This window comes from Artibeus jamaicensis, unplaced genomic scaffold, assembly GCF_021234435.1.
Source record: "Artibeus jamaicensis isolate MK-2021 breed Jamaican fruit bat unplaced genomic scaffold, CSHL_Jam_final contig_511, whole genome shotgun sequence".
Lineage (NCBI taxonomy): Eukaryota > Metazoa > Chordata > Mammalia > Chiroptera > Phyllostomidae > Artibeus > Artibeus jamaicensis.
In genome coordinates, this window is record NW_026521866.1 from 1,747,765 (window position 1) to 2,901,197 (window position 1,153,433).

At 37.5% G+C, this 1,153,433-nt stretch overlaps 1 protein-coding gene, 1 non-coding gene and 2 pseudogenes across 5 annotated transcripts; 2 read left to right on the forward strand and 2 right to left on the reverse strand.

Moving 5' to 3' along the window:
• Positions 1-27,955: 27,955 nt before the first annotated feature.
• PIEZO2 (piezo type mechanosensitive ion channel component 2) lies at positions 27,956-562,702 on the reverse strand. 4 transcript variants are annotated; one of them, XM_053668844.1, is made up of 55 exons: positions 561,809-562,702; positions 459,786-459,881; positions 381,189-381,314; positions 300,419-300,461; positions 256,257-256,419; positions 238,629-238,839; positions 237,184-237,397; positions 190,872-191,034; positions 185,725-185,844; positions 182,399-182,437; positions 181,187-181,325; positions 175,671-175,816; positions 169,649-169,879; positions 164,361-164,484; positions 163,459-163,736; positions 156,166-156,314; positions 153,599-153,772; positions 145,609-145,650; positions 139,609-139,641; positions 139,043-139,248; positions 136,882-137,042; positions 130,175-130,351; positions 129,757-129,882; positions 128,109-128,309; positions 126,849-127,053; positions 126,639-126,740; positions 125,337-125,502; positions 112,770-113,013; positions 110,209-110,305; positions 108,961-109,120; positions 107,403-107,492; positions 103,575-103,696; positions 102,454-102,525; positions 98,090-98,196; positions 93,028-93,139; positions 89,420-89,479; positions 85,403-85,569; positions 83,501-83,667; positions 77,782-77,949; positions 74,794-75,270; positions 74,151-74,409; positions 70,647-70,829; positions 61,962-62,217; positions 60,975-61,107; positions 59,604-59,751; positions 59,300-59,514; positions 53,953-54,111; positions 48,991-49,138; positions 40,034-40,222; positions 39,587-39,679; positions 38,089-38,261; positions 36,447-36,575; positions 33,328-33,407; positions 30,515-30,698; positions 27,956-29,461 (listed from the first exon to the last, which is right to left on the reverse strand). In XM_053668844.1, exons 1-55 carry the CDS (start codon positions 561,870-561,872, stop codon positions 29,209-29,211), a joined length of 8,544 nt encoding a protein of 2,847 aa, XP_053524819.1. In that variant the 5' UTR covers positions 561,873-562,702; the 3' UTR covers positions 27,956-29,208. The 4 variants fall into 4 exon arrangements, with proteins under 4 accessions (XP_053524819.1, XP_053524818.1, XP_053524820.1 ...); XM_053668843.1 differs by having other exon boundaries at positions 89,420-89,482; XM_053668845.1 differs by lacking the exons at positions 139,609-139,641; positions 145,609-145,650 and having other exon boundaries at positions 89,420-89,482.
• On the reverse strand, positions 199,166-201,862 carry LOC119051307 (serine/threonine-protein phosphatase 4 regulatory subunit 1-like; annotated as a pseudogene).
• LOC119051308 (uncharacterized) lies at positions 370,412-370,562 on the forward strand (annotated as a pseudogene).
• Positions 504,711-504,817, forward strand: LOC119051309 (U6 spliceosomal RNA). The gene has a single exon (XR_005082899.2). It is a non-coding gene; the product is annotated as a U6 spliceosomal RNA (small nuclear RNA).
• Positions 562,703-1,153,433: the final 590,731 nt, after the last annotated feature.

Consider the following 1,153,433-nt stretch of genomic DNA (forward strand, 5'->3'; position numbering starts at 1 on the left):
CATAGGCAGAAAAATCTCAGATATTTCATGTAGCAGTATTTTCACTGATATGTCCCCTAAAGCAAGGGACATAAAGGAAAGAATAAACAAATGGGATCTCATCAAAATAAAAACCTTCTGCATGGCTAAAGAAAACAGTATTAAAATAAAAAGAGATCATATGGTATTTGTCTTTCAGCACCTGGCCTATTTCACTCAGCATAATGCTTTCCAGTTCCATCCATGTTGTTGCAAAAGGCAGTAGCTCCTTCTTTCTCTCTGCTGCATAGAATTCCATTGTGTATATGTACCACAATTTTTGGATCCATTCATTTACTGATGGGCACCTAGGTTGCTTCCAACTCTTGGCTATTGTAAATTGTGCTGCTGTGATCTCACCTTTAACAGGAAGCTAAACAACAAAACAAACAAGCAAGCAGAAAAAAAAAAAAGAAAAACCAAAGACACTGAAATAGAGAACAAGGGGACAGTGACCAGAGGGGAAAGGGAAGGGAAGTTAAGGGGAAAAAGGGGGAGGGATTTGGAGGAACAAATAGGAAGGACACAGGGACGAGAACTAAGGGGGGTGGAAATGGGAGGGAGGTGGGGAGCAAGGGACGGGGGAGGCTGGGATGGGAGAAATAGACAAAAAAACTGTACTTGAAAAATAACTAAATAAAATTAATAAAAAAATAAAAAATAATAAAAAGAGAAACAACTGTATGGGAAAACATATTTGCCAATGATACCACAAACAAGGGTTTAATTTCCAAAATATATAGAGAACTTATACGACTCCAATCTAAGAAGACAACCAACCCAATTTAAAAAATGGGCAAAAGATTTGGATAGATACTTCTCCAAGGAGGACATATAGAGGGTCCAGAGACACATGAAAAGATGCTCAATATTGCTAGGTGTCAGAGACATACAAATTAAAACCACAATGAGATACCACCTCTTTCTGCTTTCAAGATTATCTCTTTGCTTTTAACCTTTTGCATTTTAATTATGATGTGTCTTGGTATGGTCCCCTTTGTGTCTATCTTTTTGGGGACTCTGTGCTTCCTGGACTTGTATGTCTATTTCTTCACCAAATTAGGGAAGTTTTCCATCATTATTTTTTTCAAATAGGTTTTCAATTCCTTGCTCTCTCTCTTTTTGTCAAGGAAACCCCATGATAGTAGTATGCTTGAGGTTCTACCAGAGGATCCTTAAATTATCCTCATTATCTTTTGGATTCTCTTTTCTTTTTGCTGTTCTGACTGGGTGTTTTTTGCTCCCTTATCTTTCAAACTGCTGATTTGATCCTCTGCTTCATCTACTCTACTGTTGAATCTCCATAATGTATTCTTCATTTCAGTTTTGTTTCTTACCTCTTTGTTGATAGTTTCACTAAGTTTATCTACTCTTCTTCTAAGTTCATTGAACATCCTTATAATCAGTGTTTTGAACTTTGCACCTGATAGGTTGATTATCTCCTATTTCACTTAGTTCTTTTTCTGAACTTATGCTCTATGCCTTAATTGGGGGGATGTTTCTTTGTCTCCTCATTTAGGCTGCCTTCCTGTGTTTGTTTCTATGTATTTGGTAGAGCTGATACAGCTCCCAGATTTGGTAGTGTAGCCTAATGTAGTAGGTATCCTGTAGGACTCAGTGGAGCAGTCTCCCCTGGAACCTGAGCCAGGTGCTTCAAGTGTGCTCATCATGTGGGCTCTGTGCACCCTTCTGTTATAGTGGAGGCTTTATTGCTGTTGGCTTCTTAGTGGGAGTGTTTAACACCCAGGCAGAATAGCTGTGAGGACTGGCCAACACTACAGGGTAGGAGCTGCTGTGCAGTGGCTGACTCCACTGAGAAGGACTTGCTTCATTAGAGCTCTGGTTCCTGATGTGTCTGCCCCTTGAGTGTGTTGCTCATGGAGATGGTTGGGTATTTCTCTGGCATGGTCTGAAGCTTTACAGTGGGTGCACTGGCTTTGGGGCCTTCTAGGAGTTATGGAACAAGGTAAGATGCCATCCAAACCTTGCATATGGCCACTTAGCATGAGCTATGGAGTAATACGCACATCACTACTACATGTGCTGGGCTTTAAGGTACCTAGGACTGGCCAAGCTACAACCCATGGTTTGCTGCTGCTATTGCTGGGCATGGGGCCACTTAGCAAGAGATACGGGGCATACTGAGGCCAGATACTGCTTGTTTTAGGCTTGTGAACCTTTGAGGGATGCTGGGAGAATACACAGCATGAGCCAAGACAGGCCATGCCTATGGAAAAGACACAAGAAATGGCTTGAGTGGGCCTGCATGTTGGGTTGGATAGGGGTCTCAAGGAATCATCAGCTCAGGGTGAACAGTGTTAGCCTGGTTGATGGAGACCCAACCTGTGGGGAGGGATCAACAAAGAAACAATAGCCTCTTCCAGCACTTCTGTGTAGAATAAAGCTGCCCCTCCAAACCCAGACAATTCAGTTTCTTACCATATGTCCCTCATGCTCTTCAAACTACTGCCCTAGTGCTAGAACTGTGAGTAAGTAAGACCAAGTAAGGCCATGAATGGGACTCCAGGTGCTATCTGTTTCACATAGTCATAATTTCTATTGATTTTACAGTCAAAAGCTATGGGGACTTCTTCTCCCATCACTGGAACCTGGCGCTAGAAGGTCTGGTGTGGGGATGGAACCCCTAGCTCCTCAGGGTGACCTGAGATATCCGTTCCAATTTTTAATGTGGGTGTGTACTAGACCATTTCTCACCTCTGCCCTTACAACCAGTCTTGATGTGGCTTCTCCTGTGTATTCTTCATTATAGGACTTATGTTCAGCTAGATTTCAAGAGGTTCAGACTGATGGTTATTCTGTAGTTGTAATTTTGATCTGGTTGTGGGAGGATGTGAATAGTGAATTTACCTACTCTATCATTTTAATCAGAAGCTAAATCTTTTCTTTTAAAATTGTTTTCTTAGGTGATTTTTAAAAATTCACCTCATGAAGTTTGATTACAATGTATGTAGATGTGGTTTTCCTTATGTTTATTTTGATTTTTAGATCTTAAATCTATAAGTTAATGTTTTTCATCAAATTTAGTATACTTTCATCCACTATGTATTTTTTCTGTTAGTTTTATTCTCTTTATTACATCTATTTTAGCTGATTGATTTTGTTCACAGATTTTTCTGTTTTCTCTATTTTTCACCTTCCCTTTTCTTTGGATTGAATAATTTCTATTTGTCTTAAAATTCACTTATTACAACATTCTACTTTCTCATGTCTGTCATTGACCTATTGTATTTCCAAACTATTTTTTTATTAAGTAAGAATTAACATCTTTATAATTTTGAGTCCATAAATTTGTAAATAGAATATGCCTCTCTGTTAGTTTCCTCTTATATCCTTTAAGTATATTTTACATTGTATTCATAGAAACTGTACACACCATTTAGATAAATTGCTAGGTACCTTAAAAGTTTTCTCCCCTGTTCTGCATAATTTGAGGGTTATTCTTTTTTTATGTATTACATTTCATTACTTGTTATTTCTGCATAATAAAAACACTACTGATTTTTGTAGGTAAACTTACTAGTTAATAACCTCCCCAGGGTTCTCTTATTAATTTTATTGGTTTAATGTAGATTTCTTGGATTTTTCTAAGTAGACAATCATACCAATAAAAACAGTTTTTAAAACCTCTTCACATTTTTATTTCTCATTTCTTTTGTTATGTTATTGCTTCTAGCATATTCAGTATAATTGTTTCATATTTATTACTTAGGAGGGGGAGGGGAGACATCATAGCCTTCGTGCACCCTCGCAGATGCCAGATCCTCGGTCAATCCACTGAGCTACACCAGCCAGGGCTTCATGGGTGTTCTTGTTCATGACTTTAGTGACAATTCTGTCAAGTTTTACTATTGCATTTGTTAGATAACCTTTATCCTCCTAAGGAAATTTTTCCCCTAGTTTACTAAGAGATTTTTATAATTGATGAATTAGTATTAAATTTTATTAAATGCTTGTTTCCTGTATATATTGTGACCATTTTGCTGAGATACACTATAATTTAGCCACAAAATATTTAATCATGATGTACTCTCTATATTTTTAAAACATTTTTCAAAAACATGTTATTCTCTATTATTATATTTATTATAAATGATATTTCATAATTTTCTTAAACTGTCTTTGTAGTTTTTATGAAAGCAAGATTATATTAGCCTTATGAAATAGTTTAGAGAGTTTACATTTTTGTCATTGAAATAGTTGATGTAAAATAGGAATTTTTTATTCTTTGAAAGTTTGGCAAAACTCACTTGAAAAGTCTCATTACATTGGTGTGTTTTTTAAATTTTTCCAGTGTGGGGTGATTTTGACTATCAAATACATGGTTATTGCTCTATTCTACTTGTATTTCTCCTTGAGTTAAACATTATAATTTATACATATACATTTTAAGAAAATTTTATATTTGATCTAAGATTTCAAGTATATAAGTATATAATTGCTTATATTTCCTGTAGTATCCTATTTTTATTTATGCTTTGCATTTCTTTCTTTTTTAAAAGTCAACCTTGGTGCAGCTTTGTGTATGTTTGACTTTCTTTAGGAAAAAAACTTGATTTTAGTGTTACTCTCTTGCATTTTTGCTTTTCTTTTTATGTATTTTCACTGTCTGATATTTACAGTACAGTCTGATATTAGGTAGCATGATTCCTCCAACTTTCTTCTTTCTCGGGATTGCTGTTACTATGAGGGGCCTTTTGTGGTTCCATATAAATTTTAGAAATATTTATCCTAGTTCTGTGAAATATGTCATTTGATTATGATAGGCATTGTGTTGAATCTATAGATTGCTTTGGGTAGTATTGACATTTTAATAACATTAATTCTTGTTATCAATGAACACACTATGTGCTTTCACTTATTGGTATGGTCTTCAATTTCTTTCTTTAGTGTCTTATAACTGTCCAAGTAAAGGTCTTTTACATGCTCAGTTAGGTTTATTCCTAGGTATTTAATTCTCTTAAAACCAGTTGTGAATAGGATTGCTTTCTTAATTTCCCTTTCTATTAGTTCACTGTTGGCATATAAAAATAACACTGATTTCTGGATATTAATTTTGTATTCTATTTAGCTGAATTCATTGATCAGTTATAGTAGTTTCTTGGTGGAATCTTTGGGGTTCTCTACATACAGTATCTCGTCATCTGCGTATTAAGACAGTTTTGCTTTTTCCTTTCCAATTTGGATGCCTTTTATTTCTTTTTCTTGTCTGATTGCTGTGGTTAGGACTTCCAGTACTATGTTGAATAGGAGAGGTGAAAGCAGACATCCCTGCCTTGTTTCCTATCTTAAGGGAAACACTGGTAGTGTTTGCCCATTGAATATGATGCTGGCAGAAGGTTTGTTATATTTACTCTTTATTATGTTGAGATATATTCCCTCTAATCCCATTTTACTGAGAGTTTTTATCATAAATGGTCCTGGATTTTACCAAATGCATCTACTGATATGTTCATGTGGTTTTTATCCTTCATTTTGTTTAGGTGCTAAGTCACACTTATTGATTTGTGAATGTTGTACCAACCTTTCATTCCCAGAATAAATCCCGCTTGATCATGATGCATGATCTTTTTGATGTATTGCTGTATTCAGTTTGCTAATATTTTGTTGAGAGTTTTAGCATATATGTTCATCAGAAATATTTAACTGTAATTACTTTCTTTGTAGTGTTTTTACCTGGTTTTGGAATTAGGATAATGTTGGCCTCATAAAATGAGTTTGGGAGCCTTCCCTACTCTTGAATTTTTTGAAATAGTTTGAGAAGAGGTGTTAATTCTTTTTGGAATGTTTGGTAAAATTCACCTGTGAAGCTCTCTGGTCCAAAAAGCCCTGATCAGGGCTTTTGTTTGTTGGGAGTTTTTTGATTACTGCTTCAATTTCACTAGGTATAATCTGTCTATTCAGATTCTCTGATTCTTTCTGATTTGTTTTTGGAAGATTATATGTTTCTAGGAATTTATCCATTTTGTTCAGGTTGTCCAGTTTGTTGGCATATAATTGTACATAATATTTTCTTTCAATTCTTTGTATTTCTTTGGTGTCAGTTGTTATTCCTCCTCTTTAATTTTTTATTTTATTTATTTGGGTATTCTCTTTTCTTCTTGATGAGACTGGTTATAGTTTTGTCAATCTTTTCAAAGAACAAGGTCTTGAATTCATTTATTTTTGTATCTTTTTTAGACTTATTTAATTTATTTTTGCTATTACCTTTATTATTTCCTTCCTTCTACTCACTTTTGGCTTTGTTTGTTGTTCTTTTTTAGTTCCTTTAAGTGTAAAGTTATGTTGTTTATTTGAGCCTTTTCTCTTCTCTTTTCCTTTTCTTCTTCTTCTCTTTCTCCTCTTCTTCTTCTTCTTCTTCTTCTTCTTCTTCCCTCCCCCTCCTCCTCCTTATTCTTATTCATATTCTTTTCTCCTTCTCCTTATTCTTATTCTTATTCTTATTCTTATTCTTATTCTTATTCTTATTCTTATTCTTATTCTTATTCTTATTCTTATTCTTATTCTTATTCTTTTGAGGTAGGCCTGTAATGCTATGAATTTTCCTCTAAGAATTGCTTTTTTTGGTGTCCCACAGATTTTGGATCATTGTGTTCTCATTTTCATTTGTTTCAAGCTATCTTTTGATTTCTTCCTTGTTTTAATTGTTGACCCACTCATTGTTTAATAACATGTTGTTTAGCTTCCATGTCTTTGTGTGTTTTTCAGGGTTGTTTTTGTGATTGATTTTTAGTTTCATAGACTTATGGTCAGAGAAGATGCTTGATATGATTTTAATCTTCTTAAATGTATTGAGTTTTGTTTTTTGCCCTAACATGGCATTTATCCTAGGAAACATTCCATGTGCACTTAAAAAGTATCTATGTATATTCTGCTGCTTTGGAGTGAAATGCTCTGTAGATATCAATTAAATCCATTTGCTCAAGTGTATCATTTTAGGTTGCTGTCTTCTTGTTGATTTTCTGGCTGGAAGATCTATCAGTTGAAGTCAATGGGGTGTTAAAGTCCCCTACTATGGCTGTATTTCTGTCTCTCTGTCCCTTTATGTCCATCAATATTTGCTTCACATATTTAGTGCTCCTATATTGGGTGCATAAATATTTAGTAGGGTTATATCCTCTTGTTGGATTGTTTCCTTTATCATTATGAAGTGTTCTTCTTCATCTCTTGCTGTAGCCTTGGTTTTCAGGTCTATTTTGTCAGATAAAAGTGCTGGTACCTCAGCTTTTTTTCCTTTGTATTAGTATAAATACCTTTTTTCATCCCTTTACTTTTAGTTTATGTGTAATTTTTGATCTGAATAGGTCTCTTGGAGGCAGCATATTTATGGGTCTTGAATTCTTATCCATTCAGCTACCTTATGTTTTTCAGTTGGAGCATTTAAGCCATTTACATTTAAGGTCTTTATAGATAGATATGTATTTAGTGCCATTTTATCATTAGATTGTTTTCCTCTGATTTTTTCTTTCTCTTTTTCTTCTCACAGGAAGCTCTTTAACATTTAATACAATACCAATTTGGTGTTAACAAACTCCTTTGTCTTTTTCTTGTCTGGGAAGCTCCTAATTTCTCCTTCAACTTTAAGTGACAGCCTTTCTGCATAAATTAACTTGGTTGTAGGTGCTTGCTTTTCCTCACCTTAAATATTTTATGCCACTCCATTCTGGCCTGAAATGTTTCTATTGAGAAATCTGATGACAATCTAATTGGTGCTCCCTTTTATGTTACTACATGCTTTTCTCTTGTAGCTGTTAGGATTCTCTCCTTCTCTTTAAGCTTTGTCATTTTAATTATGATGTAGGCCTCTTTGGGTCCAACTTGTTTGGGACTCACTGAGCTTCCTGGACTTGTGTGTCTTCTTTCACCAGATTAGGGAAATTTTTGGTCATTACTGCTTCAGATATGTTCTTGGTCTCTTGCTTGCCCTCTTCTGATATTCACATGATACAAATATTGTTAAGCTTCATGTTGTCCAAAATGTTTCTTAATCTCTCCTAATTTTTAATTTTTTCTTTTTTCTACTCTGCCTGGGTATTTTTTTTTTTTGCCTTGTCTTCCAAATCACTGAATCATGCCTCTGCTTCCTCTAACCTATTCTTTTCAGTGTATTTTTTAGATATTGTATTTTTTATTTTTGACTGGTCCTTTTTTAGTGGTTTCTGTGTCTTTTTTCATGTTGTTGACTATCCTTATAAACATTACTCTAAACTTCCTGTCTGATAAATTTCTAGCCTCCATTTTATCTAGTTCCCTCTTCTGGAGAATTCTCTTGTCCTTTCATTTGGGGTCTGTTTCTCTGTCTTCCTATTTTGGCTTCTTTGCATTTTCCACACTTGTTGTTACACTGATCAGTGATATCGCCTCAAGCTGTAATCAATAGCTCAGCTTAAGCACTACAGTGTGGGGCAAAGTAACTCCTTTGGGTGGGGCTATTGCTTCCCCTAAGGATGATGCCACTTGGAGGGGAGTGTCCTGCCTGAGAAAGATGGCTCCTGCAGTATGGAGACTAACTCAGCACAGGGATCCTGGTGGCTGTTCCTTCAGTCCTCATTTCAGAGCTACCAACCCCAGACTCTTCTCGAGCATCTCTAGTCCACTCTGTCCTCCCTCTGCTGTAGCCCAGGGTAAGTGCCTGCAAATAAAATTTTGTGAGTTGGCCCTATAAGAGGCTCTATTCATCTGCAGTTGCCTCTCCCTGCCAGACAGAAGCCCTGCTGCCTTTTATAGCTGGATATTATCTGGGTTTCTTTCCTGTCTCTGGTTAGTCTCTGGGTTCCTCTCCTGTGTTTATTCATTTCGTCAATTTCTCCCTGCAACATTTTGAAGGAAATATGGTCAGGTCTGATTTATTACTATGTTCTTTTGCTCTGTATAACTATCTCTACCAAAAATGATAAAAGATATTGATCAAGAGGGTACATAATTTTCCTATGCCAGGTCATCTTCATTGACAGGGCTTGGCACTAGTAGTTATTTGTGGCAGACATACATGTTTTCATTTGGTGCTACAGGCTGGGGAAAGCAGCTAGGGGCTTAGACCCCACACTTCTCAGGGGGAAACCACCCACCCCAGCCATGAAATATCTTTCCAGCACTTTACCTGCTGCCTGTGGGAGCACAGTCAGCTCTCTTGCACCTCTTCCACACTCCCTACCAGTCATGTTGTAATGAAGTGGTTTCTTATGTCTGTCTGTTGGTTATGCAGAATGATTTCTGTACAATTTAGTTGTAATTCCAGATTAGTCCTGGGAGGAGGTTAGTTTAGCTTCTACTTACCTTTCTGCCATCTTGTGAGCTGATTTGAATTTTTTTAAAATTAAAATTTTAGAGACAAGCAAGATGGCGATGGAGTAGGACGGAGTGGATTCCATTTCCTTGTACACATGGGAGAGGATTCTGGCTGATATGCGGAGGAGAAGCGCATGTAGTTGGCAGTTCCCCAGAATATATGAAAATAAGGGACCAGAAATCGTGACAGTCATGGAGGATCCAGACATTAGGGAGACAGCGGCGGTACAGTGTAGTCTCAGGGACTAGAGCAAAGATAGGAACAGCAGGGACTTCTGCTGGTGCACAGCCTGGGGCCCAGTGCCCGGCGCACCTGGGTCAGTGCCTAGCACTCAGAACGGGCTCCTGGTGCATCTCCCTTGGACTCTTTGGGAGCCCTGGGCCTCCTGAAGGATCCTAGGGAGAAAGCTGGGTTATCAGCTCCCTCCCTCCCCAGCCAAGCAAGGTTGGGTGCGGAGGAGAGACTTGGCTAGAGTTTGCAGAGAGGGTACTAAGGACAAAGGGCCAAGATCAACCCCTGATTCTGTGGTTGCCAGCTTGGGAAAATTGAGAGGTGCAGTGTTGGGCTCTGACTCCAATAGTCACTGGTCTTGCTGGGGGATTAAGCTGTGCTGAGAGGCAGGCTTTCTAAAGGAGAAAGTTTTTGGAAAGTAAATTGAAGGATTCCTCTGTGACAGCCACTTGGCCTGCTCCCCCCACCCAGCATGGCAGTGAACCCAGCCTGGAAGGTTGGGCAAAGGGCCTGGAGTTCCCCCACAGAACTGGGACGGGTCTGCGCCCGAACCTGCGGGACCCAGGCAGCCTGGATGGCGTGCACATGTGTGCCCCACGACCCAGCCCACAGTGATAACCCCCAGGAAAAGAGTGCTATGAGGAAGACCCAGATCCCCTTCATGGGGCACTTGGGAGAGGCACTGGGTTGGCTCTTGGGAGAGCCCTCGCAGAAAGCCCACACCAATCACCCCTCAGCCTGCTGCAGCCAGAAAAACTGGTTTGGCCAGTTTGAAACCAAGGAGAGATGTTTTTGTTTGTTTGTTTTTTGTTTTTTTTTAAGTAATCTTTTATCCTTTTAATTTTATCATTGTTTTATCTTTCAATACTTTTTTGTCTCTTTTCTTCTTTTCTGTTTTATTCATTCTTCCTTTCTTTCCAAACATATTGCTTTTTCCTCCCTTCTCCTGCCTTTTTTTTCTTTTACTGACAACTGACACAAACGACTTGGAACTGCGAAAAGACCAGAGTTGGACCCAAATAGGGAGCATCCCAACAGTAGAGACAGAGAGACAAATTTCACTTTGCTATAGCAGCAGAGAAGCCATAAGTTGCTGCATATTTGTTGTATTATTATTATTTTTCATTATTCCCACTTCTTTTATTTTTTAATAGTATCTTTGAATTCCTCCTCTTTCCGTATAGGCTTCTTTGCCTTGGCCGTTTATATTGTATCATTTGACCGGTTTCCTCTGTTCTCTCCTCCACAGTATATTGCCAATATTCTACACATCATGCCACTTGTTTTTGTTTAGTACACTACCCAAAGTTCTATACCACCTATTCATGTTATCCATATCACATAGAGTCTGTCATATGATTGTTTGCTCTAATATTATTGTAAATAATAGCTGATTTATACAACTGTAAATACTTCACAACACATCTCCTGGATCTTAGTCCACTTCACAGTTTCCTGAATTATATTACTGGAGTGATTAACTCTATTTGCTCACACACTACACCTATTTACTATCCTTTACTCTCACTTTACTCCAGAATCTGACCAACCACAACCTCACTGCTTTCCAGATTCAACTCACAAGACTTCCCTCTCCAAGAAGAGACTTATCTTTTGTCCATCTTCTCTTAAAAGTGGCAAGTTGGCTTGAAGATTACAGCTAACACTATGTATAGCCTAAAGATCTTCTATCTCTTCTCTATTGGCTGTGACTTCAAATATCATAAAATACTCTTCTGCTGTCATAAACCATTTTGCCTCCCCCTCCACTGATCACAAAAAAAAAAGTAGGTGGAAGCCGAGAATACCAGGATAACTGAAGGAGATTGCAGCACTGAATTTCACAGGCATTCCACCACAGAAGTTCACACCATAAACCCAGGGAGTCAGAACAGATCAATTTAAGAAGCTGAGGCTAACAGAAAGAATCTCAGAAACAGTGGGAAGACAAAGAAACAATCCCCAAATGAAAGAAAAGGAGGAAGCCTCAGAAAGAATGTTAGATGAAAAAGAGACAAGTCAAGTATCAGATACTGAATTCAAAGCACTGGTTATCAAGAAGTTCAAAGAGCTCACAATGAGCTACCAGAAACTACAGGGGAGCTACAATAAACTCACTGCAAACTATATCAACATGAAAAAGGAAATAGAAACTATCAGCAAGGGACAAGAAGAAATGAAGAATACAATTTCTGAACTGAAGAACACAGTAGAAAGAATCAAAAGTGGAATTGATGAAGCAGAAGATCAGATCAGTGAGTTGGAGGACAAAGTAAAACAAAACTCCCAGAAAGAGCAAATAAAGGAAAAGAGGTTCAGCAAGAATGAAGAGGGATTAAGAGAAATGCGAGACAATAAGAAATGTAATAATATCAGAATAATAGGGATACCAGAAAGAGAAGAAGAAGAGCAAGGGATAGAAAATCTATTTGAAAAAATAATGATGGAAAATTTCCCTAATTTGATGAGAGGAAAAAGTCACACAAATCTGGGAAACACACAGAGTCCCAATCAAGAGGAACCAAAGAGGCCCACTTCAAGACACTCATCATTAAAAAGGCAAAATTCCAAGACAAAGAGAGGATCTTAAAGGCAGCAAGGGAGAAGAAGGAAGTAACATACAAGGGAGCAAAGGGTTTCCCTCAGGGCAATTGCATGCTGTAGGCCAGAACTGACACAATAACTTCTGCTCACAACTCATTGGCCAGAACTGATCACTTCAACACTCCCATTCACAAGGGAAGGGGTTATCTAGGAAATGCAATCCTATATGCCTGAAAGAGGGGAAAGCTATGGTGGTTAAACAACAGAATACGATAACAGTTGCTAGGAATTTGTTGATTTTTTTTCACCTGGTCAACTTTTGTAAATGCTCCATATATCCTTGGAGAGTTTATATATTTTCTCTGTATAGGATAGGTTCTATGAATACTGGACACATCAAACATCTGAGCTGACTTGTTTCAATCTTATTTTTATTCAGCTTGGTCTATGAGATTCTATAAGAGCTATATTATAATCTCCCTAGTGGGGCATTGCCTGTGATTAGCTTTTTAAATTTTTTCCCTACAATAATGTTTGTATATTTTGAAGGGAATATGGTCAGGTCTGATTTACTACTATGATCTTTTGCTCTATATCCCTATCTCTACCAAAAATGATAAAAGATATTAATCAAGAGGGTACATAATTTTCCTATGCCTGATCATCTTCATTGACAGGGTTTGGCAGTAGTAGTTATTTGTAGCAGACATACATGTTTTCATTTGTAATTTTATTGTAAGGCAATTGTGGTATTGTTATTTCTGATTCTGATTTATTCCTGAGTACGTGGATCCCAGACCAAAACCTTAGTCAGGGCTCTTTCTCTGGCCCATGCTGCTTTCAAAAAAGGCAACGCTTGAAAACTGGCCAATATTTGAGGCCAAAACAACCACTAAACACCCATTGTTCCCAGAAGCTATTTTGATGGATCTCTGTGGTACAAATACTTGCACTACAAATTAGCTGTTCAAGTTCTGTTGTGTCCCACTCTACTAAGGTGAAGGGCAACTACCTGGTCTTTCACTTACCTATACCCCGTTAGTACCTTAGCATGTAGTGGAGCTGAGCAACATCAAGACAATGAGAGAGAAAGGAATATGACCTGCTTAGTGGAGAGGTTTTTCTACCATGTAAACTTCTTTCTAGTTCCTTCCCTGAAATATGGGAAAAATCTTTTTTGTAGCTCATTTCCTTGGTTATTGTCATAAGGATATCATATAGCTGTTCATCCTGAGCCTGGTGATTCACATTCATACCTCATAGCTATTTCTCTGGAATCTTGTGGACCACTTCCCCTTTCGTGTTTCTATGGAGCCTGCCTGATTCAAATGTGTTCTTTCTGTCTAAACCCCAGCAGGAGGCAGCCTGATGGCATGGGGAGGCTCCCCAAGTGACTGCTGTCTGCAAGGTCCTCAGAAAAATTTTGTTTTCAGTATATCAACTAACGCCAGATTTTTTTCTCCATTTTCTGGCTTTTAAAATATTTTCTAGTCTTTTTTCATATTTTTCTTTTTTAAAAAATGTTTTCTGGGTTTCTCATTCCAAGTATAATACAGGACAAAGCTGCTTCTTATTAACTGCTGTGGGCTCAAGGCACTGCTGAACAATGTGAGATGCAGCCATCTGCATAGTTCATTAATATTTCACTGACTTGCATAAGCCTGGGTACCATGGATACAGTCTAATTCATAATTTAATGCTGCTGGTGTGCAGTTCCCTAATGCATCATTAGTGTTTTAGGATTGTCTGGCCTATGCAGTACTGTGCATATGTGTTGGCAGCTTCAGCGGTCAAGCTCTGGGCAGCTCCCTGGGCTGGAAGGGAAGGGTGTGCTACATGGAGCAGCCCAGCCAAGCCATCAGTGAGCCAAAGGCACAGAGAGTCAAGGGAGGTGACCCCAGAACTTTCCACAGCTCAATCTGCTTCTGTTTTGCATAAAACTTTCCTACATGGAGATAGAACAATATTCATGAATATAAAAATTTCCAGGAAAGAAATTGCTGTGATTGAGATTGTACCCACAATGTATCATGAAAGATAGCTAGGATCAATAGATGAAAATTAATTTTATTTAGTAAGATTTTTAAGTGTGTCTATATTTGCATATTTGTAAGTATACTTATGATTTGGCTTTGTTTTAGGCTTGGCAAAAGCTGTTATGGCCTCCATTTTTTGTACATTTAGTTGAATGCCATGTCTTGTAGACAAGGTAGGGCCCATAGAATAGAGGCATTCTTCACTGGCCCAGGCTCTCCAAGCTCTAGGCTCAGGTGAACTACTTCCCTGAGTGACTTCAGTCTCTTCAGCTCATACCCTTTCATATTTCTCGCTCATCTGCCATCCATATATTGGAATAGTCTTGAAGGTGATCTATGCCTAGCAAAATTTCAATGCATGGGGTGGGGTGGAAGAGTATATAGCAGGGATAAATGGTAATGGAAAACTACACAATTAAAAAAAGGAAAAAAATAAAGGCAGTGTGTTACCTTTCCCTGTGATGTTTGTTTGCACTTGGGCATTCTCTCTAGCTAAGTATACCAATTTAATTTTTTTCCTCACATTCATATCTGGTGTTATCCAGTGGGATGGGAATGATTTCACATGAAGTGTGAGAGTCTTCATAGTGTTACTGAACCCATACCAAGTGGGTGACTCATTGCTGTCTTTAGTCAGCTAAGAGGCCAGGTTTGGGACTACTGGGTATACCTCATTTATCATCATTTATTAATAAGGTTTACCAGACTTTTCCAATTATTGGACACATGGTTTTGAGCCTAGAGACTTCCCTTGTCAGCCATCATTTCTAAGGCTACAGGAATTTTTCACTTTTCTCAATAAACTTATCCTAGTTTTCCCACCAAGAATCTGACCAAGAATGTGACCAAGAAAGTATAAATAATTAGAAAGTGAATGGAGGGAAAGTGGATAGATACTTTCCATCTCTGGAGCTTTAGTTTCTCAGTTGCTTTAGACATCCTTTCATGAGGGTGGTAGAAACAAAACTTTGGAACCAGATAGGACAGACAGCTGGCTTATCTAGAAGGAAGGCAGAACTAACATTTATTGACAAAGTTCCATCTGGTATCATGATACTTTTGAGATAGAGTTATCTTGCAAGGACCCCCTACAGACAATAGGGGACAGGAGTGTCTTCAAACCTGGCTGACGTTAGAATCACCAGGAGAGACTTAAATACAGACAGATCTTTAACCCTGGCCCTTTAAGTCAGAGTCTTGGGGTAAATTCCAGGGGTCTTCATTTTTTTTATCAAGAGCTGGAGGTGCCTATGGGTTAAACATATAGTCCATAAACATAGGTCCATGACCAGTACTTCAGAATCAGTTGAAACACTAATGAGAAAAAATATTTCTTGACCCTTGATCTATATGGTCCAATAGGTAGGTCTTGTAGGATTCTAAGATTGATATTTTTTAAAGCTCTCTTGTTGATTTTGATAATTAAACTGGTATGGAAACTCTTGGAATAGAGGCAGTGGAGAACAAACAGCTTAAGGCCCACACAGGAGCAGCTGAAAATGCAGTAAGAATGACCACAGGATGGGAGGGGCTGAGGTTTAGGGGATGAGACAGGTAGCTGAGCAAGTTTCAGAGTTTTTGAGATCCTTACTCTGGGGAATACTATTAACAAACAGAAGGCAGGAAAGATAAAGTGGGCTTGGAAAGTGAAAATCATAATTTTGGTTTGGGGCATACTGGATTTGAAGTACCAATGAAATATTCTCTCCAAACTGACATGTGCACTGGCTTGCAGTGCCTGAGGTGTCATGGATGATACATGAGACAAATTCACACAGACTACCAAGTCCTGTGGGGGAAGAGACAGCATGGCCACTCCCTCAAGGGGGGAGCACCTCAGAACTGCTTGGCCACTCTCTCAAGGGAAGAGTGCACTGACCCTGCCTAGACAGGCTTTCATTGGGTTTAATTTGCACAGGAATACAGGTACAGCTCATTAATCATTGTCAGGCAGTAAGGATCAAACGATAGATAGCATACAAAGAACTATTAGGGCTTATTCTGCATCAGGGTCTGTCAGCTAAAGGGCTACAAAACTTTGGGAAACAAACCCATTTCCTGCTTGGACCCTTATCATTTAATTGAGAGTATTCGTAGCACAGTGGGTTTCACAGGAGTTCATGTATTCTTTCTTAGACCTGACCTCCTGGGGAACCTGATCTTTCCAGCACAGGACTGCACCACCCTCTGTCATTGTTTCAGGCTTAAGTCAGGCAGAGGAGGCAAGATAGTCAAGAGATTAGGATACTTCTCACAGACAAGAATGAAGACTCAGGCTTTGTTAAAGTGGAGGGGCGAGGGTCTATCACCCCCTTTCTCCATAGCCCCCCAAGTCCTTCCCTGGGGCTTCCATGTGATCATCCCTGTCTTAGGTGGTTTCCCCCCTTGGGGAATCTTACCCATCATTGGCTAACTGATCAAGCATTGGAGGCTAGTTACGAAAAAAGGAGCAGAAGTGGTGCTCCTGCCAGGGAGATAATCTTTGTCTCCTTAGTGGCTTATGGTTGCTCACTCATCCTTAGCCGTGGGGGGGTTTACAGCTCCTGAAACCAGGCAGGGCAGTTTCCAACACCAAACAGCTGGAAAAAACAAAACAAAACAAAACAAAACAAAACAAAACAAAACAAAACAAAACAAAACAGAACTGCCAGGAAAGAAGTCAGACAGATCTTGAGCCACCTCCCTGGTTGGGCATTGAGTCTGTAGTCATGGATGGTACTGGTCACTGTGATATTTATCATTCACAGAGTGAGCTTGGTAAGAGAGATAGAACCACTGGATAAAAGAGAAGCGTTTGGTACTGATTTTAAGTCAATACATTTTAAAAGGGTGAATTATTATCTTGGGTGCTTGAGAATCATGGGAGCAGTTCTGGTGATGTTGGGTGATAGTTTGTCTTATCTACAAACTGGGATTTGGATTACTTAGGAGAATGAGCTCAGATAGTTATTCCTTAGCAGAGAGCCAGGCCCCTATATTCCTTCTCAGATCCTGAAGCTCCTGGACTGCCTGAACTTCCAGGCTTGTCCCTCAATTAATTTTGGTGATTGCCCTTTTTACCTAAAGTGACAATGACATTTATGAGCCTAGAGCCTGATACCTCCTGAGTAATTTTTAAAAAGCATAATTTTAAAGTATAAAACGTCAGGGCCCTGGCTGGTGTGGCTCAGTGGATTGAGTGTTGGCCTGTGAACCAAAGGGTCACTGGATTCATTCCTGGTCAGTGTACAGGCCTTGGTTTCATTCAGGCCATGTCCCCAGTAGGGGCTGTGTGAGAGGCAACAACACATTGATGTTTCTCTTTCTCTCTTTCTCCCTCCCTTCCCCTCTCTCAAAAAAAAAAATGAATAAAATCTTTAAAAAAAGAAGAAAACCAGTATAACAACTCAGAAGAAGAGTGAAATTCTTCTAGTATAAAAATGACATGAGATATGAATCCCTGCAGTGAACAAAGATCCATTACCTTTTAGGGGTTCTGCCTGGAGGGCAAATCCTACTGAGGGCCTCTTTCCCACTCCTCCTCCATTCTGAAAAACTGAAGCCTTTTCCAAATCCTACCTCTCTCCTTCCCAAATGGTAACTAAATTCGGACCTAGCTGAGGATAATGGTTGTGCACACCAAAGGCTGGGAAAACATGAAATAGTACCCTGAGAAGTAAAGAAATCGAAAGGGCTCAGAGGCTGTGCATAGGGGATGGAGTGTGTGTGGAAAAGATGATCCTGGGGTGCTGACCGTGCGTGGGTCAAGCCACCTGATGGGTTCAGCTGTGTGAGACTGAACCCAGGCACTGAGCCCTTGGATACATGGAATGGAATCAAGTACACAGCCTCTTCCAAATCTTAGACCCTCCAAGTTTAGACCCTCCATGCAACACACTGCTTGATATTGTAAATGGACTAAATGCTCTCCCAGAATCCAAGAGGCTGGATTCCAGCCACCAAACATGCTGAGCTTGCTGAAATGCAACTGCCAAGCTGTGCAGGAACACTTTCCCATAAGTATCTTTTTGGCTCTTTACAGAATTCCAGTACCAGCTCTGCTCTTCTCTGCTCTGCTCTGCTCACCTTGCCTGGAATTCAAATTGTTACAGAACAGACCCGAGGCTGGGGTGGGGGGTGGGGGGTGAATGATATACTATTACTGAATATAAGTAATAGTATATCATTCTGCTCTAGGGTCTCCCTCCACTCCCATACTAAATTTGCCTTGCCCACTGCCAGGGAAAAACTTCTCTCAATGCCAGAGACTGGTGAAAAGGAAAGGGATTATTTATTTAAAAAGTTATACAGACTTAGAGTAATGACTTAATGCTTTTATTAAAATTACTGAAGTCCTTTAGAATATCCACAAATGCACAGTCCTTCCTTCTCCCCTTTGTCCAGTCTTGGGTATGGTATCTCAGGAAAAGAAGTAGAAGTCTGTGGTTCAGGCAGCCCCTAAGTTCCTGCACCATCAGCTGTATTGCCACCTTCAGTTAATCCAAATCTATATGGCACCTTTTTATGGCCCACCAGCAAGAATCCTTTCTCCCCTTTTCTTCCAGGCAAAGTCTCTCCTGCTTCCTAAGCCACACGGAAAAAAGGGAACACCCTAAAGCTGCACTGACCCAACTTTCACCAAATGCACATGGTTCCCAAAGGCCCCACATGGCTGCCTGGGCTTAAATCCCAGCACCAATTTTCCTCTGCTGCACCATTTCCAACTCCTCCCACAATCAGTTACACCTGCCAGCACTCCTGTATTCTTTCAGCTTTACTGGGCTGCCATAGTAAGTCCAAGCAGGCATGGCCCCATGGTGTGGAGCCAGTCATCTCCAAGCTCTCATGCAGGTGCTGTAACGAGGGGGAGTTGCCTCCCCGTTGCATCATGGGTTGAAGTCACTCCCATCTCCTCGGCTCAAAGCATGGCCACAGCTATTTAACATATCTATGAAACCAGTTATAGGTTATAGATATGTTAGATGATCCTTTTAGAGGTTATCTGCAAAACTGTTGCTATTCAAAACAACTCTCAATGGCCCTGCTCTATGTATACCATCCTCCAGTTCAGACTTGTGGGGGTGAGGACATTCTACATATGTATATTTTTTCTAATATTTCCTGTACACCCTGAGTTCTGGACCCCATTACAAATTTCCATTTGGGCCCCACCTCTTGGCTGTACCCCATTACAAAACCACTTTCTCAGATGCTCCTACTGTACCACCCACTTTCCTCCTGCTTTCTACTAGCCCCAGCCACACTGCTCTCTTGTGGGAAGTTGGTAACAGAAGCATCTGGAGATATTTCAATTTTCTGAGTGAAGGTAGCTCTTCCCCATACTCAGTGTGGGCCAGAAAGGAAAGGAAAAATGTCCCAGAGCCATTTAAATATCATCTTCAATTTCCATTCCTCCATCTGGGGCATTTAGATTCTATTCCTTCTCTTTGCAAAGAACTTTAAACTAACATTTAGGTTTAGCCCTAAATCTTTGCCTAAAACCCACAAGAAGTGGAAACTTGTTATGAGTTCTAAAACCTTAGATAGGTGAGAATCACAATTAGAGCAGGAGAAAGCCTCTGCCAGCACTCACAGCAAACACCCAGGCAGGTGCTTGGGATGAGCAATGGCTGGGGAGCTTTCTCCATGCAGTCCCTTTCTCCTCAGCCTCCTTGCTGGTGTTACTTACCAATGTTGCCTGAAAGAGTGAGAATTAGAAATGTGGACATGTGGAAATAAACATTAAAAAGACTGGGAAAGTCTCACCAGACCTATTTAAAAAATTCTCCTAAACCTGTCCATTTCCTTTACCCTAAAGATGGTTCTCTATGAATTGCTTCAGAATAGGAAGACAGGTGCCTTCTGTGGGCACCAGTGAGTGCTGCAGACATAAATATACACAGTAGAGGCACCAATTCAGTTGCCCTGGAAGTCCAATCTGTGTTTGTGTCAGGAAAGAGGTATGGGGGAGCTAACCTTCTATTCATGGAGTTGGTCCTCTCCATAATCTGTATAATTAATCGCACATGAAAATAACTCTTCTGTAAAAGGCCAAAGTCAGAGATATGAATACTTCTATCATGAGACTGGGAGCATTTTTACATGTTTATTTACCATCTGTATATCTTCTTTGGTGAGTTGTCTGTTAATGTCTTTAGCTCATTTTAAAAATCTCCTGGGATTCTAGTTGTTTTCTCATTTTTGAGTTTTAAGAGTTCTTTGTATATTTTGGGAATAGTTCTTTACTAGATATGTCTTATGTAAATATTTTCTCCCAGTCTATATCTTGTTTTCTCACCTCTTGGCATTATCTTCAACAAGCAGTTTTTAATTTTAATGAAGTCCAGCTTATTATTTTTTTCACAGAGTACACCTTTGGTGTTGTATCTAAAAATTAATTGCCACATCCAAAGTTGTCTAGCTTTTCTCCAATTTGTGTTTTACATTTACATATGTGATCCATTTTGAGTTAATTTTTCTGAAGGGTAACATTTTAGCCTCTCAACTGCCCCTCCCTTTTCTCTTGCTTTAGAGTATGTGTCATAGCCCAAGAAAGCAAAATTGGGCTCTTTATTGGGTCCTTCCTCATTAGAATACCACCTCCATGAGGCCGGGATTCTGCAAAGCCAGTCATTTCAAACTTATTTAAAAATTAGAATCACCCTTTGAGCTTTTATAATTCAAACTGCTCATGCCCTGCCTCCTTAGATTTGGGTTGTCAAGCCCTGAGGTGAATGCAAACCTGGGCATTTACTTTTTTTTTTTTTGTAAACTCCACAATTATTTGATGTACTGCTAAGGTTGAGAATCAGCCTGTTGCATTTTGGAATAAGTCTAGAAATTGCTGAGGCATGATGTTATAGATGAAAAATCTTATCACAGTCAGCGATATCTCTGCTTTATTAGGAAAACAATGCCTGTCTATTTAATTACCACATCCTATAAATTATCTTGAACTTTCTAATTTTGGAAAACTTACATAGAAACAAAAAGCCTTATTATTTGAAAGATACTAAAAATCTTGACAAATGATACTAAAAATCCTACAAATTTTAGTGGTTTTACTATTTGATAGGACCAATTCCAGACAGAGCACACAACCTGTAAAATCTCCTGGGATTCTAGTTACTAGACTGGAAACTGGTAGCCTGTTAATAGACTGTAACTGTAAAATACTTAAGGCTGTTTTGCAAGGGTGATGAAGAGAAAAGCCTAGATATAAAAACATGATAGAAGTGGTAGAGGTTTTATGGGTTGAAAATTAGCATTCCCAGGAAGTCTGCTGCCTAAAGCAATGACTATTGATATCATGTCTAAGTATATCATGACAGACTAATTCACTCCAGTCAATGGTTCACTACCTCCTGGATGAGGCCATGTCATAGTAGCAGATTCAGACATGCCACACTGTCACTTTCTCCCACACCTGGGTGGTAGGGGTCTGATTCAGATGAGCAATGTTTGTTTCTTTCATCCAGTGGCTCTTATTCAGTAGAATAAACCTGTAGAAATCATGACAACTTGTTCAGATGCCCACATTTCTCAAGTAAATTAATGTTCCTGTCCTGAGCAACTAACTCCTTTGTTCAAGACATTAAGTCCGCATGCAAAATGCAAATGGAAAAGTAGGTATGGCATACAAACACAGATTAAGGAGAAGAACATTTCATAATTGGAAATTACCATCTCCTAGATTTTCAGATTGTCTGTCTTCATAGAGATTTTCTTCATAACTGGACAGTTGATTTGAGGGATTTCATGGCATAATATGTCAGTTCTGCGTAGAGTGGGAAGCATGGATAGTTAAGAGCACTGGCTATGTCACACTGGGCAAATGTGACATAGAATTTTGAATTCTTTGTACCTCACTTTCTTCATCTATAAAATGAGAAAAACCACAGCTACCCCTTAGTTTTGTTGTGAGCCCTAAAAGAGATGATCTCTGTGAAGCCCTCAGCAAGGGGCCTGAGTCCACTAAAACACCAACAGGTGGTGTTTTTCTAGGAGACACAGTAAAGGAGGGAGGACCAGTGAATCACATGTTAGATTGCTCCTCAGCCCTCACTTCCAAATAAAAAGTTCTGGAAAGTCCATCATAGGAACAGGGAGACAACCTCTAATCTGGAAAATAATTGATCCTTTTTGCTCCTTGCATTTTGACTCATCCAAGGAGATTTTACAAGGAGTGGCCGATGATCACAGTAACTTAGGAAGGCACTTCTTCTACCTGTGTTACAGAGCAAGTGATAAAACCAGGAGGACCCTGGGCTTGGCTTATCCAGATGAAGGCAGGATGTGCCATTCCCTGGGGACAGGAGCAGAAAGGAGGTTTCTTTCCCTTTGACAGTATTGACTTTGAAGCATGTTACCGACTGGGTCGTTGGTGAAGCTCAAAGTAAGATTTACAATGAGCAACTGTCATAACATCACAACGTAGTTTGTTAAATCATTGATCTTAATAGGAATATTTTTCTGTATTTCCTATATCTGTAGTATTATTTTATGCACCTCAGTTAATTTATAAGATTATCATGAATATGGAAAGACCAAGCCATCAAGCACAAAAATCAGATTCTTAGGGTAAAAAAGAAACATGAGAAATGCTAAAACTCTGAAGTTTGTTCAATTATCCATGTTTGACTGGGGTGGCATTTTATACCTGGAGCGTTGTCTTACTCTCTGTGTTTACTAGAATACTCCGAGTTCTCTTGCTACCTGGCCCTCTGACCTGAAAACTAAATGCTTGAGAGAAAGCCAGGTGAAGTGCAAGGAAGAGTCCCCTCCATCCCCCACCTTCTCCCATTACTGGAGAAATTCAGTGACCCTCTGTGTCTCGGCATACATTTCCTTGCCACAAGCTTGGTAACCTGGGAAAGAAATATTGTGGGAGGCACAGAGATGAGACCAATGAAAAATTTTCCAGTATTATCTAACCTGACAACAAACATACCAAAAAGTGTTTGGGAATCTAGGGCCCAGCATCTCTGACATGTGGGGCTACACACACCAGTAGCACAGCAGGGGACTGATTGAGCAAAGGTTGGTTAGGTAGGATAGAAACTTAAGTCAAGGAACTTTCCGTGGAGAGGCTGGGGCTCCAGTAGGGCAGGTGGGGTTCCCAAGGAAAATGAATCAAACCTGGGCTCCACCTGTGCCATAGTAGGTACCTAAGTTTCTATAAAACCCTTTGCTTTAGCACAGGACTTGGCATATAATAATAAGAACCTGTAGTAACTGAGTATTTCTTCTTTTCTTTCTATTTATTATCTCCAATGATCTTTTTCAGACTCACTTGGATGGAGTGAGGGTTTGGGTGGGAGAGGCCAGGAACCACTGAACACTTCAAACAAACAAAGTCAGGCACTGGTTCTAGAGTCTTAGGACGATTTTAGAAGTTCCTCTGTCTCTTTCTACAACTTCCTATGAGGACCCTCCTTCTCCTTTCCTCACTGTCCCTGCTCCCACTTGTGCTGTCATTACGGGCTTTTCTTCTGGAATGCTGTCAAGCCCTACCTGTGACAATTTCTAGTATAGCGCTTAGTCTTCCTTAGAAGAAAGTAGAGGGCATCCCAAAGTCTTACTGTGGATCTAAACTTTCACGGTTTTAGAAGTGTAAATACTAGAAACTTAGAAAAGCCAACATTGTATGGGCTACTAATTTGACATTTTAATATACCAGTATCTTTCATATTGTATTCTAAAAAGCCACTGTCTAGCGCTAATGGTTGCAGTCAATTTGCAGATTGCAAAAACTAAATAGCAGCAACTGAAAGAATGCATTTGGAGATCATTCAAAGAATAAGAATCTGTGGGACCTTCTGCCCTGACCCCATGGCTACAGGCCTGATAGAGGTGGGAGTGAACTAGAGGCTTCCTCCATTGAATCAACAAGCTGCTAAAGGCCATTCCAAGACTGTCAAGCGTGCAGAATTAAGAACTAAAATGTAATATTCAAAATTCACAAAGTTGAAAACCAGGCAATACTTAAATAATTTAAACTTTCACATCACTTCTGTAAATTTAGAGTATATTTCTGATTTGGGACAGCTTGTATATAGCCTCAAATATGCACTTTAAAAATAATGAGGTCTGTACCCAACCCAGGAATTCAGAAAAAGAATAAAGAAAAAAACAAATAAATAACATAATAAATATAAGAGGAATCCATCGAACAGAATAAACTAATGAGAAAAACAGAACAAGAGACATGGAAGCAGGGAACAGACTGAAAGCTGCCAGAAGAAAGGGATGGGGGGAACAGTGGAAAGAAGGGAAGGGACAAGTCAAAGAACATGGATGAGTGACCATGGATAATGGTGTGAGGATGGACTGTGGAAGTGGGGGGTGGAGTGGGATGGAGGAGAGCAAAGTGGGGAAAATTGGGACAACTTTAACAGAATAAACAAGAGTAAAATATATATAGTTAAAAAAGAAAGACAAGAACAAAAATTTATAAACTACAAAGTAAATAAACAATAGAGAAGATTACCAACCACTACCTAAAAATACTGACTAGTAAGATAGATGAATAATAGGCAATTTTGACCAAGAAAATACATGGGAACATAACCAGATAGTTAATGGCTTTAATTAAAAATATTATATTATAAAAATAGCTCTTACTGCAAACAATGCAATCTCTGATTACCAACCATTTCTGCACACTGACTGCACCAAAGCCATTTCATGCCAAATAATGAATTTAGCAGGCCAAATGTCATTTAAGTCTCATATCTACAATTGTGAAAATAACTGTATCCTTTCTTGTTGACTATTGTGTTGAAAGACTGTGCTTAGAGGAATTAAGGTAGGTAAAAGCTGTAGTGGCCATGTGTTGGATACTTCCTCAATCTCTTCGTAGTCCCTTCCCACCAACCAAAAAACCCAAGGGAGAACTAGGCCAGCAAGGACAACCCCAAAGAGAGTATGGTAGCAATAAAAACTGTGGGGACACCCTCCGATGCAGAAGGAAGAAGAGGGAAGTAGTGGGTAGTCTGGCAGAGCTGGGATCAGCAGCGAAAACGATGACACTCTGAGAAGTGAAGTGCACATCCATACTAGTGGGTGTGGGCAGGGTGACAGGCATGGGCTGAAGGCACTGGGTGGGTGGGTCTGCAAACTCTCAAAATTAACTGACTGATGCTCCCTTATGGGGCCAGGCTACTTGGAGGAGAAGCTTCTAGGAATAGAAAAAGGGGACCATATACAGGGGGCAGGGATAACAGAGCTGAGGCTCAAAAAAGAAGGGTGCATTTGTGATACTTCAGAACCAGAGGAGGGGTTCCAGAGGCATGGAGCTAGAGGAGCCATCCACTGCCCAACAAAAGTTAGGGAAACTAATGTCACACAAAAGAAGCCATAAAAAAGAACTGCATTTTAATACAATAACAAATTCTTATCAGTAAAAAAGAATAAGGAGCAGAATCAGGTCCTTAGAGATGATAAAATCTTGCCAGAAATATAGGCCCACAAATGGGTGAAAACTATAATCAATATTCAAAATAAACTGAAATAAACTAAGAAAATAATAGGAGACAGTAAAGAACAATAGAAATTAGATTTTGAAAATTAGTGAAAAAAGAAAATAATTACTTCAGAAATAATGACTAAACTAGAAGGACAATAAGACAGTTCTCACAGGGGACAGGGTTACCTTAAGGACAGGGGTAGCTGCCCCAGGCCATAGGAAAAAGAGAGGCTGCTGTCACTCAGTGGGGATGGGAGGAATTGCTGGTGCTCAGGGATCACTGGGGACTTGGTGATGCTCCAGGCCAGACGGGTCTGGCTCTGGCCAGGAAATTGAGGGTCTGGCTCTGGTTCTGCCTGATGAGCAGAGGTGCTTGGTAAGGGAGAACTAGAGCTGAAGTAGAGGGAATGAATAATGAGTGTCACACCAGCTACAGGCTGTGTCTCCTTCATCTTATACCTTCCTTGTAAGGGAAATAAGGCCTTACACTCATTATAAGAAGCCCCGTCGGTCTGAGTGGCCCAGCCACAGATGTTGATGGATACTGTGATCTCTCAGATTCTCTCTGCACAACAACAATGCCCGTGTTCATGGGTAACAACTGTGCACTCAGAGACAGTAAGCTGCAGCCACTGGTTATGACTCCAGAAAGGGGAAGGCCCACTTAGGGGTGGTTGTGGCAGTGACTTGCTGATGCCTTTGCTCGAGACAAGGAAGGGCTATCCCAGATCCTGAGTGCCCTGCATTGATGGCCAAATCTCAACTGCAGTTGTGTGGCTGGGCAGTCTTGATCCTCTGCCTCATCCTGCATTCTTCACTGGCCTATGTAACTTCCAGGGCCACTCTTCCAAATGTCCTGTGGTGATAGTCCATCTCAAAGGTATTTCGAGAGAACCCAGCCTAAGTTGGCAATTTGCTTTCATGAGGGGCATCTACTGGGCCAGGGTAGGTGCTCATTCGAGGCTCAGAATATGGCTGGTGACAGCTTGATGATCCCTTTATGTTGTCAAATAAAAGAAGTTTGGAGAGGGGTAGTGAACTGCTGGCCTGGGTTCCCAGCCCAACAGTGGCAGAGCCAGGACTAGAGCCGGAACTAGAAGCTGTTCCAGCTGCATTCCAGCTCATGCCTCCCTGGAAGGTTTGTTCTTTTACATTTTCTATACGTTAATCTTGTACATGTCCTTTGTGAACTGAAAAAGTAGTTCTATGGAAATTAAACTCACCAGGTGATCTGATTATAAATTCCTAACTGGGCATATAATACCACAGGCATATAACTTCTTTTTTTTGTCTTTTTAAAATTGTTGTTCAAGTACAGTTGTCTCCATTTTCATCCCCCCACGCCCCTCCCACTCATAAGTGGAACCTAGTCAACAGAACAAATAAGGAAGCAAAATATAACCAGAGATGTTGAAATAAAGAATAACTTCTTTACTAAAAGGCTTACCTTTGCTTTAAGCAAGCCCTGTTCATCGTTTCTGTGCACCTAGGTTAACACAAATTTGAAATAATTGAGTCATGTAATCTTGTTAACTGTGCTGTAATCCAGTCCCCAGCTTGCTTTCTCCCACCTCCATGTAGTCTTCCTTATATTCCCTCCTTAAGTTCAAATGCATAAAAGAAGCTGCAAAACTCTTCTCTGGAGCATTTGAGATCTTGCTCTGCTTCATATGTTTAGCTCAAATAAACTCTAAAAATTCTATATGTAGACATTTCTTATGTTGACAACTTTTGTATTTCCCTTTTTAAACCCCTGGAGGCTTTTTTCTTGAAATCTGGAGATTGTTTTCTTGAGAAATGTTGCAATTCTGATATACTTTGACCTTTACCATATGTTTTTCAGGAGCATTTTTTCTACTCCTCTTTTTAAAATGTATTATAACGTGCTCTCTGTATATTCCTTGTTCACAGTATAAATGGAAAGAATTCAAATCAGAAACATGCATAATAATTCTTCCTGTTGTTGGGAACTCATCACACAGGCCAGAGTTCCCTAAGTGGTTCGAGTTTATTGTTTCAATTATCGAAGCCGTTTATTTCTGCAGACTGGAAGTATGCTGGCCTTCACAGTTGGATAAATATTTACTAGTTCTCTACAATACACTCAATGCCATTTGAATTCTGCTATTTTTTTAAAGCTCCATATTTGCTATAATAGATTTGCCTGGAAATTAATTTGTTATAGTTGCTTCCTGCTTACATTACTCATATAGAGTATCTACATTAGAAAGAAAAAAAAACCAACCAAACCAATAAGAAGTGAATTCTTATCTCAGTTCATTTTTAAAAATCCTTGTAACAACATTGAACACAATTATTTTTTCCATTTCATGCATAAAGGCAGAATGAAGAGTATTCTTAAAATGACTTTGCAAGATGTGCTTTATTTTAAGTCACTCCTGAACTCAAACTACATAGGATCATTTTTGACATATTCTAGTCCATTCAACAATTCTTCTCAGAAACTGTGTTTTAATATGGAATGAAAACTACATTTCAGTCATAAATTTCCATGCTACATTGCTATTTAATGAAGAGGTTGTATTACCAATAACAATAATTTAAGAAAAGGCCATTTTTTATTTCCCCAAGCTTGATATACATATTTCTTTCATAATTATGAACTTAAAAAACCCGTCTCATATGTAAAAATGTGAATCGGAATATGTAAACTCTTTGATATACCTGAAAAACAGGAAGGAAAATGTCACATACTGGAAAAACCATTGCCTTATATCATCGAAATCAGGAAAGTGTATTGAGGGATGGGGAAGAGAAAAGGGAGCTCATGACCTCCGTTAGTAAAGATTTACAAAGTCAAAATACTCCACATTTGCTGGGAGGCATTTTTTATCTTTCTACTGATGTCTGTGTTTCACCAGGAGCAGTAACTCTGAAGTAGAACAGCTACTGCCATTGAAATGAATCACTATTCGGGCCTCAACAAAGCCAGTGTCCGCATATTTGTTTTGCTGCTTTTTTTTTTCCTGAGAAGTCACTGGTGTTTAATGGAAAAATTTTTATTAGTCTTCAGTTAAGATAAGGCAGTAAGAGTATCACTAAGTTATCTTTTTGCTTAGAATGAGGCTTATCCATCCACTGACATCTTCATGGGTCATCCGTTCCCTCTCTCCATTCCTCCTAGAACTATATTTAGGAGTTTCAGCCTCCTATTGCTGTTGTATATTTGGGTTGTGCTGAGGCCCATCTATTCTCCCCATAAGAGCTTCCTCCTTGGCAACAGAATGCTGTGGATCACATTATGGCAGTTTTTCAGGAAGGACGCAGTCCTCACACAGGAAAACACGGTGTCTTTCCTTCTTCTCTTCTGTTTCTCAAAGGGAGGAGACTCATTAATGATTCCTTCATATAATGTATCAGAACTGTTCATTACAGCATAAACCAAGTAGCCCTGATTTTAGAGAAATGGAATTATGAATAACTTTTCAACAGTGCCTTAACTTGCAAGGTAGCTTTGACTACAAAAAGAAGACAACTCCTTTTGGCCACCTGTCAGAAGAGAAATCACTTCCATTGAACTAGAAATGCTTAGCTCTTATGAGAATATTGTGCTTTTCTTTAAAAATTCAGATATTAATTTGATTTATAGTCTTTGTCCTAAAGTATCAATTTGTTTTTTCTCTAGTCCATTTGATCATGGTTTCTGGTGAACGGTACAGGAATATTAATTTGGCATAGAGATCTTCCTCTAGTTCCAGTTCGCCTGTCTCACGAACTAAAAAAATATCGGTGCATAACTTCAAAATTCGATCCACATTTGGAAGCTCTTCAAACATGATGGAGTGAGAAATCCCACTGAAGAACTCACGGACAAACTTCCCAATCACAAGGACAACTGAAGCATATAATCCCATGATACTGAAAAAAAATTAAGTAGACATTGTATCTAGAAGTTAAATATGCTTAATAGAACATACTTAAAAGAAAAGCATAAGTTTCCTTCAAAATCCATAGAAAATATGATAAAGTTATCAAAGAATAAAACTTTTCACTTTGGTGAAAACATTTACTCTTTTCTGATAAGAAAGCTAATTCGTGTTCTTTCTAAAAAAATTATACATCACAGAACTGTAAGAGTTGAATAATAAAAGTCCTTTGAAATCTCACACTTTGGGACTTACCTATGTTACCAGTTTTGTGTATGAACTTCAGGTGATTTTACTGCATATAATACATTAACTACATAGTATATTTGGTAGAAATCCAAATGTATTATATACACCTTTCTGTTCCTAACACTTTTTACCTTAATAATTCTATATTTCACAGAGATCCTTTTTATAATAAAACTTTTGACAGACAACAACTTTTAAGAGGCTCATTCTGGGAAATAGAAAGCTTTTCGTTTGCACTTGTAGGGGCTGTGCATGTCCTAGGATTTTAAACATCAAAACGTGGTTAAAGGGTAATACGACTTGATGAAACTGTGGTTTCTCATTGATCCTATATCTGCTAAGGTCATAAGGAAATCTAAGCAGAAAGATGTATTTTTATGCCAATTTCTAAGTTTAAACACTGAATTGCATCAAACTAGGCCATAACAGGGAGATTTAGTTAAAAAGCCAGGGTATAGCTCCTAGTCCCATCATTAACAGTTTGATTCACACAAGGCATTGTGACTTCTTCAGGACTCTGGTTTCTCATTTTCTAAGATGAAGGGCCAAGGATTTGTGAATTTTAGTATTTCAGCTATAAAACTGGAGGACATTAAGATAAATGGCTTCCTATCTTTAACTTTATATAATATATAAGTAGACACTATGTAAAGAATAAAAATGTGTTCTTCTTTTCATTTTATGAATTTTATTTTCTATTACATTTTATATTCAGTTTGTGTTAGTTTACGGTATACAGCATAGTGGTTAGAAGAAGTAGACTCTTATAAATGTTAATTGTTAAATAAGTCCTTACCCATAGCCAGCCAGGAAGCCCAGACTGGGGGGGCTGACTTTGTCATTGAAGACTACCAGCTCTAAGGCCTGGACTTCCTTATGGTATAGTCTATTTCCAGTCAGATTGAGAACCCACCACTCACTGTTAGACTTAATTGTATTATCTCTGTGCAAAATGATGGTGATATTCTTGAAATCATTTTCTGGAAGAAAAGAAAAATGAAATCAAGTTAGCACGAGAATTTTAGGATTTAACGAACATCAACAGTCTTCAGATGTCATAACCTGATTCCTGGCCATAGCATATGATTCTAGGATGTATGTATGGACATATTAACAATTGTAAGTAGAAAAGAAAGAGTGGGTGCTAGGTATGTATGGGGTTTCTGTTTTTCACAAAAGAGGTCAGTCACTATTGCAACATGCTACAAATTATCTTGGCTGATAATTCCAAACAACTAATTAGACATTTAAAACCCAAGTCACCGACTCTTGATTTAATTGACTGGTTCATTCATATTACCAACCTTTATCAAGTGTCTTTTAAAAAGAAGGTACTCTGTTAGGTGATAAGGAGTTGAAAAGTTGTACACAGCACAGCTTCTTATCTCAATAGGAAAAGGCCACATACACAAGCACAATTCATGGGCATATGGCAACAAGCATAAGACCTGCATTGACAAAGTTCTGCTAGCTTGGAGAGATGTCTTTTGGTTAGTACAATCCATGAGGGCTTCCCAGGGGAGGTAACTTCTGAGCTGACTTTGGCTGAATAAGAACTTTAGTAGGTGGAAATGGAATGGGGAAAGGAGACCCTTTCAGGCAGAATTGATGACATGAATCTCTGCAAAGTTATGAAAACCCATAGTGAATGGTCAATGACTACATAGGGTGAATGTAAAAGAATAAGTAAAAGGTAGGGTAAACAAAAAGCTTATAGTTATATTGACACAGATACTATGGTGGTCTTAAGAGGAAGCAGACCTTGCTAGTGATAATAGGGCCTCCACTGAGAATCATAGTTGTGGATTAAAAACACTGTGAGGGCAGGGACCATATCTGCATTATTTCAGGCTAAATTCCTAGATCATAGGAATCTAGGACAATGATTGACAATAAATGTTTGTTGGATGGATAGATGGATGGGTGGATGGATGGATGGATGGATGGATGGATGGATGGATGGATGGATGGGTGGATGGATGGAAGAAGAGTAAAGAGTGTATAAGACTGGTAAAAATTACAGTCCTTAACCTGGAATAATGTGAATTACTCAGAACATTCAGGAATAGGAAGAGTCTTGGTTCTGAACTCTAGAGACAGTTCTGAGGGAGAAAATCTGGCCCTGGGCCCAGATGGGCCCTGGTTTAGATTTAGTTTCTACGCATACTACTTGTATAACCTCAGCTGAGTATTTCACACCTGAGTTTCAGTTTCCTCCCTGGTAACCTGCTGATAACCATCAACTTCTGGTAAATATACCTTGTGGTGATGATTAGAGATAATTCAGTAAAGCTCATCAGATAAACAGTTGGGTTGTGGGCAGGATCTGAGAATACCAAGGCCACGCAGTCAGGTCAGGGGAGCAAGACTTTGTAGGCTGGAACTCAAATCGCTGCCAGACAAGTCAGTGTAGGGAGAGGGAAAGAACCCAGAAAAGAGGATGGGGATAAGTGAAGGAAGAAAAGGGAAGGGATGTGAAGTATAGGGAGGTCACATCCAAGATGTGACCTTGGATGGGAGCAAGGACACATCTTTCTTTGAGGCTGAAGATAAGGATGAAGTATGAAAATACAAGATGTTTTGCCAAGAAGCAGAAAGAGATTAAAGGAACTTTCCTGGCCAGTTTGGACCCACTCTGGAAGGCAGCAGCAGTGAAGAGCTACTGAAGAACAGAATTATTTTGAGAAACCACTGATTGTTGAACAATCTGTACTCTCAGACTAAACATTCTTAGAACTGGTCTGAATTGTAAAGGAAATAGCAAAGTTCTCAATGTATCTTGCAATTAGCTTGCAAGATACACTAATTTACTGTTGAAGAAGAAAAGCTGGTAAATGTGGGATCTTGCCAGCACTTGCCCTCCAGGCCCTCTATCCTGCCTCTATTTCTGGGAATTTCCACGGAGGAGTCTAACTGATTACTAACTTACATCTCTATCTTTCTAGTTAAACACGAGCCCCACAGAACCTGGTGTTATCTTTCTAGTTAAACACGAGCCCCACAGAATCTGGTGACAGTGAGTACAGCAAATGAATGAACATGAACTGAATACTGCATGTCCTCTACCTTGACAATATGTGTATAGCTACTTTGGCTCAGGTAATTGATCGAGCCAAACAATGTTTGACTGTTAAAGGAATTCAAAAACATCAATTCACTCTCATTATGGTTGTATGGGGAAAATATTGTCCCTTGAGCATTGCTGTTGATATTTAATTAACCGTGGGCTGAGTCAAATACATTTCCTGCTATCTTTTCATTGCTCCTATTGTGACACCTCCATATTTAACACTGTATGGGGCAGTTTTTTTGTGCAGATATGGTTGCTAAGAGAAGTAAATAGACTGACTAAGCAGAAACATAAGTCACTAAATGTGAATTTGAGTTAATCAGTTTCTATATCAATAAAAAGTAAAAAAAAATGAAGACCATGTCTCCCTAGCAGAGAATGATTTCTCTGGCTTGTGAAACCTTCTGCTTCTTGCAAGCTGTGTCACACAGGGAAAGAAAACTGGAAAGTAGCTTGATAAAGGCTGAAGAATGAAAACTGTAGAAGTTGAATAAAAGAAAGTTTAAAAGATTTCTGAAATGATTCCTTCTTATTCTTACCAGATAAAAGTTGCTTTATAGGCTTGGAGTTAGAATCACTAGGTGCTTTTACATAATATGGGTAGATCCTTTCTATAGTCCTGTGCATTAAAAAAAAGAGAGGAATTAAGTTTTAGTTGTTTTACCCGCATAAAATAATTTGTTTTGTTGCTATTTTGACCTTATATCAAACAAATAAGGGTGATAGTCTTCATATGTTTATTCAATGTGTAGTCATTATAGTTTATGGGTTTCCATTAAAATCAGAATTTTTTTTAATTAAAAAAATTTTTATTGATTATGCCATTACATTTGTTCTATTCCCCCTTCATTCCCCTCCGCCCTGCACACCCGTCCCCCACCATCCCCCCTTTAGTTCATGAACACATGTCTCAAGTTCTTTAGATTCTATATTTCCCATACTATTCTTGCCCTCCCCTTATCTATTTTCTATCTACCGTCTATGCTACTTATTTTCTGTGCCTTCTCTCCCCTTCTCCTTCTCCCACTCCTCTGTTGCTAACCCTCCATGTGATCTTCATTTCTATGGTTCACTCCTGATCTAGCTGTCCTCTTAATTTGCTTTTGTTTTAGGTGTGGTTGTTAATAACTGTGAGTTTGCTGTCCTTTCACTGTTCATGTTTTTTATCTTCTTTTTCTTAGATAAGTTGCTTTAACATTTCATATAATAAGGGCTTGGTGATGATGAACTCCTTGAATTTGATCTTATCTGAGAAGCACTTTAACTGTCCTTCCATTTTAAATGAAACCTTTGCTGGATAGATCAATCTTGGTTGTAGGTCTTTGGATTTCATGACTTGGAATACTTCTTTCCAGCCCCTTCTTGCCTGTAAGGTCTCTTTTGAGAAATCTGTTGACAGTCTGATGGGAACTCCTTTGTAGGTGACTGTCCTCTTATCTCTTGCTGCTTCTAGGATTCTCTCCATTTTAGTATTGGCTAATATAATTATGATGTGGCTTGGTGTGTTCCTTCTTGGGTCCAACTTCTTTGGGACTCTCTGAGCTTCCTGGATTTCCTGGAAGTCTATTTCCTTTGCCAGAATGGGGAAGTTCTCCTTTATTATTTGTTCCAATAAGGCTTCCACTCGTGACTGTTCCTCCTCCCCTTGTGGTATCCCTATAATTTGGATGTTGGAGCGTTTAAAGATGTCCTGGATGTTCCTAAGCCTCTGCTCATTTTTTTGAATTCTTGTTCCTTCATTCTTTTCTGTTTGGTCATTTTTTCCTTCCTTCTGGTCTGCTCCCTTGATTTGAGTCCCAGTTTCCTTTCCATTGCTATTGGTTTCCTGTGCATTTCCATTCATTTCAATTAGTTTAGCCTTCATATGTTCCTCTAATTTGTGACTAAAATCAACCAGTTGTGTGAGCATCCTGATCACCAGTGTTTCGAACTGTGCATCTGAAAGTTTTGCTATTTCTTCATCGCTTAGATTTATTGGCTCTGGGGCTCTGAGTTGTTCTTGAGCCATGTTTTGATCTGTTCGTGCCTGTTATGTATGAGGAGAGGCACCTTAGATGTTCACCAGGGCGGGGCTACCCAGGTTGCTGGTTTGTGATGTTGTATGAGGAAGTGGGATCAGAGAGAGAGGAATGGCAGCCCTCTCCGCTTGCCTGGTCCGCCTCACCGCTTGCCCCCACCTGTTTATCTGAGTGCAAATGTGCGAGCCTGCCGCTTTTCACTGGGGCCTGCATGGTCTGTCTCAATGCAAGTCTCTTCACTGGTTTATCTGTGCGCAAATGCGCAACCTCAGACAGCCAGCTGCACTGCGCCCTCCGGCACTTGGGATCCATGCCCTCAGCAGCTTGCGGGCCGCCTGGATCCGGGGATCATTTTCACCTGACCTGCTCCACTGCTGGCTTCACCCCTCTCACTGGTGTAGCTCAGCGGTTCATTGTTTTCAGACTCCGTATTGTTCGATTTTCTGTGGTTTGGTTATGTTTATTGTTGTTAAAACTTTATTATTTTTAGATTTGGTTGTGCAAGGAAGCAAAGTGTTTCCACTTACACCTCCATCTTGGTGGAATTCCTTAAAGCAGAATTTTCTGAAGCCAAAAAAGTTCACCAGGTTCTATCCAAATACTCATGTAAATGCTGTTCGTGAGCTAGTTAATGCTTCAAAAGTGCTACTGAGATTTTCCCATATCTGTTACTGTTTCTGAAGCAAAGGGTTATCTTTCTTGCTAGGAGCCTATCATTTGTATCAATAACACTGGGTGCTCTTCTAATTTTAACGATTTCAAAAGTATCTATAATCACATGGACTGCATTTGACCTAGTCATAAGAATGAGGTATAAGGAGAGAAATGGTGACCTGGACCTCACCCTACCTCTGCAGGATGAGGTGGGTGACCTTAGAAGGTTATTCCATCCTTCTAGGCCTATTTGCAGCTAGGAAGTGATGGGGCAAGGGTGGGATTTGATGACCTTCAGGGCCCTTCAACTTTAGTGATTAACAAAGGATATTTCAGTTAGAAATATGTGTGAAGGCTGCATCATGGTGGTTTTTACATTCAACCTGTAACAATGGGACCAGGAGTTACTGGAGGACAGAACTGGGAAATAAATAGCTGGTGGAAATCTGAAATACTTCATTCAGAGTTTTTGACCAACTGCACTTTTTTCTCTTACTAGTTCTTATATTAGAATCTAAACATCACAGCTTGAATGTGTTTGAAATGGAGTACTTATATGGCAGGATAGTATGCTAAAATGTAATATTTCTCTCAAATTTCTTTTTACCTTCTGTCTTCTCCTCACATCTCTCTTAACCTCCAACCCCAATCCCATTCATTAGCTAAGCATTCAGTGAACCTGAGGCAGTAGTGATAGTAGGAAAGGGGGCTTGAAGGGTCATTCCCCGGCTTTTGGTGATTATGGTGATATAACAGCAAGACTTGCTGCTTGGAGACAAGAGCAATATTCCCTAGCTGGGTGGACAAAGAGTGAGAAGGGAGAGAATAGAGTTACTTTTCCAGCACAATGAGGCCTCCAAATAGATATTCATTTGAGTTACCAAAGAATGATGAAAGTTGCATTTGTTGCATATGATGAATTCATAGAGATTCTATACCAGATACACACACCTATTAAAAATATATTAATCAGAAAATCAACTTACACTGGTGTATTTGAACTTTCTATGTCATTGCCTTCTATCATTTTAGCTATATTCTCTCGTGTAGTATTTTTAAGAGGAAAAGAAAGCTTATCTGTTGCTATTTCTGCTTTTGCACCCAGACTCATGTTTCTGTAAAGAAAAAAATCAATTTCAATAATTATTCAGAAGCCTGGAATAGAAATTAAAAACTCACTTGACTCTTCATTTTATTAATTTCACCAAGGTTTTATTGTGTCCACAACTGTCAACCCCCACCCTTCCTGTCCATCTCACCATTATGTCCAGTTTCTTAAACAACCAAGTTGGTAAAACTTAGTGAGGTCACAAACACTTTTAAAACAGATGGCAGGTGAGGAGTCTCCTGACCAAAGGAGAAAACATTCTACTATTCTGATATGAATTTTCTGAACTCTCTATATCAATCCAATGAAGTTGGCCTTTGTGGTGATCAATAGAATTCACATTTTAAAAGAGTGTTCCATCAGAAATTGATTTTTAATGTTGTTGTTGTTTAGTAGCTCTTCAAGGACAAGGTAATAAGTTAATTCTTTGGAATTACAGAATTCCATGTGAGGAACTTGGCATACTTAAAAGAAGGAAATAAGATTAGAGGAATTTTAATTCTGAAATGCCCCCTTTGAAATATTTCTTTACTATTTCTCCATGAATGCACTTTAGATTCTAGAAGGCTGTCTTCCGGACCTATCACAATTCTTTTTTTTTAAATTTAATATTTCTTGTATTTTTCCAGTACCATTTGGTCCTCTTATACCCCCTCCACCCAGCAATCACCACATTGTTGTACATGTTCATGAGTCTTTTTTCCTTTTTGCTCAATCTCTCCATCCCCTCACCTGCCCTGACCCTCACTAGCTGTCACAACTTTTTCTTAATTCCATCTAGGAAGCTGGAATTGTGGAGCCCAATGAACATAAAACTTGACCAACAAACTTGTATAGAGTCCTGAGTGACAACAATGATGGAGGAAACTAAACTAGTCAGCTCGTATATTGTGTTGTGTAAGCTGCTTTACCTACATGTTGGGCTGTAGGAAGTGAGAACTTTTAACTAAGGCATGCTCTGCCTACATAAATGAAGTAGGAGCTCCATGCTGACCATTGGCTCAGATTAGGTGAAGAGCAGTTTTCCTCAGCTCTCCCCTGCTGGGCCTGCCAAACTGCTCTCACACCTCACACTTGGAGAAAAGATCTGCTAGGGCCCCCCTATGCCAAAGACATGTAAGTGGGAAGTCAGGGTTCCAGAGGCAGCACGTTCTTTATTATTAAGACCAAACTGCAACCTTTCAGGGGAATCTTACGATATACTCAGACTCTGTCTCATTTTATGAATCATCACCCTCTTCTCCCTCTACTTCTCTCTTGTTCATAGAACTCATTGATATCCTCCCTTTAAAATAGAACTTAGTAAAAAAGGAAAAGTAAGAAGTTCTTAGTTTTGTTAGTGATTCCCAGGCAAATCATATTTAATAAACAAAAGTGTTAGCTGTAGCACTGAATGAATGTTCCCAAGATACAATGTGAACTAAGATCCACATTAATTTAATTCTTCTATCCTCTTACCTCCCCCAACCCTGAGTTTAATTAAATAAAAGGGAAATTATGCATGGAAACACAGTAACTACCTCTGAATACTCCATGAAAAAACAACAGAGAAGCTACTATTGGGGTTCCTGAGTTCCTCTATTATTTTCTTCTTACTGGGAGGGCTGATGGTCCATAAAGAATTTGAGTTTCCTTCGAGTTCTGCTACTGTTATGTCTTCTTTTTCATAATTTTCCAGAAATTGCATAGCACCCTATGATGCACAAAAATACACATTCATAAATAGATTACATACATGATGATGTATAAAGGAAGTCATTACTCATCCTTTTAACTGACTGTATGAAGAGGATTTCTGCATATTAAGGGAAATTTTCTATAATGGGTTATCTTCTTCTTCCATTGCACTTAATTAATTCCCCTACCCACAGATGCAGGCAGCTCCCAGAGACATCCTCAAACTGCCTTGGTGATGCTGCCATATCAATACAACTATGAAACCATTCCAATCAAATAGTGAAGAAAAGTCAGATGATTTAGTGTCTTTTTTCCTTTGTACTAATATGAACATTTATCAACCATTAGAAAATGTGCCTCTTAGGAGAAAGTCAAACTTCATCCACCCAGGACATCCTGGCCCTGTCTTCTTAGCTCTTCATCCCTCAAGGTTGGTTTTGACAGTGTGCATTATAAACCAATAATTCTGTTACAGAAGAGAAAAGCTTCTGTTTGCCTGACCATTTTTAAAAATTAAATGAAAATATTATTCATAAAACAAGCTTTAATTATGAAAAATTATGTCATAATAATATTAGCAGTTGGAATGTAAAGAAAAGAATAACTAATTAGCCACAACTTTGTCACCAGAACATTATCCTTGTTTTATGCAGTAAGGGATGTATACCTTATTTTTTATCATTGAAACAATTCTAAATCCTTTTTCATTTATGTTTTATCTTGAGAAATTTTTATGCCATGTGTAGTCCTTGTAATGATTATTTTTTATTACAAAAGAAGTTGCTTAGAAAATATTTGTACAACATAGCATGTAAAGAAATATAAAGAAGCCTGTCTACTGTGACCACTCTAGGGAAGTCAGCTAATCAAATTCACTCCATACATATACCATGACTTATTCAACCAGTCCCTACTTGATGACTCCTCAAGTTGCTTCCAGTTTTTATTAATGTAGGGAATGCTATCAGAAGTACTTACTGACAATACTTTTGCCATATTTTGAACTTCTTCAGGACAGATCCTGAGAGTAGACCCACCAGTGAAAAGGATCAATATTACCACAATTTAAAAAAATTTAAAAATTTTAAAGGATCAATATCTGTTGAGCTTATACTAAAATGTTCTGAAATAAAATTAGCATTATTAACACTTACATCCAATAATATAGCCATAATGTCTTAGATTATCAAAACAGTCAGTGGCTAGGAATCTGTTGTATACAGCTGATAATCTCTGAAAAGTTCCCCCACCCTATAGATCATGACAAAGTGGTAATATGACAACCACTTGCTCACCTAAATGAAAGGTCTTCATAGAGATCTATTATAAACATTTACTTACAGTGTCCCTAGAGAAAGATTTTATAAATTTATCAAACGTTGGCTGGTCCATAATTTTCAGCTGGCTTTGCTGGGCACTCATTGTGAAAATAGGCTGTAAAACAAGATACACAGTATTGTCAACATTCTGAAGCTCTTCTCTGTATCCTGGGTTAAAGGAATAATATTTGCCTAGTATGTCACCCACTAAATATCTAGTAGCAGCTAGCCTCAGAGATCTCTTTTTGAGGTGATTATTCTTGTACTCAAAACTAGAACAGAACTCTTCTTTCACTGCCTTCTCTATCTTATTTCAATGTCACATATTCACTGAGAAGTCAAAATTTAGATAGGAAATAGGGATTGGCAAAACCTAACTAAATATCCTGTAGGTGGTTATCAGGGGAGGAGTGCATTAGATAAGGTACTTGTAGGTGAGTAAGATCTGGATGACATGCACAACGATTACCTGGTAACCTCCTAGGGTAATCGTGACTGAGACATCCAAGGGCTGGTTGATCACCCCAGCGACAGATTTGATCAAAGACATGAAGAGAAGAGGAAACCAGACAATACAGATGAGCAGAACGATGATCATGCCTCCCATGCCATACTTCACCACTTTCTTCTTCTTCTGCCCCCGGGGCTGTGGGTATCTCTGCAATGGAAGAGTTTTCACAAGGTTTAGGCCACTGTCCCCTGAAAAGCAGATGGGGAGGATAAGGGCTCTTCCCATGGGGAAGAGCTCGCTTGATTTAGCCCTGATTCTGCTCTGTTTGCTCTGAAGTGGGGAGGGCAACCTTGTCCAAAGCTGGGAACATAGTTAGGTAGTGACATGAAGCTGTAATGAGCTCCTTTCACTTGCCCACCATGGTGCCACGGGGGACCAGTGGGACCTGAGCAACTTATTCCTTAAAATTGCAGTGTGGGTTTTGCTAGTGATGAACCTAAGGATCAGTGGATTAAATACCCTGCTGAATAAAGCCTCTGGTTTTATGTGGGAGAAAGACATTTTACTTAAAATTTCTGAGTATGCAAAAGCTGTGCCTTTCAACTGACCCCTCCTTCTCCTTGGTGGGTAGAAAAACATTTTTCACATCATTCATCACACACATTATGAAAACAATGTTGTTCACATCATGCAATAAGATCTGTAGGATCAATCAGCCCCCTCTTGGTGTTGAAACTCTGTAGGTGCCCATGCTTGGATGCTGTGCTGAGCTGGGCAAGGTAGGTGGTGGTTGTAGGTATGTGTGTGTCACACAATTGGCTTGCTCTTATACAAAAACAGTGTGTTTGGTAGGGCTGAAATCACTTCCATTTGCTTTACTAAGAACCCACTAAGTTCTGTCTTATAGTCTATGGGCAAGGGGGGAGGAACCAGCTTTTCTGTCTGGTATTAAAACTGCTCCAGCTTTATATGTATATTCCTTGCTTAAATGTTGCTTCCCAGTGACCTATTTTCCTTCCAGGATGACCCCTGAAGTTAAGCTAGGCTACATATATAAGGGGGCAGGAGTGCCTCTTCCCCAACCTGGAGCTAACACTTCCTTGGGATATGCTCATTTTGGTAGGTTAAGGTAAGGAAAAATAATCCACATTCTACCTGTTAGGCACTGAGCTCTGGGTTACAAACTAAGAGAGATGTCTGAAAGCCAGCAGAAGCCTCTCTGAGGACTTTAAAGAACACTGCCGAAGGGCTTTACAAGCTGACATTCAGTGATTCCTGAATTTGGACTTGGGAACACGAGGATGGGAGCTGGAGTGGAGGGTGGGTCAGAACCAGTATGGAAAGCATTGCTTATTCAGTGCAAAAGATCATGCTTCTAAGTGATTATGTACTGTGAAGTTGCATGAGGTTCAGATTAAGGACAGTATTTTAATATCTGCACTGGAATCCAAAATTGGTGCTTAGACCTTTCTATCTTGAAAGAAAATCTAGAATATTTGAAAAATTGAAACACGTACTTCATACACAGACACACAGATTTGCTTTTTTACTATTTTGTCAATGAGGCAAGTTTAGATGATGGCCCACTTAACCCACTCCAACGGCACCCTAGTGTTACGTAATGAAGAACTTTGTGAGTTAAAATAGGTTTATCTATTCTTTGTCAAGAATAGTTTGAGTCTTTTCTGCCTGAAATGGGACCATGTTGGTTCCTCCCCTGAAGGCCAGTGTCTTTCAGACTCACCTTAAAAGCTCCCAGAACCTCCCTTCCATTCTCCCCTACTCCCTCACCCCTCCATGCACTTCCCAGGGCAGAAAAGGGCCAAAACCTTTGGCCTCTCACTAATTATGAGGCTATCTTTCCCTTCACTTTCAAAGCAACTTTCACCTTCTTGTTCTATGCTGCTCCATCACCTGTTTCCAGGTGAGCCAAGTCTCATTTACATTTCTTAGTTCCCAGTTCATGTCACACTACATTGCTGAACAGCTTCTTAAAAGTGTTTGGGAGGTGGCTTTATGGAAATCACTGTGAAAAGTGACTTAGAGTGGGAGGCCTGCATTGCTTGTGTGCTCATGCCAACATTTGGCCTATCAGGAAATTGCTATTTTTTCATAAAATGCATTCATAAAACCCCAGGAACATATTACATTCAATATGGAATAATCCCCAAGGAAAGTTGCTTTTCAAAGAATCTTACTAAGGACTTCGGCCAAGATGGAGGCGTAGGTGGAAGCACTGCACCTTCTCCCACAACTAAGTTTAAGAACAACAAAGTTTTAGCAACAAAAACGCAGTCAAACCACAGAAAAATTGAACTACGTGGAAGTCCGACAACAATGAACCCTTCAGCCAAACTGGTTAGAGGGCCACCTCCAGCAGCAGAGCGGGGTCGGGCAGGAAAGATCCACTGGACCTACCCAGGCACAAGACCCTGGTGTGCCAGCAGCTGGGTGCGGATCCCAGGTGTGGAGAAGTGGGTGGACCCACTGAGGGCGCAAGGTGGTAGACCCACTGAGGGCTGATCGGGGTCACACATTTGAGCGCAGATAAACCAGTAAAGGAGCGAGCAGTGAGATGGACCTCAGACTGGACCGCGCAGGCCCCAGTGGCAAGAAGCAGCAGAGGGAGCTGCCATTGTCCCTCTCTGACCCCGCCCTCACATACAGTGTCACAAATCAGCAACCTGGGTGACTCCGCCCTGGTGAACAACTAAGGCTCCGTCCTTATACCTAACAGGCGAGAACAGAGCAAAACATGGCTCAAGAACAACTCAGAGCCCCAGAGCCAATAAATCTAAGCGATGAAGAAATAGCCAGACTTTCAGATGCACAATTCAAAACACTGGTGATCAGGATGCTCACAGAACTGGTTGATTTTAGTCACAAATTAGAGAAACATATGAAGGCTAAACTAATTGAAATCAATGGAAATACACAGGAAACCAACAGTAATGGAAAGGAAACTGGGACTCAAATCAATGGAGTGGACCAGAAGAAAGCAAATAATGGCCAAACAGAAAAGAATGAAGAAACAAGAATTCAAAAAAATGAGCAGAGGCTTAGGAACCTCCAGGACATCTTTAAACGCTCCAACATCGGAATTATAGGGGTACCACAAGGGGAAGAGGAACAGCCATGAGTGGAAGCCTTATTGGAACAAATAATAAAGGAGAACTTCCCCAATCTGGCAAAGGAAATAGACTTCCAGGAAATCCAGGAAGCTCAGAGAGTCCCAAAGAAGTTGACCCAAGGAGGAACACACCAAGGCACATCATCATTACATTAGCCAAGATTAAAATAAAAGAGAGAATTCTAGAAGCAGCAAGAGATAAGGGGACAGTCACCTACAAAGGAGTCCCCATCAGACTGTCAGCAGAGTTCTCCAAAGAGACCTTACAGGCAAGAAGGGGCTGGAAAGAAATTCCAAGTCATGAAATCCAAAGACCTACATCCAAGACTGCTTTATCCAGCAAAGCTTTCATTTAGAATAGAAGGGTAGATAAAGTACTTCTCAGACAAGATCAAATTCAAGGAGTTCATCATCACCAAGCCCTTATTATATGAAATGTTAAAGGGACTTACCTAAGAAAAATAAGATAAAAAAATGAGAAGTGAAAGGACAGCAAACTCACAATTATTAACAACCACACCTAAAACAAAAGCAAACTAAAAGGACAGCTAGATCAGGAGCAGAACCATAGAAATGAAGATCACATGGAGGGTTAGCAACAGGGGAGTGGGAGAAGGAGAAGGGGCGAGAAGGTACAGAAAATAAGTAGCATAGATGGTAGGTAGAAAATAGATAGGGGGAGGGCAAGAATAGTATGGGAAATATAGAATCTAAAGAACTTGAGACTCGTGGTCATAAACTAAAGGGGGAGGAGGTGTGCAGGGTGGAGGGGAATGAAGGGGGAACTAGAACAACTGTAATGGAATAATTAATAAACTATATTTAAAAAAAGAAGCTTACTCTTCTGCTTCATTATAGACAAATGATCATCACTGGTAAGGTTTCAGTCTCTTATGGAATGAAGTAGAAACTAGTGTCAGATTTGTTTAGACTCCATAGTACTCACCTCCTACATATCTACATTTCTCAGGATGTTTTACCATGTGTGATTTAAATAGCCATAGACTTAGCATTAAATAAAAGCATATATTCAAGTAGAGGCAATACATTAAAATGAGGCTTTTCTTTCTTTTTTTTTAAAATTGAACTTATTGGGGTGACATTGGTTAATAAAATTATATTAGTTTTAGCTATACAATTCTATAATACATCATCTATATATTATATTTTGTGTTTATCACCCTAAGTCAAGTCTCCTTCTATCACCATTTATTTTCCCATATTCTCTTCTATCTCTCCCCACCTCCCTTTCGCCTCTGGTAATCACCATATTGTTGTCTGTGTCTATTAGGTTTTATTCTGCTTAATTCCTTCACTCTTTTTACTGAGCTCACCTCCAAGCTCCCTCCACTCTGATAGCTGTTAGTCTGTTCTTTGTATCTATGAGTCTGTTTCTATTTTGTTTGTTAGTTTGTTCATTAGCTTCCACATATAAGTGAAATCATACAGTATTTAAATGTCTTTCTCTGACTGGCTTATTTCACTTAGCATGATAATCTCCATCAACATTGTCACAAAGGGTAAGATTTCCTTCTTTTATATTACTGAATAGTATTCCATTATGTAAATGTATCTCAGCTCCCCCCCCCCCCCCACACCTTATTTATTGATGGACACTTTGGCTGCTTCCGTATCTTGGCTATTGTAAACAATGCTGCAATGAACATAAGGGTACATATATTGTTTTGAATTCTTGTTTGGGGTATTTTTCAGATATATTCCCAGGAGTAAAATTGCTGGGTGAGGCTTTTATTTCTTAAAGATAAAATAAAAAGGATAAAGGGGTGATTTCAACTCTTTTGAGGTGCAGAAATATCTAGTGTTCTAGGTCAGCATGACCCTGTCCTTTATAAGAAGGGTGGCAATAGGTATGACTGTCTAACTACACTCTCAGAAGGGTTGTCACCTGTTGGCTCAAAAACAGTAAACATAATATATAAGTTGATAAACAGGGAAAACACAGCTGATCACATGAAAAATGACCCTGTACCTATGTGGGGAAATTATGTGAGTTCTGATTCAGAAAAAATATCCCTCTCAAGAGCCCCTCTCCTAGGGGATATATTGGTGAAAATATCTGAGATTTTCCTGCCTATGTTCTCCTCTAGGATTTTTATGGCATTGCAACTTCTATTTATCTTTCATCTATCTTGAGTTTATTTTTTGTGTGTGCTGTAAATTGATGGATGAGTTTCATTTTTTGCATGTCCAGCTCTCCCAAGACCATTTGTTGAAGAGGCTATTTTTACTCAATTTTATGCTTCTGCTCCCTTTGTCAAATGTTTTGACTATAGATACATGGGTTTATTTCTGGGCTCTCTATTCTGTTCCATTGCTCTATATGTCTGTTCTTATGCCAGTACCAGACCATTTTGATTACAGTGGCCTTGAATATAGTTTGATGTCAGGTATTGTGATCCTCCTACTTTGTTATTCTTTCTCAAAATTGCTGCAGCTATTTGAGGTCATTTATGGTTCCATAGAAATTTTTGAAATGTATGTTCTACATCTGTAAAATATGTCATTGGTATTTTAATAAATATTGCATTAAATCTATAAATTGCTTTGGGTAGTATGGATATTTTGATGATGTAAGTTATTTTAATCCATGAACATGGTATATGCTTTCATTTGTTTGTGTCTTCCTTGATTTCTCTCTCCAGTGTTGTATAGTTTTCTGAGTATAGGTATTTTACCTCCTTGGTTAGGTTTATTTCTGGGTATTTTATTTTTCTTGTTGCTATATTAAATGGGATTTTTCACCCTGATTTCTGTTTCTAATATTTCATTGCTGGTATATAAAAATGTCTTTGATTTCTGAATATTGATTTTGTTTCCCACTGTTTTGCCAAATTCACTTATTGGGTTGAGTAGTTTTTTGGTGGAGTCTATAGAATTTTCTTTGTATGCCATCATGTCATCTGCAAACAATGAGTTTTGCTGGAAGTAGGGACATAAAGGAAAAAATAAACAAATGGGACTTCATCAAAATAAAAAGCTTCTGCCTAGCTAGAGAAAACATCTGCAAAACGAAAGGGAACCAAACCTATGGGAAAACATATTTGCCAATGATGCCTCAGACAAGGGTTTGATCTCCAAAACACATAAAGAACTCACATGACTCCACTCCAGGAAGACGAGCAACTCAGTTAAAAAATGGGCAAAGGACCTGAACAGACACTTCTCTAAGGAGGACATACAGAGGGCCCAGACACATATGAAAGCATGCTCAGCATTGCTAGTCATCAGAGAGATGCAAATTAAAAACACAATGAGATTCACACCAGTCAGAATGGCCATCATCAACAAATCAACAAACAACAAGTGCTGTCAAAGTTGTGGAGAAAAGGGAACCCTAGTGTACTACTGGTGGGAATGCAGACTTGTGCAGCCACTGTGGAAAACAGTATGGAATTTCCTCAGAAAACTAAAAATGGAACTGCCTTTTGACCTGGCAATTCCACTGCTGGGATTATACCCTAAGGATTCTGAAACAGCAATCTAAAAGATCTTATGTACCTCAATGTTCATACCGGCACAATTTTCAATAGCCAAATGTTGGAAACAACCTAAGTGCCCATCAGTGAATGAGTGGATCAAAAACTGGTACATTTACATGATGGAATATTGCACAGCAGAAAGAAAGAAGGAGCTCCTACCCTTTCTGACAACATGGATGGATCTGGAGAGCATTATGCTAAGTGAAATAAGCCAGACAGTGAAAGACAAATACCATATGATCTCACCTATAAGTGGAACCTAATCAACAAAACAAAAAAGCAAGCAAAATATAACCAGTGACATTGAAAGTAAGAACAAACTGACACTAACCAGAGGGGAGTGAAGAGGGGGATAACAGTGGGGGAAAGTGGAAGGGTCATCAAGGAACATGTATAAAGGACATATGGATAAAGCCAAAGAGGGGTAGGATCAAGGGTGAGAGGTATGGATAGGTGGGGCAGGGAAAGTGGTGGGGGGAACTGTACTTAAACAACAATAAAAAGATAAAGTCAAGGAGACCATTACTATTTTTTTTAAAAGAGCCCCTCTCCTATTCACCCATTGGAAACCATCTCTCAGTTTCTGAGGCCCTCTATGTAGGCTCCAGGACTTGGAATGCTATCTCTGTTGCTCACAATAAATGAATTTGTCTACTTTCTGGAAAACACAGGCTATTCAGCATGAGCTTGCAGTTGTTCACTGACTATCTCTCTTTCTCCAACTTTCTGTGGAACGGTCATTTCTCTTTTTTCTCTCCCAGGTTGTCCATCCATGCTTCTCAGGTTATTCTTTCTAGAACCTCATCTGGAACTTCCCCTTTTGGCTCTGATGCTAAGAATTTGTACTTTATTTTCCTCTTACTGATGTTTTCCTTACCATCCGAGAGAGGTTCAGATCCTCTCCACTCTGAAATGACCCCCTTGACTTGCCTCTCTCTTGAACTGACTCTCTCCCTTGCCTTTCCCTTGCCTATGACAGTGGCAGGAGTGATCCTAGGATAACTGCCCTGTGGTCCCTCGCTCAAACTGCAGATCCATAGAATTGTGAGCAAATAAAATGGTTGTTATTTTTAAACCACTAAGTTTTGAGATAGTTTGTTATAAGAAATAGACAACTGATATAATACCTATTGAAAAAATGGTTCCAGGAGCTAGACCACGCTCTTCCTAGCACAGAAGTTTTGCAATGTAAATTTTCCTGTGTGTGACTGTGTGTTTGTGGACACCTCTCGGTGACTGCCTTGTGAGACGGCCCCCTATGATTGTTAGAGGCATCTTTATGTTCTATTGAAACTTACTGGAACTTTTGCCTACTTTTCTTAATACTGTTTTCTTGGATCTTACAAATTAATTCAAATTAAAAAATCCATTTTTCAATACTTGAAAGTTTGTCTCCATTTTTTTGACTTCAGACTGAACAATTCTTGATTCCTTCTACTTTTCTTCATATGTCATGATTTCCAGACCCTTTGTCACCCTGGTTCTACTCTCAATGTCCCTTTAGTAGATTGGCTCTTATATTATGTCATTATATAACTCCTTTGCTCTTAAAAATCAGAAGCTAATATCATTTTAAGTATACTGCCAGCCCCATATCCTTCACTGCCATAACCCCTATAAACACAGAGGCCACAGTAAAATGTGTCTCATGACTATAAGGCTGAAATTCTCAGAAGAAATTGACTGAAGAACACAGAAATTACATGTACTAGAGAGGACTTTTCCAAAGAGGGTATCATGGAGATAAGCAAAAAAGACATTTCACATCACCTCAGCAAATGATATAATACCTTAATATTTTTATTGCTTTGATGCAACAGGCTCCTGTTTCATACATTAAATTTGAAAAACCAACAAATAATTTTAATTATATCCATATTTAACCATAATATTTAACCCAGAAGAATGATCAAGTGCTTGCACTTTAATTTCCTTTGCACAAAGCAGTTACATTGTATTTCATCAAAGAGGGCATCAGGTGGTGACCCTGAGTCCAAGCCACCTGACCTCACTTTTCTCCACCATAGCACATTTCCTCCTGCTTCCAAATGAGCCATCTAAGAATTATTGGGTTATACAGCAATGTATCATTTCTTCTTTTAAAAACAACTACAATATACAGTTGCCAATGGAAGAACACATACGAATGCTATTGCTAAGGCAGCAGTGTGTCCAAGATTCACAACTCTAGTGGGATGAAAGTCAACAGGACATTTATAGGACCTAGTAATTTTTGCCCCTGTCTCTATTTATTTGGCCACAGGACTTTCAGAAGTTCACATTAATCTTATAAGCAGCCACTATCTAAGAAAAACAAATAGGGATAAGGCATTTTATTGGCTTACTTTTTCCGATTCCCGCCAACACTTCAGGATGAATATGTGAGCATAGATGTCCTCTACACAGATCCAGCTGGAGAGGCTCAAGGTTGTGTCTGTCCATACCCAGTCCATTACAGCTCTTAGCTCAGTCAAAAATGGAACAAGGCGGAACCTGGCAGAAACCACATCTTTTTAGAGAGACAGTTATAGGATTGCCCCCCCTCCCCAACTCAGCCAACCCTGAGAGGTCATGTAGTTCTTTATTATTTTAACTCTTCAATCTTAGAAAAAAATTCTCAAGGTGACCCTTATGGAAAAAATTCAACTTGGAATACAACTACTTTTCGTTACGAGTCTAATAAATGGATCGGTATTTTCCATTCCTTTCCTTTTTTGGCAGATGGTCTTAACAAACTGGGATTCCCTTCTTAAATGTTTAATGGTGTCTTCTTCAATTTCATTTTTTCCCCTCATTTTTTAATTTTTGTTCAAGTACAGTTGTCTCAATTACCCCCTATCATTCCCCCCACCCCAGCCATCCCCACTTCCCACCCTTAATCTTACCCTTCTTTGGTTTTGTCCACGTGTCCTTTATACTTGTTCCTGCAAATCCCTCCCCTCTTCCCCTGAAATTCCCTCCTCTCTCCCCTCTGGTCATTGTCCCCCTGTTCTCTATTTCAGTGTCTTTGGTTATATTCTGCTTGTTTGTTTTGTTGATTAGGTTCCTGTTAAAGGTGAGATCATATGGTATTTGTCTTTCACTGCCTAGCCTATTTCACTTAGGGTAATGCTTTCCAGTTCCATCCACGCTGTTGTAAAGGGTGGGAGCTCCTTCTTTCTTTCTGCTGCATAGAATTCCATTGTGTAAATGTACCATAGTTTTTGATCCATTCATTTACAAGAAATTGTACAAATCTTTCATTTTGGTTACATTTATTTCTAAGTATTTTGTTGTTTTTGATATTGTAAATGAAAGAATTTTTATTTCTTTTTCAGATGTTTCTTTGTTAGTGTATAGAGATGCAACTGATTTCTGTATGAGGTCTATCCAGAAGGTGTCCAGCCATGTAATATGAAAAATAGAGACAATTACTAAAGAAAATATAAGATACAAGAAACATCATACTTAAGACAATAATGCTTCAGTCCCCTTCAAAGTAGGCACCTTGGGACTGCACATGGTTCTCCCAATGGCCATCAGCTGTCCTATCATATTTTCCTGAATCTCATTGATGATCTGAAATCTCCTTCCTCTCAAAGGTGATTTTAAGTTTGGGAAAAGCCAGAAGTCACAGGGCACCAAATATGGGCTGTAAGAAGGCTGAGTCACCTGCATGATCTGATGTTTCACCATAAAACTCTTCATGAGACATGATTCATAAGTGGGTACATTGTCGTGATGAAGCTGCCAATCACCAGTTGCTCATAGCTGTGGCCTTCTGAATCATCCAAATAGTTTCCAAAGAGGAATGTTCAAGCTTAACACAAATTTGATGTAGACACATTGCTCTACTCTCTCAGTCATTTTGAATAAGAGAGCCATACAGTACACATGTTCACTGAATTACAATGAACATGTACACATGGCATCTACCACCCCTACTGACGAGTAGAATGAAGTTGTCATTGTTCATGCATGCACATTCCAGTCCTTGGTTGCCAGTTTACATCAATGTTGTAAAAACTGCAAACCATTCTCATTATATTAACAATGGGTGGAATTTTTCCACACAGACATTATATGTTGATTTCATATTCTGCAACTATATTGAATTTGTTGATAAATTCTAAAGTTTTTTTGGAAAGAGTCATTGGTATTTTTTAATATATAATTCCCTATCTGCAAATAACCACAATTTAACTTTTTAAACTATATTTTATTGATTATGCTATTACAATTGTTCCATTTTTTCTCCTTTTATTCTTCTCCACCTTGCACTCCTCAACCAGCATTCATTCCCCCTCCCTCCTTAGTTCATGTCCATGGATCATACATATAAATTCTTTGGCTTCTCCATTTACCATACTATTCTTAACCTCCCCCTGTCTATTTTGTACCTATCATTTATGCTTCTTATTCTCTGTATCTTTTCTCCAATTCTCTCCCCTCTCCCTTCCCACTGATAACCCTTCGTGTGATCTCCATTTCTGTGATTATGTTACTGTTTTAATTGTTTGCTTAGTTTGTTTTTGCTTCTTATTTTTAAAAAAATTTTATTTAGTTATTTTTCAAGTACAGTTTTCTGTCTATTTCTCCCATTCCAGCCCACCAATGTTTTTGCTTCTTTAGGTTAGGTTATTGATAGTTGTGAGTTTGTTGTCATTTTACTGTTCAAATTTTTTATCTTTTTCTTAGATAAGTTCCTTTAACATTTTATATAATAAGGGCTTGGTAATGATTAACTCCTTTAATGAGACCTTATCCAGGAAGCACTTTTTCTGCCCTTGCATTCTAAATGACACCTTTGCTGGATAGAGTCATCCTGGATGTAGGTCCTTGTCTTTCATGACTTCAAATACTTTTTCTAGCCCCTTCTTGCTTGCAAGATTTCTTTTGAGAAATCAGCTTAGTCTTCTGGGAAGCCCTTTGTAGGTAACTGTCTTGTTTTCTCTTTTTGCTTTTAAGATTCTCTCCTTGTCTTTCACCTTGGGTGATGTAATTATGATGTGCCTTGTTGTGTGTTTCCTTGGGTCCAACATCTTTGGGACTCTCTCAGCTTCCTGGACTTTCTGGAAATCTATTTCCTTCACCAGATTTGGGAAGTTCTCCTTCATTATGTTTTCAAATAAATTTTTAATTTCTTGCTCTTCCTCTTCTCTTTCTGGTACCCCTATAATTCAGATTTTGGAACACTGAAGTTGTCCTAGAGGTTCCTAAGACTTTCCTCATTTTTTAAATTCTTGTTTCTTTATTCTGTTCTGGTTGAATATTTATTTTTTCTTTCTGCTCCAAATCATTGATTTGAGTCCCAATTTCCTTCCCTTCACTGTTGGTTTCCTGTGTATTTTGCTTTATATAACTTTGCTTAGCCTTTACTTCTTCCTCTATTTTGTGACCAAACTCAACCATTTATGTGAGCATCCTGATTACCAGTGTTTTGAACTGTGCATCTGATAAGTTGGCTGTCTCTTCATCACTTAGTTCTATTTTTGGAGCTTTGATCTGTTCTTTCATTTGGGCTATATATATATATTTTTTTTTGTCTCAGCATGCCTGTTACTTTGTCAGGGGCAGAGCCTTAGGTATTTGCCAGGGTGGGACAACCCAAGTATCTGCACTGTGGATCTGTATGTGGGAGAGGGATCCTAGGGAGAACAATGCCACTTGCTAAGTTCTTGGTGGCTTCCTACAAGCAAATTGAGCCCTTCTGGTGCTGATTCCCAGGTGTGTGGGCTTATGAACATTCTAGGACCCTGTGGTCTCTCCAACAAACTCTCCTGTGAGGCTGAGAGTTCCTCTTACCACCACAACCCCCACACGTTTTTATAGCTAGAGGTTTTGAGGCTTTCTTTCCCTGTGGTGGAATCCTCATTGGGGTGTCCGTCTCACTCCCCAGTGGTTTTTCCCAGTTTATCTGCATGCAAATGTGGGACAGCCCAGTCCTCTAGTGGCTGCCTTGCTGTGTGTCTTCTCCACCCTGACTGCCCATCTCATCCCCTCCTACCAGTCTAGATGAATATTTCTTCTTTAACTCCTTGGTTGTTGGACTTTCATACAGTTTGGTTTTCTGGCAGTTGTGGTTCTTTGTTTTTAAATTTGTTGTTGAACTTCTTTTGATTGTGTGAGGAGGCAAAGTGTATCTACTTACACCTCCATCTTGGCCATAATTTCCCCCAAATATAACTCTTTAGAACATTTATTTGTTCATGTTACAAAAATTAATTGGCCATAGGATTATTTAATTTTTGAGGATTTGCTATTGAATAAAGGTAGGAAAGGTAATACACCTGTTAAGTGAAATATGAGAGCCATCAGAGGAAAGAAATATTTCACTTGGGGGCACACAGTAGGGCCCATTGCTGGTAGAATTAATAGATGACTAAAGCTAATAGGACTTTGGCTTAGTCTGTTATATTTCAATTGGGAATGGGCTGGCATGAGCTCTTCTTGAGTCTGGGGACTGTTCCTGTTTTTTTTTTTTTACTGACACAGAGCTTCTCCCAGGCTGGAAGACCTGGGTTCATCCCAGGGCCCACACAACAGTTGGATTACCACTTGGAATTCTCCCTTGAGATACCCAACTTTGTGGAGAAAGCACTAATTGAACCCCTTGAAAAACTGTCAGGACTCCACACAAGATAGCACTAACTGAAATGCTGTTTCACACAGGGAGGTTCATAACATCTGAGCAAGCTCAACACCTCTTCTGCGACTAAGTCCCCAATCCCCAATCCCCAATATGGTGCTAACTAGGAGCAGACTGACTTTTTATGCCATGTTCCAATTTCTGAGAGAAGGAAGAGGAGATGCTACCAATTAAATTCTCACATGGAAGAGCTATATACTTCCTCTGACAGCTAATTTACTATGAGGGGTAAGCAAGTCACAGGGCATTTCTATTGTTAAGGGGAATAAGTGGCTTTTTTCAATGGATGGACTTGTTGTACATGCAAAATTCCAAAGGCACTTAGGAATAGTCTAGGTTCCAAATAATATGTTTTACTGTAACCTGAAGCATGTTAATACTTAACAATTACATATTCCAAAATATTATCACAATAATTATGCAGGATATGGAAATAGAAAACCCATATGGATGACCTTAGAACAACATTCTGGCCTGGTGTGTGGTAGCCACACATAAAATGTATTTCAAGAAGCATGCCTGTTTTTTGCTAAACACTGCAAGAATTCCATGATGATCTACATTCCTGTACATCAGCATTCTTCCTCTTTCTGTCCCTTCCCAGGTAGGAAACAAAATGCCTTTCAATTGTGAGCCTCCTCTTTGTGAGTGACTGTGACAACATAGAGTGTGTCCTTACCCTTGAAACAAGAAGAGGTTGACGTAATTATAGCTCTTTGTGAGGAAGTTTCCAAGAACTCGTGTTGGGTAGCCACAACGGATTTGGTAGGCAGATAACCCAAAGTAAACACATTTCACAAAGTACCAAAGCTGAGCAACCAAGTTCTGGCTGAATTTCCTAAAATACAAAAATTCAGAAAAGTGAAGGAATGGAATACCTTTTTCATAAAAGGATACCAGTCTACAATTTTTTAAGAAATCCTAATTCCTCCTCTAGCATTTGAGTTAATTAAGTTAATTTTAAGGAACTTACTAAACTAGTTGATCACTTCAAAGGCCACAGGTATGCTAATAAAATAAAATAATTAAAAATCCTATGAGTGATGCCTCTAATGTATTAATGCATTAGTCAGTTGTTTAGATTATAATTAAAATAAATTACTAAGTAAATTTGCTAATAACTTTTTCTGGATGTGGATGCTGCAATGTGGATGCTGCTGCTACCCTGTTCCTAATGAAAGCTCAACAAAGAAGAAAAGCAAAATGTACAATCATAGTGTTGTAAAGTTTATGAATGTTAGCCTAAGTTTAAGCAGAAACAATGGAACTAAATTTTATACTAAAAAAAATTGGAACATATTTTCAAAGAATGATGACCTACAGGACTTTTTTTTATTTTGCATAAATGTAGTATTCTTCAAGAGTCTAAAATATGGTCAGTACAGATTTTTAAGAGAAATTAAAAAATATACTTTGACTTTGTGAAAGCCAGGTATAATCTTCCCTCTGTTTAAATTAAGAGAAATACTTGAATTTTTAAATGCAAACAGTGTATTACTCTTAATATTGTATTTTGGATCATCTTATTAACTTTTAATTTTGTTATTAGAAGAAAATATATTATTTTTAAATTAGAAATAGCTAATCTTTAGTTGACAAGATCTAAGAAGAGGCCAGGAATGCATTAGCTTATATATCTAGGGGACCTAAGGTTCGCTACATAGATCTCAACAACTGAAGAACTAAAAAATATTGCTTATAAATGTTTCCTCTATTGAAAAATACAGCTTTGTTTATTTCAGAACCTAATGAATTAATTTAACTATGTATATTCGACCATGATCTAGCACTTGACAAGTTATTAATAAAAATATCAGATACTCTATGGAGACCTCACATCAACTATTCATTCCCTCACTCTTTCTAGAAACTGTTTTATTGGAGAATATTCAGAGAGAATATTCTTTTAGCTCTCCAGGGACATGCTCTTAGATTTTACACATCATTGATATGGACTTGGCATGGGGAAGAATTCTTCTATACCTACCAAAGTTATAGTTCAAGACATAAAACTGTGTTGCCTTCTATTTCTTATGAAAGGGCCAACACCTGTTTTACTCATTAGATAATTTTTCCCTCCTACAACCTTAAAGTGTGTCAATTGGGAATAAGTAGTAGTTAATCTGTAGTTCCTGAAGCAATCACGTTAAATCTAATTAGGGACATTAATGTTGTGTTGCACTGGAAGATTTTTTTGGTGGTCTCTACATGTTTTATTGCTAGAGGCTAGAGTCATCTCTATGACTCCCGCAGCACTGACTACACAGTACTTTCTAAACTTCAGAAAACCCCTGAATGTTTGTGGACTAAATAATGGTGTAGACACAGAAGAAGCCATTTATCAGATTAATTATTCAAGATATTGGAGTATCCTTATATTCAATATTATAATTTTCACCTATATATCTTAAAAGACTCCTAATCTATTTCCTTTTATTTTTAAAAAATGACATAGGCAATATAGCTATTAATAAATGTTTTATTTGCATAATAATGAATTAAAATTTCAATAACAATATTTGAAGGAGGAAAAATAATGTTCAGTAATGGCAGCATAATTTGAAATGTCAAAAAATTATGTTGTCACTGATATGCCATCAACAAAGAGCAAAAATTTACCAATCTTAATGTATCTTGAATTAAATATACAAAAATAAACACAGGATAATCTGTTGCATTAGCAATGACCATCAGGTGAGGCTCAAAGATGAGATCCAGAGACAAATGATCTCTGTGATCATAGGTTTATTGATTATCATACTGCCATGTGCCCTGGGAGCCCATCATGTGGGTTTTCCCACATAGGGATGAGTCCATGCTGTATTCATGCTGCTGCCATGCCCTCTTCACCTGGTTTACTGCCCTTAGACATAGTATGTTCTCAGTGAATGTGAAATTGAATTGAATATACATGATTGTAAGTCACCACAGGAGAATCTTTCATTCATTGAATCATTACAACAAACATTTCAGCTATATTTTATTTGGAAGGTATTATTTCCATGCTGTTAATCTCTACAAAAGCCTGGTAGAATATGTGGTAGATAGAATAATGGTACCTCTGCAAAGATGTGCATGTCCTAATCTCCAGAACCTATGAATATGTTACCTTACATGGCAAGAGGACTTTGCAGATGGGTTTAAGGTTAAGAACTTAAGAGACATGAAGAGAACATCCTCGATTCCAGGTGGGCCCAATCTAATCAATGAGTCTTTAGAGGGAAATAATTTTTTTTCAGCTGTGGTCAGAAGGCGATTTGACAATAGATGAGTCAGAGAAGTGTGATGAGAAAAGAATTTGACCCTTTGTTACTGGTTTTGAAAATGGAGGAAGGGGCCATGAGCCAAGAAATGTGGACGCATATGGAAGCTTCTCCCCTAGAACCTTTAGAAAGAAGTACAGTCTTGCTTTTAGTCAAGTGAGACCTGAACCAAGCTCCTGACCTACAAAACTGTAAGGTGATAGTTTGTGTTGTTTTAAGCCCTAAGGGTGTACTAATTTGTTCCAGCAGCAATAGCAAACTAATACAGGCAGGAGTAATGAAACTATTTAGTGATTTGATCCTGTAAAGTGAATCTCTGTGCCTTCACCATTGCTGTTTCTCTGGAAGCAGTAGTCGTTCTGGAGGCTTCTGTGTAAAGATGTAGCAGACATTTGTGCTCTGAGGCTCTTTCCTGGGATTAAAATAGTGAAATCCTTTGATACTGCACAAGGAAATAGTAGGCTTTGTTAATTTAAAAGATATACTTGAAAGCAAGTACAGAATGCCTCTCATGACGGGTGGGGTGTAGTATGCAGTAGGTGCAGTGTACAGTAGGGCCAAGAGGCCTGGGATTGGGATCTGGTCTCACCAATAATTAACTGAATGACTTTATGGAGATCAACTTTCTGTTTGGGTTTCACCTATATTAAACTGTGAAATTACACAGTAGGTCTAGAAATCTTTTTAAGATCTCTTTCTCCTCTGAAAATAGGAGTTTCTATGAGGCTTAGTAGAGAATAATTATTTGATGCTTTTAAATATTGACATTGATCATCCATCTACCATGGGAGCTGAATTTGGTTTATTTCTTTGAGTTGAGAGATAGCTATAACTAAATATTTATAGAGAATTTATTCTACTTTAAGGACTAAAAAATAAGATTTACAACATTTTCATGAGAAAATTCTAATATTTTTATGAACTGCTTGCTTTAATATGAATTATTTTTATCATATGAGATATGTTTACTTTTCCAAAATGATGTGTGGAACAGGAGACATACTGGGCTACTGGGAGTTTTGTAGGTAACAATCCTTATTTAGTTAGTTCTACTTTAGACTCAAGAAAAAGGATTTTGATTTCATTTTTATTTTTAAAGTATTTTGAATTGCTACCAGTTATTACAAAGCAATAATTGCTATGCTAAAATAAAAAAGAGCCTAAACATTCAGGTAAGAATGGACATTTAGCTCCAGCATTATTAGAACATATTTGGATTTCCTCATTAGGAATTGCATTTGAGCCAGTTTATGAGCCACACAAGTAAAATCTATTTTTATTACTTTCTATTCACACTTCCAAACAGATGGTGTTAGCCAGCCTCACTGACATGTTATTCATAAGGCCTCACTATTAAATGACTCTGATGTATAAGATCAAATTAATGTTACACATGAAAACTTTTAATGATATATTTATTAAAAATATTCCTATTACGTTATGTGGACACTTCTATGTTCCCCTTTTATGGACAGTATATTTTTATAACTTAAGAGAACTGATAGTTCCTGTTTATAGTTGGGTCCTTTGCTTTTCTGTTATCAATTGACACATTCATCTGTTCATGCATTAAGCACCAAATTTGCCCCAAGTAATATTTTTGGGTGGTGGCTTGGGGAGAGAAGACCTGGGAAAAGTGACATTATGGCTAAGATCTAAAGAATACAGAAGTGGCACTGTGGGTTAGAGATAGGAGAGGAGGGGAGTGAGCAGAAGGGCTTTGAGATTTGGGAGGATGTGGTGCCCTTGGGGAATTGAAGAAGGTCAACACAGAAGATGCTTAGGGTTCAAGGTGATAGAGGGAAAGATGGTATTAGCAGCTTCCTAGGATCTTACCAGGACTTTCCTTATCAAACTTTAGGCTACTTTTTTTAAACCTCCCATCTCTAACCCATATTGGCCAGCAGCAAGAGTTGTGGTAAGAGCAGCAGCATTATGGCCTCATGGGTCTGCACTTTTCCTTTTCTGGGTGCTGAGTTTGCCAAGTGCTTTTCAAATGTTATGTTTATCACTCTCTTGTACCCTTTGTGGCAGAAACTATATCATCTGTCCCCACCATCTGCTAGATTTTCTTCTATCAGTTAAACAGTCTATATTTTTTCTCATTCACTTCTCATATGTCAGTCTCAGGTCCTCTTATCCTAAGATCATGTTCCAAATCATTTCTGTATCTACTAAGATAGCAATTTTCAACATTTTCATCTGATAGCACATATAAACCAATTACTAAAATTCTGCTGCACAGCAAAAATATATATATGTTTTGCCTATATGACAAAATATTAGCTATAATTCTGACTAATTTACATTGGACAGCCATTGTTATTTTGAAAGTTATAATTTTTAAATTTATAATCAAAGGGAAAAGAGATAAATGCCCCTGACTAAACAGTCAAGTATTGTATGTTTTAAAATTTTTGTGGCACACTGGTATGTTGCAGCACATTAGCTGAAAATTGCTGTACTAAGGTGCAGAAATAATCACAACATAATGATCCTAGATTTGCTCTGATGCTTAATGTCACCTCTCTTATTCTGAAAATCCTATTTTTATGGATACATACGAACATACAATAAAATATTTTTGAGGAATCCATTCATACTTTGGATTTGCATTGAATTTAATAGTGATTAAAACCTCTAACATTTCCTATGTGTGAAGAGGCTTTGCCTCTGTACCTGGTGATTTTGCTGTGGTGATATATAACTTTATATACATTTACATGAAAATGTGCCCATGGCTCCATTTCCTAAAGATCTTACCTCTCAGTAACACCAGGCAAGATGAAGAACATCCAGAAGTGAATTCCAAAAACAAGAATGACTTGAAAAACGACCTTTCCCAATACAGTCTTCCTGAGGTACAGTGCTCGGTCCACCACCATGGTTCCAAACTGAATAAGGACCATCACCAGAAATGGCCCAGGGACTTGGTCCTCCGACAGCGAAGAGGTGATGTCTGCTGCTGCTGAGTGTTTCTGGGAAGAGACAACAGGTTCAGGTCTGAGTGGCATTTCACAGGACGGTATCATTATTAGTCATTGGATGTTTGGTGGCCTTTACTTACCCCAAAGGCCCAAAAGCCGAAGACAATGATGATAAAGTCAACAGTGTCAGCCAGAAACATAAGCACATACACATCAGTCACAGCACTATAGTCTGGGTGGATGAGGTTGTAGAAGAACTCCCTGATGGGCACATATATTTGCAGAGTCCTAAAAAACAGAGATCCCACCCGCTGGCTTCAGGAAAGGCACAAGTGGAGAAATGGCCAGACACCACAATCATTCTGTTCCTCTGCATTCCTCTTTTGAGCCAAACTTGACCTCCCTCTCAGCTTCAGGACAGTCCTTTTGGGAGATGCCCCTGAACAGAGTAAATACAAGTTCATTGCCAAAGCAGGCACTATAGTCCTTTTTGCTGGTAGGACCACAAACCTTGTCTCTTGACTGAAACATAATCAGGTGATATAATGCTCTGAAATTTAGGTGCCTGGTTTATCACCTGATTCAATTGTTCTCCTCCTGTAAGAACTTAAACATGTTACTTAACTCTCCTTGTTTTCATTTTCTCTTCTGTAAAATGAAGGTGATAATAAGACTGAGGCACATGGCTGGGGTGAGAAACAAATGGGAATATATGAGGTGCTTAGATCTGAAGGGTTGACTAGATACCAGGTAATTGTTAGGTAACCCTACCTCTCCCCTTTTTGGGTTCTGGGCCTCTCATGGTTCCTAGATACAGCCCTGAGCTTTTCAGCTCACCTTGTTCTGTCCTTTGTTACTGTGTCCTCCTGGCTCTGGCTTGTCTGTCCAGCCTCTGCCCTGTCTTTACTGTGCTCTGGGGTTTACCTTCAGTTCAAGGCCCTCTTCAGATGTGGATGACCCTCTTGGCTGGGTCCCATATTCAGGACCAGCCTTACTGCATGTTCATCTAGTTTGCCTCCTCATCTGCTGCTTGTCTGCATCCTGACACTTGGGAAGAACCTGAGTATTTTGCTGGAGGCCTACTACATGATAATGGTCACACCATTTCTCTACCACGTGCCTCAGTTCTCCCCTCTCTAAAATGAGAGTGCATGTCTAAGGCCCTTCCAGCTTTGGCATTTTGTAATTTTCCTCTCTTTTCAGTAAATGTTTCCATGGTAAAGCCTGGAATTACATACTGTGAGCTTCTGAAAATATTTATCCTGTTCAAATAGAAAATGTGTGTTTATAAATTCAATGAATATAAAAATAAATCTCATTATTAAAAAGTGATCTTTAAAAACAATATAATAATGTGTTATTTTTCTCCATTAAAAAGATGATATTTGTAACCTAAGAGCCACTTCTCTGTTTTTCACTCCTGGTACATATGGAATAATTGTTATTAATTATTTCCCAAAGTTCCTCAGGCCTAAAAAAACCCCATAACCCAAGTGTTTGCATGGACTCACTTCTTTATGGTAAATGCTTTTGCTTTGATCAAATGTTCTTGAAGCTTTTCCATATAAAATTCCTTTTTGCTTTTTTGCTTGATGCTCAAAACACTGCTGCCTTTTTGACTGCTGTTTCTAGTGCTTGTGCTGCCTAGAAATAAAAAGAACCACAATGCACTGTGAGGTGTGAGCATATTGACACGTATATGACAGGAGCCCCTGGGCCCCACATGGCAGAGGGAAACTGTTTCAGAGGAAAGAACACACATACTTGTAAGAATAGTGACTGAAAATTTGGAATCTGCTTTCTTAACTCTGTTTCTGCAGTAAAACACATCTGTGGGTTTTCAGGCCCAATGCTGACTCCTTCCTGCATTGTTATATGATCTTTGTCCCAGGAAGAAATGCACGGGAAGAGCAGGTTTTCTGGTGCTAAATGAGTTCCTAGGTTGCAGGTTTTTCAGATTGGGTCCACAACCCACCCCTTTTATCATGTCTCAATTTCTCTAACTGTAAAATTAACATAACATGACCTTCTAGTATCTGCCTAAAAAGTAGATTCTGAAGATGAATATAGTTGTACACCAATTAATGATAAGTTAATTGGAGGTACATTCTGAGAAATGTGTTAGTAGGCAATTTTATGGTTGTGCAAACAACATAGAGGGTACACTAGATGGTACTGCTTAGTACACACCTAGGCTGCATGATACGCCACTGTTGTATATGCAATCCATCACTGACCAAAAAGTCACTATGCAAGGCATGACTGTACACAGTGTTTGGTAAGTTTCAGAAAGAATGCACATTTGGAGCAATGATGTAATTGACCCAGGTGACACACACAGTTGGGTCAGGGTTTGAATTTGGGTCTGATTTCAAAGCACTTTCTTTTCACATCATAATGTCTGCCTCCTTGATAGCACCTAACAGACTCCCCTGACCCAAGCACACAAGCACCAGAAAAATGAAACACCTCAGGGTGTGTTTCCAGCCAAAGGATACCTCTTTGGGACCTATTTGAAGAAAAGCTAGTGGATCTGTTGGATATCTGGGAGCTGCTGCCAGAACGTTTCCTCCGGACGGCCGTTGGCTGCTCAGGGAAGGACACATGCACTGACTCTGTGGACGCGGCCAGGTTGATGGATTTCAGGGAATCAGAGGAGGCCCTTCTGCCATAACTGGCAGACAGCTCATCATCTGATTCTTCCTTATCGGTGCCACTCTCAGTCATGTCATCTTCATCCCATAAGCCATGGCACTGAGAAAGCATAAAAAAGGAGAATTCAGATTGCCATTTCAAGTGAAAGAGCTGGTATTCTGTCCTACAATATCTCATCCAACAAACTTTCCCCCAAGATTAGAAAACCAAAGGTAAAACAATGACTATAGTTGATAACAATGTACTATTATTTGTTACTATGTAACTGAAATTTATAAGGAAAGTAGAACGTAAATGTTCTGGTTAAAAAAATTAGTACGTGAGGTGATAAATGTATTAATTAACTAGTACGGGGATCCTTTCATAATGTATACATTTATCTAATCATCACAATGTACAGTTTAAACATTTTATAATTTTATTTGTCAATACCTCAATAAAGCTGAAATTAAAAAAAGATTAGAAAACCAAGACAGGAGAGGGATTCTATGAAAGCTTATTATCTATAATTTTATGATGGTCCTAGTAGAGTGGAGATGGGTGGATGTAGGTGTTAAGAGTTTGGCTAATTAATTTGATGGAGACAGGTGATGTTTGACAGAAGGAGAAAAGGTGAAATTATAATCACTTGACTTGTTCCTTGAGCAAAAGCGCTTTCCAGATCCCATCTCTTTATGCTTTACAAGTAGTAGTCCAAGTATCAACTTGAGGTATCAGTTGGTGAATTTAGCCCCACTGCCCCATGTTTACCAAATATCTGTACTTGAATAAAAATACTGTCCCTCCCCAAGTCTGTATAACAAGATCTGAATCCTTGAATCATCCATGGCTGACTCAGAAACTGAGTTGCAATACTCTACTCAAACAATCTTGGCCCACATGTGATACAGAGATTATGATGCATTCCGCAGAGCCTGGGTTTTGCTTCAGGGAAATGAGGTAAAAGGGGCTGATAAAGAGAGAGAGGAATGACAGCAGAAAAGGAGGCTGAGAAAGCTGGGGCCTTGCTGGAGCAAGATGCTACTGGACAGTAAGTCACCCTTACGATGATTTTGCTGCTCGTGGACAAAGTTCCTCCGTGAGTTCACTACCTCCCTAGTACTGAGACTGTCAGGCTCTGGTTTATTCTCCAAACCCTTGGCCAGCCCTCCCTCTGACATGTACTTTAGGGGATAAGAGCTCCAGACCAACTGGCCAAAAATCAGTTGGTCAAAAATCAACTCAGAGAATGATTAATTCATTAAAAGACAAAGTCACCTAATTTACATATTATTTAAATATTGTTTATGGACATACTATTTTAAATATATTAAATGAATGTACTCTTATAAACAAACATTTTAGGTGATCATAATGGGATTTGCCAGTTTATACTGACTTCTTTCAAATCATTTTAAAAGTTGCTTTGTCTTTTGCCAACATTTTAATATATTTAGTTCCTTTTACTATTTTCTTAGTAGTATATTTAAGTTTATTAATTCTCCTAATTATTTACAAAATTGTAGCAATTAATACTAAATAATCACTTTTCAAACTTCTACATAGTTTTCATTGTTCGGTTTCCATTGCCACATTCTATGAGTTTTCCCCCCTAAAAGCTGTAGGGTAGTTTGGTCTTCTTACAAAAAGATTTATCATTTCAAACAGGCACATAGACCAATGGAACAGAACAGAGAGCCCGGAAATCAACCCAACTCACTACAGTCAATTAATATTTGATAAAGGGGGCAGTAACATAAAATGGAGTAAAGATAGCCTCTTCAGCAAATGGTGTTGGGAGAACTGGACAGCTACATGCAAAAAAATGAAACTTGAGCACCAACTTACACCATACACCAAAATAAATTCAAGGTGGATAAAAGACTCAAATATAAGCCGTGACATCATTAAAGTCCTAGAGGAGAACACTGGCAAGAAAATCTCAGATATTTGACGCAGCAACATTTTTACCGATATGTCCCCTAGAGCAAGGAATATAAAGGAAAGAATAAACAAATGGGATCTCATCAAAATAAAAAGCTTCTGCATGGCTAAAGAAAACTATTAAATTAAGAAGACAGCCAACTGTATGGGAAATATATATTTGCCAGTGACACCTCAGACAAAGGTTTAATCTCCAAAATATACAAAGAACTTACACGACTCCACTCCAAGAAGACAACTAACCCAATTAAAAAATGGGAAAAGGACTTGAACAGACACTTCTCCAAGGAGGACATACAGAAGATCCAGAGACACATGAAAAGATGCTCAATATCGCTAGCTATTAGAGAGGTACAAATTAAAACCACAACGAGATACCACTTTACACCAGTCAGGATGGCTATCATAACAAGAGCAACAAACAACAAATGTTGGAGAGGTTGTGGGGAAAAGGGGGCCTTAGTTCACTGTTGGTGGGATTGCAGACTGGTACAACCATTATGAAGAACAGTATAGAATTTTCTCAGAAAAATAAAAATCGATCTGCCTTTTGATCCAGCAATTCCACTGCTAGGATTATATCCTAAGAACCCTAAAACATCATTTTCAAAGAACCTATGCACCACAATGTTCATAGCAGCACAATTTACAATAGCCAAGAGCTGGAAGCAACCTAGGTGCCCATCAGTAAATGAATGGATCAAAAAATTGTGGTACATATACACAATGGAATTCTATGCAGCAGAGAAAAAGAAGGAGCTCCTACCCTTTGTGACAGCATGGATGGAACTGGAAAGCATTATGCTGAGTGAAATAGGCCAGGTGTTGAAAGACAAATTCCATATGATCTCACCTTTAACAGGAAGCTAAACAACAAAATAAACAAGCAAGCAAAATAAAAACAAAGACAGTGAAATAGAGAACAAGGGGACAGCAACCAGAGGCAAGAGAGGAGGGAATTTAAGGGAAAAATAATGGGAGGGAGTTAGAGGAACAAGTATAAAGGACACAGGGACAATAACTAAAGTGGGTGGAAATGGGAGGGAGATGGGGAGCATGGGGTGGGGTGGGCTGGGATGGGAGAAATAAACAGAAAACTGTACTTGAAAAATAACTATGTAAAATTTTTTTAAAGTATTTTTCATATTATTACTGAAATTACAGTATAATACCAATACCTTAAATCTCATATACCTTTACCATGCATATGGGATTTTCAAAGAAGAAATCAGACTAAGTATATCAATATAAAACATCAAATTTGTTTATTATATACTTTAAATGTAAAATTGTAGCTTTAAACAATTTACTATTGATAAAGAATAGTAAGAGTGTCTCAAGGTTTATAAAAAATTTTAAATGACATGCAAAAAGATACAGAAGTTGAAAGATAATTATAATGTGGCCAAAGTTATAGCACTGTAATGGCTTTACTTACTTAGTTTTTAAATATATTTTATTGATTATGCTACTACAGTTGTCTCATTTCTCTCTCCCATTTATTTCCCCTCTGCTTTGTACCCTCACTCTCACTAGCATTCCCCGACTTAGTTCACGTCTGTGGGTCATACATATAAGTTCTTTGGCTTCTTCACTTCCTATACTAATCTTAACCTCATCCTGTCTATTTTTTACCTACCATTTATGCTTCTTATTCCCTGTACCTTTTCCCCCATACTCTCCTTTCTCCCTTCCCACAGCATAAATGGTAGGTAGACAAACCCTGCATGTGATCTTCATTTCTGTGAATCTGTTCCTGTTCTAATTGTTTACTTGATTAGTTTTTGCTTTTGTTTTTATTTTTTAAGTTTGGTTGTTGATAGTTTTGAGTTTATTGTCTTTTACTGTTCATATTCTTGATCTTCTTTTTCTTAGATAAGTCTCTAACATTTTGCATAAGGGCTTAGAGATGATGAACTCTTTTAACTTGACCTTATCTGAAAAGCACTTTATCTGCCCTTCCATTCTAAATGAAAGCTTTGCTGGATAAAGTCATCCTGGATGTAGGTCCTTGCCTTTCATGACTTGAAATATTTTTTTCCAGCCCCTTCTTGACTGCAAGGTATCTTTTGAGAAGTCAGCTGACAGTCTTATGGGAATTCCTTTGTAGGTAACTATCTCCTTTTCTCTTTCTGCTTTTAAGATTCTTCTTTTTCACCTTCGGTAATATAATTATGATGGGCTTTGGTGTGTGCTTCCTTAGGTCAAACTTCTGTGGGACTCTCTGGGCTTCCTGGACTTCCTGGAACTCTACTTCCTTTACTAGATTGGGGAAGTTCTCCATTATTTTTTCAAAGAAATTTTTGATTTCTTGTTATTCTTCTCCTTGTGACACCCCTATGATTTAGATGTTGGAACATTTAAAGTTGTGTCTGAGGTTCCTATCACTCTACTCATTTTTTTGAATTTTTGTTTCTTTATTCTGTTCTGGGTGAATGTTTATCTCTTCCTTCTGTTCCAAACCATTGATCTGAGTCACAGTTTTCTTCCCTTCACTTTTGGCTCCATGTAGACTTTCCTTTATTTCACTTTTCATAGCCTTCATATTTTCTTTATTTTGTGACCATACTCAACCATTTCTGTGAGCATCCTCATTACCAGTGTTTTGAACTGTGCATCTGATAGGTTGGCTATCTCTTCATTACTTAGTTGTATTTGTTCTGGAGCTTTGATCTGTTCTTTCATTTGGGACATATTTTTTCTCTTAGCTTGCCTGTTACTTTGTAAGGGGCAGAGCCTTAGGTATTTGAAAGGATGGGGCAAGCCCTGTAACTGGGTTGTGGAGCTGTATATTTTAGAGGGGCCAAAGAGAGAACAGTGCTGCTTGTTTGGCTCTCAGCTGGCTTTCAGTCACTTCCTCTGCTACCCACAAGCAAATGGGGTTCTTCTGGTGCTGATTATCAGGTGGGCTTAGGTATGTTCTAGGACCCTGTGGGGTCTCTCCAATGAACTCTACTGTGAGGCTGGAGTTTCTCTCGCTGCCACAACCCCCACAGTTTTTTTTTCAGTCAGAGGTTTTGAGGCTTTCTTTTCTTGTGCTGGAATCCTGGGTTATGTGGTCTGTCTTGCTCACTAGTTGTTCCTCCTTGTCTATCTGCGGGCAAATGTGGGACTGACTACTCTGCCAGTCATTGCCTCACCCACCATGATCCTATAGCCACTGCCTTGCTGCATGTCCTCTCCAGCTTGGCTGCTCATCTCTGCCCCTCCTACTGGTCTGGATGAATGTTTTTACTTTAACTCCTTGGTTGTTGGGCTTCCATACAGTTTGATTTTCTGGTAGTTCTGGTTATTTTTTGCTCTTAAATTTGACTTTGACCTTCTTTTGGTTGTGTGAAGAGACAAAGTATATCTACCTACCCCTCTACTTTGGCCAGAAGTCCCACTATAAGAGCTTTAAATGCTGAAATTTTTACTAATTTCTAGAACTAAAAATATAAGGTTAATACATTAATATATTCATAGGAAGAATTAGTAAACTAGATTAATTCATCAAATTAACATAAATTGAATTAATTCAGAAAAACTGGAGCTTTTGGGCAAATTCAATTTTGGCTAACTAATTTCCTTGAATAAAATACCTTTGCAAACCACTCACAACTCAATGACCCAAGTAAAACTACAAAAAATGAAAGGTTAGGGACTTGGGCACTTTGCAAGGTGACAGAAGCTAGAATAAAGGTATATTCAGATGAACCCAATTTGAAGTAGGCCCCTACATAGGACAGAAGTTGAACACTGTTACATATGTATCTGTGCATGTATGTATATGTGTGTGTTAACTTAGGTCAAGCTTGTTCCAAAAATAAACTAAGAGATACTTGGTAAAATAAACTTAAATGTTTTATAAAAGGAGACAAACATAAAGAGAAGAAAAGTAGGTTGTGACAACAGGTACATCAACATATAAAATGTTGAGGACTTCCAGCCAAGATGGAGGCATAGGTAGACACACTATGCCTTGTCACACAACCAAAATAAGGACAATAACAATTTAGGAACAAAAAACAACCAGTACCAACAGAAAATTGAACTGTATGGAAGTCTGACAACCAAGGAGTTAAAGAAGAAATATTCATCTAGACTAGTAGGAGGGGCAAAGTCAGGTGGCCCAGTAGAAAGGGGTTGTAGCAAAGCAGTGGCTGGCAGACCCAGCAAGGTGGTGGATTGTGGAGGGGCATGGTGCACAATGCAGCTAGCAGACCAGGTGGTCCCATATTTACATGCAGATAAACCAGGTAAAACGGGAGAGATTCAGACCATGCAACCCTGGGTCCCAGCACTGGAAATGAATCCTCAAAACACTGATTGAAAACACCTATGGGGGTTGAGGTGCCAGAAGAAACTCCCAGCCTCACAGGAGAGTTCACAAGAGAGACCCACAGGGTCCTAGAATGTACACAAACCCACCCACACAGGAATCAGCACCAGAGGGTCCAATTTGCCTGTGGGAAGTGGGGGAAGGGACTGAAATTTGGCAGAGCATGGAGCAAGCGCCATTGTTCCCTCTCAGACCCCTCCTCCACATACAGCATCACAGCACAGTGACCCAGGTTGCCCTTTCCTGGTGAACACCTAAGGCTCTGCCCCTTACTATGTAACAGGTAAGCTGAGCAAAAAAAAAAACAAAAAAAAAAAAACAGTGGATTATATGAAAGAACAGATCAAAGCTCCAGAATAAATGCAACTAAGTGAAGAAGAGATAGCCAACCTATCAGATGCACAGTTCAAAACACTGGTAATCAGGATGCTCACAGAATTCATTGAATTTGGTCACAAATTAGATGAAAAAATGAAGGATACACTAAGTGAAATAAAGGCAAATGTACAGGTAACCAATAGTGATGGGAAGGAAACTGGGACTCAAATCAATGGAGTGGACCAGAATGAAGAAAGAAACATCCAATCACAAAAGAATGAAGAAACAAGAATTTTTAAAAAATGAGGAGAGACTTAGGAACCTCCAGTACATCTTTAAACATTCTAACATGTGAATTATAGAGATATCAGAGGAGAAGAGGAAGAGCAACAAGTGGAAAAGTTATTTCAACAAATAATAAAGGAGAACTTCCCCATTCTGGCAGAAGAAACAGACTTCCAGGAAGTCCAGGAAGCTTAGAATGTTCAAAGAAGTTGGACCCAAGGAGGAACACACCAAGGCACATCATAATTATATTACCCAAGATTGAAGATAAAGAGAGAATATTAAAAGCAGCAAGAGAAAAGGAGATAGTTACCTGCAAAGGAATTCCCATAAGACTGTCAGCTGACTTCTCAAAAGAGACCTTACAGGTAAGAAGAGGCTGGAAAGAAGTATTCCAAATCATGAAAGGCAAGGCTCTACATCCAAGACTGCTCTATTCAGCAAAGCTTTCATTTAGAATGGAAGGGCAGATAAAGTGCTTCTCAGATAAGGTCAAGTTAAAGGAAGTCATCATCACCAAGCCCTTATTATATGAAATGTTAAAGGGACTTATTTCAGAAAAAGAAGATCAAAAACATGTACAGTAAAATGACAGCAAACTCACAATTATTAACAATCACACCTAAAACAAAAACAAAAACAAACTAAGCAAACAACTAGAACAGGAACAGAACTACAGAAATGGAGGATTATCAACAGGGGAGTGGGAGGAGGAGAGGGGGAAAGGTACAGAGAGTAAGTAGCATAGACGGTAGGTAGAAAATAGACAGGGGGAGGTTAAGAATAGTATGGGAAATGTAGAAGTTAAAGAACTTATAAGTATGACACATGGACATGAACTAACGGGGGGAGTGTGGGTAGGAGGGGGGCAGAGTAGAGGGGAGTGAAGGGGGAAATGGGACAGCTGTAATAACATAATCAATAAAATATATTAAAAACATATAAAATGTATACTATGTAATAATTTCTAATATTTATTATTGAGTCACATATTTTACATATTTACAAGCTTAACTTACAATTCATAGTGGATAAGAAGGAAAAAACCCACATAGTTTCTCAGGAGGATGACAAGAGTTACTGACCTGAGACATTTTATTCTGTGGGCAGGTCTTCCCAGAGTGGTGTGATTAATGGCTTTCTCAACAATAGGCTTAACAGGAAGCAAAGCACAGAGTTGGCTTCACTAGACCTTTAATGTAGAGTCTCTCAGTAAAGCCAACAGTTTCATGGCAAGAAATTACTCAATGAAAGTAATGCTACTAGAAGAAGGTAGGTAGAGATTGTGATGGAGATGAAAAGCAATGCGATCCACTCCAAATTCTATCTCTCTGATGTTCTGGCTCAAACTAGTAGAATTTAGCATATGAGGCATTAAGCTATTGTACATCATTCAAGCAATTCCCACATGTTGGATTAATTATTATATATGTTCAACCCAGGGTAGCAATATGGGGAAACTTACTCCCAGATTTATTATAAGTTCCATTACTGAGCATGGAGTATTGGAGAAAATATCCACTAAATGAATATAACTGTTTGTCTTTAAAAAAGTATAGAAATAGACATCACCCACTGGCCTCTCAGGACTGTCACCAATCCTAATGTTCACATTCTCTAGGAATATTGTCTAGGAACAGAAGTCATTTACATTTGCTGATTAACTGTCAACTTCTCATACCTTCAAAATTGATCGGTGGAAGAAAAGAGCCAGGAGCTGAATGAGATCATAAAGAACATAACCTTCTTTCTTTTCCACACCTATAATATTAGGTGGGTGGTAAGGTTTGTCCTTGTTCAATTCCACATGCTTATTCCAAGGAAAAAACCCAAATTGGAAAAAATACTTGACCACAATTGTTACCTACACACAGATGATAAGAAAATAAAACAAAACAAACAAGCTTGTAAGAATAATTACACATATAGGAGAAATGCAATATAAAAAACTAAGAAAGATCCATTTCACAGTTTGATGTAAGAATTCACACAAATATGTGGAATAATCACATAATCATTCTTATAAACCATGAACTTCAGAGCAGGAGCTAAATCAGGCCCTCAGGAGTGCCTTTGATTGTAGATACATCAGGGCCTGTCAGGTTACTCTTGATACTGCTTAAATACTTTTTATCTATTTTTGAGGAGTAGGCTAATTTATACTGATTTAAATGGTACATATATAATTATCTAGCTATTAAAATATGGTAATTAGAACACAAGAACTGCATAACATTTATGCCTTTTTATTTTATGTATTGCTTTAATTTTCAATTTTTATGAGCATGAAGTTTTGATATACAAAATATTTACTCCATTCTCTTTCTTGTCACTACTGCTCACTGTAATTTTTTTCTCAAAAAGAAATAAAAGTAAATTAAACAAACCAGCCAGCAGTGCTGGTATAAATGTATAAATGTTGTAGAGAATTGTATGTTGAGAGAAAAGGACAAATTAGAAAATTGATGGGTTTCATCTAAGCATACCTCTAATGTCTATATCATTAGGCCTTTATAGCAGTATACAAAATTCATCAATACAAATAGTTTTTAAAGTCCTCTCTTGACCTAGAGTCTTCCTCTAGCTCATCTCTACTCTCTCTTGTCTTTTTAGTCAAACTTCTGCAAAGAACAATTCTGTGTTTCTTATCTTAGTGACATCTCCATACACCAAATTCCAAAGAAACCTGGAGGTCATCTTTGCCTCTTCCATTCTCCCTCACACTCTAACTAGTTTTAGTCAATTATTAAAACCTCACTTATCCACTCATCTTTAACCTTTTTGCCACTGCATTCAGACTGTATTACTTCTCACTGGACAGTTAAACTAGTTTCCTAGCTGGTCTCCATGCCTCCACTTCCATTCTGTGTAAAAACTTACAAAAACACAGATCCAGTCTAGTCAAGGCCCTCTGTAAATCCTTCAGGACAAAGGGGATAAGTCCTGAGTATAAACCCCATTGGCATTCCCAAGCTCCTCCTGCTGCACTCTCCACTCAAGTCTGCCTTCCAGCCATCAAAAACCACCTGTCATTCTTGGCACTTTCCAGGCTGTCTTATGACTTCGCTTTTTTAGCATGGGTTATTTCCAAAGACTGACATTCCCCTTGCTTTTCATCCTTTGGTGACTTTACACTCATCCCTTAAGACTCAGCTCTAAGTTCTCTTCAACTGAGGGAGGGGTCACTGTGGCATCTAACCTCTCTCCACCCCACTAGGCTGCATGAGGCACAACGCCCACCTAACTCTATTGTTTCTAATGCAGTTTTGTATCACTTATGGGACACTCTTGTTTCCATCATTCCCATTTGCCACAACAGTCTGTGAGGCATTGAGAAACAGAAATAGCTTTGTTCTTTTAAAAAGCTTGTCATTGCATTCTCATAGTGTTCTGCATTCTGAGCATAGTGTTTTGAGTTTTGGTATATAGTCCACATTGTGTACTGAAGTAACATTAACTTAATTTCCCACTTCTTCACTCCTCAACAATGGAGTACCCAAATTTAACTTAACCAAGAAGATTTTATTTTTTAACTAAAAGTGGTATATAAATAGCTCTTGTTCTCTTTTCCACATTCTCAGTATCTGTTTGTACTTCACTTCTAGGTGAGAAATTCCCTCCCACATCGGTACTAGAGGGTGTACCCATTTTGAAAATAAGGAGTCATTTATGTCCTGTATCATGAAGTGAAGCAATAAAAGTAATATTTAAGAATAATTATTTTGGAAAGATTACAATAGACCAGATAATTAAAGTAATAGATATATTAGCTTTACCTCTTTTATTTTTATTATGAAGAAAAGATATATGATATTGATACTTTAAAGTGAATACTTTGAGATTTTCATTACTTATAAACCTGAAAAATTTCTAGACTCTAATGGGACATCCATCCTGAGTACTATTTTTTTAAAGAAGTAATTATCTTTAAGAATTAAGTACCATTGTTAGGAAAAACCTTCCCTTAAGAGCCAGTTAAGAAAAGTAGCTTTCTACATAGAGCTTCCTTTTGTTTTTTTTTTTCAATCTTCACTCAAGAACATGTTTCTTTTCTTTAAAAAATTTTTTTAATTTATTCACTTTTAGAGAGAGGGGAAGGGAAGGAGAAAGATCAGGAGAGAAACAATGTGTGGTTGCCTCTCACGTGTCCCCCACTGGGAACCTGGCCTGCAACCCAGGCATGTGCCCTGACTGGGAATCAAACCAGTGACCCTTTGCTTCACAGGCCCGTGCTCAATTCACAGAGCTACACCAGCCAGGGCAGGACATTTTTCATTTTCTCAGTGGGAATGAAAGAAGAGGAGGGAGGGAGAGAGAGAGAGAGAGAGAGTGTGAGAGAGAATGAACATGGATGTGAGAGAGAAACACTGAGTGGTTGCCTTCTTGTACATATCACAACTAGGGGTCAAATCCACAACCTGGGTAATTGCCCTGACTTGGAATCAAACCCACAACCTTTTAGTCTATAAGATGACACTCCAACTAACTGAGACACACCACTCAGGGCCCTTTTATTTTCAATTTTATGGTGGTCATGGGACTTTCTGATCTTCTATATATTTATTAAGGTAGAGTATAAAAACAGGTAGAATTGGGCAGTGTCTCTTGTCCCCTCACCTGTGATTTGGGCTGGCAATTCTCCCTTTCAGTCATTTAAATTTTTAAGTTGGTTATTATATAACTTTGTGTTTTGATATGTAGAAACTGGCCTAAGTTTAAAAATGGGATATATTCTTGTTGCATCAAACTATATTCAACATGCACACTTCATTGTTTAATTCAGTATCCATTACAGAACATCCATAGGTCCCAGGCATTATGCTTGGTTCTGCATAGCACTATCATCTCAGTGGTTAATATCACAGGATAGACAGGAGTTCCAGGTTCCAGGAGTCTGCCTGACCTCTCACCATCTGGGTAACTTTGGTCCAATTATTGCACCTTATTAAACTGGTTCCTTATCTATTAAATAGAAATGATATTAGCACCTATCTTGTGTGAGGTGTGAAATGTAAGAAAATATATACAATTATTAGCAGTAGATAACTGTTAGTTATAGTCACTTATCTATCCAAGAATATCCATCTAACTGGTAGTCCTGTGTGAAACTGTCTGACAGTCAGGGCAGGCCAACCTAGATTGAATGACTGAAGCAACCTACAGGAAGTTTGCATGCAAGGCCTACCTCTGTGTAGACAATGGCCATCATCCAAAACCGTCTGCTGGGCCTAGGGACAGACAGCATGGCCCAGAGGAAGATCAGAATGGGAAGCACGAGGGTGATCACAGAGGCAGAGACCATGTGGTTGAGGATGATCACAAAATAGCACACCATTTCTGAGCGGGCCACCAGAGTGTTGTACATGGCATAGAACAACAGCAGGAACCGGGGCTGGCCAACGTAGAATTTCTCTGATTCTTCAAGTTCATCGTCATGGAACATCCTGTTAGAAAAAAACATGACAATAAATTTATCTCAATTTCTCCAAATTACTGTTTCCATTTCGAATGATCCTTCCTATCCTCCCCCCTTCCTTTGTCACCAAATTACTTGTGGAAAAATGCCAATAATATGTTACAGAAAGAAACCTGAGCAGTGGCTATTGACAGCTCTTGCTAGCTCTACCATTCAGTGAGGAGTACTGAAATTTGGTTTGTACTTGCAGTATGATGAGCAATGACAACTGCACTTGGTTGCTGTAAACATGTAGGTGGGTATTTTTAACATGTGAGTTTTCTCTACATACGACCATAGCACGTGTATAGAAGTGCTAATCCCTAGATGCATGATCCCAACATGTGCCTTCAATCTGCCCGCAGGCTCTTACTTGTTCACTAGCAGCTCACTAGCCGTCAGCTCATGAGTCAGGGGTGGTAAGATGCTGGACTCCAGCCTGTCGGAACGGCTGTCATCTGGGCTGACCGCCATGCGACTCGGACCTGCAGAGTCGTCCTGTGAGCCGAAGGATAGGCGCTCAAAGCTGACTGCCTTACTGTAGGACGGTGGGACCTCCACGTCTCCCTCCTCAGTGGAGTATTGAGGCAACTCAGTGTCTGGGGTGAGGCCGGCCTCCTCGGACTCCTCAGTCTCCTCAGCTTCCTGTGCCTCTTCCTCCCCCTCTTCTTTGGGTTCCTCTGGTCCATCTGGCCCCATGTCCACCTCGGCCTCACTGCCTTCATCGCTGGTGTCCTGGACCCCCACCTCCTCGTCCTGTTCGGCCTCCACATCCTGCTCAGTCTCCACCTCTTCTATGGTTTCTGTGGTCCCCTGGCGTGAATACAGCATGGTACATTGCGTGGGCTCGCTGTCAGGAGAAAGGAATGGGCACAGACCCTTGTCTTAGTCTTCAGGTCCTGAGAATCCTCTCAAATTCTCAAGACACACTCTTAGTACTCACAAATAAAAACATCAAGACTTGTGAGAAAATTAAAACACCACATTCCCCCTCCCTCTGCTTCGTTCCTTTGGGTTATTCATATCTGGTCAGCAGACTGCAAACAGCACCTTCTTAAATGCAAAAGGTGATGGTGCACATACCTGGTTGAAAACGAGAGTGAGTCACATGGCTCACAAGCTGCTAAATCCACCTATGCATGGAGGTTTTAAAATCATATCAAGATTCACAGCCGTGAGTTCCAGTGTTATCTTTAAATCAAGACATGGCATAGCATACCTACCATTATATATATTTAAAGCAAGTTGCATATGGACATGAGAAGCCTTGTCAGTTTTGGCCTGTTGGCGTTGACCAAGACAAGCTCTACACTCAATGCTATGCAAAGGACCCACTCAGATCCAGAAGAGGATGATAGGAATGAAAATATTGGCTAAATAACTGCATGCTCTATAGAAAAAAAAATGGCACATTTCTATCACATTTGTTCCTTATCCCCATTTTTCCACCCTTTGTTTTTTTCTTGTTGGTGCTTCTTACATTGAATTTTCACTATCTTCAGCTCCTCCTCATCTTCCCTGAGCTCTTTGTCTACACGTAGAAATGCCCATCCTTTTCCCCTCCACACTGTGATCTCTCCTTGGGACTGCTTGCTCCACCCTCTCTCTCCTCCCAGTTGCTTCCACTGATTTTCTTCTGCCAGCTCCCCTTCTGGTATTCACTTTCTATCAGCTCTCCACTCTTATCTTCACTCTCTCTTTTTGACACTCTGTTCTTTTCTCTTGCATCCTCCACTTCTTCTTTCTTGTTTTATCTTCTAACTTTCTCTGCCAGTTCCATACAGACAAAGTTGGAAATAAAAATAGAACTTCCACACCAGTGACATTCATGGCATGCTTTTTAATATTGTCTACCTCAGACACAGCCAGACCCCAAAGGGCAGAGGTACAAAAATTATCTGGAGATATGGAATCTGTGAATATAGAATTAAAATTTGTTAGATTCTGAACTATGCATTGTTATCTGAAGGGCATATATAGGCAGCTAGGGTCCATATCCATAAACACTGAGTTTCTCAAATGCAAGGATTGTACCCTTGTACCCATTTCTCTTGTTATTGACACCAGTGTAGACATATTGAATAGAGGAATGAATGGATGAGACTTGGCTGAGCCCTAAGGCTGAAGAATCAGATTAGCATGAGTTTTTGGTGCCAGCTGAGGTGTTTAATATTCCCAGGGCTTTGGCTCTTACCATGCACATCATATAGAAAGCCCTTGGAATGCCAAGCCAAACTGGCTATTTTCTAAGACTTACCACAATTACACACAGCCTTTTAAAAGGCCCTGAAATCGACTGATCACCTCAGGAATTTTCAGACCACTGGAACTAATCTCACACAAGTCCTAGCTTTTAGTTACACTATATCCAATGACAGGAATGCTGTCTATGGTTTTGGATACTTTGGTCTGTCCCCAAAGAGATTCAGCAAATCCTGGTGCTTTCAGGAATCAACAAATTGGAATAAGATAACATGTGTCTGCCAGAGGACATCTCAAATGGCCAAGGCATTCCCATCGTCGCTGGGTCCTAGCACACTGCAACACTGTATTAAGGTATATAGTTGCCAGAAAACAGAAGTTAAGAACCCTCTGATTTGCCAAAATTGAAATTCATTTTGGATTGGATTATTTTGGTGTCAGGATACACACAATGTAGATGATGCTTCTGTGCCCCGATAACCATTCAGAAGCAACTCAAAAAAGAGCTTTTGGATTTTATACAAATAATTTTATTTATAAATGATTATTATTTTATGGTAGGATTTAATGAGAAAACTTAAGCCCAAAGTAATCTTTCTCAAACAAAACAAGTTAGAGTCTACCGCATAATAATATTTTTTAAAAAATCAATCATAAAATATATTCTGGCTTTATGTCAGTTATGCTTATAAAATGTGGGCAGATCTATTCTGTATCAAAATATGACCATTTTTGGCAAATGTTCAGTTTTTTTCCTAATGCATATATCTTTTGATAAGGTCATGAGAAAAATTCTGAGTTTCCTGACACATTTTTCCCTATGAGGACTGCCAAGATGAGCTCTCAGTCAAGGATGAAACATGCTTATTTCTTTGAAAATGAAAGTGTTAAATACTTACAAAATGGAGGACAATGTTTATAATAAGGGTTTTAAAGAAACTCCTAACAGACAAAAACTAAAGAGCAGTTAGTTTACTAGACTATTGTCCTGGAACAACTTATTATGTCCCAGGAATGGTGGTGGTTATGCTTTGGTTATTCATGCAAATTCTTAAAATAAAAATAAAAGGACAACATACATCATACAAACTTATATTTGCAATGACATAAGAGGGAAATATGATAAAATTACAGAACAAAGCATGCACAAGTTAAGCACCTTGATGCTAAACTGCCACTGTCAGCTGATGAGGAGGACATATCCAAGCTGAGCATTTTACGGAGCCTAGGTCGAGCCCGCTCACTTGTTTTAGGAATAGTTTCTGGTCCATCTAAATCATCAAGGGTAGACTGCCTTGAGAACAGCATGGTTGCTTCAGTGTAGCAGCTAGCAGCGCAAACAGTTACAGAGACACAGTGTTAAAACACCAGTGGTAAATCAGTTTACACATAGATCAATTGACTAACACACTGCCATGCAGCAAACCACATGTGACACCACCACTGACAATGACAACCACCACAGCAGGGCTCAAGGACAGGGAGGGACCTGTTTGGCAGGACAATTAAACACAGTAGTACTGGATTTAACAAAATGTATTGGCTAGTGGTAAATTATGAGATGTCCCTCTCTGGCTGGGACATGAAGATAGAATAATTACAAGTCCTCACACTTCTCTTACTGAGAATTTATATCATTATAACTTTGCAACTGAATTTTTCTTAATTGATGAAAATATGCTTTATTTGGAGCTCTCTGGGTTTGTTGAGAGCATTTTGTACCCAAATTGCTTAAGCAGAAATATCTGCTCATGTATAATTTATATAAAAGATTTCAATTCTTTTAACACAGTCTCAGAAATGAGAGAGGGAAACTCAGGGATAACAACAACAAACTAAAGTTTCCACTGCATTTTTTCAAGTGATATTCAGAGAAGCCAAACCAGATGCCTTACATGTGGAAGAGATGCTGGTTTGATATGCAACTAGATATAAACCAACATCAAAAAAAAAAAGAAATAAAATAGTACAAAGAAAAAAACAAAGGAAGTCTAGCAATGGCAGGGTCATTTTGTCTGTTAACTTTTCATTTTGCCTAATAAATTTTATCTTCTGGATCATGTTTTAGGCCTTGATGGATATCATTAGGATGAGAACCCATTGGCTAAAATCCTCAGCTCCTGTTCCCCATTGAAGCAACAACTGGGGAGGGAGTGATGGTAGACCCAGGACTGAGATGCCACTGAAGAAGAAGCAAATACAATTATGATATAGATACTAATTTCAGTTCAGACATACAGCTTAACTCCAAAGAGCCTTATGAAGGTGGCTACTGGAATATGGATCTTCCAACCTGAAAACTAATGACTTGGCTGACCCAAGAGAGCAGGCCTTTGTGATACAGGATGGCTGATTCCCCAGCTGACACTGTTAAGCTGAACATTTTCATTAAGTGACCATACTAGGGAGCCTATACTATATGCCCAGCCTCACAGCTGGATGCCCTCAGTCAATAATTGTGATGCAGAAATGGACACCATTCAGGATATAACAACATTTGGGGGTTAGGAAGCAGGGACTTTGAGTAACTCACTCATGGACCAGTTCAAAAGCTTTTCAGTTTCCAGGTGCTTTAGCACAACCTACGAGAACTCCAGTGGGGCCATCCTGCTGCACAAGTCACAGCTACATGGCCATGAGAGGGGCAAGGCAATAAGAGAGGTGAGCATGTAAGCAATCAAATGGTCTCTAATGAGGACACATGGGGCTGATTTTTAAAAGAAGGCCATACTGCTTTTAGATGTCACCATGTCTTGAACAAAATGAGGAGATGACAGCAAGGTAAAGTGGAAACACGTGGAGTACTTGGCTTGAGTCTCCTCCACAAGGACATTCACTGGTGGCTGGGTGTTAGATAAATCAGATCCCCCCCATTTGGGGTCCAATTTTATCATTCATGAGATGAAGAAACAGGATCTTTGAATTCCTGTATTTCATTTCATAGTTTTAGAGTTATAACTCCATGATCTTTTTGGAGTTTGCAGGCAAAAAAACAAGGTGCACCCTGTCTTGTAGCACTGCTTAAATTTTCTGCATAAGAACCATTGTTGAGATCCCTATTTAACTTGTTAATTCTTGAGTTGGGTTCTGTGGTCCTATTAACTTACCTTAAGACCCCACACAATTGGATTATTTGGAGTGTGACTATTTGTTGTCCAATCCAGGACAGTTTAAATGTATAAGGGAGAGGGTGGGCTTTATAAAATAGACCCAAAGGACAAGACTAAATGGATGGTTGTTACATTGCAGGGTAACACAGAAACCTTTAGGTGACACCTTCCAAATGATAATCAGTCCCTTCTTATCTAGGAATGCTCCTTAAGCTGTCACTACTGCTACTTGCAGGAATTTAAATCGATGTATTTTTTTGGAAGATAGATAATTTCTGATTTTATAGTTGCTATGTTATATCTGGATTTGAAGGAAATCATGACTATTTTACTAAGTCAAAAGAACACAAATTCACTTGGTAGGTTCCCACTGCAACCTTATCTACTATAAGCCCAGAGGTAAAGAAAGATAGGTGACCTGGGTGCCAGGTCAGGAGCTGGGACAGGTAGGACAGTGCTACCTAGGCTGGGTCTTCTGCAAAGTGGGTAGGGCCACGCTGAGCATGTGAGTCCCTACTTGAGGATGATGCTAGACCCTATCCAATGACACAGGTATTGAGAGCACTTCTGTACTCAGAATACCTTCTAGAGAAGATGACTGACCTTCCAGCAGTGAGCATGGCTTTCTGTAGACTCTAGTGTAGATGAATGATTGAGGATTTGAAAGTTTCCTAAAGCAAAGAAACTAGGAAGGCAACAGCCATGAATAAGGAGGCAGATATATAAATTCATTTCCTAATGACATAGACATAACTGACCCCATTATGTCTCCCATTTCTTTAGGTTGAAAATAAAAAGTAAAAATTAATTTTAAAGATACTGTTTTTTTACTAGTATTGGTTGACCATTTTAAATTCTGGGGATATTTTGACAGTCTTTGTTAAAAAGCAATTAATTCATGGATTTAAATATCTTCTACCTCACAATTTTTGATTATGGATATAGTTTTATACTTGTAATTTTAGGTCAAATTTAAGGGCGGGTGTTTGAGGGCAGTAAATAAGTAAATAAAAGCAATATATTTTGGAAAATGTGCATCTAGAGTATCTCAGCATTTTTCTTCTCCATTCTCCCATTTAAAAAATGGTTATTTGGTCACGAAGAGGTCATAAAGTGGGTCATAAATTTTCCAAATGTAAAAATTTGGAAATTTTTACATTCCCCAGTTCATTTTTATTTACCACTTAACTGGGAAGTAACATTAGTCAGTATCTTAAATATTCACTACATTCAGACAAATCTTGCTTCCCTTAACTCCCTGCCAACATGACACACTTGACCATTTCTGCAAAGATGTCCTTGTAGTTTTATTTTAATATGAAAGGTATAGTTACCATAAAATAACTTGGAATGTGTAAGAGTATGGGTAGAATGGGGGCAAAAATGGACTTTAAGTTTTATCACGAAAATGAACTAAAGAGGAAATAATTCCGTTTAAATTATTGATATATAGATGGCATAGATGATATAGATATAGAGGGAATTGTTGCAAGAATACATGTAAGAAGCTTCGTAGTTTCCAAACAGGACAGTTTTTATGGTTTGAAATTAAGAAAAAATGAGAACAAAATCTATGCAACAATGACTTTTGTCTTCTCCATGGAGTCTGTCAAAGGAGACTGAAGGTCCCCTTTGAAAACTGACTGTAGGACACTTTCAGGAAGACACACAAGGAGGTACTGTCAGCACTCAAAGATGTAAGAACATCATACTATTTTCACTTTGTAACAGGTATTATCAATGACTTCAGAAATTAATTATTGATAAATGTGTGTGATTGGGTAGGAAGAGAATGAAAAATTAAGTTTTATTATCATGCACAATGCTCTAATAATCAGTTGTTTTATTTTAGGAGTTAAAAGCATCTTAAACAGAATTTCAATTAGCAAATAAATGTTTTGACCTTGAAACTCTCAAGAGTTTCTGTCCTAAGTGTTTCTTCTGTTAACAAAAATCTGTAATAGCTGAAATATATCTATTCCATTGGAACTTATAAATAAGAAAGATTATGCCCAATTAAAGTGAAAAATAATTTTTTTTGTTATTTCTCAAAGGACTTTAAAAGAATCAATACCTAGTTTCAAAGGATGGGAGGAGGAGTCATATCCATGAAGAATTTTATGTGTACAAAAATCAAACTGAAATCAACATATGTTGAAGACACATACTTTTGAAAAATAAAAATGAGGTTTTAGCATATATTTCATTTTAAAACTTGAGGGTTTTAAAAAATATATATGTTTCCATACTGATTAATTTAGATATGCATCAAATAGACTATTAGAATAAAGAATAGGCACAACTGGAGAAGCTAAAATACAACAATTGGCAACAGCTAAAAATAGCACTTCAAGGTAAAATTTTTTACTTACCTCTTCCAATCGGGTTGCAATTTAAATTTCTAGTTACCTATTTTGGTTTTGGCATTTCAGTATTGCTAAAATAACCTTGGTTCCTTCTACTCTTTCATCTTGTAGCATATTCAGTATTTGTGAAGGACTAACAGTTCACTAGCCCTGGGGCCTTGCTCAGCATATGAATAAAGTGCAACTGGGAGTAACCCAGGAGATTCTAAACCAGCAGTGAGATTGCAGCCCAGCTCTGATGTCCTTATAAAGAGGAAATTAGTCCAGAATTCCACAAATAATCCTGTGGCTGAGTTTTTCTTTCCAGGCTCAAGCCACTTAGAGATGACTTATTTTTATGTGTCTATCCCAGAATCAAGCCCAGGGCCTGGCATGAAATAGGTGCTTTTTAACATGTTAAATAAAAATAGTAAATACATGAAAATCCTCACTGAAACAGCTCTTTACCTATGAAGACAGACACAAGGTGTAATCCACTCAGTGTAGCCAATTAGCTGCAATGTGTCATTTTCCTCCTAACACAGGATTTCTGCTTTAACTTGAAAGTCAAATCTGTTCAGTTGACAGCAGCTGGCAAACACTGGGATGCAAAGAATATATAAATTTTTCTGGGATAGGCCGTAAGAAAGACAGGTCAATTCTCAAAGCTGGCCTGGAGTGCCAAAGAGGCAATGTGTGGCAGCACACTGTATGGTGGTTGAGAGATTGGGCTCTGTGTCAAGCTATTATAGATGGTTTTGGACCCTGGGTCTGCTTGCATATACTTTTGAGTGGTGTGACTTTGGAAAGGCTACTTAACCTCTCTGCAACAGAAATGGGGATGATAACATTACGAATCTCGTAGGATAAACTGAGGTAACTGAGAAACAGTTCTTGGTGCTGGCCCACCATGAATGATCACTACAGGGTCATTGTTGTGAGACAGTGCATGTGGTCAACACAACTCAGGGAAGATGGGCTTCTACTGTCAATCATAAAGCAACAATTCTGAAGGAAAAATATCAAAGATAACAACAGATGGCAGAAGATTATAGTTTAGAAGATACTTTGTAGAGTGGCATTTTAAAAATGAATTAAAGATGTAGCCCTTGACACAAATAGTAATTTTGTCATTAGGATGTTTCATTCTTGTTTGTCTCCAGCTTGGAAACCACTATCCTGTGCCTACCAATCACACAGGCATTTCTAATGGCTTTTGGTCGATACATGATTTTACCTGGCTCAGTCTGGGGAAGGAAAACATTCCTTTAGCTTTGTTGTGCATATGGAAACATCCTGAATAGGGTGGCAATCCATGTAAGTTCTGATTAACTTTCACCCCTTACATTCATTTCTCATATTGATGAAGTCCACCTCTTTTACCTTTGTCCAGATCAAATCTATTGTTCAGAACACAAAATACCTGGAGATACTGTCATGTGAGTCTAAGCTATCCATCCTGTGGGCTGTCTGTGCACCTGAAGCAGCACCAGGACGATCGTCAATTGTGTCCAGTCCAGACTCTCTGGAAAGGTTCATGATGTGGTTCTGATAGTACATGTGGATGCTTTCCCGAGTAGGAACGTTGCCCTGCAGGAAATGAGACATTACCACAGTTCTTACTTGCCTCTGTAGCCATCTGGCATCACTCAATACTGACAGCTCTCAGCTACCATGTACACCTCCAGTAGGTTAACACAAAGCTAGTGAAGCTGGGGGTTGAAGTCAGTTCATGGAGTTAATGGTGTCCAGTATTACTGGGTAATGCTAAACTAGAAATCCCTCTTGTCTAAGGATAAAGGTGGTCAAAAATACAAACTTCCAGTTATAAAATAAGTAAGGCTTGGGAATGTAATATATAGCAGGGTCACTATAGTTAATAATACTGTATTGTACATGGGGGTCCCCCCTTATCTGCAGGGGATACATTTCAAGATGCCCAGTGGATGCCTGAAACCATGAATAGTACTGAATAATATATGCACTACGCTTTTTTTCCTGTAGAGACGTACTTGTGGTAAAGTTTAATTTATAAATTAGGCATACTAAAGGGATTAATAACAATAACTAATACTAAATTAGAATAATTATAACAATATACTATAATAAAAGTTATGTGAATGTGGTTTTACTCTATATCTCAGAAAACTAGCATGGGTTGTTTTTTCTTTCTTCACAATTTTACCAATAGAAGATTCATTCTTACCATAGATTTTAGCACCTCAGTACATGATTTTTTTCTTTCCTTATTGTCAGTAACTTTAACCTTTTTGCACAAAAAAAATGCTTTACAGCTTTGCTTTGGTATATACAAATTGCCAACATCACTACTCTTGCACTTTGGGCCATTATTAAGTAAAATATGGGTGCCTTGGACACACATACAATGATACCACCACAGTGGATCTGATAACCTTAGATGGATATTAATTACCACCAGGCAGGGAGCTTATGCAGCGTGGAGACACTGGACAAAGGGATGGTTCACATCCTAGGTGGGGCGAAGAAAGGCGGCCTGAGGTTTCATCACACTCTTCAGCAGGGCATGCAATTTAAAACTTCTGAAGTGTTAATTTCTGGAATTTTCCATTTAATATTTTTGAGTTGTGGTTGACCAAGGGTAAGCCACAAAGTGAACCATGGATAAGGGGGAACTAGTGTATTTGAAAGTTGCTTAAAAATTTACAAGAAAAAATTGTAACTATGTGTGCTAATGAATGTTAAGTAGACTTACAGTGGTGATCATTTCATTTTATATATGTATAAGTATATATAAAAATATATGTATAGAATCATTATTCTACACATCTGAAACTAATGTAACATTATATGTCAATTATTTTTCAAAAAAATTTTTAAAGAAATCCCTTCTTATATATAATTTTATAGCTATGTATAAGTATATATAATAGTAACTTTATTAGCAATAAACTTTTATTTTTAAATATATTGTATAAACCTTCTATGACTATATTTTGCTGCTCTGTATGCATCCTAATTTTTCCTATGAGACATTTCAGAGCAATCTTCCCAGACTAAACAACATAATCCTTTATGAGACACAGCAGAGTCTGTGCACCTGCAAACTCCGATGAGGCAAGGGGATAGAATGAACAAACCAGCCACTATTCCAGGACTCTATGTGAGGGTCTGATTTTAGTTCTGAGCATGGAACAGACTTAAATATACAGAAAAATTAAGGAGTATGTAAAGATGGTCTGGAAAGAAAGGATTTTATCTTTTCCTACTTGGAGTTCTGGGTATTGAGTTTCACAATCTTTATAATGTGGGTAGAAATAAACAAAAAATATTCCAAGACTGTTACCTTTTTAATTTCTCTGGTCAGCATGCATCTTTCAATTCTCAAAACTGTAGATATATCAATATGCTCCCTTGAAATGGAGTTAAGCCAAGCTGTGAAACTATCCACTGTTGCCAGAAAGAGGACCCAGGTAAATTTCAAAATATTAAATATCCTCTTGATGATGTTATCTAGGAGGAAGAAAAAGAAGCAAGATTTCAAAGGAACAAAATGCCATGACCATGTAGCTGTGCATAGCACGGTGGTGCTCTGCCAAAGTCAGGCCTGCTTTTGGCCCTCTGTACTCGGCATGACAGGGGGAGGGGAGGACCACTGCAGTACAGGAAACTCCCACCAAGTCTTTCTACATGTGCAGAGCCAGCCTCCAAACCAAGCCAGGACAGAATGTTAACATTTGATCACAATGTTGGTCAGAATAGATTTATATACAGATAGCTTTGATTAAAAGTAGAGATGATATTCAAAGATATTTCTGTTATTGGCATAGGAATAGAAACAATCTGTATTTATCCAGGCAATTGAATCCTGTAATGCTTTTTCTGTACATTTCTTCTTTTTTTTTAAGTAATAATAGTTGTTGGAAACAATTTTGTTGATTCAGTAAGAAACTGATATTTCCTACTGCAGTCGCATTTCAATTAAATCACCTTAAAGCTATCCTGTCAAGAGAGCTCAGTGCGTGTTCTGAGTATGTATCTACACCGCTGAACTATCCTTATTCTTAATTACACTGAGCCATGCTAACTACAAAATACTGCACATGGGATCGATGCTTCCCAAACCAACAGAAGCTGTGAAATTCCTGATTTACTTGGGTCCTCTTCCTTATCTGCAGCTGTGACTCAGGAAGCCCAGCAACACTGCCTAGTGTAGCAGGCTCAGGTCTGATTGCCTGACCCTGTCTCAGTGTGGCTTGCCTCTCCCATGCCCTCAGAGAACTCAGCATAAGCTCCCTGATCACTGATTGGGTTTAATGAGATTCCATAGCTGTGACCTAACTTTCTTAAGGTCTGAATCAAAATAAAAGAGGGGATATCCCCTATTAACTGTTTTGCTGGTTTGCTCATGTAAGCCAATAGTTTCTCAACTGGTATACAAGGAATATATAGACATGCCACCAAATTTTGGTCAATGTTTACTTTTTTAAAAAATTGGTACTTAAAAATTTAGTTTTATTAAGTATTTCAAACCTTGATTACAACAATAAAGTGAATACTTAGTGAACATGACAATGAATTGTTTTACTGTTTATTAAAAACGAATACCATCAATAAGAAAACAGTTTGTATCTCTCACTGTTCCCCAGTCTCCCCCCAAAAGAAGAAAACCAGATTCAAGTGTTATAGCAAAACTTTAATGAATTTAGAATTAATTATTATAGTTTGGAATTAGTTTAAAATCATTAAGATAGCATGTAGAAAAGGGCATAAGCCTTTATGATTTTGTACAGGGGTCAACAAAACTTTTTTCTGGACAGGGCCTGATGGTAAATATTTTCTGTTCTCCAGGCCACACTGTCTCTGTTGCAGCTAACCACTGCTGTTGTAGTGTGCCAGCAGCTGTAGACAATGAATGGTCTACGAATGGGCATGATTGGGTTGCCAATAAAACTTTATTTACAGAATTTAATAATTTTCATATGTCATAAAATACTCTTTTAATATTTTTCAACCATTAAAAATGAAAAAATCATCCTTAGCTAAGAAGCCATATAAAAATAGGTGGTAGGTGGGATTTGCCCCAGGGGTTGTATAGTTTCCTGACCTCAAATCTAGTGTAATTACATATGACTATTGGGTGACTCACCCCTGCCCTCTTTCATTTCTTTCTCTCTCCTTTCATTTTTATACCACAGTGGGAATCAAAGTTTAACTTTGTGATTATAGAAAGGAAAAAAAAGTTCTTTGTGAATTGAGGGGCCTAGGAGGAAGGCAAACTTTCTCCCAGGTAAGTGTGCTTTTTTTTCAAAAAGAGAACCATTAGAGGAAGCTTAGCTTTATGTGGGATGGCCTCCAGACAGAGTCCAGATGGTCAAGAGAGACAACTAAGAGTTTAATAGTTCTACCTACTGTAGTAACAAGAACCTCAGAGTGACCAGCTGGTACCTGGGGAAGAAAACCAGGAATCTGGAAAAGGAGATGGGGGAAAATTAAATGAGAAGCGTCTGGAGGGATGGGGCTCTGAGCCACAGATGGCTGTGAAGCCAGATCGCAGACACACAGGCTGGCGAGAGCCTGCTGAGGTGGGTGATGGCTGGCTTTCCCTTTGAAGATTTTCTGCTCTGCAGTCACTGCCTCCCATTATCTGCCCAAACCTCAGTAAAACTGGGTCACATCTAACAGCCTTACATGTGGTGTCCGTTACGAAGTAGTGAAATGAGAAAGGAACCTTCACTGAGCAAAGCAGCCCAGGAAGGGAGCAGCTGTTTTGTGAAGCTGAATGGAGTGAGTTGCCACAGATTCCACAGAAGAGCAATTCTGAGCCAGAGAGTGCTGGAAACACCTATATCGCTCTGTTCATCCAATACTCCTGTTTCTCTTTTGATCTTGAGCATCAAAGAAAAGGCGTGCACTTCCCACAGTACTTTGGATAGAACCTCTAGGCCTTTTATGTAGACATTAAAGGCAAGTTTGACCCCTGAGGGCTGAAGGACTTGAAGTTAGTTACTACTGTTAATAAACATCAGCAACATCTTATATTTCTGACAACTTTTAAAAATCATATTCACAGTTATTTCCTTAGAGGTCATAAAATAAATACAATTATTCCACAGTTTTGCTTATGGTGGTCTTTGGTGTTAAAATCATTGTGTTGGAGACACGTATAACAAGCACTTTACTAACTTGAGTTATCAGAGACTAACATGTGAAATCAAGCTTTTTATTTTTACTTATTTTTAAATCATAGAGGCAGTAGGTCATAATTATTAAGAGCACACACTCTGGGTTCAGGCTCCTTGGGTTGGTATCCTAACTGTGCCTCTCAGTGGCTCTGTAAACTTTGAAAAGTTAGCTAATCTTTTCTCTGCCTCAGTTTCTTTACTGTTAAATGGGGAAGGGGGTTTTTGAGGAGGTTAAACCAGTTAATAAATATGTCTCTATCTCTTGGAAAAGTGCCTGGCAAAGATGATGTGCAATCTCAAGGGTTAGTTACAATCATTGTATAAGGCTTTTCAGTAATAATAGAACATGTGGCCCTACATAGATGTGAGTAAATTATCTGGAAATGGAGGCCAGGTTTAAGAATTGGGCCACAGAGGTTATTAGCCAGCCTTCTGAAGTCTCACTTTGACCAAAGTAAAGAGCCTGAAAATATTGCCTGCTGATAAATGATGGACACAGGAATTCCAACTCTGTGCAATAGAGGTAACAGCATTTTTATAAAACTAGAGAGACATGTGAGTTCATTTCATTTGGAGAATTTTGTTTTGCCTTGTTTTTTCCCTGTACAGAGAAATCTTCCCTATCACATACTATGAAAAGCCCAAATGGTACCATGACAGAGCTGGGAGTTAGAAGACAGGGATTCTGTTCCTTATTTCAGCTGTGGAATTCTGAGCAAAGTCTGGGATTTGGTTTTCCCTCATAAAATGAGGAAGTTGGCCCAAGCTTCCAGAGTACCTCTCATTCCTCATTTCCACTTACCTCTCACTTAACTCCTTCTTTCTATGCCCTTTAAAATTCATTGCCAATAGTTTTTATGGCTCTATTCTGATGGCTTCTATGGGGTATTTATAATTTTCTCCCCATCACTTTCTTGCATAGGAACTTAAATAAAAGAATTTACAAACCGACTCTAATACGACATGCAATCCAACAATGCAAGGGGCAGGTATACTTGTAGGAGTCACTTTGCAATTTTACTGGAGATTAAATTTTAAAGGACACTGATTATTTAGTATTAGTCCAGAAACAGTATTTGATTAGTCATTTTTAGGCAGCCTTTCATTACATAACCCCCTGGGGAAGTAATGTTTTCATTTTTCTCCCAGGTCATTCACATTTGTCTTTATTTTATTACCTGGTCCATCTGATTTCTTTTTGACGGGCTCATCCTCTTGGTCTTCCCACAACACAGGATCTGCTGAGCGTGTTCAAGAAACAGGAGTTAGATTCATTTAGGATATATTAAATGCCAACGCCACTCTTCTGGATTAAAAAAAATTAAATTGAATTTAGGGTATTTTGCTTCTTTTAAGAGTTTCTGGCAAATAGTTTTAAGAATTCATAGCATTCAGATTCTCTTCTGAACAAGAATCATGGAAACCATGAGTGATAAACTGCAATCCTCTGGCTAAACCTTTCCTGCTTCCTATTGTTAAGTGGCCTGAGATTTCAGAATGGTTTCTATATTTTTCATAGTTGAAAATAATCTTAAAAAGAGTATTTTGTACTCATGAAAATTACGTAAAATCCAAATTTCAGTGGAACACAGTCAGGCTCAATTATTTATGTATTGTTGGGGGCTGCTTTCACCTTGCATTGACAGACTTTAATTACAACAGAACTTATGTCCTGCAAGTATTTGATTGTCAAACCACTATGCTGTACACCTGAAACTAATAGAAGATAATATTGAATTTTTATAATGAAAAATTATAAAATTTAAAAAAACTAAAAAAATCCCAAACATGCAAACAAACAAATAAATAAAAATATAAGACATTGGCTTGGAGCTAGATGTTTTCAGTAGAGAGTCTAGAAACATACCTGAGAGTAAATGAAATTATGATATTGACAAAAGTAGCATTTAAATTTAATAGAGAAAAGGAAGAATCATTTCATTAATAGGGTTAGCATAATTGTCTATTGACCTGAAGTAAAAAATTAGATCTTTACTTTGTAGAAAATAAAAAATTCAAAATGTAAATAAAATTAGGAGGAAATGTAGGAAAATATTAGCAAAATATTTGGGTGGTTTCCTTAAGCAGAATGGAAACCTGGTAATGGCAAAAAAATTTAGACCCATAGACATCAGAAAAAATTAAAAATTATTTAGATAATATATTATAAAGTAAATCAAAAGGGGAGCGAATTTTAGGGAACAAAGGGGAAGGATTTACAGGAACTAGTATAAAGGACACATGCACAACAACTAAGGGGGGTGGAAATGGGAGGGAGGTGGGGAGCACTGGGGGGTAGGCTGGGATGGGAGTAAAAAACAGAAAACTGTACTTGAACAATAATTAAATAATTATTTTAAAAAGATAAGCATTGGACTGGAAAAATGTTAACATATAAAAGGGGATAATATTCATAACATATAAATATTGCCTAAATTAAAAAGGACCAACAACCCAATAGAATGATATTATGAAAGATATAAAAATGTTTAAATCTCAGATTTGGAAGTAAAAATTACCAAGAAAATAAAAAACATTCACTCTTATTAGTTAGGAGAATTCAAATGAAAATAAAACCCTGAGAAAGACAAACAATGAAAAGAGTAACACTGCCCTGGGAGATGACATGACAGGGAAATGGACACTCTCATAACCTCATACACTGGAGTGCACATTACTAAAGAGGTTTGGGAAAATATTTACTGAAATACATAAAGGGACACCATGTAATCCAGCAGTCCCACTTCTGATAATGTATTCTGTGGAAAGTGTGTGTTCTTTCTGACCTTTTGCTATGCATTTGAAAACACAAATGTATAACTATGTACACAGCTTTGTTCAGGGTTATCTAAGGCAACATTGTTAATTGCAGCAAAAATCTGGAAGTAAACTTTTGTCCATTAGTGATGGAACAGTTGAATAATTTATGCATATCCATACTATAGAATATTTTGCAGCTATCTAAAAGGATGACATGGATTAATGAATACCTTAGCTGGAGGAATGTTCACGATACAGTGTTAATGGACATGCAAGAGCAGTCTGGGCAGCAGGAGCTCATGTTTGAAATACAAACAAAGGAAACTGCTCGAACACATGTACATGTGTCCATGAGAAAGGCATAGACGTGAACACAGCGTATTGTGAGAATTTGGCAGCTTAGTACACAGGTTTCCAGGGCAGATTGTGCTTTTGGCTCTTTATTGATAATTTATTACACCAGCTCTGTCTTAATTTTGTCTTATTAAACCAATAAAGTAAAATAAAATTAAAGTTACCAAGAGACAGTGGAGGGCAAAATGATCAAAAAGGAGAGAAGTTTTATAATTAGAGCTCCATTAGAAATTACTTTTTCCTTTATTTTACTTTAAACATATTTTTAATTTCAGAAGGAATTTATATACACATTTTCTTTGTAAAGCACAAAAATGTAGCAGATAAGCCTAAAGTTCCCTTTAATCATAGCACTTAGTCTTTCTACCCCCTCCTGCAGAAGTAACTACTGTTATTAATTTTCTAAGTATCCTTCCTTACATTTATACACTATAATATGCACCCATTTAAAGTCAAAACATTGCCTTGAGGTTTCCTTTGTTTTGTAAATGGTTTCATAATGTGTATGCCATTTTGCAACATAATGCTTTTCATTTAACAATATGTCAGGAATTGTTCTCTAAGTCAGTTCAAAGTAATCCATTTTATTTTTTAAAGTACTAAAGAGTATTCCATTATGTATCCAGTAACATAATTTCCTTGAGTCTTCTTCATGTGGGCATTTAAGGTGTTTCTAAATGTTTGTTATTAACAAGAAACATTACATAAACGCTCTTCGACATGTGTTGTTATGCCTGTATGCACGTGTGCAAATTCTGCTTCAGGTTAAGCAACATGCCTGGACATGAGTGAGACTGATTTCTAGTGGGATGTTGTACATTTAAAATTTTCACAGATATGGACACACTGTTCTTCAAAGCAGATGTACAACTATATAACACCATTCATAGTATATGCAAGCACGTACATTTCCACTAATTCCGAACAATGATGTTATGAAATGTTTAGGTTCTTCTCAATCCCGTAGGTGAAAAGCCAAAATGTCAAAAAACTTAGTTTATGTTTCTCTTATTACTAGTGAAGCTGAGCTCCTTTTTACAGGCAATTTTCATTTTCTGTTTGTAAATTGTTTTCATATTCACTTATCTGTTGGGTTGAATTTTTATTTTTTGAATACTTTAAAATTCTTAATATAACTAATCTTTAGTCAGATTTATATAATGAAAATGTGGTTCTTGAGTGTCCACACTGCACTTTAATTTTGTTATCCCCCTCCTTAGAAATGTGTTTCTATCATATACTGTCAAATGTACCAGCATCATGTTAAATATGGCACTGGCAGTTATGTTCTATTTTTGGTAACGAGCACTGTTTAGGCAGGTTTCCCTTTTTCCTTGATCAACTATCAAAAGTTCATCTGTCTAACTAGTTTTTCCAAGAACAGCTTTTCACTTAATGATAAAGTCTTATTTTATATTTATTTTCTATAACAATTTTTCTTTCTACTTTCTTTGGGTTTATCGTGCCTCTCTTTTCATTTTATACAATCCATTTTAAATTCACATTTTAATCTCTCACAAGCAATTAAGGACAAGTAAAAATCTTTGCACTCTTTAGAATTTAAGAACTTGAGTTCTCCAAAGACTCTGCACTTTGCGGTTCCTCTGTTTTATTCAAGGCCACGGAAAGAGAGGGTGCTGGCTAGAACCTGCTGCACCCCTGTGACACTCACCCTCCCCAGACCCTTTTCTCCTTTTCTGTTCTTCTCTTGCAGACCGTTTTTTCTCTTTATGCCTCTGTCGCAGTGCTGTTTTCGGGTCAGTAATCCAGGCTTGATAAACAAACTGAAGGGAGAAAGTTCAATTATTTTCTGGCTTTTTAATAATTTGACTTGAAAAGGGACCAACAGCAAGCTTCCTGGCTTTTGCAAACCTTGTTTTTTTCTCCAAACACAAACTAAATATCTCTCTCCCGTATCCATCAAATGCTGAGCTGACCTGTGCTATTTTTATTATCATGAAATAATAGATGAAAACAGATATGCAGGAATATATTTCATTTGGTATCAAAGACAATTTTGAGGAACTTTGGGTACATACAAACCAACATTTCTCCCAACTTCCCATATACCACCACTATTTGTAATACTTAATGACTGATCTTTTCCATTGCACCCAATATGGAATGAACTGGAAGCCTCAATAATGTGACATTAGAGTCATCAAAAATAAACTGTGAGTCAGAAACAAACTTCTCTTCACTTACTTTGGGAAATAGTTTTGTGCATTTCATACTTTCCCTTGTGAATAACAGCTATTACCAGCACCTTAAGAAAGGGCTTTGTAGATTGATTAGTATTTAGAGAGGAAAAATAAGGTGATATTAAGATTAAGAAGTTATTTCAGATGGTATGGAAGGAGAACTTGGTGCTTTTGAAAAGTTGCCTTTTGTCATTTTTATTCAAGACCTGAAAATAGTTGCATTAATATATTGTAACCAGTAACCATGATAGACCCATTTTGAACAGCCCACCCACCGATAGTTTCCCAATTCATGCAGAAGGGACAAAAAGAAAATCTCGATATACAAAGTCAGCCACCTAGAACCACGAAGCCAAGCATGCATGCTACTCATGCACCCACAGGCACACCTGGATCTCAGGGAAGCTGGGTTTTCTATTATCATCATAAAGTCAAAGGAATGTGTTCACAGGGGTGCTTGTAGGCCCAGACACTTTCATTTTATGTATATAATGTCCAAATTTCTGGAATCTTTGAAAAGTACAGTTTAAAAAAAACATGGGCACTATGAAGTTATAAAAATAAGGAGGAATTCAACGCTTCCATATATGAAAGTGTAAATAAAGGTCATAGGTTATTAAGAAAGAATATTTCTTCTCATTGGTAGAAATCTGAATCTTAAAAACAATTAATGTAAACTAACAATTATACTATTTTGAATTATTCAAACCCAGGAGACAAAAAATATCTTATTTTATGCCCAAAAACATTTTGAAAAATGAAACAAACTGGAATTTGAAGAAGAACCAAATAAAGGAATTTATGGTAGATATTTATTGAGCATGTAAATTAGGATTTCTATGAAGAATATCTCTGAGGTTTAGCATATTCATAAACAAACTTGCTTCCCCAATATATTGACTCTTTTTAAAAAATCCATTCTGCTAAATGTAAATAAATTTTCAGGCTTACAAGCAAAATGTAGTGATATTTTATTTTAAAAAGTTAGAATATTGCTTTTAGAGAATGCAAGATTCCCCAAAATAGAAAAAAAATCAGGATTTATGAATGTAATAAGTGCACAGCTGGAGATTTTTTTTTTCTCTGAAGAAAATGAAACAATTGGGTGGGAGAGTGAGCAGGAGAGAAGGAGGTGCTCAGAACAGAATTTAAGAGGCCTTGTGGAAAGGGTGAGAGTACTGGAACTTTGACTGTTTTAAAAGGGAACTCCTGGTTCTACATTTGACACCTAAATGATTCAGCCTATCAGTTTTTTCTCATTGAGATGAGAATTTAGATAATGCATTAAAGAGGAAAGGAGGGAGGAGAAAGAATCATGTGACACACCCTTTGTTGTAAGTAAATTATCTTAATGTTGGTGTTTGGAAATACAAACATTTTACAGTTACAGGAACATTTGTTAGAGGGTCGGTTTGGCCTAAATCCAATTGTTTCAGGAAACATTTGATAATGAAGATGGAGGAGGAAACATTGAATTTCTTACTTAGTCAAGAAATAGAAGTTTCTTCCTGAAACTTCTTTCTTGGTAGCTGTAGCTAAAATCCATTTGATGAGTCTCTCTAGGGACTCAGACACAAGTATCACTAACCATAAGTACAAAAGAAAATGCATGGCAATGTGTTTATGTAACCTTTGGCTCCTCTAAACTGCACTGCCACTGTATTCCCAACTTTATCTTAAAATTTATCTTACATTTTATCTTAAATTTTATCATATAGATTAAAGAAAATGGAATTCACTTTACTGAAAGCTTACACAAAAAAGAATTTAATCTTTAAAACAGCTGAGAACTGACATGGAGATCCTTAACTAATATTAGTTAAGTTTCATAAACTGGCCTTTAATTGAGGTGTGGTCCAGGAACTTTCTATGTTGTCTGTAAGATTTTTTTTTTAAGTAAGATGGAGGATAATTACATTGTAATCTTTCACATAAATTCTTTCCTATGAATGGAGAAAGTCATATGGCAGTCATTAAAGGGAAAAGGAAAAGAACCCGAGGGAAGTGACAACAATGAATATTAAATCAACCATCAGGATCCTGGCATTTAGAAAATGGTGGGGACCTTGAGTGCTAGATCCTACTCCTCCAGTGGACCAGCTATTTGTGCTTCATGGGGAGCTTAAGAGAAATACAGAATTCCAGGTCCCACTGAGGACCTGCTGAACTTAAATGACCTCCATTTAAGTTAGATCACAGGAGAAATGAGGGAAAAAATTGGTTTTGATCACTATCCAAACCATTTGCTGAACACTGAGAGTTTTTGCGCTTGCTTTAGATTAAGTCAGGGAAAATAACTTTCTTTAAAGTACAAGAAGGATAATTCATTACCTATGATTTTCAGTAATGAAGTGACAACAGCATAGGTAGCTGGATAACTTCTGTTGTGCATTAGATTAATTAACAAGTAATTTTTTAAAAAGATTTTATTTATTTATCTTTAGAGGGGAAGGGAAGGAGAGAGGGAGAGAAACATCAATGTATGGTTGCCTTTCTCGCGTCCCCTGCTGGGAACTGGCCTGCAGGGAACGAGCCTGCAACCCCGGCATGTACCCTGACTGGGAGTCAAACCGCGATTGGATTGTCTGGTTCGCAGGTCCGCGCTCAATCCACTGAGCTACACCAGCCAGAGCAGATTAATTAACAAGTAATTTTTAATTGGTTCCTTTGGCGGTCACTAGCGACCTGGGAAGGAGCAGCTGCACACACATTGCATGGCAGTGCGGTCTAGTGAGGAGATGAACTGATGTCCAAATGAGAAATGGAAAATGATGTCCAGTTTAGGAAGATGGAGACTTAACAGGAAGCCAGAAAGGTCATGGAGCAAACTGAGTCTTTTATTAGCTTATTTGTAATTTAACCAGCTTTCTGAGAAAAATTATCATATTTTTTGCACATCATAACTGATGCATGCAATCAGATGTGACCCTTTTAAAGTGAAATGTGACTTAGACAAAACTACAAAAAGGACAGAAAATAGATGTGTATCTGCATTTTCTCATTCTATTTTTGGGTAAATTCTGGTATTAGCTGAAAAAAACAAGAATCAAGTAATATGAAATTTGGCTTATCAGAACTCTGTGGAAAAGTTTGCCAAATATTTTAAATTCTTATACTTCTTTCAATGCACAATCTATAGAACAGGGAAAAGGCAGATGTAGCAACAGAGATCTGCTTGTCTAAAAATCTATGGAGCAGAGGGTCACACACCACACATCAGTAAAACATCAAATACCTTTGCAGCTCTGATTAAATACTGAAGAATAGTTTTGGGAAGTTTAATGATAGACTTTGGCAAGGCTAAAATGGCTGATGCAAACTTTCCAATAGCTCTCTACAAAGAAGGACAAAGCAAGAGTAATTAGTAGGAAAAAAAAACAGAAACTAGTAATTTAATATATGACGTCAGTAGGAGTTTGTCTCTACGATTACATCAACTAGGTTGGAATGTGCCAATCACTGAAGCTAGAATAAAATGTCTCTGCTTATAAGTTAGGAATAAAGAAAATTGTCAATCTTTGCAAGTAATCCATAAAAATAGTGAAGACGATCATGGTTTCTTGTTTTCTGCATGATAAGTGATGATTAGAATAAAAATAAAAAGTCAAGTAGTTAGTATTTGGTAAGTCAGCTACACACATGCACACAGTCATCTAGAAACACAGAGTTAGCAATGAGGTCAGTGAGAAAGCAACAGAGCAAGGTGTCTCTGTGAATAATTAAGTTCTTCAGTGCATTGGGAAAACAGGGGTGGATGTAATCTGCCAGCTTGAAGAAGCCTAGCCAGGAAAATGACAATGACCTCTTCATGGACACATCATGCAATTCAAGGTATAACAAGTGGAAAATGACTCCTACTATGAGGCTCTTTCATGAAATGTGTGTACATATAAATACATATCAAGTTTTCATTTCATGTGTAAGTCTTCTGCCAAATTATCATGTTTAGGTATCATTGATTATACATCACTGGGTATACTACACTTACAATAATGAGCTATACAACTGAGAATGGTACAGTAGGCTCTGAAAAAAAAGGCAGATAAATTGAAAAAAATTAGAGCTGTGCTAGATAGTCTCATTATTTCAATAAATTTTCAAATTTTAAGCAATACAAATAAAAATGATTTTCAAAGTGAAGTAACAATTAAATGACCATTTGAAAACAAAGCAAGTATTTTATTTTCATGATCAACTATTCTACATATCAAAGTCCATTTAAGCAATCCAAAGCAATGCCAGAGAAGTCCACTTCATTTCCTAATTGTGAGAGAAAGGAAGTTTAATTTTTTGTTTATAGCATCAGAAAAATTTTGATGCAGATGAATGAACCCATGACTGGAACAGTGGTCTTGCATGGTAGGAGCAAGCATCATTAGTTTACTGAGGAATAAATAATTTCAGATGAAAATCAGAAGCTTCTGTGAACTATCATATATGAACATGACAAAAGAAGTCTAGGCTTGCAATCATGGTCTACCAAGAAGAAAATTTAACTAGCAAAAGACATGATTTCCCAAATCCCATAATTACCTGGAAAGCTGACTTTCTTGGAGGTTCTTCATCTTCCTTTTTTAATTCTTCCTCCTCTTCTTCTTCACTGTCCGTTTCAAACAAATAATAGTCTCCACTCCTCACCACTAAGCAAAACAAAATATTCACTTACTTCTTGAAAGAGATATGTGATAATCAGGGACTTATAAATGAAATGCCCCCTGAAGATACACATAAATTGTCCATAAAGAAACTACAGCAAAAGACATTGGTAGGGAGAAAAAAATATGAGATGAATAGTATTTACTCTGGGCTATGTGTTATTGGCATGATTGGGTCTACAGAGCATGAAGCTTTGTCTGTGCCATGTAAAATAATTGGCTACTACTGGGTTATCTGGTATTTTCTTCCTTCTTCATTGTACATTTTATACAGGTGCATCAGATCAACTCTGTGGCAACCAGTTTTGTTACCAAGATGACCAAAAATAACTGAAAACTATTTTTTTACAATTCAGCAATTCTGGTCTTTCAGATAAGGCCAAAATAAAGTAGAGGGCTTGGTGTTGTCCAAATGGGTCCAAACTGTTGTAGAAAAACCAATCAAGAAGATTCAGGACTGAGAATCAGTGTCACCAACCTTCTACTTCACAGTATACTGTACAGACCTGGCTTCTCCACACGTGGCACAAGGGACATAATATATATGGCAAGATGTTTGAAAAAAGGTTGCTATTATTATTATTATTATTATTATTATTATTATTATTATTATTTTAAACAACACATTGCCATGAGGAGGAAATAGGTAGATAATAGTAAAAAAAGAACACAACCACAACAACACCAGCACTGCCCTTTGGCTATTTCTGCAGGTAGCATGGGACAGACTGAGGCTCGGCAGACACGGTCTGTACATTTAGTGCTGTTAGGCTTCTGGTCATCCAGGAGCTCCCCAGGCACTTACTGAGGAGATCTGGTCTGAGCATAAGACACAAAGCACAAGCAGTCTAGATCATTCTTGCCTTGTTTAATACTTTTTCTGCAAGAGCATATTGCTGTGCTAACAGTTTGGGGCAGAGAAAGCTGGATTGTCAAGATATTTAAAATAATCTGAGGATCAAATTTTTATCAGTTTGATCATTATTTTAAGTTTATCAGAGAAAAGAGACCCAACATATATATTTCTGATGCTTGAAGTACCATCATTGCAGGAAAACATATTAATACTTTCAGTTTATTTTCAAGTCTTCAAATGCTGAGTTGTCTTTTGGTTGACATAGCATCATTTGTTCACTTATCTTTTGGACTTAAACATTATAAGGTAATGGAAAACCTTGGCTTGTTTAAAATTAGTTGCTTGAATATTATTAAACATGGTCAAAAAGTAAATAATTTTGCCCATGATTTCAGATGTATCTGAGGCCTCCATCCATGAAGATGCAGAGTGAATGAATTGGGCCTTATATCCTTGAACAGAAGCACTGTGATTTGTTACTTTTATTTTGAAGAAAGAACCAGGCCCAGAGTACTGGGTCCAGGCCTGAGGAAATAAATGCAATATAACATAAGGTAAGAGTAAGCAAGAACAAACCAAAGTTACAGCATTACATTTGACAGTGAGAAGACCATTAAAGTAATGCCTTCATGTAAGCTCAGAGATTTGCAGGAAAGTTAAATGGACTGTATGTCACATGGTCATTTGGTAAAAACAGTATTATAAGATTGAGCATTTTACCCTCATTATAGACTTTAAAATCAACAGTAGCTTAAATTGTATTCAATCATACCTTTTATAACTTTTATCCATGTGGACACTGTGAGCCCAAGCAGTATTTATCTCAAGTAGTTGTAATCCTGATTTTATCATTTAGAAAACTATAAATTTATATGTAAGAAGTAGAATTAACACATTAAAAAAGAAATATGTTGTTTTCTATTCTTTTATAAAATGTTATTGAAATATAAGTAGAAAAATAACAGAATATTTTCTTTAGTGCTACTTGCTAATAATGAATAGAAAAGCTTTTACATATACCTTTGTTAGCTCAGATAGAGATCCTGCCTCCCATCTGTGACCATATATGTATGATGGATGTGGACATTATTGCTAAACAACTAATCACAGAAAATGACTTTTAAAGTCCCACCCCCAAAACTGTTTTTTTTTATTTCAGATATTTAATCATAAAGTAAGGCTTGATGTTGACTTAGTACTGAATTGACATGAAGACATACTACACTGAAAAGGAAGGTATCATTGAACAGCAATAATGCAATCATGTGTGTGCACATAGTTATGGAAGTGGGAGATTTGTCACCTGCAGTCTATATTAAGTTCTTGAATGCTTAATAATAATATGAACAACATAGCAACATTATTATATTGTCAATGGATTTATACCATGGTATTCCAACTACACTTTATTTATACTTGACACCTTTAAGAAATATCTATTTAAAAGTCCAGTGACTTTTAAAAAAATGAGAGCTTTTAATAAAGTGCTTCCAGATATGAAGTTAAATTTTGGAACTTGTCATAATCTAAAAAATAAACCACATATTCACTCCTTTCCTTCCTTTGCAAGCTTGTAAAGGAAATATAGTTTGTAGAAAAATTTTAACATCATGCTCAGAATCTGATTCCAATCTATGAATTACACACATTCATGCATTATTGTACCATAAGGTGTTGTAACAAGGCACATTTAATTTAATACTAGTCTTCAAGAACTTGATATAATGAGGGTGAAATGAATCAGAAAATCCAAAAACAATAACCTTCATAGAAAGTTCTTTAAATTATTCCCAACTTTTAAGATTATTATCAAAGACCATATCCAAATCCTTCCAAAATGCAATGTTTAGATTAGAAAGAAAATATAACCACAATAATTGCAATGGGAATTTACCCCAGCTAAAAGAATGAAACATTTAGTATGAGACAATTTGAAATGGATAGGTCTCTTTAAACTAGCAAAGGACCCTTTAAAAACAGAAAGATAAGCATAGTTTACTTGTGACTTGATAGAAATAGGCACATAGTGCAACCCAGTATTAGACTGTTAGCATGACTAACATGCTATGCTGATGGACAATAAATTAATGTCACACAGAGCTTCGACTGGGATCTTTGTCTTTTGACTTAGGCAGAAAATAAAATAAAACTCTTTATAACTCATGGACTTTTTTTTCCTTGCCACAGTGCTAAAATTCAGTATTTGGGATAAATTTAATTATATTTATGTATACAGAGAAAATTTTGAATTGCTTCATTAAATTGGATTACTGATTTCAAAAGATTATTTCTTGAGTAACAGAAGCCACTGCTAGATATAGGTGACAATAAGAATTAGTTATGGGAAAAGATTCTGATCAACTTAATTTTCTAGTGATTCTAAATATCTCATTAGTAGACCCCCCTCCCATCATTATGTAATGATATGGGCCTTGGTGCTATTTCTTGTCTGATTATATCAGCTACAGACACTGAAATACATAAGACATACAAGACTGAAGAGATCACAAGTAATTTTCAAAACAATTAATAATTATCCAATATTCTGATATATTAAAGGAAGGCTAGATTCAAGTGGATCATTCCATTAAAATACCACTGGCCATGTAGAGAGTGATATTTTTTGCTAGAGAGAACAAATATTGCCACAGAGTTCCCAAATTCCTTATGTTTTTATGAGCAAACACTAATTCTATGTAGCTATGAAGTTCTGCTTTTCAAAAGCTGTTTTCTGACTTTGCTCTTAATTGGTTATGGCTGAGTTGCCAGTGGCCTTGAGGACTTATGCTGGAAACTGAATTTGAAGTGTAGTTTCAGAGCCTTCTTGAAACTAGGGAGGAGGCAGAGTGAGGAGGTTCAATGCATATTACATTTTCCCCATTTTTATATTTAATAAACTGGACAAATCCTTACATGCAAATAAAAATCAAAGCTCTGGAAATGAAAGTAGAGGAAGATGCCTTAGTGCCTTACAAAGAGGGTCACAAACACTTTGAACTTAAAGATTATCTTTATGTCAGAGTGCCAGGAGAAGCAGAAACTTATTTTTATTAAGGGTTTTATTTTAAGCATAAAACAAATACACATCAGCAGAGCTCTAGACCTCAGAAGAGGATAACATATTAGTCAATTATCCTTCCCTTTCTGAGCCCAAAAATGGTGTTTGGCTTTCTTCAATCAGCATGGTAACTAGCTGATTTCTTTGGAAGTATCTCTATACAGGCTCACAGATGCATTTATATCACGATTTTTCTATATTCTAACCCCTATCAAGTCACAAGGATCAAACCATGCATGGAATACATAGGCCATGGGGATGCCTGAATTCTGGTCAAGGATATAAGGGTTAGAACTGGTGAAATTGTAAGAGGATCGAGAAAACCTACTGGAAGCATGATCAACCCAAGGCCGCCACCACTGCTTTTTTTTGCCCTTGGCTTTCTGTTTGTCTGCTTCTCCTAAAATAAAATATGTCCAAATATTAATTCTTATAAAGCGAGAAAACAAATTTTGAAAACCATGCTTTAACAACTCAATTGTCAAAATCTAGGTAAGTCGCAAAAATACATCAGAAGTCAGGAAAAGAAACTATACTGAATCTGAAAATTTACATGTATTAGCAGTTGATTTCATGAGGTAAATACTGTGTTCTATTAACCTTATGCCACATTTTCACTTTCTAGTAACTGAGGGCATAGAAAGAAATATAAAAAGAAAGGGATTATCAGTCACAAATGCATTTCACACTGAATTTTCTATTGAATTAACAGAAAAGAAGCATCACCCAAAATATATAGAATAATTTTGTGGCAAATAATTTGTTAAAATACCTATATTCCAATAACCAGGCATTTTCATTCTAATTATTTTAATGTATTAGTTAAAAAATACACATTTACTGGTGATTAATAGATACTCTCATGCATTATTTCTTCTTTATTCCCCTTAAATAGAAAAGCATGGAAACACCTATAAGAAGACCTTTTAAACTTAACTAGATATATCTATAGCTAGATATAGTAAATACATAGTTCATCTTAAGTTTCATTGGAAAGACAATAATTAAATGATATTTTAATTATCATTATTTAGACATCACATAAAATATGTATACATATTTAGTTTTCATATAAAACTTATAGAAATCAAAGATTACAGTTGATTGCTTATCTGAAAATTCTTCCCTAAAGTAACAAATTAAGCAAATATATGCCATTTTCTTCAGAAACACATCTGTGGGACAGAAACTAGGTTATGTGTTGATTAAAATTACCTTGGTGAAGAGAAGATATTTGTAAATATCTTCACTCATGGATTCATTAAATATGTACTATATGAAATAAAGAAAGGTATCCCATTCACAATGGGAAGGTGAAACTTATTAAGTTAAAAAATACAGTGATAATATTGGCAGAATGAACAGTAATGTTATTTTACAGCCCTTCCTAATATCAAGATATTATTCAACATCAAGGTACTCAAATAAGGGGGAAATTTCTCGACATACTTTCGTCATCCTCTTCAGAGAGTTTTTGGATGTCTTGGCCTTCCCCTGACTCCTGGGTCAAGCTCAGCATCCTCTCCTTACCCTTTTTGTATTTCTGTTGCCTGGCTTTGATACGATCCATCCTGTAAGAGGCAAGAACAGCAGCAATGCCAAGAATATGTCTGCAGTTATCATGTGGTCATACTTTGGGTTTATACTTTTATGTATACAGCTAAAAGCAGGAAGAAAGTAGTATTTGGGACTTGTGAACAGCTTCTTATTAGGAACAAGTATCCCCATGTTTTTTATATACCTATGTTAATTTCCACTACACAGATGTTAATCTTAATAATATGACCAATAATAATTATGCTAAAGTTTAATATGTGATATTTTATGAGCACTTATACCTTATACCATTGCCATTCTGAGCACAGCATATTAGGAAATATAAGTCCTTCATTCTCCTAGGGTTTGCATTTTTATAATATCTGTCTACCTTACATAATTGTGAACATCAAATGAGGAAATAGATGAAAGTGAGAACTGTTTTGTAAATAGCAAGTCACTCTCAAATGTTCATAAGTTTTTTGTTAGACAATATGCCTCTTCCCTATTTCAGACATAATCTCCTATTGGTTCTGGCAAAATGTATTATTGCATCTTTAATTATTGATTAAGTACCTTTATTTTGTCTGCTTACTCAGGAAGACTATTCCTGAAATTTTGAACTCTATTCCCTAGATCTGCCCTCCTGAAATGTTTCATGACTTAATTTAGTTACCTAAAATTCTGGTAATTTGCACAAGTTTTTAAACTGATTTAGGCACAATTTCTGCTTTGTGCAGCTAAAACAACATTTTCAGTTCATTTTTTGCAATGACCATTGACTTCATTCATTTTCATTTTGAACTTTTGTCACTTAAGCAAATGAAAAATTTAGTAAAGTGAATTATAGTAACAGGCTTCGCTTATGGGAACACATTCTAAATGTGGGTCCAAATTTGTTATTTCCATAGATTTGATTTAGGTAGTTAGAAACAACAAAAGCAACAGTTATACTCTATTACACTATATGTCTCATATCTTTGATAGTAAAAATAACCATGCCATGGGATAGTGTAATTTATTCTGGCAAATATTTTGCATGGATAAAAGCGAGGCCAGAAGGGAGTGAAGCAATCTTAGCAAACTCAGGGAATTTTTCTTCAGAAAAGTGGCTAGATTCTGAATTCTAGGCCATCAGCTCTTAAACTTGGCCCCCCAACACATTAAGGGCTACCAATCCCAGTTCCAGACAAGATGAAGGCATAGGTAGAAATGCTTTACTTCCTTGCACAACCAAAAGAAGCATAATAAACAATGAAAAAACAATAAACAACCAGAAGTGCCAGAAAATCAAATTGGAAGGAACTCCAACAACCAAGGAGCTAAAGAAACATTCACCCAGACTCGTAGGAAGAGTGGAGACAATAGACAGGTAGCCAAGCAGAGAGGAAGTGCAGCAAGGCCACAGACTGTGCAGGCTAGGCAGGGCTGGCTGAATGGGAAACTAAAGACTCAAAGCTAGCTGTAAACTACTGCATGGGATTATGACAGTGGGAGAAACTCCCAGTCTCACAGAAGTGTTCATTGGAAAGTGGGGCTAGAGCAGAGCAAGCAAGTGGCATTTTTTCCTATCTGGCCCCTCCCCCACAGACAGAGCCACAATGGCAGCAAAGATGGTTGCACTGCTCTGGTGAATACCTAAGGCTCTGCCCCCTTACACTATAACAGGTACACTGAGAAAAGAAATATGGCTCAAAATGAAAGAATAGATAAAAACTCCAGAAAAGAGCTAAGAGACAAGGAAATAGACAACCTATCTGATGCAGGGTTCAGAACACTGGTAATCATGATGGTCACAGAACTGATTGAGCTTGGTTACAAAATAAAGGAAGAAATGAAGGCTACCCAAAGTGGAATAAAGCAAAAATATACATGAAACGAATAGTGAAGGGAAGGAAACCGGGACTCAAATCAGCAATTCGGAGCAGCAGGAAGAAATAAACATCCAAACCAGAAAAGATTGAAGAAACAAGAATTCAAAAAAATGAGGAGAGGCTTAGCAATCTCTGGGACAACTTTAAGCTCTCTAACATGCTAATCACAGGGCTGCCAGAAGGAGAAGAAAAAGAGCAGGAAATTGGAAACTTATCTGAACAAATAATGAAGGAAAACTCCCCCAATCTGGCAAAGAAAATAAACTTCCAGGAAATCCAGGAAGCTCAGAGTCCCCAAGAAACCAGACCTAAGAAAGCACACACCAAGGCACATCATCATTAAATTACTCAAGATTAAAAATAAAGAGAAAGTCTTTAAATTAAAGATAAAGATTGCTATTAAAGATAAAAAGAAATGCTACTTTTAAGGTTAGCAAGTAGCAAGAGGAAAGAAGAAAGTTACCTATAAAGGAGTTCCCATAAGACTATCAGCTGATTTCTCAAGAGAGACCTGGCAGGCAAGAAGGGGCTGAAAAGAAGTATTTGAAATCATGAAAGGCAAGGATCTACATCCAAGATTACACTATCCAGCCAAACTATCATTTATAACAGAAAACCAGATAAAGTGCTTCCTAGATAAGGTCAAGTTAAAGGAGTTCATCATCACCAATCCCTTACTATATGAAATGTTAAAGGGAGTTATCTGAGAAATAGAAGAAGATCAAAAACTATAAAAAGTAAAATGACAACAAACTCATAACTATCAACAACTGAACCTAAAAAATGAAAACAAAAACTAAGCAAACAACTAGAACAGAAACAGAATCACAGAAATGGAGATCACATGGAGGATTTTCAGTGGGGAGGGTGAAGGGAAGAATGGAGTCGGGAAAGGTACAGGAAATAAGAAGCATAATTAGTTGGCATAAAATAAATGGGGAAAGGTTAAGAATGTTATAGGAAACAGAGAAGCCAAAGAACTTATATGTACAACCCATGGACATAAACTAAGGGAAGGGAATGTTAGAGAGTGGGGGAATGCAGGGCAGAGGGGAGATAAAGGGGGGAAATTGGGAAAAGTGTAATAACATAATCAATAAAATATACTTAAAAATTAAAAAAGGATCCCAACCCTCAGAAGTTGCATTCATTGCTGGAAATTATGCTCTAAGAAAATTCTTTTTAATGTGCTTAAAAAAGCAATTTAGAATTCTCAAATCACTTGGGTGAAATCTTTCTTGACTTCTCCAGATTGTTGTGGTAGACAAGGTCTTGAACTGAATTTAAGGAAATATGGGTTGTGATATTTCTAATGATGCCACTAGTTAGTTGTGAATTTTAAATTATCTAATATGGTGGGTCATCAGTTTCTCTTCAAAGGGACTGGATTATGTTATCTCTAAAGATCCTTCCAGAGCCAGGATTCTGCATTTATTTTCTTAGCCCATAGATGTAATCATTTTCTCCAAGTGCCTGGCACTGGGTTAGATGCTGTCTCATTCATCAACTTGTTTAATCTTCATAAAACTTTCTATAGAATTGTGAGTCCTAATTTAGAACAGAAAATTAAAATTCATGTGAATGATTTGCTCAAGTTTCTGAAATAAACAGCCAAACTAAGACTTGACATTGGCTGGCTCTCTTTCTACCATGTTGCAGCCATCTGTCTTTTTAATGACTTCCATATTCAGTCTATCAGGCATCAGAGTTTCTACCTGATGCAAGAGTACACACCTGGGAAGTTGGGAAAGTTAACATAAACAGGTTTTTCAGGGCATTGAGTCTTCTCAAGAGCTGAGAGAGTCTGAATGGGATCATACAAACCAAAATTAAAGAAACAGAAGAGAGTAAAATAAAGCATCCTTACTGCCTCTTCAGCTGATCCATTGACTTTTTCTCTTCCTCAATTCTTGCTTTTACAGCCTTTACAATTGTGGCCTGGAAAAGTTCAGCCCCTCTAAAGGAAAATTGGAAACATAGAGCAAATTAGTACTTCTATTGTTGTTACTCTCCTTGCCCTAAAGTGATTACTAAGGGTTAGAAAACATTTGCTTTTGGGCTTTTGACTTTAGTTTCCTGGCTGGGAGTAGGAATCACAATGCCCTTTTTAGAAACCTCTTTCCAGTGAAGGAAAATGGCACAAGCTCCCCCCAAGAAGGCAAGGCTGCACAACACAGAGATCAGTAAAAATAAAATGGTTTGTGTTTTCTAAGACATTAAAAGCCATGTACCTCTTCAAACCTGTCCCATAGAATGTTATACCTCAGCATGATGTTATTCACCTGACCTTATCCTAGTTGTCCCACTAGGAAACATTTGCAAGAACTCAGCTCAGATTAATTTTCTACTCAATAAGCAGAAAGGAGTATGCAGTGAGCTGAGGATTCCTTCAGGGAATATGCAAAGTTGGAGTGCAAGTCCCATCAATCAGATTTTCAGTCTCTTGCCTCCTTGATTCTCTTTCTTCTGTCCTTACCCTCCCTTCCGTTTTGTTTTTTTCTCACATTTCAGCCCAACTTAAGGGATCCCATAGATCTCTCATCAATCTCTTAATATTCTCAACTTTGTTACATTGTCATATGTCATAATTGCTTGGCAAATTACAAGTTTGTAAAACCCCAATGGTATTTCAGCCCTGTGCTTGGATGGACTGTCATCAGAGGTACAGAAAATGCACTTCTGGCCAAACCATCCACTGCACCCCTTTCTGGAAACTATTCTGATCCTTTCTCATGGCTATTCAAACTTCTTACCCTTATTTCAAATCTTGAATTCTGTAAAGGGTTTTTGACTCCTAGTAAATTATATAGCTTCCTACTACTCAGAAAGAACAGAAGTCCTGAAGCAATTATTTGCTCAGCTTTCTGCCATTTATCCAGTGGATGCCCTTTCCTGCAGTGACAGAGAAAGAGGTGACATTCTCCTATCTGAGGTCTGCCTGTGCTCAGTTCCCTTTCCCACCTGCAGCTTGAGAGACTCAATCCCTCCCTTTATTCCTCTCTTCCTACATTTTTAACCTTTCCTCTGCTATTGAAATCTGCTCATAAGCAAGCAAACATCCTCAAATCTTAAAGAACCCATGTATACACAATAGTTTCCTATAGCCTTAGGAAGTATAAGAATCCTCAATTCATTATAGCTTTAGGAAGTGATGGAAGTGTAGTCTTCCATCACTGCCCCTGAAGTCAAATATCTTGCAGTCACTGTCTCCAACCCTTTACTTTCAACCTCAGCTCACTGGTGTTTGGCTCTGATTCTTACCTGTCAAATTCACTGATTTCACTGTTCAGTTGGCTGGTGTCTCTGAGATGGGTACAGCAGGGAAGGTAATCCACACCTAGCTATTGACATCCCCAACATAAACTTACAAGACCAGAGGCAACAACTGGAAAAGTGAGTGGAGTCTAAGAAGAAGCATGCCCTACCTTGATGCCAGGATCTGTGAAGCTTTTATATCCGCCACAACATGTAGGAAATAGTAACTCATAAAAACTCTTCTCTGCAGCAGAAGAAAGGCAAAACATATGCTGTCCCAAATAATTCCTGCTTCACCACTGGGTAGTTTACATGAGGAATCATCTTCAGCTGAAGCAAAAAATAAAAAAATAATTAAAATTAACATCCATTTTCATTGTTGTTTTATACCTGTGGTGTGATCAGTCTTGGGAAATCACACAGGCCTAAAAGCAACATTCTGATCCATCAACTTACTTACTAGTTGATTTATTAACAGGCAAGGCTACACTCTTCAAATCCAATTATGAACCTTAATCTGTAAGGCTGACCACAGAGTGAACTATTGGCAATTTAAGAAAGAAGAGAGGCTCTTTGCCAAGGAGGGCTCCTGCGTATACCTATTTTTTTAGAGAAAAAGGGACCCCCACCCCCAACTTCCAACAAAGGCCATAAAAATAATGTCTGCATGTCTCTATGCCAGAGGCAATGCTCTGGAATAGGCTCTACCCAGAGGTAAGCAGCACAGTGGTGTCTGTTAGAAGAAGGGGTCTCAATAACACAACTGACCCCAAATCATAACAAATCCCCAGTGACTCTTCATCTTTAGGAAAATATAGCCTAGATGTCAGCCACAATGGGGGAGGGTAATGTTCTAATTGCCCCTAGTCTGGGCACCATGGAGGACCATGTGTGGTGTTGCCCTGGGTTCTGATACAAGAGGCAGAAAAATGGAAATGGGACTTCTGCCTCTGTCCTGGTGGGAGTGTAACTCCAGAAATTTTTCAGCTTTTCCCATTCGTTCCCTGAGTTTGAAGTTCTCTGAGCTTACTGAAGAGAGAGAAGAGCCTGGACATCAGAATAATGTTGATGACTCAAGATTCTAACGGCAATGACCACAGGTTTGAATGGACTTCTCTAAACCTTCCTAACCACAATGCAAAAAGGTTCGGGAAGTTACTACAGGCCACACCCTACTCCAAACCTGTCAGGATTTGGGATGTTTATAGATGACAATCCAAGGTGGCTAGAGTAGGAGCACTTCCCATTATGGATAATACATTCAAAATGCAAAGCAATTCTAGAGCATCCATGTAGATCAATCTGAACTCTACTTTTATCTCTTTTATTTACATGTTTTGGCCCAACTTTTAAAGTAGAATAATACAGTTGTCCTTCCTTGTTGTTCTTCCATTCCCAAATATGCTTTTCATACTTACGCATTTTATAGCCTTTGACTGTGCAGGCCAGGCTGAAAGCTTGGATCAACCAACAACTATTTTTAACCAGTTTTTCAATGTATCCACATGCTCCTATCTGAAAAATAAATGGGAAAGGCAAATTTTGAAACTTTGCACCCAGAAAACAGCTCTATGTCTTGCAATTCCAACATATGCAATATTTCATAAAGTCTCAGTGCCAGTGATTATGGAAAGTACCTACAGTACCTAAAAATACAGTCACCATGGAGTAGTGCTTCAGGAACATTATCATTTCCTGAGAAAATGAAGCCCAATGAGTAAAGAAAGAGTCTTTAGTGTGATGTTTTCTGCACTTGGGAGCACTTCTCTTTTCAAAGATGAAATATTATCATAGAAATCTTTGATTTCTAGAAATCAAAGATTTCTATGATATCAAAGATTATCATAGAAATAAGCTGATCTCTGTGGTAACAAATGGGTAAGTACTGAAACCCAGGAGTTGAATTTTGGATTTTCTGGCAAAGCACACATATTAAACCTATGCTATTTACCAGGACATCATCACAAACATAAGCTATATGATATATAGTTCTTAGAATAGGAGCAGAGTATGTGTTTCGAGGCTTTTTTTGGTCAATTCTCTGGATAAAGAAATCTTTTGGGTTGATTTGCATGTGACTGCCTCATAACAATGCTTTCTTGTCATATTTTAAATTCACATCATGATGGGGGAAAAGTTTAAATAAACATTAATTATTGCAAGCCAACACATAAGGGTAATGGCTGAATTATGTATATTTCCTGGGAAATGAGATTATAGAATATAATTAGGGATTGCTCTCAAATGAGCAGTTACCCAGCATTAGTATCCAACAGAACATGCTTTCTGAATTCATATTTTAGTGCTACAAGCCATGTTTTTGTTCAGTTTTCCTAAATTGGAGTTATTCTCCCCACTTTGTCTCCCTGGACACATTTCAATTTGTCTTTCAAGTCAGTGATGGGTTTAAATGGCATCACCACAAAGAAGCCTGTTCTCAACTTATTTAGGCAATGTATTAGGTACCTTTTTTTGGTTTTATTATTCTGAATAGTTGTGATAATTAACATCAAAAGGTCATATAATTATAAAAAGGTTGATTTTTAAAAAAAAAGTGAGTTCCTTGAGGGTAAAATTTGAGTACTATTTATTTTTAGCTTTTTAAGATATAAAAGAGTGCTTAGATAAACCTTCCCCCCCCAAAAAAAACACAGTACAATATAAGTTTACAGAATAAATGAATGCATTGATTTTGTAAACACACATATTCCAGGAATGGTTGTAGGGACCAGCTTTTAGTAATGAATCCTTAACCATCAGACTGGCTTTAGAATGAAATGGTGTTTGTTTTCGTATCTCATATTCTCTCCTAATACTAGCCAATACTACCAATACTACCCAAAATATAAATAAATATTGGTAAGGTAAAATTGATAATTAAAGGTTACTTTTATTATCAATGAAAAATTAACATTTTAATGGACTGTAGGCAAAATAAATTATTCAAATATTCATGATAACATAGACTTGACTTTCCAAGTCCTCTAAACATAACAATAGATGTGCCACCCTGCCACAAAAAAATCAGATGATTTTACAGTTAAATTGCATGCCTAGTGAACTCATCTTTAAGTTGTTAGGAAGGGGAGAAGCAGGAAGTCATTACATCATTGTTCCTCTAATGCATTATCAGGTATAATCTGGGAGTAGTAGACACTAGGATTAACTTTAAGTTAGGGCCAACTTGAGATGTAATTAACTTCTTCAGTTTATTAAATATTATTTTTTAATATCACAAAACAACAAATAACTGGTATCCTGTGGCCCAAAATATTTTATGTGACTGAGATTACAAAGGGGCAGTATGAATTACCCACCAGGTCAGCAGAAAAGCTATGCTCTGGAACATGAAATTTTAAGAAACAGAACGGATAAACTTTGTAGAAGAAAGAGGTGGTTTGTGCCTCAACTTTCTGCTGTCTTAATTGGGCTCTGCTCACAATGCCTGTGCCCTGAGGCAACCATCAACCTGTGATTGACTCTGTGTCTACCTACATCTTATGTGTACATAAAACATTCATGCTTTCGATAGCTTATTCTATCTCATTCCCCACCCCAAAAAGTGTTATGGAGTACTGTGCTCATTTTATTTAATATTTCTATTACTCTTTCTAGATAAGAGTTCTTTTAGCAAACATGACATGACTTTAAAGGGCCATTTTGTACTATAGTAAGAGTGATGATAAATTATTTTTCAGAAGAGATGGGATTTTAATAAAATATGTTTTAGAGTTTATTTCTATGAATACATATCCTTTCATCATGTGACCTCAAGATGGTAAAAATAAGCAAAAAGGATTCTGCTTAATATGGCAAAACAAGGAGTAATAAATGGTCATTTTAATTCTGAATTTTCAGATTCTCATTTGGAGATTTTAAAAGAGCAGTATGATGGATGATGGGTTTTTAATAACCACTGGATAGACTGTTTGCTCTTACACTGAAAACACAAATGTGTTACATGGTGGGAACCACTTACTGACAGTATGTTTTTCATTGTAATGACAAAAATGTTGTATGCAATCAGCCAGTCCCAATAACGCAGGATGCTCTTGATTGGTTTCAATAGCAAATCACCCCCAAAGAGCAGGAAATAAAAGCAGGCCACCAAGTAACCCATGCAAAAGATGCTGATTCTTGTTGTCCCAGTGATGAAGATGATTGTGAGGACGAACCAGAAGAGGTAGCTGAAGATAATCACTTTGGACATGTCTAAATATGATCTGAAAAACAAAACCATCCAAAGACAATAATAAAAATGAAGAATAAATTAAGTTGGGAGATTCTACTTTAATTATGGAAAAAGTCATAGTATTCATTTGACTTCACTTTGCAAGTAATACTATAAGCTTGGTATCCATCTTTTATTTGATACTGTCTGGTTTACTGAAAATCCTCACTGAAATAGTAAGGGATGAATAGGTAGGTTGTAAAAACATTGTGTGTATGTTTCTCATCAACTGATTTGGGCCAAATTTCCCTGAAACAGCAATATGTTCTGCCCACTACTTGAGAACTCAAAATTTCCATCTTTCTGTAGGAGGCTTGAGTGATTGTATGGTAAAAAATTTCTAAGATACAGATGCCTCCAGGAACAAGAGAACAGTGGGAATGTAAACTGGTACAGCCAGTATTAAAAGCTGTATAGAGGTTGCTCAAAAAATTAAGAATAGAGTTACCATATGACCCAGCAACTGCTCTTCAGGTTATCTACCCAAAAATTTGAAAACATTTATTCACAAAGATATTTGCACCCCTATGTTCATTGCACCATTATTCCCGGTGGCCAAGACATGGAGACAAACAAAGTGTCCTTTGATAGATGATTGGATAAAGAAGATGTGGTACATAGGTATACAATGAAATATTAGTCACAAGCAAAGGAACAGGAATAGAGGACTCATGGGAATGGACATTGGGAGCCATGGACTGTGGGAGGGGGGATGGGGTAAGGGTGAGCAATGGGAAAAGGGGTGGGACAACTGTAAATGAACAACAATAAATTAGAAAAGATGAAATACTTTTATTTGTGACAACATGGCTGGACTTTGATAATATGCTAAGCAAATAAGTCAGTAAAAGCTAAAAACTGTATGAAATCACTCATATGTGGGACATAAAATTGAAAGCAACAAATGAATAAACAAGAAAAACAAACAAAAACTTGCAGACACAAACAACAGTATGGTGGTTACTAGAGGAAAGAGGGTGCTGGAAAAGTAAAGGGTGAAAGGGAGATAAATATATAATGACAGAAGATGATTTGACTTTGGGTGGTGGGCCCACAATACAATATACAGGTAATGTATCATAGAAATGTACACTTGAAATCTCTATAATCTTATTAACCAATGTCATCCAATAAATTTAATTAAAAACAAACAAACCAAAAAAAAAAAGAATGTGTTTTTTTAAGCTACAGAGTTTATTACTACCAAACCAGTTTACAAGAAATGTCAAAGAACTTATTTCAGAAAAAGAAGGGAGAAAAGTATAAATATAAATAAAATGGCAATGCCTATATACATGTCAATAACCACTTTAAATTTAAATTAACTAATACACCCATCAGAAGATATACAGTAGCTTACTAAATAAGAAAACAAGACCTATCCATATATATGCTGTCTTTGAGACCCACTTCGGATTGAAAGACACACACAGACTGAAAAGATATGGATAAAAAATGATATAAATGGAAATTAAAAAATTATACAACAACGACTATAATAAGAGACAAAAAACATTATATAATGATAAATGGGTCAATCTAACAAGAGGGTATAATTCTTATAAACATTTATGCACCCAACATTATAGCATCAAGATAAATAAAGCAAATATTGATGGACATCAAGGTAGATATTGACAGTAAGACAGCCATAGTAGGGGACTCTAATACTCCATTGATTAACAGATCTTCCAGATAAAAAAAAATCAACAAGAAAACTGGCCTTAAATGACACATTAGACCAGATAAATTTAATTTATATTTTTAGAGCATTTTACCCCAAAGCAGCAGAATACACATTCTTTTCAAGGGCACATGTAACACTTTCCAGAATAGACCACATGTTAGGCCACAAAACAAATCCTAGTAAATTTAAAAAGACTAAATCATATCAAACATCTTCTCTGTCCACATGGCATGAAACTAGAAATCAATAATAATAAGAAAATAGAAAAATACACAAGCACATGGGGGCTAAATAACATGTTGCTAAAGAGTGGGTGGGTTACAATGCAAACACAGAAGAAGTCAAGAGATACCTGAGAGAAATAAAAGAGAAAACACAACAAACCAAAATCTATGGGACACAGAAAAAGCAATTTTTAGAGAGAAATTCATAGCAGTATAGGCTTACTTCAAGAAATAAAAAACAACAACAACCCTCAACTAAACAATCTAATCTTACATGTAAAAGAACTAGAAAATGAACAACAAACAAATCCCTAAGAGAGCAGAGAAAGGAAATAATAAATATCAGAGTGGAAGTAAACAAAACAGTCTCAAAAGAACAATACAGAAAATCAATAAAATTAAGAACTAGTTCTTTGAAAAAAATAAACAAAATTGGTAAACCCTTAGAGTCATCAAGAAAGAAAGAGATAGGGCCCAAATGAATAAATAAGAAAGAAAGAGAAGTGACAGCTGTAATCATAGAAATACAAATAATTATGAGAAAATACTTCAAGAAAACTATATGCCAACTAATTGAAACCTTGAAAAAATTGATAAATTCCTAGAAATATACAATTTCTAAGACTGAATCAAGAAGAAACATAAAATCTGAACAGACTGATTACTATAAGCAAAATTGAATCAGTAATCAAAAAACTCCCAACAAATAAAAGTCCTGGGCTGGAGAGCTTCATAGGTGAATTCTAACAAGTGTTCAAGAATTAACACCTATCCTTGTCAAACTATTAACAAAAAATTCAAGAGAAGGGAAGGCTCCCAAGCACATTTTTCAAGGCCAGCATTACTCTAACTTTAAAATAAGAAAAAGGCATGACAAAGAAAGAAAATTATAAGCCAATATCCTTGATGAACATAGACACAAAAAATCTTTAACAAAGTATTAGAAAATGGAATTCATCAATACATTAAAAATATACACCACAATCAAGTAAGATTTAATCCTGGGATGCAAGGTTGGTTCAATGCCTTCAAATCAATTAAGATGATATATCATATAAACAAAAAGTAAAACAGAAAATAACAATCATGATCATGTCAATAGATATAGAAAAAAACATTGGACAAAACCCAGCATCTATTTATGATAAAGTGGGAATGAAGTAAACATTCCTCAACATAATAAAGACCATATACAACAAACTCACAGATAACAACATACTCAATGTGGAAAATCTAAAAGCATTTTCCTTAAGATCAGTACAGATAAGGGTGTCCACTGACAACACTTTTATCCAACATAGTATTAGATGTTCTAGCCACAAAAATCAGACAAGAAAAGAAATACAATGAATTCAAATTGGAAAGGAAGAAGTAAAACTGTCATTATTTGGAAGTGACATGATATAATATATAGAAACCATAAAGATTCCACCAAAAGAATAATAGAACTGATACATAAATTCAGTAGTAGGAGGATACAAAATTAATATTCAGAAATTTGTTGCATTTTACTTCAACAATAATAAACTATCAGAAGGATAAATTAAAAAATGTATTTATATTTATATAAAAAATGAAATACCTAGGAATAAATTTAACCCAGGAGGTAAAATACCTGTACTAGGAAAATTATAAGGCATTGATGAAAGAAATTGAAGAAGACACAAATGTGAAGACAGGGAGTCAAAGTAGGATAATAAGATATGGAGAAACAAACAAAAAGAGAAAGGAGAAGAAACAACTTCCAATCAAAAAGAAAGAAAAATGCCCAGAAAAAGTGCTAAATGAAATTGAGGTAAGCAATTTATTAGACATAGAGTACAAAGTAATAGTTATGAGGATGCTAAAGACACTCAGTGAGAACTACAGAGAACTTTATGGGAGCTACAAGGAGCTTAGTGGGAACTACATCAGCATGAAAAAAGACATAGAAACTATGAATAAGAACAAGGAGGAAATGAAATTAACATTGTATTAATATCTGAAATGAAGAATACAGTAGAAGGGATTCAAAAACAGACTAGATGAAACAGAAGATTAAATAAGCAAGTTGAAAGACAAGGTAGAAGAGAACACCCAGTCAGAGCAACAAAATGAAAAATGACTCAAAAAGAATGGGGTAATTTAAGGGAACTGCAGGACAATGTGAAACAAAACAATGTTCTCATCATAGTGATTCCAGAAAGAGAAGAAAAGGAGCAAGGGATAAAAAAATATGTTTGAAAAAATAACGAAAGAAAATTTTCCTAACCTAGTGAGGGAAAAAGTCTTAAAAGTTCAGAAAGCATAGAAGGCCCCAATCAAAAGGAACACAAAGAGGCCCATTCCAAGATACATCATGATTAAAATGACAAAATTTAAAGACAAAGGGAGGATCTTACAGGCAGCAAGGGAGAAACAGCTAGTGACATACAAGGGAGCTCCAATAAGGCTATTGGTGGATTTCTCAATAGAAACAATACAAGCTGGAAGGAATCACATGAAATATTTCAAGTAATGAAAAGCAAAGACCTGTAACCAAGAGGACTCTATCTAGCAAGGGTCTCATTTAACCTGGAAGGTGAAAGAAGGAATTTCTCAGAAAAAAAATAGGGTAAAATAGTACATTTTCACCAAACCAGCATTGCAAGAGATGGTAAAGGGATGGCTTAAACACAAACCTCATGTATGCTGTTTACAAGAGATCCACCTCAGAATAAAAGATCTACATAGGCTGAAAGTGAAGGAAGGGACAGAAAAAATATACCATGCATATGGACATGAAATAAAAGCTGGAGTAGCAATAGTTATATCAGACAAAATAGACATCAAAACAAAGACCATCATGAGACAAAGAAGATCACCACATAATACTTAATGGAGTTGCCCAACAAGAGAATATAACCCTTGTAAGCACATTTATACACAACATAGGAGCACCTAAATATATAAGAAAAGTCTTGGAGGACATTAAGAAGGAGCTCCATAGCAATACAGTTATAGGGGATTTTAACACCCCACTGTCAACAATGGATAGATTGTCCAAACAAAAAATCAACCAGGACATTGTGGTACCGAATGACACTGTAGATCAAATGGACTTAGTTGATATTTACAGAGCATTTCACCCCAAAAGAAACAAAATATACATTCTTTACAAATGCACATGAATCATTTTCAAAGATATGTAACATAGTAGGACACACAAAAAAGCCTGAAAAAGTCAAGAAAACTGAAATCATATCAAGCATTTTCTTGGATTACAATGGCTTGAAAGGAGAAACCAACCTCAAGCAAAAAACTCAAAAACATTCAAATACATGGAGACTGAATAACATGTTAAATAATGAATGGCTTAACAATGACATAAAAGAAGAAATCAAAAAGTACCGGGAGACAAATGAAAATTAATACATAATAACCCAAAACCTATGGGGCAAAGCAAAGGCAGTCCTGACAGGAAAGTTTATAGCAATACAGGCCTACCTAAAGAACATAGAAAATCCTAAATAAACAACCTAATCCTACATCTACAAGAACTAGAAGAACAAAATCAAAGAAAGCCAGAATGAATAGAAGGAAGGAAATAATCAAAATCAGAGCAGAATTACAAGACATAGAGACTAAAAGAACAATTTAAAGGATCAATAAATTCAGAAGCTGGTTCTTTGAAAAGATAAACAAGACTGACAAGCCTTTATTCAGACTCATGAAGTAAAAAATAGAAAGGACCCAAATAAATAAAATCATAAATGAAAGAAGATAAATAAAAACTGATATCACAAAAATGCAAAGGATTATAAGATATTACTATGAACAACTGTATGCGAAGATGGGACAACATGGGAGAAATGGACAAATTTCTACATGCGGTCTTCCAAAACTAAATCAAGAAGAAGCAGATAGCCAGAATACACTGAAACAGCTAGAGATATCAAAGCAGTAGTAAAAAAATTCCAGGCCCACAGTAGCCTGGGACCTGATGGCTTCATAGGCAAATTATATCAAACATTCACAGAAGACCTAACTCCATCCTTTCTGAAACTATTCCAAGAAATTCAAGAAGAGAGAAGACTCCCCAACTCTTTTTATGAGGCCAGCATTATCCAAATTCCAAAACCAGGTAAAGACATAACCAGAAAGAAAATTATAGGTCCATATCTCTGATTAATGTAGATTCCAAAATCCTCAACAAAATAGGCAATCCAGATCCAGCAATACATTAAAAATATCATACACCATGATCAAGTAGGATTGATCTATGGGATGCTGGGATGGTACAATATTTGCAAGTCAGCAAATGTAATAAAGCACATAAACAAAATGAAGGACAAAAATTACATGATCATGTCAGTAAATGCTGAAAAAGCATTTTATAAAATCTAGCACCAATTTATTATAAAATCAGTCAGCAAAGTGGGAACAGAAGGAGCATACATCAACACAATAAAGACCATATATAAGAAACCTACCGCCAACATCATACTCAAATGGCAAAAACTGAAAGCTCTTCCCTTAAGATCAGGAACCAGACAAGGGTCTGCTTTAACCACTCTTATTCAATATAGTACTGGAAATTCTAGCCATAGCAATCAGACAAGAAAAATAAATAAAAAGCATCTAAATTTAAAAGGAAGAAGTAAAGCTGTCATTCACAAATGACATGATAGTGTACATAGAAAACCTATAGTCTTCACCAAAAAAACTACTGAAGCTCATAAGTGAATGTGGCAAAATAGCAGGATACAAAATCAATATTCAAAAATCAATGGCAATTTTGTGCACTAACAATGAAATATCATTAGGAGAAAGTCCTATTTACTATAGCAACAAGAAAAATAATGTACCTAGAAATAAATTTAATCAGGAGGTAGAATACCTGTATTAAGAAAACTATAGAACACTGAAGAAGTTGAGAAAGACACAAATAAATGAAAGTGTATACCATGTTCATGGATTGGAATAATCAGTCATTAAAATGTGCACAATAGTCAAAGCGATCTGTAGAGTCAATGCAATTGCTATTAAAACACCAATGGCATATTTCACTGACCTAGAACAAATACTCCAAAAACTTACATGGAACTAAAAAATACCCCAAATAGCCTCAGCAATCTTGAGAAAGAAAATCAAAGTGAGAAGGATTATGATACCTGATATCAAGCTATACCACAAGGCCACTGTAATCAAAACAGCCTGGTACATGGCATAAGAATAGACACATAGATAAGTGGAACAGAATAGAGATCCCAGAAATAAACCCATGTCTTTTTGGTCAATTAATATTTGACAAAGTAGGCATGAGCATATAATGGAGTAAAAATAGTCTCTTCAGTAAATGATGTTGGGAGAACTGGAATGGTACATACAAGAAAGAAAAAAAGGAAACTAGACCACCAACTTACACCATACACCATAATAAACTCAAAATGGATAAAAAGATTTAAATATGAGTCATACCATAAAAGTCCTAGTGAAAAACATAAGCAGTAAAATTTAAAATACCCACATAGCAATATTTTTCCTGACATATCTCTTAGGGCAAGGGAAATAAAGAAAAAAATAGGACTACATCAAAATAAAAAGCTTCTTCATGGCTAAAAATCTATCATCAAAATGAAAAGGGAACCAACTATCTGGGAGAACATTTACCAATGGTACATTGGACAATGGTTTAATCTCCAAAATATATGAAAAAAAACCCTCATATGACTCAACACAAGGAAGACAAACAATCCAATTAAAAAATGGGCAAAGGAGTTGAACAAACACTTCTTTAAGGAGGACATACAGATGGCTTATAGATATATGAAAAAATGCTCAATGTCACTAGCCATCAGTGACATGCATATTAAAACCACAATGAGATGTCACCTCACACCTATTAAATGGCTATTATTAGTAAATCAACAATAAACAATTACTGGTGAGGATGTAGACAAAAGGTGGGAATACAGACTGGCGCAGCCACTGTGTAAAATAGTATGGAATGCCCTAAAAAAATTAAAAATGGATCCGCCTTTTGACCCAGCAATTCCACTGCTGAGAATATGCCCTAAGAATTCCAAAATATCAATTCTAAAGAACTTATGTTTATAGCAGTGCTATTTACAACAGCCAAGTGCTGGGAACAACCTAGGTGCCCATCAGTAGATGAGTGTATTAAAAAACTATAGTACACTTACACAATGGAATACTGCACTGCAGAAATAAAGAAGGGACTCCTACCCTTCACAACAGCATGGATGGAGCTGGAGAGCATTATGCTAAGTGAAATAAGGTGGGTGGTAAAAGACAAATACCATATGATCTCACCTGTAAGTGGAAACCAATAAAAAAAACAAACAAGCAAGCAAAATACAGTCAGAAACACTGAAATAAAGAACAAACTGAGCGTAACCAGGGTGGGGTGGGGGAAGGATAATGGGGAAATATAGGTGAAGGTCCATTACAGAACATGTATAAAGGACATGTGGACAAGGTTCAAGGCAGGTTCAAGGGTGGGTTCAAGAGATGGGTGGGGTGGGGGCAGTGGTGGGGTGAAAATGAAAACAACTGTACTTGAACAACAATAAAAAAATGAAAAAGAAAAAAAAAGAATGCATTACCAAAACAAAATTCTAAAAATGATTGTACATTTATATAATGAAATACTACACAGCAGAAAGAAAGAAAGAATTCCTATTATTCACAACTACTTGACTGGCACTAGAGACTATTATGGTATGTGAAATAAGCCAGTCAGAAGACAAGTACCATATGATCTCACATATAAGAGGAATGTAATGAACAAAATAAACTAATGAGCAAAATACAACCAAAAGCATGGAATCATGGAATAGACTGATAGCTTCCAGAGATGAAGGGGGAGGGGGATAATGATAGAAAGAAGGTCAAGAGACTATTCAAAGAACATGTATGAATGAGCCATGGACATGGACAATAGTGTGGGGGTTGGCTATATGAGTGGAGGGATGGGTGGAGGAAGGCAACGGGGGAACATTGGGACAACTGTAATAGAATAACAATAACAAAAAAAGATACAAATAAATGAAATCATACACTGTGCTCATTGATAAAAATAATTAGCACCATTAACATGTCCATATCACCCAAAGCTATCTATATATTCAATGCAATCCCTATCATAATACCACTGGCATTTTTTCACAGCACTAGGACAAATATTTCAATAATTTATATGGAACCACAGAATACCCCAAAGAGCTGCATCTATCATAAGAAAGAAGAACAAATTTGAAGGTATTATGATATCTTATATCAAACTATACTACCAAACTATAGTAATCAAAACAACATGGTACTAGCATAAGAATGGACTCATAGATCAATGGAACAAAATAGAGAGCCCAGAAATAAACCCACATTTATATGGTAAATTAATCTATAACAAAGGAGGCAAAAACAAATAATTGGGTAATAATAGTCCGTTCATAAATAGTGTTGGGAATATTGGACAGGTACATGCAAAAAATAAAACTAGACCACCCTCTTATGCCATATACAAGAATGAACTCAAAATAGATTAAAGACTTACATGTGAACCAGAAACTATAAAGCTTCCATAAGAATGTGTAAGCAGTAAACTCTGACATTGCTCTTAGCAACATTTTTTTAATATATCTCCTCAGGCAAGAAAAACAAAAGAAAAAAAATAAGCAAATAGGACAACATAGAAATAAAAAGTCTTTTGTACAACAAAAGAAACCATTAACAGAACTAAAACACAAATGGGTATCTACTAAATGGGTATAGATATTTCCCAATGATACATCTGATAATGGGTTAATATCCAAAGTTTGTAAAGAACTCATAGAACTGAACACCAAAAATGCAAACATTCTGATTAAAAAATGGGCAGAAGACCTGAATAGACATTTCTCCAAAGAGGACATACAGATGTCCATCAGACATATGAAAAAAATGCTCAATATCACTAATCATCAGAGAAATGCAAATTAAAACCAGAATAAGATATCTTTTCACACCTGTCAGAATAGCTGTCAGTAAATCAACAAATAAGTGTTGGTGAGGGTATGAAAAATAGAGAATCCTCATGCACTGTTGGTGGGATTGCAAATCAGTGTAGCCACTATGGAAAACAGTGTGGACATTCCTCAAAATATCAAAAATAGATCTATCTTATGATGAACAATTCTACTTCTGGGAATATAGCCAAAGAAATCCAAAACACTTATATGAAAAGATATATGTACCTCTAGGTTCACTGCAGCATTATTTACAATAGACAAGATATGAAAACAACTCATGTGCCCATCAATAGATGATTAGATAAAGAAGATTTGGCACACAGAACAATTGAATACTATTTGGCTATACAAAAGAATGAAATCTTACCATTTGAACTCAAAGGGTATTATACTAAGTGAAAAGTCAGACAGAGAAAGACAAATATTATATAATTTCATTTATATGTGAAATATAAAGAACAAGATAAATAGACAAACAAAACAGAAACAGACCCATAGAAAGAACAAACTGAGGGTTGCTAGATGGGAGGGGGTTATGAGGACAGGTGAGAAAGGTGAAGGGAGTAAGAAATACAAGTTGGTAGTTACAAAATAGAGGAATGTAAAGTATAGCATAGGGAATATAGTCAATGTGGGGAGAAAGTGGAGGCAACTATACTTGAATAACAATAAAAAATAAAAATAAAATATTATTTTAATAATATTAAAAATGTTTTAATATTATTGTTTGGTGCCACTGTTTGGTGCCATGTGGGTACTAGAAATATCAGGTCTATCAATTCCTAAATTAAATAATTATCTAACCACTATGTTATATACCTGAAACTAATATAAAATAAAAAAAATAAAAATAATGTTTTTTATGATGAACTAGAAATAAATAGATTTAAACAATTCCATGTTACACACAAAGGTTTTACCAGAGATAAAAGGCTCTTCTTGCAGATGAGACAGTGTCATGGCTGACAAAGTAGACACAGCCAGCCACTGGCACTTGTATTCTCTGTCCAACACTCTGTCCCTGCCTGTCCCTGAGTGGAGTCAGATTTCCTTTTTGGGAGCCATGCTTCTCCTCTGACCTTCTTGAGAGAAGGTGAAGCAGCATTTAGGTCTCAGTTATCTTGCAATGAAGTGTTGCTGGGAGTTTCCCTAGTGTACTCATGACACCTGACAGAAGTAATTCCTACAAGCCTCACTCCATCTGTTTGTATAATTAGAGCTTCTCTGTTTTAGAGCTTTTGCTGTGGTTGTTTCTCTTCCCAGGTTTGGGGAGAAGCACAGAAAAGCCAATTACAGGTTACTACTTTGATTAATAATTTGCTATTTTGTAGGGGTTAACAAGTAATCTCTTGATAAAATATGCACCATACTTCATCTACATTATTAAGAGTGAATTGTGACTTAGAGGTACATTGTCGGATAAGGGAAATTTGGAACTTTACTCTTTTTAGAGTACAATACTTAACACTTATATGTTTTCAAAAATTATTGTCCTAAAATATATTACACTCTTTCTTGACTTCATACGCAAAGAAGAGTAGGTAAAATAGTATGTCTCAGCTTCCCAGTATCATCACAGGTAGAGTTAATGATTCAGTCCAGACTTAGTATTGGGATACATACAGGATTTTCTGACATGTGTGTGTGGGGGGCCTGTGCAAAGGGGGCATAAATAATCACACCAATTTGTCAGACTCCTATAGTGGTGGTTGAGTGGAGTCCAAAAGGCTTTACAGGATGAAAGATGGGTGTGGGAGGCAGATGGGTGTGCTCTCCACGGAGTGGGTGTCAAGTGACAATAACTATGAGGACCTGGGGACCCAGAAAATGCAGAAAGAATACACTGTGAGAAATTTACTTCAGTTTAAACACAAACTTTGTGGAAGAGATGATCAGACTGCCAAGATCCGCTGTCACTGACTGAGGAGAGCAGATAAGGTGCTACAAAGGGAGCCATGCACAGTCCTGGAGGAGAGAGAGCTCTAGGAGAACACCGGCATGGGGCATCTGGGGTGATCATTATCCTGGTGCCTAACAAACACAGGGGATAAGGGGAGAAAGGAGACCAGGACGAGGGACAGAAAATGAGGAATGACCAGGGGTGAGGAGAAAGGATCTCTGCTAGAGAGCCAGGAAGCAGTGTGATGGGTACATACCAGTTTATGCATGAATAAGAGGCTAAAAACAGAGGCAAAGAAAAAGCATGGTTAATGCTGACAAAAGCCGAAGTAGATTTACAATTCAGAGGCTTGGCTTCTAGACTACTAAACCACCCTGTCCCACATTTATTAGTTTCATGTGTACAATCACCCGGTCAGTGTCCCAAGAATGAAAGAGGGAGAATTGGAAGTAGAGGTGTTCTAAGTGAAAGGCATGTGCTGAAGTGTCCTTGAAACTCTGCAGCTGTCATTACCTGCAGTGAATGAAATCTGGTACAGGGTTATGTTGGCTGAAGGAGGCCGCATCAAGGTTCATGCAAATCTCGACATTGTCCCCTGCCATGATTCGCACTGCAGCCTTATTTTCATCCTCAAAAATCTGCCGTTGTAAGGAGGCACACAGAAGAAGCATGAAGTCATCTAGCAAGACAGAGGTAAGATAATTAAACCTGGGTTTATGTGTGTAGGAAACAGTCTTGCTCTCTAACTCCCAAGGGAGTTGTGCTCCCAAAATTCTTCCTGGATTCCAATGTTGGAACCAAATCCCACCTTCCCTCCCATGGGATATGAAGAGGGATCACACACATTCCACAAGCTCAAAGTGGGAGAGTCCCTGGATTCTGTCTACATATTGGTGCATGAAAGTATCAGGTATCAATTACTGGCCTTCAAGACTCTTTACTTGCATTTATCTCTCACCAAAGTTTTGAAGAGACCATTTGAGCACTTTTCCCCATTTTTATTTTTTACATGGGGTAGAAGCAGATATTTCTGATTTTCTTTATTCTCTCCAGTCCATTTGCATTTGTACACACTGTACAGATGCATACACTGTAGTGAACTCTTGGTGACAGCAAATAAAAATTGTGGGCAGATTTGTGACAGTGAAGTCTCACATAGCTGTCCCTGTGTCCAGTGGCCCAGAACAGGCCCTCACTCCAGCTGAGCTAGCAGCCTCCAGCCCAAGTTGTTTTATTGTTTTTTTTAATTAAATATGAATGTGTTTCGCAGAGAAGTCACTCTTTGATTTCCACAGCACCCAGAACTCCCTGTTGCTGTAAGTGAGAGATGATAACCGTGACCTTTGTATTATCAGCCTGTCCTGGGAACAGCTTGGGGCTGTGGCCCAGCTCAGGAGCATGGGGAATTTGAGTAGCACCTTCCAGGCTAACACAGTCTTATCTTCAGGTTTGGCCTGTTAGTAGTGGCAGTAGAAACAATTGCTTCACAAAATATATGCCTCCCTCTCCAGTTTACCTTCCAGAAGGTAGGTGTGCAGGAGTGTGTGTTGAAGGGTGGAGTGGGCATGTGTATTGGGAGGTGAAATTATGAAGGTGAATATGGTATTTCAACATTTATTTATTAATTTTGCAAATGTAACAGGGCAAGTAGAAGCCATTAATGACCTGTGATATTAATGCATTGAGACAAAGCCTTTTACATGTTTATAAAGTGCAGTGGAAGAAGCAAAAGCACTAATGCATAACACATGAAGATGGATTAGCAAGTGTAAAACCAAACACCAGAGCTCTGTGGTGCCAAGTCTGCAAACTTACAGATAAGAAACACAGGGTTGGGTCGCACAATGAAGTCTGGGAAGTACAGCCACTTTATGATGTTGTCATTGAAGTTGGCACCCTTGAATCTCCATGGGTAATCTGCAGGGAGGGAGGTGGTGAGGATTAAAATCAATACGCTTCTTTGCTGCCCTGCGCCCGCAGTGCACAATGTATAAGAGCAGGTGGCTCCTGGGGAGACACCCTCACCTCTGCAAGGAGCAGGGGGAATGCCGATGCAGATGAAGTACTGGAACGTGATGATACATGCCAGAAAGCAGCAGTACTTTGGCCAGATCTCCGCAATGGCTTTTCTTCTGCGTCGATATAAGACAGCAATCAGCCAGAAGGCGTGAATCATGGCATAGAAGTCCATTCTCTGACCAATTACGTTAACTGACATTAGGAAACAGGTCTGTGTAAATATGAAAAGAGGCAAGAACTTGGGTTTATAGGGAAAGGAAGTGTTGTCAGCTGTCAGCTTTTGGCAGGGGCAGAGACCTGCATTCCTGAGGCAGGTTTCTATGCACATGTTCACTAGGTCTAGGTCTTTTTTTTTTTTTTAATGTGAAAACAAGAATACTGTACAAATTACTTGCCAAGGAAAAGACTGACTACATCACTATTAATGACAACCACTTCAAACTGTGAGGAGAGCAAGTTATGATCTCTTCATGAAAATCACAGGTACTACCACAACCACTCCACGTCAAAACAGCTCATTTCAGCCTGGCTGGTATAGCTCAGTGGATTGAGCACAGGCCTGTGAACCGGAGGGCTGCAGGTTTGACTCCCAGTCAAGGCACATGCCTGGGTTGCAGGCCAGGTCCCCAGGGGGGGCCATGTGAGAGGCAACCACACATTGATATTTCTCTCCCTCTATTTCTCCCTCCCTTCCCCTCTCTAAAAATAAATAAAATTAAAAGACAAACAAACAAACAAACAAACAAAAAACAGCTCATTTTGTCTAAGGTTATAGAAGGTGCAAAATAGAAAAAAAATATAACATTTTCTTTTAAAAATCAGTTACAATGAGCCCTTGCTGGTGTAGCTCAGTGGATTGAGTGCAGGCCTGTGAACCAGAGGATCGCCATTCAATTCCCAGTCAGGGCACATGCCTGGGTTGCAGGACGGTTCCCTGCAGGCCAGTTCCCAGCAGGGGGCACACAGGGGGCAACCATACATTGATGTTTCTCTCCCTCTCTCCTTCCCCTCTAAAGATAAATAAATAAAATCTTAAAAAAAAATGAGAAGTGATTCAGAGAGGTTAAATTGACTGTTGCAAGAAGGGGGTCTTGGAAATCTTTCAACCAGGCCAGGTAAACCCTTCAGCAGAATCTCCTCTTAGTGATCCCAAAAATCATTATTTGTGACCTGGAGATACACTATGGAACTCCAGGGCCCCACTGCCCAAAAGCAGCTATTGGGATTGCCACAGAAAATACAAAGGAAAGCATCAAGGAAACTCACCTCCAGACCAAACTTGTAGAAGAAGTAATTTATGAAATATTTGGCACAATTAATAAGTCCATCATCTAGATGGAGTCTTGTAATGTCATGAAAGATGGTTTTAGATACAGGGGCTGTGAGGTTGTTTCGTCCTCGGTAGTATTCCTGATGGCGGTAAACTGTAACCTCAAAGGCCAGAATGGCCAGCATCAGGAGATTATTCTATGAAGCAAAAAACACAGCTGTGTGAAGCCAAATGCTTTATGACTTGATAATTTTAAGCAGTCCTCATAATAAATCATTTGATTCTATTCTTGATGTCTAGTAGGTCAGTGCTTCATAAAATCCCACATGTATAAAATATAGTATTGAATTCAATATTCATTTTCCTTTTTTTTTTTCTGGTAACAAGGTGGAGTTATCTCCATTATGTAAACCAAGCTAATTTACGTGATAAGATCTAGAATCTCTAGACAAAATCCTGTTCTTGGAAAAGCACACACTTGTACCAGGAAGCAGTGTTCAGTTACCTTGGAAGGTGGTCCAAACTTACTGGCAACTAGAAGTGCAAAACACTTCTAGGTGTTTTGCAAGAACATCTTGGGAAACAGACAAAGCTGAAGGACTAGAATAAGCATAGAGGGGGAATTTTTGAACATTCTGAAATCTGTTTAGAGTGAGCAGTATTGAGAAGCATGATGATAAAATAGTAAATAATAACAGTGATGATAATAATACCAATAATAATATTTGTTAATATTTATGGAATTGTTAATATTTATGGAATGATATGTGCCAGATACTATTCTAATCACCCTTTAAAAATATCAGTTTGTTTTTCCATATAACAACTGTTTATGGTAGAGATCATTTGTATATTCCATGCAAATATGATTGATATTATTTATAAACATTACAAGTGATATCTGCAATATGTTTTGCCATATGATATCTGCCACAGCCAAAAAAAATGGGATGCTTAGTACATTTAAAAATTCCAGGTTTTGAATATAAATGTTTCATTTTTAAGTGCCTTGTAACATAATAATATTACTCATTACCCATCAAAGGAAAATGTGAAAAATCTGAAGTAAATTACTTTCATTGTGTTTCTTACAATTGCTTGTGAGGTTCTTTTTCAAAGATAAGTTCTTTACTTGATTACCTCTAACTATAACACATGACATTTATTAAAAAACTATAGAAAAATAGAATTTGAAGAGCAAAAAAATTTTGTAATGCTACATCTATTTCTCAGAAATAACCATTGCTGACCATTTGGTATATTTTATTTATTTTTCTTTGTATCTAAAAGAAATAATACAATCTATGGTGTTCTAAAATTTGCTTTTCTTTTTAAACTTCATTAATACATTTTGGACATCTTTTAATGTCTGACATTATCAGTAACCCTCAATCTTTTAGTGGTTCTATAATGTTCCAGTAACTATATCTGTCATGCTTTATTTAATCAATCACAAACTACTTTATAAGTTTCTTTTCAGTATAATAAAATACTGACTTTACTATTTAGTCATTTGTCTGAAAGGTGATTCTAAATGCCACATAAGATGAGGTTACTATCAAATGTGATATTAGGGGTTGCAAAGGAAAGGATTGTAGAAAATAACTGTGCAGAGGCACCAACTCAGCACAGTGAGGTCTTTACCCTCAGATAGACGAGCAAAGGTAAAGACTTCCTCAGGCCGACCCATTCTGTTGGATCAATAGGAGCATTGTAGAGCAGAGACTTGTTCAGCTGATGGAGGGGTATATCAGTTTGATTTTCATTTGGCTGAAAAGAAGAGAAAATGGAGTAAAAAAATGGCTCTGCAGATTAGGAGAGTTCAGATTATTCTCCTTCGGTTCTGAGACTAAGAACATGGGAATGGGAGGGAAATACCCATTTCATAGGGGAAATCTCATCAAGACTAGAGACTTGAGCCCAGCACACTAGGCCAGATTTTATCCAACCTGCTGAGGTGACTTAAAGGCCAGACACATGTGCTTGGGGATGTAGCTTCTCCAATATATACCTCACTTCCCTAAAGTTCAGTCAAGAGGATTCCCCAGTCTTTGAGGCTCACCAAGGAACAGTTAACAGAAAAATCTGTAGGCTTAATGGTTTGTAGCTGGTACAACATTTTGCAGACGATGATCACACATGTCCAGACAGTGCAGACACTTGAAGCCAGATGGCGCAGCTTGGCATATGGCAGAGCAAAAGCCCAAGAAATCAAAAATACATAGTTGAACACAGACACCTGAAAACATAAATTTAGAAATGAGGACAAAAATGTATAACATGGCATAACATCCACAAAATGAGGCAATGTGATTTATTTAGTTCTTCTCAGTTCAGTGGGGGTTGATCGAATTCTGAGAATGTGCAAAGTATTGCCCTAGATGCTAAGATATATGTATTGTATGGCAGACATATATAACCAGATGATGTCTATGTGTTGTAGCAATAATAAACTAGAGTTGCAAACAGAATCCTGTGAGAATACATAGAAGAAGTGCTTGGCCCAATATGGAGCTTCAGGAAACATTTCCTGGAAAAGATGATGTTGAGCTAAGACTTGAGGGATGCATAAAGTTAGGCCAAGAAAGGTGAGAAGTGAATTCAACGTAAAGGATGTCTGAGCAAAGGCAGGAAAGCATAAAGGAACATGGTAGGTATAGGTAACCACAAACAACTGGGAGTTCTGGAGTTGAAAATGATGAACTGAAGCAGCAGTGAGGCTGGAGATACAGCTGGGAGTAACATTGTGATAGACCCTTTTAAAACCATGTTATGGCTTCTGAACCCCTTTGTGTAGAAAGTAGTTTTCTACAGTGAGCCACTGAAGGGCTCTACGCGGGAAAACTTTAAGGCAAGATTAGTATTTTTTAAAAATAAATGTAACTAAAGAAAGGGCGTGCATCAATGGGGGTTAGATCGGAGGGAAGGAGACCAGCTTATATGCACTATAATAGCCCAGGAGAACAATGACCAGGGCCTAAACTTGGACAGTGGAGCAGAGTTAGGGAGGACTCATGCATTTGAGATGGGAAGTAAAAAGCTGGATTTGATGACTGACTGGCTCGAAGATGGTGGTGGTGGGTAAGAGAGAAAGTATAAGGAATGCTTCCCAGGTCTCTGGCTTAGGAGCCAGAGAGAATGACAGTGCCACTATGGAGACAGAGTCTGAAGTGAGGGGAAGGTGTAAACAAGGATGACAAAGACTTCAATTTGGCTTTAGATTGTGAGTATTTATTGATCAGGTGTGATGTACAATCACTTCTAACAGTCCCCCACAGCAAATAGTTCATTGAATAGTGTGGAAACACTACCATCTTACTCAGCCATGGAAAACATTAATTTATTCTTCTAGGTATTGTTAAAATAATATCTGGATTTTAAGTGGGGGTGGCTGGGGTGGGGGGGGAGTGATAGGAGGAATGGAGATAACTATACTTCAACAACAACAAAAAAAGAGAAAAAATTATTAACTGAAAAGATATTTTAAGAATATTTAATATTTCTAGGTAAAAATAACTGCATGTGGTTAATTGACAAAATTGAATATGTACCAACAGCTAAGCTCTATGGGTTGTGAGGTGTGGTTCCTGTTAGGCTTAGAAATCTGGGCAACAAGAAATGTGGACACTCCAAGACAGTATTGAAGTCTGCAGTTTATAACCTACTACTCTTCTTACTCTTCTACTTAACTGCTTGACACTGTCCAAAGCAAGGAACTTCTTAGAATTAAGTGTTGCAATATTAGGGTAGTAAGAACTGCCTTACAGAGTTAATTGAGGATGAAAGAAACACTGTGTGTAGAAGTGCCCTGTAAAAAATAAAACACTGACCAGCATAATAAATGTTACATTTTACCAAATTATTTTGACTAGCTAGGTGACTCCTCCTCCTTAGCTATCTATAAGTGCCATGCTAATTGGGATATTAAAAAGCAAATCCTATTAAGGATATTATGAAATTAAGTTCCTTTGTTATTTTTTATTATGTATTTAGGGCGATAGGTATAAAACCAGTATAACAAATTTACTGTTGAGAACCACCCTGCCTGGTTTCAGAAGTTGTAACCACCCCCATGGCTAAGGCTGAGTGAGCGACCTTCAGACTATAATCCACTAAGGAGACGAAACTTGTCTCCCTGGCAGAGGCACTGTCTCTGCCCCTTTTACTTCACCCTGCCTGTCCCCCAATGCTTGATCAGTTAGCCAATGACAGGTACGATTCCTCAAGCAAGGGATGTTCTAAGATAGGCACAATCATGGGGGTCCCCAGGGAAAGACTTGGGGGCTATAGAAAAAGGGGGTGATGGACCCTCGCCCCTCAGCTTTGACACAGCCTGAGTCCTCATTCTGTCTGCGAGAAGTCTCCTAATCTCTTGGCTGCCTTACTTCCCCTGCCTTACTTAAGCTTAAAACAATGACAGAGGGCAGTTCTGCCTTGTTCTAGAAAGGTCGGGTTCCCTAGGGTGATCAGGCCCAAGAAAGAATGCATACAATCCTATGAAACATACTTTGATAATGCCCTAAATTTAAATGATAAACATCCAAGCAGGAATTGAGTTTGTTCCGCCAAATTTTATGACCCTTTAGCTATCTGACCCTGACTCAGAATGGGCCCTTAAAGTTCTTTGAATGTTATCTATTTGATTATTACTGCCTGACAATGACTGATGGGCTTAACCTGATAATGTGGGTCTATGGAACCTCTAGTTGTTTACTGATTATAATAATGCTCTTTGTACTTTGACACATGTGCAAATTATTTTCCCAGGGTCATGTAAGAGACCAGCAAGTAGCAAGCCTTGTGGGATCTGTAGTGGTCCTAATGAAAGTGGGGGGAGATGTAGGAGACTGTTCTGTGTGGCATGGGCCCAGCTCCCATTTGGAGATGCACAGGACCCACTCCCACAGATAAGGAATCAGGTCTGCATTGTACCTAGACTGCTATGAGACTTGCTTTTGCTAAAACCCCCTCACCCCAAATTGAGGCAGAAACATTTAGTGCATATTTTTTAAGTAACTTCCTAAAAGTCTATGCTAAACCTTCCAAGGATGAGTGTAACCAGTTCAGCCACTTTTCCCTTTGCATTTGCAAATATCCTTCTTCTGTGATGTGATTAGCAGCCTCGTCTCCTTTGTTTTCTGTAAAAGGTAACCACCTAAAGCAAACCCGTGCATAGTAAATGAGGACCATCATGTAATGTGCCCAGAAAAAGTAATAAAAGCTTGTGAAGGCAAGGGTCAGGGTGTTCTCCTCTTGAGAGAGTGACTGAGGTGCTCCAAGACTTTTTCTCCTCATATGTTCTGCATATGATCCCCCTCCCTGTATGCCCAGAACTTCTAGGGATACCTATAACCCAATAGTTAATGTGACTTTGTATTTATCAGACATTACCATCAACTGTAAGCTGAGACAAGAAATGTTTTTAATGCATTTCCACCAGCATCTAGCACAGTATAAGCATTCAATTTATTGTAATTTATTATAAGCATATAATGAAGGCTAAATTCATGCTTAGTAAGAGTGAAAATAATGATAATAATGAAACACTAACTCACATCTAGGAAGAATCTCAACCTTGTAGTTATTACATCCTTCCTTTGGTCAGTAAAGAGTCATTGAGTTTCTATAATTGGCCAGGGCCTCTGGGAGTTACTAAGGATACTGAAAGAAATAGATGGTCCCTTTCCTCAAAGAATAATGTGATCTCACAGAGCACTCTAGAAACCTTTAGAAATTAAAAACATGGTTACATATAAAGAGGGGAAGAGAATATATTTTTAAATTAGGTCATTCCAAAGTGGAATCTCTCCTCAGTAAGAGATGTTGATATAGAAAAAGGTTTTTTTGTAACAAACTTTTTCTCAGACACCTCTTCTCTTTTGGATGTCCATAATGACGACCTTGGAAAGGTTTAATATTTGTGGCAGAATGACCCGAGAATTTGTGAAGACAAGCACCCTGGCTGATGGCCTTGGATGAGAATACTCTGAATCCAAAGCAAATGGCCATACCTTTTGAAGATTTAACTGGAGATGCTGACTTTGTTTTCAATTTGCCATTTACTTATCAGAAATTTTTTGAGAAAGGATACATTTTGTATAATCAAAAATAATATGCTATGAAGCAAATATATATAGCAAGTGTCATTGCTGATGGGTCTCTCCTATTGAAATGAGTCAAGTTTTAAAAGAAGAAGAGGCTCCTGCAGGTGTAAAATGGCATCTCAGAGGTGCAGGACCTTAGGGCTACTTTTCCCATGTGAATGTGGCCCTGGAATTGTGCACTATAGCCATTCTGAGATATGAACACTCTCCCTTGTTATAATCAGGTAAAATGCAGACACATCACATGCTGGATTAGCATATAGGTCCTTTCAATAACACATATAATAGTCAATGTTTGTTTTTCTTCCCCAAGTATACTCGGTATAGGAAGCTGTTAAGTCAAAGTGTCTAGAGAGACTAAGTTAAAATAGATGGCAATATAACATTCCAAACCAGGTGCTAATCAACATGTAGAAATTACAAAACAGTTGATGGGAACCTATTTAGGGGTCTTTAAAGCCCTCCAGGAGAAAAATAAATGGGTTAAGATAGGGGAGATGACAGCATAGTAGAGGAGGGGGAATTGTGAGGAAGTTTCTTTCCAGGGGGTTGACTCTGCCTGTCCCCTAACACCAAGATGAAGAGGGGCTGCATTTTCTCCTCAAAGTCCTGAGGGAGGAAGCTTCAAGCTGGACCACTCTTAGTGTTTATATGAGTACACTGGAGTTTGAGCACAGAGGTTTGGCACTGATATCTAACTTCTACTCAGAAAATTCAGCTGGCAAGGAGGGAGAGACTGCTGTGGTAGTAGAGCACAGGGCACTGCTCCGCTGGGGTCCAAGCGGAGCAGAGACTCTCTGAAGTGTTGCCCTTGGACCTGATGCAGGAGGGAGGTAGTGACTGGAGCTTTTCTGAGTATTGCTCAAAGGGATGGTCAGGAGGAGGACAGGTTTCCAAAAGCTAGAGTCCTGGGAAGCCATGGGCAGAGAAACCTCCACGAGAGAAAGGGCAGGTTTAACTGATCCAGCCCAGAGTGTGAAGCTATCCTATGATAGTACAAGTCAAATCCCCCCACCCCTACCACCACCACCAGTCTATAGTCCAGCCCAGAAGGTTTCTAACAGAAGTTAGTTCATTGAGGTGGAGGCAGTGAGGGGAAGGATGTGTGAGAATGAACAAAGCAGCTAGGAAGAAGAGACACTTGTTCCTTAGTAAGAGATTAGAGTTTATTTTCTGTTGGTAGGTGATTTTAATGTATAAAGTGAGATTTTGCTTCTTTTTAAGATAACTGTAGGACTTTCCATTACCTAAGGATGATAAAGTGTTTCGCCTTCAGAGGCATGAAGAAAAGTTTCCTGGTTAAACACATTTTAAAGGCACAATGCTTCAGTGACATTAGTAAGAATTAGCTATGAACATGCTGACTGCGGCCCATAGACCAAAGTTAGTAGAGAGAGGGGAGAGACCTCAGTGGCAATGTCACCCAAAGAGCACACAGTAACTCATACTTTAGGTCCAGAAACCCCTCATGGTGACAACATGTAAAACTCAGAGAGCTACATGTGGGGGTTAAACCATTTTACATCAATAGAATACTTTCAGGTGCTAGACACAATAGGAGCAGAACTTCTCCAATCCATGAAATGATCTTTGGTAAGTTTTAGCCCAATGACTTCTGTTTTCCTTTTTTCATTGCTGTATTATGAATATTCTGACTCTGAAATTCTGCCTAAATTAGTCAATTCACCAATACAGTTGAAAGGTTGAAATAATTTTGCTCCCAATTAATATATATATGAGGCTAGATTACAGTTCTAATTGATGTATAGACTTGGTTACTTAACAATGAAGCTAATGTAATTTCCAGCCATAAATCTCACAGGGAGAGTAGCTTTCATTTTTGTCCCTAGCTGGCAATGATCACTCACCCATTCCAGATGGTTTATATGAAATGGGAAAAAGTTCTAGCTTAGACTGAGGAGTTCAAATTAAGGTTTGTCCCTTAGTTACCTATTTGTGAAACATTTTAGGTTTATCATATTATAGTTATAATATTATATTATTATGTAACTTTTAAAAATTATAATTTTTAGGGAGCAAAGACTCTTTGAATTTTCACTCAAAAATAGCTCAGGGAAGTTAGAAGTATGTGAAAATTGTTGGCTGAATAAATTGAAAGCAAGCTAATTTCTCCACAGTAAACATCAAATAATTGTTGGCTGAATCATGACTCTCTTTTTTACAGATGGGAAAAGAGAAGTGCAATTATAATGTTGAAAGACTTTGTGCCTTGTCTCAAAAAGTCCAATAATAAACAAGGTGAGCTCTACTAAAGATTTTACTAAATTTTGGAACCCAAGTTTACTCTTGGTAATATAAACTATTGTTTTCTCTCAAAGTGAATTTAGGGAGATGGATTCTTACTTGTAGTGCAGAAGCAGCTTGCTCTCACACACTTCAGTGAAAGACCAGATGAAAATAAATAACTTTTGTGATATAAACAAGCCAATTAGAACTATTCCAGGAGCCTCTTTGTCCCCTGTTATTTTCCCCTCTTCTCAGGACATCTGTCCTTTGTTTTTCCATAAAGTGTATGTGCCTATCTTAGATCTTGATGTTCTAATGTAATAGGAGTTGTATTTCAAAAAAAGTCATGGACAGTTGGAAAGGAGACATAATGACTGTGGTTCTGTCTGTCCTAGAGATACAGCAAATGTTCACTTGCCTCTTTTACAGAAACCCAGATGATGTATGATGAGACAATTTTGATGATGTGTAGCTCCAAAATCCACCATGCGAACACCTGCAGCTTGTGAAAATACTCCAGAAACTTTAAGAAGAGCACAGTGAGGCGGTCAATCACCAGATGCCATTTGTTTTTTAAATCTGCAAAACAGTAATTCACCCAAAAGCATGATAAGGTTTTGGGTTTTTTTCTTTGCATTATTATTTAAAGCATATCTTGTGACTTTTCCATTTAAAATGGTAGTAGTGGGTGCATTATAAAACCATCAAAATCTGGCACAAGGTCGTCTAAGAATCCCATGTTGTGATGGTGGCTTAGACATCACACACTGAGACTCTGAGAGGCACGGTTACTTTTATTTACCTTTTAATTAAATTAGTGTAAAGAACAGTTTTGACCTTATTTGCTCTTAAAGCTGAGCTATAATTCCCAAATTTCCTGTGAATATTAAATAACACAAGCTCCAACTAAATGACATTTTTCTTGCCAAAGTCATACTTCTAAAGCACCATTCTCCTTTTAGGGGCTTGACTAGAGCACCAGTGGCCTGGAGGAGCAAGCCAGGTAGTGTGATACCACAGGTAGGAAGAACCTGCACCTCCCACCAATGAAAGTGAACACTGAGTGCCAGAATGACCCAGTCTCAGTTCACAAAATGTGGTCAGACTGATTTTAATAACTCTTAATCAGATTAGTAATTTTCTTCTTTCTACTTTGTGCTAAGGAGTAATATATACTGACTGGAGAGATGTTTCTGTTTAGAAGGACTGCCCTATTAATCAGAATGACAGTCACAACAGGGTTATTTTGTGGAATCAACATGACATCACATTCATAGACAAAAGCTCACAAGCCTAGGCAGATGATGACAGCTAACTGTTTCTTTAAGTAACTTCTTTGCATGCCTTAGGTGGATGAAACAGTGTACTTGGTTCTGAAAGTTTAAGTAAGGTTTTAGTTATTGTGAAAAAATGCTCTTTGCTGCTCAGATGATACTCAGACAAAACTTTACATCATAATTGGGCATAACTCAAAAGTGGAGATGACAGGTACTAAGGAAGTGGGAAAACAGGTGCGGTCCAATTTTTGGTGAGACCCTATTAGTAAAACTTAAACCTGTGTTAGAGCAGTATAACAAAATCCTCATCCTGATTCGCTGGCCCCACAGCACTTGGTTCTCCCCTCCACGCTGAGGAACACACACTGCTCGGATACAGAGAGAACATTTCTGGGCTTCTCCTAGGATCTTCTGAGATGAGTGGATGAAAGGGACTAGGTTTTAGGGGGGTTTACTTTTGGGAAGGACCTTCCACTTCATGCTTTTTTATTTTCTACTTTTGTAAAGCACAGAGCACAAGAAAGGTCAGTGCAACATCTTATTACAGTTTCAGCCCCAGAACATCACCCTCAAGGGCTGTTTTCTGGTTTCTCCCATGCTTTTTGGGAACTACTGGACACACTAAGCTTGCCACATTGTAGACTCTGTCAGACAATGTGTCATGAGCACTGAGGCCATCTGTTTCCAGCATGTCCTGTTAAAACATTATCTTAGGTCCATGAAGAAAAATAGGAAAGAAGAGCCTAAAGAATAAAAGGAAAAAAATCTAAATAACAATGACAACAAAAACATCTCTAGGAGTTGACTTGAAATGATAATTATCTAATTATTCATTTTCTCTTGTAGTTCCCATGCCCTGAAACATTAGGGCAGGACTAGAAATATACTCTTAATGATCAGTTTCATGGAAAAACCTAAAATAATTTCTTTGAGGATGTGTTTGAAAAAAACATGTCTAGAACTTTCAGAAATTCCACACAGCTGCCTGAACGTGTTCTGAGGAAGCACTGTGTCTGAGGTTTCTGTCTGAGTGCAGGTGAGAGCCAGGCCCCTCTGGTCTATGCCAGGATCACCCCTGTGGAGCAGTCAGTAGCTGATAACTGACTGTCTTCTAAGTCAGATTTATAAGAAAATTACTGGAGCAATTAGAACAGCAATATTGTAACTATAGCAACCAAAATACCACACTCCCAGTTTTGTTTCACTAAATTGGTCAAATACACGTATATATCTGTTTGGTGCAAGCCAGTGTTTCATTCACTGGTCTGTCAGCCACCATGCCACTGGTAGTGGGTGTATTACCTGATATCTCTTCCTCCCCTTCTTCATCTTCATCTTCCTCATCCTCCTCACTGTCTTTCCCAAGCTTGCCCTTCTCTACTTCTTCAGAGCATATCTCTGGTTTTTCCTCACCAAACTCAGGCAACTGCTTCACCTCTGGCTTATCCAGGCTGGTGGTCAGATTCATCATGGCAAGGTCTGGAAGACTTCCTTCAGGGTGGGCCAGTCTGTTGGCAGAGAGAAGCTGAGTCAGAAAGGGAAAGGGAGCTAGGGGACATTTGAGTGAAGGGCAAGTTAAAGGAGGATGAACAAAAATGAACATTGGTGCGTGTGTGCAGGCCTTGCAATGTGGGGTTGTTAGCATCTTGTCACTTTTTTAAAAAGCTCTTTCTAAAAACAGTCTGTAAGCTCACTTAGGTTTTGTTATCTCTTCTAATTCAGGTTGTAGTGATTAGTCAGTAATGAGAGCTATCAACACCTAAACTTGACATTTCTCCCAGAGGAGAAAATGGTCAGAGTTTAGGATGTAGAAGCATGAAATGGCATCATGTAGAGCAAGCATTTCATGGCTTCACAGGGGGACTTACTCATTTTGGTGGATTGGTAATTTTTTCTTGATGCTGCTCAAAGTAATTGAAATAGAAAGGAAAAAAAAGGAGATGAGAACAGAAGAATTATAAGGAGTATCAGAGATCACACATCATGCTACACATCATCCACTATTGCATTCCTGTGTGCTGGTTGCAGTAGGTCCTAATGCAAATGCATTCCAGGGCGGCATCAATAGCGTGCTTCTGCTAGGAGCCCTAGGCTTGGCAACTGACTTGAGAGTGGACAGGACTGCAGGTTGTAAGGGAGAGAACATATAAACTACAGAGGCAAACCATCTCATGCTGTTTTAGTAACGCAGCAAACCATCCCACAATAATCAAGTCATTCACATTTTATAAAAGTTTAAAAAAATTCTTAACTGATGTGTGCTTTCGGTCACTCTCTGCATAGACTCCTTCTATTCTGACATCATTTGAAGTGTACGAGATGGATGCTAAGTGTTGTTAGGAGAAGGATGTCTGTGTTGTGTCCCTGTTCATGGGCACAGGTGTAACCTGCTGTATTAGCCTGAAGAAGATGGCATGTGAGTGCCGAGTGAGAACGAGGGGTGGTGCCACCTCCCCAGCCTGGGACAACAGCAGGGGCAGTACAGCTCTTCTCACAGTGGATGGTAACAAGTGTGGTCGTTCTCCTGATGTTTTTAAAAAGTTTTTTATTCATATTCAAATGAACATTTGAAGGAACATTCGTGGGCAATAAAGTCGGTATTAGAAAAAGGCCTACTGGAAATCCTGGGAGTCTTCTTTATTTGTCATAATTATTCTATATATATATCAGCTTTATTGTAGCAGGGTGGACAATTAATAATGTTATTCTGTCTGTTTAACTGTGGGCCCTGAATAAATTATTTAAGCTTTATAGAATTTAATTTATTTTTTATAAAATGAGGAAACTTGGCTAGGTAAAAATGTAAGCTTATTTGCAACTTGTCATTATATTTGAAACATGCTTATGATGTTGGATAATTGTTGTAATGAATCTACATTGCCCTTTGACTTCCAGAGAGGTTATCATTCAAAGGTAATTTCTTTTAACAGAGTGTCAAGCAGGTAAATTAAATAATGCCAGAAACAAATTGTTAATTGAATGAAGATATATCCTTCTGTGGATATTTCAGCTTTGGTGGAAGGATTTATTATGCTGACATATTTTCTTTAGCTAGTCAATTGACCCTCCCATCTTTGGGAAAACTCCCATTCTTGAAACTGCAACAGTGATTCTTACACACCAGCAATGGCACATCGCATCTCAGTACATTTCTGCTTTTTCAGAACTCTACATATTAAATGGTATTAAATGTAAACACAGTCAGGTGTTTTACAATTGTCAATATTTGTATGTTCTCTTCAGCATTGTCAGGGATTGCATATTGCAAGTAGGAAGGTAACTTTTTCACTATGACAGGAATGTGGAAGCTTTTACTGGAGAAGTATGACCATCTCAGAGTACATTTCTAATGTCTACATTGACACTGGCATGACTTGACACTGACAAAACAACTTTCCAATAATTAGTTCTATTTATGGAGTAAAACACAGAGATGAGGTTGTTTTTGCACATGCCACTGTGACTACCTAATAAAAGTCCTCAAGCAACAAGGCCCCAAAGGACCCTTCCATGTACTATATATTGAGGGGAGATTACTGAATGAAGGACTCTAAGGAAAACACTAGAGTAAACCTTTTGAAAGTACATCCAGAAGATCTACTTCTGGAAACTTGTACTAGTAGTCTACTGGAGAGCTGAGACTGGGTAACGCTGGGGAGAAAAGAGAATTTAATTTCTGTGTCAAATGCTGTTGATTTTGCTTTGACATAATCCTTATGAGGAAACAAGTCCTGGGTGCCCTCTAGTGTAGTATAGCTTTGTGAGCTTGTAATAAATGATGAAAACAGAAAGAAGGAGAAACATGGATCAGGATATTATTTGTTAGTTTAGGAGTTTAACTAGCTGAGACATTTCACCAAGAAAATCTTCATGTATAAAACATGAAAAGATGAAAATATTTTCAATGCATGATTGGAGTTTACTATTTTAAAAAGACACCTATGTGAATCCATTTTTTTTCATTTTTATCACAGAATATTTGGAGGTAATACTGAATATTGTTAAAAACATGTTCACTGAAATCAGAAAGACTTAGATTTGAGACTCACCTACACAACTTACTAGCTATGTGACATGGCAAAACTCCTTACTCTCTTTTTTAAGGCTCAATGTGCTGACCTGTAAAGTGGAATAACAGTGTCTACCTCATAGGATGTTGCAAAAATTATGGTGATTTCTGTTAAGGGCTTAAGCAGTGTTTAGCACACAAGAATACTTTTAATGTAAGAAACTATCTGCTAATAATAGATTTGCATATACTGTTTTGATACTCTGTATGATAAATTCATGCTAATGAAGAGGCAAAATTAGAAACATGCCTTTGCAAGGGACCACATGACCCCCGACACTGGGAGAAGTGCTGTATTTGGACTGCAATTCTGTCACCAGGACATTCTTTAACAGAACTTGTATATTAACATGTCCACCCCAAAGAAAAAGGGCAAATGTTTCTTTCTCCCGAATCTGTCTCCAGTGTTCTAAACATTCTGAGCGCTCTGTGGTCTGCCTGTCGTCTGCTGCCACTGCATTCCCTGACAGGGGTGGGCTGCTGCAGAGGTGTGCTGTCTGCACAATGCCGGCAGACAGAACTATGACCAACAGCTGTCCTGATTCTCCAGGAAAGGATGCATACCTGAATTTAGGCTTTCCTCCCCTAGCAAATAAAAAAAAAGTATCTTGATTTTTCAAAAGCTACATTAAAAATCACACTCTACTAAAAACATCCCCTGAAACATCCAATTAGGAATTTACAATCCTGGTAATTTACACTGGTTGTCACATGTAAACTACCTAATCACTATAAGAAGGGCCTCCACACAGACATGGATAACCTGGGTTATCAGAGAAGACCCCTTCCTCCTACTTCCATCCACCACACCATTTCTCACACCTTTCCCCAAAGAAAATGCACTTTCCTTTGCATGTTCTTTAACCAGGCCTGTAACTTTGTTGCCTTATATTTATTATAATCCAAGCTCTGAGCTTTAATCCTTTTACTACTTGCTAAATAAAATCCTCTCACTGACTATATCTCCTTTTACATGTTAAGAAAACAGATGATATTTTATCTGTTTATTCACCCACTCCTTCATTCATGCTTCCACAGCTTTGTAGAGTCCTCCATGTGTGTGTTTCTCTATATATACCTACATCATTTTATCTAATTATGATTCTGAGGACTCTCCCCTCGAGGGCAGAAATCCAGTTTTACTCAACTCATCTCCCTTACAAAATGTAGCATTGTGCTTGGTATGTACTACGATTCATTGAATGTTTGGTGATTAAATTCTATGCATTGGAGAGTCATTCTTATTTAAAAAAAAGAAATAAATTACATTGCACGGAGAATTGAAGAGGTTTAATCTGTACTAGAAATTTACTTTGAAAAGCCACATATTAAGTTAGTTCCTATTAAAAAATGGAAATTCTATTTTTGCAAAATATGCATCTAGATTCCATTTATAACTGTTCTGATTTGGAATATGTGGTAATGTAAACTACTCAGTCCATTCATTAGATTACTAGAAAATAAGATGTCTTACAGATTTATAGTATTTATAATATAATTAATATTCAAAATAGAACATTTATACTGTTTCAGATTATTTTATAGAACTTATGAGCAGTTTTAGAGGCTGTATACAGAGGAGTAAGTGATTTGTAAATTAAATATCACATCTTAAACACATGTGGTACTCTTTCCTCCAAAAGAACCTACAAGTCAGAATGGGAATGCTTCCATTTCTGTATATGTGGGGAAAATAACTACTGCCCTTACTAAAAGTATTCTAATATATACTGATTACTAATTCAGTTAGATCTTCCCCACAATTACTTGTATCATCACAATTTTATCAGTCATCCACTGTCCTCAACACTTTACTCTCCCTCATACTTTATAAGGTAATGTCTAAATTTTAATCAACCCAGTAGTTGAATGTAGCTAACTCTCTTTCATCCAGAACTTGCATTTATAAGCACATTATTTCTCTTGTAAAACAAAACAAAACAAAAAACCCCAACAGCATGCATAAAGAAATAAATTATGGGAAAAATAAAGCTTTACTTAATAAAAAACATTCACCTAATCATTCTAATCAACAGTAGGCCCTGTTCAAAACTGAACACACATACTGAGAGATGGGTTTGTTTGGTAATGTTTTCTCTGGGGCATAGCTTTGGCCTTTATTAACATGTTAACATTCAGACAAAAATGAGAGATTCCACTAGAAAGAGTATAGCACCAATGTTGGAATGCTTTGAGGTTTTAATCATTTTAGATGGCTTTAAATCTTGGCCATTCTAGAACTCCTAGGTGAATTCACAGGCTTTGTGACTTGGGGTAACAGGCATAGGTTTCTCTCAGGTGGTAAGTCTGGGACAATCAGGACCAAAACTTGCATCAGGCTCTGCCTACTGAGCCCATCAAAACAACTCTTGTCCTTTTTGGTGTCCCAGCCATCTCTTCATTAAGCAAATGGTAAATGCTTTATGAGGAACACAGAGAGAGAAAGAGAGAATAGTCCCTTATGTTTGGAAGGATGTGATTTAAATAGTTGCTCAAGATTTCTAGTTAGAGTCCACAGTTTACTTCTGTATCTGTCAGTTAAAATCCTGAAGTTGACTTGCACACTTAGGTTGTCAACAAACTGGTTTCCAAAAGCAACCAACCAGTCTTAACACCTCCTTTTTCTGCAATCTGCACAATGGTTCATTCATTTTTCACAATTTTTAAAGAAGGTCTACCTCCTGAAGACTGCTATTTGGCTGTCAGCGTTAGAATTTTACCTAACAATGAATTTGAAACTAACAAATGTTTCAAAGAGTTATGTTGTTAATTGAATTTACTTTAAAATAAGTCTTTCTATCACCAAGATTACTGGCTTTATTGCTAATGATAAAGGTATGGGAATGGATATTTTAACTCACCTAGTTAATAAAGTGTAAACAGTTTTAGTAAATGAGAGCCCAAAGAATCTTTACTCTGTACTTTTGGGCACTTGAGTACAAATATATACATAATACTATCAATACTGACTCTTTATTACATGTAATCATCTGCATTTTTATCTCGCTAGCTAGGTGACATGCATATAAGATAGGGCCATGTCTCTGCCCATCTTTGTGTCTTTTGTGGTATGCAAATATGTTCTGAAATCTAGTGATATAAAATATCATTCTGCAATATGTTGATCTTTTAGGTAGAGATATATTTGAAGGAATTGGTGTTTTAATTTTCTTTTCCCCATATATTATTGTGACTATTTTCACTTTATTAATAAATATCTAATGAAGGTCAACTAATGGGTAAGGCCCCAAGGTAGGTGATATGCGGATACCTTGGTGATTTATACAGGGACTCCAGGCCTGAGGAACTGACACCTCTGGCCAGGAAGATAGGACAAGCAGGCAGACAGAGGGCTGGGAGGCAAGTGTCAGGAGGCAGCAATAAGAAAGGGCTATGGGAATTCAGAGGAAGGGAAGTTCCATTTAGCTGGGAAGTTGGCACTTATGGGCAAGTTTGTGGAGGAGGTGGTTGTTGAGCTGAGCTCTCGATTTTGTGTTCAAGAAAAAGATGAGCTCTCAGGTAATCCTTGAAGTAATTCTACCAAAGAATGATATTAATGGTGCATACATTGGAACCAAGACAAAAGGCTGAGCACCAGCTGAAGACCCACATCAACCTCCAAATTCACTTGGCAGCACCATTTGGTATAAACATCAAATGGTTTGATTTGCAAAATACATCCATTAGCATACCTGAAGACCACTGTCTATTATTTGATGACATAATTTTTCACTTACAAAACAGTAAAGTGTTTAATCATTTTTAACAAAAATAAGAGATAAAACATTGAAGTACCCACCTATTTATTATTAGATATACACGCCCATTGACTTTGGCATGGCTACAAGGTGAGAGGTAGAAGCACAAGGTTGCATGCGGTGGCAATGGGGAGACAGGTGGAGAGAGAAAGAGGAGACTGTTAGAGACAAATGAAGTAGACTGTGTCTCACAAGCTTTAGAGCATCAGGTGCGTCATCATTACATGTTTCATGCACTGAAGAACAGTCTGGACAGTGAGATTCAGTAGCAACATGAAATTGAACATATTCAGGAAAAATGCTTGAATATAACAAGTCTCTCCATTCTTCTTGTTCCTTCCCGTCTTATATACTTTATTAAAAATTTGTAATGTTTAAATTTTCATAATACAGTTCTCAAATAAAATACAATCTTAAAGATTAATTCTTGTTCCTTTCCCAGAATTAAAAAAAATTTCAGGAACATGTATAAAGGACACAGAGAAAAAACCAAAGAGAGGGATCAAGGGTGGGAAGTGGGGATGACTGGGGTCAGGGGAAGTGGTAAGGGGAAAATGGAGACAACTGTACTTGAACAGCAATAAAAAATGAGAAAAAAAAATCCTGGTAAGTCACCATATGAACATATTGTTCTAAGGTTTTCTAAAACAAATGTAAAAGAAGTTATTTTATTTCTATATGCACCACAATATCTTCTAAAGCAAATTATAGACAAATTACATTGATGGATATTTAAATAATGAACATTTAGTACATTATCATTAAGTATATATAATGTCAAAACTATAATTGTGGTATAATACTGTATATTTTATAAATATATAAGTGAAATGATAGCCCTGAGAATACCAACAAGAAATAGTAATATTTTCTTCTTATGCATATCATAAAACGTATACATAATGCTAACTGCAAATTCAGTAAGTAGGAACACAGTAATTTCGCTCCAGGCATGAGACAGTTCCCTAGACTGCCTAGGTGCAAAGTGCACATAGCACACACATAGCACATGCATGCAATAGACAAAACAGGACAAGACCAGTTGAATCTTTGTAGAAACAAAAGTGCTTGCTCAGTTAAAGAACAAATTGAATTCATTATTCCCGATTGTGGGCCCTCTTTATTAAAGCATCTGCTAAAGAGGTAGGAGAGAAAAAGCAAAGTATGACAATATCAACGCTGAAAATATTTCTTTTTCTTTATCATTTCAGCTTTAATGTCATCAATGATTAGGACTCCATATATATATATAGAACATTATTAGTAAGAAAAATACCACAATGGGAAATAGTTGCTAAAAAGATGGGTTATATATCACATGATTAAAGTTAAAATTTGGGGACCTTTATATTAAACTCCTCTTGTATGAAATTCCAAAATAGTATATTGGAGTGAGTGCTTCAAATTTCTAGAAGACTTTTTTCCCCTACATAACTAAAAATGAAATCCCATGTACTTAAACTCTTCAATAACTGACATTATATAGTCTCTCCTCACCCATTAAATTTTATTGGAAAATTAACTGTTAAAGGTGTGCTTAGTGATAAACCAAAGCTGTGAGGAAGACAAGCAGTGTACTCAAAAACTGCCACAAGTCACTTAGATCTTTCTTTTCTTTCTATAGTGGGGAGAATAAGGGGTGTAAATGTAACAGCTAAAGAAACAGGGGAAATGCATCTTGACATGAGGCTGTCCGTTGTCCTTCCCCAAAACTTATATGATTAAAAACATTTTATCAATTATTTTTTATTTTTAGGAAATGTTGAAATGATATCTCTTGTATGACTTGGTAGCTGCTAGCTAAATGATACTGTTGTCTGAACCATGGTCTGACACAGGAAGTGCTCCAAACTTGCCCAATGGGTGGGTGTCTTGTATGGAGAACTGCTGTTAACACCAATGATACTGCTCTTCATCTTCATTAGTTCCACAAAACTAACTTTAACTCCATTTGAAAGACTTCTAGACTTTCTAATACTGACTAAGATTTTATTCAATAGCTCTGTTATTAACCAAGCCATGAAAACACCTTAATGAAATGCTATATTTAATTATTGGCTTCATGTCATTAGTTTTTATTCATTTTCAAGCCATGGATTCTCATACATATTATCTGGCAAAGTTTTGTGATTCATCAACTTGAAATATGATAAAACATTATATTTTTCATTTTTTTCATCAAACCACAAATGCATTTTAATATATTGGGTTAACCAAAATTTTCATTTTTTTGTAAGATAGTTCTAGTAGCTCTTAGCTGTCTTTAATTTCATTTGAAACTTTTTTTTAGATTGAGTTGTGACAGCTGTCATATCAATGTGCATTTTTTAAAAACACTTACCAACATTGGTAAATTTTTGTGTAGCCATTTTAATATCAAAGATGGAAGAAAACAGCCATTTCTGGCATATTATTTCAAGAAAGGTAAAAACACAATGAAATGAAAATAAAAGGTTTTTGCAGTGTGTGGAGAAGATGCTGTGACTGATCGAACATGTCAAAAATGGTTTGTGAAGTTTTGTGCTGGGAATTCCTCATTGAATGATGCTCCATGGTTAGGTAGACCAGTTGAAGCTGATAGAGCTAGAATTGAGACATTCATTAAGAACATTCAATGTTTTATCACATGGGAGATACATTTAAATTCTCCAAATTAATAAAGTTATTAATGAAAATGAAAAATGTATATATTTTGCATGGAAAAAAACCCTACAGACTTTTTGGACAACCCAATATATACTTAAAGGGAATTCAGTTTTCACATACCCTCCATCTCAAAAACTGTGAGTCCTTAGGCTGGTAAAACCTTTGCTGAGTTGTATTGTTTGCTATAACATTATGGTCGTGAAAATCTGTATTTTTCTGGAAAAACTGTGACATATTTCTATTTGATTGTGTGAAAGAGGATTCAGATATATGATAATACAGGATAATTGCAAGCAAATTCCTACACACTCGAGAAACTTTTAGCAAGAAGAAAATAAAAACGTAAAGTAAAAAGGGCATTTATATATATTTTTAAATGTTTATTTATTTTTCTTGCTTATTCATTTTTATTTTTATTTTTAAAATGAATCTCTTATTTTTTAATTTAATTTATTTATCTTTTTAGAAGGGAAGGAAAGGAGAGAAGAAGAGAAATATCAATGTATGGTTGCTTCTGGTGTATCCCCTGTTGGGAACTGGCCCCTGCTGGGAACTGGCCTGCAACCCAGGCATGTGCCCTGACAGGGAACCGAGCCACGATCTTTTGGTTTGCAGGCCTGTGCTCAATCCACTGAGCTACACCAACCGGGGTGGAAAAAGGGCATTTAAAAGAAAAAGTTTAAATGGTATCACTAGCAATTGGTAATTATTATATTTCTTTTATAAATACTTCAAATCTACTCTGTTGATTAAAAGATTGTTCTTGATTATTGAATATGACTTTTTAAAAATTGATGAGGGTTTGTAATTAAATAAAGCATGTTGTATTATCAAAGTTAAATATCAAATTCTAGTTTTGTTCACAGGTATTGCAAAAATTCAAAAAAATCATTAACAACAAAGACAGGCCAGAGCAAGTAGGAGGAAGGAAATAACCAAGATCAGAGCAGAATCAAAGGACATAGAGACTAAAAGCACAATTCTAAGGATCAATGAATCCAGGAGCTGGTTTTTTGAAAAGACAAACAAAACCAACAAGCCTTTAAGCAGGCTCATCAAGAACAAAAGAGAGAAGACCCAAATAAACACAATCAGAAATGAAAGAGGAGAGATTACAACTGACACCACAGAACTACAAAGGATTTTAAGAAACTACTATGAAGAACTGTATGCCCGAAATTTGAAAACCTAGGTGAAATGGACAAATTTCTAGAAAAATATGATCTTCCAAAACTCAATGAAGAAAAAGCAGAAAACCTGAACATACCAATAACAACAGATGAAATTGAAGCAGTAATAAAAAAATCTCCCATCACACAAATGCCCTGGATCAGATGGTTTCACAGGAGAAGTCTACAAAGCATTTAAGGAAGAGCTAACCCCTATCCTTTACAAACTGTTCCAAAAATCCAAAATGATGGAATACTCCCAAACCCTTTTTATGAAGCCAGCACCATTCTAATCCCAAAACAAGATGAAGACCCACCAAATAAAGGAAACTTCAGGCCAATATTGCTAATGAACATAGACGCTAAAATCCTCAAAAAAATATTGGTAAATCACATCCAGCAATACATTAAAAAGATCATACACCACGACAAAGTGGGATTCATTCCAGGGATGCAAGGATGGTCCAATATTTGCAAATCAATAAACATAATACATCATATAAACAAAAGCAAAGACAGAAATCACATGATTGTATCAATAGATGCTAAAAAAAGCATTTGAAAAAGTACAGCACCCATTCATGATAAAAACACTCAGCAAAGTGGGAATACAGGGAGCATTCCTCAATGTAATAAAGGCCATATATGAGAGACCTACAGCCAACATCATATTCAATGGGCAAAAATAAAAGCTTTTCCACTAAGAGCAGGAATAAGACCAGGTTGTCCACTTTCACCACTTCTACTCAATATAGTATTGGAAGTTTTAGCCATAGCAATCAGACAAGAAAAGGAAATAAAAGGCATCCAAATTAGAAAGGAGGAAACAAAACTGTCAATATTTGCAGATGACATGATAGTGCATACAGAAAATCCTATAGACTCCACCCCAAAATTGCTTGACATAATAAATAAATTTGGCAAAACTATGGAATACAAAGTCCATACCCAGAAATCAAAGGTGGTTTTGTATACCAACAACGAAACAGCAGAAGCAGAAATCAAGAAAAAAATCCCATTCAATATAGTAAAAAAAAAAAAAACAACACCTAGGAATAAACCTAACCAAGAAGGTAAAAGACCTGTATGCAGAAAATTACATGACACTGAAGAAAAAAATCAAGGAAGACACAAACAAATGGAAATATATGCCATGTTCATGGATTGGAAGAATTAATATCATCAAAATGTCCATTCTACCCAAAGCAATTTACAGATTCAATGCAATACCTAGTAAAGTACCAATGGCATATTTCACAGACATAGAACAAACACTTCAAAAATTTATATGGAACCATAAACAACCCCGAATAGCAGCAGCAATTTTGAGAAAGAAGAGTAAAGTAGGAGGAATCACAACACCTGATACCAAATGTATTACAAGGCCACTGTAATCAAAACAGTATTTTACTGGCATAAAAACAGGCACATAGACCAGTGGAACAGAACAGAGAGCTCAGAAATAAACCCAAGTTTCTTCGGGCAATTAATATTCGACAAAGAGGGCAGTAACATAAAATGGAGTAAAAATAGCCTCTTAATAAATGGTGTTGGGAGAACTGGACAGCTACATGCAAAAAAAAATGAAATTTGAGCATCAACTTACACAATACTAAAATAAATTAAAGGTGGTTAAAATACTTAAATATAAGCCACAACACCATTAAAGTTCTAGAGGAGAACACAGGCAGGAAAATCTCAGATATTTCACGCAGCAGTATTTTTACTGATATGTCTCCTAGAGCAAGGGACTTAAAGAAAATAATAAACAAATGGGATCTCATCAAAATAAAAAACCTTCCACATGGTTAAAGAAAACAGCATTAAAACAAAAAGAGAACCAACCGTATGGGAAAACATATTTGCCAATGATACCTCAGTCAAGGGTTAAATCTCAAAAACATACAAAGAACTTACATGACTCACTCTAAGAAGACAAGCAACCTAACTAAAAAGTGGGCAAAAGACTTGAACAGACACTTCTCCAAGGAAGACATACAGAGGATCCAGAGACACATGAAGAGATGCTCAATATCTCTAGCTATCAGAGAGATGCAAATTAAAACCACAATGAGATACCACTTCACACCAGTCAGAATGGCCATCATAAACAAAGCAACAAACAAGTGTTGGAGAGGTTGTGGAGAAAAGGGGACCCTAGTGCACTGTTGGTAGGATTGCAGACTTGAACAACAACAATGGAAAACAGTATGGAATTTTCTCAGAAAACTAAAAATGGAACTGCCTTTTGACCCAGCAATTCCACTGCTAGGATTATATCCTAAGAACCCTGAAACACCAATCCAAAAGAACCTATGCACCCCAATGTTCATAGCAGCACAATTTACAGTAGCTAAGTGCTGGAAGCAACCTAGGTGCCTATCAGTAAATGAATGGATCCAAAAACTATGGTACATTTACACAATGGAATTCTATGCAGCAGAAATAAAGAAGGAACTACTACCCTTTGTAACAGCATGGATGGAACTGGAAAGCATTATGCTGAGTGAAATAGGCCAGGTGTTGAAAGACAAATACCATATGATCTCACCTTTAACAGGAAGCTAAACAACAAAACAAACAAGCAAGCAAAATATAACCAAACACACTGAAATAGAGAACAGGCTGACAGGGACCAGAGGGGAGAGGGGAGGGAATTTCAGGGGAAAAAGGGAAGGGTTTGCAGGAACAAGTATAAAGGACACATGGACAAAAACTAAGTGGGGTGGAAATGGGAGGGAGGTGGGGAGCACTGGGGCGTGAGCTGGGACAGGAGTAAAAGACAGAAAACTATACTCGAACAATAATTAAAATAAATAAATTTAAAAAAGAATCATTAAACATTTTTTTTAATTATTGAGAAATCACTTTTCTATGCAGCATTGTTTTTATAAACTTTTAGAGTTATTTCTCCTGCCAACAGATTTGCCTCTCCTAGGGGTCCCCAAGCTTCTTATTCTCTTACAGTTTTGTTTTATTTTTTAATTTATTTTTCAACTACAGTTGACATACAATTTTATATTAGTTTCAGGCATACAACATAGTGATAAGATATTTATATACCCTACAAAATGATCACTCGGGTAAACCTAAAAACTACTCTATTTTTCTGAATGTTTGATTATCATCAAAGGCAGCCACTTACCCCATCCATACCCTTTTTCTTCTGGGGCACGGGGAGGCAATAGGTTTTAGCTGAGCTTGATTATTTATGGTGGCAAGATAGGATAAGAAATATAGACTGGCTGATGCTTGTTGGGGGCCATTGACACACTGATAGCCATTTGGAATATGCTCAGAATGAACACTAAATGTAACCTTAGGTTCAACAAAACACAGCAAGGAAAAAAAACTGCTTGTCATAAGTAAATAGATAAAAATTATAAAATGTTTTTCATCATCCACTAAAAGTGTTTTGGAGTTATCCGTAATCTCAGCTCTTACTACAGCATAAAATTGAAAGTTTGTGCCTGATAAAATACTAAATACTTTATCTTCTTTTGATGTACTCATTTTTCCCTTGAAAGGAGTTAAGAGGAATTTTCAACTGTGGCATCTATATCCTTTAGTATAGCCCTTGGCTTTCTTAGTTACTGAACAAGTGTTTTTCCAAAAACTGAATCATAGGCTAACTACGTAACAGAGAAGAAAATCAGTATTAACATTCATTAGAAAAACTATGGTAATTTTCTTGTAATACAATTGAGGTATTTGTGATAATCCATTGTGGTTTCAATACACATGGGCAGGAAGAGTAATACCCTTCTATTACTTGTAAACATTTTATATTTACTGATGTGAAAACAACAAATTCTGTCTATAATGTTTTAATGGACTCTCACATACAATCCCTTCCTTACTGGTTGTCATCACAATAGAAAGGTCATCCTTTGAGTTAGCTAGAATATGTAAATTTCCTAAAACACATCACCAACTCTAAAGTATTTTACTCTGCATAGCTACTCTGATTCTACTCTATCATGGACATTTTACATTAATCAGTCATACACAAATTATTACCAATGGTTTAAAAATGTCATCAAATATCCCACATCTTTTTTATTTTCACTCACAGGTTGATACTTATGGGAAGTTTAAGGCTGAAACTCTAAGTTAGATTATTGGCTTTCTTGCAAGGTGGCTGAGGGAAGATGGGGAATTAAGGCTTCCTCCCCATTAACAGGAGGCGCGCTTCTTGCTTCTTGCTTTCACTCACCTGTAGATGGCGCTGTCTTCTTTGCTGGGAATGGAATTTAGGTCTGTGAGTTCCAAGAACCGATCATGGAAATAGTGAAGGTGTAAAATACACACCAGCAGAAAGGAGGTTGGGATAAATATGCGAGTGAAGAGTTCAGCCACAGTGAACTGTTTTAAGCCAAGATCCTCAAGCCTATAACACAAAACAAAACAAAAAGCAAGAACCTTTCTTAGGCAATGAAGACACATTCTCTTCATTGTGAATTACATCAGTCTTTCACCTTGGCCAGGTACACCCTTCATTGCATCCCTCACTCCCATATGTTCCAGTTTAGTATTTGTTTCCAGCAATCTAATTTACCGGTTTCACAGTGGTCACTAATAATCTCTGTATTGGCAAATTCAGCGGCTGCTTTTCTCTCTTTGTTTAGTCTTAACCTCTAGTCCTTAATGAAACAATCCTGGTCTTTATGCTGCCACACTGTCCTGGTTCTCCTCTTCTGTCACTATCTCCTTTTCTGTTGCACCTCCAAATGCTGAAATACTCCCAGGGCTCAGAGTGAGTCCTTCTCTAGCTTACTTTCCCCCTAGGAAATCTTACCTCCTCCTGGGGATTTAAACACCATCTTTACATCTATGACTTAAATGTGCATTTAAAGCTCAGGCTTCTCTTGTGGACTCCTACACTGAAATGTCTACTGGAAATTGGTTGTTTTATAGTTATTTCACATTTAGTGTTTTCAAAACAGTATTCTTGATTTCTCTATTTTCCTCAGCCAAGTTGTTCACATCCTCTCTCTGATTGAGTCTCCTCTGGTACAAGTGTCTACTCCAAATTCCAAATTCCAAACCTAGGATGTCTTCTTAAATTTTTTTTTTTGCCTTCACATCTCATTCATCCATTTTTCCTTTACTGCCTACACATCTCTTGAATCTGTGCACTTCTGTTACCCATCTCTATTGCCGCCTATTTTTTGTTAAGTCTCCTTCATGTCTCACAGGTTCACTGCCATTGCTCAATGAGCAGTCTTCTTGCTTTTACTCTTGCCTCCTGATATCACTTTTTCTCAGCCAGTCAAGGGTACTTTAAAGGCTTTAAAAAATTTCACCAAGGATGAAACACCAACCACTACTACCAATAAGCCATGCATGTCCTGGGTGCCTGGCTGAACTCTCCCACCTCTTCTCCTTCCACTTTCCACCTCCTTGCTCCTTTAGTTCCTCATATGTGTCAGACTGTCCTACCTCAGGGCTTTTGTATTGTTCTCTTTGCCTGGGATGCTCTTGTGCATCCCAGATATCAACTCACTCATTTTTCTAAAGACAAACTCCTTATCTTTAGGTCGGATTTAAATGACACCTCTCCAGTGAAGCCTTCCCTGACCACTCCATTTGTGTTAGTACCCCTCATTGTTCACTATGCAGCTGTTTGTTTTCTTCACAGCCTCATCATAATTTATAATTAATTTATTTGTACATTGTCATCTTCTTCTTCTTCTTCTCCTTCTTTTGTTTGTCTTGTCTACCAGAATATAAACTTCAAAGGGCTTAGATTCTGTCTTATTTCCTGTTGTGTTCTCAGGCACAGAACAATGTTTGGCACATGGATGGTACTCAATAAATATTTGTTGAATAAATGTTAAATATGTGTCAGTGTAGCTACTCTGTTATCCCTTCCTTTTAATCTTTTATCTTAGCCACCAAAGTACATTTATCTCATCCCCAATTCTGGTTGGATTTCTAAACTAACTTCAGAAATTTAAAGACACAAATTATAAAACGATAGAGTAGGATATCTATTACATGCACTGAAAAAATTATGTCATCATTATTAGCCTATAAGGACTTGATAAAATTTCATTTCTGTGGCATCAACCACTATTTAAAATCTTAGCACAAGATACATAAATTAGGAGAAGCTGCTGCTTTATATTATGAGTCCATGAACCTACTGAAAAACTGAAGAACTGAGCTCCAACTTAGAAAGCAGAAAACATGACTAGTTAAGTACTAAGCAGGTGTATTTCACATGAAACTGATATTAGTGAATGTCATTTCATTAAAATGAAGCTGCCCCTGGCTGGTATAGGGCAGTGGATTGAGTGCAGGCTGCAAACCAAGGGGTCACCAGTTGGATTCCCAGTCAGGGCACATGCCTGGGTTGTGGGCCAGGTCCCTGGTACAAGTCCCTGGTACAGGGTGCATGAGAGGCAACCACACACTGGCAATCCTCTCCCTCTCATTCTCCTTCTCTTCACCTCTCTCTAAAAATGAATAAATAAAATATTTTAATTTTTTTTAAAAAAGAAATGAATAAAATAAATAAATAAATAAAATGGAGCTGAAAATTTACTTGCAGTCAATTAGCTTTTCAGTCAATATTCACAGAGTCCTTACTATGTACCAAGATCATGGCTAGATAGAACACAAAATGACTAACACATAAATCCTGTTCTCAAAAAACTTACAGACATTTATGACACCATGTTTTACTAAAATTGTCATTAAAATATTTTGAACAATATGCATTCAATTCTTCATCCTTTTTGTTGCTTTTATGTCCCCTTGTAAACCAAAATTGCTTACTTTTCTTTTTTCAATCCAGTCATATTTTGCCACAGGCCTGGGAAGTTTTCAAACTGATAGGTATATATAAAGATAAGCACCAGCATAGTGTAAATAACCACAGACATCCAAAAATATTTGAGAATTTTCCTCCACCATTCATAGTGTACCTGTGAATCAGATATTAAAAAACAAACATGAAAATAATTGGTTATAGGAAAAGTCACAAAAAATATATGGTTTATTAACTAAGACAGACAATGATATTTACAAATACTTGAACATAAAATCTATTTAATTTTAGTTTTTGAGGTTCTGTTCTTCATTAAGTTGAAGGGATCTGACTCAGAATCTCAGTACTACTAGAATTTCCTGTGTCTTTGGGCAAGCTGCTGGACCATACTGAACTTCAGTTTCCTCCTCTGTAAGTACTTCTTTGAGAGTTGTTAAAATGGTAAAATGTTTATAAAGCTCTTATCATGAGCTCTGGTCTCTAGGAGTTATCCAAGGAATGGTATGGTAGATGCTGGCATCCCTGTGTTTTTTGCTAGGAGAAAACTGCCTCAGTTTTGAAATTCAAAGTGGTAGTTTATGATTAAAAATGTGAAACCACCACAGAGAGAAGATGTCTCTTTTTGCCATAAGCCTGTGGATATTCATTAGAGGACACCTCTTTGAATTTTTTAAAGTATTTCAAAACTTTATTGATTTTAGTCGAGATATTTTATTTCTACATGTAAAATACTCTTGTTTATTATAGTTGCTTTGTGTATTTTGTTGGTTGCCTGCAAGAATATTTTATTGTTGCCCTTGTTTCTATCATTGGGTTAAAATTTCTATCATCATTTAAAACTGAATTTGTGGGCACCAGGAGAGACCTGAATGTTTAAAGTTGCTGGGGGGGGGGATAAAGATGCAGTGGGAGACACACAGAGGTGGTGTTCCCCCACTGGGACTGTGGTCATCAGCTGGGACAGTACCAGAGAAACTGGGGAGCTGGGTGACACCTGGAGATGGGAGAAGAGTTTGGCCATGATGAACCCTGACCTGCATAGTCTCTGGACTGGTTAGAGAGTTGAGCTGTGTGAAAAGCTGGGTGCTTGTTAAGAATGACAGGTGCAAACCACAGGAATTTACTCAAAAAACAAAAGAGGCTCTTGCTGCTGTTAAAGGAACCCTCAGGCAGCAGCTTAGACAGTGAAGAGAGGGGAGGAGGGACATGATTAGCTCCTAATCAGGGCTCTACACAAAGTGGGGCAGCAGGGACTCAGAGGAGTAGCAGTTCCCACAGAGACTTAATTTAATGGGGGAACTGAACTGCCCTGAAGCAACTTTGTGTGTGCACAGCACCCAGGACAGAAAAGAGGGAGGAGGTGGGGAGAGAGTTGCTTTAATCAGTGCACTTCTGTGCAGCACAACATGGTAGATTAGAGGCACCGGTGGGGCACAGATGGGGCCTAGCCGCACTCTAAGGGCCTGGGCTGGAGGTTGGGCACCTGTGAATATTGCAGCCCAGACCTAGTCCCCATTCTCGAAAAACCATAGTAAAGGAAATAAAATGAAGCCCACAACATACAAGAAGACCAGCAAAATTTGCTTAGCTGGTTTAAAGTCAGCAAGAGGCTTTTTTTTTTCCCTCCAAGAGTGAGACAACAAGACCTGCAACTGTGAAAGAACCAAAGCCAGATCCAGAGAAGGATCATAAGGCTAATGCCAACAACTGAGAAATTGAGACAAATTTTACTTTGCTATCCTATACAACTTGCATTTTATTGTCTTTTTATATTTTTGTTTCTTTTATTTGATTATATATTTTTATTTCTCCTCTGTATGTTTAGTTTTCTTTGTTTTGTTGTTTGTTTAATTGCATTGTTTGACTGTTTTTTCTTATTCTCTCTTTCATATTACATTTTAATTTTTCTTTTTTCATTTCACTTGTATTCCAATAATACAGTACTCTTGGTCATTTATTTTCTATTCTTTTTATTCAGATCACATATTGTCATATTGTTGTTCCTGTACTATTATAAATAATTGTTTTTCCCTGTAATTGTAAATACTACATAGCACCCCTCCCTGATATTGGCCCATTTCATTATCTTCCTGAGCTTTATTACTGTTGTGGTTAACTCTATTCTCTCACACACTGCCTCACTTTCTATCCTTTAACCTCACTGTATCTGACCATCTAACCTTGCATAAGCTCTCTGTTTTCTGGATTCAGCTCACAATCCTTTTCCCCTCTAGTAAGAGTCTTATCTCTTTTTCACCTTTACAAAAAGTAACTAGTTAGGTGAAATATCATGGTCATTGCTGTACTTCCCCAAAGGATCTCCTATTTGTTCTCTACTTGTTGGTACTTTAAGTCCCATAGAATACACTCCCACTGTCTTAATTCATTTTGCCTTCACCCTGCCACTGATCACATACAAGATAAGGTGGGAGTTGTGAACACCAGTAAACCCACTGGAGGAGAGAACCCACCAACAAAGGCACCACCAACAGGTAAAAACACAAGCACAACAAGAAAGTCCACACAAACTGAAGAAGGAGCAACCCTAGAACATACAGACAAGGATATCAAAGAGACCACACCACTGAATCCCATAGAATTTCTATCATAGATGTTCACCCTACAAAGATAGCTAGCAAAGCAGAGCATTAGGAAGCACAAAAAGAGCTAAATAAAATGGAGGCAAGCAAATGATCAGATATAGAATTTAAAATAATGGTTATAAGAATGCTCAAGAAACTCACGCATAAGTACAAGGGACTGAGTGAAAACTACAACAGTATGAAAAAGGAAATAGGAACTATAAACAAGAACTAGGAAGAAATGATGCCTAGGAAGAAACTAGGATACAATTTCTGAAATAGAAAGTACACTGAAAGGAATTACAAGCAGGCTGGATGAAGCAGAGGACTGAATTATTGAGCTAGAAGACAAGGTAGAAAGAAACACCCAGGTATATCAGCTGCAAGAAAAAACTCTAAAAGTATGAATATAGCTTAAGGGAACTCCAAGACAATATGAAATACAACAACATTCAAATCATAGGAATATCAGAAGGAGAAGTAAAGGAGCAAGGGATAGAAACCCTGTTTGAAAAAACAATGACAGAAAACTTTCTGAACCCAGAAGGGGGAAAAAAACCACACAAGTTCAGGTAGCATAGAGGGTCCTAATCAAGGTAAATCCACAGAGACCTACTACAAGAAACATCACAATTAAAATGCCAAGTTTTAAAGACAAAGAGAGAATCTTAAAGGCATCAAGGGAGAAACAGGAAGTAACATACAAAGGAGCTCTGATAAGGCTAGCAGCTGACTTCTCAACAGACACACTTCAGGCCAGGAGAGAATGGCAAAAAATATTACAACTAATGAAAGCCAAAGGTCTGCAACCAAGACTACTCTACCTAGCAAGGTCATTGATTAAAACAGAAGGTGAAATAAGGAGTTTCCAGACAAAAGAAGGATGAAAGAATACACCTTCAACAAACCAGCACTGCAAGATATGCTAAAGGGACTGCTATAAGAAGAGGAAGAAAAGAGAGAGGAACATGGGGAATGGGGAAAATGAATAAGTACCTTTCAATAATAACCTTAAATGTTTATGTATTAAATGCTCCAATCAAAAGAAATAGAATAGCTGAATGGATAAGAAAACATGACATGTGCATATGCTACCTAGAAAAGACCCACCTGAGAACAAAAGACCTACACAGACAGAAAGTGAAGGGTGGAAAAAATATTCCAAGCAAATGAACAGGAAAAAAACTCTGGAGTAGCAATACTTATATCAGACAAAATAAACTTCAAAATAAAAGCCATAAAAAGAGACACGAAAAGACACTTCATAATACTCAAGGGAGGAATCAATCAAGAATACAAACATTGTAAATGTATATGCACCTAACATAGGAGCACACAAATATATAAAGAAAATCTTGGAGGACTTCAACAAAGATTTAGAGAGGAACACACTTATACTAGGAAATTTTAACTCCCTAATGTCAAAAATGGATAGATCTTCCTAACAAAATATCAGCAAGAATGTTGTGGCATTGAAGAATGCCCCAGATCAAATGGAGTATATATATATATATATATATATATATATATATATATATAAAACCTTTCATTCCAAAGAAGGAAAGTACGCATTCTTTTCAAATGCAAATGGAACATTTTCAAAGATAGGCCACATAATAGGACACAAAACCCAACCTCAACAAATTCAAGAAAATTGAAATCATATCCAGCATTTTCTCAGACCACAAGGGACTCAAACCAGAAACAAATGTCAAGGAAAAAACTGAAAACATTCAAGTTCATGGAGATTGAATAGCATGTTATTAAACAATGAATTGATTAAGAATGAGATCAAGGAAGAAATCAAAAAGTTTCTGGAAACAAATTAAAATGAACACAGAACAGTGCAGAATTTATGGGACACAGCAAGGCAGTCTTGAGAGTGAAGTTCATAGAGATACAGGCCTACCTAAAGAAAGACAGAAACATTTCAAATAAACAACCTAACCCTACACCTACAAGAACTACAGGAACAATATACAAAGCTCAGAGCAAGTAGAAGGAAAGAAATATCCAGGACCAAAGTAGAGGAAATGACATAGAAACTAAAACAACAATCCAAAGGATCAATAAATCCAGGAGCTGATTCTTTGAAAAGATAAAGCAAATTGACAAGCCTTTAAGCAGACTCATCAAGGAAAAAAGAGAGAGGACCCAATAAACAAAATCAGAAATAAAAGAGAAGAGGTTATACTTGATATCACAGATATACAAAGGATTGTAAGAAATTACTATGAACAACTATATGCCAAGAAATTTGAAAACCAGAAAGAAATGGATAAATTTCTAGAAAAATATAATCTCCTAAAACTGAATGCAGAGGAAACAGAAAGCCTGAACAGACCAATAACAGCTGATGAAATCAAAGCAGTAATAAAAAAACTCCTGGCACAAAAGCCCTGGACCAGATGGTTTCACAGAATTTATAAAATTTTTAAGATAGAGCTAACCCCTATACTTCTCAGACTATTCCAAAAAATCCAAGAAAAGGGAAGACACCCAAACTGTTTTTAGAAAGCCTGCATCATCCTAATCCCAAAACCAGATAAAGACATAACAAAGAAAGAAAACAACAGGCCAATATCGCTGATGAACATAGATGCCAAAATCCTCAACAACAGATTTGTAAACCACATCCAGAATTACATTGAAAGGATCATACACCATGATCAAGCAGGATTCATCCCAGGGATGCAAGAATGGTACAATATTCACAAATCAATTAATGCAATATATCACATAAACAAAGGAAAGACAAAAATCAGATGATTAAATCAATAGATGTAGAAAAACATCTGATAAGGTACAGTGCCCATTTATAATAAAAACACTCAGCAAAGTTGTAGTAGAGGGAGCATTCCTCAATATAATAAAGGCCAAATATGAGAGACCTGCAGCCAACATCATACTCAATGGGCAAAAACTAAAATCTTTTCCACTAAGATCAGGAACAAGGCAAGGATGTCAGCTTTTGCTACTCCTATTCAACATAGTATTGGAAGTCATAGCCACAGTGATCAGCCAAGAAAAAGAAATAAAAGACATCTAAATTGGAAAGAAAGTAGTAAAACTGCCATGTTTGCATATGATATGACACTAAAATGAAAAGAGAACCAACACTATGGGAGAATATTTCCCAATGATATCTCAGACAAGGGTTTAATCTCCAAAATGTATAAATAACTCACAGGTCTCCACTCCAGGAAGACAAGCAACCCAATTAAAAAATGGACAAAGGACTTAAACAGACACTTCTCCAAGGAGGACATACAGAGGGCCCAGAGACATATGACAAGATGCTCAGCATCACTAGCCAACAGAAAGATGTGAATTAAAACCACAGTGACCAGTCAGGGCACACGCCTGGGTTGCAGGCCAGTTTCCTGCAGGCCAGTTACCAGCAGGGGATGCACAAGGCAACCATACATTGATGTTTCTCTCCCTCTCTCCTTCCCTTCCTCTCTAAAGATAAATAAATAAAATCTTTAAAAAAAAAACCACAGTGAAATACTACTTCATACCAGTCAGAATAGCCATAATAAACAAATCAACAAATAACAAGTGTTGGAGAGTTTATGGAGAAAAGGGAACCCTAGTGCATGCACTGTTGGTGAAAGTGCAGACTGGTGCAACCACTGTGGAAAACAGTATGGAATTTCCTCAGAAAACTAAACTGCCTTTTGACCCAGTAATACTACTACTGGGATTATACCCTAAGGATACTGAAACACCAATTCAAAAGCACCTATGCATCCTAATGTTCATAGCAGCACAATATACAGTAGCCAAGTGCTGGAAGCAACCTAAGTGCCCATCAGTAAGTGAGTAGATCAAAAAATCCTGGTACATTTACACAATGGAATACCATGCAGCAGAAAGAATGAAGGAGCTCCTTTGTGACAGCAGGGATGGAACTGGAGAGCATTATGCTAAGTGAAATAAGCCAGGTGGTGAAAGACTAATACCATATGATCTCACCTATAAGTGAAACCTAATCAATGAAACAAACTAGCAAGCAAAACAGAACCGGGACATTGAAATAAAGAAGAAACTGAGAGTTACCAAAGAGGAGAGGGGAGAGGGATAATAGGGAGAGGGCCATAAAGGAACAGGTGTAAAGGACACATGGACAAAGCCAGAGGGGTTAGATAAGAGGGCAGGACGTGGAGATTGCTGGAGCAGGGGTGAAGGTTGGGGGAGCATGGTGAGGTGAAAATGGAGACACCAGCACTTGAACAACAACAAAAAAATAAAACTGAATTTGTGGAAAGGCTAATTAGTTATGATATAATATTTTACAGATACTAATTAATGAAACAGTAAGGCAGTTGAAGCATTATACATATACAGTTATACACACCACCACAGTTTTCTGATTCCAAAGTCTAAAACACAAGTGAACTGGGTATCATCCAGTATTTTAGATTACTCAGCCACTGTTCTTAAATTACTATTAAAATCAGGCTAATTATATAAGCTGCATTTTGTTAATACAGAATTTTTAAAAAATTCATGAACTTTTTAAGAACCTACAATTAAAAAAAATGAACAACCTTCACTTTCCACTTTAGAATTCTTAATATGTCATGTTTAAATTGCATATCACTTAAATGGTATGTGAATGGGATTATAGTAATTTAGAATGTCATCAAAGGAAGCTCAAAGATATTCCTGAGATGGGTATGAAGATTAAAAAATAGAGGACAATTGTTTACCCACCTGATACAAGGCCACACAAAACAGAAACAGCACCATGTAGATGATTTTGTACATCACAATTTTACCCTCGAAGCTGACAAAGAAGAACATTCCTCCACAGACGTAGATCCAGTACTTAATAAACATGGCCACCACCAAATTGCCCAGTACTTTCATGATGTCCTGGTCATCACCTTCTTCTACTTCCTCCTCCTCTTCTTTCTTACTGTCTTGCTTCTCTTCCTCTTCTTCCTTTTCCTCTTCAGCCTCTCCTTCCACTTGTATATCTTGTTCATCATCTTCAAAATAAAAGACTGTTATACCTAACTAGTTCCCTGACCAAAACCACACTTTGACCAGGTGTTATATGTGCGATATAGAAGCATGCGTTTTATGTCTTACTATATGATTTGAAAGATTATAGACTTTTTTAGTAAACTAAGCAGCATTTAAAGCTAATCATGGTCAATTTTTATAAACTTCCTGAGTTACATTAAAAAAATAAATTTGGTAATATTTTATACTAATCTTTTCATAACACCTATTTCATTTTCAATATCCATGATAGCTTTAAGTGTGGCAGAATCTAGAAAAGTAAATAGGCAACAGTAACATAAACTAAAACAATTTCAATTCTGTATTCTGATTGTTTGGTGGCTCTTATATTGTTACCTTAGAGAAATCATCTAACTTCTTTGAGTCCCTTCTTCCTTTTTCACTTAAGTGGGAATCACTTTTGTGAGAATAAAATAATGCACTATTTTCAATAACTTCTTGTGAATGGCTCACATGTACTCTAAATGTTCAGCTTCCATCTACTCTGAACCACAGAGTGGCTTTTCTGATGTACTTTAGGGGCTCTTTCTCTGTAGTTTTGCTGAGTTCGAAAAATCTCCAGTCACACACTCTACACACTAATTTACCTTTCTCTTCAATTTCCTGAGTTTCAATTTTGACTTCAGATAAAAGAGCTTCCTTTTCTCGAAGAGCTTTTTGCTCTGTAAGGTGCTGCCTCAACAGCAGCCAAAAAGTAATGGTGAAAAGTATCTGAAAGTAGAGAATTAGCAAAACAAGAATTAAGTCACTATTTTAAGTGTAAATACATTTCAATAAATGTTCACCATATTTCAGTGGGAGCTCAGTCAATAAGCCTTTATTTGAGACAGCATCCAGCACCAGCTTAATTTCAACTGAAAGTCATTGGGTTTTAAATCCCCTTTCCTGAGGATACCAGCATGTGTGTTGAGTTCCCAGCAGGGGTGGGGATAGGGGTACATTCAGCACTGTGCAAGGCCCTGGGGAAAATGCACTGAAAATCAAAATTATCCTATTTTTTGGACTATAAGATATACCTTAGTTCACTGTTGGTGAGATTGCAGACTGGTACAACCATTATGGAAAACAGTGTGGAACTTTCTCAGAAAAATAAAAATCGACCTGTCTTTTGACCCAGCAATTCCACTGCTAGGATTATATCCTAAGAATCCTAAAACATCAATTTCAAAGAACCTATGCACCACAATGTTCATAGCAGCACAATTTACAATAGCCAAGAGTTGGAAGCAACCTAGGTGCCCGACAGTAAATGAATGGATCAAAAAATTGTGGTACATATACACAATGGAATTCTATGCAGCAGAGAGAAAGAAGGAGCTACTACCCTTTGCAACAACATGGATGGAACTAGAAAGCATTATGCTGAGTGAAATAGGCCAGGTGTTGAAAGACAAATACCATATGATCTCACCTTTAACAGGAAGCTAAACAACAAACAAACAAGCAAGCAGAAAAAAAAACCCCCAAAACAAAGACACTGAAATAGAAAACAGGGGGACAGTGACCAGAGGGGAGAGGGAAAGGAATTTAAAGGGGAAGGGGGAGGGGTTTGGAGGAACAAATGTGAAGGACACAGGGACCAGAGCTAGGGGGGGTGGAGATGGGAGGGAGGTGGGGAGCATGGGACGGGGGGGGGGGGCGCGCGGGGCTGGGATGGGAGAAATAGACAAAAAACTGTACTTGAAAAATAACTAAATAAAAATAAATAAATTAAAAAAAAAGATGCACTGTTTCCCCACCTCCCAAATTTGGGAGGAATAATGGTTGTTAATGCTGCTGTTGAGTTCTGTTTACATTTACATTGGTGAAATATTATGTTATTTATGTTATTAAATGTTTTACCACCTTTTTTGCTTCAAAAAATTTTTTTCCTATTTTCCTCCTCTAAAACTTAGGTATGTCTTATGGTCCAAAAAATATGGGTACTTTTATATGGGCCAAAAATGAGCTGTGGCAATTGGTTCCTTAAGGTGCTAGTTCTTCATTCCTGTCCTGACTGTGACACCAGCACTGTTGTATTAGGAAGACATACTAAAACTCACTGACTCTGCAATCTCCTTATTGTGAAGAATTTGGCAGATAGAACAAATAACATTTCACCCCAGAAAATAAACTTAATATTCCCAGACATCTCCCAAAGCTGAAGGAAAACTTGTTGTAAGTGATGTATATATTAATATTTGTAAATTAATATTTAAGAAAAATTATGATTTTAGGGCTTTGTTCTTCAGGAAATAGACAGCCTGGCACATAATAGCTTTTTGTGCTAGCTTTAAGGAGCTATAATTCACATGCCATACAATTCACACGTTTAAAGTGTACTATTTAGTGTTTTTTAGTATATTCACAGAGTTGTGCAATCTTTACTGCAATGAATTTTAGAATTTTTTCATAACCCTGAAAACAAGCTCCATACCACCTTAGCATACCACCGAGCCCTTTTCTTACCACCTTAGCCCAAGACCACCACTACTTTACTTTCTGACTTCTATAGATTGCCTGATCTAAACATTTTACATGAATGAGATTACATGTGTGTTCCTTTGTAAGTAGTTTTTCTTACTTCATAATGTTTTTAAGGTTTATCCATGTTGTGGCATGTACTGGTACTTCATTCCATTTTATTACCAAATAATATTTGAATGTATAAATAGACAAAATTTTATTTATCCATTCATCAGTCTATGGACATTTCAGTTGTTACTATTTTTTGTGGTTATTATGAATAATACTGCTATTATGCGGATTTAAGTACAAGTTTGGTGGTTTTTTAGACTATATACTCTCAATTGTATTGAGAAGATAGTTTGATATGACCCTTGGCCAACTTATCTGTGAAGATAAAATATCTTTAGATCTGATCCATTAGTAATAACCTATCTTCCCATAACATATTACCAACACACTTTAGTTAGGATTAACTAATTAAAATCATCAACTGTGTATATTAAATAGCACCCATTGTGATGCCAGAGCTATTGATTTAGAGAAATAGACTTATAATAAATTTTTAAAAATTTATTTGGGGTGACATTGGTCAAGTACAAGTTTTGTGTGGACATAGGTTTTCTGTTCTCTTTGGTATATATTCCTAAGAGTGGAATCCCTTGATTGTATGGTAACTCTATGTTTAACATTTTGAGGAACTGCCAGACTATTCTCCAAAGTGCTTGCAGAATTTTACATTTCCTCCAGCAGTGTATGATGGCCCCAATTTCTCTACTTTCTGTTAACAATAGTTATTGTGGTGTCTCATTTTGGTTCTCATAGTAGGTTTTTAGAAATATTTGCCAAAGAAGTAAAAAAATAAATAGGCAAATGAGTGGGTCATTTTCACTTTGAATAACTACCCATTTAATTCTCCACAATATGCACTTATCATTTACCTTCAACATAAATCAGTGCCAGTAAGTCCTGGTAAACATGCTTAAAACAGTGAAATCACAACAAATTGAACTACATAGCTGCAAGTTGAGAAAGAAACCTATTTCTCTAATACACATGCAAAGAGCCTAGGAATAATTAGGAGTAGATGGGACATCTTTCCTAGGGAAAGTGAGTTGAAAGCCGGGTTTTGAAAGTGTTAGTTGACATAGTTTGGTGGAGTGAGGAATGAGACTCTAGAAAGCTGAAGGTGATACAAAGTAGCTGAGTCTGTTCTTTCTTTCTCTCATTTGCTATCACAGTGATGCATCCAGCACTCTGCTAACAGTGTGTGTTTGATAATGTGCTTAGACTGATGTTGCTGTGATAGAAATTTATCATCTTAGAGGTGTTACAATCTATGACAAAGCCTTGCATATTTTTTGAGCTCATGGATACATTAAAATATAAGTGCAGACCTTAGTTTTCTTAGAATGACATTTTTAACAAGTAATAAATTTATTTCTCCAATGTCTTCCTCCCCCAAATAAATGCTAATTTTTAGATTAGACAAAGGTATTTCAACTAGTTAGATGACATGCATTTTTAGGAGTTTCACCAATATCTTGAGCCAGGTTGTAATGGATTTACACAAAGTGCTAGAGTAGGCAGTTAGTTAATTAACAAAAGAGGAGGGAACAAAAGGAACAGCCACATGGGGGAGAGGTAACCAACATCATTCCACCAGATTAAAGGGGGAAGGGAGAAAATATGAGGGGAATCCCTTTTACTAAGTGCCTGTGAAGTAGGAGCCAAAATGGCAACCATGAAAGGGGGAGGGCAAAGCCTGGCAAAATCTGGGAAAGAGATTGGATAGGTGGAGGGCACAGGCATATGCCTGGGAAAAGGCAGGAAAGAGATTGGGTAGTTTGAAAGAAGGCCTTCTCCTTTCGGAACCCAAGGACATATTTGGAAACTAGACAAATTATTCTGCTGTGCCCTCCCTGAAGCATGTCCGTGCCCTTCCATCTCTCAGGCATGTGATTTTTGCCTTCTTTTCTCTGAAATTCTAAGGATCCCCAGAAGATTTGCAACCTGGGCAGCACTGAGCAGTGGCAGAGGACTTGTTTTTTGCCTCTTAACTTCCTTTCTGAGTCCAGGTAGTCCCTACCCTGTAGCTTGCTTGCTCTGCTTTTCACTCTAATAAATCTCACCACTATTGCTTAAAACTCCTCCTATGTGAGTATCCCTGACATTCCTTACCCATGACACTGCTAAAGGACCTACTTACTCTGGTAACAAAAGGATAAGGTTTTGAATTTCTCCTATAAAAAAGACTAATTTACTAATTTGGGTGTGTGTGTTTGTGTGTGTGTGTTTAAGGGGAAAAACAGAGAGGGAGAGAATAAAAGGAAAGAGTTTCGGATAAAGGTGACTTGCAAAAGTATTATGTGGGACTTTTGGCATGGAGTAAGATTTGGGAGAGAAGGTGCCAGTAGGGTATGTGAATGAATAAGTGAATGAATAAATGAATGAATAAGTGAATGAATAAATCTGTCATGGTCCATAACACAGAGTATTGTGGTCTAATTCTGTTATTAGCATTCACCTGTTAGGATTTTTCCTTTACCCCAATAACCTTAACCAAAATATCTGTTACAAGAAGCAATCCTCAGTGTAGTCTACTAGACACCCTGTTTATACTGATTGCCTTAGTTATGAGGTACCTGGTAACATATAAAGAAATGGTGGTTTTCATGTGATGTAAATGAACGTCTCTTTCACAGAGCAATTCTTTGGCTAGAAAAGGATTTCCAAGGCTCATTTGTAATTAGACATGACTCATTTAATGTCTTAGCACAAAGTCATCCACACAAAGGATATGTGTATTTAGAGTGTGCTACTCTGTTCACACACACACACACACACACACACACACACACACACACACAGTTGGGGCACCTAATCTTCTGAAGTGAAAACTATTCAAATGAGCCATGAAAATAAATGGGTAGTGAAATATTATGAACTTTCTTACTGCAGAGGAAGGCATATTATATAATCGGTAGAAGACAGAAAAGGATGTCACGTTTACTTTTTGCTGCTAAAAATCTTTTTAAGGACATAATGGGAGAAAAAATGTTTTAACCAATAATCAATAATCTGTAACAGCAATGTGTTCAGCCTGATTTGCAAATTAATGTCAAAGTCCTCTGATCCTTTGGTACATTTTAAATTTTATTTTTCTATTTTCTCAAATAATGTATTATATATTTTCTTTGAGTGGAAAACATTATCATGTTTAAATAAAATCTACAAGCATGGTGTAATATTCATTTGTCCATGTTTAAATTACACAGACCTTGAAGCAATATAAATTATTTCTTATAGTTTCATATCTATTCATTTTTGTGAAGCAGTGAATATTCAGAACCTATTTTTAAAAGTTTTTGCTTACATATGATTATTATAATTATTGTAGTTTCAATATTTTGTTTTCCTATTCACTTACCTTTGAGGCAAGTTCTCCTGGCTCTTTCTTTTCTAAAAATCCTGGGACCTTTTTAATTTCTGGAAGTTCAAAACTCCATATATACTGTAATACCAGCAATAGATTTGCATAGACAACCATGAAAGGAGAACTGATCATAGCATATTTTCTTCTGTTGCGAATCATCCAAAGAGCACATGACCAAATCAATAGCACAAAAGTCAACCAACTGTGATAGGTGATGCTCCAAGCCTCGAAGGAAGAAGGAAGAGAAAAAATAATGGTCAATACAATGTATAGTCCCCCACTCTGGTAATTTAAATGTTACATATAAAGAAAAAGTCAATAATACTGAAACTAGGGAGAGGAGAGAGTTGTGCTGAAGCATAGAGAGAGATTTCAACCAGTGGTGTGGAAAGGGAAAAGAAAAGAAAGATTTTGCTAAGAACATTGTTTTTGAATTTCCTGTAGGGAATAGAGTTAAAGGCAAAAGGGTCTTTATTTCATGTCCTTTTTCCTGTAGCCTCAAAAGTCTTCATCTCTACCTTACTTTGCAGTATTAAGAGCAGTTGTAAGTGCTTTCTCCCCTCTTTTTTTCGAACTAGCTTGGAGTCAGCAGTTATTTAAGAGTGCTGAGTGTGGCCCACAGCTGGGCTCAAAAATGGGCACTGTGGGAATCATCAGGGCAAGCATACTTACTGTGCTTCAGAGATCATTCTTAGATCATCTAAGAAGAGACACATGATAGAAATTAGGAAATGTACATAAGGAAGTCATGTGTTAGACTGCTGCCCACCCCAAACAATAAAGACTGTTGATTTAAAAACCAGCCTCAGCTTCTGTCCTGTAAGGGGTAGGACTAAAGAGCCCTCACACTATTTGGACAAATCATACACCTTTCATTCACATTAAGCTTTCTTATTTTTTTAATTAAAAAATTTCAGTTATAGTAAACATTCAGTATAGTTTAATTTCAGGTGATAGCATAGTAGTTAGACATTTATATGACTTATGAAGTGATTCCTCAAAATAAGTCTTGCACCCACTAAGTTCCTTGTGTTGGATTTTACATCCCATGACTGTTGTGTAATTACCAATCTGTACTTCTTAATCTCTTCACCTTAGAATCAGAAATGTAACTCCCAGGAAAGCTATCAAGAACAATGTGAAAATCAGGTTCATGAATATTATTAACTTCAGGAAATCTGGTATATTTTACCATAATCTTTGATAAAAAATTTTTGTGAGGATCTTTAACAACATTTTGTAGCTATTTTGGGGGCTAAATATAATCAATTATATTCCTGAATATCATTAATTATCAAGTTAGTTTTAACATCTGAAATGTTTTACAAGTCTGTTTTGCTTCTGGACAGAAGGGAAAGTATTTTTTTTTCTTAAAATTTTTTTTTTGATTTTGCCAAGATGGAGGCATAGGTGGAGAAGCCTTGCTTTCTCATACAACCAAGTTTAGAGTCAACTAAATATTAGCAACAGAAAATACAGCCAGAACACAGAAAATTGAACTTTTTGGAAGTCTGATAACAACAACTTCTTCAGCCTGACCGGTAAGAGGGGTGAAACCAGCAGCTGGCGGAGTGGGGTTGCACAGGAAAACTCGGTCAGACGAACTCAGGCGCATGGAACCCAGGTGCAGGGGTGCAATGGTGGACCTAGTGAGTGACCCAGCGAGCGACCATGGGGAACCAGCCAGGGAGCAGGGCTGAGATTTGACTGTGGTCGCACATTTGTGCGCAGATAGACCAGTGAGGGAGTGGGCAGTTAGACGGGACCCAGCAGGACCCAGGGGAGAGTGGCAGCAGAGGGCGCCACCATTTTCCCGCTCTGACCCCGCCTCCACATACAGCGTCACAACCCAGCGACCTGGGAGTCCAAGGCTCTGCTCCTCACACTTAACAGGTGGGAACATACCAAAAATGGCTCAAGAAGATCTCAAAGCCCCAGAGCCTATAAATCTAAGCCATGAAGAAATAGCAAAACTCTCAGACACACAGTTTAAAACACTGGTGATCAGGATGCTCACAGATCTGGTTGATTATAGCCACAAATTAGAGAAACATATGAAGGCGAAACTAATTGAAATGAATGGAATTGCACAGGAAACCAATAGCGATGAAAAAAAAACTGGGTCTCAAATCAATGGAGTGGACCAGAAGAAAGCAAATAATGGCCAAACAGAAAGGAGTCAAGAAGCAAGAATTCAAAAAAATGAGGAGAGGCTTAGGAACCTCCAGGACATCTTTAAACGTTCCAACATCTGAATTATAGGGGTACCAGAAGGGGGAAAGGCACAGCCACCAGTGGAAAACTTATTTGAACAAATAATAAAGGAGAATTTCCCCAATCTGGCAAAGGAAATAGACTTCCAGGAAATCCAGGAAGCTCAGAGAGTCCCAAAGAAGTTGGACCCAAGAAGAAACACACCAAAGCACATCATAATTACATTAGCCAAGATCAAAATGAAGGAGAGAATCCTAGAAGCAGCAAGAGATAAGGGGACAGTCACCTACAAAGGAGTTCCCATCTGACTGTCAGCAGATTTCTCAAAAGAGACTTTACAGGCAAGAAGGGGCTGGAAAGAGGTATTCCAAGTCATGAAATTCAAAGGCCTACAACCAAGATTACTCTATCCAGCAAAACTTTCATTTAGAATGAAGGACAGATAAAGTGCTTCTCAGATAAGATCAAATTCAAGGAGTTCATCATCACCAAGCCCTTACTATATGAAATGTTAAAGGGACTTACCTAAGAAAAAGAAGTTAAAAAAACATGAACAGTGAAAGGACAGCAAACTCACAGTTATTAACAACCACACCTAAAACAAAAGCAAACTAAAAGGACAGCTAGATCAGGAGTGGAAATATAGAAATGAAGATCTCAAGGAGGGTTAGCAACAGAGGAGTGGGAGGAGGAGAAGGGGGGAGAAGGTACAGAAAATAAGTAGCATAGATGGTAGGTAGAAAATAGATGGGGGGCAAGAATAGTATGGGAAATATAGAATCTAAAGAACTTGAGACAGGTGGTCATAAACTAAGAGGGGAATGGTGGGGGAGGGGGTGTGCAGGGTGGAGGGGAATGAAGGGGGAATAGAACAACTGTAATGGCATAATCAATAAAAATAAATAAATAAATAAAATTTTTAAAATCTTTGTGAGCACTTTATTCAAATGCCAATGATCTAAGAATATGGTGGGTTATGTACCCTTAAAAACCATCTTAAGGGTATTAAGGTACCCTTAATACCTTTTTATTAGGAGGAGAAAAGGCAGGTAAGTGGTTTGAAAAAAAGGTTAATCAGATAAGAGTTGCAGTCCAGGGTCAATTTTCCTAGTATTTCTTTATCTGCTGATCAACAATTTTGTTTTGTTTTGTTTTTGGAGGGTGATATGATTCTTTTTTATTTAATTATTTTTCAAGTACAGTTTTCTGTCTATTTCTCCTATCCCAGCCCGCCCCACCTCTTTGAAGGTCTTAATACTGCAAAGTAAGGTAGAGATAAAGACTTTTGAGGCTACAGGGAAAAGGACATAAAATAGACCCTTTTGCCTTTAACTCTATTCCCTATAGGAAATTCAAAAACAATGTTCTCAGCAAAATCTTTCTTTTCCCTTTCCCCACCTCCCTCCCGTTTCCACCCCCTTAGTTATTGTCTCTGTGTCCTTTATACTTGTTCCTCTAAATCCCTCTGCTTTTGTCCCTTAAATTCCCTCCCCTCTCCCCTCTGGTCACTGTCCCCCTGTTTTCTATTTCAGTGTCTTTGTTTTTAGTTTGCTTGTTTATTTGTTTTGTTGTTTAGCTTCCTGTTAAAGGTGAGATCATATGGTATTTGTCTTTCAACACCTGGCCTATTTCGCTCAGCATAATGCTTTATTTATTTGTCTTAAGGGAAGGGAAGGGAAGGGAAGGGAAGGGAAGGGAAGGGAAGGGAAGGGAAGGGAAGGGAAGGGAAGGGAAGGGAAGGGAAGGGAAGGGAAGGAGAGAGAAAGGGAAATATCAATGTACCGTTGCTTCTTGTGTGCCCCCTGCTGGGAACTGGCCCCTGCTAGGAACTGACCTGCAACCCAGTCATGTGCCCTGACTGGGAATCAAACCTCGATCTTTTAGTTCACAGGCCCACGCTCAATCCACTGAGCTACACCAGCCAGGGCAGAAGATTAAGTATTTTAGTATTTTTAGATAAAGGAAATCAAACAAACAAATATTTCCTCTCAGCAATTTCCAAATTTGTCCTAAATTATTTAAAATTGTTGGTTAAAACATATAGGTATAAACTGAAAATTTAAATTTCTTTTATTAACATTAGAGATTGACAACTCTGATCAAGTCTGAATTATATTCATGAAAAGGTTGTTTTTGAAAATAGTGTTTATCAAAATTTGGGTAACATTTAATGCATCTGATTTAACTAATGTATTTAATGCATTAATCCTACTATGAAATGCAAATATGACTACCATTTGTGTGTGTGTTTGTGACCTAGGAAACTAAACTTCACAGATATTATAATTCTAGTAGATTTTCCACCCTCCTCTCCCCTGCACTCTATTCTTATTTGGGAAGGTGAGAGTGAATGAGGGAGAAAGACTAGTGATGTGGATTTTTTTAAACTTCTTTCCTCTTTAATGCCTAAGTTACATATGCCTCTCAGTTGTAGACAATGGACTCTGCATTATGTTGCTTCCTATGTTCAGTGTCTGGATTTCCTGAGAGCTTAGTATATTTGTATTTTGTACTTTTGAAGAAATACATATGTTGTTCTGACAGACTTGGTTCCTTGGGACTGCTCTTTTTGTCTGTGATTAAATGTCTGCTCCAGTGGGGAGCTTTGATGGGAGGCAAGCACTTCTAAAACAGTAATAGTGTGGCTCCACTAAAGCAACAGAAATCGCACCAGATAAGGGCGTGTCTTAAATGTTAAAGCCCTATTTATTTTACTAGAAGGAACCAAACTTAACTGGCTAACTTTTATAAAGATAGAAAAAGAAATATACACCTTTTTGATTTAAGAATCAGGTTGGTTAAGTTGCATTTATATGTTTGATATTTTAAAATAAAAATTTTGCCATAAAGATTTAGGTATAGAAAATATTAAAAAGTACCCAAACAGCAAAGAATTAATATTATTTAGAGAATAGAGTTTGCAATTGCCGAAAGAATTATGTTTGGTTTTGTGGAGCTTTCCGTCTCCCAACCCTCTCTCAGATACTGCAGTGGTCCTTACTAAAAGCTGAAGTTGGGAAATATCTTGATGAGTGCCCGAAGAAATTATATTTAGGTATTTCCCCTCCTACAGTCATAAAATATTTTCATTTTTCATTATCAAAGGTGTCCATGAGATCTCACCATTGACCACATAATTTGGAAGAGTTATGTGTTAAGTAAATATTAGGTCTCTTGGAAACAAATTAGGTTTCCCATGAAAGTTTGTTTTTAGGAAGGGTAGAAATTAGACTTTCTGCTACCATCTATGTATAGACCAAAAAACTGTTTTTGAAGCTATGATGCTAGAGATGGAGGATGTACCTACAGGGGAGTAGAAACATGCAAATACTGAGTGTTCACAATGGAAATAGCTCTTGGGAACTCTGGTTGTTTGATGTTCATGTTGGAAAAGTTTATTACAGCTGAGATACAAAAATGTCTCACTCAAATCTAAGATAAGATGTGAATTCTCACTGTCTGAAAGAAATAAAAGCAATTTATGTTGATCTTGAACACCTTCAATGTCACTTGGAAAAACTACTCAATATGCCCTTTTAAATTGCCAAAATAGGGGTAGTCTGACTTGATAGGTTAACTTGGAGAAATGTGTTAATATTTAAAAAGAGGCTGAGTGGAAGAGGACATGACTGAAATCTATTGATATAATATAAAAATCCCATGAAAAAATGATATAAACAAACATTCTCTGCCACAACATTGGGGAGATTAATATATTTCTGCTGTTCACGAGAGGGTGGTGGAGCTTCCATCCAGTGGGGCTAGGTGCGCCAGCACATGCACTGTGGCCTCTCATACATACCATCATAGCAATAAGTGCACAGATGTAGCTTTGTTTCATGATAAACTGGAACACAGAGACCATGGCATGAACTCTCACACTTGTTTTTTCCTTCTGGATCCTTTCCTCTTCAAATTCTTCTTTCGCATCCTCTTCTTCTTTGTTTTCTAGATAGACAAATATTTTATATAATTATTTATGTATGCAAATATATAACTTTTCTATAAATGTCTCAAGCCATGCAGCTTATGTATGTCTTTAGCATGGCCTTTTATTTAAGACTTCAGAGATTATTTCCAATTAACAAAGCCCTTATAATTCAAACATAATCATTAAATTCTACTTGGTAAATGTATAGGACCTGGCACTCAGAAATTACAGGAAGAAAATTTCAATTTAAGAGAGCAGGGAGGCTTCTAAGATTATTGCCAATGATCCCACCTCCTGGTATTCATAATCTGTGTAGCTCTCGCTCTCTCTTGACTGTGGGATGGGAGACCTGTGATGGGCTTCTAAAGAATAGAATAGTTGAGAAGGGATGGAATACTACTTCCAAGATTGACTTAAAAAATGCCTGAGGCTTTCACCTTGAGCCCTTTCTCTCATTTTCTCAATCATTCTGAGAGAAGCCAGCTGTCATGTTGTAAAATGCTTATGGATGGTCCTGGTGGCAAGGAACTGATGTCTCTGGCTAGAAGTCAGCAAAGTCTTGAGACCAGCCAATAGCCATGTGAGTGGTCATGGAAGCAGACTGTCCTCAGGCAAGCCCTCAGATGAGACTACAGACTTGGTCAGTGGCTGGACTTCAGCTTCAGGAGAGACCCTGAGCCAGAGAATATCAGCCTAGTCACAGATGATTCCTTACTTACCCACAAACACTGTGAGGCACTGTTGTTTTAAACCACTAAGTTTTTTTTTTATATCTGTTTATGTTTTTTTTATTGTCCAAATCTCATTTCTAATAGATTTTTCAGAGAAGACTGATGAAAACAGTATTCCTTGAATTTTTAAATGCTGTTAACAGTTTGTGCTCTTTGTATTTGTAAGTCAGTTTTGATGGATATAAAATCCTTGGTTACCATTTTCTTTCCTTGAGCATCTTAAATATGTAGCTCCATTTTCTTCTACCATAAAGTGTTGCTTTAAAAAATATGATGACAATCTAAGTTCTTTCTTCATGAAAGAACTTTTCCGGTCTAGTTACCCAACTTTTGTTTATTTTTCTTTAAATTACAGTGATTTTACTGGAATGTGTCTTGGTCAAGGTCAATACTATCCGCTATGTAGTATTCTCTTTCAATATATGATTTCAATTTTGTATTTTTTAAATATTTTATTGATTATGCTATTACAGTTGTCACATTTCCCCTCATTTCCCTCCGCCCTGCACATCCTGTCCCATCTACATTCCTCCCCTTTAGTTCATGTCCATGTATCATAAGATCTTTAGATTCTACATTTCCCATACTATTGTTGCTGTCCCCTATTTTCTCCCCACTGTCTATGCTACTTATTCACTGTACCTTCTTCCCCCTTATTCTCTTCCCACTCCCCTGTTGCTAACCCTCCATGTGATCTCCATTTCTGTGATGCTATTCCTATTCTAGTTGTTTGCTTAGTTTGTTTTTGTTTTAGGTGTGGTTGTTAATAATTGTGAGTTTGCTGTCCATTCACTGTTCATATTTATCTTCTTTTTCTTAGATAAGTCCCTTTAACATTTCATATAGTAAGGGCTTGGTGATGATGAACTCCTTGAACTTCACCTTATCTGAGAGCACTTTATCTGCCCTTCCATTCTAAATGAAAGCTTTGCTGGATAAAGCAATCTTGGATGTAGGTCTTTGGCTTTCATGACTTGGAATACCTCTTTCCAGCCCCTTCTTGCCTGTAATGTCTCTTTTGAGAAATCAGTTGACATTCTGATGGGAACTCCTTTATAGCTGTCTGTCCCCTTATCTTTTGCTGCTTCTAAGATTCTCTCCTTCATTTAAATTTTGGCTAATGTAATAATTATGTGCCTTGGTGTGTGTGTTTTTCCTTGGGTCCACCTTCTTTGGGACTCTCTAAGCTTCCTGGACTTCCTGGAAGTCTATTTCCTTTGCCAGATTGGGGAAGTTCTCCTTTATTATTTGTTCAAATAAGTTTTCCACTTATTTCTCTTCCTCTCCCCCTTCTGGCATCCCTATAATTCAGATGTTGGAACATTTAAAGATGTCCTGGAGGTTCCTAAGCCTCTCCTCATTTTTTGGAATTCTTGTTTCTTCATTCTTTTCTGTTTGGTTGTTTCTTCCTTCTAGTCCACTTCATTGATTTGAGTCCCAGTTTTCTTTCCTTCATTATTGGTTCCCTGTACATTTTCTTTTATTTCACTTAGTGTAGCCTTCATTTTTTCATCTAATTTTCAACCAAATTCAACCAATTCTGTGAGCAACCTGATTACTAGTGCTTTGAACTGTGCATCTGATAGGTTGGCTATCTCCTTGTCACATAGTTGTATTTGTTCTGGAGTTCTGGAGCTTTGATCTGTACTTTCGTTTGGGCTATTTTTTTGTCCTGACTGGCCTGTTACGTATGGGTGGTGGAGTCTTAGGTGTTCACCAGGGTGGGGCACCCCACTTGGCTGGGTTGTGATGCTGTATGTGGGTCTGGGGTCTTTGAGGGAACTATGGTGCTTGCTCCACTCTCTGTCAGATTTCAGTCCCTTCCTCCACTTACCCAAGCAAACTGGGCCCTTCTGGTGTTGATTTCCATGTGGGTGGGCTTGTGTACATTCTAGGATTCTGTGGGTCTCTCCAACCAACTGTCCTGTGAGGCTGTGAGTCTCTCCCAGCACCTCAACCCCTGCAGATGTTTTCAATCAGTGTTTTGAGGCTTTATTTCCCCTGCACTGGAGCCCTGGGTTGCATGGTATGTTTCCCTCCCCAGTTTTGCCTGGTTTATCTGAGCACAAATGTGGGACCACCAGGTCAGCCAGCCACCTTGCGTGCTGCACCCTTCCACAGTCTGCTGCCTTGCTGGGTCTGTCAGGTGCTGCCTGTGTGTCCTGGGCCTGAGAGCCACCTCTTTTTTTGCCGCAACCACTCTTCACTCGGCTGCCCGACTACACCTCTCTTACCAGTCTGGATGAATGTGTCTATTTTAACTCCCTGGTTATCAGACTTCCATACAGTTCAACTTTCTGTCAGTTCTGGTTGTTTTCTTGTTTCTAAAATTTTGTTGTCCTTATTTTGGTTGTGCAAGGAGGCACAGTGTGTCTACCTATGCCTCCATCTTGTCCAGAAGTTCAATTTTGTTTTTTGATCCAAGAAAGTTTTTTTGAAGTTTTTAGTATTTACTTTGTTTTTTTTTCCTCTGATTTTTCCATGTGAGGTACTTCTACTATTCATGTGATGTGTCTTTTTTGCCTGCTAAGTTTACTACTCAGTAATAGAAAACTAATACAGAGAGTCCATTGAGTATGGACACAGAAAACCAACCAACCAACCACTTTGCCAGAGTGAACGTGGTAGTCCACACTTTCCTTTTAGGTAATGCTAAGCAGAAAGTCATACTGAGGATGAGAATATCAGGTAAAAACAAGAGCAAGAAATTATGGGGGTGTTTGCTGAGTTAAAGAGATAAGTGATCCTCCTATAGTTGTCATAAAAGCTATTTTTATTTCACAAATGAAATAATGAGTGACATGCTGAGTAAAATGTCCTTTCTTTAATTAAAGTAGACTATGTACAAAATCCCATTGAGGGAGTTGCTTAGCACCATGAAGAGGAAGCACAGAAATCCATTAGTCATTAATCACAGAAGTGAACCTCTAAGGGAGGCAGCAGTATTTCTTCCTGCAGAAGTCCACTTCCTGTCATCCCTCCAGTGCTGGGGCGGGCTGAGCCTGGGGTTTATTGGGGAAATCCACGGAGCAGAGTCAGAGTTGAAAAAACTAAATGTGATGGATTTTACAATTACTGGCATGCTATTTCTCTGGTAATGACATTTTTTTGCATATATATAGATTCAAATAAAAAATAACTTTTTAAATTTTGCTTTACTTTTGAAAATTCAGTTTATGATTTCTGTATTATGTGAGTTTGCTTTGTCAAGAGTCAGAACTTTGTTTTTTTTTCACATTAAGTAATGTATATAGAAGGATATTAGCTGTGACCTGAATTTCTCAAACTTCAGAAGTCACAAATGCTGTTTTTTTGGGCCCACCCTTTTTTATTCCAATGCTGAAAGTCTGAAGACCATACTTTGGAAAGTAATGTATTTCCTGAGACATTCAGTAAATGAAAACCTCCATTTAAGCCCAAGTTACAAATGGAAACACATATATGTAGGAAGCAGAAATGGGCAAATGGCCAGTAGAATCTGGTGCTCTGTAGGGAGAGCAGGTACCAACTGGGGCTGGATGTGTGTGGGGAGGATCAGGTTGGGGTGGGAGAATTGAACTTGATCTGACTTTACTGAAGAATGTTGGCTAATGAAACTAACCATATATGTAACACTGTCAGAGGCAACTGCATTAAGTAGTAATAAAGAACTATGAAGAACAGTGAGTTAGAATAAGCCTGATAAAGAATTAAGAAGAAAAGGACATGACAGTCCACTCAATGTACTGATAATATAGATTGTATGGTTGCTAGTTGTTTACTAAAGGTAGTTTAATGTATAACAACTCTAGCTTTAAGTCCATAAGAATATAGAGAAAAAGCCACTATAATTTTGTACCTACTTTGCTGCTACCTGTATGCATTATGCCTTTTCCCCCACTCAATAATAAACTTAGCTAATTCTGTCTTTATGAACTGGGGATTGGCTGGTCTTTGACAGAGAAACAAGAACAGTGATCAGCCTTGAAGAAATGAGGGACTGGGGTGCCAGACATTTATATTCTTCAAGAGATTCCAGAAGTTTCCATTTATAGGTTAAAGCTGCAGCTTTAAAAACATTGGTTACTATTTAATTTTTTAAAAGGGCTATGAGGGCCAAAAATCCAAGTCTGAGAATAAGATCTCCTCCCTCCCAAGCTACTGGTTGTCATTTCTAGTAACAGTCTGCTTTCCCTCAATGTAATAAACTGAGAAAAAGGGAGGGAAAAGCTGTATACAAGTTTAAACCCTCTCCTTTTTTTAATACACAAAAAGAACTCTTTCTGAAAACATTCATCCATAAAATTATAAAACTATTGACCACAATTACATTGTCAAATTATAGAAAGACTAAAACATGTATATACAGGCTGACATCCTTAAAAATAATTTTTTACATTTTATTTTTCAAAGTCTGCCCTGATTATGCATCTTATTTTGTAGACAAGGATAGAACACATATAGCAATATGTTGGCACAGAATATAGGAAAAACTTAAGGAAATGTCATTAATTAAATGGAGCATGGAAGACAACACTTATTAGAAAGAAAAAGAAAAAGGAAAAAGAACCAAATCCAGTGAATAATGAATGAAAGACAGAGCTGCCACGCTGAGTTTGTGCCTGAGAGAAGCTAAAACCCTGGGTATGACCACATCCTGCAGAGCTGCCTCCTTACCTGAGGAGTCACCTGACAGCTCCCACCGGTACTGCGGGGTGGAGTACAGCTCCGCTTTGGCAGGGCCATTCTCAATGGGAAGGCTGGGGTGGATAGTGTGGTAATCTACAGGATTGCCATTCACAGTCACCAGAAGGCCCTGTGGGGAGTGAGGGACAAAGGAACACCTGTGACAGCAGCTGCCTTTTTGATATGGACATACTGCCTCCTTCCCATACACTAACGCGTAACTCAACAGTGAAGAAACTGATAGCTGAACCCCTTAGTCTATGTCCAGTTTAGCAAGATGAAATCATGTCTATCCAAACCTATCCTCCATTCGGATATCACAATACAATGTAAATCTGATCTTCTTCCACCTCTGCTAAACACTATGAGAGAGACCCTCTGTTCTCACTACGGAGTCTGCACTCTGGAAAGGCTGGCCGAGGCTTCATGCCCAGTCTGACTTGTTAGTCTCTGATCAATGGCCTCATGGCTGTCCTCTCAGCTTGCCCTCCAGCTATAAGGAAGTCCAGACCTTTCCTGGGCCTAGCCACCATGAGCCCTCCTTGTCCTACTCCACAGCCCATGGGTTTTGCACAGGACTAATGCAGCAGGTATCAGCTTAGATGGACCCCCTCTGGGCATCTCTACCTGGTGCTGCCAGCTTGTAATTCCCTCATTGCAGCATGTCATATGCTAAGTACAATTCCTTTTTTTCGGCTTTACAATTTTAAAGATATACATATAAACATACATACACATATACATATGCATCTCTGTGTTTATGGACATGTAAGAATTCCTATTCAAATTAGGTAATACACATGTCTTCAGAGCCAAATGCTTTTACAAAACCTTCCAACATGGCTTTTTAAAAAATTTAAATACATTCTGTATGATTATATTTGAGCTCATATGATCAGTGTTTAAACAGCAAAAACCCACATATAATTTCTACAAAATAATTATTTAAAAACTTAGAAAAATTTTAGATCATTAACACATACTCAGAGGAACTACTATAAAGGACACGTGGACAAAACCAAGGGGGAGGGTGGAAGCAAGGGAGGGAGGTGGGTTTGGGGGGGGATGGGTGGGGAGAAAATACATACAGCTGTAATTGAACAACAATGAAGTAATTAAAAAATACTCAAAGGAGACTATTCCATTTATGCTACTTTTATATTACTTATGCACACTTAAATAATAATCTGAGGATATACTAACATCAGATGGTTTGTAGTCATCTTGGGTCATGGATAAAAGCTGCAAAAAGCAATGCAGGACAGCATGTTAATATATAAGCCAAAAGCACTGTAATGTTGATATATATATATATCAACAGATCCATTCTCTTAACTTAGCTTGATGCCAGTATGTTAACATTGCCATGCAAAATATAAAGGGACAAATAATTGAATAGGATGTTGCTGTTTATTATATCACAACCATTTTCTAGTTTCTGATGTTAACTTTTCTTTTTTTTTAATTTTTACTTATTTATTTTTTAGAGAGAGGGGATGGAAAGGAGAAAGAGTGGGAAGGAAACATCAATGTGTGGTTGCCTCTCATGTGTCCCCTACTGGGGATCTGGCCTGCAACCAAGGCATGTGCCCTGACTGGGAATTGAACTGGCTACCCTTTGCTTCACAGGCCTGTGCTCAATCCACTGAGCTACACCAGCCAGGGCTGATGTTAACTTTTCTTATACAAAAATTTTTAAAACAATTTTTATTTATTGATTTTTAGAAAGAGAAAAGGGAGAGGGATAAGGAGAGAGAGAAGCACTGATTTTGTTTTACTTTTTAGTGATTATTTTGTTACTTCTTGTATGTGCCCTTACCAGTGGGTGAGCCCACAACTTTGGTGTATCATGACAATGCTCTAAGCAACTGACCTACTCACCCAGGGCTGATGCTAACTTTCAACTATAATAGCAAATAAGCAGTGATAAACTATATCACTACAAAAGTTGATTATATTTTTCAAGTGTTTTGTTCTAATAGATTAAACTGCTTGATTATATATTCCTAGGATCTTTTGACATATCTTCAGAATTCTGAGTATTCACTTTTCAAAAAATAGAAGTTTCATAGTAAAGAAAAATTATTTTGTGGTTTAAGATTATTTTAAGATTTCATGTTGAGCACAACAAAATAATTACTATATGACCACACATTTTAACTATATTAAAGACAGATGATTGGTACTCCCCCTAAATAATAAGCATTTGCTGTGTCAATGCAACAGGGTTCCCCAGATCTTTAAGTCAGGACTCATTTACACTCTTACAAATCACTGGGGGTCCCAAAGTGTTTTAATTTACATGGGTACTATTTTTAAAACTGAGGCATTTAATAATATTGAGTGCATTAAAAATTAAATAGCCACTATAAATTAACACAAATTTTATTCAAATAGCTATATTTAAAAATACAGTGAAGAGTGGCATTGTTTTAGGCTTTTGTGTATCTTTTTAAAGTCTGACTTAAAAGGAGGTAGCTGGATTCTCATATCCATTTCTGCACTCAGTCTGTTCTGATATGTTTGTTTTGGTTGAAGTACATGAAGAAAATCTGGTTCACTGAGGTATGCAGTTGGGAAAGGAAGTATTTCAGTAGTATATCCAGATAATTATGTATAGTTTTTTTGCTACTACACCCAATTCATCAAGTGGTAGGAACTTGGTTATTTGCAATGCGAAATCTGAAACTAGATCAAAGAACTTTCCACAGTCTGTTTTATCAAATCTGGTTGGTACACAGGCACACCTTGGAGATATTGTGGGTTTGGTTTCAGACCACCGCAATAAAGCAAGACATCATCTTTTTTGCTGATGGAGGGTCTTGCCTTCATTTTGTAAAAGAAAAAAGACCCCACATATATGAAGCACAATACAGATAAGCACAATAAAGCAAGGTATGCCTGTATCTTGCACCTTGCATGAATCCTTCAGCACACATTGTAATATCATGTGTTGGTGATTTGCTTCAGTGAGTCATACTAAGTATTGGGAAGTTTTCAAGCTTTCTCAAATTTTCCTATACTTGAATTTTCATTCAAAAGTTTAAATTTTTTCATTATCGAGAAATGCTGTGAATTGACGCCTTGAAATGACAGGATCCCTTCATTTATTTGGCAGTAATTGCCTGTGAAATACCCACACCTGAGTAACGGCAATCCGTCAGCTGCTCTTTCAAGTAGACCTGGTGTTGGGTAGAAAAGGGCTAGTTCAGCCCACACTTCTCATGATTGACCAAGCGTTTTCCATTGACACAGTTGTCATATTTTAGTATGTGGCATTTTGTGCAGTCTTCCTATTTGTCATAGAGAGTACTAAAAAGACATGTGCTATATGGTTGAGATTTAAGAAAATAGTAACTATTTCTAGTTCATCAAAGATAAGCTTGAGTGGAACTGGCTTTTCCTCTTTGTTTCCTGAGCTGACCATGGTTCTAGGGGTTTGTGCCACTTCCCTTGCACCATCAGAGAAAATGTGAGTGCAACAAAAGGTAAATACTTTACCAATTATTACAAAAATAGTTTTGTGCTTGTGGATTGCTGTAATAGTCTCAGGAATTCCTAGAGGTGAACAGACCTCACTTTGGAAACTGCTCTGCTATCCTTTGTTGATATCATTTAATTCAATGGGCAGCAACATTTGAAACATGGTGTAAAGAGAGAGGAAAGGGCCCTTGGAAGTCCTCAGACATCTTCGGGCACCACGTCTGCTCCACATTGTCATTAGCTTCCTAAAATAGTGCACTCATTCTACCCACTCTCAGCACAGGATGACCATGCTTAGTTAGAATAAGACTATGTATCTTAGAAAACCTCACCTGCCACCAAATAAATCAGAGAATCAACTCCTTAATTCTCTAACATGCTGCAAAGCAAAATGCTAACTCATCTAAGAAATACAAGATTATTTGTCTTTAGAACATTGTAAATGGGCCATTTTAACAAGCCTATAGCACTGAATTGAGTTCAAAATGGTTATTATGTGATCAAAACATTATATGAATTACCCAATTGTGACTCATTTTTCCTTGTCAGTCCATACTGTTAGTTCAAAGTAGTAAGAGATGCTTGATTGTATTCATATAGATTGTTTTGATCTTCTCTAAGTGATTTCTTGAGCTATTATTATAGCCGGCTAATTAACAGAATGAAAGTATTTTCTGCATTGTATTTGAATACTGAGACTTTCACCACTCAGTGCTAACAGGTTATTTTATTTTTTGTTTACTTTAAATCCAATTTCTTTTAAAACTAAGAACCTCTTTCTCTTTAGGGTTAAGAGACTTCACTAAAAAGTACTGAAATACAAAATAGTGTCTCACAGGGTATGATGAAGCCATGGTATATTATTTGGAAGCACTAGGTTCCCCTATTGAATAAAGCTCACTGGTACAAAGACTTCAAAATCAAACCATTTCTATGAAGTGAGCAATTTGAGTTTGCATATGATATTATATGGCTCATATTCAGCAATGTAATATAAAAATAGCAAGATAAAGTAGGAACTAAAAAGTCCTTTCTTAGTTTCTTACTTTTCTCTCGTCGGTTGGGTAATGGGTTGCATACCACAGGCTCCGCCTCCTCTCAGCTGTTATTTGGATGGGGCTACAAGCCAGAGCTCTGTCCTCTTCCTTGGTCCTCTCATCCTGCACCTGAGACACAGAATAACCCACAGGACCAGCCCTGTTTCCCAGAGCAATTCCCTTCAACAACCAGTGAAATTTTTCATCTTTGCTTCAGTGTGATCATTTTTAAATCAATGTATATAATAAACAAGATGTTATCAAGATACTTTAAAAATGACAAAAATTGCTGTCCTTTAAATGTTATGCTCATCAATATTAAATGTTCCTGATTGCTGTTAAACACCATAAATTATAGAAATATGCTCTAATATTAATATTTACAGCCTCTCAATGTGTAGATGTTTAAACAGCCTTCTAAACATTAGGAAGCAACTATGCAAGTGGTTCTTAGAGGAAGAGCTTTCAAACAAAAGTTCACAGTTAACCATGTAACTCAGCCATGTACAATCTTTAATTAAGAAGAAATTTATTAAAGGCAGAACCATCTAGAGCTTTCTCACAATATTAAGCAAGAACATGTCTTATGCACAAAACTGTCATGTTGCCTAATAAGACATTGGCTTAAATTAGACAATTGGTCTGGAAGAGATGATTAAAAAAAGAGGTATAAGGAATGGAATGCTTTTGAGTGAGTTGGTTTGGTTTCTCAACAAAGATGGCTCAATAGAAAGAACATTAACATACCACTGATACTGGAGAAGAGGGAGGGGACATAGTCTTATAGCCCAGTTTCTGGGTTCTAGTGTGCCAGGACTTAGAACCCATAGAGACACTCAGACATGCTGGGTGGGAATTCACACTTGTCAGATAGGAGTCCATATATTCCATTTAAGTCTTGATACCCAGTTTTCTATGTTTTTGAAACATGTGTTATAGACCTTTACTTCAGAGCTAACATTTGTTGGCTGGCATTTTTCATGATGTTCCAGGTCATCTGGAACTATAATATAATATAGTCAGCCACTTATCTTCTCTCACTGCCTCCATGAGACATACCCCTCCAGCCACTGTAATATATTTTTTAGAATTTTGTTTTTTAATTATATTTTATTTATTACAATTTTATGCTATTGCAATTGTTTCAATTTTCCCCCACTGCTCCCCTCAACACAGCACTCCCCCACTCCCATGGGCAATCCCCATACCATTGTTTATGTCCATGAGTCATGAATATAAATTATTTGGCTACTTGATTTCCTATACTGTACTTTATGTTCCCATGGCTATTCTGTAGCTACCTATTTGTATTCCTTAATCCCCTCACCTCTTCACCAATTCTTCCATACCCTCCTCCCATTTGGCAACCAACAAAATGCTCTCTGTATCCATAACTTTGTGTCTCTTCTTGTTGTTGGCTTAATTTGTTTTTTAGATTCAATTGTTGATAGATATGTACTTATTGCTATTTTATTGTTCACAGCTATCATCTTCTTTTTCTTAAATAAGTCCCTTTAACATTTCATATAATAATGGTTTGGTGAAGATGAACTCCTTTAGTTTCACATTGGCATCATACAGGTACCAGAAAGAGAAGAGAAAGAGCAAGAGATTGAAAGTCTATTTGAAAAAAACTATGAAAGAAAATTTCCCTAATTTGGTGAAGGAAATAAACATTCAAGTCCAGGAAGCACAGAGAGTCCCAAACAAGATGGATGCAAAGAGGCCCACTCCAAGATGCATCATAATTAAACTGCCAAGGGTTAAAGATAAAGAGAGAATCTTAAAAGCAGCAAGAGAGAAGCGGTTAGTTACCTACAGGGGAATTCCCGTAAGAGTGTCAGCTAATTTCTCAAAATAAACTGCAGGCTAGAAGGGATTGGCAAGAAATATTCAAAGTCATGAAAAGCAGGGACATACAACCATGATTGCTCTACCCAACAAAGATATAATTTAGAATTAAAGGACAAAGAGCTCCCCAGGCAGCCACTGTGATTTGTAACACTGCTATTAACTGTGTGGGCTGTGACTTAGATTGTCTTCCTAGCTGTCTTCCATTGTCCCCTGATGCCCTGTGGCTATGGAAGCCCAATGACTCATTCAACTGAGAAGCTATAAGAGCCTTCACCTTGTGGCAACATGATAGTCATAGCAGCCTGACATTCTGTGAGTCTGTCTGAGATGTCAAAGACAGCTAAGGACACTTAGAACTCTTATTAACTCAAATACCTTAAAGTAAAGCAGTGTTAAGAAACAGTTCTCATATCTTGATTTCTTTTGTACATGTTTTTACTCTTGCATATAGACACTTCTGCAAGATATGTATGTGGTTTTGTGGTGGAAGCAAACACGATAAACACTTGAAAGAATTTTATGGGCACACTTAAATTTTAGGAGGGAATTTAATAAACATGTAAAAGATAATAATTTGGATTCCCTATAACCCCAGAAAGCATATTGTTACTATGTAACTGCCATCAGTGGGCCCCAAAGACAGGTGATACACAAGAACCATGTGTACATAGTTGACCTCCATGGCCCTCATCCCCTGCAACATTTCACACAGGAGGGAGGATAAGATAGAGCCCCACATCTTAGGTGGCATTCTTAGTAGGGGTGGATGGGCACATACATTTCATCCAGTGTCATGGTGCTATCTGACTCAGGTCCCATTTACTTTGTTAGACTCTTTTTCCCTTGTAGAATGTATAGTTCCTATATGTCTTGGCTATGGGTTAGTGCTCTATGCCTAACCCCTAGGTTAGTGTCTGAGACAGTTGGCTTCCCATACATGTTTGTTGAGAAACTTTGTTCTAATAGTATAGAAGACCATTCTGTGTGGCATGGACCCAGCTCTTACTTGGAGATGCACCGGACCCATGCCCCTGGATAAGTTCTCCTGTGGAGAATGAGGCCTGCAATGTGCCTAGGCCACTTTGAGTCTCGCTTTTGCTAAAACTCCCTCACCCTGAATTGAGATAGCAAGTGCTTACTGTAATTTCCTAAAATCCTTGCTGACACACCCCAGTATGGAGTGTAACTGGTTCAACTACTTTTCCCTTTTCATTTGCAAATATACCTCTTCTGTGATGTGATTAGCAGCATTGGCTCCTTTGTTTTCTGTAAAAGGTAACCACCTAAAGCAACCTGTGCATAGTAACTGAGGACCATCATGTAATATGCCAAGAAACCCAACAAAGGCTGGTCATGGCAGAGGCTGTGGCTTTTGGCTCCTCTTGAGAGTGAAGGCACCTGTCCTTTTTCTCTACAGGACTTGGTAGTCCATGTGAATATCTCTCTCCCATCCACAATGTGGTGGACCCCATGAGCTGGGGTCCACATCGTGATAGTATTTGTACTTAGGACTCTTTGATTGACTAACCAAATGAGTGAATGAATGGATTAATCTGTGGGTATGAAGACAGAAAAGGGGAAATTAGGCAATAAGGGGTCCTCACCTAGAAGTGATACAAGAAGAGGTATGACTGAATTGCAGGGACTTCAGCACAGCTGTCTTTTTAGAAGTTGCTTCTAACCTGTGGACTCCTCCCCTGGCAGGTGGTAGATGAAAGGTGTGACAACACTGTCTATACTATTGGGTTGGCCAAAAAGTTCATTTGTTTTTTTCCCATAAGATGGCTCTAGTAGTGATTAGTTGTCTTTAACTTCACTTGAAACAATTTTGTTAGATTGTACTGTGACAGTGTGCATGAAAAAACTTACCAAAATTGGTTAATTTTTGTGTAGCCAGTTTAATATCGAAGATGTTATAAAATAAACAACATTTTCAGCATATTATGGCTTATTATTTTGAGGTAGGTAAAAACACAACTGAAACACAAAAAAAATTGTACCATGTATGCAGAAGGTGCTGTGCCTGATTGAACGTGTCAAAAGTGGTTTCTGAAGATTCATGCTAGAAATTTCTCACTGAATGATGCTTCACAGTTGGATAGACCAGTTGAAGTCAATAGTGATCAAATTGAGAAATTACTTGAGAACAATCAATGTTCTACAACACAGGAGATAACTGACATACTCACAATATCCAAATCAATAAAGTTATAGGTGAAAATGAAAAATGTGTCTTTATTTTATGGAAAAAATTGGATGGACTTTTTGGCCAACCCAATACTTGTCTCCCTCATGTACCAGTAAGCTGCCTTACCACTGAATTTTTTTAGATAACATTTTAATCTACCATAAAAATGTCTACCTTCTACAAAACCCACAATCAGTCAAAAGACAGCCTAGTAAATTCAAGATTAGTAAAAAGTTGCACAAAACCCATGGTATTTGGGAAAAGAGGAAACATTTATATTAAGAAGCACTTGTAAAAGTAACTTTTTTCTACTATGTATTACACATTCTCTCTCTCTCTCACACACACACACACAACACACACACACAGTAATTGAAGACATGATAAAACCAATGCCTGAAAAAGCAGTTCAACATTTCTAAATGGATTTTTCCCTCACAGATAGTGTATAATGTTACAGTTAATACTGCACAAGTACAATTAAGTAATGTTTAATTAAAAATATTTTCTCCCTCAAAAATGTTTTAAACATCAAAACAACTGAGCTTCTTACAAATATTTAGGTCTTATCATGCCATCAGTGGTTAGAGTTAAAAAAGGTCTGAGAAATTTGGAAAACTCCAGTCATTGTGATAACAGGGTAAATATAATAGCTAAGATCCTACCTTGTCAATCATTAGTTTGAATGATTTCTGCTGTTCGGTAAGCATATGATTTCAGACCACTTTACCACTCTACCCTCTTTTTCCTCTTCTCTAAGATGGGCATAATTCCTGCTCCTCAGAGTTAGGTGGTGGACTGACAGAAGCAATGCGTGTAAAACAGTCTAGAATATGGCCTGGCGCTTAGTATGTGCTCAATAAAAATGACTCATTTTTCCTCATCACCTACCATTCTTTTCACAGCATGCGTTGACATCAAAGGGAAGCTAGTTTTTGTTCTGATAATATTTGTACTTAGTACTCTTTGTAGAATCAAAAACACTATAAGTAGAACACTATAGTTATTTTGGAATATAGTATTGATTAGTGAGCAGTTAATGGAAATGAACCATTTCACCTGGAGTTTCCAGGTTATTTTGCAGGCAAGACCACAAAAACCTTCTTCTCCTTACAAGAGGTTCCTGTAGCCAGATGCGGATCAGAGTTGCCAGCGTGTAGTACATCACTAGCAGCAGAATGGGGTTGGCATGGTGGTGCCATGACAGGTCTTGGTTTGCCACGATCTTCCATGTTCTGGAACAGTCTGTTTGAATTACTGATTTGATACCAAACAACCTGTTTAAAAATAAAAAGAAATATTCAAAAGATATACAAAGGTCTGTGTCCCTAACAGAAAAAAAAATCTTGTTTTTAGTATATTCATGAACTCTTCCTAGCTTAATTGATCTTATTCTAGATATTTTATTACTTTTCCATGCATATAACTACATCATTAAATAACATGTGTATTTATATATAATGTATATTTTTTCAAATCATATATGTGTATTAGTATGTGTGTGTATATATATGATGCCAATATTAGCCAGATGATCTTTACATTGGTTCAGAAGTCAAGCTAATACTAAATTCTTGCACACCTATTAGAATTTTACATTTTAATTGTCAATTGGCTCTATTTAAACTGATTTATCAAAATGTTAGGTAAGTAGTAACATGGTATTAAAACCAGTCAAATGAGTACATATTTTGTTTTTGGTAGTGTGTTGCGACCATCCAAAGCCTGACAGGTTCATGAGATTCAGGCAGATGGAAGAATTCATGGAGCTCTTGTGATGCTTGACATGCCTTTATTCAAGGGTGGGCAATCCATGCACACTGGAAGCTGCATATCACACTGCATGTCACCTGTCTCCCTGCATGGAACCCAGTGGGGAGCCCCGACCCCCTTAAATACTAGATACTAACAAAGCCGACGGGATGCCAAAGATATTATGTAACAGAGCTTCATACTACACATGCAAGCCCACTCAAGGCTATGGGAACAGTTTATCAGACCCAGTCTCAAGGCTATGAGAACAGTGCTTATCAGGCCCATTCTCAAGGCTATGGGAAACTGCTTCACTTAGTTCCTTAGAATCTGGGTGAGGAAACCAGACTGCCTCCATTTACCCTACACATAGGATTCAGCATAGCTATTCATTTAGTGATGATATTATTGGGCAAATGTTAAAACTGGAAACAGTTATACAATTCAGCCATAAAGCCAGATATTGTATATTAGAGTTTCTGTTAGATATAGTACTTTTGTCTAATTTTATTTATGGGCAATTTGATTGTTTTACTTTGAAATATAATTGATGATTTACTTTGAAATATACTTTTATAAAGCTTCTTACATTCTGAAAATTTTAATCTTCCTTCTACTGTATAAACAGAGTATATCTAATTATATAAGGGTAATTTTATATTATATAAAATATGATTCTTTTAGAAATTTATTTAATATAAATTTTTCTAAGAAAGAATTCTACTAAAAGAATAGAACTTTTATATGTTGAGTCTCACATCTTTTTATCATTTGTAACATTTATATATAAACTTCCTTTAATTTTTAGGTTGCATTCTTGATTGAACTATGAGATCTTCCAAGTCCCTCACTTATAAAACCTTTCAAGTTAGTATTGTTTTCTATTACAAGACAAGTATAGTTCTGGGGTGAGTTTCTGAACACAAATTTTAAAGCTACATAAAAATTAAATTTTCTTTGATTTTATTGGAAAAATAAATTATACTAGAATTTTTTTATTATAGGTCTATTCTTCTAGGTCTAAGGAGATTTTTATTGTAGTTAGTATTAGAAAGGAAACAAGTTCCTGATAACAAGAGTTATGTTCCACTTAGCATGGCAGAATATTCTGAATATTGTTTTGCAGTCCTAGATTAAAATGTAAACTTCTTGCATAAAGTACATGGAGCCAAAAACTTTCAGATTTAGAATCAAAGAACTGAATAGTCTTTGGATTAATCTAAGCAGTATGTTTCAGCTACAAAGTCCTCCCTTTTTTCACTCTACACCTGGTGCAGATAAATAACCTAATCAATTGTTAGTTTAAAAACACCTGTTTTGAATCATCAGACAGTTAGTAGTTTTCACAGATGTTTATAAACTCTGTGCCTCATAAAAGACCCTATCATATCTATACTCAATACCTTACAGTTGATATCATTGCTTATTTCAAACTAACTTTGCACATTTCCCTAAGAACACTGAGGAATCAGTGTTACATTTTTTACTATCAGTGCAGGGACTAATAAGCATGGGCAGAAGCTATAAAATGAAAGATTACTGTACCCTATATAAATTTTTTTCTAACAGGACTATGCAGATATTGTAAGGCCCAAGATTTCTTTCTTTCTTCCTCTTTTATTTTTTCAATTTTATTTTTAAATTACAGTGTGCATTTAATATTATTTTCTATTAGTTTCAGTTGTATAGCATAGTGGTTAGATAATCACATATTATACTTCACAAAGTGGTCCTCCTGATATTTCAACTACCCACCTAGTGCTGAACATAGTTATTACAACAGTATTGATTATATTCCCCATGCTGTACATTACATTGCTTGGATTTTTATGTGACTATAAATTTGTAGTTCTTAATTCTCTTTAAGAATTAAGAACTTTTAACCTTTTAACTTTATTTAACCCTTTAACTTTAATTCTTTTTAACCTTTGGGTTAAAAAGAATTAATACCTTTTTAACCCACCCCCTCTCCCCTCTGGCAACCCTCAATCTGTTCTCCATGTTTATGTGTATGTTTTTATTTTGTTTGTTCCTTTATTTTGCTTTTTAGATTCCACGTATAATTGAAATTATATGGTAATTTGTATTTCTCTGCCTCACCTTTTTAACTTAGCATAATACTCTCCATGTCCATCCGTGCTATTTCAATGATTTCTCTCTCTTTTTTCCAAAGAGTATGAATACTACAGAAAGAATTGCTAAGTAAGCTGGGAAGTTTGTACTTGAAATATCACATTTCTTTCTGGCACTCTAATTCTAGGGTGCTATGCAATATCTAACCATTTTTAAAATTTACTTCACTTATTATTGTGGACCTCCCATAATCCAGGATTGTTTCTCAATATTGGCAACACACAAAAAAAGTAACATCATAGTACCTGCCCTCCAAGAAATCACTCTTGATCTAACTATAATAACGTGATATGCTAGTTCGGTGAAAGCAAGCTGTTACGGAAACACTTTCTGTTTGTGGGTGGGATGCATGCCGGGTGGTAGTCAGGAAGAAAAATGCTGGATATCGAGGCAATCCAAAAATAATAGATAAGTAAATAAGAGAAGAGAGAAATCCTTCTCTGAAGGGCTGGTGAGATGTTGCCAGGTTGGGAGTTTGGGCTGGGGAGGGAGAGTCAGAAACTGAAACAGGGAGAGCAAAAACTCTACTTTGTTGTTGATGCATCACTGGGCAGTTATAAACATCATTCTTTCTTGATGATTCCCACACAAGTATAGTGTCTTTACAGATGCCCCGGCCTCAATTTATTGAATAAAAATACCTTATTGTCAAAATTTATGCATCAATAAAAGTACTTATAAATGAGTATTTTAAATGTCTCCAAAGAAATGTCAGTTTACCTGAGAAGTATATGGTGACACAACTATGGACTAGTAAGTTCTCATTTATTGCTTATTTAGAAGCAGAAAGACAAAGCTTTTCTCTTCTGTGCATTTGGAATATCCCTTGCTTACGTTGGACCCCAGGCCCAGATCTCCCAATGACAGAGAGGTGCATTTGGTAAGTGGCTCTGAAGATTACATTCCTTATGAAATCTAGTAGAATTGGGGACGGTGGGCATGTACACTTGTGAATAATGATAAGACACTTTTCAAAAGCTGTTAAGATAAATGTTTCATATATCACAAACTGTTCTGTTCATCAAAAGACAGATGGTCCCTGCATAATCAGGGTTAGTTTCCAGTTTCCAGTAGAGACATATTAGAGCTGTGGCACATGCTCCTGCTTTGGTACCTGGCTTATCTTGCTTTGCTATTTCACAGCCAACATCTCTGTCCATAGAACTGACCCTCACCTTCTGCTGAATTACAATGCAAAGTGTGGTCTCTAGTTTCTCTTGCCTCTACATTGTGATCATTGCCAGAGTTACCTTCAGAAAACTCAGACTCAGCATGTCACTTTCCTCTTCTATCTCCTAGCCTTCACTGCTTGGAGAATAACCCCACATCCCAGCAAAGCATCCCCAAGGCATTCAGCAAGCTGGTCTCCTGTTTGGTCTTCTCCAAAAATTCTGTTATTGTTAGGTTATGTGCTTATTTCTATGTCAAATTTGATTGTAATTCCTTTAGGAAAGAATGTGTCATCATTTTGCCTTGATAGCAGTGACTAGTATATAGCAGCTTTAAATGTAAACTTAGCTACTTGAATTAAAAGCACAGAGACTAAGTTTATACCATTTAGTTATAGTAAGTCATCATGGGTATTGCAGTAGTAGAGACTAAAGGATGTCAAAGTTCCTGCTTTTGAAAAACAAAAGGAGAAAGAAGGAATGGTAAGGAACTGTGGATGCACAAGAGCATTTTAGAATATTTAGAAAAACATTGCCACCTGAACCCCAACATCCATGATTTTTGTGCTCTTGTTCTGAGAAATAAGAACACAGAATAAGAGTATAACAATAGCACCACAAGCACACTTTGACTTAAATCTGAAGTCTACTTGCATCATATACAGCAGATAATTACTTTTGTCCTCTGCAGGCTGCCAATAAGAATATTCAACCTTATCTCCTGGAAGGATCAATAAATAAGTGTATGTAAATAAGAAATAAAACTTTGTCTAAATTTGAGAATGTCAAATTCTAATTAAGAAACAATAAGACATTGAAATATCAAATATTAAAAAATATGAAACAACCTGATGATTCCTCCAAGATCCTACAACTGTACTTTATTCTGATTATTATACATAAAAATTCATTCTACACTTTTTGATAAAAGAGGGCATCATGGCTACAAGAACTATGTTTCATCACATCATGGTGGTTATTTCTCCTTCATAGGCTCAAGCACATAGATGACTCTCAGCTCTAATGGGACTTCCTGAGCTCATTTTCAACATCTGTCTGTCTCCCATGGAGCTCTTGTTTTGTATGTTTTTCTCTCCCTCTAAAGTGCTCATAACATCTTATAACACATGGTGATTATGAGTTGGTAGGGTATTTGTTTCTACTTGTACATGTTGGAAGATGCATAAAACATCCACTTGTTTACAGGTTAACTCTAGATCACATCTGCTTGGTCTCAAGTAATGCAGAAACCCAACCATTTGCAAAAACTACATAATACTGAAAATAACACCACACTATAGGAAAATTTAATGTTGGTCAAATATATATAACATGAAACTTGTCATCTTAATTTTTAAGTGTACAGTTCAGTGGTATTAACTATATCAGCATTGTTGTGAAACCATCACCACCACCTGTCTCCAGAGTTTTTCATTTTTGCAAACTGAAACTGTACCCATTAAATAATAACTCCCCATTCCCCACTCTCCTCAGCTCCTGGGAGCCACCATTGTACTTAGTCTCAAAGAAATTGACTACTCTTAGCATAATGCTCTCCAGTTTGTGAAATAAGCCAAGCGGTGAGGGAAAAATACCATATGATGCCACCTTTAACTGGAACATAATCAACAGAAGAAAAATGCAAACAAAATATAACCAGAGACATTGAAATTAAGAACAATCTAACAATAGCCAAAGGGAAGGGGGAGGGTACAGGGGGAGAAGGGTTTTCAGGAACTACTGTAAAGGACACATGGACAAAACAAAGGGGGAGGGTGGAAGCAAGAAAGAGAGGTGGGTTTGGCTGGGGTGGGATGGGGTGGTGGGGAGAAAATGCAGACAACTGCAATTAAACAGCAATAAAGTAATTTAAAAAAAGAAATTAACTACTCTCAGTACCACACAAAAATGGAATTATACAGTATTTGTCTTCTTGTCTTTAAAACTCTGTGAGGCTGAATAATATTTCACTCTCTATATATATAACATTTTAAATCCATTTCCATAGGTAAACACTTCTACTTTTTAACTGTGTGAATAATGTTGCTATGAATATCAGTGTACAAATACCTCTTCAAGACCCTGCTTTTAATTCTTTTGGACACATACTCAGAAATAGAATCATGTGATCATATGCTTAATTCTATTCTCAATTTTTTGAGGAACAACCACTTTGTTCCCCACAGTGGCTGCACCACTTTATATTCCTACCATCAGTGAACAAGCATTTTAATTTCTCCACATCATTGCTAACACTCATTATTTTTTGATAGTAGCCATCCTGATGGGCATGAAGTTGGACATCACACTTTTAATTTTGCCTCTTTTTCTTAAGAGCTCATAGCTGTTTATGAACCAGGTCTCTCATAATGATTCAGGGAGGCATATTCTTCAATTAAATAAGCATTCACTAACTAGAATGTATGGGTATGGAGTTGGGTTGATAAAAGTCTAGACAGGCTTTATATCCTCTTTTGAAGCCAAGAATTATGTTCTTTCCAACTAGGGTAAAAATATTGCTTGTGGGCAAAGAATACTCTAGATAAAACATCTTTTAATAATCTTCTCATTTAAATCTTAGGTCCTTTAATTGAAATAAATGGGGGAGTGATTGGAGGAGATAAATGGAAAGAGGAGAAGTAGAGGAGATGCAGATCTTTTTCAAAGAGTCTGAGTGCAGGCTCAGAAGGGAGGAGGCTTGCTGATGCTGGCATAGCTCGATCAACAGGGAGAGTCAGTCCCCCAGTGTCAGACCTCCAGGGTGCTTAGTCATTTCTATTCTCAGACTGCTTTCCCTGGAAAGGGGTTTGGTGACACCCCAATGGTCCCAAGGCTCTCTGTAAGGAATCCTGTGCTGAGTATTCAGGAGATTCATGAAACAAAAGAAGCTGAATGAATAAAACAGTGGTCATTAACACTGACCAGTTTCATATACTCTTTTGACGCATTTGAGTACCCAGCAATAAAAGTAGCCCTTAGCAAAGGATCAGGGAAGTCTCATTTGTGTGAGCAAGTCATGTTTAGAGGAAGTGTAGAGCCTTTAGGATAAATTGTGTTTGGAGGTGTTAAGCTAGCAATACTGGAGCTGCCCATAGAAGCTTCTTGGGGATTTAACTCAAAGCAAACATGGATCCTCTGAAGAAGCTTGTGGTAACTGTGGGGGATAATCACCACAGAGCTTATCTTTCTTGCTTGCTTTGTTTAGGCATCATAAACCTACACCAACCAACTGTCCAATGTCTGAAGACAGTTGTTTCAAATATGCTGTCTAGTTTCTTTATGATTATGGGAAGAAGATGAGCCTAGTACACTTTGTATCTCTTTTTAACATTTAAAAACTTTTATTGTTTTTTAAAGTAAGAGAGGAAGAAGAGAGAGAGAGAAAAGAGAGAGAAGAGAGGAGAGGAGAGAGCAGAAAGGGAGAGGGAAACATAGACTTGTTGTTCCACTTATTTATTCATTCCTTGGTTGACTCTTGTATATGCCCTGACTGGGGATCAAACCTGCAACCTTAGTGTCTCAGGACAATGCTCTAACCAATTGTACTACCTGGCCAGGGCACATTTTAACATTTTTAAAAACATGCTTTCATGATGGTTGGTATCTACCTACCTATCTACCTAAAAATAGGGTGGTCTAATTAACAGAACTTTTTTTTTTGGTAACAGAACTTTTTTTAAATAGATCTTATTAATACACTTTATTGGACAAAAGATACCTTGGCAAATGTTCTATAAATGTGTACAGAAATATGCCGCATTTATGAGTTAAAATCATATTCTGCTTTAGTGTTAGCATCAAGCCCTTAGGAGAAATTTTTTAAAATCTCCTTTTCTGTTAATACATATCAAAACTATTCACACTTACAGCTGGACGGGCGGCTAAACACAGAACCACGCAGGTCCTTGCCTGCATGGGAACAGCAAGGGCTAATACTGAATGTCTCTTTCATAATCTGGCTCACCTTCTGGCTATAATTCCATCTATCAGTCATTAAATAAAACCAGAAGAAAGCAACACAGGTCTCTGGGAATCTCATCCCTTGCATAAGGAAAATGCTCTGCCAATTCAAGTTTCACTCAGTCAGGAAGACAGAAGATTTAAGGCCTTGGTGACAATCATAATCTGAGAAATTATTTTCCCTTAAAGTCAAGATAAAATAATAGTGTTTACTGTACTTTCTCTTGACTGTTAAAATCCCTGGTGTCGATGTAGGCAACTTGCATCTGCAGTTAAGCCTGCAAGAGAGGAAGGTCTCTCTTCCTTCCCAAAGAGTCCTAGCTCACACACGTGTGGAGCGTGTGTCAAACCTTGGCTTCTTAGGAAGCAGGAAAGACACTGAGGTTTACGCTTTCTAGTAGGTTGAGGAAGCTGTATTCATAGTATCTTCAGAGATTTTGGTACTGGCAGGGTGGATGCTTGAAAAGTACTTGACATCATTGTCATGATTCATCTGAAGAGCCATGATGGTTTGTCCTACAGCTTCCTGAGGACAACTGGCAGAGGTTAGAAAATAGTCTGCTTCTAGTAGTTTGTCTTAAGGTCTTTGTAAGAAGCACTTGAACATTTGGAACCCTATCATTTGTTAAGGTTAGTCAAATACAGAATCAGGTGCACAGCAAACTGGCCCATGGGAAGGCAATCATCTCCAATGACAGTCTGGCAGATGAAGACAAAGACTTGATGACCAAACCACTTGGGATATCTACCAAAACTTTCCACTAGCTCATAGAAGAGGTCTACTCCAAACATTGGCAGCAGCTTCTTCACCATCTCACTGACCAACTTGTAAGAAATTCAATGAACAGAAGAAACTTTATCTCCACATAGATTCAGAGCAATGGGGCATAAATAGTCAAAAACATCTCTGGGAGTATATAATTCCAGAAGTGAAATTGGCTGTTCAGCCAGTTCAGCTCAAAAGTGCCAATTTCTACTATTATCTGTCACCAAAAACTCCTGAAGTTGATAAAGATATTCTCTTCTTTTATCAATATGAAGAAGCTTCAGAAAATCATGCAAGTGTTTAAGGACAACTATCCTGACCTCATCAAGGTTTTTAAAAAGCCATTAAAAATTGGAACCAGGTCTGCAGCTGTCAGCTGATCTCCAAGAATAACTGCAAGCTCATGGATAGAGAAGGCTAAACTTCTTCAAACTTTCCACTGCATGTTTAATATCAGAGTCTCATAAGTATCGCTTAGGCAGTGCCAGTTCTGCCCGCCAAGGGTCAGGGCCATGCCTTGGGAGGCTATATGCACAGTGCTTAGCAATTTCAGTGTCCACTGTCTGTGCAGTCATAGACAAGTGCTGATCTAATAGAGCCTTAGGCACAATGTCTTGTACTTTAGATCTCCTTTCCTCATCGGGCTAAAACTACTACTGGTGCTCAAGTCTGAATCATTATGAATATAACAAAGGGTGGTCTCCATATTCTCAACATTGCTGATTAAGGCACAGAGGCATCATGGTTTATTTTACAGTTTGGCAGCTCACTGATGCCCAGATCATCTTGCATATCACTTTTCTTCTCCTCATCACTGGCCTCTTCAAGAGTATCCAGACTGGAAGCATGGTGTGGCAGACAGCACATCCACTTGTGCTCTGGATCATCAATATGTGGCTCTAGATTTTCTATCATTTCTTCAAGTTCCTTTCTGGTGGCCATAGTGATGTTTGAAGAACCTGGTATGGTTATTTCAGGTGTTTCTTCTGGTCTCTCTGGGTTGAGTGCATTCCCAGAGCCCTGCTCTAGCTCTCTATCTAGATCAATTTCAGGAAGAGGAGTCCTCCAGAAATGGAAGGAGTTGTATAATTCTTGATCTAGCAGACTGTTGTGAACTGGTGCCAACCTCTGGCCATAATGTAGATTTGTAGTTACCAGGTTTTTTATCATTCTCATTACTAGCTGCTTCCTAATGAGAGTCTGAAGACAAAGTACAAAGTAAAGAACTGTCCATTGGAACTTCATTCCACCCGGAAACTTCCTAGCAGTGTCAACATGTTCTTCCACATTGTCCTTCAATATGGCAGAACATATTGAAGAACAATATGGAAAATACTATGTTCTCCCATAGTATTTTCCAAATTGACACTGGAATTACTAATATTGGGATCTGAAGGAATTTTCTTTGGCCTGATTTATACATCCTCTGGGACTTCTTGATCTATGATCCTATTTTTTGTCTCTTACTGATGTATCTTCTGAACTTTTGTTTTCTTCTTTAAAATATTGGCCTGAGCTAGACAGGTTAGCAAAAGTAGGTATGAAAGGTTTCAGAGACTGAAAAGCTGCTTGACAAACCTAACATGAAGGATCACTGATCAAATTAATAAATAGTGATAATTCAGTCCGCCAGATTTCTTGGCATGTTGCACTGAAACCACCATGAAGCATTCAGCACAAGCTTTCTGGACTCCCCATACATTATCAGAACAAAGTTGGAAAAACCTGGGAAGCAACATTTTCTCAGTAGCTTGCTTACCAACTATGCTGCAAGTATCTCCAAAATTGGCAGCACAGACCTTTCAAATGCAAAACATACAGCAATCACAGCACATCTTACAAAACCTTAGGAGGGTAAGATACTCTGTAATGTCCTTTCCAACTATGGGAGCCATTTTGCACATTATAGCCACAGCTTCTGTTTTCACATTGTCATTGCTATCTGCGGCAGTGAGCTCTATGAGGACCAGGCACACCTTGGTCTCTACATCAAATCACTCAGTTAACTCTTGCTCCAACAGAGCCAGCAAAGCTGCCTGACTTGTTTTTCTTACCTGATTATTCTGATCTGTGAGATATCTAACCACAACAGCATATGGGAAAAAGCACGTGGGATTGAAGGCCATTTTTCTTGACAAAATAATGCAATATGAGGCACCTGTTACATCAGCTCTGCTCTCACAGTTGGTTCTGAATTGGCAGCTAATCTGCTAATTCTTTCCAAAACAGCAATACAATCTCTTTCATCATTGCAGACTTCTCTTAATGTATCCAGCAAACTCTGGGCCGCCATTTGACTGTTATATACATTTTCATTTGCAGCATACTTGTCCAATCTCCCCAGTGGTGTCAACATTTCATCTTGTGAGACAAAGTCCAGGGATCTATCCATGCCCTCCTGCAGGTCTTCTTGGAGCAGCCAGAGGTGTCAATAGCAATTTGAGGCCTGGCAGTGGCCAAGGTTCCACCCTCAGGGTGGTAACAGAACTTTTTACCATATGTAAACACAACCTGGACAATAAGTACCCGGTTTGCAAATAGCCCATACATAAAAGTGAATGAGTATATCTTGCTTCATTTTTTTTCTCTTTTTACTGCACTTCAGAAACAACCGCAAAGTTTTCCCAATTGCTATCACCAGGAAACATTTATCATATATTGCCATCACCACCTTTTTCATCAGAGATTCTACCCAAGCGCATTCCTTTGTTTCTGTCTCTCACCATTTATATTTCCACCATGTATATGTACATTCTCTTCTATCTCCTTCCACATTCTCCTCTTCCTTCAACTTTTACCAAGGAATCTCTGGAAAAACTCTTTTCTTTTTACTCTCTCTTCATATTATTTGTAAATCCAAGAGTGACTTAAATTATCAATTATAAATACAATAGTGCTAGTAATAAGTGAGTGTCAGGGAGAATCAAAAGTTATATGTTTTATAATGAAATAGATTTAATTACAAGTCCAATCACTTTCTAAAATATGTTTCCCAAGCTTTTCCTGAGGCCCACTTAAAAATACCTATGCACTGTGTATTAATACATTTGTAAAATACGATAAAAATAATTAGTAGAAAAATAATCACATGCCTGAATATGTCCAGCAAAAGTCCAACCATTGTTAATATAACTAGAATTGTTTAAGTGTTATCAGTGTAACCTGGTAGCCAAGGAGAGTGGACTGGAATGTGCACAGTGAACAATGATGACTTCACTGCAGTAGTCAGTGGGGGTGATGCCATTGAGTGAACATGTGTACTGTGTGGCTATTGTATTTAAAATGATGGAGTAAATAGAGCAATGAATCTGTATCAAACTTTGCATTATGATTCAACATTTCTCCAAGTAAACTATTCACATGATTTAGAAGGACAAAGCTATGGGCAACTGCTGATTGGGAGCTTCATCATGACAATGCTCGCACTCATGCACGGAGCATTGGGTCACTGTTTCTGTGCCCTCTGACAGAGAAATAAAATACCTGTATGCAGACTTACTCATGCATGTATATGCATATGTATACATATTTTTATACATAATCATCTGTATCTGTATTAAGGTACCCATGAATTCAAACTTATGTCTCCAACTCTAATTTGTTTACAAATGGTTCTACCCTTCTGCCCTTGTTTATTTGTAAACTTCTACTCATGCAGTGAGAAACCTGGCTCTCTCATCTGCCATCCATTTACTTTTTTGTTTAATCCAAGTACACATGTATGTAATGGTCTCAGAATTGTTAACATGTGCCTCCACGTGAAACAAACTTATCAACTAGAATACAGTGCTTATATGTGCAATTCCTTTTGTCTTTAGTCTTACATCTGCATTAATTTCGAAAGTTACTTAACTAACACCTTTCTTCTTCACCCCAGAGAGGTGATAACATACATTTGCAATACAGTTTGATTCTTTAGTCACAATCTGAATTCCATGATAAAATCCTCCAACTTTCTAATTAATTTAAAAAAAATTGCGGTGAACCTTAAGGTTCACTCAGGGATGAGGGGAGACTAGGGGGTGGAGAATTTGAGCAAAAAAGAAAAAAGACTCAAGGACATGGACAACAGTGTGGTGATTTCTGGGGGTGAGGGTATAAGGAGACTAACTGGTAATGAAAAATACAATAAAAATAAGTTTAATTGTTTTTGACTAATGTATAGTGCCATGCATCCAATACTATGGCATCATACTATGGTATGGTATTATATAATACTATGGTCTCATTAATTACATAATCTTAACATGTTTCCCACAATTTGCCTATTCAACCTTCTACTACTCTTCCCCTGAAATTACTGGAAACCACTAATATAGTCACCATCTGTATAGTCTTGCCTTTTCCAAAATATCATACAAATGGAATCATATAGTATGTAGGCTTTTCAGACTGTTTTTTCACTCAGCAATATGCATTTAAGAGTCACCCTCCCAGACTTACTCTAACCCATATATATTCTTATATGTGTGTAAATATATAAGGAAGATATCTGGAAAAACACTTATTATAGACTTCAGTTATTTCTGGTAGAAAAGAATTGAATTATGGATAGAAACAAATAGAGGAGGGGGCTTACAATTTTATTCTTTCTATTTTTCTCTGTCATATATATTCTCAATGGTTTAGACTTTTCCCAATGAGCAACATTACTACTGTAACACTAAATATTATTTTAAAATATTTCATTTTATGTCACATTTGTTTTTGTTCATTGTTCATGTCCTTGTATAGTTCTTAGATTTTTATTTCTATAATCGATACAAATATTTTTCATTAAAAGCTTTACAATATATACAAAACAGATCTATCAGTTCTTTTATCATATAGTTTGCCTATCTTTTGATTTTTTAAAAATTAAAACTGACTCCAGTTTTCCATAATTAAACCTTCTTTCCTTTTTTCTCTCTCTGATATTTTTCTTTCTTTTGTATTGCCCCCTCCCACACAAGGCTTACTAAGGTAGTTTTCAAAAGAACTACCCTGAAGACTGCCAAAATGTGTTGATCAACCATTTCAAAATAAGGACATGAAAATTGGCATCATCTTCCAGCAATTCAACTACAAGTTTAGGAGCAGTTACAGATAAAGACAATTGCAACCTTGGACAATTCCACAGACATGTACCCCTACCCCTCTCTTCTGTTGGCCCCATAAAAACTCTAAACCTAACTTTAGCTTAAGGAGCTAAAATTTGAGGGATTTCTTTGTATGGTGAATTGAATAAAGTATATAACCTCTATATGAGTATTTTAACTATTTTTTCTTTGACAATGTTAAAGGAAGGTTAGTTTCTGGTAAACATCTCTCCTATTCAAAAAAAAAAAAAAGCAAAAGAACAAAGAAAAAACCCAGTTAAATCATGGCCAGGTAATTATGTAAAGAGATTTTATAAACAGGAGGAACAATCAAGTCATAAAATATTGCCAACTCAAGGTAATCTCTGCAATGAGTAAATCTGGGAAAACTCTAAATAGCTGTCAATTAGAGTAAAACCAATGTCATAGTCATATGTCACTGAACTTCTGAATGATAGTGGAAGAACTGTGACTGAAGGTAATATGTACACAGAGAGAATGAGTTCTAGGTGGATCGTGGAATGATTGCAGAATGTAAACTATTGGTGATCAGACAGGATCCAAGATTTCATATGGTAAACTGCAAACTGTTGTTTTCCTCACAATCAAATTTATACTAGTATCATGAGCATGCAGATGACAATATTGGATCATATGTTCAAAGAAATTCCAACATCTGAAGTCTGAGTATCCATAAGAGAATCAGAGTTCTATAATACATTGTCCTTCCTTTATATTTAAATCTAAAAGTTCTATCTTATCCCTATCAGTAACAAGGTGTTGTGTTCTCAGTGTTCTTGTGGGTGATCTTGGTGTTTTCGTGAATTCACTGTACGCAAAATGAATAACAGAGAGGCCGTAGTACACAGGTGAACTCGTTATTCGATGAGCAGTAATGAGTGTTCTTTTTCCTCTGGCCTTCTGTGGTTCAGCCTCATCATTTCCTCCCTGTGTACCAAAATGAACACATGTTCTAGTCAGGGAGCATGGTCACTGTTCCCAACAGGTTGAACTCTGATCCATTTCTCTGCTGTTGCTCACATCTTTCCATCTGACTTGGAATTGCCAACAATCTTACTCCTGGTTCAAGCACTTGCCTCCTCCACAGAGCTTTCCCACAGCACTTAATGTGCGAGTTGGTCTCTCTCTCCTCTCTTTTATCCCTCACTCAGCTCAAATGTTGAGTGTCCCCTTGCATTTTTATGGTCGTTTATAATTTGTACCCCAAGTTGCTTCACATTTCTTATCTTATTCTGTGGGCATTAATTTCATATGTTTATAGAACTCATCTTAATGATCCTGAACTTCTCTTATACCCACCAAAATAAAGAAGAAAAAAAAAATAACTATAATTAAAAATAAAAACGGAATTAAAAAAAAAAAAGAATAGGATTGCAAATTTATGACTCTTTGCATCACACAGAGAGCTTAACTCAGTATTTCTCCAGGTGAAATATTTTGATTGCTTGGGGATGCTGCAAGGTCTCAGATCCCAGCTCTAGGTACTGTATGTCCCTTCCTCTCTTAGAGGAAGATTGCTCCTGAGCTGAGCACTTTTTAAACTTGTCGTTCAGTTCCCAATCTCAGTAATTCTTATGTTACCTGAGTTTGGAAAGTACTGACCAGCTCCATGCTACTTGAAAACAATGCTGAACAGATACACCCTCCTGGTGTGTGTCTTCACTCAGCACACTGCCTACTCTGATGAGCCCACTTCATAGCTCTGGAAATGTTGCCGTGATGAGAGAGGCATTGTATTTAGAATTGGCTTGCTGGCATCTATTGGTAAATTTATCTCTAGGTGAAATTTTATCCCAGAATGGCAAACTCTGTCTTTGCTCATCTGGGATGTGGTGATGATACAGGGTGCAGCCAGGGGGCCCCCAAAAAAAAAGATTTAGAAAGGTGTCCAGAATTCAAAGTGTATAGAAATATTGGAGAGACATATAAGATGTCCTCACCACCCCCCCAGGGGGAAGAGACAAATAGAACCAGGGCCATTGAGAGCTGTTTTGCACAGCAATAGTTTTACAGCTAACCTCTGGAATGATTATTTAACATATCTATAACCTTTAACTGGTTTCATAGATATGTTAAATAGCAGTGGCCAAGTTTGGAGCCAGGGAGAAGGAACTAACGGGGACTGAGGATGGAACTAGGGGGACTCAAGATGGAAACTAGGAGCTGCTCTCCTGAGTGAGAGGGGCTTGGACTCAGAATGTAACTAGGGGCTGCGCTCCGGAGTGAGAGGCGCCTGGGTGAGAGCTTGGAAAAGACTGGCTCCAGGACATGAGGGGAGAACTGCCCAGGTGAAGGGAGAGCCACGTGGTTTCAGCAGAGTGAGGACCCCCTCTTGGTGAGGTGAAAGAGGGAGCCACGTGGTTTTGGCAGGGTGTAGACCCCCTCTTTCCCAGGTGAGGGGGAAAACCACGCAGCTTTGCCAGAATGGAGATCCCTGCAGCCAGGTGAAGAAGAAAGCCACATGCTTTTGGTGGCGTGTGAACTCCTGCAGCTTTGGTAGAAGAGGCCCACGTGGCTTTGGGGTGCCCCCTCTGGCTGCGGGGCCTGAAAAAGCAAGAGAGACTTTGACTGGAACTGGGTACAAAGGACTCTTGCCAGTGGACCATGAGAGGGTACCACAGTACTTTGGATTAACTCGAGATCCTGCACAGTGACACAGCTGATGGTGCCAGCAGCCTGCAATACAGACGTGTGCTCTTTTCCTGATTTACGGTACCCGGAGTTGGGACAGTGGGAGAAGGGAGCGCTGTGTGGGTGTAGGTGTATACCCTAAAGGACTTTGATATTTTAGTGGTGGCATTAGGCCTGAATAGCATTAAATAAACATTTTGTTTCCTTTTCACAAATCTCTGGCATTAAGAGATGTCTTTCCAATTGGCGGCGGACAGAAGGGCCCAGTAGATTTTAGTATTTTGTTTTCGGGAGGGGCCCCTGTTGTATAGCAGTTTTGGGCATCCCTAGGTGGGCCAAATATTGTATTGCCCCTCCCTCGGACCTCTTGTTGTTCGGTAACAGTGATACTCAATGAGCTAAATATCATACAAATGGAATCATACAGTATGTAGGCTTTTCAGACTGGTTTTTCACTCAGCAATATGCATTTAAGAGTCATCCTCCCAGACTTACTCTGACCCATATATATTTGTATATGTGCGTAAATATATAAGGAAGATATCTGGAAAAACACTTATTATAGACTCTGATCCATTTCTTTGCTGTTGCTCACATCTTTTGTACTATAACTCTATAGTACAAATTGTACACAAACAAAGCAAGTTGTAAAGACATCGTCACCTCATAGATTCTCCAAGAACCAGTCTTACTATTTAAGTCTATATCTACCCTCTGCTCATACAAAGCTCATCAAGCTTCTCAGGTCTCTAGGGAGACCCCTCCTCCTTTCCCACAGCTTCAGGTCAAATAGGCTTTCCCAGCTCATGCTTAAGACTCTGCTTACAAAAACATATATGAGTATGCAAATTTTTTCTTTAGGGAACCCATTCATTTGCTCTTTCCCTAAACCCAAAGTTCCCCTTGTAAATATTACATCTTTAGCATTGGCAAACATCCATCTCAAATCCTTGTTTTCACTGCTTTTCTACAGAGCTCATGATCTGTGTGTAGGAAAGTGGTAGAGGGGGTGAGTCAGAGTGTGGGTTTCAGAGTGAAATTTGAGTTCAAACTTTGGCTTTTCCACTCCTATCATGTGACTTGGGGGAAATCGCTTACTTTATCTATACCATGGTTTTCTTATTTTTAAAATTTAGAACCTACCTTATAGAATTGCTGGGAGCATTTAACAAATTAAAACTTGATGCTGGAAAGTATTCAATAAACCTTAAGTATTATAATGATTAACCCAGCCTCACTATATAATGTAGGTGCCTCATTCTCCTTTCACAGGTTCTTACAGGGTCTTGGAGCCTTCTTGGGAGAACACAAAAATAGTGACTGAGTCCTATCAGATGCCAGCCACTTTACATTCACAATCTGTTTTAGCACCTCACTGATTCCATGAGGTAGATACTATTCAACCAACTACTAGGTGAAGAAACCAAAACTCCAGTCTCACAATGAGTGAGCCAGGTCAAATGGGAATCCATGTCTGTTTGAATTTCCCTTTTCTCACAGTTCCCTTTTCTCACACCATTCTCCATCTCTTTCAGTTTTACAAGCACATTATTATAGACTGTCCTAGGATGAAGGCTACACAAATGACCTCAGTTTCATTGGTAAGGAGGTAGAAGACACAGGATGAGGAATGGATGTTTCAAATTTAGAATATTGAGCAAAAGCCACTAAAGAGTGTTTATTGTCAAAAATAAAACAGATCTTTCTGTAAAGACATAAACTTTCCAGATATGTGTTCTATATTTTTCCAACATTCTTTATATCATCAATTCACTTAAAATGTACATAACTATATACTGGCAATATGCCTATGAAAAACTGTACAATAAAACTCCTAACTAAATTTATACATTGACCACTTACATTTCTAGTAATAAATCCCAATTCTGACAAGCAGTATGTTAGCAAATGCTTGATTACAATGATCCAATAGAAATGTTCACATTACTTTCCTTTAGGGAAAAACATTCACTTATTCTGATAGTATAATGAATCACATTGTCAGAAACTGATATAAATGAGTCAAAATTAGCCAATGCCACTTATTCTTCAATTTCCTTTCTATATGAATGTAAAACTGGTTTTCTAAGCACTTTAAAATGTTCTCTCAGTTACTGGATTAAAATAACAAATACCCACAAAAATGGAGCAAAATAACTCTCATCTAGATTTAATTACTGAAATCACTCCCCTTATTTCCAAATTTAAGGGTCCTTAATTATACTAACTTCCCCCTCCCCAGGATTTTATAATGATAAATCTAAATAATGAGTAATCAAGCTGTTACCATATCAGCAACCAATCTGAAGCCTGCTGACTCAATTATTTTAGAGCTTGGAGATCTATAGTAAATCACAATTTTTTTCTGTTTTTGGGCAGAAAAATATCTTGGCAATCACCTCTTTCCCTCCACTTATGTCTCCACCCAATAACCTACCCTCTTTCTGGCCCAGATATGACTTGCCTAAAGGTCACATACTACATTAAAGAAAAGAGCTAAATCTAGAAAAAAGGACTCTTGAAAACAACCATTAGTCCATTGGTCATTCCGTTACTTTGTTGCTAATATCTAGATTGAGGTAATGAGGTATATGATACAATGCATGCATACAAAGCAATACCAGAGAATATGGCATATAATAGCTGCTCAAGAAAGTCTGGCTACTATGATTATTATTATTACTATTAAGTATAACATGAATTTGGTTTATGTCAGGGTCAAAGTTCTTTGTATAATACCATATAGATGTTGCTGAAAAATAAAAATAGATAAATGTCCTTTTTCAGATAGATTAGAACCACAATATTCCTCAAGAAAAAACTGGGCAGTAATATTTGGTACAGGTTGGGGAGCTTGGGTGAGATAGTAGGGAGGGTGCAAATTTTGCAACATTGTGTTATTAATATTAGGTTACTCATCAAGAAGAATCTATTTCTTTCATCTTGGTAATGTGATCAAAGAATGAAGAAGAGGGCCACTGCAGGTACATCATAGGTTGGTTTCTGCAAAACAGACATTCTTCTGTTGTCAATATGTGCACTCTTACACCCTCATAATCTGTATGATAGTTCGTTGTACTAAACAAAGAAAAACCTTTGGCACAGAAGTGGCCCAAAACGACTCTCCAATCCAAGAAGAATGTGAATGAGGTGAGGCTGATGTTTTGGACAGTAATAGGACATAGGAATTTATGCTTCTGGTGGGCTTGATTTCAACAGTCTTCACTAATATTTTCATGATTTTACAACTCTAGAATAGGAGGTCTGTGAATTTAGTGATCCTCAAGGATATAAAGAAGTCCTCTTTAAGGGGGCAACATAGACTCTCCTGGGGTCACCTTTTCAAACTGCACACTATTTGCCTGATCTCATCCTCTACCCTATCTTTCTGATAAATTTGCTTACAGAACACTGCAGCACCCTTAGATTCCTGGGATGGGTTGGTGTAGTAGATAATGAATAAAGGCTATCCTTGAGAATGTTGGGGCTGGCAAAGAAACTTGAGAACCACCAGTAGATGGTGGCTAAATATTTTCCCAATCTAAAATTCTGTGGTGCAGTTAGGATGAGTCAAGTGTTCAAAAGTAATTGTCAGTGGGGGAAACATAATTAGTTTTTATGCACAAGTAAAAGCAAGGACACACTGTCAGAAAGGCAAGGGAAATCAGATATTCGTGGAAAGCGAAGTTCATGTTTCCAACCCTTTTAAGACAGTCCCTCAATGTTAGATGAATGTCTTTGCTGGAAAAAGATTAGATATATCTTTAAAAAGATATTTCCTGCATGATTCTTTCCCTTTCTTATGGCATCCCATCCACATGAGCATAATACTGCTTTTTACACATGAGTTTTTGCTATTTTGGTTTCCAATTCCATTTTCCCTCTGTATTGCATCATATGAAAAACACAGCCAATGTTTAACCATCCTTTTTCATTAGTCTCTTACTTATGCTTTAAACAAGTTTCCATGCCAAACCCTTAGACACTTTTTGTGTGTGTGTGTGTGTGTGGGGAAATTGAAATCTGACAGGTTTTTCACTACATTATTTTTTTAAGCTTAGAAAAACTTTGCATTAGGTCCCCTGGGCTCTGCATCATGGCTTTGAAGACTTTTTTTGGCACTATATGTCTTAACTATTTGCCAATTTTCTGTAATTGGGCTTTATACTACATGTGCTGAACACTGCCTTATAATAAAAGCATTCTGCCCAAAGGACGCTTTTGTATCAGGTAGAAGGTGTGCTGTCTTCAGAACTATAATTCTGAACAATTATAGTTCAGATGGACAAGTTGCAGCCATTTGGAAGTTCCTTTCATTTACCTGTTAAAGGCACTCTACCATTTCTGATGTTACATCCAGGATTCATAAGGGAATATTTATATTCTCTGAGCATTTTAAATATATGGTCTATTTCCTTGCCTGAACACATTTTCACCTCTGAGAGAAATGTGAAAAATGAGTTAGGACCAGTACTCTCAGGACAAGTTTCTCATCCAGGCTCTTTCCTGCATTGCTTCTTATGTCAACAACACCAAGTTCAACACATCAGCCATGCACACTTCCACATTGGGGGTATGGAATAAGAAGTAGTAAATGTAGGCACTTTTATTACATGCAACTATAACTTTCCCCAAGTAGCTATAATGTACACTAGTACTTAAATACCACATTTTAAGGTCCTAAATAGTTAATAACTGATGAAGTTACAAAGTCAGAAAGAAGGAGACTAACACCAAGTAAGTGGTTCCTCTGATGAATTAGGTACTGTGTTGATGAATCAGGTACTATTTACTATTGTTTCCATTATACACGGACATTTCAGGCACAGATGACTGAAAAATTAATGAGTGGTGAGGCTTATGAAACCAGATCTACTGGCTTCAGATTGCACTACCCTATTTCTCAGATGCAATAAGTAGTAATATAAGTAAACCCTAACACTATTAGGAAACTGTAGGGAAAGGGCATTAGTCATAGGGAAATTGCATTATAGGTTTCATTTATTTTTTAATTTTTTAATTCTCACCCAAGAATATGGCTTATTGATTTTAGAAAGAGGGGAAGAGAGGGAGAGAGAGAAGGAGAGAAACACTGATGTGAGAGAGAAACATTATTTGGTGTCCTCTCTTATGTACCCTGACCAGGGACCAAACCTGCAACCTAGGCATGTGACCTGACTGGAAACTGAACCCATGAACTTTTGTTTTACAGTGTGATGCACCAACCAACTGAGTCACACTAGCCATGGCAGGACTCATTTATTAATTCATCCTTGCTTTTCTGAGTGCTGACTCTGTGTTGGGTGCTATAGTTAGTGCTAGGAATACTTAGGCAAATACGACACTATTCCTTTCATTAAAGAGCACCATATTCCAAAGAGAATAGTACAATATGGTGGAAAGATTTTGGAAAAGTGGAACTTATTTATTCACCCCATGGCAAGGTGATTGTCAAGTTTTTCCTCCCATAGAATTGCTTTGCCTAGTTGGTAGGTGGACAAAAATGATGACTCCATCACTTTCTGAGCAGTAAAGCAGCAGGAGTTAACTCTGAAGAGTACAAGAACTCCTCGCTGACAACAGAGGAGAGGATTTCACTTCCTAAGTGACAAACTGCTTATATGCTCTTGTATTTTAATTATAAGAAGGACACTAAAGAAAAAAATCTGAAAATCAGTGACCAAGGAGTTTAATTTAGTGCCAGAAAAGTCAGAGAAATATAAGGGAAAAGGCTGGATAATCAATTTATGGAGGCCTGCTCTCACAGAGCAAAGAAATTTATCTGTAAAAAAGAGTTGTAGCTAAGTTAAAGCTACTTAAGCAAGAAACAAACATATCTAGAAAGCAAACAAATTAGCAGGAGTCTAACTAAAATCAAGATCTTTTAACTTCAAGACTTTTAACTTTAAAGTCAGGTCTTTTAACTTTTAACTTCAAGGCAAAATGTTTCTATGTTTTCTGGAGTAAGGTTCTAAGTTTCTAACAAATTGGACAATCCAAATGAAAAAGATTAATTCCTAGAAACAAGCAGTCTTCAAAAACTGAATTAGAAAGAATCAGAGAATCTGAATAGATAGATTACAACTAGTGAAAATAAAGCAGTAATAAAAAATGTCAACAAACAAAACTCCTGAAGTGGATAGTTTCATAGGTGAATTTTAGCCCACATTGAAATTCAACCTTCAGAGTGATGGTAACTACCCATCCCCCTTGCTCCACCCCTATATCAGGCAGTTACATGGATGGCAACCAGTGTACCTGGTGTGCTTTGCTGGAGTCAGAGTGGGCAAGAAGGACATTCTTCCCCAAATATTGGGGTTAGTTTTTGAATTACATATTGCTGCTTCTGGTCACTGACTTCTGGACTGCATGCATTATTTCAATCTTCACTGACAGATGCCAGGAGATTTAATAAGTCACACGTTTTTGGGGGGTCTTTTTTCTTTTCTTTTTCTTTTTTTGACATTTGAGACCAAACACACAGAGAACAATTTAGAAATGTATAATACATGCCTAGGGAAATGTGCAGACTCAGAAAAGAGCAGGGAAAATCTCAAGTTTTTACCTCAAACCAATTCCCTAGTTTAAAAAAATCAAGCACATCATTGGCCTGATTTTCAGAGTTGGCACATTATAAAATTTTAATGTTCTGTTTTCAACAAAATGTCACAAGGCATATAAATAAACAGGAAAATATGACACTCAAAAGCACAAAATAAATTTATATAAATCAAACCAGGAGATATGCAAACATTGGACTTACTAGACAAAAACTTTTTTACATTAATTTTATTATGTTATTATAGTTGTCCCATTTTTTCTCTACTTTACCCCCTCCACTCTGCACCACCCTCACACAGCATTCTCCCCTGCCTTAGTTCATGTCCATGGGTTGTACATATAAATTCTTTGGCTTCTACATTTCCTATACTATTCTTAATCTCCCCTGTCTATTTCATACCTACCATTTATGCTTCTTGTTTTCTGTACCTTTTTCTACATCTAAAAAGGTATAGACAAAGACTTTTTAAAAAAAAATCTTAAAGATGCTCAAAAAGCTAAGCAAAGCCATTGAAAAAGGCAAGAAAATGATGTATAAATGAAATAAGAATTACAATAAAAAGATAAAAATCATAAAATAAAATTAAAAAAAGGGCCTGGTGGTGAAAAGTACTGCAATGAAAAAATAACTGTAATAAGTAATACACTAGAGGAATTCAAAAGCAGATTTGAGAAGGGAGAAGAAAGAATATGGAAACTTTTAGTTAGGACAATTGAAATGATCAAGTCTGAGGAACAACAAAATTAAGTAAAATGAACAGACCCTAACAGACTTGCGAGACACCATTAAGTACACCAACAAAAGCATTATGGGAATCTCTAAAGGGAATGAGAAAAAGAAAGGAGCAGACAGAATATTTTTAGGAATAATGGCTAATTTCCCAAATCTAAAGAAAATCATGGATTTTCAAGAAACTTATAAACAAAAAAAGATGCACACTTGGAGAAATTCATGTTAAAAGGTAGTAAAAAAATCTTGAAAGCAGCAAGAGAAAAATGACTCTACATACATGCAGTCCGAAATTAAAAATAGCAGCTAATTTTTCCTCATAAACTTAGGGAGAAATTAAGATACTCCCATATAAATAAAAAGTGAAAGGAGTCATTACCACTAGATCTCCTCTGCAGGCAATGCTAAAAGAGGTTTTGCAGGGCAAAATGAAAGAATGCTAAACAGTAACTTAGAACCAACCATATGAAGAAAAAAAGATCTTCAATAAATGTAAATACATGGGCAATTACAAAAGCTAGTAGTATTATAATTTTGGTTTGTAATTTTACTTTTAAATTTCTATAGATGATTTAAAAAACAAATTCACTAAAATTACTTTTTCAACTCCATATGGAAATTTACCAAAATAGTTCATATTTGGACAACAATACAAATTATGTTATTTGACAATAATGGGGTTAAATTAAAAGTAAAGAAGTATTTCTGAAAAATCATCAAGTATTTGGAAACAGACTACATACATAAGTAGCCAGTGACTCAAAGAGGAAACTCAAATGGATATTAAAAAATATTTTGAACTGACTAAAAAATAAAATATACCATATCAAAATTTATGTAATGCTGCTAATGTAGTATTTAGATGAAAATTTGGATTTTTTATCAAAGTATTTCTAAATACCAATATTAGAAAAGAGCAATTCAAAATAAATTACTTTAATTTCCATCTTTAGAATAGCAACAGAGAGGAGAAATTTTTTAAAAAGTAAATTAAACACCAAGATTAATTTAAATAAGCCAATTAAAAACAAAAAAGAAATTAAATTCATTTGCATTGAAATTGATGAATAGAAAATGGGAACCAATACCAAAAACAAGAGATAGTTCTTTGAGTATATTATATAATAAATTGTTAAGCTCTCACTGGACAGTACAGGGGAAAAGAAAGAAAGCACAAATTGCTAATCTCTGAAATAAGTAATATCATTACAGATTCTACAGATATTCAAATGAAAATTAGTAAAAGTTATTAATAAGTTTATGCCAATATATTTGACATCTTGCATGCAAAGGCATTTTTTTTGAAAGACACAAACTACTAAAACATATTTAAAAAGAAATAAACTGAGTAATCTTATGTGTATTAAATATATTGAATTGTGGTTAAAAACCCTCCCATAAAAAAACCTCAAGCCCTTATTGGTTTCACTGGTGAATGCTCACAAACACTAGAGGAAAAATTAATAAGAATTCTACACCACTTCTTCCTGATCATTGCAAAACAGAAAATATTACCCAAGTCATTGTATCAGGATAGCATTACCCTATATAAAAACTAAAACAACTTAATAAAACTACCAGCCATTAACTACTATGAACATGGGTGTAAACATTATAAATAAAATTTTGTCAATACAATTTCAAAAATATATAACAATGATAACAATACTTGATCAAATAAGATATAGGAATACCAGGGTGGTTTAAAATTTAAAAATCAATTTACCATATTAACACACTAGAAAAAATAAAAATGATGATATCAATACATGCAAGATACCATTTAGCAAAATCTAATATCCATTGTTTATATAAACGCTCACCAAACTAAGAATAGATGGAGATTTTTGTTAACCTGATAAAGAGTATCTATGAAAAACCTACAATCAATATCATATTTTACAATGAAAGATTAAATGTTTCCCTCCCCCCAAAAGAGGAACAAAACAAGGATGCCATTACCACCACCTCAATTCACATTAAGCTGGAGTTTTACTTAGCATGTGTGGTACTAAAATACTATATATATATACGGTGCGTGTGTATATATATATACTATATATATAGTAAAATACTATATATATATGGTGCGTGTATATGTATATACACACACCATATATAATAATTAAATTGTATATAATTATATATAAGGCATATGATTATATAATATAATAATATATATCAATAATTATATATGTAAATATTGAAAGGATGAAGGGAGACTGTCTTTTAAAATTTTGATTTTTAAAAAAAGTTGTAAAAATAATTCAGTGGAGAAAGGAGAGTCACTATAATCAATGATTCTGGAACTATTTGACATCACAGGCCAAAAAACAAACTTCCAGAAGAAAATGTAGAAGAAACTTTTGTGGTTTCAAAAAACTATGGTACATTTACACAATGGAATTCTATGCAGCAGAAAGAAAGAAGGAGCTCCTACCCTTTGCAACAGCATGGATGGAACTGGAAAGCATTATGCTAAGTGAAATAAGCTAGGCATTGAAAGACAAATACCATATGATCTCACCTTTAACTGGAACCTAACCAACAAAACAAACAAACAAGCAAAATATAACCAAAGGCACTGAAATAGAGAACAGGCTGACAGTGACCAGAGGGGAGAGGAGAGGGAATTTCAGGGAAAAAATGGAAGGGTTTGCAGGAACAAGTATAAATTTAGGACACATGGACAAAAACTAGGGGGGGTGGAAATGGGAGGGAGGTGGGGAGGATTGGGGGGGTGAGCTGGGATGGGAGTAAAAGACAGAAAACTGTATTTGAACAATTAAAAGTTTAAAAAAAGGAAAAAAAGAAACCTTGAGAATTTGGGTTTGGCAAATATTTCTTAAATACCACACCAAAAAACATGATTCATAAGAGTACTATAAGGTACACTTCATTGAAATTTAAAAGTCTGCTCTTGCAAATAAATTATTAAGAGAATAATAATTCACAGACTGGAGAAATATTTGCAAAATCATATATATGATAAAAGTTTTGTATCTAGATTTTCTAAGGCACTTTTAGAACTCAGTACCAAGAAAACAAACTGTTCTGATTTTTTAAAAATAGGTACAATATCTTAACAGACACATCAAAAAGATATATGAATGTAAAATCAGTTCATAAAAAATATCAGCTTTATTAGTCACTAGGGAAATGCAAATTAAAACAAAACCACAGTGGATTGACAGTATACAACTATTAGAATGTCTAAAATTTAAAAAGATCAACCATACTGAGTGTTAGTGAAGATGAAGAGCAAAACTCTCATATTACAAAACAGCTAAATCTCTAAGAAGTCATAGTGAAAGTTGCCAGATCTGCCTCCTGCCCCTCACACTATAGGAAAATCATAATTATAATAAATATATGGTATGAGTCAATTTATATAAAATCCTAAAAAAGGTAAACAAATCTAGTTACAGGTAGCATATCAATTACCTTGGTGTGGGATGAGAAGAGGATAGAAAGGTAAAAGATAGTAAAATCAGAGTATGAGGAAACTTTTTGGTTTGATGGGTGTGTTCATTTCCTTGATTGTGGTGATGGTTTCATGGGTATGTTTTTGTCAAAACACATCAAATTGTACACTTTAAATATATTCAGTTCGTTGCATATTAATTATACCTCAAGAAAGCTATTAAGAACCACAATTATATTACTTAAACCAGCAATGCATAACTAGAAAGTTATAAAATTTTTCTCAACTAAAAGCTTCTTTAGAGAAACTCTGAAAGAGAAAAGTCAAGAATCTTGGTTCTTATTTTCAGAGCTAATCTCTCGTCTTTGAGTCAGAGCTGCTTAGAACTAAAAAGGAGATAAAATAGCAAAAGTTACGGCATAAGCAACATTCTGAACTATAATAAGCCAAGCAGTTATGAGGCAACATCATTACTTTATTTATTTTAAAAATACTTTACAAGTCAGCCAACTCAGCTTGTTTACAACCAAACTAAAAAATTAATGAGGTGTTGCTGCAATCAATTAAAATCCAGACCATGGATGAGAATCTTAACTCTAATAAACAAGATGGTCACACTTTCCAATAAAATGTTTGATAGCTAAATAATTGTTTTGTTTCAAAATGTCCTTTCACAAAAGATCACTTTAGATTTAATTTTTCATAAGCTGTATTCTTAGATTGAAGGAACAGTCTATCTTTTTACCACAAAAAATTCTATCACCATTAATTTGCTATTAATGTTTAAAGTTGAAAGAAGTTAAATGTACCATCCAGGCATAGTTTGTAATATGTTTATTAATACTAATTATTTGGAGAAAATTCATAGAAAATATAACTTTATGTATAGTCTTTATTCCTCTTATTGTAAAAGATTAAATATAAAAATGAGCTATTTGTTTGATCTAGCAAGTATTCACTAGACCCTGGGTACACTAGGCACAACTCCAGATATAGAGGGAATACCAAGATAAATGAGATATGTTACCTTACTTTGATTGCTAGGCAAATCCTCTAACATTGCTCCTTGCCTGAATCCACATACTATGTACCCAAAAAGGCTAGCTCAGTTCACTTACATTAGGTCCACATCAATAGGTTGGCTCATGTTGCTATCGCTACAGATATCCCTCACATGGACTCAAGTTAAGAGTCCTTGGACTTCTAAGAGTGAAAAGAAATGAAAAGACTGAGTCACCAAAAAATCACTTTGGAACCTGGTAGTATGAAAACATTGTTCACAAATATTCAAGAAAGCAGTGGAAACATTACTATATAGGCTTACTATTTTATGAAGGTGGTTATGGTCAGTAGAGCTAATAGGGCACAAGCTTTGGAGTCTGGCAAAGTGGCAGGATTAGGCTCAAATCCTGGTTCTATCATTCAGTAAACATGTGGCCTTGATGTGTGATTCAACATCTATAAATTTCAGTTTGTCTTTTAAAAGTAAGTATAAAAATAACAGCACCTACTACTAGCTAGGGTTATTATGAATATTAAATAAGAAATAAAAGCACGAAGGCTGGTTCTCATTGGCATGGAAATAAAGAACAAACTGACAGTGACCAGAGGGGAGAGGGAAGGGGGATAATGGGGGAAAGAAGAGGAAGGGTCACATCACAAAACAAGTATAAAGGGCCCATGGACAAATATAATGCAGGGAGGATTGATTATGGGAGGTGGAGGGTGGGTAGGGAAGGGGAGAGTAATGGGGGAAAATGGGGATAACTGTAATTGAACAACAATATTTAAAAATTTTAAAAGAAATATAGTATAATCAAAGAAACTGAAATTGAGAACAGGCTGGCAGTGCCCAGAGGGGAGAGGGGAGAGAATTTCAGGGGAATAGGGTGAAGGGATTGCAGGAACAATTATAAAGGACACATGTACAGTAACAGAGGCAGGGGTGGAAACAGGAGGGAGGTAGGGAGGGCTGGGGTAGGGGGGAAGGCATAAAACTGTACTTGAACAACAATATAAATAAATAAATAAATAGATAGATAGATAGATAAATAAACTAAGCAAAATGTCTTCTACAAAGTAACTGACCAAAAATGATAGCTATATTTCATCATGTAACAAGCACCTACAATTATATTGCCTAAAACCAAATGTCTTATTTAGACTCAAAATTTACAAATAAAGTATAAGAAAGACTATACTTGCATATTGTCATTAAATTTCTAATAAAAGGCTTGGATACCTAATTAACTATTAAAACAACTTATTTAACAAATTTATTTAATAAACATCTATTTACCATTCTTAATATGTTCTAGGATTTGTTTTGTATAAATATTAACTCATTTAATATTCATGAAAAATCTATGGGGAAAGAACTATCATAATTTTATATATGCACATATATATATATACATATAGAGATATAGATAAATAGATATATATAGACATATGAGGTCTGTCAAGAAAAAGTCCGGCCATTTTTAATATAATGAGATGGTTGTGGTCATTGCATTCAAAAGGACTGAGTGAGTAGAGCAACAAATCTGCATCAAATTTTGCTTTAAGCTTGAACATTCCTGTGGAAACTATTGGGATGATTCACAAGGCCAAAGCTATGAGCAAAGTGATTGGAAGCTTCATCACAACAGTGTGCCTGCTCATATATCACATCTCCTGCAGAGTTTTTCTGTGAAACATCAAGTCACCCAGGTGACTCAGCTCCCCTACATCCCAGATTTGGCACCCTGAGACTTCTGACTTTTACCAAAATTAAAACCACCTTTGAAAGGTAAGAGATTTCAGATCATTGGTGAGATTCAGGAAAATACAATGGGGCTGCTGAGGGTGATTGGGAGAACTGTGTGAGGTCCCAAGTTGCCTAATTTGAAGGGGACTGAGGCATCATTGTTTTGTTATGTACAATGTGTCTTATGTCTTGTAGCTTCTTCAATAAATATCTCTATTTTTCTTATGTGGCTAGATACTTTTGGGACAGACTATGTGCATGCACACACACATATCAATGTATATATAATTTCAACTTAGGTTTACTTAAGGAATATGTTTTGTTATACAGAGAGAATACCAAGAAAGAGCATTAAATAGTGTTAAGTTTTCCCAGAGCCAAGGCTGATTTTTTGTATCAGTAATACAATGATAGTGGTGAGACTTTTCATGGAAGATAAAAGAAGAGTTAGCTTGGAATAGATTTTCCTAAACTACTAGATGCCATATAAACTGGAAATCAGCAGATACAGAAAAAATATTAGTTATCACCCTCAGTTTATTTAATTAAAAAATCTCACTGTTGGTGCTTTTTACACACACACACTACAAAAAGCAGAACTAACATTTCTTAATTGTTTTCTGATTGCCAGGCATAAGCAGATTTTGTGTGCCTCATCCCATCAATATTGACCACAATACTCTGGAGAAGGGAAAGTAGCCCCATTTTTAATGCTAGGCTGCCCAAATTAAGAATTACTCAAATTCTCTCAATAATAAGAGATAAACCTGGTTCTTGAGAAAGATACTGAATATGAAAAAAAAATCTCTAATTCCTTCAAAAGTGAAAGCTTAACCATGTTTATTTTAAGTGTCAGGGATAAAACTATTCTTGAGTTTTCTAAGTAAATAAACTTAAAAACCATAATTTGTCTCAAGCAAAACTAAATATTTGCCGACACCATACTTAATGAACCACATATTTCATAGCCTCTTTCATTTCTTGCTGAACTGGATATTTAATAACTGGAGGACATGTACCACAGAGCATGGCAGCGAAACTGCATTAAAATTGGCAATGAATGTCCAGGGAAATAATTTCACATACATCTTACAGCCAGTGGCCACATCCAGGACTGGGAGTTCAGTAAAAACCTAAATAAGTTTTACATTATTTTGATATACAAGCAGATAAAATACAAAGATTTTTAGAAGACAGAGATAAAACCAACTTGGACAGGGATTTCTTGAAAGTTCACTGTGTGTTCTGCAGTGTTAGAGCCCAAGAGTACTGAGGCCCCAAATCAGAAGCTAGTGGGGAGATACACAGAAGTGCAAGGAAGCAAGTCTGTACAGGTTAGTTGCCCAGAAGATAATTCTTGTTCCTCACAGAAGAAAACATGCAAGGTTTCAGAAGGAGGTGTTCATGCTAGGTTTCAGGGATGGAGTCTGAGCAAGCAAGATGAGGAAGCAGAGGAAGAACATTTCCAGTGAAAGAGACACACAAGGTGTAGAGTAGTTTAATGTGCTCAGGAAACTACACATACGATGCCAGAGGCAGCTATCATTTTTAGATATGGGAAAGTAAGTCTAAACAAGAAATATATTTTATGTGTGTTAACATAAAGACTACAACAATAAAAATTAGTTCCTTTAAAATAATCATCCCACATTGCCAAGCTCTGAATATACATTCTCTTATTTAATACAACACTCACTCTGTTCAGAGAAAGGTACTATTTCATTCCTGTTTTGTATTTGAGGAAACACAAGTACAGAGTGTTAGCTAAATTTGTACCCAGGTGCCCCATCTAGACAGTAGCAGGCCCAACATTAAATCTTGAAATGTCAAACTCAGAGAATGCACTTTAAAACATTAGCATAATTTCCTCGGTATCACCTCATAAGAGAGTAGACCTCATTTTATCTTTGACAGCACTTAGGGAAAAGGTTCTTACCTGTTACAGCATGTGTGCAGGTGAGCTGCTCTTGTAAAGATGAACCCTATAGAATGAATTTGAACTGTCAGGTCAACCAGGTGTGTTGTATGTCACTACAGAGAATAGGGCAGATTCTCTATGAAAACTGAAAGGGAGACTCTTCCTGGTAGATGCCTTCAATAGACAAAAGGTGAGAAATCCAGACCCCAACATTTAATTATGGCTGAAATTCTGAAAGGCTAGATTGGGAAGTTTAATTACATAGGTTAGAAAGACAACCTGTGCATAAGCTTGTCTACCTGGTAAGAAGAAGCTGCTTTTGTATATAGCACCAGGTGTCATGTTCGGATAGGACACCCATTTCCCAGGGATTCTGGGTCCACAATACAAGTGACCATATGGTTGTAGAGAATTGCCTGAATGGGCTCAGGGGTTCAAGTATTCATGTTCTATTGATTTTTCATTTGTCTGTGAAAAGTCATTAATTTTCTTTTGGCTCATATTTTTCACCTTTCAGATGAGCATAATGAACTAACTCTGTATGAGACCTGTAGAACAAGTCACTTAATCATTGTGGATATTTTCAAAAGAAAACAAAATGGTTAGTTATCATATACAATCTACCAGCTTTACAAATTGAACAACTCTAAATCGACTGATAGTGCCATCTTCTTAAGAAAAGGTAATCCGAGATGGTAGTGGATCAGGTAAAAGCTACACTCACCTCTTTCCAGGAACAAACTGGAATTACAATTAAATTATAGAAGAATAGTCATTAATAACCAACTGGAGACTAGCTGAAGAGAAGTCTCATAAATAAGGTTTACAGAAGAAGCCACAACAAGACTGGTAGAAAGGGCAGCATTGCAAAAAGGACTGGCCCCACTCCCACAGACAGTGGCTGAGGTTCCAGAGAGATATCTCAGCTGCAAGGGGCTGCCCCTGAGAAATGTGGGGTCTAAACATAAAGCCTGGCTTCTCAGCCCATAGCACCAGAGCTGGGAAGAGGTGTCCACATAAAATCTGGCTGTGAAAAGTAGTGGGGTGTCTGCCCACCAGAAAAAGACCAGAGTCTACTAGAAACATAGCACACTATTAAAAGGTCAAAGACAAAAATTTCAATCACAATCACTTACCTTGGGCTCCAGTGAAGGTGGGGGTAGAGAAAACTAGAGACACATGAGGAGAGACTGGAGTCTGTGGCTCTGGGGAAGGAGCTGAAGGGACCATGACTAGGATCCCTGTGCTAAATCATTTTCCCATACTGCAGATGCTATCCTTCTTAGGAAGAGCACTACTCCTCATGCAGCATCAGCCTAGGAGGAAGTAACAGCCCCACCCTCTGGATTCCTTCTTACCCACCCTGTGAAGTTTATGCTCTCCTAAGGAATGCAGCCAGAGACTCATTCAGTGATTGAGCCTAATGGGCAGCTAGCAGGCAGAGGCAGGCAGAGGTGGATCTCCAGGTCCCTTGGGAATTGCTGACATGTCAGGGATCCCAGTGCTGGTAAGAGCCAGCCTTAATGAGCAGCTTGGTCCTTCTTGCATGCATCCAGGACCACAGAGGCAGTCACAAACTGTGGATCATTTCTAGCTCCAAACAGATTGCTAACACCTTATCACAAGTAGCATTTTACATTGACTTGTACAAGAGTCCCTCCCAAGAGGCCCAGAACCAAAACACCCAGTGGCCAGCTTCAGACATAAGAGCAAGATTCAATAAGCTTTGCAAACAGCATATCTAAAAGGAGATCTTTGCAGGCACCAAATACTGAGCAGGAAAATTCCACTTCATGTGCTCAGCACATGCACAGCAGCTTACACACCATGCTTGACGTTGAGCCCCATAAATAAACCTAAGGAATATTTGCATGAATGAACAAGTCAACAGCACTTAAGACTCAATTACAACAGGAAGACCTACATAAACCACAAAAGAAACCTTCCTGGAGCACCTGTCTCAGGTGATCAAAGAGACTGTACCACTGAAACCTACAGGACACTGACTAAATAAGGCAACCCCACAAAGACTTGGAGTCATAGCAAATTTATCTGATACATAGAAACAAGCACAAAGAGGTGGTTAAAATGCAGAAGAAATAAAACAGGCCCCAAATGAAAGAACAAGAAGACCCTCTAGAAAAAGAGCTAAATGAAATGGAGGCAAGCAATTTATCAGACATACAGTTAAGAAAGGACCACTTATAAATAAAGAATACAATATTTAAAATTTAGAATACACTAAAAGGAATAAACAGTGGGTTGAATGAAGCAGAGGATTAAATCAGAAATTTTAGAAGACAAGGTAGAAAAAACACCCAATAAGAGCAGCTAGAAGAAAATAATTAAAAAGAAAGAAGATAGTTTGAGTCTTTTGGGACAACATGAAGTGTAATATCACTCACATTATAAGGACGCCAGAAGGGGAAGAATGAGAGCAAGGAATAGAGAACCTATTTGAAGAAATAATTACTGTAAACTTCCCTAACCTGGTAAAAGAAAAAGACACACAAGTCCAGGAAGTATAGAGAATCCCAAACAAGATCAATCCAAAGAGACCCACACCAAGACACATCATAATTAAAGTGGCAAAAATTAAAAACAAAAGGAGAATATTAAAAGCTGAAAAAGAAATACAGTTAGTTACCTACAAGAGAGCACCCATAAGACTGTCAGCTGATATCTCAACAGGCATATTTCAGGCTAGAGGAGATTGGCATGAAATATTCAAAATAATAAAAAGCAAGGACCTAAAATCAGGACTACTTTACCCAAAAGGCTATCATTTAAATTTGACAGAAAAATAAAGACCTTTCCAGAAAGAAAAAGCAAACAAGTCTGTTGCCACCAAACCAGTATTATAAGAAATCTTAAAAAGCCTGCTTTAAAAAAGAAGAAGGAGGAGGAGGAAGAAGAGTGGGAGGAGCAGCAGGAGGATGAGAGAGGGGAGGAAAAACATAAGAAAGTAGTTAAAAATTACAATGGCAATAAATACAAACCTAAAAATAATCATTTTAACTGTAAATGGCTTAAAATCTCCAATCAAAAGACCTAACACTAACCCTAACTCTGACCCTGGACCGAATGACCTCACAGGTGAATTTTATCAAACATTCAAGGAAGAACTAACACCTGTTCTTCTCAAACTATTCCAGAAAATTCAAGAGCAGTGAACACTACCATGCTTATTTTATGAGGCCAGCATTATCCTAATTTCAAAAACAGATAAAGACACTACAAAGAAAGAAAATTATAGGCCAATATTCCTGATGGATACAAAAGCTAAAACCCTCAACAAAATATTAACAAACCAGATCCAACAATACATTAAAAGGATCATACGCCATGATCAAGTAAGATTTATTCTGGGGGTGCAAGGTTGGTACAACATTAAAAAATCAACAAAGCCCTGGCTGGTGTAGCTCAGTGGGTTGAGCACGGGCTTGTGAACCAAACAATCGCGGTTCGATTCCCAGTCAGGGCACATGCCTGGGTTGCAGACCAGTTCCCTGCAGGTCAGTTCCCAGCAGGGGACGTACGAAAGGCAACCATACATTGATGTTTCTCTCCCTCTCTCCTTCCGAAGATAAATAAATAAAATATTTAAAAAAAATCAACAAATGTGTTATACCACATAAATAAAATGAAGAATAAAAGCTACACGATCATATCGATAGATGTAGAAAAAGCACTTGATAAAATTTAGCACCCATTTATAATAAAAATTCTCAGCAATGTGGTACTACAGAGAATGTACCACAACGTGCTGAAGGCCATATATGACAAGCCCACAGCCAACATCACAGTCAATGGACAAAAACAAGCATTTCCTTTAATATTGGGAAGAAGACAGAAATATCTGTTTTCACCACTTATACAACATAGTAATGAAAGTCCTAGCCACAGCAATCAGACTAGAAGAAGAAATAAAAGGCATAAATAATCAGAAAGGAAGAAGTAAAACTCTTATTATCTCCAGATTATATAATACTGTATGTAGAGAAACCTAATGATTACACTAAAAACTGCTGAAACTGATTAATTCAGTTAAAAAGCAAGATACAAAAAATATATCCAGAAACCAGTTTCACTTTTATACACTGATATTCATGGGAAGCTAAGAAAAGAATCTCACTCACATTTCATTTAAAAAGAACAAAATACCTAGGAGTAAAGTTAACCAAGAACATAAAAGACCTGTACTTGGAAAATTATAAGACACCAAAGAAAGAAATTGAAGAAGATACAAATAAGTGAAAACATTATACTGTGTTCACAAATAGGAAGAATTAGCATCATTAAATTGCTCGTACTACCCAAAGAAATCTATAGATTTAACACAATTCCTATCAAGATGCAAAATAGCAACAGCAATCTTGAGAAAGAACAATTTGTAGGAAGCATGCTACTGAATATCAAGCTATACTTCAAAGCCATATTAATAAAAATGGGGGGAAAATGGGGAAGGGTTTTAATGAACATGTATAAAGGAGACATGGACAAAACCAAAGGGGGGTAGGATCAAAGATGGGAAGTGGGAATGGTTGGGGTTGGGGGGAAATGGCTGGGGACAAATGGAGACAACTATACTTGAACAATAATAAAAAATGTTAAAAAATGAAATAAAAACAGCTTTGTACTGGTGTGAAAACCGACATATAAATAAATGGAACAAAGAAGTAACTCTGTGCCTTTATAGTCAGTTAATATTTGACAAGGGAGGCCAAAAAGTGCAATGGGCTAAAGATAGTTTATTCGATAAATGGTGTTGGGAATATTGGACAGATATGTGCAAAAAAATGAAAGTAGAGTTCCTACACCATATGCAAGAATACACTCAAACTGGATTAAAATTAAATGTTGCACTTGAAACCATAAAAATTCTAGAAGAAAACACAGGCAGTAACATCTCATTTTCATAAAAAACACACACATGCATAAGAAATACACCAAAAAAACTGTAATAGCATAATCAATAAAATATATTAAAAAAAACAAGTACACTGAAAAATATAGACAAAAAATAAAGTGTTTATTTTGGAGAGGTAGAATTACATTAAAATTTTTTGTTCTTTTAATTTTTTCCTTTTTACTAAGTTTATTGGGGTGACATTGGTTAACAAAATTATACGTTTCATATATATGATTCTACAATACATCATCTGTACACTGTATTCTGTGTTCACTACCTGAAGTCAACTTTCCATACATCACCATTTATCTGCTATAACATCCCCATCTCCCCTTACTACCCCTCTCCCTTGGCAATCACCACACTGTTGTCCTGGTCCATGAGATTTTTCTTTTCTTTTCTTTTTTTTTCACAATCCATCCATTCCCAATCCTGCCCCATGCAGCCGTCAGCTGGATCTCCATCTATGAGTCTATCTCTATTGTGCTTGTTATTTCATTTTTTTTTTTAGATTTTTCACACAAATAATTTATTGACTGATGATTTTGTTAATAGAAATGAAGTATGGGACAGCTGGGTTGTGGGGGGGAGGCAGAAAACTGTATTTGAACTGTACTTTTTTAAAAATTAATTTTATTTAGTTATTTTTCAAGTACAGTTTTTTATTTTATTTTATTTATTTATTTTTTAATTAATTTTATTTAGTTATTTTTCAAGTACAGTCTTTTGTCTATTTCTCCCATCCCAGCTTCCCCCACCCCTTGCTCCTCACCTCCCTCCTATTTCCACCCCCCTTAGTTCTTGTCCCTGTGTCCTTACTATTTGTTCCTCCAAATCCCTCTCCCTTTTTCCCCTTAACTTCCCTTTCCTCTCCCCTCTGGTCACTGTCCCCTTGTTCTCTATTTCAGTATCTTTGGTTTTTTTTTTTTCTGCTTGCTTGTTTATTTTGTTGTTTAGCTTCCTGTTAAAGGTGAGATCATGTGGTATTTGTCTTTCAGCACATGGCCTATTTCACTCAGCATAATGCTTTCCAGTTTCATCCATGTTGTTGCAAAAGGCAGTAGCTCCTTCTTTCTCTCTGCTGCATAGAATTCCATTGTGTATATATACCACAATTTTTTAATCCATTCATTTACTGATGGGCACCTAGGTTGCTTCCAACTCTTGGCTATTGTAAATTGTGCTGCTATGAACATTGTGGTACATAGGTTCTTCGATATTGATGTTTTAGGATTCTTAGGATATAATCCTAGCAGTGGAATTGCTGGGTCAAAAGTCAGGTCGATTTTTATTTTTCTGAGAAAATTCCATACTGTTTTCCATAATAGTTGTACCAGTCTGCAATCCCACCAACAATGAACTAAGGACCCCTTTTCCCCACACCCTCTCCAACATTTGTTGTTTGTTGCTTTGTTTATGATTGCCATCCTGACTGGTGTAAAGTGGTATCTCATTGTGGTTTTAATTTGCATCTCTCTGATAGCTAATGATATTGAGCATCTCTTCATGTGTCTCTGGATCTTCTGTATGTCCTCCTTGGAGAAGTGTCTGTTCAAGTCCTTTTCCCATTTTTTAATTGGGTTGGTTGTCTTCTTAGAGTGGAGTTGTGTAAGTTCTTTGTATATTTTGGAGATTAAACCTTTGTCTGAGGTATCATTGGCAAATATGTTTTCCCATACAGTTGGTTGTCTTGCTAATTTAATACTATTTTCTTTAGCCACACAGAAGCTTTTCATTTTGATGAGATCCCATTTGCTTATTGTTTCCTTTATATTCCTTGCTCTAGGGGAAATATCAGTAAAAAAGTTGCTGCGTGAAATATCTGAGATTTTCTTGCCAATGTTCTCCTCTAGGACTTTAATGGTGTCACGGCTTATATTTAAGTCTTTTATCCATCTTGAATTTATTTTGGTATATGGTGTAAGTTGATGCTCAAGTTTCATTTTTTTTTGCACGTAGCTGTCCAGTTTTCTCAGCACCATTTCTTGAAGAGGCTATCTTTACACCACTTTATGTTACTGCCCCCTTTGTCAAATATTCATTGACTGTAGAGAGTTGGGTTGATTTCTGGGCTCTCTGTTCTGTTCCATTGGTCTATGTGCCTGTTTTTATGCCAGTACCAGGCTGTTTTGATTACAGTGGCCTTGTAATACAGTTTGATATCAGGTATTGTGATCCACCCTACTTTGTTCTTCTTTCTCAAAAGTGCAGCTGCTATTCCAGGTCGTTTATGGTTCCATATAAATTTTTGAAGTGTTTGTTCTATGTCTGTGAAATATGCCATTGGTACTTTAATAGGTATTGCATTGAATGTGTATATTGCTTTGGGTAGTATGGACATTTTGATGATGTTAATTCTTCCAATCCATGAACAAGGTAGATGTTTCCATTTGTTTGTGTCTTCCTTGATTTCTTTCTTCAGGGCTGTGTAGTTTTCTGCATACAGGTTTTTTACCTCCTTAGTTAGGTTTATTCCCAGACATTTTATTTTTCTTTTTGCTATATTGAATGGGATTTTTTCCTTGATTTCTGCTTCTGCTGATTCATTGTTTGTATACAAAAATGCCTTTGATTTCTGGATATTGACTTTGTATCCTGCTGTTTTGCCAAATTCATTAATTAGTTGGAGCAGTTTTTGGGCAGAGTCTATAGGATTTTCCATGTACACTATCATGTCATCTGCAAACAGTGACAGTTTTGCTTCCTCCTTTCCTATTTGGATGCTTTTTATTTCCTTTTCTTGCCTGATCACTGTGGCTAAAACTTCCAATACTATATTGAATAGAAGTGGTGAAAGTGGACATCCTTGTCTTGTTCCTGATCTTAGTGGAAAAGCTTTCAGTTTTTGCCCATTGAGTATGATATTGGCTGTAGGTCTCTCATATATGGCCTTTATTATTTTGAGAAATGCTCCCTGTATTCCCACTTTGCTGAGTGTTTTTATCATAAATGGGTGTTGTACCTTATCAAAATCTTTTTCCGCATCTATTGATATGATCATGTGATTTTTGTCTTTGCTTTTGTTAATGTGATGTATTACATTTACTGATTTGCGAATATTGAACCATCCTTGCATCCCTGGGATGAATCCCACTTGGTCTTGGTGTATGATCTTTTTGATATATTGTTGGATGTGATTTGCCAATATTTTGTTGAGGATTTTAGCATCACATATGAGTGAAATCATATTGTACTTACCTTTCCCTGATTGGCTTATTTTACTTAGCATAATGCTGTCCTTTTTCATCCATGCTGTTGCAAGGGGTAAGATTTCTTTCTTTCTTTTTTATAGCTGAGTAGTGTTCCAGTGTGTAAATGTACCACATCTGTCTTATCCACTCATCTATTAATGAACATTTGGGCTGATTCCAAATGTTGGCTATTGCAAATAATGCTGCAGTGAACATAGGGGTATATACATTTTTTTCATATTACCGTTGGTTTCTTTGGATAAATTCCCAGAAGTGGAATTACTGGGCCATAATGCAGCTTCTTTTTTAATTTTTTGAGGTAACTCCACACTGTTTTCCACAGTGACTGTACCAGTCTGCATTCCCACCAATAGTACAGGAGGATTCTCTTTTCTCTACATCCTCATCAGCACTTGTTGTTTGATGATTTATTGATGATACCCATTCTAACACATGAGTCAATATCTCATTGTGATTATAATTTGCTTTTGTCTCATGATTAGTGGCATTGAGCATTTTTTCATATGTCAATTGGCCATCTTTATGTCCTATTTGGAGAATGGTCTATTCAGGTCCTTTGACCATTTTTTAATTGTATCATTTGGGGTTTTTTTTTTGGTGTTTAGTTTTATAGCTCCTTTCTAAATTTGGGTATGAACCACTTATCAGATATTTCATTGACAAGTATGTTTTCCCTTTCAATGTATTGTCTTTTTATTTTATTAATGGTTACTTTTTCTGTGCAAAAACTTTTTAGTTTGATTTAGTCCCATTTGTTTATCTTTTTCTTTTGTTTCCCTTGCCTGAAGAGATATATAAAAAATATTGTTTTGAAAAATGTCCAAGATTTTACTGCCTATCTTTTCTTCTAGAACTGCTATGGTTTCAAGTTTAAAATTTAAGTCTTTAATTCATTTTGAGTTTATTCTTGTGTATAGTGTAAGAAAGTGGTCTAGTTTCACTTTTTTTGCATATATCTGTCCAATATTCCAACACCATTTATTGAATAGACTATCTTTACTCCAATGTACACTTTTGCTTGCTTTGTCAAATATTGATTGACTATAAAGACATGGGATTTTTTCTTGGCTCTCTATTTTGTTCCATGACCTATATGTCTGTTTTTAAGCCAGAATCATGCTGTTTTTATTCATATGACTTTTTAGTATAGTTTGATATTTGGTAGCCTGATTCCTCCAACCTTATTATTCTTAAGATTACCATTGCTATTCAGGGTCATTTGTGATTCCATACAAATGTTTGCAATATCTTTTTTAGTTCTGTGAAATACGTCATTGGTGTCTTGATAGGAATTGTGTTGAATGTGTAGATTGCATTGGTTAGTATGAACAATTTAATGATGTTACTTCTCCTACCCATGAACACAGTATATGTTTTCACTTATTTATATCTTCAATTTCTTTCTTTGATGTCTTATAATTTTCTGAGTACACATCTTTTACATCCTTCGTTAAATTTATTTCTAGGTATTTTGTTCATTTGAAGCACTTGTAAATGAAATTGTTTTCTTAGTTTCCCACTCTGATAGTTCAATAGTGGTGTATAAAAATGCAACTGGTTTCTGAATATTTATTTTATATCCTGCTACTTTCCTGAATTCAATTCTAGCATTTTTTTTGTGGTATAATCTCTAGGTTTCTCTACATACAGTATTATTTTATCTGGAAATGATGAGGGTTTTGCTTCTTCCTTTCCAATTTGTATACCTTTTGTTTCTTCTTCTAATCTGATTGCTGTGGCAGGGACTTCCAGTACTATGTTGAATAAGAGAAGTGAAAGCAGATATCCCTGTTTTGTTCCCATTCTCAAGAGAAAGGCTTGTAGTTTTTGCCCATTGAATATGATGTGAACTGTGCGTTCTTCATGCTTTATTATATTTTTCCAAACAATCATCCAGAAATGTGTATCAGTCTAATGATAAACAAATCAAATTTTTTAAAGTATAAAGAACACATGGATAATAATAAGGGGTGGTGGAAATGGGAGGGAGGTGGGAAGGGCTGGGAGGTTGGGCTGGGATAGTGGTAAAAGGAAGAAAACTGTATATGAACAACAATTAAAATTTTTTAAAAGAGTACCTGTTTTAAAATATCTAATATACAGTAAAAATGATAATTCACACCAAAGTCTATCTGAAAGCTGATGAGAAAATAAAAATAGCTTGGATTGTTTTAAGAGGTCAGCCACATCCAACACTGGATATAGGCTGCAGTATCTATGGTCATGAAACTTGTGACAAACAACCACGCAAGGCAATTTTTTAAAAGATTTTATTAATTTATCTTTAGAGGGGAAGGGGGGAAGGAGAGAGGGAGAGAAACATCAATGTATGGCTGCCTCCCATGCGTCCCCTGCTGAGAACTGGCCAGCAGGGAACCAGCCTGCAACCCAGGCATATGCCCTGACTGGGAATTGAACCGCAATCGTGTGGTTCGCAGGCCTGCGCTCCATCCACTGAGCTATACTAGCCAGGGTGCAAGGCAATTTTTTTGTAACTTCTTCCAACTCAAAACTTGGAGTTAAAAACAATGCATTGAAATTATACCTTATAAAATTATTATTTTAAAAACGTAAGTTTCCAATATTTCATGGACTAAAATGTAATTTCCTATCGCTGCTGCATTAATGGAGTGAAGAATTTATAAGCCAGTCTATATGAACCTGTATATATTGCATAGTGTAGCTCACAGTCTATATTTTGCTGAGCAAACTAACTTCTAATGACTTACTCTATGATATTACAGTAATGAACCTTTCAAACTATTTAAAGGGATTCTCTACAAAATGTCTGTAAGAAGTTATATTGTAATTTTAAGTTTGTGACAATTCAAATGAAAATTAAATATGATAAGTTATTACACTATTAGAACTGAAATGATTGACACCATAAGTTGGTGAGCCTGGTCTTGTTCACCACATTTTTGGGTACATCTCGTGAGTTCCAAATACTTTTTATATTTTTACAGCGTTAATAAAAAATCAAAAGAAAAATAATATTTCATGAATTGTAAAAATAACATAAAATTAAAAAGTTGGTGTCCACAAAGTTTTCCTGGAACCTAGCCATACTCATTCTTTTAAATTTTGTTGCATGGTTGCTTTTCATTGGGATGGACTCCTGAAAGAATTGGGACAGAGGCCATAGGCTTGAAAGGTCATAAAATATTTACTAACTGATCTTTTATAGAAACCATATTTTCAAAGTAGCTCTAAAATTTTCTTTGTATTTCTTATCATCAGTCTGTAGATGAGAGAAAACATTCTCAAACTGGGTGCAGCTGGGGGTATGGGGACTATTGCCGTACAGAAGATATTTGCATTTCTAATTAAATCATCCCCTAAAAGCTCTTCCAATAGTACAAAACATTTACTTCTATGCATTCTATTAATAAACCAAAAATTAAACATCTAAAGTAATCAAGGATTCATTTAGTTTAGAACTAATGTCTATATTGAAATTTACTATTCATCCATCCTGCCTAAAATAAATATTACATAAATCTGCACTGTTGGGAACCACTCTTCCTGGTTTCAGAAGTTGTAACTACCCCCCATAGTTAAGGCTGAGCGAGCAACCTCTGGAATGCGAGCCACAAGGAGACAAAGCTTGTCTCTGGTAGCAAACGCTGCCTCTGCTTCATCCCCTTGCCCCCAGTGTATGATCCGATAGTCCATGATGGGTAAGACTCCTCAGAGGAGGGGCAACCTAAGCCAGACAGGATCCATCATTTGGGAGGCCATCATGGAAGGACTCAGGGGGCTGCAACAAAGAGGGAGTAATGGACCCTCTCCTCCTGGCTATTCTGACATAGCCCAAATCCCCATGTCCTCTGGGAGAAGTGCTTCCTGGCTCTAATCCATGTAAGTCTGAAAAACCTGTGATGGGGAAGTCAGTGCAGCCTCTTGCTGGGCTAGAGGGGTCTTCACGGTAATCGGGCATAAGAAAGAATTCCTGAAAAGTCCTGTGAAGCCTGCTTTGCTAAGAGTACTTTCATTCATATGTTAAGGGTCTGAGCAGGAAATGAGTGTCTCCCAAAGTTTCTGCAACCCTCTTTCCTGACAGACACTGACTCAGACTAAGCCCTCAGATTTCTTTGAAATGTTATCTACTGTTTGATCTTTACTGCCTGTATTTCTGTGTATTACAACCCAATAAAAGCCCCTGGAGGAAGGGTCTCCTGCCTTTTTCCTCGGAGAAATCGGCCACCTCTCCTCCCCAAGCAGATTGTATCTTGGTAGTGTTACTTTCATCCATGGAGGACAGGGGGACTTCCGAGCAGAGTCACCCCCACACTGCACCATTAAAGGGGCTTCTCTATTAAAGTACAACTGAGGCATAAAATCATAACATATTTAAAGTTTAAAATGATTATTTGATGAAAGTATAAATTATGAAATGCTTACCTCAATCAAGTTAATTAGCATTAAATGTGCAATATAGTGTTATCAACTGTAGTGACCCTGCTGTATATGAGATCTGCAGAACTTAATTATCTTATAACTGATTTTCTACTCTTTTAGCAGCCTCTCCCTAATTCTCTCACCCTACTGTCCTGGAAATCACCAATCTAGTCTTTGCTTCTGTGAATTTGACTTTTTTGTTTAGGTTCTACATATGTGATACCACACAGTATTTGTCTCTTTCTGTGTGACTTACTTCATTTAAGCACCTATATCACTTCCCATAGATATATCAAAGAGAATTCTGGAACTGTTTTCATCTCACCCTGACATTCTCTCCTACCATTTCTGTCCCCTTTTCTATTATCTGTAACTTTTAATTATGAAATTGTCCACACAAAAAGAAAATTTTAAATGGGACAATAGATAATCCAGTGCCAATCACAAAGTTTAAATAATTTTATCTCTCTCTCCACCCATGTTTTTGCTAAAGCAGTAGAAAGTTAGACACATCATGACACTTTATCTCTAAATAATTCACCATGTATCTCCTAAAATAATGACATTTTCCTGTAAACCCACAATGCAATCATGTACTTGAGAATTAACAAAAATCCTATACTGTGCTAACCAATGAATACTGAATACTGAAATTTCCTCATGTAACCTCAAAATGTCTTCTAGAGATTTTTCATAGAAGACTCTGTACTCTAGAGTCACATTTGTGCTGATTTGGGAGAAAACCACATCATTTGCCTTGTAGAATCCACATTTTGGATTTTTTCTATTTTCCTGTGGAGTCATTTAAATTACTTTTCTATTTTTTTAAATATTTTTGTAAGTTGGAGGTTATGTCCAAAGTCTTAACAATATAATACTACACCTCATAGTTCATCACATCTAGAAGTGTGAAATGGTGAGCTACCTCAGTTTTGATCAATTGGTAAAGAAGTTGACCACCATTATAAAGGTTTTCTTTTGCCTTTGCAATTAGCAAATAGTGATGTTATACTTTATCATTATTGCAAATATTCTTCACTGTAAGAATCGTTTTAAGTAGTGGTTTTAATTTGCAATTATAAACAAGTATTTCATTAAGAAATGATAAATGGTAAATTTATAATTCTATTATTCCTTTTCCTTTCATTAGCTAGCACTATTCTGTAAAGAGGAGTTTTCCCTCATTAACTGAGAATGTCCTAGAGTTCCTCTAAAATATCAAAGCAGCCCTGACCAGTATGTCTCAGCCAGTTGGGCAACATTCCACAAAGCTAAAGGTTGCTGGTTGTTTCTTGGTCTGGGCACATGCCTGTGTGGTCAAGTACCCAGTTGGGGGGGTGTGAGAGACAACTAATCAATGTTTCCCTTGCACATTGATGTTTCTCTTCCTCTCTTTCTCCTTCCCTTCCTCTTTCTCTAAAAAATAAATAAATAAAATCTTTAAAAAATGAACTTTAAAAATAGTCAAAGTAAGTTTTGGATTTTTTAATTCCCATTTTCACAGTAAGGAGTTATTGTAATAGTAATCTCTATTAGAAGCAAATTTGATTTCTCTTTCTCTATCTCTTCTCAGCATGAACTCATGTATTTTTATTTTTAAGTTTTTAGAATCATTTCTTGATTGATTGATGGATTTTCAATATGCCCTCTCCTTGACCCATGAGAGCTCCTTCCAGCTGGATGCTTTAGAATGTTGTTATTATTTTTTGATATGAAATGTTCTTCCTGGATCTTCTTCCACAGCTGAAACCATGTATCTGTCCCACTTGCTCCAAACAGCAGCTTCCCCTCTTTCCTGTCCCAGCAGCACCTCAATTTGAGTAGACCTGCTATTACTTTCTAGACCGCAACATTTAATAAGTTTAAAACACTTTACTGATTTTTCCCATCCCCATCAACCCTTTGCTTAATACATCAATGGCATCAGGAAGAATCCCTGCAAATTCAAATAAGATAAAAAGGGGTGGTCACCTCCCCTTGAAATGTCTTAATGATTTCTCTTCTCTTACCTTGCATAGTAGTCATTGGGTGGAACTGCTTCTTGAAAGAATTGGAACTGGTATAAATAAAGACCAATCAAGTGTCCCGCAGTGAAGATGGCCAGGAGAACACAGAGACAGCTGAACAGTAATGGATCAAATGTCCGGCACCAGGACCACCAGGTGCAGAGACCCAAAAACACAAAAAAGTAGACAGATGAAGTCAAAGATGGCAGCATCATACCTAAGGAAGAAGGAATACAATCAAGAAAAATTGCATAGAACTAGAAAACCATTTGCTACTCAGCAATTGCAAGCACTGGATATTATATAAATTTCCTTCATGTGTTTTAGACACTGATAAAAATTTTAAAATAATCACATTTTATTCATAAAATAGAATTAATGCTATTTTTATTATGAAAAAGTCATACATAAAGTGATATTTATAAATATGGGGAAATCTTAGCTAATGAAAAAAGTCTACCTATGGTATTTGAGCTGAGTAAACATGAACTTTTTATACCAGTAGAATTCAGCACCTATAATTTTTCAGAAATGCTATATGTTCATTCCAATTTTCTGATACCATTTTTAAAATAATGATTTACCTTTTTTAGTTAACTAGGATTCATGATAATAATATATTTTGTAGTAGTTCAAGTCTCACTAAATTGTTGTCCTACCTGAAAAAATATGATTTGCACTATCACCAAAGGGGAAACTTACTTTACAGGCATTTAAACATTTTCAAGGGAGGGACATTTTGAAGTGATTGCTCATTAAAATACTGGATCATTTCTTGAGAAAGTCTATTCTCCCACCTTTTAATTTTTCTATTAAAAACAAGTTGTTTCATCCTGTGAAATATTAACTAGACAGTATTGAATAAACTTCACAGTAGCTCTGGAGCAATGGTGAACAGCAAAATGGAAGAAGGGAAAAGGCTGAGATAACATAATTATGGTACAAGCAGTCTGCAGCCAAAATTTAAAGGAAGTGGATGTCTGTGCTAGAAGATTACAATCTAACTTAGAAAGAAAAACAATAAATCCTGGACAGTTAAATTATGATTACTAATGAATCAACATAATCAGATATGGCCTCATAATGTTCCTGTGCAGATCTGGGTGGGTGCATTAAAATTGTTCTTTGTAGCAGGTCACCATTCATAAGCTCTAAGGAAAAAGCATAATTGTTTTTCTGATCTACACATAGAAAATGATGTCACTTAACAGATATGGAAAAGATTGCTTTACAGAGGTTAAAAGAAACCATCTAAAATGTAAAAACTAAAACTACGCCAGAAAAAGTATTTTTGGGGGGTGTGGTTTACATGTGTGGCCACTTTTATAGAAGCTACAGTTACTTTGGTGTCATGAGATAGAATTATTTTCCTTCTTTATTTGCTCTTTGATCATTTCATTCTTTGGCAAAGCATCATTTGTATTCCACCCAGTACCAGAAACTCTCACCTGATGAACCAAGTAAAATCGTCACAACAACTTTTCCAGCTGTGGTTATCATGTTGCCAATAAACTCCTTAAGCTTGGAAGCCATGAAGGCAAGCCTGCGGAAGACTTTTAATTTCGTGCTTTCTTCCATCTCGCCTTCAACACCATGTCCTTCATCTAAATCCTCTTCATAGATCAATGCCTCTTCTGAATCTATTTTTTCTCTTCCAGCCTAAATTAAAAAACAGAAAACACTGTAGTTCGGAATTCTGCCTACCCACACAGCAGATTACATAGTTTGTAATTTATGGGTCATTGAGGTCAATTTCACAAATCTGGGAAAAAATGCGGATAACCACTTAAGTCTCCCCTACCCAGGTCTCTAGATAGTTCCTGTATAAATCCAAGGAACTCTAATTTTTACTGGAGAGGTAAACAGGAAACACTCCTAATCATAGGGCCCCTAAAAGCATGTAATCTTATCAAAGTGAGCTCATTTTTCATGTGTGGGATGAGAAATTGTCTAAAACATTTATTAATAATCTCAGCTTTCATTAATCTGGGTCTGGTTCCTGAAATTTACAGTTTGACAGCAGGGTGATGGGAGATTTAAGTATTCACAGCTTTAACTGAAAAGGTGAACCAAATCACTGCTTAGAAAATCCCTTTTCCTTCAAAGTTTATCTTTATTTCTATTTTAGTGTCTCCTGACCATGGGAGGATGAGTGGTCTAGAGCTAACTATTCCATCACTTCCTGCCCTATTATTTTAGAGTATGATAGCTGGTTCAATCCTGGACAGTTCAGTGACTCAGTGCAATCATGAGAGATTAAGAAATGCATGTACAGAACATACATATATTTCTATGTATTATTTAAACTGGGCATACTAGAGTGGTTTTTGTTTTGTTTTGTTTTTAAAGATTATATAGGAATTTTTTGGCTAATTAGAATCTTTCCCTAGAAGGGTTAGAATTTTCATAGAGGAATTATAATATAAACCATTTCCTTAAGACAAAAGGAGGCTGTTTTAGATGTATGAAACTTTGTTTGCATTTGTCCCTAGGCTGACAGACTTCCTATTTTTAGGCAGACTGGATTTGGACTCTGGTTGTAGAACCAGCAGAGTTTTTATGCTCTGTTCAGATATCTGTTTTAGGCTTAAAGAGTGGAGCCTGGTCTCTCCCTTTTCCCATTTTAACGGTCTTCCTTGATATATTCAATTAAGATATTTACATAATATTCACTGACAGTATCTGAATTTTTCATCATGTCCAAGTCACTGATTCGAGGCAGGCATAGGAAGGCTGGTACAAAATTCAAGTAAGTTCTGAGTGGACTCGAGGACTCTTAGATCTTATGCTTGCCTAGGAGAGTATAGACCACTTGTGATCTGTTGGCTACAGATACACCCTACCATCCAACATACTCACAAAGGCACAGACACACACAAATTTAATTCCAGGCCTATTCAAGTTCACATACCCAAATTGTGTTCCACTGTATTCTATCATGACACATTTGCATTTTTCTTGAAAAAAAAAAAAGATTTCTCATGCTTATTCCTTAAGATTTTTCTGTCTGTACAAAGCCTGGTATATACTGGTATCTCTAGTAAAAGATGCAGTAATAAACATGTAAATAAGTAGAAAATAAGCAAGCTCAGTATCTTAAGTAGTAAGTGCTAATCAGAGAATTAAAATAGGGGGGCATGATTGTGAGTGACAGGGAGGTTATGTTAGATTCTGAGGTCAGGGGGTGCCTCTCTGAGGAAGTGACATTGAGCTAAAGATCTGAATGTCACAAAATCACCAAATATATGAAAAATTTTACATAAGAGCATTCCAGGTTGACAGAAGAGCTGGTCAAGGATGTACTGTGGGTTCAGAAAACAGGCACATGTCCCCAGACCTACTTCTTCCAACTCCTTACCCTTCCCATTGGAAGCTGATGATCCCACTTCATATTTCACTGAGAGAAGAGGGGTAAACTTGGGTGAGTTCATCAGCCTACCTTTCTAGAGTCCACTAGCAATTCTACTTCTGGGTATTTATCCAAATAAAACAAGAAAACTAATTCACAAAAATGTATGCACCCCTATGTTTACTGTAGCATTGTTTATAATAGCTAAGATATAAAAGCAACCTAATGTCCATTGATAGGTGATAATGAAGACACACACACAGTGGAATATTACACAGCAATAAAAATAGTAAAATCTTGCCATTTGTGACAATATGGATTGTTTTAGAGAATATTTTATTAGGTGAAATTAAGTCAGACAGAGAAAGAGAAATATGGTTTCTCTTTCACTTACATGTGGAATCTAAAAAAAAAAGAACAACCAAAGCCAAAAAATATTCACAGAAACAGAGACCAAAGAGATGGCTACCAGAAGGGAGTGGGTGGGGGAGAGGTGAACAGATGAATGGGAATATAGCCAATAATATTGTGATAAGTTTACATCACAGTGACAGATGATAAGTAGAATTACTGGGGTGATCACATTGCAAGGTATAAAAATGTCAAATTACTATACTGTACACCTAAAACTAATATAGCCAGTATAATATTATATACCAACTATACTTTAAAAATAACAATAAATCCCACCTGTTTGGAGCAGACACTCAGATTCCTCCCTTTTGTGGCTGTGGATGAGCGGCACATGCTGGGCCACCAAGAGGACAGCCCCAGCCATCTCCCCCTCCCCACTGCCTCACCTTATGCTTCCTTTCTCCCAGATTACACCATCAACAAACAGATATGCCTCCCCATCTCACCTTAGAAAAACACATTTTTTCAGCCCATATTTGCCTGGCAAAACAAAATTCTTTAAGAGTTAGATACTTCCCCTACACTTAATTTCTCTTGAACCCACTGTAGCAGAATTTTAATTTCAAACCATTTCACCTAATGAGGGGTATGATGATCTGTTTCACAAGGTAATTCCAAGGGAGATCATAGCCAGGAGGTTACCAAAGTGATTGAAGAGAGGGCAGTAGTGGAGCTGAAGAGAGGGTTGTGTCTTCACAGTGTGTCTTGGAGTTTCAATTAGCAGGACTAGTTGGTAAATTGATATGGAGGAAAGAGGGATAGAGGCACATTAAAGATAGTTCCAATAGTTTTGTTTCTATTGATGAGATGGAGACAATAATGAAGTGGAGCAGACTGGAGAAATTCAACTCTGAGTTGCCTTTCAGGTGTTCCTGTTGGAGGTGTCAGTGGGCAATTAGTATAGCAATCTGGGTGCTAGAGAGTTTGTAAAAACAGGAGAAGTCTATGCGAGGTTCACTGGCATATGGATGGTTTTTAAAATCAGGGGTCTGATGAGATTATGAAGGTGCTGCCACACTCTGGAACCAGTGTGTCTCTCCAACCTTATCCCCATCGCTTTGCTGAGAAGCATCAAATGCAGGAAACTATGTGGGGAACCACAATCCACAGGCTCTTTCTTTGCCTTGGGACATGCTGCTCCCTTTTTGGCTCCAAAGGCCCCAGCTCACATGCCAGCTCTTTCTTCCACCTGCTCTGTCTCCCCCAAGCAGAGTTACAGGGTAAAAGGGGGTCAATCCACTGGCATTGTTGCTATGGCACCCACACCACCATCTACACATAAAGGATCTGCTCATGTGACATCTGCTGCTTAATACTCCCTCACATTAAAAACCTTCCTCGAAGAAAGAAGTTTGGCCAAGAGCTTCAGTCACTGTACTTGAAAAAGAAGATAGAGAGAACACTGCTGTTTGGGTCACAGAAACACACTCCCAGCTTTCATAATAAATGACTTATTATTCAATTATAGAATTGCTACGGATGTAGATTAAATCGAGTAAAAATTTATCTGGTCAAGAACTTTTGTGAGGTTAAATAAATGCATTTCCATGACCTCTCTTAGGAGGAACTAGGGCCCCTATGATTTTTTATAAAAATACCACTGTACTTGACATTTTTCAGCATTTTTGTACCAAAATCCCTGAGGCTCTCAGTTGGAAATGCTTTATAAATTTTCCAAGTTGAGAGAGAGCCAAAAGTGAGACATGTTTGACTAGATGATCCCCTACTGTCCAGGCTAGGGCCAAAACTATTAGTTACATAGGGCTGGCTTATTAACAAGCAGGCTTTCTTCCCCTAAGTGATTTGTCTGGTGAAGTATGAGCACTGATGCTCTGAAAGAGCATCAGCTCACTCAAGCATATTTACTAACAAGCCACCTTGCTTTTTGTGGTTGTACTCTGTCCCTGCATTGGAACACAGCTTGATTCTGGCATTGAAGTTAAGAGGGAGCAACATAATACTGCCTTCGTTCTGCTGGTTCCTGAGCTATCTTAGAAATCAAAGCCCATGAGACCCTTTATAGTTTAAAAAGTCACATAAAATAATATTATATATCATTATTGTCTGTGCCAAAATCTAAAACTTACTTAAAGACATATATAAGTCCTTCAAATTCACCTCCTTTAAAAGTTTCTAACTTCAAAATGTGGCCATATCAATTATGGTAATCTCTCATGTCCTGAGAGGAACTTCTGTGCAGTATGGACAGCTGCATGCTGTGAAAAATACTCTCTGAACTGGATCAGGCCTAGATGGAGAGCAGCTCCTGCATCTCATCTCAAATCTGCCTCTTTCCAGCGGCCCTGTCCCCAATGGTCACAGCATTGGCAGTCATTTCCACTCAAATTTGGACAGAGAAGATACAATAAACTACTTTTGGTGGAACCCAAACATCCATATTTCTTTGCCTCTAAGCACTAAAATGTTCAATCTGGGTTGGAATACATACTAAGGATCATCTGGGAATCTTTAAGAGGACAGATTACCAAGCTTCTTCCCAAATTTCCTAAATCAGAAACTGTGGGAGTGAATCCAGGATCTGCATGGACAAAGAGCTGCTGTAGGTGACTCTGAAGCAACCAGTCTAGAATCCTTGCACTGGCTGACACCGCCACCACTGGTTCTACATTCAGCTGATGAGGCAAAATCTAAAATATTTTGTTTGGCTCATATCCAAGGCAGACTACCTTAATTGGAAAATATGTTGAAGTGATTTATCTGTGGAGCCTCCTTTAGGCTTCAGATGTTAGACTAGAGCTTTTCATGCAGTTGAATCCATTTTCCTCTTCTTTGTGGTTAAAACCAAGGTACTAAAAACATTGCAGTGGAAGTATATCAACATTACAAATAATGAGTCAAAAGATCTGGGAGGCAAAGGGAGTATTTTTCTAAAGTGCATTTTCAGGAGTTGTTTATTCATTGTTTATTATTAAAAGTTAACAATTTATCTTTCTTAAATGGGTTAATATCAACAGAAGAGGCCATTCACATTTATCTGACTGCAGAAGATAAATGCCACCCATATATCCTTGTGGGAATAAGCAGTGGGGGAGAGTAAGTCCTTTGTTTCTGTGGTGTCATGTATGTTATATAAATCTAACATGACAGAATTGTATAGAAAAACAAATATTTTATTCTGTTGCTACACTTGTTTTAGGGGTATTATTTTTCCAAACTTTTAAGAGCACTTTAAATAGTTCCCTGTTTCATTTGGAAAAGTGAGTATGTAGATGTATGCTCTCGATCACTTTCTACAGAGTAAAGAAAGTTTAATAAAGAACTGGTAAAGACAAACTAAATTAGCAGACAGTAACCAGTTAAATTAGCCAAGATAGCAGGATCTATGGAGCTTTAAAAAATGTCCTAGTACTACCCAACACTTTCTGCTGCCTCCCAGAGATTCTGATTTATTGAGTCGGGAATAAGCCTTGCATTAGAACATTTGAAGATGTACAAGTCAATTTATTGATGACAAATATTCTGACAGGTATAGATGTAAGGTGACATCTTGTGGTTTTATTTGCATTTTCTGATGATTAGTGGCTTTGACAATCTTTTCATATATCTATTGGCCATCTGTATGTCCTCTTTTCAGAAATGTCTATTCAGGTCCTTTGCCCATTTCTTAATTGGATTATTTGTTTTTTTCTGGTTTTGAGTTTTCTAAAATTTTTAATAAATATTGGATATTAACCCTGATGTGTAATTGGTGAATATGTTCTTTCATTAGGTGGGTTGCCTTTTCCATCTTATTGATGGTTTCTTTTGCTGTGCAAAAACTTTTTAGTTTGATATAGTTCCTTTTTTTCTTTTGTTTCCCTTGCCCAGGGAGATATATCAGAAAAATATTGCTACAAGTAATGTCTGAGATTTTGCTATCTACGTTTTCTTCTAGGATAAATCAACAAACAACAAGCGCAGGCAAGGAGGCAGACAAAAGGTAATTCCCATGCACTGTTTGTAGGAATAAAGACTGTGGCAGCCACTGTGGGAAGTGGTATGGTGTTACCTCAAAGAATTAAAAATGGAAGTGCCTTATGACCCAGTGATTCCACTTCTGGAAGTTGCCCAAAGAAACCTGAAACAGCAATTCAAAAGATTCTAGGCAACACTATGTTCATTGCAGTGTTATTTACAATAGCCAAGATTTGGAAGCAGCCCAAGTGTCCATCAGCAGACAAGTGGATAAAAAATCTGTGGTACATTTATACAATAGGATATTACTCAACAGCAAAAAAGAAAGAAAGAAATCTTTCCCTTTGCGACAGCATGGATGGACCTGGAGAGCATTACGTTAAGTGAAATAAGCCAGTCAGAGAAAGACACATACTATATGATGTCACTAATATGTGGAATCTAATGAACAAAATGAACTAACAAGCAAAATAGGGACAGACTCCTAGATAGAGATCTGGCTGATAGCTATCAGGGAGGGGTTTGAGGACTGAGTGGGAGGGGTGGAGAAACTGCAGAAAAGAGAAGAGAAAAATCTCATGGACATGGGCAACATGTGTGATGACTGCTGGGGCAGGGCACAGTGAAGGCAGGTGGAGGAGGGTATTGGGGGATAAATGGTGATAGAAGGAGACTTGACTTGGGGTATGAACATGCCAGTGTAGAATTATGAACCTAAAGCCTGTATAATTTTGTTAGCTAGTGTCAAGCCAATAAATTAAATAAAAATGAAGACACTTTGAATTAAAAAATAAGTAAATAAAAACTTTCAGGTCACATCACCAAGTTAGAGATTGCAACAGTCTTTAAGACGCATCTAGACATCATTTGAAAGTGAAATGCACAACAATGGAGATTAGAACAATTGGATTCACCATTTATCTTAATTTTTTTCTTTAAACTTTGTTTTTTAAAAATCACTTAGGAGAACATCATAAAAGCAAATCAGTATACATACACACATCTGTATTATCTACTCAAAGTTTGTCTTAGGTTGCAAAGGTTATTACTGACCCTCTTCTCCTGTAAGAACCAGTTAAGTTTAGCTCTTCTAACTGATACACCCCAGTTCTCCCCTTAGAAATAAATAATTCAAAGAATGATGAGAAAAGCAACATTTGAAGGCAAATAAATCCTCCTTCTTGCTCAAAAGTTTCCCAAAAGATTCAAGATCCATATCATTCTTTGTGATGGAACTGAGATGCAAAGAAAATGCAAATCTTTGTTATTAAAATGTAGAAAGGTTGAGCAGTGCTGTAGGTGCTCTGGGAAAGAAAACATTCCTTCCCCCTCCAACCACTCCTGATCTCCCTCCACTCAGGGTTTCTTTAGGAGCACCAGTTCTGCTTTTAGCACTGTGCCAGGTCCTAGATGGGATACAAATGCAGATCCACCATGGGACCTGAGAGGTGCTGTGATTGCTCAGAGGAAATAAATAAGTAAATAAATGTAATATAAATATAAATATATATATATATATAATACAAGATCCTGAGAACACTCAGAGGAAAAGCAGATTGCATCTGACTGCAGGAGTTTGCACTGCAGGGAATGCACTGTTTCAGTTATTCCCAAAGCCCATGTGATGAAAAAAACAGATGAAGGTCCGAAAAGCAAAGCAAGAAAATTTGGTGCAACAGAAAACAAGATAGATGTGATCCTTTCCATCATGTGTTCATGGTCTGGTGAGGGACACAGATGGTAAAGAACAAGACAAAGCACTATGTAGAATAACTACAGATTATGATAAGTGTTATGAATATAACAAAGCAGGTACAGTGACAGGGAGTAATCTGGGAGGGTAGTGGTCAGTGAAGGCCTCTGTGGGAAGGAGGTGACCTGATGAAGGAGAAGAATCCAGCTATGCAGTTATTCAGGGAGTGAATTGCACAGCAGAACCAATAAGTTGTCAGTTCTGGATATAGACAGGATGGCAGTGTGGTCATGCCATGGAGAGAAGGTGGGAAAGAGCATAGGGTAAGAATGCCAAGGTAGAAAGTGTCCAGATCATGCAGAACCATGGCTGTCAGCATTTTATTATTGTTTAATGGGAATCAAGTGAAGGGTTTCATGTGGGGAAATGGCATAATTCTATTTAAAATTTTACAAGAATAATGTAGATGCTGTGTGTAGTATCGTAAGACAGGGTCAGAATAGAAGATGAAAGTGGGGAGGTCCACTTGGTGGTTATTTCTGGGTCTAACTGAGAAATGGTGATTGCTAGGATGAGGGTTGCGGCAGTGGAGATGGAGAAAAGTGGACCAAATTCAGACAAAATTTGAACATAACATTCATAGGACTTGTTGACAGTAAAGGACAAGGGGTTCAAGGAATTAAGAGTTATACCAGGGTTTCTGGCTCCAGCAACTGGGTGGCCAGTGCTTCTGTTAACTTGGAAGAAGAGTCAGAAAGGCTGTAAGGAGAGGTAGGCATGGAAGCTATAGCTCTTGCTCCCAAACAATATTTTGAAAGAAACATGGAGAGCCAATTGACATTAAGTTGGTGACACTTCAATCTCAAGGGTATTTATAGTTTAAAGAACAATGAAACGCACACAGACCCTCTGGAATTGGCGCAGGAGCAGGGGCACAATTGTTCCTTTCACCTCAGAATGTACCTGACCCTTTTGCCTCCACAGAAAGGACGCAGAGCTCTGAGATTTCACAAACACATTTCCCATGTGGGTGTTTTGTTGCTATTTGCAATTCAAAGGATTTGGAGGAACAAGTATGAAGGGCACAGGGACAAGAACAAAGGGGGGTAGAAATGGGAGGAAGGTGGGGAGCATGGGGCAGAGTGGGCTGGGATAGGAGAAATAGACAGAAAACTGTACTTGAAAAATAACTAAATAAAAAAATTTTAAAAAGTACAAAATATCTTGCCAAACGTTCCAAGACAGACCAAACATTCTGAGAATGTTTAAAAATGCCAATCTAGAAATATTGTTAAAGGTAAAAGGCTACTTCAAAGATTTTATTCCTTTAAAAAAAACTGCAGATAATAGGCACACAGTGTTAAATGTCATTAAATAAATTAATAAATGCATGAAAGAAATAGAGATATATTTAATTTTGAATAGTTTTATTTTAATGGCTTAAAATATTTGAGCTTACTTCCTAATTGCTAATTCTTTAAGTTGTGTTTACTGTCAGTCACATATTCAAGTATAATTTAGGCAAAGTTTACTCAATTAACATACTGTCAAAAATAATGTCTCTAAATGGAAGCATATATCATACTCATGGACAGAAAGAATGAACATTGTTAAAATTACCCAAAACAACCTATATAGTCAATCCAATTCCTATCAAAATACCAATGGTGTTTTTCACAGAACTAGAAAAAATAATCCAAAAATTTATATGGAACCACAAAAGACCCTGAATAGAATCAGCAATCTTGAGAAAAAAAAAAGAAAAATGTTGGAAGTATCATGCTACTTGATATAAAACTATGCTAAAAGAATATAGCAATCAAAATAGCATGGTAATGGCATAAAGCAGGCACATAGACCAATGGAACAGAATTTTGAGCCCTGTAATATAACCACACTTTTACAGTCAATTAAATTTGACAGAGGGGACATCCCTGAAGATGGAGGCATAGGTGGTGACGCCGTGCTTTCTCACACAGCCAAGTTTAGAGACAACTAAATATTAGCAACAGAAAACATAGTCGGAACACAGAACATTTCGGAAAGTCTGATAACAACAAATTCTTCAGCCTGACCAGTAAGAGGGGCGAAACCAGCAGCTGGCGGAGCAAGGTTGCACAGGAAACTCGGTCAGACAGACTCAGGCGTGCTAAATCCAGGTGCAGGGTTGGACCTGGTGGGCAACTCAGCAAGCGACCGCGGGGAAACAGCAAGGGAACAGGGCTACGGGTTGACTGTGATCATGCATTCCTGCATGGATAGACAAGCGAGGGAGTGGGCGATTGGACTGGAGCCAGCAGGCCCCAGTAGCGAGCAGCAGCAGAGGGCGCCGCCATTTCCCACTCTGACCCCGCCTCCACATACAGCATCACAACCCAGCGACCTGGGAGTCCAAGGCTCCACAGACCAAAAATGGCTCAAGAAGATCTCAAAGCCCCAGAGCCTATGAATCTAAGTGATGAAGAAGTAGCAAAACTCTCAGACGCACAGTTTAAAACTCTGGTGATCCAGATCCTCACAGAACTGGTTGATTATAGCCACAAATTAGAGAAATGTATGAAGGCTAAACTAATTGAAATGAATGGAATTGCACAGGAAACCAATAGCGATGAAAAGGAAACTGGGACTCAAATCAATGGAGTGGACCAGAAGAAAGCAAATGGCCAAACAGAAAAGAGTCAGGAAGCAAGAATTCAAAAAAAATGAGGAGTCTTAGGAACCTCCAGGACATCTTTAAATGCTCCAACATTCGAATTATAGGGGTACCAGAAGGGGGAAAGGAACAGCCACCAGTGGAAAACTTATTTGAACAAATAGTAAAGGAGAATTTCCCCAATCTGGCAAAAGCAATAGACTTCCAGGAAATACAGGAAGCTCAGAGAGTCCCAAAGAAGTTGGACCCAAGAAGAAACACACCAAGGCACATCATCATTACATTAGCCAAGATTAAAATGAAGGAGAGAATCCTAGAAGCAGCAAGAGATAAGGGGACAGTTACCTACAAAGGAGTCCCCATCAGACTGTCAGCTGATTTCTCAAAAGAGACCTTACAGGCAAGAAGGGGCTAGAAAGAGGTATTCCAAGTCATGAAATCCAAAGACCTACAACCAAGATTGCTCTATCCAGCAAAACTTTCATTTAGAATGAAGGACAGATAAAGTGCTTCTCAGATAAGATCAAATTCAAGGAGTTCATCATCACCAAGCCCTTATTATATGAAATGTTAAAGGGACTTATCTAAGAAAAAGAAGTTAAAAAAAACATGAACAGTGAAAGGACAGCAAACTCACAGTTATTAACAACCACACCTAAAATAAAAGCAAACTAAAAGGACAGCTAGATCAGGAGTGGAAACATAGAAATGAAGATCTCGAGGATGGTTAGCAACAGAGGAGTGGGAGGAGGAGAAGGGGGGAGAAGGTACAGAAAATAAGTAGCATAGACAGTAGATAGAAAATAGATGGGGGGGCAAGAATAGTATGGGAAATATAGAATCTAAAGAACTTGAGACACGTGGTCATAAACTAAAGGGGGGGTAATGGTGGGAATGGGGGGGCAGGGTGGAGGGGAATGAAGGGGGGAATAGAACAACTGTAATGGCATAATCAATAAAAAATAAATAAAAAAATTGGACAGAGGAAGCAAGCTCATACAATGGGCTAATGACAATTTATTCAATAAATGGTATTGAGAAAATTAGACACATGTATGCAGAAAAGTGAAATTAGATTACCTTCTTATATCACACACAAGAAAAATACTCAAAATGAATTAAAGACTTAGCTGTAAGACTCAAAACTATAGAACTCATGAAAGAAAACAGGCAGTAAAATATGATATTTCTCCTGGCAATATTTTTTTCTGATATATTTCCTTGGGCAGGGGAAACACAAGATAGAATAAAAAATGTAACTATATCAAATTAAAAGGCTTTTGCATAGTAAATGAAACCATCAACAGAATGAAAAGATAATTTACAGAATGGGAGTAGATATTTACCAGTAATGCACCTAAAAAAGGGTTTATATAAAACATTTATAAAGAATTCAGACATGTCAATGCCAAAAAAATCCAGTTAAAAAGTGGGCAGAGGACCTCAATAGATAGTTTGCCAAAAAAGACATACAAATAGCACATAGGCTTAAGAGAAGATGGTCAACATCACTAATCACAAGAGAAATACAAATTCAAAACAAAAAGATATCAGCTCACACCTGTCAGAATGGCTATCATTAATAAATCAACAAACAATAAGTATTGGTGAGAATGTGGAGGAAGGGAACTCTTGTGCACTGTTGGTGGGAATGAAGACTGGCGCAGTCACTGTGGAAAACAGTATGGAGCTTCCTCAAAAAATTAAAAATGAAACTGAATTTTGACTCATTGATTCCATTTCTGAGTATATATCCAAACACCAAAACACTAATTTGAAACACGTGTGCACCCACGCGTACATTGCAGTGTTATTTACAATAGCCAAGATATGGAAGCAACCCAAGTACCCACAGATAGATGGGTGCATAAAAAAGTGGTAATACATGTATGCAATGGAACATGACTTGGCCATAAAAAATGAAGTTATACTATTTTTGGCAGCATGGATAGAACTAAAGGATATTATGGTAAGTGAAGTAAGTCAGACAGAGAAAGAAAAGTACCATCTGATTTTACTCTAAAGAATGAAATAAATAAAAAATCAAAATTTAAATAGACATAGATACAGAGAGCAGAGTGATGGTTACCAGAGGGGAGGGAGGTTAGTGGTTAGGTGAAAAAGGTGAAGGGATTAAAAGGTACTAACTGATAGTCACAAAATATTCATGAGGATGTAAAGCACAGCATAGGGAATATAGTCAATAATATTGTAATTACTACGTTTGGTGTCAGGTGGGTATTTGAAATATCAGGCGGATCACTGTGTGGAGTATGTGATTGTCTAACCACTGTGCTCCACCCTTGAAAATAATATGAAATAGTGTTGAATGTAAAATGTAATTTAAAAATATCTATGCTACTATTACTACTAATATTAGTAATAACATCCCTGCCCTTCTATGTAACAATGATGCCTTTGACTGACTATCCTATGAGCATGCTCCCCAGGTGTGCCATTTTTTCTTTATCCCCAGATGAAAAAATGAGTGGGAATCCATGTTGTCACCTTGTGTTCAGTGAAATGTAGCTGGAAGATATCGTGGGGGGTAAAGTTAGTCATGGACCCAAACCTAACTAGTCTCTGTGATAAATATTTATGCTGACACTCACACTATAATATTGAAGATTTCTTGAAGATAGCAGGCCAATGATTTCCTCCAAGTAAAAACTTTCCTTTATTTAAGTTAATGGCTTCTAAAATCACTAGAATTAAAAGTACACCAAAATTGTGAATGGGTTTAACTCAAAGAAGGCAAACCAAGTTTTTTGCATTTTGAAAGACCTATGACAGTTAAGTTTTTGTCAAGTGTCTGAGAGTGATCTGCAGAGGCAGCAAAAGTAATGAAGTGCAAGGTTTGCAGGGCAACTGGGCAGCCGTCCAGTTTCTTATCATTGTGAATGGTTCCATGTTTCAGATGATGATGTCTGTGTGCTTGAAAAATTAAGATCTAGAAAATTTAAAGTGGGTGACTTTGTACTAAATCTCAAGTGAGAACAGAGCAGATGCTGAATGACTAATTAAAAGATGACAATAAAAAGGTTGATTTCTCCCACTCTTAGTTTCTTTAAAAAATAGTGACATGAATCTCAAAGCTGGAACTTAAGGCACACAGCCCACTTGGTCATCATATGTGACAGAATGCAGGTGCACATTTGCCTAAAAGACGTGAGATATTAGAAAGCCCAGTGCAGATTTTGAGGTTCAGAATGAAGTTCCAGGTAGTATTAGTAGGACCTAAATGTTGCATTCCTGAAATTTTAGCAGATGGTTAATGACTTATAATGAAATATCCTTTTCATCCTTCATATTTGATTTGTCAGACTATTTAGAAGACGCTTTTTTAAGCAGACCAAGTCACAACTCAAATTCCTATTGAATAAACATTTAATTTATTATAAATTTAGATTAATATATATTAAAATACCATTTTCTTTAAAAATAAGTCCCAAAATCTCATTAAATAGCTAGATAAAGTTAAACGTATAGAAATATATGACCAATATCCGTTTGCTGAAATTCTGTACTGTGTTATTGCACAGGCAACCTTCTTCTACACAATTTAATTTTCATAAACCCAACTCATTTTTAAAGATGTAGGAATATGAATCTTACTCCCAGTTATGATTTGTAGGTCTGCTTGTGAACTAAAATGAACAAACCAAAAAGACCACACATATATCAGATGAAAATCTTCTATGGCACTTGAGGATTTGTTTCCCTTACTAAGGTCTGCTTTCTGTAAAATGCAGGAGCAAGTCAGTCTCCCACCTGCTGCTAGTTTCCATCTGCTGCTAGTATCTTCAGGGGGGATCCCTGGATTAGTGATGCCCTTAAAAAACAGCAAATTTGGGCTCATCATCAAGTCCATGAAGATTAGGGGGGATTTAAAATTCCTCTCCAGGTATTAATCACTACTTCAAAACGATGCAGGATTTGAAAAAGAATTCTCCAAGGCACCAGTGGATTAATGTTGCCATTTCTCCACTGAGATAAATGAAAGAAGAAACAATGGCAGTAAACACCATTCTTTCAAAGGATCCTTCAAAAACCAAACAATCTAGAGTACAAATGCCAAGATTTTTAAGCAGCAGGAAATATGTTAAGGCCTTCAGAATAAATTGCCTTATTTTGGCTGTGTACTTCTATTCTTTTCAGACTCAAACCAGATTTTTCACATGTAAGACAAATTTTCTTTGTGGATTTATCACAGATTCACACACCAGCCTGTCCTCTTTGGCCACCTGGTAGGCTGAAATATGCTAAAAAATACAAATTATTATCTAAATTAGGCCAAAATAAATTTAACTGAGAGGAAATCAACCTTGTAATAATGATATTTAATATTTTTCAAAGCCCAAAATAAGTAATGTTTAGAGTAGCCTCTTATTTAGTTAAATGGTGTGATTAATAATATATGGTGTATAGATACTTAAACAAATTTCTAGTGGGAGAGAGGTACCATAAGTTTATCTTTGAGAATTGAGTGAATCAGGAAAGAAACATGATTTTAGAATTAGCCTATGTAATAGCTTTGTGTCTCTTCTTCATCAGCTGTATAAACTTAACTATAGCCTAACTTTCTTTTTTTTAACTTTTTAAAAATCAACTTTATTAATGTCTAAATTTTACACAGTAAAAATCATACATCTTAAGTGTACAGTTCAATAAATGTTGACAAATGTGTATATCCATGGAACAACCACCATAAGCAAGACAGAGGACATTCCTATCATCCCAAAATGTTGCCCTGAGCCACTGCCCAGTCAGCCCACACTCCACAGCCTGGTCCTCACTGGCCTGTTTCCTATCACTGATTTAGGACTGCCATTTTAGTTTCATAGAAATGGAATCATACAAAATATACCTGTATACCTGGCTTTTTTTCACTTAGCATAATATTTTTATTAATATATTTTATTGATTATGCCGTCACAGTTGTTCTATTTCCCTCCCTTCATTCCCCTCCACCCTGCACACCCCTCCTCCACCCAACTTTCATCCTTCTTTTGGTCAGTGTAGGTTTTCCTAGCCCTATGGCAAAAGAGCATTTGTCCTTGGAGACGAAATTTCTTTTTATAAGAGGCTTTGCAATTTATTCATGGTTGTTTGTTACAAATGGTACAGATAGCTTTTTCCCTCCTGAGTACATTGCCCTCAAACATACTAACCAACTTAACTTTCTCTTATCCTAAGAGGACCCTGAATGTGAAATTTAAAAATTGCTCTACTGCCTCTCCAATTGAAGATGAACACATTGAGGAGCAAGCAACATTTTATTAAGCATCCCAAAGAAGCACACACTGTAGTGCTTGCTGTTTTTCATTTGAGGTGTCATTCAGCACTCACAACTCTGTGACGTAGGTATTATTATAATTTCCATTTTCCAGAAGGAGAAAGAATAAACAATTTTTCAGCATCACACAGTCACCATTAGGTAGCTTCTAAGGTGTCAGAGTCTACTCAATTTCCAACAAGTATCCTTATACTCCTTACCTATGATATGAGGATCACTGAAAAACAAGCTTGCCTTTATAAGAAACATTAATAAAAAATCCTAAGACTGGAGAGCTTGAGTTAATAGGTTTACTTTCACTGAACTTGGATAATTTTGGGAAATGGTTATTTAAAACAGATGATTTCAAAGTTGTAAATATAATAAAAGAAAAATTAAAATGTAAATATAGATACTAAAATATAAAATTTTCTGTCTTAAAATTGTAAAGTCAACAAGAAGAAAAAGCAGTTCATAGTTTTATCTGTTTTTAGAACACTGACAAATGTATAGGTTGTAAACTGGATGCAAGGCGTGGCCAGTTGCTACCTTGAAACAATTATTTTTTACACCAAGTGCCTTTTTAACGTTTACCTTAAAAATAGTAGAATATGGATATGCATTGTGATTGTATATCTGTTACCCATAAGGATTTTAGGTAATAATGTCATTTCTAGCTTGCGTAGGTTGACTGAATTACATCCTCTTTATTGTTTTGTTTTCGTAACTATGGAAGGCAGTTTGATGCTTAGTTGTAAAAAAGCATGGAAGTCATTTGCCATAAGTAAGAATTTTCTTCCTTTGATGTCTTTGCAGTTACTATTCTTAGTATAAGTGCTAAAACTTCAGTTTTACAAGTTCAATTTCTTGGCACCACTTATGAATAAAAATATTTGGTAGTTGTGCTTGTGTCAAATGTCCAAATAAAGTCTTTTAAGTACATTTTCCATTATAAATTTTATTTTCAATTACTAAATCAATTACTTTTTAAATTGATGCCACCTAAACTCACTTAACAAATTACAGTTATTAGAACATAGCAGTGTTCTGAAGCAGACTGGGGACAGTGTGACAAGTTATCTGATAAACTCCCATTCACCAAGTAGTGAAATTTAACATGTTCCACAATTCAAAGGCTTCTCCTGAAATCCTTTTCCATAAAAAAAAATAGTTAAAAATTAACATACATTTTATTTTGTCTTTTTTCTTAATTTTTAAAATTCTTATACTTTTCTAAATGCATATAGTTTTTCTGTGGAGCACATTAAAGTAACTTGATCAAAGCATGCTGAGTTAACACAACTCCTCTCTGAAGAGCAAGGTACACAGGCTTGAAAGTTTCTCTTACAGGTAAATTTTTTTTTTGTCCTAAGAATACCAGGTATTACCACTTCTCTAACTATTTTGCAAAAACTAAGGGACCATAATACTATCTAGACAAATAGACAATAATACTATGAACTTAAAATGGACCATAATACTATGAACTTAAAATGTTAACCATTTGAGCTAATACTAGATGATAGTTTGGAAGAGTAAAAAGGGTCAAGTCCTGGCCATAGGGGATGAATGCCTCAGGAAAGGTGGCACTCATGTTCTCTAAACTTGTATCTTCATTGCCAAACTGTAGATGAGAATGCCCACCCATCAGGACCACACAAATTTAAGCCACCACAGTAAAGCACCATGCATTCTTAGCAATTACTATTACACTTCCACACCTATTAAGGGTCACAGCGCTCAGAAATCAAAGGGAAATTCATGAAGTCAGATTTACCAAGTCTTCATTTTCAAACTCCAGGTTATACTGTGCTGCTTCTTCTGTCACTGGTTTCTGAACGATGTTTCTACAGATGAGCCAGATGGTCAGACTAGCAATGAACATCCCGATATCAGGTACATATACCCTGATCCCATTGCCAGCGTCAGCTCCCTTTAAGCTGTGAAAGAAACAGAAAGGGGGAGGAAATTTAAGTGTTTTTATATTTCCACAGATAAAGTACCATGAAATATCTTTGAATCTTCTTAATGATTTAAAATAAGGGAGAGGGCCAATATGGAAGTGTAGATGGAAATACTGTGCCTCCTCGCACAACCAAAATTAAGAACAACAAATATTTAGAAACAAAAACACAACCAGAACAGACAGAATATTGAACTATACAGAAGTCTGACAACCATTTAACCAGACTGGTAAGAGGGGCAGAGTCAGCAGCCTGCAGAGAGGGATTGAAGCAGGAAAAGGCCAGACCCAGGAGCACAGGTGGCACTGGGCTGATCTCAGTCACACATTCGTGTGCAGATAAACTAGGCAAAAATGGGCAGCAAGACAGACTGCGCAACCCAGGGCCCCAGCAATGAGAAATAAAGCCTAAAAGCACCAACTGAAAAGGTGCCAGTTTATGGGAAGTGAGCAGAGGGGACTGAAATCTGAGAGTGTGCAGAACAAGTGCCATTGCTTCCTCTCTGAACTCACCCCCTCATACAGTCACAACTTAGCCATGTGGGTTGCCCCGCCCTGGTGAACACCTAAGTTCCACCACCCATATGTAACAGACATTACCTGACCAAAAATGGCTAAATCAGAAGAACAAATCAAAGACCCAGAGCCAGTACTCTTAAGCAACCAAGAGATAGCCAGCCTATCACATACACAGTTCAAAACACTGGTGATCAGGATGCTCACAGAACTAGTTGATTTTGGTTGCAAATTAGATGAAAAAATAAAGGTTACACTAAGTGAAATGAAAGAAAATGCATAGGGATCCAATAGTGATGGAAAGAAAACTGGGTCTCAAATCAATGGAGTGGACCAGAAGGAAGAAAGAAACAACTAACCAGAAAAGAATGAAGAAGTAAGAATTCAAAAAATGAGGAGAGGCTTAGGAACCTCCAGGACATCTTTAAACATTTCAACATCCAAATTATAGGGGCACCAGAAGGGAAAGAAGAGTAACAAGTGAAAAACCTATTTAAACAATTAATAGAGGTTAATTTCCCCAATTTGGCAAAGGAAACAGACTTCCAGGAAGTCCAGGAAGCTCAGAGAGTCCCAAAGAAGATGGACCCAAGGAGGAACACACCAAGGCACACATTAGCCAAGATTAAAATAAGGAGAGAATTCTAGAAGCAGCAAGAGATAAGGGGACAGTCACCTAAAAAGGAGTCCCCATCAGACTGTCAGCTGATTTCTCAAAAGAAACCTTACAGGCAAGAAGGGGCTGGAAAGAAGTATTCAAAGTCATGAATGGCCAGGACCTACATCCAAGATTGCTTTATCCAGCAAAGCTTTCATTTAGAATGGAAGGGCAGATAAAGTGCTTCCCAGATAAGGTAAAGTTCAAGGAGTTCATCATCACCAAGCCCTTACTATATGAAATGTTAAAGGGACTTATCTAAGAAAAAGAAGATAAATATGAACAGTGAATGGACAGCAAACTCACAGTTATTAAGAACCACACCTAAAACAAAAGCAAACTAAGAGGACAGCTAGATCAGGAGCAGAACCATAGAAATGAAGATCTCATGGAGGGTTAGCAACAGGGAGTGGGAGGAGAAGAAGGGAGAAGGTACAGAAAATAAATAGCATAGACGGTAGGTAGAAAATAGATAGGGGGAGGGCAAGAATAGTATGAGAAATATAGAATCCAAAGAACTTGAGACACATGATCATAAACTAAAGGGGGGAATGGAGGGGGAGAGGGTGTGCAGGGTGGAGGGGAATGAAGGGGGGAAATAGAACAACTGTAATGGCATAATCAATAAAATATATTAAAAAATAAAAAAATAAGGGATACTCAGTTTCTGTTCTGAAGGTACCAAAAGCTTTTCATTGACCTCAGAATTTTATGTAATCTAAGATTTAGGAAGGTTCTAGGGTTTCCCTGGAGTTTCAGAAATATTATAAAGAACCCAAAATCAATTCTCACTCTCAAAACATGCTAATAAATTATATTGTTATTAAATAAACTACCACATTTCTGGTCCAGATATGGGTGTTTGCACCTGCTGAAGCATTTAAAAACTAGACATATACTAGTAGCTAGGAAAGATTTTATCTTAGATATAGATCAAAGCTAGAAGGGAAAAAAGAAGAAAAAATGTTAAAGTAATCCTTCTATCAGGAACCTCTTCATTATTTGTAATTCTTAGTTGATTTTGTTTTCCATGCGACTCCAAAAGGTAGAGAATTATGTTTTTTTTCTTTTAGTCTTAGAGAATTAAAAGTGAACTTAGAAGTAGAAGATTTGGGTGCAGTGTCAGTAGGACACCCATGAGCCGCACTCCACTGGGGGACTTCTTAGAGTCATATTCTTCCTCTGTGCCGAAGACATGACACTATTTGCCTTCTTTATCTCATTTGAGTCAAATAAAAGTAAACAAATGTTATCAGAAGTAAAAGTTGTTTAGAAACAAGAAGCAAAAGATAGGAATATATATCATGTAAAGATATGTTTTTTCATATATATTTTATGTAATTAAATACATACTATATTAAATGCCTATTATTTTATATTACATGTATTATATATTTTGATGAAAATATAAAAACAATAAATCACAAGGCCTCCCTCACCTAGAAATAACCATTGGTAACATTTTGGTAAATTAAAAAAGTAGTAATAATGTCTACCACTACAGAGCAATTGCTTCATGCTAAGAGCTTAGCATGTATTATTTAATCCTACTAACTACTATATAGAGTTAGGCATTATTATTTAACCTTCTTTTAGATATGAAAAAATTTAAGGCTTAAAAAGGCAAACAAATTTCCCTAATGCCATAGAGAGGGGAAAAACAGAATTATACTGGAGTTCCTGGAAGCCCAAATTTTATGCTTTCAACTACTGTATTCTCATGTATGTGTCCACATGGCCTCTGCTTCCAATCTCCCTTCTATATGTAGATGAGCACATTTAACATTAACAAAACTAATCTCAAGCTTTACTTATTTTGAAAAACTAATTCGTTCAGATCATGAGTATTTTCACAGTTCATTGAGGATTTTGAAACATTACCACGCTCATGGTCAGTTAGTAGTATTTATTTAACTAGTCAACTACTGTTGTGTGTTTATCATTTTCCACTTATTTGTTACTATAATATAGACAAAACTAAATCTTAATTAAGTAAAGAGTGTTCTACTTAGGATATCCTAGGGAAAAATCCTCAGACTAATTTAATTTGCCTTTTTTAAGGAAAAACATTGGTCTGGAAGAGGGCATGCCCTACATAAGTTTCATTTTTACAAATGGCTCTAACCTTTTCTGAACCAGAAACATGGAAGTAATAAGAGATTCCCTTAGCTCCAAAAATAAGGGGAGATTAATAAGAGATCCCTTTAGATCCAAAAAAAAGTTTGTATGTCAGAGATTTTTTAAAATGGCAAATTCCTTTCCTTTGGGGCAAGTGTAAGAGAATTCAATTAAGAAAACTTCATCCAAACTTAATTTATAATGACTTTTGGTGGTTGATTTTATCATGGTAAAATGTAGGGATCAGTTGTACACTTTTAATCTATGCCTAACAATCAAACAGCACAAATGAGAATTAGTATCATTAGAATGAGAAGGCAGGGAATCAAGGTGGATTTGGTGGAAAAGGTTATTATTGCTCTTTCATGGAAAACAAAGTAACTGGCATTTTATGGAAAGCATGAACTTAGTGAGTTTAAGTGGAAAAGAGTTCTTAAAGGAAAGGTAACAGGAACTCCAGCTGTGGCTTCAGCTGCTTCTTGCGCCACAGCAGAGACTTAGGAAGCCAGAGCAGAGCCATATCCCTTTCCCACCTGTGGACTGCATTAACTCCCAATTTGTAAACAGTTCCTTTGAAACAACAGCCTTAGCTTTGTGCTTCTCAATCCCAGGAGACATTTCACAGCATACATATATTAAGGGAATAAATGAATACAGTTTGCAAAAGCAATCACTCTACCTGCTGTGAGAATATTCAGCTACTGGACCCAGAATTGAGCTGCCGTCCCAATTTAGAGTGGTCATTAGACCGCAGAGATTGAACCCATTAACTACTACTCTTGGCCTGCTGTGTTAACAAAGCAGTGCTTCATAATGTTGCCATTGCAGAAACAATGCCACTTTGAGAATCTATCGAAGACCATGCATAATGAACAGGTCATACTCTAATTGATATGTCACTAGGGGACTGTCTTATCAATAAAAAATCCCTCTTCATTCTTTACACCAACGTCTACTAAAGTACATTAATCACAATACTAGTTCTCAGAAATGCTGTGAATTAAAACAAGACAAAAGAAAAGAAAAAAGTCCTGGGTCCAAAAAGTGTTAGAAAGTCATAATGCATATTACTATAGTAAAGTACCATTGTAGACAACAAATCTCAGTTTATTTAATATTATGTTCCCAAAATTTATTTGACCACAACTGTTTCTTCAAAATTTTATGTAATATCTATTACATTCTGCTGATCTAGTGTTCATGGCACAGGTTTTAAGAAATGTTGGGTCCAGAAGTGGTGTTTTCACATTAAGTGTGAGACATGATTAAGACATTCGGGTGCAGAGGCTATAGTTCATCCTGGGAGCCACATGGGATCTGTGGAGATGCCACATGCCTGGGAGAGGAGTCATGGCTGAAGGGGTAGATTTGAGAGTTTTCTTCTCATACATGTTGGCTAACTCAACAGAGTAAATTAAAGTGTCCGGAGACAGAGCACAGCATAGGGTAATATATGTATAAGGCCTTCTAAACTAATTATAAATATACAGTACTGTACATTTAACAATAAACTAAATTTTGAGTAAATTCCACATTTGGAATCAGGCTAACCAGATTTTTCATAGAAGTCCTATTTTAATAAAGAAATTAATAAGACCTAATTATATTTATACATAAAATATTACCCTAGAATTGCTGCTTTCCAGCCATATGACAATTACATTTTTCATATATAAAAGCATGTACTAAATTGCTTAAAACATCATGTTCTTTTTTATATTTTAAATATATTTTATTGATTATGTTCTTATAGTTGTCCCATTTTTTCCTCCTCTTTATTCCCCTTTGCCTGTACTCCACCCTGCATCAGCATTTTTCCACCTTAGTTCAAGTGCATGGGTTGTACATATAAGTTCTTTGGCTTCTCCATTGCCCATATTATTCTTAACCTCTCCCTGTCTATTTTGTACCTAGAATGTATGCTTCTTATTCCCTGTATATTTTCCCCCATTCTCTCCCCTCCCCCTCCCTCCTCATAACCCTCCATGTGATCTCTATTTCTGTGAAACTCTTCTGGTTCTAGTTGTTTGCTTAGTTGGTTTTTGTTTTTGTTTTAGATTTTATTTATTTATCTTTAGAGGGGAAGGGAAGGAGAGAGGGAGAGAAACATCAATGTATGGTTGCCTTTTGTGCCTTCCCTGCTGGGAACTGACCTGCAGGGAACCCGCCTGCAACCCAGGCATGTGCCCTGACTGGGAATTGAATTGCGATTGTCTGGTTCACAGGCCCGTGGTCAATCCACCGAGCTACACCAGCCAAGCTTTTTTTTTTGGTTTGTTTCTTTGTTTGTTCATTTTTGTTTTTTAGGTTCAGTTGTTGGTAGTTGTGAGTTTGTTGTCATTTTACTGTTTGTATTTTTTATCTTCTTTTTCTAGATAAATCCCTTTAACATTTTAGATAATACAGACTTGGTAATGGTGAACACCTTGAACTTGACCTTATCTGGGAAGCACTTTATCTGCCCTTCCATTCCAAATGATAGCTTTTCTGGACAGAGGAATCTTGGATGTAGATCCTTGCCTTTCATGATTTTGAATACTTTCTAGCCCTTTCCTGCCTGGAAGGATCTTTTGAGAAATCGGCTGATAGTCTTATGGGAACTCCTATGTAGGCAACTGTCTCAGTTTCTCTTGATTCTTTTAAGATTCTCTCCTTATCTTAAATCTTGAATAATATAATTATGATGTGCCTTGTTGTGTGCTTCCTTGGGTTCAACTTTTTGGGGACACTCTGAGCTTCCTGGACTTCCTGGAAGTCTATTTCCTTTGCCAGATTAGGGAAGTTCACCTTCATTATGTTTTCAAATAAGCTTTCCACTTCTTGCTTTTCCTTTTCTCCTTCTGGCAACCCTATGATTTGGATATTGGAACATTTAAAGTTGTCCTGGGGGGTTCCTAAGCCTCTCCTTATTTGTTTTTTTGACTTATTGTTTCTTCATTGTGTTCTGGTCAAATGTTTATTTCTTCCTTCTGTCCTAAACCAATGATTTGAGTCCCAGTTTTTTTCCTGTCCCTGTTGGTTCCCTTCCTGTCACTGTTGGTTCCCTGTACCTTTTCTTTTATTTTGCTTTTCATAGCCTTCACTTTTTCCTCTGTTTTGCAAACATTCTCAATCACTTCTGTGAGCATCCTGGTTACCAGTGATTTGAACTCTGCATTTACAGGTTGGCTATCTTTTCATCGCTTAGTTGTATTTTTCTGGAGCTTTGATTTGTTCTTTCATTTGGGCCACGTTTTTTTGTCTCAGCTTGCTGGTTACATAGTAAGGGGAGGAGCCTTAGGTATTCACCAGGGTGGGGCAACCTACATTGCTGTGTTGTGGCTCTGTATGTGGGGGAAGTGTCAGAGAGGAAACAATGTCACTTGCTCAGCTCTCAGCCAGCTTTTAGTCACTTCCTCCACTATCAACAAAGAAATTAGGCTCTTCTGGTACTGATTTCCAGATGGGTGATTTTTGTTCTAGGACCCTGTGGGCCTCTCCAATGAACTCGCCTGTGTGGCTGGGAGTTTCTTCCACTGCCTCAACCCCAACAGGTATTTTCAGTCAGAGGTTTTGAGGCTTTATTTTCCAGCACTGGAACCCTGGGTTGCTTGGTCTGTCTTGCTCCTCTGTTGTTCCTCATATTTTATCCACATGCAAATATGGGATCACCTGGTCTGCCACTCATTGCCTTACCCACCCTGGTCCTCCAGCTGCTCCCTTGCTGTGCATTCTTTCTACTCTGGCTGCCGGCCTCTGCCCCTCCTGCCAATGTGGGTGAATGTTTTTTCCTTAACTAATTGGTTGTCTGACTTCCATGCAGTTCAATTTTCTGACAGTTCTGGTTATTTTTGTTTTTTAAATTTGTTGTTCTTCTTCTTTTAGTTTTGTGAGGAGGCACAGTGTATCTACTTATACCTGCATCTTGGCCAGAAGTTCTGTGTTCTCTCAAACAGTCAAATATTTCCTTTCCAATTTTGTTATAGTCACGTTGATTTTATTTGTTTAGAATAAACAAACAAATACTTCTTGAAAGGGAGTTAAGGAAGCTAGAAATGGGGGAACAACCTACATATCCTTCAAGAGTGAATAAATAGATTAAATAAGGGTATATCCATAAGATAAATACTATAAATCAATAAATTAGTATAAATGTATGTGTGACCTAGATCTACATCTATTTATCTCACAAGCATAAAGCTGAGAAAAAATAAAAGAAAAAAAAAGAAAGGAAGGAAGGGAGGGAGGGAGGGAAGAAGGAAATATAATTCAGAATATTAACCACTTAGGGATTTGGGCATAAAGAACTACACGAAAATAACAAGTATTTCTGGGTAAAGGAGAGGGATAGGGATACGGTCACCTGTATTGGTAATATTCAAGTTCTTAAGCTGCTTAAAAGTTGGTTGGTAGGTAAAAAAATATATCTTTCATATTTTATATTTTTCATAGTCACAATGGTAATGCTGTTTCCTTATGTAGAACGTTTGAAAAACATTAAGTCAATTACCTTGCCTGGGAAAAACAACGACCAACTGATGCCATAATGGTTATGCTTATAGTTGATCTGATGACTCATTAATCAAACTCAATTACCATTTTCCTGTCAAAGTCTAAAGAAGAAGTGAGACAAGTATGTATTTTAACAGGCAAAGTATTTTTCTCAGTTGTTTCTCACTGACAAAATTACTTCTAAGGGTCTTCCTAACTTTAAAATTTCATTATGACTAAGAAAATCCAAAATAAGAAGGCAGAAGATTGAGATAAAGTTGGGAAAGAAGAAGTACCTCATGGTTTCAGGAAATGCTGACAATATCATCTGGGCATAAACACAACTACATGCATCTTAAAGGGTTCAAGAGGAACATTCACATTTTATGCTACTCTTTAGTGGGGACATGTCCTTTGGTTCATAGCTGATAGAAATGTCAACTTCAATTGAATCCCCCCAAATGAGTAAAGTATCAAATGAGCCTTATTAAATGAATAGAAACTATTAAAACGGTTGGACCTTGTTCTCAGGAGGTCTCTGAAGTCCATGCGCTGAGAGTCGGTCTGCTTTTATTTTTGTTTTTATTAAGTTGAAGCATGACTCTGTCTCATTCAGCTTCATCAGTCATACAGATTTAATAAGTCACTTTAAGAGCAGATGAATAAAGTGAATGTACATCAAATAGTAAAAGCAATGAAAGACAGAACTCTGATTTCAACTGCTTCCCACATAGGTCTTAACAATAAGCATAAAAGCTGTTTTTTCAATTTAATATCTGACTTCATATAGCAAGTCACATATAGCAGGACAAATATATTTTATGTGAATGGAGAAAGATTTAGAGACTCTGGAACTAAATGTACATTTATTGAGAATCACTTTCAATAGTCAAATCAAAGGAATCCGTAGTTGATAAATTTGAGACTCCAAACAATTAGTTCATTTCCACAAATTTTACCAATAAAACAGCAATTAAATGCCAATTTCTAATTACCTAAAGATATGAGTTGGTGTTGGATATTCAAAATACTTTTTACATTACTGGATGGATTTGTGTGAGTTCTTTAAAATTCAAACACAGTTTGTCTATTTTAATCACTTCCTTCATTGTGAGAACTTGCTATAACATACACAATTCATTTTTATACCATTGTACTGCTGGCTTTTCACTTTGTTATGTATGAGGTAGAGGGTCAAGTAAGAGACTACTAAAGTCCTTGCTTTGACAGAGGGCAATTACAGGATAAAGAGAAAAGAAAGGGAAGAAAGGGCTAAGGGGACTGTCATGTAATCCTTCTTGTGCACTTGGCTGTTCAAGAGTGTGCAACAGCTGGCGGTTCCAGCTCTATGTTCAGTGACAATATATAACTACCTTGAAATCAACCACAGTGGGAGTATTTATGTCATGGAAGTTGGTCAATGCTGCAAATTGGGTACTTTTCCCCAAGAGAGCTGGTAGTTCAACATTTACTAGGAAACCAGTAGTGCTGTCAAAATTCTAAAACAAACAAAAAACAAAACAAAACAAAGTGGTTGGACCTCGACCCAAACAGTAACAATAAAACTCATTTATTTGACCATGTGACTCTTTTGGGCAACATTGTAAACAATATCCTAAAACCAATAACATCAAATCCAAAGTCCTTTACCTGGCATTCAAGGTTCGAGTGTTCAGTCTTACTTCTTGTTCTTTCAAATGTGTACCATTATTGTAGACCTCTCACCATCCTAGGGCAGTTACGTATTCATTTTAACTTCTGGATCTTTCCTGATGCAGTTTCTATCACTGTGAATTTTCACCTTCCTTTTCTCAACTTGGCCCAATCAAAACTAAGGTGTGCTTTTTCCAACTTGTCAACAGTAACATTTGTGTAAAAGGTCATACATTCTATTCTCTTGTTTCACTTCTTGTCAAGTTCTTCAGGCATCTGAGAGCTCCTCATGTGCTTCAAGTTTATTGATTTTTTTTTTACCACAGCAAGGCTATCACCAAGGAAAAGCATTTGTGAAAGCCCTTCAGAAATAAGTCCTTATGTTATCAGAAATAATGATAAAACTGCAGTGACCAAAGGACCTTCTCCATTTTCATGCTGGGGAGCTGCACATGCCCTGCCTCTTGCATTTGTATATTTTTTACTTATTTTCTCTGAATTTAAAAGGATATTCCATCCTTCCTCACAGTGCAAATTTCTATAGATCATTATTTGAGGCCTCAAAAAATTTATTCATAACTAAAGAAAAATCTCCACCATAACATTCAGAAAAACAGAGCTGCACCACCAAGAGCACACCCTGAGTGTTCAGCCTTCCATGTTAAAGACAAAACATTAGTCAAACTGCCCAGCTGGTGAGCTACCAGGCTCTGTTGGAGGTGGGGTTAAAAGGGTAACATGAAAAACAACCAGAGATTGCCATTCTTAAACCACACCAGCAATAAATACATGTTCTCTCCTTTGTGAATTAGTGCATTTAAATACTTGGGAAAATGAACTAATGATTTTTTTGTCTTTTTTTACTGTTGCTCTGGCACAATTACCTCCACTTTCCCCACAACATACTTCCCACCTTCAACAGAGCCAATTCTAACCCTTTGGCTCTGTCCATAGATCCTTCATACATGTTTCTTGATGACCTTTCTCCTTTTCCCCCCATGACCCCTCCCCTTCCCCTCTGGTTACTTCCAGTTTGTTTCTTATTTCAATGTCTCAGGTTCTATTTTGCTTGCTAGTTTGTTTTGTTGAGTAGGTTCCACTTATCAGTGAGATCATGTGGTATTTGTCTTTCAGCCCCTGGCTTATGTAACTTAGCATAATACTCTTCGTTTCCACCCATGCTGTTGCAAAGGGTAGGAGCTCCTTCTTTCTTTCTGCTGCATAGTATTCCATTGTGTAAATGTACCTAGTTCCCTGCCCCACTTATTTACTAATGGGCGCTTAGGCTGTTTCCAGCACTTGGTTATTATAAATAATGCTGCTATGAACATTGGAGTGCATAGATTCTTTTGAATTGGTGTTTCAGGGTTATTAGGGTATAATCCCAGCAGTGGAATTGCCAGGTCGAAAGGTAGTTTCATTTTTAGTTTTTTTGAGGAACTTCCATACTGTTTTCCACAGTGGCTGCACCAGTCTGCAGTCCCACCAACAATGCACTAGGGATCCCTTTGCTCCACATCCTCACCAGCACTTGTTGTTTGTTGATTTGTAATAATGGCTGTTCTGACTGATGTGAAGTGGTATCTTATTGTGGTTTTAATTTGCATTTCTGTGATGGCTAGTGATGCTGAGCATCTTTTCATGTCTCAGGGTCCTCTGCATGTCCTCCTTGGAGCAGTGTCTGTTTAGGTCCTTTGCCCATTTTTTAATTGGATTGTTTGTCAACCTGGAGTGGAGTTGTATGAGTTCTTTATACATTTTGTAGATGAAATCCTTGTCCGACGTATCACTGACAAATATATTTACACATATGGTTGGTTCCCTTTTCATTTTGCTTATGTTTTCTTTAGCTCAGCAGGAGCTTTTTATTTTGATGAAGTACCATTTATTTACTCTTTCCTTTATGTCACTTGTTCTAGGGGACATATTGGTGAAAATATTGTTGGGTGGAATATCTGAGATTTTCCTGCTTATGTTCTCCTCTAGGACTTTTATGGTGTCATGACTTACAATTAAATCTTTTATCTATTTTGAGTTTATTTTTGTGTATAGTTTAAGTTGGTGGTCGAGTATCATTTTTTTGCATGTAGCTGTCCAGATCTCCCAATACCATTTGTTGAAGAGGATATTTTTACTCTATTTTATGTTCCTGCCCCCTTTGTTGAATATTAATTGACCATAGAGACATGGGTTTATTTCTTGGCTCTCTATTCTGCTCCATTAATCTATGTGTCTGTTCTTATGCCAGTACCAGGATGTTTTGATTACAGTGGTCTTGTAATATAGTCTGATATCAGCTATTCTCATCCCTCCTACTTTGTTCTTGTTTTCCAAAATTGCTGAGGCTATTCAGGGTCACTTATGATTCCATATAAATTTTTGTAATGTTTGTTCTACATCTGTGAACTATGTCATTGGTATTTTAATGGGTATTGCATTGAATCTATAAAATGCTTTGGGTAGTCTGGACATTTTGATGGTGTTAATTTTCCAATTCACAAACATGGTATATGCTTCCATTTATTCATGTCTTCTCTAATTTCTTTCTTCAGTGCTGTGTAGTTTTTTGAGAACAGATCTTTCACTACCTTGGTTAGGTTTATACTCATGTACCTTATTTTCTTGTTGCTATAGCAAATGAGATTTTTTTCCTAATTTTTGTTTCTGATATTTCATTGTGCACATAAATGCTCTCAATTTTTGAATATTGACTTTGTATCCCACTGTTTTTCCAAACTCTCTTATTATGTTGAGTTGTGTTTTTTTTTGTGGAGTCTACTGGATTTTCTATGTACACTGTCATGTCATCTGCAAACAATGACAGTTTTACTTCCTCCTTTCCAATTTGGATGTCTTTTATTTCTTTTTCTTTTCTGATTTTTGTGTCTAGAACTTCCAATGCTATACTAAATAGAAGTGGTGAAAGTGGACACATTGTTTGTGTTTATGACCTAGGGGAAAGCTTTTAGTTTTTGCCTGTTGGTTATGATATTGGTTGTATGTTTCCCATATATACCCTTTATCATGTTGAGGTATACTCCCACTACTCCCACTTTGCTGAATATTTTTATCATAAATTGGTGTCTGATTTTATCAAATGCTTTTTCTGCATCTATTAATATGATCATATGATTTTTGCCTTTTCTTTTGTTTGTGATGTATTACATTAATTGATTTGCAAGTATTGTACCATCCTTGCATCCTTGGGATGAAGGCCACTTGATCATGGTATATGTTCTTTTCAATGTATTTGCTGGATGTGGTTTGCCAATATTTTATCATCTATGTTCATCAGTGATATTGGCCTGTAGTTTTTTTCTTTGTTGTGTCTTTATCTGGTTTTGAGATTAGGATGATGCTGGCTTCATAAAAATAGTTTAGAAGGCTTCCCTCTTCTTAGACTTTTGGAAGAGTTTGAGAAGGACAGAGGTTAGCTTGTCTTTGAATATTTTGTAAAATTCTCCTGTGAAACTATACAGCCCATGATTTTTGTTTGCTAGGAGTTTCTGATTACTGCTTCAATTTCACTAGCTGTTATCAGTCAGTTCAGGCTTTCTGCTTCTTCTTGATTCAGTGTTGGAAGATTATATGTTTCTAGAAATTCGTCCTTTTGACCCAGACTTTCAAATTTCTTGTCATATTGTTGTTTGTAGTCATTTCTTGCTTTAAAGATTTTACTTATTTGTTTTTAGTGAGAGGGAAAGGGGAAGAGAAAGAGGGGGAGAGGAACATCAACCAATGTAAGTTTGCCTCTTGCACTCTCCCTACTTGCAAGCTGGCCTGCAACCCAGGCCCGAGTCCTAACTGAGAATCAAACTGGCAATGCTTTGGTTCACAGGTACATGGTCAATCTACTGAGGTGCACCAGCCAGAGGTGTTTGTAGTAATTTCTTATAATCCTTTTTATTTCTGTGGTGTCAGTAATCTCTCCTCTTTCATTTCTAATTTTATTTATTTGAGTTCTTTCTTTTTTCCTTGATGAGTCTGGTTAAGGTTTGTCAATTTTGTTTATCTCTTTCAAAGAACCAGCTTCTGGATTTATTGATCCTTTGAACTGTTCTTTCGATCTCTATGTCATTTAATTCTGCTCTGATGTTTATTATTACCTTCCTTTTGTTCACAGTGGGATTTGTTTGTTGTTGCTCATCCAGTTATTGTAGATGTAAGGTTAGGTTTATTTGAAATGTTTCCATCTTGTTTAGGTAGGCCTGAATTACTATGAGCTCCCTTCTCAAGACTACCTTCACTGTGTCCCATAGGTTTTAGACTGTTGTGAGTTCATTTTCATTTGTTCCCAGAAATTTGTTGATTTCTTTCTTGATCTCTTTGTTAACTCAATCATTGTTTAATAGCAGGCTATTCAATCTCTGTGAATTTTAATGTTTTTTAGATTTTTCCCTTGAGGTTTGTTTCTAGTTTCAGTTCCTTGTGGTCTGAAAAAAATGCTTCAAATGATTTCAATTTTCTTGAATTTGTTGAGGCTTATTTTGTGTCCTATCATGTGCTCTTTATTTAAAAATGTTCTATGTGCATTTGAAAAGAACGTGTACTTGGCTTCTTTGGGATATAAGGTTTTATATATATCATTTAAGTCCATTTGATCTAGAGCATTGTTCAATGCCACAATATCCTTGCTTATATTTTGTTTGAAAGATCCATCCATTGTTGACAATGGGGTGTTAAAATCCACTATTTTAAGTGTGTTGCTGTCTATCTCTTTCTTGAAGTCCTCTAAGACTTTTCTTATATGTTTGGGTTATCCTATGTTGGGTGCATATATATTTACAATGTTTATGTATTCATGATGGATTCTTCCCTTGAGTATTATGAAGTGACCTACTGGGCCTCTTTTTATGGCCCCTTTTTTGAAGTCCATTTGGTCTGATATGAGTATTGCTACCCCTGTTCTTTTCCTGTCCATTTGCTTGGAATATTTGTTTTCAGCCCTTCACTTTCAGTTTGTGTAGGTCTTTTCTTCTGTGGTGGGTCTCTTGTAGGCAGCATATGTTTGAATCTTGTTTTCTTATTCATTTGGCTACCCTATGTCTTTTGATAGGAGCATTTAATCCATTTATGTTTAAGGTTATTATTCATAGATACTTATTCATTGCCATTTTCCCCCTTTGTCCCTGGGTTCCTTTCTCTCTCTCACTCTTCCTCTTCTTAAAGCAGTCCCTTTAGTATGTCCTGCAGAGCTGATTTGGTTCAGGTGTATTCTTTTAGCCTTCTTTTTGTCTGGGAAACTACTTATTTCACCTTCCATTTTAATCAGTGACCTTGCTGGATAGAGTAGTCTTGGTTGCAAGCCTTTGATTTTCACTACTTGGAATATTTTTGACCATTCCCTTCTGGGTTTTTTCTGTTGAGAAGTCATCTGCTAGCCTTATTGGAGCTCCATTGTATGTTACTTCCTGTTTCTCTTTTGCTGCCTTTAAGATTCTCTCTTTGTCTTTAAAATTTGGCATTTTAATTATGATGTGTCTCGGAGTGCCCTATTTGGGTTCATCTTGATTGGGACCCTCTGTGCTTCCTGAACTTGCATAGCTTTTCCCCTTTCCAAGTTAGGGGACTTTTTTTGTCATTTTTTCACAGGAGTGAAAAAATGCTGCCCCTTGCTCCTTTTCTTCTCTTTCTGTTATTCCTATGATTCAAATGCTGTTGTGTTTCATGTTGTCTTGCATTTCCCTTAAGATATATTCAGATTTTTTTTTGTAGTCTTTTTTGGTGTAGCTACTGTACTTGGATATTTCTTTCTACCTTGTCTTCTAGTTCACTAATTTGGTCCTGTGCTTCACCCAGCCAACTTGTAATTCTTTCTAGTGTATATTTTATGTCAGATATTGTATTCTTCATTTCTTCCTGTTTCTTGTTTATAGTTTCTATTTCCTTTTTCATACTGTTGTAGTTCCCACTCAGTTCCTTGTAGTTGTCAATAAGTTCCTTGAACATCCTTATAATAATGTTATTTATTTATTTATTATAATTATGTTTTTTAAATTCTATGTTTGATTGTTTGCTTGACTCCATTTAGCTCTTTGGGGGGATCTTTCATCCCTTCTGATTATGGGTTCTTTTTTTGTCTCCCCATTTTAGGTGAGTCTTTTTGTTTGTTTTTGTGATTCCAGATGTTCTGCTTTGCCAGCTGTCTTCATGGGTGTACTTCTGTGGTAGGGGTTCTGTGGAACTCTGTGTGCTCTCTTTGATCTCCTTGCTTGGATGCTCTAGGGTTGACCTTTCTTTTGTTTGTGTGGGATCTCTTGTTGTACTTGGGCTTTACCTGTTGGTGGCTCCTTTGTTGGCAGGTCTCCTCACAAGTGGGTTTACTGGTATTCACAACTCTCACCTTGTCTTGTATGGTGTTGTACAGGTGTTGGTTAACAAAGCAGTATTACCAGACAAACAAACAGCAAAAGGAACCCCACTACAATGTCAGCAATATCAACTGCAATTGAATTAAAAGTTATAAAGGTGAAGAGAGATTATGAATATTATAAGATATGACAAATGGAATATGAGATGCTTAAAAGAGAGTAAAATGTTGTGTGGTAAGAGGGGGGAGAATTAATAAGAATTGGGATATAACTGAGGCAAAGAAAGGAAGAGAGCAACATTTACAATGTAAGTGAAACACAAAAAGGGGATGAGAACAATGGTGTAAGAAGGAGGAAGAGTATACTATGAGTTTTGAAGTAAAATTGAAAAGGTGCTGGACCAATGGGAATAAAATTGCAGAAAAACCACAGCTGGGTTGATAGCAACAACAGCTGAGTGAAGTTAATTAAAGGTGGAATGGGAATAAGAATATTGTAGAAAATTGAAAAGTGAATATGAGATGTTTACAGTAAAGAAAAATAATTTTGAGAGGATGGAGGAAACAAGCTAATAAGAGGAAGGTATAAAGCCCAGGTTGAGAGGTGGGAAAAAAAGAAAGAAAAGAAAGGGAAAGAGAAAATGAAATAAAATTCCTTATCAAATTGATCAGGGGCACGGGAAAGGGGAAATGGAGTAAGAAAGCAGGAGAGTATTCTATGGGGTTTAAAGTACAAAAATAGTGAACAAATAGGAGATCCTTTGGAGAACTACAGCAATACCATGATATTTTATTCAACTAACCACTGTTTATGAAAGGTGAAAAAGAAATAAGATTCTTATTAGAAGGGAAAAAGAATGTGAGCTGACTTACAAAAGAAGAGTGCTTATGTGAGGTTAGATGGAGGAGAAATACTGAGATTAAGGGACAGAAATCTGGTGTAGTGTGAGAGGAAATAAAGTTAACCACAAGAATAATAAAGCTCAGGTAGACTTCTGACCAAAATGAAAACATAGGTAGACACACTGTGCCTCCTTGCACAACCAAAAGAAGGACAACAACAAATTTTTTTAAAAAACAAGCAGAACTGACAGAAAACCAAACTGTATGGAAGTCTGACAACCAAGGAACTAAAGAAGAAACATTCCTCCAGACTGGTAGGAGGGGTAGAGACAAGCAGCTGGGCAGAGAAAACTCATGACAAGGCAGCGGCTGGAGGACCAGGGTGGGAAGGCGGTGGCTGGTGCACCTGGAGAGGTGGTAGATGGCAGACTGGGTGGTCCCACATTTGTGTGCAGATGAACTGGGAAGAACAACTGGGGAGCTAGATAAACAACCCGACCCAGAGTTTCAGTATAGGAAAATAAAGCCTCAAAGCCTCTGCCTGTAAATGTTGAGGTCCAAAACAGATGTTGAAAAGGGACAATCCCGAACGAGCCCCGGATAAAGTTAGGCTGACCAGGAATAGGGAAATTTTTACTTCCTAAAAGGGCTAACCACCAACTACACAAAGAGCCTTTTGAATTTCGCTAATAAGCCAATGGAAATCAGCTGTTTAGAGTTAGCCAATAGCTAACCGCCACATCTGCTTCTGTTCAAAGCTTGCTTGCATACCCCTGTATAAGGACATAGCTGTAAGCGCCGGGGGGCGCGGCTCTCATCTGCAGCTCTCCTGAGCATAGTGTCCTCGGACACTCAGAGAGCTCGCCCCTGAGCAGCTAAAACTTGGCCAATAAAGTAACATCTTGAAAATTCTGAAAGTCTCCGAACCTCTGTTTCTCATGACGGCGGATGCAACATAAACACCTGTGGGGGTTGAGGTGGCAGTGGGAGAAACTCCTGCCTCTCAGAAGAGTTTGTTCAAGAGACCCACAGGGTCCTAGAATGTACACAAGCCCACCCATGTGGGATTCAGAAACGGAAGGGCCCAATTTGATTGTGGGCAGCATGGGAAGTGACTGAAAACTGGCAGAGAGTGGAGCAAGAGGCATTGTTCTCTCTCAGACCCCTCCCCCACATACAGCATCACAACATAGCCACTCAGGTTGTCTTGCCCTGGTGAACACCTAAGGCTCTGCCCCTTATACTTAACAAGCATGCTGAGACAAACAAACAAAAAGATGGCCCCAATAAAGAACAGTTCAAAGCTCCAGAAAAAATACAAGTAAGTGACGAAGAGATAGCCAACCTATCAGATGCATAGTTCAAAACAGTGATAATCAGGATGCTCACAGAATTGATTGAATATGGTCACAAATTAGATGAAAAATAAAGGCTATGCTAAGTGAAATAAAATAAAATGTACAGGGAACCAACAGTGACAGAAAGGAAACTGGACTTAAATCAATGGTGTGGACCAGAAGGAAGAAATAAACATTCAACCAGAGCAAAATGAAGACACAAGAAGTAAAAAAAATGAGGAGAGTGTTAGGAACCTCCAGGACATCCTAAATGTTTCAATGTCCAAATCACAGGGGTACTAGAAAGAGAAGAGGATGAGCAAGAAATTAAAAAAATTTTTTGAACAAATAATGAAGGAGAAATTTTCCAAACTGGCAAAGGAAATAGACTTCCAGGAAGCCCAGGAAGCCCAGAGAGTCCCAAAGAAGTTGGACCCAAGGAGGAACACACCAAGGCACATCATAATTACATTAGCCAAAATTAAAATGAAGGAGAGAATCCTAGAAGCAGCAAGAGATAAGGGGACAGTCACTAAAAAGGAGTTCCCATCAGACTGTCAGCTGATTTCTCAAAAGAGACCTTGCAGGCAAGAAGGGGCTGGAAAGAAGTATTCAAAGTCATGAAAGGCAAGGACCTACATCCAAGATTGTTTTTATCCAGCAAAGCTTTCATTTAGAATGGAAGGGCAGATAAAGTGTTTCTCAGATAACTTCAAGTTCAAGGAGTTCATCATCACCAAGCCCTTATTATATAAAATGTTAAAGGGACTTATCTAAGAAAAGGAAGATAAAAATATGAACAGTAAAATGACAACAAACTCAGTTATTAATAACCATACCTAAAATAAAAATGAAAACAAACTAAGCAAACAACTAGAACAGGAGCAGATTCACAGAAATGGAGATCACATGGAGGGTTATAAGTGGGGGAGTGTGAGGGAGAGAGAGAGAAAAAAGGTACAGAGAATAAGTAGCACAAATTGTAGGTACAAAATAGACAGTGGAAGGTTAGGAGTAGTATAGGAAATATAGAAGCCAAAGAACTTATATGTATGATCCATGGACATGAACTGAATTGGGGGAATGTGGGTGGGAGGGGATGTGCAGGGTGGAGGGGAACAAAGAGGGGAAAATGGGACAACTGTAACAGTATAATCAATAAAATATATTTTAAAAATTAAAAAAGTGAATAATAAAGCTCTGAAAGACAGTGAAATGGATTAAGACCAGGGAAGGGTGCTGTGTGACATTTGGAATAGCAATAGTATGATAAGAAATATATAATCTGAATAAAAAGGATAAACAGTAAAAGACCAACAGTAGTGTATTATTTGGAATATGAGTGAAGTAAAAGGAGAAAAATAAAATTCAATAGGAAATAGGAAATAAAAAGCAAATCAAACAATAAAAAACAAATAAAAATACTAAACACGGAAAGATGAGAACTAGAAAAAAATGCAAGTTCTGAAGGTGAGCAAAGTGAAATTTGTCTCAGCTGTTGGTGTTCACCTTCTGACTTCTTTCTCACTCCATCTGTTTTTTTACCTCTTCCAAAATCATGAAAAACTCGTTGTTTTTCCCTTTTTCTCTTTTCGTCAAACATGTAGTTTTATTTTTTAATTTTTTGTTTTTTATTTTTTTCACCGTTGTCTCCATTTTGCCCTCACAGCTATAGGTCATTACTCTTGAAAAAAAACACACAAAAAAACCCCACAAAAAATTACCTCCTACTGACTTTAAAACTGGCAGTCTGGTTTTGCAGGTCTTCCTGGATCCTGCAGGTAGAGGGGGAGTGGGCTTAATTTTTTTCTTTTTTCTGGTCCCACAAAGATGGGGGCTCAGTGTGGGCTACAATATCCACAAGTGCCCAGTTTCCAGCTCATGCCCTTACAGAACTGTGCAGTTTGCACTATCCACTCTGCGCATCTGCACCAAGCTGGAACTGATAATCCACCTTGTTTTGAAACCCTTTGATCAGTCAGTGAGGTGCCCTGAGTGGGAACAAATTGCCACCTCCCCACCTCCGCACCTCCCTCCTCCCTCTCTGTTGGCCTGGCCCCTGCCTCTCTGAGCCACTGCTATCCTCCTTTGATCAACACATGTGCCACCCTGAGTGGGAGAGAATCGTGCCCCCACTCCTCCCTATTCTCTGGCCCAGCACTGCAGCTGAGATCCTCTTTTGAGAAAAGTCCCTTTGGGTGCTCCCTGGCCAACCACCCAGCTTTCCACACATTACAACACTCTGACCAGTCCAGAGTCTATCCGGGTCATGGCCAGTCACAGCCACTCACAGCCCCTCTCTTCTCGCAGCTGCAGGTGTCACTGGGATCCCCAGTTTCTCTGGTACTGTGCCAGAGTATGCTGCCCGTTTTGGTTACTTACTGCCTTTTTATTGCCCCAGTGACTTTAAGCATTCAGGTCTCTCCTGGCTTAGGTCTGGGACTTACCGACGATCCTAAATTAATTTTATCAGAAAGAAAATAAGATACACAATGGGTGGCTACAACAGAATAGCATAGAAATGCTATTATCTTATTCATGAACACCAGATCAGAAATAAATGTGAGGCTTTGTGTGTCACTACTGGGCAACAGCAGAGAATACAGAAAACAGCATGAACTTTGGATTTGAAGACCTCAAATTGAATTCCATTTCTGCTAACTTATTTCAGCAAATATAATTGAGTATCTATTAGGTCACAGACATGTTGCCAGGTGCTAGGCAGGAAGTGTTGAGTGAGACACTGTGCCTGTTCATAACAAGAGATTTGTATAGTAGCAGAGGCTAGCACCAGATGAATAAATTTCTGTAGACAGGTGAAGGCAATATTACATTGGTATGGGAGCCCCAGCAAAAAAAGGGGGGTAACTATTAACTATATTTGTCCAGGAGGTGACAGGGGGAGTTCCCGCAGTAGGGGAAGTCCGAGATGGGATTTGAAGGACATGACAAACAGCATGGCATGCACAGAGAATTATAAGTAAATTGATTTTGTTGTGATATAAAAAAGAATGAATGATAAAAGATAGGTTTGAAAGGTACTAGAATCCAGGCAGGAAGGACTCTGAATGTCATTTGGACATTCAAATGTCAATGCCAAGGCATTTGGAGAGGTATTGGTCCATATTTATAGGTGACTTGCTTTTCTGTGAACACATGGCAAATTATATGACTTCTCAGTTTCCTAAATTAAAATATTAGAAAATATTATGTCCCTATTACAATAAACTGAGATGTTTACTGTGCTTCACCCACACTAGGCAAATTCTGGGTGAGTGGCAGGAATTAAACTTGGGAGTGCACAGAGCAGTGGGCTGGAATGAACAAGGAACCAGCATTTGTTTCTGTTGAAGTATGTGGGTTTAGGGGCTGAGTAAAAATAAGATGTCAAGTCCAAGGAACTCAGTGAAGAATAAATCCAGGTCTGAGGAAAACCCTAAGTAAGAGAGAAATGTATAAACAGAACGAGCAGTCTGGGAACTCATGAAATGATCATTTGAACAAGATGCACAAGCACCTTCAATGAAGTGTGAAGCCAAGCAAGCAGAAGCTCAGTCTGGGCCCAGGAGGTGCATGCTCATGGTGCAATTATGTGAAATGAGTCAAGAAAACATATTTTCATTTTGTTTCACTTCCTTCTCTGTGTACTATCTGTACTTCCCCCAAATAAAGACACTTCCCTGCATAACCACCATGCATTGCTCCCAATCAGGAAATCCCTGTCAACACAACACTGTTATTGGATGCACGGACCCTATTTCACCAAATGTGCTGATGATCCCCCTTAACTCCAATTAATTAATTGCTTAGCTAACTGATGTCAGTGTGGATCCATGAATCCCTGTTTTACTAGATGGGTTCTATTTTGAAACTACCACTATTTACTTTGATGTTCAGATTGCCACTGAGGTGGGAAAGCCAGCCCCTGAAGTTGGCACCTGTGACATGTCCCAATCATCCATTAAGCACTTTCCTATTTTATGACACAGGAAGGTTTCAGACCTATCCTCTGTTTCCTCTGATTCCTGCCCTTCTCGTCTCTGGGACCATTTTTCCAAAAAGCCTTGTTTCGTTTTAGTGGACCACGGGATTCAGAGGCCTCATTGTTTTGGGGTTAGCATTACTTCTGGGCTCCCTCACTTTATGAAGGTAGAGAACTAATATATGTATTTATTTTAACACACTCAAAAGTATATTTACAACTCCAGTATTTCTATATCTTTCTGTGCATGTACATTAAAAAAATGAGTTCATTCCGTTGTTTTCCATTTCAATTTAACACCTTAGGATTCTTTCTAGTCTCTGCCTTCCATGTGTATAGATCTTTGCTCAGATAGCAAGAAACCTGGCATTCATATCATCATAATATTTATTTATATGTTCAATCAATTTTTTATTTAATGTAACTAACTTCCAAACCACTCCAGTTACCTCGTCTACCTGCTATTTCTGTAATCCTGGATACAGGGTCACTTTCTTATACTGGGACACTCTGACCAATATGTCCCTGTGTTCCCTCCCCAGCATGCTGATGCAACCAGCACCCAAAGGTAGTTTCATCCCCTTACTGGTACACTTTGTGGACATCAATATCTAAATGCTTGATGGAAAATGGAAGAAAAAAAACAGAGAGGGGAGGGGAGATGGGGAGGACCTACTGATTCTAGATAACAGGGAGATTTACAAAGAGGTCACAGGAAGGAGAGATGGGAATACACTCCAGTAAGCCCTTTGCGCCCAGGGACTTCTGTCATCCACAGTGTTCTAGGTTCCAAATTCAACACTGCATTCCTCTCAAGGACTCTCAGTTCTTTCCCAGTTTGTGACTAGTCTATTGAATAAAGTACCACTGAGTGAATGGTTATGAAAAACAGAAGCAAACTAATCTGAATTGAAGACTCTGTAATAGAGATTATAGTGGTTTGATGAGGTTAAAGTAAGAAATCTATTTGTTTTGATGATGAATTATCTTCAGGCTTTGGCTAGCTGTTTCACTCTTCTGAACCATAAAATTTGACTGTAATGTTTTTGAAGACTGAAGAAATTAATCATAAACCTTTACAAGTTTTTAAAGACAAAAATTAAAAGCTATATAGAATAATAATTAGCAGTTTAGAATAATCTCCTCAGTACTGGGTTATGCTGTGTCAACTTTGATAAAGTAGGGCTCTTTCCAGAAATGCAACCTGGCAAGGGGAAGGTTCAAGTGCAGCAGGACCATTGTTTCTGAAGGTCTTTTCACAATTGGATGCTATCATATATTAAGAAAGGTGTGTCTGGAAGGTTCTAATTATCCTAATTCTTCTTTAGTCCAGGCCCAGACTGCTTTCTGAAAGCTGATCTCAGGGCCACAGCCCACCACGACCAGCACCAGATGGTTGACTGCAGACCTGCAGAAGTGGTGCTGCACAGAGAAAGGACAGAGCTTCCCCAGGGACTTCCCACTAACCTGTTAGGGTCTTGCCTCAACTCTTGGATGTGCCTGACTTTTTAGATGGACTGGTTCACCTCCATCTCTGCTCTCAAGCCTTCACTTCTTCAGCACCACCCTCAACTGTATACCATTTAGTTTCAGAAATCAATTCTTTATCTCATAAAAGAGCAACTCTGCTTCCCCATGGAACACATGCCTGACACACTGATTGTAATTGTATAATTGGCCTGCAAAGCTCTTGTGAATTATTGAAAAATGGGAGGCAAGTAAAGTCTCCTCTGTCTGAAGTACATCCAAGACTCTGGAGGTTGGTAATTTTTTCCAGGTCCTTGGAAGGTACAGCCTTGAGGTCTCCATTTGCTTTATCAGAAGTATAAGGATCATGACTTTAATCTGTACACATTTGTGAGGCACAGCAGCTCTCATCTGTCAATGTGACATTCATGAAAGATAGCATTACTCAACATTGAAGGGAATGACTCCCAGTAAGCAGCTAAAACATTACAAATTTTTCTAATGTGCTTCCTAGCTTATTGTACCTCATGCTGAGTGTTGCCCTGAAGCTTGGTGATTTCCCAGATGCAGGTCATGACCATTTAGCCTATTACAAAATAAATTTAGTGGCCATCCTCTACCAGTTTCTTTTTCATGAAACATAGAAGAATAAAATGAAACAAAAAACATAGGAGTGCACTACATGCAGTGAGAGTAGCTATTTTTTGAAAATGTATATATTTATATTGTACTGGATCATGACATAAAGTGAACTAGTGCAGGCATAGTAACATAAGCTTGAAAAACATTCTGTAGCACAACCTCATACTATTAAATAGGATGGGCAGTTGTGTCATGCACATATAAAGATAATGAAAATCCTTTTTCCACACTTCTCAGAGAGAAGTTATTTCAAAATTCATACCTTTCCAGATTTCAGAAAGGCAGCTCTTACGTGATATAACAGCAGCCACAGACAATAGATCAGTGGATCCATCCAAGCACACACACACATGGGATAATTTACACTAACTGCTATAGTCTCCCTTCAACTACCTGGTGAGTTCAGGTCAGATAAACCCAGGAACTGAAAAAAATTGGTTTGTAAAGCAAAAATTACAATGTGATGGCTCACACTGCAAACAGAACGCCCAAAGTATATCGCTAAATATAATTCCCATGCAGTTAAAATGTGATTTAGCTTTGAAGTTTGTTTAGTAAGCATTTCAAGTAATACAGGGTCATTAACTACCAGGAAGACTAAAAAATGGAATACTCAATTGAGAGACTCCTGGAGTAAGAGAAACAAACATATGTGTCCACAGAAACAGAGGGGAAAAGGGAGGGAACTTTAGGGGGAAAGGGTGAAGGGTGTGCAGGAACAATTATAGAGGACACAGGGACAATAATGGGGGGTGGAGGTGGGAGGAAGATGAGGAAGGCTGGGTGGTTGGGCTGGGGTGGGGGGAAAGGCAGAAAACTGTACTTGAACAATTAAAAAATGTGGGAAATTAATTAATTAATAAAAATAAAGTTAAAAAAGAACTGTATGCAAATGTTTATAGCAGCTTTATTCATAACCACTAAAGACTGAAAATAACTAAAACATATATAGCTGGTCAATGGATAATTTGGTGATCTATGCAATAAAATAATATTGGAAATAAGAGGGAATAGTTTCCATACTATGGATAAACCTAAAAAGCATCATGCCTAGAGAAAGAAATCAGATACAAAATACCATAAACCCTATGAATCCATTCACATGACAACCTGGAAAAGATAAAACTATGGAAACAAACATAAGATCAGTACTTTCCTGAGACTGAGGGAATAGGGAGGGGAAGAGACTTTCTGGAACATGGAAGATACACATTTTGAATGTGTTGATAGTTACATGACTATATATGTTTTTCAGTCTCACAAAACTACACACCTAAAGAGATGATATTTTTACTGTATGTAAATTGCAACTCAATAAAGTTGATGAGAGAGAGAGGGAGAGAGAAAAAGAGATTAGGGAAGGACTGGAATAATTCAGTAAGAAATGACAAAGGCAATCTTGACTCATGGACAAGATCTAGAGAGGAAAACCAAAATCTGAGACAATGTAAATGATGAAACATAAGCACTTGGTACAAAGTGCCAAGCTGCATCTGTAAATATGTAACTATCGAAAATAACACCAAAAATGTATTAAATGGTAGACTTTATTCTAGGACATCTCAACATTCAAAAAGAAAGCTGGTCCCAAAGGTCCTTGAGCATTTCACTATGATATTTCTACAGAAGCTGCCTCCTTGGCTTCTTCTCCCAGGGGATTTCCCCAGTAGAAAAATTTATGTCAAGGATAAAATTAACAGTGCTGGATGCTTAGGAAATGGTTTCCTTTGCAAATCCCTTTGCTTGAAATTCTGGGAAATTAGTTTCAATAGTTCAAGACCTATTACAAAATCACTGATTATGGGATTATGGCTGTGTTATTGAGGCACTTTCTTCTAAACAAGAATTTGTTATTTTTATAAGTAAACAAATAAGTGAACAATGCTAGAGTAAGCTATGGCCATTGAGATTATGTGGCTACAAATCTGAACAGTGTGTCTTTCTCTCCAATTTTCAGGATAGGGGCCTGCTGCTATTACTGGGCCAGATTTCTCAGTAATGCTTATGGAGGTCATGCTCACTCCTGTCCTTGTTCCTGTCACTGTTCCTCGCAAACTCTCCACTCCTCTTGTGCAAATATTAAACCTCTTTGGTTCACCAAGAGAAAATGAGCCTTCCACATTAGGTCTCTCCCTTCCTGTCCAAACTTCCGGTCTCTTGGGTTTCTTGATAACCAGCACAAATGCCATCCATGTTGCCATCAAGCTTTTGGGTGTGAATTTGAGAATAGGTGAGCAATTCAGGACGAGATCATTTCTTACACTTCTTTCCCACTCTCTTTGTGCCTACCTCAATAACTGCGTATGAAGTATTTATTTAATAAATGCTTCTTTATTGACTAGTAGAAGAAATTATCATTTTTATAGCTGATAAATTTTGTAGGACTGAATGTTAAATAACATCTGTTTATGTTGTAATGAAGTTGTCAATTTTTTTTCATGCAATTTAACAAGTTTTTCAATTAAATATTTTTGGAGTACCTACTAAGTGCTGGCCCTAGAGCTTCTTCCTGGTACACAGGTATTTTAATGCCTAATGTCTGTAGATTCTACAACCCCACCCACTTCTTAATGAAAGGAAATTCGCTAACAGAGATAAGAGTTTGGCCCACACTTATATCTGGTTTCTCCTCCCCCTGAACCCTCAGTCAGCACTTATTTGTCCAGAGAGAACATGTGTCCTGCAGGTACTTACAAACCACCAGTTCTAGGTTATTCCTGGATTGGTTGGTACAGAGCCCATGACCTAGTGAGACTGTTGGGTTCCTACACCAGAGACACCAACAGGACAGTGTGCCAGGAGCATGAGGCTGTTGGTCAAATACACATGCAGAGTCAGGACCTGAGCGGGCTTGGAGATTGTGGAGTGCCTAAAAAACCAGGTGGTTATAGAGTAAGAAATAAACCTTAGCATTACCACTGGAATGAGTATGGTCTCTTTGACTTATAGGTTTTATTTCTACCTAGTGCCTCTAAGCAACAGATGGTATGGGGTTTGGGGGTATTGTCTATTTATTGGGGTTTGTTCCTTCCATAAAAGTAATTCAGGGCCATGTGTAGAGGACTTGTAAAATATACCAGCATTTTGGTGGGAAGAGGTGGTGGTGGATATAAGCAATAACCTATCCTATCCTAGTATTGAATGAGTCAACATAACATTTCTATCTTACCACCATTTTCCTTCAAGTTAAACACCTGTTTTCTGGAAAGTGCTGGTGACTATTCAACAGTTAGTGGTGAAGCCTGAGCATTTGGTTTCAGATTTTGAAGGCTGAGGTTATCCTTATCCTCCTCAGAAGGCTGTCTATATCCATTATTGTTCTGATACAAAACACTAGCAAATTCACTGAAATTACATTCATTCCAGCATGGAATTCAATTATCTGTGTGGATTTCTAAATAACTATATTTTACCAGTCAGAGCAGAGTGTAGAGAAGACTTCAAACCCAAACATTTCTCATGATGACAAAGTAAAAACAATTTCTTCTCTGTTTATGGCAAGCAGGTCGATAAACAGCATCCAATATCAGCCATATGAAACTCTGAGGTTTCTCTGACTACTCTCATTTACTCTTTTTACTTCCTGGGGCTCCTGACTCATTAATTGATCAGCATTTACCATTTGCTCTGTGAATGACACACTGTCAGATAATTCATTGCTCCAGAGATGAGAGCAGAAATATACAATCTATGATGCTAGTTAACTGCTCTGATCTATTAGTTAACACCTCTACCTCATATTTGAAGAGGAAGTTAATGTTGTTTGTTTATGTTCATCATATACTATGTCATAAGAGTAATGGGGGATGAGTCTAGAATTATATGGCTCTCTGGTAGGTTCTTCTGCAATAAATAAATACTCAGCCTCTCAGGATTCCTAATTCATTGCAGCAATAGAATGATACAGAATTGATTCCCAAGTCCTAAAGCCCTCATGTAAAAAACTAAAAATACTAAACATCACTGCTTTCTCTAACAGCCATGATTACTAATGTGTGCACTACTGAATAATAATTTTTTTCATTTCTAATGACTTTAAACATTTTTCAATGTACATGGATGACATCTGAGGTGGTACTTTTATCATCAAAGAAAAATACAATCTGTGTTACCAACAAATTGTGATTATTTTATATGGTCCTTCTGGAATGAGGGTAACAAATTCTTTTACGTAATCAGTGATTTAGGTATTTTTAAAGTACATTCCTTCTTCCATAGGGAGAGATTAATCTGTCTTCATAAAATAATTCCATCTTTAAAGCTTTCCCTGCTATAGAATGATTTTCAGGTAAGCTGATGCAAACTCCGTAAGTCCTCAGTTAAGCAGATGAAACATTTTTAAGATACAGTTCTAGCTTACAAACTGTTAGTGAAATTCAGTGCAACTAGTATTACTTTGTGTTTACTTTGTATTCAGCATCATGCTAGGCCATCAGTTGTGAATATAGCGCTCTGTTTTGGCATGAGTACTATATGAAAGGTAAAGGTTTCACCTAAGATTATATATATATATATATATATATATATATATATATATATATAATTTATTTTTAAAATACTTATAAATGGCAAGATTTTGACAATATGCAGGACACAATGGGTTTCTAGACAAAGAGGTTAGAAAATGTGGGGTAAATTCAGATTTCAATTATCAGCAAACTTAAAAATGTGTGCAGAAGGAACTAGTGAGTGAGAGACAAATTGATTGTAAATGTGGGTGGGCATTAAATTTGGAAAAGTTTTGAATATTAGGTTGGGGACTTCAGTAGCATGTGAAAGATTTCATTATAACTGTATTTTAGTAAAAATAATTTAGTTTTACTGTGTAGCAGAAAGCAAATACAGAAAAGTTGGAACCAGGCAGTAAAATAAAGCAGAAGCCATTTCAGATTCCCAAGGAAGGTGGACCTAACCCTAGGTTCTGTCTATAGGAAGTGTGCGGCAAGTAGAAATGGACATTAGAGCTTTTCAAAGGGAGGAAAGAATTTTTCTCATGAATAAATCAACATGGTGCAGGAGTGAGCCAAGAGCAGGGCCAGGAGGAAGGTTTACATGGGCATATGAAGCTTGGGAGTCCTGCCTGATCAAAATTTCCCTGGGTCCTTTTAGCCAAGCAATGGTGGGGGGCGGAGAGACACAACAAATGATTTATGCAAAATCACCACTCTAGCAATAGGATTGCACCTGATGTATAAAGAGACCTTCACAATGTCTGCAGAGATTAACAAGGAGGAGTGTAGACTTTACAATCAGAAAGACTTCATTGCCACCTGATCATATATAAAGTTATATTTAACCTCTTTGAATCTTCTTTATATCTTACCTATATGAATCAAACTGCTAGAATATAGAAATGATGCAATACTATAATTACTATTTCAAATATTCTGTGTAAATTTAGACAGATTTGTGTGCCTATGTACATGTTTAGAGATAGAGAAGGAAAAGAGAGCTGGAAGGAATTAATTGTCTTCACTTTGTTCATCTAGGATGATAAATTTTTTCAATAATCTTGATGGAAAAACTCAAACAGTGTCTATAAAATATGCCTGATAGAGACTGTAACTTTATATAAGCAATAATATCTTACTCTTTAGCTAAGATGTATAACTGGTAGAGCTTATGGAAAAGACATTTTGTAGTAGTTAGATCTTTGAAAGAGCTAATTTCAAACTTGTAAGTAAGATGCAGAACAAATAAAAAATCTGAACCCTACAATTGTGAGTATCTGATCATTAGTACAATTTTCCAAAACATACATTTTATAGACTCAACATCCAAATTTTACTTCCATACCAAACAGCATGAATTTCTGTCTACAGAAATTTATGCTATCTACACTAAGACCTGACATTGTTAAGTGATATATAATACAGCTTATTTGGTCATGACACTAATGAAATCTAAAGCATTCCTGCTGTTACCTCTTATTTTGTACAAAGCAAGGTGCCAAGGTAACCACCTGGAGATTCAGGTTTTTAGTTCAAGAATGCACTGCTCATTGCAGGACCAGATTGATGTTTGTCATTCATGAACTCAAACACTGTTTGTAGCTGTCATAATAAAATGACACAGCCAAAAGATGGAGATTGAAAATCAGAACGTCTTTTCTTCCAGTGATATTTTGAAAGAAAGAGAAGTTCAATGAAAGATTATATCCTATTTTCTAGAAGAAAAATATATCTGTTCACTAAATACTTATTAAATAATGTGAACTATGCTTGAATAGAAAAAAAAACTAATTACTTTTTAAGTTGGAAGTCAAAGTCCTAGGTAAAGCTCTCAAACACTTAAGGAATGTAAATTACCTGCTTGTGTGTGTGTGTGATTTTATATATATACACACACACACACATATATATATATATTCTATATATATATAGAATATATATAGAATATATATAGAATATATATATATATATTCTATAGCTTTTAATTTGTGTTTTAAGTATACACAAGATATTTTGGCAAAAGAAAGAAAACAACAGATTTTATCCATTGTATGAGAAAAGTTTAATGAATTTGATTATATGATATCCCATAGATGTAAAAGCCTCAGATCTAAGAATTTATAACTTCTGATTGTGTGGAAGTTATAGGTACTTGTTATGAATTGATGTTTGTCTCACCTCAAATTATGTTGAAATTTAAACCCCTAATATAACAGTATTGTGGGGGAGAGTGAAGCCTTTGGGAAATGATTAGGTCTTGAGGGTGGGGCCCTCATAATGGGATCAGTGTCCTTATAAAGGAGACCCTAGAGAGCTTTTCTGCTTCCTTTTTACCATGTGAGAATGCAGTAAAAGATGGTCATCTATGAACTAAAGAAGCAATTACTCATTAGACAATGAATATGCCAGTACTTTGATCTTGGACTTGCTGGCCTTTAGAACTGTGAGAAATAAGCATGTGTTGTTTAAGTCACCCAGTCTGTGGTATGGTGTTATAGCAGCCTAAACAGATTGCTATAGATGCATTTAATATATGCTTGTAGCAAGAATAGGGGAAGGGTTTACAGGAACAAGTATAAAGACACATGGCCAAAAAGTGGGGGGGGCATGGGAATGGGAGGGAGGTGGGGAGGCTGGGTGGGTGGGCTGGGATGGGAGTAAAAGACAGAAAACTACTTGAACAACAATTTTAGAAAAAGAATAGATGAGACCTCTATCTAGGTTTTATGATGTGGAATGTGGCTATCTAATGACAATAGGTTTAAATAAAATCTAAGTTAAAATTCTGGTCATTTTATAGGTGTACTTTATCAGCCAGTCCTTTATTTGGACTAAGATAAAATCATTCAGTTGGTCTTAGTTATAACATGTTCACTTTCTTTAATGGTGCCTAGGGAGACTGCTAGTCATTATGTCCTTGCAAATCTTTGGCATACACATTTTGATTCCAAGTGTTGACATACTAGATTGGGAATATGAGGATGATCACCCTGGCAAAATTCAGAGTCTAATTGTGAATGGAAAATGGAGACAAATGTGCTTCCATTCCCACCTCCCCCTCCAGGGAAGACTTCTCTCCTATGTGACCACAGCATTCATTTTTGCCTAAAATTCTTTTAACTGAGTGCTCCAGTCAGCCACTAGCAATAATCTGAGTTGTCTGGATAAATGTTTATGGAAAATATTATTATTACTGTGTTTGATTCTACTTTTGGAAAGAAAATAAGAAAGGGAGAGGAAGAAAGAATTTATTTAAAAAAACAAAGTCCACAAGTGCCAAAGAATAGTTGATATATGAACACTACCTTTGTTTGAGAAAGCAGAATTTTACTTTCATATAAGCTGAGCAAATGCCAAAGAATGATGGTGCAATAGAGGAAAAATCAGTTTCATGTGATTCTCTGGTATTTTTCCAAACTTGCTTCATTATATCAAAGCAAAAGTACTCTAGGTGTTTGCCATATTTTATATGAGGAGAATAGTTGCAAATGTTTCCACCACAAGGGCCACTTCTTGGAGTCTCCAGGCTCTCTATTTACTCTTTCTAATGGTGTGATAAGCAAGGGTTCTGGACTGTGTATGAGTTATAGAAGGATATGAAGCAGGGAAAGTGAATCCTCTATTTTAGTTAATACATGCATACATGTGCAAGTGCATATATACACTTAGAGTGTATATATAGGGAATTTAGAGTAAAGAACAATAGAGTTATGTCTGACAACTGTCCCTATAGCTTAAGGCAAGAAAGCAGGGTACATGGTAGTATTGAGTTTAAATCTACTGTTTTCCACAGTACTTACTCCTTTCACTTTCCATGGTTTTAATTACCCTATGTCAACTGTGGCTTGAAAATATTAAATGGAAAATTCCAGGAATAAACAATTCATAAGTTTTAAATTGCACACCATTACAAGTGGTGTACTATCTCACTCCATCCTGCCCAGGACATGACTCATTCCTTTGTTCAGCGTCTCCACATTGTATATGCTCTTCATCTGTTAGTCACTTAGTAGCCATTGCAGTTATCAGATTGACTGCTGCAGTATCACAGAGCTTGTGTTCAAATCACCCTTATTTTACTTAATAATGGTCCCAAAGCACAAGGGTAGTGATGCTGGCAATGAAGATAGATATCCAAAGAGAAGTTGGAAAGTAAATCCTTTAAATGAAAAGGCTGTATGTATGCATGTATGTATGTATGTATGTATGTATAGAGAAAGATAGTACATATAGGGCTCAGTACTATTCATAGTTTCAGGCATCCACTGGGGGTTTAGAATGCATTTGCCTTGGTTAAGGAAAGACTACGGTACTTATAAGATCCATGATCACTGGGTGGAGGTGTTCTGCCTTGGTTTCTATATCCATAAACTGGTATGGTGTTAATAGCCACTTCAGTGTATTGAAATGTTTAATTGAGATGATACATACACAATATTGTCTTTAGTACTTGGCTGAATATTGTTACTGTCATTATTGATATAATTATTCTTATTAAATGATTCCAAAACAAATTTATTAGTAATAAAATTCCATATGATTGAATATATTAAATATAAATTAAGATCTGGACTTTGACCTATACTCATTTTTAAGAAAATCCTACTTCCAGCACTTCTGCTTAATTTTTCTGTGTCTCAGTATAAGCACATGCAAAAGAAGGAAGAGGTTCCCTATTGCTCACTGCTTCCAGGTGATTGAGGCAGTAGAATAAACTTTTGTAGATTTTATAATTTGGGAAAGAAATATGCTATCTTTATCTGAAACAGATATTTTAGACTGAGTTGTGCTTCAGAGGCTCTTTGAGGCCCCAGAAATTCCATGTAAATTTTTTAATGTGTGCATATGCATTTTCCTGGAAATTGAGTCTACTACTTTCTTCAGTTTCCTAGGGATCTGTGACATGACAACTGCCCCTCCAAAAAAAGAGTTTTGAACCAAGTCTTAAAAGTTTATAATTGTTTACCAAGTCTTAAAAGTTTATAATTGACAAAAATGTTATAAATGATAATAGTGCATTTTGTACTTTCACAGAGTAAACACAGGCCAGAGATAAAGTTATCCAAGATTTTTGGTTTAGTATTAGTTAAGATAGTTTAGTACTGGTATCTTAGTTCAGGTCCTTGGGTGTGGGTGATTTATTTGGGAAGCCCTACTGTAAAGTACAAGTGAGAGAAGGTGACAGAGAGCAATGGAAAAGAGAGAGAAGTACACACAAGTGTATTGTTAATGACTCACTGCTGTAAGGAGTTTCTAGGAAGCTTTTGTAAAACCCTATGGGATGTGCTTTGGATTGTCCATGGGATAGAATATGGCTGCTGGAGTATCTGTTCACTTACTTCTGTTGCTCACTGATGCTTCTGAGGCTTTCATCTCAGACTCTTCCAGGCTGCTCTGCGTGTCAGTGGAGCAAATTTCTACGGAACTAGAGAAGTAGACTGCCACAAACACTAGATTGGAAGGTAGTGGCAGCTATAAGGTAGAATCTATAAACTGGGTGTGGCCTATTCCAGAAACATTCTTCTCTTACATGCTCACACCTAATCATTCACCAAGTTGTAATTTAAAATTTTGCTTTCTGTAACACTTTTGGTATACATCCCCTCTGTCATATTCAGTTGTTACTGCCTTGATTCAGACAGTTGTAATCACTCTTCTGAACTTCTGCAATTATTTTTAGCTGATTTTTTGTTCACCTAATCTATCTTCTCATCTCTGTTGCTACCCATTTGACATTTCTAGATGTTGTAGACAGCTCTGCCTGATTTTAGGAATTGTATCTCTACCCCTGGTGGCTAAGAGCGAGAGACAACCTCTAGAATGCCAGCCACAGGAGACAAAGCCTGTCTCTGGTAGCAAATGCTGCCTCAGTTCCTCTCCTTGACCCTAGAGCTTGGTTGGAAGTCAATGATGGGTAAGAACCCTCAAGGCGGGGGGCAACCTAAGCCAGACTCGATCACTTGGGAGGCCTTCATGGAAGGACTCGGGGGGCTGTAAAAAGGAGCAATGGACTCTCGTCCCCCGGCTTTGACATAGCCCGAGTCCCCATGTTCTCTGGGAGAAGCGCTTCCTGGCTCTAATCCCTTTAAGCCTGAATACCTGTTGGGGAGAGGTGCAGCTCCTTGCCTTGCTAGAGTGTGTCCTGGGGAAAAATCTGGCACCACAAAGACTTGCTGATAAACCTGTGAAATCTGCTCTGCTAAGAGTGCTTTCATTCATATGATAAGGGTCTGAGAGGAAATTTTCTGCAACTCTCTTCTTGTCAGACACTGACTCAGACTCTGAAACCCTCAGATCTCTTTGAAATGTTATCTGCTGTTTGATCCTTGCCGCCCTGTATTCCTGTGTATTACAACCTAATAAAAGGCTATGAAAGAGGGCGCTTGGGGCCTTTTTCTCCTCAGAGAAACTGGCAGCTTCTGGCCTTTATCTCCCCTGAGAAACTGGCCACAGCCCACTCCTCCTCCCCAAACAGATCCAGCATCTCTCAGCCATATTTACTCATTCACGGGTGTCTGTGGCACTGGGGGACTCACGGAGAAGTCACCCCCACATCTAGACATATACCTAACAATATCTTCCCCAGGTTTTATACCCTTCAGTATCACTGAATAAGATCCAAACTCCTCAACATTATCTGTAAGGTACTTCCTGATGTGTTTTTCATCTTGTTCCCACTATCATTTATATTCTCATTTGTGCCTTCATCTGATGGATAAACTACAGTGTAATAATTTTTCAGAATCTTGTCCTGGCAGCCCCCAAGGTCAGGCTTTCACAGATAATTCCTTTTCCCTACAAGTAGACAGCCAGGCCTCAACCTCAACACCCCCACCCCATTACCACCATACATGCGCATAGACTCATCCTTTTTCTCCTCCAATTCTGCACTGCATATATCATTATAATGGTATCTTGTACATAGTAGCTGCAAAAAAGTATTTCAAATAATTGCACAGAATGGTAGCATGTGACTCACTGTTATATTTATGTTCAAATATTAGTATCTTCTAAAAGACAAGACCATGTCCCCTTAGCCCAGCCTCCAACATAATTATAATAATGTGTGTTCAACAGATGTTTATTGGCAGAAAGCATTATAAATAAATGCTGGCATGGTAGATTGTGAGTAAATGGAAGGTATAGTCACACAAAACTGAGTTTACATCTTGCCTTTGACATTAACTAGTTATATGATATCGAGTAAAGTACTTAATCACTCTGATTTTGCTTTGGTCATTTGTAAAATGGGGATGGTATACTATGGTAGGTTAAGTCACTATCCAATTAGACGCTCTCTTTTCCTATAAAAATAGTATACATCTCTAGACATTCCCATGTGACTTACAGTGCACCCCATGAGAGAAGCATGCTTTTCTGCCCATTGTCCTCGGAGTTGGCCATGTAACCTGCTTAGACAACTGAAAGTCAGCAAAAGTGGCATATGTCCCATCTGAGTAACTGCTTGCTTTGACCATAGCAAAATTTCCCAGCCACAGAAAGGTTTATACCAAGTAAAGGCTCTATTTCAGCCTGGACTCTAGAATGAAGAAAGCACTTAGAGAAGAGCCTCAGTCTATCCACAGCCTTTGGAGCTGCCATTTAATATGAGCAGGAAATAAACCTTTGGTCTTGTAAGTCAGGGGTTCCCAACCTCCAGGCCATATATCAGTACTGGTCTGAGCCTGTTAGGAACTGGGTCACATAGCAGGAGGTGAGCTTAAATGTAATGTATTCGAATCATCCTGAAACCACCCCACTATTGCCCTCTAGTCTCTGGAAAAGTTGTCTTCCATGAATCCAGTCCCTGGTGCCAAAAAGGTTGGGAACTGCTGTTGTAAGTCATTAAGTTGTGAGATTGTTAGTTAACTCACCAGAAGTAAGCAGATCCAGACCCTAGAATGTTGTCAGAATTAGATTAGTCTACTAAGCAAAGTATTTAGCAGTGAGGCCAGCATGTGCCAGGTTTTTCAAAAGTCTGAATTTCTTTCCCCCAACATGTTCATTAGAAAATCCAAATCTAGACCAGAAATGGGCACAGGGTGGAGGCTTGAAAATGTTTAGATAAATGAATACACAAGTAAATTGGGCTTAATTTTAAACACCAAAATACAGAACATCCTTTTTTGTCTAGTCATTTCCTGAATATAAATAACTGTGACAAAAAATTTCAATTGTAGTTTAAAAATATCTTTTTAGTGTTTCCAGGAATATTCATAAGCAGTCTGAAAGAATGAAAGCATCTAGAAGCTCAGCTTTCAAGAAGCTAAACAACAATGAGGGAAACCGTTAAATAAAAAGCCTATATTGTGCACTTTTATATGCAAAAATACTGTTGACTAATAAGGTACAAGTTTGACAACACATTACTGAATCCCAACTAGGATTCCCTTTATTTAATTAACTCCATGGACTCCAAAAGGATCATAGGAATGTATGATTTGCATATAATGTTTTTTCCCTTGTGTATGCTTCTCAGAGAGGTGATATGCTTGATCTAAATGAATTAGTATTCAAATTATCCATTTTATGCTACAGACTTATAACCTTAACTCAAAACTTCAGAAAATGATAGCAGTAATATACAAATTAATATCTTTGTTTCTATCACAGTTGATTTCTCACATCTCATTTTTAGATATATTTTCATATAGAAAAGCATATCATGAAACCATTTTTCACTCTTTTTCAACACTTCATATAACATTACCCAAAGAAACAGCATACATTTTCATTACATAGCTAGTGAGTTACACATAAAACTGGAGGATACAAAATAATTTAATAATTGGTCTTCAATTTACCAAGGAATCTATTCATTCTCCAAAGAAAAAGGCCAACAGAAACTACAATTCATAAAGAAAAGCATATTCCATGAAAGTAGGTGCTAGGCAAACAGAGAAAGTATACATTATTATTTATTTATAAGGCCATTTATTTATCAAACATTTTTTAAATGCCTAATATCTGCCAATCCCTGGTTTAGCACTACAGGTTTTAAGATGGCAAGACACATGTCCAGCGCTCAGAAGCATAAGTCTAATATATTTGGGGAGCGGTGTGTCAAAAGTAGAAGTTCAGTTATTCACATGGAAAATAATACAATAAATAATCAATGATAATAGAACAATAAACTCTGTATTTTGTGTACTCACAACTGTAAATCTACTTTTACCCCATCTTGTAAGACACTAAAAAGTACATTCAAGATTATGAACAGATCTGGTGGCTTTATTCCAAAAGAAAACAGGAGGTGATGGGAAGACAGAATAGAGGCCCTTGAGGTGTGGTAGTTGGTGAGGTTTAGGAAAGGTTCTGGGTGGAAGTGGAGTTTTGGCATGAACAACTGCAGTGTCCTGAAGGGCACTGTGGGCAGGAATGGGCGAAACACAGTTCAGAAATATTTGCTAAGAATGTTGCCACAGAATCAGATTCTCACTCATGTTTTTCTTCATCCAATCACTTCACTTTGGTTGTCTAAGTGAGTTAGGGGCAAGGTACCTCTGTTAACATGGCCCCTATCCCCATCTGGCTTTCCATTCTGTTACAGGGGGAGCAGCTGGTGTCAAACTCAGAACATTAGATTCAGTAGTTTGAGAAGACAGACTCAGAAATATTCTGTTGCTGATGTAAAAGTCATTACAGTGAGAAACTGTTCCCACTGGCACACAGAATAAAGTCACTTCTTCCTCCCTTTATTGACAGGGATGAGCCAGCTCCAGCTGCAGGCTGCCCTATCCTACCAGCTGCTGCAGTGTGGTGATAAGATGTTGAGATCCTGGTCTTTTGCCTGTCCCAGAAACCCACTCTTTCACGAGCACTCTCCAACCAAATCTGTGTACACTTCCCTGTCAAGGCCTCTCTTAAGTTCCCACCGTAGGCCTGATTAGCCAACACATGCCAAGCAGTGCCCAGGGCACTAGGGTATCAAAACAGCCCAATCCTTCATGGCCCCAAAAGAGGGAAACACAGGAGAAAAGCGGCAATACAGTATGTCCAGCACCATAACAAAAAATGTAAAAGTTATAACAAGAAGTGGGATTCTGAAAGTAAGTCATCAAGAATGTTTTCTCAAAAGTAATAATGTCTAAAACTTGAAGAGTGGGTGGGAGCTCCCCACAAAATAGATGCAGAGACAAGTCTTATAACAGACAGGCAATGGAAGACTTCTCTGTCCCCAGAGGTCATAGCCATGCCTTTAGAATTATGTGTACACAGGAGGGAAAATTCTAGGAGTATTTGTGTTACATCATAGCAGGCTTTTTTTTTTGGATGATTTATATTTTAACCTATTCTTTGGAGGAGCAAGATATTTTATTCCACAATCCAAGTAGAGCATCAAACAGAATCATGTACAATACTGTTAATAATGATATGATCTGAGGTACTATGCTGATTATATAGATTTATTGAGAATAATTTCATTGCTTGTTAACTAAAAATAGGTGAGAGATCAGTAAAAGATTGTTAGTTTTTAAAAGGCAGCAATAAGATTTCCCAGAAAGTAAGAACTTTTATTTCTGTTGGCCGGTTACTATGCATGAGTCTATTACTTGCTGAAATATTTTGTCTCAGATGAGAAATGTAGCTTTGGGAAGAGAAAACCGTGTTCAGACTTTACTCAAAGCTTATTGTGATAGATACTACTACAGCTTTTCGATATTTCTACTTCTTATCCCCTTTCTGCATACCTGGCAGAGTAACAACTCTCCTTCCCTTTAAATTAGCAAGGTGACTTGCTTTGGGCTATAAACTGTGAGCTGCAGTGAAAAATGCCACTTTGAGGTGGAAGCACTTAAGACCCAGTGTGCAATTCTTCAACCTCTCCTTCCACACTTAATCAAACTCAGGAACACCATGTTGAGAAAGAAGTGTTACAGACTGAAGCCAAATAGTGACATAGCAAGGGGAGGCTGCTCTGTAAGAGTTGTGTGGCCTCCTCATCAGATTTTGCACAAGTGAGGAAGAAACACTAAACAATTGGGTCAATCCCTAGCCAATACATTTATTTAAAATATACAAAGTATCAACAACTTTAGAAAGAAATGCTAGCAAGGTTGTGGAGAAGAGGGAACCCTAGTACACTGTTGGTGGAAATGCAGACTGTGGTGGGTACAGCCACTGTGGAAAACACTATGGAAACTCATTTCCTAAGAAAACTGAACATGGAACTGCCTTTTGACCTGCAAATTCCACTCCTGGGATTATACCCTGAGAATTCTGAAACACAAATTCAAAAGAACCTATGCACCCAAATGTTCATATCAGCACAATTCACAATAGCCAAGTGTTGGAAGCAACCTAAGTGCCCATCAGGAAATGAGTGGATCAAAAAACCGCGGTACATTCACACAGTGGAATTCTACACAGCAGAAAGAAATAAGGAGCCCTTACACTTCATGACAACATGGATAGAACTGGAAAGCATTATGTTAATAGAAATAACCCAGGTGTTGAAAGACAAATACCATGTTATCTCACCTACAAGTAGAACCTAATCAACAAAACAAATAATTGAGCAAAATAGAACCCAAGATATAGAAATAAAGAATAAACTGACTGGGACCAGAGGGGCGAGGGGAGGGGAATAACAGGGGAAAATAGGGGCATGGTCAAGTCAAGGTACATGTATAAAGGACCCATGAGCAAAGACAATGGGTCAGCAGGGAGGATTGAATGTGTGAGGCAGGGGTGGATAAGGCAGTGGAGAGTAATGGGGGAAAATGGGGACAACTGTAATTGAACAACAATAAAAATACATAAAAAGAAGATTATTGAAAAAATTTAAAAAAATAAAAGGAAATGCCCGCCTGCATTGCCTTAACCAAAGTTAATGAATATGACTTGGAAATATTTATATTCATAAACTTAGAAAATCTGCACAGAAGTTAAGCTTTCTAATTGAAATTAAAATATGTTAGACACATATTTTTTCTCTATAATAAAAACAAAATAATATAACACAACTGAGTCTTCTTTCGTTATGTAGTTATCAATATTGTAGCACCAAGAGTGGGTGGTGGTGGTGTTAGAAGTGGAAACAAAGATATAGGAACCCATACCCTTTCTCTGTTACAGCACAGTGCTGCAAGTCCTAAAATAAACTCCTGGTTGTACCCACAGAGGGGCTAGGGTGGTTGTTATGGAGGTGACCATAATATACTATCATTAATCCAGCCATATATACTGTGACAATGTGTATTTATTCTTAAATAAGGCATATGATCACAAAATTTCCAGAAAGTGAATAGCTGGATGCCATCTCATGGCAAATGTTACTGCAAAAAGTGACAGCAGCGCCAATCCCTAGGTCTTTCTATCAGTTACAAAATGTACAACAGAGGATATCTTTGCATTCTTATCCTTGGAGAAAGCTTTGAAGCTTTAGCTGACACAGTCACTTTTCCTCTAGATATGATCCCCTTAAATAATCAGCCAGCAAATAGATTGGTGGGCAAACTTCAAAGAACATAACAATGAAAGGATCAGTATGTCTCGCAATTGCTCTAAAGAACCAAATAGCTTCATTTAAGATATAATTGAAATTCCCTTTAAGAGAAAGAAGAGGTTAAACGTGAGAAGAAAACAAGTCATATCTGACAGGACTGCTTAATACAGCTTTTGCAACTATAAATGCACAATAATCCCAAGGGTTAATATCTGTTTTATATTTTAAGATAATTGATGCAATGCAGAGAATACTCTGGGATGACATGGAAAAACAAAGGATGACATTTTAACATAAAATCTTACAGTCAAGATAATCACCAAACTGAGATGACAATTTAAAAGCAAAGCATATCACTGAATAGATTCCTTAATAATATTTTTATTTGCACATATATTTGAAAACATAAACATTTTAGGAAGGTACAATAGTATAGAAGTTATACTATAGAAGTTATAGTATACTATTTAGTATACTACTATACTAAATAGTATTTAAATAAATACTATTTATTTAAAATATTCATAAGATGAGAACTGCCACTGAAACTTGTGATTTGGGACTATGTCCTTAGAGATGTAGGACTAGAAAAAAGTAAAACAACACAAAATGGAAAAGACCTATAATTCCACAATTTGGCATGGTTTATTGTAAAAAACCTTAGTCTTTGAAACCAGGCAAACATTTACTTGAATGCAGGTCAAGATGCATGGTTCTACATGGGTAAACTATTTGCTTTTCTTTGAGTTTCTTTACCTGAGAGATAGTGACCATAGTCTATTGCGGTGGTCACCAAGGACCAACAGGCAACTTCTGCCACCTACCTGTTTTTGTTTTTGTTAATAAAGTTGTTTTGGAATATAGCCATACCTATTATCTATGGCTGCTTTCAGTTACAGTGGCAAAAGTGAAAATAGAACAGAAATTGTATAGCCTATGAAGCCCAAAATGTTTACGATTCATTCTTTATAGTAGGTCTGCCAATCCCTGGTCTATGAGGTTGTTGTACAGGCTAGAAATTATTTAACATAATGTTTTGGGACAGGGTCACTGTTTGCATTAAGTCATTATTCAAGTAAACAGAAGGTCAAGGTCAGGTAAGCCAGGAATAAAATGTTTCAATTGCCACATCCTGTTGATCAATGAATCCTTAACCATTTTAGAAGAAGCTCTTGCCCAAAGTGTTTCACTTAGGAAGCAGCAAGAAGTCTCAACCTGTTTTTTTATTCAAAGAAAAAATGACCCAGGATAAATACAAATGAAAAGAACACTGAAATACATTTCTCACCTGTCAAATTGGCAAAAATCTGAAGTTTGACAGCATACTCTGTTGGCAAGGTTCTTGGCAAAATAGTTATACTCATGCCTTGCTGATGGGCGTGAAAATCATTTAAACTGTAGGGATTAAAACTTGGCAATATTTAACAAAACTTTTTTTAAAGAGCAAAAGACTGGAAACAGTCTAAACGTCTACCCATAAGGTACCGAAGAAGGAGTTAAAGCAAATGATCTGTGATCCATTTTCGTCTTGACTACCAGGAATACACTGGGGATGGGGGGGAGGGTAATTGAGCTGGTTTAAGCTCCTTGTAAATATTAACTAGATCACTGTACAAATAGATTAATGAGTCTTTTGCTCATAAGCCAGTTCTTATCAATGGAATGCTTCAAGCAGGAAATCCCTGTTTTAGCATGTTATGGGAAACAAATCTTCAATCCACAGAGTGATGAAGCTTGACTCTCTGGAGAATATCATATGAGCTATTCAAACTTCTTAGGTATAAAACTGGGGATGCTGCAAAATTAAATGTTCTCTGAAATGTTAGGGACCTGCAAGCCTCATTAGAAACTTCATCTATCACTTTGAGCCAGAGATCATGGACTTGGGCACCCACTTGGGAAATTCCAGATTTCTCCCTACAGTATCAATGTCCCTTGATTACTTGTACCCTTGAAATTTTTAGTAAAGCTTGATACTAATAAGATCCCTTATTTGACCAATTCCACTCCTTTTGTTCATCTACACAAAGTGATGCCATCTGCAGGTTAGCATCTATATACATCAATGTGGAATGATCTGTAGGATATACCCTCGATAAAAGCAAAATCGAAATGCTGAAGACTGTATTTAATATGACACTCTTCATGTGATGCAGTGTAAGAATACAGACATAATAACTATTAGTTTGCATATGCAAAAGTAAATATCAGAAGGTTAAATCAAAAGGTAATATACATGGAAACACATGGTAGAAGAAAGAATGAACAGGACACAAGGGAAAGGAATGAATGTGACATTTTTAATGGCAGCATATTTAAGGGCAGTTTAACAATAATTCCAAGAGCAAGTGGTTTAGTAAGTTTATTAACCCTACTTCTACATTTTCTGATGTTATCATGGGGAACATTTTTTTTCTTCTGGGGAGATGCAGGTGTGGAAATGCTTAAGAGTAATATGATCTTTCCCTGCCCAGGTTGCTCAGTTGGTTGAAGTGTCATCCATACACCAAAAGATTTCGGTTTTGATCCTGGTCAGGGCACATACCTAGGTTGCAGGTTTGATGCACGATTAGAGTGCGTCTTGAGGCAACCAGTCAGTGTTTTTCTCTGACATCAGTGTTTTTCTATCTCTCCCTTCCTCTCTTTCTAAAAATCAATAAAACATATCCTTTGGTGAGGGTAAAAAGAGAGTAATGTTATCTCAACCTTTCACTTAGATCTAATGTCTAAAAATTTTAATAATTGAAAGATATCAGTATAAATAAAAATTTCTCTTCACTAAAACTATATAACTGAATATGACACACAAGGTGAATAAGCTAGAAGAAAGTAAATTCTAATTCCTATAATTCTCTAAGAAGTGTTGCTCCATTTAATTTTCATTTCCTGTCAGATTGCAGGCAAGGATTTTATAATGCAAAACCCTGCTTTACCAAGAAACTGAGTCTCAAGGGGCAAAATGATGACTTACCCAAGGGCACACACTCACTTACTGAAGTAGAGGTAGCAGTGCCACTAATTTACTTAGAATAAAATAGGACATTACTAAGTTAAAAGTGGAAACATCAAAATCCCACTTACCTTTCAAAGCCAATCTGCCGAAATGTCTTTTCCCATGTTGAGCCTGTAACAAAAGAAAGGAGTATAATCAGTGCATATCAAATATCCAGGTAGTTTTGCTCTGTTTCTGCACACCCTCCTAGGTATTTGGTTTTAACTTAAGTGGAAAACTTTTTCTCTAGGATGCATCTCCACTTTCCTCCGGTCCCCAAATGGCTTTTTAGAGAGCATTCCACATCAGGAGTTAATGGTACGAATCTCTACCCCACTTGCCTGTGGTAAGGTAAATCAGTTCATTCTCTAAATCATTCTCTAAATGTCTGTGCTTGGTTCAGAATAATATGAGCAAAACTCTCCTGTCAAAAATAATTAAATAGCATAATGTAGTCTCTAAATAGTGTAAGTTGTACTCTCTAAAATTTAACTTTTACTTTTGTGTAGTATACAGAAAACTAGACAACACTGTTGGTGAGGAAAGTTTGTCTCTTTTTCATGGGATTATTTTAGGCTGATTATTTGTAAGAAACAGAATACACTGAAAATTTTTCTTTTTACCTTCCCCTTAACTGCCTAAAAGACTTGAGATACTGGTGCCTATACCAGGAAAAAAGCATTGCCAAAGATAACTTCTTTTTACAGCAGAAAGACTCCTCTGCATTTGTATACCAGGCATTTGCTCTTCCTGTCTCCCCATAAGTTCTCTTCCTCCCCTGTGAAGTTCCAGACCATACCTGCTTCTCCTTAGACCACAGTAGGTGATATATAAACCTCAATTGCCTGACTATCTGGGATCATCTTATCTTTGAGATTTCCATATTTATAAAATTAAATTGGTTTTCATACTGTTAATGTGAATTATGTTAATTTAATTAGACCAGCCAGAGGAACCTATATGTAAAACTTTCTCCCCCAAACAACACTCTTAATTTCCAATTCATTATACACCATGCCTTTATCTCACTAATGTTGAAGCACAAGATTAACATTTTATGTTTTAAACTAAATATTTTAATCAGAAGTCTTCTGAATGCAAAAATGATTTTTCAAGTGACATGATTTGAAGAACAGTATATCCAATGCAGCAAAATACAGCTGAGTATAAAAATTATTTTTATAGAAAAGTTAAGGGTTGTGCTTAACCCATACTTTTATATTTTCATGATATTCAGTGAGTTGCAAAAATATTTTGATTTCAGTAACTATTTCAAGTAAACATCCATGTATCCCTAAATTTATATATTGCACTTTGTACTGGTTACTTGATAATCACAGCAGATAAATACTGCCTTTCTGCACAATTTAGGTCTGCAAACAGGAAGTGGTGGATTCAGCATTGGTCTCCAGGGGCACCTAAAAAGCTACCCTGCTTCTTTTTCTAAACTCACAATAAATTAAGATGCTTCATATGTTTCTTTCTTGAGAACTCTGCCGCACATGTTTTATCTTCAGTTGGCCACTTAGTGTCTCCACATTAGACAGACTGTCTGGAAATATGGGAGATTATGCAGGAGTAGTGTCTTTTCTGAGGACTGAACCAGGCCCAAGACAGCACAAACATGGTTTTTTACCATGGGGTTTGGGTTCATACTCGGTGATTATAATAGAGAATTAAAATTTTTCTTAAATAATAAAGGACTAAGTTTCAGATACAAATTATATACCCACACACATTCAAATTTAAAGCAGATTCAGGCTTATCTCCTTGGATAAAGTTACTCTTACCAACTGAATTCCAATATGCTTTGCTGAAGCATATTGGAGTAAATGATATGGAATTTTAGTTAATCAGCCCAAGATTTTCTCATGGCCCAGGGCCCAGAGGAATGATTCGCATATGCATGTAATCTGTCCTGTGAGTCATATGCAAAACAATTAAGAGTTTCTATCTCAGGAATTCTTTGAAGACAACTATCCTGCTCCTATGAGCCTAACAATTAAGACACTGGGGAGGAATAGCCTGAGTCAGAAACCACATGGTATTCCAGGACAGATGGCGATGGCCTGGCCCAAACTAAGAAGCAGGAGAGATTGAGAGTCTCCTGCCAAGTGGGAACCAGACAGTCTGAGCACAGACCAAGTAGAAAGGGTCCAGGAGAAGGTAGGGGTTGGGGCTGGAGGGGAATAGGATTTTATGCTCCTTTCTTTGGCTTTTCTTGCTTCCAGGGAGAAACGAAGCACCTTTTAAAATTTTCTACACTTGCATTTTCTCAGATTTTTTCAATATATTCCAAAATTCATTTTAAACAAATTAAAAAAAAAAACCCTTTTAATAGACTCAATTTCCTATCAAAGTAAAATAAAAAAAATGCTATACTGCACTATCAGGCTTTTAGAACATGGAGGTTTAATTAAGAAATATGTTTCACCTTCTTATTTCTGAGAAAAGTAAACTTACTCAAACAGGCAGACAGTTTAAAAGTATTTGGTACAAGACTTCCAGAAATCCTTAGAATAAGTATTATTAAGCCACTTAACCAAGCACAATACAGACAATGAAATGGCTTCCTTCTAGTCACTGGAAATCAATCTAATTAATAATTTGAGCCTCTTACACTTCATAGGCATCCATCATTGTTTGCTGTTGTTACTTTGCTAGTCATAGATATATGTTAGGTATAGTAATGAATATATTAAAATATGGTTTCTTCACGCAAACACCACATATCCTAGAGGGTTAGGTTTTTATGTCTTTTGTGAGCACTTAGTCATGATGAAAGGAGAAACACACAGTAAATGGAACAGACATATCCAGAGCCTTTGGCACCAAGAATATTTTTGGCAGCCCATTACTCAGTTGCTGGGGAATTCTTTTAAAGCCATTAACCATGTTTTACATGGTAAGGTAATATTATTCTCCTTTGCTAGAGCAGTCCAACATGGAGAGAAAAGTAGAGAAAACAGAAAGAGTTGGCAGACTTCCTTGATTCAACACTTTTAAAATGAGATTTGGAATATGGAGAACTCTAAAGCATGTTATATTTTTCAGGAAAAAAGCAAATAACAGCAATAATGACAAAAAAAAGAAAATATGTACCATAGAGGGACAGACACAATCCATAAGAGGGATTTTTCCTTTGCATTCTTAGATGTAGTTAGAAATGACTACGATTTAAAAAAATTCCACTTTAGAGCACAGACATCCCAACAACAGAATTGAAATCTTTGTGGAGGATCACAAAGACCAGAGGCTGGAAACAAGCCCTGGACTAAATGTTATTCAGTCTGTAGAGCAAGTTCCAGTATCTAATGTCCTATATGTACAGGTGACAAACTACCCCTTTGGTGCTGACCGCAAGGGGAACTACAATATATTGTAAGAGGACATTCCTTTCTCCAGGCATCAACATTTGCCCCTTTAAAAACTGAACAAAGCTCCATCTCTCCTTTCTCATTCTCCCTCTCATCTTCTCCCTCCCTTCTGAATGTGCCTACCTATTAGTTTCTGTCAGTTCTGTGTTTCCTTCTTTCCATCACAAAGAAGTTATGGAAATTTCCTTTCTTTGGGAACTACTTTCCCCAGGCCCATGAGCTTCTGCAGAGGCTCCTAGTCATATCACACCTCCCTCCCTGGGCACTGAGGCAGGGTGGTCTGGCCACTCCTCACAGCGCTGTATCTTTCAGGCCACAGGCAATCAGGATGGGCATATGATCAACTAGGTCAGGCCAAAATGGAGCTCTCTCTGCTAGTCTGTCAGAGAACCAGGATTATGTGAGCCCAGGCCTAACAATATTCACATAGTAGTGGTCATGTTCCTGCCTGGATAAGAGGAGAGAGGGGATCCATGAGCAGAGGTTGCCTGGGGAGAAAGAAGTGGGACTCCTGATGTCATCCCCATCTGTTCCCAGCTGCTGCTGATGCCCTCACCTTTCCTCCCATTCCTGTTATAACACAAGAAAAATAACCCGTGTGTTTAGTTTTAAATCTGAGTTCACTCTAGTCTTATATCTAGCATTTAAGCCTGACACGTGTATCTCAAAGAACACTAAATATGAACAATAAAAATAAGAATTTAACATGCCTTGTAATCCCAATTTTAGGTGAGGATAGAAACATTTTAAATGAATCCAATCCTAGCCATTTGTAATCATACTTTAAATCAAGAGAGTGAACATTCTCCCTGAAATTAACATGGCAATAAAAACAGCTTACACTTCATGCTAACTTCATATTTATTAGCTAATTCAATCCTCCCCAGTACTATTATTATAGTACTGATATTTTAGGTGAGAAAACTCAGGCTAGAGAGAGTCAGACTCCACAACTAGTGCTCTTAATTTCTTTATCCATTGTTTTGTCATATGTTGGGAGTATATTATTGTCTTTTGTTTCTTCTTCATTTTTATTTTCTTATTCTCCTTCCTAACATTTGTCTTTCACCCCAACCTGGCTACAATATAAAATTCAAAAAATATTTTGAAGCATCAGAGTGCCTGTAATAGAAGTTATCTGTCACCAAACCCCTTCTTCCATCACCTTCCTCTCATCTAGGACCTATGAGTTTTCTATGTTAATTTTGTTTAACACTCAGTACGCCCAGCAGAAGGTCAATCTGTACAAACACACATGGGCAGAAGAAAGCCATACACCAATATATAACATGCTGATAATGGAACAAGGCAGATTATTTTTTCCTTTGTTCTAATTTTTCTGAAGTAGTGGTTTATTTATTTTTTTTAATAACACTGTTTTATTTTTTTAGTTTACAATATTTTTTATAATAAATTTTATTTAGTTACTTTTCAAGTACATTTTTTAATCTATTTCTCCCATCCCACCCCCCCCCGCCCCATCTCCCCCCTCCCTCCAATTTCCCCTCCCCCAGTCCTCATCCCTGTGTCTTTCATACTTGTTCCTCAAAATCCCTCCCCCTTTTTGGTTTAAAATTGCAGGGCTTTGCCTGTTACTTGAAACAGCTCTGCTTCTGGTCATTTGTATTTCCATGGACAAATCATCTTGGGTCTTTCTCTTTCTTTAATGTAATATTAAGGAGCTTTCAACAGGTCACTTTCCACTTATAATTTATTTTTTCATAAATGTTAATTGAAAACACAAAACTTTCTGTATGTTGTAAATTGGTTGCTCACTTTGTTATCACATTTCCTCATTTATTATTTTGATCAATCATTCTCTTAATCAACTTTTTGTTAAAATTCTAGTACACAAATAAAAGATAACTTGATTTTTCCTTTAGGTTTGTAGGTGGTAAAATGAGGCATAGACTTTCTTCTAATTGAAGAGTTTTATATTAAGTATGTCTCAGACATTGAAAGCCACTTGAAATTCGATCTGTTCCTCTGTTTTTCTTCAAAATAATGAGAAGAAAAGGACTAATAATTCATGGAAGTAGTAGGTTTTTGCCATGATATTCCTATAAAAAATGAGCATTTTTATGTATTGTAGGGGCAGCCAAGCAGTTGAACATGCAATCTGGCACAGAAATTGGTGATGAAAAACTCAAATATCAGGAATTATACCACTTACAAGTTTTCTGGTGGAAGTTTCATTTACATTATTTTTAACTCTTACAAGGAAAATATTTTCATATCCAATCAAAGTCAAGATTTTAACATGCACTGAGTATTGAACATAATTGAAATTCTATGAAAAAATTGACCAGTAGTGACATTTAACTTTGCAAATATTAACAGGCACTTGTATTGAGTTGTAGCTGAAATCTTTTAAACCACAGAAATGACTGATCTAATGAATAATATGTATCCAAGTAATGCAGTTTTTCCAGCTAATGAGCAATTTCAGAATTTTGGGTTGAATTATGAGACATGTAAAATTTTCTGAATTTTAATTCCAAGATGAGGTTTGTCATTAATGGGTTAAAAGTAACTGTAAAAGATAGTGGTAAGGAAAAATAATCATTCTTCACCATTCCTTAATTAATAATTTTCACATTAAATGACCTATATATTTTTAAAATATAATTTCACCTCTACTTACTACCCTTGTTTTGTAATGTCTATTATCTCCTCCTCTGATCATTAATACCTAGATGACACTCCTTTATGTGTATGGTACCTATCATTAAGTTGTGCGCTTTGGTTTTCATTCCACTTATACTCTGTCAGTTCTCATAATATGTCTTAATTTTTTATGGGTGATGACTTCATTTTTCCTAATTTGTAAAATAATATAATTATACAACATAAAAATACTTACATTTTTATTTTTGCATGAACATCCTCACAAACACAGTAAGACTCTCATATTCATACTTGCACATATAAAATAGGGGTCATCCTATTTTGAAACCTACATTAATCACCTAATAATATATGATGTAACTCTTTCCGTGTCAATAAATACAGACAGTAATTATTTTATTTTACTTTTTAAATATATTTTATTTATTATGCTATTGTGGTTGTAACATTTTTTCCTTCCCTTTATTCCCCTCTGCCATGAACTGTCCCTCCCACACCATTATTCCCCCACCTTAGTTCATGCCCATGGATTGTACATATAAGTTCTTTGGCATCTCCATACTATTCTTCCCATACTATTCTTAACCTCCCGCTGTCTACTTTGTACCTACAATTTATGCTTCTTAGTCCCTGTACCATTCCCCCCATCTCTCCCCTCCACCTCCCTGCTCATAACCCTACATGTGATATCTATTTCTCTGAATCTGTCACTGTTCTAGTTGTTTGCTTAGTTAATTCTTGTGCTTTTTAGGTTAGGTTGTTGATAGTTATGTGTTTGTTGTGATTTTACTGTTCATAATTTTGATCTTCTTTTTCTTAGATAAGTCCCTTTAACATTTCATATAACAAGAGGTTGGTGATGATGAACTCTTTGAACTTGACTTTATCTGGGAAGCACTTTATCTGCCCTTCCATTCTAAATGGTAGCTTTGCTGGAGAGAGTAATCTTTGATGTAGGTCATTGCCTTTCATGACTTGAATACTTCTTTCCAACCCCTTCTTGCCTGGAAGGATCTTTTAAGAAATAAGCTAATAGTCTTATGGGAACTCCTTTGTAGACAACTGTCTCCTTATCTCTTGCTGCTTTTAGAATTCTTTCCTTATTTTTAATCTTGGGTAATATAATATGTTGTGCTTTGGTGTGTTCCTCCTTTGGTCCAACTTCTTTGGGACTCTCTGAGATTCCTAGACTTCCTGGAAGTCTATTACCTTTGCCAGATTGGGGAACTTTTCCTTTATTTTTTCAAATAAGTTTTTATTTTTTTGCTCTTTCTCTTCTCTCTCTGGCATCACTATGATTTAGATGTTGGAATGTTTAAAGTTGTCCTGGAAGTTCCTAAGCCTCACCTCATTTTTTTTGAATTCTTGTTTTTTTTTTATTTTGTTTCAGTTGAATGTTTATTTCTTCTTTCTGGTCCACACTGTTGTTTTGAGTCCCAATTTCCTTCCCATCACTGTCGGTTCCCTGTATATTTTTCTTTTCTTTATTTCACTTTTCATAGCCTTCACTTTTTCCTCTATTTTGCAAACATTCTCAACCACTTCTGTGAGCACCCTGATTACCAGGGTCTTGAACTCTGCATCTGATAGGTTGGCTATCTCCTCATCACTTAGTTGCATTTTTCTAGAGTTTTGATCTGTTCTTTTATTTGGGCCATGTTTTTTTGTCTCAGCTTGCCTGTTACATAGTAAGGGACGGAGCCTTTGGTATTCACCAGGGCTTTACCCAGGTCACTGTGTTGTGGCACTGTATGTGGGAAAGGAGTCAGAGGGGTAACAGCGCTACTTGCTCAGCTCTCAGACGGCTTTCAGTCACTTCCTCTGCTACCCACAATCAAATTGAGCTCTTCTGGTGCTGATTCCCAGGTAGGTGGGTTTGCATATGTTCTAGGGCCCTGTGGGTCTCTCCAATGAACTCTCCTGTGAGGCAGGGAGTTTATCCCACCACCTTAACATCCACAGGTTTTTTCAGTCAAAGGTTTTGAGGCTTTATTTCCCTGCACTGGAACCCTGGGTTGCACAGTCTGTTTTACTCCCTAGTTGTTCCTCCCAGTTTATCCACACACATATGTGGGGCCACTCACTCCACCAGCCACCTCCTTACTCACTCCAGTCCTCCAGCTGCCACCTTGTAGTGAATCCTCTGTACCCCAAAGGATTCAAACTGCCCAACTATGTCCCTGACTACCAGTCTGGATGAATGTTTCGTCTTTAACTCCTTGGTTGTCAAACATTCATACAGTTTGATTTTCTGTCAGTTCTGGTTATTTTTTGTTTTTAAATTTGTTGTTGTCTTTCTTTTGGTTGATTGTGCAAGGAGGCAAAGTGTATCTACCTACTCCTCCATCTTGGCTGGAAGTCACATGTCATTATTTTAATGCTCATATAATATTTTATAATTTAACAAAATGCAAGTCCTCATTAATTAATATATAAATTATATGCACATTTTTGCTATTATACGTATAATGTGTGGAGTATTTCTATCATTTTAGCTTTTCAGTTTTTAATTTACATATATTTTGCCCTAATAGCTGTGAACAAATATTACATTTGTTTCTTTAATCCTCATAAATTCTATTTTTCTTTTTCAAATTTAATTCTTGTTTAAGTACAGTTTTCTGATTTTTACTTAATCCTCATAAATTTTTAATACCCAAATATCTCAACTCCAGAAGGTCTCGAATGAGCATACTGCATATTTTATGCTATGACCTCAGTTGAGTAAGGTCTGTCTGAAAAAACAATTACCATAATTTACTCTTTGTAGTGACTAGGACAAGCCTATTCACAAATTTTATACAAGTATATTCACAAATATGCAAAAATGTATGAATGAAAGATGGTTCACCATCTTAAAAGGTTTTCTTTTGAAAAATTACCTTCAAATTACTGTAAAATAAAATGTAAATTCTAAATAATTGACTTCCTCATGAACTAATGTATTTTTAAAGATAATTGACTAAAATTTCTGGTTTAAGGTTGGGTCTGATTAGTATTCTATGATGCTTTTTTCTACCAGCTTACCACTAAATAGCTATGGACACACTGGAAGAGAGAAACATACACACACACACACACATACACACAATCTATTTTCAAGAATCTCAGAAGAACTGAGCAGGTAGAGGATCCTGAGGCCAGAAGGAAGAGATAAGGCGGAATGCTGTGGGACCATATTCACAGCACAGAATAGCTGATAGTCTGGGCACTTTATGCGCTGTTCCTTAGATAGGGCAAAGTTGATGTAAGCAATGGGTCCATGAAAAAGAATCCTGGGTAGTTGTCTATTTGGACAAAGAAAGTTACTGCACATTCCATATATAAGATTACTCTTTTGAAGGAAGTACATTATACAGAGCACCAAAATTGTACAAAGAAAGCTATCTGTTTTAGACAATTTAGAACACAGGTGACAAACACAAGGTCCACAGGCTGAATCCAGCCCTCCAGCTTGTTTGGTCTGGCCCGGTACCGGCTACTTAGAGACAGCACCAAGCTCCTTGCCCCTAGTTAAGGAGTAGCTACATTTATACAGCCCTAAAATTACATTTGCCCCTTTGAAGGCAACTGTGAGGCTTATGTGGCTCCTGGTGAAAATGAGTTTGACACCCTGATTTAGAAGATACTTAAGGATACCAGCCATGTTCTTCATTATGAAGAACAAATCTTTATTGTAGAAGTATGGAATTCTGGGCTGCCTCTGAACTGTGTCCATGATATGATTTGAAATATACTTTAAAAAACAAACTTCTGATATCCATTATTAATTCATTTTCTTTCTCACAAGTGTTGACTATAGAAGACATTTCTGGTAACTATAATTTCAGTTGTTTCAAAGGCAGATGAATGGGAGCTTCCTGAACAGTCTCATAAGTATTTATTACATTTGCCAAAAAAACAGCTTAAACTTGACTTTGAACTTTTTAAATACTATGCTTCTTCAGTGTATCAGTTCTCTAGTTTACTTGAAGTTCTTATGCTTGCACAAGATTTAATCCTGCTCATTTTTATATGAACTTAGTTCTATGGTTTGAGATATAAATTTAATGAAGTAAAGATCTATAGAAAAATTACTAGAGAGTTCTAATTGTTAATCACAGTCTGCAACCCACCTCTGGTGGTATTCAGCTTTTGGGAACAAGGGTGGGACACAATGTTTTGATAATTCAGAAATAGCCCATCAGAAGAAAGACCTGAGACCAAGGAGACCAAGTTAGAGAATCTCCCTAATGAAGACATTAGGGACCTGGCTATATTGATTCATATAGTTACAATAGCCTTATAAATTAATATTTAATCATATATATTTATTTTCTCTAATACAAGTTTTACATTTTATTTTATTAATATAAAATTTTCAAATATACAATATGTTCTCTATAAATTTACATTTCTATGTCAATGTTACATAACTTTTATTGTTTCTTAAACTAGTTTGCTATTTCATATATCTTGAGTAGATGACACCAATGATTATTTCCCTTTAGTTCAGGGTGTTATTTACTATCAAAACCAAAAATGAAGTACCTGAAAATTCAGTAGCACAAACAGTAAGAACTCAGCACCTATAGCAAAATAACTGTGGCCTTGAATCTCCACGCCACCACTTGCCACAGTATGCTACAACACTGGGACACTCAACTTTAGGTCTATGAGTTAGTCAAGGCATCTCAAAGATGAGGATTTACAGCATCTTTGCATGAATACAATAAAGATGTGTATTCAAAGCATCTGAACAGTGTCTGTCACAAAGTAGATGGTAGATAACTAGTAGCTGATACTAATAAAAGGCTCTCAACTACCACTTTAAATGAACAATACTTCAATGTAGGCAATGCTCGGGAGTCTGAGGACCCTATATGTGCAGAACAGCCACAGCCCAACTTCCCTCTCCATGAGTTGTCCCACCACACACACACACTTCAGCAGAAAGGTGCATGTCAATGTAAAGAAATTAGCTTTAGCATCATTTCTCTTTTTAATTTGGCACATTGTTATGTTTAGTGGTTTGTTTCAATGGTTGTGAAAACACCCCCAAAATTATTTTATTGGAAAGGTATAAAATGTGTATTTATGTTAAATCCATAAATAACTTCATCCATTTAAACTTAAGCCCTTTATAAAAAGCTTATTAAGCTTACAAAAGTATTCAGATTGGTGTTTATGAAGTTGTCCCTTAAAAATACACAGTAGAACATGAATTTCATGTAAAGGATTCTGCCATTTTTGCAGAAAAAAAAGAGTATAATCTCCATGCTTTGGTCCCAGCTGCATACCACACACAAAAAAAGGAATGCTAAAATGCAGCACAGACCAGGAAGTTGTCTTAAAACACAACTGTACAGTAGACCCTGAATGACGCAGGTGTTGGGGGTGCTAATCTCAGGGCAGTGGAAAATCCCCATTTGCATATAAATTTTGACTCCCCCCCAAAATGTAACCATTTCGCAATATCCATGGGGGAATTGGTTCTAAGACCCCTCTGTATCCATAGACTTCCAACCATGGATTAAAAAAAATGTCTACAGTATTTATTGAAAAAGAATTCACATATAAGTGGACCCTTGAAGTTAAAACATGTTTTGTTCAACAGTCAACTATTTTCTCCAATAAAAATGCACTTATATTTTTTTGAGAAAAGAAAGAAATAGAGTTACTTCAGTGTTCTTATTTGCCAGTATTTGTAGAACACTGGCAAGTATTCAGTGGAGGATGCTGAGTTTCGCAGGATGAGGATTTTCACTTTTACATTCTTTTGGGAATCTTATACAGCATTGCAGTTCCTCCATATGGTTTGTGGCTTTCTATGCACTAACTGCAAACTCCCCATTGCCAGAAGTATGTGCCAAATGGTTATGTTCACTTGTAAAAATTAAATTAAAACTCTGGCAGACATTTTGTTAGCTGGAAATTTTATGAAAAAGAAAAACTCATGAAGTATATTTAGTTTGAACTTACAATAGCACCTTAGTTCTTCTTTTCCCTAAACATGGGTCAAATATAAAGTGTAGACAAAAGACTGAAATATTTATTACATGGACAGCCAGGTGGTTTATTGTTTTTCATTTTTTATACAATTGATAAAATATATGCTGTGATATATTATAGAATATTAAATGTACATAAAATATTTCATCTCACCATATGTTACACATTTAAATTTTTTGTCATTCTGGTTATATATTTCTTTTTTTAAGTATAGCTGACATACAATGTTATGTGAGTTTCAGGTACACATCATAGTTACTTAATACTTGTATACATTACACAGTAATCAGTGTGATAAATCTAGTAACCATCTGTCATCGTACAAAGTTATTATGATACTATTGATTATATTCCCAGTGCTGTACATTACATGCTTGTGACCTATTTATTTTACAATAAAGTTTACACTTCCTAATACCCTTCACCTTTATTACCCATCCCCATACCCTCTCCTCTGGCGACCATCGATTTGTTCTCCATATCTATAAGTCTATTCCTGTCTTATTTTATTTGTTTTGTTTTTTATATCCCATATATAAGTGAAATCGTGCATAATTTATCCTCTGCCTGAGTTGTTTCACTTAGTATAATACCCCTTAAGTCCATCCATGTTGTCACCAATGGCAACATTTCATTCTTCTCATGACTAAGTAATATTGCATTCCATAAATATACCACATTTTCTTTTCCACTGTCGATGAACACTTAGGTGGCTTCTATACCTTGGCTGTTGTGAATAATGCTGCACTGAACATAGAGGTTCATATATCTTTTCAAATTAGTTTTTGCTTTCTTCAGATTTATACCAAGAAGTACAATTGCTGAATCACATGATAGTTTTATTTTCAGTTTTCTGAGGAACCCCCATACTGTTTTCCATAGTTGATTAACCAATTTGAAATCACAGCAACAGTACACAAGGGTTCCCTTTTCTCCATATCCTCACCAGCAGTGTTATGTCTTGGCTTTTTAATAATAGCCAATATGACAGGTGTGAGGTAATATACCATTGTGGTTTTAAGTTGTATTTCTCTTGTAATTAGTGATGTTGAGCATTTTTTCAGGTGTCTGTTGGCCATCTGCATGTCTTATTTGGAAAATCAGTAGAAAAATATCTACTCAGGTCCTCTGCCCAATTCTTTAAATTGGATTGTTTTTAATGTTGAGTTATATTAATTCTTATATACTTTAGATATTCACTTGTATTGGATATGTTATTCACAAATATCTTTTCCCATTCAGTGAAAGAATATCTTCTGCCATTTTGATTTGTTGAAGGTCTTCTTCACTGTGCAAACTTTTTAATTTGATGTAATCCAATTTGTTTATTTTTCCTTTTGTTCTTTTTGTCTGAGGAGACATACCCCCCAAAATATTTCTGAGGCTAATGTGAAAAAATTTGCTGCCTATGTTTTCTTTTAAGAGTTTTTTGGTTTCTATATAAAAAGTGCTATATATGAAACATTAGCATATTTCAAGAGTTTTCGAAGCAAATGCAGGTACCTTTTTTGTTTGTCAATTTATATTTAGATGTCAGAATATTTTAAAGTATATATAATTGCAACTAGTGCACAATGTTAGTGAATAGTTACCTAATTTGTGAATGCAAGAGATCAATAAATTTTAAAATTTTTCAACTAAAAAGAAGAGTTTTATGGTTTCTTGTTTTACAAGTAAATATTTATTTCAATTTTAATTTATTTTTATATATGGTATAAAAACCTGGTCCAGTTTCATTGTTTGCATGCAGCTGTACAGATTTCCCAATACCGCATATTGAAGAGAATTTTATTTTCCCTATTGTATATTCTTGCCTCCTGTGTTATAGATTAATAGGCCACATAAATGTGGGCTTATTACTGAGCTTTCTATTCTGTCTCATCTGTCTATATCTCTGTTTTTTTGTGCCAGTGCTATATCGCTTTCATTATTATAGATCCACAGTATAATCTGAAATCAGTAAGAGTGATAACTGCAATTTATTTCTCTTTCTCAATATTGCTTGGGTCACTCAAGATCTTTTCTGATTCCATACAAATTTTAAGATTATTTGTTCTAGTTCTTTGAAAATGCCAATAGTATTTTGATACAAATTGTATTTAATCTGTAGATTATTTGGGGTAGTATGGACACTTTAACAATGTTAACTCTTCAATTCCAAATCATGGTATAGGTATACAGTTCCATTTATTTGTGTTGTCTTTAAACTTTTTCATCAGTATCTTATAGATTTCAGAGTACAGGTATTTCACTCCCTAGGTTAAACTTATTCTTGTTTTATCCTTACAATTGTAAAGTAATTGTTTTCTCAACTTCTCATTCTGGTAGATTTTTTACAAGTGTATAAAAAAGCAAATGGTATTTTTATGTTAATTTTGTATCCTGAAACATTGCTGAATTCATTTATTCTAATAGTTTTAGGGTAGAGTCTTTAGGATTTTTTACATTTGTATAGTTTCATATTATCTACAAATAGAGACAGATTTACTTCCTCTTTTCCAACTTCCTCTTCACAATTTTTGGAAAGTTTGAGTATAGGTATTAATTCTTCTTTAAATGTTCAATAGAATTATCCTTTAAAGCTGTCTCATCCTGAACTTCTGTTTGTTGGGAGGTTTTTGATTACTGATTCAGTTTTATTACTAATAATAATTTTGTTCAGATTTTCTGACTCTTGCTGGTTTAGTCCTAGAAACTGTATGTTTTTAGGTATTTATATACTTCGCCTTGGATTGACCAATTTGTTGGTGTGTAATTGTTTTTAGTATTGTCTTATGATCCTTTGGATTTCTGTGGTATTGGTTATCACTTGTCTTTCAGTTCTGATTTTATTTATTTGAGAACTCTCTTCTTTTTTTCTTGATAAATCTGGCTAAAGGCTTATACATTTTATCTTTTCAAAGTATCAGCTCTTACTTTCATTGCTCTTCCCCACTATTTTTTTAGATTACATTTCATTTATTTCTGCTCTGATCTTTATTATTTCTTCTTTCTAGTAAGTTTTGGCTTGGTTTGTTCTTTTATTTTCTCATCACTTTATATATATAAGGTTAGTTTATTAATTTGAATTTTTTCTTGTTTTTTGAGGTCAGCCTGTACCATTATAAACTTCCATCTTATAACTGCTTTCGCTGCATCTCACAGATTTTGGAACATTGTGTTTCCACTTTCATTTATTACAAGGTTTTTTGATTTTCTCCTGATTTGTTTGATGACTAACTGATTGTTTAGTAGCACCATATTTAGCCTCTATGTGTTTGTGTTTTTTTCCAATTTTCATTTTTTTAGTTGATTGCTAGTTTCATAACATTGCGGCTAGAAAAAATGCTTCATATGATTTCAATTTTCTTAAATTTACTGAGACTTCTTTTCTGGCCTAATATGTGATCTATCCTGAAGAATATTCCATGTACACTTGAAAAGAGTGTATGTTCTGATGTTTTGTATATGTGTTTATACAAAGAGTTTATATATAAGTGTTTATAAAGTTTATATATATAAAATGGTCTAATATAAGTTCACCTGATCTAATGTGCCTGGACAAAGCACTCCTTGATGAAAAGTGGTTTGTTAAAAGTGCCATAATATTATTGTGATATAGTCACTCTCTTCATTTATATGAGTTAGTATTTGCTACATGTATTTACTTGCTCCTGTATTAGGTGCATAGATGTTTATAAGTGTTATATCCTCTTGATGGATTGCTTGATCCCTTCATCATTATGCCCTTCTTTATCTAATGTTATGGTCTTTGTTTTAAAGCATTAAAATATTGCAACTCCAGTGTTCTTTTTGTTTCCATATGCATGATATATCTTTTCTCATTCCTTCATTTTCAGTTTATGTGTGTGTTTTTAGATCTGACTGAGTCCCTTGTAGGCAGCATATGAATGGATCTTGGTTTTTTTTAATCCATTCATCTACCCTGTGTCTTTTTATTGGAGTATAATACATTTATATTAAAGTTAATTATGGATAAATATGTACTTATTTCCTCTTTTAAAGTTGTTTTCTAGCCCTGGCTGGTGTAGCTCAGTGGATTGAGCGCGGGCCTGCGAACCAGACAATCGTGGTTCGATTCCCAGTCAGGGCACATACCGGGGTTGCAGGCTGGTTCCCTGCAGGCCAGTTCCCAGCAGGGGATGCACAAAAGGCAACCATACATTGATGTTTCTCTCCCTCTCTCCTTCCCTTCCCCTCTAAAGATAAATAAATAAAATCTTTAAAAAAAAAAGTTGTTTTCTGGTTGTTTTATAGTTCTTCTTTTCCTTTCTTATTTTATTGCTTTCTTCTCCTATGTTTTGATGAGTTTCTTTAGTGTTATAGTTGATTTCCTCTTTCTTAATTTCTCATGTATCTATTATAGGTTTTTGGTTTGTAGTTACCATTAGATTTATGTTTAACACCCTATGTATATAACATTGTTCTTAAAATTGATGATCACTTCCATTCTAATGCATTTTGAAAGCACCATACTTTTACTCCCACTCCACATTTTATACTTTTGACATCATATTTTACATACTGTGTGTATCCCTTAACTAATCTCCTACTCAATCTATATGTACAGATCTCCTATATGTGCTTAATCTCCTACTTATACTATATGTTAGCCTTACTAAGAGATTTTTATTCATATGTATACTTTTTATTTCTAATTTTGACATCTACTTTTCCCCTTAAAGAAGTCCCTTTAACATTTCTTGTAATGCTGGTTTAGCGGTGGTGAACTCTTTTAACTTGCTCTTATGGGAAACTATCTATCTCTCCTTTAATTCAGAATGACAGCCTTGCCTGGTAGAGTATTCTTAGCCATGGATTTTTGTCTTTCATCACTTTGAATATATTGTGCCATTCCCTTCTGGCCTGCAACATTTGTGCTGTAAAATCAGCTCATACTCTTATGGGGGTTCCCTTGTACATAAACAGTTTTTTTTCTCTCTCTTTTTTGTTGTTGTTGTTTTTAATATTCTCTCTTTGTGTCTAATTTATGACATTTAAACTATGGTGTGTCTTGGTGTGAGTCTCTTTCTGTTCATCTTGTTTGTGACTTTCTATGTTTTTCTTGGTCTTGGATGTCCATTCCCTTCACCAGATTAGGGAAATTTTCAGCCATTATTTCTTGGAATAGGCTTTTTGTCTCTTTCTCTTGTTTTTCTTTTTCTGGGACCCCTATAATGTCAATGTTAGTATGATTGATGTTGTCGCAGAGATCCTTTATACTCTCCTATTTTAAAAAAGATATTTTTCCTTTTTGTTTCCAAATTGTTGATTTCTACTACCCTGTCTTCCATATTGCTAAACCATTCTTCTGAATCATCCAATCTGCTGGTGATTCCTTCTAGTATTTTTTTTCATTTCAGTTATTGCATTCTTCGGTTCTGATTGATTCCTTTTTTATGTTTTCTATCTATATTTTAATATTTTCTTTGTGTTCATTCATACTTCTGAATTCAGTGAACATCTTTATGATCATTACTTTGAACTCTATCTGGTAGATTGCTTATCTCCTTTTCATCTAGCTATTTTCCATTTTTTTCTTTTGGTACATATGTCTTTGCCTTCTTCTTTTGCCAAGTCTCTGTGTATATTTCTATGTATTAACTAGATCATTTACCCGTACAAGTATTAAAAGAGTAGACTTATAAACTGTGAGGCCCAGTGGTACAATCTCCCTGATCACTAAAACCAGGGACTCTAGCAGTGTCCCTTTTATGTGCTGCATGTATACTTCTTGTTGTGCCATGACTGCTCTGGGTACACTGTTGCATAGGGTTGGCCCCAAGTCCACCTGTCTAGGAGTCCTGGCCATTACAGCTACTGGTATGCATTTGTGCAGAGCAGGCCTCTGGTGTACTGATTTTGGGGCCCAGCCTCTGCTTCTGTGGGTATGGTGGTGTATGAGGACTGGCCCCTCCAGAGTGGGGCACCAGTTTGGAGGGCCTCAGGGATTACCTAGGGTCAACCACCAGGTACTTTAGGGGTGGGGAACTGCCTTGGGGTGGATTTAGTACATGCTGGTTGAGATAGGTGGGTTAGAGGAATGCCAGGATGGGGCAAACTGTTAGGAGGTTAATGGAGATTGTCAAAACTTTGGCCCACCAGTGTTGACATTCCCAAAGAAAGTTTTAATTTGTGGATACATCACCAAATTGGTCAGTATATCTCTTTCACATTTAACCTAGGCACTTTTCAAGCTGTTGCTTCTGCACTGGGATGCAGAGTGAGTCAATGTGTTCTCGGGCTCTTTAGAAGCAAAATTTTCCCATAGCCCTTCAGTTTTCCTGAACATAAATCAGATGTTACAAATGCTCCTTTTCCTGATGCAGGTTGAAGAGAATCTGTTCTGCTAGTATTAGGTCACACTCAGAAATAGTTGCCCTATTGTGGTTGAAGTTTTTGTGTGTCCATGGGAGAAAGTGAGCCCAGGATCTTACTAGTCTGCCATCTTGACTTGGGGCGGGGGGGTCACACATTTTAAATTTTTGATTTTAAGCTTACTTTATTCTAAGAGTATCACTTATGTGTAGATATTTAATTCTATAATAATTTTAATGATCTTTGCTCTAAAATGTCAAATATTACCTTTGGGTTAGTATTCTGGAAATAAAATGGAATCATAATTTAATAACATCCACCAAAACAAGCCCTCAGGTTGTCTGACCACAACCTGAGGAACTGGGTTTGATGGGGCTACCTGACACCTTCTCAAGACCTTTTGCCAATTCCTCAGTCAGTAACACCATGTCCATAACTTAGAATCACCCATGGTCAAAGTATCTATACCATGGAAATTGGTAATATCACACACTAGGTGGTTTTCCTTAAATACCTGGTTGTTACAAATGTCCCACTGTACTAGTAGGTGAGGTTTACTTCTGGTGACTGTGAGCAACTGGGATGGCTTAGTTCAATCAGGAAGATGAAACAGGCTAAAATAAGAAGCTTTGAATATCCAGGTCCATTATATCCACTAGACTGGAAAAAGCTGGTTACAATGAACCTAACTATGTAGAAGCTTCAATAATTAGACTTCCATTTGATACTGTTACTCTGCCTTTTGTGTAAAAAGAATAATTGCAAATGAAACAAACTGAAAGCAAGATTTCATGAAAAAGATTGAGTCCAGGCTATTTTTTGCAGATTTAGCAAATACCTCAGTCCTCTCTCAAGGACTAGACGGCAAACATTAATAGCCATCAAGATGCTAAGATGTTCTTGTTGGAGAAAGAAGATGTGGGCATCATACAAAGATTTGCAATAGCAGATATATACAAAACTAATTACTCTTTGGCTAGAAAATAGAAACTAAACATTATATTGAGGCAGTACTTATTTTTCCTGAGGTTTTATTAGAAGTACCTAAGTAACTGTGCAGTCTAACAGGTAAACATACATCCATACCACACAGCCTTTATCCAATCTGCTTTAGTGAAAGAAAAAATAAAACTGCTTTGCTCAGGCCTATTTTTCATTTAGTAGCCACAAGGAATAAGGGGCAGCCATGTGTTTGCTGTCTGGGTCATACACAGTAGAAGGAGGCATGCTGCATACTTCTGAATGTCTTTCCTTTGTATCCTCAGCTCTCTCTAGAGACCATCATCCACTTTTCCAAGTATTGTTGTCTGACTGTCTTTCAACTCTCTCACATGTCAAGATTTTCTTTTCTTTTTCCTAGACCTTTTTTGATGGAGACTTCTTTTGAAACTTGAATTTTTGGCACAAAAAGTATCCATGGGGGGAATCTACTTTCTACACTGGAACTTGAAATTGGTTACATGGGAAGATACTTAGAGGGAATTTCCAGGCTACAGATGGGGAAGGGCTCCTTGGGCCCTCTCGAGAGTCTGATGTAATACAGTTCTGAGACAGCCAAGCCTTTCCTCCAGAATCCCACTTTTTACTGATAAATATTGTGAACATTACATTCACATATAAGAATGTCTGACTAACCTCTTGGCACAGAGCAGAATCCCTGAGTTTTAAATTTGAATGAGTTTAAGAGCAATAATACACACTTAAAGAATGTAGCAAATATTAGACTTTTAAATATGTCTGTGTGTGTATAGTATTTTCAATTGGAGGTACTTAGTAGTACCTAAAATGAAGGGTAAAACTTTCTTGAACAGACTACACAATTTTATTCTCTCTCTGGTTTTCCAGAAGCCCAGCTCAAATCAAGCCAGAATACATTCTACTGCACACATTAGTTTTTCTGGGGGTGATAAGGATAGCAAGGTTCCTTTATTTTATAGTATAAATTCTATGCTTTGGGTTTAATTAGAAATACACAAACTGCATTTTTAGGGGAATGAAATGTTGACAACAATGTCAGTAGACAAAAACTCAAAGAATTTAGATGTGGATTAATGAATTTAGCGTAGGGAGGATTCAAAATTTTGTAAGTACACACTTTCTTAATAACAATACCATGGTTCCTTTCAGATGTGATTGCAAGTGGAAGCAAAATGCAGGCACACATACAGACCATTAGAAAAGAGGACAAACTGCTCCCAAGCTCTGGCTTTGAAGCAAATATCCATTTCCATTTTATAGAAAGGGAAAGGAGGACTGTAAAGTAAAACCAGAATTCCTCACAGGACAAGAAGGTTTGTGAGTTCTTTTTCAGGAGTGCAGTGTAACTTCGGAAAGCCTTCCATAAAGCATGTCCAAAGCAGAGAGGGGCCACATACATAGTCACTGTACTCATTTGCCAATGACAGTCTCCATGGGATGATGTAATAAATACATGTGCTTGATATGCTGTATTGTGATTTCTCTGTTTCACCAAGTGCTCCTCACTCGTCTTTTGAGAGGAGGAAAACAGAGTTTTACTTTATTTATTTTAAATCCTCAGTTCTTAAACAGTGCCTGGCATATAAGTTTTATGAATAAAAAATGAAAAAGGGGTATTGTCAGTGAATAACTGTGATAGCCATAGAACAAATGATTTAACAAGTCAAGTCCCTGGCCTAATGCCATCACCTTCTAGTCCCCAGGTGCATATTAAAACCAGGAGATTTTTCTGTCTGTAGCATTATGATAGCTAAAGGTTCTCCTGTTATTAGCAACATAAAGAGATTTGTGGCCTCCTTCCATACAGCACCCATTTGTTCTCCACTTTACTAGCCAAAATGTCTCTTCCCAGGTTGTAATTCAAAGTGAAGGAATGTTTGGAAATAGTACATGAAGCATTTGGGTTGAAAGGTACAGAGTAATACAAGTCTGGTCACAATGTCTCAAAGCTGAACATCATCCTTTCCTATTTGGGCAAAACTTTTACAACGCTTCACATTCATCCATGTTTAATGGTTTAATTCCAATGCGTTAACAGGAAGAGAAAAACTTCTTGGTTTGTCTTAGTACTGACTCAGAAAGACTGACAGTACTTTGCTGGGGCTTTTGCTGACTGTAGTCTCCCAGCTGCTTTTGAAAAGGTATCCGTGCATGGGTCTTTATACAAACACTCACAGCATTAACCACAGCTGCAATGTAAACTAGAGCCACAGAAAATATTCTTGGTTTTGGTATAAGCTGTAGTATCTCAGTTCACTAACCTGATGTAATATAGAGCTCAGTAAAAGAAACTAGGAAAAGGTGTGGTAAGAACTACACATGTTCACAGATGATATTTGGAAATTCTGGTGCTGTATGAATAGGGACATTCCACATTTGGCTGTGTTCACCAAAGTGATTCAGAAAGGTATAGAATCACCACCGGTACAAAGAAATTCTGAATTATTTTGACCAGATTCTTACATCGCTTTTTGCATCTTCAAGTAAATCTGAAATGTTTGAACAAAAGATGAAAAAGCTCATACTGCTTACTTTAAATAATGTTGCATTTTGCAAAGTGTTAAATTATGAGTTTTAGGGTTAAATGTATTTTGTCATATTCTAATTATTTGAAAATGGACCTAATGCACAGAAGAGTTGATAACTTTCTATTAGCTAGGTTTTAACTGGACTGCTTGATTCTTTATGAAAGTTAAAAAGACTTTCCTATAAGTGTCAAAAATTTTAATTAGAAATCTCACTTGGTGTTTTTCTTTTTTAGTGATAATTAAGTAGAATTTCATGCTATATCTCAATTTGAAGAATTCTCACTAAGTCAGCAGAAGAGACAAGACCAAAGGAATCAAAATATCAGTTATTGTATTGTAGGCAGCATCAGGAACTTGGAGTCTTGAGCATGTGCTACAAATTCTCAGATTTCTATTGCAGCGCCTCAAAGAACATACACAAAAAGAAAGGATTTTATTTGTTTTCACCTATATTGCTCATTATTCTTCACTCTATATGTAGAGTTGGCCAGTAGTTTAGTAGGAATGCTTACAGACATGTCTGAAGCAAATGATACACACGGTCAGCATCTTCTAGAAAGTAAATGCTGTTTAAACTAATTTACTATTGAATGGAAAGATGTTCTGCCTGGCAGAAAGTGACCTTGCAAATTTTCTTTATCTTCTCCCATTGTTTTCTTTTATTTTAATAATCAATGGAATGAAATTCCACATTCTATTTTCCAATAGTCTGAGCCTTCGTGAAAATTTCATACTTTGTAATGAAGAATCTCTTCATGTAATTTCTCAAGTATTTTGACATGGGTGGTTATATAAACATCTCATACATAATCCATTTTTAACTGGTAGCATAGTCAAATAAGCAAAATAATGTTTGTGAATGAAACATTCAAAGGAATATATATTACTGCATATTTTAAGTACAATTATGTAATAAGATGCCACTTCAAAGGTAACTTTTTGTTTGGATTATATGTGCAAAAAGTTTAGGGCTATGTGTTCTGTAGGAATTTTTACTTTTGCTTATTTGGAAGCAGTTAAAGGCACAGAAATGCTTACTCATTAGAAAACTTTGTAAAATTAAAAACACATAAAGAAACATTTAGTAATAAATATCTCTGATTTAAATATAGGAGCATTCTTGCTATGATACAGGTATGTATTTCTTCACTGTAAACCACTGCTTTAAAATTATCTTCAATAATAAAAATATATTTCTAAAAAAAACAATAACGTTGCATTTCAGAAGTTTCACATTTTGAAGTCATTTCAAATAAGTATAGATAAGAAACTGGAATCACACACTTGCCTCTCAACTTTGAAGGCCTGGGAAGGAGAACATCATTGGCAAGACTGTGGGAGAATGTCCCTACCACTCTCTTAGCCCCCTTTCACTGCCAGCCCTTACAACAGACATTGTGATTCTTGCCGATAATTTTCAAAAACCTCCTATAGTGTTAATGGAGTTTGACACAATTTGGTAAGTGGATGGAATGTTAGAGTGTATATGCTTGACCCAAAGAGATCCTGACTTTACAAAAGTTCTGATAGTTTCTTAGCTGGGGTAGGGGAGGATACTAATATTTATTGAGTCTCCATTTTGTTGCCATGGAATACACCTACATTGTCTGATCATAGTTGCTTTTTGAGGTTGTCTCTATACTTTGAAGATAATAAAATTATAACTCTAAAATATTTTTCAAAAACAAATATCTAGGGAGCTATTAAAGATAAGATTTTTATAATTCTCTTATAAAGATCAAATATGCCGTAAATTCAGAGAAAGGATTGGATGTTCCTATAAGTAATCTATTGTTCGACTAAAAGCACTGTATTGTGAGATCAGGGATGTTTTACTTGATTATTCTCAGCCCTTTTAGTTTAAAATAAAAAGAATAGCTATTTTAAGTTGTAGAACTTCAGACATACTACCCTAGACTTCAATTATAAATTAGAAACCCTGTTATGTCACTATATTAAATACAGGTGGCTTGTAATTTGGTACGGTCTGAAGTGTAAATCTCAACTAAATTCTAATTCTACTTTCTTTCTTCCCTGTTTACCTGTCATCTGCTTAAATATATATCCATCTATCATTTAAATAGGCTCTAGCACTTAATATTTTCAAATAATTTTCCTGATTTCTCTAGTGATGCATGTATATTCAATTAAATCAGTAATCCCATCATTCAGAAATTAACCACTGATAATAATATGATGGAATATATTTCTCTGGACTTCTTTTTGTTCTGTGTGTGTGTGTGCAACAGCGAGAGAGAGAGAGAGAGATCCTATACACTGCTTTGTAATAGACTTCTCTTAACCTCATGTGGTAAAATGTATCTTATCAAAACATATTCTTAACTAGAATAATTCTGAATGGTCACAAAGCATTTCTAGTGCATGGATGCACATGTTCATTAGTTAGTGCTGGATTGGGCATTTAGGCTGTTTCCATCTTTTAAAATTATTACTAAATTATAAATAAGGTTGTGAGTGTGGTTACCTCTTTGCATACACATTTATATATATAATATATAATACATATATCCTTAGATAAAGAAGTTGAAGAGTATAAACATGTCTGTCTTTTAATACTTATAATTAAAAATGTCCTCTGAAATTATGATTATAAATTTGAACCTTATGAAATTGGTGATAGTTGACCATTTTACCTATAAAAATATTTTCATATTATTCAACATGCCATAAGCATAATATTTTTCAAAGAATCTTAATAACTCTACTTTATTAATTAATTGACCCATTTTAAAAACATAAATGGAACAGGTATAAAATGCTAAGCATTGTATTAAGTTCTATGTAGAAATCCATGAACACACCATCCATGTTTCCTGCCCATGTCCAGAGCAGAAAAGAAGCAACAAGATGATAGTATAATTAAAAATTACAAGTTTTAAGAAGTAAAAGAAAAGGAAGAAATATTTTAAATTTGGAGAAGAGGCATTTAAGCAGAGCAAAGAGTAGGGGAAAGACCTTCCAGGCAAAGGAAACAGCAGGAAGAAGACCTAGGGGCAACATCGTCTACTAGCACATTTGAGAACTTGTTGAACAAAGGTTAGAAGGGTGCAAAGTTCTAATCTGGGGACAAGACTGAAGGCTGCAATGTCGGAGATTGGAGAGGGGGATTCACTGTTCACACCTTTGCCAGTGTTATAGGTAAAAAGTTGATATTTAGTTTTCCTTAAATTACATTTTTTAAATCCTAATGATACTGAACTATTTTAATATTACACTGGCCATTTAAATTCTTTTTAATTGCTTAATTTTGTGTTTTCTCCTTATTTCTATCGGAGTAACCATTTTACAGTCCTTTTCTAAGATTATGCATTAAGAATACTAATAATTTACTCTGCAGTTTTTCTCTCTCCTTGATATTTGGGTTCCAACATGTAGTTAATAATGTACACCTTACACAAGGTACTGCACTAAACGCTGCCAGGTGCCCTACTGTCATGGTAACAAACTATATCAGACATGACATTGGTCATTTACTTGAGATAATGGAAATGTACCTTCTCTATATTTACCAAACACACTTCTTAGAGGAATTTGAAACCCCTGTGTGTGACCACCATTTGTCATGCATGCTGACATGTCCGGTAAAGGATCCTTTCCTGAATTCTAATTAAGGTGAAATGATGGTATGATGTAACTATTTTTCAAAGTCTGAAAAAATATCAGCCTATTAAGGTCATTCATGACTTCATTAGCTGTTATATGCCATCATCAAAGTTCCATTAAAATATTTTTATAAGGAAAATTATTGAGTGCTCATTGAAAACTTGTCATGTTCTAAGTTCCCCAACAGGGGTAACTACTGTAATTTTTCAGTACCTGAGTAGGAGACAGGCAGCATATGACATCTTCATGTCAGGGGAGAGATTCAGCCCCTCAATATGGTATCACCAGAGAGTGGACTACTGGTCAGAGATGAGGTCAAGAGTTGAGGCTCTCATGTGCATTCACACTCTGTATGGCTCTCATGCTGAGTGTATTGTAGTGGGAATGTAGGAAAACAGCCTATTGTGATCCCACTCCCACCTCATATCAGACCAAAAAATGTATTTTAATACCCACTTTTAAATTACAGAAAACATTTGTTGGTAGACTAAAGAACTCTGACTGATTTCAGAGAGTAACTTGAGTTTTATGAAGAGACTTAGAAATGAGGAGTGTCAGGAATTGTCAGTACCACATAAAAGTATATTATATGTTTTTATAGATCATGTATTACTTTTGGCAAACATACAATGCTTTTCCTGGTAAAAAATTTTTAAGTATGTGTTAGGTCCATTGGGTATGGCAAAAGTACCTAAACCTAAACTCTGGAACAATGGCTTAATTTAAGGTTCAACTCTACTCCTGAGACCTGGCCCAATAAGGACAATTTCACTCTGTGTCTGCCCTATGAAGCCACTCTTTAACTGCTCCCCATCAACTTCTAAAGAAATAAAAAGTCTTTTCTCTTAAATGACCACTTTCCTTCTTTCTTTATTTTCAATTAGTAAGTAATTACATAACACGTACCATGTATGAAGTATTATTGTAACAAGGATGTCCTACCTGTGGCTCCTGGGCTGCATGCAGCCCAGGATGGCTATGAATAAGGCCCAATGCAAAGTCATAAATTTACTTAAAACTTTTTTCCTTTCTTATCATTTTTAATTTGTGTTTGTGTATTTACTGTGTGGCCCAAGACAACACTTCTTCTTCCAGTGTGGCCCAGAGACACCAAAAGGTTGAACACGCCTGTAAGCATTTACAAATATTAAATCACTTTATTTAATTCCCCTACTTACCCTGTGAAAGACAATTATTATCCATTTTACAGATGAGGAAACTGAGAGGAGGAGAGGATAAATAACTTACCCTGGGTCACACAGCTACTAAGTGGAAGGACAAGGCTTCCAATGTGGAATGCCTGGCTCTAAGGTCTGTGCTCTAACCACTACAGTACATTCTGCTTCCCTTATCAAACAGTTTGTGTCTCAGTCCTTACCTAATTCTAATAAGCTATGTAGACCTATTACTACAAGAAAGTAAAGTGTGTCATTTCTTATAACTGAGGAAACAGACTATCCTGGTAGAATTCTTGGTTTTCTTCCTGGGTACAGTATGCACTCAGAAAATGTTCCCTGTGATGCCACTTGTGTTTATAAATATTGCACTGACTGGCAGAAACCTGAATTGTTTAGCCTATAATGAACCAAGAGGAAGGAAAGCTTGATAACTGCTTTGAAATATTCTACTGTGATTATTCCAAAGAGAGGTTTGGTTACTTATCACTGTTCACTCTACAGAATTAGAAGTGATGGATGAAAATGACAAGCGACTGATTGTGTTTCCCCTAACAGAACAATTCTCTATTATCCAAGAAAAGACTCTGGTAGTGGTGATGAAAATAAAATTCATTGTAAAGTTAAAAAGGGTTATGCACAGTACTCTTTCAAGTTTTCATAACCTAAAACCTTACAAGAGGAGATTTAGTGCACTTAAAAAATCTGGCGAATTAGAACTATGAGCAAATCTTGGCTTTAATTAAGGCAAATTTTGTTCACAAGGAGCAATCAGGATCACTTATTCAAGAGCCAGAACTCTGAATTCTACTTCAGGTAAAGCACACCTCATTGTTTACTGAGCCTTCTGTAATCTGCAACAAAACTGTTACCACTGTTCATCACCTTGACAGCTACAAGCAGTCACTTGAAATGACATTCATTTGCCAAATACAAATCTTTTTCAACCTCCACTAAATTGGGAAGAGACTTAACTCTTAGAACTCTATTTTGACCCCTTTTGAGGAAAGATTTGGCATTGTATCCTAATGGGAAGTGATTCATTTTAAATGGTATCCTTAAAAACTTTTTCTTGGCTGGTGTAGCTCAGTGGATTGAGCACGGGCTTGTGAACCAGAGTATCATGGTTCAATTCCCAGTCAGGGCACATGCATGGGTTGCAGGCCAGTTCCCAGCAGGGGATGCATAAGAGGCAACCATACATTGATATTTCTCTCCCACTCTTTCTCCTTCCCTTCCCCTCTCTCGAAAAATAAATAAATAAAATATTAAAAAACTTTTTCTTTTCTTTTTTAAATTTAGTTATTTTTAAGTACAGTTTTTTGCGTATTTCTCCCATCCCAGCCCACCCCGCCCCGTGCTCCCCGTGCTCCCCACCTACCTCCCACTCAATAACTAAGGGGGGTGGAAATAAAAACTTTTTCTTCTACACCTTATCCCTAGTTGGTATCTTTGAAGACATCCTGGCAGTCTTTGTATAGGAACCAAAATTCCAATCACTTTTTAGAGCAACAAAAGGAGGCTCTGCTGAGGTGATTTTTGATGCAGTAAGCTGTCATTTCCTTCCCAGTATTGTTTTAGATATAAAACTGATATAAAAACTTGTCCGCCACTATAATTTTATTTCTGGTTGGCTAAACTTCCTGATCAGGGAAGTTCAAGGACTAGCAGCTGAACTGTAAAAGTTTTGCCAAGACTAAAATACCTAGGGCTAGAATTTCAGTCCATGAATGTAGGAAGGAAATAGATATAATCACTACAGGATAGGCAAAAACACTACATTGTTACTATAGTAAATGGGATCCTTTTCCTAATTTCTGTTTCTGATATTTTATTGTTGGTGTACAAAAATGCCCTTGATTTCTAAATGTTGACTTTGTATTCTACCATTATGCCATATTCATTTATTAGGTTAAGTAGTATTTTTGGTGAAGTCTATAGGGTTTTCTATGTACATTATCATGTCATCTGCAAACAGTGACAGCTTTACTTCTTCCTTTCTAAATTTAATGCCTTTTTTTCATTTTTTTGTCTGATTGCTGTGGCTAGAATTTCCAATTCTATGTTAAATATAAGTGGTAAAAGTGGACACTCTTGTCTTGTGCATGATTTTAGTAGGAAAGCTTTAGTTTTTGCCCATTGAATATGATGTAGGTTGTGGGTTTCTTGTATATGGCCTTTATTATGTTAAAGTATGTTCCCTCTATTCCCACTTTGCTAATAAAGTACTTAGGAATAAATTTAACCAATGAGGTAAAAGACCTGTACTCAGAAAAGTATACAACAATAAAGAAATAAATTAAGGAAGAACAAATAAATGGAAATATATACTGTGTTTGTGGTTTAGAAGAATTAACATCATCAAAATGTCCAGACTATCCCATGCAATGCCTATCAAAATACCAATGACATATTCACAGATATAGAACAAACATTTAAAAAATTTATATGGAACCATAAATGGCTCCGAAATTCTCAGCAATTTTGAGAAAGAAGAACAAAGTAGGAGGGAATCATGATATCTGATATAAAACTATAGTACAAGGCCACTGTAATTAAAACAGTCTGGAACTGACATAAGAACAGACACATAGACCAATGAAACAGAATGCAGAGCCCAGAAATAAACCCATGTCAATATGGTCAGTTAATTTTGATAAAGGTGGTGAGAGCATACAATGGAGTAAAAGTAGCCTCTTCAGTAAATAGTGTTGGGAGGTTGGACAGCTGCAGAGAAAAAAATGAAACTTGACCTACCAACTTACACCATTCACAAAAATAAACTCAAGGTGGATAAAAGACTTAAATATAATATGTGGCACCATAAAAGTCCTACAGGAAAACATAGGTGGGAAAAATTCATACATCCCATGCAATAATATTTTCATTGATACATCCCCTAGGGAAAGGGATATAAAGGAAATAATGAACAAATGAGACATCAAAATAAAAAGCTTTGCATGGTTAAATAAAACATCAACAACATGGAAAGGAACCAAATGTATGGAAAAACATACTTTCCAATGATGCCTTGGACAAGGTTTTGATCTTCAAAATATATAAAGAACTCACAAGACTCCATATCAGTAAGCCAAACAATCCAATTAAAAATGGGCAAAGAACCTGAACAGACACTTCTCCAATAAAAACATACAGAGACACATGAAAGAATTCTCAGCATTACTAGCCATTAGAGAGATGCCAATTAAAACCACAATGAGATACTACTGCACACAGGTCAGAATGGTCATCATTAATCAATCAACAAATAACAACTCCTGACGAGGTTGTAGAGAAAAGGAAACCTTATACACTGTTGGTGGGAATGTAGATTAGTGTAGCCACTGTGGAAAACAGTATGGAATTTCCTTACAAAACTAAAAATGGAACTGTCTTTTGACCCAGCAATTCCACTACTGGGTTTACACCCTACGAATCCTGAATTATCAGTTCGAAAGAATTCATGCACTCCAATGTTCATAGCAGGGTTATTTACAATAGCCAAAAGCCTAAGTGTCCATCAGGGAATGAGTAGATAAAAAACTGTAGTACATTTACACTGTAGTAGAATACTACACAGCGAAAAAAAAGAAGGAACTCCTACATTTTGTGATCAGATGAATGGAACTGGAGAATATTATGTAAGTGAAATAACTTAGTAGTTAAAAGAAAAATACCATATGATCTCACCTATAAGTGGAACCTAATCAACAAAACAAACAAATGAGCAAAATAGAACCAGAGACCTGGAAATAAAGAATAAACTGACAGTAACCAGAGGGGAAGAGGGAGAGGATAACAGGGCAAAGAAGGGGAAGGGTCAAGCCAAGAAACACAAATAGAGGACTCATGGGCATGGACAATGGCAGAGGGGATTGATGATGAAGTGGGGGGCAGAGAATGGGGCATGGGACAGGCAGGGGAATGGGGAAAAAGGTGGGTCAACTGTAACTGAACAACAATAAAGAAGTAATAAAATAAGGTATCAATTCTAAAAAAAAAACAATCTGATGGAATATATCTCGGCAACAATAAAAGAAATAGAGACTTCTGCCAAGATGGAGGCATAGGTGAAAGCACTGTACCTTCTCGCACAACCAAGTTTAAAAACAACAAAGTTTTAGCAACAAAAACGCAGCCAAACCACAGAAAATTGAACTGTACGGAAGTCTGACAACAATAAACCCTTCAGCCAAACCGGTAAGAGGGGCAGAACCAGCAGCAGAGTGGGGTCGGGCAGGAAAGGTCCACCGGACCGAACTGGGCTTGCGACACAGGCGACCCAGGCAGATCCCAGGTGTGGAGTAGCAGGTGGACCCACTGAGGGCGCAAGGCGGCGGACTCACTGAGGGCTGACCACGGTCACACATTCGACCACAGATAAACCAGTGAAGGAGCAAGCAGTGAGACAGACCCTGCAGGCCCTGGTGGTGGGAAGCAGCAGAGGGGACGCCATTGTCCCTCTCTGACCCCGCCCCCACATGCAGCATCACAAACCAGCAACCTGGGTGGCCCCACCCTGGTGAACACCTAAGGCTCTGCTCCTCAGAAGTAAAAGGCACAAACAGATAAAAACATGGCTCAAGAACAACTCAGAGCCCCAGAGCTGATAAATCTAAGCAATGAAGAAATAGCCAGACTTTCAGATGCACAGTTCAAAACACTGGTGATCAGGATGCTCAGAGAACTGGTTGATTTTAGTCACAAGTTAGGGGAACATATGAAGGCTAAACTAATTGAAATGAAGGGAAATGCACAGGAAACCAATAGCAATGGAAAGGAAACTGGGACTCAAATCAATGGAGTGGACCAGAAAAAAGAAAAAAAATAACCAAACAGAAAAGGATGAAGAAACAAGAATTCAAAAAAATGAGGAGAGGCTTAGGAACCTCCAGGACATCTTTAAATGTTCCAACATCTGAATTATAGGGGTACCAGAAGGGGGAAAGGCACAGCCACCAGTGGAAAACTTATTTGAACAAATAATAAAGGAGAATTTCCCCAATCTGGCAAAGGGAAATAGACTTCCAGGAAATCCAGGAAGCTCAGAGAGTCCCAAAGAAGTTGGACCCAAGGAGGAACACACCAAGGCACATCATCATTATATTAGCCAAGATTCAAATGAAGGAGAGAATCCTAGAAGCAGCAAGAGATAAGGGGACAGTCACCTACAAAGGAGTTCCCATCAGACTGTCAACAGATTTCTCAAAAGAGACCTTACAGGCAAGAAGGGGCTGGGAAGAAGTATTCCAAGTCATGAAATGCAAGGACCTACATCCAAGATTGATCTATTCAGCAAAGCTTTCATTTAGAATGGAAGGGCAGATGAAATGCTTCTCAGATAAGATCAAATTCAAGGAGTTCATCATCATCAAGCCCCTATTATATGAAATGTTAAAGGGACTTATCTAAGAAAAAGAAGACAAAAAAGATGAAAAGTGAAATGACAGCAAACTCACAGTTATTAAGAACCACACCTAAAGCAAAAGCAAACTAAGAGAACAGCTAGATCAGGAGCAGAACCATAGAAATGGAGATCACATGGAGGGTTAGCAATAGGGGAGTGGGAGAAGAAGGGGGGAGAAGGTACAGAAAATAAGTAGCATGGATGGTAGGTAGAAAATAGATAGGGGGGAAGGCAATAATAGTATGGGAAATATACAATCTAAAGAACTTGAGACACGTGATCATAAACTAAAGGGGGGAAATGGTGGGGGAGGGGTGTGCAGGGTGGAGGGGAATGGAGGGGGGAAATAGAACAATTGTAATGGCATTATCAATAAATATATTTTAAAAAAGAAATTAAAAAACAGAAGGGGAGGGGAGGGGATAATGAGGAAGAAAGAGTGAAGGGTTTACAGGAACAACTATAAAGGACACATGGACAATAGCAAGGGGGTTAGAAATGGGAGGGAGGTGGGAAAGGCTGGAGTGGTGGGGAGGGGTTGGGGAAAGGCGAAAAAACTGTATTTGAACAACAATAAAAATCAAAAGTACTTAAAAATAAAAATAAATAAAAAATAAAAGAAATAAAAACATTGCAAGCCAGCCTCCTGTGGGTTCTGCTCTGATAGTTGTGTAGATAGAAGCCAACAGCACTTCTGTAAGAGGTGAATATGTTCAGGCACAAATTTTGTCATGAACAAGTTCTCCTCTTCCACTTTTATGACAGTGCTCAGAGCCATCAGCTTGCTAGCTCCATCCTTGCATTCACACATTCTCCTTTATATCCCTGGAGACTTGGGCAGGGTTTTTTTTTTTAATTTAATTATTATTTAAGTACAGTTTTCTGTCTTTTACTCCTATCACAGCCCAACCCCCCCAGTGCTCCCCACCTCCCTCCCATTCCCCCCCCCTTAGTTGTTGTTGATGTGTCCTTTATACTAGTTTCTGTGAATCCTTCCCCTTTTCCTCTGAAATTCCCTCCCCTCTCCCCTCTGATCACTGTCCACCTGATCTCTATTTCAGTGTCTTTGGTTCTATTTTGCTTGCTTGTTTGTTTTGTTGTTTAGCTTCCTGTTAAAGGTGAGATCATATGGTATTTACTTGTCTTTCACCACCTGGCTTATATTACTCACTATATTGCTTTCCAGTTCCATCCATGCTGTTGCAAAGGGTAGGAGCTCCCTCTTTCTTTCTGCCACATAGAATTCCATTGTGTATATGTACCTTAGTTTTCGGATGCACTCATTTACTGATGGGCACCTAGGTTGCTTCCAACTCTTGGCTATTGTAAATTGTGCTGCTATGAACATTGAGGTGCATAGGTTCTTTTAGATTGGTGTTTCAAGGTTCTTAGGGTACAATCCTAGCAGTGGAATTGCTGCGTTAAAAGGCAGATCCATTTTTAGTTTTCTGAGAAAATTCCATACTGTGTTCCATAGTGGTTGGACCAGTCTGCTATTCCACCAATAATGGACTAGGGTCCTCTTTTCTCCACAACCTTTCAAACACTTCTTGTTTGTTGCTTTGTTTATGATGGCCATTTTGACCAGTGTAAAATGGTATCTCATTGTGGTTTTAATTTGCATCTCTCTGATAGCTAGTGATATTGAGCATCTTTTCATGTGTCTCTGGATCTTCTGTATGTCCTTCTTGGAGAAATGTCTGTTCAAGTCCTTTGCCCACTTTTTAATTGGGTTGCTTGTTTTATTTGAGTGGAGTTGTATAAGTTCTTTGTATATTTTGGAGATTAAACCCTTGTCTGAGGTATCATTAGCAAATATGTTTTCCATACAGTTGGTTCTCTTTTTATCTTAATGCCATTTTCTTTAGCCATGCAGAAGCTTTTTATTTTGATGAGATCCCATTTGTTTATTCTTTCCTTTATGTTCCTGCTCTAGGGGACATATGTGTAAAAATGTTGGTGCATGAAATATTTGAGATTTTCCTGCCAATGTTCTCCTCTAGAACTTTAATGGTATTGTGGCTTATATTTAAGTCTTTTATCCACCTTGAATTTATTTTGGCGTATGGTGCACATTTATATTGTTCATTTTAGCTTACTCTTTTTTCTTCACAATGACAGCTCCTAAAACAGACAATCTAGCTCTCTGTCATCAAGAGAAATAAAAATGTAGTTCATAAAGAGTAACCTGCTTGTTGGAAAATTACATGTGATGACCAGGAGATGGGACAAAATTAAACACTGATTTAAATAGCTGAATGGAGCTAATAATTCCATGAACTACAATGTAAATGAATTCAAGATAACCTCTTGTTTCTTTAGTACCTTACGAATTTCAGGATTCTTCCTTACAAACACAAGAATGTTTAACTTGTTTCTGATTTTGAGTTTGGCATGTTAGCAAAGGCATCTTATTTGGAGATAAGCTCTTTGGACCAGCTTGAGCACATGAAAACATCTTCATATATTGTGAACCTATTATGCTGTTGCTGAGTTTCATATAGGGAGGAAAGGGTTGGTGCTTATTCACCCTGTGTCTGGGATAGATAATTGGGAACTTCGGCAGATTTGCCTAAACATCCATACATTGTCCTCCCTATATACAAAGCTACCTCATTATAATATTGCCTTTATGTTTTATGTTACATATAAAAATGTAAAAATAGCCCTGTATTACAGTTAAAACTCAATTTCTACAAAATTAGTATTTTTTTATTCCTCTCACTTTTCCAGTGTTCCATCTTCCAAATATTGGGAGCATCCTTCCAAGTACCTAGTTTTTCAAGGCCACTACTAATATATTCTAAGAAATTGACTGTATTATTCCATGTATAATGCATACTTACTTGCCTAAATTTTTGAGTAAAAGATAAGGATGCACATTATACATGGTTAGTACTAAATCCATACCCATATAAATGTTTTTAATTCTTTAAAAAATTTCTTGTACCTTGTATCTTTTCTGATTTATAATTACTTGTTACATAATTTTTGTACCATAATATGTTTACAAATAAATGCTAAAATTCCTTTATAATACAAAAAAACAAGTATCTAAATATAAATAAATAAAAATTGAATTAAAAATGTAAAACAAGATTTTTTTCCCTGAAAGTTTGGGCCCAGAACATGGGTGTACATTACATATGGCAAAATACAGAATAATGTTCCAGATGTCTTATTCCTCATCTTCTTCCCTGATACTTTCCTCAGTTATGCTCCATATTCTCAAAGTTTATCTTGTAAAATTATATATAATATCATACTAGAGTGTCCCTTTAAAAAACTGTTTTAGTGAAAGTGGTTGGGACACAAATATTGGATTTTAGAGAACACAGCAGAGACCAGAGAAATTATTTTTAAAAAGAAGTTGTGTAGGTAGACTTCAGATAAGTCTCAGCATCTAAAAAAAGCTTGTTTTGCAAATAAGTTGTCTATCTGAAATGGCATGTAAAATTTATATTTTATATTCAATTCTACTTTATAAGTCATCAAAATACAGAGTAAGGCATCAATGAAATAACAGAAAGAGCAAACCTGGAATCAGAGGACCTATGGTTAAATCATAATTTAACCAACAGTTTATGTAACTATGGCTATTGGCCTTAGCTTTCTTATCTATAAGATGGTGTTGATAATACCTGCTTTATGTGGTTCTTAGCATTAAACTGAAATAATAGTGCCAAGAGTGCAAAAAGCTCAATGCTACATGAATGTAAAATATTAAATGAAAGTTCTTATATTAGGCATTTAATAGGTATTAACAGCACCAAGGTCTGACCACAGGCAAACACCTATTTTAATCTATGCCTTGTGCCAAAAAATCTGGGGCCAGACAGAGGAAGGAAAACCCCATAAATCAGTTTCCTTAAGAAGCCTCCTTAGGAGGTCAGCAAAGACTTACACATTTTCAGCTTTCAATTTAACCAGCATTGAACAACTCCAGAAAAATACTGAAAATTCATTATTTCACCTTCACATGTCATGAATAAAATATATTGTTCTAATAGACAATAATAAACATGTTGAAAGATTCTGCATGACTAAGAAAAAGAGAATACTCAATGCATTTTGTAAAAAGTTCATTTTTAAATGAGGATGATTTTCCAAAAAGCAAATTTCCAACACAGGAAAAATAAATAGTAAATGATTATTCACACTTCAAAAGGGGCTGTACCTTTTAAATATAATTTCAAGAGGAGACTCTTAAAAAATAAGAACTTATATTATAGGTTTTACCAAACTTTAATTCTGAGCCACTTCTTTAGTTCATAGATGTATGTACATTTATATCAGTAGAAGAGTTAAGACTGAAAATTGAATAAAAATGAACATACATCACTCACCACAAAAGTAAGAACTATGTAACAGAAAATAAGTTATCTGTAAGGGCTCTTTAGTTTAAGCTAAAACTGCCTCTGCATAGGCCATGTGAGACACATGTGTGTTAGCTGATTTTCATCAATATCTCAGGACAGTCCTCCCCAGATTCACTAACTACAGGCGTGGTTAGCCAGCATTTCTTACAAAAAACCCCACAGTCCTGGAGAGGCTACTAGTGCTTTAGCCATCTTTATCTCAGATTAACATAGGAATTTATTATGTAGTAAAATAAATTTTAGAATGAGTGTTAATTGCTGAAATCAGTAGTGTTCGAGCACAGGAAGAGCCCCTGTGCCAACACATAATCCAACCATATGAGCTTTTTCCCCCTGAATCCCCATGGGGTGGTACATTTTCAGTTGGAAGAACTGAGTCTACAGTAGTGCTGTGTCTAGCTATTGATTTCATAGGATTAGTCCAATGCCAGTACTAACATCAAGTGTAACTGAATTTTACCTATAGAGTATTGTGGTGTTTCATGGAATATGTGTTCAAAGTTCCCTTTAGGATTAAGAACTGGGACTTTGTGAAGAACATAGGACCAGATATATTACTGCTTTTGTGCCTGTTGATAGTAAATGTTTATATCTTTGAAAGAATTCAGTCTGAAATATTAAAAAATATGACCCTGTGGCAAGGTTATAGAGAGAAAATATATTCTGAAAATAATAAGGACTGTTGCTATTTATTAAAAAATACGTTAGTTGTACATAACCAAATTGTCTTGGGTCTATTCACAACACTGACATGTTGATTTAAAAATACCAGTTGTCTCAAATTTAAATATCTAAGTATACAAGATGTCCACTGTTGGCAGTATGGTCAACTACATACTCTGAACAATTCTCACAACTGAACAGTAAAAGAATAAAAATGTTGAGTTCAACATTTTATAAAATATTTAAATGTATTACTGGCCTGAAAAGGAAGTAAGGAATAGTCAGAAGCCAAAAAAAGTAAGTGAGAAGTAGGCTTGCATTCCAAAAGCATTGCACTGTTTGTAATACTGGACCATCATACAGAGCACTGTAAATGCTCATGCAACCAAAGAAATCCATCCCAAACACAGCACACTTAAGCTTCTCAAAAGTAAAGACAAATAAAAAACCTCTGTGACTAGTCAGAGTAAAATGATTTACTTATTGGGAAAGATTAATGCATATTAGAATAGATATCTCATCTGAAATCATAAAGGCCAACCAGAGGCAGAAGAACAGAATTTTCAAGTATTGAAAGAAATGAACTGTTATCCATTAATTCTATGTCTCTCAGAAATTTATTTCAGGAACAGAAGAGAGAGAGAGAGAGAGAGAGAGAGAGAGCAATCACTAAGAAAATACACTGAAAGGTTCAAAACACTATAAATAAATCAAAATGCTCAAGTTACTCACAGGAAAAAAGGAAGGATAAAAGGAAGAGGGAAGGAAGGAAAGAAGAAAAGAATGAAGAAAGGGAAAACAAATAATTAGATGGCTGACAAGCCCCAACATATTGATAGTTACCTTTTATATAAATGGTCTAAGTACAACAATAAAAAAACATTGGCACAGTGAATAAATAAAAAAGAAAAGAAAAAGTATGAGCCAGCAATATGCTACCTGTCACATGTCACTTAAAATACAATATAGGGGGCCCTGGCTGGTGTGGGTCAGTGAATTGAGCCCTGGCCTGCAAGCTAAAGTGTTCCTAGTTTGTTTCCCAATCAGGGCACATGCCTGGGTTTCTGGCCAGGCCCCCAGTAGGGGGCACATGAGAGGCAACCACACATTGATGTTTCTCTCCATCTCTTTTTCCCTCTCTTCCCCTCCCTCTAAAAATAAATAAAAATCTAAACAAAAATTCAGTATGGAGTAATGCAAATAAAAGGATGGACGAAGATATACCATGTAAGCACAAATCAAAAATGAAGGTGAAATTGACTTCTTCAAATACACAAATGCTAAAGTTCCCCAGCATACTCCCACAAGAAATATGATAGAAAGTCCTCCAGGTGGAAAGAAGTGATAGCAGGTGAAAATGTGGATGTGTTAGTATAAAAAAAGTAAAGAGTGTAGATATGGCTACTACATGGGTAAATATAGAAGACACTTTATGTATTATATAAATTTCTTTAAACGATGACTGGGTAAAAAAATAAATAATAATGTATTTGGGTTTGTAACATACTAAATAAAATATATGATAAGAATAGCATAAGTGCTAAGAAGGGATAAATTCTAGTACACTATAGCAAGGTTCATAGTGGGTGAAGTGACACAATATGCCATGAAGGTAGATAGTAACAAGTTAGAAGTGAAAATTACAAACCCAAAGAGATCAATATGTGCATACAGAGTACAGCATGGAGAATATAGTAAACAATGTTTTATTGCATATTTCAAAGTTGCTAAAGAGTAGCTCTTAAGAGTTCTCTTCTCAAAGAAATAATTGAAACTGTGAGGTGATAGACATTAACTAAATTTACTGAGTAGCAATATTTTCACAAAATATACATATATCAAATCATTATGTTGCATACCTAAAACAAACACAATGTTATAAGTTAATTATAGCCCAATAAAACTGGAAAAAACATTAAAAGAAAGAATCATGGAGTTTTACTTACTAAATTAAAAAAATAAAATATGATTTCATTAAAAAACCTACTCAATCCAAAAGAAAAAAGGGGGACAGGTGGTACAAATAGAAAAAAATAGTGAATGACAGACAAGCTTAAATATACCAACTATCAGAGTAAATGCATATGGTCTCAAGACTGTGAAGGGGCATGCTTGAGACTAAGATACACATAATGTTTCCATTGTGCTGTTAATCCTCATACTATATTCATAATTCCAATATAAAATAAAAATTAAAATATACATAGAAGCACGTATAGAATCTGAGACTAAGAATTACTGTAACAAATCTTTTGCATATACATTCAAACTATTTTTCTATTTTGAGCAATAGCTCTTTATCACAGATTCTTTATGAGATATAATTTTTTTAAATTGGAAGACTTTTCTAGAAGAGACTTGTTCTTAAGAAATCTTACAATACATGGTTTTTGATTATGTAATCTTAGAATACCAACAAATGTTAAGTAATCTTAATAAAATCTGACCTGGTTCTCAAATTATTTCATGGATGATGTTTTAAGATTGATACATTTTTTGGTTTATTGATTAAAATGGGTGCTGGGAGTGTGTTCACTGGTGAGAGTGAAGAGTGATAGAAATCAGTGTGGTACAGAGCAGAAATACACAGTATACGGGCAGGATTGTGGGAAAATTTATGCTCCTGAAGGGGAAAATATCTGGAAGCAGCCATAAAATAGCAGTCAATTCTTTTTCCAAACCACCATTATCATTTCCTAATAGTGATCCACAAAGATATAATCTTCTCTGCTGATACTAACTTATAGAGAATTTTATTTTAGATTTTATTTTATAATGTGGCTGTGTGTGCATGTGTGGCACATTTGTGTTTTATATAAATACAAACTATGCAAATAAATTTAATAGTGTGATTTGTATAGATGCATCTAGATGCTCACATTCACTCTCATGAGGATATATGTAAAGGTGTTACAGTTTGATTATAAACACCAGCTTGTAACTGTGTTGATTTTATGCAAGAACCTACTATTTAACACAGAAAATACATGGAATATGTCCATTTTAATGCAAGACCAAAAGTCCTTAAAAGAAGGCTGAGTAATAGAACTATGAGCATTAACACAAGATAATCATTTATTGGTTAGTAGAAAGGGTGCTTATATCTATTTTGAGATGAAATTTCCCAGGAAGCAATAACATAAATTTTGAATTTTTTAATTGGTTCATGACTGAGAAATAGGAATCTTTTTCCCTCATTTCCTACCACTTTGTAGCAATCTAAATCAATACTAATGCAGGATATGAGTGAAAAGTCTGTGCACATTTGCCCTTCAGATAAACAATACGACAAGCCCTACAAGAACAAGAAAAATCAAATAACATCAGCAGTATCCTGAATATTCTCAACTAATGTTTAAAGAAAGGAGGTTGGACAAGAACTTTATGGGGCTAAAAAGTTCCCACTTCTCAAACACTCTTTTTAGAGATTATCCAAGGACTGTTTTCTCTAGCTCAGGGGTGAGAGAAGAGCTCCAAGAACCTTGATTCCCACCCTCCTTCTTCACAGAATACAGGGGCTTCAAAGAGAACATGAGCCATTCCAGCACAGGTCCCACACAGCAGCCTGCACACAACTTTTCTATTCTGGGTGGATGAAAGAGTCCAGAAATGTGCTGAATCTGGCCATGACACCAGCCAAAACTGGCAAGAAAATTACTGCACTTATAACAAGGTCAGCTTATAGAGTGTCTCAGAGTAGTGGAGAGAAGGCTTTTCTTCTCAAAGAAGACATTGTCATACACACTTCAAAATGGGAAATGAAAATCATTCAGGTGACCGAGGGACTGATGTGGGCAAGTTCCTCTTCTGTTCCTCAACTTAGATTTTCCAAAAATGAATGACATTGGTAACAGAACCAAGAAGTATAAGGAGGCCACCCCTCTAGATACAAATGCTTTCCCACAGTCTCTTTAAAAGACAATCTGGCATTTTCAAAAACACCAAAAAAAGGTATTGAGTAAATAGGATTGAAGCAGGAGTATGATTTTTATTAAATCTAAGAAAAATGGCCCTGGCTGGTGTAGTTCAGTGGATTGAGCGTGGGCCTGCGAACCAGACAATCACAGTTCGATTCCCAGTCAGGGAACATGCCAGGGTTGCATGCTGGTTCCCTGCAGGCCAGTTCCCAGCAGGGGACACACGAAAGGCAACCATACATTGATGTTTCTCTCCCTCTCTCCTTCCCTTCCCCTCTAAAGATAAATAAATAAATAAATAAATAAATAAATAAATAAATATTAAAAAATAATAATAAATCTAAGAAAAATGTTTTTTTAAAATTGAAGAACCTAGGATTAAACTCAATTTATGTTGTTAAGGGTTCTAAATATGTTGGTTTCACATCATATAGTGTAGTGAGGGTTAATATTGAAAATAAATGGTGGAAACGAGAGGAAGAGACTAGTCAAAAAACATGTAAGAAAGAACCATGGATATGGACAACAAACAGCATGGGGATTGACTGTGGGAGCAGGAGTGGGGCTGGGATGGGCAGAGGAGAGCAAAGGGGGGGAAATTGGGATAACTGTAATAGAATAATAAAAATATGATTAAAAAAGAAAATAAACCAAAGGCAAAGAAAAAAAAGAAATGATGAACTACAGTTTAACTCAAGCCAGGGGGTTAGCACAGATAAACCCACTTTTTTGTTGTTGTTGTAAATTACTGTGACAAGAGATTGTGTTAGTCATTTTTGCACTTTAAAAAAAGCTTGTGTACTGTATGCCAGACACATTGCTTAAAGCTGAAGGTAAGAAAAAAGTGAGCTCTGTGACTGAATTCACTACCTAACGGAAGAGGCAGGCATAACAACACACCTGCTTCAACAAAAACGACAAACAAGGAGTGAGCAAAATATACACTATAAAAACTAACTCATGATATTTTGTCATTAAAGCTTTGATCCCTGATCACCAATTGAATATTGCTTCTGTCTTCAGCTATTATTTTTATTCACCTAGAGAGCAGGAAATGTAAGTTCTTGTAAGTGCAGCTTTATCTACTGCCACTTCCCTGATAATGTCATATCTGTCTTTCCAACCTGTCTTTTCTGAACCAGAGATCCATATACACAATGACCTATTGGACATCCCATTTACAGCCCCACAAACACATTGATCTTAGAATTTCAAACACTAAACTCACACACATCTTTCATTCTCCTCTCTCTCCTTCTCTTCCTTATATCAAATCTGAGCTTCCTTGTGTGGTCCTTTGACTGCTTACATGGTAACTATACCCAATAAATGGGCTTCTTTTTCTCTTTCTTCCACATTTAATTGGGTAATAAATCATAGTTCTTGAAGCAGTTCTTCTAAAATTCCTCTGAAATCTCCTTAGTTCATGTTCTTATCACTTTTAACCCAACAGTCCCTGATTGGTCTTTCCACTGCCGTCACCTCAATCTGTCATCACAGACATACAGAAATTTACACTATGAACAGAATGAGCTTTGTAAAATAGCATTTGTTCATGGTTCCCACCACTAATGGACTAGGAAATTTTAAACACCTATAAATGATGCTCATGACCTTCCAAATACCTGCAGTACTTTCTAGGCCCCTTAGATGAAGGACTTCTCCAACTATTATTTTGGGGACCACTTTACCACATAATTGTATCTACAACAGCTTCATCATGTGTTACTGTAGTGATCTATTTATATGCCTACTTCTTATCTTAGACAGGGAACTCCTTAGGGCAGGAGACTAGAGCTTACTTATCTGTGATTCCCCAAGGCAGGCACACTTCTTGGGACACAGTGTGTCTGTGTATAGTCAATAAATATTTGTTAAATATAAATGGACAAAGAAAATATAAGCTATGAAACTGTTTCAAAACCATTATCTAATTTGGTCTTAATAGTAGCTCTTGATATAAGTAAAAAGAATCTTGAATACCAGTAGTCACAACCAATATCTACTGCTCTGATCCCTCCACTCTTCATTAAAGCCCCAAAACAAGTGATGAGGAAACATTCTAATTTGTTTTAATTATGGTCACCAACTTTTTAAAACATTTTTCTCATTAAGGTATACTTTATATGAATTAAATTTACTAGTTTTTCTGCATAATTTTCCAAGTTCAGACAAATGTATATAGTCATGTAACCACCACTTCCGTCAAGACACAAAGTGGTTCCATCATCTCCCAAATAATTCCAGTCAGCTACTTCCCTGACCCCCAGCTAATGGTAAGCATTGATCTATTTTCTGTCCTAAGAGTTTGACCTTTTCCAGAATCTTATATATACAATCATATAGCATGGAGTATTCTGACACTGGCCTCTTTCACTTAGCATAATCCATGTGAGATTCAGTGATGTTACTGTGTATATCAGCTGTTTGTTACTTTTTATTGCTGATTAATACTCCCTACAGCAACCACAGTTCATTTATCCATTTACCAGCTGAAAGACAATTTGTTATTTTTTTCCAAGTTTGGGGCAATTAGAAATAAAAGTTCTGTAAATATTTTCTTAGAGATATTTGTGAGAACATAAATTTTCTTCTCACTTGAGTAAATATCTAGTAACAGGATTGCTAAGTTGAATAGGAAGTAGTATATGGTTAACTGTAATAATATACTGACAAGGTTCTTTTCAAAGTGGCTGTATGATTTTGCATTCCCACCAGCAATGTATTGGAATTCCACATGCTCCACTTTTCTACATCTTCATTAGAACTTGGAATGATCTGTTTTCTTCTCCTCCTCCTCCTTCTTTTCCTCCTCCTCCTTCTTCTTTGCTATTCTAAGAGGTGTTTGATGGGAATCTCATGTTTTTAATTTTCATTTTCCTAGTGACTAGTGATATTAAGTATATTTTCCTGCATTTATTTGCTACCTGTATATCTTCTTTGGTAATGTGTCTGCTCAATGTTTTTGCTCATTTTTTTATTGAGATGTGTGTTTTCATAGTATTGAGTTTTGAGAATTTATATATTCTGAGTATAAATTACTTATCAGATATGTAATTTGCAAATGCTGTCTTCCAATTTGTGGCTTGCCTTTTTATTGTCAGTGAATTTTGTGGAGAAGTTCTTAATTTTGATGAAGTCCAATTTATCAATTTTTTTCTTATTAATCATACTTTTGGTGTCATAGTTAAGAAATCTTTCCTTTTGTCTAAACCATGATGGAAAAAGATCCTATATTTTTATAAGTTTTTTGATTTTAAAATTTAGGTTTGATGATTTAAATGTAAAAAATAATTTTACATTTAGGTTTATGGTGCATTTTGAATTGACTTTGGTATACAGTATGAGGTAAAGGTTAAAATCCTTTTTTCTCTCCCCTGCCCCTCTCATTCTACCCTCCTCTTCCTTTTCCTTCTTCTTCTTCCTCTCTTTCTCCTCCTTCTTTTTAAAAATAAGATACCCAATTGTTTGATCACCATTCGTTGAAAGATATCTTCTTTGTCCACAAAATTGTTTTTGCATCTTGTTGAAAATCAATTGACCACATATGCTTGAGTCTATTTCTGGACTCTCTTATTCTGGTCCATTAATGTATACATCTTACTTTTTATCAATAGCAACTGGTTTGGTTGCAGTAGTTATATAGTTTTCTGAATACCTCCTATTCATCCTGTTGGCAAGGGGGGGCCTTCTGCCTTAAATACTATGGGTGGTAGGACACACAACACACAATAGTGTACAGGTCAGACTGACAGCACTTTCTTAGTCATGTTTACTTACAGTCCTGGAAAGGATACCACACACCATGCAGGGTGTCATGGGGTTGCACTTGAGAACAGAGTGAATAAGCAGGACTGTGTGAGGTAGTCTTTGGCATATAAAAAGATAGGATAGACTCTGATTACCACAGGAGACTGATTGGTTTGTATGAATGATTCCGTGGGATACCAGGGAATAAACAAATAAAGCCTGTTAGGTTGAAGATGGGTCCAGAACAGCTGGTACTAGCCAGCATAGGGTACCTTCTGGCTTGTGGGCACATATTTGCTCAGAGAAGGGTAGCTCACCATATGGCATATGAGGCCCTGTGAGGTTCAAAGAAATCAAGGCAGCACATAAAATTTTAGGCCTTGCACTATGTAAGTGTCGAAATCATATAGTGTAAACATTTACACTTCCATTTTTCTTTTTCAAAATTATTTGGGCTTTTCTAGGTCATTTTCCTCATAGATACATTCAATTGTTTGTTGATTTCTACAAAAATGACCTATTCAGATACTAGCTGGACATGTGTTGAATTTATAGATCAATTTGGAGAGAAATGGTATCTTAACAATAGTGATTTTTTTCCAGTCTATGAACAGAATGAGTCAATTCTTTTGTTTAGATTTTACTTGACTTATTTCAACAGTATATGAGCCTTGCATCTATTTTGTAAGATTTATATCAAAGTAGTTTCTGGTTTTTGATGCTATTATGAATAGTACCTTTTAAAAAATCTAGTTCCAATTGTTTTTGGTTAGTGAGTATATAGAAATAAGTTTTAATTTTTTGTTTCTTTTTAAAATTTTTTAATTGTTGTTCAAGTACAGTTTTCTGCCCTTTAGCCCCAGCCCAGCCCACCACCCAATCTCCCCACCTGCCTCCCATCTCCACCCTCTCATGTTATTGTCCATGGATCCTTTATACTATTTCCTGAAATCCCTTCCCCCCTTCCCCTGAAATTCCCTTCCCTCTCCCCTCTGGTCACTGTCAGCTGAGGCAATTTCAGTGTCTTTGGTTATATTTTGCTTGTTTGTTTGCTTTGTTAATTAGATTCCTGTTAAAGGTGAGATCATATGGTATTTGTCTTTCACTACCTGGCTTATTTCATTTAGCATAATGCTCTCTAGTTCCATCCATGCTGTTGCAAAGGGTAGGAGCTCCTTTCTTTCTGCTGCATAGAATTCCATTGTGTAAATGTACTATAGTTTGATCCACTCATTTTGATCCACTCATTTATTAATGAGCACTTTGGGTGCTTCAAGCACTTGGCAATTGTAAATTGTGCTGCTATGAACATTGGAGTGCATAGGTTCTTTTGGATTGGTGTTTCAGGGTTCTTAGGGTATAATCCTAGCAGTGGAATTGCTGGAACAAAAGGCAGTCCTATTTTTAGTGGATTGTAGCACTCTGGAATCCCACCAACAGTGAACTAGGGTCCCCTTTTCTCCACAACCTCTCCAATGCTTGTTGTTTGTTGCTTTGTTTATGATGGCCATTCTGACCTGTGTAAAGTGGTATCTCATTGTGGTTTTAATTTGCATCTCTCTGATAGCTAGGGATATTGAGCATCTTTTCATGTGACTCTGGATCTTCTGTATGTCCTCCTTGGCGAAGTGTCTATTCAAGTCCTTTGCCCATTTTTTAATTGGGTTGCTTGTCTTCTTAGAGTGGAGTCATGTGAGTTCTTTGCATATTTTGGAGATTAAACCTTTATCTGAGGTATCATTGGCAAATATGTTTTCTCATATGGTTGGTTCTCTTTTTATTCTCATACTGTTTTTTTTATCCATGCAGAAGGTTTTTATTTTGATGAGATCCCATTTGTTTATTCTTTCCTTTATGTCCCTTGCTCTAGGGGACATATCAGTAAAAATATTGCTGCATGAAATATCTGAGATTTTCCTGCCTATGTTCTCCTTTAGGACTTTAATGGTGTCATGACGTATATTTAATCTTTTATCCACCTTAAATTAATTTTTGTGAATGGTGTAAGTTGGTGATTGAGTTTCTTTTCTTTCTTTTTTTTTTTTTTTTGCATGTAGCTGTCCAGCTTTCCCAACACCATTTGTTGAAGAAGTGATTTTTTGTCCATTTTATGTTGCTGCCTCCTTTGTCAAATATTAATTGACCATAGAGATTTGGGTTTATTTTGGGGGTCTCTATTCTGTTCCATTGGTCTATGTGCCTGCTTTTATGTCAGTACCAAGCTGTTTTGATTACAGTGGCCTTATAATACAGTTTGGTATCAGGTATTGTGATCCCTCCTACTTTGCTTTTCTTTCTCAAAATTGAAGCAGCTTTTCTGGTTCATTTATGGTTCCATATAAATTTTTGAAATGTTTTTTCTATGTCTATGAAATATGTCATTATTAGGTACTTTACTAGGTATTGCATTGAATCTGTAAATTGCTTTGGGTAGTATGGACATTTTGATGATGTAAATTCTTATAATCCATGAACACAGTATGTTTCCATTTGTTTGTGCCTTCCTTGATTTTTTTCTTCAGTGTTGTGGTTTTCTGAGTACCAGTCTCTTACCTCCTTGGTTAGGTTTATTCCTAGGTATTTTATTTTTCTTGTTCCTATATCAAATGGGATTTTTTCTTGATTTCTGCATCTGCTGTTTCATTGTTGGTATACAAAAAGGCTTTGATTTCTGGATATTGACTTCGTATCCCGCTGTTTTGCCAAATTCATTTATTAGGTTGAGCAGTTTCTTGGAGGACTGTATAGGACTTTCTATGTACACTATCATGTCATCTGCAAACAATGACAGTTTTATTTGCTCCTTTCTGATGTGAATGCCTTTTATTTCCTTTTCTTGTCTGATCGCTGTGGCTAAAACTTCCAATACTATGTTGAATAGAAGTGGTGAAAGTGGATAACCTTGTCTTGTCCTGATCTTAGTGAAAAAGATTTAAATTTTTGCCGATTGAGTATGATGTTGGCTGTACGTCTCTCATATATGGCCTTTATTATGTTGAGGAATGCTCCCTCTATTTCCACTTTGCTGAGTGTTTTTAACATAAATGGGAGCCGTACCATTCCAAATGCTTTTTCCACATCTACTGATATGATCATGCATTTTTTGTCTTTGCTTTTGTTTATGCAATATATTACATTTATTGATTTGTGAATATTGTACCATCCTTGCATCCCTGGAATGAATCCCACTTAATCATGGTGTATGATCTTTTTAATGTATTGTTGGACGCAGTTTGCCAATATTTTGTTCAGAATTTTGGCATCTATGTTCATAAGCAATATTGGCCTGAAGTTTTCTTCCTTTGTTGTGTCTTTATGTGGTTTAGAAATTAGGATGATACTGTTTTCATAAAATAAGTTTGGAAGTCTTTCATCACTTTGGATTTTTTTTGGAATAGTCTCTGAAGGATAGGTTTAGCTCTTCCTTAAATGCTTTGTAGAATTCTCCTGTGAACTGATCTGACCCAGGGATTTTGTGTGTCAGGAGTTTTTTTGATTACTGTTTCAATTTCATCTGCTATTATTGGTCTGTTCAGGCTTTCTGCTTCTTTTTCATTCAGTTTTGGAAGATTATCCTTTTCTAGAAATTTGTCCATTTCATCTAGGTTTTTAAATTTCTTGGCATACAGTTCTTCATAATAACTTCTTACAATTCTTTGTATTTCTGTGGTATCATTTGTAATCTTTCCTCTTTTATTTCTGATTGTGTTTATTTGGGTCCTCTCTCTTTTTTCCTTGATGAGCCTGCTTAAAGGCTTGTCAATTTTGTTTACCTTTTCAAAGAACCAGCTCCTGGATTTGTTGATCCTTAGAGTTGTGCTTTTAGTCTCTATGTCACTTAATTCTGCTCTGATCTTGGTTATTTCCTGTCTTCTACTTGCTCTGGTCTCTCTTTGTTGTTGTTCCTTGAGTTATTATAGGCATAGTGTTATTTGTTTTAAATGTTTCTGTCTTTTCTAGGTAGGTCTGTATCACTATGAACTTCCCTCTCAGGACTGCCTTTGCTGTGTCCCACAATTTTTGGGCTGTTGTGAGTTCATTTGTTTCCAGAAATTATTTGATTTTTCCCCTAAGCTTATTCTTGATCCATTCAGTGTTTAATAGCATGCTATTCAATCTCCATGAGTTTGAGTGTTTTGGGTTTTTTCCTTGGAGTTGCTTTCTAGTTTCAGTCCCTTATGGTGGGAGAAAAGGTTTGATATGATTCCAATTTTCTTGAACTTGTTGAGGCTTGTTTTGTGTCCTATCCTGTGGTCTATCTAAAATGCTCCATATGCATTTGAAAATAATGTGTATTTAGCTTTTTTAGGATGAAAGGTCTATATATATCTATTAAGTCCAGTTCATCTAGGGCGTTGTTCAATTCCACAATATCTTCGTTGATATTTTGTTTGGAAGATCTATCCATTTTTGACAGTGGGGTGTTAAAATGTCCTACTATAATTGTGTTGTCATCAATATCATTCTTGAAGTCCTCTAAGATTTTTTAAATATATTTGGGTGCTCCTATGTTGGGTGCATATATATTTACAATGTTTATGTCTTCTTGGTGCATTCTTCCCTTGAGTATTATGAAGTGACCTTCTAGGTCTGTCTTTATGGTCTTTCTCTTTGAAGTCTATTTTGTCTGATATGAGTATTCCTACCCTGGATTTTTTTCCCTGTCCATTTGCTTGAAATATTTGTTTCTAACCCCTCACTTTCAGTCTGTGTAGGTCTTTTGTACTGAAGTGGGTCTCTTGTAGGCAGCATATGTGTGGGTCATACTTTCTTATACATTCAGCTATTCTATGTCTTTTGATTGCAGCATTTAATCCATTTAAGTTTAAGGTTATTACTGATAGGTACTTATTCATTGCCATTTTAGTACTTGTGTTCCTCTTTCTCCCTCTCACTCTCTTTCTTTTCCTTCCTTTCTTAAAACAATTCTTTTATCATCTCTTGCAGAGCTGGTTTCGTGGATGTGTATTCTTTTACACTTCTTTTGTCTCAGAAGCTCCTTATTTGGCCTTCTATCTTGATTGAGAGCCTTGCTGGGTAAAGTAGGCTTGGTTGCAGGCTTCTGGTTCTCATTACTTGGAATATTTCCTACCATTCTCGCCATTGTCATCTGGCTTGGAGCATTTTCATTGAGAAGTCAGCTGCTAACCTTATTGGGGCTCCCTTGTATGTTACTTCCTGTTTCTCCCTTGCTGCCTTAAGATTCTCTTTTTGTCTTGGAATTTTGCCATTTTGATTATGATGTGTCTTGAAGTGGGCCTCTTTGGGTTCCTCTTGATTGGGACTATGTGTTTCCTGGATTTGTGTGACTTTTTCTCTCATCAAATTAGAAAAGTTTTCCATCATTACTTTTTCCAACAGGTTTTCTATCCCTTGCTCTTCTTCTTCTCGTTCTGGTATTCGAATTATACAGATATTATTACATTTCATATTGCCTTGTATTTCTCTTAATCCCTCTTCATTCTTTCTGAGTCTTTTTTTTTTATTTTCTTGCTCGTTTTGGGTTTGTTTTTTTTTACCTTGTCCTCTAGCTCACTGATACAATCTTCTGTTCATCAATCCTGCTTTGATTCCTTCCACTGTGTTCTTCAGTTCAGAAATTGTATTCTTCATTTCCTTTTGGCCCTTATTGATAATTGATAGTTTCTATTTTCTTTTTTTTTTTCATTTCAATTAATTTTGCAGTGAGTTCATTGTCATTTCCCTGTAGTTTCTGGTAATTCTCTGTGAACTCATTGAGATTCCTGATAACCATTGCTTTGAACTCCATTTCTGGTAGTTGAGTTGCCTCTATTTCATTTAGCATTCTTTCTGAGGCTTCCTCCTCTACTTTCTTTGGGGATTGTTTCTTTGTCTTCCCATTGTTTGAGAGACTCTTCTTGTTAGCCTCAGCTTCTTAAATTGATCTGTTCTGACTCCCTGGGTTTATGGTGTGAACTTCTATGGTAGAAGATCTGTGTAATTCAGTGGTGCGGTCTCCTTAATCTGCTGAGCTCACTGGTCTTGGGCTGTTGTTGTTGGCTTTGTGTTGTCTTTGGGTTTTGATTGTTGTTGGGTCTTTCTTTGGTGGGTCCTTCCCACCAGCTGATAACTGAGGGTCACTCTGTATGACATCTCTTTTATTTTGTTGCACTGGTGTGGGCAGCTTGTATTGAAGCTGGTTCTTCAATGTGTACAAGGTTTTGAGAATTTTCTCTTGCTCTTGTTCAGTTGTTTGTTGTGGATAATTTTTCCACTATTTAGTGGCATTTTCAGATAGGTCCTAGACTGAGGTTAGTGTGGCTTGCACTTTTTCCTTCACCTTCTTCTGTTGTTATCTGTTGGTGGCTTCTTTGTTGTGTTGGGTTTCCTCTTTCAGCAGGAATTCTGGTGTTCACAGCTTCTACCTACTCATCTGGTTTTTCAATGTCCTCTACAATTTTTGGTCTTCTATCTTCATATATGCTGGGGGAATGTTGGCTGTTTGCTCTGTTTCTCCTTAGATCAACTAAGTTATTCTCCTGTGTGTAGAGAGAAGTGGAATCTGCTCCCTCCTACCTTGCTGCCACCTTCTCCCCTCCCAGAATTGATTTTTGTATGCTGACCTATACCTTGCAACCTGCATTATAGAATTTTCTACACAGGTGACATCTCTAACTCTGTAGATATTGATAGGGTCTGAGAAACACTCAGACATGTATGCCACTCCAGTAATTTTGCTTAATTAGAAAACAAAGCAAATAGTACATGACAAGTTTTTGGGTTGACTTCCAATAAAGAGAACAGGATACAGCAAGATGGCAATGAGGTAGGTGGGAGCAGAGCTCAGTTCTCCCTGTGCCCAGCTGGAACACGTAGCTAATCTTCTGAGGATCAGAGTGAACAGCTAATGGAATCCCAGCTTACATGAAGTTTGGAGGCAAAAAATTGTATAGGGCATTGAAAAATAGATGGTGAGAAGACTGAGCTGGGACAGTATGGTCCCTGGGATCTGTCTGTGCAGGGACCTAGGCTGCTGTGGTCTCTGGCCCTGTGCCTGTCATAGGATATAAGGAAAGTTAGATCACCAGCTATCTCCCTTACCAGAGTAGGGAGGGTAGTCCCACACCAGGAGGGACCTAGATGCTGGAAGTTGCTGGGAGAAATAGGGATGAAGTGGGAGACACAAAGAGGCTGTACACATCCTCTGGGACTGTGGAGGCCAGCACCACAGAATTTGGGGTGCCAGGTATCACCTGGAGAAGGAAAGATTTGGGCCATGTAGGGCCCTGACTTGGGTAGTCTCTGGACTGGCTAGAAAGTTGGGCTCTGTGGAAGTCATTTGCTTGTTAAGAATGGTAGGCAGCTTCTTTGTAAGGAACTCTTGAGCATGGGCTGGCCCACCCTGAGCTTGACTCGAGCTATGTGCCCAGAGGCTGAGTGGATGAGTAGAACCACATGCTAGAGGTTGACTTGGGCTGTACACCCAGAGACTGAGTGGCCAATTTGAGCCTGGCAGCTCACGGTAGACCTAGGCCAGAAACTGGGCAACTGTGAATATGGTGGCCCAGATATGGTCTCCATCCCATTAAAAGCATAGGAAGAAAGAAAAATGAAGCCCAACCCACATCTTCCTGTGGCATCCAGGAAGACCAGCAGAACTTGCCCAATGGGTTTAAAGTCAGCAGGAGGCTTATTTTTTCTTTCCTATCTTTTCCCCCTTTTTTCTTCCCCCAAGTGAGACAATAGTATGTGGAGTTATGAAGGGTCCAGAGATTGATTCAAAGTGGAAGAACAAGATTAACCCCCAAAACTGAGAAAGTGAGATGAATATCATTTTGCTATCCCATAGAGCTGGCATTTTATTGTTTACCTGTACTATTATTATTTTTCCCATTTTTATTTTATTAGTATTTTTTAATTTCTCTTCCATATGTTTAGTTTTTCTTGTTTTATTTTCTGATAATTGCCTTATTTGACTGGTTTTTCTTATTCTCTTTTTATTGTATTTTAATTTTTTTCTTTCACTCCACTTGTGTTCCAATAACACAGTACTCTTGGTTGTGTACTTTCTATTCTGGTTATCCAAATCACATATTTCTTATCATATTATTGTTATTCCAGTACTATTGTAAATAACTGTTGTTCCATACAATTCTACACACTACACAGCAACCCTCCCTGATCTTAGCTCACTTCACTTTATTCCTGAGCATTATTATTGTTGTGGTTAACTCTATTCTATTTCACACTATGCCTACTTTCTATCCTTTACTCTCACTATATCTCATCATATAATCTTGCACAAGTATTCTGTTTTCTGTATTCAGCTCACAATCCTTCTCCCCAGTAACAAGAGTCTTATCTCTATTTCACCTTTCATAAAAAGTGGCTAGTTGGGTGAAATATCATGGTTAATGCTATACATATCCAAAGAATCTCCTATCTACTCTTCACTTGCTGGTACTTTAAGTCTCATAAAATTATCTCCTGCTGTCTTAATCCACTTTGCCTACCCCTGCCACTGATCACATACAAGAGTAGGTGGGAACTGAGAACATCAGTATACTTGTTGGAGGAGAGAAACCACCAAAAAAGGAAGCACCAAAAGGTAAAAACCCAAGTATAACAAGAGAGCCCACACAAACAGGAGAAAGGGCAAACCTAGAGCATCCAGACAAAGAGATCAAAGAGACCACACCACTGAACCCATAGAATTCCTATCATAAAAGTTCACCCTACAAAGACAGCAAGCAAAGAGAAACATCAGAAAGTGCAGAAACAAAAAGAGTCACATAAAATGGGGAGACAAGAACACCCAATCAAAATGAATGGAAGACTACCCAGTAACAGAGCTAAATGAAATCGAGGTAAGCAAACTGTCAGATATTGAATTCAAAGTAACAGTTAGAAGAATGCTCCAGGAACTCATGGACAACTACAAGGAACTGAGGAAGAACTACAACAGTATGAAAAAAATAGAAACTGTAAACAAAAACCAGAAAGAAATGAACAATAAAATCTTGGAAATAAAAAACACACTAGAAGGAATTACCAGCAGGCTGGATGAAGCAGAGGATGGAATCAGTGAGCTACAGGACAAGGTAAAATAAAACACCCAGAAAAAGTGAGAAAAATAAGAGACTTAGAAAGAATGAAGAGATGGTAAGGGAGCCACAAGAAAACATGAAACAATAATATCTGTATAAAAGTGATACCATAAGGAGAAGAAGAAGAACAAAAGATAGAAAACTTGTTTGAAAAACTAATGATGGAAAACTTCCCTAATTTGATGAGAGAAAAAGTCACACAAATCCAGGAAATACAGAGAGTCCCAATCAGGAGGAACCCCAAAAGCCCACTTCAAGACATATCATAATTAACATGGCAAAATTCCAAGACAAAAAGAGAATATTAAAGGCAGCAAGGGAGAAGCATGAACTAGCATACATGGGAGCTCCAATAAGGTTAGCAGCTGACTTCTCAATGGAAATGCTCCAAGCCAGAAGAGAATGGCAAGAAATATTTCAAGTAATGAAAAGCAGAGGCCTGCAACTAAGGCTGCTTTACCCAGCAAGGCTCTCAATCAAGATGGAAAGCCAAATAAGAAATTTCCAAGACAAAAGCAGCCTCAAAGAATATGCCTCCTCCAAACCAGTTCTGTAAGAAATACTAAAGGGAATGCTATAAGAAGAGAAAGGAAAAGAGAGAGAGGAACACAGGTACAAAAATGGCAATCTATGAATAATAACCTTAAACATAAGTGGATTAAATGCTCCAATCAAAAGACATAGAATACCTGAATGGATAAGAAAGCATGACCCACATATATGCTGCCTACAAGAGACCCACCTCAGAACAAAAGACCTATGGAGATGGAAAGTGAAGGGCTGGAAACAAATTTCCCAAGCAAATGAACAGGGAAAAAAGCTGGGGTAGCAATACTCATATCAGACAAAATAGATTTCATAAAAAGAGACCCAGAAGGTCACTTCATCATACTGAAGGAAATAATCAGTCAAAAAGACATAAACATTGTAAATATATATGCACCCAACATAGGAGCACCCAAACATATAAGAAAAATCTTGGAGGACTTCAAGAAAGATTTTGACAGCAACACAATTATAGTAGGGGATTTCAACTTCCCACTGTCAAAAATGGACAGATCTTCCAAACAAAATATCAACAAAGATAGGACTTCGGCCAAGATGGAGGCATAGGTGGATGTGCTGTGCCTTCTCACACAACCAAGTTTAGAGACAACTAAATATTAGCAACAGAAAACACAACCAGAACACGGAAAATTGAACTTTTCAGAAGTCCGTTAACAACAAATTCTTCAGCCTGACCAGTAAGGGGCGAAACCAGTGGCTGGTGAAGTGGAGTCGCACAGGAGGACTCCGTCAGACGGACTCAGGTGCGCGGAATCCAGACACGCGGAATCCAGGGTGCGAAATCCAGGCGCAGGGTTGGACCTAGTGAGCGACCGAGCGACCAGGCGAGCCACCATGGGGGAGATAGCGGGGCAGCAGGGCTGTGTGTTGACTGTGGTCGCGCATTTGTGCATGGGTGGACAGGCGAGGGACTGGGCAGTTGGACTGGGCCCGGCGGGTCCCCGCAGCAAGCGGCAGTGGAGGGCACGGCCATTTCCCTGCTCTGACCCCACCTCCACATACAGCGTCATAACCCAGCGACTCTGAGTGGCCCGGCCCAGGTGAACCACCTAAGCCTCTGCTCCTCACCCAGCTGTGAGAAACAGCAGAGGGGGTCGCCATTTCCTCACTCTGACCACGCCAAGCGATGAAGAAATAGCAAAACTCTCAGACGCACAGTTTAAAACATTGATTAGGATCCTCACAGAACTGGTTGATTATAGCCACAAATTAAACAAATATATGAAGGCAAAACTAATTGAAATGAATGGAATTGCACAGGACACCAATAGCAATGAAAAGGAAACTGGGACTCAAATCAATGGAGTGGACCAGAAGAAAGCAAATAATGGCCAAACAGAAAAGAGTGAAGAAGCAAGAATTCAAAGAAATGAGGAGAGTCTTAGGAATCTCCAGGACATCTTTAAATGCTCCAACATCCGAATTATAGGGGTACCAGAAGGGGGAAAGGCACAACCATCAGTGGAAAACTTATTTGAACAAATAATAAAGGAGAACTTCCCCAATCTGGCAAAGGAAATAGACTTCCAGGAAATCCAGGAAGCTCAGAGAGTCCCAAAGAAGTTGGACCCAAGGAGGAACACACCAAGGCACATCATAATTACATTAGCCAAAATTAAAATGAAGAAGAGAATCCTAGAAGCAGCAAGAGATAAGGGGACAGTCACCTACAAAGGAGTCCCTACCAGACTGTCAGAGGATTTCTCAAAAGAGACCTTCCAGGCAAGAAGGGGCTGGAAAGAGGTATTCCAAATCATGAAATCCAAAGACCTACAACCAAGATTGCTCTATCCAGCAAAACTTTCATTTAGAATGGAAGGACAGATAAAGTGCTTCTCAGATAAGATCAAATTCAAGGAGTTCATCATCACCAAGCCTTTATTATATGAAATGTTAAAGGGACTTATCTAAGAAAAAGAAGTTAAAGAAACATGAACAGTGAAAGGACAACAAACTCACAGTTATCAACAACCACACCTAAAACGAAAGCAAACTAAAAGGACAGCTAGATCAGGAGTGGAAACATAGAAATGAAGATCTCAAGGAGGGTTAGCAACAGGGGAGTGGGAGGAGGAGAAGGGGGGAGAAGGTACAGAAAATAAGTAGCATAGACAGTAGATAGAAAAATAGATGGGGGGGCAAGAATAGCATGGGAAATATAGAATCTAAAGGACTTGAGACACATGGTCATAAACTAAAGGGGGGTAATGGTGGGGATGCGGGGGTAGGGTGGAGGGGAATGAAGGGGGGAATAGAACAACTGTAACAGCATAATCAATAAAAAAGTTAAAAAAAACAAAAATATCAACAAAGATATTGTGCATTTAAAAATGTCCTATAGCAAATTGACTTAACTGATATATATATATACCTTTTATTCTAAAGAAGCAAATGCACATTGTTTTCAAATGCACACGGAACATTTTCAAAGATAGACCACAGGACAGGACACAAAAGAAGCCTCAACAAATTCAAAAAAATTGAAATCATATCAAGCATTTTCTCTGACCAAAAGAGACTGAAATTAGAAACCAACCTCAAGGAAAAAACCCCAAACACTCAAACTCATGGAGATTGAATAGCATGCTATTAAACAATGAATGGGTCAAGATTGATCAAGAAATAAATAAAAAAAGCTTCTGGAAAGAAATGAAAATGAACTCACAACAACCCAAAACTTATGGGACACAGCGAAGGCAGTACTGAGAGGGAAGTTCATAACAATACAGGCCTACCTAAAAAAGACAGGTACATTTCAAATAAACAACCTGACACTATGCCTATAATAACTCAAGGAACAACAACAAAGACAGACCAGAGCAAGTAGAAGACAGGAAATAACCAAGATCAGAGCAGAATTAAGTGACATAGAGATTAAAAGCACAATTCTAAGGATCAACAAATCCAGGAGCTGGTTCTTTGAAAAGGTAAACAAAATTGACAAGCCTTTAAGCTGGCTCATCAAGGAAAAAAGAGAGAGGACCCAAATAAACACAATCAGAAATAAAAGAGGAAAGATTACAAATGATACCACAAAAATACAAAGGATTGTAAAAAATTACTAGGAAGATATCTCAGATAAGGGTTTGACCTCCAAAATATATAAAGAATTTACACAACTCCACTCTAAGAAAATAAGTAACCCAATTAAAAAATGGGCAAAGACTTGAACAGACACTTCTCCAGGGAGGACATACAGAGGATCAAGCGTCATATGAAAAGATGCTCAGTAACTCTAGTCATCAGAGAGATGCAAATTAAAACCACAATGCAACAACATTGTGGAAACCATCATGCAACAGCATGGATGGAACTGGAGAGCATTATGATAAGTGAAATAATCCAGGCAGTGAAATAAAAATACCACAGGATCTCACCTTTAAATGGAACCTAATCAACAGAACAAATAAGCAGGCAAAATATAACCAAAGACACTGAAATTAAGAACAAACTGACAGTAACCAGAGGGGGAAGGCAGGGGATAGTAGGGGTAAAATAGTGAAGAGTATACAGAAATAACTATAAAGTATACATGAACAAAACCAAGGGGGGATAGAAAGGGGGATGGAGGTGGGGATGGCTGGTGTGGTGGGGAGGGGTTGGAGGAAGAGACAGAAAACTGTACTTGAACAAGAATAAAATTAAGAAGTACTTTTTAAAAAGCACTTTTTTTTAGTGCTGAACAGTCCATGTACATGTGTGATGAATTCAGAGCTTGGGTAACAGTAACCACTGAGGCATGACAATACACAGAGCTTGGAATCAACTGAAAATCTCATGAGAGAATGGGAATACTCTGGAATCAAGTGAGTGTTTCTCACATCTTAGATAGAAGCCCATTTGGAAGTCAAATGCCTAGGACACCAAACCTATTGCTCTCACTTCCTGGTCAACATATCATTCTTCAGGTATCTGATGCTGGAGGAGAGGGGATAAATAATTCAAGACTCTTGCCATTTACACTGGGAATTTTCTCTGAAGACTTGGTCACTAAACAAATAATAGTAACAGTTTGAAGGAGAAAGAGAAGTGCCCCCTTTTTTATTTTTCCCTCCATTTATTTTTAAGAGATAAAAGTAATTTGAGGCTGTTTTACACATTTTTTAAAGCTATCAAGTATTCATGACCCTAGCTTTTCTCTTAAGCTGAGGGTGACTAAAAAATCTAATAGACCCCCTCTTGTCATATTGTTTCCTGAGTAATTGTTAAAGCTGCGATATTTCTAGTTTCAGAGACTCATAGTTATTTTACATACAGATACATTTTAATATTTGTAAAAGTCCAAAAATGATCAAAATGAAATAAAATTAAAGCTTTTTATCAGCTTTGAAATATTTGAGATCATAAGGCTGTTAGCTTGACCTTACAGAACACAATTTCTCTGCATCTAATAGATTGCTTATCTCCATTTTGTTTAGTTCTTTTTCTGGAGTTTTGTTCTGTTCTTTCATTTGGGATGTGTTTCTTTGTTTCCTCATTTTGGCAACCCCTCTGGGTTTGTTTCTATGTATTAAGTAGAGCTGATTTGGCTCTGTGTCTTGGTAGTGAGGCCTAATGCAGTAGGTGTCCTATAGAACCCAGTGTAGGCAATTTAGCATCATAAAAAAGACTCAGGCAGAAATGAAAGATACACTAATTGAAATAAAGAACAATTTACAGGGAATCAAGAGCAGGGTAGATGAAGCCAAAAGTCAAATCAATGATTTGGAACATAAGAAAGAAAAAACATCCAATCAGTATAGCAAGAGGAAAAAAGAATCTAAAAAATTGAGGATAGTGTAAGGAGCCTGTGGGACAACTTCAAACATTCCAACATTTGCATGATAGGAGTGTGTTAGAGTCGAGGAGGAAATAAGTTGTTTGTGCTAAGCTGTTTGCTCAACCCAAGACTGCTTGCTCAAGCCTGAGTAGAAACCGCCACCGCCCCCAGGCAGGTGTTCCAGAGAGTTAGGAATTGGTCAAAATGTATAGAGGGCTTCCATGTGTCAGGAGTTGTTGTTAAGTGCTTCACACCTGAGCTCGTTTATTGCTAACTGCCACCTTTGCCTCTGGAAACCCGCTTGCTTGCCCGCTTCTATAAAAACCCTAGCCTGTAAGCGTTAGGCGCGACTCTCATTTGCAGCCATTTTGGCACCGTGTCTCCGGACACCCCAAGAGTTCATCCCTGCGCAGGTAAAACTTTGAAACTTTGGCCAATAAAACATCTTTGACTGCCCGACCGTCTCCGACCCTTCTTGCTTGTGAGAGTGGAATGTAACAGAGTGCCAGAAGGAGAAGAGAAAGACCAAGAAATTGAAAACCTAATTGTAAAAAAATAATAATAATAAAACTTCCCTAATGTGGTGAAGGAAATAGACATACAAGTCCAGGAAGCACAGAGAGTCCCAAACAAGATGAAGACAAAGAGAACTGAACTAAGACACATCATAATTAAAATGCCAAAGGTTAAAGATAAAAAAAGAATCTCAAAAACAGCCAGAAAAAGCAGATAATTACCTAAAAAGGAGTCCCATAATAATGTCAGCTAATTTCTCAAAAGAAACTCTGTAGGCTAGAAGGGATTGGCAAGAAGTATTCAAAGCAATGAAAAGCAAGGACCTATAACCTAATTTCTCTATCCAGCAAAGCCACCATTTAAAATTGAAGGACAGGTGGAGTAGTTCCCAGACAATGATTCATCATCACCAAACCATTATTATATAAAATGTTAAAGGGATTTATTTAAGAAAAAGATAAAAACTATGAACATTAAAATGGCAATAAATATACATAACTATCAACAATTGAATGCAAAAAAACAAACTAGGCAAACAAGCAGAACAGAGATAGAATCATAGATATGGGGAATATTGGGATGGTGGCCAGTGGGGAGGAGAGTCTTGGGGGACAGGGGAAAAGGTGAAGGGATAAAGAAGTACAAATTTGTAGTTACAGAATAGGTAGGAGGATGTAGAAAGCAAGTATAGGAAATGGAGTTGCCAAAGAACTTATATGCATGACTCATGGACATGAAAAAAGGAGGGGGGATTGCTGGAGATAGTTGGGGTGCTGGATGGAAGGGAACAAAGGGAGAAAACTGGGACAACTATAATAGCATAATTAATAAAAAGAAGAAAAAAGAGAAGTGCAATTTTTGCTTTTCATTTTTAATTAAAATTAGAAAATCTTAAAACATGTCAAACTAATATAGTATATACTTTAAATATTAACCTTGCTTTTATTCAACCAAATGCCCTCACAGGTGTCCAACCAATGACCCATGGGCCACATGCAGCCCAGGATGGCTACAAAATTGGCCCAACACAAAATTGTAAATTTACTTAAAGCATTATGAGATTTTTTTGTGATTATGTGCTGCAATGTATTTAATGTGTGACCCAAGACAAGTCGTCTTCCAGTGTGGCCCAGAGGTGCCAAAAATTGGACAATCCTGCCTAGAACTTATTTAAAGTATTTAAAATATAGCTTTAAAAATTTTAGCTGTGTGATAGCAAGAAGTGGATCTTCTTACATGTCTAACTTCTAAGATATTTTTCAAGAAACACTAATGGCCAGACTCTACAAGAGAAGTTGAAATTCTTTAGTTTAAAAGTTGTTGTTTTTTATGCTATTTTCATTTAGTATAAATGAATGATTAGAATTTATTTTCACTTAAATGCTACAAAGTAATGAAAACATAAGCGGTAGCATTTCCAGCCCTGAAATATTCATTTATAGACACAGTATATTCAACACCTTAGGTAACTCCAAGAAGCAATAGCATAATAACAATTACACTATGATGGCCACGAATAAGTAAATCTTCTAACTTTATAATGAGTATCCTTTTTACTTGATTGGGTTTTATGAATCAATTGTGTGTTTGTTTTTCCTGAGTTGATATTTAGACCAATAAAAGTACCCTAACCCTTAATTTTACATTAATATTCTCATTTTCCCAAAAATATTATTAACTGAGCACTAGACCAGATATCTTAGTGTAATATTTGTATCAGCTCTCTCAGTGACCTTGGTAAAGTCACATAACTATTGTGTCTCTGCTTATTCCTGAACTGCAAAGGTTGGACTGAATAACCTATAACATTCCATTTTGTAGTAGTGCCCATTATTCTGTGGAACAGATATTTAAAAATGAGTCAGCATGTATATGATATAATTCCAAGGAGACACCTATTAGAATTCGGCTTTTAGGTAGCCTTTTAAGTTAACAATGGATATAGGCAGTTTTGCACCCTTACACTGATAAGCATCTAACTCCACATAGGGAATTTGAGTTCTTTGGAGAAGGATTTTTTCATAAGTGATATAAGGCCAATCTTAAATGTAAAGTCAATGTGGCTAGATGATATTTCTGAGAGGAAATAAATTTAAACAAATAAAAAAGGAGATAGGAGTCAGAGATTGCCTTTGTCAATATTAACTTTGAGATGTCTAATAGACTTTCAACACATCTATTAGAGATGTCAAGTAAGAAGATGGCTAAATCATTCTCAAAAAAGGTGTAAATTAGAGACATAAATGTGAATGTCATAGAGTTGCTGTTTAAAGTCCTGGGACTGGATAATGATGGAAGGAAAGAGAACAAAGATTCAAGCCCAGGAATACTCCAACACTTCCAGGTCCATCATGACAGGAGGAGAGAACAAAGACCACTGAGCAGGAATATCACTAAGAGAGACGAAACACTACAGAAGTATGGTGTCATGAAAGTCAAGAGAAAAATAGTTCAAGGAAGAGAAGGTATTGTGTTCACCAAAAAAGTCCATTTAGTTTTTTCCATAAAATAAAAGACACATTTTTCATTTTCACCAATAACTTTATTGACATGATATTTTGAGTATGCAAGCTATTTCCTGCTATTGGCTTCTAGCGCATTGAGGCCAGGAGCACTGGTAATCATTTTCCCATGTATAAGAAAGCCCCAGAGCAAAGAATTATTTGGCCAAATGTCATTAGTACCAAGAACCTTTGCAAACCACTTTTGACATATTTGATCAGTCACAGCACCTTCTCTACACATTGTACAGATCTTTTTTTTTGCATTTGAGTTGCAGTTTCACCTTTCTTGAAATAATAAAGCTTAATATGCCAAAAAAAGAAATAGATACAAATACTTTCTCTAGAGATCCATTTATCCAAAACATCTTACAACCAAACATCACTATTAAGAGTGTTGGCTTCCCTGGAGGATGGATATAAATGTGGGTGAGCTGTTGCACAATTTAGGCTATGTGAAAAGCCTTTCAGAAACACACAATAATTCTCCTAACACACTTTTTTTTGTCCAAGAACCTAGACCAAAGACTATAAAAACTACATTAGCAAAAGAATAAACTTTATTATGGGCTTATCCTGATCTCCTAAGTTGAAACTGAATTAGAATTCTTTCCAGATGTCTTGTTCCATTAAAAAATCTTAAAAGGATTGGAAAAGAATGACATGCCAAGCTGTTTGCAATAGGTAAAATTGTGATCTGCCCATCTACCCAGCATCTCCACTTTGCTCACCTAGGGCTTTTCCTTGAGAATCATTGCCCTCCTGCTCCCCATAGCTTCCTACTGAGAAGTGGCATTTTCTTTCCATGCATACACTTAATTTTCCCTGTGAGTGGAGAATTCTCAAGACTGGGAGTCCAGAAGCTATGCAAAGGATTCACTCTTGCTCCTCTGTCTGGGATTCATGGTTAATTTTCATCCATTTGTGCAGTTGTGATAGTTCTGCAATCTTCCCATCAGTTCAGGTGGCTTTTTTTAAAAATGATATTCTAGAACCAGACTTTGTTGCTTCAAACAACTAGGCTACATTTTCCCTCCTCCTTCTACCTTTCCTTCCTCCACAGACACACTCTCAGTAGTTACCCTGAGATGCAGTATTATCTCAATTTTGGACTTGTAATTCTATCCCCAATATATGTCAATATTGAACCTCTTTAAATGGGTGGACGCTTTTTAGTAATCTCATTCTGTGAGTGCATGTTAGTAATAGAAGTAGTTACTTTGTCCACTAAACTATAAACTGACAGCTATTTGTTGTAAAGACAAGTGAAGCTCCATTGTGTCATAAAATGCATATACCTGTATCATCTTAGGAACTCTAAAATATTAGAATTGGTTCTGGGGCTATAAACATACTCAGAAATATTCCTCCAAATCAAGATTAAATAAAAATATCCTCAAGAATAAGTTTACTGTGAGACAATTGGGCAGCTCTTAAGATAGTGGCATTTACTTTGTGTACTAAAAGCAACATTCCTATATCTCTGCATCAATGGTTTTTCATGTTAAGTGGTTATATTATATTGCAATAAGAAAAAATTAATTTCTTTTCTACATTTATCTTCTTTTCCCCTCAGATTGCAGTACTGATTCATACTAACATAACTCATGGACAAATGACATATAAAAACACCTAGGAATTAAAAGGGAATGGAGTCTGAAAATATATGCTATCATATTGCCTTCGCCAGAAGGTATTTTTTCATTTTATGGTTTTATGCTGATGTGTACACAGTTATGTCTTACTCTGAAATTAAGATGACTGAGCATTTCAATAGATGCCAATTCAGGCTATTATCACTTGCATTTCAAAATAATTTAAGGTCTATATTTCCTACTTGCATTTTGTTTTTTCAGACTTATCCGGCATCTTCTTCAAATGAAACCCATGTTTCACGATAAAAAGAAACAGGAGGGGGAATAGAACACAGGAGGAAAAGAAGAATCTGGAGAAATAGATGTATTACAAAAACAGACTTCACAAGGTATCAAAGAAACCAACTTTTTGCCAGACTTCAGAGAAGAGTACCTTGTGCATGAGCAAGCTCACCTAGTGTTATCAAACAAAGGTCTGTTTAACCAATGGTGATGAAAAAACTTAGTAGCTACTTTGAGTAAAAAGTTCACTCTTAAAAGTATTTATGCAAAATAAATTCTAGATGAATTAAAGAGTTGCCTAAATATTTAATGATGAAAAATAGACTAAAATACATATTCACTTTGTAAATTTACAGCATTTAAGCAATAGGGAAAGATTGTATTGATGAATTATAACAATACAAATAAAAAACTCAATGTAATAAAATTAACAAAACTCAATTTTAGAAATCAACCTTGTAAAATATATTTACAAAGAATAACATGAGCAAGTATATGAGCAAGTCTTCCACAAAAATAAATATAATTAGTGTATATAATGAAAAATATTTGCTTTCATCTGCAATTATTTTAAGAAAAACACTGGGTTATTTAAATTCTACTAAGTTGCAAAAGTACTGTATTCATATGCTGATGAGATTTTAGTTAACATAATAAAATTTTAAATTATTTTCTTTTGTTGAGATAAAATGTATGTACCATATTATTAACAGTTTGAAATGAACAATTCAGTGGCACTTAGTATAATTATAATGTTATACAACCAACAGCTCTATCTACTTCCAAAACATTTTCACCACTCCAGAAGAACACCCCATTCTCATTAAATAGTCACTCACCATTGTTCCCTCTTCATAGCCTCTGGCGACCACAAATATGCTTTCTGCCTTTATGGATTTGCTTAGTCTGGATACTTCATATAAAGGGAATCATACCATATTTGAACATTTGTGTCTGGCTTCCTTGCTTAGATAATGTTTTTGGGTTAACCCATGTTGTAGTTTAAATCAACTTCATTTGTTTTTGTGGCTGAATAATATTCATACATATATATCACATTTATATACATAGATCCCACTTATATGTATACCATGTATAATATATCACATTTTGCTTGTCCCCTCATCTTTTGATGGATATTTGGATTGTTTCCACCTATTATGAATAATTATTCCTGTGAACACTTGTCAGTATCAGTCTGAACACCTGTTTTCAATTCTTTTGAGCATATAGCTAGCAGTCAAACTGCCAGATCATATAATAGATCTGTGTTTAATATTCTGATGAACCACAAAATGGTGTTCCATTCCCTTCAGCAATGTACAAAGATTCCAATTTCTCCATACCCTCACCAACACTTGTTATTATCTTTTTAATTATAGCCATTCTAGTGGGTGTAAGGTGGTATCTCACTGCAGTATTACTTTGTATGGCCTTAATAACTATTGATGGTGAGCATTTTTATGTACTCTTCAGCCATTTTGTACATCAGAATGAGGCTATGAGTGAATAGTTTTCTGAGACTTCATGAGGTCCCTAGGCTTTGAAGCTTATGAAGCATTTTAAAAATCTTTCTCTCCATCTGTCCATCCATCCATGTGTCCATCATCCATTCCATCATTTATTTCTTTTTACACGTGGCATTCCAAGAGGTATAAGCATGTTGATGAGCAGTATGGTCAATATAGGAAGAGGGAAAATGATATTCTATTTTTTTCTTTAGCAAATGTTTTAATTTCCTTGTTCAACAAGGTGTAACTGAGTTAGTGCATGGATCTTGTATGAAAGACAAAAAGCAGGAATGAACTGTACAATAATAACATCTTCTAAAAATTTTACAATACTCCATTCTTCAATGTAGCAAATCTATTCCTAGAATTTTATCCTAGATAGATAAACAACAGATTTCAATGTACAAATGCTCACAATAATGTTAAACAACAAAGATCAAGGACAATTTTAAAATGTTCCTATGTATCAACATGAGAGAAGATTAAGCAAGAAATGAAATATTTATAAATATTTATGTGGAAACATAATACACAGTAAAAAAGAGCTCTGGTTTTCACCCAGGTAATCCAGGTCTGATGCCAGTCATAAGGACAATGATTTAAGGACACATACGGTCCCTGAGGGTAGGGATCCTTGATTTATTCACTAAAGTAGTCCAAATCTAAAACAGTGTCTACTGCATAACAGATTATCAATAAATGTTTGTTGAATAAATGCATACATGGATGAATTAATAATTATAGAATATAAATCAAAGTATATGTGGCATATGAAATATTATACATAAAAATGAAAATATTCAACCAGGTCTCATCTAAAAGACTTAGCTTTAATAGATTTGAGGTGAAGCCCAGGTATGAATATTTTACAAATTAACCTCACAGGTTATTCTATTTTCAACCAAGGTTACAACCCATTGGTTTATACAGCATTTTGTGCTTTGGCTACTACTGAACTCTTTATATTCACTTTGGTTACTTTTAACCTCACATTCTAAACTCCAATTATAATGTCTTTCTTTTCTCAATTCTTCAAATATACTATGATCTCTTTTGCTTCTGAATTTTTGTATTTTCTTTGCCTTTTGAGGGGAATGGTCTTTCCACTCTCTTAGGCAAGATTACATATACTCTTTTTTCAGGTTTCTGTTTCACTATTACTTTCTCTAGGGAGTCTTCTACTCCAGACTGATGTAGGTACCTATTGTGCATATTTCCACTGATCTTTGTACATTCTCAATAATAGTGCTATATCAAACTCTATTACTATTTTTCTTTTATTTGTCTGTTTCCACCTTCCAATAGTAGACTGTAAAGTTTACAAGGGTAGGGACTGTGATGTCTGTTGGCTGCTATGTGCTAAGCACAGAGTGAAAGCCTCCATTACACATTTAATAGGCAATTATCAAATAAACTAATAAGTAACAGAATTCAAACTAATTTTCTTTACGGTGGTTGTAGTATCTACTTTATGGGAAAACAAATTTAAAAATGAACGATACAAGATATAATCATCATTATAATTTAAATATAACATTCTTTCAAATTTCTTAATTAAGAAAATCAATACAGAATAATATTTTTTGAGGAGTACCTATAAAAATAAAGGATTGCAATTACATTAACCCTCTATTCCAGCCAAGATGGAGACATAGGTAGAAATACTTCACTTCTTTCACAACTGAAATAAGGATAACAACCAATTTAAAAACAATAAATAACCAGAAGTGACACAAAATCAAACTGCATGGAATTCTGACAAACAAACATTCATCTAGACAGAGTAATACAGCAGACAGAGTAGGCAAGTCAGAGGCTGGCTGACTGGGAAATTATAGACTCAAAACCTCTAGTTGTAAAATACTGTGGGTGTTGCCATGTCAGGATAAACTCCCAGGCACACAGGAGAGTTCATTGGAAAGTGGGGCTAGAGTGGAGTGATCCAGCAGCATTGTTCCCTCTCTGACCCCACCCCCAAAGACAGTGCCATAACTCAACAAAAAGGGTTACCCCACCCTGGCAAATACTTAAGTCTCCACCCCCTTACAACATAACAGGTACACCAAGACAAAGAAATATGGCCCAAATGACAGAAAAGACAAAAACTTTAGAAGAATAGCTAAGTGATGAGGAGATAGACAACCTATCTGATGCAGAGTTCAAAACACTGGTAATCAGGATGCTCACAGAATTGACTGAGCTCAGTCACAAAATGAAGAAATGTAGGTTACACAAAGTGAAATAAAGGAAAATATACAGGTAACCAACAGTGAAGGGAAGGAAGCCAGGACCCAAATCAATGGTTTGGAACAAAAGGAAGAAATAAACACCAAATATTAAAGGGACTTACCTAAGAAAAAGAAGATAAAAAAGATGAACAGTGAAAGGACAGCAAACTCACAATTACTAAGAACCACACCTAAAACAAAAACAAACTAAGAGGACAGCTAGATCAAGAGCAAAACCATAGAAATGAAGATCACATGGAGAGTTAGCAACAGGGGAGTGGGAGAAGGAGAAGGGGGGAGAAGGCACAGAAAATAAGTAGCATAGATGGTAGGTAGAAAATAGATAGGGGGAGGGCAAGAATAGTATGGGAAATATAGAATCTAAAGAACTTGAGACACGTGGTCATAAACTAAAGGGGGGATGGTGGGGAAGGGGTGTGCAGGGTGGAGGGGAACGAAGGGGGGAAATAGAACTGTAATGGCATGATCAATAAAATATATTTTAAAAAAAAGAAACAACAATTCAAACAAAATGATGAGAGGCTTAGAGACTTCTCAAACAACTTTAAGTGCTCCAATCATCTGAATCAGAAGAAGAGGAACAGCAAGAAATTGAAAACTTATTTGAACAAATAATGAAGGAAAAGTTCCCCAATCTGGCAAGGGAAATAATAGACTTCCAGGAAGTCCAGGAAGCCCAGAGAGTTTCAAAGAATTGGGACCTCTGGAGGAATACACCAACGTACATCATAATTATATTATCCAAGATTAAAGATATGGAGAAAGTCTTAAAAGCCACAAGAGAAAAAGGGAGAATTGCCTACAAAAAAATTTCCTTAAACTATCAGCTGATTTCTCAAAAGAAAGCTTATAGGCAAGAAGGGGCTGAAAAAAGTATTCAAAGTCATGAAAAGCAGGCACCTACATCTAAGATGACTCTATCCAGCAAAGCTATTATTTGGAATGGAAGGGCAGATAAAATGCTTCCCAGAGAAGGTCAAGTTAAAGGAGTTAATCATCACCAAGTCCTTATTATATGAATGTTAAAGGGACTTATCTAAGAAATAGAAGATCAAAAACTATGAACAGCAAAATGATAGCAAACTCATGACTATCAAAAACTGAACCTAAAAAAACAAAAACAAAAAGTAAGTCAACAATAAGAACAGGAACAGAATCACAGAAATGGAGATCACATTGAAGGTTACCAGTGGAGAGGTGAAAGGGGAGAATGGAAGGAAAGCTATAGGGAATAAGAAGTATAAATGGTAGGCATAAAATACACAGGGGGAGGTTAATAACAGTATAGGAAATAGAGAAGCCAAAGAACTTATATTTATAACCCATGGACATGAACTGGGGGCAGGGAATACTTGAAGGTAAGGGAAAGCAAGGCAGAGGGGAGGTAAAGGGGAGAAAAAGTTTGGGACAACTGTAATAGCATATTCAATAAAATATACTTAAAATAAAATTTAAAAAATAAGATTGCAATGAAAGTATCATGCTCCCGATTCTGCAAAACTAATAATAAAGAAACCTGTGTATGATCTGTCTTGATCTGATTAATGTAATTTATGTATCATGAGTACTTGGGTTTTTATTATTATCCATTGGCATTGGGGATGTTGCAACCACCACATGAAAATTTTTGGAAATCAATCATCACATCTCACTCCATTGAGTTCCACTGTTGCTTCTTGGGCTCTGCAAAAATGGTCACCCATTTAAATACTGGAAATTATATGCTAAATAGCAATGCAAGGCAATAAAAGAAAAGCATGTGAAACCATAATTGCCAATGTGACACACATTTGCAAAGCAAATACTTTTATTTTTCAAAAAACAAACAATAAAGCAATATGTAAAACAAGTCCTGAAATGCATTATAACATTTTATAGTAATATCTTTAATATTAATATTCTATATTATGGGTGGAATAAAAGTAAGTTAACAGTTGTTTGTATGGAAAATAATACAATATTTAATAAATAATAATACAGAAATGAACTCTCTGTGTTTCATGTACTCACAACTATAAACCTACTTTTGCCCCATTTATATATCCATATCCTGCAATGGGAATCTCAGGAAATGGTTAAATGTCTCTAAAAATGAATATAAGAGATAAATTATATTAGCACATTTTTGTCAGTCTTCCACATCTCTGAATACCTATTTACTGAATGAAATCAAGAGAAATTTTCTAAATCCAGATTTCTATTTTAAGAAAGAAATGGTTTATATTGATGAATCCACATACTTAACTCCTAAAATATAAATCAGTTTTGTAAGTCTGAAGGATATCTAAAGTGTGTCATAATCGCTTCTCGGCCTTTTGGCTAAGATCAAGTGTAAAGTGTGTCATATTATTAATATTTTCTGGAATGTGATGACTATACATGGCTCAATTTTTCTGCCTCCATTATGCCCTTGAACTACCCTTCCATTATACCAGAAGTATGAAAACACACACTTATAGCTTTATGTTGCTGCTCCATTATTTTGAGGTTAAGTTTACTTCCATACCACACAGATTCACCTTAGTGCTTTTATGGTGAATAATTTACAGTAGGAATGCTGCATCATGCAACTGAGGTTAGGAAAATTGTTATTTAAGCAAACACAATCGATCCCAAATCATTTTAAATTTCCTGCACTATGATTTACCTTACAGCAAGGACTGGTCATGAGCAGATGAGCTCGAGAAGAATGGCATGCCTATTTTTCACTTGCAGGCTTTCTTTCCCTCCCCAGTAATTAATGAGGCTGTCTTGCCAAAGCACACCCACCCCTCACAACTTCCTTCCTCCTGTTCTAGCCTTGCCACTTCCCACTTCATCTTTCTATTTTCATTCCTAATTTCCCCCAATCCAAATAAAATTAAATTTTTTGTTCACAAAGGAAATCAAATACCAACTTTCTTTATTTAATATATAATTTTTAAAGAGAAGTAAAAGCCCTCATATGAGAGTGTCATTCTCCCATTTCCTCAGGAACTGAGAAGGGAGCCGTGGTCAGTGTGGCTTAGTTGTTTGGAGCATCACTCCTTAGGTGAAAGGTTGTGGGTTCAATTCCTGGTCTGGGTGTTTATGGGAGGTAACAAATTGATGTTTCTCACATGGATATTTCTCTTTCCCTTCTTCTCTTCCTTCCAATGAAAAAAAATATCTTCAGGTAAGGATAGAAAAATTTCAAAAAAAATAGGGGAAAATGGCAATAACTATCAGTAAGATTTTCAGTAGGCACCTGGAGGGCATAGGGGGGGGGAGCAGGTTCCTGACAGAGAGAGGCATCAGCACACTATGATTGTTCTTAGTGGCGGCTCAGCCACGGAGCTAGGCGGTGAGCCATCCACTGAAAACAGGTCACAAGAGAGTCATCCAGTTTCATCTTTGTCACATTTTTTGCTGCTATTAACTAATTTATTCATTCCTCAAAAAATATTGGGCAGGATACTATCCATGGGCATCTGTGGTAGGTGCTCAGATTAAAAAATAAATAAAACACAATAGTCCCTACCTTCAATCTGACCATATTCTAATGAAAAAAATACATAAAACTAGTAATTATACCTCAGTAGGAAAAATTCAATTACTAATGCTTAGAGTATTTTGGGAGCCCAAAGGCACATGACCAGTCAGCTCAGGTCCCCTGGAGGAGGCAGTCAGTACTGAAGGGTGGGTCTGCTGAGGGAGGAGAGGACAGGTGGTATGGGTAACAGCATTCTCACAGAGGAATAGCAAGACCAAAAATAAGAAAAAAATAGGAAGATTGGAGGATGTAGAAGTGAAAGACAGAAATCAAGCTGGTGAAGTCATATTCCCACCTTCTTCAGGTCTCTTGTTCCCCTGACTAAATGAGCCCGCTAATCTGACCAGCACACAGCCACAGAGCAGCCACAGGGAGCCAGCACCCTCCCTACTGATGTTGCATGCTATTGCCACTATTTTATCTAAGCAGAACTTAACTCTTTTGTGGTTGTTTGTTTTATCTGCAATGAGTAAAATATCTAGTACCTTTCAGAACTATGAGGCAGAATTAAGATATTATAAATACCCTGGTCCATCATGGGCAATTTACACTGAAGCTATTATCATTACTCATTTAGAACAAAAGTTAGAACCAAAAAGATTTTGTGTATAAAAGAAAAACAACAAAAAAAACAAGAAGAAGCCATCCGTGAGCTATTGTGAGACAGAGAAAGAGTTAAAAAGATTTATTGGAGTGCTTGATCTGTGTCAGGAACTACAAACATTTTACTTCATTTAGGTCTGAGATTAAAATGATATATGGTAAGGAAAGAGGCTGTACACATCAGTAGAATCAAAATCCTGAAGCAAAGATGGAATCACATCTGTCTTAAGAAGTAGGATGTCACAAGCAATAGATTTGATATTTCAGGTAAGAAAAGATCTATATGGCAAACATACAATTTCAACTGATGGGAAGGATAATGACCAGAGCAAGGAAAGTCACAGCCTGATGTAGTTTGGCATTAATGGGCCATACCTATCTCACCAGATAAGATACTGATACTCTCTTAGCTGATTATCCACAAAAAACACTGAGGAGCTGAGCAGACAGCAGAGCGGAGGAACTCAAGATGTATCCGGGAAAAAAGACTTAGGTGTGATATCACAGATGCTTCAAATATTTGAAACACTGTTGGGTAAAGAAAGGATTATACTATACGTATGTAAGATTCAGATTTTAGGGATTCACATTTCAGAGATTTCCACATACCAAAAAGCACCCCACACATTCTTTTTGATTTGTTAACTGACTTACATCTTCAGGATAAAATATCTCCAGTTTTCTCAGGCCTTAAAAATGCAGAGTAAAACTGCTTACAGGCCAGAATACCTTGGTGGTTGGCAAGTTGACACAGGGCTTATGGCAGAACAATTGTCTACCCCCATTCCAAAGCAATGTCAGCAGGGAAGTGAATCAGGCAGGACTAGGACACAGCCCCAGCAGTAAATGTTAATACATACATGCAGCCAGGTAGCTCCTATAGTGTCCCATTGCTGTCTCTTGGGATGAATATATTATTTTTTAGTGGTTTATAACAAATATTTACTAAGTAAACCACCCTAAGTTACTATCAACTGTGAACAGTTTACCTATATTTAGTATATCAGATTAATTATCCTTTTACTCAGCACATACTATTCTTTAAAATCTAGTTAACCAAAGACCAATTTCTCCATAAAGTTCTACCCAACATCTTATGAGGCTGGATAATATACTGAAAACAATACAGGTTGTGGAGGCTGAGACCTCAGTTTGAATTCTGGCTATACAACCAATCAAGTAACCTAAGGGATGATACTTTCTGCCTCTAGTCCTCACCTCCCTGTCAATAATAAGGAAGGGGGAGCTACTACTTTTTAAGACACATAGTAAGGATTAAAGTGAGATGTATACAAAGGGTTAGTTAACTTCACACACACACACACACACACACACACACATCTAGCTCCTTCTCTTCCTAATATTTCCATCCTTTATTATTTTCTTTCAAAATTCTATATTATAAAAAAGGGTAAAAAATAGGGAATAATATTATATTTTCCTCTGTGAAGGCAATGCAGAGCATGGGTGAAAAGCTGTGGGGTCCATAAGGGAATAAGGATAGAAATAAAATGTATTCACAAATCCAGATCAGACCTGAAACTGCAGCCATGGAGCAAGTGGGGTGAAAATTCCCAGTGGAGAAGGTACTGAAGAGGAGAAAAAAAGTACTGAAGGAGAGTGTAGGATCACTACAGATACACTTCATTGGCATCAACCAAGCAGCACCATTTCACCTTGTTATCTGGGATTTCATTGGCACAACATAGAGTTGCTATAAACCCAAATATAAGAATTAGTAAGAAACCAAGTTAAAGGTTGAAATAAAGAATTGTTTAGTACCATATAAGTTTTATATTTTTCATAATTTCAAGTATCAGTGATGTGACTGCATATGATTTGGAGATAGAATTTGGTTCTGAGTTGTTTCTGTCATCTTGTAGTGTGTGACCTTGTGTAAGAAATATGACTTCTCTATTAATAATAGCAATAACAACAAGAAAAAAAATAATAATAGCTTACACTTACTGAGCACTTGCTATGGGTCAGGCACTGTTAAATGCATGGCCTGTATTAACTCAATGCCCATAACACTTTGAGATGAGTGACTCTCCTTATCTTCATTTTACAGTAAAGAAAATGAGACACAGATGAGTAACTTGCCATAGTCACATAAGGTCCTAAATTTACTTTATATAGTGGGCAGTATAAAGAATTCTCATGAAAAATATTTCTCACAATAAAATGAGATATTCTATTAGAAAAATGCTATATAAACTAAGCTTCCCTATATAATTATTTAAAATCAAAATATCAGCAAGGCACTGGCATAAGAGATTCTCATCTTAATGGGGTTTCTCTTCCTCATGGTCCCACCCCCTCAATTTTTCCTTTTGCATGAGTCTAGCTTTTGCCTGTAAAAACTGAATATATCCTTTATTCCAAGAAAATATATTCTATCCAATATCATGTTAGCAGAGCTCTCATGCAGCAATGCTTTCCATCTGAAGTCTTCTGATCATAAACCAGTCTTAGGCTGGAAGATCCTTGCCCACAGGGCTGACTGTGGTTGGCATGTGCCTAACTGTGTTGGTACATGGAAAAAGCATTTGCTTCAATCACCAGGGGCTGAAGGAAATAACACTTAAGGCTAATTTTGCTTATTATAAATGTAATTGGAAGGTATACATATGATTCCAGTGTTTTTAGACTATTGTAGTTTAAAAAATCAGACTACTGTCTTTATTCTGGAACAGATGGCCAAGAGAATTACAACTTGCAACAGGTTTTTCTTGTTTCTTTTGTTTTTAAATTGTTGTATTGAGGGGGTAGTACTTGCTTTCAGGAAGTCAGCAAGGGAGAGGAGAAGAAAAGAGAGATGGGAAGCATCACAGCTTTCCTAGAAGCCGCCTCACAGAGCCCTCAAGCCAAATTTCATAAGAAAGCAGGTAGCAGAAAGTGATTTCAAAAAACAACTCTTAAAGCAAGTGTGGTCTAGTTTCCTTTTACACATTTTATCTCGCAGTCCATAAATACTAACCCTTTCCTCCACAGTACTGATTTGTATATGAAAAATAAAAATAAAGAATGTCCTTAAGCTATGTAATACTTTTATGAGGATGTATCCATCAGGTTACTGAAAATCTAGAGGTCCATCTCTAATTACCGCAATTAATGATAAGCAAAGCATGGGATGAATTTCTGTCTATGTGTGCCAAGAGACAAGCCATTGACACTGAAAAATAGAGTGGCTACTAGATTGGCTTCCACCTTGGTTCCATTGGAATGGAATGCTGAACCACCAGGCCACATGCTGTTGTGTCATACCTTGGGGCTCAGCATTAGGAACTTTGTATGTTTTGACAATAGCAGAGCATTAGGATTAAGTACTATTAAGGCCTACAATAGCCTCTTCGTCAATGGGCTTCTGGGTCAAGTTCTCTATGCTGTTAGAATGAAAAGAGTTGATACTCTAGATGTCCTTCCCCCAAACTGGAAGAAAGCAGATGATCCTCAGGAGAAAACTAATCTAGCAATAAATGCTGCAGTTGAATGAACCCAAAGAAATATTCAATTCATTATTAGGACAATATTCAAACAAGAGAAAATACCAGAATACCAAACACCAGAAACTCTTACTTAAGTCTTTTGAAACTATATTAATTCAAAATCCTAAGAAATGCAATGTGGGACAAATCCTAAATAGGTGATAAATAGAGTACTACAAAGAATAGGGAAGAAAGTAGAAACTCAAGACACATCAGTGCTCACATTCTAGCTCAGACACTGGGTAGCTTCAGGCAACTCACAGAGCCTTGTTTCTTCACTGTTAATCACTCTAAACACTACCCTCATCCCTACCTCATCCATCATTACCCTCATCCCTACCTCAACATGGCATGCAGACTAGGCACTGTGTTTATACAAAATAAAGGTAGATCATTGGAGAGAGAGATCATAAAAAGCACAGGCCTGCAGGTAACAAGTCTTAGCCAGCTGACCATCCTCTTTGTAGGAATAAAATGATTCCTCTTTCTCCAGCTGGATTCAGCCTGGAAGAGGGAGCCAAGCCAGATATCAGTGCCTAGGACAACCTGCAGCTCCCACTCACTGCCTCAGGCCTGCAGGCAGTGCACAGCTATTCATCTGCACAGCTGTACCCACCTCCATTTTAAAAATGTCATGGGATCATATGTAGGGAGTATCCTACTTAAAGCAAATTTGTAACTAGAAAAACATAGTAATTAATTGGAAAAGGACTATAATGATCCCTGGGGCCCTATAGTTGGTAGATGCTCTACAAATAATAGCTATTATCACCAAAAAATTTTCCTTTATAGTTCTGAACTCAAAAGTTTCTTTCAATCAATGACATGCTTTAGTGCAGCAGAAGAATCCAGACTGGCCTTGAAATTTTACTAACATTGCCACACATCCACCACTCAGTCAAACAAACTACTTCTATGGAATCTGTAATGACATAATTGGAACCAGGTTTATATTTGTTTAAATAGTATAGTTTTGATGGAATAAAAATATTTTAGTAAGCAGTACAACATATGTTTGAGGAAAATTTACAGAGTTCTCCCCTGCCCCATCGATTTCCTCACTTACCTATAAGAGTACCGTTTTGGAAATGAAAAAGAGAGAGAGGGGGAGAAGTGTGTTAAGTTTCAGTTCTGCACAATGGCACCTTTAACAAACCTGCCAGCTAGTCAAAAACTAAATAGCCTGGTTTGAGAAAATCTTTACTACTGCCAGTTAATATTCACAGGGCTCTGGGGGAACAAGAACTTCCAATGACTCAATATTTATAAATGCTACTGTTGTCCCCCAAACATGTGTCTTAGATTCCTGAAAAATACTGAGAGCTTTTGCCAAAATAAGGGTGAGGGTATATGGGTTTTAAATAGGGAGAGGAGCAGTTAGAAAAACAAAATTAAACACATATAAAATGAACACTTGGTGGTCTTGAATTTGAATACCACTTGAATATGATTGGGAAACCTGACCTGTCTGGGTTATTTCACTTTAATTTGCCAATGTCTTAAACATAGAGAAAGTATCCAAAATGTACAACAGTAGTCGCCAAGACACTTTTGTCTTTTTATTTGAAATTTTGCTACTTTACATCTACCAATGCCAAGAAAGGCTACACTTCCAATGTGGGGTATCAAAATAGAGTTTGTGTTTACAACTCTGGTGGTATAATTGAAACTCTGAACGCTCAAGAAACAATAACATTAGTGAGGTGAAGTCAACTCTAAATTAAAAGTCAATGTTTCCATTACCCACTCTAACAGTATTTTCAGGATTTTATATAACTTGATCATTAAAAAAAATGCTCCAGGCTGAAAACCTGGTCTGTGTCAATCTTGGACTAAAGTAGTTTGCAAAGCTCTGAAGTTTGTTTGCTCTTCTCTTTTATCCGTTTTTCAAGAATGTATTGCTTTTAAATGCTGCATATGAAACTAACCCTCAAAAATCTCTAATGCCCAATGAGCCAATGCTATTGCATACATCACTCATTTTTCAGAAGAAATTTATGATTTCTGTAAACTCACTTTCAAGGTGCTTATGGCTAGAAGTAAAGAGCTCAAATTCTTTTTCTAATTCAATCTTCAGCACATCCCTTCTCTGTAAGTTACTAGCAATATTTCAAACTGGAACATTAACTTTTATAGAGATAAAATTCAAATTAGAATCTAACTTGGTAGAAATAACGTTTCTCTTATGACTTCATTAGATTGTTTTTTTTGTGGAACAGAAGAGTTTTTATATGGGAGTGTCAAAAAAGAAAGGCAGGATGATATATTAGATTTGGACATGTTCAAGTGATATTGTGGTGAAGAATAGTAGTAGAGTGTGCATGAATCAAAACATCTTTGAGAGAGACATTAAAATATTTTGGTATCTAGAAGTCCAAATATTTAGGCTATGAGTTTCAAAGAGGCAGATCTAACTCCTCAGGACTAGGTTGCAGGGAATGCCTAGGAAGAGGCATGTCAAAAGGTCAGCTCTGACTGCACCTGAGACAGCCTCTACCTTTCATCACTGAGAAACGAACTTCGTGATGTGAACGTGGGGCCTACCCAAAGTATCTAGGTAATTTGGATCCTTGCCTGAGAAGAAGGAGACAAGGCAAGAACAAACTTAGGTGTGTTTGTATGTTAAAGTTTATATGCCTTTCTGTATGTTTGTCCCTGTCTGGACCTTATAGAGAAGAACTTACAGAAAATAAATACATTTAAAAAGGTAAAAAAGAGGTATTGTTTTAACATTGCATTACTATATTATTTTTTTTTATTTTGACTCTTCCAAAATTGTGGACAATCACCATTATGAATAAAAATAGAAATACCTAGACTTCGTGAGTCAGAAGAAATGTTGAATTTCACTTCCTTATCTAGATGCTTCCAGTAAATCTTCACTATATTTCACTCAGCACCTAAAATTACTTGTAAAAGCAGTCAAGATATATACTTATAAACTCAAAATATAAAAATCTGATGACTTGGGCCTTGACCAGTGTGGTTTAGATGGTTGGGTATCTTCCCACAAAGTAAAATGTCACTGGTCTGATCCCCAGTCAGGGCACATGCCTGCCTTGCAGGTTCTTTTCTCTCACACATTGGTATTTCTTTCCATCTCCTTCTCCCTCCTTTTTCCTCTCTAAAAACAGATAAATAAAATCTTTTTAAAGTCCAGTGATTTGTAATGTACCTGTGATTAAAAACTCTCAGTGATGAAGAACTCTTTATTCATAAAATAGACTTTCATTCAGACAACACTTGTGATTCAAAATTCTTCTTTATGGTTCTGGGAATGGCTTATTAAAAATTTGCAAATGATATTTGAGTGAGAAGCACAATAAAATATCACTGATACTATTTCCACTAAGTCCAAAATGATTTGAACCTGGCCAAGTATAATAAATACTCTTTATCACTATACTTTCCATTTATATTTATGCACTGCATTTTATCAAGTTTTTAACAATCAAGTAAGTTCTTGTAAACATTAAAAAAATTCACATCTTTATAGTGGAATATTATTTAGCCATTAAAAGGAATGAAGTACTGACACATGCTACAACATGGTTAGACATTGAAAACTTTATGCTAAATTAAATAAGCAAAACAAAAATAATTCTCTTTAGGTGGAATGTCCAGAATAGGTAAATCTAACAGAGGCAGAAGAGGAAATGGGGAAGTATAGGAGACTGTTCTGCGTGGCGTGGGACCAGACAGGACCCATGCCCACAGATAGGTTCTCCCATGGGGAATCAGGCCTTCATTGTACCTAGACTGCTATGAAACTTGCTTTTGCCAAAACTTCCTCACCATGAATTGAGGCAGAAACATTTACTGCATATCTCTAAATTAACTTCCTAAAATCTATGTTAAACCTTCCAAGGACCAGTGTAACCAGTTCAAACACTTTTCCCATTGCATTGCAAATATCCTTCTTCTGTGATGTGATTAGCAGCATCCTCTCCTTTGTCTCCTGTAAAAGGTAACCACCTAAATCAAACCTCTGCATAATAAATGAGGACCATCATGTAATGTGCCCAGTAAAGCAATAAAAGCTTGTCAAGGCAAAGGTCAGGGTGCTCTCCCCTTGAGAGAGTGGCAAGGTGCTCCGAGGCTTTTTCTCCTCTTGAAAGAGAAGCTGTGCTGACTCTTTTCCTTCACAGGACTCTGTAGTCCATGTGAATTTCTCATGCATCATCCACAATGTGGCGGACCCCATGAGCTGCAGTCCACATCAGGGAATAACTATTCATAGGCACTGGGTCTCTTTTTATAGTGATAAAATCCTTCTGGAATTAGATAGTGGTAATGATTGCACAACCTAACAACCACTGAATAATATAATTTAAATGGGTGAATTTTATGGTATGTAAATTATATCTCAAATTTTTAAATAATAGACATATCTTAAATCAAAAGTCATTTTGATAGGTATCATTACCCAAGGCATTCTGAACTCAAGAAAATGCCCAAAATGGATACTAACTTTAACTCTGTAAAATTTAGCTCTATAAAGTTACCCAGTGAGAGATACTGAATAGTTTATAAATTTGTTTTTACTAGAGAATCTCTTACATGTATATGTTAACATTCATTGATTTGTAAAGAATTTTGACTCCCTTTTTATTTTACAGGGAAGTCTAGGTTTACTTCAAATTACTTACTTACATTTGCACTTAAGGAAAATCAGGACATTTTCAACTGACAAATGAGTTCTTCAAAGAAAAATGGACAATTTAAAACTGTTATTATAGTCTATTTCAACTTTCTCAGGGTTTCTTGAGGTTTAACTTAAAACATATGAATTGTATTCCTTCTGAATGCTTGAAATGCTTTTTTTTCCAAATCACAATCACATGTCCTACAAAAACTGAGGTAGAATTTATCTGAAAGCAAGTTAGTTTTAGAAAGATAGTACTACCTAGCATATAGCATATATGTGTTGAAATTTTATTATCATAACTTCAAAATATCATGTCTATAATGTTATTTTCTTATGAATACAAATAAAAAAAACTACCAATTTGAAAAAGAAACTATGTGTCATTACATTTTCCCCATAGAGACATATAATTTTTTATACTATGCTTCAGAATAGCATTTAAGTCACTAAGTACTATAATGGTATTCTACTTTTATATTTTTATTTATGATGTTAAAATTGTACATGTCTTGTCTTATTATCTGTGCTGTAAGTTCTAAGGACTGTATGTAAATCTTGATTTTTTTTGGCTTATGCTCAATGATAATGTCTTACATACAGATCAAAGTCTAATATCTAATATATGTTGAAGATCCATTAATTAATTTGCTAGTATTACTTAATTCTCCATAGCAAAGTTCCTTTATATGTATGTATGGTATGTTGGATTTAAAAATGACCTAAATTGCTATGAATTTGATAATATAATTAGTACATAGATTTCTATGAGAGTTATGAAATAGCTTTATTATGCACATACATAATATGAAAAATAATTAGTACTCACAGTTGTAACCAGGTGCAATATGGTGTTGAGCTTCAAGGCTAGCCAATGTGATGTGAAAAATGATATGCAGTAACAGGAAGGAAAGACTGGTGAAGCACAGAGACTTTAATAACCGTCCTGTATGTCCTAGGAGATAAAAGCACAGAGATTGTGAGAGGATGAAACACACTCATTCTCACCTTTGTAGAGTTCCATTTAAAGTGTATTTCTATATAATATATTATGTAAACTGACTCAATAGTAATGAAGAGTAACAATTACTCTCAACTATTAGTCAAAAGATGAAAGCTATCTTATTTCCTTTGTAAAATTATACAATTAAAATAGATTAAAAATTCAATGTAAAAGAAACATTCTTTTCTATTTATTTAAAAGTTAAATAAAACTTCTATTTAAAAGTTATTTATCATAACTTTTGTGGTTTCATTTTTGAGGTAACGAAAATTCCCTAGCCCAGAAAATTTTTAAGGGAGTTCTGCCACCTTTGAAAGAACACAAAATCCCTATCTAATAAAAGAAGTTCCAGAGAATTGAGAAAAGGGTAAATTTCCTAAAACATTTTAGGAAGATAAAGTAACATTAATTTTGAAATTAAATACATCTAGAAAAGAAAAGAAAATTATGAGCCCATTGTACTTATAGCAATAGACACAAATTATTAAAAAGATTTTGCTAACCAACTGAAGTAACATGGAAAATATAATTCATCATAATAAGTAAGGGTTTATTGTAGATAAACATTAACAAGTGTGGCTTAAGATTAATGAATATTTAAGTCAAAAACTAGTAGTCTGAATTGTGCTTCAACCAATGGATACATAATGAATATTTCATAAATTTCAAAATTTCTTCATAATAAAAGAAAATAACAATCATAAAACTAGGAACAGAGGAAATATTCTTAATATGATAAAGAATTTATACCGTAACTAAAGCAAACATCCTACTTATGGTGGAATTTTAGACATAACCCATTAATGTTAAATAATGATCTAAGATACTTGATATCCTTTCATTTAACATATTACTAGGTATACTGGCCAATGTTATAAGATAAGAAAAAATGAAGAGTTGAAATAATTAGAATTATTTGCAGATAATATGATCAAATAGAATTTATCTACATAGAATGTCAACTAACCATCTATTAAAACAAATATAAGAAAATGATTCAGGTACAATATCATCTTACAGAAATCAATATAGTTCCTCTACATTAATAATAATCAAGTAAAAAAAAAAACAAGATGCAACTTAAATTAGAAACCAAAGCTGTATTATAATGATTTTGTTAATGTGGCAATTGGCTAGGCTATCGTCCCCAGTTATTTAATGAAATACTAGTCTAGATATTTCTCTAAGTTTACAGATGTGACTAAAGAATCCTAATTAATTTACCATATTTTGTCATGTATAAGGCACCTTTTTTTTGCCCAAACTTTTGAGGGAAAAATAAGGGTGCACATTTTACACAGGTAGTACTAATTATGTATTTATATAAATGTTTTAATTATTTTATTTGTGCTTATGCATTAAAAGTATAACTCTAGGTAGCAATAACAATATCCATATACAAAATAATACCCTGAAATGTGATAATTGGTTTTGCTTCTAAATATAAATAAATAAATAATTGAATTAAAAAATTAAAACAAAAGATTTTTGTTCCTGAAAGTTTGTGCCAAAAATATGGGTACACATTATACATGGCAAAGTACAGTTTTAAGTAAGGAGATTATCATTAGTAAGCTGGGCAGGCCTGATTCAATCAGTTGGAAGGACTGAAAACTAAGCAGGAGATCCAGGCATGGGAGTGGGGGATGAAAGTCTGTCACCTGTGAACAATAGCTTTAACCTGTGCCCATGAATTTCAGCTTGATCATGATGGTGATTATCACTTCCTGAAAGCAGCCTGCCCTATGGACTTTGGACTTTCTTAGCTATCTTACCTAATAAATAGAGTAAGCCAATTCCTGTAGGTTGAACCTTGGCTGGTAAAAAGTAAGTCAGAATTAACCTTAAAAAATAATACACAAGATCTTTGTTAACAAAACTGTAAAATTCAACAGTAAAACAAATAAGAATACCTGAATGAAAAAAGAAATTTGTCACATTCATGAATCAGATGACTTAACAATAAAAATGCCATTTTCCCCAAATTTAATCTATATATTCAACATAATTTCAAATACAGTAGCAGTAGAAACTTATATTTCAAAACACATATAAAAATATATTGAGAAAGTCAGTAAACTTATTTACAATATAAATTTGGATGAATAAAAGCCTATGAAGATCTAAATCAATTTTTTTTATTGCTGTTCAATTATAGTTGTCTTCATTCTTCCCCTATTACTCTTCCCAGCCTTACCTGCCCCCCGACCTCTCATATTTAATCCTCCTTCCCTGGTTGTCTTTGTCCATGAGTCCTTTATATTTTCCTTGATGAACCTTTCCCTTCTTTCCCCCATTACCCTTCTACTTCCTCCTCTCTGATTACTGTCAGTGTGTGCTTTATTTACATATCTCTGATATATTTTCTCACTTGCTTGTTTTGTTGCTTAGGTTCCACTTATAGGTAAGATCATATGGATTTGTGTTACACTGCCTGGCTTATTTCAGTTAGTGTAATGTGTTCCAGTTCCATCCATACTGTTGAGAAGGGTAGGAGTTCCTTCTTTCTCCTGCATAGTATTCCATTATGTAAATGTACCACAGTTTTTTGATACATTCATTTACTACTGGGCACTGAGACTGTTTCCAGCACTTGGCTATTGTAAATGATGCTGCTGTAAACATTGAGGTGTATAGGTTCTTTTGAATTGGTGTTTCAGGATTCTTAGAATATAATTCCAGCAATGTTATTGCTGGGTCAAAAGGCAGTTCCATTTTCAGTTTTTTTGAGGAAATTCCATAGCGTTTTCCACAGTGGCTTCACTGGTCTGCATTCCCACCAACAGTGCACTAGGGTTCCCTTTTCTCCACAACCTTATCAGCATTCGTTTGTTGATTTGTTAATCATGGCCATTCAGACCAGTATGAAGTGGCATCTCATTATGGTTTTAATTTGCATCTTTCTGATGGCTAGTGATGTTGAGCATTCTTTCATATGTCTTCGAGCCCTCTGTATGTCCTCTTTGGAGAAGTGTCTGTTGACATCCTTTGCCCATTTTTTTTTAGTTGGATTGTTTCTCTCCCTGGTGTGGAGTCATGTGACTTTTTAAATATATTCTGGAGATCAAACCTTTGTCCAAGGTATCATTAGAAAATATATTTTCTTATACAATTCTCTCCTTTTTCATTTTGCTGATGTTTTCTTTAGCTGTGCAGAAGCTTTTTAATTTGATGTAGTTCCATTTATTTACTTTTTAAAAAAGATTTTATTCATTTATTTTTTGGAGAGAGAAAGAGAGGGAATCACACATCAATGTGTGGTTGCCATACAGGCACCCCCTACTGAGGAAATGGCCTGCAACTCAGGCATGTGCCCTAGACAAGGGAGCAAACAAGTAACCCTTTGGTTTGTAGGCTGGCACTAAATCCACTGAGCCACACCAGCCAAGGGACCATTTGTTGTTCTTTCCTTTATATTCCTTGTTCTAGGGGACATATCAGTGAAAATATTGCTATGTGGAATATCTGAAATATTCCTGCCAATGTTCTCTAGAACTTTTATGGTATCACAACTTATATTTAAGTCTTTTACCCTTCTTGAGTTTATTTTTGTGTACCTATGGTGTAAGTGAGTGGTAGAATTTCATTTTATTACATGTAGCTGTCCAGATATCCCAACACCATTTGGTGAAGATGCTATTTTTAACTCCATTTTATTTTTATTTATTTTTTCTTTATCAATGTATGGTTGCCTCTCGTGAGTCCCCTGCTGGGAACTGGCCTGCAACCCAGGCATGTGCCCTGACTGGGAATTGAACCGTGATTGTGTGATTCACAGGCTTGTGCTCAGTCCACTGAGCTACACCAGCCAGGGCTTTTTTAACTACATTTTAAACTCCTGCCCACTTCGTTGAATATTTATTGAACATAGAGACATGTGTGTACTTCTGGACTCCCTATTCTGTTTCATCAATCTATGTGTGTGTTCTTATGCCAGTACCAGATTGTTTTGATTACAGTGACTTTGTAGTATAGTTTGATATCAGGTATTTAAAAACCTGGGTGAAATGGACAAATTTGTAGAAAAATATAATCCTCCAAAACTGAATCGATAAAAAGCACAAAGCCTGAACAGACCAATAACAGCTAGTGAAATTGAATCAGTAATAAAAAATTCCTGGCATACAAGAACCCTGGACTGGACAGTTTCAGAAAAGAATTTTACAAAACATTTAAGAGAGAGATAACCCCTATCCTTCTCAGACTATTCTAAAAAAATCCAAGAAGAGGGAAGACTCCCAAATTCTTTTTATGAGGTCAGCATCATCTTAATCCCAAAACCAGATAAAGACACAACAAAGAAAAAAACTACAGGGCAATATTGCTGATGAACATAGATGTAAAAATCCTCAACAAAATATTGGCAAACTACATCCAGCAACACATTAAAAAGATCATACACCATGATCAAGTGGGATACATTCCAAGGATGCAAATATGGTACAATATTTGCAAGTCAATAAACATAATACATAACATAAACAAAAGCAAAAACAAAAATCACATGATCATACCAATAGATGTGGAAAAGGCATTTGATAAGGAACAGCACTCATTTATGATAAAAATACTCAGCAAAGTAGGAATAGAGGGAGCAAACCTCAACATAATAAAAGCCATGTACAAGAAATCTGTAGCCAACATCCTACTCAATAGAGAAAAACTAAAAGCTTTCCCACTAAGATCAGGAACACGACAAGGGTGCCCACTTGTCTTTCACCACTTCTATTCAACATATTATAGAAAGTTCTAGCCACACTGATCACACAAGAAAAATAAATAAAAGGCATCCAAATTGTAAAGAAGGAAGTAAAACTATCACTGTTTGTAGATGACATGATAGTGCACATAGAAAATTCTCTAGACTCCAAAAAACTTGGCTTAATAAGTGAATCTGGCAAAACAACAGCATACAAAGTCAATATTCAGAAATCAATATTACATTGATTGACATTACAATCAATGTAATATCAATATTCTGATATTACATTGTTGTGTACACAACATCAGAAACAGAAATTAGAGGAAAAAATCCCATTTGCTATAGCAATAAGAAAAGTTAAGTTTCTAGGAATAAACCTAATCAAGGAAGTAAAAGATCTATACTCAGAAAACTACACAACACTGAAGAAAGAAATTAAAGAAGACACAAACAAATGGAAGCATGTATTATGTTCATGTATCAGAAGAATTAACATAATCAAAATGTCCATACTACCCAAAGCAATTTATATATTCAATGCAATCCCTATTAAAATACCAATGACATATTTCACAGATATAGAACAAACATTTATATGGAACCATAAATGACCCCAAATAGCCTCAGCATTTTGAGAAAGAACAAAGTAGGAGGGCTAAATCAATTTTGAAATTTTGAGAAATAAGACCAAAAGTGGGTTAGGTTTGTGTGTCCTACCAGACATTAAGGTATGCTATAAACCCATAAATTAAAACAAAAACAAAGAATCAGGAACTTGAAAGTCAAATGGAACACTGCATAGAACTCAGAAAAAATTGTATGAACTTGATAAATGTCAAAGTTTACTCCATAAGTCAAGGGGAAAGAATAGGCTATCTAACAAATAAAAAAACTGGCTCAATAAACAGAAAAGAATAATGCTGGATCCCTGCCACAAAGGTGATATCCAGAGAAGATAAGCAACAGGACAGAAATGGATAAAGATACTTAATTACACACACAGACACACCCCTAATTACAGTCAGTTATGCTGTAATTAATTCATGGAATTCCTAGAAATGTTTTGTGTTTTTCTGGTTTGGGAAATATGCTGTGTATACAGAAATAATTGAGGATTATCTTGTTGCCCATGTGTTTTGAGTACTCACTCTAATTCATACAATAAATATAAATTATCCAAAAGATATGTCACCTAATAAATAATCACTCATAATTAAAACATAAGAAAATTGGGCATGTATTGAAAAGAATGAAAAAGATAAATGGTAATTTCTAGATGGTCTGCAAAAACAACCCAGATATTTATAATATAGGCAATACATGGCCAGGATGATGTGGTACCAATTTGTATACATACAATTTTACACCATTTTCTATGATAATTAGAATGCCAAAGCAGAGTAAAGTTAATATTAACAGATGGAGTAAATAACAAGGAAATGAGGCATCATTGTTTTCAATAAAATTTAACTTGGATTATATTTATCAATTTTATTTATAATATATTTCCTCAAATAGAGCTTGAAAAATGAACTATTGTTGACTAATAGATTATATCCAACAACTGGGTTTTTCACAATATTTAAAATTATTTTTAATTAAATTTATTGGGATGATGTTGGTTAATAAGGTCACATAGATTTCAACTGTACATTTCTACGATACTGGATCTGTATATAGCACTGTGTGCCCACCACCTAAAGTCAAACCATCTTTTGTCACTACATATTAGGTCCCCCTCCAAATTCCCCACTCCCTTCCCTCTGGAAACCACCACATTGCTGTCTGTGTCCATGAGTTTTTGTTTTAAACCACACGTATGAATGAAAACATATAGTTCCTAACTTTTCCTGACTGACTGATTTCTCTTAGCCTAATATTCTCAAGGTCCATGCATGTTGTCACAAATGTCAGTGTTGTATCTTTTCTTATGGCTGAGTGGTATTTCATCATATGTAGGTACCATGTATTCTTTATCTAATCCTCTATCTAAGGACTCTTTGGTTGTCTACATGTGTTGGCCACCATAAATAATGTTTCAATGTACATAGTGGCATATATATTGCAATACATGTTTTTTAGTTTTTTGGATAGATATCCAGAAGAGGGATTGCTGGGTCATATGATGGATCTATTTTTAATTTTTTGAGGAACCACCAAATTGTTTTCCATAGTGGCTGTACCAGTCTGCTATCCCACCAACAGTGAATGAGTGTTCCCTTTTCTCCACAGCCCCTCCAACACTTTTTATCACTTGTCTTGTTGATATTAGCCATTGTAACAGGTATGAGGTGGTATTTCATGATAGTTTTGATTTGTATTCTCCTAATAACTAGGAGGTTGAACTGGGTTTTAAATATAGGTATAAATCTTACTTCTCCTATTATACTTTTGAAAGAATTCAGAGACTATTGCTTTAGCCAACATTTTGAATTCTCTAGCTTTCACATAATTTTTAAATGTGACATGTAAAAGATTCAAGGTCATCATTATTGTGTCAGTATTTGTAAGCTAATTTGGAAAATTTCCACTTAAGAAGCAACCCAATCCAAGATCCTAGCAATCTTGATACAGGGTGCAGCAAGGGGGGCCCCCAAAAAAAGATTTGGAAAGGTGTTCAGAATTCAAAGTGTATAGAAATATTGGAGAGACATATAAGATGTCCTCACCGCCACCCCCCCCAGGGGGAAGGGATGAATGGAGCCAGGCCATTGAGAGCTATTTTGCATAGCAACAGTTTTGGAGCTAACCTCCGGAGGAATGGTTATTTAACATATCTATAACCTTTAACTGGTTTCATAGATATGTTAAATAGCTGTGGCCAAGTTTGGAGCCAAGGAGGAGGGAGAAGGTGGTGGCAGGGACTCAGAATGTAACTAGGGTCAGCGCTCCTGAGAAGGGAGAAGGGAGAAGAGAGAAGGTGGTAGCAGGGACTCAAGATGGGATCTATGAGCTGTTCTCCTGAGTGAGAAAGGCTTGGACTCGGAATGTAACTAAAGGCTGCTCTCTGGAGTGAGTGGACTGGGACTCAGGAGGATGTAACTAAAGTCTGGACTCCTGAGTAAGATGGAACTAGCAGGGACTGAGGATGGAACTAGGGGACTCAAGATGGGAACTAAGGGCTGCTCTCCTGAGTGAGTAGACTGGGACTCAGGAGAATGTAACTAGGGTCGGCGCTCCTGAGAAGGGAGAAGGTGGTGAGCAGGGGACTGAAGATGGAAACTAGCAGAGACTCAGAATGTAACTAAGGGCTGCTCTCCGGACTGAGGATGGAACTAGGGGGACTCAGGAGGATGTAATCAAGGTCTGCACTCCTGAGTGAGAAGGGCTCGAGGACTCAGGATGTAACGAGGGGCTGCGCTCCTGGGTGGGAAGGCCTGGGAGAGAGCCACGTGGTTTCAGCAGAGTGAGGACCCCCTCTTGGTGAGGTGAAAGAGGGAGCCACGTGGTTTTGGCAGGGTGTGGACCCTCTCTTTCCCAGGTGAAAGGGAAGAACCACGCAGCTTTGCCAGAATGGAGATCCCTGCAGCCAGGTGAAGAAGAAAGCCACATGCTTTTGGTGGAGTGTGGACTCCTGCAGCTTTGGTAGAAGAGGCCCACGCGGCTTTGGGGTGCCCCCTTTGGCTGCGGGGCCTGAAAAGCAAGAGAGACTTTGACTGGAACTGGGCACAAAGAACTCTTGCCAGTGGACCATGAGAGGGTACCACAGTACTTTGGATTAACTCGAGATCCTGCACAGTGACACAGCTGACGGTGCCAGCGGCCTGCAACACAGACGTGTGCTCTTTTCCTGATTTACGGTACCCGGAGTTGGGACAGTGGGAGAAGGGAGTGCTGTGTGGGTGTAGGTGTATACATAAAGGACTTTGATATTTTAGTGGTGGCATTAGGCCTGAATAGCATTAAATAAACATTTTGTTTCCTTTTCACAAATCTCTGGCATTAAGAAATGTCTTTCCAATTGGCGGCGGACAGAAGGGCCCAGTAGATTTTAGTATTTTGTTTTTGGGAGGGGCCCCTGTTGTATAAGCAGTTTTGGGCATCCCTAGGTGGGCCAAATATTGTATTGCCCCTCCCACGGACCACCTCTTCTTGTTCGGTAACAATCTTAAAGAAGAGCTTGGAAATTTATGGTAATTTTCTTTTTGGTAAATATGGAACCACAAAAAGTATACATTGGTTGATAGATGAAGTTAATGAATCAAATTCAAATTTTGCATAAAACCAGAATTTGAAGATATTTATTTCAAAGTTTTCTTCATCCCACACCAAAGATATACTTATTATTTGTTTAACAACTTAATTAGAAAAAACTCTTAGAAGAACCATGTAGAATTACCATATATATGGTACTTAGGAAAACAAAATACCTTGGAGAGCATATATTTATACTGAAAAGATTCCCCACAATTTTATGCTCCAGATAGAGCAAATGAAAAGCAAGTTGATACATACAAATGAGATTTTTCTTTTCGATTCACAACGAGGTTAAATATGGACACCTTTTAGCTGTAAAGAGTATGCTAGGAGTTTAAAATAAACTAAGCAGACCAGCTTCTAAGATGAGTAGATGAAGTTGCTAATATTAACCATTTGACTGAAGAATGGCCATTCCATTGGGATCAAAGTGACATAAATGGAGAAAAGGCATATACATATACTACATATTCCATTTGAAATCTCACTGAGGTCATCTAGCATTCCTCAGAACAAATTTTTGCTAATAAGAGTGAATCACAGAAAGGCTTCTGGGAACACTGTAAAAGTCAATGGAAGAATGAACGACAGGTTCATTTACCCCCTAGGGTTCTTCCTACCTTCACAAATTGATCTAAAATCTTTCACTGCATGTCTCCAAGTGAAATTTGAAATTCCTCAGTGCAGTCCATCTTTTAATCTTCCCTTACAAAAGCTCAATTTTCTATTTCTAATATTTCTATTGGCATATTATTGGAGCCAAACAAGTTTTTCTTCTTTTTCCCTCCACATTTGGATCTTTATGTGTTATTAGTTAATAACTTTCAAAGTGTTGTAATCTCTTCTAAAACATTCTCCACAATGAAGTTGGCACTTCATAGTGAGAGAAAAATGGTGCCAGAGAGAAAAATGATGCTTTGGTTGTATAGAAGAATGATAGCTAAGATACAGAAGAAGAAGACATAAAACTGCCAGCCTTACAAGTATCCACTCCACCTCTCTTTTTAAATTGATCATTGATGACCAAGTCTCACTTCTTTTACAACATCTTTGACCCAAATGAACCTGTTTCTAATTCTTATGTTGCATATTGTCTGTATTTGACACTTGAGAATATATAACTTATATTTTAGTTGCTGTCCTAAATTGGGTTGCTAGAAAACAGACTCTGCAATTTAGATTGCTGTGAAAGAAGTTACTGGGGAGAGCTACCTGCCACAGCACTGATAGGGAAGTGAAGGTGGCAAAACTGAACTAAGAAAGAAGCTGGACAGGAATATACCTGTAGAGGAGCCTTCAACTGGTGCTTGGAAAGCTGTGGAGCCATTATAGCCCTTCAGAGTCCTCTAGAATTGACATAACAGGGCTGAGACTTTGTAATCCATCCATCCCTATCATTGACCAGAAATTAGATGGGAGCTGTCTCTAAATATGGGTGCTACTTGGTCAGTGAAACTTCCTAGAGTTAAATACAATTTTGGCTGTGAGCAGTCTTGAGTCAACACTCCAGCAACCTGGAGAAATAAGTCTCACAGTCATGGAGGCAGATTATGATGGCATGCCACAAAACCATGAAGTTATCATGTTCTAGACCTTTATTGTCCTCAGCCACAGCATAAGCATCCTACAGGTGGCTTAGCAGGTACCTTGTGTTTAATATTTATGGGGTAAAGAAGCAGATTGAGGGCATAAAACAGTGGGGGATGGGAGTAAAAGACAGAAAACTGTACTTGAAAAATAATTAAATTAAAAAAAACAGTGGGACCTTCCAACTTCAGAAAATACTAGGGGCCTGGGAATTCTAGGTGATGGTGTAGTTCTTATTTTCAGGTACTTATTTAGCTCTAAACATAAAAATAATAGATAAAATATGAAGCAGATCACCAGAAAGACATACCAGACAACAGCATAAAATAAATATCTCTAGGGGTCAGAAATGGAAGATAAATGCAAAGTTGTCTGCAGGCTGGCCTTGATGCAGATAATAGAAATCAAAGTTTATTTCCTGGTGAGCATTTAATTATTTGTTCACTGTAAGTAAGGAGACCATTGTTAGGAACACTGATTATAACAAGGATTTGTGTACAAATCCAAGCTTCACAGATTTTATAAAGATTCTGGGAAAGAATATGATGCTCACCACTTTATGATATATTATTTACAAGGAGCTGTCTGATTAGGGATGAGGAAAAAAATGGATATGTCCTACTGCGCAAGCCTGAATTCCCTACATCATCAAAGGAAAAATCTCTGGACCACTAGGAAATTATGTAATTCTGCGCTGGAATCCAGGTGGGAACAACTATGAAAGCATTAGAAGGAGAGGTGAGCATGAGGCTGTGGAGAAAGAGAATGCTGGGATGAGTATAAGAGAGAGGAAGAGACTAAGACAAATAAAAATTTCTTGTTCCAAACAGACCATAATTCAAAAATACATATGGAAACACAAAGCTAGAAAAGATGATTAGGGCATGAATTCCCCAAAAGTAAAATGAAATTATGAAACATACTAAAAATGACTTCAAACTAAGTTGCTTGGGGTCCTCAAGATAGGTACATAAATTAATTTCTGAAAAGCAAATAAAATTATTTTTAAATAGAAATTAAATAAAACAGATGGCACTAAAATCAACTATCTGTCTTATAAATAAAAAAATATATTGAGCGCGGGCCTGCGAACCACAGGATCGCGGTTCGATTCCCAGCCAGGGTACATGCCTGGATTGCAGGCCGGTTCCCTGCAGGCCAGTTCCCAGCAGGGGACACACAAAAGGCAACCATACATTGATGTTTCTCTCCCTCTCTCCTTCCCCCCTTCCCCTCTAAAGATAAATAAATAAAATCTTTAAAAATAAAAAAATAAATAAAATACAGCTTGCCTTTGTAAAAAAAAATATATATATATATATGGTCATTTAACTAGTAAAATATGAAGGTAAACCTTGGACTGGATAGAGATCTAAGATAAATTTAGTGAATTGGTTGACAGTAGTAAGGAGTTCATTGAGAACTCAGCACAAACTAACAGAAAAATTGGAAGCGGCAGTTGGAAGGCAAGCAGTTACACAGTAGATTGAAAGAATTTGACATATATCATTAGGAATTCCAATACAGCAGCATAGAGAGTGGAAGAAATATTTTATGTACTGTCTTCTATTCATGAATTTGTTCATTTATTTGTGAAACAAACAATTGCTTCACAACTACTATGTGAGAGGCATCTTGTCAAAGACTCTAAAGAGAGTGAGAACACATTATATCCTTGAGATCATAGATGCTACTGAGAAGCAGAGAAAATGCTGGGTGCATCATAAAAATAGTAAAAGTTAGAAATTGGAACTAACTTTTTAATGTAAATTAAAATAGAAACAATATATGTGAAAATATATTTGCACATAAGCATGTACAGTCTGAAGGAGTCAAAGCTTTCAGCAGAATAAAAAATTCTAGGTCTTCCAGCTCCAAGGCCAGAGAGCAATCATTGTAGGCAAGGATGCAATTCTGCCATTGTAGGGCAAAAGCAGTCACAAATGATATACAAACAAATAGTAATGCTCTGTTGTAGTAAAATCTTATTTATGGACATTGACATTTAAAATTTAGATAATTTCCATATGTAATGAAATAATTTTGATATTTTTAATCATTTAAGTGAGCTCACAGTCCATACAAAAACAGTGGTGGGTACAGGCAGGTTTGGCCTATGGGCTGCAATTTGCTGACCCCTGCCCCAGATGAAGAATGTAGACTTGAAAGCAAAATGTATAGAAAAATAAGTACTGCACTTGTATATTTAAGAAACTTAGTAGTGGGCATTACATTGATTTCATGCTTTCTGAGGTTTGTTCCCCATTTACAGAGCATAAACAAAGCTGGGTGTCGGCTCATTCACACCAAGTCATAAATACCAGCACTCACTTTGCATTCACATGACTCTGTTCCCTGGAGAAGACCCCTCAAACACCATTACTTCCTCTAATTTCACTATTTCCAAAAGGAAATCAGGTCAAAACTCAGAATTTGGGTAGTATAAGATGTGTCTAATTCTTAATATTGTGAGGTAGTTGTTTTGTTGTGATGTTTTATTAAAGGAGAAAATATTCAGGTAGAAATGTATTTATACACATGAAATCATGTATAAGTACACTTAAAACTTGCTGCTAAAGTCTTAAAAGCCAAACTGTAGAAAAGAGGCCAAACTGAATAATTCCATTTTCAAGACTCCAAATAAAATGTCTTTCCTTGCACATTTTCATAGCCATCCATTTGTGGGTTTAGCAGAAAACAGGCCAATACGAATAGCCAAGGCAGATATGAAGAATTTTCTTCAGTAGGCTCAATGTATTAGCCAGCCCCACTCAAGCAAAGGAAAGCATTTCCAAGTGCAGTGAGCTCTGAGTCTTCCTCACTGAATGGCCAAGGCCTTTGCATGAGGTCAAGGGCAGACTTAAGCAAACACATATTCAAACATAGGAGACAGATAGTGGTAGAGCCCTGGGCAGAGCCCCCCAGTGATGGGTCCTGTCCCTGTCCTTCCTTATCTTCCTTCTGCAGGGCAGGGCAGCACTGACAGGCTGAAATGAGAAGTGAGGTTTGAGAACGTGTATTGTATTTACTACAGCACTGAGAAAAGGTTTCATGTAAATGTGAAACCTCTGAATTGGGGCTTTTTGCCAATTCAGTAAACAATCTATAATACTAAGGGAAGAAAGTCAGTCACTATTTTGTATTGCTTTAACTTTTTTAAAATCATGTTATGATTTCTGCAACTTTGATCCTAAACTACTGATGATTTCCATGTTCTCCTGCCAAGGCCTGAAAAGAGTCAGGTGTGAGCGTGGAGCCTGTCCACTGAGTGCAGATATCTTCCTACAGAAATGGCTTGCTCTACACCACTGTCAGTTCTCAGGGATCTGAATATGACACATGGGGAGGAGTTGTTAGTAGTGATACTGCTAAGCGCTGGGAGTGAGGACTCAGCTGTACAGCTCCCTGGTTACCTTAGCGTGGTAATCCTGCAAACTTCAGGGGAAAACAAACAAAAAAGAGAACGAACTTAGATATTTACCAGATTTGGCTTTGAAATTTCCCATTCCACCACTGGTTCTGGAATTTCACAAATTTCTCTGACTGACTTACTCCTCCCTTCCTCTCCCCACCCATGTTTATATTCAAACAAATCAGAGCAACTCATCTATATCAGAGAGTAGCCATCCAGTAATAAAGAGCCCTAGTCATTTTTTAGACAATTCAAAATATGAGATGTATGGTTTTATGTCCATACATTTACTTTCAGCCTATATGCCTTAGGGAGTTGAGCTAGGATATGGAAAGAAGAAAATACAAATAAACACATAATGCACAAGAGAAATCTGCTCTCCTGATCAAGTTCTCAAAATCACAAGGTAAAATTATTATTTTTTTACTTTTGAGGTTAATGGGTCTTATGTCTGTGAACTGAAGTTATCTTAATTCTTGACCATTCAAAAAAGGGAAAATGCACCCTTCTAAAATTTCTTTCCCTGAACCCACTGCGTTCAACACACAGTTTTGTCAGAGGGAAATCAAGTCCAACACATGGCTTGAGAAAATTGATTTGTGCATTTCCTAACACTGACCAGACTGTAAGTTTCTTGAAGGTAGAAGCCAAATATCACACCTCTCTAGACACTCCCAAGTGCCTAGCACAGCACTCTGCACATGAGAGACCTCATTAAATGGTTACTGAAAGGACCTAATAATAAATAAAATTACATAAATGAGAAAAGGTGGTTCTTGTGTACTGATTTCAATAGATGTTGGCAGGGACATTTTGCATCAAGCCAACAAGAAGTCCTCGTATTTCTTGTTATTTTACTAGGCCAGTTTGCCAAATCCTGCACCAAGGGACCTAGAAATGGTAATGAATGGTAGAAAACAATTAGGTTATTGAATCCATTCCCCTTCAAGGCAGGCTTATTCCCTGTGGAGCATTCTTCCAGCAATTAGCTTTAGATGTCTCCCGTACAGTTATCCTGCAATTCCTTTAGGAAAACAATGAATTTGATTCTGAAAAATGTCTACCCTGCTACATTTCATTTTCTTATACCCCATATAACTTTGCCTTTGTCTTTTTTTCTTTCACTTCTCTTTTCAAGAAGTCTAGTTCTCCATTTATTGAGGGTCAGGAATGAATAGCTGCATAAAGAAGGAGTTTCTCCCTTCAGGTTTACATTGATGAAGCTGAAGAACATCTGGTGCTGGGGTATCAGCACACACTTGAGAGTGGCGCTCATCAAAGGCAGGTGTGCATTAGGGGCTGTCAATAGTGCTTCCAGCTGCTCACCACATTCATCAAGCTCTGTTTTGCATCTGCTTTTCCATTGGCATAAGATGCCCGGCTTAGTTGGCTAGGAGTCTTTCTGTCCTTGCTAACTCAGCAGAAGAAACTATGTACTGTTATCTTGTTTTTTTCCCCCACGAGGAACATGCAGCAGGTTACTATGACAAACTTCCTTGTGACCTGCTGTATTTGTTCTCTCTAATCCTGAGCTTTCTCCTCAGGTTGGGAAACCAGATAGGGTCAGCCGGCACTATCTTCCGTTTTTTGTTTGTGCTCACAAGCCACAGATGAGTGACCAATTTTGCATAGGGAGTTGGGGTCTCTGTTAAAAGGCATCAATTATCCCCAGAAAAAGCCTAGCACATTTTTTTAAAACCAGCCTTTTAATTATCTTTTTATCATTGCTATAGTAATATTTTTTATCAGTGAAACTGGTGATAAGACAATGCAACTTCTCATTTTAGATTGTACATGCCTCTCTACTTCCTTTTGTTCAGGTCTCAGATCAGATGCTTAGATGTTTAGAACTTCCTTGGCCAGGCAAGCAACAAGAGACACCATCCTCCAGGTACTCCTTAACATATTATCCTGTTCTTTATACCTCACTATTTACGATTACCTTATTTTATATTTTATTTTATTAATTTTTTTATCATCTGTCTTTTTCAAATGCAAGTTTCACAAGTGCAAGGGCCCATTTTGTCCTGCCCAGTTATCACTTTATTCCCAATGTATAGAAAAGTGCTCAGCAGATAGCACACAATAAATATTGGTTAAATGAATGAACGAAGGAATGAAATGCAACAGTGACCTAATAAGTGATATAGTAATTTATAGCTGTTTACACAGCCATGTGGAGAACACGATGTAAAAACTTTAATCTTCACCAGGGTAGAAGATTGAAAGAAGCAGGATAATAGCATATGGCAGGGAAAGAAAGAGGCAAAACTTGTCTTCTCAGAGTTAAATGAATTGAGATAAAAAAAGGTACCTGATATTAGCTTATTGGCTTTGCACTCAAACACCAACATCCACTATGAAATAGAGTAGCCAAGTTCACAAATCCCTCCTTCCCAACATCTTCAAGTTCATTCATCCTCTTCCTTCTTTTATCTCTTTTCCATTCTCTCTGTCTCCACATATATAATTCTCTCCATATATATATAAATTCTATATCTAGTGAACCTATTCTTCAAAAATGAAGGCAGTTTCATTTTTAATTAAAAAAATTTTGAGGTATTTCCACACTGCTTTCCACAGTGTCTGCACTGATCTGCATTTTGACCAATAGTGCAAAAGGGTTCCACTTTCTCCAAACCCCCACTAGCATTTGTTGATTTATTGATGATACCATTATTATTTGTGTGAGGTGATTCCACTTCTAGGAATTCATCCAAAGAAACCAAAAACACTACTTTGAAAGAACATAATCACCCCTATGTTCATTGCAGCTTTATATACAATCATCAAGATATGGAGCCAGCCCAAGTGTCCTTCAGTAAATGAGTGGATAAAACAACTATGGGACATTTTACAATGAAATACTACTTGGCCATAAAAGAGAAGAAAATTTTACTTTTTCAGACAGCATGGATGGGCCTGGAGAATGTTATATAAGCTAGGTAAAATAAGCCAGTCATAAAAAGACAAATACCATATGACTTCACTCATATGTGGAACCTAGTGAGCAAACTAAACTAACAGGAGAGCAGGATGACAGCTAAGGGGTCAGGGTAGGGGGTGGAGGGATCAAGCAAAAAGATAAGAACTCATGAACATGGACAATAGTGTGGTGATTGCAGGGGGTAGGAGGATAAATGGTAATGGGAAAAGTACAATAAACAAATTAAGGCAAAGTGGATTCGGGGAGAGGGTTAATGGGGGGGAAGAGGGGAAGGGCCATCAAGAAACATGTATCAAGAACACATGGACAAAGCCATACGGGGTAGGTTCAAGGGTGGGAGGTAGGGATGGGTCTGGCAGGGGGCTGTGGTGTGGTGAAAATGGAAACAACTATATCTGAACACCAATAATAAAAAGAAAGAAAGAAAGAAAAAAGCTGGACCATAAAAGACTACATGTAGTATCATTCCATTTATATGGCATTCTAGAAAAGACAGAACTCTAATGATTGAAAGGAGATCAGTGTTTTCAAGGGTCTTAAGATAGAGTGAGTTGAATTGACTGCAAAGATGCACAATTTAAGGGTGATGGAAATGCTTTATGTCTTAATTGCGGTTAAACTTACATTTGTCAAAACTCAACTGAACACTCAAAATGGGTGAATTTGTATGTAAATTATATCTCTATACACCTGTGTTTTTTAAAAAAATATTTAAAAAATGTTATGTCCAAACATAAAAACATATTTGGACAAACAAAAATCAAGAGGTTTGACAACCAACAAACATGCTGTGTAAGGACTGCTAAATGTTCCTCAGAAAAGGAAAATCACACTTACTGGCAACTCAGATCTACAGGATGGAATGAGGAATATAGAGGTAATAAATATATGACTAAATATTAAAATCTGCCCCTCATCCCCGCCAACTTAAGTTAGGCAGAGTCCCACTGGTTTCTGACTGCCTTTAGAGGGCATATCTTCCTCCTCACTTGGAAGAAATGATGTATTTTTGACAAAGGGGTAATACATGTATACACAGAGAAATACATAAGTGTGGGACTCTCTTTAACAACAGTTTTCCCTTTATTCCGTTAGTGGGCATCAAACTCTCTGAATTTATAAATGTCCCCTTAAACAAACAAACAAAAAGGAATGTTTCTGCCTGATCATCTAGAGCTTGATCACATTACCTTTGCCTCTTTTGCCTGTACTATTCATTTTATCCACAGCAGTGGCTTTGTGCTAATCCTCCAAAGACACTGTCTCTGCATTGGAAATAGCCCAGCCATACTACAGCACCACATTCTTCCCATCCAAGAAACATCAAAGCAAATCCCAAACACATGCTTTCATCTAAATTAGTTCATGCAATCAACAGCTAGTTAACTCTTGTTGACCTCCTGCTGGCCACCTGCACTTACTATGGCCCAATGATGACTTTCCTGGCTCTTCATTTGCTTGTACATGACCATCTGCCTTTGGAAATACACTGAACCCTATTCTTTATTGGATTTTCTGGCTTCTGCTACATATCCCAGCTTTTGACCCTTGGCAACTGATAGATTCATGGCTTTGAACTTATGGATCCCAAATCACTTTTATAGTCCACAGTTCTATCCTTTGTATATCTCTTAATAATTACCTCATCCATTTTAACATTAGCTGTCTGTATATTATATACTTGTCAGTATTATAATGGCTGTTATGGTGACCAAGGTAAATGACATACAGTTCAGACACTGGAAGGGCTCATGTTTCCCAAGGGCCAGCTAGATGATTTGAGGGTAGCAGGGATGACAGGGTGTTCCGAAGGCTTAAGGCTCAAAGACACGTGTGCTGCTCTTCACAAACTTAATTAAAAATTATACATATTTTGGAGCCCTCCTGCTATGAACAATAATAACCTCTCAGCTAATTAATTCAATAGGTAAATGGGCATAAAAGCTTTTTCATACAATAATAATTATTTTTGTTATCTCAGATTATACCTTTAACTGTGTTGAGAATTAAATTTGCTACATAACTACTTATGTAATTTTGTTCAATCCTTAAGAATCTCTGTAACTTTTTCTTTTCCTACATAAAATCAAAGATTACCTCAGAACAGAAATTGTTTGAGTGTTCTTGAGGTGCAGCCATTATTTAATTGGGAAATGTACGCCAAGGGTTCTTATTAAACAATGTTTGGCTAACTAGGCAGTACCTGAAATGTGTGGGAGTTCACAGACTTTCCTGTTTGTGAAAACTATATGTCGGCCTTACATTGAACTGTGCTGAGTCAGATGATGGGTTTGTTGTAAAAACTCCCCTGGTTCCCTATAATTCCACAGTGAACCAGTGCTGAACCACTGTGTAAAAGTTCCAGGTGAGGGCTGAGCAAGAAGACTGGTCAAAGCAGATTGTAGAAGTGCATATCAGTCTTAATTTTTAAAGATTTTTATATTTCTTCATATTCATACAGACTAATAATAAGTGGGGTACTGTAGAAATGTGTCGTGTTATGGGCTAAGTTGTTTCCCCTTCAAATTCTTGTGTTGAGGTCCTAATTCCCAATACTTCAGAGTAACCGCATTTGGAGATAGGATTTATAAGAAGATGATGCTTCATTTAAGTTAAAATGATGTCCCACGGGTGGGCCCTAATCACATTTGACTGGTGTCTTTATAAGAAGAGCAGATTAGGACACAGACAGACACAGAGGGAAGACAATATGAGGACACAGGGAGAAGATGGCCATCTGTATGCCAAAAAGTGGGGCCTCAGAAGAAGAGACCAACCCTGCCAACACATTGATCTCAGATTTCCAGCCTCCAGAATTGTGAGAAATAAAATTCTGTTGTTTAAGCCATATATACTCATTGGTACTTTGTTAGGCAGCCTTATGAGTACATATGGGCATTGCATGAAAAGAAAAGATTGTGAAGGAACTTCTAAATCTTCATGAATTTTGTAATCAATAGTTCCCTAACTAAAAGCATTTCAAAATGCCTTGTAGCTTTCATTCAATAAATATGTACCAAATAACTACTAGGTGCCAGAATTGTGCTAGTGCTATCGATAGCAAGTGTGTTTGAGTAACACTCAAACCAGAGGGAAATAAAGGCCCTACACTTTGGTTTTGAAAGTTGAAAAACTGAGCCATTCAAAATGCTGACTGAGTGTTCCCCAAGGTCATTGCAAAATACTAATTTCATGTCTGTAAAATGCTCTGAGAAGGATGACATGTTCTACAAAACTCAGGAATTGCAGGCACCTAATCACGCTATTCTCTGAAAGCCAAATTCTGACTCCATACACTTCACATATGTCCACAATATATCTGGGGATAGGAATGCACCAAGGAAATGGATCTTCACTCAAAGTACACACAAATCAAGTCACTGATTCAAGGTGCCTTTACTCACTAACCCTCTTTTATTCTCTATCTCTGTTTTCTCTGAAAAACTCACTAACTTGGATTGTGCAGCTTTGAGAAGATGGGTGAAAAGTGTAGATGGACATCTGTGGGTCTTTAACTAATGCATAAATCTAAATATACTGGCCATTATTTTGCCTTAGGGTAACTGCCATGAATTTGGGGTTCCTCTCTATGTTCTATGTATTTATATACTTAGTCCAAAGAACACTTGATCCCAAGAAAAAGCCCAGTAAATATCTTAACAGAATAATTATATTATGAACATCTTCCTATTGAATAGACAAATAGTTGAATGTTAGGTTAGTTTTGTTATTTATTTATTTATTGATTGATTGATTGGCTTTGGACAAGTCTTTAATTTTTTATTTTAAATAGGTTAGTTTTTAAATGCATTGAATTTATTTGTTGTTCATTCAACATCTATTCATTGTGCCTTTACAATAGATAAGACACTATGCTATGCAGTATAAAAAAAACGGAGAAGGAGTGGCCTCAAACTATAAGCTGTCACCTCTAGTTCTTTAGTCATAACATGCAAGAAGCTATAAGGATGCAGGACTTAGAAACTTTTAAAATCATTTTGTCTCTTAAAACATTTTAATTTGCAAATTAAATCTTTTATTTCTTTTTTTGCTTATGGATTCGAGAAAGAGAAAAACCAACTTGTTGCTCCACTCATGTATGCCTTAATTCATTGGTTGATTCTTGTATGTGCCATGACAGGGAATCAAACCCATAACCTTGGCTTACTGAGACAATACTCTAACCAACTGAGCAACCTGGGCAGGGTTAAATCTTTTATTTATTTATTCATCTATTTGACAAGAACCCATTTACATTTGATTTTTGTTTTCTATAATTATGCTTTTAAAAAGGGGTCTTAATTAAATTATACTACCAACAATTGAACAACATAATGGGGTTAAACTAATTAATATCAGAGTCAAACTAATCTCTCTTGGCAACTGAAATCTACTGGATGTTGGAGTTTGACTTTTTTCTCTTATGTAAATCAAAAGATGAATGCATGCTAACCTTTTCCTATTTGTAGTATATTTAAACTTAATATATTTAAATATTTCCTTTCCATAGCTAATGAAGATCTTATTACTGTATGTAGTAGGACAATGCTTATATTTTAAATATGCTAAATAATTTTACTTTAATACTCATAAATAACAGAATTATAATTCTATTTTAAACAGGATATAAGACTTTGAAATGGGCATTCCATATTTCCTTTCAATCACTCAACTACTATAATTTTATAAGAGAGATTCATAGCTGGGAGAGCCCATTCCATTGTCTTAGGAGAAACAGCCACACACACACACACACACACACACACACACAGACACACACAGAGCAGTTATCTGGTCTTTGACTTATACTCCCAAGAAACACTAAATCCGCAATCCTTATATCTAGCATTACCATGAAACTTAAATATAAACATGTCTATAATTGAAGACAAACACATTACCAATGATTGCATTGTCCTAACGCCTTTGAAAAAGGAAAATAAAGATTTAAAGGAGAAGTCAATAGGTTGTGCTCTATTGTTGTTGAAGGTAAAATATTTTCAAAGGCATATGAACCTGAATGATTGTTTCTTATGATTTCTGATAAACATTTTAAGTGTTCTCTTTAACTTTCCTAAGTGCTCCATTATGACATCTAAATGTTGACTAAAGCATCAACCACATGGTTAATGAGCACACTTTTTCTCAAGTATGATGTGTCCATAAACTAAATGTACAGGAATTGTCTATATCCCCAGCACTCAGGGCACTTACAGCAGTTCAGTCCTTGTTTACCTCATAGCCAGTCTCCTCAGACACTGTGAAAAATCTATTATGCTACTCAAGATTCTAACTTTTAATTAAGCTTAATTTATATTTAATAATTAAATATATGTAAATACTTGTGTGAGCAATGTAAGTGTAAATTTTTGATTTTCATTGAACACTCAGGGGATGCCAGCTCAGGTGGTGATTTAGGTTGATTTTTTATATTCCCATCAATCTGTAAACCATTGTGCTATTTGGTTTTACCTTACATTGACTCTAGTTATCCAAGCATTCTTTTAAAATATTAGGTTATGCAGATATTGTAAATTTTCTGATTAAATCTTTTAGTTTTTATCCATTTGAAATATTTTTTTTCAAGTACATTTTTTTTAATTTTTTTTTTAATTTTATTTAGTTATTTTTCAAGTACAGTTTTTTGTCTATTTTTCCCATCCCAGCCTCCCCTGCCCCTTGCTCCCCACCTCCCCCCTCCCTTTTCCTCCCCCCCCCTTAGTTCTCGTCCTGTGTCCTTCTATTTGTTCCTCAAAATCCCTCCCCCTTTTCCCTTAAGTTCCCTTCCCTCTCCCCTCGGTCGCTGCCCACTTGTTCTCTATTTCAGCGTCTTTGTTTTTCTTCTGTTTGCTTGTTTGTTTTATTCTTTAGCTTCCTGTCAAAGGTGAGATCATATGGTATTTGTCCTTCAATGCCTGGCCTATTTCACTCAGCATAATGCTTTCCAGTTCCATCCATGTTGTTGCAAAAGGTAGTTAGCTCCTTCTTTCTCTCTGCTGCATAGAATTCCATGGTGTATATGTACCACAATTTTTTGATCCATCCATTTACTGATGGGCACCTAGGTTGCTTCCAACTCTTGGCTATTGTAAATTGTGCTGCTATGAACATTGTGGTGCATAGGTTCTTTGAAATTGATGTTTTAGGATTCTTGGGGTATAATCCTAGCAGTAGAATTGCTGGGTCAAAAGGCAGGTCGATTTTTATTTTTCTGAGAAAATTCCATACTGTTTTCCATAATGGTTGTACCAGTCTGCAATCCCACCAACAGTGAACTAAGGTCCCCCTTTTCCCCACACCCTCTCCAACATTTGTTGTTTGTTGCTTTGTCTATTATAGCCATCCTGACTGGTGTAAAGTGGTATCTCATTGTGGTTTTAATTTGCATCTCTCTGATAGCTAACGATATTGAGCATCTCTTCATGTGTCTCTGGATATTCTGTATGTCCTCTTTAGAGAAGTGCCTGTTCAAAAGCTTCTGCATGGCTAAAGAAAACAGTATTAAATTAAAAAGACAACCAACTGTATGGGAAAACATATTTGCCAATGATACCTCAGACAAAGGTTTAATCTCCAAAATATACAAAGAACTTACACGACTCCACTCTAGGAAGACATCGAACCCAATTAAAAAATGGGAAAAGGACCTGAACATTTGAAATATTTTAAGCAGAATAATAATCTTCAAAGATGCTCAAGCCCTAACCCTCAGAACCTGAGAATGTGTTTCCTTACATGGAAAAAAAAGGACATTGCCGATGTGACTAAGTTAAAGGTCTTACGATGGAAGATGATTTTGAACTATCCATGTAGGGTTGATGTCATCACAAAGTGCCCTTGCAAGGGAAAGATGGAGGCAGGAGAGAGATGGCATCATGATAAAGACTCAACCATTGCTGGCTTTAAAGATGGAAGGGGGCGTGGGTCAAGGAATGCCCTGGAAGCTTCTGGAAGCTGGAAATGACAAGGAAATGAATTTTATCCCAACCCTCCATTAATAACTGCAGCCCTTCACATTAGCCTATTTCAGACTTCTGACCTCCATAATCATAATTCATTTGTGTTCTTTTAAGACACTAAATTTGTGGTCATTTGTTATAGCAGCAATAAAGAAATAATAAGGATTCATCAACAATTGCTTTTGACTTTAATATTATTTTATACTTTAATCACTAATTCAAGATCATCTACATATCAGAAAAATCTGAATTTTTAAGCAATTTGAGAGATTGTGAATAATGCAGATGGACCAGCTGCTGCCTCTACCAATTTTCCAGGGCTAACCACCTAAGGATCAACAATGGGATGCAAAACTCTAATTCATTAGGAACATTGCATTCTATATGGGTGGTCTGATGTGAGCCCTAATCAGAAAGGAAATGATCCTTTTAAAGTAGTGGTATAGGAAACCCTCCACTTAGATGAAACATGTATAGCAGGCTTTTCAAGCTGAATTGTGCCAGAGACTGTACTGTTTCAACCCTCAAATATGCTATTTCTCCTAAAATAGATGCCATTCAAAAATACAAATTTCCAACATTCTCCAAGTTCTGTAAAAGTGATACAAGAGAACTAATGTTACTTTGAGAATCATGCAATTGAACTAAGAAACCCAGAAAGACAAAAAGGTAAATGATGAGGTTCATGAATATAATGACCATCTACTCAGTCCCTGATGAAACCAACAGTGGCTGCTGGCATTAGCAATTTGGAGATACCTGCTCCAGGTGTTGCTATAAATCCAAATGACAGAAACTTGGACCCTTCCTCCCATACCTCAGAGGTCAGGTGCCAGCAAACTTCCCTGATTTCATCAAGAAATCAGAAAAGAATATTCTTTGGCAATAAAGATTTCCCAGTTTCCCACCTTATTTATTTGGTTGTTCGACCTGTAGGGGAGAGGGGCATAATTCCTATGTACCCTAAACTACAGAACAGAGCAAGCTCTTATAGTCTTGGTATGTACATTTCATATCTGTTTATTTGCATGACCCTCTATGGTGGACTTGAATTCTTATGGAAAATTAATGCCCAGCAAAACACATATGAACCCGTGATCACAGGTACAACTATATTCAACTTCATATTTTAAATATCATTTTGAAAATGGGAACCTTTCTAACTATCTTGTGATACTTCTTTGTTTCAACTACAACTTCAATAATTGAAAATTGGCTCCTCATCAGTGAAAACTGGCTATGCATCTGGGAAGTTCTGGTGACATCCTTCCTCTTTCCTCTTGTCCTGCTCTTCTGTTCCATCCTTACCTCCTTCAGTTTATTTTTTCCCTCTTTCCCTATTATTGTCTACCAAAACCAACAAGCACAACAGACAATTTTTATTAACTCATGTATATGCCTCAGTGTAGCAAATAGAACTGGGCCATGGACAAGAGGAAAGAAAGAAAGTGTTGATAAGTCTTTAGGAAGTTGTATTCCCACAGGAAAGGTACAGATATAGAGAAGCTGGAATGGGCCAGAAATGATAGCAGTGGATATGATCTTAATAATGGGATAGATAGGGATGCATAAATAGGAACAGTGAGGATATAGAAAGTAAGGTCAAAGAAATAGGCACAGACAAAATAAAGGAAGAATAGAAGCGATAGTGAGCAAAAAAGATAGAATCTAGATGCACAATACTAGAAGAGAGCATTAAACAAACATACAAAAGCCCAGACAATTCAAGGACCAGAAAAGAATGTGAATGGTGGAGGGACTCTGCAAAAACTTGGGGGCCAAAGCACTTAACAGAAAGGATAGCCAGAGAAATGTAGTTAGTTCATCAAAAACAGATAGCAAGGTATATGTAAGAGCAGGTGTAGAGGAAAAGGACACAAAAGCCACACTTATAACTCAAGCCCTAGAAAAAGCAAAAGCAAAAATTTGTAAGAACAGACATGTATTAAAGAGAACACATTTAATTATAAATCCAACATCAAGAGATAGAATGCATTTTCATTGGATGCCTATTCCCTTCCAGTTTTTTTTCCACATGCATGTAGATTTTATATGTTTATTTCACCTTTTCTTCTTAAGGTTGTAGTTGGTAGATGCTCATCTTTTCATGCTTAAAGGTTTTTGTCATTTTCTTCTTCCCTCATTTTGACTTTTAATATGGACACTCTGACCTGCTGGTGTTTAAACATGGAGTGGGGAGAAATGCTGGCAAGGTGGAAGAGGATCAGAGAGACTACCTAGTTGGTGGCAACCACAAACAATCTGCAGTTGTTTCTTAATGAGTCAGGCACATCAAGCATGGAGACAATTCTTACCAGAAAGCAGCCATGGCATTCGTACATTGGAATGCCTTTCCAGTAACAAGAAATGAGATTTAACTTAGAGATTTTTCAAGGGACATAATTCAGGGAAGTTGCTGAAGTCACCAGGAGACATGTTTTTTTCTGTCTAAGGCCAAAATTTCTAAATGTCAAATAGCTGTGCTGCCCTGGAAGTCAATGAGTTCTTATATTATTGGAAGTGTTCAGGTGGAAATTGAGTGATGTGTTCATGGTAATGGGGGAAACAAGCATTAAGAAGAGAGTTCTTCTAGAGATAACCTCTATTGTCCCTTATACTTCTGAAAATGGATGGTATTTTTAATACTCTAAACAAGTGTAAATATCCTCACCATAATGCATTTCATTACAAGTAAACACAATCATTATTAAAATGTGAATGCTTTTTATTTACATTCTCTGGGTGTAATATAATATAATCATGCAAAATCTATTTCAATCATTACAAGGGATAGAAAACATGCTACAAAGGTTTATATCTATTTATTTCCTCAGTGATTATGGTGGTGACCTTGCAGAATTCCTAAGTATAAATGAGATAGTTCTTTACTCTGCCTGGAACATTTTCCCTTATAGTCTTTACAGTGATGGATTCTTTTCATCCTCAAGTTCAGATCTCTTTCTCTGCACTCAGACAGATTTATATCAAACCACCCACTTAGGTATTGTATTAGCTTCTTGTGGCTTTCATAACAAAGTACTACAAATTGGGTGGCTTGAAACAACAGAAATGTAGTGTTTTATAACCCTGGATGCTAGAACTCCTTAATCAAAGTGTCAGCTAGGTCATGCTTTCTCTGAAGGTTCTAGGGTAGAATGGTTCTTTGCCTCTTCCAACTTCTGGTGGAGGCGGGCAATCCTTTGTCTTGTATCTGGATCCTGCAATCTCTGCATCAGTCATCACATGGCATTCTCTCTGTGCATGTCCTGTGCACACCTATGAGTTCATGTGTATTTGTGTCTCCATGTCCTTTCTCCCTTCTTATAAGAACACTAGGCATATTGAATCAGGTCCCACCTACTCTAGTGTGACCTTATCTTAACTATTTATACTCACAATATTCAATTTCTAAATGAAGCCACACAATGAAGTACTGGGGGTAAGGATTGCAATGTACCTTTTTGAGGGACACAGTTCAAACTATAACAGGAATCTTAAACATAACATGTCTAAAGTAAATCTGTTAAATTTGTCCCCAAACACATCCTAACCTATTTACTTTATTTCAATAAATGTCACTACAACCTACCCAGTTGATCAATGTACAAATCCAAGAGAAATACTTGATTTTTCTGCCTCCATCATAGTCCACATCCATTTCACCAGCAAAACCTGCTGTTTTATATCCAAAGTGAAATTAATCCATCCCTTCTCCCACTGCTTCTGAAAGCTCCACTGAGAGCAAGCCTTAGTCTCTGCCACCTCTGTCCTGAACCATGTAGGACAACCACATTCTAAGGATTCTCCATTACCCCTCTTGCTCTTTACCATACATTCTGCATAGAGATCTTTGAAAGACATAATTCTTCTTATATAATCCCCTACTTCAAGTCCTTTAAGACACTTAAAATCCATAGCACTGAATATCAAATTTAAATTATTTACCAAGAGGTACAAGGCCCAATACCTTTCTTTCCACTTGACCTCATGTTGGCCCCCATCATCCACTGGGCTTTTTTTCACACCACTAGAACAGGTAAACTTTTTTAATTACCTGAGAGCCTTTGCAACTCCTGAGAGATGAACTCATCTTCTTATTTTCAGCATGACTGAGAGCTTCCCTTCCTTCAGTTTCATTTTAAATGTATTCGCCTCAGGGAGGCCTTCTAATATCACACCACATAAAGCATTTTTCTCGTTTTCTGATGACCTTGATTGGTCCCATTTGTGGCTTCCTTACAACAGTGTTTCATATCATTACCCTTACCATGCTTCATGCTTGGGCAGAATTCTGTACTTTTCTGCCCCTAGACACATGGGTGAGCAAGAAATGCTAATTTTTGTATGTCATTGAGATATTGTGATTGTTTGCTATGCAGCAAAAGATAACTGATACACTTTCTATCTCACCATCATATTTATTTTCTTCATAGTACTAATTATGATCTGTAACAGAATTATTTACTTGATTATTTCCTTGTTTATTAACTCTCACTGGAGATTAATGCCATGAAGACAGGAGGCATCTCAGCACTGAATATCTAAGACCTAACATTGTGCCTGACATGTGTAAAAACTTACTTGTGTAATGGATAGATGAGCTCCCTTCAGAGATAATTTTATCTGTTCTTCATCTGACCCAATACTGTACTCTCTCTTTTGAAAGTCCTTTCTGTGAAACTTCAACTTCAACTTCAACTTCCTAGTTTTAAAAGTTTGGTACCTGGAGATTGGTTTAAAACAACAATAACTATAACAACAACAACAACAACAATAATAAAGCTTTCCTCAGCAAGATAAAACTACTTGGAAGGGATCACTTTTTAAAAGAGTAGGTGTGACTTTTAATTGCATAATACTTTATGGAACTCCATAGTTTGTAATAGTTGACCTCCATCCTTCTCTATCTGATGGGACTCATCATCATCTCAGAATCACCATCTGAACTCTAAGGCTCCATACTTGATGATTCAACAGCCTTCACCAAATGATTTCCTTCAATAACATTTCTGCTTGACTTAAACTGAATTGGCACTTGGGGTATAATTATTTCCCATCATTAGTTCAAGTTGAAATTTAAAATTAGGTATTTCTGATTTGCACAATTGCAGACCAGCTGTTTTCCTGTATGTGTCTGGCACTGATGAATTGCTGTATTTTTCTAGAAAAATAAATTCTTACAGCTTTTGGGGTTGTGGACAAGATTGTGGTAGACAACTTGTGTCCTAACTGCCCAATAATTACAGAGTAGTGTTCTGAAATATTAAAATCACAGGTTTCTAGAACTTTGCTAACCACTAAATAGAAGTTAAGAAGAAGGGATAGACAAAACGATACTTTATATTTCACAAAGTAAGCCCTTTCTTTTTAACAATTAGGAAGTCTCACTAATACAGTCCTTACTAGAAGGCTAAGGCTTTGCAGACAGCTTTAAAAATAATTGAAACTGAGAGTTACTATCCTGCTACTTTATTTTTCTATCTTATACTTCAAGTTGCTTCCTGTTATCTTTCAATATGAAAAAACAAAAGAAACAAATTTTAATCCTAAAGAAAAATCAAAGAATTACCAGAGATGAGAAGGCCAGAAAATAGATGAGAATTAAAAACTATTTCATTATTGGAAGTGGACATACTCATACTTGCTTAGCAGAGAAGAACCAACATGTATGGATCCATCATAGGAAATAGCTTTTCTGGGCAAGACAGATAAACCCAAGCCCCACAGACAGGCCTGTAATTATCTGTGTTTCCTAATGAAAGAAACTCTAATCATCTTCACCTGTCCCCAAGCCATTTGAGTTTCATTAAACTCAAATGTCACAATCTCACTCAAAGGTGCCAGTCATAGGTATAAAGGAGATGGCTAACTCCACCCTCAAAGAACTCAAATGGGTTTATCTTGGAGCCAAATGGAGGTGTGATGTTCTTACTACCTAGTCTCCTTAACTCTAGAGAAAACACTTTCTTTTACCTTCAATAAGATAGGGTACAACTTGCATTTCTTTCAGTATGGATGTTTCTGCAAGAATTTCTCTTTCTCTCCTTTTCTCTGCCTCATGGTGTTCAGTGTACTTGCTTTGTTGGTGGAGGTTTTAGGAATATAAGCTGATCTTGGCAACATATCCTAGTATTTCATTCCTGATGTCTTTCCCCCTCCACCACGTATTCTCTTGAGGACCAGGCACAGACAGTGTCATAAAAATCTCTACCTGGCATTTCTTTCCCAGATCTCCTGATCCAGCACACAGATCATGCTGAAACTGTGCTGATAGAATCAATAAGAAATTTCCTTTCATTCACACCTTCATTAGTTCATTAGGTGTACCTTTGGACACCTAAAATGCACTAGGCATGATTCTAGATACCAGGGATTACAGACACAAGTCAATGAATGGTTGGACCTGATGCAGCTCCTTTCTTCTTAGTCTTCACAGATTGTCCAGGTGCTGCTTTTCTTGAGGGCATCCTTTGCTCTTTCCCTTTTTCTAGTAGTTCTTCAACCACTCCAGCAGGGCTTCCAAACACGAAGCAGATTTGCAGAAGGGCAGTGCCTGATGAACCCCGTGAAGTCATCCAGTATTTGCCTTCTCCTGCAGCCACCAGGTTTGAACCACCAAATTCCCTCTTTCTACCAGTGTCCCTATCAAGAAATAGGCTGGGTGCATAAAAGAGTGAGCTGGGGAAGGAATGGGTGTTTAGAGTTGAACAGATGCTGCCAATGCTTCCCGTTCAGCATTTTACTGCCCCTCGAGTCATGGCACTCCTAGCATGCACAGCCCCACACAGTGGCACACACCCTCGCTGTGCTGGCCCAGCCTTTGGAGACGTATGTCAGTGGCACCATCAATAAGGAAATTGTTTAGTTATTGCTCTGAAAAAAAAACCAATGGACTCTAGAAAAGAAGTCATACTCAGAGACAAGTTAGTAAAGATCAAGGCAGCACATTTGGCAGATTTCTATCATCTTAGCTCAAGCTGTCATAACAAAGTACCACAGACTGGGTAGCTTAAACAACAAAAATTTATTGTATCACAAAAATAAAAGTGATGGCTGGAAGTTCAGGATCAATGTTTTGGCCTGGTTTCTCTTTCATTGACTTGCATATAGCCATCTTCTCACTGTGTCTTCACATGGTCTTTTCTGTTTGTTCACATCCCTGGTATCTCTTTCTCTTTTATAAAGATGCCAGCCCTGTTGGATCAGGGACCCATCCTTATGACCTCATATAATCTTAATTATCTCCTTAAAAGTCCTGCCCTCAGATATAGCCACAATGGTTCTAAGGTTTCAATATATGAACCTTAGGGGATACAATTTAATTCATAGCAGCTATATAAATGCTATAACTTGCATATAAATAGAATTCTAAATCTTTACATTGCAAAGTTCTGTTTACATAAATGTAATTATATGTGCTTGGCTGTAAAAGGGAAGAAAAAAGAAAGGTAAATGGAAGGAAAGAATGAAAGAGGAAATGAAAAACTTGACATATATTTAAATTGTCTTTACATAATATATTACAATATGTAGTTTTTGCTTATACATTAAATATAGAACACAGCCAATTGAGAAGATAGAACTCTATTTTGCAACAAAGTATTTCTGCAGGTATCTCTCTGAAGGGGCTTAGTGTAGTGATTAGGAATGTAAGCTTTATGCCAAACTGCCTATATTCACATCTCAGTTCCTTTATGTAACAGCAGTGAGAAGTTAACTCTCTCTACCCAGTTTCCTCATTAGTAAAATGGAGATGACATTCAAAATATTCACCTCATTTTTGGGTTACAGTTAAAATAATACTCTTGAAACAGTATTTTAAATAGTAACCATCAATATGAATTTCATATTATTATTTTATCTTCACAAGTCTTACGTGAGGTAAACAAGGCAGATATCTTTATTTGCTGTTTTATAGAAAATATTTAGGATCTAAGTGGATTGCCCAGGGAAGCATAATAAGTTCCTGGTGAAGCCTAGGTGAGACCTCAGGTTGCCCAACTCCAAGTACTTTTCTGAGTACAGGGAAAACTTGCAATGAGGGAATAGGCTTCCAAGGAGCATGGAATGTTGGCAGTCTTATCCCATTATCCTCATCATCCAGGAGATCTTATGCCAGCAGGAGAACTCGGAACTCTACTCTTCTCAGTCCAAGACAGTAGAGCTTTGTGCCATTCTAGAATCAAAGGTCTCTCAACTTCTAATTCTGATTTCCTAAATGCCTGACCTTGAGGACACACATGTGGAATGAGGCTCCATCCCTCAAAGAGCTCAGAGCCTATGGTGACAATTGCCCAGATAATAGGAATGGCTTACATAATTTACCTTCCTACTATGAAGTGGCTGGGGGAAGATCTCAATAGCTTCAGTGAGTATTGCACAACTCTTACTGAGCCCATAGGATAGAAGAACTCCACAGTTTGTCACCTCTGGGCTCTGTTTATAGGAAGAGGAACATCACGCCTCAGGAGGCACCAGACTCTTCTAAGGCCCTTTTTTTAGAGCTGCTCCATGTGATCACAGGTAGGAAGTGATGAACCTCCTAATTCTTGTCAATTAGTTGGTAGTGAGGCCATGAGAACACCCTGCCATTTAAGCTTACAAAGGCCTGTCCTTTGTTCAGCTGGGGATTTGGGGGTCACTCTTCTCTATGTGCTTTTGAATTATGTGAGAAGCCATTACAAATAACTCAGGCCAACAAAGAAGTGAGGAAATAGTTAGTCTGGAGTTTTTCTGGGTGATTGTCTTCTAGTTTTTCACACATTATTCTCATTATGAATATTTTGAAACTGTGGTTGCATTTATTTTATTTTATTTTTTAGAGAGAGGGGAAGGGGGAGAAAGAGAGGAAGAGAAAGATCGATGTGAGAGAAAAACACCTATTGCTTGTTTTGTATATGAGCCCCAACCTGGGACCAAACCTTCAATCCAGGAATTGAATAAGAGACCTTTTGGTTTGCAGGACAATGCCCAACCAACTGAGCCACACTGGCTTGGGTGAAACTGTGGTAGCATTTAAAGCATGTCATACAACTACATATATGTAGTTTAAGTGTACCAGGATGGAAAAAGAATATTTCCACTCACCCTACTATCTCTAGATCTATCTGATCTCATCCAAAAAATGGATGTTGTCCATTCTACTCCCTTGCTTGGAACCCTGCTGTGGCTTCCTAATGCCTCCTAGGCACAACCTACAAACTGACCTCATCTTCACATCCATCTTCTACAACTCCTTGCCTTGCATCTACTAGAAAACAATAAAAACAAGCTACAAGTGAAGCACTGCTGTATATGCATTTTGTTCTCATTGCTACTGCCTGTACTTTGTATGGACTGAATTCTGCATATGCAACTACTACTTGGCCCTGTAGGACTGCTCCCTCTGACCAGAATGACTTTCAAATTCCCCTCATCTGTTCAACCTGCTCATCATTCCCCTGAATTTTCAAAGTCTCAAAGCCCAACTTCTGTTTCCCTAACATCCCCATCCAAATTCTATTGCTCTGGTTGTATATGTTGATATTATAAATTATCTCTTAATGTATCTGTCTTCCCAGCTAATCTATAAGCGGTTACAAATAGACTATATCATGTTCAGGTCAGTGTTTTCAGCTCCCAAACTGAATGAAAAGAGGCATTTACTGAATATGTGTGGAACTGAATCATACACCAAGACAGAAAAGAAAAACAAAAGATGGCTGCCATGGAAAGACCAATCATGGGTATCCATGGTGGTCCTTGAACCAGAGTGAGCCCTCCAAGTTCTCTGCAAGGTATATGGTTTATAGACTTAACTCCACTAGAGAGGATTTTGCAAACTATTTAGTGAAGCAAGATGAACAGGCATGAAACATCACTGAGTAGTCAATGGCTTAACTGTGTAAGAAGGGGTGTAAGCTCAAACCCACTTTAATGATAAAGATTTGGACAAACTAAAGTAGGTACTAGAATTAATTGGGGGCAGGAATTGAACTTGAACAGACTTAAAAGTGTGAGTAAAATTTGGAAAGATGAAAACAAACAGCATTTGAGATGAAGGAACAGAAGGTGCAAACTGTGAATCCTGACATCGAGCTCCTGTCTAGGTACAACTGGACTTTGCTGAATGTGTGCCTAAAAAAGGAAGGACTGCATCTACCAACAAACCAGTTAAATACTTCAGGGACCATGAGGCCAGAACAAATGGTCATGATGGGGATCTGGTAATAGGCACAAGAGGTTAAAAAAAGATGAAGGTTAAATTGACAGTGAAACAGAAATATTTAAAATTTAATTTTCAAGATAATCTATGGTTTGCATGAGAGCCATACCTAAAAGTACTCTGGAATAATATTCAACTTCACATTTTATTTGTATGATTTTCTTCAGAAATCATTATTGGTATTTTATTTATTTTCTACTGGACAAAATTTTATTTAAACATCTGTCTTAGGTAATTGGTTGATGGACAAATGGGAGTTCAGTGGGGTTTAAGTTCCATTTGGGGTTTTCTTTCACAATTAGGCAGTATAAATAAATGTAAAAATCATAAACATTAACTGAAAATAGCCATTCACTGTAACTCCAGGACAAATAGTGATCTTGTTATATCACTTAGAGTTTCAGTTCAATACTGAAATTTTAGTTTATGACTTGGTAAGTGGTTTTTCAGTTTGAGAGGTTTTTGTTTTGTTTTCTTTCTTAACAGCAGAATAGATAAAAATAATGTTAAGTAAACTTAAACAGTTTACTAAATTAAGGTATTTGTGATAAATTCTTCAAAGACAGTATCTGGGAAAGATGCCATCTACAGAACAGGAAGACTTGATATTCATGATTAGTTCAGGGTGACATCAAGAGTCCCTAAAGTTAAACCCATGTTACAGAAGCACAAGCAGCAGTTACTTACGTCTACATATCTGATGATTATGTTTGTACTTATTTGTGGTGGCACTATGAGATGTAAGTTCTAGAAACTCTAGTTGATATTCTGCTTTGGAACCCAATGCCAGTGGAGAAGTTAGGCTTTGCAATATTTAGGCATCTTATGGGGAGAAGGAGCATCACATACTTGTGATGCTACAGTCTTGGTTACCACCTCCGAGGTCTACCTCCATGTTTCCTGTGACAACACACAATGAGTGGAGTTGCAGACATTAAGTGTGGAGTTTAAGACTCGGCTGTTTTAGGGGTAGGTGTTTCCTCAGATGAATCCACACATATTGTGGAAAGAGGAAGAACTAACAGTATAATCAGTTTTGAATGACACATGGCAACCTGGAGTTGGCCGCAGTGCTAAAAAGATCGTCAGGTTTGGTCTTTCTTGTGCTTGGTACACTGTCAGAACACCTACTGATTCATTTCTTCAGCAAATGTTCATCAATGCTTCTCCACCAAAGACCAAGTTCAGGGTCACAGGAAATAAGAGTTGAAAAAAAAAGTTAGCTATGATGGCATAAGACATGTTACTATTTTTCTAAAGCACTATCTTTGTTTCACTTAGTGTAACCTTCATTTCTGCTAGGGACTTTTTTATATTGTTGAAGTGCCCAATGAATCCTTTGAGCAACCTAGTAACTAATGTCTTGAACTCTGTATCTGAGAGATTGCTTATTTCAACTTTGATTAGTTCTTTTCCTGGAATTTTGTTATGTTTTTTTCATTTGGATCATATTTATTTGTCTCCTCACTTTGGCAGCCTTTTTGTGTTTGTATCTATGTATTAGGTAGTGCTGTTTTTACTTCCTGTCTTAGTAGCATGGCATATTGTAAAAAAGCACACTGGGCCTTGGCTGGTGTGGCTCGGTGGATTGCGTGCCAGCCTGTGAACCAAAAGGTTACCAGTTCGATATCCAGTCAGGGCACATCCCTAGGTTGCAGGCCAGGTCAAGCCCCCAGTAGGTGGCATGCAAGAGGTAACTATACATTGATACTTCTCTCCTTCTCTTTTTCCCTTCCCTTCTCTTCTCTCTAAAAATAAATAAAAAGTGCACTGCTAAGTTAGATGGGGAAGGTTACATTAAGTGAAATAAAAGAAATTGACAAGGAACCAACAGTGGAGTAAATGAAGCTGAGATCAAATCAATCCTTATGATTTGGAACATAGGAAGAAAAAGACATTCGGCCAGAACAACACAAAGAAAAAAATTAAAAAAAACAAAACAAAACAAGGATTGGCTAAGGAGCCTCTGAGACAACTTCAAATGTACCAACATTTGAATCATAGAGGTACTGGAAGGAGAAGGGAAAAAGCAAGAATTTGAAAAACTTTTTGAAAAAGTAATAAAAGGAAACTTCCCTAATTTGGTAATAGGAAATTGACATACAAATCCAGGAAGCACAGAGAGTGCCAAAAAAGATGGATACAAAGAGGACCATACCAAGACACATCATAATTAAAGTGCTAAAGGCTTAAGATAAAGAGAAAATCTTAAAAGCAGCAAAATAGCTACCTACAAAGGAGTTCCCATAAGAATGTCAGCTGATTTCTGAAAAGAAACTTTTCAGGCTAGAAGGAACTGGCAAGAAGTACTCAAAGTGATGAAAAGCAAGGATTTACAACCTAGATTACTCTACCCAGCAAAGCTCTCAATTAGAATTGAAGTAAAAGTAAAGTGCTTCACAGACAAAGTAAAGCTAAATGAATTCATCATCCTCAAGCTATTGTTACATGAAATGTTAAAGAGACTTATCTAGGAAAAAGAAGAGGATCAAAACTAAGAACATTCAATTGCAATAAATTCACAACTATCAACAATTGAATCTAAAAAAAACCCAAAGTAGACAAGCAGAACAGAAACAGAATCATAGATATGGACATTATTTGGAGGACTATCAGTTGGGAGGGGAAAGGAAGAGAATGGCTTAATGTGAAGTGATTAAGAAGTATGAATTTGTAGATATAGAATAGACAGGGGGATGTTAAGAATAGTACAGGAAATGGAGTAGCCAAAGAACTTATATGCATGACCATGAACATGAACTAAGTAGAGGCATTGCTGGAAGGAATGGGGGTACCAAGTGGAAGGGGTTAAATGGTGAACATTGGGACATTGTAATAGCATAATCAATAAAATATATTAAAAAATAAAGCACTATCATTGCCAGCTGCACCATCAGTTACATAGATAACTCAGGGAACATAATGTTAACTGTAAAATTTTACTAATTTATAATTGCATAAAAACACCAGAATCTTACATTAATTTTTCACAATCACTGTTAAAATTTAATCTAGGCCTTCTTCATATTCAATTTGCAAATATATCTGAATTTGGCTCACATGACAGCACTGTTTGGAGGATTCCTTATCATTCAAACACTTGAAGTCCCAACGGGAACTCTGGTTTCTCCTCCACTGACTCTACCCTACCCACCATTGCAGACAATGTGTACCACCACCCAGCTGATTGCTGACACTTGAAACCAAGGACTTTCTTTAATCCCTCCCCCTCACTCCCTTCCACAGTCTACATCAAATTTATATGTAAGACTTGTTGATATTCCCTCAAAATATATTTTAACGTGTTTTTTGCATAGAGGACTTCAAGAAAGATATAGACAGCAACTCCCTTATAGTAGAGGATTTTAGTACCCCACAGTCAACAATGAATAAATCTTCCAAACAAAATATCAACAAGGATATTGTGGCACTGAAAGATGCATTATATCAAATGGACTTAATTGTGATATATAAAGAACCTTTTTCATCCCAAAGAAGCAAAATACACATTCTTTTGAAATGCACATGGAACATTTTCAAAGATAGACCACATGATATGACATAAAACAAGCCTCAACAAACTCAACAAAATTGAAATCATATCAAGCATTTTTCTCAGATCACAAAGACTTAAAACTAGAAATCAGCCTCAGGAAAAAATTCAAAAATATTCAAACTCATGGAGACTGAATAGCATGGTATTAAGCATTGAATGGGTTAAGAATGAGATCAAGGAAGAAATAAAAAAAGTTTCTGGAAACAAATGAAAATGAACACACAATAATCCAAAGCCAATGGGACACAGTGAAGGCAGTCCTGAGAGGGAAGTTCATAGCAATAAAGGCCTACCTAAAAAAAAAAAAAGAAATATTTCAAATAAACAACCTAAACCTACATCTAAAAGAACTGGAAGAACAACAACAAACAAACCCCAGAGCGAGTAGAAGGAAGGAAATAACCAAGATCAGAGTATAATTAATGACATAGAGATGAAAACAAAAATTGAAAGAATCAATAAATCCAGAGCTGGTTCTTGAAAAAATTAACAAAATCAACAAGCCTTTGGCAAGTCTCATCAAGAAGAAAAGAGAGAGGGGAGAAACAAAACCAGAAATGAAAGGGGAGAAGTTACAACCAATACCACAGAAATATAAAGGACTGTAAGAAATTACTATGAACAACTATTTGCCAAGAAATTTGAAAACTTGGGTGAAATGAACAAATTTCTAGAAAAATATAATCTAAAACTGAATAAAAAAGAAGCAGAAATCCTGAATAGACCAATAACAGCTAGTGAAATGGAAGCATTAAAAAAAAACCTCTTTGCACACAAAAGTCCTGGACTGGACAGTTTCAAAAGAGAATTTTACAAAACATTTAAGGAAGAGATAGCCCCATCCTTCCCAGACTATTATAAAAAATCCAAGAAAAGGGAAGACTCCCAAACTCTTTTTTTTTTGAGCCCAGCATCCTCGCAACACCAAAACCTGATGAAGATACTACAAAGAAAGAAAATTCTAGGCCAATATAGCTGATAAAGATTACAAGCCAATATAAATGTAAAAATCATCAAAAAAGTATTGGCAAAATACATCCAGCAATACATTAAAAGGGTTATACACCATGATCAAGTGAGATTTGTTACAGGAATACAAAGATGGCACACTATTCACAAATCAGTAAAAGTAGTACATCATATAAACAAAGGGAAAGAAAAAAAATCACATGATCATATTAATAGATGGAGCAAATGCATTTGATAAGATACAGTACCCATTTATAATAAAAACACTCAGCAAAGTAGGAGTAGAGGGAGCAAATCTCTACATAATAAAGGCTATGCATGAGAAACCTACAGCCAGCATCACACTCAACAGAAAAAAACTAAAAGATTTCCCACTGAGATCAGGAACAAGACAAGCGTGCCCACTTCCACCACTTCTATTCAACAGAGTATTGGAAGTTCTATCCTACAGCAATCAGACAAGATAAAGAAATAAAAGGCATCCAAATCAAAAAGGAGGAAGTAAAATCATCACTGTTTGCAGATGACATGATAGTGCACATAGAAAACCCTATACACTCCACCAAAGGCAAAACAATGGGATACAAAGTCAATATTCATAAATAGAAGGCATTTTTGTACACCAACAATGAAATATCAGAAACGGAAATCAGGGAAAAAAATCCTCTTTGCTATAGCAACAAGAAAAATCAAGTTTCTAGGAATAAACCTAACCAAGGAGGTAAAAGACCTGTACTCAGAAAACTACACAACACTGAAGAAAGAAATTAAGGAAGACACAAACAAATGGAAGCATGTACTGTGCTTATGGATTAGAAGAATTAACATCATCAAAATGTCCATACTACCCAAAGCAATTTGTAGATTCAATGCAATTCCTATTAAAATACCAGTGACAAAAACCAGTTATAGAACAAATATTTCAAAAATTTATATGGAACCATAAATGACCCCAAATAGTCTCAGTAATTTTGGGAAAGAAGAACAGGGTTAAAAGGTTCACAATACATGAGATCAAACTATAGTATAAGGCTACTCTAATCAAAACAGTCCAGTACTGGCATAAAAATAGAGATATAAATCTGTGTAAGAGAATATAGACCCCAGAAATAAACAAATGTCTTTGTGGTCAATTAATATTTGACAAGGGTGTCAGGAGGACAAAATGAAGTAAAACTAGCCTCTTCAATAAATAGTTTTGGGAGATCTGGACAGTGACATGCAAACAAATGAAAGCAGACTACCAACTTACATCATATAGAAAAATAAACTCAATATGAATAAATGATTTAAATATAAGTTGTGACACCATAAATGTCCTAGGGAAGAACATGGGCAGGAAAATTTCAGATATTCCATGTAGCAATATTTTCACTGATGTCTTCTAGAACAAGGGATATAAAGGAAAGAATAAACAAATGGAACTACATCAAATTAAAAAGATTGTGCATGGCTAAAGAAAACAGCAGCAAAATGAAAATGGAACTAACTCTATGGAAAAATATATTTGCCAATGATACCTCAGACAAAGGTTTGTTCTCCAAAATATATAAAGAACACACATAACTCCACACCAGGAAAATAAACAATCTAATTAAAAAAAACAGACAAAGGATCTGAACAGACACTCTACAAGGACATATACAGGGCCTGGAGACTTATGAAAGGATGCTCAGCATCACTAGCCATCAGAGAGATGCAAATTAAAACCACAATGAGATACCACTTCACATCTTTCAGAATGGCCATGATTAACAAATCAACAAAAAACAATTGCTGGTAGGTTGGTGTGGCTGTAGAGAAAAGGGAACATTAGTACACTGTAGGTGGGAATGCAGATTGGTGCAGCCACTATGGAAAACAGTATGGAATTTCCTCAGAAAACTAAAAATGGAACTGCCTTTTGACCTGACCATTCCACTGCTGGGATTATACTGTAAGAATCCTGAATCATCAACTAAAAAGAACCTATGAACCCCAATGTTCATAGCAGCATTGTTTACAGTAGCTAAGTGCTTGAAACAGCCTAGTACCTATCAGTAAATGAGTGGATCAAAAAACTGTGGTACATTTACACAATGGAATGTTATGCAGCAGAAAGAAAGAAGGAACTCTTACCCTTCGTGACGGGAATGAATGGAACTGGATAGCATTATGCTAAGTGAAATAAGCAAGGTGGTGAAAGACAAACACCATATGATCTCATCTATAAGTGGAACCTAGGCAACAAAACAAATAAGTGAGCAATATAGAACCAGAGAATCAGAAATAATGAATAAACTGACAGTGAACAGAAGGGAGGGGTAGGGGGTAATGGGGGAAAGAAGGGGAAGGGTTAAATCAAGGAACATGTATAAAGTATCCATGGACAAAGATAATGGGGAGTAGGGAGGATTAAATGTGGGAGGTGGGTGGTGGGTAGGGCAGGAGAGAGTAATGTGGGAAAGATAGGGACAACTGTAATTGAATGGCATTAAAAATGCCAAAATAAAATCATTATGAGATTTCTTTGTGATTATGTGTTTTAATGTATTTAATGTGTGGCCCAACACAACTCTTCTTCTTCTGGTGTGGCACAGAGAAGCCAAAAGTTTGTACAACCATGTAAGTGTTTAAAGAGATACTATCATGGCCAAGTGCACAGGTTTGATACATATAAGAGAACTGGGTGGAAATTTACTCCTCAATTATAAGAAACTTCATAATTTCTTGCATTCCACAATAAGAAAAAAGTGTCCGGGAATCAAGAAAATTGGCTTTTATCATTCTCTATAAAATTTCCTTTAGTTTTGGGACCACATTTCATATATTACTTGGAAGGATCCCTAAATACTCCCTCAGTCCAATCCCCTTACTTTAGTGATGAGAAAACAGGGGCCCAAGCTAGTTACTTGTCCAAGGTTAGACAGATTTTTAATGGTTCTTGGAAAAACCTGATATATAGTTAGAGAGCTTTAGTATTTATTCATCTGATATCTCTGTCAAGTTTTACTTCTGTCCGGGTTTCTGAAAGCCAAACACCATGTCAACTTGGCTTTTGCCTATTGAAGAGCTAAAACCCCCAGTCTCTTCTGGTTCCATAGTGAGGACCAAGGCTATCCAGGCAGGAATAGTACTGTCCACTTGTGGATTCTTGGTAAAACCTAGTCTAATATTTGTAGTTTGTTAGACAATAAAGTATGCTTATAAACACAAGCATTTTAAAAAACAATATTTCCTGAATATTCCATATTTTTAACTAGCCTTAGCTGGAGTGCCTTTGCCAAATACATACATATTTTTAACAGGATTTGAGAAATAATCTCAAATATACCACTTCATTGCAATGAAACCTCATTTTTTTATAATTAATTTTATTTAGTTATTTTTCAAGTACAGTTTTTTGTCTATTTTTCCCATCCCAGCCTCCCCCACCCCTTGCTCCCCACCTCCCTCCCATTTCCACCCCCCCTTAGTTCTCGTCCCTGTGTCCTTCCTATTTGTTCCTCCAAATCCCTCCCCCTTTTTCCCCTTAACTTCCCTTCCTTCTCCCCTCTGGTCACTATCCCCTTGTTCTCTATTTTAGTGTCTTTGTTTTTTTTTCTGCTTGCTTGTTTGTTTTGTTGTTTAGCTTCCTGTCAAAGGTGAGATCATATGGTATTTGTCCTTCAATGCCTGGCCTATTTCACTCAGCATAATGCTTTCCAGTTCCATCCATGTCGTTGCAAAAGGCAGTAGCTCCTTCTTTCTCTCTGCAGCATAGAATTCCATTGTGTATATGTACCACAATTTTTTCATCCATTCATTTACTGATGGGCACCTAGGTTGCTTCCAACTCTTGGCTATTGTAAATTGTGCTGCTATGAACATTGTGGTGCATAGGTTCTTTGAGATTGATGTTTTAGGATTCTTAGGATATAATCCCAGCAGTGGAATTGCTGGGTCAAAAGGCAGGTCGATTTTTATTTTTCTGAGAAAATTCCATACTGTTTTCCATAATGGTTGTACCAGTCTGCAATCCCACCAACAGTGAACTAAGGACCCCTTTTCCCCACAACCTCTCCAACATTTGTTGTTTGTTGCTCTGTTTATGATAGCCATCCTGAGTGGTGTAAAGTGGTATCTCATTGTGGTTTTAATTTGCATCTCTCTGATAGCTAACAATATTGAGCATCTCTTCATGTGTCTCTGAATGTTCTGTATGTCCTCCTTGGAGAAGTGTTCGTTCAAGTCCTTTTCCCATTTTTTAATTGGGTTGGGTGTCTTCTTAGAGTGGAGTCGTGTTTTGTAATTTTTTTTAATTGGCCCATCAGGATCTTGAGTAAGCTTATTTTTGTCTCCAAGAAAAAATGTTTCTTCATGACTTTTATAATTAGATTCCAATCTTAATTCTTAGATATTACATTACAAACAACTGGTGAATACTACTAGAACTTTTGAAATTTAAATTTAAATTTGTTTTAAAATAGCCGAATTTTACAACTGTGGAACTTAAGCTTTTTTGATATTTTAATGATATTCACAAAATTCAAATTTTACTGTTTTTATAACTTTTACAGAAAATATATTCAAGATATTTAACCACCAGCCTAAGCTAGACACCAGATGCTCAGGACTAATGCTAGTTGATCACTGGGGCAGGGCTCCAGAGGTCCTCAGAGGAGCCAGATATAACCCTCCAGCTACTGTTTCATAAGGAGATCCCCTGATCTTCAGGAAGGAGCTGGGGCTGGGCATTAAAGCGGTGGAGTGTGGGGGGGCAGGGCAGCTTGGCAAGCTTGGAGAAGTGGTTATCTATTAATCTATTGGATGTGTTTCAGTATTTGATAGTCCATTTGGATGCACAGGTGCACCTCAGCTGAATATCAGCACAACCTTTTATTTTTCACCATCACATATCCAAGACAAGACAAACTATCTCTCTCATATACACATGTATAGGTATTTACAGCTGATTCTAAAGATAATGATGATGATGATAAGAGTAATAAGAACTAATATTTTTGAGGACCTATTATGTGTCAGACATGCTTGACATTAATTATCTTATTTAATTTGAACAACAAACTTATGAAGTGAAAATACTTTTTTGAATGGCAGGAATTTAAATCTCAAATGAATACAGCAGCATAGAGCTTTCTGTCCCAACATGGATTTTCAGGCCTCAATTATGGTTTAAAAACCAGAGGACTACATTTGAAACAAATGAAGCTCAGGGGTCTCATAACAAGCCCACTGAGACTTCTGCAAAGGAATAAATGGCATTTACACTGCTACTAATCACTCATTTCCGTGTCTGCAGACAGAAGGTAATAGCGTCTGACCATTATATCTTTACCTCACCTGGGAATAAAGACTTGCTGAATTTCAGCTCTTGCTCTTTTAGTATAGGGAGCTATTCTTGGACTGTCCTAGAGCAAGCATAAATACTTTAAGCTACTCTGGCTGGTATATAGACAAGGGTGGGAATTTCATTTACCCTGGTCTTAATAGCATTAGAGGCGAAGACAAATGCCACTGGAATGATTTTGAAATACAAAGATAGGATTATGTTCATTCAAAACAGTAGTGCAATCGAAGCCGTAAAGCAAGTGTCTTTGAGTCATAAAACATTCTGTACACAGAAGCAGAATATATCTCTATGCACTTGCATGTGTGTATGTGTGCACATACACATAAGTCCTAGAGTCACCTAAAGAAAGAATATTCTTCCCAAGTCCTCATCTTGAATGCTTTAAAGTCAGATATACAGTTGGTCCTTGAACAATGTGTAAGTTAAAATGCTGACCTGCCCCCACAGCAGTGGAAAATCCATATATAAATTAAGTCACTTCTCTGCATATGCAGCATATGCAGCATATGCAGATGCCCAACTGTGGAAAGAAAATACTGTTTTCAATCTATAGTTGGTTGAATACACAGATGCAAAACCCACAGATTCAAAGGGCCAATTTTATATTCATTGAAAAAAATCCATGTATGAGTGAGCCTGCCCAGTTCAAATGCCTGTTTTGTTCAAGGGTCAACTGTACAAGAACTTCTCCGAACCTTGCCTCTTTACAGAACCCACCCTAACCAGATAGGCCTGAGAAGGATTATTTAGGTAATTCAAAAAAAGAGAGAAGAGAATAATGTCTGAGATCCTTCCAGCACACAGTTGTGCTCAAGTCACAGTCAAATAAGACACAGACTGAAAGGGTTGACCTCACCTCCCTCCCTTGTAACAGTACAAGTGACCAATGGCACATACCATTCTTCTTCCATCTGGTCAGATATGGATGCCAGGAAATGATAACTAACACCCTTTGAGCATCCACTCTGAGCCTGACTCCTGTAACTGAATGCTCTCTATAGCCCTGAGATGAGCACTGTTCTTACTTTTATTTTATAAATGATGAAATTAGAGTTTAGAGGCACAAACTGACTTATCAAAAGCCTAAAGACTAGTCAGCAGAGGAGGCAGGATTTCATTCCAGATTCACACAATTCCTGAGCCCAGACACTAGACACCAGCAACTTGGGGGACTATTCCTCTGCTTTTTACTGCCAATCTAATGCAAAGATGGCACTAAGTTTGTGAAAGAGTTGTATCTGTCATGTATCTGGATATTAAGTGTGATTAATGTCAAACTTAGCATAATGTTGACTTAGAGCAGGGCCTATTTGCCCTGGTTTTGAAAGCACTGCCTGCAAGATGCTGGAAGGGCACATTCCATGGCAAGTGTTTGACTCCTGGGAACTGTCTTTGATGCTGACTGTCAAAATAACTGCATTTCACTGAAAAAATTCTATCTCAAAACATAAACAAAATAACAAGAGTCAGACACACATAGTACACACCAGAAATGAAACACATTTTGTCATCTGAATGAACCACACACCAAGAGTGTAAGCACTGCTCTCGCAAGTTCTCAGAGGGAGTCTAAACTTGATTTAAAACTGGCACACAACTGATCAGGCCAGGGATGTTCAACATAATTAGGTGCATAATCACTGATGGCTCAGAATGTGCCAAGTTAACAGAGCAATGTTTTTCCCAACATTCTACCAAAAATATCTGCAGATTTTATTAGGTTGGGTTATAACTCAACACTTGAAAAACTTAAACAACCTAACATTGTGCTGAGTTGAAACTAAAAGAAGAAAACTCATATTTTTAATTTTGAAACTTTTTAAAAGTTTTAAAACTTTGGGCTGACACTTGACCCTCAGCTATGCAAAGGTTCTATTGCTCTTCCTCTTGAAGTATTTGAATCAAAAGTTTTATTTTGCTGTCTTCTGACTCAAACGGGAGCAATGTTATTTTCTCTATTAGTAAAAGAGAGGGGAAGAGTAAAGTCTATTTATTCAAGTAAATATGTCAACTTTTTGGAGCATCTCCACTCATTTCTGTGTACTTAAAATACAGGGCCTAGCACAAATAATGCCCCTTTTTATTACAAAAATATTTTGTTACAAAATCATAAGCATATAATTCTGTAACATAGCAATATCACATCCAGACACATCATATGACACATTAGGTGAAATGTTCAAATTCAAACCTGCTGGACCCTATATGTTCTAGTTCTAGTATCAAGTATGCAGCACTCATAATTATTTAAAATTGTATATAGTGCATTCACCAAACTGCACCTTCCTGTCTTTTTTTTCACCAACTCTAGAAATGAGTTAGGAGATAATCCAGGACCTTCTTTACCCGATGAAGCAAAAGCAGGAGCAACCTCACTTTTAAAGTGCAAGGGAAGCCAAATTATCTGAGAGAATAAATAAACAAATCACTAATTACTGAGTGTGTAGACACAATGAAGCTGAGGGTTTCCATGATTACCCCTGCTAGAAGTGGATAGGTAGAGTGTACTCAGCAGGTACCACCTAGAAGGAAGGCTACAGGCTAATTTTAGGGACCTAGGGAAAAAAAATCAAACACTTCCAATCTGAATAGGAAGTCATGTTTATTCATGAAAAAAATTCCTCAGAGGGTTAGAAAGTAAGACAGTGGCAAGGATATTGATAGCCCACAAAACAAATTAGCTATGAGAGGATTTGTTTTTTTAGTCAGGGTGATATGGTTTTTAAGAGTTAAATTATTATAATCCTCCCACAGGTAATTTTTTTCTAATGAGCAGCAATAGTATCGGTACTCCAGATATGTTAGAGGGTGAAAACTCAAAATCTCTACCACTTCCTACATGTGCCTGAGTGCAAGAAGTCCATGTCTGAGGGATGACCCGAAAGCAAAGATACAGGCCAGCCCAAGCTCTGGACACTCAGAACTATCAGGACCAGCAATGCCAGGCTCTCACCTGACAGCTGCATCTAATTGGAGGCCCATGTACAAGTGCCCCAGGTAATTCCAGTGTGACTGCAGCATTGAGAATCCAGGCCTAAAGCAAACTCAGCTGTTTGTTCTCTTGGAGATTCTAAATTTTACCTTATGCATATGATAAGCAAGAAAATAGCAGTGGTTATTTTATTTACTGAAAAGATTTTAAGAATGGGGTTCACAGCATCTCACAGTGTTCCCTCCCTGAGGATGAATGGACTTCTACACTTCTGAGAATAATTTTCATTTTAGGGACTCTAAATTCCTTACAGAACTATTTCCCTCTTTGACTTGGGAGGTAAAACACTTGGAGCTTCCTATGAATTCAGCTCTGCTAAAGTCTATAGAACTTTGGGTTAATTTTATCCCTGGATTTATCTTTTTTTAATATGCTATGTATTATGCTATATGTTATTCTATAAACATTTTTGTAACCTATTCTACATCTTATTTGGAATAAAGTGAGATATTTTAAAATAAAATATTTATATTTGATAAAATATAAGTATCCTATATAAAACTTTTGTAGCCTTAAAGGCAGTGAATTATTGAAGGTTAGTTTCACCAGTATGTCTGTTCACTTTGTCTTATGTGATAAATTGGAAGAAAGTATCATTAAAATCATACAACAAATTACACTGATATTTTTGATGCTGAATTATTATATAATGAGCAAGTATCTTTATACCAGACCAGATTATGCCAGTGATCATTGGTATGTCCTACAATTGAGAATGATGCATCAAAGTACTAGAATCACACTGTATTAGGTATAAGCTTTACTCAAGCTCGGACACTTCATGTTTGCAGTTGGAACTTTTAAAAACATCCTTGCCCTCTCTCTAATTTATACAACAGGAAAATCTAATAGCACAGAATAATTTCAGAACACATATCACAGATGAGTTTTATTTTTATAACAATTCATTTTTTTCAAATTAAGACAGTCTCCTAGAAAACATTTGACAAATAAGAGAGAATAAGAGACAGAAATGACAACTTGTATTAATACTATATCATTTTGCAAGCAAGCTAAACTAAAAAAATAATTATTGAACTTTCACTCTAAGTACTCTGAAAGAGGTTAGAATAAAAAGACTACACAGTCTAGTTGGAAATATACAATTCAAGTTATCAAAAAATTCCAGACAATTACAATTAGTGTCCAAAATTGTGACATTCAGAGTTTATTTCAGGCAAGGGTTTAGAAGAGTGAGCTTATTTTGGATTGTAATAAGAGAGCATTTCACATACGCAGAAGAAACACATCTTTTTGCTGTCTTAGCCCTTTGGTTCCCGGCCCTACAGGAACATCTCCAACACATCTCATCACTCATTTATGATAAATGCAGGTAAAACAACAGGCCAGTTACTCAGGCAGCCTGTTAGCTGTAGTGTCCTACCTGAAGACAAAGGAGTAAAGTCTACCAATGTTATTCTTCATTTCTTCCAGGATTACAATTCCATGTTGACATGAAGCTTTGGTAATAACTGGGTAATTAGCAACTCACTGGATGTGATATAATGTGGAAATTTTCCTGACTTTCCATCCAAATAGGCACAGTAAACATTTAAATAACATTTGCAAACTAATTTCCTTTCCAAGTTTGACTTCTGCCCTAAATAAGACTCTGAATAAAAATCTGAATGTCCCTTTATTACACATATACATACAGGGGGACCTAAAAATACAGGAAGTTATTTTATTTGTAAAAAAAGTGTATTTATTATTACATGTTAAAACTTCAGTCACCTCCAAAGTACTCTCCACTTGATGCATTATGCCTATCAAGACATTTTTTCCACTGCTCAAAACAGATTTTGTACTCATCAATCTGATGCCTTTTTATGCTTCTGCCATTTTTTGCTTCACCTCTTCCACAACAGCAAAATATCTTTGAGGACTTTTTTCATCCTTGAGAATAACAACAAAAAAGTCACTTGGGATGACATTGGGTGAATAGGGAGGGGGTAATGAGGTTCATGCCTTTTTTGGTCAAAAAATGCTGAACACTCAGCACAGTGAGGGCAGGTGCGTTCATAAATCACCCATCATGAAATGAGCAAATGTGTTGAAAGAGCCTTCTAAACAAATTTCACTAAAGCCAAACATAGCCTTTCACAACAATGCCAGCTGGTACACTGATACAGATGGGCTCCTAAAACACTCACCTAGTGGGAGAAGCCTGTACTACAAGAGGCCCACCCTTCAGAAGATAATTCCAGTTTTGGGGGTCCTCTCTCATAAACCTAGACATTTAAATTAAATAAAACTAGGTGAAAATTAGGATAAGATGGACAATATCATATGTGTCTCATGGACTTTAACATTCTAAAAGAAGCTCAGCATACGTTAGGAGTGCTGTAGCAATATTAGGGTCTATATAACTTTTCTTCTCCAGACACTATTCACCAGAATCACTATAAAATAACATAGCAAAAAAAATCATACACCTAGAATTAATCATAATATATTCTAATAATGTAAATTACTTGCAAGGAAAAACCACAAGCCTTCACACTATTCAACTGAGCAATATTATATCTAAGTTGCATTTTCTTTCCCTAATTTTTAACCCAAACTTACTCAATGATGGGAAATTAAAAGGTAATTATTCCTATTGTCAATTACAAGTCAAGGTGCTTATTTAAGAACTTCCATTCATTCCAGAGAGTTCTGGCCAAGATGAGGGCATAGGTAGACAGACTTTGCCTACTCGCACAACCAAAAGAAGGACAATAACAAATTTAAAAACAAAAAGTAACCAGAACTGACAAAAATCAAACTGTATGGAAGTACAACAACCAAAAAGTTAAAGAAGAAACATTCATCCAGACTAGTAGGAGTGGCTGAGTTGGGCAGCTGGGGTGGAGACTCACAGGAAGGCATCATCTAGAGGACCAGGGTGGGTGAGGCAGTAGTTGGCAGACTGAGTAGTCCCACATTTGTGTGTGGATAACTTAGAGGAACAATTGGGGAGTGAGACAGACCATGCAACACAGGGTTCCAGCACATGGAAATAAAGCATCAAAACCTCTGACTAAAAAAATACCTGCTGGGGTTGTGGTAGCAGGAGGAATTTCCAGTCTCCCAGCCTCATGGGAGAGTTCATTGGAGAGACCCACAGGGTCCTAGAATGTACACAAAGCCATCCACTTGGGAATTAGCACCAGAAGGACCCAATTTGCTGTGGCTAGCAGAAGATGTGACTGAAAGCTGGCAGAGAGCTGATCAAGAACCATTGTTCCCTCTCATATGCCTCTCCCACATAAAGCACCATAAAGCAGTCATGTATATTGCCCTGCCCTGCCGAATACTTAAGGCTCTGCCCCTTACTATGTAACAGGTGCACTGACACAAAAAATATGGTCCAAATGAAAGAACAGATCAAAGCTCCAGAAAAAAATACATCCAAGTGATAATGAGATAGCCATCCTATCAGATGCAGAGTTCAAAACACTAGTAATCATGATGCTCACAGAAATGGTTGAATATGGTTGCAAAATGGAGGAAGAAGTGAAGGTTATGAAAACTGAAATAAAGGAAAATGTACATGGAACCAACAGTGAAGGGAAGGAAATCATGACTCAAATCAACAGTTTGGAGCAGAAGGAAAAATAAGCTGTCAACCAGAAGAGAATGAAGAAATAAGAATTCAAAAAATGAGGAGAGGCTTAGGAACCTCCAGGACATCTTTAAATGTTCCTCCATTTGAATCATAGTGGTGCCAGAAGAAGAAGAAGAAGAGTAAGAAATTGAAAACTTATTTGAACAAATAATGAAGAACTTCCCCAATTTGGCAGAGGAAATATAGTTCCAGGAAGTCCAGGGAGCTCAGAGCCACAAAGATATTGGACCCAAGGAGGAACATATCAAGGCACATCATAACTACATTACCCAAATGAAAGATAAGGAGAGAATCTTAAAAGCAATGAGAGAAAAGGAGACCGTTATTTACAAAGGATTTCCCATAAGAGTATCAGCTGATATCTCAAAAGAAACCTTAGAGGCAAAAAGGGGCTGGAAAGAAGTATTTGAAGTCATGAAAGGCAAGGACCTGCATCCAAGATTACTTAATCCAGCAAAGCCATCCTTTGGAATGGAAGGACAGATAAAGTGCTTCCTAGATAAGGTCAAGTTAAAGGAGTTCATCATCAACAAGTTCTTATTATATGAAATGTTAAAGGGACTTATCTAAGAAAAAGACAAAGATAAAAATAGGAACATAAAAATGATAACAAATTCACAACTATCAACAACTGAACCTAAAAAAAAAACCCCAAACCAAAGCAAACAACTAGAACAGGAACAGAATCACAGAAATAGAGATCACATGGGGAAGAGGAGAAAGGGGGAAAAGTTATAGGGAATAAGAGGGATAAATGGTGGCTACAACATAGACAGGGGAGGTTAAGAATAGTATAGGAGATAAAGAAGCCAAAGAACTTATATGCACTACCCATGTACATGAACTAAGGTGGGGGAGTAATGGTGGGAGGGCAGGTACAGGGCAGAAGGGAATAAAGAGGATAAAAATGGGACAAATGTAATAGCATAATCAGTAAAATATATTAAATTTTTTCTTAAAAAGATAACATGTATAAAGGATCCATGGTAATGGACAATAGGGTGGGGACTGACTAAAGGAGCTGGGGGTGGGGCAGGGTAGAACAACAGGGGAGAATTGGAAGAACTATAATTGAACAACAATAAAAAAACTTCCTTAAAAGTGTAAAAAAAGAAAAGTAATAATCTCCATCCATTCCAAGCTTCAGGTCCAATCCAGTTTTTTTCTCCTCACCCTTCATTTTCAATACCCATGGAAATCTGGACTATACTGATCCTTATGCAAACTTCCTCATTGCATGCACCTAAAAAATATGGGCATTCACAGTGTTGTTACAAAGCAGTGTACTAGTGAGGAAAAAGTAGTGAATTAGAATTTTTAAATGTGGGTTCATACATTGTTTCTATGACTTGCTTACCTTGTGGCTTCAGATAAATTATGTAACTTCTGTACATTTCAGTCTCTTTATTGGTAAAACACAAAAGAAAAAATGAAATCAGCTCAATGAAATCCTTAAGTATAGTTGTGAGGGACAAATTAGATAACATGAAACTTTTAAAATTATTTAGGGCTACACTTCATTTTTTCTTTTTCAGTTTTTTTCATTTATCAAGATAATAGAGAAGACAGTAAAAATCATGCCTTTGAAACCAGCATAGCTTTGACTGAAAGTAGGTAAAGAGGTGTTGCATGTGTCCTTAAACAAAATAACTGACAGAGACATTGTTTACAACATGTTTAATTTACAAAATTAGTCTTAACAAAACTCATGCTGTCTATAAGATTCAATGCTGAAAGTGAAAACAAAGAGGAGGAGAGGGAAGGGACAGGAAGAAAGCAAATGTACTTACATAGTTTAGAGTAAGAAATAGAAATTCATTAGCACAGTTTGTATGCATGGAGCCCACGTGCAGTGCTATGTTCAGCCAGTGAATGTATTGGTGTTTGGCTGTCACCAATTAGGTGACAGCCATACACTCTGCAGAATGTAACACCCAAGAATTGACTTTTTTCCCAGGCAAATAGAACATTCTACAGGCAAAAAGGGGACAAAAAGCTGTTCCAAGTTCAAGAATATGGTAGAGACATCATTTTAATAGATTTCTTCTAAAACCAGTCCACCTTGGTGAAGGTTTTTGTTTTGCTTTACTTTCTGGCTTTATGTTACAGAATAGTACTTCTCTCCTTTCAAATATTTGGGCAAGTGTTTTAATTTCTTCTTTCTCATTCTCCTCTTTCTTCTCATCTTGTTGACCTAAATAGCCGACTTTTAGGTTAAATATATTTTATTTTTATTTTTTCAATTAAAGTTGGATCTATTTTAAATAGACGTAAATACACACACAACTTTTTCCTCTTTTCATCATTACCCTCGGGACTAAAAACTAGCCAAAACACTTATATGTTAAGATTTCTCTTCCTGATGCTTTATTATAAACAGGAAACACAACTGCATTAATCTCCCAATTCTCCCTGCCTACTACAGACACACAAAGAGACTTGCACTTTTTAAACAAGAGCTGCAGCCCAATTCTCGACTTCCGCCAAAATGGAGACATAGGTGGAGACGCCATGCTTCCTTACACAACCAAATTTAGAGACAACTAAATAATAGCAACAAAAAACATAGACAGAACACAGAAAATTGAACTTTTCAGAAGTCTGATAACAACAAATTCTTCAGCCTGACCGGTAAGAGGGGCGAAACCAGCAGCTGGATGAGTGGGGTAGCACAGGAAAACTTGGTCAGACAGACTCAGGCGGGCAGAATCCAGGCACAGGGTTGGACCTGGTGGGCAACTCAGCAAGCGACCGCGGGGAAACAGCGAGGGAGCAGGGCTGCATGTTGACTGTGGTCGTGCATTTGTGTGTGGATAGACAAGCCAGGGAGTGGGCAATTGGACGAGAGCCAGCAGCCCCAGCGGCAAGTGGCTGCAGAGGGCGCTGCCATTTCCGAGCTCTAACCCCGCCTCTGCATACAGCTTCAGAATCCAGCGACCTAAGTGGCCCTGCCCCGATGAACAACCTAAGGCTCTGCTCTTCACCCAGCTGTGGGGAAACAGCAGAGGGGGCCGCCATTTCCCCACTCTGACCCCGCCTCCACATACAGCGTCACAACCCAGCGACCTAGGAGTGCATGGCTCCGCTCCTCAGACTTAACGGGTGCGAACAGACCAAAAATGGCTCAAGAAGATCTCAAAGTCCCAGAGCCTATAAATCTAAGTGATGAAGAAGTAGCAAAACTCTCAGACACACAGTTTAAAACACTGGTGATCAGGATCCTCACAGAACTGGTTGATTATAGCCACAAATTAGACAAACATATGAAGGCAAAACTAATTGAAATGAATGGAATTGCACAGGAAACCAATAATGATGAAAAGGAAACTGGGACTCAAATCAATGGAGTGGACCAGAAGGAAGCAAATAATGGCCAAACAGAAAAGAGTGAAGAAGCAAGAATTCAAAAAAATGAAAAGAGGCTTAGGAACCTCCAGGACATTTTTAAATGCTCCAACATCTGAATTATAGGGGTACCAAAAAGGGGAAAGGCACAGCCACCAGTGGAAAACTTATTTGAACAAATAATAAAGGAGAATTTCCCCAATCTGGCAAAGGAAATAGACTTCCAGGAAATCCAGGAAGCTCAGAGAGTCCCAAAGAAGTTGGACCCAAGAAGAAACACACCAAGGCACATCATCATTATATTAGCCAAGATTAAAATGAAAGAGAGAATCCTAGAAGCAGCAAGAGCTAAGGGGACAGTCACCTACAAAGGAGTCCCCATCAGACTGTCAGAGGATTTCTCAAAAGAGACCTTCCAGGCAAGAAGGGGCTGGAAAGAGGTATTCCAAATCATGAAATCCAAAGACCTACAACCAAGATTGCTCTATCCAGCAAAACTTTCATTTAGAATGGAAGGGCAGATAAAGTGCTTCTCAGATAAGATCAAATTCAAGGAATTCATCATCACCAAGCCCTTATTATATGAGATGTTAAAGGGGCTTACCTAAGAAAAAGAAGTTTAAAAAAACATGAACAATGAAGGGACAGCAAACTCACAGTTATTAACAACCACATCTAAAACAAAAGCAAACAAAAAGGACAACTAGATCAGGAGTGGAAACATAGAAATGAAGATCTCAAGGAGGATTAGCAACAGGGGAGTGGGAGGAGGAGAAGGGGGGAGAAGGTACAGAAAATAAGTAGCATAGACAGTAGATAGAAAATAGATGGGGGGGCAAGAATAGTATGGGAAATGTAGAATCTAAAGAACTTGAGACACATGGTCATAAACTAAAGGGGGGGTAATGGTGGGGATGGGGTGGTAGGGTGGAGGAGAATAAAGGGGGGGAATAGAACAACTGTAACAGCATAATCAATAAAAAATAAATTAAAAATAATAAAAAATAAAAAAACAAACAAGAGCTACACAAGTCAGAACAGGCTTTAGATAAACTGTAACAAAGAAAGTAGCATATACATCTCTACACAGATGATGTGGACCTGCTTTTACTTTCCAGGACAAGCTTCTGAAAACAGATAGAGTCATTGTTGGTCATACACTGTCTGAAAGGGGATAAAGATGAATTATGTCAAACTAAAATCAGAACTTTCAGTAAATGCTCCTCATCATCCAGAAAAAATCCACCCTTTGTAGTTATATAACAGTAAGCTTTAGTTATTTATGATATTATTCTTCTTATTGACATGATGTTACTTATTCATCACTTTCTTTTTTATTTTTATTTTTTTATTTAATTATTTTTCAAGTACAGTTTTCTGTCTATTTCTCCCATCCCAGCCTACCCCGCCCCGTGCTCCCCACCTCCCTCCCATTTCCACTCCCTTTAGTTATTGTCCCTGTGAACTTTATACTTGTTCCTCTAAATCCCTCCCCTTTCTCTCCTTAAATTCCCTCCCCTCTCCCCTCTGGTCACTGTCCCCCTGTTTTCTATTTCAGTGTCTTTGTTTTTATTTTGCTTACTTGTTGTTTAGGTTCCTGTTAAAGGTGAGATCATATGGTATTTGTCTTTCAACACTTGGCTTATTTCACTTAGCATAATGCTTTCCAGTTCCACCCATGCTGTTGCAAAGGGTAATAGCTCCTTCTTTCTCTCTGCTGCATAAAATTCCATTGTGTATATGTACCACAATTTTATTATCCATTCATTTACTGATGGGCAATTAGGTTGCTTCGAACTCTTGGCTATTGTAAATTGTGCTGCTATGAACATTGTGGTGCATAGGATCTTTAATTTTGATGTTTTAGGATTCTTAGGATATAATCCTAGCAGTGGAATTGATGGGTCAAAAGGCAGATCCATTTTTATTTTTCTGAGAAAATTCCATACTGTTTTCCATAATGGTTGTATCAGTCTGCAATCCCACCAACAGTGAACTAGGGTCCCCTTTTCCCCACAACCTCTCCAATATTTGTTGTTTGTTGCTTTGTTTATGATAGCCATCCTGACCTGTGTAAAATGGTATCTCATTGTGGTTTTAATTTGCATCTCTCTGATGGCTAGCAATATTGAGCACCTTTCCATGTGTCTCTGGATCTTCTGTATGTTCTCCTTGGAGAAGTGTCTGTTCAAGTCCTTTTCCCATTTTTTAATTGGGTTGCTTGTCTTCTGAGAGTGCAGTCATGTAAGTTCTTTGTATATTTAGGAGATTAAACCTTTGTTTGAGATATCATTCGCAAATATGTTTCCCCATACAGTTGGTTGTCTTGTTAATTTAATACTGTTTTCTTTAGCCATGCAGAAGCTTTTTACTTTGATGAGATCCCATTTGTTTATTCTTTCCTTTATATTCCTTGCTCTAGGGGACATATCAATAAATATGTTGCTGCGTGAAATATCTGAGATTTTCCTGCCTATGTTCTACTCTAGGACTTTAATGGTTTCATGGCTTATATTTAAGTCTTTTATCCACCCTGAATTTATTTCGGTGTGTGGTGTATGTCAGGGCTGAAGTTTCATTTTTTTGCACATAGCTGTCCAGTTCTCCCAACACCATTTGTTGAAGAGGCTATCTTTACTCCATTTTATGTTAAAATATAATCTCAGAATTAGATTTTAACCTCTTTGAGTTTAGAGATATTGACTTATTTATATTTCTTTGTATCCTAAGTCCTATCTTAGAAAATCTCCAATGAAGATTTCAGAGGTAATGGGTATATTGAGAACATAACTATCAACCTCACTATTGGTAAAATAATTATATCACGTATCAGTTATAAAATTAATTAGTTACACAAGCAGATGTTTTCCTATATTCTTAAATGACAGCACAAAAGAATTTGGCTTAGAATATTATGTAAAGCTCAAGATTATATTATTCATATAGAAAACACATAATTTAATATTATTTATGTACCTATATATGAAGGTTACTTTCTAACTTTATGCTCATGGTAGTGCGCACTTCCCACTCTGGAATCTTTTCTCCTACCCATTAGTCTGCACTCCCATAATTAACCTCAACATTGCAGGGGGTGTATTTCTGTTTCATCATTAAGTCAGTTCTTGCATTAGTGCTACTTTCTTTTCCAGAAAGTTTGATTTTCATGAGACTGCATTCCATTAGATCTTTCCATAAATGTTCTTGTTTTTTCACAATTTAAACTCAAATAATATGATAAAGGATTATTTTAAATTTTCTTATTTTTCTAGAAAAAAGTATTAATTGAGGCCAATTAATGGGTTAAGTGGAATTATTTGTAAGGCCCACCTCAGCTGGTGAACACTTTTGTACAAAGTGGCTCCCTCTGTTGGAAACAGAACCCTCACTGTGGACTGACACATCACACAACCTGGACTGTATGATGTCTTTTGAAGATTTCAGAGCAGAGCAAATAGGAAGAGTCTGCTCTTGGCATTCTGGTAGTCTGTGGCAGGTAGAAAAACTGAAAAGAATTTTAAAACCTGAATCATTAAATGGTTTGCCTTCAATTAAACTTCTCTAATAACTCTTCCAAACCATCTGGAGTAACTGTCAGGGGAACCCCAAACAGTGATGTACACACAAGAATATGCATCCTTGGGAGTTCAGAGAAGCTGCTTCCCAGCTGCTAAGTACATGAGAAGATGTGACTCACAGGTTTTCCAAATTTAATCACAAGGCTGCAGGAGTGCAGAGAAAGAGCAATTAAATACCAAGATAAGGAGCTGTGAAAGGTCTGTGCAAATAGAAGGAAGAAGGAGCTAGGCAGCTTCATGAATGGACAAAAACATGATTACAAAGCAAAAATAGCACTATAGAATCCATCCTGTGTTCCAGACAGCCATTCTTATTGTTTCTAAAGGTCAGTGAGGTTAAATAGTTGGAACTGGAGGAAATGGTAATGTTAGTCATTGTTTATCTGACCATATTATCATGCCACACCTGTCATCTTTTTGTGTTAAATCTAAACTTGTTCATCATTTTTTCTATGTCAGTTATATGGGTCTTCTTAATGTGAAAAACATTACAAATCGTTGTTGCTTTATACAACTAATAAAATGTAAATGTTACATAACTTGAAAAAACCCTGTAAGGAACTAGTCTACTTATTTCTTCCTCATTAATTCCCCAACAGAGTAACAAATGTTATTTAATATATACATTCACTCAATATTTATATTACTACTTGGTACAAAATCCAGCTACATTAAAATTATACCTGGAATTGAGCAGAAAGAGTTTCTCTTCAACCATTACAACCATGCCCCAGCTGTCTTTGTCTAGATCAGGATTGTCAAACTCATTTTCACTGGGAGCCACATCAGTCTTGCAGTTGCCTTCAAAGGGCCAAATGTGATTTTAGGACTGTATAAATGTAACTACTCCTTAACTAGGGGCAAGGAGCTCGGTGCTGCTGCCTGGTAGAAACAAGGTACCAGGCCAGATAAAACAAAGTGGAGGGCCTTGTGTGTTTGCCACCTGTGGTCTAAATGGCCATTTATCTGAGCTCCTGATTGGCTAGCATTTTCGATTCAATACATCTATTTTACACTACACGTTAAAGGCCAAATGTTCTCTCTAGGAAAGAAGCTGCCTTGGACAGTGTATTGGGGGGAGGCAATATGGAGTGCCCTGTAACCATCTTTCCTAAGTGTTATAACACGTGCTTTGCTTCAGGTGAACCAAAGAAAAACCTGCCCCTGCCAAACAGAGCTGCTTAAGACATGTGCACCACAGAGACAACTTTCCAGAGGAAAGACCCTGGGTATCAGCCTCAGCCATTGTCCCCTCCAGTCTCAGGGGGATTTGCAGTTCAGTCACACAGGCTTAGCATCACACGCACTCAGGCTTCCTGGCCAAGGACTGACTTTGTGCACTTTAAACACACAGCCCCTGCTGACCCTTGTGTGAACAAGTGTCAGAGAGACAGTGTGGGAAGAGGAAGTTTTGCTGCATTCCAGGACTTGCTGGAAAATGAATAAACACCACCAACGGCAACTGTCTTGTCCATAGCACAATGATGTCCTGGAGGGAATGCTGCTGATATGTATTTGCAAGGGGAAAGTTCTTGAGGGTAGGGGCAGGAATGACCTGTGTGACAGATGAGGACCTTCTGAGAGCCTGACAGGAAGTTATCTGCCAGAAAATCAAGTGTCACTGTCAGCAGGATGGATATGTTTGGTGGGGGATTCACTGAGATGTTGTAATACATCTGTGGGAGGCCAGAAAGGAAATGCCAGAAATGAAACCCACAGTAGTTTACATACATTGTTAAATTTCAGAAGGTACCTCAAGCTACTAAAATAACTTAGGGACCCTAGCCAGCCTTCTAAATTGAATCAAATTTGTAGTTGAATGAGATATACACAATACTTCTGCTGGCTCTAACACCGAAAACATTTTATTGAAAATTGTTTGGCATGTAAAGAGGGAGTAATTCTAGATACAAATTTAATCAGCTAACTATAATCTCAGCCTGATCAAATTTCCAATATATGTTTTGTTGTTACCACATTATATTAGTATAATTGAGCAATTGGTAGAGTAGATCAGCATTTTAGATTAAATTGAAAATCAGAGTTAAGAAACACTTATCTTATGGAGTCCAAATTGAGTCAAGCAAATAGTGATTTGGAAAAGTAGGAAACATCTCCTCGATTTACACACATATACACACCATACATAAACAATTATTATTAGGCTTATCAGATGTTGTAAATAAACATGGAAGACATCCAGTTAAAGTTAAATCTCAAATTTAAAATGAATATTGTAATTTTTATAAATATTTCTATTAAATTTGTAACAAAATTATACTTAAAATTATGTCATTTATCTGAAATTCAAATTTAACTGGCCAAAATGTGTTTTATCTAGTAATAATAATTATCACATATATATATATGTATAGATTATTTATAATTTGTATTTTTTGGAAATTTTGTCTCTTTGTAGTAGAGAGAGAGGTTGATAGCCAAAAAACACAAATACATAAGTTAATATGAAAAATTCACAAAATTAATGAGAAACAATATCCACTTTCTCCCTAACCCTATACACTTCCTGAAATAAATGGAAAGCTTACAGATATTTTAAAAATAGTGCTTTTATTATAAATAAAAGGGTCTCATCAATATGTTAATACTGATGTTATTCAAGATTCCTGCTAATATTCCTTTCACACACTTTTGTAACTAGAATACATTAGATTCATAATTAGAATATAAATATTTGAAAGACAATTACATATTATACGTATAATATGTACATGCATAAACATCTAGCAAGTTAACCTGAACCTATTCCCATTTTTCTCATTTTTAAGGTAGGAAAATAATAATACCTATCACTTAAGGTATTATTGTATTATAAGAAATAATGAATGTAAAAAGTCTTTGTGAAATGCAAAAACAAATATTATTATTATTATTAATACAATGAATAATTTCAACATTGAATATGTAAAAATGCAAGCTTCTGTCTTTTACACATTTAACATAGTGAGACCTGGATCTCAAGTTTAAAATTCCAGTCCTTTAAATGAATAAAAGTTCAGAAGAGACACCACTAATTGGAAATCAAATACAGATAACACTTTACCAAAAAGGAATTTGTAACAGCTTTAGAGAGGCTTTCCTTTGGTCACACTAATTTCTAAGCTGTCATAACATAACTCACTGTAAAGAAAATTCTAACTACAAAGCTGAAGAAATCACATAATGAAGTCTCACCATTTGCAGCAACATGGATGGAAGTAGAGGGTATTATGCTGAGTGAAACAGGTCAAACAGAGAAATACAAATGTCATATGACTTCACTTATACGTAGAATCTACAAAACAAACTAAATGAAACAAAAACAAACCTGTAAATACAGAGAACAAACTGATAGTGGCCAGATATGAAGAGGATGGGGGGCTGGGTAAAAAGTGGGAAAAATTATGAAGTACAAATTGGCAGTTAAAAAATAGTTATGGGCATGTAAAATACATCCCAAGGAATATAGTAAGAAATATGGTAATAACTATGTATGACATTAGGAGGGTATTCAACTTATTAGAGGATCACTTTGTACATTAGATAAATGTATGACCACTATGCTGTACACCAAAAAATCATATTATATTGAATGTAAACTGTAATTGAATTTTCAAACAATATGATGGCTATACTCTCCCCTTTCAAGCTCTGTGTTACTATAATTACTATAATCCTAATGGTCACATTCTAGTGCAAAATGATGGCCGTTCATTCTTGTTATTTGAAGTAGTTATGTTCTCTGTGCTGCCATGAACACTGTTAGAGAATACGGAACCATTATTCCTAGGGGAAATAGAGGATTAGGTTCCTGGGAGCCTCTGGTTACAATATTTTCATCTGTTGATCTATACATAAGCTTGTTTGATGTGTGTGTCTGTATCAAGACACCTTTTCAATATATACTGTTGATGCATTAATATTGAACTCACAGCCAACAGCACTAAGACTCCTACCTGAATAAAGTTTACCTGATAAACATATCATAGGACATATCACAGCTTTTGTGAATTTAGGAACATTAAGACAGTGCTCCAGGACTATGATGGAGGGGTACATTTTAAAGAGCAAAATCACCAATACAAAATTTGGAAAATGGGACTTCTGCCAAGATGGAGTCGTAGGTGGAAGCACTGTACCTCCTCCTACAACCAAGTTTAAAAACAACAAAGTTTTAGCAACAAAAACGTAGCCAAAACCACAGAAAATTGAACTTCACGGAAGTCTGACAACAATGAACCCTTCAGCCAAACTGGTAAGAGGGGCAGAGCCAGGGGCAGAGCCAGCAGCAGAGCGGGGTCGGACAGGAAAGACCCACCAGACCTACCAGGGCATGCAACCCAAGCATGCCAGCAGCTGTAGGCAGATCCCAGGTGTGGAGTAGCGGTCAGACCCACTGAGGGTGCAAGGTGGTGGACTCACTGAAAGCTGACCAGAGTCACACAGTTGAACGCAGATAAACCAGTGAAAGAGTGAAAGTGGTGAGACAGACCATGCACACCCCAGTGGCAGGAAGCAGCAAAGAGGACAGCCATTGTCCCTCTCTGACCCTGCCCCCACCTACAGTATCACAAACCAGCAACCTGGGTGGCCCCGCCCTGGTGAACAACTAAGGCTCTGCTCCTCATACCTAACAGGCACAAACAGATAAAAACATGGCTCAAGAAGAACTTAGAGCCTCAGAGTCGATAAATCTAGCAACAAAGAAATAGCCAAACTTCAAGATGCACAGTTCAAAACACTGGTGATCAGGATTCTCGCAGAACTGGTTGATTTTAGTCACAAATTAGAGGAACATATGAAGGCTAGACTAATTGAAATGAAGGGAAATGCACAGGAAACCAATAGTAATGGAAAGGAAACTGGGACTCAAATCAAGGGAGCAGACCAGAAGGAAGGAAAAAAGGACCAAACAGAAAAGAACAAAGGAATAAGAATTCAAAAAAATGAGGAGAGGCTTAGGAACCTCCAGGACATCTTTAAATGTTCCAACATCTGAATTATAGGAGTACCAGAAGGGGAAGAGGAACAGCCACCAGTGGAAAACTTATTTGAACAAATAATAAAGGAGAATTTCCCCAATCTGGCAAAGGAAATAGACTTCTAGGAAAACCAGGAAGCTCAGAGAGTCCCAAAGAAGTTGGACCCAAGAAGGAACACACCAAGGCACATCATAATTACATTAGCCAAGATTAAAATGAAGGAGAGAATTCTAGAAGCAGCAAGAGATAAGGGGACAGTCACCTATAAAGGAGTTCCCATCAGACTGTCAGCGGATTTCTCAAAAGAGACCTTACAGGCAAGAAGGGGCTGTAAAAAGGTATTTCAAGTCATAAAATCCAAAGACCTACATCCAAGACTGATTTATCCAGCAAAGCTTTCATTTAGAATGGAAGGGCAGATAAAGTGCTTCTCAGATAAGATCAAATTCAAGGAGTTCATCATCACCAAGCCTTTATTATATGAAATGTTAAAGGGACTTCTCTAAGAAAAAGAAGATAAAAAAGATGAACAGTGAAAGGACAGCAAACTCACAGTTATTAAGAACCACACCTAAAACAAAAGCAAACTAAGAGGACAGCTAGATCAGGAGCAGAATACCATAGAAATGAAGATCACATGGAGGGTCAGCAACAGGGGAGTGGGAGAAGGAGAAAGGGGGAGAAGGTACAGAAAATAAGTAGCATAGATGGTAGGTAGAAAATAGATAGGCGGGAGGGCAAGAATAGTATGGGAAATATAAAATCTAAAGAACTTGAGACACATGGTCATAAACTAAAGGGGGAAAGGGTGGGGGAGGGGTGTGCAGGATGAAGGGGAATGAAGGGGGGAATAGAACAACTGTAATGGCATAATGAATAAAATATATTTTTTAAAATGGGGGAAATGTAACAGTAAGTAGATTTCCAAAAGGACACTTTCTGACAGTCTGATTGCTGAAATAAAAAGGCAAAGCATCACCTTGTCCTTCATCAACTGGGAACATGTATGATGGACAATTCCAATATTTTGCCACTCTGCCCATGTCTGTGAATAATCATGAATATGATGCAAGCATTATTTGGGGGATAGAAATAAATTTTAGCAGGTAGGCTAATTCACAAATACAGACTGGGAATAAAAGAGCATCAATTTTATGTAGACTTGACTTTAGAATGTATTCTAGAAAGCTAAAGTTATACTTTAGTATCATCAACTAAGTAGTAAATTTCTGGATTATAGGGCTATGTTTATTTTTTATTACTGTTGCAGTAACAATTCTTAACATATTGTTTACAAAGAATAAATGCCTCATAAAAGCTGTCACATGAATGAATGAGTGAAACAATCAATCACTCAATCAATACTTTATGCAGTCCCACCACTCCATGTAGTTCTGATAGGTTGTCCCCTGAATAAATGTAGGGGACTTATTCTTTCAGATTCCTTTAGGGTATTACATAAAAGTCAAAAAATCAGGAAGACTATGGAGAACAAATATTTTTAAATTTTCCACGTAACCATCCCTAACCCTCCTCCTTCTTCCAACTAGCTGCTGCTCCATAAGGTCAAGCCTAGCACAGCTTTCATAAACCAGGTCTCCTTATCCTCTGCTGCCTTTGTAAAAGCTCTAGTGGCTGAATATTTGATGAGCAACATATGGTTGAATGGTGAAACCAGTTATTGCTAGTCAAAGACAAATGCAGCCCAGTCAGCACCTTGTCACAATTTGTAGCTCATTCAGATCGACAAGTGTTTGCTAAACACTTATTTTTGTTTTAAAAAAAGTAGCTGACATAGCCAGTATCCATGATCATGCCTTTTTAATAACACAACTGATGAATGAGCCTGGCAGTAAATAGGTAATTAATCCCCATCTCTTGCACAGTCCCTTTGGAAGTAATTGTGCAACAAAGAAAAAGCAAAGGGTAGTAAGGTATCAATGCCTGGGAAGCCCCTGGTACTACAGTTTTATTGCCCATTATTCAACTCATCAAGGACCTGGCCTTACCATTAGCCACTTCCTCTGCTTGCTCTGTCTCCTGTGCTCTTAACAACCTGACTGCTTTCTAACTCTCAATATGTGACGAAGCAGTGATGGATGATTTCAACCACTTAGCTCTGCTTGACAAGGCTGCTCCCAGGGTGGGGAGGTAGGAATCTTACAGACTGACAACTGCATAACATGTGGTGTAATGTTTTTTCTCAAGAACAGTGAGGAAGTCAGGAGGAGGTATTTTCAGGATCATTTTGAGTAAGATAGGGCTCATCTTCAGGAAAATTGTGTATTGCTCTAAAATGTGTCCTGGGTGTGCTTTCTTTCTTTTTTTTGTTTGTAGGGCCACTGCTAGCCCACCCAGGAGACTCCTTTCTCTAGAAGTATGCAATACTGTACTGGAGTTTTAGCATTTTTGTCAGCAAAACAGGGGCCAGAATTCTGCCTTCACATGCCCTCTTGGCCAAGGACCCATGCAGAATACAGCCTGTAGGAGGACTCTGAGCTGCCGCATTTCCCAGCATGTGTCCCTGCACCAGCCCTATTCAGGGGTCCCACCCAACTCTGTGGTGTCCCTCATGATTGCCATCCTTGCTCTCAGAGGGTGGACATAGGTGTGTCAGAGGCTATTAGATGATCTGCTCTCCAGGGACACAGACCCTCAGAGGAGGCATTATTATGGAGTGCATTCAGGAACAGTGATGGGAGCGGGTGAGGGCAGCAGGCCTGGATTGAGGGAGAAGTTCAGGTGCAATGCAGTTACAACAGGGACTTCAAACCACCTCACAGGAAGCTTCACACCTGAGACAGCAGAGCAGAGTTGTCCATGAATAAATCAAGGGGGCCAGACTTTTGTACACTCCACCCCCTAGCCATCTCTCATAGAAATAGGGACCACACCCACCACTAGGAGGGGGTGAACCTTGCACCATATCTTTTTAGTTTAGGAAAGCTCTCAGAGATAGATAGTTATTGCTATGAGCCCTCAGTCACTAAAATGCCAGGCGTCAGGGAAAATCAATGCTTAGTTCCTGAAGAGGTATGTTTTGGGGTTGGGGGAGACCTGGGCAGAGCTCTATGGATTCACTACCAGGGAAGTTAAAGCAGTCCCACTGACAACTAGAGTAATGCTTTGCCAGGTGTTCTCTCATTTTAAGTTTCATTGTGCAGATGCCATTAAATCTAAGGAATATGATATAATGGTGGAGAGGATGATATTTGAGGGTCACATTTCTTTGCACTCAATTGCAAAGGAATCTTGTATCACTGGCCATGACTAGTCAATTAACAGGGAAACAAGAAGAAAAGGCTATCTTGATGACTCGACACCACTCCAGAACACCCACATGCAATCCTCAATGCACACATGCCTACAGACTCCAGGTCTTCCTTTTGCCAAGTCTGGGGCTCTGGACAGAGACTCTAGACCAGCTCATCCTGTGCCACCTCCACAGGCCAGATCACAACACCATGTGCCACTACACACAGCTTGATAACTCTGGCTCCAAGCTGCCTGAAAAGGCTGTTGGTGGCTTCCCCGAAATATTCCTCAAGAGTACATGGAACTGGCAAATTGAAATGCAGATAATATATTTAGGCAAAATTAATAATTTTTTTAATGGAGAGAGTAAGTATAAGAAGGAGGAAGGAAAGGAGAGAGGATTAAATGGTGAGCTATAAGTTTAAAAGGACCATTTTTGCCATATTTGGTGGCTTTAGTGCCCACTTCAGATAGTCAATAATACTCTGTGAACACAAGAAAATAAAAGGCATATTTTTATTAATATCCTCAGTGTACTCATTCCTACCTAATGTTGCAAAAATACACTAAAAAGTAGTTTGAAGTACAATAATTGCCCTCTTATACTGCAATAAGTCAACTGAACCACATGCATAATCTCTATACTTACTTTCACTATATAATAATTTTGTAATGGTCTTGGCTGGTGTGACACAGTGGGTTAAGTGCTGGCCTGTGAACCAAAGGGTCACCGGTTTGATTACCAGTCAGGGCACATGTTTGGGTTGCAGACCAAGTCCCCAGGAGGGGGCATGTGAGAGGCATTAATATTTCTCCCTCTCTTTCTTCCTCCTTTTCTCTAAAAATAAATAAATAAAATCTTAAAAAATAATTTTGTAATAAAATGCAGCCAAATGAGAGATAATTCAGATAACTAAATTATTTATATTAGAATTTTTCACTAACTTAACCTATTGTGAAAAGTGTGAGTTTCAAGAATTATTCATTAATCTCTCTGTGTTTCTCAGTTTCCTATCTGTAAAATATGAACACTAGTACCTGTCTCTTAGGGGTTATGCTGCCTGGCATAGAGCAAGCACTGTATTTGTTACTTACTTATTTATTCTTCTTAAACTTAATAATTAGCACTATTTGAAAGTTAAATTAAGTTTTCATCTCAAAAGGTTATGTGTATGAATCTGCAAATGTGCCTGAGTCTATTTAAGATAAACAGTTACCCATAAAATAAGGCCCAGAATATTGAATTCATCAGAAACTGGGTTTGTCAAGCCTCTAAAGTAGCCAATTTTAACACTAAAATAAACTAAGTCAAAATGCACACATAATTAAACCAAGTAAGTTGAACACTTTCAAAGGGAAACAAATTTAGAAAGTCAGACAGGAGCTATGCTTTCCTCCTCTAGGTTCTTTATCTACCTGTTCAGCACATATCACACAAGTAGGTGCTGTGCATGTGACTCACACAGGCAGATTTTTTAATGTTCTGTCCAGGACCAGTGCCAAGAGCTCGACATATGAGGAAAAGATTCAGATAATGTAAAGAATTTGCCTCAGACAGTGCTGTTAATAAATGGCAAAGAGGACAAGAGAGCCTGTCCTATTTATCTTTATATGTCCAATAGCTTAGTGCAAGGCCTAACAGTATAAGTACCAGTAAGTGTTTGTAAATTGCATAAACAAAACAATAGTAATTTGAAGAGTGGATCAACAAACGGATATTAATTCAAGTGAAGTACCTTACTGTAATGACAAAGTGGCTTTTAAATCACAGGTAAGGTCATGATGTATATTTGGTTTATCTCCAAATAAGACAAAAAGTTTGGAACTTCTAAAGTCTTCTCTCAGTCATATAATAATTAGACCCAGTGTTTCCTGAGCAGAGAATTATATGTATTGTCTGAAACTTCTTCTGTCTGACTGCATATTTTTTGCCAAATTTGAAATAATAATGGGACATGGTAGCTGTACCATGCCCCCAAAAGACAGATAAAATAATATAAAAGGACTATGATAAATCAATTTATTCAAAAGTTTAAGGGATAAGCATCTGCCCTGGCCAGGCAGCTCAGTTGGTTAGAGTGTCATCCTGATATGCCACAGTTGCAGGTTCAATCCTTGGTCAGGGCATGTACCAGTGAACCAAGAATCAACCACTGAATGCATAAGTAAGTGGAACAACAAATGGATGTTTCTCTCTCTCTCTCACTCTCCCTTCCTTGTTCTCTCTAAAATCAATAAATAATAAAAAAAAGAAACAAACATCTAATTACTCTTTTTAGCACTCCTTTTGGTGGGGAACTGATGTTAATAAAACACTTAATAATTTACTCAATTAGATATTTTCCTGCTTGTTTTTATTATGACATAATAAAACATAGTAATACAAAGCCTAATGGTATAAAGACTAACAGTGTTTTAACAACAAAAAAAACCCCAGAGGCAAGCAGTTTTAAATATCTGCTACTATTTCATCTCTGATATCTAAACATGTCTTTATAAGTTACAAACCTCTTTCCCTCTTCATGAAGGCAAACTGAACATCATCTTTCCTTTCCCAGGGTGTCTTTGGTACATCTTAGGTCAGAGCCTCAGGATGTTTTTAGCGGTGATTATTTGCAACACAAAACACACACATAAACACACACAGGATTATTTATAGTTAGCACAATGTCCTCTTAAACAAAGACTACTCTTCAGAGTTGAAGGGAGTAAAATATCTTTTTTCTATCATCTTAAAATAACTTTGCCAACAGTTTACAAAAGTTAACTTAGCCTGCCCAAAATATCACTTGCTGACAATTGTGGCCTAAGCACAATTAGGTTGTTCCTTTACTACCCTTTTTTAATGATATCCCTCCTCGCAACTGAGGAATATAATTGAAAGAAATCCCAATAACCAGGAAAAAATTAATCACTTTTGAGTGTAAATGCAAGCAAGTAGATCAGGGGAACTGCTACTTTGCTCAAAATAACAATGCAAAGTTTTCAGGAAAAACAAAAATACAAACATAATTCAGAGACCACTACTTTTATAAAAGGGAGAATAAAATCTCCACAAAACCCTGTATTGAAAAATCTTCTGAGGGCAGAGTCTGAAAGTGTTGGCATTGTGCAGCTCTGTTGTTATTCCTTTGGCAGTTGCTGCCCTCAGCAAAGAACTGGGTCCACCATCACTGGGGCACCTACTCCAAGAGGAGCTGGCTGGTGTAACTGAACAGAGAAGACAGGAAAGGTGTGCACAGACACTGTGAGTCCTTCCCATTCTTCCACCTCTGGAAGTTTGGTTCTCATCTAGTCCAGTGTTGTCCAGTCTTAGAAAACATTTGGAATGTAGTCTCTCAGAATGAGTATGAGTCCTTAGTCAAGAAGACAACTTTGTCCTTAGAAATAATTATATACCTTAGACAATGATCTTCTCTATCCCTTAGCATATATGCGTGTGCATGTGCACATCATAAACATTTCACAGGTGAACTAATTAGATGATAATGCTTCTAGCATATTCTTGCTGGAAAGTTTATGAGGAATGTTGTCCAAGAAGTGTTGTAATTTGGAGAATTCCTTTTCAACTAGCCCTCAATAAGTAGACAATTCCTCCCCACCAAGAAAGAGCCTATAAAGAAAACACATTAACAAAAAGTTGCTGGCAAGACCAAGCAAGCAGGCAGAAGCAATTTCCAGAGACCAGCAAACTTCACATCGCATCGCATAGCAGCTTTATGGGAAAGGAGCTCCTTGGACACAGAGAATGACACCAGGAAAATAGGAATCTAGACTGGCCAAGATGTTACTAAGTCTCATTATCATAGATTTCTCACTAATTCATTAATAGGAGAGAGCTTTAATATTAGTACCTCACTATGTAGTATTCCTACTTTGGTAAGTAGATTTATAACCTAGGTAATTTCACAATACATGTTTATTTATTATCATTCCATAAAGGAGATTCCCTTTTAATAAATAAATTTTCATCTTCTAATTAAATGACTTAGTATGGTGAGTGCTTACAGTAGTGCCTGGCACATAGGAACTGTGCCATAAAAGTTAGCTACTTTTAATACTACTGAAATCCTCAGTTTAAGTACCTCTCCAGATACTTAAGTTTCTGGTCTACATTAATTAGGCACTGCTTAGCTATTATAGTAAACACTGCATGGTAAATCTACTCAATCAATACTTTCTTCAGGATGCTACCTTCTCATCCCAGTATCTCATTTCATGACAACATCATGAATTAAGTACATCATACATAAATCATGGAAAGATGTTCCACATGTATTTGTTATACCATATGTATCAGCCATTGACCCTAGATACTTTATTTTATGCTAAATACTCTGGGTTTTGTCCTTTTTTGTATAAAATTGATAGCACTTATTTCACCACCCATTCTTTTTCCCCATCAAACTTGACTCCGAATGCTGTACAAGTCAGACCCACTTTTAACACAATGGCTTGCTATGATTGTGTCTATTCAATGCAAATCTTAAGCAACTGCAAAGTAACTTGAGATCAATATAGAAATGACAGAACTGCTAGAATACATATATGGCTTCTCAAGATAACATCTTTGAAAGAGCTAACATTTAATGAGATACAACATGTCTGGGAGGCTACCCCAGGGAAGAACCATGTTTTTACCTTCTTTTTTATGCTTCATCAATCCAAAGATTGTGTTTCCTGAAAAGTAGTCTTTCAATTACTATTTGTTGAAAGAAATAACCACTTTTAATATGATCTATCTTCTATGAAACTTACATGTATGTCATCAATCTGCACCAATGTATTTTAAAATATCTCCTTTAAAAATACTAATATTATCTCTCCAGACTGTGTGCCCAGACCCTGGTAATTTATCAGCCAACAAGTATTTATTTAGTGACTAGGTTTGCCTCTCTTCTTGTAAATCTCCAGAGGACTATTCTGTCCAGGGCATGAGTCTGAATGACACCATGACTAAGAGCATGACCACCCACACAGCACTTGTGTGGACTAGGGCTTGTTTTCAACACACCTGGAACCCACTCTTCATCTTGAATATGAGGATTTTCATAGTAGTTTTTAATAATGGTAGCAGCTTCCTCAAAATGTTGTTTTGAGAATTAAATAAAATTAACGCATATAAATAATTGATGCAAAGTTTGTATTTTGTAAGCAGTGCTATTTGCTCTCTATGAATGGGTTACTTAACCTAAATATTAGTTAACAAGGGACTTTGAAAATCTCATAATTCATAGCTGATATTTATAGAACACCAGAACAAATCCTGAAATAAAGACTCTTCTGTGATCATACACATGAGACTGAGATTTCTAAACTTGGTTCACTCCAATGTTCAAAGTAATTATGTTGTACTTTAAAATAATAATATTATGATGATTAGCCAAAATATATTGAGCACTTACTGTTGCTTCCTTCCATATCTTATGTTTTATTACTTACATTCCTTTCTATCCAAACAAAATGCAAATTCTTACCATATTGATCAATGTACTATACTCAACATATCAGGTATAGGGAATCTATTATGTGGACAGTTGAAGAATTTAATACCTCATCAATTTGATATGTTGGCCACCTGAAGTTAATTATAGATTAGTTAGTAAATTTAATGGAGTGCATTTTCAATTGAATGCGCTCTACTAAGTGAAAAGCAAAAGATGCTCTTTCTCCAGTATTACAGGTATCCCCCACTTTCAAAATTTTGCTTTACACCACTTCATTTTTACAAAGTTCTGCATTAATACCTGATTTTGCTAATTGAAAGAAATCTATGGATTGGAAGAATTAACATCATCAAAATGTCCACACTACCCAAAGCAATTTATACATTCAACACAATACCTACTAGAGTACCAATGAAATGTTTCATAGTTATAGAACAAATATTTCAAAAATTTATATGCAAACATAAATAACCCTGAATAGCTGCAGCAATTTTGGCAAAGAATAGCAAAGTAGGAGGGATCACAATACCTGATATCAAAGTGTGCTACAAGGCCACTGTAATGAAAGCAGCATAAGAACAGACACATGGGCCAATGGAACAGAACAGAGAGCCCAGAAAGAAACCCAAGTCTCTACAGTCAATTAATATTCGACAAAGGGGGCAGCAACATAAAATGGAGCAAAAATAGCCTCTTCAACAAATGGTGTTGGGAGAACTGGACAGCTACATGCAAAGAACATGAAACTTGATCACCAACTTACACCACTCACAAAAATAAATTCAAAGTGAATAAAAGTTTTAATATAAGTTATGACACCACTAAAGTCCTAGAGGAGAACACAGGCAGGAAAATCTCAGATATTCCACACAGCAATATTTTCACTGATATGTCCTCTAGAGCAAGGGACATAAAGGAAAGAATAAATAAATGGGATTTCATCAAAATAAAAAGCTTCTGTATGGTTGAAGAAAACAGCAGTAAAATAAGAAGAGAATCAACAGTATGGGAAAATATATTTGCCAATGATACCTCAGATAAGGGTTTGATCTCCAGAATACATAAAGAACTCACATGACTACTCTAAGAAGACAAGCAACCCAATTTAAAAATGGGTAAAGTCTTGAACAGACACTTCTCCAAGGAGAACATACAGATGGTCCAGAGATATATGAAAAGATGCTCAATATTGCTAGCTGTCACAGAGATACAAATTAAAACCACAATGAGATACCACTTTACACCAGTCAGAATGGCCATCATAAACAAAACAACAAACAACAAATTTTGGAAAGGTTGTGGAGAAAAAGGGACCCTAATCCATTGTTGGTGGGATTGCAGACTGGTACAACTACTATGGAAAGCAGTATGGAATTTTCTCAGAAAACCAAAAATGGATCTGCCTTTTGACCCAGCAATTCCACCACTAGGATTATATCCTAAAACCCCTGAAGCACCAATCCCAAAGAACCTATGCACCCCAATGTTCATAGCAGCACAATTTACAATAGCCAAGTGATGGAAGCAACCTAGGTGCCCATCAGTAAGTGAATGGATCAAAAAACTATGGTACATCTACACAATGGAATTCTATGCAGCAGAGAGAAGGAAGGAGTTACTACCCTTTGCAACAGCATGGATGGAACTGGAGAGTATTTTGCTACATGAAATAAGCCAGGCAGTGAAAGACAAATACCATATGATTTCATGTTTAACAGGAACATAATCAACAAAATGAACAAGCAAGCAAAATATAACAGAAGACGCTGAAATCGAGAATAGGCTGACAGTGAACAGAGGGGAGAGGGGAGAAGATTATAGGGGAAAAGGGTGAAGGGTTTGCAGAAACAATTATAAATGACACATAAACAATAGCAAGGTGGGTGGAAACAGGGGAAGAAGGTGGGGAGGGCTGGGATGGTGAGGAGGGGTGAGGCAGGAAGGCAGAAGTCTGTACTTGAACAACAATAAAAAATGTTTAAAAAAAAGAAATCCAAAGAGGATTTTGCTTTTACAAAATAAAGTGAAAAGCAAAAATAGCTTTTTGTGTTGGTTTGCAGAGTATATCCTGAGCAAGGAAAGTGGCCCCATCAAGCTCCTTCCCCAGGAACCACACTTGGCATCTCAGCATCAAGCTGTCATCTGTGAACTATGTAGGAGCCTCTGTGCTCTATCTTTATTTATTTTGTGCATCTATTAATAACATGTGTCCTAAGGCAATTGCTTCTTTGTTTTACACTGTTTCAGCTTACAAAAGGTTTCATGGCAATGCAGGGGAAACTGTATGTGCTTAAATAAGATGCTTATCATTGTACATAAACACATAAAACATTAAATTTATTCAATTACTTGTTATCCTTTGATCTCAATCAAATTGAAAATACCAAATTCAATGGCTTATCATACCCTAAGCTTCCGTCTCCAGACTATGGGTATATGGAAGATAGTGTTCTGTGATGTTTGCTATTATAGAGATTGAGGTGAACACAGGATTATAGCTATGTTCATAAATGCATTTACAACACTTGACTCTGGAAATAAATCCTTTCCATAAATATTTAGTGAATGCCTTCAATACACAGGCACTCTTCTGTGTCCTAGAAATATTGCAGTGAACAAAACAGCAAAATCTTGCCATCTTGAAGTTTACACAATAGAAAGGAGATACAGGACATAAGTGTACTGATATGGAACAATGGCTAACTTCCAAGTGCAGGCCCACAGTGGGACCACACCTTAGTGGCAAACTCTCCCTCATTCTCCAGTGAATACTATGACAAAGACATTTGTTTTCAACCCATGGAAGATATGCATGAGAATACTGGAGAAGCCAGAAGAGTTGGATATTGTAGAGAGATTTACAAGACTAATGAGAAAGGTTTCAATGAGATCATTCTGTGAACTGGGACTTACTACACGGAAATATGACTCTGGCTTGAGAAATCTGAAGGTGAAATTCTTGCTAAGGAAAATAATTGCACACTGACTGATGGCAGGTTAAAGGTGCCTGCTGCCCGTGTCATGAGTATATGTGTTCGTGTGTGTGTGTGTGTGTGTCAAAGAAAGGAGGAGAAAGACAGACATGGAGAAAAGAGAGAAAGAGAATAATTTTCCAAGAGCCAAGTTAAAGTTACTTTGCCCAAGAAAAGCAGTGGGAAAGGTAAAGGTGGTAAGCCTTTACCAATTGTACCAAGGGAATTGAAGGGTGTCATAACCAGTGGGTGGAGAGTGCTCCGCCTGCCCAGGACCTGTGGTGAGTACACCACTATCAAGATTCAGCCTTGCTCAGGTCAGGAGGAGGGAAGGCAGGGAGGGGCAGAGTCACATGGAGTATTCCAGAAAGGACCCCCAGGGCCCTCATTCCCTTTCTGGGCAGTGGCCACACACTGGCAGAGGGGAGAAGCTTTAGTGTTAAATAATGTTCTACAGTTTTAAGTTTTACAGTGGTCTGGGTATACTGTCTGATGTGATAATCATCTTGGACTGACTGGGGCACTAAAGTGACCTTAAGATACTTTGTTATGTAAGAACTGAGGCGTTCTATGGACTGCTTAGAATTTTGCCCATCAGTTGGGGAGGATCTGTCACACAAAGGAGGTATGCAGGGGCAATCATGGGGAGAATTTGGATAGCTGTGAGCCTGGGGTCCCCAAGTCCAGCTTTTGCTATGGATTGATTACACAAATAATTTCAGGTAGGTACAAATACTGAAAAAACAAAACTGGCTTATAGTATAAAAAATAAGGTGGGAATTGGGATAAGAGCTTTAGTTAGGGAGGTTGCCTCTGAGGAGGTGACTCAAGAGAAATCTGAATTCGGAGAGGCCATCCATTTGAAATCTGGGAAAAGCCTTCAATATGCAGGGGACTGCAGAGGTATGCTCATGCCAGTTCAAAAGGATGTCATTTCTACAGCTAATAATAACTACTGTGTAATAATTTTATATTTTATTTAAAATCCATATTTGCTCCTGTGATCCCATAAAGTCTAGTAATCCTGGGGAATTTGGGTCCCCCATCTGTAGAGGAGGAGACCTTGATCAAAAGAAGTGACTTTTGGGTCAGGTAGTTTCAGGCAAGGACACACAGGACTCCCAGCACACTGGCCTTGTTTGCAGTCCTTGGCAGGGTTTCATACCCTTGCACAGATATGTTGAAGCTCTTTCTGGATCACTGTTTCAAACCCATGCTCCACTCCCCTGACCTCTTAGTCCTTGTCTTCCATCAATATGTGTTCTCCAATCTGACCAGATGTCTGAGGCAGTGGTCCTGTCTGTAAGGACCAGTCTGGGTCCAGTTCCCCACAAACAGACACTGAGGTGGGTTCAGGTGGATTCACACATCAGGTGGTTTATTGGGCAGTGCTCTTGGCCATAACACCTTTCACAGCACGAAAGCAGTAGGACTCCATGAAGGGAGAAATTAAAGTGTGATGCTCTCACAACAGGGGCTTCAGTTCATGGGGTGCTCTGGAGCTAGCATAACCTTTCAGAGTTTCCAGACTAGAGGTCTTTGCATTCATTTTGAATAATCATTGGTATAGCCTTCCTCCTGTGTGTGTGCACTTGTGAGCTTCCTTTAGCCACCACCAATTCTTAGGGAGGGATTCTGCTGTGAGCAACCATAGACAGCTGGGGATGGTGCCTCAGTTTGAAAGGGGAATTCTGAATTTATTACTCAGCACCCACTAAACATAGCATTTTAGAAGAAATTCTCGTAGAGGGAAGAACATCCAGATGAAATCTGTTTGAATGGAACAATTGAAAAATTACATCTTTGAGTAACTAGGGATATTTTGTCCCATGAAGACTAAAGGGAACTATCATCACCTCAGCTACCCACCTTCTGACATTTGAAAGTGATGAGCAGTTTATTGATGATTAACATGGAACTGTTTCATTTGATTTATATAATAGCTGATTACCTGTCAAAGCCTGTCTATAAACGTCTATATCCCAACTTTCTCCTGTGATTCTAGCAACTAGTGGATGGCCCTTGTTTTTCGGTTCTGCTCCTAATACCTCCTGTTCCTCCTCAACCTTCTTACTTTGCTAGCTAAGTCACCTCAACATTCTTTTTGACTTCTTGGCTATTTCTTAACTTCTAGTGATTAATTTCCTCTACTACATTTTCTCCTTTTAAAATACCTAGAATGGTTCCTGATTTCAGGTTAGACCCTGATTGATACTATCCTACTGAGATAATTACACATTTGAACATCTGAAATAGAAAAATGAGAATTTTAAAATCCTAGATTAATGAAAGACAAAATCATTTAGGTAAATCCCCTATCTTTTGATTAACCCTTCATATTATTATACAGCAATTTTCCAGAATCTGTCAACTTATTGTAGCTTGGGGCTGGAAACAATGGCTTAGATTTCCCAGGAGATGGATTTCAGGTCTAATCAAGAGAGAGCTGTGTAAGACTTTCCATATAGACAAGTTGCTTCATTCATCAATGGTATCTAAGAAGAGACTACATAGCCAGCCAACCTGGACATTGTAGAAAGGATTCATTCTACCTCTGGTTGCTGGAATATGCTTAATAATTCCTGAAAGCTTCTCCAACTCTCAACTTCAGCAATTCAGATGATACTCACAAGTAAGTTAAATGTATTGAACCCCCAAGCAATTGTTCTTACTCAAATCCTTTTTTAAACTTGATAACATTTTAACATACAACTAACTGCTCCTGATCTTCCTCCATCTCCCATGCAGTCATTTCCAGCCATACAGCAAATTTGTGTCTAATCCCAGGTATGGGGGAAACCTCAGTCACACTCATGTGATCTGTGTCCTCCTGACACCTCTGAGATCACAGAAAGTGGACATCCCTGTCCAAAACAACCACAGTGGAGAAAATGGGTTTTCACACTTAGGCCACCTCAAGAACAATCCCAAAGATACACCTTCTCAGTGCTGACACTGACTTTCTCCACCTAGTGGGCCCCTCTGTGGATATACTTCAGGAAAAATAATCACACAGGAAAAAAAAATGCCCACAGGTCAAATTGAGGACAGAGGGTCAGGGAGTAACTTTCATATATGTGTACCACACATTCATTTAGGGGGAGTCTAAATGATCCTGTGGTACATGATCCTGTGGACATGCACAGAGGCCTGAGCAGCTTGGGGGACAATTTAAATTTGCTTGCTGTTTTAAGGCAGAGCCTGTATGTGAGCAGGTGGTGAAAAGGTTATTATTAGTTCTTTCAGTTTGCTGATGTGCTTTCTTATCAATTCATGAGAAATGTGCATGAACATGAATTGAAAAGTCTCAGTGTGTTTGAACTAGCATCTCTCTGAGAAGCCATGCTGCAGTCACTCTTCCAGATGTCTCATTGTGTACATCTGCTCCACATAGGCTGTAATGATGGTCTTGACCATGCACTGCCAGAAATGTCCAATGTGAGGTGTTTCAAAACACAGGCTTAGAAACACCTGGCTTGTGCTTCCTACATGTTCCGAAAGAAATAGGTGGGACAGCCTTTCTTAGAGTTCCTCTGCATTTATGTAAACAAACAAATAAGTGAGACTGTGTTGAATATTAGTCACGCTTCCTTTTTCTCTCATGTAAACATACAGTCATCACACTCACCTAAGACATTTGGCATAGTCCTTATTTCTTATAGCAGCATTGTTTAGAATAACAGGCTACTCTCATTTTGGTTTAATTCTAATATTTATGGAGGAACTTAAAATATATGTTTACAAACCAGAACATGCTTCCTAATCAGGCCTAAGGAGATATGGTCAATCTTCTATAACTTCAGGTTCTAATAAAACAATGAGAAAGATATATAAAGCTTTGGAGTAATATGCTTGAGAAACTATTCCTCAGACTCAAATAACTTACTCAAAGTACTTGATGAGAGGCATATGTAAGAGATCCCAATTGATGTACGAACAAGTCAAGACTAAGACCCAGCTTCCTACCCAGTTCTGCTAAGTGGTTTAGAGATGTAACACTTCCCTTTTTCTACTTGCCACCACATTGTCCCCAGCAATCTACCATGAAAATCATGTACCAATCTTATGATGTCACCTGCCTTATTTCATTGAAAATACATTGAGTTTGTCTTAACTACCCAACACATTCTGGATGTATTGCAATCTTACTAACCTAGAGATAATATGGAACTTGCATGGTATATTAGCTATATAAATGACATGTATCACCAACATGTTCCACACTACTTTGCTTGATGCAGCTGTTCACATATTTGACACCCAGTCCCCACTGGACCAGCTTACTGCACAGACAGCATCTAACCCATCAGATAAAGACAAACCCAGAGAGCTCAGAAAATGCATTCAGACTGGCACAGAATGGTAACTGTCTCTTACCTTGCATTGTTGCTCTTGTTGGCTCTGAGAACAGAGGGATGAGTAAGAGGTAGATGAGGTAGACGAAGGAGAGTCCATTGTACCGGAATGCACATGCTATGGGTGAGAAGACAGAGAAGAGGAAAAATACATTAATTAGGTAGGCTAACAAGATACACACAAGTGTGTGGTGATACCATCAAGTGTCACTGGATCAAGCTAAGTAGATATGTCAGTGAGGAAGTAAAAACTGAGCATTTATTTTGTGTTCATTACTATGTCGAGGGTGATGAAAATGGAGAATTAAAATGCATGGTCTCTGCTCTTAAAGTCTAACCAAGATGAAAACACCAATATATCTAAATAAAGGCAAGTCATAAGTAAGTCATAAATTTAGCAGGAAAATTAAAATTGTTACAGAAATATAGAGGGCAATGGGATTAGTGAGGGTTTGAGGTATCAGGTAAGGTTTTCAATGGAAGAGATGTCACTGAAGATAAAGAAAAGAGAAGAATATTTATTGGCAAGTAAATAAGTAGGTATTGAGGAGAGAAGATGGCAGCCAAGTAGGTAGAAGCTGAGTCCACTTGCTCTTGCCCCCAACTCAGATACTTGACTGATCTTCTGAAAAATAAACTGATCATTCAACAGAATCTTACCTGATATGAAGTTTGGAAGCCAAGGAATACAAAAGATGATTCACAATGGAAGGTAAGAAGTACCCCAGTAGGGGTACCTGCAGGCACAGAGACCCTAGTCAAGATCACAGCATGCAATTTCTTCCCCTCCCAGTGTAGAGGAACCCCATACCTGGGCTGGGAATGATTTGGATATACAAACTTGGGGAGATCCAGGCCACACACACATATAGCAAGCAGCACACCCATAACTGCAGTGGCAAATGCCAACCAGGAGAGTGGCAGAGAGAGAACAATTCTACCTGCACCTGGGTCAGGAGGAGACAGGCCATGGCCAGCCATGGCTGTGAGAGACTTTTGGCTTTTTGGAGGGGTGATGTGTGAGGAAAGCCAGACAGTGACTCAGTGCTACAGTGGGAGTGCCCAGAGAAACTTTTTAAAAGAGGACCTGAGGCATGCTGAAGAAAGACCCTGTGTACAGCTGCCCTATCAGCAAAGGAAAAGGATTGAGGTTGTGGTATACTCTCACTGAATGCAGCTAGGCAGAGAAACCAGAAAGGTGCACAGCAAAGGGATTTCTTGGCCCCAGCCTTATGTACCCAGTAGGACAGAGGCTTAACAGAGTGGAGACTTCGGACTGTGTCTGCTATGAGGGCAATGGGCTGGGAACTGGATAGGCAGGAGTGGAGCACCTGACATTATTTACAGCCAGACAAAATCACCTTCCCAGGGGGAGGTCAAACTCTGAGAAGGGAAGGATGCATTCAGCCCTCACCTCCTGCAGGACTTCAAGCAAGAGACCCTGAAGGGTCCATATTCACAAGAGAAAGACAGAAAGAGGAACACCTAATGGCCCATTTTGAACTTCTCTCAGGGAGACAAAATACACTGATTCCTAGGGACCTATTCCACTGAGGCCAGTGAGCAAGGGGATCAGGAATAAATGCATCAAAAGGGAATCAGGGTTCCACCCAGCCTCAGCTAGCACAGAGAGATGCCATCAGCATCAGACAGGAAAGAGCTGACCCTCTTACACAGATTGGCCTCTCCCTTGAAACAGACAGCTAGTTCATCAGAAACTATGCATTATTGAAAATAAGCTGGGACAGACCAAGACAGGTGGTGCAGGGGCAGGGGGAACCTACCCACAAATTTCCCAGAAGACTGAACAGTGCCTCCCAGAGCATACCCTAGGACTCCATCCTCTCAATCACAATAGATGCTTCATCTAGAGGCAGGTGAATGTAATACAAGTGGAGATGCCAGAACTTGGAAGACCCATCCCTGGACCTTCATTTGATATTTAAAGAAAAAAAAAGCCAGAGGCAGATCCAGAAAGAGGAGACAGAAGGCAAACACTAAACTCTGCTGGAATGAATTCCACTTCATTGCTCTTCAGAATTTGTTTTATTGTTTTTTCTTTTGCATAGTCTTTTAACACTTCTTTTTTTCCATCAATTGTGTTCCAACTAATTCACTATTCTTTGTCTTTTATTTCTTATTCTTTTTACTGAGATTTTTATATAATTTATTTTATTTTATTTTTACTTCAAATCTCATATTGTACCTTCCCTTGTCTTACTCCATTTGCCCTTTTCATGCCCTTTTTTATTTTCATTCTAAAGCTTGTTTTTCCCCACATTTCTCCTTGTTTCTATTCCTTACTCTCACTATTTCTCCTGCTATCCTCTCAAAATCATTCTTCTTTCTTTTAGTCAATTCTCATTCTTTTTCCCCTTCTTATAATATTCTTCCATATTTTCTTTCCACATTTATAATTGTGGCTTGTTCAGCATAGATATTATGGTTATTGCTGTTCTTCTTCAACTGTATTCCTATTTGTTCACTATTTTTTAAATTAAAATCTCATAGTTACTCTCCCTTTGTCTTCCATTTTGCCTTCCTCATACCCATGCTTATTTGAGTTGGAATTTTATTTTTTCCTCTTCTTAACCTGGATTATATTTCTTATTCTCATTATTTCCTCTCCCTCTATCCTCTCAAAATTATTTTTTATTTGAAAAATTATTTTCCCATACTGTAGACATCTCATATTCTCTTCTCTTTTTTGTATAATATTCCTATTCTCTTTCCACCTTTATTAATCTTGGCTCAGCTGTCATTGTTATTGACGCTGCTGTGGTTATTCTGTAATTTTGTTACCTTTGGTATAATACTTTTTAAATTTTATTTCAAACCTCATGTTATATTTTTGCATTTTTCTTAGCCCATATTGCCATTGCCCCTCCCTGTTTTACTTACAACTGAAATTTTATTTTCTCCCTTTCTTTGTCTTGTTTCTATTCTCTACTCTTACTATTTATCCTCCTTATTTCTGCTCAAAATCATTTTTCTCTCCTTTAGTGATCTCATATTCCTTTTTTCCTATCATAATATTTTTAATCTCTCTCTAACTTTATTCATCTTTGCTCAATTACTGTTGATATTGCTGATGTGGAAGGGGGGTATTTTTGTTGGTGTGGGTTTTGTTTTCTAGGTAGTACTTCTGTGCTAACCAGCACCTGTACAACTGCATAGAAGACTTGGGCAGGAGGGCAGATTGTGATTCCCATTCAGTTAGCCAGAGGGGAGAGTGCAACAACAAACAAGCCATCAATAATCAAAGCCCAAGTACAACAAGAGAGCGCACATAAACTGAATAAAGGCCAATCCTAGAGCATACAGACCACTGATTCCCATAGACTCCTACCATGGAAGCCCACCTCACAAAGAAACATGCAAAGCAAAGCAATGTGAAATGCAGGAAAAAACCAAAAAAAAGTTCCTTAAAGTGGGGAGAAAAAGAAATAACCCCCAATTGAAAGGAAAGGAGGATTCCATATAAAAAGAGCTGAATAAAATTGAGGCAACAAATCCATCAGGCATAGAATTCAAAATAAAGTTTATAAGGATACTCAAGGAATTTAGTGACAACTACAAGAAACTTATTGGGAACTATAGCAGCATAAAAAAGGACATAGAAACTATGAAAAAGGACATAGAAACTCAGTATGAAAACGGACATAGAAACACAGCATGAAAAAGGACATAGAAACTACCTATACCTTCCTATAGGTATAGGTATCTTCCTATACCTATAGGAAGAAATCAAGAATACAATATCTGAAATGAAAAATACATTAGAAAGAATTAATATCAGGCTAGATGAAGCAGAGGACTGAATCAGCAAGCTGGAAGACAAGGTAGAAAGAACTACCCAGTCAGAGCAAAAAAATGAAAAAAGACTCTAAAAGAATGAGAATAGTTTAAGGGAGCTTCAGTACAATGTGAAATGTAACAACACTCACATCATATGAATATTAGAAGGAGAAGAAAAAGAACAAGAAATAGAAAACCCGTTTGAACAAAAATAATGGCAGAAAACTTCCCTAATTTGGTGAAGAAAAAAATAATGTAAATTCAGGAAGCACAGAGGTCCTAATCAAGATGAACTCAAAGAGGTACACTATAAGACACATCAATATTAAAATGACAAATTTTAAAGACAAAGAGAGATTCTTAAAGGCAGCAAGGAAGAAACAGCTAGTTACATACAAGGGGACTCTAATGAGGCTATGAACAGATTTCTCAACAGAAACCCTACACGCCAGAGGGACTGGCATGAAATATTACAAGTAATTAAAAGCAAGGACCTACAACCAAGACCACCCTATCCAGCAAGGATTTCATTTCAAATTGGAAGAAGAACTTCTGAAGGAAGATGGAGGTATAGGTAGATACACTTTGCCTCCTCTCACAACCCAAAGAAGACCAAAAACAAATTTAAAAACAAAAACAACCACAAATGCCAAAAAATCAAACTGTATGGAAGTCTGACAACCAAAGAGTTAAAGAAGAAACATTCATCCAGACTGGTAGGAGGGGCAGAGACAGGCAGCTAGGGTGGAGAAGACTCATGGCAAGGTAGCAGCTGGTGTAGTGAGTTGTCCCATGTTTGCATGCAGATAAACCAGGAGGAACAACTGGGGACTAAGGCAGACCTCGCAACCCAGGGTTCCAGTGCAGTGAAATAAAGCTTCAAAACCTCTGACTGAAAAACCTGTGGGGGTTTACTCCCAGCCTCACAAGAGAATTCATTGGAAAGTCCCACAGGGTCCTAGAATGTACACAAAACCACCCACCCGGGAATCAGCACTGGAGGGACCAAACATTTGTTTGGTAGCTCAGGAAGTGACTGAAAGCTGACTGAGAGCTGAGCAAGTGCCATTGTTCTCTCTTGAATCCCTTCTCCACATACAGTGCCACAACAAAGCTACTGGGTTGCCCTACCATGGTAAATACTTAAGGCTCCACCCCTTATATGTAACAGGCATGCTGAGACAAAAAACATATGGCCCAATTAAAAGAACAGATCAAAGCTCTAGAAAAAATACAAGTAAGTGATGAAGAGATAGCCAACCTATCAAATTCAGAGTTCAAAACACTGGTTGGTAATCAGGATACTCACAGAAATGGTTGAGTATAGGGACAAAACAGAGGAAAAAGTAAATGCTATGACAAGTGAAATAAAGGAAAATATATAGGGAACCAACAGTGATGGGAAGGAAACCAAGGTTCGAATCAACAGTTTGGACCAGAAGGAAGAAATAAACAGTCAACCAGAATAGAACAAAGAAACAAAAATTCAAAAAAAATGAGGAGAGGTTCAGGAACCTCTGCGGCAACTTTAAACGTTGCAGCATCCAAATCATAGAGGTGCCAGAAGGAGAAGAGGAAGAGCAAGAAATTGAAAACTTATCCAAAAAAATCACAATGGAGGAGAACTACCCCAATCTGGCAAAGGAAATACAGTTCCAGGAAGTCCAGGAAGCCCAGAGAGTTCTAAAGATGTTGGACCCAAGGAAGTACACAACAGGGCACATTGTAATTACATTACCCAAAATGAAAAATAAGGAGAGAATCTTAAAAGCAACAAGAGAAAAGGACACAGTTACTTACAAAGGAGTTTCCGTAAGACTATCAGCTGATTTCTCAAAAGAAACCTTCCAGACAATAAGGGGCTGAAAAGAAGTATTTGAAGTCATGAAAGGCAAGTGCCTATATCCAAGACTACTCTATCCAGCAAAGCTATCATTTGGAATGGAAGGTCAGATAAAGTGCTTCCCAGATAAGGTCAAGTTAAAGGAGTTCATCATCACCAAGTTCTTATTTTATGAAATGTTAAAGGGACTTATCTAAGAAAAAGAAGATAAAAAATACAAATAATAAAATGACAACAAATCACAACTATTAACAACCAAACCTAAAAAAAAACAAGCTAAGCAACTACAACAGGAGCAGATTCACAGAAATGGAGATCACATGGAGAGTTAACAGCATGGAGGGGCAGCAGGGAGAATAGGGGAAAAGTTACAGGAAATAAAAAGCATAAAATGTTAGACACAAAAAAGGTCACGGGGAGGTTAAGAATAGTATGGGAAATGGAGAAGCCAGAGAATTTATACGTACAACTCATGGACATGAACTAAGCTGGGGGAATGCTGGCACTACAGGGTGGAGATGAATAAAGGGGAGAAAAAAATGAACAGCATAATCAATATCATAAAAATATAATACCATAATCAATAACATATTAATAAATAAATAAAATGGAAGGCAAACAAAGACCTTCCAAGACAAAAGAAGTGTAAAGAGTACGTCTCCACCAAGTCTGCACTGCAAGAGATGCTAGAGACTCCTATAATAGGGAGAAGAAATGGGTAGAGATGAGAGAGGCAGAGAGAGGAAGACAGGTAAAATAAAAATAGCAACAAATAAGTACTTATCAAAATAACCTTAACCATAAATGGATTGAATGTTCCAATTGAAAGACAAAGGCTAGCTGAATAGATAAGAAAACACAACCCACATGTATGCTACTTATAAGAGACCCAAAACAAAAGATCTACACAGTTTGAAGGAGGAGGAATAGAAAACGTTTTCCAAGCAAACAGACACAAAAAGAAAGATGGGGTAGCAATACTTATATCAGACAAAATACACTTCAAAGCAAAAGCCAGAGTCAGTGGCTCAAGCCAAGGCTCTAAAGCAAAAGCAGAGCTGGCCTGTCTGACCTGCCCAAGACAGCCTGTGGGCAGCCCAGTATGCAGGCAAGTCCTGGATTGGGCCAGATCATGCAGGCCTTGCAAGGGATCAGAGGGTGATAGCTTTCCCTCTCAAATGTCAATCAAGTGATGATTCTTACCCTCAGTTCAAGGTCATGCACCTGCCTATTTTTGTAGCTTCAGTTCCACCAATGCACATTCTGTGCTGTGTGCTGTTGCCCAGTTCAACAGCCAGCATCTTGTATCTGCTTGGCTGCTTCCTGTCTTCAGAGGTGGCAGGCACATTTTCCTCCCTCCCACTAGAATATCTTCCTGTTCTTCCTCCATCAGGCATAGTCCAACACAGCTAACATGTTTCCCCTTTAGGGAAGTTGGTCATGTCCATGTCCTCCCCTAAAGAGAAGTACATTTCTCTCCTTGGTGCATCTTCTAGAGCACCCCTCATTTAATGTCTCATGTTTATGTCTACGCTTATGTCTGTTATGCCCAGTGCCCAGTGCTCCATGTCCAGGAGGTGCTCACACTCATGAAAGGATCAATAGTGAATAAATAAATGAAATGAAAAAGATGTGAGGGTATCTAAAAATGAAATTAGACTATTCAGGTGTACAGCATTGTTAGTAGCATAGAAACATCACAATTGATTGCCCAAAATAACCATGTAAGCAAAAAATGCTTCTTTGTTTATAGCCTTAAGTGTTTTTTAATATTGATTTGTATTGTGCAGCAAAATAATCTAATTCTTTGTATTTCTGGGTAAAGAGAGAAGTAGAACTTGTATAATCGATCACTTGAAATAGCATTCACTGTGCACTTATGTGCTGTGGCTTTATATCACTAACAACTTACACCAAAGTGCTTGCTATGTGTAAAGCCCTGGTCTGTTCACTTCACATATATTAACTCATAATATTACTGTATTACCTTTACAGATACTATTTTATTCTGTTCTTACACATGAAAAAGCAGGCATGAGGAGAAAGTAGAGCCAAGGAACTGGCTAAGGTTTGAGCCTGGGAGTCTAGTTCCTGTCATCAGGAAGTTTCGAGGCCTCACCACTGCTTCACATCCTTACGTGTCTACCTTCTCCCCAGTTAACTGCCAAAGGCTCAGTGAGCCAGTGCCTTCCTTCCATGGGTTGAAAAACACTCCATATGTGTTTTGCTGTTTTGGTTTTATAACCCTGTTCTATAAGGTTTTATATTATGCATGGTAAAAATGTGTACACTGAGTAAATGTCTGATGATTAACTTTGAAGGAGGGAGAAAGGAGCCTACTCTTGGTTTCTCACGTCACAACCTTTAGTTACCATTATTTTTAGCAAAGTCCAGAATCTTAACGAAAGGCCTAGAATGACCCACAGTGGTAGTCAGCCTCTAAATTGCCCCCAGTAATTGTCTCTTGATTACCATACCAGTGAGTAATCCCTGCTCTTGAGTGTGGGTTGGAGCTAGTGACTCACTACTAGTGAGCAAAGTATCAGGATAGCACTCAGTGGCATCTGTCCTGCTGACCTTCTGCCTCTCCTCTTGCTCACTCGGAGAGAAGATAGCCCCGGGCTGTGAGTTGTCTAGTGGAGAGACTCATGTGGCAAGAAATAGCTCTCTAGCCAGTACTCAGCCCTCGCCATCCTACAGCCACGTGAATTAGCTTGGAAGTGGGTCCTCAGAAGACTGCACCCTAAGGAAGGCCTTGACTAGAGTCTGCGAGAGAGCCCAAACCATTCCTGACTTCCAGAAACTCTGAGACAGTGTTTGTTGCTTTAAGCTATGAAACGTTTATCCACTATTTAGTTGTACTTCCAGATAGGTCCTTGGTTGAGTTAGTGTGGATTCCATTCCCTCCTTCACCTTCTGTTGTTATCTGTTGCTGTTTTCTTTTAGATAATTTCTATTCAGCAATAGATGATTAATATAAAGTTTAAAAACTTAAGCCTCCTTTAAAAGTCCAACTTCATTTATTTTTATCTGAAATTATAGCATTTGACGACAGTGGCCAATTGTTGAATTCTCTGCTTTATCGTAGGTATGAGGTTACTACCCAGAAATTACCCAAGTATGTGGGGATTTTGAATGCTATATCAAAGTGAGTTAACCACTTCTAGGGCAAAATGTGCTTTTGAACTTGTCAATAAGGCACGTTCAAGTAAGAAAATCTTTAGGTGTGATGCTATCTTTTGTTCAGGATGCAGAGAAACTTCTTGCATATTTATTACTCTTCATAATGAGCTATCAGATTCTGGAGGCACAATACTCCCTGATACCCCACACTTCTCATGGATAGTCAAGCCACCAGGACAATGTCCTCTGCCTCAAGAATTTTACTGTTGACAGTGCAATTTTTAAAAATGCAGATCAATGTGTTCAAAGGGGAAAATTTTTTTTACCTGCACATGCACTATAGTTTCCATTATTACTACCTGGCTTAGCCATCCAAAATTATATGGAAATTTCCCTTAAAGGATGACAATAGCTGACAGTAATTTCCCAAACAAAAGACTGTGCCAGGCCTAGAGAGCTCACAATTCCAAACTGAGACAAGTCATCACTGAAGCACTTTATCAACATCAATGCTGCCATTTGAATTGTAAACAACTGGACTCATCTAATTAATGGATTTCATTCGCTAAAGATGAAAAGGTGGCATGTAGGTTTGGAGAAACTCTCAAGTAGAAAGAATGGTAGATTTGACTTTGACAATTTAAAGTTTGTCAATATAGAAAGGGAAAAAATATTTTAGAAGTATAAAATTGTTAAGATAGCCATATGACACTTATAAAAATACTTGTGTTGCAGTACATACCAGTATATAATAACTTCCTTGTTACTACACTATGACCATGGAAAGGTTTATGCACACTTTAATTACCCTGACATAATAGTTGAAGGTAATAACTTTAGATTATGTTATTAAAGGTAAGTGCTCTCAGAGCAGAATTTTTAACAAGATGTGACCTCCTACTTCCTTCATACACTTTAGCAAGGCCAAACAACATCTCACTATTAATGGCCTGGGAGACAGTGTCTTAAATGTTTAGAACCTCCATTTCAACTGAGTACATTCTAAATTATCTTTATTGCCTCAGGGAGCTTTGTTTATTTTCACAGTTGCCAGAGTGGTAGATACACATCATTCAGAATAAGCAATTTCAAAACCAAGCAACAAAATAGTTCTGTCAATTCAGTTATTCTAGAAAATTTTTGTTTATACTTTTAGTATTTTTTCTTCCTGTACTCTGAACCAACCAGTTGCTCTTAAAAGAATGTCCTCTCAAAATTTCAATTATTTTATTAAAAAACCCCAACAACAATAAAACAGCTGCAAAGTATTTATAGTAAAACAGGAAGAAAATGAAACAACTATAGATTTTTTTCCTAAGGAAGTAAAGCTATACAAGAAATATGAGGCAGGAAAAAGGCTTTTATGTCATCCAATTCATTGTCTATTTATGAAGTACTCTCCCCCCTCACCCGGCCCCACTATAGATTCCTGTGTTTTACCTCTGGTTACATTTATAAATATCTTAAGTAGTGATGCTTTAGAACAGCCGATAGTGAACACAAGAGCAAGAATGTTCTTTTCCGTTTTCAACTGTCTCTGACCTCCACATCCACTGCAGGTCTTGTCCCTAGTGCTTCCTTCAGAAAGTTACAAAAATTATTTCTTCAAGGAAGATATGCGAGAAAGTCTCCCCCACTAGTACTCAGAAACACAAGGTATATGCTTACCTACTTAATCTTAGATAGCAACTGCATTATGTTCTTTATGCATATCCTAAGAATGATCATATATTTGGGACTCAAAAGGCTAATAAAATATTGTTTAAATAAAAAATAATATGGTTTTATATTTAGAAATAGCTCCTACATTTTAACATTACACTTTTTTAGAGAGATGTAAGGAGGCTCCCTTTGTTCTAGGAAGTCTGTATGTATACGACTGAATCCATCAGTCATGTATTTCTTACACTTCAAGAAATGACAACATTATATTGCACATTAATTTCTTTAAGAAGTTGTTTAAGAGAATGTAATTTTAGAGTAAAGCTTTAAGGGTAAAATACTTTTACAGTGTAATAAATTACAAGAATTGAGAATCAAAACTGTATTAGCAAAAAATCATAGCCACTGTTCAGTTTACTAAAAATGTTAAGCCCATCTGAGGAAAAATCAGGTGAAAGCATCTTATTTGTAAAGGATAAAAGCCTGAGTGTTCTACTTTTGCCAGACATCCTGGAATACTACCTGTACAGGTACAGGTACTACAGGTACAGGCTGGCAAAGTGAATTTAAAAATTTGTTGCCTTTTTAGTTATTTAAAAAGGTAATATTCCATTGTCTATTTTTAATTAATTTAATATATGTATATTAAATTGAATATTACTAACAGTTTCATTGAGCTTTTTAAACTCATCTTGATTAATTGCATAGTTGCATAAAATAAATTTTAAAGAAAGAATGCAGTGCTTTTTCCTCACTGAAAATATCTTTTAATATGTTATTCATCATTTTACCAGTATATGAAAGCTGTGTTTAAAATACAAATCCTATGCTCAAGCTTGATCATGCTCATGCTTCATGCTATGAAACCAGCCCTCTGGTCCAAGAGAATAACAAAATGAATATTCTCTCATGATTGCAAATGAGAAAATAAAGCTTCTATTATCATAGATAATTTGTCGAGCTATCTGAAAAAAATGAATTAGAAATCAGGTCTATTTCATTATGAGTATGAAGAATACTGCTTTTAAATCCACAGTTCCTAAGCTTATTCACAATAAAACTTGCTCTCTTACCATTGTGATGAATTTGAAATTAGGGTGCATGAGTGAATGCTGAGAAAAGGTCAAATATTAACATTATTTATTGGCCCACCCATCTTAATAACTCTTTTATTTACTGAAGAGGAAAGTTAGTATTTGTAGACTAGGAGACTGCAAGTTAAGTCCTCACTAGCTTGCTTAGGTTTGTGTCATGGTGTTTACTCACTTAAAGTCATTCATCATCCTTCATATATACATTTACTCTCAAGTGTGGAAGGAACTTTTTAATTAGGCTTAATTCACTTTGCTATAATTCAACAAGTTATAAAACCATGGATCACTGTATCTCCCTAGTAGTCTATTACTAGCAGAATATAGATAATCTTTTAATATTTTTAAGTAATTGCAATTAACCTTAGTGTATAAGCAGCAATTAATCTTTAAGAATTTAAAACTTTTTTCTCAATAAGAGTATTATTTTTAAGGAAAGAAGGTTGTTTATTACTCACATTTAATTTTATACTAACTTTTTAATTCCAGTTTTTTATTTCTAATTGTCTTTATTAAGTCTATTTTTTAAGTTAACATCACTTTTCTATAAATTTTCCAAAGATTAACTTTACCCTCCTAATATACAAGGTGGGGAAAAGTAGGTTTACAGTTCATATGAAAAATAATACAATAATTAACAAATGATAACATAGAAATAAACTGTGTTTTGTGTACTTAAAACTGTAAAACTACTTTGCCCCACCCTGTATATAAATTCTATGCTACTAGAAGTTCACTGTAGTTTCATTTCTTTCATCATCAGTCCTCTGAAGAGCCTAACAGAAGTGCTTAGGACCCTAATAATAAAGCAAACTTTCTTACTGGACTTCTGCTTACTTAGATTTGTTAATGCTAAACTCTGTTTTCCAACTTTACTTTAACAGATCCATTGAGATTTCAAATTTTGGAAGTTACCCTTCCATATATGTTGATATCAGTATTTCTAAACTGTTAGGTTGAACCATGGAACTTGATGTCTTCATATACCAAAATGATTAAGTATTAACAAGTTTAGATGATTTACCCTGAAATAAATTGGGGCTTACTACTGGACAGTGTTACATGTGGAGAATAAATGTCATTTTCATTTTCAGAAATAAAAGAAATCAGCTGCAATGTTATTTTATCACCTGATGTTCAAGCATCTTGTACAAGCTCATTCCTAAGTAATTTGAGACAGATGTATGTATGTGTGTGTGTGTATACTTTACACAAGCAGCAGTGTGTGTGTAGGCTTTATGCAAGCAGTTTTAATAACAGGATTAATTTACTACCTGCTATAGTTTTCTTCTTTCAAGAACTTAGTAAAACAAGATTTTTTGTAGACTTTTACTGTAGGCTTTAGAATATTCTACATATTCTTGGCAGCAGCCTCCTTGGATTTATGTGTGCATTAGCATGAAAAGAAATCAATTCAGCTAACTTTAATGAAGTCATATCTCTTCCATCTTCAGCATGTGATTCTGCCTAACGTCGTATCTTGTTTAACAATTAATACAGCTTAAATTGATTTAAAGTGACTGTTTCTGTCTTGATAAATTTACTTTGACATCCTGCCTACTTCTTCCTAAGAATGCCTTCTTCTCTTACATATATGGAGTCATTGTTAATGCTAAGATGTAGACACATGTTTTTGTGGTATGAATTCAGCCTTAGATTATGCTGGGGTTTATGCTTATGATACCACACTAATGAGGAACAGCCTCTGAACACAGTGTGAAATCCTTGCTCCCAGAGCATCCAAAATTGGACTGATGCCTCAAAATTAGCCTCTTCCACCAGATCTCTCTGCTCAGTCTCAATCTATTCTGTCTTTGACCTTGCATTTAGTATTTTCCTCATCACTTTAAATGTTAATGGGAGGCAGGTGGGGGGCACAAGGGGGGGTGGACTGGGATGGGAGTAAAAGGCAGAATACTGTAGTTGAAAAATAATTAAATAAAAAAATTGAAAAAATGTTAATTACACACAAGTCTGTGTTACTGGGAATGTAGTGGGGTACAAAAGAATCTGTGCAATGAACAGACAAAAGAGACAGTTAGGCTTGCCGGTTCAACTCCATCCTACTCCCTGGGCCTCTTGGTCTTCTGCTCTTTGTATTACTACCCTTCTTTAAAAAAATATACTATATACGCTGGCCTTATAAAATTAAGGTAGTTTAAAAATTGCTGATGAGAATTAGAGTAACTATTCCAGCAACATGTTTAAGTTTACCATAGTGAGATCATGTTAAAGGTGAGATCATGTGCTATTTGTCTTTCAATGCCTGGCTTATCTCACTCAGCATAATGCTTTCCACTTCCATCCATGCTGTTGCAAAGGGTAGGAGCTCCTTCCGAGATACCAGTTTACACCAATCGGAATGGCCATCATAAACAAAGCAACAAACTACAAGTGTTGGAGAGGTTTTGAAGAAAAGAGGACCCTAATCCATTGTTGGTGGGATTGCAGACTGGTACAACCTCTATGAAAAACAGTATGGAATGTTCTCAGAAAACTAAAAATGGATCTGCCTTTTGACCCAGCAATTCCACTGCTAGTATTATATACTAAAAACCCTAAAACACCAATCCAGAAGAACCTATGCACCCCAATGTTCATAGCAGGACAATTTACAATAGCCAAGAGTTGGAAGCAACCTAGGAGCCCATCAGTAAATGAATGGATGAAAAAGCTATCGTACATATACACAGTGGAATTCTATGCAATAATATACTTTCTTAAACATACTTTCCTTCTAGCCAAAGCCCCTTATTAGGTATTCCTCAAACATGCACATCACCAGGTCCTAGGCACCTTTGGAACAGGGACTCTTTCCTGTTTACTACTCTATTTCCTGTTTCTATTTCTACACATAGCTAAGTATTCAATAAATACTTACTGAAAGAGTAAATAAATCCCTGCCTCTTTCTTTGACAATCTGCAATTCCCTCTGTTCAAAAACATATTCCAAATTCCTAAGCATCCTTCAACCTAGCTCAAAGGTTTGTATCCTCATCACCCCAATACAAGTAATCTTTTCTGAATAAAAATATTCATGTGTAACAATAAGGGAATAATAAATAATTCAATAAGAGTTTCCATACCATGAAACTGTGCAACAGTCAGAGAGATTGTTGCATATGTGAATGAATACTGAAAGATGCTCACAACACAATCAGTAAAAAATACATTAGGTCACAAAACTGTAGAACATAACAGGTCTATGAGGTAGATATTAATGATAGCTACCATTTTCAGGAAACTGAGGTTTAGAAAGGGTAAACAACTTGTCAGGGTAGACTAGCATCAAGGTAGAACTTAAATTTAACCCAAATCAAGCTGACTTCAGAATCTGTGCTCTTAACCACTCCACTCTGCTTAATCCTTGTATGGACACAGAAATCATCTGTAAGAACATATCAGGCTGTGAACAGTGGTCACCTCCTACTGAAAGAGAGAGAATAGTAGCTTTTTACATTATAATGTTAAAGGTTCTCATAATGTGTATGTGCACATTTTCTGTTTTAAAATAAAATAAAATATTTGTAGGTGACTGTCCCCTTAGCTCTTGCTGCTTCTAATCAATAAAAAAATAAAAATAAATAAAATAAATAAATAAAATAAGATAAAATAAAATAAAATTTAACAAAAAGTAATCTTGGGGGGTTTCAAGATGGCGGTGGACTAGGACGGAGCAGAGACCAGTTCCTAGTACAAAAGAGACAGAAATCCATCCAATCGGAGGAGGTGAGGCCAGCAAGCCAGCAGATGCCAAGCATATATGAAAATAAGAGACCAGAAACCTCATCGGTCACGGAGGAACCAGAAGGTAGGGAGACAGCAGCGGTACAGCAGTCTCTGGGACGGAGCAGGGAGAAACAGCCGGTGCAGGGTAGGGGAACCAGCGCCCTGTGGCGAGAGCCCAACGGCTCCTGGGACAGCCTTCAGCGACCGGAGGGCTCCCTCCCTGGGATTCTTCTGCCGGGCGGGCAGGCCGAGTGACCCAGGCACAGAGGTGTGGAAGAAATTTCAGCCTGCGCGCAAGTTGGGGATCTAGTCGCTCCACACGCAGTGGGGCTGGGCAAGTTCCTGAGGGCGCCTAGGCCAACGTTCAGTGCTCGAAAAGCTCCCTCCCTAGGATTTTTGGGCCGGGGACCTGCCAAGCGGCCCAACCAAAGGGGAGCAGAGGTGATTTCAGTCTGTGCATAGCTCGGAGGTTCAACGCCTGGTGGGAACTGTGTCTGGGAGAGTGCCTAAAGGCGCCTGGGACAGCGTTCAGCGCCCGGACGACTCCCTCCCTGGAATTTTTCTGCCAGGCAGGCTGAGTGGCCCAGGCAAAGAGGTGTGGAAGAAATTTCAGCCTGCGCGCAAGTTGGGGATCTAGTCGCCCCACACGCAGTGGGTCTGGGCAAGTGCCTGAGGGCGCCTAGGCCAACGTTCAGCCCCCAGAAAGCTCCCTCCCTAGGATTTTTGAGCCGGGGACATGCCAAGTGGCCCAACCAGAGGGGAGCAGAGGTGATTTCAGTCTGTGCATAGCTCGGAGGTTCAGCGCCTGGTGGGAACTGTGTCTGGGAGAGTGCCTAAAGGCGCCTGGGACAGCGTTCAGCACCCGGACGACTCCCTCCCTGGAATTTTCCTGCCAGGCAGGCTGAGGGGCCCAGGCAAAGAGGTGTGGAAGAAACTGCAGCCTGCGCGCAACTTGGAGATCTAGTCACTCCACACGCAGTGTGTCTGGGCAAGTGCCTGAGGGCGCCTAAGCCAATGTTCAGCGCCCAGAAAGCTCCCTCCCTAGGATTTTTGGGCCCAGACCAGCCAAGAGACCCAACGAGAGGGGAGCAGAGGAGATTTCAGCCTCCACACAGTTCTGGGACCAGCACCCGGCGGGGTGCTGCTACATCCCTAGGGGTTTTTTGGTTTTTTTTTTTTTTTTTTTTTTGCCAGAGGTTGGCCAGGGGACCCAGACAAACACAGGAGCAGAAGGGATACACACCACGCAGCATGCCATGACGAGCACACAGAGTTTCTAGGTCTGCGCCCAGTCCTCAGATCGGCTCCCGGCTTCCAGTCTACTCCCCTCAGACTATCTGGAAGCCCGGGACGCTGAGGGGTCCTGGGAAAAGAGCTGAGACCCTCACCCCCCTCCCTTTCTGGCCAAGCAAGGTGGGGGGCCAGGAGAGACTTGTTTGATAGAGTTTACAGAGAGGGTGCGGAGGACAAAGGGCCCCAACCAAAGACTCTGTGGTTGCCAGCCCAGGAGAACTCAGAGGTACAGCCTGGGGCTCTGAATCCAGTAGACACGACAGCCTGGTCTGCTTCACACCAAGCTTGGCAGCGAGCCCAGGACTGGGCAGAGGGTCTGGGGCCTCCCAACTGAACGGGGGCAGGCCTGTGCTCAATCCCGAGGGAACCAGGCAACTAGGCCGGTGCAGGTGCCTGCAAACACAGCAAACCAGACTATGGCAGTAACCCCTGGGTGGGGAGCGCTGTGAGAAAGTCCTAGTTCCCCATTGTAGGGAGCTGGGGGAGAGGCGCCAAGTGTCTGGATCCTGAGAGGGGCTGGCTGAAAAAAACACAAAAACCGACCCTCAGCCAACTGCAACCAGAAAAACCGGTTCGGCTAGTTTGAAGCCAACAAGTGACATTCCTTTTTTTTGAGGTTGTTTTTGAGAGATTATTTTGGTGCATTTTTTGTTTCTTGTTTTTTTTTACTTTATTTTATTTTTATTCTTTTTTTTATTTACCTTTCTTCCTTCTCCATTCCTTTTCTTTATCTTTTTGCTTTTTTAAAGTAATCTGTTATTTCTTTTAAACTTTATTACTGTTTCATCTTTCCATACTTTTGTCCTCTTTTCCCGGATTTTTCTGTTGTATTTCTTTTTCTTTTCTTTCTAAACTTATTGCTCTTTCTTCCATTTCCCTACCATTTTTTTCTTTCTTCCTTTTATTTCTTTCCTTATCATTTCTTTCTTTTACCCACAAGAGTCACAATCAACTTGAAAATACAAAAAGACCAGAGCTGGACCCATAGAAGAGGCCTCCCAATAGTAGAGCCAGAGAGACAAATTGCACATTGTTGTAGGAGAGAAGCCACAAGTTGCTGCATATTTGAGTAGGTGGAAGCAGAGAACAACAGGATAACCAAAAGAGGCTGCACCATTGAAATTCACAGGCATTCCACCACAAAAGTTCATACCATAAACCCAGGGTGTCAAAACAGATTAATCTAAGAAGCTGAGGCTAACAAGAAGAGTCTCACAAACTATGGGAAGACAAAGAAACAATCCCCAAATGAAAGGAAAGGAGGAATCCTCAGAAAGAATGTTAGATGAAACAGAGGCAAGTCAACTATCAGATACTGAATTCAAAGCACTGGTGATCAGGAAGTTCAAAGAGCTCACAATCAGCTACCAGAAACTACAGGGAAGTTACAATGATCTCACTGTGAACTATATCAACATGAAAAAGGAAATGGAAATTATTAGCAAGGGCCAAGAGGAAATGAAGAATACAATTTCTGAATTAAAAAACACAGTGGAAAGCATTAAAAATAGGGTGGATGAAACAGAAGATCGGATTAGTGAATTGGAGGACAAAGTAGAAAGCATCTCACAGAAAGAACAGGAAAGGGAAAAGAGGCTCAGAAAGAATGAAGAGAGATTAAGAGAAATGCAAGACAATATGAAACGTAATAATATCCGAATAATAGGAATACCAGAAGGAGAAGAAGAAGAACAAGGGATAGAAAACATATTTGAAAGAGTAAAGAGAGAAAATTTCCCTAATTTGACAAAAGAAAAAGTCACACAAATCCAGGAATCTCACAGAGTCCCATTCAAGAGGAACCCAAAGAGGCCCACTTCAAGACACATCATCATTAAAATGGCAAACTTCCAAGACAAAGAGAGAATCTTAAAGGCAGCAAGGGAGAAAAAAGAAATAACATACAAGGGCATCCCAATAAGGTTAGCCACTGACTTCTCAATGGAAACACTCCAAGCAAGAAGAGATTGGCAAGAAATATTCCAAGTAATGAGAAACAGAGGCCTACAACCAAGGCTACTTTACCCAGCAAGGCTCTCAATCAAGATAGAAGGCCAAATAAAGAGCTTCCAAGACAAAAGAAGTCTAAAAGAATTTGCTGCCACCAAGCCAGCTCTACAAGAAATACTAAAAGGTCTGCTTTAAGGAAAGGAAGGAAAAGAGACAGACAGAGAGGAACACAGGTACAAAAATGGCAATGAATAAGTACCTATCAATAATAACCTTAAATGTAAATGGATTAAATGCTCCAATCAAAAGACACAGAATAGCGTCATGGATAAGAAAGTATGACCCACACATATGCTGCCTACAAGAGACCCACCTCAGGACAAAAGACCATCACAGACTAAAAATCAAAGGCTGGAAACAAATTTTCCAAGCAAATGGACAAGAAAAAAAGCTGGGGTAGCAATTCTCATATCAGACAAAATAGACTTCAAAAAAAGAGCCATAAAGAGTGACCCAGAAGGTCACTTCATAATACTCAAGGGAAGAATCCACCAAGAAGACATTAACATCATAAATATATATGCACCCAACATAGGAGCACCAAAATATATAAGGAAAATCTTAGAGGAATTCAAGAAAGATATTGACAGCAACACAATTATAGTGGGGGATTTTAACACCCCACTATCAAAAATGGACAGATCTTCCAAACAAAATATCAACAAAGACATTGCGGCATTAAACAACACCCTTGATGAAATGGACCTAACTGATATATACAGAGCTCTTCACCCCAAAGAAGCTAAATACACATTCTTTTCAAATGCACATGGGACATTCTCAAAGATAGATCACATGATAGGGCACAAAACAAGCCTCAACAAATTCAAGAATATTGAAATCATACCAAGCATTTTCTCTGACCATAAGGGACTGAAACTGGAAACCAACCCCAAAGGAAAAAACCCAAAACACCCAAAATCATGGAGACTGAACGGTATGCTATTAAACAATGAATGGGTCAAGAATGAAATTAGGGAAGAAATCAAAAAGTTTCTGGAAACAAATGAAAATGATCTCACAACAACCCAAAACTTATGGGATACAGCCAAGGCAGTCCTGAGAGGGAAGTTTATAGCAATACAGGCCTACCTAAAGAAAACAGAAACATTTCAAACAAATGAACTTACTCTATGCCTGTAAGAACTCGAGGAACAACAACAAAAACAGCCCAAAGCAAGTAGAAGGAAGGAAATAACTAAGATCAGAGCAGAACTAAATGACATAGAGACTAAAAGTACAATTCTAAAGATCAATGAATCCAGGAGTTGGTTCTTTGAAAAAATAAACAAAATAGACAAGCCTTTAAGTAGGCTCATCAAGAAAAGAAGGGAACGGACACAAATAAACACAATCAGAAATGAAAGAGGAGAGATTACAACTGATACCACAGAAATAGAGAGGATTGTAAGAAATTACTATGAAGAACTGTATGCCAAGAAATTTGAGAACCTAGGGGAAATGGACACATTTCTAGAAAAATATAATCTCCCAAAACTCAATGAAAAAGAAGTAGAACACCTGAATAGACCAATAACAGCAAAAGAAATTGAAGCAGTAATCAAAAAACTCCCATCACACAAAAGCCCTGGACCAGATGGATTCACAGGAGAATTCTACAAAGCATTTAAGGAAGAGCTAACCCCCATTCTTCACAGACTATTCCAAAAAATACAAAAGGATGGAAAACTCCCTAACTCCTTTTATGAAGCCAGCATCATCCTAATTCCAAAACCAGATAGAGATACAACAAAGAAAGAAAACTTCAGGCCAATATCGCTGATGAACATAGACGCTAAAATCCTCAACAAAATATTGGCAAATCGCATCCAACAATATATCCAAAAGATTATACACCCTGACCAAGTGGGATTCATCCCAGGGATGCAAGGATGGTTCAACATTCGCAAAACAGTAAATGTAATTCATCACATAAACAAAAGCAAAGACAAAAACCACATGATCATATCAATAGACGCAGAAAAAGCTTTCAATAAGGTACAACACCCATTTATGATAAAAACACTCAGCAAAATGGGAATAGAGGGAACATTCCTCAATATAATAAAGGCCATTTATGAGAAACCTACAGCCAATATCATACTCAATGGACAAAAACTAAAAGCTTTTCCACTAAGATCAGGAACAAGACAAGGATGTCCACTTTCACCACTCCTATTCAATATAGTATTAGAAGTTTTGGCCACAGCGATCAGGCAGGAAAAGGAAATAAAAGGCATCCAAATAGGAAAGGAGGAAACAAAATTGTCACTGTTTGCAGATGACATGATAGTGTACATGGAAAATCCTATAGACTCTACCCAAAAACTGCTCAAACTAATTAATGAATTTGGCAAAACAGCAGGATACAAAGTCAATATCCAGAAATCAAAGGCATTTTTGTATACAAACAATGAATCAGCAGAAGCAGAAATCAAGGAAAAAATCCCATTCGATATAGCAAAAAGAAAAAATAAAATATCTGGGAATAAACCTAACCAAAGAGGTAAAAGACCTGTATGCAGAAAACTACACAGCACTGAAGAAAGAAATCAAGGAAGACACAAACAAATGGAAACATATACCGTGTTCATGGATTGGAAGAATTAACATCATCAAAATGTCCATACTACCCAAAGCAATATACACATTCAATGCAATACCTATTAAAGTACCAATGGCGTATTTCACAGACATAGAACAAACACTTCAAAAATTTATATGGAATCATAAACGAGCCCGAATAGCAGCTGCACTTTTGAGAAAGAAGAACAAAGTAGGAGGGATCACAATACCTGATATCAAACTGTATTACAAGGCCACTGTAATCAAAACAGCCTGGTACTGGCATAAAAACAGGCACATAGACCAATGGAACAGAACAGAGAGCCCAGAAATCAACCCAACCCTCTACAGTCAATTAATATTCGACAAAGGGGGCAGTAACATAAAATGGAGTAAAGATAGCCTCTTCAGCAAATGGTGTTGGGAGAACTGGACAGCTACGTGCAAAAAAAATGAAACTTGAGCACCAACTTACACCATACACCAAAATAAATTCAAGGTGGATAAAAGACTTAAATATAAGCCATGACACCATTAAAGTCCTAGAGGAGAACACTGGCAAGAAAATCTCAGATATTCCACGCAGCAACATTTTTACTGATATGTGCCCTAGAGCATGGAATATAAAGGAAAGAATAAACAAATGGGATCTCATCAAAATAAAAAGCTTCTGCATGGCTAAAGAAAACAGTATTAAATTAGCAAGACAACCAACTGTATGGGAAAACATATTTGCCAATGATACCTCAGACAAAGGTTTAATCTCCAAAATATACAAAGACCTTACACGACTCCACTCTAGGAAGACATCAAACCCAATTAAAAAATGGGAAAAGGACTTGAACAGACACTTCTCTAAAGAGGACATACAGAATATCCAGAGACACATGAAGAGATGCTCAATATCGTTAGCTATCAGAGAGATGCAAATTAAAACCACAATGAGATACCACTTTACACCAGTCAGAATGGCTATAATAGACAAAGCAACAAACAACAAATGTTGGAGAGGGTGTGGGGAAAAGGGGACCTTAGTTCACTGTTGGTGGGATTGTAGACTAGTACAACCATTATGGAAAACAGTATGGAATTTTCTCAGAAAAATAAAAATTGACCTGCCTTTTGACCCAGCAATTCCACTGCTAGGATTATGCCCCAAGAATCCTAAAACATCAATTTCAAAGAACCTATGCACCACAATGTTCATAGCAGCACAATTTACAATAGCCAAGAGTTGGAAGCAACCTAGGTGCCCATCAGCAAATGAATGGATCCAAAAATTGTGGTACATATGCACCATGGAATTTTATGCAGCAGAGAGAAAGAAGGAACTACTACCTTTTGCAACAACATGGATGGAACTGGAAAGCATTATGCTGAGTGAAATAAGCCAGGCATTGAAGGACAAATACCATATGATCTCACCTTTGACAGGAAGCTAAAGAATAAAACAAACAAGCAAACAGAATAAAAACAAAGACGCTGAAATAGAGAACAAGTGGACAGCGACCAGAGGGGAGAGGGAAGGGAACTTAAGGGGAAAAAGGGGGAGGGATTTTGAGGAACAAGTATGAAAGACACAGAGATGAGGACTGGGGGGGGGGGAATAGGAGGGAGGGGGGAGACCGGGCGGGGGGGGGAAGAGAAAAAAAAACTGTACTTGAAAAGTAACTAAATAAAAATTTTTAAAAAATGTAAAAAAAAAAAAAGTAATCTCTTCCATTTCTGAGTACACATAATATTTTGGCTTTATCACTTATAACATGACTACATGTAGCCTTGTAGTATCACAAAGTATAAACATGTTATTTCTTTGATTATTGTAAACCCCTTAAGAATAGGGCCTTGCCGTCATTGCGTCTTTGGGAAACTAATATAAAGTAATGAACTTCTATTGCCCTTAAAAACAAGAAAGTCAGTGAAAAGTTATCATATCTGACTAGAAGTATATATGTTCAATAGCTTTAACTGAATACATTATTCTGCAATACTCAATCTGGCTAGCATAATGACATGGCTACAAAACTATATTAAAAAGCAATGACATGCAAGTGTCTTTTGGAAAAATAATATTTGGGTAATAATTTCCACTTTAGCATCCAGAAACAGACAAGAAACAAGGGAGCCTCTTGAATTGTGAATTTTTTCTGTCACTAGGAAGTCAAGCTCCAGGGAGCTCCTCTTGGAATAAAGAAGTGTGTGAAGTTAAATCCCAGGCCTTAACCATATTTTTCTTACAAATGGAGTCCATGAAAATTCTACTTCACCACAGAGACACTATGAGGCATTGGTCAGCTTTCAGGGGTTGGAGAGATATTTACTAATTTTATATGTTACACACACAAAAAGAAAAATATTCTTTCCAATGTCCTTTAGCATACATGAGCCTCATAGCATGATTTCTAATTGGAAGCAGCTAGAAGAAATCCAAATATTAATCCCAGTAGAGCTGCTACAAGCAAGTCCATTAATACTCTGAGACTCAAATTTCCTTGACCAAAAAAAAAAAAAGGAATTAGCCAGGTGTAAATTGTTTATGTCGCTAGGGGCTAGAGCAACCCCAAGTGCTTAAATGACACATGGGATGAGTTGCAAGAACTTCACAGACCTCCTAAGCCATGCTGGAGCCACTTCTCTGCTAGCGGGACGGAGCTCCCAGCTGGGATGGTGCTCAGCAAGGCATGAGCTATGAGTGGGGTTCAGATGTTTATATTGGGAGGTGGGGCTGAAGATAAATTTCTCTGAGCAGAGGAAGGACTGGAGTGGGAACATTGCAAGCAGCTTTTCCTTTGACTACTTTAAAGCAAACACACTCTTCAGGACCACAGGAATAATTTTTCCTCCATTTCTCCTTTAGCTAGACATGGGAAGGAACCTCTCAAAAAACAAATTTAAACTGTTTGGGGTTAATCACACCATAGCCAACAATCAAGTAACATCTTACCACTTCATCAGTAAGAACTAATGTAGTGAATCCAATTAAAACTTCATATTAACAACATACTTGAAAGGTCAAGGGAAGGAAAATATAGATGACAAAAATTAATTTCTTTTTTAATGTACACTATTTGAGGTCATTTTTTATTTTTAAGTTGATTAGTCTTTCATTGGCACAAATGAATCCTAGAGAGTAAATAGTTCTTATTGTTTTCTCAGAAAAGAACTGAAGTTGTCACTTTTCTCAACTATCATATAGAACCTGTTAAGTTTTATAGCAGACTACCTAGAAATACAACCTAGAAACTAAAGGAACACAAACTCCAGCCCTTTTTTTTTTGTTTTCCTTACTGTAGGACCCCAAAACTCCTCTCCTTCTAAGGCTTCTTCTAGGCTGCAATAATGGAGACATTTCAAAGGAAAAACAGCACAATACAGTCCTAGCATCTGCACTGAATGCATACATCAGGGCGCAGGAATGTCAAAACACTCTAGACTGAATCAATTTGAAGCTTCCTGTGACTCAGATGTGATATTGTCTGTCACAGAAATTAACTTAGTGACCATTAATGCCGTTACTCTGTAGAACCCACTCAGGTTTAGTTCTGCAACCCACTCTACCTGCCAACCCATGCAATTGACAAGCTGAGGGCCCATACCACATCATAAGAACAGTGTTCTCACTCAGGCAAGTGTGAATACATTCAGTTTACAGATGAAGACTATATGGCAGAATGACTTCTATGTTTTTACTTTATTTCATATTTAGCTACTCTAAAAACTGACTAATTATGTTTTATTGCAAGATGGAAATATATTTATTTAATTTAGTAGGTAGGAGAAACATTTCTCTTAGAAAGTGAACTATATTTGCTTGGACACATCCTGTAATAAATTTCAGGGTTAGAATGAGACATACTGGGGCATTGAAGTAAGGGCACAAATGCTTGGGATGGGGGGATAATGCCATCTGGGCTTCAGAAATATAGAAAATAGAGCATGGATGTGAAGTCACTCCATATACAAGTCCTGTGGGACATGGTGTGGTGTATTCCTGGGACAGGGAGAACTCAGTGGAAGGCTCAATGGTGCACACACCTGTAAGGAGCTGCACTTTACAACCAACTTAATATGAGGCAGACTGAAGTGGTCATAGAGGTAGGAAGCCTCAAGGCAGAAAGATTTGGGAAATTTGAAGAAAATATCCTTAGAGAGCTCTGGGTTCTCAGAGGTTGGGCAAATCGGGCTCAGAGGACAGAAAAGCTCTATATGACAGCCATTGTATATGCCCTTGATACCAGAACAACCAATGTAGGTAATTCACTTCAATTGGAAAGTCGATCAATTCAATTAATAAAAAGAGTAGTAGGAAAGGGGTTTGATAGAATTCACTTTTCTCTTTATAATCTTTTGTTGAATCAATCAAATTGTATAGAGCCAGGAATGAGGGAAAATAACTTGTTCAGGTTACAAAGCTTTTGTCTTATTTGATAGGCACCACAGTCCTGTGAAGTAGAAGTTGTCATCACTCCCTTTTTGGAGGGCACACTATTGTGCTAGGATTAGGGTATAGATCCAGAACTCAAAACTTGTATTATGGAAGCTTTTTTCCTTCATACAGGCTGCCATCACTGTGGAGACCCATGGTGGTCCTCTCTCTTCCTCTCTCTCCCTCCCTCCACCTTGAGTGCACGTAATTGGCTTAGATTTGTGTCCCCAAGTGATTTAATTTCTTACCCTGAGCAACTTTTACCCTACTTTTTTTCACAATTTTCTCTGACAACGATTCCATTCTAATGATTTTAGATGGTAGAAACTTCATTAGATATCACATCACCTATAAATTCTAGCTTCTCAATTCGGATTTTCAAGAAATCAGCTTTGAGACAGAATGGAATGAAACTCTATGCCCAGAATCATTATTCTAGAATACCAATGTAATCACATACCTGCTTTGCCTTCAACTAATTGTGAGAGAATAACACTAATAACAATTAGTAGTCATATACAGAGTCTGGCACAAATAATGCCCCCTTTTTATTATAAGATCATAAGCATGTAATTCTATAATATACCAATATCATACTCAAGCACCCTATATGACATTTTAAGTGACATGTTCAAACTGCTGTCCATCTCATGTGAGACATTCATGTACCCTACCAACCATACTCAAGCAGGCATTACTTCTGCTGGACCTGGTACATATTGTATCATCTATTGATCATCCTTATGTTAGAGACATTACATTATCCAGTTCTTTGGTTTGTCAAATTTTTATCTCTCCTCTAGAATGAGGCTGCCACATAGCAGTTGCTAAGTGAATAAGTGGGTCATAGAATGAACACATGAATATATTTTTTCATCTCCACAAAGCCACACAAAAATTTGTCATTTTTATTTTAAAGATGACCATGAAAGTCTAAAAAGATTGATATATTGCACTATCTCAGTACCTGGGAGATAATAGGACAAGAATCAAAGCTGAATCAATCTTTGAATTTCAGACTTCTTCTGCTTCCTTACACTGACTCTCATCTATAGCATTCTAGGCCCTTAAAAATTTGGATAACCCCCCTCATCAGCCTCAGGCCTCATCACTCAACAAATTCCAGTCACCCACTTGATCAAAATACTCCAAAATTTTTCATTCCTCCTTTCCTTTTGATGTGCTGCCCAATTTCCTGAAATACCCTTTCTCTTCCTTTCCCTTCAAATGTATCTGGTAGAATCCAGCTCCAAGTTCATTTACTGAGTAAGTACCTTCACCCTATCTCCCCAAGCTGACACCAACTTAGGGGTTTCTTAGTATACACAAGTTTTTTAAAACTGTTTATTTGTCATAAACTATGAGCCAGTATTCCTATCTTGGTACATTATGAAATTAATATTCTATCCTTCTTTCTTCCTGATCCCCTCCTGCCTTCTCTATTAAGGCTGAAATTTCCTAGACATTAAAAGAAGGCCAAATATGGAACAACAGATAACACTGTGAAAATAAAGAAAAAAATTAAAGCTTACTTCAGTTGTAATACTGCTGCACACACACAAACACTGCTTTGGGAAGGAAGGAAAGGAGGAAGGAAGCAAGGAAGAAAGAGGAGATGAGAGGGAAGATATACTTCCTGTAATCAAAACCCTAATGATATGTAGTGATCTGAAGTCTTGTGAACTACCCAGGACTAAGACAATTATCCCCTCTGCATTCCAGCATCAACTACAATGTTCTGGAATAAAGTGAGTGACCAATAAATATATGCTGTATTGAACTGGATTGACATTGCACACAAAATATTTATTTAGCAATATACGGATTATTGAAAATTGATAATATATCAACAGTGGAAAATATTAAAATTATTGCTTACCAAAAATGAAAGTGATATGAGGCTGACATTTAAAAACATCATCTTGTTTACTTTAGTGATATGAAAATTCAACATGAAAGTATTAATAGGTTAATGAGACTGATAAGTATGTGGAAAAAATAAATAGGATAAAACTTGGTGTTAAAAAATACCTAACAATAAGTACAAATTTAGAAATTTGTCTATAACTCTTGTGAAGAAAGTGATAGATATTTAAAAACTTATGCAGTGATAATGGAACTCTTCTTCAGCCAAACTTTCTTACAATAAGAAAATGAGGCAAATAAATAATTCAAGTTTTTTTATGGGAAGAGGCGATAGAGATGAAAATGTCATATTTAAGAGAAACAAGATTTTTAATTTCAAACTGTACCTCAAACTTCATGATTCCTTTTAGGGAATGGAGCGAGTCTTTTATGTTTTGGATACTTGAGTAGCCAGTCCTGCCTATGGCATGTCAGGAAATGGGCCAAACCCACCTTCAGTGTCATTTTCAGCCCTGAGCCACTGTCATACTTTGGATTACATTAACGTAGGGCCGATCTACTTCTCATGCAGACAGAATCCTATGTGCACACAGCACACCTCTCCTCCAGGCAGTACAGTTGGTCTGTAATTCATTTTAGTCTAAATATATTTATCTGACTCCAGATAAGGAAAGTGTTTCTCTTCTACCAAATAAATAAAAACATAGTGCTGGTGTCCAAGGAGTTTATTACCTGGATATACAGTGAGAAGAGACTGGCTTCACACTGTGGTGCTTTCTATGAATGTTGAGAATAGTATTAATTTCTTACTTTGTTTATGTGGCATTTCACACCCCCTAATCACACTTGCTCACCTTTTCTTCCTCATTCTTCCCACAACCTTTCATCAAGAGTGCGTAAATCCCCTACATCTAATTTTCATATGTGCTTCTGTCTACCCACATGACATTTTTGCTTTCTCCAAGGGAGCCTATCCAACTGTCTGAAGCAAGTGTGGCAATAAGAAGACTTAAGTGCAGTCCCAAGACCATGTGCTCTTTTTCCTCTGCCCTTTCACCTACTACCAGTCCAAGGTGCTCAAAACCTCAGGCACAACCATCTATGGACAGCCTCAATTGCTATTGCTCCTTCTCTAGTTCTCTCTTCAGCTTTGTATTAAAACACACTGATTCCTGTGTTTCCCTCATGATCAGCTCAAGCATCTCCTTCGGAAATCATTTCTTGAACTCTTGATGCTGAAGCACTTCATTGGCTGTGTTCCTACAGGCTTGTACAGACATCTGTGTACTCATAGAACTTGAACTACATGGTTATGTCTTTCTTCCTCCCCTCAAAAAAATGTAAGTAACTAGAGGCAGAGGCTTTGCACTATTAGTTCCTGTATCCCCAGGGACTTAATACAGAGGAAAGTCCTGAAATGAACACAATAAGGAGAATTCCATGTCAATCAGAATAATAAAGGACTCCCATTTTGTTACTCTTCTAGTAAATACTTGGTTAAGGAAACCTAGATAAAATGAATTTCTACAGCCCATTTCCTTAAATGAGAAGTCCAGAAAGTCTGTTATTTTCTAGCCACAGGATACCTAAATTAACAAATCTTTCATCTCTATATTGCAGAAATGAGGAATGTTCATGAAAGCTTTTAGAGGTACTGAAAACTCTAAGTTATATTGATAGTTTTGCTATGTCTAATATTTTTATTCTTTGACCCCTATCGTAACCCATTTAGCTTTTTACATCATATGTACCATTTCCTAGCTACAAGAGAAGAAAACCATGTCCACCAAGGTCCTAGCAAAACACAGGTGGTATACTCAAATAAGGTAACTAAGGAGAATGTAATGAAGAGACTATATTCAGTGGTATTTTCTGGCTTATAAAAAAAGTGCCAAGTGTAGTGAAGAACCCAGGGTTATCAACAGTGCAGGGCCAGCAGCACCACTCCTGTCTCCTCCTGCTCTCTGATCTCCTGCTAGCACCTCCCATTAATCAAATTCATCCATAAGCCTAAAGGCAAAAAAGCGCCATAACTGAGCCTATACGGGGCAGTCTCCCAATGCACACAGGGTGGCTGGTGATGTACAAGAGCAAATGGAAAATATCCAACACTGTGCCTGATCCCTAGTGAGAACAGGAAATGTAGAGACATGACTGTCCATGGGAATTAGCTTAGTAACTATACAAATAATATCTAGTTTGATTTAGTTATTATAGAGACTACTTACCGAGTATTCTGTTTATAAGTCAATTATAGCAATTGTTAATCTGCCTAGTGTTAATGATGTGTGTATCTATATGTATCCTCTTCACTGATTGTTGGTCCTCATAACTGGCCTCATGTCAGCATCTTCTGGACAGTCTCATCCACGCCCACTGGGTCTGAATCCTCGAGAGCAGCACTTCAACAAGTTCATTTTTTCAAAGAACTTCAGGTAATTTAGATAGGTATAATGGCTAATAACCACTCCTGTAAGCTCTCAGAGTTTAATTAATATTAATTCCTTTTGACAACAGAATGCTTGACACAATGCATTGAGGATCTACCTAGTAAGACTTAAAACCTATTGTTGAACTGAGCTAAAACACAATGTGTAATTGAGCATTTTCAATAGAAAAGATAATTGAGTTCAATAACTAATTCACTTCACCAAGAAATAAGAATCCCAAGCAGGGATGACCGGTGCCTCTGTGCTGAATTACTGCCAGCCTTCATGACATCACAAAGTACCTTCCCATCCCAGGACTCTGAGCATAATGAGAAAGGGATGTATGTACAGTGCTTTGATTGCCCAAACTTTTGAAATTTGTTTTAAGAGACAAGCTTGTGTAACTGAATTGCAGGTTAAAAGATGGGGGCTGGAAGAGTCATTCATTTTCTGAAGAATAACAACCATCAACTAGTGTTTTAGAATATCTACCTGTGTTAGGCACCTTGTCAAGTCCCTATAAACTTCATCACAACTTTCGAACTGATACATGTTATTAAGCTGATAGCACAAGAATGTTGAACAGTGGATGGTGCATCTTCCCAAACATTCAATCTGATCAATGAATGCTTTACAGAGGTCCTCATAGGAGGAAAAAGACTTCCCTTTCCCCGTCTACAGGGGCTGCAGAGGTGAGTTGTGCCTAAAACACCAATCAGTTCCAGTCCTGTCCAAGGAGCATTTCTTGACCTGGTCCCTCACTGCAACCACCACTTAGGCTCAGATAAAAATCCAGACCATTTTAAGTCCTATGAAGAAAATCTGTTGAGCAATGAACCATGGCCTTAAAAAGGATATAAAATTATGATGAAAGATGTCAAAATTTTCTAAGTCTTCTTCTTGTTACAGGAAAGGGAGGGCACTAGAGTTTAATTTGAACTTTTAAAATGCATCTTGAGGTATTGACCAGCCAGGCAGAGCCCTTCTGAGCAGAGAGGATGAGAAGGCAAAGCAAAAACCTGAAGGTCCTGATGCTGACATTCTGTTGGTTTGTGCCTCTTGTTCAGCTGAGCATGCCAGGATTTTTCTTTCTATTGATTCTTCATTTCAGAGCATCTGTAATGGTGCCCTTTTCCTGGAACAAACTGAAGAAGTCCCCTCTGACCTTTGATAAGCTGGCTGCCAAATTTGTTCTACCAGATTAAATGGCAAAAAGGTAAGGAAAGAGAGAGGGGAGTGGAGAGAGAGGGGAGTAGAGAAACACAAACCGCTGTGTAAAAATCAAAGTGAAAAAGTAAGTATATTTGGCTTTAAGCTTGGAAATAAGTGAACGTGTGACCACTCAATGTGAGATACAACAAATCTGACAGTCTAATGGCTTTGTACTATCCACTGATTAGACTGACAGAAGACTATGGAAACCTATTTTGATCTGAAGGGGTGCCAGTGTTGGGGGAGAGGAAGAGGGCAAGAAATGTTGATTACTTCTAGGCAAACTGCCTGATACGCTTAAAGTATAAATACAAGGCAAAAATAGATGCACAACCATTTTATCTTTCTAATCAGAGTTTCAAAACCATGTCCCCTACTTCCTTTAAAAGAGTCTGTGCCAGGCACAGTCCTCTTCAAAAGACAGGACTGTACATTTGCATAAGGAAGATAAATTTGTTAAGAAAGCCACAGATACAGAGCTTCAGGGATCACTATGTTAACTCAAATGAAATGTCATCTCTCTAGCTTCTGTTTGAAATTAGATAACAAATATTCCCTAATAAATTTAAAGGTATAGTGGAGAAAAATTACAAGAATGACAATTTTTGAGCTCTGGCACTAATAAATGATGTTTATATTGAAAACTTATTTCACAACAAAAACAATGTAACTAACAAGTCATTTAGCAACAACTCTTTTGGCATGGATCTTTCTGGTCCTGTTATCTCATCTATAGCATAGGAATAAGGAGGGTACCTGTTTCAGTTTCATGGGCAACAATGGAGGGGTTAAAAAGATGCAAGCATACCTAGAAACAGCTGGCTCATCACAAGCACTACAAAATGTTTTTGTTCATATTGTTGTTATTGTAAATCCCCTCCCAGTACTGGGATAAAAATTTCTTAATGGCCAATCTTTGATCAGCTTTCAACATCAGGTTAGTAAAAGAGCACAAAGCAATTTTTTCTTGTCAGAATCACCACCCAGACACAATACAGGAATTTTTTTCCACTTCAACAATCTCATGAAGGAGAGTATGTCCTGCCACCCAGTTCCATAGAGGGTAGACCAGTGTTTTATATTTTTCCCCATGCCATTAGTGAAACATAGGCAGTATTCCAATAAAATACTTTTTGGATAGTGTGGCTAATGAGGTCTTTGTCTGCAGGCTTATCACTCAGAGAGGTGACTTAAAAGGCAGTTTCTGACAGATTATCTGGTACCTTGACTATAGAAAGAAATTTGACGATGGTGATTAACAGAGTGTATTCTGGTCCAGGATTAAAAACACATCATCTCAAGTAAAGAAAAGAATTGGAAATAACAACAGGAAAACGGTTAAAATATTAAGAGAAATCTACATTATGGAAGACTGTTTATCCATTTGAAATCATGTTGATGATAAATGTTTACTAATAAATCATAAAAGAATAACAGAAAAATTACAAAAATTGTATAGCATATGGTTTAATTTTATTAAATGTCATGGGAAGTGATATCAAAAATTCACTTGATAAAAGCTTGAATAAAGAGAAATAAAAATAATAGCAGTAGTCATCAGTAGTACAATTATAATTGATTTGCATTCTGTACTACAGATTTTAGTCTGTTTATATATTTTCTAAGATGAACATAAAGTACTTTTCTAACCACACAAAAATTATTACTATTACAGTTTTTTTAATTCTCAGAAAAAAACTGTTTTTTTCATAACCAAGAATAAACTTAACTGGCCCTGGCTGGCATAGCTCAGTGGATTGAGCATGGGCCTGTGAATCAAAGGATCGCAGTTTGATTCCCAGTCAGGGCACATGCCTGGGTTGCAGGCCAGTTCCCAGCAGTGGACACATGAAAGGCAACCATACATTGATCTTTCTCTCCCTCTCTCCTTCCCTTCCCATCTAAAGATAAATAAAATCTTAAAAAAAAAAAGAATAAACTTAACTGGACAGAGCAATATGGATTCAGATTTGAATCTTGAAAAAATGTGAACAAAACGAATTACACAAAACCAGGGAAAAGATTCATACATGAGGTTCAGTCCTTGCCTTTTAGTAATTGATCCTATATAATTAGGGTTGGGACTGAGAAAATTATGCTGCATGGAGTTCCTACCCCCACTATTTCCAGCCTTACAATACTCACATACCTATCCTTTGAGCAATTAGCAGATCTCACATTTTCTCTTGCCTTTATCCATTAAAACCTATTCACAGAAAAATTGTTTTAATATATGTCTAAGGTGTACATTAAAACCACACCGTCCTCACTTACCCTAAGGCCTGAGGAGCCCAAGAGCTTACAATGTAGGAAGTGTCTGAGGTCAGACCCATTTGGTTTCCAGAAGATTTTCAAACTCTATGATTTCTAGAAACATTCTAGTTTGAGTACCTTTATTTACCAGCGATACATAAGAAAAATAATAAAGAGTAGATTGTGAGGTAACCTAAATGAAAACTGTCATTTCTCTGTGGTCTATAAGGTGACTCACTACTTCCAGAAATGCTGTGTCCCCTGAATAAACCAGGGTTGCCATTAGGGGGCAATTGCCCAATGCCCTCACCCACCCAATAAAGCTGGTTTCCAACCAACCCCCCCACAGCAAAAACTGTTGATTCAATAGGAAGACCTTAAAACAGTCCTAAAGTCATTATATTTTAATGTATACAATTTAATGAACAAACAATAATTGAATATGGTTTAATCTAAAGACTTCAGATAAATTCAGCAGGAAGGAAAAAGATTTGTTCTGATGATGTATCAGAAGATTATGTCAACCTAAGTTTGGGGCAACAGATATTTTCTTCTATAAAATTCTCCCTTAACTGATGTTGAGAAGATGGCAAATAATGGATTTCTCACAGTATCAACTCTATTTACTCAATATCTTAACCTACCTTAAAGCTAAATTAAAATTTTAAAATCTTTAGAATTATGAGGCTAAATAAAAGTCTTCTTTCCAATTGCAAATACCATTAAGGTAAATAACATATCATTTTTGTTTACCCTATACACTCAGCACCTGGTACATTATAAACACTCAATAGATGGGTACTAAGTAGTAGAATATTAAATGTATAGCAGTGTAAGTCTAGTGGATGGGAGGTTTAAAGAACTCCACACTTCCACTTTTATAATTCATAAGTTCTTTTGTGTTCAACCTTTCATATGCATATAATAGTTAACCCTCTTCAACCACTGGGGGAGCCATTTATTATTCAAATTTCACAGTTGAAAAATCTGTGGCAAAGTGACTTTCATAAAGTCACATAGAGAGAAAGTTTCATTAGTAGGATTGGAACCCAGGCTTTTGACTCCAAATTGATGACTTTTCTACTATTTTGCAGGCCTCTGTGTGTAAGGAAATTACATTTTCTTAAAGACCTAGTCTCAAAATACAGAAAAGGCAGACAGTAAGTGCCTGGAGTTAACAGTAACATTCCAGCAACACTCCAAATCAATTTATTTCTGTAGAGGCTCAGAAGCCCTGCCACTGACCTTCTGAAAACAGACACCCCACCCTGACTGTTGTGGTTCCATTGTTTGGGCATTGTCCCACAAAGAAAAAGGTCACCTAGGTTGTGGGCTTGATCCTGGTCAGGATGTGTACTAGAGGCAATGTATGATTGTTATTTCTCTCTTGCATCAATGTTTCTCTCCCTCTCTTTATCCCTCCCTTTCCATAAATACATATATATATATATATTTTTAAATATCAGACACCCTAATCCTTCCTACCTAACTCCAGCTGTTCCTTTGCTTCTCTTAATAATGTGAAGAAATTCATTCTCAATTTTTCTGCCTAGATTCTAAACAGGAAAGAAAAACAGGAGCTGGATGAAAATATCATTATTCTACATAAATTATAAAATATCTTTAAACATTGCCTGAGATCATCTTCCAGTTCTCATAAAACCATCTCTTCTTTGTAAACATTAGTCTGCAGATTTAGAAGCACTTAATAAAATGTCACGGGAAGCACCACAGGGATGGCTTGACTGAAAACTGTCTCAGGGGCTCCATCAGCTCTTCCTAAGGCTCTGAAACCATCCACTGGCAGGCAGTCCCAGGCCCAGGTTGTGTAAATTGCCACATGGCCTCATACTTGGGGGTGATAGGGGCTCTGCACTGGTCTCCACCCACTGCCCATGCTCAGCCCTCCACAGAGGGACTTCTGTCCATGCCAAGGAGGCACTGGATGTGTGCTTCTGAGGGAGAGCAAGACTCGAAAGTCTGCTGTGTGAAGTAAGTTAAAATGGCTGCTAACTGTGAAGCACAGAGGAGCAGTCATGCCTTTCCCCAGGTAGATCACAAATAAAAGTATGAATCTAATCAGCCCTGGAGTTGAAGTCTAGACATTGGCTCACGTCTTTTTCTCCTGGATCCAATGAGAAAAAGAAAAATAAAATCTTCCTTGCCATGACAGGAGATACAAGATACTTACAAAGAAAAATGCCCTAACTCCAGGTTTTGGAATCATAGCATGTTTGAAGTAGGTGGCTTTCATTTTAAAAGTGAGGAAATTGATACTCACTGAGGTGTAGGGACTAGTTCCAGGTCAAAACTAAATCAGAACACAGGTCAGTGTCAACTTGGCACCCTATTCACTCCACCCACACCTTTGATCCTCTTCCACTTTAAAATTAATTCAATATGTGATTAAAGATATTTCTGAATAATATAGAAAACATAACACGAATAACACTAGAGACAATTATCTTATTCATACCAAATGAGAGTGAAAAAGACATGGGAAAGAAACAGGCATATCCTGTTGTATAGTTAATAAAAATTAATAACTTCAACATGAACACACTTTCACATAATCCGAGAATCCTAAATCAGGATGTCGACCAATTCAGAAGATTTGTTCTAAAAAGCCTGAAACAACCTGCAGCAGATTAAGGGAGAGATAGAGATGAATTGGTCTCCTTTTCCCTTTACTTGCCTCCATGGCTTCCAAAAATAATACTTCAGCCCATCTGTTCGGTAAGGTTTTTAGTTTATTTGTAGTTAGCTGAAAGAGAAGACTATAAATTAAACTCAGATGCCGTGAGGGAGAAATGTCAATCCTTCCAAATTCAACATTGAAAAGACTTTCTTGTTTTCATGCTGAATGAAAGACCATGGTGGCAATGGAGCTTTGCCCCCGTATTCCCTCTCAACTCCAAGGATGACGGACTAGAAAAAGGGGGACTTGTCCTAATATGGTTCACATTCTCTAAGCCAGCAAGCCAACCCAGGCCTCTTGTTTTGATCCCCAATGCACCTGGACAGTGATAGATCTCCTGAGAAGTGGCTCAGTTTCTCAGGCACCACAAGGTTCTGGCCTGTGCACAGTGTGTGGCTGAGGTGAAGTAGCCAGAGGAGAGGGACCATGGCACCCTTTGTCCAACCAAGCCTACCCACCAAACAGACCCCTTGGGCTACAGGCACTACATTTCAGTCCTGCCATCAAATACTATTTCATTGGCTTCTGCAGTGTTTGCTTGGTTTTGAATGCTGAATCCTCTCCAAAGTGGAGGAGGTCCAGAGCAGCAACACAGGAGCCTGAATCCTGAGGTCCAGACCTTCTCTGCCTCACGAGAAATGGGCAACCTAAGACATGCACCTCGATGTTTCTGCATCTCAATTTCTTCATCAATAAAATGCAAAAAACTTTCCTGGGCCATCTATGTGGCTATTTCTAGTTCTTTTCAGCAAGGATTTTCTAGGAAACAAGAAGTGAGCTACCTCTAAAATGTAACTTCTCAAATACATGCTTTCTTTCCTGTCCTTTGCCCTCCCCTCACCACCTCTTGTTCTCCCAAAGAAGTACATCTGACAACTTGGGGAAAGGATGACTTTAGGAGAGAGACAGGGGCAGTGTGTCACCTGCATAACTCAGGAAGAACAAACTGACATAAGAAGCATCTCTTTCCTGTGTTTCCTGTTGCCCACTACCAGCAAAATTGAAAACTTGCTTCTGCCTACCCTCCACTCCCCACCCCAGGAGATGAGAGCTGGAGGCTGATTTGCACTTGCTTTGTCTAAGAAAAACTTAAACATCTAAAGTCAACAACATGTTTCCGCTAGGACACTGTCGGACAAAAATAGCTAATGAGTTAAGTCTGTCTCCAGCACAGGACATTTCTTTTGTATGTGAGGCAATTTTACCCTTTCTTTGGAAATAGTTCTCTCCCCATTTTCCGTGAACAGGTGTCAGCAACTACATCCTCTGTGCCAAATCCTGCCCCCAAGCCAAGAATAGTCTTCACATTTTTAAATCATTGGGAGAAGTCAAGAGAAGACTATTTCATAAAACATGAAAATTATATGAAAGTCAAATTTCAGTTCATACATAGATTTTTATGGTTGCACAGCCAGACTCATTCTTGAAAATATTGTCTACAGCTGCTTTGTGCTGTGATAGTAGAATAGGGTTGTTACAACAGAGCCTGTGTGATGCACAGAGCCTGAAGTATTTAGTGTCCAGCCTTCACAGAAGAAGTGTGCCGATCCCAGACACAGAGGGATCAAGTCCAGAATTTAGTACCGACCCAGCACTGAGCTGGGAGACCTCTGACAAAAAAAAAAAAAAGACAAACAAACAAAGTTTGACTAGAACTGGTTTACATAAAGACAGCCAGCCTGCCACCAAATGGCATATGTCATCTTCATGTGACCTTTCCTCTCTGCTAATTAGTTTCATTCAAAATCCAGGTCAGTCTACTTTAACATAAATAAATTATCCTTATTCTTATAGAAGGAACACTGTTATTTACCTATTAGAAAGATTATTTTGTTATTAAAATACTTGATTTTTTGCCCTGTCTGGTGTAGCTCAGTGGATTGAGCATGAGCCCATGAACCAAAGGGTTGCAGGTTTGATTCCTAATCAGGGCACCTGCCTGAGTTGTGGGGCCAGGTCCCCAGTGGGAGGTGGGTAACAGGCAATCACACATTGATGTCTGTCTCCCTCTCTTTTGCCCTCACCTATCCTCTCTCTAAAAGTAAATAAATAAATAAAATCTTTTAAAAAATAAATAAAACGAAATGAAATAAAATACTTGATTTTACTTGGAAATACTGTTTTGTGGTAGATGAACATTCCTAGGTCAGAAATGGTTTACCCACTTGACTGCTTTCTGAAGACCTCTGTGAACTTCTCTGTTTGCCCTTATTTAAAATGCTACATGTTGGAACAAAGGGAAAATGAAAGCCTTTTATTTCTTATCTGATGGTCTTACATAAAGACTATTTTAATTAGTCTTTTTAAAATTAAAATACACTAATTATATTACAAAAATTAACTAGTTAAACAAATGCTCATATAGTTTAATCCAGTAAACTTACTTCTAGAAATTTATTTAAAGAAAATAATCAGAGACATAAGCATAGATTTATGTATCAGGATAGTAATCTCAGCATTATTTGTAAGACTTAAAAACTAGAAACAAGTTAATACCAACAATGTAGAATAATTAAATTAATGGTGTTACTTTGGGATGAGATATCACAAAATCATTATTAAACATGTTTTTTCCAAAAATATTGATACATAGGAAAATTTGAAATCAAGATTCATTCACACATATGTGGAAATACATGCACAGACAGGAAAAATAGGCGTACACTTGTGAGTACATGAAACAATTTATTCTTGATTGACTTATTTACTAATTATTAAATTATTTATTGTTAACCTGCTTTTGCCCACCCTTGTGATAATATGAGTATTATTCCAAAAAGGTAACAATGTTTAATGTAGGTGGTAAAATTATGGGTGACTTTTTACTCTTCCTATGTTTCTTTATTTTCCAATTTTTTAAATTTTCTTCTTACAACGTAATAAATGTTCTTTATAAAATTGCCAAACATTAAAAAGTTCATAAAATTAAAAAATATTTCCCTCACCCTCTACTTTGAATTCTATTTTTCACAAGTATTAATTATTAACTTTCAGTGTGTATTTTTCCAAATCAGCTCCTTTTTTACAAAAGTGAGAACATATTATTGACAATGTTCTGTAACTTGCCATTTTTAAAAAATATTACATAGTTCTTTTATTTCTGGTCACATTGAAAAGTAACTGACATACATCACTGTGTATGTTTAAGGTATACATTATGATAATTTGATTTACATGTATTGTGAAATGATTACCACAATATTTGTGATCAACATTCATCGTCTCATTTTGATACAATTAAAAAAAAGAAAAACATTTCTCTTTGTCATGAGCATTCTTAAGATCTATCCTCTTAATAAATTTCCCATGTGTCATACAGTAGTGTTACCTATATATATGACACATATATTCAAATTTTGTCATAAAATTAAATAAATATCTCAGTTTCTTTACTACTGTAATCAGGTGATTTTTTTCCAGCAATAAACTACATTTAAAAATTTATTTTATTGTTAAATTACAGTGTAACTTGCCATTTTAAGCAAACAATCTATCTATTATGTCACTAGATACATATGTATTATATATCTCTTCTTTAAAATACTGCATAGTTTCCATAGTTACCACATTTTATGTAAGCATCCCCTAGACTAGACTTTAGGTTTCTGGTCTGCATTCAATAATTTTATACACATCTTTGCTTACTTGTGCCTTATTACTATAGGTTAACATCCTATTGGAAAATAAAAAGGGCATACTTAAAATTTTGATAGATCATACCCAACTTTCCTCCAAAAATGTTGAAAAACATAAATTCCACATAGAAGTTCTTTGTCATATGTACTTTCAGCAACAAAATCAGTTCATTTATTTTGCCATTTATTTTTCAAGAGGTGAGGTGTAGAATTTTGTTAGCATTTTAATTTACATTTTTATCATTAATTAGTATAATTTCATTTTTCTATGACTTAGTGGTAATTTGTACTTCTTTTGTAAGGTGTTGATATATAATCCTCTATTTTTTGTAGGCTATTTATCTTTTATTCCAGCTGAATTGTTATACTATCTTATATTTTATAGAGAGCAAACCTTTGCTAGTTAAATAAATGTTTTCTATAGGTATATCATTTGTCTTTATACTTTATTTATAATTTCTCTCATCATAAAAAAACTTTTAATATTTTTACATTAAGAACCTTAAAGGGGACTTCTGCCAAGATGGAAGCATAGGTGGAGACACCATGCTTTCTCACACAACCAAGTTTAGAGACAGCAAAATATTAGCAATAGAAAACACAGCCAGAACACAGAAAATTGAACTTTTTGGAAGTTCAATAACAACGAATTCTTCAGCCTGACCGATAGACCGGCGAGGGAGTGGGCAGTGAGATGGGACCGAGCAGGTTCCAGCAACTGGAGGCAGCAGAGATGGCTGCCCTTTCCCAGCTCTGACACCGCCCCCACGTACAGCATCACAACCCAGCGACCTGAGCGACTCTACTCCGGTGAACACCTCAGGCTTCGCTCCTCACCCAGCAGCAGGAAGCAGGAGAGGGGGACTCCATTTCCCCACTCTAATCCTGCTACCTCATACAGCGTCACAACCCAGCAACCCGGCCCTGGAGGCCCCACCCCCGCCCCTAAGGCTCCGCTCTCCTACTTAATGGGCATGAACAGACCAAAAATGGCTCAAGAAGATCTCAAAGCCCCAGAGCCCCTAAATCTAAGTGATGAAGAAATAGCTAAACTTTCAGATGCACAGTTCAAAACACTGGTGATCAGGATGCTCACAGAACTGGTTGATTTTAGTCACAAATTGGAGGAACATATGAAGGCTAAACTAATTGAAATCAATGGCAATGCACAGGAAACCAATAGTAATGGAAAGGAAACTAGGACTCAAATCAAAGGACTGGACCAGAAGGAGGATAAAAATGACCAACCAGAAAAGAATGAAGAAACAAGAATTCAAAAAAATGAGGAGAGGCTTAGGAACCTCCAGGACATTTTTAAATGCTCCAACATCCAAATTATAGGGGTACCAGAAGGGGGAAAGGCACAGCCACCAATGGAAAACTTATTTGAACAAATAGTAAAGGAGAATTTTCCCAATCTGGCAAAGGCAATAGACTTCTAGGAAATCCAGGAAGCTCAGAGAGTCCCAAAGAAGTTGGACCCAAGAAGGAACACACCAAGGCACATCATAATTATATTAGCCAAGATTAAAATGAAAGAGAGAATCCTAGAAGCAGCAAGATAAGGGGACAGTCACCTACAAAGGAGTTCCCATCAGACTGTCAGAGGATTTCTCAAAAGAGACCTTACAGGCAAGAAGAGGCTGGAAAGAGGTATTCCAAGTCTTGAAATCCAAAGACCTACAACCAAGATTGCTCTATCCAGCAAAACTTTCATTTAGAATGGAAGGGCAGATAAAGTGCTTCTCAGATAAGATCAAATTCAAGGAGTTCATCATCACCAAGCCCTTATTATATGAAATGTTAAAGGGACTTCTCTAAGAAAAAGAAGATAAAACAGATGAACAGTGAAAAGACAGCAAAAGCACAGTTATTAACAACCACATCTAAAACAAAAGCAAGCTAAAAGGACAGCTAGATTAGGAGCAGAACCATAGAAATGAAGATCTCATGGAGGGTTAGCAACAGGGGAGTGGGAGGAGAAGGGGGGAGAAGGTACAGAAAATAAGTAGCATTGATGGTAGGTAGAAAATAGATAGGGGGAGGGCAAGAATAGTGTGGGAAATATAGAATCCAAAGAACTTGAGACACATGGTCATAAACTAAAAGGAGGGAATGGTGGGGGTGGGGGATGCAGGGTGGAGGGGAATGAAGGGGGGAATAGAACAACTGTAATGGCATAATCAATAAAATAAAATAAAAATTAAAAATAAATAAATAAATAAAATCTAAGAAGAAAAAGAACATTAAAGGTATTTTTAAATGAGTCAGTGTAAAGCTTCTAATAGGCATGGATAAAATGGAAAGTTGAGCTATCAGTATGTTGACCAACTTTTCCTCACTGCCCTGCACATGAAATTGCATTTTGCTCTGCAGGGAAGATTTAAAAGTTTAGACTTGGAAGAGAGTTTTCATAATTATTCAAAAAGAATAAGGCATTTATTGAATACACCATTGCCCTAAATCCACAATTACTTGATTGTCTTGTTAAAACAACTGATGTTTCAAAGAATTGCTCTTTTTGAGTGAGTTTTTCTTCCATTTGAATTCTTTTAAAAAGACATGTAATTAATTATCACAAAAATATTAATGTGATAAAGTCAAATGTCATTGAAATTAAAGCAATGATTTAGATAATGTAGCTGGCTGGAACTCTTAACCAGTCTCCACCATAAATGCCAAGGACAGCAGCAATTTAAAAATATATCCTGCCAGGTGAGAATTTCAACTTATACCATGTCAAAGGTGTGTCCTCATATATCATGATGACCCCTTTAATTTGTTTCTAGGGTCATTGTTTACCTCAATTCACTTTCATAATGCTCCAACAGTGCCCTGGGAACCCCAGTGTCATACAAAGATGAGAAAAGAGGGCCAACTTAACCTCAGGCGGCCACAGTGAACTCAAGAGTTCACTAGGAATGGGATGGACTTCCATCTGCAAATGCAATCTTGGAAAATATATAATGGTCATGGCATAACCAGGGGTTTAGGAGTACCATAAAGTATGGGTTTCATTCAGACTCTTCACAAACTTCCCCAAAGTAGAATTGCTACCCTAGGTTAGGTTCATCTTATGCAAGTCCATTTTTGGTTCCTTCCAACTGAGCCAAACCAAGCCCTCTCCTGGCCTTCCCTAATCCTCAAGAAAGTTCCTAGTGACTTATAGATCCCTCTAAAGACTGGGGACTTGATCAAGTCAACCCTGAGGCTCTGGGAGCAGCTGAAAATATTGCCTCATGAACCCCCTGTGGCCCCAGGACCCCTCTCAGAAGCTCTGAAAATTAAAACCACAATGAGATACGTCACACCTGTCAGAATGGCTATCATCAAGAAATCAACAGACAACAAGTGCTGGTAAGAATGTGAGAAAGGGGAAACTTTTGCACTATTGGTGGGAATGCAGATTGGTGGAGTCAGTGTGGAAAGTAGTATTGAGATATCTCAAAAAATTATAAATGGATCTGGCTTTCCACACAGCGATTCCACTTCTGGAAATATATCCAAAGAAACCCAAAGCACTGATTCAAAAGAGCATAAGCACCCCTATGTTCATTGCAGTGCTATTTACAATTGCCAAGATACAAAGTTGTCCAAGTGTCCATCAGTAGGTGAGTGGATAAAACAACTATGGGACATCTATGGGACACTTACACAAAGGAATACTACTCAGCCATTAAAAATAAGGGAAAAAATTTAATATTTTGCAACAGTATGGATGGACCTGGAGAATATTAGGCTAAATGAAATAAGTCAGTCAGAGAAAGATAAATACCATATGATTTCACTAATATGTGGAATCTAATGAACAAACTGAAAAGACAAAATAGTGACAGACTCATAGATACACAGCAGCATGACAGCTAAGGGGGATAGGGGGAGGAAGGGAGTAGAGCGATTGATAAAAAAGGAAAAAGGACTCATGGACACAGACAACAGTATGGTGATTGAAGGGAGGATAGGGGTATTGTTGTGGATGGCTCTGCCTGGTTTCAGGAATTGTTCTACCCCCTGTGGCTAAGGATGAGTCAGTGAAGTCTGAAATTCAAGCTGCAGGAGACAAAGCTTGTCTCTGGTAGCAAATACTGCCTCAGTTTCCTCCCTGCCCCCAAAGCATGGTTGATGTCCATGACAGGTAAGACTCCTCACAGCGGGGGGCAACCTAAGCCAGACTCGATCACTTGGGAAGCCATCATGGAAGGACTCGGGGGGCTGCAACTAAGAGGGAGCAATGGACTCTCACCCCCCGGCTTTGACAAAGCCCAAGTTCCCATGTTCTCTGGGAAAAGTACTTCCTGGCTCTAATCCCCTTAAGCCTGAATACCTGATGGGGAGGAGGTGCAGCTCCTTGCCTTGCTAGATTGGTATACAGAGTAAATCAGGCACAAGAAAGAATATGTAAAAATCCTGTGAAACCTGCTTTGTTTAGAATGCTCTCATTTAAATGATAAGGGTCCAAGCAAGAAGTTGGTTCCTCAAAGTTTTATGGCTCATTAGCTATCTGACCCTGACTGGGCATGAGCCCTCATATTTCTTTGAAGGCTATCTATTATTTGATCCTTACCTATATTTTTGTACAAATGAACCCAATAAAAGCCCCTTAAGGAAGGGGCTCTTGGCCCTTCCCCTTTGAGGGATTGGCCACCTTTCCTCCCCAAGCAGATCATGTCTTGGTAGTGTTTATTTTCATTCATGGTGAATGGGGGGGACTTGCGAGGCAAGTCACCCCCACAGGGTATAAATACAATAAAAAAATAGAAGTGGTTTTGCTAAAGTTGTAGAAAAGTGTTGACATGTCAATTTTTAGCAAATCCTCTCTTCCTTATACCATTTTATACATGAAACCATCAATTGTAAAGCATATCATTTTTATGTACCAGTAAGAAAAAATACCTGCCAAAATATTAACATAATTAAAAATATATTATAGAGCTTTTGACATTTTAAAAATTAAATATACATTAAGAAACATTGTAATATAATTATAATACCATATTTTTGGACTATAAGAGACACATAGGTTTTAGAGGAGGAAAATAGAAAAAAATTTTGAAGCAAAAAATGTGGTAAAATATTTAATAACATAAATAACATAATATTTTACCAATACAAATGTAAAGCTTTATTTGGACTGTAAGACACACACCTCTTTTCCTCCTAAATTTAGGAGGGAAGTGCAACTTATAGTTCAAAAAATACAGTGTACATGTATTATAATATATGTATATTTCCCCCACAAAGTTCCAAAATAATGGTGTTGATGTTTAGTGTTTATACCCTCACAAAGAATTTCGTTTAAGATAAGTTGGGTTGGGTGCTCACTTTGGCAGCACATATACTAAAATTGGAACGATACAGAGAAGATTAGCATGGCCCCTGCGCAAGGATGACACACAAATTCGTGAAGTGTTCCATATTTTTTTGCAACAACATGGATGGAACTGGAAAGCATTATGCTGAGTGAAATAGGCCAGGTGCTGAAAGACAAATACCATATGATCTCACCTTTAACAGGAAGCTAAACAACAAAACAAACAAGCAAGCAGAAAAAAAAAAAACAAAGACACTGAAATAGAGAACAAGGGGATAGTGACCAGAGGGGAGAAGGAAGGGAAGTTAAGGGGGAAAAGGGGGAGGGATTTGGAGGAACAAATAGGAAGGACACAGGGACGAGAACTAAGGGGGGGTGGAAATGGGAGGGAGGTGGGGAGCACGGGGGGGGGGAGGCTGGGATAGGAAAAATAGACAAAAAACTGTACTTGAAAAATAACTAAATAAAATTAATTAAAAAAAAAGATAAGTTGGGTTGGTCATTTTCCTCTTAGGTCACAGTACAAGAAATGCTACATTGATATAACCCTCAGGAAATGTTCATGTAAAGGGTCATGTGGCAGCAGGATTCTGGGATTCCAGTGCTAATTTCCTAGGACACACAAACCCTCATACTAATTATAAGATATCAAATACAAAACCATATATCAACATGTTTTGAAATTAAAGAAAAAATACGGCAAGCATCTCTCTTTTTCAATGAAAGCTACGTCCTTTTAAATTCTTTGACACCCATGCATTGCTTTTCTTATTTCTGCCCAGTATTTTTTCTAGACTCACTGCACAGAAGTGATGAAGGGATTATAGTTGTTCTATGGCCTATCTTAATCATTATCATACTAGAAGTTCTCAGTAAAAAAATGAAGATGGCATTTGTCTTTCACCACCTGGCTTATTTCACTTAGCATAATGCTTTCCAGATCCATCCATGCTATTGCAAAGGGTAGGAGCGCCTTTTTTCTTTCCACTGCATAAAAAGAAGAAGATGTCGATTGTTATAAAGGGATAATCACAAAAGAGTTAATTGTCATTTTACAGTATGTAGTCTCCATTTGGTTTAGACTTATCTCACATGAAACAGTGTTATTTATATCTGAGGCATTTTTTTGTATTTCAAATTCTAAATGACAACAGTAGAAGCACAATGGCATGTTGGATGGATTCTGAGTAAATGGACCTTGCAAGTAATATCTCCATCTCTACCAACAGATCAAAATCTTTTTGATATTTAAAATAAAAACTTTCAAGGGCATAAGTCACGCTTTAAAAGCCTTCAAAAGTTACTAAATATTATGGGTGGTACATACATGTAATTAATTTAAACATCAATTACTAAATATGAAGTGTATAGAATATATAACCTCTTTATCCACAAACACAGAGTTGAACAATTTGATGTCATCCACCATGTAGTAGAAATCTATAGCTTGCTTTCGCTTCTGTCTTCTCATCTACTGAAATCAGAACCTTTTGTTTGGGGGAATATCCAGTCAGACCCATCCCCAATGTTTCTTCCTAGTAATTGCCCCAGTCCCAGTACGGCTTGGCCTCTGCCCAGGATGATTGGTCTGAGGCAGACCCCTGACCCAGAGAAGACCAGTGAAAGTCCTTGGGTTTGAATTACCACTGGGAAAATAGGTTTGATCCCTCCACAGTGGCAACATGGGAAAGTGCAGTGAAGTGGGGCCCAGCCAAGTTTCTAGATTTGCAAGTAAAGGCCACTGGTCTCAGATAACAGAGTTTGCCTAGAGGGAGAAGTCAAGATGTGCAAAATGAAAGGAGAATATGGAATCATTGGAATTCCTGGTTCCAATTTCCCAGATATCAACTATATTTCTGATTTCCTGCAATCACACAAATATTACAGAACTTTCATCTCTTTGTCTGAAGTAGTCTCAGTTGTGATTTGAAGCCAAACATGCCTTCTGGATTTGTATGTGACAAAATTGAACCATGTGTTCTTTTTGTTCTAAACAGTAAGAGAGTATTGGGTACAAATTATATGTATAATTACCCTACCACTCTATAGATATCTAGAACATTCCCAGTGAACTATAAATGTAATTAAGATTCACAGAAGAAAGTTTTTAAGGAGATCAGTTTTGATGTCATTCACACACTAGACCCAGGTCTAACATGACCATGTGGTTACTTGCAGATGATGGGGGTCAGAATAGCAATGGCTGTTTCAGCTGGCTGAAGATTCATTTTGACTCTGGGACCATCCAGATAGGTGAAACTCAGCTAGCCTTCTTCCTTCCCTTCCCCGAGTTTCTGCTTCCTAATGTATAATACAAAAATCTGAAGATTTCCAAAATAACTGCCAGTGCATTTTACCTCCCACCCTTTCTAGAGAATTTTCTTTCCTCAAGCAGCCATTTTCGGAGAGCAGCAATTGAAAATATTTCTGGAAATATTTAAGTAAACCAAACATTCACACTGGGTTTGTAACTTTGAGGGAGTCCAAATTTAGTTACCCTGACACACAGAAAATGTGCCAGTCCCTCCGATTTCACCTTTCCTTCTGCAACGGGAGGCTCTCAGGAAGTAGCTCCAGGAAGAAAAGTCTTGTGTAAAGGAAGATGAGCTCATTAGTAGTATAAGCTGCCAGTCACAGGAAATACTGTAGACTTCACATTATCTGGCATGACCTTTAAAATTCTTTTTTGTTTTCAGCCTTTCAAGTGCTGAACAAGTACTCATAAAGTTTAATAATTAATCAATTATCATGGACCAAAGACAAATTTCTCAGTATGGAAAGGTTCCTAAAAGGCATCTAGCTTAACTTTCAGGTCTCTTTCTGAATCTGTTCCACCCATCAGATGCCTCAAGGAAGAGAGAACTCGAGATCTTCTAAGACAGCACTGCATCTCAGAGTAGTGGCCCTCTTTCCAATCACCTAACTCTAACTCTATTCCACAGGTCTCAGAAGGCAGATCTACTTCATTTTGATTATGAAAACCCTTCATATGTCTACCAGCTATGCTCACCATCTTTCCCATGGCTAGCTATCACACTTCCAAAGCTGCTCTTTACCTGACAAGATACTAGATACTTTCATCCCACATGGTCTACCTGCTCTTCAAGGGTGGGCCTCAGAACTCACTGGCTGGAGAGTCCATTGCAACAGAGTCTGCTGAATGCCTGTGCCACGATTTAGCCCAATACCAGAGGGGGTGTGGGGAAGCTTCTCTCAGACATCTGGGCACATCTACCTTCCATTCTGACTGCCTTTCTAGTAGTTATTATTATTCACAGTCTTGGTTGCAGCCCCATAGGGCCCCAGTGCAGGAAGATCACATGACCCATTGCACTGATACCAAGCTTCACTTTGTGACTTGGTTGCCCAGATGTATAAGAGAGGAGTGCCACTTTTGAGCAGAGGCCTGAAAAGCCCCTGTGTCAGCCACCTTCTCTCTCCCTCTACCAACTCTACCAAGAGGCAGTCAGTACCCAGGTATGTGCTGGCCCATCAGCCTGGCCCACAAAAAAGAGGCTGCAGAGCAGGGCTACAGCCAAACTTAAGTGGACATATAGGGCCAGCAAGAAACTAACCTTTGTTTCTGCAAACCATTGAGTTCTTGGGGCAGTATGTGGCTATAGCATAGTTGCACCTCCTCTTTTTGGAAACACTTTCCTCCTACACAGTTTATATAGTTGAAAACTGGTTGACTATACTCTCCAGTCTTAGATAGGACTTAGAATGGTTTGGCCAATGAGGACCTTCCCCACCCTGCTCACTCCTTCCCACAAATAATGGTCCATACTGGGATTTCAGCAAGACCATTAAACATTGTCTCTGGGACTTTTGTTAGAGCTAGTGGAAAAAGAGGCAGTCTTCACATAGGGATCACCAATTTTAAGTCTATTAGTATAGAACCACCACGCACCATCATTTGGCAAGAAACAGCTTTATCAAGATGACAGCCATAAAGAGGAAATCTGGGCCAGGAGATAGAGAAAAAGAAATGAGATTTGGATCCAAGGCCTTGCCATGATTGAGAACATGCCAATAAACAGCCCACTTTCTTTAATTAAGATTTTGTTTTGTTTCTGAAACTTGCAAACAAACTATAGTTCTGACACAAAACATTGCAAAGCAAAATACACTCTCATCTTGTTTGACAATTTCTGGGTGGAAAGGGACTTAGAAATCAGACTTCTTCTTCTCCCCTGTAGACCAGACAGAAACTAATCTATTCTAAACTGAGAATATTCCCCATTTTTAAAACATTCTAGGGATATGTAATAAATAGCTTGACTCAGAAACTCATCCTAAGACTTAAAACCTTCATCATCACAACACACCACTCATCAGAACCAACACTTGCTAAGTGTCTAGCACAGTTTCATCTCATTCTCTTTGACTTATTAGCTTAGGAAATTAGTTGCAAGGTTTTAACAAAATGTACATGATCACCCACACGGTGCTTAAGTCTGACCCACACAATTCCACAGAAGTCTGAAACTAGCTACAAAGCAGTATTACAGCATCACATGTCCTGTGACAACTTGAACTGAGTAGTATTCAACTGAATGCTAGTGCTTCTTGAGATTTTACTGCAAAGCTCTATAATTGCATAAAAACACATTATAAATAGCAAATTTATGTTGAACAATAATTAGCAATGCATTTAGATTGACCCTGTGTCCAGGCAAGATTCAGCTGGAACTACTAGTGACCTAATAGACCACATACATTCCTGAACATCTAGTCCCTCTGCTGTAGAGTTATCGGACTGATTAGTTCAAGAGCTTCTCAAAATCATCTGGTTTTTTTTTTTTTTTGAAAAGTTCCAACTTCATTTTTTGGCACCTGGGAGAAAAAAGTAATTCATGAACAAATTTTTTAAATGTCTTTTGGTCATCATGCCTAAATATATCTGAAAAATGCTGCTTTAAGCAAAAACTCACTTGGCAGCCATTTTTTATCAAAGGCCATTACTTCATGACCATTATTAAATCATGGCACCTTATTGAAGCTTCCTCTTTTTTATATGTGAAGTATAAGGAGGTTGAGTACAGGGAATGCCTTTACAATAAACTTAGAGGTAACAAAGACACAGTCTTCCCTGAAATGTCAGCGGGAATAATGGCTTAAGAGTGGCTTCTATGCTGAGAATACTGCTCTAGGACAGGCCACGGGTCCCAGGAAATGGGGAAAGACAATACAGTGATGCTCAGAAACCATCTTAGGGAATGTCCTAAACCCTGAGAAGATGAACCAACTGGGAGAGTTTTGGGAATCAGGCAAACTTTGTTTGACAAAAAACATTTTGATTAACCTCCAAAGGACTTTGTCCTCTGAATTTAATTGTTGTAACTTCATATGAGCTTTTGGGGGGAGAATGGGAATGAATAAAATACTATCTGAATTTTTTTCAAAATGGATCATACTTTTAAGGAGAGAGAAGGGAACATTGATAGTATGCATTCTATAGGGCCGCTGTGAGGCTTAAATGAAGTGAAGGTCTTAGAACACTGCATAGCCCATAATACAAACAAGCAAAGGTATTTGCTGTTGTTATCAAAATATATCAAGATTGCAAAATATTGCCATAAGCTTACTTTGATCTCAGAGTTTTAGAAAATACACCAGGAGATGTTATTACATTATCAATCTTCAGAAATTCTGGTGGAGGGGAACAATATTCTGAAAATAAACAGAAAAAGTTTAAGTATCTCAATTAAATGATAATAAGAATCTAGTGGGTAAGAGAATATTTTTCTGCTTCTCTAAAGGAAAATATTCAAAAACATAGTTGAGTTACTTTTTTCTAAAGAAATCTCTAAAATTTTATGTACAATATTATATAGCTACTGGGCAATAGTCAATAGACTCTTTTCATAGACATTCTTCTGAACAATGGTGTTATACAACATTCAAAATTATGGGGACTCAAGTTTTATATTAGTGAGTTTAAGATTTTAGCCTTGCCTAAATTGTGGGGAGGTTACTAAAAGTCCCCTTGCTTTTTTACCTTATATTTAGATATATCACAGGGTAATTTTTTTTGTTTGGTTGAGAGGGGTTAGAAGTACCATTTAATTATGAAAGTTAATATTGAAGCTAAAGCAAAGGAAAACAAATCCCCTTTCCGAGTTTCTGCAAAATGGTGTAAATTCAAGATACACATTTGTCGTTCAGCAGTGGCTTCTGATACACAATGTGCATTAACAAACTTGCATCCATTATATTAACTTGCTCTGACTTAAGCTACAAGCAAATTAGGGAGAAAATCAAAATCAGCTTGGTTCCACAAAAACAACTAAGCCATAAAAATTCACATTCACTAATATTTATTATATTATTGCCTGAATAGAAAACTTGGGCCCTCTTCTTTGCCACTGAAATAACTTATGTAAAGTTCTCATCAAAACACCATATCCAGTCTATCAACATGCCCTGAATTGTTCAAGGAAAAATATAAAACAGGCCCTGGCTGGTATAGCTCAGTAGATTGAGTGCAGGCCTGCGAACCAGAGGATCATGGTTTGATTCCCAGTCAGGACACATGCCTGGGTTGCAGGCCAGGTCCCAGCAGGGGATGCACGAGAGGCAACCATACATTGATATTTCTCTCCATCTCTCCTTCCCTTCTCCTCTAAAGATAAATAAATAAAAATTAAAAATATATAAAACAGGATATCCCATATTCACCATACACATTCACATATGTAGCCTCAAATAAAAATCATGACATTTTGATTATAAAAAATAGTCAGATTATACCTGCAGAATTTCAGAACAGGAAAACATCTTAACACAATCAAATTGCTGACCAGGAAAACTTGTTAAAGAGAAGTGTAAGAGTAATGACTGACATTTAGTTTTAGTTTAAAACATATTTTCACATAAGTTACCTAATTATTTTCTCACAACAGCCCTGTGAGGCTGTTCTTGTTTGGTCCACTTCCGATGCAGGTTTAGGCACTGAGGGTTAATGCCACATCATAGGTGCTAAGTGACAAGGAGCATGGGGCTAGTGAGTTGAATAAAGTGCTCTTTCCATAGTGCCACAATGCCCTCCAACACATCAGTAAAAATATAAATATCACCAGCATAAGTGTTAAAGAATTAATTACATGGATTCTGTCCTGAACAAGAATTCTTTCCAGGAGATTTTTAACAGAACAAGGAGCCCTCTCCTTGGATTGAGCACAACCCCATGAAGGTGGGGTGACCCCACTGGCTGACCACATCTGCACTGCCAGAGGTGCCCTGCCTGTAGGGACCTGGAAAAGGTGACATCATGCCAGGGAAACAGTAATGACACTGAATAAACAGTCTGCATGGCTCACAAACCACATCTCGAGCCGGCAACCTCACTCCAGTACAGCTGGAGGTTTCATTAACACCTTATGGTCCCCATGATCCTTTAAGGAGGGTCAAAAGCTTCTTTGGCCAGAGGTATTGCTGGATTAAACAGCATTAGTGAGTTTGTGTGAGATAAAAATCACTGTATTTGGGATGTATTTTAATGGTCCTGCGCATTGGCAATTTATTTGGCAGATGTGTGGCTCTGGGTGAGTCAAACTCTATTGCATGACTGGAAACAACAATTTAATACCAAGAAGTAAAAAGTTGTTTGCATTTGTCAATGATTGATACAGGTGACATGTGGAAATCTTAGTTTACAGATGCTTCCTGTATTTCTGTTGCTAAAATTTCTAGTTGGATTGATTAAAGCTTCTCAAGTGAAACAAACATTTTTTTTTAAATCAGAAAAAAAAAAGTTGATGGCTACACTTAAGACAAAGTTACCATTTTTACTACTTAAGTTTGAAACTAGGTTCCTTCCTAATCCCATCTACACCACAAGTAGACAGTGATGAGGTCAGGAGAAGCTGGAAGTGCTTCATTTTCTGAGACTCCAGTTTTCCATTACATTTTTGTAATAAATAAACACATAAAATATCTTACAAGGTAAATCTCAAATCTGCTTCTTTTTTTTTACCAATACATCTTTTTATTCAATATTTAACAAGAAAATAGGAAGCTCACCATTCTGTGCTAAGACCTGACCCTCCACTGCATTCTAGTCAACAGGCCTTTATGGTGTCTGGGCCTTCTTTCAAATGGATAGACATCACAAAGATGGGAAAATGATAGTGGCTCCACCATTTCTCAAAGATACTGGGAATTGGAGAAAGGGGAGCAAAATGAATTCAAGAAGCCAGCCCTTGGCCAAATCCCTTAATTCAATCAAGTTGACTTAGTTTCTTCTATCTCTTCTGAACCAGCCCTGCCTCCTGACACATTTTCCCCCACCCCGGGTCTTGTGCTTCCAGCCTTTGTTCCTGTCCAGCTGACCACAGGTACCTCTGGCCCAACACATGTGTTTTCTTTGGAACATACAGTGTTCATTAACACAGGGTTTCAAATTTGAACTATTTGCCAAAACACAAAGTCTAGGAGTGGGCTGGATTGTCTGTGATCCATTTGGGATCACTGCCACTCCTATCTAAGGCCCTCTCTGAACACTGAAGGGAAGCTGGGACTGCTCTGCCCAGAGTCACTACTCCACATACTTCTGTGTTAGATTCTTCCATGAGAGGCACTGTTCGGATAGCTAAGGGAAGAGAAGCTGAGTTGTTTCCAGAGCAGCTGCAACATACACATGGGCATACAGGTCAGAAGGAAAATATGAAGGTCTCAGAAGCCTCTCACAGGCCCCTGAAAATTACCCAATTCAGTGCTGTAGAGACAGTGGACAGTGACTTCTTCAGGCTTCATAGAGCATTGGGGCTGCCAAAATGCGAGACAGCTAGAGGTTCTCAAGGGGTCAAAGATCAGCCAAGGATGCCTGAATGCACCTTGGTGCCAAAGACAGAGAACTGTGGGGTCTGCAAGAACTTCCTTTGCTCCTAACCAACTCAAGTGGTATAAACCTGAATTTACCTTACTTAAATAAAGCAGCTTCTGTTTTCCTAATCACATTCCCCAAATGACATAAGATTTCTTATAACAACTTAGACTACCTATTTTTCATTTATTTATTTATTTATTTACTGGTAAGTAAACTTTTTTATTCACTAATAAATCAAGGACAGCTTTCGACTTTAGTATGCATAGATTTACCTTGTTCTCTTCATAGCCTTTTAGAACAGGGCATTTTATTAAGTCTCCTTGGTTTTTTAAAAATTACTTTATTGTTGTTCAGTTACAGTTGGCTGCATTTTCTCCCCACCCCTCCCCCCCACCCCAGCCAAACCCTTCTCCCTCCCTTGCTTCCACCCTCCCCCTTGTTTTTTTAAAATTATCTTTCAACTACAGTATTTTGTCTTTCACTCCCATCCCAGCCCACTCCCCATGCCCCCCACCTCCCTAGACTACCTATTTTTTAAATAAATTATACCATCTTGCAGATCTAAGCTCACAATCCACATGGCAGCAGTGGCCTCCAGCAGCTCATCCTTTGGGAAAGTGCACATGCTCCAGTGGCCAGCATTCCCTGAATCTGTGACATTGGAACCATGTTCTGCATCACCTTCACCTGCCTGGTACACTGTAGGCACTTGAACTTGAAAGTCCTGATCCAGTTCTTCTCCTGTCAGCCCCACCTCCCATCTCCTGCTCACAGATGACATTAGCTCCTACTTAAACTTGGAGTACACACAGCTTCTTAAACCAGGTGTAAGTGTAAACTCACAGCCGCAGTGTTAGTATGGCCAATGTCCTGGAAGCTTTTTGACTGTTAAGTAATTCATGATGGAAAATAATTTAAAATATTATTTTTATATAAAAATAACCATGGATGAATTATAAAGTAGAATTTAAAAGCATGTATTTTTAAGATAAAAATACAAGATTTCATAGAAAATTTTATCTCAGGCTATTGCTTTATGGCCCCTTTGTGAAGAGTGAAGCTGTTTACTGGGTCTGAGAAGCCCAGGCTGAACATTTTATACTCCTGATAATATTTATATGAACAACAAACTCTTAGCTGAAAAAATTAAAATGTACCAAAAGGAATTTAATTTTAAAGGTAGGATGTCTATGATTGTGATAATTCCTATGAACACAAAATGCCCATATATTCATATTTATGTACACATGTATAATTTATCTTCTAAATATTTAGCATCTATAAGAAAAAATACAGTATTTTCATATTAATAAATACAAAGGTGACTTTTCAACTCCAAATAAACAGAAGTTTTGGGGGTCAGGAAGATCATTTGAGTTTAAAATCAATTAAAACAGTTGTTTGAAAGGACTGCTTTGGTCGATTGGCGACTTCCTGACTAAATCTGTTGTCCAACTAAAGGCATAGGCTGCCTCTTCTGAGAGAAACTACTCAATATTTCAATCACCATGAGGAACTCAAAGAGGCCCAGAACCTCAGAATCTATGTTACAACCAAAATATGCAGTCTAACACCATCATTTATTTATGTGATATTGCTGAGATTAGAGTCTCCAGATTTCACAACTGATTAGTGAGTCTACTATAATCGACAAAAGCTGGCCTTGCTGTAGCTATTGAAACCACATTAATATTCCATATTATTCAGGCTCTTGCTAGGGTTCTGAAAAGAGTAACACACTTAGCCATAAATCAACATTTTCCAAACTAGGTGCAGAAGAAACCTAAATAATTTTTCTAAAATTATGCTAAGGGCACATCTATTCTACTATCTATTGTTAAAATGCTTAATGCCCCATGATTCAATCAGAAATATGGACTCTATTTCTTCTTTTTCAAATAGTAAATATACAGGAAGAAAGGGGTGCTACAGAGAAGAAGGAACAAGTAAGCCTGCCCAGAATCCAAATAGTTCATTTTGGGATACTCTTCTTTATTTTTTTTTTGCTTTCTTAATATATTTTATTGATTATGCCATTACAGTTGCCCCATTTCCCTTGCTTTATTCCCCTTTACCCTGCACACCCCCTCCCACCCACATTCCCCCACTTTAGTTAATGTCCATGTGTCATAAGTTCTTTAGCTTCTATATTTTGCACATTACGTTTGCCCTCCCCCCTATCTATTTTTTCCCCACCATCTATGCTACTTATTCTCTGTTTCTTCTTCCCTGCTCTCCTTCTCCCACTTCCCTGTTCCTAACCCTCCATGTTATCTCCATTTCTGTGGCTCCACTCCTGGTTTAGGTGTCCACTTAGTTTGCTATTGTTTTAGGTGTGGTTGTTAATAACTGTGAGTTTGCTGTCCTTTCACTGTTCATATTTTTTATCTTCTTTTTTTAGATAAGTCCCTTTAACATTTCAAATAATAAGGGCTTGGTGATGATGAACTCCTTTAACTTGACCTTATCTGAGAAGCACTTTATCTGCCCTTCCATTCTAAATGAAAGAAAGCTTTCCTGGATAGAGCAATGTTGGATGTAGGTCCTTGCATTTTATGACTTGGAATACTTCTTTCCAGCCTCTTCTTGCCTGTAAGGTCTCTTTTGAGAAATCACCTGACAGTCTGATAGAAACTCCTTTGTAGGTGACTGTGCCCTTATCTCTTGCTGCTTCTAAGATTCTCTCCTTCATTTTAATCTTGGCTGATATAATTATGATGTGCCTTGGTGCGTTCCTCCTTGGGTCCAACTTCTTTGGGACTCTCTGAGTTTTTTGGACTTCCTGGCAGTCTATTTCCTTTGCCAGATTGGAGAACTTCTCCTTTATTATTTGTTCAAATAAGTTTTTCACTTGTTGCTGTTCCTCTTCCTTTTCTGGTACCCCTGTAATTCAGATGTTGGAATGTTTAGAGATGACCTGGAAGTTCCTAAGCCTCTCCTCATTTTTTAAAAAATTCCTATTTCTCTATTCTGTTCTGTTTGGTCATTTTTTTATTCCTTCTGGTCCACTCTACTGATTTGAGTCCCAGTTTCATTTCCATCACTATTGGATCCCTGTGCGTTTTCCTTCATTTCACTTAGTGAAGCCTTCATTTTTCATCTAATTTGCAACTAAAATCAACCAGTTCTGTGAGCATCCTGATCACCAGTGTTTTGAACTGTGCATCCAACAGGTTGGCTATCTCTTGGTCACTTAGAAGTATTGACTCTGGGGTCCTGAGTTATTCTTCTGCTTGAGCCATAATGTTTTGGTATGTTCATGCCTGTTACATAGGACGGGTGAAAGCTTAGGTGTTCACCAGGGCGGATGAGCCCAGTCAACTGGGTTATGACTGGAGGTGGGGTCAGAGAAGGAGCAATGGTGTTTGTTTCACTCTCTTTCAGATTTTGGCCCCCTCTGCCACTTCCTACAAGCAAATCAGGCCCTTCTGATGTTAGCTCCCAGGTGTGTGGGCTTGTGTATGTTCTAGGACCCTGTGGGTCTCTCCAACTACTCTCCTGTGAGGCTGGGAGTCTCTGCTGGTACCTTTTCAATCAGTGCTTTTAAGCTTTATTTTCCACCCCTGGGGCCCTGGGTTGCTTGGCCTGTATCACTGCCCATTTTTGCCTAGTTTGCTTGTGTGTGTTGGGAACTGCTCTGCCTGGTTTCAGGAGTTGTAACTACCCCCCATGGCTAAGGCTGAGTGAGAAACCTCTGGAATGCAAGCCACAAGGAGACAAGGCTTGTCTCTGGTAGCAAATGCTGCCTCTTATTCATCCCCAAATGCATGGTCAGATAGTCCATGATGGGTAAGACTCCTCAGACAGGTGATCTGGCAAACTAAGCCAGACACAATCACTTGTGAGGCCATCATGGAAGGACTTGGGGGGCTGCAACAAAGAGGGAGTGATGGACCCTGGCTATTCTGGCTATTCTGACATAGCCTGAGTCCCCATGTCCTCTAGGAGAAGCACTTCCTGGCTCTAATACACTTAAGCCTGAAAACCTGTGATGGGGGAGGCAGTGCAACCCTTTGCCAGCTAGAGCAGGATCTGGGGTAATCAGGCATAAAAAAGAGTTCCTAAAAGTCCTGTGAAACCTGCTTTGCTAAGAGTGCCTTCATTCACATGTAAGGGTCCGAGCAGGAAATGTGTATGTCTCCCAAAGTTTCTACAACCCCCTTTCCTGACAGACCCTGACTCAGACTAAGCCCTCAGATTTCCTTGATATGTTATCTACTGTTTGATCCTTATTGCATGTACTTCTGTGTATTACAACCCATTAACAGTGCCTGCAGAAAGGGGCTCCTGGCCTTTGTCCTCTGATAAATTGGCCACCTCTCCTCCCCAAGCAGATCATGTCTTGGTAGTATTTACTTTCATCCATGGCAGACCAGGGGACTTGCGATCAAAGTCACCCCCACACTCATGAAGATGTGTGAATGTGGTCAGCCAGCAGCCTGTGCGCCTCAATGGGTCTGCTCATTTCCTCCATGTGCCCAGGGTCTGCTAGCCCTGTGCCACCTGAACTCCCAGGTCTGGCAGCCATTGCCTTTTCCTGCCATGATCCATCTCTGCTAACTGCCAATTTCGCCCCTCTTACTGGTCTGGTTGAATGGTTGTTGGACTTCTGTACAGTTCAATTTTCTGTCTGTTCTAGTTGTGTTTTTGTTTCCAAATCATTGTTGTCCTTAATTTTGGTTGTGTGAGGATGCACAGTGTTTCCACCTACTCCTCCATCTTGGCCAGAAGTCATTCTGGGATACTCTTAAATACAGCCTCTGGGTCCACTGCATCTGTCACTATCTCCTCAGGTTTTTCTTAAAGCCAATCTGGCCTCTAGATTTATATCTGGAAACAAAGGCCATTGTTTGCTTATTCACTTTTGCCCCTAACCTTGTGTCCAGCACAGTGTAGGCACTCAAGAACTGTTGACTTGAGTTGGTTGATTCAGTTTATTTATGGTAGAAATAAAGTGACGATGTGGAACTTAACTTCAGCCTTGGGCACCTGGAAAACAGCAACAGTTAAGAACTCTCCCTACATGAGAGGGCACTGAGGAGCCAAGTCGTACTCTAGAATTAAAGGAGCAAATAACAGATTTGGGTTATGGATGCTAAAATCAAACTAAAATTTTATCCCTTTAAAAATGATATTATGTACCTACATGATATAATGTTTGTGTATATGAAATTTCTGTATTTGGTTAATTTGGCCATTCAATCTAAACCTGTACAGATGTACAATAAAGAACTTAATGCTCAGTTATTTTTCCCAACACAGTGTAAAATAACAGTGAGATTTGCAAACTTTCAATGTTAACAGCTTGGCTCACTTCCTGGCATAGCCAATTTCAGTACCCAGTTGGTAATGGAGCCAGGGGTTGAAATACATGTAAAAAGGGTTGTCAAAAGTAATGTTATTGAAGTAGATTTAGTATCCAAAAAGGAAAAAATCCCCTCCCCTCTTGTGCTCTAAGAAGTGGCTCACTGCAAAGAAGTACTCTTGCTACTATAACTTAGATTCTGAGACTCAGGGAGGTTCTTTCTCTACCTATGCCAAGGCCAGACACAGAACCTCCATGTCCCCATTCTTTGTCTCATACAGCATTAGCTGAACTGCTTGTCACCATTTACCAATCAGGACAAAATACCCTCTTACTTGCTTATTCCATTCCCATACTCTAGTTTACCTGTTAACTCCATTTTATGAAAGAAAAACCTTTGAGACCTTGTTCATTGCCACAGCATCCTCCTCAGTACAGACCATATCCAAGTCTGAATTTAGTTTTGTACTTACTTCACATAAGGAATTGGATATTAGCAAATGGTTTACTCCCTTAGCACACTAGATATCACAACAGTGTGGCTACCACCTCCCCAACTTGCTCCCAAAGCATGATAATGAGGAAAGGCCATTAGTTGACAGAGCCAGAAGCAGAAAATACCCAGCTTCGAGCTCAAACTTTGTTGGTGTGTTCCCACCACATAAATGTTTCAGACATAACATTTTAGCATTTATCACACCACTACCTTATTATAAAATATTCATGTGGTTTCAATAACTACAAAAAAATCAAACCTATTATAACTTTGTTGATGTACAATGGAGTCTACTACATTAATGGGATGGATGCACTAAGTAATCAAATATCATTGTAGATTGGTAATCTTCAAAAATATATGCCTTTTTAAATAAGTCATAATCTAGTCTTGTTGCATAATGCAGCCTTAACATAAATATCTTAAAACATCCAGGTTGATGGATACTCTACGATTAGTGTAATGGTTCTCTGCACAAACCCCATCTTCACTAGCCTGGCACTCAAAGTCCACCAAAACCTCCTCTCAAACTACTTTTCAAGCTTATCTACCTATGTCACTAGTTGCATTACAATAGGGTTCTTCATAATCATAAGGCAGAGCCATGTGCAACTATCCTCAGTAATGTGGGATTTTTCTAAAGCTACCAGATATTGACCCTGAGAAAGAAAATACCTACCCAGAAGGGCTCTTGGTGGCTGACTCAAATTACAAAACAGAGCTTAGCAGACGTTTCTAAGCAGGGACCTCTCAAGCAAGTTACACTTTAGGGAAAAGCTTGCACTAAACTGCCTGCCACTTGAGCTGAACCACCTGACTGCACTGTGTTCCTGCTGTCTGAGCCAACCCTTATAAAAGACCTCCTAGAATCCTGTTTCAACCAATAGTAATAAGACTTTCCCCATCCAATCAGAACCATGCAGCTATAGCCTGACTAGCATCTTCATGGACCAATTAGAGAGGCATCACTCTGACCAAATAAGGACAGTACTATTTGGATCAATCAAACTTTAAGAATTTGGAGCCCTCATTTGCATTAACACAGACCAATCAGGGATCAGTGTCAAGGAATTCTCTCTGTACAACTCAGCTCTTTTCTGGCTTGGAAAGTGTACTTTCCCTTTCCACCGAAGACTGAAGACTGTTTCTCTGGCTGCAGCTGAGCACTACAGATGTCTCTGCACACTAGGGTGTAGCAGAAAAGAGTGGAGTGAAGCAGAGCTGTCTAGTCAGAGAGGGTCCTTGCTCAAGGGCTATCTTGCAGCCATGCTGTTCCACAGCAATGCTGGATCATGTAATTGAGGTATTTGCACTGAATAAAGTTTTCTTCTTCACTGCACTGCAAACTCCTGTTGGTGTTGAATGTTGCCAATTACCATTGGTTGACACAGAGAATACGAGATCCTATAAGGAATCATCTTCTTAAGCATAGACACTCAATTCCAGAGCCAGTGACCTCATGAGACACTCAGAAAAATAGTTCAAAATCCCTCTGAATGTTATCTGCTCTTCAATGACATCTCTTTCTTTGTGCAGCTCACATTCAGAGATCTCAAGAGAGGATCTCTTCATGTTTGTTCATTATCATCCTGAAGGAGTACTTCTCATAGCCATAGCTCTGCACCAATAACCTCAAGCACTGTCACTTTTTTGTCAGCAGCCTGTATACACTTGTTTTTGGATCAAGAAGAAATTGTGATTTGATTAATCAGATAGGATTGCCTTTTCATTCAAAAGAAAAGGCAATACTCAGTAATTAAAACAGGCTGGTACTGGCATAAAAACAGGCATATAGATCAATGGAACATAATAGATAGCCCAGACATAAATCCACACCTTGATGGTCAATTAATATTTCACAAAGAAGGCAAGACCATACAATGGAGTAAAGACTGTCCATACAATACATGATGTTGGAAAAATTGGACAGGTGCATGCAAATAAAAAGGAAACTACACAACCTTCTTAAACTATCTATACACAAGAATAAATTCAAAATGGACCAAAGACTTAAAATAAGTTGTGAAACTGTTAAAATCTTAGAAGAAAATATAGGCAGTAAAATCTCAGACATTCCTTGTAGCAATATTTTTTCAGATATATTGCCTTGGGTGAGGAAAACAAAAGAAAAAATAGACAAATAGGACTATATTAAACTAAAAACTTTTGCAGAGCAAATGAAACCATCAACAAAATAAAAAGACAACCTACTAAATAGGAGAACATACTCACCAATGGCACATCTGATAAAAGGTTAATATCCAAAATTTGTAAAGAACTTAAATAGCTCAACAACAAGAAAACAAACAATTCAATTACAAATGGATGAAGGACCTGAACAGACACTTCTCCAAAGAGGACATACAGATGGTCAATAGACATATAAAAATATGTGCAACACCACTAATCATCATAGAAATGCAAATTAAAATTACGATGATGTAATACTTTATGCCTGTCAGAATGGCCACTATCAATAAATCAACAAACAATAATAGGTGTTGGCAAGGATTTGGAGAAAAAGGGAAACCCCATGTGCCACTGATTCAGCCATTGTGGAACATAGTTCAGTCTCTTCAAAAATTAAAAATGTAATCACATTATGACCCAGCTGTTCCACTTCTGTGTGTGGTTATATGTGAATAAACTCAAAACGCCAATTCAAAAGAATATTTACACCCCTTTGCTCATAGAAGTATTATTTACAACAGCCAAAATATGGAAACAGCCCAAGTGCATATCAGTACATAAGTGGATAAAAATGCTGTGGTATATTTACATAGTGGAATATTACTCAGCCATAAAAAGGAAGGAAATCTTACCTTTTGTGATAGCATAAATGGACCTGGACAATATTATGCTAAGTGAAATAAGCCAGTCAGAGAAAGGCAAATACCATATGACTTCACTTATATGTAGAATCTAATGAGCAAAGTGAACAAACAAAATAGAAACAGGTTTGTAGATACAGAAAACAGACTGACAGCTAGCAGAGAGGAGGGACCTGGGTAAAATGGGAGAAGGAATTAAGCAAAAAAAAAAAAAACCCTCAGACACAGACATGGTATGATGATTACTAGAGGGGGAGGGGTATGGGAACAGGTAGAAGAAGGTAAAGAGGGAATAAATGGTGATGGAAGGAGACTAGGCATTGGGTGGTGATGATGTATTATAGAACTGTATACCCAAAACCTATATAATTTTATTAACTGATGTAACCTCAATAAAATCAATTTTAAAAATGTTTACAGCATATACAGATGTTTCTTACAAAGACATATATGCTAGAAATCCAAGGCTAGTTAGGTAGTCTAATATCTGTTGCTCTATACTTCTTATATTTCTTATTTTATAACACATTTTCAACTTATCTTGTTCATTAATATCAATTTTATAAATCATTTTTAAATCCCTTTTGGAATAAGACAAGATCCATATTTATTATGTCAATAATAAAGAGTAATACATGCTTTCAAAATAAAATTTAGAATTAATTTTATTTCTGTATAAGAAAGATGCTGAATAAACTAATCAGTCATAGAAAATGAAGGAGGGAAGGAAGAATGGAAGGAAGGGAGGGAGGGAGGGAGGGAGGGTGGAAGGAAGGAAGGAAGGAAGGAAGGAAGGAAGGAAGGAAGGAAGGAAGGAAGGAAAAAGAGAATGAGCTCCCAGTAGTTTATGCAGAAAAATATCCTAGCTGTTTTTTCCAAGAAACAATCATAAATTTAACCCCAAGGTAAAGGTCCTCCAATGCCTCCCTTCCTTTATGCCTCTAAACTTTCCCATCTGCCCAAGGAAGCAGGGCCAGCTTCTCTGGTTCCTCAAGTCCAGGAGACTTCCATTGATTTCTGCTGTACACTGTTAGCATCATTTTGCTGCTTTCTTATGTTTAACATCCTTCAGTTACAGAGATTTTCTACCTTACCAACTATCTCTTTATTGTTTATAATAAACAATGTTTATACACACCTTGCCTTTTTTCTGAAAAGATTCTAGGAAGACTATATAGAACACTTTCAGCATTATAAATAAAAAAGACTGGAAATAAAATGAAAACACTGCAAATGGCTACATGTTTAGCAATCATTCTAGTGTAATTGCAAAGAAAAGGCTGTTTTGGAAAACAGCATATTGATATAGAAATACTTTGTTCTTCTAAATTCTGAACTTGAAAAAACATGCTATACCAACATTCTGGAAGGAAATAAAGCATTTTAAGTAAATCCTCAGTTATCCATCTATACAATATAAAATGCTATGAAGTTATAACTACATATCTTAAATGAAGGCTCAGTTTCTGACTAAAGCATTTAATTAGTCTTCATAAATTCCAAGAAAAAATAAAGTGACTAAATGACATTAATATTTCCCAAAATATTAGGAATGGCTTTATTTTAAAATTCAGTACAAAAATTAATATCACAAAAGCACAGAAAAATATTTAATAGAGGGTAAAAATGTATTTCAGAGAATGAACTCCCTTACAGCACATTAGAACACAAAAATATTTTAGAACACTGTTTCAAATTAAGAGAAATTTTATTAAATCTGACTGAAGGAACTAATACTTTTGCTTATAAGGTTGGGCAAATAAATTTAAATCTTCAAATTTTTCATCTACCAAATTGAAATCCAAGTAATATTTTAGACTTAAAAATTTTCTAACTGGTGTAAAAAATGGGAAAATAGGACTAAAATCAATGGAATGGACCAGAAAGAATTAAAAAAATGACCAAACAGAACAGAATAGAGAAATAAGAATTCAAAAAAAATGAGGAGAGGCTTAGGAACCTCTAGGGCATCTCTAAACGTTCCAACATCCAAATTATAGGGGTACCAGAAAAGGAGGAGAACAGCAACAAGTGGAAAACTTATTTGAACAAATAATAAAGGAGGAGTTCCCTAATCTGGCAAAGGAAATAGACTGCCAGGAAGTCCAAAAAACTCAGAGAGTTCCAAAGAAGTTGGACCCAAGGAGGAACACACCAAGGCACATCATAATTACACTAGCCAAGATTAAAATGAAGGAGAGAATCTTAGAGCAGCAAGAGATAAGGGAACAGTCACCTACAAAGGAGTTCCTATCAGACTGTCAGGTGATTTCTCATATGAGACCTTACAGGCAAGAAGGGGCTGGAAAGAAGTATTTCAAGTCATAAAATGCAAGGACCTACATCCAACATTGCTCTATCCAGGGAAGCTTTCATTTAGAATGGAAGGGCAGATAAAGTGCTTCTCAGATAAGGTCAAATTAAAGGAGTTCATCATCATCAAGCCCTTATTATATGAAATGTTAAAGGGACTTATCTAAGAAGAAGAAGGTAAAAAATATGAACAGTGAAAGGACAGCAAGCTCACAGTTATTAACAACCACACCTAAAACAAAAGAAAACTAAGTGGACAGGTAGATCAGGAGCAGAATACCATAGAAATGGAGATCACATGGAGGGTCAGCAACAGGGGAGTGGGAGTAGGAGAATGGGGGAGAAGATACAGAGAATAAGTAGCATAGACAGTAGGCAGAAAATAGGGGGAGGGCAAGAATAGTATGGGAAATATAGAATCTAAAGAACTTATGACACATGGACATAAACTAAAGGGGGGAATGGTGGGGGAAGGGATGTGCAAGGTGGAGGGGAATGAAAGGGGGGAAATGGGACAACTGTAATAGAATAATCAATAAAATATTTTTAAAAAATAAAATAAAATAAATGACAGGAGGAAAAAAAAACAATTACTTCAGCCAAGATTAAAGAAAAGGAGAGAATCTAGGAGTTTCCATAAGAGTATCAGCTGATTTCTTTTTTTTTTTAATATTTTATTTATTTATCTTTAGAGGGGAAGGGAAGGAGAGAGGGAGAGAAACATCAATGTATGGTTGCCTTTTGTGCGTCCCCTGCTGGGAACTGGCCTGCAGGGAACTGGTTTGCAACCCAGGCATGTGCCCTGACTGGGAATCGAACCGCGATCTGGTTCGCAGGCCCGCGCTCAATTCACTGAGCTACACCAGCCAGGGCCCAGCTGATTTCTTAAAAGAAACCTTATAGGCAACAAGGGGCTGGAAAGAAGTATTCCAAGTCATGAAAGGCAAGGACCTATATCCAAGATTACTCTTCCAGCAAAGCTATCATTTACAATAAAAGGACAAGTGAAATTCTTCCCAGAAAAGGTCAAGTTAAAGGACTTTATCATCACCAAGCCCTTATTATATGAAATGTTGAAGGGACTTATCTAAGATAAAGAATATGAACAATAAAATGACAAGAAACTCAGAACTATCAACAACTGAACCTAAAAAAAAAGGAAACAACTACAACAGGAACAGAATCGTAGAAATAGGGATCATATGGAGGGCTTTCAGTTGGGTAGGGGATGGCAGAAGAGGTGAAAAGATACAGGGAATAAGTAGCATAAATAGTAGGTAGAAAATAGACAGAGGGAGGATAAGAGTAGTATAGGAAATGTAGAAGCCAAAGAACTTATATGTACGACCCATGAACCTAAACTAAGGGGGGAAGGCAATTTGGTGGGAGGGTGTGTGCAGGGCAGAGGGGGAGTAAAGGGGGGACAACTGTAATAACATAATCAACAAACTATACTTTTAAAAATTGTAGTTCTAGTATGTAAGTTTATCAAACTATTATATAGTCTCAGATTTACTTCTTAAATAATTTTACAAAAACTTGATTAAATGTTTTTCCTTGGGGAAAATATATATATCATTTATCTAGAAAACTATGTTGTACATTAGTGGTAAAGATTCATTCTACTAATTAATGTACTATTTATAACTTCTTAAACTTTGACCTAATGTAAACTATGGTCTTTAAGTGATAAGATGTATCAGTGTAGGCTCATCAACTGCAAAAAATGTATGAGGCCAGTGTCAGATGCTGATAATGGAAGTGTCTGCCCCTTGCTGGGGGGTGTGGCAAGGGGTGTATGGGAACTCTCTGTACTATTTTATGTACTATTATGAAAAATAGGTATGTGAATAGACATCAAACCATATTCAATTATCTTTTTGTGCCAATTACAGCCCCAGATTATATGAGGGAAAAAAAGCACTGCCTACAATTACTCTCTTAGCAACACTAATTTCTCCCATAAATTCCTTTCTGTCTGTTTCTGTTGGTAGTTTTGAAATTTAGTAGCAGTTTTTGAATTCCATTACACAGATTAAATTGTGCAATAATAATATATAACAACTTTAGAGCATTTTTCTAAAATACTGTATGTTCTCACATTTTTGTGGAATTTAACAAAAAATGAACTAAAAATACAGAGACTATATTGGTGGTCGTCAGATGTATGGAATAGGAAAGGGGGTGGTCAAGAAGTCACAAGGTACAAACTTCAGGTTAAAAAATATGTTAAGTCCTAGGTATGTAATATACCCCATGGTGATGTAGTTAATAATACTGTATTGTGTATTTGAAAGTTGCTATAATAAGTAGATCTTAATAGTTCTTATCACAAGAACAGACATGTATAACTATGTGTATGTGATGGATGTTAATAGACTTGTTATGGTGATGACTTTGCTATATACAAAAATATCAAATTATTGTGTCATACACCTGAAACTAATATGTGATGTCAATTACATCTCAATATTTTTTTAAAAAAGCAGTTTTCTCATCATAGAAGCTCTCATTGGCTAGGAAAGAGACATAAAAGTCCAGGAAGCACAGAGAGTCCCAAACAAGATAAACCCAAAGGAGCCCACACCAAGACATATCATAATTAAGATTCCAAAGGTTAAAAACAAAGACAGAATCTTAAAAGCAGTGAAGAGAAAAAGCAGTAAGTTACCTACAAGGGAGCTCCTATTAGACTGTCAGCTGATTTCTCATCAGAAACTTTTCAGGCTAAAAAAGATTCTCAAGAAATATTTTAAGTGATGTAAAGTAAGGACCTACAACCAAGATTACTCTACCCAGCAAAGCCGTCATTTAGAAACAAAAGACAGATAAAGAGTTCCCCAGATGAGAAAAAGCTAAAGGAATTCATCACCACCAATCAGTATCATATGAAGTGTTAAAGGGTCTTCTTAAAAAAGGGGAAGATAAAAAATATGAACAATAAAATGGCAATAAATATATATCTATCAACAAATTAATCTAAACAAATAAGCAGAACAGAAACAGAATCATACATACAGAAAATGTTTGCATGGTTGCCAGTTAGGAGAGGGATCAAAGGGATGGGCAGAAAAGGTGGAGGAATTAAAAAGTACAAGTTGGTAGTACAGAATAGCCTTGAGGATATACAGTAAAGCATAGGGAATACAATAGCCAACAAACATATATGCATGACCCTTAGGCAAAGAAAATGATGTGGAGATTTCCTGAGGGAGTGTAGGGTGCTGAGTGAAGGGAGCAAAGGGGGAAAACTGGGACAACTGTAATAGCATAAGCAAGAGTATACAATTTTTAAAAAGAATGAAAATCCTTGTTCCTGTTTATTTCTATCAACACTGCATTTTCTAAATTTTTTGAGGTCAAGAAAGATGTTTTACATTACTGCTCTAAGTGAAAAGTGGTGAGACATCCTAAATGTTCAAACTAATGAATGGTAAAATAAACATGTTTTTTAAATATTTGTTAATAATAGACAGTCATTCAAATAATAATGATGGATACTAGGTATCAAAATAGATATATTATCATGTAAGACTAAAAAGAGAATAATGCAAAATATACATACATATAAATCACATTTATGTGCAAAATATATGAATATGGAGAAAAACATAGGTAATCTTCAAGGAGCACACTATACTTAAACATTACACTATACTAGAATATTATACTATACTAAAAATACTAATATTATACTAAAATACTTATACTATACTAATTACTATTCTATAATAAATACTATAAGGAGCATACTATACTAAAATACATTATTCAACTGAGAATCTTGTATTTTATCTGTCAACCTTAATACTAAAAAATGATTGCACTAAATATAAGCATTCAAAATATTTAAGTGTTATATTTAGGTAAACAAGTTTGTATGCTAGTGGACAAGATCAGGGTCAGTAAGAACATCACAGCCTATTGAAAAAAGTTTCCTCAAAACAACAAAATACGTATATACATGAACATTTTGAAAGGAAAATTGAAATATCAATAGATATTTTCACATTATGAACTTCTCAGAGTTATTTCAGGAGGAAACACAAGTAGTTGAAAGAACAAGTATTTTTGAAATATTTAGAGTTGAATAATGAATAAAATAATAAGCTTGAAAAGTGTCCTATACAAATACAGTAGCTGTAATAATTGCTATTTACCAAATACTGTCATAAGAGGTTTTTAAAGAATTATGAAAAATGACCAGTGTTCAGTATATGGCATTGCATTCAATATCTGACCTTACATATTCTATTTGGTGTTCAATTTTAGAAACTTTCAAGGATGTGAGGCTCCCATGATGGGCAGTTTCTTTAAGCTTCTCTAGACACTGGTAGAAGATGTAAATAGGAACCTCAGGAAGGTACCTTCCAAAAGGTGTGAAAATACCCTTTTATAACGCTTGGCTGAATTTTTCCTTAAGTGGGAATGAATAAAATTTTTGGACTTTCTCTTTTATCCCAGGCTATTGAGTTGAAGATTATTTTCTATGTGGGAGCAAAATATGATAGCTAGTTAAACGAGCTGGTTAAACCCAAGGGAGGTCTTCAAACTTGAAAATCTTCAGGAACAGAAACAGATGCTGACATGCTAAGTTGACTGAAAGAGTCACATGGATGTTGTTATGTGACTCGTTATTTTATTACCATCTAAGGACTCTATAAAATTATTGTAGTACACAGATTTCACAATTCGATTTGTAGACAGCAATGCAAAGGATTTGTCTGACTGGTTGTGAACATACATTTTAGTTTTGGGAAACTCCCCAGCTCACAATTCCCACAAACATTTACAAACTAGTCATGGCATTGTTTAAAGTAACATGCCAATAGTGGCAATGAGTACAACTTTTTACATAAATAAGGATATATAGATCTTTTACTGATCTGTATGAACTCAATATCATAAAACAAGTTTGTGTAGAATGTCTTCCCTATACTTTACTCACCATCTACATTAGTATGTCTTAAAATTTCCACAGCCTGAGAGTTAAAATAATATTTCTAGTCGAGACAGAAAGAATATTTGACTTTGGTTTTTTATCTATGGGATCGAAATGCAGCATCTACTTGAAAGACCCAACTAACCTTTGAGTGGGAAGAGGCTGTGGAATTAATGCAGTTCTTTAGGTGTCAGTCTTCACCAGGAGCAACACCAGGTCCAACAGAAGGAAATGAAGTCAGTGACCTCTGCTTCTAACAGACTGAATTCCATGAGAATATTCATCCTCAAATATAGCTGCTCTAATGCCAATGGATACAGAGGCTGCCTCCAAAGACATTACTGAGAGCAACATCTCCTCTAGGATTCTCTTCTGTGGACTCAGAATACTAGGCTTTCTGTTTCTTTACCAGTTGAATAGCTAAGAGTTTATGTTGTAAGCATACATGTGACAATTTTTATGTTCCCTCAGTCCCCATACACTTCTAGACACATTCCACAGAACTGACAATTATTTTTTTTCTCTGTTAGGTCCAACCTGAACTCATCCTACTTTTGTAAATTATCTTTGGGGCACTGTTATCACTAAAACTGACCATATCTGAAGCAGAGCTTACACAAATTGTTGATGTTGTTCACATCAATAGCCAGATGTGAACCCAAGCACTCATTTCACAGTGAATGATCCTAAGTACTAGCAATTTGCCTCTCTGATGTCAAGCCCATGAGAGGCTCTGGGTCACAGGTGTTGTTCAAGGCTTATTCTCTTCCACATCTATTTCCTTTTTTTTAAATCCTCACCCAATGGTATGTTCACTGATTTTAGAGAGAGAGGAAGGGAAACAGAGAGAGAGGGAGGAAGAAGAGAGAAACATCAATTGGTTGCCTCCTATATACACCCCAGTTGGGGATCAAACCCACAACCTAGCTATGCGCCCTGACTGGGAATCAAACCTGCAACATTTTGGTGCATGGGACAATGCAACAACCAGCTGAACCAACCGGCCAGGGCACACCATCATTCATTTCCAACTGGCATAAGATAAGAACAAACTATTCCACATGCTTTAGCACATTAGAAAAAATAGTAAGGGACGATCGATCAGACCTAACCTTTGGATCTAATTCAAATGCCTAACCATGCTGGACAGTTTTATAATAGAAATAATGTAAAAAGAAAATACCTTCAAAAAGTACAATGAGAAGTAGGAGAAACACCTCATATGCCCTCATTTTATTGTAAAACAGTTTCTTTAAGGACAAATTATTGATGCAAATTCTGCTTGGGTACATTGTTTCACAATGACTTTTTAAGTCAAAGAATGAGTCAAATAAAGATCATTCCTCCATCAGATCAGGTTAGTTATACCAAAAAGTGATGTAAGCCTCTTCTGACCTTGTTGAAAGAATTTACAGTTCAAGTAACTTAGATGTGATGATAGGCAGAGTAAGATGCAGGGCAAAAAACCATAAACACTATTCTACAGGAGAATTTTTAATTGTTCATTGTGAAAACAATTGAAGTACATATAGTCTATCCCTAGAGAAACTTGTTTTCTGTCTCATATTTACATAACTGTAGTTTGCCTTGCAGAACCAAGCAATATGAACTGGAAGTGAGGAGGAGCTAGGGTAGTTGACTCTACATTCTGATTCATAACAATAATAAAAAAATAAAAAGAATATTTCTTTGGGTGGATGTGGAAAGCAACAGAGCAAGCACTGGCAGCTGATTACAAATAAATAAGTTATTATGGCTCAATCAAAAATTATCACCTGATAACTGCCTTTGCTTAACTATGTTTTAAAAGACTGTGTTTATGTTTTTCTCTCCTAAAAGCTAATTGGCTTATATGGCTTATATTAATAATAAAATATGAAGATAGTAGGTATGCAGAATCGAAAGAAGACCACCAAACTTGGTTTTTGAATATAAATGCAGACTTTGAATCACCTGGATGTAGTTGAACTTGGTTCTACATTACAAACATTTCTAAACACTGCATCTGGTCATGGCCAATGCTAGATCACACCAGGGGAATAAATGTAGGAGGTGATATTTTCAAAACAACTTTTATTTCTGTGGTTTGAAGTATTAGTTTCAGACTTTTTTGCAATAGATAAACAACTGTATAATGTGAATATAATGGAAAATCAACCACAGCCTGGAATTATTAACTAGTTGATAATTCATAAAATCACAGTGATTTTACCATTAAAATAGAAGTGTAGAAGTTGTTTTTCCTCCATATTCTCATTTAGAATTATTATCAGATACTCAGGATATTCAGACTTCATCCAACAGAATCTGTCAGAATTGTATAGGGCACTAAGTTCCCCATGTATGTGACATGTTGCAGCCATAGTGCCAATTAACACTGAAGACCTAGCTGTACATAAAATGACCACCAGCCACCAAACTACCTACCTAGAATTACACTAAATCACACTTGGTTAATAAACCACCCAGCCTCCTTTTAAATGTCACATCTGTTACAATGTACCAGCAATATCACACCAGCACGACCAAAGGACAGATTTTGTGGCATTCTTTTTTTTAAGAAAAATACCACAAAATAGGTTCTACTCAAAAGGACAAGTTTTGTTGTTTTACATTCTTAACTTTCTTTGGTGCATTATACACATCCTGAGGAAAGTTAAGTACTTCATCATTTAAGCAGGGCAAATGCACAAATTTGTACCCACTTACTGGTTCCCATTCAGAAAATTGGCAGAAAGAAAACAATGCAACACACTTCATGGAGCACCTACTCTGTTAGGTGATAAAAGGGTAAGAGAGAATGGGAGGTGTGTGGCTATCAAATAAGAAAATAATCAGCTGATTCAACCCACTGTCAATTTAAAAAACTGCTAAGCAGCTTGTGACCAAAAAACCTTTAAAAAAACCTTCAAAGACATTATCGACAATTTATTATAAATTTAGTTATCCAGATCATATTGAAATTTAATGACACATCTTTATAACTATGACTACAGGCTCTAAGGATGTTTACATAAATATAAATCAAATACCTATCTCTGCAAGGCCATGTTACTATTTCTATTGCATCTATAGTCTTGGCATTTCTTGTCAGAAAAAGAATATAACTTTTCTGTTAATAATTTGCTTGTATTTTATAAAATAACAAATATATGAAAATTAAATAACATTTTATTTTGAACAACCCATGTTTATGAAAAATATAAAATTCAGTAAAACATGTTCACTCAATATTTTCCATTAATCAATAAAGTTGATCGAATATTATTTTATTTTTTCATGTCTTAGGAATTTGGCTTACTTAATAAATGCTTGTGCTCCCCAACATTCTTAAATATATTTTGGCAGGTCTTCCCATTGAATTACAAAAGATTTTATGGTCTAAAATGTCAAAGTCTTCTCCAATACCAAATGTGGTTAAGAAATTCTGTTCAACTACCAATTTCAATTATAATATAAGTTAAATGTATAAACTTTATTATAAAATCATACTTCAAATGAGAATATTTCCTTCACTCTCATTTAAGACTTCTCAACCTTTCCAGTACCAAATAGACATTATTAATCTTTACCTTCCAAGAGCTTTGATTTAAACAATTAGCCATAACTTGTCAGATTATCTCCTACAGCAGGTGCAAATGGCAATGAATACCGTTACTAATTTTTTTTCACAAGTTTTATCTGGAAAACTAAAATTTTAATTTTCCTCCTCTAAATTTTCACCCAAGAAGAAACATTCATACCCAGCTTTCATCTCTATATCAGACCCTTTATTTTAGATCTAATGTCATGTGAATTTGTAGCAGTACCACATAGGAAACAAACCAAAGCTCTGAAATAAATTTTTCAAAATAATTATTTACAAATAGACTTTAAATGAGGTGAAATTCATATTGCATTAGTGAGGAGAGAGAAATTCAGAGAATTTGTCCATGAATTTAGCAAGATTTGTCTATGAGGTACTTCAATCAAATTCTATTCATCCAAAGTCCAGCTAGAATGGTCAGAATTATAGTAAGCTGATAGTTTGATTTTATCAATTTCTTTTTATTGTATTTTTTCCCATTACCATTTATCCCTCTCTACTCCCATTCCCTCCAATCACCTTTTTCCCCTTTTGATAGATCCTCCCACCACCTAACATCCTCAGAGTCAGCCTGCTCTCTGTCTATGAAGCTGTCTCTATTTTGCCTGTTCAGTTTGTTCAGTAGATTCCACATATGAGTGAAATCATATGGTACTTGTCTTTCTTTGATTGGCTTACTTCACTTAGCATAATGTTCTCCAGGACCATCCATGCTGTCTCAAAGGGTAAAATTTTCTTTTTATGTCCATGTAGTATTCCATTGTGTAAATGTCCCATAGTTGTTTTATCTACTCAACTATTGATGGACACTTGGCCTGCTTCCTTTTTTGAGAAGTTATAAATAATGATGCAATGAACATAGAGGTGCTTATATTCTTTCAAATTAGTGTTTTGAATTTCTTCAGATAAATTCCCAGAAGTGGAAATGCTGGGTCATAAGGCAGTTACATTTTTAATCTTTTGAGGTATCTCCATTCTGCTTTCCACAGTGGCTATACCAATCTGCATCCCCACCAACAGTGCAAAAATGGTTCCCCTTTCTCCACATCCTTGCCAACTTTTTTGTTTGTTGATTTATTGATGATAGCCATTCTGAGAAGTCTAGTGATATTTCATGTAGTTTTAGTTTGCATTTCTCTGATGATTAGTGATGTTGAGAGTATTTTCATATGTCTATTGACCATGCATATGTCCTCTTTGGAGAAGTATCTATTCAGGTCCTTTGATGATTATTTTTAATTGGGTTGTTATTTTGGTGTTGAGTTTTATAAGTTTATTTTATAAATTTTGGACATTAATCCCTTACCAGATGTATTGGTGAATATGTGCTCCCATTCAGTAGGTTGTCTTTTTATTTTGTTCATGGTTACCTTTGCTGTGTAAAAGCTTTTTAGTTTGATATAGTCCCATTTGTTTCTACTTTGTTTGTTTCTCTTGCCTGAGGAGATATATTAGATAAAATATTGCTCTGAGAAATGTCTGAGATTTTACTACCTATGTTTTCTTCTAGGATTTTTATGGTTTCTGGTCTAACATTTAAGTCTTTAATTCATTTTGAATTAATTATTTTGTGTGGCATAAGGAAGTGGTCTAGTTTCATCTTTCTGCACATATCTGTCCAGTTTTCTTAACACCATTTATTGAAGAAACTATCTTTAGTCCACTGTACATGCTTGCTTCCTTGTTAATATTAGAGTTAATATTAACTCTAAAGGTATGGGTTTATTTCTGGGCTATCTATTCTGTTGCTTTGATCTACACGTCTGTTTTTAGGCCAATACTATGCTGTTTTGATGACTATGGCCGACTAGTGTAGTTTGATAGTAGGTAGAATGATTCTTCCAACTTTGTTCTTATTTCTCAAGGTTGTTGTTGGCATTATGGGTACTTTACTGGTTCCATACAAGCTTTTGAAATATTTGTTCTAGTTCTGTAAAATATGTCATTGGAATCAGGATAGGAATTGAGTTGAAACTATAGATGGCTTAGGGTAGTATGGACATTTTAATGATGTTCATTCTACCTATCCATGAACACTGTATGTGCTTCTACTTATCTGTATCTTCTTTAATTTTTTTCTTCAGTGTCTTATTATTTTTCAAGTACAGGTCTTCTATATACTTGGTTAGATTTATTACAAGGTATTTTTTCTTTTTAAAGCAATATAAATGAGATTGTTTTCTTAATTTGCCTTTCTAATAATTAATTATTGACTTATAAAAAGGCAACTTACTTCTGAATTTTTATATCCTGCTACTTTACTGAATTCATTTATCAGTTCTAGTTGTTTCCTGATAGAATATTCAGGATTCTCTACATACAGCATCATGTCATCTGCAAATAAAGTTTTAACTCTTCCTTTCCAATCTGGATATCTTTTACTTATTCTTGTTGTCTGATTGCTATGGTTAGGACTTTCAGTACTACATTGAACAAAAGAGGTGAAAGCAGACATCCCTGTCTTGTTCCCTATCTTAAGAGGAATGCTTGTAGCTTTTGCCCATTAAGTATGATGCTGGCTGTGGGTTTTTCATATATGACCTTTATTATGTTTAGGTTTGTTCCCTCTATTGCCACTTTGCTGAGAGTTTTTACATAAATTGCTAGTGAGTTTTGTCAAATATTTTTCCTGCTTCTATTAATATGATAATGTGGTTTTTATACTTCATTTTATTTATGTGGTATATCACATATACTGATTTTTTAATGTTGTACCAACATTGTGTTCTCAGAATAAATCCCAATTAATCATAATGTATGATCTTTTTTATTTATTTCTGTGTTTGGTGTGCTAGTATGTTGTTGAGAATTTTAGCATCTGCGTTCATCAGGGATATTGGTCTATAATTTTCTTTCTTTGTAGTGTCTCTGTCTAGTTTTGGAATTAGGATAATACTGACTTCATAAAATAAGCTTGAGAGTCTTCCTTCTTCCTGAAATTTTTGGAATAGTTTGAGAAGAACAGGTGTTTGTTCTCTGAATGCTTGGTAAAATTCACCTGGAAGCCATATAGTCCAGCTCTTTTGATTTTGGGGGAGGTTTTTGATTACTGCTTCAATTTCTCTAGATGTAATCTGTCTATTCATATTCTCTGGTTCTTTCTGATTTAGTTTTGGAGAATTGTATGTTCCTAGGAATTTATCCATTTCATCTAGGTTGTCCAGTTTGTTGATATATACTTGTGCATAATATTTCTTTACAATCCTTTGTATTTCTTGGGTGTCCGTTGTTATTTCTCCTCTTTCATATCTGATTTTACTCATTTGGGTCCACTCTCTTTTTTTTTTCTTACAGCAGACTCAGACTTTTTTCTTTAGTCTGGTTAAAGGTTTATGAATCTTGTCTGTCTTTTCAAAGGACTGCTTTTTGGATTTGTGGATATTTTTTCCCATTTTCACACTCTGTTTCCTCTACTTCTACTCTGATCTTTATTATTTTCTTCCTTCTACTCACTTTTGGCTTTGTTTATTGTTTTCTTTCAAGTTTCTTTAAGTGTAAAGTTGGGTTGTTTATTTAAGCTTTTTCTTGTTTCTTAAGATAGACCTATAATGCTATGAATTTCCATCTTAGATCTCTGTTTCCTGTGCCCCACAGCTTTTGGGCTGCTGTGTTCTCATATTCAATTTTTCAAGGTATCTTTTCATTTGTTCCTTGGTTGCATTGTTGACACATTCATTGTTTAATAACATGTTATTTAGGTTCCATGTCTTTGTGTATTTTTCAGTTTTCTGATTGTGACTGATTTCTAGTTTCATAGCATTGTGGTCAGAGAAGATGCTTGATATGATTTCAATCTTCTTAAATTAATGAGACTTGTTTTGTGTCTTAACATGTGGTATATCCTAGAAAATATTCCATGTGCATTTAAAAAGAGTGTCTATTTTTCTGCTTTGGGGTGAAATGTTTTATAGATTTTAACTAAATCCATTTGATCTAGTGTGTCATTTAAGGCTGCTGTCTGGAAGATTAATTGATTGAAATCAATTGGGTGTTAAAATACCCTATTATGATTCTGTTTCTGACAATCTCTCCTTTTAAGCCCATCCAGATTTGCTTTTCATATATAGGTTCTCCTGTGTTTGGTGCATAAATGTTTACTAGGGTTATATCCTCTTGTTGGATTGTATCCTTTATTATTATGTAGTGTCATGGGGTTCTTACTATAGCGTTCGTTTTAAAGTCTATTTTGTCATACATAAGCTTTGCTACCCACCTTTTTTTCCCTTTCCATTTGCATGAAATATCTTTTTCTATCCTTTTACTTTTAGTCTGTGTGTATCTTTCATTTTGAGTAGAGTCTCTTGGCAACAGAATATATGTACATGTCTTGTTTTCTTATCCATTCAGCTACCTTATGTCTTATGATTGTAGCATTATAAGCCATTTACATTTAAAGTGATTATTTATAGATATGTATCACCATTTTATTTTTTAATTTTTATTTAGTTATTTTTCAAGTACAGTTTTCTGTTTATTTCTCCCATCCCAGCCCACCCCACCCAATGCACCCCACCTCCCTCCCATTTCCACCCCCCTTAGTTTTTGTCCATGTGTCCTTTACACTTGTTTCTCTAAATCCCTCCCATTTTTTCCCCTTAAATTCCCTCCCCCTCTCCCCCTCTGCTTGCTGTCCCCTTGTTCTCTATTTCAGTGTCTTTGTTTTTATTTTGCTTGCTTGTCTGTTTTGTTGTTTAGCTTCCTGTTAAAGGTGAGATCATATGGTATTTGTCTTTCACTGCCTGGCTTATTTCACTCAGCATAATGCTTTCCAGTTCCATCCATGGTGTTGCAAAGGGTAGTAGTTCCGTCTTTCTCTCTGCTGCATAGAATTCCATTGTGTATATGTGCCACAATATTTTTATCCATTCATTTACTCATGGGCACCTAGGTTGCTTCCAACTCTTGGCTATTGTAAATTGTGCTGCTATGAACATTGTGGTGCATAGGTTCTTTGAAACTGATGTTTTGGGATTCTTAGGATATAATCCTAGCAGTAGAATTGCTGGGTCAAAAGTCAGGTCGATTTTTATTTTTCTGAGAAAATTTTATACTGTTTTCCATAATGGTTGTAGCAGTCTGCAATCCCACCAACAGTGAACTAAGGTCCCCTTTTCCCCACAACCTCTCCAACATTTGTTGTTGGTTGCTTTGTTTATGATAGCCATCCTGACTGGTGTAAATTTTATTTTTAACTATTTCCTCATTTTTTTCTTTTTCTTCTTAAAGCAATTCTTTTAATATTTATCGTAGTACCAGTATGGTGTTCACACACTCCATTAGTATTTTCTTGTCTGGAAAGCTCTTAATTTCTCCTCCAATTTTAAATGATACCCTTACTGGGTAAAGTGGCCTTGGTTTTAGGGCCTTATTTTTCATCACCTTGAATATTTCATACTAAACATTTCTTGCCATAAATGTTTCTATTGAGAAATCAGCTGATACTCTAATGGGAGCTCTCTTGAAAGCAACTAACTGCTTTTATCTTGCAGCTTTTAAAATCTTCTTATCTTTAAACTTTGACATTTAATTTTGATTTTTCTTGGTGTAGACTCCTTTGGGTCCATCCTGTTTAGAACTTTCTGTGCTTTCTGGACTTCTGTATCTTTTTCCTTCTTTCCCTAAATTAGGGAAATTTTTGGTCAAGAACCTATATCTTCAAATAGGTGTATGATTTGAAGATATAGGTTCTTGACCCTTTGCTCACTCTCTTCTGGTATTTCCATGACGCAGATATTATGCTTCATGTTGTCCCAAAGGTTTCTTAAATTCACCTCATTCTTTTAAATTATTTTTTCTTTTTGCTGTTCTGCTTGGGTTTTTTCCTATCTTGTCTTCCAAATTGTTAATTCAACCCTCTTCTTCATCTACCTCGTTGTTTATTCCTTCCAGTGTACTATTTATTTCAGTATTGCATTCTTTATTTTTGACTTATCCTTTTTTATATTTTCTATGTCTTTTCTCATGCTGTTGCGAATCCACATAATCATTACTCTAAAGTTTATATCTGATAAATTGCTTGCCTCCATTTCATTTAGTTGTTCTTCTGAGGAGTTATCTCGTTTTTGTTTTTGTTTTTTAATTTGGGTTCTGTTTCTTTGTCTTCCCATTTCGGCTGACTCTGTATTTGTTTTTATGTATTATGTAGATCCACAAAGAGTTTTGTTCAGATCTATGTCAGAGTAGACAACCTGACACAGGACAACAAATCAGCTAGTTATTCAGGATGATTTGTCTATAACTTAATCGTAATTCCAGACTAGTTCTGAGAGGAAGTTAGTGTAGTTTTCACCACTCCCCCACCATCTTGGAGACTTGATAGTTTAATTTTTGTAAATATTGGAGAAAAAAGCAAATAATGTCTTAATCATTTAAGTACCGGAGAATTAAAGCTGATCAATATTCTACACAAGTGAAATTTCAACAAATTAGGTTAATTAGTAGAGATCATTCTGTATTATTGTAAAGGCGGCCCACAAAATACTTAGGAATGAATCCTTTAATTTCAAAGACAAAAAAATAGGTTAATCTCCACACAATGCAAATATCCATACAGTCTCAACTGCCATAAAGGTAAACTAGTTAGAGCATAGTACAGCTAGTTCTGTGCCTGGCAGACAGGTATCTTTAATACCTACCTGTTGAATAAACAAACAACTGTCTTATAAGGGACATTTCAGGCTAATGTTGTTGAATATGTAAAAATCACTAAATATTTGCCTACTAGAATAAGCCACTTGGGTCAGATCATTTGGTGACTTTCTATTCCTCTAGAATCATAATGACTACTAAATAAGAGCCCAACATGACTGACAATAATAAATTAATACATTTAATTCATAGTTTCTCCCAATACTTTCTGTGTACTCAAGTGATCATTTATTGTGTAATGCCATAGAAATATAACAGCACTGTGCAACAGAAAGGAAAACACCCAGAAATGCTAGTTGAAAATATCTACAGAACACATGTGAGTGCACGGATGGCTCCTGAAGAAATGTGCAGAACACCAAACACCTCAAACCTACCAGCTAAGCCAAGGATTCCAAAAGCAAGTAGTTATTCAAGAGGACATGTCATGCGTTTCCTCTCCCTGCCCCTTTAAACATTAACCAAGAAACATCAGTGTGCCAGCAGAAGCCTGACTCTAGGAAAGTTCAAGCCCCAGGATAAGACCCTCAAAGAGAAGATAGTGATATCTTTCCTGTCACTGGAGTAAGAAAAAAATCCAGCAGGGAATCTGAGCCCATTTACAGGCCCCTCAGAATAAATAATGCACCCTAATTTAAAAGTTAGTATTTTAAGCTATATTTTAATGCTACATTTTAAATATGCTATATTTAAAGCATTGGGTTATATGTGGACTTAAAAATCACTCTGACAAAAGTGAAGAAAAATAGATGGAAAGATAAAGATTAGGATCATTTTTGTAGCTGAACATACACCAGACTAAAACTTCAAAAAGAGTAGCTGAGGCACAGGTTCAGGTCCACCACTTTCTTGATACTGCACCAAACAAAGAAAGTTAATTTTTCTGAGTTTCAATTTTCTCTTGTAAAACATATGTCTTCCTTCAATTTCCTTTTGTGTAAATTCAAGATAGTAATACCTATTTCACAGAGCATTTGCAAGTATTAAATGAAATACCTATATATACATATGTATACAGTGAGTACTCTATGTGCCAGGTACCTAGGGTCAGAGATGGCATGAATACTAAAATGAACAAGAATACCACAGTTTGTTCTTCTTAAGCTGATAATGCAAAAAGTACATGAACATGCTTTATAAGCTGCAATATGTGTGATGGATAAAAGAGAGTTATTAAGCCATCAACATTGTTAGAGCACTTGCAGTGATGAATGTGGCATTTCAGAAATTTTAAAATCTAACTTTGGAAATCATCGCAAGATACTTGAGGAAGGAAATAAGTTATTTCTATCAATAAGTTATTTCTATCATATATACAACTGCATCTTTGTTTAGCTGACAGAAGTCATGTTTAGTGCCAAAATACTAGAACACTTCATTAAGATATTGCATTGTTTCCTCAACATTTCTGAGAAAACCAAGACACATTCCATTTTATATAGAGGATTACCCTTTAGAGAAGAGCTTTCTGGTTTAATGAAGTCCTATTGTAACCACAAAGAAAGAAAGAAAAACATTTAAAAGCCAGATTAAACAACTCCAGCTCTATGCCAAAGAAAAAGACTTTAGCCCAAGACAGGAGAACTTGCTAGCCTGGCCGATAGCACCTTGGGATCCTCTTTTTGAGCATTGCCAATTTTTCTGACGTGTTTAGATGTCTTTGCCAGGATTGGCTTTATTTACACCAACTTGATCGTATGAAGTGGCTAGGCATGTCTGAGATAATCTAAGCTAAACTAAGAGAAAAACAAATAAAGTAATTCACATGTACTAATGCATAGACTTCTATCTATGGAGTGCGATTCTCGCCCCACACCAAAGTATGCAGAGCTCTAGTTATCTGCCAAATACATTGGCTTTAAGTCTGTACAAGTAGAACAGCTGGGCAGGCAGTCCCTCACAACATCAGGAGCAGCTGGGAGACCTGCTGCCTCCTCCCTCTGTCCAGAAAAAGCCGATAGCAAGGTAAGCCATACATAAGACTCCATGGTTGAGATCTGCTTCTCTAGTTTAAGGTCTTTTCTTCCTGCTTTAAAGTAAATATTTGCAGAAGTATCAACACAAAGGTGTTTTCATTCAGTTTTATCTATTATGTCATTACTTGAAAATGGATCTTGGGGATGAAGGGAGGTCTGTTGTTAGCCAGGAATTACTTCTCTTCCATCCTCTAGTCTTCTTGGCCTTTAACTTAATCTAGGACTCATTTCATTGCATCGCACTAGATGATGAGCTAGTTCTCAGCTGGCAAGTATTATGATGTTTTAATCTTAGTGTCCCATAGACCTATTCACTGTTCACACACCAGGAACCCCTTTTCATACATTTGGTTCAGTTTCTTTGTAACTTTCAACCATCATTCAAAATACTTACTGACATAACATAATCGAATGGACACTATTAACAATGTTCCATTCTGAATACTATAGTAAATCTGGGTTACTTGAAGTTTAAGGAGAATCTCAAGAGTAGGAACTATGCTTTGTATATATTTTGTATTCACAAATCTAGCCATACTATTTAACCAATAAATTAGTACTGAATTAATTAGCAAAAGATCAACATTATAATAATTATATTTATTGTGTATCATATGCTAGATATGATGTGAACACTTTAAAGACATGTATTTTTTAAATTCCCCAGTCATCCTGCGAAGTGGGTACTATTATTATCTCCATTTCACAGATGAGGAAATAGACACAAAAAATAGAAGAATGAATGAACATGATGATACCATTTCCATTGTTGTTTTGTAAACATTAAAGTACGTGTCGAAGTGTTGTATGCTTACCGTAGGCAAGGCCCTATAGAAGATGCTGAAATTGGAGCACAGGGGAAGAGTCAAATGGGTAGGAGGCTGATAATGATAAATAAACTCATTGACATGAATAAGATACTAATAAGTACCCTGAGATAATCACAGAGTGTCATGTGGCAGTAAGTAAAGGGTGGAAGTGTTAGGTGGTATAGGAAGATGTCCTAAGGGAAACATTTAGTCTAAGACCTAGAGGAAGACTGCTCTTCAAAGCAAACAGCAAGAGCAAAGGTCTTAAGGCAAAAATAGTTGTATCCGAGTAATAAAAATAGTTCTGGTGTGGTTAGAGGATATAGGAACCATGGGCTTTACAGGCCAAGTTAGGGATTTAGTGTTTGGTTTTTTTTGGGGGGGAGGGTTAGTGTTTGTTTTTTTAAGTCCACAAGAAAGTGCTAGAGGTTTTTAAAGCAGACGGATAACATCTGACTTAAATATTCAGAAGATCAATATGGCCAGCATGTGCTGAAGTAGTAGTGCAGAGGTATACAAAGCAGGGAGAGTCTCAGGAGGCTATCACAGCGGTTAGTCCAGGGGTGATGAGGAGGGTGCTTCAGGAAGTGGTCAGGCTTACTTTAGAGCCTTGTTGTTTTTTTCATGCTGCTATATTTATAAAATTTATAACCTAGTTATTTGCAGGTATTCTACAACAGCTGGAATATCTAGTTTCTAAAGTGTTTCTCTACTTTTGACCATTTTGATTTTAAATTTAATGATGGCAGAAACAGAACAAAGCAAACATATGTAAGAAAAGGATGATCATATTTAAAATATATATATTGCTTTTAAACATTAATTTCAGATATACAATGCCATAATTAGACATTTATATAACTTACAAAGTTATTACTAGATAAATCTAGTAGCCCTCTAACACCATACATAGTTACTACAATATTATTGATTATATTTCCTATGTTGCACTTTACATCCTCATGACAGTCCCTTTTAGTTCTGTCCTCTAATAGAAATGACAGTAACCATCAATCAAAGTTGGCTTCATACCCACACCTAAAAAGAGATTTGAGATTTTCTGAAAGGCCTTCTTATTCCCACGTATACTCTTTCATTGGTTTATCGGTTAGTCCAAAGTTCCTCCAGAATTTTCCACTGGCTGCTCCCCAGAGCACCCGTGCCCAGGGAAACAAGTAGGGGTTCTGTGGTCACATAGGTTTAAGAAACACTGTGTGTTATAACGAATTCTTAGAAATTCACAATTTGCATTATATACTAAGCTCTGAACAGCCTTGCCATAAAGAAAAAGAACATTTACATTTATTTAGTCCAGCAATCCTAAAAAAAAATCTAATTATGAAATTCTTTCTTAGTATCTCACTGTCATAAAATGCTAGATTAAGATATTGAAAGTCTATGTAAAATGAAAATGTTTCCTGATAGAGATTACATTATAAAATTCAAAGAGCCTCTTGGGGAAGAAAGAGCAGGAGATGATTTAATGAGTATCTTTCTCTCTGAGCCACAAGGTCACCCCTGAAATTACTGGGGTAATATTTCCCACTCTGCCTGTGAACAATTGAATCACTTACCACTAGAGTTGGGATAGATAGTGGACTCCATATTCCATTAGCTGAGAGTTCAAGATGAGACTTAGCCAGGATCACAAAGTTAGCACGTGACAGGGCAATGTCTAGAATCCAGCTGGTCTACAATACCAATGGAGACACTGGGTTGTGGCCACCATCTTAAAAGTAACCTGTGCCTGTCACAAACAGTCAGGGTGGGGAGCAGAACAGAGCTGGAATCTCTGGAATCTTTGCTTCACTTTAACATAAAGCTGTTACTACCTACCATGTGGTGTTTTCATTTGTAAAATAAAATTTAACACCTACTCAGAGGCATTTTAAGAATAAGAAGTAATGCATGCAAAATACCTGAGACTGAAGACCAGGTGCTTTTTCCTTCAGCTCATGTTTCTTTTGCATTCTCCACAGTCACATGCACAAAACCCACACATTAAATTTTATTAAAAGATTGAATAAATCAATCAACTATTCCAAATAATTTCTCACATTTCAAGTACTTCAAGTTTTCCACAGAAAAGGTATATAATAAACTCTAGATATTTTACATAGTTAGGTTTAAAATATGCCACACACTTCTATGTTTAATCCTCTTAACAATCCAGTTAGGTAGATCCTATAATTATCTCCATTTTCCATATGGGAAAGCTGAGATTCAGAGAGTTCAATGGCTTGCCCTATGTCACACAGATTCCATTTTGCCAAGCTGGAACCTGATCAAGGTCAACTGGCTCCATACCAGATGCTCAGCTGCCAATAAAATGGTGACTATTTAACTCTTTGTAGTGACTTTTCAGAACATAGTATGAAATTGACAGTGAAAAAAATTTAAAAACTAGTGAAGTAGAGTGTGAGAAGTACCCATAAATTACTTTATATTTTAAAGACAGTTAAGATTTGCCTTGATTTGACCCACTCTACAACCACCCAGACTAATGACCTTTCATACCCATATGAAAATGGGTATGATTTTTTGTAAGGTGCTTGAATTTCTTGATAATGTTAGTTATTCTAATTAAGGCATTAAGTCTAAATTAACAAATTATTATTTTCCACACTGATAAAATATCAAAAGCACAATTTCATTTATTTGCTCATTACTCACTACATAGATTTGATAGGTAACTATCACATATACAAGTGCTAATAAATTCAGAACAAACTGCACTCAGTGAGTCTTTTCCATTCATTTTAACACACCATGAGATCTTCAATGAGACTTAAAACCCTTAACATCTGTTCCTGGACATTAACAGTATCCTACATTTACAGTATGCCTATGGATTCTGCCATGGAATTTACTATAAGGCTGTTTAACATATCTAGTGAAATAGCGAATGCAGATTTCAACTTTAGGACAATGATATTAGAACTCGTACAGCTCATCACACATATCATTCTGACTGTATCAGTTGAAATGAAATAGAATAGGCCATCGTCAATAGGTAGAAGAAATTTCTGTGACACATGACTTAAAATGTTATTAGTAGGAATTTTGAAATTATTATGTGAAAAAGTTCTTAACACCCTCAAGGTATTAAGTAAAATATTCTTAGAATATAAGATTAAATTAATTTAACACTGAAAATTATGTATTTATTCTGCTAATGTTAAAAACATTATTGTAAAATATTAATTTTTAAATTATAGATGAGCATAGAGTCATGTTTGCATCGTGTCTTTGAAGTTTTTCTTTTTTTTAATTGTGCAAAGTATGATGGTCTTTCATACCATTTTAGAAACTTTCAATATTTGAAACATCTAGCAATTATCACCAAATAATTCATTCTTAAACAATTCTTTCAAAATGTTTAAATCAGAAAGCTACAGTTATTAAATCTATTCGACTAAATACATCATCCTTAAAAGAATCCTAAAAAAATACTCTTTAGAACTCAGTTTGACACCTAACATAATCAGTTAGAACCAGGTAATAAAGAGAAAGGAAATTACCCAATTCTACTCAGTTTTAATGAAATTACCTGAGTGGTATCACTTAAATCTCAAATTAGGAAGAGGGTTACTAAATTCAAGTATCACAAGTTACAGGTAGGTAGGAAAACTAAGATTTCCCAAACTCCAAATAGTAGATGTTTTATGGCTGTTGAGTTTAGTGTCTGAAATTACAATAAGAAAAAAAAACAAGAAATATAACTCAAGTATTAGATATATGGCTTTAATATTTAATAAGATATAAAAGTAAGTTTTACTTATTACTTACTGTATCAACATTGCTTAACTGAGCAAATCTGAGATGCTTCACTATTCAGCAACCTTCATCTATACCTACCATTACTTAAGATGGATCCACCTTATTTCCTACCCTTTGTGTAATTTACTAAGTGATCATTTTTTTAAATTATAATTGAATTAAAACACCATGAGCTTCTCGGAAAACTTACTTTACAATCATGGATGGAAATACAATTGGCCTTATTTTATCCTCATAGGTCCCATTCCCCAGAATCTCTATTTTTTCTGGTAACAGCTTATTTCCTAGTTAAAAACAGATGTCCTTGGAGGAAAACACATGGAGCTCATAACACATTCCTGTGATTCCTTACCAATCCGTAGGCTGGAAACCATAGAAGCCAAAGCTACATTCAGGGTACAGTGTTTAGGAGACAATTTGAGTAGGAGAGGCCCAGACACTAGGAAGGAGTAAGGGGAGAACAACAGAGCATTCAGTTAGCCCTTAATTTGTCAGCTCTCAGCTAGGTGCCTGATCACGTCATTGCATTTAATCGTTGTCATTATTTTTTAGATAGATATGATGTTTGCCATTTTTTTCAGGTTGGAAAACTGAAGCTCAGAGAGGTAATGCAAGTTCAACTTGTGTCCACCTTATCATTGATGAGGAGTTGAGCAAAAGTTTGAAACCTAGTCTAATTAACCTAAAAGCCCATGTTCTTCCCCTCACCCCTCAATCCACTGGAAATGTCCTAGAAGCCTGTGGAGGAGAAGAGAAGAAGTTGTGGAAGCTGTTAATTACTTATGGGCAAAATGGAGGAGGGTGCTAAACTGTTTGGATGTTACATTTTTGCCTGGGAGGGATCAGCCCTAGGTGGAAACTCTGTCACTCTAAGAGACTATCAACATTAAATCTGTACTTGAGGAGAGACAACCATACCTTATATTAATGTAACCACATGGCAGATGTATACCTAACATTCTCTAAAGAAAAATGTTGAAAACAAACCAAAACCAATGTTAATTCCAAACCCATTCAAGGAACAATATCAAGAAGACATAAGAACAGAGATGCGGAATAATGGGTGTGCTTACAAAGCAACTGCAATTTATTTCTTTTTGCTAAGAATAGACACAAAAGAATAAGTGAATAAATGACAAAGACCTTTAATGAACACCTGATTGTTAGCATGGAAACGAGAAGCTCTTAGGAGCTCAGACCCCTTATGCAGCATACAATGAGGGGGCACGTCATCCAGGCAGGACTAGAGCAAGGAAAACCAGTTCCTGGGGCTCAGCACTGAGAACAGAGACTATAAATACCTGCAAATATCTCTGAAAAAAATAATAACAGCAGCCTTGATTGGTGTGCCATAGAGGACTGAGCACCAGCCCAAAACCCAAAACGTCTGTGGTTCGATTCTCAGTCAGGGCACATGCCTGGGTTGTGGGCCAGGTCTTAAAGATTTTTAAAAGTTGTCAAACTCCTCTTGAGCAATAGCCAAAAAAGCAACCTAGAAAGCAATCATATCAAAAGTGATAATGAATCAACAAAAGAAAACAGACATGAGTTGTCTTTGACGTTGGAATAAACAAAGCCACTAGTGTTTTAGGATAGGAAAGGTTGGGCACATTATGAAACAGTTTCAGATTATTGTGTTATTTTAGTGAATTCTGAGAAATGTGTAATGGGATAGGGCAAGAAAATTGGTCAAACTCAGAGGAAAACAAAAAAAAAAGTGATGGAAAGAAACAAAGTCACCAATAGACTATTAAAACCATACTTCAAATATGTTCTTTTTAAGAAAGTACATTATCTGCATATTCAAATTTATGATCATTATTATGGTCTTCAAAGATACTCAAAACAAAGTTTGTTTGACTAGTATACTGTGTTCTCTTTGGAAGACCAGCACTATATTTAAATATACTTTTCAGGACTAGATCTAATATGTAAATCTGACTATGGATATATTGAAATAGATAATATCTGAGATTTCTTTCCTTCTAGGCAGTAACTTTGGAAAGACATGCCCTTACTCTATAGATAATTGCTCAAAATATTTTATATCCACTGTAAGAAATGCCTTTTGGGTCTGTGCCACATCCCTTTTAAATAACCTTGATGGTGTGAAATTATTGCATGTTATGAGGATGGTTTTAATGTTTGAAAATAGCCCAAAGTGATTATAAGCTGAGCCTAGTGGGTAAGGTGGGGGCTGTTAGGTAATACTACTGTAGGTCAAAAATCCAATGTGACTCCAGGCAATGCAATAGCAAAGGTGATGGTGCTTTAAAAATTATTGCTAAAGAGGTTTGTGGTTACTAATGAAAAATTCTAGGGAGCTGGAGGTTTCTGGAAAATACTGGCTTCAGTAAAAAAAAAAAACAAACACCTTTTATTACTATCCCTCCTCCCATAGTCCTGTATCTGACCTTCAATTCTTTCTCCCTACCAACAGTGACCCACCAGAGGCTGTGTGCTACAGCAGCTCTGTTCTGGCAGGTGCTGGCCTGCTCTGACTTCAGGACCCCAGGGTCAACTAGAGTCAGGATTAGCCAGGAGTGGGCAAGCTCCAATCTTTAGTTTTACAAAGATGGAGGAGAAGTGAGAAGAGAATAACAGAAGGAAGAGAAGGAGAAGGAGGGGGAAAGGAGGAAGAGAAGTGGGAAAGAAGAAAAGAGCAAAAGGAAGAGAGAAGAGGGATGGGGAAGGGAAGTGAAAGGGGAGGAGAAAGGAGAGTGGTGAGGAGGAGGCAGAAGCTTTGAAGTGCTGGAAGCTCACAGGGTCATGGCTAACACATAGCTTGCACTGAAGTCAGGGGACAGCAGCACCTGCAAGTGTCATTCTCTTATCCACCCTACATACACCTGTAGTTTTTGTGCACCTCCCATTTTTTTGCTGAATGATAGACTTGACCAGCTGAGATCTTCCAAGGTTTACAGTGTCATTAAATGCTACATTTTGTGATAAAAATGCAGTATTTGACACAAAAATATCTTTTTCTGACTCAAATCTTGTTTATAGGGTCTATGTCCCTGCAGTTTCAGTTGTCTTTAGTTAATAACTCTGCGCAGTTTGGCTTTCCTCATAAGCAAGTCTGATTATAAACTATGGGTGGCAAAATTTCTTTATTTCTGCAAAGCTACACACAGCCAATTGTAAACCAAATTTGATCTCATATTCTTTTTTTGTTATTGACATTACTGATGATGTGTGTGTAATTCTGCATTGGGAGCAAGTGAGGAAAAATCACTGAAATATTAGGATTGTGCAACCTAAGACAGACTGTCTCTCCTTCATACCCACTGCTCTGAAAAATCCTCTAACATGATACAAAGTTACTTTCCTTGGCAGTTCCTCACATCTCTTTGAGGTCAAGTGTGAAATAATGTAAGTGTGACTGGTTCTTAAGAGACCAGAACAATTTAGATGTAACCAGTGTGTTGGCTAAAAATATAGTCATACTCTCTAATATTGAAAAATATATGCAGAAACATTACTGTGAAAATCATGAAGACCTTTCTTAGTCTTGAACACCTCATTTTTCTGAATGATGTAATTTGAGAAATAGAATTTCCATTAGTTGGCAAAGTCACATTGCTCATTATTAACAGGACCGAGACTTGATCATTAGACCTTCAGACCAGGGACCTAACATTCCCTGTGGATGGTTTCTAGCAGGGGCGCGTATTCCCACGGCAACGTCAAAGCAGACTGCTGCTAGCAGGCAGGGGCGGCCTGGGAGCCTGGGAAATGCAGAAGGAAGCAAGAAATGGCAGGGGCAGGAACTGCTCAGTTCTGCACATATCTACAATCAACTGGCATGGAGCTTGAGTTCAGACTTATAGGCTTGTTAAAGTTCTACATTCTTCCTGCTTCTCTGCACCTGTGGCCATAACTGCTGACCTAGCACATCTGACCACAATGGAAAACAGATCGATTTGTGTGGTTCCAGGAGAACTGGAAACATCTTAAAAAATAATATGCACTTCAAGGATGATGTTAGTCAAGCTTTACCACTATCAAATGGGTTTTTTCTTCATTATGCCAAAGCAAGTAAAAGGTATTAATTGCCATACTGACAAAAATTCACATTTATGAAAATCAAGAGAATATAAATTAGGCTGGTATGAATTTTATATTCAAAAACATAAAAGCCAATTGGTATAAACACTAGACCTAACTCTATTTTCAAACTTCTGAGATATTTAAGGGAAAAAACATTTAGTTCATGAATTTCTTGATTCATCAATTGGCAAATATTTCTTCAGCATTCACTGCGTGTTATAGCCTTTGCTGGACAGCTAAAATGTAATGATTAGACTCAATTTTGTAATCAGAAAAACCTACAATTCAATATATTTTATGTATTTGTACATATATTTAAATAATTGTTTCTTGGTATTCAAGGGAAACTGCTTCCAGGATATCCCCCACCCACACACACCAAAATCTGAGGATGCTGACATCCCTTATAAAAATTGGCAAAGTGTTTGTACATGACCTACATACATCCTCACATATATATTAACCATCTCTACATTACTTATTATACCTAATACAATGTAAATTCTGTGTAAATAGTTGTTATACTGTGTTACTTAGGAAATAATGACAAGAAAAAATTTCTGTATGTGTTCAGTACAGAGTCAACCATCATAGACCTAACCACATAGTACACATCAGCAACAATGTGACTTTTTTTTCCAAATATTTTCAGTCCTGGGTTGGTTAAATCCACTGATGGGGAACCTGGAAATTTAGAAGGTTGACTGTATCAGCTGTATGTTAGACAATAAGTTAGTGCTATGGATATCAAGAATTACACAGGGTCCCTAAATTTTGCAGATACCTGGAAGGGAAGAGAGCAATCATATAAGCACAAAACTCTGTGATAATATGAAAGAAATGCCATATAATCACAGGTGAACACAGATAAAGTAATTCATTCTGCCTAGAAAGGAGAATTAAAGGAGAGATGTCACTTTGTTTCAAGGGTAACAATGAACAATGGCACAGAAGCCTTCCAACAAATCTGATTAGAGGAGTAGAGAGGAACCAGACAGTCCTCAATTTACAACATTGTATTCCAAAGCTTACTTGGAAGTTGATTGGAACTCCAAATTATCTGCCCATGGAAACTATGTTGCTCTTGGTGAGCAAGTCCTCGAACTAGCCTTTAACTAATAATAATGCCTAAAATATGATTCTAGAACTAAAAATTAGGCCTAGAATTTAGACCCAAGGTTCATTTACAATGGGTGAAGCACTGCACCAAGCACTTTACAAGCACTGTCACTTGAGCCTGGCAACAACCCTCTGAACTAGATACTGTTATTACCAACTCATTTGACTAATGAAATAACTGGGTAACAGAGAGATGAAAAACTAACTTCATCACACAGCTAGTATGATAGGCCAAGACCTGTTCCTAAACTTTCAGGCTTTAGAGCAGTGTTCTTAATCAAAACAGTATATTTCCCTGTGGATGTCATAAACCATGTTGATACAAAAACAGAAAAAAGAAAGAGAAAAAATTGTGTCCTGCTGCTTGTGTATAGCTAGCCCCAAGAAATATGTGCTACTTTGGTTTTAGAGCTCTTCTCCGTAAGTTCCTAAATGCCCAATGATAGTGTGACTCCCTAAAAAATATCCCTGAGATCTAGACCATATCTACCCTACACTCACCTTTTCATGACTCTCCCTATTCAGTTAAAATGTCCATTTTACCCCACCTAGGTGATAGAAAAAAAATAAGCTACTGAACTAACTTATACTAACATGTAGATAAGAAATTGTAATTTTCCCACAAATATTTACAATTTTATACCCTTTTTTTTGGTTTAAATACAGGGTCCAGCAGAAGTAACAGCATTGAGTGTGGTTGGTAGGGTACATGAATATCTTGCACGAGATGGACAGCAATTTGAACATTTCACCTAAAATGTCATATAATGTGCTTGAGTGTGATATTGTTATGTTACAGAATCGCATGCTTATGATTTTGTAATAAAAGTTTTCTATGTAATAAAACAAGGGCATTATTTGTGTCAGACCCTATATTTACATTTTTTATTTTTAGAGAGAGGGGAAGGGAAAGAGAACGAGGGATAGAAACATCAGTGTGTGATTGCTTCTCACATGCCCCCCCCCCCACTGGGGACCTGGCCTACAACCCAGGTATGTGCCCTGACTGGGAATTGAACCAGCAACCCTTTGATTTGCAGGCCCATGCTCAATCCACTGAGTTATGCCAGCCGGGGCTCCTATATTTACATTTTAAATGAAGAGACTTGTTACTCAAAGAAATGGGGTGGGGTAAGTGAAACAATTGACAGCATAGTGGGGTCCCTCCTAAGTGACCTAGTCTGCTCTTCTCCTGCGAAGAGAGTACTTGGGGCTTTTCTCAGTGTGAATTGCATTCCAGCCTTAGCCCAGTCAAATAGGGCAAACCATTGTTGCCACTCCCACCTTCAGAACTGTGCTTGGCCATCAACCCAACAAGTTTGTATTCTTCTCCTGGTAGCAAGTGGATCCTCGTCTCTGGTTGAGAGATGAACCTTGTAACTTGTTCTAAGCAAAGACGACTCTGTTCTTTACAAGTCTTTCTTTCAAAGTCTCTATATCTATAAACTGCCTCAAGTCTGGGGACTGATTCAGGGGCAATGTCTCTTTGTGTTGGTGAGTCAAGTCACATTTTTGTTCACTTGACCTGGAACTCTTCTACTCATACAGATCAAGTGTGAATTTAGTGGGCTGTTCACCTATTTCACTTCTAGGAACAACATGATTAACAAGCTAAATGCCACAGGTATTTTGGAGTCAGACTCTTATGACTATTGATTTGATTCCACTGTCCATTGTGGAAACCAACAACCGCCTGGCCTTTGGCAATAAGGTGGGCCATTAGATGGTCCCTGCCACCTGGGATCCAAATAATGCCACTACGCTTAAGGGATTCTAGTGTAGGGGCAGCAGATTCCCTTGTAATTTCTGACCTACAGAGAAGAGTAAGCACAGAGCCAGCATTCTGAGACTTCCCTCACAACTTTATTTCTCACAATCATGGTGAATGGAGTATTCTCTAGACCATCCCAAGGTGGGTGAGCAGGTCTCACTGATAAATCCAGTCTACCATTCCGTTCTCCCTAAGCCTTTGGATCCTTTCCTCAATAGTACACCAAGGCAGGTCAGGCATTTTAACTCTATTTAGCATGGGTCACCTTTCGGTCCATGTTTCAGCCTAACAAACAAACTGTTACAGCTCTTTCTAACCACTCAAGCTATAACAGTGAATCCAGAGTCTCTGTTTAGTGGTCCCATACCAATAAATTCAGCCTGATCCAACTTTATGCTCCTTTCACAATTATCCCACACCCTTAACAGCCATTCCCACATATATACCCCAGATTTTTGTCTGTATAAATTGGAGAACTCATGCAGTTATTTTGGAGTGCAGTGTGCCTCTTTATGAATCACAAATTATACATCACATTTAGGAACCTGTTGGTAGCTGCATCTCGTTATAGGTGTAGAAGTAAATAAAGTGGCGATATCAGGAAGAAAAAAATTATCCGTCCACAACACACATTCGGTTACTTCCATCTACGGGAGGCATAGAATGGTATTGGTGTGCTAATATCCATTCTTTCATTATGACTGTAACATTTTATCACTTCCCCTGTTTTTAGCTGAGCACATTACCAGCCAAAATAAAAATGACATTTCTCAGCTTCCCTTGCAATTATGTAGGTGAATAATATTAAATGCAAGCTAATGAGTTATGAGCAAAAGTGATTCATGCAACTTCCAGGTTGTGTCTTTAGACAGTGAGGAAGCAATGTCCCTTCTGTGTTTGTTTCCTCCATCCTTCAGCTCATTGTGAACCTGGGGACAGGATATCTTGAACCACAGGCATGAATGCAACCCCTGCAAGAGAGTAGAACAATGATGGCCTCCATGGGAAACTTCATAGAACACAGTTAGTATACCAGTTTTGATTTACCTACAGCTTGACTATCATGTGAGCGATATAAAATTTATTTTATCTAGGCCTCGTTATGCTGAGAAATTTATATTAAAAAGAGAACTTGTGAAAAACAGGATTATCTTTGCTTAGAACTAATGGAGTCATCTATCAACTGGAGAAAAGAATTTACTTGCTGCCAGGACAAGAATAAAAATTTGCTAGGTTGGTGACAGCAATTCCTACCTTGACTGAGGTTGGAATGTAACAGCACAGGGGAAAGCCCCAAGTACTCTAAACTGCAGAATAGATTCTGGAGAACTTTGAACAGTGGAAGACACATCTGGCTCAGCACACAGGGAGGATGTAAAGAAGCCAAGGAGTAGGCTCAAGGTTTTCCAACACTGCAGGACACAGAGGATGTAAATCCATAGCAACACTTCTATTGGCCAAGATGAAAGAGCAATTAAAAACCTAGAGGATTGTCCATGAATGATGTACTTGATTTGGATAACAACTGCACCCACAGGGCAGTAGCACCAAAGAGTACCACCGTAAGTGTGCGGGTAAAGAGCAGAGGGAAGGTTTGCACTGAGCACACGAGAGAAGGTTGCAGGTGGAAGATAAGATGCTTGGTATTAACAGAGTCAAATCAAAAGAGGGGAGGAAAAGTGTTGGAAAGCTCAGAGTCAGAAAAAATATGGAGGGGATAATCATCTGAGTGTGGGTAATAGAATAAAAAATTCCCTTAGAGAGCAGTTAAAGTCTTAGCAAAGTCTTTACCCTGAGATGTCTGGTGAAATTGCAACAAAAAGCCAGAACTAAGCACATAGATACAACAAATCCATCCCTTTTTTAAAAAATAAAATATATTTAAAAATTGAAATTCATATATGAAAAAAGTTTAAATATGCTCATTTATTATAACCTAGTTTAATCTGCAGGAGACTGGAAAACATTTTTAAATTGCAATTATATATATTTTACAAAAATACACTCAAAATTAAAATGTAAAATTGTATGTTGTTACTCTTAAATTTTAAAAAGCATTTAGCTGAATGCTCTATGCCTGTTGGATAATTATTGGGCAACTCAAAAATCATGAAACTGTTAAATAGCTGTATATCTGACACACTCTCTCTACAGATATTTCAGATACGTGGCTTCAAGCATCTTCATCCTTTATTGATCCTGCCCTGTCCTAATGGGTCTCAAAGGCCACGTAGAGGGTCTGGTGCATGCGATAAGCCTTATGTAGGCTTATTTCTCACGGCAAAATATTTTCCCAAATATTTGTGTTTAGCTCCAATTCAATGAAATGTTTACTCAATTTTGTTTACTTGATTCCTTGTCCATGAAGCAATTGTTTAAATCTACAAATCTTATGAAGTTTAATGTTTTACTGTAGAGACTATATTATATTGTTCTTAATTGGTTGCTCTTAAATATCTAGGTCAACTTACACAGTTCTAAGTTCTTCTAAAAAGTTATAGAAAAAAATATAAGATATTTGTGTTATTATGTGTTGGGAACCACCCTGCCTGGTTTCAGAAGCTGTAACCCCCCCATGGCTAAGGCTGAGTGAGAGACCTTGGGACCATAAGCCACTAAGAAGACAAAGCTTATCTCCCTGGCAGGGGTGCTGCCTCTGCCCACTTTACTTCATGCTGTCTGGCCCCCCAGTGCATGACCAGGTAGCCAATAACAGGTAAGATTACTCAGGGGAGAGACAACCTAAGACAAGCATGGTCACAAAGGGGCCCCCAGGGAAGGACTTGGGGGGCTACACTTGGGTGATGGACCCTGGCCCCTCGGCTTTGACAAAGCTTGAATCCTCATTCTGCCTGAGAGAAGTCTCCTAATCTCTTGGCTTCCTTACTTCCCCTGCCTCACTTAAGCCTAAAACAATGACAGAGGGTGGTGGGGCCCTGTGCTAGAAAGGGTAGGTTCCCTGGGGCAATCGGGCCTAAGAAAGTATACATAAAATCCTGTGAAACCTGATTTGCTAAGAATGCTCTCAACTTTCTGATAAGGGTCTCAGCAAGAAATGAGTTTGTTTCCCAAAGTTTTATAGCCCCTTAACTAACTGACTCTGGCTCAGAATAAGCCCTTGTAGTTCTTTGTGTGTTATCTATTGTTTGATCATTACTGCCTGAGAATGATTAATGAACTTTACCTATATTCCTGTGCAAATTGAACCCAATAAAAGCCTATTGAGGAAAAGGCTCTTGGCCCTTCTCCTTTGAGAGATCAGCTACCTTTCCTCCCCAAGCAGGTCATGTATTGGTAGAATTATTCTCATCTGTGGAGGCTGATGAGAATTATGTAACTTCATATATAATTATATAACTCCCCACAATTATGTAACTTCATATATAATTAACTAATAATAGCATAGGATCTAAAAGGAAAATGCCATGTGACAATAGATAAATAAGTAAATAAATAAATAAAATAATATTGAATAAAAACTATGAAAATTATAGTATAGTGTCAGAAAGACAAAAGTAAACATTAACAGTATAGTTCTAGGAAGAACATATTATTTGACTAGAATGCAACTGCAGATACATAGAATGAGTAAAACTAATAAAAATTCTGATAATTAAAAATTCTCCTTCCACATGCACACTAATTTTCAGTAGCATAATTTGGCTCTAGGAAGATACTAAATTGCTTTCATATAAATTCCATGTTCTTATATCAGTCTCTTTATGATTCATGTTAGTGCTCATTAGTTTGCTAATTTCTACTAACAGATTCCTCAAGCATCCCTGCTCTTCTACTTATCTTCATAAGTTCAATAGTAGTACCTGCCATTTTGATTATCCACAGGGTGTCAGGCATTATGTAAGATGTGCAGGGTACACTATTACATAAGATGTGTAGCGCACACTATTTCACAACCACCTAAAAAAGTTGTTGATATCTCCCTTTTACAGATAGAAAAAGAGAAACAATGGAAACAACTCTATGATCATACTGTAAAGGGCAGAGCCTGGATGTGAACAGAGGTCTCTTTAATTGCCAAGTCACACATAAAATTTGCATACAAAATGCCTAAACATGTGCGTCTACAATAACTAGTTTAATGCATATTTGTACCTGCCAACACAGCAAAAGTAGAATAAAAAAATAGCAGGTTACTCAGAAAATATCACCATTCTAGTGATACAACAAGGCAAACAAAAATTGTATGTTCTGCAGGAACACTCACCCAAAGGTAAAATTGAAAGCATCCTACTTACCTCTGACTATGAGCAAGCACACAGTGCCTATTAAGCAACATACTCATGGCAGGGTGGACTCAGGGCTCCACCTTCCACTGCCCAGGTGACAAAATGAGTGTGCCCATCTCTGTTTATGAAGTATTTTATTTTAAAACTAGACTAGCAATTTCCAATTCTTTTTACTTTTTAATTTTCAGAAAGTAATAAATATGATCTATCTCTATAAAACCAAGAAGTTGTGACAGAAAATAGACTGACTTTAAATACTCTGAGTTCATCCTTCAGTTAATTGAAAGCTCCTAACCCTGAGAGCCACGGCAGAGGAAGAGGGGAGACTCTAAACTCTGGTCAGGCTCCACTTGAAATTCTTGGGGTGTATGTAAGTGTGATTCCCAAATGACAGATATTACATAAAGGAAACTCTGTTATTCAACAGAGAGAAAATGATGTTTACCTAGCCATACCCATACATATTTCAAAAGTGACTCCATATTCTTACCCAGATTTTAATCTATCTCTAAAGTGAATGTTAGAGATTCTTCTTGGATTTACACTATTATCCAAGTGTGATTTTTTTTTCCCTCAGAGTACTGAGAGTTGGTTGATTCTTTCTCTGCGCTACAGTCTCCTGTTGTGCTCTGTTCTTTCCTAAGTTCTGGTCACTTTGTTTAGGGGAAAGTGTAAGCTGTTGATGCCTCCATTAAACCCAACTCTTCTCCCCTCCCCCCAAAATGGTTAAATCAGCTCTTCCAGGAAAAACATTAAAGGAACAGCAAGCAAGATTAGACAAGATGAATGAATGGGTCAGGAGCATGCGAATAAAAATATGCCAATCCATTCCCAGGAATAAACTCAAATCATACATGTATGTACACATGGGTGGGACAGTGGAATCATGCTGAAATAAAATATATGTAAAATAGTTTTAAAGCTCAACAATTATCAGATATCATTATAATTAACTAAAGATTACATGATATAGAAAGATTTTTCTGGTTTTTTTTCCATGTATTATTCAAAGGAAAATGTCAGAATGGCAACCAAGTAGTCACACATAATTTAGATCTTTAGATTGTTCAGTTTCTTTTGATGTGGGAAAATCTGTCAGTGGATTTTCATTTGAATAGTAAATAACATTATATTATATTATGATTTTGCCAGGCTTTTAATGCTCAGGAGCAACATAACACCAGTATAATAGAAGCCTGCAGTCCTGTATCATGTTTCTGTAAATTTCTTTTACAGGGGAAAAAGAAAAGACATCTTAAATATCAGATTAAACACAGTAGCAGTTAATTTTTAGCATCTATTTTTAGGTGAAAAGGCTAGAGCATCTCTGCAGAAATGTTTCAACAATGAAATTAGACAAACCGGTTTAAAGTGAAATACACAAGCTTCTTCAAAATGTTGGTTTTGAAGACTGCCTTGCCCAGATATAAAAATAGATGGTTAAAATATAAAAATCAATTCTAATGGAAAATAGATCACTGCACTCTCGATGCCCAAGATATTAGGAAAACCTGACTATTTGATTTAGAAGCACCTGGGGAGTAAGCCATAGGCCGACCTGAAAACCCTCCAATAATAACCTTGAAAATATTCACTTCCCCTATAAACGAATACTCAAATCAGGCCAAACCTACCCAGCCCCCTTTCCTCCCTTCAAGAACAATGATTAGAAGGCATCTTTGATCGTGGTAAGTGGGTTGTCTTTTTCAAGTGGTAACCAACAAGTGAGGAGATGGGTGAGGGGGTAAGTCCTCTGGTCCTCCCAGGAGATCCCCTCTCTTACAGTCGAGATCCGAGTCCTTCACCTTTTCCTAGGTTAGCTTCCCACAAGGCGGCGAGGGGTTGGGTAGGTGTGTGGGGGGGTGGGTGGGTGGGGGGCAGGCTCCAGACTCTGCAGGGGGCCTCCGCCGCCCAGTAGCCTGGAGTCGCAAATAACAGCGCCACAAAGCGTGAGCTCGCGGGCGCACACGTACAAACTCTGACTTAGGTAAATCTCTGCGCTCGGAAGACGTCTGGAAATCCAGAGAAATGAGTTGGAAAGGAAAGGTGGTCCAGTATAGTCAAGGGCGGGCCACTCCTGCTAGCGGGCCGGATCTGTAGTCCGGGAGTTCCTGGAAGCAGGTCCTGGAAGCAGGTCCTGGAAGATCGGACCACAGAGCGCACGTGCGCCTCGGGGCTCAGAACAAGCCTACTCTTGGGCCCCAGCCTGCCTGTGTGAAAACTGCCCGTGGCCCACAGTGGGGCCCAGGGAGAAGCTAGGGCGCGGGGAGTTGGGGGAAGGGGCTGGACCTAGTCGGGACCCCGTTTGCCGGACAGTGGTGCCCGATCCGCCCAGCACCCCTGGGAGCCTCCCTCCAGGCAGCCCTGGAACCACCAGACCAAGCCTAGAGCTTCAGGGCACCTGACCTGGGAGTGCCGCACTCACTGTGCTACTGAAGGACTTTGAGGTGTAGACCACCAAACATTATTCAGAATGATAGGGCCCCCAAACCAGCGACTATGGAGCATCCGGGGCAGGAAAAATTCAAGAGCCTAAACTCAGCGCAAGGTCGCTGGCAATCAGAGGGTAAATCCGTTTATTCTTTTACTCTAATAGATGTGCAAGCCACAGAGTGGACCGAGATGGTAGTAGGTAACCACAAGCCTAACTCTTCCTACAGTTACTCCAAGCTGCGACCAAGCGAAGAAGGGGGGATAAGGGTAAGAGAGAGGAAGGAGGGGAGAAAAAAGGTTTCTGGGAGAAGGTGAGGAGTGGGTGGAGGGGCTGCGGAGAGGGGGAGAGAGTGCTTTATGACTCTAGTGACACTCCCCAGGCAGCCTCCCCCATTGGCACTGACAGCTAGAAATCGGCCTCCAACTGAAAGCCCCGTGTTCACTCAGGGACTAGCTTCCTTTAGGCAGAGAGTAAATGTGTCAGTCGCTGATGTACAGACGGCCCCCAGACATTGACGGTACCAAAGAACCAAAGGTAGTCTGGCCCTGCTTTCTACTATTGCTTTCCAAAGCCTTTTTTCTTGAAACTTAAGCCAGCTGGCGGAGAGGTCCACTTCAACTCTTTCTGAAAACTGCACTCCCCATCTACATGAGTGATTATGAAGGGCAAAGATTCTTGCAAAATGGTCCTGCCTGGAAACAAGTGGCCCACCAGAGGCCAAGGCCAACACATGTGCGCTGGCCTTTCAGGCTGTGGGAGCATCCTACTGCGCCACAAACTGCTTCCAATCTGGGAGCCTTCTCGGGTTTTCCATGGGTTTCCAGGGGTTAATGTCCCCCCAAACACTTCACTCCCTCAGCATTAATACTGACCACAAAGTCTTCCCGGTAGCTGGGATCAAACCTCACATAAAATGACAGAACTGCTCTTTCAATTGATTACTTGCACAACTAAACCAACACAGGTGTGATGTTGAGCCCTCACATTCTGGCAAATGCAAAATGGTGGCCTTTTCTGCAAAGGCCTTGCTGTCTTTGTAAATGCAATTGCTACTTGGTAAAAAGTTCTGTTTTTAGACCTGATGGGGGTAAAAGGAAAGTCAGGAGCTGTTTGTAATCCTTTGGAGCAGGATCCAATCTAACAGTCACCGCCCTGTAGAGGAGAAATGCATGGTCTCTCACTCAAGTGTGTAGCCAGTGTCTTTAAACCCACACCCAGTCGCTTGTTACACTCTGCTAGCCCTATTGAGACTTGAGAGTCCTCCAAGCTCTCTTATGACTCTCGCTTAACCCTTGCCAGTCCAAGGGAGAACAGTCCGGCTTTCGAAGCCTTTAAAGACCTGTCAGGGCCGATGTTTGTAAGGCGGGACTGGGTCCCCTAGTCCGTAGTGTCAGCATCCAGCACTGTTGTTGGAGGAGATTTTGTGGAAGTCAAAGTAAGCAACAGGGCACTGTTTTCTTGTACTACTTCTGTCACAGATCTGGATATAGAAGAGAGATGGACTCGACACTTTCTGCATGCACCGTGTGCTAGGTGCGGCTGGGGACCGGGGAGGAGGGGACTCTAGTATGATCCTTCACTGCGCCTGGTAAGGAGGTCTACAACCGCTTTCCAGCCAGACCTGCGCCCTTTGCGTACCAGTGTACACGCCAAGGAAGAAATTTCAGGTGACAATGCAACACAGTCTTGAGCACATGCCTGTCCGGTCTCCCTAACTCTGCAGCTGGATGGTTAAAAAGAGCCCACAATCCCGCGCCCCAGAGCAGAAAGTGAGAAGGCCAGGGCTCTTGCACTCCGGACAGCTCGCGTCTGGCGCTCTGGGCCACGGTACAGCGGCGCTGGTTTCCCCGAACCGGGTCTCCAAATACTAGAATCCTTAATTTTGGATTGCTCAGAAGCCCGCCCCCATCCCTGGGCGCCCTGTTCACCCTCCCAGGTAACCACGGTGAGTGGACCGCACTCACCTACTGTCAGGCAGATGGGGAGCAGCAACCTGAAAATGAGCCCACACACCACTTCCGAGGCCATCGCGACAGTCCAGCGACTCCGAGCAGAGAGGCGAGGCTCGAGGGTCCCTAAAAGCGTGGTGCCAGGCCTATGCCCATCTAGGGCCTCCTGTTGCCAGCTGCTCGAAGCTGCTCTGGCATCAGCTTGGCGGGAGCCGCCGTGCTGTCCGCCTCGAAGGCGCGCTCACCGGACTCTCGGACGACCCTCACTCAGCTCTAGATATCCCCCTAACCAGATGCCCGACCCCCCACAGCCGGCCCATGAAGTGTAGTCTCCCCAGTCCAGCGGCAACAGCTTCTTCGGCGGCTGACCCGGACCAGAGTCCTGCACGCAGAGGCACTTGGGGAGGGTCCTGGAAGGCAGCGCGGAGAGGGAAGGGGGCGAGAAGGAAGTGCTGTGCTTTTGCTTCGCTCCCGGGGCGTTGCTCAGGGGCAGCAGGAGGGTTGTCTTCGTGGAATCTTCTCTGAAGCCTACGAGCCTCGGCAGCCAGGCCCCAGCCCTCTGCCCACTCTGCCTGCTGCGCGACCCTGGTCCCGGGCTCTAGGAGCTGCCCGCCGGCCCCCAGATCGGCGCCGCGACGGATCCCTGGGCTGCGGTGTAGCTCAGCCTCTGCGCCTGCTAGTTTGGGGCTGGAGAGACCCAGGTGGGAGCTGCCAGGCGTGCAGAACCATCCCTCTAAGACCAGAAAAGAATTGTGCGAGCGTGGGCAGAAATCGAGAAGAAAGCTCACAAGGAGTGGGTCAGGCTCCAACTTCTTCCTCTACGTCTTCAATTTAAAAAAATAAAATAACCCAAAGCCTCCCAGATGCCTGCGCTCCCCCGGCCTGCCTTGGTGCAGCCTCGCCCTGGTGGCTCAGCCCCAGCTACTCCGCGGGCGCGCACTTCTCCACCTTCAATGAAACTTTCGAGGCCTCTCTCGGGGACTGGCGTGCCCTGGGGCCAATGGGACGACGGCTCCGGAGCAGGCGTGCGAGGAGCCCGCCCCTGCGCGGCCACAGAGGCAGGCGCAGTTAGTGGGCGCGGAAGGCTTAGGGCGAGGCTGGGGCTCTTCAGTCCTGTGGACTTGACACTTTCGCTCGTGCCTGATCAGCATCTTTCACCGCTGCTCACTCCTGCAGCTCTGCCGGGTCCTGTCAGTCTGCAGACACAGAACGTGCACATCCTGGCACTGTGTGAGCCTCTAGGCGCACCTCTGAGCTTACCCAAACTCAGGGAACCATTTAATGCTCCAGGAAAAATGCACAGGCGCAGCGGGAGAGCAACAACTTTGTAGGGCTGTCACTAGTGCTAGAGCCGCACTTACCCATTTGCATTGATTAGGAAGAGTGGAATCAGAGCAGTTAACCCGTTCATCTTTAATCTTGTATCTGAACTCTGAATGGGCTCTGGGAAGTCCCAACTCTCTCCAAGAATGGGCACCAATGTTCAGATGTGCATCCACTTTGTACAGTTAGCATCCACTTCGTTCAGATATCCATCTTGCTTTTGCCTTAGATTGTTTTGTTGTTTGACATGGCTCTGGAAAAAAAGCATTTCCTTTGCCATTTCTCCTAATAACCTCTCTCTCTCTCTCTCTCTCCTCACCTAGAGAAATCTCGTTCTAGTTGGGAGAAGTCAATGTGCTTGGGTCCCTTATTTCATGATTATTCAACAGTGGGTGAGTTGTACTGAAGCATGGGCAGGAGAATGCAAATCTTTCACTTTGTAGAGAGGACCATTCAGAATTGGCATTTGAATCAAGAGAACAAAGTTTTTGACTTCCATTCTGCACCAGCATTCTGGGCTCCTACTGGTCTGATACTATGGAAAAGTCTGATAATGAACAGTATGCAGACCTTGGTTATGTCAATGGGTGGTCATCAGCACCAATTTCACCCCAGTAAGAATCCCCAGTTTGGGATGTGGTCTTCCTTGCTTCAGCTCAGCCAGGGAGAGGCAGTCTTTGGTTGAATGGGAAAGTGGAGTGAGGGGAAGCTGGCTTTTATGGATAAAAGTCCAGAAGTCTCAACCCCTGGTCCCTGATCAGTCTCATGCAGATGAGGACTCAAAATTCTCAGAGTTCATTGGGTCCAAAAGACATCGTTCTGATGCTACTCTGATTGGTGGGATCTCTGCAGCTCTGATTGTATGGGTAAAGAGTCTCAGTCCTATAGGTTGAATTAGGATTCCAGGAACTCTTTTATGAGGGCTGGCTCAGATGGCAGAAACAGTGCAGGCAGGCAGTTCAGCGCAAGCTTCTCTGTGAACTGCAGTTTGCTTGAGAAGCCCCTATACAGAAATAGCTGTTAGGCTTTGTTTACTTTCTTCTTCTTTTTTTTTTTTTAATTTGAGCCCAGTTAGCCACCAGAAACCCTTTTTAGTAGGTATCTTTTTTACCTCAGAGTTCACAGTTCTATGTGTTAATCTCCCTACAGTAACCTTGCATTTTGACCTCATGCCTTTGCAAATTCTCTGAGAATGACAAACTGAACCACTTGTTTTTTAAGATTGGAGGCAGTGAAATCTTGTAGACACACCTTGAAGCTTAGACAATATGTGTCCTGGAGTCCTCAAGAAGCTTAGACACTAAACCCCAAGCATAATTATAACCCCAACAGTAGGGCTAGGGATGATAGAAACTTAAATTATCAGCAAATTATTGATTACTATCAATAAAATTTTTGTGTTTTGTAGAAGCCTGACATAAATCTGCACCCATCTTCCCAGGAGTCAAACATTTTGGTGTTTCTAGGTGGTGTTCTTTTTCCCATACAACTTGATGTGGGGACCTAATTAAAAGCTGCCAAAGCACCCCCCCCCAATTTTAAATAATATTGCATCATCACATGAAGTCCTCAATTTTTCCGAATATATTGTCATGTTCTTGGTAGGTTTCCTATATTAACAACTGCCTAGATTTCTTCAAAATAACTGTCTTGGATGCCTAAGTAGGAGACACAGAAGATAGGTTATCTTACAAACTATCCTTTTTTGCTTCCTCTGCCACATTATATGTCAATTTAACTGCTTAGTTTTTAGAGATGTTTAAACAACTGCATCTTACTTCTTAGTCTTACTAACACATGTACTGAAGGGGGAGTTTCAATTGTCTAGACTACATCTATACAGGGGTCTCCATCCTGGCTGCATATCATAGTCACCTGGGGAGCTTTTTGCCAAAATAGAGAACTACTGTCCTCATTCATTTATCACGATTCAGGCAACATGCCATTGCTTTTCAAAATTAGCATCACCAAAACAAATATATTTCTGGAACTATTTTTATACTGGGGTCAATGCAAGCATGCATATCAGTAGCTAGTGACATGTTCTTTACAAGGGCTGTTTTACCCTAAAATTTTCTTAATCTGATGAGCAGCATTAAGTGTCTAAACAGATTTGTTTTTAGGGACTGTCAGCCCACTAGAATATTGGTCCCATTTTTTAGCAGTCCTGCATGTCTTGGGACCTTCAACCTCAATCTGAGCATGATCATGCCTGAAATCTGGTAAGATCGGGTAAGATCAGGTAAATCTGATAAGATCTACCTGGTAAAATGAGATAGAAAATGCTTCAGGAAAAAATACATAGATACTCATAAACATGTTATTTTTATATTTGACGAGAACCTAAAGTATACGACCACAGGTTTAGCAGAGGTAATGAATTAAGCAGCAGTTAGAATGTGAGTCTCTGCATCTACAATGACAATGATGACTTCTCTTGATCATTGACATTTTTAGTGCCTTGGATTCTTCTTCTATAAGTTTAGGAAAGTAATCAAACCTATCTAATATGGAGTGCTATACAACTACAGATAATTTATAGAGTGCTTAGAGAAGTGACTGCTGCATAGTCATAATTCAATAAATATTAGCAGCTGTTGTTGCTATCACTGGAAAACAAGCACTGGTCCTACATTTCTGAAGCTGTTATGCTGAAAACACAGCAGCCTACTCTTATATTCAGACAGACACATACACTGGCTCTTTATAATATATTTAAAAACTGTGGCACAGATGGGTGATAGATATTGTTCTAAGTGTCTGAGTTTTAGTTATAAAAAAATCTCCCAAAGGAATAAAAATTTGTCAACCTGGCATTTTCTTCTTCCATTGGAATCTGCCAAAATCCATCGGTAAAATTTAGTCTGTAGAGACTGTGGTGGCTCTTGCTAGCTTGAAGATATCTTCTAGCATTGGTGACATGATCTCCTTACGCATATACTAATATAATATTCTTAGAATATACATTTCTATGTTTTCATTTGTAAGTAACAATATTTGCTTAGAGGTGATATTAGTTAGGAGCCACATAGTTGTTGGCTCTTATACTTGAAAAACTTGGAAGCAGAATAAAAACCTTTCTTCCTTTTGCTAATATATTCTGTGGTTGCACTTTTTTAAAAAGCTGTTAATTTGATGTTTACAGCAGAAATATATTCAAGGTCTCTAAATTCCAAAAACTATACAACTTCTAATAATTTGTAGGAGATGTCATCTTATTACACTTTTGCTAGAGAGTTTAGCCCCAGACAAACTTTTACAGTTTCCCATGGAGAACCCGCACCAAATCCTTCATGTAGTTCTCACTGCAGTGGCACTGACACCTGGCCCGTAGACATAACATTCCTGCTAGAAGATTATGGTGTAAACTTTATACCATATTGTAAATAACAATCTGTGAGCTGTAATATGAACCCAGAATCTGAAGCAGTTTGTTAATTCGTGTTTGTTGCTCAAGAACCTTGAAAAATCAGCTGACACATGTATGTGCTTTATTTTTTCAATTAGATTGTAGGTTTTCAGGGCATGGACAAAATTTCATCTGTAAAATAAAGCAATCTAAAAAGCAGGTTATACAGCAAAATATTATTTCCAAGTGAACTGTATTTTATTTATTTGCTTCTGTCTCACACACACAAAGACACATAACACATACACTCTTAACTGGGTAAAAAAGATCACATACTAAAATAAAAGAGCATAAATAATTTTCTTTGTTCTTTTTTGCAAAGTTGACACATAAAACAAGAGAGATGATGAATTTGTGAGGAGGACACTCTGTGGAAGTTGGTGACTTGCCTTGGGCACACAGGCACCCAGATGGCTGCCACTAAAATATGAAAAACACCATTCATTATTCACAGCAAACAACAGGAGCAGATTTTAATCTCAGGGGTTATCTAGCTTCTTTCTATGTATTTGCTCCTGAAGCTTTTGAAGAGGCTGCTGGTTTTAACTTCATTTCATTCATAAAGGTTTATCAAATGTGTAAAGACTTGGAGAACTTAGTGTGAAATGTAGAAATTCAAAGCAAGTAAGTAAAAAAATTAAAAGTTATTTTTTACCTATAACCACTGAAATAAGGAAATCCTTCTTGTATGTATCTTAGTAGACATTCATTTTAATAAATATACATTTTAGAATGATTTGTATTTGTTGGAACTCCGTTGTGATCTCTTCAATGGTCAAGACATGTTAATTTGTTTAGTAAGCCTAAGTGATTTTGATTTACTGGTCTTTTAAAGAAATTTCTGGTATACCTATACATGTGAGTGTTTGCAAGTTTTAGAATTGACTCTTTCTAATTATTGACATTAACCTATAACTGGTGCTCGTGGATCCCATTCAGTGACTGCTGGGTCAGCTAATTTGGGTTTTTATTCACTTATTCTCCTGCAGTGCCACCTTTTGGCTAAAAGCATATTGAAAAAATACAAGTATGTGGTGTCAAAAGCAAGCACAGTCAACAATATCTGACAACAAGCTCAGAAATGATGCAGCAGTCAGCAGAACCAATATAGCCACTGTCTTTGTGAAGCAGCCATGTAGAAAGGCAGATTAATCAAATGATCATAAGTAAGTAAATAGTGCACCTGTGCAGAGGACTATAAGGCATTACGGTATCAACAGCATAAACAGTGAGTATGACTCCCAGGGAATTTGAAAATGACTGATTCCTCAAGAAGGTGGTATTTCTTGCATTTTGAAGGATGACTATGGATTCTGCAGAATGTAAGCTCCACAAAGGCAGGGACTTTTTGCTCTGTTTTTTTTTAAATTTATTTTTAATTTTTTTACAGTACCCCAGCACCTAAAACAATGTGGTTTGGAGCAGACACTGTGTGAATACCTATTGAACAAATAAAGGACTTAATAGGTGAGGAGAGAAGGGATATATTATGAGGTAGAAAGAACAGCCAGCTTCCCAGAGGTAAAGGAGAGGATGAACTGATAAAGAAATTATGAGCAGTCCACAGTAAATTTTAATATTTTACCAACCGAGAGTACTCCCCAGCTTAAACAATTTTCCAGATCATATGATTTCCAATTCACATCCTTTTAATCTTCTTTTTAGTTAAATTGTAATAGCAATAAGCTCTTTTCATGTATAAGTAGAATAACGGATACAGATAGATATATCATAGGAATAAAAACAGTCAACACCTGAAATCTGGGGAGTTTTCCAGTCCACGTTGGCCTTTTTTTGCTCTGCTGCTGGTCATTCCAGCTTTCAGATTCCATTAGAGACCACTGGTGAGAAGCCAAGGGGTATGGCTCATGCGGTTGCAGCTCTGACCACCTCTTGCTGAAATCATGTTAAATTTGCTTGACGTTTCTCAATTTTGTAGAGGGAAGATTCCCCCACTTAAAGGTTTGTGTGTTTTAAATCCACTTTCTAAAAATCTTTATACAGAGAGAGCATATTTATACATATTCTCTGGGCCTGTAGCAATACTGTAACTATTGTTATGAATTTATTTGTGTTTTCCATGTACTTTTCAGTAGATGGAAGACATTGGTGGTCATGAGCAATGCTTTACCACAGTCACGCAGCAAACAAGTAAAGCAGACGCTGCCTCTGAACTTCCTAACCCTGAAAAGTCTAGTAAGTTTTCTTTAGTGTGAATCTTTCTCTGGCTTGTATACAGAGATGAGATAAACACCATGGGTTTTCCCAGAATTCTTTCAGGACCTTCAAACAACTGTTTTGACTGTTTGTTTTGAGGATTTGAGGAAATGGCCCCTCTTACTAAGATGAACATAAGACATTCTTCTCCTTCCCCCATGTCTAAAGAAGACTGTAGGTCAAAATTTTTCAGTGAGAGGGGCTTCATTCTCACTGCCACCAAGCCAGACCCTGGGTTTGATTTTCCTCCTTTCCTAGAAGGGAAGAAGATATCTTTTTTTTTGGGGGGGGGCAGGAGGGTATTCTATTAAAACACCTGAGCAAAGTGGGCATTTTAAAAATAAAATATGCTACAAAATTAAAGATGAACCAACCATGAATGGTACAAAATGTCTTTCCCAAAATACAAGTTTCTGATGTTATATATTTCAAGAGTAACAACTTTTTGAGATATTCTAAAATAATTGGTTTCACAATTTGGATGACTCCTATGCCAATTTGTGAGCACCAGTGCAAAATGGAATGTGGATTACTTGTTCAAAAGTGAGGGAAAAAGTTCTACTAAGAGTACTAAAATATAAAACTTGTTCCTTTTTTCCCTGGCCTTTTTCTCAAATCGCCATACCATTTTTATTTGCCATTTAATTAAAATAATTTAAACCACAAATCTTTGTATTCTGTGATGCCAGTTTTCACTGCAAATATAAAAGCAATTAATTCATGTGCAGAATTACTGGATTACTAGCGTCATATCTTGTAGTTCATAAGTGCATTCATATTTTGTTCTTAGCAAAACTGTTGACATGCTTCATAAAATTAATTCAACTGTTTTGATTTCCCTTCTTGATACATTCTCATACTACCAATACTCTCCACTTTAGGCTTACTGATGAGTAAGAAAAGACTCAAAGGGAAAAAAACTACTAGTTGCATTTTTTCCTTCTCTCTATGCCATCATTTTCAGCATTACTGGTTGACTAACACAGGGAAGTATAGCAAGTCTTTGAAAAATGTCATTTTATTCAGTCATTTTGTTATATAACATTGATGATATGCCATAGGAACTTAACTCTTGTTTATATCAATTAGCCTATGGTAACATCGTTTTCATTATATGTCATTTTGTTTAAAGTCGCAAAACCTATCAAAGAGGTTAAGTGAGTAAGAAAGAACATGATAGATAGGATTCCTTGGCCACTAGTCTGTTGTCTTCTTTCTTATTTCAAAGCAGATCCTTGTTCAAACAGAAGGTGTGGCCTTTGGGGGCTATCAGTGCTGCCTCTCTTTCTTCCATTACAGGAAACACTTCTTGTACTCCCTCATATAGTGGGTTCACTAGAATTCTGTGCTCATTGGTATCAGGAATGCCAAATATGAATGGAGTGGCAGAAAACAGCATATATGCATATTGCTTATGCTGTGCTTCATTGTCCTGTGGACTTCATTTGCAAACTACAAGTTCAACGATAAAATTATTAAAAATTATAAGACAGAGCAGAGCATTAAACCAGGTTTAGGGACCTTCTGGGGGCAATGGTGGTAGCAGGTGGACTTTGTGACTTGTCAGGGGCACACCCATGAAGCCAGCCCTAGACGAGTAGGTGTCATCTCCCTGGCCGCTCACTCAGCAACTCTTCTCCAGCTATGCATTCATGTATGGTTCTTGGTGTTGGTTCACCTGGACATCTAGCTTCATTCCAAGGAGAATTCCAACCACTCATATGTTTACAAGTTATCATAGTTCACCTGCATAGGACCCAACTATTGAGTTCTGCTCTAAATAACCAACCAAGATAAAATCCTGGGTTTCAAAGTTTTCCTCATAGCATGCCTGGGCCCCAGGAAATTATCTCCCAGGACCTTCATCCCAAGCATTCCTCAGTCTCCCCATTATCTCTCACCACATCCGCCTTTAAGAAGCTAGACTTGCAAAACCTATTGATAAAGTTTGTAAATATTATTAGACTTTAAAAATTCAATAACAGAAATAAGCATATAATAGAATTAACATCATGAAAATATAAACAAAAAACAGACAGACTGAGGAAAATATTCACAACTGATATGACAGTGACTTGTAGTTGCTATCTATGTTATTTAAATCATGAAATTCATGAAATTCACCTAGGAAAAAAGAAACTAAGACTTAAGAAGATACTCAACCTTACTTAAAACCAAGATCAGGAAAATTTTAAATGAAGTACAGTTTTTTACCCATGAAATAATTATTTACCTTAGCCCTGGCCAGGTGGCTCAGTTAGTTACAGCATCATCCTGTACACCAAAAGGTTGTGGGTTCCTGTGTTCGATTCCCAGTCAGGTGTGTACAGGAGGCAACCAATCAAGGTTTGTCTGTCACATTGATATTTCTCTCCCTCTGTCTCTATCTGTCTCTGTCTCTCTCCCTTCCTCTCTCAAATCAATAAACATATCTTCAGATGAGGATTAAAAATGAAATTATTAACTTTAATATATAATAACATGTTATTTTTGTGGCATCCACCAACGCGAGCAACAAATGGTCAGAAGCTTTCAGGAGTTTGAGATGGAACTTTATTGGCCAAAGCTTTACCTGCGCAGGGGCGAACTCTCGAGGTGTCTGGAGACACGGTGCCAAGAGGCTGCAAATGAGAGTCGCGCCTGGCGCTTACAGCCTAGGGTTTTTATTGGGGTGAGCAAGCAAGCAAATACAGAAGCAGACATAGCTGTTAGCAATTGGCTATCTCGAGAGAACACACATGGCTATGCTCTCTGCTTGCAACAATGGATACTTTTCTGCAAAGACAAGGTCATGCACAGGTGGTTTATCTTTGTTCAGCACTCTTTGTACTTTCTGTACTTTCTATCTTCCTTGCTGAGTCAGTCTGGAGCCTGACTCGGGTTCCTCTTGGCCTAACAATTTTAAAATTATGGTTAATAGAACATTTGTTTCTTACCGAATCCCATGTAAATTTCAGGACTCCTTTTAATGTATCTGTCATAGCTGAATAGCTATGTGAAGTTATTTAACCTTACTAACTTTCTTGCAGCCTCCCCTCACAGTAAAATCATAGAGGTTAGGGAAGCTTTTTCTAATTCTCTACAGTAGAAAAATAAGAGTGTGGGGGGGCAGGTGGAAGGGATTTAAAGTTAAACAGATCTACATTCAAATTCCAGTTTGTGCACTTAGCACCTGTATGTACGACCTAAGACAGGTTACTTAAAATTGTATGTTTTTGTGTCTGTTAAAATAGTGAAAGTAAAGTGTGGCCAGAAAGAACAGTATAGTCACAATGTGTATAGAAAGCCAGGATCTGGCCACTTTGGTAAAGGAAGTGCTGGAAAGAAAAATGTAGCTTAATTAGTTTCCCAGAAGTGTGAAAGTTAAGCAGCAGAATACAGGGACTATAATGATAATACCTTGCATTTATCTTGTTCCTTTCTCTTAAGAGCTCAGAGTGCTTCTCAGACATTATCTCATTAATTTGTAAATCATTCCTTGGAGATAGGTGGGAATGAAGCCAGACCAAAGTTTCTAGCTAACCATATTACTAAGAGGCAAAGAATGAAATATTCTTTCCATGCAAGTAAACACACTTTCTATGCATAAGTATACAATTTGACAAGTCATACACCAGAAAGTTAATCAGCACACTCTTGTAATTTTTAAAAGAACACATACCTTTCATAAGGTAAGCTATAACAGAAATCTACTTGCTTTGTTCCTTAAAAAATGGAAGTGCTTATGGAGTTTTGCTTCAAGAAGTGAAACAGGAAACCAATGAAATTCAAACCTATTAATGTACTCAGTACATGCAAATGTGAGCTTGCCTCCTCAACAGATGACAATAATTAGAGTATGATTTTTCTTCAAGAGCTAACTGTAAGATCAACATAAAATTTATGAGGTCAGAAATACAATACGTTACCTTCAATACACAAAATAGGGCACAAGCCAACATGATCTAACTACATTGCTTCAAGATAGAAAGAAAATGCTGCCCTGACCTATGTGGCTTAGTGGTTGAGTGCCGTCCAGCAAAGCGAAAGGTCACCCGTTCAATTTGTATTCAGGGCACAAGTCTGAGTTGCAGGTTTGGTCTCAGTCAAGGCACGTATGAGAGGCAACTGATTGATGTTGATCTCTCACATGGATGCTTTTCTCCCTTCTGTTTCCTCTCTGGAAAGAAAGGAGGAGCGAAGAAAGGAAGGAAGGAAAAGAAAAGAAAGAACATGATAATTTAAAAGAACAGAAAAGTATAGACCTAGGAAACCGTATTTCCCAGTGACCAATAAACACTGTATTAGAAAAAGGTTCTTGATCAATAAACTGTCAGTATTTGGCCCAATTAGCAAGGCAATTCCTCTAGGTAATGTTTCACTTGACAATTGTTTTTGGCACAATGATAAGGAGGCAAACATGAAGCCCCTAGACACGTAGTCTGCAAATGGGCCTCTAGGTAAGGAGCACGAGCCAGGCAGAAAGCAAAGCCTTGTCAAGAATGATAAGCACTGGCTGCCTTAGATTAGGTTTCCTAGAAGCTGAGCCTGAGTGTATTCTGGTGCAAGTACTTGATTGAGGTGTGCCCTCAGGAGAAAATGGGGTAGGGAAGCAGGTGGGCAGGGGAGAAAAGCTAAGGAAGGATGGGGACTCATCAACTTAATTTCAAGGAACACTCAGAAGTGCAAATTGCATCACAGAGATGGTCCCACTTTAATAAAGAGGACTACTGTTGTACCCCTTTGTCCATTAGTCACTAGCTGGGAACCACTCGGGATGCATTGTGGTGTAACAGGGACCCCCACAAATAGAGGACAGATTGAAAAGTGTGGAGGACTGCACTTGTGTGTGTTGCCCCAGCAACCAGGAGATGCTCCCATGACTCAGCAGAAGTGCCGGGCTACTGCTTAGAGGTAGGGAAGTCATTGAATAGGAAGGACGTACCCTCCCATCCACTTCCACTGTGCATGGGATTATGGGGGTTGTCTTTAAAAGCAGAACACGTGGAAATGCCACTGGCTTTGCTCTTCCCTCCCCTGCCGGTTAGTCACCAGGGACTCAGGTTTCTGATCCAGCGGGCCTTTGGGCAGCCTCCCCCCACTGACTGTGCAGTGGGGACGGTCAGCAGAAGTTTGCTGTGGCTCCTCCCACTCCAGCCCAGGCAGGGCCTCAGACCCACTATACCAAATGGTGGGTTGGAGCTCAGCAGACTGGTGGGTGCAGATCCTGGAAGCCGCATGGCCAGGAGACAGGCTCTGTGCCCCTCCCCTGCACAGAATTCACAGCGGTACTGAGGACCAGCACTGTGCTGCACAGGTCATACCCAGCCAGATGCACAGATGCACCAAAGGTCGGTGGCCAGAGGCAGAGGACAGTGCCTGGTGAGTAGGACACTAGGGTGCATAGATTGTGAAGGATGCCCAAAGCCAGACAGCTACTGGAAACCAGCTAAGTTGCCTACATTTCTTAAAGCACTTTGCCTTTGGGTGGGAGAAGAGGTTCCTGGGCAACCTTGAGCTGAGCTGGCAGAGGGTGGCAGGGTGATTTTCTTTGGATGTTCTAGAGGAAACAGGCTTTGAGGCAGAAACTTGCCATTATTTCAAACTGCATATACTTTAAATAAAAATTCCTTTTTTTCCCCACTGAACTCTGCCTCCAGAGTTTTTGCCTATGGTCGGTGAGTGGTAGGATTCTCCCAATTGTTCAGTTACAGTGGGGTCATAACCTTCCCAGAGAGGTGGCCCCTGTTCAAACAAAGACCATGCTCTGACAAAGGGGCAGATGTGACTACTAGCAGTCAATACTTAGAGTATCACTGATGAGAGGATAAAAGTGAGGTGCTGAAAACATCTTCTGAGCTGGCTTACAGTTTTCTCAGTGACCAGAATACAGGGGAGTACTGTTGGTCTCTTTCAGAACACACATTTTGAATCCTTCTTCACCAAAATATCTTTCTTCCTTTTCTAATAAACCCATGTAGTGGCTACCAGTAAATAAACTGATTTAAAAAAAAGATCATAAAATCAGCCAGTCATGTAAAACAAGGGAAACAAACAAGCCAGCAAAATAGAACCAGACACATGGAAATACAAAACAAACTGACAGGTATCAGAGGGGAGGGAGGGATAATGGGGGAAAGAAAGGAAAGGGTCAAGCCAAGGAACATGTATAAAGGGCCATGGACAAGGACAACAGAGGTGGGATTGAACGTGGGGGTTGGTTAGGACAAGGGAGAGCGTTGGGGAGAAAATGGGAGCAATTGTAATTGAACAACAATAAAAAATTTTAGCTATGAAATTCCCTCTCTTCTCAAAGTACAATGACATAACAACCCTCCCCCTTCTCTCTACTGCTCTAAATTCTATCCATCACCTTATGCAATAATAAGTGCTGGAGCATTTGCTCTATTTTAGGCACTGTCTTTGACACTGGACACACAGTGGTGAACCATGAAGTCTCTGTGCCCATGTCCAGTTTAGTGAGGGGCCTTTGAGAAGTCGTCTCACTGGTCATGTGCTCTACTCCCCATAAAAAAAAGTGTTGAGTCACTAAGCCAGTAAGCCAGTATTCTGTCCTTCTTAATTTAGTGTATTTCCTGATAATACTTGTGTCAGGCTTTCTTTGCCCAAGTGGACAGTCACTGATTTGGTGTGCTTTGCTTCTCTGCGAGATTCAGACAGATGATTACAGTTGGGCCTTTCCTGTTGAATGTGTTGCAGTCAATATTGTCCTACATGGTGGCCCAAATGTGCTTTGATAAACCCCTCCTTACAGAGTAGACATGAATCTAGGCTAATGACAAGTATGATTTCTAATATGCTTTCCAGATAAAAAAGAATTAGAAAAGGGCATTAATATTGACTGAATGCCTGGAACATTTAGGTAGGCAAATGATTTGGATTTCCCTCCACATGAAAACACCAAGCCTTTTTCGAAAAAAAAATGGCTTTGTACATCTGATTTTTCTCCCCAAAAAGCTCATCATCTCTGTCTTCTTATGAAGGTTTTCTCATTTTTCAATCTCAGCTTCAGATCACCTCCTGAGGAATCCTTCCCTAACTGCCCAATCTATAGCTTCCCCTCCCTCTCTCCATCCTCTCATTCTGTTTTTCAGTGGCATGTTCTTTTTCTTCACACACTCATCAATATTTGAAATTGTGTGTGTATAATTATTCCCATCTTTCTATCATACTAGACTGAAAGCCCCTTGAGGGCAGCAAACACGTGTTTTGTTCATCATTCATATCCAGTTCCCACAGAGTGACTGGCACAGAAAATGTACCGACTCAATATCTGAGGGGACAGTGGTGCAGTGATTAAGACCACAGGCCCTGGAGTTACACTGCTTAGCTCTGAATCCTAGCCTACAATTATTAGCTAAGGGACTTTCAATAGCTCTAACCCTCAGGTTTTTAAATTTCCTCATCATAAAACCAAAACCCAAAACCCAAAACCCAGCATAACCCAAAACCCAGCATAACCCAAAACACAATAGCAGCTATGTTTTTGGGTTATGCTGATATTTACAAGGACTACTTTATACATGATAAACAATGTTTGTAGCTTGGGTTACACTTTTGTTTGTAGCTTGCATCAGGAAGTGAAATGTGAGGAATGCTTTGAAATCATGTGGTACTAACAGCTGTATTTGCATGAAGCAAATTAATGAGAAAAATAAACAGTTTCAGACTCACTGTTGAGTATCTTTTCCTGAAAGTTTCCAAGACTGTTTGCTCATTTTTCAATTATCCTTTATTGTCCTGGTGAAAGATGAGAATTTCAACTCTTGATTTTCCGAGGTGCTCCCCCTGCTGGCCTCATTGCAAGGAGCCAAGAAGCAGAGGCAGGAAACTCACAGAGCCCTTGATAAAGCAGATAAATGTGGCACCATTCCCAGCCCCACGCAGGTGGATAATCACTAAAGCTGCTGAAAGACAAGCTCCTGCATGCCTGAGCACTGCACAGAAGGGGTCAGTCAATGCTGCCCACCATAAAACACCTGTCTTGTGATAGGACCTCATAAGCCCTGACACAAAGGAGAACAGTTCGTTGCAAATGGAAAAAGAAAAGATTAATAAAGGTGAATTTGTTTTTATTATCCACAAAGAAGAATTACATCTTTTGAGACACAAAGAAAGAATATTCCTGACCACAAGACTTTTATAATCTAGGAACTCAAAATGTGCTCAAAGTAGGTTGATGTGTGCCATGGCGGGGGAGGGGGCGACAAACAGAAAATGCCATAAGAAAAAGAAAATGTGAGAATTTGCCCATACCACAAATTGTGAAAAGCATTTGCTTGGCAAGATCATTTGCTTTCATAAGGCTTCCCTATACTTAAGTATGGACAGTTTAGATTCTTGATTGGAGGGGCAATATCCTTGAACTTTAAAAATGTCAGTAAAATTTAAACAAAGTTCTTTTGATGAGGGGCTGCTTATTGTCAATTGAACAGATAAATGTAAGTTTCTGAGATCAAACAGCATGAGAATAATCCTGCTATTGATTTATCTGTAGAGCAAGCAAATTACCAATGTTCATTGAGGAGGATCTTCAAGGGGACCCTCACAAATACTAATCAAGAAGAAGTGATATGTAGACATGGTACTCTCTGATCTTTATTTCTCTCTTTTGCTTTAAAAATCCATTTCATTCTTCATGGAGGGAGACCCTGAATTTGAGAGACTAATTAGTTTAGCTTCATCTGAAGAAAAGGCTAAATTACAGGATTTGGCATAAATAATGCCCCCTTTTTCTTACAAAATATTTTATTAAAAAATTATAAGCATGTAATTCTGTAACATAACAATATTACACTTAAGCACACCATATGACATTTTAGATGAAATGTTCAAATTTCTCTCCATCTCATGTGAGACATTCACATACCCTACCAACCATACTCAAGCAAGCCTTACTTCTGCTTGAGTAGGTGATCTGAGGGCAACTTGGAGCAGACAGTGTTACCAACACACAGGCCCATGAGAGAACTCTGGGGAAAAAGCACACAGTTTGCCTTGTCTCCATCCCATCTTCACAACTTCTGGCATCCTTGACCTTTTCCATCTAAAACCCCTCTGTCTCTCTTCTCCCTGTCTTACATGTGTTCTTATTGTACAGAACACCCCATTCCATGTTCTCTTGTATGCGCCTCCTGAAATTTTTCCTTATTCAAAAAAAGAAGAAAAACACATTTCTCTTGACTATAATCAGAAAGACACAGCCCCTGCCTGGGCTTAGTCTAGCCCACTGCTTAGTTTTAGAAATAAAATTTTATTGGGACACATTACACATTCATTCATTTACAGGTTGTTTATGGTTGCTTTTTTGCAGGCCATATAGCAGAGACTATATGGCCTGCAAAACCTAATGTTTATCTGTCCCTTTATAGAAAGTGTTTGACAGGCCTGCTCTCAATCCTCTGACCTCTCTGTTTCAATGGATGATGTTTATTGTAGTTTGATTATCTGTTCATTTATACTAGACTAAAATATCATTGAAGGCAAGGTGGCATTTCCTTTATCTTTTCATATCTTCCATACTAGTGACATGGCTTAATAAATATTTCATGGAATCAAATTATCAAATTAAACTTAAGTCTTCAAATAGTTCAACTTTTTATTGCATTCCTCAGGCCCTGTAATTAATAGGAGCTGATCATACCAGGATCCACAGGCTCTCAGTCTCTGCTTTGCATAAACTCACAGATTAAGTTCTAGCTCATGGAATCATATCAAATTAAAAGTTTCTGCACCGCAAAGGAAACCATTATTACATGAAGAGACAACCAATGGAATGGGAGAAAATATCTGCAAGCCATACATCTGGTAAGGGAATAATTTCCACAATATATAATGCACTTAAAAAACTCAATATCAAGAAAACAAATAACCTGAATTTAAAATGAGCAGAGGACTTTAATAGACATTTTTCTAAAGAAGACATACAAATGGCCATATATGAAAAAAAAAAGCTTTCTAAGAACCATTTCCCTCTAGGGTGAATCCTGACTCAGAGAAGAAATGGCTTCTTCCAGGTCTGAAGTGACAAACTAAAGAGTGAGTTGTGATATTTTGTGCTACAGAGCAACAGCTCAGAGGATGATGGGACATTGCAAAATGACCCAGGGGACAGTTTGAAGGTACCCTCCCCAAACCTCAGTCAAGTTCTGGAATTCTGAACATAAGTAATCATCAGAAAGGATTTTAACAGGTTAAATAAATAAATAATGAGTCAATACTAACAATTCAAAAAATAAAAAATGGGAGGTTAGAAAGAACAATGTTTTATGTATAAAAATACTTAAATAAAAACAACTATACAAGAAATGATGACATTTGAAAGTTACCATTTTGTGCAAACATGTAAGTGCACACAAACAGCCAGGAATCATTAATGTAATCTAAACCCACCAGGTGGAAGAGGAAAATAAGTTGTTGGACAAAAGGACATTTGCAGAATGTCACCTGGAAGATTATTTGCCAGTTGATAAAAGTAAATGGAAATATCTGGCAATTGTCACTTTAACTAAGTCATCCAATTTTATTTCACTAGTGAAAAACCTGACATCACACGCCTCTTGGTGTATTGCCATATGAAGGACCTAACATTACCTTTGAACTATTTAAACTGAATATAATAAAGCTCTAGACATCTAGTTAAATTAAATTCAAAGAATAGCATGGAAAAGTTGAATGATACCTTGAAGAGCCAATCTAACAAATCTAGAAAATCCAACATAAGGGCAGATTTTACAAGACAAAAGGAAAAACACAATAACCAATGTAACACATGAAACTTGATGAGATGCTGGTTCAAGAAAAAAGCTATAAGAGACATTTGGGGACCTTTGGATGATGTTTAAGGATAAATTAGATATTGCATGACATATTAAGTTACAGGTATTTTATGAGATATAATAATTATTGCATATTATAAAAGAAGAATCCAATTCTTAGGAGCTGACTTCCACACTATCTAGAAGTGAATTTTCATCATGTCTGCCATTTATTTTCAAGTGATTAGTAGCAACAGCTATATCTATATCTACATCTATAGCTATCTGTATTATCTAATGTATCTATTATATCTGTATCTATATGTAAATACATATAGATCTAAATAATATAGATATATAGTATATAAATATAGACATAGTAGAAGGGGAACAAATATGGTGAATGTTCAAAATTATTTGATCTGCATATGGCTGGATATATAAACATTTATTGTGTTATCCTTTCAACTTTTTTATTTTGAAAAGTTGTTGAAAAATGTAAGGGTCTCCTTTAAGTATTAAATAATTCTAGAACAATATAAAAACAATTTTTTTCATCAAACACGCAGAGATGTTCAATAAAGCTGTATTCACTTTTGGATATTTGCTTTTAATTTAGTTGTGTGCAAGTGACAAACAAACTGCTTACAGGATTAAGTTTTCTGAGAAAAATAATATCCCAAAATATACAGACTTTAGAAGGCTGTGAAAGGAAATATCTTTATTTCCAGTATATGTCTTTTTACATATGCATATTTTAATATGACTTTAATGTTTTTTCATGTGTCCCATATATAGTTAAAGCTTCTTCAGACTTTCAAAAGTTTAAAAGGTTAAATTTATTTTAAGAGGTTTCCTGAAGTTGCTGAGAACTATGCAGTAATTTTGTGACTGCATAGCTTGGCATGCACCTAATATTTTGGTTTGGTAATTACAGAGCTATGGTATGTAACATCATATTTTTACAGTCTTGTCATTGTATTATAGTGTTCTGCAGCCAAGAGATAAAAGTAACAAACTATTTTTCATCCTACTTTTCCCAAAGAAAAAGAGAAACAATACTATGACAATGAAACAATTGTATTAAATTAACATGGCTTTGGAAATTCAATTAATATAAAAAGTAGCTCTTTCTAGCTTTAAAAATCCCTTTGCTATAAAATGTTCACACTCCCATCACACTGCTTCTTTTCTTCTTCCCTGGCCATGTGGATCATGTCTACTGTCCACTTGCCCCATACCTCACTGTTTTCTGTTTTTCTTCTCCTTTCCCCTCCATTTCTTTCTATTCCCTTCCCTGTCCCACTGCCACTTTCAGTTCAGTGTGAAGCTTCCCTGAGCCCAATGACAGCCACCTGTGTCATTGTTGCATCATCAGTACTAGAATCTCAGGTGCACCCTGTGTTGCCATCCTTCGAGGCCAGGCAGGTTCATGGTATTTGTACAGACAGAAAAAATATTCATGGAGCTGTTGGGATGTCTGGCATACCTTTATTCATTGGTGGGCAAGCCATGCACGCTGCCAGCTGTGTGTCCATCTGCATGTCTCATGTTGTGGCCCCTGCTCCCCAGCATGGCACCCATCACGGCACCTGTCCTCTCGTGTGTCTCTCGACATCATTGCCCCCCAGTAGGGAGTCCCTACCTGTTTAAGTACTAGAGGGGAATAAAGTCAACAAGATGCCAGAAATTATATAACGTAATTCTAAGTATGCAAGCCTACCTCATGTTATGAGAACAGTTTATTGGACCCAGTCTCAAGGCTATGAGAACATCAGTTATCAGGCCTGTCCGAGGCTATGGGAACACTGTTTCCCTTAGCTACCGGGACACCTGGGTGAGGAAGCCAGACTGCCTCCACTTACCCTACACACCCTTTCTCTGGCCCTCCTTTCACCCCTGAAGTCCCTAGATATGCTCAGAAGTCATAGTAAGCAACTATGGGAGAGAGCCATGAAGCAATCTTTAAAACAAAAAATGCCTCGAAAAATTCCCTCACGGTATCCTGTAAGCTATGGAGCAATACTTAATCTATTCAAAATATAAAAATCTATCTATGATACACTAACTTTACATTTAAATTATATTTTACAAGGGAAATTTTTATGTAAGTTGATCGACTAGGTTTATGGGAAGGATTAAAGTGATCTGCATTTGCCATTGTTACTGTTGCCCTTAAAATCACATAATATATCAAATGCAAAGCAAACTTGATAATGAGTAAAGTAAACACTGTACTTTACTCATTTTAGCAACAAGGAAGAGATACAGAGCTTCAAAACAATTCCTAAGTTCTGATTGCGAAAGGGCTTCAGAAATCTTTAAGTGTAACTGTTGGAGTACAAACTCTCTTTTCATAATATCTTACACCTGCAATAGCAACTTACGACTTGTAACCTAGGCCCCAGACACATCCTGGCAAGTGTCCCCTAATCCAGAATAGTTAATATTAAGTGTTTCTTGGAATGTGTGTATTTCTCAGGCTATGCCACTTGGTAAATTCCAGGGTGTTTTGGCAGAGTCTCTCCACCTCCTCCCTTCGCAAGTCTCTCAGGATTTCCAGCTGAAGTGACTCCACATGACTCTGATCATCCCAGGTCCCACATCTCCTGCAAAACCCATCAGAAGTCAGCGCAAAGCTGAGTAAAGCTCAAGAGAACCATCAGGTGATAATGCATTTTCCTTGGAACATCAGTCCTGAAATAACCTCTTAAATGTCCAGGTCAGGAAATTCCCCCTGGAATCATCAAACAGTCATTACAGCTTGAAAAATAGAAAAACTGGACTGCCCTCAAGGAACTAAAAAGGTACCAAATTAGCAATACCACAAAGCCACAAACAAACCTGTCTCCTTCATCCTGTGTTCTTTTAATTAAAAACATCAGTAATATGTATGGCGTTCAGGAAACATTTATTGAGTACTTACCCTGACTGGGCAGCCTTTTACTTCTGCTCTCAGTACTGGCAATTAATTACACCTCTCCTCCACCCAAGAGCTACATTATGTAACTTCCCTCACACAATTGTAATTCCATCTTCACTTGTTGTCTCTGACGCCTCAATTCCAAACTCCTTTTGTGAAGAGCTGTATCGTATTCAACACTATACCCAGAACATAGTAAAGTACTTAGTACAGAGTAGGCACTCAGTGAAGTAAGAGGCTGAATGAATGAATGCTCAATGAAGGACTTGTCAGGCACTCTGTTGGAATATGAATATGAAAAAAATCACCTTTTAGCTCTTGCTGTGTTATAGGCAGTGGGTTCAGAAATGTTACATTGTTTTATGTAGTCCTAACAAAAGCTCTGCAAGGCAGATTATAGAGACTGTGCTATGAAAAAATGCTGTAATTACTCTTCACTCCAATTTCTGTGAGGCCGCAGTGGAGCTCATTGTCGTTAGGAATGTGGAGGGAGGAGGAGGAGGCTAAGAAGAGTTTAAGCTGAATGTGAAGGACGAGGTGGGGAATTTGACACAAGTTCATTATCAACAAAAATATAAAAGAACGTGCTTGGGGAAACAAAGGTTGTTCTGTCGCTGGAGACCAACTGCCACTGAGGCAGGCCAGCATTACGAGAAAGCTCTCAGGGCTCAGCCAAACAGGGTCACAGAGAGGTTTAACTCACTCTGTCTGTGGGTCAGAAAAATTTTTGTAGCAACAATACGAGTGGGGTTGATCTTGGACACAGAATATGAAAAAGATTCCAGCTAAAACTAAGAAGGAAAAGGAATGAACATGGGGGATGAAAGGCAGAGAAGAATGAAAGATGCCCACATTTCTGAGGGTTTAGTGAGAAAGTGGAGAGGTTGGTCTAGAGGACTCAAAAAGCTTCATGAGTAAGTAAAGTAACACATGTGGTCGGATACAATTCTTGAAGAATTATTTCATAGAATGTGTTTTACTTTGTGGCTCTTTTCATTGAGGTATTTGTCAAAGTCCCCAGGGAACCCCAAAACATTGTGACAGCCCATCCCATTCATCACTACAGAAAATCCCTGATGGAATAAATGGTCCAGTAGTTCTTACTTCACGATCCTCTGGTTGTGTTGTGTCTTGTCATTCCACCACCACTCCACAGGCTTGAGTTAACCAGGAGAAGACATCAAAGGGAACAAGTGACCTGGTGACTTCTCCCTGGCCTACCAGCATGTGGATCTAGGTTCAGGGAGCATAACAGCACTGTGGCTAGGAACTCTTGTTAGCCAAGGCAAGGGTGGTGGCTGACTATTTCTTGGTGATAATGTTTTAAATTTAATGAACATAATAGAATGTTTATCTAGGATTTTAGGGTGTGAGGAAGAGACAGGTTTGGCTAAACTGGCTATCAGCGAAGGGAAGAAAATACACACTTGGTTCAACACACTCTTTGTTGTGCCTCCACTTCCTATGCCCATTCAGAACCAGCTTGCTGCCCTGGCTGGTGAGTTCAGTGGACTGAGTGAAGGTCTGTGAACCAATCAAACAGGGGGTCACTTGCTTGATTCCTAGTCAGGGCCCAGGCCTGGGTTGCAGGTAAGCTCCCCGGTGTGCAGTTCACAAAATGCAACCACATATCAATGTTTCTCTCCCTCTCTTTTTCTCGTCTTTCTCTTCTCCAAAAATAAATAAATAAAATCTAAAAAAAAAAAAGAACCACCTCGCTGTCCCAGGATGTGGGCCTGCTCATGTCAGTGGGGGACACTCAAGAAAATTGCCTCCAGCCTAGGCTGATGTAGCTCAGTTGGTAGGAGTGCCATCCCATAAACCAAAAGATTGTGGGTTTGATCCCTGGTCAGGGCACACAGGAGAGGGCAACACATCGATGTTTCTGTCACTCTGCTGTGTCTCTCTCTCTTTCTCCTTCCCTCTCTCTCCAATAAAAACAGTCCCTGGGTGAGGACTAAGAAAAGAAAAATGCCTACAGTTCATGGGAAACCCTCTGGGACCAGCAACAACAGGATGACCACAGTTAAGTAGGGCTTAGTTAGATGTGGTTTTGGAGTCCAGCCAGCCGACATGGGAACAGGAAAGTAGTCTCCAGCATCACCTGCCCTGCTGGGTATGGGCAGAAGGAGACAGACGCTACTCTAACCCAGCACTGGCATCAGGACAGATCTTGCAGTGACAGCATGGAACACAAGGACAGTGGAGGTGCCAGCCAGGGAATGGTGCAGATGAGCATTTGTGGGGCCTCGTGCTGGCAGAGCCAATAGATAACAGGTAGAGCTTTCCAAATGACAGAAGGAGACACTTCCCTTTTGTAAGAACTGGCATCATGCACTTAACTTTTTTTATTTGAAAAATTCACTGCTCCCCTTACAGCTGATAGTTACAAGGAGAGAACAGTTGCCTTACCTGTAGAATAAAATCATGTCACAATACCTGTGGTTTAAAGAACAAATGGCTAAGAGATAGAGAGCCACTAGAATCCATGAAGGCATGAAATGGTTCCTTTCGTGAACAAGAAAGTTAAAACTAAAAACACTTTCTGGACTTTCTGGCTGAGCCCTATAAAACAGTCAAAACCCAGTGCTGGTGACTGACCAAGACGCAAACCCAAGTGGGCTTGATGCTTTATGGACCTGTCAAGCTCTCGGCAGTTTTCAGATTCATTGGGGGCACTGCACGGCAGACTGTGTACGTCCTTGTTACCAAATGCTGGAGGGTGGGCTGGGGGAGGCTCTCGGAGCCCTCCTCGCACTCATAGACTTTCTTTGTTGAGCCTGGCAGAGTTAATGGCTGCGGACCCTTAAGCTCTCATTCCTCTTTGGGTTTAAAATTTGACTCAAGAGAGAAAGGAAATCAAATATTTTAAAAACCATATTTGGCTCACTTCTCAACTCATTTTCAAGGAACACAGCCTTTGTCAATTTCACTGAATTTAACAGGGATAGTCCCATTTATATACATTCACAAAATAAGCTTTGCTTTACAAGGTAAATAAGATGGCAAAGGTTTCTGATGATTCTTAAAGTGTCACATAACAATAGATCCATTCATTTTATTAAAACATAATAAATTAGTAATATTATTTTTGAGAATAATCTATCTCAACCATCTCAGAGAAGAATGCAAATTAGGAAAGTCAATGTTGTTCCAAAAATTTGATTATATTTTAGTTATTTGTGCTTTAAATCCAAAATAGAAAGAGGTGGGTTACAATTATATTAGTAAATAAGCCAATTCATTCAGGATAATTTAATTCATTAAACAACTAAATTACAGTACTTCAAAAATCAAACCACAATTTAATACAATATTTGTGAAGTAAATGGCTTTGTGTTCTACTTTAGGATAGGAAAGAAAATGAATACTCACGCTGTCTCAGCACATGGCATAGTAACTGGGAACCTGGGTGTGAAATCTTGGCTAAGTGCTGCTGCATTCATTCTGTCTGGGGATGACTTCTCTCACCCTAAGGGGCTGGCAGTGCTCCAGCCAGGGAGACCAAGTGGCCAGCTTGAGGGCTTCGTGGGGTTAGGATAAGAGCTGAGACAGGGCCTGGGGAAGTGCTAAGGAGCAAAGGCATACCTCCCCTTATTCTCTCTTCCAATCCATTTTTTCCCTGACAAAAGCCTGGCAACTATTTAGTTGAAAATTGACTCATTAATGAAAAGTGAATTATGATTTTCTCTCATTGCACAAAGTAATTAATTAATTGTAATCACTTAATGCCCTCTTTTCCACTCTAAGATGGCAGGGACACTTTCTGTCCCACTCTTTGCTGCCCACCAGCACGAGTCCTTCCTTGGCCACACTAATACACTTGCATTAATGAAATAAATGGAAAAAATAAATGAATCAATGTGTGTAATTGATGGCAATGGGGGTTTAGGAGGAATTTGTAGGATGTTACATATTTTCTTCTAGCATTAGAAAAATCATCCACAGGACCAATCATCATATGTGATGAACAAGAGAATTTACAAGTTTATAAAGTGCTTCACACATAAGATTCCTGTACATACCTCAGGAACCCTCAAAGCAGTTCTCTGAGTCGCACTGGGTGACACTGGGAGGGCCGGAGATTCCAGGAATGTACTTCAACTCCCAAATGTCCAGACACCTTTCAACTCCAGGAATATCTATCTACTCAGTATCATACTGCACTGATTTGCAGGCACTCCCTCCCCCATCCACAGCAGAGATGGCCTTCCTTGAAAGTGATCACAGTAAGAAACACTGCAGTTCTGGGAAGTCAGAACTTGCACTTACTGTTTATCAAATTTTGACTTTTTATTGATGTAGCCAATTTCTTCTTAGAGAAATTGGGCTTTGATCCAACTTTTTATACTAACCACATTCTTACATTTAGACAAAAGTGTTTCCAAAACTTGGGTCCACTTCACAGGGCACCTTGATACGAGCGAAGGAAACATCAGATGGATTAATCCCCTTCTGACCAGGCCACAGGTTGGGAGTCAGGACCCTGCAGAGAATGAGCCCAGACAGGTCTCTGGTTTCAGGGAGCACTTTCACTTCTTTACCCTCATTCCCCACTTACTGTCACTTTTTAAAATAATTCTGCAAGAGAAAAACCTCTTCAAGTTATATTCAAGAGGTAATACACCTGTGGATGGAGGAATTCTTAAAAAAAAAGGAAGGAAGGAAGGAAGGAAGGAAGGAAGGAAGGAAGGAAGGAAGGAAGGAAGGAAGGAAGGAAGGAAGGAAGGAAGGAAGGAAGGAAGGAAGAAAGAAAGAAAGAAAGAAAGAAAGAAAGAAAGAAAGAAAGAAAGAAAGAAAGAAAGAAAGAAAGAAAGAAAGAAAGAAAGAAAGAATCAAACCTCACAAACCTCAGAAGGGCCCCAGCATGTGTACTTCAAAAAAAAAAAAGTGGACCAGTTTTGAAATGGGTGGGAAGCCGATTCCAGAGTACTCACCTTTAAGCCCTTTCAACCACAAACTGTCTTAAGAAATACATTTTACTTTCAGGCCACACACATATTACACAAGAAAGCAGAAACAAAACTTTGCTGAACAATAGTTATCCTCACTCTGTTTGCTAAAATTTTGTATTGTATTAACATTGGTTTTTTTTGAGTTGTAAGCCTTTAATGACTTAAGACCTCTAGCTTAATAAACACTTTTAGAAAATACTAAAACCTGTTTCCAAGGTCACTTCAGAAAGTTTATTTACTAGCAGATTTCTCTCTTGGTTTCACCACTATGTGTCTTGATCATCTCTAACACTGCTTTCCTTGTGCTCTTTAAAACTCCTAAAACTGGAAATTATTCAGTCAATTTTTCTGTTTAACTACCTTTCAGGCCAATACTGTGGTGGGCAAGGGTTTAGTTTTCCATTGTTTTCTGATGGAGCCTTATAAAAATGGGTTGATTTGTAAGTTTTAGTTCAGAGTACATATCATGCTACAGGTCAAAAGCATAACATGGAAGAGAATTGAGTAAGACTATTTGAAAAAATATCATTTACATGTACTTACATTTCTAAGATCTCAGAGTCTTTAGAATATTTAAAAGAACAAATATAATGTGACTGTATAAGGGTGATAGAAAATATATTCAAACAGCAAAATTATTCTTCAGTGTGAACTACAGAAATCATTGAAAGTTTAGAGGCAATCTCTGAAATTATCTGATCACACACTCACATTCTGGTTCTTTTGATTATCCTTATAAAATTTATATGTTTTGAACTTCCAAGAATCATAATAAAATTTTTGCAAGTGCAAGCATGTTTAAAATCACATTATGATATGTAAGATGGACCTTTTTAGGCTCAGATAGTGTAAAACCGGAAATAAAGTAGATTTATGAAAACACTTTGAATGAGTATCCTAATCTTCAATTCAAAGATTTGGCTTATTTGGCTTCTTGCCATGTTCAGTCTCAGCCAAATAATGTTGATAAACCAAATATTTATAGACAGATATGCAAATTTTTACTTATTAATATATTAGATTCACTTTAACCTTTCTCATTAAGAGCAAAAATATTTATAATAAACTTCTTCATTCTGTCCATCTGTAAGAGTTAAGCAACAATGTACCCAGATAAAAAGAACCCTTAATTCTAAATATGTATGATGAAGACAAATACCATATGATTTCACTTGTATGTGTAATCTAAAGAACAAAATAAGTGAAGAAACAAAACTGAAACATTCCTAGATACAGAGAACAGACTAATGGTTGCCAGAAAGGAGGAGGTTTGGAGGACTGGGTGAAAAAGGTGAAGGAATTAAGAAGCACATGTTGGCAGTTTCAAAAGAGTCACAGGGATGTAAAGTAGAGCCCAGGTAATATAGTCAGTAATATTGTGATAACTATGTGTGGTGCAAGGTGAGTGCTGGAAATACTGAGGGGAACACTGTGTAAAGTATGTGGTTGTGTAACCTCTATGTTGTATACCTGAAACTAATACAAAATAATACTGAAAATAAAGTATAATTGACTAATAAGATAAATATAAAAATAAATCAACAAATAAATAACTAGCTATGGCGTCCTATGCACAGTCTTTAAGGCCAACCACAAGACTAATCATGTGGTAGTTAACTAAGAATTTATTAATACTCCTGAAGATTTTGTTGCAAAGATTTTGGTTCTAAAATGGCAGAAATATGAACAATAATAAGAGAAGATACCGTTAATGTGATTTTCATGAATAACTTCCCAAAGCTAAACACTTCAGCAGCACAAGGTATTTGGTCATTATGTTGAAATTTCACAGAAATATTCTGAATGGAGAGGAGAAAAAACATGCTTTTATTTTATTTTATTTTTACTTTTTAATATTTTTTTAAATTTAAATTATTGTTCAAGTACAGTTTTCTGTCTTTTACTCCCATCCTAGCCCATCCACCCAGCCCTCCCCCTCCCTCCCATTTTCACCCCTGCTAGTTTTTGTCCATGTGTTTATTTTAATGTCCATCTACCCTATGACTCAGCAATCCCACTCCTAGGTATTTTCCCAGGGGGAGGAAACACATCCACACCAAAACCATCTTTTTTTTTACTACTGATTTTTATTTTTATTTACTTATTTATTTAAAACTTATTTAATTATTGTTAAAATACAGTTTTCTGTTTTTTACTCCCATCCCAGCCCACCCCTCCAGTGCTCCCCACCTCCCTCCCATTTCCACCCCCCTTAGTTATTGTCCCTGTGTCCTTTATACTAGTTCCTATAAATCCTTCCCCTTTTCCCCCTGAAATTCCCTCCCCTCTCCCCTCTAGTCACTGTCCCCTGTTCTCTATTTCAGTGTCTTTGTTTTTATTTTGCTTGCTTGTCTGTTTTGTTGTTTAGCTTCCTGTTAAAGGTGAGATCATATGGTATTTGTCTTTCACGGTCTGGCTTATTTCACTCAGCATAATGCTTTCCAGGTCCATCCATGCTGTTGCAAAGGGTAGGAGTTCCTTCTTTGTTTCTGCTGCATAGAATTCCATTGTGTAAATGTAGCATAGTTTTTGGATCCATTCATTTACTGATGGGCACGTAGGTGGCTTCTAGCACTTGGCTATTGTAAATTGTGCTGCTATGTACATTGGGGTTCTTAGATTGGTGTTTCATGGTTCTTAGGATATAATCCCAGCAGTGGAATTGCTGAGTCAAAAGGCAGATCCATTTTTAGTTTTCTTAGAAAATTCCATACTGTTTTCCATAATGGTTGTACCAGTCTGCAATCCCACCAACAGTGAATAGGGGTCACTTTTTCTCTACAGCCTCTCCAACACCTGTTGTTTGTTGCTTTGTTTATGATGGCCATTCTGACAGGTGTAAAGTGGTATCTCATCATGGTTTTAATTTGCATCTCTCTGATAGCTAGAAATATTGAGCATCTTTTCATGTGTCTCTGGATGTTCTGTATGTCCTCCTTGGAGAAGGGTCTGTTCAAATCCTTTGCCCACATTTTAATTAGGTTCTTTGTCTTCTTAAAGTGAAGTCGTGTAAGTTCTCTGTATATTTTGGAGATTAAACCCTTGTCTGAGGTATCATTGGCAAATATGTTTTTCCATATGTTTGGTTCCCTTTTTATTTTAATACTGTTTTCTTAAGCTGTGCAGAAGCTTTTTATTTTGATAAGATCCCATTGGTTTATCCTTTCCTTTATGTCCCTTGCTCTAGGGAACATATCAGTAAAAATGTTGCTGTATGAAATATTTGAGATTTTCCTGCCTATGTTCTCCTCTAGAACTTTAATGATGTCATGATTCACATCTAAATCTTTTATCCACCTTGAATTTATTTTTTTCTATGGTGTAAATTGGTGATCAAGTTTCATTTTTTTTTTTCACATAGCTGTCCAGTTCTCCCAACACCATTTGTTGAAGAGGCTATCTTTACTTCATTTTATGTTGCTGCCCCCTTTGTTCAATATTAATTGACCATAGAGACTTGGGTTTATTTCTGGGCTCTCTGTTCTATTCCATTGGTCTATGTGTCTGTTCTTATGGCAATACCAGGCTGTTTTGATTACAGTGACCTTGTAATACAGTTTGGTATCAAGTACTGCGATCCCTCCCACTTTGTTCTTCTTTCTCAAAATTGCAGCAGCTACTTGAGGTTGTTTATGGTTCCATATAAACTTTTGAAGTGTTTGTTCTATGTCTGTGAAATATGCCATTGGTACTTTAACAGGTATTGCATTGAATCTGTAAATTGCTTTGGGTAGTACAGACATTTTGATGAGGTTAAGTGTTCTGATCCATGAACATGGTATATATTTCCACTTGTTTGAGTCTTCCTTGATTTCTTTCTTCAGTGTTGTGTAGTTTTCTGAGTACCAGTCTCTTACCTCCTTGGTTAGATTTATTCCTAGGTATTTTATTTTTCTTTTTGCTATATTGGATGGATTTTTTTCTTGATTTCTGCTTCTACTGTTTTCATTGTTGGTGTACAAAAATGCCTTTGATTCATGGGTATTGACTTTGTATCCCACCATCTTGCTGAATTCATTTAATAGGTGGGCCAGTTTTTGGTGGAGTCTATAGTATTTTCTATGTACAGTATCATGTCATCTGGAAACAGTGACAGTTTTGTTTCTTTCTTTCCAATTTGGAGGCCTTTTATTTCCTTTTCTTGTCTGATTGCTGTGGCTAGGGCTTCCAATATTACAATGAATAGAAGTGGTAAAGGTTGACAAGCTTGTCTTTCTCCTAATCTTAGTAGAAAAAATTTTAGTTTTTGCCCATTAAATATGATGTTGCCTCTAGGTCTCTCCTATATGACCTTTATTATGTTGAGGAATGCTCACTCTATTCTCACTTTGCTGAGTGCTTTTATCATAAATGGGTACTGTAACTTATCAAATGCTATTTTTTGCATCTATTGATATGATCATGTGATTTTCATCTTTGTGTTTGTTTATGTGATGTATTACACTTACTGATTTGAGAATATTGAACCACTCTTGCATCCCTTGGATTAATCCCACTTGGTCATGGTGTGTAATCTTTTTAATGTATTGTTGGGTGTGGTTTGCCAATATTTTGTGGAGGATTTTAGCATCTACATTCATCAGTGATATTGGCCTGAAAGTTTCCCTTCTTTGTTGTGTCTTTATCTGGTTTGGGGATTAGGATGATGCTGGCTTCATTAAAAGAGTTCAGGAGTCTTCCATCATTTTGGATTTTTTGGAACAGTCTGTGAATGATAGGGGTTAGCTTTTCCCTAAATGCTTTGTAGAATTCTCCTGTGAAACCATCTGGTCCAGGGCTTTTGTGTGTCTAGCATTTTCTGATTACTGCTTCAATTTCATCTGCTGTTATTGGTCTGTTCAGGCTTTCTGCTTCTTCTTCATTCAATTTTGAAAGATTATATTTTTCTAGAAATTTGCCCATTTCACCTAGGATTTCAAATTTCTTGGCACATAGTTCTTCATAGTAATTTCTTACAATCCTTTGTATTTCTGTGGTGTCAGTTGTAATCTCTCCTCTTTCATTTCTGATTGGGTCCTCTCTCTTTTTTTCTTGATGAGCCTGCTTAAAGGCCTATTGAGTTTGTTTATCTTTTCAAAAAACCAGCTCCTGGATTCACTGATCCTTAGAATTGTGCTTTTCATTTCTTTGGCATTTAATTCTGCTCTGATCTTGGTTATTTCCCTTCTTCTTCTGCTATTTCCTTCAATAGCAAGATATGATTGAATAGCTTGCTATTCAATCTCCATGCTTTTGAGTGTTTTGGATTTTCCCCTTGGGGTTGGTTTCTAGATTCAGTCCCTTGTGGTTGGAGAAAATGCCTGGTATGATTTCAATTTTCTTGAATTTGTTGAGGCTCGTTTTGTGTCCTATCATGTGGTCTATATTTGAAAATGTTCCATGTGTATTTGAAAAGAATGTGTACTTAGCTTCTTTGGGATGAAGGGCTCTCTATATATCGGTTAAGTCCATTTCATCTAGGGCATTGTTCAATGCCATAATATCTTTGTTGATATTTTGTTTGGAAGATCTTTCCATTTTTGACAGTAGGGTGTTAAAATCTCCTACTATAATTGTGTTGCCATCAATATCATTCTTGAGGCCCACTAAGATTTTTTAATATATATATGGGTGCTCCTATGTTGGGTGCATATGTTTTTACAATATTTATGTCTTCTTGGTGCATTCTTCCCTTGAGTATTATGAAGTGACCTTCTGGGTCTGTCTTTATGGCCCTTTTTTTGAAGTCTATTTTTTTCTGATATGAGTATTGCTACCCCAGCTTTTTATTTCTGTCCATTTTCTTGGAAAATTTGTTTCCAGCCATGTACTTTCAGTCTGCGTAGGTCTTTTGTTCACAGGTGGGTCTCTTGTAGGCAGCATATGTGTGGGTCATGCTTCCTTATCTGTTCAGCTATGGTGTGTCTTTTTGTTGCAGCATTTAATCCATTTACATTTAAGGTTCTTATTGATATTTTCTTATTCATGGCCATTTTTGTACCTGTGTTCCTCTCTGTCTCTCCCTTTTCCTTGCTTTCCTTAGAGCAGTCCCTTTAGCATGTCTTGCAGAGCTGGTTTGGTGGAGCTGTATTCTTTTAGACTTCTGTTGTCTGGAAAGCTCCTTATTTGGCCTTCTCTCTTGATTGAGAGCCTTGCTGGGTAAAGGAGCCTTGGTTGCAGGCCTCTGGTTATCATTACTTGGAGTATTTCTTGCCATTCTCTTCTTGCTTGGAATGTTCCCATTGAGAATTCAGCAGCTAACCTTATTTGGGCTCCCTTGAATGTTACTTCCTTTTTCTCCCTTGCTGCCTTTAAGATTCTCTCTTTGTCTTGGAATTTTGCCATTTAAATTATGATGTGTCTTTAAGTGGGCCTCTTTGGGTTCCTCTTGATTGGGACTCTGTGTCTTTCCTGGATTTGTGTGACTTTTTCTCCCATCAAATTAGGAAAGTTTTCCATCATTACTTTTTCAAATAGGCTTTCTACCCCTTGCTCTTCTTATTCTCCTTCTGGTATCCCTATTATTCAGGTATTATTATGTTTCATATTGTCCTGCATTTCTCTTAATCCATCTACATTCTTTCTGAGCCTCTTTTCCTTTTCTTGCTCTTTCTGCACGTTTTTTCTACTTTGTCCACCAACTTGCTGATCCAATCTTCTGCTTCATCGATCCTGCTTTTGATTCCTTCCACTATGTTCTTCAATTCAGAAATTGTGTTCTTCATTTCCTCTTGGACCTTTTTGATGGTTTCTATTTTTTTTATGTTGCTATAATTTTCATTGAATTCATTGTAATTTCCCTGTAGTTTCTGGTAGCTCATTGTGAGGTCATTGAACTTCCTGATAACCATTGCTTTGAATTCAGTATCTGATAGCTGACTTGCCTCTATTTCATTTAGCATTCTTTCTGAGGCTTTCTCCTTTCCTTTCATTTGGGGATTGGTTCTTTGTCTTCCCATTGTTTGTGATACTCCTTTTGTTCGTTTCTGATTCTTAAATTAATCTCTGCTGGCAGCCTGGGTCAATGATGTGAACTTCTGTGGTGCAATACCTGTGAGATTCAGTGGCGTAGTCTCCTTGATATTCCAAGCTCAGTGGTCTTGGGCTGTCCTTTAAGTAGGCTCTGTGTTTTCCTTTGGGCTTTAATTGTTGTTGAGTCTTCCTTCTGTGGGCCCTTTCCACCATCTGGTTAACTGAGGGTCACTCTGTCCACCACCTCTTGTAATTCTTTGTGCTGGTGAGGGCAGGTTGTGTTGAAGCTGGTTCTTTTATGTTTACTAGGTTTTGAGAATTTTCTTTTGCTCTGATTCAGTTGTTTGTACCGGGTAGGTTCTCCACTATTTAGTAGTATTTCCAGATAGGTCCTGGATTGAGGTTTGTGTAGTTTCCACTCCCTCCTTCAACTTCTTTTGTTGTTGTCTGTTGGTGGTTTCTTTGTTGTTGGGTTTCCTCTTCCAGTGCATATCCTGGTGTTCACTGCTTCTACCTACTCTTTTTTTGTTTGTTTGTTTTTGGTTGGAGGGGAAGGCAAACTGGTTTATGATAGCAGGAGAGTGTTTTATGATATTTACAGTAGCAGCTGGTAGAGAATAGATAGGATATCCTTTGGCTATGTGTAACGTTAACCATGATCTTCTAGTCAACTAGCCACTTTTTTTAAAAGATGGAAAGAAGATAAGACTCTTGTTGGGGAGGGAAGGATTCTGAGTTGGATCTAGAAAGCAGTGAGGTTGTGGGAGGTCAGATTCTGAGGTAAGATGAGAATAAAGAATAGTAAATAGGTGTAGTGTGTGAGAGAATAGAGGTAAGCACTACAGTAATATAATTCAGGAAATCATGAAGTGGGATAAGATCTGTGAGGGTGTTTTATAGTATTTACAATCGTATGCAACAGCTATTATTTACAATAATATTAGAACAACAATCATATGACAGAATCTATGAGATACCAAGAATAGGGAGTATCGGACCTTCAGTAGTGTGCTAATGAAACACAGGTGAAGTGAAGGACAGTAAATTAGCAATACACCATGAATGAGAGGACAGGGGTAACCTGTCCTATGATACAATATAACCAGCCAAGTAAAGAAGACTAAACAGAAAGGAGAGGAATACGGAAATATGATTCAAATAAAAGATGTAAGAATAATAAAAAAATAATAATACAAATATGCAATATTTTGCAGGTTCTCTGTAATATCAAAGTGAAATTTGTCTCTCTGTCTCAGCTGTTGGGAGGCCTCCTCTTTGGGTCCAACTCTGGTCTTTTTACAGTTCTGGGTTTTTTGTCTCATTTGTGGGTTTTCAAAAGAAAAGCAGACTAAGGAAAGTAGAAGAGATAAAATTGGAAGGAAAGGAAGAAGAAATAAAATAAGAAAGAAGGAAAGAGAAGCAAAAGGAATTAAGGGATCAAAATAATACAATTTTTAAAAAATACTTTAAAAAATCAAACAAACAAATAAAAAACAAAAACAAACAAACAAACGAACAAAAAACCTCTTGCTGGTTCCAAACTGGCCAAACCAGATTTTCTGTTCTTGCAGGCTGCAGCAGGCTAAGGGGCAAGTTTATCAGTGTGGTCTCCGGGTCTCCTGTGGTGCACACCTGGGAAGAGAGGGCTTTGTGGAACTCCTGGCTCCCTGATGTTCCACAAAGCTCTCTCCAGGTTGCACGTGCACATGCCCTCCCAGGCTACCTCCATTCACACTGGCTTGGATGCGCACTCTTCCCAGTACTATGTGTGGGTGCTCATAGCCCCCATGTGTTTGCCACTCAGTCCTTTATCCCCTCTCTGCAACTTCAAGCAACCAGGTCTCTCCCAGTGCTGCTCAAACCCTGCTGAGCTGGAGAGGGAGCGCCAACCCAGCTTTCCCCCAAGAGCCCTGTGGCTGGCCCAGTGGGCCCCGGACTTGGGGCTGCAGCCTCCCTGGTCCCTATACCAATCCCTGGGCCTTTATTGTTCTGAAGCACTCTCCTTACACTCTGGTTTTTCAATGTCAGCTACAATCTTTGATCTCCTATTTTCATATATGCTGTGGTACCATTGGCTGTTTGCTCTGCCCCTCCATAGATCAGCCAGGTTTCTCTCTCATGTGTAGGGGAAAGTAGAATCTGCTCCCTCTTACCTAGCTGCCATCTTTTCTCGACAACATGTTTTTATTTTAAAGGTACCCAACTATAAGGTCTTTTGACAGTATACAGGTAAAAAATGCACTGTACCATTATTTTCTTAAGGAAATGCTTCTAGAAGAGTCATTTGACCTGACAATCAATCAATATAATATAATGCATTTGATTAATTTTGGCAAAAATTACTACAGTATTAAAAAAACAGTTTCATCAGCTAAAGAAATAATAAATTTTAGCAGGAATAGTCCCACAATGTCCAAATAAATCTCTAATAGGCCAGAGTGAACTGATGAAACATAAGAAAAATAATAGGACTAAAGCATAAAATCAGTACTTGTTTTTCCCAGTGTAACTTGTGATTTATTATAGAGAAAATGTCGACTCAACAAAATTTCAATAATGCTTAATAATTTGCTGAGTGTGTAAAATTTAACACATTGCCAAACAGACAAAAAAAAAAACCCTAAATGCCAATACCCTGAGTAACTCGTACAGGCTTTTCAAATGAAAAACACTCGCTTATTATGAAAATTATGGCTTTTTTTAAGAATGACCTATTGAAAATTAACCATTTATTGCCTTCCTATGCAAACAATTAAGATACAATTTGTTTTTCATCTAACTTAATTATTACAATTACAAATTAATAGGGTCTGCCTTGCTAAAAGTTTATTCAATTTTTAGATTATGACTCTCAACATTTGGAAAATCATTTGTTTCCATCACTCAGCTAAAAGCTTTCAAGAGCTCAAAGAAGCTGGATCATCAGTCTGGAAGTTGTACAGTCAAAGAAAAGTTAACCACAAAATGCAAACTTGCTTTTAGGTTCACAGGGCAGTTTATTAAGGTTACTCCATACTTACTGCAAATTGAATCACAGAAAAGTCAATACATAAATATATTGGCAGAAATATATTGCCTTTGTTCGATAAGGATGTTTTCTCAGCCCATGCCAATTTTTTACGTAGATCTGCACAGTCAGCAAATCAACACGTAATTCAGATCTATGGAGCCTTAACTCACTCCTGGGAGTAAGGGTGAAGGGGATTATAACAATATTGTGACAGACTAAATATTTGATAATCTAAGAAAATTTTAGCTTATTTTAGTTTTATTTTAGTTTAGTTAACTTTAGTGGGATTTTTAGCAAAAACTATAATGAGGGATGCATTAAAAGAAATCCTTTATGTAGCTGCTTTTTGGGTTTTTTGCTTGATTGGTTTTTCTAATAAAAATAATCTTATTTATACCATATGTAGAACATATTATTCAAATATTGTCATTCTTTATGCCAGAAAAATAAGTGCTAATATATCATATTAATGTAATTCCACAATTAGTTAATGTGGAATATTCGTAAGAAATGCTGAGTTGAAAAGCATAAATATTATGAGCTTTATTTAGGAACAAAAATTCACAATTATACAGGCAAGAATGAGTAAATTCAAATATGTCAAAATGTTCTTTGTTCTCATTCACTTTCTTTTCATGCTTATTTGTTATTTTTGTAAAGCATCTAAAATCTTGATTTTTTTGCCTTTGGGTCACATGTGTTAGGTTTTACGTAAGCAGCACTTTGGTGATTGCTGGCCTTTAGCTGAAAGATACAGACAGTGTGGAATGGCCAAGGCCTTGGAGTGTATATGCATGGCATCTTCTAAAATAGTTTTCTTTGCCAAATAACCTGAGATTATGCAGCCACATTGCAGGGAGACATGAACTAGAAGGCCAGAACAGGGATGGCTGTACTTTCAATTTTTTCTAGAATTGCTTTGTCAAAAGAAAAAACTGGTGAGAAATGTCTTTCTTTATTCTCACTCCAGTACTTGTTTGATTTAGAACTTCGATTTCATCATTAATCTACATGGGTGGGCTATAGTTATCTGTATGCTACAATTTTACGTAATTGTTTCAAAATCAATAGTTTAATTTCTGTTAAGCAAATTGTAGTTTGAAAATAATAGTGCAGTTGACGTATCATTAGAGTCAGAAAACTTGGCCTTTGTGTCCTGCTTAATAGACTGAAGAATGATCCCCAAGATGTCCACACCCTAACCCACAGAGGCTATGAATATGTTAGGTTACATGGCAAAGGAGAAAGCAGGGTTGCTAATAAGCTGACCTTATAATACAACGATTATTTTGGATTTTTTGGGTGGTCTCAATGTAATCATAATGATCCTTAAAAATGGAAGAGGGAGGCCAAGTAAGAGGGTCAGTGAAAGAAATATGATTGTGATGAAAGAAGTAGGGGAAGAGAGAAGCTATGTTGCTGACTTAGAAGTGGGAACAGTCAGGCCACAAGCCAAAGAATGCCAGTGACCCTTAGAAACTGAAACAAGCAAGGAAATTGCTTCTTCCCTAGGCCTCCAAAGGAGCAGCCCAGGTGACATCTGACTGTGGCCCAGAAAGACCCGTGTTAGACTTCTGAACTACGGAAGTGTAAGGTAATACATTTTTGTTGTCTTCAGTCTCTAATTTTGTGGAAATTTATTACAACAACAATAAAAATCTAATACAAGTACTCATCCTGCTTTCTAGAGAAAAAAGCCACAAAATCTCTTTGAGATTCAGTTCTATTATCTGTCAAATAATTAGGTTACATTAGGCTTTTAGAGCTCTAAAAACAGGAGACACCATGAAATATTATGCCTTTTCAGTTGGGAACACCAAATATATGACAGAAGAGCCACCTGCTGCTATTTCCCATAAGCCCAGGGAGAAAGTGAAGTTTCAAATATGATGCAGAGCATAGATAATGGAAGGTCAAGTACAGAGTCAGAGTAGTGTCCAGCATGCTTGAATATGATACTCTTAATATTAATATTTACTGATTGCTTACTATGCATCAGACACTCTCCAGTGTCCTTCCTGTATATTTGATAAATTCCCCAACAACCTTTTGAGGTAGATATAACAATTACACTCATTTTATCTGTATAAAAACTGAGACTCATTAGTAGTCTTTTATCCCAGCCTACATATCTGCTAGGTGGATAAGTTGTGATTTGAACACTGACATCTGAACATTGAGCCTACCTTCTCAACCAGTCCATGATTCTGCTTTGCCAGTGGACTATACATTCATCAACTGACAGATTTTATAGAGTGTCCACTATGTGACAAGCACTACTTCAGGTAATAGGCTTATAGAAACAATAAAAAATTAATGCCAAGCTTTTAAAGAGCTTACAGTCAGTAGCAATTAATATATTCAGCAAATATTTATCAAGTCCTTATTATATTCAAGCATTATGCAGGGGAGTTCACTGGACATTAAAGCCTACAAAATCTAGTATATGCATCACAGATACAGACAAGAATTGTCATCTTAGAATCACCTCATTCAAAACCATTGTCTTGTGAATCAAGCCCTATCACACATGGACTGAATTGTTCACTGCATATCATATGGAAGGGCTCTGTTTTTACTAAACAACAAATGTAAATCTGACAACCACTGAACTTCATCAGTTATTTAGAGTTGACCTTACTGATATCTGGAGTGGAAAGGAAATAGTGTCAGAAAAAAATTTTTATATGCATTAGGTACATCAAGTTTTCTTAGTACTATAATGTTCAAATTATAGTACAGACACTATAGTCAGAATACCTTCCAGTTTGTAATTGGAAAGGGCATCATTTAGTGAAAGAAAAACCATGTATATTATACCAAAAATCACTAACTTTGCTCTTCTACAGTTTAGCAGAGCTGAAAACAGAGAATTTTGGGCAAGTTCTTATGTTTCATCATAATTCACTTGTGAAAAAGATTTTAAGTTTAAAATGTCATAATACGGTTATGTTTATTTATATTAACTTTTGATCCAAAAATAATGTGTGATAGTTAAAGGTCATAACATTAAGGCTTTAGTGAGTAAGTCTACTAAATGTATAATTTTGGCAGATTCTCTGAAAGGCCTTAAGCTTTTTTTCTAAATCACCACTAATCTTTACAAGAGACTATCTTTTAAGGATGCATTTAGAATTCTGTCTCATTCCACACAGCCTCCAATAAGATCAGAATACCATAATGGTACTTTGTTTTCACTAAGCTTTTAATTTATTGAAAAACTATGTTTTGATAATTAATATTGGAACAGAGAGGTGTGACTATGGCAATAAGATTACATTCTTACTTAATAAATTACTATCATGAATAGTCTATCCCCTAAAATGGTTATATCTTAACCACAGTTTAGTAGAAAATATAAATTTAAGTATTTTAAATGAGAAAAAAATATCTTGGTTTTATGTGGTGGGTGGGGGTGCTACCAACAAATTCTCAGCTTCCCTGAAAAACAAATATTAGAGATTATTTTCTGAGGTCATAACCCATGTTACTAGGAATGTGTACTCTCTGATAAGGCAGCCAGGTATCATCTTTCAAAGGAATTATTCCTTCTGTGAAAAGAAAACTGCCAGCAGAATTAAGAAGAAAAAGGGGCTCTAGCTTCTGTTGAGTGTCCACATGCAAATCCCCTTGTCAGGCAGCTCGGTGGTATAGCAAGTGAATGTCAGGTCTAAGAGAGCACAGAGCTTTTGCTGCAGGACTCCAGGCACCAAAGCACCCCACCTCAATAGGGAGGAAGGGGAAAGAAGACCCTAGGAAGAGACCGTCATCCTCAACACTAAAAATATAAGGCGTACAAAAAGTCCTAAGATATTTAGGAAAATAGTCAGATTACTGGTTTTCTTTTTTTAAATCTTTATTATTATTCCATTACAGTTATCCCAATATTTTTCCTTTTGTCTTTCTCCTCCCACAATGGAATACTATGCAATGTAAAGAAAGAAGGAACTCCTACCTTTTGTGACAGCATGGATAGAACTGGAGAGCATTATGCTAAGTGAAATAAGCCAGGTGGTGAAAGATAAATACCACATGATCTCACCTATAAGATGACTGGTTTTCTATGCAGCATCTACTATTTAAACATTTGAATTGAAAAGATAATTATAGGAGGAAGCCATTGCTTATCTTATCCTCTCTGGGAAGAAAGAACATTACATTATGAGGTAACTAAATAAAATGAAGAAAGAGACTTTTAGTATTAGAGTTTACACTCAATTGCTGTAACTCTAGGACAGAGAATAAAAATGCCAAATAAGAGTCTCATCAGCAGTCACAAAAACTCTATATAGAGCTAAAGAAAGTTCATTGCAGATGTGCTCAATTGTTCAATGAAGATTTCATAGCAACTGTAAGACACCCCAGTCTTGGCAGTATCTGGCTTATCTAAAATGTGGGTCTATAAATTTCTGTAGGCTACTGTCCTAAGGGTTATAAAAAGGCCTGTATTCATTATGTCAGGAATGCCATAGTTGCTAGTTTAATTTTAAGGTGAATATGATTTATATGAAATTTCCATACTGAATATGTAGAGGGTAAGTGTGTTTATATACAGATTAATTTTAAATATATTTATTTAATTAATGTATATGTATAATAATTTTCTGTGGCAAGTGAGAAGATATTGGTATTTCTAAAACATAATTTTGGCAAAGTTTACTTAATTATCCCAACTTAGTTTAATGATGACTCCCTGAACATGAATGGGGATTGTATTAAAAATAAGTATCCTTCTTCTGAGAAGAGTCCCTCTTGGTATTTAATGAAAAATATGGCAGTTGTCACTTACATAAACTTCCTGTATGTGGAGGGGAGTATGAAAGGCAGCTACACTTATAGACCCTTACTCATCAGTGTCCTTGCATCTTGGATGGCTTAACTCCATAAGACAAAATTACCAATATAAAAAATGAGATGGGTGACATCACAACAGATTATATTGATATTTAAAAAATAACAAGGGAAACATATAAACAACTTTATGACAACAAGATCAATAATGTAGATGAAATGGCCAATTCCTTGAAGGAAGCAACCTGACAAGCTTACTCAAGAATTTGAGAAATTGAATTCTACCACATTTACTAATGTAGTTGAAAAAAACCCTCCATACCCAGAAGTCTATTGGCAAATTTTACCAAATATTTAAGGAATAAATATAGCAATTATAGACAAATTCTTCCACAAAATTATAAGTTAGAGGATTATTGTTCTATTCATTCTGTGAGGCTAGCATTACTTTTATACTAAAATCAGATAAAGATATTGAAACAAATGAAAGTTATACATAAATGCCCCTTATAAACATAAATGCAAAAAAACAATATAGTGGACATCATATATATATAGAATTCAACCATATATAAAGGAGAGTGAACAGCATAAAAAATGAGATGCCCAGGGATAAATATGACAAAGAGATGTGAAAGATTTATCCACTAAAAACTATACACCACTTCTGAGAAAAACTAAAGACATAAATACATGAGAGGTCTATGAGTTTGTAGATCATGATTCAATATGGTTAAGATATCAGTTCTCCCTATACTGATTTATGGAGACTCTGCAACCCTAATTAGAAAATACCAGCATACTTTTGAGGTAGGGGTCAGTGGTGGTGGGGAGACTGGTAGAGAGAAAATGGAGACAACTGTACTTGAACAACAAGAAAAAATAAACAAAATAAAATAATTAACCGATCAAAAATAAATCGAAAAGCTAATTCTAAAATTCATATGGAGAGGCAAAAGGGCTAATATAGCCAAACAACTATGTAAAAAAACAACAGAATTCAAGGACTTATATTACCCACATTGAATTTCTATTACAAAGCTAGAGTATTCAATTCAGTATGCTATAGGCATAAAAATAAATACATTAATACAATAGAATAGAACAGACCCACAGATATATGGTTAAATCATTCTTATCAAAGGTACAAAGGGAATTTGGTAGAAAAAGAATAATTTATTCAATAAATGATGCTGAGATGACTGTATATTTCTATACAAAAAATGTAATTTAAGCTTCACACCTTACAATTAGTAACTTGAAATGTAAAACCCAAAACTTTGAAGCTTCTAGAAAAAAACATAGGACTAATGGGACACTAAGTTAGAGATTTTTGTAGACATGTATAGTTGTTCCTCTGGGGTAAATGCCTAACAGCAGAATTTCTGAGTCATATGACAAGTGTGTGTTTAATTAACTTTTACTGGATCATAGTATAGATGGAGAAACTATAAATTACTAGAATTAGTTTATACTACTCTATAGATTTTCCAGCAGAACATAAACAAGGGACAGTGGTATAAAAAATAATAATGGCAAAATCAGCCTACAGATAAAAATACAGCATATCAAAATAAGTAAGCTATAGCTAAAGCAATTCTGAGAGAAAAATTTATGGCACTAACTGCTACATAAAATAAAAGAAGCTGTCTCAAATCATTAATTTAAATTCTTATCTTAATAAAGTAGAAACAGAAGAAAAATAAAATCAAAGGAAGAAGATAATTAGAGGAGAAATAAATGTAACTAAAAAAGGAGAACAATAAAAAATCAACAAAACAAAGCATTTTAATTGTACTTTAAATTGCACATCAATATTTGTAGTACTATTTAGATAATCTATCTCCTGTTGGCTGAATTTTGGTAGTTTTTCGTTTTTGAGGAATTCACTCCTTTAAGTTGTTGAAGTTGCAGACTTAGAAGTGTATGAAGTATTATTTACTATTCTTTAGTGATTATAGAATCCCTTGTTTCATTTCTTATATTGGTGACTTCTTACCAGTATTGCTAGATGTTCATCAATTTTATTGATTCCTTTTTGAAGAAACAGCTTTCTGTTTCATTCAATTTTGAGAGTGGCCTTTTAAAAAACTATTTTATTTTATGTTTTCCATTACCATTTATCCCCTCTATACCCTCTTCCACCTCTCACCACAACATAGTCACCACACTGCTGTGAGTGTCCTTGAGTTCTCTATTGACATGCCACAATACTCTGCTGAAGAGTGTTAAGGATCTATGTCAAGTCTTCAGTTTAGCACAATTAATTTACATATGGAAGGAAATTTCCCTTGACTGGGCTAGAACAATCCAGAAGAATTAAAGGACATAAACAATACTCAGAACTCACAGCAGATCAGAAATAGTCCTTGTTCTGGACCAACTGGAGCAGAAATTTTGAGGAATATCATTGTGGTGGGTTGCCTAAGGTTTATTTTAATCTTTCAGATATCCCATGTTAAATGCTGGAAGGGCCTTCAACTCAGAATTACCAACAGGAATAGATGTTTTTAAGTGCAAGTAAAGCATTGTTTCTCAGGCTAAAGGACTGAAAAGGGATAATCCAGCAAGTTTGCCTCCTGGTCCTCTATTCACTAGAAGATGGATACACAGGCCTGGCACCTTCTGTGATAACAATGATACAGAGTCACCGAAGGCTAGCTTTTCCCAACACACCATACCTACCCTTCTCTTTTTCTCCTTATTTGTCTAAATAGGTGATTTTCAATTTTCATTAAATTAAAAGCACTTTCTATTCTTCCTCCTACCCTTTTCCATGTACTACGTAGTATGCTACTTAATTTTCAAATATTTGGGGATTTTTCCAAATATTTTTCTGTTATTGACCTTTAAATTATTTATATTGTGGAAAGATAACAGTGTATGACTTGGATCCTTTTTGTTTCATGGCCCAGAACATGAATCATCTTGGTAAATGTTCCTGGTGGAATATTGAACACTCTACTTGATGCCACATGAATTATGAGGTGTTCCTCTCTGGCTGCTGGGAGCAGAAAATATTCCTACCTAATGTAAGCTCCAGCTTCATTTCCTCATTCCTCTTTTCCTGGGTCTTTCCCCAGCATGGGGTATTTTCTTTACATTCATGCAATGATTCGTACTCAGCTAAAGGCTCAAGAACAAAGCCCTCCAGAGCTCTTTCTCTGTGAAGCTCTTTCTGCCCTGGTATTCCCTGTCCATGAAGTGCAGCTGCTCTGCCTCTTCAGACTCATAGCTTCCCTTCTTAACTCAGCAATATCACAACAATATGGTCCCCCCCACTCCTTGTGCAGCCACCTAGCTAAATAGGGTGTAGTTGATTTTTCATATCTGCATCCACATTCAAAATGTTGTTTAGAATGAAGAACCTACAGTCTCACAGAGATGTCAGAGGTATTTAGAAAATACAAGAATATTTTAATAGATTTTTTCTGATTATTGTAGGTAAATATTTTTGTTACATCAAAATCCATTAGTCTGTCATTCACTTGGAATGGATCGATTATCTATATGTGATTTTGCTACTCATGCTCTCATTTGGGAAATACTGACTCAGAGTTATGCTGACTTTTAAAATGCTGGTACATTTCATTACACAATATATAAGAAATTCACAAGTGTTTTTATTACAAATGTCAGCATACATTCTTTAAAACTGGGAAGAGGTCAGGCTTACAGTGACTATTGCAATTTTTTAAGAATTCTAATTTTCAATGGAAAGTTTTAATTTTATCATTGACAACAAATGACCATCCTTTCTTTTCTTTGAAACAACAGAATCAGTTAATTTCTAAGAAAACTTTTGGCTAAAGTCAAAGTCTGAGAAACTGCAGTTTGCCAGTTGCTGTTTTGGTAACAATTGCATTGATTGCAGCTGAAGAAATCGCACAAGTGCTTTTGCACAGGACATCCAGTCTCCTCCAGCAGGAAACACTACCCATTTCTCCACCCAGAATGTTACCAGAACCACTTAGGGCCACATTTCAGACACTTGATAATATGAACATTTTCACCAGGTCCATTCCTAAGTGACACTGATTTACCTTTTTAAATATGTGTGGCAGTGAGTGGCATAGTGACAGCTTAGCAGTTTTTGCCACTGCCTTGATTTGTACTAAGGTACTAACATTTCTTCTCATTTTTGAAATAAAAAATCAACATAGTTAAAAAGGCAACTAACAATTTAGCTTTATTTTTGGCCTGCTTTGACCTCATAAATTTATAGAAAAATTCATAGAAACTCCAAGAGCCCAAACTTTGAAATCCCACACTGAGAATCACTCGCTTAGGAAAACTACATATGATTACACTCTGCAACAACGAATAAACCAATTCTGTTTTGAGTAGGACTGAATTCCAACTCTTTCCCCAACTCCATCCTAAATGTCTTCTTAATCTTACATCTCCTACTAGGTATAGTTATGAAGTGTGATGAAGTGAAATAGATAAACTTGATTTTTCTTCGCAACCAAGCCTTACCTCTACCACCTTTTTCTTACTAGCTTTATATCATTCTATGTTCTGTTAAGTCAGAGTTATAAGAGCTAAAAGCATTATTTTTTTAGAATTATAGAATTTATTGCCAAAAGCTATCTAAACTATGCTAAAGCCGAGTTTTCTTTCTTTTGTCCTGAATAAAACAAAACAAAAAAGTCTAAACAAAAGACATCCAGATTAGGAGGCTTGGTGTTGCTGCTGAATTTTAATGTTCAGACACACTGTCTTGCCAGAAATCTGACTTCCAACCACTGACTACTGCCAGGCTTCAAGTTCATTTCTGTTATGGAAAGGAAAGTATATCTTTTAATTGGGAAAATATGTATATTTCATGAAATTATTTTGTTATAGTTATTGACTACTAAGTTTAAGAAGACATATTTGAATAAATATATACTTTAATTATTTCAAATGAGACATAAAATTATTTGAAGGCTACCCTTTTCATTGCTATTGTTTTATACCAGCACCCTTTATTTTATCACCTACTGGAAAATCCTGGCTGTCCCATTTGGTAACTTGGTGTGCTAGGCCACCAAATCTTGTAGTCCTGTCCCTTTCCAAATGGTCTGTACTTGATTGAGAAAAGAAATCTTCGCCCAACTAACAGAACTGGGTAAATACATAGGCATCTTCCTATAGAAAGTACTCAAAGGGCTCCATAATCGTCCCTGATAATTGTTCTTAATGATTATTATTTTAGGTTAATAACTGATATCTCATGAAACATCATGTTTCCATGTTACTTAGAAGAGGTAATGTACTAGAATACTGCTCTTCACATCCAAGATAAGACACACCCAAAATTTTTTTTAGTCACCTGGGAAGATCATGAAATGTGGGAGACAATGAGTATGAAGGAGTGGAGGGTCCTGCATGGGAAATCTATGGTGTCTTGTTCTTAGAATTATTTAGATACTGTCTAGTGTATTGTCAACAACAATATACTATAAGCTGACTTAGAGCTTTATGTCAGTCACCAACAAGCAGGTTTTTATTAACTGGTTTGAATTAGCATGTAAACAATTTAGAGATATCATTATGTTATAGAATTAGACCCAGAGGTTTACGGCATACCTCTGTCAGTGTGGATTGTTTGCCCGCTGCCAGGAAATGGAATTATGGCTCTCAGTGTCAGAGTTTGGTAAAAAGAAAAGGAACTATTTATTTGAAAGTTATACAGGTTTAGAGTAATGACAGAATGTCACCGTTAAATATTCAAAGTCCCTTAAAACACCCACAAACACACACAGTTCTTTCTTCCTCCCTTTGTCCATTTAGGCTGGTCGGGAGTACCATATCTCAGGAAAAAAATACAAGTACTTGGCTCGACTAGCTCCCTGTTACTTCCTAATAATCCAAGCTAGGCTGTCAGGCTTCTTGTAGTTCCCAACACCATCAACTGTGTCACTGGGATCACAGTTCTTAATCCAAACCCACATGGCACCTGCTTATGGCCCACCAGCAAGTCCTCTTGCTTTTTTCCTTCCTTGCAAGGTCTCACATCATCCCCATCCCTAGTCCTGCAATGTCTCTTCTGTGTTGTTCCATGTGGTGGGGCTTTGCCAACAAAGCACCCCCAGTTGCTATGGGTGAAAATAAGTCTATGAAGACATGATCTGTTTGGGGAGGAAAAGCTGACCAGTATCTCAGAGAAGAAAAGCCTGGCGCCTCTTTCTCAATGGGCTTTTAGTTTGCACAGGAATACAGGGCATATATGTAAAGCTCATCAATCATCGTTAGGCATTAGTGATCAAGGAATAGATAATATTCAAAGAACTATAAGAGCTTATTCTGAATCAGGGTCAGATAGATGGAGTGATGCCAAAGGGCCATAAAACTTTGGGAAACAAACTCATTTCATGCTTGGACCCTTAACAGCTAAATTGAGGGCATTCTTAGCAAAGCAAGTTTCACAGGACTTTATTCATTCTTTCTGAGGCCTGATTGCCCCTCCGGGAACTGCCTATTCCAGCACAGGGCCACACCCACCGCCTACCTCTGGCATTATTTTAGGCTTAAGTCAGACAGCTGAAGTAAGACAGCTAAGGGATTAGGAGACTTCTCTCAGACAGAATGAGGACTCAGGCTATGTCAAAGTCGAGGTATGAAGGTCCATAACCCCTTCTCTGCAGTCCCCTAAGTCCATCCCTGATGGTCCCTTCAAGACTATGCTTGTCTAGGGTGTTGCTCCCTTAAGGAATCTTACCCATCATTGACTACCCAGCCATCCTCCAAGGTCCAAGCAGGGTGAAGCAAAGGAGGCAGAGGCTATACTCATGACAAAAAGATAAGTTTTGTCTCCTTAGTGGCTTATGGTCCCAAGGTCTTTTAATTCAGCCTTAGCCACAGGGGGTTACAGCTTCTGAAACCAGGCAGGGACGTTTCTAACACTTCCAAACCACTAAGAGAGAGCTCTGCATGTCTGCTACATCTTGCTCTCCTGCTCCCTAAGCATCATAGTAAAGAAAGCCTCAAAACCATGTGCTTCAAACCCTCGTGGCTGCCACATCTGGGTTTAAATCCCGGTATGAATCTCCCTCTGAAACCCCATTTCTGACTCCTCCAACAATCAGCTATACCTGCTAGCATCCCCATATTTTTCTAGCCTTTCTTGGCTGCCATAGTCAATCTGGGCAGGTGTGGCCCCAAGGTGTGGAGCAAACTATCTCCAAGCTCTCATGCAGATGCTGTAACCAGGGAGAGCTGCCTCCCAGTTAAGTCATGGATTGAAGTCATTCCCATCTCCCTGGATCAAAGCATGGCTATAGCTACTTAACATATCCATGAAGCTACCCAGCTGTTATAGATATGTAAAATAACCATTTTTGCATATTAGGTGTGAAGCTGGCCAACTGTTGATATGCAAAATAATTCTCAATGGCTCATGTGTCTCATCCCCCCAGTGCAGACTTGTAGGGGTAGGCATATCCTGTATCTCTATATTTCTTGGATGCCCCAAGTTATGGACCCCATTACAAACCCCTCTTTGTAGGACCTGGCTGCACCCAATTACAATTATATGTAATATACCTCTATTTTTATAAAAATAAAACAACTGTCCATGACTATTTTATAGAGCTATGAAGTAATTTTTAGGAAAAAGTCTCTGCTTTTCTTAAAAATTATACACTCATTTATTAAGAGCTGAAAGCTTATAGAATAAAAGTGGTAATTAAAACTTCTATGGATTGTAGCTTAAATATCAACCATGCATATCCTAGAATTGAGTAGAGGGCACAAGCCTGCTACAGGAAAATAATTGGAATAAAAATATAATGTTTAACATACCTCACTTAGTCTTTCTCTGTTCTCTTTGACTTGAGGAAAATAAGGACAAAGAGCTAATGAAAGGAAAGGGAAAGGCAATGTTTGCATTGCCCTTGACTCTTGGAGTGTTAGTACAATATAATATAAAATAATATTCTTCTAGAACATTTTAGAGCTATTATTAGTGTACTAATAAATTGCCTAAAGTGTGGGAACATAGGAAAAGAAATAAAAAATAGGTGAAATAGAAGATAAGTTACAATACATAAAAATAATTTCATTTTTATTTTTGTTTAAATTATGTCATCTTACAATGTATATATATATATATATATAATATATAATCTCATAGTTATTTCTGAAGTTCCTAATCTTACTAGGGTCCTGGTTGTCTGGACAATAAAGGTGCAATTGTTACCTCGCTCCCCAAACAGTGTCAGTTGCCCAAAACTCTTTTCAGCCTAGGAAGAAATAAATAGCCTTCTTTGTGCTGCCATACATAACTCCAATATAAGAAAGTTAGCTTTAATGCTCCAAGCAATTCTTAAAAGTGGTAAAATCACATTGTGCTTGATGAAACGCATTGCACTGGCTGTCTTTTTGTTGTTGTTCTCCTGATACAATGTTGGAAAAGAAACTGTCTGTGCTCCATTATGCTTCTAATGGACTATGGTGATATTCATGTCATCCTAGAGAACATTTGTCATATTTTGAGGCTGTCCGGTATTTTTTAATGTTATTTATTGACACCTTGATTTGTCGTTCCATTTATTTATGCATTTACTAGTTAACTCTTGTAGGTGCCCTGACCAGGAATTGAATCCCCAACCTTAGTGTAAGGGGAGGATGCTCTAACCAACTGAACCTCCCAGTGACAGCCATTCTCAGTATCCTTGACTGTCCATCTAATATTTGAAGAATTTCTTACCCTATAAGTCCTACATGTCCAAGGTAGAGCCAGAAATTCGCCTTCTACCTCCCTTGAGATCTAGGCCTCATGTGGTATAGGCTTCCCAATCAGGCACGCCAATGAGAAACTTCAGTAAAGAAGACAGTGATAAAGAAGCCTCCAAGACCATTTCTAGTGAAAGTAGTGGCATAAGCTATTGGCACTTTGATGGCTGTGTCCCTGGCTGTGATGTTTCTAAGCCCACCTGTCTGGCCATTCCAAAGAGGCTGGAATGTGCTAACACCCTTCAACAAAATCCTTTCCAGCTTTAACTGATCTTGGGTTTTGTGGATTACAATCAAGAACTCTAACTAATAGAGTGTTTTGTATTCACTAAGGATTGCCAGTCCTTTAAGAATTGCCAGTTTTACTAAAGGTATAGTAGTGCCCCAGGCCCATGCACAGCACTAGATAGGCTCTTTAATACTCACACTCTACATGAAGATAGAGCCCTGGATCTGGGAAAGCATTCAGAACCTAGAGTTCAGAGTCAAGAAGACCTACCCCTAGAAGTTTTGATGAGAAAATTTATATTACACGCATAACCACTGAGTACAGTAAGAAGCCTGGGCCCATAGTATTTTCCATGACATTAGCACTGATACATTTATCAATAGCTTTTCACAACATCTTTTGTTATTATATACATTTTATGCAGAATAGGAAATAGAACCAAAAGGAAATAAAATAATTCTTAGAATTATAAAACTATGAGTGGATTCAAAGCCGCTATCCTTTTCTACATCCAAAGCCTATTTCCTTTCTACTCTCCAATGCTATATATATGCAAGACACGATATTCCCAAAGCCTATTCATGAAGAAGTAGACAGTCTAAAGAAATTGGACTGGAAACATGCTCATAGGAAAATCTAGAAATAGATAGACTCACCAGTGAATTCCATCAACTGTTTAAAAATCCATAATCCAATTCTACAGAAAAACTTCAGAAGATTGAAAAGGGTAAAATAGAATTACCATATAATCCATAACTTCACTTCTACATTTTTATCTGAAGGAAATGAAAACACTAACACAAAAAGATATATATTCATTGCAGCATTATTTACAATAGGCAAGACATGGATGCAACCTAAATGTCCATTGATGGATGAATAAATAAAGAAAATGGGACATTGTTCAGCCATAAAATGGATGCAAATCTTGCCAGTTGTTACAATATGGATAAACTTTGAAGGCATTATGCTAAGTGAAGTATGTCAGAGAAAGACAGGTATTGTATATATATATATATGGATTTGTATAGTCTAAAACCCAAGTAAAAAATATGCCCCTTAAACAAGCCAAAATAAACATGTAGATACAGAGAACAGATTGGTAGTTGGGGATGAGGGGTGGGCTAAATGAGTGAAGATGGCCAAATGGTACCAACTTCCAGTTATACAATAAATAAGTCCTGGGATGGAATGTATAGTATGGTGACTTAGTTAATAATATTGTATCATGTATTTTGAAGTTGCTAAGGAAATAGTTTTTAAAAGTTCTCATTGGAAGAATAAAGTTTGGGAGTTACAGCCAAGATAGAGGTGTAGGTAAAAAAAACTTTGCTTCCTCACACAACCAAAAAAGGGATAACAACCAATCTAAAAACAATAAACAATCAGAAGAGCTAGAAAATCAAACTGCATGGAACTCTGACAACCAAAGAGTTCAAGAAAGATTATCCAGATGGGTAGGAGGGCAGGAGGCGTCGAGTCACGCAGCTGAGCAGAGAGGGCTCATTGCAAGGTTGCAGACTGTGTGGAGAAAGCAGGGCTGGCTGAATGGGAAACTAAAGACTCAAAGCTAGCTGTTAACTACTGCAGGGGTGGCCATGGTGGGAGACACTCTCAGACTCACATGAAAGAGTTTGTTGGAAAGTCAGGCTAGAGGGGAGGAAGCAAGCTGTATTGTTCACTCTCTGACCTTTCCCCTACAGACAGCACCACAACACAGCAAAGAGGGTTGCCTGGCTAGGGTGAATACCTAAGGCCCTGCCCCCTTACAACATAACAGGTGCATTGAGACAAAGAACTATGGCCCAAATAAAAGAGCAGATCAAAACTCCAGAAAAAAAGCTAAGCAATGAGGAGATAGCCAACCTACGTGATTCAGAGTTCTAAAACACTGGTCATCAGGATGTTCACAGAATTGATTCAGCTCAGTCACAAAATGAAAAAAGAAATGAAGGTTACTCAAAGTGAAATAAAGCAAAATATGCAGGGAACCAAGAATGAAGGGAAGAAAACTGGGACTCAAATCAATGATTTGGAACAAAAGAAAGAAAGAAACATCCAACCTGAACAGAATGAAGAAACAAGAATTTTTTTTTAATGAGGAGAGACTTAGGAAACCCTGGGGCAACTTTAAAGGCTCGAACATCAGAATCATAGAGGTGCCAGAAGAAGAACAAGAGCAAGAAGTTGAAATTTTATTTGAACAAATAATGAGGGAAAATTTCCTCAATCTGGCAAAGGAAATAGACTTCCAGGAAGCCCAGGAAACCCAGAAAGTCCCAAAGAAATTGGATCCAAAGAGGAACACACCAAGGCACATAATAATTAAGTTACCAAAGATTAAAGATAAAGAGAGAGTCTTAAAAGCAGTAAGAGAAAATGAGAGAGTTACCTACAAAGGAGTTCCCATTAGACTATCAGCTGATATCACAAAAGAAAGCTTGCAGGCAAGAAATGGCTGGAATGAAGTATTTGAAGTCATAAAAGTCAAGGACTGACAACCAAGATTACTCTATCCAGAAAAGCTATCTTTTAGAATGGAAGGGCAGAGAAAGTGCTTCCCAGATAAGGTCAAGTTAAAAGAGTTCATCATCACCAAGTCCTTATTATATGAAATGTTCAAGGGACTTATGTAGGGAATAGAAGATCAAAAAACATGAACAGTAAAATAATAACTCACAACTATCAACAACTAAACCTAAAAAAACCCTCACAACTATCAACAACCAAATATTAAAAAATGAAAACAAAAACTAAGTAAACAACTAGAACAGGAACAGAATCAGAGGAATGGACATCACATGGAAGTTTTTCAGTGGGGAAGGGGAGGGGAAGAATGGGGGAAGGTACAGGGAATAAGAAGCAGAATTGGTGAGCATAAAATAGATGGGGAGAGGTTAAGAATAGTATAGGAAACACAGAAGTCAAAGAACTTATATGTAAAACCCATGGACATAAACTAAAGGGTTGGAATGCTGGAGGGTTGGTGGTGCAGGGTAGAAGGCGGATATTGGGGGGAAGATTGGGAAAACTGTAATAGCATGATCAATAAAATATACTTAAAAAAGAAGAAGAAAGTTTGTAGCTATGTATGGTGATGAATGTTAACTAGGTTTATTGTGGTAATCATTAAGTCTCAATAAAAAAGAATTAAAGTTGGAAAAGAAAATGAAATCAAAGAAGGAATATTTGGTTGCACATATGTAAGCCAGCATTACCAGACACCAATACAAGATGAATGCATTATATAAAAAGGGAAACACAAACCAATGTCCCTTTCAACAATAGGCATGAAAATTCTAAGCAAAATTTCAGTAAATCAAATCTAATCTATATAAACTGATAATTGAACCAATGGAGTTCATCCTAGAAATGAAATGTTGGTCTAACATTTGAAAATTAAGCAATGTAATTGCCCATGTTAAAAAACTAAAAAGCCATATTATTTGCTTAATATAGGCAGAAAAAAGCATTTGGCAAAATCTAAGATTCATTCCTGATTAAAAAAAAAAACCTTTAGCAAACCAGAGATAAAAGGGAACTGCCTTAACCTGATAAAAAGAAAATATGAAAAACCTAGAGCTATTATCATACTTACTAAAAAAGACTGAATACTTTCTCTCAAAGAATGTTTACTTTTACCATTTTTGTTCAATGTTGTGCTGGAGATTCCAGCCAGTGCATCCAGGCAAGGAAAATAAATAAAAGGCATCCAGATTGTGGCTGAAGAAGGAAAACTCTATATTTTCTGACAGCATGAGTTTCTGTATAGAAAATCTGATGAAATATACAAAAAATATTCAAATTAATATATGTATTTAGCAACATAGCAAGATAAAAATCAATGTATAAAATTCAATTGTCTTTCTATATACATATTATAAATGAACATTTGGAAATTAAATTTGATAAAAAACAAAGATAAATCTTGTTTTATAGACACACATAAATATAGACACATACAAAATATGTGCGTCTATACACTCTACATTAGTAAACTTGCTGATAGAAATTAAGGAAGATCTAAATAAATGATAAAATATATCATGTTCACTGGTGAATTAATATTGCTAAGATATAACTTTTTCCAAAGTTGGTCTGTACATTGAATTATTGATTCCCACTCAAAATCCCAGAAAACACTTTTTAAATTGAAAAGCTGATTCCAAAATTCATGTAAAATTACTTTGTGAGATTTGGAAGATGGCGACGGAGTAGGAAAGAGATTCCACTTCCCCCTACACACTGGAGAAAACCTGGCCAATCTAGAAAGGAACAGAGCAAATAGCCAACAGTACCCAAGTATATATGAAAATAAGAGACCAAAAATTGTAGCAAACGCTGAAAAACCAGATGGTAAGGAGAGTGCTTCTGGAAAATAAGGTCCCAGGGACCATCTGAGGGATGGGCCAGCTGTAGCCCCAGGCCCAGCAACAGGCTCTGAGTCTACCACAAACTCTTTGGGAACCAGGACCTGCCACAGAGTCCTTGGGAGAGAGCCAGGTCAACTGCTCCCTCCCTCCCTGGCCCAGGAGGGTTTGAGCAGCACCAGGAGACACCTGGCTGCTTGAAGTTTCAGAGAGGGAAATAAAGACAAAGAGGCAAACACACAGGGGCCGTGATCACCTGCAGAGTCTGTGGTTGCCAGCTTGGGAGAGTTGAAAGTCCACCCAGTGGGGAGCACTAACCCTGATAGTCACCGGTCTGGCTAAAGAATTGGGCTATAATGGCTGGCAGGCTTGAGTTGGAGAAATTTCTCAAAAATTAAACTGGGGGATTCTCCTGCAACAACTGCTTGGTGTACTCCTCACTCAGCCTGGCAGTGATTGATCCCCTGTAGCACTGGGAAGGGTTCACGCCCAAACCCTCAGGCCCCAGACGGCCTGGCCAGCACCCGCACCCACCTCACCCCAGCCCACAGTCATAACCCCCGGGGAAAAAGCACTCTGTACAAGACTTGGATTGGAGGAGAGGGGCCAGACTAGTTCTTGGGAGAGTACTCACAAGACTGGCTGAGTACATATCAGGAAGGGAGAAAGGCCACACCAATCACGTCTCAGCCTCTTGCAGCCAGCAAGACCAGAAAAACCAGTTTGGCCACATTGAAACCACAAGAGATGCTTTTGTTTGTTTGCTTGTTTGTTTATTTGTTTGTTTGAAGTAATCTTTTTTTTAAAATTTGTATTATTGTTTTATCTTTCAATACCTTTTTCCTCCCTTTCTTTCTCTCTTGTTTTATTTCTTCTTCCTTTTTTTCCAATTTTATCTTTTCTTCCTCCCTTCTCCTGTCTGTTTTTTTAATACACACAGTGAGACAAATAACTTGGAACCGTTAAAGGACCAGAGTTGGATGCAAAGAGGGGGCATCCCAACAGTTGAGACAGTGAGACAAATTTTACTTTGCTATTGCAGAGAAACTACAAACTACTGCATATTTGTATTATTATTTTTCATTATTCTTATATCTTTTATTTTAATAGTACATTTGTATTCATCTTCTTTATGTTTAGTCTTCTTTGCTTGGCTGGTTATACAGTGTCATTTGGCAGGTTTTCCCTATTCTCCCATTCACAGTGTATTGCTAATTTACTATCCTTCACGTCACTTGTGTTCCTTTAACACACTACTCAAAGTTCTATACCCCCTATTTATGTTATCCAGATCACATAGATTCTGTCATATAATTGTTGCTCTAATGTTATTGTAAATAATATCTGTTCCATACAATTGTAAATACTTCACACCACCCCTTCCAAATATTAGCCCACTTCACAATTTCATGAACTCTATTACTGTAGTGGTTAACTCTATTCTCTCACACACTACACCTATTTACTATCCTTTACTCTAACCTTACCTTAGATTCTGAATTCACTGCTTCCTAGATCCAAATCACAAACCTTCCTTCCCCAACAAGTCTTACCTTCTTTTCATCCTTTCCTCAAAGTGTCTAGTTGGTTGGAAGATCACAATTAACACTATACATAACCAAGAATCTTCTATCTTTTCTCTACCAGATGCTACTGTAAATATCATAGAACTCCCTTCTGCTGTCTTAAACCATTTTGCCTTCCCCTCCAGCGGATCACAAAAAAGACGAAGTGAAAGCGGTGAACACCAGTATACTCACTGGAAGAGGAAGCCCAACAACAAAGGAACCACCAACAGATAACGACAGAAAAAGGTAAAGGAGGGAGCGGAAACTACACAAACCTCAATCCAGTACCTATCTAAAAATACTACAAAATAGCGGAGGAACTACCCAATACAAACAACTGAACGAGAGCAAAAGAGAATCCTAAAACCTTGTACACATGGAATAACCAGATTCAACATAACCTGCCCTCACCAGCAAAACAAATTACAAGAGGTGGTGGACAGAGTGACCCTCAAATAACCAGATGGTGGGAAGGGCCCACAAAAGGAAGACCCAACAACAATCAAAGCCCAAAGACAAACACAGAGCCTACTTAAAGGACAGCCCAAGACCACTGAGCTTGGAATATCAAGGAGACTACGCCACTGAATCTCACAGGTATTGCACCACAGAAGTTCACATCATTGACCCAGGCTGCCAGCAGAGATTAATTTAAGAATCAGAAATTAACAAGAGGAGTATCACAAACAATGGGAAGAAAAAGAACCAATCCCCAAATGAAAGGAAAGGAGAAAGCCTCAAAAAGAATGCTAAATGAAATAGAGGCAAGTCAGCTATCAGATATTGAATTCAAAGCAATGGTTATCAGGAAGTTCAATGACCTCACAATGAGCTATCAGAAACTACAGGGGAACCATAATGAACTCACTAAAAAGTATATCAACATGAAAAACCAAATAGAAATCATCAAAAAGGGCCAAGAGGAAATGAAGAACACAATTTCTGAGTTGAAGAACATAGTGGAAGGAATCAAAAGCAGGATCGATGAAGCAGAAGATTGGATCAGCAAGTTAGAGGACAAAGTAGAAAAAAATGCGCAGAAAGAGCAAGAAAAGCAAAAGAGGCTCAGAAAGAATGTAGATGGATTAAGAGAAATGCAGGACAATATGAAACATAATAATACCTGAATAATAGGGATACCAGAAGGAGAATAAGAAGAGCAAGGGGTAGAAAGCCTATTTGAAAAAGTAATGATGGAAAACTTTCCTAATTTGATGGGAGAAAAAGTCACACAAATCCAGGAAAGACACAGAGTCCCAATCAAGAGGAACCCAAAGAGGCCCACTTCAAGACACATCATAATTTAAATGGCAAAATTCCAAGACAAAGAGAGAATCTTAAAGGCAGCAAGGGAGAAAAATGAAGTGACATTCGAGGGAGCCCAAATAAGGTTAGCTGCTGAATTCTCAATGGGAACATTCCAAGCAAGAAGAGAATGGCAAGAAATACTCCAAGTAATGAGAACCAGAGGCCTGCAACCAAGGCTGCTTTACCCAGCAAGGCTCTCAATCAAGAGAGAAGGCCAAATAAGGAGCTTTCCAGACAACAGAAGTCTAAAAGAATACAGCTCCACCAAACCAGCTCTGCAAGACATGCTAAAGGGAATGCTCTAAGGAAAGCAAGGAAAAGGGAGAGACAGAGAGGAACACAGGTACAAAAATGGCAACGAATAAGAAAATATCAATAATAACCTTAAATGTAAATGGATTAAATGCTGCAACAAAAAGACACACCATAGCTGAACAGATAAGGAAGCATGACCCACACATATGCTGCCTACAAGAGACCCACCTGCGAACAAAAGACCTACGCAGACTGAAAGTACATGGCTGGAAACAAATTTTCCAAGAAAATGGACAGAAATAAAAAGCTGGGGTAGCAATACTCATATCAGAAAAAAATAGACTTCAAAAAAAGGGCCATAAAGACAGACCCAGAAGGTCACTTCATAATACTCAAGGGAAGAATGCACCAAGAAGACATAAATATTGTAAAAACATATGCACCCAACATAGGAGCACCCATATATATATTAAAAAATCTTAGTGGGCCTCAAGAATGATATTGATGGCAACACAATTATAGTAGGAGATTTTAACACCCTACTGTCAAAAATGGAAAGATCTTCCAAACAAAATATCAACAAAGATATTATGGCATTGAACAATGCCCTAGATGAAATGGACTTAACCGATATATAGAGAGCCCTTCATCCCAAAGAAGCTAAGTACACATTCTTTTCAAATACACATGGAACATTTTCAAATATAGACCACATGATAGGACATAAAACGAGCCTCAACAAATTCAAGAAAATTGAAATCATACCAGGCATTTTCTCCAACCACAAGGGACTGAATCTAGAAACCAACCCCAAGGGGAAAAACCCCAAACACTCAAAATCATGGAGATTGAATAGCAAGCTATTCAATCATATCTTGCTATTGAAGGAAATAGCAGAAGAAGAAAGGAAATAACCAAGATCAGAGCAGAATTAAATGACAAAGAAATGAAAAGCACAATTCTAAGGATCAGTGAATCCAGGAGCTGGTTTTTTGAAAAGATAAACAAAATCAATAGGCCTTTAAGCAGGCTCATCAAGAAAAAAAGAGAGAGGACCCAATCAGAAATGAAAGAGGAGAGATTACAACTGACACCACAGAAATACAAAGGATTGTAAGAAATTACTATGAAGAACTATGTGCCAAGAAATTTGAAATCCTAGGTGAAATGGACAAATTTCTAGAAAAATATAATCTTTCAAAATTGAATGAAGAAGAAGCAGAAAGCCTGAACAGACCAATAACAGCAGATGAAATTCAAGCAGTAATCAGAAAATGCTAGACACACAAAAGCCCTGGACCAGATGGTTTCACAGGAGAATTCTACAAAGCATTTAGGGAAGAGCTAACCCCTATCATTCACAGACTGTTCCAAAAAATCCAAAATGATGGAAGACTCCTGAACTCTTTTAATGAAGCCAGCATCATCCTAATCCCCAAACCAGATAAAGACACAACAAAGAAGGGAAACTTTCAGGCCAATATCACTGATGAATGTAGATGCTAAAATCCTCCACAAAATATTGGCAAACCACACCCAACAATACATTAAAAAGATTACACACCATGACCAAGTGGGCTTCATCCCAGGGAGGCAAGGATGGTTCAACATTCACAAATCAGTAAATGTAATACATCGCATAAACAAAAGGAAAGACAAAAACCACATGATCATATCAATAGATGCCGAAAAAGCATTTGATAGGTTACAGCACCCATTCATGATAAAAACACTCAGCAAAGTGGGAATAGAGGGAGCATTCCTCAGCATAATAAAGGTCATATATGAGAGACCTAGAGCCAACATCATACCCAGTGGGAAAAAACTAAAAGCTTTTCTGCTAAGATCAGGAACAAGACAATGTTGTCCACTTTCACCACTTATATTCAATATAGTATTGGATGTTTTAGCCACAGGCATCAGACAAGACAAGGAAATCAATGGCATCCATTTGGAAAGGAAAAAACAAAACTGACAAGAAAAGGAAATGAACAGCATCCAAATCAGAAAGGAAAAACCAAAACTGTCACTGTTTGCAAATGACAGGATAGTATACATAGAAAATCCTATAGACTCCACTCAAACACTGCTCAACCTAGTAAATAAATTTGGCAAAACAGCAGGGTACAAAGTCAATATCCAAAAATCAAAAGGTGTTTTTGTATACCAACAATGAAATAGCAGAAGCAGAAATCAAGAAAAAATCCCATTCAATATAGCAAAAAAATAAATAAATAAATAAAATACCTAGGAATAAACCTAACCAAGGAGGTAAAAGACCTGAATTCAGAAAACTACACAACACTGAAGAAAAAAATCAAGGAAGACACAAACAAATGGAAACACACACCATGTTTATGGATTGAAAGAATTAACATCATCAAAATGTTCATACTACCCAAAGCAATTTACAGATTCAGTGGAATACCTATTGAAGTACCAATGGCATATTTCACAGACATAGAACGAACACTTCAAAAATTTATATGGAACCATAATCAACCCCAAATAGCTGCTGCAATTTTGAGAAAGAAGAGCAAAATGGGAGGAATCACAATACCTGATATCAAACTGTATTACAAGGCCACTGTAATCAGAACAGCCTGGTACTAGCATAAAAACAGGCACATAGACCAATGGAACAGAACAAACAGCTCAGAAATAAACCCAACTCTCTACAGTCAATTAATATTCGACAAAGGGGACAGAAACATAAAATAGAGTAAAAATTGCCTCTTCAACAAATGCTGTTGGGAGAACTGGACAGCTATGTGCAAAAAATGAAACTGGAGAACCAACTTACACCATACAAAAAATAAATTCGAGGTCGATAAAAGACTTAAATATAAATCGTGACATCATAAAAGTCCTAGAGAAAAACTTAGGCAGGAAAATATCAAATATATCATGCAGCAACATTTTTACTGATATGTCCCCTAGAGCAAGGGACATAAAGGAAAGAATAAACAAATGGGATCTCATCAAAATAAAAAGCTTCTGCATGGCTAAAGAAAATAGCACTATTAAAATAAAAAGAGAACCAGCCATATGGGAAAACATATTTGCCAATGATACCTCAGACCAGGGTTTAATCTCCAAAATATACAAAGGACTTACACGACTCCAGTCTAAGACAAGCAACCTAACTAAAATGTGGGCAAAGGACTTGAACAGACTCTTCTCCAAGGAGGACATACAGAGGATCCAGAGACACATGAAAAGATGCTCAATATTTCTAGCTATCAGAGAGATGCAAATTAAAACCACAATGAGATACCACTTTACACTGATCAGAATGGCCATCATAAACAAAGCAACAAACAACAGGTGTTGGAGAGGTTGTAGAAAAAAAGTGACCCTAATTCACTGTTGGTGGGATTGCAGACTGGTACAACCATTATGGAAAACAGTATGGAATTTTCTCAGAAAACTAAAAATGGATCTGCCTTTTGACCCAGCAATTCCACTGCTAGGATTATAGCCTACGAGCCCTGAAACACCAATCTAAGAGAACCTATGCACCCCAATATTCATAGCAGCACAATTTACAGTTGCTAAGTGCTGGAAGCAACTTAGGTATCCATCAAAATGAATGGATCCAAAAACTATGGTACATTTACACAATGAAATTTTATGCAGCAGAAAAAAAAAGGAGCTCCTACCCTTTGCAACAGCATGGATGGACCTGGAAAGCATTATGCTGAATGAAATAAGCCAGGCAGTGAAAGACAAATACCATATGATCTCACCTTTAACAGGAAACTAAACAACAAAACAAACAAGCAAGGAAAATATAACCAAAGACACTGAAATAGAGAACAGTCATACAGGGATTAGAGGGAAGAGGGGAGGGAATTTCAGGGGGAAAGGGGAAGGGTTTACAGGAACAAATATAAAGGAAAGATGGACAAAAACTAAGGAAGGCGGAAAAGGGAGGGAGGCCAGGAGCACTGGGGTGATGTGCTGGGATGGGAGTAAAAGACAGAAAACTATACTCAAACAACAATTTAAATAAGTAAAAAAAATGCATTGCATCTAGAATAGCTAAAACACCATTAAAAAAAAGAACAAAGCAGGGGTACTAACACTATCTGATGTCAGTACTTATAAAGCTACAACATTCAAGAAAGCAAAACATTGTTTTCTTGATAAAGAATTTGATCAACTGTAGTAAATAGAAAATGTATAAACAGACCCACTTCTATATAGACAACTGATTTTTGACTGAGGTACAAAGGCAATTTAGTGGAGAAAGGGTAGTCTTTTTAATCCATGAAGCTATAAAAATGTATATTCATAGGAAAAATCATAAAGTTCAAATCATACTTTATACAGTTTATCATAATTCAAAATGCATCTAAGACTTCAATGCAAAACCTAAATCTACAAAACTTGTCAAATAAAAAAGGTAAAAAACATTGTGACTTTGCATTGAGCAAAGATTTCTTAAATATGACACCAAAACACAATCCATTGGAAAAAATTTATAAATTTAACTTCATCAAAATTAAAAATGGAAATCCAAGCCACAATTAGGGAGAAAACATTTTAACTTCTATATATAATTTTTTAAATCTCTGAAATCTAGAATTATAATAATTCTGAACAAACTTTGCCAGAGAAGATGGCAAACAAGCCTATAAAAGTGTTCAACAATATTATTTACTATATAAATTCAAATTAAAACCATAATAAGGTAGCACCTATTACAATGACTCTATTTATTAATACTGACCATAGCAAGAGTTGTGAAGGATATGGAAAAGACAAAAGTCTTACACACTGCTGGTGGGACTTTACGGTGATATAAGCATATTTAAAAAACTGGCAGTTCCTTAAATAGTTTAGTCTATACCTCCCATATGATCTAGCCACTTAAATTCTAGATAGTTATTCAGGAAAAATATAGTTCATACAAAGACTTGTAAAACAATATTCATAATAAGTTTATTCAAAATAGTAAAAAATGGAATCAACCAGCATATCTATTAAGAGGTAAATGGATAAACACTGGTGGTATCTCCATACAATGGAAAACTCAGCAATAAAACAAACATGAACCATTGATACATACAACAATATGGATAAATCTCAAAAAATATGCTGCATTAACAAAGCCAGACAAAAACAATCCTATTATATGATTTTATATGAAATTCTAGGAAATGCAAATTAACTTAGAGTGACAGAAAGCAGATCAGTGTGTGCCTCTTGAAAAAGAGAGGGGCAAGGTAGAGGATTTCAAAGGAACATGAGGAAATTTTAGGGAATGATAGGTATGTTCACCCAACTCATTATGTGTGGCTTTAGTCACAGATATTTTTGGTGATGACTCATGGTCACCTGCCCTATTTCTACCAGACATGCCTAACAGCATGCCAAGAACTGCTTTCCCACTGGTATCCAATTTTCTTCAGCAGCAGCATGGTTTTGTTACAGAACACTAGGAGACTGCACTGTCACTTTCCGAGTGGGACTTGTCATTTTTGTGTACCACAGATATCTCTGTGGGATCTGCCAGGTTATGTGGTCCACAAAACAGGCCTATTTGTATCCCAGCATGGACCTGCTGCAGAACTTCTCTCTTATTAATTCCCCTTAAAAAGTGGCAACCATTATAGTCACTTGATATGAACTGAAGCAAAATTGCTAGCTTCAAAACCCAGAGAGGACTTCTAAGCACTATACTTTTTTTTTTAGTGGGAGCAGATGAAAACTTGAATAACTTGGCCTTTCCTTTGGAAAAAATGTCCAGACATTTCCCAGGTCATTGGACTTCATTAATGTGATAGTTGCCTCAAACTTTACAGGGTCTTTCTTTCCAATTCACTAGCTCACATGTACCTTAAAAGTACATTCTATTAGATGGTAATAAGCATAATGACATCAATATAGTAAAACAATGGGATGGTCTATGAAACATTTAGATGATACATTGTCATAGAGAGCAGAAAAATTAACATAGTGCTGAGGCAAAACTAGAAATGGGATTCTTCTTCTGGATGGGGACTGAAAAGCACTCATTCTTCAAGTCAGTAGCCTCCTATCACACTGATCTGTTCTCACATTATCTGTGACATAGCAGCTGGGATAGAGGTTGTGGCCACAGCTTTATTACGATTTCAGTGGTCCATTATCTTCTGCCATCTGTCTTCTGTGTCCCACCTTCCTCTTTCCTTCCTTCCTTCTTTTTTTTTTCATTTGAAACTCCTGAAATAGCTTCCACCTTCAGCAAGATGGTGGATCAAAAACACCACCACATCTCATGTAGTCATGGACAGATTATTTTGACCCTCAAAAAGGAAAGAATGCTAGGGTGATGTTCATCACTATATCTATATTTAATTCACCAGTCTGATACCAAGATAGAAATATTAACCAATTTTATAGGCCATAATTTAATAATGCTCATAATGCAATAAAGCAAAAGGTTTTATAACAGTTAATATCATTATAAGTATCTCCTAAATATAATCATGCATTTCTGTTGAATGATTAGACAGCATCAGAATTCAGAGAGACAGCAAAAATGGGGGACAAATATTGATGTAAATTTTCTACTTAAAACTAGTACAATAAAGGATTCACAGTCAAACATCAAACATACTTGTGTGGCTTGGGAACTACTCCTGTTCTTTCATCTTAGAGTAAGATCAGAATGCCCTCAATGTTCGTTTGGAAAAAAACTCAGTTGAGCTGAAGGCCACCTGGCCCCAGTTTTCCTTTCGTGTGATGTAAGTCAAAAGTCATGGTCATAAGTAACAGCAACTAATTAAAATAAGCTTATGAAGAAAAAGAGAATATAACAAAAACCGGATAGTAGCCATGGAACTGGCCTTAAGGACAATTTCACCAGGTACTGACTCCAACCATTTCAATTTCTCCTGCTCTTTCTGTTAGCTTTCTTTGAGCCAGCTTTCCCCCCTTTCTTATAAATGATGGATCTCCACAGAGTAGGCAATGGACCACAAGCAATTCTAAACTCATTCTACTAACTTATCCAGACTCAGAAAGAGAAATTCTACTCACCCTCTCCATCAGATCCACTTAAAAAGGTTCCAGAGAAGCATTTTGTTATCCTGGCTTAAATCTTATCTACCTCTTAACCCAAACCCTGTGGCTAGTCTCATCAGCCCGTATCCACTACATGTTCACATAGGGAAGACAGGATATGTTGTATTAAAATCATCAGAGCCAGTGATGAGTAGACAAGAAAAAGAGGCATCACCCATATCTTTTACTTTAAGCTGACAAGAAATTTTGAAATTATATCAAACAGTGTTATATCTCTGTATATAAAAATAGATATACCCTTTTATTTCCCACGTGGAAGGTTCTGCAAACGTTGCAAACATGTGCATCAATGTATCTCAAAATACCATGGAAAAGTTTAACATTAATAAAGAAAATAGCAACAATAACAACAAAGCTGGCACTGAAGGGATAAAAAGCCCAGTGTTTAAAAAAATACAAGAATCAATTGTAGTTCATTGAATCTGGTGGAGAATTGTATATTTACCTATTCACCCACCTACGCATCAGAATCACCCATGTGTAACAGTGGGGAATTGTAACCCACCCCACCATTCTTTTGACACTGTTTCTGTAAATGTTGACTCTGACTAATATGTAGCTTGTAGATAAACAATATGTTTGTATAATAATCCTAGGAACTAGTTTCAAAAGATACAGACTCCGACCTTCAGGCATCCCAGCTCCAGGATATTTCCTGACTTTCCCGTGAATCCAGGATGACATGAAGCCAGGATGACAAAACCAGGATAAAGCACACCAGACCATCACTTGCTTATCAGAATAAACTGTGCTTGTCTGCAGGTAGAGAACTTTTCAATTCTCTCCCTTGATCTCTTTCTTCTGTTTCCCTCTCCCTCCTTATAAAAACCTCTGCATACACTGAGATGTTGAGATGAGCTTTGAGACAAGAGACCCCCATCTTCCCAGGGAGTTGGGCTTTGATACACAAGTCCTCCATCTTCCAGGTAGCTGGAACCTAAAGCCACTTTCCTTTACATCATCACCTGCCTCTTGAATATTGGATTTCAAAGAGGCATGCAGTGGACCTGCATTCCGTTACAATGGAGATTCGAAAAATATAGATAACTAGTCAACCTTCAGAGATACTGCTTCAAGGGTCTGGGGTAAGGCTAAGACATTGTATTTTAACGAAGTTTCCCAAGATACGGATCTAAGACTGCAGATTCAGTTAGTTGGGAAGCAACATTGGAAACATGGACTTGGGAACAGTTTGCACTGTAATGTAAGTGCTCAACAACAACATTTTTTTATTGTAATGTCAGCACCTGACATTAAACTTTTAATTGCTGAGGTGACAATTCCAAAGACATTAAATGCCTGCTGTAAGACAGAGCTACTAGCTAACCAATTAGTTAGGGTACCAGGCCACCCTTTCTGAGTTCTCCTTTCAAAAAGCCCTGAGTAACGCAGATTACTGACCACTGGAACCACCCACTTTTCCCTCAGAGTCCCTAATTCCTGCTCTTACATTTTAAATTTGCCAGTGAAGAATACATCCATAGAAGCTTAAGCATTCCGCTCTTGACTTCAGTAAAAGCAGAGTCTCAGGTTTGTTCTTTCTCTTCCTCTCTCTCTCTACCTATGACCTTGCTCTGTGGCTCCAGTCATGCCATGTACCCTCTAGGGCTTGTAATTAATCTTGATTTTTCAAAGTTCCCTGTTGAGATGAATCTTGCAATCATAAGAGCCACAATCACAGGTCCAGCCACAATATTGGCTACGGCTGGGGAAATACCCATGGGGCTGTCATTAGTAGGATGGCCCAGGTGAGTGCCACAGCATCATTATCCACTGGCCAAAACTGATGGGAAATATGCATGCAGGATAAAATTTGAATAATTTTCAAGTAATAAATTTGGGGAGAAACAGAAGAGACATAAAAACCGTTAGTGCTGAGTTTGCAATATTTCAATTTATTTATTTTTTTCTTTTCATTCTCCCATTTTATTTATTTTTTAATTTTTTAATTAATTTTATTTAGTTATTTTTCAAGTACAGTTTTTTGTACATTTTTCCCATCCCAGCCTCTCCCGCCCCTTGCTCCCCACCTCCCTCCCATTTCCACCCCCCTTAGTTCTTGTCCCTGTGTCCTTCCTATTTGTTCCTCCAAATCTCTCCCCCTTTTTTCCCTTAACTTCCCTTCCTTCTCCCCGCTGGTCACTATCCCCTTGTTCTCTATTTCATTGTCTTTGTTTTTTTTTTCTCCTTGCTAGTTTGTTTTGTTGTTTAACTTCCTGTTAAAGGTGAGATCATATGGTATTTGTTTTTCAGCACCTGGCCTGTTTCACTCAGCATAATGCTTTTCAGTTCCATCCATGTTATTGCAAAAGGTAGTAGCTCCTTCTTTCTCTCTGCTGCATAGAATTCCATTGTGTATATGTACCACAATTTTTGGATCCATTCATTTACTGATGGGCACCTAGGTTGCTTCCAACTCTTGGCTATTGTAAGTTGTGCTGCTATGAACATTGTGGTGCATAGGTTCTTTGATATTGATGTTTTAGGATTCTTAGGATATAATCCCAGCAGTGGAATTGCTGGGTCAAAAGGCAGATCCATTTTTATTTTTCTGAGAAAATTCCATACTGTTTTCCATAATGGTTGTACCAGTCTACAATCCCACCAACAGTGAACTAAGGACCCCTTTTCCCCACAACCTCTCCAACATTTGTTGTTTGTTGCTTTGTTTATGATAGCCATCCTGACTGGTGTAAAGTGGTATCTCATTGTGGTTTTAATTTGCATCTCTCTGATAGCTAACAATATTGAGCATCTCTTCATGTGTCTCTGAATGTTCTGTATGTCCTCCTTGGAGAAGTGCATACTAAGCATCTTCTCTGACCACAAGGGACTGCAATTGGAAACCAACCCCAAAGAAAAAAACCCAAAGCACCCAAAATCATGGAGACTGAATGGTATGCTATTAAACAACGAATGGGTCAAGAATGAAATTAGGGAAGAAATCAAAACGTTTCTGGAAACAAATGAAAATGATCTCACAACAACCCAAAACTTATGGGACACAGCGAAGGCAGTCCTGAGAGGGAAGTTTATAGCAATACGGGCCTACCTAAAGAAGACAGAAACATTTCAAACAAATATTTCAATTTAAAGCATGAACTGGTAGTAATTGTATTATTTCAAGCATTCAACTGTATTGGTTATAAATATATATATTTGAATTATTTAGTCCCACTTGTACCATTCTTAGCAATGGGACATTATTATTTGTTCAAAGTGTGTAGGTTTTCTACATTCCTTCCTAAACAATTAATAAGGAGAGAGAATACAGGTAAAATGGGGCAGTCAGCATAAAGAGATCTTTCAGTGGGGTATAGGTATCTCTAGAATACAATCCAAGGCAAGATTCTACCTTCCATAGCATCCAAATCCCAGTGACTGCCCCAACCTTAATTGTAGAGAAATATATGCAGCTTCTTCCAGACAGGACATTTTTCAACAGAAGACAGAAATCCAGTTTGAACTCCCTTAAATGTAACCTGGGACCCAGGTCCTTTCTGTCTCTTTGATCTGTCAGCTATAGCCTTACATCATCATAAATCTGCCTGCTTTTAAGGTCATATAAGAGAGAAAATTGGTTCTTCATTCTTCTTTTTTATGAACAGCCTCAGATAGGAGATGAGACTAGGAGCCTGGCTTGTGTTTAGAAAACCCTTTCCCCAAAAAATTCCATCAAACCATCCCTCATTATTCATTGACTAGAATTGGGTAATACACTTATGCCCAAGTAATAATTAGTAAAGAAAACAAGATTCCCAATCAGGCTTACTCATAAGCTGAAGTGGCTTACTCAAACCACATTACCAATATTCAATATAGGGAAGAGTAGAACAGATGTTAGACAGTAACTGCTAAGCTACCTAGAACCGTGGAAATTAGTGCTCATCTTTGCTATTCTGTTGGCAGTGAGAATGGCACCAGGTGTTAAACTGGTAGGGACAGACTGGACCTTTGTTCAGCGATGAGTACTTGAGTTCTGGCTAAGAGTTCAGAGCCAAGATTTCAACTCTAAGAGAAATTTTATTAAGAAAGTCACAGAAGTAGAGGAAGTGAATGGTAGGAAAAAATGGGCCCAGGAAACAGGTTATAGAGGCAGAAGAAGGGCCCTTGGAGCTTAGAAGAAAGAAAAGTAAAGGTAATGCTTCTTGGGGGTGGGAAGGGGTCAGAGAGGGGAAAGATATGGAATTGTTGTCCTGGGAGAGAGAGCAGAGCACTCTCTGGGTTCTTCATTATTAGAGCTTTTAAGGGTGGAGATTTTAGGGAAGGTTCCAGGGGAGCATCTCAATAGAATATTCATCAGCTTTTGAGGTATGTCCCTTCAGGGTCATGGTCTCCATTGATTGTTCCGCACCAGGGCAGGGGGGTCATTGGTCAGTGCACCTGTTCCTGGCATTCTTCACCCTATTTTGCTGTTTTTCTGGGTCTGGTGCTGAAATACAACTGAGTCCTAGATGTTATCTCTAGGGAAGAAAAAAGAAGAGGTCTAAAACACATGACCAGCAATATGAAAAGTCAAGGGGTCCAAACTGCATGGCTAGTGATATTCTAGGGGAGGAAATGTTCCCCTAGGGGCTAGGTCCTTGTTTTCCCAGTATTTTCTGTCCTGGCCACCTTCTGTGCCTGGCCCATTGTCCTTACTCTGCTCCTGTCTAACTGCCTACCACATTTCCATTTATCCTCTTGTGAGGGGCTAGAGTAAAAATCATGAAGACAATAAAGTAATATAATTAGTATTTTTATTATGGTTGTGAAAAGAGTGGAAGAACCATATGACTGAGATAGAGGTATAAAAGTGTTTTGTTTTGACATTCTGGAAGTCAACCTGTATGAGTGAAAAGGAAAAGAGACAAAGTTCCTACTCTTGTGAAGCTTACTCTCTGACTCAGGGAGTGATGGACTGATGAACATGTTCATGCAGGAGATTGCAGGAGAAATAGGTTTTCCAGAATCAGTAGGTTGTGTCCATGAAATGTGGAACATAAGAAATTTTGTGAGAAATAGATAGTATGTGTACAATTGTGTTGGTGATAAGCATAAGCTGTGTTTGAGGACAACACAAAAATTCAGCTTAACTATAAGTACATACACATATAAAAGGGGACTGGAATATAAAAGCCAAAAAAGATCACCTGAAAGGTGCTGTGGCAATCCTCAAATCAAGGCATCAGTTAAAAGAATTTGTACTTTGCTATTAAAATGTAGGTTATGTGAAAGCAATGGAAGTTTTAGGGCAGGAAAGTTAAGTGATTAAATCTGAGTTTTTAATAAGTAACCTTGCAGTGAATATGACTGATGTTAGATAATGTAAAGGCAGTATTTTGAAGATGTAAATTATGATAGCAGTAGTAGAAAATAAGAGAGGAACATAAGTAACAGATGTTACTGAAAGCATTATCAGTGGGACCTGGAAACTGATCAGATTATGAGGCAGGGTACAGCTAAGTGTGAGGAGTGATCCCAGATTTCATGTCTGTTTAGCTGGAGGAAAACAGGGCTTATTTCTGGGACAGAAAGTGAGAAGTTTGGTTTTATGCACTGAAGGCGTAATAATATGGTAATAGTCAGAAAATAACTGGTTAGAATGTTGGGAGAGAAACTTTCATTAGAGATATAAATTTTCACCTTTTTTCTTTTTTATTGTTATTCAAGTACTGTTGTCTTCATCCTCTTTCCCCTGACCCAAGCCATCCCCACCTCCCACCCTTGGTCCTAACCTTCTTTGGCTTTGACCATGTGTCCTTTATACATGTTCCTTGATATCCCTTCCTCCTTTCCCTGCCATTATACCCTCCCACCTCCCCTCCGATTGCCATTTCTTAATTTCAATGTCTCTGGTTATATTTTGCTTGCTTATTTGTCTTGTTGATTAGGTTCCACTTATAGGTGAGATCATATGGTATTTGTGTTTCACCACCTGGCTTATTTCACCGAGCATAATGCTCTCTAGATCCATCCATGCTGTTGCAAAGGGTAGGAGCTCCCCACCCCCCCTTTTTTTGACAAAAGCAGGTTAGGTCTCAGTGTTATAAACATAATCCACTAAATTAGAGCATTCAGGAGTAGGCAACAGAATTTGTTTTTAAAAGTATTACAGGCGGTTCTGATGCACAGAGTGTTGGATAATTACCAACTAAGTACTAGTTTTCATTGATAAAGCTTCTGTATGAGAGTTTCTATCTTACCAATTCCACTTTCAGGTTGTTCTTAGATAAAATGTTTTCAATAGATTTATGTAAAAAGTTAATTTATTATATCCCACTGAACCTTTTTTTCCATTACAGTTGAGCACATGAGAACAATGTGAAGGCCTATCACTTTTCTAAGACTTCAGCACTTTTAAAAACCATATTATTGTGATTTATTTGTGTGCTGTAATGTTGTCAGAAAAAGGTTGAGTTTAATTATATTCTTTAAATTGGTTTGAACAGAGTATGGATTACAATTTCTATTCTTAGACTTTTGGGAAAAACAGAAATGTAAATGGCCCCATTCTGTACACTCTTTTGTAAATTATACCAATACACCACAAATTAGAGATGAAGAAGCCTGGATCACAAAGTGCCATTTCTGAAATTTTCCATAATCTGTACATTGGTAACCATGTGCTGCTTTTTCATACACTTTTTCTATTATACCAGAAAAAGAGATACTAAAAAAGAAAAATGAACCCTAATGAGTGTACCTTCCTAACAGTTTTACCAAGAATTGATCTTACTTCTGTCCAACACAGAGAGAAGTAATAGTAATCAAAAGGAAAATGATAATGAGACTAACGTGGATGACAGAAAAGCTATTTGTATCAGAATACAGGACAGATGTCTATAATATACACTAAAAGATAAATAATCCCGTATTAATGTGGCCTTTGTATATGAAGAGGAAGGCTACTTAAGAAGCAAAATGATAAATAAAATAGAATACATTAAATTTACAAGTCAACAGAGAAGTACTTACTAAGGCAAAAGAAAAAGATTGTAATTTTTTACCTAACATATTGAAAGACTCTGATACTTTGATGCAATTAAGGATGTGGAGTAATTAGTGTTTTAGATACATTGTTAATGGGCATGTAATATAGCACCCTTTAATCTGTTTAAAATATTTATACTTTCTGACTCAGAAATTTCTTTTTTTTCATGTCTAGTCTGGAGAAATCCTCACACATGTGGAAAAAGACATATATTAAGAATATATTACAACATTATTCATAAAGCTGACAAATCAAAAATCATCAAAATAATCAAATTAAAACAATAAGATATAAAATAGTGATATATACATATTATAGAAAACCATAGATCAGATGAAGATAATGAGATACACTTTAATAATCTTTGAAGATGGAGCTTTTAAAAAAATATTTTACTTTTTTATTCTTAGAGAAGGGGAAACAGAGGGAGAAAGAGAGGGAGAGAAACATGCATCAGTTGCCTCTAGTATGGCCCCAACCAGGGACCTGGCGCACAACCCAGGCATGTGCCCTGATCTGAAATCAACTGGAAAACTTTCAGTTTGCAGGATGATGCCCAACCCACTGAGCCATTCCAGTCAGGGCTGTAAATAGAGCTTTTATTAACTAAAAAAGAAAGGAGCAGCATGGTATTTATAAATTGATAATAATGTTAAAATTACAGATTAATGTTAAATATCTTCTGTGTTTGAGAAGATGGCATAGCTGCTTATAAAAGTAGAAACCCATGTCTGTTTATAAAGACTGAAAAAGAAGTGTGACAGGATTCCACGGTCACTTGGGAGAGTGGGGAGAGAGCTGGCACTTAAGATCATTGTCAGAGGAACTTGGATCTGATTTGTAATGCTGCAATCTTGTATCACAATGATTGGATTCATCTAATACTTGGTACAAAAATAGTTAATAATTCAAAAATACAAGATTGAATATATGTTTTATATGGTGAATATACACCTGTGAAAAAATGGAATGATTTTTATGAGTTGAATGCTGGTTTATAGAACCTTCTATCTCTACCCTTTAATATTTTTCTTTTTGTATACTTTTTAACTAGTTACCTTCAAACTTATCATCTCATTTATTATTCCTAGCTGAAAGTAGGGCAAGGAAAGAGGCTCAGGGCAATTATGTAACTTCACTAATACCCACGTCAGATACTGGGCAGGGTCTAAATTTGAACTGAGGTCCTCTGACATCAGGTCCACCATGTCACTTTTACATCTCTCATATATGATTGATAAATTTAACATAATTCTTTTAAAATCATTTGTACTGAATCAGCCCTACGTGGACACATGCCAAAGACCAATTCATCTGGGCCACATACATTTCATTAACCCCAGAGTTATACAACACACAATATGCTCATTAGCATACAAGCAAGCAGGAACTAACTTTTCATCCATCATTTGGTCTTGCCTGGATCCAAATACATTCTTGTTCTCTGAGTGTTGTGGAACTGGAGCAAGGGTCACTCACCCAGACATCTTGGCCGTCAGACCATAGGCCCTTCTCCCAGTTCATCCTGTGATCACCAAACTGTATTATTCAGTCCAAGGGAAAACTATTCCACATTAACATATGGTGATTAATAAAAACTATTTTCCAAATTCAGCAATAAGCAGAAGACTCTCATAATCTCCCTTCATGTTTACAGTATTATACAGACAAATATATGCGGAGATGAGAAATCTCACCAAAGTCCTTCACACTTATACATTTCTTTTTAAACTGATTTTAAAGAGAGACAGAGACAGAGAGATTTGTTGTTCCACTCATTTATGTATTCATTGATTGATTCTTGTACATGCACTGACCAAGGATCAAATCCACAACCTTGGCATATTGCCACATTGGTCTAACCAACTGAGCTACCTGGCCAGTGCCTTATGCATTTTTTTAGAGTATATTAACTGTATTTTCCACCCTCTCCTGGATTATATAGCTTTACATCATTGAGCAAAACAACACAGTTTTTCCCAGGAAGAAGCACTAAGACTCAAGAAATAGTGGGCAGCCTGCATGTTATTTAAGTACTAAAAAGGAAGCCAAAATCCTTCTGGCATTCTACTGCTGTTTTATGGCCTCTCAAAGCAATAGAGGACAGACGTTTTGGAAGGACTCAGCCTCTGGGGAGTTGGTAGGATGACCTCTTCTCTCAGCTTAATCTGTTGTTGGAAGAGGCTGAAAGACACAGTGGAAGACAGTGAGCCATGAAAATGAGAGCTAATAACACAAGTGATTATGTGTTCAAAAAATGTATCATGAGAACCTCTTATAAAAGTTGACAATGCAAATAGTACATGAAAGAAAACTAGCAACATCCTTGGAAATTTTTAAAAGATGTTACTGTTAAAGTAGGAAGACAGCATGAGGAAATCCCATTTTTGCTGGACAAAAAAATTGGGTTCGATAACATTGCTCCATTGCTACTCACATTACTTTAGGAAGAAATTCTCCATATTTATCCATCTATTCATTGAGAAAGAAAGAAACAATTATAAGTTGTTGCCAAAATCAAATTAAATATTTGTAAGATAGATTCACTATTATTGAGGGGATTTCTTTGTAAAACTCCTGGTATCATGAAGTATACATCTATGAAGAAAGCTATTTTAAACAATACACTGTATTTCCTCTTTTTCCCACAAAAATTTACTGTTTTGACCACCTTGCTGCCTGTTGTTTTCTAATGAATATATATATATATATATATATATATATATATATATATATATATATATATATATTGCAGGTTCTCAAACCAGACTTTAAATCATGGCTCTGCTATGATGTGATCTTAAGAAAACTAATCTTTATACATCTCAGGTTTCTTTTTTTAATTCATCTTTGTTGTATTTTTTTCTATTACCATTTAGTAACTTTATACTCCTGCCCCCCAGCAATCACTAAAGTGTTGTCCATGTGCATTAGTGCTTTTCCTTTTTACTCAGTCCCTCCACCCCCTCACCTCTCCCTATATCACTAGCTGTCATCCTGTTCTCCATCTATGAGTATGTCCTCATTTTCCTTAATTCAGTTTCTTCATTACATTCCACATATGAATGAAATCGTATGCTATTTGTCTTTTCTTGACTTGCTTATTTTACTTAGTATAATGTTCTCTAGGTCCACCCATACTATTGCAAAGGGTAATTTTTTCTTCTTTATAGCTGAATATATTCTACTGTGTAAATGTCCATACTACCCAAAACAATCTATAGATTCAACACAATTCCTATCAAGATTCCAATGCTGTATTTCACAGAACTAGAACAAATATTTCAAAAATTTACATGGAACAAAAAAAGGTCCTGCACAGCAACAGCGGTCCTGAGAAAAAAAAGAGCAAAGTTGGAGGAATCACACTACCTAATACAAAACTATAAGGCCATAGTAATCAAAACAGCATGATACTGATGTAAAAACAGACACATAGATCAATAGAACAGAATAAAGAGCCCAGAAGTAAATGCACACCTTTACAATCAAGTAATATTTGACAGAGGAAGCAAGCACACACAATAGGCTAAGAATAGTTTATTCAATAAATGGTGTTGGGAAAATTGGACAGATAGAAAGAAACTAGACCACCTTCTTACAGCATACACAAGAATAGATTCAAAATGGATCAAAGACTTAAATGTTAGATCCAAAACCATAAAAATCCCAGAAGATGGGAGAAATAGACAGAAAACTGTACTTGAAAAATAATTAAATTTAAAAAATCTCAGAAGAAAACATAGGCAGGAAAATCTCAGACATTGCTCATAGAAACATTTTTTCTGATATAGCTCCTCAAGCAAAGGAAACTAAATAAAAAATAAACAAATGGGAGTACATTAATCTAAAAAGATTTTGCACAGCAAAGGAAATCATCAACAAAATTTTAAAAAAACAACCACAGAATGGGAGAACATATACATTGATACATCTGATGAGAGGTTAATATCCAAAATTTACAAAGAAATTACAAAAAACACCAAAACCCCCCAAATAACCCAATTAAAAATGGGCAAAGGACCTGAACAAACATTGCTCCAAAGAGGATATATAGATGGCCAATACACATATGAAAAGATGCTCAATGTCACTAATCATTAGACAAATGCAAATTAAAATCACAATGAAATATCACCTCACACCTGTCAGAGTGGCCATCATCAATAAATTGACAAACAGGTGCCAGCAATGATGTGTAGAAAGGAGAACCTTTTTGCACTGTTGGTGAGAATGAATGTATATTGGAGCAACCACCATGAACAGTAGTATGCAGCAGTAGAATTTCCTCTCAAAAAAATTAAAAATGGATGTACTGATTGACCCAGCAATTCCACTTCTGGTAATAATCTGAAGAAACCAAAAAGACTAAGTAGAAAGAACATAAGCACTTTCACATTTATTGCAGTGTTATGTAAAATTGCCAAGATATGGAAGTAGCCCAAGTGACTATCAGTGGATGAGTGGATAATACACCTCAGTTTTTTTTTTTAATTTTATTTAGTTATTTTTCAAGTACAGTTTTTTGTCTAAGAGAAAATGGAGATAAATAGAGCCTAATCCATAGGCATTTAATAAATGGTACATACAAAGTACTTGGCACAGTGACCAGCACATAGCTAGCATTCAATAAAAGGAATGATGATATAACATTGATGATGATCTCTGACAAGGAGTGAGGGGAGACTAAACTAGCTTTAGCATATTTAAAATTGGCCTTTGCATTTCAGGAGGACAGAAAATCCCTAGATATTCCACAGCTCTATAAAAGAACCAGTTAACAGAAGTCAAAAATGGAGCAGCAGAGGCACCAAGATACCTCAGCCCTTTCTAAAATCCTGTAATTGAATTATTTTATCCATGTTTGCTATTTGTTCATAATGGGACAAGAAAAAGGGTTCAAAGGAAAAAAGTTATGGTTCCTGGCCTTGTGACACAGTCTAGAAGAGAGAAATGTAATCACCTAGCTGCACAAACACATGCGCCATTACAACCATAGAAAGGACTCAAAGAAAGCTAAGCAGAACTATAAATCCATACATGGTTTGATTTCTGGTCTGGGTACATACCTTTGTTACAGGTTTCATTCCTGGTCAGAATGCATATGTCCATGTTTCTCTTTCGCGTAAATGTTTCTTGCCCTCTCTTTCTCCCTCCCTCCCCTCCACTCTAAAAATAAATAAATAAAATATTTTAAAAAATGGCCAATAAATACATGAAAAGGTACATGGTACCATTTGTCATTAGTGAAAAGCAACTCAAAACCACAAAATAGCACTTCACACCCACTGGAATGACTGTAATAATAAAGACAGTAAAAAAACAATGTTGATGAAAAGAAATTTGAACCCCCTAATCTTGCTGTTGGGAGTGTAAAATGGTACAATTGCTTTGGAAAACCGCTTGACCATTCCTCAAAACAGTACACACAGAGCTCTTATATGATTCAGTAATTCCATGCCTATGTACTCTCAACACCTGACAGAAATGAAAACTTACTTTCACATAAAATCTTGTACACAATTGCTTACAGCAGCATTATTCATAACATTAAAGAGAAATTCATCAACTAAATGTCTATCTACTGATAAATGCATAGATAAAATGTTATATATTCACATGATGCAATATTATTTGGCAATAGCAAGGAATGAAGTACTGATGCACGTGGCAACATAGATGAACCTAGTAAAGCACATTTACAGAGAATGAAAGTAGATTAGCAGTTGCATTGGGTGAAGATTACAGCTAATAGTCTTGGAGGTTTTTCTTTTTTGAAGTGGTGGAAATATTCTAAAATTAGCTTGTGATGGCTGCACAACTATGTTAAAGTACTAAAATCTTCTAAAGTGTACACTTAATTTGGTGAATTGTATGTTATGTGAATTACATCTCAATAAATCTGTGAAAAAAAATTTAGCATTAAGTAGTTTCAAAATATTTTGGATAGGGAAAGATTTTTCCTATGTGACAGGAAAGCCAGAGCCAGAAAAATTGCAAGTGGTAAATTTGACCATATAGATATTTCTAAAGTATTTTAGGCAAAATATACCACAAACAAAGTTAAAGAAAAAGATGGAAAATATTTAAAACGAACATGACCAGTACTTTACTATCCATAACAATAAAAACTTTCTACAAATATAGTAATAAAAGAAACAGTTCAATGCAAAATGTGCAATGAACACACAGTTTACAAAAGAAAAAATAAACTGGACAATTAGAATATAAAAAAATAGGTTGCAATTTTCTATCATCAAGGAAATAAAGTTTTCATTTTCATAGCACTGCTTATAAAGGTGAAAACTTCATATAAGATAGAAGTTCATGAAAAGTTGATTTTTAAAAAATGTATGTTTATAAAATGGAATGATGTAAATATATAAAATGTCTAGGTTATGTTGTTAAATGAAAGGGTGGTTCACAAAGTATTATGTAAAAATATGTCATTAATATTAAAATATGTGGATATACAGAGAAAAACTTGAATGAGCATATAACATACTATGAGCAGTAATCATCACTGAATATAAAAGTTAGAGGTGATTGTTACTTTCTTCTTTAATATATGTAAGTTACCTTAATTTAAAAATATACAAATGTTTATTTCTAAAAGAAAATAAAAATATTTCCAAAAATCTAATCATGTTTAAGTGAAGCAGAAAATCAAGACTTAGAAAGATATGACGATGCACAACTAGAAAAATATTCACTTCCCAAATGTCATCCTCAGACAGAGGTGAGATTTCTGATCTTAACACAGATTGTTACTTTATGTGCCTGCCCTTAGGTTCTTATGTCCAGCATGTACCCTCCACAGTATGGTTTAAAATTGATGGCAATTTGGGATTCACAGGGCAAGTTTTCAGCTTTATTGCAGCAGTGCTAAGAGCTCAAATATTTAAAATAGAATATCCCTTAAGTTCATGAAGCAGGAAAAGAGTAACATGTATTACGTGGAAGAAAATAGTATAATATAACCTGAAATGTGAGCCCCAGCTACCCAGTGAAGTGTTCCTAGGAAACTTCATGGTTCCTAGGTACCCTATGAACCCTGGGGACTCAAGAAAAGAATAGAAAATGATCTGAAATCCTCATCTATGGTACAAACAATGGAATCAAAGGGTGGAAATGTTTCAGGTTCAAAAGTGGGAGCTGGTTTCATACAAATCATGTGAGGCAGGATTATATCTTCTTCTGTCAGGAATTGATTCTTTCCATAATAAATTATAACCAAGTTTGTGATAAAATTTTAAGTGGATTGTAAAGCTGAAAACATTGATGAATATATTATGTCCAGTTGAATATATCATGGGATAGAGTGGCATGGTGCAGTGAGGTAAAATGGACTGTGGAGCCCAACTCCGGAACCCTCCAGCTGCTGAAGCTGAGTGCAAGCGAAATGAAGGTCTCCAGGCTATGGAAGCCAGAGACCCAAGCCAGCATAAGATGGTGAAAGGGAACCAACCAGGACAGTTCTTCCCACAGATGAGGAAAGGTAAAACAGGAAACCTAGAGGTAGGCAAAGCACATGAATCTAGGCAGCTGGTGTCTAAGGAGTTTGATGAAAGGCCGCAAGGCATTAGATGCCTATGTGATGGGGATGGGAATACTCATAAAATTGGTGAACAAAAGACCTAAATGACCTGGGCTGGTAGGGGTCAAAGACAGGTTAAGCCACTGGAAAGAAAAAGCCTAAATTAAGAACTGTGTCCCAAGACTATGGTAGAACTAATAGCCCCAGTGACCTGATACTGCATAATGCTGCTTCAAGGCTCTCTACCAGAGGCCCTAGCTGGTCCTAAAAATTGTGTGGAAGCCAAGAAAAGAGACGCATTGAGACTGCAAATGAAATTCAAGGAATCTCAGTTTTAGAAGGGGAGCAGGTGACATCTGAGCTCTTTTTTTAATTCATCTAATGAAAAAAGGGGTTATTTACTTGTTTGATTTATGTATAACAAAAGTAGAGATGCAGGGAATTGGCTAATGAGAAGTTAAATACCTTGAAAATAAAATAACTAAAGCCCTCAGATTAAACAGCATTTACAGGGAAAAATCCCTTGGTAGCAAAACAATTGAAGGTCTTTTGGTCTATCTCTTTCAGGTTTGCAGTCAGCTACGCACCGTGCGTGGGGCTATCTAACTGGAGCATTCTGCATTTCTGGATCTCTGCCAATGGCACTGAGCTGAAATGTATGCCAGATGGAGGGCTGGCCAAATATCGCTGCTGGAGCCACAAAGGAATGGTTCTCCTGCAAAGCATGAAGACTGTCCTTGAGTGCCAACATTCCCATCTGGGGGCCATTTGTAAAAGTGCATGTATATAATTTTTTAAAAACTTTCTTAAAAATGTCCAATTTTAGTGTATAGTAACATAGGTAGAACTGGGCATGTGTGTTCATAAAACAAGGCTATGTATTCTGAAGTAATTTACATTGTTGCTTACTCTTCTCTGACCAAGCCTGAAGTCACATAAAAGCATTTTTAGAAACACAGCTTCTCTGAATGAGTAAAGGAGGGGGTCTGTGGTCTCCTAGAGATATTCATCATAACATTCATGATGTGTGCATCTTTTTAAAAAGCATAGGCAGTTTTATGAAATTTTGTGGTAGGATCAGCCAGTTTGACTTTTTTTTTGTGGTGTCATTTGCTTCGTTATCAGTATTTGAGTTCCTTTGAGGACAGGGGTGACAAAAAACATTTATACATCTTCAAAGGACTTAAAAATTGTTTAAGAACCTTCATGGCTAAATACAGCACAAAGAAATGAGTAGTTGCACAGGTGCTGTAGCAAGATTGCCTGGGTTGAAATCCTGACTCCACAAGTATGAAACTGCTTGACCTTGGGCAACTACCCTCATCTATAACATGGTGACAACAACATTATATCCTGTAGGGTTATTGTGAGTATTAAATAGTTATGTACACAAAACACTTAGAGTAGTTCTGGGCTACTATAGTGAGATGCAAATATTATCTATCTCGTCACATATGATATACTGTGACATATACATATGTACTTATGTAATCCTTATACCAATCCTATGATACTATCAGGGAAATTAGCTCCATTTTGCACAGAGGAGAAACGGGGTCTCAGGAAGTCTGGCCTAAAGTCTTATAGCTACTGAGAACTGAAACTAACCTAGGTCTCAGTTCTTCAACCCTTGCTCTAAACAGAACCTGCGGTTCTGTTTAATTCTGTTGGTTTCATTTTAGTTCATGTTAAGAAATTTATCACAAAACAGCATTTCTGTGTCCCAAACTCACCAACAATTTGGAAGGTTCCAGTCCTCATAAAATTCATTTGAGCTGACCTGGCAGTCTCAGGAGTGTCTGATATGTCCTCTCACACAATTCCTCTCAGATCTCATTTGACAAGTGAATTTTTTCACCATTAACTTCATCTGCCATGGGTGGGAGTGTGTCTCTGCCAAAGCTGCCAATCAGCAGGCCTCCCTGCATTTGTTCTCATTTCCAAGTCAGCCTGTGGCAGGAGCTGTGGAGCCAGTCTGACTCCCCAGCCTTTGCCTAGACCCAAACAAAGTGAAAAACTGGCTGGGCCATAACCTATGTATGCTAATATAGAAAATCAGGAATTTCGTTATTTCTATATCAATATGTGAATTCTTTAACAGTAATAAAATGTTAAAGTATAATTTAAAAAAAAGTAAAATCATGACTCTCAGACAAATATGAAATGAGTATATGTCAAAGATTTTATTTAACCCCTTAACTAATGGGAGGGGCTAGTAAAATGCCATGACCAGTTCAAAGGCATGTTAGAAGCTGAGGTATCTATGGATGGATAACATTGCTGGCTTAGATGCAAAGCTAGGACTATGAAAAAAGCAAAAAATTATTCAAGTGAAATCTGATGTTTCTGCAGTTACCAGTTAAGCAGGTAACAGAAAAGGTAAAGAACAACTTTTTAAATTCTGTTAAGAGTTCTAAGATAAACTGAACATCTCAATAGAGAGAAAGCCAAATTCAAGTTATTATATTATATAATATGTATTTTATATACCTATTTTATATTATAACAATATTTGGCAGTAAATGTTTCACAAGGTTTTTACCCCTTCTTATGAGTAAATATATTAAAAAATCCAACTTTGGCAAATTTTTTTAATCCATTTTATTGCACCCTTCAGACTCAAAGCAAATAAATCCCTTTCTGCAAACCTCCTACAAACTTCTGTGTTCATTCAGATTACACTATCTCATCTCATACTCTGGAACACCTAGACACTTGCAGATATGACCCTACTCTCTTTTAACTTGCCAAGCAAGAACATGTCAAACAACAATATAGTCCTTACTTTCAGTTGTATCTCTCTGTTATCATTGCTCATACTAGTCTCATCCACCTGTATTTATTATAACATATGTAAATTGAATATTATTACAAGAAAATCACTAAGAGGTAGAAAATTGAGAACTCTCTGCTGTGTATAGTATTTTATCAGACTAGCAAAACTAGCAGATACAACACAACATTATGAAGCCACACATCCCTTTTCCTCCTTTTCAAAGTGAATAAGTGGACAGATTTATAACTATGACATTAGAGCATATGAAGATTACAGGCAAAATTATGGAATTTTAAGTTTTACTCAGTAAGGCCTCAGTATTTAATTTTACTTAAAATTATTTAGCCATATAAAGATTATTTAGTAATTATATTGATTTCATATTAAATCAAATTGATAAGTAAGTCAGGGATCTTATATTATTTAAGGTAACATATGATAAAACATAATTTATGTTGATATACAATATTTACCATTATAATGATTAAATTTACTTGAAAACATATTTATCCTTTTCATTATCTTAAACATGCTGTAGCAGTAGTAATTACTTTTTGATAAGTAAACCAATATAAAAATTTGGGAGACTCAATACAAATAAATTATAAAAAGAAGGTATTCATACAATATTTCACAGAATAGTCATAGGTACTGTTTTTTTCTAAAACCAAAATTACTAAACCAGGCTGTCTTTTCCAAGATTCATGTTAATTATATAAACATGAATGTTTTAAGACATTTCTAAAGTAGCAGTTTTGCAATGTATATGCTCATAATAGTATATATATTTAAAGTACTAGGCATTCTGTTTATTTTCTATAAGATTGGTGGATATTATAGTGATGTGCTTATTTATAAACTAACAGAACAGGGTCCTTTAACTTAAGAGACATCATAATCTGATATATTAATACCATCTTGTAGTAAAAAATATTTCATAACACACAAGTCAATGGCCTTTCTAAATTAAAGTTGCATAAAGGTTATAGTTTTGCTTCTACGCCTTCAGCCACAGGTCAACAGAAACATAAAATTTACCAGTCTAATCTCAAAGAGTTTATCTTCTGCCCAGCAAGCACAAAATTCTTAACACAAATAGATAAATAGATACACAATTTAAAAAGCTAACAAATTGCATTCTTTTCTTAGCTCTCACCCAACAGGACTAAATCTGTGCCATCCATCCAGCAAGTAACGTCGAATGGTTTAAATTCTCGAATGTTGCTTCTACCCATGGAAATAACTCATTAGTCATATGCAAACCAAAAGCAAAAGAAATATAAAGAACGAAAGTTAATAAAGTACAAGTTCCTTTTGCCACCTGCGGTTCACTCAGGAAGCCAAGCAAAGATGTCTGGGCTTAAAGAAACCATGAGGTTGGACTTCCGCCAAGATGGAGGCATAGGTGGATGTGCGGTGCCTTCTCACACAACCATTTAGAGACAATTAAATATTAGCAACAGAAAACACAGCCAGAACACGGAAAATTGAACTTTTCGGAAGTCCGTTAACAACAAATTCTTCAGCCTGACCGGTAAGGGGCGAAACCAGCGGCTGGTGAGGGGTTGCACAGGAGGACTCGGTCAGATGGACTCAGGTGTGGAATCCAGACTCGCGGAATCCAGGCGCAGGGTTGGACCTAGTGAGCGACAGAGCGAGCCACCGGGCGAGCGACCACAGAGGAGACAGCGGGGAAGCGGTGCTGCGTGTTGACTGTGGTCGACCATTTGTACACAAGCGGACAGGCCAGGGAGTGGGCAGTTGGACCAGGGCCCGTCGGGTTCCCGCGGCAACCGGCAGTAGAGGGGGCCACCATTTCCCTGCTCTGACCACGCCCCCACATACAGCGTCACAACCCAGTGACCTGGGAGTCTAAGGCACCGCTTCTCACACTTAAAGGGCCAGAACAGACCAAAAATGTTGCAAGATCTCAAAGCCTCAGAGCCCATAGATCTAAGCGATGAAGAAATAGCAAAACTCTCAGATGCACAGTTTAAAACACTGGTCATCAGGATCCTCACAGAAGTGGTTGATTATACCCACAAATTAGACAAATATATGAAGGCGAAACTAATTGAAATGAATGGAATTGCACAGGACACCAATAGCAATGAAAAGGAAACTGGGACTCAAATCAATGGAGTGGACCAGAAGAAAGCAAATAATGGCCAAACAGAAAAGAGTCAAGAAGCAAGAATTCAAAGAAATGAGGAGAGTCTTAGGAACCTCCAGGACATCTTTAAACGCTCCAACATCCAAATTATAGGGGTACCAGAAAGAGGAAAGGCACAGCCACCAGTGGAAAACTTATTTGAACAAATAATAAAGGAGAATTTCCCCAAGCTGGCAAAGGAAATAGACTTCCAGGAAATCCGGGAAGCTCAGAGAGTCCCAAAGAAGTTGGACCCAAGAAGGAACACACCAAGGCACATCATAATTACATTAGCCAAAATTAAAATGAAGGAGAGAATTCTAGAAGCAGCAAGAGCTAAGGGGACAGTCACCTACAAAGGAGTCCCCATCAGACTGTCAGCAGATTTCTCAAAAGAGACCTTACAGGAAAGAAGGGGCTGGAAAGAGGTATTCCAAGTCATGAAAACCAAAGACATACAACCAAGATTGCTCTATCCAGCAAAACTTTCATTTAGAATGGAAGGACAGATAAGGTGCTTCTCAGATAAGGTCAAATTCAAGGAGTTCATCATCACCAAGCCCTTATTATATGAAATGTTAAAGGGACTTATCTAAGAAAAAGAAGTTAAAGAAACATGAACAGTGAAAGGACAGCAAACTCACAGTTATTAACAACCACACCTAAAACAAAAGCAAACTAAAAGGACAGCTAGATCAGGAGTGGAAACATAGAAATGAAGATCTCAAGGAGGGTTAGCAACAGGGGAGTGGGAGGAGGAGATGGGGGAGAAGGTACAGAAAATAAGTAGCATAGACAGTAGATAGAAAATAGATGGGGGGGGCAAGAATAGTATGCGAAATATAGAATCTAAAGGACTTGAGACACATGGTCATAAACTAAAGGGAGAGTAATGGTGGGGATGGGGGGTAGGGTGGAGGGGAATGAAGGGGGAAATAGAACAACTGTAACAGCATAATCAATAAAAAAATTTAAAAAAAAGAAGAAAAGAATTAAAAAAAATAAACCATGAGGTTTATGTCACAAATTTCCTCTAAGTTTGAGGCACAATTCAGGTGTCTTTGTCCAGTGAGTAGTCTGGGCCTCTTGGTGGACCTCCAAAACAATAAAAATTTATGTTTCGAAAGAGTTAAATCATGACTTCCGTGCAACTGTAAAAGGAATATACATCTACATTGAATATTTTATTTAAATCATTAGGTAATGAGATGTTACAGAATGAATGTTTGCTTTCCCCTCAAAATTCATTCGGTCTTGTGTTGAAATCCTAACCCCCAAAGTGATGGCATTAGAAGGTAGGGCTTTTGGAAGGTGATTCGGTCATGAGGGTAAAGCCCTTAAGATGGAATTAACGTCCTTATACTACACAAAGAGCCAATAGCACTCTTTCTGTCTCGCTTTCTCTCTGTGTGTGTCTCTCTCTCTCTGTCTGTCTGTCTATCTCTCCATGCAACCACCCCCTTTGTCAGGAAATCAGCAAAAGTGCCCTTACCAAAACTTGACTATTTTGCAACTCTTAATTTAGATTTTCAGCTTCCATAATTGTGAGAAATATTTGTTGTTTAAACCATCCACTATTCTTGTTATAGTAGCCAGAGATAAGATATAAAAGAAACTGTAAGATAATATGATGCATTAAGGGAACATTTTAGAAACTAGGATATTTTCATAAGGATGAGAGTACTTGGTTGGGCCCTGGCTGGTGTGGCTTAGTGGACTGAGTGCTGGCCTGCAAACCAAACTGTTGCCAGTTAGATCCCCAGTCAGGGCACAGGCCTGGATAGCCCACCAGGGCCCCAGTAGGGGGCGTGCAAAATGCAACCAGACATTGATGTTTCTCTTCCTTTTCCCCTCCCTGTCTCTAAAAATAAATAAAATATGTATTTTTTTAAAAATAATACTTGTTTGGTTAGATACAGAAATAATTAATTTCCACAGGGCCATAAAACCTTGGAGTTATGTGTCCCACTGTATAAAAATTATTCATATACTTACCAAAAAATTTACAATTAACATGAAGCTTAACTAATTTTAAGACATTTAATCAATAGGAAATAAGTCGCACTATGTGTTACTAAAGGCAATACTGGGTGGGCCTTAATGGCATATCACATTAAGCTTCATACCACACACTTATTTAAACATTATTTTCGATTTTGGATAATTTTTCTAATTTACATCACAGAAGTTAAAGAACTGTGGTATAGTGGAAATTCAACTTTATGAAGGAAGAGTAAGAACCTAAAATTTCATAAAAATCACATTCAGAAATATACTATTCCCAAATACAGTGACTGTGAAATATTAAAGTGTTTCTCTACTATCTCTCACTTTGCTTTCTTATACTATTCCTCTACCCCTTTCCTGGAATAATCTGTCCTCCTTCCCCACACCCATCCCCAAGCTGAACATTTCTAGGAGACTATAATTGATCTCACACACACATATTCCTCCCTGTACTCTGTACCATGTTCAAATTTTCCTCCTTTTGTGAAATATCTTTTCCTTAGCTCACCATAATTAATCAAATGCATTAACTGCTGAAAGAGTTAATGGCTCACTTACACAAAATGAATGGTAGCTAGGTAGGTCACTGTGGCAGTCAGATGGATGGGGCTGGCTTCTTGGTTATCCAAACATCTGACAAAAGATTGAAAAGTAATGGGCACAGATGACAAGATTGTCTATGTAGAAAATTCCAAAGGAACCAACAAAAATACTCCTGGAACTAATAAGTGATTATAGCAAGTTTATATACTATAAGGTTATCTATTTAAATAGACCTATAACTAGTAAAGAAATTGGCTAAGTAATCAAAAATTTTCTAACAAAGAAAAGCCTGAGACCTGATGGCTTCCCTAGTGAATTCTACCAAATATTAGAGAAAAACCAATACCAATTCTTTTCAAGTGTTCCCAAAAAAATTGAAGAGGAGGAACACTTCATAACTCATTTTATGAGGCCAATATAAACCAGATACCAAATCTGGATAAATATAATACAAAAAATGAAAATTACAGATCAATATCCCTTAAGAACATTGGCAAAAAATCCCCAAAACAATACAAGCAAAAAGAATTAAGCAACACATTTAAAGGATTATGAACACTGACCAAGTGGTGTATAGAAATCAACTGCTTTCCTCTGTATCAGCAATGACTAACTAGAATTTGAAATGTAAAATACTACACCATTTATATTAGCACCAAAAATGAAACTCTTAGGCATAGGTCTAGCAAAATATGTATAAAGATCTGAGTACAACTATATGACATTCTGGAAAATGCTATACTGTAGAGACAGTAAACATATCAGTGCTTGCTGGCAGTTTAGGAGAGGAAGGGAGGGATGAATAGGTAGATGTTTAGGGCAGTGAAGCTATCCTACATGGTACTGATGGATACATGACCACACACATTTGTCAAAACACAAACAACTATGTAGTATAGAGTGTACCCTAATGTAACCATGGACTTTATTTAATAATAATGTACTGATATTGACTTGTTGACTGTAACAAATGGACCACACTAATGTAAATGTGTATATGATATGGGAAAGGGGACAGGGGCAGGGACAGGGGAGGTATATGGGAATTTTCTGCATTGTTCTATAAACCTAAAACTTCTCTAATAAATTGTTGTGGATGGCTCTGCCTAGTTCTAGGAATTGTAACTCTACCTGTAGCTAAGGAGGAGTCAGTGACCTCTGGAATTCGAGCCACAGGAGACAAAGCTTGTCTCTGGTAGCAAATGCTGCCTCAGTTTCCTCCCTACCTCCAAAGCATGGTCAGAAACTCTTGACAAGTAAGACCCCTCAGAGGAGGAGCAACCTAGGCCAGACACGACCACTTGGGAGGCCATCATGGAAGGACTCGGGGAGCTGCAGCAAAGAGCAATGGACTCTCAACTCCCTGTTTTGACAAAGCTGGAGTCCCCATGTATTCCCCATGTAGAGCCAGGAGAAGCGCTTCCTGGCTCTAATCCCCTTAAGCCCAAACACCTGTTGAGGGGTACAGCTCCTTGCCTTGCTAGAGTGTGTCCCGGAGAAAAATCTGGCATCACACCTTTAACAGGAAGCTAAACAACAAAACAAACAAGCAAACAGAATAAAAACAAAGACACTGAAATAGAGAACAAGGGGACAGTGACCAGAGGGGAGAAGGAAGGGAATTTAAGGGGGAAAAAGGGGAGGGATTTGGAGGAACAAATATGAAGGACACAGGAACGAGAACTAAGGGGGGTGGAAATGGGAGGGAGGTGGGGAGCACGGGGCAGGGGGGCGGCTAGGATGGAAGAAATAGACAAAAAACTGTACTTGAAAAATAACTAAATAAAATTATTTTTAAATTTAAACAAATTTTAAAAAGACTTCCTGATAAACCTGTGAAATCTGCTCTGCTAAGAGTGCTTTCATTCATATGTTAAGGATTCCAGCAAGAAACCCTAAATCTCTCTTCCTGACAGACTCTGACTCAGGCTAAGCCCTCAGATTTCTTTGAAATGTTATCTACTGTTTGATCCTTGCTGCCCTGTATTCCTGTGTATTACAACCAAATAAAAGCCTCTAGAGGAAGGGGCTCAATGCCTTTTTCCCTTGAGAAACTGGCCACTGCTGAAGGCCCTTTTCCCCTGGGAAACTGGCCACCCCTCCTCCCCAAGCAGATCACATCATGTCTCAATCATGTTTATTCTCATCTGTGGCACACAGAAGGACTTTTGAGGAAAGTCATCCCCACAATAAATAAATAAATTTTAAAAAAGTAATTTAAACAACAGTTTGTAAAATGGACTACTTTATCCCTTATCATGTGACCCCAATATACAATAAAATGTTCTCTGTCCTGCAATTTTTACTGAAAACAGAGGTAAACCAATAACTCATCTTTTTTGGAATGTAGCATGTTTAACCTCAGTTGTTCACAGGTTCGGGTTATAATGGATCGAAGGGTAGCTTTTCTAACATGCCAACAAGCCATGGGATCTTGCATGGCAGTTTGAGAATTCCTACTGCTTTCTCTTCCTCAGGTAAGAGCACAGTAGAACCATGTAGGATGAAAAAGCTGAGTTAAAGGTCAATGAAGCTTATGCCCTGGAGGGGTGGCTCAGTTGGTTGAAGTGTTGTCTGGTAGACCAAAAGGTTACGGGTTAGATTCTTGGTCAGGGCACATAATTAAGTTGTGTTGGGTTGTGGGTTCATTCTGCAGTTAGGAAGCCTAGAAGAGGCAACAAATCAATTCTCACTTTCTCTCTCTCCCTCTCTCTTGCCTTCCTTTCTCTCTAAAATCAATAAAAATATATCCTCAGATAAGGATTTTTTTAAAGGTCAATAAAGTTTGCATGGCAGTTGGAATACTAAAACTGAATGCATTTATGTGGAATATGTCTCTTCCAGAAATAGGTGGTGGGCATGTGTGTGTGTGCACATATACACCTGCATGGGCACATGCATTTTTCATGGTCCTATGATCATTTATAATCTGAAAGTCATTACTTGAATTTCTTTGTTGCAGGTATGATTTTTGAGACCTAGTATTATATGACTGTTTTCACTATTTCCATTTGTATCTGTACAACCACAGTGTCACTATATACAAGGGCTAAAATATGGCTGCAGAGAAAAGGCAGCAAAACTTTTCAGACTCACATGTTGTGTTTAGGGAACCAAAAATAGAGAGGAATATTTTACACAGAGAAGAGTCTATTGTAAAAGAGAGAATGAAGTTAGAAGAGGTGGATGTAGAACAATTTGGAAAAATTATATGACCAGTAAAGGAATTAAACTTAATCCAGAAGGCTATAGAAGGACCAAAGGTGGTTGAGTTTAGAAATAGTGTCCAGAAAGAATAAAGAGTTCTCATACTTTAGATAACTGAATACCTGACACTTGGGGGGAAAAAAGATGTAACATAGCTACTGAAATGATGAACAAAAATGATTACACTTTTCTCATAGTACCTTTGTGCATAAATAAATGAAGCTGAAAACAGCAAAAATAGAGAGAATTTTTTTAAAGCTGATTCTTGATAAGATAATTAAAATGAATATACCTCTAGCCAGGCTGAAAAATAAGAGGAGAGATGAAACAACTATTAAGAATGAAAGCAGGTGTACTGGTACAAATTACAGACATCGTAAGAAAAATAAATGAATGTTACTAACAACTCTATAGCCAAAAATTTAAAAACTTAGAGAAAATGCACCATTCATTGAAAGTAGGAGAGAGTGATAAAGTAAAACTCACCCAAGATGAAATAATTTTTTAATTAAAAAGAAAATTCTGTGCAGTTATCATTCCAAGAATACTATGAAACATTTAGAAAATAATACCAATTCTACATTAATCTCTTTTAGAAAATAAATAAGGGAACATTTTATTCAGTTTAAATACTTTTAATTTCCCTTGAGATTTCCTCTTTGACCCATGAATTTTTTAGTAAGTACTGTTTAATTTCCAAGTGTTTGTATATTTTCCAGTTATAATTATGTTAGAGTTCATATAATTTTTACATAACAACTAAAATGCTAAAGAAAGATATTGTGAGAAGGGTGTTTATACACATTTCATTTACTAGTAGGTGTTTTTATATTTAAAGAATTAAAACTCTGTATATGTTACACATTTTATAGGTCTGAAATTACCCCAAATGCCAAAACCAGACAAGGGTATTACAAGTGAAAACTACAAATGAATATCCCTCATGAACATAGAGAATTTCTCAAAAAATATTAGCCTGTCAACTCCAAGAATATATAACAAGTATGATGCACAATGGTCAAGTAGAATTTTCCTCAGGAATGCAAGCCTCATTCAATACTCAAAATGAATCAAGGGTAACCCATCAAATTAACAATCTAAAGAAGAAAAAAACATGAGAAAATATCAAATGAAGTAGAAAAGGCATTTGAAAAAATTCAACATCCACTTGTTTTAAAAAAGTTTTCAGAAGAAAGCAATGGAAAAGAACTTCCTTACCTGATAAAAGGTATTTACAAAAGTACACAATATAATATTTATTGAAATATTATATAGTGAAATACTGAATGTTCCACACCAAGATTGGGAAAAATGCAGGTATTTTTAATCCCACCATTCTCATTAAGCATTGTACTTATAGTCCTACTCAGTGCAATAAAGCAAAAAAAAAAAGTTTAAAGATTGATAAGAAAAAAATGTTACTGCTCAGAGATAACATTAGCAATATCAAGAAATCTCCAAAAACATGTTCTTGAACTAAGAGATGAGTTCATCAAGACCACAGAATGCAAGGTCATCTTTCAGAATCAATTATATTTCTATATGATAGTAAAGAACAATTGGAAACCAATATTTAAAAAAAACAATATCATGTATAACAATTCTCAAAAACATCTTCAGTATACATATAATAAAACATGTTAAATATCTGTATCCTAAAAGGTATCTGAGAAGGTATAGACACATAGGTCAATGAAATAAAATAGAAAACTCAAAAATAGACCCACTCAAGTATCCTCAGTTGGTTTATGACTAAAATGCAAAGGCAAATCACTTGAGTAAAAATAGTGTTTTAAACAAAATGTTCAATTAGTCAACTATATGCAAAAAATAACCTTTTACCTAAACCACACCCTAGACAAAAATTAACTCAAAATGATTTATAGATCTAAAAGTAAAAGACAAAAGTATGCAACTTTGAAGAGAAACTCAGAAAAAAATCTATTATACCTTGAGTTCTTAGATTTACTACTAAAAGCATGATCCATAAAAGAAAAAATTAATGAATTAGACTTCACAAAAATGAAAAATATTTCCTATTGATAAAATACTAAGAGAATGAGAAGAGATGCTGTAGACAGGGAAAAAATGTTTATAAATTATATATCTAACATGGAACTTGTTTCCAGGATAGGTGAATTCTGAAAACTGAATAATAAAAAAATAACCCAGAGAACAAATTATTTGAACAGATGCCAAAATTGACATATAGATGGCAAATAAGTACATAAAAAGATGTTCAACATCATTATTCATCAGGAAAATAGAAATTAATACTGCTATAAGGAATCACTATCCACCTATGAGATTAGCTAAGATTTTTAAATGACAGTACTGAGTGTTGAGAATAGGAAGCAAATGAAGTCTTACACATTGTTGGTGGGAACAGTTTGTCAATGTTTTATGAAGCTGAACATGCATTAGGCATATGACTTCCCACTTCTAGTTACTTACCCTAGAGAAATAAACACTTTTTTAAAAGTCAGTATCCAAATTTTTACAGCAGCTTTATTCATAATTGTTAGGAACTGGAAAAGAAAAATGTCTTTTAATGAATGAACAGATAGATACAATGAAATGTAGCTCAACAGACTTCCACCAAGATGGAGGCGTAGGTGGAAGCACTGTGCCTTCTCACACAACCAAGTTTAAAAACAACAAAGTTTTAGCAACAAAAAGGAAGCAAACCACAGAAAATTGAACTATAAGGAAGTCTGACAACAACAAACCCTTCAGCCAAACCGGTAAGAGGGGCAGAGCCAGCAGCAGAGTGGGGTCAGGCAGGAAAGATCCACTGGACCGACCCAGGCGCACAACCCAGGCACGCCTGCAGCCATGGGTGGATCCCAGGTGTGGAATGGTGGGTGGACCCACTGAGGGCTGACCATGGTCACACATTCGTGGGTAGATAAACTGGTGAAGAAGCGAGTGGTGAGACAGACTGTGCAGGCCCCAGTGGCGGGAAGCGTCAGAGGGGACCACTATTGTCCTTCTCTGACCCCGGCCCCACATACATCATCACAAACCAGAGACCTGGGTGGCCTCTCTCTGAACTGCCCCCACCTTCAGCATCACAAACCAGCCGCCTGGGTGGCCCCGCCCTGGTGAACAACTAAGGCTTTGCTCCTCATACCTAACAGGCACAAACAGATGAAAACATGGCTCAAGAAGAACTTAGAGCCCCAGAGCTGATAAATCTAAGCAATGAAGAAATAGCCAAACTTTCAGATGCACAGTTCAAAACACTGGTGATCAGGATGCTCACAGAACTGGTTGATTTTAGTCACAAATTAGAGGAACATATAAAGGCTAAACTAACTGAAATGAATGGAAATGCACAGGAAACCAATAGTAATGGAAAGGAAACTGAGACTCAAATCAAAGGAGTGGACCAGAAAGAGAAAAACATGACCAAACAGAAAAGGATGAAGAAACAAGAATTCAAATAAATGAGGAGAAGCTTAGGAACCTCCAGGACATCTTTAAGCACTCCAACATCCGAATTATAGGGGTACCAGAAGGGGAAGAGAACAGCCACTAGTGGAAAACTTATTTGAACAAATAATAAAGGAGAATATCCCCAATCTGGCAAAGGAAATAGACTTCCAGGAAATCCAAAGGAAGCTCAGAGAGTCCCAAAGAAGTTGGACCCAAGAAGGAACACACCAAGGCACATCATCATTATATTAGCCAAGATTAAAATGAAGGAGAGAATTCTAGAAGCAGCAAGAGATAAGGGGACAGTCACCTACAAAGGAGTTCCCATCAGACTATCAGCAGATTTCTCAAAAGAGACCCTACCAGCAAGAAGAAGCTGGAAATAAGTATTCCAAGTCATGAAATCCAAAGACCTACAACCAAGATTGCTCTATCCAGCAAAACTTTCATTTAGAATGGAAGGGCAGATAAAGTGTTTCTCAGATAAGATCAAATTCAAGGAGTTCATCCTCACCAAGCCCTTATTATATGAAATGTTAAAGGGACTTCTCTAAGAAAAAGAAGATAAAAAAATGAACAGTGAAAGGACAGCAAACTCACAGGTATTAAGAACCACACCTAAAATAAAAGCAAACTAAGAGGACAGCTAGATCAGGAGCAGAACCATAGAAATGAAGATCACATGGAGGGTTAGCAACAGGGGAGTGGGAGAGGAGAGGGGAGGAGAAGGTACAGAAAATAAGTAGCATAGACGGTAGGTAGAAAATAGATGGGGGGCAAGAATAGTATGGGAAATATAGAATCTAAAGAACTTGAGACACATGGTCATAAACTAAAGGGGGGAATGGTGGGGGAGGGGGTGTGCAGGGTGGAGGGGAATGAAGGGGGGAATAGAACAACTGTAATGGCATAATCAATAAAATATATTAAAAAAAGAAATATAACACAGCAATGAGTAAGAACAAACTGTTGATATATAAAAGAATGTGGCTGAATCTCAAAGATACTACACTGAGGGTTTTTGTCAGCCTGTCCTTAAAGGCTCTATACTATATGATTCCACTTATATAACAGTGTAGAAAAGGAAAAACTGTAGGGAAGGAGGTCGGGGACTGCCAGGGGTTTGAGTGCAAAGGGAGAGCATGAAAGAATTTTGGGGACTGATAAAAATATTTTATATCCTGACTGTGATATCAGTTACAAAAACCAATAAATGTGTTGAAACTCAGAGTTGTACCCCAATAAAAGAGTACCTTTTATTTTATGTAGATTTAAAAGTTAACAATGATTTTTAAAACACCAAAAATTATGGAACCCCAAGAGTTGCCTTGAGTAGCTCCACAGGTAAGCAGCAAATTGTTTAGAAGGAAAGACATTATTTATTGTGGATAGATAGAAAAGTTGAAAGAGCAATAAAGAGACTAAACTTTCATTATAGTACATGCTGCAGTCACTCACAGGAATTGAGATAGGAGATGAGGAACAAAGAAAAGACCACAAGTCTTGTTCCGTACACCCCCAAGAAGAAATGGTCAGCAAGAAGTGTTAATAGAGTGAAAAATTGAGAGAGAAGAAATTATAATATAATAAATTCTTTGATTATATGTCATGGTCCTAAGCTTCCTGAATGCAGTCTTGTTACTATCAAATGACTAGAAAGTGGGAAAATTAATTATAAAAGGAGTACAAACTTGCACATTTGATGCTAAAGTTGTTGACTCATTTATTTGTTCAGGTGACCTTATTAGTCAAGTCATTCAATAAATATTTTTAGTACGCATCCAAGGATATATATTTATTGATTTTAGAGAGAGTAGAGTGGGGAGAGAGAGATCAGTGTGAGAGAGAAACATTGAGTGGTTGCCTCCCATATGTACCCCAGCTAGGGATCAAATCCACAAACTAGATATCTTCCCTGACTGGGGATTGAACCAGCAACCTTTTGGTATGCAGGATGATACTTCAACCAACTAAGCAACCCAGCCAGGGCCAAGTCATTCAATAAATATTTATAGAGCACTTACTATTTGCCAGACTGTTATATAGCTGTTATGAATAGAGTAGTGAATACAAACAATACAGTCTCTGGTTTCAGAGACTTACCATCAAATGTATAACAGATGAAAAAAGGTGCTCTGAAGATAAATGCTACAAAGTAATGGGAAGAGAGAAGATACGCAGATAGTAATGGGTGTTATTTAGAGTGATCCTAGAAGGCTTCTCTCATCAAGTAACACATGAGAGAGATCTCAGTGTAGCCAGCAGGAGTGGCAAGGGCCTATCTGGTAGGAGATTTTCAATATGAGGAAACAAAAAACAAAATCTATGAGAAATATGTGGCTTAACAAGCCCTAGGAACAACAAGGAAACTATGGAGACTGGAGTAAGAGAGTAAAGGAGACAGAATACAGGTGTCAAACTCATTTTCACTGGGGGCCACATCAACCTCGAGGTTGCCTTCAAGTGGCCAAAATAATTGTAGGACTGTATAAATGTAACTACTCCTTAATTTTTAAGGAGTTGAAATTACATTTGGCTCTTGAAGGCAATGGCTCTTTGGACACCATCTAGTGTCAAACTCAAGCCTGACACTATCCACCTGGAGATAGCAACAGATCCCACAAGTTAAGGGGTCAGCTCTGCAAGACTGTTCCCACTTTAGATACCACACAAGTCCATATCGTCACCTGTACTTCTGACCAACTGACTATAAATAAGAGGTTCTCATAACCTCAACATTGGATTCATTTGTGAGGGAGGCTAACAGAACTCAGGAATACAGCTTGCTTGATAAAATACTGGTTTATTTTTAAAGGGAATAGCCAGATAGAATGGATGCAAGATATGGGAAAGAAAGATATTGGGAAGTGAAAGGGGCTTCCATGCCCTCTCTGAGAGTGACCTACTCTCTCCAAATCTCCGTGTATTACAGAGATTTGTGCACAATGCTTCTGTGCACAAGCAGCATTGACTAAATCATTAACTACTGAGGACTGTTTCAAACACTAGCCCCCTTCTCTTTCTGGGAGGTTAGGGGAGTGGGATTGAGAAGAAAACGCATTGTTTGGTTCTTCTGATAAAAAGCCACCATCCTTAGATGCTTTCCCAAATCACCTCATTGACATAGTAAAAGACACCTTTATTGCTCTTATTACTTAGACAATTCCAAGAAGCTCTGTGTCAAAAAAGGGACAAAAAATTAAATTCATATTTTTATTATAAATAACAATAATGCAGGTTACATTTGGATGTATTTCAAAGTTAGATGCAAGAAATTGCTGTGAAATTAAATATGGTGTGTGTGTATGTGTTAATAGTTGGGTAGTGAGTGAACTTCAAGTTTTGAAACTTGATCAACTGGGTGACCATGGGAACCATTTAATGAAGTGGAAAATAATTTGAAAGGGACAAGTTTGAAAGGGACCAAGAGTTCAGTTTTAACCTTCTAAATATGAGATGATGATTAAACATCCATGTGAAAATGACAAGTAAACAACTGAATTTGGGTCTAGAATTCAGAGTTGAAATAAGGGTTGAAGACACAAATTAGTAATTAGATCATTTCAAATGGGAAACTTGATAATAATAAGCAACGTGTTAGAAAATTAATTTGTTATTTCATGAATATAGGTTGGAGAGCAAGAGCCTGTAGGTTGTGAGACCTATAAGGAAACAACAGCAGTGAGCCTGGCCTTGAAAGGGGATGAAGCTTGGAGTGATTTTAACATCAACTAGCAAAGAAAAAACAAGGCAAAAGGAAGAAAGAATATAGAGAGTGAGTCAAGAATAACTCTAACACTGTGAGCCTGAATTACTAAAAAATGTATGTTAAATCTGACAATAATGGGAGAATAAAGAGTAATTTGTGCCAGAAAAAAAGGGCAGATTAATTTTTGGATGAATTGAGGTAACAGAAAAAGAAGAAGGATGTTTAGATAGCCAGTTAGAGATGTGGACTTAATCCTAAGCGGAAGGTGTGAGGATATTAGAAATTGAGACTTTGGACCAAAAATAATCATAATTGATAATAATAATGATAACAACATTAAGAGCTAAGATTTATTGAAATTTTACCACATGCCAAATGTTGCTTTATTGTTTTAGGCATTCTACATGTATTATCTAATTTAGGTATCATAACAGCTTCACAGTTTAAGGACTTATCCTCGTTTCAAAGGTGAGGAAGCTGAGGTGCCTGGAGGTTAAATACCTAGTAGCCAAGGTGCCAGTATTCCAGCTGTGTCAGTTTGACTCTGGAGTCCCTCTTCTAACTTAGTGACATGCTCTAGGCTGAGCTATTTGAATATAAAGTTCATATTAAATAATAATACACATATACAAAGAAAATATGGTAGCATTTTACTTAATCTCAGCCATTTTATTTAATCTCTTTAAATTTACTTTTAAAAAGCTTTTCTAATAACCTATAAACTTTAAATATTTTTACTTTTTTTAAAGCTGCTCAAGGTGGGTTCTGAAAATAGGACCATTGAATCTGAAATAGATTTAGAGTCTGCTAACAACTGGCAATGCAATGTATCAGAGCCCTGAGATAAAATTTCTCTGATGAAGAACAAGCCCAATAAAAAATTATCATTATGTATACATTTAAGTTCATCCTCATATATTAGAAAATATCTTGCCACACCTACTGGATCTAAGTAAGAACCAAATACTATTTACTATCTCAAAAGAAAACCCTTTTAACAAGACTGAGAGCTGAACTGGAAAGAATCAATAAATTTTAAAAGAAAGGAAATCACCACGAAGAGGCAAGAGTTCAGAATAGATTAGAAAGGAAAATAGCAATATTCTTATACCAGGAAGAACAGGAATTTAGCTTCCTTTATCTGATGAAAAACAGAAACTCCTGAGAAATAAGGAGTGCCATAAATCCCCTCTCTGGGAGAAGTATGATCATTAAGAAGATGGAAAGTTGGCACCCGGATGGACCTGCACAAACAAACCTATGATTGCCCTTATTTCCATTAGTTTCCTGCATATATTTACTTTCCCACAGTTTGCTGCCTTTGGAAGCCCCAAAACCTTTTTCCTTTATCATGTCACATCTCCATAATTTATCTCACTTTGTTGAAATGATATCCACTTCTTCGGGTCTTTATCCTTCCCTATAAATATTTCCTCCTCACATAAAATTAACATAAAAGGAAATGTGTATGCTTTTCTCCTATTAATCTGACTTTTTGTCAATCTAATTTGTAGAGACCCTAGCTATGAACTTAAAAAGGTAGAGGAGGAGTCCTTGTCCTCCCTTACAGATGCTAATTGGATTCAATTTAATTCATAGTTCTAGATAATTTATGAAGTTAAGGCTAGGAAGGGTGCAAACACAAAAGCTTTGGGAGTAGAGTTTACTACAATGATGTCAATAGTAAGGTCAATTCAGTGTGTCAGAACAATGCAGGGCATTAATTTCTCACATGGGTAACTATTGTAGACCACTCTGCCTGATTTTAGAAATTGTATCTCTACCCCTGGTGGCTAAGGGGGAGAGACGACCTTTGGAATGCCAGCCAAAGGAGACAAAGCCTGTCTCTGGTAGCAAACGCTGCCTCAGTTCCTCTTCCTGCCCCCAAAGCTTGGTTGGAAGTCAATGATGGGTAAGACCTCTCACAACGGGGGGCACCTCAACCTAAGCCAGACTGGATCACTTGGGAGGCCTTCATGGAAGGACTCGGAGGGCTGCAACAAAGATCAATGGACTCTAACCCCCTGGCTTTGACATAGCCCAAGTCCTCATGTTCTCTGGGAGAAGTGCTTCCTGGCTCTAATCCTCTTAAGCCTGAATATCTGTTGGGGAGGGGTGCAGCTCCTTGCCTTGTTAGAGTGTGTCCTGGAGAAAAATCTGGCATCACAAAGGCTTGCTGATTAACCTGTGAAATCTGCTAAGAGTGCTTTCATTCACATGAGAAGGGTCTGAGAGGAAATGAGCACCTCTCCCAAAGTTTCTGCAACTCTCTTCCTGACAGACACTGACTCAGACTCTGAAGCTCTCAGATCTCTTTGTAATGTTATCTACTATTTGATCCTTGCTGCCCTGTATGCCTGTGTATTACAACCCAATAAAAGGTTATGGATGAGGGCACTCGGGCCTTTTTCTCCTTGGAGGAACTGGCCGCTGCTGGCCTTTGTCTCCCCTGTGAAACTGGCCACAGCCCACTCCTCTTCCCCAAACAGATCCAGCATGTCTCAGCCATATTTACTCATTCACGTGTGTCCATGGCACTGGGGAGACTCGCAGAGAAGTCACCCCCACAGGTAACTTCACACAGAGAAAACCAGTCCTATAAGAGCGACACAGCCAATGTCGGCTACTAGGGTAGACGCACAGGTGAGCTGTGCGAGTTTTGGTGATAGTAGCAGAAATCCCTCTCCACTCCTGGAAAATCAACTCCAACTAATGTAAGTTGATTAATACATTATGTGTGGGACAGATCAACCATTCAAACACAAAGTACCCTAAGAAGAGTATTAGTTTAAGAGCAATATTTGTAGAGTTGGCCAATAAACCAAAGAGAGAACATATTTATTTGTAACATTGAGTGAAGGAAACTCTTTCTGAGCAAAAAGTAGTCAACACTGAAGAAGTAAGAATTTTGGAAGCCAGTGCAAAGATTTGCTAAACATCCCAGCAGAACAGTTGATATTCCTCACTTTAGCATATCTCTTCTGCCACCAAAAAGATATCAAGTCAAATTAGCATTTGACAGTGCTTCTTCCTTTTTATCAAAACTAAGGAACTGGTGTAGATGATTATTGCAAATTTTTATATCAAAGTAACTAAAATGTGCTTGAGCAAAGAATATTAAAAATATTCTTTGTGTTCTTGAAACAACTGAATTAAAAATACTTCTGCAATTAGGAAGGGCTTATTTTTTATGGGAGGGACACACTAAACAATAGAACAAGAAAAAATCTAAATATTTATTAAGAATATAGAATGTTAATCTTAATTAACCAACAAATCACATCTTTTCTTCCCAAAGCACCCTCAAGAAAAAGATGTAAAACACACAAATATTTTCCCATTATTTTGTGATAATTCCTTCAAAAGTGTAAAATATTTAGTAGAATATAGCTGCAGAACTAGAAATTAATAGCTATACACTTAAGGACTACTTAATGCTTGCCCTAAATTTTTGTATAAAAACAGTCTGAAAATAGGCCTCTACTCTATTCCTAGATAACAAATGGAAAAAATAGTAGCTTGAAAAAATATCTCTGCCAGTAATCTAAAAAAATAATGGCAGAAAAGAACTGTGAGAGAGTATTTCTAATCATCTTTCTGAAGAATAACCTTTACTTGCTTGGCTCAACATTCTTGTTGCCATTTGCCTAAGTATGTTTAATAGATATCTCTTAGATGTGGAATTGAAAATAAAATTACTGCAGAAAAGGTGAAGAAAAGGTCTGCCTATGTTCAAATAAAGTTCTTCCTACTGATTGAAAATGAAAACATTTTTTCTATTTCTGATAAAAATTAAAATAAGAACCTTTAGCTTAATTTTGAGAGTCAAACCTCTACTGGTTTTACTATGGCAGTTATAACTGGAGATTCCAGGCTCCTTGAGGTAATAATTAGTGTCACTTTCCAGGTAGGTTCTGGCCTTCATAAGTAAGTACTACTCCATTCCCATTCTAGAAGTTTGGTTCTGGCAAGCTCAGCCTGTATTCCACCACTGATTAATCTTGCAAAGTTCATGGAAATAGCATCTACAAAGTGTCTCATCTCTAAGGCTGGGCTGCAGACAGTTTTTATATTTGCTATTAATTATCTCCAGCTGTTGGAAAACAAAGAAAAAAAGACTTCAATTTAAAGCAGCAAATAAATATTCTTCATGCTGGCAGGGTGCAAAGTTCATTTCATTTGCATGAATGCCAAAGAATTGGAAGGGGCATTAAACAACTTTAAAACCAACACTCAGCTTCATGGGAGAAAAACGAGGCTCAGATAATGTGAATTTATGCCCATGGTCAAACATTTAATAGTGGTTGAAGATACTCTGAGTCTAAAGGTTTGGTATGTATGTGTTTTAAACATATTTCTAGTTCCTTAAGGGGGAGTTATAGATAACTTTGACCTACCCTCAATTGTACACTGCAAAGAAGTATGTATGTGTGTACACACATACATACATGTCCGTGTGGTAGGTGAGCATGGGGAAGAGTGATAGAAGAAAGAATAAAGGGGCAACATAAAAATCTATGAACCCTATAGAGTATTTTAGCCAAAAGTACCTGTTCTATGGGTACTTCTGGGAAGTTGCACTTCCCAGTGCAACTAAAGAAGAAAACAAAATGGCTATTTTGATTTTGCGTTTTCCCCTGCTCTTACTACAACCTTTAATGGGAATGATGTAGCATAATGAATTGGACATAGGGTGAGCAGTTGAAGAGGAAAATAAGAGAGAAAGATTGGAATATATAAATTGCAGCTTCTCAGTTATTGAGTATTGGCTGCAAAACTATATTTTGAGAGTACCGAAATGCCATCAAAGCTTTAGTTAATAGAGTCGAGAATTAATGTAGGCATTTGGCTCAATCATGTTCATAACCTTCTCTTAAAAACCCCTTTTCCAGTACTGAGACACACCTATTTTTAGGAATCACAAATACTTGGATACATGCTCCAAAAACCATCAGATCATTGTGACTCACTTAGTATACAATAAGAAGCATTGTGTCTTCCATTTATAGCCCCATCTCTTTCTTCTAACAACCTGGCAGCAGCACAGTTGAGACATGAGATTACTTGAAGGGATCAAAGGCAAGTCCACATTCCATTCTTCAGCAGAGAACCACTATGAAATTATGGTAAATTATGTCAGCACCTCTCCATGTTTTTCCAAGTTCTCATCTGTAAAACATTAGCAATAATCTATGAAATGCAAATCCTACATTTTCTTGTGTTCCTGCAACATAGTGAGAAGGATTTGTCAGATCATGGCTACCAAAATGCCAATAGTTATTGTGACGCCTGCCATCTGGTTGAATACTGCCATGCTAGCCAGTGGTGATAAGGCCCTTGGCTCTTTGGTAGATCCCCACCCCCAATCCTCTGCTATTGTTGCTGCTATTGTTTGCAAAATGAACAAATATGCTCATTTTGCAAACTACTTACTTATCAGATCCAGGAAACCCTTTAGCCAAGAATCATAAATTTTAGGTATTTCACATGGGCTCTTTTTGTTGAGATACAAAAGTATTCACTGCCCTCATACACGTGGCTTTATTCCTTTCTCATCATTCTCTCTATAGTAGGCCTTTACTGGCTCCTAGCAATTTCAAATTATGAACTTTCTTGCATATGAAAATATTTATGAATCTCTCATGTTTTTTTCAGTTCCAACATTTAATACAAATGGCAGATAGAACAGAAAAAAAATATAAACTGTGACAATCACAGGGTGATGTGTTGAATTGCTGGTCTCCTGATGGATGTACATACCAATTCATGGCTGCCCTGGACTCAATCAGGCTAAAAATAGCTGTGAAATCAAGATCATATTCTTTCATTTGTTAAGGTATATCCAGCATTTAGGACTCTGAATTTCCAGTAACACAAACTCACCTCAAATTCTATGAAGCAAACTAGCATTCTTATGATGAAAATACTCAGATGTCAGAGACCAAGGGCAGGATTATGGTCAAGCTTCAGGCTCAACCATGGCCCAACCATGGAACCAGTCACAGTTAACATCAGGATTTTTCTCTTCTCTCTTTGTTCTGGTGCATCCAGATTATTCATTCTCTCCATAACACTTTCTCTGCTTCTCTGTTTCTTTGCTTGGCTTGGACTCCAACTGTTCCTGACCTTCACATCATAGGATAAAGGCACTCAGAAGGGACTGACTCATTCTTGTTTTTCTCCTTCCAAAGTCTTGAAGTTGAGATTTTTATAAACCTGCATTAAATCTCATGGCTACTTTTGGGCAAGCAAATAATGGCCTGGAAATGGGGTTTCCTCACTGATATGGTAGCTCCCACAATAGTCTTATGAACAGAGGTTAGGAAGGGCAATTTTTAGAAAGAATGTTGGATAAAAATTTCTGTTGGTGTCCATTATGGCAGCTCCTGAAGGATCTGATAACAAACAGTGTCTACCTCTGTATGTCCCATATATAATTAAGGTATACTGTTAGTTGTATTTTATCTTCTACTCTAGACCTAACTTTAGACCTTCATTTGCCCCTAACATACACAACACACACACACACCAATTAAAAATCCATTTCCATTGCAGACTACAGAGCATGACTTGAGAAATTACTGACCTGAATCACTGAAGAATTAATAAATGTTATAAAATTTAAAAATACCCTTAAAATTCTAGGGATGGCCAGATGGCTCAGTTGGCTGGAGCATTGTCCCATACACAAAAAGGTGGTGTGTTCAATTCCAGGACAGAACACATACCTGGGTTGTAGGTTCAATCCCCAGTTGTGGCATGTACAGAAGACAATCAATTGATGTTTCTCCCTCTCTCTTTCAATTTCTCTCTCTGTCTCTCTCTCTCCCTGCCCCCATCTTTCCCTCTCTCAAATCAATCAACATGACCTTTGATGAAGATTAAAAACAATTCTAAAACAAAATTCTAAGCAAATGAAGTTTATTGAGAAATATTAACCCTTGATCTTTAGACCAGTTGAATATGTTGTCTAAAACTTCATTAAATCCTTAACTTACCCAAAAAGCTGACTTCATAATTTTTTTACAAAACATGCCTAAAAACCAATAGATATAACAATGTGTGTGATTTCTGGAATAGTTGTTTTTTTCTCTCTCATGTTTCTCAGTTGTTGAAACAATTTCCACCAAATCTTCTCTGTGCACAGTTTATCCATCCAAAGTTAGAGGCAAGTGAGACTTAATTTCTGTCACTATGGGTGAATAATGCTCTGTGTTAAGAGTAGAATTCACTAAGTGATATATTCCATTATTCTCTAATAGATCATTTGTTAGTAGAGGAATACATTTTTATTATAAGGCTCTTCTAATAAGATAATAGGTCACAAATTAAGCACAGAGGATACATAAGGGTTGAAGAAAGCTGTGTTGGAAACAGGAACAAAAACAAATTTCAGCCAAAAGAAGGAGAAATACAGATATAACACAACATACAGTTGTTTTTTCTGCTGTTCCAACTTTGGCTAAGGCCCCAAAGTCTGAGGTCATACATTAATTGCCAAGTCTGCACAGTATAAAAGAGGCCACTAAACTACCTACAAGTCTCTTGCTGAGAGATGTACAGTGAGTTTTTCCAGCACCTCCAAACTGTGTAAGAGACAATAAACCTTTCCCCCTGGAAACTGAAGGGGACAGAAATTGTGGTTTCTTTTGCATATCAGTGTAACTTGGCCCTGTGTATTTTGCACCCCATGAACACAGAGTTATGCTCCAAGTAAAGGTAGCTTTCAGATAACTACATCTTGGTACCTGCTCCCTGGTATTTGAAGGATACATATCAGCTCATAACAGTGAACTGTAAAGGTGGGCTATTGGCTAGATGACTTGAATGGCAGAGAGAGGAGAAAGGAAATTCTGTGACAACAGAGGGAATCAGGAAAGGTAGTGCAAGTTCTGTGGGCCAGATGAAAATTTCATGGTGGAGATCCAGGCTAAGTCATCTTGAGAGATACTCTGCCCGAGAGGAACCTTGTAGGGTAAGTAACATCCAAGAAGGAATGAATCACAAGAAACAAGAGTCTGACAAGGAAATAATAAACAGACAATTGAAAAAAGAATGACATACCCAGGACAAGAGAATCTTATTAATAGGGTTGGTCTTCAAAAAATGCAGAAGATCCCCTAGGAAAAAAATCAACTCTTAGAGTCTATGTGACCCAGACTGCAAATTTACCAGATAAGGAACACAATGCCTGTTCTTTACCTCTCTTTCCAGTTTTCAACTAGAATTTCTATGATTACCAAAATACCAACTGAGTGTGAAAGGAAGTGGGCCAGAAAGAGAAAATAAATCAACCATGATTCCTTCCTCCTGCAGGCTTCCTGGGCTAAGTTGGACTCCATCTGTGAAAGAAATCCAGATCTTAGTGTTGACATTACATTGAACTGGAGTTTAGTACTTGGAAAACAGAAACTATTCTGTTCTTTACCTAATAGTCATTGGGAAGTAATAAAAATCGCCTAAAATTGCATTCACCAAATGGGTGTGAAGAGACAGTTTCTGCTTGCCCTTCCCAAGTTCCATTCAGATATGGTTACACCGGAGATGACATCTTATTGATTGCTTGCCAACACTTTGAAGACTCCTCTGCAGCTCTTTAAGGGTGCTCCAGGAGGTGAAGTACTGCACTCTTAGAGTTCCTCCCATATGTGGAGGGAGGGATGAAGGTGTCTCCTTAACACTCTTTGAATAATAATAATAATAATAATAATAATAATAATAATAATCTAGAAACATTTTCAGAATATCTCCCTTAGAAAATTCTCAAGCTGTCTCCTATCTCTTTATCTGGCTTCCAGTGCCACACTGTATTTGACCTTTAGAGATCAATTTGATTAAAAAAAAAAAAGAAATATACATCTCACCAAAGTCTTATTTTGGAGTTCACAGATGTTCTGTTTTGACTAGCTCAAAGTTAAAGAAGGAATACAACACCTCCTATTCACGACTCTATTGCCTAATTAATGTCACCTGAATTTCTATTGTCTTTGGGGGCAGTAACACTGCATTGCTGATGTGTAGTTAAAATCTCTAATCCTTTTTACACATGATTCTATTGATGGGGTATGATCACTCTGTACTTAAACATTATTATTATTTTGAAGGCACAAATGCTTATCTTTGTATATGATTCTGTTAAATATCATTTTCTTTTTTCAACACGGTAACAATTTTTACCTCTATATGATATAATTTCTCTTTAGTTACACCGATGCCACAGAAGAGAAACATTTAACCCCTTCGAGCTTCTCATCTCAGTCTCTGTTTTAGTTACCCCTAAGAGGAAGAAGGGACTGTTAAGTTAATGAATGAGCACATCAGCTTAAGGAGCTGACCACGTGGCTCCAAAATCCTGGCTCCACAACGCATTATCTCTGTGACCATGGACAAGGTACATAACCTTTCTGGGTTTGCTTCCTCATTTGAAGAACACTACTAATGGTGCATCCCCACAGCGTGCCTGGGAAGGCTTAGAGGTGATGCAGGCAGAGCGTGAAGCATGCCATCTGCTTTTGACAGGTTCTCAGTAAACTTTAGCTATTGCTAATGTGGATTCTTACCATAGAACTCTTTCTCAACCTAAGGGGCCAAATGACAATTTTTATAAGTTTAGTCACATTGGGAAAAATCTGCCCATTTAAATGTGAACTCACAAATTCAGATAATGAGGTTCTTGGATTTTGTGATGATTTCCTGTTCTCAGTAGGCAGCATAGTGACTTAGAGATGAGGGTGGTGGAGTGGACTCCAATTTCCACCCTTCTCTAAATATTTTACGGCTCCTAATGGCTGGCTCACTGAGACCTAAAAGTGAAGTGGCAAAAGAGAGTACTTCCTGCCCTGGCTGGTGTGACTCAGTGGATTGAGTTCCTGCCTGTGAACTAGAGGGTCACTGGTTTGATCCCAGACTGGGCACATGCCTGGGTTGCAGCCAGGTCTCTAGGTGGGGGTGTGCAAGAGGCAACCACACATCAATATTTCTCTCTCTCTTTATCCCTCCATTCCCTCTAAATAAATAAAATATTTTTAAAATGAAAGAGAGAAAGTTCTTTGTGATTCCCAAATTGTCATTCATGAAAATTTTGCTTTCTTGTCTTCCTGCCTGATGCTCTATTGAGAAGCAGCCAGTGTTAGGTGTAAAGTGCCTTTAGATGTTTGGCAACTGTCACTAAATTATGATAATCTACAAACCTCTACTTATTTTGTTTTTCTTAAATAAAAAAGTAGAAGAGAAAACAATATCCCAAGTTTTCAGTCTGCACTAAGGGGTCTTCAGATGACAGATAATATAAGATGTACTAATTTCAGTTTTCATATTATATCAATATACATTTCAGTCAGTAATGTTAACTACATTATACATGATGCACATAAATGCTATTTTTATGCTTCTATATGCACATATAATACTAAATATAAATACATTTTATGTACGCTGTTGGTATTTCAATAGGAATTGCATTGAATCTATAGATTGCTTTGGGTAATATGGACATTTTAATGATTTTAATTCTTCCAATCCATGAACATGGTATATGCTTCCATTTATCTGTATCTTTCTTAATTTCTTTCTTCAGTGTCATATAGTTTTCTGAGTACAGGTCTTTTACCTGCTTAGTTAAATTTATTCCTAGGTACTTCATTTTTCTTGTTGCTATAGCAAATGGGATTTTTTTCCCTAGATTCTCTTTCTGATATATCATTGTTGGTATAAAAAATGCCATCAATTTCTGAATATTGACTTTATATCCTGTTATTTTGCCAAATTCACTTATTAGGTCTAGCAGTTTTTTGGTGGAGGCTATAGCATTTTCTATCTATACTATCATGTCATCTGCAAAAAAAATGGCAGTTTTATTTCTTCCTTTCCAATGTGTATACCTTTTATTTCTTTTACTTGTCTGATTCCTGTGGCTAGAGCTTCCAATGCTATGTTGAATAAGAGCAGTAAAAGCAGACACTTTTGTATTGTTCCAAATCCTAAGGGGAAAGCTTTTATTTTTTGCCCATTGAGTATGATGTTGGCTGTAAGTTTCTCATATATGTCCTTTATTATGTTGAGGTATGCTCCCTGTATTCCCATTTTGTTGATTGACTTTTATCATAAATGGGTGCTGGATTTATCAAACTAGACCACAAACTTACACCATGCACCAGAAAAAAAACTCACAATGGATAAAAGACTTAAATATAAGTGTGACACCATAAAAGCCCTAGAGGAAAATTTCTAGGAAATTTTTTCTAGGAAAAATTTCTAGGAAGAGAAAAACAGACAGGAAAATTTCAGATATCCCACATAGCAATATATTTGCTGATACATCTCCTAGGGCAAAAAAAATTAAGAAAAAATAGACAAATGGGACTACATCAAATTAAAAAGCCTCTGAATGGCTAAAGAAACTATCAAAATGAAAAGGGACACAGTCTTCTGGGAGAACATATTTGCCAATGATACAATGGTTTGATCTCCAAAGCATATAAAGAACTCATATGACTCAACACCAAGAAGACAAACAATACAATTTAAAAATGGACAAAGTCCCTGGCTGGTGTAGCTCAGTGGACTGAGCATGGACCTGTGAACCAAATGGTCTCTGGTTCAATTCCTAGTCAAGGCAAATGCCTGGGTTTCAGACCAGGTCCCCAATAGGGGAAAACAACCACACATTGATATTTCTCTCCCTCTCTTTCTTTTTCCTGTCCCTTTGCTCTAAAAATAAATAAATAAAATATTTTAAAAAACACATTTCTTTAAAAAATGAGCAAGGACCTGAATAGACACTTCTCCAAGATGGCCCATAGACATATGAAAAGGTGCTCAACATCACTAGCCATCAGACAGATGCAAATTAAAACCACATCGAGATACCGCCTCACACTGGTCAGAGTGAGCAACATAAACACATCAACAAACAAGTGCTGGCAAGGTTGTAAGGTAAAGGAAACTCTAATACATTGTTGGCGGAAATGCAGATAGGTGCAGCCACTGTGCAAAAAGTATGGCATTTCCTCAAAAAACTAAAAGTGGAACTGCCTTTTGACCCAGAGATTTCATGCTGGGAATATACCCTAAGCATCCTGAGTCACCAATTCAAAAGAAGTTATGCACCCCTATGCTCACAGCAGCACTACATACAGTAGCCAAGTGCTGGAAACAGCCTAAGTGCCCATCAGTAAAAGAGTTTATCAAAAACCGGTTGCACATTTATACAATGGAATACTACCAGCAAAAAGAAAGAACTCCTACCTTTGGCAATAGCATGGGTGGAATGGGAGAATATTATACTAAATGAGATAAGGCAGTTGGTGAAAGACAAATACTACCATGTGATCTTACCCATAAGTAGAATCTAGTGAACAAAAAAATAAACAAATAAAATAGAGCCACGGGCATGGAAAAATGGAAAAGACTGACAGTGACCAAAGTGGATAAAGATAATAGTGGAAATAAGGGGGAAGGACTAGTCAAAGAATATGTATGTATGTATGACCCACAGACATGGACAACAGTGTGGGAATTGATTGTGGGAGCAGGAGGTTCTATGGGCAAAGGAGGCCAAAGCAAGAAAAATCAGGACAACTCTCATAAAATAACCATATAAAAGAAAAGAAGAAATAAAGAAACTAATCCCATTTACAATTGTATAATAAAGAAAAAAATGCTTGTGAATTAATGTAAATATACACATACATACACACGTCATATTTAGCCAGATTTAGTAATTTCAAAACTATCAATCACCTAAAATCCCTAGAATTTCTGAGAATGATAAAACAATTACCCCAAATATCTATACACTTATATTAAGCCATTGAATAAGTTTTCTTTTTATCCATTTAGTTCATTTAAATTAATGCAAATTCAAGACCTATGGCAAGTGTTTATCTATTTTTTATAGTAACATACTTGTGATGGTGACTAAGAATATACAGTATCTTTCACCAAACCTAAAACACTTCATTGTTTCCACAAAAATAAAATGTGAATAAAGATGTGTCTTTGAATTAATATCTTTTCCTTGTATAAGAAAGAAAATCAAATATTTTTTCATGAATAGGATCTATATCTTGATATTATCATTTAATTTTTAAAAAACTGAGAAAAGTCAATTATTTTATTTAAAAGTAATGCTATAGTCAGAACTCAAAAAATTACTTCAAGTGACCTACATAAATGTAGTGGTTAAAAAGGAGTAATAAAGTAATTGACAACAAAGTATACAAATGAGATGCTGGTAAGTCAGTAATTATTTATTCATCCATCTATCCAATTATCTTTCAGAAGCAAAGATAAGGGTCTTCTTAGAAGAGATTTTCTTCATTATGAGGAAAACTTTCCCTTATAGAGATAGATTAGATAGGTTAGATAAATAGATAGATAGATAGATACCAGAAAGCTTCTTCAGCTCTGAAGGAAAGTTATGTCAGATTAAATATTTAAATTTGTGCTGTATCATCCATCATCTCTCAGGTGGAATAAAGCTGCATGTCTTCACCTGACATGCAGCCTCCTGGAGAGAGGCTCAACTGGTCTGCACAAGAAGAGGTTGAGACTCCCAAGTAGCTTCTTACAAACCTTTGAAATTAAGGTTACCAGTCAGTATGGATTGTGGAAAATGGCATCACATTTGTACCACACACAATTTATTGTTCTGAGTTTAACACCAAAAAAATTCCCATGTCGGTTTCTCAATTGAGAAGTGATAATATATTGTACTTGTCCTAAATATTATTGAGTCAACTTTAAGCTATTTATCTGAAAAAAAAAACAATCCAGGAAGAAAAGTACAATTAGTGAGAGGAAAATGGTGATGGAGTAGGAGGGAACAGATTCCACTTCCCCCTACACACAGGAGAAAAACCTGGCTGATCTACAGAGGAACAGAGCAAACAGCCAAGAGTACCCCAGCATATATGAAAATAAGAGACCAGAAAGTGTAGCAGACACTGAAAAAAGAAAGAAGGTAAAGAGACTACTACAGGACAATAAGGTTCCAGGAACCAGCATGGAGATGGGGCTGTAACCCCAAGCCTGGCGCCCAGTGCTCGGCACCCAGTGCTGAGACTACCGGAGACTCTTTGGGAGCTATGGGCCTGCCACACAGTCCTTGGGAGAGAACCCAGTCAACTGCTCCCTCCCTCCCTGGCCCAGGAGGGTTTGAGCAGCATGGGGAGAGACCTGAAGCTGCAGAGAGAGAAATAAAGAGGTAAACACACTGGGACCCTGATCACCCTGTAGTCTGTAGTTGCTAGCTTGGGAGAGTTGAGAGTACCCCAGTGACCTGCATTGACTCTGATAGTAACTGGTCTGGCTAGAGAATTGGGCTATACTGAGCAGCAGGCTTGAGTAGGAGGAATTCCTCAGAAAGTAAAACTGCTTCAGAGATTCTCCTATGAGAGCCACTCTGCTTACTCCTCCCACCCCCCAAAGTTGGGCAGCAATCCCGAGGTTGCATGGAAGTCCCCACATTTCCCCACAGCACTAGAAAGAGTTCCTGCCCAGACCCATAAGACCCAGGCAGCCTGGCCAGCAGGCGCGCCCACCCACACACCAGCCCACAGTGATGACGCCCTGGGGAAAGAGCACCCTAAAGAAGACCTGGATCACCCACATCAGGAGCTCAGGAGAGGCACCAGACTAGCTGTTGGGAGAGTGCTCACAAGACTGGCTGAGTACACATCAGGCTGGGAGAAAGGCCACAAAATTTACCCCTCAGCCTGCTTGGCCTGCAAGACCAGAAAAACTGGTCTGGACAGTTTGAAACCAACAAGAAGTGGGTTTTTTTTTAATCTTTCCTTTTCTTAATTTGTATTATTGTTTTATCTTTCAACACCTTTTTCCTCTCTTTCCTTCCTTCTTGTTTTATTCCTCCTTCCTTGCCAATGTTATCTCTTCTTCCTCCCTTCTCCTGCCTTTTAAAAAAAATAACCACAAGTGAGATAAAAAACTTGGAACGCAGAAACAAACAGAGTTGGACTCAAAGATAGGGCATCCAAACAGTTGAGACAGTGAGACAAATTTTACTTTGCTATTGCAGAGAAACTACAAACTACTGCATATTTGTATTATTATTTTTTATTATTCTTACATCTCTTATTTTAATAGTATTTTTGTATTCCTCTTCTTTCTGTGTAGTCTCCTTTGCTTGGCTGGTTATATTGTATCATTTGACAGTTTTCCTCGGCTCTCTTTTCCACGGTGTATTGCTAATTTAGTATCCTTCACGTCACTTGTGTTCTTTTACCACACTATTCAAAGTTCTATACCCCCTATTCATGTTATCCAGATCACATAGATTCTGTCATATAATTGTTGCTCTAATATTATTGTAAATAATAGCTGTTCCATACAATTGTAAATACTTCACACCACCCCTCCTGGATCTTAGCCCATTTCACAGTTTCTTAAACTCTATTACTGTAGTGGTTAACTCTATTCTCTCACACACTACACCTATTTACTATTCTTTACTCTCACCTTACCTTAGAATCTGACCTCCAACAACCTCACTGCTTTCTAGATCCAACCCACAATTCTTCCCTCCCCAACAAGAGTCTTATCTTCTTTCCATCCTTTCTAAAAAGTGCCTAGTTGGGTGGAAGATCACAGTTAACACTATACATAGCCAAGGATCTTCTATCTCTTCTCTACCGGCTACTACTGTAAATGTCATGGAATACTTTCCTGCTGTCATAAACAATTTTGCCTTCCTCTCCAACTGATCACAAAAAAAGAGTAAGTGAAAGCAGTGAACACCAGGATACCCACTGGAAGAGGAAACCCAACAACAAAAGAACCACCAACAGATAATAAGAGAAGAACATGAAGGAGGGAGGGGAAACCACACCAACCTCAATCCAAGACCTATCGGATACACAACTAAATAGTGGAGAAACTACCCAGTACAAACAACTGAACAAGAACAAAAGAGAATCCTTAAAATCTTGTGCACATGGAATAACTAGCTTCAACACAACCTGCTTTCACCAGGACAACAAATGACAAGAGGTGGTGGACAGAGTGACCATTAGTTAACCAAATGGTGGGAAGGACCCAAAAAAGAAAAACACAAAAATGATCAAAACACAAACACAGACACACAGACAACTTAAAGGACAGCCCAAGACCAGTGAGCTTGGGAGATCAAGGAGACCACATCACTGAATCTCAAAGGTATTCTACCACAGCAGTTCACACCATAAACCCAGGGAGCCAGAACAAATCAATTTAAGAAGCTGAAGCTAACAAAGAGTCTCACAAAAAATGGGAAGACTAAGAACCAATCTCTAAATGAAAGGAGGAGAGGAAGCCTCAGAAAGAGCGCTAAATGAAACAGAGGCAATTCAACTATCAGATATTGAATTCAAATAGAAACTATCGACAAGGGCCAAGAAGAAATAAAAAATATATAATTTTTGAACTGAAGAACACAGTAGAAGGAATCAAAAGCAGGATAGATAAAGCAGAAGATTGGATCAGCAAGTTGGAGGACAAAGTAGAAGAAAAACACCCAGAAAGAGCAAGAAAAAAAAGGCTCAGAAAAAAATGTAGAGGGATTAAGAGAAATACAAGACAAGATGAAATGTAATAATATCCAAATAATAGGGATACCAGAAGGAGAATAAGAAGAACAAGGGATAGAAAACATATTTGAAAGAGTAATGAGAGAAAACTTTCCCAATTTGATGAGAGAAAAAGTCACACAAATCCAGGAAAGACATAGCATCCCAATCAAGAGGAACCCAAAGAAGCCCACTTCAAGAAATATCATAATTTAAATGGCAAAATTAGAAGACAAAGAGAGAATCTTAAATCCAGCAAGAGAGAAACAGGAAGGAACATACAAGGGAGCCCAATAAGGTTAGCTGCTGACTTCTCAATGATAATGCTCCAAGCAAGAGGAGAATGGCAAGAAATACTCCAAATAATGAGAACCAGAGGCCTGCAACCAAGGCTGCTTTACCCAGCAAGGCTCTCAATCAAGAGAGAAGGCCAAATAAGGAGCTTTCGAGACAAAAGAAGTCTAGAATACAGCTCCACCAAACCACCTCTGCAAGACATGCTAAAGGGACTGCTCCAAGGAAAGGAAGGAAAAGAGAGAGACAGAGAGGAACACAGGTACAAAAATGGAAATGAATAAGTACCTATCAATAATAACCTTAAATATAAATGGACTAAGTGCTCCATAGAAAAAAATAATATAGCTGAATAGATAAAAAAGCATAACCAACATATATGCTGCCTACGGGAGATGCACCTGAGGACAAAAGAGCTACACAGACTGAAAGTAAATGGCTGGAAACAAATTTTCCAAGAAAATGGACAGGAAAAAAGCCAAGGTAGCCATATTCATGTTAGACAAAATAGGCTTCAAAAAAAGGGCCATAAAAAGAGACCCAGAGGTCACTTCATAATACTCGAGGGAAGAATGCACCAAGAAGACATAAACATTGTAAATGTATATGCACCCAACATTGGAGCACCCAAATATATAAAGTAAATCTTAGAGAACTTCAAGAAAGATATTGGTAGCAACACAATTATAGTAGGGGATTTTAACACCCCACTGTCAAAAATGAAAAAATTTTCCATACAAAATATCAATAAATATACTGTACCATTGAACAACTCCCTAGATGAAATGGACTTAACTGATATATATAGAGCTCTTCATCCCAAAGAAGCTAAATACACGTCCTTTTCAAATGCACATGGAACACTTTCAAAGATAGACCACATGATAGGACACAAAACAAGCCTCAACAAATTCAAGAAAATTGAAATTATACCAGGCATTTTCTCCAACCACAAGTGACTGAAACTAGAAACCAACCCCAAGGGAAAAAACCCAAAACACTCAAAATCATGTAGATTGAATAGCATGCTATCAAACAATGAATGGGCCAAGAATGAAATCAGGGAAGAAATCAGAACATTTCTGGAAACAAATGAAAATGAACTCATGACAACCCAAAACTTATGGGATACAGTGAAGGCAGTCCTGAGAGGGAAGTACATAGCAATACAAGCCTACCTAAAAAAGATAGAAACATTTCAAATAAACAACCTAACCCTATGACTACAAGAACTCAAAGAACAATAACAAAAACAGCCCAGAGCAAGTAGAAGGAAGGAAATAACTAAGATCAGAGCAGAATTAAATGACAAAGAAATGAAAAGCACAATTCTAAGGATCAGTGAATCCAGGAGCTGTTTTTTTTTAAAGATAAACAAAATAGACAAACATTTAAGCAGGCTCATCAAGAAAAACAGAGAGAGGACCCAAATAACCACAATCAGAAATGAAAGAGGAGAGATTATAGCTGACACCACAGAAATACAAAGGGTTATAAGAAATTACTATGAAGAACTGTATGCCAAGAAATTTGAAAACCTAGGTGAAATGGACAAATTTCTAGAAAAATACAATAATACAAAACTGAATGAAGAAGAAGCAGAAAGCCTGAACAGACCAATAACAGCAGATGAAATTGAAGCAATAATCAGAAAATGCTAGACACACAAAAGCCCTGGACCGGATGGTTTCACAGGAAAATTCTACAAAGCATTTAAGGAGGAGCTAACCCCTATCATTCACAGACTATTCAAAAAAATCCAAAAGGATGGAAAACTCCCAAACTCTTTTAATGAAGCCAGCATCATCCTAATCCCAAAACCAGATAAAAAACACAACAAAGAAAGAAAACTTTAGGAAAGTATCACTGATGAATATAGACTTTAAAATCCTCAATAAAATATTGGCAAACCATATCCAACATTACATTAAAAAGATCATATACCATGAATGACCAAGTGGAATTTATCCCAGGGATGCAAGGGTGGTTCAATATTCACAAATCAGTAAATGTAAGACATCACATAAACAAAATCAAAGACAAAAAACACATGATCATATCAATAAATGCTGCAGAAAAAGCATTTGATAAGGTACAACACCCATTTGTGATAAAAACACTCAGCAAAGTGGGAATAGAGGGAGCATTCTCAACATAGTATAGGCCATATATGAGAGATCTGGAGCCAATACCATATTCAATGGGCAAAAACTAAAAACATTTCCACTAAGATCAGGAACAAGACAAGATTGTCCACTTTCAACACTTCTATTCAATATGGTATTGGAGGCTTTAGCCATAGCAATCAGACAAGAAACAAAAATAAAAGGCATCCAAAGTGCAAAGGAGGAAACAAAACTGTCACTGTTTGCAGATGACATGATAGTATACATAGAAAGTCTTATAGACTCCACCCAAACACTGCTCGACCTAATAAATGAATTTGGCAAAATAGTGGGATACAACGTCAATACTCAGAAATCAAAGGCATTTTTGTATACCAACAATGAAACAGGAGAAACAGAAATCAAGAAAAAATTTCATTTGACATAGCAAAAAGAAAAATAAAATACCTAGGAATAAACCTAACCAAGGAGGTAAAAGACCTGAATTCAGAAAACTACACAACACTGAAGAAAGAAATCAAGGAAGACACAAACAAATGGAAACATATGCAGTGTTCATGGATTGGAAGAATTAACATCATCAAAATGTCCATACTACCCAAAGTAATTTACAGATTCAATACAATACCTATTAAAGTACCAATGGCATATTTCACAGACATAGAAAGAACACTTCAAAAATTTATATGGAACCATAAATGACCCTGAATAGCAGCTGCAATATTGAGAAAGAAGAGCAAAATAGGAGGGATCACAATACCTGATACCGAAGTGTATTATAAGGCCACTGTAATCAAAACAGCCTGGTACTGGCATAAGAACAGACACACAGACCAATGGAACAGAACAGAGAGCCCAGAAATAAACCCAAGTCTCTATGGTCAATTAATATTCAACAAAGGGGGCAGCATCATAAAATGAAGTAAAAATAGCCTCTTCAACAAATGCTGTTGGGAGCACTGGACAGCTATGTGCAAAGAAAGAAAAAGAAAGAAAGAAAGAAAGAAAGAAAGAAAGAAAGAAAGAAAGAAAGAAAGAAAGAAAGAAAGAAAGAAAGAAAGAAAGAAAGAAAGAAAGAAAGAAAGAAAGAAAGAAGGAGGGAGGGAGGGAGGGAGGGAGGGAGGGAGGGAGGGAGGGAGGGAGGGAGGGAGGGAGGAAGAAATTCGAGCACCAACTTACACCATACACAAAATAAATTCAAGGTAGATAAAAGACTTAAATATAAGCCACGATACCATTAAAGTCCTAGAGGAGAACATAGGCAGGAACATTTTAGATATTTCATGCAGCAACATTTTTACGGATGTGTCCCCTAGAGCAAGGAACATAAAGGAAAGAATAAACAAATGGGATTTCATCAAAATAAAAAGCTTCTGCATGACTAAAGAAAACAGTATTAAAATAAAAATAGAACCAACTGTTTCTCTTGGCAAATCATTGGCAAATATGGGAAAACATATTTGCCAATGATTCCTCAGACACGGGTTTATTCTCCAAATTATACAAAGAACTTATATAACTTAACTCTAAGAAGAGAAGCAAACCAATAAAAAAGTGGGCAAAGGACTTGAACAGACTCTTGTCCAAGGAGGACATACAGAAGATCCAGAGTTACATGAAAAGATACTCAATATCACTAGCTATCAGAGAGATGCAAATTAAAACCACATGAGATACCACTTTACACCAGTCAGAACGGCCATCATAAACAAAGCAACAAACAAGTGTTGGAGAGGTTGTGGAAAAAAGGGGACCCTAATTCATTGTTGGTGGGATTGCAGACTGGTACAACCACTATGGAAAACAGTATGGAATTTTCTAAGAAAACTAAAAATGGATCTTCTTTTCACCCAGCAATTCCACTGCTGGGATTATATACTAAGAACACTGAAACACCAACCCAAAAGAACCTATGCACCTCAATGTTCATAGCACAATTTACAATAGCCAAGTGCTGGAAGCAACCTAGGTGCCCATCTGTAAATGAATGGATCCAAAAACCATGGTACATTTACGCAATGAAATTCTATGTAGCAGTAAGAAAGGAGCTCCTACCCTTTGCAACAGCTTAGATGGAAGTGGAAAGCATTATGCTGAGTGACATAAGCCAGGCATTGAAAGACAAATATTATATGATCACACCTTTAACATGAACCTAAACAACAAAACAAACAGAGCAAGCAAAATAAAAACAAAGACACTGAAATACAGAACAAGCGGACAGTGAGCAGAGGGGAGAAGGGAGGGAATTTAAGGGGAAAAGAAAGGGGAGGGATTTGGAGGAACAGGTATAAAGGACACAGGGACAAGAACTAAGGGGGATGGAAATGGGAGGGAGGTGGGGAGCACGGGACGGGGTGGGCTGGGATGGGAAAAATAGACAGAAAACTGTACTTGAAAAATAACTAAATAAAATTTTAAAAAAATAATGAATATCAAAATCTGATTAAATCACATCTTGTCCAGAAAGTAGTCGTAACATGTCCTGAAAGGCAGAAAAAGATAGAAGAAACTTTTATTTGTTATATCCAATAAAGATACATCTGCAATGAACTGTTTTTCTGTACTGCACTATAAAAGACCTTTTGTAATACTCAGCTTTTTAATAAACCACAGAGTAATTTTCTAATTCTTCTTTTTTTTAATTTCTTAATTACAATATTAAAGGGACTTTTCAAGTTTTGAGATGTAAGGCTTTGGAACTTTTTAAAAAGACTTTCTTAAAACATGCATGATACGGTCACAGCAATTTAAAACCAGTCCTGTGGGCATGACCAGCACACACAAAAGGTTTGTCCTTAGGTTATAACACATGGCTTCTTTGAAACAAAGCTGACAATGGAAAACATTTTGTCATCTTCAAGCATTATTTCTCAGATATAACACCAACAAGAGGTAAAGCTGAGAAGTACAAAGTGTCGTTAGCACCCTTCCATCTCTTCTATCAGTGCTGCTCTCTCTACTCCATGATTGTGTGTGTGTCTTTGCTGCCCTCCTTTCTGCATGTGGCACACCAAGACCTTACTTTTCTGATCCACTTCATAATCTCCCATGCTCCAATTCTCATAGACCTATATGTCTGTCACTCTATTTGTGGCAAGTGATGGTCTTGTTCACTTTCTATGCCCCATGGGTATCTGGAGATGTCCCTAGTGCATACCCTTGGAAGATCTTACAAAGAAGCCCAGTAGATGCTTAGAAAAGATTTGGTAGGACATGGAGGCCAAAGTGACACTCCTCTCTCTCTCACACTGGCACCAAATAATAAGCACAAACTTCTTGACTACATCCAATGCCCTCCCTTAAATCTCTCTTCTCATTTGTACACTTGCTATACAAATCATGTTTGTCATGCCTTGTCCTACTCTCCTTTAATTCTCTCTCTCACCTCCTATCTTATTTGCACTCATAATGGCGTACTGACTATTCCTCCACCGGCACCCCTAAGCCAGTATACAAATATATGTGTATGTGTGTTATCTTTCCACTCCTCGAGACTTTCAGAAATGAAATGAAAGCAAATATAATTATCGGCAATGATATACAGTGGGAGATATATGCTATGCAATGAAACTTAAAGGAACAAATTAAAATTTACTGAAAATATACAAGTAAATGGCAGTAGAATCTGATGAGTAAAGAAAAAAACCAATACTAGTAGTCATTTCAATTGCAGTTAGATTGGAATTTGATTTCTACAGCAAATCAGGACATCATTAGAGAGATAAGATCTCACAGAGAAGAAATCTAGAATGATGGCTTATTTTCATCTGGGATTAATTTCCCAGTACTCTTGAGAAAGCTCAGCACTAATTAGAAGCAGAGCATGCACTGGAACATTTTTTACTGTGTTCTTTCAGTACAAGACACATCAAAAATCCACTTTCCAAAATGATTACTTCTGGTCTTGTGTTTTCACTGCTTTGAGTCCCTTCCAAGCTTCTAACTTGCATTTCTCCAAATTTTCTATTCAACTCCTTTTCACATTTATTTTAATATTTCATTGTTCTCTTAAAAGAGGGAGGAGCAGTATCTGTGTATATCCCTTTTAATCGATTTGTTATGGCAATTACTTTTATTTTGTTTTTACTCTGAGGATGCTAAAGAGACTGCTGTTTCCCTGAAAGGGAGTGTTTTAAAAGTATGTGTAATACAACTGTCATTCCCACTGTACCACTTGTGGAGTATCCCCCAGGTATTTTCCTGAGTTTGTGAGACTCTAAGCTTCTAACAGTCTTGAAATTGATTTCTAAGACCTGTTTTAAGACAAGGCTACCTACCCTTACATTCTAGTCAAGCCCATTCACTAGTGATTGAGTAATAACTTAGAAAAAAAGAAGAATCTGGCCACAAGTTTCCTTCCAGAGAAGTTCTTGAGAAAAATGTTGTTTTCATTAACATAGCCTAGTAGCTTCCTACACTCCCCAACCAAAACTACAGAGCACCAGCTCTTTATCCTTTTCTTATGAGTAGCTAATGAGCCATTCATGACAGTACACTTGCTTCTGTTTTCTTGAAGCTTGTGTTTTCTGATTGGGAAATAACTGTTTCCAACAACACTGATTAATTTTACTATGTTATATCCTGAAATTTTCATAAATCTGATGTGAAAATAATATGAAAAATAGATGCCATTGATGAACTAAAAATATCAGATAGAATTATGCTAAATTGAACCACCTAGCAAACATTTCTTCTTCCCTTCCTTCTTTCCTTTTTTCCTTCCTTCTTCTTTTCTTTCTTTCTTTTGTATCCCATTAATCAAAATCATTCACTGACTTGTAAATATTAACCACATATCATGTGATGGGCACTGATTTAGTACTAGATAAACAAGGAAGTAAAGCAGATTGAGACACAAGGAAGTAGGCTGTGCCCATATCTGGAGAAGAGAATTCTGGGGAGAGGGGAACAGCCACTGCAAAGACTCCAAGAGGTGAGTGTGTACCTGGAAGATATAAGGAGGTGAAGAATTCCACAGCCAGTGGGACACAGAACATACAGTCAGAGACCTGAAAGGACTTTGGTTTTCACTCCAAGTAAGATGGTGTGTTGCCACCGTTCAAGGCCAGGCAGGTCCATAGTACTCATGTAGATGGAAAAATATTGACAGAGCTATTGGGATGTCTGGCATGGCTTTATTCATGGGTGGGCAAGCCACACATGCTGCAAGCTGCATATCTATTTGCATATCTCATGTTGTGGCCCCTGTTTCCCCACCATAGCACTCATTGTGGTACCTGTCCCCTTGTGTGTGTCTCATCATCATCACCCCCAGCAGGGAGTTCACTGTTTAAATACTAGAAGGGAACAAAGCTGGACAACTGCCAGAACATTATATAACATAACATAATTCTGTGCATGCAAGCTCACATCATGTGATGGGAAGAGTTTATCGGACCCAGTCTCAAGGTTTAGAGAACACTACTTATAAGGCCCCTCCAAGGCTATAGGAACACAGCTTCCCTTAGCTACCCAGACACCTGGGTAAGGAAGCTGACTGTTTCTACTTACTCTACAGATGAGAAGCCACTGGCAGGCTTTAAGCCAAAGAGTGGCACGATGTAACTTGGGTTTTAATCAGGCCACTATTGCTGCTGTGTGAAGACCAAACCATAGAGACTGTTCCCATCACATTTTCTAACAATCCTCATTTAAAAAATTTTTAAGACATTATCCATTTCCAATCACATAGCTCTATCTGAGGACAACATCTAAAATTATATAATGTATTAGTTATGCTACAGAAACTAATGACTAAAACAAATATGACTTCTTTGTAAAAGCAAAACGACTACTTTTTTGCATAAATCCAGCAAAGATTTGATTATTTGATTCTGGGCCACATCAAAATGAGAACAGATGCTCTCAAAAGAAGTACCCAGACTCAAAATCCTCAGCCAGCCTCATGCAGAAAGAAGGAGGGGAGACACTGCTCCTTGCTGTTCCTAGAAGCTCATTCTTTTTAAAATGGGCTCACATGTTGGCATGTTCACCTGTATCATTTTACCTATGTTAACTAACTATTTATTTTTATTATCATCCCTCTCTCCTGGGAACACTCATAAACTAAACTTGTCTCAGGGAAAGGTTTTAGATTATTGGCCAAATGATCCTACAAACAGATTGATCTTGCCCAGAACTCCTGTTATTTTAATAATTGAACTTTCATCATTGAGTACTGTCTGACACTGAGAACATTTGAGATGGTTATTTTATTTTTTCCCCAAGTGATTGAGTTTCTTCTTTGCTCTCTGCAATCCCCCAGCAGGGAAGGCAGCTGAGCCTGGGATTTAGACATTGGGATAACATTCTTAAATGTGGGAGCAGCTATAGCTTCCTTAAGCAACACAGTTTATCCCTTCAGCCTTTTAGAAGCAATAGGTGCAGTTGTGTGAACTGAAATTTGTGTAGTTAATTAGGTAGAAGTGAATATAAATATCTTGGCAACAAGCTGTAAATGCATTTACACATTGTTCCATAATAAGCTGACACCACTAAATGCCAATTTAAGAGATCTGGACAGCTGAGCTTGGTGTATATGCATTAAAATAGGCCTGGAGTGAGGCACAAATATCAAATGTATTATTCATGGAACACTTTGTCCAGCCATCACTGAGGCATGCCATTCACTGGGCAAGCAGTGATGGCTTTTGCTGAGCAGCACAACACACAGTCCTTAATCTATCAGCCTCCAGTCCCCAATAGCCCAAATCTTGACCAGAAACTGAAATGCGAATACTTATTAGAGATTATATTTTCTAATTTTTCTTACTTTAGTGATTTAAAATTTTTAGCTAGAAATGAAGAAAGGAAGATCTTTCCCTTCACTACAGAGATTGTTTATTGATTGACTGAGTTCCTGATCAATGGAAGAAGCAATTTGCAATCAAGAAAGTTGCCCAGAGCTATTTCAGCTACTGAATCAATGCCTCCATTTTTTTCTTCTTAACTTCCCTTACACAACTTCTCAGCCATGTAAAATAACTATTATTTTAGGGCTGGGTGGTGGATAAGGAACATTAATGATAAGAATGTGCTTCATATCACATAATATAACTTCCTTGTATTATTAATAATTATTAACAATTCACTTTTATTAATAATAATAACTTTATTTTAATAACTTTTATTAAAGTTTTCATATTAATAATTCACTTTTACCATAATAATGGTAAAAATAAATATAATAAATATTTATCATTAAAGAAAATAAAGATGATTGTATTTAATAATAAAGACAATTCACCATCTTAATTCACTTTCTGTTTTTTTCTTTCATTGATACATATAGTGAGTACTTCATGTGCTACTCATTCATTTCATCAACTAATACACCTGGAACACCTGTTCAGAAATAGAAAGGTAAGAAGGTACAGTCCTCCAGAAGCACAGAACTTCCTGAGGATGTAACAGAGTACAGCCAGGGACCACCAAAGAGGAATTTGTAATGGGGTCTAGAACTCAGGGTGACCAGGAAATATAAAAATATAGCACATCCTCACCCCCACAAGTCTGTACTGGGGCATGAGACACAGGAACAGGTCCACTGAGTTATTTTGCATATAAACAGTTGGCCAGCTTCACACCTCATGTGCAAAAATGGTTATTTTACCTATCTATAACAGCTAGCTAGCTTCATAGATATGTTAAGTAGCTGTGGCCAAGAGCCAAGGAGATGGGAGTGACTTTGACCCAGAATGTAATTGGGAGGCATCTCCTCTTGGTTACTACATATATGTGAGAGCTGGAGATGGTTCCCTCTACACTATGAGGCCACACCTTCCTGGACTAACTATAGCAACCAAGAAAGGCTGGAAAAATACAGGAATGTTGGCAGGTGTAGGCTGTTGTTGGAGGAGTCAGAAATGGGGTTGCAGAGGAAGATTTGCACTGGTATTTAAACCCAAGTGTGGCATCCATGTGGGTTTGAACCACACAGTTTTGGGGGCTAACCATGTAATTTGAGGCTCCCTTAACCACACAGCTTAGGAAGCAGGAAAGAAAGATGGAGCAGACATGCAGAGCTCTCCTTAGCAGTTTGGAAGTACGCGGGAGAAACACTGCAGGACTAGGGATGGGGACAACATGAGACCTTGCATGGAAGGAAAGAGGTGAAAGGACTCTTATTAGTGATCCATGAGAAAGTGCCATGTGGGTTTGGATTAAGAACTGGAGATCCCAGTGACATAGCTGATGGTGATAAGAACGGTGGGAGGCCTGCTAGCTGAGCATGATTACTGAGAAGAACTGGAAACTAGTCGAGCCACAGACTTCTTTTTCTTGAGAAATGATACCTCTGATTATCCTAGTTGGGCAAAGTGGGAAAAGGAAAAACTATGTGTGTTTGTGGATGTTTTAAGGAACTTTTAGCAACATTCTGCCATTACTCTAAATCTATATAACTCTTGAATATGTAGTTCTTTTACTTTTTATTAAACTCTAGTATTGAGAGCCACAATTCCTAAGGGCAGAGAGCAAGGCAAGCCTAGTACTGAGGGATCCTGGGGGAGGAGGGAGTCCATTCAGCAACAGTATCTGGTCCCCCTGATGGGACTGTTCTACAACAAGGGCACAACAGTGGGAGAGGAATCCATGTGTGCTGCCAACATCAAGAAAGATTTCCACCTCTTGAGTTGCATTCTCTACTTTCCAGCAACTAAACTTGGTGACATTACCATTGGGCTCAACTGAAAATAAAGAAAGCACAAATGAAAACTATCTGAATGGAGAGTTCTGGTCAAGATGGAGCATAGATAGAAACTCTTTGCTTCCTTGCACAATCAAAAGGAGGACAATTTAATAACAAAGAACAACCAGAACTGCCAGAACAACATTTGCATTGAAGTCCAACAACGAAGGAATCAAAGAAACTTTCATCCAGACAGTAGGAAGGGCAGAGAGCACACATGGGAGGGTGGCAGCTGGCAGACCATGTGGGCAATCTCACATCTGCATGCAGATAAGCCCAAGGAAACAACAGGGAAACGAGACAGACTGCAAAACCCAGGATTTCAGTTCAGGAAACTAAAGACTCAAAACCCCAGGCTATAAAAATCTGTGGAGGTTGTGGCAGCAGGAGAATCTCCCAGCCTCACAGAAGAGTTTGTTGGAGAGACCCATAGGGCCCTAATACATACACAAACCTGCCCACCTGTGAATCAGCACCTGAAATGGCACAATCCACTTGTGGGAAGCAAGGGAAGTAATGGAAAGTGGGACAACAGCAGAGGAAGTGGCTTTGTGCCCTCTCTGACTCCTCCCCCACAGACAGCACTACAACACAGCAAAGAGGGTTGTCCCACCCTGGCTAATACCTAAGGCTCAGCCCCATACCATATAACAGATGTGCTGGGACAAAGAAATATGGCCCAAATGAAAGAACAGATCAAAATTTCAGAAAAAGGACTAAGCAAGAAGGAGATAGACAACCTGTCTGATGCAGAGTTCAAAACACTGGTAATCAGGATGCTCACAAAATTGATTGAGCTTGGGCACAAAATGAAGGAAGAAATAGAGGCAACACAAAGGAAAATATACAGGGAACCAACAGTAAAGGGAAGGAAACCAAGACTCAAATCAAGGATTTGGAAAAAAAGGAAGAAATACATCCAACTAAAACAGAATGAAGAAATAAGGACATAAAATAATGAGGAGACACTTAGGAACCTCCAGCACAACTTTAAGTGTTCCAACATCCAAATCATGGGAATGCCAGAAGGAGAAGAGGAAGAGCAAAATATTGAAAACCTATTTAAACAAATAATGAAGGAAAACTTTCCCAATCTGGCAAAAGAAATAGACTTCCAGGAAGTCCAGGAACCTCAGAGAGTCCCAAAGAAATTGGGACCCAACAAGGAGAACACTAAGGTAAATCATAATTACATGGCCCAAGATTAAAGATAAGGAGAGCATCTTTTTTAAAAAATATATTTTATTGATTATGCGATTACAGTTCTATTTCACCCCTTCATTTCCCTCCACCCTGCACACCCCTCCCCCACCATCCCCCCCTTTAGTTTGTGACTACGTGTCTCAAGTTCTTTAGAGTCTATATTTCCCATACTATCATTGCCCTCCCACCTATCTATTTTCTACCTAACATCTATGCTACTTATTTTCTGTACCTTTTCCCCCCTTCTCCTTCTCCCACTTCCTGTTGCTAACCCTCCATGTGATCTTCATTTCTATGGTCTTGCTCCTGATCTAGCTTTCCTCTTAGTTTGTTTTTGTTTTAGGTGTGGTTCTTAGTAACTGTGAGTTTGTTGTCCTTTCACTGTTCATCTTTTTTATCTTCTTTTTCTTAGGTAAGTCCCTTTAACATTTCATATAACAAGGGCTTGGTGAGGATGAACTCCTTGAATTTGATCTTATCTGAGAAGCATTTTATCTGCCCTTCCATTCTAAATGGAAGCTTTGCTGGATAGATCAATGTTGGATGTAGGTCTTTGGATTTCATGACTTGGAATACTCTTTCCAGCCCCTTCTTGCCTGTAAGGTCTCTTTTGAAAAATCAGCTGACAGTCTGATGGGGACTCCTTTGTAGGTGACTGTCCCCTTAGCTCTTGCTGCTTCTAGAATTCTCTCTTTCATTTTAATCTTGGCTAATATAATGATGATGTGCCTTGGTGTGTTCCTTCTTGGGTCCAACTTCTTTGGGACTCTCTGAGCTTCCTGGATTTCCTGGAAGTCTATTTCCTTTGCCAGATTGGGGAAAGCCTCCTTTATTATTTGTTCAAATAAGTTTTCCACTAGTGGCTATTCCTCTTCCCCTTCTGGTACCCCTATAATTCGGATGTTAGAGTGCTTAAAGATGTCCTGGAGGTTCCTAAGCCTCTCCTCATTTTTTTTGAATTCTTGTTTCTTCATCCTTTTCTGTTTGGTCATTTTTTCCTCTTTCTGGTCCACTCCTTTGATTTGAGTCCCAGTTTCCTTTCCATTACTATTGGTTTCCTGTGCATTTCCATTTATTTCAATTAGTTTAGCCTTCATATGTTCCTCTAATTTGTGATTATAATCAACTAGTTTTGTGAGCATCCTGATCACCAGTGTTTTGAACTGTGCATCTGAAAGTTTGGCAATTTCTTGTTTGCTTAGATTTATCGACTCTGGGGCTCCAAGTTGTTCTTGAGCCATGTTTTGATCTGCTCCTGCCTGTTACGTATGAGGAGGTGTTCACCAGGGCAGAGCCACCCAGGTTGTTGGTTTGTGATGCTGTATGTGGGGGCGGAGTTAGAGAGGGACAATGGCGGTCCCCTCTGCCACTTTCCTCCACTGGGGCCTGCATGGTCTGTCTCACCACTTTGCTCCTTCACTGGTTTATCTGCGCTTGAGTGTGTGACTTTGGTCATCCCTCAGTGAGTCTAGCACCTTGCGCCCTCAGTGGGTCTGCCCGCTACTCCACACTTAGGATCCACCTACAGCTGCGGGCAAGCTTGGGTTGCACACCCTGGTCAGTCCGGTGGATCTTTCCTGCCCCACCCTGCTCTGCTGCTGGGTTTGCCCCTCTTACCGGTTTGGCTGAAGGTTTCATTGTAGTCAGACTTCCGGGTAGTTCAATTTTCTGTGGTTTGGCTGCATTTTTGTTGCTAAAACTTTATTGTTTTTTAAACTTGGTTGTGCGAGAAGGTGCAGTGCTTCCACCTACACCTCCATCTTGGTGGAAGTCAGGAGAGAATCTTAAAAGCAGCCAGAGAAAAGGAGATAAATACCTACAAAGGAAATTCCCATAAGGGTATCAGCTGATTTCTCAAAAGAAACTTTTCAGGCAAAAAGGGGCTGGAAAGAATTATTTAAAGTCATAAAAGGCAAGGATCTACATCCAAGATTAATCTATCCAAAGTTATCACTTAGAATGGAAGGGCAGATAAAGTATTTCCCAGATAAGGTAAAGTTAAAGGAGTTCACCATCACCAAGCCCTTATTATATGAAATGTTAAAAGGACTTATCTAAGAAATAGAAGATCAAAAACTATGCACAGTAAAATGACAACAAACACAACTATCAACAACTAAACCTAAAAAACAAAAACAAAACTAACCAAACAACTAGAATAGGAATGAAATCACAGAAATGGAGATCATATAAAGGGTTATCAGTGGGGAAGGGGAGGCAGAGAATGGGGGAAAAGGGACAGGGAATAAAAAGCATAATTGGCAAGCACAAAATGGACAGTGGGAGCTTAAGAATAGTATAGGAAATGTAGAAGCCAAAGTACATATATGTACAACCCACGGACATGAACTGTGGTGGGGGGAATGCCGGAGGGTGAGGGTGGCAGTGCTTGCAGGAGAAGGAAAAAGAGAAAAAAAGTGAGACAACTGTAATAGCATAATCAATAAAATATACTTTCAAAAACAAAACACCTGAAGGGATATTTTGACATCTGTCCACACTTCCCTTCCTTATGTGGATATTCTGCCCTAAATAATATTTTATTTATTTGCAAAAGTTAAAGAGATTTTACCAAGTTCTTGCTAAACATAGTATCTCCGTGATATGAAAGACTGATGTGGTTGATTAAATCATAGTCTACTCTTTATTAAATGCCATCTACATGGCAAGTGCTATGCAAATACATCTTTATGTGCATTACTCCATTTAGTATCAGAAAGACAGGAAATCTTGTAACTAATAGCACATGCTTTTGAGAACAAATGCAAGCTCTGTCACTTACCAGTCATACAACCTCATCTTGTGCCTCCCTGTCTCATTTCTAAATTAGGGATTATAATAAAATATCTATTTTAAATGAGTTTTTGAATATTAAGTTAATGTACATAATTCAAGCTGGTAAATGCATGAAACATACAAAAATCCCACAAGAAAGTCAGGAGTGTATAAAATTGGCTGTCATCATAAAGCAATAATTCTGCCATCAATAATCCTCAAAACAAATATACATAATTTTTAGTCATTACAGATCAAAGAACTGAAGCCAACCTTTTTACAAAAAGGAGAGGAATATTCTGAAGTTATATTTACAGTAAACTCAGAGTTAAATGTGTTAAATTTAAAAGACTGATGAAGAAATGGTTTTAATCAAATTAGGATGTGATATGTAGAATAAAGATACAAATATGGTGTCTCTGGATGTAGCTGGATAGAAACTACCTTCTGCATTTCAGTTGGGTGTGGGTAGAAGAGGGTTGGGGAATGAATGAAGGGGTCAGTGGAGAAGGTGATATTTATACTGGCCTGTGAAGACTAATACAGTTTCCAGGGATTCATAGAGTGAGATAAGAAGAACATAACAAATAGCAGAAACAGTCTGAGTAAAGACCGAGGGGCTGAAAAGCAGAGTCTACATTCAGAAAAGTCATGTTCAGATGTTCAGAAAAGCACAGGGAACATTGAGGGGTGTGGTATAATCAGAAATAAGCCACCAAAGTTAGTTTGGTATGATATTAAGGCAGGTCTTGGCTGAAACTGAGTTTAGATTTATTCTCATGGTTTTAAGCATCAACAAGAACACAGTGATACATTTGGACTTATGCCTGGGAAAAGAGCTGTGAGGCCTTGTGAATACTGGGCAGTTCACTGGTAAGAGCCTAGAAGAAAGATTTCCTTGGAAAGCTACTGTGAGGTGAGAAGCAAAGAATGCCTGATCTAGAGCTATTCCCAGGAGGAATTAAAAAGAAGACAAGATAAGCAAAATAGAGGGAGTGTCGGACTTCAGTGACTGGGTAAAGGGAATACAGAGCAGAGATAAAATGAAAAATGACCAAGATTTTTGGGTAAGTGACTGGGAGAAGGCCAGTGCATCTTGCTGATGAAAGAGGAATAAGAAAGTAAGAGCCTCTTTCACTGGACTTTAGTAAGGAGAGAAGTAGGGTCTGAGAAGATCATGAGTGCCATTTAGGATACTCTGAGTCTGAGTCCTGTATGGCATCCCAGTGGAGCTGCCTAACTGAAACGGAAGTCTGGGTCAGGCAGTCAGGCTGAAGGCAGAGTTTGGGAGTTGCACCTATGAGGTAACAGTCAACCAACAGATGAGAGCTGAGAACAAAGATGAAAAGTGGGACAGAGGAAGATCGGGCGCAGAGAACTGACTGACCTGACAGCTGTAACGAGGCCAAGCAATAGGAAGTAGTGAAACGTGTCAGGGGAAAAAAGCTGAATTTAACAATTCTTCTTATTGCATTAAATACTCAAAGAAGATACCTAATCAAAAAGAGCTCCAGAATTGTGCTCATTTGTTTAGAATATATGAAGTTATAAATTAAATGAACAGTTCAAACCCTTCTATTACTTCTGTTCTACCATAAAAGTAGATTAATTCATGTTAGGTGCCATTTAAACATTAACTTAATAATACCAAAAGAATAATACTTTGAACTGCATTTCTTTCTTAATCTTTAGGAACTGTTTGTTTGCCCCATTGAATTCTGAAGTAGAAAGAGTAAACCAATTGGTAGTTTTTCTGAAGTAAAAATTTGCTTTTATATATATACATAAAAAAAGGTTCCCAAGAAAACATTTTAATACTATCGAGTATTTAATAAGAAAAACATTTCAAAATAACCAACATCAGCTGAACTGTGGAGGCTGCAAATTTGTTACTAAGTTTCTAAGGAGAACCAGGCTAAATCCAGGAGAGGCTGGCTACATGGCTTAATCTTTCTTAGCTTTCTAATCACCTTTGCCATTTAAAAATGTAGACATATCATTATGAATGGCTTCTGATAGCTGAGTGCTCACAGTGGAGGGTTTGTTCTTAACTATTTTTCTACTGCCAAGTCATGCTCAGTTGAAGCATTTTAAATGATGTGCTCCATGATGAAATTGGATGCACTGCTTTTAGGTTTCCATCCAGCTAAAATCATGTTTGGGGAGAAGCCAATTGTCGATACAGTTTTCTACCTACGAGTTGGAAAGTCGAAAGTTCACAAAAGTTCAGGAAGTTCAGAATGACAAATTACAGGGAAGGAGAAACATGCCTGTTCAGTGGTGGCTCAGGACCTTCACAGACGGCCCTAGCCCCAGCTGGCTCAGGTCAAAAGGCAGCATGGTAATGAGACACAACTTCCTCCTCTCCCCAGCTGGGCCCTGTTTCCTTTCCCATGGAAGACCCTCAATAAATATGTATTAACTTGGCTTTATTTGCTGAAGACATCACATATTTTGATTCCAGAAATCCTTATTTAGTTAAAAGAGCACTGACTTTTCCCCCCTCCCCCCCAAAATCCCCACATTTTTTATTTCACTCTCACTAAAATGTAGAGACAACTGCAGAGGGCTTATCAACTCCAATCTGCCTCTCAGGCATGAGAAGAACAGTGCATTTTTAACTCTTTGACAATGACCTCTCAGCTACATTTCAAGGATAGACTCTGGGGCATAGTCCAAATTTGCTGGCCCCAGGAGGGTGCCCTTTCTGTTCTACCACATACAATGCTGGAATGCAAGTCTGTGTGACTTCAAATTCAGTATTGGAAAATAAGAAGAGCCTTGGAAAGTAAACCATAGCATGTACAAACCTATAAACAGTGATGAAAAACCTTACATATACAGTCTAAATCCAAAAAGCAAAGAAGTTAACCAAAAATTTTGTTATCAATGGTGAGGTAATGTTTTCTTATATAGAAAGCCCATGCCTGGGGTGAATGGGTAGAAATGGGAGAAATAAATTTCTGCCAGCACTGTTCTATACTACGGTTCAAGTCTCTAACGATCTAGTCCAGACATTGGCATATTTTTTCTCTAAAGATACATATTTTAAGTTTGTGGGCCACATGATGGCCACTATTCCTTTCAGCCATTGTAGTGTGAGAGCAGCCCTAGAGATGTAAACAAATGAGCCAGATTGTAGTCAATGAGGTTTTCTTTACAAAAGGCAGCAAATCCTTGATCTACTAAGTCTATCACTAAATCATTTGTTCATGCCTGTCATTCATTAGTGATTAACGTTTCATTACTAAGATCACCTTGAATTGAATTTTGGAGGGTCCCTGAGTTGTTTGTTTCCTAAGATCACAACATTAGACTATATTTTTATTGGTAAACCAAGGAAGTTGGTAATTTTTTAAAACTTTTTCAATGAAATCTAAATTTCTCACACTCTTTTGAGAAAAGTGTGAGAAAGTTATGTATTTTTTTAAGAAAAAAGGACTATATTAGGGGGTTTTCAAGATGGCGGTGGACTAGGACGGAGCAGATACCAGTTCCTAGTACAAAAGAGACAGAAACCTATCCGATCGGAGGAGGTGAGGCCAGCAAGCCAGCAGTTGCCAAGCATATATGAAAATAAGAGACCAGAAACCTCATCAGTCACAGAGGAACCAGACGGTGGGAGACAGCAGCGGTACAGTAGTCTCTGGGACGGAGCAGGGAGAAACAGCCGGTGCAGGGTAGGGGAACCAGCGCCCAGTGGCGAGAGCCCAACGGCTCATGGGACAGCCTTCAGCCCCCAGACGGCTCCCTCCCTGGGATTTTTGGGCCGGGGGCCTGCCAAGTGGCCCAACCAGAGGGGAGCAGAGGAGATTTCAGTCTGTGCATAGCTCGGAGGTTCAGCGCCTGGTGGGAACTGTGTCTGGGAGAGTGCCTAATGGCGCCTGGGACAGTGTTCAGCGCCCGGACGGCTCCCTCCCTGGGATTTTTCTGCCGGGCAGGCCAAGTGGCCCAGGCAAAGAGGTGTGGAAGAAATTTCAGCCTGCGTGCAATTTGGGGAACTAGTCGCTCCACACCCAGTGTGTCTGGGCAAGTGCCTGCGGGCGCCTAGGCCAACTTTCAGCACCCAGAAAGCTCCCTCCCTAGGATTTTTGGGCCCGGACCGGCCAAGAGACCCAACCAGAGGGGAGCAGAGGAGATTTCAGCCTGCACACAGTTCTGGGTCTAGCACCCGGCGTGGTGCTGCTCCATCCCTAGGTTTTTTTTGCCAGAGGTTGGCCAGGGGACCCAGACAAACACAGGAGCAGAAGGGATACACACCACACAGCATGCCATGATGTGCACACAGAGTTTCTAGGTCGGCGCCCAGTCCTCAGATAGGCTCCCAGCTTCCAGTCCACCCCCCTCAGACTATCTGGAAGCCCCGGGCGCTGAGGGGTCCTGGGAAAAGAGCTGAGACCCTCAACCCCCTCCCTTTCTGGCCAAGCAAGGTGGGGGTGCCAAGAGAGACTTGTTTGATAGAGTTTGCGGAGAGGGTGCGGAGGACAAAGGGCCCCAACCAAGAACTCTGTGGTTGCCAGCCCAAGAGAACTCAGAGGTGCAGCCTGGGGCTCTGAATCCAGTAGACACGGCAGCCTGGTCTGCTTCACACCCAGCTTGGCAGCGAGCCCAGGATTGGGCAGAGGGCCTGGGGCTTCCCAACTGAATGGGGGCAGGTCTGTGCTCAATCCAGAGGGAACTAGGCAACTAAGCCGGTGCCGGTGCCTGCAAACACAGCAAACCAGCCTATGGCGGTAACCCCTGGAAGGGGAGCGCTGTGACGAAGTCCTAGTTCCACATTGTAGGGAGCTGGGGGAGAGGCGCCAAGTGTCTGGATCCTGAGAGGGGCTGGCTGAAAAAACCACAACAATCGACCCTCAGCCAACTGCAACCAGAAAAACCGGTTCAGCTAGTTTGAAGCCAACAAGTGACATTTCCTTTTCTGATGTTGTTTTTGAGAGATTATTTTTGTTTGTGCGTTTTATGTTTTTTTTTTTACTTTATTTTATTTTTATTCTTTCTTTTTTTTTTACCTTTCTTCCTTCTCCATTCCTTTTCTTTATCTTTTTGCTTTTTTAAAGTAATCTGTTATTTCTTTTAAATTTTATTACTGTTTCATCTTTCCATACTTTTGTCCTCTTTTCCCGGATTTTCTGTTTTATTTCTTTTTCTTTTCTTTCTAAACTTATTGCTCTTTCTTCCATTCCCCTACCATTTTTTTCTTTCTTCCTTTTATTTCTTTCCTTGTCATTTCTTTCTTATACCCACAAGAGTCACAATCAACTTGAAAATATGAAAAGACCAGAGCTGGACCCATAGAAGAGGCCTCCCAATAGTAGAGTCAGAGAGACAAATTGCACATTGTTGTAGGAGAGAAGCCAAAAGTTGCTGCATATTTGAGTAGGTGGAAGCAGAGAACAACAGGATAACCAAAAGAGGCTGCATCACTGAAATTCACAGGCATTCCACCACAAAAGTTCACACCATAAACTCAGGGTGTCAAAACAGATTAATCTAAGAAGCTGGGGCTAACAAGAAGAGTCTCACAAACAATGGGAAGACAAAGAAACAATCCCCAAAAGAAAGGAAAGGAGGAATCCTCAGAAAGAATGTTAGATGAAATAGAGGCAAGTCAACTATCAGATACTGAATTCAAAGCACTGGTTATCAGGAAGTTCAAAGAGCTCACAATCAGCTACCAGAAACTACAGGGGGAGCTACAATGATCTCACTGTGAACTATATCAACATGAAAAAGGAAATGGAAATTATTAGCAAGGGCCAAGAGGAAATGAAGAATACAATTTCTGAATTAAAAAACACAGTGGAAAGCATTAAAAATAGGGTAAATGAAACAGAAGATCGGATTAGTGAATTGAGGACAAAGTAGAAAGCATCTCACAGAAAGAACAGGAAAGGGAAAAGAGGCTCAGAAAGAATGAAGAGAGATTAAGAGAAATGCAAGACAATATGAAACGTAATAATATCCGAATAATAGGAATACCAGAAGGAGAAGAAGAAGAACAAGGGATAGAAAACATATTTGAAAGAGTAATGAGAGAAAATTTCCCTAATTTGATAAAAGAAAAAGTCACACAAATCCAGGAATCACACAGAGTCCCATTCAAGAGGAACCCAAAGAGGCCCACTTCAAGACACATCATCATTAAAATGGCAAAATTCCAAGACAAAGAGAGAATCTTAAAGGCAGCAAGGGAGAAAAAAGAAATAACATACAAGGGAGTCCCAATAAGGTTAGCCACTGACTTCTCAATGGAAACACTCCAAGCAAGAAGAGAATGGCAAGAAATATTCCAAGTAATGAGAACCAGAGGCCTACAACCAAGGCTACTTTACCCAGCAAGGCTCTCAATCAAGATAGAAGGCCAAATAAAGAGCTTCCAAGACAAAAGAAGTCTAAAAGAATTTGCTGCCACCAAGCCAGCTCTACAAGAAATACTAAAACGTCTCCTTTAAGGAAAGGAAGGAAAAGAGACAGACAGAGAGGAACACAGGTACAAAAATGGCAATGAATAAGTACCTATCAATAATAACCTTAAATGTAAATGGATTAAATGCTCCAATCAAAAGACACAGAATAGCTCAATGGATAAGAAAGCATGACCCACACATATGCTGCCTACAAGAGACCCACCTCAGGACAAAAGACCATCACAGACTAAAAGTGAAAGGCTGGAAACAAATTTTCCAAGCAAATGGACAAGAAAAAAAAGCTGGGGTAGCAATTCTCATATCAGACAAAATAGACTTCAAAAAAAGGGCCATAAAGAGTGACCCAGAAGGTCACTTCATAATACTCAAGGGAAGAATCCACCAAGAAGACATTAATATCATAAATATATATGCACCCAACATAGGAGCACCAAAATATATAAGGAAAATCTTAGAGAAATTCAAGAAAGATATAGACAGCAAAACAATTATAGTGGGGGATTTTAACACCCCACTATCAAAAATGGACAGATCTTCCAAACAAAATATCAACAAAGACATTGCGGCATTAAACAACACCCTTGATGAAATGGACCTAACTGATATGTACAGAGCTCTTCACCCCAAAGAAGCTAAATACACATTCTTTTCAAATGCACATGGAACATTCTCAAAGATAGACCACATGATAGGGCACAAAACAAGCCTCAACAAATTCAAGAATATTGAAATCATACCAAGCATTTTCTCTGACCACAAGGGACTGAAACTGGAAACCAACCCCAAAGGAAAAAACCCAAAACACCCAAAATCATGGAGACTGAACGGTATGCTATTAAACAATGAATGGGTCAAGAATGAAATTAGGGAAGAAATCAAAAAGTTTCTGGAAACAAATGAAAATGATCTCACAACAACCCAAAACTTATGAGACACAGCGAAGGAAGTCCTAAGAGGGAAGTTTATAGCAATACAGGCCTACCTAAAGAAAACAGAAACATTTCAAACAAATGACCTTACTCTACGCCTGCAAGAACTCGAGGAACAACAACAAAAGCAGCCCAAAGCAAGTAGAAGGAAGGAAATAACTAAGATCAGAGCAGAACTAAATGACATAGAGACTAAAAGTACAATTCTAAGGATCAATGAATCCAGGAGTTGGTTCTTTGAAAAAATAAACAAAATAGACAAGCCTTTAAGTAGGCTCATCAACAAGAAGGGAACGGACACAAATAAACACAATCAGAAATGAAAGAGGAGAGATTACAAGTGACACCACAGAAATAGAAAGGATTGTAAGAAATTACTATGAAGAACCATATGCCAAGAAATTTGAGAACCTAGGGGAAATGGACACATTTCTAGAAAAATATAATCTCCCAAAACTCAATGAAAAAGAAGTAGAACACCTGAATAGACCAATAACAGCAAAAGAAATTGAAGCAGTAATCAAAAAACTCCCATCACACAAAAGCCCCGGACCATATGGATTCACAGGAGAATTCTACAAAGCATTTAAGTAAGAGCTAACCCCCATTCTTCACAGACTATTCCAAAAAATCCAAAAGGATGGAAAACTCCCAAACTCCTTTTATGAAGCCAGCATCATCCTAATTCCAAAACCAGATAGAGATACAACAAAGAAAGAAAACTTCAGGCCAATATCGCTGATGAACATAGACGCTAAAATCCTCAACAAAATATTGGCAAATCGCATCCAACAATATATCCAAAAGATTATACACCATGACCAAGTGGGATTCATCCCAGGGATGCAAGGATGGTTCAACATTCGCAAAACAGTAAATGTAATTCATCACATAAACAAAAGCAAAGACAAAAACCACATGATCATATCAATAGACGCAGAAAAAGCTTTCGATAAGGTACAACACCCATTTATGATAAAAACACTCAGCAAAGTGGGAATAGAGGGAACATTCCTCAATATAATAAAGGCCATTTATGAGAGACCTACAGCCAATATCATACTCAATGGGCAAAAACTAAAAGCTTTTCCACTAAGATCAGGAACAAGACAAGGTTGTCCACTTTCACCACTCGTATTCAATATAGTATTGGAAGTTTTAGCCACAACGATCAGGCAGGAAAAGGAAATAAAAGGCATCCAAATAGGAAAGGAGGAAGCAAAACTGTCACTGTTTGCAGATGACATGATAGTGTACATGGAAAATCCTATAGACTCTACCCAAAAACTGCTCAAACTAATTAATGAGTTTGGCAAAACAGCAGGATACAAAGTCAATATCCAGAAATCAAAGGCATTTTTGTATGAAGTACCAACAATGAATCAGCAGAAGCAGAAATAAAGAGAAAAATCCCATTCGATATAGCAAAAAGAAAAATAAAATATCTGGGAATAAACCTAACCAAAGAGGTAAAAGGCCTGTATGCAGAAAAATACACAACACTGAAGAAAGAAATCAGGGAAGACACAAACAAATGGGAACATATACCAAGTTCATGGATGGGAAGAATTAACATCATCAAAATGTCCATACTACCCAAAGCAATATACACATTCAATGCAATACCTATTAAAGTACCAATGGCGTATTTCACAGACATAGAACAAACACTTCAAAAATTTATATGGAATCAAAAACGAGCCCGAATAGCAGCTGCTCTTTTGAGAAAGAAGAACAAAGTAGGGGGGATCACAATACCTGATATCAAACTGTATTACAAGGCCACTGTAATCAAAACAGCCTGGTACTGGCATAAAAACAGGCACATAGACCAATGGAACAGAACAGAGAGCCCAGAAATCAACCCAACCCTCTACAGTCAATTAATATTCAACAAAGGGGGCAGTAACATAAAATGGGGTAAAGATAGCCTCTTCAGCAAATGGTGTTGGGAGAACTGGACAGATACATGCAAAAAAATGAAACTTGAGCACCAGACTTACACCATACACCAAAATAAATTCAAGGTGGATAAAAGACTTAAATGTAAGCCATGACACCATTAAAGTCCTAGAGGAGAACATTGGCAAGAAAATCTCAGATATTTCACGCAGCAACTTCTTTACTGATATGTCCCCTAGAGCAAGGAATGTAAAGGAAAGAATAAACAAATGGGATCTCATCAAAATAAAAAGCTTCTGCATGGCTAAAGAAAACAGTATTAAATTAGCAAGACAACCAACTGTATGGGAAAACATATTTGCCAATGATACCTCAGACAAAGGTTTAATCTCCAAAATATACAAAGAACTTACACGACTCCACTCTAGGAAGACACCGAACCCAATTAGAAAATGGGAAAAGGACTTGAACAGACACTTCTCTAAAGAGGACATACAGAATATCCAGAGACACATGAAGAGATGCTCAATATCGTTAGCTGTCAGAGAGATGCAAATTAAAACCACAATGAGATACCACTTTACACCAGTCAGGATGGCTATAATAGACAAAGCAACAAACAACAAATGTTGGAGAGGTTGTGGGGAAAAGGGGTCCTTAGTTCACTGTTGGTGGGATTGCAGACTGGTACAACCACTATGGAAAACAGTATGGAATTTTCTCAGAAAAATAAAAATCGACCTGCCTTTTGACCCAGCAATTCCACTGCTAGGATTATACCCCAAGAATCTTAAAACATCAATTCCAAAGAACCTATGCACCACAATGTTCATAGCAGCACAATTTACAATAGCCAAGAGTTGGAAGCAACCTAGGTGCCCATCAGTAAACAAATGGATCAAAAAATTGTGGTACATATACACAATGGAATTCTATGCAGCAGAGAGAAAGAAGGATCTACTACCCTTTGCAACAACATGGATGGAACTGGAAAGCATTATGCTGAGTGAAATAGGCCAGGCATTGAAGGACAAATACCATATGATCTCACCTTTGACAGGAAGCTAAAGAATAAAACAAACAAGCAAACAGAATAAAAACAAAGACACTGAAATAGAGAACAAGTGGACAGCGACCAGAGGGGAGAGGGAAGGGAATTTAAGGGGAAAAATGGGGAGGGATTTTGAGGAACAAGTATGAAAGACACAGGGATGAGGACTGGGTGGGGGGGAATGGGAGGGAGGAAGGAGACCGGGCGGGGGGGTGGGGTGGGATGGGAGAAATAGATAAAAATAATGTATTTGAAAAGTAACTAAATAAAATTTAATTTTAAAAAAAGAAAAAGAGTATATTAAATACCATAATATCACTAAACGAGGACATTTTTCTCCAACAAGTAACAGGTTCACACACTTAAAAACATCCTAAATAAGGGTACAATCTTTTAAAAAATCTTTTTAGAAATAAAAGTTGTATTTGTAAGAATGTGTCATTTTTAATTAAATTTATTTATGCCATATAATTTTATGTTTCTAATAATAACTTAAATTATAGATTTTTAATGATTTGTAATACAAGAAAACATATTCAGAAATTCACTTAAAAATTTGAGGAGACTTGACTAGTGTGGCTCAGTTGCTTGGGCATCATCCTGTAAACTGAAAGGTCACTGGTTCAATTCCCAGTCAATGCACATACCTGGGTTGTGGGTTTGGCCCCCAGTTGGGGTAGGCAGGCCACCAATCAATACTTCTCTCTCACATCATTGTTTCTCTCCCTCTCTCTCTCTTCCTTCCCCTCTCTCTATAATCAATAAAAATGAGCAAATAATCTTAAAGTATGTTTAGTCCTGTCTAGATTGCCTGTGGGTAACAGAAGGACAAACAAAATCAGTTTGTTTTGTTGATTGATTCTTTCACATATGATCTTCTTTCTTTTCAGGAATATTTTTCTTTTGATAATAGTGGCAGGAGAAAATAATATGCATGCAAATTTTTTTCATGTATTATTATACTTAGCATACAATGGAATATTACTTTCATATGTACAACAAAGTGAGTGAATATTTACATACCTTATGATGTGATCATCACACTAAGTCTAGTAAACACCTGACACCAGGCTGAGTTATTACAGTATCATTGATTGTATTCCCAGGATTGTACACTACATTTCCATGGCTTTTTTTTTATACTTGAAAGTTTGTTTTGATGCATAGGCATTCCCACTGATAGGGCCATTTAAAGGTGGTGGGCCAAAGGCTGTCTGGTCAGGCACACATGAGTTCTTAGCCCAGCTCTATAGCATCTTCAATTTAGATAAGTACTACTTGCCTTTGAACCTCAGCTTGTTTATCTGTAAAAAGATGAGAATACCTGCTTTGAAGAGTTAGATTTACATTCACTCAAAAAGTAATTGATATTTTCTTACGGATGCCCTGACTCTACCATTTCCTCTGTGCCATCCTTCGCAAGTTGCTTACTACTTTATGATTTGTTTCCTCATCTTTGAGATAAGGGTATCACCTTATTTGACTCCCATTGACAGAGAGGATTAATGATACAAAGGTGTAGGCAGTGTTTAGCACAGTACTTAGCACGTGGTAAGTGCTGAATGAACATGAAATATTATTGTTGTTGTGATCATTATTTTTAAAGTACTATTATTGTTAACCAACAGACAACTATATATTAGTCTTAGAGCTTAGCAGAGAAAAGAGACTAAAAACCCAGGCTGAATTATTTGTCCTATCACCAAGGAGACAGGGTAAAATGGAAGCAAAAAGCTGTGGCAGAGTTGTAGACCTGAAAGAAATGCTTCCTACACTGAAGCCTGACAGCTGAGCATGAGTTAGCTGAGCACAGTGGTGGGCTGGGGTATTGCAATTACAGACAAATGTGAGTGTCCGGGGAGTTTGGAGCATTAGAGAAAATGAGGTGGGGTTGGGGGTGGAGAATAAAGCTGGAGGGGTAGGTAGAGGCAATGTTATGGAGGGCCCTATAAACCTTGTTAAAATTTTTAGTTTTTATCCTAAAGCTATGGAACACTGGAAAAAATTTAAGTGGGAAACTGAGAGGAGTTTCCTTTGAAAAGTATCATTGACTGCATTCAAAAGACTCCATTAAAAGGGTGGGACTGGAAGCAGGGAAGCCAGGTAGGAGGCTGTGGCAGGGACCTGATCAAGAGATGTATGTGGGGAGTCTTGTGTTATAGATTCAGGTAATACAAGTGGGGGTGCTGAGAGAAGGTAGCTTTGTAGAAGGTGATTTTACAAACAAGCTAAGAGTATTACTGTTATTTAAATATACATTTATTCAACCCAGTAAGTTGAATTGTAATAAAATTAGGCCAGCAATTAAGAAATGATCCATTAAAATATTATTTTACTGATAATAAAGAGTACCAAAATGTTTCACTCAATATACAAAGAGACTGTGGAAGATGCTACTTGCAGTCCATGATGCCTTAACCAGCATTAACTTCCCAATGATTTTCATCAGGCACCAAACAGGATCCTGAAGCAGGGGCTCTATGTCTAGAATCTGAGAGGCAGAAGGTCCAGGGCTTGGGACACTGCCAAGAGAAAGAGGCCTAAGAGGCCCTCCAATCTTGGCATGCAAAGCTGACTTCCTAATTCAGACCTGCCTCTCATGTCTTGTACTTTTTCATATTATTTCAGTGACAAATACATCACTTAGGGTAATTTTGGCCACAAACAACAGAATATCTAATTCTAATGACTTTGTTTTTTATATTTTATTTATTTATCTTTAGAGGGGAAAGGAAGGAGATAGAGAGAGAAATATCAATGTATGGTTGCCTCTCGTGTGTCCCCTGCTGGAAACTGGCCTGCAACCCAGGCATGTGCCCTGACTGGGAATCGAACCGTGATACTCTGGTTCACAGGCCCACACTCAATCCACTGAGCTATACCAGCCATGGCTTAATTCTAATGACCTTTTAAAAGGAGAAATCATTACTTCACATTAAAAAACACTGTGGGATCACTGTTTTTGTTTAATGAAGTATCTTTACAGCCTCTCCAACAGGCTAGGCTGATCCTTTTCATTCTGTCTTCAGCTTTCCTCCTCAAGCTTGTCCCCTAGTGGTTGCATAATGGCTTTCACTGCTCCAAAGATCCTGCGCTCACTTAACAACATCAGAGGGTGGAGAGACAGAATGACTTCTTCTCTGACTTTTGTTTAGTGTGGGAAACTTTCCCCAAGACTATACCACCACTTCCATTACTTCTTGTTGACCAGACATCATCACATGCCCACGCCCAAACCAAGGCTGGAAGGTAAATAGAATACCAGGATTGTCTTAAACTGAGAAGGCTTTTACCCTGGGACAGGAGTGGACTCATGTTTTCCTAAAGTGCTTGGCATCTGAAAGAAATCCAAGCACTATTACTAAAGTGGGTAAACCAACAGTAGCGACTGCCACAACCAGCCTGATCATTGGCTAGCTACTGGCTGAGGGTAGACAAAAAAGCCTATTTGACCCAGAAATGAAAGAAGATTCTTTTGTGATCTAAGCAGCAAAATTGGGTGATAGGTCTTAAATGTTCTGTATCAAAGGCACTTTCAGTTCTCCTTGGTGGTATTTAGCTTTTGAAGAGTTAGTAACTACTATTAGATCTATTAAGACATATATATCCTCTCCCCCCAAGAAAAATTATTCACAAATTCATACATATAAAATTTTACATATGATTTCAGAGGGTCATGAAATTCCTGAAGCACACTTGCAAACTAACTTGGGGTGCATACCTAGGCTTTCTGGTGAGGACCCTTCAAGCTCCTCCAAGCCCTTTTCAGTCACTTAAATAGCAACTAAACTGCTGACTGAGAAAAAAATGTGGTCCAGTTCAGTTGTTTCTGTTACCCATATTCCTGGAAGAGGTTTATCTATTGAATCAACTATTCAAGGGAAATCCCTAAATTGCACAAGAAAAATTTCCATTCTTGTAGCTGGTACTTAAAGTATTTTCATACAACTTCCCTCAAGCTTGTAAATGTGCTCTGCAGAAATGCGCTCAAGTGAAATGACTTTCACTTGGCTTCTACCTCTACAATTTATCTCAACACATAAGTTTGGAATTTACACCCTTGGCCTTGGGAGACATTCCTAAATGATTTGCCATCTGATGACTATTGTACATTGTCTGTAAAGCTATTGTTCAATGTGTTGGAAGATGATTCTCCATGGATTTCTAGCATTTCTTCCCATCTTACAATATAAGGTTGGACTGCATTTATTCTAAAGTGTCTTTAAAAGGATGTTTCCATAGTGAACAGTGTTAGTACACAAAGACAGCGTCTCCCTCTGGAGCAGTGGGCAATCATGATTACTCTTCAGCACATAAGGTCTGGTTTCTCACTGTTCAGGCTCCCATCCACAGTGCAACCCTCTGTGTGTTGCAGGCATTACCTGCTCCTCTTTGTGTCCCTCTGGGTAAATCAGGCTCTGGGAACCAGTGCAAAAAAATACCAGTTCTCTGGTTATTGCTGTTTCTGTGAGTAATGAAGTCTTTTGTCTCTGGCCCAACAAACTTGTGTCTTCTGTTGGCATCCTGAAAACTGTGACTATTAAATTGTTAGCTTGTTAGTACAGTAAAATCTCATATCTTTCAAAATTTTTGACACTGCTCCACATTTATGAATACATATGGTTACAGAATATATTGCCTGTAAAAACCTGTCCTTTCCCTACAAAACAGCTTGGTTTTTTAATTCATTTTTTTGCATTCAATTTTAATTATTTTTATGATACAACTATCAAGGGTTTTTTTTTGCCTTAGCTACTAGGAAGCTCAATAGTGAATTAATATTTAATTAAAATGACCACATCTGTGTAGGCTTAGAAATAATTATCTTTTATTTGGTTATATATCATCTTCAGGTTAATATATCCATATTCTTCGAGTAAACAGGTAAGCCTTATAGAATGGGAAAAGGAAACCTTCCTTCTTGTAAGTGCTAAATTAATATACTTCCTCGTAAGTACTAAAAGAATAAATAGCTAAAAAGATGACTAACCTGGAGCATTATTACCTAGTCATTATTTAAACAATTATTTCAGTTGAAAAATGCCATTGGCCCTGTCCTTTCAGAGCAGGGACTCTGTGCAGGGAGATGCTAGGGTGAGCCACACTCTGGAGTGCACCCGAGGTAGAGGGGTACTGATGGTTCTCAGAAACGTGGGTTTACAAGGCTACTCAAGCCAGCAAGGCTCTCAATTAAAATAGAAGGCCAAATAAGGAGTTTCCCAGACAAAAAAAAAAAAGCTTCAAATAACACACCTCCTCCAAACCAGCCCTACAACAGATGCCAAAGTGTCTGCTTAAAAAAAAAGAAAGAAAGCAAGACAGAGAGGAACACAGCTAAGAGGAAGTAAAATGGCAATGAATAAGTACTTGTCAATAATAGCCTTAAATGTGAATGAACTAAATGCTCCAATCAAAAGACATAGAATAGGTGAATGAATAAGAAATCATAACCCACATATATGCTGCCTACAAGAGACTCACCACAGAACAAAAGACCTGCACAGACTAAAAGTGAAGGGTTGGGGGAAAAAAGAATCCAAGCTAAAGGGCAGAAACAAAAAGCTTGAGTGGTATTAATCATATCAGACAAAATAGATTTAAAACAAGGGCCATCAGAAGGGACCCAGAAAAACACTTCATAATACTCAAGGAAAGAATCCATCAAGAAGACACAAATATTAAAAATATATATGCATCCCACATAGGACCATCCAAATACATAAGGAGAATCTTTGGAGACTTCAAGAAAGATATTGACAACAATACTATTATAGTAGGGAACTTTAATACCCCACTGTCAAAAACGAATAGATCTTCCAAACAAAATATCAACAAAGATATTGTGGCATTAAACAATGTCCTAGATCAAATGGACTTAACTGGTATATATAGAGCTTTTCACCCCAAAGAAGCAAAATACACATTCTTTTCAAATGTACCTGGAACATTTTCAAAGATAGACCACATGATATGACACAAAACAAGCCTCAACAAATTCAAGAAAATTGAAATTATATCAAGCATTTTCTCTGACCACAAGGGACTAAAACTAGAAATCAACCTCAAGAAAAAAAACTCAGGAACACTCAAACTCATAGAAATTGACTAGTATGTTATTAAACAATGAATGGGTCAAGATTGAGATTAAAAAAATCCAAAAGTTTCTGGAAACAAATGAAAATGGACTCACAACAATCCAAAACTTATGGGACACAGTGAAGGCAATCCTGAGAGGGAAGTTCATAGCAATACAGGTCCAACTAAAAAGGATAGAAACATTTCAAACAAACAACCTAACCCAATGCCAACAAGAACTCAATGAACAACAACAAAGACAGCCCAGAGCTAGTAGAAGGAAGGAAATGACCAAGATCAGAGCAGAATTAAATGACATAGAGACTAAAAGCACAATCCTAAGGATCACTGAATACAGAAGCTGATTCTTTGAAAAGACAGACAAAATCTACAAGCTTTTGTACAGATTCTTCAAGAAAAAAAGGACCCAAATAAATACAATCAGAAATGAAAGAGGAGAGATTACTACTGATACCACAGAAATACAAAGGATTGTAAGAAATTGCTATGAACAATTAATTGCCAAGAAATTTGAAAACAGGGGTGAAATGGACAAATTTCTAAAACCATGTAATCTTCTAAAAGTGGATTAAGAAGAAGCATAAAGCCTAAACAAACTAATAACAGCTAGTGAAATTGAAGCAGTAATTAAAAAAAAACTCCTGCACAATAAAATTCTTGCTTGAATAGTCTCTCAGGAGAATTTTATACAACAGGAAGAGCCAACCCCTATTCTTCTCAGACTATTCCAAAATATTTAAGAAAAGGGAAGAATACCAAACTCTTTTTTAATTTTTTAAAAATTTATTTAATTGTTGTTCAAGTACAGTTTTCTGTCTTTTACTCCCATCCCAGCCTCCCAGTGCTCACCACCTCCCTCTCATTTCCACCCCTCTTAGTTTTTGTCCATGTGTCCTTTTATACTACTTCCTGTAAATCCTTCCCCTTTTCCCCTGAAATCCCCTCCCTTCTCCCCTCTCCCCTCTGGTCACTGTCAGCCTATTCTCTATTTCAGTGTCTTTGGTTATATTTTCCTTGCTTGTTTGTTTTGTTGATTAGGTTCCACTTATAGGTGGGATCATATGGTATTTGTCTTTCAACGCCTGGCTTATGTCACTCAGCATAATGCTTTCCACTTCCATCCAAGCTGTTGCAAAGGGTAGGAGCTCCTTCTTTCTTTCTGCTGCATAGAATTCCATTGTGTAAATATACCATAGTTTTTGGATCCATTCATTTACTGATGGGCACCTAGGTTGCTTCCAGCTCTTGGCTATTGTAAATTGTGCTGCTGTGAACATTGAGGTGCATAGGTTCTTTTGGATTGGTGTTTCAAGGTTCTTAGTATATAATCCTAGCAGTGGAATTGCTGGGTCAAAAGGCAAATCCATTTTTAGTTTTCTTAGAAAACTCCATATCGTTTTCCATAGTGGTTGTACCAGTCTTCGATCCCACCAACAGTGAACTGGGGTCCCCTTCCCTCCACAACCTCTTCAGCACTTGTTTTTTGCTTTGTTTATGATGGCCATTCTGAATGGTGTGAACTGGTATATCATTGTGATTTTAATTTACATTTCTCTGATGGCTAGTGATGCTGAGCATATTTTCATATGTCTCTTGAACACTTTGCATGTCCATCTTGGTGAACTGTCTGTTCAGCTCATTTTTCACTGGGTTGTATTGTCTTCCTGGAGTGGAGTCAAGTGAGTTCTTTATCTATTTTGGAGGTCAAACCCTTGTTCAAGGTATCATTGGCAAATATGTTTTTCCATACAGTTGGTTCTATTTTAATTTTTATATTGTTTTCTTTAGCTTATTATTTTGAGGGGGTTCCATTTGTTTATTCTTTCCTTTATGTCACTTCTCTAGGGGACATATTAGTGAAAATATGATGGAATACTGGAGATTTTCCTGCCTATATTTTCCTCTAGAACTCTTATGGTGTCACAATTTATATTTAAGTCTTTTATCCACCTTGAATTTATTTTTGTGTATGGTATAAGTTGGTGATCTAGTTTCATTTTTTTCCATGTAGTTGTCCTGATCTCCCAACACCATTTGTTGAAGAGTTTATTTTAATTCCATTTTATGCTGCTGCCCATTTTGTCAAATATTAATTGACCATAGAAACTTTGTTTATTTCTGGGCTCTCTTGTATGTTCCTTTGGCCTATGTGACTGGTTTTATGCCAGTACCAGGCTGTTTTGATTACAGTGGCCTTGTAATACAGTTTGGTATCAGGTATTGTGATCCCTTTTACTTTGTTCTTCTTTCTCAGAATTGCAGCAACTTCTTGAGATCATTTATGGTTCCTTACAAATTTTCAAAGTGTTTGTTCTATGTCTGTGAGATATGCCATTGGTACTTTAATAGGTATTGCATGGAATCTGTAAATTGCTTTGGGTAGTACAGACATTTTGATGATGTTAATTCTTCCAATCCATGAACATGGTATATGTTTCAATTTGTTTGTGTCTTCCTTGATTTCTTTCTTCAGTGTTGTGCAGTTTTCTAAATAGAGGTCTTTTACCTCTTTGGTTAGGTTTATTCCCAGGTATTTTATTTTTGTTTTTGCTGTATTGAATGGGATTCTTTTCGTGATTTCTGCTTCTACAGAAAGTTTCCAGAAACTTTTGTATTCTTTTTATCTCAATCTTGACCCATTCATTGGAAACGGCAGCATGCTGTTTAATCTCCATGATTTTGAGTGTTTTGGTTTTTTTCCCTTGGGGTTGGTTTCTAGTTTCAGTCCCGTGTGGTCAGAGAAGATGCTTGGTATAATTTCAATTTTCTTGAATTTGTTGAGGCTTGTTTTGTGTCATATCATGTGGTCTATCTTTGAAAATATTTCATGTGCATTTGAAAAGAATGTGTATTTTGCTTCTTTGGGATGAAGGGCTCTATATATATATCAGTTAAGTTCATTTCATCTAGGGCATTGTTTAATGCCACAATATCTTTGTTGATATTTTGTTTGGAAGATCTGTCTGTTTTTGACAGTGGGTGTTAAAATCCCCTACTATAATTGTGTTGCCATCAATATCTTTAAGTTCTCTAAGATTTACTTTGTATATTTAGGTGTTCCTATGTTGGGTGCATATACATTTACAATGTTTATGTCTTCTTGGTGCATTCTTCCCTTGAGTATTATGAAGTGACCTTTGGGTCTCTTTTTATGGCCCTTTTGCTGAAGTCTATTTTGTCTAATATGAGTATAGCTACCCAAGCTTTTTTTCCCCTGACCATGTGCTTGAAAATTTTGTTTTTAGCTCTATACTTTCAGTCTGTGTAGGTCTTTTGTCCTGAGGTGGGTCTCTTGTAGGCAGCATATGTGTGGGCCATGCTTCCTTATCCATTCAGCTACTCTATGTCTTTTAATTGGAGAATTTAATCCACTTACATTTAAGGTTATTATTGATAGGTACCTATTCATTGCCATTTTTGTACCTGTGTTCCTCTCTGTCTCTGTCTTCTCCTTTCTTTCCTTAGAGCAGTCCCTTTAGCATGTCTTGCAGAGCTGGATTGATGGAGCTGTATTCTAGACTTCTTTTGTCTGGAAAGCTCCTTATTTGGCCTTCTCTCTTGATTGAGAGCCTTGCTGGGTAAAGCAGCCTTGGTTGCAGGCCTCTGGTTCTCATTACTTGGAGTATTTCTTGCCATTCTCTTCTTGCTTCAAGCATTTCCATTGAGAAGTCAGCAGCTAACCTTATTTGGGCTCCCTTGTATGTTCCTTCCTCTCTCTCCCTTGCTGGCTTTAAGATTCTCTCTTTATCTTAGAATTTTGCCACTTAAATTATGATGTGTCTCTTTGGGTTCCTCTTTATTGGGACACAATGTCTTTCCTGGATTTCTGTGACTTTTTCTCTCATCAAATTAGGGTAGTTTTCCATCATTAGTCTTTCAAATAGGTTTTCTATCCCTTGCTCTTCTTATTCTCCTTCTGCTATCCCTATTATTCGGATATTATTACATTTCGTATTGTCTTGCGTATCTCTTAATCCCTCTTCATTCTTTCTGAGCCTCTTTTCATTTTCTTGCTTTTTCTGGGTGTTTATTCTACTTTGTCCTCCAGCTTACTGATCCCATCTTCTGCTTTATCTATCCTGCTTTTGATTTCTCCCACTGTGTTCTTCAGTTCAGAAATTGTATTCTTAATTTCCTCTTGACTTTTGTTGATAATTTGTATTTCCTTTTTCACGTTGATACAGTTTGCAGTAAGTTCATTGTAGTTCCCCTGTAGCTTTTGGTAGATCATTGTAAGCTCTTGAACTTCTTGATAACCAGGGCTTTGAATTCAATATCTGATAGTTGAGTTGCCTCTGTTTCATTTAGCGCTCTTCCTGAGGCTTCTTCTCCTCCTTTCATTTGGAGATTGGTTCTTAGTCTTCCCATTTTTTGTGAGACTCTTTGTTAGCTTCAGCTTCTTAAATTGATTTGTTCTGGCTCCCTGGGTTTATGGTGTGAACTGCTGTGGTAGAATACCTGTGAGATTCAGTGATGTGGTCTCCTTGATCTCCCAAGCTCACTGGTCTTGGGCTTTCCTTTAAGTTGGCTGTGTGTCTGTGTTTGTGTTTTGATCATTTTTGTGTTTTTCTTTTTGGGGTCCTTCCCACCATTTGGTTAACTAATGGTCACTCTGTCCACCACCTCTTGTCATTTGTTGTCCTGGTGAAAGCAGGTTGTGTTGAAGCTAGTTATTCCATGTGCACAAGATTTTGAGGATTCTCTTTTGTTCTTGTTCAGTTGTTTGTACTGGGTAGTTTCTCCACTATTTAGTTGTATATCCGATAGGTCTTGGATTGAGGTTGGTGTGGTTTCCCCTCCCTCCTTCATGTTCTTCTCTTATTATCTGTTGGTGGTTCTTTTGTTGTTGGGTTTCCTCTTCCAGTGGGTATCCTGGTGTTCACTGCTTTCACTTACTCTTTTTTTGTGATCAGTTGGAGGGGAAGGCAAAATTGTTTATGACAGCAGGAAAGTATTCCATGACATTTACAGTAGCAGCCGGTAGAGAAGAGATAGAAGATCCTTGGCTATGTATAGTGTTAATTGTGATCTTCCACCCAACTAGCACTTTTTAGAAAGGATGGGAAGAAGATAAGACTCTTGGGGAGGGAAGAATTGTGGGTTGGATCTAGAAAGCAGTGAGGTTGTTGGAGGTCAGATTCTAAGGTAAGGTGAGAGTAAAGAATAGTAAATAGGTGTAGTGTGAGGTTGTGGGAGGTCAAATTCTAAGGTAAGGTGAGAGTAAAGAATAGTAAATAGGTGTAGTGTGTGAGAGAATAGAGTTAACCACTACAGTAATAGAGTTTAAGAAACTGTGAAATGGGCTAAGATCCAGGAGGGGTGGTGTGAACTATTTACAATTGTATGGAACAGCTATTATTTACAATAATATTAGAGCAACAATTATATGACAGAATCTATGTGATCTGGATAACATGAATAGGGGGTATAGAACTTTGAATAGTGTGGTAAAAGAACACAAGTGACGTGAAGGATACTAAATTAGCAATACACCGTGGAAAAGAGAGCCGAGGAAAACTGTCAAATGATACAATATAACCAGCCAAACAAAGAAGACTATACAGAAAGAAGAGGAATACAAAAATACTATTAAACTAAGAGATGTAAAAATAATAAAAAATAATAATACAAATATGCAGTAGTTTGTAGTTTCTCTGCAATAGCAAAGTAAAATCTGTCTCACTGTCTCAACTGTTTGGATGTCCTATCTTTGAGTCCAACTCTGTTCATTTCTGAGTTCCAAGTTTTTTATCTCATTATTGGTTATTTTTTTTTAAGGCAGGAGAAGGGAGGAAGAAGAGCTAACATTGGCAAGAAAGGAAGGAAGAATAAAACAAGAAAGAGGGAAAGAGAGGAAAAGGTATCAAAAGATAAAATAATAATACAAATTTAAAAATAAACCACTTCTTGTTGCTTTCAAACTGTCAAAACCAGTTATTCTGGTCTTGCTGGCTGCGGCAGACTGAGGGGTGATTGGTTTAGCTTTTCTTTCTCCTGGATGTGTACTCAGCCAGTCTTGTGAGCACTCTCCCAACAGCCAGTCTGGTGCCTCTCCTGAGCACCTGACATGGGGATCCAGGTCTTCTTTAGAGCACTCTTTCCTCCGGAGGGTCATTGCCATGGTCTGGGGTGTGGTTTGGCTTGCACACCAGCCAGGCTGCCTGGATCCTGCAGGTTTGGGTGCAAACCCTTCCCAGTGCTATGGGGAAATACAGGGCCTTCCATGCAATCTCAGGGTTGTTGCCCGACTGGGTGGGGAGTAAGCCCTGGTAATTTTTTTTAATGGGAAGATTCAAGAGCTGTGCTGCATTGGAGCGATCCTTTCTAAAAGAATTGACTCTTCCTTATCTATGCAGATATTTCTATTTTAGTACCAGTGACTCTAATATGCTTAGTACACAATAAGTTTCCCCAGAGTCAGAGTATTGCCCTTCTTTTTGTGTCCCCAATGCCTAGCACATACAGAGCTTGCCTTCAGTCAATCTCTTCATACAGTATGAGGAATGACTGAAGCATAGTGAACCCAGATGAATGAAAATGAGGGAGGATATACTTCCCAAGAAAATTAATGAGCAAAGAATGGACACAAGAGTATAGTTGGGCAAAGATAAGAATAAAAATGGTAAATGGGGAATGATTCCATGGGGAAGGAAACTTTAAAATATAGAAGGCAAGAGTCACCATACGTTTTTTTCTGCGTTATACTCTGCTATGCCCCCAAAATTGGGTGATTCCCAAAAATAGTCTTTCTCAGTTCATTGTATCTTACAGCTTCCCACCCACATGGGTATATATTTCCATTCTTGGACCTGGACTAGAAATTTCAAAAAGAATTATCATGCCCTTTATTAACTATAAAATAAAAAGTTTTCAGGATGAGAGCCTCCGTCTTTCTATGATCCCTCTAACATGCTGGGCCTCCTTACATTACAGGCAACATTTATACCCATAATACTCTCTGAATGCCATACCTGCACTGCACAATCTGCACAGGCTAAGGGACTCAAAACTCATTCACTCTCTCTTCTTAGCACTTGTGATTTCATGTAGTTCTCAACCCCCACCCCTGCAATGGAGCATATTGGCAACATCTAGAGTGCAAGGGCCACAGACCTGAGTACAGGTACAATCAGTGCAACTGTACTGCCAAAGGCCTCCCTGTACCCAAGGACACAGATAGAATTCAGCAAGAATCCCAGCCCATTTGTGTCATGTGAGGCATGCATGTCCTTCCCAAGGACTGTTATGGACAAAATACAACTCTTCCACAGTTTTCCTGATGGAGAAGAAGGGTCAGGTGCCAATTTCCTGGGCCTAAACATTCTTCTCCACTCTCATTCTCTTCCTCTGCAAGTGCATCCTTTATCCCCATCCAGACACTTTCTGCCTCATTTTCTGGAACATGAAAAATCTGGAAGCTTAGGTTTTCTTGATCATTCCAGCAGCCTGAGACACTGGGACTTCTGGACATTCCTATTCAGCCCTCTCCCTCTTCCATCATCCTCCCCTTCTACTTTAATTACGCCAGTACAAACTCAATGAATGGGGCACTAGAGAATTTCTATGTGGGAGTGACTTTACAGGCAGCCACCTAAAGAATGGGGCAGTGCTGGGAAAGAAGGCTTGAAACTGAATCTACAGAGAAAGCAGGCAGGTCTTATTCAGAGAGCACACTGGGGGAGCAAAATATGAAAAGCAGGACTGAACTAAGATGGCATCAGTACTGTCAACATGCACCATACAGCAGTGATTCAGAGGGATGATATAACTCCTGGAGTATGCGCAGTACAATGTGGTAGAAAACATCTGCTTACCTAAAAGGTAATACCACTCTCTCAGAGCACACACAGTAGAGCAACAGAATCAACGTGTGCTTATTGAGGTGGAACAAAACAATGTGTTAATCAAAGGTTGGTGCAATATCACATCACACAAGATTATGAAGGCAAAGGCCTTTGAATAGACAGCTGAGGCAGCTGAGAGGAGCTGAGATGGCTGCAAGACACTCTGCTGCTCTGATCAACTCTGTTCTAGCTGACTCTGAAGCTGTCATTGATTGCCTTGCAAGATGCTTCCTCGCTGCCTCTCAGGACTGGACCTGATCTGGACTCTTGGGACTTGCGTTCGTTATTCCCAAGTTCTTATATGACATTATTGCTGATTATTTCTGAGTGATTACTATTGTTATTGGGATATTATAGATTTGGACTGAAAGTGCATTTATAAAAGCTGAGTGAATAACATAGTCACCTGTGTTGACCCACTGTTATCCTTGGAGTCATTGTTAACTGTAGAACTTGTGGCTGTATAGGCTGCTTAGCACCTCCAGTCCTTAGCAAAAGGCTGGCTTATGGAAAAGATTATAGTGCAAATACTCATGAGGTTAGAGTATCACTCATGAGATCAGGCATCTGATCTCAGCCCAGAACGGTATAGGTCTCTATTGATCTCCCTCTCTTTATAATTGCTTGTCAGCAATTACAATGTGTGTCCCAGCACTGTGGTACACATATTGTTGATATTCTAGCAGGAATACTAATTAGGAATCCTAATTAAATATCAGGCTAAATCTTCTAATTACTAATAGGCACGCGTATAGACAGCTCACCAGGCTGAGTATTGGCCTGAGGCCTGACCTTCACTTCTCTCTTCTCTCCTATCTTCAACAGCAGCCTATTGAGAGAAAGCTTGATAGATGATAGATTGTTTGCTTCATTTATTCACTCTCTTGGCAATCACTTATTTAATTATGCCTTAGGCAAGATGCTAAAAATATGAGTGAATGAGACAATATCCCTACTTTCCCAAAGAAGCCCAATGGGAGAGAGACCAGTAAATAAGCAGTTATGATGGCATGAGATAGTGCTGTGATGAAGGTGGTCATAAGGTGCTGAGAGCCCCAAGAGGAGAGGCCACACTCAGTTTTAGGGATCAAGGAAAGTATTTCCAAAGGTGTTGGTTTTTTGGACAAAGTTCCAATTGGACCTAAATTCTGATACCCTTCAGTGACCTCCTTTGTCTCCTAGGCATCCATTTTTGAAGTAAAACAGAATGTTTCTTTGGAAGCAGTGCTTGCCCTGGTCAGACCATATTCCACTGTGCTCTCATGCTTGAAAATTTAGAAGTGAGTTTTACAAGAGGTGTGCACATACACCAAGATGCAAAATAAAGTGCTGGATGTGTCCAAACCTCTCTTAACATCCATTTTTTGTTTCTTTCTAAACATGAAGAGGCTTGGACTCTCTTCACATTGAACATGGTCAGACACATGGACCCTCACCTGATATGCGTGTCAGTCACTGTCACAAGAGGTGGTGGGGCACAGCCTTGCTAACTGGTTCACTTTAGCTTCATGTGATGCATCACCAGTAGCATGAGCCCACAATTTTACAATTATATTACTTAGATTTAACTGATTCTATCAAAAAATAAAGACAAAAACAAAAAATCAGAGTAAGACAATTCTCAAGTGAACAAAAAAGTGGAGGAGCTAACACTCCTAACCAGAGCCATATTTGCAGTTTTAAAAAAAATCCATTTTATACTAACCTTTATAAAGTTCTATTTCACTTAAAATGTATAGTATACAAAAATATGCCTGTTCAACAGAACATTCTCAAATTTATAAATAAATAAATTCACAGTATGTATGATTTAAATGTTTCATTGGTAGCGATTTTTCATTAAAAATGCATTTGGATCCCTAGTTTAATTTGCAATCCCCACCTCAAAGTATGCAGCTCTTCTGTCAGGTAGCAACTGGCATCCTGACTAGCTGACTTCCGCTTACCTCTCCCCACTGGAAGTCCTGGCATGTGCATGTTATACCTGGGGCCACACCAACTATGAAACAGGACACAAAAACAACGTCTTAGATAAACTGCCAATAGAAATCCAGAGAAACTCCTTCTGTTTTCCAGCTGAAATTCCACAGTTATGAAAGCAACAGAAAACTTTACACCTCCCTGGATGTGGTGGGTCACTGTCCATTTCGGGTGATGGGCATGCTGTTCATTTCTGCTGGAAATTGTCTCTAATCCTCTCTTTGATTTGGCTCCTAGTGGTTTGCAGTTTGGAGTCCTGCCTTTTACAGAATGGAAGCCATGTAAAAGTATCACAATCTACGTTGTTTCTGTTCTAAACTATGAATTCATTGGCACCCATCCAGACCAAACCTCAGCCCTGATTTCCTCAATATTTGGCTCACATTTATAAACCCCAGAAAACCTCCCAGCTAATCTGGCTTGAATATAAACTCTCTTTACCCACATTTTACACAGCTCTGTTTTTAAAACCAACAAGTCTGGAATAGAGTGCTCATGAATCCCCTAGCTTCCTTCCAGTTGTATTATATGTAACTTGTGTATTACTTGTTTTTTTAAAAAAAGGAAGAGTACATGATGATTCAAAGTGAGTAAGTTAAATAGAACTGTAATGACTTGGCAATCATTTCGAAGTTGCAACAGTGAATCATTGTAGATCGAGGTATATATTCTGACAGAAACATGGAGCATATTCACAAAATCTTCCCACAAAGTTTCTTTTAGAGCTTTGCACTGCAATTTGTTAAATGTTCTCTTTCATTTTGCGTAGAAAAGATCTGATCCCTTTCAAAATAAATACTCTAATGCTTTCTACATATTAACTTTTTAAAAATCATACATGTTTGCAAAAGTCCCAAGTAGAAGCAATATTTGCACATGGCAACATGTCACACAGTTTGCATCATGACATTGCACAGTTCACACCACCTGTGAAGATTTTTGGCTCTCTAATGAATGCTTATATTGTATGTACAGGAGAAATATGCCATGTATATTACACCCTATAAATGTAATACAGGAAATTAACATAAAGGCATTTGCAAAGTTTAAGTTTATATATCTCTCTCCCACGAAGGGTCTCAAGACTTGACTTCATCCTTGATTCACTATGCAGAGATGCTTCATAAATACAAGTGTTGATTCTGCAGCATGACTATTATGCTCTCATTACATGGAGATAAAGTCTCCATTTGTTTTCTTTTCCTAATATTTATTATAGCACCTGGTACACATAAGCAAGAGTTGGTGGTCAGACCACTGGCCAAATTCAGAGACTAAGGCATAAGAAAGTGTGTGTGCTGCTGTCTCCCCTGTGAAGCCGGATAGAGAAAAGAGGGAGAGGAGTGTTCCATTGAAGCTCCTTGTGCATGTGCAGTCTTCCTGTAACTGGCTAGTGACTAATGCTCCCAGCTGGGTTCAGCCTGTGGTTCAGATACATGCAGAGGGGATAGATTGAAAGGGAAAAAGTGGTGTAGTTTTAGGTCCAATGGCTGCCAGGCCACATGATCAAGGGAAGTGAGTCTTAGGTCATGCATGAGATAAGAAAAAAGAGGAGAAATAAGATAAATTTATGTATACCACAGACTAAAAGCAAAACCCCTTTTTTCTTCATTTTTTACTATATTTTATTGATTATGCTATTACAGTTGTCCCATTTCCCACCTTCATTCCCCTCCACCCTGCACACCCTCTCCTACCCACATTCCCCACTTTTAGTTCATGTTCATGTATTATAAGTTCTTTAGCTTCAATGTTTTCCATACTATTCTTGCCCTCCCACTGTCTATTTTCTACCTACCATCTATGCTACTTATTCTCTGTACCTATTCCCCCTCTCTCCTCCTCCCACTCCCCAGTTGCTAACCCTCCATGTGATCACCATTTCTGTGGTTCTGTTCCTGTTCTACTTGTTTGCTTAGTTTGCTTTTGTTTTAGGTGTTGTTGTTAATAATTGTGAATTTGCTGTCATTTTACTATACATGTTTTTTATCTTCTTTCTCTTAGATAAGTCCCTTTAACACTTCATATAATAAGGACTTGGTGATGATGAACTCCTTGAACTTGACCTTATCTGAGAAGCACTTTATCTGCCCTTTCATTCTAAATGAAAGCTTTGCTGGACAGTAATCTTGGATGTAGGTCCTCGCCTTTAATAACTTAGAATACTTGAATACTTCTTTCCAGCCTCTTCTTGCCTGCAAGGTCTCTTTGGAGAAATCAGCTGACAGTCTGATGGGAAGTCCTTTGTATGTAACTGCCTTCTTATTTCTTGCTGCTTCTAGGATTCTCTCCTTCATTTTAATCTTGGCTAATGTACTTATGATGTACCTTGGTGTGTTCCTCCTTGGCTTCAACTTCTTTGGGACTCTCTGAGCTTCCTGAACTTCCTGGAAGTCTATTTCCTTTGCCAGACTGGGGAAGTTCTCCTTTATTATTTGTTCAAATAAGGTTTCCACTTGTTGATCTTCCTCTTCCCCTTCTGGTACTCCTATAATTCAGATGTTGGAATGTTTAAAGATGTCCTGAAAGTTCCTAAGTCTCTCCTCATTTTTTAAAATCCTTGTTTCTGCATTCTTTTCTGTTTGGTTGCTTCTTTCTTCCTTCTGGTCCATTTCATTGATTTGAGTCCCAGTTTTCTTCCCATCACTATTGGTTCCCTGTACATTTTCCTTTATTTCAGTTAGCATAGCCTTCATTTTTTCATCTAATTTGCAACCAAATCCAACCAATTCTGTGAGCATCCTGCTCACCAGTGCTTTGAACTGTGCATCTGATAGGTTGGCTATCTTTTCCATGCTTAGTTGTATTTTCTCTGGAGCTTTGATCTGTTCTTCTGTTTGGGCCATTTTTTTTTGTCTTATCCTGCCTATTATGTATGAGGGGCAGAGCCCTAGGTGTTCACCAGGGTGGGGCAACTCAGTTGGTGGGTCGTGACTATGTGGGGGTGGGGTCTGAGAGGGAACAATGGCACTTGCTCCTCTCTCTGTTGGATTTCAGTCCCTTCGGCCGAGTCCCCCAAGCAAAGTTGTCCTTTCTGGTGCTGATTCCTGTGTGGGTGAGTTTGTGTATGTTCTAGGACCCTGTGGGTCTCTCCAATGAACTCTCCTGTGAGGCTAGGAGTCTCTCCCAGCACCTTAGCTCCCACAGGTATTTTCAATCGGTGTTTTGAGGCTTTATTTCCCCTCACCGGGACCCTGCATTACATGGTATGTCTTGCTCCCCAGTTTTGCCTTGTTTATCTGCACAAGAATGTGGGACCACCTGGTCTGCCAGCCACCTTGTGCACCCTGCCCTGCTTCACAATCACTGCCTCGCTAGGTCTGCCCATTGCCACCCCATGCCTGGGGTCTGCCAGCCACCCCCTGCGTGCCCGGAGTTTGTCAGCTGCTGCCTTGCACACCTGGTACCACTGTTTTTTTGCTGTAACCCATCTCTTTCTGGCCATCCAACTCCACCCTACCTACTGGTCTGGTTGAATGTGTCTATTTTAACTCCTTGGTTGTCAGACTTCCACACAGTTCAATTTTCTGTCAGCCTGGTTGTTATTTTGTTTCTAAATTGTTGCTGTCCTTATTTTGGTTGTGCCAGGAGGCACAGTGTTTCTACTTATGCCTCCATCTTGTCCAGAAGTCCAGCAAAACCCCTTTAAACTGAGATTTAGAAACTGAGCTGAGAGGGTGGGCATGTCTTTACCTACCCAGGTTATTTATGTAAATACTATCATTTTCACAACAAATTGCACAATCTTCCATTTTACATTATGGTATAAGAAGTAGATACAGACTTTTCTTCTGTGTGAAGTTCTCAAGAAACCATTGCCGTTTTCAAAGCCTTTCTTGATTTTCAACCTTAGTTTCTTTTCACAAATCAGGCAGCAAGTTGAAATTCTAATTTCTCAATTTAATGAGAGACCATTGGAGTGATTCATCTGGAAGATAAATTGAAATGTCTTATAATTAATTCATAGCCTTACCTTACTATCTTTAATTATTTAACAACTACGGCCATTTGTTGAATCAAAGAAACCATACATTGCCATGTTTACTCTTATTTTATGTGGGTCTAAGAAAAAGAATACACTTACAACTGTAAGAGCTTTTACTGAAAGGTGCACACCAATTTCAGAGGTGTTAAGTGTGAAAATGTATGTGACTTGGAATTCATGAGACAGTATAGTTGTTGAAGGTCTATTGGATGCCAGGTATTGTCAAGACTTGTTATTTTTTAAAATGGAATTTACTGCCAAATCGGACATGGGACAAAACCACATCTTTAACACCATCAGATCTTCCGTGGACTCTCTTTACTCTTTCCATTCATAAAGACAAGTTAGTCCTTTTTGCCTGCTATGTTTCATAAACAAGCAAGTAGCTAATTATATATATATGAAGGTAGCACAAATCATCAAAATAGCAAGCGCTTGAATCCTATGGTGCTGGAAATCTTATGGAACCTAATTTAAATGATTCCTCGTTGATTCCTGTTTGTTTGCAAATACACTTCTTGTATTTATTCCTTGTGAATAAAGAGCACAGACTAGTTTATTTCTAGAAAAACAAACATGCGCTGTTTAACAGATGGCAGTACGCTGTGACCAGAGAAGAGAGACTATATTGAGCAGAATCCAGATGGAGATCGCACACTCTGAAGTAGGATTTTAAAAGTAGATTGTTATCATCTACACTTCCTCAGAAAGGACCCTAACCCACTTTGCTTACCAGATAATGCCTGGAGGAAAGTTTTGCCTTGAGTGTCTTAACTTACCATTGATGCCCTGAGACCATTTCTGAAGGTGATCAGGACAGCTAAGATAGATGGGCTCTGGGAGGTGTGTCTGTGATGTCTCCAATCTCCAGTGCACTAAACCCTGAGGACCCATTCTGTATGCTTAGTCATCAAACCCCAAGCTATTGACAGCCCATTCAATGAAAAAGAATCAATTCCTTTATCCCATTTTTCTCACATCAACCTCCTTACTGTAGTGACAGCATTGGTTAGGATAGCTCTTCATCTCATGATCCTAAGCTATTTCATTTTCATTTTGGTTATTTAATTTGTTTTTATTTTAACATATTCTTTGATTCTGATATTTGCAGCACTGGAAGTTTACTGGGAGTGTTTTCTATAAAAGTGATTTGTTTACTAGTTAGCCAAAGTATTTTTATCCTTATTTCTCAAGTACAAGATTGGCTGACTTATTTTAGTCTTTTTATTTCTCCTTACAATATTTATACCTAATAATGCCTTACATGTGTATTATGCTTTGCAATTCCCAAATGCTTTCTCATACATAATTATATTTGAAATTAATTTAAAAATTTTGTTCGGTGACTCACCAGAGCCTTTTAGGCATAAAATTTTTCATTTCTATATTCATTCTTAGGGAGGGGAAGAGGAAATACCTTCATTAATTGCCATTACATTCTATTGTAAATTTTAACACAAAAACAGAGACTTAAATACTCATAAAACATGAATTTAAATAAAGATTATAATTGGGAAGTAGAATAAAATCTATTCTCTTATATAAATGACTAGAATAATTAAATTTTATTCAAATGTCCAAAAAGAAAATATTAAAACCAAAAATGATACTTGTTTGAGTATGATAGCAAGAAGTTATATTTACATTTTTTATTGGCAATTATTGAATTTCCATGAGCAAACTAAGAAACAAATGCAAATTTTATTTCCAGTGAAACTCAGGGGCACCTGAAATTACAAACCATAACATGAAAAGAGGATTTTCCAAAAGAGGCAGATGGAAATGGGGGGAGTACAGGTCTCAGAAAGGATTGGGTTTTAATTATAAGAAGTCCTTAGGCAGCTGGGCAATAATATTAAGTTATTTATAGACTTTTTCACATTAAATGATACCTAAAGGAAAGGAAGTTTAATCCAAGAAATGTTCTATCTGTCAAGGATGAAGAACAGGAAAAAAGTTGGTTTTTTTAAAAGATTTTATTTATTTATCTTTAGAGGGGAAGGGAAGGAGAGAGGGAGACAAACATCAATGAATGGTTGCCTTTCGTGTGTCCCCTGCTGGGAACTGGCCTGCAGGGAACCGGCTTGCAACCCAGGCATGTGCCCTGACTGGGAATTGAACCGCGATTGTCTGGTTCCCAGGCCCGCGCTCAATCCACTGAGCTACACCAGCCAGGGCAGGAAAAAAGTTTTGAACTTTAGAAAGAACTCTGGTAATATTGTTTCCATGCATCCTTCCTGGGGGTTTGGCATAAATGTAGCTAAAGGATCAGTTTGAGTTTTGTCTCTATTTAACTAATGGAATAAGACTAAAACCATCTGGGGATTATATTTTCAAATAATCAAAAATAGAATATTTATATAATAAATATATAAATACATCAACATTTGTTTACAAATATAAAACAAATGTTTTAAATATAAACATTATAAATATAAATATATTTTATAATGTATTTATAAATATAAATATTTGGTTTTAAATATAAATATTACAAAGCCAAAAATGTAGAGACATTAAAACTGACAGAGAAGTGGAAGGTGGAAGATAGTGTCAGTCCACTGATTTCTTTATCTGTAATAATTGAAAGGCTAATAATCAAGGAGTAGAGGTATAATTCCATTTAATGGTATAACTATGAATACTAGCACTGATGAGATAGTCAAAATATCTAAAAGGGTGATAGAGAAGAGAAAGGGAAATGGGGAGAGAGAAGAAATAAGAGGAAGCATAGCTTCTCTGTGCATAAAGGTAGGTAGAATAAACTTATCTAGAAAAGAGTGTCAAATTGAATAACAAAGCAAAACAGGTGAAAGAAATGAATACTTAAAGTTAATCATTAGAAAATAAAGATTATACAAATAGTGAAAAAAATGAAAGAACTTATTTTTAATAAATATTTTGAAAACCTTTTTAGCTTAAAATTTTCTGCATATACAATAAGAAATGATGAAAGGAAAAGTACCACACATATAATTAAATTAAAATAACAAATTAGGGGGATCCAAGATTGAAGAGGAGTTGAAGTTACACTAACCTCCTCCAAGGACCAGTATGAAATTACAACTAAATTGTAGAGGAATTACTCAGAACAAACAACTGAACAATAGCCATAGACAGACAGAAAAATCAGCTTCAGCGGAACATGACTGGTAGAGAGTGTGGTAGAGAGTCAGGAACACTGGGCACTCACAGGCAGCAGCCAAAGCACTAGAGGGATATTTAAGCAACCAGTTGGATCCCCTGAGAAGGGGGTCTAAACCCTAAGTTGGGATCCCCAGCCGAAAGAACCAGAACCTTAAAAGTACACAGATAACATCCAGTGGCAAAAAGTGGCAGGGTTGCTTTCTGCCATAGATGGATGGCTGGAGATACAGAGAGCTCTTTAAAGAACCAGCGCATAAATTTTCATTTGCAGCCACTTATCCTGGGCTCTGGCAAAGGCGCAGTGGGGCAGAGTGGACTAGAGCCATCTGAGGAGAGACTGGAGACAGAGGCTTTGGGGGAAAAACTGAGAGATTAGCCACCAGGATCCTGGTGCTGAGTCATCCTCCATTCTGCATGAGCCATCTTGCTCAGGTAGACCACTGGCCTCCCAGTGACAGCAGCCTGACTGGAAGCAATAGCCCCACCCTTGGGAGGGACTCTGCCCTACCCTGTGGTGCTTAAGCTTGATTGTTGAGTGCATACTCACTAGATTAGCAACTGAAGGAGTCAGCCACAAAGAGTAGATCCCTGGAAGACTTGAACAGGCTGCCTAAGACCAGATGAGATCACCATCTGACATCACCAGAGGTGGATCCAGAAAAAAAATCACAGTGGTAAGTAAATACTAGATGTGATTGAGATGTAATCCATCATAGTCTTCTCCATGATTTGCAATATTTTCTTTCCTACATAGCTTTTTGACATTTATTTCTTGTCCTTCAAGATTGTACATATTAAGTCACTAGATTTTATACTACAGTTTCTTTCAATTCACACATTTGCCCCTCCCTACTCTTACTCAGTTTACCTTCTTCTTTCCTCTTATTATTTTTATTTCAAATTTTGTTTCCTCTCTTTCTACAACTTGTTTCCATTCCACACTATAACATTTCTTCCCCATCCAGCCCCTGAAAACCAATTTTTTGTCAATGGTCTTCTCATATTCTTTTTCTTGCTTTTAAAATACCTGCACTCTCTCTCCACCTTTAGAAATCTTTGCTTGTTGGTTATGAATAAGATCGTTGTTATTGCATTCTTTTTCAATTTTATCTTTAGATCTTCAATAATTTTGTATGTCAAATCTCAAATTTTATCATTCCCCTCTCCTACTATTTTTTGTCTCAAATTTCAATTTTGCCATCTTAACCTGTTTTTTTAATCTTTCATCCTGCCCTTTTCATTGTTTTCTTTTCCTTTTTGTTTCAAACTTTAATTTTATCCAGTCTTAGCCTGGTTTTCATTCCTCATTCATGGTATTTTCCCCCTCAACCACAGCAAAATTACTTCCCTTTCCTCTAGATATCTCTTAAGCTTTTCTTTCTTTTTTACCTCTTATACCCACCCCATCTATATTAATTTTAGCTCATTTGTTGTTGATAGTGCTGTGGTGGACCTTTATCTCCAATTTGGTTCCTATTTGTATTATTTATGTACATTTTCCCCTTTTTCTTTCTCTCATTTTATTGTGCATTATTTTAATTTTTATTTCAGCCTAATACTATATGCTTCCCTTCTCTTACTCTATTCAGCCTTTTCATTCCCTTTTTTTATTTAGATGTAAATTTTACTTTCTCTCTTCTCATTGCTCAAATTCCCAAATCTTAATTGTGTTTCTCCCTTTACCCTTTTAAAATTCTTTTTCTTTCAGTAGGTCTTCACATATTCACCCTTCTTTCTTATAATAGTCTGAATTTCTTTACACCCTTATTAATATTGATTCACTTGTTGTTCATAATGGGAGTTACTTTTGTGACCATGGGTTTGTTTCCTGGGCTTCATGATTTTGTTGCAACAGCACCTGCACAATAGCAACAACACATGGTGGGTAAACAGACCTTCAGTCAACCAGCTGAATGACCCAACAGCAATCAAAATTCAATGATATCCAGAGAGACAACATAAACAACATAAAGGGCATCCCAAGAGCATAGTACTAAGACAGGGAGTCAAATGGATCAATTTAAGAAGCAGAAGCAAACAAGAAAGTCTCCCCAAAAATAAGAAGACAAAGAAACAACCCCCAATTGAAGGAAAAGCGGAATCCTCAGAAAGAATGCTAAATGAAATTAGAGGCAATTGAACTATCTGACAGTGAGTTCAAAACAATGGTTATAAGAAAGCTCAATGAGCTCAATGAGAATTACTGAAGACTACAGGGAAGCTACAAGGAATTTACTGCAAAATACAACAGCATGAAAAAGGACATAGAAACTATCAACAAGAGCCATGAGAAAATGAGGAATATAATTTGTAATTTGAAGAATACAGTAGAAGAATCAAAAGCAGGCTAGAGAAAACAGAGGATTGGATCATAAGCAGGAGAACAAGGTAGAAAAAAATCTCAGAAAAAGCAAGAAAAGGGAAAAAACTCAAAAAGAATGTAGAGGGGTTAAGGGAACTGTAAGACAACATGAAATATAACAACATTCATATAATAGAGATACCATAAGCAAAAGAAGAGGAGAAAGTAGTAGAAAACCTGTTTGAAAAAGTAATTATGGAAAACTTTCCTAATTAGGTGAGAGAAAAAAATCACACAAATCCTAGAAACACAGAAGGTCCCAATGAAGATGAATCTAAAGAGGGTGACTCCAAGAAACATTACAGCTAAAATGGCAAAATTCAAAGACATAGAATCATAAAGGCAGCAAGGGAAAAACAGGAAATCACATATAAGGGAGCTCCAATAAGGCTAGCAACTGACTTCTCACCAGAAACACTACAAACCAAAAGGGAATGGCAAGAAATATTCCAAATAATGAAAAACAAAGGCCTGCAACTAAGACTACTCTGCCCAACAGAGATCTCATTTAAAATGGAAGGCATAATTAGTTTCCCAGACAAAAGAAAGCTCAAATAATATACCTCCACCAAACCAGCATTGCAAGATATGCTAAATAAACTACTTTAAGAAGATGAAGAGTGAGAGAGAGAGGAACACAGATCAAAGGGAGAAAATGGAAATATATACGTACCTATCAATAATAACCTTAAATGTAAATGGATTAAATGCTCCAGCCAAAAGACATAGGGTAGCTGAATGAATAAAAAAACAAGACTCACACATTAGCTGCCTACTAGAGACCCACCACAGAACAAAAGACCTACATAGTCTGAAAGTAAAAGGTTGGAAAAAAATATTCCAAGCAAATGGACAAGAAAAAAATAAAAACAGGGTAGCAATACTCATATCACACAAAATAGGCTTCAAAACAAAGCCCATAAAAAGAGACACAGATGGACACTTCATAATACTCAAGGAAAGAATCCATCAAGAAGATATAAATATATATACGCCAAACAGGAGCACCCAAATATATAAGGAAAATCTTGAAGGACTTCAGGAAAGTTATAGATACCAACACAATTATAGTAGAGGATTTAAAAAACTCCCTTTCAACACTGGGTAGATATTCCAAACAAAATACCAACAAAGATATTGTGGCACTGAACAATACACTAGATCAAATGGACTTAACTGATATATATATATACATATATAAATTTTATATTTATATATTATTAATATTTAAAATGTAATATTGTATTTATATTATAAATAATACAAATACCATATATTAAACACTTGTATATTTATATACTATAAATACATATTAAAATATTATAAAAATTGAAATTGTATAATTATATATAAATAAATCAATGTTTTCATATATGTAATACACATAATTTTCTATCCCCAATAAGCAGAATACACATTTTTTAATGCATGTGGACTTTTTAGAGATAGACCACATGATAAAACAAAAAAAGGCCTCAGCAAATTCAAGAAAATTGATATCATATCAAGTATTTTCTCTGACCACAAGGGACTAAAACTAGAACCAACCTCGAGGAAAAAAACCTCAAATGATCAAAATTCATAAATACTGTATAGCATGCTATTAATTAAAGAATAGGTCAAGATTGATATCAAGGAAGAAATCAAAAAGTTTCTGGACACCAATGAAAAGAACACACAACAGTCCATAACCTATGGCACTCAGCGAAGGCAGTCTTGAGAAGGAAGTTCATAGCAATACAGGTCTACCTAAATAAGTTAGAAACTTTCAAATAAACAACCGAGCCCTACACCTATAAGAACATGAGGAACAACAACAAAGACAGCCCAAAGCTAGTAGAAGAAAGGAAATAACCAAGATCAGAGCAGAATTTAATGACATAGAGTCTAAAAGCACAATTCTAAGGGTCAATAAATCCAGGAGCTGGTTCTTTGAAAAGATAAACAAAATCTACAAGACTTTGTACAGACTCTTCGAGAAAAAAAAAAAAAAAGAGGACCCAAATAAACACAATCAGAAATAAAAGAGGAGAAATTACAACTGATACCACAGAAATACAAAGGATTGTAAGAAATTACTATGAACATAGAAAAATTACAAATTTTACAAAATTACAAATTTGCCAAGAAATTCAAAAACATGAGTTAAATGGAAAAATTTCTAAAAACATGTAATCTTCTAAAAGTGAATTAAGAAGAAGCAGAAAGCCTAAACAGACCAATAACAGCTAGTGAAATTGAAGCAGTAATAAAAAAAAATTTCTGCACAATAAAATTTTGGCCTGGATGGTTTCTCAGGAAAATTTTATAAAACATTTAAGGAAGAGCTAACCTCTATCCTTCTCAAACTATTCCAAAATATTTAAGAAGAGAAGAGAATCTCAAACTCTTTTCATGAGAACAGCATCATCCTAATTCCCAATCCAGATGAAGACACAACAAAGAAAAAAACTACAGATCAATATCCCTGATGAACATAAGATGCTAAAATCCTCAAAAAACTATTGGCAAACCACATCTAGCAATACATTAAAAAGATCATACACCATGATATAGTGGGATGCATGTCAGGGATGTAAAGATGGTACAATACTTGCAAATTAATAAACATAATGCATAACATAAACAAAAGGAAAGACAAAAATTACATCATCACATCAATTGATGCAGGAATAAAAGGCATTTAAAAAGGTACAACTCCAGTTTATGATAAAAATATTCAGCAAAGTGGGAGCAGAGGGAGCATTATCAACATAACAAAGGCCATATATGAGAAACCTACAGCCAACATATTATTCAATGGGAAGAAACTAAAAGCTTTCCAACTAACATCAGGAACAAGACAAAGGTGTCCACATTTACCACTTCTGTTCAACATAGTATTAATAGTTCTATCCACAGCAATCAGATAAGAAACAGAACTAAAGGTACCCAAAGTGGAAAAGAGGAAGTAAAACTGTCATTGCTTGCAGATGACATGATAGGGCACATAGAAAACCCTATCATCTCTACCATAAAACCTCTCAACCTGATAAGTGAATTTGGCAAAACAGCAGATACAGAGTTGATATTCAGAAATTGAAGCCATTTCTGCACACCAAAAATTAAATATCACCACCAGAAAGTAGGTAAAATATTCAATTTGCTATAGCAACAAGAGAAATAAAGTACCCAGTGATAAACTTAACCAAAAAGGGAAAAGATATGTACTCAGAAAACTACAACACTAAAGAAAGAAATTAAGGAAGACACAGAAAAAGGAAGCATATGCCATATTCATGGATTGGAAGAATTAACATCATTTTCATACTACCCAAAGCAATGTATAGACTCAACACAATCTCTCTGAAAATACCAATAACATATTCCACGGATATAGAACAAGTATTTCAAAAATTTATTTGGAACCACAAATGACCCCAAATAACTTCAGCAATTTTGAGAAGGGAGAAAAATGTAGGAGGGATCTCAATACCAGATATCAAACTATATTAGAAGGCCACTGTAATCAAAACAATCCAGAACTGGCATAAGAACAGACACATAGACCAATGGAACAGATCAGAGAGCCCAGAAATAAACCCATGTCAATATGGTCAGTTCATATTTGACAAAGGGTTCAGGAGCATAAAATGGAGTAAAACTTCCCTCTTCAACAAATGGTGTTGGGAGATCTAGAATGGTTCATGAAAAACATGAAATGCATCCACCAATTTATACCATACACGAAAATAAAGTCAAGATGGATAAAAAGCTTAAATATAACACCATAAAAGTCCTGGAGAAAAACTTGGCAGGAATATTTCAAATATCCCACTCGGTAATATTTTCACTGATACATCCCCTATAGCAAGGGATACAAAATAAAAAATAAACAAGTGGGACTACATCAAATTCAAATCTTCTGCTTGGCTAAGGAAAACATCAGCAAAGTAAAAATTGAACCAACTGAATGGGAAAATACATTTGCCACTGATACCTCAGACAAAGGGACAAGGGTTTGATCTTCAAAACATATAAAGAATTCACACAACTCCACACCAGAAAGACAAACAATCCAATTAAAAAATGGGCAAAGGATCTGAATAGACACTTCTCCAAGGAGGACAGAGGGCCCATAAACATATGAAAGGATGCTTAGAGTCACTAGCTGTCAGAGAGATGCAAATTAAAACCACAATGATATACCACTTCTCACTGGTCAGAATGGTCATCATAAACAAATCAACAAATAATAACTGTTGATGAGGTTGTGGAGAAAAGGGAACCCTCTGCACTGTTGATGGGAAAGCAGACTGGTGCAGTCATTGTATAAAATAGTATGGGATTTCCATCAACAACAAAAAATGGGACCTCCTTTTGACTCAGCAATGACACTGCTTGGATTATACCCTAATTGTCCTGAATCATCAATTCAAAAGAATCTGTGCACCCCAATGTTCATAGCAGCACAATTACAATAGCCAAGTGCTGGAAACGGCCTAGGTGCCCATCAGTAAATGAGTGAACCAAAACACTGTACATTTGTGCAGTGGAATACTATGCAACAGAAAAAAAGAACTCCTACCTTTTATGACAGCATAGATGTGACTGGACAGTATTATGCTAAGTGAAATAAGCCAGGTGGTGAAAGGCAAACACCATATGATCTCACCTATAAGTGAAACCTAATCAACAAGATAAATAAGTGAGCAAAATAGAAACAGAGACATGGGAGTAAAGAACTAACTGACAGTGCCCAGAGAAGTGCAAGGAGAGGGATAATGGGCGAAAGAAGGGGAAGGATCAAGTCAGAAACATATTAAAGGACCCACAGACCAAAAAAAATGGGGTGAGGAGGATTGAATGTAGAAGGTGGGGATTGGGTAGGGCAAAAGAGTGTAATTGGAGAAAAATTAGGACAATTATAATTGAACAACAATGAAAACTTGCTTGAAAAGAAAATTTACTACTTTGTGAGAGAAAAGATAGGAAACAATATAATCTAGATGTCATTTTTTCTAGGAAAATTCATAAATTTAATGTAATGGACATAAACATGATAATTTTACATTAGAGACCTCATTGGGGGACAATGGACATGCTGATTCTAAACTTCAATATGGAAAAAAACTTTTATTTTTTGCTCTCTCAGTATGATGTTTAGTGTAGATTTCTTGTATATGGCCTTTATTATGTTGAGAGGTGATTCCTCTACTTTCACTTTGCTGAGTGTTTTTAATCATAAATGTGTTGTACTTTGTAGGGGACCAGTTTGTTTTAGTCTGGCAAATGTGACTCAGCTCTGTATGAAAAACCTACAGGACCCAGACCTTCGAACCAAGTTTTCCAGTGGGAATCAGGCCTAGAAAATGCATACAGGCTGTTATGGCTTGCTCTTGCTAAAACTTCATCACCCTGGTCTCAAGCAACAAATGTGTATTGTCTATCTTCAAGGTAATTTCCAAAGCCTGTGTGAATTTTCCTAAGGACAGAGCTAATCAGTTCATTGCCATTCCCCTCTGCATGTTATTTTCATTTCCTTGATTGTACCTAAAATATAGATAATAATATTCTATGTAATAGATAATAAATCTTTATCTGATGTAAGACCAGAGGAAAACAATAAAAGCCTGTCTAGGCAAGGGTCAACGTGCTCTCCTCTTGAGGGAGTGGCCGAGGCATCCATAGACACTCTCCCCTTGAGAGAGTAGCTGTGCTTTTCCCTTTTTCCCCACAGGATTGTTGTCGCCTGTGCATTTATTCTCGTCATCAGCCACAACAGGCAGACTCTTGCTGGCCAGAGTCCACCACAGTACTTCAACTGAATTCACGTAGCTCACATGTCTTACTCAGTACCAAGCTTTCTGATGAAAAGATACAAGAAAAAAATTAGTAAAAAAGTGCTGATATCTGGGACATCCCAAATCCATGAGATATAATTTCCCATTTCTCTCATTGAGATGAGTTTTGAATTTGAATTAAATAGATCTCTGTCTGCAGGATGAATCAGTTGCTAATTTTAATTTCTGTCTAGGACTACATAAATTGACTTCCATTCATTACCATTGCTGTAGTTCAGAGTCATTAATTGTGGGTTTATTTAAATAAAAGATCTTGTGTATTCTACTGAAAGTGTGTTTTAAATAAAAAGTTAACATAAGGCATTCCGTGCAATACCCCCCATTTATACTTCCACCTTAAGTTCTATCAGTGTGTTTCCAAGGGGATCCAGTTGAAGTTTACACTAGAAGTGAGGAGCAGAGTTACAGATGTACTGTTAATCCTTTACTTCCCACAGTTCAAAACTCTCTTTCTTGTAACACTATTAGTTGTTGACTTGTTTGTCATTTCAGGAACAAAATAGATAATCAGAAAAAAATTTTCTTGACTTCCCACCACCAAGTCTACTGAAGTTGCATTTTCATTTTTTTTTTTTTTTTATAATTTTATTTGGTTACTTTTCAAGTACATTTTTTTTCCCTCTTCCCCCCCCCGCCCGGTCTCCCCCCCTCCCTCCCATTCCCCCCCCCCCAGTCCTCATCTCTGTGTCATTCATACTTGTTCCTCAAAATCCCTCCCCCTTTTTCCCCTTAAGTTCCCTTCCCTCTCCCCTCTGGTCGCTGCCCACTTGTTCTCTATTTCAGCATCTTTGTTTTTATTCTGTTTGCTTATTTGTTTTATTCTTTAGCTTCCTGTCAAAGGTGAGATCATATGGTATTTGTCCTTCAATGCCTGGCCTATTTCACTCAGCATAATGCTTTCCAGTTCCATCCATGTTGTTGCAAAAGGTAGTAGCTCCTTCTTTCTCTCTGCTGCATAAAATTCCATGGTGTATATGTACCACAATTTTTGGATCCATTCATTTACTGATGGGCACCTAGGTTGCTTCCAACTCTTGGCTATTGTAAATTGTGCTGCTATGAACATTGTGGTGCATAGGTTCTTTGAAATTGATGTTTTAGGATTCTTGGGGTATAATCCTAGCAGTGGAATTGCTGGGTCAAAAGGCAGGTCAATTTTTATTTTTCTGAGAAAATTCCATACTGTTTTCCATAATGGTTGTACCAGTCTACAATCCCACCAACAGTGAACTAAGGTCCCCTTTTCCCCACACCCTCTCCAACATTTGTTGTTTGTTGCTTTGTCTATTATAGCCATTCTGACTGGTGTAAAGTGGTATCTCATTGTGGTTTTAATTTGCATCTCTCTGATAGCTAACGATATCGAGCATCTCTTCATGTGTCTCTGGATATTCTGTATGTCCTCTTTAGAGAAGTGTCTGTTCAAGTCCTTTTCCCATTTTTTAATTGGGTTCGATGTCTTCCTAGAGTGGAGTCATGTAAGTTCTTTGTATATTTTGGAGATTAAACCTTTGTCTGAGGTATCATTGGCAAATATGTTTTCCCATACAGTTGGTTGTCTTTTTAATTTAATACTGTTTTCTTTAGCCATGCAGAAGCTTTTTATTTTGATGAGATCCCATTTGTTTATTCTTTCCTTTATATTCCTTGCTCTAGGGCACATATCCGTAAAAATGTTGCTGCGTGGAATATCTGAGATTTTCTTGCCAATGTTCTCCTCTAGGACTTTAATGGTGTCATGGCTTATATTTAAGTCTTTTATCCACCTTGAATTTATTTTGGTGTATGGTGTAAGTTGGTGCTCAAGTTTCATTTTTTTTGCACGTAGCTGTCCAGTTCTCCCAACACCATTTGCTGAAGAGGCTATCTTTACTCCATTTTATGTTACTGCCCCCTTTGTCGAATATTAATTGACTGTAGAGGGTTGGGTTGATTTCTGGGCTCTCTGTTCTGCTCCATTGGTCTATGTGCCTGTTTTTATGCCAGTACCATGCTGTTTTGATTACAGTGGCTTTGTAATACAGTTTGATATCAGGTATTGTGATCCCTCCTACTTTGTTCTTCTTTCTCAAAAGAGCAGCTGCTATTCGGGCTCGTTTATGAGTCCATATAAATTTTTGAAGTGTTTGTTCTATGTCTGTGAAATACGACATTGGTACTTTAATAGGTATAGCATTGAATCTGTATATTGCTTTGGGTAGTATGGACATTTTGATGATGTTAATTCTTCCAATCCATGAACACGGTATATGTTTCCATTTGTTTGTGTCTTCCTTGATTTCTTTCTTCAGTGCTGTGTAGTTTTCTGCATACAGGTCTTTTACCTCTTTGGTTAGGTTTATTCCCAGATATTTTATTTTTCTTTTTGCTATATCGAATGGGATTTTTTCCTTGATTTCTGCTTCTGCTGATTCATTGTTTGTATACAAAAATGCCTTTGATTTCTGGATATTGACTTTGTATCCTGCTGTTTTGCCAAATTCATTAATTAGTTTGAGCAGTTTTTGGGTAGAGTCTATAGGATTTTCCATGTACACTATCATGTCATCTGCAAACAGTGACAATTTTGTTTCCTCCTTTCCTATTTGGATGCCTTTTATTTCCTTTTCCTGCCTGATCGCTGTGGCCAAAACTTCTAATACTATATTGAATACGAGTGGTGAAAGTGGACATCCTTGTCTTGTTCCTGATCTTAGTGGAAAAGCTTTTAGTTTTTGTCCATTGAGTATGATATTGGCTGTAGGTTTCTCATAAATGGCCTTTATTATATTGAGGAATGTTCCCTCTATTCCCATTTTGCTGAGTGTTTTTATCATAAATGGGTGTTGTACCTTATTGAAAGCTTTTTCTGTGTCTATTGATATGATCATGTGGTTTTTGTCTTTGCTTTTGTTTATGTGATGAATTACATTTACTGTTTTGCGAATGTTGAACCATCCTTGCATCCCTGGGATGAATCCCACTTGGTCATGGTGTATAATCTTTTGGATATATTGTTGGATGCGATTTGCTAATATTTTGTTGAGGATTTTAGCATCTATGTTCATCAGCGATATTGGCCTGAAGTTTTCTTTCTTTGTTGTATCTCTATCTGGTTTTGGAATTAGGATGATGCTGGCTTCATAAAAGGAGTTTGGGAGTTTTCCATCCTTTTGGATTTTTTGGAATAGTCTGTGAAGAATGGGGGTTAGCTCTTCCTTAAATGCTTTGTAGAATTCTCCTGTGAATCCATCTGGTCCAGGGCTTTTGTGTGATGGGAGTTTTTTGATTACTGCTTCAATTTCTTTTGCTGTTATTGGTCTATTCAGGTGTTCTACTTCTTTTTCATTGAGTTTTGGGAGATTATATTTTTCTAGAAATGTGTCCATTTCCCCTAGGTTCTCAAATTTCTTGGCATACAGTTCTTCATAGTAATTTCTTACAATCCTCTCTATTTCTGTGGTGTCAGTTGTAAACTCTCCTCTTTCATTTCTGATTGTGTTTATTTGTGTCCGTTCCCTTCTTTTCTTGATGAGCCTACTTAAAGGCTTGTCTATTTTGTTTATTTTTTCAAAGAACCAACTCCTGGATTCATTGATCTTTAGAATTGTACTTTTAGTCTCTATGTCATTTAGTTCTGCTCTGATCTTAGTTATTTCCTTCCTTCTACTTGCTTTGGGCTGTTTTTGTTGTTGTTCCTCGAGTTCTTGTAGGCGTAGAGTAAGTTCATTTGTTTGAAATGTTTCTGTTTTCTTTAGGTAGGTCTGTATTGCTATAAACTTCCCTCTCAGAACTGCCTTGGCTGTATCCCATAAGTTTTGGGTTGTTGTGTGATCATTTTCATTTGTTTCCAGAAACTTTTTGATTTCTTCCCTAATTTCATTCTTGACCCATTCATTGTTTAATAGCATACCGTTCAGTCTCCATGATTTTGGGTGTTTTGGGTTTTTTCCTTTGGGGTTGGTTTCCAGTTTCAGTCCCTTATGGTCAGAGAAAATGCTTGGTATGATTTCAATATTCTTGAATTTGTTGAGGCTTGTTTTGTGCCCTATCATGTGATCTATCTTTGAGAATGTACCATGTGCATTTGAAAAGAATGTGTATTTAGCTTCTTTGGGGTGAAGAGCTCTGTATATATCAGTTAGGTCCATTTCATCAAGGGTGTTGTTTAATGCCACAATGTCTTTGTTGATATTTTGTTTGGAAGATCTGTCCATTTTTGATAGTGGGGTGTTAAAATCCCCCACTATAATTGCGTTGCTGTCTATATCTTTCTTGAATTCCTCTAAGATTTTCCTTATATATTTTGGTGCTCCTATGTTGGGTGCATATATATTTATGATGTTAATGTCTTCTTGGTGGATTCTTCCCTTGAGTATTATGAAGTGACCTTCTGGGTCACTCTTTATGGCTCTTTTTTTGAAGTCTATTTTGTCTGATATGAGAATTGCTACCCCAGCTTTTTTTTCTTGTCCATTTGCTTGGAAAATTTGTTTCCAGCCTTTGATTTTTAGTCTGTGATGGTCTTTTGTCCTGAGGTGGGTCTCTTGTAGGCAGCATATGTGTGGGTCATATTTTCTTATCCATGACGCTATTCTGTGTCTTTTGATTGGAGCATTTAATCCATTTACATTTAAGGATATTATTGATAGGTACTTTTTCATTGCCATTTTTGTACCTGTGTTCCTCTCTGTCTGTCTCTTTTCCTTCCTTTCCTTAAAGCAGACCTTTTAGTATTTCTTGTAGAGCTGGCTTGGTGGCAGCAAATTCTTTTAGTCTTCTTTTGTCTTGAAAGCTCTTTATTTGGCCTTCTATCTTGATTGAGAGCCTTGCTGGGTAAAGTAGCCTTGGTTGTAGGCCTCTGTTTCTCATTACTTGGAATATTTCTTGCCAATCTCTTCTTGCTTGGAGTGTTTCCATTGAGAAGTCAGTGGCTAACCTTATTGGGACGCCCTTGTATGTTATTTCTTTTTTCTCCCTTGCTGCCTTTAAGATTCTCTCTTTGTCTTGGAAGTTTGCCATTTTAATGATGATGTGTCTTGAAGTGGGCCTCTTTGGGTTCCTCTTGAATGGGACTCTGTGAGATTCCTGGATTTGTGTGACTTTTTCTTTTGTCAAATTAGGGAAATTTTCTCTCTTTACTCTTTCAAATATGTTTTCTATCCCTTGTTCTTCTTCTTCTCCTTCTGGTATTCCTATTATTCGGATATTATTACGTTTCATATTGTCTTGCATTTCTCTTAATCTCTCTTCATTCTTTCTGAGCCTCTTTTCCCTTTCCTGTTCTTTCTGTGAGATGCTTTCTACTTTGTCCTCCAATTCACTAATCCGATCTTCTGTTTCATCCACCCTATTTTTAATGCTTTCCACCGTGCTTTTTAATTCAGAAATTGTATTCTTCATTTCCTCTTGGCCCTTGCTAATAATTTCCATTTCCTTTTTCATGTTGATATAGTTCACAGTGAGATCATTGTAACTTCCCTGTAGTTTCTGGTAGCTGATTGTGAGCTCTTTGAACTTCCTGATCACCAGTGCTTTGAATTCAGTATCTGATAGTTGACTTGCCTCTGTTTCATCTAGCATTCTTTCTGAGGATTCCTCCTTTCCTTTCATTTGGGGATTGTTTCTTTGTCTTCCCATTGTTTGTGAGACTCTTCTTGTTAGCCTCAGCTTCTTAGATTAATCTGTTTTGACACCCTGGGTTTATGGTATGAACTTTTGTGGTGGAATGCCTGTGAATTTCAATGGTGCAGCCTCTTTTGGTTATCCTGTTGTTCTCTGCTTCCACCTACTCAAATATGCAGCAACTTGTGGCTTCTCTCCTACAACAATGTGCAATTTGTCTCTCTGGCTCTACTATTGGGAGGCCTCTTCTATGGGTCCAGCTCTGGTCTTTTTATATTTTCAAGTTGATTGTGACTCTTGTGGGTAAAGAAAGAAATGATAAGGAAAGAAATAAAAGGAAGAAAGAAAAAAATGGTAGGGGAATGTAAGAAAGAGCAATAAGTTTAGAAAGAAAAGAAAAAGAAATAAAACAGGAAATCCAGGAAAAGAGGACAAAAGTATGGAAAGAAGAAACAGTAATAAAGTTTAAAAGAAATAACAGATTACTTTAAAAAAGCAAAATGATAAAGAAAAGGAATGGAGAGGGGAGAAAGGTAAATAAAAAAAAGAAAGAATAAAAATAAAATAAAGAAAAAAAAAACAACCCAAAAAACGCACCAAAATAATCTCTCAAAAAAAAAAATCCTCAGAAAAAGGAATGTCACTTGTTGGCTTCAAACTAGCCGAACCGGTTTTTCTGGTTGCAGTTGGCTGAGGGTCGATTGTTGTGATTTTTTTTTCAGCCAGCCCCTCTCAGGATCCAGACACTTGGCGCCTCTCCCCCAGCTCCCTACAATGGGGAGCTAGGACTTTCTCGCAGCGCTCCCTTCCCAGGGGTTACTGCCATAGTCTGGTTTGCTGTGTTTGCAGGCACCTGCACCGGCCTAGTTGCCTGGTTCCCTCGGGATTGAGCACAGGCCTGCCCCCGTTCAGTTGGGAGGCCGCAGACCCTCTGCCCAATCCTGGGCTCACTGCCAAGCTGGGTGTGAAGCAGAGCAGGCTGCCGAGTCTACCGAATTCAGAGCCCCAGACTGCACCTCTGAGTTCTCCTGGGCTGGCAACCACAGAGTCTTTGGTTGGGGCCCTTTGTCCTCCGCACCCTCTCTGTAAACTCTATCAAACAAGTCTCTCCTGGCCCCCCACCTTGCTTGGCCGGAAAGGGAGGGGGTTGAGGGTCTCAGCTCTTTTCCCAGGACCCCTCAGCGTCCCGGGCTTCCAGATAGTCTGAGGGGGGGAGACTGGAAGCCGGGAACCGATCTGAGGACTGGGCGCAGACCTAAAAACTCTGTGTGCTCGTCATGGCACGCTGCGTGGTGTGTATCCCTTCTGCTCCTGTGTTTGTCTGGGTCCCCTGGCCAACCTCGGGCACACTCCCGGGCTGTCCGGGACTGCGCAACCAGCGCTTCCCGGTCCGTGCCGGCCCCGAACCCTTCCTGGTCCGCGCCAGCCCCGAGCCCTTCCCGGTCCAGCACTTCCCGGTCCGCACCGGCCCCAGCTCTTCCCGACCCTAGTGGCGTCAGCCTAGAGTTCTCTGCGCCCCCGCTCGCGCGGGGAAACCGTCTGGCGCTTCTAGGACCAGTAGCCCCGGCTCAAAGAACCCTGCGCCAGTGCGCGCCAGAGTCCGGCTATGGGTGCGAGCAGGAAACCGTCAGGGAGCGTCTTTGTCCTGCGGCGCCTCTCTGAACTCTCTGCGCCCGCGAGCTCGTCCTTCTGGGACTGGCGTAACCGGCAGCGGGCTTCCCAGTCCCCTGGTGTTGGCTCAGAGGCCTCCGCTTCCAACAGACCTTCTGGGACCCGGAGTAACCGGCAGGGCGCTTCCCATTCGTGTGGCTAGTCCCCAAAAGCCTCCACTTTCCCCCTGGCTCGCTGCAAGGCCGGATAGGAAACAAGCCAATCTGCCTTGGCAGGAGAACACCTCAGTCTACTTTCAATAAAACAAAACAAAACAAAACTTTCCGGACTTCCTGTCTCTCATTCCTGCTCAGTCCCCAACCAAACCCGTGAGGCTAATGCGTCTCTGGATTCCTCCCAGGCTTGCAATCACAGAGTCTGCAGTTGAACCGTGCCCTGTGTCTTTGTACCCCTTCCCAAAAATGCAAGCAGGCAAGCAGACGGGTCTCTGCCTGGTGTTATCCAGTTTTGCTTATACAGGATGCAGGGGAGCTGCCGGCCCACGCTGGTGGCCACTGGAGCCGCTGGGTGCCCAAGCTCCTGTGGTAGACCTCTCTGATGTTGGTCTCAGACCGATGGTTCTGGACCCCGGCTGTAGATGCAGCACCGGGGCCACCTGGCCTGGGGCGCCAGCCCCCACCGCTGCTTTGTCTTTAAACGGGTCCCCAAAGCCCCACTGACCTGCCGCTTTCTGGTGTTTCAGCGTCCAACAGAGTCTCTGTTCTTTTAGTTTCACAAATGCTGGATAACTGATGGATTGGTGCGCTGCTTTTCTATAGATCTGCCAGGATTTTCACCCACGAGTGCGGGAGCTAGAATCCGCTCCCTCTTACTCCGACGCCATCTTCCCACCTGTATAAAACTAATCTTAAATGGCTCAATCAATAAGGTAATTTATAATTCTACAAAAAGTCCAAGGTTAGGTATTTCCACAGCTGTTTAGTTTGGCAGCTCATCATGAAGGAACAGCATCTGTTCGTTCTGGAGGACCACTGCAGTCTGCCGCATTTTCATTTCTTATACTGCCTTTATATGGTATTGATATAACACTCACAAAATAAATAAAATTTGAAATTTATAAAATGAATTTGGAGGTATTTCCTTTATTTCTAGTCTGAAGAAATTTTATGAGATTGGAATTATCAGTTCCTTGAAATTTTTTGGAATTTACAAAATTGACTGAGTACATTGTTTTTTATGAGGATTTTAAATTGCAAATACAAATGCTTTAATATATAGGATTATTTAACTTTTTATTTCTTTTGAGTCATTTTAATGTCAATTTTCTAATTATTTGGGGGAACTTATATTTTTCTTAGAATTCATCTATTATATCAAAAGTTCAGTTATTGGAATAAATTGTGAATTGTGTTCACTTATAATTTTTTATTCTTTTTTGTATCTTTGCATATGTCTCATTTTTATTTCCAGTTCTTAGTTATACTTTATTTCTCTTTTTATTTCTAACCAGTCTAGTCAAAGAATGTCTCTGCGTTAGTTTTCAAAACTAGTTTTTATTCCACCCAATTTTGAGTGAGTGATTATATTTGAATTATGTTCATCATAAAATTTTATAACACCATAAAAATCTAACCATATTTATTATGTTATTCAGGATTTATGTCCCTCTTTTGTCTAGGTATGGTACTATGCAATTTTTCTCCAAGAAGGTGTGGAAAGGTTACTCAAATGTTTAGGAACAGCTTAACCTTACTCTTATATTTTTTTAAATATATTTTATTAATTATGCCATTACAGTTGTTCTATTCCCCCCCTCATTCCCCTCCACCCTGCACACCCCCTCCCCCACCATTCCCCTCTTTAGTTTATGACCACGTTATCAAGTTCTTTAGATTCTATATTTCCCATATTATTATTGCCCTCCCCCCATCTATTTTCTACCTACCACCTATGCTACCTATTTCCTGTACCTTCTCCCCTCTTCTCCTTCTCCCACTCCCCTGTTGCTAACCCTCCATGTGATCTCCATTTCTATGGTTCACTCCTGATTTAGCTGTCCTCTTAGTTTGCTTTTGTTTTAGGTGTGGTTCTTAGTAACTGTGAGTTTGCTGTCCTTTCACTGTTCATCTTTTTTATCTTCTTTTTCTTAGGTAAGTCCCTTTAACATTTCATATAATAAGGGCTTGGTGATGATGAACTCCTTGAATTTGATCTTATCTGAGAAGCACTTTATCTGCCCTTCCATTCTAAATGAGAGCTTTGCTGGATAGATCAATGTTGGATGTAGGTCTTTGGATTTTATGACTTGGAATACCTCTTTCCAGCCCCTTCTTGCCTGTAAGGTCTCTTTTGAAAAATCTGCTGACAGTCCAATGGGAACTCCTTTGTAGATGACTGTCCCCTTATCTCTTGCTGCTTCTAGGATTCTCTCCTTCATTTTAATCTTGGCTAATGTAATGATGATGTGCCTTGGTGTGTTCCTTCTTGGGTCCAACTTCTTTGGGACTCTCTGAGCTTCCTGAATTTCCTGGAAGTCTATTTCCTTTGCCAGATTGGGGAAAGTCTCCTTTATTATTTGTTCAAGTAAGTTTTCCACTAGTGGCTGTTCCTCTTCTACTTCTGGTACCCCTATAATTCGGATGTTGAAACATTTAAAGATGTCCTGAAGGTTCCTAAGCCTCTCCTCATTTTTTTGAATTCTTGTTTCTTCATTCTTTTCTGTTTGGTCATTTTTTTCTTCCTTCTGGTCCACTGCTTTCATTTGAGTCCCAGTTTCCTTTCCATTACTATTGGTTTCCTGTGTATTTCCCTTCATTTCAATTAGTTTAGCTTCCATATGTTCCTCTAATTTGTGACTAAAATCAACCAGTTCTGTGAGCATCCTGATCACCAGTGTTTTGAACTGTGCATCTGGAAGTTTGGCTGTTTCTTCATTGCTTAGATTTATCGGCTCTGGGGCTCTGAGTTGTTCTTGAACCATGTTTTATCTGTTCGTGCCTGTTAGTTATGAGGAGCAGAGCCTTAGTTGTTCACCAGGGTAGGACTACCCAGGTCTCTGGTACGTGACACTGTATGTGGGGGCGGGGTCTGAGAGGGACAATGGCAGTTCTCTCTGCCACCTTCCACCGCTGGGGCCTGCGCAGTCCCTCTCACCAACGCTAGCTCCTTCACCGGTTTATCTGAGCACGAATGTGTGATCACGGTCCTCCCTCAGTGGGTCCAACCACTTCTCCACACCTTGGATCCACCCACGGCTGCCGGAGCATCTGGGTCACATGCCTGGGTCGGTCCAGTGGATCTTTCCTGCCCGACCCCGATTTGCTGATGGCTCTGCCCTCTTATCGGTTTGGCTGAAGGGTTCATTGTTGTCAGGCTTCCGTGTAGTTCAATATTCTGTGGTTTGGCTGTGTTTTTGTTGCTATAACTTTGTTGTTTTTAAACTTGGTTGTGCGAGAAGGTACAGTGCTTCCACCTATACCTCCATCTTGGTGGAAGACTCCTTACTCTTATATTTAAATAGGAGATTCTTGAATTTCAGCACTGTGCCCCTGAAATTATCATCACAGATATAATAAATTTTTTAAATATCATAAAGTAATATTAATATAAGCAATAAAAATTGTTAATAGTTGCTTCACTGAAGTCTGTACCTAGAATGAATCTATTTAGCACAGTCACAACTGTTTCAGTAAATAAACAAAATCCTCAATTGTTTAGATTACAAAAAAATTTATAAAATAAATAATCTTTTATCGTAAGTGCTTCTTTCTTATGCAAACTCCAGTATGCATAGAGGAAGTAAGTGTCAGTGCATGCAGGTGATGTTGGCACTACCACTTACCAGCTATGTTACAGTGGGAAAGTTACTTGAACTCTCAAGTTCTTCAATATGAATTACATAAATTTATTAACAATGCACCTCAGCTTTGTAAGAATTAATCTACATATTATGTATGAAGAACTTAAAACAATGCCCGGCACTTAACAAAACCTATACACATGTAACTTGTATTTATTTTCAGATATATCATTCCAATCTTGTTAATTAAGAATGGCATTTCATTCATCCATACTTTTATTTAGAAAACATAATTGTGACAACACATAATAGAGATTCCATTATATTAATAATAACAATAATATAAAACTCACAACATGTAGCATATATGTTTAAGTACAATTTCTCTTGTACTTGAGTCATTCTCAATAGGTAACATGTAAAGGAAACACCTGAGGCTATTACAAAATGTAAATTCTGATCCATTTAAGTGTTTCACAAGCTACCATGTAACAGTGATACCCTGAGTCTTTGGGCCACAATTTTGAGTGGGAATGCTTCAAAAAACTACCTATGACTTGAAATTAAAATGTTACTGTGAGGTATAATGCTTTGAACTGAAGACATTAAATGTATAAAAATAGAAAAACAAATGTGTAAAAACTTTGGCTTAAATGGTTTATTAAGTGTTTGCAAAAATCTTCTAAATAAAAGACTTTATTTACAAATCAATTTAGCTAATACACTTTCATTCTTATTGATATTCTCAACTCATGCTTTATATGAGCATGTAGTGACCAAGTTTCTTGACCTGTGAAGACACACGATGGGAATGAAGATAACAGATGAGAGTATAAGAAACAAGGAATGTCCTAAAAATTTGAGATGCATGACTCCAGACAGCTGCTTTCAATTGTTGCTATTCATGCTTGGTCCCCCAGTGAAACCTCTGGTTTCTAAATCTATAAAAATGCTTTAAATATTATATTTGAAAATTATATTTGCCTTTTCTTTCCTAGATCCTAATGACTCTATAGTAGAACACATATTTTCTTGCTTTTATTTAAGAAAGAGTCTGTTCTGTCAATGTTAAAATGTAGACACTTCCATTCCTCTGCCCAAGAGAATCTCAATCACTACCAGTGCTTTAGACCAATAGTTTGAAGTAGGGGTATCCAAACTTTGGACATCTCTGGGCCACACTGGAAGAAAAAGAGTTCTCTTGGGCCACACATTAAATGCACAAACACTAATGAAAACTGAAAACCAAAGAAAAGGTTTCAAGTAGATTTACAATTTGTGTTGGGCCAAATTCATAGCCATCCTGGGACACATGTGGCCCCCAAGGTTAGACACCCCTGGAAGGGGATGGGGTTGGGAGGATGCCAGGGCAGAATCTGGCAGAATGTCACCTCCAGAGGTCAGCATCAAAATCATGGTGTTTGGGGTCAAGTGTAAGTGTGAGATAAAGCTTTTCATTCAATCATCAGAAATAAGGTGTATAGAGGGACATGTGCTGATTTCAATTTATCCCGCATTACAAATGGATCATAATTTTTATTTTATACCCCCTTTATAAAATTAAAGGGAATATAGATAGTTTCAATGTTATATACAATACTACAATGTATGTATAAACATTGTAACACATTTTTAGAAAAGGTTATGAGGAAATCAGAAGAGAAGCAATAAAGTAATGAGAACAGCAAAGTAACACTAAAGATAATAAATAAACCCATGCCTTAAGATCTTTTATACTTATCAAAAGTATGTAAAAATTATTCTGACCATTTTGGAACACTGTTTAAAAGGGGAAATAATAGTCAGCTATTATAGGGAACCTATCCATATGACACTTGTGAATGTAGCCAAGGCCCTGATTTGGAGAACCAGAGGGGAGCAAGTAGTCCATAGGAACCCAGGCCTACAGATAGGTTTTCCCATGGGGAATCAGGCCTGCATTGTACTTAGGCTGCTTTGAGGCTTTCTCTTTGCTAAAACTCCCTCACCCTGAATTGAGGAAGCAAATGTTTACTGCATATCTTTAAAGTAACTTCCTAAAATCTATGCTAACCCTCCCAAGGGAAGGAGTATAACCAGTTCAACCACTTTTCCTTTGCATTTGCAAATACCATTTTTCTTTGTAGTAATTAGCAACCCCTCTCCTTTGTTATCTGTAAAAGGTAACCACCTAAAGTGAACCTATATAGTAAATGAGGCCCATCCTTGATGTAATATGCTTAGAAAAGCAATAAAAGCTTTTCCAGGCAGGGATTGAGATGCTCTCTCACTCAGAGAGTGGCCATGCCATCTCTTTTTCTCCACAGGACTTCTGTAGTCCATGTGAATTTGTCACAAGCACAGCACACAGACCCCACTGGCCAGAGTCCACATCAAGTATATGACTTGAAATGCCTGGAAAATAATATTAAACAGCTGTTCAGTGACCACCTTTGCTAACGAGGGCAAAGAGCAGTTCCTTCTTTATGTAGAAGACAGAGAAAGACAGACAACAATATCCAGGCAGTTATCACTTCAGTAAAGACAGCAACAAGTTACATGAAGTCTTCCTTCATAGACTATCTCCAAATAAGTAAGTATTATCATGACAAAGCAGGATTCAGAAACAGCAATTTCATAGTGCTGTCCAATATGCAAATTTCTATTAGTCAACATATTCCAAAACTAAATTTTCTAGTATCAAAATTCATTGATTTCCATTTTTCCAGGCAATCAACTATTAATATTTCTCACAATATAGCTCTTATTGGTAGAGAAAGACAATGGTTCAAGTTAATATTCTGAAAACAGCTTGAGTAGAGTATATTGTATAGAACCACAGTGTTCAAAAGCAAAGTCACAGCATTTGTTGACTTGAAGGGACAAAGTAGGACTAAGGTCTTCCTGTGAAAGCTTAACAGCACAATGAGAACAGCACCCGAATACAGTGCTACTCCCCTCATTTCACAGATGTGAACAAAGGAGGTACATATGAAGAGTGACAATTTCCTTAAGCCATTTGAGTTCCTTATGACAGACACTGAAGGGGTCATCTAGTCCCTAGAGTTCTGGGTTAAAAGCTGTGCTTTTAAGGTTTTATAGCGATTAAACCCCTCATTCAAGTAAAATCTAATATGAATACCTAATATCCATCAAACTAGTAAATATGGCTACCCCATTGAGGCAGCAGGGGATGCGCACCACCACAGTTTTGCGGACTGCTCCTAATGGACCCCAAGGCAACTTCATAGCAGGTCCAGAATAAATAACCTCACAGTCACTTGAACAACAAGAAAGCTATATCTTTTGAGCTTAACAAAAACAAACAGAAATCTTTAAAATTAAGAATAGTCAAATATCCACCTGTGATTGAAAAATATCAATTAAGCTCTCATAGAATATTTAATACAAAGCAATAAAACTTCTTGATGCACTCACCAAGATAAAATAGTTGCAAAGTGTATGTCTGGGCAACTGAATAAGCCTGTTACTCAAAAGCAATAAAATGCTGGTGGATGCCTAATAAATATGATATAATTTGATAATATTATCAATGAACTCTTAAAGTCTAATTAATGACATAGAACTCACATCTTTTCATCTCCACCTTAAAGAATGATTTTCTCTTGTCCTTCATAAAAAATGAAGTCATTCAAAAAAGCTTTTTCATTTTCAAATTTTTTTAAATCTTCGTTGTATTTTTTCCATTATTGTGTAGTCCTCTTCTAACCTCCTACCCCCTGTAATCATTCCACTGTTATCCATGTCCATGAATCCTTTTTCCTTCTTGCTCAAGCCCTCCACCCCCTAACCTTCCCCCTCAGCTGTCATCCTGCTCTCTAAGTCTGTTTCTAATGGTTTTGAAATGTTAAGTATTTAAAAGTTTAAATCTTAAAAATATTTATTTAAAACAAACAAAAATTTTAAAGTATTTTAGAACAGATCTATCACAATTTGGCCCCACTGGAAGTGGTTTTCTTATCTTTCAAAAGATGGTACCTATCAAACTTGGCTTTTAAGATAATGTAAAGGACAGATTCTAAATTAGGGCCAGAAATAGGGGAAGTTGAATTGAACTTAAAAAGCTAATTCTAGTATAGACTCATACATGACCACAGGTATAAAAATTAAGGTAAGTTTAATAAAGATACTATCTTATGTCAACTTTAATGTATGTAGCTCCATAAAATTAAAAGGGATCTAACAGTGTCCAGGTGGAAGTAACCATGCTGGAATCCTAGAATTTTCTTATTTATTTTTGATTTTTATAACTTTTACTGTATTTTTCCATTACTATTTAACCCCCTTATGTTCCCTCACCCCTGCAGTCACACACTGTTGTCCATGTCCATGAGTCCTTTTTTCTTTTTGTTTAATCCCTACATCCTCTAAGCTCCTTCTCCAAATAGCTTTCATCTTGCTCTTCAGCTATGAGTCTGCATCTGTTTTGCTTGTTAGTTCAGTTTGTTCAGTAGACCCCACATATAGATGAAATCATATGGTATTTGTCTTTCTTTGGCTAACTTATTTATCTTACCATAATGTTGCAACGGATAAAATTTTCTTCTTTCTTTTGACTGAGTAGTACTTCGTTGTGAAAATGTGCCATTGTTGTGTTATCCACTCATCTACTGATGGACACTTGGGCTGCTTCCATATCCTGGCAATTGTAAATAAAACTGCAATGAACATAGGGATGCTTATGTTCTTTCTAATTAGTGTTTTGGGTTTATTGGCTATATTGCCAGAAGTGGGATTGCTGGACCAAAAGGCAGATCCATTTTTAATTTTATGAGGTATCTCCACACTGCTTTCCACAGTGGTTGTACCAATCTGCCTTCCCACCTACAGGACAAAAAGGTTTCATTTTCACTACATCTTCACCAGCACTTGTTGTTTGTTGATTTATTGATGATAGACATTCTCACAGGTGTAAAGTTACATCTCATTGTGGTTTCAATTTGCATTTCTCTGATGACTAGTGATGCTGAGTTTCTTTTCATTTGTCTATTGGCCATCTATATGTCCTCTTTGGAGAAGTGTCTGTTAAGGTCCTTTGCCCATTCTTAATTGTATTGTTTGTTTGTTTATGGTGTTGTGTTTTGTAAGAACTTTGTTTTTTTTTTTAAGTTCTTTGTAAGTTCTTTACAGATGTGTTGGTGAATGTGTTCTCTAATTCCATGGGTTGTCTTTTTATTTTGTTGATCATTAACTTTGCTGTGCAGAAACATTTTAGTTTGATGTAGTTCCATTTGTTTATCTTGTCTTTATTTTCCCTTGTCTGAGGAGATATATCTCCAACATAAAAATATTGCTATAAGCAATGTCTGAGATTTTACTCTTATCTTCTAGGATCCTTATGGTTTGGGATCTAATATTTATCTATTTTGAATTTGTTCCTTTGTGTGGTGTAAGAAGATGCTCTAGTTTCATTTTTCTGCACATATCTGTCAGTTTTCTGACCACGATTTATTGAATAAGCTGTCTTTAGCCCATTGTATGTAGTTGCTTCCACTGTCGAATATTAGTTTACTATGAAGGTGTGGGTTTATTCTGAGCTCTCTATTGGGTAAGTTCTCCTTCATTGTTTTTCAAATAAGTTTTCAATATCTTGCTCTTCCTCTTCTCTTTCTGGCATCCCTATGATATGGATGTTGGAATGTTTAAAGTTGTCCTGGAAGTTCCTGAGCCTCTCCTCATTTTTTTTTTAATTCTTATTTCTTCATTCTGTTCTGGCTGAATGTTTATTTGTTCCTGCTAGTCCAAATAGCTGATCTGAGTCCTATTTTCCTTCCCTTGCACTGTTGGTTCACCATATGTTTTTCTTTATTTTATTTTGCATAGCCTTCACTTTTTCTTCTATTCTGTGACCATACTCAACCATTTCTATGAGCATTCTGATTACCACTAGTTCAACTGTGCTAATAGGTTGGCTATATATTCCTTGCTTAGTTGTTTTTGAGGAGTTTTGATCTGTTCTTTTATTTGGGCCACAGTTCTCTGTCTTGAACACACCTGTTACATTGTAAGGAGTGGAGCCAGGGTGGGGCAACTCATGTCATTGCATTGTGGCACTGTATGTGTGGGAGGGGTCAGAGAGGAAACAATGCTACCTACTTGGCTCTTGCCCCACTTTCAGTCTCTTCCCCCACTACCCAAAAGAAAAATGTGCCCTTCTGATGCCAATTCCCCAATGGGTGGGTCTGTGTACATTCTAGGACCCTGTGGTTCTCTCCATCGAACTCCCCTGTGTGGCTGGGAGTTTCTACTACCCGTGTAATACTCAGAGGTTTTTTCAGTCAGAGGTCTTGAGGCTTTCTTTTCCCATGCTGGATCTACGGGTTGTGTGGTCTGTTTCACTTCCCAGTTGTTCTTCCTTTTTTATCCACATGGAAATGTGAGACTGCCAACAACTGCCTCATCCACCTGGTCCTTCAGCCACTGCCTTGCCACCAGTCCTCTCTGCCCCAGCTGCCTGCCTCTGACTGTCCTATCAATCTGAGTGAATGTTTGTTCTTTAACACCTTGGTTGTTGGACTTCCATACAGTTCAATTTCTGTCCATTCTTGTTGGTTCTTTTGTTTTTAAATTGGTTGTTGTCCTTCTTTTGGTTGTGCAGAGAGGCAAAGTGTACCTACATATGCCTCCATGTTACCCAGAAGCCCTCGAATGAGCATTTTAATGATATTAATTCTTTGTATCCATGAATGTGGTATGTGCTTCCACTTATTTGTATCTTCTTCAATTTCTTTTTTCAGTGTTTTTTAATATTCTGATTATAGGTCTTTTACATCCTTGGTTACAATTATTCCAAGTATTTTATTCTTTTTGAAACAATTGTGAGTGAGATTGTTTTCTTAAATTCCATTTCTGTTAGTTCATTATTGGCATATACAAATGCAACTGATTTCTGGATATTAATTTTGTAACCTCTTCGCTGAATTCATTGATCAATTCTGGTGGTTTTTTAGTGGAATCCTTTGGGTTCTCTATGTACAACATCATGTCATCTGCAAATGAAGGCAGTTTTACTTCTTCCTTTCCAATTTCAATACCTTTTCTTTCTTCTTCTTGTCTGATTGCTATGGCTAAGACTTTCAGTATATGTTACATAAGAGAGATGAAAGAAGACATTCTTGTTAAGAAGTTTCTTGTTAACCTGAGAAGAACATTTTTAAATGTACTTAAGAAAGAAGTTGACATCATTTGAAAAGACGCGACTCATGTATCACCTCAAGAAAATAAATTTTCTTTTTTTAATTTTTAATTATATTTAATTGATTATGCTGTTATAATTGTCCCAATTTTCCCCCTTTGCCCCCATCCACCCAGCACTCCCACTCCATCAAGCAATTTTTACATCATTGTTCATGAGATGATCTTTTTAAAAATAGAGTAACCTGTGTATTTAATTCACCAGATACAAGTATGTCTATATAATCATAAAATTAGCAAAGTAAAATGAAGTGACTAAGAACAAAATCTGTACTTTCAATTTGACCTTTAACTGTTTCAGAAGCAGTTAATCTTTCTACTTTTTAAATTTCTAAACTTGATTCAACTGTTTTATGGAAAAAAATTGTTCATGCAGTAGCTTAAGGGGTGTGCATAGCTAAATTCAGATTATTTCTGGGAAAGCACTTGAGTGAGTAGACAACATATTTTATCCTGTACATGAGAGGGAACAGATGCAGGAAGCAAAGGTTGAGGAGTATGAAATAAACATATATATATATGCATATATATATATATGCATATATATATATGCACACACTAAATGATTTTTTAAAAAGACAAATGCATAACTAAATAAAGAATTATTACTTGGGTCACAAGTTTACTTTACTAGTTATAAAGTGCAATCCCAGTCAAAACAGTTAGCACTGTTTTTATAAAGTGTGAAATATTAATTCTGAAGTGTGTATTTTTGTATGTATGTGTGTATAGAACATAAGCTAAAACAGCCAAAATATATTTTGCAATACAATAAAGTAGAATGAGGGTAATGCTAGATATTAAACACATTAAATAATTACAGTGATAACAAGAGTTTATGATCTGGTAAACAGTTATGGGTAAACAGTCAATAGAGCTGCCTGAAATTCAGCAATACATTCATATATATGGATATATAATATACAATAATTACAGCATTCCATGAAATCATTATGAAATAGTAGAAATGAAAATGTTTTTAAAATGGAATGTCCATTTAGAAAAATAATAAATTTGATTCCTACCTCACTCACACCATAGGAAAACAGAATCTTTACATGAGAAAAACAAAGTTGTAAAAGCACTAGCAAAAATGTTAGAAATATATATATATAGAGAGAGAGAAAATATATATTATAATGTATAGAAGCCTTTTCTAAGTAAGCTATAAAACCTGAAAACCTTAAGAAGATAAAATTTAAATTTAAAGGTTTTAGACAATAAAAATAACATTTAAAATGAAGACAAGATAGTGCGAATTTAGCATTTAACAAAGAAAGATTAATCTTTATTTAAAAGTTTCAAAAAATAAGTCAGAGAAAAGCAAACATGTAAAAATGAGCTAAAGCCAAAAATGTATAATTTTGGTCATATCATTTTAGTACAAATTTGTAAAATTTAATAAAAATGCTTTATTTTTATTACATAATAAAATTCCATTGTATGAATATACTCCATTTTGTTTGCACATTTATTGATGATGGTTATTTGTATTGTTTCTACTCTTTGGTTTTTATGAATAATGCTACCATGAACACTCACATACAAGTTTCTGACTGAAAATGTGTTTTCAATTCTCTTGAATATGTGTCTAGGAATGGAATTCCTGTGTCATATGGTAACATTATTTAACTTTGAAGGAACTGACGAACTGTCATTGAACTGACTGCACCATTTTATACTTTCATCAGGTTCCAACCTCTTCACATACTCACAAACACCTGTTATTCTTAGGGTTTTTGTTTTTGTTTTTAAATCATAACTATCCTAGTGGATGTGAGGTGGTTTTGACTTGCATTTCCCTAATAATGGGTGATGTTGAGCATATTTTCATGTGCTTATTGGTTATTTATATATCTTTGGAGGAATGTTTGTTCAAGTACTTTGCACATTCAAATTTTTTAATTGTATAAAATACATATAACATAAAATTTATCTTCTTAACTATATTTAAGTGTACACTTCTGTAGTATTAAGCACATCTAGATTGTTATGCTATCATTGCCATTATCCGTCCCCAGAACTCTGTTTTATAAAACTGTAACTACTAAACAGTAATTCTCTTTCCCTTCTTCTCTGCAGCCTCTGGTAAATACATCAAGGTTTGTTTATCCATTCATCTGTTGATAAACATTTGATCAACTTCCCACTTTGGCTATTGTGAATAATGCTGCTACAAACATGAATGTATATATACCTGGAAGTGAAATTGCTAAATCATATAGTTCTATATTTAATATTCTTGAGGAACCACCATACTGTTTTCCATAGCAACTGTACATTTTACATTCCTACCAACAGTGCACAAGGGTTCCAATTTCTTCATATCATCATCAAACCTTGTTAATTTCTATTTGTTTGTTTATTTGTTTTATAGTAGTGATTTTTATAGGTATATAGGTATATTTTCTTGTGGCTTTGTTTGTCATTTCTCTAATAATATTGTTGAGCATCTTCTTGCGTGTTTATTGACCATTAGTGTATCTTCTTGCGAGAAATGTCTATTCAAGTCTTTTGTTTATTTTTTAATTGAGTTGATTTTGTCTTTTTTTTTTACTTGAAAGTGTTTGGTATATATTCTCAATATTAACCTTTTAACAAATATATAATTTGCATGTGTTTTCTCCTATTCTGTGAGTTGCCTTTTCACTCTGTTGATTGTATCCTTTGCTACACAGAAGTTTCTAATTGTATGTAAACAAATTTGTCTGTTTTGTTGCTCTTGTTGTTGTTATTTGTGCCCTTTGCAAGTTTAAAACTGGGTCATTTGTCCTTTTGTTGTTACATTTTAAGAGCACTTTACATAGGTGCCTGGCTAACTCAGTCAGTAGAGCATAAGACTCTTAAGAGTACTTTACAGACTCTGAATATGAAACCCCTTTCAGATATATGTTTTGAAAATACTTTCTTGCACCCTTTATGTTATCTTATATTCATAATAGTACTATTCAATGCACTAAAGTTTTAAATTTTGATGTAGTACATTTACTTATTTTAATATGTTTTTGTGCATTTGGTGTCATATCTAAGAAACAATGGCCTAACCAAAGTCATAAAGATTTATACCTGTTTCCTTCCAAGAGTTTTATAGTTTTAATACTTCTATTTAGCTCTTGATTTATTAGAGAGTAATTTTTATATGATGTGAAATAGAGATCTAACTTCATTTTTGTGCATGTGGACATTCAGTTGCCTCAGAAACATTTGTTGAAAAAAATATCTTTTTCTCCAAAATATGACTTTGGTTTTCTTCTCAGAGATTAGTTAACTGTAAATGTGAGGGTCCGCCTGCAAAATATATTGCTTTCCATGTCTCACTTTACACATCAAGATACTGAACTGATGCCAAAGCTTAGACATACTATGCAGTTCCATTCCTCATACCTGCAGGAGTGCTGCTTCCTTGTCTAGAATGTACACTCTTTGTTCCATCTCAGGAGAGTCAATCACTCTTGCCCATTTCTTTAATACATATTGAATAGAATTTGAACTCTGTTAAATGAGAAAATATATCGGTAAAAACACATACCACTTGCAAGTGTGCATACCATTACTTTTATCATTTAATTCAATGTATAAGAAAAGTTAATAAAATTAGAGAAGGCAGACAATTAAAAGTAATTTTTCAAAAAATTTTCAAAAGCATCAATAAGGAGGACAGCCATTTACATTCAGTTCAGGAGTGATCAGAAAGATTCAAGATGAAATGATGAAGATTTGCTGAGATTAGAAGTGTTTTAAAACTAAGGATTGTGGTCAGTAAAGTAGTGGAAAACTTCCAGGCTGGATTGCCAAAGGATAAGGAAGAATTCTACCTAAAAGTTGAGGATACAGAAACACTTCTGATTATACCTAAAGATTCTTTGCTTTATTTGTTTTTCTCCCATTAATTTGGTCTATTTGATGCATTCTAACAAGTAAAATAGATAGATCCTCTCTCATCATCCCTACTCCATTTGCATTTCCCATCCTATTCCCACTCCCATGGGAATTCATTTCCCCTGCATTGTTTTGCTTCAAAACCTACTTTGGGCATTGGTCAAAAAAACTGTGATGGAATACTGACTGGTAAGGATTAGTGCAATAGCTTCCTAAGGGATTTATTTGTATTTTAACAGAGCACAAGGGCCTTCTGATAAAAGAATATGTCTACAGCTTTGGAATTCCCAATATTATCAAGCAGGAAGAGCAGGCTGTTGCTTCTCATGTTCCTAAGTGTCATTATCTACAGTAAATTTCCCTTCCTAAAATAAATTCAGAAACTAGTTGCTTCCTTGTCCTTTTCTGACATCTGAGGATTGTCATAGTCTAAAAGCAGTATACACCCTCTAGTTCCAACGTTCCAAACACCAAATATCTAAAAGAAAATTCTAGCAGCCTCCAGATAATATATATTAATATATATAAATATGTATAAATTATGCCAAAATAAAATAAAATATTTTTCCTCGGTAGTACCCTTTGTGTTAGTCACATATCATCTAAATTTATCCACAATCCCAAGCACAGGGAAGGAATTTAAATTCAGAGTGATTCAGAGTCAAGGAATAAACACAAGTATGTGTCTTTGGCACAAGAAAGCCTGGGGACAGGATGTGGCTGCAAAAAAATATGTATTTCCCCTTCCAGTCACTGGTTTCATAAAGCCTTTGGTAAGAAAAGATTAAGAGGTCATTTACTGGATGGAATTTCTCTAGCACCAGAGGACAAGCTATAGTCCCCTAAACTGGATGACAAAAATTTCACTGAAGAGATATAGTAATATTAGGGATTACCATGTAGCTAGTGAGTTCTTTCGCAGCAGCATTTCTCAAATCAATGTTCCTATAGTCTGCAGCTCACCACAGACATTTCCATAGTTTGAGATACTATAGATTTGGGCATTATCAATGAACAGAGGTTTAGACAGGGCATCTGTGTGGCCAAGTCCATTAATTGTTTCTCAAATACAAAAATAATAGCCTTCTACCTACATGTACTGTTAGCAGTTTAAGTGCAAGGTAAAGTAGTCAAAAGTATATCTGTAAAGGACAGCAAGCATATCTGTTCATTCCCATGTCTAAATGTACTTAAATAATTTTAAAAGCAAAAATTGTGTGTAGGTAGGTACTGAATAAAAGTAGTCAAAAGGTACAAACATACAGTTATAAGAAAAATAAGTACTAGAGATAAAATGTACAACATGATGATAATAGTTAATGCTACTGTATGGTATATTTGAAAGTTGTTAAGAGTTTTCATCACAAAAAAAAGCACTACTTTTTTCCTCTTTTTTTGTATCTATATGAAGTAATGGATGTTAACTAAACTTATTGTGGTAATCATTTCACAATATACGTAAGTCAAATTATTATGCTGTACATCTTAAATTTATACAGTGATATGTCAATTACATCTCAATAAGACTAGAAAAATAAAGGCAAAAATTGTTTATTATAAAAAAGGAATTAATTTTTATCCATGAGCCTATATGAAGGAATTTTGAACTTAAATAGCTACCAAAGATACTAAACATTGGGGAATGCTTTAGTTTGTTAGTTGTTAAAATTAGTGTGGTAAAATCAGGCTTATATGCAATCCACAATTTAAAAAAGTAAATTAATAATGCAAAGTCTTTATAGTATTGCATAGCAATGTTATGACTCTTCATTATTATCATAGCAAATAAACCAAAATTCTGAGATTTTTTAATAAGTTTCAAGACAGTAAATAAAGAGGGTTATAAAATGAAAAGAACCCTAATTTTATAATTTGAGCATTTGTGTAAGTGACTGTAATCTAGCACCAGTAATAAAGATGGAGAAGAAACACAGGAGAGAGCAGGGTGGAGGGGTGAAAAGGAAAATTGTGTGTTGAACACATTACGTTTGAGCTGCAAATAGGAAATTCAAAAACAGAAGTCAAATACAGAGTTGGCTATATGTATTTAGAATTCTAGATAAATTGGTCAAGAGACATAAACATAAGAGTTATCAGTATACAAATAGTATTGAAGTTATGGGAGAAAATACAGACTAAGACAAGGACACAAGGCAAAGGCCTGGGCTTTCACTGCAGTGTACACGTATATGCAACATGTGTCAACAGAACCTACTTTGCTTCTGAGGCTTCTTGATTGTTTGACTTCTTGGGACCACTCAAAGTGGGTGATTAAAAAGGGTTTAACGAAAGGACATTTACCAATGTGTGATCAGTTAAAACAACAACAAATGGCAAAGCACCCAGGATCATGCAAACGCTACCTGCCTTGCCTTGTCCTGAGGTGCAGGGGTCATAAGCACACTGCACCTCTATCCTCTGGTGTCTCTTGTTGACCAAACCTAATGGAAAACAATGCAGAAGGCATTGCTGAAACAGTCCTAGAAATCAGTCTTACAGTGCACAGGGCAAAGGGAATAGAAGGGAGAGGTAGATATAGTAGAGAAGACCAAAAAAAAAACACAGTATATTTTTTAAATATAAATAGTTGCAACTGACCCATATTGAAAGTTTCAGTCTGCTCTCAGAAGCCAATAACTTAGCATTTAAATGTCGTTCAGACTTTGTCCTTAAAATAAGCAAATTTGTCAAACCGAAATAAGATAGTCTATTTCAGCTTTGCCTGTCATCATCTTTATCTCCAAAGTCATATTTGTACCATATCTTTAATATTTTATTGAATTTGTATTCTTCATTTAAAAAGGATTGTAAAATGGGAATATAAAGGTTGATACTATTGATATAAACATAAGCCTTATAATTATATACTATTTAAATGCAAATAGAAATCATTAGATGTAATTATTCAAAGCCAATTTTAGTGTTCAAGCAGAAGGCAGTGTGAAAGAAAAAATAAAATTTAAGAATTGGTATGAGATGTACAAAAACAATGCAAATAATATGCTTCTAGAAGGAAAGAGGTAATTAGGGATTTTAGAATAATTTGGGTTTTCAACAGATTTTTCCCTGTATCTTTTAACCTATAGATGGCCAATAGACTAATGAAAAGAAGCTCAATGCCACTACTTGTAACAGAAATTAAAGTCAGAACCACAATGAGATGTCACCTCACACCTGTCAGAATGGCTATCATTAATAAGTCAACAAACAATAAGTGCTGGCAAGGATGTGGAAAAAAGGGAACCCTGGTGCACTGTTAGCAGGAATGCAGACTGGTGCAGCCACTGTGGAAAGCAGTGGGGAGGTTTCCAAAAGATTAAAAATGAAACAGTCTTGTGACCCAGTAAGTCCATTTTTCTGAACAAATCCAAAACACTAATTTGAAAGACTCTATAACCCCCTATGTTGATTGCAATATTATTTACAATAGCCAAGATATAAAGCAACCCAAGTTCTCATCAATAGACAAGTAGATAAAAAGTGGTGGTCCATGTACACAATGGAATATTACTCAGCCTTAAGGAAATGAAATCTTATCATTTGTAGCAGCATGAATGGACCTAGAGGTATTATGCTCAGTAAATGTCAGTCAGAGAAAGACAAATACTTTATGATTTCACTTATATGTGGAAACTAAAGAGCAAAATAAATGAACCAACAAAGTTGAATGGACTCATAGACACAGAGAGTGGACTAGTGGTTGCCAGAGAAGAGGAGGATTGGAGGACTGGGAGAAAGCAGGGAAGGAATTAAGAAGTACAAGTTGGTAGTTACAAAATAGTCATGAGGATGAAAAGTACAGCGTAGGGAATATAGTCAATAATATTGTAATCACTATGTATTGTGACAAGTTGGTACTGGAAACATCATGAGGAGCACTTTGTAAAGTACATTTTTGTCTAACTACTATGTTGTACACCTTAAACCAATACATAATATAATAAAAAATAAGAAATGTGAAAAAGGCACTCAAGGAAGTATTATTATCAAACAGTTATACTGGGACATACTGAAAACATTTAACATGGATTCTACTCTCAAAAATAAATTTTCTCAAAAAAATCTATGAAATTCAATAAGACTATTTTTGATTGTGAAAAACTTTGATAATTATTGATTTTTTTAAATAGCCCATATTTATTTATTCTATTAAAGTGTTTATTTATTTATGTTTTTAATATATTTTTATTTTCTTGATTATGCCATTACATTTGTTCTATTTCCCCCCTTCATTCCCCTCCACCCTGCACACTCCCTCCCCCGCCATTCCCCCCTTTAGTTCATGAACACGTGTCTCAAGTTCTTTAGATTCTATATTTCCCATACTATTCTTGCCCTCCCCTATCTATTTTTTATCTACCGTCTATGCTACTTATTTTCTGTACCTTCTCCCCCCTTCTCCTTCTCCCACTCCCCTGATGCTAACCCTCCATGCGATCTTCATTTCTATGGTTCTGCTCCTGATCTAGCTGTCCTCCTAATTTGCTTTTGTTTTAGGTATGGTTGTTGATAACTGTGAGTTTGCTGTCCTTTCACTGTTCATCTTTTTTATCTTCTTTTTCTTAGGTAAGTCCCTTTAACATTTCATATAATAAGGGCTTGGTGATGATGAACTCCTTGAATTTGGTCTTATCTGAGAAGCACTTTATCTGCCCTTCCATTCTAAATGAAAACTTTGCTGGATAGAGCAATCTTGGTTGTAGGTCTTTGGTTTTCATGACTTGGAATACTTCTTTCCAGCCCCTTCTTGCCTGTAAGGTGTCTTTTGAGAAATACGCTGACAGTTTGACGGGAACTCCTTTGTAGGTGACTGTCCCCTTAGCTCTTGCTGCTTCTAGGATTCTCTCCTTCATTTTAATCTTGGCTAATGTAATGATGATGTGCCTTGGTGTGTTCCTTCTTGGGTCCAACTTCTTTGGGACTCTCTGAGCTTCCTGAATTTCCTGGAAGTCTATTTCCTTTGCCAGAATGGGGAAGTTCTCCTTTATTATTTGTTCAAATAAGGTTTCCACTCATGACTGTTCCTCTTCCCCTTCTGGTACCCCTATAATTCAGATGCTGGAGCGTTTAAGGAGGTCTTGGAGATTCCTAAGCCTCTCCTCATTTTTTTGAATTCTTGTTTCTTCATTCTTTTCTGTTTGGTCATTTTTTCCTTCCTTCTGGTCTACTCCCTTGATTTGAGTCCCAGTTACCTTTCCGTTACTATTGGTTTCCTGTGCATTTCCACTCATTTCAATTAGTTTAGCTTCCATATGTTCCTCTAATTTGTGACTAAAATCAACCAGTTCTGTGAGCATCCTGATCACCAGTGTTTTGAACTGTGCATCTGAAAGTTTGGCTATTTCTTCATCACTTAGATTTATTGGCTCTGGGGCTCTGAGTTGTTCTTGAGCCATGTTTTGATCTGTTCTGTTACGTATGAGGAGAGGAGCCTTAGTTGTTTACCAGGGCGGGGCCACCCAGGTCGCTGGTTTGTGAAGCTGTATGTGGGGGCGGGGTCAGAGACGGACAATGGAGGTCTTCTCTGCTCGCCCAGTGCACCTCACTGCTCATCCCTGCCCATTTACCTGAGCGCAAAGGTGCCTGCGCAATGTGTCTCAATGCTCATCTCTTCACTGGTTTATCTGTGCACAAATGCACAACTGAAGATAGCCAGTGGGGGGTGCCTTCCCTAATTCGGCCCGTAGCTACCCCGCACCTGGGATTCACGCCCTCAGCTGCCTGCACACCGCCCAGGTTGGGGGACCTTTTTTGTCTGACCCACTCTGCTGCTGGCTTTGTCCTTCTCACCAGTTTTACCTGAGCGGTTCATTATTTTCAGACTCCGTATTGTTTGATTTTCTGTGGTTTGGTTATGTTTATTGTTATTAAAACTTTGTTACTTTTAGATTTGGTTGTGCGAGGAAGCAAAATGTTTCCACCTACTCCTCCATCTTGGCAGAAGTCCTCTGATAATTATTGAATTTTTAAAGTTCTTTTGAGGTGGTCCTAATTCATGTGGACCTGAATCAGCACTACACAATAGCACTGCGTGTGCCTATTGAGCACCTGAAATGGGACTAGTTGCAAAGGAGGTACTAATTATTTTTTTAAATTTTTATTCATTTAAGTTCAAACAGCCACCCATGGTTGGGCCCATCACATTGGACAGTGGGAGAATCTATGCATTTTGGAAATCTATACTACATATAATAGTATGACACAGGTACTGATAGAGGTAGGATTTGAAGTAGATACACTTATTTTTAAACACTAGATTCTCTTATTCTGTTTTGTCAGAGCTGTAATATCATGCAGTATCTTACAGTGTATCCTTGTTGTCAGGCAGATCTTAGTTTAAGTTCCAGTTCTACAAATAACTAGTTTGTGAACTTTAATTAGTTATCTAACCTCTCTACAGCATAATTTCTTCATTTATAAAATGGAGCTAGTAACAGTAACTACATTACATATTATATATGTTACATATGTTATATAATATTTCTGTGTATTTCATGGTACAATGTCATATGTGCAGAGCTCAATAACAATTTCTGTTATTATTACTTAAAGGTAAAAAAATCATTTAAAATCATTTTTAATTTAGTCACTAAAGCAGAATCCCAAAGACCTCTACTTAATAACACTTTCTGGGACTTCTTTGACGACGTGATTACGATGAAAACATAACACTGTATTTCTTATTTTTAAAAAATTTTTATTGAATTTGTTGGGGTGACATTGGTTAATAAAATTATATAGGTTTCAAGTGTACAGTTCTGAAATACATCACCAGTATATTGTATTGTTTGCTCACCATCCAGAGTCATCTCTTTCCATCATCATTTATCCTCTCTTCATCTTCCTCTACCTCCCTTCCCTTTTGTAATCACCATACTGTTGTTTGTGTCTATGTATATCTCTTATTTTTTTTTAATCTCAGACAAGGGTAAAAATAAAAACCCCTTATTTAGTCTAGCATTTAAAAAAATTATTTTGAATGGATGGTATGGGGACTGTTTGATTTTGCCAGCCCCAGTAATGATTAAAGAGGACAGGATGATTTCAACAGCTATCTGACGTGGAGGAAAACACAGCCCTACACACCAGCCTTTGGCCAGTCCTGAAAACATGACTTCTGAGTCTCTCAAAGCAAGAGGTCACTGGAGCCACAGTGGTCACCAGAGTCTACTTAAAACTGTGTGGCCTCAGAGCACTAGAATAATTCCCAATGTTCCAGTTCTTTCCCAGTTGAACAATTCTGTAAGGAGGAAAATAAGTCATATTTAAAATTAGTCTTTCAATATATTTGCCCTGAGAACCAAAGGTACAGACACATAATTGTAAAAAACATATTTGGCCCTATGTTACTGCTTTGCCAAATATCAGACATTGCCAATATTTTATACTGATTATATTATTTTTTTCCAGAGGAGTGTATCATAGTTAGCCAGGTATATTGTGATAATGATGCAAAATAGTCTTGTTGACTATTATATTAAATTCTGGGAATAACTGACTGTTTCAGAAAGCCAAGAATTTTTCTCATATGAAGGTGTTCTAAACTCAAGCCAGATTTTTCATGGTTCATATGTCAGGCAGTTTGTTCACAGGGAAAGGATCAAATAGCTCATGACACCGTTAGGCAGGTCAACAACATTTATAACTTTGGTACAGCTATGGGGACAGTGAGATGTTGGAAAGTGTAGCAAATGAAAGGTACTGTGTTGTATAGTCTAGGAACTCAAATTTCTCTTTTGCTAGTAACAGAATGATTGATTGTCTCATGGAAGAAGTCCAGTAAGCTATAAGAACCTCAGAAGTTTCAAAAATATGGTTGATTTAGAGTAAAACAGTGCTCTTCAACCTTTCTAGAGATAGGGTTTAACTTTGTGGGACACATGCATTAAGGTATCCCACATTTAACAGTAAAAGTAGAATTATAGGTGATGGTGAAGGAAGGGCTGAACAGAAGAGAGTTAAGGGCTGGAGCCTCAGATGCTTGGGAATGAAGTGACTGACCCTCTCATTCCCTGCCTGTAGTGCTCCCTCCCTCCCCCTCTCCACATGGGGCAGGTAGCACTGGAAGGAAAGTTTTGTGTTTGACTAGTGTGCTGTGTTTGGTGTTCTTAGATCCAAATCCTTATTTAGCTATTGAGCACCTTTTCTTAATAGGAAGGTTATTCTTTTCTCTACAATAAAACCAACATGTTAATTTAAAACCAGCATTTGTGTAGTTCTGATTCAACTCCTATGGTTCCTTCCTTATGAAGCTTGAGATCTAAGGAGTAAACAGTCTGATGTGGTAGCAGAATGACTAATAGCAAAGTAAGATCTATTACTAATACCACAAGTAATGGTCCAACTTGAGAAGGAAGTTTTACAGATTGTACTTAAACGTACCACATTCCAATCCGTTAAGTTTTTAAATTTACTGCTGAGGATGGTTCCAGTCATTTACCAGAAAAGTCAGGGGATGAAAAAAAGTGGCCTTAGTTAAAATAGATTATGACTGGAGCTCAGACCTTCCACAATAGATCAGAACAACACATGGAATATCAATTTCTCAGAACAGTCTTTTCATGGCAAAATTTGTCAAGTACTTTTAAGCGGTAGCCAAATATAGGATGACTATGCCAACTATAATTTGTTGGAATTATACAGTTAAAAGGGAGGCTTCAGAAACTACTGCCATGTTTAAAAGATGAGGCTATTCCTAGTGATAGTTATGAAGCTATCATTGTAAAAAGAAACAAAAAAAGTAAAATGAATTTGGTGGCATTATTGCATTGCAAATACTTGTGCTGTTTTTCACTAGCTGAATTTTGAATACATTCAGTTGTCATGACTTTGGATATAATATAGGAAAGAGAAATTGCAATAGTTTTAGATATTTGGAGATATTGGGATGGGGCAAATACATGTTGTGATTGCCAGAGAGTGGAACACTGTAGATAGAATAATGTCTCCACAAAGATGTCCATAGTCTCATCTTCAGAATTCATAAGTAGTTAACTCATTTGTCAAAAGGTACTGTGCAGAAGTGATTAATTAAAGATTCTGAGGTAGAGAGATTATTCTGGATTATCTGGCTAGGCCAAGAGGAATCACAATGATCCTTATGAGAGAGGCAGAATTGTCAGAGTGAGAGAGAAAATGCAATGATGAAAGCAGAGGTCAGAAGAAGGGAGAGAGAAAGAGACTGGGGCCAAGAGACAGATGAACCAAAGACTATAGGTGGTCCCTAGAAGCTGGAAATAGCAAAAACAAAACAAAAACACACACACAGACAAACAAACAAAATAGATATCTCCCTGGAACATCCAGAAAGAACACCATCTTACTAACATTCTGATTGTAGGACTTCTGATCTCTCCAACTGTAAAATAATCAATGAGTCACTTTAAGCAAGTAAATTTGTAGTAATTTGTTATAACAATATTAATAGGAAACTGATACAAAAGTGTTTTAAAAAAATGAAACACTTTTTGTCTTGCACTTCTGGGTCTCAAGGGAATTTGGAAATTATATTGGAATCCAGATTATTCACTGTAGCAAATGCTGGAAGGATGGATTTATCCATTGAAAAATAGAACCTAATGCTACAATCAACTGAGTCACCCAGCCAGGGCTAGATCACTCATTTTTTCCAGAAAATTTGTAGCTAGTCAAAAGCAGAAGACAACCTAAGCTTTATTTCATTTAAAAGAACAAGGTGGTGTGAAAACTTATACATGCAAGTGTGTATGTACATGTCAGAGAGAAAATAGAGATTTAAAAAATTGTTAGTAAACTAAACCTTGCATTATGATATAAAAGATTATAGAGCTATTAGAATATTATCATTATGAAGTTATTTAACACATTTCATTGATACACTTTTGTCATTTGCTCCCAAACATTCACTACTGGTGAAAATTCAGTACTTGTTGGCTACATAATTAATCTTTTCTTTCCTAACTAAAAAGAAACTGTATTGGTCAGGAAAATGATAAGAGTACAAAGTATCAGGAATACATCTCTCTACTCAGACAATTGTACTGGAGGAAACTGTCTGAAGTAACTATTTTAGAATTCTGGAGTTTATTCAAGGGTTAAAGTTTCCAGGGAAAAGACTGGCTGGTAAATTGAGGTTAATTTCATACTTTATCACAATAGCAGCTACCCAAGTCTTATTCCCCAGCCCCATGGCAGGCAGCTATGCATGAGTTCCTGATGAGCAAGGGTAAGCAATAAGGACATTTCCTTCCAAATATTGGGGTTCTGTGATCTTAATGCTGATTACTGCCTTTGAATGGAAAGGTGCAGTCAGAGACTGACCACCAATGTTTCAAACTCTGCCAGCTGAAATTGCTCCCCGAGGATTTAAAGGTAAATCACGTTCTTCCCTTCCTCACCTTTCCCTTTTTTGAGATTCTGATTTTTGAGAATTATGACACCAAAAGCAACTGCATATGTGGGAATATTGATAAAGCCATACACATGGCCATGGAAAGATAATAAGTTCAGGAATAACCTGACAAGACTATAAGCTCTTATATCAGACTGATACCCAGTAGACAGACAACCTTCAACAATTAAAAAACCAAAACAAAACAAAATAGCAAACCCTAGGAAAAAGGAGAATTTGATTCCCAGAGTCACCATATTATCAGATCCAAATGTTCAATTCTCAACAACAGAAAAATCACAAGGCATACACATAAATAAGGAAGTAATCCCATTGAAAATACCACAGTGAATTAACAGAGGCATACCTGAGGAAGTCCAAGCATCAGACATACTAGCCAAATACTTTATAAACATCTATGTTAAAGATGCTTTAAGAGCTAAAGGAAGGCATGGAAAAGACACCAAATTTTGTGTGAACAAAATGTAAATATCAATAAAGAGACAGAAAACTTAAAAAAATTCCGAAGCCAAATAGTACAAATAAGTAAAATAAAAAATTCACTAGATTGCTTCAAAAGCAGATTTTAAAAGTCAGAAGGAAGAATCAGCAAACTTGGAATAGGGCAACTGAAATTACCGACTCTGAGAAATAAAAAGAATAAAGGAAAGTAAATAAGGGTTCTGTGAGATAACATATGCACAATGATTGTGGACAGCCCAGAAGGAGAAAAGAGAAAGATAGAAGGGGTGAAAAGGATATTTGAAGAAATAATGTCCAAAAACTTCACAAATATGGTGAAAGACATGAATTCACAAATTTAAAAAGTTCAACCAATTTCAAGTAGAATAAACTCAGATACCCACATTGAGACATATCATAATAAAAAAAAGACAAAGAAAATTTAGAAAGTAGTAAGGGAGACATGACTCATAAGATACAAGTGAACTTCAATAAAATTATCAGCAGGTTTCAAACCTGAAAGCCAGAAAACAGATTTACCCAAAATTCTGAAAGAAAAACAGTCTGTGATAATTCTGTATCTGACAAAAATAACTGTCTTTCAAAACAAAAGGAGAAATTAAGACATTTTCAGGAAAAAATAAACAAAAGGGAAATGGGAGGGTTCATTACAATTAGACCAACCCTGCAAGAAATATGAATTTTTCAGGTTGAAATTAAACTTAGATATTAATTCAAAGTCATATGAAGAAATAAAGATCTCTGGTAAAGGTAAATACATAGGCAGTTATAAAAGCTAGTGTTGTTGTCTAAAACAGACTCACTTTAGATCCAAAGACACAAATAGATGAAAAGTTAAAGTATGGAAAGAAGATACTCTGTGTAAATAGTAATCAAAAGAGAGCTGTGGTGGTTATACTAAATCGTACAAAGTAGACTTAAATTAATAAAAGGTGACAAGAGACATAGAAAGTTGTTATATATTAATAATAAATTAAATAAAGTAGAAGATGTACACATTATAATAATGTATACATTTTTTAAATTTTATTTTTAAGCATTTGAAAATTGCCTATTTACTTTGGGCTAAGAGTCGTAAGCTCTTGAATTTCTCCAAAAATTATTTTTATTTTTAAAATTTTATTTTTATATTTATTTTTTATGTTTACTACACAAAATATGCATATCAGGTCACTTATTTATGCATTTACTAACAATGTAGTCTAGTACATTACATATTCCAAAAGCTATCAAATACTATTTGTAATTAATATAATTATAATTATATAATTTATAGTATATACATATATATGGTAAGTGCTCATATAAGTGAATATGATTAACCTCACAATTTACCTTCTTTTTAACTTACATGCTACTTGAGACCTTTATTTATTCCACAAGTTAGATATTTTATATTTTGTACAGCCAGAGTTTATTTAGTTTTTGTATGTTTCTAGTTTTTTCTTACTATTCCTTCTTGAATTCTTTATAGATTTGTAGTACATTCTCTAAACTTCTATTTGCCTCAAAATGACTTTATTGACATTGTAAAAAATAGTTTTACTAAGAAACAATTCAAAGTTTACAGTACTTTAAGAAGTTTGAAGTTGTGATTTCCCATTGATTTGTACTTTCTTTTTTCTTTATTTTAGAATGCCAACCAGACCAACCAGAGAGATTAATATGAACCACATATTAATCTCTCTGTTTGGTTAAATATCTTTTCTTTGTCTTTGGTGTTCTGTAATTTCACTATAATGTAACACAGAGTGAATTTTTATATATCCTGTTCGGAATTTGTTGGTATTCTTGAATTCAAATATTTTTATGGACGTCAATTCTGGTAAATTTTGAGTCTTTAAAGTTTTTCATTTTTCATTTTTTAATTTATTTATTGTCATTATTCTATTACAGTTGTCCCAATAATTCCCCCATCTGTCCCCCTCTAATCAGCTGATCCCTCACTCCCACAGTACATGTCCATGATCATTCATAAATGTTCTTTGACTAGTCTCTTCTCCTTCTTTTCACTATTATGTCCCACCCCCTCCACACTGGCCACTGTCAGTCCATCCCATATTTCTATGTCTCTGGTTCTATTTTGCTCATTAGTTTATTTTGTCCATTAGGTTCCTCTTACAAGGTAGATCATATGGTATTTATCTTTCAACTTCTGGCTTATTTCACTTGGTGAAATATTCTCCAGTTCCACCATTCTCTCACAAAAGGTAGGAGCTCTTTCTTTCTGCTGCATAGTTTTTCACTGTATAGCTGTACCACAGTTTTCTAATCCACTCATTTATTAGTGGCATTTATTAAATGCTACTGATGGCATTTAGGCTGTTTACAGCACTTGGCTAATGTAAATAATGCAGTTATGAACATAGGAATGCATGATTTCTTTTGAATTAGTGTTTTGGGATTCTTACAGTATATTCCCAGCAGTGGAGTTACTGGGTCAAAAGGAAGTTTCATGTTTTATTTTTTGAGGAAATTCCATACTGTTTTCCACAATGCATTCCACTAACAGTGCATTTTGGTTCCCTTTTCTATTCATCTTCACCAGCACTTGTTGATTTATTAATGACAGACATTTTGATAGGTGTGAGGCGATATATCATTGTGGTTTTAATTTCCATCTCTCTGATAATTAGTGACATTGAGCATCTTTTCATCTGTCTATGGGCCCTCTATATGTCCTCTTTGGAGAAGTGTCTGTTCAGGTCCTTTGCCCATTTTTTAATTAGATTGTTTGTCTTGCTAGTGTGGAGTCTTATAGGTTTTTTATATATCTTGGAGATAAAACTTTGTATTATGTATCATTGGCAAATATATTCTGACATATGGTCAGTTCCTATTTCATTTCGATGATGGGTCCTTTAGACACGCAGCATCCTTAGCCATCAGAGAGATGCAAATTAAGACCACAACAAGACATCACTTCACACAGTTCAGAATGGTCATCATAAATGAATCAACAAACAATGAGTGTTAGAGAGGTTATGGAGAAAGGGGAACCCTAGTACACCCTTGGTTTGAATGCAGACTGGTGCAGTCACTGTGGAAAATAGTATGTAATTTCCTCAGAAGACTAAAAAGGGAACTGCCTTTTGACCCAGTAGCACCACTGCTGGGATTATAGCCTAAAAATCCTGAAACACCAAATTAAAAGAACCTATGCTCCCCAATCTTCATAGCAGCACAATTTACAATAGTGAAGTATTAAAAGCAACCTAAGCACCCAACAGTAAATAAGTGGATCAAAAACTATGGTACGTTTACACAATGGAATACTACATAGCAGAAAGGAAAAAGGAGCTCCTACCATTTCTTATAGAACATGTGGATCTGGAGAGCATTACACTAAGTGAAATAAGCCAGGTGGTGAAAGACAAATACAATATGATTTCACCTATAAGTGGAACCTAATCAATAAAACGAACAAGCAAGCAAAATTTAACCAGAAATATTGAAATAAAAAACAAACTGACAGTAACCAGAAGGGGCAGGAGAGAGGGTTAATGGGGGGAAAATAAGGGAAGGTCCATGAAGGTACATGTATAAAAGACATATGGACAAAGTCAAAGGGGGTAGGTTTGAAGGTGGGAGCCATGGTGAGGTGAAAATGGAGATAACTGTACTTGAACAACAATAATAAAAATTAAAATTTTAAATAAAATAATAAAAAGAAGCTTTTTAATTGGATGTAGTCCCATTTGTTTATTTTTCCTTTATTTTCCTAGCCGTATATCAACAAAAATATTGCTATTCCAAATATCTGAAATTTACTACCTATGTTTTCTGCTAAGAGTTGTATAATATAATGACATATTTAAGTCTTCTATAAGTTTGAGTTTATTCTGGTGTATGGTGTAATTTAGTGGTCTAGTTTAATTTTTTTAATCTCCAGTCTAGTTCTCTCAACACCATTTATTGAACAGGCTATCTTTACTTCATTGTATGCTTGTACCCCCTTTGTGAAATATTAATTGACCATAAAGACATAGGTTTCTTTCTGGGCTGTCTATTTTGTTCCACTTATCTATGTGTCTGTTCTTATTGCAGTACCTAGCTATTTTGATTACAGTGAACTTGTAGTATAATTTTATATCAGTCATTGTGAACCCTCCAACCTTATTTTTCTTTCTCAAGATTGCTGAGGCTATTCAGGGTATTTTTGGTTCCATATAAATTTGGGGGGTATTTGTTGAGTATCAATGAAATATTCCATTGGTATTTAAAAAGGATTGAAAATGGGAGGGAGGTGGGGAGCAAGGGGCGGGGGAGGCTGGGATGGAAAAAATAGACAAAAAACTGTACTTGAAAAATAACTAAATAAAATTTAAAAAAATAAAATAAAATAAAATAAAAAGGATTGAAAAAATCTGTAGATTGTTTTGGGTAGTGTAGGCACTTTAATTATGTTAATTTTTCTATCTATTTATTTGTGTCTTCCTCAATTTCTTCCCTCAGTGTTCTATAGTTTTCTTAGTATAGGTCTTTTTCTTTTACTTCCTTGGTCAAATTTATTCCTACATAATTTATTCTTCTTATTGTTATAGTAGATGGGATTGTTTTCCTCCTATGTTCTCTTTCTAATAGTTTATTGTTGGTATACAGAAATGCCTTCAATTTCTGAATGTTGACGTTTTCTCCTGCTACTTTTCCAAATTCACTTATTAGGTTGAGTAGTTTTTTGGTGGAGAGTACAGGTTGTTCTATATATACTAATATTTCACCTGCAAATAATGACAGTTATACTTCCTACTTTCCAATTTGGATGCCTTTTATTTCTTGTCTGAGTGCTATGGCTAGAACTTTCAGTACTATGTTGAATAAGTATAGTAAAAGAAGATACTCTTATCTTGTTTCTGATCTTAAGGGAAAAGCTTTTAGTTTTTGCTCATTGAGTATGATGTTTGCAGTAGGTTTCTGGTATATGGCCTTCATTATGTTGAGGTACACTCCTCTGTTCCCACTTTGCTGAGTGTTTTTATCATAAATCAGTGCTTGATTTTATCAAATGCTTTTTCAGCATCAATTAATATGATCATGCAGTTTTTGTCATTCATTTTGTTTATGTGGTGTATTATGTTTGTTGATTTGTGAATATTGTAGCATCCTGGCATCTCTGGGATGATTCCTAGTCGATCGTGTTATATGACCTTTTTCATGTATTGTGGGATGTGGATTTCCAGTATTGTGTAGAAGATTTTAGCATTTATGTATGAGGGTTACAGCCTCTACCACATCTTGTATGCTGTTGTACAGAAGCTGCCAAAACAAAACAAAAGAAACCAAGCAAACAAAATCTACACCAGAAAAATTACCCCTCAACCACTACCATGATATCAACAAAAAATGAGCAAACATCAACAATTTATAGAGGTGGAAAAAGAATAAGAATATTATACAAAAAGAAAATACAGTATGAGGTTACTAATAGAAAAAGAAATTATTTTGAAAAAGTATGTGGAGGATAAAATAATGAGAATAGAAACAAAGTGAAGAAAATGAAAAAATTAAATATACCATATAAGTAAAATAGGCAGGGAATAAAGGAAACTGGAGTATGACAAGGGAAGAGCACAATATGAGGTTCGGGAAGAAAAAATAGTAAAACAATAGAAACAAATTGAAAAAAAAAACCACCACAGCGGTATTCACAATAAAGAAGCAAAGATTAATAAGGTAAACCCTCTCTCCTCTCCTTCCCTTCCCCTCTAAAGATAAATAAATAAAATATTTTAAAAAAAGGTGAAAAGAAATTAATATAAGAAGAAATAAAGAAGAAAAAGAAAAAATATTGTGTTATAGCTAAAGGAAAAAATTGATTTTGAGAGGACGGGGAAGAATAATATAAAGTTTAAAAAACAGGCTGAAAATGGAGAAAATAAAATTTGAAATAAAAATAAGACAAGGCAGGGTGAAGGCAAAATTGAGTAGGACAGGGATACAATAAAATATTGTTGGGAACCACCCTGCCTGGTTTCAAAAGCTGTTAACCCCACCATGGCTGAGGCTGAGTAAAGAGACTTGGGAACATTGTCACTAAGGAGACAAAGCTTATTTTCCTGGCAGGGGTGCTGCCTGCTTGGCCCCAGGCGGATGACTGCTTAGCCAATGACAGGTAAGATTTCTCAAGGGAGGGACCACCTAAGACAGGCAAGGCCACAAAGCAGCCCTCAGGAAAGGAGGAAAGGACTTGAGGGGCTATAGAAAAAGGGAGTGATGGATCCTCACCCTTCGGCTTTGACATAGCCTGAGTCCTTATTCTATCTGTGATAAGTCTACTAATTTCTTGGCTGCCTTACTTCCACTGCCTGACTTAAGCCTGAAACAATGCTGGAAGATGGTGCAGCCCTGTGCAGGAACAGGTGGTTCCCCAGGACCATCAGACCTAAAAAAGAATGCATAAAATCCTGTGAAACCTGCTTTGCTAAGAATGTCCTTATATTTCTGATAATGGTCCAAAGCATGAAATGAGTTTGTTTCCCAAAGTTTAATGGTCCTTTAGCTAACTGACCCTGATTTAGAATAAGCGGTCTTAGTTCTTTGAATGTTATCTATTGTTTGATTATTACTGCCTGACAGTGATGAATGAGGACCTTCCTTGAGGTAATGCTCCCAGAAAGCAGTAAAAGCCTGTCCAGGCAAGGGTTGGGGTACTCTCTCACTCAGAGAGTGGCCATGCTGTCCTTTTCTCCACCAAACTTCTGCAGTCTGTATGAATGTGTTAGTCATCCAGAACACCATGGACACCGCTGGCCAGAGTCTTCATCACCTGGTGCCCAGAACAGGGACTCAGAGACTACAAGCCATCTCTGTGGACAACACCAACTTGGCGGGAGTGGGAGCATCAGCCAAGTAAGTGCAGAGGGCACGGAACACGGAGTACTTTTTGGTAAGGTTGTAGGGTGTGTTGGATTTCAGAGAAAAAGAGATTTCTTCCAAGGTCACCCTCTCTTGTGGCCATTTTGCATCTGTACCCTCTTTAGTAAGAAGGAACCTTGCTCTCTTCCAAGCACTGGTCACACCTCGTGGGCACAAGTTGAGCAGTTAAAAGCCACTAGAGTGATCGCTGCTAGAAAACACCCGTGAAAAGATAAACTGTAATGTGGACTGGGACAAAATACTAGGTTTTCTGCCAGCTGCAAGCAAAAGTCCATGCAATGAGAGACACACTGTAAAAACACTCACTGGCCCATCCCCACAGCACAACCTCCAACTAGGTTTAGGCTTGTGAGAAAGAACAAAGACTTTCCCCTTCATCAGTTTAAAAAGCAGCAACTAGTTACAAGGTTATTTATAAGTGCCTCAGCTTTTTGCTGCACACCAAAAAAGAGGCATTCTTCCCTCTGGCTCAAGGTCTTACATATACATGTGGATAAACCAGGAGGAACAACTGGGGAGTGAGACAGACTGCACAACCCAGGTTCCAACTTGGAGAAAGGAAGTTTCAAATCCTCTGGCTGTGAAAACTCTGTGTGGGGGTTGCAGCAGTGGGAGAAACTCCCAGCCTCACAGGAGAGTTCATTGAAGAGACCCACTGGGTCCTAGAACTTACACAAAACCACCCACATGGGGATCAGCACCAGAAGAGCCCAATTTTCTTGTGGGTGGTGGAGGAAGTGACTGAAAGCCATTGGAGAGCTGAGCAAGCAAAACTGTTCCCCCTCAGATCCCTCCCCCACATACAGGGCCACAGCAGAGTGACCTGGGTTGCCCCACCCTTGTGAATACCTAAGACTCGGCCCCTAACTGTGTCACAGGCATGCCAAGAAACAGAAAGAAAGAAAGAAATGGCCCAAATGAAAGAATAGATCCAAGCTCCAGAAAAAAATACAACTAAGCAATAAAGAGATAGCCAACCTATCAGATGCAGAGTTCAAAACACTGGTAATCAGGATGCTCACAGAAATGGTTTATATGGTCACAAAAGAGAGGAAAAAGTAAAGGCTAGGAAAAGTGAAATAAAGGAAAATGTACAGGGAATTAACAGTGACAGGAAAGAAATGGAGACTCAAATCAATGGTTTGGACCAGAAGGAAGAAATAAACATTCAATCAGAACAGAATGAAGAAACAAGACTTTAAAACAATGAAGAAAGGGTTAGAAATCTCTGGGATGACTTTAAAGGTTCCAATATCCAAATCATAGAGATACCAGAAGGAAAAGATGAAGAATAAGAAATTGAAAACTTATTTGAACAAATAATAAAGGAGAATTTCCCCAATCTGTCAAAGAAAATAGACTTCCAGAAAGTCCAGAAAGCTCTGAGAGTCCCAAAAAGTTGGACCCAAGGAAGCATACAACAAGGCACATTTACATAATTACATTATTACATTTCATAATTACATTACCCAAGATTAAAGAGGAGAGAATCTTAAAAGCAACAAGAGAAAAGGAGACAGTTATTTACAAAGAAGTGCCCATAAGACTTACAAGACTGTCAGCTGATTTCTCAAAAGAAACCTTGCAGGCAAGAAGGGGTTGGAAAGAAGTATTTGAAGTCATGAAAGGTAAGGACCTGCGTGCAAGATTACTCTATTCAGCAAAGCCATCATTTGGAATGGAAAGGTAGATAAAGTGGCTTTCCAGAGGTCAAGTTAAAGGAGTTCATCATCACCAAGCCCTTTATTATATGAAATGTTAAAGGGACTTACCTAAAAAAAAGAAGATCAACAATATGTAAAGTAAAATGACAACAAACTCACAACAATCAACAACCAAACCTAAAACAAAACTAAAACAAACAAAAAAGCAAACAACTAGAAATGGAACAGAATCACAGAAATGGAGATCACACGGAGGGTTATCAGCAGGAAATGGGGCAGAATGGGAGACATGTACAGGAAATAAGTAGCATAAATGGCAGATATAAAGTAGACAGAGGGAGGTTAAGAATAGTACAAAAATGTAGAAACCAGAGAAATTTTATGTACAACTCATGGACATGAACTAAAAGGGGGGATGTGGGTAGAAAGAGGTGTGCAGGGCTAGTGGAATAAAAATGGGAAATGGGACAACTAATAGCATAATGAATAAAATATATTTTAAGTAAATATATAAATAAATCTTTAAAATTTTTAGATTGGGCTTAAAACAAAAAATAAAATAATAATAATGATAATAAGTATGTATAAAGTGAAATAAAAATTTAAATAGTGAGATAATAGGAACAAAATTAAAGAGAAATAATGAATGTTAAATAGCTATGCGGTAGAAAAATAGTGAAAATAGTGAGGAAAAAAAAAGACATGGAATTCATCTCAGCAGAGTGTTTATTGGCCTACTGCCTTGTCCTTCAGGATCTGTCCCTGATGTCAGCTGGTGTCCCACTCTAGCTTTAGGCAGCCTGTTTAGGCTACAAGTGATCCAACTGTTTGTGACTGTCTCCTTCAGGCCTTGCTCTTCCCCAGCGTTCTGCTGTGTTGGCTTTTATCAGCACAAGGCCCAGTGTTGGTTCATCTAATATCTGACAGCACCAATTGTACCACCTCCATCTGCCTCCAGAGAAGGCCTCTGGTGCAATCAGGAAGGTAGGATCCTTGGATCATCCTTCAGAAAGCACTGGTCAGCCTTCAGGAAAGATGGTGTGTCCCCCACCCTTGAGTCATGTGTCTTGCTTTGTCCCAGATTATTTTCACTAATGTATAGTTTCTGATGAATTAGCTGTCAGTTTCATGTGAGGGACCAATCTGTGTAAAAGAGCCAGCTCTTTCCTGCTTGGTGCTGATGGCAGCTCTGCGTGAGTGTTAGTGATGGGCAGGGCACTGAATACCTCTTGCTTCTCCAATTTCTAATCTCTCTGCACTACTGTTCAGTGGAATAGGGCTCAAGCATTAGCCAGCACAGTGTCTCATAAAAGTTCATAAAGGGGTCCTTTGGAAATTCCCTTCCCTCTCCTGAGGATATGTGCCTGGCAGGGGGTTCTTGAGCCTGCTCTTGCAGAGTTTGCAATCCTGCAGGTGGGGGATTGGCACATCTTCCCCTTCCAAGAGGTATGTATTCCGAGGTATGTGTGGACCACCTGGCTGCAGAGAATATCAGGTGCTCAGCTCTAGCTGGTCCAATTCCTGGTTCACAGCTCTCACAGAATGCTCAGAGCCAAACCCTTGGTTTTGCACTCAGACCCCTGCACACTAGCCAGGTTGGGTGGGGCCTTGCAATCTCTTTGCCATGCAGCCTTCTACTTTTCCTGGCCAGCTGGATTCAGTAGGCATGAGCTGTGTTCAGAATCTGGCCACTTTGCTGGCAGGGCAGCAGCATGTATATTCCCTGCTCAGCCACCCCTTCTACTTCTCTCTTTAAAAAAGTCCCATGTGGCACCCACATTGCAGCTCCTAACCACTGCCTGGCTCTCTGTGCACTCCACTTCCCCAAAAGGCAAAAAGTCTTTCTCAGCCAGGGCTGGCCAGAACCTGCTGGTACCTCTGACAGTCTTAGGAGCCAGAATTTCTCTCCTGGACCCTGCCAGTTGGCACTGCAGCAATGGACATGCTGCTCACTGGGTGTGCGTAGCCTGAGTCTCCCAAACTCTGCATATCCTGCCAAGTATCTCAGCTTAGGGTTGGAGGTTCCCTGTATAGAACCAGGCTCACCCACCTGCTCAAGGAAGGCCAGGAGTCACCAAGCTGCGCTTTTCTCCCCTCTGTTTTCCCTTAATTCAGACACTTTGCACAGGGTATTTTCCCTTCGACTTATAAAATCTCTTACCAGACAGTGCAAAGCCTCCTTTTTACTCTTTGATTTCAAAAATTCATACCAGCTAAGATTCCATTGATTGTCCAGGTCATCTGTCAGACGATTAGTTGAAAATCCATGCTAGGGGCATGAGCAAGTGGGCTCAACTTCCATCCAATGAGCCACCATCTTCCCCCCACTCTTTAATTTTTATTTCTACTTTTTTGAGTTATAATGTGTGTATAAAATGCACCCACTTTAAGTGTGTAATTTACTGAATTTTAATAATTGTATACAATTTTACATTTACTTCCTAAATTGAGACATAAAACAGTCAAATCAGTCTAAAAAGTGTCCTTATGTCCTTTTGTTACTGTGCTCTTCCCAAATCCAAGCCTCTTAAAATAATTGGTATTTTCTCTGACATTTTAATTTTGGTTTATCTAAATTTTATACAAATATAATTATATGCTGTGTAGTATTTTTTGCTTAGTGTGGTATTTTTAAGATTTATTCATGTTCTTTATATTAACATTTTGTTCCTTTTTATTGCTCTACTACTTTATTTCATAGTGTGCATGTACCAGAATTTTTTAATCCATTAACTAATTGATGAATATTTGGGTTCTTTCCATTATTGGTGGTTTTTATAAATAATGTTATCATAAACATGTTTATATAGGCATTTGGATAAATGTATATTTTTATTTATCTTAGGTAAATACCTAGACATGAGATGTCTGGGTCAAATCATAAGTTTATTTTTACTTTAAAAAAATACTGACATAAAATTTTCTAAAGTGGTTTTAATATTTTAAATGCTTACCAGTGATATATGAGGGTTTTAGTTCCTCTAGATCCTTGTCACTGTTTAGGATTGTCAGCCTTTCTAGTCAGGTCATTGCAGTTTTTTGCATTTTCTTAACAATAAAATATTTTTAGCATCTTTTCATGTTTTATCAGTGATTTTTATCTTCTTTTGTGAAGCATCTATTCAAACATTAACTGTTTTAGAGTTTTTTCTTATTATTTTTTAGTTACAAGATATATGCATACATAATATATATGCATAATGTATGCTGGATACCAGCTTTTTGTCATATATATTTTGTAAATATATTGTCTCTGGATTATGGCTTACATTTTTTCAATTATTTATTTGAAGAGTTTTTAATTGTGTTTTGAAATAAATTTCTACTTTGAATTTTTACTTTCTACTTTGAAAATGAAGATCATTTTACCAATTTCTTTCTTTAATATTTCATGGGTTTTCTTTGTCTCCTTTAAGAAGTCTTTGGATTTAAGCCAAACATCCATTTAAGTTTAGTTTTTATGCATGATAGGAGGCAAAGATTGATATTTATATCTTTCCATGCAGATATGCAGTTCTATAAGCACCATTTATTGAAAAGAATGATTTTCCCAATTAATTACCTACCTGCCTTTGTAAAAATTGAATATGGAACCATATTTCAGTCTCTAATTTTTTCATCTATCTATTTTAGTCTCTAATATTTTTAAGATATCTATTTTTATGCCAAAATTATGGTGTTTTGATTTTTTTTGGCTCTATGGTAAATTTTATAATCAGGTAATATGTGTCCTCTAACCTTGCAAATTCTTTCAAGATTCTTTGGATGTTCTACATCCTTTCCCTTTCCAAATGATTTCAAAATCGGCTTACCACTGTCTCCAAGTTTAAGGCTTTACTGACACTGTATTGACTACATGAATCAGTTTAAGAGAAATGCATCTTAACAATATTGACTCTTTCAACCCACTAATTTAGGTGTTTCTAAAATCCCTTTGAGTTGTTTTGCATTTTTTATTAATATCAGACTTATACATATTTTACTAAACTAATTTCTAATTTTTTTCCTTCACCTAAGTACTTTGTTTCTATTGCTGTTTAGAGAGAGAGGAATGGAGAGACAGACATTGATGTGAGAGAGAAACATTAACTGATTGCCTGCTGTTTGCAGCCGGGATTGGGGATTGTACATGCCCAGACTTGATCAAACCTACAACACAGCTGTGTGCTCTGACCAGAAATCAAACCCACAATCTTTGTTTATGAGACAATGTGCCAACCATCTGAACCACACTTGCCAGGGCCTAAGTATTTTATTTTTTAATGCTATTATAAACGGAATTGGTTTTTATATCTTCATTTAAATGCAATTCATTATTAAATGTAAATCCCCTGGGATTTTCTATATATGAAATTATGTCATCAGCAAGATGGTTTTTCTTTTTCTTTTATATGGTTTTTATTCCTTTCATATTTTTTATTTGCCAAACTTAACTAGGTGCACAATATAAATAAGACTGTGATAAAGGACATCTTGGACTTGTTCCCCTCTTTAGTAGTAGAATATAATTTTAACTAGAGATTTCTCATGTAAATCTTTTATCAGGTTTCAAGAGTTACCGTTCATATTGGATTGACCAAAAAGTTTGTTTGGATTTTTCATACAATGGTTCTAGTAGCACTTAGTTGTATTTAACTTCACTCAAAACAATTTTGTTGGGTTGTATTGTGGCAGCTATCATATCAGTGTGCATTTTAAAAAACATCAAAATCGGTAAATTTTTGTGTAGCCATTTTAATATTGAAGATGGAAGAAAGTAAGCAACATTTTTGGCATATTATGCTTTGTTATTTTAATTTTAATAAAGGTAAAAATGCAACTGAAATACAAAAAAAGATTTGTGCAGTATATGCAGAAGGAGCTGTGGCTGATCAAATGTGTCAAAAGTGGTTTATGCAGTTTCTTGCTGGGGATTTCTTGCTGGACTATGCTTTATGGTTGGGTAGAACAATTGAAGTTGACAGCAATCAAATTGAGACATTAATTGAGAACAATCAATGTTATACTGCACTGGAGATAGCTGACATATTCAAAATATCAAAATCAATAAAGTAATTGGTAAAAATTAAAAGTGTGTCTTTTATTTTATGGGAAAAAACATATGGACTTTTTGGCCTACAAAACAATTCATTTTCAAGGGTTTCTCTCTTTTTTTTTTTTATCATAAATGGGTGTTGAATTTTACCAAATAAATTTCTTCCCCATTTATTCATAAGTGATTATATGGTTTTCTTCTTTCATTCTATTCATATGGTACATTATTATAACTGGTTACCTGATATTAAACCAACCTTGCAGTTTTGTGATATATCCCAAAATATCATCCCACAAAAGATAACATATCATTATTTTTACATACTATTGAATTTAATGTTAAATTTTCTTTTTTTATTTTTTTTAATTTAATTATGTTCAAGTACAGTTTTCTGTCTTTTACTCCCATCCCAGCCCACCCCCCAGTGCTCCCCCTTCCCTCCCATTTCTACCCCCCTTAATTGTTGTCCATGTGTCCTTCACACTAGTTCCTGTAAATCCTTCCCCTTTTCCCCCTGAAAATCCCTTCTCTTTCCCCTCTGGTAAGTACCCCCCCTTCTCTATTTCAGTGTCTTTGTTTTTATTTTGCTTGCTTGTTTGTTTTGTTGCTAGCTTTCTATTAAAGGTGAAATCATAAGGTATTTTTCTTTCACCACCTGGCTTATTTTACTCAGCATAATGCTTTCCAGTTCCATCCATGCTGTTGCAAAGTGTAGGAGCTCCTTCTTTCTTTCTGCTGCATAGAATTCCATTGTGTATATGTACCATAATTTTTTTAAGATTTTGTTTTTTTATCTTTAGAGGGGAAGGGAAGTAGAAAGGGAGAGAAACATCAATGTATGGTTGCCTTTCGTGCATCCCCTGCTGGGAAGTGGCCTGCAGGGAACTGGCCTGCAACCTGGTTATGTGCCCTGACTGGGAATCGAACCGCGATTGTCTGGTTCGCAGGCCCTGTACCATAATTTTTTGATCCATTCATTTATTGACAGGCACCTAGGTTGCTTCCAGCTCTTGGCTATTGTAAATTGTGCTGCCATGAACATTGGGGTGCATAGGTTCTTTTAGATTAGTGTTTTAGGGTTCTTAGGATATAATCCCAGCAGTGGAATTGCTGGGTCAAAAGGCATGTCCATTTTTAGTTTTCTGGGAAAATTCCATACCGTTTTCCATAGTGGTTGTACCAGTCTGCAATCCCACCAACAATGGATTAGGGTTCCCTCTTCTCCACACCCTCTCCAACACTTGTTGTTTGTTGCTTTGTTTATGACAGCCATTCTGACTGGTGTAAAGTGGTATCTCACAGAAATTTCTCCAAGGAGGACATACAGAAGACCCAGAGACACATGAAAAGATGCTCAATATCACTAGCTATCAGAGAAATGCAAATTAATCTGTTAAATTTTCTTAATGAGGGATCTTGATCTACAGTTATGATTTCTTTTTTAAGTATATTTTGTTGATTATGTTATTACTGTTGTCCCATTTTCTCTTCTCCACCTGGTAATCCCTTTCCCTCCAGCAATCTCCCACATTACTTTATGTCCATGGGTCTTGAATATAAGTTCTTTGGCTTCTCCATTTCTTATAATATTCTTAACATCTCCCTGTCTATTTTGTACCTACCAATTATGCTTCTTGATGTTTGTACTTTTCCCCCCATTCTGTCCCTTCCACTGCCATTCTGATAATCTTCCAGGGGATCTCCATTTCTATGATTCTGTTCCTGCTCTAGTTTGCATAGGTTTGAGTTGTTTTTTTTTTTAGGTTCAGTTATTGACTGTTGTGACTTTGTTGTTATATTATTGTTCACTGTTTTGATCTTCTTTTTCTTAGATAAGTCTCTTTAACATTTCATATAATAAGGGCTTGGTGATGATGAACTCCTTCAACTTTACCTTTTCTGGGAAGCACTGTATCTGTCCTTCAATTCTGAATGATGGCTTTGCTGGGTAGAATAATCTAGGTTGTAGGTCCTTGCTTTTCACAACTAGAATACTTCTTGCCAGTCCCTTCTTGTCCGAAAAAGTTTCTTTTGAGAAATCAGCTGATAGTCTTATGGAAAATTTCTTGTGGAAACCTTCTTGTGATATATTTTTTGAGTTTTGGATTGGAAGATTCCATATTGTTAACTTGCATGCCCCCCAAATATGGTCCCAAAAAGTACATTGTAATTGTTCACTCTTCTCTTTTCTTTTAAATAGTTTTGTGATATTTATGATATTTACTCTTAAATGTTTGTTAGAGTTCACCTGGACTTTTCTTCACCTGGAAGCCTTTCTATTGAACTAGAATACATATGAAATAAAATTTACCATCTTAACCATTTTAAGTGTACAGTTCAGTAGCAGTAAGTACACTCATATTGCTGTGCAACCATGACCATTATCCATCTCTAGAACTTTGTTCACCTTGGAAAACTGGAACTCAGTATCCATTAAACAGTAAATCTCATTATTCCTTCCCCTAGCTCCTGGCAACCACTTTGAACTACTCTAAGTAACTCATATAAGTGGAACCACACAGTATTTGCCTTTTTGGTTGGCTTATTTTACTTATTTCACTTAATATAATATCTTCAGTGTTTATTAATATTGTTGCATGTCAGAATGCCCTTCATTATTAGGGCTGAACAATGAATTATGATTTAATTATAAGTATAAGCCACATTCTTCTCCATTCATGCATCAATGGAGACAGGTTGCTTCCACCTTTTTAGCTGTAGTAAATATTGCTGCTATAAACAAGAATACACAGATATCTCTCTGAGATCATGATTTCAATTCCTTGGGATATATACACAGAAGTGCAATTTAACCTATTCATTTCAGGGGTATCCAAACTTTTGGTGTCTTTGGGCCACACTGGAAGAAGACAAGTTGTCTTTGACCACACATTAAATACACTGTGACACGTAATCACAAAAACAATATCATAATGTTTTAAGTAAATTTATTATTTTGTGTTGCGCCCCATTCATAGCCCTCCTGAGACACACATGGCCCTTGGGCCATAGGTTGGACAACCCTGGTTATATGCTTGGATCTATAGTGCATCTCTTGTAGAGAGCATATAATTGGATCAATTTTGTAATCTGTTCAGACAATCTCTGTGTTTTGAGTGGATAGTTCGATTTGTTTACATCTAAAGTAATTATTGGTGAGAAACTTCTGATATTTCACTATTATTTTGTGTATTTCTTATACCTTTTTTGTCCTCCATTTTCTGCATTATTTTTTCTTTTGCAATGAAACATTTCATTTAACTTTTCACTTCCTTTTGTGTATATTCTATAGATATTTTCCTTGTGGTTACCATGGAGATTACATTTAATATCCTAAAGTTATAATAATCTATTTTAAGTTTTTATCAATTTAACTTCAATAGCATACAAAAATTCTGCTCCTTTGCAGCTCCATGCCCCCCTTTTTCATTTATTTATGTCATAAAATTAGATCACATGTATGTCAAAAAATAATAATTTTAAGTTCATTTTTTATTTTTTAATATATTTTATTGCTTATGCTATTACAGTTGTCCCATTTTTCTCCCGTTTATTAGCTTCCATCTTGTACCACCCCTCCCACCACCATTCTCCCCATCAGTTCATGTCCATGGGTTGTACATAAATGTTTTTTGGCTTCTCCATTTACTATACTATTCTTAATCTCTTCCTGTCTATTTTGTACCTACCATTTATGCTTCTTATTACCTCTCTTTCTCACAGGTACACCCCCTGAGAACACTCATCAGAGAGTTTCTATGGACCTGCATGTTTCTGATTCTATGTACAGAAAACCCAGTCTAGTAGAGTTGGTACCAGGAATGGACCTAGAAAGAAGTCTGTAAAATGAAGTATGGGATGGCAGGCTGTCACTAAGCACACCACCTCTGGTGGTTGGTATAATTTGCATAGCCCCTGACATACCCTAGAGATATAATTGTTCATTTTTTTCACCAGTGACTTATAAGGTTTTATATCTGGCTGATAGAAACATGAACTCCTAGGACTGAGTTTCAGGAATTGTTACTTCTGCATCTTTGGTGTTTCATTCCCTAATGCGTGCTTTTCTCATATGTGATGATGGATCTGACTCAGCTGAAGATCTGCCAGAGCACTCTGTCCGCAGCTTGCCCCTCTCTGTTATCCGTCATGTGAATGCCTGCTGTGGATACCCTGAGTTTCCTGTTCCATCACTTTAAATCAAGGAGATGGATGACTAGGTGACTATTGGGGTGTTGCAGCCTGAAAACTCCCTCCAGATAGTCAGAGGGGCAATAGTGAGCACACCTCATTTGTCTCTCACCTCTCAAGGATCAGTCCTGTGCTGTTTGGTATCTGGTATACTATATAAACTATGGTTTCATATACTTTATCTGGGTTTTTAGTTGTTTCATGTGGGAGAATAAATTTGGACCTTGGCTGAAAGTAGAAGTGCTCTGAATTAAGATGTTTACAAGAAAAATTATGTGTTTTAGTTTTAGAAAAAGCTAATTTCTTGTACAATACTCACCATCCTGATATCCTGCAATCATGGTGTATTACATCTGACATTTCACGTGATAAGATTATAGAAAAGAAAAAGTCAATGTTTTAATGAACATGAAAAACAGCATCTCATAAAGGAAAATGAAACTCTTCTTAGACAAAATAATGACATTTTGAAGTTACTATAGTTCTTTGTAAACCTTATTTTAAAATCTGCAAGAACAAAAACTCTCCTAGATTAATTGTGGTCACTTACTTGGCTTTAAAATCAGAGTACTCAAAACAGTCTTATTTGGGGAATTATTTTTAAATTATGCATAATAGTATTTGTGCAATGAATTCATTTTGTGTTGTTTAGAGATCTCCTAAGGAAAATATACATATATGCCTGGAGTGGTTCTAAATAAAAGGGTTTTGTTGAGATAGTGAAATGGGCAGCCTGCTAAAAACAGAGGAACAGACTCATTAGAAATAAAATTATTATTTCTCAAAGAATTGAAATCTGTCAGGGACAATGTTAAGTTACTTCAATTAGTAGGAAAATACATTTAAATCCTGACCTCCTCAAATTTCCAAACATTTGATGCAATAAAAATTTAAATTTTAGATAAATAATGTGCCTACAATATAAATAAGTTTGGCTGAACAGAAGTATTGTCACACAATTAATATAATAATTTTTCTTTCTGTTAACTACATAAAGATCTTCTATTTCAGAGTTTAAACAATTTTTTATGTTATACCCAATCTCAAGCTATGTAGGATCTGTTTTAATGGTTTATTATGAATATGTTTTATAGCTTGCAATATTTTTTAAGATTTTATTTATTTACTTTTAGACAGAGGGGTAGGGAAGGAGAGAGGGAGAGAAACATCAATGTGTGATTGCCTCTCATGCGCCCCCTACTGGGGACCTGGCCTGCAACCCAGGCATGTGCCCTGACTGGGAATTGAACCAGAGACCCTTTGGTTCTCAGGCTAAAGTTCAATCCACTGAGCCACACCAGCCAGGGCCGATTTACAGCTAAAAATATTTTGAAAAGCCTTAAATATGTACAAGTACCTATCAGTTTGATTTAGGGATTCACTTCTGTATATTGGATTTTCATTCTAAATGAACAAAGTAATTGTTTATTATAAGAATGCACCCTTTAGTAATTCAGGATCATATTTTAAAATAAACATTTTTCTACTTTTAGTTGGCGGTAATTAATTTCAAAGTGTTCCAAAACTCCTTTCAATAAATTTTATTCACTGGCTACTAACTGAGCAATACAAAAGCAATTTGTCAATATGTTCCAATCTGTCATCATTTCCTACCAAGTGTACTAGAGTTTGTTCTTTTTTCAGGGGCGAAGCATTTTTTAGCATGGAGTTATTAAGAGCATCTTGGTGCTCTAGAATCTCTCTGACATTTCATCTCTTTATTTCCTTAGCAGTTCCATTATATTCCCAGTTGGTCTCCTGGGATTTCATCCCTGTTATTGGTCAAGTTGCCAAGCAAAAGAGGGGTTCAATTTTGAGAAGGTAGCAAGCATTGTCTCTGAAGGAACCTGCCTCACTCTGGGCCTCTGTGACCTCAGTCAAGTGGGTAGGGTAGATTTGAACTTCTAAAAAGGGTAGAGGGCAATTCCTGCAGTCTTAATGACTTCAAGAGAATCTGGAGATTTTAACTCCATAGCATTCACCAGAGAATCTCATCCCAAGTTTCACTATCTTTCTTCTTCATTATTGGAAATTTGGTCACAAAGGTAAGGATCTGCTTGGCTGAGAGTTCACCCTCTTAATCTCTGCTATTCTTATGAGGATGACCTGGGCTAGGGTTTCAATCTATCTGTCATTCATTAGATTTCAATAACTACTACCAATGGGGTCTTCTGGCTTTCCCATGTTTATTAATCATCCTACCCTATTGTTATCTCTCTCCAATAAATCAGTGCTGCTTTCTATACGAGTGCAGGTTTACAGTCTTTATCATTATAATTTCCTTCACATTCCTCAATTGCAGGGGCATGTCCAGTGTTTTCATCATAGTACATTTGCCGCAGACATTTTTGCCATAAGCATTTTTGCTGCAAACATTTTTGAACCATATCTAATTGACAGTAAAAAAATTCTTCTGTAATAAAAAAGATAAAATAACTTGTTGACAAGGTTTTTTGTTGTTGTTTGTTTATTTGTTTGCTTTTCCATCAATGATAAACCACCTTCAGCAAGCAATGTACTTGAGAGTTGTCACTTTGGTTTCATTTTTCCATTGATAAAATTCTCCCAGTTACTCCCAATTTTATATTATATATAAATCTTAACTACCCCTCATAGTGATCTACACAGTAATGAGTACACGTGGTGGTGTTCTTAAAATAGCTTTTCTAATGATTTGCTCCAAGAGTTACTTTCTTATTTTGAAACACACTATATTGGGAGAATAAAAAGAGGTCAAGGACCCTCTTTAATGGTATAAAGTTCCACCAATTTTCCACAGGACAAAGAAAAGTGCTTAGGTACAATCCACAAATAAATTAGTTATTAGTGCAGTAGTGCCATGAATCTTCACACATTTTAAATGTATTTAAATATTTTGTATATTTTGCTATAAAAACATTTAAATTTTATTACATTCCTTTAATTGCCCTGTTTTATTTTTGTGACTTCATCCTTTTTTAACTACAAAATTACTATATAGCCAATTAGTTATTTGGCAAAAAAAACATTTTCAGCAAAAATTTTTGTGGCAAAAATGTCTACAGCTAATGCTGTAGTACCTGAAACCATGCAAGAGATGAGCCAGTGTGTCCTCTTTTATTGCTATGCCACTTCACTGCATGGGAATTCAAGTAGAGTACTCAAGAGTTTTTACTGACAAAAATTTTAAGCTGAGCCTTAAAAAGGTCAAATTGTTTCTAAAACAAACTCAAGAATATTTCCAGGAATATAAAAATATTCAACATCCAGCAAGGTAAATATCACAATATTTGGCATCTCAGTCAAATATAACCAGGTGTGCAAAAAAGGGAAATGCAATTCATAATGAGTAGATCAATTCATTAATACAAAAAAGATCAAGAAATGATAGAATAAGTAGAAAAGAGTGTTAAAATGTTATTATAGCTATACTCTGTGTGTTACAGAAGTAGAGGAAATATTAAGCATGTTAAGAAGAGATACAGATTTATGACCCAGTGATTATACTTATGGGAATTCATTTGAAGAAATCTCAAACACTAATTTGAAAGAATATATGCACCACTATGTTCATTGCAGTGTTATTTATAACACTGCCAAGATCTTGAAGCAACCCAAGTGTGCATCAGTACATGAGTGGATAAAAAAGCTGTGCTACATTTACACAATAGAATACTACTCAGCCCTAAAACAGAAGGAAATCTTATCCTTTTTAACAGCATGGATGGACCTGGAGAGCACTATGCTAAGTGAAATAAGCCAGTCAAAGAACAAATGATTTCACTCATATGTGGAATCTAATGAACAAAACGAACTAACAAGTGAAATAGAGTCAAAGATGGGGGTAAGCTGACAGCTGTCAGTGGTTGGGGGACTTGGGGAAATGCAGGTATAGAGCAAAAGATGAAGAAGACAGAGAGAACACTCATGGACATGGACAAGAGTGTGTTGATTGCCATGGAGAAGGGTGTAGAGGCAGGTGGAAGAGGGTATGCAAGGATAAATAGGAGAATAAATGGGAGGATGGACAGAGACTTGACTCTCAATGATGAATGCATAATACAGTGCACCTGAAACCTATATAATTTTGTAAACCAGTGTCACTGCAATAAATTCAATAAAAAGGGGGAAAAGAGATACAGAATTTTCCAAAGAAAATTCTAAGTAAAAATAAAAATATATATAATGCCTGAGGTGAAAAATAACACTGAGTGTGATAAACAGTGGATTGGACACTGAATAAGAAAAGCCATAGTGCCCTGGCTGGTGTAGCTCAGTGGATTGAGCATCGGCTGCAAACAAAAAGATTACTGGTTTGATTTCAAGTTAGGGCATATGCCTGGGTAGCAGGCCAGGTTCCCAACAGGGGGTACACGAGAGGCAACCACACATTGATGTTTCTCTTCCTCTTTGTCCCTCCCTTCTCCTCTCTAAAAATATGTAAATACAATCTTTAAAGAAAAAAGAAAAGACATAGCAATGGAAATTGTCCAAAATTATGAAACATAGAAAAAATACTGAAAATGAATAAATAGAGCACCGATGAGCTATCAAAGAACTTTAAGTGTCTATTGAAGTCCTATGGACATGGGCACAGAAAAATATTTGAAAAATGGCAAAGATTTTTAAGATTCATAAAAACTGTGAACCTATCAGATCCAAGCTGCATGACACGCATGGAGTTGGGGCCCCTGAGTGGGGGTGATTGGAGATTAAGAAAGACACAACATAGTTTAAGGAAAAGTGGGAGCCAGGTGGGACATTGTCCTCTGATGGAGAAGCAATGAACAGAGAACATGGTCTCCACATTTATTTTATAGGGGTTAGTTAGGTAGAGTTCAAGGACATCTTGCAAACTTCAGCTGCAGGCACAGATTGTTCCATTCCCAGGCTATCTCACTGATAAATAAGTCTTCTGCAAAAGTTACAGTCACATTCAGCTGAAGCTTGCAGTTATCTCCTTCCCAACCCTCATGAGTTCCAGCTATGTTAGCTGCTAGCTTGATCTGCCTTGCAGATGCAAGCAGTCAAGTACGACCTTGTCAAGCACTCAACCTTGGCTATGACACCAGCCTTCACTGTACTCCACACCAAGCAATTCAATAAATTCAAGTATAAGAAGCATGATGAAAATTATGCTAACACTCATTATAATCAGCTGACTTAAAACCAATGATAAAAAAGTCTTCAGGTTAAAAAAAATTAAATTTATATTGCAACACACAACAGTGTCAATATTATCTACCTAAATACTTCAGACACTTTGTATATATGACAAAGTCTCTAAACATTCCTTTTTATAGCAAATATTATGTTAGAAATTTGGGGGATGGGGAAATATAAACATAAATAGATTATGGTCATTTTATCACCAACCCATTGATTTTGTCCATTTATATAAAAGAAACTATTGTAGGAATGCTAAACTTCAAAAATCTCTTTTACTTTAAGGTTAGAGAGCTTTTGACACTAGTTCTATATAAATCTGCACTGAATCTTCTTGGTTTTTGTTTTGTGGGTTGAGGTTTTATCTTTCTTTACTGATTTGTTGATTTTAAGGAGAAAAAAGAGCAACATAGATTTTTATTTTACAAAAGTTGAATCAAAATAAACAAAAAATGAGGGTCATTGGTGAACTTAGAGAAAATAAGTTTAAATAGCAAAAAGACAGGAATTCATAAGATGACTGACAAGCTGAGTTCTGACCAAATACCAGGAAATGGTTTTAGATAACCAATTTACTCCTAAAGCTGCATAAATATGTCTGACAGTATGTGGTTAAATGAGAGAAGGAACAGGATACAGCTAATGTGAAAACCATAATAATTAGCATAATTTAATGCATTCTGTATGGCAAGTCCCTTTTGAACATTATAATATGGAATTCTTAATGTAACAGTGTCATATGTGAGTTATTAGTTATTAGTCCTGTTGTTATAGAAATGAAAACTGAGGTTTTCAGAAATTGCCACAGAATATGAAGTAGCACTAAATATAAAGCCCAAAAAAAGGCTATGACCATTTTCCCAATGATAAGTTCTAAAAATCATAAGTGCGGTTCATTTCCATTCTTTAAACATCATTCTTCATACTCAAGTCCTCAGAGAGTCTCTATAACAAGCCTATATTTATTGGTTCCTCCTCAACACCCTCAAGAATTTTTTATCAGAGTTCTCCATAATTTACAGTTATTTCTGTATATATTTACTTGTTTATTGTCTCAGTAAGCTTAAGCCTCATAAAGAACAATACAATGCTTTCTTCATTTGTCTCTCACTGTTGTATACCAACACTGCTATCACTAGTAGTAGTAACAACAACAATTATAATATTATAGTACTAGACTGAGTACTACATAGTACTTCTGTATTTACATAGTCAAAGATATAGAAGATGGAGAAGACTTTCTATTTTTATCATTTTGATAAAAACAGTAATAAAATAAGAAAGTCAAAATATATTTATTGTAATAAAAAGAGCAAGACACTTTAAATTTAAAAAATTTAATTACTATTCAAGTGTGCCCTTTAGTAGCCTTTCTGATACAGGATACAGCCAAGAGGGGGGCCCCAAAAAGGGATTTGGAATGGGGTCCAGAACTCAAGGTGTCTAGGAAATATTGGAGAGACATATAAGATGTCCTCACACCTTCCCCCACAGATGTGAGTTTTGGGAAGGGACACATGAAGCAGGAACATGCAGGGCTATTTTGTACAGCCACAGCCTTGCAGCTAATCCATGGCATGGTTATTTAACATACCTATAGCCTTTGGTGGGTCACTGGAAGGTTAAATGGTTGTGGCCAGGCTTGGAGCCAGGGGGATGAAAGTCACTCCCCCCCAAATGTAACTGGCGGGGCAGGTCCCCCAAGTTACAGCACCTGCATGGGAGCTTGGAGAAGATTGGCTCCAGGACATGGGGCCATACCTGCCCAGACTCACGATGGCAGCCCAGTGAACTTGGAACAATACAGGAATACTGGCAGGTATAACTGATTGTGGGAGGAGTCAGAAGTGGGGGTATAGAGGAATATTGGTATGGGGATATAAACCCAGATGCAGCAGCCATTGAGGGAGAGCCACATGGTTTTGGCAGAGTGAGGACCCCCTCTTGCCCGGGTGAAGGGGAGAATCATGCGGCTTTGCCAGAGTGGGGACCCCTGCAGCCAGTTGAAGAAGAAAGCCACAGGCTTTTGGTGGAGTGCAGACCCCTGCAGCTTTGGTAGAGGAGGCCCGCATGGCTTTGGGGTGCTCCCTTTGGCTGAGTGGCCTGGGAAGCAGGAGAGACTTTGCCTGGAAAAATGGGAACAAAGAACTCTTGCCAATGGACCGTAAGAAAGTGCCACATGACTGTGGATTAATTGGAGATCCTGCCTGGACAGTGACACAGCTGACGGTACCAGTGGTCTGGAAAAATGGACATGTGCTCTTTTCCTGACCCTGAATTAGAGCAGGGGGAGAAGGGAGTGCTGTGTGAGTAGCTAGATATCCTAAAGGACTTTGATATTTTAATGAAGATGTTAGGTTACTACTTTAAGTCTGTATAGCATTAAATAAACATTTCCTTTCCTTTTCACAAATCTCTGGCATTGAGAGATGTCTTTCCAATTGGCGGCGGATAGTCAAGCCCAGCAGGTTGTCCAGACGGTATTAGTATACCATCCTCCGGAGTCTGGGCCCCAGTGTGTCTGTTCTGTAACATTTCTATCAGATGTAGATTATTGCAATAGAACTAGCCATTTCCATTAGAAGTTTCCATTTTTATGTGAAGCTCTGTTTTTAGTTCAAAGAAATCTTACTGGCTAAGCAATGTTGCCTAAAAGAGATGTAACTAAATAAACCTCCACTTTATGTTTTCTAAGAAGTCTATGCAGTTTTGAAAGCAATTAAAATTTTTGTGGCTTTTGGGTATTTGACATCATCATGCCAAGAATCTCCTCACCCTTATTTTTCTCATTCTCCCACTACAATATTCATTCAGGTCACTAACTAACTAACTAATGGTTTCATTTAATGAAGTGCAGAGCTCCATAAGTACCTAACATAAAACACATGGTAATGCACACACCCAGAAGCAATTAAATCAGTGAGAAATTCAGAATACACTTCATTCCCTATACCTTAGAGTTCCAAAAATGTAAATCAGCCATACTCATCTAAGACAACTGTGGATTGAGTGCCTGGAATGGCACAATTTTAGAAAAACAATCACAGAAGAGTTTCTTTAAAGTAACATATTTGTAAAAAGAGAATGAACAGCAGTATAAATAGCTTTTCTCTTTCTAGTGCAAAGTAAATTGAGATATTAACCCTAATTTTTTAAAAAATGGACTAAACTCAATAAATTCTTTCTTTAATTCCACCAAAAACAATTACTGCTTCCATTCTTTAAGTGATAGTCTCTTAGCCCAAATAAATTTTATTCCTTAACACCTACTTACTTTAGATAAAAGAGAACAGATGGGAAAATGTGGTGACTTTTAACCCCCACACCTGGTTTTGAATCTTTGCTGTCTTGTAAATTTAGTTAATTTTTACATATGGGATATTTGTGGGATTAAGTCAAATTAAGACCACCAGGTGTTACAGGCTCAAAATTCCTGTGCCCAATGCTTCAAAATAAAGGCCAATATTCAACAGATCAGAGTTTGGGACAAGGAAAGTTTTATTGATCAAGAAAGCCTACTTCAAGAAGATGGGAGAAATAACTCTCACATCACTCTCAAAAGAGTCTGGAATCCAGCTCTCTTTTATTATTAAGGGAAGGGAGGAAGGGCAAGGCAAGGGGTGGGTCCTGGCAGTAGGCAGGTTGGTGATAAAAGGGATTCAAGGAAGAGTAAAAATTCTTAATTCCTTCGTTTTTCTTGGTCTGTTAACTCACTATCTCAGTCCAATTAAGTAGACTCCTGTGAATCTTTGAAAAATGGTCATTACTTTGTGTATAACTCCCCACCTCTTTGCTGACCAGGGGGTACTCAAGCCTCAAGCAGAATTGCCTTAGTTAATTAGCATATCTATAGCAGGAACTATTAGCCTGAAGGCCATCAGATTGAGGAAGCATTTTATTCTGTTACACAGGGATAGGTGGGATCTTATCAAGACCCACTATCTTATCACTCTATTAAATTCCTGGCTGATCTGTACTTTTGTAGCTTGCCTTAAGTCAGTAACTCAGTTAAGGCCATCTGAGATGTTAGCCTTCCCTGATTGTTTGGCATCAAGACCTCTTTTTAACAAAGCATGTAACTATGGGGGGTTTTTTGCTTCCCACAGAAACAAGTTTCTCTCCTCTGGCAGAGAAGCTACCAGTACTCACTACTTGCTTTTTGTCTGTCCTGGAAGAATCTCCATGAATAATGATTTTGAAGGAAATGGTAAGACAGGGTAGGTGGAGTGGTGAAACAGCTGCAATCAATAAAAGCTACAGAAACTGTCAAAAAGGTAGTAAGGCCACACACCCCCAACACACACACACACCAGATTTATGGCTTAAACTGGCAGAGATCAAACATGATCAAACTTGATCAAACATGGCAACTAATTTCACCTAATGGTAACTGCTAGCTTCATTATATGTTCATTGTAATAACTTAGCATGCTTAACCACACACCTGAGCTACCATTATTGAAAACTGAAAGTCCATATAATGACACAAAATGGTCCGTGGAGGTCCTCTGAAAAATCTCTATACCCCTTTCAAGAAGATCCTGAATATTCCTCTGCCTTATTATCTTACTACCCACCCACCCACCCCCATTAAATGAAGTTCAATAAAGGAAGCAAATTCTGCTAAATGGAGGCTGTTCTGTCCATGCATAGACCATTCTCAGTCTCACAGCTTCACTACTAGAGTCACTTTGACTTTAAACACTACTCTGGCTTGAGTTCGAATTCTTTCCTTTATGAAACCAAGAGCCCACAATGGTTTGCAGACCCCTGGGCCCCTGGACCCCTGGAACACCTGCATCAGTGGGAAAGAAAAGATAGCAGCCCCTGGCTATTAATAAATGTTGCAAAGTCCCATTGTTCTTACCAAATGTTCAGAAGCTTTACCTTGAATAAAGTTTCTCAATTGTTGTATGCTTTTGGCCATTTTCCAGAGCCCAGCAATTTTGGCTTTTAACAATTTTGCTCATTTTTTTTTATTTTTGGAAAAAATTTCCACGTATAGTTTTAAGTCACTGAGATTGGAGGATTGTTACCTACTCTGTCCTGACTGATATAACAGTTCTCTCTCTCTCTCCCCACCACACCCAGACACCCCCTGAATCAGTCACACATATCTAAAACATTCGAAATGTAATCCCTACTTCCAGTTTCACCTCCAGCATATAAAGAGCTTTGGAGATTGTTACTCCCTTTCTCACAAGAAAAAAATGAAACCACTAAAATTAATTAATTTTATTAGACCCATCATAAAAATGAGACCATAGGGCATACCATCACCCCAACATCTGAAAAGACAAGTAAATACAGAACATCACAGTCAAGATCAGCGTACCTAAAGTAGAAGCTTCCAAACCAATACCTGGCACAGAATAATTCAATGGTAACTTTGATAAATTTCTGGAGGCTGAGTACAGACTAGTTTGAGAATTAAAAACTACTGGGTGCCCAATGTTAGGGAACTAACTTTCAGGAGTGTTACCTTCAGGAACTCCACCAGGTTGTCATGATAAAGATGAGAGAAAAATCCCCTCATGTTTCAGGCAAGGGGAAGGGAAACATAACCGTTAAACAATATACTGAGGTATTTTTAAATACCTCAGGACTTTCTTCATAACAAACCAGTAACATAGTTGTTTACTATCAAGTATTATGCACTGTACATAATTATATGCACTATACTTTTATACAACTAGCAACATAGTAGGCTTATTTACACCCACATCACCACAAGCACGAGTAAGGTATTGCACTATGATATTATAATAGCTACAAGGTCACTATGTGATAAGAATTTTTCAGCCCCATTATAATCTTTTGGGAGCACTGTTATATGTGTGGTCCATCACTGACCAAAATGCTGTTATGTGGTGCAGAACTATAGTCTAAACCAGGGATGTCCAACCTTTTGGTGTCTCTGGGCCACATTGGAAGAGTTATCTTGGCCCACATATTAAATACCCAAAGACTAATGAAAACTGATGACCAATTTTAAAAAGTCTATGCATAATTTTCCTGATACCTGCCACCACAGATAAGCAAAAAAGTCCTCACATAATAACCCTAATAATGCAGCAGCCCTTTTGTTAGTCTTTCAAAATCGTTGAGCAGGTCCCAAGTTCGTGATCACTAATATAGAAAATTATATATCTAAGTAATAAAATCTCATTGATGTTTTCTTATATTTTTATTATAAAAGTAAAAAAAAAAAGAGGACAACATAAAACTAGTGGGATGTTTGACATTGTATTTGAGAAACTAGTGCATCGATATCTGGTTTGATAGAAGTAGTTACAATTCTCAGGGAGTTCCTGAGGTGCTCATCAGATATTTCAGTTCTAATTTTACTCCTGATGTATTTCATTTTTTAAAACAGTTGCTTGCAAATGTACTTGCTACCAAATAGTGATGACATGAATAAGGCAGGATTGTGAAGCAAGAGACATTTGTCCCTGGGAAAATAGGACCTATAAAAGTCCAATAAAAAGACACAATCACATTTTTCTTTAAATTGAATGTCAGATTGCAGTTCTGTGCATTCCATTTGAAAATTGGCAGGTAACATATTTATGTGGACTGAAAAATGGAGTTGCAAATACAGCAAAATATTGATTATCTTCCCAGAAATCTTGAAATCTGTTTTCAAATTCTTGTATCAAATCAAAAAACAAGGCTGCATATTTTTCACTGTTCACAGGACAGTGTTTAGCCAACATGTCAAAATGCATAAAGTTGTTTGCCTTCATTTGAGCTTGCTATAATTTCAGTTTCATTTGGAACACTGTTGTGGTTTGAAACGTGGTATTGATAACTTGGTTCATCTTGAAGATGTGTGTTTAGCTCATTTAAATGAATGATTAAATCCACTAAAAATGCTAATCTGTAAGCAAGTTTTTATCAAGTTCCAGCAAAAAAAAATTTTTATACCATAAACGACTTGATAACATGTCACAAATCATAAAATCTTTTCAACATTTACTCTCAACTTAGCCCCCTTATTTCTGAAAAGTAAATGATGTTACCATAGTAAGCATCAATATTTTTAAGGAATTCCTGAAATTGGCAATGATTCAAACCTTTGACTCTTATGAAATTCACAGTCTTGATGATGATTTGCATGGCATTATCAATTTTTAAAGATTTTATGCATAAATTTTCTTGATGTACTATGCAAAGATCATCAAACATGAGTTTGGGTGGCAATTGCATCATCTCCTATTAATTTTACAAGTCCCTCTCTTCACCTACTGTGGCCAGAGCACCATTAGTAACTATACCAGATATGTTGACAATGAACAAAGAGCGCCATTTTAACATAATTTTTTACTACTTCATATAAATCTCTTGATTTAGTTGTGTCTCTTAACAGCACAAGAAGTCATTTCTTCAGTGACATTACATTCATCATCAACACTTCTAATAAAAATGGCAAGTTGAGCTGTATCTGTAGCGTCAGTGCTATCATCTATTGCCAAAGCATAAAATTTAAAATTAGCCCCTTTACTCTCCAAACTTCTTTAGACAGATTTTTAAATTTCTTCAATTTACCTGGCTATAGTATGGTGAGACAAACTGATTTTAGAAATACCTCCCTTTTTAGGGCAATTTATATCTGCCACACTTTCTATACATTACTTAGTAAACTCGCCATCAGTAAATAGTTTTGATTTTTTGCTATTAAGTTTTGCCATGAAGTATGCTATCACATAACTAACTTTTACAATGGAATCTGCCCACTTTGTAACTTTTTGAAAAAATCTTTTTAAGAAGACAGACTTTTTTTCAGTTCTTCTCTTTTGTCCTTCACACACATAGAATTTGGCAACATGTTTTTGCATATAATGCCTTTTCAAATTATAGTCTTTGAAAACTTATACAAATTCCCTACAAATTAAGCAGAGTGCCTGACCATGTGCCTCAAGAAAAAAGTAATCATCTGTCCACTTTTCACTGAACAATCTTCCTTCATCTGTAATTTTTATTTTGGGGGGTTCTTTTTTATTTTGAGACATTCTTTTGGGATAAAAAATAAAAATTATAATACATAATAGACTTTACTTAGTATTATTATGAAAATTAATTGACAGAAAAATAGAAAGCAAGGTTTGGGCCCTTCCACAGCCATCTTGGCTGCCAATACAGGGCAAGGTGGAAGGCCTGTTGTAAAAGCATAGTAAGTGATGTGTGAGGTGCCCCAGAGGTGTGAAAGTACTTTTAATAATCAAATAGAATGCTTACCTGACTTCTAAATAACATTAAACACCTAATCTGCAATGATAATTTGAAATATTATTGATAATTGCTGCCTTGCTAAGTCACCATGAGTTAGATGGTGTCAATTCTACTGTCTGAACTTCAAAGATAACACACTTGGACGCTGCACATCACCATAAAACTGAAGCCACACGTGTGCAGAAATACTGAGAGCATATATATATATATTTTATGTAGTAAAAAATCTCATAATTTTTAAGTAAATTTATAATCTTATGTTTGCCCGCATTCATAGCCATCTTGGGCTTCATGCAGCCTGTGGACAATGTGTTGGACACCCCTGGTTTAAACCTAACTTGGTTGATTCTCTGCTAAAACAAAAAATTGAGATTCTTCAGAAGATTTTAATAGGATAGAGTCTCAAAACTTATTATCCAAAATCTCCATTATACATAAAAATAACCAACACACCAACAACCAAGAAACTCTGAACAACTCTCAAAGCAAAGACAAACCATAAAAGTCAAACTTTACATGTCCCAAATGTTGGAATTACCACATTCCAACATTTAAAAGTTCCATTTAAAGGACTTTAAAGCAACTATAGTAATCATGCTGTTGAAATACATAAGATTGAAAAATTAAAGAAATACAAAGTATGATAAAGGACCATATGGAAATATCATAATTGAAAAATTAATAAATTCACTGATTGGTTTAATAGCAGAAGTTAATTCAGACAGAACATTTGAAGAATAAATGGCTGAAAAATTATCAAGTTTGGTAAGGGTACAAAAGCCAAAAAGTATAACTTCATGGAAAACCATGTTCAAGTACATAAAAGTCAAATTCCTGAAAATTAAAAACAAACAATCTTGAAAGCAGTCAGAGAAAAATTTTATATATATATATATATAAAATTCAAGGGACTGTACATTCTCAACAGAAACCAGAAGCCAGGATATACCTTTAAATAGTTTAAAGTTAAAAAAAATCTTTAACTTGGGATTCTATACCCAGCAAAAGTATTTTTCAAGAATCAAAGAGAAATAAAAACATTTATTTACAAAAATTTAAATAAAGAATATTCACTACCAGGAGACCATTTCTAAATAAAATGCTAGAAAACAACTCCCAATAAAGCAAAATTACATCAGAAAGAAACATGGAAATTAGGGCATGGAGAAAGAGCAATAGAAAAGGTAAACATCTGGGTACATGTAATAGATATTTTCTTATCTTAAGTTCTTTAAAATATGTCTATTGAAACCAAAATTTTAAGATTGTGTGTAGAACTTACATTTTTTGGAGATATATGCATACAGGGTAGGGTAAAAGTAGGTTTACAGTTGTGTACTCACATACCAAGTTTAGCACCAAATTTATTTTATATTATTATTTATTAATTAGTGTATTATTTTCTATACAAACAACTTTAAATCTATTTTTGCCTCATCTTATATAACAACTCCCACATAAAACAGGAATATAAGCCCTGGCTGGCGTAGCTCAGTGGATTGAGTGCAGGCCTGTGAACCAGAGTATCACGGTTCGATTCCCAGTCAGGGCACATGCCTGGATTGCAGGCCAGTTCCCAGCAGGGGATGCATAAGAGGCAACCATACATTGATATTTCTCTCCCACTCTTTCTCCTTCCCTGCCCCTCTCTCGAAAAATAAATAAAATATTTTAAAAAAAACAGGAGTATAAAGAGACTCAAAATGTTATGAGACTATGACCAAATGCAGGTCCCATATCTGCTGCAACAAAAGCAAAACAAAACTCATGAAACAGATGGTGGTGAGAGCAGAGGTGGTTTATTTCAGAAGTTGGGAACTGTTGTCCCGAAACCCATCTTGCCATCTTTGGTCAAACCAGCGATTATTATGGGAATTGATGAGAATATGGGAGAGGGAAACTTCCCAGGGGAGTGCAGGCCTGAAGGTGCTGGTGAAAGGAAGGAGGGAGTACAGTATAAACAGCCTCTGAGACAACTTCCAACATTCCCATCATAGGGATGCCAGAAGGAGAAGAGAAAGAGCAAGAAACTGGAAATCGATTTGAGAAAATAATTAAAGAAACCTTCCCTAATTTGGTGAAGGAAATAGCAAGTCCAGGAAACACAAGGAATTCCAAACAAGATGGAGGCAAAGGGCCATAAATTGTTTCTTAAAAAGCTCATAGAATTAACATATGATTTTAGTAAGGTGACAGAATACAAGAAGATACAAAAAGAATTGTATTTCTTTATACTTGAATAAATAATTGCAAGTTGAAATTAAAAAGTAAGTGCCATTTTAAAAGCATCAGAAAATGAAATATCTAGGTATAACAATTAAAACAATAATAAATATAACAATATATGTACAGTATCTCTATACTGAAAACAGCAAAACACTGATAAAGTGACTCAGAGAAGACCAAAATAAAGTGATAGATTATGTTCATGAGTTGAAAGACTCAGTATAATCAAGTTTTCTGATTTTCCCAAATAGATCTGCAAATTTGTAGCAATCCCAACAAATATTTTAGTAGAAATTCTTCTGTATATAAAGTCTATTCAAAACTTTACATGGAAAAAATTAAAAACTAGTCTAACAAGAGTGTTTTTCAAAAACAGATCAAACTGAACTACACATTTCAAGTCTTAGTATAAAGCTGTAGTAAACAAGGTAATGAAGTAGAGATTTCAGAAATAGATATATGATATACACATAAACTTTTGGCATTTGCAAAGTTGTAAAGGCAAGTCAATGGAAAAAGAATATTTTTAACAAATGATGTTAAAATAATTGGACATCTATGTGCAAAAATATAAATATCTTTCTATATCTTACTCTTTATACAAAAATTGGCTCAAAATGGATTCTAGATCCATACTTTAATACTTCAATATAAGGTATTAAACTATTAAAATTTAGAATAAAATATGAGATAATATTTTGGTCTTAATTTAAGCAAAAATGTCTTATATTTGATAACTAAAAATCAACCAGTAAAGATAAAATTGATAATTGTATTTTATCAAAATTAATGACACTGTTAAAAGATAAATAGATAAAACATAGGTTATGAAAAAATTTATAAACTCATATCTAACAAGAGCATTGGATGTAGAATATATTAATATATCTTAAAACTCAATAATGAAATTAATTACCCAATTTAAAAAAAATTGTAGGCACTTTACCGAACAGAATATGTGGATGATAGCTACATTAAAAGGTGCTCAACATCATTAGATATTAGGAAACGCAAATTAAAACCACAATAAGATCAATGAGATACTACTATAAAGTTTTTAGAATAGCTATTTAAAAGAAAAGTGACAATAGCAATTGCTGAAAAGGATGTAGAGTAATTCAAAGTTTCATACATTACTGGGAATACAAAATGGTACAGACACTATAGAAAACATTTCAGCAGCTTCTTACAGAGTTACTCTTATAGTTACCATATGACATCAGTTCTACCCCTAGATTTTTGCGCACCAGAAATGGAAACTGATTTTCGGCAAAATCTGCATGTGATGTTTATAGCAGCTTTACCAAATATTAGCCAAAAACTGAAAACATTCCAAGTTTTCCTTAATTGGGAAATGGATAAATAAGCTACAATATATGTATCATATGGAGTACTTTTGAGCAATAAGAAGAAACAAACTATTGAAACATTAAAAAGCATAGACAGATCTAAAATGTATATTAAGTAAAAGAAGTGAGACTAAATACTATATGATTCCATTCACAAAATAATCAGAAAAAGTCAGAAGTATAGGACTAGAGAATAAATCATTAGTTACCAGTGGTTACAGAGGTAGGGGAAAGTTTGACTAAAAAGGCACAGTGTAGTGAATTTGAGAGACAGTGTGATTAAATGTTCTGTGTAGCATGTTGATTGTGGAAGTGATATACAACCCAGTGCATTTAACAAATACACAGAATTGTACACCAAAAATGTGAATTTTACTATTTGTAAATTACTTTAATTAAAACAACAATAAAAGCAAAAATAATTACCTAAAACATAATATAATGCATTTTGTGTTTAAAATATGTAAACTCTGCCCTGGCTGGTATAGCTCAGTGGATTGAGTGCGGGCCTGCAAACCAGACAATCGCAGTTCGATTCCCAGTCAGGGCACATACCGGGATTGCAGGCCAGTTCCCTGCAGGCCAGTTCCCAGCAGGGGACGCATGAAAGGCAACCATACATTGATGTTTCTCTCCCTCTCTCCTTCCCTTCTCCTCTAAAGATAAATAAATAAAATCTTTTTAAAAATATGTAAACACAAACTATACAACAATAGTATACAGATGGGAGTAATTACAAATTGCTACTGTAAAAATTTTACCCTATATATGAAACGGCATTATATTACTATGTTATTTGAAGGTAGATTGTGTTAAGTTAAAATATATAAAAAAAGGCCCTGGCTGGTGTAACTCAGTGGATTGAATGCGGGCCTGTGAACCAAACAAGCATGGTTCAATTCCCAGTCAGGGCACATGCCTAGGTTGCAGGCCAGTTCCCAGCAGGGGATGAACAAGAGGCAACCATACATTGATATTTCTCTCCCTCTCTCCTTCCTTTCCCCTCTAAAGATAAATAAATAAAATCATATATATATGTAAATTCCACTTTTAAAGACACATAGTTTAAAAGTGAAATTTAAATATTCTTATTAAAGGATATTAGGAAATTAAACAATACACAGTCTGGAAGAAAATATTCATCATATATATTGGTAATTTATCTGACAAAGAAATTGCATCCAGAATGTATTTAAAATGTCTACAATTCAATTTTTAAGTTAAATAACTCAATCATACAAATGGGCAAAAATCCTTGGACAGACTCACCTCAATGATATGAATAGTCAAAAAGCCTAAGAAAATTTAAAGCATGCACACACACACACATACACATACAGAAATCCTACATCCTCATTAGAATGGCTAAAAAAAGCAACAATGATAATAGTGTCAGGAAGGATGCAGGAAAAATAGAATTCTCCCACATGCCTGGTGGGAATTAAAATAATAAACCTATGTCTCTATGTCTAACTTTTTTGTTATTTCAGTCAGGCTAATTCTCCATAAAATTAAAAATGAGAGTCTTCCTATGGTGCTTTTTAAAATTCCAACTGTATTGTCATGTCTTCTTTTTTGTTCCTATGATTAAAAATTTATGCATCCTGTCTTTTGAATTTGCTCAGCCTTCTCAAAAGTGCAACTGTATTTTCATTTCACTAATTTCTGCTTTGCCATTATTATTTCTGTCCTCTTACAATATATTTTTGGAATTAGTCTTTAAGGAGACAAATAGCTGCATATATAATATGTTGCATCCACCAATGCGAGAGACAAATTGTCAGAAACTTTCAGGATTCAGAAATGTTATTTTATTGGCCAAAGTTTTAAACTGCGCAGGGGCGGACCCTCAGAGTGTCCAGAGACACGGTGCTCATAAGAGCTGCAAACGAGAGCCGCCCTAAGCGCTTACAGCTAAGTCTTTTTATAGACGCAAGCAAGCAAGCATTGTATAGAAGCAAATGTGGCTGTTAGCTACTGGCTACTTGGGTGGCGCGAGCATGACCTAAGCTTTCTGGGTTTTGAGTAATGGAAAAATTTTAACCTAGACACTTGAACAGGTGGTCCTCTACTTGTTCAGCCCCATTGGTTTTGTAGTTCCGCCTTCTCCACTCCCTATGTTCTTTCTTAACTTCCTTGTGGTTTCTGCTCTTAAGTTCCTTGTTCCTCCAGGCCAAGTCTCTTTAAGGCATCCCGGGAAAAGAGGACAAAAGTATGGAAAGATGAAACAATGATACCTCAGACAAAGGTTTAATCTCCAAAATATACAAAGAACTTACACGACTCCACTCTAGGAACACATCTAACCCAATTAAAAAATGGGAAAAGGACTTGAACAGACACTTCTCCAAAGAGGACATACAGAATATCCAGAGACACATGAAGAGATGCTCAATATCGTTAGCTATGAGAGAGATGCAAATTAAAACCACAATGAGATACCACTTCACAACAGTCAGGATGGCTATAATAAACAAAGCAACAAACAACAAATGTTGGAGAGGTTGTGGAGAAAAGGGGACCTTAGTTCACTGTTGGTGGGATTGCAGACTGGTACAACCATTATGGAAAACAGTATGGAATTTTCTCAGAAAAATAAAAATCGACCTGCCTTTTGACCCAGCAATTCCACTGCTAGGATTATATCCCAAGAATCCTAAAACATCAGTTTCAAAGAACCTAGGCACCACAATGTCCATAGCAGCACAATTTACAATAGCCAAGAGTTGGAAGCAACCTAGGTGCCTGACAGTATATGAATGGATCAAAAAATTGTGGTACATATACACAATGGAATTCTATGCAGCAGAGAGAAAGAAGGAGCTACTACCCTTTGCAACAAGATGGATGGAACTGGAAAGCATTATGCTGAGTGAAATAGGCCAGGCATTGAAGGACAAATACCATATGATCTCACCTTTGACAGGAAGCTAAAGAATAAAACAAACAAGCAAACAGAATAAAAACAAAGACACTAAAATAGAGAACAAGTGGGCAGTGACCAGAGGGGAGAGGGAAGGGAATTTAAGGGGAAAAATGGGGAGGGATTTTGAGGAACAAGTATGAAAGACACAGGGATGAGGACTGGGGGGGGAAATGGGAGGGAGGGGGGAGACCGGGCAGGGGGGGGCTGGGATGGGAGAAATAGACAAAAAATGTACTTGAAAAATAATTAAATTTAAAAAATTACATAATGAAAAAAAAAGCAGTCCCTATTTTATTCCCTATTTTTCTGGTTTCAACATAATACTCAAGCACTGTAAAAAGTAAAATATTTAAAATATAAAGTAAAATATTTCTAGCTTTATAGTATGTTAATTTTAGTAATTCAAGAAGCCAGAACTTTGCAGGAATAAGAGAAATCAAAAAATATTTATTCTCCGTTTACATATTTTTAAGGCTATAAATTTCCCTCTATTGTCTAACATAACTGTATTTCACAAATGTTGCCTTGGAATTTACATTCTTTTCTAAATATTTGCTAATTTCTATTTTGATATCTCTCTCTGTCTCTCTCTCCTCTCTCTCTCTCTAATTTTCTCTCTCTCTTGACCTGCCTCCCTCTCTCCCTCTCCCCTCCTTCCCTTCCTTGCTTCTTGCTTCCTTTCTTCCTCTTGCCTTTTTTGTTCCTCGAATTATTTTTGTGTGCTCTTGGTTTCCAAACATTTTGAGTGGGGATATAGATTTCTTTGGCTATCCATTTTTATTTTTGATTTCAGGTTGTATTGCATGCATTCAAAAGACTTAAATCAGAAGCTGTTACCAGTTTTTATCTGTGTTTGTTGAGTTTAGTCTAGCTTGTGGTGTTGTATTCCACATGGATTATATTTTTGTTGTTGTAAAATATGCATGACATAAAGCTTGCCATTTTAAGCATTTTTAATTGTATAACTCAGCAGCATTAGTAAGGTTTGATAGTCTCTAATTTTTAGTTTCAAGCCTATTACATATCTGCTAAATACACATTATTAATTGTGTTTTTCAAATCTTCTATATCCTTATTAGCTTTTTGCTGTTTTTATACCCATTATTGAGAGGTATAAATTTTATTGTTGTACTTTCATAATTTTTCCTTGAAGTTTTGTGTGTTTTCCACCACATACTTTGACACTATATTGTAAGCACCACAACTGTTTATCCTCCCAGCAAATCATTCATCTTGATATATAATTATCCTAATTAACACATTACATTTTACCTTAAATGTTATTTTATTTTACAAAGATATTACCAGAATCGAGTGGAGTGGCCTAAGATAATGGTACTTATAGTATATGGGACATGATCAGATTTATTTTCTTTTCAGTGACTGGCCATGTGAATATAGTTATAAACCTCATGAGTGAATAGGGAATTCTATGGGATAAAAAAAAGGCAAATTTTTATTTGATTCAGACCTCTGTGGTATCACTCTGTTTTCCCTTCATTGTGGTCAGTTGACTTTCCTCTGAAGATAGGCAATATGCTGCTACTCCATACGGCACTGAATCATCCTGTTTGAAGTAAATTGGGGGATTGGCAATTTACAGTACCTGGTATTTTTTCTTCCCTTTCATATCTGTGTTATTTTCAGACTAAGGGAAGTTTTATATACAATTTGTTCTCTGAGTCATTACTCCCTTAAGATCTAAACTCTTAAATTGTTTCTTGGCTGTAAAGTGTGGGAGTGGAAGCCATGATCCTTTTGATGGCACATTTATTTTTAAAGTGGTCAATATTAACTGAAATTTGCCCACTCAGTATTTCCAGGAGGCATGGAAAGGTCTGCCATTAATCTTTATTTTGGTTAAGTTAGAATGAAAATAAAATTGAATGCTAAGCAATAGATCTTGATCAAGGAGGCCATGAAATGAAATTTCTACATTACACTGCACACCCATGTATTGATTTTTACTTTTATTCACTGTAGTTTTTTAAATATATTTTTGATTATGCTATTACAGTTGCCTCATTTTGCCCCCTTTAGTCCCCTATGCCCTGAGCACCTCCTCCCACCTGCATTCCCCCACTTTAGTTCATGTCCATGTGTTATATATGTAAATTCTTTGGCTTCTACATTTCCCATACTATTCTTAACCTCTCTCTGTCTATCTTCTACCTACCATTTATGCTACATATTTTCTGTACATTTTTGCCCTCTCTCCCCCACTATTAACCCTCCATATGATCTCCATTTCTCTGATTCTGTTCCTGTTCTAGTTGTTTGCTTATTTTTTTGTTTTTGTTTTAGGTTCAGCTGCTAATAACTGTGAGTTTGTTGTCATTTTATGGTTTACATTTTTATCTTGTTTTTCTTAGATAAGTACCTTTAATATTTTATATGATAAGGGCTTGGTGATGATGAACTCTTTTAACTTGACCTTATCTGGGAAGCACTTTATCTGCCCTTCCAATCTAAATGATAACTTAGCTGGGTAGAGTAATTTTGGATGTAGGTCCTTGCCTTTCAGGACTTCAAATATTTCTTTCCAGCCCCTTCTTGCCTGCAAGGCTTCTTTTGAGAAGTCAGCTGACAGTCTTATTGGCATTCCTTTGTAGGTAACTGTCTCCTTTTCTCTTGCTGCTTTTAAGATTCTTTCTCTTTAATCTTGGGTAATATAATTATGATGTACCTTAATGTGTTCTTCCTTGGATTCACCTTTTTGGGACTCTGAGCTTCCTGGACTTCCTGGAAGTCTATTTTCTTTGCCAGATAGGGGAAATTCTCCTTTATTATTTGTTTAACTACATTTTCAATTTCTTGCTCTTCCTCTTCTCCTTCTGGCACCTCTATGATTTAGATGTTGGAACATTTAAGGATGTCCTAGAAGTTCCTGAGCCTCTCCTCATTTTTTAAAATTCTTGTTTCTTCATTATGTTCTCATTGAATGTTTCTTTCTTCCTTCTGGTCCACACCATTGAGTCCTGGTTTCCTTCCCATCATTATTGGTTCCCTATACATTTTCCTTTATTTCACTTAGCATAGCCTTCCTTTTTTTTCATCTAATTTGCCACCATATTCAACCAATTCTGTGAGCAACCTGATTATCCATGTTTTGAACTATGCATCTGATAGTCTGGCTATCTCTGTGTCACTTAGTTGTGGGGGGGGGTTGTTTTTTTTATTTGTTTATTTTTGTTTTGGAGCTGGTTTTTCATTTGGGCCATATTTTTGTCTCAGTGCACCTGTTTTGTAGTAAGGGACAGAGACTTAGGTGTTCACCAGGGTGGAGCAACCCACGTGGCTGCATTCAGACGCTATATGTGAGGGAGGGGTCTGAGAGGGAACAGTGTCCCTTGCTCTGCTTTCTGCCAGTTTTCAGTAACTTCTCCTGCTACCCACAATCAAATTGAGCCCTTCTGGTGCTGATTCCCAGGTGGGTATTTTTGTGTATGTTCTAGGACCCTGTGGGTCTCTCCAACAAACTCTCCTATGAGGCTGGGAGTTTCTCCCACTGCCGCAACTCCCTTAAGTTTTTACAGTTAGAGATTTTGAGGCTTTATTTCCCTGAACTGGAACCGTGGGTTGTATAGTCTGTCTTGCTCTCCAGTTGTTTCTCCCAGTTTATCTGCGAGCAAATGTGGGACTGCCCAGTCCACAATTCACTGCCTCACCAGGTCCACCCACCAGCCACAGCCATGCCCACTTTCTTGCCTTGAGCAAGTCCTCTCTGCCTGGCTGCCTATCTCTGTCCCTCCTACCAGATGAAAGTTCCTTCTTTAACTCCTTGGTTGTTGGACTTCCATACAGTTCAATTTTCTGGTAGTTCTGATTGTTTTTTTGTTTTTAAATTTGTTGTTGTTTTTCTTCTTTTGATTGTGCGAGGAGGCACCATGTGTCTACCTGCACCTCCATCTTGGCTGGAAGTGGTTTTTACTTTTAAATTATAAACTTAAAGAGTGAACTTCTACTAACACAACTCCATTTCTATTTTGTCAAGTAACTTTCATCTATTTTACATCTCAGTTCAAAACAGCTGCTTATTTCAGTCAAATATTAGAGGCCCTTTCCACTGTTTTTTTTATGTAAAATGTAGCCTCACCACTTCATACAACAAAAAGATTCCCATAGTTTATTGCAATTCACACATGACTTTTACTTCTTTAACCCACCTCACTCCTAGTCTCCCTTTCATAGGACATTCCAATAAACTGCTTTTTGAAAAGATTATTTATACCCTGGAGAACTGTCCAGTTCTATAAAATATCCCCTCTTAATGTCACTGATTATTGTCAACCTTTGGCATCATTGGATACAACCAGAGAAGCATCAACATCTACCTCTTCATCTGTTTCCTGGATGTTTATTCTTTTGTAAGAGGTTTTCCACAAGACATGGTATTCTAATTTCCCATACCTATGATATAGTCTCTCAGGTTCATTTCACAAACTAATAAGCCTGCCAGCTAAAATTAATAGATATGGGGGGAGACATTTCTTTGGATCAATTGGGGATTTTTGTTTGGTTTTATTGTAGTGAAGTATAAATAACAAATTTACTCTCAGCCATTATTAAATATACAGTTCAATGATATCAAGTACATTCACATTGTTGTGCAACCATCACTACCACCCATGCCCAGAACTCTCTTTTGTGCAAAACTGAGAGTCTGCACTTATTAAACATTAATTTCCCATTCCCCCTAACGCTTGAGCTCCCGGCAACCACTTCTATACTTTCTGTCTCTATGAGTTTGACTCATATAAAGTGACTGATAAAATTGGAATTGTGCAACAGTTTTCCTTTTGTATCTGGTTTATTTCACTTAACACAATGTCCTGAAGATTCATCCATGTTGTAGCATATCTGAGTATTTCTTTAAAGCTGAATATTACTCCATTGTATATACTACACATGGATTTTTTTACAATGGGTTATAGTCCATTACTGTCCTTATTATGCATTTTTATTGCACTGCCAGATTCTATTGCTTAGTATTTTATGTTTGTCATCAATACATATAGTAATACTGATTTACAGTTTTTATATTGTATGGTACCTTTTTAGTACTAAGAATGTTACTGACAATTGGATCTTGGTTCAACAACCTTAGTACTTAAGTTCTGGCTAAGAAAGAATTCAGAGTCAAGACTGAAATACAAGCAAAAGTTTATTTAGAAAATCACAGAGGTGGAAGAAGTAAGCCACCTGGTATGTGCAGGCTCAGGAAACAAGTTACACTTGGAATTTAAAAAAAGGCCCCTTGGAATTTTGGACAAAGAAAGCAAGAATATATGTTCCTGGGGTAAGCAGAGAGAGAGAGAGGCTCAGGTGTGCTTCAGACAGAGCATGAGGTGGGGAAAGAAGAGAGTGGGAAAGGCTCTGGGATACCTGAGAGACAGCCACACTGGGTCCTCCATCCTGAGGGTTTTTAATACCTCTCAAAAGGCTGGGCTCCTAGGGAAAGTCTCAAGGGAAAATCTCAATAAAATATTAATTAGCCTTTTAAGATGTGTCCTTTCAGAGTCACTGCCAAGGCAGGGAGTCACTAGTCATCAAACTGGCCCTGAGGTCAGCTATGGCATTGCCCGACCTGGCCTTGCTGCAGTTCCGGGCCTGGAGCTGAAATAAAACTGAGGCCTGGATTTTATCTCTAGTTTGACCAAAACTCTGTCTCTGTGGTTATTGAGACCTGAGGCTTTGTTCCCAAGATACTAGATGGGGGTCAGAACCTCACTGTGTTGAAGGCTTAATGCTTAAGGGAGTGGTTGTGCAAGGGCTCATGTGGGAATCATAACAGTCCATTCTCCAGACTTCTTGTTCCTTCTCTAAGAGGGTCTAAGATCATATGATTAGAGATATGCTAGGGGAGGAAAGGTCAAGGTATGGTCTAAACTGCATGACCAATGATATGCTAGGGAAGGAATGGTCACCCTGCAGGTGAGGTTCTTGTTTTCCAAGTTTTGCTTATTTCTAGGTATCCAGGGCTTTCCTTCCTGGTAACCTTCTGTACCTGGTCTATGGTTCCTACTCTGCTCATGTCTGCCTAAATTCCTACCACAGTACAACTTTTACATAGGTGTTGTAAGAGTAATCAGAAAGTTCTAGAACAGATAAATTAAAAATTAATCTATTTCTTTTAAATTTGGAGGAACTTCCTCATAAAGTGTTTGAAACTGAGTAGAATTGTACTGGTTAGTTTTCTCTTTGTCTTCATCTCTGCCTCTCCCTTTCTCTCATCAGTTAGTTATACTTTCATTTTATCTTACTTAGAGTAGATTTCTAAAAAGTACTTTTTAAGAATTATTTAAAATTTCTCTATAGCTTATCATTTTCCTCTTTTCCTTTCTAATTTGACATTCTTACAATCTTTCCCTTGACCATTCCTTGATTTATATATCTACTAAGTTTTATCTGATTGCTGCTTATTTTTCTCTTGAAAGTAGAGCTCTTGATATATGCATCAAGCCTGTTGTTTTTTCTTTTTTCTGACTTATTTTTATAACTATACTAACTTTTCCCTTTGCCATTCTAAGATTTGTTTTCTATTACTTTTTAACAACCCAAGTTTTATTATAAATTCTGCTTTCCTCTGAGTATAGGTTTGGCAATAAATTACAGGTTTTATTTGGAGTTTTCATATTATTGCTATTTTCTGAATTCTGCATTTTCAGGCTTGACTCTTTCTTTCATCCTAAAGTTATTTTCCAGATGTTTTTATAGTTTCAAGACATTAGGGTTTTACTTTTTTAATAGTTGGTACTTATTTATTTATAGTATTGTCACATAACCAAAAATACCCAATTTTTATTGTCTTATTTATAATTACATTTCTTTTTAAAAATATTTTATTTATTTATCTTTAGAGGGGAAGGGAAGGAGAGAAAGAGAGAAATATCAATGTATGGTTGCCTCTTGTGAGTCCCCTGCTGGGAACTGGCCTGCAACCCAGGCATGTGCCCTGACTGGGAATCAAACCACAATCGTTTGGTTCGCAGGCCCACTCTCAATCCACTGAGCTACACCAGCCAGGGCAGATAATTATATTTCTTTTTAATCTAATATACTGCTAGATTTTATAAATGTTCTTTGAATGTTTGAACTGAAATTCCAGTGTTTGTTTATATGGTATACATTTCAATATATTTTAGACTTATTTGGTAAATTTTATTGTTTCACACAAATGTTCTATGTATGTACTTATTACATGTTTTATTATCATAAACTAAGAAAAATGTGTTAAATTCTCCTACTTCTGTTTTTGACACATTTTTTATTTTATTTTAAGTCACTAAAAGAAACTAGATTTTAGAAGAGCTTCAGTGATTTCAGCAGCAAGGTTGTACATTCATCCTTTTTTGGTTTTGTTAAATATGAGGGGCGATCCCCCCAAACCAGAATTATCTTCTGAAGGGCAGTTCCCTTGTACTAAGGCCTCCTCCAATAGGTGAGTGTTCTAGGAACCCATTTGTATCAATGTACCAGCTGGCATTGTTGTGAGAGGTTGCATTTGGCCTAAGTAAATTTTTTGAAGCCTCTTTGAACACGTTTGCCCATTTCATGATGGCTAATTTATAAGCACACCTACTCACACTGTACTGAGTGTTCAGCAGTTTTTGGCCAAAAATGACATGACCCCTGTGCCCACCATTCTTATTCACTCAATCTTGACCCAGAAGGTGTTTATTGTCTGTTTCCCTGGATGAAAAAGTATTCAAAAGGAAACATTTTCCTGATGTGGAAGAAGTGAAACATAAAATGGCAAAAGCACTAAAAGTCATCAAAATTGATGAGTTCAAAAACTGTTTTGAGCAGTGGGAAAAATGTCTTGATAAATGTATTGCATCAAATGGAGAGTACTTTGAAGGCGACTGAAGTTTAAACATTTTTTAATAAATAAATTCCAGTTTGGGGAGTTCCCCCTCATATATTTATATTATCACACTGTTGGTACATCTCATTCGCATAGAACTATGTATGCACCATACATACTAATTATAGCAAAGTTACCTCTACCCTAGGAAAAAAATCTGACTCTGAAAGAAAATTTTTACTGAAATCTCACCAAACTTTGGTATGTGTACTGTGATAAAACTATAAGTGATATGAAAAATAATATTTTAACATTTGGCCATCTACTTAAGGAAATGGTTTGCCTAGACAAACTTTTGTAAATTTTAAAAGTCAATGTATTCTTTCCTCAGATGGTCCTGAAAATTAAAACATAATATGCAGGAAAAAAAGGCAAGCAATGCAAATGTGTGTTGATTTTTCACTTTGTAATGGATGTCACTTTATGCCAATATAAAAATATCTTCTTTACTGCTCAAACTTAACTTTATATTACATCCCTTGCTTCATGTTTTATTTAAATGCACCTTTTGGTTTCATGTCCAGTTTAATTTCAGCAGATCATATTTAGCAAATGAAATGAAACCAGGTTCAGACAGAACTGAGTGGGCAAAACCCATGCTGTGTTTTAGCCTTGCCCTCCTGCCCATCTCCTCCCCTAGAGAAGAGTTCCTGCTCTGTCCATCCCACAGTGCTTTTCTGCTCTGGATAGGTGTTCATGAGCTGCAAGAAGTCTTAACCTTCTCATTTTATGCCCACAATAATAAATCTTGATGAATAAATTACAATCTCCATGACAAAGTTTGAAGTATATTTTGACAGAGTATCCCATTAAAGTCCTGATGCTCACACCTCTCTGTGCCATTCCTTCTTCAGAATTGTTCCCAAAACATGTTGGAAAAGTCTCATCACATCTTTTATTTAAGGTCCAAGTGAAAATGCCTTTCTGTACACACTGTGAGAGTATATGGTAGAACTTACTGAGGCTACACTGTACTCAACCCTCTTTGTGGCTCTGTCACAAAGCTTATCCTCAAGTAATAATAGCTAATCTTTTCTAAATCTCAGTGATATACCAATTAATTGTTTTCGCAATTACTCACATCAACTCTGCAAAGCTGGTATCAAGAGGGAGTAGATCATGAAAATCTCACCACAAGAAAAGCATTATATCTATTAATATGTGTGGTAATGGATGTCAACTAAACTTATTATGGTGATTATTTCACAATAGTATATGAAAATTTTGAATTATTATGTTGTACAACTAAAAGTAATAATTTCATATGTCAATCATATCTCAATTAAAAAAAGATTTTCAAAAATCACACAGATACTGGCCATGATGTAGGAATCTGAATTTACTTTTGCCTAACTTCCACATTGCAACTCTTTCTCAAGCTTTCGAGTGCACTACAATTACCTAGGGTGCTCATTTACAACACCTGTTCTAACAACTAACAGCCCAAAATTTTGATTCTGTATATCTGTGCTAGGACCCCCCAAAAATCTAAATTTTATCCAGCAGCTCATCGGAGTCTGGTGCAGTGGTTAATTGCCCACACTTTGAAAAACTATGCTGACAATATTGGTTAATACTGGATGAATAAATATCCCTCTGTTAGTTTCTCTCACTTGCTTATAAGAATCTCTTCGAAAAAGTAAATTTTGACTTCTGATACAAATGTCTAGTGAAAATATATGCTTATTCTGTATTCTCTAATATCATCAAACCTTTTGAAGAAAGATTTATTCTGAGTCATCCCTGCTTTAAGTCATTATAATATCTAAGAAAGTTTTCATTCAGTCAACATAGTGTGTGATTTATTACTCATATTTACAGTTTTTTCAAATCACACTCTCAACTCAAAGTTAATCAATACAGTTTTCTCCCTTTATACTTATGACAAATATAAAGTATTTGAGAGGAAGAAAAGAGAAAGACAGAACAATGAAAACATAAAGATTTTTTTTTCTGTTTCCAGAAGGTAAATACTATTGCATCCAGGCCATCATCCTCTAACCCACCTTTTTTCTTGAAGATATTTTTGTTAAACACAGAGAGTTCTTTATTCTCTTTTAAGTTATAACAGAAAGAATACCTTCAGTGACTGTTTGACCCTTACCATTGGGTAACTGTATTTGATACAAAAATATGAGCCATATATGTACACATGAGTAGCAGCAAGTGACTGGTCAATAACACCCTTTAAAGGAAAGACCACAAAATTCAGCATGGTGGTTAATTCAAGCACAGCTCATTCATCAATCTGGAAGGTTCACTCAATTTTCTTCAAAAGTCTCACTTTTCATGACCACCTCAGAAAATAGTAAAAGAGCAGAGTTTAGACTGGGAAACTCTGGGAAGGTTTCTGTCTCTTAACTGTTTGTTTGACTTTGCACAGGTTGCCAAATTATCTGAGCCTCAATTTACTCATGTAAAAAGGAAAACATGCTATTAACACAGATAATTTTTTTAAAGATTAAAATGAGATGATATGTAAATATTCCCTCCTCCAGCCTTTCTGATTAAATTCTGATTTGCAATATAACAGAAATAGCACAGCCAGTCCAGGTTACCTTTCTTAACACAGAGCTTTGTAGCTTTACTTGGGATTTATTATTCTCCTAACACTATTCAGCAATTCCTCATCCACATAAGAGATGTGCTGCCCAGTACATGTTGTTAAATGTGGTTTGTCCACTAAAGTGCTTATATATGCATGATAGTTAACTTCAATAGAAAGTGAGTGGTATCTAACAGTATGGGAATGCAGAAGTCATGGAAGGCCAAGGTCTTTCATCCAGGACCTCAGACTTTTAGGTGATATAGTAGGAGGAACACAGGTTGGAAGTGGGGTATGTAAGTGAGATGCCTTCTTTGTTCATAAGTCTGTTAAACACAAATTCAATTATATTAGTTGTATGTACCTGGTGACTGTGTTTCTTCAAAGAAAAGTTTTTCATTAAAATATTTGGAAAACCACTAATGCTGTCTGCCCTTTTCAATAAGGGGAAAGAAGGTTAAAGAGCTATAGTATCAAGTTGCAGAATTAGATGCTGGATTTCCCATGTCTCAGTCAGTTTTCCTTCAAGCCTAGCATTAGAAAGATAATATGATGCAGACACCAGCTCCTGGGGTCCACCACATTATGGATGAGATACAAGATATCCACATGGACTACCAAGTCCTGTGGAGGAAAAGGATGAGCATGGCTTTCCTCTCAAGGGGAGCAAAAGCCTCAGCCCTTGCCATCACTGACCTTTATTGGGTTTCTCCTCACGTTACATGATGGTCCTCATTTACTATGCACAGGTTCACTTTAGGAGGTTACTTTTTACAGAAAACGAAAGAGACCATGCTACTAATCACATCACAGAAGAAGGATATTTGCAAATGAAAAGGGAAATTGGTTGAACTTGTTACACTCCATACCGGGGAGTTTTAGCATGGATTTTAGGAAGTTACAGTAAGCACTTACTGTCTCAATTCAGGGTAAGAGAGTTTTAGCAAAAGCAAGTCTCATAGCAGTCTAGGTACAATGTAGGCCTGATTCCCCACAGGAAAACCCATGGGCATGGGTCCTGTGCATGAAACCTTGCTTTCCACTGGGAGCTGGGCCCATACCACACAGAATCATCTCTTACATTTCCCCCCTCGTTTTTAGTTAGGACCACTATAGATCCCACAAAGCTTGCTGCTTGCTGGTCTCTTGCATGACCCTGGGAAAATAATTTGCAAATGTGTCAAAGTACACAGAGCATTATTATAATCATTAAGCAACCAGCCATTCCAAAGACCCACATTCTCAGATTATTTTCGGGCAGTAATGATCAAATAGATAACATTCAAAGAACTCTGAGGGCCTATTTTGAATCAGGGTCAGATAGTTAAAGGGCCATAAAACTTTGGGGAAACAACTCATTTCAGGCTCAGACACTTATGATTTAAATTGAGGGTATCAGCAAAGTAGGTTTCATAGGATTTTATGCATTCTCTCTTAGGCCTGATTGCCCCCGGGGAACCTGCCCTTTCCAGCACAGGGCTGCACCTACCTCTAGCACTGTTTCAGGCTTAGGTCAAGCAGGGGGAGTAAGGCAGCCAAGAGATTAGGAGACTTCTCTCAGACAAAATGAGGACTCAGGCTATGTTAAAGCCAAGAAGTGAGGATCCATCACCCTCTTTCTCTATATCCCCCCAAGTCCTTCCCTAAGGGCCTCCTCATGATCATGCCTGTCTTAGGTCGTCCCTCCCTTGAAGAATCTTACCCATCATTGGCTAACTGATCAAGCACTGGGGGCTAGGAAGGGTGAAGTAAAGTGGTCAGAGGCAGTACTCCTGCCAGGGAGATAAGCTTTGTCTCCTCAATGGCTTGTGGTCCCAAGGTCTCTCACTCAGCCTTAGTTATGGGGGGTTACAGCTTCTGAAACCAGGCAGGGTGGTTCCCAATATTTAATCTTCCCACTTTTTTGTTTGTAAATGCAATTGTAGCTGTTAAGTCTGTGAAACCTACTATTTGCTGTTCCCAATCTTAAGAAATCAACCTCTATATATATCATGAAGCACGAATAAGGATTAAGACAAGGAGACATCCAAGGGTTGCCATGACCCAAACCCATAAATTCAGGCCCTTGAACAAGTGTTTAGGGTGCAGCCATTGTATATTATTGTGGAGGGTCTGGAACACTTTTTGTTCGATAAGGCCTTTGCTCGAGCATTAAGAGCCTTGTTGTCCCCCTATGTGGTGGGGACACACCCAAAGGGAACATTATGGGTCACTAGGAAGTTGTTGTCCTCTGCAGGAGGTGCTTGAGCAGCCCCTGTCACTGGGGCATGCCTCATCCTCCTCTGTGGCTGACCCAGAACTGTGAGTGACAATGTGAGTGTCCATTTTCCATCTGGTTGTTCAGGATCACCTGGGCCATCTGGTCTGTCAGTCGATTGGTTCTTGGCTCCAGGTAGCAGAGCTTGGTGTCTGTCCCACTTATGATAAGGATTTACTCTTTTGGCTGGTAGCCAGACAAGACCTGCAGGAGTGGAAACACACACATACCCTCTTCTTCAAGTTAAGAGATCTACAGGGCCCTGACAAGAGCCATCTCCCAGAAAATCTCTATATAAAACCTGAGGATAAGATGACTTTAGCTCCTTCTTCTGAAAATGTTTCTCAATTGGAGTATACAGTGATTCATTGCAATTTAGAAAATTATATGTAAACATGGCTAACATAATCAAATTTGGTGGGAAGGACTCATGACTCCCCCTTTTCCTGTTTTTTAAGAAGATTTTTTAAAGTATGATGAAATTCTACAATTGCCTGTTTTACAATTGCCTAACCTGTTGTATTCGTAAGGTGTTCCTGTTTTGTGTTTGATATTTCAACGCTGAAGAAAAACTGAGTAGAATGGGCAAGGTATCCAGGGCCATTATCAGTTTTAATTTGCTGAGGCCATCCTAAATGACTAAAGGCCTCAAGCCAATGGACTTGTATATTTTTAGCATTCTCTCGTTAAAGCAGATGCATGTAGGGCATCAGAGTAACTATCAATAGAAATATGAACATATTTGAATTTTTCAAGAAAGCATAATGAGTGACATCTATTTGCCAAATTATTTGAGAACCTAGTCCTTAAGGATTAACTCCTGTAGATGTGGGTGCCTTGCTAAGGGCCTGGCAATCAGGACATTCTTTAATAATTTGCTTAGCTTGGAAAGACAGGTCCCCTGCTGTTTCTGTAAGCTGCAATGAGTTTAAGCAGAAAGTTAATTGGCCTGTTGTTCTCAGGACCTGGTAGCTCCTACATTCAGAGTTTTCAAGGAAAGTGGGAAAGATGGAGGGGGTGCTCTACTTGAATCTGTTTTGGACAAAAATGGTTACATGCCAAGGGCCTTTTGTGACTCAGATGACTAACCATTTCCTTTGGGAGAATAGCCAGTTCTTCCCCAAGGAAACAATCAGTGTTTACAGGTACTGAGTTAAAAAGTGGTACTTAGTCTTTCATGGGGAAGGTCTAGTTCTCCCCGGGGAAACAGTATACCTATATTTCATTTTTACAATAAAGGGTCATGGCTCCATGATAAACAAGGAGTATTCTTAATATTTCTTTAACACATCACACCCCCATCCCACTTAGAGCATGCTGTAGATTGACAGATTTATGAACACATTCGCAACTTTCAGAAACAGTTTTTTCTCTACTGGCAAATACATTTACTTTTTTGTTGTTGTTAGTTCTTATTGATTACTGCATTCCTTGAGTGTGCTCAAAAGTGAGCTATTTCATTATCTAGTGCCCTTGACAACTTTAGGGAGGTTGGAGAAGTGGGAGGAAGGATACTAAGCTCTGTATGACTTGTTCCTAGGACTAAATCAGTCCCTGGGTCTTCATAAGGAAGATTCGGAGTAGTTAAAAGATACATTTTCTCATTATTTTTATTTTCTGTGCTCTTTACTGTCTTAGGGAAATGAAATATTTTTCCCTTCTTTAAACAATCAATTTAAATTCTTTCTGAGTTGAATCCTTATGATGTAACAACATTAGAGATCTTATTCTATTTAGCAGAGGTTTAGCAAAATATTTTGAGACTGAGCAATTCCTTTCAAAACAAAAACAAAAACAAAATTCAAGCAAACAAGTATTTTCAAATTAAATCCTCTAAAGGAGGAAATGAGACACTAATCTAGAGTCTTATTGCATACCACCCTTTGTTATTTCAACCTCTGCCCAACTTTTTCCTAAATAACTAAGTCTAAAGATCCCTCATCAGGGAGACATTAAGAAGCCCTAAAAAGCTGCTGAACTATCTTAAAACATTGCTCTTGTTCCCCAGAGAGCCCATTCTCCATTGTTGGGGATTCACAGAAACCATTCAAATTAGAAACCTTCAAATTAAAAATTACTAAGCATAATTAACTGGGAAGCATAAATCTATTTAACCAGGAAACTACATCTTCACACATTCAGGCAGTCACACCATTGCCCCACCAAGGCAATTAACACCCCTCCTCTCTTCCATGTAGGGACCAACCTGCCCTCTAGTACAGGATTGTCTGGATCAGTATATGGAGGTATTAACCATGGAGGTCTAGCAAACACCTGGAGCCTGGGGCAGATTGCATGGGCTCCATAGGACTAAGCTTTAACATAACACAAAAACTCTGGCTACTAGTCTGGTTTTGGCCTTGATGAAGACACATTTAGACTTGTTCCATGGCAGGATGGACAGAGATGAGACATTGGAACCCAAGGGCAGCCTTCTGTTTCCACTCAGATAAATCTTACCACAAAAGAGTCCCATATTAGGGTGTATAGAATGCTTTCCTTGCAGTCCTGTGAAATAACATGATTTCCACCATCAGTACAGTGACCCAAATTATGTTTATTTGGAATATTTTATTTTTGATGTGAAACATTTATTTTAAAAAAATTATAAAGCATTGGTATTTCAGTAATTTAGAAGATATAACTTTCCAAACTGTATTCATACCTGAATTTTAGAAGCCATCTTGAGTGAGTCTAAGAAATGCATTCCAAAAATCACAGTTCCTATTTTAACTTCAAATCCTGACCAAAAAGGGATAGTGCCTTGGTTTTTGTTTGTTTGTTTTTTAGCTAGGGTGTTCTTCAGGGTGAAGGTGGAAAAAGGAGTAGAAAGTTAAAAGCAGTCAAGTATCATTGTCTCAACACCCACATACACACACAGACAGAGAAATAAAAGCCCTGGACTTTTATATGCTTGTTTCCTTATCAAGTTTTTTTTTTTTTTCAGCCATTAATCTCTGTGCAGTGGGGCGGGGCGGGGGGGGCGGGTGTGCAAGTAAAGCTGTGTTGTTTTAACTAATGCTGATTATCAGTTTTGTCAGTCTATTGGGTCATATCACTGCAAAGCCCCAAAATGCTGAGCAGAGAACAAAAGGGTAGGAATTAATGTTTCTGAACATTATCAATACTTATTCAAATCACATTTGCTCTAGCAAAGCTCAAGTAGAAGGAAAAACTGTCATCTTCAGTGAAAAAAGAATCTCTCTAGCAAAATGAGCCAGGCAGAATGAAATTAACCCATTTCTTCAAGAAGGTTGCATTAGGACCAAAACAGCTAGAAACAAGAAGAAAGCATAATGGGAGAAGGTGTTAGTCAGTACCTGAGATATGGTGTTTGCTTGAAGCCAGCTTGAAACACATTGGGTTAGCATGGTTCTATTTTTCTGATGAAAATGTGCCAGTAAATACATTTGAAGAATACATTTTTGTCTGTAAATAGGTTGATCCATTCCTTCATCACTTGGTGTCATATATAGAGGATATGATAATTTTGATACCTGCATATCTTGGAAGAAGAATATTAATCAGTCATGCCTAAGACATTTAATTATTGTTTCCCAAAAGATAGCTGAGACCTCTTCAAATGAACAAATTTGGTAACAATACTTCATAAGACCTGAGCACATCATCAAGTGAATTGTAAGACAGTGAAAGCATCACTGTGCTGAGTACCAGTAGGGCAGTGTAAAAAACAGTATGAAAGGGGTCATGTTAAAATGGAGGTGGAGTTCCCAAAGGAATGGCCTGGCACATCTTATGCCTTGAAACTATGGAATGTTAACACTGGGCAAAATGACCTTTGGACTGGGCCTGAAGAAGCATTGTATCCAACACAACTGTTTGCAAAGATACACAAAAAGTAGGTATTAGTACAACTGAATGGAAAATTAAAAACATTCTTTAGAAGAACAGACTGATGGTTACCAGAGGGGAGGGGTACTGAGGGGATGAGTAAAGAAGATGAAGAGATGGAGAAGTACAGATTGGTAGTTACAGAATAGTCATGGTGCTATAAAGTACAGCATAGGGAATACAGTCAATAATATGGTAATAACTATGCTTAGTGCCAATTGGGTACTGAAAATATTGGAGGGGAACACTTTGTAAAGTATATTATTATCTAGTCACTGTGCTATACACTTGATACAAAATAATATTGAATGTAAAATGTAATTTTAAAAAGAATTTTAAAAAGAAATTTAAAAAGTCATTAAAAAAGAAATGCAAATAAGAATTCAAAATGACACCACCACAAATTAATCCACCTTAGACTATAAACATTGAAATAATAAATTAAAACATTCTTTAGAATTAACATCACTATGTTAGCTTATCTGCACCTATAGAAATTTCTTAGGATATAATGCTAGCAGTGGAAATGCTGAGTCAAAAGGCAGGTCAATTTTTATTTTTCTGAGAAAATTCCATACTGTTTTCCATAATGGTTGCACCAGCCTGCAATCCCACCAACAGTGAACTAGGGTCCCCTTTTCCCCACAACCTCTCCAACATTTGTTGTTTGTTGCTTTGTTTATGATAGCCATCCTGACCAGTGTAAAGTGGTATCTCATTGTGGTTTTAATTTGCATCTCTCTGATGGCTAGTGATATCGAGCATCTTTTCATGTGTCTCTGGATCCTCTGTATGTCCTCCTTGATGAAGTGTCTGTTCAAGTCCTTTTCCCATTTTTTAATTGGGTTGGTTGTCTTCTTAGAGAGGAGTCATTTCGTGTAAGTTCTTTGTATATTTTGGAGATTAAACCTTTGTCTGAGGTATCATTGGCAAATATGTTTTCCCTTAGTTGTGTTTTTAATTTAATACTGTTTTCTTTAGCCACGCAGAAGCTTTTTATTTTGATGAGATCCCATTTGTTCATTCTTTCCTTTATATTCCTTGCTTTAGGGGACATATCAGTAAATATGCTGCTGCATGAAATATCTGAGATTTTCCTGCCTATGTTCTCCTCTAGGACTTTAATGGTTTCACAGCTTATATTTAAGTCTTTTATCCACTTTGAATTTATTTTGATGTATGGTGTAAGTCGGTGCTCAAGTTTCATTTTTTTTGCATGTAGCTGTCCAGTTCTCCCAACACCATTTGTTGAAGAGGCTATCTTTACTCCATTTTATGTTATTGCCCCTTTTCTCTAATATTAATTGACTGTAGAGGGTTGATTATGTCCTAAGAACACTAAAACATCAATTTCAAAGAATCTATGCACCACAATGTTCATAGCAGCACAATTTACAATAGCCAAGAGTTGGAAGCAACCTAGGTGCCCGTCAGTAAATGAATGGATCAAAAAATTGTGGTACATATACACAATGGAATTCTATGCAGCAGAAAGAAAGAAGGAGCTCCTACCCTTTGCAACAACATGGATGGAACTGGAAAGCATTATGCTGAGTGAAATAGGCCAGGTGCTGAAAGACAAATACCATATGATCTCACCTTTAACAGGAAGCTAAACAACAAAACAAACAAGCAAGCAGAAAAAAAAAAAAAACCCGAAGACACTGAAATAGAGAACAAGGGGACAGTGACCAGAGGGGATAGGGAAGGGAAGTTAAGGGGAAAAAGGGGGAGGGATTTGAAGGAACAAATAGGAAGGACACAGGGACTAGAACTAAGGGGGTTGGAAATGGGAGGGAGGTGGGGAGCGCAGGGCTGGTTGGGCTGGGATGGGAGAAAGAGAGAAAACTTTACTTGAAAAATAAGTAAATAAAATTAAAAAAAAAAAGAAATTTCTTCCTTTCTCATAAATACCCCTTGCCTTCCCCTTCTCATCAAAACACTGTAGGGGTTTCTGCCTGAATCAGTGCTTCCTAAAGAGTTATTCTTTTGGATCTTGAAAAAATGCTTGTTGCCTCTCACTTTGGCCTTTTATTTTAAGTTAACAGAGCAAGGATTCGAGCAGCAGTGTGGGAAAGATTTAGTGAGGGATTACTTATGAAGCTGTGGGAAGAGAATGCAGAAACACTTTAAGGTGTTTCTGGACCCCAGGACTAATGACTGAAGCCTGAATTGGAAGGGATGTAGGCACTTGCCAGGGCTTAGGAACAGAGAGGGTTATGAAGGATGCTGGGACCCTCAGTGGAGAGGCACACCCAGGAAACACATCCCAGGCCTAGTTCTACTTCTTTCCTCCCATCTCCTTCCTGCTGGGATTTCCAGTTGGCCAAACACAAAGGAAGTCAGAAGTCAAGAGAACTCCTGGCTGCAGTGCCTCCAAGACCCTCCTGGAGCAGAGGAGAATGGAAAGCACCAGCATAGCACAGAGAATGGAAATATTGTGGTTCCCTGCAGCTGTGACAGCTGAGAAACCGGATATCAGAATCCAAACTCTGACTCTACCACCCCCTGGCTATGATTCAGCTTTAGGGAGTCCAATTTCCTCATTGGTGGTACAGCCACCATCCCAGAGGACTATAAGGATAAAACAAGTTACAATTTCTACCATACCCTACACAGAGCCACACCATGTAAGAAACATCAAATTTTAACTGATTTCAACACTCTCTGATGACCTAACAAAACTTCCTGGTGCCCAGCTGTCCTCTGATCAATGAGGTGCATCCAGGATGTCCATCACACAAAAAAGCTGCAGTCGGAGAGCCACAGTGCTGCCATGGAGATGGAGCCAAATACACTTTTTTTTTTTTTTTTTGCTGACACAGATGGCAAGGCTGGTGATCACAGGTTTCTTCTAAAGCCTTCCTAAAATATGAGCACACAGGCAGGAAGATGCATCATTACCAGACCCCTTTCAGGATAGCAAATGACTTATGTCTAAATGCATGAAAAAGACAGCCATGCATCCTGGTAGTTCACTCAGTGAAAACACTACAACAACATAGCATGCAAAATGATAACTTCACTTGAACACAGGGACAGACTGCCAGTTACTTCTGAAGAAAATCCTCTAAAACCCTTTGAATGGCCAGGAAGGGTTTAGATACGTTTACCAGTAACAGCACAGAAGACCTCTTTGTCTGTTTTTTCAACCTGGAATGAACGAAGTAACACTGCAAACTTGGGCTACCCCAAAAGATTACAAAATTACTTAGAAATGCTATAAATTCTGCATCAGTCAGAAAATTCACTGCATCTTGTTTCAAAGCTGCTGATTATCCTGAGAGACTTTTTTCTTGATGTAGTTAAATCTTTGGTCAATTTATAGACTGTCCAATCATCAGAGGGTATTGCAAGGAAGCCACCCCACCCGGAGGCTAGTTCAAACAGTCAAGCTCTTGACTGAAAGAAAAATATTTTCTTCTCATTCAGAAAACTCCTTCAGCTTTGGTAAATAGATTATTTATTGACTTAGGAGCTATTTCTAGACATATCCTGTCTTCAGAGGCATTAAGCAAGGGAGCCCCATTTCTCCAATATGTAACTATAAGAAACAGAGGCTCCACACTTTTGAGTTCATAGTACTAACTTAGTGCTAACTCAGAAGAGGTCTGCAGAGCATTGCGCCTTTTATGTGGGTCTTGAAAAGTGTGTGTGCCTTCTGAGAAACACAAAGTACCTATTGTACCAGGCATGGTGTTGGGCAATGGGAACAGAGACAAGAAAGGGAGAGATACAGTCCCAGGCTAAGGGAACCACTGTCTAGCTACAGGGGTTATCACTCTAGGACGTGAGAAAGAGCATCTATGATATGGAATAAAGTAAGTCAGAGTTATTGGGAGAAGCTGACTGAAAATGTAATGAATTTGTAATCATGTGTAGTAAGTTCAAGGACAGATATTCTGAGTGAACATATGTTCCAGTTATTCAGAGAAACAAACGAAACTCCTTTTAAAATAGTATTGTTCTGAGCCCTGGCTGGTGTAGCTCAGTGGATTGAGTGAGGGCCTGTGAACCAGACAATCGCGGTTTGATTCCCAGTCAGGGCACATTGCCTGGGTTGCAGGCTGGTTCCCTGCAGGCCAGATCCCAGCAGGAGATGCATGAAAGGCAACCATACATTGATGTTTCTCTCCCTCTCTCCTTCCCTTCCCCTCTAAAGATAAATAAATAAAATCTTTAAAATAAAATAGTATTGTTCTAAGACTATATGGATTAGAATGAAAAGTAAAACAAATTTATTTTAGGGTACTAGAGCTCCTTGTGGAAAGGTTGCTATTCTTGATTAGTTTTCTCACATTTATCACCACTCTGGGAAGGCTCATTTCTAAGCTATTCATTTGTTTCTTTCATCTTATACAGTTAATTGAAATAAAGAAATGTAGTGAGGCCCTAAAGGAAATTCTTCTCATATGAGCAAACTAAGATTTTTGTTTTATTGTTATTACTATCACGATGAGAATTACAGTTTATTAGTGACATTGAAAGACTAATAAAAAACTAGGATATTATGAGCTAGGATACTTTATTCATTTTTATTTATGAGGTAAGACAAACCAAAATGTTAAGGCAAAGGAAGGAATGGAGAGAGTGACAAAGGGAACGGAGGAGAAGGGGAAGGAGGAGGTGTTAGGCCTGGGGAATCTTCTTTCCTGTACAATCATGGAAGCAAGCACCAGGCCCGTGTTTGCTGGTAGATGATATGAAAAGTCAGAACTTTGTCTGTACTGTCTTGTGTAACTAGGGAAAATTATGGCCATACTAACACCAGTAAAACCGATACTAATAGTACAGGAAGACTAGCTATGGGGGTCCTATGGGGAAACTCAGCTGCTCTAAGAGTCCTGGCATCCTGGCTTTCCAAGAGCAAATCAGTTTTACTTTAAGGGTTTTGCCAGGCCTGCAGCATGAAGTAGAGGTTCATTTGTATTAGTGATGTAGAGAGGGCTTAATGAAGGCTTATTTACAGAGGTTCAGGAATCCAAACTGGTAGTGCCTAAGCCAGGCACTAATGACACTGAGGAATATTCCCACTAAGGAGAGCAAGGAAAGGAGCAATCCTGGGAGGAGGAGAAGAAAGGGGAAGAGTAAGGCAAGGAGAAAGAAGACTGTAGATCAGAGGTAGCCAGACCAAGATGATTGTAGGAAATGAGCGGTGGGCCAGAGGAGGGAGTCAGGAAAGGAAGACACTTGACTTCAGATGCCTTTGGCATCCAGGACCCAGGACTCTTCAGTGAACAGGAAACAAAGTGGGAACAGAAGGATGGAGGGTTCTGGAGAGGCAGGTGGAAGAACCCTAGCATGCTTCAACAGCTGTTAATTGTCCCTGAAGCCCAATTTACTAAATTGAAAAAGTGCATACGTTGCAGGGGCAATGCAGTCTGCATGTATCACTGTATAGACAGTAGGGTTGGGAGAGCTGAGATTGCAGACAACCTAGTACACAATAGGATGACATCAGACATTAGGTAGCTCACCAAGTAGACCCAATCCCAGGAACACGATTCCCCCAAAACAGGTCTGTAAGTGACAATGGGGCATCCAGGAAATCCAGGGGCAGGTGTCACTCTGATGTCCAAGCAGCTCTCGTTCAGGGAAATGACCTTGCTAGCATGGTCACAGGCAGCAAGATGACTCAGAAAGAGCATTTCTGAGTCAGAGTGGAGGGTCAGGTTGTAGGCAGGATTTCAGGGTCTCCAAAACCCAAAAGAGATGAGAAACTTGATTAAAGTTAAGATTTGAGTTAATTTTGAATGAGCCAATAGTTTCTTGACAACAGACTTAAATCATGTTTTATTTCACCTGGTTTTAAGACAGCTATTGACATGATGGGGAAAGATCAATGAGCATCCTTAAAAACAAGCTCTTATACTTTATTTAATAGAATATTTATTGAGCACCTCCTCTGAACCGGGTGCCATCCTGGATGAAGAGGATAAAGCAAGAAACAGCCTAAAACAGGTTGTTAAGGAGATTTTACAGTGAAGGATCTAAAAGGACCTGAAAAATACTGATTTTTATGCACAACTGGATTGTTTCCTTTTTTAATAGTAAAGACTCCGTATGAATTATGATCAAGAGCTATAAGGGGTCAACATTTACCACAATTGATCAGACCATAAAAGAAAAATGACACAAAAGGACCTTTTTATGTCTGCATAATTCCATTTGCTGAGAGGAGGGTTAAATATAGCATCACTGTTTTGCTGACCTGTGTATTCAGAATTTTACATGTACCAACTCTCTCCTCAAAATTAATGTATGATTGGGTGAAAATATTTCCAAAGGCACTCAGGTTTTACAGATCTGGTTTTACAGATGTTTTATTATACATCCTAGATGCCCACATCTATTCTCATTGATTAAATTTTTGAAAATTATCACATTTAAAATTTAGCTCTAAAAATTCCCATATTTTTAGCACATTCATTTGTTTTAATTCATCATTTTAATACTGATCTTTAACCAACCTTGAAACTGTTGGTTTACTCATTGACAAGATTTATAACAAAGGTATATAATACCTCCACGTGACAGAGTACTTTTTCCGGGCCTAGGTACTTTCATAAAAAATGAGGAATGGCTCTTGATGGTTGTTTTAAAAAATATCCACAGCATAAAAATTGATAAAACTTGTAGGGAATCATTCTGTGTGGTGTTGGCCCAGCTCCCAGTGGAAAGCAGGGTCCAATGCACAGGAACCATGCCCATGGATAGGTTCTCCCATGCAGAATCAGTCCTGCATTGTACCTAGACTGCCATGAGATTGCTTTTGCTAAAATCCCTCACCTTAAATTGAGGCAGAAAACATTTACTGCAAAGTAACTTCCTAAAATCCATGCTAAACCTTCCAAGGATGAGTGTAACTGGTTCAACCACTTTTCCCTTTTCATTTGCAAATATCCTTCTTTTGTGATGTGATTAGCCGCATTGGCTTCTTTGTTTTCTGTAAAAGGTAACCCCCTAAAGTGAACCTGTGTATAGTAAATGGGGACCATCATGTAATGTGCACAGAAAAAGAAATAAAGGCTTGTCATGGCAGAGGCCAAGGCTTTTTCTCCCCTTGAGAGAAAAGCCATGCTGTCTCTTTTCCTCCATAGGACTCAGTAGCCCATGTGAATTTCTTGTGCCTCATCCACAATGTGGCAGACCCCATGAGCTGGGGTCTGCATCAAAAACTTGGATCACCCATCCAAGTACTAACCAGGCCCAACCCTGCTTAACAACAAACAAGCAAGCAGAAAAAAAACAAAGACACTGAAATAGAGAACAAGGGGACAGTGACAGAGGGGAGAAGGAAGGGAATTTAAGGGGAAAAAGGGGGAGGGATTTGGAGGAACAAATAGGAAGGACACAGGGATGAGAACTAAGGGGGGTGGAAATGGGAGGGAGGTGGGGAGCACGAGGCGGGGAGGCTGGAATGGGAGAAATAGACAAAAAACTGTACTTGAAAAATAACTAAATAAAATTTAAAAAAAAAAAAACTTGGATCACCCAGTGAAGAAAAGGAGAAATTACTGAAACAGTTCTTATGAAGATTAAACTTCTGAACTTTTTGTACTTTTCTCTCAGTAATATCAGCAATTTTGTCCACTTTGACATCAAATGATCAGAAAATCCCATTTTTGATTAGAAAAAAAACTACTTTTCAAGAACCATGATTTAGTGTGTCTCCAGGAAATTTGGGAGTGAAAGCAGAAATGAAAGAAATCTTCAAATTCAGGGAAAACTCTGGCAATCAGCCCTACTCACAATAAGAACCCTTCATAGCTCTGTGGGCTAAGAAATAAAATAAAAATTCAGGCATGACCAGGGGCATTTTTCTGAACAGACCTTGCAATTTCTTCAGCTCACTATTATTCTTGGTGTGAAAACAGAAAAGAAGTAGTATGATTCACACAGCTGCTGGAAAAGATTATCTATGACATTATCAAAGAAAAACAAAAGCCAAGCCAAAAATAAAATAAGAGTGGGAGAAATGAAGTCTTGCTGAAAATTCATTATCAAATGTGAGCAAACCCTGTAGATTCTAGGAGTCCAGTTTATTTTGGGAGAAGAAACAATATCACTATGAAAATTGAACTAAATAGTTTTATGTGGTATGAAACACTAAGTGAGACTAGGAAAGATGAACATTTTATCTTTTAAACAAAGTAAAATAAATGTTTAAAGTCAAGAAACTGTCTCGAAAAAAGACAAATAATACAACATTATTTATTCTTGATGATAAATAAATAGATCTTTTCTTCACCCATATGTACATTTGTCTTTGGACAAATAATGAACATATTTGTCATTCTACATTGGCATTGCTTTCCTGAGAGGATCTCAGTGAGTCAACTGGTAAGTTGAAAAAGAAGAAATAAGCAGTAATTTATATGAACAATGAATGTGAAAATCACCAACAAAATCATTACATTTTATTGTTTGCTGTAGGGGAGTTTTGCCCACAGAAACTCCCATCCACCTAGGATGAGAATAAGTCTACCAAGACATGATCTTCTCTGGAAGGAAAGGTAGCCATTCTCTCAAAGGAGAAGGGCCAAGAATCTTTTCCTCAAAGGGCTTTTATTGAGTTCATTTTGTGGAGGAATACAGGTAAAGCTCATCAATCATTGTCAGGCAGTAATGATCAAACAATAGATAACATACAAAGAACTAGGAGGGTCAGTTAGCTAAAGGGCTACAAAGTTTTGTAAACTTTGGGAAACAAACTCACATCCTGCTTAGACACTTATCAGAAAATCGAGAGTATTCTTAGCAAAGCAGATATCACAAGATTTTTATGTATTCTCTCTTAGGCCTGATCACCCCCAGAACCCGCCTTTCCAGCACTGGGCTGCACTGCCCTCTGTCATTGTTTCAGGCTTAAGTCAGGCAGGGGAAGTAAGGCAGCCAAGAGATTAAGAGACTTCTCTCAGACAGAATAAGGACTCAGGCTATGTTAAAGCCAAGGGCCAGGTCCATCACCCCCTTTTGCTGTAGCCCCCTAAGTCCTTCCCTGGGGGCCCCCATGATCATGCTTATCTTAGGTTGTCTTTCCCTTGAGGAATTTTACCCATCATTGGCTAACCAATGATCCACTGGGGGATAAGCAGGGTGAAGTAAAAGAGGTAGAGGTAACACCCCTACCAGAGAGATAAGCTTTGTCTCCTTAATGGCTTATGGTCCTAAGGTCGCTTACTCAGCCTTAGCCATGGTGGGGAGGGGTGGGGGTGATTACAGCTTCTGAAACCAGGCAGGGCAGTTCCCAACAGTTTGCTAAAGAGCCACATGGAAATGCTAAGGGTTGAAGTGTTTTTTTTTTTAACTTTTTATTTATTTATCTGTCTTTAGAGGGTAAGGGAAGGAGAGAGGGAGAGAAATATCAATGTATGGTTGCCTCTCATGTGTCCCCTGCTGGGAACTGGCCTGCAACCCAGGCATGTGCCCTGACTGAGAATCGAACTGTGATCCTTTGGTTCATGGGCCCATGCTCAATCCACTGAGCTAAGCCAGCCAGGGCAGGGTTGAAGTGTTTTTGATTAAAGTAAAGATATTTTTCAACTGCTCTCCTGGTTGGATGCCTACTACTTGCTTTAAACATTTTTGATGTAGCCCTGGCTGATGTGGCTCAGTGAATTGAGTGCAGGCCTATGAACCAAAGGGTCACCAGTGTGATTCCCAGTTAGGGTACATGCCTGGGTTATGGGCCGAGTCCACAGTTGGGGGTGCATGAGAGGCAACCACACATTGAAGTTTTTCTCCCTCCCTTTCTCCCTCTCTTCCTCCCTCTCTGTCTAAAAATAAATAAATAAAATCTTTAAGCATTTTTCATGTAATTCTTCTGTTTATTATTGTTCAAGTATAGTTGTCTCCATTTTCACCCCACCAATCCCCCTCACCCCACCCACCCCCACCTCCAACTTTCTTTAGGTTTTGTCCATGGGACGTTTATACATGTTCTTTGAGGACCCTTACCCTGTTTTCCCCCATTAACCCTCTCTCCCCTCCCTAATGGTTACCCTCCACTAACAACAGTCTTCTCTTTTCTCCACCCTTTCTAAAAGTGGCTAGTGGGTAAAATATTACGGTTAACACTATGAATATCCAAAGGATCTCCTATCTCTGTAGGTTGGTACTCTAAATACTATAGAATGCACTCCCGTTATTGTAATGTATTTTACCTTCTCCCTCCAAATGATCACATACAAGAGTACCTGGGAACTGTGAACACCAGTATACCTGCTGGAAGAGGAAACCTACCAGCAAAGGAAACCCACCAACAATTTGTTCTTTATTTCAGTGTCTCTCATATATTTTGCTTGCTTTTTTGTTTTGTTGATTAGGTGAGATCATATGGTATTTGTCTTTCATTGCCTGGCTTATTTTACTTAGAATAATGCTTTCCACATGATAGTACATAGAAAACCCTATGAACTCCACCAAAAAAAACTACTCAAGTTAATAAGTGAATTTGGCAAAACAGCACGATGCAAACTCAATATTCAGAAATCAAAGGCACTTTTATACACCAACAATGAAATATTAGAAACAGAAAACAAAAAAATCTCATTTGTTATAGAAACAAGTAAAATAAAGTACTTAGGAATAAACCTAACCAAGGAGGTAAAAGACCTATACTCAGAAAACTACACAACACCGAAGAAAGAAATTAAGGAAGACACAAATAAATGGAAGTATGTATCATGTTCATGGATTGGAAGAGTTAAAATCATCAAAATGTCCATATTATCCAAAGCAATTTATAGATTCAATGAAATCCCTATTAAAGTACCAATGATGTATTCCACAGATATAGAACAAATACTTCAAAAATTCATATGGAACCATAAATGACCCTGCATAGCCTCAGCAATTTTGAGAAAGAAGAACAAAGTAGGAGGGATCACAATACCTGATATCAAGCTATATTAAAAAGCCATGGTAATCAATTTTTTCCTGTAATTCCTAACTATTACTCTATTACAACTAAATAAAGCCTCTAATGCTTGAATAAAACTGGAAATTAAAAAATTATTAATGGCTTTATCTGAATAGTACATATTCTGCAAACTTCCATTTCAAATAAAAATTCTGAACTAATTTAATTTCGATTGAGTAAAAAAGTAGAAGAAATGTATTTAAGAAATTCTATCACTTTATTTGCTATTTTACTGAATCTTTGATAACATATTTCAAATAAGATGCTTTATCTTACCAAAGCAAAATCACAAGCCTCGATTCTATAGTTATAGTAGTATATGGCTCAAGGTTAAAGCAAAGGTAAAAGTGTTTGTTAACTTGTGAAATTTTATTGTATATAAGCAATCAGGCAATTTATAAAATAATACAGGTTGAAGGAAAAGTATATTTACAGTTGTTCATATGGAAGCTAACATAATAATAAATAACAACACAAAAATAAAGCCTCTGTTTCATATACTTGCAACTATAAAAGCACAGTTGCATAGAACTTGATAAAATAAGTATTTAGGTGATACGTTTATATCCATTTTATATATTCATGCTGATGTGATTGTATGTGAATGCACAATATGTGTACATGTGGTTTATTAGCATGTGCCATATGTACACAGATAAAGACAGAGAAAAAGAAAAGACTAGAGTGACATACACCAAAATGGTTACTCTGGAAATTTTAGTTTTTTGCCTTTCAATTATCTATAATTTTCTAAAATTTCTTCAATGAGCATATATGATCCTTTAAAAAATGTATGATAGGTACCACGTTTACCTGTCAAGATTACTCTCCTATACCCTGCTTTGTTTTGTGGATGGCTGAAATGTATGGATTGAATCCATGAGATTCCATGGGAATCCATACAAAGCAAATGATTGCTTTGGCCAATAGAATTCCAGTTTGGTAATGGGGAGCACTTGCAGGATATTCTAGAAGCTGGAGTAAAGTTGGACATTTATTACCCTGGTCAGTGGAGTTATCAAGGATGACTCTTTCCCTTAATCAAGGTTCATGGCTCCTAGCAGATGGTTATTTGTAAACATCCTCCCTCTGTCTACAGATTTTTGTAATAACCTTCTAACCCCCAAGGCTTCTACCAGTCTTGGGGTACTGTGCTTTCCCTATTAAGGCTCACACCTTTTAAATAATCTCTTCAATACCTCTCAACAAATAACACAATTGCCTGTGTCATTTTGTTGCTACTAGAAACATAATTGATACATGAGGGTAAGTACTATAACTACATTATTTTTTGACCTTCACTATTAATTATGTCCTTGGGATTTCATTGATTATGGGGATTCATTATAGATAGAGTTCAAGACATACTCACATAACATGATATATATTGCAATAAAATTACTGTTAGAAAAGTCTTGAACTAGAGGATATGGGATACAGCTGAATTATGGATCTTTTAGTCTTTATTGTAACATAATGTCATGACAGTTTTTAGTGCCCTGGATTGTCTTTATAATCATCCTGAATTAAATTTATTTTCTCTCCTACTTCCCAAAGTTCACCCATATTATCCATGGTCTTTCCTGATATCACCAGTGCCTTTCCCATCCATGTTGCCACATACGCTGGGAACATGGAAGAGATTCTTTATCCATGATAAGAATCAGTTGGCATAAGCATGATGAAAATGGGTTACAATATTTTAAAGACTAAATAAATAAAAACTAAACAAACTCCCACTTCTGACAATAATGATCTAACAGGAACAAGGATAAATCTCCTGCCTTAAACAGTATGTATGTGAGAAAACTACTCAAGGCCTGGGAAAACAGCATTGCAAAAGGTAAGTAAAATAGTTCCTGGAACTCACACATGTCCAGAAATACTGTTTGTTCTCACAACCCAGACTGGAATAGACCTTGCAATGTGAGGGGTAAAATGATGCGTTCTTAGAAGGACATAGTCTCAGTAGGGGAACTAAATTAGTATCATTCTAAAGACTATACTGGTATCAACTAACATAGCTTAGGAGCAAGATTTATAAAATCAAATTGTTCCCAAGGAAATTAAAAATGTTGCAGAAAGTAACTTATACATGTTTATAGAAACACAAAATGCCCAATAATCAACAACAGAAAATTATAACATTGAGCATTCATTTAAAAATTACTAGGTATATAAAGAAGCAGGAAAAGCAACTCACAAAGAAAATAATTACTCAATAGACATAGACTCAGTAATGATAATGATAATAAAATTAGTAGACCAGGACATTTAAACAGTCACTATGACTACATTTGGCATGTTCAAGAAGGGATAGGAGCACACGAGTGCATTAAGTAAACAAATAAAAGATATTCTACTGGGGACCTGGCCTGCAACCCAGACATGTGTCCTGACTGGGAATTGAACTGGTGACCCTTTGGTTTGCAGGCCAGCACTTAATCCATTGAGCCACAGCATCCAGGTCTTAAAAGATATTCTAAAACCCCAAGTTGAACATCTGGAGATGAAAATTACAATATCTTAAATGAAAAATACTTAATGAGATTATCAGCAGGTTAAAAACTATACAATAAAAAAGCAGAAAATTTGAAAATGTAGCAAAATAACCTATCTAAAATAATACAAAGAAAAAGAAAGAAAAGGGGACAATTTAAAAGGAATAACATATCTACAATTATAGTCCCAGAGAGTGCATAAAAAAACACTTGAAAATAATGATGAAAATTTCCCAAATTTAATGAAAATAGGAGTCCCAGAATCAAGAGGCACAATTAACTTGAAACAAAATAACCATGAAGGAAACTACACTAAGGCATGAATTTTAAAAGAAAACAACTAATATTTCATTAAAAATTTTTAAACTTTTTCTTCAAAATATACTGTTAGAAAAATAAAAATGCAAGTGACAAGCTGGGAGAAAATATATATTTGACCAAGGACTTGTACCTAGAATATATAAAGAACACTTGTAGCTGAATGATAAGAAACTACCCATTTAAGAACTGGTAAAAAATAAGATATAATGAAGGCACATAACACATACAAAGATGCTCAACATCATTAGTTATCACAGAAAAACATACTAGCCCTGGCTGGTGTGGCTCAGTGGATTGAGTGCCAGCCTGCGAACCAAAGGGTCACTGGTTTGATTCCTGGTCAGGGCACATGCCTGGGTTGTAGGCCAGATCCCTAGTAGGGAGCATATGACAGGCAAGCACACAATGATGTTTATTTCCTTTTCTTTCTCCCTCTCTTTCCAAAAACAAATAAATAAAATATTTAAATAAAAAAAATGCATGCTGAAACAATAATGAGGCACTACTACCACTGTTCATTAAAATATCTGAATTTTCAAAACACTGATATTGCTAAATTTGTCAAGATAAGGGGCAACTGAAGTGTCTGAACAGTGTTAATAAAAATGAAAAATAGAAAAACAGTTTTATAATTTCATAAAAATTAAACGTAACCTACCATGTGTTGCAGCAATTTCACTCCTGAGAGTGAAAATTCAAGAGAAATGAAAGCATACATGCACGTGAACACTGATACCCAATGTTCATAGCAACTGATTTGTAACAGCCAAAAACTATAAACAACCTTAATGTCAGTGATTGGCTAAGTTGTATTCCCCAAAAATTCATGCTGAGGTACTAACTCCCAGTAATTCTGAATGTGATTATATTTAGATAGGGTCTTTAAAGATTTGATTAAGGTAAAATGAAGTTGTGAGGGTTGGCCTTAATCTAATCTTACTATCCTTGCAAGAAGAGGGAACTTAGACACACAAAGAGACATCTGGGATGCACATGCACAGCCAGGAAGAGAGGCCTCGTGGAAAACCAAATTTGACCACACCTTGATCTCAAGTTTCTAGCTTCCAGAACTGTGAGAAAATAAAATTCTGTTGTTTATGCAACCCAGCCTGTGTTTTGTTATAGCATCCCTAGCAGATTAATAAACTTTCTATCAATAGTTGGATGAATAGACAAGTTGTGGTACATTCATACAATGGAATACCATATGACCATAAAAAGGACAGATGGTTCATACCTGCTGCAGTATGGATGTGTCTCAGTATACTTAGGCTAAGTGAAAAAAGCCAGAACAACAAAAGTATATATTATATAATGTGTATGTATTCTGTATAAATTTCTAAAAAATGCAAACAGCTATAATGACAGAAAGCAATCTGTAGTTGCCTGAGTATTCCCAAGAGGCATAAGGAAATTGTTGGGGTTGGGGATAGATAAATTTATTATTGAGTGCACACAATTAAAAATTCACCAAATTGTATAATTTAAATAAGCACAACTTTTTATATGTCAACTATACTTCAATATAACTATAAGATTTTTATAAAAGAATTACCTGACATAAGTCACCTGCTACTTTTTATCCACAAAACCTGGCACTCATTTTCAGTGCAACTACCATAAACAAAAGGAAGGAGGAAACTATAAATGATGACTATAATAATGTGATTTCTTCTTTTGGGCTGTCTTTCCCATTTTATTAAGCTGTTCATAGTGATACTAGAAGGTGCAAGTCCCAGAGTGATCTGCTTAGACTAGGAAAGTTGAGGAGCTGGAAATAAAGGGAAAATTTTTAAATTTAAAATTTAAAATTTAGAATGACATAAAGATTCCATAGCCACTGTAGGGAGCTGGCTTGAGTAGTCTCATGCCAACAAAGTTTTCTGCAGTTATTAAGCCACTGACTGTTTCTCCCAAACATTAAAAAAAAAAATCTGTCCAACTTTAAACTGAGAATGAAAATAAGTGGAAGCAAGCAAAACAAATCCTCTGTAGAAAGTTATTATTATTTGTGTAAGTGCAGTACTGCAAGTCCTAACTCCTGTGTCCCTCTCTCCTAATTTCCCCCTTTTTCTCACCCTGTCACATGCAAAAACACATACTGTTAGCCATGTCTCTGCTGAGGAACACACCATGGGAGTGGATAAAAATGTGGAGAGTGGAATTAAGGCAGAAAAACTAATGACTTGCTCTTTCAGATATTTTTACTTCTGCCAGAAATTGCAAGTGCATTAACTTGATTCCCATAAATTGCTTGTAAAGCAAGCAGCATAATCATCCCAGTGTGACTAAAGAGAGTGGAGAGCAGAAGCATTAAGTGGTAAGGGACTGTCATCATAGCCAACTCTGGTATGAATATCCAGAATGGATCAAAGTAAACCTCTTCTGACTTGTTACCTGTTACCTGTCACCTGTCTATCCGAACCCTGAGCCAGTGTGGCTCCAGCCTTTACCTTTGAGGTCTGTTACAGTCCTTTGAAGGAAACCTTTCATCATCAGGGACTATATTGGGATTTGGTGCTAAATATTTATTAAGTGAGTAGACAAACATTTAAGTAAAGTATCGATGCAATGATAAGGACAAAGAATCATAATCGAAGATATGAGCCAATCTGCCTGCTGTTTGTTTACTATGCATTAGCAGAAACCAAAATTGTAGTCAGCATACTTTCAGCTGAAAAGACACCACATTAAGCAGACTTCCGTGAAGCACTTTGATGAGCATGAATAATGTTTTCTGTTAACAACACAAGAGTTGAGTCTTCCATTATCGTGAGTTTTTTTCCTGCAGCATTAGTGGAAGCATCTCCAAGCTGGGGAGGACCAGAGACTTCCTCTGTTGCAATAAAAACGTAAATAATTAAAATGACTTAGGTTGCCCCTTTCCTTTAACATTTCCCATCCAAAAGGCCATAAATCACTTTTTAAAAATGCCTCATTTTTGTAAACCCTGGATCTGTATTTAGGTTTATATGCTTCCATCAAATTTACGTACCTAACACAGGAAAAATTAAGTTGATTGGTTGTTTTACAATGTCCTTGATATGTGATTACCACAGTAAGTACTTCCAGCAAAAGGAGGACACAAATTTCTCTTTCTTCCAGAGATTTCAACCCTTCATTCTGTGAAATAGATTATTAGCCATAATTAATTACTCCAGATAGGAAGTCCTTTAAGATTGAACAGTATGAGGGCAACAATAACAATGACTATAGTTTCCTGAGTGCCTTGTACCTCCAATCCTTTATTTTATCAAATTTTCAAACATGATCATACATAGTTAATTCTATTTTATCCATTTTGCAGACTTAAAATGACAATGAACTTGCCTAAATGTTCATAACTAATTAGGAGAACCTGAATTTAGATCAAGTTTTCTGACGCAAATATTTCATCAATAAAACCCTTCTTTAAAAAAAATTAAAAGGTGACCTGGTCCAATTAGTAGAAAAGGATCTGTCAACTGCTTAAACCACTATCTTCAAGCAAGATCATAACCATTTATTAAGATAGTTGGGAAAAAATGTTTTTACTTAACGTGTTTAAAAATTAACACAAATTTATTAGATTATGTTGGTATCCAACCTTAGACTATTCTACACATGAAAATTCAATTCTGAAATGTTGCTCATCCTCTGAGCAGGCTCTTCTAGTTCTACTCATTCCATTTAAACAGTATCCACTGATAGTAACAAGTAATATATACCATTTATAAGAACCTGACACAGTTAATCCATTCCTTTCTAACAATTTCTTAGCCTCTATACATTGCAACAAGACGGATTTTGACATAAGAATTACTATAAATTACAGGATGCATAGCAAAGCAGAAAATGAATAAATTTGGAAGTCAGATGTACTTGGATTCAAATTCCAGCTTCATTACTTAACAACTGATTGACCTTATGAAAATCTCTTAATCTCTTAGAGTATTTATTTCCTCGCCCATAAAATGGGTTAATACCACTTTTCTTGTATACATTAATAGGGTTTTTCAATGAAATAATGTAAGAATGTTTAGAAATTAATATTTGTAACTATGTTATTATTATAGACTATAGATATGTAAAATCCCAATTAGTCTCAAATTAATTGTCTCCATGTATACATATAGATTTACTAGTAAATGCATCTCCACCTATTTCTTCACACAATTTTCATTTGTGAGAGACCAGTGCAGTGTGGTCTGAAGTAAGCTAAGGAAATACTGAACACTATTAATATCCTGAATTTGGAAGGACAGGGATAATTACCAGGAAGAAAACAGATGGACACTTTTTGATTCCATAATAAAAAGATGGAGAAAAAAGTGGATGTCCTTCAATTGTTTTTTTCCCCTTCTAACTGGGCTCTCTGATACCATCATGCACATTTTTTTGACATGTGCATATCATCTGACTACTCTGGAAGGAAGTGCTAAAGGCAAAAGATGAAATGTGGGGAGAGAACTTTTTAAAATTTCCTCAAAGGAATTTTTGGCAGTTGAGTTTCAATCTGAGCAAATTAAGACAGAAAAATATGCATGCAAATACCTCAAATTAAATCTCCTGATCTGAAGAATCTATTTAAAGTAACTTCAATTTTCCAAAGGCTACTTGACAAATGATGTTGCCACAGAATCAATGTAGAAGTAGCTATGAAAATCCAGCTGTCCTCTGCTGAAACAGACATTAAATGAGATTTGCAAAAATGCAAATAAAATAAAGTAACTTTATATCAAAGTAGTTAATCCATTGTCAAAGTAGGGAGAAGAAGATCAAATTTGAGGCTATTATTCCAATTCCTTGGGGGTATATTCTAGTAGGAAAAGAAAAATATTTTTTCTCTACTCTTCAGAACTCTTGGCTGAGATTGCTTTAACAAAAGACAAACTAACAAGAAAAAGACACACAAATGTTTATTAACCTATATATTTGTATACTTGGGAGGCACCCAGGAAAAAATGAGTACCTCAAAGAGGTGGCTTAGAAATCTGGTTTATAGAGCACCTTGGAGAACATAAAAATTATGGAGAAATGACAGGACAAAGGAAAACAGTTCTAAACTTCCAAGGTCAGCAAACTGTGGGAAGGCAAACTAATAATAAAAGCTAGTTATTAAAGTTTGGTATATAGATTTCTCTAATGCCACCTCCGGGTGAATCTAAAATTATCTTCAGTGATGAACTTTTGTTTATCCTGTCAGAGATGGGCTGGAAGGACACCTTTGAAATTTTTGTACTGCTTTTAGGCTAACAGGGAGGGAGTAGAGAGTGTTTCTTGTATCTGCTCTTTTTCAACTAATTTCAGTTAGAAATATTCCTATGCATAAATGGCATATTCTGCTAACCTTTATTTTCATCAAAGAAACCGTGAACATTGAGCAGTGGATTTTTACAAATCCCAAGAGAAAGCAGTGAAAGACAAAGCTCTAATGACTTCTATGTGCCTACAGCCCCAGCTTTTTTCTACTTCCTTAAAGAGCTTAATGAAAGAATTTATTATTTACCAATCAGGTACCTTTATATCTCAGACAACTCAGTTTACACTGGATTAAATAAGAGATTTATTGGTTCAAGTAACTGAAAGTCCAGTTGTGGGATAGGATACAGAATTTTCTGATCCAGCTGCTCAGGGATGCCATGTCTTCACTAAGGTCTTATGCAGTTTTGGTAGTCACAGAGTAGCTGCAGGAACAAAGGAACCACATGGGTAAATAGTTATCTTTGATGAGAATAATAAAATATGTTAACGACATAGACAAAAGAACCACCTGGAGCTAAGGATTACTTCTCTGCTAAGTACATGAGCTGACTAGAAAGAAATGAGTATACCAATGATCTTCTGGGACTATTTAAAATTGGTAGAAGAGGAATTTGTGCTAGACATGTAAACAAATAATACACTGAAGATAGTATAAGCCATCATTATCTAGGACTCTCATTTTAATGAATTTAAATTACCTCCCTTTAATTAGGAACTGAACTCAAGAAAAGCAGAAAAAAATTAAATCTATACTACATTGGAAACAGATTAGGGTAAAACTTCTCCATTCTAAAGTGGTGAATAGAAAATATGAGGTCTGTCCAGAAGGTACCCAGCCATGTAATGTGAAAAATAGACATTTATTGAAGAAGATACAAGATACAAGAAACATTATACATAGTAAAATGATGCTTCAGTCCCCTTTAAAGTAGGCACCTTGGAACCTCACACAGGTCTTCCAACCGCCATCATATTTTACTGAATCTCATCAGTGGTCTGAAATCTCTTCCCTCTCAAAGGTGACTTTAGTTTTAGTAAAAGCCAGAAGTTGCAGAGTGCCAACTCTGGACTATAGGGGGGCTGAGTCACCTGGTTGATTTGATGTTTCACCAAAAAACTCTTCATGAGATATGATACATGAGAGGGCATGTTGTTGTGATAAAGATGTCAATCACAGTTTGCCCATAGCTGCAGCCTTCTGAATCATCTTGATACAGGGTGCAGACAGGGGGCCCCCCAAAAAGATTTAGAAAAGTGTCCAGAATTCAAAGTGTATAGGAATATTGGAGAGACATATAAGATGTCCTCCCCCCGCCCCCACAGGGGGAAGAAAGAATGGAGCCAGGCCATTGAGAGCTATTTTGCATAGCAACAGTTTTGGAGCTAACCTCCGGAGGAATGGTTATTTAACATATCTATAACCTTTAACTGGTTTCATAGATATGTTAAATAGCAGTGGCCAAGTTTGGAGCAGAAGGCAGAAGGGAGATGGAACTAGCGAGGGACTGAGGATGGAACAAGAGGACTCAGGATGGGAACTAGGGGCTGCTCTCCTGAGTGAGAAGGGCTTGGACTCAGAATGTAACTAGGGGCTGCGCTCCTGAGTGAGAAGGCCTGTGTGAGAGCTTGAGAAAGACTGGCTCCAGGACATGAAGGGTCCCCGCTTGGCCAGATAAGAGAGAGCCACGCGGTTTCAGCAGAGTGAGGACCCCCTGTTGGTGGGGTGAAAGAGGGAGCCACGTGGTTTTGGCGGAGTGTGGACCCCCTCTTTCCCAGGTGAAAGGGAAAAACCACGCAGCTTTGCCAGAATGGGGATCCCTGCAGCCAGGTGAAGAAGACAGCCACATGCTTTTGGTAGAGTGCGGACTCCTGCAGCTTTGGTAGGGGAGGCCCACGCGGCTTTGGGGTGCCCCCTTTGGCCGCAGGGCCTGAAAAGCAACAGAGACTTTGACTGGAACTGGGTACAAAGGACTCTTGCCAGTGGACCGTGAGAGGGTACCACAGTACTTTGGATTAACTCGAGATCCTGCACAGTGACACAGCTGACGGTGCCAGCGGTCTGCAACACAGACGTGTGCTCTTTTCCTGATTTACGGTACCCGGAGTTGGGACAGTGGGAGAAGGGAGCGCTGTGTGGGTGTAGGTGTATACATAAAGGACTTTAATATTTCAGTGGAGGCATTAGGCCTGAATAGCATTAAATAAACATTTTGTTTCCTTTTCACAAATCTCTGGCATTAAGAGATGTGTTTCCAATTGGCGGCGGACAGAAGGGCCCAGTAGATTTTAGTATTTTGGTTGTCGGGAGGGGCCCCTGTTGTATAGCAGTTTTGGGCATCCCTAGGTGGGCCGAATATTGTATTGCCCCTCCCTCGGACCTCCTCTTGTTCGGTAACAATCTGAATATTTTCCACAGAGCAATGTTCAGGCTTAACAAAAAATTGGAGGCAGATTGGTTGCTCTATTTGCTCAGTCATAGTGAATGCAATGGTCACACAGTACACATGCTCATTCAACAGCATCCATTGCCCCACCTGAATAGTACAGTGAAATCATCATTGTTCACATATGTGCATGCCAGTCCACTTTCCTTGACTCCCAGGTTACATCAATGTCACACAAATCATTCTTACTGTATTAACAATGGCTGGGCCTTTACCTGACAGACCTTTGGTATATATAATACTTACAAATATATAAAAGTCACATTTTATATAAGTATATATTTTTTCTATTCACTCACTTTGTGTGTATGTATAATGAGTTTGGTTATATAAACCAGTAATAACACAAAATACCAGTCAATTAAGCAAGATAGTTTATTTATTTATTTATTTAACATAAAAGAACACAGAAAAGATTTAGTAAGGTAACTCCATAGATTAAAAAGAGGAACAAAAACTACTAAAGGATTTAAGGTATCCATTCAAACTCTAGGCATTGTTTCTACATTGCAAGCAAGTAACAGGAAAAAGAAGTAAAGGAAAAATGAATGAATACTTGTTCCTCCCCCCACCTATGAAAGACCCTTCTTGGAAATTCTATACTTGCATGTAATTTGCCAGAAATTTTTTACATGACTCATACTTAATCTTTAAAAAGAGTTTCTAAGAAATGTTGTCTTTTAGTAATAGATACTGATGATGCTTAAGAATCAAAGGACAAAAGGAAGGATAAATGTGGGAAGCTATTAGTGCTATAGTTGTCAAAATCTATGAAAATGACCAAGAATAGCCAAAACAAATTGAAAGAAAAGGAGCTTAGAGGACTGGTGCTATTTGTTTTCAAAAATTATAATAGAAGTAAAATAATCAAAAGAGTGCAGTATTGACATAAGAATGAACATATATATCAATGAAACAACACAAAGTAGGCAAAAACAGATGCAAATATATATAGTCAATTAATATTTGTCAAACTTTCTAAGGTTATTTAATGAAAAAAGTCATTTCAAAGAATAGTTGTAACAACTGGATATCAGCTTGGGAAAAAAATATTGACCTCAAACATTGCTTCACAATATATATAAAAATGATATAAAATGGAACATAGAAGCTAAATGTAGGAGTTAAACTTCAAAAAATTCTAAAATCTCTACAGGAAAATATAGGACTTGTCACAAAATCCACGCCTTGAAAAAAGATAATCAAATGGACTATTTGATTTTAATTTTATTTTTTTATTTAAATTAAAAAATTATGCTCTTCAAAATATATGGTTAGGAAGACTTCTGGTCATGATAGAGGCATAAGTAGGTACAGTTTGCTTCCTCACACAACCAAAGAAGAACAACAACAAATTTAAAAACAAAAAATAACCACAACTGACAGAAAATCAATTTGTATGGAAGTCTGACAACCAAGGAGTTAAAGCAGAAGTATTTATCCAGACCAGTAGGCAGGGTGGAGACAGGCAGCTGAAATGGAGAGAACTCTCAGCAAGGTGGCAGCTAGAGGACCAGAGCAAGGCAGTGGCTTGCAGAGCATGTGGTCCCACATTTGCCTGTGGATAAACCAAAAGAAAAAAATGGGGCGCTAGAAAGACCACACAACTCAGGGTGCCAGTGTGGAGAAATAAAGTCAAAACCTCTGGCTGAAAAAACCTGTGGGGGTTGAGGCAGCAGGAGAAACTCCCAGCATCACAGGAGAGTTCACTGAAGAGACCCACAGGATCCTACAACACGCACAAAGCCACCCACCCTGGAATCAGCACCAGGAGGGGCCAATAAGCAAGCTGTAGTTACCTCAGGAAGTGACAGAAAGCCAGCTGACCTAAGCAAGCAGCATTGTCCTCTCTCATACTCCTCCCACACATATAGTGCAACAACACAGTTAGGAGGGTTGCTACACCTTGGTGAGTATCTAAGTCTCTGCCCCTCACTATGTAACAGAATTGCCCAGACCAAAAAAAAAAAAATGGCCAAAATGAAAGAACAGATTGAAGCTCCAGACGAAATAAAACTAAGTGATGAAGAAATAGCCAATGTACAGATGCAGAATTCAAAACACTGATAATCAGGATGCTCACAGAAATGACTAAGTATGGTCACAAAATAAAGGAAAAAGACAAGACTATGAAAAGTGAAATAAAGGAAAATGTACATGGAACCAACAGTGAAGGGAAGGAAACTAGGACTCAAATCAATGGTTTGGATCAGAAAGAAGGAAACATTCAACTAGAACAGAATGAAGAAACAAGAATTCAAAAAAATGAGGAGAGGCCTAAGAACCTCCAGTTTCAACACCTGAATCATAAGGGTACCAGAAGAGGAAGAGCATGAAATTGAAAAGTTATTTGAAAACATAATAAAGGAGAACTTTCCTAATCTAGCAAAGGAATGGACTTCCAGGAAATCCAGGAATCTCAGAAATTCCCCCAAAAATTGAACCCAAGGAGGAACACCCAAAGGCACATCATAATTATATTACCCAAAATTAAACATAAGGAGTGAATCTTAAAAGCAGCAAGAGAAAAGGAGACATTTACCTACAAAGGAGTTTCCATATGACTATCAGCTGATTTCTCAAAAGAAACCTTGCAGGCAAGAAGGGGTTGGAAAGAAGTATTCAAAGTCATGAAAGGCAAAAACCTACATCCAAAATTACTCTACCCAGCAAAGCTATCATTTAGAGTGGAAGGACAGATAAAGTGCTTCCCAGATAAGGTCAAGTTAAAGGAGTTCATCATCACCAAGCCCTTATAATATGAAATGTTAAAGGGACTTATCTAAGAAATAGAAGAAAATAAGAAATATGAACAATAAAATAATAACAAATTCACAACTATCAACAACCAAACCAAAAAATGAATAAATAAACTAAAACAAACTAAGCAAATAACTAGAACAGGAAGAGATTCACAGAAATAAAGAAAACATGGAATGTTATTAGGGGAAAGGAGGAGAATGGGGGAAAAGGTATGAAGAATAAGGAGCATAAATGGTAGCTACAAAATAGACAGGGGGAGGATAAGAATAGAAGGGGAAATGGAGAAGCCAAAGAACTTATATATATGACCCATAGACATGAACTAAGGTGGGGGAATGCTGTTGGGAGTGGGGGCACAGGACAGAGGGGAATAAAGGAGAGAAAAAATGGGACAACTGTAATAGCATAATTGATAAAATATATTTTTTAAAAACCTACTCCCTGGGGTGGTGGACAGCAGTGGGGGGGGGGGGGAATGAAGACAACTGTACTTGGACAAAAATTAAAAATAAAAAAATGAAAAAATGAAAAAAAATAATAAAGATATGTTTAGGAAATTGAAAAGGCAATTTAAAGAGTGAGAGGATATGTTTTTATAACATATTTTATACAAAAGGAATGGGCCCAGAGTTTAAAGGAAAGTCTTATAACTTAGGAAACCCACTCATTAAAAAAAGGCCAAAATTTTCAACAGATACCTTACAAAAGATGTTGTATGAACAACCCATAAAAAACATCATAATTTGCTCAATAACATTAGTAATCAAGGCAATGCAAATTAAAAACCACAATGAAAGATTACTATAAGCACACTTGAAGAACTCAGATTTACAAAGTGGCAATATTGAAAGTTCGCAAGGGTGTAAAGTACCTGGAACTCTCTTTCATGCCTTCAAAAACATACAGAAAATATAAAAATAAATAAAGTGTAAAATTATTATACACTATAAAGATCAAGAAGAAAAAGTGCTACAAGTAAAAGAAGAAAAAATATAATCCACAAATATAGTAAGAGATTTCTGTATTCATTTCATAATAATTTATTGAATAAGCAGAAAGATGATCAGTTAGGATATAGAAGAACTGAACACTACCAACCAAACTGACCTAGTTGATATTTTTAAAATACTCAACACAAGATCAGAATTCACATTCTTTTCAAGTGTACAATGAACATTTAGCAAGATAGAACATACTTTAAAACAAATCTAGGTATATTTTAAATAATTCTTACAAACTATATTCTCTGTCACAATAGAATTAAATTACAAATAAAAGAAAGACATCAGCCAAAAAATTACAAAGTCAACAAATATTAGAAAAATACACAAATTACCTCTAGATAACCTATAGATCAAAGAAGAAATAAAATAGTAAGTTAAAAAGCATTTCAGTAAATGAAAATGATAGCAGAACATCTAAAAATGTTTGGGATGCCTCAAAATGTTATTTAGGGGAAAGTTATAGCACTAAATATCTATTTTAGTAAAAAGGTCTCAAATCAATAATCTAAGCTTATACCTTGACATGCTGAAAAAGAAGTGCAAGTTAAAATCAAATAATAATACAGATTAAAATTAAAAAATCAATGAATTATGAGAATGCAATAGATAAAATCAAGAATAAACAGCTGGTTATTTGAGATCAATAAAATTGATAAACTTCTAGTCAAATAAATTAGAAAAAGCATACTCAGATTACCATTATAAGGAATAAGAGAACTAATATTAATGAAAATTTGCGCACATACTAGAAGGATAATAAGGAAATATAATACACAGGTTTTTTGTTTTTGCTTTTAAAGATTTTATTTATTTATCTTTAGAGGGGAAGGGAAGGACAGAGGGAGAGAAATATTAATGTATGGCTGCCACTCATATGTCCCCTGCTGGGAACTGTCCTGCAACCCAGGCATGAGCCCTGACTGGGAATGGAACTGCAGCTCTTTGGTTCACAGGCTCACGCTCAGTCCACTGAGCTACACCATCCAGGGCTATATAATACACAGTTTTATGCCAGTCTATTTGAGTGCTGATCAATATTTCTCTCTCATATCAATTTCTCTCCTTCTCTCTCCCCCTTCCTATCTCTCAAAAAATAAAAAAAAATCAATAAAAACCTATTAATTATAAAAATTCATTGAAAAGTACACATACTACCAAAATCTACTCATCAACTAGGATAATCCTATTTATATTAAAGAAATTATAATTGTACTTTAAAATATTCTCAAAAAATTAGAAATGGACTAGTGATTGTACTTCTGGCAATATATTGCAAAAAACCCAGAGCACTTATTTGAAAGAACACAAGCATCCCTACATTCATTGAAGCATTATTTACAATTCCTTAGATATGGAAGCAGCCCAAGTGTCCATCAGCAGGTGAATGGATAAAACAAGCACGAGACATTCACACTATGGAATACTATCCAGCTATAAAAAAGAAGAAAATTTCAACCCAACTTGCCACTGTTAAGAGAAGATGGACACAAGACAAGTCTCTTGTTGGAGAGGGAAGGCTCATGGGTTGGATCTAGAAAGCAGTGAGGTTGCAGTTGGTCAGATTCTGGGGTAAGGTGAGAGTAAATGATAGTAAATAGGTGTAGTGTATGAGCAAATAGAGTTAATTACTCCAGTAATAGAATTCAGGAAACTGTGAAGTGGACTAAGATCCGGGAGATGTGTTGTGAAGTATTTACAGTTGTATAAAACAGCTATTATTTACAATAATATTAGAGCAACAGTCATATGACAGAATCTATGTGTTCTGTCTGAATAGGGGGTATGGAACTTTGGGTAGTGTGCTAAAGGAACACAAGTGACATGAAGAATAGAAAATTAGCAATACACTGTGGAGGAGAGAACAGGGGAAACCTGTCAAATGATACAATATAACCAACCAAAGCAAAGAAGCCTATACAGAAAGAGGAGGAATACAAATATACTATTAAAATATAAAAGATGTGAGAATAATGAAAAAATAATAATACAAATATGCAGCAACCTGTGGCTTCTCTGCTACAGCAAAGTGAAATTTGTCTCTCTGACTCTACTGTTGGGAAGCCTCTTCTTTGGGTCCAGCTCTGGCCTTGCGAAGTTTCAAGTTGTTCGTAGACAACTAACCCAATTAAAAAATGGGAAAAGGACTTGAACAAACACTTCTCCAAGGAGGACATAGAGGATCCAGAGACAAATGAAAACATGCTCAGCATCACTAGCCATTAGAGAGATGCAAATTAAAACCACAATGAGATACCACTTCACACCAGTCAGAATGACCATCATAAACAAAGCAACAAGCAAGTGTTGGAGAGGGTGTGGAGAAAAGGGAACCCTGGTGCACTGTTGGTGGAATTGCAGACTGGTGCAACCACTATAGAAAACAGTATGGAATTTCCTCAGAAAACTAAAAATGGAACTGTCTTTTGACACAGCAATTGCACTGGTAGGATTATATCCTAAGAATCCTGAAACACCAGTCCGAAAGAACCCATGTACCCCAATGTTCAGAGAGGCACAATTTACAATAGTCAAGTGCTGGAAACAACCTAAGTGCCCATCAGTGAATGAATGGATCAAAACACTGTGCTACATTTACACAATGGAATTCTACACAGCAGAAAGAAAGAAAGAGCTCTAACCCTTTGTGACACCATAGATGGAACTGGAGAGCATTATGCTAAGTGAAATAAGCCAGACAGTGAAAGACAAATACCATATGATCTAACCTTTAACTGGAACCCAATCAACAAAACAACAAGCAAGCAAAATACAACCAAAGACATTGAAATTGACAACAGGCTGACATTAACTAGAAGGGAGAGCAGAGGGGTGAATGGGAGGAAAAGGTGAAGGGTTTATGGGAACAATTAAGAAGGACACACGAAGAATACCAAGGGGAGGTGGAAACAGGGGAAGGAGGAGGGGAAGGCTGGGGGTGAAAGTCAGAAAACAGTACTTGAACAACAATAAAAAATGTTTAAAAATAAAAATAAAATAAAATAGTAGAATATTAATGATTTTATAAGATTCAAACTGACAGATGCTCGGAAGATGGCATTGGAGTAGGACGGAGCTGATGCTAGCTCCTGTACTCATGGGTGAAAATCCTGGCAGATCTATAGAGAAACAGCACAATAAACTATCAGTTACCCAGCATTTATGAAATTAAAAGACCAGAGATTGTGACTGATGCTGAAACACCAGACAGCAGCAGAGTCAGCTACTGAAGCTGGGACATACGTTGCCCCTGTGCCGCCGCCATAGCAACAGACCTGGGAGCCGGGGAGTGAGGTACGGAAGCCGGGACACTCCAAACCCCTGTGATGGCCCTGGGCAGCAGAGGAGCCAGATACTGGAGCCGGGACATTCTCAGCCCCTGAGCCGCTCCCATAGCGACAGGTCTGGATGCTGGGGAATCAGGTACCAGAGCTGGGACATTCTAAACTTCTGTGCCACTGCCATAGAGACAGGACTGGACACTGGGGAGTCAGGTACGGAAGCCTGTAACTCCAAACCCCTGTGACGGCCCTGGGCAGAAGAGGAGCCAGCTACAGGAGCCGGGACATTCCCAGCCCCTGTGCTGCTGCTTTAATAACGGGCCTGGGCACGTGAGGAGGTGGCTACTAGAGTTGGGACATTCAGCACTGGTAGGCGACCAACGCAGGGACCAGAGCGAGGACCAGCATGAGAGTAGGTAGAGACGGAGAACATCAAGAAACTTCAAGGAGTCTGCACCACTGAACTTCACAAGGATCATACCACAGAAGTTCACACCATAAACCCAGGAAGTCAAAACAGATCAATTTTAGAAGCAGAGACTAACAAGAAGAGTCTCAAACAATGGGAAGACAAAGAAACAATCCCCAAATGAAAGAAAAAGCAGAAACTTCAGAAAGAATGTTAGATGAAAGAGAGGCTAATCAACTATCAGATAGTGAATTCAAAGCACTGGTTATTACAAAGTTCAAAGAGCTCACAGTGAACTACCAGAAACTACAGGAGAACTACAATGATCTCTCTGCAAACTACATCAACATGAAAAAGGAAATAGAAACTATCAGCAAAGGACAAGAAGAAATGAAGAATACAATTTCTGAATTGAAGAACAGAGTAGATAGTTTCAAAAGTAGGATAGATGAAGCGGAGGATAGAATTAGTGAGTTGGAGGACAAGGTAGAAAGCATCTCACAGAAAGAGCAAGAAAATGAAAAGAGGCTCAGAAAGAATGAAGAAGGATTAAGAGAAATGCAAGACAATACGAAACGTAATAATATCCGAATAATAGGAATACCAGGAGAAGAAGAAGAACAAGGGATAGAAAACGTATTTGAACAAGTAATGAGAGAAAATTTCCCTAATTTGATAAGAGAAAAAGCCTCACAAATCCAGGAATCACACAGAGTCCCAATCAAGAGGAACCCAAGGAGGCCCACTTCAAGACACATCATCATTAAAATGGCAAAATTCCAAGACAAAGAGAGAATCTTAAAGGCAGCAAGGGAGAAAAAAGAAATAACATACAAGGGAGCCCCAGTAAGGTTAGCTACTGACTTCTCAATGGAAACACTCCAAGCAAGAAGAGAATGGCAAGAAATATTCCAAGTAATGAGAACCAGAGGCCTACAACCAAGGCTACTTTACCCAACAAGGCTCTCAATCAAGATAGATGGCCAAATAAAGAGCTTCTAAGACAAAAGAAGCCTAAAAGAATACGCCTCCACCAAACCAGCTCTACAAGAAATACTAAAAAGACTGCTTTAAGGGAAGGAAAGATAAGAGGGAGACAGAGAGGAACACAGGTACAAAAATGGCAATGAATAAGTACCTATCAATAATAACCTTAAACGTAAATGGATTAAATGCTCAAATCAAAAGACACGGAATAGCTGCATGGATAAGAAAGCATGACCCACACATATGCTGCCTACAAGAGACCCACCTCAGGACAAAAGACAATCACAGACTAAAAGTGAAAGGCTGGAAACAAGTTTTCCAAGCAAATTGACAAGAAAAAAATCTGGGGTAGCAATTCTCATATCGGACAAAATGGACTTCAAAAAAAGGGCCATAAAGAGAGACCCAGAAGGTCACTTCATAATACTCAAGGGAAGAAACCACCAAGAAGACATTAAAATTGTAAACATACATGCACCAAACATAGGGGCACCCAAATACATCAAGAAAATCTTAGAGGACTTCAAGAAAGATATTGACAACAACACAATTATAGTAGGGAATTTGAACACCCCACTATCAAAAATGGACAGATCTTCCAAACAAATTATCAACAAAGATATTGTGGCATTAAACAACACCCTAGATGAAATGGACTTAACTGATATATATAGAGCCCTTCATCCCAAAGAAGCTAAGTACACATTCTTTTCAAATGCACATGGAACATTTTCAAAGATAGAACACATGATAGGATACAAAACCAGCCTTAAAAAATTCAAGAAAATTGATATCATACCAAGCATCTTCTCTGACCACAGGGGACTGAAATTGGAAACCAACCCCAAAGAAAAAAACCCAAAACACCCAAAATCATGGAGACTGAATGGTATGCTATTAAACAATGAAAGGGTCAAGAATGAAATTAGGGAAGAAATCAAAAATTTCTGGAAACAAATGAAAATGATCTCACAACAACCCAAAACTTATGGGACACAGTGAAGGCAGTCCTGAGAGGGAAGTTTATAGCAATACACCTACCTAAAGAAGATAGAAACATTTCAAACAAACAACCTAACCCTACGCCTGCAAGAACTCAAGGAACAACAAGAAAGACAGCCCAGACCAAGCAGAAGGAAGGAAATAACCAAGATTAGAGCAGAATTAAATGACATAGAAACTAAAAGCACAATTCTAAGGATCAATGAATCCAGGAGTTGGTTCTTTGAGAAGATAAACAAAATAGACAAGCCTTTAAGTAGGCTCATCAAGAAAAGAAGAGAGAGGACTCAAATAAACACAATCAGAAATGAAAGAGGAGAGATTACAACTGATACCACAGAAATAGAAGGGATTGTAAGAAATTAGTATGAAGAACTGTATGCCAAGAAATTTGAAAACCTAGGGGAAATGGACACATTTTTAGAAAAATACAATCTTCCAAAACTCAGTGAAAAAGAAGCAGAAAATCTAAATAAACCAATAACAGGAAAAGAAATTGAAGCAGTAATCAAAAAACTCCCATCACACAAAAGCCCTGGACCAGATGGTTTCACAGGAGAATTCTACAAAGCATTCAAGGAAGAGCTAACCCCTATTCTCCACAGACTCTTCCAAAAAATCCAGAAGGATGGAAAACTCCCAAATTCTTTTTATAAAGCCAGCATCATCCTAATTCCAAAACCAGATAGAGACACAACAAAGAAAGAGAACTTCAGGCCAATATCACTGATGAACATAGATGCTAAAATCCTCAACAAAATATTGGCAAATGGCATCCAACAATATATCCAAAAGATCATACACCAAGACCAAGTGGGATTCATCCCAGGGATGCAAGGATGGTTCAATATTCAAAAATCAGTAAATGTAATACATCACATAAACAAAAGCAAAGACAAAAGTCACATGACAATATCAATAAGTGCGGAAAAAGCTTTCGATAAGGTACAACACCCATTTATGATAAAAACACTCAGCAAAGTGGGAATACAGGGAGCATTTCTCAAAATAATAAAGGCCATATATGAGAAACCTACAGCCGATATTATACTCAATGAGAAAAAACTAAAAGCTTTTCCACTAAGATCAGGAACAGGACAAGGATGTCCACTTTCATCACTTCTATTCAATATAGTATTGGAAATTTTAGCCACAGCAATAAGGCAAGAAAAGGAAATAAAAGGCATCCAAATAGGAAGGGGGAAGCAAAACTGTCACTGTTTGCAGATGACATGATAGTGTACATGGAAAATCCTATAGACTCTACCCAGAAACTGCTCCAACTAATCAATGAATGTGGCAAAACAGCTGGTTACAAAGTCAATATCCAGAAATCAAAGGCATTTTTGTATACCAACAATAAATTAGCAGAAGCAGAAATCAAGGAAAAAATACCATTCGATATAGCAAAAACAAAAATAAAATAACTGGGAATAAACCTAACTAATTTACCTAAGGAGGTAAAAAACCTGTATGCAGAAAACTACACAGCCCTGAAGAAAGAAATCAAGGAAGACACAAACAAATGGAAACATATACCTTGTTCACGGATTGGAAGAATTAACATCATCAAAATGTCCATACTACCCAAAGCAATATACACATTCAATGCAATACCTATTAAAGGACCAATGGCATATTTCACAGACATAGAACAAACACTCCAAAAATTTATATGGAACCATAAACGACCCAGAATAGCAGCTGCACTTTTGAGAAAGAAGAACAAAGTAGGAGGGATCACAATTTCTGATACCAAACTGTATTACAAGGCCACTGTAATCAAAACAGCCTGGAACTGGCATAAAAACAGGCACATAGACCAATGGAACAGAACAGAGAGCCCAGAAATAAACCCTACTCTCTACAGTCAATTAATATTTGACAAAGGGGGCAGCAACATAAAATGGTGTAAAGATAGCCTCTTCAACAAATGGTGCTGGGAGAACTGGACAGCTACGTGCAAAAAAAATGAAACTTGAGCACCAACTTACACCATATACCAAAATAAATTCAAGATGGATAAAAGACTTAAATATAAGCCGTGACACCATTAAAGTCCTAGAGGAGAACATTGGCAAGAAAATCTCAGATATTTCATGCAGCAACATTTTTACCGATATGTCCCCTAGAGCAAGGAATATAAAGGAAAGAATGAACAAATGGCATCTCATCAAAATAAAAAGCTTCTGCATGGCTAAAGAAAACAGTATTAAATTAGCAAGACAACCAACTGTATGGGAAAACATATTTGCCAATGATACCTCAGACAAAGGTTTAATTCCAAAATATACAAAGAACTTACATGACTCCACTCTAAGAAGACACCCAACCCAATTAAAAAATGGGAAAAGGACTTGAACAGACACTTCTTCAAGGAGGACATACAGAACATCCAGAGACACATGAAGAGATGCTCAATATCGTTAGCTATGAGAGAGATGCAAATTAAAACCACAATGAGATACCACTTTACACCAGTCAGAATGGCTATCATAAACAAAGCAACAAACAACAAATGTTGGAGAGGGTGTGGAGAAAAGGGGTCCTTAGTTCACTGTTGGTGGGATTGCAGACTGCTACAACCATTATGGAAAACAGTACGGAATTTTCTCAGAAAAATAAAAATCGACCTGCCTTTTGACCCAGCAATTCCACTGCTAGGATTATATCCTAAGAATCCTAAAACATCAATATCAAAGAACCTATGCACTACAATGTTCATAGCAGCACAATTTACAATAGCCAAGAGTTGGAAGCAACCTACCGGTGCCCGTCAGTAAATGAATGGATCAAAAAATTGTGGTACATATACACAATGGAATCTATGCAGCACAGAGAAAGAAGGAGCTACTACCTTTTGCAACAACATGGATGGAACTGGAAAGCATTATGCTGAATGAAATAGGCCAGGTGCTGAAAGACGAATACCATATGATCTCACCTTTAACAGGAAGCTAAACAACAAAACAAACAAGCGAGCAGAAAAAAAAAACCCAAAGACACTGAAATAGAGAACAAGGGGACAGTGACCAGAGGGAAGAGGGAAGGGAAGTTAAGGGGGAAAAGGGGGAGGGATTTGGAGAAACAAATAGGAAGGACACAGGGACGAGAACTAAGGGGGGTGGAAATGGAAGGGAGGTAGGGAGCAAGGGGCGGGAGAGGCTGGGATGGGAGAGATAGACAAAAAAACTGTACTTGAAAAATAACAAAATAAAAAATTTTAAAAATATATTAAAAAAAGATTCAACCTAATTATTAGACAATATATATAATGAATAAGAGTGAAAAAATATGTGCTATTTGTTAAATGAGAGTTACTCTTTTACTCAAGAAAATGACTACTTAATACATGCTGTATCTACCGAGGTGGGTTTATAGAGACATGAGGATTAAATGAGGCCTCTAAAGATATGACTTGTCATTCCTCCTCTCTTCTCTTCTATTTTATCCTACTGAGTTTTTTCAACATTTGTAGCAATGTAGAAACAACATTTAAGAGAAAAACAGTCATCAAGCCTGGTTTTAAATTCTGACTCCACCACTTTCTTGAATGAATTTGGTCAAATGAATGTTCCAGGTCTCTAGTTACTCATCTAGCCTAAATGAGAAAGATATCAGTTTTACTTATCAGTGAAACTAAAGAAGAAAATGTATATGAAACTGTGCAGTACAGTGACCCACAGTTTTCTGTGTCTTTTTGTTCTGGTCATAGATTTTTGGTTTTAGCCACACATAATAAGACAATTGCTGAATAAACGATGATGGTGCTGGCCTTCTGGAAGGAAAAACAATCTTCTCACAAAGAAACTAGGCCAAGATGATTTCATTTGTGAAGTATACCAAACATGTAAGAAAAAATAAAACCATTTATATGCAATCACTTCCAGAAAATAGTTCCAAAGTCATATCATGTGGCCAGCATTGCCTGAAACCAAACCCAGATAAAAACAAACTACATACCAAAGCTTTTTATGCAAATACATGCAAAAACTCCAAGCAACATTTCAGCAAATAAAATCCTCATAGAATACCAAAAAAGGATAATACATCATGTCCAACTGACATTTATTTTGGAAACATAAGGTATGTGTAACTGTAATTTTGAATATTAACAAAATCAAAAAGAAAATAATCACATGACAATCCCAATGGAGACAGAAAAGCACTCAACAAAATCTATCATTCATTTTTAATAAAAATTCTAAGCAAGTTAGGAATAGAAGGAAACTACTAATATCATACTTATTGATGAAAAATGAAATGCTTTCCATCTAAGCCAGGGAACAAGAAAAAGATGCTTGCTTTCATCACTTGTGCTCAATATTATACTGGAGGTTCTAGCCATCATAATAGATGAGAAAAATGAATAAAAGGAATCTATACTAGAAAGGCATATGTAAAGCAGAAGACATGATCATGTAAGTGGAAATCTGAGGGAAATGTCAGAAAAGCTTCTAGAATTTATGTATTAGAGCAAGATTGCAGGATACAAAATCTTTAAAAATTAATTTGTATTCAGGTCCTTTGTTAATAGAATTGTCTTCTGATGTTGAGTGGTGTGAACTCTTTGTATATTTTGGAGATTAAACCCTTGTCCAATCAAGGGTCAATTTATCATTGACAAATATGTTCTCCCATACTGATGGCTCCTTTTCATTTTGACAATGGTCTCTTTAGCCATGCAGAAACTTTTTAATTTAATGTAGTCCCATTTGTTTATTTTTTCCTTTACTTCCCTTGCCCTGGGGGATGTATTGGAAAAAATATTGCTATGTGATATATCTGAAATTTTATGGCCTACATCTCACAATGATTTTTATGGTATCACAGCTTATAGTTAAGTCTTTAATCTATTTTAAGTTTAGTCTGGTATATGGTATAACTTGATTGTCCAGTTACATTTGTTTTTGCATGTACCGGTCCAGTTAAAAGTCTGAGAACTTACACCCTCTGATTTCAAGGTTTATTTAAAAAGAACAATAATCAAACATTTTGATATAGGACTCAAGATACACAAATAAATCAATGAAATGGAATAAAAATTGAGAAATAAACTATATGAATCAGTCAAATGATTTTTGGCAGAAATAGTAAGGTAATTTAATAAAATAATTGAATATCTGTTAGCCAAAAAAAAGTCCTTCAATCTACACCTTACCAGATATATATAAAGTAATTCAAAGTGGATTATAAAGCTAAGTGTAAAGCCTAAACTATAAAACTTCCAGGAAAAAATAGGAGAAAATTATTGCACTCTATGTTAGGCAAAAAATTTCTTAGACAAAACACTAAAAACAACCTATATGACCTTATTAACCAATGCCATCCTAATAAGTTTAATAAAATAAATAAATAAAATTAAAAATAAAATTATTCATAAAATTATCAAAATGGGTAAATTAAACTTTATCAAAATTAAGAACTTTTATTTTTCCAAAGAACAGAAAAAAATAAAAAGACAGTTGAAGGCCTAGGAGAAAATATTTGCAAATCACAGATGAATATAAGATTTTGAAATAGTTATTCACTTTCACATATAAAACTCAAAATAAGTTGCTTAATAAACACATTTATCATCTCACAATATTTGTGGATCAAAAGTCCTGGCATGGTTTAACTGAGTTTTCTGTTTCAGGGATTTTTCATAAGGCTATAATCAAAATGTCATTCGGGAATCTAATCTCATCTCACAGCTAAACTGGGGAAGGATCGACTCCCAAGCTCTCTCGCATGGTTGCCTGCAGGATCCAGGTTCTCAAGAGCTGTACTATGAGGGCCTCAGTACCTCTTCACTGATTGGTCAGAAGTCACCTAGAGTTCCTTGCTATGTGGTTCCCTCCAGATTGCTCATCAGAGAAGCATGCCAGAGGGAAAGTACCAGTCAGAGAGTACTAGTAAAAAGGAAGCCACAATCTTTTGTAAAACCAAATCTCAGAAGTTATACCCCATTACTTTTCTATATTCTAATCATTAGAAGCCATTCACTAAGTCCAACCCAAACTCAAAATGAGAAGATGGCACAAGGGCGTGCATACTTGGAGGTGGAATCATTAGAGCCAACTTATAAGTGCTGCCAACTGTAGACTTCTTTCCTGAAAATATAAAAAACTCTCAAAACAGAACAATTAAAAACTAAAAGAAATTAAAAATGAGCAAGCCATTTGAACAGATACTCCACATATAAAGATATACTAATGGCACATAAACATACAAAAGCACCATTGGTCATTGGGGAAATGCGAATTCAAACCTCAATGGGATATCACTGAAAAGCCCTCAGAATGCCTAAAATTAAAAAGACTCAATGCAATAAATGTTGGGAGGAGAGAGCAACTGGAACTCTCATACACTGCTGGTGGTACAATCCCTTTAGATATCATTTGGCAGTTTCTAAAATGTTAAACATGTAATTAGCACATAATTCAGCCATTATACATCTAAGTATTTCCTCAGGTATAGGAAACACATATATCCATATAATACTGATCTACACTAATGTTCACTGAAGCCTTATTTCTAATAGTCAAAACCTGACAATAATTCAAATTTCCATTAGCAGATGAAAGAATAAACAACTAATGTACTCAGAAAGTAAAATTTTTTATCATGTACAAGTATTGTGATTGTGCCCCTGAAATGCCAAGAATTTCAGTAGGAATCTGAAAATTAATAGAATCATTGAAAGAGACTAGCACAATGAATAGTTACAAAATAAAATATAAAAATTAATTTTGTGTTAGAAGAAATATGTAATATCAATTTGGGGGTTCAATTTGGTACTGAGGTCCTTCTTTCTGACAGGCAAATTCAGGCTACTGGTGTAGGGGACTGGTTTGTCTTGGCCTGGCAAATGTGACTCAGCTCTGTATGGAAAACCTACAGATGCAAAGTGGTGGGCAGGAGCCAGATCTTCAAACAGAGTTTTCCCATGGGAATCAGGCCTAGAAAATACTTACAGACTGTTATGGCTGGCTCTTGCTAAAACTCCTTCACCCTGGTCTAAACCAACAAGTGTATATTGTTTATCCTCAAGGTAACTTCCAAAGCCTGTGTGAGCTCTCCGAAGGACAGAGCTAATGAGCTCATTGCCATCCCCCTCTGCGTGCTATTTTTATTTGCTTGATTGTACCTAGAATGTAGACAATAATGTTCTGTGTGATAGATAATAAATCTTTCTATGATGTAAGACCCCAGGAAAACAATAAAAGCCTGTCTAGGCAAGGGACATGGCGCTCCCCTCTTAAGGCAGTGGCCAAGGCACCATAGGCACTCTCCCCTTGAGAGCGTAGTTGTGCCTGTTCCCTTTTTCCACACAGGATTGTTGTCACCTGTGCATTGATTCTCATGGTCAACCACAACAGGCAGACTCTGCTGGACAGGGTCTGCAACAACTGGTGTGGCCCAGCAGCAGGATCAGGCCCACCTGTGAGAAGAGTCATTGGATTTATTTCTATAATACTATCCTTATTTTAACATTGGGGCAGCAAAATTTCATTCAAGGGCAGTTTTGAAAAGTGCAGCTAGACCTCAAATCTACTGGAGAAAAAGGTTAGATTGGGAATTTTTCTAACCTCCCAGATTCTACTAGACAGCCATTAAAAAGTGGTTGAGGAATATCTCTATCTGTTTCGTAACATGTAGTGAGTGAAAAAAAGTTCTATAAACTTGCCTCTGTAAAATAAGTTTGTTTATATGCATATCAATATGTAATATATATGTATATTAAATTTCACATATGTATGTGTAAAAATAATTTTTCAATACTATCATTGAATAGGTAGAAATATTATGACTAAAACTGACTTTTTCAATACCAACAAATCATAATATACAGATACACACATACCATGAATTGCACATGGTTCATAAAGAAAATAACTAGAAATATATACTGAAAAACCTAAGACTCAAGTAAATTAATAGATATAATTCACCCTTGAATGGCAAGTCTCAAAACTGAAAATTCTGACTCCCCCAAAATTAATTTACAAATGCAAAGGAATTCCAGTCTAAATTTAAATGCTGTTATTGGGTGGAGGGGAGAGTGGTATTTGAAAAAAGGGGGAGGGATTTTTAGGAACAAGTATGAAAGACACAGGGATGAGGACTGGGGGAGGGGAAATTGGAGGGAGGAGGGAGACAGGGTGTGGGGGGTGGGATGGTAGAAATAGATTAAAAAAATGTACTTGAAAAGTAACTAAATAAAATTTATTATAAAAAAAAGAAAACTGTAACTTTGATTTTAAAATGTTTCTGAAAGACAAATGCATGGGAAAAGATTCTGAAAAATAGAATAATAAGCTAGAACTTACATTATTAGATATTAAAATTATTTAATAATTGAAATTAATTACTTAAACACTGTAGTTATTATACAAAACAGAAAAATATGTGGAACAAAATAGGGCTTAAAGACATACATTAAAGGCCCTGCCTGGGTAGCTAAGTTGGTGAGGGTGTCATCCCAATATGTCAAGGTTGCAGGTTTGATCCCTGGTAAGGGAATATACAAGAAGCAACCATTGACTGCATAACTAAGTAAAACAACAAACCGATGGTCCTTCTTTCTGACAGGCAAATTCAGGCTACTGGTGTAGGGGACTGGTTTGTCTTGGCCTGGCAAATGTGACTCAGCTCTGTATAGAAAACCTACAGATGCAAAGTGGTGGGCAGGAGCCAGATCTTCAAACAGAGTTTTCCCTGTTTGAAGGGAAAACTCCCCCTCTCTCCTTTCCTCTCACTTACTAAAATTAATAACTAAAAATTTTAAAATACAAATACATTGAACTATTATCATAGCATTTCAAATCTATAGTGAAAAATGGATTATTCAATGAAAATGTTGGAGTGAATGGCTGGTCATTAGAAACACAATGACAACAAATGATTACCAATCCAACATAATGTACTTAAGATGGATAAAATTGGATGTAGAACAAATGACTATATTTTTTTAAAAAAGTAAGAAAATACACTCATTGTACTTATGAATGTGAAATATTTTCTAAGTGTAATAGTATATACTGAAAGTTTAAAAGAATGATAAATTTAACTACATATAATTTTTAGTTATGTAAAAATTAACAGAAATAAGGAAAAAATTGTATTTAATATATCAACAAAAAATAAAATACCTAGGAATACACCTAACCAGGGAGGTAAAAGACCTGTATGCAGGAAACCATACAACACTGAAGAAAGAAATCAAGGAAGACACAAACAAGTAGAAACATATACCATGTTCATGGACTAGAAGAATTAACATCATCAAAATGCCCATTCTACCCAAAGCAATTTACAGATTCAATGCAATATCTAGTAAAGTACCAATGGCATATTTCACAGACATAGAATAAACACTTCAAAAACTTATATGGAAACATAAACAACCCTGAATAGCAGCTGCACTTTTGAGAAAGAAGAACAAAGTAGGAGAGATCACAATACCTGATATCAAACTGTATTACAAGGTCGCTGTAATCAAAACAACCTGGTATTGGCTTAAGAACAGACATATAGATCAATGGGACAGAATAGAGAGCCCAGAAATAAACTCAAGTCTCTATTGTCAATCAATATTTGACAAAGTGGGCAGCAGCATAAAATGGAGTAAAAATAGCCTCTTCAACAAATGGTACTGGGAGAGCTGGATAGCTACATGCAAAAAACAAAACTCAATCACCAACTTACACCATATGCAAAAATAAATTCAAAGTGGATAAAAGATTTAAACATAAGTTGTGACACCATTAAAGTCCCTCAGGAGAACAGAGGAAGGAAAATCTCAGATATTTCACGCAGCAGTATTTTCACTGATATGTCCTCTAGAGCAAGGGACATAAAAGAAAGAATAAGCAAATGGGAACTCATCAAAATAAAAAGCTTCTGCAAGGCTAAATGAAACAGCATTAAAATGAAAAGAGAACCAAGTGTATGGGAAAACATATTTGTCAATGATACCTCAGACAAGGGTTTGATCTCCAAAATATATAAGGAACTCACACAACTCTACTCCAGAAAGAGAAGCAACACAATTAAAAAATGGTCAAAGCACTTCAACAGACACTTCTCCAAGGAGGACACAGAGAGCCCAGAGACACATGAAAACATGCTCAGCATCACTAGCCACTAGAGAGATGCAAATTAAAACCACAGTGAGATACCACTTCGCACCAGTCAGAATGGCCATCATAAACAAAGCAACAAACAAGTGTTGCGGAGAAAAGGAAACCCTAGTGCACTATTGGTGGGATTGCAAACTGGTGCAGCCACTATGGAAAACAGTATGGAATTTCCTCAGAAAACTAAAAATGAAACTGCCTTTTGACCTGGCAATTGCACTGCTGGGACTATATCCTAAGAACCCTGAAACACCAGTCCAAAAGAACCTATGCACCCCAATGTTCATAGCAGCACAATTTACAATAGCCAAGTGCTGGAAGCAACCTAAGCTCCCATCAGTGAATGAATGGATCAAAAAGTGTGGTACATTTACACAATGTAATACTATGGAGAAGAGAGAAAGAAGGAGCCTTTACCTTTTGTGACAGCATGGATAAAACTGAGGAGCATTTTGCTAAGTGAAATAAGCCAGGTGGTGAAAGAAATACCATATGATCTCAGCTTTAAGTGGAACCCAATCAACAAAACAAACAAGCAAGCAAAATATAACTAGCAACATTGAAATTAAGAACAAATGGACAGCAACCAAAGGAGAGGTAAGAGGGGATGATGGCAGGAAAAGGGGGAAGGGTTTTCAGGAACACCTATAACGGACACTGGACAAAACCAAGGAGGGATGGAATCAGGGAAGGAGGTGGGGATTGCTGGGGTTGGGGGAAGAGTAGGAAGACAACTGTACTTGAACAACAGTAAAGTAATTAAAAAAATAAATGACAAATGGATTGTCCAACTAGGTAGGTTTAAGCTCTATATCTTTAAAAATTATTTTTCAACCAGGTATACTCAGAATATTTTTCTTATACTACTTCAAATTATCTAATGATATTCAAAATTTTCTAAAGCAGAGTAATTTGAATGGACCATTCTGAGAGTCTATTATGATCCCTTCTATCCCTTTCCTTCTCTTATTTCACCTATTGTACTTCCACTATGTCATCCTCCCATTCCCTGTCCCACCTGTGACACATTCTCCTTCTTCTTCATTCTCCTCCCCACCTCTTCTGCTAAATATGGCTTGCTCTCCATTCTCCTTTCCATTTTGCCTTTCATCTATCCCTTCTGTGACGTCCCCTCTGCCTTCATCTCCATCTGATGCCTCCACAGTCCCCTTCCTCCCACACCCCCACACATTCTTGAATTAGCTCCTTCACCTATCTGTCCCAAAATTTATCCCAAATTTCTCCTTTTTTTCTCTTTTTTTATTTAATTTAGTGACATTGGTTAATAAAATTATATAGATTTAAGGTGTACAATTTTATAATACATCATCTGTATATTGTATTGTGTGTTCACCACCCAAAGTCATCTTCCCCCATCACGATTTACCCCTTTTCACCCTCTTCTATCTGCCCTCACACTAGTTTACCTCTGATAATTACCATACTATTGTCTTGTCTGTGAAGTTTTTGTTTTTTCTTAATCCCTTCACATTTGTCACCCAGCTTTGCAACCTCACCTGTCAGTCTACATATATGAGTCTATTTTTATATGGTTACTTTACTTTGTTCATTAGATTCCACATATAAGTGAAGTTATATGGCAGTTGTTTTTTTCTGACTGGATTATTTCACTTGGTGTAACAGTCTCCAGGCCCATTCATGCTGCCACAAAAGGTAAGGCATTTTTTTTCCATTTTTATGTATTCCATTGTGTAAATATACCACAGCTTTTTGATCAAATAATAGGTACTTGGGCTGCTTCCAAATCTTGTGTATTATAAGTAATGCTATAATGAAAATAGAGGTGCATATTTTTTCAAGTTAGTGTTTTTTGGTATTTTGGGGTATATTTCCAGAAATGGAATCTCTGGATCATAAGGAAGTTCCATTTTTTATTTTTTGAGAAAACTATACTGTTTTCCACAGTGATGCATCAATCTGCACTCCCACTAACATTATATGAGGGTTCCCTGTTTCCGCATCCTCACAGACACTTGTTGTCTGTTGACTTAGCATGAGGTGATATCTCACTGTGGTTTTAATTTGTATTTTTCTGAGGATTAGTGACATTAAGTGTCTTCCTATGTGTCTTTTAGCCATCTGTGTGTCTTGTTTGGAGAAGTATCTATTCAGGCCCTTTGCCTATTTTTATTATTGGATTGTTTGTAACTTTCCATAGCTAACAGAAGTATAAGAAAATTTATAAGAAATATAAACAAGAAGCAGTATAAAGGTTTCAATTGGGAAGGAAAGAAGACGGATAGTCCAGGATGAGGAATCACAACTGATGAATTAACTGAGGTCAATGTTTTGGTTTTCAATTTTTTTGCATTATTTTATAACTTTATATCCTTAAATATTTGTAATACATAAATAAAAGTTATAAATAAAGTGATTAAAACTCATTTGCTAACATAAACTCTCTGTGCTAAAACAAATTCCTTTAAAATTGTACTTGAACAATAAAAATCAATATCTATGAAAAAATCAAAGTATATATTAATATTTACTAGTAGATTTGATTACAATTTGTTATCTATCTTTTATTGATTAACCTATACAACTCACCAATGGTGTCATTCTACTTTTCAAAAGGTACTAGATTTCAGTAATTGACTTATATCTCTACATCTACAATTTCTACAAGGGCAGGGTATGTGTCTATCTTGTTTATACTGTATTCTCTAGGATCTAACACATTGTTTGGTAAATATTTACTGAATGAATAAACAACAATAACAGCAAAACTTAAAAATACATAGGAAACAAAATATCTTAGTAATTCTATAGGTAATTGTCAGAAACATGATAGCATTGTAGACTTTAAGAGACTTTAAAACATCTCTTTCAGCTTCTGAGAGTTAGGGTAAACAGATGTGGAAATTTACTAAATCACTGATAGACAAAAATGTATTCAGTTGTGTAAGTTGTTCTAATAAATGCATATGAACTTTTTATCCTATACACGAAGAGTGACTTTCCTATGTTCATTAAATACATCTTTTAAATGAGTACTATATTAGGCCACAAAAAACAATACTTCCCTAAATCAGAAATTGAGATATCCACATTTTATGAATTCCACTGTAATTAATTTTAATTAGGCTATCATATTTTTAAATGTCTTATTTTATTCAGTAGTTATTAAGTACTTATATACTTTTTATTTTGATGTAGTGGGTTAACTTTTTAGCTAAGCAAGTTTTGAATGGGGTGTATTTTTTCCTTCAAGCTTTTTATTTATTCAATATTAATATCAATACTATTTGTAGACTCAATCACTTTTTCCTATTAGAGAACAACAAAAGACTCACCAGTCTTTCTTAGCTTCATGTACTGATGCTATAATTTGTAGTAATTTTCTATGCAATGTATTTTCAAGGATTATAACTTCTTTTTCCCGCTCCTTTACATAAGGGTTACCTCTCTTCTTCATTACCTTTTTTTTAAATTTATTTATTTTTTAGAGAGGAAGGGAAGGAGAGAAGGAGAGAAATATCAATGTATGGTTGCCTCTCGTGAGTCCCCTGCCAGGAACTGGCCTGCAACCCAGGCATGTGACCTGACTGGGAATCGAACCGCGATCATGTGGTTCGCAGGCCCACGCTCAATCCACTTCATTACCTTTTTAAAGGGAAGTTTTCCTCTCAGGTCTACAGATAGATTAGGTTGGGCAGTAAGGAGATTTGTGTGATAGGAGCACAAGAATCAGATGTAGAAGAGAAGAAAAAAATGCCTAGCTTCAATGACTCAGGGTGTGGGGGGGAACAGGGTCAGGCAGCAGGTAAGTGATAGGAAGATCCATAAGAACACAGTTTCTGTGTGAATTGGAGTCCTGTGCTGGTGAAGCCAATTTGTGAAAACTATTTGAGTGGGTTGATTCCAATGGAAAAATAAAAATGAGAAAATGCATTTTCTTGAATGTAGAGGTTGATGTGGGTTTTATTTGACTAAGTATCTTGAAGGGAGAGCTGACAATGAAGAATAGAGAGAGCACTTTAATTATTCTACTCTGAGACAGATTAATACACACATTTTAACAAGGATTATGTGGAAAGATGGGGGTGTAACAAGTTAGCAGTTTAGCTGAGAGAGACAAGGAGGAAGGAAAACTAGGTAGAGATATGCATATTGCTCTCTCCCATAATTATTGAGCGATAGTTGTACACAATAATGAAACTGAGCAATTGTATAATTAGGCAATAATGTCATTAGAAACACTGTACTGATTTTCTGCAAGTAACAGTAGATATCTGTTTTAGAGACAGTGATGGAAAAAGTATTAATTCCACCATGCACATCCTTGTACGTTTTTGCAATTCATATCATCAGCATGGGCAACAACTAGCTGCTAGATCATGTACATGGTGCAGATCTGAGCTGCTTCATCATAGCAGTCAGTCTCCCTGCTCAATAATGGCCTTTGTGGACACATTCCAGGAAATAGTTTAACCTTATAAATAATGCAGGCTTTTCACAGTTTCCTTTCCCTTTAGGTTTTGGTCTCATTAATGATTTCAAACATTTTCTGCAATAACATTATTCAGTGTTATTGCACTAAATCCTGGCAAGGGTCTGGTGTGTGATAGCTAAAGTGCAGTAATGAAACCAAAATGTTCACACACTGACTCATGTTTCAGTTTGCATGTCAATGTCCTTTAGTAAAATAAATTATTTGAGGAGATATCATTGATTGGAAGAATTCTTCAGCTACAATTATATAAACATTTTCCTGGCTTTCTTTTGTGATTGCGATTCATCCTCTAACATTGTAACAAGAGCAACCTGAGACCCTAACTTATACCTTTTCCTTGTAAAGGGAAGGAAACTGTTCACTGAGGTAGTTCATGGGTCTAACCTAATCACAGAAATTTGTAATCTCAGCTCATTTTCACCTCTGATATTTTAATATGGAGTATTTTAAAATACAAATTTTCAAAAATCATAATTATGCCAACACTGATAAATTTTCATGAAAACTGGGCTTTTTGAAACAGACTTCATTATGTAAAACTAAGCTCTAGATGAATGCTTTCAATAGCATAGTTAAACCAGTTTCCATGTAACTTTTTATTGAAATAATTATTTATTTTTTATATTTTATATGTAGATTTGATTTATTTAATGTGGCTCTGAGGCGAAAGCTGAAGAGACAGTTGCCAGAATCCCTGTGCTGAGTCCCTCTCCCACACTGCAAATGCTGTCTTTCTTGGGGTACAGCATCAACCTGGGAAAATGTAATAGTCTAACCCTCTGGACTCCCTGTTGCTCCACCCTTAAGACCTTATGCCCTGCTGATGAGCCAACTGTCTGGGCTAGGGCATAGAGGTCTGGGAAGGTCCAGTGGTTGTCAGTGGCTGAGTTGTCTGGCTTTGGGATGGAGGCAATTCTCCACTTACCCATGAAGTGTGTGGATTCCTCCCTCTCACAGGAGATGCAATACTCCACCCTCTCAACTCTTGGTGGCCCTGCTGAGCACAAACTCCTGAGAAGGTTTGGAAAGAATAGGAAATGGAGTAAGTTGTGAGGTTTTGAGGTAGGGGGTCACTCACCCCACCTTCCCATAACCCTGACTGGCACTCCCTCTCAGGAGAGATCTACTTGCCCTATCCTCCTGACTCCCAGCAGTCTCACCCTGCAGAGCTCAGGCTCCTGACAGATTTTTGGAAGACTGAGTTGTATGGCCCTAGAATAGGGTCCATAGTCTCCTTACAAGGCTGACTGGTGCAGAGCCTTCCCTTCACATGGACAAATCTTAGTCTGTTTGGGTCTGATAAACTCTGCTGGACTCTGATGACACCCTGAGACCCCACCCTCCAACAAAGTTCTACAGGTTTCTGTGGGGGCAGCTAACATTGGTATACACTGCAAATTTTGCTGAGGGGCCTCAGAGCCAGCAATGGCAGAAGTCTGAACCTTTATCAGTCTGGTAAATACCACTCACCTCTATGTGGTGACTCACTGAAAACCTACATTGGGAAACTCAGGTACTGCTAGAGGCTTTTTCAGTGGATGAGTTTAACAGGAAGCAGGTAGGTGAAGGAAGGCAGGTGCAGATATCAGGGTACCTTGGGCCTTTTGCTAACCATCTCCCATGCTTGGTGCTGAAGGAAGTAGACCTTCATGTATAGCTTGATCCTTCCCATAAGCACCCACACCAAGCAGAGGAAGTGACAAACTGCGAATGGCTTTTCAGCTTCAAACAAGTTGCCTAGGATGAGTCACAGGCAGTGTCTCATCTTGCTCTGTATCAAAGTCCTTCCCAAGAAGCCCCAGAAAAAACATACCCATTGGCCAGCTTCACACAATATTAAAGTAGTATGCAATTATTTTCACAAGTGGCTCATCCAAAGTGAGATTTTTGGCAGGCACCAAACCCTGTTTAGGCAACATTACTTCATGTGGTCAGCACCTGCACAGCAGCTTATACACAATATTCTAGGTTAACCCTTATAGTAAGCTACTCTGAGGGCTGACTGCAAACATGAACTGGGCAATAGCAATCAAGACTCAATTACTATCCCAAGAGCATCCAGCTCAGGAGATCAAGATGACAGAATGACTGAGCCCCACAGTTTTCCTACCACAGAAGGTCGTACAGCAAAGGCAGAGAGTCAAAGCAGATCAATCCAATAAGCAGAAACAAACAAGAAAAGTCACCTAAAATAAGGAGACAAAGAAACAACATGCAGCACTATTTTCACTGATCATCCTCTAGGGCAAGAAAGAAAAAGGAAAAAATAAACAAATGGGACAACATCAAACTAAAAAGCTTCTGCATGGCTAAAGAAAAGATCAGCAAAGTGAAAAGGAAAACAACCATCTGGGAAAATATATTTGCCAGTGGTATCATAGATAAATGTTTTCTCTCCAAAGAACTCACATAACTTTACTCCAGGAAGACAAACAATCCAATTAAAAAATGGGCAAAGGACCTGAACAGACACTTCTCCAAAAAGGACATACAGAGGGCCCATAGACACATGAAAAAATGTTCAACAACACTAGCCATTAGAGAGATGCAAATTAAAACCACAATAAGGTAACACTTCACACCAGTCTGGATGGTCATCATTAAAAACCAACAAACATGTGCTGTTAAGGCTGTGGAGACAAGGGAACCTTAGCGCATTGTTAATGGAAATGAAGATTGGTGCATCTACTGTGGAAAACAGTATAGAATTTCCTCAGAAAACTAAAGATGGAAATGCCTTTCAATTCAGAGATACCACTGCTGGGTTTATATGTTAAGAATACTGAGTTCCAGCTAAGAGGGAAGCATAGGTAGAAACTCTTCTCTTCCTCACACAACCAAAAGAAGTATAACAATTAATTTAAAAACAATAAACAACCAGAATTGCCAGGAAATCAAATTACATGGAACATCGACAACAAAAGAGTTTAAGAAACATTCATCCAGACTGGTAGGAGGGGCAGAGACAAGCAGCCAGGCAGAGTTGACCTGTGGCAAGGCTACAGACCAGGTGAGTGAAATGGGGCTGGATGACCAGGATATTAAAGACTCAAAACTCTAGTTGTAAAATATCGTGGGGGTTGCAAAGGTGGAGAAACTCCCAGTCTCACAGGAGACTTCCTGGAAAGTGGGGCTAGAGCAGAGTGAATAAGTAATACTGTTCTCTCTCTCTCTCTCTGATCCCTCCCCCAAGACAGCACCACAAGGCAGCAATGAGGATTACCCTCCCCTGGTGAATACTTAAGTCTCTCTCCCCATAGAACGTAACAGGTGCACCAAGACAAAGAAATATGGTCAATATGAAAGAACAGGTCCAAACTCAGGAAAAATAGCTAAGGGGCAAGGAGACAAACTATATGATGCAGAGTTCAAAACACAGATGATCAGGATGCTCACAGAATTAAGTTCAGTCACAAAGTGAAGGAAGAAATGAAGGCTACACAAAATGAAATAAATAAAAATATACAGGGAATCAACAGAGAAAGGTAGAAAACCAGGACTCAAATCAATGATTTGGAGCTAGTGGAGGAAATAAAAATTTAACCAAAACAGAATGAAGACACAAGATTTTTAAAAAATGAGGAGAGGTTTAGGAACCTCCAGGGCAACTTCAAATGTTCCCACATCCAAATCATAGGGGTGCCAGAAGGGGAAGAGGAAGAGCAAGAAATCGAAAACTTATTTGAAAACACAATGAAGGAGAACTTTCCCAATATGGCATAGAAGATAGACTTTCAGGAAGTCCAGGAAGCTCAGAGGGTCCCCAAAAATTGGGCACAAAAACGAACATGCCAAGGCACATCACGATTAAGTTACCCAAGATTAAAGATAAGGCAAAAATCTTAAAAACAGCAACAAGGAAAAAGAGAGTTACCTACAAAGGACTTCCCATATGACTACCAGCTGATTTCTCAAAAGAAACCTTGCAGGCAAGAAGGGGCTGGGCCCTGGCTGGTGTAGCTCAGTGGATTGAGCGCAGGCCTGCGAACCAGACAATTGTGGTTCCATTCCCAGTCAAGGCACATGCCAGGGTTGCAGGCCGGTTCCCTGCAGGCCAGTTTCCAGCAGGGGACGCACGAAAGGCAACCATACATTGATGTTTCTCTCCCTCTCTCCTTCCCTTCCCCTCTAAAGATAAATAAATAAAATCTTTAAAAAAAAAAAAAAAAGAAGGGGCTGGAAAGAAGTATTCAAAGTCATGAAAGGCAAAGACCTACATCCAAAATTACTGTATACAGCAAGCCTCTCATTTAGAATGGAAGGGCAGATAAAGTAATTTCCAGATAAGGTCAAGTTAAAGGAGCCGCCACCATCAAGCCCTTATTATATAAAATGTTAAAGGGACTTATCTAAGAAATAGAAGATCAAAAACTATGAATAGTAAAATGACAATAAACTGGTAACTATCAACAACTGAACCTAAAAAACAAAAACAAACTAAGCAAACAACTTGAACAGGAACAGAATCACAGAAATGGAGATCACATGGAGGGTTATCAGTGGGGAGGGGAGGGGGAGAATGGAAGAAAAAGAGTACAGAAAATAAGAACCGTAATTGGATGGCATAAAATAAATGGGGAACGGTTAAGAATGTTATAGGAAATGGAGAAGCCAAAGAACTTATATGTACAACCCATAGACATGAACTAAGGGAGGGGAATGCTGGAGGGTGGGTGGATACAGGGCAGAAGGAGGATAAAGGGGATAAATAAATTGGGACAACGGTAGGTAAAAGCATAATCAATAAAATATACTTTTTAAAAAACAATCCTGAATCACCAATTCAAAAGTACCTATGTGGGAGGGAGGTGGGGAGCACTGGGTGGAGGGGGGGGCTGGGATGGGAGAAATAGACAAAAAACTGTACTTGAAAAATAACTAAATAAAATTTAAAAAAAGAATAATCAATAAAAAATATAATTTAAAAAAGTACCTATGCACCCCAATGTTCATAGCAGCATTATTTATCACAGCCAAGTGCTGGAAACAGCCTGATGCCTATCAGTAAATGAGTGGATCAAAAACTGTGGTAGATTTACACAATATAATACTTTTCAGCAGAAAGAAAGAAGGAACTACCCTTTGGTACAGCATGGATGAATTGGAGAGTATTATGGTAGTGAAACGAGTCAGGCAGTCAAAGACAAATACCATGTGTTCTCACCTATTAGTGAAATTTAATCAATAAAACAAACACGTGAGTGAAATAGAACCAGAGACATGGAAATAAATAAACTGAAAGTGATCAGAGGGGAGGGAGGAGGTGGGTAATGGGGGAAAGAAGGGGACAGGGCAAGCAAAGAAACATGAATAGTGAACTCATAGGCACAGACAATGAATGGGCTTGACTATGAGAGTGGAGGTTTGAGAGGGCAGTGCAGAGCAATGGGGAAAAAATCAGGGCAACTATAACTGAACAACAAAACTTAAAACATTAAAATAAATTTTAAAAGAAGCAACCCTCAATAGAAATTAAAGGAAAAATCCCTAGAAAGAGTGCTAAATGAGACTGAGGCAAGCAAACAATCAGACATTAAGTTCAAAATAATTGTTATAAGGATAAAAGGAGCTCAGTGAGAACTACAAGGAACTCCATGGAAATTAACAGGAACTTACAGGGAACTACACCAGCATGAAAAAAGACAGAGAAACTATCAATAAGAGTCAGGATGAAATGAAGAATGCAATATCTGAAATGAAGAGCACACAGGAAGGAATTAAAAGAAGGCTAGATGAAGCAGAGGACCGAATCAGCAAGCTGGAGGAAAAAATCTTAGAGCAACAAAACAAAACAAAACAGAAACTCAAAAAGAATGAAGAATGTTTAAAGGAGCTGCAGGGCAACATGAAACATAATAATGCCCATATCATAGGTGTACCAGAAAGAAGAGAAGAGGTGCAAGGAAAAGAATACCTGTTTGAAAAAGTTATGACAGAAAACTTCCCTAGCACAATGACAGAAAAAGATACACAAATCCAGGAAGCACACAGGGTTCCAATCAAGATGAACCCAAAAAGGCCCACCCCAAAACACATCATAATTAAATGACAAAATTTAAAAACAAACAGAATCTAAAAGGCAACAGGGAAGAAACAAATAGCAATGTACAAGGGAGCCTCAATTAGGCCATCAGCTGATTACTCAACTGAAATGTTGTAAGTCAGAAGGGAATGGCAAGAAATATTTCAAATAACAAAAAGTAGAGGCCCGCAACAAAGACTACACTACCCAACAAGGCTCTCATTTAAAATAGAAAGTGAAGTAAGGAGCTTCCCAGACCAAAAAAATAAAGTTTAAAAGAATACATCTTCACTAAACCAGCATTGCTAAAGGGATTGTTTTAAGAAGATGAAAAAAAGAGAGAGAGAGTGAGTAAGAGGGGGAGGAACATAAGAACAAAGGGGAAAATGGCAATGAATAAACACCTATCAATAATAACCTCAGATGTAAATGTATTAAATGCTCCAATTAAAAAACATAAAGTAGGTGAATGAATAAGAGACCATGATCTACATATATGCTCTCTACAAGATACCCACTCAGAACAAAAGATCTACACAAACTAAAATTAAAGGGATGGAAAGAATATTCTAAGCAAACATATCTTTAAAAAAGCTGGGGTACCAATACTTATATCAGATAAAATAGACCTCAAAACAAAGGCCATAAAAAGATACAAAAGAGGACAATATATATTACATAAGGGAACAATCCATCAAGAATATATAACCCTTGTAAAGATATATGCAATCAACATAGGAGCACCAAAATATAAGGAAGATCTTGGAGGACTCCAAGAAAGGCACTGACAGCAAAACAGTCATAGTAGGGGATTGTAACACCCCGCTGTCAACAATGGATAAATCTTCCAAGGAAAAAATCAATAAGGATATTGTAGCACTGAACAACACTCTAGATCAAATGGACTTAATTGACATAAACAGAAACTTGCACCCCAAAGAAGTAAAATGTATATTCTTTTCAAAAGCACATGGAACATTTTTAAAAATAGATGACATGATGGGACACAAAACAAGCCTCTACAAACTGAACAATATTGAAATCATATCAAGCATTTTCTCAGATCACAGTGGCTTGAAACTAGAAACAAACATCAAGGAAAACACTCAAAAACTTTCAAATACATGGAGACTAAATAAGATGCTATTAAATACTAAATGGATTAACAAGGAGATGAAGGAAGAAATAAAAAATTTCTGGAAACAAATGAAAATGAACACACAACAGCCTAAAACCTATGAGACATAGTGAAGGCAGTCCTGAGAGGTAAGTTCATAGCAATATAGGCCTACCTAAAAAAAGAGAAAAATTTCAGAGGAGGCAAGATGGCGACGGAGCAGGACAGAGCAGATTCCAGTTCCTTGCACACAAGGGAGAGAAACCTGTGGGCGGAGGAGAAGCCAGCAAGCCAGCAGTTGCCCAGCCTATATGAAAATAAGGGACCAGAAATCTCCATTGTCACGGAGGAACCAGAAGGTAGAGAGACAGCAGCGGTACAGTAGAGTCTCGGGGACGGAGCAAAGAGAGTAACAGCAGGGAATTTGGGGGGTGCACAGTCCAGGGACCAGTGCTCAGTGCACGGTGCCCCTTGACGAGCGCCCAGAGTTCTGGACCAGTGACCCATGCAAACCCCTATTTTGGATTCATCTGGAGGCTGTGGCCTCACAAAACAAAGTCAGGAGCTGAAGAGTTTTCAGCTGGTGCATGGTTGGGGGGCCAGAACCTAGGAGCAGTGTATCTGGGCAATTGCCGGGCGCGCTTGGGCCAACGTCCCCCCACACTGCTCCCTCCCTAGGATTTTGCAGCCGGGCCTGCCAGGGGACCCAAACAAAGACAGGAGCAGAAGGGATTTCAGCTGGAGCACAGTTGCGGGGTGGGGTGGGGGGAATCATTACACAACCTGCAGCGCCTTGATGAGCGAGTGCACAGCGTTTCCCCGGTGCCCAGCCCTCAGATCAGCTCTCAGCTTTCAGTTCATCTCCCTCAGACTATCCCGGCACCCAGCCCTCAGATCAGCTCCCATCTTTCAGTTCATCTCCCTCGGACTATCTGGAAACCACGGGCCTGCCGAAGGGTCCTGGGGAAAGAGCTGAGGTCCTCAACTCCCTCCCTTTCTGGCCAAGCAAGGTTGGGTGCCAGGAGAGACTTGTTTGCTAGAGTTTACAGAGAGGGTGCTGAAAACTCTGTGCTCGCCAGCCCCGAAGATCTGATAGGTACAGTGTGGGGATCTGAATCCAATAGACACAACTGCCCGGTTGGCACCACACCCAACCTGGCAGCAAACCCGAGGTTGGGCAGAGGGCCTGGAGCTTCCCCACAGAACGGGGGCAGGTCTGTGCTCTGTGCTGGATGCACTGAGAACCAGGCAACTTGGCGGGCATAAGCACCTGCACGCACCCTGCAACCCAACCCACAGCAGTAACCCCTGGGAAAAGAGCGCTGAGAGGAAATCCTAGTTCCCCATTGTAGCGAGCTCGGGAGAGGTGCCAATAGAAAAACTGGTTTGGACAGTTTGAAACCAACAAGCAATGTTTCCTTTTTTGTTTGTTTGTTTCTCTCTTTCTTTTTTTTTTTTAATTTTATTTTCCTTTACTTTATTTTTTCTTTTTCTTTTTTTAACTTTTCTTTCTTTCTCCTTTCCTTTTCTTCATCTTTTTGCTTTTTAAAAGTAATCTGTTATTTCTTTTAAATTTTATTACTGTTTTCTCTTTTGATACTTTTGTCCCTTTTTTTTTGAATTTTCTGCTTTATTCCTTCTTCCTTTCTTTCCAAATTTATCACTCATTCTTCCATTCCCCTACCATCCTTTTTTCTTACTTTTATTTCTTTCCTTGTCTTTTCTTTCTTTTACCCACAAGAGACACAAACAACTTGAAAATACAAAAAGGCCAGAGCTGGACCCATAGAAGAGGCCTCCCAACAGTAGAGTCAGAGAGACAAATTTTGATGCAGGAAAGAAGACACAAGTTGCTGCATATTTGAGTAGGTGAAAGCAGATAACAACAGGATAACTGAAAGGGACTGCACCACTGAAATTTACAGGCATTCCACCACAAAAGTTCACACCATAAACCCAGGGAGTCAAAACAGATTAATCTAAGAAGCTGAGGCTAACAAGAAGAGTCTCACAAACAATGGGAAGACAAAGAAGCAGTCCCCAAATGAAAGGGAAGGAGGAACCCTCAAAAAGAATGTTAGATGAAATAGAGGCAAGTCAACTATCGGATATTAAATTCAAAGTACTGGTCATCAGGAAGTTCAAAGAGCTCACAATCAGCTACCAGAAACTACAGGGGAGCTGTAATGATCTCACTGCAAACTATATCAACATGAAAAAGGAAATGGAAACTATTAGCAAGGGCCAAGAGGAAATGAAGAATACAATTTCTGAATTGAAGAACACAGTTGAAAGTATTAAAAATAGAGTTAATGAGACAGAAGATAGGATTAGTGAATTGAAGGACAAAGTAGAAAGCATCTCACAGAAAGAACAGGAAAGGGAAAAGAGGCTCAGAAAGAATGAAGAGGGATTAAGAGAAATGCAAGACAATATGAAACGTAATAATATCTGAATAATAGGAATACCAGGAGGAGAAGAAGAAGAACAAGGGATAGAAACCCTATTTGAAAGAGTAATGAGAGAAAATTTCCCTAATTTGATGAGAGAAAAAGTCACACAAATCCAGGAATCACACAGAGTCCCAATCAAGAGGAACCCAAGGAGGCCCACTTCAAGACACATCATCATAAAAATGGCAAAATTCCAAGACAAAGAGAGAATCTTAAAGGAAGCAAGTGAGAAAAAAGAAGTAACATACAAGGGAATCCCAATAAGGTTAGCTACTGACTTCTCAATGGAAACATTCCAAGCAAGAAGAGAATGGCAAGAAATATTCCAAGTAATGAGAACCAGAGGACTACTACCAAGGCTACTTTACCCAGCAAGGCTCTCAATCAAGATAGAAGGCCAAATAAAGAGCTTCCAAGACAAAAGAAGTCCAAAAGAATATGCTTCCACCAAACCGGCCCTACAAGAAATACTAAAAGGTCTGCTTTAAGAAAAGGAAGGAAAAGAGAGAGCCAGAGAGAAACACAGGTATAAAAATGGCAATGAATAAGTACCTATCAATAATAACCTTAAATGTAAATGGATTAAATGCTCCAATCAAAAGACATGGAATAGCTGCATGGATAAGAAAGCATGACCCACACATATGCTGCCTACAAGAGACCCACCTCAGGACAAAAGACATCACAGACTAAAAGTGAAAGGCTAGAAACAAATTTTCCAAGCAAATGGACAGGAAAAAAAGCTGGGGTAGCAATTCTCATATATGACAAAATAGACTTCAAAAAAGGGCCATAAAAAGAGACCTAGAAGGCCACTTCAAAATATTCAAAGGAAGAATCCACCAAGAAGACATTAACATTGTAAAATATATATGCACCCAACATAGGAGCACCCAAATATATAAAGAAAATCTTAGAGGAATTCAAGAAAGATATTGACAACAACACAATTATAGTAGGGGATTTTAACATCCCACTATCAAAAATGGACAGATCTTCCAACCAAAATATCAACAAAGATATTGCAGCATTAAACAACACCCTGGATGAAATGGACTTAACTGATATACACAGAGCCCTTCATCCCACAAAAGCTAAATACACATTCTTTTCAAATGCACATGGAACATTCTCAAAGATAGACAACATGATAGGACACAAAACAAGCCTCAACAAATTCAACAAAATGAAAATCATACCAAGCATTTTCTCTGACCACAAGGGACTAAAATTGGAAACCAACCCCAAAGAAAAAACCCAAAGGACCCAAAATCATGGAGGCTGAATGCTATGCTATTAAACAACAAATGGGTCAAGAATGAAATTAGGGAAGAAATAAAAAATTTCTGGAAACAAATGAAAATGATCTCACAACAACCCAAAACTTATGGGACACAGTGAAGGCAGTCCTGAGAGGGAAGTTTATAGCAATACAGGCCTACCTAAAAAAGACAAAAACATTTCAAACAAACGACCTTACCCTACGCCTGCAAGAACTTGAGAAACAACAACAAAAAAAAGCCCAGAGCAAATAGAAGGAAGGAAATAACCAAGATCAGAGCAGAACTAAATGACATAGAGACTACAAACACAATTCTAAGGATCAATGAATTCAGGAGTTGGTTCTTTGAAAAGATACACAAAATACACAAGCCTTTAAGTAGGCTCATCAAGAAAAGAAGAGAGAGGACACAAATAAACACAATCAGAAATGAAAAAGGAGAGATTACAACTGATACCACAGAAATAGAAGGGATTGTAAGAAATTAGTATGAAGAACTATATGCCAAGAAATTTGAAAACCTAGGTGAATGGACACATTTCTCGAAAAATACAATCTTCCAAAACTCAATGAAAAAGAAGCAGAAAATCTGAACATACCAATAACAGCAAAATAAATTGAAGCAGTAATCAAAAAACTCCCATCACACAAAAGCCCTGGACCTGATGGTTTCACAAGAGAATTCTACAAAGCATTTAAGGAAGAGCTAACCCCTACTCTTCACAGACTGTTCCCAAAAATCCAGAAGGATGGAAAACTCTCAAATTCTTTTATGAAGCCAGCATCATCCTAATTCCAAAACCAGATAGAGACACAACAAAGAAAGAGAACTTCAGGCCAATATTGCTAATGAACATAGATGCTAAAATCCTCAACAAAATATTGGCAAATCGCATCTAACAATATATCAAAAAGATCATACACCAAGACCAAGTGAGATTCATCCCAGGGATGCAAGGATGGTTCAATATTTCCAAAACAGTAAATGTAATACATCACATAACAAAAGCAAAGACAAAACCCACTTGATCATATCAATAGATGCAGAAAAAGCTTTCAATAAGGTACAACACCCATTTATGATAAAAACACTCAGCAAAGTAGGAATAGAGGGAACATTCCTCAATATAATAAAGGCCATACATGAGAGACTTACAGCCAATATCATACTCAACGGGCAAAAATTAAAAGCTTTTCCACTAAGATCAGGAACAAGACAAGAATGTCCACTTTCACCACTTCTATTCAATATAGTTTTGGAAGTTTTGGCCAGAGCGATCAGGCAGGAAAAGGAAATAAAAGGCATCCAAATAGGAAAGGAGGGAACAAAACTGTCACTGTTTGCAGATGACATGATAGTGTACATGGAAAATCCTATAGACTCTACAAAAAAACCTGCTCAAACTAATTAATGAATTTGGCAAAACAGCAGGATACGAAGTCAATATTCAGAAATCAAAGGCATTTTTGTATACTAACAATGAATCAACAGAAGCAGAAATCAAGGGAAAAAAACCCATTCGATATAGCAAAAAGTAAAATAAAATATCTGGGAATAAACCTAACCAAGAAGGTAAAAGACCTGTATGCAGAAAACTACACCACACTGAAGAAAGAAATCAGGGAAGACACAAACAAATGGAAACATATACCTTGTTCATGGATTGGAAGAATTAACATCATCAAAATCTCTATACTACCCAAAGCAACATACAGATTCAATGCAATACCTGTTAAAGTAGCAATGGCATATTTCACAGACATAGAACAAACACTTCAAAAATTTATATGGAACCATAAACGAGCCCGAATAGCAGCTGCACTTTTGAGAAAGAAGAACAAAGTAGGAGGGATCACAATACCTGATATCAAACTATATTACAAGGCCACTGTAATCAAAACAGCCTGGAACTGGCATAAAAACAGGCACATAGACCAATGGAACAGAACAGAGAGCCCAGAAATCAACCCAACTCTCTACAGTCAATTAATATTTGACAAAGGGGGCAGTAACATAAAATGGAGTAAAGGTGGCCTCTTTAACAAATGGTGTTGGGAGAACTGGACAGCTACATGCAGAAAAATGAAACTTGAGCACAGACTTACACCATACACCAAAATAAATTCAAGGTGGATAAAAGACTAAAATATAAGCCGTGACACCATTAAAGTCCTAGAGGAGAAAATTGGCAAGAAAATCTCAGATATTTCATGCAGCAACATTTTTACCGATATGTCTCCTAGAGCAAGGAATATAAAGGAAAGAATAAACAAATGGGATCTCATCAAAATAAAAAGCTTCTTCATGGCTAAAGAAAACAGTATTAAATTAAAAAGACAATCAACCATATGGGAAAACATATTTGCTAACGATAACTCAGACAAAGTTTTAATCTCCAAAATATACAAAGAACTTACATGACTCCACTCTAAGAAGACATCTAACCCAATTAAAAAATGGGAAAAGGACTTGAACAGACACTTCTCCAAAGAGGACATACAGAATATCCAGAGACACATGAAGAGATGCTCAATATCATTGGCCATCAAAGAGATGCAAATTAAAACCACAAGAGATACCACTTTACACCAGTCAGGATGGCTATCATAAACAAAGGAACAAACAACAGATGTTGGAGAGGGTATGGGGAAAAGGGGTCCTTAGTTCACTGTTGGTGGGATTGCAGACTGGTACAACCATTATGGAAAACAATATGAAATTTTCTCAGAAAAATAAAAATCGACCTGCCTTTTGACCCAGTAATTCCACTGCTAGGATTATATCCTAAGAATCCTAAAACATCAATATCAAAGAACATATGCACCATAATGTTCATATCAGCACAATTTACAATAGCCAAGAGTTGGAAGCAACCTTGGTGCCCGTCAGTAAATGAATGGATCAAAAAATTGTGGTACATATACACAATGGAATTCCATGCAGCAGAGAGAAAGAAGGAGCTACTACCCTTTGCAACAACATGGATGGAACTGGAAAGCATTATGCTGAGTGAAATAAGCCAGGTGTTGAAAGACAAATACCATATGATCTCACTTTTAACAGGAAGCTAAACAACAAAACAAATAAGCAAGCAGAATAAAAACAAAGACACTGAAATAGAGAACAAGGGGACAGTGACCAGAGGGGAGAGGGAAGGGAATTTAAGGGGGAAAAAGGGGGAGGGGTTTGGAAGAACAAATAGGAAGGACACAGGGATGAGAACTAAGGGGGATGGAAATGGGAGGGAGGTGGGGAGCAGAGGGTGGGGGAGGTGGGATGGGAGAAATAAACAAAAAAACTGTACTTGAAAAATAACTAAATAAAATTATTGAGAAAAAAATAAAATGAAAAAAAAAGAAAAATTTTAAATAAACAGCTTAACCCTACATCTACAAGAACTGAAGGGACAACAACAAACAAATCCCAGAGCAAGTAGAAGGAAGCAAATAATCAATATTAGGACAGAATTACATGACATAGATACTAAAATAACAATTCAAATGATCAATATATCCAGGAGATTTTTCTTTGAAAAGATAAACAAAATCAACATGCCTTTAGCCAGACTCATCAGGAAAAAAGGAGAGAAGACCCTAGTAAACAAAATCAGAAATGAAAGAAGAGAAATTATAACCATTGCCACACAAATAAAAACAATTATAAAACAAGTATATGCCAAGAGATTTGACAGGTGAAGTGGCCAAAGAGACAGCCTGGGTGAAATGGCCAAATTTCTAGAAAAATATAATCTTATATAACTAAATCAAGAAGAAGCAGAAAGCCTGAATAGACCAATAAAAATCAGTGAAGTTGAATAAGTAATCAAAAAAGTTTAGGTACAAAAAACTCTGGACTAGACAGTTTCACAGGTGAATTTTACCAAACATTTAAGGAAGAGATAGCTCCTATCCCTCTCAAACTATTCCAAAAAACTCAAAAACAGGAAGACTTACAAACTCTTTTTATGAAGCCAGTCATACCCTAATTCTAAACCTGTAAATACACAACAAAGAAAGAAAATTATAGGCCAATATCACTGATAAACTTTGATGCTAAAATCCTTGACAAAATATTGGCAAACCAGATCCAGCAATACATACATCATGATCAAGTGGGATTCATCCTAGGGATGAAAGGAAGGTACAATATTCTCAAATCAATAAATGTAATACATCACATAAACAAAATGAAAGACAAAAATCACATGATTATATAGACACTGGAAAAGCATAATGAAGTAAAGCATCCATTTGTGATAAAATGCTCAGCTTACTTAGAGTAGAATGAACATACCTCAACATAATAAAGCTTTATATGAGAAACTGATAGCCAATCAATAGATGAAATGTAAAAGCTCTCTCACTAAAATCAGGAAGAAGACAAGGATGTCCACTTTCAACACTTTTATTCAACAAAATATTGGAAGTTCTGGTCACAGCAATCAGACAAGAAAAGGAAATAAAAAGCACACAAATTGGAAGGGAAGAGATAAAATTGTCATTATTCACAGATGACATGATAGTGTACATAGAAAATCATATAAGTTCCATAAAAAACTACTTTACCTAATTAGTGAACTTGGAAAAAATAGTGGTATACAAAGTCAATATCAGAAATCAAAGGCTATTTTTGTACAATAAGAATGAAATATCAGAAATAGAAACTAGAAAAAATCCCATTCACTAATAGCAGCAAGAAAAATAAGGTACTTAGGAATAAATTTAACCAAGGGGATAAAAGACCTGTACTTGAAAAACTACAGAACACCAAAGAAAAAAATTAAGGAAGATACAATTAAATGGAGGCATATACCATGTTCATGGACTGGAAGAATTAACAATATTAAAATGCCCATACTATTAAAAGCAATCTATAGATTCAATGCGATTCATATTCAAATAAAAATGACACATTTCACAGATTTAGAACAAATATTTCAAACATTTATATAGAAACAAAATGACCCTGGATAGCCACAGCAATCTTGAGAAATAAAAACAAAGTAGGAGGTATCACAATACCTGATATCAAATAGTACTACAAGACCACTGTAATAAAAAAAAGGGTGGTACTGTCATAAAAGACACATAGATTTGTGGAACAGAAGAGAGAGCCAAGAAATAAACCCATGGTCAATTAATAATTGCCAATGAGGCAAAACCATAAATGGAGGAAAAATAGCTTCTCCCTCAAATGGTTTTAGGAGATCTGGAACGGTACATCCAAAAGAGAAAAAGAAAAGGGAGAAAGAAACTAGAATACCAGCTTACACCACACACCAGAATGAAGTCAAAATGTATAAAATATTTAAAGATAAGCCATGATACTATAAAAGTTCTACAGAAAAATATAGGCAGGAAAATTTCAGACATCTCACGCCGCAATATTTTTTGCCAATACACCCTCTATGACAAGGGAAATAAAATTAAGAATAAGCAATGGAAATGCATCAAGTTAAAAAGCTTCATTGCTAAAGAAAAATCATAAAAATGAAAAACGAACCATATGGGAAAATATATTTGCCAGTATTACCTTGCACAGAGGTTTGATCTCCAAAATATATGAAGAACTCATGTGACTCAGTGCCAGGAAGACAAATGATACAATTAAGAAATGGGCAAAAGACCTGAGCAGTCGCTTCTCCAAGCAGGACATACAGAGGGTGAATAGGCATATGAAAGGATGCTCAACATCACTAGCCATCAGAGATGCAAATTAAAACCACAATGAGATGCCACCTCTAACAGGTCAGAAAGGCCATCATTAACAAATCAATAAACAATGAGTGCTGCAGAGAAAGGAGAATAAAGGGGAACCTTACTACACTGTTGCTGAGAATGCAAACTAATGCAGCCATTGTGGAAAAGAGTATGGAATTTCCCCAAAAAACTAAACATGGAATTTCCTTTTGACCTAGTGATTCTACTGCTGGGGTTATTCCCTAAGAACCCTGAAACACCAGTTCAAAAGAACCTATGCACCCCAATGTTCATATAGCATTATTTACAATAGCCAAGTGCTGGAAATAGCCTAATTGCCCATCAGTAAATGAGTGAATCAAAAAATTGTGGCACATTTACACAATGGAATACTACACAGCAGAAAGAAAGAAGGAGCTCCTACATTTCCCAAAAGAATGGATGGAACCGGAGCGTATTATGCAAGTGAAATAAGCCAGGTAGTGAAAGACAAATACCATGTCTTCTCATCTACATAACAGGCACCTAATGAACAAAACAAATGAATGAGCAAAATATGCACCAAGAAAAACCCCCTGCCCAATCTCACGAAAAAAATGCACCCACCCCACCAACGCCTCAACACCCCCCCCCGTCCCCCCCGCCCCCCCCCGCGGACTAAAAACAACAACACCCCTCTGCCCCCCCAGCCCCCGGGCCGCCCACGCCGAGCTGCAGGGGTCCGCACTCCACCAAAAGCATGTGGCTGTCTTCTTCACCTGGCTGCAGGGATCTCCATTCTGGCCAAACTGCGTGGTTTTTCCCTTTCACCTGGGAAAGAGGGGGTCCACACCCTGCCAAAACCGTGTGGCTCCCTCTTTCACCTCACCAACAGGGGGTCCTCACTCTGCTGAAACCGCGTGGCTCTCTCCCATCTGCCCAAGCAGGGACCCTTCATGTCCTGGAGCCAGTCTTTTCCAAGCTTCCACACATCGGCCCTTCCACTCAGGGGCGCAGCCCTTAGTTACATCCTGAGTCCAAGCCCTCCTCACTCAGGAGAGCAGCTCATAGATCCCATCTTGAGTCCCAGCTACTCCCTTCTCCCCTCTCAGGAGCGCCGACCTTAGTTACATTCTCCTGAGTCCCAGTCTACTCACTCAGGAGAACAGCTCATAGATCCCATCTTGAGTCCCAGCTACTCCCTTCTCCTTCCTCCTTGGCTCCAAAACTTGGCCACAGCTATTTAACATATCTATGAAACCAGTTAAAGGTTATAGATATGTTAAATAACCATTCCTCCGGAGGTTAGCTCCAAAACTGTTGCTATGCAAAATAGCTCTCAATGGCCTGGCTCCATTCTTTCTTCCCCCTGTGGGGGGGGGGTGAGGACATCTTATATGTCTCTCCAATATTCCTATACACTTTGAATTCTGGACACTTTTCTAAATCTTTTTTTGGGGGCCCCCCTGTCTGCACCCTGTATCAGAACCAGAGACATGCAGACTAGGAACAAACTAGGAGTGACCAGAGTGGAGAGGGTTTTGGGAGATAACAGAAGAAAGAAGGGGAAGGGCCTAGTTAAAGAACAAGTATAAATGACCCATGGGCATGGACATTGGGGTAGTGATTGACTGTTGTAGCCAGTGTGGGTGCGGTAAGGGAAAGCAATGGGGAAAAATTGGTGAAGTTGTAATACAATAATAACTACAATAACTAAAATCAAATAGAATAATTAAAAAATTAAAATTTTTATTATATTATTTTTCTAAATGTGCTTTCTGTTTTGGTAAAAATTATATTTTCATTAAGTTTATAAATGAGTAGTAGAAGATTTTTATTTACTTCTATTGTTAACTGGTTTCCTATTTGCCATCTCTGTACAATACCTTCTCCAGTTTTCATATTAATATAGATTTATATTTCAGAAAGATGAATAATTTCAAGATAGATATTGCAAGCAGGTGCATGGAACATGTGTGAGCATGTGTTTATTTTGCCTTGACTTTTAAAAAGGTGGGGTTGATGGAATACAAAACCCTGAGTCACAACTTTAACCTATGATCTCATAGGTTAAAGTTGTGATGTCTATGATGAGGTTGGTTTATTTTTTGATTTGTGAAAAATCAATTTTTCTCCTTCCTATAGTCCACCTCCCTCCTGAGTAATTATAAATGTTCACTTTATTATCATAGCTAGGAAAATTTTCTAGGATATATGGCCTTTAGTCCTTCCGTCATGTGATAAAACCTTCTAATCTTTATGTATAGCTCTAGAAATTTGTTCTCCCCCGACCTATCATATCTTTGATTATTACTTCTGTCAAATTGTTACGGGAAATGAAGCGACCAGACACCAAGGGATTCTGGAGTACGAGGTTTATTCCTTTTACGTGCATGGGCCCAGAGGAGTCAGTCTCCAAATTCTGAGCCCCAAACAAAAGATTCTTGGGGAATATATAGATTAGGGGTCTTCCTATCTACGTGGCAAAGCAGGATACAGAAGCAGAATGCGGTAATTAGTTCTATCTTCGGGGCAGAAGCAGAGTTCAAAGGCTAAATGTGAAAATTGGTTCTATCTGCGGGGGTGCTAGCCCTAGTGACTATCCGGCTATCTGCTTTATCTGCTCTTCCTAGATGGCCTTATTGTTCTCCTATGGTGCCTGGGGTCTTGGGTGAGCAAAGGTCTCCTGGGACCTCTCCCTTCATTTCCAGTCCTCACTATCCGGCCACCCGCCCTCCCAGATGGCCCCATCATTCTCTCTAGGGCACCTGGGGTCTGGGCAAATAAAGGTTAAACAGAGGTTTTTCAAAGTTTCCCATATCAAAATTACTCTGGTTTATCTTCCAGTACCACCAGTTATACCTTTGTTAGGTTTCTGTCATCTTTACATGTATTCCATCTTTTCTCATAATTTTCACATTTGTACAATTTTTTTGTACTTGGAAAAATAATCTCAAGTTTATCCTTTACATCATCAATACTGTCTCCTAAAGAAGCAATTCCAGATTTTAATTAAACAGATTTTATTTTTTATAAATTACTTTATTGTTGTTCGATTACAGTTGTCTGCATTTTCTCCCCACCACCCCAGTCAAATCCATCTCCCTCCCCTGCTTCCATCCTTCCTCTTGGTTTTATCTACATGTCTTTTATAGTACTTACTGAAAAACCCTTCTCCCTACTGTTCCCTTCCCCCTCCCCTCTGGCTATTGTTAGATTGTTTTTAATTTCAATGTCTTTAGTTATATTTTGTTTGCTTTTTTTCTTTTGTTGATTATGTTCCAGTTAAAGGTGAGATCATATGGTATTTGTCCCTCACTTCCTGGCTTATTTCACTTAGCATGATGCTCTCCAGTTCCATCCACCCATGCTGTTTCAAAGGATAGGAAATTCTTCTTTCTCTCTGCTGCAGGTATTCCATTATGTAAATGTACCATAGTTTTTTTTTTATCTACTTATTTGCTGATGGGCACTTAGGTTGCTTCCAGCACTTAGCTATTGTAAATTGTGCTGGTATGAACATTGGGGTGCATAGGTTCTTTTGAATTGGTGTTTCAGGGCTCTTAGGCAACTGAGGTAAATGGAAGGAAAGATAATAAGAAAAAAACTGCCGGGTTAATAAAAATTTCACATTTAAAATCCATTTTTAATTGCAACCTCAAATGGATTTTAAATGTGAAATTTTCATCAACCTAATGATTTTTTTTATTATCTTCCCTTCCATTTCTTTTGGTTGATATTTACCTCAGTTGTTTGCTTCCTTACCATATTCCATTTATTTTTAATAAATGCTACCTTTCACAACAGCATGGATAGAACTGGAGAGCATTATGCTAAGTGAAATAAGCCAGGAAGTAAAAGAAAAATACTATATGATCTCACCTAATTAAGTGGAACTTAATTAACAAAACAAACAAGCAAGCAAAATATAACCAGAAACAATGAAATAAAGAACAAACTGACAGTAACCAGAAGGGAGGGAGGAGGGGATTAATGGGAGAAAGAAGGATAAGGGTTATCAAGAAAACACGTAAAGGATCCAAGGACGAAACCAAAGTGGAGTAGGATTGATGGTGGGAGGTGGGAGTGGGTGGGGCCAGGGAAAGTGGTGGCAAGAAAATAGAGACAATAATTGTACTTGAACAACAATAAAAAATTTAAAATTAATAAATAAAAATATATTGTCCTTTACTCTGCTAATGATTGCAAGGAAGTTTTACAAAATTGTAGCCTTCTAGGTTCTTTTCATGTTTGTGCATGTCCTTTGATTCAATTTAAACATCCTCTTTCCCTAGTTTTAAGACCTTTCTTTCAAGGGCTCATGATATTTTTCCCAACCAATTTAATGATGACACATTGTTTATCAATAAACTAAATTTATAGATAATTCTTTTTTTTACCCTTTGCCATCTCAATCTCAGTTTCTAGATCAAGTACAGAATCCCATCATCTATTAGAGGGAGATTAAAATTGACACTAGGATTTGCAGATTTCCCTTGGTTTTACCATACCAGGACTTTATATTCTATCACTCTGCTATTTCAAAACTAAAATTAGGTGAAAAAAATCCTGGGATTATATAAAACTTCACTTTCTGTGAAGCTACTGAAGTAATATAGTTTTCTTTGGTTCTCTTTGATGGCTTCTGTCTGAAACAAAAATGTAGTACATTAAAAACAGCAATCTTCAACATGCCTTCATATCAAGCCTTTTATATCAATTACCTAACCCATAAACTGTACTTTCCTGAATTAAATTAACTACCAATTTTAAGGATTTTTATAATCTTTCTGGATATACAAAAATAGTGAACAGTAGGATAAAAAGGTGATTCGGCTAGAAAGTCAACTATGGTCAATATTGTAGACTGATTGGGTCATTCAACACCTACTCTAATTCACTTGTAACTTACCCTGCTTTACTATTAAGATTGGGAAAGCTGGGCATTGCCTTGCCCAGTCTCTTTTGCAATTATGGTGACCTCTGAGAACAATGTTCTGGTACAGAGATGCACCCATAAAGATTTCCAAGATGAAGATAAATGACAAAGGTGGAAACCATAAAGGGAGACTAGGTCTTTTGGAAAACACAAGATAAGGATATTTGGTAGCTCTGCATCACTTTAGTTGTTTCAGTTTCTAAATCTTCTGTATCAGTTGCCAAGAAGTGAGTATTGAGAACCTTGGGATTCTGCTAGGGCAGACTGGGCATTTCTTGTGAATCTTTAGATCCTGGTTGTATAACATCTAAGCTTAATTATCTGATACACTACTTATATCATTTCTCCTATGTGATTTGTAACTAAAAATACAGGGAGATACAGTGATTGGTAGTAGATGTGGTTTTAGGAAATAGACCAGCAATGACATGAAAATACACATGATTGGTTATTTGATACAGATGTAGTGTCACAAAAGAGTTACTATTATCTTCTGTAACCTCCTGAAATTAAATGCTAATTGAAGTAAAGTCTTCAGAAAACTGAGTGGCTAAAGAAGCTCTGCTAATGAAGCCAAAGTAATAAAATAACCAGTCAGGATGCTAAGTACTTGGTTCATGGCCCAGAGCTCCTAAAACTACTTAAAAGAATTACTTGCCTCTTATAGAAAGTTTGGTTAATGAAGCCAAATATCATCATTGAATTGCCATGTAGTTTTATATTTCTATCCCATCCATATTTTTCTCTGACAGTTAGGACACTGATGAAAAAGAATGAGACACCAAAGAGTGGGAAAGAGACATTTGGGAGGATTCCAATGACTATGAGTGCATCCAAATGCTAAACCACACTGAGATTCTCATGTCAGAAGAAGCAGCCTTCCTTCATCCAATTGATAAAACAGGTTTTATGTTGTTTGAGGGCCCCATATTGAGTTTATCTATATTAGTTAATATAGACATGGGAACACCAATTTTCTATGCATACCCAGAGGGACCCCATATTGGCAAATTTCTAATATGCATAATTCTCACTTTATTCTCTATAAATGGCAACTTTTACAATTATGGACATATAAAACATCCACCCCTACTACTCCTCATTTCATAAATATTATGAGTCAAACCCAAGAATACATCAGGGGACAATTACAATTAAACCTTAGAAAGAATGGTGTATACCCAAAACATTATGATATGTCTTATTTTTGCAAAAATTTTTGCTATTTTAAAAAATTTGCAAAATCTTGAATAGTATAGTAGATTATCATAAACTTATAAAAGGGTGATTTCAATTGCTATTTCACCTTACATATATTTCCTGGGGCAAATCAACACATATCAGACATATATATATATATGTATATATACAGTAAGCAGCTCTTGACTCAGAAGACATTTTTTTTCTCACATCTAAAAAGTCATAAAACAGAATCTATTTCTCTTTTACTTGTCTAGAACATCAATATAACTTCTTGTACTTATTTGAGAACTACTCAGTTCTATAGCTCTCTGTAATACTTAATTTGATTGTCAGAAGTCTTGATCCTATTATACCCACCCACCCACCCACACATGGTTCATTACAATGATGACATCATAAATATGGGGCCTAATGATAAGATAATGTCAGATAACTTAGGTGTCCTGGTAAGCATGTACTGACTCATGATGATGGATGAAGAATAAATCCCATAAAATTTCAGGAGTATCAACAGTCTATGACACATCCAAGTATCACCTCCAAAGTCAAAGACAATTTGCAACACTGGGAACTCTTATCATTAAGAAAAAGCATTTTCTTACAGTCTTTTGTATTTCTGTTATTTTTCCTCTTTAATTTTTATTTTATTTATTTGGATTTTTTCTTCTTTTTGATGAGTCTGGTTAAAGGTTCATTAATCTTGTTTATTTTTTCAAAGAACCAGCTCTTGGTTTCATTGATATTTTGTATCGTTTTTTAGTCTCTATGTTATTTATTTCTATTCGGATCTTTGTTATTTCCTTACTTCTGCCTACTCTGGGCTTTGTCTGTTGTTCTTTTCTTAGTTTTTTTAGATGTAGGATTACATGGTTTATTTTTTTCTTGCCGCTTGAGGTAGGCCTGTAATCTCAAGAACTTCCCTCTCAGGGTGATTTCCCTGTGTCCTATAGATTTTGGATTGTGTCTTCAAATGCCCATGATACCCAAATCAATCTGTAAATTCAAAACAATTATTATTAAAATACCAATAGCATATTTTACAGATCAGAACAAATATCCCAAAACTTTATATGGAATTTATTTTTAAAAAACACACACAAATAGCCTCACTGGTCTTGAGAGAGAAGAACAAAGTTAGAAGTAATCGCAATACCTGAAATGAAACTACATTACAAGGATTTGTAATCAAAACAGCCTGGCACTGTTTTGATGATAAGAACAGGCATATAGATCAGTGGAACAGAACAGAGATCCCAGAAATAAACCCATGGCTTTATGGACAAGAAATATTTGACAAAGGAGGCAAAAACATACAATGGAGTAAAGACAGTCTCTTCAATAAATAGTATTGAGGAAATTGCACAGGCACATGCAAAAAATGGAACTTAACCACCAATTTACACCATACAGAAGAATAAATTCAAAATGGATAAAAACTTAAATATAAGTTGTGAAACCATAAAAATCCAAGAAAAAACATCAGCAGTAAAATCTGAAATATCTCTTGTAACAATATTTTTGCAGATGTATCTCCTAGGGAAAAATAAATAAAAGAAAAAATAAACAAATGAGTCTACATTAGACTAAAAATCTTCTGCACAACAACAACAAAAACCATCAAAAAATGAAAAGGAAACCCAGTATATGAGAGAACATATTTGCCAATTAAAATCTGATAAAGGGTTAGTTTTCAAAATATTTCAAGAACTTATACAACTCAACACCAGAAAGACAAACAATCCAATTAAAAATGGGTAAAGGACCTGCTCCACAATTCCACTGCTGGGATTATACCCTAAGAATCCTGAAACACTGATTCTAAAACACCTATGCATCCAAAAGTCCATGGCAGCACAATTAACAATAGCCAAGTGTTGGAAGTAACCTAAGTGCCCATCAGTGAATGAGTGGATCAAAAACTATGGTACACTTACATAATGGAATACTATGCATCAGAGAGAAAGAAGGAGCTCCTACACTCTGTGAGAACATGGATGGAACTGGAGAGCATTATGCTACATGAAATAAACCAGGCAGTGAAAGACAAATACCATATGATCTCACCCGTGAGTGGAACCTAATCAACACAACAAACGAGCAAGCAAAATGTAACCAGAGACATTGAAATAAAAAACAAATTGAAGTAACCAGAATGGTCGGGGGGATAATAAGCAAGTGAGGAGGGGAAGGGTCTTCAAGGAACATGTATAAAAAACATATGAACAAAGCTAAAGTGGGGTAGGACTGAGGGTGGGAGATGGGAGGGCTAGGGTGGGAGGAGTGTAAGGGGTAAATGGAGACAATTGTACTTGAACAACAATAATAAAAAAAGAAGCTGAAGAAATAAAAATAAGTAAAAATTATTATTATTAAAAAAAGAAAAAATTCTCAACATCACTAATCATCAGAAAGATGCAAATTAAAACCCCAATGAGATATCACCTCAAACCTGAAAGAGTGGCCTCCAACAAATCAACAAACAACAAGTGCTGATGAGGATATAGAGTAAAAGGGAATCCTCATGCACTGCTAACAGGAATGCAGATGGCTGCAGTCACTGTGGAAAACAGTATAGAGTTTCCTCAAAAAATTTAAAATGAAACTGCCTTTTGACCCAGTGATTCCACTTTGGGAATATATCCTAAGAATTCTGAAACACCAATTCAAAAAAACTTCATCCCTGTGTTCACAGCAGCATTATTTACAATAGCCAAGTTCTGGAAATAGCCTTAGTTCCCATTAGTGGATGATTGGTAAAAAAGGTGTGGTATATTAACATGATAGAATACAACATGATGGTTAAGAAAAAGGAAATCTTACTTTTTGCAATAGCATAGATAGACCTGAAGATTATTATGCTAAGTGAAATAAGGCAGTCAGACAAAGACAAATAACATGATCTCACTTATGTGTGGAATCTGATTTAAATAATAGAAACAGAGGCATGGATACACGGAACAGACTGACAAGTGTCAGAGGGAAGGGGGAGGAGAAAGAGGGAACCAGATGAAAGAAGGTGAAGGGATTACATGAAGAACATATATGCATAACCCATAGACACAGACAACAGTGTGGGGATGGCCATTAGGAAAGGAGGTGGGGGCAGGGTGGAGGTGGGCAATGTAAGGCAGAGAATAGAAGCATTTGTAGTAGTGTCAACAATAAAAATAAAAGAAAAAAAGAAAAAGTATTATGCTAATCATCCCATTTAAATTTTTAAAAATACATTTATATTTGAATATACTGTTCTTATTCATATATGAAATAAACTTCTGGACTGTTGGGCAAGATAAAATATATTCCACTTAATTTTAATGACTCAGTAAATTGAGAAGATCCTCAAAGTGTCTGTAGTTTATTGGGTTGCTGTATGGAGCCTGAGGCAAGTTTCAGGAGGAAAAACAAAGATAAAACCCTGAATTTGATAACAAAATTCTATCCTCTTCAACCATCAACCTTTCTTTTTTAAAAAAGCAGTTCTTGGCTTGTTATTGGGTCCTAGTTGAGACTGAATGACTGACTGATCATGAAGCAACAAGTTATCAGGTAATCTGTGTTGCCATGAATGAAACCAGCAATTTTTCTCACACCAGACTGCAATATCTAAATCACACTTAAGAGAAGATAGATCTCATTTTCTTTCCTCTAGCTGAGGGACAAGTGTATATGGCTCCACATGTGAAGCAGTGGAAAAAACCTCAGTCTTTCTTACTGTAGAATTAAAACACTGAGTTAGGGAAACTAACTGTTGAATATAGTGGGAGAACCTTGGAACAGAAAGAGTCCAAAGAGGAATTCCAGAATATTCCTACCTGCATCTTTTGGGTGGCTTCTGAACCATACATACATTCGCAGAACAGACTCAAAGTCTAGCTAACAACAAACAACCAGAACTTAAAACACAGTCACCATTCAATAAACAAAGTCTCCAGTTCAAGTTCAGTCAAAATAATTTTTTGCAAAAACAAATAAGCATTGAAGAAAAATATATAATGTACAATATACTCTTCAAAATTATCCAAAATATAAAGAACCAGGAAAATAAAATACATTCTCAAAAAAAGAAAGAAAATCAACTGTGAATAACTCAAAGATTACTCACATGTAAAAAGTAATAGTCAAGGTTTTTAAAGTAGCTATGATAATTACCATCAATAAAGTACAATAAATATGCTCTCAACAATAAAAAATAAAAAATCTCACCATATATAAACAGTAAACATGAACCAAATGGAAATTCTAAACTGGACATTAATTATTTGCAATGCTTGCAGTGGATAGGGTGGAGGTGGAAGAAAATATAAGAGGGATAAATGGTAATGGAAAAAATACAATTAAAAATATTTTTTAAAAGAGAAGTTCTAAAAACCAGCTTTTAACTTGCTGTTGGGTTCTATCTGTATCTTAGCTGGATAAACTTAATGGGTGAATGGAGAAATAGAGGAAAAAGTAAATAATCTTGAATATAGATCAATGAACATTATCCAACATGAAAAACAGAAATAAAAGTTTAAAAATAAAAGACATGAACAGAATATCAGGGACTTGTTAGATGATACAAAAGCAATAAAAATATATATGTAATTGGATCACCAGAAGAGAAAGATAATGAGCCAAAAGTAATGTATTTGAAAAAATAATGTTTCAAAATTTTCCAATTTGATGAACACATTTTTAAACACAAAATAATCAGCAAGTACAAAACAGAATAACCATAATAAAGTCTACATCAAGGCACATCATAATAATTTTTTAAAGTTGAAGATAAACTAAATCTTGAAAGCATTAAGAAAAAATTTACATAGAGAGCAACATCAGAAGAGAAGAGAAAAAGTGAAACATCATGAAAATGGTAAAATAAAAGGATGAAGAACTCAGAATTCTACATTTAGCAAAAATATCCTTAGAAGATATAAAATAAAAATATTTTTAAATGAAAGAAAACTAAATTAATACAAACTATCTAAAGGAAATCTTCAGACAGAAGGAAAATGATAACACATGGAAACTTGGATTCTTGGAAAGGAATGTAAAGCATTGGAAATTATCAATAACTGCATAAATGCAAAATACTATTCTTTGCTTCCATATTCCTAGCTACTGTTTAAATCCATAAACATAAGAAAAGTAACAAATATAGCATCAAACATGAACATAGAGTGTGTTCAAGGTTGCTACATTTTTTAAAATGCTTAAATATTAACTGCAAATGTGCTATAAAATGTTAGTTATGTACTATAATCCCTAGAGCAAATGGTAAACAATGCAAGTATATAAAGCTAAAAAGTCAATAGGAAAATTAAACTGGAATTATAAAAATATTCACATAGTCATAAAAAGGGCAGTGAATAAAAAATAAATAAAATGTTAGACACAAATCCACCCATTTTGATAATTACATTAAATGTTAATGGACTGACTGCTGCAACTAAAATGAAGGTATTGCCCAAATACATTTTAAAATTCAAAGCATATGTTGTCTAAAAAATGTAGATTATGATGTAAAGACAGATACATTGAAAGTGGATGAAAAATGGCATACAAACAGTAAGCGTAAGAAGGTTACAGGCCTAAGTTAATATCACATAAATTACATTTAAAGACAAAAATAACAGAAACTAAAGAGATACATTATAATTAAATGATCAATTCACCAAGAAGATTTACTAATTAGAGATGTACATGGATCAAACAACGGAGCTTCAAGCAAAACTTGGTGCAATTAAAGAAAGAAGCAGATCATTTCATACTTGAAACTGGAGATATTAACACAGGAGTCCACAAATTCTTTCCCAAAGGGTCCAGAGAGTAAATATTTTAGGCTTTGGGTTCATTCTTCTGTGTGTGTGTGTGTGTGTGTGTGTGTGTGTGTGTCTATAACCCTTTGGAAAATTAAAGACCATTCTTAACTTGACAGGTTGTGGGGAAATAATTGTTTATTTGTCTTGACAATCAGACAAAAGAAAAACACTGTCAGTAACCTAGAATAAATTGATATTTATAAGAACTACACCCAACAAAAACCAAATAGTTATTCTTTGCTACATTTACCAGAATTGACCATGTACTCAGTCACATACAAGGCTTAAAATTTAAAAGATTGAAGTCTTATGAGTATGCCCTGTGACTACAAGAGGGTTGACTTAAAACTTAGTAACAATAATATAGATAAGAAAACTCTAAATATTTAGAAATAAATCACTTTTAAATAATTAATGAGTTAAACAAGAAATTACAAGGGATATCCTTCAGTGACTAAACCAAATAATCGTGAAAATACAAAAAGTAAAAACTTGTCAGATGCAAACAAAATAGTACTTACACAGAAATTAAATGCTGACCCTGGAAAAGAAGAGCTAAAATTGATTTTCTGAGTTCTTACCTTAAATAATAAAAAAAAATCTTAGAGCCTATTCAGGAAACTAGAAAATAAAAACAAACAGAAAGAAGAAATTAATGAAGGGGAATATGAAAAGCTAACAGAAAATAAGTAAATCCAGTATCTTGTTCTTTAAAAGTTCAATAAAATTGATAAGTCTCTAGCAAGACTGATCTGAGGATTAAAAAGAGAAGATGCCTTTTATTATTAGAAGTGAAAAATAAATATTACTTCAGATCTTAACGATATTAAAAGGATAGTAATTATTATAAGAATAACTTTGTGTCAATAAGTTCAAAATTTTGAAAAATTAGATGAAATAGTTAAAAGCTACATATTTTCAGACAAGACTGGGCACATTCAGGGTGGACAGCAATAAATAAAAAATAAAATAAATAGAATAAAGATTAGTACAAAAAGCTACAAATTTTCAAATGGATGAAAAACAAATAGAAAACATATTAAAGGTATTAAATTTATCATTGAAACTGTTCTCACAAAGAAAACTCTATGCACAAATACATTTAGTAGTGAATTCAATGAAATGTTAAAGGAAAACAATATGATTATTTATAAACTCTTTAGAACCTAGAGTATACTTCCTGATTCAATTCACAGGGGGGACCACTCCACTAACACAAAGACATTATAAGAAAACAACACTACAAACTGATAACCTTCATGAACGTAAATACAAAAATATCCTCAGAAATTTTTCCATAAAATCCAGTAATACACCTATTAAGGATAATGCATCATAACCATTTAATGTTTAACATAGGAGTATAACGATCTTTTAATATTTTCAATTGATGGAATTCAAACCCATTAACAAAATAAAATACATCATATCATTTCAAGCTCAAGATTCAATAAATGAATCACCAATATGTGATAAAATTTCTCACTAAAATACAAATTTTCTCAACTTGATAAAAACACTTTTAAAAATGAGAATTAATATCAAACTCAATAATGAATGGAATCAATGCATTGTACATAAATTCAAAAATATTTCAAGAATGTCTGCTCATCATTGCAGTAAAGGTCTTACACAGTGAAATTTAAGGCAATGAAAGGAAATAATAAAAGGCATAAAGATTATAAAGATGGAGGCATAGGTGGATACGCCGTGCTTTCTCACACAGCCAAGTTTAGAGACAATAAAATATTAGCAACAGAAAACACAGTCAGAACACAGAAAATTGAACCTTTCGGAAGTCTGATAACAATGAATTCTTCAGCCTGACCGGTAAGAGGGGCAAAGCCAACAGCTGGTGGAGCGGGGTTGCTGAACCATAGGAGCAGAACCATAGAAAAGATCTCATGAAGGGTTAGCAACAGGGGAGTGGGAGGAGGAGAAGGGGGAGAAGGTACAGAAAATAAGTAGTATAGATGGTAGGTAGAAAATAGATGGGGGGGGGCAAGAATAGTATGGGAAATATAGAATCCAAAGAACTTGAGACACATGGTCATAAACTAAAGGGGGGGGGAATGGTAGGGGTGGGGGGGTGCAGGGTGGAGGGGAATGAAGGGAGGAATAGAACAACTGTAATGGCATAATCAGTAAAATAAAAAAATTTTAAAAGGCATAAAGATTATAAAGAAATAAGTAGAACTCTATTTATTCACACAAAATATGATTAAGTATGTCAGAATTCCTGAAGAATCTTCAAAAACTGTTAGAACTAGTAAGCAAATATATCAAGGCCATAAAATACAAAGTCAATATATACAAAATCAATTTTATTTCTATATCACAACAACTAGTAAATTTAAGTTTAAGAAGTTTTTTTTTACAATATTGTAGAAGAAAGTACTTAGCAATAACCCTAAACTATGGGCAAGAAATCTGCACTGAAAACTGAGAAAAATAGAAGGTATATCATATTGGATTAGAAGACTCAATATTGTGAAGTTATTAGGTTTCTTAAAATTGTTCTACTGATTTGACACCATTCCATTCAAAATCCCTGGAGATATATTTGATTAAAAATAAGTAGTTGGTATTACTTATAATACATTTGTAAATACAAAATGAATTTCTAAGTACATATGTATTTAGAAATATAAAGTGTAGCCCATCTGTTTCAAATATAAACATAAGAGAGGGAAGATGGCAATGGAGTAGGACAGAGCAGATTTCATTTCCCCGTACATATGGGAGAAAATCCTGGCCGATCTATGGAGGAACAGCACAAACAGCCAACAGTTCCCCCGCATATATGAAAATAAGAGACCAGAAATTGTAACGAACACTGAAAAACCAGACGGTAAGAAGACAGCTTCAGGACAGTAGGGTCTCAGGGATCGGAGCAAAGACAGGAGCATGACTGGCCTCAGCAGGTGCCCAGAGCACCCGGCACCTGGTATGTCTACCATGGACTCTTAGGGAACCCTGGGCCTGCCAAGGGCTCCTTGGGAGAGAGCTGAGGCATCAGCTCCCTCCCTCCTCCACCAAGCAAGGTTGGGTAACACCAGGGAGAGATCTCTTTGCTTGAGTTTACAGAGAGGATGATAAGGACAAAGGGCTGTGATCAACCTCAGACTCTGTGGATGCCAGCTTGGGAAAATTGAGAGGTGCAGTGTCGGGCTCTGACTCCGATAGTCACTGGTCTGGCTGGAGAATTAGGCTGTGCTGAGAGGCAGGCTTTCTTAAGGAGAAATTTTTTGGAAAGTAAACTGAAGGATTCTCCTACAACAGCCACTTGGCCTGCTTCCCACCCAGCCTGGCAGCAATCCAGAGATTGGGTGGAAGCCCTTGAGCTCCCCCACAGAATTGGGAAGGTCCCTGCAAGATCCCGCTGGACCTAGACAGCCTGGCTGGCGTGTGCCTGAACCCCAGCCCACAGCAAGGACCTCCAGGAAAAGTGCTCTGAAAAAGACTTAGATCCACTTCGTGGGGCACTGGGAAGAAGCACCAGGTTAGCTCTTTGGAGAGCACTGCAGAAAGATCACCCAAATAACCCCACAGCCTGCTGCACCCAGAGAAATCGATTTGGCCAGTTTGATGTTGGCCAGAAAAACCAAGAGAAGTTTTGCGTTTTTTTTTTAAGTAATCTTTTGTCTTTTTAATTTTATTATTGTTTTATCTTTCAATACTTTTTTCCTCTTTTCTTTTTTCCTGTTTTATTTCTTCTTCCTTTCTTTCCAAATATATCGCTTTTTCCCTCCCTTCTCCTGCTTTTTTTCTCCTTTACCCACAAGTGACACAAGCAACTTGGAACTGGGAAAAGACCAGAGTTGGACCACAAGAGAGGGCATCCCAACAGTAGAGACAGAGAGACAAATTTCACGTTGCTATAGCAGAGAAGCCACAAGTTGCTCCATATCTGTATTATTTTTTTCATTATTCACACTTTTTTTATTTTTTAATAGTATCTTTGTATTCCTCCTCTTTCTGTATAGGCTTCTTTGCCTTGGCTGGTTATATTGTATCATTTGACAGGTTTCCCCTGTTTTCTCCTCCACAGTGTATTGCTCATTTTCTATACCTCATGCCTCTTTTTTTCCTTTAGCACACTACCTGAAGCTCTACACCCCCTATTCAGACAGATCACATAGAGTTGGTCATATGATTGTTGCTCTAATATTATTGTAAATGATAGCTGTTCTATATAACTGTAAATACTTCACAACACATCTCGGATCTTAGCCCACTTCACAGTTTCCTGAATTCTATTACTGTAGTGATTAACTCTATTTGCTCACACGCTACACCTATTTACCATCCCTCACTCTCACCTTACCTCAGAATATGATCTCCCACAAACTCACTGCTTTCTAGATCCAAAACACAAGCCTTCCCTCCCCAAAAAGAGACTTTATTTTTTTCTCCATCCTTTCTTAAAGGTGGCAACTTGGGTTGAAGATTATGGTTAACACTATATATAATGTAAAGAATTTCTATATCTTCTCTACCGGCTATGACTGTAAATATCATAAAATACTCTTCCACTGTCATAAACAATTTTGCCTCCCCCTCCAACTGAATACACACACAAAAAGGAGTAGGTGGAAGCAGAGAACACCAGGATACCCAAAGGAGACTGCCCCACTGAATTTCACAGGTATTCTACCACAGAAGTTCACACACCATAAACAAAGGAAGTCAGAACAGATCAATTTAAGAAGCTGAGGCTAACAAGAAGAGTCTCACAAACAATGGGAAGACAAATAAACAATCCCCAAATGAAAGGCTTCCTCCTTAGGAAGCCTCAGAAAGAATGTTAGATGAAATAGAGGCAAGTCAGCTATCAGATATTGAATTCAAAGCACTGGTTATCAGGAAGTTCAAAGAGCTCACAATGAACTACCAGAAACTACAGGGGAGCTACAATGATCTCACCACAAACTATATCAACATGAAAAAGGAAATAGAAACTATCAGCAAGGGATAAGAGGAAATAAAGAATACAATTTCTGTATTGAAGAACACAGTAGAAGGAATCAAAATCAGAATCAATGAAGCAGAAGATCGGATCAGTGAGTTGGAGGACAGAGTAGTAAAAAACTCCCAGAAAAAGCAAGAAAAAGAAAATAGGTTCAGAAAGAATAAAGAGGGATTAAGAGAAATGCAAGACAATGTGAAACGTAATAATATCCAAATAATAGGAATACCACAAGGAGAAGAAGAACAAGGGATAGAAACCCTATTTGAAAGAGTAACGAGAGAAAATTTCTCTAATTTGATGAGAGAAAAAGTCACACAAATCCAAGAATCACAGAGAGTCCCAATCAAGAGGAACCCAAAGAGGCCCACTTCAAGACACATCATCATTAAAATGGCAAAATTCCAAGATAAAGAGAGAATCTTAAAGGTGTTGAGGTCCAAAACAGATGTTGAAAAAGGGACAATCCCGAACGAGCCCCGGATAAACTTAGGCTGACCAGGAACTAAAGTTAGGCTGACCAGGAACAGGGAAATTTTTACTTCCTAAAAGGGCTAACCGCCAACTACACAAAGAGCCTTTTGAATTTCCCTAATAAGCCAATGGCAATCAGCTGTTTAGAGCTAGCCAATAGCTAACAGCCACATCTGCTTCTGCTCAAAGCTTGCTTGCATACCCCTATATAAGGACATAGCTGTAAGCGCCGGGGCGCGGCTCTCATCTGCAGCTCTCCTGAGCATAGTGTCCTCGGACATTCAGAGAGCTCGCCCCTGCGCAGGTAAAACTTGGCCAATAAAGTAACATCTTGAAAATTCTGAAAGTCTCTGAACCTCTGTTTCTCGTGAGGGCGGATGCAACATATTAGAGGCCCCAGCGAGATTTCCCTCGGGGATTTTCGGGTCAGAGATGAGTAGGACGGCTCCAGCTGAGTAAGTAAATGCGAGGATCCTCTTTCAGTTTCTGAGCTCCAGAGCAAGGCAGTCTGAGGTGGCAGGCGGAGGCACCGGTAGTCCACCCAGGAATCCCAGGGTCGGGACGCCACCCTCGGGATCTGGTTTCAGTTCAGTTCTGAGAAAGTGTGACTGGTCACGTCAGGTTTTGTTTCCCTCTGCTCTGCGCTGCGCCGCGAACCAGAGTTAGGCTTTATGTCACCATTCTCGTTTCCGAGATCCCTGAGGTTTTTCAGCATGCACAAATGGGTCAGCGAGAATCCGTGCCTGGCTCTCCGCTAGATGGCTTGCTGAACAACTTCTCGGACTTTCAGAGACGAGCGAGGGGGTATGGTGGGCCACCGCCAGACCCCAAGTTCCTCCGGACCCTGAGCGAACTTGAATGGCCGACCTTTGATGTCGGTTGGCCGACCGAGGGCACTTTTGATTTGCCCGTCCTCTTCGCTGTTCGAGCCACTGTCTACCGAGTCCCCCACCCTGATCAATACAGGGAAGTTGGAGGGGGAGGAGAGCCATCTGCCTGGCTGCAGGAAATGGCCAGCGAGGAGGGAACCGAGGGCCTTGTCAAGATCCGGCCACAAAACAGCCGCTGGCCAGACCTCGACTTTACCCAGTCCTGACTGGGCAGCCCGACAAGCCCTTAGACCCAGTTAATGCACCTCCGCCATATTATCGCAGGGAGAAGCCAGACTCGACGAGGCAGGACAGTAGTCCAACAGTCCCCCGCACACTCAAGGGGGAGCACAATATGGCAGAGGAGGAGGAATGGCGCTGGCGGGAACGGCCGCCATTTTACCCCCTCAGGAAGGTGCCGCCATTTTGCCCCTCCGGGAAGTGCAACCAGGGCCCGATGCGCCGCCCCGGGCACCACCCCAGTTGATATATGTTCCTTTTTCTACTAGTGATCTTTATAATTGGAAACATCAGAATCCACCCTTCTCTGAAAAACCTCAGGGTTTAATCTCCCTCCTCGAGACCATCTTTCAGACCCATCAACCCACCTGGGATGATTGTCAACAGATTTTGCAGACCCTTTTCACATCAGAAGAAAGGGAGAGAATTAATCGAGAGGCGGCAAAAGCTGTAATGGGGGAGGAGAAAGACACAGCCGCAGGGAGAAGAGAAATGGAAGACAACCTTCCCTCACAACCCCCAGCCTGGGACCCCAACACTGCAGGGGGAAGGGATGTGCTACTCCAGTATCACTGGGCTCTACCTAGGGGGCTGAAGGCAGCCAACTAATTTTAGTAAAGTTAGTGAGGTCATTCAGGGGAGGGAAGAATCCCCAGCGGCTTTCCTCGAGAGGCTAATGGAGGCCTATAGGATATATAGACCTTTAGACCATGAAGCGGAGGAAAATAGGAGACTTGTTAACATCGCTTTTGTGACTCAGGCAGCTTCAGACATTAGGAAGAAACTTCAGAAGATAGAAGGATTTGAGGGAGAGAATAGGAGTAAGTTATTAGAAATAGCACAGAAAGTATACATAAACAGAGAGGATCCGGAGGTAGGTAGAGCTAAAGAGGTTGCTAGGATTCTGCTTGCCGCCCAGAAGATATGGACGGACAAGGAGAAATACGATATCCCAGTAGCCCTGGGATCAGACAATGGCCCAGTATTCATCTCGAAGGTCTCACAAGAGTTAGCCACTAGGTTAGGAATTTCATGGAAGCTGCACTGCATATATAGACCCCAGAGCTCAGGCCAGGTAGAAAGAATGAATAGGACTCTCAAAGAAACCTTAATAAAATTAAGATTGGAGAACAGTGAGAACTGGGTAGAGCTACTCCCCTTCTCCCTGTTTAGAGTAAGATGTACCCCATACCTGGATAAGTGGACACCTTATGAAATCATGTTTGGCCAGCCTGTTCCCCTTATTCCTCGTCTTGCTAGAGAGGGGATAGAAGTGTCTAACCATAACTTCCTCAAGTCCCTGCAGGCACTGCAATAAATTTGGGCTGAGGTGAGAAGACTGCGAGGCCAATCAGCACCAACCCCAGCGGCTGGCACGCAGAAACCTGAGCCACCTGATCCTGGACAGTGGGTGTGGATTCTTAACCACAGGTGGGAGAACTTAGAGCCGCGGTGGATTGGACCCTTCCAGGTACTGTTAAGCACCCCCACTGCTGTTCATGTGGCTGAGAAACCATACTGGATACACCTTTCTCATATAAAGCCAGCAGAGGATCCAGGTGAGACATCCAGAGAATGGCGTGTCAAGAGGAACCCAGACGAACCCTTAAAGCTCACTTTCTCACATGTTTAGGAATACTGTTCCTCGCTTGGGTGTCAGGTAAAGAACAGCTGACGGAACAGTAGTTGCTACTAACTACACGTGGGCAGAGGCAGAAGGTAAACCCGTCACTCTAAAGACTGATCTGTCTAAACTGTTTGGTGATTCTATCTGTGACTCTACCCTAGGCTATAGGGGCAGTGAAGGACATAAAGGACCACTCGGAGGAGAAACTGTGATGACCTTAGGAAAAGGCCCTGCTTGTGATGCATCTCAGAAGAACAAGAACTTATACTACTCAGGAGCATATAGGTGTCCAGAACCACCCAGCAAATGGACAAGGGACTGTGGAGGGGCTAGTGACTATTATTGTAAAAGCTGGGGTTGTGAAACAATAGTCTCAAGGGGACATTGGACCCCAGGGGGAGGAATTGAAAGACCTCCCCTTGGCTGACAACGCTAATATCCGCTATAGCAGGTCCCCTCTTACTGTTTATATTAATACTAACTCTAGGACCCTTACTTCTTAACAAACTCCTTGCATTTATTAAAGCTAATGGTTTTGTCCCAACCTTATACAATCCCACCCATAGACGAGGAATCAAGGGTTTTATCCACGACCAAAAGAAATGGGGGAATGTTGAGGTCCAAAACAGATGTTGAAAAGGGACAATCCCGAACGAGCCCCAGATAAACTTAGGCTGACCAGAAACTAAAGTTAAGCTGACCAGGAACAGGGAAATTTTTACTTCCTAAAAGGGCTAACCGCCAACTACACAAAGAGCCTTTTGAATTTCCCTAATAAGCCAATGGCAATCAGCTGTTTAGAGCTAGCCAATAGCTAACAGCCACATCTGCTTCTGTTCAAAGTTTGCTTGCATACCCCTATATAAGGACATAGCTATAAGCGCTGGGGCGTGTCTCTCATCTGCAGCTCTCCTGAGTATAGTGTCCTCGGACACTCAGAGAGCTCGCCCATGCGCAGGTAAAACTTGGCCAATAAAGTAACATCTTGAAAATTCTGAAAGTCTCCCAACTTCTGTTTCTCATGACGGTGAATGCAACAAAAGGCAGCAAGGGAGAAAAAGGAAGTAACACACAAGGAACCCCAATAAGGTTAGCTACTGACTTCTCAATGGAAACACTCCAAGCAAGAAGAGAATGGAAAGAAATATTCCAAGTAATGAGAACCAGAGGCCTGCAACCAAGGATATTTTACCCAGCAAGGCTCTAAATCAAGATAGAAGGCCAAATAGCTTCCAAGACAAAAGATGTAAAAGAATACACCTCCAGAAAACCAGCTCTACAAGAGATGCTAAAGGGACCACTTTAAGGAAAGGAAGGAAAAGAGAGAGACAGAGAGGAGCACAGGTACAAAACTGGAAATGAATAAGTATCTATCAATAATAACATTAAACATAAATGGATTAAATGCTCCAATTAAAAGAAATGGAATAGCTGAATGGATAAGAAAGCATGACCCAAACATACACTGCCTACAAGAGACCCACCTCAGGACAAAAGACCTACACAGACTAAAGGTGAAGGGCTGGAGACAAATTTTCCAAGCAAACAGACAAGAAAAAAAAATCCGGGGTAGCAATACTCATATCAGACAAAACAGACTTCAAAAAAAGGGCCATAAAGAGAGACCCAGAAGGTCACTTCATTATACTCAAGGGAAGAATCCACCAAGAAGACATTAACATTGTAAACATACATGCACACAACATAGGAGCACCCAAATATATTTTTAAAATCTTAGAGGACTTCAAAAAAGATATTGACAGCAACACAATTATAGTAGGGGATTTTAACACCCCACTATCAAAAATGGACAGATCTTCCAAACAAATTATCAACAAAGATATCATGGCACTAAACAACACCCTAGATGAAATGGACTTAACTGATATATTATATATAGAGCCCTTCACCCCAAAGAAGCTAAGTACACATTCTTTGCAAATGCACATGGAACATTTTCAAAGATAGACTACATGATAGAACACAAAATGAGCCTCAATAAATTAAAGAAAAATGATATCATACCAAGCATTTTCTCCAACCACAAGGTACTGAAACTGGAAATCCACCCCCAAGGAAAAAGCCCAAAACACTCAAAGTCATGGATATTGAATGGCATGCTATTAAACAACAAATGGGTCAGGAATGAAATTAGGAAAGAAATAAAAAAGTTCCTGGAAACAAATGAAAATGAACTCACAACAACTCAAAACTTACGGGACACAGCAAAGGCAGTCCTGAGAGGGAATTTCGCAGCAATACAGGCCTATCTAAAAAAGATAGAAACATTTCAAATAAACAGCCTAACCCTATGCCTACAAGAATTTGAGGAACAACAACAAAGACAGCCCAGAGGAAGTAGAAGGAAGGATATAACCAAGATCAGAGCAGAATTAAATAACATAGAGACTAAAAGCACAATTCTAAGGATCAACAAATCCAGGAGCTGGTTCTTTGAAAAATAAACAAAATCAATAAGGCTTTAAGTAGGCTCATCAAGAAAAGAAGAGAGAGGACCCAAATAAACACAATCAGAAATGAGATTACAACTGAGAACAGAGAAATAGAAGGGATTGTAAGAAATTACTATGAAGAACTGTATGCCAAGAAATTTGAAAACTTAGGTGAAATGGACAAATTTCTAGAAGAACAGAATCTTCCAAAACTCAATCAAGAAGAATCACAAAGCCTAAACAGACCAGTAAGAGCAGATGAAATTAAAGCAGTAATCGAAAAACTCCCGTCACACAAAAGCCCTGGACCAGATGGTTTCACAGAAGAATTCTACAAAGCATTTAAGGAAGAGCTAACCCCTATTCTTCACAGACTATTCCAAAAAATCTAAAATGATGGAAGACTCCTGAATTCTTTTAATGAAGCCAGCATCATCCTAACTCCAAAACCAGATAGAGACACAACAAAGAAAGAAAACTTCAGACCAATATCGCTGATGAACATAGATGCTAAAATCCTCAACAAAATATTGGCAAATCACATCCAACAATACATCAAAAAGATCATACACCATGACCAAGTGGGATTCATCCCAGGGATGCAAGGATGGTTCGACATTCACAAATCAGTAAATGTAATACATCACACAAACCAAAGCAAAGACAAAAATTACATGATCATATCAATAGATGCAGAAAAAGCTTTTGATAAGGTACAACACCCATTTATGATAAAAACACTCAGCAAAGTGGGAATACAGGGAGCATTAAACAGGCACATAGAGCAATGGAACAGAACAGAGAGCCCAGAAATAAACCTAAGTCTCTACAGTCAATATTCAACAAAGGGGGCAGCAACATAAAATGGAGGAAAAATAGCCTCTTCAACAAATGCTGTTGGGAGAACTGGACAGCTACATGCAAAAAAATGAAATTTGACCACCAACTTACACCATACACCAAAATAAATTCAAGGTGGATAAAAGACTTAAATATAAGTCATGGCAGCATTAAAGTCCTAAAGGAGAACATTGGCAGGAAAATCTCAGATATTTCATGCAGCAACATTTTTACTGATATGTCCCCTAGAGCAAGGGACATAAAGGAAAGAATAAACAAATGGGATCTCATCAAAATAGAAAAATTCTGCATGGCTAAAGAAAACAGTATTAAAATAAAAAGAGAACCAACTATTTAGGAAAACATATTTGCCAATGATACCTCAGACAAGGGTTTAATCTCCAAAATATATAAAGAACTTACACAACTCCACTCTAAGAAGACAAGCAACCCAATTAAAAAATAGGTGAAAGACTTGAACAGACACTTCTCCAAGGAGGAGATACAGAGGATACAGAGACACATAAAAAGATGCTCAATATTGCTAGCTATCAGAGATAGATGCAAATTAAAACCACAATAACATAGCACTTCACACCAGTCAAAATGGCCATCAAAACAAAGCAACAAACAACAAATGTTGGAGACGTTGTAGGGAAAAGGGGACCCCAGTTCACTGTGGGTGGGATTGAAGACTGGTACAACCACTATGGAAAATAGTATGGAGTTTTCTAAGAAAACTAAAAATGGATCTGCCATTTGACCCAGCAATTCCACTGCTAGGATTGTATACTGAGAACCCTGAAACACCAATTCAAAAGAACCTATGCACCTCAATGTTCACAGCAGCACAATTTACAATAGCCAAGAGCTAGAAGCAACCTAGGTGTCCATCAGTAAATGAATGGGTCCGAAAACTATGGTACATTTACACAATGGAATTCTATGCAGCAGAAGGAAAGAAGGAGCTCTACCCTTTGCAACAGCATGGATGGAACTGGAAAGCATTATGCTGAGTGAAATAAGCCAGGCAGTGAAAGACAAATACCATATGACCTTACCTTTTACAGGAAGCTAAACAACAAAATGAGCAAGCAAAATATAACCAAAGACACTGAAATACAGAACAGGCTGCCAGGGACTAGAGGGGAGAGGGGAGGGAATTTCAGGGGAAAAGGGAAAGGATTCACAGAAACAAGTATAAAGGACACATGGACAAAAACTAACAGGGGTGGAAATGGGAGGGATGTGGGGAGCACTGGGAGGGTAGGCTGGGATGGGAGTAAAAGACAGAAAACTGTACTTGAACAATTATTAAATTTTTTAAAATGAAAAAATTTGAGAATATTTCATAGTAACATACATGGCCCCGAACTCTGAAATTACCAGAGAGCAGGCAGTTTGGGGTACTTGTTTTACTTTACCCTTTGGTGTGTCATTATTTCTCTACTTGAGGTTTTTTTTAAATATATATATATATATATATTTATTTTACTAGAGCCTGTCCTGCTTCAAGTTCTCTGCTTGTTTGATTTTTAAATAGAATCTGTGGTTTGAATTAAACCCTACATTTTGAAAACTGAAAAATAAATAAATAAGTAAATAAACAAAAAACCTGCCTATAGTATTTACACTACCTGACTTCAAGACTTACTAATAAACCATAATAGTCAAGATAATGTAATATCAGTATAGATATAGATATCTAAATGAGAACACCATCTAGACAGTCCAGAAATAAACTACAATTCCTACCCCATAGTGCGCACACACACACAGTAGAGTCCTAAAGATACTGGCCAAAACTATAAAACTTCTAGAAAAAATAGAAGACTCTTTGTGCATTGCAGAGGACAAACATTTATTAGATAATGTACAAAATGAATAGTAAAGAAAAATAATGTAAAAAGAATTATTTCCTAGGTCACACAATATTTCAAGAGGGTTAAAAGAACTAGAAGTAAGATAAGATTAAACAGAAGATGATTCACTTATAACTATACTGAATTTTAAAGCTAAAAAGGCCTTCAAAGGGTATGATTCATCTTCTTTATTTTTTACTTGAATAAACTAAGGACAAGAAAGTCACTGAGATTCATACAGCTGATTAATGGCAAAACCACTTTTTTCCCCCTAAACTAAGCCTCAGCTATTTTTTAAACTAAGGCTAAAATTAGCAGAAGGAAGGAAATAATAAACATCAGAGCAAAAATAAATAAAATAGAGAACAGAAAATAAAGAAAAAATTGAAGAAACTAAGAGTTGATTCTTTAAGAAGGTAATTGCATTCAAGTCCTTAACTAGACTAAGTAAAAAAGAGTAAATACTCACATAAATATAATTAGAAATGAAAGAGAAGACATCACACTGATGCCACAAAAATTTAAAAAATGTAAATACTACTATGAACAATTATATGTTAAACTGAGCAACATAGAAAAATGGATAAGTTCCTAGAAACATACAACCTACTAAGACTAAGTCAAGAAGAAGTAGAAAACCTGAACAGCCATTAACAAATACTGAGACTGAATCAGTAATCAAAAAATTCCCAACAAAAAAAAAGTCCAGGACCAGATGGCTTAACAGGTAAACACTAGCAAATATTTCAAGAGGAACTAGTACAAATTTTTCTCTTTCGTGTGTGTATGCTTTAAACATTTATTAACTGAAGTCTGAGGCAACATTGATATGGAACAAATTACAAAATGAATACAGAGAAAATATAATGCAGGCAAATGTCAATCACATACTACACACAAAAGAAAGTTTAAAAATCTTGGTAGGCAAAGGTAAGTTTTCAGTTCTTACTCCATGCTACACAGTGTTCTAGGCCCTCTAACAGCATTAATATATTAAAATATTCTTGAGAAAATTACCAAAATTTTCCAGATTAAATTCTTCTTAAATGCTACCCCAGGTAGAAGAGGGAATACTCAAGCTCTTTTTACGAGGCCAGCATCACCCTGATACCAAAGTCAGACAAATACACCACAGTAAAAAAAACAACAAAAAAAACCACTACAAGCTAATGATCCTGATGAACACTGATGCAAAAATCCTCAAAAAATTTTAGAAAAACAAATAAGTAAACTAAAATAAAGTCAGGGGCAGAAGGACAAATACTACATAATACTACTTATATGATGAATGAAACAGTCAAAATCATCAAATAGAGAATGGATTGGTGGTGGTCAGAGGCTGGGAACAGGGGGAATAGGAAGAGTGCAAAGTATCAGTTATACAAGATGAAAAAGTCCTAGAGATCTACTTACTATACAGTATAGTGCCTTAAGTTAACAATACTCTACTGTATACTTTAAATTTTGGTGAGAGGGTAGATTTTATGTTGTGTTCTTATCACAAAAAAATAATAATAAATGAGAGAGTGGGACGAAACTTTTGGAAGTGATGGATAGGTTTATGGCATCGATTGTGGTTTCACAGACATAGTTATCTCTAAAGTCATCAAGTTATATACATTAAGTATGTACAGCTTTTTGCATATAACAAAAAAAGTATTTTCTCTAAAAAGAAAAATTTAAATCTATATTCTTTTCTCCTTCTTGACTACCTTAATCCAATTCTTTAACTTCTCTTACCTGGAACATTGCAATCTATTATCTACATTACTGCTGGACCTTTCTCATGTATATGAGAAAAGGTTGCCAATAGTCTCAGTATGTCCTACAAGGCCCCTTATGAATAGATTTCTATCTTCCAGTTTGTTTTCTTATTAGTTTTTAGATCACATTTCGCTCCTAAAATTTCAAACCATAATGCTGTAATGCCTACATAAACCTGTATGCCTCTGTGCCTTTGTTTATGCTATTCACTATTTGTGAATTGCTCTTCTCCATCATATTTGTGGATCTCCTACTTCAAGACTTAGGTTAGGCATGATCTTTCCTGACCAATTTAGGCAGAGTTCAGTGCTCATAATAGCTGTTCCCCTCACCCTTGTCTATAACTATATTTGATTACCACATTTTATTATTTCTCTTTCATTTTTCCTATGTCCCCAAGTATGCACTATACCTAGCATATTGTAGATATAGCACCTATGCCTAGTACAAACCTCACATAGACACTAGATTAATGTTCAATTGTTCAAATTCCCCTAGTTTTCAGATAAGAATAATAAAATTTGTATGCATTAAACTGCAACAATTTTTTTTCTGGCAAATTAAAGATATCATTTAGTTCTTAACAATCCAAGAAGCTTCAATTCCTGAGTACTGCATTCTGACCATCACTGGTGTGGTTCTCCTAGAACACTGTGTACAGCCATCAAAGATGTGGTTAACCTAGAGCATTGTATAATAACAATCACTGGTGTGGTTTATGTTAACCTAGAGCACTGCATTACATTTGTTATCACTGGTGTGTTTGATTGTGACAGTCTGGACTAGACACACATGACATTAGCCAATAACTGCAGTGTCCTGTTTCAACAATTCAAAACCATTTGCATATCAACGTTATTACTTACATAGTGTTTTGAACTTCTCAAGTGGAATATTCTAAATGCAGAAAATGTGAACACCTGTTGAATTTCTATTTTTAAAAGGTATTGTGAGCCTCCATCTGATATATATGATTGGACTTACTTTACACAATACCCAGAAGACAACATATGTTCAAGAATGTTTATGACTGAGTCAATAAAACTGTCCTCATTGAACAATTTTTTAATTTTTTTCTGGTTGCTATAGGTAGTAAAAATTTAGTGCAATGATCATATTAAGGTAGATATATCTGTGGGGGGAAATGTGCATTGTTTTCATTTCTGAGCTGAGAAATATTTTTCCAAAGGGATAGGTTTTTCAGTACACTGTATGACTCACTGTGGAATTACTGATGACAACTAAAACATAGAGACCCTCCCCAGTGGGGCTTGCTTAAGCTTGAGCAGTTTCCCCAAGGCAGTTCCATATAGTATCTGCACATCTCACATTTGGCCCAAACCACAACTGCCTCTGTGGGAGTGCCAACCAAGACTCATTGGGTCTTCTGATCAGCAGATCCTGGATACCCATGTATGTGGGGGACTTTCTACACTTGCTTTCTTCTTTCATCACACTTGAGATGCTTTGCTTCAATTCAGCACATTACATAGATGTGAATGTCTAAGATTCTGAATGAATTAAAAATGTATGTTATTCTTTAACCAGGTTGTGTGTAACCCCCAGAAAGGTCAGATATGGAGGAAAGGAAGTAATTCAGCAATTGGACTCTCTAGGACATAGTTATATCCCCTGTGTGCAGTATGTTATTTTTTAATGGCCTTACTGGCATAATTTCTCAGGCATTTACTCTGAGAAATATTTATTTGTTCAAAGTCTCTCTTTATAAACAGGAAGGCAGAGATTTACAGAGTGTTTTTTCATGCTTTTTTCTTCATGAGTAATTAATTAGAAGCTTTCAAGATTACCAGAAAGATTTTTAGGAAGATGACACAGATGGCATTTATTAGTATTTATGCTTTAAGTTTTCATCATTTACAGCAGAAACCTTGGAAACTGGGCAGTTGACCCAGCCATCCATACCATTCACAAGAAAAAGTTTACTCATGCGAACAAGGCAAACACTATTTTTTTCCTAAAAAATACAAACAAGTATAGGACCTCAAACAAACAAAACTAAACTAAACAAAAAATTCACACGTTAGATGCAGATCTCAAAAAAGGAAAAAAATCCAGAAGGGAAGGTGGAGGTAGAAAGAGAATTTCTGCATGTGCTATTCATTATTGGTCTAATCCTCAGCCAAACCCCAAACAGGGAGGGGAAATTAAACTTTGATCAATTAATTATGACCTGGTTTTTAAGGAAGTCAGTTTTTTTAGTAAAAGCATTCTCAGAGCACATTCTTCTCTTGGTCCCTTGAGGACAGCATGGTGTTCCAGCAACCAAATTGTTTTCCTCTAAGCCAAGCTTTAGAACAATTAATAGGGAAAGGATCTTAATGAGGCTGTTACTGTTTCCACTTTTCTCTGCTTGTTTGGGAGATATTTGCAAGTGTCCATGCTCCAGAAATATCATCCAAGCATTATTTATTATAAAAATAAAGCTGAGTAAAATGTTAAAAATAAAACTCGTGTATTTCTTTTAAAAAACTGAGGTAACATTTGGCAGTGGTGTAACTTTCTGCAAGTAGTGATCTTGGCGCAATACTTCTCATACAGTCAGTGGGCTATAGTTTAGAAATACCTAATCAACAAAACAAACAAGAAAGCAAAATACAACCAGAGACATTGAAATAAAGAACAAACTGACAGTAACCAGAGGGGAGAGAAATAATGGAAGATAATAGGTGAAGGACCATCAAGGAACATGTATAAAGGACACATGGACAAAGCCAAAAGGGTAGGTTAGGGGGCGGAAGGTGGGGATGGGTGGGGCAGTGGTTGTAGTGGGGTGAAAATGAAGACACTGTACTTGACAACAATAAAAAAATGTTTAAAAAGGAAAATTGTAAAAAAAGAAATACCAAAAGGCTAATGTGCCAGATATAATCATAGTACTACACTTGTTCTGCCTTCTGGGCCTGATAGGAGACTTTTTCTTGTCAGGAGGGACCCAGAGATTAGGAGGTCTTCTTTCAGAGCCTCTCCCATTCCATAAAATAGCCAGGCTTAAGGCCTAAGTACATTCCCTCAACTTCTGCTCCACTGCTGCTACTTAGCCATGGGGCAACCAGAAGCCCCAGACTCAAGATCAGGGCCCTGCATATCCAGCTAATAAATACTGTTTTGAGGAGAAATGAAAAGCTGGAGAGCATTAGTGTCCTATGGCAGGTAACAAATTGCCACAATTGAGGTGCTTGAAACAACAGAAATTTATTTTTTCACAGTTCTGGAGTCTAAAACTAAGATGTTGCCAGAACAGTGCTCTCTCCAGAGGTATTATGGGAGATTGAATTGTTCTCCTCATCCAGCTTTAGGTGGCTGCCAGAATTTCTTGATTTGTGGCTACATCATTCCCATCTCTACCTCCATGGGCACCTTGCCTCCTCTTCTTCTATTTGTGCGCAATCTGTCTCTGTCTCTCCCTTACAAGGAACACTTGTGATTGGATTTGAGCCTCTGTGGATAATCCAGGATATCCTTCCTACTTCAAGGTCTTTAACTTGAAACTTTTTCCTTCTAGGTAATATTTACTGGTTCTAGGAATTAGGACCTGTTGTTGTCTTTTGGGTGACTATTATTCAGCTGACTACAGGGAGTAAAATGAGTCTTCTTTATTTAATTTAATCTTCATTTATTATATCTGATGCCTTAGTCTACTCAGGTTACCTGAACAAAATACCATAAACTTGGTGGTTTCAACAACAGAAATCTATTTTCTCCCAGTTCTAGAGTCTGAAAGTTCAAGGTGAAGAAGGTGCCAGCATTGTGAGTTTCCTGTCTTACAGATGGCCACCTCTTGATTTTGTACTCACATGGCCTCTTTGTGCATTCTGGAAGAAAGAGAGAGAACAAGGTTTCTGTTGTCTTGTTATAAGGGCTCTAATCCCATTGTGAAGGCTCTACTCATGACCTCATCTAATCCTAATTATCTTCCCCCAAAGACCCCACCTTCAAATGCCATCTCTCTAGGCTTCAACATATTGATTTTGGAGGGACACAAACATTCATTCCATAAAATCTAACTTTGTTCTCACACTTTGGCTAAATTGCATAGCTACACATTCCAAGAAGGAAAACAATTCAGTTCACCAGTGTCATCCTAAAGTCTCTGAGTACTTCACCGTCAAAGATGGAACTAGCTGAGTTAAGAGCAGAATGCTATTCTCTTTCCAGAGTGAAGATGGCATAACAGGTTTTCTGGCACTTGGATGGGGTTAGAATAAACACTTTGCAGAGCAAAACTTATGCCACTAACTATTTTTGCTCCAAACCTGCTAGTACCTCATTATCTTTCAGTTAATGACACAACTGTAATGAAAAAAGTACAAATATTTTAAAATTACCTTTTTTATAACATCTAAATCACAATACTTCTTGAGACCCAGAGATTTCACAAATTTCATGAGAATTCCAGACCATATGCTATATGTTTTTTCTTGCAATTTTACATTCTGGATATACATCTGGGCCTAATCTGAAAACATCATATAATCATTCTGCAGTGCAATAAATTTTATGACAAACTGAAGAATGAAAAACTAAAATCTAGCATTAAAACATATATTTTTCACTTCTAAATAGTTTCACCACTAATCCTCAGACATTAATAATGCAGCCATCATATCCCAGTTCATTCCATGTTTTCTTTTCTTTTTTTTAACCAGAGGACAGTTTTTCATCATTCTGAGAGAGAAACATCAATGTGAGAGAGAAACAACAATTTCTTGCCTCCTGTATGCTCCGCAACCAGTGATCAAACACACAGTCTCTGTGTTTTCTTAACAAAGAGATTCATAAATATCAATACTTCTTATACTTTTCTATGATCTGTGAAAAGAAGAGGAAATCACAAGTATTTACATTGGTCAGTGCCCATGAATGAACATTACTAGCGAGCACATATTAAAGCATCCTAAGTGTGAGAGAGACAGAGAGAGAAGTGTGTTGGAAAAACTTGGAACATCAAAAAGGCCATCTCTGGAGCCAGATGGCTCTGCAGTTAAGCCTTTAAATGGTTTTCAAATGTTTTTTATGCTATTTCTTATAGGAAAATGAATCGACCAGACACCGAGGGATTCTGGAGTACAAGGTTTATTTCTTAACGTGCACGGGCCCAGAGGAGTCAGTCTCCAAATTCTGAGCCCCGAACAAAGGATTCTTGGGGGGGGGGGTTATATAGCTTAGGGGTCTTCCTGTCTACGTGACAAACGTGGGATACAGAAGCAGAATGTGATCATTGTTCTATCAACGGGGGTGCTAGTTCCAGTCCTACTGACTATCCGGCCACCCGCCCTCCCAGACGGCCCCATCATTCTCCCTAGGGTGCCTGGGGCCTGGGCAAATAAAGGTCAAACAGAGGTTTTTCAAAGTTTCCCATATCAATTTATGGAGAAATTTTCTAAAAAATATGGCCTAATTATTTTTGTGATTATTTGGACCATCTTCCCTTTCTAAGGAAATAAAAGCAATGCATAATTTCAAAATAAGTAATAAACAACAAAGACTAAAATCACTAGAGAGCTCTTTGTTTTCTTTGAGAGAACCGTACTTTAAAATACACCATACTTTGCTTGAGATAAACATACCATCAAGCAACCTCCTTCCCTTTCATATATGTGGGCTCTTTCCCATATTCCTAAATTAGTTGTTTATTGCTGGAAGTTAAGAAGAGGGAATCTTCTTTTTAGATGTGTTTTTCCTTTCTTTCTGCAAAAAAGTAAAAAAAAAATTATGGTAAGTCTATGATAAGTCAAATAATTGATAAGTCTAACATCTACAATGCTATAACTTTTAGACAAATAGCCAAACTGTTGGAATATACACCAAGTATAAACTTTTTAAAGAGAATAACCACATGGACTCTGCTGCTGCGATATCTGTATAATGACCATAAGTGGTGTTTTAAGGACCTAGAGAAATATCTGATATGGCATATTTATAAGTAAGTTTACATATAATTAGCTTGATTGGTAGGCATACCTTTGCACTGAGCATAGCTCCCAACCTAAGAATGAGTTGCATTCCCATTGCTCTTCCCTAACTTGATTGTTTGTTATTAAAACTCTTTTAAAACCCAGGAAATCACATCATGGGTAGACTGGCTGGCCAGCCCACAGAAGACAATTTTCCCCAAATTGCTACTGAAATGGTTCTGACCAGGGCAGTGGCTCCTCCAGCTGTGGCTCCAGCAACCAGGAGGCAGCCAGAAGTCTATTTTCACTGCTTGGTGGCTCATAAATTAAGGATTTGTGAACTGAGGACTATCTGTCCAGGTTGTTTCTTTGTTAAGATAAATATTCTTTGGCTGTACAAAGCCCTAAAGTTTTTTTTAACACCAAATTCTCTCATAACAATTGTAATGGGGAATAGGCTTAACCGGGCACAAACTGAGAGGCCCCAGGGCCCCCTCTCAAACTTAGTTTGGGGGACTGGGAAAAACAGCAGCACAGGGATTGAGAATTATTTTGCATATCAATAATAGCAGGCTAGCTTCACAGCCTACATGGAGCCAGGTAGATATGCATGACTTTGTCCTGTGATGTAGCTTGGAGGCAGCTCCCCCATTACAGACCTGCACAAGAGTTTGAAGATGGTTTGCTCCATGCCTCTAGGCCACACCTGCTGGGACTATGGCAGCTATGAAAGGCAAAGAATATGGGACTGCTAGCAGGTGTAGCTGATTGTGGGAGGAGTTGGAAATGAGTTTACTGGAGGAAGATCCTCCCTGGGATTTAAACCTAGGTGCAGCAGCCATGTGGGGGCTTAACCATGCAGTTTTGGGAGCAGAGAGGATGCTCCCTTGATCACACAGCTTAGGCAGCAGGAAAGCAAGGTGTAGTAGCAATATGGAGTTCTCTCTCTTAGCAGTTTGAAAGAATGCAGAAGGACTCCCACCAGCCTACCATGAGGATAAGGTTTTCAATTAAGAAAGGAAGTCCAGATGAGTTACAGACTTCTATTTCTTTTCCTGAGATTCAGTAGCCCTGACTGGCCTTGTTTGGCAAGGGGAAGCAGGACTGTGTGTGTACTTGTGGGCATATCTTCATTTCTAAAGGAAGTGGATTTAAGGGCAACATTCTGCCATTACTCTAAACTTGTATAACTTTTGAACAAATGGTTCTTCTCTTTTTTACCAAACTCTGGCTTTGACAGTTACAGTTCCTAACACAATGTTTGCAGGCAAAGACAAACTATAGTAAAAAATAAAATAAAAGACCCCTGGAGGAGGGAGGTTGTTTCCATAACACAATGAGATGGGGAAGAAAACAGTGTCTCAAATAGGACCAGTATTTTACTACTCTTGGAAATACTTCCTTAAAGTTTTTATTTCTTTTATTTTCATTACATTACTCATAAATGAAAAACAGTTGTGTTCTCAAAATAGTAACTATTTAAAAGTTCAGAAGCCAAATTGTAGCTGAAGAATAAATTGGCCTTTATAACCATGGAAAGTCAGAGGTCTTTACATGGACAAAGCTTCCTGCAGTGGCGAAAGTACTTGCTAACACCCATCCACCAAGAACAGAAAATGTTTTAAAGGCAAATGTTTACATCAAATCATCTGCGAATTGGCAACACACCTCTGTTGTCAGCTTACCTATGTTGTGTTTTTATGATGACTATTGCCTGTATCATCAATTTGTACTTATTATATTCCACTCAAGTGAAAACACAGTTTACTATATAAATCACAAAAGTCTCTTGTTATATTTCTCCATGGGATATTACTAATGCATCCTGATGTCCTGTTCATATATGTAAGTGCATTTATAAACTTTGTATTAACCATTGAGGCCCCCACAGGTCCCGGTATCCCTCTGCAGCCTTAAGAGAAGTGGAGTGTTCTATGCCTTGGCCCATCACCTGCCTCACCACAGATCACAGCCCTCAGCATTTTAGAGTTCCCCTATATGCACATTGGAGATCCTAACTTTGGCTCTAGCCAATATACCTCTTTCAAAAAAGGTATACTTATTCTGGGAATTTGACTATATTACAACCACGGAATGCCAAAGCCAACATGTAAAACACCCTAGACACTTGCTAAAAGTTAAAACATTCTTTTGTTTAAGCTCAGCTGAGGTATTTTTAGGAAAAAAAAAAACTAATGCCCTCAGTTATATCTGCACCTCTTGCTCTTGTCACAGAAAAAAAAAACCCCATCTTGTCACAGAACCCATGGGAAAAACTCTTTGGTTTACTCCCACCTTCTTTATCCTTTCTTTATTCACTATTACTATCTTGAATCTTGCACATTATCCTTCCCCTCTCTCTCTCCCTTCCTCACCTCCTCCTGCTCCTTCTTCTTCTTTCTCTTCTTCATCTCTCTCTCTCTCTCTCCTGTTGTCCTGCTCTAAGGGCAAAGTCAGACAGCTGTGCACGTGATGTCAGCTCTATCATTTGCAAGCTGTACAACCCCCAAGTTTATCCTCACTTTCAGCACCTTCATAAGTAGACCCAGAAATAATACTTCCCCTGAAAATTAAATGAAATTGCATATGTGAAAGTTCCAATACATAGGACAGCCTGGAACATAAAATTCAATTTCTGCTTATCCTTCTCTCTTCCTCTGTGTCTGATATTTCCCCTACATTTGACTATGCAATTTGACTTTATCTCAGAAGTTTAATAGCAGTTCTGGTTAATATTTAGCAAGATCACCTCAATTTTCTGATTTGTATGAGAATTGCTCTCTTACATTAATCCAGGAATCAATGTGTGATGAGTACATCATAGAAAAATAATAACAAAATTATATTCCTACCATTCACTTTAGAGATTGCTCTGCCCCCACCAACACCCAGATTAGCTATATTTAATTTTACCTAACAAATGCCCTTAAATAGCCACATAAATATGAAATCCATGTGGTTTTGCACATTTACTTAAATGTCATCATAAACTAACATACAAGAGATAATCCACTTAGCTGTGAATATTCACCCTATGTCTTGGGACTTGAATAGCCATGCCACACTAGCAATGCAGTTACGCAGTTTGTAGTCATGATGCTGCCAGCAGAGCTGGTGTGTAAGAAAAAAGCTGATGGAGCTGTGCAGGGACCCAGAAAAGCTGATGCAGATGTGCAGGAACTTGCCTAACCAAGCATGGATTTGGAGAAACCTGGAATTTTGAACTGTGAACAGGGAATGCTGATTTCTACTTTTCTGAAGTACACATGGAGAGGCCACTTTCTTGGGACATGTGTCTTTCTGGACTCCACCATGATCTACTGTAACATGGCACATGTTTTCCTGGCCTACTACATGGAGGCTGAGGACAATGTACCCCAAAATCCTAAAGGAGAGAGCTGCTATGAGAGGATGGAGATTCTGAAACCGATAAGTGTGCCTTCCAGAGTGGATGGAAAACTGTGCAGCTGACTTAAGAACAGATAAGAATATGGGGTACTTCTGAGCATGCTTTTGGCTTATAACCTTGTGGGGAGCAAGGGAAGTGCTGGGTCTAGTGGGAGAACAGGGCTCTGAGCAGGAGTGCTCTCAGCCGCTCCAAGGTTGGAATCCTATATATTGTCATACATCAAGGTGCCATGTGAACGAGACCCTACTTACTTGGTTACACTAATTCTCTGATCATTTATGGGTTCTATGCTAGATCCCATCCTCAACTAGCTTTACATAAAAGCTCAACAAACATCAAGTAAATGCAGAAACCTAAATCATTACCAAGAAATGTGACATAATATTGTGTACAAAGGCCAAAGATAAAATTCTAGAAGAAGAAAGGAATATGGATAATCACATATGAATAATAAATTTATAGTATTTGAGATATGGCATTGGCTTAAATAATACTTAGAATCTCTATCTCAAAAAAATTGAATCATAAGTCCTAGATCACCTTCTTTATGAACAGTTTATACGCATGCTTCATGCTTCAACAATTATTTTGTTGCACATTAGGTAGGAAATGCTACAAATTAAAGAGATGGAAGAATTTAGAAGTTGAAATAAAAAGGGTTTACTTGTACTATGGATACAAGTAATTATATACTAAATACATATACTAAATTTTGGTCCAAAAAATGGCTATGCATGCAAAACCTAACTAACGGCTTTTGTTATAAGAATTTCTGAAGCATTTAAAATTCTTACCAGGAAATCCAACTACCTAAGCCAGTTAATCAAAGGGGATACAGAACCATAGCAAACTGTCTTTAACTACAACTACAAAATTATAAATGACTGACAGAAATTCCTTCAGACAACTGGAGTACGATAAAAATTAGGATATAGTTTTCACTTGGGGACTGAGTCAATTACTTCTAGAATTGATGTGATAAAACTGGAGCTTCATAGGCTTGGTTGAAGGTTTTTAGAAGTGGTAAATCTCCACAATAATGAGAATGCCTGGCTGATAAGACTTCATAACAGAAAACAGTATAAGGGATGTAAGACACTGAACAAAATAAGATTTACTGCAGAATTTTATATAAAGAAAAAAAAATCCAGGCAGGAGTGCAACAACTTTTTCTCACACCTCCCTGTTCTGAATTTTGTCACATGCTCTTACTCTTTCTTTTTAGCAAATTACTATTTTTTGATTCCTTCTCTCTCATTACTCTCCCTGCCCAAAATAAAGTTGATGACCATGTGCTCCAGTTGCCATAGCTACACAGGTGGAAGTATTTAATGAAACCTTTTGATGATAGTAAAATAATAATGCATATAGTTATCATTTCATGTGCATGGCAAAGACTGAGTAAAGCTTTACCAAACCTGCTTTCGTTTCTCCACAGGCTCTCACATAGCTGACATTTCTAAACCTTGGTGTCAGCATGTGGCAGTAGTGCCAATGTAATCTGAGGCAGAAATGATGTTCACCTCTTTTAAGCTGTACCCATTAGATTCCTGTGAGCAATTACCTGCTATATCTCTTCCCCAGATCTAGAGCCGGGAGATAGAGCATCCAGCAGAGGACTCCAAGGTCTAGGAATTAGCCACATCATATGGTGAAAGGAGACTGGGTCCCTGCGTTCCAAGGGTAGAGCTGCCTATTGAATACCAGCACCAAACATTTTTATGAGGCAAAAAATAACTTTCTATAGTGTTGTGCCACAGTACATGTGGATGCTTATTATTAAAACATTTATTCATCATAAGTAAAAGAGTTTGTTACTCTGAAAATTTTGATCAACCTTGTAATGCAGTGCTTTTCAAACTATCCGTGGTGAAGGACTAGATTTGTTTGTTAAATTTATAAATCTATGTGAGCTGGTAATTTTTTATACATAGTAAAAATTAACTATCAAAACTAAAATTAAAAAGTAATAAAGATATCCAAAATACAAATGCAAATTTGTTATTATTAGAGTCAATAGATAACATCAAATTATTATAAAGTTTCTAAACTTCCTTTGCCTTTCATAATGTCTTTTAAAAAATCAGGGTTCTGAACACCTAAAAATTAGAAAACAAATAATTTAATTTAAAAATTGGCAAAGATTTGAGCAAATAACTCTCCCAGAAAGATGTACAGATGGCAAATAAGCATATGAATAGATATTCAACATCATTTGCAATTAGGTAAACACAAATTAAAACAACAATGAACAGCAAAGGCAACATAAGCAAAAAAAAACTGGGACTACATCAAACTATAGCAAAAATACTTGTATAGCAAAGAAAACCATTAGCAAAACAAAAAGGCAAGCTACTGAATAAGGTTGAAAAATATTTGCAAACCATATATCACATTAAGGGTTATGAACTGATACAACTCAATAATAAAAAAATTCCAATCAAATTTTAAAATGGGCATAAGGAGTTCTGAGTGGGTAGCTCAGTTGGTTTAGAACACCATCCCCATAGGTCAAAGTTGTGGGTTCAATCTCCAGTTAGGGCACATACAGGTATTAACTAACAAATACATAAATATATGGAACAATAAATCTCTCTCTTTCTCTCACCTCTCTCTCTCACCCCTCCCTCCCAAAAATCAATAAATTAGAAAAATGCTCCAAATGGGCAGAGGGACAAAAAAGACATCCAAATACCCAATATATACATGTAAAAATGCTCAACATCGCCAATCATCAGAAAAATTCAAATCCTATAAAAAAAGAGATTCACCTCATACCTGTTAAAATGGCTATCATCAAAAATACAATATTGATCCCTGGCTGGTGTAGCTCAGTTAATTGGGTGCGGGCCTGCAAACCACACATTCGTGGTTCAATTCCCAGTCAGGGCACATGCCTGGGTTGCAGGCCAGTTCCCAGCAAGGGACTCACGAGAAGCAACCATACATTGATATTTCTTTCCTTCTCTCCTTCCCTTTCTCTCTAAAGATAAATAAATAAAAATCTTTAAAAAATACAATATCGAGTGTTAATGAGGATGTGGAGAAAAGGGAACCAGGGGATGTAAACTGGTACAGGCGCTATGGAAAACAGAATGGAGTTTCTTCTAAAAATTAAAAATAAGGCTACCATATGACCCAATAATTCCACTTCTGGATGTTTATCCACAGGGATGAAAAATCGCTATCTCATGAAGATATCTATACCCCTGTATTCATTAAAGCATAATTTATAATAACCAAGACATAGAAACAATCTAGAAGTCCATTAATGGAACAACAGATAGAGACAATGTGATATACATATACAATAGAATATTCAGCCATAAAAAAGATAATTCTGTCATTTGAACAACATAGCTGGACCCTGAGTGCATTATGCTAAGTGAAATATATCAGAGAAAGACAAGTACTGAATTATCTCACATATATGGAAAACCTATTAGAAAAATCAAGGTGCCTGTCAGTAAATGAATGGATCAAAAAATTGTAGTATATATACACAATGCAATTCTATGCAGCAGAAAGAAAGAAGGAGCTACTACCCTTTGCAACAACATGGATGGAACTGGAAAGCATTATGCTGAGTGAAATAAGCCAGAGGTTGAAAGACAAATACCATATGATCTCACCTTTAACAGGAAGCTAAACAATAAAACAAACAAGCAAGCAAATTAAAAACAAAGACTCTGAAATAGATAACAGGGGGACAGCGACCAGAGAGGAGAGGGGAGGGAATTTAAGGGGAAAAGAGGGGAGGAATTTAGAGGAACAAGTATAAAGGACACAGGGACAATAACTAAGGGGGATGGAAATGGGAGGGAGGTGGGGAGCACGGGGTGGGGTGGGCTGGGATGGGAGAAATAGACAGAAAACTGTACTTGAAAAATAATTAAATAGAAAAAGAAAAACCAAACTTATAGAATGCAAAAGAACAAACTACTGGTTACTGAAGGTCATATCATTATGCTATACACCTAAAATTAATACAGTGTTATATGTCAATTATATCTTGATTAAAAAAAATAAGATAACACTACACTTTTATTGAAATGGCCAAAATTCAAAAGACTGACAATACTAAATGCTGTTGAGGATACTGAGAAACAGAAACTCTCATTTACCATTGGTGGGAATGCAAAATAGTACAGCCACTCTGGAAGACAGTTTGGCAACTTATTATAAAAGTAAATATTGCCATATAAGAAAATACAGCACTACTATTTACCTAATTAAGTTGAAAACATGTCCACACAAAACCAGAACATGAATATTAATAGCACCTTTATTTATAATCACAAAAAAGTGGAAACAATCAATATAGCCCTAAGTTAAGTGAATGTTCCAATTGCAGTGTTTCCAAACAATGGAGCAATTTTAATAAGGGAAATATGAAACCATACAAAAGCATGTTTGAATCTTCAGTGCATATATCAAAGTGAAAGAAACCAATCTGAAAAGGACACATAGTGTAAATTCCATCTGTATGACATCCTGGCAAAGGAAAAACTACAGAGATAGTAAACTGATCACAGGCTGCAGGAGTGCAAGGAGTGGAGTGAGGGAGGCTGGAACAGATGAAGCACAGAGGATAATTTACAGTGATCAAACTATCTTTAGTGGTAGATACATGATGCTATGCATTTTTCAAAACTCATAAAACTTTACAGAAGAAAAAATAAACAATGTGTACAAATACAAATTTTTAAACAAATTAATTAGTGGATAGAAGGATCACAGGATGGAATGCAGAGTGTGTCAGAATTAGCTGACTATATTACAAATGTACAAAACAAACTCACCGAAGAGGGTAGTGGTTAAAGGTAATGACCTAGCTCTAAGATAAAAGGCAAAATGAACAGTACATAAGCACAGCACTGCAGTGGATAAAGTCATTTCCCACAGAGGTACAAGTTAAAAATTCATAAATCACTTAACCTATATACTGGAATAGATGTAAGAAAGAATGCAATGGGAGAATACTAGACCAAGCCCATGGAAGCTAATCTGAGGACATCCTCAATATTTCAAAAATTTAAATCACTTTTTCAATAATAGTATATAATAATATGTAAACTTCCCTCAATTATCTTTTGCAAATCAAAGAAACAGGAGACTCTAGAGTTAAACCACAAGTCTAAATTTCAGTGTGAAGCTTAAATAGAAGTATTTTTTCTATTCCATGTAAACATGAAGGAACACCTATATTTAGTAACAATTTAAGTGGTATATTAGTTTGCTAGGTATAACAAACCTAAGTGGTATAACAAAATACAACAGGCAAGGTGGCTTAAATAACAGAAATTTATTGTCTCACAATTCTGGAGACTAGAGGTCCAAAATCAAGTGCCAGTACTATTGGGTTTTTGTGAGACTTCTCTTGCAAAAGCCACCTTCTTGCTGTGTCTTCACATGGCCTCTCTTTGATGTGTGCTCATAGACAGAAAGAACTCTGATATCTCTACTTTCATAGACAACATACTTATATGATTAAGGCTCCACATTTATGACCTTTTTAAATGTGAATTACCTATTAAGGACCAATCTCCAAATACAGGCGCATTGGGGATTAGAACTTTAACATCTAAACTGGTGGGGGGGGGGCATAATTCAGTCCCTAACAAATGAACAACCAAATTTCAATTTGGTGTCACCTTTTCCTCATTATGCTCTCAATATATTAAAACTGTCTAGTAAAATGAAATACAGGGCCTGGAATTATCCAGTACTATATTTTGTTCCTTCTTTTCCACATTTCACTCATTTATATACTTCATACTTTCACCTTTCTTGACAGTGATAAATAATATTATTTATGTGCATATTATAAAATAATAGAACATACTACTTTTTAAAATTTTACTAGAGGGAAGTTTTCTGTCATTTTTAAGTAGGTTTTCAATTTCTTGCTTCCTCGTGTCTCCTTCTATAACCCCTATGATGCATGTCTTCACTTGTTTGAAATTGTCCCAGAGGCTCCTTTCAGTATTTTCATTTTTTAAATTTTTTTATTCTGTTCTGATTGGGTGTTTATTTCCTTCCTTATCTTCCAAATCACTGATTGATTCTCAGCTTCATCTCCTCTGATGTTGACTCCCAATAAGTTATTCTTCATTTCAGTTAGTGTATCCTTCATTTCTGATTGGTTCTTTATGATTTTCATGTTCTTTTTTATGCTGTCAAAGTTCTCACTAACTTCATCTATTCTTCCCTTAAGTTCACTGAGCATCTTTACAACCAGTGTTTTAAACACTGCATCTAATAGATTGCTTGTTTCCATTTGTTTAGCTATTTTTGTTGTTGTTTTTCCTAGAGTTTTGTCCTGTTCTTTCATTTGGGACATGTTTCTTTGTCTCATTTTTAAATCTTCCTTTTGTTTGTTTCTATGTATTAGGTAGAGCCTAGGCTTTGTAGAAAGGCTTTAAATAGTAGGTGTTCTGTAGGGTCAAGTGGCACTGCCTCCTTGGTTACCCAAGCTTGACACTCCAATTGTGCCCCACCTCACCATGTGGGTTGTAGTTGAGCCGTGAGTTTTGTTGGCATATCTATAGGAGAGATTTGCCCCCAGTCCCATTAGCAGCAAGAACTGGCTATGACCACCATGGAGTATCATCTGATGCTACCACATGGTCTGAAGTGGTCCACCAAGTTCACTGGCTCTGGGGCCTCCCAGAGGTCAGTCAAAGGTCAGCCACCACCTGTGTTCTGACCAAGCCCACCTGGCATTACCTACAGAGTAATCCGCAGATAGCTGCTACTTGTACTGAGCTTGAAGGTGCTCAGGAGGGGCCAAACTGCCAACCAAGACTGGATGTCACTAGTTCCAGGCCTGGGAACACTTATCTAGAGGTACAGGGCATGCTGAGACCAAATGCTTTTTGCTTGAGAGATTTTAAGAAAGTATAAAACATGAACCAAGGCATGTCATTTGTATGGAAAAGCCACTAAAAAAAGATTGGGTGGACCTGAAAGTAGAGTGGGGAATGGTCTCAAGGAACCACCAAGGTGAAGCAAACAATGTGGGCCAGGTTGACAGAGTTTCATATATGGCACCTACCTGCCAGTTCTGCAGAGATAAAGCTCAACAAGGGAACAATGGTTTCTGTCAGCACTTCTTTCTGGGACAAAGCTGTCCCTCAAGCTCTTGCCCCAATGCCAGACAATTCAGTTCCTCCACATACATCCCTGGTGCCTTTGAAGCTGCTGCCCCAGTGCTGAACTCAGAGGAATTGAGTCTAAGTAAGTCTATGTTGAAGAACCTTTAAGAGAAACTTCTGGGACTCTAGAAACCTGTAAACTAACTTAGTCACAATTTCTGCTAGATTTTATGGCCAAAAGTTTTAATAACTTATCTTCCTGACACTGGAACTCTGGGATGGGGGCATGGGTGGGGCTGGGACCTCTCACTCTGCAGAGAGGACCTCGAAGCTGAGATATCCCTCCCAAATGTTATCTGCCACACATAGGTGTGAAATCAGCCCATTCAGAGTCTCTGCTCTTCTATCTAGTCTTGATGTGGCTCCTTCTTGACATTCTTAGTGGTAAGACTTCCATCCAGCTAGATTTTAGGCAGTTCTTAATTATGGGTACCCTGTAGTTTATTTGTAATTTTCATGTGCTCGTGGGAGGATACAAGTACTGCATTTACTTACACTGCCATTTTGACTGGAACTAGTATATATGTTTAACTTTTAAACAAACGGCAAAACTGCTTCCAAAACTGGCATTATCATTTTTCTACAAACAATGTGTGACAGTTATCTTCACATCCTTGCTACTGTTCATTTTTTTTAATTTAGCTATTTTGAAAAGTGAGTTTTTTTGAGCAGGGTTTTTTTTATTACTTTTCCTGAAAACAAACAGTGTTAACCAATTTTTAATGAGTTATTGAACCTTTATATCACTTCTTTTAGTAAACTATCTATTTAAATCCTTTGTGAATTTTTTAAAAGCTGTGTTTTCTCATTTTTGAGCTGTAAGGGTTTTTTAACACATATTTTGAGTAATTCATCTTTCAAACATGTCTGATTAAGTATTTAGACAGAATTGTTTTTTCATTTCTTAAAAAAAATATTTTAAATTTCAATGAAGTCTAAATAATCTTTTTTATGTTATTTGTGACTTATTGTTAGAATTCTACTTAAGAAATTAAAGAAATTCTACTCCATGGTCATAACAATTTCCTTCTGTGTTATCTTCTGAAAGTTTTATGACTCTTATGTTTAGGTCTATGATCCATTCAGAGCTGTGCTATATATTCTAAGTATGTTGTTGGCTTTTTTGTTTTCATACATATATTCAATATACTTTGTACCTTTTTTTTAAAGACACTACTTTCACTACTGAATTGCCTAACATCCATTGCCAAAAATCAAACATATATGTGAGTCTATCTCTACAATCTGTTCTGTTACATTGCTCTTGATATTTATCCTTTAAAACCAACACCACAGAGTGTTGCTTTCTATAGCTTTGCAATAAGTCTTAAAATCAGGTGGCATAAATTCTGTAACTTTGTTTTTATTTCAAATACTTTTATCTATTCTATGTTTTTTGTCTCCACACAAATTTTAATATCATCCTTTGACACTTGGTACCAATGCTTGCTGTGGATTTGATTGGGATTGTATCGAATCTATAAATCAATTTGGGAGAAATTGCCATCTAATTAGCAGGTCTTCCAATCAACGAACTGATATAGTTCTCCATTTATTTAGGGCTTTAACACCTCTCAACAGACTTTGGTAATTTATAGTGACCAAAATGTGTTGTTTTCACACAACTATTGTTCAATTTATTTATTTATTGACATTTATTTTATTGTTGTTCAAGTAGTTATCTCCATTTCCCCCCCCAACATGGCAGCCCTGCCCCACCCAACCCACATCCTACCTTTAAACCTACCCCATTTGGCTTTGTCCATGTGTTTTTCATACATGTTACTTGATGGGCCTTTCCCTATTTTGCCCCATTATCCCTCTCCCCTCACCCTTCCGGTTACTGTCAGTTTGTTCTTTATTTCAATGTCTCTGGTTATATTTTGCTTCCTTATTTGTTTTATTGATTAGGTTGAAATTAAAGGTGAGATCGTATGGTATTTCTCTTTCACCATCTGGCTTATTTCATAGTATAATGCTCTCCAGTTTCATCCATACTGTCGCAAAGGGTGGAGCTCCTTATTTCTTTCTGTTGTGTAACATTACATTGGGTAAATGTACCGTAGTTTTTTTTAGCCACTCATTCACTAATGAGCACTTAAGTTTCTTCCAATATTTGACTATCATAAATTGTACTGCTATGAACATTGGGGTGCATGGGTTGCTTTGAATTGGTGTTTCAAGATTCTAGCAGTGAAATTGCCAAGTCAAAAGGCAGTTCCATTTTTAGCTTTCTGAGGAAATTTCATACTGTTTTCAACAGTGGCTACACCAGTCTGCACTCCCACCAACAGTGCACTAAGGTTCCCATTTCTCCACAACCTCTCCAATACTCATTGTTTGTTGATTTGTTTATGATGGCCATTCTGACCAGTGTGAAGTGGTATCTCATCGTGGTTTTAATGTGCATCCCCCTCTGATGGTTAGTGATACTCACCATCCTTTCATATGTCTCTGGGCTCTCTGTATGTCCTCTTTGGAGAAGTGTCTGTTCAAGTCTTTTGCCCATTTTTAATTGGATTGTTTGTCTTCCTGGAGTGAAGTCATGTGAATTCTTTATAAATTTTGGAGATCAAATCCTTGTCCAAGGTATAATTTGCAAATATATTTTCCTATACAGTTGGTTCCTTTTTCATTTTACTACTGTTTTCTTTGGCCATGAAAGGGCTTTTTATTTTGATGAGATCCCATTTGTTTATTCCTTTCATTATGTCCCTTGCTCTAGGGGACATATAAGTGAAAACATTGCTGCATGGAATATCTGAGATTTTCCTTCCTATGTTCTCCTCTAGTAGTTTTATTGTGTCACAACTTATATTTAAGTCTTTTATTCACCTTGAATTTATTTTTGTGTATGGTGTAAGTTAGTGATTGAGTTTCATTTCTTGCATGTAGCTGTGTAGATCTCCCAACACTATTTCTTGAAGAGGCTATTTTTACTCCATTTTATGCTCCTGTTCCCTTTGTTGAATATTAACTGACCATAGAGACTTAGGTTTATTCTGGGCTCTCTATTCGGTTCCATTGATTTATGTGTCTGTTCTTTTGCCAGTACCAGACTGTTTTGATTATTGTGGCATGAAAAAAGACTCAAAAACCAGGAGAGAATGGTAAATAATATTCCAAGTAATGAAAAGCAAAGGCTTGCAACTAAGACTATTCTATGCAGTAAGGCTTTCAATTAAAATGCAAGATGAAATAAGGAGTTTCCCAGACAAAGGAAGGCTGAAAGAATACACCTCCACCAAATCATCCCTGCAAGATATGCTAAGTTTAGTCAAAGAAACTTTATTTGTGCTTTTATAAAATAAGTTGTTTGATAAAATAAGTTGTGCTTCATTTCAATATCCAGGAGTTTTTTGCTGATATATAAAAATGAAATGGAATTTTTAATCTCAACCTTATATTTTGCAACCTGGCTAAAGTCACTTGTTTGTTTTTTTTTTAGATTTTTAGTAGCTTTCTTTAGAATTTTCACCTACTTAAGTCATGTTGACAAAGTTAATAAATTCATTTCCAATCTGCATTTCTTTTACTTTTTCTGCCTTTTGGGGCTTCCAGTGCAATGTCGAAGGACATAGTGACTTGTACCTGATCATAATACTCCTGGCAGACTATTCAGTCTCTTATAATTATGTATAATATTAGTTGTAAATTTATCATATCTGTCTTTCATCAAGTTGAGAAAGTTGTCTTTTATTATTAGTTTGCTGGAAGATTTTCTGTTGAATTCTATGAGATGCTTCTTTGACTTCTATTAAGAAAAATCATTTATTTCTCTTTTATTCTAATATAAAAGAGAATATTATATGAAAGAGAAGATAGTGAAATATATCCATTGATTTTCAAATATTAAAGGAACCCTACATTGCTGAGATAAAACATCATTTCTAAATTTATTATTCTTTTATATATTTTTATTTCAATTTGAAAGTGTTTTGTCCAGGATTTTTACATATGTGTTCTTGAAGAATATTTTTCTCTGTTTTTCTATTCTTGTAAACTTTTGTCTAGCTTATATATGAGGGTACAATAGCCTTATTAAATGATCTGAGAAGGGCTTATTTGCCTCAATTCTATGTGAGAACTTTTGTATTCTTTCAGAATACAAAAGAACTTTAGTGTTCTTTCTTTCTTAAATGTTTGATATAATTCACCAATCTAGGTCTAGAGACTTCAATTTAGGAAAAATTTAAATTATGAATTAAACTTTTTTCATGAAGAGAGGACAATACAGGTGCCTCTTCCTTTTTCAGTTGGTATTGGTAAGTGTATTTTTCAAGAAATATGACCATTTCATTGAGGTTGTCATAATATTGTATTATTTTCCTTTCATGCCTTAGGAATAAAATTGATGTTTCCTTTTCTTAACTGGATATTTAAAGTTTCTTTTGGTTTAATATGCTCTCATTTTCTAGCATCTTAAGATGAAATCTTAGATAATTGTTTTTATGTTTTACTTCCTTATTTTTACATATATTTTATTGATTATGCTATTTCAGTTGTCCCATTCTCCCCCCTTCATTCCCCTCCACCCTGCACACCTTCTCCCACCCACATTCCCCCACTTTAGTTCATGTCCATGTGTCATAAGTTCTTTAGCTTCTACATTTCTCACACTTTCTTGCCCTCCCCCTGTCTATTTTCTTCCTACCATCTATGCTATGTATTCTCTGTACCTTTTCCCCCTCTCTTCTCCTCCCACTTCCCTATTGCTACCCCTCTATGTGATCTTAATTCCTGTGGTTCTGTTTTTGTTCTAGTCGTTTGCTTAGTTTGTTTTTGTTTTTGTTGTAGGTAGGAATGGTTGTTAATAATTGTGAGTTTAATATCATTTTACTGTACATGTTTTTTATCTTCTTTTTCTTAGATGAGTCTGTTTAACATTTCATATAATAAAGACTTAGTGATGATGAACTCCTTTAACTTGACCTTATCTGAGAAGCACTTTATCTGCCCTTCCATTTTGCCAAGATGGAGGCGTAGGTGGAAACACTTTGTGTCCTCACACAACCAAATCTAAAAACAACAAAGTTTTAATAACAATAGACACAACCAAACCACACAGAAAATTGACAATACAGAGTCTGAAAATAATGAACCACTCAGCTAAACCGGTGAGAGGGGCAAAGTCAGCAGTGGAGCAGGTTGGGCAAAAAAGATCCCCGACCGGGGCGGTGCACAGGCAGCAGAGGACATGGATCCCAGGTGCAGGCTAGCTATGGGCAGACCCAGGGAAGGTGTGGCTGGCTGTCTAAGGTCAGTCACCCATTTGCATGCAGATAAACCACTGAAGAGGTGAGCATTGAGACCGCGCAGCATAGGGCAGCAGGCTCGCACATTTGCACTCAGATAAACAGGCGAGGGCAAGCGGTGAGGCAGACTGGGCAAGTGGAAAGGACTGCCACTGCTCCCTCTCTAACCCTGCCCCCACATACAGCATTACAAACCAGTGACCTGGGTGGCCCCGCCCTGGTAAACAACTAAGGCTCCGCTCCTCATATGTAACAGGCACGAACAGATAAAAACATGGCTCAAGAACAACTCAGAGCCCCAGAGCCAATAAATCTAAGCAATGAAGAAATAGCTAAACTTTCAGATACACAGTTCAAAACACTGGTGATCAGGATGCTCACAGAACTGGTTGATTTTAGTCACAAATTACAGGAACATATGAAGGCTAAACTAACTGAAATGAATGGTAATGCACAGGAAACCAATAGTAATAGAAAGGAAACTGGGACTCGGAAAAAAAGGAGTAGACCAGAAGGAAGGAAAAAATGACCAAACAGAAAAATATGAAGAATCAAGAATTCAGAAAAATGAGGAGAGGCTTAGGAACCTCCAGGACATCTTTAAACGCTCCAACAAACATCCGAATTATAGGGGTACCAGAAGGGGAAGAGGAACAGTCATGAGTGGAAACCTTATTTAAACAAATAATAAAAGAGAACTTCCCCATTCTGGCAAAGGAAATAGACTTCCAGGAAATCCAGGAAGCTCAGAGAGTCCCAAAGAAGTTGGACCCAAGAAGGAACACACCAAGGCACATCATCATTACATTAGCCAAGATTAAAATGAAGGAGAGAATCCTAGAAGCAGCAAGAGATAAGGGGACTGTTACCTACAAAGGAGTTCCCATCAGACTGTCAGCAGATTTCTCAAAAGAGAACTTACAGACAAGAAGGGGCTGGAAAGAAGTATTCCAAGTCATGAAATCCAAAGACCTACAACCAAGATTGATCTATCCAGCAAAACTTTCATTTAGAATGGAAGGACAGATAAAGTGCTTCTCAGATAAGATCAAATTCAAGGAGTTCATCATCACCAAGCCCTTATTATATGAAATGTTAAAGCGACTTATCTAAGAAAAAGAAGATTAAAAACATGAACAGTGAAAGGACAGCAAACTCACAGTTATCAACAACCACACCTACCCTGTGGGTCTCTCCAACAAACTCTCCTGTGCGCCTGGGAGTCTCTCCTGGCACCTCAACCCCCACAGGTGTTTTCAGTTGGTGTTTTGAGGCTTTATTTCCCCATGCTGTGACCCTGGATTGTCAGGTCATCTTGCTCCCCAGTTGTTTTTCCTGGTTTATCTGCACACAAATGTGAGACCACCCACTCCATCAGCCACCTTGCACACAGCACCCCTCCACAATCCACCACCTTGCTGGGTCCTCCCACAGCTACCTCGTGTGCCCAGGGTCTGCCAGCCACAGCTTTTTTCACCGTGACCCTTCTTTGCCCAGCTGCCCAACTCCACCCCTCCTACTGGTCTGGATGAATGTGTCTACTTTAACTCCTTGGTTGTAAGATTTCCATACAGTTTGATTTTCTGTCAGTACTGGTTGGTGTTTTGTTTCTAAATTTTTGTTGTCCTTATTTTGGTTGTGTGGGGAGGCACAGTGTGTCTACTTACACCTCCATCTTGGCTGAGGTCTCTCTGTTTTACCTCCTTATTTAATACAAATACTAAATTTAAAAAATACTAAACTAATAAATGATCTCTAGAAATACTCTTTTAGCTATATCTCATGATGTTTGACATGTTCTTTCATTTTTATTGTTTATTATTTTTCTTTTTTTCCTTGTGATTTCTTATTTAGCCAGTAAATTATTTACAAATGTGTTGTTTAATTTCCAAATATCAGGATTTTCTCAATATATTTTTATTGATTTGTAGTTTAATTTTTGTAATAATAGAACATACGCTGTAATTTTCATCTTTTTTATTAGATGAGATCAGTTTTATGTCTCAACATACAATTTATCTTGGTAAGTATTCATGTGCACTTCAAAAGAATATGTATTTTTCATTGCAGTGTAGAGTGTTCCATAAATGTCACTTATAACATGTTGTTTGATAGTAGTTTTCAAGTCTCCATCATTACTGATTGTCTATTTCTATCACTCACAGGAAAAAACAGTATTTAAATCTACAACTATATTGGATTTTTCATTTCTCCATTTATTATTGGCAATTTTGTTTCAAATCTTTGGGCTTTATTATAAGACCCATTATACATCTATCTAGAAAGTATCCAGCCATGGATATGAAAAATAGAGACATTTATTGAAGAAGATACAAGATACACAAAACATTATACACAGGACAATGACTCCTCAGTCCCCTTCAAAGTAGGCATCTTAGGACTTCACACAGTTCCCCCAGTGTCTCTGCCACTGTTCAAAACACTCTGCAAAATCCATAGTTGGAATCACCATCAGCCACCTGTTGTATTTGCTAAATCTCATTGATGGTCTGAAATCTCTTCCCTCTCAAAGGTGATTTTAATTTGAGGAAAAGACAGAAGTCTCAGGGCACCAAATCTAGCTGAGTCACCAGGGTGACTTGATATTTTACAAAAAAACTCTATATAAAATGTAATGCATGAGTGGGTACACTGTCATGATCAAGCTGCCAATCACCAGTTGCCCATGGCTTTGGACTTCTGGATCATTCAGATAGTTTCCATAGAGGAATGTTTAAGCTTAACACAAAATTGGATGCAGATTCATTGCTCTGCTCAGCCATTTTGAATGTGATAGCCATACAGTACACATGCTCATTCAATGGCATCTACCACCCCCACTGACTAGTATAATGAAGTCATCATTGTTTTCACATGCACATTCCAGTCCACTCTCCCTGGCTGCCAGGTTACATGAATGTCATGCAAACTGTTCTCATTAAAGTATAATGGCTGGACTTCTTCTGGACAGACCTTGCATTTATGTTTCTTTCTTTCTTGTGAGTTGACTTATCATTATAAAATATCCCTATCTGTCTCTAGCAACATTCCTTATTTTTAAAGTGTATTGTTTTCTGAAATTTATATAGACAATTCAACTTTCTTATTCTTGCTGTTTTCATAGTGTATTTTCCCCATTATTTTTGTTTTCGACTTATTTGTCTCCTTATAGTCAAAGCATATCTCTTAAAAATAGCATGTAATTGGATATTGCTTTTTATCAAGTCTGATAATTGTCTTTGTTTGAAGTTTGGCATCTAAGAATATAATTAAGATACAATATTATTCTCTCATCCCAATCCTCTCATAAACACTAAAGCAATGTTGTATTATACACTTATTAATTCTCTTTCCCTCAGTATCACAGTCCCCAGTTATCCCGTTTCATTTTACACAGTTTTATTTTCACTAGTTTCAACGGTGGTCTCAAAATATTAAATGGAAAACTCCAAAAATAAATATTTCATATTTTAAAGTGAACATCATCCTGAATAGCATGATGAAATCTTGTGCGACCGGGCTCAGTCTCACCTGAGTCATGAGTCATCTCTTTGTCCAGTGTATTCATGCTGCTTTTTCTTCTTCTCTTCTCTATATTTCCCAATATATCTTATAATTGATATGACAATAACACATTTAGAAACACAAGTCATCCCTTTAATTCTTTATCTTTGCCCTCAATTTAATAAGCAGGTATTTTAATTGTCCATTTTAGTTTTCTAATAATCCACTGCTGTATGAATTAGTATAATATATGACTATTGTACATAGTATTTTTAGCCCATTTGTGCCCTGCATCTTTGGTAAAATATGTTCCTTGATATGAATCTAAATTAAAATAATAGTTTCTGTCTAATCTGATAGTATTATAAGACATTGCTTCTGTTACCAAATCCAAATCTAAATTCAAAGCAATTGGTTATCACATTCAAAACCCTCTGTTTACTATTGGAGTCATAACTAAGGCCTATGTAGTCCATTGGCCTACTTTGATCCTCTCCATATTTAGAAGCCTTTACTCTATAGTCAAACTGTTGACAAACTGAACAATTTTTGGTCTCATTTTAAGCCTGAGAAATAGTCAGTGTGATCTAACTTTCTTCTGCATGTTGTTGAATTGCTTGAATGTCCCCATGACCATTCATTTCATTTACCCAAGAGGTCACCTCCAGAGAACTAAAATTTTTTTGTTGACTCTGGCATCCTTCTGAATATGAAAGGCTTTACTGCTGAGCATAAATTTGCCCCGCTTTGATTTTTTCCTTCTCATAGCTGCATTAGTTATCAATGGCTGCACAACAAATTAACCTCCAAAACAATTTTTAGAAATAAGTACTTACTATGTCACAATTTTTGAGGGTAAGGAATTCAGTAGCAACTTGGTTAGATGGTTGACAGTCTCTCATGAAGTGTTTGGTAAGCTGTGGCTACAGTCATTGCATATCACATTCAACTAGCTTTCTCCAGAATGAGTGATCCAGGGGAGAGAAATTGACTGAGAGAACCTAGACAGTTAATGCCTTTAAAATTCTAATCTTGAAAGTGATGTGCCATTACTTCCACTTTATTCTATGGGTCACACAGGCAACCCCTGCTGCTATAAGGGAAAGGACTACACAAGTTGAAATACCAGGATGTAGGAAGGAGTGAAGGTGCATCATGGAGGATGCTTACTATAAAGTCTATAATATATATAACGTTTTCCCATAACATTAAACTTTATACCAGGATTTCTTTTGTTTTTCAGCCACGTAAGGCTCATTTGCCAGACTATCTCACCAACTTATGGACTGTAGCCCAAGAGTCAATATTAATTCATAGTACATTTTTGTTAATATCACTTAGTGTCTCTGATACTTGGAACATCACCATAAATTATGTCCACTGAGTGGAGTCATTTTAACTTTCTACAATAATTGTCTAGCCATGATGCAGCCACCTTTGCAAGAGTGTTGAACCTCTACATTTAAGTTAATTTCTGTAAGCCATGCTACCTCTTTGAGATCCTCCAATATTAATCATACATGGGTTAAGTAACTCATCAGGGAGATTTAAAGGCATAGTTGCCACTTGAATACACATGCAATGGGTTCCTTCAGTGGATTTTCCTATAGCATATTCTTGAATACACCATTTATTTTTTATAACAGAACCCTTCTGTGCAACTCCCTGGTGAATGGAATATTTTTATGACATAACCCATTGCATACACAGCATTTTAGTTCTCAAAATAATTTATGTCATTTAATAATATATAAAGTTTCAATCAGTGATCAATAACAGGCTGATACATGTCTCTCAAAAAAAAGTATACCTGGCAGCTACCTCAGGCAATTTCCTGATCTAAAACATTGAGTGGCTCTCACAGATTGGCAATCAAGGGCTTTTATCAAATCTCCATCCAGTCAGCTTGAGTATGTGTTATTGGCACCTTTAACATCATTTCTTTGAATCATTCTTTAGGTTACTTAAAGGATAACAACATGCCTTTTTAACTTATCATAATCTACTTGAAGTTAATTTTTAATTACTTCTAATGAAATATAGGAACATTGCAACAAAAGTTTATAAAAATTAAAGGTAAATCATATATATAGACTCATATATTTATTTGCCATTTCTAATGCTCTTATTTATTGAGGATAAAGTTACCATCAGGTATCATTTTCCTTCAGTTTTAAAGAATTCTCTGCCTTGAAGTACAAGACTGCTAGCAGTGAATTTTTTCATTAAAATATTCATCTAAAAATGTTTTAACATTAAATTTTGAAAGATAGTTTTATAGACATAGAATTATTTTTTAAGAATTTATTTATTTATTTTTAGAGAGAGAGGAAAGGAGGGTAAAAAAAAGGGAGACAAACATCAATGTATGGTTGCCTCTTGTACACCCCTACTGTGTACCTGGCCCACAGCCCAGGCATGTGCCCTGCCTGGGAATTGAACTGCTAACCCTTTGGTTTGTAGGCAAGCATTCAATCCATTGAGCCACACCAGCCAGAGCTGATGGACATAGACTTCTTGATTATAGGGGTTTTTTCACTTTTTTAAATATGCCATTTCAACAACTTCTGACTTCTATTGTTTCTTTTGAAATATTGCTCATTAATCTATCATTGTTCACCTGTATGAAGTATGTATTTTTTCTCTTGATACTTTCAAAATTTATATTTTGTTTTGAAAATATATTTCAAATATATATTTATTTTGAAAACAAACATATGTTTGGGGTTTTTTTTTAATTTGACTACGATACACTGGTCTGGATTTTTATTCAATTTATTTGGGATTTCCTGAACTTATTGGATCTGTTAATTGAAGGCTTTCACCAAATTTAGAAATTTCAGTTATTAATTTTCAAATATAAGAAGTAACCCCCCCAAAAAAACTGGAATTATTTTCTGGAGGTTGGGCCCCTTGTAGTACAGGTCTCTGTCACTAGATGAATGTGACAGTGTACCAGCTGGCCTCATTCTGAGAGGCTGCATTAGGCTTGAGTAAATTTTTTAAAAGATTTTGTTTATTTTTAGAGAGTTGGGGAAGGGAGGAAGAAAGAGAGGGAGTGGAACAGCAATGTATGGTTGCCTCTAGCACACCCCATACTGGGTATATGGCCTGCAACCCAGGCATGTGCCCTGACTAGGAATCAAATCAGCCATGCTTTGGTTCACAGGCCTGTGCTCATTCCACTGAGCTACACCAGCCAGGGCAACTTTTTTTTTTTTTGATGACTCTTGTAACGTGCTTACCCATTTAATGATGGGTAATTTATAAGCATACCTGCCCACACTGTGCTGAGTGTTCAGCAGATTTTCACCAAAAAAAGCATGACCTCCAGGCCTCTCCCTCCCTATTCACCTGATCTCACCCCCAGAGACTCGTTTTTGTTTCTGACTATGACAACAGTACCCAAATGTTTCAAAGGGAAACATTTGGCTGATGTGGAAGAGGTAAAACAAACAAACAAAAAATGACAGAGCACCAAAAAGCAACAAAATCAATTTCGAAAACCTTTTTGAGCAATGGGGAAAATGTCCTGATAGGTATATTGCATCAGTTAGAGAGTACTTTAAAGGAAACTGAAGTTTAAATATATGTGTAAGAATAAATAATTTTATAAATTAATTCCATGCTTTTTAGTAGCCTCTCATATTGCTATACCCATTCTCTTTCTTCTTGTGTTTTGAGGCTCCAATTCATGTATGTTGAACATCTTCACGTTATTCCACAAGTCTCTAAGCTTTTGTTCTTTTTTCAATCCTTTTGTAATATAAGCTCTCAAAATTGCATAATTTCCATTACCCATTTTCAGGTTCACTGATCTTATTTCCTCTGCTGTCTAAAAGATTTTTTAAATTTTGTATTATTATTTATTCTATACAGTTGCCCCAGTGTTTCCCCCCTTTGCCCTCCTCCTCCCAGCCAAACCCCACTCCCACAGTCAATCCCCACACCATTGTCCATGTCCATTAGTCATTCATACACATTCTTTGGCTAATCCTTTCTTCCCCTTATTTCTACCATTCTCCAGCTTCCACACCACCACCATTCCAGCAGTTGTCAGTTCAGTGTTTCTGTGTCTCTGGTTCTATTTTACTTGTTAGATTATTTTGTTTGTTGAATTACTCTAAGTGAGATAATATGATATTTGTCTTTCTCAGACTAGCCTATTCCACCTAGCATAATATTTTCTAGTCAAACCATACTGTCACTGAAGGGAGGAATTCTCTTTCTCTTTTTGCTGCATAGTGTTCCATTGTGTAAAAGTACCTCAGTTTTTTCATCCAGTCATCTACTGATGGGCACTTAGGCTGATTCCAACATTTGACTATTGTAAATAGTGGTGTTATAAACATGCATAAATTCTTCAGAATTGGTATTTCAGGTTCTTAGCATATAATCCCAGCAGATAAAATGAAATCCCTTGGTCAAAAGGCAGTTTCATTTTTAATTTTTTTAATTTCCATTTTCAATGGAAATTCCATTGTTTTCCACAGAGGCTAAACCAGTCTGCATTCCCACCAACGGAACAGTAGGGTTACCTAGTGTTCTAGTTTTCCCTTTTCTTCCCTTTCCTTTCCAGCAGTTGTTGTTTGTTGATTTGTTAATGATGGCCATTTTCACAGTGTGCAGTCATATCTCATTGTGGTTTAATTTGCATCTCTCTGATGGCTAGTGATGTTGACCATTTTTTCATATATCTATTGGCTATTTGCATTCCCTCCTTGAAGAAGTGTCTATTCAGGTTCTTTGCCCATTTTTTAATTGGATTGTTTGTCTTCTAGTGTTGAGTCATATGAGTTCTTTATATATTTTGGAGATTAAGCCCTTGTCCAATGTGTCATGGGAAATATGTTCTCCCATCCAGTTCCTTTTTCATTTTTTATTTTATTTTTTATTTCTTGTGGTTCAGTTATAGTTGTCCTGCCTTTTTACCCATTGCTCACCCCCATACTGCCCCACCTCACACAGTCAATCCCCTCCATTGTTCCTGTCCATGAGTCCTCTGTTTGTGTTCCTTTCTATGCCCCTCTCTGTCTTTTCCCCACTATCCCCCTCCACCTTCTTTGTTCTTCCGTTTGTTCTTCATTTCTAAGTCTGCAGTTCTATTTTGCTCATTTGTTTGTTTCATTGATTAGGTTCTGCTTATAGGTGAGACCATATGGTATTTGTCCTTTAACTACTGACTTATTTCATTTAGCAAAATGCTCTCCAGTTCCATCCATGCTTTCACAAAGGAAGGTGGGAATTCGTTATTTCTTTCTACTGCACAGTATTCCATTGTGTAAATCTACCACAGTTTAGCCATACAGAAGCTTCTTAGTTTGATGCAGTTGCATTTGTTTATTTTTTTCTTTATTTCCCTTGTCTAGAAGATATATCAGCAAAATATTGCTACATGGTATATCTGAAATGTTACTGCTTATGTTTTCTTCCAGGAGTGTTATGATATCATGACTTATACTTAAGTCTTTTATCCATTTTCTTTTTTTACATCATTGTATGGTGTGAATTGGTGGTCTAGTTTTATTTTTTAGCATGTACTATTCCAGTTCTCCAAACAGCATTTTTGGAGGAGCACTTGTACCCCATTGCATGCTCGTACCTCCTCCTTTGTTGAATATTAATTGACCATAATGGCATAGGTTTACTTATGGGCTCTCTGTTTTGTTCCATCAAGTTATGTGACTGTTCTTATGTGAGTATCAGATTGCTTTGATTACAGTGGCTTTGTAGTACAGTTTGATATTAGGTATTGTGATCTCTCCAACTTTGTTATTTTCAAGATTTCTGAGGCTATTCAGGGTTTTTTCTGGTTTCATATAATTTTTTTAAATATTTGTGGTATTTTAATAAGTATTGTGTTGAATCTGTAAATTGCTTTGAGCAGAATGGACATTTTAATTATATTAAATCTTCCAATCCATGAACAAGGTATATGCTGCCATTTATTTGTTTCTTCCTTAATTTCTGTATTCAGTGTTTAGTACTTTTTCAAGTACAGGTCTTTCTTTTACCTCCTTGGTTAACTTTATTCCTAGGTACTTTATTTTTCTTGTTCTTGTTCTCTAGCTGTTATTTGTTGCATCCACCAACGTGAGAGACAAATTGTCAGAAACTTTCAGGATTCAGAGATGTTATTTTATTGGCCAAAGTTTTAACCTGCGCAGGGGCGGACCCTCAGAGTGTCCAGAGACACGGTGCTCATAAGAGCTGCAAACGAGAGCCGCCCTAAGCACTTACAGCTAAGTCTTTTTATAGACCCAAGCAAGCAAGCATTGTATAGAAGCAAATGTGGCTGTTAGCTACTGGCTACTTGGGTGGCGCGAGCATGACCTAAGCTTTCTGGGTTTTGAGTAATGGAAAAATTTTAATCTAGACACTTGAACAGGTGGTCCTCTACTTGTTCAGCCCAATTGGTTTTGTAGTTCCACCTTCTCCACTCCCTATGTTCTTTCTTAATTTTCCTGTGGTTTCTGCTCTAAGTTCCTTGTTCCTCCAGGCCAGATCTCTTTAAGGCAGTCCCTATTTTATTCTCTATTTTTCTGGTTTCAACATTATTATTGTTGAAAAGTCTGCTTCAGTTTTTGTAATAGCTTCTTAACTCGCCTTCCTCCCTATAGACTAGCCCCAACAATGTTGTATATTCTACTCTACTACCAAAATAATCTTTCTAAAATACAAGACTAGTTATGTCACATTTCTGTTTGAAATCCTTTGTGTGGTTTTTCTCAGCTTATAGAAAATTTTTTTAATGTTTTAACTCAGCATACAAAAAATTATTCATCTGGCACCAGTCTCATTTCCCTCAGTGTCTTCACAGGCACTGTCCATTACCATATATATATATATTCTGAATGAGTCAAACTTACTACATTTCTATGCTTTTCTATATGTATCTACATATATTCTCTCTATATTATTCACTATTCCTGGACTATTATTTCCTAATCCCTTCTTCAGCTAAGTGAGATCTCATTCTTCATTCAAAACTCATCTCAAGCACCATTTCCTCCAGAATTCCCTCAGTATGATTTAGATTACTTCTTTCTGTGCTCTCTTTAAATTTTTATACACCCTAGCCATTGATTTAATTGCCTATTGCCCTTATAAGCTTATTGATGGTAAAGATGATATATTATTTGTCTTCTTAGCCCTCAGTTCCTGGGTACATAATAGTTTCTAAATAAATGTTTGTTAGGTGGATGAATATATAGTTGAGAGACAAGAGACTGCAACCCATGGGAAAAAAAACATTAATCTATCTTGTCACTGGGTTCTCCATAATGCCAGAGAGTCTGACAATGTGGACAATAACAAATTAATAAAATTCTTAAATAATTTCCACAGGCTAATGAACTATTAGGCTAACTAGGCTAACTATAGGCTAATTTGTAGTTAGATATGAAGATATTGTGAAGTAAAGGTAATAGCCTCCAGATTTCAAAAAAAATGGATTCAGATCCCAATTGTCCATAAACTTACCATGTGAGTCATCTTATCATGACTCCACACAGCAGTTGTTTCATCAATCAATGTGGTGATGACACTAAAAATTGCCTTTATGATTCATTACATTGTAGAAGAAAATGGGTCATTTTTAAATTTATTAATCACTCTGTGGGACCTATATATCAAGTACATTGGTTGAAGTATGCTTTCTATTTTAAAGTGTTAAGAAAACTTGTTCAAGAAATAGTGAAGTACACTTCTACCCTCCTTTTCATTGTTATTATCTATTCAGTTCTGTAAGTAAACTATTTTAAGCAAGTCATTTCTTTTTACCCACACCTTGGAAAAGATGTGATGTGTATTGGAGGATGGATATGGATGTGGCCTATGTCAAAACCTTGCAGATGGGGCAGAAATATCATGCAATGTGGTTACTAGGAACATGGGACCCCAGCCCAGAAGACTACAAAAACTGTGGCTTAACCAAACCTGGTTTTGAAGATTGGAGAGACATGCATGTACCTGGTACGTATGTGTGTGTGTGTGTGTGTGTGTGTGTGTGTGTGTGTAGAGGCTGCTTATAGTGACTGCTATTTTTGGAAGCAGTAAAAAGTTGTCATAGATTATTAACTTTCAAATGTTGGAGCTTTTTATCTGGAAAGATTGCTGGGTAAGGCAATTTTGCCACCTCACTAAAGGTATGAATTTCCTCTTTATAATGTCCAACTAGAGCAGAAGTCAGAAAATCTTTTCTCAAAAGATCCAGACAAATAAATATCTTAGGCTGTACAGGCTAGGTATCTTGGTGACAGTGACTTAATCCTAGTATTTATGCAACTCGGCCATAAATAATATGTAAATAAATGAGCATAAATGTGTTCCCATAAATTTTTATTTATGAACACATAATGTTGAATTGCATATCACTTTTGTGTCATGAAATATTCTTACAGTAATTTTTTAAATCATATAAAAATGTAAAAATCACTTAGCTCATGGTTCATGCAAAACAGGCAATGGGGCCAATTTATGCCCCAGACTCTGCCAGCACCTCAGCTACAATTTCCTTTGGGCTATGGAATAGACTATTTTGGTTATATCTTCTGTATGTCTCTGAGCTCTTAGGTAGACTGGACCAGGCCTGTTTTTCTCCTGAAGCTCTGAAACTCTAGCATGTTCCAGGATCGTGGTGATGTCAATCTTGTCCTAGTACATCCCAGAGCATATCAAAATAAGGCTTCATCCTTTATTTTGTATTTTTACAGTGTTTTTTTTTACTATTGAATTTATTGGGGTGATACTGCTCTCTATCTATGAGTCTGCCTTTGTTTTTTCTTGTTAGTTCATTTTGTTCATTTGATTACATACACAATACTTGTCTTTCTCTGACTGGCTTATGTCATTTAGCATACTACTCTCTAGGTCCATCCATGCTGCCACCAACGATAAAATTTCCTTCTTTTTTACAGAGGTCTTACTCTAATTTGGGCCTTAAAGCTTGGGATTTAAAGTCACTCAGGCTAACCCAAGCAAGTTTTTCCCAGTTGTCTATTTACTGCCAACTCTCTTCCACCCCAAAAGTAGTTAGTTAGCTAAAGGATAATAAGGCCACTTTTAGTATACCACTATTTAACATGATTTTAGCTAAGAATGGGGCAAAGGAGACTCCCCTGGGCAATGTTTACAATGAGACCATAGGGAGAGGGAAATCGAGTTCCCCTAAACTTTTAGTCATTGCCTCCCAGTAACAGGAGTGGCTGGAGTTCAGGAAATGATAAGGGAATTATTTTGGAGTAGAAGAAGCATGGACTGAAGGAATGTACAGATTTAGGTTGAAACTATCAGAATTACCTCTCACTGTGAACCTAGGGTAAATCATGTCAGCCCCGAGCCTCCATTTCTTCAAGTCAGAGATAAGAATAATAATGTCCACCCAGGCTCTAATGGCATTATATGTGGTGGGAGCCCAGTTAATGACATTCACTAAGCCCTGCAAAATATATACATTCATTTGTGACTGACCCTGAACCAAACACTGGTCTTGAAAACAAGACAGAATCTCTGTACTCATGGAGTCTACAGTGTAAGCTGAGAAGATAGAAAATTAGGCAAATATCAGTAATAAAATGAGAAGAGTGCTATCATAGAAGACAATTAGATACCACTGAGAATATATTACAGGAAATCCAACTGCTCTTGAGGGCCAGAAAAAAGCCTCAGTGCAGAGGTACTGTTTAAGTTAAAGGCTTGAAACTGAAGAAGAATAGATAATTTAGTCATGGCCTCAGCAAATATTCTCACCCTATATAGTTCTCTCTGGAGCCCCAGATCTAGTTTGTATTTTTTTAAGGAGAAAGAATGGGCTGGTTACAATACTAAAGCTAAGACTAACTAGTCATAAGCTTCTGGAAGGTTACCTTTCCTTTTCATCAAAACAGTCCAAAATTAAATTGTAAAGAAGAATAAGCTTTACTCTCCTATAGCAGATAGAGGGTTAACATTTAAGCTGGACAAGGATTCATTTCCTTTAGGCTTCTAAAAAAAAGTCTATTCAGGAATATTGATCTCTCTAAAGTAACATGCTGGCCTTTAGTAAGCAATAAAAGAAAAGCATAAACAATCACTTTGCTACCAAAGATTTTTTAATATTATCTAAGAACCCAGTGCCTTTGAGAAGGCTCTAGACCAGTAATTCATCTTATATTCCACCAGCAAGAATAAGGAAATGCTTAAGAAAAATAAGCAATTAAATCTGCCTTCCTTTGAGGCATTGGATAATTTTGGTTTTTATTTTATGATTTCTACTATTAATGATTATAAATTTTTGTCTAAGTTACAAAGAATCCAGAATACAGTGTTTAATTTTCTTTTAAAATAGCTTATAATAATATACTCTAAACAATTTACTTATTTTTTATAAGCCTCTCACCAGCCCCACTTCCACCCTCAAAGTGAAATGTGTGTGTGCATATATGTGTACGCATGCAATTTAGTCATGTTGTCAGGGTTTTCTTCCTTAAACAATTTCAAAGTATTCAAGCAGCTATCTACCACTTTTAATTACATCCATACTACATCTTTAACCATCCAGTTCACACTGGTTCTACATAGTAATCCAACTATAGAAATTTAAGTATTGATCATATGCAATGACATCATTTGAATGTTACTTTCACAAGATATAGAAACATTTTATAAATAATGCTAATAACATTAAGGCCATTCAATAAAACAAATGGAATATTCCAATGCAATCATAAATTACTTGCCTTAATGTTTTATTGTGACCCAGTTCTCATCTCTCAAATTGTGGAAATCATCAGTTGAGGGAAGATTCAATAATGCATCAAAAACAATAAATTAGAAAGATAATGATAGTTATTTTTGTTTTATAAGTATCAAAAATTTATAAGCCCACTTTTTAATTTCCTTTCATTTCCTTACAGAAGAGTAATGAATACTGAAGTAAGCTGACTCAGCAAAATGATTGTCTAGGGGGCATGCTTTATGATGAATAAATAGGCTTAAGATTATTTGCAATGTAATAAAAAAACACTGAGCAGAGAAATAAGATATAATTTATCACTAAAAGTTTGCTGCTAAAGGGTTTTATAACACTTGGTCTAGTCGCCAATGTCTCTAGGTCTGCTTTCTTTACATTTTGTGATAATCACAGTAGGTGTAATTGAATTCCCTAAGTAAACCAAAGTACTCACCCCAGAGTATGCAAGTCAACTGTCTTCAGATAATTTTTTTGCAAATGCTTTTTTGTAAAGAAAGACTACATTTGCAGCTGTACCAGCAGAAGAGTATAGTAAATGTATTAATTCATTTGGTATTTAGACAGGTATATAGATAAGCAGTTATTGAATAAATCTTTTCAAAGAGCAAATTATTTTAAAATTATTTAATTTAAAATTATTTAAAATAAAAACATGCATTTAATTTTATGGTTAGGGCAGTTTAAAGATAGGGAAAAGTTACTAAAGAAAAATTAAAATTTTTACTATAAAAAGATTAAAAATTCCAATGGAAGATGACGGCAGGATAGGTGAAAGCAGAGTCTATTCCCCACCCCCCACCCCGTCCTGCACACAGGTGAAACACCTAGCTGATCTTCTGAGGAACAGAGCGAACAACCAATGGTATCCCAGCATTTATGAAGATCAGAGTCCAAAAATTATAGAAAACATCGAAAAATCAGACTGTAAGGAGAGTGCTTAAGGACAATAATGTCCCTGGGACCAGCATGGAGGACCAGGGCAGCTGCAACCCCAGGCCCCAGGGGGCCCACTAGGTCTGCTGCAAGATTCTTGGGAGAGAGCCAGATCAACGGCTCCCTCCCCTGCCAGACAAGGTTTCAGCAGCACCAGAAGTCACATGGGGAATAAGGATGAAATGGCAAACACACAGGGGCAGTGTGCACCCACTGAGACCGTGAACCCTGGCTGGGAAGAGTTGGGCAGCGACAGACCCTAACCTGGTCAGTCCCCAGTCTGGTTGGAGAGTTGGTCTGTGTGAGTCCAGGCACTTGTTTGGAGCTGCAGGCTTGAATAGGAGGAATTTTTCAAAAAGGAAAAAAGAAAGAGGCACTCAGCATCTGTTCAGGGAATTCTCCTGCAGCAGCTGGCCCCCTCCCCCCTGGCTGCACCCTTGCAGCCTCTGCAGCCTCAGCCATTGGCCCACCTCTGTTGCCAGGACCACCTACCTCCCACAGCAGTGGCAGAGAGTACCCAACTGCACCACGACATCAGTGTTGCACCACCAACCCAGCTGCCCTCCACCCCACCTCTGCTGCCGCTGCAGCAGCACAGAGGGGCATATGCCTGACACCGCCACCCCTCAACTGCGCTCCTGCTGCAGCAGTGCAGGTCAGGTGCTCCTGCCCGCAGGCCTTGGGGGATGCACCTGACCTATCAGCCCCCGCCACCACAGCAGCAGCAGCAGCAACAGCAACAGAAGCAGCAGAGGCTATGCACTTACACCCAAAGCCCCAGGGTCAGTGCACACCTGACCCCACAGTCCACCAGCTGTTTATCCCATCCCAGCAGTGGAGGCTGAGTGCTCACACCCACAACCCTGGGGGACAGAATGCACCTGACCCCACTTCCCAGAGGCACCTCTCACCCAACCCCACAGCCCCTGGCACAGCAGAAGAGGAGGCACACCTGCATCCGCAGCAGCAGCAGCAGCCACAGCAATGCCCCTGCCCTGCAGGGCCAACTGGCTCTCTAAGAGGAAGGTGGAGATGCCCGAGGAGAGCAGCAGGGCTCAGGGAGTCAGCAATCCCCAGAAAAACTCAACTCAGTTGGGGACACTCTGAAGAGACTCTGAGTGTCCCTAGCATCTAGGAGAGCAAAGAGTGAGAAGGTGGTGTGTGAGTTGCCACTAACTGGTGCACCACAAGAACAGCACAACTAGTAGACTAAAGGTGTAGGCAGGGAGCAGAAGGGCACTGGGGATCCGGCAGTGAACTGAGGAACTTGTCTGGAGGCTGGGCAACTGGTGTGGCTCAGACCTGACCCCCATTCCTGCAAAACCACGGGAAGGGAGAAAAGCTAAACTAATCCCCCTCAGCTTGCTGCAGCCAGGAAGACCAGCAAAACTGGTTTGGCTTGTTTAAAGCCAGCAGGAGCCTTTTTTTTAATTCCTTCTTCTTTCTTTCTTTCTTTCTTTCTTTCTTTCTTTCTTTCTTTCTTTCTTTCTTTCTTTCTTTCTTTTCTTCCTTTCTTCCTTCCTTCCTTCCTTCCTTCCTTCCTTCCTTCCTTCCTTCCTTCCTTCCTTCCTTCCTTCCTTTTTTTTTAAATTCCCACAAGTGAGACAATAAAACCGGGAGCTATGAAAGGACCAAAGGCAGACCCAGAGTGGTCATCCCAACAACTGAGTGGGACAAATTTCACTTTGCTATTCCAGAGAACTTGCAAGTTACTGTGTATTTGTATTCATTATTTTTCATTATTTTTACAACTTTTATTTTGTTAGTATTTTTAAATTTCTCTTCTTTTTGTTTAGTCTTCTTCACTTAGTTTGTTAAATTGCATTTTTGACTGGTTTCCCTTGTTCTCTCTTTCATAGTGTATTTTTAATTTTCCATCTTTCTCTTTACTTGTGTTCCAATAGCACACTACTCTAGGTCCTGTACTTCCTACACAAGTGAAGTAGAAGAAGGAAAATTAAAATACAATATGAAAGACAAAATAAGGAAACCATCCAGACAATGTGATTAAATGGAGAAATAAAACAAAGAAAAGTAAACAAAAAAATAAGAGAAATAAAAATTTCTAATAAAATAAAAGAGGTAAGAATAATGAAAAAATAATAATACACATAAACAATAAAATGCCAGTTCTATGGGATAGCAAGGTGAAATTTGTCTCAGTTTCTCAGTTTTGGGGGTTAGCCATGTACTCCCCCTTTGTATCTGTCTCTGGACCTTTCACAACTCCACATATTATTGTCTCACTGAAAGCAGGGGGAAGAGAGAGAAAAGAAAAAATAAGCCTCCTGCTGATGTTAAACCCACTGAGGAAATTCTGATGGTCTTCCCGGATGCCACAGGAGGAGGAAGGCTGGGCTTTACTTTGCTCCCTTCCCATGGTTTTGCAAGGATTTGAGCCAAGTATGGGCCTCAGTATTCACAGTTGCCCAGCCTCCAGCCCAGATCTTCTGTGAGCTGCCTGGCCCCTACTGTCCATCTGTGCCAGGCCTTAGCCTTTAATTCACCAGTTGCATCAAGGTTTGAGTGGTGTGCCTCCTCCTTGCTCTTTGTGAGAATGTGGCCAGAACCCACTGCCAGGCAAGCAGCATGAGAAGACTGAAAAAACTTTAATCAGGGTCATGAAGAAAAATAGAAGACCCAAATAAATAAAATAGAAAATGAAAGAGAAGTAACAACTGACACTAAAGAAATACAAAGGATTGTTTGAAAATATGATGAACAACTATAGGCCAACAAACTGGACAATCAGGATGACATAGATAAATTTCTAGAAACATACAATCTTACAAAACTAAGTCAGGAAAAATCAAAGCATCTGAATAGCCAGATTACAATTAGTGAAATTGAAGCAGTAATAAAAAAAACTTTAAACAAAACTCCTAGATCAGAAAACTTACAGGTAAATTCTACCAAATATTCAAAGAACAAGTAATACCTATGCTTTTCAAACTATTGCAAAAAACTTCAAGAAGAGGAAAGAGTCCCAATGTCAATTTATAGGCAAGTATTATCCTAATTCTAAAGCCAAGGAAAGAGACTACAATAAAAGAATATTATATGCATATGTCCCTGATGCACCTAGATGTGTAAATATTTAACAAAATATTAACGAATCAGATCCAAAGATTATATGCCATGATCAACTGGGATTTATGCTGGAATAAATATTATATACCACATAAGTTAAATAAAGGACAAAACTATATGATCATATCAAGAGATACAGAAAAAGCATTAGGTAAAATCCAGCACCCATTTAGGATAAAAATTCTCAGCCAAATGGGAATAGAGGGAGCATATCTTAGCATAATAAAGACCACGTAGGACAAATCCACAGCCAACATCATACTCAATGGACAAAACTATTGTTTACCTTAAGACTGGCAACAAGACAGGGATGTCTGCTTTCACCACTCTTATTTAACATAGTGCTGGAAGTCCTAGCCACAGCAATTATACAAGAAGAAGAAATAAAAGGCATCCAAATTGGAAAGAAAGAAGTAAATCTGTCATTATTAGCAGATGACGTTACTGTATTTAGAAAACCCGAAAGATTCAACCAAAATATAAGAACTGATAAATGAATTCAGTAGAGTAGCAGGATAAAAAGTAAATATCTAAAAATCATCTGTATTTTATACACCAATTATAAACTATTAGAAAAGGAATTTTTTAAAAAAATTCAGTTACTCCAAAAAATACAATACCTAAAAATATATTCAACCAATGATGTAAAAGTCCTTTACTCAGAAAATTATTGGACACTGAAGAAGGATATTGAAGAAGATACAAATAAATGAAAACATATACAGTGTTTAAAGATAGGAAGAATTAATATCATTAATATGTCCATGCTACCCAAAGCAATCTATAGATTCAATTCAATTCCCACCAAGATAACAACTACTTATTTCACAGAACTAGAACAAATATTCCAAAAATTTATATGGAATCACAAAAGACCATGAATAGCCACAGCAATTTTGAGAAAGAACAAAGTTGGAGGAATCACTCTACTTGATTTCAAACTATACTACAAGCCATAGTAATCATAACAGGATCATGCTGGCATAAAAACGCACATAATTCAATGGATCAAAATAGAGCCCAGAAATTAACCCATGCCTTTATGCTCAATTAATATTTTACAAAGGAGGCAAAAACATACAGTTTCGTAGAGATAGTCCATTCAATAAATGGTGTTGGGATAATTGGACAGATGAAACTAGATCACCTTTTCACACCATACAAAAGAATAAACTCAAAATAAATTAAAGACTTAAATGTTAGATTTGAAACCATTAAAATTCTAGAAGAAAACACAGTAAAATCTGAGCCATTTCTCACAGCAATGTGAGCAATGTTTTTGTTTTTTGTTTTTTCTGACATATCTCCTTGGGCAAGGGAAATAATAACAACAACAACAAAACAAATTAAACTACATCAAAGTGGAAAGTTTTTACACAGCAAAGGAAACCATCAAGAAAATATAAAGGCAACCTACTGAATAACAGAACCTATTCACCAATGATATGTCTGATAAGGGTTTAATATCCAAAAGTTATAAAGAACTTACACAACTGAACACCAAGAAAACAAATTCAGTTAAAAAATTGCCGAAGGACCTGAATAGACACTTCTCCAAAGAGGATATACAGATGGCCAGTAGAAATATGAAAAGATGCTTGATGTGACTAATCATCGGAGAAATTCAAATTAAACCCACAATGAAATATCGCTTCATACCTCTCAGAATGACTATCATCAAAAATCAACAAACAATTGTTGTTGACTGTGCAGAAAAAAAGAGAACATTTGTGTACTGTTGGTGGGAATGCAGACAGGTGCAGCCACCATGGAAAGTAATATGTTATTACCTCAAAAAATTAAAAATGGAACTGCCTTATGTCCCAACAGTTTTACTTCTGGGAATAATATCCAAAGAAAGCCATAACACTGATTGGAAAGAATTTATGCACAACTAAGTTCATTGCAGCCCAAGTACCCATCAGTAGGTAAGAGGATAAGAAAACTGTAGTACATTTACACAATGGAATCCTAGTCAGCTGTAAGAAAAAAGAGATCATATCCTTTGGAACAGCATGGATGGACACGAAGAGTGTTAGCTAAGTGAAATAAACCAGTCAGAGAAGGACAAGTACCATGTAATTTCACTCATGGGTGGAATTTAATGAACAAAATAAATTAATAAACTAAATAGAAACAGACACATAGATACAGAGAACAAACTGACAGCTGTCAGAGGTAGAGGAATTGGGTAGGTGAGTGCAAAAGATGAGGGGGTTAAGGGGAGAAAAACCTCATAAACTCAGACAACAATATGGTAATTACCAGAGGGTAAGAGAGATGGGGAAGTAGAAGAGGGTATAGAGGGGCTAAATGTTCATGGAAGGAGACTCAACTTGGGATGGTGGACATACAATACAATATACAGATGATTTCTTATAGAACTGTGCACTTGAAACCTATATAACTTTATTAAACAATGTTACCCCAATAAATTCAATAAAAATGTAGCAAAAATAACAAATCAAAGGTAGGTAAAATTTTTATATAAATCTATAAACATAATAAGGCCCAAAAAGTTACATGGGTAAAGGAATGAGAAAATACAGGTAAATTATAAATACTGGGAAAATGTTCAATCATGCCAGTAACATTTTGAAGTATAAATAAATGCAATTTAACGTATCAGTGTGGTATGCACAAAGTTAGAGGCAAGTGAAAAACCCCTCCTGCCCAAGGTTTTTCACTATCTTGGCACCACCTCCAATATTTCAATAGCAAAAACCTCAACATCTCAGAATCTGTTAGTAATTTACTGAAGGATGCCACTTCGTCTGTGTTCTAAAACTTATTTTTTATTGCTGTTCAAGAACAATTGTTTCTTAGATAAATAGTACATCATCCATAATCCTTTTTGTATGAAGGATTTCCTTTGATTAATCTTTCTCACTAGCACCAAAATACAGCCTTTATTTAGTTTTATAGAGCACTTCACAATTTATAAAACTTTTCTGCCAACCCAATAAAATAGTTATTATATTATATGGATTAAAAAACGTCCTTTATGAGATTAATTTATTTACTCTGTTGGTAAATAAGCAAGGGTTCAAATTCAAGTAAAATTTCTCATATATTGCCACTGCCCATTGATTGCTAAAACATCTTGCTAGCCCGTGTTTTTTTTCTGATTTAAAAAATGTCAGATTATTTATTCCTTATATGGAATATATGTACTTATGTTGCTGAACAACAGGTTCAAGGGGGGATGGCAATATTTGGCCCACCCAGGAATGCCAAAAACTGTTACAGAAAACAGGGGCCCCTCCCAAGCACGGTATACTAATACCTACTAGGCTCGTGTGTCCGCCACCAGAGGAAAGAAATCTCTCAATGTCAGAGATTTGTGAAAAGGAAAGGAAAGGTTTATTTAAAGCTGTACAAACTTAAAGTAGTGACCCAATGTCCCCATTAAAATATTAAAGCTCTTTAGTATAACCACAGAGGCCCACAGTGCTTCCTTCTGCCCCTGCCCTAATTCAGGGTATTGTATCTTAGGAAAAGAAGCACATGTCCGTGTTTCAGGCAGCTGGCACTGTCATCTGTGTCACCATCCAGGCAGAATCTCCAATTACTCCAAAGTCATGTGGCACCTTCTCATGGCTTACTGGCACAGAGTTTTTCACCCTTTGTCCAGGCAAAGTCTCCCCTGCTTTCCAGGACACGTGGCCAATGGGAGCATTCCAAAGCCGCATGGGCCTCTTCTACCAAAGCTGCAGGTGAAGAAAGACTCCACCAAAAGTGTGTCTTTCTTCTTCACCTGGCTGCAGGAATCTCCATTCTGGCAAAGTTGAGTGGTACTTCTTTACATGGCTGCAGGAATTCCCACTCTGGCAAAACTGCATGACTCTCCCTTTCACCTGGGCAAGAGGAGGTCTGCACTCCACCAAAACCACATGGCTCTCCCTGCAATGGCTGCTATGCCTAGGTTTAAATTCCCGGGCCAGTCCTCTTTTGCAGCCCCATTTCCAACTCCTCCTACAATCAGTTACACCTGCCAGGATTCCCATACCCTCCCAGCTCTAATGGGCTACCATAGTGAGTCTGGGCAAGTATGGCCCCATGGTGTGGAGTCAATCAACTCCAAACTCTCACGCAGGTGCTGTAACTCAGGGAATCAGCCCCCAGTTACATCCTGGGTAGAAGCCACTTCCTTCTCTTTAGCTCAAAACATGGCTACAGCTATTTAACATGTCTATGAAACCAGTTAAAGGTTATAGATAAGTTAAATGACCATTCCAGAGGTTAATTGCAAAACTGTTGCTATACAAAACAATTCTCAATGGCCCTGCTCCATTTGTCCCTTCCCCCAATTGACACCTGGGGGGCGGGGTGAGGACATCTTAATATTTCCTGGACAACCTGAGCTCTGGACCCCATCCCAAATCCTTTTCTGGGGTCCCCCTCTTGGCTGCACCATTACACTTACACTATTATCTTTAAAAACAAAATAGAAAGGTAAAAAACATTAGGATCTGAAATTCATATAATTTGGGGAAGAAAAATATAAAATTATAAGTGTAATCAAGTTTCAGAGTTTCATAGGATAAATTTATACACTATTGTCTAAGTTTTATAATTTTTCTTTTACTAAGGACATTTTTTCTATTCTATTATCAATACCATGAAGAAGTAATTCTTGGAAAGTTAATAATTAAACATAAAAATTTTAAAAAATCATCAACTTTCAAATATAAACTCAACCTAATTCACAACTAAGTGTAAGGTAAGTTGGAGACAACACTAAAGCAAATCATTCCCAATAAACAATAGAATTTGTGTCAAAATCACATAGAATCAAATAGAATTTTTATTCATAATAATTAACATTTTAAAAATATATTTTATTGATTATGCCATTACAGTTGTCCTATTCCCCCCTCATTCCCATTTAAAATTAGAGTTTTTATTTTGAGATAATTGTAGATTCACATGTAGTTCTAAGACATAATACAGAGAGATCCCTCTTACCTTCTATTCCTTTTCCCCAATGAGAATTTATTTCAAAACTATACTACAATGTCACACCAACATATTAATGGCACAGTAAAAATACAGAGTAATTCCATTACCCCAATCCCTCTTGCTGCCATTTTATAGCCACACCTACTTCTCTGCCCTCTCTTCTCCCCTAACTTAATTTTCTGGTAATCTAAATCTGCTCTCCATTTCTATAGTTTCATCATTTCAATAAAGCTATATAAGTGAAATCAGTTAATATGTAATATTTTGGAATTGGCTCTTTTCACTCCATATAATTCTCTGAACTTTCATCCAATGCATTGTGTGAATAAGCCATGTATTATTTTCTATTGCTGAGTACTATTCCATGGCATAAATGTAGCACAGTTAGTTTAACCATTCATCCACTAAAAGACAACTGGATTGTTTGTAGCCCGGTGTTGTTATGAATAAAGCTGTTATAAACATTCAAGTACAAGTTATTTTTGTGAATATGAGTTTTCATTTCTCTGACATAAATGCCCAGGACTGCAATGCTGACTCATATGTTAGTTATATAGTTATTTTTTATACTGCCAAACTATTTTTCAGTGTGTCTAGATTATTTCATTTTTGAAGCATACTTCAATTTATTGGCATTGTCAATCTATCAAAAGACAGGTATTTTTCCCCCATGAAGTGAAATTGTTTTAAATCTTCCAAAACACATGCCCATACATATTTACCTTGAAATGTAGACAAGGTGTATTATATTCCTTCTTCCCTTTCAGAATTTTTATGCTGTTGCCAGAAATATTCTTGGCATTTGTTTTGAATTCTGCTTTCTGTCCATCCGTCACTGCCTTTGCACCAATCTGGAGGTATCATATATGACTGAGTCCAGCCTCTGTCAGTAGGATGTCTTGATATCCCAACAGGGGCCTTGCCAAACTGAATTGCCAGAATGTGTAATGTCAGCTCTTGTACCACTTTCTATTACCACCAGTTTCTCTACTGGTGTATGGTGTTGTCACTATGTTTTATTTCATTCATTCTAGTAAGTGTGGAGTGTTATCTCTTTGTAACATGAATTTGTATTTCCCTAAGTCTATTCATATGTTTATTTTTCATCTGTATATTCTCTTTGGTAAGATTCTACTCATGTCTCTGCATTGTTTCTAATTTAATTATTTCTTTACTGTTGAGTTTTAGGAATTTGTATATATTCTAGAAATGAGGACTTTGATAGAGTTGTTTTTAAATATTTTCTCTCAGTTATAGCTGGGAACAGCATTCTGCAAGGAACCCTGCGAATGGGATAAAAATTCTATGAAAATTTTGATGAAATTTAGTTTATGACATTTTCCTCTATGGATTGTGATTTTAGTGTTAGATGAAAGAAATTTCTGTCCCCCAAATATCAAAAATTTTCTCCTATTTTTTCTAGAGGCTTTTTAAAATTTTACACTAAAGTCTATGACTAATTTTGAGTTAATTTTTTTCAGTAGAAGTATTATTTTTAATGTTTAACATTATTAAATTGGTCTTTTGAACATAGCCTGGTAGCTCTTTGGAACTAAAGAGGAGGAGAAAATAAATGTTGGGGTTGGTCGGTGCTGCCACAGCCAGATGCGGGCCTGACAACTTACTTTCTTTAAGGAAATCATTGACATACACAAGATTCCTCTCAAACAGCTGCACAGTTAGACTCCAGTGACTGGGCACTTAACGCTTCTCAAAATAAAAGCGTTGGACAGACAGTGGTTACAAAGCAGGCCAGTAAGGCAGTCCAGGCTCCCTTCCCCCACTTCCCCATTTAGTGTTCATGGTGTTCACAGATTCTCAAATTGGACTGCCCCTGGGCAGTGGAACAGTATTCCATTGTTGCCACTGTTGTGGGGGCAACTTTGCCCTCAAAGTCCCCCGGTTAGCTATGGATGAAAGTAAACACTACCAAGACATGATCTGCTTGGGAAGAAAAGGTGGCCGATCCCTCAAAGGGGAAGGGCCAAGAGCCCCCTGCTCAAGGGGCTTTTATTGGGTTCATTTGCCCAAGAATACAGGTAAGGATCAAACAACAGATATCATTCAAAGAACTATGAGAGCTTATTCTCAGTCAGGGTCAGATAGCTAACAAGCCATAAAACTTTGAGGAACAAACTTCTTGCTTGGACCGTTATCATTTAAATCAGAGCATTCTAAACAAAGCAGGTTTCACGGGATTTTTACATATTCTTTCTTATGTCTGATTTACCCTGGATACCCGTCCTTTCCAGCACAGGGCTGTACCACATTCCCCATCGTAGGTTTTTAGGCTTAAGTGGATTGGAGCTAGGCAGCGCTTCTCTCATATGGAAATGGGACTCAGGCTATGTCACAATAGTGGGGGGGGACGAGAGTCCATTGCTCCCTCTTTGTCGCAGCCCCCCCCGAGTCCTTCCATGCTGGCCTCCCAAGTGATCATGTCTAGCCTAGGTTACCCCTCTCTGAGGTGTCATACTGGTCATGGACATCCACTGTACTTTGGGGGCAAGGGAAGAAGCGGAAGCAGCACTTGCTGCCAGAGGCAAGCTTTGTCTCCTGTGGCCCGCATTCAGGAGGTTGCTCACTTACCCATGGGAGGAAGTTACAATTCCTGAAACCAGGCAGGGCAGTTCCCAATACATTGCCTTTGTGGAATATGCAACTTAGGATGCTGTCAGCTCAATAACACTTTGCATCCTGAAACTTTTTATGATCTTTGAAGAGAGGGCTATTCCTTGGTTAATGAATGGTGGTGATCTATAGCAGCTGTGTAGCTACAGATCAGCTTTCTCTCTGGAGCCACTGTGCTTTTGAGTCCTGATTTGAAAAATTTTTTAAAGCATACAATCCCCTTTCCCACCTCGGTTAGTACAAAGACTTTTTTTTCTTCCTCTGTGATTACTAGCTTCTAATTTGTGAGTAATGGGCATGATTAGATAGAGCATTTTTATACTGAAGTGTACATACAGATCTTTCAAGATGATGCTTTTTATGCATGATTTACACTCTGCCTCAGCTTGGTATGTCTTAAATGAAAGAGAGTAAGGATTTGGAAATGTTTTGAAGGCAAAGGTGTGTTTTGTTCGTTTTTGGAATGTGAATTTGGTTGTAAGAATGCCTGAGCGTATTCCTTTGCCCTCATTTTGGCTTTCTGCTTTGTTTCTCTTTCATTTCAGTATATTTTATTGATTATGTCATTACAGTTGTCCCATTTTTTTTCTCCCCTTTATTACCCTCCACCCAGGACCCACCTCCCACCAGCATTTTTCAACCCTGCTTAGTCCATGTCCATGGATCATGAATATAATTTTTGGCTTCTCCATTTCCTATATTATTCTTAACCTCCCCCTGTCTATTTTGTACATATTAATTATGCTTCTTATTCCCTCTACCTCCCCCCCATTCTTGTGAATGCAAGATGAACAGAATGCACAGAATCCATTTCTGTGATTCTGTTCCTGTTCTAGTTGTTTGCTCAGTTTGTTTTAGTTTTTTTTGGGGGGGTGTTAGGTTCATTTGTTGATAGTTGTGAATTTTTTCTCATTTTACTACTCATATGTTTGACCATCTTCTTCTTCTTCTTAGATAAATCACTTTAATATTTCATTTCATAAGGGCTTGGTGATGATGAACTCCCTTAACTTGACCTTATCTGGGAAGCACTTTATCTGACCTTCCATTCTAAATGAAAGCTTTGCTGGATAGAGTAATCTTGGATGTGGGTCCTTCTTTCATTACTCTGAATACTTCTTTCCAGTCCCCTCAAAAATGTTCCATTTTTGTAAGGTTTCTTTTGAGAAATCAGCCAATAGTCACATAGGAACTCCTTTGTAGATAACTGCCTCCTTTTCTCTTGCTGCTTTTAAGATTGTCTCCTTATCTTTAATCTTTGGTAATTTAATTATGATATGTTGGTTTGTTCTTCCTTGGGTCCAACATTTCTGGGATTCTCTGAGCTTCCTGGACTTGCATGTCTCTTTCCTTTGCCAGATTGGGGAAGTTTTTCTTCATTATTTTTTCAAGTAAGTTTTCAATTTCTTGCTCTTCCTATTCTCCTCTAGCACCCCTATGATTCAGATGCTGAAACATTTAAAGTTGTCCCAGAGGTTTCTAAGTCTAGCCTCATTTTTTTGGAATTCTTATTTTTTCATTCTGTTCTGGTTGAATGTTTATTTCTTCCTTTAGTTCCAAATCATTGATTTGAGTCCTGGTTTTGTCCCTTCACTACTGGTTCCCCATACATTTTCCTTCATGTCACTTTGCATAGCTTTCACTTTTTCCTCTATTTCATATCCATACTCAGTCATTTCTGTGAGCATCCTGATTACCAGTGTTTGGAACTGCATCTGATAGTTTGGCTATCTCCTCATCACTTAGTTCTTTTTCTGATTCTTTGATCTTTTCTTTCCTTTGGGCTATATTTCTTTGTCTTGGTGCTGTTATACTGTAAGGGGCAAAGCCTTAGCTATTTTCCAGGTAGTGGCAACCCACTTTGTTGCATTGTGGCACTGTATATGGGGGAGGACTCAGAGAGGGAACAATGCCACTTGTTCAGGTCTCACCCCGCTTTGTCACTTACCCCATGACCCACAAGCAACTTGCACCTTTCTGGTGCTGATTCCCGGGTGGGTGGGTTTGTGTACATTCTAGGACCCTATGCATCCCTTCAACAGACTTTCCTGTGAGATTGGGAGTTTCTCCTGCCACTGCAATCCCCACAGATTTTTATAGCAATAGTTTCTGAGGCTTTAGTTTTCTCTGCTGGTACCCTGGGTTGCACACTCTCTTGCACTCCAGTTATTTCTCCTGGTTTATCTGCACACGAATGTAGGAATGCCTGGTCTGCTAGCCACTGCCTCACATACCCAGTCCATCAACCCCAACCTTGACTCATGTACTCTCCTCACTGGTTGCCTGTCTCCACCAATCCTATCAGTCTGGATGAATGTTTATTTGCCATGACCCACATGGAGTGGAGGTCCTTGAGTGGGGGTGATAGGAGACTGAGAAAAACACAACACAGACAGTTTAAAGAAAAGCAAGGGCCTGGCTGTTGTAGCTCAGTGGATTGAGCACAGGCCTGCAAACCAGAGGATTGCGGTTCGATTCCCAGTCAGGGCACATGCCTGGGTTGCAGGCCAGTTCCCAGCAGGGGACACACAAGAGGCAACCATACATTGATATTTCTCTTCCTCTCTCCTTCCCTTCCTCTCTAAAGATAAACAAATAAATTAATTAAAAAAAAAACTCTTTACTTAAAAAAAAAAAGAAAAGAAAAGCAAGGGCCAGGTGGGACATTATCATCTGTTGGAAAGACAATGAGCCCTGAACTTGGTCTCCATGCTTATTTTATAGGGGTTGATTAGATAAAGCTCAAGGATGTTTTGCAAATTTAGGGAGAACCTGCAGGCACAGATTGTTCTTTTCCCAGGCTATCTAAATGATACAAATGTCTTCTGCAAAAGTTACAGTCCCATTCAACTGCAGATTGTAGTCATCTATTCCTTCTCTCAACCCCCGTGGATTCAGGCTGCCATCAGCTGCTAGCCTGCTCTGCTTTGCAGATGCAAATTATCAAGTGTGGCTTTGCCAGCACTTAATCTGAGCTTTGATGTCAGCTTTCACTGTCCTCCACATTTATTCTTTAATTCCTTGCTTGTTTGACTTCCATACAGTTTGATTTTCTGGCAGTTCTGGTTGTTTTTGTTTTTAATTTTAAAGGTTTTATTTATTCATTTTTGGAGAGGGGAAGGGAGGGAGAAGGAAAGGGGGAGAAACATCAATGTGTGGTTTCCTCTCAAGTGCCAGCTAAAGACCTGGCCAGCAACCCAGGCATGAGCCCTAACTGGGCATCGAACCAACAGCCCTTTGGTTCATAGTCCAGCACTCAATCCACAGAACCACACAAGTCAGGGCTGTTTCTTGTTTTTAAATTTGTTGTTATCCTTCTTTTGGTCATGCAAGGAAGCAAAGCATATCTACCTATGCCTCCAGCTTGGCCAGAAGTTCTCTCGCTTTCTCTGAGTTAATTTTTATATAAAATGTAAAGATTAGGTCAAGATGCAATTTTAGTCTTATGTATGTTCAATTACTTCAGCATCATTTGTTGAAAAAGATATTATTCCTGGATTGAATTGCTTCAAACTTTTGTCAGAACCAAGTTGGACATATCTGTGTGAGCCTGTTTGTTGGTTCTTGATTCTCTTCCATTTATCTGTATGTCTGTCACTGTATCAATGTCACATAATCTTGATTACTGAAGCTATATAATGTCATCATTCAAGTACACTGAAGCTCCCAATTTTATTCTTTTAAAGATTATTTCACTTATTCTAGTTCCTTTGCATTTCCATAAAAATTTTAGAATAATCTCACCTATATCTATAAAAAGTATTTCTGAAATTTTGATAGGAATTACATTAAACCTGTATATCAATTAGCAAAGACCTAACATATTTATTACATTGTCCTTTTGTGCTTGCTTCAACCTATCAATCAATAACCAATGTTGTTGTTGGACCAGCCCTTGTGTTCTCTTCATCAATAACCATTAGGGAAATTTGAAGAAAAACAAAAGTTTATTACTTAGAACAAGGGTATCAAATTCAGTTTCACTGGGGGCTACATCAGCCTCGCAGTTGCCTCCAAAAGGCTGAATGTAATTTTAGGACTATATAAATGTAGCTACTCTTTAACTAGGGGCAAGGAGCTCTATGTTCAGCCCTTCGAAAGCAACTGCGAGGCTGATGTGGCCCCCAGTGAAAGTGAGTTTGACAACCCTGACTTATAAGGTCTAAAAATTGCATCACATACTGGGGTCACACAGTGAGGTCATAACTAGAGAGAGAACACACACATGGGTCTGGGGTTCTGCTTTTATTGGGGTCAAGGGTAGGAGCCTAGAGTGTTATAAGCTCACTCTTTACTGGTGATTTAATATATAAGAGTAGTAATACACAGGAAGAGAAAAAAAACAAGTGGCCCAAATGGTCAGTTCTTAAAATAAACCAACATCTCTAAAAGAAAGGAGACTCAGTGGAGAACAAGTGGTTTGGCTCTTTGAGGGAACTGGCAATGTATTTATTTGAGATAACCATCTTTGAAGTGGATGCCTCTGCAATCAAAGCTTAAGTCAGGTTCCTGTTAAAGGTGAGATCATTTGGTATTTGTCTTTCACCACCTGGCTTATTTCACTCAGCATAATGCTTTCCAGACAACAAAACAAACAAGTCAGAAAATATAACCAAAGACACTGAAACAGAGAACAGGCTGACAGTGACCAGAGGGGAGAGTGGAAGGAATTTCAGGGGAAAGGGGGAACAGTTTACAGGAACAACTATAAAGGACACATGGACAAAAACTAAGGGGGGTGGAAATGGGAGGGAGGTGGGGAGCACTGGGGGCATGGACTGGGATGGGAGTAAAAGACAGAAAACTATAGTTTAACAACAATTAAAATAAATTTAAAAAAAAAGAAAGCTTAAGTCAGGCATTTGCATTACAAAAAATAAAAAAAGAAGAAGAAGAAGAAAGAAAAGAAAAAGCCAGGATTCCCATTATATTTGTCTTCCATAAACATGGTATCTTCACTTATTTTATATATTTTTAATGTTCTTTTATCAGTGATTTCTAGTTTTCAGCATAAAATTCATCTCCCACATTTGTTAGATTTACAGCTATTTCCACTGTTTGAGAAGTTGGAAATGGTACTGTACTTTTCATTTAAATTTCCCTATGTTCATTTCTGGTTTATATAAATGCAACTGGCTTTTGTATAATTATTTTGTATCCTGAAATCTCTCTTAACTAATTTATTAGTTCTAGGAATTTAGAACAGATTGTTTGGGGATGGATTTTCTACATCAACAATTATTCAGGTTCATTTCTTCCTTTCTGAACCATGTGCCTTTTATTTCATTTTCATGTTCACTTGCACTGCCTAGAACTTCCAATATTATACTGAATAAGAATGGGGAGAACAGGCATCCTTGCTCCTTTTTGAATCTAGAAGAAAGTATTGTCTTAAGTGTAGTGCTATCTGCATTTTATAGATTTTTTCTATCATGTTGAGGAAATTCAAATACTTCTATCTTCATGAAATATTTTATCATAAATAGGTATAAAATTTTATCAAATACTCCTTCTGCATCACTCAGTATGATCATGTGAGATTTATTAGTTGTTAATTTGGTGTTTTACATGGACTGATTTTCACGTATAGAGACAACATTGCATCCTGGAAAAAGTTGCTCATGGTGTATAATTTTTTCATATATGATTGAATTTTATTTGCCAATAGTGTGTTTAGGATGTTTGAATCTGTATTTATGAGTAATATTGGCCTGTAAGTTTCTCTCTTTGTACTGCTTTTGTCTGGTTTTACCAGATAAAGAACATTACCAATATAGTACCGATACCAGTATAGTACCAGCTTCTTAAAATGAATTGGAACGTGCTTCCCCTTTTTCTGTTTTCTGGAATATTTGTACAAGTGGTGTTGTTGCTTCTCAATACATTTAGAATTATCTAGTGAATCCACCTGAACCTGGAGATTACTTTGGAAGTTTTAATATAAATTCAATTTCCTTAATATTTATAGGGCCATGCAAATCATTCCTTTAATATTGTGTGAGTATTGTGGTGGTTTGAAATTAATTTTATAATTGGTCAATTTAATTTATCAAGTATGTGTTTGTAGAGTTGTTTATAATATTTATTTTTATACCTTTTTGATGTCTTCAGGGTCTATAGTGATAGTTCCTTATTTATTGCTGATATTGGTTAATTGTGTGTTCTCTCTCTTTTTTTTCCTTTGGGATCCTTGCTAGAGGTTTGCCCTTTTTATTGATCTTTAAATAGAATCAGCTCTGTTTTATTGATTTTTCTCTATTTTTTTTCTGTTTTGGATTTCATGTAATTCTTCTCTTATCTTTATAATTTCCTTTCTTCTGCTTGCTTGGGTTTTTTCCTCTTTTTCACAATTAATGAGATAGAGATTAGATTATTAATATGAGACTTTTGCTCTTTTCAAATGTAATCATTTAATGTATAAATTTACTTTTTATCACTACTTTGGTTGTGCCCCACAAATTTTCATGTGTTATATTTAAAAAAAATTTTTTTTAAGATTTTATTTATTTATCTTTAGAGGGGAAGGAAGGAGAGAGGGAGAGAATTCAATATATGGTTGCCCCTCATAGGTCCCCTGCTGGGAACTGGCCTGCAACCCAGGCATGTGCCCTGACTGGGAATCGAACCGCAACCCTCTGGTTTGCAGGCCCGTGCTCAATCCACTGAGCTACACCAGCCAGGGCCTCATGTGTTATATTTTCATTTTTATGCAACCCAGTGTATTTTATTTCCCTTGATACTTTCTCTTTGATGTATAGATTAGTTTAAAGTGCATTGTTAGTTTCTAAGGTTTTCAGGTTTCTTATCTTTTTTGTAATGATTTTCGGTTTGATTCTGTTGTGATCAGAAAATACATTCTGCATGATTTCAATTATTTTAAAGTTGAGGTTTGTTTTATGACTCAGGATATGGCCTATATTGTGATATGTTCCATGACTCTTTGGAAAGAATATGTACCCAGTCTTGGGGTGGAGTGTTCAATAAATGCCAATCAGATCCTGTTGGTTGATGGTACTTTTGAGTTCTTTTATAACCTTGCTGGTTTTCTATCTAGTTGTTCTATTAGTTGTTGAGAAAGGGGTGCTGAAGTCTCCAGCTAAAATGTGGGTATTCTTATTTCCCCTTTCATGTCAATCAGTTTTTGCTTTAGTGGTTTCATCGTTTTATGATACACATTTAAGATTGCTATATCTTGATGAATTAACTATTTTACAATTATGCAATATCCTTCTTGGTCTCTGGAAATTTTCTTTAAAGTCTACATTGTCTAATAATAATGTAGCTATTCCTACTTTTTTTGAACAATGTAATATATCCTTTACCTATGTTTTTATAATACCTGATTTTATTTATCCTTGTACTCTCAACTTAACTACATGAAGGTTGTCCAGAAAAAGCCCAGCCATTGTTAATATAAGAACAGTTTACATGACATTCATATAATCTGGCAGCCAAGAAGTGTGGACTGTAGTACCTATGTGTGAACAATGATAACTTCACTATAGTAGTCAGTGGGGGCCATAGACTCCATTAAAAAGGCATGTGTACCATGTGGCCATCACATTCAAAATGACTAGGCAAATAGAACAATAAATCTGCATTAAATTTTGAATTAAGCTTGAACTTTCCTCCACAGAAACTATTCAGATGATTTGGAAGGCTTTCAGGGTTGACGAAATGAATGCAGTACAAATAAAAGTGTGGCACAAATGCTTCAAAGATGTTCGAGAGCATGTTGAAAGTAATCCACATTTTGAAAGGCCTGCCACAAACAGAACATTTAAGAATGGTGAATGTTTGTGGGCTGCAATCCACAAAGATCAGCAACTGTCAGTGCAAAAAATAGAAGCTGATCTGGGGATTCCAAAAAGTACTGTGTCTGAGATTTTGGCATAGGATCTTGGCATAAAATATGTCATGGCAAAATTAGTTTCACAACTTCTCCTACCAGAGCAGAAGGGACATCGTGCTGCAGTTCCTAATGATATGATTCCAACCACTACCAATGAACCAGATTTCCTCAAGAAGGTCATCACTGGGGCTGAATCACAGGACTATGGCTATGATCCAGAAATAAAGGCCCGGTCATCCCAATGAAAATCACCTGGTTCTCCATGCATGAACTTATGGCAAAATCACAGCAAGATCAAGACCATGTTAACTATGTTTTTTGATTGGGAAAGTGTTGTTCATCACAAGTATACCCCTCCAGACCAAACAATTAATAAGGAGTACTACCTCGATGTTATTCACTAGTTATGATATTCAGTCCCATGAAAACAGCCACAACTATGGGCAACTGGTGATTGGAAGCTTCATCATGACAATGCTCCCACTCACACATCATATTTCATGTAGAGATTTTTTGGTGAAACATCAGATCACCCAGGTGACTACAGGCCATACATTTGGCGTCCTGCAACTTCTGGTTTTTCCCAAAACTAAAATCACTTTTGAAAGGGAACAGATTTCAGACCATCAATGAGATTCAGGAAAATATGGTGGAGCAGCTGATGGCAATTCCAACAAAGGATTTTGCAGTGTTTTGAACAGTGGAAGAGACACTGGGAGAATTATGTGAGGTCCCAAAGTAACTACTTTGAAGGAGACTGAGGAGTCATAGTTCTGTGTACAATTTTTCTTGTATCTTGTACCCTCTTCAATAAGTTGTCTCTAATTTTTGTAGTGTGTGGCTGGATACTTTCTGGACAGACTTTAATATATTATATTTGAAGTGAGTTTTTTGTAGACATTATATGATCATTCATGCTTTTTAAATCTAGTCTGTTAATTCCTGTCTTTTAATTGGCATATGCATATCATTTATATTAAATGTAATTGTTGCTATGTTAGAATTTGTATGTCTTGTTATCCATTTGTCTTCTCAATTTCAATCTCTGTTTTCTTTTGCTTTCGTTCCTGTGGGTTACTCGAACATTTATTTAAAGCTCCTATTCTGATTTATCTGTAATGTTTTTGATGCATCTCTTTATACAGCTTTCTTAGTGTTCCTCTAGGCAATGGCGTATTTCACAGACATAGAACAAACACTTCAAAAATTTATATGGAATCATAAACGAGCCCGAATAGCAGCTGCTCTTTTGAGAAAGAAGAACAAAGTAGGAGGGATCACAATACCTGATATCAAACTGTATTACAAAGCCACTGTAATCAAAACAGCATGGTACTGGCATAAAAACAGGCACATAGACCAATGGAACAGAACAGAGAGCCCAGAAATCAACCCAACCCTCTACAGTCAATTAATATTCGACAAAGGGGACAGTAACATAAAATGGAGTAAAGATAGCCTCTTCAGCAAATGGTGTTGGGAGAACTGGACAGCTACGTGCAAAAAAATGAAACTTGAGCACCAACTTACACCATACACCAAAATAAATTCAAGGTGGATAAAAGACTTAAATATAAGCCATGACACCATTAAAGTCCTAGAGGAGAACATTGGCAAGAAAATCTCAGATATTCCACGCAGCAACATTTTTACGGATATGTCCCCTAGAGCAAGGAATATAAAGGAAAGAATAAACAAATGGGATCTCATCAAAATAAAAAGCTTCTGCATGGCTAAAGAAAACAGTATTAAATTAAAAAAGACAACCAAGTGTATGGGAAAACATATTTGCCAATGATACCTCAGACAAAGGTTTAATCTCCAAAATATACAAAGAACTTACACGACTCCACTCTAGGAAGACATCGAACCCAATTAAAAAATGGGAAAAGGACTTGAACAGACACTTCTCTAAAGAGGACATACAGAATATCCAGAGACACATGAAGAGATGCTCAATATCGTTAGCTATCAGAGAGATGCAAATTAAAACCACAATGAGATACTACTTTACACCAGTCAGGATGGCTATAATAGACAAAGCAACAAACAACAAATGTTGGAGAGGGTGTGGGGAAAAGGGGACCTTAGTTCACTGTTGGTGGGATTGCAGACTGGTACAACCATTATGGAAAACAGTATGGAATTTTTCTCAGAAAAATAAAAATTGACCTGCCTTTTGACCCAGCAATTCCACTACTAGGATTATACCCCAAGAATCCTAAAACATCAATATCAAAGAACCTATGCACCACAATGTTCATAGCAGCACAATTTACAATAGCCAAGAGTTGGAAGCAACCTAGGTGCCCATCAGTAAATGAATGGATCAAAAAATTGTGGTACATATACACCATGGAATTCTATGCAGCAGAGAGAAAGAAGGAGCTACTACCTTTTGCAACAACATGGATGGAACTGGAAAGCATTATGCTGAGTGAAATAGGCCAGGCATTGAAGGACAAATACCATATGATCTCACCTTTGACAGGAAGCTAAAGAATAAAACAAACAAGCAAACAGAATAAAAACAAAGACACTGAAATAGAGAACAAGTGGGCAGCGACCAGAGGGGAGAGGGAAGGGAACTTAAGGGGAAAAAGGGGGGAGGGATTTTGAGGAACAAGTATGAAAGACACAGAGATGAGGACTGGGGTGGGGGGGATGGCAGGGAGGGGGGAGACCAGGCAGGGGGGTGGGGTGGGATGGGAGAAATAGATAAAAAAAAAATGTACTTGAAAAGTAACTAAATAAAATTTAATATAAAAAAATTATATATACATAACTTACCAAAGTTTATTAGTGTTTACATTTTACCAATTTTAAAATAGAAAATTACCTTCTTTTACATTTTTCTACCATCACCAAATCTTAAATATTTCTCTACATATATTTAGATATACATGAAGTAGTTCTATATATTTTTTTTAACTATTGGATTTAATTTTGAAAACTCAAGAGGAGAAAAATATGTAGTTTATTACATATTTCTATTCTTTCCATTGTTATTTCTTCCTTCTTGGTGTTATAAGTTTCCTTTTCTTAAGCTTTCTTTATTTTTTTAGAGAACTTCTTTAGCTGTTCTTTCAGTGTAGAAGTGATAGTGGTAAATGCTCTTCATTTTCCTTTATGAGAGTTTCCACTTCATCTGGATTTTCCCTTCATTTCTTTTTTTTAAATAATTTTATTATTTTTTAGATTTTATTTTTAGAAGGGAAGGGAAAGAGAGAGGGAGAGAAATATCAATGTATGGTTGCTTCTCGTGTGTCCCCTCCTGGGAACTGACCCCTGCTGGGAACTGGCTTGCAACCCAGGCATGTGTCCTGACTGGGAATTGAACCTCGATCCTTTGGTTCACAGGCCCATGCTCAATCCACTGAGCTACACAAGCCAGGGCTAGAATTTTCTCTTCATTTCTGAAGGATATTTTCACAGGATATATAATTCCAAATTAACATTTGTTTTCTTTCAATACTTCAAAAATGTTGTGCCAATTCCTCTGGTATTTATGGTTTCAGATAAAAAAATTCACTACCATTTGTATTGTTTTTCACACATAGCTGTCTTTTCTCATAACTACTTTCAATATTTTTGTCTTCAAATTTTAGAGGTTTGAATTTGTTGTGTCTTATTGTGTATTTTTTATCATGTTCTGAGTTGTCTCAGTTTTAGAATGTGTAAGTATATGTGCTTTAACAAATTTGGTAAGTTTTCAGGCCTACCTTCTTTCTCTTTTCCTGTGACATCGGTGACATAAAATATTAGGGTTTTTTTCCTTATAGTCCTATGGATCCTTATGGCTGTGTTTATATTTTTGGTATATTTTCTCTTTGTTATTCAAATTGTGTAATTTATATTGTTCCTTCTTCAAATTACAGATTCTTTCCTTCATTTTGCTCATTCTGTTATTGAGCCCATCAGTAGAGTTTTTATAGGGAAAGGTCCATCAAGAAACATGTATAAAGGATACACGGACAAAGCCAAAGGGGGTAGGGTAGGTTCAAGGGTGGAAGGTGGGGATCAGTGTGGTGGGAGACTGAGGTGAGGTGCAATGAAGACAACTATTCTTGAACAACAATAAAAAATAAAATAAAATAATTTTTAAATAATAAAAATTTTGGTTGTTACACATTTTTAGTTCTAAAATGTCCATTTTGTTCTTTATATCACCTATTTCTTTGCTGAGACTTTCTAATTTGTTTCAAAAATGTTTTAATTGTTCATTAAAACATTTTTATGATAGCTGTTTTAAAACCTTTTTCAGATAATTAACACCTCTGTCATGTCAGTGTTATCATTTACTGATTTTCCTAGTTCTTGGTATGATGAGTAGTTTTATTCTGGATATTTAGATATTTCAGGTGTTGTGAAACTCTGGATCTTATTTAAGTCTAGCCAGCTTCCTCTGATACCACTCCAACAGAGGGAGGAATATGCTGCCTCATTACTATCAGATGAGGGTACAAGTCCAGGTTTCCCACATTGGAAAGGCATGGGAGAGGGTACTCAATATTGTTGGGCAAAAGTGGAGGATCTTAGCTTCCCACTAGGTGTTACCGATACTACCCTAACTGGGAATAATAGAAGTGCCTCATTATTGCTATTCACATAGCTTCACTGACACCATGAGTGTCATTACTCCTGGACAGTGGCAACAGTCATAATTCTCCACTAGGCCTTCTCTGGCACTACTCTCATTTCTGCTCGGTACCGAGGAATCACAGGCCTTCCACATATCCTCCAGTGCTACTGTAGCTGGATGGAGCAGCCACAAGTCCAAGCCCTTGATTTCACCTTCTCTGACACCATTCTTTTCCACCATGAGGGTACAGAAACTCCTCATTACAGCCTGACAAGAGTGGAAGCTTGGGCACCCCATTCAACTTAGTTGGTGGGGATAAAGCCACAGTTTTTTTGTGTGGTATTTCGATGCGGACACCAGCCTGCAGTGTCCGTGTCATTATGGATGAAATGAAACATTTACACAGACTATCGAGTCCAGTGGAGGAAAAGGAACAGCACAGCTTTTCTCTCAAGGGGAGCAAAAGCTGTGGCCTCTGCCATGACAGGCCTTTATTGGGTTTCTCCACACATTACATTATGGTCCTCATTTACTATGCATAGGTTGCTTTAGGCGGTTACCTTTTACAGAAAACAAAGGAGCCAACGCTGCTAATCACATCACAGAAGAGGGATATTTGCAAATGAAAAGGCAAAAAAAGTGGTTGAACTGGTTACACTTGTCCTTGGATAGTTTAGCATGGATTTTAGGAAGTTATTTTGCAGTAAATATTTGCCACAAATCCGGGTGATGGAGTTTTTAGCAAAAAGCAAGACTCATAGCAGCCTAGGCATATTGCAGGCCTGATTCCCCACGGGAGAACCTAACTGTGGGCGTGGGTCCTGTGCATCTCTCAGTGGGAGCTGGGCCCACACCACGCAGAATGGTCTCCTACAGTATTTGGCTACAGTATAGTGGTTATTGTCAAGTAGCTTTCTATCTTACTAGGCTGCCATTTTCCTAGGCTCTTGACTAGAGACAGAGGTTTTTGTTGGGCTTTTCTTATCTGTGTCCATTAATGTTTCTAAATTTCTGACTTCTTAAGCTCCAGGGCTGAAATATATGATGAAAAAGAATACCCAGGCAACTCATCACCATGCTGTTTCACAAGTCCCCATAGCACCAGCCAGTCTACTTTCTTCTGAAAGGAGGAAACCTCTCAGAGCCTTCTTTTATTTGTTTTACATACAATATCCAGGGATTTTTTTAAAAGATTTTATTTATTTAATTTATCTTTAGAGGGGAAAGGAAGGAGAGAAGGAGAGAAATATCAATGTGTGGTTTCCTGTCATGTGTCCCTTGCTGGGAACTGGCCTGTAACCCAGGCATGTACCCTGACTGGGAATTGAACCACAGTTGTATGGTTCGCAGGCCCGCGCTCAATCCACTGAGCTACACCAGCCAGGGCTAATATCCAGGGATTTTAATTGTATGTAATGGGAAGAAGAGAGAAAATTACATCTACTCCATTTTCCCAGAAGTCAAGATCCAAAGAATTAAATATTTAGGAAACTTATTTGCCATTTATTTTTCTGAAGTATTTAAGAACATTTAGATTTGCCAATTCTTCTAATTGAAGCAAATGTCTCATTGAGGTAATCAGATAAGAAAATGAAGCATCCATCCAGTATCATCTCATTGGGAGGAAAGAACAAGGCCCAAAGAAGGAAAACAATAAGGAAAAGTTTATGAAAAAATAAATCAAGATGGAGTTGGTAGATAACAGAAAATATATCTACTTTTAACATCAAAAAGTCAATCTAGATGAAAGTCTCCAAAGTAGACAATGGATATAACAAACAAACTTCAACAACATCAAGTAAAAATGGAGTGTTTCAGATATAGATGAAAATTGTTATTAAGAATTAATATCTGGCAATTGTATTTGAGCAACTGTATATGAAAGTCATTAAGCCTTAAATTGTCATAAAGTGAGGAAAGCGGGGAGTGAGGGAGGGAAGAAGGAATGTTTTGCTTTCTGCCATCTGAATTACTGAACCTAATTATAAATAGGATTGTTTCTCAACCAGTTAGAATACCAAAAGCAATGTTCCAGTGAATATGATAGTATTATTGATACAGAGTGCAGCCAAGGGGAGCCCCCCCAAAAAGATTTGGAATGGTATCCAGAACTCAAAGTGTATAGGAATATTGGAGAGACATATAAGATGTCCTCACCCCTTCCTCCCACAGTTGTGAATTGGGAGAAGGGACACATGGAGCAGGAACATGCAGGGCTGTTTTGTATAGCCACAGCCTTGCAGCTAATCCATGGCATGGTCATTTAACATATCTATAGCCTTTGGCTGGTCACTTGGATATGTTAAATGGCTGTGGCCAGGCTTGGAGCTAGGGGGATGAAGTCACTTCCCCCAAGATGTAACTGGGGGCAGGTCCCCCAAGTTATAGCGCCTGCGTGGGAGCTTAGAGAAGATTGGCTCTAGGACATGGGGCCATACCTGCCCAGACTAATGATGGCAGCCTAGTAAATTTGTAATAATACAGAAATACTGGTAGGTGTAACTGATCATGGGAGGAGTCGGAAATAGGGGTACAGAGGAAGATTGGTGTGGATATTTAAACCCAGACACAGTAGCCATTGAGAGAGAGCCACACAGTTTCAGCAAAGTAAGGGTTCCCTCTTGGCCAGGTGAAGAGAGAGCCATGCGGTTTGGGGCAGAGTGAAGACCCCGTCTTGGTGAGGTGAAAGAGGGAGCCAGGCAGTTTTGACAGAGTGCAGACCCCCTCTTTCCCAGGTGAAAGGGAAAACCATGCAGCTTTGCCAGAATGGAGATCCCTGCAGCCAGGTGAAGAAGAAACACACACACTTTTGGTGGAGTGCTGATCCCTGCGGCTTTGGTAGAAGAGGCCCACATGGCTTTGGGGTGCTCCCTTTGGCTGCGTGGCCTGGAAAGCAAGAGAGACTTTGACTGGAACTGGGTACAAAGAACTCTTGCCAGTGGACTGCGAGAGGGTGCCACATGACTTTGGATTAATTGGAGATCCTGCCTGGATGATCAGCACAGTTGACGATACTAGTGGCCTGGAAAAATTGACGTATGCTCTTTTCCTGATTTATGGTACCTGGAGTTGGGACAGGGAGAGAAGGGAGCGCTGTGTGTGTAGGTGTATACCCTAAAGGACTTTGATATTTTAATGGAGGCATTAGGCCTGAATAGCATTAAATAAACATTTCATTTCCTTTTCACAAATCTCTGGCCTTGAGAGATGTCTTTCCAATTGGTGGGGGACAGACGAGGCCAGTAGATATTAGTATACTGTCCTTGGGAGGGGCCCCTGTTGTTCTGTAGCAGTTTTTTGGAGGCATCCCTGGGTGGGCCAAATATTGCGCCCCCTTGGACCTCTGTTCGGTAACATTATCACCTCTGTTTTTCACTTTCCTATTGCTCAGGTCTTTAAATATGGCTGTTTCCAGCATCCTTATCACTCTGTTTCACTACTCCTTCTAGGTAGTGCTTGGGTTCAACAATGAGGGGCTTTTTCTACCACCATTTGGAAAGTAGATAATCTCTGAAAATTAATCTTAAAACAAACATATAATGGATCAGAAAAAAACAGTTATGTCAATTCACCATCAAGAGGCAGAATAGCTAGCAGGTAGGCAATAACTAACTAGGACAAAAAAGACATTAGTCTATCTAAAAATATATCATTGAGTTAAGGGAAAAAAGATGATTAGTAATGCAGGCAGAGAAAAAGACAGGTGAGAGGCAAATTCTGACACTGTCTCCACCTGTCCAAGGAAGAAGCCTTACCGCAGGTAGCATGAAATTGTTCATGGGGCAGAATATCCCATTAATAGGGATGAGTGCATGCAACTAATGCATAAGACACCTACTCTTGCTAAGAGCTCATGCTCCAAAATATTACTCTGATTAGCATTTGGGCCTCATGCAGATTTGTGTACAAAGAAAACACAAGCTGGGCAGCAGATATAATATCACCTTTGCTTTGAGATTTGACTGAAAATAAATTGTTATTTTGATTTTTAATCACCAAACCTTGGTGAACTTGATAGAAGTCAGTTGTCCAATTTAATTACTTCTTAAAACACCAACTCACGTTGTGAGTTCAGAAAGCCAAGGTCCCAGAGAGGTTAACCTGCCTCTACACTCCTGGGAGACCTGCCTGGAGGATAACCAGCCTTCCTACAGAATTCCTCCTGACCTCATTACTTGTTCCCTTCAAACTGTAACATGCAATCTCTACCTTCCTTAAAGTCATACCTCCTGATGCTTTATCCTTACCTTAAGGTAGACTCCTTGATGCATCATACCTGTAAGATAACATACCCAGATGCTGACCCAAAAGTCATCAGACTAGACTTTTTAAAATATTTTTTATTTTATTGATTATGCCATTACATTTGTTCTATTTTTCCCCTCTGTTCCCCTCTACCCTGAATACCCCTCCCCCACCATTTCCCCCTTTTAGTTCATGACCACGTGTCTCAAGTTCTTTAGATTCTATATTTCCCCTACTATTCTTACCCTCCCCCTATCTATTTTCTATCTACTGTCTATGCTACTTATTTTCTGTACCTTCTCCCCCTTCTCCTTCTCCCACTCCCCTGTTGCTAACCCTCCATGTGATCTTCATTTCTATGGTCTTGCTCCTGATCTAGCTGTCCTCTTAGTTTGTTTTTGTTTTAGGTGTGGTTCTTAGTAACTGTGAATTTGCTGTCCTTTCACTGTCCATCTTTTTTATCTTCTTTTTCTTAGGTAAGTCCCTTTAACATTTCATATAATAAGGGCTTGGTGATGATGAACTCCTTGAATTTGATCTTATCTGAGAAGCACTTTATCTGTCCTTCCATTCTAAATGAGAGCTTTGCTGGATAGAGCAATCTTGGTTGTAGGTCTTTGGATTTCATGACTTGGAATACTTCTTTCCAGCCCCTTCTTTCCTGTAAGGTCTCTTTTGAGAAATCCGCTGACAGTCTGATGGGGACTCCTTTGTGGGTAACTGTCCCCTTATCTCTTGCTGCTTCTAGGATTCTCTCCTTCATTTTAATCTTGGCTAATGTAATGATGATGTGTCTTGGTGTGTTCCTTCTTGGGTCCAGCTTCTTTGGGACTCTCTGAGCTTCCTGGATTTCCTGGAAGTCTATTTCCTTTGCCAGAATGGGGATGTTCTCCTTTATTATTTGTTCAGATAAGGTTTCCACTCATGACTATTCCTCTTCCCCTTCTGGTACTCCTATAATTCGGATGTTGGAACATTTAAAGATGTCCTGGAGGTTCCTAAGCCTCTGCTCATTTTTTTGAATTCTTGTTTCTTCATCCTTTTCTATTTGGTCATTTTTTCCTTCCTTCTGGTCCACTCCCTTGATCTGAGTCCCAGTTTCCTTTCCATTACTATTGATTTCCTGTGCATTTCCCTTCATTTCAATTAGTTTAGCCTTCATTTGTTCCTGTAATTTGTGACTAAAATCAACCAGTTCTGTGAGCATCCTGATCACCAGTGTTTTGAACTGTGCATCTGAAAGTTTGGCTATTTCTTTGTTGCTTAGATTTATTGGCTCTGGGGCTCTGAGTTGTTCTTGAACCATATTTTGATGTTTGTGCCTGTTACGTATGAGGAGAGGCGCCTTAAATGTTCACCAGGGCGGGGCCATGCAGGTCACTGGTTTGTGATGCTGTACGTGGGGGCGAGGTCAGAGAGGGAGCAATGGCGGTCCTCTCCGCTGGACCGGTCTGCCTCACCACTCCCCCCACCGCTCGCCCTCGCCTGTTTATCTGAGTGCAAATGTGCGAGCTCGCTGCCCTGCGCTGGGGCCTGTGGGGTCTGTCCCAATGCACGTCTCTTCACTGGTTTATCTGCGTGCAAATGTGCAACTGCAGACACCCAGCTGTGCCCCGCCTTCCCTGGGTCCGCTCATAGCTACCCCGCACTTGGGATTCGTGCCCTTGGCTGTCTGCTCGCCATCATGGTCGGGGAATCTTTTTTGCTCAACATGCTCCACTGCTGGTTTCGCCCCTCTCACCGGTTTAGCTGAGCGGTTCGTTATTTTTGGACTCCATATTGTTCGATTTTCTGTGGTTTGGTTGCATTTATTGTTGTTAAAACTTTGTCGTTTTTATATTTGGTTGTGTGAGGAAGCAAAGTGTTTCCACCTACACCTCCATCTTGGCGAACGGAAGTCCTCATCAGACTAGACTTTTACTCAGTGTCTATGAACGAGTCTCAGTTCCAACCTACCCTGCCCAAGTCAACAACTTCAGTTCCAGGTGCTGGTCCTGTATTTGTCTCAACACACCATGGTTATCTGAATCATTACCATGATTACCTGGACCATGTTTGACTATGTCTTAAGACATAACACTGACTGACCAGGAAACCTCAGACACAGTTATAATAGTTTGAATACTTTTAACTAATTTTACAGGCTCCCTAAACATTACAAATCATTATTATTGTAGACTTCAGGTCTGAAGCCCATAAGAAAAGTTTAAAAGCATTCAATACTATCTCAATATTTAAACACATAATGGGAGTGTATATGCAAGGGATGTTTATTTTATTGATATAATTGCAAATATGACCCATAAATCATATGCAACAAGTCATAAATCATAACCTGCCAGGAAGTCTTTCAAAACATCAAAACATAACTCAAGATAAGAGGGTCTTTCTTCTAAACATAAATCAACTAATGCAGCTTCACCCATGAACTCAGCCTCCACACAGAGAAATTTTTGAGTACACAGAGATGCAGGTGGCTTTTCTTAGTGAGTAGATAACTTTTTATATTCAGCAATGGAACCCCATGGAATAATGACTATATGACTAAGGGGTGTCCTGAGGTAGGAGTACTACCTCCAAAGTTCATTACCCCACTTTCTTCTTTCCACTTGTTAGGGAAGGGCCATGCTCTCTGACCTGTCAAAAATCAATAAAATCCGGGTTGAAATACTCAGCAGTGGCAAAGGGTAAAGGAGCCTACAATGACAGGCAGCAGAAGAGTCTGGATTCATTCATTCATCCACTGAAATCCTTCATCCTGACTATTTTCAAATAGGTTCTTAGATTTCTTGAACCAATAATACATATACACATACTATTAGATTAAGTGAAAAATATGTTCCAGCTCCAAAATATTATTACTTTTTACATTCACAGATATAGTAATGTGCTGAACCTAAAAGATATTTCCACTTAGAGAGACAAAAACATTTTCCTAGTCTTTGGCTGCCATAGTAGCATTTTCTAAACTGTGTTTCAGAATCTCTGAAGTGCTATAAAAAGGGTCTCATAAAATTTGGAAATACTACAATATCTAATGCTTAGATATTCACAAAAAACTGTAGAATCTTAAAGGTTCTGGGCAATCTTGCTATAAAATATTAATTGAATATTATTTAACCCAGATTAACTGAATGTTTGATTAATTTATGTATATGTCCATATATATGTATGAAATAGCTCTTTCCAAAAACTTTATTGAGGTACAGAATGCATAGAATATGTACTTATTTTTGTGTCATAGTTTAGTTTTGAGAAATGTATATACTCATGTAACCACCACCACAATAAATATATATAGCATTTCTATAACTCTAAACATTTCTCTAATTATTCTTTTCATAAAACCATATCTAAAGTCTAATGGTGAGAAAAACAGTGAACAAACCCAAATTGAGGTACATGACGTAAAATACCTGACCAGTACTACTCAAAACTGTCAAATCATGAAAAACAAGAAAAGAATGAGAAACTCCTCACACCAAACTCTGCATGTCTGTGGCACTGGGGGGACCTATGAGAGAAGTCACCCCCACAAGTGGTTATACAATGCAAACCCTGCATAGTAAAATAGGAGCCCATGTCTAAATGACAATTTAAAACACCCATTTATAGGAAAAATAGCATTTTAGCTTCTCTTTGCTGTTGGGCCCAAAATAAGAATTAAAGGAGAATTCTGAGAATTAGCAAACTAGCAAACTGGGTTTAGAAAGTATTCTTCCATGCTTCCCAGAAAGTATAGAATTGACAAACAAAACACATCATATTGGAAGCATTTTTCCATGATAGCCATAAAAGAATAAATAGCAAAAGTTGGGTAAACTGTGGCAATTTTTTTCAATTAGCCCATTATTCATTAACTTGTCTGAATACAGGAAGCAATTAAGTAGGTTCATTTCATCTTTCCAGGCCCTTCCATCACTATGAAGCCCTTGTGGGCAGGCAACCTGATGTGACTGTTGACTGGACATGAGCACTGAGAGAAGCCACAGAGAGGCCACCTTGACTGTTCCTAGAAACTCCATGAGGATCACCTGGATCACACCAAAGCTGATTCATCTTCAAAATCAGACAAACTCATACACACAGAAAAATACATAGAAAACAAAGATAGATAATTGTACCCAAATCATCTATGAACTATGAGTGAAACCAAAAAAGGCTTAGAATTTTTAACCTGTAAGGAATAAGCTGTAATTATCAAATGAATGTATTTTTATTCTGTAGAAAAACACTTAACCATGCTTGAAAGCAGAAAAAACATTATGATTTATAATTTAAGTTGTGTTTGTCATGCATATATGTGCTATTCTAAAATATTTTTATTAAACTATATTCTAATGCTAATTTTGTACTTCTAAGATACAGCATACCAATATTTTTAAGATTACACAACATTTCAGTATTTTCCCATACCTGTGATAGCCAAAGCCTTTAAAGAGATGGTCTAATATTGCTTGCATATCTGAAATCAGATAGATGACTAGCAAGATAAAGAAATGCTACTACTTTAAAAGTGTAAATCTCTGCATCAAATTGTTTGAAAGTTCTCCTTAGCTCCCTCAGGAAAGGGAAAAAAATGCTGACATCCTGGAGAAAAAACAGGTTATGCATACATTAGTGAGGACTCAGGCGATCTTGTTCTCCTTAGTGTGTACTGTTTTCAACAGAATAGAAGGTGAGTAGAGCATAGTCAAATTTATTTAATTGCTTTCCAAAACTTATCAAGAGAAATAATGGAATTTCTAGCAAAGTAAAGTACACACACGCACACAAGTGCATGCCTTAAACCATGCCTCATATAAGCTATACAAATCCAAAGAAATCTTTAAAATAGGCTCATTTTAAGGAGTTGCCATTCTGGACATAGCAATGCTTAATATAATTTACTTTCCTATAAAATGCATCTCAAAAAAAAAAGCAAATTTTAGTGTCCTTAGCAGAAATGTGATCATCCATCATTTTACAGGGAAAAAAATTAATTACTACCTATTATGAAGCGAAGTTGGCTTTTTGTTATAAATAAATTTTTAGAGTATGCTTGGCTGGTTTATAAAGTTCTGACTGCCCCTGGATGAGTGAAAAAGCGGTGGTCAAAACCAGGACCATAACTGTAAGATGCTCTTAAGATATGCCCTGGGTTAACAAGTTTTCATTGTGATAATAAATACTAGGATACAATGAACTGAATACTTAAGATCCAGGGCTCACATCTAATGAATTATATCTTTATTTTTCAATGGTAATTCTTATTCTGTGATCACTTCAAAGAAATCTAAACTAAGTGCCAAATCCCTTAAAGGGAATCCAGACACATCTATGAGCTTGAGGCATTTTTGCTGTAGCCTCAGCATTAGGAAAATTACTAACAGTAATCTATTACTCCTTGTTTCTTTCATACACATTGTGCTGCATGTATTGAGTGTATTTAACCCTTTAAGTTAACCCTTACAGAAGAAGATCTAACAGTGTAGTCCATGGATCCCTGGGGGATTCCTGAAGGCACTTCCCTATTTTTACTTTAATATTTTATAAAATTTGTATAATATTTTATATTTAAATACTACTTTTAATTTTATTTTTATCATTTTATAGCAATTTTAATACTACTAAGACATTATTTTTCCACTATGTTGACATGTGCACTGATGACACAAAAGCAGTAAGTAGTGAAACTACTGGCAGCTGAGCACAAATTAGTTCAATGGCACCAAATTGGATGAGTAGTCATTCTTCACTAGCAAGCACAAAGTTTTTAAAAAGGCCAGTTTTACTTTTAAATGTTTTTGATAGAGGAGTGAGCAGTTCTGATTTTGATTTTATTAAATCTTAACCCTTGAAAGACCAGCAAGATGTTGTCATAAAGTTCTTCTGTTACACAGAGATGACCATTTTCTTAAAGAAAAAAATGTGTACAGTTGACTGAGTCATGGACTGGCCAGTTGCTATTTTCTTGGAATGTCATTTCTATAGTACTTGAAAGAATGACTGACAAATCAGCTATGATTGTTCCAATGGATATCTGGCAAACAATTTCTTAAAATGAAAAAGTAAGCATGTAATTTTGAAGGAAATCAACTGAGAGCATTTGTTTCCACTGAAAAAAATTAGAACTTTCAAGCAAAAATTGAAAAACTGCTTCTATCATGATAAACTTGATCTCAACCAAACACTTAAATAATTTTTAGATGAATTAAATAAGTTAACAAATGTAGGGTTTTGTGTTATCATCTAATAAAAGATCTATCAAAATTTGAAAGATCTATGTAGCTTAGTGAATATATACATAATGTTACAAAACCACTGAGGATAAAAGATCCACTTGAAGTGCAAGACAAACCAATGGATTTCATTTTCAGATTATACATTGCAGTTAGCCCTTAAGAAATGACCTTTGTTGAGATTGAGTGTTGTACCACAGAATATCTACACCTACCTAAAAATATTACTAAAACACTTCTCCCTTTTCCAATTATTTAACTGTTAAGCCAGATTTTCTTCATATACTTCAACCAAAATAACATAGCATGAGATAAAATGCAGCAGCAGATATTAACCTGGCTCTATTATATTATTAAAGATAGTAAAACACATTTTGATGAGGCCTCATTTGTTTATTCTTTACTTAGGTCACTTGCTCTAGGGGACATATTGGTGAAAATACTGCTGCATGGAATACCTGAGATTTTCTGGTCTACGTTCTTCTCTAGGACTTTTATAGTGTCATGACTTATATTTAAGTCTTTTATCCACCTTGAATTTATTTTGGTATTTGGTATAAGCTGCTGATCTAGTTTCGTATTTTTGCATGTAACTGTGCAGATCTCCCAACACCATTTGTTGAAGAGGCTATTTTTACTCCATTTTATGTTGCTGCCCCCTTTGTCAAACACTAATTGTCCATAGAGACTTGGGTTTATTTTTGGGCTCTCTATTCTGTTCCATTGGTCTATGTGTCTGTTCTTATGCCAATATTAGACTGTTTTGATTACCACAGCCTTGTAATATATTTTGATATCAGGTATGGTGATCACTCCTACTTGGTTCATCTTTCTAAAATTTCTGAGAGTATTCAGGGTCATTTATGGTTCCATATAAATTTTTGAAATATTTGTTCCATATCTGTGAAATATGTCATTGGTATTTTTTAAATTTTTTTAACCATTAACTATCATTTTGATTAAGACCAACATAGCTTATATAGCTTAAACAAGGACATATGAGCAATTATAAATTAAACCATTATTTAACTTTTTTATTTTAAATTTTTAATTACTATTCAAGTACAGTTGTCTTCATTTTCCCCTCACCACTCCCCCCACCCCACCTCTCACAACCTCTCACCTTTGACCCTACCTCCCTTTGGCTTTGTCTATGTGTCCTTTATATATGTCCCTTGACAACTTCACCTTTTTTTTAATTATGCCCCTCTGATCTCCTCTCTGGTTACTGTCAGTTTGTTCTTTATATCAATATCTTGGGTTATATTTCACTTACTTATTTGTTTTGTTGATTAGATTCTTCTTATAGGTGAGTTCATATGGTATTTGTCTTTCACCACCTAGCTTATTTCACTTAGTGTAATGCTCTCAAGATCCATCCATGTCACTTAAAATACATGTCATACATGTATGACATGTATTTTAAGGTGATTTTATTTTTTGTTCTCATTTCTCTGTTTGCCATGAGTTCTAACTAAAGTTGACTATCTGTAAGAAGTCTGAGTAAATAGACCATTATTTGGCATTTTTTGTCTTTCACCACCTGGCTTATTTCAATTAGTGTAATGCTCTCAAGATCCATCCATGTCATTGGTATTTTTATAGGGATTGCATTGAATCTATAGATTGCTTTGGTTAGTATAGAGACTTTAATGATGTTAATTTAACCCCTTCCAAACCATGAACACACTATATGCTTCCATTTATTTCTGTCTTCCTTAATTTTTTCCTTCAGTGTTGTGTAGTTTTCTGAGTACATGTCCTTAACCTCCTTGGTTAAGTTAATTTTTAGGTACTTTATTTTTCTTGTTGTTATAATAAATGAGATTTTACCTTAATTTCTGTTTCTAAAATTTCATTGTTGGTGTACAAAAATGCTATCCTATCACTTTGCCAAGTTTATTTATTGGGTTAAGTAGTTTTTTGGTGGAATTGGTAGGGTTTTCTATGTCCACTATCATGTCATCTGTGAACAATGACAACTTTTCTTCCTCCTTTCCAATTTAGATGCCTTTTATTTCTTTTTCTTGTCTGATCATTGTGGCTAGAACTTCCAATAATATGTTGAATAGAAGGTGAAAGTGGACACAACCTTGTCTTGTGCCTGATCTTAAAGGGAAAGCTTTTAGTTTTTGCCCATTGAATATGATGTTGGCTATAGGTTTCTTGTGTATGGCCTTTATTATGTTGAGGTATACTCGCTCTATTCCCATTTTGCTGAGTGTTTTCACATCATGAGATAAAATTAGTTCAAGGCCCACAGTCACATGGCATCCCTACTTTCTAAAACAATAACCCTGTACCAGAAAAGGTAGAGGGAAAATGTCTAGGTTCACCAGAAAAACAACATTGCTGCTTTATGTCTAACCATGGCCTCCAGAAAATTCTCACCTTCTGAGAAAAATTACCCGAACTAAGTGAAGAAGTTCCTGTTGCCCACAGTACTTTCAACACTTATAGAAAACCATATACCCCAGTTAGGCAATTTATTTTTCTAAAATAGAACTTATGGATAGATAGTAATATGAAGACTTCAGAGAAGAGGTTCAGAAGTTTATCAAAATAAAAGTGAGACTCATGGTTTTCTTTCCTATTATTTAAGTTGATAATTGCTTTAGAATCCTGAAAGTCTTTTATAAATGAAGTGCTTTACTTCCTCATTTGCTACTCTTTCTAAGATTAAAATTAGTGATATTCTTAAATTAGGAATTAGGTAACTTGAAAGTATGATAAAAGCCAGTAACTAAACAAATTCATCTAAAAGTTAAAATGTATTTTAAGGTGATTTTATTTTTGTTCTCATTTCTCTGTTTGTCATGAGTTCTAACTAAAGTTGATTATCTGTAAGAAGTCTGAGTAAATAGACCATTATTTGGCATTTTTTAACCTGATGAACACTAGAGATAGCACCTCAAATTTCTCTTATGATGCATTTTAAATACTTTTGGGGGCCTATTTTTTAGCCTCAGAATCTCTGTTGCTGAATGAATTGGTGGTGACATCAGTTAAAGGTGACTATGAAGAACACGTTCTATGTGTACGTTCTCTAAGTTGATCAATTGGATATCACCTGTTCTTTAAGCTTTACCAACAGATCTATATAATAATTGCAACTGCAACACACAATACCATGTTCAAGAAAAGAAGAGTCTCTATACATGCATGAGCTTCTCTCACCAGTCATAAACTATCACAAAAGTCATAGAATAATAAGACTGTTACTCAATAAGAGATAGTAAACACCATCCAGTTGAGGCCCCAAATTAATCAGGGCCCAATTTTTTCAAATAAAAAGAAAATAGACCACATTATATATAATTATTCTAAAAAGAATATAATAACTTCTCTTCCTAAAGCACATAGAAAAGTATTTTAGAATTAATTGATAGAGTATTTGACACAGATTTGTAAAGTATTGTTTAAGCTGGATTTTCCAATACACTGGCAACCAGAAAACTGATATGAGGTCACTAATAGGCTCTAGCTGCCCAACCTTGGGTTAGAGTGCAGCATTAAAAGAAGTGGCCCTTCCAAAGTCAACAATAGTAACTTTCAGAATGACTTTCAGATACTATCAGATGGTTGGAAAGGCAGATTTGGGGCTAGAGAGGGGAGAGATGGAAAGAAAACAGTTGAGAGAACTAAGGAGGCAATTTTGTGAGATTTGCTGCTTGGCAAGTACACAAAAAGAAGCATTTGTTAGTTCATCTCTCTTCCTGATGCAACATATCCACTTTTCTAGTGCTACATCAGCACTGAACACAAAACCTTTTAGTGTTCTGTCTGTAATCCATTATTTAAGGAGCCTAGGAATAATCCATCACAGTAGGTACCTTCTTGCTCACATTACTACTGCACATGCAAGCAGTACTAAACAGGGAATTACATTAAGGAAAAAGGAGAAGAAACAGTTATTTATCTTAAACATGGAAAATGAACTTTGTCTATTGTATTGGTTGAATATCTAAGAGTGACCTTGGGCTGCAAAAAAATAACATCATTTGAAAGGCATAGTCAAAGTGTGCATAGGAAAACAGACTTAGGGTCACTTAGACTTTGGGAAAATTATTTAAACTCTATGGACCTCAGTTTTCTCATTGAAATAGTTATTTCATACTCTCCTGGCTGGGATATTGTAAAGCTTTGAGAGAATATATGTAAAGGCTTGACCCAGTTCCTGACTGACAGTAGGCACTTAATAAATTAACAGCAGCAGCAACAATGAACATAGAAAGAGCAACACTTTCTTAGGAGGTCTTCTACCCATAAAAGCAAAGGTCCTAGAGAACTGCTGACTTCTTAGGACAGGGTTTCCCCCAAAGTGCTCTACTCTACTAGTTCTGCCAGGTATTAATAGTTCCTTCAGAAAGAAAAATAATGTGCTTCAAAAGTTAATCTGGTCATGTAAATTCGGGATATTGTATATTAACAAAAAAATATTTCCTTGCTAAATATTTTTTATTTAATACGCTAATATGCATTGAAACTCTCCAAGAAGGTAATATAGTATGAAGTGCACCCCCAAAAAAAGTATTCAGTGGCAAAATTATTTTGGGGAGCATCTTATAGGAGTAGTGATTTATGAAAAAATTGGAAATTGCTGCTTTAAAGACAAAGTAATACAAGTATCTAAAGATACACAAAATTTATTTGACAATGTAAATCAAATAATATAATAAATGTTAACATGAAACACATTAGATTCTTTGATGACTTTATTAATAACATCGGCAACTCTTCAAATCTCTTTCTGACTTTTTATTTGTATACTCTTAGTATGCACCCAAAAATTTAAATATCCATGGACCTGAGGAAGCCAGGGGTCAGAACAGTTCTTATCTCAGATACCATGGCTAGCACTGCTCTGGAGCTTGATGATGTCATCAATTCAGCACTTTATCAATCCACTCATTAAAACAGGGTTCATACATTCAGAAGAAGCCACTGGTATAGGCCAGAGCAGTGTTGGGTCTGAGCAGAAAGGAACAAATTCTCCCCAGTTATGTAGAGAATTTTGTCACCTAAAATCCAAACCAACATTATAAAAATCTAATGAAAGTATACCCTTCACATTCTGCTTCTGTCTCCACAAGGGGGAAAAAAATCAAAGAAAAAAATGGAGAAAGAATGCTAGGTTACCATTGATCACAGAAACTATCTCATCTCATAGTTCCAAAAAAAGCTCAAGACAACTGAATCATGCAAGATAAGTACCCAGATGAGTCACTGAGGTCTACAAATTGTACAAACTACCAAACTCTGAATCCCACTTTCACTTGCTGAATTTGAAACCATAGGATTCAGGAATATGAATAGGAGACAATGGGCTCAGGTTAAAATGAATCTCTGTTATTTAAGAGATACTGAGGGGGACATTGATCTGTAATATCTTAAAGTTTATGATTAGCAACATACTTCAGCTTGTTTTTAAGTTGTGAACAAAAACATCAATATTTCTTGAAGGCTTAATTCATTAAACTACCTATGCATCTGAATTATATGCACAAGTCACTGTTCTAGATGCTGGTGTTACAGCAATAAACAAACAAACAAATAAATAAATAGTAATCCCTGTCCCATATAGTTTGTATTCTATTGTGATTATGAACAACTACAAAGCATCTGATGTTAGTTTGACATTACAGTCCACTTAGAGCTTTGTTAGACTAGAATTAAATGCATTCAGAAGATGATGAATATTGCCCCAGTAGAGCAAGCCAAGACAGAGTCTTATGACTGTCAGGAAAGCATGAAGCCTGGCATTCCTGGGCACTGAACCAATGGTGTGTGTAGATGCATGTTTGGAGGCAAGGAATGCGTCTGAACATGCATATATGCACACACCATATTTGGAATGGATATTCAGAGCATTCATGCAAAGAGAATTGAGGCAAGTTTGCCAACCTCAAGATTCATCCTAGGCCTGGCTGAAATAAAAATGCTCTAAGAAAATCAAAATAAGCTGGTGGCTGCAAATATTTTGCTAAGGCAACATTGTCATCTTTAAGGTAAATCTGATGAGTTTCATTAACTACTTACATAAGCTTTGCTAGTTGAAAAGGGCATTAGAGAATTCTAAGTGGGCTCATACTTTTAATGAGCAAATAAAAATTTTAGTCTGACAATGCAATTTTAAAATAAATTAAGGAAGGTAAAATAATGTAGAAAATATAGAAGATCCTTTCAGAGTGTATGCTTGGTTTAAACAATAGCCTCTGAGCTCCCGGACCAGTCCATGACACTGGTCCTAGCCATAGACAACTGATTGTAGAAGACAGCAGACCCAAGTTTGGAAAATCAGATTATGCTTTTTGGCAATTTATAACTGGACCTATACAATTCTAATTTAGTCTGTGTTAGTCTCTCAAAAAAATCATTAGGGATTGTTGTTCCTATCTTAGTGACATGCAATCAAGTACCAAGGAATAACATAATCTTCTCCCCACCCCACATGTAGACTGAAAGGCATAGTCAAAAATATTTTTTGAAAAAGAGAAAAATGAAGTAGATATAAAGAAAAAAATTTCTTGATTACCTGATGGTTTTGCAAGTACTGACCTTAGTACCATTGAGAGGCTGCAGATTGTGTTTCCAAAGATGGCCAAAACAGTGCCTCCCATTCCACATGCTTTTCTGAAACCTTACCATTCACCTTCCCCATCAAGGTGTGGAGTTCAATTCCTTACTCCTTGAATCTAGGGGGTTGTGACTTTCTTGTAACCAATAGAAGTCAGCAAAATTAGTGTCATGTGCCTTCTGGAGGCAGGTTACAAAAGGCAGTACAGCTTCTGCCTGCCAAGCTGGGACTTTCTCCTTTGGAATCCTGAGCCACTAAATAAGAGGTCGGATTGCCCTGGGATAACCATGTTGTGAGGAAGCCCAAGCCACTTGAAGAGGTACCTACATGTGCCAGAAACTTTCCTGAATGAGGCTCTGCTGACAACCAACCTCAACCATGTAACAGGCAAGTAACAACTACTCCAGGACTAAAGGCCCAAGATACCAATACATCCCTAACAGAATCTGAATCTTCCACCTGGGGCCTCAGACATCATGGAGCAGAAATGAGCCATTCCTGCCATGTCCTGTCTGAACTCCTCACCCACAGAATCCATGAACATAGAAAATGGTGGGTTTTATGATCAAAATTAAAAAGACTCTGTCTTTTGCAAGGTCAAAAATGATGGCAAAGTAGGGAGAAGCTACACTAACCTCCTCCCAGGACCAAAATGGAATTACAACCCAATTACACAAACTCATTCTGAACAAGCAACTGAACACTAGCAGGAAAGAAGCCTTATAGCCATGGACTTATAGAGTAAACCATACTACCACATCGAGACTGGTAGGAAGCACGGAGGCGTGAGAGGGCTGGCTGGACGCCCATGGGTTTCAGCTGAAGTTCCAAAGGGATATTTCAGAGCTGTTACACCTGACCAGTGTGGGGTCTAAATCCAAGGTGGGCTCCCCAACCTAGAGCAGCAGAATCAGAAAAGGAACCCATATAACATCTGGCTGTGAAAATCATCACGCTTTCTCTCTACCAGGCAATGAAGTTTATAGACACAGACATCATCTTAAACAGCAAATGTACATATTACATTTGCAGTCACTTACTCTAGGCTCTGGCAAGGGGAGAGCAGAGTGGACTAGGACTGCATGAGTAGAATCTGAAGCTGGTGGTTCTGGGGAGAGAGCTGAAGGGTCAGCCACCAAGATCCCTGTACTGAGTCATTCCCCAGACTAAAGAAGCCAACTTTCTCAGGCAGAGCACTCCCCTCCATACAGCATCAGCCTAGGGAGAAGCAATAGCCCCACCTGCAGGAATCCTTCTTGTCCCAACCTGTGGAGCTTAAGCCTTCTGAATGCAGCTTAAGCCTTCTGAAAGCTCTTTGAGTGGGTAAGCATAACAGACATGCTGCAGGCAGAGTCAGATGTCTAGGTGCTTTTAGACTTTAGCTGACCATCCCCAGGCCTGGTGCTGGTAAAAGCCAGCACTGGTGCACAGCTTGGTCCTTTCAGCATGCACGCAGGCCCAGCAAAGAGAATAACAAGCTGCGGCTAACTGATAGCTCCAAATAGGTTTTACCAGAGCCAATCACAGGCAGTGTCCAACATAAATGTGCAGCAGAGTCTTTGCACATCTATTAATACATAGAAATAAACACAAAGGAGTGGCCAAAATTAAAGCCAGAAAAAGAGGCCCCAAATGAAAGAACAAAAGAATTCTCTAGAAGAAGAGCTAAAGAAATGGAAGCAAGCAATTTATCAGATATAGAATTCAAAGTAATGATTATAAGGATGCTCAACAGCATTAAAAAAGACATAGAAACCATAAAAAAGGACCAGCCAGAAATAAAGAATGCAGTATCTGAAATAAATATCACACTGGAAAGAATGAACATAGTTTAGATGAAGCAGAGGATCAAACCAGAAATTTGGAAGACAAGATAGAAAAAACACCCAATCAGAGGAGCAAAAAAACAGACTTAAAAAAAAATGAGGATAGTTTAAGGGTCATTTGGGACAGCATGACTCATACACATCACCCACATCATAGATATACCAAAAGAAGAAGAGAGACAGCAAAGGATTGTTAACCTATTTGAAGAAATAATCACCAAAAACTTTTATAACCCAGTGAAGGCAAAAGACACAAAATCCAGGAAGCTCAGAGAATTGTAAATAAGATGGACCCAAAGAGGTCCACACCAAGACACATCATAATTAAAGTGGCAAAACTTACAGACAAGGAGAGAATCTTAAAAGCTACAACATTAAAGAAGTTAGTTACCCATATCAGAGCTCTGTAAAATAGTCATCTGATTTTTCAAAAGAAATATTTCAGGCCAGAAGGACTTAGCTTTAAATGCTCAAGTGATGAGAAGCAAAGATTTGCAACCAAACCTACTTTACCTAGCAAGACTATTATTTAAAATTGAAGGAGAAAGAAAGGTTTTCCCAATCAAGAAAAAGCTAAAAGAGCTTTAGAATACTAAACCAGTATTACAGCAAATGTTTAAGGCTTTGCTTTAAGAAGAAGGAGAAGAAAAAGACAATAAAACTAGAGGAACATAGTTACAAATAAAATCATAATAAATATGTATCTATCAATAGTTACTATAAATGTAAATGGCTTAAATAATATAATTAAAACACATAGGGTAGTTGAATGGATAAGAAAACAACATCCATATATGAGGTCTGTCTGGACAAAATCCAGTCATTATTGATATAAAGAAAATGGTTTGCATGACACAATATAAACCAGCAGCCAAGGAGAGTGAATAGGAATGCATGTGCTTGAGCAATGATGATGTCACTGTACTAGTCAGTGCGGGTGGTAGAAACTGTTGAGTGAGCATGTGAACTGTGTGGCCATCGCATTCAAAATGAATGAGTAGAGCAACGAATCTGCATCAAATTTTGCATTAAGCTTGAACATTTCTCTGCAGAAACTATTTGGATGATTCAGAAGGCTTTTGGGGATGATGTGATGAAAGCACTTCAAATAAAAGTGTGGCACAAATGCTTCAAATATGGTTGAGAATCTGTTGAAAGCATTCCATGTTCTGAAAGGCCTTCAATAAGAGAATACCTGAGAATGTTGAACATGTACAGGTTGCAATCAACAAAGATTGAGGACTGACAGTGAGAGTTCTAGAAACTGATCTGGGGATTCTAAAAACTACTGTATCCAAGATTTTGAGGTGTCACTGTCTTATGTACAATGTTTCCTGTATCTTATATTTTCTTCAACAAATGTCTTTGTTTTTTATACTACATGGATGGATACTTTCTGGACAGACCTATTCATATATGCTGTCTTCAAGACACCCACATCATAATGAAAGATAAGCACAGACCAAAAGTTAATTGATGGGAAAAGATATTCCATGCAAATGGAAAGCAATAAAAAAAAAGCTGTGGTAGCAATACTTATATCCAAAAACATAGACTCTAAAACAAATGCTACAGTAAGAAAAAGAGATAGTATATAATGATAAAGGGAACATTCCACAAGAGAATATAATCCTAGCAATCATTTCTGCACTAAATATAGGAGCACACAAATATGTAAAGCAAATCTTGATGGACATAAAAGGAGAGAATGACAGAAATACAGGCACAGTAGTACATTTTAACACCTCAGTAACTTCAGTGGATAGATTTTCCAGAAAGAAAATCAACAAGAGCATGGCAACCTTAAACAACACACTAGCTCAAATGGATCTAATTGATATCTTCAGAGATTTTCACCCCAAAGCAGCAGAATATATATTCTCTTCAAAGACACATGAAACATTTTCTAGGACAGACCACATGTTGAGGCACAAAATTAACCTCAATACATTTTAAAAGATTGAAATCCTATCAAGCATCTTTTCTGACCACATGCTAGAAATCAATCACAAGAAAAAAACTGAAAAATACACAAAGATATGGAAGCTAAATAACATGTTATTAAACAATGAATGGGTCAACAATGAAATCAAGGAAGAAATCAAAAGATACCTTGAAACGAATGAGAACACAACAACCCCAAATTTGTGGGACACTGGGAAAGCAATCCTAAGAGGAAAATTCACAGCATTACAGGGCTATCTCAAGAAACAAGAAAAAAACTTTAAAAAAATCTAACTTTTATACTTAAAGGGACTAGAAAAAGAATAATAAATAATGCCCAAAGTGAGTAGAAAAAAGGAAATAATAAGGTTCAGAGCAGACATAAACAAAATAGAGTCTAAAAAATACAAAAGATCAATGAATTCAAAAACTGGTTCTTTGAAAACATAAACAAGATTAACAAACCTTTAGCCAGACTCAGAAATAAAAGAGAAGAGGTAACAACTGACACTAAAGTAATATAAAGGATTGTAAGAAAATATTATGAACTATATGCCAACAAATTCGATCACCTGAACAAAACTGATAAAGTCCTACAAACGTGTAACCTTCAGACTGTATTAGGAAACATAAGAGAATCTGAACAGACAGATAACAGCTAGTGAAATTGAAGTAGTAATCAAAAAAACTCCCAATAGAACTGGACAGCTACGTGCAAAAAATGAAACTTGAGCACAAAGTTATGCCATACACCAAAATAAATTCAAGGTGGATAAAAGACTTAAATATAAGCTGTGACACTATTAAAGTTCTAGAGGAAAACATCAGCAAGAAAATCTCAGATATTTCACTCAGCAACATTTTTACTGATATGTCCCCTAGAGCAAGGAATAGAAGGAAAGAATAAACAAATGGGATTTCATCAAAATAAAAAGCTTCTGCGTGGCTAAAGAAAACAGTATTAAATTAAAAAGACAACCAAGTGTATGGGAAAATATATTTGCCAATGATATCTCAGACAAAGGTTTAATCTCCAAAATATACAGAGAACTTACACGACTCCACTCTAAGAAGACATCTAACCCAACTAAAAAATGGGAAAAGGACTTGAACAGGCACTTCTCCAAGGAGGACATACAGAAGATCCAGAGACACATGAAGAATGCTCAATATCGTTAGCTATCAGAGAGATGCAAATTAAAACCACAATGAGATACCACTTTACACCAGTCAGGATGGCTATCATAAACAAAGCAACAAACAACAAATGTTGGAGAGGTTGTGGAGAAAAGGGGTCCTTAATTCACTGTTGGTGAGATTGCAGACTGGTACAACCATTATGGAGAACAGTATGGAATTTTCTCAGAAAAATAAAAATCAACCTGCCTTTTGACCCAGCAATTCCACTGCTAGGATTATATCCCAAGAATCCTAAAACATCCATTTCAAAGAACCTATGCACCACAATGTTCATAGCAGCACAATTTACAATAGCCAAGAGTTGGAAGCAACCTAGGTGCCCATCAGTAAATGAATGGATAAAAAAATTGTGGTACATATACGCAATGGAATTCTATGCAGCAGAGAGAAAGAAGGAGCTATTACCTTTTGCAACAACATGGATAGAACTGGAAAACATTATGCTGAGTAAAATAGGCCAGGTGTTGAAAGACAAATATCATATGATCTCACTTTTAACAGGAAGCTAAACAACAAAATGAACAAGCAAGCAGAATAAAAACAAAGACACTGAAATAGAGAACAAAGGGGACAGTGACCAGAGGGGAGAGGGAAGGGAATTTAAGGGGGAAGGGGGGAGGAATTTGGAGAAATAAATATGAAGGACACAGGGATGAGAGCTGGGGGGGGTAGAGATGGGAGGGAGGTGGGGAGCAAGGGGGGGGGTGCTGGGATGGGAGAAATAGACGGAAAACTGTACTTGAAAAATAACTAAATAAAAAAAACTCCCAATAAACAAAATTCCTGGACCAAATGACTTCACAGGTTAATTTTAGCAAATATTGAAAAAAAACATGAATATCTATCCTTCTCAAACATTACAAAAAAATTAAGAGAAAGGAGGTCTGCAAACTCATTTTACAAGGCCAGCATTGTCCTATTTCCAAAGCAGATAAATACAAAGAAAATTATAGACTAATATCCCTGATGAATATAGATGGTAAAATTCTCAACAAATGTTTGCAAACTGAATAAAGTAATACATCAAAAAGATCACGCAATATGATGAACTGGAATGTATTCCAGGAATGCAAGACTGGTACAATATTCACAAATCAATAAATGTGACACACCATATAAACAAAATGAAGGATAAAAGCCACATGATTATATCAATACATACAGAAAAAGTATATAGTAAAACCAAGAATGCATTTATGCTAAAAACTCTCAGCAAAGTGGGAATAGAGGGAAAATACATCAATGTAATAGTCCATATATGACAAACCTACTGCCAACATCATACTCAATGGGCAAAACTACAAGCAGCCCCCTTAAGATCAGGAACAAGACAGGAATGTCTGCTTCCACCTCTCTTATTCAACCTAGTACTGGAAGTTCTAGCTGCAGCAATCATACAAAGAGAAGAAATAAAAGGCATCCAAATTGGAAAGGAGGAAGTAAAACTGTCACTATTTGCAGATGACATGATACTATACATAGAGTAGTTTATCCCACCAATAAACTACTAGAACTGATTAATGAAGTCAGTAAAGTAGCATGATACAAAATTAATATCCATTCACAATTGCTTCAAAAAATAAAATACCTAGGAACAAATTTAACCAAGAATGTAAAAGGCTTGCACTTTAAAAATTATAAGACACTGAAGAAAGAAATGAAAGAAGATATAAAGAAGTGGAAGCATATACTGTATTCATGCTGGGAAGAAGGAACATTATTAAAATGTCCATACTACCCAAAGCACTCTATACTCAACCAATTCCTATCAAGTTACCAATATTCCACAAAACTAGAACAAATAATCCAAAATTTATGTGAAACCAGATGACAACCCCCAAGTAGCAACAGCAACTTGACAAAGAACAAAGTTGGACAAAATCACACTACCTAATATCAAACTACACTATGAGGCTATAGTAATCAAAATAGGATTGAACTGACATAAAAACAGACACACCAATCAATGGAACAGAATAGAAAACCCAGAAATAACACCACACTTTTAGAGTCAATTAATATTTGACAGAGGAGGCAAAAACATACAAGGGGCTAAAGAGAGTTATTCTACAAATGGTGTTGGGAAAATTGGACAGATACATGCCAAAAAATGAAACTACACCGTATTCCTACATCACACACAATAATGAATACAAATGGATTAAAGACTTAAATGTTTGACTTGAAACCATAAAAATCATAGAAGAAAACATAGGCAGTAAAATCTTGGACATTTCTTGTAGCAATAGTTTTTCTGATATATTGCCTTGGGCAAGGGAAACAAAAGAAAACAATAAATAAATAGGACTGTATCAAATAAAAATTTTTTGCACAGCAAATGAAACCATCAACAGAATTAAAAGACAACCTAATGCATGCAATAACATATTTGTCAATGATATGATTAGATGCTAATATCCAAAATTCATAATGAACTATAAAACTCAAAATGAACACAATTAAAAAACCTGATTAAAAGTGGGCAAAGGACTCGAACAGACACTACTCCAAAGAGGACATACAGATGGCCAATACACGTGTAAAGAAAATGATCAATGCCATTAATCATTGTTGGGAACCGCCCTGCATGGTTTCAGAAACTGTAACCCCTCATGGCTAAGCCTGCATAAAAAGACCTTGGGACCAAAAGCCACTTAGGAGACAAAGCTTATCTCCCTGGAAGGAGCACCACCTCTATCCACTTTACTTCACCCTACATTGCCCCCAGTTCATGACTGGTTAGCCAATGACAGGTAAGATTCCTTGAAGGAGGGACAGCCTAACACAGGCATGGATCACAAGGGGACACTCAGGGAAGGACTTGGGGGATACAGAGAAAGGGAGTGATGAACCCTTGCCCCTCAGCTTTGACGTAGCCTGAGTCCTCATTCTGTCTGCAAGAAGTCTCCTAATCTCTTGACTGCCTTACCTCCACTGCCTGACTTAAGCCTGAAACTATGCTAGAGGTGGGTGTGGCCCTGTCCTGGACAGGGCAGGTTTCCCAGGGTGATCAGGCCTAAGAAAGAATGCATAAAATCCTATGAAACCTACTTTGCTAATATGCTCCATTTAAATGATAAGGGCCCAAGCATGAAGTGAATTTGTCCCCCAAAGTTTTATGGCCCTTCAACTATCTGACCCTGATTCCAAATAAGCCCTCTGAGTTTTTGCATGTTATTTATTGTTTAACCATTTCTGCCTGACAATGATTGATGGGCTTTATGTATATGCCCTGTATTCCTATGCAAATTAAACCCAATAAAAACCCATTGAAGAACAGGCTTCTGTCCCTTCTCCTTTGAGAGACGGGCCACCTTTCCTCCCCAAGCAGATCATGTCTTGGTAGACTTATTCTCATCCGTGGTGGTGAGGGGGTCCCTGTGGGTGGAGCCCCCCATAAATCATCAGAGAAATGCAAATTAAAACTACAATAAGATATCACCTGGTGCCTGTCCGAATGGCTATCATCAATAAATTAACAAACAAGTACTGGTGAGGATGTAGAGAAAGGGAAACCCTTGTGCTCTGCTGGAGGGAACCCAGATTGGTGCAGCTACTGTGGAAAATGGTACAGAGTTTCCTCAATAAATTAAAAGAGAAACTCCCTTCTGACCCACCAATTCCACTTCTAAAAATACATCCAAAGAAACTTGAAACACTAATTTGAAAAAATATAAGCACCCCTACGTTCACTGTAGCCTTATTTACAATAGCCAAGATTTAGAAGCAGCTTAAGTGTCCAGCAGTACATGAGTGGATAAAACAGCTATTATATATTTACACAATGGAATATTACTTGGCCATAAGAAAAGAAATTTTACCCTTTGCAACAGCATGGATGGACATAGAGAGCATTATGCTAAGTGAAATAAGCCAGTCAAAGTAAGACAAATACCATATGATTTTACTTATATGTGGAATTTAATGAACAGTCTGAACTAACATGCAAAATAGAGGCATACTCATAGATAGCAAGCAAATGACAGCTCTGGGCAGGTGTGGGGGTGCAGCATTTATGCTTGATAAGATCAAGCATAAAAGAAAAAGAACACATGGACATGGACAACAATGCAGTGATTGCAGGAATGGGGGAAGGAATGGGAGTAGGAGGGATAGGGTATAAGGATGATAAATGGTAATGGAGAAAATACAATAAAAATAAATTTAGAAAAAAGGAAATGCTTCTTTTATGCCATAAGTTTGTAGTTATTATTATTGTAGTTATTGTAGTAATTGGTTTCCCAGCAATATTAAATTAAACAGAGATCTAGCTTTATTCCTACCTTGGATTCCTATGAGATTCTACTATATTCTGTTTTAGCCCTCCTCAGGTTTCAAGGATTTCTATCACTTGTTGACAACCCATTGAAATGAATAACAAAACTGGTATTTGGAATGAGGTTGCCAAGAAAATGTAGGACTGCTGAGTAAGGTGGATCGGGTGCAGAAAGAAGTCTATTGCTTTGTGATGGAGAGCTACCAATTCATATTTAATGATTAGGAATATGCTTTGTTTCTTGGGATCCAGACCATTACTTCACCAGGCAGTGAGGTTTTAGAGGACTTTATTTTTTTACTTGACAGAATATTGGATTGTGTTAGTGATTCCTCATGGCCTCAGTAAAGGCAAGAGGGAATGTAAACTCCAGTCTAGAGCTGCTCATGGAGGCCGATGGAAGCCGTGGAAGCCAATGGGAGAATAGAGTAGATCACAGGGCTCCAACTCAAAAACTCCATTGTTAGATCTGACAAATTACAATGATCCAATTCTTCTCTCTCTCTCTCTCTCTCTCTCTCTCTCTCTCTGTGTGTGTGTGTGTGTGTGTGATTATGTACTGACTGAGAAACTGAGGATTATTAGCAATTGGAATTAGGATACATAAAAAGAGCCAGAATTTTAGCAAACTCTTCACAACATACCTTCTCCCTCACCAAGCAAAAATGATGATGCCTCCCTTTGTAATATTTATTTGACTGTAACGATACTTTGTCAATAGTTAAAAGCAGGTTTAAAAAGTGCTCTCTGCAACCCATGCCAAAACTCCAGCCCATCATACCCTGCTCATGCTCTGAGGTCATTAAGAGAAAAGATGAAAATAGGTAAACCCCAGAATTTCCACTAAAAATCAGAAGCTTCAAAGGTATGGCTTATTCCTGGGGTTTATCAGGCCAGGGGATTCATAAAGCATGTCTCAGCAATATTCCTGACATTAGTTTTTGGCAAACATAGTTCTCAAAAACAAAACTAGCAGACAGCTGACTACAGTTTTACAAGAATGGTACTGGAAAAAAATTTTTTCAAAGTACCACCCACTTAAAATCTCCAAGTACAAGCACAAATGGTGTTGGTAATGACTGACAATGGACTAACATCTCCTTCCTCCACTTCCACAGAAGTCCTTCCTATGCTTTGGAAGGACCTCTCCCGGAGGACAGATCTGTGGTCCTTGTTTTACTGACCAAGAAATTTCATTTCTTACCAAATAAATTATTCAGCAAACTAATTTTTATGACAACTGTTAGTCTTCTCATTTATTTTTTTATACCTGTACAAACCTCTAGTCTCCTAAACTACATGTGACATTTATAGTGTCGGTGGCTGGTTCCCCTTTCCTCCTTTTGGAAATGTGAAGTTGACCAAGACAGAAAGAGAGGAATGGATGTCAGGCTCTGAGAACAGTGGCTCCAGAACATCATCCCCAGAGGAGTGGTGGTGGGATTGAGTTTGGTTTGCTTCCTCTCTTGGGGGCAGTAGGTGGGTTTGCCATTGTAAAAGTGTCATATTAGGTGGGGTTCCTTTCAACATGGGGGATACAAGGTGTGAAGAGCATTAAAGGAATAGATTGTAACAGTGTCTCAGGGCAAGTGCCCCAGAAGCAGAATCTGAGGGGGGATGTTTGTGCCAGGAATTAATTAACGTGTTCTCTCATAAGAAACTTGTGAGGGCATGAGGGGAGCCTACAAAGAAGGGGAAAAACAAAGTAAGGAAGTATTTGGTTTCCTGCTAAGTTTGGCTTCAGCCTAATCCCCTGGGGGGCTTCTGGAGATAAATTGTACCAAAGACTTCTAAATCTTTAGATAAGATCCTTAGGCCATTTTACCCACAGTCTGTTGGTTATTGGCTAATTAAAGGGTTCAAATTACTACCTGGTGCCTCCAGGAGGAGGCAGCTCCAATGGCCCTAGGGTCCCAGAGAGGAGAGTGTCAGGTGTGCTATTAGTACCAGCACCCCCAGTATGGGGTGATGGGCACATGAAACCAATAAAAAGCATCCTCCATCACAGGGACTCATGTCTTCAGTTTATAATCAGATTTATGCAAACAAAAACTCAGCAATAAATAGTGTCACTGGCGTTTTTAATAAAATCATCAAATAGGAATTGTATTGAGTTTCTTGCAAATATTTATGTTTTTCTCTCATTTAAATTGTCGTATCAGGTTTTTATGATCTCTAGAGTTTTTAGAAGATCATTTCCCAAAGCACACTGAAATTACAGGTTTCTATGTCCATTTTACCAGCCAACATGCCTCAACATGTTCAGAGCATAGGAAGTTAGAAAGAGACCACAGATACTGAGGCTTTTCTTGAGAGGACAATGCAATCCGAAAGGGTGTTGCTAGGCCCTAATCCGTCATCTGCCCCCATTCCTTGTACCCTATCCCATCCTGATTTCTGCCCTTCCAGGCCCCAGGCCTCTACCCTGACTACATGAAGCCTCATAGTTTCTCCAGGGACACTGGCTCACCTCTCCAGCCACATTAGAGGACTTGGATTAGGGATGGGGTTAAAGATAGAGGATGTAGATATGACAGTATCACAAGAGAAGTAAAGAACAAAGGAGGCAACTTAGTGAGAAAGATGATGCATTTGTTTTCAGTTATGATGAGAAATATCCAGCCAGGCGGGCTTAACCTCTGACTCTGTTTTCCTTCCTCTGTGTTCTGACTTCTTCTGGCAGCAAATCTCTGAGATCTAACTTTGACAAAAGGTGGTACCAGAGTGAAGCTGAAGTTACAGAGCATTATGTTAATCCTACAGTAACTGGAATTAGATAGGAAATATGAGGGGTCCTAGAGAGAAGTAAACATTTGTAGTTGCCTACTTTGGGCTAAGTACCAAACTAGGCACTTTCAAATAATTCCTCTCACCTAACTCTCACAGAGACATTCTAAGGCTACCTATTATTGTGGCCATTTAATAAAAGAAATCTAACACTTGGAAAAGAGAAATAATTTCCCCAAGGCATAATAGCATAATTCAAACTAAATGCCCTATTCCAAATCAGACTCTTCACTACATGCCCTGCTTTATGCCCAATGTTGCACCTACAATAGGGTTACATGGCAGAGGCCAAGCCAAATTTGAGCCAGCCTTCTGTTCTGCACTAGATGTGGTCATGATGGTGATAAGTGAAACTGAGAAAGGAGCAACAGCAGAATGCAGAAAAATGTATCCTCAAGGACACAGGGTAATAAAATCCTAGGATAAGCAAGGTCTCTAGCAGATAAATAGAAGAATAGCCTCTGCAAGTCCCGGTGATGTCCCTTGGCCTCTGCTTGACCAAGTCCACTCAGCAGTGGGTACATCTGAATGTGAGGAATTCCTGTCTTAGGTCAAAATCTGTCTCCCTGTGTCTGCTCATTGCTCCTGGACTTTTTTCTATAACGACATAATATCAGTTCATGCCTTACCTACAGGTCAGAATTTTGCCTTCAAAGGCTATCAGCAGCTCTCTTGTTAGGAGTGATCCAGACTAAACACCTCTCTTTTTCAGCTAGTCCTTAGCTGACAGCGTCCTAATCATCAACATCCTAGAGCCCAAGAGGACTTCAAATATGTTACAAATATCTTTCATCACACTCTTTCTATAAATATGGACATTTGAATTTTTTTTAAGTTTTAGAATCAATACTTTGGAGTGTTTACCTTCCTAAACCTACAAACGTTCTCTTTAAAACTCCCATTTTCTTTCCTAATTTCTCTATTTTACACTCAAGCTGGAGCCACCTCCCAAAAGCATTTCTCATCACTGTGATACCAGAGTGCACAGGAAATGCTTAATCTTAAAGGACCTGCGGCTGTCCTCCCACACTCCCACACCTCAGTGCCCAAGCCCTGTGATTTATGTTACTGTTTTTCAGTCTCGTCTTCCAGACATTTTGTAAATCAGTGGAGAACTGGGCCCATTTCCAAAATTCTGCTCTAAAGTTGATCTTTAATTTTAAAAAAATGTTTCAGTGCAGCAATTGATCTTCAGTTATTGTCTGGGCTTCACAAGCAGAACTCCAAATAATCAAAAAGAATGAAGTGGCTGTTATATGCCATTTACACATCTACCTTCTGGCAAAAGACTATATAGATTGCCTTGTGAAAGTGAAGAAGAAAACATATTCAAATTATAACTCATATCTCCATCTTCCAAAATCATTTTATTCCTTTTAGCATCTACCCAGCATGCCCAGTTAAGACTGAAGCTTTTAATCTCCCCCAGCTGCTGCAAGTGCTGGCAGCTGAGTCCTTCTTCAAGACTTGCCCTCAGCTAAAAGAACCACTTCCCCAAGTTCATGCTTTCCCAGGGGCAGCACCCTTCCAATAATGAGGGAGTGGTGCACAGAGAGACCTAGACTCCTGGTCGCAGGAGTCTGAAAAGCAAGCTGGCCCCAGCACTCCTCACTCAATGGGCTGAGGCCTCAGTGCAGACACATCACAATTCAAACTCTTCTCAGCCCAATCCTGGTTCCCTCACCTCTTACAGGTGTAGTTCCCCAACAGCCTTTCCCATTCAACCATCTACATGTAAATCTCAGAGTCTGTTTCCTGGGAAACCAAAGTACTATACCACAATATACATAACATAGAAGAAGGAAAACATCCAAAGTTGCAGTCCATCAAAATTTTACCACATATATTTTTACATATATAAATATATATATTTAAAATTGAACAATTACTTGTTGCTTCAAGCAGCTTCAAAATACATTCCAAAATTTTCCAAAAGTTGAGAATTTATTGTTATCATCATGACCATTTATCAAAATTAGTCTAATCATCAATTGTTTCACTTTTTCATTAAAAAAAACACATAGCAAATACTGAATTAAACTACATATTTAGTTTCATTTGGTATAGTAATAAGATACTTAGTTTATTTATAATAAAGAATTTCTTGACAATGTATGTCAATCCTTTGAAATTATTTGAAGGATTGTGAGCTTTGTAGGAAATGTTCTTAAGTAGGAAAATGTTAGTAACTTATTACATACCTGAAATGTATTAAGTAGGAGTATCACCTTGAAGGTGGGGCTTTTTTTCAGTAGTGCAGTAAAATAAAAACATGATGGAAATCAGGAGACCTAGTTTCCATTCCTGCCTACATCCCTAACTAGTTCTGTGACCTCTTCCAGCTCATGTTACTCTCTGACCTGTTTCCTTTTTTGAAGGACAAAGAAAGAATCTATGATGTACTTCCAAATCTAACACTCTGTAATTGTAGGATGACATTTCCAGGTCTTTGATGGAATTTTTCAAGATTTAGGCAGTCTTAAATAACTATAGCAGATAATAGGAAATTTCTAAAAACACTACTTGTACAGATGTACTGTGCATATGCTTTCTCAATAACATTTTAAAACAATCTGCAGTGTACTGATCTGTGCCTATTTATGTTCACAGAAACAGACAGGCAGTCTGGCATATAGTAGGAGTTCAATAAACCCTTAAAAAATGAGTAAATAATCACCATGTGAATGGATATTTCCATTCCTTGTCATTATCCCACAAGAACTCTGCTTATCCATAGGAAATGTAACAAATTCTGTCTCATGAATAAATCTTTGTATCATCTATTTTACCTTTATCTACCAATTTACTTGACAAAAATATCTTTTTGGAAAATATTTCAATAGAGAAATAACATCTAAATACCTAACTGTGATGTAAATATTTTAACTAAGCCAACCTATAGTTTAAGTCATTGACTTGCTGGTTAATCTGTTTAAATGGTTTGGAGAAAAAGTACTTTCAAAATACTTTCATAAAATTGGAAAGCTGCAACTGTATGGGCTGTGTGGTAAAATATAGTTCTTGTTCTTAGACTCAGGAATTTTGATGTTTGACATTTCAATGGGTTCAGCATAATAATGGACTGGTACAGCCCTTCCACCCTGTCATCTATGGGTGCTCCTGCATGCCTCCTAACTGCTCCAGGAGCAGGTGTGTATAGCATTGTGAGCATGGGCTTTGTCATCACACAATCTTGACTTTGAATTTCAGCTTTACTACTGGTTAGATATGTTTTCTCATCTGTAAATTGTGGGTAGCAATAGATATAATTTTGAGAAGCCATACATATATAATACTTACCATAGTACCTAACATATATTAGGGACTTACATGTATTTGTTCACACATTTTATTATGATCATGGTAAAGCATATCATTTTAAATCTTTGGAATTATTTTTAATCTATTAAATAATTTTAGATAATTATTGAGATCTCTGGTTTTGAAATTTTATAACTTTATGTTCTATATTTTATAATGTGATATAGCATTGAGTGCATAGTTTTAACCTAAGATGTAATCATTTACCCTGGACTTTCATATGTCCATCTGGAAAGGTCATGCAGAAGTTATACCGAAGTAAGATGGGTACTCTAAAAGCTGTGAGCCAAAAAACGCTGTGGAGACAAATCTCTTGCAGTTGAATACTAACTAAAGACATTTTGATATATTAGTATTCTTAAATACTGTACAGAAGTTAAAAATGGTCTGTTTCAAGTGTCAGTTCTATTGCTGTTTCAAGTGTATATTCATAGAAATGCAGCTATGAAACATTATGGGGGAAAAAAGCAAAATATATGAGCCACTGTACTAAGAGGGTACCATGTCAGGTCTAGTTTATGCATCTCTTATATCTACAGCTTTCCCTACAGCCCCTCAAGTGTTTCCACAACAGCTGTAAATGGCAATGTCTGCAACCACACCCCTCTCAGAGCAAGGCACTAAGATTTCAGACCTCTCAGGATTAAAGGCCTGGGTTACCACACCAGTCAAACCACCCATACCAGCTGAAGTATTAGTGACAAAATCTTGAATGGGTGGTAAAACAAAGAAATGATGACTATTTACTAGGATCCCAGAGCCAGCTGAACCAGTAGAACTTTACCACTTGGCTTGTAGACCACCTTGCAGTCTTGCAAGAGACTACAACTGACCATCTCTACTTTCTGGGAAAAGGTGAGGTCATCTTGTTTCTGGCTATTTAGTTTGTAAACAACAGAGATGTTCCAGGATGCTTGAATCAATTCTTCAAATGTGATAGACAAACAGCAACATATTTTCTTATTGGATTAGTTTTCTGGACAGTCTTCTTCCTATATTAAAATAAGAACATGATAGATTGAAATATGAAAAAACTGGTACATTTTTTAGGCAATAAGAAAAATGAAGAACTGTCCCACTTGCTATCTACAGCTTTGGCCCAGGTCTCCAGACCTTTAGGTCTCCCCTTCATGACTCTCAGATTATTGGGGGTACTTTGGTTAGAAATTTTGAGAAGCACTTCCCTAGGCATTAGAGATTTAGGATAATGATTAAAGGGAGCTCCGAAAACATCTTAAAAGCTACACAGCCAGGCCTAATAGAGAAATGGAATATGCCCCTTATTGTCTAAATGCAGTAAAACAAAGTCATCTTGAATAATAGAAGCAGACACCCACATTTCCTCTCAACTGACTCCATCATTCCCATTATACAGTTTCTCTGCTTCAGCTCTTTTCTCCTATAAGTCTCTCCCTCCTGCCTCTAATTATGCTTACTGCCTTTCTGTTTTGCATTAAAAGAATACAAGAATGTGTCAGCAGGTAACTACCCAATAAGAAGTGGCACAGTCACCATTCTTATGCTGGAATACTGCATGAGCCACCCTGCATCTTATTATGTGGGTCACTGTTGGTTAATGCCCCAAACCTGCCCAAGGGATTTGGGGCAGTGTACCTGGCTTTGTGGTCATGAGCCTCTGTCTTCACAGGAGACACTGAGCTTTCATCAGATCTCAGAAGTAACCATGACATGCAGAAAAGTTTATAATATATGTAATAAATATTGCAGGGTATTGACTTTTTCAAATTGAGGAATGTTTACATATAACATTATATTAATGTCAGGTATAGAACATAATGATTTGGTACTTTTACATATTTGAAAATTATCACTCATTGCATGCTACTTAACATCTGTCACCATACATAGTTTTTTTTCTTGTAGTGAAAACTTTCAAGATCTACTCTAACAACTTTCAAATATACAATACAGTATTATTATTATTATTAACTATAGTGATCAGGCTGTATAATATATCCACAGGAGTTATTTATTTATAACCAGAAGTTTGTACCTTTTGACCCCCTTCACCCATTTCACTCACCCTTCACCCCTTGCCTCTGACTCACACCAATCTGTTCTCTGTATCTGTGAGTTTGGTTTGTTTGTTTGGTTGGCTGTTTGTTTGTTTTTTAAGGTTTCAAATATAAGAAAATCATGGGGTATTTGTTTTGTTCTGCCTGACTTGTATCACTTAGCATAATGCCTACCTATGTTGTCACAAAGAGTTCATTCTTTTTTATGTCTAAGTAACATTTCAATACATATACCATTTTTTCATGTACCATTGGCCATCTGTTCACATTCTTTGGAAAAAAATGTCTATTCATGTATTCTGCCCATGTTTTAACCTTTTAATCAGATTGTATGCTCTATTGCTACTAAGTTGTATGAGTTATTTATACAATTTGGATATTAACCCCTTATCAGATAAATTATTTGCAAATATCTTCTCCCATTCAATAGGTTGCCTTTTCATTTTATTGATGATTTTATTTGCAGAGCAGAAGCTGTTTAATCAGCAGATTCACTTTTAACAGTTCTTTTTTTTTTTCTAAAATTTTGGGTTTTTTAAGATTTTATTTTATTTTATTTTATTTTATTTGTTGTTCAGGTACAGTTTTCTGTCTTTTACTCCCATCCCAGCCCACCCACTCATCTCTGTCCACCTCCCTCCCATTTCCGCCCCCCTAGTTTTTGCCCATGTGTTCTTTGTATTTGTTCCTGTAAACCCTACCCCTTTCCCCCTGAAATTCCCTGAAATTCCCTCCCCTCTCCCCTCTGGTCACTGTCAGCCTGTTCTCTCTTTCAGTATCTTTGGTTATATTTCTTTGTTTGTTTGTTTTGTTGTTTAGATTCCTGTTAAAGGTAAGATCATATGGTATTTGTCTTTCACTGCCTGGCTTATTTCACTTAAGATAATGCTCTCCAGTTCCATCCATGCTATTGTAAAGAGTAGGAGCTCATTCTTTCTTTCTGCTGCATAGTCTTCCATTGTGTACATGTACCAAAATTTTTTGATCCACTCATTTACTGATGGGCACTTAGGTTGCTTCCAGAATTTGGCTATTGTAAATTGTGCTACTATGAACATTGGGTGCATAGGTTCTTTTAGATTGGTGTTTCAGGGTTCTTAAGATATAATCCTGGCAGTGGAATTGCTGGGTCAAAAAGCAGATCCATTTTTAGTTTTCTGAGAAAATTCCATACTGTTTTCCATAGTGATTGTACCAGTCTGCAATCCAACCAACAGTGCACTAGAGTTTCCTTTTCTCCACATCCTCTCCAACACTTGCTGTTTGTTGTTTGTTTATGATGGCCATTCTGACTGGTGTGAAGTGGTATCTCATTGTGGTTTTAATCTGCATCTATCTGATAGCTAGCAATATTGAGCATCTTTTCATGTGTCTCTGGATTCATGTATGTCCTCCTTGGAGAAGTGCCTGTTCAAGTACTTTGCCAATTTTTTAATTGAGTTTTTTCTCTTCCTGAAGTGGAGTCATGTGAGCTCTTTATATATATTTTTAGATTAAATATTTGTCTGAGGTATCATTGGCAAGTATGTTTTTTCATATGGTTGGTTCCCTTTTTATTTTAATACTGTTTTCTTTAGCTATGCAGAAGCTTTTTATTTTGATGAGATCCCATTTGTTTATTCTTTCCTTTATGTTCCTTGCTCTAGGGGACATATCAGTAAAAATGTTGCTGCATGAAATATCTGAGATTTTCCTGCCTATATTCTCCTCTAGGACTTTAATGGTGTCATGGTTCATATTTAAATCTTTTATCTACCTTGAATTTATTGTTGTGATGGTATAAGTTGGTGATCGAGTTTCATTTTTTTGCACACAGCTGTCTAGTTCTCCCAACACCATATGTTGAAGAGGCTATTTTTACTCATTTTTTTGTTGCTACCCCCTTTGTCGAATATTAATTGACCATAGAGACTTGGGTTTATTTCTGGGCTCTCTGTTCTGTTCCATTGGTCCATGTGCCTGTTTTTATGCCAGTACCAGGCTGTTTTGATTACAGCAGCCTTGTAATACAGTTGAGTATCAGGTATTGTGATTCCTTCTACTTTGTTCCTTTTTTCTCAAAATTTCAGCAGCTACTCAAGGTTGTTTATGGTACCATATAAGCTTTTGAAGTGCTTGTTCTATGTCTGTGAAATATGCCATTGGTACTTTAATACATATTGCATTGGATTTGTAAATTGTTTTGGGTAGTATGGACATTTCGATGATGTTAATTCTTCCAATTCATGAACACAGTATATGTTTCCATATGTTTGTGTCTTCCTTGATTTCTTTCTTCAGCGTTGTGTAGTTTTCTACATATAGGTCTTTTACCTCCTTGGTTAGGTTTATTCCTACATATTTTATTTTTCTTTTTGCTATATAGAATGTTTTTTTTCTTCATTTCCGCTTCTGCTGTTTCATTGTTGGTATACAAAAGTGCCTTTGATTTTGGGGTATTGACTTTGTATCCCACTGTTTTTGCCAAATTCATTTATTAGGTTGAGCAGTTTTTGGGTCGAGTCTATAAGATTTTCCACGTACACTATCATGTCATCTGCAAACAGTGACAGTTTTGTTTCCTCCTTTCCTATTTGGATGCCTTTTATTTTATTTTCTTGTCAATTGCTGTGGCTAGGACTTCCAATACTATATTGAATAGAAGTGGTGAAAGTGGACATCCTCGTCTTGTTTCTGATCTTAGTGGAAAAGATTTTAATTTTTTCCCATCAAGTATGATGTTGGCTGTAGGTCTCTCATATATGGCCTTTATTATGTTGAGGAATCCTCCCTATATTCCCACTTTGCTGAGTGTTTTTATCATAAATGGGTGTTGTACCTTATCAAATGCTTTTTCTGCATCTGTTGATGTGATCATGTGACTTTTGTCATTGGTTTTGTTTATGTGATGTCTTACATTTACTGATTTGGAAATATTGAACCATCCTTGCATCCCTGGGATGAATCCCACTTGGTCTTGGTGTACGATCTTTTTAATGTATTGTTGGATGCAGTTTGCCAATATTTTATTGAGTATTTTAGCATCTATATTCATCAACAATACTGGCCTGAAGTTTTCTTTCTTTGTTGTGTCTCTATCTGGTTTTGGGATTAGGATGATTCTGCCTTCATTAAAAGAGATTGGGAGTATTCCATCATTTTGGATTTTTTTGAGTAGCCTGTGAAGAATAGGGATTAGCTCTTCCTTAAATGCTTTGTAGAATTCTCTTGTGAAACCATCTGGTCCAGGGCTTTTGTGTGTCAGAGTTTTTTGATTACTGCTTCAATTTCATCTGCTGTTATGGGTCTGTTCAGGCTTTCTGCTTCATCATTCAGTTTCGTAAGATTTTATTCTTCTAGAAATTTGTCCATTTCACCCAGGTTTTCCAGTTTCCTGGCATACAGCTCTTCATAGTAATTTCTTACAATACAAATACTTTGTATTTCTGTGGTATCCATTGTAATCTCTCCTCTTTCATTTCTGATTGTGTTTATTTGCGTCCTCTCTCTTTTTTCTTGATGAGTCTGCTTAAAGGTTTCTCGATTTTGTTTATCTTTTCAAAGAACCAGCTCCTGGATTCATTGATCCTTACAATTGTGCTTTTAGTCTCTATGTCATTTAATTTTGCTCTGGTCTTTGCTGTTTCCTTCCTTCTATTTGCTCTGGGCTGTCTTTGTTGTTGTTCCTTGAGTTCTTATAGACATAGGATTAGGTTGTTTGAAATGTTTCTATCTTCTTTAGGTAGGCCTGTATTGCTATGAACTTCCTTCTAAGGACTGCCTTACCTGTGTCCCATAAGTTTTGGGTTTTTGTGAGTTCATTTTTATTTGTTTCCAGGAACTTTTTAATTTCTTCCCTAATTTCATTCTTGACCCATTCATTGTTTAATAGCATGCTATTCAACCTACATGATTTTGAGTGTTTTGGGGTTTTTTTCCCTTGGGGTTGGTTTCTAGTTTCTGTCCCTTGTAGTCAGAGAAAATGCTTGGCATAATCTCAATTTTCTTGAATTTGTTGAGGCTTGTTTTGTGTCCTATCATGTGGTCTATTTTTGAAAATGTTCCATGTGCATTTGAAAAGAATGTGTATTTAGCTTCTTTGAGATGGAGAGCTTCATATATATATCAGTTACGTCCATTTCATCTAGCACATTGTTTAATGCTGCAATATCTGTTGATATTTTGTTTGGAAGATCTGTACATTTTTGATAGTGGGGTGTTAAATCCCCTACTATAATTGTGTTGCTGTCAGTATCTTTCTTGAATTTCTCTAAGATTTTCTTTATATATTTGGGTGCTCCAATGTTGGGTGCATATATATTTACAATGTTAATGTCTTCTTGGTGGATTATTCCCTTGAGTATTATGAAGTGACCTTCTGGGTCTCTCTTTATGGCCTTTTTTTTGAAGTCTATTTTGTCTGATACGAGTATTGCTACCCCAGCTTCTTTTTTCCTGTCTGTTTGCTTGGAAAATTTGTTTGCAGCCCTTCACTTTCAGTCCATGTAAGTCTTTTGTCCTGAGGTGGGTCTCTTATAGACAGGGTATGTGTGGGTCATGCTTTCTTATCCATTCAGCTATTCTATGCCTTTTGATTGGCATTTAATCCATTTACATTTAAGGTTATTATTGATATGTACTTATTCATTGCCATTTTCCTACCTGTGTTCCTCTCTCTCTCTTTTCCTTCCTTTCTTTAAAGCAGTTCTTGCAGAACTGTAGTTTGGTGGAGATATATTCTTTTAGACTTGTTCTGTCTTGGAAGCTCCTTATTAGGCCTCCTGTCTTGATTGAAAGCCTTGCTGGGTAAAGTATCCTTGGTTGCAGGCCTCTGGTTCTCATTACTTGGAATATTTTTTGCCATTCTCTTCTTGCTTGGAGCATTTCCATTGAGAAGTCAGTAGCTACCTTATTGGCACTCCCTTGTATGTTACTTCCTCTTTCTCCCTTGCTGGCTTTAAGATTCTCTCTTTGTCTTGGAATTTTGCCATTTTAATGATGATGTGTCTGGAGGTGGGCCTTTTGGGGTTCCTCTTGATTGGGACTCTGTGATTCCTGAATTTGTGTGACTTTTTCTCTCATCAAATTATGGAAGTTTTCCATCATTACTTTTTCAAATAGGTTTTCTATCCTTTGCTCTTCTTCTCCCTCTGGTATCCCTGTTATTTGGATATTACTATGTTTCATATTGTCTTGCATTTGTCTTAATTCCTCTTCATTTTTTCTGAGCCTCTTTTCCTTTTCTCACTCTTTCTGGGTGTTTTTCTTCTACTTTGTCCTCCAACTCACTGATCCGATCTTCTGCTTCATTCATCCTGTTTTTGATCCTTCTACTATGTTCTTCAGTTCAGATATTGTGTTTTTCATTTCCTCTTGTCTCTTGTTGATAGTTTCTACTTCCTTTTTCATGGTGATATAGTTTGTGGCGAGTTTATTGTAGTTTCCATGTAGCTTCTGGTAATTTGCTGTGAGCTCATTGAGCTTCCTGATAACCAGTGCTTTGAACTCCATGTCTGATAGTTGAGTTGCCTCTATTTCATATAGCATTCTTTCTGAGGCTTCCTCCTTTCCCTTCATTTGGGTATTGTTTCTTTGTCTTCCCATTGTTTTTGAGACTCTTCTTGTTAGCTTCAGCTTCTTAAATTGGTCTGTTTTGGCTCCTTTGGTTTATGGTGTGAACCTCTGTGGTAAAATACCAGTGAAATTAAGTGGTGCAGTCTCCTTCAGGTATCCTGGTGTTCACAATTTCTACCTAGTCTTTTTTGTGATCAGTTGGAGGGGTAAGGCAAAATGGTTAAGACAGCAAGAGAGTATTCTATGATATTTACAGTAGCAGTCAGTAGAGAAGAGATAGGAGATCCTTTGGGTATGTATAATGTTAACTGTGATATTTCACCCAACTAGCCACTTTTTAGAAAGGATGGGAAGAAGATAAGACTCTTGTTGGGAAAGGAAGGATTGTGGGTTGGATCTAGAAAGCAGTGAGGTTGTGGGAGGTCAGATTCTGAGGTAAGGTGAGAGTAAACAATAGTAAATAGGTGGAGTGTATGAGAGAATAGACTTAACCACTACAGTAATAAATTTCAGGAAACCATGAAGTGGGTTAAGATCTGGGAGGTGTGTTGTGTAGGATTTACAATTGTATGGAACAGCTATTATTTATAATAATATTAGAGCAACAATTATATGGCAGAATCTATGAGATCTAGATAAGAAGAATAGGGAGTAGAGGACCTTGAGTAGTGTGCTAATGGAACACAAGCGAAGTGAAGGACAGTAATTTAGCAATATACTATGAATGAGATAACAGGGGAAATCTGTCAAATGATACAATATAACCAGCTAAACAAAGAAGACTATACAGAAAGAAGAGGAATACAAAAATACTATTAAAATAAAAGATGTAAGAATAATGAAAAATAATATTACAAATATTCAATAACTTGCAGGTTCTCTGTAATAGCAAAGTGAAATTTGTCTCACTGTCTCAGTTGTTGAGATGACCCCTCTTTGGGTCCAACTCTGGTCTATTTACAGTTCCAGGTTTTTTTTATCTCACTTGTGGGTATTTAAAAAGAAAAAGGGAAAAAATGGAAGAAGAAGAGATAAAATTGGAAAGAAAGGAAGAAGAAATAAAACTAGAAAGAAGGAAAGAGAAGACAAAGGAATTGAGAGATATAAAAATAATACAAATTTAAAAATTAAAAATTACCTTTAAAAAATCAAACAAACAAACAAACAAACCTCTTGCTGGTTTCAAACTGGCCAAACTGGTTTTTCTGGTCTTGCTGTCTGCAGCAGGCTGAGGGGTGATTGGTAGGGCTTTTCTCCCTTCCTGTTCAGCACTGAGTCAGCCTCTACTCTCCCCAGAGCTGGCCTGGTGCCTCTCTGTAGGGCCTCGGGTGTGGGATCTGAGCTTTCCTTAAGAGCGCATGCACCACCCACTCCAGGTTTATGGGTGTGGGCTCCGGGCCTCCTGTGGTGCGTGCACTCAACTCGGGTTTACAGGTGTGAGCTCCAGGTCTTCCACAAAGCATACTCTCCCCTGGTTGCAGGCTCAGGCTCCTGGCCAGGCCGCCTCTGGTCACATGGGTTTTGGCACACCCTCTTCCCAGGGCTATGCCTGGGTGATCACAGCCCCTGTGTATTTGCCACTTAATCCTTATTCCCCTCTCTGTAAGTTCAAGCAACCAGGTCTCTCCCGGTGCTGCTCAAACTTTGTTTGGCTGGGGATGGAGCAGTTGACCCAGCTCTCTCCCAAGAGCCCTGTGGCAGACCCAGAAAGCACCGGTCCTGGGAAGGCAGCCTCCCGGGTCCCCGCGCTGATCCTTGGGCTCTTATTGTCCTGAAGCACTCTCCTTACCATCTGGTTTTTCAATGCCTGATACAATTTTTGATCTTCTATTTTCATATATGCTGTAGTACCGTTGGCTGTTTGCTCTGTTCCTCCATAGATCAGCTAGGTTTTTCCTCCCATGTGTAGGGGGAAGTGGAATCTGCTCCCTCCTACCATGCATCCATCTTCCCTCTCTCCCTAAGGTTTTAATATGTTTTTAAAACTTGAATATCTTACTCAAACTAAATCTAATATTTATTCCAATATATCCACAGTCAGCTTAAATCACTATGTTTTTCATTATTTCAAAAAGGCCTTTCTAATTATTTCTCCCAATGAGGCAAAATTCTCTAAGTTCCTATTCTTCCAGTATTCAGCAAGTTTTCAGTACTCAAGTATATCTACCCCTTTGCTACAAAGTTAGCTCCTTTCAACAGTTTTTTTTCTAATTGAGTCCAAAATGAAACAATGGTAGCTAAGTGGTTTTGATAGACCCACCAAAAATCATAAACATTTAATGACTTTCTGTTGAAGACAATTCCATCATTGCATTGTTTCTAAACATCTTTGAAATACTCAGTGATCCCTCCAACAGAATCTCTTATGAGACATAAAAACTGCTGGCATAAAAGATAATTAAGTTTTACTTCTACTATCTAATGTTCTTTAGAGGTTTTATGAAACCAGGCCATCATCCATCCCCAGCTATGTTTATTCCTGAAAATGTGGGCCTTGGTATTAGGGAGAGACCACAATTGCACAGAAAAGGCCTCAGGAGGGTAAAGATGATCTTGCCCACTGGCAAGGGTTAGCAACAGCTCCCTTGAACACATATACAGAGGATTAAAAGACAGGTGGGAAGACAAAACTATTCTGATTTTAGAAAAAAATGTTAAAAGAATTTACTCATACAGTGATGAAGATTTTAGTACAATGCCTAGTCAGACAAAACTAAGTGTTCACTTTGATGAACCTAATTATTTTCATTTTAAAACTGCAAATGGCCTTAGGGGGGAAAAAACCTAGAGCACCTATTATGTTTTCAAGTGAAAAAAACTGAAACTCAGAGAAGTTGTGCATATCATTCCCATTGTATTGTAGAGCTGGTCATAGAATGGAACTTTTGCTCATGTCCTTCTGCCCCCATAAGGAGAACCCTTCACACTGGTATACAAGGAACTCAAGGAATTATTTCCTGATGTGAAGCCTTTGACAGTCAAGAGCTACAGTTTAGACAGGTAAGTGGATCTGCTGAAGGGGAGTTAGGTAAGCCAGCTAAAGGACGACCAAAGATTAACATTCTGGTCTTTTGCTTACTTTTTTCTCTCTACACTTAGACTTGTTACCTTTCTTCCCTATACCACTGTTTGTCCAGAAAGCTACAAACCTTTATAACAATATGCATATGTCATATCTCTTTGTGAACTTGACCAGGACAGAGATTAATATTTATTTGCAATTTCAATTTATATTTAGTGCTCAAAAGATATTGTTATATTTTGTATTGGGTAAAAATTTCTCTGTACTTGGATTTCACTTTAATATCCAAAGTTAATTTTCCTGAGGTTACCAACAATCTCCATATTGCTAAATCCAGTGGAATCTGATCAGTGCTCATCTTATTTGACCATTTGTAGCATTTGGCACCATTGAGTATTATCCTCTTCTTCCTGAAATACCAACTTCTTTCAGTTTGCAGAAAAACTATAGTCTATCAGTTTTTCTCCTACATGTTCCTCTCATTCTTCTTTGCTGGCTCATCATCTGTTGCCCAATTATTAAATACTGAATTCTCAAAGTTTATTTATAGTTCATTCATTTCATACTCTCTTGTTACCCATGACCATACAATGACTCCCAGATTCCTAAATCCAATTTCATTTGCTCTTCTGCAATCCATATCTATATAGTCAATTATCTTCAAATGTCTCCATTAGAATATCAGAAGTATATACTGAAAATTCAATATTATACACATCTAAATTCATAATATTTCCCCCCAAATAACTCATTCTCCTGTGGTCCCAAATGAGAGAATAAAACCACCATGAAACCATTTAGTGAAATCCAATCCCAATGAGTCCACGTATAGCTTTCCTCTCTCTTACTTCACATAAATAATCCATCTCCAAGTCAAGAAGGGTTTCCTTCCTGAGTATCTTTAGATCTCCATAACTACCACCATCCTAATATTAGAAACCATGAATGGAGAAGAAATGTTTTTCCCTTCTTCCTCTCTAGGTTCTTTGGCTGGCCTAATAATTAAATTGAGATAATACAGATTAATAGGGTAAACACAAATTTAACTTCAATATATGGAGGTCCCACAAAAACATAAGAGGCTCTTTGGCAGCCAGGTAGGTGAGGTTTATATGCCATCCTAAACTAAGGGGTCTGGAACTTCAAAAGCGAGGAAGACAATTCACAGGAAGATGGGAAGAGCAAATGCTTGGTAAACAAATGTTTTGCCATGCTATACAGATAAGTTTTTCTGATGTAAAATGTTATCTCTGATAATAGCTTTTTTCCTGGTGAAGCCTGCTTTCTAAATTCTTTTAAGTAGATAAGGGGGAGTTGAAAAACTACTCTCGAATATGTTGGGCCTTCATTGTCTTCAGCTCATAATAATCCTCATGACAGTGTAGCACATTCTTGGGTTACTTTCCCTGACCCCATCATAAGCCTATACTGTCTGCTTGTGCTATCACCTTTCAACTTGTCTCCATACAACTAGCTTACCAATTCACTACATTTGTTCTCAACATGATGCATAGAAATTTATTTAGCAAATGCAAATCTGATGGTATCACCCTCTGCCTAAATCCTTTCAGTAGCTCTTCTCTGAGTCTACCAAAGTCATTAGCTTCATCAGCACAGTGCTACCTCAGGATGTTCAAGTACCAGCTACCCTGTGTGTTTTCCATTCTTCAAAGGTACCATTCTTCTCCCCATCCCTGCCATCACCACAGGGCCCCTTTGACAAGTGAAATCCTATTTCTCCTTTGGATCTCAGCTGAAACATGACTTCCTCAAGAAAGTCTTTCCTGAACCCCCATCTAGGTCAAGCCTGTTCACTCTGTGCTTTCACAGTTCCACTTGCTTTTCCTTTGTAGTTGCTGCCACAGATGTTCTTTCACATTCATCTCTGTGGTTATTTGATCATATGTCCATTGACTCTAAGATCCTGGTTTTATTGTTTTCTTTACTAAATCCACAGAGCCTGGTCTATGGCCTGGCACATAGTAGGTGCTTGATAAATATTTGTTGAAAAAAGTCAGTGTTCTTACCCTTTTCCAGAAGACTTTCATGATGGGAATTAAATTATTCAGAAGTGGGTACTTTGTTCTTGAGTTATCATTCTAGTAGAATCTTTCCCCTACTCCCTCCTCCTTCAACCAGCCTGACTTCACCATTGTCACCCAATATTTTCATCTCTCCAAGCACAAGCAACTTGTCTTCCAGAGACAGGCAAGAGGGGCCACTTACTCTGGCTACTTACTGGTCATGCTAGAAACATTTTTCCAGAGAAGATATTAAAACCCTTAACAAAAAGTTTGTGGATTTAATCAATTCACATCATCCTAATGCTGCATGAGAATGGATAAGTGAAAGTACACAAACAACTAACCTAAAATAATACCAGGCATCTATGCCCCAGGGCACCCAAAGTTACCAGCTCTCAACCGCATCAGTTACCCCTTGGTAATGGAAAGAACAGCTTTGACAGGGATTCAAGTTTGTCAGCCAAGGAACTAAGAAAAGAATAAAAAGTCATATTCACAATAAGCCTCAGCAACAGGCAATAAATTTGGAAGTATATTTTTGAATTAAGTTCCTGCTCTTAAATTTAATAGGACACTTAGTCGACTTAAAAAAAAACAGATTTTAATTTTAAAAACAAACAATTTTCTTTATCCTCTGAAGTCAGGACACTAGACTCCTAGCAAACAATCTTTGCCAGAACAATAAGGAAAGGCCTATAAGCAACATGTATTTTCCAAAGGGGGTAGGTCACTAGTCAATGTTCCTCTCTACAAAGGGATGATGATTCATTTCTTATGGGTTATACAGATGCTTGTGTTTAAACTGGATGACCTTTAAATACCTGACCTCAAGAAAAGAACATTTCATCTTTATCAGGCTAAAAATTTTTAAAGGAGAAAAACATTTTAAAAAAGGAAAAAAAACCATAAATTTTTAAATTTTTAATTGGATCCAGATTTTCTAAGCCACAGTGAGATCAGTTAGCATAGGAGCTATCTCAGAAGGCATGCTATACAGTATTTGTCTTTCTTTGACTGACTTATTTTACGTAGAATAATTCCCTCTAGGTCTACCCATATTGTTGCAAATGGCAGGATTTCCTTCTGTTTTATGGCTGAAAAATATTATGTGCGTGTGTAGATATAGATACAAATATAGACTACATTTTCCTTATCCATTCATCTGTCGATCAACACTTATGTGGTTTCTGTATCCTAGCTATTGTGAACAATGCTGCAATGAATAGAAAACTTTACTTAGTATTGCTATGATTTTCCAAAGGTACTAAGTGTTACTTCATGCTAGCTATTAAATATTACATCTCATCTACATTGAACAGAATTTCACTTTTTTGTTTCTGAGAAGCTCTCCTAAGACACAACATTTCCATGATGCTGATCTTAACTTTTAGTGTCCGATGTATCTGTCATGATGGGCCCTCATGACCTTCATTCATTAGTATCAAGGACTAGACCTTTGTCCTCTCTAAACTAAAACTCAGTCTTCTATGTTATCAGAGAGAGCCAAAGCATCTTAGGGAGCAGCTGTATTTCGAGGGCAGCTGCAACTGGTTTTTCTTATTTTCACCCACAAACCAGAAGACCTGTGAGCTCCACATATCAGAGATCTGGTTTGTGAAATTTTTACATTTTGTTACAAAGAGACAACTGAGCCAGTTCCTGAAAAATGAGGATCTTAAACCAAGGACTATATTTTATATAATATATACCCAGAGATTTCTGGGAAAAATAAAGTATGTAACTTTATTTTCACCATACTATTTTTGGGAAATGAATCTCAGACACCAAAAGTAAACACTCAAATTCCAATCCATCATTGTCTTCAAATATCTGGGCAGTGAAATCATATTTGGTCGGGACTTCAGCTGCCCTCCAGGAATGATGAACTCAGTGTAATATGTATGTTCTAAGAAATAAACAAGAGCTACAAATCAAACAAATGTTTTCCCCTAGTTTTAGTGTGTGCAGCTTTTTTTTTGAATCACCAAGTGATGTGACAACAGGAAAAATCAATAGAGTTATTCCATATTGAAAGTCAGATATTCACTCTGAATGGGGCTCTTCGAAGTTCTCAGTGGCTCAATTTGGAAACACACACACACCATGGAAGATGTCAGAACAGAATCTAGCACTCATATGTGCTGCAGATGTGATAACCAGAAAATCAAAATTCTTTAGTCCTTTCTCTACTTTGAAGTAAATTTAGTTCTATTTATATATTGAAAGAACAACACTCTTTTCTTTCAATAAAACATACTCCTAAATGTTCCTAGTCTCCTGCTCAAAGAAAACAGAATGTACTCAGGTACTTTATATTGTGAAAATATCATTGTGGGGTTTTTTTCTCTATTACTTCAGTAAACTGAGCCATCTCATGTATGGGCAAGCAAAAGAGACAGAGTAATAAATGAATATTCCTCTAACAGTTGAGGAATCATCATCCTTTACTAAATAACCATACATGAAAGAATATCCATCATTAAAAAGTCGTAAGTATGAAGTTTAGCTTCATACACAAACAAGGTTATACAAGGCATAACAAAGTAAAAAAAAGGTAGGTAAGAAAATGTATGTAGTTCTTAATTAAAATAATGTTAGACTGTGAAACTTGAACAATTACTATCATAGGGGACCATAATTGTGTCCTTAAGCTATTGGTTGGAGTACGACTTGCAGGAAAAAAAATAAATATAAGCTTTAGCCTGTATTGATGTGTCTGTCCAGTGGAAACAGAAGCACCAGTACATAAAAATAAATAAACCACTTATTTGTGTCCTTCTTGATTTCTCAAAGCATATACCATATGCATGGATTGAAAAAATTAACATCATCAAAATCTCCATACTGCTCAAAGCAATTTATAGATTCAACACAATCCCTATTAAAATACCAATGACATATTTTACAGATATAGAACAAATATTACAAAAATTTATATGGAACCATAAATACCATAAATGACCCTAAATAACTTCAGCAATTTTGAGAAAGAAGAACAAAATAGGAGAGATCATAATACCTGATATCAAACTATATTATAGGGTCACTGTAATCAAAATAGTATGGTACTAGCATAAGAACAGACACACAGATCAATGGAACAGAATAAAGAGCCCAGAAATAAGTACATGTCTGTATGGCCAATTGATATTAGACAAAGGGGACAGGAACATAAAATGTAGTAAAAATAGCCTCTTCCAAAAAAAGGTTTTGGGAGATCTGGACAACTACATGCAAAAAAATGGAACTCAGCCACTAACTTACACCATACACAAAAATAAACTCAAGATGGATAAAAGACTTAGATATAAGTCATGACACCATTAAAGTCCTAGAGAAAAACATAGACAAGAAAATCTCAAATATTCCACACAGCAATTTTTCACCAATATGTCCCTTAGAGCAAGAGACATAAAGGAAAGAATAAACAAATGGCACTTCAACAAAATAAAAAGTTTCTGCACAACTAAATAGAACATCAGGAAAATAAAAAGTGAATCAACTGAATGAGAAAATACATTTGCCACTGATACCTCAGACAAGGCGACAAGGGTTTGATCTCCAAAACATGTCAAGAACTCATACAACTCCACACCAGGAAGACAGACAATCTAATTAAAAAATGGGCAAAGGATCTGAATAGACACTTCTCCAAGGAGGACATACAGAGGGCCCATAGACATATGAAAGAGTGCTCAACGTCACTAGCCATTGGAGAGATGCAAATTAAAACCACAATGAGATACCACTTTACACTGGTCACAATGGCCAGCATGAACAAATCAACAAACAAGTGCTGGAGAGGTTGTGAAGGAAAGGGAAGCCTAGTATACTGTTGGTGGGAATGAAGTCTGGTATAGCTCATGTGGAAAACAGTATGGAATTTCCTCAAAAAACTAAAAATGGCCTTTTAAACTGCAAATTCCACTGCTGAGATTATACTCAAAGAATCCTGAAACACCAAATGAAAAGAACCTATACACCCCAATGTTCATAGCAGCACAATTCACAATAGCCAAGTGCTAGAAGCAACCTAAGTTGGGGAGGATATTGCCCATCAGTAAATGAGAGTATAAAAAACTGTGGTACATTTACACAATGGAATTCTACACAACAGAAAGAAAGAAGGAACTCCTACCCTTCACAACAGCATGGATGGAACTGGAGAGCATTATGCTAAATGAAATGAGCCAGGCAGTGAAAGACAAATACTATATAATTTGATCTATAAGTGGAACCTAATCAACAAAACAAACAAATGAGCAAAATAGAACCAGAAACTTGGAAATAAAGAACAAAGTGACAGTGACTAGAGGAGATAAGAGAGGGGAAAGAAGAGGAAGAAGCAAACAAAGGAATACAAATAGAGGACTCATGGGCACGGACAATAGGGACATTGACTGTGGGAGTGGGGGTGCAGGGTTGGGGTGAGCAATGAGAACAAAGGTGGAACAACTGTAACTGAAGAATACATACATACATACATACATACGTACATACATAAAAATATTTAGTATTTTCAAAACCACCCTGTTATACAGTTTAATAATATATATTGGATTTCACATTAACATTAAACATTTGAATTGTACACTTTGGAAGAAACTTACTTTTTTGACTGAAGTATTTCTTTTTGGAGCAGTAAAATGTGGTATAAGACCCTTTCGGGTAGAATTTGCCAAGAGAAAACAGTGTGTTAGCACAAGCAGTGATCTGGTGTCAGAAAACCCAGTCACCATACTGGATTTACCACTTGTTAGTGGACACAGAAAATCTCTCTGAGCCTCAGTTTCATATTGTCAGTGTTACTGACAATGGACTAATAATATAATATAGCCATATAATGATGGATAATATTGCTGAATGCCTACTCTGGGTGAAGGATATTGCTAAACCCAATGAACAGATTATTTCCAATGCTCACAATAACATCATAAAGTAGACATTATTATCCCCAGTTTACAAATGAGAAAATTGAAACTCAGAAACCAGGTAGGTGTCATGGCCAGTAACTATATGACCATGTGATTCCAGGACATTGTTTTCATATCTTTTAAAGGCAACTTTAAATTTTTCACTTTGACCCAGCTTTCAGTAATACTAAGAACTTGCTGCTCTCTCCTCCTTTCACTTGCAGATGTCTACTGCAGATAGGAAGAGCTGTGCCCTAATGTCTTCCCCAACCTAGGACTGGATCCCCCAGGTCTTGGTCATCACCCCTCCCACAACCTCTCCTCAGACCCAGACCCTATGCCTGGCCCCCTTGTCAAAACCAATCATTCCTTTCTTAGAAAATAGTAGTACTTGTTTCCCTTGCCTTGTATAAACTAGTGGTGCAAATTGGATGATGCTCCTCAGGGCAGGGACCCATTCATCTCTGCATATCCCCAGTGTCAGGCACAGTGCTTGGTACAGAGTTTTCATTTGGTTGAAACTTAAAAAGCACACTAGAAATGAGACTTTATAATTTTACAAAACAAACTTCACCAAACTTCCTAGGATTATAATATGCTTCACAGGGCAGAGTTCTTAAAAAATAAGATTTTGACTTTCTACAGAAAGCACTTTTCAAAATTTAACTGTAGAAATATTTTTAAGTAACATATTTTTGTAGAAATATACACTTTATCCTCAATGTTTGCATTAGTATGGATTGGTTATATATAGAAATTAATTCATAGTATAGCATTATATGCAAAAGTTTAAAAGAAATGTTTTAAAGATTTTATTCATTTATCTTTAGAGGGGAGGGGAAGGAGAGAGGGAGAGAAATATCAATGAACGTGTGGTTGCCTCTCATGTGTCCCCCACTGGGAACTGGCCTGCATCCCAGGCATGTGCCCTGACTGGGAATTGAACCTCGACCGTCTGGTTCCCAGGCCTGCGCTCAATCCACTGAGCTACGCCTGCCAGGGCTAAAAGAATTTTTAATCTATATGCACTAACATGGAAGCTCTTTAATGTTACCTGAAGATAGTAAAGTGTGGAACTATGAGAAGGATATTATCTCATTTTTTTATTTTTTATTCTTATTTTTAAATTATTATATTGTTGTTCAATTACAGTTGTCTGCATTTACCCCCCACCCCAGCCATCCCCACCTCCCTCCCTTGCTTCCACCCTCTTGGTTTTATCCATGTGTCCTCTGTAGTTGTTCCTGAAAACTCTTCCCCCCAGTATCCCCTCCCACTTCCCCTCTGGTTACTGTCAGATTATTCTAAATTATCTCATTTTTTAACTAAATGAATCATACATTCAGATGGATGAAAATCTGCAGAGGACCTGTATAATTTCAAGTTTTTAAAACAGCTACACATGTGCACATACACATAAATCTGATCGTGTCAGTAAAAATAAAGAGAGAAAGAGAGACCTCCTGCTCTTATCCAAAATGGATTTTTGGCAAAGACTATATGGGTCTAGCCTGTTGGATATGGAAAGGATTGGAACCTGTCTTAGAGGAAGGGAGAAAAATAAACTTTGAAGAAAGTTTGAAATCACCTTTCTTTGAAGAAAGGTGATTTGAAGTTAGCATGGAGCATGGGAAGGAAGGAAACAGCAAGCCAAGTACACAGAGAACAGAGCTTGCAAGGAGGAAACCACCAGGTCCTGGGAAGCATCTGTCTCTGGGAGGAGAAAGTTGGATGAGCAGACAGTCTCTGGAGACAAGGATCAGCTGCTTGCCCTTGACTTTGCTACCATCTTTGCAACATTTTCCCCACAATGAATTTGTGCAACGCAATGGAAGAGTGGCCAGCAGACACTCACGTGTAGTAAAGATCTAGCTGCCACAGTAAGAAAGGCACTCCAAATTGCAGGACCCTCAGAGACAGGTGAGTGAGGAGAGATGGAACTTCTGGTGAGCACACTCTCTGGTGGCACGTGGTGTGGGTGAAGCTGAAAAAGCAGAATGGAGCCAGATGACACAGTGTGAATGCTAGATGCTGAGATTTCTTTCCAGTAAACAAGGGTTGATTCACAAGAAAAATTACTTTGTAGTGTTTTGCCAGTTGTAGTCAATTCAATCACTTGAGTAATCTAATTACAACTTGCTACTAAAGATACGAACAAACTACACTCAACAAATGGCTTCAGTGTAGTTTGAAGTGCAGTTATTCTCTCACAGAACTATGTCACTGGTGCAATGTCTCCTACCCCACACAGGCAAAAGTGTCAGCTAAGTGCTAACATCTCCGCCAACCACAGATGGGCTTTCAAAGGAACAGACAGGGCTGTGGGGACACTTCTGACCACAGGGTATTCCCAGGTCATGGCTAGCTATCTAGCTACCCACAGATAGCCTGAACTCAAATCATCTTTCTGCAGATGTGCCTTTTAAAAGTTTTACTGGCATTATTGCTTTTTTACTTCTGGTAAGTGCTTTAAAAGAACAAAGCTCTTTGTTTAAGGGGGGCCCAGGGATCTCATAATTGCCATGAGGCACATGAAAGATTTCTAGACTTTCTAAACAGCTTTTCTTTTAACATTAAATATTAAATTCCTAGTGTTTGGCCAAAATGTAGATGCTCTCTAGGGAAGAGGAGGGGATGCTAGCAGGAAAATCATGGAAACTGGTTAGTGATACCTCCTGGTCACTTGCCTAAGAACCACAACGCACAAAGTGCACCTCAGGTGGGACACGGGCCTTGACCTATGCCAAGAACCAACAAGGCAATTCAGGGAACACAACAGACTCTCACCTCCAGCAGTGTCTAGCACTTCCTGCTCACTAAAACTATTGCTACTTTGCAGCAAGTTACAATTCACCTGTCCACCTACAGTGAATCATGTCAAATTGTTTAAAGAGTATTTCTGGAATCTTTAGGGTTTCCAACCTATCCCATGCAGATGCTCTCACCTGCTGAACCCTTCTTTTGTCTTCAGTAGTTGATATCTCTTCTTTTTCAAGAATTTTACACCTGTGACTAAGAGTAATCTGCAACATCAAATACCACAACTGGTACTTTAGAAATGCAGAGGAGACTAGTATGAGTAAAGCTGAAAAGCAGCACGGGTCCTGGTGAATGAAGCTCTTTAGCAGAGGGTTCAGACCCCTCATTCTACCACCACCTCTATGCTCTGGTGTTAATCAGGTCCTGGTAGGCAAACCCATGTGCCAACAGGGATGATCCAGAAAATGGAAAAGATGAGTTTGATGACAAACTTTGATCTGCTCTTTCCAGACAATTTTCAAAATGTATTATGAGAGCAGAAAGTCTATGTTATGATAAAAGGTCATCCACTTACAATTTTATGATACAAAGCCTGAAAATACAAACAGTAGACACTTCTGCCTCTTAGTTAACTGGTCACTCACTGCATAGGAAACAATGCATGCCATCCAGGAAGCTGAGCCTGTAAGATATTTAGGAGATTAATAAAAAACAAAACAATAATCAAACCTAGCTTTTCAGCCTGGCTCTCACTTGTGCTAACTAGTTCTGCACTGGATAAATAATTATATATGATATTTGCAGAATGGTTTACATGGAGTATTTAATCTTCACATATGAGTTAAGTGTGATTATTACTATTAAAAGATGAGAAAACTGGCCCTGGGCAGTGTGGCTCAGTTGGTTAGAGCATCATCCTGCAACCAAAAGGTTGTGGGTTTGATTCATTGTCAGGGCACACATCTAGGTTGCCGGTTCAATCCCTGGTTCGGACAGGTACAATCCCCATAGTACCAGGTATGGGGATCCTACACTTGGGGTCCCCATCCCAGTCTAGGCATGAATGGAAGGCCATCAACTGATGCTTCTCTTTCATATCTATGTTTCTTTCTCTCCCTTCCCTTTTCTCTAAAAGCAATGAAAAAATGTCCTGGGATGAGAATTTTTTTTAAAGTTGAGAAAATTGGAAAGAGACTTCACCTAGGCCTCTCTGGTTCTCATAGCTCCAAAGGGAGGCAACCCATCTGGGCCAGGGGTTATTGGGAGCATTCTAATGGGGGTTATCCATCTATTTTTCAGACCATAAGATACACCTAAGTTTCAGAGGAGAAAAATAGAAAAAAAATTTTTGAAGCAAAAAATGTGGTAAAAAAGTACATCTTATAGTCTGAAAAATACAGTATCCACTGAGTGAGTTACGGTTTTACAGCACAGATAAAGCACTCATTTTAAGGAACAATTACATGCGGCCCACTCACATGTATGACAGTGAGGACAGAGACAGGCAGCACCAATATTCCAAGGAAAGAAATTAAAATCACTTGTAAGCATTTGCAGTTACATGGGTCAAAAAAGATTTGCAGAAACACCTAATGACATCTTACTCTCCTTTTAAAAAACACTTTAAATTAGGTATAAATTAAGGGGTGTCCATTTTAAACTCAAAATATCTTTCAAACTACAGCTTTGGTACCACTAATAACCAACTACAACACACTGATCAAAAAGGATAGCTGACTTACATCAGGACCCACATATATGAGGATCACAGTGGGTATGAGGCCAGACACTAAACATCTTCACCAGGAAGCATCAGCTCCAAGCTGTTCTCAGTCTCTTATCCAGGTTAAAAGAGGTTCAAAACCCCTTCAAATCCCCCAGTTCAATCTGTGGTGGTGTTTAGCAGGTCAGTGCTAAGGGGCATTTCATCCATAAAATGGAAGGAAGTTAGGACAATGAGGTTCTTAGCAATCCTTTCAGTGAGCTCATTGTTTTAAAGGTTACAAAATTGAACCCAACTTACCCAAAGTGGCTAAAACTTAACCCAAGGGGTTAAATGGTTTAAATGAAGCTCACACCAGGAGTAGGCCCTCACTCCCTACTTTCTCCCCCACACCAAAGAGCCCTTCTCCCTCTTATTCATAAGAGGCAAATCCAACTCTGAACAGGAAAGTGAGACATTTTCTTCACACAAATGCTCCAGTGATGGAGACACTTAACCAAGGCCTCAGGAACCTGGCTTTACTGTCACTGGATGTGTACTTACAGTAATAGAAGCAGTACTGTTGGTGTGGCACTATGGCTTAAATGAAACAAAAATTATTAATAGGAAAACCATTTGTTTCTACTTCACCTTATGATCTAGCAAATGAACTTCTCACAGCTGGCTCTACTTTGCTTTGCTACTGCTAATTTTAAAATGAGTTTGCATTCCTGAATGTGTACACAGGGCCAACTTGGTGACTGCCTACAAGTCAGATTGTCCTCCTGGCCAACACCACTGACAATATCTCCCCCTTCTGGTGCCACACTGCACTGTTTTCTGACTTTTCCTTTCCCTGGGTTCCTGTCTCTGTGGTTCTCGTTTGAAACACTCCAGTGAGGCTAAATACCTTAAGAAATTCACTCCAAGATTATAGTTATTTTTTCAGATATTTTCCTCCTGACTGGAGGAACCTGGGTAACATGAGAATAGTAGGAGCCAGATGGAATAGCCTCATAAGAAAAGGGAAAAAGTAGGATGGGAAATCACTTTACAGTTTTTCCTGGAGCTAGTTCTGGATACTCTGAGCAGGTTGAAATGGCCCCATGCATGCTGGCTGAGGGCGAGGGAGACAGCTGGGACTAAATGTTCTCCATGGAGAATCCTCAGAAAGAAAACACTGCACACAAATAATAGAGAATTGAAAAAATTAAATGCCATGATAGAATTTGTTAATTATGCCACAGTCACGTTCATGAAAGCTGAAGTGGTGACCCAGGTGTGGTCCATCCTTAGTTCATAAAAAATGTAATGTTTTCTTTCACTTCAGTTCATCTGCATAAGACAAAAAGTGACTTTTGGATATTTTCCCTCTTTTTCCAGCTTTACTGAGATATAATTAACATAGTGCATTATAAGTTTAATGTGTACATTTTGATCGATAAACTTGTAGACTGCAATATGATTACCATCAAAGTATTAGCTAACACCTCCATCTCCAAGAGAAATGATTACCATTTATCTTTTGTGGTGAGAACATTTAAGATTTATTCTCTTAGCAGCATTCAAGTATATAGTACAGTATTGTTAACTACACTCATCTTTTATCTGGAAGTTTGTACTTTGACAAATAACATCTCACCTTAATCAGATAAAATTTTAGAAGTGTTACCTTAGAAATAGAAGCTGTAGGAGTATATCCTAAGTGAAGAAAGGGAATAACTTCTAGGAATCTGTGAAACTGAGAAGGGCAGTGTTTGATCTGGCCCATAAGACATGAGACAACTCGGTGAGCTCTGCACTGCTGTGAGAACCCTTACTGTCTGTGTGGGGATGGGCAAATCAGTTAACCTCCTTGAATTTCAATGCTCTCTTCTGTGACTTTCATGATGATAAGATACGTTCTACCTCACTTTCAGAGTTGTTATGAAAACTCCAAGGCTTCAATTATTTAATTCTCCATTGGAGAAAGTCCCAAGTGCCAGTGGTGGTGTGTCCATTACCTTATGTAACTAAAAAGGAAGCAATACTAATGTATTCGCTAAAAGAATAAAGATTCTCTCTGCTTGAAATGCTTCTGCCCACATCTTCAATTTATGTACTCACCCTTCAAGACAATTCCTGGGTCTCCTTCTCTGGAAAGCCTTCTCTGAACCCAGTCTAACTTGTATGCTTTTCTCCTGTGCTTCCTCTTCACACAGAATATAAAGCTGACTACACTGTAGAGGAACTACTGGTGTGTGTGCCTATTTCCTCCACTGGACTGTAAGCTCCATAAGAGCAACAACTTCACCTTCTTCCACCTCTGCATTCCCCAAATAACCACTGGGATGAGCCTGGTCCAAAGTAATACTGTTTCTCCTGAATTGTGCAATGATCTCCTAAAGGAGCCCTCCTCTCGTTTGCCTGCTCCCTCTAATCTATTGTCTATACTGTCACCAGAGTGATCTTAAAATGAAAATCTGATGAGAGCTGCTATGCTTAAAAATCCTTGAGTGGCTTCTCATTGCCCTTATGACATAGTCCAGAACCTTGAGGATAGATTGTAAAACCCTGCATCATCTCAGAGTTGACTTATCCTTTCACCTGATCTTATGTTACACTGACTTCAGCTGCTTCCAAAATACCTAAGCTGTCTGAAATGTCTTTCCATGTCTCCTTCTTACAGTAGATAACTGTAGTTCACCCCTTAAGCTGGAGTAAGGTGCTTTTCCTCCAAGAAGGCTTCTCTGACCTTGCACCCCAACCCTTCAATTAGAGCATATCCCCTGTTATACAGGGTCTGGCACAAATAATGCCTCCATTTTATTACAAAGTCTGTAATTACAAAGTCATAAGCATGTAATTCTGTAACATAACAATATCACACTCAAGCACACCATCTGACATTTTAGGTGAAATGTTCAAATTAACACTACAAATTATTGCATCCATATTATTACCCTACCAACCACACTCAAGCAGGCCTTACTTCTGCCAGACCCTGTATGTTCTCAGAGCAGCTGTTACCTCCTCTGGAGCACTTTTTACAACTGTCATCCAGTAATTAATTGTGAAACTGTTTGTTTATTGTCTACGCACTTCAGTAGAATAAAAATTCCACAGGGGCAGAGATATATTTGTATTTTAACTGTTGGATTGCAAGTAGCCAGTAAGTACTCAACAGTTTTTTGATATATGGGTAATTAATAACTTTTAAAATATATTAAAAATTGTAAAAATTCTATTAGTATTTAATAGATGTGTAGATGGTTGGATGAATGCATAGATAATTACAATGACCTCCTCACTCATCAACTTGTTTCCACATTTGTCCCGACCCCAAATCCAATTCTTCACACAAAGGTCAAAACAACTCTTTTAAATCGTTATGTCAGACAATGTCTTATCATGCCACTGCTCTGTTCAAACTCTCTAAACTTACACTCAAAACACCCAATTTCCTCTCAAAGTCGCATTATGGTATACACAGTCTAACCTCCCCTTCCCATTACCCCTCTGAAATCATCCTCTGTTTTTCTCCATTTTTCCCTCCACTGAGACCAGCCTGGCCTCCCGAATGTTCTTCAAGCATGCCAAACACACTGCTGCTCCAGGGCCTTCCACTGCTATTCCTTCTGCCCAGAACAGATCTTTTCTGAAAAGTAGCCTTATAAAAGCCTCCAAATGCTAACAACAAAGATACCCTCTAGAGAAGCGAGATAAGCCAGGACTTTCTATGAAAATATGGAACAGTAGGAACTTGAATTACCCTCCATCTTAAAACAACAACAAAAGCAATATATAAAGCAACATATGACCATCAGACAACAGGTGGTAAACAGTTTTTATAACAGAATTCCATATGGTCAAGGAGTTAGGGGAAGATTAAACATGTTAAGCAGAAAGAGACATGAAAGATATTTTTAAAGGACAAATAAAAAAAGATAAGTACTTCAAGGGACATCATAATAAAATTGACTAAAAATAGTGACAAAATCTTGAAAGATTTTATTTTTAAAATATTTTATTTATTTATTTATTTATTTATTTATTTATTTATTAGAGAAGGGAAAGGAAGGAGAAAAAGAGGGAGAGGAACATCAATGTGTGCTTGCCTCTCACATTCCCCCCCACTGGGTATCTACCTGGCAACCCAGGCATGTGCCCTAGATTGGGAATCAAACCAGTGACCCTTTAGTTTGCAGGCCTGTGCTCAATCCACTGAGCTATGCCAGCCAGGGCAAAATAAAAGATTTTAGTCTTTTACTTTAAGGACATATTAAAGAGCACATTACAGACAAGTGAACAAAGATAAAAAATAAAACAAACTTCTTGGAAACAACTAAAGCCACAAACAGTGAAGCAAAATCTTTAAAATACTGAAAGAAAAATTTCAATGTAAAATTCTAAAAGAATGAAAATAGCTTCCCCAAAAAAGTCAAAATAAAGACCATTTCAATACATAAAAGCTAAAAAATTTCATCACTAGCAAGTGTTGGAGAGGATGTGGATAAAAGGGAACCCTCATACACTGTCAGCAGAGTTGTAAATTCATGCAGCCTCTATGAAAAACAGTATGAAATTCCTCAGAAAATTGATGACAGGGCTAGGATATGATCCAGCATTTCCACTTCTGGGCATTTACCCAAAGGGTACAAAAACACTAATTTGAAATGATATATACATTCCTATGGTTACTACAACATTATTTATAATAACCAAGATATGGAAACAATTTAAGTGTTTGTCAATGGCTGAATAAAAATATATGATATATACTTGTGTATGTATATATGTATCTATACACATATACACTTGTATATGTACATATATGTATATGTATACATATATACATGTATATGTATACCTATAGAGGAATACTATTCAGCTCTTAAAAAAATAAAATTTTGCCATTTGCAACATGGATGGAAGTTGAAGATATAGCATTAAGTAAAATGTCAGAAAAAGAAAGACATATGCGGCCTCTAAACAAGCAAACAAAGCAAAATAAAAATAAATTCTTACATACAAAGAACAGATCAATGGTTACCAGAGAGGAAGGAGGTTGGAGGTGAGTAAAAGGGGTGAATGGGGTCATTGTATGGTGACTTTTGGGGTGATAACTTTGTAGTCTATATAGATGTTAAATTATAATGTTGTATACCTGAAACTTATTTAAAAAATAGACATTATCAAGCTCTAGTGATAAAGATAATCTTGCATTGAGGTATTGATGGATACATAGATAAATGGAAGATAATGGAGAGTCCCGAAATAAACCCATTCATGTCTGGTCAATTTATTTTCAACAGAGTTACAAAATCAAATTGATGGAGGAAAAAATGGTGTTTTCAACAACTAACAGGACAATTGGATATTATTTATGAGTTTTTAACAGAACTTTAATTCATACCACACCACATATAAAAAATAACTCAAAAGATATCATAAATTTAAGTGTGAACAAAAACTATAACGCTTTCAGAAGAAAACATAACAGAAAACCTTTGTGATTGGGAGCTTGGCAAAGATTCCTTAAATACAACACCAAAGCCTCAGATTAAAAACTGATCAAATTAAGAACTTCTGCTCTGCAGAATGCACTGTTAAGAGAATGAGAACACTTGCAAATTATATATCTTATAAAGGATCAGTATTCAGAATATTAACACTCAAAACTGTAAAAAAACGGTTTTTCTAAATGGCAAAATATTTTAATATCTCACCACCAAAGACATCCAAAAAGCAAATAAGCACATGAAAAGATGATTAACATCAATACTCATTAGGGAAATGCAAATTAAACTCTCAATGAGATACTACAAAACCCTTTAGAGAATGTCTAAAATTAAAAAGACTGACCATCACATGTGTTGATGAGAATTTCAAAGACTTGAGGCATCTATGAACTTCTGAGGGGATCTATATTCTTGCACTAATTTAGAAAAAAGTTTGGCAGTTCCTTAAAGCTAAACTGGCACCAGCCATATCTCACAACTACTTCATTCCTAGATAGTCATCCAAGAGAAATAAAGCTTATGTCCTCACAAAAACATGAAAAAGACGAAAAATGCTCATAGTAACTTTATTTATTATAATAGCCAAAATTTGGAAGCAACCTACATGTCCTTCAAATAGTCATTGATAAACAATGGAATAGTACTCCGCAATAAAAAGGAGTGAATTATGATATACTCAACAAGTCAAGTGACTCGAGTGCTGAGTGTTAAAAGCCATACCAAAAGAAAAAAAGTGTATGCCATATGACTTCATGTACATCAATATTTAGAAAAGTCCAAATAATGTATGGTGACAAGAAGCACAGCAATCATTTGGTGGGATGGCAGGAAGGGGCAGGAGGGACAGATTGAAAGAGAGCGTGAGGAAATTTGAGAGTGGTGGATACAGTCATTACTCTGATTGTGGTGATTGTTTCTTAGGTGTATACTATGTATATCAAAACGTCTTATTTCTTTTATTTTTTAAACTTTTTAATATATAAAAAGCTTATATATTAAAGTTGTCCACTTTAAATATGCATGATTTATTGTATGTATCTCAATAAAGCTGTTTTTCTTTTTTTTTAAACTTTTTTATTGATTATGCCATTACATTTGTTCTATTCCCCCCCTCCATTTCCCTCCACCCTGCATACCCCTCCCCCACCATTTCCCCCTTTAGTTCATGAACACGTGTCTCAAATTCTTTAGATTCTGTATTTCCCCTACTATTCTTACCCTCCCCCCTATCTATTTTCTATCTACTGTCTATGCTACTTATTTTCTATACCTTCTCCCCCCTTCTCCTCCTCCCACTCCCCTGTTGCTAACCCTCCATGTGATGTTCATTTCTATGGTTCGCTCCTGATCTAGCTGTCCTCTTAGTTTGCTTTTGTTTTAGGTGTGGTTGTTACTAATGTGAGTTTGCTGTCCTTTCAATGTTCATTTTTTTTATCTTCTTTTTCTTAGATAAGTCCCTTTAACATTTCATATAATAAGGGCTTGGTGATGATGAACTCCTTGAATTTGGTCTTATCTGAGAAGCACTTTATCTGTCCTTCCATTCTAAATGAAAACTTTGCTGGGTAGAGCAATCTTGGTTGTAGGTCTTTGGTTTTCATGACTTGGAATACCTCTTTCCAGCCCCTTCTTGCCTATAAGGTCTCTTTTGAGAAATCAGCTGACAGTCTGATGGGAACTCCTTTGTAGGTGACTGTCCCCTTAGCTCTTGCTGCTTCTAGGATTCTCTCCTTCATTTTAATCTTGGCTAATGTAATGATGATGTGTCTTGGTGTGTTCCTTCTTGGGTCCAACTTCTTTGGGACTCTCTGAGCTTCCTGGATTTCCTGGAAGTCTATTTCCTCTGCCAGAATGGGGAAGTTCTCTTTTATTATTTGTTCAAATAAGGTTTCCACTCGTGACTCTTCCCCTTCTGGTACCCCTATAATTTGAATGTTGGAACGTTTAAAGATGTCCTGGAGGTTCCTAAGCTTCTCCTCATTTTTCTGAGTTCTTATTTCTTCATTCTTTTCTGTTTAATCATTTTTTTCTTCCTTCTGGTCCACTCCCTTGATTTGAGTCCCAATCTCCTTTCCATTACTATTGTTTCCTTTGTATTACCATTTCATTTCAATTAGTTTAGCTTCCATATGTTTCTCTAATTTGTGACTAAAATCAACCAGTTCTGTAAGCATCCTGATAACCAGTGTTTTGAACTGTGCATCAGAAAGACTGGCTATTTCTTCATCGCTTAGATCGATCAGTTCTGGGGCTCTGAGTTGTCCTAGAGCCATTTTTGGTCTATTAGTGCCGTTAAGTAAGCGGAGCGAAGCCTTAGTTGTTTACCAGGACGGGGCGACCCAGGTCGCTGGTTTGTGTGGCTATGTGTGGGGGCGTGGTCAGAGAGGGAGCAATGGCGGTCCTCTCCGCTAGCCCAGTCCGTCCAGTCACACCACTCGCCCCGGGCCCTGTTTATCCGATCGGAATTGTGGGAGCCTGCTGCCCCGAGCAGGCTCCCCTCCTCACTGGTTTATCCGCACGCAGATGCGAGACGGACCGCAGACAGCCCGCCGCGCCTCTTCCCTGTGTACTCCCGTAGCTAGCCTGGAATCTGAGCCGCTGCTCGTGCACCGCGCACCACCCGTTAGGGGATTTTTTCTTGCCAACCTGCTCCACTGCTGGCTTCGCTCCTCTTACCGGTTTAGCTGAGCATTTCGTTGTCTTCGGACTCCATATTGTCAATTTTCTGTGTGGCTTGGTTATGTTTATTGTTGTTAAAAATAGTTGTTCTTCGATTTGGTTGTGCACAGAGGCAAGGTGGCTCCACCTACACCTCCATCTTGGTGTAAGTCTTTCAATAAAGCCATTTTTCTTATTAAAAATCACCTTATTAGTGAGACTTCCTTTGACTCTGACCCTCTGACTTAAAATTGCAATATGACTCTCCAGACCCCGCCCCTCTCCTCCTTAATTTTTCTCTACAGATTCCATATAACATAATTTATTTATTTTTGTTTATACTGTTTCTTCCCACCCACCTCACTAAACTGTGAGATTCCTGAGGGCACAGTTGCTCTTTAGTGATGTGCCCCTAGCAACTAGATCTGAAGAGAGAAAGAAGAGGAAGAAAAGAAGGGTGGAAGAAAGGAAGGAAGAAAGAAAGGAAGGAAGAAGGAGGGCTTCTTTGTCTCTCTGCCCTCCATGAGCTCTCTCAGACCCTCTTTTCTAACATAGAATAAGTCCTCATGCCAGGAAAAAAAAGATAATAGAAAGAATTCAGGAAATATGGGTTTGATTCACAGTTTTCTATAATTATGCTAGTCTTTCAGTCTTTCTGGGTTTTAATTTCCTCATTTATAAAAAATAGAGAGAAATTTTAACCAGGTGATTTCTAATATCTAAATATTTATTATATATCTCTCTAAAAATAACCTACAGATCCATCAGAATTGGGATTACTTATTATAGTATATATATGTACTATGCAGTAACTTTTTTAAATAAAGGAGATTTATATCAACTGACTTGAAAAAATATCCATTTCAAAATTAAGCAAAAAAAGATACTGTCAAACGATGTATATGATATGATCCAATACAGTGAAAATACCATAAAACTATGTATGTACTTATGTGTGTAGTTAGATGGAAAGGCACAGAGAATAGTCTGGAATGATGGTTACTAAACCGTTAGCTGTGGTTACTACTGGGGTCAGTAGGAGGGGAAGAGAGAGTTTCACTTTTTAATTTATATCCTTCAAAACAAGAAAAGTGAAATATTATTTTAAAACCTACTTTTTTATTTTTGTTTCTTCTAAATTTTCTTTTTTTATAAAACTATTTTTAAAAGTATGATAATATTGCTCCTGACCTCAAGTCACCATTTATGTTAGGAAGACCTCTCTAATTAGACTACAGAATGTAAGGCCTGTATCCCCATATTTCTGGGCCTGCAAATCACATTGAAACAAACACAGGAGTGGATTGGGAGTGGAATGACCAAAGCCCAAGGCTATCACAGCCAGTCTTTAGCCAGGTTATGGGAGCAGACACATGCCAAATACACTCTGTGGTCAGTTCATGGCAAAACTTTTCTTTTACTGGTTTTCTTTTCCCAAGAAATAAACTAGTCTTATAAAACTCAGTATATTGCATAACCTCACAGGGGCTGACATAGAAACACTTTCTCATAACACACCATTAAAAGAAGAACACCCTCCCAATCCTTATTTTGTTCCAGACAGCAGTGTGGGCTGGTTTCATTCCACAAAGGAAGAACAGGTTTTGGAAACGACCAAGTCCAACTGTTCCTCACAGTTGCATTTGGTTTCACTTAAGTAATTCTTGGCACAGTGCATCCTCCCTTTCTAGCTGCCCATTTTGTCTAAAGGGAATAAGAAGATAATATATCACACTCCTACAATTCCAGACAGATCCTCCATGAAAAATGTAGCAAAACATAACCCCTTTTAATCATGACAAAATTGTTCTAAACCAAGGTACATGACTATCACACCAGCTTCTAAATTTCGAGGACACCTACCTTCTTTCCTGTTGATGTGCATTTAATTCTCACCTGCTCCCATCTTTTTAGCTTCTACCAGGTAGAAATAAGGTGTGCAAGTATGAAAGACAGCAATCCAAAATCTTTACTTAATGTCCCAAGTCTGTGCCAAGCTCACTCTTAAATTGCATTTGGCCTAGTCCCTAAAGGGTGTAGGAAGGATAAGTTTCTTCATCCTGTGGAAAAGATATAATTTCTCTACCTCAGTGGACAAGATAGCAAAAAAGCAAAAGAGAGGGAAAGACCAGAATAGAGAAGAGGAAAGGTGAGGTTCTGCGATCTGGAAGGCAAGATTTTCCCAATTTTCATGATTCATTGGTGGTTATCAATGTTCATCTGAGATCTAACCATGTTGTTATACCAAGATAATCCAATTACGGGGCAACAGCAGCTCCAATATACAGCATTAATTCCAGCTAAATCCATCCTCTGAAAGCAACATTTAGAATATTAGACCTTCATTATATGTATATGGCCTGCTAAGTCAAATTTCATCAAAGGACAAAAGCAAATGGCTTCATTAATGGAAGCTACATCCTTCTTAGCTATATAGCCTCCCCTAAATTTGATACCACTAATGTCAATCTGAGGAACCTTAAATGTCACCAGACAATTTGAACAAAAGTTGCTTGCAATCTACATTTCTAAACAAGAAAATAAATAAGTATTCTTTCTTCAACCCTATGTAGACTATCTGTCCCTTTATACCTCAAGATGCCTCTTTTTTCCCATTGATTAGATTTTTAGTGTACAATTAGAATAATCTTTTAAGCTGTAAAAGCAATGACATTATGATATTTATTATTTATGTATGTGAGTTTATCCTTACATGTACATTTTATATACATAAGAGATCATAAAAGGTAAGTTAGAAACCAGAGGGATTTTAATCATGAGACATCTGACATTTTACATCTGGGGAAGATTTGTTGCACCACATCTATAACAGGACCAGCACACATTTATTAAACTCCTACTGTGTACTTAGAAAGTACAATGAGTTGTTACAGTCCTTTAGGAACAGCTCTGAAATTAATTCATGATATTTGTTGCACTCGACTTGTTTTTCTTTTCTTTCACAAACACTGATAAGTAAATAAAAAGGTATGTTTATTACCTATTCCTTTCCAGGTACATTTTTCAGTTTCTTTCATTCTTTTCTCCTATATCACATCTGCCATGTACTTTTCCCCTGTTATCACTTCCTAAACTATAGTTGTAATCTTTTCTTAATCCCAATAAATTTCCACCGCAATGCCTTTTCTGCCAAAAATATTATGCTATCACTTTTTCAGAGAGTTTTTCAGTCTTTAAAAATTGAAAAATAAAGTGGCATGGAAAAAACTGTTCTTTCTTAATATGAGAATGGTTACAAAGCCTTCAGCACCTACTGAGAAGGTAAAGGAGAGTGGAAAGAACTTACCATAAATGGAGATAGCAAATTAATCTACTTAAAACATGCCAGGTCTTTACCACTTGGCTAAGCTATCGCCTTCCAACAGTTGTTTCCCAAGGAATAAAAGACTTGCTAGAGAAAAATGACATCAAGAAAATTGTTTCAACAGACAGACCTTTCAAATAACAACTAAAGAATTAATTTCCAAGCAATATTTTGGTCTTTTCTCTGGCTCCTATATACAAAGAAACATAGTCCCCCATTATCGAGGAAGCCTCCAACATCTCACCAATGGATTCGGTTATGCCTAATCAAATGTAGGTCGTCGGTTATGAATGAATTATAAATGTTTCTGCTTCTTGAGGAAGAAGAAAGGAGAGAAGCCCTAATAGGAAAAGGTGGTATAGGGAACCGATCAGCATGGCAATGGCAAATGTAGCCCAATATTGATCCAGAAAACTAATCAATGCAAAGCAGCACACAGGAGCCAGGTGTGCAGATCAGCTTTCCCATGGGGAATCAAGCCTGCATTGTACCTAGGCTGCTATGAGACTTGCTTTTACTAAAACTCCTTCACCCTGAGTTAAGACTGCAGATGTTTAATGTATATCTCTAAAGCAACTCCCTAAAATTTGTGCTAAGATGTCCCAAGGACAAATGTAACCAAATCAATCATTTTTATCATTCCCTTGCATGTGCAACTTTTTCTCTTTTTTTGTTATCTGTAAGAAGTAATTACCTAACTAAATCTGGAAATAATGAGAACCTTCTTTTATGTAATGCACCTGAAAAGCAATAAAAGCCTGTCCAGGCAAGAGTCGGGGAGCTCTCCTCTTGAGAGTTGACCAAAGCACTCAGAGGCACTCTCCCCTTGAGAGAGTGGCTCTGCTGTCCCTTTTTCTCCACAGGACTCAGTAGTCCACGTAAATTTGTGTCCACATCCACAACACACAGACTCTGGAGGGCCAGAGGTGGAGCTGCATCAGGTGGAGCTGATGGTGGAAGACCCTGGCAACCACCCCTGAGCTACGAACAAGTTTGGGATTGACCCTCACGTGTTGATGTGGAATAATCCTCAAGACATAGGGTCCAGTGAAAAGCACAAAATGCAAAATGTTGACTATAACAATGTATTGCTTCTTTAACAAGCCACATGAGCCTGTGTGATTGCATGTGCAGGGGAATTTCTGAATGACACAAAGCAAACTATTAATTGTGGTTGCCTCAGAACAGGTAGGGCTGGGAAGCTGGGGTGGGAGCAGGAAATTTATGCTTTACTGTTCACATTTATTAACTATTTGAGTGAACAGAGGGAGGGGAGCAAGGGAGAAACGGGATGGGAGAAAAACAAAGCGAGAGGACAAAACTAGGTACCGGAGTCTAGAATTGAAGCAATAAGCTACTTGTTTTCCTCTTCTATTTCATCAGGAATGTGGCAGATTGGTAAATCAACTAGAAGGTTGGATCAGAAAGCTCTAGAAATGAACTAGAAATGTGATAAATGGGGCAAAAGAAAGCAAAGTTTGGGTTGAGTAGGAGTGTTGAAAAGAAACAAGTTCTTATATTTTAATATAGATGAAATGTCCATGATCTTACATTATGTCTTGCTGTAATCATCAAAAAAAATCCTCAGAAAAAGGGAAACAATAATATCAGGGTTATCATCAAACAATTTTGTTTGCTTTTTCAGTTTCATAGACCACATTATTTAAAATTCAAAAAACAAAAAAAATTGAGATTATTAAAATAATACCTACAAAGTGGACTTTACTTTTTGGAAAAATATATGCACATATAAGTTATCATTCAGGATTTCAGGATTTTAAGCAGCAATCACTATTCTTTAACACAATCCTCCATCCATCTAAACAATCTTAGCAAAATTCATAGAAGAATAAGATGTACAATCATTCAACAAACCAAGTGCCGATGTGTCTGGCAAATGCTAACATCTCCCAGCTCTCAGGTGTCAGCCCATTGCACTTCAACAGTGTGCCATGTCCGTTGTGGACATCACAACAAAGATCCCATCATGTGACGACATGTTTGTAATATATGGCCCACCATTTTAACATCCAAATAAAATTGTTTGGTATATTATGGGGAGACATTGGCAGTCAGACAGCTGATGTCCCAGGACTTTTTGGGCTGTTACCAGAGCTTTACAGGAGAAGCCCCAAACCACACCTGTGACCAGGACTCCCAGCTCTGTGCCAGTGATTTTCTTCAAAGCAGGTGACTGGCTGAGAGGAAAACTGGCCTATTAGCCCACTTAATTAAGTGTTAGTTGAATAATTTTTCCACCAAACATACATTTTGCAGTACAGTTGATGAGGGAAGTATAAAACAATGTCTCTTTTGCAAATATTCTATGTGGAAAATACCTGTTATATGAAGAAGCTCACTGGCCACGGGCTCACTACAATGGACCAAATGTTAGTCTACAAGTGTATATGAGCAATGGGTTGTTAATTCATCCCAGGTGGTGGCTTTGTTTCCCTGTCTCTGTGAGTTAAAAGAAACAAAGAGAGCCATCTGCATAAGACATCCAGCCCTGCTATCTATTAGCACTCCAGAAGCTTTTAGAAGCAACAAGAGTCCAAATGAGGATTTGAGCAAGTTAAACAGATGTCTGTTCTCTTTATTCCTCAGTCTGGCTCAAAAGGGAGCTTTATTGGCCATATTTATGTGGAGCTAATGGGGGCGAATGGGGTATGATGGTTTAAAGTAGGAGCAGCAAACTGTGACCCACAGCATCTACAATGTATCTGTATAAAGTTTTATTGGGAACACAGACTTCTCCTTCATTTACATATTATCTAGGACCACTTTCACAATGCCATGACTCAGTTGAATTGTGACAGGGCCATATAGCCTGCCAAGCTTCAGACACTGACTCTCTCTCCCTTTACAGAAAATGTTTGCTGACCTCTAGTTTAGAGGCCAGTAACAAGACTGTTACATTTTTAGTTCATCAAATCCCACTCCCACTTGTCACAACCTCTGCCTCAAGTTTCATGGAACAGAGGTGGCTATCCCTCAGGAAGCAAAGGAATAAAGGTACAGCCTGTCGGGAAGAAATCCAAACTGTGATCCTGTCACTTAGAAAGTGGCCAGTTCCACCAAATGGACAGGACTATATTTTGCTGTTAAAGACCAATCCGATCCCCATGGTTTAGAATAAAATGAGAATGTAGCAAAGATGCTTTAGATGTTGTGGTCCCTAGAAGGACTGATTCACATGGCCACTCTCACATGAACACATTGGTAGGGCTATGGGGTGTTCTCGCTGCAATGAGAAAGACAGAAAGAAAAAAGAGCTTTTGATATTAGCATTCTAGCATTGGTGAGGTCAGATTCATCAATAAGCAATAATAGTTGGACCAATAATAATTGGTGGGGCTCTAGGGGGAAATTCATTTTAAACGAGAAGTTTGGAGGTGGCTGGCCATCTCAGAAAAAGCATCTCAGTGGCCAGTACTGAAGAATTTTCATGGGCCCTAAGCTGACCTTGCTATGCCAGGATCACTGGTTCTGTCTGACCCAAAGAATTTTCCCTTGCACTAAACAGCATGACCACCACATAGGAAGGGACATAGAGGTTTCTCTGCATGCTGTCTCTCTGCCTGTCATTAAGACTACTTATCCCAATTTTTCAGTCTTAAAAGAATCACTTGCAGATATTCTAACTTTGGATAGTATGCACACTCAGATGTGTCAATCTGGGTTTTTTTTTCCCCTAGAGCAAGATGGAAGTCCCCTATTTAGTCATCAATCAAATCATCGAAGCCTAACAGAGAGGTGGATTTAAATCTTACTCTCATAAAAAGAATTCAACTACTTCAAAGTTAATTTTCAGATCACTACTAGATGTTTGGCCACATCCTTCTCTTGTGCTTTATAGCTAAAGATGACCACTTGATTTCCTACCAAAAAACAAAGTTTTTTTCCTTGCTAATAAAGGTGTGAGTTTAATATTTAAAATTATTGCAATCAATGCAACTTTTTTCTGGAACTGCTGAGGTTGACCCACTGGAAAGAAATGCATAATTTATCTGTTAGACATTAAAAATACTTTTCCATCAATTACTGGCTTTAAAATCAAAGGTATAAACACCCTATGTCAGAAAATATATTCTGCTTCCTGCCTTACATTTAATTTCACTGGAGATAGAAGGTTAAATAAGAACTTCTTAGTCATTGATGAGCTCAAAATTATAAAACTTGTCAGAAAAAAATTTCTCTCTGTGTTTATAAATTTTTTACATAAATTATCTAACCAAGACATACATAATATAAAATATCTAAAATAGGGAAATCATTACAATATAAAGTTTTTAATTCTGATTTAATAAACTCTTTAATAATTCTTGTGACCAGTTTTCTTCACAAACATCCTCACTTAACCATTATAGAACCCTTGTGAAATATGCATTATGAGCCCATTTCAAAGATAAGAAAACAAAATCTCATTAAATCTGACCAAGCTCATATACTACTATGTAGACTTCCCATTAAATTAGAATGATTCAAAATAGATTCTATAAAATCTAAACATTAAGAAAATTCATAAATTTAATGTTCAAAAGCCAATATAATATTTAAGTATAATTGATTTTTATTTTCCCAATTAATATTTCCCAATTCATAATTGTAAAGATTGTAGTCATCAACATAAAGTATCAAATAAAAATGAACTCTTCCACCTTTACAAACTACTGTTATTAATACCTAACAGCACATTATGTAAAAGAATATATTAAAGGATTTTAAGTTGTGTGTATTTACACTGTTTCAAGGATCTGTTATGCTCTCCACCTACAGAGAAGGGTTCAGGCCATTGGCATCCCAAGACAAGAACTCTTGCTGCTGCTGTTGCTGCTGCTGCTGCTGCTGGCTGATGTGCATCCTCTAGTGGCATTTTATGAAAACTAATTCAGTTCTTAACATTTTGGCAATATTCCACACCCCATTAAGAATATGAAAGCTATGGATCACTCTCCCTGAAAGCTGCATTACTGAAAAAGGCACAGACAATATTACTGAAAATGTGCAAATACAATCAATAGAAGGACTGATCCACAGGCAAATTTGTGGGAAACACACACACACACACACACACACACACACACACACACACGATTACAAACCCTTCCCTGTTCCTGGTGAAACGGGGCAAGTAATCTAGTCATTGGCCAACAGAAGAGTTTAAATGACACTGAATGTGAAAATTATAAAAGTGTTACTGCTCATGGAAATAATAAATGCCAACTTCAAAGTGGCTAAAATCACCTCAACTCTCAGAAGCAACAGCACATTTACAGAAAAAAAAATGTCTTTCATTTTAGTAAATGGCATTGATGTTTTTATGCTAGTTCCATCATGTTTTGATTATAATAGCCTTATAGTATAGTTTGATATCAGGTAGTGTGATACCTTCAACTTATTCTTTCTCAAGATTACTGCAGTTATTCAAGATCTTTTGTGGTTTCATATAATTTTTGGGGTATTTTTTGTTCTAGTTCTGTGAAATATGCCATTAGCATTTTGCTAGGAGTTGTGTTGAATCCACAGATTGCTTTGGGTAGTTGTGGGCATTTTAATGATGTAAATTTTTTCTGTCCATGAGCATAGTATATGCTTCCATTTATTTGTATCTTCTTCAGTTTTTTTCTTCAGTATCTTATAATTTTCTGAGTACAGTTCTTTTGCCTCCTTGATTAAATTTATTTCTAGTGTCTATTTCTTTTTAGATGTAACTTACATGGGATTGTTTTTTTAGTTTCTCTTTCTGGTAGTTCATTATTGATGTATGAAAATACAACTGATTTCTAAATATTTATTTTGTACCTGCTACTTTTATGAATTCACTTAACAGTTCTAATCATTTTTATGGAATCTTTAGAGTTCTCTCTACATAGTATCATGTCATTTTCAAATAATGACACTTTACTTCTTCCTTTTCAACTTGAATGCCTCTTATTGTTTCTTCTTGTCTTGTCTGCTATGGCTAGTACTTCCAGTACTATAATAAATAGAAGTGGTGAAAGTGGACATCATGGTCTTGTTCTTGATATTAAGGGAAATGCTTTTAGTGTTTGTCCATTGAGTATGATGTTAGCTGTGTTTTTGTCATACATTACCTTTATTAGGTTGAGGTATGTTCCTTCTATTCTCACTTGGATTGTATTCTGATGTGGTCAGAAGCTTGCCACTAGGTGTGTTGGTTCTGGGCCTCTTAGTAGGGACTCTGGTCCATGTCAATGCCAAATGCTACCTGTGACCCACCCTGAGCTATGCTTTTGGAGCTACAAAGTAATCCATTTGTGGCTGCATTTACTGGGCCTGGATATGCATGATGTCCATGCTGTTACCAGGGCTGTCCTCCACCAGCACTGAGCCCAGAGGCAGGTTAGCAAAAGGCCCAGGGCATCCGGAGATTTTCCTCCACCACTTGGCTGCCTGTTAGGCTCAGTCACAAAAAGCCTCTGGCAGTGCAGGAGCTGCATGAGGTAGATTCTAAGTGAGTCACCAGATAGGGGTGAGTGGTGTTTATAAGGTTAATAATAGGTTCAAACTCAGCACCAGTGCTGGGTTTGAGCCCACTCAGCAAAAGTCTCAGGCTACACCAAGGTTGGCTGCCACTACCCTGAGCCTTGTGGACCTTTGTGGTAGGCTGGAGTCTCAGGGAGTCCTCAGAGTGAGGCCAGTAAAGTTCATCAAGCTAAAACAGACCAGAAATTTGACCACATGGAGGACTGAATCAAAACATTATGGGATTGGCATAAAAACATCAATGCAACAGAGCCCAGAAATAAATCCACACATATATGATCAATTAATATCAGACAAAGTAGTCACAAATACATGATGGAGTAAAGACAGTCTATTCAATAAACAGTGTTTGGAAAATTAACAGATAGATGCAAAAAATGAAACTAGACTACCTTCTTATACCATATAAGAATAAACCAAAAATGAATTAAAGACTTAAAATTAAGACTCAAACCACAAAAGTCCTAGAAAATAGTATAGGAAGTAAAATCTCTGACATTTTTCATGGCAGTATATCCAACTAAAAACTTTTTTCACAGCAAAGAAAACTATCAGCAAAATGAAAGGACAACCTACTAAATGGGAGAAGATATTCATAATGATAAATCCAATAAGGGGTCAATATACAAAATGTATAAAGAACTCATACAAATCAACACCAAAACAATAAACTATCCAATTAAAAAATAGGCAAATGACCTGCATAGACAATTCTCCAAAGAGGCCCAGTAGATATATAAAAGCCTCCTCAACATCACTAATCATTAGAGAAATGCAAATAGAAACTACAGTGAGATATCACCTCACACCTGTCAGAATGACTATCATCAGTAAAGCAACAAATAACAGGTATCAGCCAGGATGTGGAGACATGGGAGCCCTCATGCCCTGTTAATGGGAATGCACACTGGTACAGCCACTAAAGCAAAAAGTATGGAGTCCATTCAAAAGATTAAAAAAATAAAACCACCTAATTAACCAGTGATTTTACTTCTGGGAATATATCCAAACAAACCCAAAACACTAATTTGAAAGGATATATGCATCCCTATGTTCACTATAGTGTTGTTCACAGTAGCCAAGATACAGAAGCAACCCAAGTGCCCATCAATAGGTGAGTGAATAAAAAAGTGGTGATACATACATTCAAGGAATATTACTCAGACATAAAAAATGAAATCTTACCATTTGTGACAGTATGGATGGACCTACAGAGCATTATGTTAAGTGAAATAACTCAAAGAAAAACAAATACCATACGATTTCACTTACATGTGAAATCTAAAGAACAAAACAAACAAAAAAATTTAAAGAGATCATAGATACAAAGAACAGACTGATGGTTGCCAAAGAGGAGAGATTTGAGAAAACTGAATGAAAGAGAAGGGGTTAAGAAGTACAATATGGTAGTTACAAAATAATCAAGAGGATATAAAGTACAGCATAAAGGATATAGACGTAGTATTGTAACAAGTATTTATGGTGCCAGGTGGGTACTGGAAATATCAAGGGAAACAGTTTGTAAAGTATATGACTGGCTAACCACTATGCTGTACACCTGAAATTAATGCAAAATAATATTAAGTGTGAATGTAATTTAAAAATAATTTTAATTAAATAATAATAAAAATATAAATACTTGGCAGCAATGCACTTTTTGTTCTTTAAAATATTTTCAACCATTCAGCAAGATGGCAGAGTGAGTGGAAGCCACACTAACCTCCTCCCAGGACCAATCTGGAATTACAACTAAACTGTGGAGAGATTGTCTAGAACAAGTGGCTGAACAATAGCGAGAGAAAAGCATTGTAACCTCAGACAGAAGAATCACCTTCAGCACAACCTGACTGGTAAGGAGTATGGTGGAGACTTGAGAGGACTGGCTGGGCACCCACAGGTGGCAGCACTGGAGGGATAATTAAGCAATTGGTCGGATCCCTGAGAAGAATGGGGTCTAAATCCTAAACTGGGATCCCTGGCCTAGGATACCTGAGGCCCAAAAAGTACAAATGATAACCAGGGGCAAAAAGCAGGATTGCTCTCTGCCAGAGATGGACATTTGGAGATTCAAAGAACCATTTAAAGGGCCAACACACAAATTTTCACTTGCTGTCACTTACCTGGGGTTCCAGCAAAGGCAGGAACAGAGTGTGATGGTGATGCCTGAGGAGAGACCTGGGATGGAAGCTTTTGGGAGAGAGTAGAAAGAGTAGCCACAGGGATCCCAGTGCTGAGTCATCCCCCAAATGGGGGCAGCCATAATGCTCAGGCAGACCACTCCTCTGAAGCAGCAGCAGCCTGAGGGAAAACAATAAGCCCTGCCCCAAGAGAGACTCTGCCTCAGCTCTGCCATGCTTAAGCCTGACTACTGAGTGCAGAGTAACTAAATTAATAACTGAAGGAGACAGCCACAGACAGAGATCCCTGGCAAAGAGGGTGCAGAGTGAACTAGAGACACTTGAGGAAAGGCTGGGGACTGAGGCTTGGGGAAGAGAACTGAGAGAGCCGCTGCCCAGATCCTAGTACTGAGTCATCACCCATACTGCAGCAGCCATCCTGCTCAGGCAGACTACTCCCCTCTGAGCAGCAGTGGTCTGAGAGGAAACATTAGTCCCCACCCCAGGAGGAATTCCACCCCACCCTATGAGGCCTAAACCTGACTGCTGACTGCAAAGTAACTAGATTAACAATTAAGGAAGAAAACCATAGAGAGCAGATCTCTGGCAGTCTCCAAGCAGGCTGCCTAAGGTCAGATGGAGTCAATATCTGGCATCACCAGAGGCAGATCCAGAAAGAAAAAACAGTGGTAAATACTAGAGGCAACTGAGACAAAATCTATTTTGGTCTCCTCCATGATTATCAAATTTTCTTTCCTGCATAGCTTTTTAACATTCATTTCTTGCCCAGCAAGTTTGTGCACATTAAGTCACTAGAATTTATACTATAATTTAAATAATATAAATTTAATAGTCTTAGTCTCTTTACACCCTTATTAATATTGACTCACTTGCTATTGATACTGAGATTGCAGCAGGTGGGGGAGATATTTTTAAGGATGTGAGTTTTTTCCCTGTGCTTTGTGGTTTCATTCTGACATCACCTGCACAACAGTGTACAAGATGTGGTGGGTGGAGTGGCACTCAGTCAACCAGCTGGAGGGAAGGACCCACCAAAGAATGACCCATCAACAATAAAACTCCAATTATATCCAGAGAGCTAACATAAATGGCATAAAAGGATCCCAAGAGCATCAAGTTCAGGAGATCAAGCAGACTACACCACTGAATTTCACAGGTTTAAATCCCAGCTTAGTGTTTAGACCCCATTCTTCTCAAGGGGATCCAACTAATTGCTTAGTTATCCCTCTGGCACGGCCACCTATGGATGCCCAGCTTGCCTTCTCTAGTCTCCACCACACTCCTTACCAGTCAGTTAGTACTTAAGATGATTCTTCTGTCTGTCCAATGTTATAAGGTTTCTCTGCTGCTATTGTTTAGCCATTTGTTCTGGGTGATTTCTCCACAATTTAGTTGTAATTCCAGATTGGTCCTGGGTAGAGGTTAGTGTGGCTTCCATTTAATTCTCTGCAATCTTGCCCCTTCCTCAAGCAATTTTATTTTAAAAGAAAAACTCAGAAGATGTTCTTTTGAGGTAAGGTCAAGATGGCCCCATCTGAATGCCTATTGCTAAATGGTATTTTTTCAATCCTAACATTTTACCCCCAGTTTCATTTTGAACAAACATCTTGAGGTTGCCAGAATTTCTAGCAGTCATTATATATGCATGACAACAATTCTGGACAGAGAATGTTTTGTTTTTTCCTTTATTAAGTAAATGAGGAGACTCATAAGCAAGCGGCTTGATATTCTTATATTTTGTTATACGACAAGAAAATAAGTAGAGTCATTTTTCTTTATTCCTGACCTACCTTTCAAAATATATAAACTAATGTGGTGTCCTTCTAGTTCTGTGTATATGTATTATGTATATAATTGCAGAAGGGTACTTTCAGTTTTAATTGAGGACTTCTGAAAAAGAAACTGATCATATTCTTAAATCAATGTTTTTTCTTCACTTCAATTCTATATACAACAAAGACTGAGTGTAAATTGTTTCCCTAGACATTAAATTTCATTACCAGCAATGAACACAAAGATTATCAGATGGAGGCATAAGTAAACATGGCTTGCCTCTTTGCACAACCAGAGCAAAAATTACAACTAGACTACAAAACAAATATCACCTAGAAGCATCAGAAAATAAAGCTGTATGGAACTCTGGCAACCAAAGAATTAAAGAAGTCATATTCATCCAGACAGATAGGAGGGACACATACCTGGACATTAAAGAGAGGTGAGGAGACCCAGAGACACAGAACAAACAGTTCTTATGGTGAATAAGATATGGGAGGGATACCTCAGAAGCAAGGGATCCCAGCCCACACCAGACCACCCGGCCCAGAGTTCCAGTACCAGGACCATACATTCCCATAACTTCTGGCTGTAAAAGCCAGTAGGGTTGGGGGAAGTGGAAGAAACTGCAGGATTCTTAGGAGTCTCCCCTTAAAGGGCCCACAATAAAATTAAGACATACACAGACCAACTCCCACTGGGCATCAGCACCAGGGCATCAGCTGAAAGGGCACCAGTGACATATGGGGAGAAACAGGAGTGTCAGACATCAAGGTGGGTGCCAGGGGACAGCTTCCTCCCTGAAAAAACTCCAGAGGCAAGGCAACATCATTGTCCCCTTTCTAAGTCCTCCCTCACACAGAGTCACAGAGCAGTGACACCGTATCTGAGACTCCATCAACCTGATTCACACGGGAAGTCCCACCTGGCAATTACATAAGGCTCTGCCCCATCCAACTTACTGGTACACTTTTCTACAATAGGACATCTACTACTGTGAGGGGGACTCTGCCCATCTTTCAAAATATATAAACTAATATATTTTTCAGAGTTCTATACAGCTTGATATTCTGATGTAGGCACAGCCCCCAATCCACCACAGATGAGAATAATTCTACCAAGATATGATCTGCTTGGTAAGGAAAGGTGGCCAATCTCTCCAATAAGAAGGGCCTTGAGCCTGTTCCTCAATGGACTTTTATTGAGTTTCATTTGAATAGGAATACAGGGCATACATATAAAGCTCATAAATCATTGTCAGGCAGTAATGATCAAACAATAGATAATATTCAAAGAACTATGAGGGCTTATTCTGAGTCAGGGTCAGATAGCCAAAGGGCCATAAAACTTTGGGAAACAAACTCATTTTATTCTTAGACCCTTATCATTTAAATTGAGGGTATGCTTAGCAAAGCAGGTTTTACAGAATTTTATACATTCTTTTCTAAGGCCTGATTGACCCAGGAAACTGTCCTTTCCAGAACAGGGCCACACCCACCTCTGGCATTGTTTTGGGCTTAAGTCAAGTGGGGGACTCGGGCAGCCAAGAGATTAGGAGACTTATTACAGAGACAGAACGAGGACTCGGGCTATGTCAAAACCAAGGGGTGAGGGTCTATCACCCCTTTTCTATAGTCTGCTAAGTACATATTTGTAGGTACAGAATAGATAGGGGAATGTTAAGAACAGTATAGGAAATGGAGTAGCCAAAGAACTTATATGCATAACCTATGGACATGAACTAAGGGGGACATTACTGGGAAGAATGGGGGTACCAGATGGAGGGGGACAAAGAGGAAAATTGGGACAATTTTAATAGAATAATCAACAAAATATATTTTTAAAACAAAAAATTAATTCATTTATATTGTATTTTGTTCTGATTCTGGCTTTCCATTCCAAAAACATGGATCATACTCACCAACCCACCCCCATACAACATACTCCCAAGGGCTGTGAGGGAGAGAATTTCCACCTCTGATTTCCTTCTTGACTCTAGATAAGCAATAACCAGTCATTAAGTGATATCCAGTCACTTCAATATCAATTGTCCAGGACATTTCTGACCATGCTTTAGGCTTGTGCCCAAATTGACCACAAACAGTGGAGTTCCTCCAGACCCTCTTCTCTCCTCACTTCTCATCTATAACCCATATTGAAATAGAGCTGTACACAGAGTTGCAGACCCTTTGTCCATTATTTTGGATGTCTCAAAAGTACCTCCAAGTCCACCTGCCCAAAGGAAACTCAAGTCTTCACAGGCTAACATATGGCTCCTGCACCAATGAATGTCACAAACATCCTTACAGATATACAATCCAGGAACTTGAAAGTAGTCAATAGAAATTCCTTTTCCTCTCCCTTACATAGTCAGCTCACCACCTGATCTGTAAGTTTAAAACCTAAATGTCTATAGAATTCTTCCATTTTCTTCATCTCCACTGCCATCTCCCTAGTCTAAGCTTCAATTATTATCCACTTAGGGATGCTGAAACAACCCTTTATATCGGCTCAAATCCACTCTTGCCTTCCAAACCTATTGATGGTGCTGAACCAGCATATTGTCTTACTACATCCATCTAAAGCCAAATGCTTTTGAGGTAAAATCTCTCCCAGAATCTAGACACCTTACATCGCTTCATGTGATTCACTCTCTTCCCACTCCCAATCCACCATGTCCCCATCAGTGCCTCAGGTCCACTTTTTCTTTCCCTACCATATTTTTCCTTCTTCCCACTTGGTTTCTCTTGATGGCTGCTATTCATCTGCCAGATCTCAGCTCAAGAATTATTCCCTATAACTATCTTTTCCTTGACCCTCACAGACTCCGACATCACCCTACTACTTCTCTGCCATGGAGCTTGTCACATTTGGTAAATATGAACTGAGAAACTGACCTAATTGAGTGATCCCTTTTTCCTCTATTCAACTGAAGGTCTTATGATGAGAGAACAAGTCTGTTTTGCTCATCATTGCATGTTTACCACCTAACACAGTTTCTAGACCATAATGGTTACATGATTAATATATGTTGAAAAAATATTCTGTATTAGCAAAATGTAGAACTCATGAAAAAAAATCACTTTGCTAATGAATGCCTGATAAGGAGATGGTGCCATTAACTTCTCCTTCCATAAATGTGCCATACCACCTAACATACACTACAAAGAGAAAAATTATACTAATTTCCAAAAAATAAGTATTGATTCTAAACTAAATGTCCAGCATTATATGCTGTGTGCAACAGAAATTAACCCATTGAATAAATTCAGAATATATACTCACATTTTGGGCATTGATTAGGATTCCCAGCAGGGACACTGTGCATTTTTGTGTTACCACAGAATTGTCACAATAACTCTTTGGGATAGAAATTCTCTTTGTTCAGCCCATGATGATGAAGCAGCTCAGAAAGTTTTTGAGCTTCTGAAATAACCTGGCCAGTTAAATGGCAAAGCTCAAATTTGATACCTGATTAGATCACCTGACTTCACTTTCAGTACTCAATCCAATGCAACAGTTGGCCCAAATTGTGGCAAATTATATAGAAGTTTTTATCTCATACCAGATTCTATAGGAGACTGATTTTGATTATCTAAAATGTTTTATTCCCTAAATTGTGTTTTCTACAAGTATCTACCATGAGAAGATAAGACTGCTTCATAAGCCTCAGCAAAACAGCTTAAGTGGACCCTTTACCCCTCCAACAGTAGTCTCACCTAGAGCCACTATTGTTTTTGCAAATTGTCTTTGCCCTCTGACATATATAGGAGCTATAAGTTAAACCTAGAGTTATAAATGTTTCTTAGAAATTTGCTTCCTGGAATCACTAGTTTTTAAAACTCTTTAACTTACAGACTAAAAGTCTACAGAAAACCTGCTTTTCTAGACTGCTAACTTGGCAATTTGTTCTCATTATAGGACCGGATACAAAAAGACCAAGTCAATCCCTGGCTGTGTGGCTCATTTGGTTGGAGTGTCATCCCATAGACTGAAAGGTAGCAGGTTCAATTCTTGGTCAGGACACATACCCAGGTTGCAAATTCAATCCCTAGTTGGAGCACATGCAGAAAGCAACTGATCGATGTTTCCCTCTCACATCCATATTTCTCTCTCTCTTGCTCTCTCTCCCTCTTCCTCTCTCTAAAATTCATAATCATATTCTCAAGTGAAGAAGGTATATATGTGTGTGTATATGTATAAGTACATACACATACACACACATGGCATGATATCCCTCATTTTACAACTTTTCTAACTCTCCTGACTTGGGGCACATACTCACATTTCTGTTATTCTTTTTAAATACTTACTCTGCTGGGACTTTCTCCAAATATCATGTCTGACAAGGGAGTAAATACATGTTTTTCCAACCTATAACCTTTAATTTTCTTTCCCTAGTTATATTGTTATGGATGTTTGGTTGAGCCACCTAGATGGCCAGAAGCCTGTCATTACTTCAGTCCCTAAAGCTAGAAATCCTTCTAGAATTACTTTACTTCCCTACCTCAAGACATAGAGCACAAACGGTTTATAACTTGATACAAATAGCTTATTTCAAAAATTTATTTTAATGGATTATTTAAAATTTCAATTACACTATCACATAGAAAAATAATTAGAATTGTTTTTTCAAGCTAGTCTATAAATGACCATTTAGTCAAAATATACCTAAAGTCACATGCTGTAACCTGGAAGCACTTTGCCACAGTCCTCCTCACAGGACAGCTTCCTTGGAATTCTCACCCTGTTATTGAGAGGCTTCAAAAGGGGTTAACCTGACCCCAACAGGAAAGAGGAATTTCTCCAGAGCCAATCAAGCCTGACTGGGTCCTAGGTCCTGATTCTCTGTGATTCCAACCTTGAAGTCATTCAAAAATTTCCATTCAACAAATCTTTAGCACTGTGTATATGTCCTCTGGTTGCTATTGCAGGTAATTAAGCCTGCTTTGGAGCTGTGCTTCCCAACTTCCCATTCCATGGTGCATGCATTGCCCCAGTGAACTGCTCATTCCTGTCACCAGGATGTATCCCACTAACTTGGTCAAGGGATGTGCAGTACATCCTATTGAACTGGCAAGGTTTTGGTAGAGCAAGTAGGATGAAAAACTATTTTACAACTGTCTGTGGAGAATACTATCTACTACCCCTGGGTTTCTTTGAGTCCATGCAAACATATTTATCTTATGGAATTTTGCCAATGTGTTATACCCAGATTAGAAATTTATTCTTTCATTATTCAGAAAAACATGTATTGAGCTCCTTTACAAGGTGATAGATACATAAATACTAATATGACATAATTAGACATATGGAAACTGTCAATGCCTCTGCTTAAAATAAATATTGCCTCCTGACTTAATAATAATTGGACTGAAAGTGATTTATAGTAATTGTTATGAGTCAGGCTCTGCATCCAAACTGTCTGGATACAAATCCTAGCTCTGTGGTTTGCTGATGTCAATGATTTAGGCAAGTAAGTGAAAACTCTCTGAACTCTGTTTTACTGTCTGTAGGATGGGACTAATAATAGTATATGCCTGATAAGATTGCTGTGAGGAGTAAATGTATTAATTAATGTAATTGGTTAAATAGAGCTTGATGGGTAGTAAGCACTCAATAATCATTAGCTGTAATTATTATTATTATCATTAAAATGGATTTCAGTTGTTTATGACACCATAATGACAGGTGAAAAGATAAAAATTAATGTATGCAATATCATCATAACAAAGAACAGGAACCAATGTGTGCATGAAATAAATATTATATTGGAGAAAATGCAGCAAAATATTTAAAGTGATATGTTGCAGTAGACACTGGAAAATAATTTTTATCACTATATTTCAAATATTCTTTTTCAAAAAAAATTAATTGTTTGCATAATTTTAAATATGATTTAAGAAAATAGAAACAATATCAGCTGACCTACATCTAAATAATAAAGTTATTTCCCACTAAAGGAAAACCAGATGTTTAGAGGTATACATTCCTTTTACTTCCAGTTGCCTTTAAATCTGATTATATTAATCTGCATTATACTCTGCTCTTATTGATACAGTATACCTATTTTACAGCATATAAAGAAGGGAAAGAAAAGTGGCTTGGGACTTAATGACATGTAACAGTCTGAATTTCTAATGCAAGTTTGGTCAGTCTCTGTTGGGAACTGCCCTGCCTGGTTTCAGGAGCTGTAACCCCACCATGGCTAAGGCTGACTGAGCGACCTTTGAACCATAAGCCATTAAGAAAACAAAGCTTATCCCCCTGACAGGAACGCCACTTCTCCTTTTTTCATAACTGGCCCCTAATGCTTGATCAGTTAGCCAATGATGGGTAAGATTCCCCAAGGGGGGAATGAGCTAAAACAGGCATGATCACGTGGAAGCCCCAGAGAAGGACTTCGAGGGCTATGGAGAAAGGGGGTGATGGACCCTCCCACCTCAGCTTTGATGAAGCCTGAGTCCTCATTTCTCCTAATTCCTTGGCTATCTTGCCTCCCCTGCCTGACTTGAGCCTGAAACAATGACAGGAGGCAGTGCAGCCCTGTGCTGGAAAGGGCAGGCTCCTTGGGTGATCAAGCCTGGGAAAGGATATGTAAAATCCTGTGAAGTCTGCTTTGCTAAGAATGCTCTTAGTTAAATGATAAAGGCCCAAGCGGGAAGTGAGTTTGTTTCCCAATGTTTTGTAGCCTTTTAGCTGATAGACCCTGACTCAGAAGAAGCCCTAATAGTTCTTTGTATTCATTTGATTGTTACTGCCTGACAATGATTAATAAGCTGTACCTGTATTCCTGCACAAATTAAACCCAATAAAAGCCTGTCTAGGCAAGGGTCAGTGCACTCTCCCCTTGAGAGAGCAGCCAGGCTGCTCCAAGGCACTCCTCCCTTGAGGGAGTAGCCATTCTGTCCCTTTTCCTCCACAGAACTTGGTAGTCCATGTGAATTTGTCTCATGTCTCATCCATGATGCCATGGGCACTGGAGCCAGTGCATGTGTCAAATCTCTGTTGCCCAAAAGACCATCTGTCTCTGTTAATATCTTGGATAACCATCTATATGTTTCTGATTCATCACTCTGGCCCTAATGAATTTGCTAAATGCATTAATATTTAAATATCTAAAAATAATCATGTCAACAGATAATGTGACACTTACAGCTGAAGTTTTTCATTTGGTCACCCATTGCCCTGCAAGGTGCTCAGTACTGCAGAGGTTGGTGTATGGGGGGAGGGTGAGGTGGGGAGACAGGGTTAAATTAATTTCATCTGGAGGGTTTTAAAATCTCAAGTGAAAAAAATTTCCTAGTAACAATGGTTAGCACTTGTGTGCTTACCATGTTCTAGGCCCCAGGTTATGTATTTAACATATTTTATCTCATTTTATTATTTCATTCTCAGTAACAGTTCTCTGAGATATGAAATATTACTCTGTGATATTGTGACTAAACATATGTTTGGTCACAGAGCTCCAAAAACCCTTGAAATTTCCTGTTATCTGAGTCATAAAGGTGTCTTTTATTATTCATAAGAAGCCCCTTTTGAATACACCAGAGTTTACGTTAATGAGGTGACATTTGGAAAGCTTCTAAGGATTGGGGCTGGTTGCCAGGGGAACCAATTTTGTGATTGGAGGTCCAGAACTTTCAAACCACCACCCAACCAACTACCCAACCTACCTTCAGCATCTGGACAGGAAAGAGGGGCTGAAGATTAAGTTCAGTTTCTAAAGGCCAGTGATTTAACCAATTATGCCTTTGTAATGAACCTCCATGAAAATTCTAATGGATGGGGTTCAGAGAGCTTCTAGGTTGGTGGACATGTGGAGATATGGGGAGAGTGACATACCCGGAGAGAGCATGAAAGCTTGGCGCCCTTTCCCCATACCTCGCTGTCTGCTTCTCTTCCATCTGGCTGTTTCTGAGATATATCCTTTTGTAATAAACCAGTAAAATGTAAGTAAAACATTTCTCTGAGTTCTGTGAGCTGTCCTAGTGAGATAAGAGATAGTATAGGAATGAGGAAGTCCTGAAACACTGCAGTTATCATCAGCCAGCACTCTAATTTCTAAGAATTACCTTGTGATACTTGGCAAGGAATCACACTAGCACACCAGAGTTTCAGTTACACCTTTGCCTCATTATTCTAATTAGCATTGCAATTTTTTCCTCCCATGGGCAATCAAGGAGAATAATGGGACCTAGTAAAGCCTGCACCCTTTCAGAGGAAAAAGGCCATTCTCTGGTTAGAGATGGTCCACTCCCATATCTTTGGCTTAATAAATATTTCTTCTGCTTCTTCACATATCTTTGTTTGTATAGTCTGTTCAATTCTTTGTTCATGACCACCAAGAGCCTGGACCCCATCTCTATCTGCAACAATTTGGTGAGCCAGCCAGGAGGTCTTCTGTGGATGCCAGAGCAGTAAGATAACTCCTCACCACCCCAAAGGTTGGAGGTGACTTTTGTTCTCTCTGTCTTTTTTCTCTTTCATTTTCTGATGCCTTGGGATGCCCCAGCTCCTTGAAGAGAGTTTGTAACTTTCATGTAGGCATGGCTTAGGCAATTAGAAGCCAAAAGGGTGCCCATCACTTAAAAGGCTCCTTTGCAATAATTACCTGGTCATGGATCAGGGGAAAAAGATACTAATTCTCCCACCAGGCATAAGACAATATCCACACAATGAGGAACACTGTAAAATCCTCACAGCTCTCCATTTAGAACCATTGTAACTCTCAGGAAGGGTTGCCAAGTGCACCTTTCTTCTTCACACTATGTCTTCTTGTGCTATCAGCTTCATACACAAGCCAACCACATTCCTTCTAAGATTTGCTTCACTTGCTGAATTTTGGCCTATTTGCATCTCTTCCCTGTCTGTCTTTCTTGCAACCAAAACATGCTACATTTGCTCTAGTGCCTAATGAAGTTTAAGGTTGGTGGACCTGTTCAATCAGTACTACCCTAGAGCAGGTGAGGTTTATTCATAAAAAATTAGAATGCTCCTGCCCCCTCTGCACTCAGGAAGAGCAGAGGAAACTAGTTCAAGTTGATCAACTTCTCTTCTTGTACTTCACAGAGAAAGGCATACCAGATATGGTATATCTCTTAGATATTTTAGTAGATTCTTGGGACAAGAGAGACCCTGGCCCACCTAATTGGAGAGAATTTTTTCTTGTACTCAAGAATAATCTGTTTGGATTGAGCAGTTTCTCTTTGTGTCCCCAGTCTTTTTGGGAAATGTTTTAAATGACTGGTACTGTCCCCTCTCTACAACTCCTTGCACAAGTCCAACCTACCCAGACTCTTCAGTATTCCAAATGGAACTATAATATAGCAGGAGGGAACAGAAACAAAAACACTATGATACAGTGCTTATTGGATGAAATTAAAATTGTATCAAAAGGGCAGTAAATCATGATAAAATTAGAGAAGTAACACATGGAAAGGAGGAGAACCCTGTTCACTATCACAACTGACTGATGGAGGCATTCCAGATATATACTAATCTGGACCCAACCTCTCTGGAGGGCCAAGTATTAATTGGACAACACTTTATCAGCCATCCAACCCCTGATATTCATAGAAGGTTTCAGCAATTACAAATGGACCCACAAATTCCTATGGCCCAGCTGATAGATATTGCCTTCTCAGTCTTTAACAATTGTGACTTAGAGGGAAAAAAAAAGCAGAATGAGTATGAGAAAAAGAGGGGGGAAAGCAGGCCAAACTAATAGTGTGAGCTGTTTGCAGTGCCATTGGCAATGTCCAGTCACCTCAAGGAAAGGAAAGCCACAAAACACCAAGGGAAAAAAAGATTGAACATGCTGTAGGTGCAAATGCCCTGAACACTGGGCAAGGGATTGCACTAGGCCACCCTCAGGGCCATTACCCATGTGCAAATGTAAACCCTGATCCATGGCACTGGAAGGTACACTGCCCCCATTCCCAGAATCTCCTAAGGTTATAGCATTCATGAACTTGAGGACTGAGGGTGCCTGGGAAAGAGATTGGCCCCAGCCTACATCAGGATCTCAATCTCTACCAAGAAACCCTGGATAAGCCTTACTGTGGCAGGTAAGGGGCCACTTACTCTGTCCTCAGTTCTTCATGGGACTTCTCTCCTCTAAGTTCATATTAGGGGAGTTGAAGAAAAATCTCAAACGTGTTTTAATATACCCCATTATCTGTCAATTTGAAAGCCAATTTTTTAAACATTCTTTCTGAATTATTCTACAATAAACTATACCATTGCTAGTATGAGAATTCTTGGCCAAATTAGGGACCATTTTGAAATTTCAAGAGGTCCCAGTTAAAATCTTTAAAATTATGTCAGCTAGTGGAAGTAAACTAGAAAATGGCATCCCAGAAAAAAATTTACAAAAATTAGGTCCCCTAGTTTAGGACTCTGGAGTTCCTGGCAAAACAAAGACTGCCTAAATACTTCAAATTTGCTTAAAGCTTGGGACAGCTGATTCCCATAGGAAACAGTATTCTATCAAACAGGAGGATCTAAATAGTCTATAGCTCAGCCCTGGCTGGTGTAGCTCAGTGGATTGAGCGTGGGCCTGCAAACAAGACAACCGCGGTTCGAATCCCAGTCAGGGCACATGCCTGGGTTGCAGGCCGGTTCCCTGCAGGCCAGTTCCCTGCAGGCCAGTTCCCAGCAGGGGATGCACAAAAGGCAACCATACATTGATGTTTCTCTCCCTCTCTCCTTCCCTTCCCCTCTAAAGATAAATAAATAAAAAATCTTTTAAAAAATATGGTAAATACATATAACAAAGTTTGCCATTTAAAAAAAAGAGAGTCTATAGCCCATCACAGAGAAATTTGTAACACTTGAGCTGCTCAATCTCCCTGCAGTACTCTGATACTCCCAGTGGTTTCCTCCTCATGTGAACAATCAAGGAAAATAGAGCCTATACTTTTTTGATAGAAGGGGGCCATTCTCTAGTTAGAAATAACCTGCTCTTGTATCCTGGCCTTAATAATACTCACTTGCTTCCTTTCTTTGTTTATCTTTATTTGGGTAGTCTGTTCAATTCTTTGTTCACTACCACCAAGAGCCTGGACCCCATCTCCATCTGCAACACTACAATTAATTGAACCTAAAGAGGGGGTGGTTGGAACCTCTGATTGATAGCCAATGGATCAGAAGTACAGGTGACAAACTTGAGCTGCAATTGTCATCTGAAAGGGATGCAGGGAGAGCAGTGAGACTGAGCCCTTAACCTGTGGGATTTAGTGCTATCTCCAGGTAGATAGTGTCATAATTGATTGTAGGACATGCAACTGGTATCAGAGAATTCTTGCTTCAGAGTGTAAAAAATGCTCCACAGATAAGAATTGGTATAAATATTATTAAACCCATTTAACAGAGGAAGAAACTGAAGCTCACAAAAGTTAAATGATTTGCCAAGGTCACACAGCAAGGAGGTGGAAGAAACAGGATTCAAATTTTTTTCTTCCCAACACCAAACTCTCCTGCAGCAGGAGCTGGGCCCATGACTTCACTGTTGTTTGCATTCTCCATTCTTGGTTCTGTAGTAGAAAGTTAGATAGGCCAAGCAGAGTAGGAACAATAAGCCAGGTATAGAATGTCATGGGGCAGAAAGCCCAGGTACTTGGCAACAGGAAAAACTGAGAAAACAAGCACTCACCCCCAAGGTGACCTTTCCTCCCCTAATATATCACTGGTCATGCAGTTCAGACCCTCCCTTTACCTTTCCTCCTCTGATCCATGGCACTGATCACAACCAGCCACATGGAAGACCTCCCTTTAGAGGAAGAACAAGGGATCCAGAGAATAACTTTATAAGACTCCATACAAGCACTTACATGACAACTTCCTTAACCATTAAGCCCCAGGACAATGAAGTTCTGACCCAGACCAAATACATCTAGGCTTCAGTTTTGTTTTATTTCTAGGTGCAGCAAGGCCAGGAGTGGTGATGCCATGGCTGATATCAGGACCAGCTGCATTGACTAATGGATCTCTGCACTGGAGTCAATCAATCAGTGGAGACCATGACCCTGAAAAGACACACCTGAAAAGTTGATGAATATTCTACTGAGATCCCCACCTGGAGCCTCCCCTAAGATCCCCACATTTAAAAGCCCTTAGGATGGAGGACCCAGCACTCTCTCTGGAGCATACCCATGTCTTCTTTTTTTTTTTCCTTCCCTCAGTGTGCCTACCTTTGCTTTCTTTTAACATAGCTCCCAGGGCACTTCTTTTGCCACTGTAACTTATTTCCTGAGCCCACACAGCCCAGCTGACTCACTTTTTCTATCTCTGTGACTTTCTGAATAAACCTTCTCTCATAATTGGAGTCTGGGCTCCAAATTCTTCCTTATTCAGAACTCAGTTGCCAAGGTTGCTGAACTGAAGTCTAACCTCTGGTGTTGTTTTGCTGCTAACAGTTCCACTGAGGTAACAGGCAGAGTTTTCACAACAACACTGTGAACACTGAGTGCTGTTGGGAACTGCTCTGCCTGGTTTCAGGAGTTGTAACTGCCCCTCATGGATAAGGCTGAGTGAACGACCTACGGACTGTGAGCCACTAAGGAGACAAAGCTTATCCCCCTGGCAGCAGCGCTGCTTCTGCTTCATCCATCTCTGCCCCCAACACTTGGTCAGTTAGTCAGTGATGGGTAAGATCCCTCAGTGGGGGGGCAACCTAAGCCAGACATGATCACTTGGAAGGCCTTCAAGTAAGGACTCAGGGGGCTGCAGCAAAGAGGGGGTGATAGACCCTTACTCCCTGGCTATTCTGACATAGCTCAAGTCCCCATTTCCATTTGGGAAAAGCACTTCCTGGCTCTAATCCACTTAAGCCTAAAAACCGATGATGGGGAAGGCAGTGCAGCCCTTTGCTGGCTAGAGCGGGATCTGGGGTGATTGGGCACAAGAAAGAATTCACAAAGTCCTGTGAAACCTGCTTTGCTAAGAGTGTTTTCATTAATATGATAAGGGTCCTAGCAGGAAATGAGTATGTCTCCCAAAGTTTTTGCAACCCTCTTACCTGACAGACACTGACTCAGATTAAGCCCTCAGATTTCTTTGAAATGTTATCTATTGTTTGATCTTTGCCATCTGACATTGATTGATGAGCTTTACCTGTATTCCTGTGTGTTATGAACCTAATAAAAGCCATCCAAGAAGAGGTCCTTGGTCTTTCTCTTGTTAGAGATTGACCACCTCTCCTCCCCAAGCAGATCATGTCTTAGTAGTTTCACTTTCATCCATGGAAGACAGGGGAACATGCGGGCAGAGTTTCCCCCACAGAGTGCCTCTCCACATAAAAGTGTTGGTCAGTATTCATACCAGGCCTCTGCTAGAGTGCAAGTGTCCACTTCCTGGGGCCTCACAAAAATGTCCCCATCATATCTTTTCTTTTGATAGAATATTGACATCATCCTCAAATAGGACTGGGGGTTAGAGTGTGCAATTAAGACTAGGGAAGTTAATCCTAATTAATACTCAAATAACTGGCTTCTAACCAGTAAGCCCAGTAGCACAGAGAAATGGCATGAGACATTCAGAACAATGTGCCTCAGCATCAAGCTCAGCCAAAGAGATAACTTCTACTAAGTTACCTCTTAGTAGAAGAGATAGCTTATTGGAAGTTTCTAAGGTGGGACCATGAAAACAGAGAAAATAGAAATGGGCAACATTCAGAATGAGAAAGGGCAAATGACTATATAGGCGGAGGATGCATTTTTTAAAGCACATACAACCTTATACTAATAACTTTGTTGGTGTTCTATGAATTTGATAAATATTACTTTAGCTAAAATAAAAACATTCTATCACAGGTATCATTTGACTTTTTAAGGTTGTAAATTTGACAGAATTCGTTGTTCAAGAACTAAAACTGAGAAACATTCACTTGATTTTCTTCTTTTCAGGAATTGTGTGCTAGGTCTGAGGAAAACATTTCCTGTGGAGCCACCATGATCTCTTAGAACAACTTAATATTAGAGCCAAAAGTCACCTTAGGAGGCAACTCTGCCAAAAGTCTCATTTTCCAAATGAGGAAAGTTGGATGCACTTTTCTAATTTCACTTAGCTAACTAGTGAAGAGCCTCTCAGACAGAATAAATTCAATATGTTGCTGAATAAGCCTTTCTTGTGAGTGCTTTCCTAAGATTCCTGTTACAATGAGCCATGTTTCTTCAATAAGTCATTAACATGATTGCTGTTGAGGAATGACATTCATCCTAGAGAGAGCAGCTGGTTAACTCCTGTGAGGTCAGACCGTTCCAACACACCATTTTGTACATCCTACCTCAGTGAATGCATTACTGCCAAATATAGAATCTGATTAAACATCTGAACCTAACACAACATTTAGGTCTGTGTGACCACATTACCCAACTCTGGGCTTACTGTCCTAGAGGACAAGACCCTGAGCTGCCTGGCTCTCAGTATATGCAGAAATATGCAAGGTCATAAATATTCAAGTCTGACTTTTGGAGTTACTTTCACTAGTGGGGACTACCATACGCAAAAATGGGGGAAGCCCCAAATTTTAAAATATTTTACCCAAAGAAATCCAATCCAGTAAGTCAAATTGGAGAAACTAAAACAGTCAAAGATGGACCCAAGAGAAAATATGAAGATGCAACATTCAGAATGAGAAAGAGCAAATGACAACATAGGCAGAGAATGGTTTTAAAGTTTTTTTCCAGTGTCCTTTCTTGTAACTCTTCATCTTTATCTTCTTCCCAAATATAATATTTGTTACATGAACCCCTTTGATTGCTTCCATATAAGTGCAAGTGCAGCATTTCTGCTATCCATGTTGCCTCTGTTGCTTCACCTCGGACCAGACCCATCCATGAAATAGTCAACCTCTCACTTAGGAATCCTCTTCTTCCTCATCCGTGCATTGGGTGTGTGCAGGACTTATGGCCATGACCTCAACCTACCTCCCCACCCATACTACCCACCAGGAAATGTGGGTATGTCCTAGATGATGCCTACTGCAAGGAACATGCAATCACACCATTATTGACTTAAGACCTTTGGAATGAGTCAGTTTCCCTCCACCATCTCCCTGCAGTTTGGTAACCTTCTAAAGACACAGAGCCTGAGCCCAGAAGGAATAGCTCCTTTGGGCTGTTTGGGTGGCCATTTCAAGAAAGCAAGGAGGGATTTGGAGATAGAGAAGGCCTATAGAAACTGGAATCATGTTACAGAAATATTGGTTTTACCCAACCCCCAAACCTAGAGTTGCCCTAGCACCTGAACAAGTTTAAGATTTGTCTCCCTTAGGTTTCCTCTCCCACAGACCCTTTTAATCAGACCTCCTGATAGCTCTTCCTCAGTGTCCTTGAACTGACCTCAGAGTATTCTGAGAGCAGCATTTGGGTTCTGAAATTATTTATTTTACTTGATTTTTGCTAATTTTGAAGCGTCCCTTAAGAGTAGCCCCACCAAGGTAGTTGAGCCCTTTATCAATGTTCTCTTGGGTTTAGTTTCATCACTGTTACTATCAAGAGCATCTTTAATTTGGGAAAGAACAAAACTATACTTTCCACACAGAAGGAAGGTTTGCTAGGCATAGGTTAAAAACAGACACAAAGCATTCTTGCCAAGTTAGCATATATTTTGATATTTTGCTTGTACTAAAGGGTATATGAAACTAAGCAGTGGCCACATTCAAAGAAAACAGGAGTTCCAAATATTCTCTCCTATGACTTTATCAAGTACAACATGACAGTGGATAAGGCCTCAGAAGGCCAATCTGGAGGTAGAATCTACTATGCAATTCTATCATTTTTCAAGTCACTAAACTCTCTGAGCCTCAACTTACTCATTAAGAAAAGAAACAATAAACTTACCCAGCCTATTGAAGTAATATCAGAAGATATTATCACTGTGTCCTCTGAAATTTTATGGACAGTATATAAAGCTTTGTTTTTAAATATATTGAGAAACTTCTATTAAACATTGTAATTAAATCTTTCATTTTCATTGTCAATAGCATCACCCCTGAGAATCATTGATTACAAACTTCAGAGTTGGAAGATGCTTGAGTGGTCACTGTATTACAACAAACTCACACAATATTCTCTGTGTTCTTGTCCTGTAATCACATTTTCAAGTACCAGTATCTCTGATGACACACTTGAAAGTCTCAAAAAACTTACAACAATATCATACAAATCAACAATTTTAATGCTGTTGTCTTTCAGGGCTGTGCCACTGTTTGATCCTAGTTTGACCAAACAAAGACATAAGCTTTCCTTGGTGTCAGCTGGAAACAATGATATTCACTCACTATGAGTCATTCCCACTTCATGTAATTTCCTTCAACCAGCTCAGCTCAAAGGCTACCTTACACACATTACTTAAGAGCATATTCTGACTAAAGCAGTTTATATACCGGAGACTATCTAAACCAGAGACCTCCAGTCAATATAGCAGCATAGGTAAACACAGCTTGCCTCCTCACACAACCACATCAAAATACAACTAAAATATAGGACAACCATCACTCAGAACAATCAGAAATTGAATTGAATGAAAGTCCAACAATTATGAAGTAAAGAAACCACATCTATCCAGACTGGTAGGAAGAGTAAATATGCAGAATGGGCTGATCCCACATCCACGTGCAGTGGTTAAAACTTTGGGAGGTATATCTCACCAGTGAGGTGTCCCAGCCTCACAAAAGTCCTCCTAGCTAAGGATTCCAGTGCCAGGAAGATAAGTCCCCATGACTTCTGGCTGTAAAAACCAATGGGGATTGAGTCAGTGGAAAAAAATTCTAGAGTCCCAAGCAGTTCTTAAACGACTTGCACATTGACTAACTCAGACCACTCCCTCTGAACTCCAGCACCAGGATAGCAGCTTGAAATGCACCAGTGGCATACATGGAGGAACCGAAGTGTCTGACATCAAGATGAGAGCTGGGGGACAGCTTTCTCCCAGACAGTAAGGTGGGCAGAGGCCATTGTCCCTTTTCTGAACCGGCTCCCCACAGATGCAATATCTGAGACACCATCATCCTGGCTAATATTGTTTGCCCTGCCCTGGAGAACCCCTGAGACTCCCTCCAATGCAACTCACAGGTCCACCCCAGTGACTTTTCCATATGAGTGGCTCATCTTGACTCGTGCTTCATAAATTCCAAAATTCTCTCAAACAAGCAAAAGCCAGCCTCAGTGAGTTCCCAGCATCCATACCTCTTGCTAAGTGACTCTAGGCCCAGCACTAGCATCAGCCTACCTACATTCACTGCTTGGCTTTGCCTGGGAATCTCCAACCCAGAATGAGTAGCAGCCATCTTAGATTGCTTTATAGCTCATGCAGCATGGCCCTAGGAAGAACACATGTGGGGGCTGACCTTAGCCTGCACCAACCAGAAAACTCCAGAACCTGCACACCCACTGGACAGCTGCAGACCATGTTAAAACACCACCAATCTGCCCCTGCACAGCTCATCCTCCACACAAGGTGGAGGATGGTGGTCAGTGGTCACAGCCAGTCTTTGCAGCTGACTGACCTGTTTAAATCCCTTCCACTGACCTGCCAACAGCAACTGAGGTTCAACTATAAGAAGAGGGTGTACTCAGTTCATATGAAGGGTACACTTTGATTATCTAGCTTGGGTGATAGGGGAGGCTGTGCCACTGGATTTTACAGGATACCTGCTACATTAGTCCATGCTACCAACACAGGAAGTCATAGAAACTCTACCTAATACACAGAAACAAACACAAAGAGGCTGCCTAAGTGAGGAGACAAAGAAATATGACTCAAAAAAGAACAAATCAACACTCCAGAAAAAGAACTTAACAAAATGGAGATGAGCAATATATCAGACACAGAGTTCAAAATGCTGGTTATAATGGTCTCAAGGAACTTAGTGAGGACCTCAAAAGCATAAAAAGGATCCAGTCTTAAATGAAGGATATGCTAATTCTAAAAAAAAAACAATTTACATGGAAACAACAGTTAAGTGGATGAAGCCAAGAATCAAATCAATGATTTGGAACATAAAGAAAGATAAAACAATCAGAAAACAAGGGGAAAAAAAGAATTCAGAAAAAACAAGGATAGATTAAGCAGCCTCCAAGACAACTTCAAGCATTTCAACATTCGCATCATGGGGCGGGGGGGTGGGGGGCAGAAGGAAAAGAGAAAAGATGAGAAATTGGAGGAAACAATGTTTGAAAACATAATGAAAGAAAACTTCCTTAATTTGGTGAAGGAAATAAATATGCAAGTCCAGGACACACAGAGTCCCAAACAAGTTGGATGCAAAGAGGCCCACTCCAAGAGACATCATAATTAAAATGCCAAAGGATAAAGGTAAAGAGAGATCTTAAAACCAGCAAGAGAAAGGCAGTTAGTTACCTACAGGGTAGTTCCCATAAGGTGTCAGATGATTTCTCAAAAGAAACTTTGTAGGGTTAAAGGGATTGGCAAGATATATTCAAAGTGAAGACCTATAGCCAAGATTGCTCTACACAGCAAAGCTATCATTTAGAATTAAGGGGCAGGTAAAGCACTTCCCAGATGAGAAAAAACTAAGGGAGTTCATTATCACCAAACTATTATTATATGAAATGCTAATGGGGCTTATTTAAGAAAAAGAAGATCAAAACTATGAACAATAAAATGGCAATAAACACATCTACCAACAATTGAATCTGAAAACAAACTAAGCAAACAAAAACAGAGACAGAATCATGGACACAGAGCATTTTGATGGTTGCCATACAGGAGAGGAATGTAGGGGAATAAGTGAAGAGGTAAGGGATTAGAAGTACAAATAGATAGTTACAGAATAGCCCTGGGGATGTAAAGCACATTATAGGAAAAGGAGTAGCCAAAGAATTTACACAAATGACTCATGGACATGAATAATGGTGTGGGGATTACCTGAGGGAGTGAGGGGTGCTGGGCGGAGGGGGACAAAAGGAGGAAAATTGGGACAACTGTAATAACATAATAAATATAATTTTAAAAATAAATAAAATAAACTGGACAATAATCCTGTGAAAGATCAGGTATATCAGAGTGCCGTGGCAGTGGTTGGCAATCAATATTCTACCCTAATAAAAAAGATATAATGAAAACAGAAAACCATGAACAGGTTATTAAGAAATCTGAATTCTAGAATGGAAACCTTCCACTAATTAGCTGTGTGACTTTGGAAAATCAGTCCTCCCTATCAATGAGGTATTTGAAAGACATACTCTCTTAAGAGTCTTCTAAAGTTCCATGGTTCTTAAGTCCCATAGTGGTCTCTGAATGGTCTTACCCTCAAAAAGAACAATTTTATAAATATATTGTGTGGTTCTTTTTCTGCTGTGTATTCAACAGTCAATTCTATCTTCAAAAATGTGTTTAAACCACTAACATAGAAAATGCTATGCTAACTGCCTACAGAATTAAAGCTTGTGAACCAGCCATCACATCAATTTCTTGACATTCAGAGAGATTAGTAAAAGGCCTAAGAACACATATTTTGTTGTAAATGCATCATCATATAGTAATGATTCAAGTGTATGTAATCATCCTTTCCTATACATTTCATCTTTCATGTAGATATAAAATAACACTTCTATCAAACATGGTGAAAACATATACTTAAATACATACCCATAACACCATAAGTATTTTCAAAACTAAACCATCTGGTGCAGCAAATAAAAACAGAGCAAAAAAATTATATGGAAAAAGTAATACTTTTAACAATATTTAATGATTATGTAAAATCAAAAAAGAAAATAATACTACTTTAAAGAATTCAAATTATTTTCCCTAACCAAAAGCATTTACTGTCCTGAAAGTGAATATGCATTTTTTTAAATCCTCTTCTGAGGATATGTTTTGTTTTTGGTTTTTTTTGAGAAAGAGAGAGAGAAGAAGGGAGAGAGAGAGAAACATCAATATGAGAGAAAAAAAACATCAGTCAGTCGCCTCTCATATTCACCCTGACTGGGAATCAACCCACAACCTAGGTATGTGCCCTGACCGGGAATCAAACCCACAACATTTGATGCACAGGATGACACTCCAACAAACTGAGCAAACCATCTAAGGCAAATTAGCGTTTTCTTAACAGTAAGTGAGATAATTCATTCTGAATTAAAAATTTTCAATTTGTTATTTCTTCTAAATCCTTTCAAAATAATTTTATCTCTTCTCATTTAAGATTAATGTTCACCTTTAAATAAATGAGTTGGTTTCAATAGCCTCCAGGTCACCATAACATAGCGTGCCACCCAAGGCCATACCTATGAATCATGGAACGACTTCAGGTACTCTCAAAAAAAGTTGCAAGCAATCACTGCATAAAAAATAATAATCATAATACTTGATCCAACATGAAACCACCCAGGGAAATTTCACTCAGTATTTGATGTCTGGATTGTATATCAGAACTCCCTGAGACCCCTCAGTGACACTCATGAAAGACCTTGCAGCAGAATCAGTCTTCCCAAAGATGTATGCACTCCCAACACAAGAAAGACCCCCACTCCAGGCGTGAGTGGATTATCTGTGGATCTGTTCTAATCTGAGTTTGAGATTCTATGGGGTTTCCTTTTTTTTAAGCATGAAAATATTTATTGGTCCTGTCAGGGTATCTCAGTTGGTTAGAGTGCTATCCTGATATACCAAGGTCGAGGGTTCAATTCCTGGTCAAGGCACATACTAGAATCAACCTATGAGTGCATAAATAAACGGAATAACAAATTAATGTTTCTGTCTCTATATCACTTCCTCTCTCTCTAAAATCAATAAAAATTTTATTTATTTATTTAATTTATTGGGTGACTGGTTTATAAGATTACATAGGTTTCTAGTTTACAATTTTCTGTAATACATCATTTGTATGTTACAATGTGTGCGTACCACCCAAAGGCAAATCCTCTTTAATCAAGGCGTCAGAGCTCCTAAGACCTTAGTTTTCATCTGGGCACACCTTTCTATTTGCTTTCATTACCCTTTACCAGCTTTGGTTTAATAAAAGGCAGAAAATGCTTCCCTACCCTCATAAAAAGATATTCACATCCTCATCCAGAGAACCTTAAACAGCAAAAAAAAAACCTTCACAGATGTGATCATTAAAGAACCTGAAATGGGGTGATTATCCTTGATGGGTTCTCAATGCAATCACACGTCCTTCTAATAGAGCAGAGGAAGATTTGATGTAGACAGAAGAGAAAAATGCATGTGGACATGAAGTCAGGGATTGGACTGATGTGACAACAAGCCAAGAAACACCAGCAGCCACCAGAAGCTGGAAGTAGCAAGGAATGGATTTTCCCCTAGAGCCTCCAGAGAAAGTGTAGCCCTGCCCAGTAATATTGATTTTGGAATTCTGGCCTCCAGAATTGTTAAAACTATTTTTAAGGCATCAAGTTTGTGGTAATTTATTACAGAAGCCTTAGGAACCTAAAATAATTTTCATTTAGATTTTCCATTGTTTTGCACTGACCATGACCTCAGAAACTTTAATATTAAGTGCTCCTAAGAGATCTTCCATGGACAGTACCTGTGTTTGTGTACCAAGGACCACTCTCAAAAGAGTTCTGCTGGAAGAAACATCTGTTTTTGTTGAATCAAGAAGTAATTCATCTTGTTAAATATAGGAAAATGCAATTTTAGATTCTAGTTTTAGCAATTTGTGCTCATTTACATGCACATAAAATTAGTATTTCTACCCTAACGAGCCAAAACCAATAAATAAATTAAATTCTGTTTTCAATCTACTGAACAGTTATAATGATACTATTTATTATTTGTCTCTTCAGACAAATCCCAATTACAGGTCTTGGAGAAGAGTTTTCAGATAAACACGTTATCTAAAATGTGACCAGTTTGGGAGGATGTTTTAGTAAAAACAAATGATTCCTGAAAACAAATAATGTAAGATATATGTAATTTCCAACAACAGTAGTGTTAACTAAACACTTTGAAAAATTATAATAATTGCTACTGTGCTGAGTTGAGACTGCTGTGTGTGATATGTTGCCTATTTTAAACATTCAGTCATTCCCATTGCTTCTGACCAATGCTGCCATCTCATGGCTTCACAAGCATGGCATCTGTCACCCTGGAATTGTCCATTGTCCCAGTAGCTGGATGATTTTTCTATTCAACCTTTCATCTCAAGTGAGATCATCCAGTGCATGACTATAGTGTGAGGGAGAGTTTCCCACTCACTAAGTCAAGGAGCTGATAAAATCTGAGTGTACAGCTTCATGGCAAACTACTATTGTTTGCAGTGGCTGGGATCTGCCAACTCTAAAGTGACATTTCACAATAACAAAAGCATTCTTCCTCCACATCAATAATAAAATAAAAATGAGTCAGTTTTGTTTATGAAGTGTGAGTAAAGAATGACTGCTGGGTTAAACCCTTCAAGAATGAGGTCATGGGGAGGACACTGAGCTCACATGGGATATTAAATAAGCAAGGAGCCCCTCCTCTGGCAGACTTCAGCTGCACTATCCCCACGCTCCCACCTCAATAGTTTGAATCAGTGACTGGAAAGAGTAGAATTGAATGCTGGGAACAAGGCCAGCCCTGGATCAACACTTACTCAGCACAGCCAGGAAAGAGAGCTGATGATCTGGGACAATCAAGGTTAATGTGAGCTCAGTATCAGGGTAATCATCCAAGCCCAAAACTGTGGGTCTCATCTCAGAAACTAGCTTGCCAAGTTACCTTTCAACTTTTGTTGCTTCAGTTCTGCTGTAAAGGTTAAATATTGGCTGAATTGTGAACTGTCTATGTATGCCTGATGTGGAATGCAGAACTTTACACCCCCCTCTATAATAAGAAGCTATGACTGAAATATAATTTTCTGTCTTGTATTCCAAGAAAAGACTCATCCTGTGCAATGCTCCCTGGAAAAGAAGGACAGCAGAGTTAAATCAGCTGAAGACATGTTGCAACAACACACATCAGCATAGCCAAGATTAAGATTCTGAGAAGTCTTGGTGGGGTATACCACTATTTGCCTGCCTAAAACCCCTTTCTCCCCTTCTTCCATGCCAGCAGGGATTCAGCATTTGGAGGGCTTGCCATAAAACCAACTAAAAGGTACATTGCCCACCTCCTTTGCAGCTAGGGTGGAAATTTGACACAGCTCTGGCCAAGAAGATAAAAATAAAAGTCACTCATGAGACTAAGTTAGACTATTAATATAATTTTTGCCATTTGACCTTTCCTTTCTTTGCTGAAATGGATATGATGGTTCTTCAGTAGCCATCTAGAGAACATGAAGACAAAAGTCAGCAGAAGGGAAAGCAACAAAAAGCCTGGATTCCTAATGATTCCCTAATGATACTGCAAAGCCTCATATCAGTCTAGAATAGGGGTGTCAAACTCATTTTCACCGGGGGTCACATCAGCCTCACAGTTACCTTCAAAGGGCTAAGTGTAATTTTAGGACTGTATAAATGTAACTACTCCTTAACTAGGGGCAAGGAGTTCAGTGCTGCCACCAGGTAGAAACAAGGTGCCGGGCCAGATACAACAAGGTGGCAGGCCACATTCAGCCTATGGGCCTTGTGTTTACCCCCTGTGTTCTACACAAATCACCTACAGATTGGTATTGCATGAGAAAAAATAAATCCCCAATTTGGTTTAAGCCTCTGGGATCTTGGGCTTCTGTTACTGGCAGCCAAATGCAACTCCTGACTCATCCTTTTGAAAATAGCATGCATGAACTTTTAGAATGTGAGTTGAAAAATACTTTATGTATGTGCACATCCATTGATCCTTACACACCCTCATGGGACTCTTTTGTGTATCTGGAGCCTGCACTTTTGATACTATTTGAAAATTCATTCTATCTCTTATAACTAACTACAGGTATTAACTGAATACAGGCCTCAACAACAGTCACCCTCCCTTGTTATTCCACCACTGTTTAGTTCCTTATATAGTATGACAGTCAGAACCTAAAGGAGGAACAGAATCTTATCATCTCATTAAAATTAATTATTAAATGTGTAATACAAAGGGAATTTAGCATTTAAGATTATAGCACTTATAAACTATTATATGAAACCAATGACAGCAATTCTTTGCTCCAAAAAGCATAGATACAGGATACTGAATACAAATACAAGTGGTTGGCATTGGAAATATTCAAAGCAGGAGCACCTAGAGTTATACTAGTCTGCCCTAGGATACAACTGGTTTAGCAGAAAAAAATCTAAAGTCTTGCATTTGAGATGTCCTTTGGAGAAATTTAGTCTTCAAAACAAATTGTTACCAGATCCTAATTATAATTAGCAGTAAGTCCTTCTAAAAAAGAAACACTAGCCTTCATGTAAAAGATGGTAGAACTTTTTAATAATTCTGATCTGGAAAGGTACACTTAGTAACAAAGATGTGAGGTATTAAGTGTTTCTCCATTCCCCTAACTCTGCACATGTTTGCCTCATGTGGAGATATGGTGTGATAGGCCACACTCCAGTAGCTAGGCAGAGATTCACCTAAAATTGAAGACAGCTCTGAGTGTCAATCACCCAGTGTATGTCCTCAGACAAGAGAGCTTATAAGCAGGCCTCACTTTCACATTTTTGTAGCTGAGACTGAGAGGAGTGCAAATGTGTGGGCATGTGCTTATGGGAGTGGAAGATTTGGGGGTGGGGAACGAGTCTGTCAAATGGCAATAGAATGCACGTCAGGCTCTGGGGCATACAGCTGGTAAACTGCATCTGAGAGGAAAGCTTTGGTCAACTGGTTGAAGACAACGTGGTGTGTGCCTGGCCCACAAAGCTCACCCTCCCACAGTCCTCTCTCTCTTTCCTCATTTACTAACAAAGAGGGCTCTGAGGGACTATGAGAAGGTGGGTGTCTAAGAAAAGGGACCTACCTGACTCCTTAACTAATGTATGAAAGGTTGCCCACAAGCTGGAAATATAGCACATTGTACTTGGAATATGAAAAAAATAAACTTGAATAGAACTTAATTGTCATTCTTTCAAACTCCAGGTGATTCTGTCCAAGTGGCACTTGGACCAAGAGCCAGGTGGCTCTTGATTCAATCCAGGATGTTCCTGCTCTGTAGCCATCATCTTGGCAGAGGTCTCTTCAGTCCCAAAATAACACTAATTGTATCCCGCCCACCACATAGGCTAGAACTGGGGACACAGCCCAGTTGAAAACTTCCCAACTGCAACGGGCTAGAAAATGGAGTAATCCCATAGACTATTTGGAGAACATTACTATCTCTGCTCCACACATGAGGAACAGGACTAAAGAAAGATCTCTGAGGTGGAAAGGGGCATGCAAGTTGGCAGAAAACAAACAATATGAGGAAGGTTTGAATACTGAGGACAAGAGGTGAGTGCATGAGAAGACAACAAACATAGGTGAGATCAAAGTGGAGCAGATCCACAGAAAGCCCCAAAGCCCAAGGAGTTCTGGGTACCTGACATAAGTTTGCACTTTTAAAGAACCTCTCCAGCCAAGACCAGTTAGGATGATGTTATGTTGCCCAATTGGACTAGGGTGGTGGCTTTCAGGATGTAGAGAACTTGGTGATTGGATGCAGAGATAAGGGAGACATATGTGTCAAGGTTGAGGGTCAGGAGCATGGACTATGTAATCAATGTGATAGTGGCACTTTTCACAAAGGTGAGGAGCAACTAGTGAGGACTAGACTGGGATTGTAGGCCCAATATCAGTATGAGTTTTGTATAACAAAATAATGTCCTAGTCCTGGAGTTGAGTTTTCCAAAATAATATACCAATGTTATTGGCATAACTAGTTATGAATGTAACTAGTTATGAAACTGTAACAGGTTATGAAAATAACTAATTATGCAGAAAAGTGGTGGTAGGATAACTAGTTTCTCAGATTCATACACCATTCAGGGCATACAGGAAGGAATCTAAATATACACCATTAGCATTGTGAGTAGGAAAAACTGAGATCTTCCCTTTGCTCCCCTTCACCAAGTTTCCCCACAGCTTTCCACACCATTTTCCATGAAAACAACCCAGATTCCAAATTCCTGACAAAGCAAGACAATGGACATAACTCTCCAGGAGTATGAGATGGTGGTCCTTAAACCCAGTGCACACCTTGAGAATGTGGAAAATTAGTTATAACTGTGCCTTAACCCCAAAGATTCTAATTTAATTAGTCTGAGGTATGGTCTGAACATTGGGATTTTTTAAGCTTTCCTAAATTATGCTTTTAATTCTCAGCTGAAGAAAATCCCCAGAAAGGAAAGTGGAGGGCATAGCTCATACCTCTTCCCTTCCACTCAATGAAAGTTTTTGGTTTGTGTTCATTTTAGTTAAGCTATAATTGTTATATAATACTGAGTAGGTTCAAGGTGTACAACATGTAGATTAGGTACTTATAAAATGCAATGCAATTACCATTGTAGTGTTAGCTCAACAAAAGTTTTGAGTCAATTTCTTGATAGTTTGGAGTCCAGTAATGTGTCTTAAGTACTTATCATAGTACCTGGCACACACACATACCCCAAAATATGGGGTCAAACACACCACATATATCTTACTGTCTGTCAAAATGAGCATTCATCTTCTTCCCCTTTTTGTCCAGACACATTCTGAGGTAAATGTTAAAATTTGCTTCCTACTGTTAATTGTACCTAAACATGCCTTCTATTTGTATATTAATTGCCTGAACAATACAAGTAGACACCCAGTTGTATTTGGTCAAGAAGATTCACACTGAGACCATGTTAAAAATACCCCCCCCCCCAAAATGGATGTGAGGGTGATCTGGCTGCAACATCTGTCACCCCATTGATCTCCAGAGTTGATTTGGCTGATCTGGCTGGTTGGGCAGGTGTCCTCTTCCTCCCTCACTGATCCATGTGTGTCCCTCCCAAGCTGCATTCTTGGTCAAAGAGGATGACCTTCCCAACTAGAGGAGAGGACTGGTCTTCAGTCAAGGGTATTACGCGTAGCTGCACTTCCCTGCTAGAACCTCCAAACAACCTCCGAAAATATGGTCCCTACAGAACTGGTGATCTCCCTGGTTAATGTGACTAGTACGTGTTCGATTCAGATCCTGAAAACCACCTCAACTTGTCTACTACTGCATTCTTAGAACTAGCACACTGTGGCTTCTCAACATAGTGGATTAAATGAATAAGTGTTTAGAATCAAATCCAGGCCCTCCCATTCCCCAGAATGGTAATTGGATTTCAAATCAGGGAAGGATGTGATTTGTTCTGAATGAATCATTAAGCTTTGTTTGTTCCTTCTGACCCAGATTAACTCAAATAATAGCAATGACGATAGTATGAACATCAGACTGTCAGCGGATTTCCTAAAAGAGACCTTACAGGCAAGAAGGAGCTGGAGAAAAGTATTCCAACTCATGAAATCCAAGACCCACAACCAAGATTGCTCTACACACCAAAGCTTTCATTTAGAATGGAAGGACAGATAAAGTGCTTCTCAGATAGGATCAAAATCAAGGAGTTCATCATCACCAAGCCCTTATTATATGAAATGTTAAAGGGACTTATCTAAGAAAAAGAAGATGAAAAAGGTGAACAGTGAAAGGAAAGCAAACTCACAGTTATTAAGAACCACACCTAAAACAAAAGCAAACTAAGAGGACAGCTAGATCAGGAGCAGAACCATAGAAATGAAGATCACATGGAGGGTTAGCAACAGGGGAGTGGGAGAAGGAGAAGGGGGGAGCAGGTACAGAAAATAAGAAGCATAGATGGTAGATAGAAAATAGGGGGAGGGCAAGAATAGTAGGGGAAATTAGAATTTAAAGAACTTGAGACACGCGATCATAAACTAAAGGGGGGAATAGTGGGGGAGGGGCGTGCAGGGTGGAGGGGAATGAAGGAGGGAAATAGAACAACTGTAATGGCATAATCAATAAAATATATTAAAAAAACAACTCCATCTAGTGACTGCTTACCACATACACGAAAATTCTGCTATTACTGCCAAGTGTTATCTCATGTAATACACACACAACTCTATGAGGCTTAAGTATTATTATTCTCATTATAAATCTGAAGAAACTGAAGCTTAAATGCTGATGAAAGAAAATGGGCAGCCCATGTTAAACATTGTTTTTCAAATATTTGAGCTAAGGTTTTTAAAAACAAGAGAATTCACCTAAAGTTCAGATTTCTGATTTTTCTTTAAAAATGTAATGGTATGGCAACACAGGTGCTACATCACCATATGGCAAGAGTTGCTGTGGCCCTGGGTGTGTTCTGTGCACACCCTGGCTTGCCATGCCCACCTGCCCTAATGACTTCATTTTAACTCTGCCCCATTTACCTTACCCGCCTGGCCTTTAAGCATTAAATTTCTGGGCTCAGCTTACACAGGTTGTGAAGTCAGATATGCTGATACGCAGCACCAGGGCTGAACTTGGGTCTATGTGGCTTCAAAGCCTGTGTTCTTGCTCCATAGAATGTTGTAGACAGCTACACAAGGGTACCTGTTTGTGTCCCTTTCCTGGTCATAACAAGATGGAGTCAGTTCTCATTGCTCCCCATGACCCCATGAGGAAGCCAGCCAACTTCCAACATCTCCCCAACTTCCCTTCTCCAGCAGTGGCTCTCTCACTTGCCCTGCACTGAGGTTCAGCCATACATGCTGTTGATGCAGGTACATGTGTGAGTCTGTCAGCCTCCAGACTTGGATATGATGAGACATATAGATGGACTGTTCCTGTTAACTCAGTGAAATTAAAATCTGTTTAAAGCACAGCAGAAATCCCTGGCTGGCATGGTTCCCTTGGTTAGAGTGTTGTCCCATACACCAAAATATTGAGGGTTCTATTCCTGGTCAGGGCACATACCTAGGTTGAGAGTTGAATCCTGCTTGAGGTGTGTAGGAGAGGCAACCTATAGATGTTTTTCTCTCATATCAATGTTTGTCTCCCTTCCTCTATAAAAAGCAATGAAAAAAATGTCCTTAGGTGAGAATAATGATTATGATGATGATGATGATAATAATAATAATAATAATAATAATAATAAAGCACAGCAGCAAAACCTTAGGCAGAGGTAGGTTATAGATGGAAAAGAGTTAAATATGTGGCTACATTAGAGAGACTGACTGAATAAAAAGAAACAAATATGACAGACTCTATGTGATCTGGATAACATGAATAGGGGGAATAGAACTTTGGGTAGTGTGCTAAATGAAAACAAGTGGTGTGAAGTATAGAAAATTAGCAATACACTGTGGAGGATAGAACAGGGGAAGCCTGTCAAATGATACAATATAACCAGTCAAGGCAAAGAAGCCTATACAGAAAGAGGAGGAATACAAAGATACTATTAAAATATAAAAGAAGTGACAATAATGAAAGAATAATAATAATACAAATATGCAGCAACTTGTGGCTTCTCTGCTATAGTAAAGTGAAATTTGTCTCTCTGTCTCTACTGGTGGGATGCCCCCTCTTTGGGTCCAACTCTGGCCTTTTCACAGTTCCAAGTTGTTTTGTGTCACTTGTGGGTAAAAAAAAAAAAAAAAAAAAAAGGCAGGAGAAGGGAAGAAAAAGCAATATGTTTGGAAAGAAAGGAAGAAGGAATAAAACAGGAAAGGAGAGGGAAAAAGTACTGAAAGATAAGACAATAATAAAATTAACTGTTGGTGGCATTGCAGACTGGTATAACCATTATGAAAAACAGTATGGAATTTTCTCCGAAAACTAAAAATGGATCTGCCTTTTGACCCAGCAATTCCACTGCCAGGATTATATCCTAAGAACCCTGAAACACCAATCCAAAAGAACCTATGCACCCCAATGTTCATAGCAGCAAAATTTACAATAGCCAAGAGTTGGAAGCAACCTAGGTGCCCATCAGTAAATGAATGGATCCAAAAACGATGGTACATTTACACCATAGAATTCTATGCAATAGAAAGAAAGAAGGAGTTACTACCCTTTGCAACAGCATGGATGGAACTGGAAAGCATTATGCCGAGTGAATTAAGCCAGGCAGTAAAAGACAAATACCATATGATCTCACCTTTAACAGGAACCTAAACAACAAAACAAACAAGCAGGCAAAATATAACCAAAAACACTAAAACACAGAACAGGCTGACAGTGACCAGAGGAGAGAGAATTTCAGGGGAAAAGGGGAAGGATTCACAGGAACAAGTATAAAGGACACATGGACAAAAACTAAGGCAGTGGGGGGGGGGGGAATGAGAAGGAGGTGGGGAGCACTGGAGGGGTGGGCTGGGATAAAAGTAAAAGACAGAAAACTGTACTTGAACAATAATTAAATTCAAAAATGCTTTAAAAAAAGAAACATCTGATAGGTTGGCTATTTCTTGGTAGCTTAGAATTATTGGCCCTGGGGCTTTGAGTTCTCTGTCACCTATCAGATGCACAGTTCAAAACACGTGATCAGGATGCTCACAGAACTGGTCAATTTTAGTCACAAATCAGAGGAACAAATGAAGGCTAAACTAATTGAAATGAAGGGAAATGCACAGGAAACCAATAGTGATGGAAAGAAAACTAGGACTCAAATCAAGGGAGTGGACCAGAAGGAGGAAAAAAATGACCAAAAAGAAAAGAATGAAGAAACAAGAATTCAAAACAATGAGGAGATACTTAGGAACCTCCAGGACATCTTTAAACGCTCCAACATCCAAATTATAGGGGTACCAGAAGGGGAAGAGGAACAGCCACAAGTGGAAAACTTATTTGAGCAAATAATAAAGGAGAATTTCCCCAATCTGGCAAAGGAAATAGACTTCCAGGGAATCCAGGAAGCTCAGAGAGTCCCAAAGAAGTTGGACCCAAGAAGGAACACAGCAAGGCACATCATCATTATATTAGCCAAGATTAAAATGAAGGAGAGAATCCTAGAAGCAGCAAGAGATAAGGGGACAGTCACCTACAAAGGAGTTCCCATCAGACTGTCAGTGGATTTCTCAAAAGAGACCTTACAGGCCAGAAGGGGCTGGAAAGAAGTATTCCAAATCATGAAATCCAAAGACCCACAACCAAGATTGCTCTATCCAGCAAAGCTTTCATTTAGAATGGAAGGGCAGATAAAGTGCTTCTCAGATAAGATCAAATTCAAAGAGTTCATCATCACCAAGCCCTTATTATATGAAATGTTAAAGGGACTTACCTAAGAAAAAGAAGATAAAAAGTATGAACAGTGAAAAAGGTGAACAGTGAAAGGAAAGCAAACTCACAGTTACTAAGAACCACACCTAAAACAAAAGCAAACTAAGAGGACAGCTAGATCAGGAGCAGAACCATGGAAATGAAGATCACATGGAGAGTTAGGAACAGGGGAGTGGGAGGAGGAGAAGGGGGGAGAAGGTACAGAAAATAAGAAGCATAGATGGTAGGTAGAAAATAGATAGGGGGAGGGCAAAGTAATAGGGGAAATATAGAATCAAAGAACCTGAGACAAGTGGACATAAACTAAAGGGGGGGGAATGGTGGGGGAGGGGTGTGCAGACTGGAGGGGAATGAAGGGGGGAATAGAACAACTGTAATGGCATAATCAATAAAATATATTTTAAAAATAAATTAAAAAATAAAAATAAAAAAGAAACAAATAAAATTCACATAGTAGATCTAAAAAAGTCTAACCAAAAATTCAATTTTGCTAAGACCATCTAATAGTGTAAGTTATCAAATCAGAATCATCAGAGGGGCTGTGACGAGGCAGGTAAGGGACCAAGGCATTCTTGTATGTAAGATCTGACTCATTCCATGGTCTCCAAGAACCGTGGCCTTAATGCTTTACTAGAGTATTTTGTGTTAGGAAGTTACTATATGGGCACATGGATTTTAAAAATACTATGTTTAAAAAAAACTTAGAGAATCACTCAATTGCCAATGTGCTTAGAGAAACCCAGTGACTCACTCCTGCCCTTTGCCCCTGGTGAGGGCTAATATTTGTGAGGAGAAGTACCAGAAAAGAAAGTTCCAAAACCAAGGTACAGAACAACAACAAAAGCCTTAATTCATAATTCCTAGTTCAGAGGGGAAAAAAGGTAGCTTATGAATGAACATGGCTTGCTTAATGTTCACAAAGATAACTAGGCAACCACCTACATGGTATAATTGAAGGGTTCCAGAAGACCCGCATGCCCAAAATATCATTCCATCTAGCTGTAAATAATAAATTTATTTTAAGCTGTAATAAAAAATAAAAAGCATTGATTTGAGCAAAAAGAACTTCGGCCCAGTAGACAGATTCAGGTAACAACCTAAACTGTACTCCCCCAAGACAAAGTGGAGGCCACCTTTTATACAGAAAATTCCCACCCAGGTTCCCAATTAATCTATTTAATGTAAATGAAATATCTAAATTGATATAGTTCTGATTGTTCCCAATCTCAAAGTCCCAACTAATCAGCATTATACATCCTGGCTGGTCATTATGGAGCAGTTCTGAATGGGCAGGGAAGTTCTTAGTCTATCCATAGAAAGGCGAAATCAGGAACTCTCTTATGATAGCTGACTCAGATGACCTAAAGGAGCAGGGCATAATGAGGGAAGCAGAGAGTCTGAGGTTCTTCCTGGTATACAGTGAGAGGCCTTTGTCAGCAAGTGGCCGCTAGACTCTTATTAGTTACAAATTTGGACCTTTGGTTACCATGGGGAGTCTGTCTCAGGGAATAAATCCTTCTCAAGGTTCACATAAAGCAAATCTTATTTCTCAAGGTCCACATAGCCATCTAGAGGATGTCGTTCATACTCCATACCCAAGCTAGTATTTTCTGGCCTCTAACCAAGTCTTCACATTATAGAAAAAGTAGCAAGTTAACCAGCTAATATATTGTCAAGGAATCATTTATTCAGTTAGTCTATTTCACCTTCTGACTCCTATCAGAGATCAGATCCTGGAAGAAACAAAACCAAAGAATTACTGCAAAGGGTTGTGGGGAATCACAGGCCCTTAGGACACTCCTGCGTGGTACAGGGCTGTCACAGGCTCTGACCCATGATGAGCAGGGCAGTCCTGGGCAGCTGGGGGAACTCTGAGGGAGTGGAAAGGAGTGCCATCAAAGACATCTTTCTCCCTGACTCATGTGCCACAGATAACCAATAAAAATCTTGTGCTCCCTGAATGATTTGAAAGGGAACAGGAGAGGAGCATTTCTGGAAAACACACTCTGGAACCCACATGGGCCAAGGGCTCCCTTTGTGGCCGGTTTACTGGATACCACAGCACCCTCTTTCTGACTGCAATCCCAGACTCTTTCAGAAAGACAAGGGACTGAATTAGGAAAAGGGAGGATAACAGAACCTCCTCAGTGTGTAGCCAGGAAGACATCCTCCCTACCCTTCAGGTAACATTCAGCCAAATGAAGGGAGACAATTCTTAACCCAAAAGAAAGTTTTGTGTGAGGATTACTTATTAATATGGATTTTTGAGAATTCCCTTTTCTAACCAAACTGTGGGAATAAGGTTTTCTGAGATCATACCACATCTATGAGAAATATGATACCCTGCATCTGATGTGGTATATGGGCTGTAGTGGTTATTTGGCATTACCTAGAAGCTATTTCCAAGACTAATACCTGTATCAACACAGTGCTTATTCCCTGAATGCTACACATAAGGATACTGTGTGTGTGTGTGTGTGTGTGTGTGTGTGTGTGTGTGTGTTTCAGGAGAAAGCCCCAAGAATGGAGAGGGAATTATAATAGAATTATATAATACGAGGTAAGATTAAAGAACCACAGATGTTTTACCTGGGGGAAAAATACTTGAGTATACACAATTGTTGCCTTCAACCACTTGAAGATCTGTCCAAGGCAAGAGCAATTATCATTATCCTTTGTAACACAGGATGGCACAGCTAAAATCCCTACACAGATATCACAAATAGAAAAACTTTGTCAATATTAGGAAGAGCTCTTTTATTCCACATAAGTAGATTTAACCCAAAGGGAAATAAGCTGTCTTATAGAGAAACATTTTAATTTCACAAAGTGTCCCTACAGGGGCATGGTATCCACATGTCCCAACTTTGAAGAAGGGATTCATATGTTAGAAAAAGTTAAGGAGGTATAATAATTTCTAAGAGTCTTTGATTCTGTATTTTAATTTCAAGTTGTCCTTTTGAGGCAAGGTGACTTTTCTAAAACTATTCAACATACAGAATATTATAAATATAGACCATAAGTCCTTTTGAACTGTGATGATGTTGTGGATGTCAATGAGAAAAAGACAATTGTACCCCAGGAATGAATATCATGTCTTAAACAAATATCCTCCTCATTCAACAAGTTAAACTCATTAAGAGCCAGAAAGCACAAGAGAAATCAGATAAACTGAAAGAGGAAACTGATACATAGGAAATAACGGAAAAGTCTGTGGGGTTTTATTTGTTTGTTCGTTTGTTTTTAAAGTTGCTAATTCTACAATCATCTAGCGTGAAAGGGTCAAAGTATAAAAAACACTAAAAAATCTTTACCTCAAGTCCAAAATATGCATATAACGTTTATATAAAGATAGTTTTCAGAATATAAACTATTTTGGATTCTATAAGTAGCTGCACCCTCTCAGAAAGCAGCTTCTTTGCTAATTTCCAGAGAAATCTATAGGAACTAAGATGCATCCAGGCATTGCCTATGTATAATGATAAATTTTGGAAACAGTTGGGTAATACGTTTCCATTTTTCCTTTTTTGACAATCTTGAAAACATTGAATCATTTAATGAAAGCTTGTGTAGTTGAAGTGATGATATATTTAGGAATAGTTTATCCAAGGATATTTTCAAGTAAAGGAAAGTTTCAAATTTATGTATATATCATATATATTTATATGTGTATGTAAGTAAACAGTGAGATTCACAGCTGAAATTAAAAAGCACAGTAAGAACTACTTTGTTTTACCCATTTAGATATTACTATAAATCTGTTTTAATCTTTACCAACCAAGACAATGAAAGAAGGAGAGAAGGCATGGGTTGAGAAAATGCCAGGGTTGAGAAAATGATGTCACTGAAGTGACAGCAACAATAGGAACTGGGGACCTGCCTGAATGCTCTGACAGAGGCCAAGGTGCACCCCTGACCAATGCAGACCCTTCTAGAACTAAGATTTTGAAACCTAAATACTGAGAACCATTTTAAAACCTTGAGCAAGTTCATCTAAGTAAATCGCCATATCTTCTTTATTTTAATATTGATCAACTTGTCAAATATTTGGAAAGCACCTACTAAGTAAATCTATAAGACTCAGTCTCTGTCCTAAGGAATTGTACAGTCTTCTAGGGAAAATAGAAAATCTTCCCAAATAACACAGTACAAGGTACAATGAGGTCACTGTCTCAAAAATGTTACTAAGAGCTAGGGCAGTGATGGACAGAGAAATCCGTTCTAATCAAGAAAATCAGAGAAATCCTTGGGCAAGAGTTGTAAAGGCGGGGGGGGGACCTTGAAGGACAGCCATTCAGGAATTCAAGAGGCAGACAAGGTGGGGAGGGCATTCCAGGGGAGAGAGAAATGAGAAATGAAGATGATTCAGTCCATTCAAAACCAAGCAGTATGGGAGGTGTATAGGGAGACAGAGGTAATGGAAATTTGAATGACAAGGAGTTAATAATGATAGTAACAGCCAATGTTTTCTGAAAGTTATTGTGTGACAGACACTGGTATACTTTATACATTTAATCTTCACAAAAATCTAGTGAGGTAGGCAATATTATTGTCACTATTTTTTAATGTTTTTTAATGTTGTTCAATTACAGTTGTCCTCATTTCCCCTGATTACTCTCTTCTACCCTACCCACCCTGCCACATCCCACATTCAATACCTGCCTTGCCTTTGTCCATGGGTCCTTTATACGTATTCCTTTATTTGACCCTCCTCTTCTTTCCCCTGTTATCCCTCTTCCTTCTCCCCTTATCACTGTCAGATTGTTCTTTATTTCCAAATCTCTGGTTCTATTCTACTTGCTTGTTTGTTTTGTTGATTGGGTTCCACTTATAAGTGAGATCATACGGTATTTTTCTTTCACTGCCTGGCTTATTTCACTTAGCAAAATACTCTCCAGATTCATCCAAGCTGTCACAAAGGATAGGAGCTCCTTCTTTCTTTCTGCTATATAGTATTCCATTGTGTAAATGTCTCACAATATTTTTTAATGTTTTATTGTTGTTCAAGTACAGTTGTCTCAATTTTCCTCCTACCACCCTTGATCCTACGCTGACACATGCACTGGCTCCAGTGCCCATGGCATCATGGATGAGATATGAGACAAATTCACATGGACTACCAAGTCCTGTGGAGAAAAAGGGATGGCATGGCCACTCTCTCAAGGGGAGAGCTCAATGACCCTTGCCTAGGCAGGCTTTTATTGGGTTTAATTTGTGCAGGAATACAGGTACAGCATACAAAGAACTATTAGGGCTTCTTCAGAGTCAGGGTCTATCAGCTAAAAGGCTACTAAACTTTGGGAAACAAACTCATTTCCTGCTCGGGCCTTTATCATTTAACTAAGAGCATTCTTAGCAAAGCAGGCTTCACAGGATTTTACATATCCTTTCCCAGGCTTGATCACCCAAGGAGCCTGCCCTTTCCAGCACAGGGCTGCACTGCCTCCTGTCATTGTTTCAGGCTCAAGTCAGGCAGAGGAGGCAGATAGCCAAGGAATTTTTGGAGACTTCTTATGGACTCAGGGGAGTCAGGCTTTGTCAAAGCCAAGGGGAAAGGGTCCACCACCCCCATTCTCCATAGCCCCCCAAGTCCTTCCCTGGGGCCTCCACATGATCATGCCTGTCTTAGGTCATTATCCCCTTGGGGAATCTTACCTGTCATTGGCTAACTGATCAAGCATTGGGGGCCAGTTATGAAAAAAGGAGCAGAAGAGGTGCTCCTGCCAGAGAGATAAGCTTTGTCTCCTTAGTGGCTTATGGTTCGAAGGTCGCTCACTCAGCCTTAGCCATAGTGGGTTTACAGCTCCTGAAACCAAGCAGGGCAGCTCCCAACACTACCCCCTTTGGTTTTGTCCATGTGTCCTTTATAGTTGTTCCTGAAAACCCTTCCTACTTTTTCCTTTCACTATCCCCTCCAACCTCCCCTTTGGTTACTGTCAGTTTGTTCTTAATTTCAATGTCTCTGGTTATATTTTGTTCAATTGTTTGTTTTGTTGATTAGGTTCCACATATAGGTGAGATCATATGGTATTTGTCTTTCACTGCCTGGCTTATCTCATTTAGCATAATGTTCTCCAGTTCCAACCACACTGTCACAAAGAGGAGGAACTCCTTTCTTTCTGCTGTGTAGTATTCCATTGTGTAAATGTACCATAGTTTTTCAATCCATTCATTTACTGATGGGCACTTACATTGCTTCTAACACTTGGCTATTGTAAATAATGCTGGGATGCATAGATTCTTTAGAATTGGTGTTTTAGGGTTCTTAGAATATAATCTAAGCAGTGGAATTGCCAGGTCAAAAGGCATTTTTCATTTTTAGTTTTCTGAGGCAATTCCATACTGTTTTCCACTGTGACTGCACCAGTCTGAATTTCCACCAACAGTGTACTAGGGTTCCCTTTCCTCCATGACCTTGCCAGCACTTGTTGTTTATTGATTTGTTTATGATGGCCATTCTGATTGGTGTGAGGTGGTATCTCATTGTGGTTTTAATTTGCATCTTTTCTGATGGCTAGTGTTGCTAAGCATCCTTTCATATGTCTCTGAGAGCTCTCTATGTATTCTTTGGAGAAATGTCTGTGCAAATCCTTTCCCCATTTTTTCCTCTTTTTTTTAAATTGCTGTTCAAGTACATTTGTTTCCTTTTAACCCCACCACTTGCCTCTACCCCAGCCATCCCCACTTCCTACCCTTGATCCTATCCCCATTTGGCTTTACCCATGTAACCTTTATACATGTTCCTTGATGACCCTTCCTATTTTTCCCCCCATTATTTTCTCACACCTCCTCTCTGGTTACCATCAGTTTGTTCTTAATTTCAATGTCTCTGGTTATATTTTGCTTGCTTGTTTGTTTTGTTGATTAGGTTTCACTTATAGGTGAGATCATATGGTATTTGTCTTTTTTATTGGATTGTTTGTCTTCCTGGTGTGGAGTTATGTGAGTTCTTTGTATATTTTGGAGATCGACCCTTGTCTGAGGTATCATTGGCAAATATATTTTCTCATACGGTTGGTTCCCTTTTCATTTTGCTGATGTTTTCTTTAGCCATTCAGAAGTTTTTTAATTTATTGCCACTTTTGTACAACTTGCTCCATAGTTCTGCACTGTGCACCAGGACAGTGAAGCACAGAAGAATTAGATAACCTGCTTGGGCTTCCTGCTGAAAGTGGTGCATTTGCTTTGTGTAGTGGACAAGAAGACTAATGCAGGTTTTGAACAGGGAGCTAATTTTAACATAGATAAGTAAGATATATAGACATATACACACACACTGCATTTGAATATGCACATGCCACATAAACATATACACATATACACCATGTATACACAGACACACAAATATATATACCATATATACATATACACATACACATACCATCATATATGCATACACACATATGTATTCTTAAATAATCTTAAATATATGAGTATATTTTAAAATATTTTTGGACATACAGGGTGGGACAAAAGTAGGTTGTCCCACCCTGTTTCATGTGAAACAGTTTATTTTTCTATTACTATTTATTAATTATGGTATTACTTTCCATACAAACAACAGTAAATCTACTCTTGCCCTACCTTGTATATTATTAAAGAAAATGTGTGTGTGTGTGTGTGTGTGTGTGTGTGTGTGTGTGTGTGTATGAACACATGTACAAGTACAAAGTAGAGGAGGGAAGGCATAAGGATGAGTCCACTCTCAGCCCCACCTCTCCTGGGCATGGTCCTGACAGGCCATGTAGATACCAGTTAGGCCAATACCAGCCCCTGAATGTTCATCCAAACATGGACCCATGTGCCAGTCACCCTCCTAGTTCTGGTGACCATGGGTCAGGTTCCAGGACCTCTGGCTGAGCCAGGCCCACTTATCTCCTGGGCTGGTCACTGACACAAGAAGGTAGATATAGAAAGTCATGACCTGCTTCCCTCAAGGAAAAACAGTGAATCACAAGAAAATATGGACATGAAAAAGAGGGGAACCAGAATAAAGCATGAGATGCTTTAACAGGGATGGGAGGAAGCCCCACCAACTGTTCTCCAGGAGAAGCTTCTGGGCCATTCTCTCAGTGGAACAGGCACAGCAAGGAGGTGAAATCTGAGGTGTGGATGTGCCCATTGAACTCCGCCCTCCACTCCTTTCATACGCCTCTGAGAGGTCCAGGGCATGTTATACATGCTAATGCTTTGTGTTTTCTGGTAACCCCTTGGCTGTTTATACCATCCCAGTTCAAACACAGAGACTGATTCAGTGTTGTATCCATGGGGCACTGTAGTATAAACTAGTTCTGATTTCTGCCTTGTTTCCCCATGCTGTCCTGAGCGCTCACTCCACTGTCTACCTGAGTAAAATGCCCCCCAAGAAGAGCAAAGCCCATCCTTGGTTGTGATCCCTGAGGGGCTGCAATGAGCCCAGGTCAGTGACTGAAGCTCTACCCTCTGCAGTGACAGGTCCATAGGGCCACCATCACGTAAAAACAACTTCCCAAAATTGGTCACTTTTTGATAGCTTTATAAAATACCAAGTGAAAGAAACAAGATTTTCATTTAATTGTACACATGTCTAGGTAAACAACTCAAATAATGGATAAAATATACTTACATGTATATGGAATATTAAACAAATTGCCCTGAAATACATATATAATTCTTTGTTGTTGAAAAATTAAACTGTGAGTTTGTATTATTCAGAAAGTACAAAGAGCAAAATAATTCTCAACGCATAACTGACAAATGTCTAAGTTTCCAAGTTAAAATACAAAATGATGCTTGGGAAACTGATATGAGCACAAGAAATTGATAAAATTCACACATAAAAATACATCTATAATTCAGATTTTTGTTATCTTGTACAATCTTTCCTCTATTTTTTAAAGAAAACCTGACTTGTACATAAATGGAACTTTGGAAAAAATTGAATTAAAATAAAAGTCAAAAGTCCTGCCATTTGATTTAAGGAAGAGCTAACCCCTATTCTACACAGACTATTCCAAAAAATCCAGAAGGATGGCAAACTCCCAAATTATTTTTATGAAGCCAGCATCATCCTAATTCCAAAACCAGATAGAGACACAACAAAGAAAGAAAATTCAGGCCAATATCGCTGATGAACATAGATGCTAAAATCCTCAACAAAATATTGGCAAATTGCATCCAACAATATATCAAAAAGATCATATATCATGACCAAGTGGGATTCATCCCAGGGATGCAAGGTTGGTTCAATATTAACAAATCAGTAAATGTAATACATCACATAAACAAAAGCAAAGACAAAAATCACATGATCATATCAATAAATGCAGAAAAAGCTTTTGATAAAGTACAACACCCATTTTTGATAAAAACACTCAACAAAGTGGGAATAGAGGGAGCATTCCTCAATAATAAAGGCCATATATGAGAGACCTACAGCCAATATCATACTCGATGGGCAAAAATTAAAAGCTTTTCCACTAAGATCAGGAACAAGACAAGGATGTCCACTTTCACCACTTCTATTCAATATAGTTTTGGAAGTTTTAGCCACAGCAATTAGGCAAGAAAAGGAAATAAAAAGTATCCAAATAGGAAAGGAGGAAACAAAACTGCCACTGTTTGCAGATGACATGATAGTGTACATGGAAAATCCTATAGACTCTACCCAAAAACTGCTCGAACTAATTAATGAATTTGGCAAAACAGCCAAAGTTTTGGTAAACAAAACTTTGGTAAACTGGATACAAAGTCAATATCCAGAAATCAAAGGCATTTTTGTATACTAACAATGAATCAGCAGAAGCAGAAATCAAGGGAAAAAAATCCCATTTGATATAGCAAAAAGAAAAATAAAATATCTGGGAATAAACCTAACCAAGGAGGTAAAAGACCTGTATGCAGAAAACTACTCAGCCCTGAAGAAAGAAATCAGGGAAGATACAAACAAATGGAAACATATACTGTGTTCATGGATTAGAAGAATTAACATCATCAAAATGTCCATACTACCCAAAGCAACATACACATTCAATGCAATACCTATTAAAGTACCAATGGCATATTTCACAGACATAGAACAAACAGTTCAAAAATTTATATGGAACCATAAACAACCCCTAATAGCAGCTGCACTTTTGAGAAAGAAGAACAAAGCAGGAGGGATCACAATACCTGATATCAAACTGTATTACAAGGCCACTGTAATCAAAACAGCCTGGTACTGGCATAAAAACAGGCACATAGACCAGTGGAACAGAACAGAGAGCCCAGAAATAAACCCAACTCTCTACAGTCAATTAATATTTCACAAAGGGGCAGTAACATAAAATGGAGTAAAGGTAGCCTCTTCAACAAATGGTGTTGGGAGAACTGGACAGCTACATGCAGAAAAATGAAACTTGAGCACCAACTTACACCATACACCAAAATAAATTTAAGGTGGATAAAAGACTTAAACATAAGACTTGAAACCATTAAAGTCCTAAGGAGAACATTTGCAAGAAAATCTCAGATATTTCACACAGCAACATTTTTCTGATATGTCCCCTAGAGCAAGGAATATAAAGGAAAGAATGAACAAATGGGATCTCATCAAAATAAAAAGCTTCTGCATGGCTAAAGAAAACAGTATTAAATTAGCAAGACAACCAACTGTATGGGAAAACATATTTGCCAATGATACCTCAGACAAAGGTTTAATCTCCAAAATATACAAAGCACTTACATGACTCCACTCTAAGAAGACATCTAACCCAATTAAAAAATGGGAAAAGGACTTGAACAGGCACTTCTCCATGGAGGACATACAGAAGATCCAGAGACACATGAAGAGATGCTCAATATCGCTAACCATCAGAGAGATGCAAATTAAAACCACAATGAGATACCATTTTACACTGGTCAGGATGGCTATCATAAATAAAGCAACAAACAACAAATGTTGGAGAGGTTGTGGGGAAAAGGGGTCCTTAGTTCACTGTTGGTGGGATTGCAGACTGGTACAACCATTATGGAAAACAGTATGGAATTTTCTCAGAAAAATAAAAATTGACCTGACTTTTGACCCAGCAATTCCACTGCTAGGATTATATCCTAAGAATCCTAGAACATCAATTTCAAAGAACCTATGCACCACAATGTTCATAGCAGCACAATTTACAATAGCCAAGAGTTGGAAGCAACCTAGGTGCCCATCAGTAAATGAATGGATCAAAAAACTGTGGTACATATACACAATGGAATTCTATGCAGCAGAAAGAAAGAAGGAGCTACTACCCTTTGCAACAGCATGGATGGAACTGGAGAGCATTATGCTGAGTGAAATAGGCCAGGTGTTGAAAGACAAATACCATATGATCTCACCTTTAACAGGAAGCTAAACAACAAAACAAACAAGCAAGCAGAAAAAAAAAAAAACAAAGACACTGAAATAGAGAACAAGGGGACAGTGACCAGAGGGGAGAGGGAAGGGAATTTAAGGGGGAAAGGGGAGGGATTTGAAGAAGCAAATATGAAGGACACAGGGATGAGAACTGGGGGGTGGGGGGGGTGGAAATGGGAGGGAGGTGGGGAGCACGGGGTGGGGAGGGGGCTGGGATGGGAGAAACAAGCAAAAAACTGTACTTGAAAAATAACTAAATAAAATTATTGAAAAAGAAAAAAAAAGAAGTCCTGCCATTTGTGATAACATGGATGAACCTGGAATACACGCTAAGCGAAATAAGCAAGTTATTGGAGGACAAATAGTGTATGATTCCTTTTATCTGAGATATCTAAAATAGTCAAACTCACAGAAGCAAATAATATCATACTGGTTGCCAGTGGCTATTTAATGGGTATAAATTTTCATTTGTGATAGATCAATGAGTTCTAGACAACCTGCTGGATAACATAGTGTTTATCATTAACAATATGGTTTTGTCATTTCCAAATTTTAAAAAGGTAGATCTTGTGTTAAGTGTTATCACACACACAAAATAAAAGAATGTGGAATGGTGAATACAAGGAAGCTTTGGGAGCTATTGCCTTGATTAAGGCAATAATGATATCATGGGTGTTTGCCTATGTCCAAGCTCATCAAATTGCACACATTACACAGATGCAGTTTTTTGTATATCAATTATACCTCAATAAAGCTGTTGTAACAAAACACTAAATTCCTACCATGGAACTAAGTGTTTAAAGTAATTTTATATTATATAGTAAATATTTACCTAAGCAAAACACACCCCAAATCTACTTTAAAACTAAGAGTTTTGACTAAATAAAAATTTTTTAATTCTGCATAAACATCCACTTAAAAATTTAATGACATGACACAGACTGGGAAAAAATATGTGTAATATATAACAAATTAAGGATTATAATGTATAAAAAGATTCTAAAAATAAATTAGAAAAACACAAATAACCCAATAGAAAAATTAATACAGGCCATGAACAGTTTACAAAGAATAGCAAATAACCTATAAAATATAAAAAGAAGGTCAGCCTCACCAGTAAATAGGGAAATACAAATGAAAACAGTAATATAATAAAAATCCATTATTTATCATATTGGAAACCATTTTAAAAATTAACAATATCTACTGATATGTTGGGTAAAGAGAAATGGGCACTCTCATTAACTGTTGATTGGACCATAAATCTGTACAGCCTTCTAGAAGAGGAGGAAATTTAAGAATATCTATCAAAAATTTAAATACACATATGCTTAGAAGTAACACTATATATACATATATGTACAAAATTATGCACAGATATTTTAACGTTAAAATATTAGAAAAACTTACTTGCATATCTATATAGGGATAATACTTAAATAAGTTAAGATGAACATAGATTATGCAATGTTATGCTGCTATGCAGCTGATTTAAACATAATAACATGAAAAATTCTGTAAAAAGCAGTTAAGTGAAAAAAAAGTAAAAGGGTTATATTTATACTATCACACCCCATTCACTGATTTGAATCAGAGAGAAGAGTAGATTGTGCTAATATTACAATCATTTAGAAAAGAAAGAGCCATAGATCTGGTTTCCCCATGATTTCAAATAAACCCCCATACTTATTTTATTTCGAAAATGGATCATTAACTTAGGAATAGTGTGGCCTTTTTTTTTAGTCTGTTTTGTTTGATAATAAAAAAAATTGCATTGACTTCCAAACAGTAAGTAAATGTCTTGTTTTATTAAACTTGATTCTGCTTCTTTAGCAAAGTCCATGCAAAACAAAAATACCAACATGTCAGGAACTGCCCTGCCTGGTTTCAGAAGCTGTAACCCCCCATGGCTAAGACTGAGTATAAAGACCTTGGGACCATAAGCCACTAAGAAGACAAAACTTATCCTCCCAGCAAGGGCACAGCCTCTGCCTCTTTTGCTCCACCTTGCTTGGCCCTGGGTGGATGACTGGTTAGCCAATAATGGGTAAGATTTCTCAAGGGAGGGACAACCTAAGACAGGCATGGCCATGAAGAGGCCATGGGGAAGGACTTAGAGGGCTATACAAAAAGGGGTGATGGACCCTCACCCCTCAGCTTTGTCATAGCCTAAGTCCTCATTCTATCTGTAAAAGGTCTCCTAATTTCTTGGATGCCCACATCCCCCTCCTGATTCAGGCCTGAAACAATGCCAGAGGGTGGTGCAGCCCTGTGCCAGAAAGGGTGGTTCACAGTGAAGGGAGGGCAGCACTCAGAAAGAATACATAAAATCCTGTGAAACCTACATTGCTAGGAACGCCCTCAACTTAAATGATAAGGGTCCAAGAATAAAATGAGCTTGTTTCCCATAGTTTTATAGTCCTTTGATGTCACTCTATCTATCTGACTCTGACTCAGAATAAGCCCTCATAGTTTTTTAAATGTTATCTATTGTTTGATCATTATTGTCTGACAATGACTGATGAGCTTCACCAATACACCCCATATTACTATACAAACTAAACCCAATAAAAGCCCATTGAGAAAGAGGCTTAAAGCCTTTCTCTTCTGAGAGATTGGCCACTTTCCCCATCCCTGACCCCAAGCAGATAGCAGATCACATCTTGGTAGACTTATTCTCATCCATGGTGGCCAGGAGGGCTCTGCTGAGTGGAACTCCCCCACACCAACATTCATGTGTGAGAAACTCTAAGCAATTTACATGTCCCACTTAATTCTCTCCTTCCCACCTTTATACGCACTTTACCACACACACATTCACTTCCCCTAGGACACTCACTCTATTACTTTCCTTTAGCTATACAATAAACCTACAGGAAATAATAACTTCTCAATTTAAAATGTTATTCTTTGAAAGCAACTAATCAGAAGATCCTTCCACAATGATAACAATGAACTATTTATAAGGGACTTAAAAATTGGAAAATTTGTGTTTAAATAATAGCTAATAAGCTTAGTAATCAATGCATGCAAAAACTTTTGTTCCAGGAACCAAAGGTATGACCCACCCTGACTCCAGGAGATGATAAGCAGTTCCATCATTGTTCCTCAGGAGGACTTCAAGCAATTCAAGATGATATCTGAGCCATTGTACTCCAGGGTGAGCTGACCACTGCCCAGCACACAGCTTAATACCACTGCCCAGGGTAAGAATGCTAACATTGTTTTTTTTTTTAATCCAATTAACTTTTCCCTGAATTCCAAACCCCTTACCTACACTTTGTTATCCTTATAAAAGGGGCCATTTTAAAATGGAATTTAAGATGGTCTGTTAGGGTATGAACCCTCCATCTTCTCAGATCACCGGCCATCTGCATAAAGCATCCATAAAGATTCAATCCTTGTCATTGCTTATCGGGTTTGATAGTGACAGGCAGCCCGAACCCCAGTGTCTTTTCTGGTTTTACTATGAAAACAATGCTATGAAGTAACAAGAAAGTGAACGAAAACAAGCAGATTCTGAGAAAAAGTAGAAACTTTGAAGAATTGGTGAGCATAGGGTGAATTTCCCATTTTTGTGGCTTTGCTCTGAGGGCAGTTGTAGTTGTGGGGATATGCAGTGTGACAAAAATTTTGATAAAAATTTACCATACTTCCAGAAATAAGAAACAGGAGAAGAAGCCAAAAGCAATCATACTTGGGGGGAGGGATAACTAAAAAGAAAGAGCAAAAATAGTACCTCAAATTCTATGTGCAGACTCTGCTTAACTTTCTGCCTGGTCCCTGAACTGCACGTGTGAAGAGCATACTGAAAGTGATATGAATTGAGACCTGAACTGCCACCTACCATAGGCAAGAGAGAAGATGAATCTTGAGTCTAAAATAACCTTAAAAATCAACACTCTTTGTAGCAATACAACAGAATACAGAATCTGCACAATATAACATTCACAATATCCAGAATACAACCCCAAATTACTCAAAATACAAAGAGTCAGTGTACTATGGCCCATTATCAAGGAAAAAAGTGAAGAAACACATACCAAGATGAGAGACATGTTGGAACTATAAAACTTAAAGTTGTTATTAATTATAACTATGCTCAGTGAGGAAAATGAAAATTAGCTTATGATAATAAATAAAACTATAGGGATTATTCAACCTGAAGAAGGAAGAAGTTTTTAAAAAATGGATGAAATAAGCACAGAGACCTATGGGATGGTCTCAAACACCCTAATATTATAAATGGAGTTATAGAGGGAGATGAGAAAGAGAATGGGGCAGAAAAAAATAGCTTAGGATTTTATGACCGAAAACTTCCTAAATTTGATGGAAGACAAGATTTATAGATTCAGAATGTCAGAAAAATCCCAGACAGAAAAATAAATAAATAAAATAGAGCCTAGACATATCATAGCTAAAATGCTGAAGTTAAGATATAGAGAAAATCTTAAAAGGAGAAATAAATAACACACTAAAAATATAGTAACAATAACTACAGATCAATGTCCCTTAAAAACATTGATATAAAAATTCTGCACAAAATACTAGGAAACCAAATTCAGCAAGCAGTATGTTAACAGGATTATACATCATGTCCAAGTGGAATTTATTTCTGGAATACAAAGATGGATCAACATATGGAAATTGATCAATGTAATACACCACACCAATAGAATGAAAAAACAAATAATCACCTCAATTGATTCACAAAAACATTTGACAAAGTTTAATGATAAAAACACTCAGCAACATGGGAATAGAAGGATACTACTTCAATATAATAAAACCCAATTTGAAAACCCAGAGATCATAATCAATGATGAAAGATTGAAAGCTTTTCTGCTAAGACTGGGAACAAGGCAAGGATTTACACTTTCACCATTTCTATTTGGTACAGTACTGAAATTTCTAGGTAAGAGCAATCAGGCAACCAAACAAGGAATGAAAGGCATGTAAATTATAAAGGAGGAGGTAAAATGATGTCTCTTTACTGATGGCATAATCTAATATGTAGAAAACCCTAAAGATTACACATATGAAAAAATAACTCCTGTAAGTAATAAACAAATTCAGAAATGAAACAAAACAAAGTCAACACACAAAAATCAGTTGCATTTCCATACATGACCAATGAACCACCTGAAAAAGAAATTAAGAGAATTTTTAACTTAAAATAGCATCAAATAGAATAAAATACTTAGAAATTAGCTTAATCAAGGAGGTGAAAGACTTGCACAATGAAAACTACAAGATAGTTCTGAAAGAAAACAAAGAACATATAAATAAATGAAAATACTTTTCATGTTTATGGATTAGAAAACATTGTTAAGATGTCAATACTACCCAAAACAACCTGTAGATTTAACATAATCTCTATCAGAAATAGAAAAGCCACCCTAAAATATATATGGAATATCACAGAACCTCAAGTAGCCAAAACTATTCTGAAAAAGAACAAAGCTGGAGGACTCATCCTTCCTGATTGTGTAACTACAAAACTACGGTAATAAAAACAGCATGGTATTACTACAAAGACAGACATATAAACCAATGAAATAGAACATAGTCCAGATATAAACATTCAGATATATGGTCAAATGTTCTTTCAACAAGAACACTTAATGCTGAAAAGACAAACTTTTCAACAACTGTTCTGGAAGAACTGGAATTTCACATACAAAAGAATGAAGTTGGACACTTACTTAACACAATGTACAAAAATTACTCAAAATTAATCCATGAATTAAATGCAAGACCTAAAAAGGTAAAACTCTCAGAAGAAAACAAGATTTGTCAATAATTTCTTGGATGTGACACCAGAGGCATAGGCAACAGAAGAAAACAAATAAGCAAGTTGGACTTCATAAAAATTAAAATTTTGCGCATCAAGACACTATTGACAGTAAAAAACACAACACATTGAATGAGAAAAATATTTGCAAATCTCTCCTACATAGCAGATTTGTGTAAGAGATTAATATCCAGAATATATAGAGAACTCATAAAACTCAACAATTTAAAAAAAAAACAATTTTTTTAAATGAGCAGAGAATTTGAAAAGACATTTCTCCAAAAGTTTACTGATGGTCAATAAGTACATGAACAGATGAACAACATCACTAATCATTAGGGAAATGCAAATTAAACTCACAATGATAAATCACCTCATACCCCTTAGGATGGCTACTATAAACAAACAAACAAAAAACCCACAGAAAATAACTAGTATTGCCCAGGATGTGGAGAAATTGGAACCCTTGTGTTGGTTGAAATGTAATATCATCTAGCCACTGTGGAAAACAGTATGGCATTTACTCAAAAAAAAATAAAAGTATATTTACCATATTACCCAGTAATTCTAATTTTCAAAGGAATATAAAGCAGTGTCTCAAAGACATATTTGTAAATCCATGTTCATAGTAGCATTATTCACAACAGCTAAAATATAGGAGCAATCCAATCATCCATAAACAGATGAATAGATAAGCAAAATGTGATATATACATACAACAAAATATTATTCAGTCCTAAAAAGAAAAAATTAAATATATATATATTAATATATATATTTATATACTTGTATTTATATATATTTGGTTATATATATATATATTTGGTCCTATTTTTATATATATATAACAAGTGTAGCACAGAGGGCAGTGTTTGAAACCATATATATATATATATATAAATTTAATATACATATAAAGCTATATATAATTTAATAATACATATAATTTATGTATAAATAAAAGTTAAATATATATGTCTTATATATGTGAGATAAATATATATTACATATATTTATATATATTTATATTTGGTCATATATATATAAAACAATGTGTGTGTGTATATATATATATATATATAAAACAAGTGTAGCACAGAGGGTAGTGTATGAAGCTATAGAGGACCAAATGCTAACAGTGCATATTGTAATTCCTATAACAAGCACTGAAAATATAATATGAAGAAATATATCAAAAAATCTAATAGAAACTCAGTTCTTCGGGAAAATAACAATTGTGTTTTAAAATACATGAAGCAGCAGCAAGTCAGTGACTATCGGGGAGTTGAGTGGAGACAAAAACATCGGTGGAGCTGGAAGGGTTGGGCACTCCTGTGCTGCCCCCAGGTGGGCTTGGGATCCAGGACACTCAGCGGTGGTCGGGGACCAGCGCAGGTGAGCAGCTCTATCTCTTCCCATCTGGGCAGCACCAGGCAGAGGCATATTTGCTTGAGTTTACACAAAAAGAAACAAGAACAAAGGGCCTTGTCCGTCTTCAGACTCTGTGGTCATCAGACCAGGAGAATCAAAAGACACACTGTTGTCACTGGTATGGCTAGGGATGGGCAGGGCTGAGAAGCAGGCTATCAGAGAGGTGTTTTTTTGTTTTGTTTTGTTTTGTTTTGTTTTGAAAATGGACTGAGGTACTATCCTGGGATGGTTTGGCCTGCGACTCACACAGCCTGGCAGAGAGGAAATACTGAGCGAGAGACCAAAGGGCCCAGGCGGCCTGGCAGGTGTGCTGGCGCCCGCATCCCAGTCTGGTAGCCTGGCTGGTACTCCCTGGCAACCCTGGCCACAGAGAGGTCCTGTTGCAACCAGATAAACCGGTTTGGACAGTTTAAAACCAACAAGGGAAGGTTTTTTTGTTTTGTTTTGTTTTGGGGGGGGGTTGTTTGGAGTTTTATGGATTTCTTTTTCTTTTTTTAAAATTTTATTAGTAAACCTATAGATTTTTAATTTTATTATTGCTTTATCTTTCAATACGTCCATCCTTTTCTTTTTTTTTCCTGTTTTAGTCCTTCTTCTCTTCTTCCAAAACTTATTGTTTCTCCTCCCTTCTCCTGCCTTTTTTTTGTGTTGTTTTCTTTTGTTTGTTGGTTGTTTTGTTTTCTTTTACCCACAAGAGACACAAACAACAGGGAACTGTGAAAAGCCCAGAGTAGGACCCAAGGAGAGGGCATCTCAATAATAGAGACAGAGAGACAAAATTCACTTTGCTATAGCAGAGAAGCCACAAGTTGCTGCATACCTGTATTATTTTTTTCATCATTCTCACTTCTTTTATATTCTAATAGTACCTTGGTATTCCTCCTCCTTCTGTATAGGCTTCTTAGTCTTGGCTGGTTTTATTGTATTATTAAACGGATTTCCTCTGTTTTTTCCTTCACAATGTATTTCTAATTTTCTATACTTCACACATCTTCTTTTCCTTTAGCACACTACCCAAAGCTCTACATCCCCTATTCAGATAGATCTCATAGAGTAGGTCATATGATTGTTGCTCTAATACTACTGTAAATAATAGCTATTCTATATAACTGTAAATACTCCACAAAAAATCTACCAGAACTTAGCCCACTTTATGAGTTCCTGAATTCTATTACTGGAGTAATTAAATCTTCTTGATTACACACCACACTTATTTACTATTCCTTACTCTCACCTTACCTCAAAATCTGACCGTCTGCAACATCACTGCTTTCTAGTTCCAGCTCATAAGCCTTCCCTCTCCAACAAGAGGCTTATATTTTGTCCATCCTTTTGTAAAAGTGGCAAGGTGGGTGGAAGAATACAGTTAATACTATATATAGCCTAAAGATCACCTATCTCCTCTTTACCGTCTGTGACTGTAAATATCATAAAATACTCTCCCACTGTCATAAACAATTTTGCCTCCCCCTCCAACTGAACACACATGAAAAAAGGAGTAGTTGGAAGCAGAGAACACCAGGATACCCGAAGAAGACTGCCCCACTGAACTTCACAGGTATTATACCACAGACGTTCACACCATAAACCCAGGGAGTCAGAACAGATCAATTTTAGAAGCAGAGACTAACAAGAAGAATCTCACAAACAATGGGAAGATAAAGAAACAATCCCCAAATCAAAGAAAAAGCAGAAGCTTCAGAAAGAAAATTAGATGAAATAGAGGCCAATCAACTATCAGATATTGAATTCAAAGCACTGGTTATCACGAAGCTCAAAGAGCTCACAATGAGCTACCAGAAACTACAGGGGAGTTACAATGATCTCACCTCAAACTATATCAACATGAAAAAGGAAATGGAAACTATCAGCAAGGAACAAGAGGAAATGAAGAATACAATTTCCGAACTGAAGAACACAGTAGAAAGTTTCAAAAGTAGGATAGATGAGGCGGTGAATCAGATTAGCGACTTGGAGGACAAAGTAGAAAGCATCTCACAGAAAGAGCAAGAAAATGAAAAGAGGCTCAGAAACAATGGAGAGGGATTAAGAGAAATGCAAGACAATATGAAACGTAATAATATCCGAATAATAGGAATACCAGAAGGAGAAGAAGAAGAACAAGGGATAGAAAACCTATTTGAAAGAGTAATGAGACAAAATTTCCCTAATTTGATGAGAGAAAAAGTCACACAAATCCAGGAATCACAGAGAGTCCCAATCAAGAGGAACCCAAAGAGGCCCACTTCAAGACACATTATCATTAAAATGGCAAAATTCCAAGACAAAGAGAGAATCTTAAAGGCAGCAAGGGAGAAAAAAAGAAGTAACATACAAGGGAGACCCAATAAGGTTAGCGACTGACTTTTCAATGGAAACTCTCCAAGCAGCAAGAGAATGGCAAGAAATATTCCAAGTGATAAAAACCAGAGGCTACAACCAAGGCTACTTTACCCAGCAAGGCTCTCAATCAAGATAGAAAGCCAAATAAAGGGCTTCCAAGACAAAAGAAGTCTAAAAGAATATGCTTCCACCAAACCAGTCCTATAAGAAATACTAAAAGGACTGCTTTAAGGAAAGGAAGGAAAACGGGGAGAGAGAGAACACAGGTTCAAAAATGGCAATGAATAAGTACCTATCAATAATAACCTTAAATGTAAATGGATTAAATGCTCCAATCAAAAGACACAGAATAGCTGAATGGATAAGAAAGCATGACCCACACATATGCTGCCTACAAGACACCCACCTCAGGACAAAAGACCGTCACAGACTAAAAATGAAAGGCTGGAAACAAAATTTCTAAGCAAACAGACAAGAAAACAAAGCTGGGGTAGCAATTCTCATATCGGACAAAATAGACTTCAAAAAAAGGGCCATAAAGAGAGACCAGAAGGTCACTTCATAATACTCAAGGGAAAAATCCACCAAGAAGACATTAACATCATAAATATATATGCACCCAACATAGGAGCACCCAAATATATAAAGAAAATCTTAGAGGACTTCAAGAAAGATATTGACAGCAACACAATTATAGTAGGGGATTTTAACACCCCACTATCAAAAGTGCACAGATCTTCCAAACAAATTATCAACAAAGATATTGTGGCATTAAACAACACCCTAGATGAAGTGTACTTAACTGATATATATAAAGCCGTTCATCCCAAAGAAGCTAAATACACATTCTTTTCAAATGCACATGGAACATTCTCAAAGATAGACCACATGATAAGACACAAAACGACCCTCAAAAAATTCAAGAAAATTGAAATCATACCAAGCATCTTCTCTGACCACAAGGGACTGAAATTGGAAACTAACCCCAAAGGAAAAAAACCAAAGCACCAAAAATCATGGAGACTGAATGGTATGCTATTAAACAACGAAAGGGTCAAGAATGAAATTAGGGAAGAAATCAAAATGTTTCTGGAAACAAATGAAAACAAACTCACAACAACCCAAAACTTATGGGACACAGCAAAGGCAGTCCTGAGAGGGAAGTTTGTAGCAATACAGGCCTATTTAAAGAAGATAGAAAAATTTCAAACAAACAACCTAGCCCTACACCTGCAAGAACTCAAGGAACAACAACAAAGACAGCCCAGAGCAAGCAGAAGGAAGGAAATAACCAAGATCAGAGCAGAACTAAATGACATAGAGACTAAAACTAAGGATCAATGAATCCAGGAGTTGGTTCTTTGAAAAGATAAACAAAATAGACAAGCCTTTAAGGAGGCTCATCAAGAAAAGAAGAGAGAGGAAACAAATAAACACAATCAGAAATGAAAGAGGAGAGATTACAACTGATAACACAGAAATAGAAGGGATTGTAAAAAATTACTATGAAGAATGGTATACCAAGAAATTAGAAAACCTAGGGGAAATGGACACATTTCTAGAAAAATACAATCTTCCAAAACTCAATGAAAAAGAAGCAGAAAATCTGAAGACACCAATAACAGCAAAAGAAATTGGAGCAGTAATCAAAAAACTCCCATCACACAAAAGCCCTGGACCAGATGGCTTCACAGGAGAATTCTACAAAGCATTTAAGGAAGAGCTAATCCCTATTCTTCATAGACTATTCCAAAAAAATCCAGAAGGATGGAAAACTCCCAAATTCTTTTTATGAAACCACCATCATCCTGATTCCAAAACCAGATAGAGACACAACAAAGAAAGAAAACTTCAGGCCAATATCACTGATGAACATATACGCTAAAAACCTCAACAAAATATTGGCAAATTGCATCCAACAATATATCAAAAAGATTATACACCATGACCAAGTGGGATTCATCCCAGGGATGCAAGGTTGGTTCAATATTAACAAATCGGTAAATATAAGACATCACATAAACAAAAGCAAAGACAAAAATCACATGATCATATCAATAGATGTAGAAAAAGCTTTTGCTAAGGTACAACACCCATTTATAATAAAAACACTCAGCAAAGTGGGAATAGAGGGAGCATTTCTCAAAATAATAAAGGCCATAGATGAGAGACCTACAGCCAATATCATACTCGATGGGAAAAAACTAAAAGCTTTTCCACTAAGAACAGGAACAAGACAAGGATGTCCACTTTCACCACTTCTATTCAATATAGTTTTGGAAGTTTTAGCCACTGCAATTAGGCAAGAAAAGGAAATAAAAGGCATCCAAACAGGAAAGGAGGAAAAAAACTGTCACTGTTTGCAGATGACATGATAGTGTACATGGAAAATTCTAGACTCGACCCAAAAACTGCTCCAACTAATTAATGAATTTGGCAAAACAGCAGGATACAAAGTCAATATCCAGAAATCAAAGGCATTTTTGCATACCAACAATGAATCAGCATAAGCAGAAATCAAAGAAAAAATCTCATTCAATATAGCAAAAAGAAAAATAAAATATCTGGGAATAAACCTAACCAAGAAGGTAAAAGACCTGTATGCAGAAAACTACACAGCTCTGAAGAAAGAAATCAAGGAAGACAGAAACAAATGGAAACATATACCTTGTTCATGGATTGGAAGAATTAACATCATCAAAATGTCCATACTACCCAAAGCAATATACACATTCAATGCAATACCTATTAAAGTACCAATGGCATATTTCACAGACACAGAACAAACAGTTCAAAAATTTATATGGAACCATAAACAACCCCTAATAGCAGCTGCACTTTTGAGAAAGAAGAACAAAGTAGGAGGGATCACAATACCTGATATCAAACTGTATTACAAGGCCACTGTAATCAAAACAGCCTGGTACTGGCATAAAAACAGGCACATAGACCAGTGGAACAGAACAGAGAGCCCAGAAATAAACCCAACTCTCTACAGTCAATTAATATTTGACAAAGGGGGCAGTAACATAAAATGGAGTAAAGGTAGCCTCTTCAACAAATGGTGTTGGGAGAACTGGACAGCTACATGCAGAAAACTGAAACTTGAGCACCAACTTACATCATATACCAAAATAAATTTAAGGTGGATAAAAGACTTAAACATAAGACTTGAAACCATTAAAGTCCTAAGGAGAACATTTGCAAGAAAATCTCAGATATTCCACACAGCAACATTTTTCTGATATGTCCCCTAGAGCAAGGAATATAAAGGAAAGAATGAACAAATGGGATCTCATCAAAATAAAAGGCTTCTGTGATGTTGAAGAAAACATTATTAAATTAAAAAGACAACCAACTGTATGGGACCTCAGACAAAGGTTTGATCTCCAAAATATACAAAGCACTTACATGACTCCACTCTAAGAAGACAACCAGCCAAATTAAAAAATGAAAAAAAAAAACTTGAACAGACATTTCTCCAAGGAGGACATACAGAAGATCCAGAGACACATGAAGAGATGCTCAATATCACTAGCCATCAGAGAGATGCAAATTAAAACCACAATGAGATACCATTTTACACTGGTCAGGATGGCTATCATAAACAAAGCAACAAACAACAAATGTTGGAGAGGTTGGGGAAAAGGGGTCCTTAGTTCACTGTTGGTGGGATTGCAGACTGGTACAACCATTATGGAAAACAGTATGGATTTTTCTCAGAAAAATAAAAATCGACCTGCCTTTTGACCCAGCAATTCCACTGCTGGGATTATATCCTAAGAATCCTAAAACATCAATATCAAAGAACCTATGCACCACAATGTTCATAGCAGCACAATTTACAATAGCCAAGAGTTGGAAGCAACCAAGGTGCCCATCAGTAAATGAATGGATCAAAAAATTGTGGTACATATACACAATGGAATTCTATGCAACAGAGAGAAAGAAGGAGCTACTACCCTTTGCAACAACATGGATGGAACTGGAAAGCATTGTGCTGTGTGAAATAGGCCAGGTGTTGAAAGACAAATACCATATGATCTCACCTTTAACAGGAAACTAAACAACAGAACAACCAAGCAAGCAAAATAAAAACGAAGACACTGAAATAGAGAACAAGGGGACAGCAACCATAGGGGAGAAGGGAGGGAATTTAAGGGGGAAAAATGGAAGGGATTTAGAGGAACAAGTATAAAGGACAGAGGGACAATAACTAAGGGGGGTGGAAAGGGGAGGAAGGTGGGAAGCTTGGGGGAGGGGCTTGGATGGGAGAAATAGACAGAAAATTGTACTTGAAAAATAACTAAATGAAAAAATAAAATATATGAAGCAAAAATTAAGGAGAAGAAAAAGACAAAATTTCACAATGATAATATGAAATTTCAAATCTATCTCTAAGTAGCTTATAGAAAAAAACGCTATGATTTCTTCTTTAACACATGGATAATTTGGAAGTGTGTTTTTCAATTTCCAAGTATTTTGGACTCTCCTAAATCTTTTATTTTTATTGATTGCTAATTTAGTTTATTGTAGTTAGATAATATAAATTTAGTTCTTATAAAATTGTTAAGACTTGTCTTATGGCCCAGTAAATAATTTATTTGGTAAATACACAACTTGTACATGAGCATGTATTGTGGAGTTTGGGAGTTCAATGTCCTAAAAGTATAAATTAGACCAAAGTAGTTGAATGTTTTGGGGGTTCTCTGTCTTCACCTAGATTTTAACCAGGAAAAGTAGGTAACTACTTTTTCTTTTAACTATTTAATGAAGCGTTTGAGATTTACATATGAAGGTTTGCATGCGAAATCAATGTATTTCTATATAAGGGAGCAAAGAATTAGAAATAAAATTATTAAATATATATCTCCAGGAAGAAACAGGTCTCTAGGAAACAAAATGGCTTTAACAAAAGATATGCAAAACAGCTTTACAGACAATTAAAGAACACTGTTGTTGAGGGAAATTTCAAAAGTCCTAAATAAATGAAGTGCTATACCATGTTTGTGATGTGAAACAATCAATATTGTTATGATGTCTATTCTTCCCAAATTCTGCAGGCTGGCAAGTCAGAAATCTGCAGATCCAGCAGCAGGATGGAGGGAGACCCAGTCAAGAGATGATGTTACCAAGTCCAACGGCAATCTTATGTTGGAATCTCCTCTTCTTTGGAGAAGTCAGTCTTTTTCTCTTACTGCCTTCCATTGATTGGATGAAGCCCTCCCACATTACAGAGGGTAATCTGCTTTGCTCAAAGTCTATTTATTTAAATGTTAATCTCATCTACTATCCAAAGCAATCTGCAGATTCAATGCAATTCCCATTAAAATACCAGTGGCATAATTCATACACCTAGAACAAATATTCCAAAAAATTATATGGAACAAAAAAAGACATCAAATAGACTCAGCAATCCTGAGAAAGATGAACAAAGATGGAGAGATCACAATACCTGATATCAAACTATACTATAAGTCCACTGTAATTAAAACAGCCTGGTACTGGCATAAGAACAGACACACAGATCAATGGAAGAGAATAGAGAACCCATATATAAACCCACGCTTTTATGGCCACTTCATATTTGAAAAAGGAGGCAAGAGCATACAATAGAGCAATGACAGTCTCTTCATTAAATGGTGTTGGGAGAACGGACTAGTAATTGCAAAAAAACAAAACTAGACCACAAACTTCCACCATACCCCAGAATAAACTCAAAATGGATAAAATACTTAACTATAAGTCACAATACCATAAAAATTCTAAGGAATTTTTGGGATATCTAAGTAAAATTTCAGATATCCCATGCAGCAATATTTTTGCCAATGTACCTCCTATGACAGAGAATGCAAAGGAAAAAATAAACAAATGGGACTACATCAAATTAAAAATCTGAAGGACTTCCGCCAAGATGAAGGCATAGGTGGAGATGCCGTGCTTTCTCACACAACCAAGTTTAGAGACAATAAAATATTAGCAATAGAAAACACAGCCAGAACACAGAAAATTGAACTTTTCGGAAGTCCTATAACAACGAATTCTTCAGCCTAACCGGTAAGAGGTACGAAACCAGCAGCTGGCGGAGCAGGGTTACACAGGAAAACTCGGTCAGATGGACTTAGGCGCATGGATCCCAGGCGTGGGCTTGCAAAGGGCCGACCCAGTGAAGGACCTAGTGAGCGTGACCCAGTGAGCGACCAGTGGATCTGGCGAGGGTGAAGGGCAGTGGGTTGACTGTGCTGGCGCATTCCTGTGCAGATAGACTGGCGAGGGAGTGGGCAGTGAGACGGGACCAAGCAGTTCCCAGCCACAGGAGGCAGCAGAGATGGCCACCATTTCCCGGCTCTGACCCCGCCCCCACATACAGCATCACAACCCAGTGACCTGAGCGGCCCTACCCTGGTGAACACCTAAGGCTTCGCTCCTCACCCAGCCATTGGAAGCAGGAGAGGGAGACATCATTTCCCCTCTCTGACCCCGCCACCACGTACAGCATCACAACCCAGCAACCCCACCCTGGAGGCCCTGGAGGCCCTGCCCTGCCCTGCCCCTAAGGCTCCGCTCCTCATACTTAATGGGTGCAAAAAGACCAAAAATGGCTCAAGAAGATCTCAAAGCTGCAGAGCCCATAAATCTAAGTGACGACGAAATAGCAAAACTTTCAGATGCACAGTTCAAAACACTGGTGATCAGGATGCTCACAGAACTGGTTGAATTTAGTCACAAATTAGAGGAACATATGAAGGCTAAACTAATTGAAATGAATGGCAATGCACAGGAAACCAACAGTAATGGAAAGGAAACTGAGACTCAAATCAAAGGAGTGGACCAGAAAAAGGAAAATAATGACCAACCAGAAAATGATGAAGAAACAAGAATTCAAAACAATGAGGAGAGGCTAAGGAACCTCCAGGACATCTTTAAACGCTCCAACATCCAAATTATACGGGTACCAGAAGGGGGAAAGGAAGAGCCACCAGTGGAAAACTTATTTGAACAAATAATAAAGGAGAATTTCCCCAATCTGGCAAAGGAAATAGACTTCCAGGAAATCCAGGAAGCTCAGAGAGTCCCAAAGAAGTTGGACTCAAGAAGGAATACACCAAGGCACATTATCATTACATTAGCCAAGATTAAAATGAAGGAGAGAATTCTGGAAGCAGCAAGAGCTAAGGGGACAGTCACCTACAAAGGAGATCCCATCAGACTGTCAGCTGATTTCTCAAAAGAGACCTTACAGGCAAGAAGAGGCTGGAAAGAAGTATTCCAAGTCATGAAATCCAAAGACCTACAACCAAGATTGCTCTATCCAGCAAAACTTTCATTTAGAATGGAAGGGCAAATAAAGTGCTTCTCAGATAAGATTAAATTCAAGGAGTTCATCATCAACAAGCCCTTATTATATGAAATGTTAAAGGGACTTATCTAAGAAAAAGAAGATAAAAAGTATGAACAGTGAAAAATATGAACAGTGAAAGGACAGCAAACGCACAGTTATTAACAACCACATCTAAAACAAAAGCAAGGTAAAAGGACAGCTAGATCAGGAGCAGAACCATAGAAAGGAAGATCTCATGGAGGATTAGCAACAGGGGAGTGGGAGAAGGGGGGAGGAGGTACAGAAAATAGGTAGCATAGACGGTAGGTAGAAAATAGATAGGGGGAGGGCAAGAATAGTATGGGAAATATAGAATCTAAAGAACTTGAGACACATGGTCATAAATTAAAGGGGGGAATGGTAGGGGTGGGGGTGCAGGGTGGAGGGGAATGAAGGGAGGGAATAGAACAACTGTAATGGCATAATCAATAAAATAAAAAAATTTAAAAATAATAAAAATAAAAATAAAAAAACAGAAACAGAGTCGTGGATGCAGAGAACAAAGTGTTGGTGGCAAGGGGAGAGAGGGTCATAGGGCTAGGTGGAAGAGGCGAGGGGTTTAGAAGTGGTAAGTGGTCATTACAGCCGTCCCGAGGGTGTAAAGTACAGCACAGAGAACACAGTTAATGATGACTACGTACAGTGCCAGGTGGGCACTAGGTATCAAGGGGATTGCTTCCCAGGTTATATAAATGCCTAACCACTATGCTGTGCACCTGAAACTAATATGAAATAATGTTGAATGCGAACTCTAATGGACAAATAAAAAACCCACAAGAAAAAAATAAAATAAAAATAAATAAATAAATAAAAATCTGCACAGCTAAAGAAAGTATCAACAAAATGAAAAGGGAAGGCCTGGGTGGTGTATCTCAGTAGACTGAGTGTGGGCCTGCAAACCAAAGGGTGAGCAGTTCAACTCCCAGTCAAGACACATGCCTGGGTTGCAGACCAGGTCCCCAGCAGGGGCTGTGTGAGAGGCAACCACACATTGATGTTTATCTCCCTCTGTCCTTCTCTTCCCTTCCTCTCTAAAAATAAATAAGTAAGATCTTTTTAAAAAATGAAAAGAGAACACACTGTATGGGAGAACATATTCACCAATGATAAACTGGACAAGGGTTTAATCCCCAAAACATATAAATAACTCATATCACTCAACACCTGGAAGGCAAATAATGTAATATAAAAAATGGCAAATGCAAGATGAAGGCATAGGTAGAAACACAGCACCTCTTTTCACAACCAAAAGAAAGAAAAATACAAATTTAAAAATAAAAAACAACCAGAATTTACAGAAAATTGAACTGTATTAAAATCTGACAACCAAGGAGTTAAAGAAGAAACATTCATCCAGCCTGGTAGGAGGGGTGGAGATGGGCAACTGGGCAGAAATAACTCACAGCCAGGCATTGGCTGGAGGACCAGGAAGGGCAAGGCAGCAGCTGGCGGACCGGGCAAGTTGGTCACTGGCAGAGTAGGTGGTCCCACATTTTTATGCCAATAAACTGGGAAGAACAACTGGGGAGCAAGAGAGACCATGCAACCCAGGGTTCCACTGCAGGGAAATAAAGCCTCAAAACCTCTGACTGAAAAAACCTGTGAGGGTTGTGGTGGTGAGAGAGAGAGAGACTCCCAGACTCACAAGAGAGTTCACTGGAAAGACCCACAGGGTTCTAAAATGTACACAAAACCACCTACCCAGGAATCAGCACAAGAAGGGTCCAACTTGATTGTGGGTAGCAGGGAAAGTGACTGAAAGCGCACAGGAGAGCTGAGCAGGCAGCATTATTCCCTCTCATACCCCTACCCCACATACAATGCCACAATGCAACTATTTAATGCAGCATTGTGGGTTGCCCTGCCCTGGTGAACATCTAAGGTTCTGTCCCTTAGTACCTAACAGGTGTGCCAAGACAAAAAAAAAATGACCCAAATGAAAGAACAGATCTAAGCTCCAGAAAAAATAGAACTAAGCAATGAAGAGAAAATCAACCTATCAGATGCACAGTTCAAAACACTGATAATCAGGATGCTCACAGAATTGGTTGAGTATGATTGCAAAACAGAGAAAAAAATGAAGGCTATGAAAAGTGAGATAAAGGAAAATGTACAGGGAACCAACAGTGACAAGAAGGAAACTGGAACTCATAGCAACCGTTTGGACCAGAAGGAAGAAATAAGCATTTAACCAGAACAGAATGAAGAAACAAGAATTCAAAAAGATGAGGAGAGGCTTAGGAACCTACAGGACAACCTTAAACATTCCAATCTGGATCATAGGGTGCCAGAAGGAGAAGAGAAAGGGCTAGAAATTGAAAACTTATAAGAAAAAAATAATGAAGGATAAGCCCTGGCTGGTGTTGCTCAGTGGATTGAGGGTGGCCTGTGAACCAAAGTGTCAATGGTTTGACTCCAAGTCAGGGCACATGCCCGGGTTGCAGACCAGGTCCCACTTGGGGGCACACAATAGGCAACCACACATTGATGTTTCCTTCCTTTCCTCTCTCTCTAAATATAAATAAAAATAAAATCTTTGTAAAAATTTAAAAAATGAAGGAGAACTACCCCAATCTGGCAAAGAAATAGACTTCCAGGAAGTCCAGGAAGCTCAGAGAGTCCCAAAGAAGTTGGACCCAAGGAAGCACACACCAAGGCACAGCATAAGTACATTACCCAAGATTAACAATAAGGAGAGAATCTTAAAAGACACCAGAGAAAAGGAGACAGTTACCTATAAAGTGTAGGGGCAACTTTGCCAGTAGTTCCCCCATCCACTACAGATGAAAGTAACACTACCAAGACATGATCAGCTTGGGGAGAAGAGGTGGCCAATCTCTCAGAGGAAAAAGGCCGAGAGCCCCTTCCTCCAGGGGCTGTTATTGGGTTATAATACACAGGAATACAGGCAGTAAGGATCAAACAGTAGATAACTCTTCAAAGAAATCTGAGGGCTTAGTCTGAGTCAGTGTCTGTCAGGAAAGGGGGTTGCAGGAACTTTGGAAGACATGCTCATTTCTTGCTCGGATCCTTATCATATGAATAAAAACACTCTTAGCAAAGCAGCCTTCACAGGACTTTGTGAATTCTTTCTTATGCCTGATCACCCCAGATCCCGCTCTAGCTGGCAAGGGGCTGCACCGCCTCTCCCATAACAGGTTTTCAGGCTTAAGTGGATTAGAGCCAGGAAGTACTTCTCCTAGAGGACAGGGGGGGCTATGTCAGAATAGCCAGGGGGCAAGGGTCCATCACTCCCTCTTTGTTGCAACCCCCAAGTTCTTCCATGATGGCCTCCTGACTGATCATGTCTGGCTTAGGTTGTCCCTCCTCTGAGGAGTTGTACCCATCTCTGACTAACTGGCCATACATTGGGGGCAGGGGAGGAAGCAGAGACAAGCTTTACCGCTTTGTGGATAGAATTCCGGAGGTCACTCACTCAGTCTTAGCCATGGGGTGCAGTTACAACTCCTGAAACCAGGCAAAGCAGTTCCCAACGATAAAGGAGTTCCCATAAGGATGTCAGATGATTTCTCAAAAGAAACCTTAGTTGCAAGAAGCGGCTGGAAAGAAGTATTCAAAGTCATGAAAGGCAAGGACCTACATCCAAGATTGCTGTATCCATCAAAGCTATCATTTAGAATGGAAGGGCAGACCAAGTGCTTCCCAGATAAGGTCAGGGTAAATGAGTTCATCATTACAAAGCCCTTATTATATAAAATGTTAAAGAGACTTAACTAAGAAAAAGATAAAAAATATACACAGTAAAATGACAACAAACTCATAACTATTAACAACTGAACCTTTAAAAAAACAACTAAGCCAACAGCTAGAACAGGAACAGAATCACAGAAATGGAGATCACATGGAGGGTTATCAGTGGGGGAATGAGAGGGGGAGAGAGGAGAAAAAGGTACAGAGATTAAGTAGCAAAAATGGTAGGTAGAAAATAGATAGGGGTGAGTTAAGAATAGTATAGGAAATGGAGAAGCCAAAAGACTTACATGTACAACCCATAGATATGAACTAAAGGGAAGGAATGCAGGTGGGAGGTGGTGTGCAGGGCAGAGGAGAATAAAGGGGGGACTGGGACAACTGTAATAACATAGTCAATAATATATATATTTATTTAAGTGGGCAAAGGACCTGAATAGACATTTCTCTAAGTAGGACATAAAGACAGCCCATAGACATATGAAAAAATGTTCAACATCACTAGCCATCAGAGAGATGAAAATCAAAACCAAAATGAGATACCACATCACACCTGAGAAAATGGCTATCACTAATAAAAAAACAAACAAGTGCTGGCAAGGATGTGGAAAAAAAGGAACCCTAGTTCACTGTTGGTGGAAATACAGACTGGTGCAACCACTCTGGAGAACAGTATGGAGTTTCCTCACAAAATTAAATGAAACTGCCTTGTTATCCAGCAATGCCACTGCTGGGAATATATCCAAAGAACTCCAAAACACCAGTTTAAAAGAATACATGAGCCCTAGATGGCATAGCTCAGTGGATTCAGTGTTGGCCTGCAAACCAAGTGTTTGCTGGTTTGATTCCCAATCAGGGCACATGCCTGGGTTGCAGGCCAGGCCCCCATGGGCACATGAGAGGAAACCAAACATTGATGTTTCCCTCCATATCTTTCTTCTTCCCTTCTCTTCTCTCTAAAAATAAACAAAATCTTAAATAAATACATATATACATACATGAGCACCTATGTTCATAGACTTATTTACAACATTCAAGGTTTGAGAACATCCTAAGTGCCCATCAGTAGATGGATGGGTAAAAAAGCATAGTACATTTACATAATGGAATACTACACAGCTATAAAAAAGAAGGAATTCTTACCTTTTGTGACAGAATGAATGGAACTGGAGAGTATTATGCTAAGTAAAATAAATCAGGCAATGAAAGACAAACACCATATGATCTCACTTATAACTGGGATCTAAGGAACAAAATAAACTAGTAAGCAGAATAGAATCTGAGGCACAGAAACAAGAAACAAACTGACAGCTGTAATAGGGGAGGGAATAGGGTAGGACTGGTTGAAAGAAGGTGAAGGGGTTAGACAAAGAACATATATGAAGGGCCCATGGATATAAGCAATGGTGTGGGGATTGACAGTGAATGAAGGGGGACTGGGGCAAGTCGACAAAAGGGGAAAAATTGGAGCAACTATAATAGCATAAACAATTTTTAAATATTTAAAACTCAATGTTAATCTCATCTAAAAATTACTTTCACAGAAACATTTGTACCAGTGTTTGACAAATATCTGGGCACCATGGCCTACTCAAACTGACACAAACTTAACAGTCACACAAAATTTACTAGAAATGGATCATAAATTTAAAACTAAAAGTAAAACTATAATCCTTTAAAAAAACAGATGAGAAAAATTTCTGTTAACTTGTAGACAAAGCTTTCTTATGACATTTTTAAAACTATTAAAAACAACAATAAACTGACATTTATTAAAATTTAACACTTTGTATGACACCATGAAGGAAACTAATAGGCAAGCCACAGAATAAGATAAAATATTCACAATACAGATATCTAATAATGGACTTGCATCCAGATTACATAAAAAACTTATAATTTAATAAGTTAAATGACTCTATTAAGAATGAAAAGAATTTAATAGACATGTAACCAAAAATGATATATGAATGACCAATAGGAAAATGTGTCATCAAGGAAATGAAAATTAGTCAATTTCTACATTGAAATTCTTGTAGTCAATTCTACACTGAAATTCTTGAATACACAGGTCATAGCTAATTTGCACATTAACTTACCACTTAATTTAGTTATATTTACCAGTTTATTTATATTTAAATCAAACTCAAAGTGAACAATTCTAGAAGAAACTAGAGATTTATTGTGAGCAAAGCATTTCACTGACTTGCAGAAAACCCATTTTGGTTCATATTGGTCTCTCTAATTCTCTCAAATTCTCAAGAAAACTTAAAAACAAAATTTACAGAGATACTGAAAAACATAAGCAATGGGTTGGAAAGAAATCTTACCATCCTTTGAACCAGGCTTTATAATGCTTCTTTCCTCATAGTCATTACATGTAGCAGATGAGGACACTAATTTATTCAGGACATCAGAGCTATAAATAGCCTTACTTCTTTTTCTGTGGCACCAAATCCCACTAACATCTTATCCTAGTTACAGCCTAAGCCTTCTTATTTCGCATCTATGCTCTGCTTTCTCCAGCATTCTTCTAACTTAGGCTAGCCAACACCTGTTTATTTTCTTTCTGGGAAGGCAAACACATATGAATATTGTGAATCACAATTTTACAGAATCCTTTTTCACTTTTCATAAATCCTTAAACAATATCTTAAATGCCTTAAAACTCCTCAAATCAATAACTTCACACAGTGGGTCCTTCATTTTTATAAAATATTTTACTGTTGTTCTATCATAGTTATCTCAGTTTTTCCCACTTTGTTCTCCTCCACCCAGCCCACCCCACCCCACTCCCATAGTCAATCCCCACCCTGTTGTCCATGTCCATGAGTCATTCATACATGTACCTTACTAGTCCCTCCCCCTTCTTTCCACCTTTATTGCTCTACCCCCTCCCCTCTGGTCCTGTCAGTCTGTTTCATGTTTCCATGCCTCTGAATCTATTTCTTCCATTTGTTTTGTTCATCAAGTTCCTCTTCTAGGTGAGATCATATGGTACTTGTCCTTCACTGCCTGGATTATTTTACTTAGCATAATATTCTCCAGCTCCATCCATGTTGTCACAAAAGGTAGAAGCTCTTTCTTTATGCTGGACAGTATTCCATAGTGTAAATGTACCATATTTCTTTGATGGCACTTAGGCTGTTTCCAGCAATTGGCTATTATAAATAACACTGCTATGAACATTGGGATGCATAGGTTAGTTTGAATTGGTATTTCAGAAATTTTAGGGTATAATCTCAGCAGTGGAATTGCTGGGTCAAATGGCAGTTTCATTTTTAGTTATTTGAGGAAATTCCATACTCTTTCCACAGTGGCTGCACCTTTCTGCATGCCTACCAACAGTGGTCTAGAGTTCCCTTTTCTCCTCATCCTCACCAGCATTTGTTTGTTGGTTTACTATGATGACCACTCTGACTGGCATGAGGTGGTATCTCATTGTGGTCTTATGCATCTCTCTGTTGGCTAGTGAAGTGGAGCATCCTTTCATATGGCTATGGGTCCTCTGAAAGTCCTCCACAGAGAAATGTCCATTCAGTTGCTTTTCCTATTTTAATTTTTTCTTTTAAAAAAATGTATTTTATTGATTATGCTCCTAGTTGTCCCATTTTTCTCTCTTTATTCTCCTTCAACCTGCACACCCCCTCCCACCCTCATTCCCCTGCTTTCGTTCAAGTCCATGGGTCATACATGTAAGTTCTTTGGCTTCTACATTTCCTATACTGTTCTTAACCTCTCCCTGTCTATTTTCTATCTACCATTTATGCTACTTATTCTCTATAACTTCCCCCCTCCCCCTTCCACTCTCCCACTGACAACCCTCCACATGATTTCCATTCCTGTGATTCTCTTCCTGTTCTAGTTGTTTGCTTAGTCTGTTTGTTTGTTTTGTTTTTTTAGGTTTGGTTATTAATAGCTGTGAGTTTGTTGTCATTTTATTGTTCATGTTTTTAATCTTCTTTTTCTTAGATAAGTCCCTTTATTATGAAAATATAATAAGGGCTTGGTGATGATGAACTCCTTTAACTTGATCTTATCTGGGAAGCACTTTATCTGCTTTTCCATTCTTAATGATAGCTTTGGTGGATGGAGTAATTAATCTTGGATGTAGGTCCTTGCCTTTCTTGACTTGGAATATCTCTTTCCAGCCCCTTCTTGTCTGCAAAGTTTCTTTTGAGAAACTTTGAGAAATCAGCTGATGGTCTTATGGGTACTCCTTTGTAGGTTACTGTATCCTTTTCTCTTGCTGCTTTTAAGATTCTCTCCTTATGTTTAATCTTAGATAATGTAACTGTGATGTGCCTTGTTGTGTGTGCTTCTGTGGGTACAAGTCTTTGGGACTCTCTGAGCTTCCTGGACTTCCTGAAACTCTATTTCCTTTGCCAGATTGGGCAAGTTCTTCTTCATTATTTTTTCAAATAAGTTTTCAATTTGTTGCTCCTCCTCTTCTCCTTCTGGCACCTCTATGATTCAGATGTTAGAACATTTAAAGTTGCCCGAGAGGTTCCTAAGCCTCTCCTTTTTTTGAAATTTTTTTAAAATTTTGTTTCAGTTGAATGTTTATTTCTTCATTCTGGCTGGCCCAAACTGTTGATTTGAGTCTGGGTTTCCTTCCCTTCACTGTTAATGCCCTGTACATTTTCCTTCATTTCACTTTTCATAGCCTTCATTTTTTTCTCTAATTTGTGACCATATTCAACTAATTCTGTTAGCTTCCTGATTACCAGTGTTTTGACCTGTGCATCTGATAGGTTAGCTATCTCTTTGCCACTTGGTTCTATTTTTTCTGAAGCTTTGATCTGTTCTTTCACTTGGGCCATTTTTTTTTTTTTTTGTCTCAAGGCACCTGGTACGTAGTAAGGGTCATAGCCTTAGGTGTTCGCCAGGGCAGGGCAACCCATGTGGCTGTGTTGTGGCACTGTATGTGGGGGAGTGGCCAAGAGGGAACAGTGCTGCTTGCTCTGCTCTCTGCCAGTTTTCAGTCACTTCCCCTGCTACCCACAATCAAGTTGGGCCCTTCTGGTGCTGATTCCTGGGTGAGAGGGCTTGTGTATGTTCTAAGACCCTGTGGGTCTCTGTGATGAACTTTCCTGTGAGGCTGGGAGTTTCTCCTGCTACATCACCCCTCACAGGTTTTTTCAGTCCAAGGTTTTGATGCTTTATTTCCTTGCACTGGAGCCCTGGGTTCTGCAGTCTGTCTCACTCCCCAGTTGTTCCTCCCAGTTTATCTGCACGTGAATGTGGGACTGCCCTGTCTGCCAACCACTGCCTTGTTGCAATTCCAGCCACTGGCTGCCAGTCTCCACCCCTCCTACAGATCTGGATGAATGTCTTTAACTCCTTGATTGTCATACTTTCATGCGGTTTCATTTTCTGTCACTTCTGGTTATTTTTTGTGTTTAAATTTGTTGTTGTCCTTCTTTTGATTGTGCAAGGAGGCACAGTGTGTCTACCTATGCCTCCATTTTGGCCAGAAGTCCTCGCTTTTCCCATTTTTAATTGGATTGATTTTCTGGAGTTGAGTCCAATGAGTTCTTTATATATTTTGAAGATCAAATGTTAGTTGAAGGCATCATTGGCAAATATGTTTTAGCATGAACTGACTACAGTCAGTTCAATTTTCATTTTGATAATGGTGTTTTTATCCATGCCGAAACTTTTTAATTTAGTGTAGTCCAGTTTGTTTATTTTTTCCTTTTTGTCCCTTGTTCTAGGAGATATTTTTGCAAAAATGTTTTAGTGTGTGATATCTAAAATTTTACTGCCTATGTTTTCCTCTAGGACTTTTATGGGGTCATGACTTACATTTTAAGTCTTTTATCTATCTTGAGTTTATTCTGGTGGATGGTGTAAGTTGGTGATTTAGTTTCTTTTTTTGCATGTGCCTGTTCAGTTTTCCCAACACCCATTATTGAAGAGGCTATTTTTATGCTATTTTATGCTCCTGCCCCCTTTGTCAAAATTAATTGACCAATAGAGACATGGGTTTATTCTTGGGTTCTCTATGCTCTTCCTTTGATCCATGTGTCTATTCTTATGCCAGTACCAGACTGTTTTGATTACAGTGGCATTATAGTATATTTTGAACCAGGTATTGTGATCCCTTGTACTTTATTCTTCTTTCTAAAGACAGCTGAGGTTACTTGGCGATGTTTTGGTTCCATATAAATTTTTGAAATACCTATTTTAGATCTGTGAAATATGATTGGTATTTTAATGAGCATTGCATTGAATTTATAGATTGCTTTGGGCAGTGCGAACATTTTAATGATGTTTGTTCATCCAATCCATGAACATGGCACATGCTTCCATTTACTTGTATCTTTAATTTATTTCTTCAATGTTCTATAGTTTTCTAAGAAAAGTATTTTACTTCCTTGGCTATGCTTATATCTGGGGATTTTATTTTTCTCACTGCTAGAGTAAATGGGATTTTTTTCTAGTTTCACTTTCCTATATTTCATTGTTTTATACAAAAATGCCTTCCATTTCTGAATATTGACTTTGTATCCTGCTATTTTGCCAAATTCATTTATTATGTTGAGTAGGTTTTTTGGTGGAGAATATAGGGATTTCTATGTACATGATCATGTCATTTACAAGCCATGACAGTTTTGCTTCCTCCTTTCCACTTTGGATGCTTTTTATTTGTTTGTTTGTTTCTGTTTGTTTGTTTGTTTGTTGTCGTGGCTAGGACTTCCAATATATATTGAATAGAAGTGGTGAAAGCAGACATCCTTGTCTTGTTCCCGATCTTACTGTGAAAGCTTTTAGTTTTTGCCTGTTGAGTATGATATTGGCTGTAGGTTTCTCGTATATGGTCTTTATTATGTTGAGGTATGCTCCCTCTACTCCCACTTTGCTGAGTGCTTTTATTATAAATGGGTGGCGCACCTTATCAAATGCTTTTTTCACATCAATGATATGATCATATAATTTTTATTTTTGCTTTTGTTTATGTGATGTGTTACGTTTATTGATTTGTGAATATTGTACCATCCTTGCATGCCTGGGATGAATCCCACTTGATCATGATATATGATCTTTTTAATGTATTGCTGGGTACGTTTTGCCAACATTTTGTTGAGGATTTTAGAGTCTATTTTCATCAGCAATATTGGCTTGAAGTTTTCTTTCTTTGTTGTGTCTTTTCCTGGTTTGGGGATTAGGATGATACTGGCTTCATGAAGACAGTTTGGGAGTTTTCCCTCTTCTTGGATTTTTTGGAATAGTCTGTGAAGGATAGAAGTTAGCTCTTCCTTAGATGTTTTGTAAAATTCTCCTGTGAAACCATATGGTCCAGGGCTTTTGTATGCTGGAAGTTTTTTTTTTATTACTGCTTCTATTTCATCAGCTGTTATCAGTCTGTCCAGGCTTTCTCCTTCTTCTTCATTCAGTCTTGGAAGATTATATTATTATAGAAGTTTGTCCATTTCATGTAGGTTTTCAAATTTCTTGGCATATAGTTCTTCATAACAATTTCTCACAACACTTTGTATTTCTGTGGTATCAGTTGTAATCTCTCCTCTTTCATTTTTGATTTGTTTCTTTGGGTCCTCTCCCTTTTTTTCCTTGATGAGCCTACCTAAAGGTTTGTCCATTTTGTTTATCTTTTCAAATAACCAGCTCCTGGGTTTATTGATCCTTAGAATTGTGCTTTTGGTCCCTATGTCATTTAATTCTTCTGTGACCTTGGTTATTTCCTTCCTTCTACTTGCTCTGGGCTGTCTTTGTTGTTGTTCCTGCAGTTCTTGTAGATGGAGGGTTAGATTGTTTATTTGAAATGTTTTTATCTTTTTTAGGTAGGCCTGTTTCACTATGAACTTCCCTCTCAGGACTGCCTTTTCTGTGTTCCATAACCTTTGGACTGTTATGAGTTCATTTTCATTTGTTTCCAGAAACTTTTTTGATTTCTTCCTTGATCTCATTCTTAACCCATTCATTGTTTAATACCATGCTATTTGATCTCCATTAATTTGAGTGTTTTTGAGCATTTCCCTTGTGGTAGGTTTGTAGTTTCAGGCCCTTTTGATCTAAGAAGATGCTTGATATGATTTCAGTTTTCTTGAATTTGTTGAACTTTGTTTTCTGTCCTGTCATATGCTCTATCTTTGATAATGTCCCATGTACATTTGAGAAGAATGTATATTTTCTTCTTTAGGATGAAAGGTTCTACATATATCAGTTAAGTCAATTTTATCTAGGGCATTGTTCAATACTACAATATCTTTGTTGATATTTTGTTTGAAAGATCTATTCATTGTTGACAGGGGGTGTTAAAATCCCCTACTATAATTATGTTGCTGTCAATATCTTTCTGGAAGTCCTCCAAGATTTTCCTTATATATTTGGGAGCTCCTATGTTGGATGCGCATATGTTTATAATGTTTATGTTTTCTTGCTGTATTCTTTCCTTAAGTATTATGAAGTGTCCTGGGTTTCTTTTTATGGCCCTTGTTTTGAAGCCTATTTTGTCTGATATAAGTATTGCTGACCACCTTTTTTTGCTGTCCATTTGCTTGGAATATTTTTTCCAGCCCTTCACTTTCCGTTGGTATAGGTCTTTTGTTCTGAGGTGGGTCTCTTGTTGGCAGCATATGTGCAGGTCACATTTTCCTATTCACTCAGCTACTCGATGTCTTTTGATTGGAGCATTTAATTCATTTACATTTAAGATTATTGATAGGCACTTATTCATTGCCATTTTACTCCCTTCATACTTGTGTCTCTTTCTCTCTCACTCCTTTTCTACCTTTTCTTAGAGCAGTCTACTTAGCATATCTTGCAGTGCTGATTTGATGCAAGTGTGTCATTTCAGCCTTCTTTCATCTGGGAAACTTCCGATCTGGCCCTCCATTTTAATTGAGAGACTTGCTGGGTAGAGTAATCTTGATTTCAGGACTTTGCTTTTCATTACTTGGAATGTTTCTTGCCATTTCCTTCAGGCTTGGAATGTTTTCATTGAGAAGTCAGCTTGTAGCCTTATCTGGGCTCCCTGTATGTTAGTCCCTGTTTCTCCCTTTCTGTCTTTAAGATTCTCTCTTTGTCTTGGAATTTTACATTTTTACCATGTGTCTTGGAGTGGGCCTCTTTTGGTTCCTTTTGACTTGGACCCTCTGTGTTTTCTGGATTTGTTTGACCTTTTCTCTCATCAAATTAGGGAAGTTTTCCATCATTACTTTTTCAAACAGGTTTTCTATCCCCTGCTCTTTTTTTCTCATTCTGGTATCTGTATTATATGGATATTATTATGTTTCATGTGTTCTGCAGTTCCCTAATACCTCTTCATTATTTTTTATTCTTTTTCTTTTTCCTCTCTTTCTGGAATTTTTTTCTACCTTTTTCTCCAGCTCACTTATTCAACCCTCTGCTTCATCTAACCTGTTTTGATTCCTTCTACTTTGTTCTTTAATTCAGAAATTGTATTCTTCATTTCCTCTTGGCTCTTGTCATCAGTTTCTATTTCCTTTTTCATATTAATGTAGTTTGCAGTAAGTTTCTCATAGTTTCCCTGTAGTTTTTGGTAATTCTTTGTTAACTTATTGAGCTTCCTTATAACCATTGTTTTGAACTCAATATCTGATAGTTGATTTGCCTCTATTTCATTTAGCATTCTTTCTGAGGCTTCCTCCCTACCTTTCATTTTAGGTTTTTTTCTATGTCTTCCTATTGTTTATGAGACTCTTCTTGCTAGCTCTGCTTCTTGAATACATCTGTTTTGACTGCCTGAGTTTGTGGTGTGAACTTCTCTGACATTCAGTGATGCTATCTCTTGATCTCCTGAATTCGGAGATGCACTTTATGCCATTTTTGTTGGCTCTCTGGATATATTTGGGTTTTGATTATCGTTGAGTCATTCTTTGGTGAGTCTTTCCTTCCAGATGGTTGACTGAGTGTCATTCTACCCACCACATCTTGTATGCTCTTGTGCAGGTGCTGCCAGAAGAAAACCACAAAGCCCAGGGGACAAACCCACATCTGCAAAAATATCTCCCCCACCCCGCAATTTCACTATCAGCAGCAAATAATCCAGTATTAATAAGGGTGAAAAGAGATTGATTAGTATGAAAAAGGAGAGAAATAAACCATAGCATACATTTTAGTTACATAATATGCACAAACTTGCTGAACAAGAAATGAATGTTAGAAAGCTATGCAGGAAAGAAAATATTGCTAATCATGGAGAAGACCACAGTGGATTTTGTCCAGGTAGCCTCTAGTATTTACCACTGTTTTTCCTTTTTGGATCCACCTCTGGTGATGTTGACCCCATCTGAACTTAAGCAGCCTGCCCTGAGACTGCCAGAGATCTACCGTCTGTGGTTGTCTCCTTCAGTTGTCAATCTAGTCACTCTGCACTCAGTAGTGAGGCTTAAGCCCTATAGGGTGGGGCAGAATCCTTCCTGGAGGGTGAGTTATTGATTCCCCTCAGACTGCTTCTGCTCAAAGGGGATTGGTCTGCCTGAGCAGGATGGCTACTGATGTAATGGTGATGACTCAGCATTGGGATCCCAGTGGCTACTCTCTCAGTTCTTTCCCCAAAGCCTCTCTCCCCAGTTTCTCCTCAAGTGTCTCTAGTCCACTCTGTCCACCCCCCCCATTTGCCAGCGATCTACTGTCTGTGACTATCTCTTTCTACTGTTAATCTAGCCACTCCTCACTCAGCAGTCAGGCTTAGGCACCACAGAGCTAAAGCAGAGTCTCTCCTGCAGCATATGTGCAAGGTCAGTAGAAATGGGGCTGTTGTTTTTCCTCAGGCTGCTGCTGATGGAGAGGAGTGGTCCTCCTGAGCACAATAGCTGTTGCTGTATGGGAGATGACTCAGCACTTGGATCCTGGCAGATACTCTCAGTCTTTTCCCCAAAGCTTCTGTCCCCAGTCTCTCATGCATTTCTAACCCACTCTGCCTCCACCTTATCTGGAGCCCATGGTAAGTGGCTATAAATGAAAATTTGTGTGGTGAGCCTTTAAATGGCTATTTGTGTCTCCAGTCAAACCATCTCTAGTAGAGTAATCCTTCTGCTTTTCATCACTGGTTATTTTCTTTGTCCTTTCTGGAACTCTGGTGTTCTAGCCTGGGATTCCCAGTTTAGTGTTTAGACCCCATTCTTTTCAGGGGAATCCAACCTGCCACTTAATTATCCCTCCAGCACTGTTGCCTGTGGGTGCCTTGCCAGCCCTTAGTCCCTACCAAACTCCTGTCCCCACCACACTCCTTACCAAACAGGTTGTGCTACAGGTGATTCTTCTGTCTGTCCAAGGTTATAAGGATCCTCTCTTGATATTCAGAAGTATTTGCAGTTTAAGCCAAAACATTACAACATCTTCTCAGTTGGCTTCTATGTCCCCTTCCATTATCAAACAATGGTCCTCTACAAAAGGACCGAGATCAGAGTTTTCTTTTGTGATTCTGAACCATGAACTTTTTCTAATACACTTATATTTTACCTGTGATTCACCAGGTACAGTATAGGTATGGACAGCCTCTACATCAACTAAAGTAAAATATTAAAAATTATGTTACGGAGCATTCACATAACATAAAAAATCAACCTTCTTCCTCTTTTTCTTTATATATTTAACAACACAAGGTTGATATATTCTGGAGATGTTAGTTGCCATCTAAAAGAGTTGTATAGTAAACCAGTGAGAGACAAATTCTTGAATCTGACAGTTCAGATTGGTCCTGATACATTGACTTACTGTGCAAATTTGGGCTAATATTTTACTTTCTTATAAACTCTCTAATTCCTTCAAGCAGATATTTTGTGTGGTAATTTTAGTTTTCTTCACTGGTAGCATTATTCCAAATTGCACAGTCTGCCATTATCAATATGGGAAGCTCCATATCTGTTTCTAAAATATTTTGACAAGAACCCATTGTGCAGAGTATTTTGACTTCTGGAAAAGAATGGCATATCCATGATAAAGGTGAGAAAAGCATAAAATTTAAAAGTTTAAAAGCTTTCTACTTTAATTTTTAATATTAAGATCTGTATCCCCTCTGTACTGAACTCTAGAGGTAAGTTGTCTGGTTCAAATCAGGGTGTTTTCACTTATTAGTTGTGTGACTTTGAGTGTATTACTAAATCTCTCTACATTTCATTTTCCTCATATATGAAATCATTATAATAATTGTTCTACTCTATATGGTTTTCCTGAGCTTTAAATGGAGAAATACATGTAAATGCTTTAGCCCACTGTCTATCACAGAGTAAGTTTTCAATGAATTTATCTACTGGTATTGAAAAAATTGATGGAAAGTGTAGCATTATTTTGTGGAGGATTACCATCCAAATCCAAGATTTTTCTAAGAAATTGTTCAGGATCAACTCTAGTACACAATTCAAAAAGACTTGGGAGTAATGAAGAAAAAGAGGATTTTCACTTAAATGTATTATATTGAAACAAAAGTTTATCTTTCTACTTTCACTAAGATAACATTTTACATTTTTTTAAAAACTCACAAGAGAATGAGCAAGAATGACACCAGATAAGACATATAACAAAATGTTAAATGAATAAAGAACATTTTGAACATTAAAATACAACCATAAAATATATTTTTAAAAAAATAACTAGGTGTTTCTCAGGGGTGGGTGGGCTGGGATGGGAGTAAAAAACAGAAAACTGTACTTGAACAATAATTAAATACATTTAAAAATAAACTTAAATTATATAGAAAAAATAACTAGTTGTTTTAAGTCAGTAGTTTTGGGGGTGGAATTAAACTAAAATCAATAGCAGAGATATAACTGTAAAACACCAAAATAACTGCAGATACAACAACATACTTCTTAAATACACATGAGTTTAAGAAGTATCAAACAAAATTCTAAAATATTTAGAACTAAATGAAAATGAAAATACAGTTCATCAAAATTTGTGGGATTCAGCAAAAGCAATGATTAGAAGTAAAGCTACAGCTTTGAATGCATATATTAGGAAGGAAGAAAAATCTAAAATCAATACTATAAGTTTCACTTTAGAATATATTATTAAAATTTTAAAAAGAAAATTTAGAAAATATGAGCAAATTAAATCTAAGTAAACAAAAAAGTAAAAATTAAAGCAAAAATCAATAAAATTGAAAAATCAATAGAAAAATTTATGGAACAAAAAGCTGGGCTCCTTGGGAAAAATGAATAAAATTGATAAACTGCCAGCCACATAAACTAAGAAATGAGAAAAGCAAAGGCATAAAATCATAATATCAGAAATGAAAGACATGACATTCCTCCTGATTCCATGGATATTCAAATAAAAATAAAGGAATATAACAAACAACTCTGCCCACAAATTTGATAAACTAAATGAAATAAACCAATTTCTTTAAAAGACATAATCTAACAAAATTCACACAAGAAAAAATAGATAATCTGAATTTATATTTGTTAAAGAAGTTAAATCAATAATTAATGGCCTTCCAAAGCAGAAGACATCATGCTTCCTGTGAATTCTAACAAATATTTAAGGATGAAATTATACCAGTTCTCTACAAGACTCCATAAAATGGAATTAGAGGTAATAAACACTTCCTAACTCATTCTATGAAGCCATCCTTACCCTAATACCAATACCAGCCAAACACATTACAGAAAAGGAAAACTACAGGCAAATATCTCTCATGAACATGTATGCAAAAACATAATGCAATATATAGATATGTCATAGAATTATAACTTAAAACCTATGTAATTTTTTAATGAGTCAACCCCAATAAATTTCATTAAAAAGAAAAATGCTAGCTACAGAACAACCAATCACAAGTGTGAAACAAGCAACAAGAAGTATGAAAGAAAGAAAAGAGAGGATGACCTCCTCTCAATGCCAGTCCAGAGATAATAACTAGATGCAGAAGACAGTCATGTGGGTAAAAAAAATATACCTTTCAGTGTACACAGGCAAAAGAAAATCCTCTGAAACATCTACCACTGATTCAAGAAAGTATGATAAATAAGGCCAACAATATTTATTTGTTACCACATGTTGGATGGAAAAAGAAACAAAAATAAGCAATCCACTAATCCAAGTTATATCCTGTAAGTCTCAGAGACCGAGAACTATCTCCAGAGCAGACTGGAAAGTCATCCTTCTAGATACAAAATGTTATACCTACAGAGCACACCAATAGTGATGATAAAATCAACAAGTTGTGAAAAGAAAAAGAATTAGCAAATCGAATCCATCAATGTCTCAAAAGAATTATATACCATAACCAACTTGTATTTACTCCACTGAAAATGGTGAAGTGCACAGCAAATAATAACACTAATAATAATAATTCATATAAAAGAACATGACCATAAAATTTTAGAATCTTGAGAAAAAAAAGAGATCTAACAATATTCTCAGGGGAAAAAGTGATCAAGAATAAAAATTTAACTTCTAAACAGAATAACTTTAAAATATGATGCTGCAATGAAAAATTCTGAGTAAAAAGTATTCTCAAATTATAATTTTATAGCTGTGTCCAAATGATCAATTCTGATAAAAGAAGAATACATTTTCAGACATGTAAGTTTTTAAATATTTTACTTATACATGCATTCTCATGAAACTACTGGAGAGAGATTGCTTCATAAAACTGAGAAAGGAAGCCAAGAGTAAGAAATTGAAGTTAGTAAGCAAGAAATCCAACAGTGGAAGAAATTGAACCAAAATTCTCAGTATATTGATGAAAATATCTAACTGGCCTGTAGAGAATTGATAAATATTGATACCCCATAATGAAAAGCTCCAGAAAGGCTGAAATAGAGAAAAAAATACATCTGATAGGCCAAATGTGTTTGACCCTTATTGAGAGAAATTTTATAATTCTATATCAGTATTTAGAGTAATAATTCATGACTAGTACATTTAAAAAGCAAAGGAAAATTGAAGCAACTCTAGAAAAAATTAAAATCAGTTCAATAAAATAATATTGTATGAGAAGTGTAACAGTGCCACTAGTGGTTTAGTAGCATGTATCTGATTGACCTTCCAGCCATTACTAATGGCTGGACCCCATATTATCTTTTGAAAACAAGTATTTGATGGAATAGAGAATTGAGCAGATGCAAGCAAAAAAAAAAAAAAAAAAAAAAAGAGGTGATTTCATCCCTGAAAAAAGTGAACCACACAAAGTTAGATCTGTATTTATGTGGTTTATTATGTTGCAGAAAGCACCTTTTAATGTCTGAAACACAGGAAAACGAAAATTTAAGCAGAAAGCAGAAATATATAGTATTGTGGGCTTGAAGTACCAGTGAATAAAGATTAATATTGCTGTCAAGTGGGATACTGAGGAAGTATGCACCAGTAGAAATGGGGCCAGAGAGGAGACTCCAAATACCCATATATACTAGCCTAAATCCTTGCTGACCAAAACATGAACAGAGCATGTACAGAAAAGAATACTAGAGGTATGCAAAAACAATATCTGAGTAGTAGGGAAAAGCTGAACAGAAATTTTACTTTCTGCTCACCACAGAGGAATCAGTATTTGGAGATACTAGAATTAGCAGATAACTTTTAAGAAACTAGGAAAGATGGCCATAATGAGTAAATAGATGAAAAGTGTAAGTTAATAAGTGGACATTTTTAAAATAAATATTCTATAACTAAAAAGTGAAATATCTGAAGAGAAAAATTAACTAGATGAGTTTTTCAGCAGATCATAGAAGATAGAAATAAGCATCTTTAAATGTAAAAACAGAACAATAGAAAATATCCGCTCTAAACAAAAAAATTAAAAATATATATAGAAAAATAAACACAGCCTTAGTAACTTGTGGGACAATAGCTAGAGAATTAATATATGTATAAGTTGAGTTCCAAAATGAGGGGATAAAATGGGATATTTTTAAATTTTGAGGATAGTGGCCAAAATTTGGTAAAAAACATAAATTAAAAACACAGTAAGTTTGGTGAATCCCAAAATTGATAAATATAAAGGAACCTCATACTTATATGCACTGTGGTCAAATTCCAGATAATCAAAGATAAAGAGAAAATCTTAAAAGAATTCAGAAGAAAATAAAGATATTTTATACAGGAGTAAATTATATAAATGACAACATCAATTTTTTTTAAATGGAGGCCAGAATTTAATGGTCCAACAATATAAGGTGTGCTGGGAAAAAGTTAGAACTCTCAATTCAAAACTATATACAAGAATATCCCTAAATAATCAAGATGAAGGATTTATTCTTCTGCCCAAGGTGGAGGAACAAGGGCCAATTACCCTCTCTTCTGAAACAACTAAAAATCAAGCCAACCTTTATGAAATAATAATTGTTAGACATTAGAAATCAGGAAATGAAATACAGTTATCAATGAGAAGATGGAAATAAAAATTAGAGCCCCGGCCTAGCCAAGTAGCTCAGTTGGTTATAGCATTGTCCCCATACACCAAGGTTGCAGGTTTGAACCCCATTCAGGGCACATACAAGAATCAACCAATGAATGCATAAATAAGTAGGAAAACAAATCTCTTGCTCTCTCTCTCCCCTCCCTTTCTCTCTAAAATCAATAAATTTTTAAAAATTGTGAGCCCTACAATTGCTGAGATTACTGCCTTGAGGGATAATTTCTAGGAAGCAGCTAAAATAAAAAGAAATCAAGGCAAAGCTGGTGGTCTCCCTGAGTAGACTGGTTAGGAGTTAGAAGTAGTCAATGCAGCTAGATTTCACTGGGAAGAGTATCAGAGGTGAGGGTGCTTCACTAAGAAAGAGCTACAGAGATTGGCAGAGGGTTTCTTGAATATTTTTCAAAGCACTGAACAGCACATGCATCTGAAGAAACTACCCAAAGCTTGTGAAATAATGACCCTAATATAATAGAGAGAAAAATCCTAAACTTTCACATGAGGTTTGGAAGTTTATTTTATACCTGTTAGAGTCTAAACATCATAATTGACAGAACAGTGACAAGACCAACAAGACAATCAGAGGGATACTACTTCAATGTTGCTTTATTCTAATAAATGTAAAACACAACTGTAAATAAACTATTTCCAACTAGGTATGTCCCAAAATAAAGGTAAAGAATATGTGTTTAAAAATTCCAAAAGTATTCAGCACCCAAAAAAATATCCATTGTCTGATATCCAATCAAATTATATAAGGCAGGCAAATAAGCAGGAAAATGTGACTCCTAGTGAGGAAAATAATCATAGAAACACACCCAGAAATTACACAGAATATATAATCAGCAGACAAGATTGTTACTAGATTTATTATAATCATATTCCATAAATTCAAGAATATAGGAGAATCAGAACTATTTTGTCATAGAAGATATAAGAAATACCCAAATCAAAATATTGGAAATGAAAACTACAATGTCTAGAATAAAAATAGCACTGGATAGAACTAAAAGCAAATTAGACACTGCAAATAAAAAAATTGTGAACTCAAATATATAGCAACAGAAATGATCCAAAATGAAACATGAAGAAAAAATAGAAAAATTACAAAAGCTACAGTGTTCTTATTATTCAAAATGTTGTGATAATTATAAACCCCCTGACCCAAGAATTTCAAAAAACCTGAACACAAATTCAGAAAAGTACACCAAGATAAATCATAATGAAATTGCTTGTAACCAGAGGGAAAATCTAAAAACACCCCCACCCGAAAAAAAACACCTTATACATAGAAAAATAAAAAATCAGTATGACTCTGTCTCATGAGAATTAATATAAGCAGAAAAAATGAAGAAATATCATTAAAATACTGGAAAAATGTCAACCTAGATACTATACAAAGTGAAAATATTTTACAGGCTAACAGAATGATACCAGATATAAATGTGGATCTACATAAAGATGTAGAGTATAGGGAACCTATCTATGTGGAATGGCAAATGTAGCCCAGCCCTATCGGAAAGCCCCTAGGCGTGCCCACACAGGGCGCCAAACCCATGGATTGGCTTTCCCATGGGAAACCAGGCCTGCATTATACCTAGGCTGCTTTGAGAGGCTTGCTTTTGCTGAAACTTCCTCACCCTGAGTTGAAGCAGAAAATGCTTACCATATATCTTTAAAGTAACTTCCTGAAGTCTGCGCTAATTCTCCCAAGGACAAGGTGTAACCAGACCAACCACTCTTATCATTCCCTTGCATTTGCAACATTTTTCCTTGTTGATCTGTAGGAAGTAATAAATAACATCCTTTCCTTTGTTATCTGTAAAAAGTAATCACCAAAAGCAAACCTAAGCATAATGAATGAGAACCTTCTTTGATGTACGCTTTTAGAAAGCTAATAAAAGCCTGTCAACACAGAGGCGCTCTCCTCTTGAGAAAATGACCAAAATGCTCTCCCTTTGAGATAGTGCCCATGCCATCCCTTTTTCTCCACGGGACTTTGGTATTCAGTGTGAATTTGTTTCATCTCATCCACGACACTGCAGACATTGCTGGCCAGAATTCGCATCAATGGAACACTAGTAATGGTAAATACAGAAAATGTAAAGATCGTTTTCTTTTTAAAATCTTTCTTAAAATAATTGACTTGTTAAAATAAAAATAATAACAATGTGTAATGATGTTTATAATATATGCAGAAGTAAAATGTTTGACAATAGCGCAAAGAGCAGGAGTCAAAAAAATGAAACTACGCTGTTGTAAGATTTTTATACTTTATTCTTAAACTATATGTGAAGGGATATAATATTGTTTGAAAGCAGATTTTGATGTATAATATAAACTAAAGTTACAAAACAAAACAAACATTACAGCTAACAGGCAAAGTGAGGAGATTAAATGGAATTATAAAATTATATACACGAATTAATCTAAAGGAAAACAGAAAAAGAAAAAATGGTACAAACTGAAAATGTATCAAGATATTAGATTTAAATTCGATTATCAAGATGGTGGTGTAGGTAAACATGCTAGTTACCTTCTCCCATAACCACATCAAAATTACAACTAAACTACAGAACAATCATCATTCAGAACCACTTGAAATTGAGCTGAATGGAGGTTATACAACTAGGACATTAAAGAAGCTACACGGAGACTGTTAGCAGGGGCAGAGCTATGGAATGTAGGCTACCCTACATTCACATGTAGTAGATAAAAATTATGAGGGCTATCTTAACTTCAGATGTCCCCTCTGCAGAGCAAAGGGTTCCAGGCCCTCACCATGCCCCTCGCTGCCCCCGCCCAGGGTTCCCATGCGAGGAAAAGAAGTTTCCATAACTTCTGGCTGTAAAAACCATCAGGTGTTAAGGATGAGAGAGACAGGAGGCTTCTGGAGTCTCAGTAGGTCCTTTTAAAGGACCTGCACATGGACTTACTCAGACTCGCTCCCTCTAAGCTCCAGTACTGGGGCAGCAGCTTGAATGGTACCAGAAACATACAAGAAAGCGAATTTCCCAGCATCAAGGTGAGAGCTGGGGAGAAGCTTTCTCCCATGCAGAAGTTCTGGCAGAAACCATTGTTCCTTTGATGAGCCCTCCTTCAACAGAGCTGGCAGCTGTGCACCATATCAGAGAATCCACTAACCTGGCATCCACTGTTTTCCTCACCCTGGTGATTTCATGAGGCTCCACTCCACCCAACTTTTACACCCATCCAAGCTCTTTCCAATGACTTTTCCATATGAATGGCCTGTCTTGGCTCATGCTTCAAATTTTCCTAAAATCACTCAGGCAGCATCTGGCCTTAGTGCACCCTGTACCTCTCACTAAATGGCCCCAGGCCCAGCACTAGCAGCAGCTAGCTTTGGTTCATAGCTTTGCCTCTCCTGGTCACCTCCAAGTGCAGCATAAATAGCATGCATCTGCAGATTGCTTTTGTGGTGGTTAATGCCAGGTGGCCCTGGGCAGAGCACAGATGGTAACTGACCTGCACCTCCTAGGAGGCCCCAGAGCCAGAACACTCAGTGGAGACCTTCATACCATGTTGAAGAACCACCACCCAGCCACCTCAGAAGTGATACACTCAAGGGGAAGACTCAGCTCTGTGGGGTGGGGCCCAGCATAGCTGATCCTCAATGGTGGTTGTAGCCAGTCTTTGCAGCTCATTGGCCTGGGACTCCCACTGACATGCTAACAGCAGTCAAAGATCAACTACAAGAGGAAGGTGAACACAGCCCACATGGGAGGGGGCCACACCTTAAGAGCCTAGCTTGGGTAAGGTTTCTCCACCAAGCCCAGGAGATGTGCAGCTTTACCTAATTCATAGGAAAAAACAACAGCAGGAAGGCTGTCAACACAAGGATACAAAGAAATATGTTCCAAATGAAAGAACAAAACAACATTCCAGGAAAAGAACAAAATGAAGATAACCACACTACTAGATGAAGAGTTTAAAACCCTAGTTATCTGATTGTAAGGATGCTCAGTAAACTTAGTGAAAACTTCAACAGTATAAAAAGGAACCAGTCAGAAGTGAAAAATACACTAAATGAAATGAGGAATTATTTATGGGTAATCAAGAGCAGAATAGATGAATATGAGACTCAAATCAGCAGTTTGGAATATAAAGAAGAAAAAACACCAATCAGAACAACAAAAAATAATAATGATAATCCAAAAAAATTAGAATAATACAAGAATCCTCTAGGCAACTTCAAGGATACCAACATACACACCATGGGGTTACTGAAAGGAGAAGACAGAGAACAAGGAATGGGAACCCTATTTGAAAAAATAATGACAGAAAACTTCCCTAACCTGGTGAAGGAAATAGACATACAAATCCAGAAAGCACAGAGAGTCCCAAACAAGATGAACCCAAAAAGGCCCACACCAAGACAAATCATAATTGAAATACAAAACGTTGAAAACAAAGAAAGAAATTTTTGAAGCGAAAAATGCGGTAAAATATTTAACAGCATAAATAACATAATATTTCACCAATGTAAATGTAAACAGAACCCAAGAGCAGCATTAACAACCATTATTACTGACTTTAAGCTTTAAGTATGGAAACTCTTCTAATCATCAGGGAACCCCAAGCTCTCCTCGTCACTACTGTCCATATTTATGAAGCTTATCTCCTCAGAATCACTAACATCGCTGTCTTCATTCTGTTCATAGAGGATGTCATTTTCAGAGCTGTGTTAGGCATTGCTGATGCCACATTTTTTGAAGGACCTCACAAAGGTTTCATCCTTAACTAGCTGCCATGAGGCTTTCACCCACTCACAAACTTGGGTAATAGTGGAACTCTTCATTCGTCCAGTTGGTGTCAGATCATGATTTCCAGGAGCCATTTATTTGTTCCACTCTTCTCTCATAAAAATTTTAAATGGCTTGTTAATGGAAATGCCCAAAGGTTGCAACTGGCTGGTAAGCCTCCAGGAATTACAGCTAGATGGGTTTTCTCTTCATTAATCTCTTTTTTGGGACTTCAGTGATATGTGCCCTGAACTGGTCAGCACTAATAGAGCAAGTTTTTTCAGGAGCCCTCTAGCACATTTGGACCACACTTTTTCTATCCATATCTTCATGCCATTTTCGTCCATCCATCCTTTGTCATGAACATGAACAAAAACTCCTCTTGGGATTGCCTCTTTTGGCATGTTTTTTTCTCTTGGAAATCAGCATTGGTGGCAGTTTGGTGCCATCTTCACAGCAGAACAGCACAACCATGTAATGGGTTTTATCAGGCCCTGAGGTTTTCATGGTTATTGTTTTGGCACCTTTCCCATTAACAGTCTTATTTGATGGAACATCAAAGAATAATGGGACTTCATCCATGTTCCCAATCTGGCTAATTTCAAATCCATTTTTCTTTCTTGCATCCAGTACAAATTTGTGAAAAGACACAATCTTGGATTCATATTCTATAGACATTTTTTGTGTAATCCTACTTTTGGTGCACATAGCAAGGCCACATCTTGTCACGAATCTGTTGCAACATGATGGTGATCCAGTGAAGTCCTCAACGCCTTTCTCTGCAGCAAGACATTTGGCTTCATATATGATCATTTTTGTAGATACTGAAAAACCATTGTTCCTGTGATGTGTGATCCACTCTTTCATATCCACTTCTAATTGTGACCATTTTGCAGCATGCCCACAAAAACATTGTTTCACTTTGTCCATTTTTTGCAGTTGATCCTCCTGTTTCCTCCAATCCTGTATCAATTTTTTGGTTGGAGGTGGCCCAAAGTGTCTCTCCACTGCTCTGTTCCCATGTTCTCTGGCATACTTCACTACCTCCAGTTTAAAAGGGATTTTACATAAAATCCTTTTCTGCTTTGACATCTTTCCACAATTATGATAGATTAAGCAGGAGACTATGGTATGCTGTTGTATGTTTCTACAACAAAATACAGTAATGACAGAATTATCAGCACTGTGTCCTTCATAGTTATGGAGGCACTGCAGCTGAGAATATCAGTGGATGACACACCATTATGGGGAGATCTGCTGCTGACACTGTTACAGGGAGATCTGCTGCTGACACTGTTATGGGGGGATCTTCTGCTGGAGGGCCACAGGCTGTGCAACACTCTTATATGGGGACAGCAGTGTTGCACAACCTGTGTGGCTCTACAGCTGTTGCCAAATTACAGCTCCCATCATCCCAACCTGTCCAAGTATGATAGGAGTCGTAGTTTTGCAACAGCTGCAGGGCCACACTGACAGGTGCCCCCACAGTAGAATTTTTCTATATTAATGTTAATGGGGGACATACCAGTCGTGTGATGGAGGCATGTATGTGCGCCACTGGCTTTCTTCTCCTAACATGCCTGCACCACCTGTACCCTCCTCCCCAGCACTCAAGTGTGCCACAGCAGGGTCTCCGCTCCTGCCTCCCTTGCTTCACACTGCTAGAACACCCCCTCCTACCAGCCCAGGGCCTGCAGCATCACCCCACTCCTGCCGCTGCTGGCTTCCAGCAGTGGTGACCCTGATCCTGCCTCCTGTGACCCTGCTCCACCTCCACTGCCCCCTCACAGTGAGACAGGTAAGCTACATTCAGACTATAAGATGCATCCACCTTTTCCTCCCAAATTTGGGGGGTTGCGTCTTATAGTCCAAAAAATACAATAATGATTTTAAAATAAAAAACTCAATCATATCAATATTCACATCCTGATATGCAAAGTACCATACTAAAATACAAAATGTCTATACAAAACAAAAGGCAGATAATGTTAGATAGAATTTAAAACATAGCATGACACATAAAGCCATTGCCAAAGGAAATAGGATTCTTCTGTGGTATTGCTAAAAATGCATTTCAGAGATATATGCATTGTAGGATTTGAGGTATACCAGCAAGCTTTATTGGAGCAAAAACAAAGGAAGGCCCCCAGGTGCACCATTCCCGATGTCTCATGCACAACTAGGTGGCACAGCTTCATCTTGCTGCAGAAGAAGTCCAGCTTCTGGGGCTGCAAGCCAGCACTTGTCTCCACCAAGCCCAGGCAGAGGGCCAGGACTCAAAGCAGCTATGCCCAGCACCCATAATCCAGAACCATCTCTGTTCCCATCTAGCCCACAACTGCACTGCACTTCAGCCTGCGTGGATGCTGAAGAGAAAGTATCTGAGCCTTTCTCAAGCTTTTATTATATTTTCTTGGCATTGGGCAAGAGTAGGCTTCCTTTCAAACTATCCAATCCCATTTCTGGATGTTCTTGAATTTGTGGCCTTATCCTAACTGATATTTTCCCAAGCTAGACTCCTCCTCTTTCTGGTCACAATTTCGGCTTCTACTTTTCATGCCTCATAGTTTTGCTTCATCATCTGGTGTCTTCTGCGCATGCCGCAGCAGAGGAATTTTTCCTTTACTCTTTATCCAGCTCCCTCATGAATCTGTGGGAACAGGCCAATTGATCCCTGGGGCCATTAGAAAAGTTGGAAAGCTGGTTTTTCCTGCCTACTCAAATGCTAATTCCTTTGTCAAAACAAGTCCGGCTATTTCCAGTATCTGAAGCCCTCCTTTCCTAGTTAATCTGTCTTAGATGTCTGGCTCCCACCTTTATCATTAATATCTAAATAACTGCGCAATGTAATAATGCCTAAACAAAAAAAATCTCACTTTAAAATTAAAAACAATTAAATTGAAATTAAAAACATGGAAAAAGTTATGTCATTTTCACATAAATCGCACTAAAGCTGATACAGCAAATTTCAGTGCAAGTATTATTACCAGAAATAAAGAGGATTATTTTATAATGAATCAATTGATCAAGAAGACATACAAATACCAAGAGTTTATGTACATAATAACACAGCTTCAAAATAACAACAACAAAATTTGGTGAAAATAAGGTGAAACACATAAGTTCTATATAGTCAGATATTTTAATACCCTCAATGATTGACAAAATAAAGGGACAAAAAATAAGTAGGGCTATAGAAGGGCTCAATAACACTATCTACCAGCTTTAACAATCATCATTCTAAAATAATTCATGCAAAAATAACAGAGTAAACTGTCCATTAAATATATACACAACATGTACTAAGGTAAATCACATTCAAGGTTATAAAACAAGTCCCCATGAATTTAAAAGTACTTGAGTGGATAATAAACCTAAGTTTGGCTGCCTAACACCTGAAGAGCCAATATTTGAGAGGCAAGTGCTGCAGCAAGTAAAATTGGTTTATTCAAGAACAGGCAGCTTGAGAAGATGGGGGACTCTTGTCACAAAAACCATCTTAACATCTTAGTGCAAACAGGGGTTTTATGAGTGGGGAAGAGGAAGGCAGAAAAAAGGAAACCAGAGGAGGTTATGGGCTCTCATTGAGAGTGCTATCTGCATGTCAGCAGTCTGCTTAGATAACCATCTCCACCATCTACAGGTGGTCAGTCCAAATTGAGCAAATCTCCAAAAGCTGAAATGCCTGAAAGCTACAGTATGCTTCCTTTGAGGTTGGCTCCTAGAATCCTTAAAGCCAGTGGTGTCCAACCTTTTGCCATCTCTGGCAAAGAAGAAGAGATGTCTTGGAAGAAGAGATGTCTTGGATTATCCATTAAATACACAAATACTAATTAAAAATAATGAGCTATAAATAAGATCTGTGCATAATTTCATGATATCCACCATGAGAGACAAGCAAAAATGTCATTACATAACAACCCTAATTATGCAGCGGACCTTTCGACGATCTTTTAAAATTGTTGAACCGCTCCCAACTCTGAGATCAGTAATAGAAAATTTCCATATTTAAGGAATAAAACATCATTGAAGTTTTCTAATTTTTTATTATAAAAGTAAAGAAAAACAGGGCAACATAAAACAAATGGGATGTTTGAAATTGTATTTGAGAAACTAGTGCATCAATATCTCATTTGATAGAAGTAGTTACAATTTTCAGTGAGTCCTTAAGGTGCTCATCATATTTTGGTTCTAATTTTACTCTTAACATATTTCATTCTCGAAAATAGTTGTTTGCAAATGTAGGTGCTGCCAAATAGCAATGACATGAATAAGGCATGATTGTGAAGCAAGAGGTATTTGTTTCTGCAAAATAGGACCTATAGAAGTCCACTACAAAGACATGATCACATTTTTCTTTAAGGTGAATGTCATATTACATCTCTGATATTTCATTTCATTTCAAATGCATTGCATTTGAAAATTGGCAGGTAACACATTCTTGTCGACTGAAATGGAGTTGCAAATATAGCAAAATATTGATTACTTTCCCGGAAAGCTTAAAATGTGTTTTCAAATTTTCTATGAAATCAAAAAGTAAGGCTGCATATTTTTCACTGTTCACGAGACTGTGTTCAGACAATGTGTCAAAATGCATAAAGTTGTTTGCTTTCATTTGAACTTGCCCTAATCTCAGTTTCATTTGGAATGCTCTTATCATTTGAAACAAGTTATGTTGATAACTTGGTTTTCATCTTGAAGATGGATGTTTAACTCATTTAGATGAGTGGTCAAATCCACTTAAAATGCTAAATTTGTAAGCCAGTTTTTATCATCAATTTCCAACACAAATTTGTGTTTTGATACCATAAACGACTTGATAACATGTCACAAATAATAAAATATTTTCAACATTTGGCCTCGATTTAGCCATCTTACTTCTGAAAAGTAAATGATGTTACCAAGCTCAGTGTCAATACTTTTAAGGATTTCCTGAAATTGTCAGATTCAATCCTTGGCTCTTATGAAATTCACAGTCATGATGATGATTTGCATAGCGTTATCCATTTTGAAAGCTTTTGTGCATAAATTTTCTCAATGTACAATGCAAAGATACTTCATCAAATAAGAGTTTTGGATGGCAATTGCATCATCTTCTATTATTTTACAAGTCCCTTTCTTTCACTTACCATCATCGGGCACCATCAGTAACTATACCAGATATGTTGACAATGGACAAAGAAAAATGCTTTAACATTTAAAGCAGTTTTTACTGCTTCATATAAAACCCTTGATTTATTTGTGTCTTTAAATGACCCTAAAGAAGCAATTTCTTTAGTGGCATTATGTTCGTCATCAATACCTCGAATACAAATGGCAAGTTGAGCCACATCTGTAGCATCAGTGCTATCATTCATCATCAAAGTGAGAATTTTAAAATGAGCAGCTTTACTCTCCAAACTTCTTTTGATAGATTTTCCCATTTCCTCAATTGCCTGGCTATAGTCTGGTGAGACAAACTGATTTTAGAAATATCGCCCCCCTTTTTAGGGCAATTTATATCTGCTACCCTTTGTACACATTGCTTAATAAACTCACCATCACTAAGTGGTTCTGATTTTTTTGCTATTAAATATGTTGGCACATAACTAGCTTTTACAGTGGAACCCACCCAAACTGTAACTTTTGAAAAAATTTTGTTGGGAAGACAGACTTTTGTCAGTTCCACTATTTTGTCCTCACGACAAAATCATTCTTACACGTTGAATTTGGCAGCATGTTATTGCATAAATGCCTTTTCAGATTACATCTTGAAAATGTGCACAAATCCCATACAAATTAAGTAGAGTGCCTTACTATGTGCCTCGACAAAAAAGTAATCATCTGTCCACTTTTCACTGAACAATCTTCCCTCATCCATAATTTTCCTTTTGGGGGGCTCTCTTTTCTTTTGAGATGCCGTAGAAGCCATGCTGGGATTAGAAAAATAATAACAGAGAAGGGACTTCATTTACTTTTATTATGAAAATTAATTGACAGGAAAATAGGAAGCCATGTTTGAGCCCTTCCACAGCCCTCATGGCTGCTGATGCAGGGTGATGGAGGACGGATTGTGAAGCGTCACAGGCGAAGTATGAGGCGTCCCTAGAGTGTGGACGTACCTGTAATACTCAGATAAGAATGCATACCTGACTTCTAAACAACATTAAATGCCTAATGTTGCAATGGCAGGTTGAGATATTGTTGATAATCGCTGCCTCACCAAGTCACCATGAACACATGTAACCTCTGGTGGTGCCAATACCACTGTCTGTGCTTGGAATAGAATACACCAGGAGCCGCGCAACACTATAAAACTGAAGCCTTGCATGCATACAAATAGCGAGAGCATACATATGTTTATTTTATGTGATGTTGTGACACATAATCACAAGAAAAATTTACAATGTTTTAATTAAATTTACAATTATGTGTTGGGCCACATTCATAGCGATCCTGGGCTGCACACAGCCCACGGGCCACGGGTTGAACACCCCTGGTTTAGAGAAAACACTATGTCTTGGGCCAAGTTCTGACACTTATGTAGCATCACAACAGCAGCATGCCTCCTGTGCCATCCTTGGTTGCACTAGTCCCATCTCAAGGGCTCACTAGCTCCATGTGTCTAGTGACTGCCCTACTGGGTCCTGCACACAGAGCATTTCTAGCATTGCAGAAAGTGCTGTTGGACATTGCTGTCTGACCATTGTTTTGAAGAGCAGCTGAGCACTGTTTTAACCCCACGGCACAGGACCCTGTGTTAGAGGGTCCAGTGTAGATGGAGCATCCACTGATCAACCCTGGTGATCTGCAAGATGACAGCAGAGCCACCAGACCACCGCCCACCCCTGCCTGTGCAGGTGAAGCTACAGGTACAGGTAAAGTCAGTTGGAGTGTCCGTTTCTGCAGCTCTGGAGCCATCCTACTCCCCGTCCTTCATTTGGCTCCTTCTGTGTGACCCTTTGAGTTTAAGGCCTACCCCGGTACAGGGTACATGTTATCTGGGTCCCCAAGAAGCCTCTGTTTGCTCTATCTGCCTCACTGGAATTATTCTTTCTCCTGAGAGTTCACAAAGTCCTTCAATGCAAAACCCTTGACTCTTTTTCTTCCCCTTTCAGGCTCAATTATTCATGTTAGAGGAAGATTTTGCAGTTTAGCAACCCAGAGACATCCAGAGGTTTCTGTCAGAAACACCCCTTTTCTCCAACAAACAAAATAGAGGCTCAGTTGCACAGAACACCTCAGGCAGCTGGGCTCAGGGGCAGGGAAGCATGGACTCTCCTCAATGAGATGCTGGAATGAGCTTGAGAATATCTACCAACAAACACTGCCTGTTCAGGTCTGCTTTCTGACTTCCTCCAACAAAAAAGCACAACACATGAACTGTTAACAGAGACAGACAGACAGACAAACACACAGACTGAGAGAGAGACGACCTTTAAATGAGAAACATCTCTTTGTGTAGAAAGGAACTAGAAGCTCTCAGCAGCATACTGGTGAAGTTGTGAGCCTGCTGTGGAAGTGAGGGCCCACCCAATACTTTCCCACTTCAGCTATTAGTTTCTTAAACCTTCCCAGAGAGTACCATTTCCCAGGGTGTGTCCCTAGCCATCATTCTCAGAAGGGGCTCCTAGAAAAACCGTTCCCCCAAAAGAGCTCAGTGTTTAAGAAACACCGTATAATATCTTAGTGTGTTTATGGTGCACAATAGCACATTAAAGTTTCTGAGAAGTTCTAAACAAGAAAATAGTTGTGAATTGTGTAACTCAGCATTCCCCAATGCATGTGAGCCTAATGACCTTCTCTCGTAGAACCCCATCCATGTCCTACAGACTAGGCCCTTGGAGGACAAGCTATTATGCACGGGGTTACCTGCAGGGTGTTCAGCCCAGGAAGGCAACTTCCTCTTCTGGGGACAACACTCAGCTGGAGCCTGCCTGAGAGAAACCCACAGAAACAAGCTCTACTGGGTGAGAAAGAACCATTTTAGGACCTCGCCAGTGAGGCAACAACAACATAGAACTTTACAATCTAAATCTCCTGAGGGGTAGGAAGGACATTTTATAGTTAATGGAAAAGGAATCCAAAAAGTTAAGCAATTTGCCCTAGACTGATCCTGGCACTTTTCTCTCTGCCAATCTGTTCTACAGAAATGCCTTTTGCTCAAGGTTTCTTCTACTAATATGTTCTAGTTCTGCTCTCTGTATTTACAGGGTAAAAATCTATTTCTGTTGCTGTGGTTAAGAGCAGAAACTTCAGAGGAGATCTGCTGCCCTCTAGGAATAGCTGGGAGAAAGCAAAAGCCCAGGTGTTCAGCTGATACCATCCTTGTCAGGACTGCATTCCTGTCACATAGGAAGCCCTTAGGAACTGTGGCATGGGTTCCTAAGTTTTATTTTCAGGAGAAAGCTGTCCAGAACAGTCAAGTAAACTGATATTAAGGATTTTATAAAAGAAAAGAAAATACCCTCACAAGTTGTGACAGAAGTCAGTGCAGATGGCCTGAACTTGAATCTAATCTGCCTTTCTCACAAACAACCCTGTTCTGTACATCTGCGTTGGGTAAGCTCCAGAAGAAAAGAATAGGAATAGAGAATATTATGCTTTGGGGGCAGGGTGGTGAAACCACAAATCCTGAGTGTTTCTGATCACTTGCATCTTGGGGCAAGGGCAACGCACTTGAACTCCTTGCACTGTGACCTTGGGTATGGGCAATGGCTTAGGAGCCAGACCTACTGGGTGTGATGTCCTTATCAGCTGTGTGTTTCTGGGCAGGTCACTAACATTTTGTCAGTTGAGATAGTTATGGTGCATGTGTATAGGGTTGTGAGCAAGGAGTGAATGACTATTTATAAGGTGTTTAGAACAGTGCCTGGCCTCAAGTTACTGCTCTGTAAATGTTGGTTGATCGATTCTAAGGCCTGTTTTCAGCTGTAAGCCCTATGAGTCAATGACCCTTTTCTTTCTCTACCTGTAGTATTCAGTAATGAAACTTGAGGCCTCAAATGCTGACCCTGGAGGCAGCACCTCATTGAGACCCAGCAGGTACAGTGCCATTATATCCACTTTGCATGGCTTTTCAAGCATCACAAATCTTTCAGGGACTTTTAACGTGTCAAGGGTGAAACACAGAAGTCTTTAATTAAGCTGGACTTCGCCAGAAATGCAAGGTCGTCTGGTCAAGATGGAGGCATAGGTACACACAGCCTGCCTCCTAGCACAACCATAGTAAAAATTACAACTAAACTACAAAACAACTATCACCCAGAATTGTCAGAAAACCAAGCTATATGGAAAAATGACAAACAAGGAGTTAAAGAAGTCACATTCATCTAGATGGATAGGAGGGGTGGAGATGTGGAACAAGTGGACCCACACCACATGTGGTAGATAAAAATCAAGAGCTATACCTCGAGAGCAAGGGATTCAAGCCCCACACCAAACTACCCAGCTAAGGCTTCCAGTGCCAGGAACTGTTATAAGTCCCTATAACTTCTGGCTGTTACAAACCAGGGGAGTTGGGGGCAGTGGAGGAAATTGCAGGACTCTCAGGCATCTCTTACGAAAGGGCCCACAACAGACTTAGAACTTGTACAGACTTGCTGCCTCTGGGCTCTAGCGTGGGGACAGTACCTGGAAGGGCACCAGTGGCCTGGAGGGAGAACCTGAAGTGCCTGGCATCAGGGCAAGTGTTGGGGGATGGCTTTCTTCCAGACAAAACTCCAGGGACCTGACAGCGGCCATTGTCCCTTTTTTGAGTCCTCCCTCACACAGGCAACTCCATATCTGAGACTTCATCCATCTGGTTCAGAAGGGTTTCCCCACCCTGGCAGTTACATAAGGTTCTGCCCCAATCAACTTACAGGTGCGCTCCCCTACACTAGGCCACACTAGTAAGATAGAGAGTCAAAGCCACTCTACCTAATACATAGAATAAAACACAGGGAAGCTGCCAAAATGAGGAGACAAAGAAACATGGCCCAGATGAAAACAACAGAACAAAACCCTGAGAAATAGCTGAACAACATGGGGATAGGCAATGTATCACATGCAGAGTTCAAAACACTAGTTATTAGGATGCTCAAGGAACTCATGGGGTACTTCAACAGCATAAAAAGACACATGTAGAAGTGAAGGTTACACTAAAGGAAATAAAGAAAAATTTACAGGGACTCAACAGTAGAGTATATGAAGCTGAGAAACAAATCAATGATTTGGAGCGTGAGGAAGAAGAAAACATTCAATCAGAACAACGAGAAGAAAAAGGAATCTCAAAGCACAAGGATAGAGTAAGGAGCCTCTGGGACAAGTTCAAACATACCAACATTTGAATCACAGGGGTACTGGAAGGAGCAGAGAAAGGGCAAGAAGTTGAAAACACACTTGAAAAAATAATGAAAGAAAACTTCCCTAATTTGGTGAAGGGAGGAAACATACAAGCCCAGGAAACACAGAGAGTCCCAAACGAGGTGGATGCAAAGAGGACCACACCGAGACACGTCATAATTAAAATGTCAAAGGTGAAAGATAAAGAGAATCTCAGAAGCAGCAAAAGGAAAGCACAGAGTTAATGACAAAGGAGTTCCCAGTACACTTCATCAGATTTCTCAACAGAAACTTTGCAGGCTAGAAGGGACTGGCAAAAAGTATTCAAAGTGAGGCAAAGCAAGGACTCACAACCTAGACTACTCTATTCAGCAAAGCTATCATTTAGAATCAAAGGGCAGATAAAGTGCTTCCCAGACAAGGTAAAGCTAAAGGAGTTCATTATCACTAAGCCATTATTACATGAAATGTTAAAGGGACTTATTTAAGAAAAATAAGATCAAAACTGCAAACATTAAAATGGCAATCAGTACATACCTATCAACAATTGAATCTAAAAAACAAACTAAGCAAGCAAGCCAAACAGAAACAGAATCATAGATATGGAGACAATTTGGAGGGTTAGCAGTTGGGAGGGGAAAAGGAGAATGGGGACAATGTGCAGTGATTACGAATTGGTCGGTACAGCAGAGACAGGGGGATGGTAAGAACAGTACAGGAAATGGAGTAGCCAAGAACTTATATGCATGACCCGTGGACATGAACTGAGGGGGCGGAGGATTGCTGGAGGGAATGGAAGGCGGGGGCAGGCAAAGGGGGAAATGGGCACAACTGTAATAGCATGAGCCATAAAATGTGTTTTTTTTAAAAAGCCAAACGTGGCCAGAAATACAGTTCACTGCTGTCTGGTCCACGAATCATTTTGGCCGAGATTTCCCTTTAAGGCTTCACTGTTCCCACTAGGTGGCATGTCACCTTCACTGCTAGTTTCTGCTGTTTCCTACTTCTCCTGCTATGAATCATGTTGTTGTTTTGCTGTAGGTGGGGGTGTGGGAGAGGTAGCGCTGGAGAAGTTTCTGGATGGAGCATGGAGATAGTGAAATCTAATGGTCTGCTTTAGCTCTGTGAACACAAAGCTTGAGACAGTGAGGGACTGACCAGCCTGGAGTGGCACAAACAATCCCCTCCAGTCCCAGACCAGTTTTTAAACTGTGGACCACACAGAAAGGACAGGATGGTGGTGACCAGTGGTCGGTCCCGATCCCTTGTCAGTGGGAAGACAAGTGGCCCTGTGGTCACCCCCGAGGACACTATAGGCAGCAGGAAGAATGTACAACCTCCCCTTTCCCATCACATTTCGAACAGGAGATACTGCCAGGTTGACCACACAAAACCGGGACCCACCAGACTCCTTAGAAATATTTCTGTCCTGATGCTGTCCACCTCCTCTCTGCCCACTGTCCTGGCACAATGACTGACAGTGACTTTCTCCCTTCTGAGTGTTCCTGTGCGAAGGATGACTTATATGATTCATTCCATACTGAGCATCTCCTGAAACTTCAGCTGGGACGTGTGTTTGTGCATCTCTGAGTGTGGACATTAGGGACGTCAGGTTGGCGATGGCCCCAAGAGTTTCCCTGCCCAGTGCTGGCCTGCTGGTGCAGGGCACATGTGGCAGGTACAGTGTCACCCCAGGGCTGGCGTTGCAGCAAGTGAGGGATGGCAGGCAGGGCTGGGCACTGTTTGTTGCTCAGGATACGATGGCCAAAATTCCATGCAAAGTACAGAAAGAACGCAGGCCCTGCCTCTAGGCAGAACTGGGGAGAATCCTAGTAGAGCTGTGTGGTGTTTGGAGGAAAACTACAGACAGGTTGATGTTTACAGATTTTGTTGCTCAGCACTGTACTAGATTTACTGGGCGGCAGCCTGTATTAATATCACGGCACCATAAATGCCATTACACCTGTAATATAATTGCATTACAGACGACATGGCTGAACCTGGGCTCTAAAGCTCTGTGATCTTGGTGGGACTCGAGGGCACAGGTGGCAAACACAAGGCCTGCAGGCCAAATCCAACCTTCTACCTCGTTTTAGCCAGCCTGCACCTCATTTCTATCTGGTGGCAGTGCCTCGCTCTCGCTTAACTTTTAGGGAGTAGTTACATTTATACAGTCCTAAAATTACATTCGGCCCTTTCAAGGCAACTGTGAGGCTGATGTGGCCCCCATTGAAAATGAGTTTGACACCCCTGCTCTAGGAGGTCTGTACATGGGGAGTAGCACAAACCAGTTCCTGTAGCAGGCTTCTGTCTAGCAAGAGGGGAGCCAAAGTGAATGTTTGGGGCGGTCTCCATCTAAATGGGGCATCTAACTGCATGTGTATGAAGTGAGTGCCTACTAACATTGATTGCTCTCATGGGACTGATGGGGCTCTATTGCAAATAGCCTTAAGCACCGTTGACTTGCAGAATGTTTTCTGGAATTCTCTGTTATACTGTCTCGCATCAGGCTATATCATTCAGCAACTTTATGGGGGAATTATTTTAACACTATTTCAGTCTTTCCAGGGCTGGCTTGTTATTTAGGAGAAATTACCATTTCTTGAATCCAATTTGTATCCTCTTTAAAAAACCAACCACATGTAGTTTGAGAGGTGGCTCCTGCTATCCCGAAAGAGGTCTGACTTCCCCTAGGAGAGCCCCTGTCCCCCACAGCCACTCTGTGTCTGTTGCAGCCTGAGACCTGGCACCCCTCAGGACCCCAGACTGGCCTCGGCAGAGTGCTGTCTCCTGTTCCTCTCAGATGAAAAGATGGGAACAGTCTGTCATGGCAGAGTCCCAGGGGACAGACCAGGAGGCTGTCACCCAGCTCTGCCGCAGAGACTCTAAAACAGCAGGATGTGATTTAATGGCATAAAAGGTGGCAGACGTAGCCAAAGGACGGACATGCCCCTACCAGAGGCAATTCTGAAGATGCCTTGATGGACTGGGGACCCTACACGGGGCAACCTTGGGGGTGTGGGCTGATGAGAGCAGGGGCACACTAGGGGAGGAGCCCAGGTCACTGTCACCCAGGAGCAGAGTCACACCCTTCAAGGAAACTTTGAGCAGGACATGTAGGCTCCATAGACTCTGTGATTGTAAGACTGTCCCAGTCCTGACAGACTTCTGAGATGCAGGATTGGGATCCAGGTTCCCCAGTTAATAGCTGTGGGGATGCCAGTAGAGAGAGGGAAGGGGAGGGAGGGAGGGAAGGAGGGAGGGAGGTAGAGAGAGAAACACTTTTATCAATGTGAGAAAGAAACATTGATTGGTTTCCTTCTGTACACTCCCCAGTTGGGGACCAAACTCACAACTCAAGCACATGCCCTGACCCGGAATTGAACCTGCCATGTTTGGTTCATGGAATGCCACTCAACCAGCTGAACCACACTGGCCAGGGATTTGACTGGCTCTTGAGCACAAGGGACATGGGCTGGCCCAGCTTTGACCACCTAGGCTTGCTGTGGAGCCTGGTGGGCCTAGAGTGACCAATCCCTAGGCTGCCATCAACACTCTCCTCTGGCCCTAGGGCCTGTCGAATGCCATCACTTCCTGTTTCAGAGCAAAGTGAGGGGCTGTTTCCTTACACCTACTGGCCTCCCCTCCCTCAGCCCAACCTACCAGCCCTGGTTGCTAGGTAGCTGTTTACCTTAGAGACAGAACACTCCACAGGGTTCTGAGCAGTTATCTGTGCCCTCAGGACACTGGCAGTCAGTGGCAGAGCTGGGAGCTCAGCCAGCCATGGAGGGCCTGGTGCCTGCCACTGCCACTGCATCCACCTTCCAGCTGATCCTAGAGCACCTGTGTGCAGTTCTGCTGCTGATTTATGAGGACTTGAGACACGTCCCAGCTCTCCCTGCGTTCCCCTGGGTGATCCTGGTGGGCACACTGGTGCTGGTGTCCTTGATAGGAAGAAGAGGACACACTTCAAGAAGTGTGAAGGTGCTGGGCAAAAGGCGTCTTGCCCACGATGAAGTCTGTGCAGGATGTAGTGAGAATACTGAACCAATGACAGAAGCCAAGGACACCTTCAAGTCACCTGGGGTGGAGGCCAGTCCTCTCAGGTTAGAGACCCTGCGCTGGAAGGCATTGAATAAACATCTGAGCAGGATGTTGTCACTGCAGGACCTGGTTGATTTAGCTAAAACAGTATGTAAGAGTCAGCCTCCTAAATGTTCCCAAGTCACTGATGAGAAGCCCATCTCAAAAGCACTGGGGACTGATGGAGAACAACTTCAGGAGAGAAAAGCAGACAATTTGAACAAACACACCAGTTATCCCAAAACTTCAGAACTGTGCCTAGACGAGACTATGGGATGGAAGCAGAACATCCAAGAGAAGAAGGAGGAGAAACAAAGGCTGGAGCATTCGACGGCTCAAGTGCAGTGGGTCCCACAAGGTAGAGTCCAAGTCAGCCCGTCTGTGTCCATGGTGGGAAAACCTCTGCAGACCAGCCCCAAGCCCGAGGTCCTTAGAGGCCACTTGGTTCACGTCAAGTCACAGGTCGAACAACAGAGGGAAGCAGAAAATGAGGATCAGTTTCTCCATGGGTCAGAAGGTGATCTCAAGGTTGTCCATTGTGATGCTGACCTCAACATGTCCCTTCAAAGTGCTGACAAGGAAAACCAGAAAACAGCCAGAAAATTGCGGGAGCAAAAGCAAATAAATGAAGCGCTTACAGCAGAAATGAAGAGTCTGCGATCTGAGAAAGCATCTTTGCAGAGTGAAAATTCAAACCTAAAAGCTGAGATTCAGCAACTGAAGCTGAAGCTTCTAAAGTGCTCCTTAGAAATGGAGAAGGAATCTCTGGAGGACTGGAGGAACATGAACTCCATCTATTGGATTCTGAACACATATAGGAAGATGGCCCAAGACATGAATCAGGAGCTACGCAGAAGCACTTCCTACTACGTAAAGGAGATTCGATACCATCAGGAAAGGGCTGAAGAATCCCGGATGGCAGCCGCGTGCACTGAGAGGAAGCTCAAGGTGCCCAGCAGAGAAAATGATCAGGACAGGCAAATGCCTGCCAAGGACAGGCCCACGTTCCAGCCTTTCCCAGGTGGCCCTTTTGCTCCTGCTGCTCCACCCACAGCCCACAGAGGCCCAGAAGCGTCAGGTCATCCCCTGGGTCATCAGCTCCCCAGGAAGGAGCAGGGTCACACAGTAAGAGTTCAAGAATTCGGGCGCACCTGCAGGTTTGACTCAGCTTCCACAGCAACTGGGCCCTGAGCCCCCACAACCGGGACAAAACATCTGCCTGTGTTTCTGTTTCAGTAATTCTGATCAATGTCTTGTTAGTTAAGCTACTCTTACTACTTTGATGCCACCATTGCTCTTAGTAATACACAGCTTTGTAACTTTATAGTAATATTATTTTACTATAGATTTGTTAATGTAATTTGTTAGTGATTTGTTAATGTAATTTGTTCATGAGTATAGAATTGTCCATGAGACTCTTTAGAATTATCTGCTTATTGTAAGCACTGAATTTTGGTTTAAATGACCACTATTACCTAAACTGTCATCTCAGTTTGACATAGATGTTTAAACAAAGACCTTCACTGTCGGCTATGGCTACTACCACAAATCTCTGGAAGTTAACTTCATATGTACCTGGTTTTAAAAACAATACCAAATTTTTTTTTAAAAACCTTGAACAGGACAACACCCCAAACCCCCACTTAAACTACATAATATTTTTATTCATTTAGTCATAAATTCGTAGTTTATTCAAAAAATTGTAGGATAATTTAGTTCTAAATTGATAGATTAGAAATTGTAAATTTTTTCTTCCTTTAAAGTTTTTTCTTATTGTTTCTTTGCTTAGGATACTGTTTATTGTTTAGCATTTCCAAATTTTTTGCAGTCAAAATAAAAGAGGTTTCTCTTGGTGGAAAACACACACACGTGCACAAGGTCTTGCTCTGTCACACATGCACTCACTCTCCTGTCCATCACACGCACACACACACACACACACTACGAAGACAGAAGGTCCTCATAGTAGTTTTGAACCTGAACAAAATGTGAAAATACTGTTGCAAACATGAATAAATATTTTAAATCAGTCAGTCTTTAGAAAGACAAAGTGGTGTGCCTGCTGTTTGCGCGGAGAGATGATCCCTGACTCTCACACACACACACAAAAGCTGAGCTGGCAGGGAAGGCACTAAGATGAAGGACAACCCCCAGCATGACAGAGATAAGGGAGGGGCCAGGGAGGGGACCAGGTGCCAGCAAGAAGGAAGCTGTGACCACTCTGGGGCCTGGGAGAAGGAGGGCCCATGGTGTCACCTGGGTCCAGTGAGGGGCTTTCTCAGGAACAGGGGACCCTGTGCCCTCTGTCCTCCTGTCCTCCAGTTACTGCTGAGCAAATGCAGCCCCCAAAGGCCAGGAAAGTGCAGGCCAGGGTCGGCCTCGGGCACAGAGCGGGCCCAAAAAGGACCCGAAAGCACTTGGAGAATCACCACCAGACTCTGTTTGATCCAAAGTGTGCATGGGCTCTATCGCCTCGTTCACACCCATTTATTTACTAACAACCTCTGGAGCTTCTCCACTGACTCGAGACTCTTCTAGGTGTTCAGGACACAGGGATGGGAAGTACAGCGCAGTGAGCCCTGGGGACCCCAGCACTTACATTCTAGTGTCCTCCTGGAGGGACTTGAGACAGGGTTTTCTCTGGGAACACTGAGAGTCCTACGTATGAGGACACTGGGGAGCCCCTTGTGGGGCAGGACAGAAGGGCGAGCGTGTTGTTCTCCTGGGGCCCCATTCCACACCAGTCTGAGGAGGCCCACAGGAGTGCAGATGCTAAAACTGGAGACGAGAACCTCGAGTGCTGACTGATCTGGACAAAGAGAACTCAGACCTGGTAGGAAGAGGTTGGAATGCTGTGTGTAGCTCCTAGGGTTTCAAGAGTGTTGAGTTCCGACTTTCACCCTGAGCTTACTGGCCCAAGCAGGAAGGGAAACAAGACCAGGAATGTAGCATTCTTGCAAGAAGAAGCAGAGGCTGGCTGAGGGCTGGGCTGCCAAAGGGCTTTCCAAGGGCATCCACAGGGGGTCCCTGAGCAATGTCACAGGCCTGTCTTCCTGTGATTCTCCCTAAAGCCCTGTCTGAAAGACACCTGGGCATCTAGGCACTCCTGGGGACAGCCGTCCGATGGGGACTGAGGCCCCCATCACCCCCACACCTGGGTCTCACCTCCCTGGGCACAGGTCCCCTCTGCCTCACATCCTGGTGTCTTGTGTCTGGCACAGAACCTGGGTCCCTTGCCCTGTGCAGCCCAACCAGGAACATGAAGCCAGCACACAGTGGGCCCAGGTTAACCCTGCAGGGTGCTATTCAGCTCTCCTTGTGGTGGAGGGATGCTGACAGCCCAGTGCTACTCCTGCCTTTCTGTCCACCTCGGGGCATGATGGGACAATGGAGAAGCTGCCACATGATTGAGGTCAGATTCTCCCTGGGAGGGTTGATCACTGCCTCTCCAGCTCCCTCTTCTTGGCTGGTTGGGGTCAAAAAGCATCTTAATATCAGGCCACATCCATTCTGCAATCACAGGTTTAAAGATTGCCTCTGTGGAGCCCCCTGACCTGGATCCCCAGCCTAAACTGCACTACAGCATGAATCCTGGGCAGTGCCCATGTGAAGACCACCCCCAGCACCAACGCACCGTATCCCTCTGCTTGCTATCCACTTACTGTCAGCTGCAGATAGAGTCTAGGAGAGTCACCCAAGAAAGACCTTCGGTCCAGCCACTGGTCTGGGATACCACATGCCTTCTCTCCTGATCCTGTGGCAATGGCATTCTCTTCCCACACACACACACATGCACGTGCACACTCACACACATGGACACACAGACACATACTTACACAGCAGTCGTGGAAGTCAGAGGATGGTCATACACCAGAGTAGGGGATTTGTGCCCAGTCCAGCAGCTGGTTATTAAGAACAGGGACCGAGGTGGTAATTTTGCCAACTGCTCTGCCTGAAAAATGCATGGCCCTGTTTCCTGGGCCACAGCAGAGTTTATCACAGGGTGTTTGGAAAGGGGACCTGTTATTTATCATCTCTAAGCTGTGCCAGTGAGGATGCTGGGAAGGGACAGCTAGGGAGAGAGGGGGGTGCGTTTATTTTGTAAGGACAGTGAAATGGGTTAACACATATCCAATCCTGGGTGCATGGCAGGCTCAGTCATTGGAGTGTAATCATGGCATGACACAAGGGTCGATACACCACCCGTAGGCTGGATGACAGTCCTTCACTCACCACTTAAGCTCAAGGGCCCTGATTCTGGAAGCATGGCCCTCTTATTAGGTCTCTCAATTGGGCAGGATCCCAGTATCAGCTGGAAGAGCCTTCAACCTCCTAAGTCACACATCTTCCTCCTGAGGACACAGGCAAATAACCCTGAGGCATGTCAGGGTTTGGTCATGCCTGGTTGGTCAGGTTGTCCTGCTACACACCATGCACATATACCCATACCTTCACTGCTGTCATGCTCCCTCCTAGGCATTCATCACCTCTCGAAGCCTCATTTCCTTTGCTTGGAATGACAAGCATGGAGCTTCAAACTGTTACTAGATGGGTGTCTTAGACAGGAGCAGATCTGCCTCAGGCCTACTGTAGTGTGTGGGTTCCTGTGTTTCTGTAGGAAGATTTCCTAATAACAGTCTAGGTAACTATGAGGATGTGTTTATTAAAGCTGGGGACAATGAAACAAAGAAGGGCCTTAGCATAGAATGGGTGACAGGAGAGAGTCTAGGCAGGGCTTCCTTGGCTCACTAAGAAAGGGGAGTCACGGTAAGAGAAGTTAGCTCACTGCAAAATCAGAGAAAAAAGGGGTTTTGGAGACAGGTTAAGGGGGTAAGCCTGGGATGAGCTGAAACTGACTATTCCTATCCTGGTTGCATTCTCACGAGGTCCCTTGGAGTTTAGGAGATGTACACCTATGTAGGAAGAAGTGGGCAGGTATGCTTCCAGGAGAGTGAACTCACAGTGGGTTCTTTTGAAGCTTTTTATCTTCATTGGCCTGAGACCAGAATCCTAGCAGAGGTCTCAGGTCTTAATAGAATATTTATTAGCTGTTTAGGTATGTCCTTCAATATGTTGATTTGTCAGAATGTATGTAGAAAGGAATGGGGGTCATTTTTCTGGTTAGTTTTATGTTTTAAAAATGTTATTGAAGAGGAACCAGGACCAAGGCTGGCCTGTCCCTACGACAGTACAAAGTGTGTATACCATTTGCTCCTAAGTGTCCAGGAGAGGCTGCAGTTCAAAAGGTGGCATGTGTTCCTCTTTCAGGTACCACTATAACTGAACAAATTGATGAAAAGTAGAGGATATTAAGGCACAATTGTTAGAATTAATGAGTCACTGTGGTATGCAATTCAGATCAATGAGTCTTCAGATGCTGACAATAAGGCAATTTTGTCAGATGCTTGTTTTTGTGTGATAGATTTTATGGGCATGAGGATGTATTATGTGCACTTTTGTTGCCAACCAACTCCACAACTGCAACCAAGAAAACTGAATTGGTCATTTTGTGTCAATATATGCATGGACTGAGCAGCTGTCATGGTGATGGCTTTCTGATTTTACTATTCAAGTCAAAGAGGTCACTTCTAAAAGTAAGTCTACATACTTTGTCATCCATAGAAAAATTCTAGCTAGCTGAAAAATGTCATCTGAACTTAATAACGTTTTGCAGGATGTGGTTAAAATTATCAGCCACATTAAAGTACATGCCCTTAACTCACATCTGTTCACAAAGCTCTGTGAGATGGATGCAGAACACACATGTCTTCTCTTACACACAGAAGTGAAATGGCTTTCTAAAGTAGATCACTGGCCAGAGCTTTTGAGTTACAAAAGCCACTCCAGAGATCTCCTTTAGAAAAATAGTCATCAGTGGCAGGACATTTCAGTAACACAGAATGGGTTGAAAACTTGCTTACTTATATGACATATTCAACATGCTCAATGAACTCAATCTATCACGCCAGGGGAGAATGAAAACCATGTTCAAGTTGCATATAAAGTAGCTGTATTCAAAGCCAAACTGGAATTATGAGGGTGATGAGTGAACACTGGGATTTTGACATGTTTCAAACATTAGCAAAGATTTTAAAAGAGACTGAGCTGAGGACTTCTTTCTCCCAGCTGGTGCATGATCACCTACCTCAGCTTTCAAGAGTTTGAGTATTTCCCAACCAAAAAAGACCCCTGAATTGGGAAGAATGACCTGCTACCCATCTGTGAATAATCCAGGTGATTGACTTTGTGCTAGAAGAGGATCTAATGCTTGAGACTGCAAATAACAGTGGCCTTAAAAGTATGTTTGATACAACTTCAAATCTCTATATGTTCTGGATTAAAGTTAAGGTGGAATATCCTGAAATTGTCATAAAATCCCTGAAAAGCCTGCTTCCATTTCCAAAATTGTATCCTGTGAAGCAGGGTTTTCTGCCATGACAGCAATCAAAATGAAATTATGGAGTAGACTGGACATAGGCATCATACTTCTGGTGTCACAGTCTCCCATCACCCCCAGACAGGACTATCTAGTTACAAGAACACAAGCTCAGGGTTCCCACTGATTCTGCATTATGGTGAGTTGTATAATTATTTTATTATATATTACAGTGTAATTATAATAGAAACAAAGTGCACCATAAATGTAATGTGCTTGAATCATCCAGAAACCACCCTCCTCCCACCAGCCCCACATCCATGGAAAAATTGTCTTCCACAAAACTGGTCCCTGGAGCCAAAAAGGTTGGGGACTGGTGATCCACAGTGTGTCATTTTGTTACTGAGCAAGGAACTACTGCCTGATATGCCTAAGATCCAAAACTATGACACAGGCCTCTGAAGAAAGAGCTATTTACTTAGTGCTGAGTTGACTTACAGGTAATATAAGGCACTGCTCAAATCTGTATCCTGAATCTTGAGTCTGGACAAGTTTTAAGAGTGAGGGAGAAGAGGATGGTACAAAATAATGCAGTAATGCAGCATGGCAAGGTTTGATTGAATGGTTTTGGAAACTGGCCAGTTATGGCATAGGGTCAAGGGGCCAAAGAAAGCACAGAGGAATTCCAGTCTGGCAGAGTTTGATTGGCCAGTTCTGTATTCATCCATATTGACCAAGGCACCACATATTGTTTATTCAAGGACCTCACAATTTGTATAGGGCTCTGGTGGGCACGCTTCTGTTCTGTAGACTAAACATTCTTGGTTCCAGGGTCCTATTAAGGACAGGGTGTCACATGTGCAGTGCTGTCTCTGTAAAATAGATCAAGGATTTTATTAATCACCAATTTACTGAAAGGGAGCAAAACCAGGGTGCTGTTTCTGTTGAATTATTCAATGAACCAGAAGAAATGAGAGGGAAAAAGGAAGGTTCCTTATCCCCAACAACTTTTTTTCAAGCAGGAGTTTTACCTTATCTTGGCGGTGTGGGGGGTCCTGGAGAGGGTTGGCCTTGGCATTGGGTGGAAAGTTCTTTCACAAGTTTTCCCCGGTGGCAGCCCTGCTTCCAGTCCATTTCTGCCCAGAGGCACTGGGTGGGCACATTCCATGCATAACCTCACAGTAAGTCCATTTCTTTAACACGATCCTTTCTCCTTTCTGTCCACCCACTCCCTTCTTTAATTATTAGGCATTTAGGACATCAGTTTCTTCTGGTCAGCATCAAACTTTCTTAAGAACAAAGCTTCATGTCTGTCAAGCTAAAGATAGTATCTCGACTTCAGTTGTGTAACCAGCCAGAGTAATGCCATGGTTGACATCACAGAACCTGATACAATGATCCACTACTCTCTACTCTGACCCCAGACAATCAATAGATCCTTGAACACCACGGTTAATGATCTTTCCCCTACATAAGCCATCCCCTAGGAGCCATTGAGAAATCCAGGCTTTCAGCACTAGCTTACCTGTGACTCTGGGCTTGGTGCCATTTCCTCAGTTAATAAACCCTTCCTTTCTTGACTTCAAACTCCTGTTCACATTTGATTGGGCTTTGATGTGTGTAAGCGAATGGACTCCTTTAGTTTTTTAACACTAGGTGTGTCCTGTGCAGGGATCAGAGTTAGAGTCAGAGATGTAAGTGATTCAGTATCTAGCATGTCTGCCCTTGAAAGCTGGGAATTGCAGTCTGTCATCAGAGTTCTTTCTAGACACCAGTTGCAGAGGCCCTGACCTAACTTCCTTCCCATAAGTTCCTAGCTTCAAGCTTTGGGTTTCTATATGTCTTATTGTACTCCAGTTTCCTGGCTTTAATTTTTACTCTAGGTTGGTGACTTCTAAAATCTTCATCTTTTGGTGTGATTTTTTTTCCCAAAACTTCAATGACAGCCCTCTGACTGTTATCCTATTTTCATGAGACTACATAGGACCAAAGTCACTCTCTCTTATTTCCTCTCAAACCTACTTATTTACTTTATTCCATGTTTGGGTTTTCATTTTTTTTCTTGTCCCATTTATAAAATCTTGATCATTTTCACCAATGCAGTGTGAGCCAGGCATGGAGGGGAACTCACAGGCAGGCTAATGGGGACCTACTTGTGTTTTGACTCTTGTCTCAACCGTACTTGTCTTTTGGTGTTTATTATCTCCCTCCCCTCCTAAATGATGAACTCCCATATGACCTAAAAACTCTACAGTAAAATGGGATTTAATACATTGCTATGCATGAACAAAATGAAGTGAAACTTCCTCCTTGTTCTCAGGGCAGTTGAGTAGCGGAGGGTAGAACTCAAAAGTAATGTTTCTGGCACACCTCACTTTATATAATGCTTATACTTCTTCCTAAAAGTAATGTGAACACCAAATGTTTATGAATCAAAAATTCTATTAATGTAGACACTTAATTCATTAAAGAAATTGTTGAATAAGAGAAGAGTCAACCTTATTTGTCTTTGGTTTAAGTCTTGGCCCCACAGTAACATCTTCTCAAATCTTCTTATTTATTCCTGTAAACATTTTCCTCATACAAGTTTTTTTGTGTGTGTATATGTACTATCCAGCCATGTTGTATGAAAAAGAGACATTAAAGAAGATACAAGAAACATTGTACATAGGACAATGAAGATTCTGTCCCCTTCAAAGTAGGCACCATCGTACCTCATAACATTCTCCCAATTGCCATCAGCTACTCTGTCATATTTTTCTGAATCTCACTGATGATGTGAAATCTCTTCCCTTCAAAGGTGATTTTAGCTTTGGAGAAAACAAGAAGTGTAAGGGTGACAAATCTGGGCTATAGGAGGGTTCAGTCACCTGGGTGGCTTGATGTTTCACCAAAAAACTCTGCGCAAGATGTGATACATGAGTGAACATGTTGTCATAATGAAGCTGCCAATCACCAGTTGCCCGTAGCTGTGGCCTTTAGAATCGTCTGAATAGTTCCCATGGAGGAATGTTCAAGCTTAACACAAAATTAGATGCACATTCATTGCTCTATTTGCTCAGTCATTTTTAATGTGACAGCCACACTATACACTGTGGGGGCAACTTTACAAAGTCCTCCCATCCGCCATGGATGAAAGTGAAATTACCAAGACATGATCTGCTTGGGGAGGAGAGGTGGCCAATCTCTCAGAGGAGAAAGGCCAAGAGCCCCTTCCTCAATGACTTTTATTGGGTTGTAATACACAGGAATACAGGCAGTAAGGATCAAACAGTAGATAACTCTTCAAAGAAATCTGAGGGCTTAGTCTGAGTCAGTGTCTGTCAGGGAAGGGGGTTGCAGGAACTTTGGGAGACATGCTCATTTCTTGCTCGGACCCTTATCATATGAATGAAAGCACTCTTAGCAAAGCAGCCTTCACAGGACTTCGTGAATTCTTTCTTATGCCTGATCACCCCAGATCCCGCTCTAGCTGGCAAGGGGCTGCACCGCCTCTCCCATGACAGGTTTTCAGGCTTAAGTGGATTAGAGCTAGGAAGCACTATTCCTAGAGGACATGAGGACTCGGACTATGTCAGAATAGCCAGGGGGTGAGGGTCCATCAGTCCCTCTTTGTTGCAGCCCCCCACACTCTTCCATGATGGCCTTCCAACTGATCATGTCTGGCTTAGGTTGACCCTCCTCTGAGGGGTCTTACCCATCTCTGACTAACCAACCATGCATTGGGAGCAGGAAAGGAAGCAGAAGCAGCCTTTGCTACCAGAGACAAGCTTTGTTTCTATAGTGGCTCACATTCTGGAGGTGGTTCACTCAGTCTTAGCCATGGGGGGCAGTTACAAGTCCTGAAACCAGGCAGAACAGTTTCCAACAATACACATGCTCACTTAAAGGCATATATCACCCCCAGTGGCTAGTGCAGTGATGTCATCATTGTTCATGCATGGACATTCCAGTCCACTCTCCATGGCTGTCAGGTTACATCAATGTCACACAAACCATTCTCATTATATTAATAATGGCTGGACTTTTTCCAGACAGACCTTGTATGATATGCATATGTACTATACTCATCTACCTATATCTCAAAGAGAATAGTAATGAAAGTTAACCAGTGCATTTTTTAATTTATTTATGTTACACATACTCGTATAAGTCCTACTTCTGTGCTTGGCATTGTTTAAGTACTTTACAAACATTACCCATATTTAAAATTCAGAACAACTTTATGAAGTAGATACTATTACTGCTTCTGATTTGGAGATGAGGAAAAGAGTCAGAATATCCTTATGTTGTCCAATTTATTACTTATCGATTGGTATTGTTTTAGAAACTTTGACTCACCTTTACCCAAATTCTACTTCATCAAAATATAGAAAGAAACTCTTGGCAGCTGTAAGTAATGCAGGCTGAACTTTCCCCTAGGAGATGGTTTCAACATAACCTCACTGATTTTTCTGGGTAAAGATTTGATAAGGTCTGTGCTAGAGTTTTATTACCATATAATTTTTCATTAAAAAGTAAATTATACTTTTATTCAGCAGTTGCAGTAATTTAAGACCATTCTCATTGCTTTTCATTGGATTTACACATTTAATCTTATACATAATTGGGAATAAGTTCAACAATCAACAAAAGAAAATAAAGGTAGGAAAATCAAGCCCTGGCTGGTACAGCTCAGTGGATTGAGCACGGGCCTGTGA

Excerpts from the sequence above, each read along its gene's own strand:
- PIEZO2 (XM_053668843.1), bottom strand. The coding sequence starts at position 561,872 with ATGGCCTCGGAAGTGGTGTGTGGGCTCATTTTCAGGTTGCTGCTCCCC. Across the intron at positions 182,438-185,724 it reads ACCCAACCGACGAGAGAAAA|CTTTTATCCATGACCCAAGA; the intron begins GTAAGAAACTAA and ends TGCTTTTTGCAG. Across the intron at positions 164,485-169,648 it reads CAGGAGAACTTGCCTCAAAG|ATACTTTTCACCATTACTTT; the intron begins GTAAGTGAATAG and ends CTCTACTTTCAG.